The sequence below is a fragment of the Ranitomeya imitator genome, chromosome 6 (genome assembly GCF_032444005.1).
Source record: "Ranitomeya imitator isolate aRanImi1 chromosome 6, aRanImi1.pri, whole genome shotgun sequence".
NCBI lineage: Eukaryota > Metazoa > Chordata > Amphibia > Anura > Dendrobatidae > Ranitomeya > Ranitomeya imitator.
The window spans coordinates 218676521-219829953 of NC_091287.1; the positions used below are offsets into that span (position 1 = coordinate 218676521).

Sequence of the window (1153433 nt, forward strand, 5' to 3'; positions counted from 1 at the left end):
AGCCACGCTGGCACAACCGACCAAAAGCTTCCACCAGTGCAGGCTTCGGCCTACACTTTGCTCCTCTCCTCCTCCTGCTGACCCTGGGCTCAAACACCGCTAGTTTTTGCCCGGAACTGCTAGCTGCACAGAGAAAAACACCAGCCAATGTGTTAGTGGGGTTCAGCAACGCCAGCTGTTCCCCTGCTGTGTAGCTGGCAACGTGTCCTACAAACGCCACGCAGGCACATGAACTGAAATTGAAGGGAGCCTGGCCCCCTCTCCCCCAGGTGTTTCTATGTATAACAGCCACCTTGTACAGTAGTACTGCTGCATTTGTACAAGGTGGCTGACTTTTTATCCTTGCCCACATGGAACTCAACACGTACAAAATGTGTCTCTTTGAGACCATTCCACTGTCCCTGAGGTGTGACTTTCCTTTCTAATGATACGCAGCACCCCCCTTGGTAGCGCTTCCCATCTTCTGACATCATCGGTTGGCTAGTTGCGCCTGTGCGTCCGCCCTGCCTGAATAAAATGCTCCTCGTTGTCTTAATTATTTTGACTGCGAGGGTGTGATTGATGGGCACGAGCAGTGCATATCTTCGCCTGTCTTAACTCATCTCCTTCCGCCTTCTTCAGACTGTGCAGCCTCATGGCCGCGGCAGGCGATAAGGGATCAGATGAGGCCGCCCAGTCTGAAGCAGGTGTAAGGACATGTGTGAGCGGCAAACATATTTAGTGCACCAGGGCACGAATCCCAGCACCGCAGTGTGATTTTTTAAAAACACACTGTGGGTCTGGGATTCATGTCCACCGCTAACCGCAACGGCCAACATGAAATGAGGTCATAAGACAGGAAGCGCTCACAGCGCATGGCCAAAGGATCACAAGAGCGCAGACTCCTGTACAGCAACTAACAACGCTCAGGAAGCTGCGCCCATGCAAAAAGGTGTTGTTTTCGACACCTGTGCTGCTTTTCTTTAAAAAGACAAGTCACGCCTCCACTACTGTTTAACAGTATAATGGGCTAAATAGTGTACGTGTTGCATTCAGCTTGTGCAAGTAGACAAATTAATAGAGCAACCTTTTACTTGTGCAGCATTAATGCTGCAGAAGGAGTGGCTCTTGTACTTTGTAACACCTGAGGGGGGGTTAAAGGTAACCTTTGAAATTGGTTCAACTAGGCTTCGGCCTACACTCTGCTCCTCTCCTCCTCCTGCTGACCCTGGGCTCTAACGACGCTAGTTTTTGCCCGGAAATGCTAGCTGCACAGAGAAAAACACCAGCCAATGTGTTAGTGGGGTTCAGCACCGCCAGCTGTTCCCCCGCTGTGTAGCCGGCATCGTGTCCAGCAAAAGCCACGCTGGCACAACCGACCAAAAGCTGCCACCAGTGCAGGCTTCGGCCTACACTTTGCTCCTCTCCTCCTCCTCCTGCTGACCCTGGGCTCTAACACCGCTAGTTTTTGCCCGGAAATGCTAGCTGCACAGAGAAAAACACCAGCCAATGTGTTAGTGGGGTTCAGCACCGCCAGCTGTTCCCCCGCTGTGTAGCCGGCATCGTGTCCAGCACAAGCCACGCTGGCACAACCGACCAAAAGCTGCCACCAGTGCAGGCTTCGGCCTACACTTTGCTCCTCTCCTCCTCCTGCTGACCCTGGGCTCTAACACCGCCAGTTTTTGCCCGGACATGCGATCTGCACAGAGAAAAACACCAGCCAATGTGTTAGTGGGGTTCAGCAACGCCAGCTGTTCCCCTGCTGTGTAGCTTGCAACGTGACCTGCAAACGCCACGCAGGCACATGAACTGAAATTGAAGGGAGCCTGGCCCCCACCCCCAGGTGTTTCTATGTATAACAGCCACCTTGTACAGCAGTACTGCTGCATTTGTACAAGGTGGCTGATGTTTTCTCCTTGCCCACGTGGAACTCAACACGTACAAAATGTGTCTCTTTGAAACCATTCCACTGTCCCTGAGGTGTGACTTTCCTTTCTAATGATACGCAGCACCCCCCTTGGTAGCGCTTCCCGTCTTCTGACATCATTGGTTGGCTACTTGCGCCTGTTCGTCCGCCCTGCCTGAATAAAATGCTCCTCGTTGTCTTAATTATTTTGACTGCGAGGGTGTGATTGATGGGCACGAGCAGTGCATATCTTTGCCTGTCTTAACTCATCTCCTTCCGCCTTCTTCAGACTGTGCAGCCTCATGGCCGCGGCATGCGAGAAGGGATCAGCAGAGGCCGCCCAGTCTGAAGCAGGTGTAAGGACGTGTGTGAGCGGCCAAAATATTTACTGCTCAAGGCCACGAATCCCAGCACCGCAGTGTGGCTTTATGAAAAGACACTGTGGGTCTGGGATTTATGGCCATCGTTAACCGCACCGGCCAACATGAAATGATGTCATAAGATGGGCAGCGCTAACAGGGCATTGCCAAGGGATAACACAAGAGCGCAGACTCCTGTACAGCAAATAACAACGCTCAGGAAGCTGCGCCAAGCACCAAGGCGTTATTTTGGACACCTGTGCTGCATCTCATCAAAAAACCAAGTCACGCATCCACTACAGTTTGACTGTAGAATGGGGTAAATTGTGTATGTCTTTCATTCAGCGTGTGCAAGTAGACAAATCAATAGAGCAACCTTTCACTTGTGCAGCATTAATACTGCACAAGGTGTGTCTCTTGTACTTTGTAACACCTGAGGGGGGGGTTAAAGGTTTCCTTTGAAATTGGTTCAACTAGGCTTCGGCCTACACTCTGCTCCTCTCCTCCTCCTCCTGCTTCAACACGGGCTCTAACATCGCTAGTTTTTGCCCGCAAGTGCTAGCTGCACAGAGAAAAACACACGCCATTGTGTTAGTGGGGTTCAGCAACGCCAGCTGTTCCCCCAGTGTGTAGCCGGCAAAGTGTCCTGCAAACGCAACGCAGACACAAAGCTGCCTCCAGTGCAGGCTTCGGCCTACACTCATCTCCCCCTGCTTACCCTTTGCTCCAACACCGCTAGTTGGGGCTCTAGGAAGACAATCTTTAATAGGCAAGGCAACGCATCTGGGTTCCAGCACCGCCAGCTGGTTCTCGGCAGTGTTCTTGTCACAGGTACTCCCTCGTGCCAAGCCTGGTTTCAGCACCGTCAGCTGTTTCCGGGTTGTGTCAACTTCACTGAGACGCCTATGCTTGCCCCGTCGTGGTGCGGTCGAGTTAGCCAACTCCAGAGTGCCTCCAGTTTAGGAGCTTCCTATGTGGGCTGCGTGAACTGGTAGTCAAGGCTGGTTCTGTAGTGCCAGTAGGCCCAGCTCCCCCTGTAGGACTGTTGGGGTTCGGTAACTGCGGCTGCCTCGCGGCCTAGCTGTTCTCTCCTCTCCTGTGGGCCTTCGGGTCCACCACCTGGTTCCAGCACCGTCAGCTGGTTCCGGGCCGAGCCTTTGGCTTAGGTGCCTCCTCCTGGGTATCCGAGTTCCGCCAACGCCAGGCGGTCCTTGGTAGTGCTTTTAAGCACGGGCACCTACAGCTTAGTAACCGGGTTCCAGCACCGTCAGCTGGTCCTCGGTCGTGCCATTGGCTCTTGCACACTGGGGCAACGCATCTGGGTTCCAGCACCGCCAGCTGGTTCTCGGCAGTGTTCTTGTCACAGGTACTCCCTCGTGCCAAGCCTGGTTTCAGCACCGTCAGCTGTTTCCGGGTTGTGTCAACTTCACTGAGACGCCTATGCTTGCCCCGTCGTGGTGCGGTCGAGTTAGCCAACTCCAGGGTGCCTCCAGTTTAGGAGCTTCCTATGTGGGCTGCGTGAACTGGTAGTCAAGGCTGGTTCTGTAGTGCCAGTAGGCCCAGCTCCCCCTGTAGGACTGTTGGGGTTCGGTAACTGCGGCTGCCTCGCGGCCTAGCTGTTCTCTCCTCTCCTGTGGACCTTCGGGTCCACCACCTGGTTCCAGCACCGTCAGCTGGTTCCGGGCCGAGCCTTTGGCTTAGGTGCCTCCTCCTGGGTATCCGAGTTCCGCCAACGCCAGGCGGTCCTTGGTAGTGCTTTTAAGCGCGGGCACCTACAGCTTAGTAACCGGGTTCCAGCACCGTCAGCCGGTCCTCGGTCGTGCCATTGGCTCTTGCACACTGGGGCAACGCATCCGGGTTCCAGCACCGCCAGCTGGTTCCCGGCAGTGTTCTTGTCACAGGTACTCCCTCGTGCCAAGCCTGGTTTCAGCACCGTCAGCTGTTTCCGGGTTGTGTCAACTTCACTGAGACGCCTATGCTTGCCCCGTCGTGGTGCGGTCGAGTTAGCCAACTCCAGGGTGCCTCCAGTTTAGGAGCTTCCTATGTGGGCTGCGTGAACTGGTAGTCAAGGCTGGTTCTGTAGTGCCAGTAGGCCCAGCTCCCCCTGTAGGACTGTTGGGGTTCGGTAACTGCGGCTGCCTCGCGGCCTAGCTGTTCTCTCCTCTCCTGTGGGCCTTCGGGTCCACCACCTGGTTCCAGCACCGTCAGCTGGTTCCGGGCCGAGCCTTTGGCTTAGGTGCCTCCTCCTGGGTATCCGAGTTCCGCCAACGCCAGGCGGTCCTTGGTAGTGCTTTTAAGCACGGGCACCTACAGCTTAGTAACCGGGTTCCAGCACCGTCAGCTGGTCCTCGGTCGTGCCATTGGCTCTTGCACACTGGGGCAACGCATCTGGGTTCCAGCACCGCCAGCTGGTTCTCGGCAGTGTTCTTGTCACAGGTACTCCCTCGTGCCAAGCCTGGTTTCAGCACCGTCAGCTGTTTCCGGGTTCTGTCAACTTCACTGAGACGCCTATGCTTGCCCCGTCGTGGTGCGGTCGAGTTAGCCAACTCCAGGGTGCCTCCAGTTTAGGAGCTTCCTATGTGGGCTGCGTGAACTGGTAGTCAAGGCTGGTTCTGTAGTGCCAGTAGGCCCAGCTCCCCCTGTAGGACTGTTGGGGTTCGGTAACTGCGGCTGCCTCGCGGCCTAGCTGTTCTCTCCTCTCCTGTGGACCTTCGGGTCCACCACCTGGTTCCAGCACCGTCAGCTGGTTCCGGGCCGAGCCTTTGGCTTAGGTGCCTCCTCCTGGGTATCCGAGTTCCGCCAACGCCAGGCGGTCCTTGGTAGTGCTTTTAAGCGCAGGCACCTACAGCTTAGTAACCGGGTTCCAGCACCGTCAGCTGGTACTCGGTCGTGCCATTGGCTCTTGCACACTGGGGCAACGCATCCGGGTTCCAGCACCGCCAGCTGGTTCTCGGCAGTGTTCTTGTCACAGGTACTCCCTCGTGCCAAGCCTGGTTTCAGCACCGTCAGCTGTTTCCGGGTTGTGTCAACTTCACTGAGACGCCTATGCTTGCCCCGTCGTGGTGCGGTCGAGTTAGCCAACTCCAGGGTGCCTCCAGTTTAGGAGCTTCCTATGTGGGCTGCGTGAACTGGTAGTCAAGGCTGGTTCTGTAGTGCCAGTAGGCCCAGCTCCCCCTGTAGGACTGTTGGGGTTCGGTAACTGCGGCTGCCTCGCGGCCTAGCTGTTCTCTCCTCTCCTGTGGGCCTTCGGGTCCACCACCTGGTTCCAGCACTGTCAGCTGGTTCCGGGCCGAGCCTTTGGCTTAGGTGCCTCCTCCTGGGTATCCGAGTTCCGCCAACGCCAGGCGGTCCTTGGTAGTGCTTTTAAGCACGGGCACCTACAGCTTAGTAACCGGGTTCCAGCACCGTCAGCTGGTCCTCGGTCGTGCCATTGGCTCTTGCACACTGGGGCAACGCATCTGGGTTCCAGCACCGCCAGCTGGTTCTCGGCAGTGTTCTTGTCACAGGTACTCCCTCGTGCCAAGCCTGGTTTCAGCACCGTCAGCTGTTTCCGGGTTGTGTCAACTTCACTGAGACGCCTATGCTTGCCCCGTCGTGGTGCGGTCGAGTTAGCCAACTCCAGGGTGCCTCCAGTTTAGGAGCTTCCTATGTGGGCTGCGTGAACTGGTAGTCAAGGCTGGTTCTGTAGTGCCAGTAGGCCCAGCTCCCCCTGTAGGACTGTTGGGGTTCGGTAACTGCGGCTGCCTCGCGGCCTAGCTGTTCTCTCCTCTCCTGTGGACCTTCGGGTCCACCACCTGGTTCCAGCACCGTCAGCTGGTTCCGGGCCGAGCCTTTGGCTTAGGTGCCTCCTCCTGGGTATCCGAGTTCCGCCAACGCCAGGCGGTCCTTGGTAGTGCTTTTAAGCGCGGGCACCTACAGCTTAGTAACCGGGTTCCAGCACCGTCAGCCGGTCCTCGGTCGTGCCATTGGCTCTTGCACACTGGGGCAACGCATCCGGGTTCCAGCACCGCCAGCTGGTTCTCGGCAGTGTTCTTGTCACAGGTACTCCCTCGTGCCAAGCCTGGTTTCAGCACCGTCAGCTGTTTCCGGGTTGTGTCAACTTCACTGAGACGCCTATGCTTGCCCCGTCGTGGTGCGGTCGAGTTAGCCAACTCCAGGGTGCCTCCAGTTTAGGAGCTTCCTATGTGGGCTGCGTGAACTGGTAGTCAAGGCTGGTTCTGTAGTGCCAGTAGGCCCAGCTCCCCCTGTAGGACTGTTGGGGTTCGGTAACTGCGGCTGCCTCGCGGCCTAGCTGTTCTCTCCTCTCCTGTGGACCTTCGGGTCCACCACCTGGTTCCAGCACCGTCAGCTGGTTCCGGGCCGAGCCTTTGGCTTAGGTGCCTCCTCCTGGGTATCCGAGTTCCGCCAACGCCAGGCGGTCCTTGGTAGTGCTTTTAAGCGCGGGCACCTACAGCTTAGTAACCGGGTTCCAGCACCGTCAGCTGGTCCTCGGTCGTGCCATTGGCTCTTGCACACTGGGGCAACGCATCCGGGTTCCAGCACCGCCAGCTGGTTCTTGGCAGTGTTCTTGTCACAGGTACTCCCTCGTGCCAAGCCTGGTTTCAGCACCGTCAGCTGTTTCCGGGTTGTGTCAACTTCACTGAGACGCCTATGCTTGCCCCGTCGTGGTGCGGTCGAGTTAGCCAACTCCAGGGTGCCTCCAGTTTAGGAGCTTCCTATGTGGGCTGCGTGAACTGGTAGTCAAGGCTGGTTCTGTAGTGCCAGTAGGCCCAGCTCCCCCTGTAGGACTGTTGGGGTTCGGTGACTGCGGCTGCCTCGCGGCCTAGCTGTTCTCTCCTCTCCTGTGGACCTTCGGGTCCACCACCTGGTTCCAGCACCGTCAGCTGGTTCCGGGCCGAGCCTTTGGCTTAGGTGCCTCCTCCTGGGTATCCGAGTTCCGCCAACGCCAGGCGGTCCTTGGTAGTGCTTTTAAGCACGGGCACCTACAGCTTAGTAACCGGGTTCCAGCACCGTCAGCTGGTCCTCGGTCGTGCCATTGGCTCTTGCACACTGGGGCAACGCATCTGGATTCCAGCACCGCCAGCTGGTTCTCGGCAGTGTTCTTGTCACAGGTACTCCCTCGTGCCAAGCCTGGTTTCAGCACCGTCAGCTGTTTCCGGGTTGTGTCAACTTCACTGAGACGCCTATGCTTGCCCCGTCGTGGTGCGGTCGAGTTAGCCAACTCCAGGGTGCCTCCAGTTTAGGAGCTTCCTATGTGGGCTGCGTGAACTGGTAGTCAAGGCTGGTTCTGTAGTGCCAGTAGGCCCAGCTCCCCCTGTAGGACTGTTGGGGTTCGGTAACTGCGGCTGCCTCGCGGCCTAGCTGTTCTCTCCTCTCCTGTGGGCCTTCGGGTCCACCACCTGGTTCCAGCACCGTCAGCTGGTTCCGGGCCGAGCCTTTGGCTTAGGTGCCTCCTCCTGGGTATCCGAGTTCCGCCAACGCCAGGCGGTCCTTGGTAGTGCTTTTAAGCACGGGCACCTACAGCTTAGTAACCGGGTTCCAGCACCGTCAGCTGGTCCTCGGTCGTGCCATTGGCTCTTGCACACTGGGGCAACGCATCTGGGTTCCAGCACCGCCAGCTGGTTCTCGGCAGTGTTCTTGTCACAGGTACTCCCTCGTGCCAAGCCTGGTTTCAGCACCGTCAGCTGTTTCCGGGTTGTGTCAACTTCACTGAGACGCCTATGCTTGCCCCGTCGTGGTGCGGTCGAGTTAGCCAACTCCAGGGTGCCTCCAGTTTAGGAGCTTCCTATGTGGGCTGCGTGAACTGGTAGTCAAGGCTGGTTCTGTAGTGCCAGTAGGCCCAGCTCCCCCTGTAGGACTGTTGGGGTTCGGTAACTGCTGCTGCCTCGCGGCCTAGCTGTTCTCTCCTCTCCTGTGGACCTTCGGGTCCACCACCTGGTTCCAGCACCGTCAGCTGGTTCCAGGCCGAGCCTTTGGCTTAGGTGCCTCCTCCTGGGTATCCGAGTTCCGCCAACGCCAGGCGGTCCTTGGTAGTGCTTTTAAGCGCGGGCACCTACAGCTTAGTAACCGGGTTCCAGCACCGTCAGCCGGTCCTCGGTCGTGCCATTGGCTCTTGCACACTGGGGCAACGCATCCGGGTTCCAGCACCGCCAGCTGGTTCCCGGCAGTGTTCTTGTCACAGGTACTCCCTCGTGCCAAGCCTGGTTTCAGCACCGTCAGCTGTTTCCGGGTTGTGTCAACTTCACTGAGACGCCTATGCTTGCCCCGTCGTGGTGCGGTCGAGTTAGCCAACTCCAGGGTGCCTCCAGTTTAGGAGCTTCCTATGTGGGCTGCGTGAACTGGTAGTCAAGGCTGGTTCTGTAGTGCCAGTAGGCCCAGCTCCCCCTGTAGGACTGTTGGGGTTCGGTAACTGCGGCTGCCTCGCGGCCTAGCTGTTCTCTCCTCTCCTGTGGGCCTTCGGGTCCACCACCTGGTTCCAGCACCGTCAGCTGGTTCCGGGCCGAGCCTTTGGCTTAGGTGCCTCCTCCTGGGTATCCGAGTTCCGCCAACGCCAGGCGGTCCTTGGTAGTGCTTTTAAGCACGGGCACCTACAGCTTAGTAACCGGGTTCCAGCACCGTCAGCTGGTCCTCGGTCGTGCCATTGGCTCTTGCACACTGGGGCAACGCATCTGGGTTCCAGCACCGCCAGCTGGTTCTCGGCAGTGTTCTTGTCACAGGTACTCCCTCGTGCCAAGCCTGGTTTCAGCACCGTCAGCTGTTTCCGGGTTCTGTCAACTTCACTGAGACGCCTATGCTTGCCCCGTCGTGGTGCGGTCGAGTTAGCCAACTCCAGGGTGCCTCCAGTTTAGGAGCTTCCTATGTGGGCTGCGTGAACTGGTAGTCAAGGCTGGTTCTGTAGTGCCAGTAGGCCCAGCTCCCCCTGTAGGACTGTTGGGGTTCGGTAACTGCGGCTGCCTCGCGGCCTAGCTGTTCTCTCCTCTCCTGTGGACCTTCGGGTCCACCACCTGGTTCCAGCACCGTCAGCTGGTTCCGGGCCGAGCCTTTGGCTTAGGTGCCTCCTCCTGGGTATCCGAGTTCCGCCAACGCCAGGCGGTCCTTGGTAGTGCTTTTAAGCGCAGGCACCTACAGCTTAGTAACCGGGTTCCAGCACCGTCAGCTGGTACTCGGTCGTGCCATTGGCTCTTGCACACTGGGGCAACGCATCCGGGTTCCAGCACCGCCAGCTGGTTCTCGGCAGTGTTCTTGTCACAGGTACTCCCTCGTGCCAAGCCTGGTTTCAGCACCGTCAGCTGTTTCCGGGTTGTGTCAACTTCACTGAGACGCCTATGCTTGCCCCGTCGTGGTGCGGTCGAGTTAGCCAACTCCAGGGTGCCTCCAGTTTAGGAGCTTCCTATGTGGGCTGCGTGAACTGGTAGTCAAGGCTGGTTCTGTAGTGCCAGTAGGCCCAGCTCCCCCTGTAGGACTGTTGGGGTTCGGTAACTGCGGCTGCCTCGCGGCCTAGCTGTTCTCTCCTCTCCTGTGGGCCTTCGGGTCCACCACCTGGTTCCAGCACTGTCAGCTGGTTCCGGGCCGAGCCTTTGGCTTAGGTGCCTCCTCCTGGGTATCCGAGTTCCGCCAACGCCAGGCGGTCCTTGGTAGTGCTTTTAAGCACGGGCACCTACAGCTTAGTAACCGGGTTCCAGCACCGTCAGCTGGTCCTCGGTCGTGCCATTGGCTCTTGCACACTGGGGCAACGCATCTGGGTTCCAGCACCGCCAGCTGGTTCTCGGCAGTGTTCTTGTCACAGGTACTCCCTCGTGCCAAGCCTGGTTTCAGCACCGTCAGCTGTTTCCGGGTTGTGTCAACTTCACTGAGACGCCTATGCTTGCCCCGTCGTGGTGCGGTCGAGTTAGCCAACTCCAGGGTGCCTCCAGTTTAGGAGCTTCCTATGTGGGCTGCGTGAACTGGTAGTCAAGGCTGGTTCTGTAGTGCCAGTAGGCCCAGCTCCCCCTGTAGGACTGTTGGGGTTCGGTAACTGCGGCTGCCTCGCGGCCTAGCTGTTCTCTCCTCTCCTGTGGACCTTCGGGTCCACCACCTGGTTCCAGCACCGTCAGCTGGTTCCGGGCCGAGCCTTTGGCTTAGGTGCCTCCTCCTGGGTATCCGAGTTCCGCCAACGCCAGGCGGTCCTTGGTAGTGCTTTTAAGCGCGGGCACCTACAGCTTAGTAACCGGGTTCCAGCACCGTCAGCCGGTCCTCGGTCGTGCCATTGGCTCTTGCACACTGGGGCAACGCATCCGGGTTCCAGCACCGCCAGCTGGTTCTTGGCAGTGTTCTTGTCACAGGTACTCCCTCGTGCCAAGCCTGGTTTCAGCACCGTCAGCTGTTTCCGGGTTGTGTCAACTTCACTGAGACGCCTATGCTTGCCCCGTCGTGGTGCGGTCGAGTTAGCCAACTCCAGGGTGCCTCCAGTTTAGGAGCTTCCTATGTGGGCTGCGTGAACTGGTAGTCAAGGCTGGTTCTGTAGTGCCAGTAGGCCCAGCTCCCCCTGTAGGACTGTTGGGGTTCGGTAACTGCGGCTGCCTCGCGGCCTAGCTGTTCTCTCCTCTCCTGTGGACCTTCGGGTCCACCACCTGGTTCCAGCACCGTCAGCTGGTTCCGGGCCGAGCCTTTGGCTTAGGTGCCTCCTCCTGGGTATCCGAGTTCCGCCAACGCCAGGCGGTCCTTGGTAGTGCTTTTAAGCGCGGGCACCTACAGCTTAGTAACCGGGTTCCAGCACCGTCAGCTGGTCCTCGGTCGTGCCATTGGCTCTTGCACACTGGGGCAACGCATCCGGGTTCCAGCACCGCCAGCTGGTTCTCGGCAGTGTTCTTGTCACAGGTACTCCCTCGTGCCAAGCCTGGTTTCAGCACCGTCAGCTGTTTCCGGGTTGTGTCAACTTCACTGAGACGCCTATGCTTGCCCCGTCGTGGTGCGGTCGAGTTAGCCAACTCCAGGGTGCCTCCAGTTTAGGAGCTTCCTATGTGGGCTGCGTGAACTGGTAGTCAAGGCTGGTTCTGTAGTGCCAGTAGGCCCAGCTCCCCCTGTAGGACTGTTGGGGTTCGGTAACTGCGGCTGCCTCGCGGCCTAGCTGTTCTCTCCTCTCCTGTGGGCCTTCGGGTCCACCACCTGGTTCCAGCACCGTCAGCTGGTTCCGGGCCGAGCCTTTGGCTTAGGTGCCTCCTCCTGGGTATCCGAGTTCCGCCAACGCCAGGCGGTCCTTGGTAGTGCTTTTAAGCATGGGCACCTACAGCTTAGTAACCGGGTTCCAGCACCGTCAGCTGGTCCTCGGTCGTGCCATTGGCTCTTGCACACTGGGGCAACGCATCTGGGTTCCAGCACCGCCAGCTGGTTCTCGGCAGTGTTCTTGTCACAGGTACTCCCTCGTGCCAAGCCTGGTTTCAGCACCGTCAGCTGTTTCCGGGTTGTGTCAACTTCACTGAGACGCCTATGCTTGCCCCGTCGTGGTGCGGTCGAGTTAGCCAACTCCAGGGTGCCTCCAGTTTAGGAGCTTCCTATGTGGGCTGCGTGAACTGGTAGTCAAGGCTGGTTCTGTAGTGCCAGTAGGCCCAGCTCCCCCTGTAGGACTGTTGGGGTTCGGTAACTGCGGCTGCCTCGCGGCCTAGCTGTTCTCTCCTCTCCTGTGGACCTTCGGGTCCACCACCTGGTTCCAGCACCGTCAGCTGGTTCCGGGCCGAGCCTTTGGCTTAGGTGCCTCCTCCTGGGTATCCGAGTTCCGCCAACGCCAGGCGGTCCTTGGTAGTGCTTTTAAGCACGGGCACCTACAGCTTAGTAACCGGGTTCCAGCACCGTCAGCTGGTCCTCGGTCGTGCCATTGGCTCTTGCACACTGGGGCAACGCATCTGGGTTCCAGCACCGCCAGCTGGTTCTCGGCAGTGTTCTTGTCACAGGTACTCCCTCGTGCCAAGCCTGGTTTCAGCACCGTCAGCTGTTTCCGGGTTGTGTCAACTTCACTGAGACGCCTATGCTTGCCCCGTCGTGGTGCGGTCGAGTTAGCCAACTCCAGGGTGCCTCCAGTTTAGGAGCTTCCTATGTGGGCTGCGTGAACTGGTAGTCAAGGCTGGTTCTGTAGTGCCAGTAGGCCCAGCTCCCCCTGTAGGACTGTTGGGGTTCGGTAACTGCGGCTGCCTCGCGGCCTAGCTGTTCTCTCCTCTCCTGTGGACCTTCGGGTCCACCACCTGGTTCCAGCACCGTCAGCTGGTTCTAGGCAGTGTCTTTTGCTCTTGTACCTTCTGCTCCCCATCCTGGTTCCAGTAACGTCAGCTGGTTCCGGGCAGAGCCTTTGGCTTAGGTGCCTCCTTCTGGGTATCCAAGTTCCACCAACGTCAGGTGGTCCTTGGTAGTGCTTTCAGGCACGGGTACCTCCTGCTTAGTAACCGGGTTCCAGTAACGTCAGCTGGTCCTCGGTAGTTCCATTGGCTCTTGGACCTTCGGCTACCCATCCGGGTTCCAGTACCGTCAGCTGGTTCTCGGCAGTGTCTTTTGCTCTTGTACCTTCTGCTCCCCATCCTGGTTCCAGTAACGTCAGCTGGTTCCGGGCAGAGCCTTTGGCTTAGGTGCCTCCTTCTGGGTATCCGAGTTCCGCCAATGTCAGGCGGTCCTTGGTAGTGCTTTTTAGCACGGGTACCTCCTGCTTAGTAACCGGGTTCCAGTAACGTCAGCTGGTCCTCGGTAGTTCCATAGGCTCTTGAACCTTCGGGTAGCCATCCGAGTTCCAGTTCCATCAGCTGGTTCTTGGCATTTTCTCAGCCTTCTTGTACCTTCTGCTACATTTCCAAGTTTAAGACCCTAAAGTCGACGACCCGGAAGACCACCCCGATGACGACGACGACGACGACCCGGAAGACCACCCCGATGACGACGACGACGACGACGGCGGAGACCACGACGGAGACGACGACGGCGGAGACGACGACGGCGGAGATGACGACACTGAAGACGACGACCCTGGAGACGACGACATGGAAGACCGAGAAGCAGAAGAACAAGAGGCTGCAGAACAAAGAGCAGAAGAACATTAAGCATAACACTTAATATCAGAGCAAAAGATATTATCTAAATTATATGCAGAAGAAGACTAAGCAGTGTATGGGGGTGAGTCCGTTCCTCCTCGTGGTGCCCCTGGATAAAGCCTGATGCTGCAGGCCAAACTGAACGCGGACAAATGTAACTTTTGTGACTGGCAGAACGGAAGGTGTAATCTTCCAACTTTTATAGATAACAACTACGGGAATGCCTGTCACAAATGAGAATATGATGAAGAAGTAGAATAGGAAGAATAATAACAGTGGAATAAAAAGAATATGTAGAATAGGAAGAATAATAATAGTTGAAGAAAATGAATATGAAGAATGTAATAAAAAAAAAAAATAGGTAGAAGATGAAGAAGAAGATGAATAAGGTGAAGAAGTTGATGTCAAAGATGCTGATGATGATGAAGATGAAAGTGTGGGAAAAGGAAAAAAAAGAAGGGGAAGGTCGTGGAATAGTGAAACATCAATATCTGACAAAATAAAAAAAAATTTACATAGTCAATATCTTTTTCAATCCGAACGTCTTTAAAAAAAAAAAAAAATCATGCTATTCTATTTGATTGGACTAATCCTCATTGCCTTTAATGTCTCCGCCACCTCCCCCATACATCCTACATTATTCTTAGTTGTTTTCCTTCATGTAGAATGAACCTACAAGGAAAGAAAGGGTTTATTTTAATTCCGATATTTTGGTCCCATTGACTTGCATTGGGATCGGGTATCGGTATCGGCGATATCCGATATTTTTTGAATATCGGCCGATCCAAACCGATACCGATACTTTCCGATATCGGAAGGTATCGCTCAACACTAATCAAGACAGACACCCCCCTTGCATAATTAGAGAACGTCGAGTGATACGCCCTGCGCACCCATTTCTTCTGTAACATATCAACTTTTTCCTCCACTAAATGAGTTTCTTGCAGGCATATCACCGAGGGCCTCTGTTTCAATAGGTACTGAAATATTGCCGCACGCTTAGTAGCATCCGCTAACCCCCTAACATTCCAACTAATAATATTAACATTCCCTCCCATTTCCTTAAAGGAAGATAAAAGATGAGAATCGTCTCCCCCAGGTCTCTACCAATGCCCTCCTCCCCCCACCTCCCACCCCCCACCCCAACAACTAAACCAACCTTCCCCATCTGAAACTCAAAATAACTCAGATACTCCGAACTTTCTTTCTCTATATGAGAACTGAGAGCACTTGATATACCCTAGAACTAAATCCTTTACCGTCCATCTCTCCCCCTCCCACCGCGACCAATATGAACTATTCATTGCGCCGCCGAACACAATACTGTAACCATTAGGTGCAATTAGTCTAACTACACCAATCACATTCAAAAAGAACCCCTCCCCCAAAGAGAGGCAGAACCAGTAGAGCTATAAATCTTCAGAATCAGTCTCAACAGTTCCGATCAGTGCCAATTTTCTTGGCGTTAGTGTCCAGCCATTGCATCGCCTCCTCCGGACTTTGAAAAAATTGAACATGGTCCAGCGCCACCACCCTGAGCTTAGCTGGGTAGAGCATTGAGTATTTTAAGTCCAGTTCACGGAGCCGTCGCTTGACTTCACCAAACTTCATTCTGAGTTTCTGCACCGATGCCGAGTAGTCCGGATAAATGGAGATCCGATTTCCGTTTATGCTCAGGCCATCACTAAGCCTAGCCTTCCTCAGTAGATATTCCCGATCCAGGTAGTCCCAAATTTTTGCCAATATTGCTCGAGGGGCAGAGCCAGGCGGCAGAGGACGAGTGGGGACTCGATGAGCCCTCTCCACTGAACAATGGTTGGTAAGGTCTGCTCCTCCCACCGAGTTTTTAAGCCATGCCTCAATATATTCAGTGGGGTTGTTTCCCTCCACCTTCTCCGGCACCCCGATTATTCTTAAGTTGTTTCTCCGAGATCAATTTTCCAAATCGTCTGTTTTGAATTCTAATTCTGCGATTCGTTGAATATATTTCTTTTCTCTTTTTAACAGTCCGTTTGTCTGATCCTAAACACTGCCCACACCCTCCTCCACCACCTCCACTCTTTTCTCCACTTTGCGCATAGCAGAGTTAAGGGACTTCATTTCAACTGTCAAATCATCCACCCTTAGATTCAGCGTGGCCAAAGCAGATTTGCAGTGTATAACGACAGAGAAAATGTCCTGCAGCGTTGGTTCCCCCATACTTGGCTGCTGCACCTCATCAGAATCATTAGTCTGCACTGGGCTAGCAGCAGGTGTCACATTTTTTGCACTGTGCACACCCTGCACCCTCCCTGGGGAACGTTGCGCCTCCACTTCACTGGGATTAACTTCCCCTCCACTCCTCTGCCTCATCAGGGCTTCCTCCTCACCAAGCCCCTCTGGATCCAGCAGCAGGGCACCCCCCTCCTCCGTGCGGGCAAATCGCTCCAGCCGGGCGATTACCTCCAGCCTCCGGCGGTATGAAGCGCTGGCTCTGGCCGCCTCCTCCTCTGCCACAGCGCCATCTTGGATTTTCGCGCCTGCTGCAGGCGCCGACTGCTTTCGGCATGGCATCTCCGCTCCTCACCGCTCGCTATCTCCTGTGCTTTCTCCCTCACGCTGGGGACCTGCGGTGCCTCTCTGCCCTGTTTTCGGCGTTCGGCGGCGCCTTCAAAGGTGAGTTTTAGGAGCGGTGCGGGGAGAGAGATTCGTCGCATGTCCGCTCACATTACTCGCTAGGCCACGCCCCCCTGCATAACATTCTTTTTGCTGGGGGGTTCTGTAACAGGCGCTATTTCTGTTGTCGCTCAGTATCCCAATCTGCATCTGGTGAGGTAGATTCAGGTGTTAGGACTCCCATGTCTAGATCAACAGGTAATTTGCTAGATCTTCCTCTCATCAGGTAGGCTGGAGTGCAGTTGGTGGAATTCACTGGGATGTGATTGTACAAATCTACCAGATCTGGCAACTTCTCTGGCCATAAGTTTCTTTTGGGCAAAGGCATGGTCTTTAGTAAGTCAATTACTATTTGATTAATCTTTTCACACATGCCATTTGTTTGTGGGTGGTACGGTGTTGTTCTAAACTTCTTACATCCGTACAGGTTGCAGAACTCTTGAAATACTTCTTCAAAGTCTGGGCCTTGGTTGGTGAGTACCTTTTCAGGGTATCCGTGTCAAAGCATAGACATAACCTGACCGGCTTGGAGTTAGCTTCACATGGTCTAAGGCCACCAGTTCAAGTGGCTGTTTGGTGACTATTGGCTGTAGGGGAGCCCTCTGGCTGTCACGGTCCATTCTGCTCAGGTTGCATGGACCACACTCTTGGCACCACTTTTCAATGGCTTTTCTCATGCCAATCCAGTAGAACCTTCCACGGAGAAGGATATCTAACTTCTTCCATCCAAAGTGTTCAGCTCCATCATGGTACGCTTCCAGAACCATTGGCGCATCTTGTCTCGGGACCACTATCTGCCAGTCCAACTCGTGAGTGTGTGGATCGATATTCCTCCGGCACAGCTTACCATCATAGATGAACAATTTGCCCTTCTCCTTCCACAGCTGTTGATCATCTGGACCAGGGTGTGAATCTGCTTGTGTCAGTAGCTCTTTTACCAGATGGACTGCTGGGTCACTATCCTGCGTCTCTGCCCATCCATGCTGAGGCAATGGGTTCAGCGTGGCTTCTTGCTTGTTATTGCACTTGCTCCTCACATAATTGGAGTACTGAGTCGCACCGGGGTGATGGAAAGCTGGTAACTCAATCTCTTCAAGTGCTTCCTGATTTTCCCCCACCTCTGATAAGTTGGGCATCCTAGACAACACATCGGCATTGATATTTTTGTGCCCTGCCCAGTACTTGATGGTGAATTCATGGTTGGACACCCAGGCCATCCATCGCTGCTCCAAGGCACCTAGTTTTATCGTCTCCAGGTGTCAGTGAGTTCTTGTCCGTGAAAACTGTAAATCTTGCTGAGGCCAGGTAGTGTTTGAAGCGCTCTGTTACCACCCAGACTATGGCGAGGAACTCCAGCTTGAAGGAACTGTAGTTTTCGGGGTTCCTTTCAGCTGGACATAGACTGCATAGCATTGCTGCATAGGCAATTATTCTTTCCTTGCCTTTCGATATCTGAGACAACACGGCTCCAAGTCCCACGTTGCTGTTGTACAGCACAAACGGTTGGTCATATTCAGGGTAGGCCAGTAACTCATCTCCCATGAGAGCCAACTTCAACTGAGTGAAGGATTCCTCCAGCCTGTGGTTCCAGTCAAACGGTGTATTTTTACCCTTGGTTTTCTTGGATTGGCCCACTAACAGGTCTTGCAGTGGTGCGGCTATCTTAGTGAAGTCTTTGATAAATCTTCTGTAGCAGCCTACCAACCTGAGGAACTGCCGGACTTCATGGATGTTGTTGGGCTTTGGCCAGTCCCTGATCACAGTGACCTTGTCAGGGTCTGGTGCCACTCCTTCGGCACTTACCACATGGCCCAGGTCCTGCACTTTTGGCTTTAACAGATGGCATTTTGAATGGTTTTACCTTCAGGCCAAAGTTGGACAGAATTTCGAACACCTAGGTAAGGTATTTCAGGTGGTCCTCATAAAACTTGGAGAAGACGATGACATCATCCAGGTACAACAAGACGGTTTTGAAATTCTTGGGCCCGAGACAGCACTCCATCATCCTCTGAAATGTTCCTGGTGCATTGCACAGTCCGAATGGCATGTAGTTGAATTCTGAGAGACCCATCGGTGTTGTGAAGACCGTTACTTCCTTATCCGCCTCTGCCACGGGAACCTGCCAGTATCCACTAATGAGATCCAGGGTGGAAAAGTAGTTAGCAGATTTTAAAGCAGCTAATGACTCTTCTGTTCTGGGCAACGAGTATGCATCTTTGTGTGTAATGTGGTTTATCTGCCTATAATCACCACACATTCTCATTGTGCCATCCTTTTTCCTGACGAGGACTAGTGGAGCGGCCCAGGGACTACAACTATGTCTGATTACCTCAGCCTCCTTCATCTCTCGTAACATACTTTTGGCACACTGGTAATGAGCTGGAGGTACAGGCCGGTACCTGTTGTGAATTCGGCTCTTGGGCTCCCTCCGGTGGTTATGAGTGGTAGTGCTGCGGTAGTTGGATCGCAGCATTTATCAGGTGTATCTATTTTTTGCAATTTGGGCTGGGCTATATAGCCTTGCTTTATCCTTTAGTCAGTGCCAGTTGTCCATTGTTTATGGAGGATTCACATCCCTTCTGGTCTCTCCTGTTCGCTGTGCTTTTCTTCAAAGATAAGTCCTGGCTTTGTTTTTGCTGTCCACCTGCTGTGGACCTTATAGTTCTGTGCATTTTCATGTTTCGTCTTGTCCAGCTTTGTCTGTGAAGGATTTTTTGCAGCCTAGCTGTGTCACTGGAGATGCAGATATACCCTCCATGTCTTTAGTCAGATGTGGTGATTTGTATTTTCTGTGGTGGATATTATCTAGTGTTTTAATACTGACCGCATAGTACTCTGTTCTATCCTTTCTTTTTAGCTAGTATGGCCTCCTATGCTAAATCCTGATTTCATGTCTGTGTATGTTATTTCCCTCTCCTCTCACAGTCAATATTTGTGGGGGGCTGTCTATCCTTTTGGGATTTTTTCTGAGGTAAGATAGGTTTCCTGTTTCTGTCTTTAGGGGTAGTTAGTTCTTAGGCTGTGTCGAGGGGTCTAGGGAGCGTTAGGTACCCCCCATGGCTACTTCTAGTTGCGCTGCTAAGTTCAGGGTTTGCGGTCAGTACAGGTGCCACCTTCTCCAGAGTACATCTCATGCTGCTCCAACGCCACCAGATCATAACAGTACAACTGGCCAACAATGAGTTAATTGCATCTCAAAAGAAGGGAGGAAAGGTTTTGAGCCATTTTTTTTCCTTAGCCTGTTTCTCCCTCTTAATCTCTGGGTGGCTGCGGAAGCTAGTAATAACATGAGTGTTAAGGAGTTAGTTTCTCGTGTGGATCAGCTTGCTGCTAGGGTACAGGGTGTTTCAGATTATATTGTTCAGACTCCTGCCTTAGAACCTAGGATTCCTACTCCTGATTTATTCTTTGGTGACAGATCCAAATTTTTCAGTTTCAAAAATAACTGTAAACTGTTTTTTGCATTGAGACCCCGGTCTTCTGGTGATCCCATTCAGCAGGTTAAAATCATCATATCCCTGCTGCGTGGTGACCCACAGGTTTGGGCATTTTCCCTGGAAACTGGCAATCCTGCTTTGCTTAATGTTGATTCTTTCTTTCAAGCATTGGGGTTATTGTATGATGAGCCTAATTCTGTGGATCAAGGTGAGAAAATCTTGCTGGACCTGTGTCAAGGTCAAGAAGCGGCAGAATCGTATTGCCAGAAATTTAGAAAATGGTCTGTACTGACTAGATGGAATGAGGATGCCTTGGCGGCAATTTTCAGAAAGGGTCTTTCTGAATCCGTTAAAGATATTATGGTGGGGTTCCCCACGCCTGCTGGTCTGAGTGATTCTATGTCTCTGGCCATTCAGATTGATCGGCGCTTGCAAGAGCGCAGAGTTGTGCACACTATGGCGTTGTCCTCTGAGCGGAGCCCTGAGCCTATGCAGTGTGATAGGATTTTGTCTAGAGCTGAACGTCAAAGATTCAGGCGTCAGAATAGGTTGTGTTTTTACTGCGGCGATTCTGCTCATATAATTTCTGATTGCCCTAAGCGTACAAAGAGAATCGCTAGTTCTGTTAACATCAGTACTGTACAACCTAAATTTCTGTTATCTGTGACCTTGATCTGCTCATTATCATCATTTTCTGTCATGGCATTTGTGGATTCAGGTGCCGCTCTGAACTTAATGGACTTAGAATTTGCCAGACGTTGTGGTTTCCCCTTGCAGCCTTTGCAGAAACCTATTCCTTTAAGGGGCATTGATGCTACACCGTTGGCTAAAAATAAACCTCAGTTTTGGACACAGTTGACCATGCGTATGGCGCCAGCCCATCAGGAAGATTGTCGTTTTCTGGTGTTGCATAATTTGCATGATGATATTGTGCTGGGTTTTCCATGGTTACAGGTACATAATCCGGTGTTAGATTGGAGATCTATGTCTGTGACTAGTTGGGGTTGTCAGGGGGTTCATGGTCACGTTCCTTTGATGTCAATTTCCTCTTCCCCCTCTTCTGAAATTCCTGAGTTTTTGTCAGACTTCCAGGATGTATTCGATGAGCCCAAATCCAATTCCCTTCCACCGCATAGGGACTGTGATTGTGCTATTGACTTGATTCCAGGTTGTAAGTTCCCTAAGGGCCGACTTTTCAACCTGTCTGTGCCAGAACATGCCGCCATGCGGAGCTATATTAAGGAGTCTTTGGAGAAGGGGCATATTCGGCCATCTTCTTCACCATTGGGAGCAGGTTTTTTTTTGTTGCCAAGAAGGATGGCTCCTTGAGACCCTGTATTGATTATCGCCTCTTGAATAAGATCACGGTCAAATTTCAATACCCTTTGCCTTTGCTTACTGATTTGTTTGCTAGGATTAAGGGGGCTAGCTGGTTTACTAAGATTGACCTTCGAGGGGCATATAATCTTATTCGTATTAAGCAGGGTGACGAATGGAAAACTGCATTTAATACGCCCGAAGGCCATTTTGAATACCTTGTGATGCCATTCGGACTCTCTAATGCCCCATCTGTGTTCCAATCCTTCATGCATGATATCTTTCGGAGTTATCTTGATAAATTCATGGTTGTATATTTGGATGATATTTTGATTTTTTCCGATGATTGGGAGTCTCATGTAAAACAAGTCAGGATGGTATTTCAGATCCTCTGTAATAATGCTTTATTTGTGAAGGGGTCAAAGTGCCTCTTTGGAGTGCAGAAGGTTTCTTTTTTGGGTTTCATTTTTTCTCCCACATCTATAGAAATGGATCCGGTTAAGGTTCAGGCCATTCATGATTGGATTCAGCCCACATCTGTGAAGAGCCTTCAGAAATTCTTGGGCTTTGCTAATTTTTATCGTCGTTTCATTGCCAACTTCTCCAGTGTGGTTAAACCTCTGACCAATTTGACGAAGAAGGGCGCTGATGTGACGAATTGGTCCTCTGCGGCTGTTTCTGCCTTTCAGGAGCTTAAACGGCGATTTACCTCTGCCCCTGTGTTGCGTCAGCCGGATGTTTCTCTTCCATTTCAGGTTGAGGTTGACGCGTCTGAGATTGGGGCAGGGGCCGTTTTGTCTCAGAGGAATTCTGATGGTTCCTTGATGAAACCGTGTGCCTTCTTTTCTCGGAAGTTTTCGCCTGCGGAACGCAATTATGATGTCGGCAATCGGGAGCTGTTGGCTATGACGTGGGCATTTGAGGAGTGGCGACAATGGCTTGAGGGGGCCAAGCACCGCATTGTGGTCCTGACCGATCATAAGAATCTGATTTACCTCGAGTCTGCCAAACGGCTGAATCCTAGACAGGCTCGATGGTCCCTGTTTTTCTCCCGTTTTGATTTTGTGGTCTCGTACATTCCTGGTACTAAGAATGTTAAGGCGGATGCTGTTATGACCTGGTGGTTAGGACAAGAATGCACCTGATGGTCAAGAGCACCCGGAAAGACCTGATAGCTACAAAAATACAGGACAAGCTCTGGGAAGTGGAAACTCTGCTGACCGCAATCTCTAATCCTATCACACACACTAGAAATAGCCGTGGATTGCTCCTAACGCTCCCTATGCAACTGGACACAGCCTCAGAACTAGCTAGCCCTAAGAATGGAAAATAAAGCCTACCTTGCCTCAGAGAAATTCCCCAAAGGAAAAGGCAGCCCCCCACATATAATGACTGTGAGTTAAGATGAAATCACAAACACAGAGATGAAATAGATTTAGCAAAGAGAGGCCCGACTTACTGGACAGACAGAGGATAGGAAAGGTCACTTTGCGGTCAGCACAAAAACCTACAAAAAGCCACGCAGAGAGCGCAGGGAAAAAAACCTTCCGCACCAACTCACGGTGCGGAGGCGCCCCTCTGCGTCCCAGAGCTTCCAGCAAGCAAGACAATATTCACAATAGCAAGCTGGACAGAAAAAATAGCAAACAGGAAAATAGCAAAGAGGAACTTAGCTTCTGCTGGAGTAAACAGGTAACAGAACGATCCAGGAGCGAACTAGACCAATATTACAACATTGACAGCTGGCATGGGGCAAAGATCTAAGTGGAGTTAAATAGAGCAGCCCACTAACGACTTAGCCTCGTCACCTGTGGAAGGAAACTCAGAAACACCCACAGCCACCAGAGGAAGTCCATGGACAGAACCAGCCGAAGTACCATTCATGACCACAGGAGGGAGCCCGACAACAGAATTCACAACAGGATGCCCTCTAGGAGTTTTTTTCCTGATTCCCCTGGGGTTCTTGAGCCGGTCGGCATTCTGAAGGAAGGGTTGTTTCTTTCTGCCATCTCCCCTGATTTATGATGGGTTCTTCAGGAATTTCAGGCTGATAAACCTGACCGCTGTCCAGTGGGGAAACTGTTTGTTCCTGATAGATGGACTAGGAAAGTGATTTCTGAGGTTCATTGTTCTGTGTTGGCTGGCCATCCTGCGATTTTTGGTACCAGAGATTTGGTTGGTAGGTCCTTTTGGTGGCCTTCTTTGTCGCGGGATGTGCGTTCTTTTGTGCAGTCCTGTGGGATTTGTGCGCGGGCTAAGCCTTGCTGTTCCCGCTAGTGGGTTGCTTTTGCCTTTACCTGTCCCTGAGAGACCTTGGACGCATATTTCTATGGATTTTATTTCAGATCTTCCGGTTTCCCAGAGGATGTCTATTATCTGGGTGGTTTGTGACCGGTTTTCTAAGATGGTTCATTTGGTACCTTTGCCTAAATTGCCTTCCTCTTCTGATTTGGTTCCGTTGTTTTTTCAGCATGTGGTTCGTTTGCATGGCATTCCGGAGAATATTGTGTCCGATAGAGGTTCCCAGTTTGTTTCTAGGTTTTGGCGGGCCTTTTGTGCTAGGCTGGGCATTGATTTGTCTTTTTCTTCCGCATTTCATCCTCAGACATATGGCCAGACCGAGCGAACTAATCAGACATTGGAAACTTATTTGAGATGCTTTGTGTCTGCTGATCAGGATGATTGGGTGGCTTTCTTGCCGTTGGCCGAGTTTGCCCTTAATAATCGGGCTAGTTCTGCTACCTTGGTTTCGCCTTTTTCTTGTAATTTTGGTTTTCATCCTCGTTTTTCTTCAGGGCAGGTTGAGCCTTCTGATTGTCCTGGTGTAGATTCTGTGGTTGACAGGCTGCAGCAGATTTGGGCTCATGTGGTGGACAATTTGGTGTTGTCTCAGGAGGAGGCTCAACGTTTTGCTAACCGTCGTCGGTGTTGGTTCCCGGCTTCGGGTTGGGGATTTGGTCTGGTTGTCTTCCCGTCATGTTCCTATGAAGGTTTCTTCCCCTAAGTTCAAGCCTTGGTTTATTGGTCCTTATAGGATTTCTGAGATTATCAATCCAGTCTCTTTTCGTTTGGCCCTTCCAGCCTCTTTTTCCATCCATAATGTGTTCCATAGATCTTTGTTGCGGAAGTATGTGGTGCCCGTTGTTCCCTCTGTTGATCCTCCGGCCCCGGTGTTGATTGATGAGGAGTTGGAGTATGTGGTTGAGAAGATTTTGGATTCTCGTTTTTCAAGGTGGAAGCTTCAGTATCTGGTCAAATGGAAGGGTTATGGCCAGGAGGATAATTCTTGGGTTGTTGCCTCCGATGTTCATGCTGACGATTTGGTTCGTGCCTTTCATTTGGCTCGTCCTGATCGGCCTGGGGGCTCTGGTGAGGGTTCGGTGACCCCTCCTCAAGGGGGGGGTACTGTTGTGAATTCTGCTCTTGGGCTCCCTCCGGTGGTTATGAGTGGTAGTGCTGCGGTAGTTGGATCGCAGCATTTATCAGGTGTATCTATTTTTTGCAATTTGGGCTGGGCTATATAGCCTTGCTTTATCCTTTAGTCAGTGCCAGTTGTCCATTGTTTTTGGAGGATTCACATCCCTTCTGGTCTCTCCTGTTCGCTGTACTTTTCTTCAAAGATAAGTCCTGGCTTTGTTTTTGCTGTCCACCTGCTGTGGACCTTATAGTTCTGTGCATTTTCATGTTTCGTCTTGTCCAGCTTTGTCTGTGAAGGATTTTTTGCAGCCTAGCTGTGTCTCTGGAGATGCAGATATACCCTCCATGTCTTTAGTCAGATGTGGTGATTTGTATTTTCTGTGGTGGATATTTTCTAGTGTTTTAATACTGACCGCATAGTACTCTGTTCTATCCTTTCTTTTTAGCTAGTATGGCCTCCTATGCTAAATCCTGATTTCATGTCTGCGTATGTTATTTCCCTCTCTTCTCACAGTCAATATTTGTGGGGGGCTGTCTATCCTTTGGGGATTTTCTCTGAGGCAAGATAGGTTTCCTGTTTCTGTCTTTAGGGGTAGTTAGTTCTTAGGCTGTGTCGAGGGGTCTAGGGAGCGTTAGGTACCCCCCACGGCTACTTCTAGTTGCGCTGCTAAGTTCAGGGTTTGCGGTCAGTACAGGTGCCACCTTCTCCAGAGTACGTCTCATGCTGCTCCAAGGCCACCAGATCATAACAGGTACCTCTCCTTAATGGGCAGATGACCTCCCGTGGGGATATGATGTTGAATCCCTTTTACCTGCCCAAAATATAGTGGGTATTTGCTGAATACCCGCTCATACTCATGGACCACCCGGTAAGCCCCATGTTTCTGGTGTTTTGGGGTGAAATCTGTGCCCACGTGTAACTTCTGGCACCAATCCTCTAACTGTCCTGCAGAGCCACTGTCCTCCGTCTGGTTGGACGGGACCAAGGGTTTTGTTGCCTGTATTACATTATTATCAACAGTAAACAGTTTGGCAAGTGTGGCATATCTGGTTAGGTGGACCTTTTTCTCCCCACAGTTAAGAACACGTACTGGTACCCTCCCCTTGCGGACATCAACCACCCCTCTGCCTGTCAGGATTCTGGGCCTACTATCTGAATATACGGGTTCTACCAGGGCCTGGCAATCTTTACCTCTGAGGCCTATTGCTGCCCGACACCGTATTAACATTTCACTCCTGGGGAGTATTGCAATGGGGATCGGATCACTCACTGTGACACAACCAATTTCTCCACCAGACAATTCTACCTGTTGTCTCTGCATCAGGGCTCTGATTTCTTTTTGCAGGATACATTGCTCACTGGAACCAGCAGTTTCAGCCACCTGTTGGAACAAAACAATAACCTCTGCAAGACAATTTTCTATGACATTAGTACCTACTGTATGGTCATCATGGAGTTACATTCACGTCAGTCAATATCAACAATCACCAGTCCTTGGGCCTTCAATTCTACCCGCCCTACTTTAATGGTGACCTCCTTGTACCCCACCTGTGGCAAAGGCTGATCATTACTGGCAACTATTTTTAAATCATTATCTGGGCCATGGGTAATGTCTGTGTCAGCGCAATACCATTTATAGAGAACGTAAGGCATAGTTGTCACCTGAGAGCCGGTGTCCAATAAAGCGTTCATCGGGATGCCGTCAATCACAATAGGAAGGACCGGTAGTCCTCCGACGTACTTGGTTCGCCAATTTTGTTGGCCCAGTCATCCTACTCCTGGGGGCTGGCCCTCTGCCCCAGGGGTCGCTCGTTTAAATGGCAGGACCTTGCGATGTGTCCTGCTTGGTTGCAGCAGTGGCAGATGGGTCATCCGTCCTGATGACAGCGGTCGTCGTCTCTTCCTCTGGTCGGCGAGATCCTATTCTGTCATCGCCAAGGGACGTCCTCTGGTCTGGAAGCCAGCTTGATAATCTCCTTTGGGAATTCCTGCAGGAATTGCACTTTCCAGGCTAGTGCAGCTACGCTTTTAGTCAGTTCCTGCACCTGGAGGCGTAGTCCTGTGGAGGAGTCATCATCCAGGATCTGTGCGTCGTCCTCAACAGGGACCTGATGGCAGGGTTCCACCTCCTGGTGGTACATGATGGCTGGACGCCTAGGGGGCACTGTGCAGCTGGGCTGAGGTTCGTACAGCACCCAGATAGCCCTGTCCTTAAATTGTGCAAAGTCCAGGTCAGGGTTTTGCAAGTCCAGGATTCGTAGCCGAGTTCTGTGGGTTTTTGGACAGGAGCCCTTCAATGAACTGTTCCTTTCAGAGCTTATCTCCGTCCTGTATGCTGTTACAGTCAACCTGTTTGATGGTCCGCAGTGCCTCTTGCAGGTTAAGGGCATAGTCCCGTAAGCTATCCTGTGCCCGCAGTTTGCACCCGAAAAACTTCATTTTAATTTCTGCAGCGGTGCGGATGTCAAAAGTGGTTTTAAGTTTGGCAAATATCTGCTGCAGTCCCTTTTTCCATATCTGGCCACGATTTTACTTCTCTTAGGGCCGCACCAACTAGTTGGCCAGTTAGAATACTGACTTTTTGACGCCCTGTCAGTGGATATACTTCAAATAGGCTGCAGAGCATTTCCTTAATGTCACTGAGGGTATGGGACTCCCCGGAATATTGTGGAAGCCTGGCCGCTCCAGGTAGATAGGGCATGGACAGCGGCATTATGGGCGCTGTAGTTGCAGCGGGGTCCAGCCGGCTTGTAAGAGCTGCGGGTCCTGCAGGGCCTGGCGGCAGTATAGAGCCTGCGGCTGCGTCCGCTACGGGGCCTGGGGGTACCATGGGGCCTGCAGCTGTGACCGCTGCCAATCCTCCCATGTCAGACATGGCTTTTCCCCCTTTCTAACCTTGTAGGGGTCGGCATCTCTCCTCCAGAGTCTGCAGCGGTTCCTCTGGTGCGTGGTCTGCAGCGGTTCCTCTGCGGGCGGTCGAGCGCTTCTCCCCGTCCTCCATCCAGGGCCCTTGCACGGCGTCTTCACTTCTGTCTCTGCTGCACGGCGTCCTCACTTGCAGCGTTCCTCTGGCAGCGTAGCACCCGGTTCCTTCTTCGTGCTCTTTTTGGCCGGCTCCGCCCACGAAGGTACGCCTCCTTCTTCCCCTCATGCTCCACGCGGAGCAGCAATGACGGTTTGCGAACAAACTGTCAGTCTCTGGCACACAGTACCTGGTGATGCCAGCGCACAAAATTCTGTTCGTGACGCCAAAGTTGAGTCGCGCACCAGGGCAATAGGGATACTCGGTACCGGGTCCAGTTGCACTTAAAGGGGATGTCACGGTGGCTGCAACCTGGTCCGTGACCCTGGGACTCAGTTAAAGGGGAAAGTTCTTCTAAGTGAATTGTGAAAGTCTATTTTCATGACGCCACCTGTGGTTCTCAGTCAATAGGGACCGACGCTGCTTAAAGGGGTCCTCTGGGGTGATGTTGTGGCAACAAGATGGTGATGCTTCTCATAGGTGAAGGGAGGTCCCCAGGGCTCCCAAGGTGTATGGCAGGGATGATGTGTTGCCAGTAAATAACGGGAGACACAAGGCTGCAGTCTTTACCTGGTTTACTGGTGGTAGCCGGCCACAGTCCAGGGTACCAGCAACAGGTACAGAAGGAGTCCAGGCAACCCAGAAACAAGCAGAAATCCCCTTGGCAGGGCAGGTTGGAAGTCTTCCACTATGTGCTGCCTTCCTGGTCCCTTGCTCCCTGTAGTTTGCTGGCAAGTTACCCCTTTTCTCTCCTGTCCTGGGACAGTACCTGCATGGTAGGCAGCTTGAGCCATTTTGTTGGGGGTCTCTGAAAAGGTGGCTCCAGACTCTAACTGCTGCTGTACCTGAGGTGTTGTACGGACAGTTTACATACAGTATAGTCCTATGCCCTCCGATTCTGCTGTGGACCTTGCAGTTATGCACAACCTCAGGCTCCTGGTTCCTGCGCTCTGGCTCCTATCGCCGCTGTGCTCTGCTTTACGGCCGTCGCTGACAGTCAGTGCAGGGAAGCTGACGGCGGGGGACGTGACAGACATCGGAATGTGAGTATGTACTCTCCAAGCCTCCTTCCAGGACAGCGCAGCAAGGCGCGGGATGCACCGCTGACCCCTCACAAGACTCCTCTCAGGCCCACTGGGAACATTACGGCCCTCCTTAAATAGGTTTCTTTTACCTGGGACAGCAGCCCTTACTGTCCTCACCATAAGGTTATGCTCTAAACTAAAGGGATTGCTTGTTCATCCCCTACTACTGCCACCTATATGCATGTGTATCAAAGGACTAGAGTAACCCCATGAATAAGACCCGGGAGGGTCGAAACGTCGGGTTCATTGTCTACCTTTACCAATGTGGCAACTATCATTTTTTTGTTTCCTTGAATAAAATTGGCACCTTTTTTGCATCATACCAGTATTGAGTGTGCGGTAATTTTTTCTGTGATTGACTTGACCACATGGTCGGTTTACCAGCACCTCATTGTCCCTGAGCTGAGTGCACACCATTTTCCCTCTCTATCGACAGGACCTATGCAGTTGGGGAAATTGGCCACAGTTTGAAAGCCTGATGCAACTTTCAGCCAAGCCTCCTCGGTTGGGCAAGGCATCACGATGGGCTGCAACTTCTGCCAGATGACGGTACATGGGCACCTCACAATATGAGAGATGGTGGATTTACCAACCCTAAATTGGAGGTGCAGTGATGTATAGCTCTCTTGTGGCCAAAAACCTGAAAACCAAAAAAAAAAAAAAAATTAGAAAAGCAAATAAAATAAAAGATATGTAAGCCAAGGTTAGAATGGCACTTTTGAATTTAGACAGAAACATATATGGTCTTTTGAAAAAAATACGATTTATGGGCACTGTATCTGGCAGCATTATGGGGCACTGTGACTGGCAGTATTATGGGGCACTGTGGAAGCATTATGTCGTCACTGTGTCTGGCAGTATTATGGGGCATTGTGGCAGCATTATGGGGGCACTGTGTCTGGCAGTATGTGTTATCCAAAAAAAAAAAAATGTCCTTACTGCAAGGTGATGAGCAGCCTTTCCTCAGCAGAGATGGCTCTTCGCGTGACTGTACCCTCATAATTGAGATGAGACAGAAGAACGAGAAGGCGATCGCTAGCCTGCAGAACTGCAGAAATTTCTCTGGATAACTGTAAAAAAAAAAAAAAGTTAGGTTTATCACACGGATGAAAATGTTACATCTTAGCATAGGATACCAGCAAAAACAACAAAAAAAAATTCACACAGATGACAATATACCTTTTCCCTAATATATCTTACCTCCTTAAATCCTGGTAAAAGAGATGGAAATAGCCCTTGTCCGCCCACTCCTGAACAATCGGATGCACCCACATTCGTTTGGGTGTTCTCCTCCTCCTCCTCCAAGAGCACTCCTTTGGGAGAATATAGTCTTTAGTGCTAAATACATCTTCATGTGCACACCTTGCGAATTCGTGTGCGAATTTTTCGGCTTCTTTGTAGCAAAACCTGCAGTGCTACGCAGTGCGTCTTACCTGCGGATTTACCGCGGAATTCCAGCGGGTTTTGTGTGGGTTTCACCTGCGTTTTACCACCTGTAAACAATTGACATGTTGCGGAAAATACAAAGCAGCAGTTTCGCATGTTATTTTCCGCAGCATGGGCACAGCAGATTTGGTTTTCCATAGGTTTACATGGTACTGTACACCGCATGGAAAACTGCTGCAAATCCACAGCCAAATCCACAAAGTGTGCACATCTAATGACATTATGTCACCTGCTCAATGTGGTGGTGCGGCAGAATCAGGAGCATAAGCATCAAAATCTGCATGTTTTCTTGGCGAAGACGCCGCTGGGGCTGTACATGTGGCATCTTCAATACAATAAGAAAGCAAAATGGAAAAAAGGGGTTTGACTAGGAAATGACCTCATAGGAATAAGGCATGGAAACACATGAAAAACGCATGAAAAACGCGTCAAAATTTCCTGGGAAGGGTGTCCAGTTTTGCTCAGGAAAATTCTGCAGACATTCCCGAACGTGTGCATATAGCCTTAAAGTACAAATATTTGGAATTGCCGCATCCCCTACACCTGACCTAAAAAACTGTCCCACTAGTTAACCCCTTTAGTGAACACCATAAAAAAATAAAAAAACAAGACAAAAAAGGATACTTTATAATCATACTGCCGAACAAAAAGTGGAATAAAATGCGATAAAAAAGATGGATATCGCTGAAAACGTCATCTTGTCTTGCAAAAAACAAGCCGCCATAGTTTTTATTGTGTAAAAGCGCCAAAACATAAAAAAAATCAATGAAAAAAATTCCTGAATTGATGGTTTTTGTTAATTTTGCTTCCCAAAAATAAGAATAAAAAGAAATAAAAAAAGTCATGTGCCCGAAAATGATACCAATAAAAATGTCAACTCGTCCGGCAAAAACAAGCCCGTACATGATTCTGTGGAACAAAATATGGAAAAATTATAGCTCACAAAATATGGTGATGCAAAAACTATTTTTTGCAATAAAAAGCGTCTTTTAGTGTATGACAGCAGCCACACATAAAAACACGATATAAATCTGGTATCGCTGTAATCGCACCGACACAAAGAATAAAGTCGCCATAACACTTATACCGCACGAGCAACGGCGTAAAAAATAAATAAAACCAATTCTTCACCTGCTGTTGATTTTTTCATTTTGCCTCCCAAAGATCACAATAAGATTTGGCGCACAGTTATCTTGCTCTCTGCGCTGAGCAGTCACACCAGGGTTTCTGTGTAAATCTCTGAAAATACGTGATTCAGATGGGACCTCTGGCAGAAGATTCCCTATAATGAGGCAGATGGAGGCACTGTGGACGCCGTCTGATGTGTGATCTGGCGGTGTCCATCTTTTTTGGATTGCATAAAAGTGTAATTTTTTCTTTCTTCACCGCTCAGTTGTATAAAATTCTGTATGATCACTGCACCCCTAGATGAATTTATTGGGGACTGTAGTTTTTAAAATGAGTTAACATATAGGGGGTTTCATGAATGCCAAATACGACCCTGGTCCTTGCCCTTATCTTTACCAAGACAAGGTAAAAACACGTTTAAAAGTTGACTGCTCTGCTGGAATATTCTTAGAAGGTTCTTTATAGTCCACTACACGTTTCAATACCATCCTGGCATCTTTATCAAGTTTTGTTTTTTGTTTTTGTTTTTTTACACTTAATAAAGATGTTAGTATGACATTGAAATGTGTAGTGGACAATAAAGAACCTTCTAAGAATATCGAAGCAAGGGACTTCTTTCCAGCAGCCAATTTCTAAGGGTATGTGCACACGTTGTGGATTTGGCTGCGGATCTGCAGCAGATTTGATGCTGCGGATCCGCAGCTGTTTTCCATGCGGTGTACAGTACCATGTAAACCTATGGAAAACCAAATCCACAGTGCGCTGCTGTTTATTATACGCAGCATGTCAATTCTTTGAGCGGATTCCACAGCGTTTTACACCTATTCTATAATAGGAATCCGCATGTGTAAAAACGCAGGTGAATTCCGCACAAAATCTGCAGAAAACCCGCAGGGAATCCACAGGTAAAACACAGGGCATTTTAACTGCAGATCCACGCAGAAAAATCCGCAATGGAATCCGCAACGTGTGCACATACGCTAAACGTGTTTTTATCCTGTTTTGGTCATTTCCACCTGGCGGATCTTTCCCCCAACACAGGCAGCAGAAGATGGCTATCTAAACCTTTATAATGGTTGTATCTTCACATATAAGATGCAACCACCGCCATCAGGGGCTTATCTACAGCATTCTATAATGCTGTAGGTAAGCCCCCAATGTAACCTGCAAGATAAGAAAAACAGGTTATATTATACTCACCCAGGGGTGGTCCCGGTTCGGTCCAGTCCAAAGGGCATCGCGATCTGGGTCCGGCGCCGCCCATCTTCATACGATGACGTCCTCTATTTGCTTCCTGCCGCAGCTCCTGCGCAGGCGTACTTTATCTGTCCTCTTGAGGGCAGAGCAAAGTACTGCAGTGCGCAGGCGCTGGGCCTCTCTGACCTTTCCCGGCGCTTCCGCACTGCAGTACTTTGCTCTGCCCTCAACAGGGCAGATAAAGTATGCCTGCGCAGGAGCTGTGGCAGGAAGCAAGAAGAGGACATCATTGCATGAAGATAGAAGGTGCTGGACTCGGACCGCGACGCCCATCGGACCGGATCGCACCGCACCGGGACCGTACCCTGGTTGAGTATCATATAACCTGTTTTTCTTATCTTGCAGGTTACATTGGGAGCTTACCTACAGCATTATAGAATGCTGTAGATAAGCCCCTGATGGCGGTGGTCGCATCTTATAGGTGAAAATTGGGGAGAGAGATTCCCTTTAAGGTTTTACGCTATTGTGCACTTCTCCCTTCACAGCATTGTTTACTCAACCTTGCCCTTATCCTGTATTAAACTTGTCCAGTCCAAATCAATAAGTCTGACTTGTGAACCCCCCAGCGCATATCACTTTCCGACCCGGAATCGGAGGGTATGTATGAGTTATGCATACTCCCAGACATCGAGTACGGCCTAGCTCTCCATACACTTGTATACAGCGAGGCAGCAGCCTTCAGTCTGACTTGCCCACTGGCCAGCGGTGTCACTAGATCAATACCAGTGTATGGAGTAAGGCCAAACCCACTAGACGGGCCCTGGCCAGGAGTATGTATAACTCATACATACCTTTTGGACAAGTGTGTGCGCTGGGGGGAGATTCACAAGTCTGCTGTCACACAGAGTAACTGCAGACTTATTGATTTGGACAAGATAACCCCTTTAATGTCCTGTGCTGGCCTCAATTCTGTAATAATATCCCCAATCCTGGAATAATGTACCACATCCTATACTAACATCACCCTTCCTAGTCCGTATCCTGTAATAATGTCCCCATCCTCTAATAATGTCCTCTGTCCTGACCTTTATCTTGTAATAACGCCCCCCATCCTGTAATAATGTACCCCATCCTCTAATAATGACCTTTGTCCTTACCTCTTTCGTGTAATAATGTCCTCCATACTGAAATAATGTGCCCCCCTTTAATAATGTTCTTTGTCCTAGCCCCTATCCTGTAATAATGTCCTCTGGCCTGACCCTTATCCTGTAATAATGTCCCCCATCCTGTAATAATGGTAGCCCCCCCCCCCCCCGAAGCGCAGATGTAAGGGGTGTCTCATGGTAACACAGACCCTAGCTTAATTTTATATGGTTACTGGGTTTCTGTTATGTTTTTTTTTTAAGAGTTAATACCTTCATATGAGGCAAGGTCAAAAGGTCAAGCAGTAACCTGTGGAGTCCACATTGGCTGCTTTGAAAACGACCGGGAAGAGAAAAGGTATAAAAATCTGAGGTGCTGCCAGTTATCTCATCATCCTGTCAGAAGAGCGAAGATCCCACTTTCCCTCCCACTTTTTGATGTTTATCTCCTTTGTCGTGTTGTTTTATTTCAGGGAAAATTGCCCAGTTTTCTGCATGGATTGGTTAAGTATTTTGATTAATTTATTGGTCTATTTTTAATTTATTACATGTTTTCATGGATTTTTCAGTTACCCTAAATAAACACTACAGCCACTATTCTTCCACACTTTGGTGTCTTGTGTTTTTACTATTTTATTTATGGGTTTTGTGTTACCATGTCCCCCATCTTCTAATAATGACCTCTGTCCTTGCCTCTATCCTGTAATAATGTCTTCAATCCTAAAATAATGTGCCCCATCCTTCATTAATGTTCATTATCCTGGCCTCCAGGGGTGGACATATCATGGGTGTAACCTGTGCGGCCACACAGGGGGTCCAAGAGGTAAGGCAACCCATTTCTACCTCCTAAGCAGGTGGAATTCTGCATTTTTAGGAGCTCTTGGGCTGCAAAGGGCCCATATATTGTTCTTGCACAGAGACCCTTTTCTGTCTGTGTCAGTCAGTGCTAGACCCTGTCCTGTAATATTTTCCCCTGTCCTGGCCCTCATTTTGTAATAATGTACTTCATCCTGGTTCGAATCCTGTAATAATGTCCTCTATCTTTGCTCTTATCCTGTGATAATGTCCCATCCTGGCTTCCATTCTGTAATGTCCCTCATCCTGTAATAATGCCCCCATCCTATAATAATGGCCACCATCCTGTAATAATATCCTCTGTCCTGGACCCTATGCTACAATAATGTTTTCTGTCCTGGACCCTAACCATTAATAATGTCCCCATCCTGTAATATTATCACCATTGTGGCCCTCATTTGGTAATAATGTACCCCATCCTGGTCCAAATCCTGTAATAATGTCCTCTGTCCTTTCCCTTATCCTGTAATAATGTTCTCTGTTGTGGTCCGTATCCTGTAATAATGTCCCCCGCCAGTGGTGGACACAGAAAGGGCTCCTGTACAAGAACAGTATATGGGTCCTTTGTAGTCAGTGGTCCCCCATCCTGGTCCTTATTCTGTAATAATGCCCCCCATCAGTGGTGGACACAGAAAGGGCTCCTGTACAAGAACAGTATATGGGTCCTTTGTAGTCAGTGGCATAACTAGAGTCCGATAGGCCCCGCTGCAAAATTTGGACAGCCCTCTGTCCTGGACACTATCCTAATAAACCAAACACTTAGATATACAGATAGTCGTGCATCAATCAGAACCATAAGCACCTACAAATATGATACAGGGAAAAAAATACTTCAAAAATATATATATTTTATTTGTTACATACTGTAGTAATTACAATATCTAAAAATAAGGGAACAGACCACCAGGTGGCAATAGAGTGCGAGATACCATATGGGGGGATGGGCAATAAATACAAATGTCCAGTTGATAATTTCAAAAATAAATAAGTAAATACTGCATCATCATTAAACTGTACACAGGAGACCGGACAAAAATTGATTACAGTATATAAATAAGGCTAGTAAATACTATCTGCTCACATTTCAGACTTCATAACGTGAGCGCTGTGCAAGGCTAGTAAAATGCCCCAATAAATTAAATAAACAAATAATTTAATAAATAATTAATATACATGAAAGGGGAATATCAAATACAAAAGATAGCCTAATCAATCAGAAGCATACCATATTGGTGTATTAAGCATAGATATCCTACGGTATTGCATAGTATAAGTACTACCTGCTCACATTTCAAATTTCATACATATAGGTATATCAATATAATATTCAGAGTAAAGTGAGCGCTGTGCAAGGCTAGTAAGATTCCCCAATAAATTAAGTTCATAAATAATTAATATATGTGAGAGGGAAACATCAGATAAAAAAGCCTAATCACTCGGAAGCACACCATACTAGTGCATCAAGTATAGATATTCTGTGGTATTGCATTGCCTTGATAGTACATACATACCCCGATGATACGCCCGCACGGCCCGACGCGCGTTTCGCTTTCAGCTTTGACGAGGGAGACTGAGGATAAACCCGTCGCATTGCAATTTATATAAAGCAAACCCAATCAGAAAAGTGCATCGTATAAATGAACGAGTGAATGGCAAGGTTACATTACCATGCATGGTAAAGCCGCCAGCAACTTCCGGGAGTCAGGGACGCGTCTCCATGGAGCGCGTCACATGACCAGAAGTGATGACAGACAGTGCTACGGAGCAAAAATGATCAGAGCTCAATACATAGTTAATTATAGAGAAAAGTATATAAAATATTTATATATATATATATATCACGATGCAGAGGACAAAATGCAGTGATAGCAAAAAATGCTGGTGATGCATACATATGTGCAAATATCATCCTACAACAATACATGTGTCAAGAATTAAATACATATATAAAAATGCAATAATCAAGATATAAAATAAGTAACATTTATATATAGATTAATCAACGAGTATATATAATCCATTTGAGAGAATCTTGTCAAGCGGCGAAATATCTAAAAACAATAGAACAAACACAAAAATGAATAAAGAGACAACAAACAGATTAAAATTGGATAAAATTGTTAAAATGTTCAATAAAAACGTTTGAAAAAAAAATAAAAATTAAGGATATATAACAAACAATATATCACAGAAGAGAAACTAATTAAAGAAAAGGCACAAAACTAAAGGCTTTGTTTAATTCCTTTGGTGAAACAGTATCTAATTTGGATATCCACTGAACTTCTCTTTGGGCTAGACGTTTTTTCCAGTCACCACCCCGATTTCCTATAATAATTTTAGCAATTCTACTTACCCTCAGTAAAGATGAATCACATCCATGGAAGAGCTTAAAGTGGCGGGGTATGGTCTTCAGCTGTGCAACGTTGGTGATTTCCTCCGCAGCCTTAATATCTAACACATGCTCTCGAACTCTTCTCCTCAGTTCTCGTGACGTTAGACCAACATAAAGTTTCTTGCAGGGACAGCTAGCACAATAGATTACTCCCATGGTTTTACAATTAATACTATGGGTGATCTTATAGGTCTTTGTATCAGAGGAGTTTACAAAGTCCTTTGCTGTGTTGATATTTGGGCAAGCCACGCAAGATCCACATGGCTTGCACCCCCATATAGGTTTTCCAGAATTAAAAATGATTTTTTTCTTTTGGTCCTTCCAGGTTGCTTTGGACCAATATGTCCTTTAAGTTCCGTGACCTCCTATAAGGCTAGGTTCACATTGCGTTTTAATGTGAGCGCTAGCGGACAGCGTTGCACGGCGAAATTAACGCCGTGCAACGCGTCCGTTAACGCTCCCATTGCCCGCAATGTTAAAGCGCATCGCTAGCGCGTGTCATCTTCGGCACGCGCTAGCGATGTGCCGTTCTTTTGTAGCGCGCCTCGGACGCTGCTTGCATCGTCCGCGGCGCGCCCGGGGTCCGTTCCCCGCTCTCGCAGATCGGGGATCTGCGAGAGCGGGGACGTTTAACGCGACCCCAAAAAAGACATTGCATTAGCGCAACCCGCTAGCGCTTAGCGCTAAACGGGCTGCACTAACGCAATGTGAACCCAGTGATTGCTGGATGCTTAGAGATGCAATTATTAAGAGTCCTGTCCAATTTCAAAATATCCCAATATTTATTGAGTGCTCTCCACATTTCGCCATTTCTGTTACTAAACGTTGATATGAATCTCACCATATCGTCAACTTTCTTTCTTTTTGGTTGGTAGAGAAGTTCTGACCTTTTAGAGAATTTAGCACGACGGTATCCCTTTTGTATCGTCTTCTCCGAGTATCCACACTCCAAAAAGCGTTCTTTTAGTTTATTTGCTTGATTCTCAAAAAGTGTATCATCTGAACATATTCTGCGCATTCTCAAGAATTGTCCTGTAGGGATACTTCGGATCAGATTACTGGGATAAGAAGAACTGGCATCTAGCAGGGTATTAAGTGCAGTGGACTTCCGATGAACATCTGTCAAAATTTGACCATCATTATTAATGTTGAACAAAACATCCAGGAATTCAATATTGTGCCTCCCCGATTTATGTGTCAGTTTAATGTTGAGATCATTCTTATTGATGGTAGAGATAAAATTCATCAAGTCCTCATTAGTGCCCTGCCACAAGAAAAAAAATATCATCAATGAAGCGACTCCATGATAATACCCTTTCAGTCTGAGGTGTACTATCAGATAAAAAGAGGTCTCTCTCCCACAGCCCCAGGAACAGGTTAGCATACGAGGGCGCACAAGACGCCCCCATAGCTGTGCCCTGGAGCTGCAGGAAGAAGGACCCCTTAAATAAAAAGAAATTATGAGTAAGCATAAAATGGAGTAGTTCCATGATTAATTTAGCCAGATCCACCTCTATATTGGACATTTCCAAAAAATACCCAACTGCTTTTAAACCATCCTCATGACGTATTGAGGTATAAAGGGACTCTACGTCACAGACAACCATCAACATGTCACCAGGGATCTGTACCCCATCCATCTTTGTTAGTATGTCTGAGGTGTCTTTTAGGTAGGATGGCAAGGCGTCAACCATCGGTCTCAGGATATGGTCAATAAACCAACAAACAAATTCGATTATTTTACGGCCTTGAAGGATTTACATCTGTCCGCCCGTAAATTAATTTTCAAAAAAATGGTTGATAGAAATACTGATGATACTGTATCTCTAACTACAGAAGAACAAGAGACGGTGAGGATCTTACAGAGCCATTTGGACGAACAGATTCAACCAAAACCAGATAAGTTACCTAAGTCCATCATTCCTCCATCGAATCGTTCTCCTCCAATTTCAATGTATCCCAATGTTGAGCTATTTGTCAAATTAGTTGATGAGGAATTTAAGCAAATCTCATGCAATTACGCTATGATAATTTGTCAAGGGATGAACGAATTGCCCTGGATCAGTTAAAACGAATGGATGACATCTTCATAAAGCCTTCAGACAAAGGCGGGAATGTGGTCCTATGGCCCACAGTTCAATATGAAAAAGAAGCAAAGAAACATCTACATGAATCTGCTACATATAAAAAACTAACGTTTAACCCTTTGTCTAGTTATCAGGCACAATTACAAATTATCCTTTCTGAGGCTAAATCCAGGGGCACCATCAACAAGAAGAAGATGGAATGTCTTTACAAGAAACATCCAAGAATTGCATCATTCTATCTACTACCCAAAATACATAAAGATGTATTGAATCCACCTGGCAGACCCATAATTTCAGGTATTGACAATATGTGTGAACCTGCCTGTAAGTTTATTGACCATATCCTGAGACCGATGGTTGAGGCCTTGCCATCCTACCTAAAAGACACCTCAGACACACTAAAAAAGATGGACGGGGTACAGATCACTGATGACACGTTGATGGTTGTCTGTGATGTAGAGTCCCTTTATACCTCAATACGTCATGAGGATGGTTTAAAAGCAGTTGGGTATTTTTTGGAAATGTCCAATATAGAGGTGGATCTGGCTAAATTAATCATGGAACTACTCCATTTTATCCTTACTCATAATTTCTTTTTATTTAAGGGGTCCTTCTTCCTGCAGCTCCAGGGCACAGCTATGGGGGCGTCTTGTGCGCCCTCGTATGCTAACCTGTTCCTGGGGCTGTGGGAGAGGGACCTCTTTTTATCTGATAGTACTCCTCAGATTGAAAGGGTATTATCATGGAGTCGCTTCATTGATGATATTTTTTTTCTTGTGGCAGGGCACTAATGAGGACTTGATGAATTTTATCTCTACCATCAATAAGAATGATCTCAACATTAAACTGACACATAAATCGGGGAGGCACAATATTGAATTCCTGGATGTTTTGTTCAACATTAATAATGATGGTCAAATTTTGACAGATGTTCATCGGAAGTCCACTGCACTTAATACCCTGCTACATGCCAGTTCTTCTCATCCCAGTAATCTGATCCGAAGTATCCCTACAGGACAATTCTTGAGAATGCGCAGAATATGTTCAGATGATATACTTTTTGAGAATCAAGCAAATAAACTAAAAGAACGCTTTTTGGAGTGTGGATACTCGGAGAAGACGATACAAAAGGGATACCACCGTGCTAAATTCTCTAAAAGGTAAGAACTTCTCTACCAAGCAAAAAGAAAGAAAGATGACGAAATGGTGAGATTGATATCAACGTTTAATAACAGAAATGGTGAAATGTGGAGAGCACTCAATAAATATTGGGATATTTTGAAATTGGACAGGACTCTAAATAATTGCATCTCTAAGCATCCAGCAATCACTTATAGGAGGTCACGGAACTTAAAGGACATATTGGTCCAGAGTAACCTGGAAGGACCAAAAGAAAAAAATCATTTTTAATTCTGGAAAACCTATATGGGGGTGCAAGCCATGCGGATCTTGCGTGGCTTGCCCAAATATCAACACAGCAAAGGACTTTGTAAACTCCTCTGATACAAAGACCTATAAGATCACCCATAGTATTAATTGTAAAACCATGGGAGTAATCTATTGTGCTAGCTGTCCCTGCAAGAAACTTTATGTTGGTCTAACGTCACGAGAACTGAGGAGAAGAGTTCGAGAGCATTTGTTAGATATTAAGGCTGCGGAGGAAATCACCAACGTTGCACAGCTGAAGACCATACCCCGCCACTTTAAGCTCTTCCATGGATGTGATTCATCTTTACTGTGGGTAAGTGGAATTGATAAAATTATTATAGGAAATCGGGGTGGTGACTGGAAAAAACGTCTAGCCCAAAGAGAAGTTCAGTGGATATCCAAATTAGATACTGTTTCACCAAAGGAATTAAACGAAGCCCTTAGTTTTGTGCCTTTTCTTTAATTAGTTTCTCTTCTGTGATATATTGTTATATATCCTTAATTTTAATCTGTTTGTTGTCTCTTTATTCATTTTTGTGTTTGTTCTATTGTTTTTAGATATTTCGCCGCTTGACAAGATTCTCTCAAATGGACTATATATACTCGTTGATTAATCTATATATAAATGTTACTTATTTTATATCTTGATTATTGCATTTTTATATATGTATTTGATTCTTGACACATGTATTGTTGTAGGATGATATTTGCACATATGTATGCATCACCAGCATTATTTGCTATCACTGCATTTTGTCCTCTGCATCGTGATCTATATATTTTTTATATACTTTTCTCTATAATTAACTATGTATTAATTATCTTAATATAACTTAGTCTGATCATGTTTCACTATATCATTCACTGTTTTTCGCACACGTCTTTTTACTTGATAAGCACTTGGGCTCTGATCATTTTTGCTCCGTAGCACTGTCTGTTGTCACTTACGATCATGTGACGCGCTCCATGGAGATGTGTCCCTGACTCCCGGAAGTTGATGGCGGCTTTACCATGCATGGTAACGTAACCTTGCCGTTCAGTCGTTCATTTATACGATGCACTTTTCTGATTGGGTTTGCTTTATATAAATTGCAATGCGACGGGTTCCTCCTCAGTCTCCCTCGTCAAAGCTGAAAGCGAAATGCGCGTCGGGCCGTGCGGGCGTGTCATCGGGGTATGTATGTACTATCAGGGCAATGCAATACCGCAGGATATCTATACTTGATGCACTAGTATGGTGTGCTTCCGAGTGATTAGGCTTTTTTATCTGATGTTTCCCTCTCACATATATTAATTATTTATGAACTTAATTTATTGGGGAATCTTACTAGCCTTGCACAGCGCTTACTTTACTCTGAATATTATATTGATATACTTATATGTATGAAATTTGAAACGTGAGCAGGTAGTACTTATACTATGCAATACCCTAGGATATCTACACCAATATGGTATGCTTCTGATTGATTAGGCTATCTTTTGTATTTGATATTCCCCTTTCATGTATATTAATTATTTATGAAATTATTTATTTATTTAATTTATTGGGGGCATTTTACTTGCCTTGCGCAGTGCTCACTTTATGAAATCTGAAATGTGAGCAGATTGTACTTACTAGCCTTATTTATATAATCAATTTTTCTCCTGTGTACAGTTTAATGATGATGCAGTATTTACTTATTTATTTGTGAAATTATCAACTGGACATTTGTATTTATTGCCCATCCCCACCGTATGGTATCTCGCACTCTATTGCCACCTGGTGGTCTGTTCCCTTATTTTTAGATATTGTAATTACTATGTAACAAATGAAATATATATTTTTTTAAAGTATTTTCTGGACACTATCCTGTAATATTGCCCCATCCTGTAATAATGTCCCCCGTCCTGGTCCTTATTCTGTAATAATGTCCCCCGCCAGTGGTGGACACAGAAAGGGCTCCTGTACAAGAACAGTATATGGGTCCTTTGCAGTCAGTGGTCCTCCATCCTGGTCCTTATTCTGTAATAATGTCCCCCGTTAGTGGTGGCCACAGAAAGGGCTCCTGTACAAGAACAGTATATGGGTCCTTTGTAGTCAGTGTCATAACTAGAGTCCGATAGGCCCCGCTGCAAAATTTGGACAGCCCTCCCCTTGAATGTTGGTCAGATGTATGGGCCCCTGTAGTGTTATAATTTCTATAAGGACCTACAAGTTGCCTACCCTCCCACACTATGTAGTAATGTCATTCTGTGCCCCTTCGAGGTAGATATGTCCCCCACTATGGTCCCCTTCCTGATATATGTCCCCATCCTGGTATCTGTCCCCCATCTTTATATATGCTCCCCATCTTGGTATATGCACCCCATCTTAGTATATTCCCCCTATCCTGGCATATGTGTAATGTGGATGAGGGACGGCCGCAAGACGAGGAGAAATCAGCAGACATGTGACACGCCCACCAGGGCCGTGGGGTACTTGGAACCGGGTCGGACAGTTCTTTGGGGAAGTCATGGGGCCGTGACCCAACTCCGTGGCCCTGACTGTGCCGAAAAATGGGGAATATCTATATGGGATTTAACGTGACGCCACCTGTGGTGTTCGGCAACAGATGTCCGACGCTGCTAAAGGAGACCGCTGGGGCTGATGGTAACGCAGCTGGGATGGTTCTGCTCCCCACAGGTGGAGCGGGGCCCCATGGCTACCGGTTCCGTTAATGTCAGGCTTTGTGTACCTTATGGTGAAGGACTCAGGGCGCAAGAGATCACTGAATGACACAAGGGCTGTAGTTTTCTTTTCCTTTACGTTATGGTTGATAGTACAGATCGTGGTGCTGGTAACAGATCGTAATGGAGAGCCGGGCAGCCAGGAAGCAATTTTTGGATACACCTGGCCAGGTAGGTACGGAGGCTTTCCTTCTGCGCTGTCCTCCCTTTTTCTTTGCTGTCTAATAGCTCACCCTCATGCTGCTAACTGCTCTTTCTGTTTTTAAAAACTAACCGTTACCCGCATGGCAGGCAGCTCGAGCCTATCACAGGTGCCACTTCTTTGTGTCGGCTCCAGGCTCTGGTGTTCTGCATTGCCGCTGGGTATTAGATCGTGCCAGGAGACCTTCAGTCCCCTGCCCTCTAGATTTAACTGCCGGGATTTCAGTACCCACGCAACCACGGACTCCGGTATCCGGTTCCTAGCGCTCAGCTCTGGGGCGAGTTTAATCACAGCTCCACTCCCCAGGTTCTGCTCTACTTCTCTCCTATGGACATCTGGTAAGTGGGCCCCTCCTTGCTTCCAGGCATGACATTGCTCCCTGTGAGGGAGGCAATGCCATTGTGGCAACCGGATTTCTGGGGTGCCACATTCCCCCCTAGTGAAATTCACTACTCCTGGACTGAGGAAACAATAAACAAATTAACAAGTGAACAATCATAACTAGTTACAAGATTTCAAAAATAAAAATGACAAAAACCAAAGCTCCAAAATAGTCCTGGTGATGATTAGTCCATGCGTCACTGTCCATTGTTCATTCCTGAGCCAGGTTGGTAACTATATACAAGTATTGTCCTGGTCACAATGAGTCCAGTGACCCAATCGTCCATTAAATAAAGTAAAATATTATTGCTCAAGAGTTCTTACAGAGTCTCTATAGGTTCATATGCTTAACAGTTACGTACTTACATTACATATCTTATTACATGATGAACTTTATGCAGATTTGACCTAGGGTAATACGGGTAGCACTGGTACTGGTGCAGTGCGCTCTCTATTGGCGGTGCTACGGGTGACTGTACATAGCACTGGTATGCCTGATATTCTACGACCACTAATGCTCACCGTGGGTATGACAGATTCGCCGCTGGCAGGAGGTGGATGCTCTGCTGCTGGTGTGGCATCTAATGCTTGAGCCCACTTGTCTTCAGGCTTGTCTTGAGTTGCATGTCTTTTGGGCACTACTAGATTGGGAAAGGTCAAAATGGGCATGACTATGGCCTAGTTCACCCTTGTCCAATTTGGAGGGAACTCGCAGAGCACAGTGCTGATCTTTTCCTCCACCTCTTCCACTGGCTGAGGAATGTCTTGGTCTTCAATCCTTTCCTTTAGTTGGTCAGGGCATGGTGTTAGATGATCCCTTGACACTGCCGCTGAGGTTTCTCCTCCACCGGAAAACTAATGAGCCCAGGTTGTGGGGAGGTTGGCAACTCTGGTGTACTTGTTTCCTCCATAGGTAAGCCACAATTTTTTTTACCAGCCGAGATTCGTCTTGGTGAATACAAGCTCATTGTTTCTTCCTTCTTAGTATCTGGGGCAGGGTTTAATTTAATCAATGCTGGGTTCGTTCAGACCCAGGGGTTTATAACTCAGGAGTTGTCTAGATCCATTCCCATAATTGCGATTGACTCTGCACCTTTGAGCCAGGGGACTTTCACTCAGATTGTCCGAGGGGTGATCCTGCAAATAGGGGCATTGCACTTCGAGTCAATAGACTGTTTTGTGTTGGGGGGATTACCATCGCCAATATGTTAGGAGTAGAGTTTCCTCTGCTGCACAGGGGGAATCTCGATCCATATCTGTTGCGGTCTCCCATTCAGCATCGGCCGCAGTGGGGTCTGCTCAGCGGAGACGTCGCTCCCAGCGTCTCGCTGAGGCTGATTCGGTGCATAGGGTCACTACTGCCTTTTCTGGCTTTCCTATGGTACCCCGCACTGATCTGCGGCGAGCAGGCCTCTCTGGGACTAAGTCCTTATTTACACACACAGAGCATGCCCAGGGCAAGGTCTCCCATTGGAGGTCGAGGGTCACATGTTCGGTCACATGTTCAGGTACTGCAGCGCATCCCATTGGTCCTCCAGGAAGGTCCTGAAAGGGCAAAACTTTGGTAGCAGCTTCCTGTCCTGTAACTATATAAACTGCGCATGACCGCACGGCCATGCGCTAGTATCGTCTTTTGTCATATGCTTTGCGCCAATGTGGTCATGCGTTTGTATGTGTTCAGGGACCCGGCTGAAATAAGCCTCTAGAATGCTGGCACCTCCAGCGAGGAGATTGTGTATAAGTGTGTTCAGGGACCCGGCTGAAATAAGCCCCTAGAATGCTGGCTCCTCCGGCGAGGAGATTGTGTATGCATGCATGACCACTCACTGCTCACATCTGGGTAGTTAGCCTGTGCCTCTGTGAAAGTCTAACAGGGCACAGAGCCTGCCTCTCGCGGTTACTCTGTGAAGCTAACAGAGTTGGTATATACCGCCATATAGAGCCGCCATTATTTAGCAGCAGGTACTTTCCTGCACGGTGGATCCCGGGTTGCGAACGCACCAATTCCATTTAATAAACAATATATTTGGTGCGTTCCGCCAACCCTAACAGTATACTAGCGCCAGGATCTGGCTAAGTAATGGCAGATGAACAGCGATTGCAGGGGTACATCCAGCTGCTGGAGGGCCGGTTGGCGTCTCTTGAGCGTGCAACCTCGGCGGTGGATGTTACCGCAATAGCTGTTCAGGCTGCTAGTGTGGCTGCAGCAGCTTTACCCACTGCCACCTCTGTTCCGACCCTATCTCACCTTCCTTTACCTGAGAGATACTCTGGGGACAGTAAGTCCTGTAGGGGTTTCGTGAGCCAATGTGGTATACACCTCGAGCTCCTGGCTGCACGTTTCCCTACTGAGCGGGCAAAGGTGGGATTTATAATCTCCCTCTTGTCGGACAGAGCGTTGGCTGTGGGAGCGCAACGATCATGTGGTGCGGAGTGTTCCTCGGTTTCTGGACTCTCTGAAACAGGTCTTTTTAGGACCTCAAGTCACCCATGATACAGCGCTCCAACTGCTGGCTTTGACTCAGGGTTCAACCATGGTCAGCCATTTTGCTGTTCTCTTCCGGACATTAGCGTCTGAGTTGGAATGGCCAGATAAAACCCTCATTCCCATATTTTGGAGGGGGCTGGCTGACCATGTGAAGGACGCTTTGGCCACTAGGGAGATTCCCGCCACACTGGAGGAGCTCATAGCCATATCTACTCGCATAGACCTTCGTTTTCACGAGCGAAGGTTGGAGCGAGCCCAGTGTAGGCAGAGGTTTCGGCTGGCTCCCACCTTCGCCAAACCTTTGGAATCTCCAGTCCAGGCGTCCGAGTCACATGAGGCCTTAGAGGTGACACGAGCGGGATCCAAGTCTCAGGCCGCCCGTGCACATAAGGTCCCTCATGTTTGCCGGCAGTCAGGACATCTTGCCTCCAAGGGTCCTCAGCGGTCGGGGAAACGTCAGCGTCTACTGGCAGTTGGAGGAGGTACAATAGACACGGCGACGTTTGCCTCAAAGTTGTCCTTCAAGGGGACAATAACCATAGGCCCATCCACTCTTATGGTCGAGCTATGCGTGGATTCTGGGGCAGAGGGTAATTTTATGTCTTCCTCTTTTGCCCAGCGTCACGCAATACCCTTGGTGATGCTCGCCAAGCCTGTAACCGTTCGAGTGGTAAATGGGTCAACACTACCCTCACAGATTACCCACCAAACCATTCCTTTCACGCTTTCTGTGCCTCCATCACATCAGGAGATAATCTCCCTATTAGTCATTCCTGAGGGAATTGATGAGGTCCTGTTGGGGATACCATGGCTTCGCTACCATTCTCCTCATATTGAGTGGTCCTCTGGGAGAATTTTGGGATGGAGTAAATCCTGCGAGGGTAGATGTCAGAGGGAGTGCGTTCAGGTTGCTACTACACAGGTACCCGCAGATCTTTCCTCTCTCCCCAAGCACTATTGGCCCTATGCAGACGTATTCTCCAAAAGAGCTGCGGAGACCCTTCCGCCTCACCGCCCCTATGACTGTCCTATTGACCTCTTGCCTGGTGCTGAGCCTCCCCGGGGTCGAGTCTATCCGTTATCTCTCCCGGAGACGGAGGCAATGTCTCAGTACATCCAAGAAAATCTGGCAAGAGGATTCATTAGGAAGTCAGTGTCACCGGCAGGGGCTGGGTTCTTCTTCGTACAGAAGACTGGAGACTTACGTCCGTGCATAGACTACAGGGGTCTTAACGCCATCACCGTTAAGAACAAGTACCCATTACCCCTGATATCTGAGCTGTTTGATAGGCTGCAGGGAGCGAGGGTATTTACGAAGTTAGATCTGCGGGGTGCTTACAACCTGATTCGCATCCGTGAGGGGGATGAATGGAAGACGGCTTTTAACACCAGGGATGGGCACTATGAGTATCTGGTGATGCCCTTTGGGCTCTGTAATGCCCCAGCCGTTTTCCAAGACTTTGTGAACCACATCTTCCGGGATATGCTCACCACCTCGGTCGTAGTCTATCTGGATGATATTCTCATCTTCTCTCCAGATATTGACTCCCATCGGAGAGATGTTCGCAAAGTCTTCGACCTCTTACGGGCAAACTACCTCTACGCCAAGTTGGAGAAGTGTGTGTTTGAGCAGGAGTCCTTGCCTTTCCTTGGTTACATCATCTCTGCCCAGGGTTTGGCTATGGATCCTGCCAAGCTACAGGCTGTAATGGACTGGCAGGAACCCCATTCTCTTAAAGCGGTGCAGCGCTTTATGGGGTTCATTAATTACTATCGCCAGTTCATTCCACACTTCTCAACTTTGGTAGCTCCCTTGGTTGCCCTCACCAAAAAGGGAGCAAATCCCAAGTTGTGGTCAGAGGAGGTCTCCAAAGCCTTTCTCTCGATCAAGTCACACTTCGCTAGCGCTCCCATCCTACATCGCCCCGATGTTGATAAACCATTTATCTTGGAGTTGGATGCCTCATCCGTTGGTGCTGGAGCAGTCCTTTTCCAAAAGGATGCTCAAGGTCGGAAGCATCCTTGCTTCTTCTTCTCATAGACCTTCACACCAGCGGAGAGGAATTATTCCATCGGGGACAGGGAGTTGCTAGCCATGAAGTTGGCTTTTTCAGAGTGGAGACATCTCTTGGAGGGAGCTCGCTTTCCCTTCCAAGTCTTCACTGACCACAAGAACTTGGTATATTTACAAACGGCCCAGCGGCTGAATTCTCGCCAGGCTAGATGGTCCCTGTTCTTCTCCCGGTTCCATTTTACTCTCCATTTCCTCTCCGGGGAGAAGAACGTTCGTGCTGACGCTCTCTCCCGCTCCGTAGTGTCATCGGAGGAGGAGGAGGAGGAGCCTCGGCTTATTGTCCCTTCTGAGAGCCTGAGAACTGTAGCTCCGGTTTCGCTTGAGTCTGTGCCCCCGGGCAAGACTTTCGTACCAGCTAACTAGCGACCGGAGGTTCTCTCTTGGGCTCACTCCTCCAGAGTGGGTGGGCATTTTGGGACCAAGAGGACATCTGAGCTTTTGGCGAGAACATACTGCTGGCCACATATGGCCCGAGATGTCAGGGACTATATTCAGGCGTGCGTTTCTTGCGCCCAGAATCGGTCTCCTCGGCAACGGCCTGCTGGGTTGCTTTACCCTCTACCGGTGGCAGACAGGCCCTGGGAGATGGTCGGGATGGACTTTGTGGTGGGCCTACCCAAGTCGCGTGGCTGCTCCATTATTTGGGTTGTCACCGACCATTTCTCTAAGATGGTACATTTGGTGCCGCTTCCTCGGTTACCCTCAGCACGGGCCTTGGCGGTGTTGTTCATTAAGCACGTTTTCCGATTGCATGGTATGCCTGATAAGATTGTCAGCAATCGGGGTCCACAGTTCGCGTCTCGGTTTTGGAGAGAGCTCTGCCGTTTACTCAGCATAGAGTTAAACCTCTCCTCTGCATACCATCCCGAGACGAATGGGTTGGTGGAGAGAACCAACCAGACTCTGGTGACATATTTGCAACATTTCGTCTCTGCTAGGCAGGATGACTGGGCATCTTTGCTACCTTGGGCGGAATTTGCCTTGAACAACGTCGTAGCCGATTCCACTGGTCAAACTCCTTTTCTCCTTAATTTCGGCCAGCATCCGCGTGTCCCTGTGCCCATGCCCGTGTCATCCACCGATTCCAGGGTGGCAGACTGGGCGGTGGAGGCACGTGACATCTGGGACCGCACACAGGATGCCATCCGGGCCTCCAAGGAGAGAATGAGGGTTTCGGCTGATACACACCGGTGCCCCGCTCCGGTTTTTGCTCCTGGCGACTTAGTGTGGCTCTCCGCCCGTAACATCAGGCTGCGAGTTGAGTCCACTAAGTTTGCTCCTCGCTACATTGGCCCGTTTAAGGTTCTGGAACAGGTCAACCCTGTGGTCTACCGTTTGGCTATTCCTCCACGCCTTGGTATCACCGATGCTTTTCACGTTTCCCTCTTAAAGCCCGTTCATTTGTCCCGGTTTTCTGAGTCTTCTGTTGGGACATCGGGTTCATCCGCGGATGAGTTTGAGGTGAATGCTATTGTGGGGTGCAAGGTGGTACGTGGCAAGAAATTTTATCTGGTGGACTGGAAGGGTCACGGCCCAGAGGATAGAACCTGGGAGCCTGTGGAGCACATTCGGGCTCCGCTGCTTATTGCAGCTTTTGAGCGTAGTGAGGCTCAAGGAGGGGGGGGCCCTAGGAGGGGGGGGTAATGTTAGGAGTCGAGTTTCCTCTGCTGCACAGGGGGATTCTCGATCCGTGTCTGCTGCGGTTTCCCATTCAGCATCGGCCGCAGTGGGGTCTGCTCAGCGGAGACGTCGCTCCCAGCGTCTCGCTGAGGCTGATTCGGTGCATAGGGTCACTACTGCCTTTTCTGGCTTTCCTATGGTACCCTGCACTGATCTGCGGCGAGCAGGCCTCTCTGGGACTAAGTCCTTATTTACACACACTGAGCATGCCCAGGGCAAGGTCTCCCATTGGAGGTCGAGGGTCACATGTTCGGTCACATGTTCAGGTACTGCAGCGCATCCCATTGGTCCTCCAGGAAGGTCCTGAAAGGGCAAAACTTTGGTAGCAGCTTCCTGTCCTGTAACTATATAAACTGCGCATGACCGCACAGCCATGCGCTAGTATCGTCTTTTGTCATATGCTTTGCGCCAATGTGGTCATGCGTTTGTATGTGTTCAGGGACCCGGCTGAAATAAGCCCCTAGAATACTGGCACCTCCGGCGAGGAGATTGTGTATAAGTGTGTTCAGGGACCCGGCTGAAATAAGCCCCTAGAATGCTGGCTCCTCCGGCGAGGAGATTGTGTATGCATGCATGACCACTCACTGCTCACATCTGGGTAGTTGGCCTGTGCCTCTGTGAAAGTCTAACAGGGCACAGAGCCTGCCTCTCGCGGTTACTCTGTGAAGCTAACAGAGTTGGTATATACCGCCATATAGAGCCGCCATTATTTAGCAGCAGGTACTTTCCTGCACGGTGGATCTCGGGTTGCGAACGCACCAATTCCATTTAATAAACAATATATTTGGTGCGTTCCGCCAACCCTAACACAATAGTCCTCGGTTTACCCTGGCTCACGCTACACAATTCCGTGCTAGACTGGCGGACTCGAGAGGTTTTTAAATGGAGTGAGTTTTGCCAGGAACATTGTCTGGGCACTCGGGTGGCCGCTGTGGCTTCTCAGGTTTTGCCAGACTTTATCTCATATTTTGAGGATGTTTTCTCTGAGGAGGGAGGTCAGGAGCTACCTCCACACTGCCCTTATGATTGTGCCATAACTCTCGTTCCAGGAGCTAAGCTACCTAAGAGTAAGCTATACAATATCTCTGCTCCTGAGAGACAAGCCATGAAGGATTATATCACAGAGAGTTTGGCCAAGGGACATATCAGACCCTCGTCATCACTCATTGCTGCCGGGTTCTTTTTTGTTAAGAAGAAAGACGGGGGTTTACGCCCATGCCTAGATTTCTGTGAATTAAATCAAATTACGGTCCAGGATTCTTTTCCGCTCCCTCTTATTCTGGATCTCTTTAATCAAATTGTGGGGACTAAATGGTTCTCCAAATTAGACCTCAGGGGGGCATATAATCTCATTTGGATGAAGGAGGGGGATGAATGGAAGATGGTGTTTTATACTCCAGAGGGACATTACGAGAACTTGGTTATGCCTTTTGGGTTAAGTAATGCTCCTGCTGTGTTTCAACACTTTGTCAATGATATACTTAGTCACTTAATAGGTAGGTTTGTGGTGGTATATCTCGATGACATCTTAATTCAAGTCTCATCAGGATCATGTACGGCAGGTCCTTCAGGTACACAGGGATAATAAACTGTTTGCCAAACTTGAGAAATGCATATTCGCGGTCAAAGAGATTCCGTTTCTGGGTTATTCCTTATCCTCCACAGGTTTTCGTATGGATCCGGCTAAGGTCAGGGCGGTCTTGGAGTGGGATCGTCCTGAGGACCTTAAGGATTTACAGAGGTTTTTAGGTTTTACAAATTTCTATCACAAATTTATTAAAGACTTTTCAGTGGTAGCCAAACCATTGACAGACATGACCAAGAGAGGCACGGATTTCTCCGTATGGTCCAGTGCGGCCAGTAAAGCTTTTGAAACTTTGAAAAGGTGTTTTTCCACTGCACCCATATTAATACAGCCTGACATCACTCAGCCATTTGTGGTAGAGGTGGATGCCTCTGAGGTAGGGGTGGGAGCTGTATTGTCTCAGGGAATTTCTCCGAGTAAGTGGCGTCTGTGTGCATTTTTCTCGAGAAAATTATCTCCTACGGAGAAGAATTATGACATTGGTAACAGGGAGCTGTTGGCAATTAAATGGGCATTAAAGGAATGGCGTCATTTTTTGGAGGGAGCACTTCACCCTGTCATGGTGATCACAGATCACAAAAATCTGTTATATTTAGAATCTGCAAAGCGTCTTACACCTAGGCAGGCAAGGTGGTCTCTGTTCTTCGCCAGGTTCAATTTCTACATTACGTACCGGCCAGGAAATAAGAATGTCAAGGCTGATGCGTTATCCCGTTGTTTCCCGGGGGGGTGGGAATAATTGTGAACCAGGTCCTATACTGCAGAAGGGTGTAGTAGTCACCGCAATTAATTCTGATCTTGAGAAAGAGGTGGTAGAGGCACAGGGGGACGCCCCAGCAGCCTGTCCGTTAGGTAAACTTTTTGTTCCAGCTAATCTCCATCTCAGGGTAATAAATGAGCATCATGACTCGGTTTTGGCCGGACCCCCTGGTAGTAAGGTTACCGCGGACCTACTCACTCAGCGTTTTTGGTGGTCTGGAGTAAGACATGATGTACAGGAATATGTCGCTGCCTGCAGTGTGTGTGCGCGTTTCAAGTCCTCTCGTTCTCGCCCGTCTGGGTCTCTCCAACCTTTGGAGATTCCCAATAGACCTTGGACTAATTTGTCAATAGATTTCATCACTGACTTACCGGTTTCAGAGGGTAATACAGTTATTTTAGTCGTAGTTGATAGATTTAGCAAGATGTCTCATTTTATTGCGCTCCCCGCATTACCAAATGCTAAGACTCTGGCACAGGTCTTTATTAAGAAGGTTATGCATGGTATTCCTTCCGATATTGTCTCAGACTGGTGGGTGCAGTTTATTTCTAAGTTTTGGAGGGCTTTCTGCAGCTGGCTGGGGACTCATTTGTCGTTTTCTTCAGCTTTTCATCCTCAAGCCAATGGTCAGACTGAACACGTACAGTGGGGCAAAAAAGTATTTAGTCAGTCAGCAATAGTGCAAGTTCCACCACTTAAAAAGATGAGAGGCGTCTGTAATTTACATAATAGGTAGACCTCAACTATGGGAGACAAACTGAGAAAAAAAAATCCAGAAAATCACATTGTCTGTTTTTTTTATAATTTTTTTGCATTTATGGTGGAAAATAAGTATTTGGTCAGAAACAAACAATCAAGATTTCTGGCTCTCACAGACCTGTAACTTCTTCTTTAAGAGTCTCCTCTTTCCTCCACTCATTACCTGTAGTAATGGCACCTGTTTAAACTTGTTATCAGTATAAAAAGACACCTGTGCACACCCTCAAACAGTCTGACTTCAAACTCCACTATGGTGAAGACCAAAGAGCTGTCAAAGGACACCAGAAACAAAATTGTAGCCCTGCACCAGGCTGGGAAGACTGAATCTGCAATAGCCAACCAGCTTGGAGTGAAGAAATCAACAGTGGGAGCAATAATTAGAAAATGGAAGACATACAAGACCACTGATAATCTCCCTCGATCTGGGGCTCCACGCAAAATCCCACCCCGTGGGGTCAGAATGATCACAAGAACGGTGAGCAAAAATCCCAGAACCACGCGGGGGGACCTAGTGAATGAACTGCAGAGAGCTGGGACCAATGTAACAAGGCCTACCATAAGTAACACACTACGCCACCATGGACTCAGATCCTGCAGTACCAGACGTGTCCCACTGCTTAAGCCAGTACATGTCCGGACCCGTCTGAAGTTTGCTAGAGAGCATTTGGATGATCCAGAGGAGTTTTGGGAGAATGTCCTATGGTCTGATGAAACCAAACTGGAACTGTTTGGTAGAAACACAACTTGTCGTGTTTGGAGGAAAAAGAATACTGAGTTGCATCCATCAAACACCATACCTACTGTAAAGCATGGTGGTGGAAACATCATGCTTTGGGGCTGTTTCTCTGCGAAGGGGCCAGGACGACTGATCCGGGTACATGAAAGAATGAATGGGGCCATGTATCGTGAGATTTTGAGTGCAAACCTCCTTCCATCAGCAAGGGCATTGAAGATGAAACATGGCTGGGTCTTTCAACATGACAATGATCCAAAGCACACCGCCAGGGCAATGAAGGAGTGGCTTCGTAAGAAGCATTTCAAGGTCCTGGAGTGGCCTAGCCAGTCTCCAGATCTCAACCCTATAGAAAACCTTTGGAGGGAGTTGAAAGTCCGTGTTGCCAAGCGAAAAGCCAAAAACATCACTGCTCTAGAGGAGATCTGCATGGAGGAATGGACCAACATACCAACAACAGTGTGTGGCAACCATGTGAAGACTTACAGAAAACGTTTGACCTCTGTCATTGCCAACAAAGGATATATTACAAAGTATTGAGATGAAATTTTGTTTCTGACCAAATACTTATTTTCCACCATAATATGCAAATAAAATGTTAAAAAAACAGACAATGTGATTTTCTGGATTTTTTTTTCTCAGTTTGTCTCCCATAGTTGAGGTCTACCTATGATGTAAATTACAGACGCCTCTCATCTTTTTAAGTGGTGGAACTTGCACTATTGCTGACTGACTAAATACTTTTCTGCCCCACTGTAAATCAAAATCTTGAGACTTATCTCAGGTGTTTCATCTCAGAGAATCAGGAGGACTGGGTTAAATACTTACCGCTAGCAGAATTTGATATAAACAATCGTACTCATGAGTCTACTGGTAAGTCCCCGTTTTTCGGGGCATATGGTTTTCATCCTCAATCTAGTTCATTTAATAGGAGGGATTCCTCAGGTGTTCCTGAAGAGGAGAGGTTTTCTTCATCCATCACGTCCGTATGGCAAGGGGTTCTTGAAAAATGAAAGAGGATGGGTTCCAGGTATAAGAATTGGGCTGATCGGAGACGTGTGGAAGGTCCGGACCTGTGTATGGGTGATTGGGTTTGGTTGTCCTTGAAAAATATTAAGCTGAGAGTTCCCTCGTGGTTCATTGGCCCTTATAGGATTGTGGCCGTCGTGAATTCCGTTGCTTTTTGGCTGGCTTTGCCTCAGTCATTTAAGATCCATAATGTTTTTCATCGCTCCTTACTCAAAAAGGTTGTGGCGTCATCCAATCAGTCCCCTTCACCTCCATCTCCGGTCCTTGTTGATGGAAATCTCGAGTTCCAGATTTCCAGGGTTATGGATTCTCGTTTAGTTCGTCGATCTGTACAATATCTGGTACACTGGAGAGGGTACGGTCCTGAGGAAAGGACGTGGGTACCTGCTGCCGATGTCCATGTGGTTAGGTTGGTTCAGGCATTTCATACAGCTCATCCTGAGAAACCTGGTCCTGAGGTTCCAGAGGTTCCTCGTAGAAGGGGAGTACTGTCACGGGGCTACCGCGACAGAGAGGTTCCAGAGAACCGCAGCGCTCTGGGCCTCGTTCACACATAGTGAACAGAAGTTCTTCACCTATATTCTGACCTGGCTGCTTTGTGCCAGCAGTGCAGGAGTTAACCTTATTGCTGAGTTGCTGAGAGCTGGGTCTCTCTCAGCTGAAGTGGATTTTGTAATCTGATCCTCTATATAGACCCAGTCCTGACTTCAGCTATTGTCAGTGATCAGTTCTACTGCCTGGCTTGGAGGTTGAAGGAGCGTAGTGTTGGTGTTGGAGGTTTATTTACAGAGATTGGTGTCTGCGGTTTTGGTTGCATGTTTAACCTGTTTTCCTTCCTAGTTTATTCCTTCTCTTCCCTTCCCTGTGTTTCCTCTGTGGTTGTGTGAGCATTTGGTGAGTTTGAGACTTTTAGTTAACTTGTCTGTATACCGTTATTTGTTGTATTGTTACACTGGTGCAGTCCACCTCCTTTGGGGGGAGAGGGGGCCACTGATAGGGCCTGCACAGGAGACAGGGATACGCTGGCGGCTCGTGCCTCGTAAACATCATAGGTACCCTTGAGATAAGGGAATGCCAGGGCCCCATTAAAGTGGTAGGGACAGGTGCGAGTCCCAGTATGCCATCCTGCCCCTTTAACGCCGCTTACAGCGTGACACCTAGCTTTGACAACAACTGTTGTCCTATAACTGTTGTCAGTGATTAGTTCAGCTGCCTGGCTTGGAGTGTGAAGGAGCGTAGTGTTGGAGTTAGGTTTATCTACTAAGATTGTTGTCTGCTTATTTGGTTGCATGTTAAAGCTGTTTTCTCTCCTTTGTTCTTCCCCCCATTTTTCCCTACTCAGTGTTTCCTCTGTGGTTGTGTGAGTTTTCAGGGTGTTTGCTATTTTACTTACTTTGTCTGTATTCCGTGTCTATTTTTCGTTTTGCTATTTTTGTGCAGTTCTCCTTCCTGGGGGGGGGAGAGGGGGCCACTGATAGGGTCTTCTCAGGAGACAGGGATACGCTGGCGGCTCAGGCCTCCTAACCATTATAGGTACCCCTGAGATAAGGGCAGGTCAGGACCCCTTATAGAGTCAGGGACAGGTGCGGGTTCCATTTCGCCGTCCTGCCCCTTTATTGCCGTTTACGGCATGACACTGAAGGTAAAAAGGTGTATGGCTCAGCTTCTTACTGGTCGTCTAGTTCACGAACTCACATCTTCCTTTTGAGCACCTGTTCTCCAGGTGACAAGGGAACTGCATGGGCATGCTGATTATAATTTCTTTCCTGCCTCATTCTTGCCTGGGACAAACTTTTCTCTACACATTCATACATCTTGTGATATTGCTGCTGCCGCTCTGTATCCAAGTCTGTATCTGGTGATGTCATCTCAGGTGTTAAAACTCCCATGTCCAAGTCAATAGGTAACTTGCCAGGTCTTGCCCTCATCAGGTTGGTGGGTGTACAGTTGGTGGACTTCACCGGGATATGGTTGTATACTGTAAGTCTACCAAATCTGGTAACTTGACAGCACCTTGAGAAAGAGGTGAAACGCGCGTCGGTGGCGACGTGGACACTGATCCTGACACACTAGTATCATGGGTAAGTAATGATTCAATCTGGGGACCTAGTCCTATATAATGGCATAGCGCGCAGATTAATTTAGCCATCTGGATACTTTTTTCTACCATTTACCTTGGACCTTCCAGTCTCTCTCTTGTTCCACTTGAGCACTTTTACCCATGCTAAATATTTAATATCTTCTGTCAGGATACCACTGTCCTTTGTTATTACCTGATCCTAGTCTGTTTATATGTTATATATTATTTTCAATAAATTGATATTTTGATTACTTTTTGGACTTTTTTGCTCCAATTTTTTCTTATGTTTCATATTATGCTTGGGAGTGTCTTTTTGGTGCACCTTTGAGACACCCACATGGGTTTTGGTCTCTGTGGCACCCCTTTACTTATGTTGTTCTGTATGGTATATGTCTATCTATCCAAATCTGGTAACTTCTCTGGCCACAGGCTATGCTCTTCCAGCGGCAGAGTCTTCAACAGGTTGGTAAGCACTCGTTCAGGGTAACCGTGCGGGTGACAAAAGTGTCATTGAAATGCTTTGGCTGCGGTCTTCGCCGTCTGATCCTTCACTGACATTACAACCAGGAACCTGGAGTAGTGGTCTACTATGGTGAGGGCATAGACTGTTGTGAATTCTGTTGTCGAACTCCCTCCTGTGGTCGTGAATGGTACTTCGGCGAGTTCTGTCCATGGACTCCCTCTGGTGGCTGTGAGTGAAGCTGCTGCTTCTGAGGTTCCTTACACAGGTGACGTGGTTTATCCTTTGGTTGGCTGCTCTATTTAACTCCACTCAGATCGTTACTCCAGGCCAGCTGTCAATGTTCCTGCATTGGTTCAGTTCGCTCTTGGATCTTTCAGGTGACCTTTCTTCTCCAGCAGAAGCTAAGTTCCTGATAGCTATTATTTGTTCATTGTTTCCTTGTCCAGCTGGTTATCATGATTTTGTCTTGCTAGCTGGAAGCTCTGGGATGCAGAGTGGCATCTCCGCACCGTTAGTCGGTGCGGAGGCCTTTTTGCACATTCTGCGTGGTCTTTTGTAGTTTTTTGTGCTGACCGCAAAGATACCTTTCCTATCCTCTGTCTGTTTAGTAAGTCTGGCCTCCCTTTGCTGAAACCTGTTTCATTTCTGCGTTTGTGACTTTCATCTTTACTCACAGTCAATATATGTGGGGGGCTGCCTTTTCCTTTGGGGAATTTCTCTGAGGCAAGGTAGGCTTTATTTTCTATCTCTAGGGCTAGCTAGCTCTTAGGCTGTGAAGAGGCGTCTAGGGAGTGTCAGGAACGCTCCACGGCTATTTCTAGTTGTTGTGATAGGATTAGGGCCTGCGGTCAGCAGAGCTCCCACATCCCAGAGCTTGTCCTGTGTGAGTTTAACTATCAGGTCGTGCCGGGTGCTCCTAACCACCAGGTCCATAACAGTAGACATAGCCTCATCAGCTTAGGGCCAGCTTCACGTGGTCCAAGGCTACCAGCTCAAGCGGTTGTTTGGTGACTATAGGCTGTAGGGGAGCCCTCTGGCTATCACGGTCTTTCTGTCTCAGGTTGCATGGACCACATTCTCAACACCATTTCTCGATTGCTTTCCTCATGCCAACCCAGTAGAATCACTCACGTAGCAGGACTTCCAACTTCTTCCACCCGAAGAGTCCTGCTCCATCGTGGTACACTTCAAAGACCATTGGTGCATCCCGCTGCGGGACTACCACCTACCAGACCAGTTTGTGGGTTCGGGAGTTGACGCTTCTCCGACACAGCTTCCCCTCATAGATAAACAGCTTGCCCTTCTCCTTCCACAACTGTTGGGTCTCTTGTGGAGCATCTGGACCAGGGTGCGAATCAGCTTGTATCAGCAATTCTTTTACTAGGCGGACTATCGGATCGCTGTCCTGCATTTCTGCCCATCCATGGTGTGGAAATGGGTTAATTGTTGCCTCTTGCACGGCATAGCGCTTGTCCCTCATGCAGTGGGAGCACTGGGCTGAACCGGGGCGGTGGAAGGCTGGTATCTCGATTTCTTTGAATTCACCCCCATCCGGCAAGTTGGGCATCCTGGACAGCGCATCAGCATTCGCATTTTTATGTCGCACCCGTTATTTGATGGTAAACTCGTAGTTGGACAGCCGAGCCATACATCGCTGCTGCAACGCACCTAGCTTCGCCATTTCATGGTGGGTCAGCAGATTATTATTCATATAAATGGTAAACTTCGTTGAAGCCAGGTAGTGCTTGTAGCACTCCGTTACTGCCCAAACTATGGTGATAAACTCCAGTTTAAAGGAACTATAGTTGTCTGGGTTCCTTTCTGTGGGACGAAGCTTCCTGCTGGCGTATGCAATCAATCTCTCTCTGCCTTGCTGTACTTGGGACAGCACTGCTCCCAATCCCACATATGGGTTGGCCATAGTCAGGGTAGTCCAGGACTTCGTCTCCCATAAGAGCCATCTTCAACCGAGTGAAGGATTTTTCTTCTTTTACTCCACTCGAACAGAAGACTTGGGTTCTTGGCCTTCTTGGACTGGCCTATTAAGAGGTCCTGCATGGGTGCCGCTATCTTGGTGAATCCCTTTATGAATCTCCTGTAGTAAACATACCAGCCCGAGAAACTGCCGCACTTATTTTATAGTGGAGGGTCTTGGCCAGTCCTTGATCACGGTAACTTTCTCAGGGTCTGGGGCCACACCTTCGGCGCTTACCACGTGACCTAGGTACTACACCTCCTGCACACTCCTAAGGATGTGCCCTAATTTTCCTGATGTCCCTATACAGGTTCTTTCGACCTGTCGCCGAGCTGGATACCTTAGCCCTTGCTCTCCCTGCACCTCTCCCTGGGTAGGGAATTGGCAAGTGAGGACACTGGTCCCGCCGCTGCACTAATAAACACAATGGGAAAGTTTGGACAAACGAGGTAAGCAAACAACACTTAACTTATTGCTGCAAAGCACAGCGGGAAAGAAACACCAGATGCACCGGACTCAGCTGAAGTACTCATGCTCCCAGCCAGCTTTCTCCAACTTGGTTGATCTCCAGAAGGACCTGTATAACCCCAACAGTCAGCTGATGCATCAGATGACCTTATGAAGGTTGGTGGGAGTGGTCACCACCAACATCAGCTGACCCAGCAGCAATGCAATGCAATAACACCAGCGGCCACCGTGGGAAACCTGCATTAACCCCAAATGACCAGAAAGGAAAAAAGGTTTTAATAAGAGGGAAGCCAGATCTGCCACAGATCCAAACATGGATCGTGACAGTACCCCCCTTTTAATGAGGGGCCTCTGGACACTTAACACCGGACCTCACCAGATAACCTACGGTGAAGACGTCTCGATCCACCAGAGTTCACCTCGGCAGTCACCTGACTCTCAAATTTAAACACGTCCTGATGAAAATGCTAGCAATGCAGGCTCCGGAGGCGTCACAAATCTCCAGAGCGCCGACCTGGGGAATGAGTTGTGTACATACATAACTGGGGGTAACTCCAACTGAAAAGTCCTCGGGCTGAGAATGGCCGGCACCCGATATGGCCCAATCACCCTGGAACTCCAGGTACCAGTTGCACACTTCCACCTGATGTTTTTGGTGGAAGCCCATACGTACTCATTCACACACAGGTCTTGACCTGAACGTTTATTTACATGCATGCGTCTGCCACAAGACGATGAACTCATTACAGAACTGACAACAGAGGAGTCCCCCTGTGTCACCAAACTCCCACCCCCACTACACACCGAGGGAACCAACACCCTCCTATGACACCTCCTCCCAAGAGGTCTCTGACCAACCGGTTAGCATGTAGTGAGGGTAAAGTCTTGCCCCTACTCCCTGGCAGCACCTCTGCTGCCCCCACTGGAGAAGAAAGGGTAGGTTGTAGAAGAACGGCAGAGATCGTAGCTCCCGGGCAGCAGTCCTTTCATGACTTACCCCAGCTGACTACTTCCCTGGATTGACAGGGTTATGTATTTTCAACCAAGGGAGTGCTAAAACCATAGGAGTTGGTATGCTCTCCAAGACGTAGCATGATAAAGACTCTTCATGACAAGCCCCTATACGCAAATGTATGTTGTCTACGACTTGTGTAATGCTCCCCTGGCTGAGTGGAGCAGAGTCAATGGCCTGGACGCTTAAGGGTGTTGCTAGCATCCTACTCATCAGGCCATGGAGCTGGACAAAATGAGCATCCACCAAATTAACTCCTGCTCCACTGTCCACAAGCACCGGAATATTCTCAGTTACCCCACCAATAACCACGTCAGCAGGTAACGTACACTGAGAAGGAAAAAATGGAGGAAATATACACACCCTGGTCGCCTCCCTCCACACGATCAGGGGGATGCAGCTCTTTAGATGGTGCAGGTTCTTTGGCACGCTGTCATGGGGCTACCGCAACAGAGAGGTTTCAGAGAACCGCAGCACTCTGGGCCTTGTTCACACACGATGAACAGAAGCTCTTCTCCTGAATTCTGACCTGGCTGTCTTGTGCCAGCAGGGCAGGAGTTAGACCTTGTTACTGAAGTTGCTGAGAGCTTGGTCTCTCAGCTGAATTGGTTTTTGTAATCTCCGCTCCTATATAGACTCAGCCTTAACTACAACTGTTGTCACTGATCAGTTCTGCTGCCTGATTTGAAGTGGGAAGGAGCGTGGTGTTAGGAGCTTGGAGGTTTATCTACAGAGATTGTTGTCTGCTGTTTTGGTTGCATGTTAAACCTGTTTTCCTTCCTAGTTTTTTCCTTCCTTCCCTTCTCTGTGTTTCCTCTGTGGTTGTGTGAGCATTTGGTGAGTTTAAGATTTTAAATACCTTGTCTGCATACCCTGTTTAATTGTCGTATTTATACACTGGTGCAGTCCACCTCCCTGGGGGGGGGCAGGGGCCACTGATAGGGTCTGCACAGGAGACAGGGATGCACTGGCGGCTCAGGCCTCCTAACCATTATAGGTACCCCTGAAATAAGGGAAAGCCAGGGCCCCATTATAGTGGGAGGGACAGGTGCGGTTCCCAGTACGCAATCCTGCCCCTTTATCGCCGTTAACGGCGTGACACACGCGCTGGGCAGACATTGATAAAATGACCGGTCTGCCCACAGAAAAAACATGCCTCCACTCCACGGCGAACCACAGGCAACCCCGTTTGGGAACCAACTCCTCCCACTTGCATGGGTTTCTCCGCCTGCTCAGGTATCCCAACATCCCCACCAGACCCTGCACAAAATGGCTCCTAAGGGCAGGGTCATTCCACTGTGTGGCCCACCTCCTGAATTCTGAACAGTACTCCTTAGCCAGCTGCCCCTCTGCTTGATCTTACAGAGTCGGGATTCTGCCAGGGAGACGCCATCAGGGTCACTATACACCAGAGCTGAAAAAACTGGTCCACCGACCGTGAACCGGTCAGCAGGGAGAAAGCCCAGGATTGGGGATCACCCTTAAGAAGGGAAAGGATGATTCCCACCCGTTGCTCCTCACTCCCTGATGAACAAGGGCGGAGCCTGAAGTATAGCTTGCAGGCTTCCTTAAAAACCAAAAATGTATCTCTCCCTCCAGAGAACCTGTGAGAGAGAGATATCTTGGGTTCTGGTTGAGCCTGTACCTGAGCCGAAGCCCAGAACCCCAAAAATTAATGCAGCTGTTGCACCACCTCTCCACGCACACCTTACACTCCTCGGTGAGAGTTTGAAGCAATTGGGCAAAGGCTTGCATTTGAACCATGGCTCACCAGAAAAAATGGGATGGTTGATTATAATGTCACCACGTGAATGTCCAAGCACGACGCGACCCAACAGGTGGTTGGTCACAAAGAAGCAAGACTCACAAGGGAATTGGCAAGTGAGGACAAACATGGATCGTTACACCCAGCCTCCTTCATCTCCCATAACATACCCATGGCACATTGATAGTGAGCTGGGGGTACAGGCCGTTACATCTCTTTAATGGGCGGATGATCTCCAGTGGGGATATAGTGTTGGACCCCTTTTACCTGTCCAAAGTCTACAGGGTGTTTGCTAAAGACCTGCTCATATTCTCGAACCACCCGGTAAACCCCATGCTTTTGGTGCGAAGGGGTGGAGTCAGTACCTATGTGTAGCTTCTGACACCAACCCTCCAGCTGCCCCTCTCAGAGCCATTGTCCTCTGCTTGGTTGGATGGAAGCAAGGGTTTCACGGCCTTTATTGCACTATTACTGACAGTGAACAGCTTAGCAAGGGTGGCATACCGGGGTAAATTGACCTCTTTCTCACCACAATTCAGAATGCGTATTGGTACCCTGCCCTTGCGAACATCGACTACGTGACTCCGTCACTTACCCCAGTAGGCCATGGGTATCATTAGAAATATTGGTCCTGTAGTGAATCTTGCTTTACTCCATTCAGGGTAATATTAGTAATATATCCCATCTGGTTCTTGGGGACGGGGACAAGATGGGCCTGTGTGATTTCAAATGCCAGGGCTGAATTTCAGCCTCAGTCCGTACCTGGCTGTCAGGATGGTGGGTATGCTATGAGAGTACGTGGGTTCTACCAGAGCCTGGTAATCTTGACCCCTGAGGCCTATTGCTGCCCGACACCATATCAACATTTCACTCCTAGGGGGCATTGCAATGGGGAATGGATCACTCACTCTGACACTGCCGCCTTCTCCACCAGAGAGCTCTACCTGTTGTCTCTGCATCAGGGCTCTGATTTCCTTTTGCAGGACACTCTGCTGACTGGAACTGGCAGTCTCGGCTACCTGTTGTAACAAAACAATAATTTCTCCAAGACAATTCTCTATTACACTGGTGCCTAGAGTAATCATAGGATGGCATTCTTGTCAATATCAACTATTCTGTCAATATCAACTATAATCAAACCTTGCGACTGCAATTCTATTCGGCCAACCTTGATGGTCACCTCCTTATATCCCACCTGAGGCAAGGGCTAGCTGACCATTGCTGGCAAAGTATTCATCTGGGCTAAGAGTAATGTCTGAATCAGCCCAAAACAGTTTAAAAAGGATATATGACATCGTTGTAACCTAGCAGCCGGTGTCCAATAAAGAGTTCATCGGGATGTCATCAAGCATGACGGGCAGGACCGGCCGTCCTCCCACGTACTTGTCTCGCCAGCTTTGTGGCCCTGTCGTCTTACTCCAGGGGGTTGGCCATCTGCCCCAGAAGTTGTTTAAATTACAGAATCTTGCAATGTGCCCCGCCTTTTTGCAGCGTTGACAGATGGGTCGTCCGTCCTGGTCGTAGCGATCGCTCTCTCCTTTTTGGTCGGTGGGATTCTCCTTTGCCGTCGCCACGGGACGTCATCTGGACTGGAGGCCAGCTGGATCTTCTCCTTTGGGGACACTTGCATGGACTGTATGGTTTTGGTTAGTGCAGCCACACTTTTGGTCAGCTCCTGGACCTGGAGATATAGGCCTGCAGAGGAGTCATTATTTAGGGTCTGCGCATCGGCCATCATGAGTGCCAGGGAAAAGGACGCCGCCTCCTCGTGGTATGTGATGGCTGGGTGCTGGAGGGGTGCAGTGCCACTTGGGGTTGGTTCTCGCAGTACCCGGGTGGCCCAATCTTTAAATTGTGCAAAGTCCAGGTCAGGGTTTTGCAGGGTAATAATGCGCAGGTGTGTCCGGTGAGTGGTAGACAGGAGCCCCTCAGTAAACTGCTCGGTTAGCAATCTGTCCTCGTCTCGCACACTTTCGGGTTCTACCTGTTTAATGGCCTGCAGCGCCTCTTGAAGGTTTAGGGCATAGTCCCGTACACTGTCCTGCGCCCTTTGTTTGCACCCATAGAATTTCATTTTAACCCCTTCATGACCTTGAGATTTTTCGTTTTTTCGTGTTCGTTTTTCACTCCCCTCCTTCCCAGAGCCATAACTTTTTTATTTTTCCATCAATTTGGCCATGTGAGGGCTTATTTTTTGTGGGACAAGTTGTACTTTTGAACGACATCATTGGTTTTAGCATGTTGTGTACTAGAAAACGGGAAAAAAATTCCAAGTGCGGTGAAATTGCAAAAAAAGTGCAATCAAACACTTGTTTTTTGTTTGGCTTTTTTGCTAGGTTCACTAAATGCTAAAACTGACCTGACATTATGATTCTCCAGGTCAGTACGAGTTCATAGACACCTAACATGACTAGATTATTTTTTACCTAAGTGGTGACAAAAAATTCCAAACTTAGCTAAAAAAAAAAAAAAAATTGCGCCATTTTCCGATACTCGTAGCGTCTCCATTTTTCATGATCTGGGGTCGGTTGAGGGCATCACTTTTTGCATGCCGAGATGACGTTTTTAATGATAGCATTTTGGTGCAGATACGTTCTTTTGATTGCCCGTTATTGCACTTTAATGCAATGTCACGGCGACCAAAAAAACGTAATTCTGGCGTTTCGAATTTTTTTCTCGCGATTAGGTTAATGATTTTTTTTAATTGATAGATCGGGCGATTCTGAACGCGGCGATACCAAATATGTGTAGATTTTATTTTTTTTATTGATTTATTTTGATTGGGGCGAAAGAGGGGTGATTTAAACTTTTATATTTTTTTTATTTTTTTCACATTTTTTTACTTTTTTTTTTTACTTTTGCCATTCTTCAATAGCCTCCATGGGAGGCTAGAAGCAGGCACAACGCGATCACCTCTGCTACATAGCAGCGATCTGCTGTTTGCTGCTATGTAGCAGAAAATCAGATGTGCTGTGAGCGCCGACCACAGGGTGGCGCTCACAGCTACCGGCGATCAGTAACCATAGAGGTCTCAAGGACCTCTATGGTTACAATGAAGAAGCATCGCCAACCTCCAATCATGTGACGGGGTCGGCGATGCCGTCATTTCCGCCCGCCCAGCCGGATGCGGTAGTTAAATGCCGCTGTCTGCGTTTGACAGCGGCATTTAACTAGTTAATAGGCACGGGCAGATCGCGATTCTGCTCGCGTCTATTACGGGCACATGTCAGCTGTTCAAAACAGCTGACATGTCCCGGCTTTGATGCGGGCTCACTGCCGGAGCCCGCATCAAAGCAGGGGATCTGACCTCGGACGTACTATCCCGTCCGAGGTTAGAAAGGGGTTAATCTCCGCTACTGTGTCTGTGTCAAAAGTATCCTTCAGCCGGGCCAGGATTTGCCTAACAGTTCTTTTGTCGGTGTCCGGCCAGGACTTCACCTCCCTCTGGGCCGCAGCGGTTAGATGGCCAATAAGGATGCTGACTTTTTGGCTCTCTGACAGGGGGTACACTGTGAATAAACTATGCAGACTCTCCTTAAAGTCACTCAGGGTGCGCGACTTCCCTGAGTACTGAGGTAGCCAGGCCGCCCTGGGTTATATGGCATGGATAATGGCATTACGGTGGCTGTGGCCACGCCCGCCGCTGGATCCGCTCGTAGATTGGTGCATCTCCTTCCCTCCTAGTGAACCTCAGCCAGGTTCTGGGTATCGCTACCGTAGTAAGCGGCTGCTCCGCACGCGAGATGGATTGAGCTCCCAGGGGTTTCCTAGTCGGGGTCTCTGTTATGACCTGGTGGTTAAGAGGCCACACTGATATGACCTGGTGGCTAAAACGCAACATGGAGCGAGCTCTGAGAAGGTGGTAACTCTACTGACCGCAGTCCCTAATCCCAACAACAACACTAGAAATAGCCGTGGGATGTTCCCGACTCTCCCTAGACACCTCTTCACAGCCTAAGAAATACCCCTAAAGAAGAAAATAGAAAGCTATCTTGCCTCAGAGAAAACCCCCAAAAGGAAAGAGAGCCCCCCACAAATATTGACTGTGAATGGAGAGGGAAAAGACGTACACAGAAATGAAATCAGAATTCAGCAAAGGAGGCCAATACTAAACTAGATAGACAGAGAGAAAAGGATACTGTGCGGTCAGTATAAAAAACTACAAAATCCACGCAGAGTTTACAAAAATGAACTCCACACCGACCCACGGTGTGGAGGGGCAAATCTGCTTTCCCAGAGCTTCCAGCTAGCCTGAATAAGACATAGTGACAAGCTGGACAAAAAGAGACATATTTGCAAAGCAATAGAGTCCAAACAAATGGACAAACAAAAACTAGCAAAAACTTATCTTTTGCAGACAAGGACTGGCCATATGAAAATTCCAAGGAGAGAACCAATTCCAACCAAGAACATTGACAGCAGGCATAGACTAAAGCCCAGAGCAGGTTTAAATAACAAACCCAGGCAAGGCGATTAGTGAAGGCAGCTGCTACAGCTACCTAAAGGAGCAGCAGTTCCACTCGAAACCACCAGAGGGAGCCTAAGGGCAGATCTCACAAAAATACCATTAGCAACCACAGCAGGGAGCTCTAGAACGGAATTCACAACAGTACCCCCCCCCCTTGAGGAGGGGTCACCGAACCCTCACCAGAGCTCCCAGGCCGATCAGGACGAGCCAAATGGAAAGCACGAACCAAATCGGCAGCATGAACATTGGAGGCAACATCCTAAGAATTATCCTCCTGGCCATAACCCTTCCACTTGACCAGATACTGAAGCTTCCGCCTCGAAAAACGAGAATCCAAAATCTTCTCCACCACATATTCCAATTCCCCCTCAACCAACACCGGAGCAGGAGGATCAACGGACGGAACCATAGGTACCACATATCTCCGCAACAAGGGTCTATGGAACACATTATAAATGGAAAAGGAAGCTGGAAGGGCCAAACGAAAAGACACTGGATTGATAATTTCAGAAATCTTATAAGGCCCAATAAACCGAGGCTTGAACTTAGGGGAAGAAACCTTCATAGGAACATGACGAGAAGACAACCAGACCAAATCACCAACACGAAGCCGGAGACCAACACACCGACGACGGTTAGCAAAACGCTGAGCCTTTTCCTGAGACAACGTCAAATTGTCCACCACATAAGTCCAAATCTGCTGCAACCTGTCCACCACGGAATCCACACCAGGACAGTCAGAAGGCTCAAGCTGCCCTGAAGAAAAACAAGGATGAAAACCAAAGTTACAAAAGAAAGGCGAAACCAAGGTAGCAGAACTAGCCCGATTATTAAGGGCAAACTCGGCCAACGGCAAAAAGGTCACCCAATCATCCTGATCAGCAGACACGAAGCATCTCAAATAGGTTTCCAAGGTCTGATTGGTTCGCTCCGTTTGGCCATTTGTCTGAGGATGGAATGCTGAAGAAAAAGACAAATCAATGCCCATTCTAGCACAAAAGGACCGCCAAAACCTAGAAACGAACTGGGAACCTCTGTCAGACACAATATTCTCCGGAATACCATGCAAACGAACCACATGCTGAAAAAATAATGGAACCAAATCAGAGGAGGAAGGCAACTTAGGCAACGGCACCAAATGGACCATCTTAGAAAACCGGTCACAAACCACCCAGATGACAGACATCTTCTGAGAGACAGGAAGATCAGAAATAAAATCCATGGAAATATGCGTCCAGGGCCTCTCAGGAATAGGCAAAGGCAAAAGCAACCCGCTGGCACTGGAACAGCAAGGCTTAGCCCGAGCACAGGTCCCACAGGACTGCACAAACGAACGCACATCCCGTGACAAGGAAGGCCACCAAAAGGACCTAGCCACCAAATCTCTGGTACCGAAAATCCCAGGGTGACCAGCCAACACCGAACAATGAACCTCAGAAATTACCCTACTAGTCCATCTATCAGGAACAAATAATTTCTCCACAGGACAGCGGTCAGGTTTATCAGCCTGAAACTCCTGAAGTACCCGCCGCAAATCAGGGGAGATGGCAGAAAGAATCACCCCCTCCTTGAGGATCCCAGGCGGCTCAAGAACTCCCGGAGAATCACGCAAAAAACTCCTAGAAAGGGCATCAGCCTTCACATTCTTAGAACCCGGAATATACGAGACCACAAAATCAAAACGTGAGAAAAACAGAGACGACCGAGCCTGTCTAGGATTCAACCGCTTAGCAGACTCGAGGTAAATCAGATTCTTGTGATCAGTCAAGACCACCGCGCGATGCCTGGCTCCCTCAAGCCAATGTCGCCACTCCTCAAATGCCCACTTCATAGCCAACAACTCCCGATTGCCGACATCATAAATACGCTCAGCAGGTGAAAACTTTCTGGAGAAGAAAGCACATGGTTTCATCAAAGAGCCATCAGAATTTCTCTGAGACAAAACGGCCCCTGCCCCAATCTCAGAAGCATCAACCTCAACCTGAAAAGGGAGAGAAACATCTGGCTGACGCAACACAGGGGCAGAAGTAAAACGACGTTTAAGCTCCTGAAAGGCCTCAACAGCCGCAGAGGACCAATTCACCACATCAGCGCCCTTCCTCGTCAAATCGGTCAGAGGCTTCACCACACTAGAAAAATTAGCAATAAAGCGGCGATAAAAATTGGCAAAGCCCAAAAATTTCTGAAGGCTCTTTACAGATGTAGGTTGAGTCCAATCATGAATGGCCTGGACTTTAACAGGGTCCATTTCAATAGCTGAGGGGGAAAAAATGAAACCCAAAAAAGAAACCTTCTGAACTCCAAAGAGGCACTTAGACCCCTTCACAAACAACGCATTAGCACGAAGGACCTGAAATACCATCCTAACCTGCTTTACATGAGACTCCCAATCATCGGAGAAAACCAAAATATCATCCAAATACACAATCATGAATTTATCCAGATAATTCCGGAAGATATCATGCATAAAGGACTGAAATACCGATGGAGCATTAGAGAGCCCGAATGGCATCACAAGATATTCAAAATGGCCTTCGGGCGTATTAAATGCTGTTTTCCATTCATCACCTTGTTTAATACGCACGAGATTATACGCCCCTCGAAGGTCGATTTTAGTAAACCAACTGGCACCCTTAATCCGAGCAAACAAATCAGAAAGTAAAGGTAAAGGGTACTGGAATTTGACAGTGATCTTATTGAGAAGGCGATAATCTATACAGGGTCTCAAGGAGCCATCCTTCTTGGCAACAAAAAAAAAATCCCGCTCCCAACGGTGACGAAGAGGGGCGAACATGCCCCTTCTCCAAGGACTCCTTTACATAACTCCGCATAGCGGCATGCTCTGGCACAGACAGATTGAAAAGTCGGCCCTTAGGGAACTTACAGCCAGGAATCAAATTAATGGCACAATCGCAGTCCCTATGAGGAGGCAGAGAACTGGACTTGGGCTCATCAAATACATCCTGGAAATCCGACAAAAACTCAGGAAATTCAGAAGAAGGGGACGAGGAAATGAACATCAAAGGAATATCACTATGTATCCCCTGACAACCCCAACCAGTTACAGACATAGATCTCTAATCCAGCACTGGGTTATGCACCTGTAACCATGGAAAACCCAGCACAACAACATCATGCAAATTATGCAACACCAAAAAGCGAATATATTCCTGATGTGCTGGAGCCATGTACATGGTTAACTGAGTCCAATACTGAGGTTTATTCTTGGCCAATGGCGTAGCATCAATCCCCCTTAAGGGAATAGGACTCTGCAAAGGCTCCAAGGGAAAACCACAGCGCTTGGCAAATTCTAAGTCCATTAAGTTCAGGGCAGCACCAGAATCCACAAATGCCATAACAGAAAAGGACGACAATGAGCAAATCAGGGTAACAGACAAGAGAAATTTAGGCTGTACAGTACTAATGGGAACAGACCCAGGAACCCTCCTAGTACGCTCAGGGCAATCAGAAATAGCATGAGCATAATCACCACAGTAAAAACACAGGCCATTCTGACGTCTGAATTTCTGTCTTTCTGCTCTAGTCAAAATCCTATCACATTGCATAGAGTCAGGACTTTGCTCAGAGGACACTGCCATATGGTGCACCACCTTGCGCTCACGCAAGCGGCGATCAATCTGAATGGCTAGAGACATAGATTCGCTCAAACCGGTAGGCGTAGGAAAGCCCACCGTAACATCTTTAAGGGTTTCAGAAAGACCTTTTCTGAAAATAGCAGCCAGAGCCTCTTCATTCCACTTAGTGAGCACAGACCATTTTCTAAATTTCTGGCAGTATAACTCTGCCGCTTCTTGACCCTGACACAGGGCCAACAGTGTTTTCTCAGCATGCTCTACTGAGTTAGGTTCGTCATACAACAATCCGAGCGCTTGAAAAAATGCATCCACACTCAACAATGCCGGATCCCCTGTTTCAAGAGCAAAAGCCCAGTCTTGAGGATCACCATGCAGTAAGGATATGATGATTTTTACTTGCTGAATGGGATCACCAAAAGAACGGGGTTTCAAAGCAAAAAACAATTTGCAGCTATTTTTAAAGTTCAAAAACTTGGATCTGTCCCCAAAAAACAAATCAGGAGTAGGAATTCTAGGCTCTAGAGCCGGAGTCTGGACAATATAATCTTGGATGCTCTGGACTCTTGCAGCAAGTTGATCCACACGAGAAAACAAACTCTGAACCTCCATACCAGAGCATATATCCAGCACCACCCAGATATCAAGAGGAAAAAAAAGACAGAACAGAGCACAGAAAAAAAATGGTTCAGAACTTTCTTTTCCTTCTTTTGAGATGCATTTAATTCATTTCGGGCCTGCTGTACTGTTATGATCTGGTGGTTAAGAGGCCACACTGATATGACCTGGTGGCTAAAACGCAACATGGAGCGAGCTCTGAGAAGGTGGTAACTCTACTGACCGCAGTCCCTAATCCCAACAACAACACTAGAAATAGCCGTGGGATGTTCCCGACTCTCCCTAGACACCTCTTCACAGCCTAAGAAATAACTACCCATAAAGAAGGAAATAGAAAGCTATCTTGCCTCAGAGAAAACCCCCAAAAGGAAAGATAGCCCCCCACAAATATTGACTGTGAATGGAGAGGGAAAAGACGTACACAGAAATGAAATCAGAATTCAGCAAAGGAGGCCAATACTAAACTAGATAGACAGAGAGAAAAGGATACTGTGCGGTCAGTATAAAAAACTACAAAATCCACGCAGAGTTTACAAAAATGAACTCCACACCGACTCACGGTGTGGAGGGGCAAATCTGCTTTCCCAGAGCTTCCAGCTAGCCTGAATAAGACATAGTGACAAGCTGGACAAAAAGAGACATATTTGCAAAGCAATAGAGTCCAAACAAATGGACAAACAAAAACTAGCAAAAACGTATCTTTTGCAGACAAGGACTGGCCATATGAAAATTCCAAGGAGAGAACCAATTCCAACCAAGAACATTGACAGCAGGCATGGACTAAAGCCCAGAGCAGGTTTAAATAACAAACCCAGGCAAGGCGATTAGTGAAGGCAGCTGCTACAGCTACCTAACGGAGCAGCAGTTCCACTCGAAACCACCAGAGGGAGCCTAAGGGCAGAACTCACAAAAATACCATTAGCAACCACAGGAGGGAGCTCAAGAACGGAATTCACAACAGGTCTCCTGCTTTCTGCACACCGTGTTGTGCAGTAATCGCGGCTATTATACAGTTCAATAAAGTCTATGGCACACAATACTGGTAATACCAGGCTACAAGATCCTGTTCGTGATGCCAAAAATGACACGCCAACCAGGGCGTACTCGGAATTGGGTTGGACAGTTCTTTGGGGAAATCACAGGGCCGTGACCCAATTACAAGGCCCTGACTGTGTAAAAAAAATGGGGAATATGTAGGTGGGATTTAACGTGATGCCACCTGTGGTGTTCGGCAATGGATGGCTGACACTGCTAAAGTAGACTGCTGGAGCTGATGGTGACGCAGCTGGGATGGTTCTGCTCCCCACAGGTAAAGCGGGGCCCCAGGGATAGCAGTTCCGTTTATGTCAGGCTTCGCGTAACTTGTGGTGCACAAGAGATCACTGAATAACACAAGGGCTGTAGTTTTCTTTTCCTTTACTTGATGGCTGATAGTACAGAACGGGGTGCTAGTAACAGATCGTAATGGATAGTCGGGCAGCCTGGAGCAATTTTTGGATACACCTGGCCAGGTAGGTGCGGAAGCTTTCCTTCTGCGCTGTCCTCCCTTTTTCTTTGCTGTCTAATAGCCCACCCTCCTGCTGCTAACTGCTCTCTCTGCTTTTAAAAACTAACCGTTGCCCGCATGGCAGGCAGCTCGAGCCTATCTCAGGTGCCGCTCCTTTGTGTCGGCTCCAGGCTCTGGTATGCCGCTGGGTATTAGACCGGGTCAGGATACCTGCAGTCCCCTGCCCTCCGGATTTAGCTGCCGGGACTTCAGTACCCACACAACCACAGACACCGGTATCCAGTTCCTAGCACTCAGCTCTGGGGCAAGTTTAATCAGAGCTCCACTCCTCAGGTTCTGCTCTACTTGTCTCCTACTGACACCTGGTACGGGGACCTCTCCTTGCTTCCAGGCATGACATTACTCCCTGTGAGGGAGGCAATGCCACTGTGGCAACCGGACTCCTGGGGTGCCACACATACACAAAGAATAGATAATATAATAAAAATATTTACTAACCAGTTTATAAAAAAACAAAGGAAAGGATGTTAGGTAAACAGTGTATAAATAACAAATATGATGACAGAAGTTACTGTAAATAACAACGACTAAGAGTAAACACAGGTACAGTTTACAGAATTAACAGTTATATGCGAGCAAAATACACACGATTAACCCTTTACAAGTTTTTGAAGCGTCTCTTATAGAAGAGGCCTTTTCTAATAATTAGACATCTAAGTTAATTGTGAATGTCCCGAATAATCAGAAACACTGACATGAAGCTTTTAAGAATGCCGATCTTTTTTACTCCGGGCTTCTCTAAGTCCTTACCAATAAGGCCTCATGTGGCCGAACCCAAGATGCTGTGTCCTTGGTTGTCCTCATCGAGTCGGCTTATGCCAAGCTGAACAACACGTCCCAGAGTCACCAACAACAGATCCAGAGTCGCATTGCTCTATCCAGACCTTTCTCCAACTATGTGCAGCTTCACTCTCTCCTTAAACTCCCCTAGCAACCGTTTCCAGCTGCGAAACCCCCAAGATGCAACTCCTGTCTCTCCACTGCTCTCTACTTGGCAGATTATATATTACATCACAAATCTCCAACAATAAACTGTGAAAACCCTTACATATGCACCCCATCCTGGTATATGTTCCCCTATCCTGGTATATGCACCCCATCCTGGTATATGTTCCCCCATCCTTGTATATGTCCCCATCTTGGTATATGTTTCGCATCCTAGTATATACCCCCATCTTGGTATATGTTTCCCCATCCTGGTATATACCGCCCATCTTGGTATATGTTTCCCCATCCAGGTATATGCACCCCCATCCTGGTATATGCACCCCAATCTTGGTATATGCTTCCCCATCCTGGTATATGCACCCCATCCTGGTATATGTCCTGTATCCAGGTTTAAGCACCCCATCCTGGTATATGTTTCCCCATCCTGCTATATGTCCCCTATCCTGGTATATGCACCCCATCCTGGTTAATGTTCCCCTACTCTGCTGGCACCGCTGTTGTTCAATGCATAGAAAAAAAAACGCTGCTACTCACCTTCCATGTGCTCCCACGCAGCGCGGCACCATCTTCTGAAGCCAGCAGCTGACTTCAGCATCCATGTGACAAGACCGGACCACCCATAGAATAGAAGAACAGCATTCAAACTTGAGTGAAGTAAAAAATCTTCTTTTTATTCTGCCAAATACAGTGCAACGTTTCGACAATACCAGTAGCTCATCATAATGCACAATTCTATCTGCTTTGGAGCTGGATGTGGCCTTGTGACCACTTCTCACCTGTTCTCTTCTTGCTCCATAGCCAGCACAGGGGGACGAGGTGGCGCAGTAATGTCAGCTGTTATGCCCAGGACATATTTGGGCCAGTCTGTAGTGAACTGAGCGTTTTGCAGGACATCCTTATTATGCTTGTGTCAGTAGTGTGAGATCAGTAGCCCAAAGTAATTTATCTCTTTTGAAACACCAGTTACTAGTATGAATGTGTGAAAGTCGGTTATCTCCCCAATTTGATGCCATCTCTAATGCCCAGGACACTTTTGGACCAGCCTGATGCCACCTGAATTTGATGTGCGGCATCCCTGTGAATGATCAGTGGCCCACAGCCATTTAACCCTTTACACAACCTTCTGTGCCCACTTTGACGGCCATTTTTGTGCCACTTGTATATTTTGTGCGCCTGTCCAGTGTAGTAACTCAGGACTCCTCACTCCATTGTATTTTATTATTATGATTATTTTTGATCATTATTATACTTCTAGAAAACAAAAAAAAGAACATTTTGTGAAAAATAAATGGAACTAATAAGGAACCAACTATTGTCCTGAATAATAGGGAACCTGTCACCTGGGAAGTGACCAGAACAACTACAAGCAAGCAGGGCTCCTAGTGTGTGAGTGGGGAGGTCCCCCACAGCTGGAGCCCCCTGCTTGGCATGCTGCCTGCTGTGCCATCACCTACAGCTGATGTCAGGGGTGGATCCAGCAGGAGCCCGGACCTCTCTGTGCCCACTGTGCCTGTATGCCCACAGCCCGTGTGAGAGGTGGAGCTCTCCCCTCGCACTGACAGGAGGATTGGGGGAGGACTGGGAGGAGGTGGCTGGGACAGTGCAGGACTAGCTTCCTGGATTACAGCACCACCACCACCTGCTTTCCTTTGTCAGGAGATCCCGGGACCCTGCAGACGGCTCTGGACCTGGCTGTGGGGTCTCTCTGGAGTGGAGGGAAGGGCTGGTCCCGAGTGGCTCTGGATGGTGCAGGTAATCACTGCAGCGGGTGCATTGTCCTCTGTGGACCTGTCAGCTCCTGCACTGGGCGCTCCCCACAGCACTGAGCCAAGTTGGAAGGAGGCAGGTCTGTGTGGCCATGGGTGCCAGCCTGCTGTGCTGGGAGGGCATGTCATGTGTGCCAACTTTCAAGGAAAGCTTCCACACCTCTCATCCATGTGACATGCCACCCTGCATGGGCAGAAATGTGCAGGCCTGGCACCTCACGGCGGCTTCTTGCCCCTGGATATGCTCTCCTGGGTCCTGGCTGCCACTTCAGGCATGTCCCTGTCCTGTGTGGGCAGACTTGGCGACATGACCACCATTCCCGAGAATGGACTTAGCCCTGTGACAGCAGCCGTGGGCGGAATGAGGTGGTAACACTGAGCTTGGCTTTCCTCTACTAGTTGTACAGTGTTGCAACTAACATCAATATTTACCCTGAGCCTGAGGAGTTTCTTGTGCTGGGAGGGGGAGGGGAGCTGGACTTCTCCCATACAGGAATGTGCTGGCTGTCAGCTCCCTGGAGCCTCACGGGTATAGGTAGGCTGTAGACCCCAGCTTATGTCAGGGGGTCCATACAGGAATGTGCTGGCTGTCAGCTCCAGAGCCTCACGGGTATAGGTAGGCTGTAGACCCCAGCTTATGTCAGGGGGTCCATACAGGAATGTGCTGGCTGTCAGCTCCGGAGCCTCACGGGTATAGGTAGGCTGTAGACCCCAGCTTATGTCAGGGGGTCCATACAGGAATGTGCTGGCTGTCAGCTCCCTGGAGCCTCACGGGTATAGGTAGGCTGGGGACCCCAGCTTATGTCAGGGGGTCCATACAGGAATGTGCTGGCTGTCAGCTCCCTGGAGCCTCACGGGTATAGGTAGGCTGGGGACCCCAGCTTATGTCAGGGGGTCCATACAGGAATGTGCTGGCTGTCAGCTCCGGAGCCTCATGGGTATAGGTAGACTGGAGACCCCAGCTTATGTCAGGGGGTCCATACAGGAATGTGCTGGCTGTCAGCTCCGGAGCCTCATGGGTATAGGTAGGCTGGGGACCCCAGCTTATGTCAGGGGGTCCATACAGGAATGTGCTGGCTGTCAGCTCCGGAGCCTCATGGGTATAGGTAGACTGGAGACCCCAGCTTATGTCAGGGGGTCCATACAGGAATGTGCTGGCTGTCAGCTCCGGAGCCTCATGGGTATAGGTAGACTGGAGACCCCAGCTTATGTCGGGGGGGTCCATACAGGAATGTGCTGGCTGTCAGCTCCGGAGCCTCATGGGTATAGGTAGGCTGGAGACCCCAGCTTATGTCAGGGGGTCCATACAGGAATGTGCTGGCTGTCAGCTCCGGAGCCTCATGGGTATAGGTAGGCTGGGGACCCCAGCTTATGTCAGGGGGTCCATACAGGAATGTGCTGGCTGTCAGCTCCGGAGCCTCATGGGTATAGGTAGGCTGGAGACCCCAGCTTATGTCAGGGGGTCCATACAGGAATGTGCTGGCTGTCAGCTCAGGAGCCTCACGGGTATAGGTAGGCTGTAGACCCCAGCTTATGTCAGGGGGTCCATACAGGAATGTGCTGGCTGTCAGCTCCGGAGCCTCATGGGTATAGGTAGACTGGAGACCCCAGCTTATGTCAGGGGGTCCATACAGGAATGTGCTGGCTGTCAGCTCCGGAGCCTCATGGGTATAGGTAGACTGTAGACCCCAGCTTATGTCAGGGGGTCCATACAGGAATGTGCTGGCTGTCAGCTCCGGAGCCTCATGGGTATAGGTAGACTGGAGACCCCAGCTTATGTCGGGGGGGTCCATACAGGAATGTGCTGGCTGTCAGCTCCGGAGCCTCATGGGTATAGGTAGGCTGGAGACCCCAGCTTATGTCAGGGGGTCCATACAGGAATGTGCTGGCTGTCAGCTCCGGAGCCTCATGGGTATAGGTAGGCTGGGGACCCCAGCTTATGTCAGGGGGTCCATACAGGAATGTGCTGGCTGTCAGCTCCGTAGCCTCATGGGTATAGGTAGACTGGAGACCCCAGCTTATGTCAGGGGGTCCATACAGGAATGTGCTGGCTGTCAGCTCCGGAGCCTCATGGGTATAGGTAGACTGGAGACCCCAGCTTATGTCAGGGGGTCCATACAGGAATGTGCTGGCTGTCAGCTCCGGAGCCTCATGGGTATAGGTAGGCTGGAGACCCCAGCTTATGTCAGGGGGTCCATACAGGAATGTGCTGGCTGTCAGCTCCCTGGAGCCTCACGGGTATAGGTAGGCTGGGGACCCCAGCTTATGTCAGGGGGTCCATACAGGAATGTGCTGGCTGTCAGCTCCGGAGCCTCATGGGTATAGGTAGGCTGGGGACCCCAGCTTATGGTAGGGGGTCCATACAGGAATGTGCTGGCTGTCAGCTCCCTGGAGCCTCACGGGTATAGGTAGGCTGGGGACCCCAGCTTATGTCAGGGGGTCCATACAGGAATGTGCTGGCTGTCAGCTCCCTGGAGCCTCACGGGTATAGGTAGGCTGGGGACCCCAGCTTATGTCAGGGGGTCCATACAGGAATGTGCTGGCTGTCAGCTCCGGAGCCTCATGGGTATAGGTAGGCTGGGGACCCCAGCTTATGTCAGGGGGTCCATACAGGAATGTGCTGGCTGTCAGCTCCGGAGCCTCATGGGTATAGGTAGACTGGAGACCCCAGCTTATGTCAGGGGGTCCATACAGGAATGTGCTGGCTGTCAGCTCCTTGGAGCCTCACGGGTATAGGTCGGCTGGGGACCCCAGCTTATGTCAGGGGGTCCATACAGGAATGTGCTGGCTGTCAGCTCCGGAGCCTCACAGGTATAGGTAGGCTGGGGACCCCAGCTTATGTCAGGGGGTCCATACAGGAATGTGCTGGCTGTCAGCTCCTTGGAGCCTCATGGGTATAGGTAGGCTGGGGACCCCAGCTTATGTCAGGGGGTCCATACAGGAATGTGCTGGCTGTCAGCTTCCTGGAGCCTCACGGGTATAGGTAAGCTGGGGACCCCAGCTTATGTCAGGGGGTCCATACAGGAATTGCTGGCTGTCAGCTTCGGAGCCTCATGGGTATAGGTAGGCTGGAGACCCCAGCTTATGTCAGGGGGTGCATACAGGAATGTGCTGGCTGTCAGCTCCCTGGAGCCTCACGGTATAGGTTCCTTCTAAGAATTGCTGTAACCTATATCACAAATTGTGCTGTGGATATTAAAGGGAATCTGTCACCCCCAAAATCGATGGTGAGGTAAGCTCACCGTCATCAGGGGCTTATCTACATTATTCTGTAATGCTGTAGATAAGCCGCGGATGTTACCTGAAAGAGGAGAAAAAGAGGTTAGATTATTCTCACCCAGGGGCGGTCCTGCTCTGATAGGTGTCTCAGGTCCGGAACAGCGCCTCCTATCTTCGTTCCATGACGTCCTCTTCTGGTCTTCACGCCCGGAAAGGTCAGAGAGGCCCGGCGCCTGCGCACTGCTGTACTTTGCTCTGCCCTCAACAGGGCAGACAAAGTACGCCTGCGCCAGAGCCGCGGCGTGAAGACCAGAAGAGGGCGTCATGGAATGAAGATAGGAGGCGACGAAGCGGACCTGAGACACCCATTTGACCGGACCGCAGCGGGACCGCCCCTGGGTGAGTATAATCTAACCTCTTTTTCTCCTCTTTCAGGTTACATCGGGGGCTTATCTACAGCATTACAGAATGCTGTAGATAAGCCCCTGATGACGGTGAGCTTACCTCACCATCGATTTTGGGGGTGACAGGTTCCCTTTTAAGAACCTGGCAGTTCTGCTAGAAGTCTGTGGAGAGAGCCATCCATGCAAGGCTGCTGGTCCTGGTGTGTGGACCCCAGTACTTAGGATGAGTTTGGGTCCTAGAATGGATCATAGACGGCTCTCATGAGCCAAACTTGATTGCCTTGTGTGTGTGTGTGTATAAAATTATATATATAGAGAGAGAGATAGATATATAGAGAGAAAGAGAGAGATATATATATATATATATATATATATATATATATATATATATATCTATATATATATATATATATATATATATATATATATATATATATATAGAGATATATATATATATATATATATATATCATTATTATAATAATAATCATCTTTATTTATATATCGCCAACATATTCCGCAGCGCTTTACAGTTTAACGGCTTCAGTCACAACAGTCATAAGTAGCAATACAATTATTAAAGCAACACAAGACGACCCTGCTCGTGAGAGCGTACAATCTACAATGAGGTGGGGAGATACAAAGTACAGGTGTGTATTTACAATGATGTATTTACAATGATGGTCCAGCCATCATCAGGGGGTGGGGGATAGATGAAAGTAGTGAATGGGCTACACACAAACAAAATAACTGAATAGGGAACATGATAGGCCTCTCTGAACAAATGTGTTTTGAGGGAGCGCCTAAAACTATGCAAATTGTGGATGGTCCTAATATCTTGGGGTAGAGCATTCCAGAGGATTGGCGCAGCACGGGAGAAGTCTTGTAGTCGGGAGTGGGAGGTACGGATTAGTGCAGAGGTTAGTTGAAAGTCATTTGCAGAGCGCAGAGGTCTGTTAGGTTGATAGACAGAAATGAGGGAGGAGATGTATGGGGGTGCCGCACTGTGAAGAGCTTTGTGGGTGAGAACAAGTACTTTGAATTGTATCCTGTAATGAATGGGCAGCCAGTGTAACGACTGGCGAAGAGCCGACACGTTTGAGTAACAATTAGCTTGATAGACGACCCTGGCTGTTGCATTAAGGATAGACTGGAGAGGGGAAAGTCGAGTGAGGGGGAGGCCAATTAATAGAGCATTGCAGTAGTCCAGGCGGGAGTAGATCAGGGCGACAGTGAGGGTTTTTGTTGTTTCTATAGTGAGAAAAGGGCGGATTCTAGAGATGTTCTTTAGGTCTAAGCGGCACGAGCGGGCAAGAGATTGTATATGGGAGGTGAAGGAGAGATCGGAGTCAAACATAACACCCAGACAGCGCGCCTGCTGCCGGGGTGTTATGGTGCCACCCAGGGAGAATGAAACGTCAGGTTTAGGGAGGTTAGTAGATGGTGGGAGCAGAAGTTCAGTTTTGGAGAGGTTGAATTTCAGATAGAGAGCTGACATGATGTCGGAGACTACGGACAGACAGTCAGTGGTGTTCTGTAATACAGCAGGAGTAAGGCCAGGGGATGACGTGTATAGTTGTGTGTCGTCGGCATAAAGATGGTACTGAATTATTCAGTACTGATGGTACTGAAGTATTATATGATACTGGCAACGGCTTTTGAGCAGGGGTCTCAGATTCGGCTGGGTAAATGGGCCGCACATAGATATTGAGTTTGATGGCCATATTTTTTTGCAGGATGAGATGACATTTTTAATTGTACACCGTAATTTTTTTCTTTACAGATTTTAATAACTTTTTGGGCTTTCTGTTTATTTAATTTTTTTTAAATGGCATTAATCGTATAGGTTATCGTACAGTTTTATATCTTGTCGTTACGGATGTGACGACAACAAACATTCACTTTTTTGTTTACGGTACTTTAGTTTGTACATAAAACAACATTTTTCCTAATTTTGGCCCACAATTGGCAAAAATTAAATTAAAATTATTGTCTTGCAGATAGCACCATATAGTAATTGTGGCCATCATCTTATAATTTCCTCCAGCCTGGTCCCCATGTTGCAGTAATGGTCCCCCAGCCTGGTCCCCATGTTGCAGTTATGGTCCCACCAGCCTGGTCCCCATGTTGCAGTTATGGTCCCCATGTTGCAGTTATGGTCCCCCAGCCTGGTCCCCATACTGCAGTTATGGTACCCCAGCCTGGTCCCCATACTGCATTAATGGTCCCCATATTGCATTAATGGTCCCCCAGCCTGGTCCCCATACTGCATTAATGGTCCCCCAGCCTGGTCCCCATACTGCATTAATGGTCCCCCAGCCTGGTCCCCATACTGCATTAATGGTCCCCCAGCCTGGTCCCCATATTGCATTAATGGTCCCCCAGCCTGGTCCCCATACTGCATTAATGGTCCCCCAGCCTGGTCCCCATACTGCATTAATGGTCCCCCAGCCTGGTCCCCATACTGCATTAATGGTCCCCCAGCCTGGTCCCCATACTGCATTAATGGTCCCCCAGCCTGGTTCCCATATTGCAGTAATGGTCCCCTGTTATGAAAGGCAATTCAGAATCACAATGGACATGGAGGTCAGAGCACATACAGTGAACTGACAATAACCCAAAATAATAGAACGAGCTCTGAGACGTGGGAACTCTGCAGACCGCAATCCCTAAGCCTATCAAACCACACTAAAGGTAGCCGTGGAGCGCTCCTGACCAGAACCTAGGCGCCTCGTCACAGCCTGAGAAACTAGCTAATCCTGAAGATAGAAAAATAAGCCTACCTTGCCTCAGAGAAATTCCCCAAAGGAAAAGGCAGCCCCCCACATATAATGACTGTGAGTAAGATGAAAACACAAACATAGAGATGAAACAGATTTAGCAAAGTGAGGCCCGACTAGCTGAACAGAACGAGGATAGGGAAGATAACTTTGCGGTCAGCACAAAAACCTATAAAAAACCACGCAGAGGGGACAAAAAGACCCTCCGCACCGACTAACGGTACGGAGGTGGTCCCTCTGCGTCTCAGAGCTTCCAGCAGGCGAGAAAAACCAATAAAGCAAGCTGGACAGAAAAATAGCAAAAAAATAACATAAGCAAAACTTAGCTTTGCAGAGCAGCAGGCCACAGGAATGATCCAGGGAAAAAACAAGTCCCACACTGAAACATTGACAGGAAGCATAGATCAAAGCATCAGGTGGAGTTAAGTAGAGAAGAAGCTAACGAACTCACCAGATCACCTGAGGGAGGAAACTCAGAAGCTGCAGTACCACTTTCCTCCACAAACGGAAGATCCCAGAGAGAATCAGCCGAAGTACCACTTGTGACCACAGGAGTGAACTCTGCCACAGAATTCACAACAGTCCCCCAGCCTGATCCCCATGTTGCAGTAATGGTCCGCCAGCCTGGTCCCCATGTTGCAGTAATGGTCCGCCAGCCTGGTCCCCATGTTGCAGTTATGGTCCCCCAGTCTGGTCCCCATACTTGAGTTATGGTCCCCCAGCCTGGTCCCCCATGTTGCAGTAATGGTCCCCCAGCATGGTTCCCATGTTGCAGTAATGGTTTCCCCAGCCTGGTCCCCATGTTACAGAAATGGTCCGCCAGCCTGGTCCTCGTATTGCAATAAGCGGTCCCCTTTGTGCCGCTGTTGTCATGCACATTAAAAAAATCCTTTCTCACCTGTCCTCCTCTCCCTCGGCAAACAGCGTCCTCTTCTCCTCCACAGTTGGGGCAGCCCATGGCAGTGACATCATACACTGCCCGTGCCAGCACGCTGTCGGCCTCTGACTGACCGTTGACTGCTATTATGGTGCAGAGACGCACAGCCCACAACGTTACGGGACCTCAAGTGCCTGCGGGGGCCACATGAAGCAGTCCGAGGAGCTGACACCCCTGCCTCAGAGCCTGTTTGTTTAGAATGCCATAAATATCTGAGATGGGACTATCCTTATTATTCAGGATTTTGATATGCTTTCTCAATGAGTATTTGCTTAAATGATCAGGTCCTGTATCATTAGGAGAGCTCTGTTAGGCTATGTGCACACGTAGGAAAAGAGGTGCAAAATTCTGCATAAAATCAGCATCTCCTGGCAGAATCTGCAGCTGCGGATTTGCCGCGGTTTTTATGCAGATTTTGTGTGGTTTTTATGTGGATTTTGTGCAGATTTTCTGCGGCTTTTGCCATGCGGAATTTTAACATGGAGGGGTGCAGAAACGCTGCAGATCCGCACAAAAAAAGTGACATGCACTTCTTTGAAATCCGCAGCAATTCCGCAATGATTTTTCAGCACCATCTGCACAGCTTTTTTTTTTTTTCCATTGAATAACATTACACTGTACATCACAGTGCGGATCTGCAGCGTTTCGGCACGGAAAAATCCGCTGCGCATCCGCAGCAAATCCGCATCGTGTGCACATAGCCATACACTGAAACAAGTCATACACTTTTATAAGCAGCACATTATCAAGTCAAGTATTCAACATCTGAATTATTCATTGGCTGCAAGTTGAGAATTTGAGGTATTTGAGAAAATGGTGGTGTGGTGGGCCTTTGATCAAACTCCTCCTACTTTTAAATGACTAGTGCCTACATGCGACTCTTCTGCTTGGTTCAGTGAGTGCCTGCCAGGCCTGTGAATGCAGAGCGCAGCAGTCAAGATGAGTTTGTCATTGGATACTGCAATCTGCTTTGGCAGCGACCCGGAATGTCAGAGCTTAGCAATGAAATGAGCTTTGTCTTATCAGTTGCTGTCTATCCAGATCGCTTCTGCCTATGACAAACTTGCATCAACTGCTGCGCTCTGCATAAACAGCTACTGGAATGAAAGAAGCTAAGTTACGGTAGTAATAAATAGAGATCCTATTGAATCGTGCATTGCTTCCATATTTTTCCATTTCTTCTAACCCGAACTAGGTTTAATGCTAGGTTAGGATTAACGGATGGGGCTTTTTTTTATTTTTATTTTCTTATAGAAGGGCAGAGTAATGCAGAAACCAAAAGGCCAAACTATTATTACATCAGTATCTGCCTCAGATTACAATACATATGCTTGGGGGACAAGGGATTGAATGCTTGTTCGTGATCGGTTCACAGGTTAGGTACACACACAATACTTGCATGAGTGCTATCAGCCCATGCTACGTCACTGAACGCTACACAGAGAATGTTAGATGGTTGAATTTATTGTCAATGGACAGTGCTTAAAGAGACAGGACGTGAGGCAGCTATACCAGTCAGGCCGCAAGTTATTTATCAGCGCTTTTAAACATTCGAAATAGTCTTATCAACTAGATAGTGCTCTCCAAACAAAAAGCCATAGGAAACTTTCCCTGGTGACCAAATATAAATTTGGCCTAGTACTGGTAAAGGGAACCAGTCATGTCCATAAATACTGTTAGTTTGTGGACATGGTGTTACTCTGCAGGTTAATAGCATTCCAATGTTGTCAGACATCGTTAAGTCTCATTCAGACGTCCAAGCACGGACTGCTCGTGCTCTGACTGCTCGTGCTCTGACTGCTCGTGCTCTGACTGCTCGTGCTCTGACTGCTCGTGCTCGGACTGCTCGTGCTCGGACTGCTCGTGCTCGGACTGCTCGTGCTCGGACTGCTCGTGCTCGGACTGCTCGTGCTCGGACTGCTCGTGCTCGGACTGTCTGCAGTGTGATAGTTTCATATATTTCTATGAGGCTGTCACGCTTGGTCTGCAGACCCGCGGCCAGTTCGTGCATTGCGATCCATGCAAATTGGTCTGAGATCGGATGTCTGAATGAGCATTTACTGAAAGTACGGCTACTGGGAAGAAATGACCTGTATTCCTCCCAGGCGCCGCTGGCTTTCAGTGATAGAGACTCGGCTACAATCACCACTCCGAGCACAGTGAGCGGCGGCTGTAAGCAGGCCCAGCACTTTGATTGACAGCTTGCTCTGCTGTCAGTCCTGATACCCGGGCTTTCAAAAAAATGGCTGGACAGAATTGTAATGCTATTAACATGACTATTAACCCTCTATCTGCAAGTTAACAGTGTTTGGGAACATGAAAGGTTCACTTTAACAGTACGATTATTTTATGCATGGTCACGAGGGAAAGCTCCCGATGGCTTTCCGTTTAGAGTTTTAGCTCTGTTAGCTAATTGCTAAGTCAATTTTGAATGTTGTGAAGTTTTTGTCAATTATGTATTGAAATAAATCTGACCCATGTGAACACGGCCTTGAGTAGAAAGCAATAAAGGCATGCCAGGTTTATTTCAATACATGCTAACCATTGGATCTGCTGGCTGAAATCTGATGCTAACCCCATAGTTTTCTATGTGTAGTCTGCTGAAACAAGTAGCAGACATATATTTATGGCACAGGTGAAAATCTGCTGCAGACTTTTTTGCATGTGAATGGTGTTTTAGAAACCCATTTAAATGCATTGAATAGAGATTCTTGTCAGATTCAGTGCCAAAATCCTTTTTAGCGAAGTCATGTGCTAACGATGAATAAGGGCATGTTATGACTTTAAGGATTTCCACAACATAAAGAACCCAGTGGGAATATAAAAGCTGCAACATGCTCTGAATTCTGCACTGATGTCTCAGCTGAATGCCTCCTGCACGTGCATTGCACAATCCTGCCCTATAATTTACTTTCATGGTACATTATAGTCATGTGGGCCTTCTGGCGTCAGTTATGCAACTGACACATCATTCACATGAATCCCGTTTTTTGTTCCTATAAAACAGGTGTGAATAGAGCCTAAGACTTGTTTCAAACATGAACTTATTTGTAAATGTCAGCAATATGGATCCACAGTCACATCAGTTTGTCATCAGTATATCATCAATAGTACAGATGAACAGACTTCTAGGCAGGAAAAAAAATTAAATTAAACAGACATTTCAATAAACAGATGCTATGTTGATGAAATACTGATGCGTCAAATAAATATTCCATAAGGAAGCATCTGTATTTGTATCCCTCTCTGTAGACTTCAGTGGGTTTTCCCATCTCCAATGGATGAAAGTAGTGCTGGCTTTTTTAAAACTGCCTTGCCATGTCCACAGGAATTATAGGTATTTACTTCTGAGTGTTAGGGATCCATGTGTTCTACACAGGCATTGTGTAACAGCTTCATCCTTCTTTTACATGAATATCCTGTCCAGTGGGTTCTGTTACGGGCATCTGATAATATGAGCAGATATTTACTGAAAGGATTCTGGTATTGGCTCTTTTTTTGTGTTGTCTTGATGAGTAAGTCCATGCGCTATTGCCTTACTTTTTCTGTATATTATCATATATTGAACAAATAAAATTACAAATAAAATTACTGAAGGCAGCCAAAGACCGAATTCAGCCATTCCTTAAACGTGGTCTGTGTGCAAAGAGTAATGTACGGACTGGCAGCAGGTATTCCAACCCAAAGTTAAATCCTCATAGGCACATATCGGGCTGCTGCGTTTGGATTGGTTCGTGCATGTACCGTTTCATAGATATCTTAATTCGAGCTTCGGTTTAGATTAAGGGTACCGTCACACTAGACGATATCGCTAGCGTCCTCGCTAGCGATATCGTCCAGTGTGACAGGCAGCAGCGATCAGGCCCCTGCTGTGCTGTCGCTGGTCGGGGAAGAAAGTCCAGAACTTTATTTGGTCGCTGGACTCCCCGCAGACATCGCTGAATCGGCGTGTGTGAGCGTCGGTCAGCCGGAAAGCAGAGCGGTGACGTCACCGCTCTGCTTTCCGGCCGCTGTGCTCACAGCCAGTACAGGAGGAGTGCAGAGCACAGCGCTGGAGGACAGACAGCGGTAGGTAAGTATGTAGTGTTTGTTTTTTTTTACTTTTAGGATGGTAACCAGGGTAAACATCGGGTTACTAAGCGTGGCCCTGCGCTTAGTTACCCGATGTTTACCCTGGTTACCAGCATCGTTGGTCGCTGGAGAGCTGTCTGTGTGACAGCTCTCCAGCGACCAAACAGCGACGCTGCAGCGATCCGGATCGTTGTCGGTATCGCTGCAGCGTCGCTAAGTGTGACGGTACCTTAAGTGTGACGGTACCTTAACAGACATCTAGTTGAATCCATATCACTTCTAATTAAGGGGGGTTTACTGGTTTCACAAGAAAAGATGTTAAAGGCCTAGACTTCCAAAGCTGGAGAAGATAGTGATGCAGGATTTTTTTCCCTCTGCAAGTAAATGATGTAGTCGAATCCCGTATTATTTCCATTGGAGACACATTGAGAGCGCATTTGATTTCTGTCATATCCTTGCTGTGTGAGCTTAGCCCTAAAGACATGGTCGAGTACCTAAAACGTCCTTTCTAAATATCTATCTTTACAGCCTAACCACTTTTGTAATGAGCTTTATTATGCCATACCCTACACTTCTCCCTAGCTACCTTATCCCTAAATGTGTCTTTATTTTTATCTCACTTTCGTGTCATTTTGTTTGATAAGCGTTTCAAACAGGACCCCGCAGGAGACTAGGGCTGCACCTGCATCCCTGCAGCGTCTGTTGTCCCTTTTGGAACTCAACATCATCTGAGAGCAACAGTGCATCCTACAGTTACTTGCATCCTCACCCTCTCAAGATGTTCTGGATCCATGGTGATAGACGCTGCCAGAGTTGAGTGAAGCAATGGCACTTTGGTTCCATCTCTGCTTGTGTATCTTCTAACTGTGCAACAAGACATCATCAAGGGGCTGAGATAAAAAATGAGTGACATCAGCACTGCCCCTTAGCTTTTAGCACGTCCCTCAAACGAATCATCATCGGGGTTACACTGGTGTCACTTTCTGCTTCTATTACCGCCCACTGATGATGATTTGTTTGAGGGCGGCATCTTGTTGCACAGTTAGAAGCTGCGGTAACGGAGAGGGAAGCAGGGTGCTAGCACTGCACTCACCTCTTCCACATCTTCTATCACCCTGAATCCAGGACAACTTGAGAGGGTGGTGATGTAAACAAGTAGTAATTAACTGCAGCGCCGTACCCTGATGACGTCCTGTTCCAGTAGGGGTGATAGATGCTGCAGGGAGGAGAGTGCGGCCCTAGCCTCCTGCCTTGTCCTATTTGAGACTCATAGATCTATCTCCAAAACACCTCAATATATGTATATTGCATCACAATGTCAATAGCTACATCACATTTTGGCTATGGCACCTTTTGTGATTTTTTGATTTCTTTGGAATTTTATTACATGATTTTTTTTTCATGAATTTTGGGATTTATTCATTGATATAGTCTTTGTAAATCTTGCTGTAGCACACATTGTTATATAGTGATGTTTCCCAATTGGATCATTTCCCAACAGCTGCCTGTAGCATTGTGTGTATATATATATATATATATATATATTATACACACACCAACCGGCACTCCTAATGTGAACACGTGCAAACTGCAATATAGATAAAAAAGAACACAGCGGCACATTTACATGAATCTAGGCCATGTGAAAACACAGACAAATATTCAATATGAATTATACTTTATATATATATATACACAATTCATACCGAAAAATAACACTGTAATTGGCATTTGATAGGCACCTCATTTTTTTTTAGCAATTTTGTTGCCTTCCTATTATATTGATACAATTTTATTACCACTACTGACCGTAATCTCGTTTTTTTTTCTTTTTTTATCTAGTTTATATTGTACATTTCACCAAGGATCGTTGCTATGTTAGATCAAGGGCTTATGTGCACATTAACATGAGAAACTACCAACAGTTCATCTTAGAAGAACTGATGAGATGCTGACCAAAATCTGATGGTAAAAACTGACGCAGTGAGCAAACTGATGAAACTGGGACTGAGTTTTGCATGTGAGAAAAATCACCGATGTCAGACTGAGATGACCAGGCATTTTTAGAATGAAATGTATGTAATGCTTCATCTTTCCTTGGCCAGCACCACATCTAAATTGTGGTCATTAATAGTTGTTAAATAACTAATACTGTACTCTAGCCAATTGATAGGCATTGGCCAAAGGTTGTGAGTACATAAGGGTAGAAGGGTATGTTGGCATATCTATATTGACGGTAAAAAAAACTCGGATTTTACAATTATGGTCATTACTTGCAGTTTAAAGGAACTGTATTTTTCATACATGGCACATTAAAGAATATGGTTCACCAACTGACCTACAAGCTGTTCCCAGCATAGGTCTCCTTCGTTTTTTTGTGTAATAAAGTTGTGTACAAGGTAAAAACAATACCTCTTTTTTGGAAATTAATTTAGAAATGAGCCTCATTGTACATATTTAGCTTTAGATTTAAAGTACTACTATGGGGTATTTATTCTTTCACCACTGGATAAGTATCAATAACGTTTGTTCCCTGTAAGTAGTAAAATAATTACCAGTGGCTGCCTTCTATTATTTCCAGCACTGTTCTGATCCATCTTAGACATCTAGTTACTGCCTTAAATCGTTGCCAACCAGTACATTCTCTTAGGCCACAGTCACACGACCGTAGATTCGCTCATCCGAGAGAATCATACTGATTATGCTAGTAACAGACTCAGTGTGATCTGATTATATAGGATGCGAGAACCGAAGCACACTGAGGAGTAAGTGGAGAACAAAGTTTCTTCATCTTCTCCATTGGATAGCATTCATCCAATTGATATACTCGTGTGACCCTGGCCTTAATGGACGTGTATGAGAGTCTTGTTCGAGATTCATAGACTTCTCGTAAAAGTGACTTTCTGTCTGCATGGCAAGCACTGTAGTGATGTTTTCGGTCACGTGGTCCAGAAGAGGGACCGGATTGGTGCTGGAACAGTCAGAAGACGACGACTGGTAAATGATTTACTGCACCCAGTCAACATGTATTACTGATGCCTATCCAGTGGTGGAAAAAACAGAAACAGAGGGGTACTTTAAACACCTGCCACATTGAATTCTCTAGTAATATGTAGCTGTAAAGCTGAATGCTAGGAACTCCTGGAGGACTGAAATGTCTATTTACATGTTAAGTGACCCCAGAGTGACACATAAAGAAAATAAAATCAATGCCCTGTTGGCAGAAAGAAAAGATTTGGTTTAACTCTGTGAGTGCATTAATTAAACAGGACGATTTTAGCAAGAATCTGTTGATCCTTTGGAGCAGAGCTGAGGGAGGCACAGATGCTAGAAGCACTACAATATGCATGTCTCAGCCGTGCCATATGTCAGTGCTAAGAATCTATTTACACAATTAAGGAGGCTGCTTCTGTCATTCTGCGCCTTCTCCCCCATTCTACTCCTCCTATACAGTCACAGCTGATCCGCTCCAATCCTGATTCCATTAGTACAGAATAAGACTGCAGTTCCCTCACATTACACTCTATGTAGTAAAAATCTCATTGTCCACTGAGCAGTAACTGGCTAGATCATCAGCGGCTATTGACTATGCAATGACTGTTAAACCTGTTAAACATTAATGTCCTTGTTAGATGACCTGAAAATGTGACTAACCCCGTTTTGAAATCGCTTCATTCGGTAGGATGGCTATTGTAGTGAATGCAATTTCTGCATTATACAAGAGTGTGCTATGGATTTTATAAGCGGCATTTATAGCCGGTCATCTCGTTGTTCTAGTGACATCATTCTGTCTTAAGAACATTTAACATAATTTATTGCTTGTAGTCATCTGGATGGAGTATTTTCAGCTTAACAACTTGATGAGGTTATCTCTATTTATTGGTAGGAGCTCATTAGACTGGATCATTTTGCTTTTACAGAGTACAACTTCCATCCTGTCTTTTATTATGGATTATCCATGTTATTTTAGAAAAGCTTTGCACTTCCTAGATCCTCCTCCTGATAGGAAGTCAGAGTAAGGCTGGTTTCACATTTGCGTTTTTTGGCGCTGCGTTTTAGCGCAAAAAAGCATGCGTTTTTCCTATATTTAACATTAAAAACGCATGCGTTTTTTTGTATGCGTTTTGCCGCGTTTGACGACGCATGCGTCGTTTCTCTGCTTGCGTTTTGTTGCAGAAATGCAACATGTAGTAATTTCTAGAGGCGTTTTTTTGCCGCAAAAAAACGCATGCTTTTTTTGCGGCAAAAAAAAGTTTTGCTGTCTATGTAAACGCATGCGCTTTTAAGAAAAAAACAAGTCTACACACTGATAAGCCACCCCCCACCATCAAGGTGATAAAGGGATCCAAACCCTAACCCTAACCCCCCAGCATCAAGGTTATAAAGGGATCCTAACCCTAACCCTAGAGATCCTAACCCGAACCCTAACCCCCCCCATCAAGGTGATAAAGGAATCCCAACCCTAGGGATCCAAACCCTAACCCCCCACCATCAAGGTGATAAAGGGATCCCTAACTCTAACCCTAGGGATCCAAACCCTAACCCTAACCTCCCACCATCAAGGTGATAAAGGGATCCCTAACCCTAACCCTAGGGATCCAAACCCTAACCCTAGCTATTTCTAGTGGGTTTTCTAGTTGATTTTGATGATTGGCAGCTGTCACACACTTCTCATCATGCGTTTCAAAAACGCAAAAGCAGGAAAAAACGCATGTTAATGCGTCAAAACGCCGCGTTTTTTTTACCGCATACGAAAATGCATGCGTCTAAAAAAACGCAGCGTTTACATGCGTTTTTTTCACCACCTGCGTTTGCGTTTTTAACGCTGTGTTTTTAAACGCAAATGTGAAACTAGCCTAACCTGGTATCAGACTCAAGACTCCAAAATATGGCTGCTGTGTTCTTCATTTGATACTTTACTGAAAACATACAGACTAATTTGCTTCCTTTCAAAGTATAGCTGTTTGCAAGAGAAAATGAAATTCAATTATGCGTCCCAATGGGGCCAGGAACTGATTTTCTTGATGAAAATCCCTGCAGGCAGCAGAATGTTAGTACTATATGAGTAACGACATATACGTTACATAGGTAATAAGATTTACATAATGAATTTGGAAAATTCCCTATGTGTGACTTCTGTATGCTGTCATGATTGATTTTTTTTTCTGATAAAGTCCAACTTAAGGCTAGTTTCACATTTGCGTCTATGTGCGCAACGTATCATCCGCAACCGCATTCAAAAAGGCATGCTAACACAACATTTTTTATCCACATCAGCTTACACATGACGGCAAAAAAACGCAGCGTTTTTCTTGCTTGCTTGGTTTTTATGTGCATGCGTTCAATATTTCCAGGAGGGCGTGTCTCAATGGGCGTGTCTCAAAACAGTTCCTGAACATGCGTTCCCATAGACAGTAATGCGGTTTTTAACACACTTATGCACATTCCTGTGCATATTTGACTAATTTTTGATGCTTCCAAAAATGCAACATGTTGCGTTCGTCGAGCCCCGCCTCACACAACGAAAAACATGCGTACGCAAAAGCATGCGAGCACCATGTTAAAGGTAGGTAAGCATGAAGTATGCGGATAGTATGTTGCACACACAGACGCAAATATGAAACCAACCTAACTCAACAGAAAATCTAATAAGCAACTGTGAATTCTAATGTAATATATTCTGCTTTTAGTTGACAGCTGTGACTGATAAACTGTATTATTATTTATTGCTAATTAGTGATGAATGAATATTTCAATATTCAGCTTGGCTCAAGGTCGGCAAATTTGCAATATTCAACGATTTAATTGTTGATTTTAATCACCGAACATACGGTACTCAGCACAAAAGCCTGTGCTGTCACACAGCGTGGGGAAACACCGGCGTAGTGCTTCTGATCGGCGATGAAATCATCCCTGCCAGTCAGAGAGCCGCAGTTCCCACGCTGTCAGAAGACAGTGTGAGCGCTCAGCTGTGATCGGAGGTATAAAGTTTACCTCCAATCACTGGTGTTAGCTGATGAGGCTACAGCTCCCATCACCCGACACCTGCTGCCGCTAATAACGTTGAGAGCAGTAGCGGCGGATGGGAATATTCATCAGCCGCTCCTGCGCTGTAAATTAATAATTAAAAAAAACAACCTGCATGGATTCCCTTGTATTTTTGATAACCAGCCAGGCAAAACTGCCAGCTTCAGCAAGTCTGGTTATTAAGAATAGAGGGGTCCCCACAACTTATTTTTAATTATTTGAAAAAATTATTAAAAAAAAAAAACTGCATGAGGTCCTCCCATTTTTGACAACCAGCCTTGCTAAAGCTGACAGCTGGGGACAGGTATTCTCACACTGGTAAGGGGCCATGGATATAGGCCCCAAGCCTAAAAATAGCAGCCCGCAGCTGCCCAGAAAAAGCACATTTATTAGATGCCCCCATTTTGGTGCTTTGCCCGGCTCTTTCCTCTTGCCCTGTAGCGGTGGCAAGTGGGGGTTCATGTTTGTGGAGTTGAATTCACCTTTGTATTGTCAGGTGACATCAAGACCACGGCATAGTAATGAAGAGGCGTCTATAAGACACCTATCCATTACTAATCCTATAGTTACATGATAAAGACACAGCCAGAATAAAGTCCTTTATTAGTAATAAGACTAGACACACTTTTCCATTTTTTTTAAAAACAACAAACAGTTATACTCGCCTAACGCCTATTCCACCGAAGCCCTCATTCTCCTGTAATAAAACTGTCTGGCATTCTGTCCCATGCGGAAATCCATGTCTGGAGGATTAATAGTTTTCAACCTGGACGGTGCCAAGGTGCGACCATCCGCTGAGAACGGAAGGCTATTAATATCAGCCTGCAGCTGTCTGCATAGGCTTTGCTGGTTATTAATTATTGGTGGACCCTACGTCATTTTATTTATTTATTTTTTTTAAGGTCCCCCATTTTAATACCCAGTAAAGGCTAAGTATAGAGTTGTAAGCTGATATTAATAGCCTGGGAAGCTCCAAGGGTTTTACCCCCTTCCCAGGCTATAAACATCTGCCCCCAGTCATTGGCTTACCCTCTGCTCATTACCAAAATTACGCAGTGGCCCACGCCATTATTTCAGAAAAATAATCTTTTAATTAACTACATGTACAGTAAGCTGCACACACACTGCACTAGTTGTACAGTCGTGGCCAAAAGTATTGACGCCCCTGCAATTCTGTCAGATAATACTCATTTTCTTCCTGAAAATGATTGCAATCACAAATTCTTTGGTATGATTATCTTCATTTAATTTGTCTTAAATGAAAAAACACAAAAAGAATTGTCCTAAAGCCAAATTGGATATAATTCCACACCAAACATAAAAAAGGGGGTGGACAAAAGTATCGGCACTGTTCGAAAAATCATGTGATGCTTCTCTAATTTGTGTAATTAAAAGCACCTGTAACTTACCTGTGGCACCTAACAGGTGTTGGCAATAACTAAATCACACTTGCAGCCAGTTGACATGGATTAAAGTTGACTCAAAGTCTGTTCATTTAATTTGTCATTTAAGGCAAATTAAATGAAGATGATAATACCAAATAATTTGTTTTTGCAATCATTTTCAGGAAGAAAATGAGTATCTGACAGAATTGCAGGGGTGTCAATACTTTTGGCCATGACTGTATATGTCAGACATCTGTATAACTACCTATTCTATTTGTATTTATTGTATGTAATACATCTATTCTATTGTCGGCTCCTGCTGTGATTTTACAGTTACACAGCTGCTGAATTGCTGAATATATGTATATCTATCTATCTATCTATCTATCTATCTATCTATCTATATATCTATATATATATATATATATATATATATATATATAGATATATATATATATATATATATATATATATCTATATATCTATATATATATATATATAATCTATAATATAACGCTGGGAGCGTCACTCTGTCCGAAGCCTTTATAGACTGCGCAGGCGCAAGCGCCGGCGCAGTCTGGCCCCCACAGAGTGACGCTCCCAGGAGATCGCGGTATGCGTAAGCACTGAACGCATACCGCGATCTCCACCGGAGAGTCAGGGACCGTGGACGCGCCAGGAGGGAGGGTAAGTATATTCACCTGTCCTCCGTTCCAGCGCTGCGTGCGGCTCCGTCTCCCGGCTCCTCTGCTGTGACAGAGTCCAGTCACAGGCAGAGGAGCCGGAGTGTGTGTTCAAGAAAATGGCACCGAAAAGCGCGGACTGCGCAGGCGCCGATTCCTGCTGCCGGAATCGGCGCCTGCGCAGTCCGCGCTTTCCCACGCCGTTTTCTTGAAGACACACTCCGGCTCCACTGCAGGTGTGTCTTCAAGAAAATGGCGCCGGAGCGCGGACTGCGCAGGCGCCGATTCCTGCTGCCGGCATCGGCGCCTGCGCAGTCCGCGCTTTCCGGCGCCATTTTCTTGAAGACACACCTGCAGTGGAGCCGGACGATAGGTGAGTATGGTATTTTTTTTTTTTTTATATGGCAGCAGCATACGGGGGCATACACACTGGAGCGTCTTATGGGGGGCATATAATACAATAGTGGCGCAGGATGGGAGCAGCACATGACAGAACGGGCGCAGGATGGCAGCAGCACATGACAGAATGGGCGCAGGAAGGCAGCAGCGCATGACAGAACGGGCGCAGGAAGGCAGCAGCGCATGACAGAACGGGCGCAGGATGGCAGCAGCACATGACAGAACGGGCGCAGGATGGCAGCAGCACATGACAGAACGGGCGCAGGATGGCAGCAGCACATGACAGAACGGGCGCAGGATGGCAGCAGCACATGACAGAACGGGCGCAGGATGGCAGCAGCACATGACAGAACGGGCGCAGGATGGCAGCAGCGCATGACAGAACGGGCGCAGGATGGCAGCAGCTCATGACAGAACGGGCGCAGGATGGCAGCAGCACATGACAGAACGGGCGCAGGATGGCAGCAGCACATGACAGAACGGGCGTAGGATGGCAGCAGCACATGACATAACGGGCGCAGGATGGCAGCAGGATGGGAGCAGCACATGACAGAACGGGCGCAGGATGGCAGCAGCGCATGACAGAACGGGGGCGCAGGATGGGAGCAGCACATGACAGAACGGGCGCAGGATGGCAGCAGCACATGACAGAACGGGCGCAGGATGGCAGCAGCACATGACAGAACGGGCGCAGTATGGCAGCAGCACATGATGGAGACCATATACCAATATAAATGCTCGCCACCCGGGCGTAGAACGGGTTCAATAGCTAGTATGTGTATATATATATATATGTGTGTCACTGACCTCAATATAGCTATGTATTCTATACGTGTATATATTTATTCTATCTATTCTAGTCTAAGGCTGCTTTCACACATCAGGTTTTTTGTTTCAGGCTATATCCGGCTCTCGGGAGAAAAACCGGAACCGGAAAAAATAAAAACGTTTTTTCCCCCATTGACTTGTATTAGCGCCGGATGGCCCAGCGTTCCTCCCGGTTTGATGCAGGATCCGGCATACACTCGATTCCGGCGTCTGGATAAAACGTCTACTGTAACGTTTTTTGTCTCCGGCGAAAAAGCCTGAAGCGCCGGATCCGGCGTTTCCGGCTGTTTGCTAGAATGGAAGCCTATGGGAGCCGGAAGGTGCCGGATGCAGAAAATGACGCATCCGGCGGCCTGATCCAGTTCTTAAAGTCAACTTGAGAAGGCAACATAGAATATATATCACAGTTTTGGCAATTGATCAATTACATGTTGATGTATGTTGGTAGAAGCACCCAGAAGTAGATGTTTGCTTTATTCAAAGAGCTTGCAACCCCTGTTTCACACACACAAATTATATAGTGTATTTCTTACATCTAAAGGCCAGTTTCTGATCCAAAAGATGAAAAGGTATAAAGTTTAGAGGCTTTTATCGCGGATATTCCCTTCATTACTGCTCGCTTGATTTACGTGTTTGACCAATCTTCTAACGTGACTGAAAATCTGCAGAAACCAAAGCTAGTTATAAATGTACATGTATTCCATTTGTCAAATAATACGATCTAACACTATAGGTTTTACCAGATACATAATACAAATGTTTTACTGTGTACAGTTGCATATAAATGGGTATTTCAGGGTTTGTTGGTCTATTCTTAGGATAGGAAATTAATGAGATTGTTTAATTGGGGGCGTCTGATATATGGCACTCCTAGCAATCTGATATTGGTCTGGTAGCCGGAAAGCTCTGGCCCCTGTAGTCAGCTGATATGTCAAGGTGCATGGAGTCCGACATCAACCATCAAATATTAGTGACCTAGCCAAATTATAAACTGAATATCAAAACCTCAGGAAACTCGTTTTTTCATATTTTTTTTGTGTGACTGTGCATAGATTTTATGGAATGGAATGAAGGGCATGCTCACCATTTACTTGTAGACCAATGTGTGCATTCCAGTTGCTGTGTTGTATTCATCCTACTAGCCACTGTACAATATTGCAGCTTGGGCAGAATAAATTAAAACGTGTCATCTCCTAAATGTGAGTCATGTGAGGTCTTGTTTTTTGCAGGGCGAGTTGACGTTTTTATTGGTATCATTTTCCGGCACGTGACATTTTTTGATCGCTTTTTATTCCGATTTTTGTGAGGCAGAATGACCAAAAACCAGCTATTCATGAATTTCTTTTGGGAGTAGGGGGGCGTTTATACCGTTCCACGTTTGGTAAAATTGATAAAGCAGTTTTATTCTTCGGGTCAGTACGATTACAGCGATACCTCATTTATATCTTTTTTTATGTTTTGGCGCTTTCATGCGATAAAAACTATTTTATAGAAAAAATAATTATTTTTGCATCACTTTATTCTGAGGACTGTAACTTTTTTATTTTTTCGCTGATGATGCTGTGTGGTGGCTCATTTTTTGCGGGACCGTTGTTATTTATATCCGTCTTTTTGATCGCGTGTTATTCCACTTTTTGTTCGGCGGTAATATAATAAAGCGTTGTTTTTTGCCTCTTTTTTTTTTTTACGGCGGTCACTGAAGGGGTTAACTAGTGGGACATTTTTATAGGTGGGGTCGTTACGGATGCGGCAATACTAAATATGTGTACTTTTATTTTTTTATTATTTAGATAAAGAAATGTATTTATGGGAACAATATATATTTTTTTTTATTTAGGATTTTTTTTTTATTACACACTTAAATATATATATATTTTTTTACTGGCGCTGATCTGACACTTTGCACAGCACTGTGTCAGATCAGCGATCTGACAAGCAGGGCTGCAGGCTTACCAGCGCCTGCTTTGAGCAGGCGCTTGTAAGCCACCTCCCTGCAGGACCCGGAAGTAGCCCCGCCGCCATTTTGGATTCGGGGTTTGCAGGGAGGAGACGCTCGGTACAAGGTGAGCACATCGCCTTGTACCGAGGGTCTCAGGGAAGCATGCAGGGAGCCCCCTCCCAGCGAGATGCTTCCCTATGCTCCCGGAATGCTGCGATCATGTTTGATCGCAGTGTTTTGGGGGTTAATGTGCCAGGAGCAGTCCGTGACCACTCCTGGCACATAGTGCCGGATGTCAGCTGTGATAGTCAGTATGACGTGCATATGATGTACTATCCCTTCACTGGGAATTAAGTCCCAGGTCTCCTCGACGGGATAGTACATCATATGGGATTAAGGGGTTAAAATGAACATGCAGGCTGTTCAGAATAATCGAGTTTTATTCTGTCATCATTTCAGAACAGTTATGAAATCAAACGTAACTTTGAACTGATTTATTTCTTATCATCAAACACAAACTGAAATTTATCCCCAAATGCTTTATTAATAACTGAAAGTATTAAAAAAAAAGCACAATAACTGCAACTGTGTGGATTTTAGTAAAAACCTAATGACAACGAATGATCTGGCAATAACTTTAGCCCTTGCATTCACTGCATGTCATTGTGACATGTTCTTCACAAATTAACTTCTTGCAGTCATTGCAAACAAAACTCTTCTTTTTATCCTTCAATCGAGGACAAACATAGCACCGTTTGCGCTGTCCTGTATCATTGCTGGTGTCACTTGGAAGTGACTAGCCATTGTTTATTTACAATTATATCACAAAACCTGTGAATAAACATAAAGTATTTAAAAAAAAAATCAGATAATAAAGGTACTATGGGGTCAGGAGAGTCCCAAACACAGAAAATTTAAAATAACTTTGAAACAAAATTGAAAAACAAATTCAAAATATCATCAACATAAGCAGAAATATGTTACTTGAAAATACATAGAAGGTCAATGTCTGAGATTGACCAGTTTTAGGAATATTTCAATTCATTCATCGCTGGGGTCTATATGACCCCATGGTTCCACAGCAGGGTTAAATTCAAGGCACACCTGACAATGTGTAGAAAAAAAAAAACTAAAACAACAACAAAAAATGATGGCATGCTTAACCCCTTACTGACCTCGGACGGGATAGTACGTCCGAGGTCAGATCCCCTGCTTTGATGCAGGGCTCCGGTGGTGAGCCCGCATCAAAGCCGGGACATGTCAGCTGTTTTGAACAGCTGACATGTGCCCGCAATAGCGGCGGGTGAAATCGCGATTCACCCGCCACTATTAACTAGTTAAATGCCGCTGTCAAACGCAGACAGCGGCATTTAACTACCGCATCCGGCCGGGCGGCCGGATATGAGCGCATCGCCGACCCCCGTCACATGATCGGAGGTCGGCGATGCTTCTCCATTGTAACCATAGAGGTCCTTGAGACCTCTATGGTTACTGATCGCCGGTAGCTGTGAGCGCCGACCACAGGGGCACACCTGATTTTCTACTACATAGCAGCGAACAGCAGATCGCTGCTATGTAGCAGAGGCGATCGGGTTGTGCCTGCTTCTAGCCTAGTCATGTTAGGTGTCTATGAACTCGTAGTGACCTGGAGAATCATAATGGCAGGTTAGTTTTAGCATTTAGTGAACCTAGCAAAAAAGCCAAACAAAAAACATGTGTGGGACTGCACTTTTTTTGCAATTTCACTGTACTTGGAATTTTTTTCCCGTTTTCTAGTACACGACATGGTAAAACCAATGATGTCTTTCAAAAGTACAACTCGTCCCACAAAAAATAAGCCCTCACATGGCCAAATTGACGGAAAAATAAAAAAGTTATGGCTCTGGGAAGGAGGGGAGTGAAAAACGAACACGGAAAAATGGAAAATCCCAATGTCATGAAGGGGTTAAACACGTGTTGGGTTTTCCAGGGATGAATTGTGTGTTACTGAGGCACCCTATGTCAGCACACAAATCTACTGGTCACTAATAATGTGCCACCATACTTGGTGCACGCAGTTTTTCCACAGGTTTAGTCGTCTCTAACCCTGTGGGATTAGAAAAACATGGCTAATTTCCTACAAAACGTTTCCTCAAGTTATGTGTGGTATTGCAGCGCCGCTCAATAAAAGTAAATAGGCTGCAATGACACACAAAACTGGACGTGAGTGGTGCTGTTTTTATTATTATTATTATTTATTATTATAGCGCCATTTATTCCATGGCGCTTCACATGTGAGGAGGGGTATACATACGGTAATAAAAGCAGGTACAATAATCTTAAACAATACAAGTCACAACTGGTACAGGAGGAGAGAGGACCCTGCCCGCGAGGGCTCACTATCTACAAGGGATGGGTGAGGATACAGTAGGTAAGGAAGTAGGTTTTTGGAAGAAAGCCATGTTTTTCTCCTGTCAGGTGAGTAAAAGTTTTCACAAAAGGCTCCAAATAGGTTAATAACTATAAAAGAAGCAACAAACAACTCCTACTGCTTCTTTTAAAGGCTGCTTCTTGCTGAAGGCATTATATCCCAACACAGGGAAAGGGAATTAATCACTGACAACAGAGCGATTGGCTGCAGCGGTGAAAATCAGCATTGTAATGAGAGTAGCAGGGGATCAGTACGGTGAGCATTATTATTTTTTAACCCTTTCTGAGCCTTTAAATAAAATAAACCACTCTACAGACATGTTCTCATACCTTATAACGTTAAATGCACATTAGTGAACAGTTAAATTGTGCATTTAAATTGATGCTAAAGCAATTATCTAATCTGTATCATTGCAGTGGCACTAGCTCTAACACTGCTGTTAAGGTACCGTCATATTAAGCGATGCTGCAGCGATATAGACAACGAGCCGATCGCTGCAGCGTCGCTGTTTAGGTCGCTAGGAGACGTCAAACACGGCAACAGCAGAACGATGCAGGAGCGATCCAGAGACGTCATTATCGTTCTCGCTGGTTGTTAGGTCCATGAAGAAACATTGCAGGCATCGTTGCTTTTGCTGTCAAACATGACGAATCACACCGACCTGACGACCAAATAAAGTTCTGGACTTCTAGCTCCGACCAGCGATGTCACAGCGGGATCCTGATCGCTGCTGCGTGTCAAACACAACGAGATCGCTATCCAGGACGCTGCAACGTCACGGATCGCTGTCATTCTCGTTGGAAAGTTGTTCAGTGTGAAGGTACCTTTAGTAAAAAGAAGTTCAGCTATTGGTATATTTTACATTACTGTCCCCTTGTTGAATCTTACACCATACAAGAGCAATAACTACTTCTAACCACCATCTCCTTTCTCTGCTTTTCTTTAAAGATGTACCAAGTTTAATATTTATCTCCTATCCATTGGTTGGAGGCGAATTGCTGATCATTGTGGCCCAAACTCTGTGACCCCAATGTGGTCTGAGCCCACCGATATTGACAGTTCAGCCGACGGTGTAACGTGTGTGTGTGTGTGTGTGTGTGGAGATGCCGGCCAACTGATGATGTGGAGAGATTTCTATCTGGCATGTCCGATTTTGGACTGCCGATCACATTGTTCTCCTTGAGAGAATCCGCCTATTGGCGTGTCAGGTGGCGTCTTTCTCATAGGGAAAATGAGCGCTCGGCTGAGCAAGTGTTCATATGTACAGGAGAGTCAGCTGAGATGGCTATCGGCCGAAAGATTGGCCGAAGCATTGTTTGGCTGACAACCATCTAATATGTATGGCCAGCCTAAGACTAAACATGTGAAGGGCTCGTTTATATTGGCTGATCTATCGTCGTAAACGACTGCCGGTCGGTTATATAGAAGTTGACCAGCGGTCATTTAATAGCCTGTTTAGACTTTCCGACTGTGCTTCATATACACACAGAACAATTGCAAATTCAGTCTACAAATCATGTGGAAAGTGAAAACTCAGAATACAGTTAGGTCCATATATATTTGGACAGAGACAACATTTTTCTAATTTTGGTTATAGACATTACTACAATGAATTTTAAACAAAACAATTCAGATGCAGTTGAAGTTCAGACTTTCAGCTTTCATTTGAGGGTATCCACATTAAAATTATTTGGATGCAAGGTTTAGGAGTTTCAGCTCCTAACATGTGCCACCCTGTTTTTAAAGGGACCAAAAGTAATTGGACAATTGACTCCAAGGCTATTTCATGGACAGGTGTGGGCAATCCCTTTGTTATGTCATTCTCAATTAAGCAGATAAAAGGCCTGGAGTTGATTTGAGGCGTGGTGCTTGCATTTGGAAGGTTTTGCTGTGAAGTAAACATGCGGTCAAAGGAGCTCTCCATTCAGGTGAAACAAGCCATCCTTAAGCTGCGAAAACAGAAATAACCCATCCGAGAAATTGCTACAATATTAGGAGTGGCAAAATCTACACTTTGGTACATCCTGAGAAAGAAAGAAAGCACTGGTGAACTCATGAATGCAAAAAGACCTGCGTGCCCACAGATGACAACAGTGGTGGATGATCGCAGAATAATCTCCATGGTGAAGAGAAACCCCTTCACAACAGCCAACCAAGTGAACAACACTCTCCAGGAGGTAGGCGTATCAATATCCAAATCTACCATAAAGAGAAGACTGCATGAAAGTAAATGCAGAGGGTTCACTGCACGGTGCAAGCCACTCATAAGCATCAAGAATAAAAAGGCTAGACTGGACTTTGCTAAAAAAAAATCTAAAAAAGCCAGCACAGTTCTGGAAGAACATTCTTTGGACAGATGAAACGAAGATCAACCTCTACCAGAATGATGGAAAAAGAAAAGTATGGTGAAGGCGTGGTACAGCTCATGATCCAAGGCATACCACATCATCTGTAAAACACGGCGGAGGCAGTGTGATGGCTTGGGCATGCATGGCTGCCAGTGGCACTGGGTCACTAGTGTTTATTGCTGATGTGACACAGGACAGAAGCAGCCGAATGAATTCTGAGGTATTAAGAGACATACTATGTGCTCAGGTCCTGCCAAATGCAGCCAAACTGATTGGTCGTCGTTTCATACTACAGATGGACAATGACCTAAAACATAAAGCCAAAGCAACCCAGTAGTTTATTAACCCCTTTCTGACATGGGACGTACTTTCCCGTCGAGGTGGGGTGGGCCCCCATGACCATGGACGGGATAGTACGTCCAGCGCGATCGGCGGCGCTCACGGGGGAAGCGCCGCCGATCGCGGCCGGGTGTCAGCTGCCTATCGCAGCTGACATCCGGCACTATGTGCCAGGAGCGGTCACGGACCGCCCCCGGCACATTAACCCCTGAGCCCCCCGCAGCAACGCGATGTGATCGCGTTGCTGCGAGGGTCTTACCTCCCTCCCTGCCTGCTCGAGCTCCGGATCCAAGATGGCCGCGGCATCCGGGTCCTGCAGGGAGGGAGGTGGCTTCACAGAGCCTGCTCAGAGCAGGCACTGTGAAGCCTGCAGCGCTGCATGTCAGATCAGTGATCTGACAGAGTGCTGTGCAAACTGTCAGATCATCGATCTGTGATGTCTTCCCCTGGGACAAAGTAAAAAAGTAAAAAAAAATTTTTTCAAATGTGTAAAGAAAAATAAAAAAAAATATTCCAAAATAATGAAAAAAATATATATATTATTCCCATAAATACATTTCTTTATCTAAATAAAAAAAAAAACAATAAAAGTACATATATTTAGTATCGCCGCGTCCGTAACGGCCCGACCTATAAAACTGGCCCACTAGTTAACCCCTTTAGTAAACACCGTAAGAAAAAAAAAAAAAAGAGGCAAAAAACAACGCTTTATTATACCGCCGAACAAAAAGTGGAATAACACGCGATCAAAAAGACAGATATAAATAACCATGGTACTGCTGAAAACGTCATCTTGTCCCACAAAAAACGAGCCGTGATACAGCATCATTAGCAAAAAATAAAAAAGTTATAGTCCTGAGAATAAAGCGATGCAAAAATAATAATTTTTTCTATAAAATAGTTTTTATCGTATAAAAGCGCCAAAACACACAAAAAATGATATAAATGAGGTGTCGCTGTAATCGTACTGACCCGAAGAATAAAACTGCTTTATCAATTTTACCAAATGCGGAACGGTATAAACGCCTCCCCCAAAAGAAATTCATGAATAGCTGGTTTTTGGTCATTCTGCCTCACAAAAATCGGAATAAAAAGCGATCAAAAAATGTCACGTGCCTGAAAATGTTACCAATAAAAACGTCAACTCGTCCCGCAAAAAACAAGAACTCACATGACTCTGTGGACCAAAATATGGAAAAATTATAGCTCTCAAAATGTGGTAACGCAAAAAATATTTTTTGCAATAAAAAGCGTCTTTCAGTGTGTGACGGCTGCCAATCATAAAAATCCGCGAAAAAACCCGCTACAAAAGTAAATCAAACCACCCTTCATCACCCCCTTAGTTAGGGAAAAATTAAAAAAATGTATTTATTTCCATTTTCCCATTAGGGCTAGGGTTAGGGCTAGGGTTAGGGCTAGGGCTAGGGTTAGGGCTAGGGTTAGGGTTAGGGAAAGGGCTAGGGCTAGGGTTAGGGTTAGGGCTAGGGTTAGGGCTACAGTTTGGGTTGGGGCTAAAGTTAGGGTTCGGGTTGGGGCTAAAGTTACAGTTAGGGTTTAGATTACATTTACAGTTGGGAATAGGGTTGGGATTAGGGTTAGGGGTGTGTCAGGGTTAGAGGTGTGGTTAGGGTTACTGTTGGGATTAGGGTTAGGGGTGTGTTTGGATTAGGGTTTCAGTTATAATTGTGGGGTTTCCACTGTTTAGGCACATCAGGGGCTCTCCAAACGCGACATGGCGTCCGATCTCAATTCCAGCCAATTCTGCGTTGAAAAAGTAAAACAGTGCTTCTTCCCTTCCGAGCTCTCCCGTGTGCCCAAACAGGGGTTTACCCCAACATATGGGGTATCAGCGTACTCAGGACAAATAGGACAACAACTTTTGGGGTCCAATTTCTCCTGTTACACTTGGGAAAATACAAAACTGGGGGCTAAAAAATAATTTTTTTGAAAAAAAAAAAAGATTTTTTATTTTCACGGGTCTGCGTTATAAACTGTAGTGAAACACTTGGGGGTTCAAAGTTCTCACAACACATCTAGATTAGTTCCCTGGGGGTCTAGTTTCCAATATGGGGTCACTTGTGGGGGGTTTCTACTGTTTAGGAACATTAGGGGTTCTGCAAACGCAATGTGACGCCTGCAGACCATTCCATCTAAGTCTGCATTCCAAATGGCGCTCCTTCCCTTCCGAGCTCTGCCATGCGCTCAAACGGTGGTTCCCCCCAACATACGGGGTATCAGCGTACTCAGGACAAATTGGACAACAACTATTGGGGTCGAATTTCTCCTCTTACCCTCGGGAAAATACAAAACTGGGGGCTAAAAAATAATTTTGGGGGGAAATATTTTTTTTTTAATTTTCACGGCTCTGCGTTACAAACTGTAGTGAAACACTTGGGGAATCAAAGCTATCACAACACATCTAGATGAGTTCCTTAGGGGGTCTAGTTTCCAAAATGGTGTCACTTGTGGGAGGTTTCTACTGTTTAGGTACATTAGGGGCTCTGCAAACGCAATGTGACACCTGCAGACCATTCCATCTAAGTCTGCATTCAAATGGCACTCCTTCCCTTCCGAGCCCTCCCATGTGCCCAAACAGTGGTTCCCCCCACATATGGTGTATCATCGCACTCAGGACAAATTGGGCAACACATTTTGGGGTCCAATTTATCATGTTACCCTTGGGAAAATACAAAACTGGGGGCTAAAAAAATAATTTTTGTGGGAAAAAAATTTTGTTTTATTTTTACGGCTCTGCATTATAAACTTCTGTGAAGCACTTGGTGGGTCAAAGTGCTCACCACACCTCTAGATAAGTTCCTTAGGGGGTCTACTTTCCAAAATGGTGTCACTTGTGGGGGGTTTCAATGTTTAGGCACATCAGGGGCTCTCCAAACGAAACATGGCGTCCCATCTCAATTCCAGTCAATTTTGCATTGAAAAGTCAAATGGCGCTCCTTCGCTTCCGAGCTCTGCCATGCGCCCAAACAGTGGTTTACCCCCACATGTGGGGTATTGGCGTACTCAGGACAAATTGTACAACAATGTTTGGGGTCCATTTTCTCCTGTTAACCTTGGTAAAATAAAACAAATTGGAGCTGAATTAAATTTTTTGTGAAAAAAAGTTAAATGTTCATTTTTATTGAAACATTCAAAAAATTCCTGTGAAGCACCAGAAGGGTTAATAAACTTCTTGAATGTGGTTTTGAGCACCTTGAGCGGTGTAGTTTTTAGAATGGTGTCACACTTGGGTATTTTCTATCATATAGACCCCTCAAAATGACTTCAAATGAGATGTGGTCCCTAAAAAAAAACGGTGTTGTAGAAATGAGAAATTGCTGGTCAACTTTTAACCCTTATAACTCCCTAACAAAAAAAAATTTTGGTTCCAAAATTGTGCTGATGTAAAGCAGACATGTGGAAAATGTTACTTATTAAGTATTTTGTGTGACATATCTCTGTGATTTAATTGCATAAAAATTCAAAGTTGGAAAATTGCGAAATTTTCATAATTTTCGCCAAATTTCCGTTTTTTTCACAAATAAACGCAGGTACTATCAAAGAATTTTTACAATTGTCATGAAGTACAATATGTCACGAGAAAACAATGTCAGAATCACTGGGATCGGTTGAAGCGTTCCAGAGTTATAACCTCATAAAGGGACAGTGGTCAGAATTGTAAGAATTGGCCCGGTCATTAACGTGTAAACCACCCTTGGGGGTAAGGGGGTTAAAGCAAAGAAGTGGAATATTCAAACAGCAACTGAAAACCACCGCAGTGAAGGCCTGGCAGAGCATCAAAAAGGAGGAATCACAGCGTCTGGTGATGTCCATGAGTTCAAGACTTCAGGCAGTCATTGCCAACAAAGGGTTTTCAACCAAGTACTAAAAATGAACACTTGATTTAAAATGATTGAATCTGTCCAATTACTTTTGGTCCCTTTAAAAACAGGGTGTCACATGTTAAGGAGCTGAAACTCCTAAACCCTTCATCCAACTTTAATGTGGATACCCTCAAATGAAAGCTGAAAGCCTGAACTTCAACTGCAGTTGAATTGTTTTGTTTAAAATTCATTGTGGTAATGTTTATAACCAAAATTAGAAAAATGTTGTCTCTGTCCAAATATATATGGACCTAACTGTATTTTTTGCTGTGGAATCCAGCTGAAAATTCACAATAATACTATGCTTGAAAGATCTGATTGCAGATGTTCTTTTCTTTGTTAAAACGTAATAGAATGTAGTAGTTATGGAATAGTGATATACTTGTGTGTTGTCTCCCACACACCTTAGCTCGTGTATGATTTTATTGATTGGCTTAATATTGTGCTTTTACAATCCATGGCTAGTAAAGATGTATTGGCGAGGTAATACATATTACATATTTATCTTTTGAGCTTGCCATTGCCTTACTACTTTGGGGTTAAATGTTGGAGCTAGGTGCAGTGAGCTGTGCTAAGCCTGAGTCTTGTGTAAGCAGAATGAAGTATGTATGCAAGTGCAACATGTAGACACTTGAACTCTTGCTTAAAATTGCATTGCTTTCTGTCAAGATCAGAAAGGGCACACAGAGAAAACGATAAGTGAGGCGGGGAAGCAATGGCGTGACAGTCTATTCATTTTTTTGATCAATAAGGTCAGTGTCTAACCTGTTTTCTTTTTCTCTATTGGTAGAGACGGAGGATAAATTGATTTGACCTGCAGAAGCATATTAGTGCTATCTTATTATTTCTTCACAGTTTACTAGAGACAAGTGAATGTGTTGAATACAAATTCAACAGCTTTGGCAAATATTTTTCCCAAAAAACTAAGGTTGTTGCTTGGTGGTTATTAGAATAGTCGGTTTGTGGATTTTTCTGTGACTGTTGCTAGGTTTTAAGTGTGCGATAACTCCCTTTCTTCTCCTACTTTGGTTTAACCCCATCCTTCACTCTCCGTATTATCCCTCTGTTATGTGTGTGAGTATATTTGTATGTTGAGAATTTTTCGTTACTCTTGTCCGTATTACCTTGTTAGACTGGTGTATTACGGTACACTACTGCTCCCCTCTTTCCTGGGTGGGGGAAAGGTAGAGACTGAGGGCGGATTCAGGAGCTAAGGTAAAGTGCGTGGCCCCGGCATCTTCACCATCGGAAATAATCCGAGGAACAGGGTGAGTTAGGGCGCCCCTAGCGTGAGGGACAGGGAAGAAGCCCCTGGTCCCCGGACACCCGACAACAAAGTTGTGACAATATGATAAGTTATGGTGTTTAAGGATACAGCATGACTACTAGAAAGACTAGCACTAGGACAGCAGCTTGAGCCTTGCTCATATTGCTGTCCTGTTTGCTTTCCCCAGTATGAGCAAGTGATGACACTTGATATTCTGGTGGAGAGCCGTAGTGGTTTTGACTCGAGACCAGGTACGGACTGGGACTGAAATTCAGTCCTGGGATTTAAAATCACATAGGCCCATGCTGTCCCCGTCCTCAAGCACCAGACATACAGGGATTGCATCACTATATAATATAATAGATATAATATATGGGCCATCATATAGCATGTTCAATAATAATTAATAACAACCATATAGAAAAAATAGAGACCCATGAGTGTCCATGATAAACATGCAGCTTATTTGTTTTCAATGTATTACAATACAAATGACTCCATCATATTTATTAAACGAAAGATTATAAATAAATCATACTATCAAACAGGAGTCAGTATATTCACATAGTGGCCATCATGGGTCGCATCTATATAAAGATTTACCAGAATAATCAAGATAGTAAAAAAAAATTTAATAAAATGAATAAATATATATGTGTGTATGTATATGTATGTATATATATATATATATATATATATATATATATATTTTTTTTTTTTATAAAAATAAAAAATAGAAAAACCAATTATAAAAAATAATACAGAAGACTTGAATAAAAATAAACAATGGAAAATAAATAATAATTTAATACAAGCGATCCAACGATGGGAATCCCATAAGGTACTTCAATCCATATTCTGTTGTAATCAAATTTTGCCTCAAATACACCACTGGTGGTAGGGCTAATTAAAAAGGAAGTAATACAATTAAAAACATATTAAAAGAAAAAAAACATCCAAATGCATGTAAAGCCGTAGATTTTAAATAAATGGAACATAACTGATGTTTTCATTTAACCCTTTGGGATGGGCGGTATCGAGAGTCCAGATCCACCTGGTTTCGCTTTGGGCCAGTTTTTGTGTTAACTTTCCGCCGTGAATACCAGGATCTATGTTATCAATTCCATTAACTCTAAGTAGGGAGCTGTCACAATTATGATGTACCGTAGTTTAAAATGACGTGGTAGGGTACTGAGCGTGGATGTGTCGTCATGGTCAGCCACCGCCTGTATCGCCAATACATGCTCGTGCACACATAAATAATAATAATAATAATAATCTTTATTTTTATATAGCGCTAACATATTCCGCAGCGCTTTACAGTTTGCACACATTATCATCACTGTCCCCGATTGGGCTCACAATCTAGAATTCCTATCAGTATGTCTTTGGAATGTGGGAGGAAATCGGAGTGCCCGGAGGAAACCCACGCAAACACGGAGAGAACATACAAACTCTTTGCAGATGTTGTCCTGGGTGGGATTAGAACCCAGGACCCCAGCGCTGCAAGGCTGTAGTGCTAACCACTGCGCCACCGTGCTGCCGTGCTGCCCACATATTTTTAATTGCTGTGTTGTCAAGCATATTTTTAATTGCCGTGTTGTCAAGCCCATGTAAATAAGATTACATGGGCACACAGCAAAATAAATGACAAATATAGAAGTACACGTGATACGCCTCCTAATATCGTATGTCCTAGTGGCAGTAGAATTAAAAAATGTTTTGGTACGATCAATATTGGGGCAAGTGACGCAGCGGACTCAAGGCACATATCCACACCCACGACCCCCTCATCCAAAAATGTCGGTCTAGGCTCCGGCTCCCCCTGATAATGACTCCGGACCAGGTAAAAACGTAAATTCTTATACCGCCTAATTGTGATACTTGGTGTATCCGGAATCAGTTGTTTGAGAATGGGGTCTGTTTGAAGGATGGGCCATGCCCTCTGGAGACATCCCTTCATACGCTCAAATTGCGTATGATAATTTGTGATAAATCTTACTTTGTTTTCTGATTTACGAGTGTCATGTTTGTATAGTAGAGACTGACGTGTAGAGTGTTTGGCTCTATGATAAGCCCTTTTAATTGTACGCCTACTATAACATCTTTCTCGGAATCTACCACATAAAGCCTGTGCCTGAACTTCAAATCCTGATCATTTGAACAGAGTCTACGTAATATAAGAAATTATCCAATTGGAATGGAATTGAACATATGCTTTGAGTGGGCTGAGGAGGCGTGTAGTAACATATTAGTGGATGTCTCCTTTCTATAAAAGCATCGCTTTTTACGGCGTTTACTGAAGGGGTTAACTATTGTGACATTTTTAGAAGGCGGGCCATATACAACATATACCGTGTATACTCGAGTATAAGCCGTACAGAGTATAAGCTGAGGCACCTAATTTTGCCACGGAATACTGGGTAAGCTTATTGACTCGAGTATAAGCTGGGTATGCATTATCCCCTCATCCCTGTCCTGCTTTTCCTGGCTCCCTTGTCCCTGTCATTGTATGCATGCCCCCCCCTTCACTGTCCTGGTATGCATGCCTCCCCCTTCCCTGTCTTGGTATGAATGCCTCCCCTGTTCTGTCCCTGTATGAATGCCGCCCCTGTTCAGTCTTATGCATGCCTCCTTATCTCCTATCCCTTTGTGCATGTTTTCTATTGAAAAAACAAAACATCCTACTCGCCTACCTGCACGCCCTCGGTGCTGGCATTGCATCTCGTTTTGGCTGCTGGCTCCTGTCTGCAGCCCTTCCTGCTGATCGATCACGTGGTACCGCTCATTAAGGTGATGAATATGCGCTCCACGTCTATGGGAGTGGAGACGTGTACATATTCATTACCTTAATGAGCGGTACCACGTGATTGCTCAGCAGTAAGAGTTGCAGGCGCCGGTGGCTGAAACGAGATGCAGTGCCAGCACCGAGGGCATGCAGGTAGGTGAGTACGATGTGTGCTGGAAACTGCCGGATCCTGTCACCCGCTGCTCTGCTGCCCCCCTCCCCCGCCGGCATTCTGGACCGTGACTTGTGTATAAGCCGAGGGGGGCGTTTTCAGCCGAAAAACTCTGCTTATACACGAGTATATACGGTACTTTTTTGTTTTTACGTAAAAATTCTAATTTATTATGTGTGTGTATGTATGTGTATATATATATATATGTAGTATATTGCCCAGCCACGTAGTATACAGCACAGACCCGTATATTGGCCAGTCGCATAGTATATTGCCCAGCCACATATGTAACAGGTTAAAAAATAAAAAATAAACATATATTCACCTTCCGAGGGCCCCTTGTAGTCCTGTCACCTGTGTGCGATGCACGAGGCAGCTTCCGGTCCCAGGGTTGGTATGAGCGCAGGACCTGTGATGACGTCACGGTCACATGACCGTGATGTCATGGCAGGTCCTTCTCGCATAGCATCCTTAGCACCGGAACCTGCCGCTTGCACTGCTGAGGACAGGGCACGACGTCGGAAGGTGAGAATAACATTTTTTTTATTTTTTATTATTATTATTATTATTATTATTTATAACATTAGATCTTTTTACTATTGATGCTGCATACGCAGCATCAATAGTAAAATGTTGGTGACGCAGGGTTAATAGCTGCGTAACCGGAGTGCGTTACATCAGCATTAAGCCTGTGTGAGGGCTGACTAGATGACTGGAGGGGAGTATGGAGCGGGCACTGACTGCGGGGTGGATAGAGCAGCCATATTGCCACCGGACTGTGGCCGTCGCTAATTGGTCATGGGCGTTTTGCCACGACCAATCAGCGACTTGGATTCCATGACAGACAGAGGCCGCGACCAATGAATATCTGTGACAGACAGACATATATATAATATTTAGTTGGCCCGTGCCATATTTTCGCACACTGGTTGTCGGGGGCGTAGGCAATTTCATGAAAATCAAGCTGGTCAAATGTAAATGTATTTAATGAGATGATGAACACAGGTATGTGTCTTGCTGCCAAAAATGGGCCAGACAAAAGTATTGGCACCCTCAACCTAAGGGTATGTGCACACGTTGTGGGTTCTCTGCAGATCCGCAGCGTTTTTTGCAGTGCAGAAACGCTGCAAATCCGCAATTGATTTACAGTACAATGTAAATCAATGAGAAAAATAAAATGCTGTGCACACTTTGCGGAAAATCCGCTGTGGAAACGCTGCGGTTTAAAAAGGAACCTGTCACACAGCAAATCCGCAAGAAAACCGCAGCCAAAACGCACAAAAAACGCTGCGGAACCGCTCAAAAAATGCAACAAACCCGCAGGTGCATTTTCTGCCAGGAGAGGCAGAATCCGCACCAGAAATTCCTAAGGCTAATCCACAACGTGTGCACATAGCTTAATACTTGGTTGCGCAACCTTTAGCCAAAATAATTGCGACCAACAGCTTCCGTAACCATCAATGAGTTTCTTACAATGCTGTGCTGGAAATTTAGACCATTCTTCGTTGGCAAACTGCTCCAGGTCCCTGATATTTGAAGGGTGCCTTCTCCAAACTGCCATTTTTAGATCTCTCCACAAGTCTTCTATGGGATTCAGGTCTGGACTCATTGCTGGCTAGTGCTCCAGTACTTTCTCTCAAACCATTTTCTAGTACTTCTTGAAGTGTGTTTTGGGTCATTGTCCTGCTGGAAGACCCAAGACCTCTGAGGGAGACCCAGCTTTCTCACACTGGGCCCTACATTATGCTGCAAAATTTGTTGGTTGGTTTCAGACATAAGCCATGCACACGGTCAAGCAGTCCAGTGCCAGACACAGCAAAGCAACCCCAAAACAAAGCAACCTCCGCCATGTTTGACTGTATGGACCGTGTTCTTTTCTTTTAATGCCTCTTTTTTTCTCCTGTAAACTCTGGCTTTTTTATGTCTCGGGGTAAGAAGTGGGGTCTTCCTGGGTCTCCTACCATACAGTCCCTTTTCATTCATATGCCGACGGATAGTACGGGTTGACACTGTTGCACCCTCGGACTGCAGGGCAACTTGAACTTGTTTGGATGTTAGTCTAGGTTCTTTATCCAACATCCGCACAATCTTGCGTTGAAATATCTTATCAATTTTTCTTTTTCGTCCACAGTTAGGGAGTTTAGCCACAGTGCCATGGGCTTTAAACTTCTTGATGACACTGCGCACGGTAGACACAGGAACATTCAGGTCTTTTGAGATGGACTTGTAGCCTTGATATTGCTCATGCTTCCTCCCAGTTTGGTTTCTCAAGTCCTCAGACAGTTCTTTGGTCTCCTTTCTTTTCTCCATGCTCAATGTGGTACACACAAGGACACAGGACAGAGGTTGAGTCAACTTTAATCCATGTCAACTGGCTGCAAGTGGGATTTAGTTTTTGCCAACAACTGTTAGGTGCCACAGGTAAGTTACAGATGCTGATAATTACTGCTGATATATATATTCTAGAATTCCCGATGCGTTCGAATTGGACCACCATCTAGTATAGATGAGATATATATATATATATATATATATATATATATATATATATATATATATATATATATATATATATATATATATATATATATATATATATATATATATATATATATATATTGTGTTTATTTATGAAGATTTTAGAATAATACAATGAATACACAAAATTCGGCCGGGCGTGACCAATTAGCGAAGCTTGGTTCAAATCCCGCGCCAATTTGCAGCCGGAGTGCGCCTGTCGCTGATTGTTCGCGGCCGGCCTCGTAGTATATAGCACAGCCACGTAGTATATAGCTGCCCACATAGCATATAACACAGCCATATAGTATATAACACAGCTCACATAGTGTATAACACAGCCCACATAGTGTATAGCACAGCCCACGTAGTGTATTGCACAGCCCACGTATTACATTGCACAGCCCACGTATTACATTGCACAGCCCACGTATTACATTGCACAGCCCACGTATTACATTGCACAGCCCACGTATTACATTGCACAGCCCACGTATTACATTGCACAGCCCACGTATTACATTGCACAGCCCACGTATTACATTGCACAGCCCACGTATTACATTGCACAGCCCACGTATTACATTGCACAGCCCACGTATTACATTGCACAGCCCACGTATTACATTGCACAGCCCACGTAGTATATTGAACTGCCACGTCCTATATTGCACAGCCCACGTCCTATATTGCACAGCCCACATAGTATATAACACAGCCCACATAGTATATAGCACAGCGACGTAGTATATAACACAGCCCATGCAGTATATAACACAGCCACGTAGTCCCACATACCATATAGCACAGTCCACGTAGTATATAGCACAGTCCATGTAGTATATAGCAAAGTCCACATAGTATATAGCACAGCCACGTAGTATATTACACAGCCCACCAGTGTATAGCACAGCCCACACAGTATATTACAACCACAAAATAAATAACACAGCCCATGTAGTATATTGCACAACCGACGTAGTATATAGCATAGCGACGTAGTATAAAACACAGCCAATGCAGTATAGAGCACAGCCCACGTAGTATATAGCACAGCCAAGTAGTATATAGCACAGCCACGTAGTATATAGCACTGCCACATAGTATATGGGACAGTCCACGTAGTATATAGCATAGCCACGTAGCATATTACACAGCCGACGCAGTATATTGCAGAGCCGATGCAGTTTATAGAACAGCCACGTATTATATTACACAGCCCACGCAGTATATAACACTGCCCACGTAGTATATAACACAGCCCATGCAATATATAGCAATGTGGGCACCATATCCCTGCTTAAAAAAAAAAAAAGAGAAAGAATTAAAACATAAAATAGTTATATACTCCCCCCTCCGGCCCCTCAGATCCAGCCCAGGCCTTTCCCGCTCCTCGCACGCCACTCTGGTCCCAAGTGGCAATAACACGTGATGATGTAGCGGTCTCGCGAGAACGCTGCGTCATCTTCGGTCATTGCCGCAATGCATTCTGGGGACCGGCGCGGGAGGAGTTGGAAAGGCCTGGGCTGGATCCGGAGGCCGTCGGAGGGTGAGTATATAATGATTTTTTTATTTTTCTAATTATTTTTAACATTATATGTTTTTACTATTGATGCTGCATAGGCAGCATCAATAGTAAAAAGTTGGTCCTACAGAAGGTTAATGGCAGCGTTAACGGACTGCCTTACACCGCGTTATGCCACGGTGTAAGGCAGTCCGGTTAACGCTATGTGGGCACCGACTCGGGGGGAGTAGGGAGGGGGCACTGACTGCAGGGTAGGAGGGAGGGGCCAATTCGCGGCCGGACTGTGCCCGTGGCTGATTGGTCGTGGCCCGAGGCCACTCAGTGTTGTTGGATTTCCGTGACAGACAGAGACGGAAGCGACCCTTAGACAATTATATAGTAGACTAGAATATGTATGAAGTTTATTTATGAAGTTTTCAGAATAATGCAATTTATACACAAGATTCGGCCAGCCGTCCGCGACCATTTAACGAAGGGTGGTTCAAATTTCGCGCCAATTCGCGGGCAGACTGCGCGTGTCGCTGATTGTAAGCGGCCGGGCGTGACCAATCAGTGAAGCCAGAGCCGGCTCCAGGTTTTTGAGGGTCCCGGTCGAAAGAGTCTGTGGGCCCCCCTCTTTAACACATACCACGATTCATGATGCATAGATATAGCAGAGAAATATAGCACAGCCAAGTTGCGTATAACACAGCCCATGTAATATGTAACAGCCCACATAGTATATAACACAGGCCACGTAGTATATTGCCCAGACACGTATTGTATAACACAGCCACGTAGTATATAGCACAGCTACGTATTATATAACACAGCCACGTAGTATATAGAACAGCCCACATAGTATATAGCACAGAGATGTAGTATATAACACAGCCCACGTAGTATGTAGCAATGTGGGCACCATATCCCTGTTAAAAAAAAAAAGAAATAAAATAAAAAAGTTACATACTCGCCCTCCGTCAGCCCCCCGGATCCAGCCCAGACGTTTACCGATGCTCCTCGCGACGCTCCGATCCCAAGAGTGCATCGCGGCATCAATAGTAAAAAAATGTAATGTTAAAAATAATAAAAAAACAAAAAACCTGTTATTCTCACCCTCCGTCGTCGCGTCCTCTCCTCGGCAGTGCAAGCGGCAGGTTTCGGGGCCAAGGATGGTATGCGAGAAGGACCTTCCATGACGTCGGGGTTATGTGACCGCGACGTCATCACAGGTCCTGCGCTCATCCAACCCTGGGACCGAAAGCTGCTGCGTGCACCACACACAGGCGACATGACTACAAGGGCTCCCTCGGAAGGTGAGTATATGTTTATTTTTTATTTTAACTCTTTTTTTTTTTTTTTTTAACCTGTTACATGCGTGGCTGGGCAATAAAATACGTGACTGGCCAATATACTACGTGACTGGGCAGTATACTACATCGCTGGGCAATATACTATGTGGCTGGGCAATATACTACGTGACTGTGCTGTATACTACGTGGCTCTGTGCTGTTTACTAAGTCGCTGTGCAATATACTATGTAGCTGGGCAATATACTACGTGACAGGGCAATATACTACATGGCTGGGCAATATACTACGTGGCTGGGCAATATACTACGTGGACATGCATATTCTAGAATACCCGATGCGTTAGAATCGGGCCACCATCTAGTGCAGTGGTCCCCAACTCCAGGCCTCGAGGGCCGCCAACAGTGCAGGTTTTCAGGATTTCCTTAGTATTGCACAGGGGTTGGAATCATCATCTGTGCAGATGATCACATTACCACCGATGCAATACTAAAGAAATCCTATATATATATAAATATATATATATATATATAATGTGTGTGTGTGTGTATATATATATATATATATATATATATATATATATATATATATATATATATATATATATATATATATATATATATAATGTGTGTGTGTATATATATATATATATATACCGTATATACTCGAGTATAAGCCGACCCGAGTATAAGCCGACCCCCCTAATTTTGCCACAAAAAACTGGGAAAACTTATTGACTCGAGTATAAGCCTAGGGTGGAAATGCAGCATTTACCGGTGAATTTCAAAAATAAAAATAGATCATTATTTCCCCATAGCTGTGCCATATAGTGCTCTACACCATTCATATTTCCCCATAGCTGTGCCCCATATAGTGCTCTGCACCGTTCACTGTGCCCCCTAGCTGTGCCATATACAGTGCTCTGCACCGTTCATTGTGCCCCCTAGCTGTGCCATATACGGTGCTCTGCACCGTTCATTGTGCCCCCTAGCTGTGCCATATACGGTGCTCTGCACCGTTCACTGTGCCCCATAGCTGTGCCATATACGGTGCTCTGCACCGTTCACTGTGCCCCATTGCTGTGCCTTATACGGTGCTCTGCACCGTTCATTGTGCCCCCTAGCTGTGCCTTATACGGTGCTCTGCACCGTTCACTGTGCCCCATAGATGCTCCACATTAATCTGTGCTGCCGCTGCTACTGCTGCAATAAAAAAAAAAAACACACATACTCACCTCCCTTGATTGCAGCTCCCAGCGTCTCGTTCCGGCGCCTCCATCTTCCCGGCGTCTCTGCTCTGATTGATCAGGCAGAGGGCGCCGCGCACACTATATGCGTCATCGCGCCCTCTGCCTGATCAGTCAGAGAGCGCAGACGCCGGGAAGATGGAGGCGCCGGCCGGGAAGATGGATCGGCGCCCGGCGGCTGGAACGAGGACAGGTGAATATAACATACTCACCTAGTCCTGGCGATCCTCGCGCTGTCCCCTCCTGTCTTCGGCGCTGCAGCTTCTTTCTCTATCAGCGGTCACCGGCACCGCTGATTAGAGAAATGAATAAGCGGCTCCGCCCCTATGGGAGGTGGAGCCGCTTATTCATTTCTGTAATGAGCGGTCCCACGTGACCGCTGAAGAGAGGAAGAAGCTGCAGCGCCGAAGCCCGTGGGACGGCAGGGACAGCGCGAGGATCGCTGGGACTAGGTAAGTATGCCTCAGCGCCCTCAGCCCCTCACCTGCCGACCCCACCGCTACCGTGACTCGAGTATAAGCCGAGGGGGGCACTTTCAGCCCTAAAATTTGGGCTGAAAATCTCGGCTTATACTCGAGTATATACGGTGTATATATATATATATATATATATATATATATATATATATATATATATATATATATATATATATATATATATATATATATATATATATATATATATATATATATATATATATATATATATATATATATATATTATTGCAGACCAAAAGTTTGAACACACCTTCTCATTTAAGGATTTTTCTGTATTTTCAGGACTATGAAAATTGTAAATTCACACTGAAGGCATCAAAACTATGAATTAACACATGTGGAATTATATACTTAACAAAAAGTGTGAAACAACTGAAAATATGTCTTATATATTCTAGGTTCTTCAAAGTAGCCACCTTTTGCTTTGATGACTGCTTTGCACACTCTTGGCATTCTCTTGATGAGATTCAAGAGGCAGTCACCGGGAATGTTTTTCACTTCACAGGTGTGCCCTGTCAGGTTTAATAAGTGGGATTTCTTGCTTTATAAATGGGGTTGGGACCATCAGTTGTGTTGTGCAGAAGTCTGGTGCATACCAGCTGATAGTCCTACTGAATAGACTGTTACCTGCTTTTTTTCTTGCCATAATACAAATTCTGAGTAAAGAAAAAATGATGTGGCCATCATTACTTTAAGAAATGAAGGTCAGTCAGTCCGAAAAATGTGAAAAACTTTTGAAGTGTCCCCAAGTGCAGTGGCAAAAACCATCAAGCAGTACAAAAAAACTGGCTCACATGAGGACCGCCCTTGGAAAAGAAGACCAAGAGTCACCTCTGCTTCTGAGGATAAGTTTATCCGAGACACCAGTCTCAGAAATCTCAGGTTAACAGCAGCTCAGATTAGTAACCAGGTCAATGCCGCACAGAGTTCTAGCAGCAGACACATCTCTACAATAACTGTTAAGAGGAGACTTTGTTCAGCAGGCCTTCATTGTAAAATAGCTGCTAGAAAACCACTGCTAAGGACAGGCAACAAGCAGAATAGACTTGTTTGGGCTAAAGAACACAGGGAATGGACATTAGACCAGTGGAAATCTGTGCTTTGATCTGATGAGTCCAAAATTGAGATCTTTGGTTCCAACCACCGTGTCTTTGTGCGACGCAGAAAAGATGAACAGATGGACTCTACATGCCTGGTTCCCACCGTGAAGCATGGAGGAGGAGATGTGGGAGTGCTTTGCTGGTGACACTTGGGGATTTATTCAAAATTGAAGGCATACTGATCTACCATGGCTACCACAGCATCTTGCAGCGGCATGCTATTCCATCCGGTTTGCGTTTAGTTGGACCATCATCATTTATTTTTCAACAGGACAATGACCCCAATCACACCTCCAGGCTGTGTAAGGGCTATTTGACCAAGAAGGAGAGTGATAGGGTAGTACGCCAGATGACCTGGCCTCCACAGTCACCAGACCTGAATCCAATCGAGATGGTTTGGGGTGAGTTGGACCGCAGAGTGAAGGCAAAAGGGCCAACAAGTGCTAAGCATCTCTGGAAACTCCTTCAAGATTGTTGGAAGATCATTTCCGGTGACTACCTCTTGAAGTTCATCAAGAGAATGCCAAGAGTGTGCAAAGCAGTCATCAAAGCAAAAGGTGGCTACTTTGAAGAATCTAGAATATAAGACATATTTTCAAGTTGTTTCACACTTTTTTGTTATGTATATAATTCCACATGTGTTAATTCATAGTTTTGATGCCTTCAGTGTGAATTTACAATTTTCATAGTCATGAAAATACAGAAAAATCTTTAAATGAGAAGGTGTGTCCAAACTTTTGCTATGTACTGTATCTCTATCTAGCTAGCTAGCTCTGGCAAAAATTTATATGTATGTATATCGGCCCCGAAAGGTGGTGGCCGTAAATCATATCGGCCAAACCTGGTGACAGCTTATATGCACACGTTGGGGATTTGACTGAGGAATTTTCTGTGCAGATTTTGCGTTTCTTGACAGAAACGGTCAGAATCTGCGCTTTTTTTTTGTGCGCTTTTTTTTGCGGATTTGCTGCAAATTTTGTGCAGATTTCTTCCTTTTTTTACCCCCGCGGATTTCTATTATGGAATGGGTGCAGAAACGCAGAAGATCTGCAATTGACATGCTCCTTTTATGAATCTGCTGCGTTTTCCGTTTGGATTTTTCCCCACCATTAGCACAGCATTTTTTTCCCCATTGTTTTACATTGTGCTGTAAATCACTTGCGGATCTGGTGCGTTTCTGCGCGGAAAAACCTCTGCGGATCCGCAAGAAATCTGCAACGTGTGCACATAGCCTAAGAAGTTATGTTTATAAAAAGTGTATCCATAAATATAATACTTGTCCTTTTAACATCAAAGAGATTTGTTAAGTTCATGTTAAATAAAACTGATATTTCTAGAATGTGTGTTGTGAAATTGAATTTGAGTAGACATTAAGACTTATTAGGCTATGTGCACACATCGGGAATTTCCGCGAAAATTTCCGCGGTAATTCTGCAACTGTGCCGTGGGTAAAACGCATGCAGAATTGGCATGCATATTCCCGCTAAACACTAGCGTTTTACAAGTGTGATTAGCTTGCAGAATGCTAGCGTTTTCCAAGCGATCTGTAATATCGCTTGGAAAACTAATTGACAGGTTGGGCACACTGTAAACACTAGTGTTTGACAAGTGTGACCAACTTTTTACTATTGCCTATGCAGCATCAATAGTAAAAGATCTAATGTTAAAAATAATAAAAAATAAATAAAAAATCGTGATATTCTCACCTTCCGGCGTCCCCCGCATTCTTCCCGCTCCTCGCGATGCTTCCATTCCCAATAATGCCTAGCGGCAATGACCTCAGATGACGTAGCGGTCTCACGATACCCACTTCATCACAGGTCATTGCTGCAAAGCATCACTGGGAACGGAAGCATTGTGAGGAGCGGGAACGCTGCGAGGTACGCCGGAAGGTGAGAATATCACGATTTTTTATTTTTTTATTTTTTTTAACAATTATATGGTTCCCAGGGCCTGGAGGAGAGTCTCCTCTCCTTCACCCTTGGTGCCAACCGCGCAGCATCCGCTTACTTCCTGCACAGTGTGCATAGCCACATGCGGAAAGTAAGTGGATCAGTGTATTCCTATGTGTGCGGAATCCCCACGATTCCGGAATGCGATTCTGCCGCGGAAAAAAACGCAACATGTGTACAAAAATTGCAGATTGCATTCTAATAATAGGATGCTTAATGTATGCTTTTTTTGCGCTTTTATCATGTTTTTATAGCGAAAAATCCTGAACTTGTGCATATAGCCTAACAGGCAAAAAACCATTGCATAATTTGCTGAGTGCTGTACTTTGATGACTGTGTTCAGCATCTGGTTGGACATTAGAGTATTCTAATCTCCAAGATCTTATCTCAATATGTAGTAGTAGCAGTTGCTGTAGCAGCAGTTGCTGTAGCAGCAGTTGCTGTAGCAGCAGTTGCTGCTTCCAATTAGAAATGTAGTGTAGTTTATCTGATTCGTTATGTCTTTCCTCATGTGCAGGCATTGCAAGACCTTTTATATCTATGGTTACGACCACTAACAACTAGCTAACTTCTGTCACTATATCAGTGGTCGTGATCATGGAAATCTAAGGTCCTGTAATGCCTGCACATGAGTAAATAAAGGCACAGATGATTGGCCTCGGGGAGACCAAAACATCCAACACCGCGGAGACACCATCACGTGTTTCTCAACGCAGTGATTCCAGAACACTGCCCCCATCCCTTATGGGAAATATGCAGATGCATGTAAAGAAGCTGCGGAGACACCATCACGTGTTTCTCGACGCAAGCAGTGAATAGCCAGGCCTTTCCCCGGGAAGGAACAACCACGGGAAGGGCAGCATCCAATAAAGGAAAGCCACCTATGCCAAGCATGGTATCCATCCAAAGACAGCTGTTTCGGGGTTTTTGCCCCTCATCAGTGTGGAGTAGGAATCTGGCTATTAGGAGCAGTGCCTAGTAAAAAGGCTATAAAGGCACAGATGATTGGCCTCGGGGAGACCAAAACATCCAACACCGCGGAGACACCATCACGTGTTTCTCAACGCAGTGATTCCAGAACACTGCCCCCATCCCTTATGGGAAATATGCAGATGCATGTAAAGAAGCTGCGGAGACACCATCACGTGTTTCTCGACGCAAGCAGTGAATAGCCAGGCCTTTCCCCGGGAAGGAACAACCACGGGAAGGGCAGCATCATATGAAGGAAAGCCACCTATGCCAAGCATGGTATCCATCCACAGACAGCTGTTTCGGGGTTTTTGCCCCTCATCAGTGTGGAGTAGGAATCTGGCTATTAGGAGCAGTGCTTAGTAAAAAGGCTATAAAGGCACAGATGATTGGCCTCGGGGAGACCCCGAAACAGCTGTCTGTGGATGGATACCATGCTTGGCATAGGTGGCTTTCCTTCATAGGATGCTGCCCTTCCCGTGGTTGTTCCTTCCCGGGGAAAGGCCTGGCTATTCACTGCTTGCGTCGAGAAACACGTGATGGTGTCTCCACAGCTTCTTTACATGCACATGAGTAAAGACATAGCGAATCAGAAAAACTATACTACATTTCTAATTAGAGGTATTTGCTAATATGATTATTATTGCACCTACTACATATTGGGATAGGGTCTAGGACATGGGAATACACCTTTAGGGTATGTGCACACTTTCAGGATTTCTTGCAGAAATTTCCTGACAAAAAACGGACATTTCTGCCAGAAATCCGCATGCGCTTTTTTGGCGTTTTTCCCAATGTATTAAATAGAGGGAAAAAACACGAAAAATCCGCAAAATTAATGAACATGCTGCTTTTTTTTTTACCGCGATGCGTTTTTTTCACGGAAGAAAACGCATCATGTGCACAAAAAATGCAGAATGCATTCTAAATGATAGGATACATATGTATGCGCTTTTTAATGCGTTTTTATTGCGAAAAAAATGCGAAAAAACCTGAACGTGTGCACATAGCCGTTTCAACATCAAAGACTTTGCTCACATTATTGCCAAAGTTTCTTTTATTGTCACTGAGAAATGACAGCTATTCCTGATCAAATTTTAAACTGCACACAAATGAAAAAGAAAAACCCTGGCACTGCCAGACAAGGAAATTGAAGAAAAAATCTGATCAAACAAAAATATCTGGAAAATGTGGTCAATTCTGCATTAATATCCCCTATCCTGGTATATATGGTCCCCTCATCCCCATCCTGGTATTCCTACTATGCATGGCCATTCCTATCCTGCTACCGATATGCAGGGCCCCCTCGTCCCTATCCTGGTAAGCAGGACCCCCTTGTCCCTATTCCGGTATGCAGGGCCCCCCTCGTCCCTATCCCGGTAAGCAGGATCCCCTTGTCACTATCTTGGTAAGCAGGACTCCCTTGTCCCTATCTTGGTATGCAGGGCCCCCTCACCCCTACCCCGGTATGCAGGGCCCCATCAGAAAACATAAAAAAAAACCAAAAACATACTTGCCTTCCTGCGCTCCCTCACAGCATCTTCTTCCGATGCCAGCAACTGCTTTATTCTTGCAAGGAGCATATGGCAGGGACATCAAGCGCTGCTTAAAAACCAATGGACAGCTGCCGGAATACTCAGTGCTCCCCACGGCCCGACTATGCTTGGAGAGCAGTGAGTATTCATTGCTCTTTCATAGCGTGCACTGTTAGTTGCTGGGCTTCCTGCAGCTGCTGGGCTTTCATGTGTGCCGGCTACTAAAGGGAATGAATATTCACTGCATTCCACGCCTATGGGAGTGGAGAGCAGTGAATATTCATAGCCTTAAGTAGCGGCACAAGCTAACGACCAGCAGCTGCAGGAAGCGTGGAATGCAGTGAATATTAATTTCTCTTTAGCAGCGGGCACAGTAAATAGCCACAGCCATCGGCTCGTGCCTCCTGTGACCTGCTCTGCTGCCACCGCTCCCCCACCTCTCCACCACAGCCAGAGCAGGTACATCTGGACTATAAGACACACCCTCATTTTCCTCTACATTTTTGGAGGAGAAAAGTGTGACTTATAGTCCGAGATCCAAGAAGTATCGTTTCTCCTTGCGGAAAGTGACATGTTAAGCATGTCGAGATAAGGAGACATAAAGCCGCAATACTCCTCTGGGAAATATGCAAATTGTCTCTTCAGAGAGGAAGAGGACTAGAACTCTAGTGCCACCTATTGGAAGTAGCAATCCTAACAGTCAATGTCGACCCTTTAACGAGCCTTGTCGCATGACTTATAAAAACCAAGCCAGAAACTCCATTTGCAGACACTGTGTTTCGAGGTACTGCCCTTTCAGGGCTGTGGAGTCGGAGTCTGAGCCCATTTTGGTGGAATTGGAGTCAGTATAAAATGGACCGGCTCCGACTCCTAAAATATGTAATAAATTGGGTACAGTAGTTAAATGCAGTTTGTGGAGAATATTTTTTTCATAAGAATTTGGGAAAGTTATGAAATTTCCTATAAATGTCTGTCCTATTCCTGATCTAAGGTCTAGACTTTTACCTGAGATGAATCTGCTGCAGTTTACATTGATGATAAGTAGTGAGGATCCTCCTCTACAGATAAAGGAAAAAATAACAAACACACATGGAAAGAAAGCCTGCATTCATCTCAGAACTTCTGGAATGAACAGGAAAGCAGGATTAAAGAAGGTAAGTACTTCCTAAAGCATACAGTTATATGAAAAAGTTTGGGCACCCCTATTAATCTTAAGCTTAATGTTTTATAAAAATTGTTTTTTTTTTGCAACAGCTATTTCAGTTTCATATATCTAATAACTGTTGGACACAGTAATGTTTCTGACTTGAAATGAGGTTTATTGTACTAACAGAAAATGTGCAATCTGCATTCAAACAAAATTTGACAGGTGCATAAGTATGGGAACCCCACCAGAAAAGTGACATTAATATTTAGTAGATCCTCCTTTTGCAAAAATAACAGCCTCTAGTCGCTTCCTGTAGCTTTTAATGAGTTCCTGGATCCTGGATGAAGGTATTTTTGACCATTCCTCTTTACAAAACAATTCCAGTTCAGTTAAGTTTGTTGGTTGCCGAGCATGGACAGCTCTCTTCAAATGATCCCACAGATGTTCAATGATATTCAGGTCTGGGGACTGGGATGGCCATTCCAGAACAGTGTATTTGTTCCTCTGCATGAATGCCTGAGTAGATTTGGAGCGGTGTTTTGGATCATTGTCTTGCTGAAAGATCCATCCCCTGCGTAACTTCAGATCCATCCCCTGCGTGAATATGAAAGCAGACAGAAGAAAAATCGATGCCTCTGAACTCTGGTTTTGGAGGAGACTTTTTCGATTCCCATAGACAGGTAGGATCACCAACAAATATATTCTTGATCATATAAACCAAGAGATGCTCCTGTTAGGCAAGATCACCAGAAAGAAACTGACCTACTATGGACATGCAATGAGGGCATATTCACTAGAAAAGGAGTTGCTACTTGGATTGATGATTGGAAAAGGAAATAGAATCATAGAGTTGGAAGGGACCTCTAGGGTTATCATGTTCAACCCCCTGCTTAATGTTGCGCTGGATTCACTAAACCATCTCAGACAGATGTCTGTCAAGCCTCCGTTTGAAGACTTCTAGTGAAGGAGAAATCACCACTTCTTGTGGCATCCTGTTCCACTCGTTGATCACCCTCACTGTCAAAAAGTGTTTTCTAATATCCGTTCTGTATCGTCTCTCTTGCAGTTTATTTCCATTCCTTCTCGTGTTTCCATGTGCAAATGAGAATAATGATCTTTCTACACTGACATCCCTTCAGATATTGGTAGACAGCTATTACATCTCCTCTTTGCCTTCTTTTTTTCAAGCTACATTCCCAGATCCTTTAACCGTTCTTTATAGGATATACTTTAGCCCATATAAAGAAAGGATTGCACAAAATAGAACAGGGTAACATTAAAAGATATACTTTGTTATGTAATTAATAAAAACATGACTGTAGCAATAAGGGATATTCTGGCCGAAACGCGCGTAGGGGCTGTGGCACCGCAAGTGTGAGTTAATATTCTACTATCAATATTTTCTTTCTACTCCTTCATCTTACACTTTTTAGTGTAGTTTACCTATGGTCCTATTTGATTCTTGCATTAATATAGTGTCCGCTTTTGATATATACATATATACATAAGGTTGAGGTTTGCAGTGATGATATGGTTTTTCTATGTACTTAATTGCCTCTGACCTGTGGTTCTACCATTGGTAGTTTTCACTTTCAGAATATCCCTTATTGCTACAGTCATGTTTTTATTAATTACATAATAAAGTATACCTTTTAATGTTACTCTGTTCTTTTTATGTCCAATCCTCTCTTTATATGGGCTATATCATTTTGTTGCATAGAACACTTTACATATAATCTTCTGCAAGGGCACAGGTGTTTTATAGTGTTTAACACTGTGCATTGTTGTCTGTTTGTTTATATAGGACATACTTTGCAGTCCGCTCACCATCCTGATATCCCTTCTCTGAACTTGCTCCAGTTTTTCAATATCATTTTTTTAAAATGTGGTGTCCAGAACTGGACACAGTATTCCAGATAAGGTCTGACCAAGGAGGAGTAGAGGGGATAGTTACTTCACGTGATCTAGACTCTGATTCTCTTAATACATCCATGAACGGCTTGCCTTTTTTGCTGATACATCACACGGTTGACACGTGTAGTCTGTGATCTATTAGTATACCGAAGACTTTTTCACGTGCTGTTGTTTAGTTCAATTCCTCCCATTCTGTAGATGTAATTTTTGTTTTTCTTGCCCAGACATAAAATCTTGCTTTTATGCCCTTTAAAGGGCCACTGTCACCCCCTCCAGCCGTTATAAACTAAAAGAGCCACCTTGTGCAGCAGTAATGGCTCTTTTTTTAGTTTTTCGTTAATGTATTCCGAAAATAAAGCGTTTAGAAAGTTATCCAAAGTACCTATCTTTGTCCATGGAGGCGGGTCCTCACTCCCCAGCTTGAACCGGTACTCTGCCGTCACTCAAATCTTCAGGGGCTTTCGGCGCCGCCCCCTCCGTGCTGTTTTCGCTTCAAAACCGGCGCCTGCGCTGTCTACTACTGTGTTGTGCAGGCGTAGTAAGCTCTGGCCGTCTGACGTCTCAGCCAGGCTTGCAGACTGCGCCTGTGCGGACAGTGCGGCCACCCACCTTGGGAATCCCTGCCCCGCACTGTGTTATGCATTATGCACAGTGCGGGGCAGGGATTCATAGGCAGGGCGGCCGCACACGTGCAGACTGCAAGCCTGGCTGGGACGTCAGTCGGCCAGAGCTTACTGCGCCTGCACAACACAGTAGTAGACAGCGCAGGCGCCGGTTTTGAAGCGAAAACAGCGCGGAGGGGTCGGCGCTGAAAGCCCCTGAAGATTTGAGTGACGGCAGAGTACCGGTTCAAGCTGGGGAGTGAGGACCCGCCTCCATGGACAAAGATAGGTATTTTGGATAACTTTCTAAACGCTTTATTTTCGGAATACATGAACTAAATACTAATAGAGCCACCTTGTTAGAATGCAGCATTACTGCTGCACAAGGTGGCTCTTTTAGTTTATAACGACTGGAGGGGGGTGACAGTGGCCCTTTAAATACCATTCTATTAGTTGTTGCTCATTGTTCAAGCTTATCTACATGCTTCTGAATACTTTCTCTGTCTTTAGGGTATGTGCACACGTCAGGATTTCTTGCAGAAATTTTCCTGACAAAAACCGGACATTTCTGCCAGAAATCCGCATGCGTTTTTTTCGCGTTTTTTCATGCGTTTTTTACGCGTTTTTGGTGCGTTTTTTCCCAAATGCATAGAATGGCAGGAAAAATGCCAAAAATCCGCAAAATTAATGAACATGCTGCTTTTTTTTTTACCGCGATGCGTTTTTTTTGTGGAAAAAAAACGCGTCATGTGCACAAAACATGCAGAATGCATTCTAAATGATAGGATGCATAATGTATGAGTTTTTAATGAGTTTTTATAGCGTTTTACCGCGAAAAAACGCAAAAAAACCTGAACGTGTGCACATAGCCTCAGTATTAGCTATCCCTCCTAGCTTTGCATTGTCTGCAAACTTGATCAGTTTACTTTCTGTTCTCTTATCTAGATCATTTATAGAAATGTTGAACAACACTGGGGCCAGGATAGAGCCTTATGGTACTCCTCTTGATACACTCTTCCAATTAAATGTGCAACAATTTATTACTCTTTGCGTACAAAAGAGAGCATCAAGCAATTGAAAGAAGCCATGAAAAAAGGGTAGCATGTTGAGTAACTGCCTATGGAGTATTCTAGAGTTAAACACAAATGAACATTTAAAATCAGAATGATAAACTTGCCCGTATAAGTTTGGTATTGCCGTATTCATACGGACCTGAAGAATCATCAATTTTTACCCCTCAAACAGTAATGGCATTGCATCACGTAAAAAGCTATGACTCTTTGAAAAATGGTGTAAGGGAATTAGTACAAAAAATAGAACATTTCCAGTTGTGGCTTTTTATATTAAAATGAATTTGCTATGTTTACAGTTAGTGAAATTGTAAAAGCCCTTTTTTTTGGTATGTACCAAATAGCAAATACATACAAATAAATAGGCCTATGTTTTTATTATTGGTTTAGCTGAAACTTGAAGGTGTATGAATATATGCATAATGTATGTATTATTATTCCCTTTTTACATTTTTAGTTTGTAGTAAATCATAACTTCAGTAGTAAGGTGCTAACATTTGAGTGCATGTTGAGTCTGCCCTTCCTGTGGGCGGTTACAAGCCTGGCATAGAAGAGAAGAGTAGAAAAGGTGAGACATAGCTTCTTCAAAAAGGCAGGTTGCAACTGTTCTCCTTTTCATCTGCTGTCCTGTAAGTTTTAAGCAATATGATTTTGCTAAATGCCTGTAGTTTAATTAATCTGCAGATCTTAGGATCAAACTTTTAACATAGGATCTATGCCCACAATGACTATAAGTTGCTCACAGGGCTTTTTAATATGGCTCCCAGTTTCCAATACTCATTTATATAGCGCCATTAATTCCACAGCGCTTTACAAACATTGCAATATCCAAAAGGATTGGAATAGAGATTGGCACTGGATCAGATAGATGCTATGGCTGGCACTTCTTTAAGTTGCTGTAATTCAATTACTAAAGTGGCTGTCGCAACCTGGGACCAAAAATGTAATTGCTAGGCCTTGGCATCATCTTTAGAAGAGAATATAGTCTTGAGCTTATGACTAATGGTGGTTTCGGAGGTGTGGAAAAGATAGTAAGGGGAATGGTTTTAATTAGTCTGCTGCTAAAAATACTTTCATGATTTAGACTCCTAAACAACATGAAGTCCTTCATTAGCCAACTGCTCCTGCTATGGTTGTTCAGTTTGTAACAGTATTTTTTATACAGTATCCATCTGTTAGGTGGATACATTAACCTAAACACCGACACAAATGGCAGAAGGCCTGGAGCAAAAACAGTGACTGGGTCCTGTTGCGGATCTGTAACACAGGACTAGGGTAGAAGAGGGAAAACTGACCCTGCACTGAGACTAGGCTGATGCCCTACGATGGAGCGGGTGACTCATTTTTTTGCGAATAGACCCACCGACGATCCTAGGTTAATCTCAAGCGAAGACCTATAGATCGGGGGAAGGGGTTCCCTAAAAGATCTAAGGACTCTGGGTACAATAACAGGTCACCTCCTAATAGAAAACACAGAAACGGCTGCAGATACAAGCAGAAACTAAGGATAGCAGAACCGGGAGTCCCAGTACTGCACAAATTACACACACACAAGATAAAACCAAGCACCAAGCCAGAACCAAAGCAGATTAAGGCTATGTGCACATGTCAGGATTTCTTTGTAGAAATTTCCTGAACAAAGCCGGATATTTTTTGCAAGAAATCCGCATGCGTTTTTTTGCGGATTTTTCCTGAAGTTCCCAATGCAATAATATAGTGGGAAATCCGCAAAATTGATGAACATGCTGCGTTTTTTACCGTGATGCATTTTTTTCGTGGAAAAAACCCCACAACATATGCACAAAAATTGCGGAATGCATTCTAAATGATGGGATGCATATGTATGCGTTTTTTATGCGTTTTTATAGCGAAAAAAACAAGAAAAATCCGGATCGTGTGCACACAGCCAAACACTGTTACCCAGGAAGGACTGGGAGGCAGGTGCTGGTTAATAAAGATTGACACAATCACCTGACCCAAGGCAAACCCAGCACCAGAGGGAAAAGACCAGCAGCCAGAAAACCACAAGAAAATGGTAGATAGTCACAAACTAAACAGATTCTAACATGTCCCTCTTGCCAAACATGGTTTCCCAAGCCTATATACTTGGATGTATGATGCTGAGTATTGTACACACTATGAAATTCAGCAGTAGTTTTTTTTTTCCCCCCTAAAGTGTATTGTAGCATTATTCCTTACCAACATAACGCTGTTTCTGAGCACAAAGGCAGTGCATCGTTTTAGCACATGTCTAAGGCCATGTTCACACGTTCCTGATTTCCCTGCTGTTTTTTCTGCACTAAAAACCGCAGCTCTTGGCAGAAAACGCAGGTGCGTTTTTTGGTGCGTTTTTTGATGCGTTTTTAGTGCGGTTTTTTATGCAGTTTTCTCTGCAGAGTCTGTGTGTTTTCTAGGAAGTTTTTTTAGGGTTAAAATGGCTGAAAATACCCTAACCCTACCCCTAACCCTACCCCTAACCCTAACACTACTTCCAACTGTAGTGGGGGGGGGGGGGAAATCTTTATTTTATTATTGTTACTACCTATGGGGGTGATAAAGGGAGGGGGTCACTTACTTTTTTTTTAATTTTGATCACTGTGAGGTTATCACAGTGATCAAAATGTGCCTGGAACGAAACTAACCCTAACCCTAACCCTACCCCTAACCCTAACCCTACTTCTAACTGTAGTGGGGGGGGGGGAAAAAAATCTTTATTTTATTATTGTTACTACCTATGGGGGTGATAAAGGGGGGGGTCATTTACTTTTTTTTAAATTTTGATCACTGTGAGGTTATCACAGTGATCAAAATGGTCCTGGAACGAAACTGCTGGCCGGCAGATTCGGAGGGCGCACTGCGCATGCACCCGCCATTTTGGAAGATGGCGGCGCCCAGGGAGAAGACGGATTGACGGACACCGGGAGGCCCGGTAAGTATAAGGGGGGGAGATGAGGGCACGGGGGGGGGGGGCGTCGGAGCACGGGGGGTGGCATCGGAGCACGGGGGGGTGGGATTGGGGCATGGGGGGACAGCCACACTCCGCCCACGCACTTTTTGCTGCAGCGGTTCTGCACCACAAACCGCAGAAAATGCGCAGATATTTTTTTCGTCTGCGGGTTTTACTGCGGGTTCGACCCTCACAATGGAGGTCAATGGGTGCAGAACCGCTGCAGTTCTGCACAAAGAAGTGACATGGTCCTTCTTTTTTACCGCAGCTATTCAGCACGGCTTTTTTAGTGAATTTCCGCAATGTGGGCACAGCGGTTCCTGTTTTCCATAGGGTACATTGTACTGTACCCTGCATGGAAAACAGCTGCGGACCCGCAGCGGCAAAATCGCGGCGGTTCCGCAGTAAAAAACGCATTGTGTGAACATGGCCTACACTGATAATGCCCCTTTAAAATAAGCTTGAAAGGTAGATTCTCACGGAGATCTATGTAGAGCTCATAGATCTTAACAGCCCATTTAGATATTAGGAAAAAAGTGGAGTACGCTGGAGTAAATCATCGAATTTCAGATGTCAAGGTATAATTTTATTCAGCTTTCTATGACTTTAAATGCCCATACAGACAGCTTAGGAGGGTTGATCCTACCAACAGATTCTCTTTTACACCTTACCGACTTATGACATACAGTACGTCAGATGCTGGCTCCCTGACTTTGAGGCGGGCTTGCACTTCTAGCCAACATATTTTCCGGCAAATGGTGGCTGATTTAATTCTGTGTGCCTGTCATTATGACTTCTGTGAAATCCAGCTTGTAGCTAATGTTCATAGCAGTGCTGATGGATAAAATCATGAACTCCTATGTACGATCAGACGATCTCCGCTTCAAGTCCCCTAAGGGGGCTATTAAATACAGTACAGTAACAAGTTTAAAACCTTTTTAACCCTTTACCCCCCCAAACCCATTTTCACCTTTGTGACCAGGCCAAATGTTACAATTCTGACCAGTGTCACTTTATAAGGTAATAACTTTTTAACGGATCCCACTGATTCTAAGATTTTTTTTTTTTTTTGTGACATATTGTTCTTCATGTTAGTGGTAACGTTTCTTCAGTATGACTTGCGTTTATTTGTGAAAACAAACAAATTTGGTGAAAATTTGACAATTTTCAAACTTTGCATTTCTATACCTTTTAAAAGCCACGTTCTTACCTTCAGTATTTGGGCAGTATTTTACATCAGTATTTGTAAGCCAAAAATAGAAGTGGGAGAGAAATGCAGAATTGGTGCCCTTGTTTCTATTAATAACTCATATGTCACACAAAGTAGTTAATAAATAACAATTTTTGAAAAATATTTGTTTTTGCTTGGTAGTTTTAAGGGTTAAAATTTGACCAACGATTTTTATTTTTCCAACAAAATGTACAAAACCATTTTTTTTTTTTTAGAGACCACATCACATTTGAAGTGACTTTGTGGGGCTTATATGACAGAGAATACCCTAAAGGACACCATTGTAAAATCTGCACCCCTCATGGTGCTCAAAGCCACATTCAAGAAATGCATTAACCTTTCAGGTGCCTCCCAGAAACTGAAGCAATGTGGAAAGAAAAAAAATTAACATTTGACTTTTTTTTTTTTTTTTTTTTAACAAAAAAATTACTTTTAGATGTAAAAAAAAAATGGTTTTCACATGGGTAACAGGAGAAAATAGACACAAAAAATTGTTGTGAAATTTCTCCTGAGCAAGCCGATACCCTATATATGGGGGAAAACCACTGTTTGGGAGCATGGCAGGGCACGGAAGGGAAGAAGTGGTGTTTTGAAATGCAGACTTTGAAAGAATGATCTGTAGACATCATGTTGGGTTTGGAGAGCCCTTGATGTGCCTAAACAATAGAAACCCCCACAAGTGACTACATTTTGGAACTGATCTTGTGTTTCCTGGTATGTACATTTTATAATGTAGTGGCATACATAAGTTGTGTAGAGTGCATCATGTTGGCATTCTTGAGTTGTGTAAGTCAGAAATAAATTTTTAGTCCATGGATGTGTGGTATAGTTAGAAGCGTTCTTTTATACAAAGGCCAGGTTTGTCAGGGCAGGTGTTGCATTGATAAATGGTGTCCTTGCATATTCTCTTTCTGTATCACACTCGGCTCCTCTTTTGCAGCCTTCTTTTCTTTGATTTGAGGAACCTTCCCAAGGAAATATTGGCCTAGTACGATACAAGCACCTTTAGTTCCGCAAGTACTGGGGTGTGCTCCTTCATGACTTCCAAAAATAAGGGCCTTGATCACTACCACCTGGAACTGAAGGTATTGGTCTGGCCTGCACATCATGATAGCACATAAGCGTCGTGCATTGCTAAGTGTAAGATTTGCATGGTCAACATCTTGTACTACACCATGGCTTTTCTCATGGCACTGTATGGCTGGAACACTTGATCAGAGAGATCAACTCAACCCCCCCCCCCCTCCCCCCATGTTCTTGTTGTACCCCAGTACATATGTCTGATTTGGTGATCACCATGTATTTTTGTCAAGAAAAGGACGTCCCTCTTGTCCTTGTACTTAATCACCAGCATGTTGTCTCTGCATTGGGCTCTGCTTTCACCTTTTCTGAGCAGTTGCCCAATTAGAGTCTTAGGGAGGTCTTTCTGATGTTTGCAAACAGTACCGCAGGCTCCTTAAATAAAATATTTGAAAGGATATTATAGATGCCTGCCTGCCTGCTGAATGTAATTTTTTAAATTTTTATTTATTTATTTACAGACCATATTATATTCAGTATGTAAAAATAGGGGGCAGGTCACAGAGGGATCAGTGACCTGTCATAAGCCATACAGATAAATATGTAGAGCACCACATAAGCACCACCCCTACAGGCCGCCTCAGAGCACAAATCAAACTGTCCACTTAGGAAGCAACACTGTTTGACAATCAATTTCACATGCTGTTGTGCAAATGGAATAGACAACAGATGGAAATTATTGGCAATTATCAAGACACACAATAAAGGAGTGGTTCTGCAGGTGGGGACCACAGACCACATCTCAGTACCGATGCTTTCTAGCTGATGTATTGCTCACTTTTGAATGTTGGTTGTGCTTTCACACTCGTGGTAGCATGAGACGGACTCTACAACCCACACAAGTGGCTCAGGTAGTGCAGCTCAATGCGAGCTGTGACAACGTTTGCTGTGTCTGTCCGCGTAGAGTCCAGAGGCTGGAAGCGCTACCAGGAGACAGGCCAGTACACCCGGAGATGTGGAAGGGGCCATAGGAGGGCAACAACCCAGCAGCAGGACCGCTACCTCAGACTTTGTGCAAGGAGGAACAGGGGGAGCACTGCCGGAGCCCTGCAAAATAACCTCAAGCAGGCCACAACTGTGCATGTGTCTGCACAATAACAGTTAGGAACCGACTCCATGAGGATGGTCTGAGTGCCTGACGTCCACAGATGGGTGTTGTGCTTATGGGGGTGAGCTGGAGCGTGGCGTTATCTCCTCTGCATTAGTGGTATGTTCACTTATTTATGCTGTGCATAGGCATGCCTGGATTGTTTACATGACATGTTTGTACCATGTTATTTTCTATACTGTCACTCTATATACTGTCTTAATACAAGATGTCTTTATAACCATTTTCTAACATGGGCATGCCGGTGCTGATATGAACCCTCTTTCTGCACGTGATATGTTGTGCCATATATAGCACAGGTTATGATTTGCATTTGGGGAGTAACTCCTCTCTCCTGAGTACCATGTGGTCTGTTGTCACATATCCCCTACCCTGCTGATTGTATTTTTAGATATTTCTCAATAAACTTTTTCTATATATGTCATTAGCGGACTATGGCATTAATTTCTTTTAGTGGTTTAGCCCAACACTGTGCAGGATGCTTGGCATTTGCCACAAAAGCAGGTTCACGCTGAGCACATGTGACAGTCTGGAGATGCCGTGGAGAGTGATCTCCTGCCTGCAATATTCTTCAGCATGACCGGTTTAGCAGTGGGTCAATAATGGTGTGGGGTGGCATTTCTTTGGAGGTCCGCACAGCCCTCAATGTGCTCGCCAGAGGTAGCCTGACTGCCATTAGGTACCGAGATGAGATCCTCAGACCCCTTGTGAGACCATATGCTGGTGTGGTTGGCCCTGGGTTCCTCCTAATGCAGGACAATGCCAGACCTCATGTGGCTGGAGTGTGTCAGCAGTTCCTGCAAGATGAAGGCATTGAAGCCATGGACTGACCCACCCGTTACCCAGACCTGAATACGATTGAACACATCTGGGACATCATGTCTCGCACCATCCACCAACGTCATGTCGCACCACAGACTGTCCAGGAGTTGGCGGATGCTTTAGTCCAGGTCTGGGAGGAGGAGATCCCTCAGGAGACCTTCCGCCGCCTCATCAGGAGCATGTCCAGGGGTTGTAGGGAGGTCATACAGGCACTTGGAGGTCACACACACAACTGAGCATCATTTCCTTGTCTTGAGGCATTTCCACTGAAGTTGGATCAGCCTGTAACTTCATTTTCCACTTTGATTTTGAGCATCATTCCAAGTCCAGACCTCTGTGGGATATTAGTTGTGATTTATGTTGATCAGTTTTAGGTTTTATTGTTCTCCACACATTCCACTATGTAATGAATAAAGATTTATAACTGGAATATTTTATTCAGTGATATATAGGATGTGGGATTTTAGTGTCCCCTTTATTTTTTTGAGCAGTGTATTTTTAAAAACATTTTCTTTTTACTTTTGTCTCCATGGAAGACTAGAAGCTGCCACAACCCGATCGGCTCTGCTACATAGAGGCACTGATCAGATCGCCTCGACTGTATATAGCAAATTTACTCACTTGGTATGAGCGCCGACCACTGGGTGGTTCTCAAAGGAAGCCGGCACTGACAACCATAGGGGTCTCCAGGAGACCTCCGGTTGTCATGCCAACACACCTGTGACCCGCGATCACGTGACGAGTTCTCTGGCGTGCATGTTTCTGGCGCAATGGCCAGAAGCGCGATTTAAATGCCTCTGTCAGCGTTTGACAGTGGTATTTAACGTGTTAATAGCAGCGGGTGGATTGCAATTCCACCCGCGGCTATTCTGGGCACATGTCGGCTGTTCAAAACAGCTGATATGTGCCCGGAAAGATGTGGGCTCGCAGCCGGAGCCTTCATCAAAGGGAGGGTGTCCGACATCAGCGTATTATTACGCCCAATGTCGGAAAGGGGTTATTAAACAATATTGTTTACTCAGCCTCCCCATGTCCAGCATAGAATCTCCACTATTTTTCCTGTTCTCTTTTTGTCTGAAACAGTAACTTCACATTGACAGCATTGCAGCCAAAAAGTGAGTTCAACGGCTCTGCTCAGTTGATGGCACAAGCTGCTGAGCTCACTGAATGGCGTGACGACCTCACTGCAGATAATAAGACACTGAGACAAGCAGTGGAGATTATGTTGGACCTGAAGATGATGAGTAAAGAAAGGTTATGTATGTATATATATGTGTGTATATACAGTAATATATAGATATATCTATAGATAGATCAAACTGTAGCCGCATTACAGGGGGTAACAGCTTTAACAATCAATGTCAAAATTTGTGTCTGACCACATGCATTACCCCTGTGACTGAGTAAAATGTTGGCCTTTACCTTGCCCTCTTGCTCCAGTTGTAACCTAATAAGACATTTTTTAAAGATAAATTTCATGCCGACTCAAGACTGGGCTACGTTTAATACTTTATGAAACACGAAATAAAGTTCAAAGAGGTAGAATCCTGTTGTATAAACATATTGGGATATATTCTGACGTGGCAAACCATTAATGGGGTGTATTTTTATGATTACATTTACTATAGGGAAGTAGCATGATTTAGATATAATGTAGCCGGCAATGTGTCGACATTGTACTCAGAATACATAGCTTCATATACAGTCAGGAATATAGCAGGTAATCATGCTCGGCAGGCTTATTCCTGTAGATATTCTGCTTGCAGGGTCAGATTTCAAATGGTTAGTATTCTGTCATATAAAAGGAAAGAAGCAGGACCCATGAGATTAAAGCATTATCATCTATCTTCATTGATTTTTTTTTTCTTCTTTTACTTGCAAAGTGATAAAAACTAATTAATATGTAATTTTTCATAAGAGGAACAGAGCATTCTGCTGTAGGTCTCCACACTATTGCAGAGCATAAAGGCACTGGCTTGTCTGTGTGCTCATACACATTCCTGGACCACGCCTTGCACAAGTATTCACAGCAAATCTTCCCTTTTGGTTGGGATCAGACCTCTCTCTAGACCTAGATTTGGTTTCTTTCACGTGGAATATTAAAACCTAATAAAATACTCTGTTTTAATTTGATTTCATTCATGAATTAAGGATGTGATTAGTTTCTTCCTGCCAATTATGAATTGTGCTGTTTGCACAATCTATACAGATGGCATTATGCAGCGTTCTCCCACATAAGGCCTCGTTCAGACGTCTGAGTCACGTGCATGTTCTCTCACTGCCTTTCATGGATAGTACACACTCCCATTATAGGCCTTGTGGCTGTTCACAGGTGTCCGTTTGTCTTTGCAGACTGAGTAGTTGGCAAAATATGATGGCATCATATCCGATGTTGATCAGTGTCACGGATCAACAGTACCCATGCAAATCTGTGGGTCCGTGAAAACCGCAGATCACACACACAGACGGTATCCATGTGTCTGCGATTAATATTGCAATAATTAAGAGAAGCTTTTCAATTGTATTTATTTTTTTTTATTTATGAAAATTACTGATGAAACACTGATGGTAAAAAGTGACATAGTGACGAGAACACTGATTAAAACTCTGATCCAAAGCACATATGAACGTTCCGAATTTTTTTTGGCACAAGAAATATCACATCTGAATGAGACCAAATGGTATGTGCACACTGATACCGGGCTCACATTTTTGTTTTACCCTCCTGTCAGTGGTTCTGTCGGGACTTACAGTATATTTCAACCCCTGGAACTTGGGACTTTGGACATATGTGATCGTGGGTCATTAGAAAACTAGGGAGCAGAGAAAAGCACAATCGCGTCTTATCCGGTTAGCAATTAAAGATTTAAAGAAAAAGTTATGCTAACCTGGTAAGGTTGTGTTCACAAAAGTGTCAAAGCATAGAATCTCAGCTGCTGCAAGACCCGGGTGCTCAGATCAGAAATTTCACATAAAAAGGGAGATGTGGATATTCTGTGCTGCTGGACACAGAAATAGGTTTGTGCCTGGATTTACCATTCTACCTACGAGCAGCGCAGAATAGCCACAACTAATTTTTGACCAGCTGATCGCCTTCATGCCATGCAGCATTGATGCAGTAATTGATGCAAATAGAGCCCCAACCAAGTATTGAGTGCATTTACTGAACATATACAGGTCCTTCTCAAAAAATTAGCATATAGTGTTAAATTTCATTATTTACCATAATGTAATGATTACAATTAAACTTTCATATATTATAGATTCATTATCCACCAACTGAAATTTGTCAGGTCTTTTATTGTTTTAATACTGATGATTTTGGCATACAACTCCTGATAACCCAAAAAACCTGTCTCAATAAATTAGCATATTTCACCCATCCAATCAAATAAAAGTGTTTTTTAATAACAAACAAAAAAACCAACAAATAATAATGTTCAGTTATGCACTCAATACTTGGTCGGGAATCCTTTGGCAGAAATGACTGCTTCAATGCGGCGTGGCATGGAGGCAATCAGCCTGTGACACTGCTGAGATGTTATGGAGGCCCAGGATGCTTCAATAGCGGCCTTAAGCTCATCCAGAGTGTTGGGTCTTGCGTCTCTCAACTTTCTCTTCACAATATCCCACAGATTCTCTATGGGGTTCAGGTCAGGAGAGTTGGCAGGCCAATTGAGCACAGCAATACCATGGTCAGTAAACCATTTACCAGTGGTTTTGGCACTGTGAGCAGGTGCCAGGTCGTGCTGAAAAATGAAATCTTCATCTCCATAAAGCATTTCAGCCGATGGAAGCATGAAGTGCTCCAAAATCTCCTGATAGCTAGCTGCATTGACCCTGCCCTTGATGAAACACAGTGGACCAACACCAGCAGCTGACATGGCACCCCACACCATCACTGACTGTGGGTACTTGACACTGGACTTCAGGCATTTTGGCATTTCCTTCTCCCCAGTCTTCCTCCAGACTCTGGCACCTTGATTTCCGAATGACATGCAAAATTTGCTTTCATCAGAAAAAAGTACTTGGGACCACTTAGCAACAGTCCAGTGCTGCTTCTCTGTAGCTCAAAAGTGGCTTTACCTGGGGAATGCGGCACCTGTAGCCCATTTCCTGCACACGCCTGTGCACGGTGGCTCTGGATGTTTCCACACCAGACTCAGTCCACTGCTTCCTCAGGTTCCCCAAGGTCTGGAATCGGTCCTTCTCCACAATCTTCCTCAGGGTCCGGTCTCCTCTTCTCGTTGTACAGCGTTTTCTGCCACATTGTTTCCTTCCAACAGACTTACCATTGAGGTGCCTTGATACAGCACTCTGGGAACAGCCTATTTGTTGAGAAATTTCTTTCTGGGTCTTACCCTCTTGCTTGAGGGTGTCAATGATGGCCTTCTTGACATCTGTCAGGTCGCTAGTCTTACCCATGATGGGGGTTTTGAGTAATGAACCAGGCAGAGAGTTTATAAAAGCCTCAGGTATCTTTTGCATGTGTTTAGAGTTAATTAGTTGATTCAGAAGATTAGGGTAATAGGTCGTTTAGAGAACCTTTTCTTGATATGCTAATTTATTGAGACAGGTTTTTTGGGTTATCAGGAGTTGTATGCCAAAATCATCAGTATTAAAACAATAAAAGACCTGACAAATTTCAGTTGGTGGATAATGAATCTATAATATATGAAAGTTTAATTGTAATCATTACATTATGGTAAATAATGAAATTTAACACTATATGCTAATTTTTTGAGAAGGACCTGTATTTAAGTAAGCCAACATTTCTGTCCTAGAGGAGTGTGTCAATGACTGCCTTCTGGACTTCTGTCAAGTCAGCAGTTTTCCCCATGGTTGTGGAATCTACTGAGACAGACTAAGGGATCTTTTTAACCACTTAAGCCCCGAGGGTGGTTTGCACGGTAATGACCGGGCCAATTTTTACAATTCTGACCACTGTCCCTTTATGAGGTTATAACTCTGGAACGCTTCAACGGATCTTGGCGATTCTGACATTGTTTTCTCGTGATATATTGTACTTCATGATAGTGGTAAAATTTATTCGATATAATATGCGTTTATTTGTGAAAAAACGGAACTTTGCCGAAAATTTTGCAATTTTCCAACTTTGAATTTTTATGCCCTCAAATCACAGAGATATGTCACACAAAATAATTAATAAGTAACATTTCCCACATGTCCACTTTACATCAGCACAATTTTGAAACCAAAATTTTTTTTTGTTAGGGAGTTATAAGGGTTAAAAGTTGACCAGCAATTTCTCATTTTTACAACACCAATATTTTTTAGGGACCACATCACATTTGCAGTCATTTTGAGGGGTCTATATAATAGAAAATAACCAAGTGACACCATTCTAAAAACTGCACCCCTCAAGGTGCTCAAAACCACATTCAAGAAGTTTATTTACCCTTCATGTGTTTTACAGGAATTTTTGGAATGTTTAAATAAAAATGAACATTTAACTTTTTTTCACAAAAAATTTACTTCAGCTCCAATTTGTTTTATTTTACCAAGGGTGGACCCCAAAAGTTGTTGTCCAATTTGTCCTGAGTACTCTGATACCCCATATGTGGGGGGGAACCACTGTTTGGGTGCATGGCAGAGCTCGGAAGGGAAGGAGCGCCATTTGGAATGCAGACTTAGATGGATTGGTCTGCAGGCATCACGTTGCATTTGCAGAGCCCCTGATGTACACAAACAGTAGAAACCCCCCAAAAGTGACCCCATATTGGAAACTAGACCTCCCAAGGAACTTATCTAGATGTGTTGTGAGAACTTTGAACCCCCAAGTGTTTCACTACAGTTTACAACGCAGAGCCGTGAAAATAAAAATTTGGGGGGCTAAAAATCATTTTTGTGGGGAAAAAAAAGATTTTTTATTTTCCCAAGGGTAACAAGAGAACTTGGACCCCAAAAGTTGTTGTCCAATTTGTCCCGAGTACGCTCATACCCCATATGTTGGGGTAAACCCCTGTTTTCAACGCAGAATTGGCTGGAATTGAGATCGGACGCCATGTCGCATTTGGAGAGCCTCTGAAACCCTAATCCAAACACACCCCTAACTCTAATCCCAACAGTAACCCTAACCACACCCCTAACCCTGACACACCCCTAACTCTAATCCAAACCCTAATCCCAACCGTAAATGTATCCCAAACCCTGACTTTAGCTCCAACCCTAACCCTAGCCCTAGCCCTAACGGGAAAATGGAAATAAATACATTTTTTTTATTTTATTATTTTTCCCTAACTAAAATGTAAAATTGCTGAGTGTGATGATACCTTTAGAGATCGATATGGCAGTGTGGTTCCCGATACCTCTCCATATAGGGCTCCTCCATCAGTAGTTTTCAGGGTAATCAGAGTTTCTTGAAGATTCTTTGTGGGAAGCTGATGCTATCTTAAGGTACCGTCACACTAAGCGACGCTGCAGCGATACCGACAACGATGTCGATCGCTGCAGCGTCGCTGTTTGGTCGCTGGAGAGCTGTCACACAGACAGCTCTCCAGCAACCAACGATCCCGAAGTCCCCGGGTAACCAGGGTAAACATCGGGTTACTAAGCGCAGGGCCGCGCTTAGTAACCCGATGTTTACCCTGGTTACCAATGTAAAAGTAAAAAAACAAACACTACATACTTACATTCCCGGTGTCTGGTCATGTCCCTCGCCTTCAGCTTCCCGCACTGACTGAGTGCCGGCCGTAAAGTACAGCGGTGACGTCACCGCTGTGCTGTGCTTTACGGCTGGCCGGCGCTCACCAGTCAGTGCGGGAAGCTGACGGCGAGGGACATGACCAGACACTGGGAATGTAAGTATGTAGTGTTTGTTTTTTTACATTTACAACGGTAACCAGGGTAAACATCGGGTTACTAAGCGCGGCCCTGCGCTTAGTAACCCGATATTTACCCTGGTTACCAGTGAAGACATCGCTGAATCGGCGTCACACACGCCGATTCAGCGATGTCAGCGGGAGATCCAGCGACAAAATAAAGTGCTGGACTTTCCCCAGCGACCAACGATCTCCCAGCAGGGGCCTGATTGTTGGTCGCTGTCACACATAACGATTTCGTTAACGATATCGTTATGTGTGACGGTACCTTTACTGTCCTCAATGTCCTTTTCAGGCCCCCTCCTTAAATCTAGGTAGGCAGATATGTTGAAGGGTTTTCCGACCTGAGAAGGGAGCCTCATAGAACACAGCACTACATGGTGTGATTTGCATCTTTTGGACAGCAGAGGGGTCATGAATGGACAGTCAGGAAAAGGCAGCAGGGGTTCATCAATATGTATGGACACATTCAGATTGCTGATGGTAAAGGTACCTTCACACTGAGCAACTTTACAACGAGAACGACATCGATCCGTGACGTTGCAGCCTCCTGGATAGCGATCTCGTTGTGTTTGACACGCAGCAGTGATCAGGATCCCGCTGTGACATCGCTGGTCGTATCTAGAAGTCCGGAACTTTATTTGGTCGTCAGGTCGGCGTGATTTGTCATGTTTGACAGCAAAAGCAACGATGTCAGCAATGTTTTTACATGGAGCGAACAAGCACCGAGAACGATAAGTACGTCGCTGGATCGCTCCTGCATCGTTCTGGTGTTGCCATGTTTGACGTCTCTATAGCGACCTAAACAGTGACGCTGCAGCGATCGGCTCGTTGTCTATATCGCTGCAGCGTCGCTTAAGGTACCGTCACACATAACGATATCGTTAACGATATCGTTGCTTTTTGTGACGTAGCAACGATATCGTTAAGGAAATCGTTATGTGTGACAGCGACCAACGTTCAGGCCCCTGCTGGGAGATCGTTGGTCGCTGAGGAAATTCCAGAACTTTATTTCGTCGCTGGATCTCCCGCTGACATCGCTGGATCGGCGTGTGTGATGCCGATTCAGCAATGTCTTCACTGGTAACCAGGGTAAACATCGGGTTACTAAGCGCAGGGCCGCGCTTAGTAACCCGATGTTTACCCTGGTTACCAGCGTAAACGTTAAAATAACAAACACTACATACTTACCTTCAGCTGTATGTCCCCGGCGCTCTGCTTCTCTGCACTCCTCCTGCATCCTGTGTCAGCGCGGCCAGCCGGAAAGCACAGCGGTGACGTCACCGCTCTGCTTTCCGGCTGACCGGCGCTGACAGTGCAGAGGAAAGCAGAGCGCCGGAGGACAGACAGCTGAATGTAAGTATGTAGTGTTTTTTTTTTTTTTACTTTTACGCTGGTAACCAGGGTAAACATCGGGTTACTAAGCGCGGCCCTGCGCTTAGTAACCCGTTGTTTACCCTGGTTACCGGGGACTTCGGGATCGTTGGTTGCTGGAGAGCTGTCTGTGTGACAGCTCTCCAGCGACCAAACAGCGACGCTGCAGCGATCGACATCGTTGTCGGTATCGCTGCAGCATCGCTTAGTGTGACATTCTCTTTAGTGTAACGGTACCTTTACTGAGCTAATTCAATTCTGCTACCTTTTGTAAGGTAATTAAGACTCTAGACAAGACAGGGAATACACAGAATGATACAGAGCAACAAGACGACACTCCTAAAATCAGTAAAAATATGAACATAGAATGATGCCTCAAAAACCGTATCACACCATCACAGCCATTACTCAAAACTGATGTCAGGAAATTGTTTAACACTTTAGGTGCTACACAGGAAGTAATGCAAATTAGAATGAAAAATAAAAATAATAGAAACGTGTATATTTTGTAGCGCCGCTATTGTAGGTGCATAGAGTCAGCTGCAGGTATAATCCCAAACCACATAGGGAAGTAATAAAGCTACAAAGAGATGTATAGTATAATACCTGCGCTCCAAGTCAATATACACTTGTAGGACACCAATAAAAAATTAATTGATTACCTGTTAGATATAGAAAGGGCTGTCTAGCGTTGTATGCTGAAGATAGATCAAATGGGTGTATGTTGACTCAAACTAGAGTGAGAGGGAGAAGGGGTGATTAGTATACACACCAACTATCCAAATGCTATGCGGCAACTAGGAGATGCTGGAGTAAAAATAAATGTATCTATATATAAAAACCGTACCCTGCTTTTGCGGGCCAATACGAGAGGACTTAAACAACAAGAATGTAATAAAACCTAGTGAGGGATGCACCTCCTGGATATAAATGCAATAAAATGGCGGGACTTATAGTATTTAAAAGAGCGGTGCCTGTTTTGGAGTTACCCTCTGTTTCCGGAGGAGGTGTCCTTATTAATAGAAATAATGGAGTGATACTTAGCTCCTTTTTGCTAGACAGTCTGCTTGTAATGAGGTTCTGAGCGCACTGCCCTGGCCGGTCATTCAGTAGGAGATGTAGCGCTCGTAGTGCTTTGCTGTATTGAGCAGCAGCTTGCAGGACCTGCGTGACGTTCGGGTCACGTGACTCACCCAGTCACGTGGTGCCCCTGTATGCAGTACGGAGTGCGGTAGGAGCCAATAACCAACGCGTTTCGGAATAACAACGGATTCCTTCATCATGTGGTTAGAATCCTCTGTCTGTCTGGACAAACAGCAGAGCTCAGAAGGGAAGGAACACATTGGAATTTTGGAGCACAAATTTGGCTGAAAAAGATTTAAGACATTTGCATGGCCATCAAGGCACCAAAACAGAAGAAATCAGCATAAGTGACCCCATTTTGGAAACTAGACCCCTTAAGGATTTTATCCAAGGGTTTAGCGAGCAATTTGAACTTACATTTAGTACACAGAATTTGATAACATTAGGTCATCATATTGAAACTTTTCAGTTTTTTCACAAAAATGTTGCTGTAGTCCCAAATTTTTCACTTTTGCAAGAGGTATAATGAAAAAGTGGACTGTAAAGTTTGTTACCCACTTTCTTCTGAGAGTGGCGATACCCCACATGTAGTCGAAAACATCTGTTTGCACACATGGCGTTGCTCGGAACGGAAGGAGCACCATTTGAATTTTGAAGCACAAATTGGGCTGAAATAGATTGCATATTACCGTTGCAAAGCCCCTAACGCACCCAAACAGCAAAAAACCCTAGCAAGTGACCCCATTTTGAAAACTAAGCTCATTAAGGAATTAATCTAGAGGGTGTTGAGCTTGGGCTGATGTTATCAAGCTGAATAAATGAATACCTGAAAATCGTAAAAAGAGAGAAAATAAACAAGACACTATCCCTCATTCACCAATTTATTAGAAAAAATGTAGCCCCGCAGCTCCGACATAGTCCACCATTCCCTAAATCTGGCCCCATTGACTATGAATAGCAATAACATTATTGCTATCCACAGGAGCCCGGTACTGATATCATTGTGCATCAGAGTTGCCAGCGCGCACTGCTCTCAGCTAATTCTGGCGGCTCTGAACAGCGATGACGTCAGTAGCTATACCACTCATCAAAGTCACAGGGTCTCGCAGAGGTCAGCGTCATCGCTGTTCGGAGACGCTGGGTCTCATGGAGCGCAGCTGGAGCTGGCAACTTTGAGTGGTGATGTCCGTGTTCACCCAGCTCCTGTGAATAGCAGTAATGTTATTTACTGCTATTCATAGTAGTCATGGCCGGATTCCGGGAACACTAGACTATGTCCGAGCTGCGTGGGGAAGTTTTTTTTTTTTCTTTTTTCTTTTATTCTTTTTTCTAGCTTGTGAATGAGGGGACAGTGTCTTGTTTTTTTCTTTCCTCTCTTTTTGTTTTTCAGGTATCCATTTGTGGACTCTGTAGGATTCGGTGGACTTCGACGGATCTGTATGGCTTTTTTTTTTTAAATAAATTGGTTAACCAGGGAACATGTGGGGTGTGTTTTTTTTATTTTCAAATAAGGTATTTTTTTGTGTCTCTTTATTTTTGATTGCTAGGTTAGTAATGGGGGAAGTCTGATAAACACCTCTCCATTACGAACCCCAGGGCTCGATGCCAGTTGTAATTTTTGACAAAACAGATCTGACATCAACCACAAGCCCCATTATCCCGATTGCCACTGCACCAGTGCAGAGGGGAATAGCTGGGCAAAAAGCACTAGAATTGGCACATCTAATGTGATGTGCCACTTCTGGGGCGGTTGTGGGCTGGTATTTTTAGGCTGGGAAGGACCCAATAACCAGGGACCTTCCCAGCCTGATAATATCAGCCCGCAGCTGTCTGCTTTACCTTTGCTGGTTATCAAAAATAGGAGGACCCCACATTTAGTTTTTTAAATTATTTATTAGGTTATACCAGGTTAAACACCCTTTAATTTCTCATGAAAGGCATTAAAAGGTTCAAGTTTATTATTTGTAGGGGGCTTGTTAAATTATCTATCTTGTGAATTTACTGCTCTTAGCTGATGACATTTCAGGTTTCCTTTTGAGATGTGTGCGTAAAAATCGGACGACATAAGCCTGGTTTGTGTCCCATTCAGACTTTTTTTTGTTGTTGCACCCATTGACTTGCATTGGCGAATCATATTTAACCTCTTCCCAACATCCGCTGTACATGTACTGCTCTGCGGGAGCTGTGTTCCTGCAAACGGCACTGCATGTACGGCGTACCGATCATGCTGCTTCACGCTGAACACCGCGGCTATTGGGTGCGGGTGTCAGCTCTGGGTGGGAACTGACACCCCGCATCAACGCCCACGATTGGTGCTAGAACCGATCACGGGCATTTAACCCATGTGATGCCATCTAAATGGGCTCCCTGCGTGCTTTCATCAGGACAACACTATGCGATCACGTTGTCCTTAACTCTTTATGACACTTAAATCCAATTTGCATAATAATTTGGAACACCGTGTATACAACAGTTTGAGTGAGCACTAAATGTGAGCTGAGCCTTGTTCTGATATTTTTTTGGGGTGGAATGAACATATAGACAACAGTAGAAGAATAGTTCTTATTTTTATTTTTGCGCTGTTCATGCGGCATAAGTGATTAGATGACTTAATTCTTCAGGTCAGTGCGATTACAGCGATACCAGATTTATATCTGTTTTTATGTTTTGCTGGTTTCGTAGAGTAAAAATGTTTTTTTTAATAAAAAAATATTTCGTTGCCATATTCTGAGAGCTGTAACTTTATTGTTTGGCGAACAAAACTGTATAAGAACTTTTTTTTTTTTTTTGTGCTGTCCACTGTGCGGTAAAAGTGATAAGACTGTTCAGTTTGTTGGGTCAGTATGGTTACAGCGATACCAGACACATATTTTTTATGCTCTGCTGTTTTTATAGACTAAAAACACTATTTTGCAAAAATGAATTTTGTTTTTGCTTCACCATATTCGGAGAGCAGCCTCTTCTTGTTTTTTTTCCCCGAATACGCCATGTTAGGGCTTGTCTTTTGCCGGATGGTGTGTAGTTTTTATTTATTCCGTTTTTTTAACATGTCTTTTTACCTCTATCTATTCATTTTTTTTTGTGTCAATATGATGAAAAAGAGATTTTTTTTTCTTTTTTATGGTATTCGTTGTATGGAATAAATAACGTGCGGCAATACCAATTATCTGTAAATTTGGTTTATCACAAATTTCCACTATGGTACATGTATATTTTTTACTTTGATCACTGGTCCCATGCACTTTAGTACTCGACTACGGTACTTATTTGCCAGAGACCTGTCAGTAACTGACTGTGCCTGTGAGACTGTGCACAGACCACCATTCCGTGCGGTCATCAGATGTACTCAGGGTACCATGGCTACCATCGACACTGGTGAGTACGATTGTCGGGGGTCGATCCTGCCATAGAGGTTGGATTAACCTCCTTTTAGCCACTTAGATATTGCTGTCTCTGTTGACGGCAGTATTTAAGGGGTTAGTAGGCCCCGATCGGCCTCAAGCAGTCAAAAAGCTGGGCTGAGGAATAAAGCCCCTTAACAACCGCCGTTAAAAGGTGTATTGACTGATATTAAGGGGTTAAAGCACCACTCCTCCAGCATTTATTTTTTCAGCACTAGAATGGTGCTTCTAATGCAAGATCCCTGCCTAGTCATAAACTCGCCCTCCGGCATCTTCACCTTTTTATTCTTGTAAGCACAACTTCTGACTGGCCGGAATTCAGAACTTACATCACAAGTTCTCGATTCAATTTTATGAGAGCCAGAACAATCAGCAGTCTGGCAGTTCACAAACTGCTGGAGACCGATGTGGTCAAGTTTTGGTGATAAAAGGTGAAGACTGCAGTAAGTTTTAGGCTACTTTCACACATCAGGTTTTTCGCCGCATGCCGGTTCCGGTGTCGCGCCGCAGCGCCGGATCCGGCTTATTTTGTGAAATCCGGATGGGACGGATCTGTTTTTCAGCAGGATCAGGTGTCCGGATCCGGCGAGAAACCGGATCCGTCCCATCCGGTTGTCATCCGTTTCGTCCGGTTTTCCATCCGGTTTTTGACGGATCCGGTTTTTAAAAATGCCCCCTGACAGGCTAAAAATGTGATTGGCCCCCTGAAAACTATATATACAGTGTTCCTACAACCCATCAGTGTCAGATTGGAGAGGAGCAAGATACAGAGCAAGATGGACGGCATTATTGCGAAGATTCTGCAGAACATCGTGGATTTCATCGTGGAGGCGAATCGATTGAAAACAATTGTTCTTGAGAAAGAGCGAGAGAGACAGCGCATCATGCGTCTGCACCGACGCCGTTTGTGGATTCACCCCATCACGGCACAGAGAATTATGCGGGGAGTCTTTTCTACTTTATACATGGAGCTACGAGGAGACCCAGAGAAGTTTTTCAGCTATGTGCGGATGAAAGCGGAGAACTTTGATGTATTGGTGGAGCGGATTGAACATCTAAGGCCGGCGTCACACTCAGCGTATGAAAATACTTATTTTTTTTTATGGCCGTAATACGCAGAAATGTCCCCAAAATAGTGATCCGTATGTCATCCGTAGGCAGGGTGTGTCAGCGTATTTTGCGCATGTCATCCTCCGTATGTAATCCGTATGCCATCCGTACTGCGAGATTTTCATGCAGGCTTGCAAAACCGACATACAAAGGATCCATGGGCTCAAATGTTCGTTATAACATGTATACAGTCTATATATACTGTATTTATATTTAATTCAGCGCGAGATAGCAGAAAAGCCGGTAATTCAATTGCCGGCTTTTCATATCTCCTTCACAAACCTGACATGAAATGAGACATGGTTTACATACAGTAAACCATCTCATATCCCCTTTTTTTGGCATATTCCACACTACTAATGTTAGTAGTGTGTATGTGCAAAATTTGGGCGCTCTAGCTATTAAATTTAAGGGTTAAATCGCAGAAAAAATTGGTGTGGGCTCCCGTGCTATTTTCTCTGCCAGAGTGATAAAGCCAGTGACTGAGGGCAGATATTAAAGGGAACCTGTCACCCCGGTTTTTCAGTACGAGATAAAAATACTGTTAAATAGGGCCTGAGCTGTGCGTTACTATAGTGTATTTTGTGTACCCTGATTCCACCCCTAAGCTGCCGAAATAACTTACCAAAGTCGCCGTTTTCGCCTGTCAATCAGGCTGGTCAGGTCAGATGGGCGTGGCGACATTGCTGGTTCTTCCCCCAGATCTTGCATATATTTCCGTTAGTGGTGTAGTGGTTTGCGCATGCCCATCTTCTGAATCCACTGGGCAGGAGAAGAAAAAACGCGCGATCGGCGCTATTTCCCTGGTGATCTGTGGGGACGGCCATCTTCCTCGATGAGGAGGTCAATATCAAGGCCGACCTCCTCACCGTCAGAATCAGGAGCACGCTGTGAAGCCTGTTAAAAGAAAAATAAAATTAAAACTAAATTGTAAGAATAAACCTTGAAAAAAAAACAAAAAAAAAAACATATATTCTTACACGATTCTCACGCCGACGACCCTGGGAGCCACTGGGAGGACCTCTGGATTGAGCACCGGAATCCGAACTCTAGAAGACAAAAAAACATAACAATTATGTTCTTGTATGTAGCCTTTTTATGTGTAGTGTGCTATGCAATATCTATAATGAGCATTTTTTATGTGTTGTGGGATGTCTGAATTTATCAGTTTGTATGTGTTGTGTTCTTTCTGTAACTATCTTGTGTTGCTATGTATTGTGTGTAGTGTGAGGTTGTGGTTCCACGATATATGAAAGAAACATACCAATTGTGATCCCGCTCCAGGTCTTTCTCCACCCCTTCCCTCTTCTTCTGGGAGTACCTCTTGGACTGTAGCAGCAGCTTCAGCAGCTTCCTACAAAGATGAAAAATGGCAAAATACATTAATATATACACATACATACATACATAAATACATACATACATACACAAAAGAGAGCTAAGGAGAGAGAGCAAGAGAGCAAAGTTATGTTAAAAACATATTTACCTCAGTGCGCTGCCGACGGGAGGGAGGGCTCCCAGAAGACATGGCTGCTCTGGTACGGCTTGGCTGGCTGGGCTCTGTGGCAGGAGAGCTGGCTGGGTTCTGTAGCAGGAGAGGTGGCTGGGCTCTGTGACAGGTTATAGCTGGCTGGGCTCTGTGACAAGTTATAGCTGGCTGGGCTCTGTGACAGGTTATAGCTGGCTGGCCTCTGTGGCAGGCCCGTGGCTGGCTGGGCTCTGTGGCAGGAGAGCTGGCTGGGCTCTGTAGCAGGAGAGCTGGCTGGGCTCTGTGACAGGTTATAGCTGGCTGGGCTCTGTGACAGGTTATAGCTGGCTGGCCTCTGTGGCAGGCCCGTGGCTGGCTGGGCTCTGTGGCAGGAGAGCTGGCTGGGCTCTGTAGTAGGAGAGCTAGCTAGGCTCTGTGGCAGGTTATAGCTGGCTGTCCTCTGTGGCAGGCTCCGCTCCAGGCTTGGCTGGCTGGGCTCTGTGGCAGGTTATAGCTGGCTGGCCTCTGTGGCAGGCTCCACTCCAGGCTTGGCTGGCTGGGCTCTGTGGCAGGTTATAGCTGGCTGGCCTCTGTGGCAGGCTCCGATCCAGGCTTGGCTGGCTGGGCTCTGTAGCAGAAGAACTGGCTGGGCTCTGTGGCAGGTTATAGTTGGCTGGCCTTTGTGGCAGGCTCCGCTCCAGGCTTGGCTGGCTGGGCTCTGTGGCAGGAGAGCTGGCTGGGCTCTGTAGTAGGAGAGCTAGCTAGGCTCTGTGGCAGGTTATAGCTGGCTGTCCTCTGTGGCAGGCTCCACTCCAGGCTTGGCTGGCTGGGCTCTGTGGCAGGTTATAGCTGGCTGGCCTCTGTGGCAGGCTCCGCTCCAGGCTTGGCTGGCTGGGCTCTGTAGCAGAAGAACTGGCTGGGCTCTGTGGCAGGTTATAGTTGGCTGGCCTCTGTGGCAGGCTCCGCTCCAGGCTTGGCTGGCTGGGCTCTGTGGCAGGTTATAGCTGGCTGGCTTCTGTTGCAGGCTCCGCTCCAGGCTTGGCTGGCTGGGCTCTGTGGCAGGCTATAGCTGGCTCTGATCTCTGGCTCCTTTGTTCTTCAGTCTTGGCAGGGTGTGGTCTCTCTGGCTGGCAGTATGGCTGGAAATGAGTGAAGGCCACAATGACATTGCTTTATATATGTGTCCTGGGGGCAGGCCCATAGTTTCTGAGCATGCTCAGTGTAAAAAGCCGGATCAGGCCGCCGGATCCGCCTTTTTCCAGATCCGGCGCAATCTGGCGTCCATAGACATGCATTGTAGAGAAAAGCTGGAAAGGCCGGATCCGGCTCTTCCGGCTTTTTCGCCGCAGACAAAAAATGTTACAGTAGACGTTTTTCCAGATGCCGGAATCGATTGTACGCCGGATCCAACATCAAACCGGAAGGAACGCTGGGCCATCCGGCGCTAATACAAGTCAATGGGGGAAAAAACTGTTCTGGTTTTTATTTTTTCCGGTTCCGTTTTTTCTCCCAAGTGCCGGATTTAGCCTGAAACAAAAAACCTGATGTGTGAAAGTAGCCTAAGAATAGGGGCAGGAACCTTAGATTAGATCGGAAGTACCGCTCCAGTGGTAAAATAATAAGAAACAAACACTGAAGCAAGAGCGCAGCTAAAATAAGAGCAGCTTTCTTTTGTATATTTTGGTGCAGACTGCGGAAAAAATGCAGCATTTTTAGAACTGAGTTTAAGGTATGTTCACATGATGTACGTGTGCTATTTTTTTTTACTACTGTTTTATGAATTTGTGGTAAAAATGCTTTGATTTTACTGCGATGTTGGAAAATCATGGCAAAAAGTGCTTCACAATTGCATTGCAATGGGTGAACATGGCCTAGTGATGACTTTTTTTAAACGATGGATACGTTTAGCATATGAGCCTTGCCTAATATTGCAGCTCAGACCCATCATGTGGTAGCCAATTACTATGCCATGTGTTCAGGATGTTTGCTGGGCATGACTACCAGATGACAACATCATGTATAGGCAGAGAGAATCACAATTGACTGGAAGGTAGGCCTGGACTAAAAGGTGTGGAATCTTGTGAATCCCTAATATTTTATTACTGCTTCTCGTCATATGCGCACTGATCAGTCAAATTATATAGAACATTTGACTGCGTATGTTTCTTTTCTTTTTTTTTTTTAATTTATGTGATTCATAGAAACACAATTTGGTCTTGAACAACCGGTCTTGTCTGCATTTTTTTTTATTTGACACAAGGTATTTTGGGTATGTTAAAATGACCTGGATCTTTAGCAGTTCTGGTTTCTTTTCTTACCTAATCCTGCTAAACAAAGGCGTCACGGCAGTATCATAATGTACATTTTCTTACTGTTCTATATGCATAGTATAATCCTACATATTGTTACATTTTCTTCCAACCCGGAAGAGGGTCCTTTAGGTATAAGTGACATTGGTGTACCTTTTTTTCTCTGTATGGATTGTACACCTCACCGATTATACTGAACAAGTGCTAGCCATGGTTTTCCTGGATAGTACTCGTGCCCATCATAGTCTATGGGGCTGTGCAAGGGTATGATAGTTTTTTTTTTCTTCGGACTGAGTGGAGACATGTCCAATTTTAATCCGAGTGTCAGATCAAAATCGGCAAGGCAAGTCTATTGGTCAGAAAAAAAATATCAGACTAATGGTCAATTTTCATGGACTAACTTAATGGAGAAGGTAGAGAAACTTTTTTCTATCTCTTCACCTCCAAGAAAAACTGATAACATTCTTATCAGAATATTCGCACTATTTTTATCGGATGGAAAGAAAATGTTAGTGTGCACCTTCCTTAACCCCTTAGTGACAGAGCCAATTTGGTACTTAATGACCGAGCCAATTTTTGCAATTCTGACCACTGTCACTTTATGAGGTTATAACTCTGGAACGCTTCAACGGATCCCGCTGATTCTGAGACTGTTTTTTCGTGACATATTGTACTTCATGTTAGTGGTAACATTTCTTCGATATTACTTGCGATTATTTATGAAAAAAATGGAAATATGGCGAAAATTTTTAAAATTTTGCAATTTTCAAACTTTGTATTTTTATCCCCTTAAATCAGAGAGATATGTCATGAAACATAGTTAATAAATAACATTTCCCACATGTCTACTTTACATCAGCACAATTTTGGAAACAAAATTTTTTTTTGTTAGGGAGTTATAAGGGTTAAAAGTTGACCAGCAATTTCTCATTTTTACAACACCATTTTTTTTTAGGGACCACATCACATTTGAAGTCATTTTGAGGGGTCTATATGATAGAAAATAATGAAGTGTGACACCATTCTAAAAACTACACCCCTCAAGGTTCTCAAAACCACATTCAAGAAGTTTATTAACCCTTTACGTGCTTCACAGGAACTGAAACAATGTGGAAGGAAAAAATGAACATTTAACTTTTTTTTGCAAACATCTTAATTCAGAACCATTTTTTTTATTTTCACAAGTGTAAAAACAGAAATGTAACCATAAATTTTGTTATGCAATTTCTCCTGAATACGCCAATACCCCATATGTGGGGGTAAACCACTGTTAGGGCGCACCGCAGAGCTTGGAAGAGAAGGAGTGCCGTTTTACTTTTTCAATGTAGAATTGGCTGGAATTGAGATTGGACGCCATGTCGCGTTTGGAGAGCCCCTGATGTGCCTTAACAGTGGAAACCCCCCAGAAGTGACACCATTTTGGAAACTAGACCCCTTAAGGAACTTATCTAGATGTGTGGTGAGCACTTTGAACCCCCATGTGCTTCACAGAAGTTTATAACGAAGAGCCGTGAAAAAAAAAATCGCATTTTTTCTACAAAAATGATCTTTTTGCCCACAAATTTTTATTTTCACAAGGGTAACAGGAGAAATTAGACCACTAAAGTTGTTGTGCAATTTCTCCTGAGTACGTCGATACCCAATATGTGGGGGTAAACCACTGTTTGGGCGCACCGCAGAGCTTGGAAGAGAAAGAGTGCCGTTTTACTTTTTCAATGTAGAATTGGCTGGAATTGAGATCGGACGCCATGTCGCGTTTGGAGAGCCCCTGATGTGCCTAAACAGTAGAAATCCCCCACAAGTGACCCCATTTTGGAAACTAGACCCCCCATGGAACTTATCTAGATGTGTGGTGAGAACTTTGAATGCCCAAGTGCTTCACAGAAGCTTATAATGCAGAGTCATGAAAATAAAAAAGATTTTTTTTTCCACAAAAAAGATTTAGCCCCCAAGTTTTTATTTTCACAAGGGTAACAAGAGAAATTGGACCCCAAAAGTTGTTGTCCAATTTGTCACGAGTATTCTAGTACCCCATATGTGGGGGTAAACCACTGTTTGGGCGCACGGCAGAGCTCGGAAGGAAGGAGCGCCGTTTTGGAATGCAGACTTTAATAGAATGGTCTGCGGGCATTATGTTGCGTTTGCAGAGCCCCTGATGTACCTAACCAGTAGAAACCCTCCACAAGTGACCCCATTTTGGAAACTAGACCCCCCAAGGAACTTATCTAGATGTGTGGTGAGAACTTTGAATGCCCAAGTGCTTCACAGAAGTTTAGAATGCAGAGTCGTGAAAATAAAAAATATTTTTTTTTTCACAAAAAAGATATTGTAGCCCCCAAGTTTTTATTTTCACAAGGGTAACAGGAGAAATTGGACCACTAAAGTTGTTGTCCAATTTATCCTGAGTATGCTGATGCCCCATATGTGGGGGTAAACCACTGTTTGGGCGCACGGCAGAGCTCGGAAGGGAAGGAGCGCCGTTTTGGAATGCAGACTTAGAATGGTCTGTGGGCGTTATGTTGCGTTTGCAGAGCCCCTGATGTACCTAAACAGTAGTAACCCCCCACAAGTGACCCCGTTTTGGAAACTAGACCCCCCATGGAACTTATATAGATGTGTGGTGAGAACTTTGAATGCCCAAGTGCTTCACAGAAGTTTATAATGCAGAGTCATAAAAAAATATATATATTTTTCCACAAAAAGGATTTTGTAGCCCCCAAGTTTTTATTTTCACAAGGGTAACAAGAGAAATTGGACCCCAGAAGTTGTTGTCCAATTTATCCCGAGTATGCTGATGCCCCATATGTGGGGGTAACCCACTGTTTGGGCGCACGGCAGAGCTCAGAAGGGAGGGAGCACCATTTGACTTTTTGAGCGCAAAATTGGCTATCGTGTTTGGAGACCCCATGATGTACCTAAACAGTGGAAACCCCACAATTCTAGCTCCAACCCTAACCCCAACACACCCCTAACCCTAATCCCAACCTGATCCATAATCCTAATCACTAACCCTAACCATAATCACAACCCTTACCCCAAAACAACCCTAATGTCAACCCTAACCATAACCCTAATCAAAACCCTAAATCCAACACTCCCCTAATCCTAATCTCAACCCTAACCTCAAACCTAACCCTAATCCCAATACACCCCTAATCACAACCCTAACCTTAACCCTAATCCCAAACCTAACCCTAATCCCAAGCGTAACCCTAATGCCAACCCTAACCCTAATACCAACCCTAATCCAAACCCTAACCCTAATCCCAACTCTAACCCTAACTTTAGCCCCAACCCTAGCCCTAACTTTAGCCCCAACCCTAACCCTAGCCCTAAGGCTACTTTCACACTTGCGTTGTTTGGCATCCGTCGCAATCCGTCGTTTTGGACAAGAAACGGATCCTGCAAATGTGCCCGCAGGATGCGTTTTTTGCCCATAGACTTGTATTGCCGACGGATCGTGACGGATGGCCACACGTCGCGTCCGTCGTGCACTGGATCAGTGTTTTGGCGGACCGTCAGCACAAAAAAACGTTCAATATAATGTTTTTTTGTACGTCGCATCCGCCATTTCTGACTGCACATGCGTGGCCGTAACTCCGCCCCCTCCTCCCCAGGACATAGATTGGGCAGCGGATGCGTTGAAAAACTTCATCCGCTGCCCACGTTGTGCACAATTTTCACAACGTGCGTCGGTATGTCGGGCCGATGCATTGCGACGGCCCCGTACCGACGTAAGTGTGAAAAAAGCCTAACTCTAAATTTAGCGCCAACCCTAACTCTAATTTTAGCCCCAACCCTAACCCTAAATTTAGCCCCAACCCTAACCCTAGCCCTAACCCTAACCCTAATCCTAACCCTACCCCTAACCCTACCCCTAACCCTACCCCTACCCCTAACCTTACCCCTAACCCTACCCCTAACCCTACCCCTAACCCTACCCCTAACCCCAGCCCTACCCCTAACCCCAGCCCTACCCCTAACCCTACCCCTAACCCTAACCCTACCCCTAACCCTAGCCCTAACCCTACCCCTAACCCTAGCCCTAACCCTAGCCCTAACCCTAGCTCTAACCCTAGCCCTAACCCTAACCCTAATTTTAGCCCCAACTGCTCTTCTCCTGCCGGCCGGCAGATGGAGACAGATGGCGGGCGCACTGCGCATGCTCCCGCCATTTTCTTTTGCCGGCGGCCAGGAGGACCCAGGGACACAGGTGAGTATGGCAGGGTCCCCGAATCCCCCTATTTCTCTGTCCTCTGATGTGCGATCACATCAGAGGACAGAGTATTACACTTTGACTTTTTTTTTTTTTTTTTTGCGGTCGCCGGTAAACAGTTAATTACCGGCGATCGCAAAACAGGGGTCGCTAAAACCGACCCCGATCATGCTCTTTGGGGTCTCGGCTACCCCCGGCAGCCAAGACCCTAAAGATTCTCGCGAGGCCGGCCGGCGGGCGCACTGCGCATGCGCCCGCCATTTTGAAGATGGCGGCGGCCACCGGGAGATAGGTGAGTATTGGGGGGCTACCTGGGACCCCTTTTCTCTGTCCTCCGATGTGCGATCACATCGGAGGACAGAGAAATTAAAAAGAGATTGCGTTTTTTTTTTTTTTTTGCGATCGCTGGTAAACGGTTAATTACCGGCGATCGCAAATGCGGGGTGGGTTAAAAACCCCCCGAATCATGTTCTCTGGGGTCTCGGCTACCCTCGGCAGCCGAGACCTCGGAGAAAATCCGACTCTGGGGGGCGCTATTTACTTTTTCCACAGCGCCGTTAATTAACGGCGCTGTGGTTTAAGTACCCCTAGCGGTCGCCGTTAAAAGGCGTATCGGCGGTCGCTAAGGGGTTAAAGAAGTTGTCCACTACTTGGACAACTTTTTATCATACCCCTCGCTTGACCCCGATAAAATAATAAAATCTATGCTCCCCTCTTGTGCCTGAGCCTTTCCCGTGGTATCGGCACTTGCTCTCCCTGGGGCTCTTGTGCGATTGTTGACATGTGACTGTCCCCACCTTCGGACAAATGAAACATAAAGATGAAGTTCAGGATCAGCTGCAGCCCGGACTTCCTCTTCATGATCGATTTGTCTGAAGGCGGGGACAGTGATGCTATTGCTTATTAGGTGCTGGTGTCACGTCTCAGAACACCGCACAAGATCCCCAGGGAGAGCGATTGCCAACACCGTGGGAACGGCTCTGGCATGGGAGGGGATTATAGGCTTTATTATTTTATGGGGGCAAAGCATTTTGATCAAGAAGGGGTTGTCCCAATAGTGGACAACCCCTTTAAAGGAAAGTATAGTTTACTAGTAGTGATTCTTATTTTAATCTTTTTTTTTCTACATTGCATGTCAGGAGCTGATGTTTTCTGGTGGCATACAGCGGCATGCATCTAAAAATTCCATTGGGGAATATCTTTTGATCTAAGCATTAACAGCAACTGTGAATAAACCCAAAATCTTATGCCATCTTCAGTAAAATAAAGTTACTGATATGGCTCAGTGCCTCACACCAGAGGGTGGTACATGGGATTTTAATTTAACCATGGTTTTGGAAATTTTGCTCCATTGACCATGCATCAAAGGCTTTTAAAGCAATAAATAATAGTATATTGGCTTAAAGAAATAATTATAAAATGCTGTGTTTGTCTTTTTATCTTACGATCGTCCTGACTTATCACTATTATCTTTAGCATTTATTTTGATAACTAGATGGTGGCCCGATTCTAACGCATCGGGTATTCTAGAATATGCATGTCCACTTAGTATATTGCCCAGTCACGTAGTATATTGCCCAGTCACGTAGTATATTGCCCAGCTACGTAGTATATTGCCCAGCCACGTAGTATATTGCCCAGTCATGTAGTATATTGCCCAGTCATGTAGTATATTGCCCAGTCACGTAGTATATTGCACAGCCACGTAGTATATTGCCCAGTCACGTACCAGAACATGGTCCACAAGGACCGAAAAAACGACCATAAAGTCAATATAAATAAATGCATACAAAAAATCTTTATTAATTCTTAAAACAGTGTAAATGGACAACAAAGAACAGATGGGACAGAGTACCGCATGGACAAATGCCTCACCGATGCATGAACCACCACAGGCGCACGGAACCAGGGAAGGAAAGCACCTGCATGCTAATATATACAAACAGCTCACAAAGGAGCTGAAAGCTACCACAACCAAAAGACTCATTAAAACTGGTATAAGTAGCGGTGCTGAACTTGGCAGAGGCAAAGCAACATAGTTCCGAGAGTATAGTACCTAAAAATAGTTAATAAGCCATTTGACGCGCGTTTCGGTCGCACACCTTCTTCAGGGGGCTTGGTAGGAAGATGCCGAGCATGTGGCTATATACCATCCTGTCCCGGAAGCATTGTTAGATAAACCGGAAATAGATTTTGGTAACCATGGGGACTTAAATACACAATCCCCACCGCAACATTACTACGTGCAGTATCAAGCAAGTAAAGGCGGCGGTCACAAAGTCCATCTCGAGGGTGCCTGCCGTACGCCGCGCCATCTGCCAGACTGTCACAGGGCCCTATGAGGTCAGACAGTGGACGCGCTACCAAACAAGCTCCCAGCAGGGTGGAAAAAAGGCGCGCATGCGCATATCTATTTTGTGACCAAAGACTCCCTGTTGAGGCAGGGAATGTGCAACGGGGAATTAGAGAGGTACACAAATACACATAGCTATATAACAAAATAACAAACCACAAACAAAAATACAGTAATGTAACTGACAAATATGTGGATATTCAGTATTAATCAATAAAAATTTCAATACCACGCTGATACAAATGAAGTAACAACAGGTCAATAATGGCTAGCATGTGGTATAGAAAATACTTCAGCACAGCCTAGAGGAGGAGGTGCATAATCATGGGTTCCCAAACCCCGGTATATATAGTGCAAGTGACTAGCACACTCCAAGATATCGTGATGCAAACGGGGGTTTATTTACATACAGTAATCAAACGTTTCGGTCAATATAGGACCTTCATCAGTGTACTAGAGATAGTTGTAAGTCATGATAGAGCCCCCAATTAAAGAGATAATTGCATCTAAGACAACAGGCCCTGGAAAAATTGTGGGCCACAAAGCACAGTGGAGTCTGCCCACTGGTATATGAAACTAGAATACACGCGGTGGACACCGCGTGTATTCTAGTTTCATATACCAGTGGGCAGACTCCACTGTGCTTTGTGGCCCACAATTTTTCCAGGGCCTGTTGTCTTAGATGCAATTATCTCTTTAATTGGGGGCTCTATCATGACTTACAACTATCTCTAGTACACTGATGAAGGTCCTATATTGACCGAAACGTTTGATTACTGTATGTAAATAAACTCCCGTTTGCATCACGATATCTTGGAGTGTGCTAGTCACTTGCACTATTAATAATGGCTAGCATGGCACATAGTAAATACAAACATAGCTAGAGTTAATGTAGCACTGGCATGAAGAAATCAACGGCACCACTCTGATTCCATATGAGTGCCGAAACCAGGATCACATCGCTGACATTAACACTTAAGACTGGTTACATAGAGAACTCCAAACAACAAATGGGTAACATCAATGATGATATTGCCATAAAAGAGTCAATGATGGGAGGAATCACTCCATGATTCAATAATATAGAGATATCAAGTATTCCCACATGGTACGTCCTCCCCACCAAGGAAAGTTCAATATTGTTGGTCATCTGATGTCAATCAATTATTTCTTCCGACAGCCGATGTCCGATCTCATATCCGCCAGCCAGCTGAGTTGTGCACACAGGAATCGCAGAGCAGCTCCCTCCACATATCCGCAGAGATAAGACAACAATGAATAGAACTAAAGACATCTTACACTAAACCTAAAGCATGAGAGAAAAAAGTTAATAAAAGATAAAAATCATTAAAAGTTAAAAACACACAACACACCCGGTGAAGCGTGAGAGTATAAAGTACAAAATGTGCAGCGGGCGGTGATCACAAAAAGGGTGAGAAGCTTAAATTCTCATTCAATCCATGTGGATGAACTGTGCCCAAAGTCCAGATCCAACGAGACTCAAGTTGAGCCAAATGTTGGGAAATATTGCCACCATGTATTCCCAAATCGATGGCATCAATACCTCTAACACGCAATAATTTGCTGTTACACTCATGGTGGACCTTAAAGTGTTTGGGTAATGTTTTAAGGAGGGCTGTATCCGTCTGATCGCTGGCCGCCTGAATGCCACGCACATGGTCCCTGACCCTAATCTTAAGTTGGCGTGTAGTTAAGCCGACATAGATCAGGGAGCATGGACATGTGGCATAATAAATCACACTGGTGGTAGTACATGTGATTGACTTCTTAATCTTAAATTTCTTACGACCTGATGAATCCGAAAACGAATCACACTGGTCGATATTAACGCAGGCGACACAGCGACCACAGGGCCTACAGCCCCCCCTAAAAGGAATATCGCTCAGAAAGGTCCTATTGGATCCCCCTTTATAGTGGCTACTAACCAGACAGTCGCATAAATTCTTAGAACGTCTAAAGGTAATGGAGGGTCTTGAGGGTAGAATTTTAGCTATAGTCGAGTCAGTCATGAGAATTGGTCATGCCTTCTCGAGTGGTCCGTATTGGTTCCAAACATGTATTGAAGTCAGTGATGAATCTCACCACTCCAGATTCTTTAGTACCGGTCGTACTCTGATACAGCAATGTGTTCCTATCGGACCATTTTGCCCTATGATAGGCCCTTTTTATGGCTCGATGGCTATAGCCCCTCTCAATAAATCTTTTCTTGAGTTTATCAGCTTCTACTTCAAACAGGGCCTGCGTAGAGCAAATGCCCCGTAGACGCAAAAACTGCCCCACGGGCACGGACTGAATCATATGGGACGGATGTGAGGAGGAGGCATGTAGTAACATGTTGGTGGAAGTGGGCTTACGGTAGATATTGGTGCTAATATTATCACCCATATCTCTCCGAAGAATAACATCCAAAAATTCTATTTCATCCGGGTGATGTTTAACCGTAAGCCATATGTTCAAATCATTGCAGTTAATCCCCTCAAAAAATTGATCAAGAGCCAACGAGGTACCCTGCCAGATGAGGAAGACGTCGTCGATGTACCGCGTCCAAGAAAGGACGCAGCCCACTGACGACGGCTGCCCATCTGACAGGAAGAGGTCCCTCTCCCACAGCCCCAGGAACAAATTTGCATAGGAGGGGGCAAAGGCTGCCCCCATAGCAGTGCCCTGGAGCTGTAGGTAGAGGGACCTGTTATGACCTGGTGGTCAGGACAATAATGGACCTGGTGGTTAAGAGCACACGGAATGACCTGATAGTTACTGATAATAAGGACGAGCTCTGGGACGTGGGAACTCTGCTGACCGCAATCCCTAAACCTATCAAACACACTAGAAACAGCCGTGGATTGCGCCTAACGCTCCCTATGCAACTCGGCACAGCCTAAGAAACTAGCTAGCCCTGAAGATAGAAAAATAAAGCCTACCTTGCCTCAGAGAAATTCCCCAAAGGAAAAGGCAGCCCCCCACATATAATGACGGTGAGTAAAGATGAAAATACAAACACAGAGATGAAATAGATTTGGCCCGACTTACTGAACAGACCGAGGATAGGAAAGGTTACTTTGCGGTCAGCACAAAAACCTACAAAAAGACCACGCAGAGGGCGCATAAAGACCCTCCGCACCGACTCACGGTGCGGAGGCGCTTCCTCTGCGTCCCAGAGCTTCCAGCAAGCAAGACAACAAATTAAATAGCAAGCAAAGATCTAAGTGGAGTTAAATAGAGCAGCAGCTAACGAATTAACCTCGTCACCTGTGAAACTCAGAAACACCCACCAGAGGAAGTCCATGGACAGAACCAGCTGAAGTACCATTCATGACCACAGGAGGGAGCCCGACAACAGAATTCACAACAGGGACCCCTTAAACGTAAAAAAGTTATGAGTCAGTAAACTCTAACATCTCAAGGATCAACGCCATGAAGTCGGGGGAGTAGTCAGACGAGTCCAAGAAAAAATTAACAGCCCTTAATCCGTCACTGTGGCGGATACTTGTATATAAGGACTCGACATCAGCTGCCGCCAGGAGGGTATCGGGGTCCAAAGAGAGCCTGTCAACCATCTGGAGCAGCTGAGTCGTGTCCTTAAGGAAGGAAGGTAGTCCCATCACCAGAGGTTGTAGAATAGAATCAATCCATTTATTAATATTTACCAGGAAGTTTCCCCGACCTGACACAATTGGGCGTCCTGGGGGGACCGTGATATTCTTATGTATTTTAGGGAGGAGGTAAAACGTAGGAATGGTAGGTTCATTGACTACCAAAGCGGCAGCCAGCTCCTTCGTAATAACACCACCATCAACAGCGGCAGATAGAATGGTAAATAGTTGTGTGCTATAGGCTTAACAACTATTTTTAGGTACTATACTCTCGGCACTATGTTGTTTTGCCTCTGCTAAGTTCGGCACCGCTACTTATACCAGTTTTAATGAGTCTTTTGGTTGTGGTAGCTTTCAGCTCCTTTGTGAGCGGTTTGTATATATTAGCATGCAGGTGCTTTCCTTCCCTGGTTCCGTGCACCTGTGGTGGTTCATGCATTGGTGAGGCATTTGTGCACACCATGTGGTACTCTGTCCCATCTGTTCTTTGTTGTCCATTTACACTGTTTTAAGAATTAATAAAGATTTTTTGTATGCATTTATTTATATTGACTTTATGGTAGTTTTTTCTGTCCTTGTGGACCCTGTTCTGGTTTGTGATTATTAGAGACTAGTCCCTTTACAGTCCTCCTTTTTGGGGCTCAGTGCACAATCACACATGTGATTTTTGTTACATCTGACTATACATGTGATTGTATCATGCTGAGGTCTGTTGTGCTTTTGGTTAATTGCCCAGCTACATAGTATATTGCCCAGCCACGTAGTATATTGGCCAGTCACGTAGTATATTGCCCAGTCACGTAGTATATTGCCCAGCCACGTAGTATATTGCCCAGCCACGTAGTATATTGCCCAGCCACGTATTATATTGCCCAGCCACGTAGTATATTGCCCAGCCACGTAGTATATTGCCCAGCCACGTAGTATATTGCCCAGCCACGTAGTATATTGCCCAGCCACGTAGTATATAGCAGAGGCACGTAGTACGGTATATTGCTCAGTCACGTAGTATATTGCCCAGGCACATAGTATATAGCAGAGCCATGTAGAATATTGCCCAGATACGTAGTATATTGGCCAGTTACGGAGTATATTGTCCAGCCACATAGTATATTGCCCAGCCATGTAGTATATTGCCCAGCACAGAGCCACGTAGTATAGAGACGTAAAAAAAAAAAAAAAACATATACTCACCTTCTGAAGGCCCGTTGGAAGTCCTGCTATACTCACCATCTGTCGCCTTTGCCGCTCGTCGCCACGCTCCCGGGACCGCTCCATTGCAAACGGCAAGGTCCTTGTCGTGCAGGACCTGCCGTGACGTCGCGGTCACATGACCGTGTAGCGGTCACATGACCGTGACGTCACGGCAGGTCCTGTTCGCGCAGGCGCACAGGGCTTGTGATGATGTCGCGGTCACATGACCGCGACGTCATGGCAGGTCCTTCTGCCAGACCATCCGTGCGATCGAAACGTGCCGGTTGCATCGCGAGGAGCCGGAAAGGCGGCGTAGGTGAGTATATAATCATTTTTTTTTTTTAAATTATTTTTAACATTCAATGTTTTTACTATTGACGCTGCATACTTGGTCACACAGGGTTAATAGCAGCGGTAACGGACTGCATTACACTGCGGTCCGTTACCGCTGCCATTAACCCTGTGTGAGGGCAGACTGGAGGGGTGTATGCGGGCGCCGGGCAGTGAGTGCGGGGAGTAAGGAGCGGCCATTTTCTTTCGGAGTGTGCGTGTCGCTGATTGGTCGCGGCAGCCATGACAGGCAGCTGCCGAGACCAATCAGCGAACGAATAACCATTACAGAAGGACAGACGGAAGTACCCCATAGACAATTATGTATATAGATATTCTACTGGCTAATACAGTGCAAAGATAGTATTCCTGTAACAAAATGTGATTAACAAATCTTAGCCTGATATATGCGCGGTTTTACATGAGGTGCTGGGACTGTAATGGCCTCTTTCTGTCATTCTAATTAGAAAAGTTTCTCCCTTCAATGTCAAATTAAAAGTTCACTTAACATTATCGGAAGCTATTGAGTTCCTGGCTTTGGATATACTACACATACCCGAGACTGGGCAGGAAGCCAGCGTAATTGAATATGTATAACGTTCTCAGCAGCATGTTGTGCATTTCTGCTCATCTCCGTCTCTGTTCTTTGTGTCAGGATAAAATATTAGATAATATTATAATGGCTTAAAAAATGTATAGAATGTAATGTTCTTCTTTTCTTACCAACATTACGACCGCGATGACTATTATCCTTAGTAATACTTTAGTAAGGTTCTGTTGTCTTTCTACAGCATACACGTAGGGTTTTCTCTAGCTCCATTCACATGCATTGTAAGTTATTATAGATTTTCACGGTGGGATCTGTGGTAACAGAAGGAAAGTTAAAAGCTTTAGTCTCCTTATTTTTTGTATGATTGATACCTGGGAGGAGTTCAGACAGTTGGCAACCCTTGGTTGTGCCTGGTATAGGAGCCTTGTCATATTTGGAGCTGTCGACCAGTGTGGAGAGTCAGACCCTCTATACAGAGTAACAGAGAATGGAGTGCACGTATTTCCAATGTACTTTTTTGTTTATTTTCCACTCCTGGTTTGACTTGCAAATTCTGATGCAAAGTACTGACCAAAATGTATACGTGTGAAAGTAGATTCAGAGGCTCAAAGCTGAAATCGCCCGAGGTCAGCGTTAGGGAGCAGACAGATGGCCATATAAATCAGACTGACACCGGACCACAATACACGGACTGGCTGGCGGCTCTCCCGACCCGAGTGTGACAGCGGAATCCATTTCTATGCAGTTGTCATGCTCACATCAGGAGAGCCGCCGCCAGTTCGATCTCAATCTGATTTGTACGGCCGTCTGATTGCGCCCTTAGGTTAAGTTTCCATGATGAGTTTTCGCTTCCCATGGTGCTTTTTTATGCAGAAAAACGCAGTGGAAAAATGCAGGTAACCTAATTTACTAAGCTTGACCTAGCTAATTGGTGCAGAAATCTGCAACATTATCGTGGGAGTGAAGCCTTAGGGTATGTTCACATGGGCAAAATTACTGCAGAAGATCAATCTACTCTCTTGGAGCATTTGCGGCTCCTCTGCATAGTCACCTGTTGGTCCCTGTACCAACCAGCCATCTGTGATAACATCTTATCCTTTGTGACTGCTGCCACCTGTGACTTAAAGGGGTTGTCCAGTCAAGACTGATAAGTCTACAGTCACTGTGTGTGTGTGGAAGCGAGACCACGACCACTGGCCAGGAGTTTGTATTTCTCATACATAACCTCCTGTCCCGACTCAGAAACCAGCGAATCCCCGCAGCGCACAGTTCATGATTTGGGGGGATTTATAAGTCTGCAGTCACACAGAGTGACGGCAGACTTATCGATTTGAACTGGACAACTCCATTAAGGAGTTGCTGCAGGTCCATGGATAATCTCCACTGAAATCGCCAGAAATGGGATTTGTTACAACTTCAGCCGCATCACCATTTTTTTTTAGTTGATTCAGCCTTGATTTCAGATGTTTTTTTTTTTTTTTTGCTGATTTGACAAGGATTTCACCTTATGCTTTGCAGAGATTGATGTCCACAAAGAAAATCTGCAGAAAGGATTGATATGCTGCAGATTTTTAAATCTGCACCGCAGGTTAACTTATGCATTTATCCGAACGCATAGTGATTGGGACTTCAGTACCTGATGACCGTGTAAAGTGCTGCGCAAAATGCTGGCTCTATAAGCAAAATAAATAACTATTAGGGTATGTGCACACGTTGCACATTTCCTGCAGATCCGCAGCGTTTTTTCCGTGCAGAAACTCTGCAAATCCACAAGTGATTTACAGTACAATGTAAATCAATGGCCAAAAAAAAAATGCTGTGCTAATGGTGCGTCAAATTCCGCACTAAAAACGCAGCAAATTCAAGAAAGAACCATGTCACTTCTTTTTTGCGGATCTGCTGCATAGATATAATTCCATAATACCCATTCCATAATAGAAATCCGCAGGTGTAAAAAAGGAAGAAATCTGCAGCAAATCCGCAAAAAAACCCACACAAAAACCGCAAAAAAAAAGCGCAGATTCTGACCTGCGTTTTCTGCCAAGAAATGCAGAATCTGTACAGAAAATTCCACACTCAAATCCACAACGTGTGCATATAGCCTTAAGGTACCGTCACATTAAGCGACGCTGCAGCGATCTAGACAACGATCTCAATCGCTGCAGCGTCGCTGTGTGGTCGCTGGAGAGCTGTCACACAGACAGCTCTCCAGCGACCAACGATGCCGAAGTCCCCTGGTAACCAGGGTAAACATCAGGTTACTAAGCGCAGGGCCGCGCTTAGTAACCCGATGTTTACCCTGGTTACCAGCGTAAACGTAAAAAAACAAACACTACATACTTACATTCCGGTGTCTGTCTGCTTCTCTGCACTAAGCGCCGGCCGGAAAGCAGAGCACAGCGGTGACGTCACCGCTGTGCTTTCCCGCCGGCGCTTACACAGTGCAGAGAAGCACAGCGCCGGGGGACAGACACCGGAATGTAAGTATGTAGTGTTTTTTTTTTTTTTTTTTACATCTACATTGGTGACCAGGGTAAATATCGGGTTACTAAGCGCGACCCTGCGCTTAGTAACCTGATGTTTACCCTGGTTACCAGTGAAGACATCGCTGAATCGGCGTCACACACGCTGATTCAGCGATGTCTGCTGGAGTCCAGCGACGAAGTTCTGGACTTTCTGCGCCGACCAACGATGTCACAGCAGGATCCAGATCGCTGCTGCGTGTCAAACACAACGATATCACTAGCGAGGACGCTGCAACGTCACGGATCGCTAGCGATGTCGTTTAGTGTGAAGGTACCTTTAGATCAGGAAATTATTCCTTTGATTTCTAATTATAGACAACACATATAAATGTACTAGTTGAATTAATTTGCATTCACCTTTTATTGTATGTGAATACTTAAAGGGATATTCCCATCTCCAAGATCCTATCACAATATGTAGTAGGTGTAATAATATTAACAAATATCTCTATTAGAAATGTAGTGTAATTTTTCTGCATTGCTGTGTCGCTTACCCCATGTACAGGGCATTGCAGTAGCTTCCGTGTCCATGGTTACGACCACTCATATAGTGACAGTTAGTTGCTTGCTAGATAAACCATGGATACCTATGGTCCTGTAATGCCTGAACATTGGGTAAACAACATAACAAATCAGAAGAACTATACTACATTTCTAATTGGAGATATTTGCTAATATTATTATTACACCTACGATATATTGGGATTGGATCTTCGAGGTGGGAATACCCCTTTAAGGCCTCTTGCATAAATACCACATTTTTAAGTACAAAAAGTATTGTAACTTCTAAGATTAATGTTTTTATCAGAAAAACTGCTCTGGAAAAGTAAAGCTGAGGATGTGATTAGTTTTAATACACAGCAATGATATATTTTGTTATTTTGCTTATGTTTATTTTCCTTTTTAAAGCAAATTTTAGTGCACTATCCGTAGATTAAACCCAACAAGTAGAGCTCACCCAACCTACAGACACAAAATTCCTAAAGGATAGGTGATAACTTGAGAATCTGTGTGGACTTGACTTTTGGGATACTGAATGTGGGTCCGATATAATTATTGGAATGGATTAGCGCCACGGCTCCTTCGCTCTTTATGGGACTGCCACAAATATCCAAGCACCACACTTAAGGTACCATCACACTCAGCGCTGCAGCGATATAGACAATGAGCCGATCGCTGCAGCGTCGCTGTTTAGGTCGCTGTAGAGACGTCAAACACGGCAACACCAGAACGATGCAGGAGCGATCCAGTGACGTAACGGTGACTCACTTATCGTTCTCGCTGGTTGTTCGCTCCATGTAAAAACGTTGCTGGCATCATTGCTTTTGATGTCAAACATGACGATACACGCCGACCTGACGACCAAATAAAGTTCTGAACTTCTAGCTCCGATATAACCGCGGGATCCAGATCGCTGCTGCGTGTCAAACACAACGAGATCGCTATCCAGGACGCTGCAACGTTACGGATCGTTGTCGTTCTCGTTGTAAAGTTGCTGAGTGTGACGGTACCTTTAGCTATCTCTGGTAGACCGATAATGCATTCTTCAGAGTCCTGTTCTCAAGATCTGTTGGAGTTTGAGGTCGGAGGCACAACTGATCCTCAGTTTTTCGAATAGATGTATTGTTAAAAATTGGGAATAACCCTTGAGCAGGAGATCAGTTGAAGCTCTCATCTGAGCCTGGCCTGACTTCTTACCTCACAGTGTAGACCTTCACAGGGGTATTTTAAAGGTATAGTACAATGTTGAAGAGTTAAGATATATCCATAGGAGTGAGTGTGTGGCCACAGTCGGAATGCTAGGAAGCCAACTGGTCTCATGTCCATTGCTGTCATGCATTCAACCACAGACTATGTATATTGCATTCTTCAGCCAATATATAGTCTGTGGTTGTTAAAGAAGAAGCCAAATATTCTCACCCATTAATGATTCCTAATATTTATGGATTATTAAGCACTTATATGGGTAGTTAACCCCTTTATGACTGGGGGTATTTTCATTTTTCGCTCCCCTCCTTCCCAGAGCCATAACTTTTTTATTTTTCCGTCAATATGGCCATGTGAGGGCTTATTTTTTGCAGGACAAGTTGTACATTTGAACAACATCATTGGTTTTAGCATGTCATGTACTGGAAAAAAATTCCAAGTGCGGTGAAATTGCAAAAAAGTGCAATCCCACACTGGTTTTTTGCTTGGCTTTTTAGCTAGGTTCACTAAATGCTAAAACTGACCTGCCAGTATGATTCTCTAGGTCATTACGAGTTCCTCATAGACACCAAACATGTCTAGGCTCTTTTTTATCTAAGTCGTAAAAAAGAAAAAAAAAACTTTGCTAAAAAAAATTGCGCAATTTTCCAATAGCAGTAGCGTCTCCATTTTTCATGATCTGGGGTTGGGTGAGGGCTTATTTTTTGCGTGCCGAGCTGACGTTTTTAATGATACCATTTTGGTGCAGTAACATTATTTTGATCGCCCGTTATTGCATTCTAATGCATTGTCGCGGCGACCAAAAAAACGTAATTTTGGCGTTTCCATTTTTTTCTCGCTACATCGTTTAGCGATCAGGTTAATCCTCTTTTTTCATAGATTGAGCGATTCTGAACATGGCTATACCAAATGTGTATATTTGATTTTTTTTAATTGTTTATTTTGAATGGGGCGAAAGGTGAGTGATTTAAACTTTTTTTTTATTTTTTTCATATTTAATTTTTTTTTTTTTTTACTTTTCCCATGTTTCAATAGCCTCCATGGGACACTAGAAGCTGGTATAACTCGATTGGCTCTGCTACATAGAGGCAATGCGAAGATCACCTCTATGTAGAAGAATTACAGCATTGCTATGAGCGCCGACCACAGGGTGGCGCTCACAGTAAGCCGGCATCAACAATCATAGAGATCTCAAGGAGACCTCTGGTTGTCATGCCGACGCATCGCTGACCCTGATGGCCGGAAGCGCTAGTTAAACAACGCTATCAGTTAATCATCAGTTAATAACGGCAGATGAATCGCGATTCCACCCGCCGCTATTGTGGGCACATGTCAGCTGTTCAAAATGGCTGACATGTCCCGACTTTGATGCGGGCTCACCGCCGGAGCCCACATCAAAGCAGGGGATCTGACCTTGGACGTCCGAGGTCAGAAAGGGGTTAAAATATAAACTAATAGATTTTTTCTAACCAAGTAAGTAACCATGACTCACTCTTTAACTCCATCACATTTGAAAAGCAGCAACCTCACAATATTGTGGGTGTGTAAAAAATGTGTCATTGTGTGATTCTGTTTCCTCATCTGCCCATCTCCTACATGATGCAGATACATATTTATAAAATGAATGTTTTGTGTCTTTCATGCAATTTATTACTGTAAGGTTACTTTCACACTTGCGTCGTTTTAGATCCGTCGCAATGCGTTGTTTTGGGAAAAAAACGCGTCCTGCAAATGTGCCTTGTATTGCCGACGGATCGCGATGTATGGCCTTATGTCGCGTCCGTCGTGCACTGGGTGCGTCGTGTTTTGGCGGACCGTCGTCATGAAAAAACGTTCAAGGGAACGTTTTTTGGAAAGTCGCACCTGCCATTTCCTACCGCGCATGCGCATCCGAACTCCGCCCCCTCCACCCCGGAACTTTAGAATGGGCAGCGGATGCGTTTGAAAAACTGCATCCGCTGCCCACTTGTGCTGAATTTACATCACGCTGACGGTTAGCGATGGCCGCGTACCGACGCAAGTGTGAAAGAAGCTTAAGGAGCAAGCACATGAATAATAATAATAATCTTTATTTTTATATAGCGCTAACATATTCCGCAGCGCTTTACAGTTTTTGCATGACTTTAACGTAGTGAATAATTCATTTGTAATCCAAGGCCCACTGTCAAACTATATGCTACAAAAAAAATTTGACTGCCCCTCCTAAACGAGAAGGCAAATGTGAGCAGGTGCAAGCTGCTTTGACTGCATAATATACACTGCTCAAAAAAAAGGGAACACTAAAATCCCACATTCTAGATATCACTGAATAAAATATTCCAGTTGTAAATCTTTATTCATTACATAGTGGAATGTGTTGGGAACAATAAAACCTAAAAATTATCAACGTAAATCGCAACTAATATTCTACGGAGGTCTGGAGTTGGAATGATACTCAAAATCAAAGTGGAAAATGAAGTTACAGGCTGATCCAACTTCAGTGGAAATTCCTCAAGACAAGGAAATGATGCTCAGTATTGTGTGTGGCTTCCACATGCCTGTATGACCTCCCTACAACACCTGGGCATGCTCCTTATGAGGCGTTGGATGGTCTCGTAAGGGATCTCCTCCCAGACCTGGACTAAAGCATCCGCCAACTCTTGGATAGTCTGTAGTGCAATGTGACGTTGGTGGATGATGCGAGATATGATGTCTCAGATGTGTCCAATCGGATTCAGGTCTGAGGAACGGGTGGGCCAGTCCATAGCTTCAATGCTTTCATCTTGCAGGAACTGCTGACACACTCCAGCCACATGAGGTCTGGCATTGTCCTGCATTATGAGGAACCCAGGGTCAACCAAGCCAGCATATGTTCTCACAAGGGGTCTGAGGATTTCACCTCTGTACCTAATGGCAGTCAGACTACCTCTGGCGAGCACATGGAGGGCTGTGTGACCCTCCAAAGAAATGCCACCCCACACCATTGCTGACCCAATGCCAAATCGGTCATGCTGAAGGATGTTGCAGGCAGCAGATCGCTCTCCACGACGTCTCCAGACTCTGTCATGTCTGTCACATGTGCACCTGCTTTCATCTGTAAAGAGCACAGGGCGCCAGTGGTGAATTTGCCAATCCTGGTGTTCTATTCCATTTGCACAACCGCATGTGAAATTGATTGTCAAACAGTGTTGCTTCCTAAGTGAACAGTTTGATTTTACAGAAGTTTGATTTACTTGGAGTTATATTCTGTTGTTTAAGTGTTCCCTTTATTTTTTTTTGAGCAGTGTACAAACCAAATAGAGCAGCAGTATGCTGTGTGCGCCCAGAATATACTTATGAAATTAAGGTACTTGGTGCACTAAGTGGACAATATGTATATGTCCGGCCTTATGCTGGATAATACATTTTCTGTGGTATTTACTGACCTGCTTCTTCCCATTCATGTGGTGTATAGATTACCATGATAATACCGTATGTTACCCAAATAACCATGCCATATGTTGCCAAAAATAACACTTCGATAATTGCTTAAATGCTCTCACACATTGGTTTGCAATGCTTCCACCAAAAAGTGCTCTATAATGCTTAAATATTGTATTGTCACAAACCTTGGCATTCAGCACAGGAAAGAGGGGTACGATATACATCTGAATGGGCCCACAAAGTGAGGCATCCTATGTTTACATTCATGAAGGCACATTCTAATGATAGTGGGCACCAGAGTTGGGTGGATCAATTCACAGGATTCTGCTCCATGGTCCAGGACAGTAGTCTCTGGCCGCTGGACAGAAGGCTCATGAATCTCTTACCTTTCGGAAACCCCTGTGTGGCTTTTGATTAGTCATTCTTTGTGTAAGTCAAGCTAATTAAAAATTGCGCCGGGGATCCTGGAGGATTCGCAGAATTCTCGTCCAGTGGTCACAGAACACTGAACTTGCCGATGGACTGGACTGCTGCAAATCGATCTGCTCATCTGTAGTGAGCTCCTCAACAGACAGTGATTGTTACTGAATAAAAATCACTATAAGAAGATCGAGGCTGATATTACTCCCACACACTCTGACCATATAGTGCTAATTCTGAAAACCATATACGGTATGTTTTACAGTAATAAATAATTACACATAAGATGTGTTCTCAACTTATAGTCATTCACTTTAACCGTGTTTTCCATCTGGCCCAAACTATCATAAAGACTTATTTTTTTCAGCCACAACATGTCGGCAGGGTTTGTAGCAATCACTTCTCAAATTTCCAGTACCACCCCATCTATTTCCAAACTGCACAAAGTCCTCAACCTGCTGATATCCCCAATTCTGTGCCTGTTGCTGCCCCTGCTGTGTTGTTCGTTACCCGACATAATGTACTGTAAAGAAATACACAGAGTGTCCTTAGAATATATATATATATATATATATATATATATATATATATATATATATAAGGGTTTTTCCGTCTGTCTGCCTGTCTGTCTGTCTGTCCTGGAAATCCCCGCTCTCTGATTGGTCGAGGCCTGGCGGCCTCGACCAATCAGAGACCGGCACAGCATCGACGTAGAAATCCTGCGTCTCTGATTGGTCGAGGCCGCCAGGCCTCGACCAATCAGCAACGGGCACAGCGACGATGATGTCATAATGGTTGCCATGGCGACGATGATGTCATAAAGGTTGCCTCGACCAATCAGCGACGGGCACAGTCTGCCGCGAATTCTGGAATCATCATTGTCCATATACTACGGGGACATGCATATTCTAGAATACCCGATGCGTTAGAATCGGGCCACAATCTAGTATATATATATATCTATATATCTAATTGTCTAAGGGTTTTTCCGTCTGTCTTTCTGTCTGTCTTTCTGTCTGTCTGTCTCTGTCTCAGTCTGTGTCTGTCTGTCTGTCTGTCTGTCTGTCTTTCTGTCTGTCTGTCTGTCCTGGAAATCCCGCGTCTGATTGGTCGAGGCCGCCAGGCCTCGACCAATCAGCAACGGGCACAGCGACGATGATGTCATAAAGGACGTAGACCTCTCACGTTTCTGATTCAGCGACGGGCACAGTATCGACGTAGATGACATAATGGTTGCTATGGCGACGATGATGTTATAAAGGTTGCCAATCAGCGACGGGCACAGTCTGCCGCGAATTCTGGAATCATCATTGTCCATATACTACGGGGACATGCATATTCTAGAATACCCGATGCGTTAGAATCGGGCCACAATCTAGTATATCTATATATACAATTGCCTAAGGGTTTTTCCGTCTGTCTTTCTGTCTGTCTTTCTGTCTGTCTTTCTGTCTGTCTTTCTGTCTGTCTGTCTTTCTGTCTGTCTTTCTGTCTGTCTTTCTGTCTGTCTTTCTGTCTGTCTTTCTGTCTGTCCTGGAAATCCCGCCTCTCTGATTGGTCGAGGCCGCCAGGCCTCGACCAATCAGCAACGGGCACAGCGGCGATGATGTCATAAAGGACGTAGAAATCCCACTTTTCTGATTCTAGGTTCTTTGGGTGTCTCATGTGGACTTTAATCTTGAGCTCCTTCCACAAGTTTTCAATTGGGTTAAGGTCAGGAGACTGACTAGGCCACTGCAACACCTTGATTTTTTGCCTCTTGAACCAGGCCTTGGTTTTCTTGGCTGTGTGCTTTGGGTCGTTGTCTTGTTGGAAGATGAAATGACGACCCATCTTAAGATCCTTGATGGAGGAGCGGAAGTTCTTGGCCAAAATCTCCAGGTAGGCCGTGCTATCCATCTTCCCATGGATGCGGACCAGATGGCCAGGCCCCTTGGCTGAGAAACAGCCCCACAGCGTGATGCTGCCACCACCATGCTTGACTGTAGGGATGGTATTCTTGGGGTCGTATGCAGTGCCATCCAGTCTCCAAACGTCACGTGTGTGGTTGGCACCAAAGATCTCGATCTTGGTCTCATCAGACCAGAGAACCTTGAACCAGTCAGTCTCAGAGTCCTCCAAGTGATCATGAGCAAACTGTAGACGAGCCTTGACATGACGCTTTGAAAGTAAAGGTACCTTACGGGCTCGTCTGGAACGGAGACCATTGCGGTGGAGTACGTTACTTAAGGTATTGACTGAAACCAATGTCCCCACTGCCATGAGATCTTCCCGGAGCTCCTTCCTTGTTGTCCTTGGGTTAGCCTTGACTCTTTGGACAAGCCTGGCCTCGGCACGGGAGGAAACTTTCAAAGGCTTTCCAGGCCGTGGAAGGCTAACAGTAGTTCCATAAGCCTTCCACTTCCGGATGATGCTCCCAACAGTGGAGACAGGTAGGCCCAACTCCTTGGAAAGGGTTTTGTACCCCTTGCCAGCCTTGTGACCCTCCACGATCTTGTCTCTGATGGCCTTGGAATGCTCCTTTGTCTTTCCCATGTTGACCATGTATGAGTGCTGTTCACAAGTTTGGGGAGGGTCTTAAATAGTCAGAAAAGGCTGGAAAAAGAGATAATTAATCCAAACATGTGAAGCTCATTGTTCTTTGTGCCTGAACTACTTCTTAATACTTTAGGGGAACCAAACAGAATTCTGGTGGGTTGAGGGGTTGAATAATAAATGACCCTCTGAAAAGACTTTTCACAATTTAAAAAAAAAAAATAAACAAAGAAATAACATTCTTTTTTGCTGCAGTGCATTTCACACTTCCAGGCTGATCTACAGTCCAAATGTCACAATGCCAAGTTAATTCCAAATGTGTAAACCTGCTAAATCTGCAGGGGGTTGAATACTACTTGTAGGCACTGTACACATATACAAGTTTTCATATTAGGTCAAAAATAGTGCCACGCCATACTCCAATCATGAAGATTTGGTCACTGTCTAAATGTTTCTAGACCTATCTGTACATGGGAAATGTTATGTAACTGTTTTGAAAAACCCCCTGACGAAGCTGGGTGAAACGTGCAAGGACTATGGTGCAGACAGGTCTTCAGCCCAATACCATGTAAGTCTCCATAGTTATATAGACTACCACTGGGAATTAACTTTAGATACGTGTAAATTGTAATGTAATTTTCACCATAAATGGGTGTTCTTTATGTAGCTCTCCATTTAATCACTCAGCCTAATGAAAAAATTATTAAAGATTGTGTGTATAAATTTATTTTCAATTGTAAGACATTCAGTAGCTCATGTGGTTTGTTTTGAGTTATTAATACGGATGCATCTCCACTATGATCTTTAGAAAGGTTTGGCTATTGACTGTTTTTTGTAATATTAACGGTTTTGTGTAGTATGACTATCTGGTTTAAGTGCTTAAAAATTAGAAAAATCGCAAATTTTTCTACATCTTTGCCAAATTTCCAATATTTTCATAAATAAATGCACATTTTATATCCATAAATTTAGCACTGTTTCAAAATAACATGGTCAGAATCACTGGAATCTGAAGAAGCATTCCAGAGTTATCACTACATAAAGTGACAAATGTCAGATTTGAAAAATAGGGCTCTGTCAGGAAGGTGAAATCAGGCTTTAGGGATAAGGGGCTGAAAGAGATTTTTTTTTAGGACCTCAAAGCCCATAACTCTTTGTAAAATCCTGGTTTTCAGTATTTCTGCCAACCAATATTTGTATTGAATGCTGCATGTTCTGCTTATACACTCTCTTGGGACGTGTCTGTGGTTAAGCCAACAGACTAAAACTACATTTCCCTTGTAGGTTATTGCCAGTTTCTGCTTGTTCACAACCTGCCCCTTTGAGCTGTCACTTCAACCTCCAAATAGTCTACAGGCGCATTGACTCACAAAGGGTTAAAAATACAAGCACTGACATGTGATGTTATTGCTGACTTTCTGACCAGCAAATAGAAGATCATATAGGCATGTAATCTACTGCACAGCGGGAATGGGGATCATGTGACAACTAACGGAGTGTAGCTAACTACCATCCACCAAGTACAGTTGTGGCCAAAAGTATTGACACCCCTGCAATTCTGTCAGATAATACTCAGTTTCTTCCTGAAAATGATTGCAAACACAAATTCTTTGTTATTAGTATCTTCATTTAATTGTCTTAAATGAAAAAACACAAAAAGAATTGTCCTAAAGCCAAATTGGATATAATTCCACACCAAACATAAAAAAGGGGTGGACAAAAGTATTGGCACTGTTGGAAAAATCATGTGATGCTTCTCTAATTTGTGTAATTACCAGCACCTGTAACTTACCTGTGGCACCTAATAGGTGTTGGCAATAACTAAATCACACTTGCAGCCAGTTGACATGGATTAAAGTTGACTCAACCTCTGTCCAGTGTCATTGTGTGTACCACATTGAGCATGGAGAAAAGAAAGAAGACCAAAGAACTGTCTGAGGACTTGAGAAACCAAATTATGAGGAAGCTTGAGCAATCTCAAGGCTACAAGTCCATCTCCAAAGACCTGAATGTTCCTGTGTCTACCGTGCACAGTGTCATCAAGAAGTTTAAAGCCCATGGCACTGTGGCTAACCTCCCTAGATGTGGACGGAAAAGAAAAATTGACAAGAGATTTCAATGCAAGATTGTGCGGATGTTGGATAAAGAACCTCGACTAACATCCAAACAAGTTCAAGCTGCCCTGCAGTCCGAGGGTACAACAGTGTCAAACCGTACTGTCCGACGGCATCTGAATGAAAAGGGACTGTATGGTAGGAGACCCAGGAAGACCCACCTTCTTACCCCAAGACATCAAAAAGCCAGGCTGGAGTTTGCCAAAACTTACCTGAAATAGCCTAAAACGTTTTGGAAGAATGTTCTCTGGTCAGATGAGACAAAAGTAGAGCTTTTTGGGAAAAGTCATCAACATAGAGTTTACATGAGAAAAAAAGAGGCATTGAAAGAAAAGAACACGGTCCCTACAGTCAAACATGGTGGAGGTTACCTGATGTTTTGGGGTTGCTTTGCTACCTCTGGCACTGTACTGCTTGACCGTGTGCATGGCGTTATGAAGTCTGAAGACTACCAACAAATTTTGCAGCATACATTTTGCAGCCCAGTGTGAGAAAGCTGGGTCTCCCTCAGAGGTCATGGGTCTTCCAGCAGGACAATGACCCAAAACACACTTCAAAAAGTACTAGAAAATGGTTTGAGAGAAAGCACTAGAGACTTCTAAGGTGGCCAGCAATGAGTCCAGACCTGAATCCCATAGAACACCTGTGGAGAGATCTAAAAATGGCAGTTTGGAGAAGGCACCCTTCAAATGTCAGGGACCTGGAGCAGTTTGACAATGAAGAATGGTCTAAAATTCCAGCAGAGCATTGTAAGAAACTCATTGATGGTTACCGGAAACGGTTGGTCGCAGTTATTTTGGCTAAAGGTTGTGCAACCAAGTATTAGGCTGAGGGTGCCAATACTTTTGTCTGGCCCATTTTTGGAGTTTTGTGTGAAATGATCAATGTTTTGCTTTTTCCTTCATTCTCTTTTGTGTTTTTTCATTTAAGGCAAATTAAATGAAGATAATACCAAAGAATTTGAGTTTTCAGTCATTTTCAGGAAGAAACTGAGTATTATCTGACAGAATTGCAGGGGTGTCAATACTGTTGGCCACAACTGTAGATTCCAGAGTTCTCGATGAACACTTTTTGAACTAGTTAAGGAGAAATAAAATCTAAAACCACTTTAAAATCTTTCTCCTAGATTAAGGGTGCATCTAATCTTTTACGGTTTGTCTCTGTGAACAGGTCAAGGATTTTTTAATGTTTCATTTATTAAAACTTTCAAATACATTTTAGTTTAATTTTTAGTGAATGGAATTGAAAGATTTTCCATGATGTCATTTTTTTAGTCCACTGCCGTTTTGCTTACACATGCCATGTATTTACTGATGATCTATCTACCGTACCTTATTTATCTAAAAGAGCTATTGTCACACTCGCGTGTCAGTTGTTGTTTAGAACATCTTATACTTGTTGTTTCTTGGGCTGATATCATCAGATACCTATATTGTGCAATTCATTAGCTTGCCTTAGTAGTATTTTCATATGCAGTAATTATTACTGAACAATGACAAAACAGCATATTGTTATATTCTCCCCAACAACTGTCTGACTCCAGAGAAAAAGCACATGCCGTTTTTTTATTAATAAGTGAATATAAGAAAAAAAAAGTACTCGTTACAATGAGAATCCATTCTTAACCCCTTAAGCCCCGAGGGTGGTTTGCACGTTAATGACCGGGCCAATTTTTACAATTCTGACCACTGTCCCTTTATGAGGTTATAACTCTGGAACGCTTCAACAGATCCCAGTGATTCTGACATTTTCTCGGGACATATTGTACTTCATGATAGTGGTAAAAATTCTTTGATAGTACCTGCGTTTGTTTGTGAAAAAAACGGAAATTTGGCGAAAATTATGAAAATTTCGCAATTTTCCAACTTTGAATTTTTATGCAATTAAATCACAGAGATATAGCACACAAAATACTTAATAAGTAACATTTCCCACATGTTTACTTTACATCAGCACAATTTTGGAACCAAAATTTTTTTTTGTTAGGGAGTTATAAGGGTTAAAAGTTGACCAGCAATTTCTCATTTTTACAACACCATTTTTTTTAGGGACCACATCTCATTTGAAGTCATTTTGAGGGGTCTATATGATAGAAAATACCCAAGTGTGACACCATTCTAAAAACTGCACCCCTCAAGGTGCTCAAAACCATATTCAAGAAGTTTATTAACCCTTCTGGTGCTTCACAGGAATTTTTGGAATGTTTAAATAAAAATGAACATTTAACTTTTTTTCACAAAAAATTTAATTCAGCTCCAATTTGTTTTATTTTACCAAGGGTGTCAGGAGAAAATGGACTCCAAAAGTTGTTGTACAATTTGTCCTGAGTACGCTGATACCCCATATGTGGGGGTAAACCACTGTTTGGGCGCATGGGAGAGCTCAGAAGGGAAGGAGCGCCGTTTGACTTTTCAATGCAAAATTGACAGGAATTGAGATGGGACGCCATGTTGCATTTGGAGAGCCACTGATGTGCCTAAACATTGAACCCCCCCACAAGTGACAAAGTAGACCCCCTATGGAATTTATCTAGATGTGTTTTGAGCGCTTTGACCCACCAAGGGCATCACAGAAGTTTATAATGCAGAGCCGTAAAAATAAAACAAAAATTTTTTCCCACAAAAATTATTTTTTAGTCCCCAGTTTTGTATTTTCCCAAGGGTAACAGGAGAAATTGGACCCCAAAAGTTGTTGTCCAATTTGTCCTGAGTGCGCTGATACCCCATATGTGGGGGGGAACCACTGTTTGGCCGCATGGGAGGGCTCGGAAGGGAAGGAGCGCCTTTTGGAATGCAGACTTAGATGGAATGGTCTGCAGGTGTCACATTGCGTTTGCAGAGCCCCTAATGTACCTAAACAGTGGAAACCCCCCACAAGTGACCCCATATTGGAAACTAGACCCCCCAGGGAACTCATCTAGATGTGTTGTGAGAACTTTGAACCCCCAAGTGTTTCACTACAGTTTATAACGCAGATCCTTGAAAATAAAAAATCTTTTTTTCCCACAAAAAATATTTTTTAGCCCCCAGTTTTGTATTTTCCCAAGGGTAACAGGAGAAATTGGACCCCAAAAGTTGTTGTCCTATTTGTCCGGAGTACGCTGATACCCTATATGTTGGGGTAAACCCCTGTTTGGGCACACGGGAGAGCTCGGAAGGGAAGGAGCACTGTTTTACTTTTTCAACGTAGAATTGGCTGGAATTGAGATCGGACGCCATGTCGCGTTTGGAGAGCCCCTGATGTGCCTAAACAGTGGAAACCCCTCAATTATAACTGAAACCCTAATCCAAACACACCCCTAACCCTAATCCCAACAGTAACCCTAACCACACCTCTAACCCTGACACACCCCTAACCCTAATCCCAACCCTATTCCCAACTGTAAATGTAATCTAAACCCTTACCCTAACTTTAGCCCCAACCCTTACTGTGGCCCCAACCCTTACTGTGGCCCCAACCCTAGCCCTAGCCCTAGCCCTAACCCTAGCCCTAACGCTAACCCTAGCCTTAACCCTAGCCCTAACCCTAATGGGAAAATGGAAATAAATACATTTTTTTAATTTTTCCCTAACTAAGGGGGTGATGAAGGGGGGTTTGATTTACTTTTATAGTGGGTTTTTTAGCGGATTTTTATGATTGGCAGCCGTCACACACTGAAAGACGCTTTTTATTGCAAAAAATATTTTTTGCGTTACCCATTTTGAGAGCTATAATTTTTCCATATTTTGGTCCACAGAGTCATGTGAAGTCTTGTTTTTTGCGTGACGAGATGACAGTTTTAATTGGTAGTATTTTCGGGCACGTGACATTTTTAGATCGCTTTTTATTACGATTTTTGTGAGGCAGAATGACCAAAAACCAGCTATTCATGAATTTCTTTTGGGGGAGGCGTTTATACCGTTCCGCGTTTGGTAAAATGGATAAAGCAGTTTTATTCTTCGGGTCAGTACGATTACAGCGATACCTCATATAAATCATTTTTTTATGTTTTGGCGCTTTTATACGATAAAAACTATTTTATAGAAAAAATAATTATTTTTGCATCTCTTTATTCTCAGGACTATAACTTTTTTATTTTTTCGCTGATGATGCGTTATGGCGGCTCGTTTTTTGCGGGACAAGATGACGCTTTCAGCGGTAGCATGGTTATTTATGTCTGTCTTTTTGATCGCGTGTTATTCCACTTTTTGTTCGGTAGTATGATAATAAAGCGTTGTTTTTTGCCTCGTTTTTTTTTTTTTTCTTACGGTGTTTACTGAAGGGGTTAACTAGTGGGCCAGTTTTATAGGTTGGGTCGTTACGGACGCGGAGATACTAAATATGTGTACTTTTATTGTTTTTTTTTTTATTATTTAGATAAAGAAATGTATTTATGGGAATAATATTTTTTTTTTCATTTAGGAATATTTTATTTTTTTTTTTTTTTTACACATTTGGACATTTTTTTTTTACTTTGTCCCAGGGGGGGACATCACAGATCGATGATTTGACAGTTTGCACAGCACTCTGTCAGATCACCGATCCGACATGCAGCACTGCAGGCTTCACAGTGCCTGCTCTGAGCAGGCTCTGTGAAGCCTCCTCCCTCCCTGCAGGACCCGGATGCCGCGGCCATCTTGGATCCGGGTCCAGCAAGGAGGAAGGAGGTAGGAGACCCTCGCAGCAACGCGATCACATCGCGTTGCTGCGGGGGGCTCAGGGAAGCCCGCAGGGAGCCCCCTCCCTGCGTGATGCTTCCCTATACTGCCTGCACATCGCAATCATGTTTGATCGCGGTGTGCCGGGGGTTAATGTGCCGGGGGCGGTCCGTGACCGCTCCTGGCACATAGTGCCAGATGTCAGCTGTGATAGGCAGCTGACACCCGGCCGCGATCGGCCACGCTCCCCCCGTGAGCGCGGCCGATCGCCTATGACGTACTATCCCGTCGGTGGGAATTAAAGCCCACCCCACCTCGACGGGATAGTACGTCATATGGGATTAAGGGGTTAAAGGGATTGTCTGGACATATAGTGATTGTTTATGGTATTACAATTGAATGCAAGGCGATCCTTGCAATGCCGGGGTTATGGGTTCAAATCCCACCAAGGACAACAAGGAGTTTGTATGTTCTCCCTGTACTTGCATGGGTTTCCTCCTGGTAGTCCGGTTTCCACACACATTCTAAAGACATCCTGATAGGGTATTTAGATTGTGCGCTTCATTGGGGACAGAAATGATAATGTCTGTAAAGCACTGCGGAATAAGATAACGCTATATAAGCAAAGCATAATAAATAGTCTTCAAGGGAACTTGTCAGCAGCATTGTGCACAATAACCTACAGACACTTTCAGATCAGAGCAATTATGCTGATTACACTGATACCTTGGATGATTAAATCCACCTTGTGGTTGTTTAATCTTTATTTTCAGTTTTGTGCTAATGGTATGCTCGTGTTTCGGGGCAGCCTGTGGAAGGAGGGCTGGCTTATGTGGTGCTCTGCTTAAGTATTCACAATGAAGAAAATATATATCTACTATATAAAGCTAAATGTGTGTGTGTGTGTGTATGTGTGTGTGTATGTCCGGGATTGGCATCTGCACTGTCGCAGCTACAGCCACAAAATTTTGCACAGTCACACGTCTGGACCCCGAGAGCGTCATAGGCTATGTTGTTGAGGTGAAATTTTAACCCCGCGCTTTCCAATTCACCAAACAATTTTGCCCCTATCTACATAATGGGGAAAAAAGTGAAAGGAAAAGTGTTGGAAGCGTCGCAGCTACAGCAACAAAATTTTGCACACTCACACGTCTGGACCCTGAGAACGTCATAAGCTACGTTGTGAGGTGAAATTTTAACCCCGCGCTTTCCAATTCACCAAACAATTTTGCCCCTATCTACATAATGGGGAAAAGTGAAAGGAAAAGTGTTGGAGGCAAATTGACAGCTGCCAGATGTGAACAAGGGGGACTTAAAGAATGAGAGTGATGGCACCAAAGAGTATATACCGTATAGTTGCTAAGGTGGGGCCCCGACATGGGATACTCACCACACACGGGGATATGAACACACACACAAAATGCGCCACACACTACCACGTGCTTGAACACATATTACCCTCAGCACACATTTCACCACACATACACCAACCTCGCTACATAAAAGTGGAAACACAAAAGTCGCCGCTCAAAACTCGCCACGCGCAAAACTCGCCACATGCAAAAACTAGGCTCATGCAAAACTCGCCACAAGTGCAAAACTCACCTCATGGAAAACTCGCAACACGCAAAACTTGCACACGTGGAAAAATTGCCACATGCACAAAAGTTGCAACACATGCAAAAGCTGCCTCACACAAAACTTGCACATACTCAAAAGGCACCACACATAAAACTCGCCACACGCAAAACTTGGCATGCGCAAAACTTGCTGCACACAACTTGCTATACTAACCTGTCACATGCAACTCGACACACAAAAAGTTGCTACACGCATGTCCCCACACAAAACTCGCTACATGCATGTCGCCACACGCAACTCAACACACACAACTTGACAAACGAAACTCGCCCTAAAACACACACAAGTCTGGTATTATCCTTCAAAAATAAAAATCTGATTAATAAGCAGACAAACTACAAGAGCAACAAATGTACCATATAGGAAATACGGCAGCTGTCAGTCACATGACCTGTCTATTATGTGTATGTGTGAGCTAATATATACAGCCAGGGGGAGGGCTTCCTGTTGGCTGGGGATTTATCAGGCTGCCAATTTAGCTTACAAACACTGAGGTAAAAATACTGAGCAAATAACGTGTGAACGAGGTCTAATACAGGAGATGACACACAGGTATATACTATATACAGGAGAGATGACACAGGTATATACTATATACAGGAGGAGATGACATACAGGTATATGTTATATATAGAAGATGACATACAGGTATATATATATACAGGAGGCGATTACACACAGATATATACTATATACAGGGGAGATAACACACAGGTATATACTATATACAGGAGGAGATGACATACAGGTATATACTATATATAGAAGGAGATGACATACAGGTATACACTATATATAGGAGATGATGACATACAGGTATATACAGGGGAGATGACCCACAGCAGGTATATACTATATACAGGTGAGATGACATACAGGTATATACTATATACAGGAGATGACATACAGGTGTATACTATATATAAGGGAGATGACAAACGTGTATACGGAGGTGAAAATGAGAGGTGTGAGGTGAAAATGAAAAGGTGTGAGTGCAAAATGAGAGGAGTGAGGGAAAATAGTGCAGTGATCGGAAAATGACAGATGTGAGGTTGAAATGACAAGTGTTAGGGGGGAATGAGAGGAGTGAGGGAGAAAATGAGAGATGTGAGGGGGAAAATTAAAGATGTGATTGGGAAAATGAGAGGCGTGATGGGAAAATAAGACAAGTGAGGTGCTATAACTAACCACAGATATTTACTATGCCCAGGCAACGCCGGGCTCTTCAGCTAGTATGTATATATATATATATATATATATATATATATATATATATATATATATATATATATATATATATATATATATATATATACAGGGTGGAGCGCGGTAATTTGCTGATTTGGGAATGAAATAAAAAAATTATGATCATTAGAAAAATTTATTTTATATTTTAATTATACTGAACGGTAATGGAATTTTTAAATTACATGGTTTTAAATAGTGTGCAGAATCCAAATGGCAAAAAAGAAAAAGTAGGCGCGCACTTACCCTGTTGCGGTGAATATCACTTTATTAGGACATATAAACAAACGGATAGCAGGGAGGGATAGGGTCAGCCACGGACAACGATCGTTTCGTGCTCTACGGCACTTCAACTTTAAATAGTGTATCTGGCAAATGTCGACCTTCGCTATCCACACACTGCTGCATACGTTTTCTGAAGTTTTCATGAACTCTAACAAGCATGTCCACTGGTATTCTGCCAATTTCAGCTTCAATATTGTTCCTTAGGTCTTCCAAGGTGTTGGGACGGTTGATCTCCACCTTAGACTTCAGGTAACCCCAAAGGAAAAAATCGCATGGGGCTAAATCTGGTGAGCGTGCTGGCCAGTTCACATCTCCCCTCAAAGAGATAAGCCGTCCAGGAAACATTTGCCTCAAACAATTCATGGTAACCCTCGCTGTGTGTGCAGTGGCACCATCCTGTTGGAACCATGTATCCTCTAGTTCCATTGCCTCAAGAGCCGGCTGAAAATAATCCTGTATCATAGACAAGTACCGTTCGGAGTTCACAGTTATGGCACGACCATTATCCTGAAAAAAGTAAGGACCAATGATGCCTACTCGTGATATGGCGCACCACACAGTGACGCGGTCTGAATGCAGAGGTCTCTCGTGAACTTCTCTGGGGTTTGTTTCACTCCAGTAACGCATATTTTGTTTGTTTACACACCCACTGAGGTGAAAATGTGCCTCATCAGATAAAAACACAATTGCGTCACGGGGTATCGTTGCTAACATGTCTTCACAAGAGGTCCGCCGTGTCAAATAGTCCCATGCTGACAAATGTTGGACCACGCACATTTTATACGGGTGAAAATTCAGTTCATCATGAAGAATCCGGTGGAGAGAACGTCTTGAAATGCCAAGAGCAAATGATTGCTTCCGAGCAGAGCGTTTCGGAGATTGCAGTACTGCTGCTCTAACTCTCTCGATGTTTTGTGGTGTTGTAATCCTTCTCTCAGGTCCCCTTCGTACACATGACACATTCCCTGCTGTTCTGAATGCATTCACCCAATTTACAATTGATTGCCGTCCAGGAACACGTCCGCGTGGAGGAACAGCGAATTGTAAACGAAAAGCACGCTGCACTGCAATGATCGAGTGGGCAGATGAAAAATACGCTTCAACACAAAATGACCTCTCCTCACGTGTCCACTGCATGATGGCAACTGAAAGGCAGAGGAATACAAATCTCCCATCAGCCACTGTAAGCCACACCCACTCTCCCCTCTCTTCGACCGACAGTGCCGCCACAGCATGCAGTGCAAAAAAGCAAATTACCGCGCTCCACCCTGTATGTATATATATATATATATATATATATATATATATATATATATATATATATATATATATATATATATATATATATATATATATATATAATAAAGATATATACTGTATTTTCTGGTGTATAAGACTACTTTTTAACCCTTGAAAATCTTCTCAAAAGTCGGGTATCGTCTTATACGCCATGTGTCGTCTCATAGGGCAGGTGCGGAGTAATCTGCGGTTGCCGCATATTGTGGGGGGGAGCGACCTCCAATGACAAGGAGAGGGGGCACCTCACCGGGAAGGTGTAAGTGAAGCAGAGGCAGAGAAGGAGATAATAGGATACAAGGGTGAGCCAGATTAGTGAAAGAGGAGTGTTTTTCTAGGCACAGCACCGCTCTTATTTGCATCTCTCTTATTTGCATTACCCAGACATCCCAGACGCTGACAGTTTGCTTCACATACACCTTCCTGGTGAGGCGCTCCCTCACTTCGTCATCGGGACCACTCCCCCGCACTATATACTTCGACCGCAGATTGCTCCGCACCCACCCTATAAGACAACACCCGGCATATAAGACAACCCCTGACTTTTGAGAAGATTTTATATTTTAACTGGTAAAGTTGGGGGTCGTCTTATACGCCCAGTCGTCTTATACGCCGGAAAATACGGTAGATATCTGTATATAGATATATATATATTTTCCTACCATGTAAAAGTTCAGGGTCACTTGGAAATTTCCTCATTTTTGAAAGAAAAGCAGTTTTTTTCCCGATGCAGCTAACATTAAATGATTCAGAAATGCACTCTATACATTGTTAATGTGGTAAATGACTATTCTAGCTGGAAACGTCTGGTTTGTAATGCAATATCTTCATAGGTTTATAGAGGCCCGTTTCCAATAACCATCACTCCAGAGTTCTTATGGTACTTTGTGTTTGCTAACTGACTAAGAAGGCTAATGGATGAATAGAATACCCTTGAAAACCCTTGTGCAAGTATGTTGGCACAGCTGAAAACAGTTTGGCTGATTAGAGAAGCTATAAACTTTACCTTCCTTTGAGCTAGTTGAGAATCTGGAGCATTTCATTTGTTGCTTCCATTAAACTCTCAAAATAGTCAGAAAAAAATAACTTTCATGTGAAACTCGACAGTCTATTCTTGTTCTTAGAAATGAAGGCTATTACATGTGAGAAATTGCCAAGAAACTGAATATTTCCTACAACTGTGTGTACTACTACCTTCAGAGTAGAGCACAAACAGGCTCTAACCAGAGTAGAAAGAGAAGTGCACAAGTGAGCAACAAGACAAGTACATTAGAGTCTGTAGTTTGAAAAATCGACGCCTCACAGGTCCTCAACTAGCTGCTTCATTAAATATAAATAGTACCCGCAAAACACCAGTGTCAACGTCTACAGTGAAGAGGCGATTCCGAGGACAGATTGGCAAAGAAAAAGCCATATCTGAGACTGGTTAATAAAAGGAGAAGATAAATATGGGCAAAAGAACAGACATTGGACAGAGGAAGATTGGAAAAAAGTGTTATGGACAGACAAATCTAATTTTGAGGTGTTTGGATCACACAGAAGAACATTTGTGAGACCCAGAACAGCTGAAAAGATGCTGGAAGAGTGCCTGACGCCATCTGTCAAACATGGTGGAGGTAATGTGATGGTCTGGGGTTGCTTTGGTGCTGGTAAAGTGGGAGATTTGTATGAGGTAAAAGGGATTTTGAATAAGGAAGGATATCACTCCATTTTGCAACACCATGCCATACCCTGTGGACAGCGCTTGATTGGAGCAAATTTCATCCTACAACAGGACAATAACCCAAAGTACACCTCCAAATTATGCAAGAACTATTTAGGGAAGAAGAAGGCAGCTGGTATTCTATCTGTACTGGATTGGTCAGCGCAGTCACCAGATCTCAACCCCATTGAGCTGTTGCAGGAGCAGCTTGACCGTATGGTACACAAAAAGTGCCCATCAAGCCAAAACAACTTCTGGGAGGGGCTTCTGGAAGCATGGGGTGAAATTTCTCCAGATTACCTCAGCAAATTTACTGCTAGAATGCCAAAGGCCTGCAATGCTGTAACTGCTGCAAGGGGAGCATTCTTTTACGAAAGCAAAGTTTGAAGGAGAAATTTTTTTTTTTAAATAAAAATCTTTTTTTCAAACCTTGTCAATGTCTGGACTAGATTTTTAAATTCATTTTCCAACTCATTTGATTAATAAAAGTATGAGTTATATATATATATATGTATGTATGTGTGTGTATATATATATATATACTAGCTATTGAACCTGTTCTACGCCCGGGTGGCGAGCATTTATATTGGTATATGGTCTCCATCCTGGTATGTGCTGCTCCATCCTGCGTCCCCATCCTGTCATGTGCTGCTCCATCCTGCGCCCGTTTTGTCATGTGCTGCTGCCATCCTGCGCCACCATTGTATTATATGCCCCCCGTATGCTGCTGCCATATAAAAAAAAAAAAAAATACCATACTCACCTATCGTCCGGCTCCACTGCAGGTGTGTCTTCAAGAAAATGGTGCCGGAAAGCGCGGACTGCACAGGCGCCGATTCCGGCAGCAGGAATCGGCGCCTGCGCAGTCCGCGCTTTCCGGCGCCATTTTCTTGAAGACACACCTGCAGTGGAGCCGGAGTGTGTCTTCAAGAAAATGGCGCCGGAAAGCGCGGACTACGCAGGCGCCGATTCCGGCAGCAGGAATCCGCGCCTGCGCAGTCCGCGCTTTCCGTTGCCGGCGTCACAGCAGAGGAGCCGGGAGCCGGAGCCGCACGCAGCGCTGGAACGGAGGACAGGTGAATATAATACTCACCCTCCTGGCGCGTCCACGGTCCCTGACTCTCCGGTGGAGATCGCGGTATGCGTTCAGTGTTTACGCATACCGCGATCTCCTGGGAGCGTCACTCTGTGGGGGCCAGACTGCGCCGGCGCTTATATCCACCAGACTTCTGCTCAACACAACTGATGGTCCCAACCCCATTTATAAGGCAAGAAATCCCACCTATTAAACCTGACAGGGCACACCTGTGAAGTGAAAACCATTTCCGGTGACGACCTGTTGAAGCTCATCAAGAGAATGCCAAGAGTGTGCAAAGCAGTCATCAAAGAAAAAGGTGGCTACTTTGAAGAACCTAGAATATAAGACATATTTTCAGTTGTTTCACACTTTTTTGTTAAGTATATAATTCCACATGCGTTAATTCATAGTTTTGATGCCTTCAGTGTGAATTTACAATTTTCATAGTCATGGAAATAAAGAAAAATCTGTAAATGAGGTGTATCCAAACTTTTAGTCTGTACTGCTGTGTGTGTATGTATGTATGTATGTACAGTGCCTACAAGTAGTATTCAACCCCCTGCAGATTTAGCAGGTTTACACATTTGGAATTAACTTGGCATTGTGACATTTGGACTGTAGATCAGCCTGGAAGTGTGAAATGCACTGCAGCAAAAAAGATTGTTATTTCTTTGTTTATTTTTTTTTTAAATTGTGAAAAGTCTTTTCAGAGGGTCATTTATTATTCAACCCCTCAACCCACCAGAATTCTGTTTGGTTCCCCTAAAGTATTAAGAAGTAGTTCAGGCACAAAGAACAATGAGCTTCACATGTTTGGATTAATTATCTCTTTTTCCAGCCTTTTCTGACTATTTAAGACCCTCCCCAAACTTGTGAACAGCACTCATACATGGTCAACATGGGAAAGACAAAGGAGCATTCCAAGGTCATCATAGACAAGATCGTGGAGGGTCACAAGGCTAGCAAGGGGTACAAAACCCTTTCCAAGGAGTTGGGCCTACCTGTCTCCACTGTTGGGAGCATCATCCGGAAGTGGAAGGCTTATGGAACTACTGTTAGCCTTCCACGGCCTGGACAGCCTTTGAAAGTTTCCTCCCGTGCCGAGGCCAGGCTTGTCCGAAGAGTCAAGGCTAACCCAAGGACAACAAGGAAGGAGCTCCGGGAAGATCTCATGGCAGTGGGGACATTGGTTTCAGTCAATACCATAAGTAACGTACTCCACCGCAATGGTCTCCGTTCCAGACGAGCCCGTAAGGTACCTTTACTTTCAAAGCGTCATGTCAAGGCTCGTCTACAGTTTGCTCATGATCACTTGGAGGACTCTGAGACTGACTGGTTCAAGGTTCTCTGGTCTGATGAGACCAAGATCGAGATCTTTGGTGCCAACCACACACGTGACGTTTGGAGACTGGATGGCACTGCATACGACCCCAAGAATACCATCCCTACAGTCAAGCATGGTGGTGGCAGCATCATGCTGTGGGGCTGTTTCTCAGCCAAGGGGCCTGGCCATCTGGTCCGCATCCATGGGAAGATGGATAGCACGGCCTACCTGGAGATTTTGGCCAAGAACCTCTGCTCCTCCATCAAGGATCTTAGGATGGGTCGTCATTTCATCTTCCAACAAGACAACGACCCAAAGCACACACCCAAGAAAACCAAGGCCTGGTTCAAGAGGCAAAAAATCAAGGTGTTACAGTGGCCTAGTCAGTCCTGACCTTAACCCAATTGAAAACTTGTGGAAGGAGCTCAAGATTAACCCCTTCATGACCGGGGGATTTTTCATTTTTCCGTGTTCGTTTTTCGCTCCCCTCCTTCCCAGAGCCATAACTTTTTTATTTTTCTGTCAATTTGGCCATGTGAGGGCTTTTTTTTTGCGGGACGAGTTGTACTTTTGAACGACATCATTGGTTTTAGCATGTCGTGTACTAGAAAACGGGAAAAAAATTCCAAGTGCGGTGAAATTGCAAAAAAAGTGCAATCCCACATTGGTTTTTTGTTTGGCTTTTTTGCTAGGTTCACTAAATGCTAAAACTGACCTGCCATTATGATTCTCCAGGTCAGTACGAGTTCATAGACACCTAACATGACTAGGTTATTTTTTATCTAAGTGGTGAAAAAAAATTCCAAACTTTGCTAAAAAAAAAAAAAAAATTGCGCCATTTTCCGATACTCGTAGCGTCTCCATTTTTCATCATCTGGGGTCGGTTGAGGGCTTATTTTTTGCGTGCCGAGATGACGTTTTGAATGATAGCATTTCGGTGCAGATACGTTCTTTTGATCGCCCGTTATTGCATTTTAATGCAATGTCGCGGCGACCAAAAAAACGTAATTCTGGCGTTTCGAATTTTTTTCCCGCTACGCTGTTTAGCGATCAGGTTAATACTTTTTTTTAATTGATCGGGCGATTCTGAGCGCGGCGATACCAAATATGCGTAGATTTGATATTTTTTTTATTGATTTATTTTGATTGGGGCGAAAGGGGGGTGATTTAAACTTTTATGTTTTTTTTATTTTTTTCACATTTTTTTAAACTTTTTTTTTTAACTTTTGCCATGCTTCAATAGCCTCCATGAGAGGCTAGAAGCAGGCACAACCCGATCGGCTCTGCTACATAGCAGCGATCTGCTGATCGCTGCTATGTAGCAGAATTGCACGTGTGCTGTGAGCGCCGACCACAGGTTGGCGCTCACAGCGACGGGCAATCAGTAACCATAGAGGTCTCAAGGACCTCTATGGTTACCATTCACAAGCATCGCCGACCCCCGATCATGTGACGGGGGTCGGCGATGACGTCATTTCCGGCCGCCCGGCCGGAAGCAGTAGTTAAATGCCGCTGTCTGCATTTGACAGCGGCATTTAACTAGTTAATAGGTGCGGGCAGATCGCGATTCTGCCCGCGCCTATTACGGGCACATGTCAGCTGTTCAAAACAGCTGACATGTCCCGGCTTTGGTGCGGGCTCACCGTGGAGCCCTGCATCAAAGCAGGGGAGCCGGCATCGGACGGTATAGTACGTCCGATGCCGGTAAGGGGTTAAAGTCCACATGAGACACCCAAAGAACCTAGATAACTTGGAGAAGATTTGCATGGAGGAGTGGGCCAAGATAACTCCAGAGACCTTTGCCGGCCTGATCAGGTCTTATAAAAGACGATTATTAGCTGTAATTGCAAACAAAGGTTATTCCACAAAATATTAAACCTAGGGGTTGAATAATAATTGACCCACACTTTTATGTTTAAAATTTATAAAAATTTAACTGAGCAACAAAACTTTTTGGTTTGTAAGATTTATGCATCTGTTAATAAATCCTGCTCTTGTTTGAAGTTTGAAGGCTCTAACTTATTTGCATCTTATTAAACCTGCTAAATCTGCAGGGGGTTGAATACTACTTGTAGGCACTCTATGTGTATATATATATGTATGTGTGTATATATATATATGTATATATATATATATAATGTATATATGTCATTACATACATACACACACACACACACACACACACACACGGTGGTCCAAAAGTAGGTGGACAGTATTTGTAATAGGGTTATGAAGGGGGAGATTTATCAAACATGGTGTAAAGTGAAACTGACTCAGTTGCCCTTAGCAACCGATCAGATTTCACTTTTCGTTCTTCACAGACGCTTTGGAAAATGAAAGGTGGAATCTGATTGGTTGTTAGGGGCAACTGAGTCAATTTCACAGATCCAGTTTTCACAGATAAATCTCCTCCAAATCTATTTTCTTTTCAGATAACTCATAATGGCAAATAATTTAAATACAGATCAAAGAAAATGAATTTTAAAATCTCAAAATGCTGAAACAGTTAGAGCAACTTGGGTTGAAACATTTGGTACTCAATCCCCAAAGAGACAAACCATTTACCGCATTCGTGACAAATTTGATGCCACTGGCTCAATCCCTAATGCTCCAAAAACTGGTCGACCCAAAGCAGCCTGTACAGAAAATAATAAACAACTTGTTGCTGAAACATTTGTTCAGAGTCCAAAAAAGTCCACCAGATGAGTCTCTTTAGAATTGGGTACCTCATGAGCTTCCGTCATGCGAATCCTGAAATCTATTGGGTGGCAATCTTATCGTCCACATCTAATTCATGGTTTATTGGAGGATGATCCAGACAGGTGGCTTCAATTTAGTGAGATTATTCTTAACAAAATTGAAGAAAATCCAGTAATTTTAGATAACATTAAGTGGAGTGATGAAGCTTCTTTCAAATTATCTGGCCATATTAACAGACATAATTGTATTTACTGGTATAATAAGAACATGCATTTAACATTAGAGCAACAACTAAATGAGCCTGGTGTCAATGTTTGGGGTGGAATTTCAAATTTTGGTGTTTTTGGACCTTTTTTTTATGGAAAAGTCACAGGAGATAAGCATCTCAAATTTCTAATGAATCAAGTTGTTCCCCATTTACAGCAACACCCTAATTCAAATGACCTTTATTTCCAACAAGATGGGCCCCTCCACATTATTCAAGAGTAGTCCGCGAGTATCTTGATGAAACATTTCCTAATAAATGGATTGGCTGAAGAGGCCCACTTGATTGACGTTCACCAGACTTGACCCCAATGGATTTTTTCTTTTGGGGAGTACTCGAGAACAAAGTTTATAGTCGAAAACCAAAAAGTGTCAGTGATTTGAAAAATTACATAAGAGATACATTTCAAGAAATTAATGCCCAAAGAGACTTGTGCAAAAATGTTTTTCGAAGTGTAAGAGGCAGACTTCAAAGCTGTGCAAATTGTGATGGAAAACCGTTTGAGCACCTGTGTTGATAAAATTTAAGGGCTTGTGTATTATTGTTCAGAATAAAATTTAATTGTCAATGTTATGCTTGTATAGAGCAAGGTAGAACTGTAAGTAAGTTTAAAACCTAACTTTTAATGTGACTATGTTAAAAAGTCACAAGGACCCTAATTTCACCAAAAAATACCAAAAGAAAAAACACACACTATTCATACTAAAAAACGCTCCCACAGAGCGCTGTGTCTCTATATAGCATAGTGGAAACAATTAAGTACAGCTATTATCCACAGCATGTACGTACCACCAAAAAAGATTATATATACCATTTGGCGTCTTTACCGGTTACTCAAACAACTGCAAGTATCATATTTTTAGCAGAACAGGTAATATAAACAATAAAAATACTACTGAATCCCCCCGTCCAAAAGAGGAATCCCCCTCGTGTCGGTTCATAACAACTTTTAGTTCTGAAACTGACCGGGTCAGATCAATACTCAAAAAACATTGGCCTATTCTACAGATGGACGATGATATTGGAGACTTAGTGGGACCCCATCCTTTGATCACCTTTCAGAAGGGTAGATCAATAAGAAATAGGGTGGTACACAGCCATTTTTCCTCCGAAAAATGAGGTGTCTCAGCCCCGGCCAGTAGTGACGTTTGCGTGCCTAGGTGCGCTCCACACCAGCCTTTTGTGGTGTGTCAGTATTGCGTCACCTCCTGTGAACCTGAAGGAGTTCCTTTCGGTCCATCTATGAGCTTCATTTGGCGCACCGGAGGTGATTCTCACGCGGCGTCCTATTTAAAGCCATCCATTCACATGCGGTAAGTCCGCTCCTTCACTTCGGTGTGTGATGATGGATCACACACACCTCTTTTATTGCATTGTCATTCTCCCCTGATGACCGGAGCTGAGATAAACGCGTTGGGAGACTTATTTGTGTGGAAAGACTACAATATGGTCTGGTACAAATTCAATGAATAGGGGCATTACATGGACTATTGGAGGCCTCCCCCCATGAATATAGACACCCGTGGACTGATCTATCTCCCACTGTGAAGGAAGGAACCACGTTCGGGTGAGATCGTTCCTTTACATACCTAGGCATCAAATTTTTATTGTTTGTTACCTGTTCTGCTAAAAGTATGATACTTGCAGTTGTTTGAGTAACCGGTAAAGACACTGAATGGTATATATAATCTTTTTTGGTGGTACGTACATGCTGTGGATAATAGCTGTGCTTAATTGTTTCCACTATGCTATATAGAGACACAGCGTTCTGTGGGAGCATTTTTTAGTATGAATATTGTGTGTTTTTTCTTTTGGTATTTTTTGGTGAAATTAGGGGCCTTGTGACTTTTTACAGAGACACATTAAAAGTTAGGTTTTAAACTTACTTACAGTTCTACCTTGCTCTATACATTGCTTATCTGATTGGTGGAATACTTACTTTTTTTGGTCAATGTTATACTTGTGTTAGTAAATACAATTTTATATATAGATCCAAATAAATGTTATTTTCTGTCCACCTACTTTTGGTCCACCCTGTGTATATTGTAAGATAGCGCTCACTATCTGTGTTGGGGGACACTCATTTGACTGCGATATTCAGGCACACGGGAACGGTTACTCACTTAAGCAGGCAATCCGGTTTATTTAAATTCAGCATAAACCAGATAGAGTAAAGTTCGTTTCATTACATCCACGAAACATTATAGGACATCAGTCAGTTCATAAAGCAGATATACCTCTCTGCCTTTCTTACAACCCCCTTGTCTGAGGTTACCTTCCAGGAGTTCCTACTTCACATACTGACCTCCTGTCAGTCCTCTCTCCTGTGGAACTGTCTTAAGGGGATCACTGTCCTTGTGACCAGGGCACTCCCGACAGTCCAGGCCCACCGAAGGTCAGTAGCTCCCCAACACAGCGCCGTCACTGACTCTGCAGACAGACCACTCTGTAGTGTCCAGGCTGGACACATGGAAATCTGTCCATGCTGACAGACTCACAGACAACTCCCCATGTGCCAAACATACCTCCATTACGTAGCTTGTAACCACACCCACAGGTGAGGTATGGCTCACATTGGCTGATCACATGATCCTGACATCACTGCAGGTCCTCAAACACCCACACTAACCGCAGGAAAAAGGGGTACAGTGAGTACCGTCATCCAGAGGTGAGGCATGTGGGTAGCCAGACCCTCCCATCTCTCATAGCTACCCGTAACCTGGACCCAGATGCACTAAACGACATTTTACATGTGCACCAAAGACAAAATACTCCGGGTTGCATTGCAGGGAGCAGCCCCCCATATCAAGTGAGGCTTACAGCGTAGAAGACCTCCTCTGCGACACATACCGGCCATTCACCACAATGCCGGACACTGTCTCACTATCCCCATTACGCCTCCATGCGTGTCCTAGGGAGTACATACAGCGCCCCCTAGCTGTAACAGGGGTCACTGCATCACAAATATATATATATATATATATATATATATATATATATATATATATATATATACACACCGTATATATACACACATACATAAATACACACACACGTATGTATGTGTATATGGAGCGCCCCCGTTAGGGCAGTGGCGTACTCGGAGCCGGGCCCTTCGGTTCTCAAGGGGGATGTCACGGTGGCTGACCCGGTCCGTGACCCTAGGGGTGTCCGTTGATAAATAGGGGAAAGGTCTTTAAAGGGATAATGTTCGTGACACCCCCTGTGGTATTCGGTCAAGGTGACCGACGCTGCTTTAAGGGGTCTGCTGGGGTGATGTTATGGCAGCTAGATGGTATACCTTCCCACAGGTGAAGTGTGTCCCCAGGGCTTCCCAATGTGTGGATGGTGGATGGTGAAAGGCGCAGTGAAGAACGAGGACACGAGGTTGCAGTCTCTTTACCTTTACTGAAGGCTTCAGCGTCCACAGTCCAGAGCACCAGATCACAGGGCAGGCAGAGTTCGGCCAGTCTGAAGGCAAATCCAGAGTCCCCTTATCCAGGTGGAAATCAATAGCCTTCCTCTAGTGCCTAGGTGTTGTAGTACCTCCCTGCGTCTCGGTAAGGTTCTCACAACTGTTGTGGATGTTATGTCTTTCTCTCTGTCGCCCTGATGGATAGGATAGGACAAACCCGTATGACTGATGGCCTGAGGCTTTTTACAGGGACACTATCACGCCCCGTCCACAAGTTGCCACCGTGCCTCCTGGGTATAAGGTCGGGCAACTAATATGGAACTAGCTTTTCTGCCGGTATCTGGAGCCATTCTTGGAGACGATGACTCCCTCGGTGTTCCAGCTACCGGCTTCTGCGCCTCAGAAAGGAGGCAGCCTTTTACAGGGCATAATTCCTTCTGGTTTCCTCTCCTTTTGCTATGACCTCGTTTCTCACTCTCAGCAACGCAATTCCCTTCAATGTCTCTTTCTTTGGATGCTGCCGCATTGGTAAGCAGGCGCAGCTCTGTGTCCTTCTGTCTAGCCCTCTGACAGGATCCCACCCCTTTCCGGGACCCACTACCTGAGTGGAGCTCAGATAGCAGCTTGCTGAGTGTAGCCCAGCCAGCATCCGCCAGACTGGTGCTGCCTGGGTGAAACCCAGCTCGCTTCTCTCTCATGAACTGTCCAACCCACCAGTTTTACCTAATTGTGAGGAGTGCCCTAATAAATAGGAGCATAGCCCCCCCCTGGCGGACTGGAGTGTGAAGTGTGTTGTGTGGTTTGTGATACCTGGTAAAGAGATCTCCATTATAGCCATCAGACGTAACATCACTCCCCCTGGTGTACTGCAACGACCAGGACCCTGGGGCGCTGTGTGTATTATGTATGTATGTGTGTGTGTGTGTATATATATATATATATATATATATATATATATATATATATATATATATATATATATATATATATATATATATATATATATATATATATATATATAGTGTATATATATGTGTATTTAACAAGTTTTCTCCATGTTCTTCCTACCCTAAGGTGGAAAAATCTGCTTAGCACAAACTACAGCTATCAGTAAAACTGCGGATTGTGATTAAATACCGTTGGACTTATCGGTTCTTTAACTTTTCTTTTTTTGGAACTCTTAAAATGCTCATTTTACTATTGGGGTGACACAACCAACCTGGTCAGGTCTAATAGATCCAGTTAACAATGTATGCCGATTACTTGGATTTGAAAGTCAGTACAGCAGCCACATCAGGTCTATGAGATCTATTTTACCCCTTAATGACCTGTAATGCATATTTTCATCACCCACTTACGGTGGGTGTATGAAGCAGGCTCAAAAGCTGAGCCCATTTCATACTGAGCTGATACCAGTTGAATTACAGGTTAAAAGTACCTAGAGAGACTAGAAAATAAATAAAATATTTTTGAAATCACCCACATTTTCCCAGTTCAAAAAGAACTTAAAAAAACAAAAAAAAAGCATAATTGGTATAATTGTTTCGGTAAAATTCTGATCTATTAAAATATTGAAACCATATCTTAAAGGCAAAAAAAGAAATAGAAAGGACTCAAACTCCAAAATTGGTAAATTGCTGTTCATCGGTTGCTGCCCATTCCAAATATATGCAATAAAAATCAATTAAAATGTCATGTGTAACCTAAAATTTTATCAATAGAAACTAAAGCTCGTCTCGACAAAAAACAAGCTTTCACACCAGCCCTTTAATGGAAAAAGAAAAAAAAAACCTACAGGCCATAGGAAATGACAACGCAAACAAATTCTTTTTTTTATATTTTTTAGCAAAGGTCTGAATTGTTCAACCAATAAAATAAAATTAGGTTTGGTATCGCTGTAATCGCACTAATCTGGAAAATCATATTAAACTAAAGTAAAAAAAAAAAGTAGTGGCGGATTTGCTTTGATTCTTTTTCACAATTTCGCATCTTTTTCGCCCCTTACCACATATACGAAGGCCATGTCAAGGGAAGAATAATCAAAAGGTTATGCCTCCTACTAAGAGAAGAAAAAGCAGAAACAAAAGTGCAAAAAATGAGAATTATGAAGTAGGGAATATTGTATGACGTTTACATGGTACATCCACATTATTATTTACCGCATTTGTTGGACAACCTTTTTGACATTAAAATTGACTGGATATCAATAAAAATACCATAATTTATTTAGTAAAGGTTTATTCTTCCAATATGAAATGTGTATGAGGAATAATTTTTCTTAAAATGCTGGGAATTACTTAACATTACAAATCTTTATTTTTTAGTGTTCGTTATGAACTCCAGGCTGCGTGCTTTGGGTGGAAGGATAAACAACATTCGAGTAACTGAACTTCCAAAGGAAAAAAACAGGTCAGAAGTGGTTTGCAATGTCCGTTTCCTGGATGGCTCTCAGCAGAATTTCAGAGCTAATGTAAGTCTTATTGTACCACACCACAGACTTAAATATGGAGTTCTTAAAAAAACGCTTAGGGTATGTGCACACGTCAGGTTTTTTTCCTGACAAAATCCGGAGAATTCTGCCAGAATATTGCGTTTTTTTCCGCGCGGATTTCTCACGTTTTTTGCGCGGTTTTTGCGCGGATTTTTTGCGTTTTTTTTTTTCCTGAATGCATGAAATCCGCAAAAAATCCGCAAAAAGAATGAGCATGGCCATTCTTTTTGCGGATTGCGTTTTTTTTGCGGAAAAAAACGCATCCATCTGAACAAAAAATCCGGAATGCATTCTAAATGATAGGATGCATATTTTTAGCGTTTTTGGTGAGGAATTATAGCGTTTTTATAGCGAAATTCCGCAAAAAAAACGCTAAAAATCCGGACGTGTGCACATACCCTCAAGGTGAACTTACCATTAATACTCCATTATTCATGCTCACATGCTGCAGTTTTGGCATGCTAGATTTGTCTCTTGTGAATGTTGATAAAGTTTAGTGTTGGGGGAAAAAAAGTCCTATTCTATAGAATCAGGTTTTAGCACAAAAAACGAATCAAAACATGATACCTGCATTTTTTCACCACTCATTCATTCCAATGAGTGAAAAATGATAAAAGAAGTGACATGCTTCATTGTACCAAAAACTATGTAAAGCGCAAAATCCTGATGACGACAAAAAAACAATGTGTGTGCGTGACATTTCTGAAATCTCATAGGGTTTGCTGGTACTGTAAAACATAGCTGAAAATGTGTCACTCCCTGACAAAGCAACGTGTGAAACGCGCGTTGGAGTGTGAGGCGGCGGGATCACCATATCCAGCATGAGTACTGGTTAGTATGCACTATGCATTTTTTTTGGATTGTTTCTGCGGAGGAATTTTGAGGATATGTGCTACTTATGCATTGATTAGTAACATAGTGTCATGCATTTTCCTCTTTCCCATTTATTTACATAGTTATTTTACCTAGTCATTGTTATATGCTCCCAGAGCTCAGTGTTGTGAGACTGAAATTCTGTCTCTGCGACACCTTATATTTATGCTGTATATGCTGATCTGCTCCTCTTGTTTTTAACCCAGTTTTGTGTATTGTTTTTGCTTGGTGTTAATAAATAAAAGACTTATTGAATTTTAATCTTTATATATTTTTTCAAGTACGGTAGTTTTTTCTTTTTTCTTGGATATTCATATGTGTGTATCTACTTGAAGTTTATTTACAAATATTTAGGGTTTATATTGTGTTCTCCTGATTTTGTTGGATTAAAGCCATTTGAAAATGGTGCCTGCGCAGTAGCAGCTATCGGTGTCTAGCTGTGATCTGATAGCTGCTACTGCGCATGCGCTGGCGGCGCCATCTTACTGGAGAAGAAAAAAAATTCCTCCAAGATGGCGCCACCAGTGCCTGTGCAGTAGCAGCTATCAGTGGCTAAGGATCTAACTTTTGACATCACTGTCAAACGTCTGATAGAAAGTGCCGCAGTGCGCATACATTGCCTAGTGCTGAAGCTCAGTTTTTGTCCCATGACTGATAGCAAAATTCTTTTTAGAGCACTGGATAGATATTCTGCACTTATACACGCAATGGAATTGTGACATCAAGAAGGAAAAGTCTTAGGCCGGCGTCACACTTGCGAGTTTTACGGACGTAAGAGCGCAGAATCTACATCCGTAAAACTCGCAAAAAATACGGCACAATTATTCTCTATGCCCCTGCTCCTATTTGCCGTATTTTACTGATCAGTATTATACGGCTTTCTACGGCCGTACAAAATCGCAGCATGCTGCGTTTGTCACCGTACTGCGCAAGAAATACGCCAATGAAAGTCTATGGAAGCGTGAAAAATACGGATTACACACGGACAAGCAGTGTGACTTGCGAGAAATACGCAGCGCTGTTAGAGAGAAAAGCCGGCAATTCAGTGCGGTGTACAGTAAAATCACACTGACAGCTTACAGTCCAATAGGTAGAATAAATGTGTACACATAGAATAGGTATATATATATATATATGTCAGTGAGACACATATATGTATATATATTAATATTTATTCCAGCGCTAGACAGCTTGAAAGCCGGTAATTCCAATACCGGCTTTTTCTTTCTCCTTCCTAAAACCCGACATGATTTGAGACATGGTTTACATACAGTAAACCATGTCTTCTCTCCATTTTTTTTGCAGATTCCACACTACTAATGTCAGTAGTGTGTATCTGCAAAATTTGGCCGTTCTAGCTCTTAAAATAAAGGGTTAAATGGCGGAAAAAATTGGCGTGGGCTCCCGCGCAATTTTCTCCGCCAGAGTAGTAAAGCCAGTGACTGAGGGCAGATATTAATAGCCTGGAGACGGTCCACGGTTATTGGCCCCCCCCTGGCTAAAAATATCTGCCCCCAGCCACCCCAGAAAAGGCACATCTGGAAGATGCGCCTATTCTGGCACTTGGCCACTCTCTTCCCATTCCCGTGTAGCGGTGGGATATGGGGTAATGAAGGGTTAATGCCACCTTGCTATTGTAAGGTGACATTAAGCCTAATTAACCCCTTCCCGACCCATGACGCCACGTAGGCGTCATGAAAGTCAGTGCCATTCCGACCCATGACGCCTATGCGGCGTCATGGAAAGATCGCGTCCCTGCAGATCGGGTGAAAGGGTTAACTCCCATTTCACCCGATCTGCAGGGACAGGGGGAGTGGTAGTTTAGCCCAAGGGGGGTGGCTTCACCCCCTCGTGGCTACGATCGCTCTGATTGGCTGTTGAAAGTGAAACTGCCAATCAGAGCGATTTGTAATATTTCACCCATTATAACGGGTGAAATATTACAATCCAGCCATGGCCGATGCTGAAATATCATCGGCCATGGCTGGAAATACTAATGTGCCCCCACCCCACCCCTCCGATCGCCCCCCCACCCCCCCGATCTGGCCGGTACACTGCTCCGGCTCCCCTCCGTCCTGTGCTCCGCTCCCCCCCGTGCTCGTGTCCGCTCCCCCCGTGCTCCAATCACCCCCCCGTGCTCCAATCACCCCCCCTGCACTCCGATCCACCCCCCCCCCGTGCTCCGTTCCACCCCCCCGTGCTCCATTCCAGCCCCCCCGTGCTCCGTTCCACGCCCCCGCGCTCCGTTCCACCCCTCCCGCGCCGATTCCCCCCCGTGCTCCGATCCCCCCCCCCCATGGTCCCCCCCCACCCTATCATACTTACCGATCCAGCCGGGGTCCCGTCCGTCTTCTCCCGGGCGCCGCCATCTTCCAAAATGGCGGGCGCATGCGCAGTGCGCCCGCCGAATCTGCCGGCCGGCAGATTCGTTCCAAAGTGCATTTTGATCACTGAGATATAATCTATCTCAGTGATCAAAATAAAAAAAATAATAAATGACCCCCCCCCCCCCCTTTGTCACCCCCATAGGTAGGGACAATAAAAAAATAAAGAAATTTTTTTTTTCCACTAATGTTAGAATAGGGGTAGGGTTAGGGTTAGGGGTAGGGTTAGGGGTAGGGTTAGGGGTAGGGTTAGGGGTAGGGTTAGGGGTAGGGTTAGGGGTAGGGCTAGGGGTAGGGGTAGGGGTAGGGTTAGGGCTAGGGTTAGGGTTAGGAATGTGCACACGTATTCTGGTCCTCTGCGGATTTTTCCTCTGCGGATTTGATAAATCCGCAGTGCTAAACCGCTGCGGATTTATGGCGGATTTACCGCGTTTTTATGCGCATTTCACTGCGGTTTTACAATTGCGATTTTCTATTGGAGCAGTTGTAAAACCGCTGCGGAATCCGCACAAAGAAGTGACATGCTGCGGAATGTAAACCGCTGCGTTTCCGTGCAGTTTTTCCGCAGCATGTGTACAGCAATTTTTGTTTCCCATAGGTTTACATTGAACTGTACACTCATGGGAAACTGCTGCGGATCCGCAGCATTTTCTGCAGCGTGTGCACATACCTTTAGAATTAGGCTATGTGCACACGGTGCGGATTTGGCTGCGGATTCGCAGCAGTGTTCCATCAGGTTTACAGTACCATGTAAACATATGAAAAACCAAATCCGCTGTGCCCATGGTGCGGAAAATACCGCGCGGGAACGCTGCATTGTATTTTCCGCAGCATGTCAATTCTTTGTGCGGATTCCGCAGCGTTTTACACCTGTTCCTCAATAGGAATCCGCAGGTGAAATCCGCACAAAAAACACTGGAAATCCGCGGAAAATCCGCAGGTAAAACACAGTGCCTTTTACCCGCAGATTTTTCAAAAATGGTGCGGAAATATCTCACACGAATCCGCAACGTGGGCACATAGCCTTATGGTTAGGGTTGGAATTAGGGTTGTGGTTAGGGTTAGGGGTGTGTTGGGGTTAGTGTTGTGGTTAGGGTTGTGATTAGGATTATGGCTACAGTTGGGATTAGGGTTAGGGGTGTGTTGGGGTTAGTGTTGGAGGTAGAATTGAGGGGTTACCACTGTTTAGGCACATCAGGGGTCTCCAAACGCAACATGGCGCCACCATTGATTCCAGCCAATCTCGTATTCAAAAAGTCAAATGGTGCTCCCTCACTTCCGAGCCCTGACGTGTGCCCAAACAGTGGTTTACCCCCACATATGGGGTACCAGCATACTCAGGACAAACTGCGCAACAATTACTGGGGTCCAATTTCTCCTGTTACCCTTGTGAATCTAAAAAAATGCTTGCTAAAACATAATTTTTGAGGAAAGAAAAATGATTTTTTATTTTCACGGCTCTGCGTTGTAAACGTCTGTGAAGCACTTGGGGGTTCAAAGTGCTCACCACATATCTAGATAAGTTCCTTGGGGGGTCTAGTTTCTAAAATGGGGTCACTTGTGGGGGGTTTCTACTGTTTAGGCACACCAGGGGCTCTGCAAGCGCAACGTGACACCCGCAGACCATTCCATCAAAGTCTGCATTTCAAAAGTCACTACTTCCCTTCTGAGCCCCGACGTGTGCCCAAACAGTGGTTTACCCCCACATATGGGGTATCAGCGTACTCAGGAGAAACTGGACAACAACTTTTGGGGTCCAATTTCTCCTGTAACCCTTGGGAAAATAAAAAATTCTGGGCTAAATAATTATTTTTGAGGAAAGAAAACGTATTTATTATTTTCACGGCTCTGCATTATAAACTTCTATGAAGCACTTGGGGGTTCAAAGTGCTCACCACACATCTAGATAAGTTCCTTTCAGGGTCTAGTTTCCAAAATGGGGTCACTTGTGGGGGGTTTCTACTGTTTAGGCACATCAGGGGCTCTGCAAACGCAACGTGACGCCCGCAGAGCATTCCATCAAAGTCTGCATTTCAAAACGTCACTACTTCAATTCCAAGCCCCGGCATGTGCCCAAACAGTAGTTTACCCCCACATATGGGGTATCACCGTACTCAGGAGAAACTGGACAACAAATATTGGGGTCAAATTTCTCCTGTTACCCTTGGGAAAATTAAAAAATTCTGGGCTAAATAATTATTTTTGAGGAAAGAAAACGTATTTATTATTTTCACAGCTCTGCATTATAAACTTCTATGAAGCACTTGGGGGTTCAAAGTGCTCACCACACATCTAGATTAGTTCCTTTGGGGGTCTAGTTTCCAAAATGGTGTCATTTCTGGGGGATCTCCAATGTTTAGGCACACATGGGCTCTCCAAACGTGACATGGTGTCCGCTAATGATTGGAGCTAATTTTCCATTTAAAAAGCCAAATGGCGTGCCATCCCTTCCGAGCCCTGCCGTGCGCTCAAACAGTGGTTTACCCCCACATATGGGGTATCAGCGTACTCAGGACAAACTGGACAACAATATTTGGGGTCCAATTTCTCCTATTATCCTTGGCAAAATAGGAAATTCCAGGCTAAAAAATCATTTTTGAGGAAAGAAAAATTATTTTTTATTTTCATGGCTCTGCGTTATAAACTTCTGTGAAGCACCTGGGGGTTTAAAGTGCTCAATATGCATCTAGATAAGTTCCTTGGGGGGTCTAGTTTCCAAAATGGGGTCACTTGTGCGGGAGCTCTAATGTTTAGGCACACAGGGGCTCTCCAAACGCGACATGGTGTCCGCTAACAATTGGAGCTAATTTTCCATTCAAAAAGTCAAATGGCGCGCCTTCTCTTCCGAGCCCTGCCGAGTGCCCAAACAGTGGTTTACCCCCACATATGAGGTATCGGCGTACTCGGGAGAAATTGCCCAACAAATTTTATGATCCATTTTATCCTACTGCCCATGTGAAAATGAAAAAATTGAGGCGAAAATAATTTTTTTGTGAAAAAAAATTACTTTTTCATTTTTACAGATCAATTTGTGAAGCACCTGAGGGTTTAAAGTGCTCACTAGGCATCTAAATTAGTTCCTTGGGGGGTCTAGTTTCCAAAATGGGGTCACTTGTGGGGGAGCGCCAATGTTTAGGCACACAGGAGCTATCCAAACGCGACATGGTGTCCGCTAACGATGGAAATAATTTTTCATTCAAAAAGTCAAATGGCGCTCCTTCCCTTCCGAGCCTTACCATGTGCCCAAACAGTGGTTTACCTCCACATGTGAGGTATTGGTGTACTCAGGAGAAATTGCCCAACACATTTTAGGATCCATTTTATCCTGTTGCCCATGTGAAAATGAAAAAATTGAGGCTAAAAGAATTTTTTTGTGAAAAAAAAGTACTTTTTCATTTTTACGGATCAATTTGTGAAGCACCTGGGGGTTCAAAGTGCTCACTATGCATCTAGATAAGTTCCTTGGGGCGTCTAGTTTCCAAAATGGGGTCACTTGTGGGGGAGCTCCAATTTTTAGGCACACGGGGGCTCTCCAAACGTGACATGGTGTCCGCTAAAGAGTGGAGCCAATTTTTGATTCAAAAAGTCAAATGGCGCTCCTTCCCTTCCAAGCCCTGCCGTGCGCCCAAACAGTGGTTTACCCCCACATATGAGGTATCAGCGTACTCAGGACAAATTGGACAACAACTTTCGTGGTTCAGTTTCTCCTTTTACCATTGGGAAAATAAAAAAATTGTTGCTAAAAGATAATTTTTGTGACTAAAAAGTTAAATGTTCATTTTTTCCTTCCATGTTGCTTCTGCTGCTGTGAAGCACCTGAAGGGTTAATAAACTTCTTGAATGTGGTTTTGAGTACCTTGAGGGGTGCAGTTTTTAGAATGGTGTCACTTTTGGGTATTTTCAGCCATATAGACCCCTCAAACTGACTTCAAATGTGAGGTGGTCCCTAAAAAAAATGGTTTTGTAAATTTCGTTGTAAAAATGACAAATCGCTGGTCGAATTTTAACCCTTATAACTTCCTAACAAAAAAAAATTTTGTTTCCAAAATTGTGCTGATGTAAAGTAAACATGTGGGAAATGTTATTTATTAACTATTTTGTGTCACATATCTCTCTGGTTTAACAGAATAAAAATTCAAAATGTGAAAATTGCGAAATTTTCAAAATTTTCGTCAAATTTCCGTGTTTATCACAAATAAATGCAGAATTTATTGACCTAAATTTACCACTAACATGAAGCCCAATATGTCACGAAAAAACAATCTCAGAACCGCTAGGATCCGTTGAAGCGTTCCTGAGTTATTACCTCATAAAGGGACACTGGTCAGAATTGCAAAAAACGGCAAGGTCTTTAAGGTCAAAATAGGCTGGGTCTTGAAGGGGTTAATAATGGAGATGCGTCAATTATGACACCTATCCATTATTAATCCAATTGTAGTGAAGGGTTAAATAAAACACAAACACATTATTTAAAATTATTTTAATGAAATAAAAACAATGGTTGTTGCAGTATTTTATTCAACGCCCAATCCAGTCACTGAAGACCCTCGTTCTGTGAGTAAAAAAACATAATAAACCAACAATATACTTACCCTCCGCACATCTGTAACGTCCAACGATGTAAATCCTTCTGAAGGGGTTAAAACATTTTGCAGCAAGGAGCTGTGCTAATGCAGGCTGCTCCTCGCTGCAAAACCCCAGGGAATGAGGCTAAAAATAGATCAATGATCTATATTTAGCTTTATTTGCGGTGAGGCGCCCTCTGCTGGCTGTTCATAGATCGTGGGAAATTACCTAGAAAGCCAGGGAGCTTTCTAGGTAATTTCCCACGATCTACGAACAGCCAGCAGAGGGCGCCTCACCGCAAATGAAGCTAAATATAGATCATTGATCTATTTTTAGCCTCATTCCCTGGGGTTTTGCAGCGAGGAGCAGCCTGCATTAGCACAGCTCCTTGCTGCAAAATGTTTTAACCCCTTCAGAAGGATTTACATCGTTGGACGTTACAGATGTGCGGAGGGTAAGTATATTGTTGGTTTATTATGTTTTTTTACTCACAGAACGAGGGTCTTCAGTGACTGGATTGGGCGTTGAATAAAATACTGCAACAACCATTGTTTTTATTTCATTAAAATAATTTTAAATAATGTGTTTGTGTTTTATTTAACCCTTCACTACAATTGGATTAATAATGGATAGGTGTCATAATTGACGCCTCTCCATTATTAATTAGGCTTAATGTCACCTTACAATAGCAAGGTGGCATTAACCCTTCATTACCCCATATCCCACCGCTACACGGGAATGGGAAGAGAGTGGCCAAGTGCCAGAATAGGCGCATCTTCCAGATGTGCCTTTTCTGGGGTGGCTGGGGGCAGATATTTTTAGCCAGGGGGGGGCCAATAACCGTGGACCCTCTCCAGGCTATTAATATCTGCCCTCAGTCACTGGCTTTACTACTCTGGCGGAGAAAATTGCGCGGGAGCCCACGCCAATTTTTTCCGCCATTTAACCCTTTATTTTAAGAGCTAGAACGGCCAAATTTTGCAGATACACACTACTGACATTAGTAGTGTGGAATCTGCAAAAAAAATGGAGAGAAGACATGGTTTACTGTATGTAAACCATGTCTCAAATCATGTCGGGTTTTAGGAAGGAGAAAGAAAAAGCCGGTAATTGAATTACCGGCTTTCAAGCTGTATAGCGCTGGAAAAAATATTAATATATATACATATATGTGTCTCACTGACATATATATATATATATATATATATACCTATTCTACGTGTACACATTTATTCTACCTATTCTACTGTAAGCTGTCAGTGTGATTTTACTGTACACCGCACTGAATTACCGGCTTTTCTCTCTAATATATGTGTCTACTGACATATATATATATATATATATATATATATATATATATATATATATATATAGACAGTATATATATATTTTCTTTTCTTTTTGGGACACATGGATCACTTCTATAGCGGTATGTTGGTTTTGCTAGCCTGCGAGAAAACCACGCAGTACGGATGCCATACGGATTACATACGGAGGATGCCATGCGCAAAAAACGCTGACACACCCTGCCTACGGAGGAGCTACGGACCACTTTTTTCGGGACTTTTCAGCGTATTACGGCCGTAATATACGGACCGTATTGTTTTACGCTGTGTGTGACGCCGGCCTTAGACTTATGGGAATCACAGGATCAATAGACACATTAATGATTTGATTTAAAAATTCTGTTTGTATTTTTATTATTTGCATAACAGCTCAATTTATTAAGTACTGTGTTTGAGCGCCATGCGCATAAAACCACACCTACTCCTTGTCATGCTATCAGTGAGGTTATTATATGATTGCAAATCAAGATCCTCTGCTGGCAGCTGCTTTTCAATGAATCCGACTTCCATACATTTTGCCACCCATACCCCAATTTCGAGAGTAGAACAGGAGTGACGTTCCCTTGTGAAGTCCTTCTCATGGGATTGCTCATGTGGTATCCAGATGGAGACGTGTAATGGAACAATGAAGTCTGTCGTTTTCAGTAATGAATTCCACTTTTGTCTCATATGCAATGATAGCCGGAAATTGGTCTGGAGAACACATGGTTAACGCCATGAAGAGGCCTTCAAGCGGGAATGTTACATCCATTCTACTCCTGGGATTATGGTGTGGGGTGGCATAATGAATGGTAGCTGGGCCCTACTAGTCTTCCAAGTACAAGAGCAGCTCACCATTAATTGATTTGGTTGTGGCACTAGTGGTACATCCATTTCTCCAAAGTGTCTCAGAATTTGTGTCTCTACATGACAACGCCAGGCCGCATGTTGCTTGTACTGCTGTGAGCAGCCAACAAGGTTTAGATGGCCTGTTACATCTCTGGTCTTATCTCTCATTATAAAATATTAGTTGGCAATTGCAAAACCAGCTTTCAGCAAATAATTGTTATGATTTACATGCCCAAGTGCATTCAGAACATTCCTTAGACAACCAAAAAAACCTCATTGATAGCATGTTAAAGTGTGTAAGTGCACATTTCTGTACATGTTGCTCATGCTTGGTGTTGAATAAATGCATTGTTTTGAATTTTTTTTCATAATTTGATATGAACTTTATTTGAACTTTAATTGTAATTTACATAATTCTTCAACTTTGTCTTCTTGATTTTGCAATATCAATGTAGAGAAGTATATAACTAACTGTACATATTGCAGTACGAGGATTTAGGCCAGATGCATCTCAGTGCTTGTGCCTGTTCTTATGAATGTCATTTCAACTCAAAACCTATTCCTTATTCAGATCCCTTAACTGTCCATAGAAATACAGAGGATTTCCATGTCTGCTAGCATAGTCTGTGGAAAAATTTCCAGTGAAATCTGCATTCCTAAATTCAAATTCACTTTTCATTTGTGGTTACAATTTTTCTCTGATCGCCCATGACGGCACCACGGAGAGAGGGGATCCGCCCACCAAGGACAGGAAACCTACGGATAAAAAGGCGGTACCACTCTCCTGCATCAGTTGGTTTCCTGTCCTTGATGGGAGACCTACGGACTTACCAGTCGTCGTTGGAATTCCGGGGCCAACCAGTCCGATTCAGGCAGCTGGGGTCCCTCTGCCTCGGCTAGGGTGGTGACCCGAAGCGCCACCGCTGGGAGCCAGTGGGCCGACAGGGTGTGCGGGGGAGGTGACAAGGAGTTCGCGGTCACTTCCCCAGGTAAGATGCAGCAGCGGCAACATCCAGAGGGGTCCTTCTGTGGTTGCGGGAGGTGCAGCGCGACCCTCCCTAAAACAAGCATAAGTCTGCACGCCGCACCGCCATCGGGCGTGCAGAGTAACGCGCTATAGGGACTGCATAGGACCGGGGGCGCCGGTCAGCAGCGCCATATCTGCTTCCCGGGCGCCATCTTGAAAGTTCGGCGCATGCCCGGGATCTAAGCTGGTCTCGCGAGAGGCGCCGATGCGCTCGTGCGCCGGTATGCGCAGGCGGGGCTCCGGCCGGGCGCTTGGCGCGGTCTGCGCAGGCGCCGGCGGGATGGCCGCTAGAGCGCTTTTGGCACAGTGTATGACACAGAGTTACTGCGGGCGCCGGCGTTCGGCGCTCCTCTATGGGAGCGGTCGCTACTGCGCAGGTGCGGGGAGCGGCGGGAGGGTTCAAATAGTAGAATCCATATCCTCCCAGTGGCTCTGCAGTAATAAGCAGGAGCCTTAAGAGAATAGGAGCGCCAGCTCAGCCAAGTCTCAAGGCAGCATCCGCAGACCAGCAGCAGTATGAGCGACCCGGCATCACCTTTGCCCGAATCACCTCCACTTGTAGCATCGCCACAGCAGCAGCAGCAGCAGCAGCAAAAAAGGCGACAGCAGAAAGGGCACCAGGACACCAGCAAAGAACGCCAAAGGTCTCAACACAGTAAGGAGTCCAGTACGGCGTCGGGGAGAAAGCCAGAGGCAGAGAACCCCCAACCGGTATTTATGGGTCCTGGAGGTGGTAAGTGGATCTTCGTGAATGTCAGAGACAGTAAGAGTGTTATTTGTCTCTTTTAGGGGAGGAAAAGCGTAGCTAAAACTAAGCACAAAAGTTGCGCAATCTGTAGAGAGGATCTTCCACCTACATGGGATAAGAGACTATGCAATACTTGCATTCAGCAGACTGTATCTGAAAACCTTCCAGGGTTTGCAACAGATCTTAAAAGCCTAATTAAAGAGCAAGTGGAGGACACCTTTAGGTCACTAAAAAGTGGGAAAAAAAGGAGAAAGACTAAACACAGGTCCCCATCTCCAGTCTCAAAATCCGAAAGTGATAGTGAGAGTTCAACGTCCTCCGTCTCCTCCGACTCATCTGCATCATCTACTTCTTCCTCAGGGGGACATAACTGTTTCCCTCTAGAGGATACTGATGGCCTCATAAAGGCGGTGAGAAGTACCATGGGGTTGGTAGACTCCCATCCTAAAAAAACAGTACAAGACATCATGTTTGGGGGCCTAGAACAGAAAAAGAGAAGAGCTTTTCCGCTTAACGAAGCAATCGCAGCCTTAATTAAGAAGGAATGGAAGAAGCCCATGAGGAAGACTCTCTTAACGCCAAAAAGGAAATACCCCTTCGAGGAAGAATCGTGCTCCTTTTGGGAAAAGGCCCCCAAATTAGATGTAGCAATTGCCAAAGCCTCAAAGAAATTCGCCCTCCCGTTTGAGGACATGGGGGTTCTAAAAGACCCCATGGACAAGAAGGCAGATGCCTTTCTCAAGGGTTCCTGGGAGGCAGCAGGAGGAGGCCTGAAGCCGGCAGTTGCAGCAGCATGTACTTCACGCTCGCTAATGATCTGGCTGAACCAACTAGAGGGTCAATTAAAGGGGAAAACTTCCCGGGACTCAATTCTGAACACATTACCCGTAATGAGAGGGGCCGCGGCTTTCCTAGCTGACACCTCGGCCGACTCCATCAGGCTATCCGCCAGAGCAGCAGTGTTTGCTAATGCGGCCAGGCGCGCCCTCTGGCTTAAGAATTGGCCAGGCGACCTGCAGACGAAAACGAAACTGTGTACCATCCCTTGTGAAGGAGAGTTTCTGTTCGGGTCGACTCTAGATGACATCCTGGAAAAAGCAGGGGACAAGAAAAAGTCCTTCCCCTCTCTGGGTCTCCCCTCTTATAGGAAGCCCTTTCGGAACAAGAGGTTTTTCCGTAAGAACCCAGGGAGAGGCCAGGGGAAGTGGGAAGATAAGACGAACAAGAATAAAAGATTCATCTTCAACAAAAACCTCAATGACAGCAAGAAACCTCCACAATGAAGGTTCGCCCCAGGTGGAAGGGAGATTATGTCTCTTTCTCCCAGCCTGGGAAAAGATTACCTCCAGTCAATGGATCTTAAACATCATAAAATCAGGACTGAGGTTAACATTCAAGAGGTACCCTCGTCCCTCTTTCAAGATAACATCTACAAGATCCTCGGCAGAAGAGCAGTTAACACTAGAGAACGAGATTGTGGGGTTAGTAAAAGAAGGAGTACTCCTGGAAGTTCCCCCTCAAGAAAGAGGGCAAGGGTACTATTCCCCTCTATTCCTGAGAAAGAAACCAGATGGTTCCTTCAGGACTATTATCAATTTGAGGAACCTAAACAATTACCTAGAGGTTCAAGCATTCAAGATGGAAACGATAAAGTCATCAATCAAAATGCTGTTTCCTCAATGCTTCATGGTGGTCCTGGACCTGAAGGACGCATATTATCACGTCCCAATACACAAGGATCACCAAAGATTCCTCAGAATGGCAATCCACATCAAGGGAGTCCTAAGCCACTTCCAGTTCACAGCCCTACCATTTGGCCTAGCAATAGCCCCGAGGGTTTTTACAAAGCTGGTCGCGGAGGTAATGGCTCACCTCAGGGAAGAAAACACCCTGATCGTACCATATCTGGACGATTTTCTGGTGATAGGCTCCTCTCCGCAACATTGCAAGAATCAACTAGATTTAGTGATTCATTCTCTAAAAGACCTGGGCTGGCTAATAAACCTAGAGAAATCCAGATTGGTGCCTTCTCAGGTTCAGGAGTACCTAGGTCTCACTCTAGACTCCAGGGAAATGGAATGCCGGCTCCCAGAGAGCAAAATACAAAAGATAATGAGCTTAGCGTCAACAGTACAATCTCTCCCCTCTATAACTCTCCGTCAGGGCATGTCCCTGTTAGGCTCTATGACCTCTTGCATCCCTGCGGTCCAGTGGGCCCAACTACATTCAAGAGATCTCCAATGGCAGCTACTATCAGAGCAAATCCTCCTAGGAGAGCATTTAGACGGGCGGTTAACATTATCTCCTCGCACCAATCACTCTCTGACTTGGTGGACGTTGCAGGAAAATCTTTCCCAGGGAGTCCCATGGGTAATCCCGATATCAAAGGTCCTAACCACGGACGGAAGCCCCTCAGGGTGGGGGGCTCATCTGGACGACCTGGTAGCTCAGGGCATTTGGTCTCCTTCCCTTGCAAACAATTCCTCCAATATGAAGGAACTCCTGGCAGTAAAATTTGCCCTTCAAGAATTCTCGGGAGTCCTTCAATCTCACCATGTAAGGGTGATGTCGGACAATCGGGTGGTAGTGTCTTACATAAACCATCAGGGGGGTACCCGTTCCAAAAGCCTAATGGAAGTGGCCAACTCGATCCTTCAATTAGCCGAGAACAACCTTCTATCCCTGACAAGCCTACACATAAAGGGGGTAGACAATTACAAGGCAGACTTCCTCAGTCGATCCAGCCTAAAACAGGGGGAATGGGAACTAAATCCAGAGATATTTACCCAGATCACGCAAAAATGGGGTGTTCCCAAAATAGATCTCTCCGCGAGCCATTTAAACAAAAAAGTAGCCTCCTTTTGCTCCCTATCTCCCCTGGGGAACCCAGTAGCTGTGGACGCGTTCCTGATTCCTTGGGGTCTCCATCTGGTCTATGCCTTTCCTCCCCTCATTCTGATTCCAGCAGTGCTGAGGAAGATTCGGGAGGACGGGGCGCTAGTCATTTTAATTGCCCCGTTCTGACCGAAGAGACCTTGGTTCTCATGGATGAGGAAGATGTCAATATCCGACCCTTGGGTATTACCAGACCTCCAGGATCTGTTGTCACAGGGCCCAATCTGTCATCCACGAGTCAAGAACTTGCACTTGACAGCCTGGCTCTTGAGAGGAAAATATTAGAAAACAGAGGGTTCTCTTCGGGGTTAATCTCAACTCTGTTAAAAAGTAGGAAGCCAGTTACAACAAAACAGTACGGCAAAATATGGAAAAAGTTTCTGTCCTTTTCAGGTGCAAAAATAGGGAAAGAGATCCCCCTTAATTCCATATTAGAGTTCCTACAAAACGGGTTGGATATGGGTTTAGCCACCAGTACCCTAATAGTTCACGTGGCAGCATTAGGAGCCCTATTTAATTTTGACTTAGCTTCAAATAGATGGGTCTCTAGATTCATTAAGGCAGCAGGAAGATCGAGGCCTCTGCCAGTAAAAGTGGTTCCTCAATGGGACTTAAACTTGGTCCTTAAAGCCCTGACTAGTCCTCTATTCGAACCATTACATGAATCTACAATAAAAACGCTATCTCTCAAAACAGCTCTATTAGTCGCCCTCACTTCTGCCCGTAGGGTCAGCGACTTACAGGCTCTTTCAGCCAACCCTCCTCACACACAATTTCAAGAGGACAGGGTTGTTCTAAAAACAGACCCAGCATATCTCCCGAAAGTGGCTTCAAAATTTCACAGGTCTCAAGAGATATCTCTTCCCTCCTTCTGCCCCAACCCTAAGAACAAGGAGGAACAAACACTACATACACTAGATGTAAGAAGATGTCTCTTACACTACCTAGAAGTCACTAGAGAGAGTAGGGAGGATTCCTCTCTGTTTGTGTGTTTCCAGGGTCCCCGGAAGGGGAAAAAAGCATCTAAAGCCACCATAGCAAGATGGATCACAGACGCCATCAGTCTATCATATTCAGCAAGTGGGATGTCCGTTCCCGGGGAGGTTAAGGCTCACTCAACGAGGGCAGTAGCAACTTCCTGGGCGGAGAAGGCCGGAGCTTCCATTGACCAGATATGTAGAGCTGCTACCTGGTCCTCACCATCCACATTCTATAGGCACTATAGATTGGACCTAATCTCCTCTTCAGACCTTACTTTTGGTAAAAGGGTTCTGGAGGCGGTGGTCCCCCCCTGAATGTACTATCTATGCAATTCTCTCCGTGGTGCTGTCATGGGCGATCAGAGAAAAATATAGTTCTTACCGATAACGGTATTTCTCTGAGCCCATGACGGCACCCGTACATTCCCTCCCTTCACTTATGGGTGCACACATTGAAATAGTGCCATAGTCCATTTATAATTTAAAGTCACGCGGTATCTTGTTATGCTAAACAGTTAAAATTTTACAAATGTCTTAAGTAGTCTCCCATCGTTTTCTATGTAAACAACTGATGCAGGAGAGTGGTACCGCCTTTTTATCCGTAGGTTTCCTGTCCTTGGTGGGCGGATCCCCTCTCTCCATGGTGCCGTCATGGGCTCAGAGAAATACCGTTATCGGTAAGAACTATATTTATTGGGTGCGTGTTGTCTGCAGAAACAAAAGCTGGGCACAATGTATTAAGCACTAAAATGGAATATTTGTAATTTACACTGAAAATCACATATAGGGTCAAAATAGTTACTAGTAGATTAATAAATGAATTTTCCAGATGGCGTGATTTTTAACATGGTGGGGGGTTTCTGCTGTTCTGGCACCTTATGGACAGGTCTGGGAGCAAAGGTATAGAGCGGAGTAGACTGATACATACTTTTGTGAGAAAAGATCCAGTGCAACCTGTTTTCATCATTTAATCCTCTGCTCTTTGTGGGACTTTCAGTCAAGTGGGCGGTCGTATCAGCAGCTTTCTTTGTACACATATGCATATAGAGACAGCTGTTAGTCACTGATAGGATCGACCAGAAAGAATAGAGAGTTAAATGATGAAAACACGGGTTATCTTGAATCTTTTCTCACAAACTATTGATCAGTCTACTCCGTTCTACACCTGCTCTAAAACGTGTAACCTGTAGATTTGACTGCGTTTTCCTGGTGACAGGTTCGCTTTAACAAACTTCTTCAATGTAATTTTAAATACCTGAAAGGGATAACGTTTTAAAAATGGGGTCTTGTTTGGAACCTTTCTGGTGTTATGAGCCTCTCAAATTTCACGTCAAAAGTGAAGTGGTCCCTAAAATATAGGTTTTTGTAAATTTCATTGAAAAAATGACAAATTGCTGCTAAGCTGGTAAGGTTTCTAACATCCGAATGAAAAATAAATACATTTAAAAGAAATTTATACCAAAGTAAGACTTAAGTGTATATGTGGGAAACCTTATTTCTCACCGTAATCTGCGGTGAAGTCATTGAGCTTGCGCTGCAGTGACCTTATCACTGACTTTTTCCCACGGTCCCAAGGTCACCGCAGTTCAGCCCTGCTGGAAACGCAGCCTCACTGACCGCTGGTCAATGATTCTACTCTGTCATGGGGTTACTGCGACAGTGTGGAGCCAGAAGACCGCAGCCTCTGATTGCTCCTACCCCGACGCTGAAAAGAAGCACTTCTCCTTCATTTTAAATGTGTTTATTTCTTCTGGCAGAACAAATGTTAATTGGCCATGTTGGAAATCCCTGTGCTCACAGCTGAGCACAGTTATCCACTCCGTTCCCCTTTATAATCTAGGCTCTGTTACAAATCCTTGTTAGAGCAAGTATTTGCTGCATGGCTAACAGAGAGAGAGGAGTTCATATGAGAAGGAGAATTGGAGGAGTTATCGGTGACTGTTGTTTGGTTTGTACCGCTACAGAGCAAGTGGGAAGAGCCAGGCATAGCGCCAAAATTGGCATATAATAGATGTGCCTTTTCTGGGCAGCTGCGGGCTTCTACATTTAGGCTGGGGGGAATCAATATCCATGTACCCATACCACCTTGAGAATACCAGTCCCCAGCTGTCTGTTTTATCAAGGCTGTTTGTCAAAAATGGGAGGGGGGGGGGGACCCTACACCATTTTTTAAAATAATTAGCATGGGGACCTCTCTATTCTTCATAACCAGTCTTGCTGACAGCTGAGGGTTGCCGCTGTAGGCGGCAGGTGAGGAATACTCCCATCAGCCACTCCTGCTGTCACTGTTATTAGCAGCAGCAGGTGTAGGCTGATGGGAGTAATAGTCCCAAAAGCCACCGCCTGCAGTCACATTGCTTTCACTTGAATACAATTCTCATCATTCTCCCCTGCTCATGCTGATTGCTGATAGAACAGGGAAGAATGATGAGAGCCGTCTTCAGCAGCCAGTGCTGGGGAACAACACTTACTGTACCGCTTCTTCCCTGGCGCCCGTCCGTGTGGTACTGATGTAAATATCAGGACGTGTGAAACCGCAGCCTAAGAGACATTATAGACATTATGGAAATTTTAGGCCAGTAAGTCTAACCTCTATTGTTGGTAAAATATTTGAAGGGTTTCTGAGGGATGTTATTCTGGATTATCTCAATGAGAATAACTGTTTAACTCCATATCAGCATGGATTTATGAGAAATCGCTCCTGTCAAACCAATCTAATCAGTTTTTATGAAGAGGTAAGCTATAGGCTGGACCACGGTGAGTCATTGGATGTGGTATATCTCGATTTTTCCAAAGCGTTTGATACCGTGCCGCACAAGAGGTTGGTACACAAAATGAGAATGCTTGGTCTGGGGGAAATTGTGTGTAAATGGGTTAGTAACTGGCTTAGTGATAGAAAGCAGAGGGTGGTTATAAATGGTATAGTCTCTAACTGGGTCGCTGTGACCAGTGGGGTACCGCAGGGGTCAGTATTGGGACCTGTTCTCTTCAACATATTCATTAATGATCTGGTAGAAGGTTTACACAGTAAAATATCGATATTTGCAGATGATAAAAAACTATGTAAAGCAGTTAATACAAGAGAAGATAGTATTCTGCTACAGATGGATCTGGATAAGTTGGAAACTTGGGCTGAAAGGTGGCAGATGAGGTTTAACAATGATAAATGTAAGGTTATACACATGGGAAGAAGAAATCAATGTCACCATTACACACTGAATGGGAAACCACTGGGTAAATCTGACAGGGAGAAGGACTTGGGGATCCTAGTTAACCCCTTCCCGACCTTTGACGCCACGTAGGCGTCATGAAAGTCGGTGCCAATCCGACCCATGACGCCTATGCGGCGTCATGGAAAGATCGCGTCCCTGCAGACCGGGTGAAAGGGTTAACTCCCATTTCACCCGATCTGCAGGGACAGTGGGAGTGGTAGTTTAGCCCAGGGGGGGTGGCTTCACCCCCTCGTGGCTACGATCGCTCTGATTGGCTGTTGAAAGTGAAACTGCCAATCAGCGATTTGTAATATTTCACCCATTATAACGGGTGAAATATTACAATCCAGCCATGGCCGATGCTGAAATATCATCGGCCATGGCTGGAAATACTAGTGTGCCCCCACCCCACCCCTCCGATCGCCCCCCCACCCCCCCGATCTGGCCGGTACACTGCTCCGGCTCCCCTCCATCCAGTGCTCCGCTCCCCCCCCGTGCTCGTGTCCGCTCCCCCCGTGCTCCAATCACCCCCCCGTGCTCCAATCACCCCCCCTGCACTCCGATCCACCCCCCCCGTGCTCCGTTCCACCCCCCCGTGCTCCATTCCAGCCCCCCCATGCTCCGTTCCACGCCCCCCGCGCTCCGTTCCACCCCTCCCGCGCTCCGATTCCCCCCCCCGTGGTCCCCCCCCACCCTATCATACTTACCGATCCAGCCGTGGTCCCGTCCGTCTTCTCCCGGGCGCCGCCATCTTCCAAAATGGCGGGCGCATGCGCAGTGCGCCCGCCGAATCTGCCGGCCGGCAGATTCGTTCCAAAGTGCATTTTGATCACTGAGATATAATCTATCTCAGTGATCAAAATAAAAAAAATAATAAATGACCCCCCCCCCTTTGTCACCCCCATAGGTAGGGACAATAAAAAAATAAAGAAATTTTTTTTTTCCACTAATGTTAGAATAGGGGTAGGGCTAGGGTTAGGGTTAGGGGTAGGGTTAGGGCTAGGGTTAGGGCTAGGGTTAGGGCTAGGGTTAGGGTTAGGGCTAGGGTTAGGGCTAGGGTTAGGAATGTGCACACGTATTCTGGTCCTCTGCGGATTTTTCCGCTGCGGATTTGATAAATCCGCAGTGCTAAACCGCTGCGGATTTATGGCGGATTTACCGCGTTTTTTTCTGCGCATTTCACTGCGGTTTTACAATTGCGATTTTCTATTGGAGCAGTTGTAAAACCGCTGCGGAATCCGCACAAAGAAGTGACATGCTGCGGAATGTAAACCACTGCGTTTCCGTGCAGTTTTTCCGCAGCATGTGTACAGCGATTTTTGTTTCCCATAGGTTTACATTGAACTGTACACTCATGGGAAACTGCTGCGGATCCGCAGCGTTTTCCGCAGCGTGTGCACATACCTTTAGAATTAGGCTATGTGCACACGGTGCTGATTTGGCTGCGGATTCGCAGCAGTGTTCCATCAGGTTTACAGTACCATGTAAACATATGAAAAACCAAATCCGCTGTGCCCATGGTGCGGAAAATACCGCGCGGGAACGCTGCGTTGTATTTTCCGCAGCATGTCAATTCTTTGTGCGGATTCCGCAGCGTTTTACACCTGTTCCTCAATAGGAATCCGCAGGTGAAATCCGCACAAAAAACACTGGAAATCCGCGGAAAATCCGCAGGTAAAACACAGTGCCTTTTACCCGCAGATTTTTCAAAAATGGTGCGGAAATATCTCACACGAATCCGCAACGTGGGCACATAGCCTTAGGGTTAGGGTTGGAATTAGGGTTGTGGTTAGGGGTGTGTTGGGGTTAGTGTTGTGGTTAGGGGTGTGTTGGGGTTAGGGTTGTGATTAGGATTATGGCTACAGTTGGGATTAGGGTTAGGGGTGTGTTGGGGTTAGTGTTGGAGTTAGAATTGAGGGGTTACCACTGTTTAGGCACATCAGGGGTCTCCAAACGCAACATGGCGCCACCATTGATTCCAGCCAATCTCGTATTCAAAAAGTCAAATGGTGCTCCCTCACTTCCGAGCCCTGACGTGTGCCCAAACAGTGGTTTACCCCCACATATGGGGTACCAGCATACTCAGGACAAACTGCGCAACAATTACTGGGGTCCAATTTCTCCTGTTACCCTTGTGAATCTAAAAAAATGCTTGCTAAAACATAATTTTTGAGGAAAGAAAAATGATTTTTTATTTTCACGGCTCTGCGTTGTAAACGTCTGTGAAGCACTTGGGGGTTCAAAGTGCTCACCACATATCTAGATAAGTTCCTTGGGGGGTCTAGTTTCTAAAATGGGGTCACTTGTGGGGGGTTTCTACTGTTTAGGCACACCAGGGGCTCTGCAAACGCAACGTGACACCCGCAGACCATTCCATCAAAGTCTGCATTTCAAAAGTCACTACTTCCCTTCTGAGCCCCGACGTGTGCCCAAACAGTGGTTTACCCCCACATATGGGGTATCAGCGTACTCAGGAGAAACTGGACAACAACTTTTGGGGTCCAATTTCTCCTGTAACCCTTGGGAAAATAAAAAATTCTGGGCTAAATAATTATTTTTGAGGAAAGAAAACGTATTTATTATTTTCACGGCTCTGCATTATAAACTTCTATGAAGCACTTGGGGGTTCAAAGTGCTCACCACACATCTAGATAAGTTCCTTTGGGGGTCTAGTTTCCAAAATGGGGTCACTTGTGGGGGGTTTCTACTGTTAAGCCACATCAGGGGCTCTGCAAACGCAACGTGACGCCCACAGAGCATTCCATCAAAGTCTGCATTTCAAAACGTCACTACTTCACTTCCGAGCCCCGGCATGTGCCCAAACAGTGATTTACCCCCACATATGGGGTATCAGCGTACTCAGGAGAAACTGGACAACAACTTTTGGGGTCAAATTTCTCCTGTTACTCTTGGGAAAATAAAAAATTGCAGGCTAAAAGATCATTTTTGAGAAAATAATTTTTTTTTTTATTTTCATGGCTCTGCGTTATAAACTTCTGTGAAGCACTTGGGGGTTCAAAGTCCTCACCACACATCTAGATTAGTTCCTTTGGGGGTCTAGTTTCTAAAATGGTGTCATTTCTGGGGGATCTCCAATGTTTAGGCACACAGGGGCTCTCCAAACGTGACATGGTGTCCGCTAATGATTGGAGCTAATTTTCCATTTAAAAAGCCAAATGGCGTGCCATCCCTTCCGAGCCCTGCCGTGCGCCCAAACAGTGGTTTACCCCCACATATGGGGTATCAGCGTACTCAGGACAAACTGGACAACAATATTTGGGGTCCAATTTCTCCTATTATCCTTGGCAAAATAGGAAATTCCAGGCTAAAGAATCATTTTTGAGGAAAGAAAAATTATTTTTTATTTTCATGGCTCTGCGTTATAAACTTCTGTGAAGCACCTGGGGGTTTAAAGTGCTCAATATGCATCTAGATAAGTTCCTTGGGGGGTCTAGTTTCCAAAATGGGGTCACTTGTGGGGGAGCGCCAATGTTTAGGCACACAGGGGCTCTCCAAACGCGACATGGTGTCCGCTAACAATTGGAGCTAATTTTCCATTCAAAAAGTCAAATGGCGCGCCTTCTCTTCCGAGCCCTGCCGAGTGCCCAAACAGTGGTTTACCCCCACATATGAGGTATCGGCGTACTCGGGAGAAATTGCCCAACAAATTTTATGATCCATTTTATCCTACTGCCCATGTGAAAATGAAAAAATTGAGGCGAAAAGAATTTTTTTGTGAAAAAAAATTACTTTTTCATTTTTACAGATCAATTTGTGAAGCACCTGAGGGTTTAAAGTGCTCACTAGGCATCTAAATTAGTTCCTTGGGGGGTCTAGTTTCCAAAATGGGGTCACTTGTGGGGGAGCGCCAATGTTTAGGCACACAGGAGCTATCCAAACGCGACATGGTGTCCGCTAACGATGGAAATAATTTTTCATTCAAAAAGTCAAATGGCGCTCCTTCCCTTCCGAGCCTTACCATGTGCCCAAACAGTGGTTTACCTCCACATGTGAGGTATTGGTGTACTCAGGAGAAATTGCCCAACACATTTTAGGATCCATTTTATCCTGTTGCCCATGTGAAAATGAAAAAATTGAGGCTAAAAGAATTTTTTTGTGAAAAAAAAGTACTTTTTCATTTTTACGGATCAATTTGTGAAGCACCTGGGGGTTCAAAGTGCTCACTATGCATCTAGATAAGTTCCTTGGGGCGTCTAGTTTCCAAAATGGGGTCACTTGTGGGGGAGCTCCAATTTTTAGGCACACGGGGGCTCTCCAAATGTGACATGGTGTCCGCTAAAGAGTGGAGCCAATTTTTGATTCAAAAAGTCAAATGGCGCTCCTTCCCTTCCAAGCCCTGCCGTGCGCCAAAACAGTGGTTTACCCCCACATATGAGGTATCAGCGTACTCAGGACAAATTGGACAACAACTTTCGTGGTTCAGTTTCTCCTTTTACCATTGGGAAAATAAAAAAATTGTTGCTAAAAGATAATTTTTGTGACTAAAAAGTTAAATGTTCATTTTTTCCTTCCATGTTGCTTCTGCTGCTGTGAAGCACCTGAAGGGTTAATAAACTTCTTGAATGTGGTTTTGAGTACCTTGAGGGGTGCAGTTTTTAGAATGGTGTCACTTTTGGGTATTTTCAGCCATATAGACCCCTCAAACTGACTTCAAATGTGAGGTGGTCCCTAAAAAAAATGGTTTTGTAAATTTCGTTGTAAAAATGACAAATCGCTGGTCGAATTTTAACCCTTATAACTTCCTAACAAAAAAAAATTTTGTTTCCAAAATTGTGCTGATGTAAAGTAAACATGTGGGAAATGTTATTTATTAACTATTTTGTGTCACATATCTCTCTGGTTTAACAGAATAAAAATTCAAAATGTGAAAATTGCGAAATTTTCAAAATTTTCGCCAAATTTCCGTGTTTATCACAAATAAATGCAGAATTTATTGACCTAAATTTACCACTAACATGAAGCCCAATATGTCACGAAAAAACAATCTCAGAACCGCTAGGATCCGTTGAAGCGTTCCTGAGTTATTACCTCATAAAGGGACACTGGTCAGAATTGCAAAAAACGGCAAGGTCTTTAAGGTCAAAATAGGCTGGGTCTTGAAGGGGTTAATGATAAACTTACCTGGAGCAGCCAGTGCCAGGCAGCAGCTGCCAAGGCAAACAGGATCATGGGGTGCATTAAAAGAGGTCTGGATACACATGATGAGAGCATTATACTGCCTCTGTACAAATCCCTAGTTAGACCGCACATGGAGTACTGTGTCCAGTTTTGGGCACCGGTGCTCAGGAAGGATATAATGGAACTAGAGAGAGTACAAAGGAGGGCAACAAAATTAATAAAGGGGATGGGAGAACTACAATACCCAGATAGATTAGCGAAATTAGGATTATTTAGTCTAGAAAAAAGACGACTGAGGGGCGATCTAATAACCATGTATAAGTATATAAGGGGACAATACAAATATCTCGCTGAGGATCTGTTTATACCAAGGAAGGTGACGGTCACAAGGGGGCATTCTTTGCGTCTGGAGGAGAGAAGGTTTTTCCACCAACATAGAAGAGGATTCTTTACTGTTAGGGCAGTGAGAATCTGGAATTGCTTGCCTGAGGAGGTGGTGATGGCGAACTCAGTCGAGGGGTTCAAGAGAGGCCTGGATGTCTTCCTGGAGCAGAACAATATTGTATCATACAATTAGGTTCTGTAGAAAGACGTAGATCTGGGGATTTATTATGATGGAATATAGGCTGAACTGGATGGACAAATGTCTTTTTTCGGCCTTACTAACTATGTTACTATGTTACATAGTGAATCAGGAGAACTACACTACATTTTGCAATTGGAGGCATTAGCTTTGCTGATTCTTCCACCAATTATAAATTCTTTATCATCTTCCTTTTACCTTTGTTTCTCTATTTCTAGCATTGTCTATAAGTTTTATAGACTGTTAATGGAACAGTGGTTCAACATTTTCAGTAATGCTTGCTTCATGCAGTTTTGGCCCTCTATTCTAGTGATCAGTGGCGGTTCTCAGCAGCCAGACCCCCATCAATCATGCATTTATCATCTAGCTTGTGGATAGGTGTGGTTATAGGATAACCAATTTCAGGTTATATAGCCATGGTGTGCTGCCTTTTCTATTATATTCTGTAGCTAATATGATGTTGAGGTACACACATTATTTCTTCAAACATTTCACATTTTGCATGGTCAGTAAGTCAAATACTTTGCTTTATTCCATTTTTGTAGAGCTCCCATGCTTCTTTTGTTAACTATAGTTACAGTACTTCCTTGCATTTCTTTGTTTTTTGTTTTTGCTACAGAAAAAAATCAGTAATTGTTTGTAGGTGTCACATTTCATTAGTCATCCAGTATAAACTCTTAATTGTAGACTTGCATTGTGAGATCCCAGTAATAGAAAAGATAAATCTTTATAAAGAATGGTGGAGGTGTACATTAATGACTGTGAAATAATAAATATTCACAATGTGCCATTGCAGTAATCTTTTTGGTGACTGTAGATTGCGTGGGCCATAGAGAAGGCCTAGCATTTCAGTCGCGCTATGACTAACATCCTGGTTGTATAGACTGAACTAATAGAACATATTCAACTGGAAAAAAAGTATATTTCTGAAAGAATTGATGTACCAGCCTACTGCTTATGTGGGCAGTAATTACTTTAGCCATATAATTGGGAGCAAGATCTGAATGTGAATCCTAAGCACAGAAATAACATGTCTTTAGACTGCACTGATTTGTGTTTTGTTCTTGCTAAATATTCTCTCTTAGAAATGTGACTCTCTTAAAGCTTAACTTGTTTTTAGTCATGCATGTGAGACATTCTGGTGTTTGTCAGTTTGCTCCGTAAATTTTTGGTGACCAGTGTACAAGTTAGTGTTGTAGCGTTTGAAGTATTGTCCTTGCCTGAAAAAAAAATAATATCGCTAAAAACTGAGCAAGCAGCCCTTTCATTTCGTTTCTGCTAAAGCAAGGCACAATAAGAATAAATGATGATTTATCTTGTAAAAAGAGCGTATTATTTACACCCAATCAACCCCAATTCATGTACATTAACATCTTTCCATGAATATACGGTAATTACGGTATACAGATAAAATGTACAAATATTTATCTGCCTTTTTACCAGATGCAGAATGTATAACCTACATAATCTGACAAAAACCAGTACTGGGAAATCTCCAATAAAAAGGGCCACATGCGCCCATGGCATGCCTGGAGAGTTTCCTTTTGGAAAATGGAGCAAACATACATTGATGTTGCGACCTGCGGTGAGATGATTATTTTTTTTTTTTTCCTCAACTGTGTTCCAACTTACATACATATTCGGGCTACGAACAAACTTACAGAACAAATCTAGTTTGTAACTTGAGGATTGCCTGTATAGGAAAATATGGGTTGCTGCATTTTGTGGCACTGCCGGGATACATCCAATTTTGGGACCTACATCCCTTGTATATTTATGACATATCCTTTTGAAAATGAAATAAATGTAAACGATGAGAATTGCCCTTCAAAAGGTTATTCTCAATGTGTTGTTTTGAGCAATACAGAGATTTGCAGTCTCCTCACTTCCTTGTGTTTTAATGGGGTGGCACTTCTCCTTGGGTGACATTACTGGTCAGTGGCTTTTTTTGCTACTATGATACATTAACATCTGTCATTGTATTGAAGTATGTATTCACTATATGTACATCTAGAGATAACCGTGCGTGTGAACAAGCACATAGTTAAGGAAAGTGAAATTTGTGGTTAGGGATATTCTTCTGAAAATGTATGGGTGGTGGGAGCTAGTGGATTTTGATTTTGTAGCACTGGCCAAGAACTGAGAGGGAGGAAGGTGAGCAGTCAACTGCTGTATACAATTCAATGGATTGTAGAGAAATGATTGTAATCTCATCAGTTACAGCCTCATCTTGGAGTGTGCTACTGGGCATACTCGGTCCAGTCTCTGGTGGCCAATCTCATTACCAACAAGCTGTACACTATGTAAGATAAAAGCGCTCATAGTTTGAAAACCACAGCAGATATAAAAAGTAAGTAAATTGCAGATTTCTCCTTTGCCTCATTGGGGGACACAGGACTGTGGACTGTGGGTGTATGCTTCTGCCGCCAGGAGGCTGACACTAAGTAAACATAAAAAAAGTTTAGCTCCTCCTCCGTCGTATACACCTTGACACTGGCTACCAGAGAATCCAGTTCTTGCTTAGTGTCTGAAGGAGACACACCTCTGGGTCCCAGATCCTTTGGACCATTTTTTTTCGTCTCTATATCATATGGATTGAGGGGGCGACCGACCCTTTTGAGGGTCCAATATCCCCAAACCAGCAACGGGCAAGCACGTGCGAGTATTCTCCATGTATCCTTGTCCCTGACCACCCTGAGGTATTTGAGACCATAGGCTGTACAGGTGCCCTTAGATGTCCGTGTGACACCCCCCCCCTGATTTCTACACCTCTGCTGCAGTGATAGATGGGGTGGTGGACATCCCTCTCCCTATCCCAGTGCAGGAAATGGAGCTAGAGTTCCTGCACCGTCTTGTGCTCTGCTCTCCTCCCGCTAGACTTTTTACTCTACGCTGACCCTTTTCTCTCACATGGTTCAGCTTGTAAAAAGGGGGGGTGGGTAGGAAAGGGGGGCTCCTGATACAGGCATGGTTTATCTTTAAGGTGTCCCTGCGCTGATCTGGCGTCGGGTTAATGAGCGACGCCGCAGTCCCCAAAGCTCCGTCGGTGCTGCGGTGCTTCTCGGCGCCACAGCAGAACAGTTCAGCCGGCGCCGCAGCCTTTCCGGAGGCTTCAGCCTCCGGCCTAGCATCCCGGATGCACTTCCGGGTCAAGCAGGCCCGGTTTCCATCCAGCAAACTGTGCAGTTAAGCCCCGCCCCCTCTGGCGCGTCTACCTCCGGATCCGCCCTCTCCTCTCTTCGCTGGGGAAAAATCGACGCCCCGGCTTCGGCCTACTACAGGCCGCATCAGATCATGGCGGTTCTTCCCCTGAGGATAGCTGGGGATAAAGGTGGCACATTTGCTCAGCATTTGGTGTTCGGTTCCACACTGTATGTGTGGGGACACAGGACTGGGGTAGGTGCTTCTCCCTCCAGCCTGACAGCAGAAGTATTGTTTTTTTTCCCGCAGTCTAAAGCCCTGGGTATAGCATTTACAGATCACTATGTCTAGAAGGGTCAAATCTCACACTGTCCTATATACCGTTTGTGTAGCTTTTCGTGCTGCCTTCCCGCATGCCCAGAGCAATGGTCTCTGCGAGGCCTGCGACTCTGAACGTGCTCAGGAGCCCCCCTGCGAGTTCCCCTGCAATCTCCCCAGGGGTTACTTCTGCCTGTCTGGCGGAGACCGGGGTGGTTCCACCGGAATGGGTCATGTCATTATCGCAATCCATGGCATCCCTAACTAAGGCAATCGAGTCCCTTCAAACCCCGGCTGGAGTCAGGGACAGCTGTTCATCTATCTTGGAGAGAGCCTCTGGTTCTCAGGAGCCTCTGGCCTGCAGGGGCCGCACTCACACTAGGCGGATGTGGGGAAAGCGAAATCTCACAGCGTCTCCCGGGCCATCGGGTGCATCTGCATCCTGGAGTCCTGTCTCTCGCTCTCCCTCCCCAGCAGAAAGTGGGGAACTCGGGTCAGACTATGTTTCAGAGGGGGCCCTTAATTTAGAGTCTCCTGGGTTTCAAGAGTCAGTAGATAGCCTGATCGAGGCCGTCAGTCAGACCCTGGAAATAGAAGACGAACCCATCTTACCCTCGGATCACAAGGTTTCTTTTAAGCTAGCCAAACTGTCTCATAAAGGGTTTTCCTCTCACCCCGAGTTTGAGGACCTGGTTCAGCTTAAACCGGGAGCACTCGGACAAGCGTTTTTCAGGGCAGAGGGCCTTGAAGGCGAGATATCCTTTTTCTTCTGGACTACGTAGTAAATGAGCAGAATCTCATTCGGTAGATCCGCCGGTATCCCGCTTAGCCTCTAATACACTGTTATCCCTTCCCAACGGCTCTTCTATTAAGGATCCCACGGATCGTCTTATAGAAAGTTTGTCTCTTTCCGTTTTTGAGGCTTCAAGTTCAGCCCCTTTTCCCTCTTTTGTGGCAACTTGGGTTGCTAAGGCCATGATGTCTTGGTCAGAATCTTTGACAAAGGCGCTTCAAGAGAGGGACTTGACAGCGGAGTTGACAGAAATGTCAAGTCAGATATCCCTTGCTGGGAGCTATTTGATTAATGCATCCCTAGATGCAGCAGACTGTGCTGCTTCTGCAGCAGCAAATGCAATTGCCATTAGAAGGCCGCTCTGGTTAAGAACATGGCGGGCAGACTCTACCTCCAAAAAATCTCTTACAACCTTTCCATATCAGGGGGGTCGCTTATTCGGAGAGAAGCTGGATCAACTTATCTCTGATACCACAGGTGGAAAAAGCAATTTTCTCCCTCAGCAGAGGATTAGGCAGCCTTTTTGTCACCAGTTCCAGGCTCATTTTAGACCCTTTCGTAGTACTAGATGGCCCCCAGTGTCAGGTTCCGCTGCGTATTTTCGACCCAATCTGGATTGGGACAATTGGATCTCCTATAGAACCAACCCGGGGGGAAGAATGCGCTCCCAGCCACCTAGATCCAGGGGATCCAGGGCTCAAAGGTTTACAACCAAATGACTGGAGGCATCCTCGGATTGACGCCAACAGAGTAGGCGGGCGCCTACATTTGTTTCACCAGGCCTGGCTCCATTCAATTCATGACAAGTGGGTAGGAGAGCTCGTGTCCTCAGGGTACAAGATAGAGCTGGTTTGTCAACCTCCACGCCGGTTCTACCCATCCCGTCTTCCCAAGTCCGAGTGCCGGCGTAAAACCCTACTCAATTCTATAAAGTCCCTTCATCTCCGCGGGGTCATCTCTCCTGTTCCAAGGGAGGAGAGATTTCAGGGGTTCTATTCCAACCTGTTTATAGTACCCAAAAAAGACAGTTCAGTGAGGCCCATTCTAGACCTCAAAGGCTTAAACAGGTTTGTCAAAATTCGTCATTTTCGGATGGAATCTCTCCAGTCAGTCATTGCGGCAATGGAAAAGAGGGAGTTCTTAGCCTCAATAGATATTCAGGATGCTTACCTGCATATTCTCACTGTGCCTGCTGTGGGAGCTGTTGTGAATTCTGTGGCAGAGCTCCCTCCTGTGGTCACAAGTGGTACTTCGGCTGATTCTCTCTGTGAGCTTCTGTTGGTGGAGGGAAGTGGTACTGCGGCTTCTGAGTTTCCTCCCTCAGGTGATCTGGTGAGGTCGTTAGGTGCTTCTCTACTTAACTCCACCTAATGCTTTGATCCTGGCTTCCTGCCAATGTTCCAGTGTTGGACTTGCTTTTCCCTGGATCATTCCTGTGGCCTGCTGCTCTGCATAGCTAAGTTCTTCTTTGCTGTTTGTTTGCTATTTTTTCTGTCCAGCTTGTCTAATTTGTTGCTGGAAGCTCTGGGACGCAGAGGGTGTACCTCCGTGCCGTTAGTTCGGTACGGAGGGTCTTTTTGCCCCCTTTGCGTGGTTTTCTTTAGGGTTTTGTGTAGACCGCAAAGTTACCTTTTCTATCCTCGCTCTGTTAAGAAAGTCGGGCTTCACTTTGCTGAATCTATTTCATCTCTACGTTTGTCTTTTCATCTTAACTCACAGTCATTATATGTGGGGGGTTGCCTTTTCCTTTGGGGTATTTCTCTGAGGCAAGGTAGGCTTATTTTCTATCTTCAGGCTAGTTAGTTTCTCAGGCTGTGCCGAGTTGCATAGGCAGAGTTAGGCGCAATCCACGGCTGCCTCTAGTGTTGTTTGGAGAGGATTAGGGATTGCGGTCTGCAGAGTTCCCACGTCTCAGAGCTCGTTCTATGATTTTGGGTTATTGTCAGATCACCGTATGTGCTCTGACCGCTATGTCCATTGTGGTACTGAATTGCCTTTCATAACAGGGAGCACAACAAACACACACCTCATGTCAACATAACATCTTGTCCCACTTTGTAGGTGGGCACGGAACACCGCTCTTGAAGCCAGACGAGTGTGAAAAAGTTGTTTTATGAATAGCACATACTTCTGGTCAGTTTGCCAGAACCAACCTGTCTTCCACATGGTCCAGTCTCAGTAGCAGTGATTCTGGACCTCATACTTCTCACCCTAATCCTCCTTCCTCCCAACATACAGAGTGCCCAGAGACAAGTATTCCCACCCTTGGACACTCCGAAGAGCTGTTTACATTTTCATTTATAGATTCTGGCCTCCTGCCCTGAACATTTCAAGTGAGCCATGAGGAGATCGCAGGTACAACCAGGCATGGTGTCACAATGGCCCTAACTTGGTGGCATCTCTGAAGCTTGGCAACCTCGCACACGTACCATACAGAGTGCAGTAGTTAAATATCAACTACAACATACTCGTTAGGATTTCAGCCTCCACACATGAGAGCTGATGAGTGGTAATGAATGTCTTGACATCTGTGCAGTTCTCCAAAACTTTGAGGACGTGACTAAGATGGTGAGTGGCGTTGACTCCATAATCCGCGTAACCATGCTGCTTCACTGTCTACTGAAACACTCGCTTCTCACAATTAATGAGGAGGCTTTGCAGCAAGTTGAGTTGGATCAAAAAACTGTACTGGGTCATGCTACACATCCCAGTCTCCTCTTATTTTCTCAATGTGAACTGGTTGATAATGAGGAGGAACAGGTGCTATTTGCCTGCGCTACAGACAGTACTACCTACACCACCTTCATCCCCTCTGTTCAGCTTGGATAACCTGAAGACAATTAAGAGAGTGAGGGCGAGGAGGAGAAGATGGACAGTTGTCCTGTTGGTGGGAACAGGGAAGTCTTGGCTGTTTGCAGTCTGACACACATGGCTGAATTTATTTTCCGCTGCCTTGATCCTCATGTTGTATCCATTTTGGCGAACACTAATTACTGGTTGGTCATCCTTCTAGATCCATACTACAAAGAGAACTTTTCATCTCTCTTTCCTGTGGTGGACAGGTCTAATAAAATGCTGCAGTACCAGAAGGCCGTAGTTGAAGAATTATTAAAATAATTACCATCTGACAATGCTGGCGGCAGAGGTTATAGTTCCTTGGATAACCAAGGAATAGAGACGAGGGAGGCACACACTAGATGACTAGATGCATCAGAGGCAGGAGAACACTATCAAATGTCTGGGACAGTTTTCTCAGACCCTCCCAGCGCCCAGGCCCTGATACGCTGGGTACTCTGACAAGGAGGGAAAAGTTTTGGAACATGCTGAAGGAGTACCTTGCTGACTGTACCAGCATCCTTTGTGATTCCTCTGTGCCTTACAACTATTGGATATCCAAGCTAGACACGTGGCATGGCACACCACTATATTCCACAGCAGAGTTGTGTTGATGAAATAAGTCCATGATACTGCTACTTTAAACTAACAACTTTTGTCAGCGCTTATTCAAAGAGGTTGCATTCTCTTATCAGCATTCCTTGTAGGGTGAGCTGTCGCAGTAGGGATAGGTTATTACAAGTATCTAGTCAGAGATTGTTGCCTTATAGTCCTTGCTGCTGCAACCTAAAGGTACCGTCCCATTTAGCGACGCTGCAGCGATATAGACAACGATGCCGATCGCTGCAGCGTCGCTGTTTGGTCACTGGAGAGCGTCCACACAGACAGCTCTCCAGCGACCAACGATGGCGAAGTCCCCGGGTAACCAGGGTAAACATCGGGTTACTAAGTGCAGGGCCGCGCTTAGTAACCCGATGTTTACCCTGGTTACCATTGTAAAAGTAAAAAAAAACACTACATACTTACATTCCTGTCACGTCCCCCAGCGTCAGCTTCCCTGCACTGTGTAAGCACCGGCCGGAAAGCAGAGCGGTGACGTCACCACTGTGCTCTGCTTTACGGCCGGCCAGCGCTGACACTGGGGGACGCAGGGAAGCTGACGCTGGGGGACGTGACAGGAATGTAAGTATGTAGTGTTTGGTTTTTTTTTTTTTACTTTAACAATGGTAACCAGGGTAAACATCGGGTTACTAAGCGCGGCCTTGCGCTTAGTAACCAGATGTTTACCCTGGTTACCAGTGAAGACATCGCTGGATCGGCGTCACACACGCCGATTCAGCGATGTCAGCGGGTGATCCAGCGACTAAATAAAGTTCTGGACTTTCAGCAACGACCAGCGATGTCACAGCAGGATCTTGATCGCTGCTGCGTGTCAAACACAACGATATCGCTATCTAGGATGCTGCAACGTCACGGATCGCTATCGTTATCGCTCTAAAGTTGCTAAATGTGACGGTACCTTAACAAAAAAATCTAAGTAACATCTATTCTATTCCATATAAATGCCGCTGTCAGCGGCATTAAGGATAGGGATGGGTACTTGTATTATCTGCTGGAAATGAGTGTTCATTTTGGTCATATACTGTATTTTTCAGACTGTAAGATGCACTTTTTTCCTCCAAAAATGTGGAGGAAAATGGGGAGTGTGTTTTATAGTCCAGATGTACCTACTCTTGCTATGGATGGGTGGTTGGGGAGCGACAGCGGGTCCCAGGAGGCAGGAGCCAGCTTCTGCGGCTAACTCCTGTGCTCTCTGCTAAAGATAAATTAATATTTACTGCTCTCCGTATCCATGAGAGTGGAAAGAAGTGAATATTAATTTCTCATTAATAGTGGTCACGCTGTTAGCTGCAGCTGGTGTTTTCTTGCAGTTGCCGGGCTTTCAAGTATACCTGATATTTAAGGGAATCAATATTCACTTCTCTCCACGCCCATAGGCACGGAGAGCATTGAATATTCATTGATCTTTAATAGCGGGTACAGGAGCAGCAGCCGCCGCCTCCTGCAGCTACTAGGCGATCATGTGTGCCAACTATGAAAGAAAATGAATATTGACTGCTCTCCACTCCTATTCACAGCTCTCCACTCCCATTCACTGCTCTCCACTCCCGTCAGCTGCAGGAAGCCGGCGGCTGTGGCTAACACTGTGCCCGCTTTTAAAGATCAGTTAATATTCACTCCTCCACACGCCCATACATGGCAGTGAGTATTCCGGCAGCTGTCCTTTAACTTGTAGGCAGCACATTACATCACTGCCATGCCCTGCTTACAAGCAGAAATCTACTACTGGCATCGGAAAAAAATGCTGTGAGGGAGCACATGGAAGGTAAGTACAGTATAATGGTTTATGTTTTTAATGTTTTTTTTTTGATGGGGGCCATGCATTACCAGGATGTGGATGGGGCCATGCATACCAGGATGTGGATGGGGCCATGCATACCAGGATGTGGATGGGGCCATGCATTACCAGGATGTGGATGGGGCCATGCATACCAGGATGTGGATGGGTCCATGCATACCAGGATGTGGATGGGGCCATGCATACCAGGATGGGCCATGCATACCAGGATGGGGATGGGGTCCATACATAACAAGATGGGAATGGGGCCATGCATACCAGGACAGAGATGGTGGCCTTGCACACCAAGATAGGGATGAGGAGGCCATGCATACCAGGATAGGGATGAGGAGGCCATGTATGCCAGGATAGGGTTGAGGAGGCCATCCATACCAGGATAAGGATGAGGGGACCATGCATATCAGGATCTGGATGGGCGCCATGCATACCGATGATTGGGATTAGGGGGCCATGTATATAAGGATGGGTATGGGGAGGCCATGCATACCAGGATAGGGATGAGGGGGTCATGCATGCTAGGATAGGGATGAGGGGGCCATGCATGCTAGGATGGAGATGAGGGAACCATGTATACCTGGATTGGTGAGATATATACCAGGATAGGGGGATATACGTACAGAAAACGACCACATTTTTTGCTTCAATTTTTTTTCTAATTTCCTCCTCTAAAACCTAAGGTGCATCTTGCTTTTTGGTGTGTCTTATAGTCCTAAAAATATGGTACATCACTGATTTTTTTTCTTTGATTACAGTGATCTATACTCAGAAATTTATAAAAACTGGCAAAATTGACTGATTGAATGTGTTTATTTGCAGTTTCTCTGTAGCATCTGTATTTTAGAGGATAGTGGTGGGAGACTTTACACTACTGGAGCTGGAATTACCACTTCTGAATTCGCCAGTTCTTTGTTTCCATTTCTGGGTTCTTCTTGAAGCATGTTTAGGGTCATTGTCCTGCTGGAAGGCCCATTACCTAGGATGTAAACCCAGCTTTCTGACACTGGCACTGCATTGCGATCCAAAATCCTTTTGGAATCTTCACATTTTGTGATGCCTTGCACACATGAATATCAAATATCTTTTGAATCTGCACCATATTTGACTGTAACTACTGTTTTCTTTTATTTGTAGGCCTCATTCCATTTACAGTAAATGGTAGAATGATGTGCTTTACCAAAAAGCTCCATCTTGGTCTCTATCTGTCCACAAGATGCTTGCTGGTTCTCTAAAAATAATTATGGCTACCTGCTGGCCCTCCAACTTTCAAAAAAATGTATAAATTAAATTGCAGTAGCAGTATACAGATATGCAAAGCATAGCTGGCTTCTGGCATTCCAAAAATGCTTAGTGAGGGCCTACTGGTGGCCCTCTACAAATAGTGAGGGCCCCCTTATGATTCTGGAAAAATAACGTTGGAGCTTTCAGAGTCCCTCCTTCATAAATTAAACCGGATGTGTCTGTTCATGTGTTACCACCACATGGCCAGATACGTTAGTAAAATGTTAAAATTACATTTCCTGGTTAATGTTTTTTTCACCATTGAAAGCAATAAAAACATGCAAAAATGCATCAAAAACACTACATGTGCCCAAGGTGTGGAGGATCATTTTTTATTTTGACTTATATACATGTCATTATCCTGGAAAGAATGTTTCTTGAAATGGATTTTAATGGAAGAATTTTCTATCTTTGGTTTTGTATATTTTGTTGTCAGTCCGTGAAAGTGGCGTAGTACTCTGTGAACATTGTTCCCAGCAGTGTCCTGAGTTTGAGATGCTTCAAAGGGTCTTCCCCATGCTGCTCCCATGCCATTTCAGAGCTGTTTTCATCGATTTGAGCAATTTTTAGACGCCTCCAGATATGCCAGAAAAATGCATAATGATTTGCTCGACTCTAGTAATGAGCACTGAAGCATTCTAGTTCTCACTCATCAGTAGTGTATATACATGATTGGCCCCGCCGTGATACACAGAGCAGTGGGATTTAGTTTCAACAGTGATTCTGTTCTCACAGTCCCTTTAAGGCGTTTAGTGACCATTTAAAGGGCTTGCACCACAATTCTAGTGTGAATTCCATGTTGAATCAGGTCCTTTGACTATTGTAAAGGTATATAGCATACATCAGGGTAAGATGGTACTGCTAAAAAGTGGAAATTCATTATTAAGGCACAATTTTTTAACACTCTTTACAGTATGTTAACACATTGTGTTTTTGCTGCAGATTTTGTGTCAGAAAGTTCTTCACCTGTCCCTTTCACCTGAAACTCCATTCAGATGAATGGAACCAATTTTTAGTAGCATAAATTTCTAATACAATATCTGCAGCGTGAGAAATTACCTTTTGGAACTGTTTTGTCAAATAGCACTTAGACCAGTGTTATTCTATGGAGCAGTGCAGAACTGATTCAGCATAAATTAAAGAATCGCAGCATGCTGTGAGTTCGGAATTCGGACCACATTCACCGATACAATTCTATGTGTGCATGTGAAACATCGGACTGCAGTCCCAAATCCGCGGACAATGGAGAAGATGGAGAAATTAAGTTCTCCATCAACTCCACACCTCATGCAAGAAAATCTGATCACACTAAAGGTACCTTCACACTGAGCAACTTTCCAACGAGAACGACAATGATCCGTGACGTTGCAGCATCCTGGATAGCGATCTCGTTGTGTTTGACACGCAGCAGCGATCAGGATCCCGCTGTGACATCGCTGGTCGTAGCTAGAAGTCCGGAACTTTATTTGGTCGTCAGGTCGGCGTGATTCGTCATGTTTGACAGCAAAAGCAACGATGCCTGCAATGTTTTTTCATGGAGCGAACAACCAGCGAGAATGATAAGTACGTCACTGGATCGCTCCTGCATCGTTCTGCTGTTGCCGTGTTTGACGTCTCCTAGCGACCTAAACAGCGACGCTGCAGCGATCGGATCGTTGTCTATATCGCTGCAGCGTCGCTTAATGTGATGGTACCTTAAGATGAAGCTCAAACTCTGATCAGATAATCATCGCTTGTGACTCTGGCCTTAAGGTGAGATCCCTTATGATATAAAGGTTGTTATTACTGCTGCGGATTCGTTTGCTTAACATCATCTATGTGTTAGAGTACCAGCATTGCATGTGAGATTTAAAAGGTTTTCCTATCTTTAAAAGCACCCATTAATACGTATGCTAGGTATATTTAACCCCTTAGCGATCGCTGATATACCTTTTAACGGCGGCAATTAAGGGTACTTATTCCTCAGTGACACTTTTTAACAGCACTGAGAAATAAGGGTATAGAGCCCCCCAGCGTTGAAAAATCGGGGGTACCTGAGTCCCCAGATAACATGATTCGGGTCGGTTTATACCATTCCCAGTGTTGCGATCATTATTTCCCGAACAATGGCGACTGCAAAAAAAAAAAAGAGTCAGATTTCCCATTTATTTCTCTCTCCTCTAATATGATCTAGCACAGTGTTTCTCAACTCCAGTCCTCAAGACCCCACAACAGGTCATGTTTTCAGGATTTCCTTAGTATTGCATAGGCGATGGAAGTAATGCTTGAGCAGGTGATGAAATTATTACCTGTGCAATACTAAGGAAATCCTGAAAACGTGACCTGTTGTGGGGTCTTGAGGACTGGAGTTGAGAAACACTGATCGACCACATCAAAGGAGAGCGAAATGGGGTCCCTCTAGCCCTCTGGCATCCCTCCCGCTGTCCCCCAGCCCTCGGCGTTTTCTTCTGGAAATAAAATGGAGGGCGCATGTGCAGTGCGCCCACCGAAATCTGACGGCCGGCAACAATAGGAGATTTTAGACAGGATCACAATGATCAAAATAAAAAAAAAGTGAATTAACACCTCCTTTATCACTCCTTTAAGTTAGGTTAAAATAAAATAAATTTATTTTTTCCATTTTTCAGTTAGGGTTGGGGTTAAAGCTAGGGTTGGAGTTGGGGTTAGAGATTGGGTTATGGTTGGGGCTAGGGTTAGAGCTGGTGCTAGTGTTAGGGTTGGGACTAGGATTATGGTTGGGGTTATAGCTAGGGTTGGGGTCAGTGTTAGAGCTAGGGTTAGGGTAGGGTTGGGGTTCTGTTGGGGATAGGGTTGGGGGGTTTCCACTGTTTAGGTACATCAGTGGGTCTCCAAATGCGACAGGGCGCCCGCCATTGTTTCCAGCCAATTTTGCATTCCGAAAGTCAAATGGTGCTCTTCCCTTCTGAGCCCTGCAATGCACCCAAACAGTGGCTTTTCCCACATATGAGGTATAAGCGATTCGACAAACTCTGGAGAAATTGCACAGCAAATTTTGCGGTCCATTTTCTTCTGATACCCTTGTGAAAATAAAAATGTTTGGTTCCAAATACATTTTTTGTGAAAAAAGTAAAATGTGCATTTTTTCATTCCACATTGGTTTAGTTCTCGTAAAGCACCTAAAGGTTTAATAACTTATTGAATGTGGTTTTGCGCACCTTGAGGAGTGCAGTTTTTAGAATGGTGTCACTTTTGGGTGAAACTCGCTTCAAATGTGAGGTGGTCCCTAAAAAAAATGGTTTTGCAAATCCTAACAAAAAAAATTGTTTCCAAAATTGTGCTGATTTAAAGTAGACATGTGGGAAATGTTATTTATTGACTATTTTGTGTAATATGAGTGACTCTGATTTAAGGGCACAAAAATTAAGTCATATCTAAGAAAGTTTACCACTAATATGAAATACAATATGTCACGAAAAGTCTCAGAATTAGTGAAATCTGTTGAAGCGTTACAGAGCTATAACCTTATAGGGTATGTGCACACGTTGCGGATTCTCTGCGGATCCGCAGCTTTTTTTGAGGTGCAGAAACGCTGCAGATCCGCAATTGATTTACAGTACAATGTAAATCAATGAGAAAAAAAAAATGCTGTGCACACTTTGCGGAAAATCCACTGTGGAAACGCTGCGGTTTAAAAGAAGTAGCATGTCACTTCTTTTTTGTGAATCTGCAGCGTTTTTGTACCCATTCCATTATAGAAAACCGCAGGGGTAAAAAACGCAGCAAATCCACAAGAAAACCGCAGCAAAAAACACTGTGGAACCGCACAAAAAATGCGACAAATCCGCAGGTGCGTTTTCTGCCAGGAGAGGCAGAATCCGCACCAGAAATTCCTAAGCCTAATCCGCAACGTGTGCACATAGCCTTAAAGTGACAGTGGTCAGAATTGTAAAAATCGGCTTGGTCTTTAAGTACAAAATTGGCTCTGTCACTAAGGGGTTAATAACTTGCAGATCGTTTGACTCTTGGGATGCCACCGATTCTGTGAATCGGGCTCTGAATTGCCCCATCTGTATGGATCTGATGCTCCATGGGATTGGCATGTACTCAGACATTTTCCAGCAGCCCCATAGAAAAATAATTAGTGTGGGGATGTGCATGCCTTGCTAATGTTCCATTCAGGGTCTAGACCCCCACTGATCAAGTTGTCACATATCCTACAGAACTTCTAAATATGGGAATAAATCTTTAACCCCTTATTGACCGCCAATACGTCTTTTAACTGACCTGAGATATAAGAGAATAGCCTCCCCATACAGGTGACAATCCAGCAGCTGTCAGCTGTACACTATAGCTGACAACTTACTGTATCAGCCACGATCAGTGTTGGCACCGTATAGATGCTGCTGTCAATAGTGACTACATCATTATAAATGGTTAACAGAGCGTGGGGGCTTCCTCTTTATCCCAATTGGTGCCCTCAGATCATGAGTATGTGGTCCTGATGTTTGCGCTGGCAATTCACGACCAAATAGCGGCCTTAGTTTGTCGGCTGTTGTAACCTGTTCAGAAGTTACCGACATTTAGGTGGTAAAAATACACATTTTAATTTCTGTCATGCCACGTTGCATTAATTCCTGTAAAGCACCTGAAGGGTTACTAAACTACCTGACAGCAGTTTTCAATATGTCAGGGGGTGCTGTTTTTAAAATGGTATCACGTTTGGGGGTTTCCCAATATATGAGACCCCTAAAGTCAATTCAAACATGCATAGGTCCCTAAAAAAATAAATGTTGTAAATTTCCTTGAAAAAATGAAAAATTGCTGCTACATTTTTAAACCTCCTAAAATGCTAACAAAATAAAAGAACATTTTACAAATGGTGCTGATGTAAAGTCGACTTGAGGGAAATGTTATTTATTAATGGTTTGCTGTGGTATGACCATCTGGATTAAAGGGATAATCATTCAAACTTTGAAAATTGCTAATTTTTTAACATTTTTCTCAAATTTTTGATATTTTTTTATAAATAAACACAAAACATATTGACCTAAATTTACCATTATCATAAAGTATAATGTGTCACGAAAAAACAGTCTCAAAATCACTGGGGTTTGTTGAAGCGTTGCAGAGTTATTACCACATAAAGTGACACTGGTCAGATTTCAAAAATTTGGCTACGTCACTAAGGGGTTAAACTTAAAAGACTAAAAATTCACATAAAGGGAATTTGTCCTCAGGTTTTTGCTACTTCATCTGATAACAACTTCATGAAGGCTCAAATACCATGATTTTAGTGACCACAGTTTTAGTGATCACAGTTTTTTCTGCTGCGCAGAGTGACTTTTTTTTCTTCAAAACTACAGCTAGTAGCCCAGTAAGTGTTCTCAAATTAGGTGGCATAACCTGCTGACGGATTACCTTTAAATAATAAATAAATACAAATTACCAGCTAAAAACAGATTTACTATACCTAAAGTCAGAAAGTGGCATAAATTGTTTTGAATTGCCAGGATTGATACATCTACCTCGTAATGCTTATTCCAGTAAAATATTCTTTAGTATAGTGTATCGGTATTGCTACGCTTCATTTGCAATAAAAAAAAAAGAAGAAAATAAACATTTTTTATTTAAATATTTTCTCAATTAAATTAGATTTCCAGGCTGTTTAATAATGCGGAAATAAAATGTTCTGACAGCTACACAAAAACCTAGCAAACTAAATTGACATTTTGATAACTATTTTTTTCTACAAATTTTATTTACACCGCCTGGATAAGTTTTGACATTACTTTGAGCTTTTGTTTTACGTAAGCCACCTGTCAGCTGGTCATCAAAATTAACATCTGAATAATTCATTTTTGAAACCTCTATAAATACATATTTTTAGTATAAACAGGAGTGTGTCTTGTCTATAAAATTACAAAATTCTGCAATGTTGAAACCATTTGGTATGCATACTAAAAGTGGTGACTTTTGAATCCTGATTTAATTTAGCTTAAAGAGAAGCTGTCGGCATGATATTGTAATGTATAGTAAAGGCATGACTGTAAAAGCGCTGTAATACTGATTACATTGGTATCTTTGGTGAAGAAGTCCGCTTTGTTGCTCTGCCTGTTTCCGGTCTTTAACCCCTAAACCTCCAAGGGTGGTTTGCACGTTAATAACCGGGCCAATTTTTACAATTCTGACCACTGTCCCTTTGAGGTTATAACTCTGGAACGCTTCAATGCATCCTGATGATTCTGACACTGTTTTCTCGTGACATATTGTACTTCATGATAGTGGTAAAATTTCTTTCATATTACCTGCGTTTATTTGTGAAAAAAAAGGAAATTTGTCAAAAATTTTGAAAATGTAGCAAATTTTGAATTTTTATGCTCTTAAATCACAGAGATATGTCACACAAAATACTTAATAAGGCTACGTTCAGACTAGCGTTGTGCGCCGCTGCGTCGGCGACGCAACGCACAACGCACGCAAAAACGCGGCAAAACGCACGCAAAAACGCTGCGTTTTGCGACGTGTGCGCCGTTTTTTGCCGAAAATCGGACGCAAGAAAAATGCAACTTGTTGCGTTTTCTTGGTCCGACGCTTGCGGCAAAAAAGACGCATTTGTCGCAAAACGCAACAAACAAAAACGCATGCGTCCCCCATGTTAAACATAGGGGCGCATGACGCGTGCGTCACCGCTGCGTCGCCCGACGCAAACTAGCACAACGCTAGTCTGAACGTAGCCTAAGTAACATTTCCCACATGCCTACTTTACATCAGCACAATCTTGGAACCAAATTTTTTTTTTGTTAGGGAGTTATAAGGGTTAAAAGTTGACCAGCAATTTCTCGTTTTTACAACACCATTTTTTTTAGGGACCACATCACATTTGAAGTCATTTTGAGGGGTCTATATGATAGAAAATAACCAAGTGTGACACGATTCTAAAAACTGCACCCCTCAAGGTGCTCAAAACCACGTTCAAGAAGTTTATTAACCCTTCAGGTGTTTCACAGGAATTTTTGGAATGTTTAAAAAAACGAACATAACTTTTTTTTTCACCAAAAAATTACTTCAGCTCCAATTTGTTTTACTTTACCAAGGGTAACAGGAGAAAATTGAACCCAAAAGTTGTTGTACAATTTGTCTTGAGTACTCCAACACCCCATATGTGGGGGTAAACCACTGTTTGGGCGCATGGCAGAGCTCAGAAGCGAAGGAGCGCCGTTTGACTTTTCAATGCAAAATTGACTGGAATTGAGATGGGACACCATGTTGGGTTTGGAGAGCCCCTGATGTGCCTAAACATTGAAACCCCCCACAAGTGACAGTATTTTGAAAAGTAGACCCCCTAAGGAACGTATCTAGATGTGTGGTGAGCACTTTGACCCACCAAGTCTTTCACAGAAGTTTATAATGCAGAGCAGTAAAAATAAAAAAAATCTTATTTTTTCACAAAAATGATCTTTTCGCCCCCAATTTTTTATTTTCCCAATGGTAAGAGAAGAAATTGGACCCCAAAAGTTGTTCTGTAATTTGTCCTGAGTACGCTGATACCCGATATGTGGGGGTAAACCACTGCTTGGGTGCATCGCAGAGCTCGGAAGGGAAGGAGCGCCGTTTGACTTTTCAATGCAAAATTGACTGGAATTGAGATGGGGCAACTTGTTGCGTTTTGAGAGCCCTGGGATGTGCCTAAACATTGAATCCCCCCACAAGTGACACCATTTTGGAAAGTAGACCCCCTAAGGAACTTATCTAGATGAGTTGTGAGAGCTTTGAACCCTCAAGTGTTTCACTACAGTTTATAACGCAGAGCCAGGAAAAAAAAAAATTTTTTCACAAAAATTATTTTTTAGCCCCCAGTTTTGTATTTTCCCAAGGGTAACAGGAGAAATTGGACCTCAAAAGTTGTTGTCTAATTTGTCCTGAGTACGCTGATACTTCAAATGTGGGAGGGAACCACCGTTTGGGCACATGTCAGAGCTCGGAAGGGAAGGAGCGCTGTTTGGAATGCAGACTTAGATGGATTGGTCTGCAGGCATCACATTGCGTTTGCAGAGCCCCTAATATACCTAAGCAGTAGAAACCCTCCACAAGTGACCCAATATTGAAAATTATACCCCCCAAGGAACTTATCTAGATGTGTTGTGAGAACTTTGAACCCCCAAGTGTTTCACTATAGTTTATAACACAGAGCCGTAAATATATTTTTTAGACCTCAGTTTTGTATTTTCCCAAGGGTAACAAAAGAAATTGGACCCCAAAAGTTGTTGTCCAATTTGTCCTGAGTACGCTGATACCTGATATGTGGGGGGTAAACTACTGTTTGGGTGCATCGCAGACCTCAGAAGGGAAGGAGCGCCGTTTGACTTTTCAATGCAGAATTGGCTGGAATTGAGATCGGATGCCATGTCGCGTTTGGAGAGCCCTTGATGTGCCTAAACAATGGAAGCCCTCAATTCTAACTGAAACCCTAACCCAAACACACCCTTAACCCTAATCCCAACTCTTCCGATAATCCTAACCACACCCCTAACCCGAACATGCCCCTAATCCCAACCCTAACCACACCCCTAACTCCTACACACCCCTAACCCTAATCCCAACCATAACCCTAACCACACCCCTAACCCTGCCATACCCCTGACCCTAATCCCAACCGTAAATGTAATCCTAACCCTAACTTTAGCCCCAACCCTAACTGTAGCCCCAACCCTAAAGCGTTGTTTTTTGCCTCGTTTTTTTATTTTTTTTATACAGTGATCACCGAAGGGGTTATCTAGTGGGACAGTTTTATAGGTCGGGTCGTTACGGATGCGGCGATACTAAATATGTGTACTTCTTATTATATATATATTTTTTTAGATAAACAAATGTATTTATGGGAACAATATATATATATATATATATATATTTATTTAGGAATTTTTTTTTATTCATATGTTAATATTTTTTTTTTACTTTATAACATTTCCCCGGGGGGGCATCATGTTATAGGGTCAGATCGGTGATCTGACACTTTGCAGAGCACGGTGTCAGATCAGCGATCTGACTGGCACTGTAGGGATGCTTGCAAGCGCCTGCTCTGAGCAGGCGCTTGCAAGCCACCTCCCTGCAGGACCCATATGCAGCCCCATGGCCATATTGGATCCGGGGCCTGCAGGGAGGAGGAGGTAAGAGACCCTCGGAGCAACGCGATCACATCGCGTTGCTCCGAGGGTCTCATGGAAGCACACAGGGAGCCCCCTCCCTGCACGATGCTTCCCTATGCTGCCGGAACACTGCGATCATGTTTGATCACAGTGTGCCGGGGGTTAATGTGCTAGGAGCGGTCCGTGACCGCTCCTGGCACAGTGCCGGCGGTTGTCAGCTGCGATAGTACGCATATGACGTACTATCCCGTCACTAGGAATTAAGTCCCAGGTTAGCTTGACGGGATAGTACGTCATATGGGATAAAGGGGTTAACTGGTCACTACTAAGATTTCAGAAATGAGAAGTAGGTCATCCAAAGAGCGGAGGGGCTGGGAAATGACAGACAAGGGGGAGAAGACCCAGAGGGCAGTCCTGCCCCTGTGCGCCAAAATCTATTTGCAGAAAATGTCAAATGGTGACCAAATAACTATAATGTGGATTTCTTCATCAAAGGTATCAATTTAATCTATATTACAGAGCCATTACAGCCATTTGTTTACATTACAAAATTGTGCTGTCAGTTTCTTTTCAATATGATGATAAAGGTTAAAAGCTTTATCCCCATAACACAATGTGATTATATAATAATTCCATCACCTGTGCAATACTAAGGAAATCCTGAATACATGACCTGTTGGTGGCTCTTGAGGACCAGAGTTGGGGAACACGGATATAGAGGAATGGAAAAAGGAAATATACTGCATGATAGGGCCTTATATAAAGGGCTGAGAGAAGAGCTGTATTAAAAAATGAGGCTGTATATAGAGGGGTTAGAAGCAGACATAAACTACATGATAGGGCCATAGTTAAGGGGCTGAATGGAGTGATATACTACAGAATCTACTATATAATTGTCTAAGGGTCACTTCCGTCTGTCTGTCCTTCTGTCTGTCACGGTTATTCATTCGCTGATTGGTCTCGGCAACTGCCTGTTATGGCTGCTGCGACCAATCAGCGACGGGCACAGTCCGGAAGAAAATGGCCGCTCCTTACTCCTCGCAGTCAGTGCTTGTCGTCCGCATACTCCCCTCCGATCACCGCTTACACAGGGTTAATGCCGGCGGTAACGGACCGCGTTATGCCGCGGGTAATGCCCTCCGTTACCGCCGCTATTAACCCTGTGTGTCCCGAACTTTTTACTATTGATGCTGCATCAATAGTGAAACGATCTAATGTTAAAAATAATAATAAAAAAAAAACCCTTATTCTCACCTTCTCACCGTCGCTTCCTCTCCTCGGCACTGCAAGCGGCAAGTTCCGCTTCCAAAGATGCTATGGGAGAAGGACCTTCCATGAATTCACAGTCATGTGACTGCGATGTCACGGTCATGTGACCGCGACGTCATGGAAGGTCCTGCGCTCGGGTTACTAAGTGCAGGGCCGCGCTTAGTAACCCGATGTTTACCCTGGTTACCATTGTAAATGTAAAAAAAAAAAAACACTACATACTTACATTCCGGTGTCTGTCACGTCCCTCGCCTTCAGCTTCCCGTACTGACTGTGAGCGCCGGCCGTAAAGCAGAGCACAGCGGTGACTTCACCGCTCTGCTTTACGGTGATGCTTCCCTATGCTGCCGGAACACTGCGATCATGTTTGATCACAGTGTGCCGGGGGTTAATGTGCTAGGAGCGGTCCGTGACCGCTCCTGGCACAGTGCCGGCGGTTGTCAGCTGCGATAGTACGCATATGACGTACTATCCCGTCACTAGGAATTAAGTCCCAGGTTAGCTTGACGGGATAGTACGTCATATGGGATAAAGGGGTTAACTGGTCACTACTAAGATTTCAGAAATGAGAAGTAGGTCATCCAAAGAGCGGAGGGGCTGGGAAATGACAGACAAGGGGGAGAAGACCCAGAGGGCAGTCCTGCCCCTGTGCGCCAAAATCTATTTGCAGAAAATGTCAAATGGTGACCAAATAACTATAATGTGGATTTCTTCATCAAAGGTATCAATTTAATCTATATTACAGAGCCATTACAGCCATTTGTTTACATTACAAAATTGTGCTGTCGGTTTCTTTTCAATATGATGATAAAGGTTAAAAGCTTTATCCCCATAACACAATGTGATTATATAATAATTCCATCACCTGTGCAATACTAAGGAAATCCTGAATACATGACCTGTTGGTGGCTCTTGAGGACCAGAGTTGGGGAACACGGATATAGAGGAATGGAAAAAGGAAATATACTGCATGATAGGGCCTTATATAAAGGGCTGAGAGAAGAGCTGTATTAAAAAATGAGGCTGTATATAGAGGGGTTAGAAGCAGACATAAACTACATGATAGGGCCATAGTTAAGGGGCTGAATGGAGTGATATACTACAGAATCTACTATATAATTGTCTAAGGGTCACTTCCGTCTGTCTGTCCTTCTGTCTGTCACGGTTATTCATTCGCTGATTGGTCTCGGCAACTGCCTGTTATGGCTGCTGCGACCAATCAGCGACGGGCACAGTCCGGAAGAAAATGGCCGCTCCTTACTCCTCGCAGTCAGTGCTTGTCGTCCGCATACTCCCCTCCGATCACCGCTTACACAGGGTTAATGCCGGCGGTAACGGACCGCGTTATGCCGCGGGTAATGCCCTCCGTTACCGCCGCTATTAACCCTGTGTGTCCCGAACTTTTTACTATTGATGCTGCATCAATAGTGAAACGATCTAATGTTAAAAATAATAATAAAAAAAAAACCCTTATTCTCACCTTCTCACCGTCGCTTCCTCTCCTCGGCACTGCAAGCGGCAAGTTCCGCTTCCAAAGATGCTATGGGAGAAGGACCTTCCATGAATTCACAGTCATGTGACTGCGATGTCACGGTCATGTGACCGCGACGTCATGGAAGGTCCTGCGCTCGGGTTACTAAGTGCAGGGCCGCGCTTAGTAACCCGATGTTTACCCTGGTTACCATTGTAAATGTAAAAAAAAAAAAACACTACATACTTACATTCCGGTGTCTGTCACGTCCCTCGCCTTCAGCTTCCCGTACTGACTGTGAGCGCCGGCCGTAAAGCAGAGCACAGCGGTGACTTCACCGCTCTGCTTTACGGCCGGCGCTCACAGTCAGTGCGAGAAGCTGACGGCGAGGGACGTGACAGACACCGGAATGTAAGTATGTAGTGTTTTTTTTTTTTACATTTACAATGGTAACCAGGGTAAACATCGGGTTACTAAGTGCGGCCCTGCGCTTAGTATCCCGATGTTTACCCTGGTTACCTGGGGACTTCGGCATCGTTGGTCGCTGGAGAGCTGTCTGTGTGACAGCTCTCCAGCGACCAAACAGCGACGCTGCAGCGATCGGCATTGTTGTCTATATCGCTGCAGCGTCACTAAATGTGACGGTACCTTTACTTCACTGATCTCTCAGCAGTAGGCAATAAACAAAACACTGCACCTCCTGCTGATTACAAGCTCTGGTGTGGAGAAATGCAGGAGAATTTCTCTGTTTTGCAATAAGCCTGCTAACAATACTAATTGTATTTCTATTTTGCCAACTTATTCCGCAGTGCTTTACAATTGAAGTAAAATTACAAACGCAGCAATACTGGTGTAAATGGCAGAATATAAAATTAGGCCGAGTATTGTTCAAGAGCAGAAAGTATACAAGAGCATAAGGTGAATTCTACACTACAGGGTCATTCCACATCAAGTGGACCAGTTTTAAAAATCGTCCCCACTCGACCTTCTCCGATTTTGCAGAAAATTTATAAGGATGTACATGTATGTTTAAAAAGAGGTTCTGTAAATTTTTAGGGCCAGATCTCAAATACATTGGGCACTGTTGACCTTTCACTGGAGGTTCCAGCAAGCCTGCGGCTTCAGCTATGCGGATTTTGCAAACTTTGGCACATAGCCATTAGAGTTCTATACTGGCTATGATGCTGAAATTTGGCATACTAGCTCAACTTTTGGTGCTAAATATGATAAAATTATTACCGGCTATGACAAAACAATATTTCGGCTACAATTTTGTGTCAAAGTACCTTGAAAAATGCGTTGCATAAAATTTATGCCGAACTTTGCCCATATATAACTCAAGACCAAAAACCAATAGTAACTGATGCTTTGCCCTGTACACCAAACATCTACATGACTTTGCACTGCTGCAATATCACGGTCAAAGCATATGTATTTGTGGAAATATTCACACCCACATATGATGAAAAACTTAAAAAACCCGAATTTTACCTATTTTTATGTCAAATTTCTCAAAAAGGGTACCCCTAAAATATATTAATTCGGTTATCATTAGAAAGAGCACATTTTTCTCTACAAGGATCATTGTTTGTTTTTTTGGAGTCTCTCAGTTTAAGAAATGAAAAATGCCACTGAACATGGTGTTATTTATTAATACGCAATGAATGGTAACTGCACTATTCAAACCCTTGCGTTGGTCCATGGTGGTTATACCACAACCAATTCCCTAAGAATTGGTATTATAATCCTATTAAGAATTGTAATAATGCTGTCTTTCGAGAATTGGCAGCCCCATCGCCTAGGAGCCATGGCCGATAGCCGTGCAAGGCGAGCCTTGGGTGGTCTCTTTATCGCAGGTTCCGAAGCCTGAGGGTGGGTGTCTTTGCCTAGGATCCCAAGCCTAATATTGGGTACCTTTTGTTGGTTCCCAAGCCATAATGTTCAGTCTAAGTGGTCTGGAATTGTTACTGAATTTGCAACATAATCGGTTCAGAGAAGCTGTATTGTCGGCCCATTGCTGTTGCAGCTGGTGCTGGAATTATTGCAATGATTGACTGCTCGGGAATCCAGCATGTATCATTTCTCACAGGCCAGTGAAAGAAGCTAGCTGGTCCATGAAGATGCATAAAATTTATTAATGCATCATGCTCGTCGACTGAAATTTCAGAAATATTTCCAATCCACCAGTTCCTATCGTAAATGCAGGCAATGTATTGCCCTGGCTGGAGGTTTGCAATGGCCACAAAAGGCATTTCTGATCTGACAGATCTATCTACATGGGCAATGAAAGATGGTGGGTCATTTGACACCCTTGAAATGCGAATCTTTTTGTCATCAATTGGCACAAACTGGTGATTTTCTCTTGTTCCAGCAATTGTATGTCCATCTTTGAACCTTTCCTCTTGAACTACCCGTATTTCGTCAATTTTTTCTTTTGGAACAAAAAAAAACTTGATTCCTTGCATTTGCTCGTTGCAAAAGTTGAATAAATCCACCAGGGTCAGTATTTGGTTTTCAGTTGGGCGTTGAAGACTGGCACATACAATTTTGTTCAAAGATGAACATACAATTGCTGGAACAAGAGAAAATCACCAGTTTGTGCCAATTGATGACAAAAAGATTCGCATTTCAAGGGTGTCAAATGACCCATCATCTTTCAATTTAAAAATTTACAGAACCTATTTTCAAACATACATGTACATCCTTATAAATTTTCAGCAAAATCGGAGAAGGTCGAGTGGGGAGCACTGGTCCACTTGACATGGAATTACCCTACAGTAAGGCTATGTTCACACGCTGCGGATTTTGCTGCGGGTCCGCAGCAGTTTCCCGTGCATTTACAGTACAATGTAAACCTATGGGAAACGCAATCCGCAGTGCACATGCTGCGGAAAAAACGTGCGGAAACGCAGCGGTTTACATTCCGCAGCATCTCAATTCTTTGTGCGTAATCCACAGCGGTTTTACACCTGCTCCATAATAGAAAACCGCAGGAGTAAAACCGCAGTGGAATCCGCACAAAAACCGCGATAATTCCGCAGGAAAAACGCAGTATTTTACCCTGCGGATTTATCAAATCCCCTGCGGAAAAATCCGCAGTGAACCATTCTACGTGTGCACATACCCTAAGATTAGCTTGATGATAACTTGGAGAGGTTGGGCCTGTCAGGAGTACACATGATATTGAAGGGGAGAGTCTCCAGCACTGAGGAGAAGGAAAGTTTTATCTATTTTTATCGGATAAGATTAGGAGCACCCAATTTTTTTCATCTTTTCCATTCTGTCAGTCAGTGGAAATTGGACTACACTCGGATGTCGTCCGAGTGCAAATATCAAATCAAACTCTGGCATTCAGCTCAGTCCGAGGTAAAAAAAAAAATAAAAGCTTTCGTGTGCTCGGCCCCGTAGAGTAGCATTGGTCTGTGTACTTTCCAAAGTTTTGTTAGCTTGCACTCAGACTGAAAATACCGCCATTTGCACAAGCCCTTACTTTGTTCACTAACATGCACCATATTCCAAAATCTTCATTTTTTGTTGAGGTATATTGAACCCTGCATTATTAATATAGAACAACTAAAGAACAATATATTTTTGTATTCATAATCTATGATAATTGATAAAACTTAATTTATGAATTGTCTTAATTTATATATTTTTTGTTAACCCAATCTGACCAATTGGGTACATTTGTTAGGAGCAGGCTGTGTTTTAGCTCACACTGTTTTTTTTTTACCTTTTTTTTTAATACATTTTACTAAAATTATTACCAAAAATGGAATGTACATGTTAAAGGATCCTGATTATAATATGTATAAAATATTATTGTATTGTATTCATACGCTTATACTTATTAATTATTGCGCAGTAATAAAGCGAGTGAATAATTAATTTCTTAGCTAAAAGTTGAGAAGTCTGATACAGTGCTCCTTTGATGAAGGCAATAAAACACAACAATACTTTTAGATACCTGAGAAAAAAAATACAAAGAAAAAATTAGGAATAGTAAACCTGTAAATATTACCAAAAAAATACTGGCTAAAATGACATTGACTTAAAATGCCCAATTCATGGGTAATTGGATTTAGTTCAGTTAGAGTGGTAATTTTGCAACATACAGTGTATATATATAACCAGTGTGGGAAGGTAATTTAAACTTACAGGAAGGATTAATAACTACAATAGTTGGGAGAAGAGACAGAATCACAACCACATAATTATATGCTTCACCAAACAAAGGAGGTCTGGTATTACCAACAATTTATTTTTGTGTATGTGTGGTACAGCTAAGTTTTTTTTTTTTTAATTAGTTAAATTTGTATATGTTCATGTAATGTAGTGTGAGTGTATCAATATACTCCCCTACCGCTGCTCTCTCCAGTGCCCAGCACCGTTCTTCTCTTCTCAGTGAAAATTGTCAGGGTCACCCCGGAGTGACTTTTCCAACGTAAGCCTATGTATGGAGTGTCACAATAAGGCTCCATAGGCTTTCGTTGGAAAAGAGACATCTGACTGCATAGAGCAAGCCGGCTAGTCACAATTTCGGTGACATCACTTAGAAGAGGAACAGAACAGCGCTGGATGGCAGAGAGCAGCATTAGGCAAGTATATTAATACACACTACATTACATGCATATGCACACATCTAATGAATAAAAATGTAGTGGGAGGCTCAAAGTTGCGTTAATGGGAAACATTTGTAAAAATTTTAGAAATGGTCGTAATATTGAAGTTTGTAGCTGTATTCAGTAAAATTAAAAACAAAACACAATTCAATGTTAAACCCGCTTTTACATTGAACAGTTAGCCATGGCTGAATCCATATACCTTACAAACGAGAGTGCTGCTGTGTGTGCCCATGGTCAGACAATCTGCTAGCTAGTCTCATTAATGTAATAGGACATATGTTTGGCTGCAGCATTCAAGTGACTGACATCATCCCAGGTACATGTCTTTCCGATTACCTGAACACTGCTGTAATTCTTTTTAGAAGTCAGGCAGCCCCTTGAGGTGCGTAAAAACCTTAAAAAGGGGCCATCTTGGTTTCCCTTTCATCCTGTACCCTCTTATTCCACCAAGAACACTGTAAAATATACAGTAAGAAATGTAAATGTACTTAATGCAGAAGTAATATACGGTACTGTAGTTGAAATATCCCACAGTAATATTGCAAAAACAATCTGACCCTGTACGGTTTCCTTTTTTTTCTCCTGAAATAAATTTGTTTTTTTTTTCTAGAAACAAGACACTGGACAAACGCTGCTGGATATGGTCTTCAATCACTTGAGTGTAAAAGAAAGAGAATATTTTGGTTTACAGCATAATGAAGATTCACTAGATTCACATGTGAGTGTTAATGTGAACATTAATACCCTGTTTCTAGCTAAAAATTTAAATCAAATAAATTCCATTTCAGAAATGCACAATACTTTTTGAGAATACAGGTGGATCGGGGATAGGGTTTTTAGTTTGCACATTTAGTATTTTAGTGTTTGTATTTTTACATTAATGCATTGTAAATACTTGTTGACCATGTTCCTTTTTAAATTTTAGTCTATAACGTGCAACTACAAGTACTTCTCACTAAGTTAGAATATCATCAAAAAGTTAATTTCTTTCAATTCTTCAATACAAAAAGTGAACCTCATATATTGTATAGAGTCACTACAAACAGAGTGATCTATTTCAAGTGTTTATTTCTGAAAACCCAAAAGTCACTATGTCCGTAAATTAGAATACGTTATAACACCAGCTTGGAAAAATTATTTTAAAATCTGAAATGTTGGGCTACTGAAATGTATGGTCAGTAAATGCGCTCAATACTTTGTTGGGGCTCCTTGTGCATCAATTACTGCATCAACGCGGCGTGGCATGGAGGTGATCAGCCTGTGGCACTGCTGAGGTGTTATGGAAGCCCAAGTTGCTTTGATAGCAGTCTTCACTTTGTTGGGTCTGGTGTCTCTCATCTTCTTCATGACAATACCCCATAGATTCTCTATGGGGTTAAAGTCAGGCGAGTTTTCTGTCCAATTAAGTATAGTGATACTGTTGTTTTTAAACCAGGTATTGATATTTTTGGCAGTGTAGACAGGTGCTAAGTCCTGAAGGAGAATTAAATTCCCATATCCAAAAAGCTGTCGGCAGAGGGAAGCATGAAGTGCTCTAAAATTTCCTGGTAGACGGCTGCACTGACTTTTTGGTCTTCATAAAACACAGTAGACCTACACCAGCAAATGAAATGGCTCCCAAAACCATCACTGATTGTGGAAACTTCACACTAGACCTCAAGAAACTTGGATTGTGTGACTCTCCACTTTTCCTCCAGACTTTGGGATCTTGATTTCCAAATAAAATGCAAAATTTATTTTAATCTGAAAACAACACCTTGGACCACTGAGCAACAGTTCAGTTATTTTTCTCCTTTGCCCAGGTAAGACTCTTCTGGTGTTGTCTATTGGTCATGGATGGCTTAACACAAGGAATGCGATACTTGTAGTCCATGTCCTGGACACATCTGTGTGTGGTGGCTCGTGAAGCAATGACTCCAGCAGCAGTCCACTCCTTGTGAATCTCCCTCAAATTTTTGAATGGCCTTTTTTTAACAATCCTTTCAGGGCTGCCATTATGCTGGTTACTTGTGCACCTTTTCTACCACATTTTTTCCTTCCACTCCACTTTCCATTACTATGCTTAAATACAGCACTTTGTGAACAGCCAGCTTCTTTAGCAATGACCTTTCATGGCTTACCCTCCTTGTATAGTGTGTTAATGACTGCTTTGTGAACATCTGTCAAGTCAGCAGTCTTCCCCATGATTGTGGAGCCTACTGAAACAGACTAAGGTACCTTTTTAAACGCGTAGGAAGCCTTTGCAGGTGTTTTTGTTAATTCTAATTCACTGAGATAATGACTTTCGGGTTTTCATTGGCTGTAAGCCATAATCTTCAACATTAACAGAAATAAACACTTGAAATTGATCATTCTGTTTGTAATGACTCTATATAATGAGTTTATCTTTTTGTATTGAAGAACTGAAATAAATAAACTTTTTGATGACATTCTAATTTTCTGAGAAGCACTTGAACCTAGACTTAATAGGATAAAGCATGCTGAAAACAGAAAAAAAATTATCCTTATAAGCCACAATATATTCTAAATATATATTCTAAATATATAATCCAAATTAAATTAATTGAAACAACTTATTGTAAATATATGATCATTAAAATGAATATGAATTTTGTCTTTCACTTGCCACAGCATTTCCTTTATGTGGAAGAATTTTCATTGGATTTTTCAGCAATACTAGATAAATGCAAGAGTTATAGTGAAGTTGATGCTGATAGTGGCTGACAAGACCTCATTTAACATAAAACTTTCATAAACTGTTTGCATATTGGCTGTAAAAAAAAATATATTCATTTGTTTTCAGCTTTTAAAGAGTAACTAAACATTCTTCCGGATTTTTCATATTTAGCAGGCATTTGAATTGCCTGCTTATCATCGGGGGCCTGGGTTATGAGACCCCTACCAATCACTGAATAGACCCCAAGAAGTACACAGCTCAAGAGATATAAGTGTAGGAAAGCAATGCTCTTTTGTGCCCACACGATCCAGAGTAAGGATTATTCCAGGAAATGCATAGGCCACTTATGCTCATCATGCCACATGCACAGACCGCTCCGGGCACATTAACCCCCGGAACACTGCTATCAAACATGAGCGCAGCGTTCCAGCAGCATAGAGAAGCATCGCGCAGGGAGGAGACTCCCTGTGTGCTTTTCTGAGACCCTCGGAACAACGCGATGTGATCGCGTTCTTCCGAGCGTCTCCTCCCTGCAGGCCCCGGATCCAAGATGGCCTGGTGGGCCTTCCGGGTCCTGCAGGGAGGTGGCTTGCAAGCGCCTGCTGATAGCAGGCGTCGGCATGCCGGCTGATCGCTGATCTGACACAGTGCTGATCTGACACTATAGCATGATGTCCCACCCTGGGACAAAGTAAAAAAGTTAAAAAAAAAAAAAATTGCATGTGTAAAAGAAAAAAAAAAAAAAATCCTAAATAAAAAAAAAAAAAAAAAAAATTGTTCCAATAAATACATTTCTTTATGTAAATTAAAAAAAGCAATAAAAGTACACATATTTAGTATTGCCGCATCCGTAACGACCTGACCTATAAAACTTTAGCACTAGTTAACCCCTTCAGTGAACACCGTAAAAAAAAAAAAAAGAGGCAAAAAACAATGCTTCATCATTATACCGCCGAACAAAAAGTGGAATAACATGTGATCAAAAAGGCGGATATAAATAAGCATAGTACTGCCGAAAATGTCATCTTGTCCTGCAAAAAAACGAGCTGCCATACAGCGTCCTCAGCAAAAGAAAAAAAATTAAAGCCCTCAGAATAAAGCGATGCAAAAATAATAATGTTTTTCTTTAAAATAGTTTTTGATGTATAAAAGTGCCAAAACATAAAAAAAATAAGAGGTATCACTGTAATCGTACTTACCCAAAGAATAAAACTGCTTTATCAATTTTACGGAACGCGAAACGGTATAAACTCCTCCTCCCCAATAGAAATTCACGAATTGCTGGTTTTTGTTCATTCTGCCTAGCAAAAATCAGAACAAAAAACGATCAAAAAATGTCACGTGCCCGAAAATGGTACCAATGATAACGTCAACTCGTCCCACAAAAAACAAGACCTCACATGACTCTGTGGACCAAAATATGGAGAAATTATAGCTCTCAGAATGGGGTAACGCAAAAAATATTTGTTGCAATAAAAAGCGTCTTTTAGTGTGCGACTGCTGCCAAACATAAAGACCCGCTATAAATTGTAAATCAAACCCCTCTTTATCACTGCCTTAGTTTAGGGAAAAATAATAAAATAAAAAAAATGTATTTATTTCCATTTTCCCATTAGGGTTGGGGCTAAAGTTGGGGTTAGGGTTTGGATTACGTTTACGGTTGGGTTAGGGATGTGTCAGGGTTAGGGGTATAGTTAGGGTTGGGATTAGGAGTGTGTTGGGGTTAGGGGTGTGTTGAGGTTGGGATTAGGGTTAGGGGTGTGGTTAGGGTTGGGATTAGGGCTAGTGGTGTGTTGGGGTTAGGGGTGTGGTTAGGGATGGGATTAGGGTTAGGGGTGTGTTGGGGTTAGGGTTGGAGTTAGAATTGGCAGGTTTCCACTGTTTAGGCACATCAGGGGCTCTGCAAACGCAACATGACGTCCGATCTCAATCTATACAAATCTGCATTGAAAAAGTAAAGTGGTTTACCCCCACGTTTGGGGTATCAGTGTACCCAGGACAAATTTGACAACATCTTTTGGGGTCCAATTTCTCCTGTTACCCTTGGGAAAATACAAAACTGGGGACTAAAAAGACATTTTTGTGGAATAATGATTTTTTTATTTTTACGGCTCTGTTATAAACTTTAGTAAAACAGTTGGGGGTTCTAAGTTCTCACAACACATCTAGATATGTTCCTTGGGGGGTCTAGTTTCCAATATGGAGTCACGTGGGGGGTTTCTACTGTTTAGGTACATCAGGGGCTCTGCAAACGCAACATTACGCCCGCAGATCATTCCATCAAAGTCTGCATTCCAAAATGTCACTTCTTCCTTTCAAATCTCTGCCATGCGCCCAAACATTAGTTTTCTCCCACATATGGGGTATCAGTGTACTCAGGACAAATTGCACAACAAGTTTTGGGGTCCAATTTCTCCAGATACCCTTGGGAAAATGCAAAATTGGTGGCTAAAAGATAATTTTTGTGGAAAAAAATGATTTTTTTAGTTTTCACGACTCTACATTATAAACTTCTGTGAACACTTGGGGGTTAAAAGTGCTTACCACACATCTAGATAAGTTCCTTAGGGGGTCTACTTTCCAAAATGGTGTCACCTGTGGGGGGTATCAATGTTTAGGCACCTCAGGGGCTCTCCAAACGCGACATTGCGTCCTATCTCAATACTAGTCAATTTTGCATTGAAAAGTCAAACGGCGCTCCTTCCCTGCCAAGCTCTGCCATGCACCCAAACCGTGGTTTATCCCCACATATGGGGTATCAGCGTACTCAGGACAAATTGTACAACAACTTTTGGGGTCCAATTTCTCCTGTTACCATTGGTAAAATAAAACAAATTGGAGCTGAAGTAAATTTTTTGTGAAAAAAAGTTAAATTTTCGTTTTTTTTTAAAACATTCCAAAAATTCCTGTGAAACACCTGAATGGTTAATAAACTTCTAGAATGTGGTTTTGAGCACCTTGAGGGGTGCAGTTTTTAGAATGGTGTCACACTTGGGTATTTTCTATCATATAGACCCCTCAAAGTGACTTCAAATGTGATTTGGTCCCTAAAAAAAAAAGGTGTTGTAAAAATGAGAAATTGCTGGTCAACTTTTAACCCTTCCAAAGTTGTGCTGATGTAAAGTAGACATGTGGGAAATTTTACCTATTAAGTATTTTGTGTGACATATCTATGTGATTAAAGGGCGTAAAAATTCAAAGTTCAAAAATTGTGAAATTTTCAAAAATTTTGCAAAATTTCCATTTTGTTCACAAATAAATGCAAGTAATATCAAAGAAATTTCACCACTATCATGAAGTACAATATGTCACGAGAAAACATTGTCAGGATCGTCAGGATCCGTTGAAGCGTTCCAGAGTTATAACCTCATAAAGGGACAGTGGTCAGAATTGTAAAAATTGGCCCTGTCATTAACGTGCAAACCACCCTTGTAGGTAAAGGGGTTAAAAAATCCTAAATAAAATAAATAAATATTTACCCAATAAATATATTTATGTAAATAAAAAATAATAAAAGTACACATATTTGGTATTGCCGCGTCCGTAACGACCCGCTCTATAAAACTGTCCCACTACATAAACCATTCAGTGAACACCGTAATAAAATAAATAAAAACCTAGACAAAAAAACAATGCTTTATCATCATACCACTGAACAAAAAGTGCAAAAAAAGCGATGAAAAAGATGGATGTAAATAAAAATGGCACCCCTGAAAACGTCATCTTGTTCTGCCAAAAACAAGCTGCCATACAGCTCTATCAGCAGAAAAATAAAAAAGTTATAGCTCTCAGAATAAAGCGATGCAAAAATAATTATTTTTTCTCTAAAATTGTTTTTGTGTAAAAGCACCAAAATGTAAAAAAAAATATAAATGAGGTATCGCTGTAATCGTACTGACCTGAAGAATAAAGCTGCCTTACTAATTTTACCACACGTGGAACGGTATAAAAAAACAAAACAAAAAGCAAATCCTGAATTGCTGGTTTTTGTTCATTCTGTCCCACGAAAATCGGAATAGAAAGCAATTAAAAAATTTAATGTACCTGAAAATAGTACCAATAAAAACGACAGCTCGTCCCGCAAAAAACAAGACCTCACATGACTCTGTCAACCAAAATATGAAAAAATTATAGCTCTCAAAATATGGTGATGTAAAAACTAGTTTTCGCAATAAAAAGCGTCTTTTAATGTGTGACAGCAGCCAAACATAAAAACCTGATATAAATCTGGAATCACTGTAATCGCAGCAACCCGAAGAATAAAGTCGCCTATTCACTTATAACGCACAAGGAATGGCGTAAAAAATAAATAAAACCAATTCTTTACATGCTGTTGTTTTTGTTCATTCTGTCTCCCAAAGATCGCAGTAAGGCTTGGCACACATTTATCCTGCGCTCTGCGCTGAGCGCTTGTACCGGGGTTTCCATGTAAGTCTCTGAAATACGTGATACAGACAGAACCCCGGTGGAAAATTATAATGAGGTAGATGGAGTCACTGTGGATATCATATGACCCGTGATTGGCGGTGTCCGTCTTTTTAGGATTGCACAGTTTTGTGCACACTGAAAAGAGGCCAGACAGAGTCCAGAGTGAATCTGCTGCCTCATTATAGTGAATGGATCCCTTAGCGTAGAGCGTCAAATAAATGTTGTCCCAAAGTTATGTAAAATGTTCCCAATGAAAACTTCAACTCCATCCACACTCAATTCTGTCATCTGTTAAGGGAAATATAGAGGGCTTCCATGTTACTGGTAGCACAAAGGCTCAGGAGAAGCAAAATGGTTCCTCGCCAGCCAAAAGAAATTCAATTGCCTAAATAACATTTAGTGCCCACATGTTTGGTATTTCTGTAGTGAAGAGAGCCCGCCTAATTCACAGGTGCATGTCCAAAGAAGCATGAGCTGGTCATAATGTACTGGTCACTACTATGGCAGTTTGCAATTTTCACTCAGCAACTACTGCCTGTTTCTGGAAAACACGCATGGAGTCAAAATCGTCACTTCATCTGTAGATAAATTCCAAAAGGGTTATAATTTCCAAAATGGTGTCAATTGTGGGGGTTTTCCACTGTTTTGGCACATCAGGGGCTCTCCAAACGCAACATGGTCCGCTAATTATTCCAGTAAATTTTACATTCAAAAAGTCAAATGGCTCCTTCCCTTCCAAGCCCTGCTGTGCATCCAAACAGTAGTATTCCCTCATATATGGGGTATCGGTGTACTCAGGTGAAATTGCTCCATAATATTTGTTGTGCAATTTCAATTGTTACCTTTATGAAAATGCAAAATATTGAGCTAAAAACAATCTATTTTAGAAAAATGTGATTTTTTTTTTTTCCATTTCCACGGCTTAACGTTATAAACTTATGTGAAGCACTTGGGGATTCAAGGTGTTAAATACAGATAAGTTCCTTAAGGGGTCTAGTTTCCAAAATGGTGTCACTTGTGGGGGGTGTCCACTGTTTAGGCACATCAGGGGCTCTTCAAATGCGACATGGCGTCTGCTAATTATTACAGCATATTATACAGTACATTCAAAAAGTCAAATGACGCCCCTTTCAAGCCCTGCCGTGCACCTAAACAGTTGTTTGCTGCCACATATTGGGTATATGTGCACTGAGGAGAAATTGCACAACAAATTTTATGGAGCAATTTCTATTGTTACCCCTATGAAAATGCAAAATTTGGAGCTAAAAAAGATTTATTTATGTGGGGAAAAATGTGATTTTTTTTTTTTTTTTTTTTTTTTAAATTTTCACGGCTTAACGTTATAAACTTCTGTGAAGCACCTGGGGGTTTCAGGTGCTCAATACACACCTAGATAAGTTCCCTAAGGGGTCTAGTTTCCTAAATGGTGTCACTTGTGGAGGGGTTTCCACTGTTTAGGCACATCAGGGGCTCTCCAAACGTGACATGGCATCTGCTAATTATTCCAGCATATCATACAGTACATTCAAAAAGTCAAATGACGCTCCTTCCCTTCCGTGCGTCCAAACAGTTGTTTTCCTCAACATATTTGTTATTTGCGCACCCAGGAGAAATTGCTCAACAAAATGTATGGTCCATTTTCTCCTGTAACCCTTGTGAAAGTTAAAAAAAAATTAGGTCTAAAGAAATATTTTTGTGAAACAAAAGTACGGTAAATGTTTATTTTTTTTCCTTCCCCATTCCAAAAATTCCTGTGACGCACCTGAAGGGTTAATAAACCTCTTGAATGTGGTTTTGAGCACTTTGAAGGGTGCAGTTTTTAGAATGGTGTCAATTTTGGGTATTTTCTGTCATACAAGCCCCTCAAAGTCACTTCAAATGTGATGTGGTCCCTAAAAAAATGGTTTTGCAAATTTTGTTGTAAAAATGAGAAATTGCTGGTCAAATTTTAACCCTTATAACTAACTAACAAAAATAAATTGTTTCCAAAATTTTGTTGAGGTAAAGTAGACATGTGGGAATTTATATTTATTAACTATTTTTTGCAATATGATTTAAAGGCATAAAAATTAAAACTTTAAAAATTGCAAAATTTTAAAAATTTTCGCCGAATTTCCTGTTATTTTTTTTTTTTTAACTAATAAGCGCAAGTTATATCAAAGAAATTTTACCACTAACAGGAAGTACAATATGTCACAAGAAAACTATCTCAGAATCACCGGAATCCGTTGGTGTTCTAGGGTAATGACCTCATAAAGTGACGACAGTCAGAATTGTAAAAATTGGCCTGGTCATTAAGGTAGGTGAAAACCGGCTTTGGGGTGAAGGGGGTTAATCGATCAAGTCCTTTAAGTGGACTTAAAAATAAATTAAAAAAAAATTTAATCACTTCCTCTCCCCATTAAAAATAAAGACATAAAACACAATTGGTATGCGGTGAACTTGCCCTACAACCTTTCTATAATGGCCACAGGTAATGGGTCAAGGTATAAATCCATATATTTTCTATGAACTACTTGTGCTATTCATATGTGGTAATTTAGCTGATATATTTTTAATTAACAAGAGTTCCTATGCGGCCATAATAGTTTTGTGGACATTTCCGATAAATTAGATCTATGTGCTGTTTATGATTCACCTGTGAATGACTTCTGTGGATATCAAGTGTAATTAATTTAACACCTTCAGTTCATATCTTTACTAGATGTTCACTTTGTTACACTCCATATTTACCTAGTAGGATGTATCGGTGTGTTCATTGGTTCCATGTAGACAGCGAGTTCTTTACTCCTATAGTCATTATATTTTGTACCATGTATTATTTATAAAGAAATAAGAGAGAAAAGGGTCAGCTCACCCCTTAGATGTCCAGGAACCAGAGCACGGAGAGTCTGTGGTGCAGCAGGATTAGTAATCGAAAGAGGAGATAATCCAGCTCTTTGTTCCTTTAAAATCCATCATTTATTGAAGCCATACTTAAAAATCCAGCATCATATCATGCAGCGTAAGTGTCACCAGCTACCCCAGGGATCCGTAAGCAGGCGCGCTTAAAGCTTTGTGGCTCTTATTCATTCCTTCTAATACTGTGAATACTGTGCGCGCTCTGCCTTAACCCCTTCCCGACCTTTGACGCCACGTAGGCGTCATGAAAGTCGGTGCCAATCCGACCTGTGATGCCTATGTGGCGTCATGGAGGGATCGCGTCCCTGCAGATCGGGTGAAAGGGTTAACTCCAATTTCACCTGATCTGCAGGGATAGGGGGAGTGGTACTTCAGCCCAGGGGGGGTGGCTTCACCCCCCCCGTGGCTACGATCGCTCTGATTGGCTGTTGAAAGTGAAACTGCCAATCAGAGCGATTTGTAATATTTCACCTATGAAAACTTGTGAAATATTACAATCCAGCCATGGCCGATGCTGCAATATAATCGGCCATGGCTGGAAACCCTGATCTGCTCCCTCCCACCCCCACCACCACCGATCTCCTCAACAGTCCACCGTTCAGTCCGGTACTGTGGTCCGCTCCCCTCCGTCGCCCTGTCTGCTCCCCCGTCCTCCTGTCCACTCCCCCGTGCTCCGATGCCACCCCCCTGTGCTTCAACGCCCCCCCGTGCCCTGATCTCCCCCCCTCATACTTACCGAGCCTCCCGGTGTCCGTCCGTCTTCTCCATGGGCGCCGCCATCTTCCAAAATGGCGGGCGCATGGCAGTGCGCCCGCCGAATCTGCCGGCCAGCAGATTCGTTCCATGCACATTTTGATCACTGTGATAAAACCTATCAAAGTGATCAAAATAAAAAAAAAAGTAAATGAACCCCCCTCTTTATCACCCCCATAGGTAGGGACAATAATAAAATAAAGAAAATATTTATATTTTTTTTCCACTAGAATAAGGCTATGTTCACATTTGCGTTGTTGTGCGCTGCGTCGGCGACGCAACGCACAACGCACGCAAAAATGCATGCAAAACGCTGCGTTTTGTGACGCATGCGTTCATTTTTATAGCGCAAAAAAATGCAACAAGCAGCGTCCTCTGCGCCCTGACGCTTGCGCCCAAAAAACGCATGCGTCACAAAACGCAACACAAAGCATGTCCATGCGCCCCCCATGTTAAATATAGGGGCGCATGCGTCGCCGCGGTTGCGCCGACGCACCGCAAATGTGAACGTAGCCTTAGAACTAGGGTTAGGGAATGTGCACACGTATTCTGGTCCTCTGCGGATTTTTCCGCAGCGGTTTTGATAAATCCGCAGTGCAAAACCGCTGCGGATTTACAGCGTTTTTTCTGCGGATTTCACTGCGGTTTTTTTTTTGGAGCAGTTGTAAAACCGCTGCAGAATCTGCAGAAAGAAGTGAAATAAACGGAATGTAAACTGCTGCGTGTCTGCGCATTGTTTTTCTGCAGCATGTGCATTGTAAACTCATGGGAAACTGCTGCGGACCCGCAGCTGCGGAAATGCTGTGGATCCGCAGCTGCGCAGCTGGACCCTTAGAATTAGGCTATGTGCACACGATGCGAATTTGGCTGCGGATCCGCAGCGGGTTGGCCACTGCGGATTCGTAGCAGTTTTCCATCAGTTTTACAGTTCCATGTAAACCTATGGAAAATCAAATCCGCTGTGCCCATGGTGCGGAAAATACAGCGCAGCGTTTTACACCTGTTCCTCAATAGGAATCCGCAGGTGAAATCTGCACAAAAAACACTGGAAATCCGCGGTAAATCTGCAGGTAAAATGCAGTGCCTTTTTACCTGCGGATTTTTCAAAAATGGTGCCGAAAAATCTCACACGAATCCGCAACGTGGGCACATATCCTTAGGGTTAGGGTTGGAATTAAGGCTAGGGTTGGAAATAAGGTTAAGATTAGGCTTGTGGTTAGGGTTATGGTTAGGGTTAGGGGTGTGTTGGGGTTAGGGTTATGGTTAGGGGTGTATTGGGGTTAGGGTTGAGATTAGGGTTAGGATTATGGTTAGGGTTGGGATTAGGGTTAGGGGTGTGGTTAGGGGTGTGTTGGGATTAGGGTTGTGATTAGGGTTATGGCTAGAGTTGAGATTAGGGTTAGGGGTGTGTTGGGGTTAGTGTTGGAGTTAGAATTGAGGGGTTTCCACTGTTTAGGCACATCAGGGGTCTCCAAACGCAACATGGCGCCACCATTGATTGCAGCCAATCTTGCGTTCAAAAAGTCAAATGGTGCTCCCTCCCTTCCGAGCCCCGACGTGCGCCAAAACAGTGGTTTACCCCCACATATGGGGTATCAGTGTACTCGGGACAAACTGGGCAACCACTATTGCCGTCCAATCTCTCCTGCTACCCTTGTGAAAATAAAAATCTGCTTGCTAAAACATCATTTTTGAGAAAAGAAAAATTATTTTTTATTTTCACGGCTCTGCGTTATAAACTTCTGTGAAGCACTTGGGGGTTCAAAGTGCTCACCACATATCTAGATAAGTTCATTTGGGGGTCTAGTTTCCAAAATAGGGTCACTTGTGTTTTTTTTTTTACTGTTTAGGCACATCAGGGGCTCTGCAAATGCAACGTGTCGCCCGCAGACCATTCCATCAAAGTCTGCATTTCAAAACGTCACTACTTCCCTTCCGAGCCCTGACGTGTGCCCAAACAGTGGTTCGCCCCCACATATGGGGTATCAGCGTACTCAGGAGAAACTGGACAACAACTTTTGGGGTTCAATTTCTCCTGTTACTCTTGTGAAAATAAAAAATTGCGGGCTAAAAAATAATTTTTGAGGAAAGAAAAATGATTTTTTTATTTTCATGGCTCTGCGTTATAAACTTCTGTGAAGCACTTGGGGGTTTAAAGTGGTCACCGCACATCTAGGTTAGTTCCATGGGAGGTCTAGTTTCCAAAATGGGGTCACATGTGGAGGAGCTCAAATGTTTAGGCACACAGGGGCTCTCCAAACGCGACATGGTGTCCGCTAACGATTGGAGCTAATTTTTCATTCAAAAAGTCAAATGGCGCTCCTTCCCTTCCGAGCCCTGCCGTGTGCCCAAACAGTGGTTTACCCCCACATGTGAGGTATCAGTGTACTCAGGAGAAATTGCCCAATACATTTTAGGATCCATCTTATCCTGTTGCCCATGTGGAAATGAACAAATTGAGGCTAAAAGTAATTTTTTGTGAAAAAAAAAAAGTGCTTTTTCATTTTTTCGGATCAATTTGTGAAGCACCTGGGGGTTCAAAGTGCTCACTATGCATCTAGATAAGTTCCTTGGGGGTCTAGTTTCCAAATTGGGGTCAATTGTGGGAGAGCTCCAATGTTTAGGCACACAGGGGCTCCAAACACGACATAGTGTCCGCTAAAGACTGGAGCCAATTTTTCATTGAAAAAGTCAAATGGCACTCCTTCCCTTCCGAGCCCTGTCGTGCGCCCAAACAGTAGTCCCCCCACACATATGGGGTATCGGCGTACTCAGGACAAATTGTACAATAACATTTGGGGTCCAGTTTCTCTTTTTACCCTTGGGAAAATAAAAAATTGTTGCTAAAAGATCATATTTGTGACTAAAAAGTTAAATGTTCATTTTTTCCTTCCATGTTGCTTCTGCTACTGTGAAGCACTTGAAGGGTTAATAAACTTCTTGAATGTGGTTTTGAGCACCTTGAGGGGTGCAGTTTTTAGAATGGTGTCACTTTTTGTCATTTTCAGCCATATAGACCCCTCAAACTGACTTCAAATGTGAGGTGGTCCCTAAAAAAAATGGTTTTGTAAATTTTGCTGTAAAAATGAGAAATCGCTGGTCAACTTTTAACCCTTATAACTTCCTAGCAAAAAAAAAATTTTTTTCCAAAATTGCGCTGATATAGACATGTGGGTAATGTTATTTATTAACTATTTTGTGTCACATAACTCTCGTTTAACAGAATAAAAATTCAAAATTTGAAAATTGCGAAATTTTCAAAATTTTAGCCAAATTTCCATTTTTTCACAAATAAACGCAAAAATTATCGACCGAAATTTACCACTAACATGAAGCCCAATATGTCACGAAAAAACAATCTCAGAACCGCTAGGATTCGTTGAAGCATTCCTGAGTTATTACCTCATAAAGGGACACTGGTCAGAATTGCAAAAAAACGGCAAGGTCTTTAAGGTCAAAATAGGCTGGGTCATGAAGGGGTTAAGAGAGACCGGGTGCAGGACCGCCATGTGCGCCCTGATTCCCCATTATATATCTGCCGGACTACGGTGAGCTCACACAGTGCAGTGGCCCACGCTTCCCCGGCCACATCAGTATATGGACTAGGAGCTCAGTGGAAGGTACCGGAGACCAACCGCTGCCGCCAGAAGACGGACCGTCGCTGCCTTCAGGACCATATCGGACAAGCGCCTCTCCAGCCGTTGTGGGCGCCATCACTTCCTCTGTGATCCACCACATCCTAAGAAACGTCTGACAGGATAAGTTGACCCAACAAGAACTGTTAATACCTTTTCTACTGTTCTTTAACCCTGCAAACTATCTACATTTTGAACGGTTTACCCCCTGTTAACCATTTACCTCCCTGCGAGAAGTATTTCATTTTTAATTAAAATTGTTAACCCTTGCTCTGCCTCCTGTCCATCACTGCATCCCGCAACCTGCTCACACTTGTGCGAGAACTTGGTATAAAAGCAGGTCACTGAAAGAAGAGTGACCTTGCAGGCAGTGGGCAGGGAATAGGTAGAGAGAGACAAAGGCATTGTCGCACTCCACTGCATTTGCCACTCATTTGCATAACATTTCAATGATGGATTGCTGCAAAACAGCAAAAGGAATTCTACAAGCAAGGTACATATTCATTATTACTGTGCATTCACATACATGTCTATTTGGGGAATAAATTAGTGATGACAGAGTATATTTTAAAACCAAAATGATTGCAATTCTCTTCTATATTTGGAAAATGTACTGGCCAATTCGGTGCCTGGATTTTCCAGGAAAGGTAAGATGTCTGGAAAAAGCATTGTGAAAACTGTCCTATTACCCACCTTGAGACAGCACTGAGGAGATATGTAACATTTTGGTAGCACTCATTGTATTTAGTAATGTATTGCCATGCTGGGGTTAAGCTGCCCCCATTTCTTAATATATTGATGCTTTAAAAGGGAACCTGTGTCCCCCAGAAAAAGAGGTTAGATTATACTCACCCAGGGGCGGTCCCGCTGCGGTCTGGTCCGATGGGCGTCGCGGTCCGGTCCTATCCGGGGCCTCCCATCTTCTTACGATGACGTCCTCTTCTTTTCTTCACGCTGCGGCTCCGTCGCAGGCGTACTTTGACTTGTTGATAATATAACCTCTTTTTCTCATCTTTCAGGTTACATCGGGGGCTCATCTACAGCATTACAGAATGCTGTAGATAAGCCCCTGGTGCTGGTGGGCTTAGCTCACCTTCGATTTTGGGGGTGACAGGTTCCCTTTAATGCACCCCTATGTCTTGGCGCTATGTCTGTGTTACACTTTTTTGCCGATATCTCTATAGGACGGTACCATATTTATTTGCAATTTTTGAAAATCATGACAAGCAGCAAAGAAAAACTGCAATGCTGTCACATTGTGAATGCAGCTTTATAGGGAAAAATATGAAAAACTGGACAGCACAATCAGAAAAGTATATGTTAAAGGGACACTGTCACCTGAATTTGGAGGGAACAATCTTCAGCCATGGAGGCGGGGTTTTTGGGTGCTTGATTCACCCTTTCCTTACCCGCTGGCTGCATGCTGGCTGCAATATTGGATTGAAGTTAATTCTCTGTGCAGGCATGTACTGCGGAGGACAGAGAATGAACTTCAATCCAATATTGCAGCCAGCATGCAGCCAGCGGGTAAGGAAAGGGTGAATTAAAAACACAAAAACCCCGCCTCCATGGCTGAAGATTGTTCCCTCCAAATTCAGGTGACAGTGTCCCTTTAAATTACTATGGGGTGTTCATTATTTAGCACTAATATCCTCAAAAGAGAGATAGGGTTAACAAAACACTGGAAAAGTAAGTGGTAGTAATGAAAAGAGCATATTAAAGATGCAGTGTCTGTCAAAAGCAAAGAAGTTCACCAATGTGTGAACAACTGTGTTTAAAAATACAAATACGTAATGTGTATATAGCAGTCTCAGTCTCTTCTGTGATGTGTATACAGCTGTCTCAGTGAATCAAATGTGATGTATTTACAGCAGTCTCAGTGTATCCTATTCAATATATACAGCAGAGTCACTGTATATGCGAAGTGATGTAGCAGAACCTCATTGTGTACTATGTGCTGTATATACAGCAGTCTCAATGTATTCTCTGTGGTGTGTTTGTGTGTGTGTGTGTGTGTGTGTATAGCAGTCTCGGTGTATCCTAAAGGCCCCTTCACATTAAGCGACGCTGCAGCGATACCGACAACGATCCGGATCGCTGCCGGGTCGCTGTTTGGTCGCTGGAGAGCTGTCACACAGACCGCTCTCCAGCGACCAACGATGCCGGTAACCAGGGTAAACATCGGGTAACTAAGCGCAGGGCCGCGCTTAGTAACCCGATGTTTACCCTGGTTACCTTCCTAAAAGTAAAAAAAACAAACAGTACATACTTACCTAACGCTGTCTGTCCTCCAGCGCTGTGCTCTGCACTCCTCCTGTACTGTCTGTGTGAGCACAGCGGCCGGAAAGCAGAGCGGTGACGTCACCGCTCTGCTTTCCGGCTGACCGACGCTCACAGCCAGTACAGGAGGAGTGCAGAGCACAGCGCTGGAGGACAGACAGCGTTAGGTAAGTATGTACTGTTTGTTTTTTTTACTTTTAGGATGGTAACCAGGGTAAACATCGGGTTACTAAGCGCGGCCCTGCGCTTAGTTACCCGATGTTTACCCTGGTTACCAGTGAAGACATCGCTGGATCGGTGTCACACACGCCGATCCAGCGATGTCCACGGGAGATCCAGCGACGAAATAAAGTTCTGGACTTTCTTCAGTGACCAACGATCTCCCAGCAGGGGCCTGATCGTTGGTCGCTGTCACACATAACGATTTTATTAACGATATCGTTGCTACGTCACAAAAAGCAACGATATCGTTAACAATATCGTTATGTGTGAAGGTACCTTAAGACACATGATATGTATTCTGTATTCCGTTGTAAATAGATGGATATGGAGATTTCCAAATCATTGCATTGTTGTGTTCTTTACATTTTACAGAGCGCTACAATTGTTTTGGATTTGGGGTGGTATAATAATCATGCATATTTCAACATATTGGCTTTGAATATTTGAATAATTTTATTTATATATTATAATATGTGAAACCTTTTTTTCTTTCTTTTTCCAGAGATGGTTAGAACCCAATAAACCAATACGAAAACAACTGAAGGGTGAGTTACATCAGTCCTTAGCCTGGCAGACATTTTTGGGTTGTGCTAATTTTTTTTCCCATTTATCAGTAACTGTTGTCACATCATATGCTTAAATCTACTTAATCTGTTTTCTTGCTCTGTATCTTTATTCTAGGAGGTTTTCCTTGTAATCTGATCTTTAGAGTACGATTTTTTATACCAGATCCAAACACTCTACAGCAGGATCAAACAAGGTATTTTTTTTTTAATGACATTACTACTTTTCATTTTTGCTCCTGTTTCCATGAACTATTTGTAAGTAGAAGGCTGATCCGAACGCATTATTTTGTATGTGATACGTTTGTGTCCTGTCTGCTACTTTATTAACGTTTTTATTATTTTAGTGTTATGTTGTTTGCTGTTTGATCAATCTAGTGCACATAAATTTGAAGTGCAATTAAGCCAGTCTGTGTACTAAGTTAGTCTGTGTATTCCACTTATTGATTGGCATGCTTTTGCCATAATTGTGTGCCAAAATACACTGTGTGCAGATTTATTAGGCAAGTTGATGACTGCTTTGCACACTCTTGGCATTCTCTTGATGAGCTTCAAGAGGTAGTCACCGGGAATGGTCTTCCAACAATCTTGAAGTAGTTCCCAGAGATGCTTAGCACTTGTTGGCCCTTTTGCCTTCACTCTGCGGTCCAGCTCACCCCAAACCTTCTCAACTGGGTTCAGGACTGGTAACTGTGGAGGCCAGGTCATCTGGCGTAGCACCCCATCACTCTCCTTCTTGGTCAAATAGTCCTTACACAGCCTGGAGGTGTGTTTGGGGTCTTTGTCCTGTTGAAAAATAAATGATGGTCCAACTAAATGCAAATCGGATGGAATAGCATGCCGCTGCAAGATGCTGTGGTAGCCATGCTGGTTCAGTATGCCTTCCATTTTGAATAAATCCCCAACAGTGTCACTAGCAAAGCACCCCCACACCATCACACCACCTGCTCTATGCTTCACGGTGGGAACCAGGCATGTAGAGTCCACAAAGACCCGGTGGTTGGAACCAAAGATCTCAAATTTGACTCATCAGGCCAAAGCACAGATTTCCACTGGTCTAATGTCCTTTCCTTGTGTTCTTTAGCCCAAACAAGTCTCTTATGCTTGTTGCCTGTCCTTAGCAGTGGTTTCCTAGCAGCTATTTTACCATGAAGGCCTGCTGCACAAATTCTCCTCTTAACAGTTGTTGTAGAGATGTGTCTGCTGCTGGAACTCTGTGTGGTATTGACCCGGTCTCTAATCTGAGCTGCTGTTAATCTGCGATTTCTGAGGCTAGTGACTCAGATAAACTTATCCTCAGAAGCAGAGGTGACTCTTGGTCTTCCTTTCCTGGGGCGGTCCTCATGTGAGCCAGTTTCTTTGTAGCGCTTGATGGTTTTTGCGACTGCACTTGGGGAAACTTTCAAAGTTTTCCCAATTTTTCGGACTGACTGACCTTCATTTCTTAAAGTAATGACGGCCACTCGTTTTTCTTTACTTAGCTGCTTTTTTCTTGCTATAATACAAATTCTAACAGTCTATTCAGTATGACTATCAGCTGTGTATCCACCAGACTTCTGCACAACACAACTGATGGTCCCAACCCCATTTATAAGGCAAGAAATCCCACTTATTAAACCTCACAGGGCTCACCTGTGAAGTGAAAACCGTTCCTGGTGACTACCTCTTGAAGCTCATCAAGAGAATGCCAAGAGTGTGTAAAGTATTCATCAAAGCAAAAGGTGGCTACTTTGAAAAACCTAGAATATAAGACATAATTTCAGTTGTTTCACACTTTTTTGTTAAGTATATAGTTCCACATGTGTTAATTCATAGTTTTGATGCCTTCAGTGTGAATGTACAATTTTCATAGTCATGAAAATACAGAAAAATCTTTAAATGAGATGTGTCTTTTGGTCTGTACTGTATGTATGTATGTATGTACATATATATATATATATATATATATATATATATATATATATATATATATAACATTCTGAAAAATTGGAGGCAGCACACTTAAGCTTGAGAAAGGTTCCTGTTGGGACCGAAATGTCGCTTTCTGGGCTGATTAAATAGCTCCTTTTCACTGCAAATGGTGTGCTGCCTCCAATTCCCTGGGGGACTCTGCACCCAGACTCTTTCTTTGTGCTGCTCTAATTATCATATATATGTATGTATGTGCGTATATATATATATATATATATAAATATATATATATGTGTATATATATGTATATATATATATGTATGTGTATATATATATATATATGTATGTGTGTGTGTATATATATATATATATATATATATATATATATATATATATATATATATATATGTATGTATATATAGGAAAAAAATTGGACTCGAGTATAAGCCTAGGGTGTGAAATACATCAGCTACTGGTACATTTCAAAAATAATAATAGATACCAATAAAAGTAAATTTACTTGAGACATCAGTAGGTTAAAAGTTTTTTTTAATATCCATATGGAATCAGGAGCCCCATGTAATGCCCCATATAGTTCATGATGGACCCCATAAGATGTTCCATGCAAAAAATATGCCCCATATAATGCTGCACAAAGGTTAATAATGGCCCCATAAGATGCTCCATATTAAAATATGCCCCATATAATGCTGCATAAAAGGTTAATGATGGCCGCATAAGATGCTCCATAGAATAATATGCCCCATATGCTGCTCCATAAAGGTTCATGGCCCCATAAGATGCTTCATAGAATAATATGCCCCATATGCTGCTCCATAAAGTTTGATGGCCCCATAAGACATACTCACCTCCTCCCGTCGCTGGGAGCAAGGTGCCGGTGTTCTGAGCAGGCGGGGACATCGGCGCTCTATGGGGGCCAGGTGCCGGTGTTGCCGCTGGCTCAGCCCCTGGCACTTGCGATATTCACCTGTCCCCATTCCACCTCCGTGCACAGCGGTGTCTTCCATGTCCCTGCAGTGACTGTTCAGGCAGAGGGCGTGCACTGAACACGTCATTGCGTCCTTTGACCTGAACATCACAGCCAGAGGACTCGGAAGACACAGCGCGGCGGTGGAATAGAGACAGTTGAATATCACATTGCTCACCCTCCCCCATCATACTCACCTCTTCCCGACACCGTCTCTGCAATTCCCTGCTTCTCTGATGGAGTCTCCGGCGCCGACAGCTTGTTCCTGTGATCAGCGGTCACGTGGTACCGCTCATTAAAGTAATGAATATGCTCTCCACGCGTGTCCACATTCATTACTTTAAAGAGCGGTACCACGTGACCGCTGAACACAGGAAGAGCTGGTGGCGCCGCCGACCATCTGGGAAGCAGGGAAGTGCAGAGACCGCATCAAGAGTGGGTGAGTATGATGTGACAACCGCTACTCCTGCTGCTCCCCCTCCCCCGCCGACCCCCTGGGGTAATGACTCGAGTATTAGACAAGAGGGGCACTTTTAGCCTGAAAAACTGGGCTGAAAATCTCTGCTTAGACTTAAGTATGTACGGTGTGTGTGTGTGTGTATGTATATATATATATATATATATATATATATATATATATATATATATATATATATATATATATATATATATATATATATATATATATATACACATACAGAAGTTATGTCGCTTATCCATGTTATGTAAATTAAAGCTTATAACCGGACGTTAAATTCATCCATTGGTTGTATAAATTATTCTTATGAAAGCTGAAACCTTCCGAAATGTGGTTTAGGTTAGGAAAATAAATTGACATCAATGCAGAAATATTGATCAGTTAGTGGACACAGATTTTGGCAAGACAAAAGTTTTATCGCCCACAGAAAGTAATGTGATATCTAATATATAATTGCCTAGAATACTACTTCCTGCAATTTGTGCCAACTTCCGTGGCTTTGTCCGGAGCTAATGTCCGGAGCTAATGTCCGGAGCTAATGTCCGGAGATTAATTGCCTAGAATACTACTTCCTGCAATTTGTGCCAACTTCCGTGGCTTTGTCCGGAGCTAATGTCCGGAGCTAATGTCCGGAGCTAATGTCCGGAGATAAGTGACGTCAACAGTGTCCAGTGTCTGATTGGTTGCCGCCTGCTGCGAGCGACCAATCAGAAACGTGCCGTACTGTGACACACTCCGCCCGCCATTTTGGTGTGATTTTTGAATTTTTACCTCACAGCAAGTTTCTACTGCGTGGAGGCGGGCCCAGTGACGTTGCTCTTCAAGCTCCTGCCGAATTTCAAGTATATATGGATTCTAGACTCCCGATTCTTTAGAATCGGGCTGCCATCTAGTTAACAAATAATTAACTTAAAATACAAATATATGTTGCATAACATTGGTGAATGAAGTTGTGGTGCTATTAGTCATATTTAATATTTTGTGAGACATCCATGAGCTTGAAGGACTGCATCCATGCAGTTCAACAATGATTCATACAATTTATTAATGAAGTCATCAGGAATAGCATGCCTTCCAGAGTTCATCTAGATTCTTTGGTTTTGTCTTCCAAGCTTCCTCTTTCATCCTACCCCAAACATGCTCAATGATGTTCATGTCTGGTGACTGGGGTGGCTAGTCCTTGAGCACCTTGATCTTTTTTGCCTGGAGGAACTTTGTTGTAGAGATGGATGTATGAGATGGGGCACCATCCTGCTGCAGAATTTGACCCCTTTATGATTTGGAATATAACAGGTAGCTAATACTTCTTGATATTTTAGGCTGTTGATATTGCCTTCCAACTTGCAAATGTTTCGCACCCCCCATACTGAATGTAACCCCTGACCATGATCTTTCCACCACCAAATGTAACTGTTTTCTGGGTGTATTTTGGATCCATATAGAATCCAGTAGGTCTACTGTAGTATTTGCTGCGGCTGTGGTGTAATTCTACTGAAAATTCCTCAGAGAAATCCATCTTCTGCCACTTTTCCAGCATCCTTCTGTTTAGCAGGCTGTGGGACTTTGCAAATGCCACACGTTTTTTTGTTTGCCTTTTGTTTAGTGTTGACTTCTGGCCACTGATTCGACCATGGGAGGCCATTTCGGGACAGAATCCTACAAATTGTTCTAGTTGACACAGGGACTTGAGGTGACCAGGCCTGTTGGAGCTCTGCTGTAGTGGAAGAGTAGCTTGATTTGGATTTTCTAACCAACAAAAGTTCTTCCTGAGCAGTTGTCTTGCGGGGTCTGCCGGACCTGGGCTTGTCAAACTCATCTCCAGTGTCTTCAAATCTTTTTTTTTTTATTCTTTGTACTTGACGATGAGACACATTAAAGGTGCCAGCCACCTCTGCAGTGGATCTGGTCTTCAGCCTCTTGATAATCCAGGCTTTTGGTCGCAGGGTGGAATTTTGGCATGTTGTCAGAGCTCAAATTGCAATTCAAGTCTGGGATGCTGGGTTTCTTTTTATACACACACACTAATTAACCAATCATTTACTGAGCACAGGTGAGGATGTAAACTAGGATTGGGTGCATTATATGACCAGGCAACAAAACTTTTGTCTTGCCAAAATCTGACCATTCTGTGTCCATTAACTGATCAGTATTTCTGCATTGATTCCAATTTATTTTCTTAACCTAAACCACATTTCAGAGGGTTTCAGCTTTCAAAAGAATAATTTATACAACCAATGGATGAATTTAATGTCAGATTATAAGCTTTTATTTACATAACTGTCAGGGAGTGTATATTCCATAGTCTCCTTTATTATGTATATTACCATCCCCTATTACACAGAGCCCTCTCTTGTTATGTACAGCTCTGTTCCTGACATGTTGGATTATATGTCGCCCCCTATTCTTTATTACATACCGTCCTGTTTTGTTAGTACAATCCCTGGCAAAAATTATGGAATCACCGGTCTTGGAGGATGTTCATTCAGTTGTTTAATTTTGTAGAAAAAAGCAGATCACAGACATGGCACAAAGCTAAAGTAATTTCAAATGGCAACTTTCTGGCTTTAAGAAACACTAAAAGAAATCAAGAACAAAAAATGTGGTAGTCAGTAATGGTTACTTTTTTAACCAAGAATAGGGAAAAAAAATATGGAATCACTCAATTCTGAGGAAAAAATTATGGAATCACCCTGTAAATTTTCATACCCAAAAGTAACACCTGCATCAAATAAGAGCTGTTCGTTAGTCTGCATCTAAAAAGGAGTGATCACACCTTGGAGAGCTGTTGCAGTAAGTGGACTTGAAAATTTAACCGTGAGCACTACTAGAGAAGGGATGCTAAGGACAGGTTCCCAAACCATATAGATTAATAGTTAGAGACCTAGCACTCAACTTTAGGTAAGATGCAGCTGGAAAAATTTATTGTAGTAAATACAGGAAAACGTTTTGGTCAATTGTGACCTTCATCAGTTACAGGAGGTTATTAAATAAAAGCCGGTAATGGGAATTATAATCGCTGCACGATCATATATCAAAATTAGTTCAGCGTGGTTGTTGTAGGCAAACCTGCTATGAGCAAGTAGGAAGATTCCTGGAGCTGCAGTACTCTCTGACGCGGCATCCACCGCTTGTCTCTTGCACCAAGAGACTGGACTGACATGAGTCATGGCTCCAACACAAAAGATGTCAATTGAAACAAAGGAGATGATTATCAAACTCTTAAAAGAGGGTAAATCATCACGCAAAGTTGTAAAAAATGTTGGTTGTTCACAGTCAGCTGTGTCTAAAATCTGGACCAAATACAAACAACATAGGAAGGTTGTTAAAGGCAAACATACTGGTAGACAAAGGAAGACATCAAAGCATCAAGACCGGAAACTTAAAGCAATATGTCTCCAAAACAGGAAATGCACAACAAAACAAATGAGGAACGAATGGGTGGAAACTGGAGTCAACATCTGGTACCGAACTGTAAGAAACCACCTAAAGGAAATGGGATTTACATACAGAAAAGCTAAACGAAAGCCATCATTAACACCTAAATAGGAAAAAACAAGGTTACATTGGGTCACAGAAAACCGATCGTGGACTGTGGATGACTGGATGAAAGTTTTATTCAGTGATGAATCACGAATCTGCATTGGGCAAGGTGATGATGCTGGAACTTTTGTTTGGTGCCGTTCCAATGAGTTTTATAAAGATGACTGCCTGAAGAGAACATGCACATTTCCACAGTCATTGATGATATGGGGCTGCATGTCAGGTAAAGGCGCTGGGGAGATGGCAGTCATTACATCTTTAATAAAGATGATGACAAATCAACGTGTGCACAACCTACAGTGGTGCATGGGTAGGTTCCCAAACCGTAATACTAAATAAGTAAGAAACCCAGCACTCAACTTTGCGGTGAGAAGAAAATTGGATATTTTATTGTATCCCAAACAAAACGTTTCGGTCACATACAGGACCTTCGTCAGTAACAATAGTCGGGATAGAAGATGAATGCTAATTGGCTATATACGCTGCCGATAAAATCAAAGGTACAGCGCTTATTCCAAATGGAGGGAAATGTATCCTGAATCAGTCTTACTGATGGCCGGAATCGCGGTGGACCCTATGTCCATGGGGTGCCATAATCTGACACTGATAGGGCCCTGCTACTGTTGCAAAACCAAGATGTCAGCCCCCAGTGCATTCTTTAAACTCATATAACACATGAAATCTGTTTCACATGCATTTCAAACTTACTTATAGCAGCATGTTATGCTACATTACAGTGATTTATTAATGACCTACAAATGCGGTACCTTCCCTTTAAAAATATTAAGTGATAAGCAGCACTGTGCCCCCCATTAACTATAATCTCCGTCACCCAGTGATATAAACTATTCAGTGTGTGACTCTCCCCAGTTACTTCTAAAGCTTTGTGCACACTGTAAGTATGCAAGGTTTTACAGTACAAGCGAAGTGAATGAGATCCCTGAAGTCTCATGCACACATTGCTTATTTTTTCCTTGCAGATTTGCAGCAAATTAAAATCTGCATAATGTCAATTCTTGCAGCGTATTTTACCCGTACTAATGAGGAAAAATATATAACAAATGCATGGCAAAAATGTGGAAAAAATAAATGTGTTTTAGGCTTCTTTCACATTAGCGTTGGGCTCGGCCCGTCGCAGTGCGTCGGGCCGAGGTTACTGACGCTAATGTTGTTTGCGCCGCACAACGGGTGCAGCGGATGCAGATTTTCATCGCATCCGCTGCCCCATTGTGAGGTGCGGGGAGGTGGGGGAGGAGTTCCGGCCGCGCATGTGCGGTCGGAAAAAGCGGTCCGTCGGCAGCAAAAAAAGTTACATGTAGCGTTTTTTGCTCCCGACGGTCCGCCACAACACTGCGCAACCGTCGCACGACGGTTGCGATGTGTGGCAATGCGTCGCTAATGTTAATCTATTGGGCAAAAACGCATCCTGCAAACAACTTTGCAGGATGCGTTTTTTCCCATAAACGACGCATTGCGACGTATTGCAAAAAACGCTAGTATGAAAGTAGCCTTACAGAACTTCCTGTGCACCTTGAAAAAGCTGAGTGAAACGCGCATCGGTGTTGGCGTGGCGCGTGTCCAGACTGTTACACTATGGGTAAGCAAGATTAAGATGGGGGAACGGGGCTTTACTTACTATGCGCGCATTTTTATCACTGCTTTGCGGTGTTATACTGTTTATGCCCAGTACTATTCGGTTCCCCTGGATTTAATATGCACTAAGCACTTTATGTATCTGCCCATTTGTGTTTCTGTTTGTCTGAACATTGGTAGCCTTCACTACCTGATCCCAGTCCGTCTTATTGTTATAGTATTTTGTTTATAAGTAATAAATTTACCTTTTTTCAAACTCTGTTGGGCGTTGTTACTCCTATTTGTTCTATTCAATTGTATATTGGCTATAAAGAGTTATTTGTGGTAACGTTCTAAGCCCAAGGGAAGGGCAATCATTCAGCCATGGTTCCCTGGAGGTTTCCTCCACAGGGGTTTTTTCCTCTCCTGAGCGCTGTAGGATGACTCTTTACTGGCTCTGCTTGAATGGCAAGCTAGTGCGTGCCAACCCTTTATGGCTGTCTGTCCTGGTGCTGTATGTCAGACAGCTGGGGATATCTCAGTACTTGTGAATCCCAATGTACTAACGCTCCACCTGACTCCTACTGTGATTATTTAATACTGTGATTTGAATAAAAGCTGTGGCCATTTTGACAACCAAAATAATGTGTTTTGTGTATTTATTTAGTACTTAGGTTTACAGTAGTTATGATGGTTTTAAGGTGGGAGTGGGGTCCATCCCATATCCAAAAGTCATGTGCAGGAGGCGCTCTTGTAAGAGCTCAAAATATCCAATGGAAAACAGTTTGTGGTGCGGTGACTTGGTTTGGATAGAACCGGTATTCCAGACTATATGCCAGAGCAGCTAAGGATGTGTTTGGGTAGACCTATCAAAGGCAGTGAGTGTAGTGCTCTGTACATTCTTGTGTAAATTGTACATTTTGTTAATTGGTTTAGTGTAGCACAAACCCAGTGCTAGCTGGATTACAAAGAACAGAGTATTGGACTCTTGGACTTCAAGCTATTGAGCATGTAAAATAATACACATCACTGTAACAACTCTGCTGGCATCACAGCATGGCCTCACATCTCTCACACAATCTTACCCACTGCTCCAGGCCATGATGTGCTTTCTCTTTAATGCCAGCTCCATGTTCTGTGTCTCTGCTCTGTGCATGCCTCATGGCTATGTGTATAGGGGGCCGGCGCCTGAACTCTCTGGTTCTTATAGGAATCAGGTGCACCTGTCCAATCAGTTCCTGACCAATTACCAACAGGCCTCCTGTATATAGTGCAGCTCCACCCTGTGCTCTGGGCCTGTGCAATGTGTTAGCTCAGTTAGTGTTTAGCTGCTGAGTTTGCCTGGCCTTGCTCTGAGTTACTCCCTCTGAGCTTTTCTCTGTGCTTTTGCCTTGTTCTTGTAGTCCGCCCTCCAGGAGGCAGAATATCCTGGTCCCTGTGTCTTTGTGTCTTGTTCTATTGCCTTGTCTGTACTTAGTCTTATCTCGGTCTCCTTGTCTGTGGCTTCCTTCCCTGCTTTCTTTCCTTGTGTTTTCTGTTTGCTTACACTCCGCACTCTTGCGGCTCTGCACTCAGACTGCTTCACACTCTCTGGCTTTGCTCTGTGGCTCCACTCTTTGCGGTACTATCTGGCTCTGCCTCCTGTGTCTCTGCTCTTGGTTCCGCCTCCAGCGTCTCCGCTCTTGGCTCTGCCTCCAGCGTCTCCGCTCTTGGCTCCGCCTCCAGCGTCTCCGCTCTTGGCTCCGCCTCCAGCGTCTCCGCTCTTGGCTCCGCCTCCAGCGTCTCCGCTCTTGGCTCTGCCTCCAGCGTCTCCGCTCTTGGCTCCGCCTCTAGCGTCTCCGCTCTTGGCTCCGCCTCCAGCGTCTCCGCTCTTGGCTTCGCCTCCAGCGTCTCCGCCCTTGGCTCTGCCTTCTCCTTCTCTTTTCTTAGTTCCACCTTCTACTTGTTACTTGGTCCTCCTGTGTGAACAGGTCCCTACCTGTTTCTTCATACCTCATTCCTTTCTGCTTGTTTCCTTTCCTGCACCTCCTGTGTGAACAGGTCCCTACTTGTTCCTTCATTCTCCTTTCCTTTTGGCTTGTTTCCGTACCTGCATCTTCTGTGTACAGGTCCCTACCTGTTCCTTCATCACTCTCACAATAGGACTGCACTCGGCTGTCATCTGAGTGCAGCCTGATTCATACACCACATCAACCAGTCCTGTGTATCCTGTGTTCCTGCCAGTCCTGCCGTTCCTGCCCTGCCTTCCAGTCCTGTGTTCTCTGCAGTGCCTCCCAATCCTGTGTTCCTGCCAGTCCTGCCGTTCCTGCCCTGCCTTCCAGTCCTGTGTTCTTGCTGTCCTAGCCAGTCCTGTTTCCTGCCGTGTCTCTGCCAGCCCTGAGTTCTCTGCCGTGTCTCTGCCAGCCCTGTCTCAGCCGTGCCAGCCTACTCGTCTGTGTTCCAGCCGTGCTCTTCTGCCAGTCCTGCCTAATGCCCGCACCAATCCTGGTGTTCCTGTCTCCCAAGTGGGATCAGCAGCCACAGCCAGACACCACCCTGGAGTAGCACCTGGCAGCTGCCTGCTGCACAAGCCTGTCCTCACCATCAGAGGCTCCAGTGAAAACCCAGGCAGCTGTCATAGTCACGCCCCTTCCAGGGTAGTCTGGTTTGTGGCACAGTGGGGCCACAAACCCCCCGAGCTCACGCCCACCAGTCAGGGCGTGAGCGAGCGTGACAATCACTCTATGAGCTGATATAATTACACAGACAATTGCTTTTTTATCTTTGCAATAAAAGGATTTGCACTTTGAATTGTTATTAAAAGTTAACACTAGAACAAACTAAACCTGCAGCTTTTGGTCAGAGTCACTGTCTTTGACCACAGATGTTGTGTCTATTACATGTATAAACAGGAAATCATTGAGAATCGGGGAGGAGGCCATTACGACATGTAGAAAGGTGGATTTGAGTGGAAAATGTACAGCAACAAGTTGCAAGGTTTTTTTTTTTTTCTTATTAGATGGCAGGAAACTGGCTTTGCAAGTAGAGTTAGTATTTTGTTACCCCTTTGGTTCATATCAAGATGTGAAATTTTTTAGTTTGTTATGGATTATAGCTTTTTTTTACCTGTAGTAGTATTATATACAGTTGTACTCAAAAGTTTTCATACCCTTGCTTAATTTTTGCTTTCTTGGCTTTTTTTTGGGAGAATATGAATGATAACACCAAAGCTTTTTCCACTCATTGTTAGCGGTTGGTTGAAGCTATTTGTTGTCAAACTACTGTTTTTTATTTTTTTTAAAATCATAATGACAACCCAAAACATCCAAATGACCCTGATAAAAAGTTCACATACCCCATTTCTTAATACCGTGTATTACCCCCTCTAGCATCAATGACAGCTTGAAGTCTTTTGTTGTAGTTGTGGATGAGGTTGTTTATTTTCTCAGCTGGTAAAGCTGCCCACTCTTCTTGGCAAAAAGTCTGTAAATTCCTGGGCTGTCTAGCATGAACTGCACTCTCGAGATCTCCCCAGAGTGGCTCAATGATACTGAGGTTAGGAGACTGAGATGGCCACTCCAGAACCTTCGCTTTGCTCTGCTGTAGCCAATGGCAGGTTGACTTTGCCTCGTGTTTTGGATCGTTGTCATATTGGAACGTCCAAGTATGTCACATGCACAGCTTCCGGTCTGACTGATGATTTCAAATTTGCCTCCAGTATTTGCAGATACAGTTCTGCATTCATCTTTCCTTCAACTTTGACCAAGTTTCCTGTGCCTTTGTAGCTCACACATCACTAAAACATCAGCGATCCACCTCCGTGCTTTACAGTAGGAATGGTGTTCCTTTAATCAAAGGCCTTGTTGACCTCTCTTCAAATGTAACATTTATGGTTGTGGCCAAAAAGTTCAATTTTGGTCTCATCACTCCAAATTACCTTGACCCAGAAGTTTTGAGGCTTGTCTCTGTGCTGTTTTGTAGGCAAGATACTTTGTGGCATTTGCGCAGCAATAGCTTTTTTCTGGTGACTCGACCATGCAGCCCATTTTTCTTCAAGTGCCTCCTTATTGTGCATCTGGAAACAGCCACGCCGCTAGTTTTCAGAGAGTCCTGTGTTTGGGCTGATGATGTTCGTGGGTTTTTTTTGCATCCGGAACAATTTTCCTGGCAGTTGTAGATTAAATTTTTGTTGGTCTACCTGACCTTGGTTTTGTTTTTTGAGAGCCCCTGATGTTCCTTTTGTTAATCACAGATTGAAAGCTGCTGACTGGCATTATCAAGTCCTTGGATATCTTTTTGTATCATTTTCCTGTTTTATACACTTCAACTGCCTTTTCCCGTAAATCTGTTGACAATTCCTTTGCATTCCCCATGACTCACAATCCAGAAACGTCAGTGGTTGGATGAAAGATGCAAGAATCTGTCTGTATCCCAGAAAGTCACTCAGCTTTTATGCACACAAAAGCATTAAAAGCAAATAGGTCACAGGTGAAGATGTTACCTTTTGAAGCCATTCAAACCCATTTGTGTCAACTTCTGTGCATGTTATCAGGCCAAAATCACCAGGGTATGGGAACTTTTGATCAGGGTCATTTGGATGTTTTGGGTTGTCATTATGATTTAAAAAGAGAAAACACAGTTTGACAGTAAATGGCTTCACCCAACCACTAACCATGAACGGAGAAAAAGTTTTGGCGTTATCATTCATATTCTCTGGAGAAAAGGATAAGAAAGCAAAAATTCTGCCGGGTATGTAAACTTTTGAGCACCAATGTATAATAAGATATGTGTATGCTGCAGTATTGTTTTAGATTATAGAAGTTTCAGTAAGAGCAAACTTATTAGGCCAACTCTCTCTGTTGTAAAAGTACACAAAATAGCTCCCCTCTTGAATGAAGAAGACTTTTCCTTTAATTGAACTACTTAGTTGACAGTAGAGAAATTGTTTGTGCTTCTCCTTCTGTTGGAGAGCTAGTTGGCTTTGAAACCCTAGAGTGATTAATTTTCTAATTCCTAAACAATTGGAAAAGTTACACTAATGTGCTTTACTCAAGTATTCACATCTTTAAAATGGTGGTAGCTGTTTGTTTTATACAGCTTTACTTGAGAGAAGTTCTGTTCTAATGTAGAAGTTCTTTCTTTCAAATTGGCCAGAAAAGATACAATGTAATCATCCACGGTGTAACAAGGTCTACCAAGCTGGGGTACCTCTTTCAGTACCACCCCGTGTTTCAGGAGGTCCACTCTGCTTTGGCTTGAGTCTGAATGAAGGACGCTGGCTGGAATTGCTTGGTTACATGGGCGCATATAAAAGATCACTGCTTCTCCACGTATTTCCAGTCTGACAACACTTTGCTCACAGGACACAGAACATATCACACAGATACAGAGGGCAGGCCAATAGAAAAGTGGCAGGCCAGACATACATTACAATAGCCGCAGGTGGCCGGAGCCTGCCGATATTTACTGTGGGAATTACAAAGGTGGGGGGCGGACAAAAGGGGAATATTGTGTCCCCTCTGCCCAGGGGTGCAGCCTGTGGGCTGATGCATTAGGGACATGTATCTCACATGGAACCTATTGAACATACATATAACTGCACAACATATTCTGGGTGCTGAGTGGTTCCGTAACACGGCTCCCCTTTTCAGCTATGCGATCGGCATACACAGTCTGATCCTTAACGGATCGGTTTGGGGATGACCAAAGTTTATGGGGTTGGTACAAGTTCCGTTTGTCGACTTAGTCCATCGGCGTTACCGTTTTGTTTGCCGGGTCTGTAGTGGATGGTGAAGTCCAGAGGTTGTAGGGCTAATCTCCACCGCAGCAATATGGCATTGTCTCCGGAGACCCGATTAAGCCAGACTAGGGGATTATGGTCCGTTAGGAGGGAAAACTGTCGTCCATACAAATATGGTTGCAACTTTTTGAGTGCCCATACTACCGCCAGGCACTTCTTCTCGATGGCCGCATAGCTTACTTCACGGGGCAGTAGTTCCCGACTCAGGTAAGCTACCGGGTGTTCTTGGCCGTCCGGCCCGACTTGGCTTAGTACTGCCCCCAATCCAAACATAGAAGCGTCTGTGTGAACAAGGAAACGTTTAGTTGGATCGGGTGCGGCCAATACAGGGGTATTGGTGAGGGCGTCCTTTAGTTGGCGGAAGGCTTCCTCACACTCTGGGGTCCAGGTTACCTGGCGGGGTTGGTTCTTACGGGTCAGATCAGTGAGGGGCTTGGCTACGCTGCTTTAATTGGGAACAAATTTCCTGTAATACCCCGCTGTCCCTAGAAACGCCATGACCTGGGTTTTAGTGCGTGGGGTGGGCCATTTGGCTATGGCCTCAATCTTGGCTGGTTCTGGTCGCTGTTTCCCACTTCTCACCCAATGCCCTAAATACTGAACCTCTGCTTTGCCCACATGACACTTGTTTGGGTTCAGGATGATTCCGGCCTTGTGGATCCTGTCCAATACTGTCTCTAGGTGATTTAGATGCTCTTCCCATGTCACACTGTAGATGGCGATGTCGTCCCGGTAGGCACAAGCATAGTCCTGGAGACCATCCAGAAGCTGGTCAGCCAGCCTCTGGAAGGTTGCCGGGGCATTCTTCATCCCGAATGGCATAACTCGAAACTGGAATAAACAGAACGGGGTGACAAATGCCGAATTGGGAATAGCATCAGGACTAAGGGGAATCTGCCAGTAGCCTTTGCATAGATCATGGTGGTCAAATATTTTTCCACCAGCCGGTCTAACAACTCATCCACACGCGGCATGGGATATGCATCCGTCACTGTTTTCTCATTGAGCTTACGATAGTCTACACAAAACCGTGTAGTCCCATCCTTCTTGGGCACTAACACTACGGGGGATACCCAGGGATTATCTGACTCTTCAATGACCCCTAAACGCAACATCTCTTGTATCTGTTGTCGCATCCCCTCTCGTACAGACTCAGGGACACGGGTTTTGTCGCAGGGGGGTCTGATCCTGGGTCTCAACCTTGTGTTGTGCCAGGCGAGTGTACCCTGGTCTCCCCGAAAACATCCTCTGTTGCTGCCTCAACAACTCCTCCGCCTGCTGTCTCTCCCGGGGGCCTAGGTCTTCACCCAAGTGTACCTGGTCCCATGTTTTTGACTGAGTCCTTTCCCCTAAGACATCCGGCAAGGGAAGTCCGGCTAAATCCTCTGCTTCAGGTGCACAGATGGCCACTACCTCTTCAGGGCGCTCTCGTTAGGGCTTCAGCATATTCACGTGGAACATGCGGATAACCCTGGGGTCGTCACAATCGGCGACATTATAGGTTGTGTTGGTTATTTTCCCCACTACCTGGTAGGGCCTCTGCCATGCAGCTTGGAACTTGTTCTGCCTAGTGGGCTCTAACACCAGGACCTTCTGTCCTATTTCCAAGGTGCGCTCTCTGGCCCTCCGATCGTATCATACGCGCTGGCGCCGCTGGGTCACCTGCATGTTCTCACGTACAGCCTGGGCCATCTCCTGTAGGCGGTCCTGTCATTCCAGCACATAGGGTACAATAGGTTCCCCTTTTATGAGGCCCTCCCCTTCCCAGTGTTCTAGCACTAAGTCTAGGGATCTCCTTACCCGTCTCCCGTATACCAGCTCGAACGGGAAGAACCCCATGGATTCTTGGGGCACCTCCCATTAGGCAAACAGGAGGTGTGGCAAGAATTTCTCCCAGTCCCTGTAAGTCCTGGTAAAAGTCCCAATGAGTTGTTTTAATGTCCCGTTCGCACAACCCATTGGTTTGCCAGTGGTACGGGGCGCTTCTAATGGACTTTACGCCACACAGCTTCTACAGTTGGTTGGTCACCTCTGCTGTAAACTGGGTACCCTGGTCCGAGATAATTTACCGGGGAAATCCAACCCGTGAGAAAACCGGGAGCAGGGCGGCCGCCACTGTCTCTGCCAGTATGTTAGGTAACACAACCGCCTCTGGATATCGTGTGGCATAATCTACTACTTTCAATATATACCTTTTCCCTGACAGACTAGGTTTGGCTAACGGCCCTATCAGATCGACCGCTACTCGGCTAAATGGTTCCTCCACAATGGGGAGGGGTCGTAATTTGGCCTTGCATCTATCTCCCCTCTTGCCAATGCGCTGGCAACTGTCACAGGTCTGGCAGTACTGATGAACATCATAGGTTACCCCCGGCCAAAAGAAGTTTTGGGTCAGACGATGCCTGGTGCGACTGACCCCGAAGTGCCCGGCCAATGGTATGTTATGAGAGATTCGCAGTAACTCCTGCCTATACTTCTTGGGAACTACCAGCTGTCGTTTTATAGTGGGGCTCGTCCCTGTGCTGCTCTGTGATCCGGTAGAGGAGTCCCTGCTTCCATACAAACTGTTCCCCTTCCAGTACCCCTCTCCCCTCCTGTGCCTTCCCGCAATATCCCTCCAATGAAGGATCCTCAAGTAACTCCCTCTTAAATTCATCTGGGGTGGCCCAAGAAATGTGTCTGGCTATGGGAATACGTGTAGGGCTGGGATGTCTTACCTGGGCCTCCTCTGAGTGTGATTCCGCCTCCGCAGCTCGAGCTTGTCTCTGGGTGGTCACAGGATTTGTCTCAGCCAGAGGGGCAACCGAGAAGGCAGACAACATGGGCCCCAAGTCATTTCCCAGGAAGACGTCTGCAGGCAAATCCTCCATCAAGCCGACCTCAACAAGGCCATCCTCGACTCCCCAGTTCAAGTGAATCCTGGAAGTGGGCAGTCGATGTATAGCTCCCCCTGCTACACGGACTGCCACTGTCCGGTCCGTCTTCTCTTGGTCCCGGACGAGATGAGGCTTCACAAGGGTCAAAGTTGCCCCAGAATCTTAGTCCCTGCATACGTTTCCCATTAACCCACACGATCTGTTGATGCTGTTGTTGATTATCTGCCCGGGCTGCCTGCAAGGGGTCTACTTCATGCAGCACTAACTCATCTCTTCCACCCCTTGGTTAGTCGTAGCCCCGAATGCCGGGTCAGCTTCGCCTTGGTAGCAGTGTACAGCAGTCTGGCTGTAGGTAGCTGTTCCCACCTTTGGCCACTGGGTATGCTGAGTCCGGTTGGGACATTCTTTGCAGGTGGCCCAGCTGATGGCAGGTGTGGCATCACGCCCCAGGGGGGGACTGTGGTAGGCCGGGTTTCTGGCTGGTCCCCCTACAATCTTCGGTGGTTTGGGGCCCTCCAGGTCCATGGGTGGACCCCTAGTGACCATCTTTAATCAGACAACTGAGGCCTCCTGGCATCATGATGATCATCGGCCAGACGAGCGGCTTCCTCAAGAGTCGTTGGCCGCCTGTCCCGTAGCCATTCCTGTGTCTCGGGGGTTAGTCCATTAAAGAATCATTATAACAAGAAGAGTTGGAGGACGTCCTCCTTAGTGGTTGCTTGGCTCCCTTGTACCCATTGTAGCAGTGACGGCCGTAATTTACAGGCCCATTCAGTGTGGGTATCGGTTACGCGTTTTATAAGTCTGTAGAACTTTTGGCGGTATGCCTCTATTGTCAGCACATACCGGGCCAAGATCACTTCTTTGATCCGCTCATAGTCCATACAGTCCTCATCAGATACTGTGCGATAGGCGTCCGCTGCCCGGCCTGTCAGCTTGTTGACCAGAATCTGAACCCGTTCCTCCGGCTTCACTTGATGAAGGGCACACTGCCGCTCAAAGTCCTGCAGAAAGCCATCAATGTCTTCCTCTGCCTCCCCCAACTGTCGGAAGGCATTATACTGGATCTTTTTGTGCCTTACTGTTGAAGGTACTTGGTCGAAGGCCAGAGCTCCCCCTGCTCCCTGACTCTCCGCTCTGCCATCTCCATCTTGGCCAGCTCCACTTTGGTCCACTCTGCCATCTCCATCTTGGCTAGCTCTATCCTGGTCCGCTCGGCCATCTTTTCCTTCAGATCAGTATGCACATCAGCCATCACCTCTCGTATGATCTCTACTGCAGGGTTTGGGCCATAGAACGCCAGTCTGTTCTTTACCTCCCTCTGGAATTCAGTCTCCTCCACGTTCACATTTGGGGGCGCTGCACTGTCGTGTTCCATGATGGCTGCTATCAAATCTGCTTTTGTTTTGTTGCTGGTGATCAACCCTCGGGCTTCCACCAGATCTTTTAATATAGTCCCCTTTAACTTCTGGTAGTTGTTTTCCATTCATTCCTTTCCTCCTGTAGAAGGGGTATCATATCCCGCTGTCTGCCACCAGTGTAACGGGGTCTACCAAGCTGGGGTACCTCTTTCAGTACCACCCCGTGTTTCAGGAGGTCCACTCTGCTTTGGCTGGAGTCTGAATGAAGGACACTGGCTGGAATTGCTTGGTTACATGGGCGCGTATAAAAGATCACTGCTTCTCCACGTATTTCCTGTCTGACAACACTTTACTCACAGGACACAGAATATATCACACAGATACAGAGGGCAGGCCAATAGAAAAGCGGCAGGCCAGACATACATTGCAATAGCCGCAGGTGGCCGGAGCCTGCTGATATTAACTGTGGGAATTACAAAGGTGGGGGTCGGACAAAAGGGGAATATCGTGTCCCCTCTGCCCTGGGGCATAGCCTGTGGGCTGATGCACTAGGGACATGCATCTCACATGGAACCTATTATACATACATATAACTGCACAACATATTCTGGGTGCTGAGTGGTTCCGTAACACGTAACACACGGCTATGTGTTATTGAATGCATCTCAGCTCAAACTGACGGATGTGTAATCATGCATGCTATACAACACTCCCTGATCGGTTTGGGTGAGACCATGTTAACGGCGACAGTTTTCAGCCCAAATGCTGTTTATGAGAAAAGGGACAGCACTTAGCTAGCGCTAAGACCAAGGTTATTCAATGGGGCAGTGCAAATCTTATTTTTTCTTCCTCCATGGGCCGCATCGGCACATGAAAAATAAAACGCAGCATGTGCTAGTTTCTTCAGTGTGTCAGATGAATCTTGTCTTTTCAAGTCCTATGGTTGCCCAGCAAAAATCGGATTCCATACAGAGCCAATTTACGGCATCCAATTTTTATGGTCACATTGCAACTATTTAACATAGAAAACTGTATTTTGTGTCATTGCAATGATGTTTTGCATTTCTGCTAAATAAGTAATGCGAACGAGAATTTCTGTGAGGGAGAAAAATAAAATTAAATTGTAAATTTTCATGTGTATAGATGAGTTATGTAATTGGGATCACAGTAAACTGAATATTTTCTTGATTGGTCATGAAATCATTGGGAGTATTGGGGACCCCTAACATTAGATGTTGGCCTAACCTGCCGAAATTGTCAGATTTGGTTGAGGTTGATGTGTATGGCCAGTTTAAAGGTGCTGTCCTCTGCTTTTATTTTGATGACCTAAAAGTAGTGGACAGTGCCTTTAAAGGGAATCTGTCAGCAGGTTTTTGCCTTGTATTCTGAAGACATCATGCTGTAGGGGTTAAGACACAGCTTTCAGAGATGCCTCTCTTGTCAGTCTCCCTGCTGCTGTTTACTTGCAATGATTGTTTTAGTGACACTGCATCTCCTGCCTCTTGGTGGACTCTGCTACTTCTGTGATAAGCATCTCACTGTCTATGGACATTATACATGCAGAGCCTGGTGTGGGCAGGGGCAGCTTTCTCAGCTCTGCTTCATGCTAAATCTAAAAACTTGTCGGCTGCACCCAGTAAACAGAAGTGATACATCATTGGATTCAGGGTCTCTTTGCCTACATTATGCTGCTCTCAGATGAGGTAGCTAAAACTTGATGAGATTCCCTCTAAGGCTTATATGGTTTTTCTATTTTCAATACATTCAAATTCAATTTCCTCGTCATGATAAAAATTACACATTTCTTGTCTTTTATAGATCATTTACTTCTTGTTTGTAAATACCGGTAGTATATTTCTTGGTGGTGAAAATTTAAATTGATAGTTTTTCAATATCAAATGTTTTGATTATTTTGTGTAAAACGAGGATAGTAAGATCTTTTTTTTTTCCTTGAGATTTCCACTACGACATCAAACTTTCCAATTTGGCTTGATTTACACTCAAACTGTTAATGCTTTAAGCATAAAAATAAACTTTGTTGATTAATAATGGAATGTAAAACAGACTACATATTAGATAAAAACCCGACGGTTCCAGCCTATTTGAAAAAGGTCCACACTTACTTGATTGCTATTGTAATTGACAAGCATATTCTCTGCATTCACAGCACTAATGCAAAAAAGAAGAGACCATTAGAACATTAAAGAACACGAACCTTCTGACATGTTTCGCGAGGTACTGGTGTTCTGAAGGGAATTAACATGACAATGCTGTCTAGAATGCTAACACTGATCTTATAAAGACTCCGGTATGATATCATTGGGTGGATTGGCTCAATATGGCCAGTGCATAGAAGCCAATTGGCAATATTTTGGAGCAATCAACTTATTGACATTCTACTAGAACTTTTATAATCTTTGTATTGGTGTTTCAGATGCCATTGACCTGTGAATTCCTTTGACAACGCGAATACCTGGCGAAACATCTTGGATAGTAGTGTTTTTTTAATGCTTACAGGTGTATAGTCTCTTCTACATTGTAATAGTATGTGAATTGCAGTCACAGCAAATATTTATGTAATAATATCTGCATCTGACTGGGAATACTGATCAGGAGAAACCATTCGGATTTTAACCATTATGTGGTCTGTTTTATATTCCATTAAGAAGTAATTGGTAAAGATTTCATATATAAAGTGTGTAAATAGTTTGCAAATGCATTGGACAAATCTTGTGATTTGTTGCCCCTGTGACAATTTAAAAAAAGGAAAAAGAACCAATCATATATACTGTCTCATAAGGTGATTAATTTGACAGACCTAAAAGGATGATCAAATAACAACAGGTACAACATGAAGAAAGAGTGGGGCACTCACCACTGCAAGTCAAAATTTAGCTTTATTATTGCAATTTCATTTCCGAGATTGTGGAGGCAAAAATTGTCTGACAGTCATTTCGCATGAGGGTCGCGCTTCCTCTGAGCCCGAGACGGCTCAATCTCTGTAATAGAACCACAATAAAGACGCTCTAACATGCAGTGGTGAATGCCCCACTCTTTCTTTTTGTTTCAGTTTGGACTTGGTGAGCACCTTTTTGGAAGGTTTGCTAGTTGCCAAATCTTGGCATGACAGCCATTTCTGCTGAAACACGCGTAATGCGAATGGGAGCAATGCTGGACCCCTTTAATTCTGTCTAAATTGGAAACTTACAAAAGGTGTTCAACAAGTTGTTCTTAAAAGAATTTTACAGTTTTGTTGTCCAGAAGAGCGCTTTTTTATTTTTCCCAATAAGATTGTTGCATTTAAACCTTTGTACCAATATGACATTCATATCAATGTCTCATTTATCTCTATTTACGATCAAATCAATAGTATAGTAACTGGTATTTGTAATGTAATGATTTGCTCTTATTTTTTTCCAGGCATTTATACTTTTTGCAGCTGAAAAATGATATTTTAGAAGGAAGGTAAGATATTCATGAATTCTTACAATACATGGACTTTGAGTTTCTCAGAATGAAGGTGAGACTGATCAGTGATCTCGCTGAAAATATTATGATGGGTGAGAATCTGAAAATCTGCTTGGACTTGCAAGCAATCATGTCTCATCCTATATAGTGTTTTTTTTCCTGTTAAAACTCTTAAGAGGTCAGTGTGTTCGTGTTGGGGTGACAATGTCTGCAGTGATCAAATGTGGTATTTAAAGGAAAAGGATGGTATTTTTCATTTTTATGATAATTAATTACAAACTGTATTTCTTTTTGTATGACCATTGTAAATCTAGAAAACCTCTTTAACTTGCCATTGAATGTACCATTTCACAGCCATTGCCAATTTAATTTTGTAGTAGTACCAGTTTTTGTGACTTGGACACCCCGCCCTTCACCATGCTGTGATTTTAATTACCGTACATCCAATCACACTTTGTTCCGACCTACCCATAAATATACGCTTTACCAAGACTTTAGCCAGAGGTAAGTGTTCACACTAGGCAGTTAGGTCAGGGACCCATCTGATTCATGAGATTACCTTGACGTTGGTGGATGGGCTCACATTTTTTTACCAAATTTTATGCTAAGCATCTCATGTGTTTTTTCATAAATTTCAAAATTTGCATTATGCTATTCACACTTCATGTATTTAACATTAATCTTGCTTTAGTGCAATTTATTGCAACCTTTTGCTCAATTTAATATCAGGCAGGAAAATATTCAAAATCAATCTAATCAGTTTTTATGAAGAGGTAAGCTATAGACTGGACCACGGTGAGTCATTGGACGTGGTATATCTCGATTTTTCCAAAGCGTTTGATACCGTGCCGCACAAGAGGTTGGTACACAAAATGAGAATGCTTGGTCTGGGGGAAAATGTGTGTAAATGGGTTAGTAACTGGCTTAGTGATAGAAAGCAGAGGGTGGTTATAAATGGTATAGTCTCTAACTGGGTCGCTGTGACCAGTGGGGTACCGCAGGGGTCAGTATTGGGACCTGTTCTCTTCAACATATTCATTAATGATCTGGTAGAAGGTTTACACAGTAAAATATCGATATTTGCAGATGATACAAAACTATGTAAAGCAGTTAATACAAGAGAAGATAGTATTCTGCTACAGATGGATCTGGATAAGTTGGAAACTTGGGCTGAAAGGTGGCAGATGAGGTTTAACAATGATAAATGTAAGGTTATACACATGGGAAGAGGGAATCAATATCACCATTACACACTGAACGGGAAACCACTGGGTAAATCTGACAGGGAGAAGGACTTGGGGATCCTAGTTAATGATAAACTTACCTGGAGCAGCCAGTGCCAGGCAGCAGCTGCCAAGGCAAACAGGATCATGGGGTGCATTAAAAGAGGTCTGGATACACATGATGAGAGCATTATACTGCCTCTGTACAAATCCCTAGTTAGACCGCACATGGAGTACTGTGTCCAGTTTTGGGCACCGGTGCTCAGGAAGGATATAATGGAACTAGAGAGAGTACAAAGGAGGGCAACAAAATTAATAAAGGGGATGGGAGAACTACAATACCCAGATAGATTAGCGAAATTAGGATTATTTAGTCTAGAAAAAAGACGACTGAGGGGCGATCTAATAACCATGTATAAGTATATAAGGGGACAATACAAATATCTCGCTGAGGATCTGTTTATACCAAGGAAGGTGACGGGCACAAGGGGGCATTCTTTGCGTCTGGAGGAGAGAAGGTTTTTCCACCAACATAGAAGAGGATTCTTTACTGTTAGGGCAGTGAGAATCTGGAATTGCTTGCCTGAGGAGGTGGTGATGGCGAACTCAGTCGAGGGGTTCAAGAGAGGCCTGGATGTCTTCCTGGAGCAGAACAATATTGTATCATACAATTATTAGGTTCTGTAGAAGGACGTAGATCTGGGGATTTGTTATGATGGAATATAGGCTGAACTGGATGGACAAATGTCTTTTTTCGGCCTTACTAACTATGTTACTATGTTACTATGATTATGCAGCCATTCTTGTTGTGAATTCTGTGGCCAAGCTCCCTCCTGTGGATGAGAGTGGTACTGCGGCTTCTGAGTTTCCTTCCTCAGGTGATGAGGTTAAGTCGTTAGGTGCTGCTCTATTTAACTCCACCTGGTGCTTTGATCCTGGCCTCCAGTCAATGTTCTAGTATTGGTCTTGCTTCCTCCTGGATCGTTCCTGTGGCCTGTCTATCCTGCATAAGCTAAGTTTTGCTTGTGTTATTTTTGTTTGCTATTTTTTCTGTCCAGCTTGCTATTTTGGTTTTTCTTGCTTGCTGGAAGCTCTGAGACGCAGAGGGAGCACCTCCGTACCGTTAGTCGGTGCGGAGGGTCTTTTTGCCCCTCTGCGTGGTTGTTTGTAGGTTTTTGTGTTGACCGCAAAGCTATCTTTCCTATCCTCGGTCTATTCAGTAAGTCGGGCCTCACTTTGCTAAATCTATTTCATCTCTGTGTTTGTATTTTCATCTTACTCACAGTCATTATATGTGGGGGGCTGCCTTTTCCTTTGGGGAATTTCTCTGAGGCAAGGTAGGCTTATTTTTCTATCTTCAGGGCTAGTTAGTTTCTCAGGCTGTGCCGAGTTGCATAGGGAGCGTTAGGCGCAATCCACGGCTACCTCTAGTGTGGTGTGTTAGGATTAGGGATTGCGGTCAGCAGAGTTTCCACGTCTCAGAGCTCGTCCTTTGTTTTTGGTATTTGTCAGGTCACTTTGTGTGCTCTGAACTTCAATGTCCATTGTGGTTCTGAATTACCTGTTCATAACACATTCTGCTGTGAAGATTCAAAGTACGTTCACCAGTCACATGAGGTCTAAGAGATCTATCTAGTAATGTACCGCATATACTCGCGTATAAGCCGACCCGAGTATAAGCCGACCCCCCCGAATTTTGCCACAAAAACTTATTGACTCGAGTATAAGCCTAGGGTGGAAAATGCAGCAGCTACCGGTGAATTTCAAAAATAAAAATAGATGCTCCATACCATTGATTATTGCCCCATAGATTATCCATATATAGCTGTGCCACATAGAATGCTCTGCACCGTTCATTATGGCCCCATAGATGCTCCATATAAAGCTGTGCCCTATATGCCCTGCACCGTTCATTATGGCCCTATAGATGCTCATTATAAAGCTGTGCCTTATATGCTCTGCACCGTTCATTATGGCCCTATAGATGCTCCTTATAAAGCTGTGCCATATATGCTCTGCACCGTTCATTATGGCCCCATAGATGCTCCTTATAAAGCTGTGCCACATATAATGCTCTGCACCGTTCATTATGGCCCCATAGATGCTCCTTATAAATCTGTGCCCTATATGCTCTGCACCGTTCAGTTTGGCCCCATAGATGCTCATTATAAATCTGTGCCATATATGCTCTGCACCGTTCAGTTTGGCCCCATAGATGCTCATTATAAAACTGTGCCCTATATGCTGTGCACCGTTCAGTTTGGCCCCATAGATGCTCCACATAAATCTGTGCCATATATAACGCTGCTGCTGCTGCAATAAAAAAAAAAAAAACATACTCACCTTTCTTGCTTGCAGCTCCCAGCGTCCGGTCTCGGCGTCTCTCCGCATTGACTGTTCAGGCAGAGGGCGGCGTGCGCACTATATGCGTCATTGCGCCCTCTGACCTGCGCAGTCATAGCGGAGAGATGCCGGGAAGATGGAGCGGCGCCCGGCGTGTGGATCGTGGACAGGTAAATATGACATACTTACCTGCTCCCGGCGATCCTGACGCTCCCCCTGCCTGTCACACTGTCTTCGGGTGCCGCAGCTTCTTCCTCTATCAGCGGTCACTGGCACCGCTGATTAGAGAAATGAATATGCGGCTCCACCCCATGGGAGTGGAGTCCATATTCATAAGTTTAATGAGCGGTCCCACGTGACCGCTGTACAGGGGAAGAGCTGCGAAGACCGTGTGATGGGCAGGGGGAGCGTCAGGATCGCCGGGACTAGGTAAGTATGCCTCAGACCTCTCCCCCCCTCACCCGCTGACCCTGCCACAGACCGTGACTCGAGTATAAGCCGAGAGGGGCACTTTCAGCCCATAAATTTGGGCTGAAAATCTCGGCTTATACGCGAGTATATACGGTATATAGTTTTCATTTTCACTCCTTAAGGACTGGCGGTTTATCCATTTTTGTGTTTCCATTTTTTGCTCACCTTCTTCCCATAACTTTTTTATTTTTCCGTCAATATGGCCATGTGAGGGCTTGTTTTTTGCGGGATGAATTGTACTTTTGAATGGCTCCATTGACCTTACCATTTCGTGTACTGGAAAACTGGAGGAAAATTCCAAATGCAGTGAAATTGCAAAAAAAAGTGCAATTCCACAATTGTTTTTGTTTTTTTTTGTACCGTGTTCACTAAATACCCTAACTGCCATTTTGATTCTCCAGGTGATTACGAGTTCACAGACACCAAACATGTATAGGTTTTTTTTTTTTTTAATTTAAGTGGTGAAAATAAATTCCAAAGCTTGAAAAAAAAAAAGTTGCCATTTTCTGAAAGCCATAGCGTCTCCATTTTTGGGGATCTGGGGACTGGTGAGGGCTTATTTCTTGCACGCCACTCTGACGTCTTTATAGATACCATTTTGGTGTGTATACGATCTTTTGATCGCCCGTTATTGCAATGTTGCTTCGACCAAACAAAAGTAATTATGGCATTTTGATTTTTTCTTGCTACACCGTTAACCGATTCGATTAATTATTTTATATATTGAGAGATTGGGCGATTCTGAATGCAGCGATACCAAATATGTGTATATTTGATTTTTTATTGTCTTATTTTGAATGGGGCAAAAGAGGGGTGATTTGAACTATTAATTTTTTTAATATTTTTAAAACTTTTTTTATTTCTTGTTTCAATAGTCCCCACGGGAGACTAGAAGCTGCGATCATCCGGTCACTTGTGCTACATAGAGCAGGGCTTCAGCTCACTTGCTGAGAGCGCCGACCATAGCTATCTGGCTAGGACAACCACAGGGGTCTTCTGCTGACCCCAGGTTGTCATGCCATCCCATCGGCGACCCGCGATCACGTGACACAGGCGATGAAGGGAGGAGGTAATGAAGCCCTTCCTGTTCATGCATGTTAAATGCCGCTGCCAGAGTTTGACAGCGGCATTTAATATGTTAACAGCCGCTGGTGGATCGCGATAGGGGCATATGTGAGCTGATCAGATCAGCGGTCATGTGCCGGAAAAGGTGCTGGTTCATTGCCAGAGCCCGCACCAAACGGGGAGGCACCCAATGACAGACTCTGCCTGTCATTGGACGTTAAGGAGGGTTGAATCTGAGAGCATAATCCCCTTAACCTAATTAAGTACTGGGCGATTTTTCATTTTTTTTGGCTTTGTTTTTTTTCCTCCCCTTCTTCTAAGAGGCATAAGTTGCGTGGCGAGCTGATGGTTGTATTGATACAATTTGGGGGTACATATGATGTTTTGATGGCTTTTTGTTGCATTTTTAGGGAGATGTGGTGACTGATGTTTTTTTTTTCCTTTACGTCGTATACCGTACGAGTTGATTAATTTAATATTTTAACAGACTGAACTTGTTACAGACACGACTGCACCAAATATCTTTTAGTTTCCGTTTTTTTCTCATTTTATTATTATTAATGGGGCAAGAGGGATTCCGAAAAAAATAAAAATAAAATATATATATATATATATATATATATATATATATATATATATATATATAGTAAGATTGCTCTTACTGAGTGTATTGGGGGACACTCGCTTGGCACGGGATTAACATAGTCAGGCACGATTTTTCGCTTAAACACAGTCTATATGGTTTATTAGAGTGTCATAAACCGGGTTATGCACAGTTTACATTTCATAACACAACAGGCACCAACTGGTGATATTAACTTGCAGCTATATCTTAACGCTTCATTAACGGCTTTGTCTCACAGACACTAAACATGCTGTACCTCTCATTTCGCCCAGTTACCATGGGTGTCTGTACGCCGTACTCTTCACCAATGTCCCAAGTCACATACAGCGCATATGACACTGGGTCGCGGTCTCTAAACACGCCGAACCTCACTCCTTTCAGTCACCGTGGGAGACCACACAGTTCATAGAACATCACAAGCACCAACAGTCTGTACAGGTACATGACTGGAGCTCCTGCTCCACCTGCTGAATCCTTGTCAGTCCACACCTCCGGGAAAGCTGCCTCACAGGGATCACCAACTTGCCTGGGAGGCATATCTTAGTCAGTCCAGACCCACCGAAGGACAGTAGCTTCCCCCACATAGACCATCCAGAATCATAGTCTTTCTGTGCGCTATTCAGGGATCCGGTCCTACTCCCAGAACCTCCCAACACACCAGCATGAGCTCTTCAGGATTCCTACTCCCAGGTCTCCCAACACAGGTTGCCCAGTGTGCTATTCAGGATTCCTACTCGCAGGAAATCCAACACACTGGCATCTCCTCCTCACATGAACCGCACATGTGACCTGTCCAGGTGCTATTCAGGACCTCGTCCAACACCCCAGGCATATGACCTGTCCAGGTACTATTCAGGACCTCGTCCAACACCCCAGGCATATAACCTGTCTAGGTGCTATTCAGGACGTCAGTCCAAAACCCCAGGCATATGACCTGTCCAGGTGCTATTCAGGACGTCAGACCAACACCTCAGGCCACTAGCAAGTCCAAAGCCCCACCATGTGCTCTTCAGGACTCCTACTCCCAGGAAATTCAACACAGGTTGTTCAGTGTGCTATTCAGGGATCCAGTCCTACTCCCAGGGCCTCCCAACACACAAACATGTAACCTGTCCAGGTGCTATTCAAGACCTCTGTCCAACACCCCATGCCACCAGGTCCAAAGCCCTACCACGTGCTCTTCAGGACTCCTTCTCCCAGGAAATCCAACACAGGTTGTTCAGTGTGCTATTCAGGGATCCGGTCCTATTCCCAGGACCTCCCAACACACAGGCTCTCCAGGACCTTCCAATGGAACCACACAGGAACATGTGACCCACACCCTGGTCACATTATATACCCTTAACCACGCCCCTGGATGGGAGTGTTAGTGTGTGACTAGTTTGTCCCGCCCATCTCACACAACTAGCCTAGTAAGTCTCCCTTACAACTACACCATACATACACACCCCCTTGAGGGACTACAGGTCACAGAACAACAACATTGCATCAGACTTACCACGCAGACTCCCTCTGCGACACATATCGGCCATTCACAACACAGCCAGTCACTGTTTCACCACGATTATCACAATAGATATGCCTCCATGCACATCCCAAGGAGCACTCACAGCGCCCCCTAGCTGCCACAGGGGTCACTGCATTACAATATTTATATGTATATATTTATTTTTAAACTTTTTACAATTTTTATTATTTTTTTAAGTCCCCTCAGACTAGTTTAACCTGTAGTATATAGCAAAAATCATGGTCTCCTATTGAGTGTCAAGGCAGTTCCAAAATGGCAGCAGTTAGAGTCTTCAGTTTGCTCCCACCTGCCATGGTAACCCATTGTCCACTGTGATCAAGTTGTGGGACCCGATGCATGAGAACCGATGACTGTTCCATTTAAAGGGATCCTGACCGCTGATGCATGCTGCCTGATCCGCATGTAGTTTGTACCTGATAGTGGCTGCATGATTCCAGCTAAATACGTTTAACTCTGAAACGCTGTGGGAGGGAGAAGCCGCTGGGTACTTGCTTGTCCAACCAGTCTCAATCGTAACTCAGTCCACAGTCGCTGTTAAACTATGTTTAGACATACCGTATTTTTAGGACTATAAGATGCACCCAGGTTCTAGAGGTGGAAAATAGGGAAAAAAATATTTGAAGCAAAAAATGTGGTAAAATATTAAATAACATAAATGACATACTAATATATGTGGTGTTATTATATATAATAGTATGTTATTATGTTGGATACTTCAGATAAAAGATGGTGCTGCGGGACCAGTGTGGTGTCTGTAAAGTACTATATGAAGATGCTGGAGGGTGAGTATATGAATGGGGGCACAGGGCTCATCATCTTTCCTCCACCTCGCGTATCTCCCCTACCCGATCTATCTATTATGGTAAGCGGCATCACGCTCTCTCCCGCACCTGTAATCTGCTGCCTCGGAGTAACTCTCGACTCTGCCCTGTCCTTCAAACTGCACGTCCAAACTCTTGCCACCTCATGTCACCTTCAAAAATGTTGCCAGAATCCGTCCCTTCCTCAACCCTCAATCTACTAAAACTCTTGTATATGCCCTCATCATCTCCCGCCTCGACTACTGCAACACGCTCCTCTGTGGCCTCCCCTCTAACTCTCTTGCACTACTCCAGTCTGTCATCAACTCTGCTGCTCATCTAATCCACCTCTCTCCTCTTTACTCCCCTGTTTCTCCCCTCTGCAAATCCCTCCACTGGCTCCCAATTCCCCAAGGAATCCAGTTCAAACTACTAACACTGATCTACAAAGCCATCCACAACCATTCCCCTCCCTATATCTCTGAACTAATCTCCCAATATCTTCTCTCACGCAATCTTCGATCCTCCCAAGGCCTCCTACTCTCCACCACACTTATTCGTTCCTCACACAACCGCCTCTAAGATTTATCCCGAATATCCCCCATCCTCTGGAATTCCATGCCTCAACACATCCGATTATCCACCATCTCCGGATCCATCAGACGATACCTGAAAACCCATCTCTTCAGGAAAGCCTACAGCCTGCAATAACCATTCTGCTGCCTCACCACCACTCGAGCTGCCGCCTCACCACCACCAGAACTGCTGCATCCCTGACCTTCTATCTCTTCCCCATTATCCTGTAGAATGTAAGTCCGCTAGGACAGGGTCCTCTCCCCTCTGTACCAGTCAGTCATTGTAAATTTGTTTACTGTAAATGATATTTATGCCTCTGTATGTAACCCCTTTCTCATGTACAACACTATGGAAGCACTGAAAAATAACACTGGAGTGCTGCTTTAAGATCCCATGGGAAAAATATAACTCCCAGCATGTCCTGCACATCCTGTGGCTTGCTGGGAGTTATAGTTCACCACAGAAGTGGCAGAGTACTTTATGTGTTATAATTACTAAACTTTTAATTAATTCATACTTGTACAGGCTGTGCTCACATCAGTGCAGGTCCTGCAGCCAGCCCCGCTAGAAAACAGTCTCTCTGTCTACAGCTTACAGGACTTCTGGTGAGGTAATGAAGGGCTGGAGCATCACATGACCACACTGAGCCCTCCCTCTTATTACGTCACCACTGGTCATGAAAGAAGAAGCTGCATTGTTTCTAGTGTGATGTCTGCAGGTCCTGTGGTGACATAATGAAGAGGAAGGGCTTTGTGCTGTCATGTGATGCTCCAGCCTGCCCTATTCATTACATGTCCTATATGGGAGCACTCAGCATCAGCACAGCCCATGCTTGGCTGTTAGGTATGCAACTGCGATGCCTCCTGTGGCACCCTGCTCCTGCCGCCTCCTTCTCCATTGGACCCACGATCTCCCCAGCCTCTGCAGGAATCCGGCGCTGGGGAAACCATGTGGGTCTGCTGTTTAAGTGAAGAAATATTCATGTGCTGCTCCCTGCCCACTGCTCAGCGCTGACAGGTGGGCGAGGAAGCGGCTAATGAATATAACTTCACTTTAAGCATCGTTTTTTCCCCAGCACCGGATTCCTGCAGCGGCGACATTTTCCTGATTCCTGTGAGTGCAATCCCACTCCGCCTCTGCCCCTCCCCACAGGTTACATTCGGACCATAAGACGCACCCCACACTTTCATCCCAAATTTGGAGGAAAAAAAGTGCGTCATATGATCCGAAAAATACGGTATATGGGTGGATTTGTGCAGCCAGTGTCTTGATACATGCTGTCTGATCCACCTATAGCATGTATCACCTGTCGGTTCCATTTAAATGTTACTGCAAAGTTTAACTGTGGCATAAATGGTTAACCACAGTGAGCATAATTCAGCTCCAACTGCAGCTGGAAAAGGTAAATGCTATTTACCATAATCGTTACCTACCGCTTTGGATTAAGCTCAGCTTTTGAGTCTGCTCCACACATCCTGACCATCTCCGTGATGGATATGTCTGTCACAGGACATTAAGGGAGTAAAAACATATAGATATTTTACGGAATTCTATAATATTGTACTGAACAAGGAACAAAATAGGCTTGTATAAAGTGATCTACTTTTGTACAGATACACATAGAATGCTACAGTATTTTATCCAACATAACATTAAGTCTAAAAGCCCCATTAGGCTATGCTTTTATTTCATCACGTCAGTGGCTCCATCAAGGCTTACATCTAAAGACCTGGAAAACCAGATTTGGCAAATGCGCTTACAGGGCCATCGACAGTAATGATGCAGGCGGAGTCACTACATCCTCTATTCGGCATCATTTTTGGCTGTATCCGCAAAAAGGGTGTGCACCAAAATGTTATCTACCGAGTATTGAAGAATGCTTTAATATGAAGATATGGCAGGAAATTATGTCCAACAAGGCACACAGTGACTTTGCCTGCATCATACAATCACTAACCCTGTCGGCACATAAGCTTGAATCCTGTTTTTCTAGGGTAAAAATCAGCATGAACATAGCCGTAGGAGTAATAGGTAAAAACCTAAGTCTAATCTCATTGCCATATGGAAAAGTCCTTCACACCAGAAGAATACAAAATAAAATGTCATTCCTCTGGCGATCATGGGCAATTTTTGTTTCAATAATAGACATAAAACTGTGTAATAAACAATGAAGGTAAATAAAAAAACTAGCTTCATAAAAGTAAAATTTATGCTTATCTCTTTTCAGGTTATCATGTCCACTAAATTCAGCTGTTGTTCTTGCATCGTATGCTGTGCAATGTAAGCATTTTTTTTTCTTTAGATACTCTAACATCAGTTGCTTTGGGGAATGAGAATGATAATTTACGATTCATGGATACACACTATTGAGTATGTGACGTTTTTTATTTATAGTAAAAAAAAAAAAAAAAAAAAAGCTTGCACAATATAAATAGTGACAGGTAACCTGTAAATATATGTCGATATCTATCTATATATATATATATATATATATATATATATATATATATATATATATATATATATATATATATATATATATGTATACTAGATGGTGGCCCGATTCTAACGCATCGGGTATTCTAGAATATGTATGTAGTTTATTTATGAAGATTTAAGAATAATGCAGTGAATACACAGGATTCGCGACCAATCAGCGAAGCGTGGTTCAAATCCCGTGCCAATTGCGGCCAGACTGCGCTAGTCGCTGATTGGTCGTGCCTGGCCGGCCGCGACCAATCAGTGAAGCCAGGAACGGCTCCAGGTTTTTGAGGGCCCCAGGCGAAAGAGTCTCAGTGGCCCCCGTTCTTTAACACATACCACAATTCATGATGCACAGATACAGCAGAGAAATATAGCACAGCCACGTAGCATATAACACAACCCACGTAGCATATAGCACAGCCACGTAGCATATAACAGAGCCCATGTAGTATATAACACAGCCCACGTAGCAGATAGCACAGCCATGTAGCATATAACAAAGCCCACGTAGTATATAACACAGCCCACGTAGCATATAGCACAGCCGTGTAGCATATAACAGAGCCCACGAAGTATATAACACAGCCCACGTAGTATATTGCACAGCCCACGTAGTATATAGCACAGCCACGTAGTATTTAACAGGCCACGTAGCATATAACAGCCCACATAGAATATAGCACAGCCATGTAGTATATAGCACAGCTACGTAGTATATAGCACAGCTACGTAGTATATAGCACAGCCACGTAGTATATAGCACAGCCACGTAGTTTATAGCACAGCTCACGCAGTGTGTAACACAGCCCGCGTAATGTATAACACAGCCCACGTAGTATATAGCACAGCCCACGTAGTATATATCACAGCCCACACAGTATATAACACAGCCCATGTAGTATATAACACAGCCCACGCAGCATATAACACAGCCCATGTAACATATAATACAGCCACGTAGTATATGACATCCCACGTGGTGTATAACACAGCCCAGGTAGTATATAGCACAGCCCACACAGTATTTAACACAGCCCAAGTAGTATATAGCACAGCCCACACAGTATTTAACACAGCCCATGTAGTATATTGCACAGCCACGTAGTATATTGCACAGCCACGTAATATATAGCATAGCCATGTAGTATATAACACAGCCCACACAGCATATAACACAGCCCATGTAACATATAATACAGCCACGTAGTATATGACATCCCACGTAATGTATAACACAGCCCACGTAGTATATAGCACAGCCCACACAGTATTTAACACAGCCCACGTAGTATATAGCACAGCCCACGCAGTATATTGCACAGCCGCGTAGTATATAGCAGCCATGTAGTATACAGCACAGCCGCATTGTATATAACACAGCCCACGTAGTATATAACACAGCCATGTAGTATATAACACAGCACACATAGTATATAACACAGCCCACGTTGTATATAGCAATGTGGGCACCATATCCTTGTTAAAAAAAAAGAATTAAAATAAAAAATAGTTATATACTCACCTTCCGGTGGCCCCCGGATTCAGGCCAGGCGTTTAGCGATGCTCCTCGCAACGCTCCGATCCCAAGAATGCATTGGAGCAATAATACGTGATGATGTAGCGGTCTCGCGTGATGCTACGTCATCAGCGGTCATTGCCGCAATGCATTCTTGTATTTTTAGGTGTATATATGTACTGTATGTGTATTTATCTATGTATACATGTGTCCATATATGTATTGTATCTGTATATATGCACAATGAAAACTATATGTACAGTATATATGTACAGTATATACACTATACCGTGTGTGCATCTCAGTAATACATGCATAGCTGACAAATGTGGACATTTCCCCCCAGTGTGAGGCAGGAGCTGAGGGGCTTTAATCTCCCTTGATTTGACTTATGATCAGAGAAGGAGAAGTCACTGACTGGACGGTAACAGAACAGACACTCCAGATAAGCTCCGAGGAAAGGAGAGAGAGGCAGGGTGGGGGCGCCCAGAGTTGGGGGACAGAGAGTGAGGAGAGCCGGGGCTATGGAGACGTCAGGAGGAGGATGCTGAGAGCTGTGCGCACTGGAAACGGTCTGCCCTAGCGATACCTTCACCGCGACATAGCAGCTTAGGGAGGAGGGAGGCATACACCGGAGTGCGGCACACACAAATCCGCGTCTGCGGGGGGCGCACCACATCCAGCCGCATCTGTGGGGGGGGGAGGGGGGCGCACCACATCCAGCTCTTTGTTAGTCGCTGCATTGGAGGAGCCCTGCAGCTGGCACGATCCTGACACACACGGAGCACACTGCGCATCTGGACATGGGCTCAGAGGCAGAGGGTCTCCCCGGGCTGTGGGGAGTATGGAGGGGGCACTGACAGGAGAAGAGTAGGGAGGGGCCAATCAGCAAGGTGGGATTTCCGAGACAAACAGACAGAAGTGGACCTTAGACAATAATATAAATAGATATATATGTACTAGATGGTAGCCCGATTCTAACGCACCGGGTATTCTAGAATATATGTATGTAGCTTATTTATGAAGATTTTAGAATACATTGAATACACAGGATTCGGCCGGCCACGACCAATTAGCAAAGCGTGGTTCAAATCACGCGCCAATTCGCGGCCGGACTGCGTCTGTCGCTGATTGTTCGCGGCCGGCCACGTAGTATATAGCACAGCCCACAGAGTATATAGCACAGCCCACAGAGTATATAGCACAGCCACGTAGTATATGACAATGTGGACATCATATCCCTGTTAAAAAAAAGAATTAAAATAAAAAAATAGTTATATACTCACATTCCGTTGGCCCTCGGATCATGGCGAAGCGGTTACTGACGCTCCTCCCGTGCTCCGGTCTGAAGAGTGCATTGCGGTCTCAAGAAATGATGACGTAGCGGTCTCGCGAGACCGCTACATCATCATCTCGCGAGATCGCAATGCATGGAGCGGTCACCAGAGCGTCGCGAGGAGCGGGAAAGGCCTGTTCTGGATCCGAGGGGCCGACGGACGTTGAGTATAAAACTATTTTTTATTATTTTTAACATTAGATCTTTTTACTATTGATGCTGCATAGGCATAGTAAAATAGTAAATAGTAAAAAGTAAATAGTAAAAAGTTATCAGCGTTAATGGAGTGCATTACACCGCGGCATAACACGGTCCATTAGCGCTGCCATTAACCCTGTGTAAGCGCTGACTGGAGGGGAGTATGGAGCGGGCACTGACTGCGGGGAGTAAGGAGCGGCCATTTTGCCGCCGGACTGCGCCCGTCGCTGATTGGTCGTGGCAAAACAGCCACGACCAATCAGCGACTTGGATTTCCGTGACAGACAGAGGCCGCGACCAATGAATATCTGTGACAGACAGACAGACAGACAGAAAGACGGAAGTGGCCCCTAGACAATTATATAGTAGATGTAAATAGTAATACGTTTTGTTAGTGCATTTTCTATCATTTTTATGCATAGTGTTCACATACCTTTAATGTGAATATGGTTACTTATATGAAAAACTGGTCAAACCTGGAACCTTCAGGCTGATAAAACAAACTGTCCATTTTTGCATCCATCCATGTCAGGTTACCATAATGGCAGAGTAATAACATAATTGCTTTTTTTCAGCATTTCTAACATGTCTCTGAAGTGCTTTAGAATCTGATGTCACTTCTTCTGCCAAAAAAATTATGTAAACATATTTTATTTTCATGTGACCTGGGTACATAGCCTTTATCTTCAGTGTCGAAATTGGCAGTATTTTAACCAGATTTGGTTAAAGATGGTTGTAAATGACAGATTAAAAAGAAATAATATCTCCAACTTGTCCAAGACATTGTGCGTCCAGGTTCTGTAATATAGCTTATGCATTGGCTCTAAGGGGATTTCAAATAGAGATAAGAGTTCATTCTTATTAAGCATTGTTTCAGTTTCGCATGAGCCACATGGCTCTTGGCCAAGTGCATTTGCCAAGTAGTTAATGCTGTTTTCTAAGCTTGAACAAGGGATTAAGCTGCTTTGAAAGCTGCTCATGAGTAAAGCTGGGACATCACAGCTAAGAGATGTGGGTGTGGAAGATCCTACTACTTGGGAAGAACAGATTTTTAGATAATCTCGGCAAAGAAAAACGTGTTTCGTTTTCTTTTTATTAAGACTCATTTAGGTATAGTTCATAGCACTGTGCAATTATAGTAGTGAAGAAGATTTCTACAATTTTTAATTTGAATGGTCAATAAACGTTTTTGTTTTTCTTCACACTAGAAATCAAACTCATTCATACTACACTTTGTCCTAATTAGTTTTTTTATCATTGTAATTTTCTGTTCTATTGTAAGCCTATATATATATATATATATATATATAGATATATAGATAGATAGATAGATAGATAGATATACACTAGATGGTGGCCCAGGTATTCTAAAATATGTATATTAGTATATAGCACAGCCCACGCAGTATATAACACAGCCCCGCAGTATATAACACAGCCCACGCAGTATATAACACAGCCCACGCAGTATATAACACAGCCCACGCAGTATATAACACAGCCCACGCAGTATATAACACAGCCCACGCAGTATATAACACAGCCCACGCAGTATATAACACAGCCCACGCAGTATATAACACAGCCCACGCAGTATATAACACAGCCCACGCAGTATATAACACAGCCCACGCAGTATATAACACAGCCCACGCAGTATATAACAGAGCCCCTACGCAGTATATAACACAGCCCACGCAGTAGATAACACAGCCCACGTAGTATAGTGCCCAGCCGCGTAGTATAGTGCACAGCCCACACAGTATATAACACAGCCCACGTAGTATCTAACAATGTGGGCACCATATCCCTGTTAAAAAAAGAATTAAAGTAAAAAATGGTTATATACTCAACTTCCGGCGGCCCCCCGATCCAGCCCAGGCATTTAGCGATGCTCCTCGTGACGCTCCGGTCCCAAGAATGCATTGCGTCAATAACGTGATGATGTAGCGGTCTTGCGAGACCGCTACGTCATCATCTCGCAAGACCGTGGGTCGTTGCCGCCATGCATTCTTGGGACTGGAGTGTCGCGAGGAGCGGGAAAGGCGCCGGAAGGTGAGAATATAATGATTTTTTTTGTATTATTATTTTTAACATTAGATCTTTTAATTTCACTGACCAGTGCTCATCATTCCAATCGTTTCTAAGACTAACTTCCTTTAATTGCAATACACCAAGGAAAGCATGCGAACAATCAGGGGAACAAACAGCAGTAACCAGACCGTGAAAAGAAATAAAGCAAACAACGTGCAGCAAATATTGCCAGACCAAACCATTCTCTTAATGTCCAGACACTTCCATTATGACTCACCAGACAATACAGATCACTCGGCTTAATTCACATGTACATTCTGTTATACGAATGTGCCACAAACATGCATTAGATGCATAGGCAGCATCAATAGTAAAAAGTTGGTCACACAGGGCTAATAGCAGCGTTAACAGACTGCGTTACACCGCGTTATGCCGCTATGGGGGCACTGACTGGGGAGTAGGGAGGGGGAACTGACTGGAGGGGAGTCGGGAAGGGCGAATTCGTGGCCGGACTGTGCTCATCGCTGATTGGTTGCGGCCGGCCGCGACCAATCAGCGACGCGGGATTTCCGTGACAGACAGACGGAAGTGACCCACCCTTAGACATATATATATATATATATAATGTCTAATAATAATATAATATAGTATATTCTTTATAGTGTGTTCTGTGACTGTAATCTTGCCTGTGGTGGTAATATATACAGGTGCTTCTCACGAAAGTAGAATATCATAAAAAAGTTATTTCAGTTCTTCAATACAAAAAGTGAAATTCATATATAGTCATTACAAAGAGAGTGATCTATTTCAAGTGTTTATTTCTGTTAAAGCTGATGATTATGGCTTACAGCCAATGAAAACCCACAAGTCATTATCTCAGTAAATTAGAATAATTAACAAAAAACACCTGCAAAGGCTTCCTATGTATTTAAAAAGGTCCCTTAGCCTGTTTTAGTAGGCTCCGCAATCATTGGGAAGACTGCTGACTTGACAGATGTCTAGAAGGAAGTCATTGACACACTCCACAAAGAGGGTAAGCCAAAAAAAGATAATTGCTAAAGAAACTACCGTAGCTGATCAAGTGCTGTGAAATTTCAGAGCACTTCATGCTTCCCTCTGCCAACAAACTTTTTGGAGATGGAAATTTCATTCTCCAGGAGGACTTAGCACCTCTACACACCGCCAAAAGTACCAATACCTGGTTTAAAAACAACAGTATCACTGTGCTTGATTGGCCAACAAACTCGCCTGACCTTAACCCCATAGAGAATCTATGGGGTATTGTCAAGAGGAAGATGAGACACCAGACCCATCAATGCAGACAAGTTGAAGGCTATCAAATCAACCTGGGCTTCCATGACGTCTCAGCAGTGCCACAGACTGATCGCCGCCATGCCATGCCGCATTGATGCAGTTATTGATGCAAAAAGATCCCCGACCAAGTATTGAGTGAATTTACTGAACATATATTTCAGTAGACCAACGTTTTGGATTTTAAAATCATTTTTCAAGCATGTGTTATAAAGTATTCTAATTTACTGAGATAATGACTTTTGGGTTTTTATTGGCTGTAAGCAAAAATCATCAGCATTAACAGAAATAAACACTTGAAATACATCATTCTGTAGCGACTCTATATAATGAGTTTCACTTTTTATACCGAAGAGCTGAAATAAATTAACTTTTTGATGATATTCTAATTTTGTGAGAAGCACTTCTATATTCTTTGTAGTGTGTTCTATGTGACTGTAATCCTGCCTGTGATAGCAATATACATATTCTCTGTAGTGTTCTGTGACTGTAATGTTGCCTGTGATGGTAATATACACTGCTCAAAAAAATAAATAAAAAATAAATAAAAAAGGGAACACTAAAATCCCACATCCTAGATATCACTGAATGAAATATTCCAGTTGTAAATCTTTATTCATTACATAGTGGAATGTGTTGAGACCAATACAACCTAAAAAATTATCAACATAAATCACAACTAATATCCCACAGAGGTCTGGGGTTGGAATGATGCTCAAAATGGAGAATGAAGTTACAGGCTGATCCAACTTCAGTGGAAATGCCTCAAGACAAGGAAATGATGCTCAGTAGTGTGTGTGGCCTCTACGTGCCTGTATGACCTCCCTACAATTCCTGGGCATGCTCCTTATGAGGCGGCGGATGGTTTCCTGAGGGATCTCCTCCCAGACCTGGACTAAAGCATCCATCAACTCCTGGACAGTCTGTGGTGCAACGTGATGTTGGTGGATGGTGCGAGACATGATGTCCCAGATGTGTTCAGTCAGATTCAGGTCTGGGGAATGGGTGGGCCAGTCCATAGCTTGAATGCCATCATCTTGCAGGAACTGCTGACACACTCCAGCCACATGAGGTCTGGCATTGTCCTGTATTATGAGGAACGCAGTGCCAACCGCACAAGTATATGGTCTCACAAGGGGTCTCAGGATCTCATCTCCGTGCCTAATAGCAGTCAGGCTACCTCTGGCGAGCACATGGAGGGCTGTGCGGCCCTCCAAAGAAATGCCACCCCACACCGTAATTGACCCACTGCCAAACTGGTCATGCTGAAGGTTGTTGCAGGCAGCAGATCGCTCTCCACGGCATCTCCAGACTCTGTCACGTCTGTCACATGTGCTCAGTGTGAACCTGCTTTCATCTGTGAAGAGCACAGGGTGCCAGTGGCGAATGTGACAATCCTGGTGTTCTGTGGCAAATGCCAAGCATCCTGCACAGTGTTGGGCTGTGAGCACAACCCCCATCCGTGGACGTCGGGCACTCAGACCATCCTCATGGGGTCGGTGTCTAACCTTTTGTGCATGTACATTTGTGGCCTGCTGGAGGTCATTTTGTAGGGCTCTGGCAGTGCTCCTCCTGTTCTTCCTTGCACAAAGGCTGAGGTAGCGATCCTGCTGCTGGGTTGTTGCCCTCCTACAGCCCACACCACGTCTCATGGTGTACTGACCTGTCTTCTGGTAGTACCTCCAGCTTCTCGACACTACGCTGACACACAGCAAACATTCTTGCTACAGCTCGCATTGTTGTGCCATCCTGAATGAGCTGCACTACCTGAGCCACTTATGTGCATTGTAGAGTCCGTCTCATGCTACCACGAGTGTGAAAGCACAATCAACATTCAAAAGTGACCAAAACATCAGCCAGAAAGCATTGGTACTGAGATGTGTTCTGTCGTCCTCACCTGAAGAACCAGTCCTTTATTGTGTGTCTTGATAATTGCCAATAATTTCCATCTGTTGTATATTCCATTTGCACAATAGCATGTGAAATTGATTGTCAAACAGTGTTGCTTCCTAAGTGGACAGTTTGATTTACTTGAAGTTGTATTCTGTTGTTTAAGTGTTCCCTTTATTTTTTGAGCAGTGTATATATTCTCTGTAGTGTGTTCTGTGACACTAATCCTGCCTGTGATGGTAATATACAGTATATAGTCTCTGTAGTGTGTGCTATGTGACTGTAATCCTTCCTGTGATGATAATATAAATATACAGTGGAGGAAATTAGTATTTGATCCATTGCTGATTTTGTAAGTTTGCCCACTGACAACGACATGAACAGTTTTTAATTTTAAGGGTAGGTTAGTTTTAACATTGAGAGATAGAATATCAAAAGTAAAATCCAGAAAATCACATTGTATAAATTCTATAAATTTATTAGCATTTTTCAGTGATAAATTAGTATTTTATCCCCTACCAACCATTAAGAGTTCTGGCTAGGGTTGAGCGACCTTGACCTTTTTAGAGTTGAGCCGTGTTTTGCGAAACCCGACTATCTTAGAAGTCGAGTCGAGTGGAATCGGCCGATTATCGCGAAAAGTCGGGTATCGCCCGAAACACGAAACCCAATACAAGTCAATGGGGGAGCATAGTCGGCAGTGAGTGGAGGCCAGGAAAACACCTACACTGCCCATTTTAATGGCAAAAACATCCATTCTTGTTACAGAAGCTTGTCAATCGTAATTTACCATATAATAATTGGAAGGCATTTGAAATTGGGGGTCATTTGGCTAAAGTCGTGGGGGGTAGGGCTGGTTCAAGTAATTAGTGGGCCCAGGAAATCTGGAACACGTCACGGCAGTGGAGCAGGGAGAGGTAAGTATTTCAACTTTGTAAGTGCTGAGATCCTGAGCAAGCAGGGGGGGGCCCACTCGTTGGCATTGGCACTGGCACAGGGCCCCTCAAAGTACAGCGGTGTGTTTGCACGGCGGGGGCGCCTCCCACCGGCAGCAACACTTTTGCGTACTATGAGAGGCCCTGTGCCAGTGACGTCGCCAACTAGTATTCCTCCCCTCACCTGATGAAGGAACCTGCACTTTCATCTGCACCTTCCTCTTTGTCCCCGTGTATGGTGGTATGGTATGCGGGAAAAGGAACCTGACTTTCAGGAGGGTCACAATCTTGCTGTGTAGCGTGCACGGGGAATTTTGCATTATGGGTCAATGTACCAGCAGACTCATCTATCACTGGCTGGGCAATGGGCAGGATGAGGAGGAAACACAGATATAGGCCCAAAGAATAAAGTGGGCTAAATGCAGTTCAAAATTGGTAACACAGGACTAACCAGGGGGCATTGCAGTGGAGGACAACTGGAATGAGAGGCTGACACAGAGAGTAGGCCCAAATCAGTAAGTAGTCGAAATGCAGTTAAAAATTGGCAACCGTAGTAAACAAGCGGCACAGCTTTGTTCAGTGGAGGAGAACAGCAAGGAGTGGCAGACACCGATAGTAGGCCAAATGCAGTCTAACATTAACAACTACTTAACGAGAGCCTGAAAATGGAATTTCAGGACAGAAAACCAGGAGAACAGAAAGGAGCGGCAGACACTGTTAGTAGGCCCCAAACCAACTAGTACGCCAAATGCAGTTGTTCCATTTAACCACTATTTAACAAAAGCCTGAAGATAGAAGCTCAGGAAAGGCAACCTGGAGAACACCTTGGAGTGGAACACACCGTCTCTACACCCCATACACAATTTGTAGGCCTAATGCAGTGTAGTTTCCAACAACTACTAAACGAGAGCATTAAGATCGAAGCAATGGCGAGGAAACCTGGGGAACACCTTGGAGTGGAACACACCATCTCTCTACACCCCATACCCATTTTGTAGGCCTAATGCAGTGTAGTTTCCAACAACTACTAAACGAGAGCCTGAAGATAGAAGCTCAGGAAAGGCAACCTGGAGAACACCTTGGAGTGGAACACACCGTCTCTACACCCCATACCCAATTTGTAGGCCTAATGCAGTGTAGTTTCCAACAACTACTAAACGAGAGCATTAAGATCGAAGCAATGGCGAGGAAACCTGGGGAACACCTTGGAGTGGAACACACCATCTCTCTACACCCCATACCCATTTTGTAGGCCTAATGCAGTGTAGTTTCCAACAACTACTAAAAGAGAGCCTGAAGATAGAAGCTCAGGAAAGGCAACCTGGAGAACACCTTGGAGTGGAACACACCATCTCTCTACACCCCATACCCAATTTGTAGGCCTAATGCAGCGTAGTTTCCAACAACTACTAAACGAGAGCCAGAAGATCGAAGCAATCGAGAGGAAACCTGGGGAACACCTTGGAGTGTAACACACCATCTCTCTACACCCCATACCCAATTTGTAGGCCTAATGCAGCGTAGTTTCCAACAACTACTAAACGAGAGCATTAAGATCGAAGCAATGGCGAGGAAACCTGGGGAACACCTTGGAGTGGAACACACCATCTCTCTACACCCCATACCCAATTTGTAGGCCTAATGCAGCGTAGTTTCCAACAACTACTAAACGAGAGCATTAAGATGGAAGCAATGGCGAGGAAACCTGGGGAACACCTTGGAGTGGAACACACCATCTCTCTACACCCCATACCCATTTTGTAGGCCTAATGCAGTGTAGTTTCCAACAACTACTAAACGAGAGCCTGAAGATAGAAGCTCAGGAAAGGCAACCTGGAGAACACCTTGGAGTGGAACACACCATCTCTCTACACCCCATACCCAATTTGTAGGCCTAATGCAGCGTAGTTTCCAACAACTACTAAACGAGAGCATTAAGATGGAAGCAATGGCGAGGAAACCTGGGGAACACCTTGGAGTGTAACACACCATCTCTCTACACCCCATACCCATTTTGTAGGCCTAATGCAGTGTAGTTTCCAACAACTACTAAACGAGAGCCTGAAGATAGAAGCTCAGGAAAGGCAACCTGGAGAACACCTTGGAGTGGAACACATCATCTCTCTACACCCCATACCCAATTTGTAGGCCTAATGCAGCGTAGTTTCCAACAACTACTAAACGAGAGCATTAAGATCGAAGCAATAGCGAGGAAACCTGGGGAACACCTTGGAGTGGAACACACCATCTCTCTACACCCCATACCCATTTTGTAGGCCTAATGCAGTGTAGTTTCCAACAACTACTAAACGAGAGCCTGAAGATAGAAGCTCAGGAAAGGCAACCTGGAGAACACCTTGGAGTGGAACACACCATCTCTCTACACCCCATACCCAATTTGTAGGCCTAATGCAGCGTAGTTTCCAACAACTACTAAACGAGAGCATTAAGATGGAAGCAATGGCGAGGAAACCTGGGGAACACCTTGGAGTGGAACACACCATCTCTCTACACCCCATACCCATTTTGTAGGCCTAATGCAGTGTAGTTTCCAACAACTACTAAACGAGAGCCTGAAGATAGAAGCTCAGGAAAGGCAACCTGGGGAACACCTTGGAGTGGAACACACCATCTCTCTACACCCCATACCCAATTTGTAGGCCTAATGCAGCGTAGTTTCCAACAACTACTAAACGAGAGCATTAAGATGGAAGCAATGGCGAGGAAACCTGGGGAACACCTTGGAGTGGAACACACCATCTCTCTACACCCCATACCCATTTTGTAGGCCTAATGCAGTGTAGTTTCCAACAACTACTAAACGAGAGCCAGAAGATCGAAGCAATGGAGAGGAAACCTGGGGAACACCTTGGAGTGTAACACACCATCTCTCTACACCCCATACGCAATTTGTAGGCCTAATGCAGCGTAGTTTCCAACAACTACTAAACGAGAGCATTAAGATCGAAGCAATGGCGAGGAAACCTGGGGAACACCTTGGAGTGGAACACACCATCTCTCTACACCCCATACCCATTTTGTAGGCCTAATGCAGTGTAGTTTCCAACAACTACTAAACGAGAGCCTGAAGATAGAAGCTCAGGAAAGGCAACCTGGAGAACACCTTGGAGTGGAACACACCGTCTCTACACCCCATACCCAATTTGTAGGCCTAATGCAGTGTAGTTTTCTACAACTACTAAACGAGAGTCGGAAGACCGAAGCAATGTGGACGAAACCTGGGGCACACCTTGGGGCGGCAGACACCGTTAGTAGGCCCTACCAAAGTTGTACCCCCAATGCAGTTTTAGATTCCTAGAGGCTGAAAACAAGACTATTGACGCTCAGCTTTTTTCAAAGGAACACAGCTGAATTGAGTGGCGCAGACAGACAGGTAGTAGGCCTTAAACCAAAAATTGTGGCTCACTGCAGCTTAAAAAAGGTTACAGGGGTACACAGGCAGCATTGCTCTGGGCAGTGGAGGACAATTTCAATAGTGGACCGCAGACAGACTTTGTACGCCTACTATTAAAAAAAGGATGCTCTATGCAATAAAAAATAGGTTCCAGGGGTACACGGGCAGCAGTGGTCTGGTCAGTGTAGGAGTAGTAGAAAGAAGGGACCGCAGACAGGCTTCGAAGGCCTAACATAAAAAAAATTGGGCTGGCTGTAGGCAATTTAAATTTGGTTCCAGGGGTACACGGGCAGCAATGGTCTGGTCAGTGTAGTAGTAGTAGAAAGAAGGGACCGCAGACAGGCTTCGAAGGCCTAACATAAAAAAAATTGGGCTGGCTGTAGGCAATTTAAAATTGGTTCCAGGGGTACACGGGCAGCAGTAGAATGGTCAGTGGAGGCCTAGTGGAAGGAGGGACCACAGACAGGCTTCAAAGGCCTAACATAAAAAAAATTGGGCTGGCTGTAGGCAATTTAAAATTGGTTCCAGGGGTACACGGGCAGCAGTAGAATGGTCAGTGGAGGCCTAGTGGAAGGAGGGACCGCAGACAGGCTTCAAAGGCCTAACATAAAAAAATTGGGCTGTAGGCAATTTAAAATTGGTTCCAGGGGTACACGGGCAGCAGTAGAATGGTCAGTGGAGGCCTAGTGGAAGGAGGGACCGCAGACAGGCTTCGAAGGCCTAACAAAAAAAATTGGGCTGGCTGTAGGCAATTTAAAATTGGTTCCAGGGGTACACGGGCAGCAGTAGAATGGTCAGTGGAGGCCTAGTGGAAGGAGGGACCGCAGACAGGCTTCGAAGGCCTAACATAAAAAAAATTGGGCTGGCTGTAGGCAATTTAAAATTGGTTCCAGGGGTACACGGGCAGCAGTAGAATGGTCAGTGGAGGCCTAGTGGAAGGAGGGACCCTAGACAGGCTTCAAAGGCCTAACATAAAAAAATTGGGCTGTAGGCAATTTAAAATTGGTTCCAGGGGTACACGGGCAGCAGTAGAATGGTCAGTGGAGTCCTAGTGGAAGGAGGGACCGCAGACAGGCTTCGAAGGCCTAACATAAAAAAATTGGACAGGCTGTAGGCACTTTATAATTGGTTCCAGGAGTATACGGGCAGCAGTAGACAGGTCAGTGTAGTAGTAGTTGAAAGAACGGGCCGCAGACAGGCTTCGAAGGCCTAACATAATAAAATGGGCTGGCTGTAGGCAATTTAAAATTGGTTCCAGGGGTAGACGGGCAGCAGTGGTCTGGTCAGCGGAGGCCGATTGTAATGAGTGTCTGCCAGTTAGTAGTCCAAAACAATAAATAAATGTGAATGTCTCGCATTAAAACAAAACGAAAACACTAAAGGGTGCAATCATTAGGTTCAGGGGTGGGATCCTCTGCGTGGTTTCAGACCTACTAATTTAGCACAAAGTATTTACTGTGGTAAATAGAGGACACTGCCCCTGACTATGTTAAGTACCATCATACATGTCAACACAATGGTATTGTCAGTGGCAGGAATGGAAGGATGTCAGCGCATAGACTAATCATTGGTGGAAGTATGAGAGATAACTGTAGAAGTGGTAGAGCAATGTTTGACCTGGGGTTGGGTGAACTCTCTTGTTGCCGGCGGTGCAGGCCCAGGGCCCCTCATGTTACAACAGTGTGTCTGACGTTGGGTGCGCACCACCACCGCCAGAGACACTTTATTGTACTATGAGGGACCCAGTGGCAGTGCCGTCGACCAAAAGCGGGCACACCCACCTCTTCAGACAAACAGCACTCTCACGGGTGCTTGCGCCAAGTCGCGATACCACGGCCCCGTGTGGGGAGTTTGGCCATTTAGGGAGGTGTAAACATGTCGTATGCTGGACAATCAGCTGCAGCAAATTAGACGTTCGAAAAGTAATTCACAGTAGTCCACAGGCAAGACCTTTTCGTAGGAAAGCTAGGTGTCTGCCGGGCAAGGTGGGGCAAAAGAATTCGAAATCCAGTTGTGGTTCATTTTAATGAATGTTAGATCATCAACATTTTGGGTAGCCAGACGAGTCCTTTTTTCGGTTAATATTGAACCTGCAGCACTGAATACTCTTTCTGATAGGACACTAGCTGCCGGGCAAGCAAGCTCCTGCAATGCATATTCTGCCAATTCTGGCCAGGTGTCTAATTTTGATGCCCAGTAATCAAATGGGAATGACGGTTGAGGGAGAACATCGATAAGGGATGAAAAATAGTTAGTAACCATACTGGACAAATGTTGTCTCCTGTCACTTTGAATTGATGCAGCAGTACCTGTCCTGTCTGCGGTCATAGCAAAATCACTCCACAACCTGGTCAGAAAACCCCTCTGTCCAACGCCACTTCTGATGTGTGCACCCCTAACACTCCTGGTCTGCTGCCCCCTGGAGCTCGTGCGAGAACGATCACAGACGCTGTGTGCTGGGAATGCCTGAAGCAAACGGTCAACAAGAGTTGATTGTTTGGTTGCTAATATTAGTTCCAAGTTCTCATGTGGCATAATATTTTGCAATTTGCCTTTATAGCGAGGATCAAGGAGGCAGGCCAACCAGTAATCATCATCGTTCATCATTTTAGTAATGCGTGTGTCCCTTTTGAGGATACGTAAGGCATAATCCGCCATGTGGGCCAAAGTTCCAGTTGTCAAATCTGCGGTTGTGATTGGTTGAGGGGCAGTTTCAGGCAAATCTACGTCACTTGTGTCCCTCAAAAAACCAGAACCCGGCCTTGCCACGCAACCATTTTCCAGTGCCCCCGGGAAAGCTTCCTCATTAAAAATATACTCATCCCCATCATCCTCCTCGTCCTCCACCTCCTCTTCGCCCGCTACCTCGTCCTGTACACTGCCCTGACCAGACAATGGCTGACTGTCATCAAGGCTTTCCTCTTCCTCTGGTGCAGACGCCTGATCCTTTATGTGCGTCAAACTTTGCATCAGCAGACACATTAGGGGGATGCTCATGCTTATTATGGCGTTGTCTGCACTAACCAACCGTGTGCATTCCTCAAAACACTGAAGGACTTGACACATGTCTTGTATCTTCGACCACTGCACACCTGACAACTCAATGTCTGCCATCCTACTGCCTGCCCGTGTATGTGTATCCTCCCACAAAAACATAACAGCCCGCCTCTGTTGGCACAGTCTCTGAAGCATGTGCAGTGTTGAGTTCCACCTTGTTGCAACGTCTATGATTAGGCGATGCTGGGGAAGGTTCAAAGACCGCTGATAGGTCTGCATACGGCTGGAGTGTACAGGCGAACGTCGGATATGTGAGCAAAGTCCACGCACTTTGAGGAGCAGGTCGGAGAACCCAGGATAAGTTTTCAATAAGCACTGCACCACCAGGTTTAAGGTGTGAGCCAGGCAAGGAATGTGTTTCAGTTGGGAAAGGGAGATGGCAGCCATGAAATTCCTTCCGTTATCACTCACTACCTTGCCTGCCTCAAGATCTACTGTGCCCAGCCACGACTGCGTTTCTTGTTGCAAGAACTCGGACAGAACTTCCGCGATGTGTCTGTTGTCGCCCAAACACTTCATAGCCAATACAGCCTGCTGACGCTTGCCAGTAGCTGGCCCATAATGGGACAACTGGTGTGTAACAGTGTCAGCTGCCGATGGAGTGGTTGGCCGACTGCGGTCTGTGGAAGAGCTGTCGCTTCTGCAGGAGAACGAGGAGGAGGAGGAGGGGGTGCGAACGCCTACAGCCAACTGTTTCCTAGACCGTGGGCTAGGCACAACTGTCCCGAAATTGATGTCCCCTGTGGACCCTGCATCCACCACATTCACCCAGTGTGCCGTGATGGACACGTAACGTCCCTGGCCATGCCTACTGGTCCATGCATCTGTAGTCAGGTGCACCTTTGTACTCACAGATTGCCTGAGTGCATGGACGATGCGCTGTTTAACATGCTGGTGCAGGGCTGGGATGGCTTTTCTGGAAAAAAGTGTCGACTGGGTAGCTCGTAGCGTGGTTCAGCGTACTCCATCAGGGCTTTGAAAGCTTCACTTTCAACTAACCGGTAGGGCATCATCTCTAATGAGATTAGTCTAGCTATGTGGGCGTTAAAACCCTGTGTACGCGGATGCGAGGATAAGTACTTCCTTTTTCTAACCAGAGTCTCATGTAGGGTGAGCTGGACTGGAGAGCTGGAGATCGTGGAACTTGCGGGTGTGCCGGTGGACATGGCAGACTGAGAGACGGTTGGAGACGGTATTGTTTCCGCCGGTGCCCTAGATGCAATATTTCCTCCTACAAAACTGGTGATTCCCTGACCCTGACTGCTTTTGGCTGGCAAAGAAACCTGCACAGATACTGCCGGTGGTGCGGAAAATGGTGGCCTTACAGTGACGGAAGGGATGTTTCGTTGCTGACTAGCTTCATTGGCCGAGGGTGCTACAACCTTAAGGGACGTTTGGTAGTTAGTCCAGGCTTGAAAATGCATGGTGGTTAAATGTCTATGCATGCAACTTGTATTGAGACTTTTCAGATTCTGACCTCTGCTTAAGCTAGTTGAACATTTTTGACAGATGACTTTGCGCTGATCAATTGGATGACATCCCCACTATCATCATGGGTGATTTAAATGTCCCCATTGACACTTTCACCTCAGCTACCTCTAAACTTTTATCACTGACTGCCTCCTTTGGCCTCACTCAATGGTCCTCTGAGGCCACTCACAAAGATGGCCACAAGCTGGACCTCATCTTCACCCGCCTCTGCTCCCTTACTAATCTCACTAACACACCCCTCCCCCTGTCTGACCACAACCTACTGACATTCTCGTCCCTCTCCTCTCCTAGTGTGCAACCCCCACTCCACAAACTCACTCACCCTCGCAGAAATCTCAAACATCTCAACTTACAATCACTCTCGGAGTCCCTTCTCCCTCTCACAGACATAGCTTCCCTTCATGACACAGATGCTGCTGCCACTTTTTATAACACCACAATAACAACAACACTCGATTCGGCCGCCCCATTCATGCATAGTAAAACTCGTACAATTAACAGGCAGCCCTGGCTGACCAACCTGACCAAAGAATTGAGACGGGCTTCCAGGATTGCTGAGCGGAGATGGAAGCGATCCCACTCTGCCAACCACTTCACTGCATACAAGCAGTCCCTCGCCAGCTTCAAGTCTGCGCTCACTGCCGCAAAACAAACTTACTTCTCATCCCTCATATCCTCCCTGTCCCACAACCCTAAACAGCTTTTCAACACTTTCAATTCTCTACTCCGTCCCCCCGCACCTCCTCCCTCCCCCCTCATTTCTGCTGATGACTTTGCCTCTTTCTTTAAACAGAAGATCGATACGATCAGAGAAAGCTTTGGCCCACAGCGCCCACTGCCCCTCTTAGCTGCTCAACCCTGCTCCTCCAAAACCAGCTTCTCCACCATGACAGAAGATCAGCTCTCCACCCTCCTGTCAAGATCACACCTCACCACCTGCACGCTTGACCCGCTCCCATCCCACCTCATCCCTAACCTTTCCACGGTCTTCATCCCAACCCTAACGCACCTCTTCAACCTCTCACTCACAACAGGTGTCTTTCCCTCATCCTTCAAGCATGCCAAGATCACACCCATCCTCAAAAAGCCCTCCCTCGACCCATCCTCTGTGTCTAGCTATCGCCCAATATCTCTTCTCCCTTATGCCTCCAAATTGCTGGAGCAACACGTCCATCTTGAACTGTCCTCCCACTTCTCCTCCTGCTCCCTCTTTGATCGGTTACAATCAGGCTTCCGTTCCCATCACTCAACTGAAACTGCCCTAACTAAAGTCACCAATGACCTACTAACTGCCAGGAGCAAGCGACACTACTCTGTCCTCCTTCTCCTGGACTTGTCTTCTGCCTTTGACACTGTAGACCACTCCCTTTTGCTACAAATCCTCTCATCCCTTGGCATCACAGACTTGGCCCTTTCCTGGATCTCGTCATATCTGACAGACTGAACATTCAGTGTCTCCCTCCCCCACACCACCTCCTTACTTCGCCCCTTGTCAGTCGGTGTTCCTCAAGGCTCTGTTCTAGGACCCCTACTCTTCTCCATCTACACTTTCGGCCTGGGACAGCTCATAGAATCCCACGGTATGCAGTACCATCTCTACGCTGACGACACGCAGATCTACCTCTCCGGACCTGACCTCTCCTCCTTGCTTACCAAAATCCCGAACTGTCTGTCTGCCATTTTAGCCTTCTTTTCTGCTCACTTTCTACAACTGAACATGGACAAAACAGAATTCACCATCTTTCCCCCATCTCACTCTACCCCTCCACCAGACCTATCAATCAATGTCAATGGCTGCTCACTATCCCCAGTCCCACTCGCCCGGTGCCTCGGGGTGATCCTCGACTCTGCCCTCTCTTTCAAGCCACATATCCAAGCCCTTGCCTCCTCCTGTCGTCTCAAACTCAAAAATATTTCCCGGATCCGTGCTTTCCTTGACCGCAACACTGCAAAAACGCTAGTGCATGCCCTTATCATCTCCCGCCTCGACTACTGCAACCTCCTACTCTCTGGACTCCCCTCTAGCACTCTGGCACCACTCCAATCCATCCTACACTCTGCTGCCCGACTAATCCACCTGTCCCCCCGCTATTCCCCAGCCTCTCCCCTGTGTCAAGCCCTTCACTGGCTTCCTATCGCCCAGAGACTCCAGTTCAAAACCCTCACACTGACATACAAAGCCATCCACAACCTGTCTCCTCCATACATCTGTGACATGGTCTCCTGGTAGCTACCTACACGCGACCTCCGATCCTCCCAAGACCTCCTTCTCTACTCCCCTTTCATCTCTTCTTCCCATAACCGCATCCAAGACTTCTCCCGTGCTTCCCCCATACTCTGGAACTCTCTACCCCAACACATCAGACTTGCGCCTACCATAGAAACCTTCAAAAAGAACCTGAAGACTCATCTCTTCCGACAAGCCTACAGCCTGCAGTGATCCTCAACCTACTGAACAGCCGCACAGCCAGCTCTTCCCTCTCCTAGTGTATCCTCACCCACCCCCTGCAGACTGTGAGCCCTCGCGGGCAGGGTCCTCCCTCCTTATGTACTCGTGTGCCTTGTTATCTGCTCATGTTTAATGTATTTGTCTATATTTGCCCCGTATTCACATGTAAAGCGCCATGGAATAAATGGCGCTATAAAAATATATAATAATAATAATAATAATAAAATGTTGTTTAAAAAAATGCAAGACTGCACTCTTCCTAGCATCGGATCCCTTTTCAGGGATTGCAGACTGAGCTTTAACCGGATGGCCACGCTGTCCTCCAACATGTTTTGGCTTTGCCACGCGTTTTGGGCCAGATACGGGCCCGGCAGATGGAACCTGTTGCGATGTTGATGCCTGCTGCGGCCCCTCCTCCACCTCCGCTTCTGAACTACTGCCTCCTGCACCCTGTTCCCCCAATGGCTGCCAATCGGGGTCAACAACTGGGTCATCTATTACCTCCTCTTCTAGCTCGTGTGCAACTTCGTCTGTGTCACCGTGTCGGTCGGTGGTATAGCGTTCGTGACGGGGCAACATAGTCTCATCAGGGTCTGATTGTGGATCAGTACCCTGAGAGGGCAATGTTGTGGTCTGAGTCAAAGGACCAGCATAGTAGTCAGGCTGTGGCTGTGCATCAGTGCACTCCATGTCAGAATCTACTTGTAATGGGCATGGCCTGTTAAGTGTTTCACTTTCTAAGCCAGGGACGGTATGTGTAAAGAGCTCCATGGAGTAACCCGTTGTGTCGCCTGCTGCATCCTTCTCTCTTGTTGTTGTTTTTACTGAAGAGGACAAGGAAACGACTTGTCCCTGACCGTGAACATCCACAAGCGACGCGCTGCTTTTACATTTACCAGTTTCAGAAGAGGAGGCAAAAGAGCTAGAGGCTGAGTCTGCAAGGTAAGCCAAAACTTGCTGTTGCTGCTCCGGCTTTACAAGCGGTTTTCCTACTCCCAGAAAAGAGAGCGTTCGAGGCCTTGTGTAGCCAGACGACGAACCTGGCTCCACAGCTCCAGACTTAGGTGGAATATTTTTTTTCCCACGACCACCTGATGCTCCACTACCACTACCATCATTACCAGCTGACAATGAACGCCCACGGCCACGACCTCTTGCACCAGACTTCCTCATTGTTTTAAAAACTTTACCAAAGTAACTTTATTTGTTGCTGTCAAACAACTTACACGGTGACCTATAACTTCAGTATGATTTCAATATCCCTTTACAGGTTGGTGAGACCACAAGGAAAATCAGGCACAATGTTACACACTCTGTTTTCTGTGGCACCAAATCACAGAGATGCCACACACGCAGGACTGTCACTCAAGCACAAATGTCAATATTAATCTCCCACTGTTTTATTTTATTTTTTTTTTCAGGTAGAATTTAGAAACCAAATAAAAAAACAAAAAAAGGCTTTCTATGGCCCACTGAGTGAGAGATGGCACACACAGGAGTCAGGAGTGGCACACAAGCCCAGAGGCCAATATTTTTCTCCCACTGATTGATGTAGTGATTTTTTTCAGGTAGATTTTGGAACCCAAATCAAGCAAAAAAAAAAAAATAGGCTTTCTATGGCCCACAATTTGAGAGAGAGAGAGAGAGATGGCACACCCAGGAGTCAAGACTGGCACACAAGCAGAAAGGGCAATATTAATCTCCCACCTATTTTTTTTTTTTTTTTCAGGGAGACTTTAGAAACAAATTAAAATAAAATGATTTTTTCAGGAAGAATTTAGAAACCAAATAAAAAAAAAAAAGGCTTTCTATGCCCCACTGAGTGAGAGATGGCACACACAGGAGTCAAGACTGGCACACAAGCAGAAAGGGCAATATTAATCTCCCACTGTTTTATTTATTTATTTTTTTTTCAGGGAGACTTTAGAAACAAAATAAAATGAAATGATTTTTTCAGTAAGAATTTAGAAACCAAATAAAATAAAATGATTTTTTCAAGTACAATTTAGAAACCAAAAAAAAAAAAAAAATAAAGGCTTTCTATGCCCCACTGAGTGAGAGATGGCACACACAGGAGTCAGGAGTGGCACACAAGCCCAGAGGCCAATATTTTTCTCCCACTGATTGATGTAGTGACTTTTTCAGGTAGATTTTGGAACCCAAATCAAGCAAAAAAATAAATAGGCTTTCTATGGCCCACAATTTGAGAGAGAGATGCCACACCCAGGAGTCAAGACTAGCACACAAGCAGAATGGGCAATATTAATCTCCCACTGTTTTATTTATTTATTTTTTTCAGGGAGACTTTAGAAACAAAATAAAATAAAATGATTTTTTCAGGAAGAATTTAGAAACCAAATAAAATAAAATGATTTTTTCAAGGACAATTTAGAAACCAAATAAAAAAAAAAAAAAAGGCTTTCTATGCCCCACTGAGTGAGAGATGGCACACACAGGAGTCAGGAGTGGCACACAAGCCCAGAGGCCAATATTTTTCTCCCACTGATTGATGTAGTGATTTTTTCAGGTAGATTTTAGAACCCAAATCAAGCAAAAAAATCTATAGGCTTTCTATGGCCCACTGAGTGAGAGATGGCAGACACAGGAGTCAGGAGTGGCACACAAGCCCTGAGGCCAATATTTTTCTCCCACTGATTGATGTGATTTTTTCAGGTAGATTTTAGAACCCAAATCAAGCAAAAAAAAAAATAGGCTTTCTATGGCCCACTGAGTGAGAGATGGCACACACAGGAGTCAGGAGTGGCACACAAGCCCAGAGGCCAATATTTTTCTCCCACTGATTGATGTAGTGATTTTTTCAGGTAGATTTTGGAACCCAAATCAAGCAAAAAAATAAATAGGCTTTCTATGGCCCACAATTTGAGAGAGAGAGAGATGCCACACCCAGGAGTCAAGACTGGCACACAAGCAGAATGGGCAATATTAATCTCCCACTGTTTTATTTATTTTTTTTTTTTCAGGGAGACTTTAGAAACAAAATAAAATAAAATGATTTTTTCAGGAAGAATTTAGAAACCAAATAAAATAAAATGATTTTTTTCAAGGACAATTTAGAAACCAAATAAAAAAAAAAAAAAAAAAAAAAAAGGCTTTCTATGCCCCACTGAGTGAGAGATGGCACACACAGGAGTCAGGAGTGGCACACAAGCCCAGAGGCCAATATTTTTCTCCCACTGATTGATGTAGTGATTTTTTCAGGTAGATTTTAGAACCCAAATCAAGCAAAAAAAATAAATAGGCTTTCTATGGCCCACTGAGTGAGAGATGGCACACACAGGAGTCAGGAGTGGCACACAAGCCCTGAGGCCAATATTTTTCTCCCACTGATTGATGTAGTGATTTTTTCAGGTAGATTTTAGAACCCAAATCGAGCAAAAAAATAAATAGGCTTTCTATGGCCCACTGAGTGAGAGATGGCACACACAGGAGTCAGGAGTGGCACACAAGCCCTGAGGCCAATATTTATCTCCCACTGATTGATGTAGTGATTTTTTCAGGTAGATTTTAGAACCCAAATCAAGCAAAAAAATAAATAGGCTTTCTATGGCCCACTGAGTGAGAGATGGCACACACAGGAGTCAGGAGTGGCACACAAGCCCTGAGGCCAATATTTTTCTCCCACTGATTGATGTAGTGATTTTTTCAGGTAGATTTTAGAACCCAAATCAAGCAAAAAAATAAATAGGCTTTCTATGGCCCACTGAGTGAGAGATGGCACACACAGGGATGGCACTCTAGCAGAAATGCCAATCTTAATCTCCCACAAAAAAAAAAAAGGAACTGTCCTTCAATTACTATCTCCCTGCAGTAATCTCAGCCAGGTATGGCAGGCAACAATAAGGAGTGGACTGATGCACAAATTAAATAAAAAGTGTGGACAAACAAACACGATAGCTGTGCAGAACAACAGGATTTGTGCTTTGAAAAAAGCAGTTGGTTTGCACAGCGGCGTACACACAGCAATGCAGCTATCAGGGAGCCTTCTAGGGCAGCCCAATGAGCTACAGCGCTGAGAAAAAAAAAATGTAGCTTCCACTGTCCCTGCACACCGAAGGTGGTGTTGGACAGTGGAAATCGCTACAGCACAAGCGGTTTGGTGGTTAATGGACCCTGCCTAACACTATCCCTGCTTCTGATGAAGCGGCAGCAACCTCTCCCTAAGCTCAGATTAGCAGCAGTAAGATGGCGGTCGGCGGGAACGCCCCTTTATAGCCCCTGTGACGCCGCAGACAGCAAGCCAATCACTGCAATGCCCTTCTCTAAGATGGTGGGGACCAGGACCTATGTCATCACGCTGCCCACACTCTGCGTTCATCTTCATTGGCTGAGAAATGGCGCTTTTCGCGTCATTGAAACGCGACTTTGGCGCGAAAGTCGCGTACCGCATGGCCGACCACGCACAGGGGTCGGATCGGGTTTCATGAAACCCGACTTTGCCAAAAGTCGGCGACTTTTGAAAATGAACGACCCGTTTCGCTCAACCCTAGTTCTGGCTCCTACAGACCAGTTAGACACTCCTAATCAACTTGTTACCCTCATTAAAGAAAGCTGTCTTATACCTTTATAAAAGGCTCCTGTCCACGGACTCAATTAAACAGTCAGACTCCAACCTCTACAACAGGGTTGGGAATCTTTTTCTGCCAAGGGCCATTTGGATATTTATACCATCCTTCGGGGGCTGCACAAACTCCACCCTCAAAGTGCATCATGACTGTGGCACTGGTTTCAGGACGTAATCTTTCATTGCATGCCCTTCAGTGTTCAGTAGTGAACACTGCATGTGTGTGCTAACAGAGCAAGAAGAAATTAATGAGCTGGTTGTAATCAAAATACACCTCCCTGCCCAAGAATGTGGTCCCTGACAATCTGCTCGGGGGCCTGATAAAAGGTTCTCGAGTGCCGTAAATGGCCCTGGGGCCTGGGGTTACCTACCCCTGCTCTACAACATGGACAAGACCAAAGAGCTTTATTAGGAAGTCAGGGACAAAATCATAGTCCGGGACAAAATCATAGTCCAGCACAAAGGTGGAATGGGCTGCAAAACCATAATTAAGGTGCTGGTGAGAAGGAGACAACTGTTGGTGCAATAGTAAGAAAATGGAAGAAATACAAAATGACTGCAAATCGACATCAATCTGGGGCACTATGCAAAATCTCACCTCATGGGGTATCCTTGATCATGAGGAAAGTGAGAGATTAACCTAAAATTACACGCAGGGAACTTGTTAAAGATCTCAAGGCAGCTGGGACCACAGTCACAAAGAAAATCATTGGCAACCCATTACGGCGTAAAGGTTTAAAATCCTGCAGTGCCCGCAAGGTCTCCCTGCTCAAAAAGGCACATATGCAGGCCCATCTGAAGTTTGCCAATGAACGCCTGGATGATTCTGCGAGTGATTGGGAGAAGGTGATGTGGTCAGATGTGACAAAAATTGAGGTATGTTGCATTAATTCAACTCGCCGTGTTTGGAAGAGAAATGTTGCCTATGACCCAAAAAACACCGTCCACCACTGTCAAGCATGGAGGTAGAAACATTATGTTTTGGGGGTGTTTCTCTGCTAAGGGCACCGGACTACTTTGCCGCATCAATGGGAGAATGGATAGAGCCATGTACAGTAAAATACTGAGTGACAACCTCTTTCCCTCCGCTAGGACATTTAAAATGTGTCGTGGCTGGGTCTTCCAGCAAGACAATGACCCAAAACATGCAGCCAATGCAACAAAGCAGTGGCTCAAAAAGAAGCACATTAAGGCCATGGATGGCCTAGCCAGTCTCCAGACCTAAATCCCATAGAAAACTTATGGAGGGGGTTGAGCCTCCGTGTTGCCAAGCGACAGCCTCAAAATCTTAATGATTTAGAGATGGTCTGCAAGGAGTAGTGGACCCAAATTCCTCCTGACGTGTGTAAACCTCATCATCAACTACAAAAAAATGTCTTACTGCTGTGCTTGCCAACAAGGGTTTTGCCACCAAGTATAAAGTCTTGTTTGCCAGGGGGATCAAATACTTATTTGTCACTACAAAATGCAAATACATTTACATAATTTATACAAAGTGATTTTCTGGATTTTATTTTTGATATTCTATCACTCAATGTTAAAATTAACCTACTCTTAAAATTATATTATTCATGTCTTTGTCAGTGGGCGAACTTAGAAAATCAGCAAGGGATCAAATACTTATTTCCCTCACTGTATATTTTCTGTAGTGTGTTCTGTGTGACTGTAATCCTGCCTGTGATGGTAGTGAGATGACTACAGAGCAGAGAATGTATAGCCCCAATACATATTAGACCAGACCTGGGCAAAATGCGGCTGGACTGAGACAGCAGACCAAAACGCTGAAAGCAGTGTCCCGCAAGTTGCACAACAAGGCCAACCCCCTCCTGCCGTCTTTATGAAAGGTTTCTATGATAGAAAGAAGTGATTTACTTTTTGTTTTTTCTTCCGTTTATGCAAGCGTGCACCTATTCACTTATACTCGCCTGTTTGCTGTAACTGTTGTTGGCAGTAGATAAATTCCGAGCTACTGCTGAAGTTTTTCCTGGTCTACATTGTAATGGACTGAGCTATCAGGTGCAAACTGTCACATTTTTGTGTAATAATATAGGGGGGAAATTAGAAATGTTTTTTTCTTTTTTCGAAAGTTGAGTAGCATTGCGTCTTTAAGAACTTGACTGTCTGGCGTCTACCACTGGTACATGCAGATTTGTAGAAATGACCACAATGATAATTTCTTTAATGGGTTCTTTTTCTTGCACAGCTGAGTTTGGTGACTATGATCCTTCGGCACATTTTCCAGGACACTTGTTGAGTAAAATGTTTCTTCCTGGCCAAGACAATGATTTTATAAGTAAAGTGGAATCCCTTCACTGTCAGCACAGGTAATTTAATTGCTCTTAATATAAGTTTTAGTGTAGTAGCTATGCAGTACAGAGATTATACCTTGTATAGTATGTGCAACACATAATCGCTTATTTATTAAAAGGGATTGTCCACTAGTGGACATCTTCTGCTTAATCACTTCAGGACCCCATAGAAAATAAAAACAATCTAGTGATGTTTGCGCTGCTGTTCTCTGTGGGTCATGTGACATTATGACATGTGACTGCTATAGCCTTTACTATTTTGTCCACGCAGAGGTAATATTGCTGAGCTGCAGTTAATTAGCTGTAGCTATTGCAGACCCAGCAATATCATGCGATCCCTGGGAATAGCTGGAATGGCACTGCTTCAAGATGTGTGTGTATAAGTTATTATTTTCTGTGGGGCCCAGTAGTGATTAAGCAGGGGTTGTTCAGTAGTGGACAACCCCCTTTAATGAAGGCCACAACATGATCCGTAGGCTGACTGTTAAAAGTGCAACAAGTGCTCAAAATTTAGTGGGGCAGTAAAGGATTCCATCTGTATGCTGCCCCTTAAAACAAGTATATTAGAAAATGGCTTAGATTACGGCACTAAGTAGATGGGGATTTAAAATGTAATCTAGTTTGACTGCAGACCACCACTTTAACGCATGGTATTTCCATCTTAGCCATTCAGGACTGCGTTGTGAACAATTGTCTTTTAGCAATGCCCAGAGGTTTATGGGATTGCGATATCCGTCCAGTGGGTTGAGCCGCACGCTTTTTCCTTAACTCGCATATAGGTGAATTGGATTTAGGGAAATGGCAAAACACAGCCCATATAATTTCTGTTTCTGGAATCTCATCCACCCCTAAAGATCAGGTATAGACCAGTATTTACATCTCAGTCATGAATTGCTAAGACGGGAATATCCCTGTAATCACTGAAAAATTTACATTTTCTGCAATTTTCTGTGGTCACGTTTGTCACATTTTTTAATGTATGAATTTGCTGCCAGGAGACCCATCTATATATACAAAGTGCTGAGTCTGGGTAGTGCTCTTTGGAAAGGGTAGAAATTTTAAACCTAAACGCTGTCTGTCTTGGCCACAGATTGCATTTCACAAATGCTAAAAAGTGTGCCACATCCCACTTGGCAGAAAATAATGAGGCCATCATCCAGAGGACTGTAGATTGAAAATGGTAAAATAATCCTACCGCTAACCCGATGACTTCTCTTTCCTCTTAGCGGTCTTGGGCAAACAGAAGCTGAATCCTGCTACATTAATATTGCAAGAACACTGGAATTCTATGGAGTTGAAATGCACAGTGGTAGAGTATGTTTGACCCCCTGTAAATATGTTTAAAATATGAGTGATATATATATGAGTGATATATTTTGAGGCCTGTTGAAACGTAGTATATATATATAGCAAAAGAAAAAAATGTCATTGTCTGACCATTTCATCCTTTTACTTTTGCAAACAGAGTATCAATAACGCTACATTCACACGAGCATATATCTATTACATATATCTAATTTCGTACACAACATATTTTTGTCTTAGATTTAATGTTTATTAATTACAATTTTATTGTACTACTCCCATGTATGATCAATTTTTTTTAATGATTTAACATTGATATTTAGCACTTTTTAAGCATTGAGATTTTACATCTCAATTAGCACCTTTAATAATGTGTTATGTTTTATTATATAATTTATTTATTGATTTGTCACTTCGCCTTTTATGCTCATCATTATGAGCCATATATTGTCTGCAAAACTAGGCTCACTTACACCTGTATACACGTATCTCCATTAACATACTACACCGATATAATAGTATGATTTATTTTGTTCCCCACACTGTCATTGTCTGATGTTACACATTCACCAGTTTTCCTTTGTTTTTATTTATTTTCATTATTATTATTATTATTATTATTATTATTTCTTTTATATATTCGGTTTTCTTCAAACTGTTTAGTTTTATTTTTTTTATGCTTTCTTCTTTCCGTCAATTCGGTCTTGTTTCATATAGTCAAATACATCCACATCATCAGGTTCCCTTGCTATGCCAAGGCTTCCGTTTACTTGTAAAGAGTAAAGATAGTACTATACTGATTTTACTGCTTACTCATCAAGTGCGCATGCCCATTTCTGCCTCACTTCTATCTTGGCAAGTGGTCAACTTGGAGCATTTGCACATGACGGCGTTGGTGTGTTTGAATTCTACATCCACAATCCGAGATGCCTATTTCCTGTGAGTGACATCAATGGTGCATGTGCCCTGCTATCGGGAAAGATTTTGCTCCATATATTTATGACCTCAGGTCTCGTGACTAGTACACCCCCAATCGTGTGATTAACACACCTCTCCACTAGCGTTCTGATTGGTTAGTCATTCTGACTTAATCATCTTCACCCCTCCCAACACACGCCTCCTGACAAGGAAAGGGCATAACATGCGTTGGGGCGGCAGGGACATCAGGCAAACAAGTGGTCATTACTTGTAAGTGTAATTATTCTCTCTGATTGTTTTGCCTGTCTTTTGAAAAGGGGAAAAATGTATACCCTAGTATCTGTGTTTTGCCTTCCATTCTCATGCATTTTATTAGATTTGTGCCCTGTTCTCATTAGATATACTAATGGGTATCCTGCTATAGCGATTACCATCACATGAGTGTATAGAAAAATCGTCCCAATATCCTAGAGAAAAAAAACGTTGGTTTTTCATCTGTTTTTCAGTCCGCAAAGCATCTGTATGACATCCGTTTTCTACATCGGCAGTGACTAAAACTCATAATACTAAATACAGTTTCCTAGGTTAATAATGGCAATGTGTCTGTAATAACGTATGCTATACAAATGGTCCAGATTGGATCTGATTCTCTTTGCACACTCGGATATATAAATAGGTGAGTCTAATCTGAAATACAGGAGAGTCTGTTCCACTCAGCATGTCCACATGGACTTTTCCTCTCTGAACCCTGTTCACACAGGTAATATACAGATGATCAGGTTTTTAAATACATCAGATAGGGATTGCATACATCAGTTAGGACTGCTCTGATATGGGTATACCTTGACGTTTGGTGGAGCAGCTTAGTATACATTTTTTGCAAAAAACGTATCAACCAAATACCCTGTTTTTTACATCTTTTTACTAGCACTTGCGGATTACTGTGATTTTTTGAAACTGAGTGTTTTTGGTTCTTCTTACTCACTTGTGTCTTCAGGAGAGACTAGTGTGTAGTGCATTTTGATTTTACATGTGGATGTTCAATCTGTGTTTAAAAAAATAATATAAAAAAAAGTCATCTGACCATCCCTATTGAATACCATTGGACTGAGTGCTGTTTTTTTCCCCACGGATAGCAGTTGGATTGCAAATCCAGTTATGTGAATGTAGGCTAAGTGAGAGGCTGGAGTTGCTTTACCATGTTTAAGGCTATGTGCACACGTTCAGGATTTCTGGCAGAAAATTCCTGAGAAAAACCGGACATTTTCTGCAAGAAATCCGCAAGAAATCTGCATGCGTTTTTGCCACGGTTTTGCCGCGTTTTTTCCCGGACATTTCCCAATGCATTTTGTAGTGGGAAATCCGCAAAAAAAAACCCGCAAAATTAATGAACATGCTGCGGTTTTTACCGCGATGTGTTTTTTTTCGCGGAAAAAAACGCATCATGTGCACAAAACATGCAGAATTCATTCTAAATGATGGGATGCTTATTGTATGCGTTTTTTGCGGTTTTATAGCGTTTTTATCGGGTAAAACTGCGAAAAAAAGCGAAAAAACAGCAATGTGTGCACACAGCCTTAATGTGCCACCCAATTTACATGGGACCCTACACTTGCCAGAGAAATGTCGGTGTCATGATATAACGTGCCTGTGCCCAGTTACATCAATTGATATAATATGACTTTCTATGTTTTTCTTATACACTTATTAACGCTTTGTATAGTATGTTCACTTTTCTCCTCCCCTCCGTAGTTCTCCTTTGTCTTGCTCTTCTGTCAGGATGTTTCACTACCAAAACGTTACTCTTGTTTGCATAGAAGAATTTCTCCTCTCAAAGAGCAAGATCTTAGCATATTTGGATTCGGGAAAATAGGCATAAATAATTTCCAATATCCGTGTATTTTGTACCGAATAAGGAAACCAATGCAAGTCAATGGGAAAGCCAAATATTTTTCTGCTGGACCCATCAAACAGGTCTGGGGGCATGGGATAAAAGCTGAAATGGATGGGAAAGAGCTAAAATTAAATAGGGACAGATGGAGAAGATGTCTGCATGCCTTTCTGTATCACACCGCAATATATGAAAAGCCGGCAATTCATCTACCACGTACAGTAAAATTACAGCAGGAGCTGACAGGATAGAATAGAAAGCTTACATCCAGTATATACACACAGAATACATACACTAGATATATAGATGTATCCACCTGGACCCGTTCAATCATGGTAATCATGCTTTCTCCTCTTTCCCCGCACCCCTTTGCACCTTACCATCTAAGATGAAAGTCATATATACAGTGGGGCAAAAAAGTATTTAGTCAGTCAGCAATAGTGCAAGTTCCACCACTTAAAAAGATGAGGCGTCTGTAATTTACATCATAGGTAGACCTCAACTATGGGAGACAAACTGAGAAAAAAAAATCCAGAAAATCACATTGTCTGTTTTTTTATCATTTTTTTTTTTGCATATTATGGTGGAAAATAAGTATTTGGTCAGAAACAAACAATCAAGATTTCTGGCTCTCACAGACCTGTAACTTCTTCTTTAAGAGTCTCCTCTTTCCTCCACTCATTACCTGTAGTAATGGCACCTGTTTAAACTTGTTATCAGTATAAAAAGACACCTGTGCACACCCTCAAACAGTCTGACTCCAAACTCCACTATGGTGAAGACCAAAGAGCTGTCAAAGGACACCAGAAACAAAATTGTAGCCCTGCACCAGGCTGGGAAGACTGAATCTGCAATAGCCAACCAGCTTGGAGTGAAGAAATCAACAGTGGGAGCAATAATTAGAAAATGGAAGACATACAAGACCACTGATAATCTCCCTCGATCTGGGGCTCCACGCAAAATCCCACCCCGTGGGGTCAGAATGATCACAAGAACGGTGAGCAAAAATCCCAGAACCACGCGGGGGGACCTAGTGAATGAACTGCAGAGAGCTGGGACCAATGTAACAAGGCCTACCATAAGTAACACACTACGCCACCATGGACTCAGATCCTGCAGTGCCAGACGTGTCCCACTGCTTAAGCCAGTACATGTCCGGGCCCGTCTGAAGTTTGCTAGAGAGCATTTGGATGATCCAGAGGAGTTTTGGGAGAATGTCCTATGGTCTGATGAAACCAAACTGGAACTGTTTGGTAGAAACACAACTTGTCGTGTTTGGAGGAAAAAAAATACTGAGTTGCATCCATCAAACACCATACCTACTGTAAAGCATGGTGGTGGAAACATCATGCTTTGGGGCTGTTTCTCTGCAAAGGGGCCAGGACGACTGATCCAGGTACATGAAAGAATGAATGGGGCCATGTATCGTGAGATTTTGAGTGCAAACCTCCTTCCATCAGCAAGGGCATTAAAGATGAAACGTGGCTGGGTCTTTCAACATGAGTGATCCAAAGCACACCGCCAGGGCAACGAAGGAGTAGCTTCGTAAGAAGCATTTCAAGGTCCTGGAGTGGCCTAGCCAGTCTCCGGATCTCAACCCTATAGAAAACCTTTGGAGGGAGTTGAAAGTCCGTGTTGCCAAGCGAAAAGCCAAAAACATCACTGCTCTAGAGGAGATCTGCATGGAGGAATGGGCCAACATACCAACAACAGTGTGTGGCAACCTTGTGAAGACTTACAGAAAACGTTTGACCTCTGTCATTGCCAACAAAGGATATATTACAAAGTATTGAGATGAAATTTTGTTTCTGACCAAATACTTATTTTCCACCATAATATGCAAATAAAATCTTAAAAAAGCAGACAATGTGATTTTCTGGATTTTTTTTTTCTCAGTTTGTCTCACATAGTTGAGGTCTACCTATGATGTAAATTACAGACGCCTCTCATCTTTTTAAGTGGTGGAACTTGCACTATTGCTGACTGACTAAATACTTTTTTGCCCCACTGTATGTATAAAAATATATACACCATGTTCCAAATTATTATGCAAATTGGATTTAAGTGTCATAAAGATTTAATTGTTTTATTTTTCAAATAAACTTGTGGATGGTATTGTGTCTCAGGGCTCAATGGATCACTGAAATTAATCTTAAACACGTTATAATTAGTTTTCCGGGTGATTATAATTAATGGGAAAACTACTTGAAAATGATGTTCCACATTATTAAGCAGGGCACAGGTTTTAAGCAATATGGGAAATAAAAAGGATCTCTCTGCTGCTGAAGAGGGTTAAATAATCCAATGCCTTGGAAAAGGTATGAAAACATTAGATATTTCACGAAAACTTAAGTGTGATCATCATACTGTGAAGAGATTTGTGACTGAAACAGAGCACAAACAGAGTTCATGCAGATAAAGGCATAATGAGGAAGGTTTCTGCCAGACAAATTCATTAGATTAAGAGAGCAGCTGCCAAAATACCATTACAAATTAGCAAACAGTTATTTGAAGCTGCTGGTTCCTCTGGAGTCCCTCGAACCTCAAGGTGTAGGATACTCCAAAGGCTTGCTGTGGTGCATAAACCTACTTTTCGGCCACCCCTAAACCGTGTTCACAAGCAGAAACGGTTGCAGTGAGCCCAGACATACATGATTTTCAAACAGTCTTGTTTACTGATGAGTGTCGAGCAACCCTGGATGGTCCAGATGGATGGAGTAGTGGATGGTTGGTGGATGGACACCATGTCCCAACAAGGCTGCGACGTCAGCAAAGAGGTGGAGGAGTCATGTTTTGGGCTGGAATCATGGGGAATCACCTGGTAGGACCCTTTAAGGTTCCTGAAGATGTGAAAATATAACTACAAAGTGTATATAGAGTTTCTGACTGACATCTTTCTTACATGGTATATAAATCAGAAACGTACCTTCAGGAGCAAAATCATCTTAGTGCATTGTCATGCATGATCTCATGCTGCAAAGAATACCTCTGAGCCATTTGCTGCTATGGGCATAAAAGGAGATAAACTCATGGTGTGGCCACCAACTTCCCCTGACCTCAACCCTATAGAGAACCTTTGGAGTATCATCAAGCAAAAGATCTATGAGGGTGGGAGGCAGTTCACTTCAAAACAGCAGCTCTGGGAGGCTATTCTGACTTCATGCAAATAAATACAAACAGAAGCTCTCCAAAAACTCACAAGTACAATGGAGGCAAGAATTGTGAAAGTGATATCAAAGAAGGGTTCCTATGTTAACATGTAACTTGGCCTGTTAGGATGTTTTGGAGTTAAATAGCTTTTTTGTTCAGTGAATGTGACCTCCTAATGCTGCAAACTCAACAAATGAGCATTGTCAGTTCTTTAAAACATATCAAATGTTAAAAAATTCTACTGGGCCTAATCATTTGGAACAGTGCATTTTGCGTTTTTATTCATTTTGGAGATTATGCTGTTATCATTGGGAGATTTCTTCAATAAAATTCGATGTATACTCTAACGGGTGATGACTTTTATTAGACTGTCATTTGCACCGACCATTTAGGAAAATCCGAGAAAAATGTAATTTGCATAATAATTTGGTGCATGGTGTAAATATATGTACAGTACAGACAAAAAGTTTGGACATACCTTCTCATTTAAAGATTTTTCTGTGTTTTCATGACTGAAAATTGTGCATTCACACTGATGGCATCAAAACTATGAATTAACACGTGGAATTCTATACTTAACAAAAAAGTGTGAAACAATTGAAATTATGTCTTATCTTCTAGGTTCTTCAAAGTAGCCACCTTTTGCTTTGATGACTGCATTGCACACTCTTGGCATTCTCTTGATGAGCTTCAAGAGGTAGTCACCGGGAATGGTCTTCCAACAATTGTGAAGGAGTTCCCAGAAATGCTTAGCACTTGTTTGCCCTTTTGCCTTTACTCTGCAGTCCAGCTCACCCCAAAACATCTCGATTGGGTTCAGGTCTGGTGACTGTGGAGGCCAGGTCATCTGGCGTAGCACCCCATCACTCTCCTTCGTGGTCAAATAGGCCTTACACAGCCTGGAGGTGTGTTTGGGGTCATTGTCTTGTTGAAAAATAAATGATGGTCCAACTAAACGCAAACCAGATGGAATAACATGCCGCTGCAAGATGCTGTGGTAGCCATGCTGGTTCAGTATGCCTTCAATTTTGAATAAATCCTCAACAATGTCACCAGCAAAGCTTCCCCACACTATCACACCACCTCCTCCATGCTTCACAGTGGGAACCAGGCATGTAGAGTCCATCCGTTCACCTCTTCTGCGTCGCACAAAGACACGGTGGTTGGAACCAAAGATCTCAAATTTGGACTCAACAGGCCAAAGCACAGATTTCCACTGGTCTAATGTCCATTCCTTGTGTTCTTTAGCCCAAACAAGTCTCTTCTGCTTGTTGCCTGTCCTTAGCAGTGGTTTCCTAGCAGCTATTTTACCATGAAGGCCTGCTGCACAAAGTCTCCTCTTAACAGTTGTTGTAGAGATGTGTCTGCTGCTAGAACTCTGTGTGGCATTGACCTGGTCTCTAATCTGAGCTGCTGTTAACCTGCGATTTCTGAGGCTGGTGACTTGGATAAACTTATCCTCAGAAGCAAAGGTGACTCTTGGTCTTCCTTTCCTGGGGCGGTCCTCATGTGAGTCCAGTTTCTTTATAGTTCTTGATGGTTTTTGCCACTGCACTTGGGGACACTTTCTATGTTTTCCCAATTTTTCGGACTGACTGACCTTCATTTCTTAAAGTAATGATGGCCACTCGTTTTTCTTTACTTAGCTGTTTTTTTCTTGCCATAACACAAATTCTAACAGTCTATTCAGTAGGACTAACAGCTGTGTATCCACCAGACTTCTGCACAACACAACTGATAGTCCCAACCCCATTTATATGGCAAGAAATCCCACTTATTAAACCTGACAGGGCACACCTGTGAATTGAAAACCATTCCCGGTGACTACCTCTTGAAGCTCATCAAGAGAATGCCAAGAGTGTGCAAAGCAGTCATCAAAGCAAAAGGTGGCTACTTTGAAGAACCTAGAATATAAGACATAATTTCAGTTGTTTCACACTTTTTTGTTAAGTATATAATTCCACCTGTGTTAATTCATAGTTTTGATGCCTTCAGTGTGAATGTACAATTTTCATAGTCATGAAAATACAGAAAAATCTTTAAATGAGAAGGTGTGTCCAAACTTTCGGTCTGTACTGTATATATATTACATAGAATAAAAGCCGGCAGTTCAGCAGCCGCGTAATGTAAAATTATTGAGTGACTGGATAGAATAGATATATACGCATAGAATAGATAGATATATAGATGTCGGTGACACACACACATGTATATATTACATCTATCGATCTAAGAAAAACCGGCAATTCAGCAGCCACATACTGTAAAATGACAGCAGGAGCTGAAAGCATAGAATAGATGGATTACATACAGGACATACTGTGGTATGGCGAGTGGCCATGTGGTTAACGGACTGTATGTATCACAGAGGAGGGTGGCCTTGTGATTGAAGCATGGGCTTCTTTTGTTCAGGAGATCTACTACTGAGTGTTACTACACATTGGGAAGGCTCCCAGGTGACTTAAAGAGATGAGTGGATCCACTCACCTACATACCCCACCCAAGGGGGTGTGTCTGAACACCCAAGATGGATTCTGTGTGTTTGTGGACGGGCAGTGATGGCTAGGCTGAGCTAGAGAGAGGAGGCCTGTGGTATACCTCCAGAGAGGACACCTCTGTGGATAAGAGGTATCCAGGAACCTGTGCGGTCGTCACGGACAGTTAACAGGCACTAGTACGTGTTAGGCACACCAAGGCTCAGCAAAGACCGTGGGTACTGTAGAGCCGAACGGTTGCCAGACGGTGCACAGGGTCCTGCATATTATCAAGTACATGAGACTCTGTTTATGGTGTGTTTTAATAAACCAAATGGACTGTTTAACCCTGAGTGTCCCAGCGTATGCCTCAACAACCAGTCAAGTGAGTACCCCCTGTCCACAGTGAGTCGAGAATAATTACAGTTGGTGCTAGACTGCAGGCATCGGGCCAGGAGGTAACTGGGAGGAGTACAGCAGGTGCTTGCGGTGGATCAGTGGGTCCACGAACTCCGGGTGGCTTGCTGTGGATCAACAGGTCCACGAACTCTGGGCGGTTTGCTGTGGATTGGCTGGTCCATGAAATCTGCAAGTCCACGAAATCTGCGGAGCAGTGCAGAGCCTTGCGGAGCCATGCAAAGGTTTGGAGAGCAATGCGGAACGTCGCTGTGCTGAGCCAGACAGAGCCTTGCGGAGCGGTGCAGAGCCACGCTGTCTGGAACTGTTGGGGCAGTTAGACTGCCGTGCACAGATGGTGAGGAGCCTGTGGGGGGGAGCTCTGGTAGCTTTGTTGCTGGGGGCAACGATAGACCTGTAACAGCACGCAGAAGCAAGCATCTGGCTGTAACTCTGTGGAGTTACGAAGATTAAAACTTCTGGCTATAACTCGGCGGGGTTACTAAGCATGTCAACACCCTCATTCCAGATATTGCTGTGGCTCGGAGGAACATGCCAAGACCAAGAGCGACCACAGCAGGAGCTGTGCAAAATGTCCGCTGTGGATCGTGCCAGGAGGTCGTGGAGGCGAGCAGCCATGTAGGAAGTGGCTTGCAGTGACGCTCTCGAGGAGTTCTAACACTCTGTAATCCGTTGGCATCCGCGAGTGTCCCAAAAGGGTGCCGTGTCTCAAAATGGGGTGACTGCCCAAAAGAGGTCGGAGTCCCGAAAAGGGGTGGTGACCCAAACAGGAATGGTGGTCCAAAAAGGGGCGGCAGCTAAGATGCCGAAGGACTGTTGCTGGGAACAATGTTCAAACAGAGCATGTTCGGTATCCTGTACCGAGTATACAACTGAGGTCAAGAGGTGTTCGATGGAAGTCAATGGAGAGAGAGTGACTGGACTTCTAGATTCAGGGAGCTCGGTGACCCTGGTGAGCGCCACACTCCTGGTCCATCTGATTCCCAGATAAAAGGCCACTGCATCCATGGGGTCACTAGGGACTACCTGGTGTCCAGGGATATCATTGAGATGCCCACGATTATTAAAAGCCATGACGTCCCTGTGGTCCTGGACTTGCCATACCCTATCATAATAGGCCCAGACTTTAAACTGTTTTGGGACTTGTGGGAGGAGGAGGTAGCGGCCCCTGAGGTCGATAGTCCAGAGCGAGCATCTGGAGCAAACATCGCACTCTTGTGCCAGGAAGTAATAGAAGTGCTTCCAAGCTCACAAAGAAAAAGCTACTAAGCACTGCGCTTGGCTGGTTCTCTTGTATTGAGCACTAAACAAAATGAAAAAAGCAGAAATATTTGGAGGACAGGGCAAAACTTTAATAACCAATAAAATACAAAATTACCTATCTCAGAAGATGTGAATAACTCACACAGTCCACACCATCTCTATCACTTACCTCAGTGCTAACATCTCACACAGTCCATTCAGGTCTCACAGCATTGATTCCCATCATGGCTGAAGTCAATCTAAATCCAAACAGTCCTTTAGATACTTATTCCCTGTCTGCACAGAGTCTACATTTCCATGAGCGCTCTCTGCTTCCCTCTTGTTATATATAGCACCTCAGTTCACCGCCCGAACCATCAGAATAGAATAGATATCTACATAGTATAGCTAGAAAGAAAGATGTCAGTGAGATACACTACCGCTCAAAATTTTGGGGTCACCCAGACAATTTTGTGTTTTCCATGAAAACTCATACTTTTAATAATCAAATGAGTTTCCAAATGAATTTAAAATCTAGTCCAGACATTGAAAAGGTTCGAAAAAAAGATTTTTATTTGAAATAATAATTTTCTTCAAACTTTGCTTTCGTCAAAGAATGTTCCCTTTGCAGCAATTACAGCATTACAGACCTTTGGCATTTTCGCAGTTAACTTGCTGAGGTAATCTGGAGAAATTTCACCCCATGCTTCCAGAAGCCCCTCCCACAAGTTGGTTTGTCTTGATGGGCACTTTTTGCGTACCATACAGTCAAGCTGCTCCCACAACTGCTTAATGGTGTTGAGATTTGGTGACTGCGATGGCCACTCCTTTACATATAGAATACCAGCAGCCTGCTTCATTCCTTAGTAGTTCTTGCATAATTTGGAGGTGTGCTTTGGGTCATTGTCCTGTTGTAGGATGAAATTGGCTCCAATCAAGCACTGTCCACAGGGTATGGCATGGCGTTGCAAAATGGAGTGATAGCCTTCTGTTGTGAATTCTGTGGCTGAGTTCACTTCTGTGGTCACAAGTGGTATTGCAGTCTCTGGGCTTCCTCCCTCAGGTGTTTTGGTGAGCTCGTTGGCTGCCTTGCTATTTAGCTCCACCTGAGTCTGTCTTCCTTGCTCCTTGTCAATGTTCCAGTGTTGGATCTGAGCTACTGCATCTTTCCTTGGGCCTGCTGCTCTGCTAGATAAGTGCTTCTAGTTTGTTTTCTGTTTTTTCTGTCCAGCTTGTTATTATCTTTTGCTGGAAGCTCTGAGAAGCAAAGGGGTGCACCGCCGTGCTGTTAGTTCGGCACGGTGGGTCTTTTTGCCCCTTTGCGTGGTTTTCGTTTTAGGGTTTTTTGTAGACTGCATAGTTCTCTTTGCTATCCTCGCTCTGTCTAGAATATCGGGCCTCACTTTGCTGAATCTATTTCATTCCTACGTTTGTCTTTTCATCTTGCTAACAGTCATTATATGTGGGGGCTGCCTATTCCTTTGGGGTATTTCTCTGAGGTAAGTCAGGCTTGTATTTCTATCTTCAGGCTAGTCAGCTCCTCAGGCAGTGCCGAGTTGCATAGGTAGTTGATAGGCGCAATCCACTGCTGCTTCCAGTTGTGTGAGGATAGATCAGGTACTGCAGTCTACAGAGATTCCACGTCTCAGAGCTCGTCCTATTGTTTTGGGTTATTGCCAGATCTCTGTATGTGCGCTGATTACTGCACGCTGTGTTGCCTGATTGCCAGCCATAACAGTACAAGGAGCCATTCAATGATTTCCAATAGAGGGAAAAAAGAAATCCTGACATCATTTTTTTTTCTTAGCTCTGTCTTCAGTCTTTTTTTTCCCCTAGACATTAGAGTGCTTCAGGACACAGCTGTGGACATGGATATTCAGGCTCTGTGCTCCTCAATGGATAATCTCGTTGTAAATGTACAAAAGATTCAAGATACTATTGATCAGAAATCGATGCTAGAACCAAGAATTCCGATTCCTGATTTGTTTTTTGGTGACAGAACTAAGTTCCTGAGCTTCAGAAATAATTGTAAGCTATTTTTGGCCTTGAAACCTCATTCTTCTGGTAATCCTATTCAACAGGTTTTGATTATTATTTCTTTTTTGCGCGGCGACCCACAGGACTGGGCGTTTTCTCTTGCACCAGGAGATTCTGCATTGAGTAATGTTGATGCATTTTTCCAGGCGCTGGGATTGCTTTACGATGAGCCTAATTCAGTGGATCAAGCTGAGAAAAATCTGCTGGCTTTATGCCAGGGTCAGGATGATGTAGAAGTATATTGTCAGAAATTTAGAAAATGGTCAGTACTCACTCTGTGGAATGAATCTGCACTAGCGGCTTTGTTCAGAAAGGGTCTCTCTGAAGCTCTTAAGGATGTAATGGTGGGATTTCCTATGCCTGCTGGTTTGAATGAGTCTATGTCCTTGGCCATTCAGATCGGTCGTCGCTTGCGCGAGCGTAAATCTGTGCACCATCTGGCGGTATTGTCTGAGAGTAAGCCTGAGCCTATGCAGTGCGACAGGACTATGACTAAAGTAGAACGGCACGAACACAGACGTCTGAACAGACTGTGTTTCTATTGTGGTGATTCTACTCATGCTATTTCTAATTGTCCTAAACGCACTAGGCGGTTCGATAGCTCTGCCGTTATTGGTACTGTACAGTCCAAATTCCTTTTGTCTATTACCTTAATGTGCTCTTTGTCATCATATTCTGTCATGGCGTTTGTGGATTCAGGCGCTGCCCTGAATCTGATGGATTTGGATTATGCTAAACGTTGTGGATTTTTCTTGGAGCCTTTGCGGTGTCCTATTCCGTTGAGAGGAATTGATGCTACACCTCTGGCCAAGAATAAGCCTCAGTACTGGGCCCAGCTGACCATGTGCATGGCTCCTGCACATCAGGAAGTTATTCGCTTTTTGGTACTGCATAATTTGCATGATGTGGTCGTGTTGGGGTTGCCATGGCTACAAACCCATAATCCAGTATTGGATTGGAACTCTATGTCGGTAACCAGCTGGGGTTGTCAGGGAGTACATGGTGATGTTCCATTTTTGTCTATTTCGTCATCCATTCCTTCTGACATCCCAGAGTTCTTGTCGGACTTTCAGGATGTATTTGAAGAGTCCAAGTCTGATGCCCTTCCTCCGCATAGGAATTGTGATTGTGCTATCGATTTGATTCCTGGTAGTAAATTCCCTAAGGGTCGTTTATTTAATTTGTCCGTACCTGAACACACCGCTATGCGCAGTTATGTGAAGGAGTCCCTGGAGAAGGGACATATTCGCCCATCGTCGTCACCATTGGGAGCAGGGTTCTTTTTTGTAGCCAAGAAGGATGGTTCGCTAAGACCGTGTATTGATTACCGCCTTCTTAATAAGATCACTGTTAAGTTTCAGTATCCCTTGCCATTGATTTCTGACTTGTTTGCTCGGATTAAGGGGGCTAGTTGGTTTACTAAGATTGATCTTCGTGGTGCGTATAATCTGGTGAGAATCAGGCAGGGAGATGAATGGAAAACGGCATTTAATACGCCCGAGGGTCATTTTGAGTATCTGGTGATGCCGTTCGGACTTGCCAATGCTCCATCTGTTTTTCAGTCTTTTATGCATGACATTTTCCGTGAGTATCTGGATAAATTCTTGATTGTTTACTTGGATGACATTTTGATCTTCTCAGATGATTGGGAGTCTCATGTGAAGCAAGTCAGAATGGTTTTCCAGGTACTGCGTGCTAATTCCTTGTTCGTGAAGGGATCAAAGTGTCTCTTCGGTGTGCAGAAAGTTTCATTTTTGGGGTTCATATTTTCCCCTTCTACTATCGAGATGGATCCGGTTAAGGTTCAGGCCATCCAGGATTGGACTCAGCCGACATCTCTAAAAAGTTTGCAGAAATTCCTGGGCTTTGCTAATTTTTATCGTCGCTTCATCTGTAATTTTTCTAGCATTGCCAGACCATTGACCGATTTGACCAAGAAGGGTGCTGATTTGGTTAATTGGTCTTCTGCTGCCGTGGAAGCTTTTCAGGAGTTGAAGCGTCGTTTTTGCTGTGCCCCTGTGTTGTGTCAACCTGATGTTTCTCTTCCGTTCCAGGTCGAGGTTGATGCTTCTGAGATTGGTGCAGGGGCGGTTTTGTCACAGAGAGGTTCTGGTTGCTCAGTGTTCAAACCATGTGCTTTCTTTTCCAGGAAATTTTCTGCTGCTGAGCGTAATTATGATGTGGGCAACCGAGAGTTGCTGGCCATGAAGTGGGCATTCGAGGAGTGGCGTCATTGGCTTGAGGGTGCTAAGCATCGCGTGGTGGTTTTGACTGATCATAAGAACCTTACTTATCTTGAGTCTGCCAAGCGCTTGAATCCTAGACAGGCCCGTTGGTCGTTATTTTTTGCTCGTTTTGATTTTGTGATTTCATACCTTCCGGGCTCTAAAAATGTGAAGGCGGATGCTCTGTCTAGGAGTTTTGTGCCCGACTCTCCGGGGTTATCTGAGCCGGCGAGTATCCTCAAGGAAGGAGTCATTGTGTCTGCCATCTCCCCTGATTTGCGGAGAGTGTTGCAGAAATTTCAGGCTAATAAACCTGATCGTTGTCCGGCCGAGAAACTGTTCGTCCCTGATAGGTGGACTAGTAAAGTTATCTCTGAACTTCATTGTTCGGTGCTGGCCGGTCATCCAGGAATCTTTGGTACCAGGGAGTTGGTTGCTAGATCCTTCTGGTGGCCATCTCTGTCACGGGATGTGCGTGCTTTTGTGCAGTCCTGTGGAATTTGTGCTAGGGCTAAGCCCTGCTGTTCACGTGCCAGTGGGTTGCTTTTGCCCTTGCCGGTCCCGAAGAGGCCTTGGACACATATTTCGATGGATTTCATTTCTGACCTTCCCGTTTCTCAAAAAATGTCTGTCATTTGGGTGGTCTGTGATCGCTTTTCTAAAATGGTCCATCTGGTGCCCTTGGTTAAATTGCCTTCCTCCTCTGATTTGGTGCCTTTGTTCTTCCAGCATGTGGTTCGTTTACATGGCATTCCTGAGAATATTGTTTCTGACAGAGGTTCCCAGTTTGTCTCGAGGTTCTGGCGAGCCTTTTGTGGTAGGATGGGCATTGACCTATCTTTTTCCTCGGCCTTCCATCCTCAGACTAATGGCCAGACCGAACGAACCAATCAGACCTTGGAAACATATCTGAGATGTTTTGTTTCCGCTGACCAGGATGATTGGGTGTCATTTTTGCCGTTGGCTGAGTTCGCCCTTAATAATCGGGCCAGCTCGGCTACCTTGGTCTCTCCATTTTTCTGCAATTCTGGGTTCCATCCTCGTTTCTCTTCAGGACAGGTTGAGTCTTCGGACTGTCCTGGTGTGGATTATGTGGTGGACAGGTTGCAGCAGATCTGGACTCAGGTAGTGGACAATTTGACCTTGTCCCAGGAGAAGGCTCAGCTTTTCGTTAATCGCAGACGCCGTGTGGGACCCCGACTTCGTGTTGGGGATCTGGTTTGGTTATCTTCTCGTCATATACCTATGAAGGTTTCCTCTCCTAAATTTAAACCTCGTTTTATTGGTCCGTATAGGATTTCTGAGATTCTCAATCCGGTGTCTTTTCGTCTGACCCTCCCAGACTCCTTTTCCATACATAATGTATTCCATAGGTCGTTGTTGAGGAGATACGTGGCACCTATGGTTCCATCTGTGGAGCCTCCTGCCCCTGTTTTGGTGGAGGGGGAATTGGAGTATATTGTGGAGAAGATTTTGGATTCTCGTGTCTCTAGACGGAAACTCCAGTATCTGGTCAAATGGAAGGGTTATGCTCAGGAAGATAATTCCTGGGTTTTTGCCTCTGATGTCCATGCCCCAGATCTTGTTCGTGCCTTTCATGTGGCTCATCCTGGTCGGCCTGGGGGTTCTGGTGAGGGTTCGGTGACCCCTCCTCAAGGGGGGGGTACTGTTGTGAATTCTGTGGCTGAGTTCACTTCTGTGGTCACAAGTGGTATTGCAGTCTCTGGGCTTCCTCCCTCAGGTGTTTTGGTGAGCTCGTTGGCTGCCTTGCTATTTAGCTCCACCTGAGTCTGTCTTCCTTGCTCCTTGTCAATGTTCCAGTGTTGGATCTGAGCTACTGCATCTTTCCTTGGGCCTGCTGCTCTGCTAGATAAGTGCTTCTAGTTTGTTTTCTGTTTTTTCTGTCCAGCTTGTTATTATCTTTTGCTGGAAGCTCTGAGAAGCAAAGGGGTGCACCGCCGTGCTGTTAGTTCGGCACGGTGGGTCTTTTTGCCCCTTTGCGTGGTTTTCGTTTTAGGGTTTTTTTGTAGACTGCATAGTTCTCTTTGCTATCCTCGCTCTGTCTAGAATATCGGGCCTCACTTTGCTGAATCTATTTCATTCCTACGTTTGTCTTTTCATCTTGCTAACAGTCATTATATGTGGGGGCTGCCTATTCCTTTGGGGTATTTCTCTGAGGTAAGTCAGGCTTGTATTTCTATCTTCAGGCTAGTCAGCTCCTCAGGCAGTGCCGAGTTGCATAGGTAGTTGATAGGCGCAATCCACTGCTGCTTCCAGTTGTGTGAGGATAGATCAGGTACTGCAGTCTACAGAGATTCCACGTCTCAGAGCTCGTCCTATTGTTTTGGGTTATTGCCAGATCTCTGTATGTGCGCTGATTACTGCACGCTGTGTTGCCTGATTGCCAGCCATAACAGCCTTCCTTATTCAAAATCCCTTTTACCTTGTACAAATATCCCACTTTGCCTCCACCATGCTTGACAGTTAGCGTCAGACACTCTTCCAGCATCCTGCGTCTCACCAATGTTCTTCTCTGTGATCCAAGCATCTCAAACTTGGATTTGTCTGACCATAACACTTTTTTCCAATCTTTCTCTGTCCAATGTCTGTGTTCTTTTGCCCATATCTAAGTCATATTTATCCTAAGTCCTATTGCACGACTCGTTAAAGAGTTGATTGTGACTTGTAGGATCGCTACTTCCAACAGGTGGCGCAATAGAGTTTGTCTTTTTCTCAGAAGAGGCAATTTGCATATTATATTTCCCAGAGGAGCATTGCACGGCGATTAAGCCTCCTTACCTTGACAAGCCAGAGATGGTATGTCACTCTCCATAAGGAGAAACGATACCTCTTAGATCCCTGTCCAGAGCCTCTCACCTAGCCAAATTAGTTCTCATGCTTCGCACTGACGAGGGCCAACAGCCCGAAACACCGTGTCTGCGAATTGAGATACTAATTTGGCTTTCATCCTAAGTCATATTGCACGACTCGTTAAAGAGTTGATTGTGAGTTGTAGGAGCGCTACTTACGACAGGTGGCGCTATAGAGTTTAAGTCCTATTTTTCTCAGAAGAGGCAATTTGCATATTATATTTGCCCATATTAATATTTTCCTTTTATTAGTCAGTCTCTGATATGGCTTTTTCTTTGCCACCGTGCCCTGAAGGCCAACATCCCGGAGTCGCCTCTTCACTGTAGACTTTGACACTGGCATTTTGCGTGTACTATTTAATGAAGCTGCCAGTTGAGGACCTGTGAGGCGTCGATTTCTCAAACTACAGATTCTAATGTACTTGTCACATTGCTCTGTTATGCAGCGGGTCATCCCACTTCTCCTTCTACTCTGGTTAGAGCCTGATTGTGCTCTCCAATGAAGGGAGTAGTACACACTGTTGTAGGGAATCTTCAGTTTCTTGGCAATTTCTCACATGGAATAGCCTTAATTTCTAAGAACAAGAATAGACTGTTGAGTTTAACATGAAAGCTCTTTTTTTCTGGCCATTTTGAGAGTTCAATGGAACCAACAAATGTAATGCTCCAGATTCTCAACTAGCCCAAAGGAAGGTCAGGTTTGTAGGTTTCTCTAATCAGCCAAACTGTTTTCAGCTGTGCTAACATACTTGCACAAGTGTTTTCAAGGTATTCTAACCATCCTTTTGCCTTCTAACACAGTTAGCAAGCACAAAGTACCCTAAGAACACTGGAGTGATGGTTGTTGGAAATGGGCCTCTATACACCTATGAAGATATTGCATTACTAACCAGACGTTTGCAGCTAGAATAGTCATTTACCACATTAACAATGTATAGAGTGTATTTCTGAATCATTTAATGTTAGCTTCATTGGTAAAAAAAACTGTGCTTTTCTTTCAAAAATAAGGAAATTTCTAAGTGACCCTAAACTTTTACACTGTAGTGTATATATAATCAGTGCTTTGCGTGTGTAATTTTCTTTACATGTTTTTGGCTATTAACCCCTCTCTGACCTTAGACGTACTATCCCGTCGAGGTGCCCTGGGCCTATCTGACCCTCGACGGGATAGTACGTCATAGCGATCGGCCGCGCTCACGGGCGGAGCGCGGCCGATCGCGGCCGGGTGTCAGCTGCCTATCGCAGCTGACATCCGGCGCTATGTGCCAGGAGCGGTCACGGACCGCCCCCGGCACAATAACCCCCGGCACACCGCGATCAAACATGATCGCGGTGTGCCGGCGGTATAGGGAAGCATCGCGCAGGGAGGGGGCTCCCTGCGGGCTTCCCTGAGACCCCCCGCAGCAACGCGATGTGATCGCGTTGCAGCGAGGGTCTCTTACCTCCTCCTCCTCCTTGCAGGCCCGGATCCAAGATGGTCGCGGCATCCGGGTCCTGCAGGGAGGGAGGTGGCTTCACAGCGCCTGCTCAGAGCAGGCACTGTGAAGCCTGCAGCTGTGCATGTCAGATCGCTGATCTGACACCGTGCACAGCAAAGTGTCAGATCAGCGATCTTACACTATAACATGATGCCCTCCTTCCCTGGGGCAGTGTTATAGTGTAAAAAAAAAAATCCCAATGTGTAAAAAAAATTTAAAAAAAAATTCCAAAAAAAATTCCCCCTCCCCCCCAAAAAAAATATTGTTCCTATAAATACATTTCTTTATCTAAATAAAAAAAAACAATAAAAGTAACATATTTAGTATCGCCGCGTCCGTAACGACCCCACATATAAAACTATATCACTAGTTAACCCCTTTAGTGAACACCGTAAATAAAAAAAGAGGCAAAAAACTACGCTTTATTCTCATAATGCCAAACAAAAAGTGGAATAACACGCGATCAAAAAGACGGATATAAATAACCATGGTACTGCTGAAAACGTCATCTTGTCCTGCAAAAAAAGAGCCACCATACAGCATCATCAGCGAAAAAATAAAAAAGTTATAGTCCTCAGAATAAAGCGATGCAAAAATAATTATTTTTTCTATAAAATAGTTTTTATAGTACAAAAGCGCCAAAACATAAAAAAATTATATAAATGAGGTATCGCTGTAATCGTACTGACCCGAAGAATAAAACTGTTTTATCTATTTTACCAAACGCGGAACGGTATAAACGCCTCTCCCAAAAGAAATTCATGAATAGCTGGTTTTCGGTCATTCTGCCTCACAAAAATCGGAATAAAAAGCGATCAAAAAATGTCACGTGCCCAAAAATGTTACCAATAAAAACTTTAACTCCTCCTGCAAAAAACAAGACCTCACATGACTCTGTGGACTCAAATATGGAAACATTATAGCTCTCAAAATGTGGTAACGCAAAAAATATTTTTTGCAATAAAAAGCGTCTTTCAGTGTGTGACGGCTGCCAATCATAAAAATCTGCTAAATAACCCGCTATAAAAGTAAATCAAACCCCCCTTCATCACCCCCTTAGTTAGGAAAAAATAAAAAAAATGTATCTATTTCCATTTTCCCATTAGGGTTAGGGCTAGGGTTAGGGGTGTGTCTGGGTTAGAGGTGTGGTTAGGGTTACCGTTGGGATTAGGGTTAGCGGTGTGTTTGCATTAGAGTTTCAGTTATAATTGGGGGGTTTCCACTGTTTAGGCACATCAGGGGCTCTCCAAACGCGACATGGCGTCCGATCTCAATTCCAGCCAATTCTGCGTTGAAAAAGTAAAACAGTGCTCCTTCCCTTCCAAGCTCTCCCGTGTGCCCTAACAGGGGTTTACCCCAACATATGGGGTATCAGCGTACTCAGGCCAAATTGGACACCAGCTTTTGGGGTCCAATTTCTCCTGTTACCCTTGGGAAAATACAAAACTCGGGGCTAAAAAATAATTTTTGTGGGAAAAAAATTTTTTTTTATTTTCACGGCTCTGCGTTATAAACTGTAGTGAAACACTTGGGGGTTCAAAGCTCTCACAACACATCTAGATGAGTTTCTTAGGGGGTCTACTTTCCAAAATTGTGTCAATTGTGGGGGTTTCTACTTTTTAGGTACATTAGGGGCTCTGCAAACGCAATGTGACGCCTGCAGATCATTCCATCTAAGTCTGCATTCCAAATGGCGCTCCTTCCCTTCCGTGCCCTCCTATGCGCCCAAACGGTGGTTCCCCTCCCCCCCCCACATATGGGGTATCAGCGTACTCAGGAGAAATTGGACAACAACTTTTGGGGTCCAATTTCTCCTGTTACCCTCGGAAAAATACAAAACTGGGGGCTAAAAAATCATTTTTGTGGGAAAAATTTTTTGTTTTATTTTTACGGCTCTGCATTATAAACTTCTGTGAAGCCCATGGTGGGTCAAAGTGCTCACCACCATCCAGATAAGTTCCTTAGGGGAGGGGGTCTACTTTCCAAAATGGTATCACTTGTTGGGGGTTTCAATGTTTAGGCACATCAGTGGCTCTCCAAACGCAACATGGCGTCCCATCTCAATTCCTGTCAATTTTGCATTGAAAAGTCAAATTGCCCTCCTTCGCTTCCGAGCTCTGTCATGCGCCCACACAGTGGTTTACCCCCACATATGGGATATCGGCGTACTTAGTACAATGTGTACAACAACTTTTGGGGTCCATTTTCTCCTGTTACCTTTGGTAAAATAAAACAAATTGGAGCTGAAGTAAATTTTTTGTGAAAAAAAGTTAAATGTTAATTTTTATTTAAACATTCCAAAAATTCCTGTGAAACACCTGAATGGTTAATAAACTTCTTGAATGTGGTTTTGAGCACCTTGAGGGGTGCAGTTGTTAGAAAATACCCAAGTGTGACACCATTCTATCATATAGACCCCTCAAAATGACTTCAAATGCGATGTGGTCCCTAAAAAAAAAAATGGTGTTGTAAAAATGAGAAATTGCTGGTCAACTTTAAACCCTTGTAACTCCCTAACAAAAAAAAAAATTGTTTCCAAAATTGTGCTGATGTAAAGTAGACATGTGGGAAATGTTACTTAGTTAGTATTTTGTGTGACATATCCGGTTTAATTGCATAAAAATTCAAAGTTGGAAAATTGCGAAATTTTCGCCAAATTTCCGTTTTTTTCACAAATAAACGCAGGTAATATCAAAGAAATTTTACCACTATCATGAAGTACAATATGTCACGAGAAAACAATGTCAGAATCACCAGGATCCGTTGAAGAGTTCCAGAGTTATAACCTCATAAAGGGACAGTGGTCAGAATTGTAAAAATTGGCCTGGTCATTGACGTACAAACCACCCTTTGGGGTAAAGGGGTTAAATCAATAAATAAATGATAATGGTTTGGGGGTCCTCCTTATTTTTAATAACCAGCTAAAGGAAAGCTAACCACTGTGAGCTGGTCCTATTAGTCTGGGAAGGGGCCAATAAACCTGAATCTTCCCAGGCTAATAATTTTACCTCACAGCTGTCTGCTTAGCCATTACTGGTTATTAAAAATGGGGGACCTTTTTTTGTAACCAGCAAAGCCTAAGAAAATGGCTGGTGGCTACTATTAATAGACTGGGATGGGCTATGGATATTGGCCCTTTACAACCTAATAAGAGCAGCCCTCAGCTGCCCCAGAAATGGTGCATCCATTAGTTGTGCAAATTCTGGTGCTTGGCTTTGGCTCTTCCTAATTGCTCTGGTGCTGTGGCAATTAAGGTAATGGTTTTAGGGTTGATGTCAGCTGTGTAATGTCTGCTGATATCAAGCCCAGGAGTTACTAACTGAGAGGTGTCTGTCAGACTCTCTCCTTTCTAACCCCCATAGTCAAAAGAAAGAAATACACACACGGAAAAGTCCTTTGTTTGTAAAAGCACTCCCCTGCAATTACCCTCTTTTACCCATTTATTACCCAAAAAAGTAATCCACAGGGATCAGGCATAATACGGAGGTCCCACGAAGATCCCTGTCTGCTTCGATCAGTCCATGGAGCGCTGTTCAGAGAACACGGTTCCATAGGCTGAGGCAGCAAACCAGTTCTAGTACTCGCACTGTGTAGCGCAAGAGCCTGGCTGTTGAGACGATCTGTGACGTCCCAAAGGTTACCGCAGTTCAGAGCCGCTGGTCAGTGGTAACTAGTGAAGAGCGAGTGTACTCGTTGCTCGGGTTTTCCCAAGCACTCTCGGGTGGTCTCTGAGTATTTGCAACTGCTCGGAGATTTACTTTTTGTTGACTCAGCTGCATGATTTACGGCTGCTAGCCAGCCTGAGTACATGTGGGGGTTGCCTGGTTGCTAGGGAATCTCCACATGTATTCAAGCTGTCTATCAGCTCTAAATCATGCAGCTGAGGCAACGAAAACTAAATCTCCGAGCACTTACAAATACTCAGAGATCACATGCGCATGCTCGGGGAAAACCCAAGCAAAATGTATACTCGCTCATCACTAGTGGCAACCTTACTGACATTATCACTCGTCACATCATGAGAACTGCCTGTTCTCATGCTACGCATTAAGTTGTCACGCTGCAAACGGTGAATTTATGAAGGTTACTGCAGTTCAGTGGCTGTGACCTGCAGTGACCTTACTGACGTCAACAAGTACAAAAGGCACCAGTAAATATTTTTAGGATCAGCCAAACACATACTATAAACTGAATACAATCAAAAAAATAATGTGTAGAAACTTGTTGGGATCTCCATATAAATTTTATTAAACCGCAAGAAAACACTGCAAGACATAATTAAAAGCATTTAAAAAGCCAAAAGGGCTAAATACAATCACCTAATCTCATCTGCCCCTCAATAAATTCTACAGACCACAGAAAATATTAAAAACTCAAGAAACATAGTATAGTATACCACCATAATTTACTTATAATATTTTATGACCTCATACCATATGCAATATTATTACTATCACTTAAGTACATGGATAGTTCTAAGAAAATCTAGTCACTGGTCAGGGTCAGGTAAAGAGAGATGATAAAGTACAATTGACCAATGAAATATGCAATTCTTCCTATAAATAAATGAGTATAGTGAATAAACCACCTATATGTGAAAATGTAGGATAAAAGTAGAAAAAAGAAGCACTGAACATATATACGTCATATAAACACAGTGTCATGAATATAATATCATAACTACAATCATAAATTATATCAGTCTGTCTCGTGAATGAGGCAAAAATACAGATGAGGATGAGCCCCACACGTATCGCCATGCACTTAGTGGTTTCTCCAGAGGTAACCTTACAGATGTCACCGATCCTCACAGCAGCTGGGTTCTCGCTCTACGCAGCGTGAGAACTGGCAGTGGCTGCTGCTCCAGTCTGTGGAGTGGTGTTCTCTCAACGTGGCTCCCATAGCCTGGACAAAAAAGACTGGGATCGTCGTCGCTCTTCCATATTATGGATTATGGCAGAAAGGTTTGCATTATTTTTTTTGTTAATAAATGGGTAAAAGAGTAATTATCAGGGTCTTTGACAGACATAAATAACCCTTTGGCTTGAAGCATTACACAGCTGACATCAAACCCAAAACCATTACCCCAATTGCCACCGCATCAGGGCAATCAGGAAGAGCCGAGAATAAGCACCAGAATTGTCTGCTTATTAAAAATAGGGAGGATTATACATCATTTTGGGGGGCTTTCTCTCCTTTTTAATAACCAGTAAAGGCTAAGCAGGCAGCTGTAAGCTGATATTAATAGGCTGGGAGCCTCCATGTTTATTGGCACCTTCCCAGACTACTGAAACCACCTCACAGCTGTCTGCTTTCCCTTCGTTGGTTATTAAAAATAGGGGAACCCCACTCTGTTTTGTTAATTTATTAGCCAAGTAAGAGTACAGAAATCTATACACACAAAGCACTGATTATGTACCTCACTGACATCTATCTATCGTATCCTATCTATCTATTGCTGTATATAAGGTTGTTTTAATAGTTTGTAAACTAGCTTTCAATGATATAGAGAATGACAATATGTAAAATCTGATGTTAAAAACGCATTGCATACACATGTCATACGAATGCTAGTTGAGAAAAATCGCATTGTACTCTCATGACACTTAGGCTGCCGTCACACTAGCAGTATTTGGTCAGTATTTTACATCAGTATTTGTAAGCCAAAACCAGGAGTGGAACAAATAGAGGAAAAGTAGAATTGAATCATATGCACCACTTCTGAATTTATCACCCACTCCTGGTTTTGGCTTACAAATACTGATGTAAAATACTGACCAAATACTGCTATTGTGACGGCAGCCTTATCCTACTTTTCTGGATCAACAGCAGAGCATTTTTTTTTTTTTTCATGCATGCAGATAAGAGCAAGCCCTAAAAGATAATTTTTTACTTTTGTACTTATTCCAGCCTTCATCCCACCACTATTCCTACAATGGATGTCAATGCCTTAAAGTTTTGCAGGCCAATAATTAGACTATTCTTTTTAATAAATAAGTGAATGGTTGTCTGTGTTATGCTGGCATGATTTTCATCAACCTATGCCCAAAAGTAATTTATCATTTTTAAGTATAAGATTTTTTTTAACATTTTTTTACAAATTTGTGTCAAATATTGTGCAAACAAAGCCTGAAACTATTGGTCAATCTTTTGTAGCATTGGCGCAGGCTGCATAATCCAGGACATTCGCAATTGCATTTAAACTGGCGTTCTAAATAATGGCACTAATGTTACTTTATTTGCTGACTTTTTCTCCCTAGGATCTTCATAACTTGGATCTAATAATTGGAATAGCCTCCGGTGGTATAGCAGTTTATAGGAAACTGATTTGTACCAGCTTTTATCCCTGGTAAAAACATTTTTATAAATATATATATATATATGGTGACCTTTTATGCTGATTGATTTTCAACAATGTTGAATTTACATTTGACGTACTAGTATTGCCAATGTTTTTTTGCAGTTTTGTAAATTTTACTACACACAGGTTTTATTGCTGTTACTTTTGATTCAAGGTTATATAGATCAGAAATAATGTACATTCCTGTAGTATGTTAAAGGGAATCTGTCAGCAGGTTTTTGCTATGTAAACTAAAGACAGCAGGAGATAGAGGATGAAACGCAGAATTCAGGAATGTGTCACTTGTCATAGTGCGTGCTGTTGTTTACTAACTGTGAAGGATTTATCCTAAGAAATTAACATTACTGGACTACAGGATGAAACCTTGGGCTCTGTTTGATATGATTATTATTTTTTGTTTGACGCTGCATTATGCCATTGTGCCTTCCAAGAAATATGAACACTAAAAGGCACATTTAGGTATAGTTTTTGAATATTAAAATGACCCCTGATGAAACGTAGAACATATTAATGTGATATGAAGATGCGTTAAAGGAGTTGTCCCTGTCAGTTAATGTTCTGCCTGCCTAAACTTTGTTAAAAAAAAAAAAAAAAACGGCTCTGCACTCACCTTCCCAGGTCCATCAGAGATTGTCTGCCACTGCTCCCAGTGTCTGGAATTGGATGTGATGCCGATGTCACGTTGGCACCGTAACGGAAAATCTGTGAGCTAGGCCATTTGGTGTACTGATTGGTGTCGATGTGACGTCAGCGCTGAAGTCAATGCCAAGAACTGCCGTGGAGACTTGCCGGTGGACCTGGAGAAGCCGGGGCAGAACATTGTCTGAAACTGTAATGTAGACCAAAAAGAACCTTGCACTTTATTCATGCTGCCCGAATGACAAGCACCATGAACCAGAGTCTGGCTGCAACATTGGAGCCTTGTATGCTTTACCCTGATCTTTGACTGAAAAGTCTCTCCGTATTCAAACACGTAGGCTTATTTACAGTTACTTGTGAATAAGCTGAACCTCATATGTTCAGTTTTTGTCCTGCTAGTGATGCTCCCCTTTACTCTTCATATTGCCCCTTTCTCAACTCGCCCACTAAGTATAACTCCCGTCATCCCTCTCTCCGTGATGCATGCTTACTTTCAAGAGAGTTTTGCATATTCACATGCAAGCAGCGTTTTTGCAGCATATATTTTCTGTGCTTTTTTATGCAAATTAAAAGCTGCTGTTTTTACAGTACCAGCAAAAGCCATGAGATGTCAGAAATCTAAGGCTAGGTTCACATTGCATTAGGGCAGTCCATTTAGCGCATAGCGCTACGGACTGCGCTAACGCAATGTCCCAAAAGAGATCGCGTTTGGCGATCCCGCTAGCGCAGATACCCGATCTGCGCTAGCGAGGGACGGACCTCGGACGCTGCAAGCAGCGTTCGCGGTCCGTCCGAAACTAACGGGACATCTCTAGCGCGTGCCGAAAATGGCGTGCGCTAGCGATGCGCTAGAAATCCGTTAGCACATGGCCGTCAATGGGTGCGCTAACGGATCCGTTGCATGGCGTTAATTGCGACAATTTCGCCATGTAACGGAGTCCGCTAGCGTTAACCCATTAACGTAATGTGAACCTAGCCTAATAATGCGCACGCTTGGGTTTTTTTTACTGACTGAATTTGAGAACTGTGTTTTTTAAAGGGAACCTGTCACCTGAATTTGGCGGGACTGGTTTTGGGTCATATGGGCGGAGTTTTCGGGTGTTTGATTCACCCTTTCCTTACCTGCTGGCTGCATGCTGGCTGCAATATTGGATTGAAGTTCATTCTCTGTCCTCCATAGTACACGCCTGCGCAAAGCAATCTTGCCTTGCGCAGGCGTGTACTACAGAGGACAGAGAATGAACTTCAATCCAATATTGCAGCCAGCATGCAGCCAGCAGGTAAGGAAAGGGTGAATCAAACACCCGAAAACTCCGCCCATATGACCCAAAACCAGTCCCGCCAAATTCAGGTGACAGAGTCCCTTTAAATCTGCATGTCAATTCTTTCAGCGTTTTGCAGCATTTTTTCACACATGTAAAGCAATGGGAATGTGGAAAAATCCTTCAAAAGCCGCAACGTTTTTAATAGCTTTTTTTGTTTAATACACCATAGAACTAACTTTAATAAACATGTACTGTAGAAAAAGTACATGTAATACGCACCCAAAAAAAACCTAAAATTGCCCTTTTGAACGCAACATTTTTACTACCATACTCTTAAACATTGCCTTACTTGACCTTTCCTGTAAAATAGTCATTTACTTAAACTTTTATGACACAGACAAATTACCGTATTTTCTGGTGTATAAGACGACTGGGCGTATAAGACGATCCCCAACTTTTCCATATAAAATATGGAATTTGGGATATACCCGCCGTATAAGACGGGGGTCACTTTATAGCCCGGTCACCTGACCGCGACGTCATCGAAGGTCCTTCACTCACTGCCTTCTTAGGAACCGAGGCAGACGCTTGCAGTGCTGAGAGGCAGGGGCCGTCCGAGGGGTGAGTATATCCATATTTTTTATTCTTATTTTTTACATGAATATGGATCCCAGGGCATGAAGGAGAGTCTCCTATCCTTCAGACCCTGGAAACCATCCAGGATCGCTCCCTGCAGCCGTACCCGGCGTATAAGAGGACCCACGACTTTTGGGACAATTTTTAGGGGTTAAAAAGTCGTCTTATACGCCGGAAAATACGGTAGTTTAATATTTCTTGGAAGGTTAAGTAACTTTCTGCTTATTAAAATTCACAGCACCAGTGAATTAACGCTGCATATTTTCTCCATACCTTCAGATTTAAAAAAAATCTCATCCACAAAAGTAGAATTATAATACCATAGATTTCTCCTTCGCCTCATTAGGGGACACAGACCGTGGGTGTATGCTGCTGCCAATAGAAGGCTGATACTTAGGGTATGTGCACACGTCAGAATTTCTTGCAGAAATTTTCCTGACAAAAACCGGACATTTCTGCCAGAAATCCGCATGCGTTTTTTTGTGTTTTTTATGCGTTTTTGACGTGTTTTGGTGCGTTTTTTGTGAGTTTTTTCCCAAATGCATAAAATAGCGGGAAAATCCGCAAAATGAATGAACATGCTGCTTTTTTTACCGCGATGCGATTTTTTTGTGGAAAAAAAACGCATCAATGTGCACAAAACATGCAGAATGCATTCTAAATGATAGGATGCATAAGGTATGCGTTTTTAATGAGTTTTTATAGCGTTTTCACCGCAAAAAAAGAGAGAGAACCTGAACGTGTGCACATAGCCTGAGTGATACAAAAAAAGTTAGCTCCTCCCCTGCAGCATATACCTTCCTGCTGGCTCTCAGCTAACCAGTTCTTGCTTAGTGTCTGTAGGAGGCGCATGGGTCTGGTTCAGACCCCATAGTTTTTATTTTATTTTTTACTTTTCTGTAAATTTTTATTTTTTAATTAACAGAGTGAAGGGGGCGACGGATCCTTTCAAGGTTGTGATCTCCCCCGAACCATCAACAGGCGAGAACGCGCAGTGTCACCTTCCCGTACCCTCTCCTGCGACATGGGAAGCCATGCCTGATCTCACTTCAGGGGCGATGGTTCCTTCGGGTCCCGAGCTACCCACACCAGCAGCAGGCGACCACATGGAGTGTCGCCTCCATGTATCCTCTCCTGGAGCCAGGCCTAATGCCGGACAACTGGTCCTGTCCACCCGGGGCTTGAACTCCGTGGATGTACAGAGGCTCCTTCTCTTCGGCGTCCGAGCAGCCCCCACTGTCCCACCACTGTTAAAGCGGATGGCACAAGGACGCGGACAGTTCCTTTCCACCTCCCTAACAAAGGGATGATAGATTGAGGGTTATCGCTTTATCCCTGCACCGTCCACGCTGCAATACCTGACCTGCAGCAGAACAGCACAGTCATCTGCGGCGGCTCCATGCCGGGACGCGCACCAATTGTGAGTGGATCCAGTCAGTGATTGGCGCCTGCAGTGCAATATTAATATGCTGACAGGCAGCCGCAGCTTCCCTGTGGCCCACCTCCCTAAGGTAACGCTCCAGCCGGCTGCAAAAATGTAGCCCCCGGCTTCGGCCGATGTGTAGGCCGCATCCCGGAAGTCACACCCGCACTATGGCACACTAAGGCGGCTCCGCCCATCTTTTCTGGAGTTTTCTGTCTGGTAAGGGAGCCTTCGCTTTTCTTGGCCCACTGCCCCTCTATTCTACCCCTGGTATTGCTCTGGCCAGCTGCAGAAATTTAGGCCCTGGCTTGGGCCTATTCATGGAAGTCACGTGGCTCCGCCCACATTGTATCTATGTCTCTGCCCCCGAAATGGCTCCTCTTGCTCTCTGCGAGACTATCACCTCTGCATCTACCGGTGGCCATCTTGGTCCACCCGGCCGGCAGGGGCAATGTTTTTTTGCATTAAAGGGGCACAACAACTCTGCAGCCGGGTAAGGAAGTACTGCTCTCTTCCCTCCTGTACTTACATGGATGACCCGTATTATTCCCCGGTCTTAATGGAGGCACATGACCATTATTCCCTTGTCTTAGAGGCACATGACCAGTATTCCCTGGTTTTAAAGGCACATGATCAAGATTCCTTGGTCTAAAAGGCACATGACCAGCATTTCCTGATCTTAAAGGCATTTGACTAGCATTCCCTTGTCTTAAAGGCACATGACCAGTCCGAAGCTGGTCACCCTAAATTAACTCAGGAACCCTCCGCCGCCGATCCCAGCTTATACCAGAGTACCATTGTTCCTCTGAGTGGGCTTCATCACTGCCACATCCCATGGCTTCTCTGATCAAGCAATTGAAGCCCTCTGTGAACACTGTGGCTCGGAGTGCTCGCAGGACCGATATATATGGTTCCTCTCCTACATGGGAGCTGTCGGCTAGCAGGGGCCGCAAGTATTCTAGAAACGTACAAGCATCTAGAAAATGGAAGCTTCATTTCCTGATCTCCCTCACCAATGATTTCTTGAGAACAAGACTCTGATATGGATTGGATACTGCCTTGGATCTGGACTCACCAGAGCTTCAGAAAAGGATGGATTCGCCTATTTATATCATCAACCAATCTCTGTTGATTGATGAGGGCTACGGTTCTACTCTAGATCACGCAGTGTCCCTCATAAGGAGACTAAACTCCCTCGCAGAGCATTTGTCATTCACCCAGACGGAGTGTCCGGATAAGCGATCCACAGGACAGAAGCCTCTGCAAGCGCGGTATCCTTTTTCAGCCAATATGCAAACACGTGGGATGTCCCCTCCACTTATATACCCCCCTACGACGTGGGATGGCATGCCTGGTCTGATTCTTAGGGACGACGGGTTCTTTTAAAGGGCACCAATCTCCCCGCACCATCAATAGACGAGCACATGGAGTGTCGCCTCCATGTATACTCTTCTGCAGCCAGGCCTAACACCGGAACCAGCCCTGTGACCTGAACTCTGTGGATGTACAGTGGCACCCTATTTTGGCGTCCAAGCACCCCCCTCTGCATCTCCACTATTTAGCAGATGATGCAAGAAGGCGGACGATCCCTCTCCACTTCCCTGTTAAGAGGGTGGTGGATCGAGGGTTCATCATTTTAACTCTGCACTGTCAAAAGAGAGCAGAGGTAGCAACAAACAGCTTTTCCTGACCACCTGGATGCAGCCGCGCATTCGGTCACTTGGCAGATTACCCAGGTAGAGCCTCCTGTGGATTGTCTACCAGTATTCCTGCCCGATGGGTCATCAATTAAAATTACAACTGACTGTCAGATAGCAAATCTGGTTCGGTCCGTCTTGCAGCCTCAGGTTGAGTCCTCTACCCTTCCTTAGCCACCGCATGGGTTGCTCGAGCAGTGGTCTCCTGGTCGGAGACCTTAACTACTTTGATTCCCAAAATTTCTTGAGCGGGAGACTAGCTGGTTCACGCCTCTCAGATGCAGCTAGTTGTGCGGTGCTGTCAGTAGCAAATGCCATTACTCCCAGAAGGGCATTATAACTCAGAGTATGCAAGCATACTTTGCATTCAAAAAGCCTCTGACATCACTCCCTAGGATTGCATGTTTCCTATAGACCCAACCAGCAGTGGAAGAATTGTCCAGGACGGTCTAGATGTAAGGGATCTTGGTTCCAAAAAGGGGGACCGAAAAATAAGACTGATCCTGGACCTCAAACTTTTACCAAGCTGGACATGGTCCTCCTTCGGATGGAGTTCCTCCGCTCAGCTATTACTTCAACGGAAAAAGGGTGGATTTTCTGGCATCCACCAACATTCGGGATGCTTACCTTCAGATTCCTATTTTCCCTTCAAAAATTCCTTTATTTTTCCATTTGCAAACAACATTTTCAAGTTACTACCTTGTCCTTCGGCCTTGCTACCACACCCTGAGTGTTTGCAAGGGTCATGGCGGCTGTTATGTTCCTCTTGCACCCTAGAGGCGTGGTCATCCTGCCCTATCCGATCGACTTTCTAGCCGCTCTTCAAGGACTACGCTGAGTCATCTATATCAATTGCTATACCCTCTCCTTGGCTGGCAGCTTCATCTAGACAGGTTTTTCCTCTTTTCCTGCCCAGCAGATATCCTTTTTGAGGATGATCCTGGACACTTTCAGAGGGTTGGTATTTCTCCCTTGAGACAAGGCCGTGGCCCTTCAACTCAAAACTCACTTACTTGATCACTCATTCCATTCGATTTGCTCGGAGGGTCATGAGGAAAAAAGGTGACAGCAATGAAAGCTGTGTCCGTCGCTCCGCTCGTTTTCTGTAGGTCAATCAGGCTTTCAGAGGATAGTCTCTGAGCTTCTTCCTCATCCAGGGGAGTTCCTTCCGGTTCAATGATTATTATTGACTACCGATGCCAGCCTTCTTCTCCCGATCTTTGTTCTGGGGATCTGAACGATACGGCTAGTCCTACAGCAGGTCCTCTGCCTTCTGGTGGGTCACCCCATCCAAATTCAATTGGATAATGCCATGGCTGTGCCAAACATCACTTATCTAGCAGGTACCCTCGGTCAGGCAGCATGGACGAGGTACCTCACATTCTCTGATGGGCCGAGATCTATCATTCGGTGATCTCGGCAGAACACACCCCAGGAGTAGATCTCTGGGCGGTAGACTTCCTCAGCTATCAGGGTCCCGCCTCAAGTGAGTGGGAACTTCTTCCGGAAGACTTCCATCAGATCTGTCTTCACTGGGGCACTCCAGATGTAGATCAGATGGCGTCCAGACTGAACGCCAATGTACTCGTGTACATGGTTTGGCCTCAAAGTCCAAAAGCCATTGCAGTGAAAGCTCTCTTTCTTCCATTGTACCAGTTTTCCATAACTCCCCTCTTCACCTACTTCCGAGAGTCCTTTGGAAGCAAGAAGGCCCCCAGTGGTCCTGGGAGATCCGCACAAACCATGTTAAGTTTTTTGTTTGCGGAGCTAGTACTTTTTCTGACTTATTGCAACAAAACTGCAAGAAGGGACTTTCTCACAGGGAGTTTTCACATGTGGTCCTTCCCTTTCACATACCACTAGATCTTTGGGACCTTAAAGGGAACCTGTCACCCTTAATCATGATTAAGGGTGCTTAGTCACCGGAAACGCGTTGACCTTGGTTTTAATTTTTCTGTATGCTGATGTTTTGTCCTTTCACTATATTTTAAGTGAAATAAACTATGGATTTTTCACTATTTCGTTGAGCTGGATCTCCTTCTCTTTCCTGTTCGTCCACGCCCAGACACAGCGGTTCCGTGCTCCGAGCTCCTGGGAATGTCGGTATGGTGAGCTGGATTTTGTTTTTCCTGTGGTCCTTCCCTTTCACATACCACTAGATCTTTGGGACCTTAAAGGGAACCTGTCACCCCTCCCCCCAGGCGTTTATAACTGAAGGAGCCACCTTGTGCTGCACTTAATGCTGCATTCTGTCAAGGTGGCTCTTTTAGTTGGAGTCCCTGCCAACACTGAAATAATCATTTTTATAATATGTCCTTCATACCTCTATTTTGTCAGGGGGGCATGTTTTCCCCCCTGACACAAACTCCTCCCAGCCATCACTCAGGGCCTCCGGACATCACCTCCATTTCCTTCATGAACATCCCCGGCGCCTTCGCTGTAAGTACGAAAGGCAGAGCAAACTGTGCATACCCGAAAAAAGAAAAAAAAAGGTCCTGGGAGTCTTACAGTAGACTCCGTTTTTGGATCCGGACAGGCTTTACTATCAGGGAAGGTCGCCCCTTTTTTCTCTGCGATCTCGTCATCCTGACAAGTCTCCGGAGCTAGACGCTCTGTTCTTTCAGACTTTTTTCCTTACTACCATCAAGGCAAGGTTGTCCTCAGGCCATCCCCATCCCTTGTTACCATGATGGTATTGTATTCCCAATGTTACGAGGGCATCTTCTTCCCTCATCTCTTTCGGCACCAGTCCATAAAATTGGAGGGATGGGTTCTCCATATTCTGGAAGAAGTGAGTGCTCTGAGTAGGTATGTATCGTGCACGATGTCCATCCAAAGGTTGGACACCTTATTTGGGCTTCCTGACGGTCAGAGGAATGCTTCCTGATGGTTACAGGAAGGGTTTAGCCATTTCATCGGCAATGTTAGCCTGGTGGATTTGTTACGCCATCCAAGAGTCCTTCCGGGTTAGACATCAGCCTAATTCCACTCCACTCGAGGTTTCTTGGGCTCTTGGCACCAGGCGTCGGTAAAGCACGCCTGCAAGCTTGCGGGTTCGTCCAGTCCGCATGCATTCTTGAAGCACAATAATTCCCAGACTTCCGCAGATGTGAGTCTGGGCAGGCCTACTCTGCAGGCCACGGTGGTGCTCTTGTAAGTAGCGGTTACACACGGCCTGATCTGATGTTGTACCCACCCAGGGACTGCTTTGGGACGTCCCACTGTCTGTGTCCCCCAATGAGGCGAAGGAGAAATAGGGATTTTTGTGTACTCACCGTAAAATCCTTTTCTCCGAGCCATTCATTGGGGGACACAGCTCCCACCCTGTTATTAGCTTCTGCTTGCTTTATACTTTGTCATGCTATGCTCTCATATATAATGCTATACTTTGTTATTGATCTCCTACTGCTTTTGCACCGAACTGGTTAGCTGAGAACAAGCAGGAAGTTATATGCTGCAAGGGAGGAGCTAACTTTTTTGTATCACTTAGTGTCAGCCTCCTATTGGCAGCAGCATACACCCACGGTCTCTGTCCCCCAATGAATGGCTCGGAGAAAAGGATTTTACGGTGAGTACACAAATTCCCTATATCAAGTGGCATGTTTCATAATTTTTTATTAGGTATTATAATGTTCAATCAGAAGCTATAACTGTCTAACTATGACTTAAAGGGGTTGTCCGATAAAGGAAAACAAATGAAACATGGATGAACTTAAAATAAGAAACTATGGCATACTCCCCTTAAAGCTCCATTGCAGATGAAGCCCATGCTTCTCCGGATGTTTGTGTTGCATCCTATGATTAGCTGCAGAGGTCATGTAATTCGCAGAGTGCATCAGATGCAATCTTGTGACTTCCAAATTGAGCAATCATTGCATGTGGAGCCGGCAAAGGTCTCCATAGTGGCCTAGACTGAATCCACTGAGGTGCTGGTAGGTGAATATATAACAATTTTTATTTTAAAGGGACACTGTCAGCAGGTTTTACTATTTAATCTGAGAGCAGATTAGTGTTGGAGCTGAGAGCGTGATTACAGGAATGTGTGAAGTAGTTTCAATTCAATCAATGTTTTATCAGTAGGAGATTTTCACTATAGGACTAGTTCTCCTGTGCAGGCAAGTCAGGCTAATTTGTGTAACTGCACCGTCACCACTGATTGGCAGACTGCTGACAGTGCACAGTGTGTACACAGGAGGCTGACAGTCTGGGATGTAGGCAGCGTTATACACAGCCCAGAAGTCTTAGCACTACTACACCTGCATCAGACAAAACAGGGATTCTTTCAAAACCGCGCCAAGCAATCCGGTAAGTGGTACATTCCTGGATTGAGGCTCTCTGTCTTTATATTATGCTACTAGCAGATTCCATAGCAAAACTCTGCTGACAAATTCTCTTTAAACCCATCCGTGCTTTAATTTTTTTTCCTAAATTGGACAGAGCTTTTTCATTTTTAAGAAAGTTGTCTCCGGGCACAATTTGATGTAAAAAAAAACAAACAAACAAAAGAAAAACTAACTGAGCTTTACGAACCCTCCCCGGGTCCAGTGCCACGTCTTTGCCTCTGTTCCTGGTATTTTGTGTTGTATGCAGTACTATTGTTATGTTGCCAATGCTGCAGCTAATCATTGAGGCCAGCCACTGAGCTCAGTAATTGACTGCAGTGCTGCTAATATGACATCAGTGCTGCAGACAATAATGGAAACCAGAGCAGCAGCGAATACTCAGAACAAGGGTAGGGTGAGTAAAGTACTATTATTATTATTATTATTATTTATTTTTATTTTTTTTTATTAAAAAATGGTGGGAACACAACTTTCCTGAAAACCGAAAACCCCTACAATATAATTGTTGTGTTTTTGATTTTTTTTTCATATTAATCTTTAGAGAAGCGTTTTCTACAATTTTTTTTTTTTTTTTTTTTTAGGGTAAACATTTTGAAAATCTCTTTCAAAAGAAAAAAGTTTTTCATACAGCAGCGTCTGAAACATGTAAGTGACTTCTTTTTCTCTGATGAACACATAATGCAAAATTCAAATAATTGTGTCCATGGCAATCAATCATCTTTCTCTAAAGACAGCGTACTTGAAGCCATTTGTTGAACTGTTGAATTGTGTTCATGTGTAGCATCATCAATAAAAATGGGAAAGCGGCAAATGTCATCTTGTCCCTCAAAAAACAAGCTGCTTTACAGCTCTGTCACCAGAGAAGTAAAAAAGTTATAGCTCTCAAATACAGCATATTACAGCTGTAAAGTTGGTTTTATTGTGTAGACGTGGGAAAAAAAAAAGTTTTAAATGTGGTATCGCTGTAATCGTTCTGACCCGAGGAATAAAACTGCCTTATCACTTTAACAACACAGTAAGCTGCATAAAAAGAATCAAAAATAATTTCTGAATTGATGTTTTTTGTTCATTCTGTATCCCAAAAAGCAGAATAAAAAGTGATCAAAAATGTTATGTGCCAATAAAAACTCCAACTTATCCCTCAAAAATAACCTATAACGAAAAAAGGATCCTCCACTGACTAAGGTTTAAATGAGCAAATTTTTATAAATATAATAAAGCATGTATAATAAAATCTAGAGATGCCAATTACCCAGATAGAGAACAATAAACTGAAACAAAAGGTGTCCGGGATACAGTTTAAAAAATGCATATCAAAGAGATAGATCTCCTAATGTGACTTAGGGTACCGTCACACAGTGCCATTTCGATCGCTACGACGGTACGATTCGTGACGTTCCAGCGATATCGTTACGATATCGCTGTGTCTGACACGCAGCAGCGATCAGGGATCCTGCTGAGAATCGTACGTCGTAGCAGATCGTATGGAACTTTCTTTCGTCGCTGGATCTCCCGCTGTCATCGCTAGATCGGTGTGTGTGACACCGATCTAGCGATGCGATCTAGCGATGCGTTCGCTTGTAACCAGGGTAAACATCGGGTTACTAAGCGCAGGGCCGCACTTAGTAACCCGATGTTTATCCTGGTTACCAGCGTAAATGTAAAAAAAAAAACAAACAGCACATACTTACATTTCGGTGTCCGTCAGGTCCCTTGCCGTCTGCTTCCCGCACTCACTGACTGCCGGCCGTAAAGTGAAAGCAGAGCACAGCGGTGACGTCACCGCTGTGCTGTGCTTTCACTTTACGGCCGGCAGTCACTGAGTGCGGGAAGCAGACGGCAAGGGACAGATACCGGAATGTAAGTATGTGCTGTTTGTTTTTTTTTACGCTGGTAACCAGGGTAAACATCGGGTTACTAAGCGCGGCCCTGCGCTTAGTAACCCGATGTTTACCCTGGTTACCCGGGGACCTCAGAATCTTTGGTCGCTGGAGAGCTGTCTGTGTGACTGCTCCCCAGCGACCACACTACGATTTACTTACGATCACGGCCAGGTCGTATCGCTGGTCGTGATCGTAGGAAAATCGTTTAGTGTGACGGTACCCTTACTGTTCAAGAAAAAGGCATGAATATGTCTCTGATTGTCTAATTATATCAATGTGTTCCACATAGTGGGATATATAACTTTTTTGTAAATGGATATGACACATATATATACTCCTATCAACAGTGACAAATCCAGAGTCAAATATAAGGTGCACTGTGAAAAATAGCATTTAATCATTTAAATAGACAGATGCTGGGAGGTCACCATGAGTACATGCTGCACCGCTAATAAGCTTTGATGTATTTAGATAGGGTGTGCCTAGATGGGTATCAAATGTAAAACATTGCAGTAAGCAGACCTTCTCTAGATCTACATATTGATGGGCACATATAGTTATAGCAATGCCAATGATACAGATCAGACTGAGTTAAATACTGATAGTCATGATCGCATAATACATGATCCAAGAAATAGTAGTCAATAGTTAATATTACTCAGGGACACTGATCAGGACAGCGTCACACCTTGACACACGTCTTAGCCAATTGTACTGTTCTGAAGCTGTTCATCTCCTGTAATAACACAAAAATTAAAGCCAACCATATAACTCACCTGTCTGTCGTTCTGTCCCATGCCGTAATCCATGTCTAGGGATAAAGAGTTTTTAAACTGGAAGGTGCCAAGGTGCGATCGTCCAGGCTGAGAACCACTTGGAGAATGAGCTGCTGCGAGCGCAGCATCAGTGACTAGTGGTGACGTCATCAAGGTTACTGCCGGTCACTGAGGCTGCATTCCCATCTGGGTCCCTGAACTGCAGTGACCTTGGTAAGAACCCCGCTAGCACAGTGAGAAAGTCTCACGGTGCAGCGCTGAGCTCAGAGAGTTCACTGTGAGAAATTTCTGCAGGTGATCTGCGGTGAACTCACTGCTTCACCGTGAGGCTTTTTCTCACTGTGCTAGTGATGATCTCACAGAGGTCTCCACAGTTTAGGGGCCCAGCCTTGAACGCAGACTCAGTGACCAGCGGCAACATCGATGACGTCACTGCTGCTCACTGATGTTTCGCTCGCAGTAGCTCATTCATTGGAGATTCTCAGCCTGGATGGTCACATCTTGGCACCGTCCAGGTTTTAAACTGTTTATCTCCTAAACATGGATTACAGCATGGGACAAAATGAAGAATAGGTGAGGGACATGATTTTTTTTTAATTTTTGTTTAATTACAGGAGACGAGCGCTTCAGTGGAATGGATGATGACGTGAGTATGGTTTAATTTAGAATCATTAAAAGAGTCTTTGTCATTCATTCAATTAAATGACTTTATTCTGGCTCTGTGTTTTACAATATAGCTATAGAATTAGTAATGGATAGGTGTCTTATAGATGCCTCTCCATTACAAACCCATGAACTTGATGTCACCGGGCAATACAAAGGTGACATCAACCCCATAAATATGAACCCCACTTGCCACCGCCACAGGGCAAGTTGGAAGAGCTGGGCAAAGCGCCAGAATTAATGCATCTAATAGATGCACAATTTTTGGGCTGCTGTGGGCTGCTATTTTTAGGCTGGGGGAGATGAGACAATATCAATCGCCCCTTACCAGCCTGAGAATGTCAGCCCTCAGCTGTCTGCTTTAGCAAGGCAGGTTGTCAAAAATGTGGGGGACCCCACAGGGTATTTTTAAATTATTTTTTTCAAATAATTTCAGAAAACAGCGTGGGGATCCCTCTATTCTTGATAACCAACCTTGCTAATGCTGACAGTTGTGGGTTGCATCCCCCAGCTGTCAGTTTTGCCTGGCTGGTTATCAAAAGTACAGGGGAACCCACACTTTAAAAAAAAATATATATATTTATTTAGAGCACCCGCGCCAGCCGACGAATACTCCCATCAGCCGCCACCTGCTCTCGCTGTTATTAGCAGCAGCAGGCATAGGCTGATGGAAGCAGTAGTCCCATCGGCACGACACAAGTGACCAGAGGTAAACTTTTTACCTCCAATCACAGCTGCTGGCTCATGCTGTCATTTGACAGCGTGGGAACCACAGCTGTCTGATCAGCGGTAATGATTTTACCGCCAATTATAAGCGAGGTTTGCCACGCTGTCATACACATGACAGCGCAGTAAATACCCGGTGTTCAGGGGGCCGAACCCGGACAGTATCACAGACTTCCTGGTGAAGTTCATGTTTGGTATCCGTGCCCGAACAGTAGGTGTTAACTATGGGAAAGGTCACTGAGGAATCAGTGATCTGCCAGCAGTCTTCATTATGAATATTTTAGCAGAGCACCACATGAAGACCCGCCCCAGGCACAAGCATATCATTAACTCACAACTGAAAATAAAGATTAAACAACAACCACAAGATGGATTTCATCAACCTATGTAGCATTTTAATCAGTATAACGGTGCCGACCTGACACTGTCTGTAGGTGACTGTGCACAATCCTGCTGACAGGTTCCCTTAAATCCACACATAAAATAACTGGAAACTTTGTGTTGATATATATATATTTATTATTTCTATGTCCAACTTTTGTATATGCTCATGATCTGGAGACTCTAAATATATACACACAAATACGTGTACCTGTCAAAAGTTTGGACACCTATTCATGCGGTTTCTTTGTTCTTAGTGGAATGTGCACAACTTAAGGCAGCAAACCACAAAGGAACACATATGAAAATAAGGATTAAAAAACACCCTTGAAACATTCCAGAATTTGTTAAACCATAGATTCCTCAAAGTCACCCTCTTTTACTCTAATGAAATCTTTACACACTTTTGGCAGTCTCTAGAATAGCTTCATTAGGTAGTCACCTAGAATAGATTTCCAACAGGATTTGTCAGAGGTGCTGAGCACTTATTGGCAGCTTTGTCTGTACTTTTTGTGTTCCATCCATTCCAAACCATCTCAGTTGGGTTGAGATCGGGTAATTGTGAAAGCCATGACATCTGACGCAACACAATAGGTGTGTTTTGGGTCATTGTACTGTTTCAACACAAATGAAGGTCCTACTTAATGCTAATCTTATTGAATGGCATGACATAGCAGAATGTTGTTGTAGTCTTACTGGGTAAGTGTGCTTGGAATTTGAATAAATTGCCAACAGTGTCACCTTCACACTCACTCCTCTCACTCCTCTCCTCCATGTTTCACTGTGGGCACGATGCATATTGAAACCATCTGTTCACCTTTTCAGCATCTCACAGACACATGGTGGTTGATACCAAAAATCTCAAATTTTGACTTGGACTACAGTACAGATTTCTACTGATCTAATGAACAGACCTTGTATAGCTTGGCCCAAAAAAGTATTTTCTTGTTTGAGCTCCTCAGTTGTGGATTTTTTGCAGCACTTATACCATAAAGACCTGATTCTCACAGTCTCCCCTAGATAGTTGATGTTGAGTTGTGTCTGCTACTTGATTTCTGTGCATCATTTATGATGGCTCTTATCTGAGGTGCTACTAGTTTGTGGTTTCTGAGGATGGTAAATCTAATGAATGTATCCTCCATTCAGAGCTAAATCTTGATCTTTTTTCCTGAAGCCGTCTTCATGAAAGCCAGTTTTTTCATCTTGATTGATGTTTTTCATGATAGACTCCTGAAGGTATCCTCCAGTTCAAAAATTTTACTGATTGATTAATCCATCTGTATTTCTTAAAGTATTGATGGATAGTTTTCTATCCTTACTTAGCCAAGTGGTTCTTTCTATATTCTGGCATAGCACAGTTGTGGAATAGGGCTCAGCATGGTATGGAACTGTGTCAACATCTGTAAAACACACAGAGTTGTTGCAAACACTTTCTGAAAGCCATTGATTCCACAAATGACCTCTTGATGAGGCATAGCTGTTCATTATAAGCTATTTAGTATGATTTGTTAATGAAACTGGTTGAGATAATGTCAAGGATGTGTAAAACAGTCATCTGAGTAAAAGGGGGATACTTAGAAGAATATAAGGTTGATCACATATTCTAGTTTGTTTCACGTGTTTCTTTACTCCGCGTTTCCATATGTTTCTCTTTGTGGTTTTGATGCCTTCATAATGAATCTCTCAAGTGCACATTCCAGGAAGAACAAAGAAAATTATTGTACGAACAAGTGTGCCCAAACTTTTGACTAGTACTTTATACATTACTGTGCAAACATTTTAGGTAGATGTAGAGAAAATGCAGCAATGTAAGAATGCTTTAAAAATAAGTCTAATAGTTATCTATATCAGTTAACAAAATTCATAAGGTACCATCACATTCAGCGACGCTGCAGCGATATAGACAACGAGCCAATCGCTGCAGCGTCGCTGTTTAGGTTGCTATAGAGACGTCAAACACGGCAACACCAGAACGATGCAGGAGCGATCCAGTGACGTACTTATCGTTCTCGCTGGTTGTTCGCGCCATGTAAAAACTTTGCTGGCATCATTGCTTTTGCTGTCAAGCATGACGAATCACGCCGACCTGATGACCAAATAAAGTTCTGGACTTCTAGCTACGACCAGCGTTGTCACAGCGGGATCCTGATCGCTGCTGCGTGTCAAACACAACGAGATCGCTATCCAGGACGCTGCAACGTCACGGATCATTGTCGTTCATGTTGTAAAGTTGCTCAGTGTGAAGGTACCTATAGTGATTGAACAAAAGAGAGATTTAAATCAAATCAATATTTGGTATGACCACCCTTTGCCTTAAAAACAGCATTAATTCTCCTAGGTTCACTTGCACACAAGTAATGAAAGAACAGCATATAGAAGTTGTTCCAAACAACTTGGAGAACTGAGCACAGACGTTCAGTACAATAATGAGTGTTTGCAAGCAACAGCGAAGCATGGTAGAGGTTCCTTGCAAGCTTCGGACTACATATCAGCAAATGGAGTTGGTGGATTTGGTCCAGATGAAAATATATTGTTCCCTTTCAGAAAATGAATGTCCCTGGCTGCAGGTTGTTTTAAATAAACAAATTGTTCTGTATTCACCTTCCTTGCGTCCACTAGCAAGTCTCCACCATTGCTCATGTTGTCTGGCATTGACTACAGCACTTATTGCACGTTGACGGCACAACTGCTAATCGTTGCACTCAGCGGCTCTGAAGAGGGGAAATACAGTGCCTTGCGAAAAAAATTGGCTCCCTAGAACTTTTAAACCTTTTCCCACATATCATGCTTCAAACATAAAGATACCAAATGTAATTTTTTGGCGAAGAATCAACAAGTGCAACACAGTTGTGAAGTTGAACGAAATTTATTGGTTATTTTAAATTTTTTTGGAAATTCAAATGCAGTGCAGCAAACTCACTCCAGAAGTTCATTGTGGATCTCTGAATGATCCAATTTTGTCCTAAATGCCTAGTGATGATAAATATAATCCTCCTGTGTGTAATCAAGTCTCCGTATAAATGCCCCTGCTCTGTGATAGTCTCAGGGTTCTGTTTGAAGCACAGAGAGCATCATGAAGACCAAGGAACACAACAGACAGGTCTGTGATACTGTTGTGGAGAAGTTTAAAGCCAGATTTGGATACAAAATGATTTCCGAAACTTTAAACATCTCAAGGAGCACTGTGCAAGAGATCATATTGAAATGGAAGGAGTATCATACCACTGCAAATCTACCAAGACCCGGCCGTCCCTCTAAACTTTCATCTCTTACAAGGAGAAGACTGATCAGAGATGTAGCCAAGAGGCCCATGATCACTCTGGATGAACTGCAAGGATCAACAGCTGAGGTGGGACAGTCTGTCCGTAGGACAACAGTCAGTCGTACACTGCACAAATCTGGCCTTTACGGAAGAGTGGCAAGAAGAAAGCCATTTCTCAAAGATATCCATAAAAAGTGTAGTTTAAAGTTTGCAACAAGCCACCTAGGAGACACACCAAACATGTGGAAGAAGGTGCTCTGGTCAGATGAAACCAAAATTGAACTTTTTGGCAACAATGCCAAACGATAGTTTGGCGTAAAGGCAACACAGCTCATCACCCTGAACACACCATCCCCCCTGTCAAACATGTTGGTGGGAGCATCATGATTTGGGCCTGCTTTTCTTGAGCAGTGACAGGGAAGATGGTTAAAATTGATGGCAAGATGGAAGGAGACAAATACAGGACCATTCTTGAAGAAGACCTGTTGGAGTCTGCAAAAGACTTGACTGGGACGGAGATTTGTCTTCCAACAAGACAATGATCCCAAACATAAAGCAAAATCTACAGTGGAATGATTCACAAATAAACGTATCCAGGTGTTAGAATGGCCAAGTCAAAGTCCAGACCTCAATCCAATCGAGAATCTGTGGAAAGAGCTGAAAACTACTGTTCACAAACGATCTCCATCAAACCTCACTCAGCTCGAGCTGTTTGCCAAGGAAGAATGGGGAAGAATTTCAGTCTCTCGATGTACAAAACTTTTCGAGACCTACCCCAAGCGATTTGCAGCTGTAATTGCAGCAAAAGGTGGCACAACAAAGTATTAAGTTAAAGGGGCCGAATAATATTGCAAGCCCCACTTTTCAGTTTTTGAATTTCCACGAAAATTTAAAATAACCAATACATTTTGTTCAACTTCACAATTGTTCCAGTTGTTGTTCATTCCTCACCAAAAATTTACATTTGGTATCTTTATCTTTATATTTGAAGCATGATATGTGGGAAAAGGTTAAAAAGTTCAAGGGAGCCCAATACTTTCGCAATGGCAAGCCACTCATTGGCTGCTGCAGTGACGAAAATACATCAGGACTACTGCCAATGCCATACATCGGGAACAATGGCGGAGACACTTTGGTGGACCCGGGGAAGGTGAGTATGAAGTGTGTTTTTTCATTGTAATAACCTGCAGTTAAGAGAATTATTAAGAGAATGCCAAGAGTGTGCAAAGCAGTCATCAAAGCAAAAGGTGGCTACTTTGAAGAACCTAGACTATAAGACATATTTTCAGTTGTTTCACACTTTTTTGTTAAGTATATAATTCCACATGTGTTAATTCATAGTGTTGATGCTTTCTGTGTGTATGTACAATTATCATAGTCATGAAAATACAGAAAAATCTTTAAATGAGGTTTGTCCAAACTTTTGGTCTGTACTGTATATATACCGTATATACTCAAGTATAAGCCGACCCAAGTATAAGCCGACCCCCCTAATTTTGCCACAAAAAACTGGGAAAACTTATTGACTCGAGTATAAGCCTAGGGTGGAAAATGCAGCAGCTACTGGTAAATTTCAATAATAAAAATAGATGCTCCATACCGTTCATTATTGCCCCATAGATGCTCCATATGCAACTGTGCTATATAGAATGCTCTATACCGTTCATTATGGCCCATAGATGCTCCATAGAAAGCTGTGCCATATATATATTGCTCTGCACCGTTGATTATGGCCCCATAGATGCTCCTTATAAAGCTGTGCCCCATATATGGTATATTGCTCTGCACCATTGATTATGGCCCCATAGATGCTCCATATAAAGCTGTGCCATATAGAATGTTCTGCACCGTTCATTATGGCCCATAGATGCTCCACATAAAGCTGTGCCATATAGAATGTTCTGCACCGTTCATTATGGCCCCATAGGTGCTCCATATATAATGCTGTGCCCCATATAGAATGCTCTGCACCGTTGATTATGGCCCCATAGATGCTCCACATAAAGCTGTGCCATATAGAATGTTCTGTACCGTTGATTATGACCCCATAGATGCTCCATATATAATGCTGTGCCCCATATATAATGCTCTGCACCGTTGATTATGGCCCCATAGTTGCTCCATATAAAGCTGTGCCATATAGAATGCTGCTGCTGGTGCTGCAATAAAAAAAATAAAAAAATCACATACTCACCTCTCTTTGCTCAGGACGCCGGCGCTTTCAATATTTACCTGCTCCTCGTGCGGCTCCGTCTGCAGCACTGACGCTCAGCAGAGGGCGCGCACTGAGCGTCACTGCTAGAGGACGCTGCAGACGGAGCCGCACCGGAGCGAGGAGCAGGTAAATATCGCGCAGCGCTGCGCTCCCCTTACCTGCTCCGGCGCGGTCCCTGGCTTCCCCGACGCTGCAGCTTCTTCCTGTAATTGAGAGGTCACAGTTACCGATCATTTACAGCAATGAATATGCGGCTCCTCCACTATGGCAGATGGAGCCGCCTATTCATTTCTGTAATGAGCGGTGCCATGTGACCGCTCAGTACAGGGAGAATCTGCAGCGTCGGGGAAGCCAGGGACTGCAGGGACCGCGCCGCAGCAGGTAAGTATAACTACACAGCCCCCGCTCCCCCTCACCTGCCGACCCCTGGGTATATGACTCGAGTATAAGCCGAGAGGGGGACTTTCAGCCCAAAAATATGGGCTGAAAATCTCGGCTTATACTCGAGTATATACGGTATATCATTTTTAATAATTTTAAAACTATATTTTAATTTGAGTTCAGCTTACTGTTTTCTTGTATATTAAAAATTGACTATTTAATACTGTGTCTATAAAATCTACCTTGCAGAATGAATGCCGAGATCAGACAGTAGCCTTCAATATGCTTAACTACCGTGCATGTAAAAACCTTTGGAAGTCAAGTGTGGAGCATCATACGTTTTTTCAAACAAAAAGATCACTACCTCATGAAAAGAAGCTGGTATCTAGTTACTGGACCCTAGGTACAAGTAACCATGCCAAGTAAGTATCAATTACCAATATTGCCACTGGTTAATACTACACATATACTACAATTCTAGCAAATGCCAGAAGGGCCTGTCTCGTCATGGGCTGCCTTGTCTGCTATGTTATTAATAGAATGGGTGTTTTCAAGACACCCATATTGTTAAGAGTTGTGACAGAGCACAAAGTCGCTGACTCCATCACTTACTACAGAAGGCCACAGGTATCATTAGACATATTGGTCTTGTAGTAAATCTTGCTTTCCTCCATGCAGGGTAATATTAGTAATATATCCCATCAGGTGCTTGGGGACGACATGGGCCTGTGTGATTTCAAATGCCAGGCCTGAATTTCGGCCCCAGTCCGTAGCTGCATATAGTGCAACCAATCTAACCCTACAGAGTAAGGAGTACGGACGTAACTAGGCACTTGCACTTAGATCTTGGGCCTAATCCTCAGATGCTAAGTGTACTGCCTTGAATCTCTAGGTAATGTTCTTTATTTTTTTATTAAAGGGGTTGTCCAGGACTTTTAACATTGATGGCCTATCTTCAGTCGTTGTCTCATCAATGGTGGCCCCTGCACACCCGCCAATCAGCTGTTCCTGATGTCTGCAGCATCCGCAGCTTCGTTGACTGTTCAGTGACCTTTGCCGCAGGAACTGCACATCCACCCCCTATTCAAATCAATAAGGGATTTATGTGCAGTACCCGGCCGTGACCATTATTCAGTCGGCTGAGCTGTGCAGATCCTCCACTGAGCAGTTCTGGCTGCCACCATCACTGGGAACAGTTGATCGACGGGGGGTGCTGGTGTCGAATCCTCACAGATCAAACATAAATGAGACTTCCTAAGGATAGGCCATCATTGTTAAAGTGACAGACAACCCTTTTAAATACATTTTATAATTTTTGCACGGAGTATATTAAGCCACACATACATTATCCATGCAACATGCAGGATTTGCCTGACAGCCTTCCATGGTGCATCTGTAGGAATACCTACAGTCATGGCCAAAAGTATTGACACCCCTGCAGTTCTGTCAGATAATACTCAGTTTCTTCCTGAAAATGATTGCAAACACACATTCTTTGGTATTATTATCTTCATTTAATTTGTCTTCAATGAAAAAAATACAAAAAAAATTGTATTAAAGCCAAATTGGATATAATTCCACACCAAACATAACAAAGGGGGTGGACAAAAGTATTGGCACCGTTCAAAAAAATCATGTGATGCTTCTCTAATTTGTGTAGTTAACAGCACCTGTAACTTACCTGTGGCACCTAACTGGTGTTGGCAATAACTAAATCCCACCTGCAGCCAGTTGACATGGATTAAAGTTGACTCAACCTCTGTCCTTGTGTGTACCACATTGAGCATGGAAAAAAAGAAAGAAGACCAAAGAACTGTCTGAGGACTTGAGAAACCAATTTGTGAGGAAGCATGAGCAATCTCAAGGCTACAAGTCCATCTCCAAAGACCTGAATGTTCCTGTGTCTACCGTGCGCAGTGTCATCAAGAAGTTTAAAGCCCATGGCACTGTGTCTAACCTCCCTAGATGTGGACGGAAAAGAAAAATGGACAAGAGATTTCAACGTAAGATTGTGCGGATGTTGGATAAAGAACCTCGACTAACATCCAAACAAGTTCAAGCTTCCCTGCAGTCCGAGGGTGCAACAGTGTCAACCCGTACTATCCGTCGGCGTCTGAATGAAAAGGGACTGTATGGTAGGAGATCCAGGAAAACCCCACTTCTTACCCCGAGACATAAAAAAGCCAGGCTAAAGTTTGCCAAAACTTACCTGAAAAAGCCCAAAATGTTTTGGAAGAATGTTCTCTGGTCAGATGAGACAAAAGTAGAGCTTTTTGGGCAAAGGCATCAACATGGAGTTTACAGGAGAAAAAACAAAGAAAGGAATTCAAAGGGGCAGTGTTCTGGATCACTGCGTTGAGAAACACGTGTTGGTGTCTCCGTGGTGTTGGATGTTTTGGTCTCCACGAGGTCAATCATCCGTGCCTTTATAGACTTTCTACTAGGCACTGCTCCTGATAGCCAGTTTCCTACTCCACACTGATGAGGGGCAAAAACCCCGAAACAGCTGTCTGTGGATGGATACCATGCTTGGCATAGGTGGTTTTCCTTTATTGGATGTTTTCCTTTATTGGATGCTGCCCTTCCCTTGGTTGTTCCTTCCTGGGGAAAGGCCTGGCTATTCACTGCCTGCGTTGAGAAACACGTGATGGTGTCTCCGCAGCTCCTCTACATGCATTTGCATATTTGGGGGCAGTGTTCTGGATCACTGCGTTAAGAAACACGTGATGGTGTCTCCGCGGTGTTGAATGTTTTGGTCTCCACGAGGTCAATCATCCGTGCCTTTATAGACCTTATACATGATGATCAAGAAATCCATCTACCTGAATATATATTGTATGTACCGTCATGACTGAAAGTGTTGGAACCATTTAAATTGTTAAAGAAAATGAAGTATTTCTCCCAGAAAATTATTACAATTACACATTTTTTATATATACTTGTTTATTTTCTTTGTTTGTATTGAAGCAAAAAAAAACAGGAAAAAATGGCAAATTAGACATAATTTCAGACAAAAAATGGGCCGTATAAAATATTTTGCATTTTTAACTTAATATTTGGTTGCACACCCTTTGGAATAAATAACTGCAATCAATCGCTTCCTATAACTATCAACAAGCCTGTTGCACCTCTCAGCTGGAATTTTGGATCACTCTTCTTTTGCAAACTTCACTTCTCATATTGGAAGTGTGCCTTCTTCCATCAGCAATTTTAAGATCCGTTCACAGCTCATCAACCGGATTTAGATTCGGACTAATTTCTGGCCACTTCAGAACTCTCCATTCCATTCCTGGGTGCTCCTTTAAGTATATTTGGGGTCATTGTCCTGCTGGAAGACCCATGACCTATAGCGCAAAACCAGATTTCTAACACTGGGCACTATACTGTAATCTAAAATCCTATGGTAACTTTCAGATTTCATGATGCTTTGCGCACAGTCAAGGCACCCAGTGCTAGAGGCAGCAAGCTTTATGTCTCTGTGTTAGCAGTGGTGTCCTCTTTCGTCTCTTGCCATAACGTTTTATTTCATTCAAATATTGATGGATAGTTCACGCTGCCTCTGACACACTCTGATCCTGCAGGACATCTTGAATTTTTTTTTTACTTACTTGGGGCTACTTATCCACTATCCGGACTGTGCTGCTTTGCAACCTTTCATAAATTTTCCTCTGCTGTCAACGTCTAGGAGTGCCATGAGTTGTAAACTTCTTGGTTATGTTGTGCACCGTAGACAAAGGAATATCAAGAGATTAACTTGTAACCTTGAGATTTTTATATTGTTCAAAAGTTTTGGTTCTCACGTCCTCACATTTCTCTTTTTTCCTCTTTCTGTTCTCCAGGCTTAGTGTTGTGCACACAGACACACAGTGAAAAAAAAAATGAGTGAGCCTGTCCCCTTTTTATCTGGTTTCAGGTCTGATTTTCATGTTGCCCACACCGGTTACTTGCCACAGATGAGTTTATATGAGCATCACATACTTGAAACAAAGATGTTTACTCACATTTTTGGAAAGGTGCCAACATTTTGCCTATCCCATTTTGGGGGGGTTGTGTGAAATTGTCAAATTTGCCTTTTTTTTCCTATTTTTTTTTATTGTGTTGCCATTAATGTATATGTTTAATATATGTACATTTTGCTTTTGTGCAAGCCATGTGTTTATGTGTTGTATTTGTGTGTGTGTTCATGCAAATATTATGAGTGTGTATATATAATATATGTAGACTGTAAGCCCGCAAGGGCAGGGTCCTCGCCCCTCTGTATCAGTCTGTCATTGTTAGTTTGTTTACTGTAATTGATATCTGTAATTTGTATATAACCCCTCCTCATGTACAACACCATTGATTCAATGGTGCTATATAAATAAATAATAATAATGTGGAAAAGTGTATCCAGGTGTTTGTAGGATGTTCTATAGTATATGTCTGGTAAAGCGTATTGCTGTGTGTTTAGGTAACAGTGTGCATTTGTTCAAAGACCGTATTCAGATGTTTGGGGTTCAGATTGATCTGGTTTTCTTTTCTTTTTTTTTATTTAATGGACATGGATATATTTTGGCTTTGATAACACCTAATGTTTTATTAAGCCCATCATTAAATTCCAGCAGTATTTTACATAATCTTTTCAATCAGCTTTTCTTGGGGAAAAAAAGAGGTAAAATTGGATTCCCTTAGGACAGTAGTGGCTAACCTATGGCAAGCGCGCCAGAGGGAGCATGCAGAGCCCTCCTGGTAGGCATGCGCGCCATGTCCTCAAAACTAGCGCCACCACCACCACTATCCTCAGCCCGCTTTTAGTCTCCCGGACCCTCATCACTAGCGCCTGTGCCACGGCCACTCTCCTCTGCTCCTAGCTCTCTCATCAGGCCGCACACCATTCCATCAGCTGAGGAGAGTGGCACCGGCGCTATTGCCGAGATGGCGCACATGCCCACAGGAAGGACTGATATATGAAGAGACCAGATCAGTGTTGGAACGGGCATAGGTGAGTAGTTTTTTTTTTTAATGCGAGACCATTATACAGTGTGGAGCAGTATATGGGGCCATTACACAGTATGCAACATCATATGGGACCATTATACTGTATGCATCATCATTTGGGGCTATTATACTGTATGCATCATGTGGGGCCACTATACTGTATGCATCGTCATTGTGGGGCCATTATACTGTATGCATCATCAAGTTGGGCCACTATACTGTATGCATCATCATTGTGGGGCCGCTATACTGTATGCATCATCATGTGGTGCCATTATACAGTATGGTGCACCGTGTGAGGCCATTATACAGTATGGAGCATCATGTGAGGCCATTATACAGTATTGTTATGTAGGCAATCCAGTGACACAGTGTGCCAGCAATCAGAGCACATACAGTGATCTGACAATAACCCAAAAACAATAGAACGAGCTCTGAGACGTGGAATCTCTGTAGACCGCAATACCTGAACCTATCCTAAACACAACTAAAGGCAGCTGTGGATTGCGCCTGACACTACCTATGCAACTCGGCACAGCCTGAGGAACTGACTAGCCTGAAGATAGAAAAAACAAGCCTGACTTGCCTCAGAGAAATACCCCAAAGGAAAAGGCAGCCCCCCACATATAAAGACTGTTAGCAAGATGAAAAGACAAAACGTAGGGATGAAATAGATTCAGCAAAGTGAGGCCCGATATTCTAGATAGAGCGAGGATAGCAAAGAGAACTTTGCAGTCTACAAAAAACCCTAAAGCAAAAAACCACGCAAAGGGGGCAAAAAGACCCACCGTGCCGAACTAACGGCACGGCGGTACACCCTTTGCGTCTCAGAGCTTCCAGCAAAAAGAATAGACAAGCTGGACAGAAAAAATAGCAACAAAAGCAAAGAAGCACTTATCTAAGCAGAGCAGCAGGCCACAGGAAAGATCCAGAAGCTCAGATCCAACACTGGAACATTGACAAGGAGCAAGGAAGACAGAATCAGGTGGAGTTAAATAACAAAGCAGCCAACGAGCTCACCAGAACACCTGAGGGAGGAAGCTCAGAAGCCGCAGTACCACTTGTGACCACAGGAGTGAATTCAGCCACAGAATTCACAACACAGTATACAGCATCATGTGGGGCCATTACACTGTATGCAGCATCATGTGGGGCCATTATACAGTATGGAGCACTATGTGAGGCGATTATATGGTATGGAGCACCATGTGAGGCCATTATACAGTATGGAGCACCATGTGAGGCCATTATACACTATGGACAGGGGCGGGCTGGGCCATGGGGCAGAGGGGCAATTGCCCCCTGGGCTGGTCTCCTAGTTGCAGCTTTGGGCCGTTCAGCCAAATATTACTTTAGAAGCCGCACTGTACCTTTATTTGCTCTTCCCAACAAGAAGCATCATGCTGATTGGTGGAGCAGAGGTCACTCAAGGGTGCAATGTCCTTCCAGCTCTCTGATTGGTGGAGAAGCCGTCCCTAGAGGCTGTACTGTATTTTTCCTGCTCAGTGTGTGCTCTCTTACCAATCGGAGAGCACTGGCAGGAAACAGACCGTGCAGCTCTGCTGATGAGGCGCCGGCTGCCCCACACACCATGTGTAAAAACCTTCATGCAGAAGTGTGAGTAGCTGCAGGCAATCATGGAGGCTTCTGGTAAGGTGTCTCTTTGCTTCTTAGTTGTTTGGGGGATGCAGGGTTGAAACTCAGCTCAACGGGAGCTAATGGGGTACATATCTGTGGGGCAGGCAGAAATAGGAGTGGAATTTTCTTTGTCTCATTCTGTGTGATTAAATGCAGTCTCAAGTCCACAATTCAGTGTATTCCTTTGTATGTTTGTGTGTGTGGTGACATGTGTATGTGTACATGTGTGTTCTTGGTGAAGTGTGTATGTGTGTAGCCGTATATGTGGTAAAATGTGTGAGTATATGTGGTGGTATGTGTACATGTGCGTCTGTATGTGTGAACTGTGTATATTTGCAACCGTGTACGTGGTGATATGTGTGCGTGGTGACCTGTGAGTGTATGTGGTGACGTATGTATCAGTGTGTATACAGTGGCGCAAAAAAGTATTTAGTCAGTCAGCAATAGTGCAAGTTCCACCACTTAAAAAGATGAGAGGCGTCTGTAATTTACATCATAGGTAGACCTCAACTATGGGAGACAAACTGAGAAAAAAAAATCCAGAAAATCACATTGTCTGTTTTTTTATCATTTTATTTGCATATTATGGTGGAAAATAAGTATTTGGTCAGAAGCAAAATTTCATCTCAATACTTTGTAATATATCCTTTGTTGGCAATGACAGAGGTCAAACGTTTTCTGTAAGTCTTCACAAGGTTGCCACACACTGTTGTTGGTATGTTGGCCCATTCCTCCATGCAGATCTTCTCTAGAGCAGTGATGTTTTTGGCTTTTCGCTTGGCAACACGGACTTTCAACTCCCTCCAAAGGTTTTCTACAGGGTTGAGATCTGGAGACTGGCTAGGCCACTCCAGGACCTTGAAATGCTTCTTACGAAGCCACTCCTTCGTTGCCCTGCCGGTGTGCTTTGGATCATTGTCATGTTGAAAGACCCAGCCACGTTTCATCTTCAATGCCCTTGCTGATGGAAGGAGGTTTGCACTCAAAATCTCACGATACATGGCCCCATTCATTCTTTCATGTACCCGGATCAGTCGTCCTGGCCCCTTTGCAGAGAAACAGCCCCAAAGCATGATGTTTCCACCACCATGCTTTACAGTAGGTATGGTGTTTGATGGATGCAACTCAGTATTCTTTTTCCTCCAAACACGACAAGTTGTGTTTCTACCAAACAGTTCTAGTTTGGTTTCATCAGACCATAGGACATTCTCCCAAAACTCCTCTGGATCATCCAAATGCTCTCTAGCAAACTTCAGACGGGCCCGGACATGTACTGGCTTAAGCAGTGGGACACGTCTGGCACTGCAGGATCTGAGTCCATGGTAGCGTAGTGTGTTACTTATGGTAGGCCTTGTTACATTGGTCCCAGCTCTCTGCAGTTCATTCACTAGGCCCCCCCGCGTGGTTCTGGGATTTTTGCTCACCGTTCTTGTGATCATTCTGACCCCATGGGGTGGGATTTTGCGTGGAGCCCCAGATCGAGGGAGATTATCAGTGGTCTTGCATGTCTTCCATTTTCTAATTATTGCTCCCACTGTTGATTTCTTCACTCCAAGCTGGTTGGCTATTGCAGATTCAGTCTTCCCAGCCTGGTGCAGGGCTACAATTTTGTTTCTGGTGTCCTTTGACAGCTCTTTGGTCTTCACCATAGTGGAGTTTGGAGTCAGACTGTTTGAGGGTGTGCACAGGTGTTTTTTTATACTGATAACAAGTTTAAACAGGTGCCATTACTACAGGTAATGAGTGGAGGAAAGAGGAGACTCTTAAAGAAGAAGTTACAGGTCTGTGAGAGCCAGAAATCTTGATTGTTTGTTTCTGACCAAATACTTATTTTCCACCATAATATGCAAATAAAATGATAAAAAAACAGACAATGTGATTTTCTGGATTTTTTTTTCTCAGTTTGTCTCCCATAGTTGAGGTCTACCTATGATGTAAATTACAGACGCCTCTCATCTTTTTAAGTGGTGGAACTTGCACTATTGCTGACTGACTAAATACTTTTTTGCCCCACTGTATGTGGTGACATGAGTGGGTACGTGGTGACCTGTGTGTGTATGAGTGTATACGTGATGACATGAGTGTGCATGCGGTGACCGGTGTGTGTATGAGTGTGTACATTGTGACGTGTGTGTACGTGGTAACCTGTGTGTGTATATGAGTGTATGTTGTGACATGAGTGTGTATGTGGTGACCTGTGTGTGTATGAGTGTGTACGTGGTGACCTGTGTGTGTATGAGTGTGTATATGGTGACCTGTGTGTGCATGAGTGTGTACTTTGGGACATGAGTGTGTACGTAATGACCTGTGGGTATGAGTCTGTACGTTGTGACATTAGTGTGTACGTGGTGACCTGTGTGTGTGAGTGTGTACGTGGTGACCTGTGTGTGTATGAGTGTGTATGTTGTGACGTGAGTGTGTACGTGGTGACCTGTGTGTGTATGAGTGTACGTGGTGACCTGAGTGTGTATGAGTGTGTAGGTTGTGACATGAGTGTGTACGTGGTAACCTGTGTGTGTGTGTGTACGTGGTGATCTGTGTGTGTACGTTGTGACATGAGTGTGTACGTGGTGACCTGTGTGTGTATGAGTGTGCATGTTGTGACATGAGTGTGTACGTGGTGACCTGAGTGTGTATGAGTGTGCATGTTGTGACATGAGTGTGTACGTGGTGACCTGTGTGTGTGTGAGTGTACGTGGTGACCTGAGTGTGTATGAGTGTGTACGTTGTGACATGAGTGTGTACGTGGTAACCTGTGTGTGTGTGTGTGAGTGTGTACGTGGTGACCTGTGTGTGTGTGTGTACGTGGTGATCTGTGTGTGTATGTTGTGACATGAGTGTGTACGTGGTGACCTGTGTGTGTATGAGTGTGTATGTTGTGACATGAGTGTGTACGTGGTGACCTGTGTGTGTGTGTGTGAGTGTGTACGTGGTGACCTGTGTGTGTGAGTGTGTACGTGGTGATCTGTGTGTGTATGTTGTGACATGAGTGTGTACGTGGTGACCTGTGTGTGTATGAGTGTGTATGTTGTGACATGAGTGTACGTGGTGACCTGTGTGTGTATGAGTGTACGTGGTGACCTGAGTGTGTATGAGTGTGTACGTGGTAACCTGTGTGTGTGAGTGTGTACGTGGTGACCTGTGTGTGTGAGTGTGTACGTTGTGACATGAGTGTTTACATGGTGACCTGTGTGTGTATGTTGTGACATGAGTGTTTACATGGTGACCTGTGTGTCTATGTGTGTACATTGTGACATGAGTGTGTACGTGGTGACCTGTGTGTGTATGAGTGTGTACATGGTGACCTGTGTGTGTATGAGTGTACGTGGTGACCTGTGTGTGTGAGTGTGTACGTTGTGACATGAGTGTTTACATGGTGACCTGTGTGTGTATGTTGTGACATGAGTGTTTACATGGTGACCTGTGTGTCTATGTGTGTACATTGTGACATGAGTGTGTACGTGGTGACCTGTGTGTGTATGAGTGTGTACGTGGTGACCTGTGTGTGTATGAGTGTACGTGGTGACCTGAGTGTGTATGAGTGTGTACGTGGTAACCTGTGTGTGTGAGTGTTTACATGGTGACCTGTGTGTGTATGTTGTGACATGAGTGTTTACATGGTGACCTGTGTGTCTATGTGTGTACATTGTGACATGAGTGTGTACGTGGTGACCTGTGTGTGTATGAGTGTGTACATGGTGACCTGTGTGTGTGTGTGTATGAGTGTGTACGTGGTGACCTGTGTGTGCATGAGTGTTGCACATCTCTGTTAATGCGCAGTAAGCTGGGTGTATGCACACCAGATTTATCAACGCACTTTGTGTTCACAGTGAAGCAGCAGTGACACACGACTCTGTCAGCCATTAGCGCCAACTTTGAGGGTATGTGCACACGTTCAGGTTTTTTTGCGTTTTTTTCACGCTTTTTTGCGATAAAAACGCATTAAAAAACTCAGACATATGCATCCTATCATTTAGAATGCATTCTGCAATTTTTGTGCACATGATGCGTTTTTTTCCACAAACAAAACGCATCACGGTAAAAAAAGCAGCATGTTCATTAATTTTGCGTTTTTTTCCCCCATTATTCTATGCATTTGGAGAAAAAGCAAAAAAAAAAAAAGCGCTAAAAAGTGTCAAAAACGCAAAAAAAAACGCATGCGGATTTCTGGCAGAAATATCCGTTTTTTTGTCAGGAAATTTCTGCAAGAAATTCCTGACGTGTGCACATACCCTGAAAATCTGGCGTTTGGCTGTGTCCTACATCACTGCTGCCTCCCTGGGCATGTGCAGAGTGACAATGAAACCGCGGTGCATGCATACAGCTTCACTGCGTATTTGGAGGGTGGTGATAGAAGCTGTGGGGTGTCACTTACTACTACTATCTCCACCCCCTTACGACCTCTTGTTTCACAGTTAGAAGGTGTGATGACAGACATAGAAGCACATCACCCACAGACTCTGTCACCATGGTTACATGGTTCCTCTTAAAGGAACCTGTCAACAGAAAAAATACTATCAACCTGCAGATATGGGGTTAATCTTCAGGTTAATAGCGTTCCTAACCTGCCCGGCGCCTGCACTTAGCCAAACGCTTCAGGGAGCAAATTAACTCTATTCTCCATGTAGCGTTCGCGTTTTAGTCACAGAGATGGTGCTGACACAGATTCAGTCACCGCTCTGAGTCTACAGAGTGGCGGCTGTAACTGCACCCTGGCATTGACTGATGCTCTGCATTGGGGAGGGCTGACAGTCAGGGCCTGGTGTGCAGTTACAGCCATCACTCTGTATACTCAGAGCGGTGACTGAACTCGCGCCGGCGCTTCTCCCACCCTGTGACTGAAACCCGAACGCTGGAGAGGAAAAAAATAATTTTCTCTGTGCTGCGACTGCTCAGGCAGAGGGTGCGCACTGGTGACATTATCGCGCCCTCTGACCTGAACGTCACAGTCAGAGGATGGAAGACGCTGCAGTGCTGGAACCGAGAGAGGTAAGTATCGCAAGTGCCGGGACCCGGAGCAGGCGGGGGGGTCCACTCACGGGGGCCGGCACTATAGCACGCCAGTGTCCCCGACGGCGAGTGGGCCCCCTGCCTGCTCAGGGCCGGCCCTGCATACTGGTACCAACATAGTCGGTTATTTCTATGCCCATTAGCTCCAATGACGGTCAGAGAATATTGCAAATACAATATTTGCCGCTGATCATAATCGGAACCGAATTTTGAAAAATTCAAAATAAGAAGGCCATTTAAGTTTAGTATGTATGAAATGGTTTCTTATCAGTTGCACCTCGGATGCGCAATACTCACGCTGAATGGTATGTGAGACCTTAGACTCCTTAACATAAAGATGGACCACCACTCCTGGGCCAGTGCTTTGTGTTTGCCCCCCAGGCTAAAATTTGCCAGTCAGCCCCTGACTATGGAGCACCATGTGAGGCCATTATACAGTATGGAGCACCATGTGAGGCCATTATACAGTATGGAGCATCATGTGTGGCCATTATACAGTATGGAGCATGTGTGGCCATTATACAGTATGGAGCACTATGTGTGGCCATTATACAGTATGGGGCATCATGTGGGACCATTATACAGTATGGAGTACTATGTGTTGCTATTATACAGTATGCAGCATCATATGTGGCCATTATATAGTAGGCAGCATCATAAATTGCAATGTTGGCTCTTTGAAAGTGGGTTTTAGATTGCAGTTTGGACACTCAGTCTCTAAAAGTTTCCCATCACTGCCTTAGGACATGTTCAGATGGATATATTTCATGGTTCATGTACAGGCGACTGTTCCCAAGCCAACTGCATACAGTATCTTCTGACAAAAACTTTGGAGTCTTATTTTTGTCTTTGAGCTGTTGAGCTCAGGATAAGGAACTGGAGATTGCTCTGGGCATAGCGATTCATATATGTACAGTGCCATACAGCCTTCTGATCCTGACTATAGGTTACCTTCCTTCTAGTATCTGGACGTTACGTTTGTCTGTTCTGTTTTTAGGAATAGACAAAATTAATGTCTAACAGATCCATTGCATGATTGATAAAAATAGATGCAGAAGCACTCTGTTGTTTATTAAGGGGTCCATATGGGTGCCACTATATGTCCATATTTAGAACAAAAGCGAGTATCATGCATAACTTTTTTTGTTAAGCCCTAAAGCTTACATACAGTGAAACCCAAATAAACCCCATAATTCTCAACACAGTTATCTTTTCCATAAGTTATGTAATCTCTGTTTTCTATGTTTCTAAATGTAAAACAGACAAAAAGAGTGCCTAATTCAGGTGGGAATGTAGCCTAACTGTTATGAACTGGTGATTCAGAACCACAATGGAATTCACAACAGTACCCCCCCCTTGAGGAGGGGTCACCGAACCCTCACCAGAGCCCCCAGGCCGACCAGGATGAGGCAGATGAAAGGCACGAACCAGATCGGTAGCATGGACATCAGAGGCAAGGACCCAGGAATTATCTTCCTGACCATAACCCTTCCACTTAACCAGGTACTGGAGTTTCCGTCTCGAAATACGAGAATCCAAAATCTTCTCCACTATATACTCCAACTCCCCCTCAACCAAAACCGGGGCAGGAGGATCAACGGATGGAACCACAGGTGCCACGTATCTCCGCAACAATGACCTATGGAATACATTATGGATGGAAAAGGAAGCTGGAAGGGTCAAACGAAAAGACACAGGATTAAGAACCTCAGAAATCCTGTACGGACCAATGAAACGAGGCTTAAACTTAGGAGAGGAAACTTTCATAGGAATATAACGAGACGACAACCAAACCAAATCCCCAACACGAAGTCGGGGACCCAAACAGCGCCTGCGGTTAGCGAAATGTTGAGCCTTCTCCTGGGACAATGTCAAATTGTCCACCACATGAGTCCAAATCTGCTGCAACCTATCCACCACAGTATCCACACCAGGACAGTCGGAAGACTCAACCTGCCCTGAAGAGAAACGAGGATGGAAACCAGAATTGCAGAAAAACGGCGAAACCAAACTAGCCGAGCTGGCCCGATTATTAAGGGCGAACTCAGCCAAAGGCAAAAAGGACACCCAATCATCCATCCTGATCAGCAGAAACAAAACATCTCAGATATGTTTCCAAAGTCTGATTGGTTCGTTTAGTTTGGCCATTTGTCTGAGGATGGAAAGCCGAGGAAAAAGACAAATCAATGCCCATCCTAGCACAAAAGGCTCGCCAAAACCTCGAAACAAACTAGGAACCTCTGTCAGAAACGATGTTCTCCGGAATGCCATGTAAACGAACCACATGCTGGAAAAACAATGGCACCAAATCAGAGGAGGAAGGCAATTTAGACAAGGGTACCAAATGGACCATCTTAGAGAAGCGATCACAAACCACCCAAATGACCAACATCTTTTGAGAGACGGGGAGATCCGAAATAAAATCCATAGAGATATGTGTCCAGGGCCTCTTCGGGACCGGCAAGGGCAAAAGCAACCCACTGGCACGAGAACAGCAGGGCTTAGCCCGAGCACAAATCCCACAGGACTGCACAAACGAACGCACATCCCGCGACAGAGACGGCCACCAAAAGGATCTAGCCACCAAATCTCTGGTACCAAAGATTCCAGGATGACCAGCCAACACCGAACCATGAACCTCAGAGATAACTCTACTCGTCCATTTATCAGGGACAAACAGTTTCTCCGCTGGGCAACAGTCAGGTCTATTAGCCTGAAATTTTTGCAGCACCCGCCGCAAATCAGGGGAGATGGCAGACAAAATTACCCCCTCTTTAAGAATACCCGCCGGCTCAGGCAAACCCGGAGAGTCGGGCACAAAACTCCTAGACAGGGCATCCGCCTTCACATTTTTAGAGCCCGGAAGGTACGAAACCACAAAGTCAAAACGGGAGAAAAACAGCGACCAACGAGCCTGTCTAGGATTCAACCGATTGGCAGACTCGAGATAAGTCAAGTTCTTGTGATCAGTCAAGGCCACCACACGATGCTTAGCTCCTTCAAGCCAATGACGCCACTCCTCGAATGCCCACTTCATGGCCAGCAACTCTCGATTGCCAACATCATAATTACGCTCAGCAGGCGAAAACTTCCTGGAAAAGAAGGCACATGGTTTAATCACCGAGCCATCAGAACTTCTTTGCAACAAAACAGCCCCTGCTCCAATCTCAGAAGCATCAACCTCGACCTGGAACGGGAGTGAAACATCTGGTTGGCACAACACATGGGCAGAAGAAAAACGACGCTTCAACTCCTGAAAAGCTTCCACAGCAGCAGAAGACCAATTGACCACATCAGCACCCTTCTTGGTTAAATCAGTCAACGGTTTAGCAATACTAGAAAAATTATTGATGAAGCGACGATAAAAATTAGCAAAGCCCAGAAACTTTTGCAGACTCTTCAGAGATGTCGGCTTAGTCCAATCATAAATGGCCTGAACTTTAACAGGGTCCATCTCGATAGTAGAAGGGGAAAAAATGAAACCCAAAAATGAAACCTTCTGAACACCAAAGAGACACTTTGACCCCTTCACAAACAAAGAATTCGCACGCAGGACCTGGAACACCATTCTAACCTGCTTCACGTGAGACTCCCAATCATCCGAGAAGACCAAAATATCATCCAAGTATACAATCAGGAATTTATCCAGGTACTCTCGGAAGATGTCATGCATAAAGGACTGAAACACAGATGGAGCAATAGAAAGCCCGAATGGCATAACCAGGTACTCAAAATGGCCCTCGGGCGTATTAAATGCCGTTTTCCATTCATCGCCCTGTTTAATACGCACAAGATTATACGCACCACGAAGATCTATCTTGGTGAACCAACTAGCCCCCTTAATCCGAGCAAACAAATCAGACAGCAGCGGCAAGGGGTACTGAAATTTGACCGTGATTTTATTTAGAAGGCGGTAATCAATACAAGGTCTCAGCGAACCATCCTTCTTGGCCACAAAAAAGAACCCTGCTCCCAATGGCGACGACGACGGGCGAATATGACCCTTCTCCAAGGATTCCTTTACGTAACTCCGCATAGCGGCGTGCTCAGGCACAGACAAATTAAACAGTCGACCTTTAGGAAACTTACTACCAGGAATCAAATTGATAGCACAATCGCAATCCCTATGCGGAGGTAGGGCACTGGACTTGGGCTCATCAAATACATCCCGGTAATCCGACAAGAACTCTGGGACCTCAGAAGGGGTGGATGACGAAATAGACAGAAATGGAACATCACCATGTACCCCCTGACAACCCCAGCTGGACACAGACATAGATTTCCAATCCAATACTGGGTTATGGACTTGTAGCCATGGCAACCCCAACACGACCACATCATGCAGATTATGCAACACCAAAAAGCGAATATCCTCTTGATGCGCAGGAGCCATGCACATGGTCAATTGGGTCCAGTACTGAGGCTTATTCTTGGCCAAAGACGTAGCATCAATTCCTCTCAATGGAATAGGATACTGCAAGGGCTCCAAGAAAAATCCACAGCGCCTAGCAAACTCCAAGTCCATCAAATTCAGGGCAGCGCCTGAATCCACAAATGCCATGACAGAATAGGATGACAAAGAGCAGATCAAAGTAACGGACAAAAGAAATTTCGACTGTACCATACCAATGGTGGCAGACCTAGCGAACCGCTTAGTGCGCTTAGGACAATCGGAGATAGCATGAGTGGAATCACCACAGTAAAAACACAGCCCATTCCGACGTCTGTGTTCTTGCCGTTCAGCTCTAGTCAAAGTCCTATCACATTGCATAGGCTCAGGTTTATGCTCAGATAATACCGCCAAATGGTGCACAGTTTTACGCTCACGTAAGCGTCGATCGATCTGAATGGCCAAAGACATAGACTCATTCAGACCAGCAGGCATAGGAAATCCCACCATGACATCCTTAAGGGCTTCAGAGAGACCCTTTCTGAAAATTGCTGCCAGCGCACATTCATTCCATTGAGTGAGCACAGACCACTTCCTAAACTTCTGACAATATATCTTTACTTCATCCAGACCCTGACACAGAGCCAGCAAATTTTTCTCTGCCTGATCCACTGAATTAGGTTCATCATAAAGCAATCCGAGCGCCAGAAAAAACGCATCAATATTACATAATGCAGGATCTCCTGGCGCAAGGGAAAATGCCAGGTCTTGTGGGTCGCCACGTAATAAAGAAATAATGATCTTAACTTGTTGAACTGGGTCACCAGAGGAGCGGGGTTTCAAAGCCAGAAACCGTTTACAATTATTTTTAAAACTCAGAAACTTAGCTCTATCTCCAGAAAACAAATCAGGAATAGGAATTCTTGGTTCTAACATAGAATTCTGAACCACAAAGTCTTGAATATTTTGTACTCTTGCAGTGAGATGATCCACACATGAAGACAGACCTTTAATGTCCATCACTACACCTGTGTCCTGAACCACCCAAATGTCTAGGGGAAAAGAAAGACAAAACACAGTGCAGAGAAAAAAAAATGGTCTCAGAACTTCTCTTTTCCCTCTTTTTCCCTCTATTGAGAAGCATTAGTACTTTAAGCCTCCAGTACTGTTATGAACTGGTGATTCAGAACCACAATGGACCTGGTGGTTAAGAGCGCACAAAGTGACCTGATTGCTACTAATAACATAGGACGAGCTCTGAGACGTGGGAACTCTGCTGACCGCAATCCCTAATCCTATCACACCACACTAGAGGTAGCCGTGGAGCGCTCCTGACCAGACCTAGGCGCCTCGGGCACAGCCTGAGAAACTAGCTAGCCCTGAAGATAGAAAAATAAGCCTACCTTGCCTCAGAGAAATTCCCCAAAGGAAAAGGCAGCCCCCCACATATAATGACTGTGAGTAAAGATGAAAATACAAACACAGAGATGAAATAGATTTTAGCAAAGTGAGGCCCGACTTACTGAATAGACCGAGGATAGAAAAGATAGCTTTGCGGTCAGCACAAAAACCTACAAAACCACGCAGAGGGCGCAAAAAGACCCTCCGTACCGTTAGTCGCTCCCTCTGCGTCCCAGAGCTTCCAGCAAGCAAGAAAAACCAATATAGCAAGCTGGACAGAAAAAATAGCAAACAAAAGTAACACCAGCAGAACTTAGCTTATGCAGTGAAGACAGGCCACAAGAACGATCCAGGAGAGAGCAAGACCAATACTGGAACATTGACTGGAGGCAAGGAACAAGGAACTAGGTGGAGTTAAATAGAGCAGCACCTAACGACTTAACCTCGTCACCTGAGGAAGGAAACTCAGAAGCCGCAGCCCCACTCACATCCACCAGAGGAAGCTCATAGACAGAACCAGCCGAAGTACCACTCATGACCACAGGAGGGAGCTTGACCACAGAATTCACAACACCTAACTAAGGACTACAGGTAGCATCTACTGCATTATTTTATTACCTTTTCTTAGAGGGCTATCACTTTGTTGTTCTTTGCTTTACTAATGCCTCAGGCCTTGACCTCCAGATCATTTCTGACCCTAGTAATACCTCTAGTAAGGCGTACTATGTTTTTTTTTTGTGTAATTAAGATGGTGTTGTTAGTTGGCTTATAGAAAAAAGCCTAAGAGTTCACCAAAGAGCACTACATCAAATGGCAGAATACTGTCACTCCTCCACTCCCTTCCAAAAAAGGTACACTTCGGTACCTAAAGTGGAACTATCACATCCGAAAAGCTTAAAAAAGTTAAAGGAGCCAAAATGTAAAAACATTCACTCATATGTAATATAAAATTAAAAAAACAAAAAACAAAATAAAAATTCTAATTTTTTAGTAATAATAACTCTTAAAGTTTTAAGAAGGAAAGACTGTCATTGGGCTCTTTACTGTCTCATTACTTTGACAGCTGTGAGTTTCCAGTTACCGAACTAAGAGATACTACTATGTGGGGTCAATCTTGGTTAGTGCAGCTTAGAAACACAGGGGAATTGCTACCTCTCATTTTATTTCATTCTAAATGTTATTATAATGAAGCAAAGTAAGACAGAGTCCTGTGTAATATGGAGCAGAAGGAAAAGTGAGTTAAAGCCTGTCAAATCTTCATGTGGCTGTCTGTCCAGTACAGTACAGAATGTACTGTTTGTAGTTAGAAACTTGGGTTAACTTTTTACAGGCAGTAGCTATTCCTGCTTTTGTAGATCAAGCATTTGATCCGAAAAAATGTTTTGTAAACTCTGTGTGGATATTTTGTAGTGTTTTATACTGACCGCACAGTATTCCATCCTGTCCTATCTATCTAGCTAGACTGGCCTCCTGTGCTCATCCTGGTTTCATTCTGTGTATGTCTTTTCCCTCTCCACTCACAGTCATTACTTGTGGGGGGCTATCTATCCTTTGGGGATTTTCTCTGAGGCAAGATAGTTTTCCTGTTTCTATCTTTAGGGGTAGTTAGATCTTAGGCTGTGACGATGTGCCTAGGGAGTGTCAGGAGCATCCCACGGCTACTTCTAGTGTTGTGTTGAGCTTAGGGACTGCAGTCAGTACAGTTACCACTTCCTTCAGAGCTCGTCCCATGTTGCTCCTAAACCACCAGATCATAACAGCTGAGATCTCCATCTGTGCATGCGCCGTCCCCTGCAGCCATTTTTCCAGAGTCCACCGCATAGGAAACCATGGAACTGTGGGGGGCTCTGGCCTTTCACTAAACGTCGGCAGAGCCCCCGCAGCACCGTTGACACCCACACAGCACCAAACACCAACAGCGGTGCGCCACACATCGGAACACCCCTCATCCCAGCCAGCAATGCTCCATTCTTTCCTCCTCCAGCAGCGATCCTGGGACCCGCTCCACCGTGGATGGTAAGGTATTTTCGCATTATAAGATGCACCCCCATTTTCCCCCCAAATTTGGGGGGGGGGAAGTGCATCTTATAATCTGAAAAATACGATAGTTTGGCTAGTGCCATTTTCTTCTATACTTTCTGGGTTTTGTAGTTCTCTTCAGTTATTTACAGAATGACTTATTTCCTCAGCCTCTGCTTATTTTTTTGTCTGCCCAATGCTATAGTAAGTGGTACTTAGTGCTATTTTCTTCTGACTGATGATAATACAGAGTGATATCTTCAGTGTGAAGTAAAATACATGCTCATGGTGGGTGTGGAAAATGTTTGCTTGACTTGCATTTCATTTCCTTGATATACTGCCCATTGTAATACTTTGGCGAACTGATTCACCAGTTTTGTTGTTTTTTTTTTTTTTGTGAATTTCAGAAAAATAGGTAAATTGGTTCTCCCGTTTTATTTAATGGATCAGTGTAAAGAAAACCGCAAAGCAGGCCTAATCCAGTTTGTCACTCATCTACTATATAATGATATAATTCTGTCTTTTTGTCTGTAATGGAAATCCCACTTCGCTGATTGGTCGCGCCAGCCGCCAGCAACCAATCAGAGACAGGCGCAATCCGGGCGTAGTTCAGTCACGTTTACTGAACAAGTTCTGTCAGTCACAGTGCGACATAGTTTAGTCACGTTCACTGAACACGTTCTGTCAATCAGAATATTTTAGAATACCCGATGCGATAGAATCGGGCCACCATCTAGTATTTTGTATAAACAGCTTTCCTCTTACAATTGATGCTTGTGATGATAGGAGTCGCAATCTAATTAGTCATTGTGAACTTTTCCATTTCTCATTTGTACTACTTATTCTCAATTTTTCTGTGCAGTGGATGCTTATTAAATGGTAAACACAATCTAATGTTATTTTTCTAAGATCTGCCAGCAGCCAGCTTTGCAGAAAAGTGATGGGTGGCATGGTATTAAATACAGATTTAAGGAGATCTGTGTCTGTGGAGCATCTTGAAACAAAAAGCCTTCCTTCTCGTTCCCCTCCTATTACACCAAATTGGTAAGTAATTGATATGGACAATAACTTTTTGATTTTTTTCCCTCCTACTGAAAGGTGTGCAAAAGTTTTAAAGTAACCTTTTCCCACAACCATTAGCAGTGCGTTCCTGGGGCCAAGCCGTCACTGTGTTGTATCAGACAAAGGAGCAATGTCAGTGAGTCACTAGTCTGTCTCTGCCCTGGCCATCACTGACAAGAAGCACACTGAATACTGCCCATGGACGCTGGTTTAGGCTACGTTCACATTAGCGTTGCGCGCCGGTGCGTCGGCGACGCAACGCACGACGCACAAAAAAGCGCGCAAAACGCGCGCAAAAACGCTGCGTTTGCGACGCGTGCGTCGTTTTTTGACGAAAATCGGACACACAAAAAATGCAACTTGTTGCATTTTCTTGCGTCCGACGCTAGCGTCGGAAACGACGCATGTGTCGAAAAACGCACGCGTCCCCTATGTTAAACATAGGGGCGCGTCGCCGCTGCTTCGCTGACGCAACAGCGACGCACATTTGCGGAACGCTAATGTGAACGTAGCCTTACTTAGCTCTCATAAGGAGAACAGCTGCAAACAAGTCATCCCATTGATGACCATGGCTTGTAACTTATGCAGAGCACACTGCCTCTTCTCTTACCAACTTATTTACTTAACACCACCCCAACACAAGCCCACCCCTTACCACACAGCGTTTGTGATAAGATCTGGCAGTTTTCCCTGAGTTCAACCCCAACAGGTAAGTGCCTGGGAGAGCTGCTAATTAGTAGTAGTCATCCTGCAACTGGCCCTATGAGCACACACTCTAAAATAAAGCTAGGCAAAATATTCATGTGAATTACCTGTGTCCTACAAGAAAGTCCGTAATTTCTAAGGTGTGCCTCTGTGCCCAACATGTGCTTTTCCGTTCTCCCCTTGTATAATAAAATCCTCTAGTTCTCTCCTCTCTGTGTATGAGACAACTCTTACCTCCACTTCTGCAGTAAATAAGCAAACCCATTAATATCTTTATTCATTAAATGTGTGTTATTGTGCATGTAATGTAGTTTTGAGTGTGTTAATATACTCACAGCCAAGCCGTGAGTCAGAATGGTCAAGGACTCCAAGGTCAGAAGCCAGGAGGGTACATCATAAAAAGAAGGAAGAGACAAAAGCGCGGTCAGGTAACGTTCCAACATCAGAATAACAGGAGGATAACCGATCAGAGCAGAAGGGGTTAAACATCCCCAGTCTTAAAAACAGGATCCACTTAACGTCTGTCGGCCTTTCGTTTTTGACAAATTTGAGCAGTCCCAATATTCTTCTGAACCTCCCTACAAACATCCCAAAGTCTCTGTACGGTGATCTCCACCCCAGGGCATCCTAGAAAATTCACCAAATTGGGGAAGAAAACCATAACTACAGAAGAACGGTGAGGTTCCGGTAGATTGATTTACTCAACTGTTACAAGCAAAACAGTGAGCTGTAAAAACGAGGACCAGTCCTCCTGTTGAGCTGCCACAAAGCACCTTAAAATTTGTTCCAAAGACTGATTTGTTCTCTCAGTCTGACCATTGGTTTCAGGGTGATAAGCTGATGAAAATGGAAAGCCAACCCCTAGTTTATCGCAGAAAGCTCTCCATAACTTAGAGAAAAATTGTACTCCCCTATCAGATAAAATGTATAGAGGGATCCCATGTAACCTTACAATATGATAGATAAACAACCTGGACAATGTCTCAGCATTAGGTAATCCTGATAAAGGAACAAAATGAGCTTGTTTGCGGAATCTATCAACTACCACCCAGATAGCAGTCTTCCCATCAGACAGAGGCAAATCTGTAATGAAATCCATGGACAAATGAGTCCATGATTTTTCTAAAATTGGCAGTAGAGCCAGTTCCCCAGCCGGCTGACTGACTGACTTTGGCGCGTGCGCAGACTTCACAATCAGATACAAAATCTTTAACCCCTTCACGACATGCGCCGTACTAGTACAGCGCATGTCGTGTCTCCCCTTTGATGTGGGCTCCAGCGGTGAGCCCACATCAAAGTTGCGACATGTCAGCTGTTTTGTACAGCTGACATGTGCGCGCAATAGCGGCGGGTGAAATCGCGATTCACCTGCCGCTTTTAACCTGTTAAATGCCGGTGACATCGGCATTTATCTATCGCTTCCGGCCGCGTGACTGGAAATGAGCGCATCGCCGACCCTGTCACATGGTCGGAGGCCGGCGATGTGTCAGGACAGTAACCATAGAGGTCTTTGAGATTACTGATGCCGGCCTGCTTTGATCTCCCCACTGTGGTCGGCGCTCATAGCAAGCCTGCATTTCAGCTACATAGCAGTGATCTGATGATCGCTGCTATGTAGCTGAGCCGATCGAGTGGTGCCAGTTTCCAGCCTCCCATGGAGGCTATTGAAGCATGGCACAGATTTAAAAAAATGTTTTTAAAAATATGAAGAATTAAAAAAATATAAAAGTTTAAATCACCCCCTTTTGCCCCATCCTAAATAAAACAATAAAAAAAGTCAAACCTACACATATTTAGTATCGCTGCGTTCAGAATCGCCCGATCTATCAATAAAAAAAAAAGCATTAACCTGATCGCTAAACATCGTAGCAAGAAAAAAATTAGAAACGCCAGAATTACGTTTTTTTGGTCACCGCGACATTGCATTAAAATGCAATAACGGGTGATCAAAAGAACGTATCTGCACAAACGTGGTATTATTAAAAATGTCAGCTCGGCACGCAAGAAATAAGCCCTAAACCGACCCCAGATCACGAAAAATGGAGACGTTACGGGGATCGGAAATGGTGCTTTGAAGTTTAGAATTTTTTTTTCACCACTTAGATAAAAATTAACCTAGACATGTTTGGTGTCTATGAACTCGTAATTACCTCCTGGAGAATCATAATATCAAGTCAGTTTTAGCATTTAGTGAAGCTAGAAAAAAGCCAAACAAAAAACCAGTGTAGGATTGCACTTTTTTTTGCAATTTCACCTCACTTGGAATTTCTTTCCCGTTTTCTAGTACAAGACATGGTAAAATCAATGATGTCGCTCAAAAGTACAACTCGCCCCGCAAAAAATAAGCCCTAACATGACCATATTGACGGAAAAATAAAAAAGTTATGGCTCCTGGGAAGGAGGGGAGCGAAAAACGAAAACGCAAAAATGAAAAAGGGCTGCGTCTTGAAGGGGTTAATATCATTATGCATGGCTGGCCACCAAAAAGTCTAGCAACAGCTTTTAGTGTAGCAGTAACCCCTAGATGACCACTTAAAAAGGAATCATGAAATTCCTGTAGCACCCGTAATCTTAGGTACACAGGCACAAATAATTTGGACCCTGGGGAAGCAGAAGGAGCCAACAACTGGACTTTATGAATGTCCTCTTCCAATTCTGAGGTTAACATATACACCACAATACCCTAAGGCAGGGGTCCCCAACCTGTAGCTCGGGAGCCACATGTGGCTCGCGGGCCCATGAATTGTGGCTCGCGGCTGTCTGTCAGCTTGGTGCATTAGCTCCAGGTCTAGCAAACAGGTATGAAGAGCACATCTGAATTTTGTGAGCAGCCCTGCACAGAAGAGCAGATCTGGATGCACATATACTAGTATTAGGGGTTTTGAGATGATTTAAGTATGGTATGCTGGAGACAAGATGACACCACCTGTCAGAGGAGGTGTTTGAAGCTGGATATGACAGTGTCTTGGGAGTGCTTTTTAGGAGAATACTGAATGGGGGTATTGTAGGAACCCTTGGATCTTTGTATACTGCTTTGGGGTGATTGATTTTTGTGGAAAACCTTTGGTTACCATTATGCCTGTAATGGGGGCTTTGGTTGCCACTATTGTGAGGGGGGCGGGAGCTGAATGTGGCTCGTGACCCTCTCTCAAGGCTGGATGTGGCTCGCGACCTTCTCTCAGAGCTGACTGTGGCTCTCAAGGCCAGAAACGTTGGGGACATCTGCCCTAAGGAATAATGGAGGCTGGAAGTTCAGGAGGAGAAATGGACTCTAGACTACGAGATGGCTGTTAGAAAAAAATAACACTTTTTCAAGTAAGAGCACGGTGAGGATAGAAAGGAAAGCAATATTGAATTTTGTGGATAAAACAAATCTTGTTTAATGTTCATTCAAAAAATGATTACAAAAATGAAGAAAAGTAAGTTCATAGCTCACAAAATTAAGTATTAGATTATAGAAGAGAAACCAAGCATTTATTGGTCTTACTTATGGTCCGTGTTGGAGATTCCCTAAGTATCAGAGATATCTGACTAAACAGGAGTTTACTATTTTGACCCATAGACTTACATTGGTTTCTATTTTTCCTATCTCATAACCACATATGGTGATCTACCGCTATGCTCGTAGCTTCTACCATATTAGAAGAAAACGATTAACTTGCGGAATATGCATATTAGTTATTTGTACATTACCTTATTGTGAAATGCTTAAGCATATAGTCTGTGACCTAATGAGAACCATTCACTATCTCCAAATAGCCACATATTGACAGTTCTGACAAGAGCCGTATAGTTATGACAAACAGAGAACAGATGTATCTAACAAGATTCTCAAAATGGCTCAGTCTCACACTAACCAGAATCTCTGCTTGCTAGTTAGACTCTGCATATATATTTTTTTATTATTGTTATATTAATATTTTACAATAAGACATCAGCTTTCAGATTCTTAGACCCTGGCCTGAATGTAACAGAAAATTTAAACTGAGAGAAAAGCAAGGACTGATAAGCGAGTATACTCGTTGCTCTGGTGGTCTCCGAGTATTTGTGAGTGCACGGAGATTCAGTTTTTGTCCTCTCAGCTGAATGATTTACGGCTGCTAGACAGCCTGAATACGTGTCGGGATTCCCTAACAACCAGGCAACGCTCACATGTACTCAGGCTGACTAGCAGCCATAAATCATGCAGCTGCTTTGACAAAAACTAAATCTTCAAGCACTCACAAATACTCGGGTTAACTCGGGGAGTTAACCTTTTAGCCGACTCAATGTAAGCTAAATTTTTGTGATCTGTGATCACCGTAACTGGATGAACTGACCCCTCCAAAAAATGCCTCAATTCCTCAAAGGCCAATTTGACATCATAAGTTATCTCTGCTGGTGAAATTTTTTTTAGAAAAAAAAGTACATGGATGTAAGTTAGTCAGAGTTTTGGGCCCCTGTGATAAGACTGCCCCACTCCTATCTCCGATGCATCCACCTCTACAATGAATAGTTAAAGGAGATCGGGTTGGATCAGAATGGGCGCCGACATAAAGCACACTGTTAATCTTTCAAAAGCTCTGATAGTACCCGACGACCAAACCTTGAGATTCACCCCCTTATGTGTAAGGTATTTTATGAGTTTTATTTTTTAAAAATTCTTTGGAAGCATGGTTGAAAAGCAATGACTGATTTTCATTTGTTCATTTTCATGGATTTTTTATTTATTATTACTTTTGTCAGATTCAAGTTATTTCTGTGACTATTGTGAGTTTTTCTATCATTAAACGAGGGGTACCAACAATTTTGACCACGTGCGTATTTGGCAGCATTTTTCAGCGTATGTTAGAGGTGTTCATGAAAAGGATTTCCCTGCATTTACCTTCCACAGATGTTTCTAATGTATATTTTTTATAACATGCATCTGTATGGAATAAAAAAGAATTCCAACAAACACACCAGCATGACAGAAGCTGGACAGAAAAAATAGCAAACAAAAGTAGCACAAGCAGAACTTAGCTTATGCAGTGAAGACAGGCCACAAGAACGATCCAGGAGAGAGCAAGACCAATACTGGAACATTGACTGGAGGCTAGGAACAAAGAACTAGGTGGAGTTAAATAGAGCAGCACCTAACGACTTAACCTCGTCACCTGAGGATGGAAACTCAGAAGCCGCAGCCCCACTCACATCCACCAGAGGAAGCTCATGGACAGAACCAGCCGAAGTACCACTCATGACCACAAGAGGGAGCTTGACCACAGAATTCACAACACTTGTCGTCCTGTCCCTGCTTAGAATTATCACCAAAAAGGTCTATCTTCATCTCATGAGACCAGAGAATCTTATTTCTCATAGTCTTGGAGTCCATGTGTTTTTTAGCAAACTCTATGCGGTCTTGCATATGTTTTGCACTGAGGAGAGGCTTCCGTCGGGCCACTCTGCCATAAAAGCTCAACTGGTGAAGGACTGCAGTGATAGTTGACTTTGTGGAACTTTCTCCCATCTCCCTACTGCATATCTGGAGCTCAGCCACAGTGATCCTGGGGTTCTTATTTACCTCTCTCACCAAAGCTCTTCTCGCACAATTGCTCAGTTTGGCTGGACAGCCATGTCTAGGAAGACTTCTGGAGGTCCCAAACTTTTTCCATTTAACCTCTTTCTGACCTCAGATGGGATAGTACGTCCAAGGTCAGATCCTCTGCTTTGAAGCGGGCTACGTCGGTGTGCCCACATCAAAGCCGGGACATGTCAGCTGTTTTGAACAGCTAACATGTGCCTGCAATAGTGGCAGGTGGAATACCGATTCACCCACCGCTATTAACTAGTTAAATGCCACTGTCAAACGCTGACAGCGGCATTTAACTAGCGCTTATGGCCATCGGGCCGGAAATTAGCACGTCGCTGACCCCCCGTCACATGAACGGGGGTCAGCAATGCATTGGCATAACAACCAGAGGTCTCCTTGAGACCTCTATGATTTGTAGGGATTGTACTCGCTCAGGTGCGGCGGATGACACTCTGGAGGCACGTTTCATTAAAAGTTCACAGGTTTATTGCTCCATAAATCACATAGCAACAGGAACAACAGGTAAACAGTCTTACTTCAGACAGTTGAATCCTCAATGTCCATATTAGAGCTCCGCTCTCTCTCAGACCTGTAGGCATACAGGCTGTGCCATGTCCAGCACGTAGGCTCTCCAGCCTAAATATGGTCTCTGTGTGCTGTTCAGGACGTCTGTCCCCACTTGGAACCGTCCAACACACAGGCCACTCTGCAGTGTCCAGCCAGGACACATGGAAGTCTGTCCACTCTTGCAGACTCCCAAACACACTCACTCAATCTCTCTTACCATGTGCTACACACACCTCCTTTACATAGGTGTAACCACACCCAGGTACCTGTCACATGGCTAGTCAGGTGAGCGTGACATCACCACAGGTCCTTACACACAAAACCATCTTACGTGTTCAGACACGCCTCTTTGGCTCTGGGAAGGAGGGGAGCAAAAAACGAAAATGAAAAAGCGGAAAAAGCTTCGGGGGTGAAGGGGTTAAACACACAGATTTCAATAAGTATCAAAATCACTAAAAGCAGCCCACATTGAATAGTTAAGGAGACAAGTCATTGCAACCCGGCAAAGATATCAAAAGAACACACTGCACCTAACTGATATCTACAAGCGTAGCCTGGTGTAATCCTAGCCTGGTGTAATCCTAGTTTCTTATGCTATATCTAGGTGTAACTAGTCCTCATATGTCACAGCAATCTCCGGCTCTTCAACATTAGATTCGATAATGTTAGATGTGGTAATGTTCGCTGAGAAAGTGATAGATATTCTCACAATGTGTGGGGCTGGTGCCGTGTCCTTCCACTCTTCAGGGAGCGTGTCGGGGGAGAGGGAGATCCCATGAATTATAGTATCTAAGATAAAGATTAGGCTACCAATATATTGTATACAGTGTCATCATCCATGTTCATTAAGTGATAGTCCCAGCTCTACCACTCCATGGACTGTCCATGACGTATATCAGTCTCCATTTAAAGTGCATATTGCGAAACTGCAGCGTCTATAGATGTAGTCTGTAGATCTTCTATGGTATCCAGACAGGAAGAAAAAGGTCCCATGATAGAGAATTTTGAGACAAATTAGTAATTAAAAACTAGAAATCTCCCTAACCCCTAAAATAAAAAGAAACTGCTCAAATTATAGAAAGGCACTAAGCCAGAAACTTTCATTAAGGCCATATGGAACTATAGTTCCCAACCTGTAAATCCATTTGCATTCCAACTTGGCAAGATTTTTTGCCAAATCTCCACCCCTAGATCCCAGTTGAATGACATCAATACCCTTGACTTTAAGCAAGCTGGAATTACTGTTATGATATTGAAAGAAGTGTCGAGGTATTGTTTTGAGAAGTGATGGATCCTCAGTGGTCCGTCCCTTTTCAATATCCGACATGTTCTCTAGTGCGTACTCGTAATTCATGTGTTGTGAGGCCAACGTACAGTTTTCCACATGGGCACTCTGCACTATAGATTACCCCCCTGGTTGAACAGATAATGAAGTGTCTGAAAGAATAAGTGCGGTCTCCCGCTGCATTGGAAAACTCCTTACTTTTTATCATGTTGGCGCACCCTTTACAGTGACCACATGGATAAAGTCCTGTCATTTCTAGCTATATCCTGTTCTTTTTCTTGGATGGATCATAATGACTGTGTACCAACATGTCCTTCAAGTTTTTGATCTCCTTGCTGTAATGAGTGGCGTTGATGGCAAACACTTGTTGAGAGTAGAATCTGAAAGGAGTATTGGCCAGTGCTTTTTGATAATATCCCGAAATTCAGTCCATTGACTATTATATGTCGCAATGAGGCAAACATTGCTTTCTTCACCTTTGTCTTTGGGTTTGTTCTTATACAATAATTCTTTTCTAAGGATATGTTTTGCACGGTGATAGCCATCCCTTGTTATTTTTTTACTGTAGCCTCTGTCACCAAATCTTCTCCTCAAGTCCCTGGCTTGCTGGTCAAAGATGTAACTATTTAAACAGATATGCTTTATTCTCAAAAACTGGCCCATTGGTATGCTAATAATAGTGGATATTGGGTGTGAAGACGTGACATGCAGCAAGGTGTTAAGGTACCTTCACACATAACGATATTGTTAACGATATCGTTGCTATTTGTGACGTAGCAACGATATCGTTAATGAAATCGTTATGTGTGACAGCGACCAACGATCAGGCCCCTGCTGGGAGAACTTTATTTCGTCGCTGGACTCCCTGGAGACATCGCTGGATCGGCGTGTGTGACACCGATCCAGCGATGTCTTCACTGGTAACCAGGGTAAACATCGGGTAACTAAGCGCAGGGCCGCGCTTAGTAACCCGATGTTTACCCTGGTTACCATGCTAAAAGTAAAAAAAAACAAACACTAGATACTTACCTACCGCTGTCTGTCCTCCAGCGCTGCGCTCTGCACTCCTCCTGTACTGGCTGTGAGCCGGAAAGCAGAGCGGTGACGTCACCGCTCTGCTTTCCGGCTCCCAGACAGTACAGGAGGAGAGCAGAGAAGCAGAGCGCAGCGCTGGAGGACAGACGGCTGTAGGTAAGTATCTAGTGTTTGTTTTTTTTACTTTTAGCATGGTAACCAGGGTAAACATCGGGTTACTAAGCGCGGCCCTGCGCTTAGTTACCCGATGTTTACCCTGGTTACCGGCATCGTTGGTCGCTGGAGAGCGGTCTGTGTGACAGCTCTCCAGCGACCAAACAGCGACGCTGCAGCGATTCGGATCGTTGTCGGTATCGCTGCAGCGTCGCTAAATGTGAAGGGGCCTTTAGTTGCCGTCCGCTTTCTGAAGACCTCTGTTGTTCGATTTCCACAGGATGAGGTTTTGATCTGAATATCCAAGAAGTCTAACTCCCTACCCACTTTATAAGTAAATTTTATATTGAGGTTGTTTTGATTCAACTTTGTCATGAGGGAATCTTGATCCTGTCTCGAGCCTTCCCAGATGAACCACACATCATCAATGTAGCGCATCCAATGATGTATATTCTCTGTGCCCTGGACAGGGTTACTAGAAAGAAATCTCCCTTTGCCATGCGCCCAAGAACAAATTTGCATACGAGGGCGCACAGGAAGCCCCCATCGCAGTCCCTTGCTTTTGTAAAAAAAAAATTTGGTTAAAAATAAAACTATTGTGGGTCAAATTAAATTCCAACAAAACAAGAAGATCCACCAATCGTGCGTCAAGATTACTCATTTTGAGATACCATGATGCAGCTGCCAACCCGTCCCTATGTCTAATCGAAGTATGCAAGGACTCCATGTCTGCTGTGACCATCATCATGTTATCTGCCAAATACATATTATCTAATCTTTGCAAGGCAGACGTGGAGTCCATGATATACGACGGCAAACTGACAACCAACGGTTTAAAAAAAATAGTCCAGGGTGTCACAAATAATCTCACAAAGGCCATCATTGCCTGCCACAATTGGTCTTCCTGGGGGATTGACCGGATCTTTGTGAATTTTTGGGATTATATAGAAAGTTGGCAATTTCGGTTCAAGATTCCGCACTGTCTCCAAGACTTGTTTCAGGATTGTTCCTTCGTATACTGCTTCTTCCAAAATAGCGATTAATTCATCCTGATAGGCGGGTAATGGATTGGATGGCAATCTGAGCTTTGCTACTATGTAGCAGAGGCGATTGAGTTGTGCCAGCTTCTAGCCTCCTATGGAGGCTTTTGAAGCATGGCAAAAGAAAAAAAAAAAAGTTTTAAAAATATGAAACAAATGACATAAATATAAAAGTTTAAATCACCCCCCTTTTACCCCATTCAAAATAAAACAATAAAAAAAAACAAATATACACATATTTGTTATCGCCGCATTCAGAATCGCCTGATCCATCAATAAAAAAAGGATTAACCTGATCGCTAAACGGTGCAGCGAGAAAAATTTCAAAAAGCCAAAATTACGTTTTTTTGGTCACTGCGACATTGCATTAAAATGCAATAACGGGCGATCAAAAGAGCGTATCTGCTCCAATATGGTATCATTTAAAACGTCAGAGCAGCGTGCAAAAAATAAGCCTTCACCTGACCCCAGATCATGAAAAATGGAGACGCTACGGGTATCGGAAAATGGCGCAATTTTATTTATTTATTTCTTTTAGCAAAGTTTGGAATTTTTTTTCACCACTTAGATAAAAAATAACCTGAAACATGAACTCGTAATGATCTGGAGAATCAAAATGGCAGGTGAGTTTTAGCATTTAGTGAACCTACCAAAAAAGCCAAGCAAAAAAACGTGTGGGATTGCACTTTTTTTTGCAATTTCACCGCACCTGGAATTTTTTTCCTGTTTTCTGGTACATGACATGCTAAAACCAATGATGTCGTTCAAAAGTACAGCTCGTCCTGAAAAAAATAAGCCCTCATATGGCCATATTTGGAAAAATAAAAAAGTTATGGCTCTGGGAAGGAGGGGAGCGAAAAACGAAAATACCCCTAGTCATGAAGGGGTTAGGGATTATGGTGGCCACTGTGCTCTTAGGAACCTTGAGTATTGCAGAAATTCTTTTGTAACCTTGGCCAGATCTGTGCCTTGCCACAATTCTGTCTCTGAGCTCCTTAGCCAGTTCCTTTGACCTCATGATTCTCGTTTGGTCTGACATGCACTGTGAGCTGTGAGGTCTTATAATAGTGATGAGCGAGTGTACTGGTTGCTCTAGATTTCCCGAGCACGCTCGGGTGTTTTCCAAGTATTTGTAAGTGCTCGGAGATTTAATTTTTGTTGACGCAGCTGCATGATTTACAGCTGCTAGCCAGCATAAGTACATGTGAGGGTTGACTGGTTGTTAGGGAATCCCCACATGTAATCAAGCTGGCTAACAGATGTAAATCATTCACCTGCGGCGATGAAAACTAAATCTCCGAGCACTAAAAATACTTGGAGGACACACGAGCGTGCTCGGGAAATCTCGAGCAACGAGTATACTCGCTCATCACTACTTATTTAGACAGGTGTGTGCCTTTCCAAATCAAGTCCTATCAGTTTAATTAAACAGAGCTGGACTCCAATGAAGGAATAGAACCATCTCAAGGAGGATCGCAAGGGAATGGGACAGCATTTGACTTAAATATGAGTGTCTGAGCAAAGAGTCTGAATATTTATTATTACGTGTTACGGAACCACTCAGCACCCAGAATATGTTGTGCAGTTATATGTATGTATAATAGGTTCCATGCGAGATGCATGTCCCTAATGCATCAGCCCACAGGCTGCGCCCCTGGGCAGAAGGGGACACGATATTCCCCTTTTGTCCGCCCCCCACCTTTGTAATTCCCACTGTAAATATCGGCAGGCTCCGGCCACCTGCGGCTATTGTAATGTATGTCTGGCCTGCTGCTTTTCTATTGGCCTGCCCTCTGTATCTGTGTGATATATTCTGTGTCCTGTGAGTAAAGTGTTGTCAGACTGGAAATACGTGGAGAAGCAGTGATCTTTTATATGCGCCCATGTAACCAAGCAATTCCAGCCAGCGTCCTTCATTCAGACTCCAGCCAAAGCAGAGTGGACCTCTTGAAACACGGGGTGGTACTGAAAGAGGTACCCCAGCTTGGTAGACCCCGTTACACTGGTGGCAGACAGCAGGATATGATACCCCTTCTACAGGAGGAAAGGAATGAATGGAAAACAACTACCAGAAGTTAAAGGGGACTACATTAAAAGATCTGGTGGAAGCCTGAGGGTTGATCTCCAGCAGCAAAACAAAAGCGGATTTGATAGCAGCCATCATGGAACACGACAGTGCAGCGCCCCCCAATGTGAACGTGGAGGAGACTGAATTCCAGAGGGAGGTAAAGAACAGACTGGCGTTCTATGGCCCAAACCCTGCAGTAGAGATCATACGAGAGGTGATGGCTGATGTGCGTACTGATCTGAAGGAAAAGATGGCTTGTTTTTTGCGGGGCAAGATGACTTTTTCAGCGGTGCCATGTTTATTTATATTCATCTTTTTTATCATGTTGTGTACCACTTTTTGTTCGGTGGTATGATGATAAACCGTTGTTTGCCTTGTTTTTATATTTTTTATGGTGTTCGCTATAGGGGTTAACTAGTAGCAGTTTTATAGACAGACAGTTTTATAAGTCGAATCGTTGTGGACACGGCGATACCTAATATGTGTACTTTTGTTGTTTGTATTTTTCTTACAAATATTTATTTATGGATACAATATGTTTTGATTTTTTGTATGTTCTTTTTTAAATATTTTTACTTATTTTTTAAAAAAGTTTACTTTATTTTTAACCCCTTAACCCCCAAGGGTGGTTTGCACGTTAATGACCGGGCCAATTTTTACAATTCTAACAACTGTCCCTTTATAACTTAGGTTATAACTCTGGAACGCTTCAACGGATCCTAAAGATTCTGACATTTTCTTGTGACATATTGTACTTCAAGATAGTGATAAAACTTCTTTGAAATTGCTTGCGTTTATTTGTGAAAAAAAACGAAATTTTGAAAATTTCGCAATTTTCCAAATTTTTATTTTTATGCGCTTAAATCACAGAGATATGTCACACAAAATGCTTAAGAAGTAACAGTTCCCACGTGTCTACTTTACATCAGCACAATTTTGGAACCCAAGTTTTTTTTTGTTAGGGAGTTATAAGGGTAAAAGTTGACCACCAGTTTCTCATTTTTACAACATTTTTTGGGGGACCACATCACATTTGAAGTCACTTTGAGGGGTCTATCTGATAGATAATATCCAAGTGTAACAGCATTCTAAAAACTGCACCCCTCAAGCTGCTCAAAACCACATTCAATAAGTTTATTAACCTTTCAGGTGTTAAACAGGAATTTTTGGAATGTTTAAAAAAAATTAACGTTTAACTTTTTTTCACAAAAAAATTTACTTCAGCTCCAATTATTTAATTTACCAAGGGTTACAGGAGAAATTGAACCCCAAAGGTTTTTGTGCAATTTGTCCTGAGTACGCTGATACCCCATATGTGGGGGGGAACCACTGTTTGGGCGCATGGCAGAGCTCGGAAGGAAAGGTGCACCGTTTGGAATCTAGACTTAGATGTAATGGTCTGCAGGCGTCACATTGCGTTTGCAGAGTCCCTGATGTACCTAAACAGTATCAACCCCCCACCAGTGACCCAATAATGGAAACTAGACCCCCCCAAGGAACTTATCTAGATGTGTTGAGAACTTTGAACCCCCAAGTGTTTCAGTACAGTTTATAACAAAGAGCCGTGAAAATAAAAAAATTAATTTTTTTCTCACAAAAATGAATTTTTAGCCCCAAATTTTTATTTTCCCCCTGGGTGTAACAAGAGAAATTGGACCCCAAAAGGTGATCAATTTGTCCTGAGTATGCTTGATACCCCATATGTTGGGGTAAACCCCTGTTTGGGCGCACGGGAGAGCTTGGAAGAGAAGGAGCACTGTTTTACTTTTTCAACGCAGAATTGGCTGGGATTGAGATTGGACGCCATTTCGCGTTTGGAGAGCCCCTGATGTGCCTAAAGAGTTGAAACCCTCAATTCTTACTGAAACCCTAACCCAAACACACCCCTAACCCAAACACACCCCTAATCCCTAACCATAACCCTAGCCCCAACTCGAACACTAACCCTATTGTTCAAATCGACATAAATGTTTTTTTACTTTATTATTTTTCCCTAACTAAGGGGGTGATGAAGGGGGGTTTGATTTACTATTTATAGCGGGGTTTTTAGTGGATTTTTATAATTGGCAGCTGTCACAGACTAAAAGACGCTTTCTATTGCAAAAAAATAGTTTTTGCGTCTCCACATTTTGAGAGCTATAATTTTTCCATATTTTGGTCCCCAGAGTCATGTGGGGTCTTGTTTTTTGCGGGACGAGTTGACGTTTTTATTAGTACCATTTTCGGGCACTTGACTTTCTTTGATCGCTTTTTATTCCGATTTTTGTGAGGCAGAATGACCAAAAACCAGCTACTCATGAATTTCTTTTGGGGGGGCGTTTATACCGTTCCACGTTTGGTAAAATTGATAAAGCAGTTTTATTGTTCGGGTCAGTACGATTACAGCGATACCTCATTTATATTTTTTTATGTTTTGGCGCTTTTATACGATGAAAACTTTTATATAAAAAATAATTATTTTTGCATCGCTTTATTCTGAGGACTATAACTTTTTAATTTTTTCGCTGATGCTGTGTGGCAGCTCGTTTTTTGCTGGACAAGATGACTTTTTCAGCGGTACCATGCTTATATATATATATATATCCGTCTTTTTGATTGCGTGTTATTCCACTTTTTGTGGTATGATAATAAAGCGTTGTTTTTTGCCTCTGTTTTTTTATGATCACTGATCACTGAAAGGGTTAACTAGTGGGACAGTTTTATAGGTTGGGTCACTACGGACGCGGTGATACTAAATGTGTACTTTCATTGTTTTTTATTTACATAAAGAAATGTATTTATTGGAACAATGCATAAATTTTTTAATTTATTTAGGATTTCTTTTTTACACATGTAAGTAGTTATTTATTAATTTTTTTACTTTTCTTACTTTGTCCGAGGGACTATACATGGCTGTATAGTGTCATATCGCTGATCTGACACTTTGCAAAGCGCTGTTTCAGCTCAGTGATCTGATAGGCAGTGCAGGAGGCTTGCCGGCGCCTGCTCTCAGCAGGAGCTTGCAAGCCACCTCCCTGCAGGACCCGGAAGGAGCCCTGTGGCCATTTTGGGTCCGGGGCCTGCAGGGAGGAGACGCTCAGAACAATGCGATCACATCGCGTTGTTCCGAGGAGGGTCTCAGGGAAGCACGCAGGGAGCCCCCTCCCTGCACGATGCTTCCCTATGCTGCGGGAACGCTGCAATCATGTTTGTTAATGTGCCTGGAGTGGTCCTGGCATATAGTGCCAGATGTCAGGTGTAATAATCAGCTGACACCCATCGGCGATCGGCCTGTGTTAAAGTACAGGGTAGCACTGCTGCAGTCATGCATGTCCTCTGAAAGCAGGAGGAGTGACTGCTCCAGTAAGGAGGGAAATAGGAGAGAAGGGCATGCCAGACAGGTGCTGGTAGTGGGGGACTCAATTATTAGGGGAACAGATAGGGCAATCTGTCACAAAGACAGGGATTGTCGAACGGTGTGCTGCCTACCTGGCACTCGAGTCCGACACATCGCTGATCAGGTGGACAGATTACTGGGAGGGGCTGGTGAGGACCCAGCGGTCATGGTGCACATTGGCACAAATGATAAAGTTAGAGGTAGGTGGAAGGTCCTTAAAAACTATTTCAGGGAATTAGGCTGCAAGCTGAAAGCAAGGACCTCCAACGTAGTATTTTCCGAAATACTGCCTGTACCACGTGACACGCTAGAGAGGCAACGGAAGATTAGGGAGGTTAATTAATGGCTCAAGAATTGGTGTAGGAAAGAGGGTTTTGGGTTCCTGCAGAACTGGGCCGACTTCTCAATTGGCTACAGGTTCTACGCTAGGGATGGGCTGCACCTCAATGGGGAAGGTGCATCTGTGCTGGGGGAGAGAATGGCTAGAAGGTTGGAGAAATGTTTAAACTAGGGAATGGGGGGAGGGTATTCATTTTATAGGAGGGGAAGATAGTGCAGATAGAGACCTGGGCACAAATTAGGAAGTTGGGGGAGGGGTTAGATCAATTAATAATTTAAGAAAGAATAGAGGTGCAGAGAGTTACATAAAATGCACGTATACTAATGCCAGAAGCCTCGCCAACAAAATGGACGAAATAGAATTAATGGTGTTGGAGCATGATTATGACATGGTGGGGATATCTGAAACGTGGCTGGATGAGAGCCATGACTGGGCTGTTAACTTACAGGGTTATAGTCTGTTCAGAAATGACCGAATGGATAAGCGAGGAGGAGGTGTGTGTCTATATGTAAAATCATCCTTAAAACCCATCCTGATAATATAGGTGAATCTAATGAAAATGTAGAGTCCCTGTGGGTGGAGGTAAGGGGAGGGGGAACAAATAATAAATTCCTGATAGGGGTTTGTTATAAGTCTCCAAAAATAATGGAAGCAACGGAGAATATCCTCATAAAGCAAATAGATGAAGCTGCGACTCAAGGAGAAGTCATTATTATGGGGGACTTCAACTACCCTGAAATAGATTGGGAACGGAAATCTTCAGTTCCAGCAAAGGTAATCGGTTTTTGACAACTATGAGAGACAATTACCTTTCACAATTGGTTCAGGACCCAACAAGAAAGAGGGCACTGCTAGACCTAATATTTACCAACAGGCCAGACCGCATATCAAATATAAGGGTTGGGGGTCACTTTGGGAATAGTGATCACAAAATAATAAGTTTTCATGTATCCTTTAATAAGATGTGTAGTAGAGGGGTTACAAGGACACTAAACTTCAGGAGGGCAAATTTCTAACGGATGAGAGATGATGTTAGTGCAATTAACTGGGACAATATCCTGAGATATAACAATACACAAAGAAAATGGGAGACGTTTATTAGCATCCTGGATAGGACCCATGCACAATATATACCGTATAGGAATAAACATATTAGAAATAGGAGGAAACCAATATATCTACATAGAGCTGTAAGGGGCGCAATAAGTGACAAAAAGAAAGCATTTAGAGAATTAAAGGAAGTAGGTAGTGATGAGGGATTAAATAAATACAGCAAATTAAATAAGTTCTGTAAAAAGCAAATCAAGGCTGCAAAGATTGAGACAGAGAGACTCATTGCCAGAGAGAGTAAAAATAATCCTAAAGTATTTTTTAACTACGTAAATAGTAAGAAACTAAAAAATGATAGTGTTTGCCCCCTTAAAAATAGTCTGGGTGAAATGGTGGATGAGGATGAGGAAAAGCCAATATGCTAAATGACTTTTTTTCATCCGTATTTACACAAGAAAATTCCATGGCAGACAATATGATCAGTGATAACAAAAATTCCCCATTAAGTGTCACCTGCTTAACCCAGCAGGAAGTACGTCAGCGTCTAAAAATCACTAAAATTGGCAAATTTCCGAGCCCAGATGGGATACACCCCTGAGTACTGCAGGAATTAAGTACAGTCATTGATAGACCATTATTTTTATTCTTTAAAGAGATAACAGGATCTGTACCACAGGACTGGCGTATACAAATGTGCTGCCAATATTCAAAAAGGGGACAAAAACTGAACTCGGAAATAATAGGCCAGTAAGCTTAACATCTACTGTGAGTAAAATCCTGGAGGGCATTCTAAGGGATGCTATGCTGGAGTATCTGAAGAGGAATAACCGTATGAACCAATACCCGCATGGGTTTACTAGGAACCATTCCTGTCAGACTAATCTGATTAATTTCTATGAAGAGGTGAGTTTCAGACTGGACCAAGGGAACCCAGTGGATGTAGTGTATATGGACTTTTCAAAAGCTTTTGATACGGTGCCACGCAAAAGATTGATACATAAAATGAGAATAATGGGGATAGGGGAAAATATGTGTAAGTTGGTTAAGAGCTGGCTCAGGGATAGGAAACAAAGGGTGGTTATTAATGGAGCACACTCGGACTGGGTCGCGCTTAGCAGTGGGGTACCACAGGGGTCAGTATTGGGCCCTCTTCTTTTTAACATATTTATTAATGACCTTGTAGGGGGCATTCAGAGTAGAATTTCAATATTTGCAGATGACACTAAACTCTGCAGGGTAATCAATACAGAGGAGGACAATTTTATATTACAGGATGATTTATGTAAACTAGAAGCTTGGGCTGATAAATGGCAAATGAGCTTTAATGGGGATAAATGTAAGGTCATGCACTTGGGTAGAAGTAATAAGATGTATAACTATGTGCTTAAAGGGAACCTGTCACCTGAATTTGGCGGGACCGGTTTTCGGTCATATGGGCGGAGTTTTCGGGTGTTTGATTCACCCTTTCCTTACCCGCTGGCTGCATGCTGGCCGCAATATTGGATTGAAGTTCATTCTATGTCCTCCGTAGTGCACACCTGCGCATTTCCATAGTATTGCTATGTATAAAAAAAAAAAAAAATCACGGTCTCCTATGAACACCAGCCACGAGCTGGTTTTCACAAGAGTATCATCATGACAGGCACAAAGTTCATCAGTAGACCCATGGCCATCATGGCAACCAATAAACGTGCTGCGATCACGTCATGGATACGTCATGGTCGCATCCAACAGTACTCCCCCCTGCTGGCGCTCTGTAAATGCTGCTTTCACAGAGTGACAGGAGAATTAGACAGGTGCGTGGAGCTCTACCCGCAGCAGTTACAGGCATATGCAGCTTGAAAGCAGTACAGCTTTTATATTCATTCATTACATGCTTCAATACAAAAGGTAAGCCTGCCTATTTACTGTATCTAAAGTACATGTAGATTTCCTGAAATAACATGGTAAAAAGAAGAGAAGATTATAAGGCCGGGTGCCCATGATCCTTAAGTGACAGCACTTTCGACGCAGCGTACGTTCCCTGTGTGCTAAGCGCTGCCGTCTATTGAGGTAAATCCACATGTGTTCACTGAACCGTGCTGATTCACCGCGTTTGATACATTCCATTAGTGTAATTTCTCTTGCGGAGACCCTAAGGTCTGATTTGCATTTTTTCAGTCATAAGAACTGCAATGAATAGCAATCAAAATGTATCTACCCCATAATGATATCAATGAGAATGCAAGCTTACCATGTAAGCCTTTGCTCAGCTCCAGCAGCATAAAAGACGAAAACATTACAGGTCTTGGAAAATTATGACGCCCTGAAAATTTTTTGTTGTACGAATTCTGATTTGACTTGTTTTCATCATTTAATCAAAAAAATTATAGAAGTTTTGTATCTCTGTAATTGTACTGAGGTGGAAAATCACTCTGTCAGGTTATTTTATTTTTTTCTTGGTTTCCAGTACACTGACTGTTACCTGGGCAAATTAAACTGAAAATGCCAATAAGATATATTGGCCCTGTTACATCAAAGTTGATCAACAGTGAAGAAAATATAACTGGTCAATGTTACCCATGTTAGGCCATATTCAGACATTTTACAGAGAAAACCTGCAACCAACAAGTGAAATGTTTGTTTGTTTTTTATTCTCTAAAGTTTGTTTTCTTTTGTTTGGTCTATGGTGGCAACATTTTCTGCTTCACATTTCAGACTTCGCCATCATTGTCCCCTTTTCAGTATGTCTGATAATCTGTGTGGCCTTCACGGCAAGTTTAGGATTTTTGTATTTGTAATTACTAGTTCAGTGTTATTAATTATCATAATTAAAAGTAATGGCAGCATAACCCTTATGTTGACATTTCTTATTGATTGCTCCTAATGTCTGAACACTGGCTAATTCTTTTTAAATATGAATGATGCCTAATTGATTTTCTTGTGGTGGCTTTCCACAGGAGGAGCCCTAGATTACGACATGTCATTAGGAAGCCACAGCATTCATCTGCTGACAATCTAATAAATGAAATGACCTATGTGACAGAGACAGAAGATGTGTTCTACACTTACAAAGGCTCCCCAACCTCAAAAGAAAGTGATTGTGAATTTTTTCAGAACCAGAGCCCGCAGAGGTAAGGGAAGTTTGTGTTTTATGCCTTTCAATCATTTCCAACTGTAGAAGCATTTTGATGTAAATGAAATTAAAACACTGTACATAAATATACGTGGATCACTCTTATTGTGGTACTGTAAAGTCGTGAGCACCTAAACCAACATTTCTTGTTTTCAGATACCTTGTACTTTCATTTTCCTTTGTTGTGATGCATTTTTAAGGCACTAGAAGGAGCTATGACATTGTACAGTGTATTTACAAATCCTTAATGACCAGTTCTTATTCTGGCCCGACAGCTTATTTTAGTTACACTCTCTACATAGGGAATATGAATTTAGGTTGTAGGATTGCTGTGGTAACCCAAATTGCTTGCCCCAGTTTTTGTCTATCCCTTAGACTTGCTCAGTATTATTATATTTCTAATTTGAAGGAAGGCTTTCCCTGCTAATTCCGGCATATTATTACATCTAATGATCTACATCACACCTTCTCAAACACAGGAACCCTATATAATGATAAAAAGCTGACAAAGAAAGCAAAAACGTTGTATTTCTCAAGTACCGTATATTTGTAAAGCTGATATCACGTTTGATTATACTTCTTACTTTTGTAGCAATATTTAGCCCCTCAATCATTAATAATCTATACATGATCTAACATTAGTAAAACAAAAAACATATTTGTTACATTGAAAGACTCTTAGTTCCAATATTCTTGAAAAAAATTACATTTTTCTCAGAAGTATATTAGGCTCATTGGTGTATAAAGCACCAAGACCATAAAAACTTGGAGGCATGAAAAAATGGTATTATTCATTAGAGATGATGGAATCTCTTTGAATACACCAGGTTGGGCAATTTTTTCCCGCATTATCTATTAACGGCAAATAAGCGGCTAGGCCACATACCAGGAGAGGCAGACATACTACAGTATGGTTTTTACTCATTTTTTGTTGCACTTTCTTCATTATTATATGCCCATTTATTATTTATTCATACCTTTTTGCAGCAAATACACAAAGTAGGGATTTGTAAGATACATTTTCTCTATTTTTATAAGCCATTTAGATCATAATGTTCTTTACATGCAGTTGTTGTATTTTTTATATCAAATATATTATTTGCCTGCTTCCATTATTGATGCTGCCTCTTTTCTGCCATTAATTCATTTTTTAAATATTTTATTCATGTAATAAAGATTTAAACTTTTTTTGGTACATTTGCGTTCTATTTTCTGAACGCCCTTTAGCTATGCATCTGATATATACTCCCCACTAATACGCTTGCTAGCAGCAGTGCAGGCCAATAGTGGCCTGTTTTTGTAGTACAATTGCCCTCACAGCTGGTAGAAGTTGTGTTGGTGCTTCTGTTCTGTTGCTACCACAAAGGGTTTTCTTTCCTTTTACCTTACCTCGTCCATTGCCATTGACTCTTTATCTTTTTTTTCATGCATTTTGTACAATACTATAATTTAATTTTGACAATGTTTTCAACACCAATTACTCACACCTTGCCAAAAATGACATAATAAGAAATGCTAGGCAGGTACGCCTACAAAAAGCAGTGTGTCCCATGCTGTGGTAAAGGTGTTTGGTTGTTAGATTGGACTAGTAAACGGGTGTTGCACACTTAAACTTAAATGTCTACATTTTTTTTTTTTATAAGAAAACTCAACTCTATTGCTGAGCTGTGAGCTCTGCATTCACTTCCCAGCAAGATATTATAGGGAATCTTGCACGGTCGTGTCTTAGGTCATATCAGCCTGTTGTGACTGATGCACTTTCTCTAGTCACCTTCAACGACGGCATATGGAGGTTGTCTCTTTACTCTAATGGGGAACAGGAAACACAGAGAGGTTTAAAAGGACCTCCCACTTGCCAGTGTCTTTCCTGTTCCCCATGGGACAGGGAGAGGTCTCCATGTGCTGTAGTGGCTGGCGACTGCAGTTCCTCATACAGGCTTTTGCCTGTTTAAGCCCTCCCGGCCTTCCCGTGCCCCCACGAGGGCAAAGCAGGCCTGGGATCCCTCGACGGGTTCCTCCATGAGCTTCCTGGTTTTCTCCCCCTTCATTCGGTCGGCTCAGCGTTCCGGAAGTGACGTCAGCAGTCGCGCGCACGTCACTTGCGGTTTTTCGTATCATCCTGAAGCCGGTACTTCCGGGTTCGCCGGCCGGCGTGTCGGGCTGATGGTGTCCCCTCAGATGGATCCTGGAGGGGGAGGGGGAACATTTGATTGCTGGAGGCAGGTGCTGGACGGCGTCCTTAAAATCCTGCTGAACCACCACTGAGGTAAGGCTATTTCCCCAGTATGGATGGTTCTTTGTGCCCTGCGTCTGCGGAGCCCAGCGCTACCCCTGCTACAGTGAGTGTTTGCAGGGATGGGATCCGGGAGGTAGTACCCTTAGGGGGTTATTTGTCACCCCTCTCTCGCTTTCTATTTCAGGGAGAAAAGCCTGCCCCTAGAGCTGCCAATAAAAAGAAGTGCCAAGTCTGTTCTGTTAAATTCCCTCTTAACTGGTATAAAAAACTCTGCCAGCCATGTACTGACAGGATAGTAAAAGCTAAGCAACCATCTCTGCTGCATGAAATTCGCTCCCTTGTAAAACAGGAGGTACAATCTTCCTTGGCAGCTTTTACACCTCCGCCACCACATTCCCCAGCTAAAAAGAGAAAAATTCAGGTCGTTGAATCTGATTCTGATTCAGACCTCTCTCATACCTCATCTGTCGGCTGGGAAGATCCAGTATCCCCTAAAGCTGAGGTCAGAAAATACCTCTTTTCCTCAGACTACATTGAGGATCTAGTATCCGCTGTCTATAACACTATGGGACTAGAAGAGGAACCTGAACCACAGTCCATACAGGATCAAATGTTTGGTGGGCTCAGATCAGAGAAGAGAGCGGGGTTCCCAGTACACGCTAACATTGTTAGTATGATTGATCAGGAATGGGAACTGCCTGAGAAACGCCTCAGTACCCCTTCAAAAATGAAGCATAGATTTCCTCTAGAGGGTGAAATTATCAAATTGGACATTTCAAAGGTTGATGTGTAGGTGGCTAGAGTTGCCAAAAGAACAGCACTCCCTTTTGAGGATTTTTCACAATTGAAGGATCCTATGGACAGGAAGATTGAAAGTCTCCTCTGAAAAAATCATGGGAAACTTCTACGTCTGTCCTTAAGGCTAACGTCGCCTCTACTTGTGTTGCTAGAGCCCTCTCCTGCTGGCTAGAAAAATTAGAGACTCACATATCTCAAGGTACCTCAAGAGGCGAGATATTAGATTCACTCCCCATTCTGCATAAAGCTACTGGGTTTCTGGCTGACGCTTCTCTAGAATCTGTTAGAGTGGCCGCCAGATCCCTGGTGCTTTCCAACTCTGCCAGAAGAGCCCTCTGGCTTAAAATATGGAGCGGTGATATCACCTCTAAAGCCAAGTTGTGCGCCATACCCTTTAAGGGAGATTGTTTTCGGTCCGGCCTTAGATGACATTCATGACAAGGCAACTGACAAGAAAAAGGCACTCCCGGAGCAGAAACAGCCTAGGAAATGTTTTTTTCTTGGCCCACAGTCTCAACCCTCTCAGGCGAGAGGTAAAGGCAAAACCGGCAGATGGAGCTACGCAAAGGGTAGAGGGAAAAAATATTTTTGTCCCACAACAGCAGCAGCAACAGTCCCAGCAGGACAAACAATGACTCCAACCCGGTGGCGGGAAGGCTCTCAAAATATGTAGGTCAGTGGGAAAATATCACCAGTTCCCACTGGGTTCTCAATGTTATCAATGAGGGCCTATTAATAGAGTTAATCTCCCCCCCCCCCTCCCTCAGGGTCTAAAAACTACTACCCTTCCAACATCAAGAGATCACAGTTTAACGTTAGGTCTCAGAGATCTTATGAAGTCAAATGTGATCTCCCCAGTTCCACAATCGGAATGGGGAAAAGGACATTATTCCCGACTATTCCTTGTACCCAAACCTTCAGGGGACGTCCGTATTATTATAAATCTGAAGGGTCTAAATCAACATGTGAAATATCGCAGGTTCAAGATGGAGTCTGTAAAATCTGCAATTCCTCTGATAGCACATCACTCCTTTATGGCAACCATCGACCTAAAGAATGCATATTTTCACATTCCTATTCACCCGAGACACAGAAAATATCTCAGGTTTGCGATACAGGGGAGTCATCAAGTGGAGCACTACCAGTTTGGAGTCCTTCCCTTCGGCATTTCTTCAGCACCGAGAGTGTTCTCCAAGATAATGGCAGAAGTGGTGTCATTTATCCGGAAACAAGGTGTCTGTATAGTGCCCTATCTGGACGATCTCCTGATAGTTGCTCCCACCGAAATAACCCTGACATCCCATGTGTCAACCACCCTAGAGATATTGAGGTCTCTGGGTTGGATACCAAATATAAAAAAAATCCCAGCTTCAACCCTCAAAAACCAGGAGATTTCTGGGATTGATTCTGGACTCGGCAAAACAGACGTCCTTCCTTCCGGACGATCACAGACTACCTTTAGTAGCAAAGATCAGGAAATTCAAAGAGATGAGATCTCCTACTCTTTGACAAGGAATGTCTCTCTTAGGTTCCATGACAGCCTGCATACAGTCAGTGGCTTGGGCTCAAGCTCACTCAAGAACCCTTCAAGCCCACATTCTCGGCAATTGGGATGGTCGGCCTGGCACTCTAACCAAAAAGGTCCACATACCGGGGTGAGTGAAAGCATCCTTAACTTGGTGGATGAATTCCAGAAACCTCCTGAAGGGTGTGAGTTGGATTCAGTTTCCACTAACCACGATCAAGTCAGATGCCAGCAAGAGGGGCTGCGGAGCCATAATAAACCATGTTCCTTACCAAGGTATTTGGAACCAGTCGATCAGCGATAAATCATCAAATTTCAGAGAGCTCAAAGCTCTGGAAGAGGCCCTGTTAGCAGCAAGTCGTCAGATTTCTGGACAAGATGTTCAGATATATTTAGACAACATGACCACGGTGGCTCACATCAAGCACCAAGGCAGTACAAGATTCCCCAGTTTAAAAAAGATCTCCGCTCGAATTTTTTGTTGGACCGAAAAACACTTACTGTCCCTGACGGCAATTCACCTGAAAGGGGCTGCAAATATTCAGGCAGATTACCTGAGTCGCCAGGACATTCATCCTGGCGAATGGAGCCTGGATCTTCAAACGTTCAACATGCTAGTTCACAAGTGGGGTCTTCCAGATGTCGACCTCTTTGCCTCTCACCAGAACGCAAAAGTTGAAACCTTTTTTTCCTTGAACCCAAGAGGCAATCCCAGAGGAGTGGATGCCCTAGTCCAAGATTGGCATTTTCATCTAGCCTACGCATTTCCACTCAGACCCTCAGAGATGGAACTTTGCGGCGTGGTTACTGAAGCCCAGGTATTGAAAGCAAAAGGGTTATCGGACCCTGTCATAGCTACTCTCCAAAATCGAGAAAGCCAGTAACCAACGCCATCTACAACAAAATCTGGCAAAAAGTTTTCATCATTTTGTCTGCCTAACCTTCCAGACCCTCTCAAGCCAAATATACCTAACACTGTAGATTTTTTGCAGAAAGTCTTGAAGATAGGTCTTAGACCCAGTGCTCTCAAAGTCCAGGTCTCTGGACTTAGCTCTTTTTTTTTATCAAGATCCAGCAGGTCATCGCTGGATCAAAAGGTTTATGACATCAGCAACTAGAATAAATCCTAGAAAACAGATCATAGTTCCTCAATGGGATCTCAACGTGGTGCTCCAAGGTCTTACAGGTCTTCCTTTTGAACCTTTGTCTTCCTGTTCTCCTCAAAATCTTGCCTAAAAAAACTGTGTTTTTGGTAGCCATAACTTCGGCTAGAAGAGTGGGTGAACTGCAGGCCTTATCTATAAGAGAGCCTTATCTTCTAATGAGAGATGATTCAATAGTGCTTCGTCTGGATCCTTCTTTTCTTCCGAAAGTGGTCTCTGAATTTCATCGTTCCCAAGAGATCGTTCTACCGACCTTTTGCCATAAACCTGCAAACTTCGAAGAAAGAAGATTCAGCACGCTAGATGTCCGACGTATTCTGTTACAATACTTAGATCAGACCCGTGCTCTCAGAATCGATCATAACCTCTTTGTCCATCTCTCAGGGCAAAATAAGGGGAAAAAAAGAAGCTAAAAGTACCATTTCTACATGGATCAAAAAAGCTATAACGGAAGCCTACCTTGCTCAAAACAAAATACCTCCAGGCCCATTCAACCAGATCTACATCAGTTTCCTAGGCAGAAAGAGCAGGCGCATCTCCGGAGCAGATCTGCAGGGCAGCAACATGGTCTTCACTCCATACCTTCTCTAAGCATTATAGATTAGATGCATTGTCCAATAAGGACTTGGTCTTCGGCCGTAAAGTTCTCCAGGCTGTTGTCCCTCCCTAGTGCCAAATTAGTTGGTATTCCTCCATATGCCGTCGTGGAAGGTGACTAGAGAAAATAGAATTATTCTTACCGTTAATTCGGTTTCTAGGAACCTTCCACGACGGTGCTAATTTCCCACACGATATATATTCCTGAACTAGTTCTGGGATTCAGAAGGTAAACCGGTGCTATGGTCTCAGTTGTAAGTCACTGGCAAGTGGGAGGTCCTTTTAAACCTCTCTGTGTTTCCTGTTCCCCATTAGGGCAAAGAGACCACCTCCATATGCCGTCGTGGAAGGTTCCTAGAAACCGAATTAACAATAAGAATAATTCTATTTTTGCATTGTGCAAAAAGTTGGTGGGGATTTTTGCGATTCACACAAATCAAAGTTCAGATTATTAAAACTTGCTATGACCTGCGATTTTAATAAAATTTAATTCTAATTTGATGATCATCTCTCAGCAAACATTGTACCCATGTAATATAATACAAAATTGTGAAGCAGCAACTCCTTTAACTTTACTTGTTATTGGTCAAATGTACATGATTGTTCCTTAACCCCTTCCCGACCCATGACGCCACGTAGGCGTCATGAAAGTCGGTGCCAATCCGACCCATGACGCCTATGTGGCGTCATGGAAAGATCGCGTCCCTGCAGATCGGGTGAAAGGGTTAACTCCCATTTCACCCGATCTGCAGGGACAGGGGGAGTGGTAGTTTAGCCCAGGGGGGGTGGCTTCACCCCCTCGTGGCTACGATCGCTCTGATTGGCTGTTGAAAGTGAAACTGCCAATCAGAGCGATTTGTAATATTTCACCTATTATAACTGGTGAAATATTACAATCCAGCCATGGCCGATGCTGAAATATCATCGGACATGGCTGGAAATACTAATGTGCCCCCACCCCACCCCACCGATTGCCCCCCCAGCCCTCCGATCTGGCCGGTACACTGCTCCGGCTCCCCTCCATCCAGTGCTCCGCTCCCCCCCCGTGCTCTTGTCCGCTCCCCCGTGCTCTTGTCCGCTCCCCCCGTGCTCCAATCACCCCCCCGTGCTCCGTTCCAGCCCCCCGTGCTCCGTTCCACGCCCCCCGTGCTCCGTTCCACCCCTCCCGCGCTCCGATTCCCCCCCCCCCGTGCTCCGATCCCCCCCCGTGGTCCCCCCCCACCCCATCATACTTACCGATCCAGCCGGGGTCCCGTCCGTCTTCTCCCTGGGCGCCGCCATCTTCCAAAATGGCGGGCGCATGCGCAGTGCGCCCGCCGAATCTGCCGGCCGGCAGATTCGTTCCAATGTGCATTTTGATCACTGAGATAGATTATATCTCAGTGATCAAAATAAAAAAAATAATAAATGACCCCCCCCCCTTTGTCACCCCCATAGGTAGGGACAATAAAAAAATAAAGAAATTTTTTTTTTCCACTAATGTTAGAATAGGGTTAGGGGTAGGGTTAGGGGTAGGGGTAGGGTTAGGGTTAGGGCTAAGGGTAGGGTTAGGGGTAGGGGTAGGGTTAGGGGTAGGGTTAGGGTTTCGGTATGTGCACACGTATTCTGGTCCTCTGCGGATAACCGCTGCGGATTTATGGCGGATTTACCGCGGTTTTTCTGCGCATTTCACTGCGGTTTTACAACTGCGATTTTCTATTTGAGCAGTTGTAAAACCGCTGCGGAATCCGCACAAAGAAGTGACATGCTGCGGAATGTAAACCGCTGCGTTTCCGTGCAGTTTTTCCGCAGCATGTGTACAGCGATTTTTGTTTCCCGTAGGTTTACATTGAACTGTAAACTCATGGGAAACTGCTGCGGATCTGCAGCGTTTTCCGCAGCGTGTGCACATACCTTTAGAATTAGGCTATGTGCACACGGTGCGGATTGGCCGCTGCGGATTCGCAGCAGTGTTCCATTATGTTTACAGTACCATGTAAACATATGAAAAACCAAATCCGCTGTGCCCATGGTGCGGAAAATACCGCGCGGAAACGCTGAGTTGTATTTTCCGCAGCATGTCAATTCTTTGTGCGGATTCCGCAGCGTTTTACACCTGTTCCTCAATAGGAATCCACAGGTGAAATCCGCACAAAAAACACTGGAAATCCGCGGAAAATCCGCAGGTAAAACGCAGTGCCTTTTACCCGCCGATTTTTCAAAAATGGTGCGGAAATATCTCACACGAATCCGCAACGTGGGCACATAGCCTTAGGGTTAGGGTTGGAATTAGGGTTGTGGTTAGGGGTGTGTTGGGGTTAGGGTTGTGATTAGGGTTATGGCTACAGTTGGGATTAGGGTTAGGGGTGTGGGGGGGTTAGTGTTGGAGGTAGAATTGAGGGGTTTCCACTGTTTAGGCACATCAGGGGTCTCCAAACGCAACATGGCGCCACCATTGATTCCAGCCAATCTCGTATTCAAAAAGTCAAATGGTGCTCCCTCACTTCCGAGCCCTGACGTGTGCCCAAACAGTGGTTTACCCCCACATATTGGGTATCAGTGTACTCAGGACAAACTGCGCAACAATTACTGGGGTCCAATTTCTCCTGTTACCCTTGTGAATCAAAAAAAATGCTTGCTAAAACATAATTTTTGAGGAAAGAAAAATGATTTTTTATTTTCACGGCTCTGCGTTGTAAACGTCTGTGAAGCACTTGGGGGTTCAAAGTGCTCACCACATATCTAGATAAGTTCCTTGGGGGGTCTAGTTTCTAAAATGGGGTCACTTGTGGGGGTTTCTACTGTTTAGGCACACCAGGGGCTCTGCAAACGCAACGTGACACCCGCAGACCATTCCATCAAAGTCTGCATTTCAAAAGTCACTACTTCCCTTCTGAGCCCCGACGTGTGCCCAAACAGTGGTTTACCCCCACTCATGGGGTATCAGCGTACTCAGGAGAAACTGGACAACAACTTTTGGGGTCAAATTTCTCCTGTTACCCTTGGGAAAATAAAAAATTCTGGGCTAAATTATTATTTTTGAGGAAAGAAAACGTATTTATTATTTTCACGGCTCTGCATTATAAACTTCTATGAAGCACTTGGGGGTTCAAAGTGCTCACCACACATCTAGATAAGTTCCTTTGGGGGTCTAGTTTCAAAAATGGGGTCACTTGTGGGGGGTTTCTACTGTTAAGCCACATCAGGGGCTCTGCAAACGCAACGTGACGCCCACAGAGCATTCCATCAAAGTCTGCATTTCAAAACGTCACTACTTCACTTCCGAGCCCCGGCATGTGCCCAAACAGTGATTTACCCCCACATATGGGGTATCAGCGTACTCAGGAGAAACTGGACAACAACTTTTGGGGTCAAATTTCTCCTGTTACCCTTGGGAAAATAAAAAATTGCAGGCTAAAAGATCATTTTTGAGAAAATATTTTTTTTTTTTTTTTTCATGGCTCTGCGTTATAAACTTCTGTGAAGCACTTGGGGGTTCAAAGTCCTCACCACACATCTAGATTAGTTCCTTTGGGGGTCTAGTTTCCAAAATGGTGTCATTTCTGGGGGATCTCCAATGTTTAGGCACACAGGGGCTCTCCAAACGTGACATGGTGTCCGCTAATGATTGGAGCTAATTTTCCATTTAAAAAGCCAAATGGCGTGCCATCCCTTCCGAGCCCTGCCGTGCGCCCAAACAGTGGTTTACCCCCACATATGGGGTATCAGCGTACTCAGGACATACTGGACAACAATATTTGGGGTCCAATTTCTCCTATTATCCTTGGCAAAATAGGAAATTCCAGGCTAAAAAATCATTTTTGAGGAAAGAAAAATTATTTTTTATTTTCATGGCTCTGCGTTATAAACTTCTGTGAAGCACCTGGGGGTTTAAAGTGCTCAATATGCATCTAGATAAGTTCCTTGGGGGTCTAGTTTCCAAAATGGGGTCACTTGTGGGGGAGCTCCAATGTTTAGGCACACAGGGGCTCTCCAAACGCGACATGGTGTCCGCTAACAATTGGAGCTAATTTTCCATTCAAAAAGTCAAATGGCGCGCCTTCCCTTCCGAGTGCCCAAACAGTGGTTTACCCCCACATATGAGGTATCGACGTACTCGGGAGAAATTGCCCAACAAATTTTATGATCCATTTTATCCTACTGCCCATGTGAAAATGAAAAAATTGAGGCGAAAAGAATTTTTTTGTGAAAAAAAAGTACTTTTTCATTTTTACAGATCAATTTGTGAAGCACCTGAGGGTTTAAAGTGCTCACTAGGCATCTAAATAAGTTCCTTGGGGGGTCTAGTTTCCAAAATGGGGTCACTTGTGGGGGAGCGCCAATGTTTAGGCACACAGGAGCTATCCAAACGCGACATGGTGTCCGCTAACGATGGAAATAATTTTTCATTCAAAAAGTCAAATGGCGCTCCTTCCCTTCCGAGCCTTACCATGTGCCCAAACAGTGGTTTACCCCCACATGTGAGGTATTGTTGTACTCAGGAGAAATTGCCCAACACATTTTAGGATCCATTTTATCCTGTTGCCCATGTGAAACTGAAAAAATTGAGGCTAAAAGAATTTTTTTGTGAAAAAAAAGTACTTTTTCATTTTTACGGATCAATTTGTGAAGCACCTGGGGGTTCAAAGTGCTCACTATGCATCTAGATAAGTTCCTTGGGGCGTCTAGTTTCCAAAATGGGGTCACTTGTGGGGGAGCTCCAATTTTTAGGCACACGGGGGCTCTCCAAACGTGACATGGTGTCCGCTAAAGAGTGGAGCCAATTTTTGATTCAAAAAGTCAAATGGCGCTCCTTCCCTTCCAAGCCCTGCCGTGCGCCCAAACAGTGGTTTACCCCCACATATGAGGTATCAGCGTACTCAGGACAAGTTGGACAACAACTTTTGTGGTTCAGTTTCTCCTTTTACCATTGGGAAAATAAAAAAATTGTTGCTAAAAGATAATTTTTGTGACTAAAAAGTTAAATGTTCATTTTTTCCTTCCATGTTGCTTCTGCTGCTGTGAAGCACCTGAAGGGTTAATAAATCTTGAATGTGGTTTTGAGTACCTTGAGGGGTGCAGTTTTTAGAATGGTGTCACTTTTGGGTATTTTCAGCCATATAGACCCCTCAAACTGACTTCAAATGTGAGGTGGTCCCTAAAAAAAATGGTTTTGTAAATTTCGTTGTAAAAATGACAAATCGCTGGTCAAATTTTAACCCTTATAACTTCCTAACAAAAAAAAAATTTGTTTCCAAAATTGTGCTGATGTAAAGTAAACATGTGGGAAATGTTATTTATTAACTATTTTGTGTCACATATCTCTCTGGTTTAACAGAATAAAAATTCAAAATGTGAAAATTGCGAAATTTTCAAAATTTTCGCCAAATTTCCGTTTTTATCACAAATAAACGCAGAATTTATTGACCTAAATTTACCACTAACATGAAGCCCAATATGTCACGAAAAAACAATCTCAGAACTGCTAGGATCCGTTGAAGCGTTCCTGAGTTATTACCTCATAAAGGGACACTGTTCAGAATTGCAAAAAACGGCAAGGTCTTTAAGGTCAAAATAGGCTGGGTCATGAAGGGGTTAAGCACAGTGTGACCTTGAGTCACTTTTCATGGACAAGCTATGAGTTGGGATAGTAAAGGAGTCCAAGGTCAATAGCAAGTAGGGTACGTCATAAACAGAGGGAAGAGACAAAGCCATAGTCAGTTAACGGTCCAAGGTCAAAATAACTGGAGGATAGCGGATCATAGCAAAAGGAGCAGACAAACGGATGGTCTGAACGAGATCCAAGGTGAGGCAGCGATAGATCAATGAGCAAGACATTAAACACAGGAAAATCAATCACACAGAACTGAACCTGCGGCTGGCAGCTTTCTGGGACTGTCAGCGCTGATAAATAGCTTAGCAATCAAGGGAATGCTTAGTATCTGGCAATAGCTTTTTCACCGCGCATTCTCAGATTGGATGGCTGAGCTGTCAATAAATACACTGCTCAGCACGCCCCTGCACCAGACTGGACAACTGAGCCGCCAGTTTCTGCATCCTAAGACACACTGAGAGGTGGAATCATTACACACAGCTCAATACAGTGGAGCACTACAGATCCACAATATGGACCTAAAGGCAGATGTTGTCTCTGAGGCATTTGTAGTCAGGGGCGGGCTGGGCCGGGTGGCAGGAATGCATATGCCCCGGGCCGGTTGTAAGCAGCTGCTGAGGGCCGCTGGAGGACCTGCAGTGCAGTGTGTGACGTGCAGGAACAGGAGGGCGGGACACGCAGTGTGCACCTGTGGCTGGAGCCATGGCCGGCTTCAGTAATGTGCACAGTGGTGAGAGGGGGCAGCTCCTGGCACACAAGAGGAGGAGGGTGCATTACTTACATAGTGATCGCTCGCAGCCTCCTCCTCTTCTGTGTACAGATCTGTCTCCATGTCTGATCAGCCAGGACCTGGAGGGGGAGGAGCATCAGTGTGCAGGGCAGCAGCCCAGGATGGCAGGAGAAGATGAGAAGTAGGTGCTCTGTGTGCCCACTGTCCAGCACATTCCAGCTGCCCATCTCAAGGTTTGCTGTGCTAAGTGGCAGGGGGGAGAGGGGCATTTGACAAATTAAATATGGCAGGTCAGAGTATGTGTTTTTTTTCTGAGTATGTGCGGTTTCCTATGTGTTTTTTCCTCTGTGTGTGTGTTTTCCTGTGTGTGTGTGTTTTCTTGGGTGTATGTGTCTGTGTGCGGGGGTGTAACTACCACGGTTACAGCGGTCGCCGCTGCGACCGTGCCTGGCAGATCAGGGGCCCGGCACATCAGAGGCACCCGACTCCCCCCGCCGCCGCTGCCGCATTGAACTATACTGGCGTCTATGATGCTGGTGCAGTTCAAAGCAATGCTGGAGGAGAGAGCGTCAGCTGACACCCCCTCTCCCATCATTCCCCTCTGCCTCTGATACTGCGGATGCGCGATGATGTCACTTCATCGCGCACCCACTGTATGCGGGGCCCAGGCAGTGCAGCATCTGCACAGGTGATGGCGGTGGCCATATTGGCAGAGATTGTGGCAGCTGCTGGGACCGGGAACAGGAGGCTCTGGGGCTGGCCGGTGGCGCATGGACCGAGCTGCCCAGGAGGGGGATGCCGCAGCAGCTCAGCCATGTGGAGGATCCGGGATGAACATGGAGGTGTATGGGAGCAACGGCAGTGAGGTGTGTCTGCTGCCTGTGTGTCGCCGTCCTCGGTCCCCAGCGTCCCCAGCCCCCTGTGACACCAGCCCGTTTTCTCCCTGCTCTCCCGTGCCCCATGTCCTTGTAGGTCCCCAGATTCAGGTCATTGTGCTCCTCCGGGCCCCCGAACATGCCTTGTCCCTCCCCTGGTCCCCCAATGCTCCCCATCTCCCATGCCCTGAGTCCTCCTGCACCCCCATGCATTACCTGCCCCTTGTCCCCGTGTGACCCCTCTGCCCTGCTCTCAAGTCTCCCCTGTCCCCTTTCTCACTGTGTGTTCCCCATCTGCCCTGAGCTCGTAATCCCTGTGCCCCCTTCTTCCCTGCTCCCATATCTTCCCCTGTCCCCTTGCGGCTCCGTCTCCCCGTGCGTCCCTATCTACTCTGCCCTCGGAGTCCCCTTGTGCCCTCTTGTGCCTATCTCCCTTGCTCCCTAGTCCCTGTGTGTCCCCTTGTGCCCTTCTCCCCTTCCTCCTACTCCCCATGAGTCCCCTTGAGCCTGTCGCCCTTGTCCCCTTGTGCTTGTGTCCATTGTCTCCGTGTGTCCCTTGTCAGTTTCCCTTGCCCGCTCGTCCCTGTGTGTCCCCTTGTGTCAGTCTCCCTTGTCCCCTTTGTGTCAGTCTCCCTTGCCCACTAGTCCCCTCGTGTCCTTCTCCCCTGCCTCCTAGTCCCCGTGTGTCCCCTTGTGCCTGTCTTCATTGCTCCCTGGCCCCTGTCACCCTTGTGCCTGTCTCCCCTAACCCCCTTGTGTCCTTCTCCACTGCCCCCTAGTCACTGTTTGCCTGTGTCTTTCTCACTGCCCCTGTATGGGGGAGCTGCATTATACTATGAGCGGGGCTGCATTATATTCTATGGGGGTTACATTATACTCTGTAGAGTGGCTGCATTAGACTCTGTAGAGTGGCTGCATTATACGCTATATGGGCAGCATTATACTGTATCGAGGACTATGGGGAATACATTATACTATATGAAGAACTATGGGGTGCATTATACTATGGGAAATGAATTGTATGACATGGATGACTATGGCGGTGCATTATACTATATGGAGCACTATGAGGAGTGTATTATACTATATGGAGGACTGAGCAGTGTATTTTAATATATGGAGGACTACGAGGAGTGTATTATACTATATGGAGGACTATGAGGGGTGCATTATACTATATGGAGCACTATGAGCAGTGTATTATACTATATGGAGGACTGAGGAGTGTATTATACTATATAGAGTACTGAGCTGTGTATTATACTATATGGAGCACTATGAGGAGTGTATTATACTATATGGAGCACTATGGTAAGTGCATTTTAATATATGGAGGACTATGAGGAGTGTATTATACTATATAGAGGACTGAGGAGTGTATAATACTATATGGAGGACTATGGGCAGTGTATTATACTATATGGAGGACTATGGGGAGTGTATTATACTATATGGATGACTATGAACTGTACAGTATATTATAAGGAGGACTATGGGGGTGTGCATTATACTTCTTATATGGATCCCCATGACGTCTATGTAAGCCCCTGATGAGTATAATGTTTGTTTTTTTTTTATACATTACATAACGGCAGTACGGGGGACAAATATATACCAGGATGGGGTACAGCATAGTTACGCCACTGAAGTCACACTATACAACTTTGCAATAAAGCTATAGTGTGCAAAATGAATAGTGAAAATGTGAATTTGGGTGGAAAATATTTTGGCGTGGGGGGGGGGGGGCCCATTTGAAAGTTCGCATCGGGGCCCATAATTTTGTAGTCATGCCACTGTGTATGTGTTTTCCTGTGTGTGTGTTTTCCTGGATGTGTGGTTTTCTCAAGTGTGTGAGTGTGCATGTGTTTTTCTGTCTTTAAGCGTGCATGTGTGTGAGCGTGCTTGTGTGCGAGCGTGTGGACAGCCCATAATTTCACTTTCAAATATCAAATTTGTAATGTGTATATATATATATATATATAATATATATCAGTCCCAGAGTACCCTGTATGGCGGATAGTCATCAGCCCCAGCGTAGCAAATAGTGATCAGCCCGGCGTATCCCGCGTGGTGAATAGTGGTCGGCCCCTCCGGAACCAGCGTGGTGGATAGTTGTCGGCCCCAGCGTATCCCTTGTGACATAAGCGGCATAATTAAAGTGCCCCTGTCAGCAGGATTGTGCACAGTAACCTACACACAGTGTCAGATCGGTGCCGTTATACTGATTACAATGAGACCTGGTGATGAAATCCGTCTTCTGGTTGTTGTCTGATCTTTATTTTCAGTTTTGTGTTAATGACATGCTCGTGCTCCGGGGCGGCCTGTGGGGGGTCTTCTTGTGGTGCTCTGATTAGGTATTCATAATGCAGACTGCTGATAGGTCACTGCTCCCTCCCTAGTTTACATAATGAATATTTTATATATGGTAAATAAAAATCCACTGATCGGGGGTGGGACGTGTTATAGTATGTGTGCTGGTGGGATTTGTGTGGCAGGGCTGCTTTTTTGTCTCAGTCCGGCCTTGGACAGAGCGACCGACCGCAGAGCAGAATCCTGCACTGGACTGAGAACTGTGACCCGGGCAGCAGAACACCACTGATAAGACCATCTGTCTCCCTACCTCTCCATATGTGTGTATGTACAGTACAGACCAAAAGTTTGGACACACCTTCTCATTTAAAGATTTTTCTGTATTTTCATGACTATGAAAATTGTAAATTCACACTGTAGACATGTAGCATAAAATCTGACAACCCCTTTAAGGATGGGCCTCTACTCATGGGCCACTGCTGTGTGCTTGCCCCCCAGGCTAAAATTTGCCAGCCAGCCCCTGTTTGTAGTCATGACATACAGTATGCTCATACAGTATGTAGGAACAGTATGGGCCTCATACATTAAATTAAGTGATGTAGTTAGAAAATAATGTCAAATCTCAAAGTAATGTTAGGGAAATGATGCGCAATGTTGAGATAAGAATGTATCAAATAGAGTAAGGTTTTACATCTATGCACAATTGGCTTGAGATTAAAGTTTGCATCAATGTTTTAGGAAAATGTAGAATTCCACCTGCTGCTTTTTAAAATTAAAATTCAGTGGATGAACATGTCTTAATAAGAAAATATAGTTATATGAACATCTTTTACTTCGACAACTAATTATAAGATACAAATATGTACTGAAGCCAACCTAATGTTGACCTATCATTTGGATATATATATTATGAAATGTTTACTGTATGGTATATAGTACTCTTGTACAGAAATGCAAGAATTCTGATCTGGGTTATAGTAGTTATGACTTTGGTGCACATTTCATACCATCTAGACTGACATCTGGTATGCCTCAAATTGTTCAGGAAACAAATAATGAGCAGAAATAAAGGGAATCTGACAGCATTCTTTGCTATTTAAGCTGAGAGCAGCAGGATGATGGAGCAGAGACGTTGATTCCAGTGATGTCATTTACTGGGCTGCATATTGAAGTTTTGCTAAAATTGCCTGTTTTAATTGTTCTGTATCATGTAGTCCTCCTGCTCTGTGTAACTCCGCTACAACGACTGATTGACTGCTTTCTGTGAACACTGTGCGTAGGCAGTAAGCTACCAATCAGTGGCGTGGGTGGGGTTATACAGAGCTCAACATTCAGAGAACTGCTAGATCTGAAGAAATGAAAACAATGGCCCAGGGGCTCTAAAGAAGAGGGCGGGGGGACGATCAGCTGTTGAAGCTTCATGATCCTTCCTAGTGCGAGCGACAGCATCAAAACTAAGTGGAGGGGAAAGGGCTGTAGCTGAACCATTTGAAGACAGAGGGGGCAGGCCGCTTTGCTGCACTCATCAAAAGATGCTGACCAAGGCCCCCTCCTCTCATCTTGTTGATGTTGCATGCTGGTTTTGTAATGCTGGAGACTCGCAGCTCCTCTCACGTAAATCTGCCCAAGGTGGGTGAGAGTGGGGTTGTTGGGGAGGGAGAGACAGTTGTAGCCCAGTGTGAACACTACCTATTGCCACTATAAGACTCTGGAGATGGCCCCTTATAGTTGCAGGCACTGTGCAGTAACATAGGGGTCTCAGACCCTGTCAGCTAATCTCTGAGCACATCTCTGGAGGGCTGACAGGGGATGAAGAACAAGTGTCTTTTTTCTTAAAGAATTTTGTTTAAAGTGAACAAGTCAGGTGATAAAAGCTCCATTAAACTAAACAATGTTTAGGCAGGCACCACCGCCAGGGATCACCTATAGCATGCTACAAGAGAACACAGTATAATAAACAAGAGAAAAGGGTAGCATGCATACTGAAGGGATCACCACAGAAATTTATCAAGAATATAACAAGTTTATTAAACCACACTTAGAACACTACAAAAAAACAGTTAAAAACAATTAAAATTGCAGAACATAGCAAAAAGGTATAAAGACAAGACCTGTAATAAGGTCAAACCAGCAACGAGCCACGCGCAATGGGCCAAGGACGGACACAAAGGAGACAGGGATACTCCCAGGTGGCAGCATTGGTAATTGCAAGGGACGGACAAAGGGAGACAGGGGGATACAGGGAGAAAGATACCTCCTAAGCTGCAGTATGTAGTAATTGCCACAATGGGCAGACTATAACCTCCACATGGGCACTGACATGCCAAAGTAGAACAAGGTATGCCCAAAATACACCAAGGAAAAATAAATGCATGCAAGTACATATACGTGGTAATATAATTAAAGTCCCATGAAAGCTGCATATGCAAAAATGAATACATAAGCTGAGCACAATACAGAGAACCTCAAAACATAATACAAAAATGTTGGTATTAAAGTAAACAATTAGTTACAGATGTTTAAGAAAACCATGGTTTTCGACGGATAGAAACTAGTTCATCCGTATTTAATAACCAGAATAGTATAAATACTCCAAGGCCTAGAAGAAAAGAGGGCACATAAATACGATAAACAATAACACTCATTATTGTTTTACCATCACTGCATATTCTAAAGTTGTTTACAATAACCAGTAAAGAGCAATTCTTCGTTCAGTCCATGTGGAGTAAGGGATCCACTTTGATTCGCATCTTAGCAATTTCCTGACCACATCGCCACCTCGGATATTTTGTGGAATTCCCTCAAGTCCCATAACCTTTAATCCTCTTGTCTGTCCATTGTGGAAGTCCAAAAAATGAGTAGCTACAGACGAAATGCCCCTGCCCCTTTCACGATCCCTTTGTGCCGTGGAGATATTTGACAGATGTTGCTGTGTTCTTCTTCGCAATTCCTGCGTGGTCTGTCCCACGTAGACTTTCGGGCAGTCACAGATTAGAGCGTAAACAAGTGAGCGAGTCTTGCAGTTGAAAAAGACTTTTTTCGGTGTAATCTGGAAAGGAGAGACAGTGAGCGAAAAGCCATCCTGGGCCACCATATACTGGCAAACATTACAACCGCCACATGGGAAAGTACCAAAAGTCCTCATTCCCCTATTTAATCTGGATGTATGACATGTAAAGTGACTGTGGCAAAGCAGATCCTTCAGATTTTTTGCCCGTCGAGCTGTCAGTTTAGGGGTGGCCAAGATATGCAGTGTTAGTCTGGCGATACGCGTTGGGCACCTGTGCCCGGTGCCACCCTCTTATATTGCCATCTTCTATTGCCCTGTTATACCGCACAGGAATGCTGCCTTGGAAACCTGGTACACAGCGTCAGGTAGTATAGGACGCCCTACTGTTTGGCAACTTTTGCCACGGGGATTTCCCATTTGGGGTATTGGTGCATCTTCCCACCCCTTATATTTGGATTCTTTAGGTAGCTTTCAGGGTGGCACTGTGGTTTGACCTTATTACAGGTCTTGTATTTATACCTTTTTGCTATGTTCTGCAATTTTAATTGTTTTTAACTGTTTTTTGTAGTGTTCTAAGTGTGGTTAAATAAACTTGTTATATTCTTGATAAAAAGCTCCATTACCTGCAGATAAGAGGTTAATCAGTAGGTTAATAGAGTTCTGAATCAGCCCTGTACCCACAGTTTGAGTTCTGCTGCCAGGAGGATATTAACTTTATTCCTCTCAGCGTGGGTTCAGTCACCACTCTGGGTATATCGCACATTGGCTGTAGCTGTGCCCTGTCACTGATTGACAGCAGCTCCACATTAGACCTGTCAGTCAGTGTCGGTGCGCTGTGTACACAGAGTGGTGACAGAAACCTGAACGCTACCAGGAGGAATAAAGTTAATTTCCTCCTGGCCGCGAGGCTCTAATTGCGGGCACCAGACAGGTGCAGAACAGGTTAATAGCGGTGCCCCAAGTTTTATTGTGTTAAAGGGAATCAGTAAGTCCCCCCGACTTACTGGTGCCCTTTAACACAATAAAACTTGATCAATGTTAATGAGCATGTTGTCAGCAGTAGTCACCTGACAGAATAGCTAGACATGTCTGCAAATTACAGACGTGTCAGGCTGTGTGTGAATAGCAAAGGAGCACAATTGCTACCTGCTAATGACATGCACTAGCCTGGTCTATAAAATAGGTCCATGCTGCCATATTTTTCACACAGACCATCGATCTATGTGAAAAATTGTATGCGTGCACTCCCTCATTCAGACGACTGTTGGTATGTGGTCAATGTGCTGCCGTGCTCAACGAACAGAGCGCGGACCAAAATTGTATATATAAAGCTGTGTGTGTGTGTATCAAGCCACGCCCACTCTGCATAGCAACACTCACGTCAAGGCCCGTATTATATATATATATATATATATATATATATATATATATATATATATATATACACACATACATACATACATACATACATACATACTGTACTGTATATATATTAAATATCTAATATATATATATATATATATATATATATATATATATATACATATATATATATATATATATATATATATATATATATATATATATGTGTGTGTATTATAATATAACATATAATATAACATATATATTTCATAAGCATATCCTCTTGGCAATGACCGGTTACCCTGCCTGTGTTACCCATAGCAGCCAATCACTAAGCATCTTTCATTTCACAAGAGCTGTTTGAAAGATGAAAGCTGAGCTCTGATTGGTTGCTATGAGCAAGTTGTCATTGTAGACAGTTGTGGTAACCCAGGCATATTATTCTTATCTTTTTTTATGGTGTTATCGTCCTGCTGGAAATAACACTATTTATTGCCACCTTCTGACACAGAGTGCAGGGGGAGCCCAGACTCAGGAAGACAGATTAAAAAAAGAAACACAAGATGGATTTCTTCAACCCAGGTATCATTTTAATCAGTGTAACAGCGCCAACCTGACAATGCTTGGTTCGCTTTAAACTTACTTATTCAGCTACAACTAATGCCACTCTAAATTAGTCCTTCTTTTAAATTTCAAACTAAATGGTATTACACTCCCACAAGGTTGAAATCTGCTTTCTCTGAGGGAAAAGCTGTATTATGCCTCAATGAGCAAGACTTTCAGAAAGGAGAGCCAAGACTTACAGAAATGAGTACAGAAATGGAAGAAAGGGAGGCAAGAGCTTCTTCCTCAAGGGCCACTGAAGCGTCTCTGCAGAGAGAAGCAAGACTTGCAGACATGAGAATCGCAACTGCTTCCACCAAGACAAAGGAAAAAGTTGGAAATTTGAAATACTCTGCCTTTTGCTACCACTCAGACATCAACTATCAGGATAATCCAATAGTTAACATAGGAAAAATGGATGTGGTCTGCATGTACTGCAATATCCTGAAGTGGAAAGATGCCAGGTTTATGCTGTGCCAATGGCAAGGTAAAACTGCTTCCTCTCCTCACACCACCTGATCCCCAAATGTCTCTGATGACAGGTACCAGTACAATATCAAAGCATTTCTTGGACAATGTCAGGAAGTACAACTCCTGCTTCCAAATGACAAGAGACGTTTTTTTCAACTGGACTATGCCCACGTTCAAAGTTCAAGGACAGATTTACTACTCAATTGGCTCGCTGCTTCCATTACAAGGAAAATAACCTCAATTTCTTCAACTCTACTTCATGGGAAATGTAAAAGCAGAGGCTCAGCAGAGTTGCTCTTTAATTCCAAGCACTTGCCTTGATATTGTCACTAACTTGCAGCTGTTCCTTCACTTAAACAATCCATATGTTCAACTTTTCAAGACTGCACTTGAATGTACAGTACAGACCAAAAGTTTGGACACATCTTCTCATTTAACCCCTCTGTGACCTTAGACGTACTATCCCGTCGAGGTGCCCTGGGCTTATCTGACCCTGGACGGGATAGTACGTCATAGCCGATCGGCCGCGCTCACGGGGGGAGCGCGGCCGATCGCGGCCGGGTGTCAGCTGCTTATCGCAGCTGACATCCGGCACTATGTGCCAGGAGCGGTCACGGACCGCCCCCGGCACATTAACCCCTGGCACACCGCGATCAAAGATGATCGCGATGTGCCGGCGGTGCAGGGAAGCACCGCGCAGGGAGGGGGCTCCCTGCGGGCTTCCCTGAGCCCCCCGCAGCAACGCGATGTGATCGCGTTGCTGCGAGGGTCTCCTCACCTCCCTCCCTGCTCGAGCCCCGGATCCAAGATGGCCGCGGATCCGGGTCCTGCAGGGAGGGAGGTGGCTTCACAGAGCCTGCTCAGAGCAGGCACTGTGAAGGCTGCAGCGCTGCAAGTCAGATCAGTGATCTGACAGAGTGCTGTGCAAACTGTCAGATCACTGATCTGTGATGTCCCCCCCTGGGACAAAGTAAAAAAGTAAAAAAAAAATTTTCCAAATGTGTACAAAAAATAAAAAAAAATATTCCAAAATAATGAAAAAAAAAAAAAATATTATTCCCATAAATACATTTCTTCATCTAAATAAAAAAAAAAAAACCAATAAAAGTACACATATTTAGTATCGCCGCGTCCGTAACGACCCGACCTATAAAACTGTCCCACTAGTTAACCCCTTCAGTAAACACCGTAAGAAAAAAAAAAAAAAACGAGGCAAAAAACAACGCTTTATTATCATACCGCCGAACAAAAAGTGGAATAACACGCGATCAAAAGGACAGATATAAATAACCATGGTACCGCTGAAAGCGTCATATTGTCCCGCAAAAAAAGAGCCGCCATACAGCATCATCAGCAAAAAAATAAAAAAGTTATAGTCCTGAGAATAAAGCGATGCAAAAATAATTATTTTTTCTGTAAAATAGTTTTTATCGTATAAAAGCGCCAAACCATAAAAAAATGATATAAATGAGGTATCGCTGTAATCGTACTGACCCGAAGAATAAGACTGATTTATCAATTTTACCAAACGCGGAACGGTATAAACGCCTCCCCCAATAGAAATTCATGAATAGCTGGCTTTTGGTCATTCTTCCTCACAAAAATCGGAATAAAAAGCGATAAAAAAATTTCACGTGCCCAAAAATGTTTTCAATAAAAACGTCAACTCGTCCCGCAAAAAACAAGACCTCACATGACTCTGTGGACCAAAATATGGAAAAATTATAGCTCTCAAAATGTGGTATTGCAAAAAATATTTTTTGCAATAAAAAGGGTCTTTCAGTGTGTGACGGCTGCCAATCATAAAAATCCGCTAAAAAACTCGCTATAAAAGTAAATCAAACCCCCCTTCATCACCCCCTTAGTTAGGGAAAAATAAAAAAAAATGTATTTATTTCCATTTTCCCATTAGGGCTAGGGTTAGGGCTAGGGCTAGGGTTAGGGCTAGGGTTAGGGCTAGGGCTAGGGCTAGGGTTAGGGCTAGGGTTAGGGCTAGGGCTAGGGTTAGGGTTAGGGCTAGGGTTAGGGCTAGGGTTAGGGCTAGGGTTAGGGTTAGGGTTGGGGCTACAGTTAGGGTTGGGGCTAAAGTTAGGGTTAGGGTTTAGATTACATTTACAGTTGGGAATAGGGTTGGGATTAGGGTTAGGGGTGTGTCAGGGTTAGAGGTGTGGTTAGGGTTACCGTTGGAATTAGGGTTAGGGGTGTGTTTAGATTAGGGTTTCAGTTATAATTGGGGGGTTTCCACTGTTTCGGCACATCAGGGGCTCTCCAAACACGACATGGCGTCCGATCTCAATTCCAGCCAATTCTGCGTTGAAAAAGTAAAACAGTGCTCCTTCCCTTCCGAGCTCTCCTGTGTGCCCAAACAGGGGTTTACCCCAACATATGGGGTATCAGCGTACTCAGGACAAATTGGACAACAACTTTTGTGGACCAATTTCTCCTGTTACCCTTGGGAAAATACAAAACTGGGGGCTAAAAAATAATTTTTGTGGGAAAACAAAAAGATTTTTTATTTTCACGGCTCTGCGTTATAAACTGTAGTGAAACACTTGGGGGTTCAAAGTTCTCACAACACATCTAGATAAGTTCATTGAGGGGTCTAGTTTCCAATATGGGGTCACTTGTGGGGGGTTTCTACTGTTTAGGTACATTAGGGGCTCTGCAAACGCAATGTGACGCCTGCAGACCAATCCATCTAAGTCTGCATTCCAAATGATGCTCCTTCCCTTCCGAGCCCTCCCATGCGCCCAAACGGTGGTTCTCCCCCACATATCGGGTATCAGCGTACTCAGGACAAATTGGACAACAACATTTAGGGTCCAATTTCTCCTGCTAACCTTGGAAAAATACAAAACTGGGGGCTAAAATATAATTTTTGTGGAAAAAAAAATATTTTTTATTTGCATGGCTCTGCGTTATAAACTGTAGTGAAATACTTGGGGGTTCAAAGCTCTCACAACACATCAAGATGAGTTCCTTAGGGGGTCTACTTTCCAAAATGGTGTCACTTGTGGGGGGTTTCTACTGTTTAGGTACATTAGGGGCTCTGCAAACGCAATGTGACGCCTGCAGACCATTCCATCTAAGTCTGCATTCCAAATGGCGCTCCTTCCCTTCCGAACCCTCCCATGCGCCCAAACGGTGGTTCCCCCCCACATATGGGGTATCAGCGTACTCAGGACAAATTGGACAACAACTTTTGGGGTCCAATTTCTCCTGTTACCCTAGGGAAAATACAAAACTGGGGGCTAAAAAATAATTTTTGTGGGAAAAAAATTTTGTTTTATTTTTATGGCTCTGCATTATAAACTTCTGTGAAGCACTTGGTGGGTCAAAGTGCTCACCACACCTCTAGATAAGTTCCTTAGGGGGTCTACTTTCCAAAATGGTGTCACTTGTGGGGGGTTTCAATGTTTAGGCACATCAGTGGCTCTCCAAACGCAACATGGCGTCCCATCTCAATTTCTGTCAATTTTGCATTGAAAAGTCATCTGCGCTCCTTCCCTTCCGAGCTCTCCCATGCGCCCAAACAGTGGTTTACTGCCACATATGGGGTATCAGCGTACTCAGGACAAATTGGACAACAACTTTTGAGGTCCAATTTCTTCTCTTACCCTTGGAAAAATAAAAAATTGGGGGCAAAAATATAATTTTTGTGAAAAAATATGATTTTTTATTTTTACGGTTCTGCATTATAAACTTCTGTGAAGCACTTGGTGGGTCAAAGTGCTCACCACACATCCAGATAAGTTCCTTAGGGGGTCTACTTTCCAAAATGGTGTCACTTGTGGGGGGTTTCAATGTTTAGGCACATCAGTGGCTCTCCAAACGCAACATGGCGTCCCATCTCAATTCCTGTCAATTTTGCATTGAAAAGTCAAATAGCGCTCCTTCCCTTCCGAGCTCTCCCATGCGCCCAAACAGTGGTTTACTGCCACATATGGGGTATCAGCGTACTCAGGACAAATTGGACAACAACTTTTTGGGTCCAATTTCTCCTGTTACCCTTGGTAAAATAAAACAAATTGGAGCTGAAGTAAATTTTTTGTGTAAAAAAGTTAAATGTTCATTTTTATTTAAACATTCCAAAAATTCCTATTAAACACCTGAAGGGTTAATAAACTTCTTGAATGTGGTTTTGAGCACCTTGAGGGGTGCAGTTTTTAGAATGGTGTCACACTTGGGCATTTTCTATCATATAGACCCCTCAAAATGACTTCAAATGAGACGTGGTCCCTAAAAAAAAATGGTGTTGTAAAAATGAGAAATTGCTGGTCAACTTTTAACCCTTATAACTCCCTAACAAAAAAAAAAATTGGTTCCAAAATTATGCTGATGTAAAGGAGACATGTGGGAAATGTTACTTATTAAGTATTTTGTGTGACATATCTCTGTGATTTAATTGCATAAAAATTCAAAGTTTGAAAATTGCGAAATTTTCAAAATTTTCGCCAAATTTCCGTTTTTTTCACAAATAAACGCAGGTACTATCAAAGAAATTTTACCACTATCATGAAGTACAATATGTCACGAGAAAACAATGTCAGAATCACCAGGATCCGTTGAAGCGTTTCGGAGTTATAACCTCATAAAGGGACAGTGGTCAGAATTGTAAAAATTGGCCTGGTCATTAACGTGCAAACCACCCTTGGGGGTAAAGGGGTTAAAGATTTTTCTGTATTTTCATGACTATGACAATTGTACATTCACACTGAAGACATCAAAACCATGAATTAACACATGTGGTATTATATACTTAACAAAAAAGTGTGAAATAAGTGAAATTATGTCTTATATTCTAGGTTCTTCAAAGTAGCCACCTTTTGCTTTGATGACTGCTTTGCACCCTCTTGGCATTCTCTTGATGAGCTTCAAGAGGTAGTCACCGGGAATGGTTTTCAATTCACAGGTGTGCCCTGTCAGGTATAATAAGTGAGATTTCTTGCCTTATAAATGGGGTTGGGACCATCAGTTGTGTTGTGCAGAAGTCTGGTGGATACACAGCTGATAGTCCTACTGAATAGACTGTTAGAATTTGTATTATGGCAAGAAAAAAGCAGCTAAGTAAAAAAAAACGAGTGGCCATCATTACTTTAAGAAATGAAGGTCAGTCAGTCCAAAAAATTGGGAAAACTTTGAAAGTGTCCCCAAGTGCAGTTGCAAAAACCATCAAGCGCTACAAAGAAACTGGCTCACATGAAGACCGCCCCTCTGCTTCTGAGGATAAGTTTATCCGAGTCACCAGCCTCCGAAATCGCAGGTGAACAGCAGCTCAGATTAGAGGCAGGTCAATGCCACACATAGTTCTAACAGCAGACACATCTCTACAACAACTGTTAAGAGGAGACTTTGTGCAGCAGGCCTTCATGGTAAAATAGCTGCTAGGAAACCACTGCTAAGGACACGCAACAAGCAGAGGAGACTTGTTTGGGCTAAAGAACACAAGGAATACACATTACACCAATGGAAATCTGTGCTTTGGTCTGATGAGTCCAAATTTGAGATCTTTGGTTCCAACCACAGTGTCTTTGTGCAACGCAGAAAAGATGAACGGATGGACTCTACATGCCTGGTTCCCACTGTGTAGCATGGAGGAGGAGGTGTGATGGTGTGGGGGTGCTTTGCTGGTGACACTGTGGGGATTAATTAAAAATTGAAGGCATACTGAACCAGCACGGCTACCACAGCATCTTGCAGTGGCATGCTATTCCATCCGGTTTGCATTTAGTTGGACCATCATTTATTTTTCAACAGGACAATGACCCCAAACACACCTCCAGGATGTTTGACCAAGAAGGAGAGTGATGGGGTGCTACGCCAGATGACCTGGCTTCCACAGTCACCAGACCTGAACCCAATCGAGATGGTTTGGGGTGAGCTGGACTGCAGAGTGAAGGCAAAAGGGCCAACAAGTGCTAAGCATCTCTGGGAACTCCTTCAAGATTGTTGGAAGACCATTCCCGGTGACTACCTCTTGAAGCTCATCAAGAGAATGCCAAGAGTGTGCAAAGCAGTCATCAAAGCAAAAGGTGGCTACTTTGAAGAACCTAGAATATAAGACATAATTTCAGTTGTTTCACACTTTTTTGTTAAGTATATAATTCCACATGTGTTAATTCATAGTTTTGATGTCTTCAGTGTGAATGTACAATTTTCATAGTCATGAAAATTCAGAAAAATCTTTAAATGAGAAGGCGTGTCCAAACTTTTGGTCTGTAGTGTATGCCAAGTGACGATTACAAAGTTGTAATCAGAGCTAACAAAACACCGCAAGGTGAACATCAGCAGCATTTCAATGCCCCCACATTTGATGAGGTAGCTGTTTTGACTGTGGGTAATGAGTTTCACGGCCATGACATTGTGCTTCAGAAAAGGAACAGTGGTTTGTAACAGGTGGCAGAAACTCTCAGATCCTATGATGTACTGCAATATCCAATTATCTTTTCACAGGGACAGGATGGCTATCACTTTGAAATACCTCAGACAAATCCTGCAGCAAGCAACCCTTCAGGGAAAAACGTGTTGGCTATGGACTTCTATGCGTATAGGATCATGACAAGAGTTGGTGAGGAAAATCACATCCTCAAATGCAGACATCTCTTCCACCAATTCATCGTTGACCTGTATGCAAAAATTGAGCTAATGTCTTCTTCATATCCGACTAAATCAAAAGAAGCTTAGAGCCGAGGAATACATTCACCTTAGAGTTGCTGTGACAAATGATGCCGATCCAAATGACTTGGGTAAAATGGTAATCCTTCCATCTGCTTTCACTGGAAGCCCACGACACATGCATGAATACACACAGGATGCAATGACTTACGTAAGACAGTTTGGCCTTCCAGAACTTTTCATTACCTTTACTTACAATCCTAATTGGGAGGAAATAAGAGAGCACCTGTTACCAGGCCAGAAAACTATCCATTGTCATGATATCATTGCACAAGTTTTCAAAAGAAAACTTGCAAAAATGGTTCATCTGATTACAAAAGCACACATTTTTGGTGAGACACAGTGCTTGGATGTATTCTGTAGAATGGCAAAAAAGAGGCCTTCCTCATTACCATATATTGATGTGGCTGAAACACAAAGTATAGCCCACTGAAATTGACAATATCATCAGTGCAGAATTGCCAGACCATGAGAATGACCCTTTGCTGTTTGACAACATCACAAAGAACATGATCCATGGTCCCTGTTTGAATCTCAACAAAAATTCTCCCTGCATGGCAGGTGTTCAAAGATTTACCCATTAAACCTGGTCCAAGAAACACAAACTGGACAAGATAGATATCCAGTCTACCAAAGAAGAAAACGAGGGAATGGTGGTTTCATAGCAAAGCTCAGAATGCAGGTTGGATCATCACTTCAAGAGATAGAAATTGACAACAAGTGGGTGGTGCCTTATAATCCTCTGCTCTCAAAAGTTTTCCAGGCCCACATCAACGTTGAATATTGCCACTCTGTGAAATAAGTCAAGTACATATGCAAACATGTCTACAAAGGAAGTGATCAAGCAGTGTTTGAACTCCAGAAAAATGGACCTATTGATGAAGTAGAGGCATTCCAGATGGGCAGGTACATCAGCCGCAATGAAGCTGTTTGGAAAATACTAGGGTTCTGCATTCATGAGCGCTATCCACCAGTTATGCATCTCTGTGTTCACTTGGAACATGGACAAAGGATTTACTTTGACCTGGCAAACCTGATCCAGCAGCTTCAAACACCACCTAAGATCATCCTCTTGGCATTTTTTGAACTTTGTTAACAAGATACATTTGCAAAAACAATACTGTGCCAATACCAAAGTGCTACACTTGGAACGCATCCAGAAAAACACTGGAACGGAGGAAACATGGGCTTGATGTTGAAGGCCATCCAGGAGTCAACGCAAATGATACTCTTAGTTGCATCTACACTATTCATCTGTCATATGCAGAGTGCTTCTACCTGCGCATGTTACTTCATGTTGTCATGGGTCCAACATCATTTTCTGACTTGAAGACTGTCGGAGGCCATGTTTGTGAAACATTTAGGGAAGCTTGCTAAAGATGAGGACTTCTGGAAAATGACGCACACTGGGACATGACTCTGTGAAGCAGCAGCCACACAAACCCCAAAGCGACTAAGACACCTCTTTGCTATTCTTCTAACAACCTGTAACATTTCAAATCCCCTTGACATTTGGACAAAGTTCAAAACTGATCTCCGTGAGGGCATCCTCATGCAGGTTAAAAAGGAAAATCCTCAGCAACTTACCAACTTCACCGAATACATTTTCAACAAAACCTTAATTCTCTGCATACCACTGCATGGAAATGTCTGGAAAAGCATTACACCTACTTTGCTTGCCTGCTACAACAACAATTCAGGAAGCTAACCAAGTGTGCAGGGAGATTTTCAGAGAAACCAACTACCACATTGATGAACTCACAGCATTTGTCTCTCACAATGAGCCACTGTTGGTACCAGACCAAAGAAACGCCTACAACCAAATTTTAAGATTCACTGCAACCAAATAAAGTGTGATTGTCTTCCTAGATGCTCCAGGTGGAACAGGAAAGACATTTTTAATCAAAATTTTGGCAACAGCAAAAGATTGCACTTGCAGTGGCATCTTCTGGAATTGCAGTTACACTTTTACCTGGTGGTAGGATGGCACATTCGACATTTAACATGTCTCACAGTGACAGCCCAGTTTGCAACATTGCCAAAGGATCAGGACAGGCCAAACTGCTTCAAAAGTGCAGTGCCATCATTTGGGATGAATGCACGATGTCACACAAGAGGGCTCTGGAAGCAGTGGACAGACTGCTGCAAGACTTGGGTGGAAACAATTCTATCATGGGAGGTATAGTTGTTGTTTTGGCAGGTGACTTTTGACAAACACTACCTGCTATACCAAAATCAACCCCTGCAGATGAACTCCATGCCTGCCTAAAAGCATCATACCTTTGGAGACAAGTGAAAAAAATGTCGCTGAACACAAACATGTGTCCACATGACAGCCAATGTTTTTACTGGACTGTTCTCAAGCCAGCTGTTGGCTATTGGAGATGGCAAGGCACCAATAAACTCAACCACTGGACAGATAAGGTTTCCAAGCAACTTTTGCTACATCGTTACATCGATTGACGAGCTGAAAGAAAAGGTTTTTCCAAACATTCTATGCAACTTCAAAAAGTCTGGCTGGCTGTGTGAAAGTTATTCTAGCTCCGAAAAATGATAGGGTAAACAAGATCAATCTTCAAAGTCTCCTTCCAGGTATGTGCACTACCTACAAGTCAGTGGATAAAGTAACAGACCCTGATCAAGAGTTCCTCAACTCCTTGGAACCACAAGGACGTCCTCCGCATAAACTCTTTCTAAAACCGGGAGCATCTATTCTGCTGTTGAGAAATTTAGATCCACCAAAGCTGTGCAATGGAACAAGACTCTTGATTAATAACCTGTTTACACGTGTAATTGAAGCAACCATTTTGACAGGATATGCCAAAGGAGAGGACATTTTCATTCCAGAAATTCACTCAATCCATCTGATTTGCCTTTTGATTTTAAACGCCTCTAGTTTCCAGTTCGACTGGCATTTGCAATGTCCATTAACAAGGCTCAGGGACAGTCCTTGAAAGTAGTAGAGATCGATTTGCAATTTCCATGCTTTTTTGACGGCCAATTTTGCGCCAGAAGGAAAATCCAAAAATGTTGTTTATCAAAAATCTCTTGAATGAGTTAAAAATAAAATACTATCAACACTTGGGTAATCATTTAGTTAATTTGTGTTGCAGATCTATAATGTGAAATGTTTTTATGTGCAATATAATCGTTATAATTTGTTATAACTAACCACAGTTAGTTACTATGCTGCCCGGACAATGCCGGGCTCTTCAGCTAGTATATAATATAAACAATATTAAAATTCTATATATAAATTTACCTGTTCTGCAATAGGGGACATAATAATATAGCTTCCATTTCCCATTCTTTACCACACAATGAGTTTGGAGGGTGCCAGTGGGTTATCATGGCAGCCAGGTGCCTGCTAAAGGCTGCCATCTTTGTCCTCCTGTGAAGCTCAACCTATGGCCGTGCTTTCTAGGAGAACATCATTTATAGTACTGTAGCGCAGTTCTCTAACCCACTAAAAAAGTTTTTTTCTAAATTATTTTTTTAAATAAAAAAAATATAAAAATTCAAATAACTTTGTTCCCACATGAAAAATAAATATATATTTGATTTTACTTGTACAGTAAAAGTCTAATCTATTAAAATTACAACATTTTCTGATAATTTTTTAAGTGAAAAAAAACAAAAACAAAATTGCTCTTTTTGGTCACAATATCCCCCAAGAAAGTGCAATAAAAAGCGATCAGCCTTATGCAACCAATAATATCAATAAAAAATACAGCTCTCCGTTCTGAAAACGAACGCTCGCACAGGTCCATTGATGGAAAATTAAAAACTGAGGTTCCCATTTTTTCCACCAATGTGGTTGGAACCTGACATCATAATTTAACACTAAAAAGAGTACTTTATTAGCCTTCTAATATCTTCTTTAATTCTACCTGTATTATCCCTAAAAGCTATATGTATGTCTTTAAATATGTCATCCCTCTTTTCCTCCACCCTGCACATTCTGGTATATAAGTCACACTGCGATGGGCGTGCTATGAAGCTGCGCTGGCATGAAATGATGAGTGTCACACCCACAGGGGGTTATATAGAAAAAGTTCAGCACAGCCAAAAGGAGGAGGTGCACGGTCATAGGTTCCCAAGCCTTTATGTAAAATGCAAGTGACTAGCACACTCCATAAGTGTTGTGATGCAAAGTGGGGGTTTTATTTACATACAGTATTCACAAATGTGTCGGTCGTTACTGGACCTTCATCAGTGTGCTAATATACTAGTATGCTTAGAGAAGCCCCGAGTAGCAAGGTTAGATTGCATCAATAAAAAGCCTGAAGACATATCGGTCGCGGGGGTAGGCACAAGCCGCAGAGATACAATGGTGTGTCACAAGTGACACTAACTGCTGGATGGAGCAGGAGCCACGCGGAACGTACTGCCAGTATGGGCTGCAAAATAGTGCGCATGAGGTAGACACAAGCTACTGAGATAGGGTAATGTGTCACGGACTGACACTATCTGCCGAATGAAGCAGGAGGCACGCGGTATGTGCCGCCAGTATAGGCTGCAAAATAGTGCTCAAGGGGTAGGCACAAACTGCTGAATGAAGCAGGGGCCAGACGTTATACACCGCCAGTCTGGGCTGCAAGAATAGTGTGCACTATCCGCCTCATAAGCCACAGGAAGCACGCAGTGTCCACCGCAAGTGCAGGCTCACTGCACTTGCGGTGGACTCCGCGTGCTTGGGACACACACATAATGTTCATGAAAGAGGAGGTTCGTGAGGGTCCCCGCCACCTCCTTACACCATACTGATGGTAAAGGCTGGCACACGGGCCATACACTGATAAAACTCCCATTCGATACACTTATGACACTCGTGCCAAACAAGACAAAGCCCTGACATTTGAATGAAGCATTAGGGTATGTTCCCACGATCAGGAATGGCTCAGTATTTGCTCAGGATTTGACGCAGGTCAAATCTGCATATGAGGTAACTGGCAGGTCACCTGCGTATTTGATGCGTTTTTTTCCGCATGCGTTTTTTCATTGCATGCGTTTTTTTTTTGTCACTTGAAATAAAGCTAATTGAAAGTTGGCTTCTGGGAAGGAAAAAAAAAAGTGATTTCCTGTTTGCAGATATATTGGGGTATCAACATAATGGTGATGTACGCAGTATCCAACCCGCAGCGTTTAGTGACCATGGGAACATACCCTTACATATAGTTGTAACATTTCTTACCAAGACACCAAACCACTGTGCAGAAAGCTATTGTGACGCCCAGGAGACCGGGATACCCAGCACCGGACCAATGGAGTCTGTCTCTTGAGGGGGATGTCATGGGTGGCTTGACCCGGTGCTGTGGCCTCAGGCAATGCACAGTGTAAGGGGTATCATGAGGGGACAGGCACTTACTTGATCAGCAGCAGATTCTCCCAGCGGTGACGATCCCGATCCTGGATAGATGGCTATTGTCCAAATGAAAGACTGAGGCACTGAAACGTTTAACCAGTTTACTTTAACATAAAAGGATTTACAACCAGTCCTGTCACCGGAGTCTGTATGGGAACTCTGAGTTACTTTGACCCTGCCGGGGTCTTCGCCTCTTATTGTGCGCAATTTCTGTGTGGCCCTGCTGCTGTATGTGAACTGGCTGCCGGCCCAATCTGTCCCCTCCGGGTCCTGGTTCGACGGGCAACCCGAGTCCTTTTATCGGTTTACCCCCTCTGGGAGTACCGCTGAACTCTGTGTCTGTTGCTGCGTCCGGCCCTAGTGAAGCTGATATCACCTCACGTTTTTCCGGTTGCTGTATTATATATAATGAATACAGCCACGGATCCGGTATCCGTCTTTGCGCCTGTTCTGGGTAGTGATTAATGCTACCCGGTTCTCACAATGTCCTTTTTCTCTATCCCTCTTCTCCTCAGGCCGGTGATTTAGGCCTGGTAACAGTCACAGGGCTGTTAGAGATTCAACTGTATGACCTCTCACTTTCAGCTCCTTAGCCCAACTGCCATTTCTTCTCTCAGACCAGAATGGATCAAGGGGAGTCTCTGGAGCTCCCCCTTCTGGCCGGAGGTGGTAGTGCAGTCTTGCTATTTTAGTATTTGTACTTACTGTCAGTAACTATTTTTGTGGCAAATACCCCTAGGGGTGCCACATTCCCCCTTAGTTAAGAACAGTACTCCGGGACTGTGGGACAATAACATTTTGAAATAACAATTAATATGTACAGAGTCTTAAAAATGAAAAGTTACAAAAACCACTCAAGGAAACAAAAATAGAGTTCTGTAAAAAAAAGTCACTTCAAATAGCGTCCATTAATACAGTTCTATCCTTGAAGGTATTAGGAAAGGCACTGTACTTAGTGTCCAGGAATTTAGTTCCATTTTTCCAACGGAGTTATCAATATAAAGTCTAAAGAAAGTTCAAAAAGAGCAAAAAGCAAAGTTCAAAAAGCAGTCTTTCCGGAGCTTTGATTTAGTGCCTCCGGGCTGATAAAAAGTTCAAGAATATGCAATAAGTTCATACAGACAAGTCTCTGTAGGCACTGGGCTTAAACGTTGCAGACTGATAGCAATGACTATACTACATTTTCTGTTTAACTATATACGGCATAACATATATACAATTCACATTATGAGCTTTATAGTTGGTAATCTGCATACCTGGCCGGTAATTGACCCTGGGTACTACGCTGTGATCTACGTAATAGCGGTGTCTCTTCATGTGGTGTACTACTGTCTACTGCGGATGTAGTATCTGCCCGCTCTGCTAAAGATAATTCCACGACTATGGAGTTGGCAAGTCCACCGTGAATGGGATTACTCTGACCAGGAATCTGTTCTTCCTGGCCTGGAACCTCCTGTAGTACGGGGTCAGCCTCTTCCTGTCTTGGGACTTCTGGTATTGGGTTCGGTGTTGGGTAAAAGGCCACCATGGGAACCACTACTGCACCATGGTATGTTAGTAGGGTTTTGGGAAAGTCTCCTATACAGGTGTGATACACTTCCTCTTCTTTTTCCTTTACTGGTTGAACCTGTATGGGTTGAATAACTTCTGGTTCTGGCTGGACAACGTCTGGCTCTTTCAATGCTTCCGGACACAATTTAAGATTGTCTCTTGACACTAGTACAGATGTTAAGCCTCCGTTTTTGCTAATGAGACACATTTTAGGATTATCCACTTTTGTTGGTAAAACTGTGTAGGGTACGGCTTCCCACTGATTGTCCAGTTTATTGGTTCGACGATTTCTCTTGAGCACTTGGTCACCCGGTCTTAATGGGGTCGCTAGAGCATTCTGGTTGAAAGTTCGCTCTTGTCTTTCTCTAGTTTGCTGAAGGCTTCTTTCCACACTCTCTTGCACTTGGCGATACTGCTTTTGCCGTATGATATCCCAATTGGAGTCTTGAACTTCTGCGTCTGGTTTCAGAATTCCCATTTCTAGATCGATTGGTAATTGGCCGGGTCTTGCACGCATAAGGTAAGCTGGGGTGCAGTTGGTGGAGCTCACCGGGACATGATTATACAGATCCACCAAGTCAGGCAATTTCTCTGGCCATTGATTCCTTTCTGTCTCAGATAAAGTCTTTAGTAGGTCTATTACAATATGGTTCATCTTCTCGCATAAGCCGTTTGTTTGTGGATGATAGGCCGTCGTCCGGATCTTTTTGCAACCATACATATTACAGAATTCTCTGAAGATCTCTGATTCAAAGGCTGTACCTTGGTCGGTGAGAACCTGTTCCGGATATCCATGGGGTCTACAAAAGTACGTTTGGAACGCTTTGGCTGCTGTTTTTGCTGTCAGATCTTTTACGGGTACTACTACCAAGAAACGTGAATAATGGTCCACGATGGTCAAGGCATAGACATAGCCGGACCGGCTTGGTGTCAACTTCACGTGGTCCATGGCTACAAGTTCAAGTGGTTGTTTGGTGATTATGGGCTGCAGTGGTGCTCTTTGGTTCTTTTGATCGTTTCTTCTGAGGTTGCACGGGCCACAATTTCTGCACCACTGTTCGATTGATTTTCTCATCCCGACCCAATAAAATCTTTCTCTTAGAAGTACTTCTAACTTTTTCCAACCGAAGTGACCAGCACCATTGTGGTAAGCTTCGAGGACCATCTTCACATCTTGTTTAGGCACAATAATCTGCCAAACCAATTCATGTGTTTTCGGATTGGTGTATCTTCTACAGAGCTTCCCTTGATACAGGAACATTTTGCCTCTCTCTTTCCAGAGTTGATGCGTCTCTTCTGGGGCATCCTCATCGGGATATGCACTTTGCTCAGTCAACAGTTCCTTCACCAACTTCACAGCCGGATTGCTGTCTTGGGTGTCAGCCCATCTATGGTGTGCTAACGGATTAAAATTCACCTCTTGTTGTTTCTGATAGGTACTTGACTGATGATGTTTTGCCTTGGGACGATGGAAGGCTGGTAGTTCAATTTCTTCAAGCTCCCCCGTTTCCTCTTCTACATCTCTCAAGTGTGGCATCCGGGATAGGGCATCGGCATTTCCATTCTTGCGACCTGCTCGATACTTGATTATGAAGTTGTAATTAGATAACCGGGCTATCCATCGCTGTTCTAACGCACCTAATTTGGCTGTGTCCAGGTGGGTCAACGGATTGTTGTCAGTATAGACAATAAATTCTGCAGCGGCCAGATAGTGTTTGAAACGCTCCGTCACAGCCCAAACTACTGCCAGTAGTTCCAATTTGAAGGAGCTGTAATTTTCTGAATTTCTTTCAGTAGGCCGGAGCTTTCTACTTGCAAAGGCGATGACTTTCTCCCGACCTTCTTGCTTTTGTGACAGCACCGCTCCTAGTCCCACATTACTGGCATCGGTGTAGAGGATGAAAGGTTGATGGTAATCTGGGTATGCCAGAACCTCTTCTCCAGTTAGTGCCTTCTTTAGTTGTTCAAAGGAGTCTTCCCTTTCGTCGTTCCACTGAAAAGGAGGGTTTCGGTTTGAAGGTTTCTTCGTCTGCCCTACCAAGGTGTCTTGCAAGGGTGCTGCCAACTTGGTAAATCCTTTTATAAATCTGCGATAGTAACCCACCAATCCCAGGAATTGTCTCACTTCTTTTGCGCTGGTAGGTCTTGGCCAATCCCTTATGGCGCTTATTTTCTCGGGATCTGGTGCTACTCCCTCCGAACTCACGATGTGTCCCAGGTACTGTACCTTTGGCTTGAGAAGGTGACATTTGGATGGCTTGACTTTCATGCCATACCTGGATAAGGCTTCGAACACTTCTGCCAGGTCTATTAAGTGTTGTTCGTAAGTCTTTGAGTAGACGATCACATCATCTAGGTACAGGAGGACGGTCTCGAAGTTCTTGTGTCCGAGGCAGCATTCCATCAGCCGCTGGAAGGTACCGGATGCGTTGCAGAGTCCGAACGGCATGCGATTAAATTCACATAGACCCATTGGTGTGGTGAATGCCGTCTTTTCCTTATCTCTCTCAGCCACAGGGACTTGCCAATACCCGCTTGTTAAGTCTAAGGTGGAAAAATAATTAGCAGATTTCAAAGCAGTTAAGGACTCTTCTATCCTAGGCAAGGGGTAGGCGTCTTTATGGGTGATGTTATTAATCTTCCGGTAGTCTACGCACATTCTCATGGTTCCGTCCTTTTTTTTGACAATCACTAGAGGGGCCGCCCAGGGGCTACAGCTGTCTCTGATTACCCCGGCCTGTTTCATTTCCCTCAGCATATCTTTTGCACATTGATAGTGAGCGGGCGGTATGGGTCTATATCTTTCTTTTATTGGGGGATGGTCACCTGTGGGGATTGTGTGTTCTACCCCTTCTATCCGTCCGAAGTCCAATGGGTGTTTACTGAAGACTTGTTCATATTCCGTCACTAGCCTATACACCCCTTGTTTTTGATGGGTAGGTGTTGAATTTATGCCCACGTGTAGCTGTTGGCACCAATCCTCCATTTCTCCATCTGAGCCATTGCCTTCCACCTGACAGGTTGGTTCTAAGGGCTCAATGGTTGTGATGGCATTGTTGTCAACAGTATATAGCTTTGCCATTGTAGCATACCTTGGCAAAGTGACCTCTTCCTCTCCACAGTTCAAAAGTCGTACCGGCACTCGTCCCCGGTGTACCTCGACTATCCCTCGTGCTGTGAGTATAGTGGGCCTGCTGTCGGTGTACACTGGTTCTATTAAGGCTTGATAATCTCGTCCCTTAGTACCAATGGCTGCTCTACACCATACCAGCATTTCTGTTTTTGGTGGGATTACAATAGACGTTGGATCACTTACCCTCACACTGCCGATTTCTCCACCTGCAACTTCTACCTGTTGCCTTAACATCAATACTTTTATTTCCCTCCGGAGAACTCTCTGCTGGCAGGATTGGGCAGTTTCAGCAATTTGCTGTAAGACAGAAATGACTTCGGAAAAGCAGTTCTCTAACACATTCATTCCTATCAATACAGTTGGTTCACAGTTCCGCCGGTCAACATCAACAACAATTATACCCTGTTTCTTCAGTTCTACTTTACCAATCTTTATGGTCATCTCCCTGAATCCTAGTTTCGGTACCAACTTACCATTACTGGCCCATATATCTAGTTCAACATCAGAGGGCCCTTTATCAATATCTGCATCAGCCCAGTACCTCTTATAAAGGATATACGGTATAGATGAAATCTGGGAACCTGTGTCCAGCAAAGCGTTGAGGGGAATTCCGTCCAGCACGATAGGGATAATGGGTCGTCCTCCGATGTACCTGTCGTGCCAGGGTGTTGGGCCTTGAAAGTTCATTCCTGCGAAGCGGCCCGCATTCCCAGGGGATTCCCGTTTAAATCACAATCTCGTGCAAAGTGGCCCGGCTGCTGGCAACGGCGGCAAATGGGCTGTCCATCCGGTTGGTAGCGGTCGCGGGGTCGTCCTCTCCATGTCGGGTATCTCCGGGGTCTCATCCATGGAACATCCTCTCTACAGTTTGCCAACTCCATCTTGTGTCCTCTCATCTCCTGCATGGTTTTAGCCATTGAAGCAACAACATCAGCTAAAGAGTCAAGCTTTTGTTGAAGAGCCTCATTAGTACTGGGCCCCAGGGGCTTAGCAATGGCCCCAGACATAGCTGATGTCACTGGCACTCCCTGTTGTTGAGGTGCCTCTGCCATGGGTTGCGCAGGATCCTGATCCCGAGGTGCCTCTGCCAGCTGGAGACGTATAGCGCTCTCCTTTAATTGGGCAAATGTCAATTCAGGGTTCTTAAAAACAAGCATGCTCACATGCCCCCGGTGAGAAGGGGTGTAGAGTCCCTCAATAAATTGATCTCTTAGCAGTTTATCCGCTCCGGTGTTAAAAATGGGTTCAGCCAGTGTAAGTGATTTAAGGGCTTCCTGCAGGTTTAAGGCAAAGTCTCTCACGCCCTCATTAGCTTTTTGTTTGCAATTAAAGAATCGTATTTTAGCTTTGCTGCTGGCCGTGGTTTCAAATGTAGCTTTTAATCCAGCAAATATGCGTTCAACAGTGCCTTTTAGATCAGCTGCCCATGCTGTGACTTCTCGCTTAGCATGGCCACTTAACTGCATCATCAGGAGACTAACACGCTGAACTTCACCCACAGGGAACATGTCAAAATGGGCCAGCATCTTTTCTCTGAAATCGTCAAGGGTATTAGGCTCACCTTCATACATTGGAAGCCATGGGCCACCCGGGGTATATGGCATCAGCACCGGCATGATGGGCGCCACTCCTTGCACCGCTGCGCTGCCGGACTCTCTATTGACACTCTGTCTTTTAGCTGCATTAGCGTTGCCGGGTGCTGCGGCGTCTCCGTGCTGCGACATACTGTGCCCCCTTAGTTAATCTGGACCCTTCCGGTCCTCCGCTTCCGTCGGGATAGTGTAGATTCGTTCCGCTGTGCAGCAGGATCGATTTTCCCCTTGCTCTGATGTCAGAGCGCTCAGCTTGGTGCCGCCCACAATTACACGCCCCCTGCTGCTCCCACCCACCGCGCTCTGTAATGGCGGATTCTGAAGTTTTTCAGTTAGACTGGGGCTCAGGTGATGGCGCAGCTCAATTAACAGTCTCGTGCCTAACGGTTATGAAGTGATTACCTCAGGGGATGGCGGCCATCTTTACTCCATTATAACCAATGGGGAAAAGTCACTTTCAATAGTTTTCAATGGGGAATGGATTTTTCTTTAATAAAGTCAATTTTCAAGATTTTTCATCCCAGTTTTCACAGTTTTGGGCTCCAATCACGGCACACAATACCCGGTATACGGGCTGGCTAGATCCTGTTCGTGACGCCAATTGTGACGCCCAGGAGACCGGGATACCCAGCACCGGACCAATGGAGTCTGTCTCTTGAGGGGGATGTCACGGGTGGCTTGACCCGGTGCTGTGGCCTCAGGCAATGCACAGTGTAAGGGGTATCATGAGGGGACAGGCACTTACTTGATCAGCAGCAGATTCTCCCAGCGGTGACGATCCCGATCCTGGATAGATGGCTATTGTCCAAATGAAAGACTGAGGCACTGAAACGTTTAACCAGTTTACTTTAACATAAAAGGATTTACAACCAGTCCTGTCACCGGAGTCTGTATGGGAACTCTGAGTTACTTTGACCCTGCCGGGGTCTTCGCCTCTTATTGTGCGCAATTTCTGTGTGGCCCTGCTGCTGTATGTGAACTGGCTGCCGGCCCAATCTGTCCCCTCCGGGTCCTGGTTCGACGGGCAACCCGAGTCCTTTTATCGGTTTACCCCCTCTGGGAGTACCGCTGAACTCTGTGTCTGTTGCTGCGTCCGGCCCTAGTGAAGCTGATATCACCTCACGTTTTTCCGGTTGCTGTATTATATATAATGAATACAGCCACGGATCCGGTATCCGTCTTTGCGCCTGTTCTGGGTAGTGATTAATGCTACCCGGTTCTCACAATGTCCTTTTTCTCTATCCTGTTATGGCTGGCAATCAGGCAACACAGCGTGCAGTAATCAGCGCACATACAGAGATCTGGCAATAACCCAAAACAATAGGACGAGCTCTGAGACGTGGAATCTCTGTAGACTGCAGTACCTGATCTATCCTCACACAACTGGAAGCAGCAGTGGATTGCGCCTATCAACTACCTATGCAACTCGGCACTGCCTGAGGAGCTGACTAGCCTGAAGATAGAAATACAAGCCTGACTTACCTCAGAGAAATACCCCAAAGGAATAGGCAGCCCCCACATATAATGACTGTTAGCAAGATGAAAAGACAAACGTAGGAATGAAATAGATTCAGCAAAGTGAGGCCCGATATTCTAGACAGAGCGAGGATAGCAAAGAGAACTATGCAGTCTACAAAAAACCCTAAAACGAAAACCACGCAAAGGGGCAAAAAGACCCACCGTGCCGAACTAACAGCACGGCGGTGCACCCCTTTGCTTCTCAGAGCTTCCAGCAAAAGATAATAACAAGCTGGACAGAAAAAACAGAAAACAAACTAGAAGCACTTATCTAGCAGAGCAGCAGGCCCAAGGAAAGATGCAGTAGCTCAGATCCAACACTGGAACATTGACAAGGAGCAAGGAAGACAGACTCAGGTGGAGCTAAATAGCAAGGCAGCCAACGAGCTCACCAAAACACCTGAGGGAGGAAGCCCAGAGACTGCAATACCACTTGTGACCACAGAAGTGAACTCAGCCACAGAATTCACAACAGTACCCCCCCCTTGAGGAGGGGTCACCGAACCCTCACCAGAACCCCCAGGCCGACCAGGATGAGCCACATGAAAGGCACGAACAAGATCTGGGGCATGGACATCAGAGGCAAAAACCCAGGAATTATCTTCCTGAGCATAACCCTTCCATTTGACCAGATACTGGAGTTTCCGTCTAGAGACACGAGAATCCAAAATCTTCTCCACAATATACTCCAATTCCCCCTCCACCAAAACAGGGGCAGGAGGCTCCACAGATGGAACCATAGGTGCCACGTATCTCCTCAACAACGACCTATGGAATACATTATGTATGGAAAAGGAGTCTGGGAGGATCAGACGAAAAGACACCGGATTGAGAATCTCAGAAATCCTATACGGACCAATAAAACGAGGTTTAAATTTAGGAGAGGAAACCTTCATAGGTATATGACGAGAAGATAACCAAACCAGATCCCCAACACGAAGTCGGGGTCCCACACGGCGTCTGCGATTAGCGAAAAGCTGAGCCTTCTCCTGGGACAAGGTCAAATTGTCCACTACCTGAGTCCAGATCTGCTGCAACCTGTCCACCACACAATCCACACCAGGACAGTCCGAAGACTCAACCTGTCCTGAAGAGAAACGAGGATGGAACCCAGAATTGCAGAAAAATGGAGAGACCAAGGTAGCCGAGCTGGCCCGATTATTAAGGGCGAACTCAGCCAACGGTAAAAATGACACCCAATCATCCTGGTCAGCGGAAACAAAACATCTCAGATATGTCTCCAAGGTCTGATTGGTTCGTTCGGTCTGGCCATTAGTCTGAGGATGGAAGGCCGAGGAAAAAGATAGGTCAATGCCCATCCTACCACAAAAGGCTCGCCAGAACCTCGAGACAAACTGGGAACCTCTGTCAGAAACAATATTCTCAGGAATGCCATGTAAACGAACCACATGCTGGAAGAACAAAGGCACCAAATCAGAGGAGGAAGGCAATTTAACCAAGGGCACCAGATGGACCATTTTAGAAAAGCGATCACAGACCACCCAAATGACAGACATCTTTTGAGAAACGGGAAGGTCAGAAATGAAATCCATCGAAATATGTGTCCAAGGCCTCTTCGGGACCGGCAAGGGCAAAAGCAACCCACTGGCACGTGAACAGCAGGGCTTAGCCCTAGCACAAATTCCACAGGACTGCACAAAAGCACGCACATCCCGTGACAGAGATGGCCACCAGAAGGATCTAGCAACCAACTCCCTGGTACCAAAGATTCCTGGATGACCGGCCAGCACCGAACAATGAAGTTCAGAGATAACTTTACTAGTCCACCTATCAGGGACGAACAGTTTCTCGGCCGGACAACGATCAGGTTTATTAGCCTGAAATTTCTGCAACACTCTCCGCAAATCAGGGGAGATGGCAGACACAATGACTCCTTCCTTGAGGATACTCGCCGGCTCAGATAACCCCGGAGAGTCGGGCACAAAACTCCTAGACAGAGCATCCGCCTTCACATTTTTAGAGCCCAGAAGGTATGAAATCACAAAATCAAAACGAGCAAAAAATAACGACCAACGGGCCTGTCTAGGATTCAAGCGCTTGGCAGACTCAAGATAAGTAAGGTTCTTATGATCAGTCAAAACCACCACGCGATGCTTAGCACCCTCAAGCCAATGACGCCACTCCTCGAATGCCCACTTCATGGACAGCAACTCTCGGTTGCCCACATCATAATTACGCTCAGCAGCAGAAAATTTCCTGGAAAAGAAAGCACATGGTTTGAACACTGAGCAACCAGAACCTCTCTGTGACAAAACCGCCCCTGCACCAATCTCAGAAGCATCAACCTCGACCTGGAACGGAAGAGAAACATTAGGTTGACACAACACAGGGGCACAGCAAAAACGACGCTTCAACTCCTGAAAAGCTTCCACGGCAGCAGAAGACCAATTAACCAAATCAGCACCCTTCTTGGTCAAATCGGTCAATGGTCTGGCAATGCTAGAAAAATTACAGATGAAGCGACGATAAAAATTAGCAAAGCCCAGGAATTTCTGCAAACTTTTTAGAGATGTCGGCTGAGTCCAATCCTGGATGGCCTGAACCTTAACCGGATCCATCTCGATAGTAGAAGGGGAAAAGATGAACCCCAAAAATGAAACTTTCTGCACACCGAAGAGACACTTTGATCCCTTCACGAACAAGGAATTAGCACGCAGTACCTGGAAAACCATTCTGACTTGCTTCACATGAGACTCCCAATCATCTGAGAAGATCAAAATGTCATCCAAGTAAACAATCAAGAATTTATCCAGATACTCACGGAAAATGTCATGCATAAAAGACTGAAAAACAGATGGAGCATTGGCAAGTCCGAACGGCATCACCAGATACTCAAAATGACCCTCGGGCGTATTAAATGCCGTTTTCCATTCATCTCCCTGCCTGATTCTCACCAGATTATACGCACCACGAAGATCAATCTTAGTAAACCAACTAGCCCCCTTAATCCGAGCAAACAAGTCAGAAATCAATGGCAAGGGATACTGAAACTTAACAGTGATCTTATTAAGAAGGCGGTAATCAATACACGGTCTTAGCGAACCATCCTTCTTGGCTACAAAAAAGAACCCTGCTCCCAATGGTGACGACGATGGGCGAATATGTCCCTTCTCCAGGGACTCCTTCACATAACTGCGCATAGCGGTGTGTTCAGGTACGGACAAATTAAATAAATGACCCTTAGGGAATTTACTACCAGGAATCAAATCGATAGCACAATCACAATTCCTATGCGGAGGAAGGGCATCAGACTTGGACTCTTCAAATACATCCTGAAAGTCCGACAAGAACTCTGGGATGTCAGAAGGAATGGATGACGAAATAGACAAAAATGGAACATCACCATGTACTCCCTGACAACCCCAGCTGGTTACCGACATAGAGTTCCAATCCAATACTGGATTATGGGTTTGTAGCCATGGCAACCCCAACACGACCACATCATGCAAATTATGCAGTACCAAAAAGCGAATAACTTCCTGATGTGCAGGAGCCATGCACATGGTCAGCTGGGCCCAGTACTGAGGCTTATTCTTGGCCAGAGGTGTAGCATCAATTCCTCTCAACGGAATAGGACACCGCAAAGGCTCCAAGAAAAATCCACAACGTTTAGCATAATCCAAATCCATCAGATTCAGGGCAGCGCCTGAATCCACAAACGCCATGACAGAATATGATGACAAAGAGCACATTAAGGTAATGGACAAAAGGAATTTGGACTGTACAGTACCAATAACGGCAGAGCTATCGAACCGCCTAGTGCGTTTAGGACAATTAGAAATAGCATGAGTAGAATCACCACAATAGAAACACAGTCTGTTCAGACGTCTGTGTTCGTGCCGTTCTACTTTAGTCATAGTCCTGTCGCACTGCATAGGCTCAGGCTTACTCTCAGACAATACCGCCAGATGGTGCACAGATTTACGCTCGCGCAAGCGACGACCGATCTGAATGGCCAAGGACATAGACTCATTCAAACCAGCAGGCATAGGAAATCCCACCATTACATCCTTAAGAGCTTCAGAGAGACCCTTTCTGAACAAAGCCGCTAGTGCAGATTCATTCCACAGAGTGAGTACTGACCATTTTCTAAATTTCTGACAATATACTTCTACATCATCCTGACCCTGGCATAAAGCCAGCAGATTTTTCTCAGCTTGATCCACTGAATTAGGCTCATCGTAAAGCAATCCCAGCGCCTGGAAAAATGCATCAACATTACTCAATGCAGAATCTCCTGGTGCAAGAGAAAACGCCCAGTCCTGTGGGTCGCCACGCAAAAAAGAAATAATAATCAAAACCTGTTGAATAGGATTACCAGAAGAATGAGGTTTCAAGGCCAAAAATAGCTTACAATTATTTCTGAAGCTCAGGAACTTAGTTCTGTCACCAAAAAACAAATCAGGAATCGGAATTCTTGGTTCTAGCATCGATTTCTGATCAATAGTATCTTGAATCTTTTGTACATTTACAACGAGATTATCCATTGAGGAGCACAGAGCCTGAATATCCATGTCCACAGCTGTGTCCTGAAGCACTCTAATGTCTAGGGGAAAAAAAAGACTGAAGACAGAGCTAAGAAAAAAAAATGATGTCAGGATTTCTTTTTTCCCTCTATTGGAAATCATTGGCTGGCTCCTTGTACTGTTATGGCTGGCAATCAGGCAACACAGCGTGCAGTAATCAGCGCACATACAGAGATCTGGCAATAACCCAAAACAATAGGACGAGCTCTGAGACGTGGAATCTCTGTAGACTGCAGTACCTGATCTATCCTCACACAACTGGAAGCAGCAGTGGATTGCGCCTATCAACTACCTATGCAACTCGGCACTGCCTGAGGAGCTGACTAGCCTGAAGATAGAAATACAAGCCTGACTTACCTCAGAGAAATACCCCAAAGGAATAGGCAGCCCCCACATATAATGACTGTTAGCAAGATGAAAAGACAAACGTAGGAATGAAGTAGATTCAGCAAAGTGAGGCCCGATATTCTAGACAGAGCGAGGATAGCAAAGAGAACTATGCAGTCTACAAAAAACCCTAAAACGAAAACCACGCAAAGGGGCAAAAAGACCCACCGTGCCGAACTAACAGCACGGCGGTGCACCCCTTTGCTTCTCAGAGCTTCCAGCAAAAGATAATAACAAGCTGGACAGAAAAAACAGAAAACAAACTAGAAGCACTTATCTAGCAGAGCAGCAGGCCCAAGGAAAGATGCAGTAGCTCAGATCCAACACTGGAACATTGACAAGGAGCAAGGAAGACAGACTCAGGTGGAGCTAAATAGCAAGGCAGCCAACGAGCTCACCAAAACACCTGAGGGAGGAAGCCCAGAGACTGCAATACCACTTGTGACCACAGAAGTGAACTCAGCCACAGAATTCACAACACTATCCCTCTTCTCCTCAGGCCGGTGATTTAGGCCTGGTAACAGTCACAGGGCTGTTAGAGATTCAACTGTATGACCTCTCACTTTCAGCTCCTTAGCCCAACTGCCATTTCTTCTCTCAGACCAGAATGGATCAAGGGGAGTCTCTGGAGCTCCCCCTTCTGGCCGGAGGTGGTAGTGCAGTCTTGCTATTTTAGTATTTGTACTTACTGTCAGTAACTATTTTTGTGGCAAATACCCCTAGGGGTGCCACACTATCCTGCCACAAAACGGTGCATCTCCACACATATCTGGACATGTTGCTGTAAGTGTCCAGGCACAGCTTTCTGCATTTGGTCATGGGTCCTTGGGCTCCTCGTAAAGCCCCCGTCACACATAGCGAGATCGCTAGCGAGATCGCTGCTGAGTCACAAGTTTTGTGACACAACAGCGACCTCAGTAGCGATCTCGCTATGTGTGACACGTAGCAGCAACCAGGCCCCTGCTGTGAGATCGCTGGTCGTGTCGGAATGGCCTGGACCGTTTTTTGATCGTTGAGATCCCGCTGGGTAGCACACACCGCTGTGTTTGACACCTTACCAACGACCTCGCTGACAGGACGTCCCATTGAATCGTCATGAAATAGCATCGTTCTACAGGTCGCTACAGGTCGCCGCATCGCTGCTGCGTCGTTGGGGAGATCGCACTGTGTGACATCTCACCAGCGACCACATAGCGACGCAGCAACGATCCCTGACAGGTCGTATCGTTGTCGGGATCGCTTAAGCGTCGCTATGTGTGACGGGGCCTTTAATGTTTTCCTGATGTAATTGCTGAGACAGAAGTCTTCCTGGGGCTATTGTTTCTGCACTCCAGCACGATGTGCTAACACAAGGCTGGTGTACATGCCGTTCTGTTGTGTAACTTGTAAGCTAAGCGTAGCATTGAGCAATACAATTACCAAACAATGTATGCTATTTCAGACGGTCACATACAGCACCATGCGAGAAAAAAACCAATTCATCGGTGAAGGGTGTTTGTTATTTTCAGAATGTGGATGATACACCCATCTACTCTTATATCATTTATAGTCATGTTTCATTTTAAAGGCAAATTGTCATTCGATAATGTTCTGCTGTTTTACTTAAAGAGGACCTCTAACAAATTGAAAATAATCTTTTTTTTTTTCTTATTTTATTCCCACTCCTCCCCTAAGTATTATTATTATTTTTATTATTAAATCCACTCTATGGTCCCAGAATTACGGCTCTTTTTGTTCATTGATAATTTTTCTGGTGTTTACTGAGGTTGGTGTGGCTCACAGGATACTCTGTGGGCATATGTTTAGGCTACTTTATATTATTACAGTGTGACCAACTGGTAAAGATCATAAACAAATCCACTAAGTAAAAAGGCCCATATGTCTGGAACCGTATGGTGAATTTAAGAAAACCCCAAAAACTGACTACTCAGGATCAGCGGGTACAAAATAGGAGCAAAAACAGGTCACTTTTGACCTGGTAATAGGGCCTCTTTTTTCATAATTTTTCCCTATCACTATCTGCATTTAAAAGACCTAAAATCTTTCAATTTTCTGCTCTGATCACTTAACTTACCGTAATGTTAGGACTCGTGCATACCTTCGTAAATAATGTTATTTTGTCCCATGTAATTCAATGAGGCACTGCACATGTCCATTTTTTTCCGTGGACTGATTCGGTCTAAGGAAAAATGATGCAACATGCATGAGGTGCCACTGATAATTGGATGGCACTCGGCCATTCATGTCTATGGGCGTGGGCAAAACATTGAATCACACTCAGATGATGACTGAGAAAAGCAGCTCGCACTCCAATCGCACTCTGATCATATAATCGGACCAATTTTCTTGGGTGAGAGAAAATGGGTCCTGTGATCCTGGCCTTAAGCTAATATTACCTGTTCTATTGAGATCTGCAGTTATCGCAAAATCATCAGAGGCAGAATGACAATGGCAGGTATCGCCTCCAGTGTGTACAAATAACAGGATCCATCATTCACCATAGCTTTTAGTTGCAGCACAAGTCAAATGTCTATGTGACTGCAGTAATAGAAGCTAAGTCAAGATAGCTGCCTAAATAATGATATACATAAATTGAATAACACATACAATTGTATTGTTAAAAAATAATGTAGTTACGGTATATAAAAGATCAGCGATTGTTGAGGAAAAACATATCTCACTATTTCTTTTATTTCTGTTTAGGTTGTCAGATGCAGACTCTCCAAAGTAAGTGATGATCCATCTTGTGTTATAGGTTGGATATTTTTTGTATCTTGTAGATTGTGAGCCTTCGCAGGCAGGGTCCTCATTGCTCCTGTACCAGTTATGACTTGTATTGTTTAAGATTATTGTACTTGTTTTCATTATGTATACCCCTCCTCACATGTAAAGCGCCATGGAACAAATGGCGCTATAACAATAAATAATAATAATAATAATAATATTTTGGGGCAGAATGATAGTGATAGTCATACATTAAGGGTAGGTTATATTAAAATCATCAATAGGGCTGACAATCTATTGATGAATTTGCTTGGGAGGTAAAGAAAAGTCAGTTCAGACTTTTTTCAGTATATTCATTTATCATTAAAAATGACACAATGGTTTTATAAATATGAATTCCATATCTTTCAATATATCTATGCAGTAAAATAAAATCTATAAATACATCAATCTTTTTTATTGAGCTTCATATATTAAAGGAGTTGTCCACTACTCTGACAACCTCTTCTCAATCCATATGATTTCCTCTTATAAAATATCACCTATACTTGCCTTTGGTGCCTTGTCCCATTCCAGTTGTCAGCACTGGTTCTCCTGGGGATCGTCAGACATGTCAGTGTTATGCCATGTGATCCCTACGGCCAATCAGCGGTTGCTTCACTCTCCCATCTTTCACTTTCTGTGGATGTATGTGATCAGAACGAGGGTATAGTGAAGCCAGTGCAGATTGGCCGCAGGGATTGCGTGACATAACAATGTCATAGGATCCCCGGGAAAACCAATTCCAACACAGTTAGAACGGAGCTGACACTGGAGGTGATGAGATGTTACTTTAAAAAGGGGACACATAGGTATTCAGAAGGGGTTGCTCCGAGTAGTGGACAACTCCTTTAAAAGTACTTGAACAACCCCTTTTTACATGCTGTAGTCTCCCATGTAAAATAAATGAAGAAAATTTATTTTCTCCTCCTGCACCTCTGCTGTTTCAGCAATGTCACCCGACACTTTCATACTGTTATGCCACGTGAATGCTGCAGCCCATCACTGACCACTGATAGGCTGCAGCCTTCACGTGGCATAACTATGTCATATGAGCACCCGGATATCTACTTGGTGCCAACATTTTTGAAACATGGCCAGACTTGAGTATAAAGTTGTTGTTTTTTTAATTTTCCATAGGGAGCTGCAACATTTAGGAAGGGGTTGTCCAAATAGCAGACAATCCCTTTACCGTTTTCACAATGAGAACTAGGTTCTTACTTGCTTTGGGCAACAAAATCTTTTTTTTCAATTTGACAGTTAGAGACCCATAAAGAGAGACCTCTCAATATATATCTTAATAGTATTTCTATTGTTTTGTCTGCATCATTCTGTCCGTAGCACACTAAATATTCCATATATTTCTACTGTTGATATTTTAGAAACCTATTAGAATACAGTCCAAAAGAAAATCAATTGAGCAGTCAAGGTTCATATCCTAGTTCTCCCAATGGGGTGTCAAATCATTTATATTCACATCCACTTGAAGGTGTGGACAAGACGTTTTTAGATACCTATGATACCATCAAGAAAGGGAACTCAACAGATGATTCCGGTCAATACTACTATGATAAGGTATGTTCATTTTCACAACTAGCATCAGTTAAAGGGAACCTATCAACATGCTTATACTGCTCTAAATGTGAGCAGATTTCAGTGACAGGTTCCTTAGTGCCAATAAATTTTATTCTAAAGCTAAGCAGCGTTTTTAGAGAAATCATCATTTTAACACTCGTTTGTATCCAATAATTGTCTTCTTGATGGCACTCCATCAGCTTCTATCAGAGCTGCATGATTGCCGGATAAACAGAATCAAACAATGTGAAGAATGAATACGGGACAATTTCCTTCCCAAAGTTAGTGAAAACAAGTCAGGATATGCTTTCTACATAAAACAGAGCATTAAAACATAAAACAGATATAAATTGCTCCTGGCTGGAAGTTTGAGGAAATATGTTTGTAATCTGCGACACAGTTCTGGTGATGCCATGAAAGCTGTTATTAAAGCTGAGCCATGTGGAAAGATACAGGAGGTTTTTAAAAGTATTATAGTATTATTTTCTAAAATACTTCTGCACTTAAAGTTAAAATACAACTTAGTGTACGTTCACATTAGCGTTTTGCGTGTTTGCGTCGGGTGCCGCATGCGTCATGCGCCCCTATATTTAACATGGGGGGCACATGGACATGCGTTATGCTGCGTTGTGCGACGCATGCGTTTTTTTTGCCGCAAGCGTTGGGCGCAGAAAACGCAACAAGTTGCATTTTTTTTGCGTCCAAATTTCGGCAAAAAAGGACGCATGCGTCGCAAAACGCAGCGTTCTAGTGTGCGTTTTGGTGCATTTTTATTTGCGTTGCGTCGCCGACGCAGCGGCGCACAACGCAAATGTGAATGTAGCCTAAATGGAAGTTTCACGTGCCATCTTCAAGAGTTCGTGCCCATACTACCTTATGTACTTTTACTGGTCCTACCCTCTATTGGCACGACAGGATAAAGCTCCTCGTACATTTTAGATGGCTGGTGGGAAAATACTTGTTAGGCTGACAGACCGGCTTCTAGCAGCAGCAATTGGAGCTACCTCTAATTGCTGCTGTTTAATCGCAATGATTACCTACTTGACCTCTTCAAATATTGAGAGTCCAAATACAACCAATTTATCGGATCGAGAAAAGACTCTCGTGTTTTTATGTATAGAGAGAGAAAAGGGGAGCACTCCCTGTGTGAGACTGCAAGGTAATTGGGGAGGTGATGGGATGGGAATTGCTCATCTTATTGAGTTGTGCACCGCACAAGGCCATATTCCTGGCAGCACTCTGACAACACCACCGTTTTCTCTTCATTTCCCTTTCATTTTATTGTAATGTACAATAATTCTGTATTACAGATGTAGTGTGGCTAATTTTAGGTGAGTCCAAGTCAATATCAGGGCCGCAATCAGGGCATTACTGCCCTTACTACTCTGTGGGGCCTGGTGAGCAGAAGCAAAAAGGGGGGCCTGAACACACTGGCAGCCTGCTCCGGACGGGCCTCCCTCTCTTTTGCTTCTCACTGTGCACCAGGGACATTTAGTTCAAGGCTGCCACATGCCGGATGCATAACAACACTGGTGATTTAAAGATCCACCTACAGTGTTGTTAATACATTTGGCAGATGGAAATGGGCACTGTACCTTTAGGCTGTGGTCGGTCTAGGTTCATCATGGTCCTGACGTCATGTGACACTCTGCTCGCACTTCCTCATTGTGGAGGAGAGTGGCGTGCCGTGCGTATTGTGGGCGGGTGGCCTGAGACGGCGAACATGGGAAGTGAGGAGACTGCGTCCTGTGAGAAGGGGCTTTGGGTGGCTTCCTCTGGCAGCATGTGGCTGATGAGGGAAGGCTAGTGTGGGGGTCTGTATCCAACAGGGCTCAGGAGGAGGCTAGTTGGGACTGGGAGTCTACGTCTAACAGGGCCCAGGGGGAGGCTAGTAGGGACTGGAAGTTTGCGTCCAACAGGGCCCAGGGGGAGGCTACTGGGGACTGGGAGTCTGCTTTCAGCAGGGCCCAGGGGGAGGCTATTGGGGACTGAAAGTCTGCGTGCAACAGGGCCCAGAGGAAGGCAAGTGAGGTGTCTGCATCCCACAGGGTGAGGGTAGGTTAGTGATGGGAGGCTAGTGAGGGGAGGCTACTGAGTGGAGTGAGGGGAGGCTGCTGAGTCGAGTAAGGAGAGGCTAGTAGGGGAAGAGAGCTGAGGGGAGTCTGCATTCAGCAGGTGTAAGCTGCTTGGGTGAGTCTGCGTCCCACAGGGGGAGGCTACTGCTTGGAGTCTACGTCCAGTTGGTGGAGTCTGTGTCCCACAGGAGGAATTTGATGTGGGAAGGCTGAGGAGTCTGTTCAGTTAAGTGAGGGGAGGCTGCTGAAAGAGTGAAAGGAGACTAGTAGGAGAAGGCTGCTGAGGGGGAGTCTGTATCTAGCAGGTTGAGGTTGCTGGGGTGAGTCTGCGTCCCGCAGGTGGAGTCTGCGTGCGCAGGGGGAATCTTCGGGGGGAGGCTGCGACTCATCGGTGATCACTGTATTACCTGTACACTATACACTATATACAAAGCTCCTGTATATAATATCACTGTTGATTACTGTATTACGTGGACACTGTATACGAAGTACAGATCTTTTGTGTATAATGGCACTTATGGTAATATTAGTACTGTGTTTTTTTTGTTAATGATCAGTATTGTAGTATTCGGTTACTACGTGGTGGTAATATGTGATCTGGTCATGGTGTGGCAGTATTTGTTCCTTGTATATTCTATTATTCGGTCACAGTGGTGGTAATATGTGGTTTGGACATGGTGTGGCGATATTTGTTCTTGTATGTGGTATGATTCGGTCACTATGTGGTGGTAATACGTAGTCTGGTCATGGTGTTTGGGTTTTTTGTTCCTTGTATGTGGTATTATTTGATCACTATATGGAGGTAATATGTGGTCTGGTCATGGTGTGGTGGTATTTGTTCCTTGTTTGTGATATTATTGGTCATTTTAAGAATTGAAAAATAAATAAAAATATACCTAAATTGAATTGGATATTTTAACAAATGTTTAATAAGTTACAGTAGAGTAGGGCCCGGCCAAAGGAGTCTACATTGTCGTGGTGGCGGTTTAAAAAATCTTTTGGCCAAACAAAAGCTGCTGGCTATGTATGTGGTAATGGGAACTGTAAATGTGTGATTGGTGAGGATGTGGTGCAGAAGTGGAATTTTTCCAAGAGAGGACAGTGGGACTGTGCAGTTTGAGGGGTGTAGCCTGGGTGGAGTCTCAAGGGGTCCCGGAAAATGTTGCCACTTTGGGGCTCCACAATTCCTAGTGGCAGCCCTAGTCATCATGCCAGCTCTGCACCAGCTTTGCTGTAGTTGGGCGTAAATGATGCAAGAACAACAAAAGTCGCATAGATTTAGCGCAGCCTCCAGTTGAGACAGAATAATATGACTTACCATAGCTGTTTAGAATACTGCTGTAATAGCTTTGATGAATTGGGCCCTCTGAGTTTGAACATACTTTTACCCGCTAAATAGATAAACGATATAAAAAAAAGTAATTAAAGATAAAAAATCAATGTAACGAATCGCCTTCAGCAATATTATGACTCATATTTTGTTATGTAATTATTCTATTTGATGTCATCAGTTTTCTTCTAAGGTTACATGCTTTTCACATGGAACAAAGTAACCATACAATTACCAGCATTAGCCCTTTTGGAATGTGAAGTATTATAAAGCTGACACCTGACAGTATATAGACTATTGTTATTTTTTGTTTTCATATAGAATGAACTTGCTAATGGAGATTTGCTGTTAGTCCGTATTTCACCAGACGAGGAGGGCAAATTTGGATTTAACCTGAAGGTAAAAACTTTTATATACAAAACTTATAATAGCTAACGTTTTATTTTAGTATTTATTTGTTTTTGTTTTTGTACTGTTCAAATACTGTTGTATTTTATATGTACCATATTGATAAAGTGGTGAGGAATTAAATTATTCCCAATATTTACAATATGATTTCCAATATTTACAGGGTGGTGTGGATCAAAAGATGCAGTTAGTGGTCTCCAGAATCACTCCAGGATCACCTGTAAGTCTTGTGATTTTTTTCATTCCTTTTTTATGCAGCTTATATTTCTGTGATCATAGATTTATTCATCCACTTACTGTAGTTGTAATGCTCTGAACATTCAGATCAGCAGAATATTTATAGTGAGATAAGTTTTTAGATTTTCTCCTCCATTCAAATTGAAACAATATAAGAGTTATACTAAAAGTTGGAAGCTGAGGAGGCATACGCTGTCCTTCATTGTGTAATATGAATGGAAAGCAGCACAGACAGTAAGAAAATCTACAAATAAAGCTACACTTTAAAAGACAAGTGTAGCATTAAAAACAAGGTATACTAGAAATGAGCGTAGGGTCTATATAGGGAAGGGTGGGATAAGCTGTTTTGGTGCGTAAGGCTGTTATATATTTGTTTCATATAGTAACATGCACATGTAGCTCTGCTGAGCACGAATCTTCTATCTATGCATATAGCATTATTATACAGAAATGTGCTATGTACAGTGGGGCAAAAAAGTATTTAGTCAGTCAGCAATAGTGCAAGTTCCACCGCTTAAAAAGATGAGAGGCATCTGTAATTTACATCATAGGTAGACCTCAACTATGGGAGACAAACTGAGAAAAAAAAATCCAGAAAATCACATTGTCTGTTTTTTTATCATTTTTTTTGCATATTATGGTGGAAAATAAGTATTTGGTCAGAAACAAACAATCAAGATTTCTGGCTTTCACAGACCTGTAACTTCTTCTTTAAGAGTCTCCTCTTTCCTCCACTCATTACCTGTAGTAATGGCACCTGTTTAAACTTGTTATCAGTATAAAAAGACACCTGTGCACACCCTCAAACAGTCTGACTCCAAACTCCACTATGGTGAAGACCAAAGAGCTGTCAAAGGACACCAGAAACAAAATTGTAGCCCTGCACCAGGCTGGGAAGACTGAATCTGCAATAGCCAACCAGCTTGGAGTGAAGAAATCAACAGTGGGAGCAATAATTAGAAAATGGAAGACATACAAGACCACTGATAATCTCCCTCGATCTGGGGCTCCACGCAAAATCCCACCCCGTGGGGTCAGAATGATCACAAGAACGGTGAGCAAAAATCCCAGAACCACTCGGGGGGACCTAGTGAATGAACTGCAGAGAGCTGGGACCAATGTAACAAGGCCTACCATAAGTAACACACTACGCCACCATGGACTCAGATCCTGCAGTGCCAGACGTGTCCCACTGCTTAAGCCAGTACATGTCCGGGCCCGTCTGAAGTTTGCTAGAGAGCATTTGGATGATCCAGAGGAGTTTTGGGAGAATGTCCTATGGTCTGATGAAACCAAACTGGAACTGTTTGGTAGAAACACAACTTGTCGTGTTTGGAGGAAAAAGAATACTGAGTTGCATCCATCAAACACCATACCTACTGTAAAGCATGGTGGTGGAAACATCATGCTTTGGGGCTGTTTCTCTGCAAAGGGGCCAGGACGACTGATCCGGGTACATGAAAGAATGAATGGGGCCATGTATCGTGAGATTTTGAGTGCAAACCTCCTTCCATCAGCAAGGGCATTGAAGATGAAACGTGGCTGGGTCTTTCAACATGACAATGATCCAAAGCACACCGCCAGGGCAACGAAGGAATGGCTTCGTAAGAAGCATTTCAAGGTCCTGGAGTGGCCTAGCCAGTCTCCAGATCTCAACCCTATAGAAAACCTTTGGAGGGAGTTGAAAGTCCGTGTTGCCAAGCGAAAAGCCAAAAACATCACTGCTCTAGAGGAGATCTGCATGGAGGAATGGGCCAAAATACCAACAACAGTGTGTGGCAACCTTGTGAAGACTTACAGAAAACGTTTGACCTCTGTCATTGCCAACAAAGGATATATTACAAAGTATTGAGATGAAATTTTGTTTCTGACCAAATACTTATTTTCCACCATAATATACAAATAAAATGTTAAAAAAACAGACAATGTGATTTTCTGGATTTTTTTTTCTCAGTTTGTCTCCCATAGTTGAGGTTTACCTATGATGTAAATTACAGACGCCTCTCATCTTTTTAAGTGGTGGAACTTGCACTATTGCTGACTGACTAAATACTTTTTTGCCCCACTGTATGTGTCACTGAGCGTTATCACTCAGTGTCCAATTGGCTGTAGACAGAAATATATAGAAAATTGCACCTCCAATTTCACCAGTCTGCATCATTCTTTGCCCACTTCTTAGTTCTACTTACAGTTACAAGCTCCTGAGAATAGTTGCTGTCTCCTGAAACATAAACCATGTTTAAATAATTGCATTTATATAATCGGCATTGAAGGTGTTATTTTATTCAGAATTACTCTTCTTCCATCACTTTGAGAAAACAATGGACCGCAATGCCCGGAGTAGCCGAAAGTCTCATGGATATATATGAGGTTGAGAGACCCACGTTCAGTCCAGATATTGCAGTTTTTTATATGAATCACAAACAGAAGCAAGGGATCCAATTCATTATTGCATATGTGCTTTTTTTTGTCTAATTTTATGGTACATTTTGCCTGTTTCTTTTTATCTGCACCCAATTCTTCTTTTAATTTGCACCTTATTTAAAGTTTATTTCATGTGAACGTTTATTTTTTTAAGTGCACCTTTGAGGACGGGGTTTAGGGTTTTTCCAAATGTTTTGGCTGAAAAAATAAGGGCCCAATTTAAACTTTGTCAACTTTCTTTTTTGACTTGTGTTTGTTATTTATGTTTATGGCACACATAATTCATGAATTTTGGGCGTAGCCTTAAATAATAATTTTTTGTCCCCCTTTTAAAAAGTTCTCGACTGTCTACTGTATATAAATGTCGGTACTTGCTTGACTTTGTGCAGCACTAAAGTTTATCAACGGTAGGTGGTCTAGTAGCACTAAGGAACCCTAAGGTCCTGCAAGCCCTGTCCTTCCAGTGCAGAGAGATAGCTCTGGCAGGTGACATCATTGGGACCTGATTGGATTAGCTCGCAATGATGTTAACCCTTTGTAATCTTCTAGATCAATTGCTATTTGCGGCATTTATAAGATTGTGAGAGAGAAAGCGCTCCTTCTCCTCCAGTGCCCCCGTGACATGATAATAGGGGAGCCAAGGGTTATCATGGTAGCTGGTGGTCACATGTTGACTTCCAGGTCTGCCAGCTATGGTGGCCTATTAGACTCAGCCAGCAACAGAGTCCAACAGGTGATCTGTCCGTAAAGCTGACAGGTCTCATGCATTGCAATACATGTGTATTGCAATGCACGAGACCAGTGATCAGAAAAATACAAATTTAGGTACCATACAGGAACTAAATAAAAAAAAAAAAACTTAATTCTAAATACTAAATATTAAAAAAATCACAAAATAAATAAAAATGAAACAATATTAAACCAATAAAAATGTATATTTATGTAAAAACAAAAGTAAACAAAGTACACATATTTGGTATCAATGTGTCCGGAACAACCTGATTTATAAAACTGTCACACTAGTTAACCCCTTTAGTGAACTCAGTGAAAAAAAAATAACTAAATAAAAAACGTGGCAAAAAATATGCTTTTTCATCATGCCGCATAACAAAAAGTGTAATAAAATGTGATCAAAAAGTCAAATGTAAATAAAAATGGTATAGCTGAAAACGTCATCTGGTCCCGTAAAAAAAACAAGTTGCCTTACAGCTTCATCAATGGAGAAATAAAAAAGTTATACATCTCAAAATATAGCAATGTAAAAACAATTTTTTCTATAAAATAGTTTTTATTGTGTAAAAGCGGCAAAACATAAAAAACAATATATGGTAAATGTGCTATAAATGTTATATCACGGTGAACGGAGGCAAAAAGAACTCTATTCCATTGCTGGTTTTTGTTCATTCTGCATCCCAAAAATCTGAATAGAAAGCAAAAAAACATTGTGTCCGAAAATATTGCTAATAAAAGCACGTTCCTCAAAAAACAAACCCTCATGTGACTCTTGTCGGCATACATATAGAATAATTATAGCTCTCAAAATATGGTCATGCAAAAACCTTTTATTTTTGTATAAAAAATGTTTTTTTGTGTAGCCAAACATAAAAAAATTTATGAATCTGGTATCGCTGTAATTGCACCGTCCAGAAAAATAAAGTTGTCTAATCACTTATACCACACAAGGAGCAGCTTAAAAAATAAATCAATTCTGGATCTGCTACTGAATTGTTCATTCTGCCTCTCAAAGATTTCTAAACCACATTTATCATCCACATGTTTGGCATTTCTATAGCAATGAGAGCCTGCTTAATCTACGGGGTGCATGTTTCCTGATGCGCAAGCTAGACATATTGTATGGGCAATACAATGTATGGCAGGCATGTCAAACACGCGTCCCGCGGCCGCATGCGGCCCTTTACAGGCATATCTGCGCCCAGCACAAAAGTCTCAAACTTTGTCTCTAAACACAAAGTTTGAGACTTTTGTGCGGGCCACAGATGCTCAAAACTAGACGATCAGCACTTCCTGCTCTTCATTCATTGGCCGATATCCCTGCATATGACCTGCTTACGTGATCAGCAGCCGACCAACTAGCTCCGTGTCAATCCATGACGTGTGTACTTTGGTCGGCTGCTGATCACGTAAGCAGGTCATATGCAGGGATATGGGCCAATGAATGACGACCCGGAAGTGCTGATTGTGAGTTTTGTACATCTGCGGCTCGCGTGGCTGCTGATCACCGTCCTAAGTCAGGAAGGCTGAGAGTGACTGTGACCGAGGAAGAAGGGACCCACTGCCGCACAGGCAAAGTCCAAGTAAGTGATTGGCCCTCCTGTATGTAACGGTACCATTAACCCCTTCCCGACCTTTGATGCCACGTAGGCGTCATGAAAGTCGGTGCCAATCCGACCCATGACGCCTATGTGGCGTCATGGAAAGATCGCGTCCCTGCAGATCGGGTGAAAGGGTTAACTCCAATTTCACCCGATCTGCAGGGACAGGGGGAGTGGTAGTACAGCCCAGGGGGGGTGGCTTCACCCCACAGTGGCTACGATCGCTCTGATTGGCTGTTGAAAGTGAAACTGCCAATCAGAGCGATTTGTAATATTTCACCTATTATAACTGGTGAAATATTACAATCCAGCCATGGCCGATGCTGCAATATCATCGGCCATGGCTGGAAACACTGATGTGCCCCCCCCCAGTCCTGCACACTGCCCCGCTCCCCTCCGTCCTGTGCTCCGCTCCCCCCGTGCTCTTGTCCGCTCCCCCCGTGCTCCAATCCCACCCCCCGTGCTCCGATCCAACCCCCCTGCACTCCGATCCACCCCCCGTGCTCCAATCCACCCCCCGTGCTCCGATCCACCCCCGCGCTCCGATCCACCCCCCCATGATCCGATCCACCCCCTCCCCCCCCCCCCCGTGCTCGCCCCTAACCCCATCATACTTACCGATCCTCCCGGGGTCTGTCCGTCTTCTCCATGGGTGCCGCCATCTTCCAAAATGGCGGGCGCATGCGCAGTGCACCCGCCGAATCTGCCGGCTGGCTGATTCGTTCCAAAGTGCATTTTGATAACTGCACTGAGATATAACCTATCACAGTGATCAAAATAAAAAAAATAGTAAATGACCCCTACCCTTTGTCACCCCCATAGATAGGGACAATAATAAAATAAAGAATTTTTTTTTTCCACTAAGGTTGGGGTTAGAGTTAGGGTTAGGCTGATATACCAACAATTGTTAGCACAAAGAGGTGTCAAGCCTCAGGACAAAACACTAATGATTGAAAAAAAATGATAGCAAATAAATGTTTAGTTTTTAATTGCTGTATTTTTGTTAAATATATTAGTTGCTGTTGCGCACTGCAAATATATGTTGCTGTTACATATTACTACTTTATTATTATTATTTATTATTATAGCGCCATTTATTCCATGGCGCTTTACATGTGAGGAGGGGTATACATAATAAACAAGTACAATAATCTTAAACAATACAAGTCACAACTGGTACAGGAGGAGAGAGGACCCTGCCCGCGAGGGCTCACAATCTACAAGGGATGGGTGAGGATACAGTAGGTAGGGTAGAGCTGGCCGTGCTGCGGTTTGGTCGATCGGTGGTTACTGCAGGTTGTAGGCTTGTCGGAAGAGGTGGGTCTTCAGGTTCTTTTTGAAGGTTTCGATGGTAGGCGAGAGTCTGATATGTTGTGGTAGAGAATTCCAGAGTAGGGGGGATGCACGAGAGAAATCTTGTATGCGATTGTGGGAAGAGGAGATAATAGGGGAGTAGAGAAGGAGATCTTGTGAGGATCGGAGGTTGCGTGCAGGAGAGTACCGGGAGACGAGGTCGCAGATGTATGGAGGAGACAGGTTGTGGATGGCTTTGTATGTCATGGTTAGGCTTTTGTACTGGAGTCTCTGGGTGATGGGGAGCCAGTGCAGGAATTGACAGAGGGGAGAGGCCGGGGAATAGCGGGGGGACAGGTGGATTAGTCGGGCAGCAGAGTTTAGAATAGATTGGAGAGGTGCAAGAGTGTTAGAGGGGAGGCCACAGAGCAGGAGGTTACAGTAGTCAAGGCGGGAGATGATGAGGGCATGGACTAGGGTCTTTGCGGATTCTTGGTTTAGGAATGTGCGGATCCGTGAAATATTTTTGAGTTGGAGGCGACAGGAAGTGGAAAGGGTTTGGATATGTGGTTTAAAAGAGAGATCAGTGTCAAGGATTACCCCAAGACAGCGGGCTTGTGGGACTGGGGAGAGTGGGCAGCCGTTTACTGTAATGGATAGGTTTGTTGGGGAGGTCGTGTGAGATGGGGGAAAGATGATGAATTCTGTTTTGTCCATGTTAAGTTTTAGAAATCTAGTGGAGAAGAAGGATGAAATAGCAAACAGACATTGAGGGATTCTGGTTAGTAGGGTGGTAATATCTGGTCCGGAGATGTAGATCTGTGTGTCATCAGCATAGAGATGATACTGAAAGCCGTGAGATTCTATGAGCTGTCCCAGGCCAAAGGTGTAAATGGAGAAGAGCAGGGGTCCTAGTACTGAACCTTGCGGGACTCCGACAGATAGGGGGCGAGGTGAGGAGGTGGTGTGTGAGTGGGAGACGCTGAATGTACGGTCAGTTAGGTATGACGAGATCCAGGATAGGGCCAAGTCTGTGATTCCAAGGGATGAGAGGGTCTGCAGCAGCAGGGAATGGTCCACTGTGTCAAAGGCAGAGGACAGGTCCAGGAGGAGGAGGATAGAGTAGTGTCGCTTGCTCTTGGCGGTTAATAGGTCATTGGTGACTTTAGTTAGGGCAGTTTCAGTGGAGTGGTGTGATCGGAAGCCTGATTGAAAGCGGTCGAAGAAGGAGCAGGAAGATAGATGGGAGGACAGTTCAAGATGGACATGTTGTTCCAGTAGTTTTGAGGCAAAGGGGAGAAGTGATATAGGGCGATAGCTAGATACAGAGGATAGGTCAAGAGAGGGCTTTTTGAGGATAGGTGTGATTGAGGCATGTTTAAAGCTTGAGGGGAAAATGCCAGTTGTTAGTGGTAGGTTGAAGAGATGGGTTAGGGTTGGGATGAAGACTGTGGTGAGGTTTGGGATGAAGTGGAATGGGAGTGGGTCAAGTGCACAGGTGGTTAGATGCGATCTTGAGAGTAGAGTGGAGAGTCCGTCTTCTGTAATGGTGGAGAAGTTGGTTTTGGAGGTGGCGGGCTGGGTGGTTGGGAGGAAGGGTTCTGGGGGTTGTTTACTAAAACTGTCTCTGATGTTCTCAATTTTCTGCTTGAAAAATGAGGCAAAGTCTTCTGCTGAGGTGAGTGGGGAGGGAGGAGGTGCTGGGGGACGGAGAAGAGAGTTGAAGGTGTTGAATAACTGTTTGGGGTTGTGAGACAGGGAGGATACGAGAGATGAGAAGTAGGTTTGTTTAGCTATAGCGAGTGTGGTCTTGAAAGTAGTGAGGGACTGTTTGAATGCAATGAAGTGCTCGTTGGAGTGGAATCTTTTCCATCTGCGCTCAGCAGCTCTGGAAACTCGCCTCAGTTCTTTGGTCATGCTGGTGTGCCAGGGTTGTCTGTTGATTTTGCGAGCTTTGGTATGTGTGAGAGGGGCAAGAGATTCCAAAGCTGCAGCTATTGTGGTGTTATATAGAGCGGCAGCATCATCCGCATTGTGTAGGGAGCTTATGTCTGTGAGAGGGAGGAGGGATTCAGAGAGTGAGTGAAGATCAAGGTGTTTAAGATTTCTGCGAGGATTTGAGAGTTTGTGGGGTGGGGGTTGTAGACAAGGAGTGGAAAGGGAAGAGAATGTGAGTAGGTTGTGGTCAGAAAGAGGAAGAGGTGAGTTTGAGAGGTTAGATAGGGAGCAGAGGCGGGTGAAGATGAGGTCCAGTGTGTGACCATCTTTGTGGGTGGCTGTAGAAGACCATTGAGTGAGGCCAAAGGAGGAAGTGAGAGATAGAAGTTTAGAGGCAGCTGAGAGGGAAGTGTCAATGGGGATGTTGAAGTCGCCCATGATGATAGTGGGGATGTCAGCGGCGAGGAAATGGAGTAGCCAGGTGGTGAAGTGGTCAAAGAAGGTGGTGGCTGGCCCTGGGGGACGGTAGATGACAGCCAGTTGGAGGGTGAGTAGATGCGTACAGAGTGCACCTCAAAGGAAGGGAGGGTAACAGAGGGTGGCAGTGGGATTGGGGTGAAGGAGCAGTTATCTGACAGGAGAAAACCAACTCCTCCGCCATGCTTGCTGCTGGGGCGGGGTGTGTGAGAAAGGTGGAAGCCACCGTAAGAGAGTGCAGCAGGGGAGGCTGTGTCAGAAGGGGTGAGCCAGGTTTCAGTGATGCCGAGGAAGGAGAGTTTGTTATTGATAAAGAGGTCATGGATAAATGAAAGTTTATTGCAGACAGAGCGTGCGTTCCATAGTGCTCCAGATAGGAAAATTGGCGGAGTGGGGGCAGGATGAATGGGTATGAGGTTACTATGGTTGTGAAGACGTGTAGAGGATCGTGGCAGGGGATTAGAAATGAGTGTGGGAATGTGATGAGGAGGGCCAGGATTTGGGGATATGTCGCCAGCAATGAGAAGCAGCAGACTGAGCGTTAGAAGGTGTGAGCTGGATAGGTCATGATGTGGCCGTGTGTGTCTGGAGAAAATGGATTGTATGTGGAGGAGGTGAGGTGACTGGGGAGGATTGAGGAAGAAATGACTAGTTCCTTACTGGGTGGAGGGATTACTACTTCATATCTTGTTTTCATTGACTGCTGTTAAAATACGTGTGTGACATTAGCTGCTGTGTGCGGCCCTCGCAACAACCTCTTGTTACTCATGTGGCCCTCGGGGTACCCTGAGTTTGACATGCCTGATGTATGGGCACTACAATGTAATGGCCACTACAATGGAAGATTGCAATTTTAACTTTGCAACATTCATTACTGCTTTTTTCTGGAAGACACTCAGAGTCAAAATCGTCACTGTACGGCAGATTAATTCCCAGAGGGATGTAATTTCCAAAATGTGGTCACTTGACATGGGATCTGCTCTTCTGGCACTTGGGGCTCTGTATATGGAGCCCACAAACTATTCTATGATAGTTTGTTCTTAAAGAGTCAAACGGCGTTCGTCTACCTGAGTTTTGTCATGTGGCTAAGCAGCACTGGACAAACACATATGTTGTATTGCCATTTTCAGCAGAAATTGTGACACTTTTTGGTGCCATTTTAACCCATTTCACCTTGTAAAAAATGAAAAATCTTTGGCTAAAACAATGTTTTGTGGTAAAAATGTAATTGTTTTCTCTTCACTGCCAAATGTTATACATTTATTAGGCACATGTGGTATTAATTCGATCACTGCACCCCCCACATGAATTCATTGGGAAGTGTAGTTTGTAAAATGGGGTCACTTATGAGGGGTTCTACCAATGTTACATGGCGCTTCTACAATTCTTAGCTTTGCATTGTGCCTCAGAAGTAGTTTTCAACCACTTTTGAGACATTGGCGTTCTCAGGAGAAATTGCGTAACAAATTGTATTGTTCTTTTCTCCTATTGTCCCTTTTGAAAATTACAAACCTGGGGTCAAAGCAACATTTTAGTGAAAAAAATTGTAATATTTCATTTATTTAGCTCAATATTAAACAAGTCTGTGAATCGCTTGAGGGTTAAAAAATACTCCCTGCTCCCCTAGATGAATTTCTTGAGGTGCTGTTTTGGCATGTCAGGGGCTCTTTAAATGTGACATGGTGTCGCAACCTATCCCAGCCAAAACGGTGCTCCTTTCCATCCGAGCCCTGCCATGCGCCCAAACAGTAGTTTTGTACCACATATGGGGTATTGGTGTATTCAGAAGAAATTGAGCAACAAATGTTTGCGTCCACTTTCTCCTTTTAACCTTGTGAAAATTAAAAATTTTGGACTAAAACAACATTTTTGTGGGAAAAATGTGATTTTTTTTTTTTTTTTTAACTAAACAGTACAACCTTATAAAATTTTGTGACACACCTGGGGGTTTAAGGTGTTCATGACACATCTAGATACATTCCTAATTTCTAATTTCAAAAATGGGGTCACTTGTGGGGTGGTTTTTAGTGTGTAGCTACATCAGGGGTTCTGTAAAAGCGACATGGCATCAGCTATCGATTCCAGCCAATTTTGCATTCCAAAAGTCAAAAGGTGCTCCTTTCCTTGCAAGCCGTGCTGTGTGAACAAACAGTATTTTTCCCTTACATATGGGGTATTGATGTACTCAGGAGAAATTGCACAACAAATTGTATGGTGCATTTTCTCCTATAAGGCCATGTTCACACAGTGCGTTTTTTACCGCGGAACCGCGGCGGTTTTGCCGCTGCGGTTCCGCAGCTGTTTTCCATGCAGGGTACAGTACACTGTACCCTATGGAAAACAGGACACACTGTGCACATGGTCCGGAAATTGTAAAAAAAAAGACGCGCTGAATAGCTCCCGGAAAAAAGAAGGAGCATGTCAATTCTTTTTCCGGAGCCGCAGCGGTTCTGCACCCATAGACCTCCATTGTGAGGTCCAAACCGCAGTAAAACCCGCAGATCAAAAATATATCTGCGGGTTTTACTGCGGTTTGATGTGCAGAACCGCTGCAGCAGGAAGTGCGGGGAGCGGGCGGAAGTGCGTGGGCGGAGTGTGGCTGCCCCCCCCGTGTTCCGATCCCGCCCCCCCGTGCTCCGATGCCCCCCCCCAGTGCTCCGATGCCCCCCCCCAGTGCTCTGATGCCCCCCCCGTGCCCTAATCTCCCCCCCTTATACTCACCCGGCGTCCCGGTGTCCGTCCGGCCGTCTTCTCCCTGGGCGCCGCCATCTTGCAAAATGGCGGGCGCATACGCAGTGCGCCCGCCGAATCTGCCGGCCGGCAGATTCGTTCCAAAGTGCATTTTGATCACTGAGATATAACCTATCTCAGTGATCAAAATAAAAAAATAGTAAATGACACCCCCCCCCCTTTGTCACCCCCATAGGTAGGGACAATAAAAAAAATAAAGAATTTTTTTTTTTTTTTTTCACTAAGGTTAGAATAGGGTTAGGGTTAGGGGTAGGGTTAGGGGTAGGGTTAGGGTTAGGGGTAGGGTTAGGGGTAGGGTTAGGGTTAGGGGTAGGGTTAGGGGTAGGGTTAGGGTTAGGGGTAGGGTTAGGGTATTTTCAGCCATTTTAACCCTAAAAAAATTCCTAGAAAACACACAGACTCTGGCTAGAAAACTGCATCAAAAAAACGCATCAAAAAACGCATCAAAAAACGCATCAAAAACGGACCAAAAAAGGACCAAAAAAAGGACCTGCGTTTTCTGCCAAGAGCTGCAGTTTTTTAAAAAACAGTCAGGAAAAAAAAGGATGGAAATCCTGAACGTGTGAACATACCCTTACCCTTGTGAAAATGCAAAATTTGGAGCTAAATTAAAAAATTTTGTGGGTGCTTTAATTCCTGTGAAGCACCAATCTCGTTTTGATAACTTTGAGAGGTTCAGTTTTTAGAATGGTGTAACTTTTTGATATTTTCTGTTACTTAGGCCCCTCAAAGTCATTTTAAATGTGATATGGTCCCGAAAAAAATGGTTCTGTAAATTTTCTTGGAATAATAATATATATACCGGTAACATATATATTATGTACCGTATGTAAAATAAAATGCCAAAACTATCGTCCTAAATTTACCACTAAAATGAAGTACAATTTGTCAATAAAAAAACAATCTCGGAATCACTGGAATTTGTGAAGTATTCCAGAGTTATTACCGATAAAAAGTGACAATGGTCAGAAATGGAAAAAATGGCCTGGTCATGAAGGTGAAAACAGGCTCTGGTGTGGAAGGGTAAACAGTATTTACATCATTTTAGCATAAAAACTTGTACATTTTGCAAAATGTTACAAAGTGTGAATTTTGCAACTTTTTTAAAAAAGTTGCATTTTTAAAAAATCAGCCTAAAACATCTGGAAAAGCCACATTAGGCTTCTTTCACACTAGCATTGGGCTCGGCCGGTCGCAGTGCGTCGGGCCGAGGTTACCGACGCTAGCGTTGTAAGCGCCGCACAACGGGTGCAGCGGATGCAGATTTTCATCGCATCCGCTGCCCCATTGTGAGGTGCGGGGAGGTGGGGGAGGAGTTCCGGCCGCGCATGCGCGGTCGGAAAAAGTGGTCCGTCAGCAGCAAAAAACGTTACATGTAGCGTTTTTTGCTCCCGACGGTCCGCCAGAGCACGACGCATCCGTCGCACGACGGATGCGACGTGTGGCAATTCGTCGCAATGCGTCGTCAATACAAGTCTATGGGGAAAAAACGTATCCTGCAAGCACTTTTGCAGGATGCGTTTTTTCTGCAAAACGACGCATTGTGACGGATTGCAGTTAACGCTAGTGTGAAAGTAGCCTAAATGTAAAAATCTGAATGCTAACTGAACCACAAAAGTCAACTTAAAAAAAAGTCACAAAATTGTGTGATGATGAATTTGTCGCATATCACAAAGTCATTAATTGAGAGGTATTAAAAACTGATCGATTTCAAATATAAAATGTATAAAATGCATTTTGATAGCTGTAAATGTACATTTTTATGCAATTCTTACATAGGCAGATACGTGTTCTCCAAAGCTAATGGAAGGCGATCAAATTGTGCTCATCAACGGACGAGATATCTCCGAGCACACACATGACCAAGTGGTTATGTTTATAAAAGCCAGCCGGGAGTCCCACACAAGGGAGCTTGCTGTACTAGTCAGGCGGAAAGGTATTTGTTTGGGCACACTTTTGTCATTTGTATTATAACATTATTTTACTATATATTACTATATAAGGTTTCAAGACTTGCTTTAATTTCTTCAAAATATATTAAGAAATGAATCACTTTATTTATTTAGATAAGTCATTGTCTGCTTGATTCATGGAAATTTCTTGAAGGGTGTATGGCCTGCTTTAGTCAGATTGGGGATACAGCTACAGTAGTTACAATAGTTGCCAATGTAAGGGAGTCTGACACCCCAAAATACATTTTTATTGGCTGTATAAGGTGTTATAGGGGAGTTAGCGCCTATAGTAACCATACTAGCACTGTACCTGGTCCTGTTGTGCGTGTTCTCCTCCCTGTCTCCTTTCTTCTGATGCTGCTGTCTACACCAATACACCCAGAAGTGCAGAAAGGAGGAGACTATGCGCCTGTGGCAGCACATACGCCGACAGCATTCAGACAGTGCAGACACAATAAGGGCTCAGGTAGTCTCACGGTAGTCTTACTACTTCATTACATTAAAAGGGATGCCACCCAAAATCAATACGGACATGACATGTATACTGATCTTCGATTGTTGCTGTACCAGAGCTGTAAATGTCCTCACGTTAAAATGATTGAAAAGAAATAATATGGATTTATTTTTCAGTTGTAAAGCCATTTGGAGAGCTGAAATCAGGCGATGATGCAGACTATCAGGGTTTTCCACCAGCCATACTACCCACCGAGTACTGCGACACATTGCAGGGATCAATGGAGCAACTTACTAAAGGCCTTGAGACTGGAATAGTTCTCATTCAGTTTGAGGTTAATTTTATTTTTATAGTTAATGTAAAACTGAATGCATTCTTTTCTCCTTGACATGCCATGGAAATTATTCACAGTAGTGTCAATGTAAATGCTGCACAAACGTCTGTAAAGTACAAATAACCACGTGAGTGGAATTTGTGAATTCACAATAACATGTAAGTGGTCACGACTTTTTCAACATTTGCTTCACCACACATTTTACTTGAGTCCTTTGTGGTGCAGGACTCACATTATGAATTAGACGGCAGCTTCACTGTGTCCTGTCACGCCGTTGTACTGCCCCAACCCCTACCATTTTGGCCTAGCTGGTCAAAACTGGAGTAAATATGCCAAAAGTTCACCTCGTGCAAAAATTTTGCACATTTTCAAAGCATTTTATGCCAGAATTCTAGTGTAATTGCTTTGATGAATGGATGCTATTGTGTTTTCAGCATGATTCATTTTAGTCACGGACACCATTCTAGCTCATCATATCTGCAGTTCATGAATTGAAGCCATACAATGTCAGTGATAGTCATCGGAATCGGGGCTGTTCAGCTCTAGTAAATAAAGTGATTACAGTTAAAGGGAATCTGTTAGCAGGTTTTTCCCATATAATCTGAGAGCGGCTGAAACCCTGATTCTAGCGATTGGTCACTTGCTGGTCTGCATGGTCTCCTTTTGATACAATCAATTTTTTCTGTTGCCGATCCAGCAGTGCTTAGAATCAAAGTTTGATGTAGCATGTTGCAGAGCTCAGATAGCTAACCCCACCACACCAGGCTCTGTATGTAAATGGCCTATTGACTGCGAGCTGCTTATCAAAGGGGCATGGTGAGACCACTTGGTGCAAGAGAGCTAGTCTGGTCAGTGATAATATCCTGGTTATTAAAACAGTCATTGTATGAAAACAGCTCATAGCCCAATGAGTGACACATTCCTGAATCTGTGTATCAGCCCCTACATGCTGTCCTCAGATTACATAGCGAAAACTTGCTGACAGTGTCCCTTTAACCAATTCCCAACATACTCCGTATATGGACGGCGCTGCAGGAGCTGCGTTCCCGCAAACCACCATACATATACTACCTGAGGATCGTACAGTGCAGGCTCATACTGAGTTCCGCCTAGATCAAATGTGGGTGTCGGCTCTTTAAGAGCTGACACCCTGCAGCAACGCCTAGAGTCGGTGCTAACACCGATCATGAGTATTTGACCTTCTGATGCCCCTGTTAATAGTGACAGTGACATTGATGGACATCGCAGAGGGAGGGAACACTGTATCTGCTCCGATCACTACAATGGGATCTCGTTGCGCCAATGATCTCCATGGTGACCCCGGGCAAAAATATGGCTGCAGGGTCATCCAGGGATGGTTGCCTGTAAGCTCCTGCTCAGAGCAGGAACTGACATGCCTTCTTACTGTGTGCGAGATGCTAATCTAATGCAAATGCATTGTAGAATATTAGATCAACGATTCAGTCGGTGGAAAGTTGATGTCCCATACTGGGACAGGCTAAAAAGAATTAAAAATATTTTAAAATATGTCAAAATAAAGAGAAATAATAATTAAAAAAAAATAATAAATACATTTATTTATGTAAAAACAAAAATGAACAAAACAACTACACATATTTGGTATCGCCACATCTGGAACGACCCGACCTACAAAACTCTCCCACTAGTTAACCCCTTCTGTGAACACGGTAAAAAGTAAAGAAGAGGCAAAAAGTGGAATAAAACACGATCAAAAAGACGAATGAAAATAAAAATGGTATCTCGGAAAACGCTATCTTGTCCCGCAAAAAAAAAATTTGCTGAAAAGCTCAATCAGCGGTAAAATAAAAAAGTTATAGCTCTCAGAATAAAGTAATTGAAAAATAACTATTTTCTCTATAAAACAGATTTTTTTTGTGTAAAAACACCAAAACATAAAAAATATAAATGTGGTATCTCTGTAATCATACTGACTGTTTTTTGTTAATTCTTCCTCTAGAATATTGAAATAGAAAGAGATCAAAAAATGGAATTTGCCCAATAATAATACCAATAAAAAAAGATAACTCATCCTCCAAAAAACAAGCCCTCACATGACTCTGTTGGCCGATACATAGAAAAATTATAGCTATCGAAATATGGGGATGCAAAAACTTGTTTTTTTCAATAAAAATCTTCTTGTAGTGCGTGACAGCAGCCAAATATAGAAAACTATAAAAATCTGTTATCTCTGTAATCGCACCCACCCAAAGAATGAAGTTGCCTAATCACTTACACTGCATGAGGACTGGCATAAAAAATAAAACCAATTCATCACCTGCTGTTGATTTTTTTCATTCTGCCTCCCAAAGATCACAGTAAGGCTCTGCTCAGATTTATACTGTGCTCTGCACTGAGCACATACTCTCGGGTTTCTCAGTAAGTCTCTGAAGTATGTGATTCCCAATAATGAGGCAGATGGAGTCACTCTGGTTGCTGTCTGTCCTATGATCCAGAGGTTTCCGTCTTTTTAGGGTATGTTCCCACGGTCAGTAAACGCTGCGGGTTGGACACTGTGTACATCCGCAGCGGCCAGATGTTGCAGCATAGTGGATTAAATTTCAAGAAAGTTCATCTCCACCATGCGTACACGAACGCCTCCGGCTTCCCTGCGGAGACGGACATGCGGCACGTCTTTCCAGACCACAGCATGTCTATTTATCTGATGGAGACTCTCAGTCTCCACAAGATAAATATCACCAGTGCAAAGTATTGGGTGCAGTGATTCCCAACGGTACAATGAACAGATGACGAATCACCTGCGTTCAATATCCAGCAGCGCTTTAGACGGAGCGGACATGTGTTGCTTCCAAAGCGCTGCCGATTGCTGACTGTGGGAACATACCCTTAGATATCCATAAAAGCGTGGCTGGCCAGTTTTGTGCACTTTTAAAAAGGACACCGCTGAACATGTTGAGGGAGGATCTAAAGTGATCCTTCACGGTTGACTCAGTGATTTCCAAATTAATCTACAGGGCGTTGCCGGTAACTGAAAATGACCAGATGGAGACGTGTGTCTCTGTTTGGAAGGATCGAGCAGATCTCTGGCCCCCATTTATTGTGTATCAGTTTTCATAATCATAGAAGTTATACTTCAACCAATCACATAAGAACACACTTTCGGCGCTTAACCTATAAGAATGCAGGAAAAACTTAACATATACAGAAAAACCGGAAACTACATGTATGGTCGTGTCTTGGCATAGAAAAAGAATACCAACAGGTGCCTCAGAGTCTTGTATGGCGATACACCCCCGAGTCCCTTATCTGGTTCTAGTTTAGAACACTCTGGCCTTATAGCAGACCATAAACAATAGCCTAGTTGAATAACAGACTTGTGAACAACAAGATAAAGTTACTTCATGACAGCTATAACCTTTTACCTAATTAGATAACAGAATTTATCTTTAAGCAACAAGAAAATGGAGTCAAAAACACAAAATGGAGAATCTTTCTTAATTTGTTCCTTCACAAACAGATGCCAGACGGATTCCAGAGTGACTCTGCTGCCTCGTTATAGTATATATATTCCTTGGGGGTTTCATCTGAATGATGTCAAAAACTGCGATATAAGAGCTCAGCTTGGAGTGCCGGATAAATGTGACCCCAAAGGTTATGTAAAATGTTCCCAATAAAAGTTTCAACTCAATCCACGAAGAAAGCAAGTCCCTACTCAGGTCCGTCATCTGTTAATGGAAATATGGGAGGCTTTCACGTTACTGGTAGTACAAAGTCTCTGGAAAAGTTAAAATGGCTCTTCACCCCCAAAAGAAATTCAGCAAATTCTGCAGTCCTAATTCCAAATGGCCGCCTACCTTCTGAGCCCCAGTGTGCCTAAACCACATGTAGAGTTCACATGTTTGGCATTTCTGTAGCGATGAGAGACCAACTAATTTACCGGTTGCATGTTTGCAGGAGCACGAGCTGGGCACTACAACATACTGGTGAATACAACATATTGGGCACTACAATGTCTGTTTGCAATTTCACTCGGGAACATCCACTTCTGCTTCTTTCTGGAAAACACCCATAGAGACAAAATTAATACTACACTTGTAGATAAATACCCAAAGGGTGTAATTTACAAAATGTGGACACTTGAGGGGAGATTCTGCTATTCTAGGACTTAAGGGATCTCTATACAGAGTCTGCAAACTATTCCAGGAAAATTTGCGCTCCAGGAGGCAAATAGCGCTCCGTTCCTCCCGAATCTCACCGTATGGCTAAACAATACTGTACAGCCATATATGTAGGTCATTTCTAGGACAAATTTTGGTGCCATTTAATATGATCGCTGTTTCCACTGTTTAGGAGCTCTCCATTACACCCGCAGATAACTCAAGCAAAGTCTACATTTCAAAACGTCACTCCTTCCTTTCAGAGAACTGTTGTGTGCCCAAACAGTAGTTTTTGCCTATGATTTTTTTCTATAGAATTACAATTTTTGTTTATCTTCATGGCTCAAAATTATAAACTTCTGTGAAGCACATATGGGTCCAAGGTGCTTCACCACTCATCTAGAGAAGTACTTTGAAGGGTTTAGTTTTCATAATGCTTTCACTTGGAGAGGGCGTAGTTTTCACTGTTTAGGCACATTAGGGGCTCTCCTAACCTGACATGGTGTCCGCTAATTATTCCAACAAATTTGTCTTCAGAAAGTCAAACGACACCCCTTCCCTTCTGAGCCCGCAGACCTCTCAAGTAAAGACTACATTCCAATATGTCGCTCCTTCCTTTCTGAGCGCTGCCATGCGCTCAAACAGTAGTTTTCCTCCACATATTGGGTATCGACGAACTCTGGGGAAATTGCACATCAAATTTTGAGGTCCATTTTCTCCTTTTACCCCTGTGACAATAAAAAACATTTGAGTCTAAAGTAAAATTTTTGTGAAAAAAGTTAAATGTTCAATTTTTCCTTCCACATTGCTTCGGTTCTTGTGAAGCACCTGAAGGGTTAATGCTCTTCTTGAATTTTTGTTTTGAGCACCTTGAGGGGTGAAGATTTTAGAATGTTGTCCCTTTTGAGTATTTTCTGTCATCTAGACCAGGGGTCCCCAACTCCAGTCCTCAAGGCCCACCAACATGTCATGTTTTCAGGATTTCCTTAGTCTTGCCCAGGTAATAATTGCATCACCTGTGCAATGCAAAGGAAATCCTGAAAACATGACCTGTTGGTGGGCCTTGAGAACTGGAGTTGGGGACCCCTGATCTAGACCCTTCAAAGTCACTACAAATGTGATGTATTCCCTAAAAAAATGGTTTTGTAAATTTTTAGATGTTGAAAAGAGAAATCGCTGATCAACTTATTTTTTTTAATCCTTTTAACTTCCTACCCCCAAAAATTGTTTAAGAAATTGGGTTGATGTAAAGTACACATGTGGGAAATTATATTTATTAACTATTTTGTGTGTCACAGCTCTCTGATTTAAGGGCATGAAAAATTGAAAGTTTTAAAATAATTAAATTTTCGCCAAGTTTCCAATTTTTTTCACAAGCGTAAGTCATATCGAATAAATTTTACCACTAACATAAAGTATAATACGTCACGAAAAAAAAATTACATCCATGTAATCCATTGAATCCTTCCATAGTTATTACCACATAAAGAGACTTTGGTCAGAATTGTAAAATTTGGCCTGGTCGTGAAGGTGAAAACAGGCTCAAGTGTGAAAGGGTTAAATATAGATAGGATACTCTTGTCTTCATGGAGCCTGATGATACGACTTTTGACCTGTATACATGCTCCATGGTTAGAGAGAATATCCTTCCTAATATTTTATATTTTTCAGTTTTCTTTTTCTTGTTTCTTGAACCCAATATAACATTAGAAAATGTTGTTAAACAAAATATATCTACAGCTATAGAAAGGATCACTTTTTTTAAACCTGCATCTTTATATTTTATAAGCTAAGCACTTTATTGAGGCCTGTCTCATAGTTTGAGAAGACTGGGATATATAATAATACATATCTTCCAACCGTCCCAGATTCAGCGAGACTGTCCCAGTTTGAGAGCTCAGTCTCGCCGTCCGGCACGTCAGGGCTTTGTCCTGACTTCTAATACTCACCTCTCTCTGAGTTATCATCACTCCCCATGGCCCTTCCTCCTCGGAGCTGCATCTCTCTGCTCTGACATCAATGGGAGATGCTGAATGTCCGGTCTGTTCGGTATGAAGCGATCCAAGATAGGGCCAAGTTTGTGATGCTAAGAAAAGAGAGAATCTGAAGTAATAGGGAATGGTCCACTGTGTCAAATCCAGATGATAGGTCCAGGAGGAAGACAGAGTAGTGTTGCTTGGATTTTGTGGTTGGTAGGTCATTGGAGACTTTAGTCAGGGCAGTTTCAGTGGAATGATACAGTCGAAAGCCAGATTGTAAGCAGTCAAAGAGAGAGCAGGAGGAGAGGTGGAACTTCAGTTCCAGATGGACTTGTTGTTCCAGTAGTTTTGAGGCATAGGGAAAAAGTGATATGGGGTGATAGCTAGCAACAAAAGATGAGTCAAATAAGGGCTTTTGAGGATGGGTGTGATTGAGGCATGTTTGAAGCATGAGGGGAAAGCACCAATTGTTACTGATAAGTTGAAGAGATTGGTTAGGGTTGGGATGAAGACTGTGCTGAGGTGTGGGATGATGTGGGACGGGATTGGATCAAGTGCAGAGGTGGTGGGATGTGATCTTGAGAGTAGAGAGGAAAGTTAATCTTTGTTTTAGGTTACAGTCGCAATATCTCGTCTTTGTGCCTCAGAGGAAATCTATTTGTATCTGATGCCTTTACATATTTTACCAATGACTGTTATAACATGTCTACATTACATGCAAACTGCATTTAATTTTATTTTATGTTTTACAGCAATTATATCGGAAGAAACCAGGCCTTGCTATTATTTGTGCAAAGACTGGTCAAAATATGGATAAAAACCGATATAAAGATGTGTTGCCCTGTGAGTATGTATACCAAATTCTATAATTTTAGCAAAAAAATACAAACCAATTCAGTTCTCCAGATATGTATGATGCATTCTTCAGAATATCCTGTCCTGCTCTCATGAATGTATTGTAATATCATAAAGCTTTACATGGATTGTATCAGCTATACAACGTCTTTCATACAGATTATTATATTAAGGAATATGCATGTCATCGAGAGATCACTCCTTATTTTGCAACTTTTCTTAATTGTAAAATGGGATCTGTCATCAGATTCCAAATACAAACTGCATACCTTATCAAATATATCTCTTACACCTGATAAGGTTGGTATGCTTACTTTGAAAATCCATGTGAAAATGGCTATACAAATCTGATATTGACCCCTTTACAATGAGGTCAATTTCAGTTTTTTGTATTTTCACTCTTTTCTTCCCAGAGCCATAACTTTTTTTTTTTTCTGTTCACACAGACATATGCGGACTTGTTTTTTGCGGGATGAGTTGTACTTGTCTTGTGAATGACACCATTCATTTTGCAACATAGTGTATTGGAAACGGAAAAAAATTAAAGTGGGAGAAATTGTGAAAAAATGCTATTCTGCCATTTTTGGGGGGAATTGTTTTTACAGTATACATTTTGTGGTAAGAATGAACTTGCAATATGATTTTACTTATCAATCTGATTACAACAATACCAAACGTCTAGTTTTATTTAAATTATTTTAGTGGTGAACAAAAATCAGAAGTTTTGGAAAAAATATTTTTGGGGCTGTGTTGCCATTTTCTGTGACTCATAACATTTTCATTTTTTGGTCTATAGAGCTGTGTGACTGCTTATTTTTTGCGGGCCGAGACAACATTTTTATTGATACTAATTTGCAATAGATTTGGCACTTTGATCTCTTGTTACAGCATTTTTTGTGGCATTGCAGCTACTAAAGAAGCTTAATTTTGATGTTCTTGAGTCTTTTTTTGTTTACAGTGTTTAGCCATCTAGTTAATTATTTTATTCTTTTGATAGATTGGACTTTTCTGATTGCGGTGATACCATAAATATATATTTTTATATATTTTTTTTTTCTTTTTTAAAACTTTTTTTTACTTTTCACTATATTTGTTAGTCTCCTTAGGTGACTTGAAGCTGCAATCATCTAATTTCTTGTGCTATGTTCAGCAATTCCACAGAATTAGACAGCAGCATTTAACAGGTTAACAATCAAGGGTTCCGCACTGCCCCACTGACGATTGTTAGAGGCAGGTCCTGGCTGTAGCACACAACCGTCGGGCGTGAAGGTGTTGAAATATGTATTGTATTGAGTCCAGCTAAATAGGGAGGGAACTCACAAGGTAAAGTGCATTCAATCTCTGGCCATCCATACCTGACTGGCAGCAGCAGATTGTACTAAGCAGTGTGAGAATTCAACAGTAGTTGGGTGGAGAGACACTGCATAGCTGTCAGTCTGGTTAGTTGAGTGAAGTTTAAACATTCAAATTATGCAACCATTCTGACATGGCTTTTCAAAATAAGAGACCAATTTAACAGTATATGATTATGTAGATTGCTTTGTAAAATCTGGTGACTGATCTGCTGCAAAGAGGCCTTATAGATAGATAAGGGGGTGCTGAGTTATGTTAAATAATAAACCTTTGTAATCAAAGGGGTATTCTCAAATTCCCATTGTTTTATCTATCTGCTGTAATTCTCATACAGTACAATGCATGTTTTTATACTTTATAGTGTACAGCTGGTTTGCATTGAGCTTGACCTCCAGACCCTGGCACAGAGTGAGCAGTATTTACATTCCAGGAGGGGAGTTGACTCTTAACATGCCAGTCAGCTCCGGTCCATTGATTTCTATACAGCAGTTGTTTCCCTTCCCCATCATCTCCGCTTCTGAAGAGACTTGGTATATACTGTGGGTACGGAAAGTATTCATACCCCTTTAAATTTTTCACTCTGTTTCATTGCAGCCATTTGGCAAATTCAAAAAAGTTCATTTTTTTCTCATTAACCCCTTCAAGACATGAGCAGTACTATTACTGCGCATGTGGTGTCTCCCCCTTTGATGTGGGCTCCAGCGGTGAGCCCACATCAAAGTCGCGACATGTCAGCTGTTTTATACAGCTGACATGTGCGCGCAATAGCGGCGGGTGAAATCGCGATTCACCCGCAGCTATTAACCTGTTAAATGCCGCTGTCAAACGCTGACAGCGGCATTTAATGGCCGCGCGGCCGGAAATGAGCGCATCGCCGACCCCCGTCACATGATCGGGGGTCGGCGATGCGTCAGGATGGTAACCATAGAGGTCCTTGAGACCTCTATGGTTACTGATGCCGGCCTGCTGTGAGCGCCCCCCTGTGGTCGGCGCTCATAGCACACCTGCAATTCAGCTACATAGCAGCGATCTGATGTTCGCTACTATGTAGCTGAACCGATCGAGTGGGGCCAGCTTCTAGCCTCCAATGGAGGCTATTGAAGCATGGCAAAAGTAAAAAAAAATTTAAAAAAAAATATGAAAAATTTTTTTTAAAAAATGAAAGTTTAAATCACCCCCCTTTCGCCCCATCCAAAATATAACAATAAAAAAAAAAATCAAACCTGCACATATTTGGTATCGCCGCGTTCAGAATCGCCCGATCTATCAGTAAAAAAAAAGCATTCACCTTATCGCTAAACAGCGTAGCGAGAAAAAAATTTGAAACGCCAGAATTACGTTTTTTTGGGGTCGCCACGACATTGCATTCAAATGCAATAATGGGCGATCAAAAGAAAATATCTTGACAAGTGTGGTATCATTAGAAACGTCAGCTCAGCACGCAAAAAACAAGCCCTCACATGGCCATATTGACGGAAAAATAAAAAAGTTATGGCTCTGGGAAGGAGTGGAGCGAAAAACAAAAAGACAAAAATGAAAAAGGGCCGCAGCATTAATGTACACTCTGCACCCCATCTCGACTGAAAAAAGCAGAAATGTAGTAATTTTTGCAAAGGTATTAATAAAGAAAAACTGAAATATCACATGGTCATTAATGATAAGCGAATATACTCGTTACTCGAGATTGTCCGACGAGTATTTTTTAGTGCTCGGAGATTTAGTTTTCATCGCCTCAGCTGAATGATTTACAGCTATTAGCCAGGCTAAGTACACGTGGGGGTTGCCTGGTTGCTAGGGAATCCCCACATATACTCAGCCTGGCTAGTAGCTGTAAATCATCCAGGTGCGGCGAAGAAAACTAAATTTCCGAGCACTAAAAAGTACTCAGAGGACACCCGAGCGTGCTCGGGAAATCTCGAGTAACGAGTATATTCCCTCATCACTAATGGTCATAAGTATTCAGATGCTTTTCTCCGTATTGAGTAGACGTACCCTTTTGAGCTAGTACAGCCATGAGTCTTCTTGAGAATGATGCAACAAGTTTTTCATACCTGGATTTGGGGATCCTCTGCCATTCTTCCTTGCAGATCCTCGTAGTCTGGGAGTTCTTCATGTGTTTTTTTTAGTAAACTCTGCAAGCTTTCATAGGCTTTTTTGCACTGAGAAGAGGCTTCCGTCTAGCCACTCTGCCATAAAGGCCCGACTGATGGAGGGCTGCAGTGATAGTTGACTTTTTGGAACTTTCTCTCATCTCCCTATATCTCTGGAGCTCAGCCACAGTGATCTTGGGGTTCTTCTTTACCTCTCTCGTCAAGGCTCAGTTTGGCTGAATGGCCAGGTCTAGGAAGACTTCTGGTGGTCCCAAACTTCTTCCATTAAAGGATTATGAAGGCCACTGTGCTCTTAGGAACCTTGAGTACTGCAGAAATTCTGTTGTAACCTTGGCCAGATCTGTGTCTTGCCACAATTCTGTCTCTGAGCTCCTTGGCCAGTTCCTTTGACCTTATGATTCTCATTTGGTCTGACATGCACTGTGAGCTAGTATAGGAAAAATAGGAGACAAAAAAGCGCAAATAGGGTCTTATTCCCAGGATTGCTTCTAATCAATTGTGAGAGAACAATGCACTGTGAGCTGTGAGGTCTTAAAGGGAAGGTGCCATCAAAAAAAAATTTTTTTCAGAAATTGTAAAAATGTAAAGAATTAATGATCACATTTTCTTAAAAAATATTATCATTTGTTTAATTTAGTAAAATATGAAAAATTATTTGAAAAGTTTTGGAATTTCCACTTTTCAACACTAGGGAGAGCAGCTGCTGAAATTTCAGAAAAACCTAGTGTACAAATAGCTCACATTACTGCACTGCAGTAATTATGGGCGGAGTCTGCTGACGTGTGTGATGTCTCCTCTCCTCCCCTTCTGGGTGTTTGCTAAGGGATTAGAGAGGATGATATTCAGGAACCCAGTGAGCAGCCATTTTGTTGGTGACTGCAGAGTATGGCTGCCGTCACACTATCAGTATTTGGTCAGTATTTTACCTCAGTATTTGTAAGCCAAAACCAGGAATGGAACAAATAGAGGAAAAGTATAATAGAAACATATGCACCACTTCTGCATTTATCACCCACTCCTGGTTTTGGCTTATAAATACTGATGTAAAATACTGACCAAATAATGATAGTGTGAAGGCAGCCTTATACTGACAAGTAGACAGTCACCGAGGATGGCAGGCAGCAAGGATTCTGGGAGATATGTGGTGGAGGGAGCAGGGTGACAGCAGCACAGAGTATTTCAGGAGAGCAGTGTGCTGGTCTATAGGGGCCCCCTGTTCGGTGTGCGGAGCAGCCAGGGATTGTACATACAGAGCTGTCTTTTATACACATGGATGGACCGTCTGCTCCACAGAAATCCAGGAAACATTTCTGCGGATTGATGGCCTGGTCTGATCCAGACTTTGCATGCAGACCCCATTCCCCTCCTCAGATCCTGTCCTAGCAATGTGTGAAAGCGAGGTGACAGGCGAAGTACGGGGTGACGCTGGGAAGGAAATGTAGCCATATAGTAACGATAAAAATGAGACCCCTCTCTTCAGCCGCCTCACCAGCCTTCCCCTGACTGCACCTAACTGGAGGTCATGCTGCCCCCTCTATTACCCTAGACCCGCGTGCAGGTGCTCAGCCAGAACCACTATAGAATGGGTCCACTTTCTGAAGATAATACTGCCATAGTGTTCTCACATAATACCGCCATATAGATCACACACAATACTATCAAATAGATCACACAATACTGTCATACAGTTCTCACATAATACCACCATATAGATCACACATAATACCGCCAGTGTTCTCACATACCGCCATATAGATCACACATAATACCGCCAGTGTTCTCACATACTGCCATATAGATCACACATAATACCGCCAGTGTTCTCACATACCACCATATAGATCACACATAATACCGCCAGTGTTCTCACATACCACCATATAGATCACACATAATACCGCCAGTGTTCTCACATACCGCCATATAGATCACACATAATACCGCCAGTGTTCTCACATACCACCATATAGATCACACATAATACCGCCAGTGTTCTCACATACCACCATATGCTTCTCACATAATACCGCCATATAGATCACCCATAATGCCGCCACATAGATCTCACATGTATTGTAAATAAAGAATCGGCCAGAATAAAGTCCTTTATTAATCTTTTTTATACCATACCGAACGCATAATCCTCGACTCCCTCATCTCCCACAACAAAAATAATAAACCACAATGGGGAAAGACACGCAGGGGGGAGAGGAGTGCATAGGAGAGGATTAGATACTGACTGCTGAGCCGTGTATCTAATCCTGTCCTGTGTGATACTGTGCTGCGCCGTGTATCTAATCCTATCTTGTGTGATACTGTACACAGGACAGGATTAGCTACACAAGACTAGATTAGCTACACAGGACAGAGGTAGCAGTGGTAGATGGTATATAGAGGCAGGCAGCAGTGGTAGATGGTATATAGAGGCAGGCAGCAGTGGTAGATGGTATATAGAGGCAGGCAGCAGTGGTAGATGGTATATAGAGGCAGGCAGCAGTGGTAGATGGTATATAGAGACAGGCAGCAGTGGTAGATGGTATATTGAGGCAGGCAGCAGTGGTAGATGGTATATAGAGGCAGGCAGCAGTGGTAGATGGTATATAGAGACAGGCAGCAGTGGTAGATGGTATATAGAGGCAGGCAGCAGTGGTAGATGGTATATAGAGGCAGGCAGCAGTGGTAGGTGGTATACAGAGGCAGGTAGCGGTGCTATACCGAGGCAGGTAGCAGTGGTATATAGGAGCAGGTAGCAGTGGTATATAGGGGCTGGTAGCAGTGGTATATAGGAGCAGGTAGCAGTGGTATATAGGGGTTGGTAGCAGTGGTATGTAGGAGCAGGTAGCAGTGGTATATAGGGGCAGGTAGCAGTGGTATATAGGGGCTGGTAGCAGTGGTATATAGGAGCAGGTAGCAGTGGTATATAGGGGCTGGTAGCAGTGGTATATAGGAGCAGGTAGCAGTGGTATATAGGGGCTGGTAGCAGTGGTATATAGGAGCAGGTAGCAGTGGTATATAGGGGCTGGTAGCAGTGGTATATAGGAGCAGGTAGCAGTGGTATATAGGGGCTGGTAGCAGTGGTATATAGGGGCAGGTAGCAGTGGTATATAGGGGCTGGTAGCAGTGGTATATAGGAGCAGGTAGCAGTGGTATATAGGAGCAGGTAGCAGTGGTATATAGGAGCAGGTAGCAGTGGTATATAGGGGCTGGTAGCAGTGGTATATAGGAGCAGGTAGCAGTGGTATATAGGGGCTGGTAGCAGTGGTATATAGGGGCAGGTAGCAGTGGTATATAGGGGCTGGTAGCAGTGGTATATAGGAGCAGGTAGCAGTGGTATATAGGGGCTGGTAGCAGTGGTATATAAGGGCTGATAGCAGTGGTATATAGGGACAGGTAGCAGTGGTAGATGCTAAGAAAATAAAAACTCTGTACTTACCTTCAGTCCTCCCCCAGGAAGTGCTGAGTCATGTTCAGGGCAGAGCAGTGTGACGATCTCCCTGCTCTGCTCTGAACAGGTCGGCAGTGATTGCAGCCTGTGCTGTAATACTAAGTACAGGCTGCAATCACAGCTCCTGGCTGCAGATACTCACCCCGAACCTCTCTTCCCAGCACCAGCTTCTCCCTGGCAGCTCCTGCTATGATCGCACACACTGAGCTGTGTGTGCGATGACAGAGGAAAAAAACAAAATGGCCGCGATCTCCTCTCACAGCTGTGACGTAGCAGCCCAGTGGGCGTGCCCAAGTCACAGCTGAGAGGCAGGAGGAGCGGTCGGAGCCCGACTGTTGGCTCTTATGCCCATGGCTGCCGTAACTGAGGTGTGCAAGTGTCGTGTCCAGACACTTACACCCACACTAAAGAAAATGGCGGCCTCCAGTGGCAAAAGTAAAAATGAATAAATAAAAAAGTATTAAAGTACTACATTTACTTTTGTATTAAAAATAATTGATTATATAATCAATAATTATTAATACAAAAACTAAAATCACGGCACCCTCCCTTTAAGCCCCAGTCACACAAAGCGAGATCGCTAGCGAGATCGCTGCTGAGTCACAAGTTTTGTGACGCAACAGCGACCTCAGTAGCGATCTCGCTTTGTGTGACACGTAGCAGCGACCAGGCCCCTGCTGTGAGATCGCTGGTCGTGTCGGAATGGCCTGGACCTTTTTTTGGTCGTTGAACCGCTGGGTAGCACACATCGCTGTGTTTGACACCTTACCAACGACCTCGTTGACAGGACGTCCGTCATTGAGGTCTGAATTGTCATGAAATAGCTGCCGTGTGACATCGTTGTACAGGTCGCTACAGGTCGCCGCATCGCTGCTGCGTCGTTGGGGAGATCTCACTGTTTGACATCTCACCAGCGACCACATAGCGACGCAGCAACGATCCCTGACAGGTCGTATCGTTGTCGGGATCGCTTTAGCGTCGCTAAGTGTGACGGGGCCTTTACATAGACAGGTGTGTGCCTTTCCAAATCAAGTCCTATCAGTTTAATTAAACACAGCTGAACTCCAATGAAGGAGTAGAACCATCTCAAGGAAATGGACAGCATGTGACTTAAATATGAGTGTCTGAGCAAAGGGTCTGAATACTTATGACCATGTGATATTTCAGTTTTTCTTTTTTATTACATTTGGAAAAATGTCTACATTTCTGGGTTTTTTCAGTCAAGGTGGGGAGCAGAGGGTACATTAATGAGAAAAAAATGAACTTTTTTGAATTTGGCAAATGGCTGCAATGAAACAGAGTGAAGAATTTAAAGGGGTCTGAATACTTTCCGTACCCACTGTAAAAAGCCCTACAGCTTTCATAGCTGGTCTCCTAATCATGGCTGTGTCCAGAGCTGTGTGCTTGTTGAAATACTTTGTTATCTCTATGTGTAAATATACTGTAGTGATAACCGTGTAGTCTCAAGAAGAAACCATTGATGGATGAATGTGGTATAGCAGAGCTTCTGCTGAGAGTTTTTATTCTACTAATATTACAGTTCTGCTTATCAGAGCTGTCACTCAAGGTGGACAGCCCGCTCTTCTAGAAGTAAGGAAACTAAGGAGACTGCATTTCTCTGAGCTGTTCAAGAGATAGCTTGAGGATTCCCTTTTAAGTCAGGCTATGTGCACACGTTCAGGCTATGTGCACACGTTCAGGTTTTTTCACGTTTTTTTCGCGGTAAAAACGCTATAAAAACTCATTAAAAATGCATACATCATGCATACTATCATTTAGAATGCATTCTGCATGTTTTGTGCACATGATGCGTTTTTTTCCGGGAAAAAAACGCATCGCGGTAAAAAAAAAGCAGCATGTTCATTAATTTTGCGGATTTTCTGCGTTTTTCGCGCTATTCTATGCATTTGGGAAAAACGCACCAAAAAAGCGTGAAAATCGTGGTAAAATTGCGGTAAAAACGCATGCGGATTTCTGGCAGAAATGTCCGGTTTTTGTCAGGAAAATTTCTGCCAGAAATCCTGACGTGTGCACATAGCCTCAGGATTTCTTGCAGAAATTTCCTGTGCAAAACTGGACATTTTCTGCAAGAAATCCGAATGTATTTTTACCGCGTTTTTTAACGCATTTTTCCGGAGGTTCCCAATGCAATAATATAGTGGAAAATCCGCAAAAAATCTGCGAAATTAATGAACATGCTGCGTTTTTTACCGCGATGCTTTTTTTTCGTGGCAAAAAAAACACATCATGTGCACAAAAATTGTGGAATGCATTCTAAATGATGGGCTGCATAATGTATGCGTTTTTTTCGCGATTTTATAGCGGGAAAAAAAGCGAAAAATCTGCAACGTGTGCACACAGCTTCATAGTTACAGATCATCTGTTGTAAATACTATCCAGTGAATGATTAATTTCTTGGGCAACATAAGTTATGTGTTGTTCTTCAGGTTTTATTTTATTTCTTCAGTTTATTTTAATTTGTTTTATTTGTTTTAATTTAATTTGTTTTATAGACAGTATAAATACGTTTATTTTCATGTTGTATTCGACCCCTCCTGTGATAAGCAGCTTACTGTCTTTAGATCATATACATACAGAGCCTGTTGTGGGTGAGGTTAGCTTTCTTGGCACTGCTGCATTGTGCATCTAAGAACTCTGTGTCAGAGCTGCCGCACCCGGTAAACTAAGCAATATATCGTTGGGTTCAGGCTCTCTTCCTTTACATCATGCTACTCTTACGTTAGGTAGCGAAACCTGCTGGCAGATTCTCTTTAATGTAAAGTTTATAGAATAGCGCAACTCAATGAGGATTTCATATTAGAATTCTCAGCCAAACAAGAGAAAACAGGGTGTGTGATGAAGGCAAAGGTGAAAAAAAAAATTCTACAGAAACTACCAAATAATGCAAAAGAAATAAATTATGTTAAAAATGGCACATATAAAAACAAGACATTTAAGAAGAGCACATGAGCTCCACTGATACCCACTAATGACCTGCACAAACGCCCTACACCCTACAAACATGCAATAATAAGAAACCTGCAACCTACTAAACTACTTTGTTAATTTTTTAAAGGCCAGACCTACTTTGGCCTCAGTGTCCATACATGTTTTTTTTTTTTTTTTTTTTTGCTTTTTCATTGTCACATTCTAGGAGCCCTAACTTTTTTGTCATCGACTTAACTGTACAAGAGCTTTTGTTTTTTTACAGAAATAAGTTGCATTTGTCAGAGTGTTGCACAGCTTATATGCAAGGGGCCTTTGTAAACTTTGTCAGCCTCAATCCCTTCTCTTATAAGACAATGGGAGCTGCAGGACCACTGCCCCAGGTTGAATAATCACTGGCTTCCTCATGCTAATGGAGAGTTGTATATCCATTGTCACCTGAAGAGGTAGTGATATTATGTTAAGTGGTGGCCTACTTAGAGGTTATGCCATTGCTTTTGGCATAACTCGTGGAACCCATGAAGAAGCCACAACTGGTAGTGTTATGCAGAGGATGCCGTGCCCCTTCCTGTCAGAGTACCCCTGAGGTGGACACACCACTGGTGGCATAATGCCAGGGGTGAGATACCGCTTCCCCTTTATGCTTGAAGATACTTTGGCCTAATTGTATTCTCTTCGGTTTCATTTTTGCATTCACTTGCAGTTAATACTTTGCCTTGGGTATATTTGTATTCTCTTCCTTGCTCATATGTATACATCTCCATTGGTAATCGGAGGCTTCTTACTTAGTGCATGTGTAAGGGAAAGGGTGTCTGGGACAGGGCACTTCTCAGACTGTAGTCTTAGGCTGGAGTCACATTGCGTTTCGGGTGTCCGTTTAACGGACTACGTTACACCGCTGCATAATGCGGTGTATCGTAGTCCGTTAACGCTTCCATTGCTAGTAATGGCATTGGGTGTGCGCTAGTGATGTGCCGTCATTTGACTGACGGACCCGAGACGCTGGCTGCATCGTTTCCGGGTTCATCACTGCTAGTGCAGATGGAGCTAGCATAAGCTCCATCTGCGCTAGCGTGATGTAGCGCAGGCACTTGCGCTAGCAGCAGCCCGTTAGCGTATGTGCTGAATGGGCTGCTGCTAACGCAATGTGACCCTAGCCTTATGGGTATCATTGCAGCTTGTGTTCTCTTTTTAATTGTTTGGCCCTACATGTACTGTTTTGGATAAGGTGTATTTATTTGCTAGTTTGGGTAGTGTATTCTTTCGGTCACGTATCACAAACTATTTTCTATTTCTATTGTTTGGCTTTGTGCACATTACAGGTGCGTGGCACTTTACTTGTTTTGCATTCATGTTTAGCTTGTCGTATATTACATTTTCTACTTGCAGATGATACAACACGAGTCATTTTACAGGGAAATGAAGACTACGTAAATGCAAGTTATGTGAATGTAAGTAAACACAATTTGTTGTAGCTGATCTGTGTGTTTGACTGAGAATGGAAATTACTCGCTAACGCCCTCCAAAAAAGATGAGGTCTCAGTAGTGCAAATTGTGGGCAAATTGGTGTGGGATAAAGCTCCCACGTCTCATACATCCACTTCAAAAAAATATCTCATTGTTATAAAGCTATATATAATCACCACAGAATAGATTTAAAACATGTGGCCTCGACTATAACATTGATTTTATCATGCAGATTTATGAAACTTTAGCATTATAAAGAAATCTGAAAAAGGGCAACCAAGATACAATGTTGAGCCACAGGAAAAGGTCCAATTTGAATTTATTCACCACCAATATGTTGACTGTCTTATGTACCCTGTATAAATCTTCCCAACTATTGGTATGGTATCTGCCACCAGTTATTTTGCCACCTAATCAGAGAACAGCATATAATATAGAGATAGTGACCCTGATTCCAGCAAAAGGTTATCACTACAGAACTAGAAATCCCTCTGAGATGCAATCTTCCATACTTATGAGCTCTGCCTACACCACTGATGTAGCTTTCTGCCCATGCACAGTGTAAACAGAGAGCTGCCGATCAGTGGTGTAGGCAGGGTTATATACAGCTCATCGTTCAGATAACTGGTAGATTTGCAGCAGATAACATTTCCTCCCTGGACTCTGACCTATATCATGCTGCTCTCAGGGGCAGAAAAAATTCTCCCGGCAAGTGGGTGTGGCTTTGCTTCCATACCCTTGTATTGAGCGAGGCCACGCCCATCTAGTGATGAGATGGGCCAGTGAGTGAGGCTGACTAGAGGGTGCATACTCGCTCCATACAACATATGGAAGCAAGGCCACGCTCACTGGCCAGGAGTATGTATAATGCATACATACTCTCCGGTCCCGGGTCTGACACCGACGAATCCACTGTTAACTATGACTTAATCCAGGTGTGTTTCATTAATAACCACCTTTTGTTTCCTATCACTGAGCCACTTGTTAACTCAGGTACACATGTTTTCCCATTTTCCCATTATTCTCATTTTATGTACCAAACTCTTGTGTGGCACCGTATCTAGCGCCTTTGAAAAGTCCAAATAGTCAAAATCTACAGAATAGTCCAAATAGTCAACATCTACAGAATTTCCCTGGTCCAGTCTAGAACTAGTTTGACTGGACCGAACCCTGATTGTTTTTCAGTACTTGTACCACAAGACAGTCAGTTTGCGATAGTCCTACTTTACAGCTCCTGTTATTGTGGAATCTATGAATATTGAAAATAATGTTCTGTCTGTCACAGTACTACAGTACTCGGGGGTGTATGTCATCCAGTTCCGAGGATTTGTCTACTTTAGTGATTTTGAGGTGGCTCCGTACTTCCTGCTGGGGTAAGCAGGTGACATCTAATGGAGAATTTCTGGTATCCATGATCATGTTGTCTATCATGTGATTTTCTTGTATAAATGACATTAATATTGTCCATTCTAAGTATTTATACCAAAAAAGCAGAGATGTAACAAACACAAATAAACCAAAGGCTTTTTAGAAATGTTGAAATTTAATATTTTTATTAATGCAATAATTATAAAAACAATGACAAAGGGTAAATAAATGTTAAAATGGGGTATACAAATACAGGAAAGGAAGGTGGGTATACCTGAGAGTAAATGGCATATAAGGCACTGCAATAATATATTGATCGATTAGTTACTTACAAAAAAGGCTCTAATAGATGATCAAAGGGGCTCGCATATAATACCCATAGTAACGAGTTCATAAAAAGCTAGGACAGATATGGCAATAATAACTCAATACTAAACCTGTAGAAAATCAGGTGTATGTAACCACAGGATTTTTTCAAATTTAATATAAGAAAAGTCCTGAGAGATTAATTCAATCAAATAACATGTTTAAAGGAGACCACAGTAGAGCATGCAAAAGGAATAACACAAGTATACAAGCATATTATAACAAACAGTAATATACAAGATGAAATTGCCAGCAGTGGCGCAGACCAGGAACCCACCACACCCGGCGCGTGTTTCGCTATGGAAAGCTTCATCCATACTGTAGAGAAAAAGAAGTTTAGCAGATTGGCCCTCTTCCACCATTTCACCAAGACTGTTTTTGAGGCGGACAACACTAACATTTTTTCTATTTCTTACTATTTATTTGGTTGAAAAATATTTTGATTATTTTTTACCCTCTCTGGAATGAGTCTCTGTCGCAATATTTGGTGGCTTATTTTGTTTCATTACACAATTTATAATTTTTTTCCTATAATTATTTAGCATACTGGACTGCATATCTTTTTGAGTGGAATTTGTCTTAGTAGAGCTTCATGCATATGTCTGCATAACTATACAGTGTCATAAAAGGGTACTCGAAAATGTGTGTGAGTACTTTACTATACCTCCTTTTAATGTATTATTAAAAATTTGGCATTCTCCATTAGATGTCATATATGTTTTTGTGTTGTTTTTTTAAATGTCTCCTGTAAAATGCATTGCTTCTAAGAGAGTAGGATTCCAAACCACAGTATAACAGAATAAAATGGAACTCCCTTTGTCACCCTAACTTCTCTTTGCCACATGCATATGAGACCTTACAATGACCATTGTTTTTTTTTTAAATTGCTATCTAGGACATGTTTGCATTCTTTCCTTACTTAGTTCCTCTAAGTGCCTATAAAAATATGTAGCCATAACCACATAAAAATAAATACTGTTGCTGAGATTTTTCAATATTCTCCCTTTGTTTCTGTTACATTTACTGTTCCTCATGTCAAAAAATCACTGCAGACAACAGTGTATGAGATGATATCTAGCTAACCATTGGTACCACAATAAGATCTAGAGTCAAGAAGTGTAAACAAAATTGTTTTGAGGGGATAAAAGCAATTTTTATTGGTATTGAAGTAAAATTAAGTTAAAATAAGGTGCCTCATGACTAGACATGGAGAAACCCGTATAGTAAAGTTGGGGGGCCGTACCGAAAATCTGTTTGGGCACAGACCCTGAACACCGACTTCACCAGGAAGTTCGTGTTACTGTTTGAGTTTGGCATCCTGAACAACGATGCAGCACTGAGCTCAGAGAGTTCACCAGGAGAAATTTCCCCAGGTGAACTGCGGTGAACTCACCACTGCACCTTGAGACTTTTTCTCACTGTGGTAGCGGTGATCTCACCATAGTCCCGGCAGTTCAGGGGCCCAGCTGGGAATGCAGCCTCAGAGGCCTGCAGTAACCTCGATGACATCATCGCTAGTCACTGAGGCTGAGCTCGCAGCTGCTCATTCCCCAGTGGTTGTCAACCAGGATGGTTATTTCTTGGCACTGTCCAGGTTGAAAACTGTTTATGTGCAGACATGGATTTGGCATGGAACAGAACGACGGACAGGAGAGCGATATATGGTTATTTTTCATTTCATGTCTTTTTTCACATGAGACAAGGGCTTCAGTGGAATGGGCGTTAGATGAGTATAACTGTTTGTTTTTAAATAAAAAAGTTAGTGTGGTTTTTTTTTTTAAATTTCAAATAAGGGACTTAATTCTGGCTGTGTGTTTATTTACAACTAGATGCTGGCCCGATTTGAAAGCATTAGGGTATTCTAGAATATGTATGTATGTATGTGTATATATATATATATATATATATATATATATATATATATATATATATATATATAGCAGCCACATAGCATATAGCAGAGGCCACGTAACACAGACAGCCACGTAGTATATATCACAGCCATGTAGTATATAGGAGCCACGTAGTATATAACACAGCCACGTAGTATATAACACAGCCCCCCTAGTATATAACACTGGGCACATAGTATGTAACACTGCGCACGTAGTATATAACACTGCGCACGTAGTATATAACACTGCCCACATATTATATAACACTGCCCACGTAGTATATAACACTGCCCACGTATTATATAACACTGCCCACGTATTATATAACACTGCTCACGTAGTATATAACACAGCCCACGTACTATATAACACAGCCCACGTAGTATGTAACACAGCCCACGTAGTATATAACACAGCTCACGTAGTATATAACACAGCCCACATAGTATATAATAATGCGCACGTAGTATATAATACTGCGCACGTAGTATATAACACCGCGCGCGTAGTATATAACACCGCGCACGTAGTATATAACACTGCGCACGTAGCATATAATACTGCGCACGTAGTATATAACACTGCGCACGTAGTATATAACACTGCGCACGTAGTATATAACAATGCGCACGTAGTATATAACGCAGCCCATGTAGTATATAACGCTGCCCATGTAGTATATAATGCTGCCCACGTAGTATATAACACAGCCCACGTATATAACACAGCCCACGTAGTATATAAAGTCATGCCCAAAAGTATTGACACCCCTGCAATTCTGTCAGATAATACTCATTTTCTTCCTGAAAATGATTGCAAACACAAATTATTTGGTATTATCTTCATTTAATTTCTCTTAAATGAAAAAAAAACACAAAAAGAATTGTCCTAAAGCCAAATTGGATATAATTCCACACCAAACATAAAAAAGGGGGTAGACAGAAGTATTGGCACTGTTCGAAAAATCATGTGATGCTTCTCTAATTTATGTAATTAACAGCACCTGTAACTTACCTTTGGCACCTAACAGGTGTTGGCAATAACTAAATCACACTTGCAGCCAGTTGACATGGATTAAAGTTGACTCAACCTCTGTCCTGTGTCCTTGTGTGTACCACATTGAGCATGGAGAAAAGAAAGAAGACCAAAGAACTGTCTGAGGACTTGAGAAACCAAATTGTGAGGAAGTATGAGCAATCTCAAGGCTACAAGTCCATCTCCAAAGACCTGAATGTTCCTGTGTCTACTCTGCGCAGTGTCATCAAGAAGTTTAAAGCCCATGGCATTGTGGCTAACCTCCCTAGATGTGGACGGAAAAGAAAAATTGACAAGAGATTTCAACGTAAGATTGTGCGGATGTTGGATAAAGAACCTCGACTAACATCCAAACAAGTTCAAGCTGCCCTCAGTGTTAACCCGTACTATGTCGGCATCTGAATGAAAAGGGACTGTATGGTAGGAGACCCAGGAAGACCCCACCTCTTACCCCGAGACATAAAAAAGCCAGGCTAAAGTTTGCCAAAACTTACCTGAAAAAGCCTAAAACGTTTTTGAAGAATGTTCTCTGGTCAGATGAGACAAAAGTGGAGCTTTTTGGGCAAAGGCATCAACATAGAGTTTACAGGAGAAAAAAAGAGGCATTCAAAGAAAAGAACACGGTCCCTACAGTCAAACCTGACGGAGGTTCCCTGATGTTTTGGAGTTGCTTTGCTGCCTCTGGCACTGGACTGCTTGACCGTGTGAATGGCATTATGAAGTCAGAAGACTACCAACAAATTTTGCAGCATAATGTAGGGCCCAGTGTGAGAAAGCTGGGTCTCCCTCAGAGGTCATGGGTCTTCCAGCAGGACAATGACCCAAAACACACTTCAAAAAGCACTAAAAATGGTTTGAGAGAAAGCACTGGAGACTTCTAAGGTGGCCAGCAATGAGTCCAGACCTGAATCCCATAGAACACCTGTGGAGAGATCTAAAAATGACAGTTTGGAGAAGACACCCTTCAAATATCAGGGACCTGAAGCAGTTTGCCAAAGAAGAATGGTCTAAAATTCCAGCAGAGCATTGTAAGAAACTCATTGATAGTTACCGGAAGCGGTTGGTCGCAGTTATTTTGGCTAAAGGTTGTGCAACCAAGTATTGGGCTGAGGGTGCCAATACTTTTGTCTAGCCCATTTTTGGAGTTTTGTGTGAAATGATCAATGTTTTGTTTCATTTTCTTTTGTGTTTTTTTCATTTAAGACAAATTAAATGAAGATGATAATACCAAATAATTTGTGTTTGCAATCATTTTCAGGAAGAAAATGAGTATTCTCTGACAGAATTGAAGGGGTGTCAATACTTTTGGCCATGACTGTAACACTGTGCACGTAGTATATAACACTGTGCACGTAGTATATAACACTGTGCACGTAGTATATAACACTGCGCACGTAGTATATAACACTGCGCACGTAGTATATAACACTGCGCACGTAGTATATAACACTGCCCACGTAGTATATAACACTGCCCACGTAGTATATAACACTGCCCACGTAGTATATAACACAGCCCACGTAGTATATAACACTGCGCACGTAGTATATAACACTGCGCACGTAGTATATAACACTACACACGTAGTATATAACACTGCCCACGTAGTAAATAACACTGCCCACGTAGTAAATAACACTGCCCACATAGTATATAACACTGCCCACGTAGTATATAACACTGCCCACGTAGTATATAACACTGCCCACGTAGTATATAACACTGCCCACGTAGTATATAACACAGCCCACGTGGTATATAACACTGCGCACGTAGAATATAACACTGCCCACGTAGTATATAACACTGCCACGTAGTATATAACAGCCTACGTAATATATAGCATCCACGCAGTATATAACAGTCCACGTAGTATTTAACATTGCCCAAGTAGTATGTAAAATTGCCCACGTAGTATATAACACTGCCCACATGGTATATAACACTGCCCACATAGTATATAACACTGCCCACATAGTAAATAACACAGGCCACACAGTATATAACACTGCTCACGTAGTATATAGCAGACTCGCAGTATATAACACAGCCCAAGAACTGTCCCAGCGATGCATTGCAAAATTACCCAGATGACTTACAGGTCTCGTGAGACCGCTACGTCATCATCTCGCGAGACCGCAATGCATGGCCCGGAGCGTCACGATAGGCGGGAAAGGCAGCGGAAGGTGAGTATATAATGATTTTTTTTTTCTTGTTTTTAACATTAGATCTTTTTACTATTGATGCTGCGTAGGCAGCATAAATAGTAAAAAGGTGGTCAAACGGTTAATTGCAGCGTTAACGGACTGCGTTACACCACGGCATAACGCAGTGTAACGCAGCCATTAACCCTGTGTGAGCCCTGACTGGAGGGGAGTATGGAGGGGGCATTGACAGAGAGTAGGAAGGGGCGAATTTGCGACCGGACTGTGCCCGTCGCTGATTGGTCACAGCCTGCCAGGCACGACCAATCAGCCACGCGAGATTTCCGTGACAGACAGACAAACAGACGGAAGTGCCCCTTAGACAATTATATATATATACTAGATGGTTGCCCGATTCTAACGCATCGGGTATTCTAGAATATGCATGTCCATGTAGTATATTGCCCAGCCCACGTAGTATATTGCCCAGCCACGTAGTATATTGCCCAGCCACGTAGTATATTGCCCAGTGACGTAGTATATTGCCCAGCCACGTAGTATATTGCCCAGCCACGTAGTATATTGCCCAGCCACGTAGTATATTGCCCAGCCACGTAGTATATTGCCTAGTGACGTAGTATATTGCGCAGCCACGCAGTATATTGCCGATTCACATAGTATACTGCGCAGCCACGTAGTATATTGCCCAGTGACGTAGTATACAGCACAGAGTCACGTAGTATATTGGCCAGTCACGTAGTATATTGCCCAGCTACGTAGTATATTGGCCAGTCACATAGTATATTGCCCAGCTACATAGTATATTGCCAAGCCTGGTTTGTCACAGGTGAAAAAATAAAAAATAAACATATACTCACCTTTCTGAGGGAGCTCTTGTAGTCCACGGCAGCTTCTGGTCCCAAGGTTGGTATTAGTGCAGGACCTGTGATGACTTCGCGGTCACATGACCGTGACATCATGGCAGGTCTTTGCAGCGCAGGCATGCAGGGCCTGTGATGACGTTGCAGACACATGACCGTGACGTCATGGCAGGTCCTTCTGCCACCGGAACCTGCAATGGAAGATGGCGGCCGGCGCGAGCTGCTACGGAGGGTGAGTATAGCAGTTTTTTTTTATTTTTTATTATTTTTAACATTACATTTTTTACTATTGATGCCGCATAGGCAGCATCAATAGTAAAAAGTTGGAGACACACAGGGTTAATAGCGGTGGTAACGGAGTGCGTTACCCGCGGCATAACGCGGTCCGTTACCGCCGGCATTAACCCTGTGTTAGCGGTAACCGGAGGGGAGTATGCGGGCGACAGGCACTGACTGCGGGGAGTAAGGAGCGGCCATTTTCTTTCGGACTGTGCCCGTCGCTGATTGGTCGCGGCAGCCATGACAGGCAGCTGCTGAGACCAATCAGCGAATAACCGTAACAGAAAGACAGACAGACAGGAGGACAGACGGAAGTGACCAGAGCTGCCACTAGAAATTTCGGGGCCCCATACTGGCAAAATTTTCGAGGCCCCCTTGAGACTCCGCCCAGGCTCCACCCCAGCCCCACCTCCACGCTCCACCCCTCGAACTGTCCACAGTCCCACCGCTCTCTCTTGGAAAAACTCCACTTCTCACCTATCACACATTAACAGTTCCCATCACCAGATCACACATATAGCCGGCAGCTTTTGTTTTGGCCAAAAGATTTTTTAAGCCGCCACCATAACACGTTAGACACTTTTGGCCGGGCCCTACTCTACTGTAACCTATTAAATATTTGTTAAAATATGCAATACAATTTAGGTATATTTTTATTTATTTTTCAATGTTTAAAATGACCAATAATATCACATACAAGGAACAAATACCACAATACCATGACCAGACCAGATATTACCACCACAAAGTGACCGAATACTACAATTCTGATCAGTAATTAAAAAAAAAAGCACCGTACTATCACCATAAGTGCCATTATACACAGGAGATCTGTACTTAGTATGCAGTGTCTGTGTACAGATAATACAGTGATCACTAGTGAAATTATACACAGGAGCTCTGTATATAGTATACAGTGTATAGTGTCAGTGTATAGGTAACACACTGACTCACCAGTGACGTCTCTAGGTGAAGTCCTTTATCTTTCATCCAGCACAGACCGCCATCACTTCATCCATCCAGGACTTGTCTCTGCAGGAAATAACACAGTTATCTCGAGCTCTGCTTGTAGAATACATTAGTTAATTTTTCACAACTTCTACATTACACCACATGAAGAAAAAGAGGCAACATAGTATCACTCTATACAGTAACAGGACCGCCCCCTCATTTAAAACAGTATACTCAAAAAATAAAATAAATACATCACTGCAGTAATAATATCCCTAAATTAGCCCCTATGGTAATAATATTCCCCATCCTGGCCACCATGTGTCTCATTCCTGGCATCAGCCATATGTTCTCCCATCCTGCCCTCATGAGTATCCATTCTGCCCCATATGATCTCCCCATCCTGCCCCATATGATCGCCCCATGTGATCTCTCCATCCGGCCCCATCTGTCTCCATCATATCCATCCTGCCCCATGATCCTGCACGATCTGTCTCCAATTCTGCTCCCAGTGTCTCCAATCATGCCCCATGTCTCCATTCTGCCCCCTATGTCTCCAACCATGCCCCTGTGTCTGCAATTCTGCCACTTGTCTCCAATTATGCCCCCTGTGTCTCCATTCTGCCCCATCTGTCTCCAATCCTCCCCCATCTGTCTCCAGTCATGCCCCCATGTCTTTCATCCTGCCCCGTGTCTCCAATCATGCCCCGTATCTCCATTCTGCCCGGTGTCTCGAATTCTGCCCCAATGTCAAGCATTCTGCCCCAATGTCCAGCATTCTGCCCCCGGGTCTCACAGTCTGCCCCTGTGTCCAGCATTCTGCCCCTGTCACTGTGTCCAGAATTCTGCCCCTGTCACTGTGTCCAGCATTCTGCCCCTGTCACTGTGTCCAGCATTCTGCCCCTGTCACTGTGTCCAGCATTCTGCCAATGTCACTGTGTCCAGCATTCTGCCCCTGTCACTGTGTCCAGCATTCTGCCCCTGTCACTGTGTCCAGCATTCCGCCCCTGTCACTGTGTCCAGCATTCTGCCCCTGTCACTGTGTCCAGCATTCTGCCCCTGTCACTATGTCCAGCATTCTGACCCACTGTGTTCAGCATTTCTGCCCCACTGTGTCCAGCATTTCTGCCCTTGTGTGTCCAGCATTTCTGCCCCACTGTGTCCAGCATTTCTGCCCCAGTGTGTCCAGCATTTCTGCCCCACTGTGTCCAGCATTCTGCCCCACTGTGTGTCCAGCATTTCTGCCTCACTGTGTCCAGCATTCTGCCCCACTGTGTCCAGCATTTCTGCCCCACTGTGTCCAGCATTTCTGCCCCACTGTGTCCAGCATTTCTGCCCCACTGTGTCCAGCATTTCGGCCCCACTGTGTCCAGCATTTCGGCCCCACTGTGTCCAGCATTTCGGCCCCACTGTGTCCAGCATTTCTGCCCCACTGTGTCCAGCATTTCTGCCCCACTGTGTCCAGCATTTCTGCCCCACTGTGTCCAGCATTTCTGCCCCACTGTGTCCAGCATTTCTGCCCCACTGTGTCCAGCATTTCTGCCCCCCCTGTGTCCAGCATTCTGGCCCACCCCCTGTGTCCAGCTTTCTGCCCCCCACTGTGTCCAGCTTTCTGCCCCCCACTGTGTCTAGCTTTCTGCCCCCCCCCTGTGTCCAGCTTTCTGCCCCCCCCCGTGTCCAGCTTTCTGCCCCCCCCCCCCGTGTCCAGCTTTCTGCCCTCCCTGTGTCCAGCTTTCTGCCCTCCCTGTGTCCAGCTTTCTGCCCCCCCTGTGTCCAGCTTTCTGCCCTCCCTGTGTCCAGCTTTACTGCCCTGGGCCCCCCCCCTGTGTCCAGCTTTACTGCCCTGGGCCCCCCCCCTGTGTCCAGCTTTACTGCCCTGGGCCCCCTCATCCCCTCAACCCCTCCCCCCCCCCCCCGATCGCCGCTCTCAATAAAAAAAAATAAAAAAAGTTCTGCTTACCTGCCGCGCTCCTGCTCTCTCCACGCAGCTGCAGTGTGCACTCGCCGGCGACTTAAAATGACGTCAGACGCCGGCGACCTGCACGCTGCGGCTGGCTGGCTGCTGTTAACTATTGACGTGCGGGCGCGGGCCCGCACGTCAATAGCGTTAAACAGCTGTAGTGCCGGCCGCCGCTAAGGGCCCGGTTCAGCCTGCGGCTGCCGGTAGGGGCCCGGTGAGCAGGTAAGAGGGGGCCCGATGCGGGCCCCCTCTGCTCACCGGGCCCCATATGCCAGTCACGGCTGTAATGCCCTGATGGCGGCCCTGGAAGTGACCCTTAGACAATTATATAGTAGATAGATACAACTATAGGATTAGCAATGGATAGGTGTCTTACAGACACCACTCCATTACTAATCCGTGGGTTTGATGTCACCGGACAATACAATGGTCACATAAACCCCACAAATATGAACCCCACTTGCCACAGATGCACCTTTGCTGTTATTTTAATTCCGGGGGGGGGGGGGGGGGGGGCAATAGCTATAGCCCTTACAAACCTGAGAATACTAGCCCCAGCTGTCTGTTTTAGCATGTCAAAATGAGGGGACCCTACACCATTTTTTTTAAATAATTTTTAAAACTTGCTGGCGACCTTTCTATTCTTGATAACAAGCCTCCAACTGTCAGTTTTGCCTGCCTTTTTATCAAAAATACAGGGTTACCCACTCCGTTTTTTTATTTAGAGCGCAGGCCCTGGCTAATGCATACTCCCATCAGTCATGCTTGATCTCGTTCTTATTAGTGTCAGCCGTCGTAAGCTGATGGGTCCCATCAGCCGACGTCAGTGACCAGAGGTAAACTTTTTACCTCTGATCACAGCTGCGGGCTCACGCTGTCATTTGACAGCGTGCGAATGACGGCTGTCTAAGCGGCTGTAATGATTTTATCACCCACCAAAAGCAGTGTGTGCTGTGCTGTCATGCATATGATAGCGTGGCAAACACTGAATGTTCCAGCCCTGCATTCAAGTGAATGGAGTCCAGGCTCAGGTACTGTTCAGCTGGACCTGAACATGCAGGAGCCCGCCCATTTACTCATGACATAACAGGACACAGACAGAATACACATGATCAAGGTTTAGATTATATGGTGATCAATTAATCATACAAATCAAATAAATTCCCTGGGCTCTAACACCGCCAGTTGGTGCTCGGAAGGGCTGGCTGCACAGAGAAAAACACGCTGTTGTGTCAGCGTTTTTGCCGCACACAGAGCAGGGGAGCAGCTAGCGTTACTGAACCCCAATAACACGGCAGCAAGTGTTGACTGTGCAGACAGCACTTCCGGGCAACAACTGGCGGTGTTGAAGCCCAGGGAAAGCAGGAGAAGCAGAGTGTAGGCCGAGGCCTAATTGTAGCAAGTTGAAAGGTAACCTTCCCCCCCCCCCCCAGACGTTTGTAACTGAAAGAGCCACCTTGTGTAGCAGTAATGCTGCAAAAGGAAAAGGTGGCTCTTTTAATTATGCTCCTTGCAAACGCAGAACTAAACACTTCTAAAATGTGTCCCCTGATACCGTGAAACCGTCCCGGAGGTGGGACTTTCCTTCGTAATGACATGCAGCACAGCCATCATTGCTACCCCCTTGGCGCAGGGCGCTGATTCCTCAGCGTTGTTTGAATCTGTCCCGGAGCCTGCACTGTTATGTTAAACCTTAGCCATGCGCAGTTAGCGCTGCCCGTCTTCTGACAACATTTGGTGTCAGGCGGACTGCGCCTGTGCCGCTGAGCTGCCTGAGATCCCGCCTCGCAGTGTCTTCTGAGTTATTCACACTGCGGGCCTGGAATTCATGGGCATGCACAGTGCATATCTTGCTTGCGGTATCGGAATGCTCAACACTAGTGCTGATGCAAGATTTCAAGTCCATATCAGACATCATAAGCTACTAGTAATAAATTGCAGATATTTCCACAGAATAGCCATGTATATAGTCAGAATTTATCTAAAGGCATTGGAGACCAGATTCAGGCTGAGTCCCTCACTGCAACGCACATTTTGCCCATCTTCAACATGTCCATTTCCACCCTATATATTGTAACCAAAGTTTTATTCTCTTTCTTTTGCAGATGGAAATTCCAACTTCTAACATCGTGAATCGATATATTGCCACCCAGGGCCCCCTTCCTCATACGTGTGCACACTTCTGGCAGATGGTTTGGGATAACAGACTAACACTTCTCATCATGTTAACAACGTTAACAGAGCGAGGCAGGGTAGGGCTTTAATTTAATATTTCCTTTTCGTCTTAAAGAATATACCTTGATTTGTATGCATCAATATGCAACTCTTAAATAGTTTTGAATAAAATTATGGTATGGTATGTTCTAACAGGTTTAGGTTGGTAAAAATATACCAGCTTTACTTTAATCTAAGCTTAAATAATAATAATAAAAATAAGTTAATGAGCGGTTATATTTAGAAATGGGCAGCATTAGAAGATTTACACAAGGGGTGAAAACTTTTTAATTGCATTCTGAAATTTAAGAAACCAATTGGCTCATCGAAAACTGACCATACACTTCCGAATGCTGCTGGCCAACTTTTTGTTTTTCCAACCATCATTTTTTCTGACATGTTTAGAAGAGAGTAAGAAGCTGTCAGAAACCTTAGGCTTCATCTAAACTTCCTTGGAAATAAAAGGATCATCGATGTCTCCCGAAGATATCCTTCTCTTGCCCGACATCTGCTGTTAAGGAGACCACCATGCACATTAGATATTGCTCATGCCCCACTGAAGTCTGATCACGCAGTATGCAGTAAATGATCTTCACTGTCTTGGTGGTGCTCATAGAAAAAGACCAAGTAATGAGCAGAACAGAAATTCATGACAGCAATGGGAAATGAGGAACATTGCATTAATCCTAAAGCAATAATTATAATTGCAGTACGTACTGTTGTAATATATGATGTAAAATTTTGTTTTTATGAGGCAATATTTTATTTTTATTTTATTTACTGGATTTTGTTTGTTATTATGGCAATTATTTGTGATGTCATTCATCAGTGCCAAAAGCCAATGTACTTTCATGGGGACATTAAAAGGAATCTGTCAGCATCTATTTTAGCCTCTAGTCCGAGAGAAGCATTGTTTAGAGACAGAGACACTAATTCCAGTGATTTGTCACATACTGCACTGCTTTCTGAGAAAGTAACAGTTTTATTAACAGGGGATTATCTCTAGAAGGTGCATAAACTGCTAGTCCTAAATATTTATGTACTGTTTATCACCCCACCATTGTTTGGCAGCTTTCTGTATACACTGTGCATAGGCAGAAATCTGCAAAACAGTAGGTTATGCAGAGCTCAGCATTCAGGGATCTTGTAGATTTTCAGCAGATAAAACATTGGTTTTATAACAAAAAAAATACAACAAACAGTCCAGTAAGTGATGCATCACTGGAATCAGGGTGTCTACCATTACATTATTCTGCTTTCAGATTGGGTAGCAAAATCCTGGTGACAGATTCATTTTAACTATTCATATGTGTTATACCATGATGTGTTAAAGTTGTTGGTGAAAGCTTGTGATGGTCTGAAACGCGTCATAATACTGCATAGAAGTAAAAATTTGCATTGAATTTACCTGAATGCCAGGAATCTCTCTGATGCTCATTGACTATATGCAGGATTACAATGACTGATATACACAGCTGATAACGCATGATCCATGTAATAGATGGTGTCTTAGAACCCCTTGCTCCACCTCCCTTCAATGACCTTTGGCACATGGTCATTAGATGCTTTAATACAAAAAATAGGGTCTGTGTAAGTCTGTTGCTGCTTATGTATGGCCAGTGGGATTTTTACTTTCAATATAGATGGGAATATGGGAAAAAAAAAAAACTTAATGGAATTAAAAAAAAATATTTAATAAAAAAAAAATCCTGATTTTTAAATTCTAGATTATCTTCTTATGGCACTTTTTTTTTTATAATTCTTTATTTAAGGGCTCGCAACGAAATCCAGGTTAACATAATAATTGGAATCAGACAAGTAGACGAATACAAACATTACAGCTTAAAGGTACCGTCACATTAAGCGACGCTGCAGCGATATAGACAACGATGCCGATCGCTGCAGCGTCGCTGTTTAGGTCGCTAGGAGACGTCAAACACTGTAAACAGCTGAACGATGCAGGAGCGATCCAGTGACGTACTTATCGTTCTCGCTGGTTGTTAGCTCCATGGAAAAACATTGCTGGCATCGTTGCTTTTGCTGTAAACCGGACGAATCACGCCGACCTAATGACCAAATAAAGTTCCGGACTTTCAGCGACGACCAGCGATGTCACAGCGGGATCCAGATCGCTGCTGCGTGTCAAACACAACGAGATCGCTATTCAGGACGCTGCAACGTCACGGATCGTTGTCGTTCTCGTTGGTAAGTTGCTTAATGTGACGGTACCTTAACTCCCAACCAGGGACATCGTCCACGAGTTCTTAACAATCGGGAACCCAGAAATAAAGGTCAATTTCCCAACCCGAAGGGTCTTCCATTTTTTAACTTTAAACATACAGTATAGCAAAGAAAAGAGAGAAAGAAGAGAAAAGAGAGAAAGAAGAGGGGAAAAAAAGTGGGAAAATGAAAGTAAGGGAGGAAAAAAAAAAACGAGGGATAAGGGGAAGGAGCGCCCACCTGGCCAAGCCCACCACTCTGCCTGGACACTTTGCTTTTAACCAAATTGAAAGTAACGTTAGGGTAGACACATGTACGTCAGTGAATTTATTTCTTAATGACATCTCATTTTCTTTTCCATTAACCTAAGGATAATACCTGTAGAAAAGACGAATAATCGCATTAAATTTTGTGGTGTTATCCTACTTTTATGAATATATTTCTGTGCTTAAATTCATCATTCATTCTGCCTCCCAAATATCGCAGTAATGCTCGGCGCACATTTGTCTTGCACTATACGCTGAGCGCTTACATCGGGGTTTCTGTGTAAATCTCTGAAATATGTGATTCAGACAGAACCCCCAACGGAAGATTCCCTATAATGAGGCAGATGGGGGTACTGTGGATGCCATAGGATTTTTGATCTGGCGTGTCCGTCTTTTTAGGATTGCTATAAAAGTGCCCTAGGCCACAGTTTTGTGCACTTCTGAAAAGAAGTACACTGCTGAACAGAGGCCTGACAGAGTCCAGAGTAACTCAGCTGCCTCATTATAGTGAATGGATCTATCGGGGGTTTCATCTGTCACATCACTCGGAGATTTAGATGGAAACCCCAAAGTAAGTGCTCATCGTAGAGCACTGGATAAATGTGATCCCAAACGTTATGTAAAATGTTCCCGATAAAAGCTTCAACTCAATCACAAAAAAATCTGTTAACACAAATATAGGGGTTTTCATGTTACTGGTAGCACAAAGGCTCTGGAAAAACTAAATGGCTCCTCGCTCTCCAAAAGAAATTCAGCAAATTCACTCTCAAATCCAAATTCCCCCTCTCCCTTCTGAATCCCAGTGTGTGCCTAAACCACATTTAGAACCCACATGTTTACCATTTCTGTAGTGATGAGAGCTCACCTAATTTACAGTTGTATGTCTCCAGAAACATGAGCTGGGCATAGTGTACTGGTCACTATAACGGCAGTGTGCAACTTTCACTCAGCAACATCCACTACTGCTTGTTTCTGGAAAACACCCATGTAGTCAAAATCATCACTACATCTGTACATAAATTCCCAAAGAGTTATAATTTCCAAAATGGGGTCCCTGGAGGGGTATTCTACTTTTCTATCACTTAGGGGCTCATTATATGGAATCCGCAAACTATTCTAGGAAAATCTTGTGTTCCAGGAGGCAAATAGTGCTCTGTCCATCCCGAGTCTCGCCGTGTGGCTAATCAGTTTTGTGCATCCACATGTGGGGTATTGCCACATTTAGTTAAAATTGTGGGACATATTTTGGTAGTAAAAATTTAAATTAATTAAACTTCACTGCCCAATGGTATAAAAGTCTATGACAGACCTGTGGTGTCAATATAATCACTGCACCCCTAGATGAATTCATTGAGAGGTTTAGTTTGTGAAATTGGGTCATTTATGGGGGGTTCTGTTGTGTTGGCTCCTCAAGGGCTCTGCCAATGTAATGGCACCCTCAAACGAGTGCAGCAAGATTAGCACTATAATATGGTGTTTCTTCCCTGCCAATCACTGCAGTGCTCCCAAACAGTGGTTTTCCTCAACATATTGGGTATAGGGGCACTCAGGAGAAATTCTACAACAAATTGTATGGATCAATTTCTACTGTTACCCTTATGAAAATGCAAAATTTGGAGCAAAAAAAGATTTATCTGGGAAAAATGTAATTTTATTCTTTTCATGGCTCTGCGTTATAAACATCCGTGACGCACTTGTGGGTTCAAGGTGCTCAATACACATCTACATAAGTTCCCTATTGGGTCTATTTTCCAAAATGGTGTCATTTGTTGGGGATTTCCACTGTTTAGGCACATCAGGTGCTCTTCTAACACGACATGGCATCCACTAATTATTCCAATAAATTTTACATTCAAAAAGTGAAATGGCGCTCCTTCCCTTCCGAGCCCTGTTGTGTGCCCAAACAGTTGGTATGAACGCAGGACCTGTGATGATGTCGCAGTCACATGACCGTGACGTCATGGCAGGTCCTTCTCGCATACCATCCTTAGCACCGGAACCTGCCGTTTGCACTGCCGAGGACAGGGCGACATGTCGGAGGGTGAGAATAAAGGTTTTTTTTTATTACTATTATTATTTGTAACATTAGATCTTTTTGCTATTGATGATGCATACGCATACGCAGCATCAATAGTAAAAAGTTGGTCACACAGGGTTAATAGCTGCGTAACCGGAGTGCGTTACACCACGCTCCGATAACGCTGGCATTAACCTTGTGTGAGGGCTGACTGGAGGGGAGTATGGAGCGGGACCTGACTGCAGAGAGGAAAGAGCGGCCATATTGCCGCCGGACTGTGGCCGTCACTGATTGGTCGTGGCAATGGTCGTGGGCGTTTTGCCACGACCAATCAGCGACTTGGATTCCATGACAGACAGAGGCCGCGACCAATGAATATCAAGGACAGACAGAAAGACAGAAGTGACCCTTAGACAATTATATAGTAGATTTTTGTGCGATTCGACTCTGATTTAGTCCGGGGTCACACTTGCAACTGCCATGTGAGAAATTCGCGCAAGTCTTTCGTCTCAATACCCGGCACTGCCGCTGGCACTCAGAACCGGAATGTGCGGCTGCATGTATTTCTATGCACCTGAATGCTTCGGTCTGAAGTGCCGGCGGCAGTGCCGGGTATTGAAGCGAGAGACTCACGTGAGTTTCTCGCATTGCAGTTGCAAGTGTGACATCGGCCTTAAGGGCATAAGAGTTAAAAGTTTGAAAATCGCAAAATGTTAAAAAAAAAAAAATTGCCAAATTTCCATTTTTTTTCACCAATAAACGCAAGTCATATCAAAGAAATTTTACCACTATCATGAAGTACAATATGTTACAAGAAAGCAGTCTCAGAATCAGTGGAATCCATTGAAGCATTCTAGAGTCATAACCTTATAAAGTGACAGTGGTCAGAACTGTAAAAATTGGCCTGGTCAGGAAGGTGAAAACAGGCTTCAAGGTGAAGGGGTTAATACATCTCAAATATGGCAACTAAAGCAATTCTTATGTTATCTCCATAACTGTACCTACTGTATCTGTAGAACATAGTTACCAGGCTATTTTTGCCACTAAGTGAACGTCATATTAACAAAACCCTGAAAACATCCCCAGAATTGCTTTTTTTTTTTTTTTTACTAATTCCGCACCACTTGTAATTTCTTTTCCACTTTCAGTACATATTATAGTAAAATGAATGGTGGTATTCAAAAGTACAACTAGTACTGCAAAAAAAACAAACTCTTAGTGTGGCTATGTGGATGGAGAAGTAAGAAAAACATTATGGCTCTTTGAAGACAAGAAAGACACTTATCCTAGGTACTAGATGGTGGCCCGATTCTAAAGCATCGGGTATTCTAGAATATGCATGTCCTCGTAGTATATTGCCCAGTCACGTAGTATATTGCCCAGCCACGTGCTATATTGCCCAGCCACGTACTATATTGCCCAGCCACGTAGTATATTGCCCAGCCACGTACTATATTGCCCAGCCACGTACTATATTGCCCAGCCACGTACTATATTGCCCAGTCACGTGACTATATTGCCCAGTCACGTAGTATATTGGCCAGCCACGTAGTATATTGCCCAGCCACGTAGTATATTGCCCAGCCACATACTATATTGCCCAGCCACATGCTATATTGCCCAGCCACGTACTATATTGCCCAGCCACGTACTATATTGCACAGCCACGTAGTATATTGCACAGCCACGTAGTATATTGCCCAGCCACGTAGTATATTGCCCAGCCACGTAGTATATTGCCCAGCCACGTAGTATATTGCCCAGCCACGTAGAATATTGCCCAGTTACGTAGTATATTGCACAGCCACGTAATATACAGCACAGAGCCACGTAGTATATTGCCCAGCCACGTAGAATATTGCCCAGTCACGTAGTATATTGCCCAGTCACGTAGTATATTGCCCAGTCACGTAGAATATTGCCCAGTCACGTAGTATATTGCCCAGTCACGTAGTATATTGCCCAGTCACGTAGTATATTGCCCAGTCACGTAGAATATTGCCCAGTCACGTAGTATATTGCCCAGTCACGTAGTATATTGCCCAGTCACATAGTATATTGCCCAGTCACGTAGTATATTGCCCAGTCACGTAGTATATTGCCCAGTCACGTAGTATATTGCCCAGTCACGTAGTATATTGCTCAGTCACGTAGTATATTGCCCATTCCATTTGGGGACCACCTCCCGACTGCCCCTCCACCCTGCCCGTGTTTTAGGTGAGTCCTTGTCCTGTGGCTGGCGTTTTATGATTTTCCATCTGTTTGTTACAGTGCCAGCAGCAATGGCACCGCTGTGTGCATAGGTTCTCACCTGTTACCTTAATGACACTGACACTTTTTGTCTACCTACCTTTAGACCGGTCAAACTTTGGCACTATCCCTGCGCTAGCTTTATTATTTCTGGTACCTTATGAGGTTGTAACTTATCATTCTATATGGCACATATGGGTTTATGTTTCTCCGGGTGGACATACTTGTGGTTTCACTGAGATCGATACTAGTGTCCAGTGTCCTACTTTCCCCTTTCTTTTTGGGAGGGGTGGGCAGGGGTCTGATATGTATACCCAGGTGGGTAGATATCATAAGGAGAGGGAGTAGGGATATGGGGGTTATGTTTTTCAGCTTATCACCAACGGCCATCTTTGTTCATATTATTTGAATATATTTGATATGTAATGATATGTTATGTGAAGTTTTTGAATAAAGTTGATCTATATTGTTCATCGATGCTCAGTTCTTCCTCCTGGCAATATATATTGCCCATTCACGTAGTATATTGCACAGCCATGTAATGTACAGCACAGAGCCACGTAGTATATTGCCCAGCCACGTAGTATATTGCCCAGCTACGTAGTATATTGCCCAGTCACGTATGTAACAGGTTAAAAAATAAAAAAGAAACATACTCACCATCCGAAGAGCCCATTGTAGTTCCGGCGCTTGTGTGCGGTGTCCGGTCCCAGAATTGGTATGAGCGCAGAACCTTCCATGACGTTGCGGTCACATGACCGTGACGTCATAGAAGGTCCTTCTCCCATAGCATCTTTAAAAGCGTGAGAGTAAGGTTTGTTTTTTTTTATTATTATTATTTTTAACATTAGATCGTTTTACTATTGATGCTGCATACGCATCATCAATAGTAAAAAGTTGGAGACACACAGGGTTAATAGCGGCGGTAACGGAGTGGGTTACCCGCGGCATAACGCGGTCCGTTACCGCTGGCATTAACCCTGTGTTAGCGGAGACCGGAGGGGAGTATGCGGGCCATTTTCTTCCGGACTGTGCCCGTCGCTGATTGGTCGCAGCAGTCATGACAGGCAGCTGCCGAGACCAATCAGCGAATTAATAACCGTGACAGAAGGACAGACAGAAAGATGGAAGTGACCCTTAGACAATTATATTAAAATACTGACATAGCATGTATCAATTATTTTTAATGCTCTGAGCAGAAATTGAACAATTGCAGCAATCTTTTCTGCGCTCTGGTACTAAGCAGTATGATTTCTTGGAAATAGACATATGAGCAGTTTGTGCTTTTCGGCCTCAGTCTTTCTAGTATGTTTATTCTGTGCGGTATCTAGATAGATGTTATATACTATTTAGTCCTTCTTAAGAATGAATTAGAAAACAATTGTATGAATTACCTTTATAATTCTTCCATAAACTAATAACCTTTGTGTTCCTTTAGACCAAGTGTCAGCAGTATTGGCCTGACCCCCCTGATGTGATGGAATATGGGAATTTTCGAGTAACGTGTAACACTGAAGACTGTACAATCGCATATGTTTTCAGAGAAATGATATTAACAAACACAGAGGTAAAAACTGATGGATTTTTCACAACCATTGACTAACAGTGGGACGTGGTCTGGTCATGTAGCGAGCCGCTCACTTCTTCTTTGTCTGGTTAATCTGAAAACGATGAGAGTGAAGCCAGTGTGAATTGGTCGCAGGGATCGCATGACATAGCAATGTCACACGATCCCCGAGAGAGCAAGTGCTGACACTACTGGAACTATGCGCCACTAGAGGCGAGTATGTGTTATTACTTTATAAGGGGGAAACATGCTGATTGACACTGGGTTGTCCAAGTCGTGGAAACCCCTTCAATGCTTTTTTCTTGCAGTCAGCCTGTGAAAGATTCAGGGTATGTGCACACGATGCAGATTTAGTGCAGAACTGCAGCAGATTTTTCTGCAGCAGAAACGCTGCAGAACTGCACTGTGATTTACAGTACAATGTAAATCAATGTGAAAAAAAAAGCTGTGCACATGGTGCAGAAAAATCTGCGCAGAAACGCTGCAGATTTCAAAGAAGTGCATGTCACTTCTTTTGTGCAGTTCTGCAGCGTTTCTGCACCCTCCATAATAGAAATCCATTGGTAAAAAACGCACAAAAAATGCACCTGCGGATTCTGCCAGGAGATGCAGATTTAGTGCAGATTTTATGCAGAAAATTCTGCACCAAATCTGCATCGTGTGCACATAGCCTCATACATTTTATACTAATGAATACATAGGCCTCCTTAGCACATATGTATTCGGTAGAACTTCTGAGTGCTGCCCCTTTGCCGAGAATGTCTTTGAGTAGAGAGATTAAAATATTTTCCCTTCTATTCATACTTGTATCAATATTTTTTACAAAATCATAAAGTTAGTTTTAGATCGATACTATTTGACTTTGTCTAAAATGTAAATACATGTTGTTATTTTCCAATCCCACACCTATCCTGCATACCCGGAGAAACAAAATATACATATTATACTCTAATGTTCACCACATGTCTTCATTTCACACCAAAACCTGTCTATTAACTCTTAAGGTACCGTCACACTGACCAACTTCACAACGATATCGCTAGCGATCCGTGACGTTGCAGCGTCCTGGATAGCGATATCATTGTGTTTGACACGCAGCAGCGATCTGGATCCTGCTGTGACATCGTTGGTCGGAGCAGAAAGTCCAGAACTTTATTTCGTCGCTGGATCTCCCGCAGACATCGCTGAATCGGCGTGTGTGACGCCGATTCAGCGATGTCTTCACTGGTAACCAGGGTAAACATCGGGTTACTAAGCGCAGGACCGCGCTTAGTAACCCGATGTTTACCCTGGTTACCAGTGTAAATGTAAAAAAAAAAAAACAATCACTACATACTTACATTCCAGTGTCTGTGGCGTCCCCCCGGCGTTCTGCTTCCCTGCACTCCTCCTGCATCCTGTGTCAGCGCCGGCCAGCCTTAAAGCAATTACAGCGGTGATGTCACCGCTCTGCTTTTACGGCCAGCACTTACACAGTGCAGGGAAGCAGAAAGCCGGGGGACGCGACAGGTATGTAGGGTTTGTTTTTTTTACATTTACACTGGTAACCAGGGTAAACATCGGGTTACTAAGCACGGCCCTGCGCTTAGTAACCCGATGTTTACCCTGGTTACCCGGGGACTTCGAGATCGTTGGTCGCTGGAGAGCTGTCTGTGTGATAACTCTCCAGCGACCACACAGCGACGCTGCAGCGATCGGCATCGTTGTCGGTATCGCTGCAGCGTCTCTAAATGTGACGGTACCTTTAATCTTAATTCCTTATACAGGTCCTTCTCAAAAAATTAGCATATAGTGTTAAATTTCATTATTTACCATAATGTAATGATTACAATTAAACTTTCATATATTATAGATTCATTATCCACCAACTGAAATTTGTCAGGTCTTTTATTGTTTTAATACTGATGATTTTGGCATACAACTCCTGATAACCCAAAAAACCTGTCTCAATAAATTAGCATATTTCACTCATCCAATCAAATAAAAGTGTTTTTTAATAACAAACAAAAAAACCAACAAATAATAATGTTCAATTATGCACTCAATACTTGGTCGGGAATCCTTTGGCAGAAATGACTGCTTCAATGCGGCGTGGCATGGAGGCAATCAGCCTGTGACACTGCTGAGATGTTATGGAGGCCCAGGATGCTTCAATAGCGGCCTTAAGCTCATCCAGAGTGTTGGGTCTTGCGTCTCTCAACTTTCTCTTCACAATATCCCACAGATTCTCTATGGGGTTCAGGTCAGGAGAGTTGGCAGGCCAATTGAGCACAGTAATACCATGGTCAGTAAACCATTTACCAGTGGTTTTGGCACTGTGAGCAGGTGCCAGGTCGTGCTGAAAAATGAAATCTTCATCTCCATAAAGCATTTCAGCCGATGGAAGCATGAAGTGCTCCAAAATCTCCTGATAGCTAGCTGCATTGACCCTGCCCTTGATGAAACACAGTGGACCAACACCAGCAGCTGACATGGCACCCCACACCATCACTGACTGTGGGTACTTGACACTGGACTTCAGGCATTTTGGCATTTCCTTCTCCCCAGTCTTCCTCCAGACTCTGGCACCTTGATTTCCGAATGACATGCAAAATTTGCTTTCATCAGAAAAAAGTACTTGGGACCACTTAGCAACAGTCCAGTGCTGCTTCTCTGTAGCCCAGGTCAGGCGCCTCTGTCGCTGTTTATGGTTCAAAAGTGGCTTTACCTGGGGAATGCGGCACCTGTAGCCCATTTCCTGCACACGCCTGTGCACGGTGGCTCTGGATGTTTCCACACCAGACTCAGTCCACTGCTTCCTCAGGTTCCCCAAGGTCTGGAATCGGTCCTTCTCCACAATCTTCCTCAGGGTCCGGTCTCCTCTTCTCGTTGTACAGCGTTTTCTGTCACATTGTTTCCTTCCAACAGACTTACCATTGAGGTGCCTTGATACAGCACTCTGGGAACAGCCTATTTGTTGAGAAATTTCTTTCTGGGTCTTACCCTCTTGCTTGAGGGTGTCAATGATGGCCTTCTTGACATCTGTCAGGTCGCTAGTCTTACCCATGATGGGGGTTTTGAGTAATGAACCAGGCAGGGAGTTTATAAAAGCCTCAGGTATCTTTTGCATGTGTTTAGAGTTAATTAGTTGATTCAGAAGATTAGGGTAATAGGTCGTTTAGAGAACCTTTTCTTGATATGCTAATTTATTGAGACAGGTTTTTTGGGTTATCAGGAGTTGTATGCCAAAATCATCAGTATTAAAACAATAAAAGACCTGACAAATTTCAGTTGGTGGATAATGAATCTATAATATATGAAAGTTTAATTGTAATCATTACATTATGGTAAATAATGAAATTTAACACTATATGCTAATTTTTTGAGAAGGACCTGTATTTATTTATTTTTATTTAATGCAACCCAGCTAATATTTCAACCAGTATATGTTGTGCTACACAGAACCTCCATTTTAAAATTGCTTTCTATAATTGGGTCCAATTTATTCTACTGATATATGCAAAAATGCAGTGGATAAAAAGCTACGTTTATGCTATGTGGGAATACAGACTGAGGCTGCCGTCACACTATCAGTATTTGGTCAGTATTTTACATCAGTATTTGTAAGCCAAAACCAGGAGTGGAAAAGTATAATAGAAACATATGCACCACTTCTGTATTTATCACCCACTCCTGGTTTTGGCTGAGAAATACTGATGTAAAATACTGACTAAATACTGCTAGTGTGACGGCAACCTAATAGTGGAATTGGGTAGATGCAATTAATACAGATTGTAAATTTTCCTCATTCATTCAGCAAGAAATATTAAGAATTTCCTGTACTTGTTGATATTAGCACACTGTATAAGTATTTGCTTAATAGAGCAATTTAGAAAAAAAATACAATGTAACTCTTAGTTAAATTGTCACCTCTATGTAGCAGAGGTGATCGAGTCGTAGCAGCTGCTAGTCTCCCATGGAGGCTATTGAAGCATACGATACGATACGATACACTTTATTGATCCCGTGGGAAATTATGGTATCACAGCAGCACGACTTAAATCATAAAAATCATAAAGGAATTACATAGTTGACATGACAGTTTGTTGACAGAAGAACATTATACATTAGAATAGGACATACACAACGAGTGAACTGAAATGTAGAGAAATAAGTAGACATTCACCTTGGTGGTTTAACCCTAATGTTATGGTTGTACATTCCCATAGCAGTTGGCACAAACGATTTCCTATATTTTTCCTTCTTACACCTCAGAAGTATAAGCCGGTTGCTGAAGGTGCTCTTCTGTCTCATGAATAGCTCATATAATGGATGTGCATTATTGTTCATAATTGCCATACACTTTCTCAGAGTTCTTTTCTCCACTACCTCCCCAAAAGAGTCCAGATTACAGCCGACAGCAGAACTTGCCTTCCTAATAATCTTATTCAGCTTATTAGCATCAGAGGCCCGCACACTACTACCCCAGCACGTGATTGCAAAAAAGATGGCACTTGCCACCACAGATTGGTAGAACATTTCTAACATTTTGCTACACACATTAAAAGACCTCAGTTTCCTTAGGAAATACAGTCTGCTCATCCCCTTCTTGTAGACAAACTCTGAGTGGCATCTCCAGTCCAGTTTGCTATCCAAATGGACCCCCAAATATTTGTAACTCTCCACCTGCTCTACCTCCTGACCAGCAATAGTGATCGGTAAGCATTCCATCTTTATCCTGCTATAGTTGGCCACCAACTCCTTAGTTTTCTTAACATTTAGTTGTAGCATGTCAAAAGTAAAAAAAAAGTGTTGAAATATATATAAAAAAAATAAATAAAAGTTCAAATTACCCCTCTTTCGCCCCAATCAAAATAAAACAATAAAAATAAAACCACACATACACATATTTGGTATTGCCGCTTTTGGAATTGCCCAATTTATCAATTAAAAAAAAGGATTACCGTATATACTCGAGTATAAGCCGAGATTTTCAGCCCAAATTTTTGGGCTGAAAGTGCCCCCCTCGGCTTATACTCGAGTCACGGTAGCGGTGGGGTCGGCAGGTGAGGGGGTGAGGGCGCTGAGGCATACTTACCTAGTCCCAGCGATCCTCGCGCTGTCCCTGCCGTCCCACGGGCTTCGGCGCTGCAGTTTCTTCCTCTCTTCAGCGGTCACGTGGGACCGCTCATTACAGAAATGAATAAGCGGCTCCACCTCCCATAGGGGCGGAGCCGCTTATTAATTTCTCTAATCAGCGGTGCCGGTGACCGCTGATAGAGAAAGAAGCTGCGGCACCGAAGACAGGAGGGGACAACGCGAGGATCGCCAGGACTAGGTGAGTATGTTATATTCACCTGTCCACGTTCCAGCCGCCGGGCGCCGATCCATCTTCCCAGCCGGCGCCTCCATCTTCCCGGCGTCTCTGCTCTCTGACTGTTCAGGCAGAGGGCGCGATGACGCATATAGTGTGCGCGGCGCCCTCTGCCTGATCAGTCAGAGCAGAGACGCCGGGAAGATGGAGGCGCCGGAACGAGACGCTGGGAGCTGCAATCAAGGGAGGTGAGTATGTGTGTTTTTTTCTTTATTGCGGCAGCGGCGGCACAAATTTATGTGGAACATCTATGGGGCACAGTGAACGGTGCAGAGCACCGTATATGGCACAGCACAGCTATGGGGTACAGTGAACGGTGCAGAGCACCGTATATGGCACAGCACAGCTATGGGGCACAGTGAACGGTGCAGAGCACCGTATATGGCACAGCACAGCTATGGGGCACAGTGAACGGTGCAGAGCACCGTATATGGCACAGCACAGCTATGGGGCACAGTGAACGGTGCAGAGCACCGTATATGGCACAGCACAGCTATGGGGCACAGTGAACGGTGCAGAGCACCGTATATGGCACAGCACAGCTATGGGGCACAGTGAACGGTGCAGAGCACCGTATATGGCACAGCACAGCTATGGGGCACAGTGAACGGTGCAGAGCACCGTATATGGCACAGCACAGCTATGTATGGGGCACAGTGAACGGTGCAGAGCACCGTATATGGCACAGCACAGCTATGGGGCACAGTGAACGGTGCAGAGCACCGTATATGGCACAGCTATGGGGCACAGTGAACGGTGCAGAGCACCGTATATGGCACATCTATGGGGCACAATGAACGGTGCAGAGCACCGTATATGGCACAGCTAGGGGGCACAATGAACGGTGCAGAGCACTATATGGTTCACACCTATGGGGAAATATGAACGGTGCAGAGCACTATATGGCACAGCTATGGGGAAATAATGATCTATTTTTATTTTTGAAATTCACCGGTAAATGCTGCATTTCCACCCTAGGCTTATACTCGAGTCAATAAGTTTTCCCAGTTTTTTGTGGCAAAATTAGGGGGGTCGGCTTATACTCGGGTCGGCTTATACTCGAGTATATACGGTAACCTGATTGCTAAACGGCGTAGTGAGAAAAAATCAAAACACCAGAATTACGTTTTTTTGGTCGCTGCGACATTGCATTAAAATGCAATAATGGGCGATCAAAAGAACGTATCTGCAGAAAAGTGGTATCATTAAAAACATCAGCTCAGCATGCAAAAAGAAGCTCTCACCCAACCCAAGCTTATGAAAAATGGAGACGCTACAGGTAACGGAAAATTGAGCATTTTTTTTTAAGCAAATTTTGGAATTTTTTTTCACCACTTAGATAAAAGAGAACCTAGACATGTTTGGTGTCTATGAACTCATAATGACCTGGAGAATCATAATGGCAGGTCAGTTTTAGCGTGTGGGATTGCACTTTTTTTTTTTGCAATTTCACCGCACTTGGAATTTTTTTCCCGTTTTCTAGTAAAAGACATGGTAAAACCAATGGTGTCGTTCAAAAGTAAAATTTGTCCCGCAAAAAACAAGCCTTCACATGACCATATTGATGGAAAAATAAAAAAAGTTATGGCTCTGGGAAGGAGGGAAGTGAAAAACAAAAACGAAAAGCTGAAAAATGCTTCGGAGGTTAAGGGGTTAAAGCAGATCTTCTCTTCTTACCCTGGTAGCATCTCAGACTGACAGGCTAATGCCAAGCATGCTAAACAATTGGCCAAGAATACCTGATGCGATTCACACATGGATATGGTTAGAAATGTCACACTACATGGTTTAGGCTGTAATTCTGCGACTGACACACCAGTACACTTTTCTGTGCCTAACTAATGCACCTATTATTTAAAGACAGGAGAAGAGCTTCCGGTTTCTCACTTGCAGTACGTTGCCTGGCCTGATCATGGAGTACCCGATGAATCGTCTGATTTCCTGGAATTTGTAACCTGTGTGAGACAAAAGCGGGTGGAGAAGCAGCCCATGCTGGTGCACTGCAGGTAATTGTATGGTTCAGGGCAGGTTAGCCTTATTATTACATAGGTTAATGGTGCTCCTAGCATCATCTCATTTCACTTTAGCAGGATAGGTCTGACTCCGTGTCTGCTCGATTTCTTTAATAGCAGAATGCTATACAGAGTGATCTGCCATTAAAGGGAGTCTGTAGGCACAAAATGACTGTTAAAACCAAGCACACCACTTTGTAGGAGACAGTGCCCTAATAAAAAATGTACCTTTACTGTCCAAATCCATTGCTCTGCTTGCAAAATATCATTATTTATTCATTAAATTATGCCAATGAGGAGCACAGTGGCGTGGCCAAGCAGTTCAGTGCACTTAATGATAATCAGTGTGTTTTTGCTGCACCATCTTGCAACACTCCCGTTTTTACCGTGCTGACCGCAAACAACCATCCTAGCCATAGTGTGGAATTGCAGCCTAAGCATTCAGCCAATACTTGGAATGAGCCAAACACTCAGAAGGCGCTTGATTCTAGCATTTATGCTGGCATAGATATTGTTGTTTGCATTTTCTCTGGCTAAACTGATGAAATGATACTAATAACATGATGCTGTATGGAGAATGATGGAGAATGATCAGCGCAATGAAAACAATGGGCTATGTAAATATCTAATTGGGCCATGAGACTCATATATGATCAATGAAAGCTAGTCTGTCCATTCTGAACCTAGAAGTGAACCGAATTTTTTTTTTTGTAATTCGCTTCCGCTCAAGCTCAGCAAAATGGCCCCATTACTCTAATCCATAAAGTGACATCAAAATATAAAAAAAGGGAAAAAAAATTAAACTCTCCTCTCCAGCCCCTCTGCTGTGCTAGAAACCCAGGCTCAAGACTTTTAGTGCTTCTGATGCCGATTTGAAGATGTGTCGAGGACTGGACAACTGGCGGTGGGGAGCGGAGGGGCTGATAAGGTAAGTATAAGGAATTTTATTATTTTTAATTTATTACATTAGGTATAATTAAGGGGTATAATGAGGGGCATTCATTTAGAAGAGAGAGACATTATCTTCTCTGCCAATTGAATTTCCTGGCAAACACGGCACAGACAGGTGAATTTGAGTTTTAGCTGATCCACTCATCTGTAGTTAAAAAATTGTAGTTAATACATAATTTAGCAAATACAATTATATTTTATTAGCTTGTTACATTTTATTACCTTTTATTGGCAGCGCCGGGATCGGTCGTACTGGCGTCCTGATCACTATGGAAACAGCAATGTGTCTAATTGAACAAAACCAGCCTGTCTATCCTTTGGACATTGTGAGACAAATGCGAGACCAGCGGCCTATGATGGTTCAGACATCAGTAAGCTAAATGAAGATCTTCTTGTATTCATGCAGCTAAGCTTATCATTATAGTTAATATGCTGTATATTACTTTTTTTGTTAGGGTTTTACGCCTTTTACAGGAGTCATCCTGGAAATCCTCCACTGTCATTGCTAAGCCACGGCTACATCGTTTGCAGGCCATGGCAATAAAGCTGTGCGGTTAGAAGCTTCTTGTCATGTAGCATTGGAGACAATAATTCATAACCATATCACTTAACACCTTAGTGACAGAGCCAATTTTGTACTTAGTTGTCAGAATTGTCAAAATTGGCTTTGTCATTGTCACTTTATGAGGTAATAACTCTGGAACGCTTCAACAGATCCCACTGATTCTGAGACTTTTTTCATGACATATTGTACTTCATGGTAGTGATAAAATTTCTTCTATATATATGACTTGCGTTTATTTATGAAAAAAACTAAAATTTGGCAAAAATTTTTAACATTTTGCAATTTTCACACTTCTAATTTTTTGCCCTTATATCAGAAATTCATATCGCACAAAATAGTTAATACACAACATTTCCCACATGTCAACTTTACATCTGTTCAATTTTGGAAACTTAATTTTTTTTTTGTTAGGACGTTACAAGGGTTAAAAGTTGACCAGCGATCTCTCATTTTTCCAACAAAATTTACAAAACCATTCTAAAAACTGCACCCCTCAAGTTGCACAAAATCACATTCAAGAAGTTTGTTAACCCTTCGTGTGCTTCACTATAGCTAAAGCAATGTGGAAATAAAAATGAACATTTTACTTTATTCACAAAAAATTTACTTTGGAACCAAACGTTTATATTTTCACAAAGGTATCAGGAGAAATTGGACCACAAACTTTGTTGTGCAATTTCTCCTTAGTACGCCGATACCCCGTATGTGGGGGAAAGCCACTGTTTGGGCGCATGGCAGGGCTCTGAAGAAAGGGAGCACAGTTTCACTTTTTGAATGCAAAATTGGCTGGAATCAATGGCAGGCGCCAGTCACATTTGGAGACCCCTGATAATGTACCTATACAGTGGAAAACCCCCAATTCTAACTCCAACCCTAACACAGCCCTAATCCCAACCATAACCCCAACACCACCTTAACCCTAACCCTAGCTCTAACCCTAATCCTAGCCAAAACCCTAGCCCTAATGGAAAAAAATACATTTTTTTATTTTATTATTTTTACCTAACTAAAGGGATGATAAAGGGGGGTTTGATTTACAATGTTTTTATTTTGATCACTGGGGTATAGGGTCCATCACAGTGATCAAAATGAACCAATAGGAAGAATCTCCTGCATGCATCCTCCATTTTCTTCCCGGAATAATACGCCTGGGGATGCAGCAGGTGCCGGAGGTAGCAAGGGGGGGGGAGTGCTCGGGGGACCCCATTTCTCGCTCCCCTGATTTGCTAAATCATATCAGAGGAGAGAGAAATCAATGGAAAATTGGACTTATTTTTTGTGGTCGCTGTTATTCGGTGAATAACGGTGATCGCAACACTGGAAACGGTAAAAACCGACCTGAATAATATTCTCTGGGGTATCTGATACCGGGGGTATAATTTCCGATGTTGGGTACCCTTAATTCTCAGCGCCGTTGAAAAGCGATGCCGAGGAATAAATACCCATAACTTGCCACCATTAAAAGGAGGTTAAGAAATAGGTTAATTGCCCAGCAGTGAGACATCCAGGAGGTTACGCAGGTAATTCTCCTGTAAGTGTAGGTGCGCATAGGTATTTCACCTATTACGTGCCGAGACTGTGTGCTCACTGATAACGAGTCCTTTACACCTATTGGTGTGAGAGGCTGTTCACACTACACCAGATGAGCTAATAAAGTCCCTGAATTTTTTGAAGTGCTGCCTGCTTTTCTTACATGATATATGCACGCACGCACGCACACACACACACACACACTCCTCATCATTTACAGTGAAGCTTGATGATTTTGTGCCCAAATGCATGCAGCAGAACTTTCCTCAGACGACCATTAATAGCCTTATTGATGGCATGCCAAGGTGTGTAAGAGCATTTAATTCCTGCACATTACTCTCAAACCCCATATCGAATAAGCCAAGATGTTTTAAATATTTTAATAGCACATCATTTACAATCCTGTGATTTACATAATATCTTAATATAGTGCATAATATCTTCTTATTGTTGCAAATGCAGTTTGAGGAATTTTGTTTGTGTATCTAAACACATGGACAAAATTAGAGTAAAAAAAACACAACGTTCACTGAAATCAGACATCAGAAAATCAGACGTTGCTTCTGAATTGTGGTTCAACATAACCTATGAAAATGACCTGAACAAAAATTATGGTACCCTTAAAGAGTTAACTGTTGTTTTAAGTTTTACTTCATGAATCAATAATACACATAAAAATGAAATACTTTGTAATGTATCTCCGCTAGGACTGATCTTTCATTCTAAAAAGAAGCACAACTCACAGGTAAAATTTTAAAATAAGAGACATCATTTGCTACTGACAAAATTTTATGTAGCCAGTAAGGAGGAGGAGTGTTGTGAATTCTGTGGCAGAGCTCCCTCCTGTGGTCACAAGTGGTACTTCGGCGGATTCTCTCTGGGAGCTTCCGTTTGTGGAGGAAACTGGTACTGCGGCTTCTGAGTTTCCTCCCTCAGGTGATCTGGTGAGGTCGTTAGGTGCTTCTCTACTTAACTCCACCTAATGCTTTGATTCATGCTTCCTGTCAATGTTCCAGTGTTGGACTTGTTTTTTCCCTGGATCATTCCTGTGGCCTGCTGCTCTGCATAGCTAAGTTCCTCTTTGCTATTTGTTTGCTATTTTTTCTGTCCAGCTTGTCTATTTGTTTGCTGGAAGCTCTGGGACGCAAAGGGTGTACCTCCGTGCCGTTAGTTCGGTACGGAGGGTCTTTTTGCCCCCTTTGCGTGGTTTTCTTTAGGGTTTTGTGTGGACCGCAAAGTTATCTTTCCTATCCTCGCTCTGTTAAGAAAGTCGGGCCTCACTTTGCTGAATCTATTTCATCTCTACGTTTGTCTTTTCATCTTAACTCACAGTCATTATATGTGGGGGGCTGCCTTTTCCTTTGGGGTATTTCTCTGAGGCAAGGTAGGCTTATTTTTCTATCTTCAGGCTAGTTAGTTTCTCAGGCTGTGTCGAGTTGCATAGGCAGAGTTAGGCGCAATCCACGGCTGCCTCTAGTGTTGTTTGGAGAGGATTAGGGATTGCGGTCTGCAGAGTTCCCACGTCTCAGAGCTCGTTCTATTATTTTGGGTTATTGTCAGATCACTGTATGTGCTCTGATCGCTATGTCCATTGTGATACTGAATTGCCTTTCATAACAGTACAGGAAGCCAAAAGTGCTAATGATTCTCAATAGAGGGAAAAAAGAAGTTCTGAGACCATTTTTTTTCCTTTGCACTGTGTTTTGCCTTTTTTTTCCCCTAGACATTTGGGTGGTTCAGGACACAGGTGTAACAATGGACATTAAAGGTCTGTCTTCATGTGTAGATCAGCTCACGGCAAGAGTTCAAAATATTCAAGATTTTGTGGTTCAGAATTCTTTGTTAGAACCGAGAATTCCTATTCCAGATTTGTTTTTTGGAGATAGAACTAAATTTCTGAGTTTCAAAAATAATTGTAAACTGTTTCTGGCTTTGAAACCTCGCTCCTCTGGTGACCCAGTTCAACAGGTTAGGATCGTCATTTCTTTTTTGCGTGGCGACCCTCAGGACTGGGCATTTTCTCTTGCGTCAGGAGATCCTGCATTAAGTAATATCGATGCGTTTTTCCTGGCGCTTGGATTGCTGTACGATGAGCCTAATTCAGTAGATCAGGCAGAAAAAAATTTGCTGGCTCTTTGTCAGGCTCAGGATGAGATAGAGGTATATTGCCAGAAATTTAGAAAATGGTCCGTGCTCACTCAATGGAATGAATCTGCGCTTGCAGCTATATTCAGAAAGGAATAATCATGAGGAAACGGAGTAACTGTCCATAAATAATCAGATTTTTATTAGTTAACAACCACAAAATTCTAATATTGATACAACAAGTTTCTACAATACATATAAATATAAACCTAAAACAAAAAAGAGGGGTAGTGGTAGCAAAAGAGATGGAAAGACACTGCGTGGATATACCCAAAGCCAAAAGATCCTTTCATAAAGTGCTTAGTGCAAATGAGAGCTGGGCTAGGATCAGGGCACTATACAGTATTCAAAGTACGTCATGACAATTGTTGTTGCCAATTACACTAAGCCGTGCGCAAAGGCTCAGAAAGCTATTTAGTACAGGTATATTAATACCTACATATAGAAGTGCCCAGATAAATCTTACCCAGATGCTGGCAGTTAGGACGCTCCACGCAGTGGCCCCAACGCGCGTTTCGCGTCAGCTTCGTCAGGGGGCAGTGCTGCTACATGTCAAAAGGGTTTCTTATAAAGGTTGCTCTAATTATCGGGATTCAGCCCACGTGTTACGGCGCATGTTACCGCCCGTCCGGCAGGGAATTACATCCCAGGCGGCATCCAAAATGGCGCCGCGGTCAGTTCCGCCGGAAGTGGCGTCACTGAACCGCACGCGTCATCAACGGCGCCGCCTGCAATGTCCCACAATCCAGACGCAAGCGGACATGCGCACAGTGGGCCCGGGCGTCCAAGACTATCAGGCCAATCATCACAGGGACAAGAATAGAGAGGGGGCAGTGTCAAAGGGCTCAGCAACCACAGCGCCAGCCGCTGTGCTGCGGATGAAGAGGTTTTAACCCATTAAGGAGCTCATTTTCAAATAGTGCCACATTGTGTAGAAAAATATACATATATATGATACCCAGTCAGGTCGCAGTGATGGTTATAAACAATATAACAATAAAGAGGTGTGAATAATATTCTTACATATAAATGCACAGTATAATACAACAGGCATAAAAGACGAAAGAAAAAAAGAGAGAGAAAAAACTCTCCAGAGATAAAAAGGAATTATACATAGTATACTAAAGCTATACTAAACAATTATATAGCATACTTATCCAAGCAACTATATTGTGTTTGTTATACTAGAGTTTAATAGTTTGACATTAAATCCAAAAATATGTTAATCATAATGTGATATGAACAGTGAATATCCATAAATTTACATACAACAGTGCATATAGCCACAAATAATGAACTCCTATATAAAAAGACACAGGAATATAATGATCCATCTTCATTTATCCAAAGCTGCTGTCCTTTCAGAACGCACCAACAGAAGAAATTCAGAATGATCGAGAACGCTGCATCCCAGAGGACACGCCTCATCGTGACAACACAGTCTAAACCAAGCCGCAAAGCCAGCCCCATGGTACGTACACCTCGAGCAACATACTATTGTGAATATAGAAAAAAAGGAAAAAATTAATACCAACATACAACAAACACAAAGCAACACCAAATAAAAACAAATAAAAACCGGAGACATGTACTACAAAAAGGAACTAAAACTCAATTGCTCATTGAGACCCGCTGGAGCAAGTGTATTCAGTATGGTAATCCAGCGGCATTCTCTTTGAGATAGTTTCCGTTTGGCATCACCACCTCTAATTCCCATATGAATTTTTTCAATTCCCCATACTTTGAGTTCTTTAGGGTTGCAATTATGGCACTTCCGAAAATGTTTCGGGATTGGTTTTAAATTTTCTACATCTTCCACCTCAGTTGCCGCCTTAATATCACGCACGTGTTCACGTACACGGATTCTCAACTCTCTTGATGTCAAACCAATATAAATGAGTTTACATGTACATATCGCAAAGTATACGACATAAGTCGTACTACATGTGATATGATCCATTATTTTAAACTCACGCTTGCCATCAGATGAGCAGAAGGTGGAAGATCTAACCATATTTCTGCAAGCCATACAGTCACCACATGGAAAAAAGCCATTTTTAGGTTTTCCGGCTTTGAATGGATCATATTTCTTAGCCACGTAGTGACTGTGTACAAGTATGTCTTTGATGTTACTACTACGGCGTGATGTCATTAGAGGTCGTTCAGAGAGGCAATTCTTGAGTAGGGGGTCAGTTTTTAGAATGGGCCAGTGTTTATTCAAAACGCATCTCATCTCGTCCCACCTGTGGTTAAAGGTTGATATAAATCTAGGTTGGTTATCCTCCATCTTACCTCTAGCTTTCTTATTGTCACCCAAAAGATCATTTCTACATGTCTGTTTTGCCCTTCTATACCCCCTCTTGATAGTCCGTCTGCTATATCCACGTTGGTGAAATCGTTCCCCAAGGTCCACAGCCTGCCTCTCGAATAAAGTATCTGAGGCACAGATCCTTCGAGCCCGAAGGAACTGCCCTATGGGGATGGCTCTTATCGTGGAGGGTGGATGGGACGAAGATGAATGAAGAAGCGCGTTCACAGAGGTTTCTTTTCTATACATGTCTGTGTAAATTTCGCCATTACCTTGGACCCTTAGCGTGATGTCTAAAAATGAAATTTCTTCATGATGGTACATGTAGGTGAGCTTGATGTTGGAGCCGTTATCATTCAATCCTACCATAAACTCATGTAACTCCAGGACAGGGCCCTGCCATATAAATAAGATATCATCAATATATCTGTACCAACCAAGAATTTGGTGGACAGAGGGGGCGGACTGTGCGCCATCCTGAAAGATCTCACGCTCCCAAAGTCCTAAAAACAAATTTGCATAGGATGGCGCACAGGCCGCCCCCATGGCAGTGCCCTGCCGCTGGAGAAAAAAACGATCTTTAAAAATAAAAAAATTATGTGTGAGGATGAATTCCAACAGCTCCAACACCAGCTCACGTAAATCCGGGTCCAAGTTACTTGCCTCCAGAAAAAATCTTGAGGCTTTCAACCCATCCACATGTCGAATACTCGTGTACAATTGTTCGACATCAGCCGTAACCAAAAGCATATTTTCCTCCACGATAAGGCCATCAACCCGACGCAGGACGTCCGTAGTGTCTCTGACATACGAGGGCAGCGTTTCTACCTGTGGTTTTAAGTAGTGTTCAATAAATTTGCATGTTGTGTCGCATAGCCCTCCTATGCCAGAGACAATCGGACGCCCTGGCGGAGAGAGGAGGTCTTTGTGGACCTTGGGGAGTAAGTAAAAGGTAGGTATCACCGGACATTGGGTGAGCAGACCCCCCAACGTTTTTTTATTGATAATACCTCTTTCACAAGCTATTTCTAAAATAGTTTGAAGCTGTTTCTGAAAATTCGATAAAGGATTTTGTGTTAGAGGGGTGTATGTATCCCTATTCCTCAACTGCCTAAACGCTTCTTTTTCGTACCTGTCCACTGGCCAGATGACCACATTTCCCCCCTTATCTGCTGGTTTTACAACCACATCATCCCACATCTTAATCTCTTGTAGAGCCTCTCTCTGCTTAGGTGTGAGATTATCTTTTTTCTTGTAATTACTGATTTTACTGAGGTCCTCTGCCACTAATCTAGTAAAGATTTCCACCTGTGGACAGAGAGACAAGGGAGGAAATGTGGTACATCTGGCCGAAATGTGAGGTGGAGAGGCACTTACCCCCATATCAAGGGACTCCCGTTCAAGATCTTCCAGATCCCTCAAGGTTTCCAATTCAATGGGATCCTTAATATCAACATGTCCTGAGGAACGTAGATGAATCCTTTTAAGGATGATCTTCCGGGCAAATAGGTGTAGGTCTTTCAATGCTACAAAAAAATCAAAATTATTGCATGGGGAGAAAGACAAACCCAGACCCAAAACCTCCCTCTGTGATTCAGAGAGGGCATGAGTGGATAAATTAATTACCTCCAGTACATTAGATTTCATTTTTTTATCTCTCACAGGAGATAAATCCATTTTACGCTTATTCCTTAATCTTCCACTTTTCCACTCGTTTCTCTCCTGATCTTTTTTACTCCAAAATGGTCTACCATTTTCAGCTCTTGATACTTTCTCCTCAGCCGAGGATACAGAGGAAAAGGATACGGACCGACTCCTAGGGACTGATTTATTGAATGTACGTCTATTATACCACTTATATACATGGCCTTGTTGTCGGTCCGTTACATCTCGCTGGTATTTTTTTGTTTTATTTTGTACTACTTCTGTCTCCCATTTCTTAAGAGACAGATCCATTTCATCCTTAAATTTAGTTTTTGCTTCCCCCGTCAGGCATTTATTAATTTCTTCCTGTATTCCATTCAATTCGTCATCAAGTTCTTTCAGCTGTTTTTCATTATGTTTGGCCAATAGTTCCATAAATCTTTTTGAACATGCTGATGCCGCATCTTCCCATTGCTGAATAAAATCATTATCATTTACCACAAAAGATGGGAACACTTGCACCCGTAAACCCCTCGGGACTAGATCACATCCTATATACCGCTCAAGAAAAGCCTTATTCCACCACAGACGAATACGTCTGTGGAGTAGCTCCTTATATTTGTTGGTAAGAATACTAGTGTCTCCGGATCTAAAATCAGCTGTGCTACCAGCACAGGCTCTACAAGAGATTAAGATGTGGGATGATGTGGTTGTAAAACCAGCAGATAAGGGGGGAAATGTGGTCATCTGGCCAGTGGACAGGTACGAAAAAGAAGCGTTTAGGCAGTTGAGGAATAGGGATACATACACCCCTCTAACACAAAATCCTTTATCGAATTTTCAGAAACAGCTTCAAACTATTTTAGAAATAGCTTGTGAAAGAGGTATTATCAATAAAAAAACGTTGGGGGGTCTGCTCACCCAATGTCCGGTGATACCTACCTTTTACTTACTCCCCAAGGTCCACAAAGACCTCCTCTCTCCGCCAGGGCGTCCGATTGTCTCTGGCATAGGAGGGCTATGCGACACAACATGCAAATTTATTGAACACTACTTAAAACCACAGGTAGAAACGCTGCCCTCGTATGTCAGAGACACTACGGACGTCCTGCGTCGGGTTGATGGCCTTATCGTGGAGGAAAATATGCTTTTGGTTACGGCTGATGTCGAACAATTGTACACGAGTATTCGACATGTGGATGGGTTGAAAGCCTCAAGATTTTTTCTGGAGGCAAGTAACTTGGACCCGGATTTACGTGAGCTGGTGTTGGAGCTGTTGGAATTCATCCTCACACATAATTTTTTTATTTTTAAAGATCGTTTTTTTCTCCAGCGGCAGGGCACTGCCATGGGGGCGGCCTGTGCGCCATCCTATGCAAATTTGTTTTTAGGACTTTGGGAGCGTGAGATCTTTCAGGATGGCGCACAGTCCGCCCCCTCTGTCCACCAAATTCTTGGTTGGTACAGATATATTGATGATATCTTATTTATATGGCAGGGCCCTGTCCTGGAGTTACATGAGTTTATGGTAGGATTGAATGATAACGGCTCCAACATCAAGCTCACCTACATGTACCATCATGAAGAAATTTCATTTTTAGACATCACGCTAAGGGTCCAAGGTAATGGCGAAATTTACACAGACATGTATAGAAAAGAAACCTCTGTGAACGCGCTTCTTCATTCATCTTCGTCCCATCCACCCTCCACGATAAGAGCCATCCCCATAGGGCAGTTCCTTCGGGCTCGAAGGATCTGTGCCTCAGATACTTTATTCGAGAGGCAGGCTGTGGACCTTGGGGAACGATTTCACCAACGTGGATATAGCAGACGGACTATCAAGAGGGGGTATAGAAGGGCAAAACAGACATGTAGAAATGATCTTTTGGGTGACAATAAGAAAGCTAGAGGTAAGATGGAGGATAACCAACCTAGATTTATATCAACCTTTAACCACAGGTGGGACGAGATGAGATGCGTTTTGAATAAACACTGGCCCATTCTAAAAACTGACCCCCTACTCAAGAATTGCCTCTCTGAACGACCTCTAATGACATCACGCCGTAGTAGTAACATCAAAGACATACTTGTACACAGTCACTACGTGGCTAAGAAATATGATCCATTCAAAGCCGGAAAACCTAAAAATGGCTTTTTTCCATGTGGTGACTGTATGGCTTGCAGAAATATGGTTAGATCTTCCACCTTCTGCTCATCTGATGGCAAGCGTGAGTTTAAAATAATGGATCATATCACATGTAGTACGACTTATGTCGTATACTTTGCGATATGTACATGTAAACTCATTTATATTGGTTTGACATCAAGAGAGTTGAGAATCCGTGTACGTGAACACGTGCGTGATATTAAGGCGGCAACTGAGGTGGAAGATGTAGAAAATTTAAAACCAATCCCGAAACATTTTCGGAAGTGCCATAATTGCAACCCTAAAGAACTCAAAGTATGGGGAATTGAAAAAATTCATATGGGAATTAGAGGTGGTGATGCCAAACGGAAACTATCTCAAAGAGAATGCCGCTGGATTACCATACTGAATACACTTGCTCCAGCGGGTCTCAATGAGCAATTGAGTTTTAGTTCCTTTTTGTAGTACATGTCTCCGGTTTTTATTTGTTTTTATTTGGTGTTGCTTTGTGTTTGTTGTATGTTGGTATTAATTTTTTCCTTTTTTTCTATATTCACAATAGTATGTTGCTCGAGGTGTACGTACCATGGGGCTGGCTTTGCGGCTTGGTTTAGACTGTGTTGTCACGATGAGGCGTGTCCTCTGGGATGCAGCGTTCTCGATCATTCTGAATTTCTTCTGTTGGTGCGTTCTGAAAGGACAGCAGCTTTGGATAAATGAAGATGGATCATTATATTCCTGTGTCTTTTTATATAGGAGTTCATTATTTGTGGCTATATGCACTGTTGTATGTAAATTTATGGATATTCACTGTTCATATCACATTATGATTAACATATTTTTGGATTTAATGTCAAACTATTAAACTCTAGTATAACAAACACAATATAGTTGCTTGGATAAGTATGCTATATAATTGTTTAGTATAGCTTTAGTATACTATGTATAATTCCTTTTTATCTCTGGAGAGTTTTTTCTCTCTCTTTTTTTCTTTCGTCTTTTATGCCTGTTGTATTATACTGTGCATTTATATGTAAGAATATTATTCACACCTCTTTATTGTTATATTGTTTATAACCATCACTGCGACCTGACTGGGTATCATATATATGTATATTTTTCTACACAATGTGGCACTATTTGAAAATGAGCTCCTTAATGGGTTAAAACCTCTTCATCCGCAGCACAGCGGCTGGCGCTGTGGTTGCTGAGCCCTTTGACACTGCCCCCTCTCTATTCTTGTCCCTGTGATGATTGGCCTGATAGTCTTGGACGCCCGGGCCCACTGTGCGCATGTCCGCTTGCGTCTGGATTGTGGGACATTGCAGGCGGCGCCGTTGATGACGCGTGCGGTTCAGTGACGCCACTTCCGGCGGAACTGACCGCGGCGCCATTTTGGATGCCGCCTGGGATGTAATTCCCTGCCGGACGGGCGGTAACATGCGCCGTAACACGTGGGCTGAATCCCGATAATTAGAGCAACCTTTATAAGAAACCCTTTTGACATGTAGCAGCACTGCCCCCTGACGAAGCTGACGCGAAACGCGCGTTGGGGCCACTGCGTGGAGCGTCCTAACTGCCAGCATCTGGGTAAGATTTATCTGGGCACTTCTATATGTAGGTATTAATATACCTGTACTAAATAGCTTTCTGAGCCTTTGCGCACGGCTTAGTGTAATTGGCAACAACAATTGTCATGACGTACTTTGAATACTGTATAGTGCCCTGATCCTAGCCCAGCTCTCATTTGCACTAAGCACTTTATGAAAGGATCTTTTGGCTTTGGGTATATCCACGCAGTGTCTTTCCATCTCTTTTGCTACCACTACCCCTCTTTTTTGTTTTAGGTTTATATTTATATGTATTGTAGAAACTTGTTGTATCAATATTAGAATTTTGTGGTTGTTAACTAATAAAAATCTGATTATTTATGGACAGTTACTCCGTTTCCTCATGATTATTTCTGTATTGTGGAGTGTCCAGCCTTGAATTGTGGCTCTCTTTGTGAGGCTCCCCCACTAGGGTTGTGAGCATGGTAGAGAAATCTGTGAAATATTTCAATTTGGTCTTTTTCTGTTATATTCAGAAAGGGTCTCTCTGAAGCCCTTAAGGATGTCATGGTGGGATTTCCTATGCCCGCTGGTTTGAATGAGTCTATGTCTTTGGCCATTCAGATCGGTCGACGCTTGTGTGAGCGTAAATCTGTGCACCATTTGGCGGTATTACCTGAGATTAAACCTGAGCCTATGCAGTGCGATAGGACTATGACCAGAGTTGAACGGCAAGAACACAAACGTCTGAATGGGCTGTGTTTCTACTGTGGTGATTCCACTCATGCTATCTCTGATTGTCCTAAGCGCACTAAGCGGTTCGCTAGGTCTGCCACCATTGGTACTGTACAGTCAAAATTTCTTCTGTCCGTTACCCTGATCTGCTCTTTGTCATCGTATTCTGTCATTGCGTTTGTGGATTCAGGCGCTGCCCTGAATTTGATGGACTTGGAATATGCTAAGCGTTGTGGGTTTTTCTTGGAGCCCTTGCAGTGTCCTATTCCATTGAGAGGAATTGATGCTACGCCTTTGGCCAAGAATAAGCCTCAATACTGGACCCAGCTGACCATGTGCATGGCTCCTGCACATCAGGAGGTTATTCGCTTTCTGGTGTTGCATAATCTGCATGATGTGGTCGTGTTGGGGTTGCCATGGCTACAAGCCCATAATCCAGTATTGGATTGGAATTCCATGTCGGTGTCCAGCTGGGGTTGTCAGGGGGTACATGGTGATGTTCCATTTCTGTCAATTTCGTCATCCACCCCTTCTGAGGTTCCAGAGTTCTTGTCTGATTACCGGGATGTATTTGATGAGCCCAAGTCCGATGCCCTACCTCCGCATAGGGATTGTGATTGTGCTATCAATTTGATTCCTGGTAGTAAATTCCCAAAAGGTCGACTGTTTAATTTATCCGTGCCTGAGCACACCGCTATGCGCAGTTATGTGAAGGAATCCCTGGAGAAGGGGCATATTCGCCCGTCATCGTCGCCATTAGGAGCAGGGTTCTTTTTTGTAGCCAAGAAGGATGGTTCGCTGAGACCTTGTATAGATTACCGCCTTCTTAATAAGATCACTGTTAAATTTCAGTACCCCTTGCCATTGTTATCTGATTTGTTTGCTCGGATTAAGGGGGCTAGTTGGTTCACTAAGATAGATCTTCGTGGTGCGTATAATCTGGTGAGAATCAGGCGAGGCGATGAATGGAAAACTGCATTTAATACGCCCGAGGGTCATTTTGAGTATCTAGTGATGCCGTTCGGACTTGCCAATGCTCCATCGGTGTTTCAGTCCTTTATGCATGACATCTTCCGAGAGTACCTGGATAAATTCCTGATTGTGTACTTGGATGACATTTTGATCTTCTCGGATGATTGGGAGTCTCATGTGAAGCAGGTCAGAATGGTTTTTCAGGTCCTGTGTGCTAATTCTTTGTTTGTGAAGGGATCAAAGTGTCTCTTTGGTGTGCAGAAGGTTTCATTTTTGGGGTTCATCTTTTCCCCTTCTACTATCGAGATGGATCCGGTTAAGGTCCAAGCCATCCATGATTGGACTCAGCCGACATCTCTGAAAAGTCTGCAAAAGTTCCTGGGCTTTGCTAATTTTTATCGTCGCTTCATCTGCAATTTTTCTAGTATTGCCAAACCATTGACCGATTTGACCAAGAAGGGTGCTGATTTGGTCAATTGGTCTTCTGCTTCTGTGGAAGCTTTTCAAGAGTTGAAGCATCATTTTTCTTCTGCCCCTGTGTTGTGTCAACCAGATGTTTCTCTTCCGTTCCAGGTCGAGGTTGATGCTTCTGAGATTGGAGCAGGGGCTGTTTTGTCGCAGAGAGGTTCTGGTTGCTCAGTGATGAAACCATGCGCTTTCTTTTCCAGGAAGTTTTCGCCTGCTGAGCGAAATTATGATGTGGGCAACCGAGAGTTGCTGGCCATGAAGTGGGCATTCGAGGAGTGGCGTCATTGGCTTGAAGGAGCTAAGCATCGCGTGGTGGTATTGACTGATCATAAGAACTTGACTTATCTCGAGTCTGCTAAGCGTTTGAATCCTAGACAGGCTCGTTGGTCGCTGTTTTTTGCCCGTTTTGACTTTGTGATTTCGTACCTCCCGGGCTCTAAAAATGTGAAGGCGGATGCTCTGTCTAGGAGTTTTGTGCCCGACTCTCCGGGTTTATCTGAGCCGGCGGGTATCCTCAAGGAAGGAGTAATTGTGTCTGCCATCTCCCCTGATTTGCGGCGGGTGCTGCAAAAATTTCAGGCTAATAAACCTGATCGTTGCCCAGCTGAGAAACTGTTTGTCCCTGATAGGTGGACGAATAAAGTTATCTCTGAGGTTCATTGTTCGGTGTTGGCTGGTCATCCTGGAATCTTTGGTACCAGAGAGTTAGTGGCTAGATCATTTTGGTGGCCATCTCTGTCACGGGATGTGCGTACTTTTGTGCAGTCCTGTGGGATTTGTGCTCGGGCTAAGCCCTGCTGTTCTCGTGCCAGTGGGTTGCTTTTGCCCTTGCCGGTCCCGAAGAGGCCTTGGACACATATATCTATGGATTTTATTTCAGATCTTCCCGTTTCTCAAAAGATGTCAGTCATTTGGGTGGTCTGTGATCGCTTTTCTAAGATGGTCCATCTGGTACCCTTGTCTAAATTGCCTTCCTCCTCTGATTTGGTGCCATTGTTCTTCCAGCATGTGGTTCGTTTGCATGGCATTCCAGAGAATATTGTTTCTGACAGAGGTTCCCAGTTTGTTTCGAGGTTTTGGCGAGCCTTTTGTGGTAGGATGGGCATTGACTTTTCTTTTTCCTCGGCTTTCCATCCTCAGACTAATGGCCAGACCGAACGAACCAATCAGACCTTGGAAACTTATCTGAGATGCTTTGTTTCTGCCGATCAGGATGACTGGGTGTCCTTTTTGCCTTTGGCTGAGTTCGCCCTTAATAATCGGGCCAGCTCGGCTACCTTGGTTTCGCCATTTTTCTGCAATTCTGGGTTCCATCCTCGTTTCTCTTCAGGACAGTTTGAGTCTTCGGACTGTCCTGGTGTGGATACTGTGGTGGACAGGTTGCAGCAGATTTGGACTCATGTAGTGGACAATTTGACCTTGTCCCAGGAGAAGGCTCAACGTTTCGCTAATCGCAGACGCCGTGTGGGTCCCCGACTTTGTGTTGGGGATCTGGTTTGGTTATCTTCTCGTCATATTCCTATGAAGGTTTCCTCTCCTAAGTTTAAACCTCGTTTCATTGGTCCGTATAGGATTTCTGAGGTTCTTAATCCTGTGTCTTTTCGTCTGACCCTCCCAGATTCTTTTTCCATACATAACGTATTCCATAGGTCATTGTTGCGGAGATACGTGGCACCTATGGTTCCATCTGTTGACCCTCCTGCCCCGGTTTTGGTGGAGGGGGAATTGGAGTATATTGTGGAGAAGATTTTGAATTCTCGTGTTTCAAGACGGAAACTCCAGTATCTGGTTAAATGGAAGGGTTATGCTCAGGAAGATAATTCCTGGGTTTTTGCCTCTGATGTCCATGCTCCCGATCTTGTTCGTGCCTTTCATGTGGCTCATCCTGGTCGGCCTGGGGGCTCTGGTGAGGGTTCGGTGACCCCTCCTCAAGGGGGGGTACTGTTGTGAATTCTGTGGCAGAGCTCCCTCCTGTGGTCACAAGTGGTACTTCGGCGGATTCTCTCTGGGAGCTTCCGTTTGTGGAGGAAACTGGTACTGCGGCTTCTGAGTTTCCTCCCTCAGGTGATCTGGTGAGGTCGTTAGGTACTTCTCTACTTAACTCCACCTAATGCTTTGATTCATGCTTCCTGTCAATGTTCCAGTGTTGGACTTGTTTTTTCCCTGGATCATTCCTGTGGCCTGCTGCTCTGCATAGCTAAGTTCCTCTTTGCTATTTGTTTGCTATTTTTTCTGTCCAGCTTGTCTGTTTCTTTGCTGGAAGCTCTGGGACGCAAAGGGTGTACCTCTGTGCCGTTAGTTCGGTACGGAGGGTCTTTTTGCCCCCTTTGCGTGGTTTTCTTTAGGGTTTTGTGTGGACCGCAAAGTTATCTTTCCTATCCTCGCTCTGTTAAGAAAGTCGGGCCTCACTTTGCTGAATCTATTTCATCTCTACGTTTGTCTTTTCATCTTAACTCACAGTCATTATATGTGGGGGGCTGCCTTTTCCTTTGGGGTATTTCTCTGAGGCAAGGTAGGCTTAATTTTCTATCTTCAGGCTAGTTAGTTTCTCAGGCTGTGTCGAGTTGCATAGGCAGAGTTAGGCGCAATCCACGGCTGCCTCTAGTGTTGTTTGGAGAGGATTAGGGATTGCGGTCTGCAGAGTTCCCACGTCTCAGAGCTCGTTCTATTATTTTGGGTTATTGTCAGATCACTGTATGTGCTCTGATCGCTATGTCCATTGTGATACTGAATTGCCTTTCATAACAGAGGAGCTAGAAGCAGAGCTCCTTCCATCTACACAGAATCTTATCAGTAGCAAATGCTGTCTCTTCGCTCAATAATGGGAAAATCTGTCCAATTTTACCCATGAATTGAGAATTTTGAAAATTAATGATCAGTCTTAATGGACACAGAAGCAGATTTCTATAAGCAATATTACAAAGATTCTTATTTTTATGCGTATTATTCATTTATGAAATAAAAGTTAAAACAGCAGTTCCTCTATAACTTAATTTTTTATTGCACAACATTTTGAGGCAATCAATTTCTTGTACCTCTCAATGAGACTTCCCACTCTTCGTGAGCCAACTGCTCCAGCTGTCTCAAGTGTGAAAGTGTCTTCTCCAGACTGTATGTCACAGCTTCTCCTACAAATGTTCAATAGGATTTAGGTCAGGACTCATGGAAGGCCACTTTAGAATATTCCAATGCTTTGCTTTTCACCATTCTTGGATGTTTTTATCTGTGTTCAGGTCATTATCCTGGTGGAAGACCCCTGACTATCCTACTTGGAGTAAACATTCTGACCCCGCGCAGCACATTTTGCTCCTGAATACCATGATAGTCTTCAGATTTAATTGTGACTGTCACAGGTGTGTCAGAGGCTGCAGACCAGCGCACAGCATCTGGCTGCAGAAGGTCTCTGCGGATGGTTTTGCAGACTCCTTCCTAGTCCTTCTCACTCTTGGACCCAGTGGCATCCTCCCCCCGGCTCTAATGACTCAATTGGACTGGGTGTTTATAGACTTCCTGTCTGCTTCTGAAAATTGCCATTGATATTTCCATTTTCCCCTGTTGAGTCTTGGAGCTATAGCAGTCAGCTATCTTCCCCTTTGGTGCTGGTGGAGGATGTTTGTCTTGCCTCTCTGAGTCTACTCAAGATAAGTGTTCCCCTTGTTTATCTATCCCAGCTGTCTTTAGTTGTATTGGGGATTGACTAGTGCTCACTTACTTAGGTTCCTGCTTGGTGATAGGTGCAGAATATATATAGGGATGTTTAGGACAGATAGGGTGGCTTTAAATCTGCCTAGGGGTCCCCACTCCCTCTCCTTTCCTAGTGTTGGGCTTCCTTTCCCTCTTCCCTTCATGTTATACTTGGTCTTTCCTACACTGTACGTGACCGCACCCTGCACAGATTCAAGGCACCGTGTGCCAGATGCAGCAAAGCAATCCCAAAACAAAACTGGGCCTCCTCCATGTTTCACATTTGTTAAAATGATCTTTTATTTATATGCTTAATTTTTGTGTCTGTGAACATAGCGCTGATGTAACTTGCCAAAAAGCTCAGTTCTGTTCCATCTGTCCCAAAGATATTTTCCCAGAAACTTTATGACTTGTCAATAAGCAGTTTAGCAAATACCGGTCTCGCTTTATGATTTCCTTCCAACAGCGGTTTTCTCCTCTTGGTTGTTTTCCATTAAATCCACTTTAGCCAAGGCAGCAACAGATTGTGCAATGTGACACTGGTGCACCTAGACCTATGAGTTCACCTCTAATTACTTTGGAAGTTGTTCTGTGCTCTTTGGTTACCATTTCTATTTTCTGGCTCTTCAATTTATCATCGGTTTTCCTCTTGCGGGCATGTCCAGGGAGGTTGGATAAAGTTCCATAGACCTTAAACTTCTTAATATTATGTCTAACTGTAGTAATAGGAACATCTAGCTGTTTGAGGATGGTCTTATAGCCTTTAAATTTAACATGCTTGCCTTTCATTTTCTTTCTAAGCTCCAGAGACAACTCTCTCCTTAGCTTTAGGCAGACTGACTGATTACAGGTTTGTAGATACCTGTGGTACTAATTACAGAGCACACCTTAATTTCTTGTTTGTCTTATTGGGGGACACAGAACCATGGGATAGTCTGCTGCCTGGAGGCTGACACCATTATTGCAATTAACTAAAACTGGCTCTTCCCCAGCAGACAATACCCTGTCTGCTGTAGCAGGCTTTCGCCCTTTCGTTTTGTATCAATTGGAGGCAATGTCTGTCTCAGACCTGTCTTAGGCTGGTTTCACACTTGCGTTTTCATCTGCAGCGTTTTTACCGCAAAAAAACGCATGCGTTTTTTTCCCTATCTTTAAACGCATGCTTTTTTTGTATACGCGTTTGGTCGCGTTTATGAACGCATGCGTTTTTTTCTGCATGCGTTCATTTGCAGAAATGCAACATGTAGTAATTTTTGCGGTGTTTTTTTCCCCGCAAAAAAAACGCATGTGTTTTTTCGCGGCAAAAAAAACTATTGATGTCTATGTAAACGCATGCGTTTTTAAGCACATGCGTTTGTTTGCGTTAAAAACGCATGCGTTTTTATTTTAAAAAAAAACAGAAAACACACTGATATGCCACCCCCCACCATAAAGGTGATAAAGGGATCCTAACCCTAAAGGGATCCTAACCCTAAAGGGATCCTAACCCTATCCCTAACCCTATCCCTAACCCTAAAGGGATCCTAACCCTAACGGGATCCTAACCCTAATCCCTTTAGCCCCTTTAGGGTTAGGGTTAGGATCCCTTTAGGCTTAAGGTTAGGGGTAGGGTTAGGGTTAGGATCCCTTTAGGGTTAGGGTTATGATCCCTACCCCTAACCCTAACTATTTCTGTTTATAGTGGGTTTTTTACTTTATTTTGATGATTGGCAGCTGTCACAAATTTCTCAGCATGCGTTTAAAAAACGCAAACGCATGAAAAAACGCATGCAAACGTGTCAAAATGCCGCGTTTTTTTCACCACATGCAAAAACGCATGCGTCAAAAAAACGCAGCGTTTGCACACGTATACATGCGTTTTTTAACCATGCGTTTTTTTTTTTTAAAACGCAGGCGTTTTGAAACACAAGTGTGAAACCAGCCTTAAGTTAGGCGCTAATTCCTTTGTTTTTTGTTTTTCAGATGGATGTCTCAGGGTAACAGAGTTTAATTGTGAATTCTGTTTCATACACGTAGAAACGGAGAGTACAAGCTGTGACTGTTCAGGCCGTATACTCTCACGTCAATGTGTCTGAGCTAAGGTATCCTGACAGAGTCTTGCAGGTACTGGGGCGGAGGTCCTTAAGCCATCTAACTCTTACCCGCCACCCTACATAGCCACAGTTGTATAGAGCAGAACATAAAGGGGTCCAAAGCTTCAGGACAGGCAAGTATAGCTTTGTCGTGAGCTTCTTTACCACCCCTTCCGCCTTTCTTTTTAGGGTGGTGATAACAGAAGCTGTGTAGGGGGCAGGTGCTGTTGCTGGGGGGTCCTACACACCCAGCTGGTCCCTCGGCTTTAGTGGGTCAGGATTTTATTGGCAGGGAGTTGGGTATCATAGTGGCATCTGTATTGTGGTAGCCACGTGTGGTCCTGGCTTGTGGCATGGCCTTGGAAGCGCTTAGCCATTTTGCAGGGGCGAGGTTGTATCCAATCAGGGGCCGTGTCTCGGCATGCTGGGTTTCCGCCCCTTCCTTTTCCTGACTTCAGCGTGACACTATGAAATGGTGTGGTGCAGAGAATCACCTCGGCGTCTTCCTTATCATGCAATATTGTGGTAGACTGTTGGCCCTGGGGATTGATTCTATGCACTCTTATCAGTTTTTGTGTCACTGTTTAGTGGATTCTTCAATTTTTTTTGTTTCTGTCTCTTCTCTATCACTCATAATGTCCGAGTCTAGAGAGGACCATGCACGCCCATTAACACAGTCTGCACTTGTCACTTAGTATGCTTGTGTGATTTGTAATAGTAAGTTTTCCACTGGTCAGTCTGTGGCCTATTTCACCACCTGTACTTCCTTTCTGGTAGCCGCACAGGGACACCTCTAACTACTGAGGATAATGTGGCTCCTCATAAGCTCCTCATAAGCTCGTGATTTAGTTCAGTCTGTAGCTGAACTAACCAGAGAGTCCAGGACGCTGGTTACTGTTGTTGAAAGATTGACGGTGACTACTACTGCCACTGTGAATGGTTCGGATCCTCCAGCAATCCCTTACCAATATGGCTGTTCATGAAAGCGGTTCAGATGGCCTCGGGATACTTCCTCGTCCTGGTCACCTTCGCAGGGTAGGTGCTCAGATTCCTTTTCCCCTTTCCAGGGGATTCTCTCCCATCAGCACTTGGAATCCAGTTCCAGTTAATATTCCATCCTGGATCCATATCAGTTGGGGAAACTAAGGGAATTAATGGATAGTTTGGTATCCGCTGTGAACGCCTCTCTGGAAGTAACAGCTGCACCGCCGCCTCCTTCTGTTGCCAGAACAAGTTTATTTAGGAGGCCTAAGTGCTTGGCCAGATCCTTATCTAACCATTTGGAGTTTACTGAGGTGTTATAGATAGCATTGGGACACCCAGTCAGACGCTTTTAGAAGCATAGCCGTATGGAGATTTTATATCCCTTCCCCGTAGAGCTGGTGGATCCTTGGTCTACTCCACCAGTGATAGATACTGCAGTAACTTGCTTATCTATGGTAACAACTCCACCTCTTCGGAGAGGCATATAGAGGAGTCTCTGACAAGGTCAGTTTTTGAGGCAGCAGGTTTTGCCCTTTGTCCATTCTTTTCTGCTACTTGAGTTTCAAAGGCGGTAACGGCATAGGCTAGGCATTTGTGACAAAATTTGTCGGCTTGTTCCCAGGATCTGGGATTAGCTGAGATCGCTGATCAGATTGCACAGGCAGAGAAGTATCTCTGTTTAGCATCCTTGGCTGCAGTGGAGTGCTCTGTTCAGGTGCCAAGTAATTGTATTGCAATTCGCCACATGTTGTGTCTCAGGGTATGAAGGACCAACTTCCCTTCAAATAAATCTTTAATAGGTTTACCTTTCCAAGGGTTTCAGTTATTTGGGACTCTGTTAGACAAGATCATTTCAGATGCAACAGGTGGTATAAGCACTCTAATTCCTCAGTTCAGCGCCAGCTGTCCTTTCCGGAGGCTTGGGGCCTTGCAGGTCTGTCCCTTTCGCCAAGTCAGCATGTTAGACTGAAGGTCTATCAGGAGCCTAGGAGAACTATCTTTAGAGCGACACCCGCCAGACACCCTTCTGGGTCAAGAGCTAGGCACTCCGGGTCCGGTGGCAGTAAAAAGGTCGATACTTGACGTGGTTTCTTCCAGGTGGGTGGCTGCCTCCTCCTCTTTCAGGAGGCATGGCTGTGGCAGTCAGCCACCTTTGTGTCTGTGATTTCATCTCTTCGGGTTACAGAATATAGTTCACTGCTCTACCTCACAATCGTTTCTTTTGCTCTCGCGCTACTGGATCTCCCAACTTCGACCAGGTGATAACTTCCCTATTGCAAGCAGGTGTGATTGTAGGTCTCCCCACTTCTGAGTGCTTCAAGGGGTTTTATTCCAACCTATTCGTTATCACAAAAAAGGTGGCTCGTTGCTGCTTTTTTAGGTTTAAGGCACCTGTACAGTTGGGTTTGGCTTCTTCACTTCAAGATGGTGTCTCTCCGGTCAGTGGCCGTATCCGTGGAAACCAGAGTTTATTTCTTCAGTAGATATTCGAGATACTTACCTGCATGTGCCAATTTTTTTCTATTCATCTGCGATTTCTTTACTTTGCGGTCGACCAAGATTACTATCAGTTCTGGCCTCTTACATTCGGGCTGGCCACTGCACCTAGGGTATTTACAAAGGTCCTGACCTCTGTTATGGCATTACTATGGTTCAGGGGAATCCGTTTTCCTCTATCTGGATGGCATTCTTGTCAAAGTGTGATCTTTTGTACAAAATCTAAAGAGCCTACAAAACGTTTTTCAGATTCTAGAACGAATCGGTTGGATTGTCATCAGGACAAAGTCTGTTTTAGAAGCGGCTACCGTTTCTGGTAATGTTGCTCTACACCGTTCAGTGATCGGTATTTTTTCCACTTCAGTCTTCCATGCAAACTTTAAAACAACCAGGCAGACTTTTTTTTTCTTTTTTATTTTGCATGAGGGTCATTGGAAAGATGGTTGGCAGTGGGGTACACCAGATGTACAGTACAGACCAAAAGTTTGCACACACCTCATTTAAAGACTTTTCTGTATTTTCATGACTAGGAAAATTGTAAATTCACACTGAAGGCATCAAAACTATGAATTACCACATGTGGAATTATATACTTAACAAAAAGTGTGAAACAACTGAAAATATGTCTTATATTCTAGGTTCTTCAAAGTAGCCACCTTTTGCTTTAATGACTGCTTTGCACACTCTTGGCATTCTCTTGATGAGCTTCAGGAGGTAGTCACCGGAAATGGTTTTTACTTCACAGGTGTGCCCTGTCAGGTTTAATAAGTGGGATTTCTTGACTTATAAATGGGGTTGGGACCATCAGTTGTGTTGAGCAGAAGTCTGGTGGATACACAGCTAATAGTCCTACTAAATAAACTGTTAGAATTTGTATTACGGCAAGAAAAAAGCAGCTAAGTAAACAAAAACGAGTGACCATCATTACTTTAAGAAATGAAGGTCAGTCAGTCCAAAAAATTGGGAAAACTTTGAAAGTGTCCCCAAGTGCAATTGCAAAAACCATCAAGCGCTACAAAGAAACTAGCTCACATGAAGACCGCCCCTCTGCTTCTGAGGATAAGTTTATCCGAGTCACCAGCCTCAGAAATCGCAGGTTAACAGCAGCTCAGATTAGAGGCAGATTAGAGGCAGGTCAATGCCACACAGAGTTCTAGCAGCAGACACATCTCTACAACAACTGTTAAGAGGAGACTTTGTGCATCAGGCTTTCATGGTAAAATAGCTGCTAAGGACAGGCAATAAGCAGAAGAAACTTGTTTGGGCTAAAGAACACAAGGAATGGACATTAGACCAGTGGAAATCTGTGCTTTGGTCTGATGAGTCCAAATTTGAGATCTTTGGTTCCAACCACCATGCCTTTGTGCGACACAGAAAAGGTGAACGGATGGACTCTACATGCCTGGTTCCCACCGTTAAGCATGGAGGAGGAGGTGGGATGGTGTGGATGTGCTGTGCTGGTGATACTGTTGGGGATTTATTCAAAATTGAAGGCATACTGAACCAGCATGGCTACCACAGCATCATGCAGCGGCATGCAATTCCATCCGGTTTGCGTTTAGTTGGACCATCATTTATTTTTGAACAGGACAATGACCCCAAACACACCTCCAGGCTGTGTAAGGGCTTCTTGACCAAGAAGGAGAGTGATGGGGTGCTACACCAGATGACCTGGCCTCCACAGTCACCAGACCTGAACCCAATCGAGATGGTTTGGGGTGAGCTGGACTGCAGAGTGAAGTCAAAAGGGCCAACAAGTGCTAAGCATCTCTGGGAACTCCTTCAAGATTGTTGGAAGTCATCTAAGCAAAAGGTGGCTACTTTGAAAAACCTAGAATATAAGACATATTTTCAGTTGTTTCACTTTTTTGTTAAGTATTTAATTCCACATGTGTTAATTCATAGTTTTGATGCCTTCAGTGTGAATTTACAGTTTTCATAGTCATGAAAATACAGAAAAATCTTTAAATGAGAAGGTGTGTCCAAACTTTTGGTCTGTACTGTAGATCTATTGGCATCCACACTGAATCATAAAGTACCAAAAATTGTGACAAGGTCCCGGGACCCTCAGGTGATTGTTGTCTGTGCCCTGGTAATCTTAGTCCCAGTTCTCTCTGCCTTATGTCTTTCCACCTCTACGACTTCTACTCAGACTTCTCAAGAAGACCAGGGCAGAGGATGTTTCAGTCATTCTTATTGCTTTAGAGTGCCTGGTATTCGGATGTGGTCAATCTCCTGGCAGAAGTCTCATAAGCTCTTCCGAATCAACCAGACCTTCTGTCCCGGGGTTCTTTCTTCCATCTAAATGTATGGGTGCTCAATTTGACAGCATGGCTGTTGGAGCTGCGATTTTGAGGACAGCAGGTCTGTCTGGCTCGGTCATTCAGACTATAATTAGAGCTCAGAAGCTATCCTCTTTTGGTCTACCATCGAACTTGGAGGGCTTATTTTCGTGGGTGTGAGTTGACTAGTACTTCACCTGTAGCTTTTTCTTTGCCAGTGCTGCTTCTTACAGTTCAGATTGGAAGCAGGGCTAGCGCTCAACTCCCTCAAGGATCAAGTGACCACCCTGTCTGTTCTGTTTCAGAGGGATCTAGCCTCTATACCCCAAGTTAAAACTTTTCTGTAAAGAATTGCGCACATGTTAAGCCACCCTATTGGACTCATCTAGACCCTTGGGATTTGAATCTTGTTTTGAAAAATGTTCAGTCTTCTGCGCCTTTGCTTTTTTATTATGTATCTCTCCTTATAGCCATCACTTCTATTAGAAGGGTCTCAGAGCTTGCCTCTTACCTTATTTTTCATTAGGGTAAGGTAGTTGAGGCCAGTTCCGTCTTTTCTCCCGAAGGTAGTTTCGAGTTTTCACCTTAATGAATATATTGTTTTACCTTGCTTTAGTCCAGCTCATCCTGTTGAGAAGGCTCTGCACATGTTGGATGTTGTTAGAGCCGTAAGGTGTTATTCAACCGCTATATCCAGCTGTCGCCCAATATCGCTGCTCCCATTCGCTTCCAAACTCCTGGAGCAGCACATCCACATCCTCCCACCTCTCATTTAACTTGCTCTTTGACAATCTACAATCTGTTTTTTGTCCCCATCATTCCACTGAATCTGCCCTGACCAAAATTGCTAACGACCTACTTACAGCAAAGTTAATGGACAATACTCTATACTCCTCCTTCTAGACCTTTCAACACAGTTGACCACTGCCTCCTACTACAGACCCTCTCTTCCTTTGGCATCAAAGACCTCGTCCTATCCTGGATCTCCTCATAAATTTCCAACCACACATTCAGCGTCTCCCACACTACCTCCTCATTCTACCCTCTCTCTGTTGGAGTCCCCCAAGCCTCTGTTCTAGAACCCCTACTCTACTTAATCTATACACTTGGCCTGGAACAACTCATAAAGTCCCATGGATTCCAGTTCCACCTTTATGCTGATGACACTCTGATCTACGTCTCTGGCCCAGAGGTCACCTCTCTGCTGTCCAGAATCCCTTAGTCTCTATCAGCCATATCCTCCTTCTTCTCTTCTTGCTTCCTCAAATTCAATGTGGACAAATCAGAACTCATCATCTTTCCTCCATCTCACAGACCTTCCTTACCTGACCTATCTATCACAATAAATGTCATTAAGCTTTCCCCCGTAGCGGTAGTCCGCTGCCTCGGAGTAACCCTTGACTCTGCCCTGTCCTTCAAACTGCACATCCAAGCTCTTTCAATCTCCTGTCGCCTACAGCTCAAAAATATTTCCAGAATCCATCCTGTCCTCAACACTCAATCTAATAAAATGCTTGTGCATGCCCTCATCATCTCTACCGCCTCTATTACTGCAACATCCTTTTCTGTGGCCTCCCTACTAACACTCTTGCACTTCTCCAATCCATCCTTAACTCTGCCGCCCAACTAATTCATCTCTCTCCTCTCTACTCCTCTACTTCTCCTCTCTGCAAATCTCTTCACTGGCTCCCATTCCCTCAGCGTATGCAGTTCAAATTACTAATACTGACCTACAAAGCCATCCATAACCTGTCTCCTCCATATATCTCTGAACTAATCTGCCGATATCTTCCCTCACGTAATCTCCAGTACTCCCAAGACCTCCTTCTCTCCACTCTTATTTGCTCCTCACCTAATCTCATCCAAGGCTTCTCCAGAACATCCCCCATCCTCTGGAATTCTGTGCCCCAACATGTCTATCAACCGCATTCGGATCCTTCAGACGGAATCTGAAAACCCACCTCTTCAAGAATGCTTACAGCCTCCAATGATCCCGCTGCCTTCTCACCACTACCGGAGCTAACGCCTCACCAAGACCGGAGCTGCTGCAACCCCCCAAACTACTACTGTCTCCTTCCCCACCATCCTGTAGAATGTAAGCCCGCAAGGGCAGGGTCCTCTCTCCTCTGCATCAGTCTGTCATTGTTAGTTTGCTTACTGTAAGTGATATCTGTAATTTGTATTTAACCCCTTCTCATGTACAGCACCATGGAATCAATGGTGCTATATAAATAATAATTATTCATTGAACACTGCTGTTCTGATTCCTTATTTGTTATACCACAGTGCCTTCTTAAAGGTCAAGCCTCTTTTAAAGCGACCATTATCGACCATTGTATGCAATTATCCAGACTTATCAGGCTAAAGTCAGAGTGGCCTCATTTACGATTAGGGCGCACTCAAACCGGGCGGTGGGGGCTTCCTGGGAAGTTCATAATCAGGCATCAGCATCGCAGCTTTGTAAAGCTGCTACCTGGGCATCATAGCATACTTTTTCTTAGCTTTACAGGGTGCAGCCTCAGCAGATGCAAGCCTTGGTGGAAGATACTGCAGGCAGCAGTCGCCCAGACTTCCACTTAGCTTACGGCAGAAAACTAGATTTAATACTTTGTCTTCCTAGGGACAGCTTTAGGACGTCCAATGGTTCTGTATCCCCCCCAATAACGAGAAAACTTGATTTATAAAGCTGTTACTTGTAGTCTTCTTTGGGGGGGACACAGCTCCCTCCGATGGTTGCCTTGTTGGGCAAACACTTTCATAATGCCTTAATTCTTTTCTTTTCTTACTGTTTTTTCACAAAACTGAGGAAGCCTTTTCTAGCAGGCAGGGTATAGTCTGCTTTGAAGGAGCCAGTTCTATTTAATAGCAATAATAGTGTCAGCCTCCAGGTGGCAGCACACTATCTCAGGGTTCTGTGATTTTACGGTAAGTAAATAATCTACTTTTAACATGTCCCTATGGTCAAATTATTTTCAATCTGTTCTAAAGGTATCATCATTTTTGCCGAAGCCATTTTCATATATTGTGAAAAATAAACCAATCTGTTGAACTACATTTCAAAAGCAATGTCTGATTTTCATTTGCTGATATTCAGTATATTTAAATTGTCCTTTCACTTTAGATGTATTTAAAAATATGATGTAGCATAAAAATAAGCATAATGCTGTATGTAGGTAAGAGTTTGTTTCTGTACAAAAAAACAGAAGAAAAATACATAAAAAATTTGCAATACTGTTCAATGTAATAATTTTTTTCAGTAATTTTTGTAAGTCCATATAATTTTATGATAGTGAATGATTTTATTACGCTCTTTCCTGATAATCCGAACAATATTCATAGACTTTACACATATGACATGTCCATTTTTGCATCTGTAACAAGTAAATAAAATAGCAAATAAAAAGTATTTGGATGGTTTCTGAGTGCTATTTGATCGGCCTGTCCAAATACACAAAAACAGACCATAAAATATGCACTGAGTTTAATGGAAAAGACACCATTCCGTAAAAATCCAGTGAAAAACAAATGTGTTTTTGCTTTTCTCTTGTTCTACAGAGTCAATACAAGTTTGTCTGTGAGGCCATTCTCCGTGTTTACAAAGACGGTTTAGTGCAACCATTGCAGAACAGTTGATCTAATTAACCTTCATATCAAAGGGGCTTCCATAAAGAGCAAGAGAATGTCTGAAGAAGAGCACATCGGTGGCACTTTAATTTTCAGTACAGCATTTTAACCTATGTCTGTGTATATGTAAATAATATATTGTATATATTGGTCTAAAAATGTGTATAAATCATTTACAATTTTCAGAGTTGTATTATCACAGTATCACTAGCAAATGCCTTGTTATGCCTTAGAATAATTATCCTGATGTAAATCAACTATCCTTTGTACAAATAGACACTGCAGTGTAGGCAGCATAAACCAATGGAATATAGAGTAAACTAGTATGGAGAGAGAGAATATATATAAATATATAATGGTGTCCAGGGTGCCAAAAGAAAGGTGTGTTTAACGTGCCACTATGTATTTCCGATTTTATAAGCTCTGTAATTTAATAATATTTATTTAGAATATCGCTATGGTACAAACGGCACAAGTGTAGTTTTGGAGTTTAAAAATATCTCATTCTGGAGTTTTTAAAAATGACAAATTTTGCTGCATTTTTGATTGATAACGAAATGTGCTGCAGAGCATGCAATGAATATATTTCAATTACCCATGAGTTTTAATAAGCTCTTTTCTTTGACCATACAGAATTGCTGGAGTGATCACACTTGAATGGGTTGTTGTCTTTGTCTCTATTTTACCAGATTTGTTGGGGACATGGTTGTATGGCAGTTGGTAATGTCCTTTGTAAAGCAATGACCACTGTCCATAGCAGCCTTCCTCATAGACTGTACAGTTCTTCTGTTCTCAAAATGGTAGCTTATTGCGGTTCATATGACCAGACTTATCTATCGGCCTCCTTCAATTGAAAAATACTGTACATTAAAATCCTGTTTCTCTGTTGGAGATTGCTAATGGCTAGGTCTGGTCCAATCATCCTTCATCATCAATTTTAAGAATATCCGCTCTTTTAAGAATAGAAGAGCTGTGCAGTCTGAGGAAAGCTATACTTGGCAAAGGAAAAGAACTTTTAGCACATTGGTGTTACAAAATCATGTCCCCAAAACATGTGTTAAATAAAGTTGACAGCCACTTTAAGTTTGGGGATTTTTAAAGAACTTTAGTTTTGTATCTTTCCTAAATTTGTTGTACTGAAATTCTCTAATACATTTACCAAGTGATGCCTTAAAAGCCCATTGATGTAGCACAAGCTCCATTTCCCACCAACATCTGGGCAAATGTTCTTCCCCAAGCACAGATTGTACAACACTAATGGCGTACAGTCCATCAATAAATAACGCTCTTACTCTGGAGCGTCCAGCTAGGCAGGCAGGGACATTTTCACAAAGGGTTATACAGACATTCTTCAATTAATTTTAAAAGTAATTACAGCAGCTTGCACAGGTCTAAGAGATCTGTATAAAAATGTGTGCAGGTTGTTCTGTGAAATGTTCTGACCGTTCCGCTTTAAAAACTACTCTCTAAAAATACGTAAAATGTACGAAGATAATCAAGTGAGCAGCACAAGATATTGGCACAATGCTGTCTAATCTTTGCAAACTTGCACAAATATTTAAACATTTCTGTCTGGGATTTTGGCATTCGGTGTACATTTCACAAAATGGCTTTTCTGCTTGAAATACTAAGTGTAGCAGAAAATAAGCGTTAAGGCTCTGTTCACACTGGGATCCTAGCTACCTTGTTTACATGAGCTATGACCAAATCAAATCCAGATACATCCTGACAGATGACTTCGTATGAATCTTGTATTTTTCCTGCGCTATCCTGACAAAGTCCAACAGAACCAGTGTCAGTGTAAACAGAGCCTTATGCCAATTTTTAAAGAACCTGTCCCTTCTTCATGTGACAAGACTCAAGTCTCACCAAGTACTTGTTTTTGACCTTGGTGACTCATGACATCAGCCTATGCCAGCTTACCAAACAAATGTATTTGCCTTAAAATGCAGCATTAGGCTAGGTTCCCATTGCGTTAATGGGACCGCGCTAACGGACAGCGTTGCACGGCAAAATTAACGCCGTGCAACGCGTCTGTAAGTACGCCCATTAACAGCAATGGGGACGCGCATCACTAGCACGTGCCATTTTCGGCACGCGCTAGTGATGTGCCGGTGTTTTGTGGCGCGCCGCGGATGCTGCTTGCAGCGTCCGAGGCGCGCCCGAGGTCCGTTCCCCGCTCTCGCAGATCGGAGATCAGCGAGAGCAGGGACGTTTAACGCGACCCCTTTTAAAACATTGCATTAGCGCAATCCGCTAGCTCTAGGCGCTAAACGGATTGCTCTAACGCAATCTGAACCTAGCCTTAGAAATATTCTTTATTTCCAGACTTTGTGAGTTCAAGAATTTTTGATCTTTTTTTTCTGTAGAGTTATTTCTGGACACACATTTAATGGTCAATGAGTAGCTTAAATCAATAATATATGTCCCAAAACAATGTAAGGAACACATTTGGTAAAAAAAATTAGACACTATTAACATGTGGGTGAAGGCTTAAGGTACCGTCACACTCAGCAACTTTGCAACGAGAACGACAACGATCCGTGACGTTGCAGCATCCTGGATAGCGATCTCGTTGTGTTTGACACGCAGCAGCGATCTGGATCCCGCTGTGCCATCGCTGGTCGGAGCTAGAAGTCCAGAAATTTATTTCGTCGTCAGGTCGGCGTGTATCATCATGTTTGACATCAAAAGCAATGATGCCAGCAACGTTTTACATGGAGCCAACAACCAGCGAAAACGATAAGTGAGTCGCCGTTACGTCACTGGATCGCTCCTGCATCGTTCTGGAGTTGCCGTGTTTGACGTCTCTACAGCGACCTAAACAGCGACGCTGCAGCGATCGGCTCGTTGTCTATATCGCTGCAGCATCGCTGAGTGTGACGGTACCTTTACATGTCCATTTTATCACTAGATCGTACAGCACAACAAACCCTTTTCTGCACTGTCTGTTAGAATAGTGGAAGCTTGATGAAACATTAACTGATCACATTTGCATTATAAAAAATAGTGATATTTTGTATAAAAAAATCTTGTCAGTTGTAATTTGTTTGTAAATGATTTATTCTCTGCAATTTACATCAGTAGTATTTGTAAGCTTCTTAAACTGCCAGTGATTGTGCCCAGAAACCCACTGTATTGCCATGTAATAATATGGCTAAGCAAAGTGTCCTTAATAATTTACACTCTGGTACTACTGTGCTTGAAAAAATATATGTAAGCGGCAACATCCATTCTGTATATAAAATTTATTAGGTGATTATTACTTCTGGGTCAGAATTAAGATTCAGTTGAAAGAATGAAAAACATGTATTGAACCATTCAGAAATCTTCTCTTTTTTCCCCCAAAAACTAAATATACATTTCATAAAACACTGATTATTAAATCAAAGGATTCACAAGCCTGTTAAGACATATATAGTAAGCTTTAGAAAGAGCTACATATAAAATACAGTGTGTCAATTTATGATCAATAGAAGTTTTCATGAGGGCAAAACAGAAATATGAAACATTTATTCCAGTGATGAAAAGCCACCGAAAAGCTCTATGAAAAAGCTCTATGAATTACTGTAAGTAAAATATTGCTTAGTTGGTAATGTCACCCTGATTAACTAAATTACTTTGGTGACCAGAAAAAACATTTCTCTTTCATTAATAATTACTGTTGAGCGATACCGTCCGATACTTGAAAGTATCGGTATCGGATAGTATCGGCCGATACCCGAAAAATATCGGATATCGCCGATACCGATATCCGATACCAATACAAGTCAATGGGACATCAAGTATCGGAAGGTATTCTCATGGTTCCCAGGGTCTGAAGGAGAGGAAACTCTCCTTCAGGCCCTGGGATCCATAGGGATGTGTAAAATAAAGAATTAAAATAAAAAATATTGATATGCTCACCTCTCCGGCGGCCCCTGGACTTCACGCTGCTATCCGGGAGGCTTCTTTGTTTAAAAAGCGCGCCTTTCGGACCTGTGAATGACGTCCCGGCTTCTGATTGGTCGCGTGCCGCCCATGTGACCGGCACGCGACCAATCAAAGGCCGCGACGTCATTCGCAGGTCCTCAATTCCTAGAATTAGCAGTTTTGTGAATGAGAATGACGTCGCGGCTTCTGATTGGCCGCGTGCCGCCCATGTGACCGGCACGCGGCCAATCAGAAGCCGCGACGTCATTCTCATTCACAAAACTGCTAATTCTAGGAATTGAGGACCTGCGATTGATGTCGCGGCCTCTGATTGGTCGCGTGCCGGTCACATGGGCGGCACGCGACCAATCAGAAGCCGGGACGTCATTCACAGGTCCGAAAGGCGCGCTTTTTAAACAAAGAAGCCTCCCGGATAGCAGCGTGAAGTCCAGGGGCCGCCGGAGAGGTGAGCATATCAATATTTCTTATTTTAATTCTTTATTTTACACATCCCTATTGATTCGATACCGATACCCGATATCACAAAAATATCGGATCTCTGTATCGGAATTCCGATACCGCAAATATCGGCCGATACCCGATACTTGCGGTATCGGAATGCTCAACACTATTAATAATATACACTGATTGACATATATTTCCTTGCTTGGATACAGAAATATAATGCACAGTCAAGGTGTAGCCTACGTCTCCGTACTGTGTGACACATATAGACTGTTCATCTCAATGGTACAGAATAGTACTAGAATAGTGTTGTTCACACTGGTATTGAGGGGCGGCGCGCTGGAGTCACAGGCGCCAGATTAACTAAGAGGCACATGCCTTCTGAAAAATGGTGTGTGCCTCCTTTCCACAAATCTCACTACAGGCAGGCACGGGAGTAACATTCTTGGCATAAGGCACGATCTAGCAAAGCACAAGTTCGGCCCCAGCCTCTCCCATTTTGAGAACGCTGGCCAAAACTGGCATGAAAACGGCAAAAGTCGCAAATTGTTGTGACTTCTCAAAGCATTTTACACCAGATTTCGCCTATAAATGTTGAGTAAAGCTCTTTTCAGAGTTATCAGCGCTTTCTTAGATTTTAGAGCAAGGATGGCTATGAAATGGGGTCCATGTATACATTAAGAGGATAAATGCTTGATAAATGTGATGGGCACACATTTAATGAATAAATTAGTGTAAATAAAGCGTTATATATTTCCCTAATTTCAAACCTTTAATAAGAAAGACCTCACCCTCAGGGTATGTGCACTTGGCATGTCTTTTCAGGAGCATTCCAGAAACCCTCAAACAGTTAAAACAAGTGACATTCTTACTCTCAGAAGAGCTTCCGATAGGAGGGTACATGCTCTCTATACTTCACTGTATAGAGTGAAAGATGCTGGCAATGAAGCCACCTTACGAATGACAGCAAAGCCACAACTACCATGGATAATAGAAAAAATTGGAGTCCAGCTCAACAGGACTGGATTTTCATTTTCTTTTATTTTTCAAAAGAAAATATGGTGCATGCAAAAGAAAAATGTACATGGTCGACATGATCCAGTCGATGTGTTTTGACTGTACTAAGCAGTCTTATTCATGACTTGGCTTGGCCTGGGAAAAGTCGGTGGCTGGGCCAGCATCCAAATGATGCCTTGTGCACATGCCCTAAGACTGAAACTTGACGTGAAATGGTTTTTGCTCTTTTGGCAATAATAAAATGGTCTGCATCACCAAGCACAAACACCACCCACACTAGGTTGTCGGTTCCTGACAATTGAACGCTGATGGGCTAAGAGTAGCTCATACATTTTAAAATCCCGACTAACACTTTTAAGTCCATTCTTTGCACAAAACTAAAAGGTAGTGGCTTCCAGAAATACTGATGCCTAGCACCGATGCGGCTCTGTGAGTATCCCCTCACGTATGAGCATTTTATTTTGTTTCATGAAAGGAGAGATGTTCTGAAACTATGGCAAGAAAATGTATATAAGAAAACATTCCATGTTCAAAAACTGTGGCTGCCAGCGAACCAAGAAGCAATACTTAATCTATCATTGCAATAATTATTGAGACACTGCATTCTTAGCGTACATGAACATGTATGATACTGTAATTTATCATTGAGACTTATTGCCAAAAATAGAAATCAAGGTGAAAAAACATTTTCTATTTTGTAGTTTTTATAGTATGTAAATATTCTGAATGAATATGTGGAATGTTTAACCTATTCAAGCACATTTGCGCAATATGGCTGGTCCTGCATCTGCTGGGATTCTCACTTAGTAAAGCACTGCATTGCTTGAATAACATTTCTGATTTCTAACTAGCTTGAGCCTGACTACATTCTGCTGTGTATCCGCACTCTTGTCGTAGCCATATAATTTCATTGTGCTTTATCCCAGCTTTGAAGTTTTAATCCATTTTTTTATAGCCCGAGATTTCTTAGTAGTGGGGAAATAATAAAGATGCATATTTCATATATATGTTCTAATAACCAATGTCTGTTAGACTACTGCTTTATAGATGGAAAATGTTTTTGTTTTCTTCTGCCATGTTATTTTGTCAGTTATATATACCTCGTAACATGCCTGGTCAAGACATATAAGCCAGCATTCAGAACTATATGAAACCGTTTATTTGCCTACTTAACAAGGCTTATTAAAGGGGTTGGTCAGGCCTAACCTGCTGCTGATCTGTCCATACGATAGGTCATCAGTATCAGATTGGTTGTGGTCGGACAGCCCCACCAATCAGCTGTCATCTGCCCAGAACGCCTGATGTAAATAATATATATTTTATTATTATACATTTTTATAGCGCCATTTATTCCATGGCGCTTTACATGTGAATACGGGGCAAATATAGACAAATACATTAAACATGAGCAGATAACAAGGCACACGAGTACATAAGGAGGGAGGACCCTGCCCGCGAGGGCTCACAGTCTGCAGGGGGTGGGTGAGGATACACTAGGAGAGGGAAGATATAGGGTCATACCATGGAGCCCTGTACATTTAGTGTCCACTCCAGGGTACTCCACCTTCACTTGAGTAGGAGAGAATGTACAGTACCTGGCAGTGGTGACTAAACAGTGTCTAGAGCCATGGTGTTCTGGCTTCTTGCACTGTTTATATTTGGCCGCTCCGGGGGCACATAACAGCTGTTTAGTGGAGGAATCGGACCCCCATCAATGTACGGAGTAGGTAGCATGGAGCTCTGTACATTTATTGCCCACTCCAGGGCACTCCACCTTCACTTGAGTAGGAGAGAATGTACAGTACCTGGCAGTGGTGACTAAACAGTGTCTAGAGCCATGTTGTTTTGGCCTTGTGTTTAATAATCTAGTTGGCCGCTCCCAATTCAGATGACGGCTGTTTGGTAGAGGTGTCGGGCCCCCACCTATCTAATATGGATATCCTATCTAATGGATTGTTCAATAATATAGTCTTTGAATACTTCTTTAAAGTAAAAAAATAATCATTTAAAACAGCTCCACTTTTTTTCACGAGTTGCAGCTCAGCCATATTAATCCTTGTGGGACTGATATATAAGCCATAAACAATGAATAATCATGGCACAGTTTCTGGGGGGAAAATATCTTTTTTTAAATCTAAGACAACACCTCTATTGCTCTGTCCTTTAAGCCACATGTATTTTTGAATTGAATGTCCTAATTTTTATTCTCACTAAAAATAACTATTCTGCACTAATCCAATTTCTTTTGTAACCTTGGGCTCAAGTTGTATTAAGTCCCAAGTGTTCCACGACACTTTAATTGTCTAGACATAAATTGCTGTTTCTGTGGATGATTTAGAATTATATTTTAGAAATGTTATATAACTTGTAAAATACACAATGTATATAGTGATTCATAGCTTTTTGCCATCATACTAATTCCAGTAATGCACAGTATAGAAGCAGACAGGCTATGCTGTAGACATTGGGGGCATACAGTGAATGACGGTGTAATGTAGACAAGCTGGAGGACAATGTTGGCCTGCATCACGTTTAGCTAGCAATACTTAATACTTTGCTTTCTAACATTTGGACTTTGCTGTTGTCCTGTTTAGTTACATATCTTCCATTACATGTACATTATCTGTCATGTGTTAGAAATGTATCTGGTCTATGTAGTCCTTATCTGTAATAGTTCAGCTTTCCACTGACGTATCAAAATGACTTTATGCACCATCTTTGCTGTTATGTACAGGTGTAAATTATTTGTCAACACAAGGTAGATATATGCGAATCTGACAAGGCAATGGCCAGATTAGCAAATGTATTTTTTAAATATTCAAAACATTGAAATGTAAATTGGTGTAATATTTTCAAAGTTAATTTATGACACTTTTTTCAAATAATTTTTTTTTTTGATTATTTTATAAGTTTAGGTAAGAATCTTTCTGTACAATTTTTGGTTTTAGTACAGTATTGAATGCATAGAAACATGATTCACATAACTGGTTACGAGCTGCTACTAAAATAAAACATTTATTTGATAAGTAAGTTGGTAATGTGTGATTATTGCTAATCCATTGATAAGACAGATATACTGGCATCATAAAAATTCATGTGTCTGTTGCCCTGCAATCATGGCTGTCATTGCCTATTCTGGCTAAGTACAGATGAAAAGACTTTACATGGGACTGTTAAATTTGACAGTTGACTCAGTCTAGTGGTATTTGTTTTAGATAACCCAGATACTAAATTAAAATATTAATTATATAGTGTCTATTTTTACCCTCTGTCCCATTAGAGTGCTCAACATTGACCTGTAAGTTGGATTCCCAAATTGGATTCCCTATGGGAGCAAACCACACCAACAAGTAATGAAGACAGATACAAATATTTTTCATGTAATACACTCTTCTATAACCCTAATGAAGGCTTTTGTGGCAGAAACATGTTATGCTCCAATTTTTGTTCAACTTCTCATTTAATTTTAATCTTCCTAAATGAAATTTCTAAAAACATTTTTACTTTTTGTATATATAGTGTAGCCAATAGCAATCGCAACTGTACCAAATAAATATTGAATCTACTCACGGTCTACGGAGATTGTCCTCTTATCGATGAAAATCCCATCATGTTTTTGTTTTAAATCAAATTTGTTGTTTGAAGCAAATCCCTGTATTACCCCTTTACAAACGGAAGCGCCATCATCCTTTCTCACCTTCACTCCACTCACGTGGAGCAACTTCTAGGCCAGGAAAGTTTGCTGCCACGGTCTTCTGATGACGTATGAGGGATCCTAGGATCCATCTAAATCATTACTAGCGTTGTGCCTAATCTGCACAACCTGCTCAGGTGCGCTTATCTCTTAAATTGTTGGTTATATCATAGTTACTGCACTAAAGTAGTGCTTTCTTTCTTTCCTCTCTCTCTAATTTCCTGCCCAAGATATTTTACTCATATGCTTTATAAGCGCTCAGGTTGAAAAAAGTGAAAGTCCCATAGTGGGACAAACTGAACAAGTGAGAGAAAAATTGTAAAAATATTTAAAAAAAACTACAAAATAATAAAAATAAAGATATATTGTACCCATAAATAAATATTTTTATGAAAAAAATAAACAATAAAAGTACACAATTGGTATTGCCGCATCCAGAACAACCCAACCTATAAAACTGTCCCATTAGTTAACCTATTCAGTAAACACTGTTAAAAAAAACACAAAAATTAGGCAAAAATATATGCTTTATCATCATACTGCTGAACAAAAAGTGGAATAAAACACAATAAAAAAGATGAATATAAATAAAAATTGCAAAAAAAAAAGAAAAAATTGAATGGCACAAATACAAGAAATCGACTTACTGGTGGAGATGGTGGTCTCTCAATCAACAACACCCTTCACGGTATATTCACATTTCACAGTGTGTGGAGGTGCTTGCTGAAAAAACACATATGAAGTTATTGGATTAATAAAAATGGTACCGCTGAAAATGTCATCTTGTCCAGCAAACAACCAGCTGCCACACAGCTCCATCAGCAGAAAAATATAAAAATTATAGCTCTCAGAATAAAGCGATGCAAATTTTTTTTCTCTAAAATAGTTATTGTGCAGATGCGCCAAAACATAAAAAAAAATTATAAATGTGATTATCGCTGTAATCATACTGACCTGAAAAATAAAGCCACCTATCAATTTTACCACATGCTGAATGGCTTAAAAAAACAATTTCTGAATTGCTATGTTTTGGTAATTCTGCTACCCAAAGATTGGAATAGCAAGTGATTAATACATGTTATGTGACTGAAAATGGTACAAATAAAAACAACTTGTCCCTCACATGACTGTCAGCAGAAATATGGAAAATTCTTAGTTCTCAAAATATGGCAGTGCAAGTGTCTTTTAGTGTGTGGCAGCAGTCAAACTGTCCCAATCTGACCTTGACATTAGAATATTGCAGAACGAACTGGATAAGATGACAGAATGGGCAAAAACTTGGCAATTGAGATTTGATGTAGATAAATGTAAAGTAATGCACCTAGAACGGAATAATCCTATTGCTTCATATACATTAAATTGCAGTATACTCTGGACTACAGAACAGGAGAAGGACTTGGGTATTCTGGTTACAAGTAAGCTGAGCAGCAGTACTCAATGTCAAGCAGCAGCTGCAAAAGCAAACAAGATTTTAGAATGTATTAAATCAGAGATAAAGTCCCTTGATCCCAACGTATTATTACCCCTTTGAATAGGACCTGCCTTACAAAGTGATATAGACCAAAAGATCCACAAAAGCTAGACTTCATACCGCGATCTTAAGAAATTCTGCAACAATTGAGAAGCAAAGTAATTGAGATCTATCAGTCTGGAAGATTTTATAAAGTAATTTCTAAAGTTTTAGGACTCCAACGAACCACACTGAGAACCATTATCCACAAATAGCGAAAATATGGAACAGTGGTTAACCTTCCCAGGAGTGGCCGACTGACCAAAATTCCTCACGGGCCTCAGCTAAGGTTTAGTGTTCATGATTCCACCGTAAGAAATAGAGTGGATAAAAATGGCCTGCATGACAGAGTTCTAAGAGGAAAACCACTGCAGAGCAATGAAAACAAAAAGGCTCTTTTCAGTTTTGCCAGAAAACATCTTAATGATCCCCAAGACTTTTGGGAGAATACTCTGTGGACTGACAAGACAAAAGTTGAACTTTTTGGAAGGTGTATGTTCCATTACATCTGGCGTAGAAGTAACACAGCATTTCAGAAAAAGGAACATCATACCAACAGTAAAATATGGTGGTGATAGTGTGATGGTCTGGGGCTGTTTTGCTGCTTCAGGACCTGGAAAACTTGTGGTAAATGAAACAATGAATTCTGCTGTCTACCAAAAATCCTGGTGGAAAATATCCGGCCATTTGCAGGGCAATGATCCAAAGCAGACCAGCCAATCCACCTCTGAATGGCTTAAGAAAGACAAAATTAAAGACTTTGGAGTGGCCTAGTCAAAGTCCTGACCTTAATCCGAATGAGATGATGTGTCATGACCTTAAAAAGGCAGTTCATGCTCGGAAACCCTCCAATGTGGCTGAACTACAACAGTTCTGCAAAGATGAGCATGCCAAAATTCATCCAGAGTGTTGTAAGAGACTCATTGACAGTTATCGCAAATGCTTGATTGCAATTGTTGCTGAGGGTCTATGGGTTGCCCAACCAGTTATTAGGATTAGGGACCAATCCCTTTTCTAACGCAGGGCCCTGTTGGTATGGATTTCTTTCTCCCTTAACAATAAAGACCTTTGTTTATAAACTGCATTTTGTGTTTACTTGTGTTATCTTTGTCTAATATTTAAATTTGTTTGGTGATCTGAAACATTTGTGTGAAGCTTTTTTTTTACTTTTATTTCTCTTAAGGTACTTTAATTTGCTTTCATTGCTTATACTATAAGTTACAATACAACTGAATTGCGCTGCCACTCAGCGTAAGTCCTCCACGATCGTGATGCTGTACAACCTCTTTTGCATCATACCAAAATCGAGTGTGCGGTATTTTTCTATACTTTGTTGACTTGGATCACACGGTCCGTTATACCAGCACCTCCGTGTCCCAGACTCGAGTGCACACCATTACCAATATATTTGAGTCTTGACTGCTTGGTGTAGCACCGGTCCACCAGATGACATCTGACATCTTTGCATATGACGCTGCAACCAGTTCCAGCATCTTATCACAGGTTACGAACTCGAGTGAGTTCCTGAAAACCCCCTCACATGAACTCAGAACGAGGGACTACGAGAAGGAGCGACGGAAGTTGGTTTCTTATGATCTACACAGCATTACGCTAGCGGAATACCACAAACAGGGCAAGATCCCGAGGGGCCTTAGGTGCAACCTACGCCCCACGCTTTTCTCAGACAACCCAGACTTTTGCGATAAATACAAAAGAATACTAAACAAGTGTTCTATGGACATTATTATTTTGACCATCGAATTCCTGCAGAAGGCTATCTTAGAGACAAAGGACAGCATCCAAGCCATAGAAACCCAGCTATCATCAACTTTGGCTTCAACTGATTGGACCAATCTCAAAGAGAAAACAGACAAAATCCTTGCGGACCACCAGAAATTCCTAGAGGACAAGAAACGTCAGAAATTTCAACGCGACAGTGACGACTACACCCAAAATAGGGTCTATAGATGGAGCGATACTGCCGGCAACAACTCCTGGCGCCGTCCATATCAACGCAAAACAGGCTCCTTCAGTGCGGAAAGCGATTCATCAACCGGTTCAAACAAGTTACGTTTTTTACCGAAAGGCCGCAGGGGAGGATACCAGCGTACCGACCAACAAGAAGATCGAGGCGGAAAAATGACAACTCGGTCACAGGTAAGACACCTAATATAGTGATTAACATTTCAGGCTATACGCTCTCCCCTGCGGAACTCAACGTACTACAGAAAGGACTATCATTTTGCCCCACTCCCATCTGGGACAGCTTCCAGCTGGAGAGGGATTTACAACGACTTTATCGTCTAGTGAGACTGAAGACTCACTTTGGGACTATGGCGGGCAATTCCGAGAACAGAGTGTCTCCTAATGGGGACGTCTCTGTTGCGGAAATCCCCCTTACATCACTGGGACTGAGGAACCCTAGTTCCTTCAACCCACCACAGACATCACATGCCGTCGAAACGTTTATTTCTTTTGTAGAGAAGGATGTCAAAGACCTATCTCATCAATACCAACTAGGTCTCTTTCCCACACGCACAAACCTATCATCGTCTGAAAAACAAGCCTTGGTCTCCCTACAGAACAATAAATCCATTATTATTAAGCCAGCAGATAAAGGTGGGGCAATAGTTATCATGGATCACACATTGTACTCTGACGAAGTAAGACGTCAATTATCTGATACAGATACCTACAACACCATCCCTAGAGACCCCACCCCAGAGATTCGTAAAAAAATACAATCTATCATCAATATCTATCTCGACAATGGCACTATAGACCAACAAACAGCTAGGTTCCTCTCTAACCCTCATCCTATAACCCCAGTATTTTACGTCCTTCCCAAAATACATAAATCCCTTACAAACCCCCCCGGTCGCCCCATAGTGGCATCAACAGATTCTATCCTCTCACCCTTAGCTGTCTTTCTAGAAAAAATTTTTACACCATTGATTAAGTCTACCAAATCCTTTGTACTGGACACAGGCCATTTTCTTAATCTAATCAAACAATATGATACCGTTCCTCCTGACAGCCTGTTAGTCACCATGGACGTAAACAGTCTTTATACGTCTATCACCCATGAGAAGGGAATCACAGCGTCCAAACTATTGCTTGAAAACTCCAACAGACCCACTAATTCCATACGTTTCTGTATAGAGCTACTAAGATTAGTCCTATATGAAAATTTTTTCCTCTATGAGGACACCTACTACGTACAGCGCCAAGGGACCGCAATGGGTTCGAATGTCGCACCGGCATATGCAAATGCATATATGAATTCATTCGAAGAAACTTTTATTTACACAGACGATAGGTACAAACAATTTGTAAAAAACTACCTTCGTTACATAGATGATATTTTCTTCATTTGGACTGGACCGGTCGATACCTTACGGACATTCCACCAGACCCTGAACTCTATTTACCCTGAACTACAGTTCACTATTCAATATGACACCAATAAGATCTCTTTTCTAGACACATTAATATTGAAAGACAGTGAGGGCCACCTCTCAACGGATTTGTACTCCAAGCCTACAGACTGCAATAGTCTTCTGCTCTACTCCAGTAGCCATCCCAAAGCCACACGCAACAGCCTTCCCCGCTCCCAATTTTCTAGGGTAGCTAGGATTGTCTCAGATCCAGCCGTACTTCCCACACGTTTAGACACTATGTCTGAAAAATTCAGGGAGAGGGACTACCCCCAGCGCCTTCTTGATCAAGAAGTATCTAGGGTTCTGCAACCCCAAACATCAGCCCCGAGAAACTCGACAAATGATAGGGTACCTTTTGTCCATACTTTCCATCCTTTTATGCCCAAAATAGAAACGGTGATCAGAAAACATTGGTCTCTCTTAGCGAAAGCATACCCCCAAATAGCGAGCTTCACAACACCACCTCTTATGTGTAACAGGAGGGCCCCTAACATTAAGGACAAATTAGTACGAGCAGACATCGGCAGCACACGCTCTACCACGAATCAAAGTGTATTAGCTCCACGTCGCCAAGGGACATTTCCCTGCCTTAGCTGTGCTTCCTGCTCTAATGTTATCAAATCTGATTGTGTCACACATCCCAGAACAGGCAAAACATATCCCATTCGGGGATACCACACATGTAATTCTAATTTTGTCATTTATGTCATAAAATGCCCATGCGGCCTTCTATACGTAGGGGAAACTACACAACACATAAAGGACCGTATAGCGAGCCACAAATCGACCATCCGCTGCAATAAAACTTGGCTCCCCATCCCCGAACACTTTGCTAAAATGAGACATACAGTGGCCCAACTTAAATACCAAGTTATTGAGCAGGTACGCAGACCCAGGAGGGGTGGTAACCATGTCAAACAACTGAAACTCAGAGAAACCTTTTGGATCCATAAACTGGGGACCTTAACCCCAAAAGGCCTGAATAGAGAAATGGATTGGCTGTTATAATATTATTACAATTTTGTCTTTTCTTCCAGACACGTTGAGTTCCCTACCATATAGGTGAGTTCTCCATCCTGCCCCCCCCCCCTCTTTTTTTCTTTTTTTCTTTTTCTCCCCATATCCTTGTCAACTTTTTTTCATGTTTTTTTCATGTTTTTTCTTTTTTCATATTTTATCTTTTTGTTCATTTTTTACTATTATTTTTACCCCCCCCTTTTTTTTCTTTTGCATTATAATTAACTATCATTAATTATTATTTTTAATTCATTATTTTTTTTCGCTCTTTATCGCTCATTGTATCCAGACTTAGTGTTGTCCATTTATTCTTAGATTCAATATGGTCCACCATTCAGTCAGTCTCCCTCTGTATAGCCGCCCCTTTCTTCCCCCTTATAGTCTTTTCCCACCCTTGTTCACAGCATTCCTACTACAGCGCATATACACACTTATATCTGGTCAGACTTGCCTTTACTATGTACTAGCGCGACCTGCGCATGCGCGGCTCATACCACGCTCCCTCTAGTCTCTATGCCCCTGCCCACTCCCTGTCCAGTTCCCACCCCTTCCCCATAGCAGCGGATGACACGTCAGACATCTCACTCCCCCTTTTGGGCAGGTTTGCCCTCTCTAGTGCTCAGCACTGTTTGCGCAGGCGCGATTCGCGCCACTTCCGGTCCGGGACTTCCGGCTCGGCGATGTTCTTAAGCTGCACCGCCACTCGCTCCTACCATATCCCCACAGCAGGGCGCGGGAGCGCCGCTGACAACACACTTAGGAACAAGCCTTAAACAGGTACGGAGATCCCCTACGGCAGCACCTCACCTGCCTTCTGCCCTGTTATTTATAGAAGCCTTATACTCATTGCACCTCCTAACAATTAGGCCTTCTTTCCAGTGTGACAGCCTTCCCTAGCAGGCTCCATATACTTGGGACACAGGATATTTACTTGACCCTATACAAAGGTATTTATCTCTCCTCCCCCCCTTTCCTTTATCATCCCTTCACCCTGCATCATGGACACACTATATGGATCTAGTACCTCTATAGCAGACCTCCCACTGCTACTATGACCTTTCTCACACTTTATGACATATCATAGGGGACCCCTCTAATTGGTTCCTAGCCCATACTCGATGGGATCACCTATATGGTAACACCTATAACATACAGCTTATACCTATAGATTTACTCTTGTCTGATACCTACACGATTGTCTATCTCTATATTTTATATAACTTGTGTAGTCTAACATGGGGTCTTATCATAATGACAGGACATACCTGGAAGGGATCGCTTGTCTTTTCCTCTACCATTGCCACTGTTGTATACAATTGTAACAAGAACCAGAGGTAACTTAAATATGTATATCTCAACTGACCTTAAACATGTCCAGAGAAACTGACTCCTGTCGCCTCCGATCGCCAGCCCTTCGTGGCTTCTGGCTGCTTGTTCTTATTTTTATTTCTATTTTTGATTTTTAACTTATTGGTGATATTTTGTTTTTGTTCTGTTAACTTGTGACATTTGTCAATCTTTATCTTTATTTCTTTATTTTTGATCTCATGTCCTATGTAAATTATGTAAATTATGTTGCTGTATTAGAAACAGATGTTTACACTGTTGTTTTTCTACTCTCCTAGCAACCCCATGAATACGACCCGGGAAGGGTTGAAACGTTGGGTTCTCTCCTTCACTCTTTCAATGTGGCAACTTCTTGTACCTTGCATTTAAATAAATTTGGCACAAAACCTCTTTTGCATCATACCAAAATCGAGTGTGCGGTATTTTTCTATACTTTGTTGACTTGGATCACACGGTCCGTTATACCAGCACCTCCGTGTCCCAGACTCGAGTGCACACCATTACCAATATATTTGAGTCTTGACTGCTTGGTGTAGCACCGGTCCACCAGATGACATCTGACATCTTTGCATATGACGCTGCAACCAGTTCCAGCATCTTATCACAGGTTACGAACTCGAGTGAGTTCCTGAAAACCCCCTCACATGAACTCAGAACGAGGGACTACGAGAAGGAGCGACGGAAGTTGGTTTCTTATGATCTACACAGCATTACGCTAGCGGAATACCACAAACAGGGCAAGATCCCGAGGGGCCTTAGGTGCAACCTACGCCCCACGCTTTTCTCAGACAACCCAGACTTTTGCGATAAATACAAAAGAATACTAAACAAGTGTTCTATGGACATTATTATTTTGACCATCGAATTCCTGCAGAAGGCTATCTTAGAGACAAAGGACAGCATCCAAGCCATAGAAACCCAGCTATCATCAACTTTGGCTTCAACTGATTGGACCAATCTCAAAGAGAAAACAGACAAAATCCTTGCGGACCACCAGAAATTCCTAGAGGACAAGAAACGTCAGAAATTTCAACGCGACAGTGACGACTACACCCAAAATAGGGTCTATAGATGGAGCGATACTGCCGGCAACAACTCCTGGCGCCGTCCATATCAACGCAAAACAGGCTCCTTCAGTGCGGAAAGCGATTCATCAACCGGTTCAAACAAGTTACGTTTTTTACCGAAAGGCCGCAGGGGAGGATACCAGCGTACCGACCAACAAGAAGATCGAGGCGGAAAAATGACAACTCGGTCACAGGTAAGACACCTAATATAGTGATTAACATTTCAGGCTATACGCTCTCCCCTGCGGAACTCAACGTACTACAGAAAGGACTATCATTTTGCCCCACTCCCATCTGGGACAGCTTCCAGCTGGAGAGGGATTTACAACGACTTTATCGTCTAGTGAGACTGAAGACTCACTTTGGGACTATGGCGGGCAATTCCGAGAACAGAGTGTCTCCTAATGGGGACGTCTCTGTTGCGGAAATCCCCCTTACATCACTGGGACTGAGGAACCCTAGTTCCTTCAACCCACCACAGACATCACATGCCGTCGAAACGTTTATTTCTTTTGTAGAGAAGGATGTCAAAGACCTATCTCATCAATACCAACTAGGTCTCTTTCCCACACGCACAAACCTATCATCGTCTGAAAAACAAGCCTTGGTCTCCCTACAGAACAATAAATCCATTATTATTAAGCCAGCAGATAAAGGTGGGGCAATAGTTATCATGGATCACACATTGTACTCTGACGAAGTAAGACGTCAATTATCTGATACAGATACCTACAACACCATCCCTAGAGACCCCACCCCAGAGATTCGTAAAAAAATACAATCTATCATCAATATCTATCTCGACAATGGCACTATAGACCAACAAACAGCTAGGTTCCTCTCTAACCCTCATCCTATAACCCCAGTATTTTACGTCCTTCCCAAAATACATAAATCCCTTACAAACCCCCCCGGTCGCCCCATAGTGGCATCAACAGATTCTATCCTCTCACCCTTAGCTGTCTTTCTAGAAAAAATTTTTACACCATTGATTAAGTCTACCAAATCCTTTGTACTGGACACAGGCCATTTTCTTAATCTAATCAAACAATATGATACCGTTCCTCCTGACAGCCTGTTAGTCACCATGGACGTAAACAGTCTTTATACGTCTATCACCCATGAGAAGGGAATCACAGCGTCCAAACTATTGCTTGAAAACTCCAACAGACCCACTAATTCCATACGTTTCTGTATAGAGCTACTAAGATTAGTCCTATATGAAAATTTTTTCCTCTATGAGGACACCTACTACGTACAGCGCCAAGGGACCGCAATGGGTTCGAATGTCGCACCGGCATATGCAAATGCATATATGAATTCATTCGAAGAAACTTTTATTTACACAGACGATAGGTACAAACAATTTGTAAAAAACTACCTTCGTTACATAGATGATATTTTCTTCATTTGGACTGGACCGGTCGATACCTTACGGACATTCCACCAGACCCTGAACTCTATTTACCCTGAACTACAGTTCACTATTCAATATGACACCAATAAGATCTCTTTTCTAGACACATTAATATTGAAAGACAGTGAGGGCCACCTCTCAACGGATTTGTACTCCAAGCCTACAGACTGCAATAGTCTTCTGCTCTACTCCAGTAGCCATCCCAAAGCCACACGCAACAGCCTTCCCCGCTCCCAATTTTCTAGGGTAGCTAGGATTGTCTCAGATCCAGCCGTACTTCCCACACGTTTAGACACTATGTCTGAAAAATTCAGGGAGAGGGACTACCCCCAGCGCCTTCTTGATCAAGAAGTATCTAGGGTTCTGCAACCCCAAACATCAGCCCCGAGAAACTCGACAAATGATAGGGTACCTTTTGTCCATACTTTCCATCCTTTTATGCCCAAAATAGAAACGGTGATCAGAAAACATTGGTCTCTCTTAGCGAAAGCATACCCCCAAATAGCGAGCTTCACAACACCACCTCTTATGTGTAACAGGAGGGCCCCTAACATTAAGGACAAATTAGTACGAGCAGACATCGGCAGCACACGCTCTACCACGAATCAAAGTGTATTAGCTCCACGTCGCCAAGGGACATTTCCCTGCCTTAGCTGTGCTTCCTGCTCTAATGTTATCAAATCTGATTGTGTCACACATCCCAGAACAGGCAAAACATATCCCATTCGGGGATACCACACATGTAATTCTAATTTTGTCATTTATGTCATAAAATGCCCATGCGGCCTTCTATACGTAGGGGAAACTACACAACACATAAAGGACCGTATAGCGAGCCACAAATCGACCATCCGCTGCAATAAAACTTGGCTCCCCATCCCCGAACACTTTGCTAAAATGAGACATACAGTGGCCCAACTTAAATACCAAGTTATTGAGCAGGTACGCAGACCCAGGAGGGGTGGTAACCATGTCAAACAACTGAAACTCAGAGAAACCTTTTGGATCCATAAACTGGGGACCTTAACCCCAAAAGGCCTGAATAGAGAAATGGATTGGCTGTTATAATATTATTACAATTTTGTCTTTTCTTCCAGACACGTTGAGTTCCCTACCATATAGGTGAGTTCTCCATCCTGCCCCCCCCCCCTCTTTTTTTCTTTTTTTCTTTTTCTCCCCATATCCTTGTCAACTTTTTTTCATGTTTTTTTCATGTTTTTTCTTTTTTCATATTTTATCTTTTTGTTCATTTTTTACTATTATTTTTACCCCCCCCTTTTTTTTTCTTTTGCATTATAATTAACTATCATTAATTATTATTTTTAATTCATTATTTTTTTTCGCTCTTTATCGCTCATTGTATCCAGACTTAGTGTTGTCCATTTATTCTTAGATTCAATATGGTCCACCATTCAGTCAGTCTCCCTCTGTATAGCCGCCCCTTTCTTCCCCCTTATAGTCTTTTCCCACCCTTGTTCACAGCATTCCTACTACAGCGCATATACACACTTATATCTGGTCAGACTTGCCTTTACTATGTACTAGCGCGACCTGCGCATGCGCGGCTCATACCACGCTCCCTCTAGTCTCTATGCCCCTGCCCACTCCCTGTCCAGTTCCCACCCCTTCCCCATAGCAGCGGATGACACGTCAGACATCTCACTCCCCCTTTTGGGCAGGTTTGCCCTCTCTAGTGCTCAGCACTGTTTGCGCAGGCGCGATTCGCGCCACTTCCGGTCCGGGACTTCCGGCTCGGCGATGTTCTTAAGCTGCACCGCCACTCGCTCCTACCATATCCCCACAGCAGGGCGCGGGAGCGCCGCTGACAACACACTTAGGAACAAGCCTTAAACAGGTACGGAGATCCCCTACGGCAGCACCTCACCTGCCTTCTGCCCTGTTATTTATAGAAGCCTTATACTCATTGCACCTCCTAACAATTAGGCCTTCTTTCCAGTGTGACAGCCTTCCCTAGCAGGCTCCATATACTTGGGACACAGGATATTTACTTGACCCTATACAAAGGTATTTATCTCTCCTCCCCCCCTTTCCTTTATCATCCCTTCACCCTGCATCATGGACACACTATATGGATCTAGTACCTCTATAGCAGACCTCCCACTGCTACTATGACCTTTCTCACACTTTATGACATATCATAGGGGACCCCTCTAATTGGTTCCTAGCCCATACTCGATGGGATCACCTATATGGTAACACCTATAACATACAGCTTATACCTATAGATTTACTCTTGTCTGATACCTACACGATTGTCTATCTCTATATTTTATATAACTTGTGTAGTCTAACATGGGGTCTTATCATAATGACAGGACATACCTGGAAGGGATCGCTTGTCTTTTCCTCTACCATTGCCACTGTTGTATACAATTGTAACAAGAACCAGAGGTAACTTAAATATGTATATCTCAACTGACCTTAAACATGTCCAGAGAAACTGACTCCTGTCGCCTCCGATCGCCAGCCCTTCGTGGCTTCTGGCTGCTTGTTCTTATTTTTATTTCTATTTTTGATTTTTAACTTATTGGTGATATTTTGTTTTTGTTCTGTTAACTTGTGACATTTGTCAATCTTTATCTTTATTTCTTTATTTTTGATCTCATGTCCTATGTAAATTATGTAAATTATGTTGCTGTATTAGAAACAGATGTTTACACTGTTGTTTTTCTACTCTCCTAGCAACCCCATGAATACGACCCGGGAAGGGTTGAAACGTTGGGTTCTCTCCTTCACTCTTTCAATGTGGCAACTTCTTGTACCTTGCATTTAAATAAATTTGGCACAAAACCTCTTTTGCATCATACCAAAATCGAGTGTGCGGTATTTTTCTATACTTTGTACATCTAAGGAGGTTTGCAGCATGTCAGGAAGGGGTTAATGGAGATGACGGCTTACTCCATCTAGTGGAAGGGCATCACTTGTCTTTGATGGCTCTTCACATAAGAGGGAGAGAAAACATAATGGGAGTTGGATCAGATAGTGCGGATGTGGGGCCATCTGCACATAGACCTCTTTTCCACCTGGTTGAACAGAAACGTGAAAAATTTCTGTTCTTTGAACCCTAGAGAACATCCCCAAGGGAATAGATGCCTTCTTAGTTCCATGGAAGTTCAAACTGGCATACACTTTTCATCTGATAGCCCTGTTCATGCTGGTGGTAACAAAGATCAGAAAAGACAAAGTGAGAATTATCTAAATTGAACCCCTTTTGACCCAGAAGAGCATGATTCTCATGGTTAAGGACTTTATCGGTCACCAACCTGTGGGTCTTCCCAGAGGTTCCAAATCTCAGGGACCAATCTACCATCCACGAGTAACCAACCTTCATTGCATGGCGTGCAATTTGAGAGAGTGTTGTTAATAGTACGAAGGTATCCACAACTAAAATTGCGCCAGAACATGGAGAACATTTCTAACTGCCTCGGGATCAAGGATTGGGGATGGGGCTCCAGTGGGTCAACATCTGGAGTTACTGCAGAAAGGCTTCAAACTAGGCCCATTCACCAGCACCCTCAAGGTCCAAATGTCAGCAATGAGGGCCCTTTATAACTGTGGTCTGGCACGGAATTATGAGGTATCTAAGCTTATAAGGGCTTCATCAAGGTTCCAGGCCCATCTCTAAGGAAAGAGTAGTGCTGTGGGATTTAAATCTAGTCTTAACAGCCATGACAGAGTTACCTTTTGAGCCCATTGATTTAGCATCTGTCAAAGCTTAAAACAGCCCTACTGATGGCTTTAACATCTGCCCGAAGTGTCAGTAACATTCAGGTCCTTTCCAGAGTCCCACCATTCACTCAGTTTCTGGAAGACAGAGTAATTTTGAAGCCGGATCCATCGTTCCATCCTACTTACCTAAAGTGGCATCCCTGTCTCATAGGTAACAAGAGATAGTTCTTTCTTTTTGCACCAGCCCAAGGAATCCGAAGGATGAAAAGCTTCATACTCTAGACCAGGGGTGTCAAACTGCAATCCTCAAGGGCTGCAAACAGGTCATGTTTTCAGGATTTCCTTGTACTGCACAGGTGATAATTTAATCACCTACACACTTAATGATTACAGCACCTTGGGCAAAGCTAAGGAAATCTTGAAAACACGCATGGTTTGCGGCCCTCGAGGAATGCAGTTTGACACCCCTGCTCTAGACGTTAGAAAATGTCTACTGAACTACCTGTCTGTTACTGACGCCTAAAAAAAAGAATAGTTTTTTGTTTGCGTCCTTCCAGGGACCCAGATAGGGTCTTAAAGATTTAAAACTAAGAATAGCTAGCTTATACTGCAAGTGAAAAAGTAGTTCCAGAAGATCTGAAGGCTGAAGGGCCGCAGCAACCTCCTGGACTGAGAGATTGCATGTCTCAATCGAGAAGATTTGTAAGACAGCAACCTGGTGTTCTCCTTCCACTTTCTATAAGCATTATAGGCTGGATATGGGTTTCTCTTCCAACTTCACCTTTGGAAGAAGGATGTTCCAGGCTGTGGTCCCTCCCTGAATCCTTACTTTTCTTTGTAATTCTATCGTGGCGCTGTCATGGGTGATCGATAAAGTCTTAGATACTTACCAGTAAGGGTATTTTTTCGGAACCCATGACAGTACCATTACATTCCCATCCGTCACGTATGGGTGAGCACTTTTCCTAGTGTTTAAGTTCACATTTATGAATGTGATTTGTTGTGCGGATAAAGTTTGTGTTGGAGGTTTTCTCATGAAACTGATGAGCGAGGTGCCGCCTTGTCTGTATGTTTCCTGTACTTGAAGGGTGGATACCTTCTCTCATGGTGCTGTCATGGGATCTGAAAGATTCTGTTACCAGTAAGTAACTAAGACTTTTTGGTGCATTTTTGCCAGTGTTTTTGATTGGATTGAAGTCGATTAAAAATGCAGGGCAAAAACGCACACAGAATTGACATGCAGCAGATTATTTTCTGCACCAAATCTGCACATCAAAAATACTCTATGTGCATGACACGTCCAGTTTCTCATTCACTTTGCTGGCATCAGGTTTTGTCACAAATAGGCGCAGAAAAAATGCAGCAAATATGCACCAAATCTGCATTGTATGCACAGAGCGTAATACTGATACATTTTTAACAAGTTTTTTGAGGCTTATATAACTACGAAATGCACTCAAGAAGATTCTATGTAGAATACACGGCACTCTGTAGAAGGTGGATGTAGGTGCTCAAGTAGGGTATCCAACCCGTATCAATGAGTATACGAAACAAACTTGGCACTCAATATTTTCTGAAGAAGAATAGGGCTGTTTATTTCACATCCTGACAAACAAATCAATTGCTGAGCGTTTTCAGTCCAACAAGGACCTTCCTCAGAGCAATAAAGTTTACCTTGAATGTCTATAGTTAGCCAATTTGCCCTTCTAATAGCATATGCGGTAGCCAATAAATTGCTGTAGTGCATCACTTTGGCTGTTTAATGTGGTGAAGTTTTGTTCCAGCTACTGTATTTGGTCTGGATGCACTGTGCACGGTATGTTGGTGTAGCCCTGGTTGCGTCCTATGCCACTGGGGAGAGTGCGTGCGCTTTCGTGTACTCAAGAAGATGTAATACCCTATGGGTGAGTAATATACCAATACATTTGGAACAAGTTTTTGGAGGCTTATATAGCAACTATATGTAACCAAGAAGAGGTAATATCATATGGGTGAGCAATATAATACCAATAAATTTTGAACCAGCAAAATGGTAATCCAGACCACGAAATACTCTATGGGTGAGCAATATGATTCCAATAAATTTGGAACAAGTTTTTGGAGGTTTATATAGCAACTAAATGTACTCAAGAACATGGAATAGTCTATAAATGAGCAATATAATACCTGTCACAGGTTTACCACAACAGAAAGGAGCCAGAAGACCACAGTGTCTGATTTCTCCTACTCCTGCACTGTTTAGAAGCCTTTCATCTTCATATTAAATGGTGCAGATTTCTTTTTGCAGTGCAGTGGTTAATCTCAGTTGAGAGATCTTGGAAGCTTTCCTGCATTAAGGCTCTCAGCTGTTCACTGTTAGCCACTCCCTTCTCATATATATATTCTGGGCCCTGGCAAGCACTCATTGCCAGAGCCAACTTATGCTGCATGGTTAAGAGATGGTGGTTTGGGGGTTGTTTGCGAAGGCGTTTGTTGGATTTATCTGAGACTGTTGCTAAGTTTTGAGTGTGTGCTAATTACCTCCTTCTTCTACTTTGGTTTTACCCCATCCTCCACTCCCTGGTGTTTAACTGTTGTTTGTGTGAGTATATTGGTATGATTGGTATTTTCCTTTTTCCCTGTTTGTATTAGGCCGGCGTCACACTAGCGAGTTTTACGGACATATGAGAGGCGCAGAAAATACGGATTGCATACGGTACAATGATTCTCTATAGCCCAGCTCCTATCTGCCATATTTTAGGGATCCGTATTATAAGGTCTTGTACGGCAGTAGAAAATCGCAGCATGCTGCGTTTGTCAGCGTTTTGCGCAAAAAATACACCAATGAAAGTCAATGGAGGCGAAAAAAATACGGATTACACATGGACCAGCAGTGTGACTTGCGAGAAATACGCCAGACATCTCCAGGTGCCAGGATATGTGACAAGCCCTGAATCAGGAAGCTCAGACATGCTAATTAGCTCAAAAAGCCAGACAGACATCCCGGAAGTCTGGCACTCGCCTTCACGGAGTTCCAAGCAGCATGGCAAGCATCATCAATGTTGTTCAGCTCCTCATCCTGGTCCAAGAAAGGCCAGAAGTCTGGGACCAGCGTGATCCAAATTATTCAAACCGGGCCAGGAAAGCAGCAGCTTGGAGGACCATCTGTGGGATCCTATTCCCTGATTATGCCCAACGGCCACATGCGGAGCAGACACAACTTTGTAAGTACACTAATGCTGCGACATTAATTAACATTGAAAAATGCTTTACCTACATGAGTTCCTTTTTTGGGGGGGGGCTTAGTCAGGTATGTTTTTTTTTAATTTTTGTCCAAAAACAAAGATGCTGAACATGAGAAAGGGTTTAGGTACATACATAATCTAGATGTTGCGTTGGGTCCTATTTTTGTAAACGCCAGACTGGTACAGAGGGGACTGTACCCTGTCCTTGTGTTTTATTTTATTGTGTATAATGTTTTTTTTGGTTTAAGCAATTTAAACTTTAGGAAATCCCTTTAAGAAGGCATTTTATTAGCATCGTTAAAATATGATCAATCAAGTCCAACTGTTTTAAGCAATGTGCAGAATGAGCTTCTAGAATATTTTTTACCATGTCATTGCAGTGGAAGATGTTATGACACGATGGCGCAGCATCAGGGACCAATACAGCCGGGAAAGGCAGCAGCAGGCAAGAAGTGGGTCAGCAGCTCCAACCAAAAAGCGCAAATACAAATATTACGATAGACTTTCCTTTTTGGATCCCAGCATGGATCTTAGACCGTAAGCAAAAACATCACAACACAATTATTATTATTATTGTTATTTTTGAATGTTAGAGCACCATTTATTCGATGGAGCTTTACATGTAAGGAGGGATAAACATAATTAAAACAAGTACAAAAATCTTAAACAATACAGGTCCTTCTCAAAAAATTAGCATATAGTGTTAAATTTCATTATTTACCATAATGTAATGATTACAATTAAACTTTCATATATTATAGATTCATTATCCACCAACTGAAATTTGTCAGGTCTTTTGTTGTTTTAATACTGATGATTTTGGCATACAACTCCTGATAACCCAAAAAACCTGTCTCAATAAATTAGCATATCAAGAAAAGGTTCTCTAAACGACCTATTACCCTAATCTTCTGAATCAACTAATTAACTCTAAACACATGCAAAAGATACCTGAGGCTTTTATAAACTCCCTGACTGGTTCATTACTCAAAACCCCCATCATGGGTAAGACTAGCGACCTGACAGATGTCAAGAAGGCCATCATTGACACCCTCAAGCAAGAGGGTAAGACCCAGAAAGAAATTTCTCAACAAATAGGCTGTTCCCAGAGTGCTGTATCAAGGCACCTCAATGGTAAGTCTGTTGGAAGGAAACAATGTGGCAGAAAACGCTGTACAACGAGAAGAGGAGACCGGACCCTGAGGAAGATTGTGGAGAAGGACCGATTCCAGACCTTGGGGAACCTGAGGAAGCAGTGGACTGAGTCTGGTGTGGAAACATCCAGAGCCACCGTGCACAGGCGTGTGCAGGAAATGGGCTACAGGTGCCGCATTCCCCAGGTAAAGCCACTTTTGAGCTACAGAGAAGCAGCACTGGACTGTTGCTAAGTGGTCCCAAGTACTTTTTTCTGATGAAAGCAAATTTTGCATGTCATTCGGAAATCAAGGTGCCAGAGTCTGGAGGAAGACTGGGGAGAAGGAAATGCCAAAATGCCTGAAGTCCAGTGTCAAGTACCCACAGTCAGTGATGGTGTGGGGTGCCATGTCAGCTGCTGGTGTTGGTCCACTGTGTTTCATCAAGGGCAGGGTCAATGCAGCTAGCTATCAGGAGATTTTGGAGCACTTCATGCTTCCATCGGCTGAAATGCTTTATGGAGATGAAGATTTCATTTTTCAGCATGACCTGGCACCTGCTCACAGTGCCAAAACCACTGGTAAATGGTTTACTGACCATGGTATTACTGTGCTCAATTGGCCTGCCAACTCTCCTGACCTGAACCCCATAGAGAATCTGTGGGATATTGTGAAGAGAAAGTTGAGAGACGCAAGACCCAACACTCTGGATGAGCTTAAGGCCGCTATTGAAGCATCCTGGGCCTCCATAACATCTCAGCAGTGTCACAGGCTGATTGCCTCCATGCCACGCCGCATTGAAGCAGTCATTTCTGCCAAAGGATTCCCGACCAAGTATTGAGTGCATAACTGAACATTATTATTTGTTGGTTTTTTTGTTTGTTATTAAAAAACACTTTTATTTGATTGGATGGGTGAAATATGCTAATTTATTGAGACAGGTTTTTTGGGTTATCAGGAGTTGTATGCCAAAATCATCAGTATTAAAACAATAAAAGACCTGACAAATTTCAGTTGGTATATAATGAATCTATAATATATGAAAGTTTAATTGTAATCATTACATTATGGTAAATAATGAAATTTAACACTATATGCTAATTTTTTGAGAAGGACCTGTACAAGTCAGAACTGGTACAGGAGGAGAGAGGACCCTGCCCGCGAGGGCTCACAATCTACAAGGGGTGGGTGAGAATACAGTAGGCGAGTGTAGAGCTGGTCATGCAGTGGTTTGGTTGATAGGTGGTTTCTGCAGGTTATATGCTTGTCGGAAGAGGTGGGTCTTCAGCCTCTTTTAGAAGGTTTCAATGGTAGGTGAGAGTCTGATGTTTTGTGGTAGAGGGTTCCAGAGTAGGGGTCAGACACGAGATAAATCTTGTATACGATTGTGGGAAGAGGAGATAAGAGGGGAGTATAGAAGGAGATCTTGTGAGTATCAACGATTGTGTGTAGGTAATTACTGGTCACAGATGTATAATAAACTTATGTTAGCAAATGACTCAACATTTTTTTTTTTATAATTTTTTTAATACCAGAACACAGTCCAACCTCACTGAGAGGGAGACCGGGTCGGACTCTGAGGCTGTGATCGATCCCGTTGGTGTTGAAGAAGAGGTGGCAGGCCCATCTTTGGCCTCTTCTACCTCCATCCTTCCTGGAGCATCGGCTTCTGCATCACAAGAGACAGCAGCAAGTGTCCAAGAAGCAGCACCACCACCCTCATCAGCACCTGATCCTGGAAGCCAGAGCATGGTCACAGCAGCAGCCCTACTGTCCCACTGGTGTCCTCCCCACAGGCAGCTGGGCCTTTACGCAGAGGCTGCAGAAGGAGAGAGCTGCAAGCCAGTAGGAGGGATGTGGATGCTGGTGTCCTCAATTATTTGGCCAGGGCAGCCACAGATGATTGAGAGGAGGCCTTTGCTCGTAGCCTTGCCCGGTACCTTCCCCGTGAGGTGAGGCTACGTCTGAGAGGGTGTATTAAAATCCTGATTGATTTATGCACCTCCCCAAATGACCCCTATGAGGTTTTGGAATTTATTGAAAGAAGGGAGCTTTCACCACATAACCTCTTGCGCTTTCCACAACCTCAACAGGTGCATGGTCAATCAGGATTTGAAGCATCTCCACGTGTGCCTACACCTCAACCCCTCCCCACCCAAAATCAACTGAGGCCAGCACCATACCATATGGCAGCTTACAACCAACCTTCCCAATATGGCCACTTTTCCAGGCCCAGTGCTGGAGGCTGGTCCCAACCTGGGTTTGGACGACGTGGCCATATTGGGGGTGGCTATGAATCCAGCCAATATGTTCCGCAGCATGAGGGCCAGAGACCATTCCCTTATGGCCAATACCAAACTTGCCAATATGAGCAAGGCCTGTATTTTGATCCACCACACTCAGCATCCACACAGGGTGAAGGACACTTTGACCAACAAAGGCCACCGGAGCAGGACCCTGATCTGCCGCCATCACCTCCACCAACTTACAGGAATCTGTAACACAAAGTTATTTTGTTTTATATTTGTTACGAGTAACCATGTTTTCTTTCACTTTGTGCTGTAACTGCAGTTTGTTCTGTTGTGGATCTAAAAAAAAAAAGAGAAACACAAAAAAAACCATATGAAAAAAATATGTTTTCAAATTTACAACAAAAGGCTTTTGCTGGTAGTAAAAAATGTCAAAAGCCAATTGACGTTTGTGGGACAATCATTCTTACATCACACACATATGCTCTGTTCATAAGCATCTGGTAAATAAGTAAATACAACACACAGAGAACAGTTTCTGTATGAAACAAATTTATAATGTTGATAATATTTTTTGAAAATAAGTAAATCACAACAGAGAAACAGCATAATCTTGCCAGGGAGTAGCACCCTGAGGAGAAACAAAATAATTTGTGAAAATATCTCTCACTTTGATTACAGAAAGGGGACAGTGCGGAGAAGGGCCATGTGGTGTAGGGCTAATCACATTGGGCAACATTTCTTCACCAAGAACAGATGCCGGACAATCATGAAGTCTTGTAAAATTGTGCAAAACAACACACACTTTAATAACTTCATTAATAGTTGCCTCACTCAGCTGAATTGCAGACTGGAGGAGACGCCATTTGGCACACAGAATCCCAAAGGCACACTCCACCAGTCTACGCGCCCTGGAAAGCCTCAAATTAAAAACACGCCGCTGGTGATCCAGGTTGCACCTGGGATAAGGCCTCATGACATTCCTTGTCAATTGGAAAGCCTCATCTCCCACAAGAACATATGGCACTGCTTCAGCATTTGAGCCTGGGAGTTGTTGTGGTGGTGGGAGGTCTAACTGGTTTTTCACGTAGCCGCCGACCCATAATGGACGAATTGAAGTCCCTTGAGTCTCCTGTTCGTCCATAGGCCCCAATGTCTACAATTATAAACCTGTAGTTACTGTCAACTACAGCTAACAGAACTACAGAGAAAAACTGCTTATAAATGAAGAATTGGGAGCCAGAGTTCGGTGGCTTACGCACCCTGATATGTTTCCCATCCAGGGCTCCAATGCAGTGTGGGAAGTCACAAGTGTCATTGAACCCACGGGCTATTTTTAGCAAATCAGCCATTTTTGGCTCAGGCATGACAAACAACCCAGAAAAAAAAAACAACATACAGTATGTGAGGATGTTGAATACATACCGTAAGGTAAGGAGAAGACGCTCCTCTGCGGATATGCTTTTTCGCATCCTGGTGTCCTGATATGCGAGTCCTGGACGTACTGTCTCCATCAAGATATCAAATGTTGGTATTGTCATTCGACAGTATACGTAAAACGTATCAGGATGTGCACGCAGAGCTGTATAGAGCCTCTGAAAATGGCCTTTAGTGAGGCGTTGGGTCAAAAGAGGATGCACCCACATTCTTCTTCTCCTTCGCGGATCTACAATCACAGGATATGGCTGGCCAAACAGACGTGGCAAGACCCAGTTAAACAAAACCCGCTGAGTTGGGGTGAAGTGCAGTAGGTCAGACATGGTGCAAACGTTACCACAACACAACAACAGATGCACAACCACAAAATGGCCATATGGGAGTGTGCCACCTGTTGTAGAGGCCTTAAATAGGGCTGCTGATGCTGATTTAAATTAATTTCAGCCTCAAAAAACATTAAATGTCCATCTTGTCAGGTTGCGTGGAAAAAACGCATTACGGATGTCATACGGATTACATACCCAACATTACATGCGCAAAATACGTGACCACACCTTGCCAACAGATTACATACGGAACACTATTTTGGGATTTTTTCTGCGTATTACAGCCGTAAAATACAGACCGTATTTCCATACGCTGAGTGTGATGCCGGCCTTACGTTTTAAGTCTGATTGGTGTATTACAGTACACTACTGGGTGGGGGAAGGGTACAGACTGAGGGCGGATTCAAGAGACAAGGCAAGGTACGAGGCCACGGTGTCTTCACATCAGAAGTAATCCGAGAAACAGGGCAGGCAACGGTGCCCCTAGTGTTAGGGACAGGGAAGGAACCCCTGGTCCCGGGACACCCTACAACAGGGGTGTCAAGCTGCAATCCTCAAGGGCTTCAAACAGGTCATGTTTTTAGGATTTCCTTGTACTGCACAGGTGATAATTTAATCACCTACACACATAATGATTACAGCACCTTGTGCAAAGCTAAGGAAATCTTGAAAACACGCATGGTTTGCGGCCCTCGAGGAATGCAGTTTGACACCCCTGCCCTACAATACAGTTGTGACAATACCAATACATTTTTAACATGTTTTTGAAGACTTTTATAAGAATGAAATAGACTCCAGACCACGGAATAGTTTATGGGTGAGCAATATAATAGTGATATATTTTTTAAAAAGTTTGTGAAAGCTTGTATAGCAACAAATTGTACTCAAGAACATATACTGTATGCTGAGAAATGTAACCCAGAAAAAAAATTAAATCTTTTTTGAGTCTTGTATTTCATAAAAATGTACCACAGAACACGGAATAGTGTATGAGTAAGAAATGTGAAGAAGCAAAACTTTTCTAATGCTTTTTTCTACTTTTATATACCACCAAAATGTGACAGAAAGCACTTAATACTGTATGGATGAGTAATCTAATGCTAAACTATTTTAATATACTTTTTGTAAGTTTTCCATATCACTATAATGCATCAATAATCGCATTAAACTGTATGGATGAGTGATTGAATCCATAAAAAAATTTGAACGAAAATATTTAGAAGGTGTAGTTGATGTACTTATACAGTCATATAGGCTTTGTAGTAAGTTCAAAGCCAGACAGAATTTATGACCCCTGAAAGGCAACAACTGTCTGTTATGACCTACCCCCGGTGGCATTAAAAACCTGCTCATACAAGACACTAGTGGCAGTGCAGCACAAAACCTCCTAGGCATAGAGGGACAGTTTTGAGACCCAATAGTTGAAAGTTGTAGTGGAATTAGGGAGTATGCTGGTTTGGTCAGCCAGGTTTTGCTTGATCATCTTTAAAAATGTTTCCCTCCTTGTCAAAAATACCCAGTCATCAGGCGCTGGGCTGATGTCATGAAATTGGCCTACGCCTTTGACAGTGTACCCTGCCTCTGCTGAGTATCTCCCTGGCCTCTACTCCTTGGTTGGGCAAGGAAGCATATTTTCCACCAAACATATTTTCCACCAGTACTCTTTATTGGGCAAGATGAATGTAACGCAAGGGTCACAGTATAGCCAGTGGTACATAAAGTCGGCCATATGTGCCAAGCTCCATGCAGCCAACACTTCCCTGTCTCCACCATGATGATGACTCTCTTGCTCTCTTCCTCCTCATTCCCATCCTCAGCCCATCCATGTAAGAGAGATAGGACAAAGGTGGTATGGCTACTAGCTTCTGTTGTGCTAGCCACCAGCTCCTGTTCCTCTTTCTCCTCTTCAGCATCCACCTCATCATTGTTACCCAATACATGCTGAGCAGATGAGATGAGGCTGGGCTGGCTACAATCTCTGTGTTATATCTTCATCTTTCCCCACCTGCTCTGCATGCAAACCTTAATGATTAATTATGAGCAGCGACTGTTTAAGTAGTCACAGGAGCGAGAGTTGCACTTAGGGGTCATTGCCACTCACCATGTTTGTTGAGTCCTCAAAGTCTTCGAGAACCAACCAAATGTCAGACATCCATACCCACTTTCCAGTTATGTGCGGAGGCTGACCAGGAAGCCAATGGGTGTGTTGGAGCTGGTACTAAACCACTGGCCTCTTCTGCTCACAAATCCTTGCCATCATGTGCAGTGTGGAGTTCCAGTGCGTGGTGACGTCGCACACCAGTTGATGAGCTGACACTTGCATGCTCTGCTGCAGTACTGCTAGAACATCGGCAGCTGTAGCCAACTTGCGGTAATGGGCGCTAACATTGCGCACCTTGACCAGAAGTTTTGGAAAATCTGGGTATGTTTTCAGAAACTGCTGAACTACTAAGTTGAGCTTATGTGCCAAGCATGGTACCTTTGTGAGCTTGCCAAGCTTCACAGCTGGGTTATATCCATTATCACACACGACCATGCCTGGTTGGAGGTTCAGCGGCAAAAACCACAGATCTATCTTGTCTGTTATTCCTTTAAGTAACTCTGCCACAGTGTGCGCTTCTAGACAAATTAGCCTCAGGAGAGCCTGTACCCGCTTCGCTGATGCAGTGCTGCAGAACTTCCAGCTAGTGTCGATGACCTGCTCTGAGATACCACATCGGAGATGGAGGATGAGGAGGAGCAGGAGGGTGTTCAGGAACTGCTGTAGGAGGTAGAGGAAATCCTGATAGAAGTCGGGCCAACAATACTATGCATCAGGAGCACATGCGCCGTTCCAGGGTGTGACCCAACCTCCACAATGTCCACCCAGTGTGCCATCAGGGAAATGTAGCATTCCTGGCCACAATCGTTTGTCCACATGTTGGTCATTAAGTGGACAATGTGAGTAAGTGCATTGGTAAGGGCACGAGTGATGTTCCTGGGCATGTTCTGGTACAAGTTGAGTAAGCCACATGGGGAGAAAACGTTGTGGCTGGGGTCCAAGTACCGAGGGACGGCTGCCGCCATGAGTCATTGTTAATCTTCTCTATTAAGCTGCCTAAACGGCAACATTTTTATGGCAAGCAAACTGGAAATGTGCCCGTATAGTATTTGGCCTATTGGGAAATTTATTTTTTGTTCCAAACGATTAGCCCTGAGGGTATCTGCACATGTTGCGGATTTGTGTGCGGATTTTTCCGCCCAGATTCTGAAAAATCTGCAGATAAAATGCCCTGCGTTTTACCTCTGGATTTACCGCGGATTTCACATGCATTTTCACACCTGCGGATTCTAATTATGGAGCAGGTGTAAAACGCTGCGAAATCCGCACAAAGAATTGACATGCTGCGGAAAACAAACAGCAGTGTTTCCGCGCAGTCTTTTCCGCAGCATGTGCACTGCGGATTTGGTTTTCCATAGGTTTACATGGTACTGTACAATGCATGGAAAACTGCTGCAGATCTGCAGTGTCAAATCCACTGCAGATCCGCAGCCAAATCTGCAACGTGTGAACAGACCCTTAGAACTGCTGTTAGTATGATAGCTCAGATTCAGCACCAGTATCAACACTACAGACCACTGATTTGTTATACTGTGCACATAAGCCTAGGCAAGCACTCCCTACCTACAATACGAAATGGAGACAGTGTGTTGACCCGGGCGGCGCCTGTCTTTTTATAATCCCTCCTGATGTCAGATGGCCAGCCAATCACAGTATTGCCACAACCAAAATGGCAAAGGCATTATAGTGACTCACATGCATCCTTCACATGCTTAATGGCAGTGTAACAGGCACTTCGAGCACTGCCTATTACTCGCTGAGTAACAAGCACATCCGAGCACCATGACATTCGAGTGATAAGAGTATCACTGAGCACGTTCGCTCATCCTTACACAGGAACATCACAACAGAATGCCTAACTCAGGAATGCCAGTGAACATTGAATCGCTAATCGGTAAGTTTAAGTGGTAAACTCAACAAAACAATCAGCTTGAGTTCCATTACATGCACAGCAAAAGCATGGAATAAAATGTTATTTTCAGTCATGAGAATTAAGAAGCAAAATAATTTTTTGAAAGGCATTGTTAAAAGGACAATGAAAAATGTATAGAATGCTATAAAAGCTGGATTGAGGTCAAAGGTTAAAGATTTCAAGTTTGCACAGATGGAATTTCGGACTTTTTTTGAATTTTCAGTCATAAGACTGAATCGACAGATTGAAAAAAATGAAGGAATGCCACTGCAGTGCTAAAAGAAGGAAGAATTAGGAATGATTGATATCTTAGTTTTAAATTGCTGAGCATTAGTTCATTTCTGATAGTTTGCACTAGTCTAACTCCAAAGATGAGGCCCACTCCAACAGATTCTGATATACAATCTTCATGAAAAATGCTAAGACTCATCAACATTCTCTTATCTTTAGGGGATGATTGCTGACTTTTTGTGCAGTTTAGAAATATATCGTGGCACTGCTGTGTTGGTGGACAAATAGCTTTCCCAAATCAGTGAATATATAATATACCTTATATACTCGAGTATAAGCCAAGATTTTCTGCCCATTTTTGGGGCTGAAAGTCCCCCTCTCTGCTTATACTCGAGTCATACCCAGGGGTCAGCAGGGGAGGTGGAGCGGGGGCTGTCTAATAATACTCACCTGCTCCTGGCACAGTCCCTGCAGGTCCCTGGCTTCCCCGGCGCCGGCAGCTTCTTCCTGTACTGAGCGGTCACATGGTACCTCCCATAGGGGTGGAGCCACATATTCATTACTGTAATGAGTGGTAACGGTGACCGCTCAGTACAGGAAGAAGCTGCCGGCGCCAGGCACCTGCAGGGACCGCGCCAGAAGCAGGTAGGTATAATGGGGAGGGGGAGTGCTGGGCGATATTCACCTGCTCCCTGTTCCGGCGCCGCTCCGTCTTCAGCGTCTTCTGCAGTGACGTTCAGGTCAGAGGGCGCGGTGACGTCATTAGTGCGCGGCCTCTGCCTGAACGTCAGTGCAGCAGACGCTGAAGATGAAGCGGTGCCGGAACGAAGTCAGGTGAATATAGCAAGTGCCAGGGGCCTGAGCGACGGAGAGGTGAGTATGATTTTTTTTTTTTTTTATCGCAGCAACAGCAAATGGGGCAATTGTCTGTATGGGGCCATAACGTTTGTTTAGCACTATATGGGGCAAGTGTCTGTATGGGGCCATAACATTTGTGCAGCACTATATGGGACAAGTGTCTGTATGGGGCCATAACGTTTGTGCAGCACTATATGGGGCCATAACGTTTGTGCAGCACTATATGGGGCCATAACGTTTGTGCAGCATTATATGGGGCCATAACATTTGTGCAGCACTATATGGGGCAAGTGTCTGTATGGGGCCATAACGTTTGTGCAGCACTATATGGGGCAAATATCTTTATGGAGCATCTTATGGGGCCATAATCAACATTTGTGCAGCATTATATTGGGCAAATGTGTCTATGGAGCATCTTATTTGGCCATTATTAACCTTTATGCAGGATTATATGGGGCATATTTTAATATGGCGCATATTATGGGGCCATCATAAACTTTATGGAGCATTATATGGGGCTCCTGATTCAATATGGATATTCAAAAAACACGTAACCTACTGATGTCTCAATTAATTTTACTTTTATTGGTATCTATTTTTACTTTTGTCATTTACTGGTAGCTGCTACATTGCCCACCCTAGACTTATACTCGAGTCATTAAAGGGCCACTGTCACCCCCCTCCAGCCATTATAAACTAAAAGAGCCACCTTGTGCAGCAGTAATACTGCATTCTAACAAGGTGGCTCTTTTAGTTTTGCGTTCATGCATTACTAAAATAAAGCGCTTTGAAACTTTTCAAAAATACCTATCTTTGTCCACGGAGGCGGGTCCTCACTCCCCAGCTTGAACGGTACTCTGCCGTCACTCACATCTTCAGGGGCTTTCCGCGCCGCCCCCTCCACGCTGTTTTCAAAACCGGCGCCTGCGCTTTGTAAAACTTTGTGGGGCAGGCGCAGTAAGCTCTGGCGGTCTGATGTCCCAGCCAGGCTTGCAGACTGCGCCTGTGCTGGCAGTGCGGCCACCCACCTCGGGAATCCCTGCCCCGCACTGTGTTATGCATTATGCACAGTGCGGGGCTAGGATTCCTGGGCATGCGCACTGCGTGTGTCAGACTGTCACCCAGGTCCGCCGCCTTACAGCCTCTGTCTATTCAGCTAATCGTCCCGGCAATTGCTATGAGGAGGAGGAGGCACGGTCAGCTGAATAGACAGAGGCTGTAAGGCGGGGGACCTGGGTGACAGTCTGACACACGCAGAGCGCATGCCCAGGAATCCCAGCCCCGCACTGTGCATAATGCATAACACAGTGCGGAGCAGGGATTCCTGAGGTGGGTGGCCGCACTGCCAGCACAGGCGCAGTCTGCAAGCCTGGCTGGGACGTCAGACTGCCAGAGCTTACTGCGCCTGCCCCACAAAGTTTTACAAAGCACAGGCGCCGGTTTTGAAGAGAAAACAGCGCGGAGGGGGCGGCGCTGAAAGCCCCTGGAAATGCGAGTGACAGCAGAGTACCGTTCAAGCTGGGGATTGAGGACCCGCCTCCGTGGACAAAGATAGGTATTTTTGAAAAGTTTCAAAGTGCTTTATTTTAGTAATACATGAACACAAAACTAAAAGAGCCACCTTGTTAGAATGCAGGATTACTGCTGCGCAAGGTGGCTCTTTTAGTTTATAACGGCTGGAGGGGGTGACAGTGGCCCTTTAAGTTTTCCCAGTTTTGTGTGGCAAAATTAGGGGTCGGCTTATACTCGGGTCAGCTTATACTCGAGTATATATGGTAATAGAATTTTGGCACTCAACTCGTATGGATCCGTTGCAGAAATTTTGTTTATTGCAGTCCAATAATATAAACGTTTCGGTCTTCACAAGACCTCACTCAGTAAACTGCATTAGATCATTTGTGAAAGAAATTGGTCAACAATAAATACAATACTCAAGAAGATTACAATATTCACAAAGCATGAAAATTAGGTGAAAAAAGGTCAAAATACAAAATAATACATCTCATTCCTAGTTGAGTGCATAGTGGTGGTTGGAAGTGTAGGAAAAACCGACACATACCCGACTGCTCTGTTAATGTCTCAGATGAGTGTCAATGTTCATCGAAATGTATCCAATGTAAGTAATGGGGCTTGTCCTGTCAGTCCCCATGGGAGAGCTCTCTCTCTCTGTGGCATTAGGATATAATGTTAAAGTTAAGGGATTGGTTCAGAGAATGCGTCCCTAACAAACATAGTGGCAATGTGCCATACTGACCAAATTAAATTGCAAGTGTAGAAAGGTAGTTAGATAGAATTCTGGACCAGGCAGACTGGAAGACTATAAAAGATATATCCAGTTGGTAAGATTTACCATACTAAGAAGAAAGATATGGTGGGACAAATAGAGACAGTGTCTTACCGGATAATTTCACATATCGTGAATGTCCCTGTGAAGATGTAAGGGGAAGTACTACCTGTAATATACATATGCCCTATAAGTGCTCCGTATATGGTGAAAATATCTATGTCACTAGCAATTAGCTTAAACTTACCAATGGCAGATGGTAGTAACAGGGGCATTAATCTAACGCGGTGTCCGCCGCTGGTTAGATGTGGGAAATGTGCCATGTGCATGGAGATATAGGCGAGGGGCAGGATTTAGAAACGTGCTGAGGCCGGAAGTGCGTCATCAGGAGTGACGCGATCCCCCGATGTCAGCGTTTGCGTTCCACCACCAATGGTGACGGAGGCTTGCGGTCCACAAGCCCTCGCCATAGTGGAACCCCCCCCCCCTTTCCCGTCTTGGTATAGGGATGTGTTTTATCACTTGGAATTTGAGTTGTGATATATTGTGTCCCTGAGAGATGAAATGATGCGGGAGTGGTAACAGCATATTCTTACACCTAATAGTTGACTTGTGTTTGGAGATGCGGTCTTTCATGGGTTGGGTTGTTTCTCCAATATAAAGGAGGCCGCAGGGGCACTTAATGAGGTAGATCACGAATGTCGTGTCACAAGTCGAGAACCACTTGATTTTATATTTTTTACCAGAGTGTGGGTGGAAAAAAGTATTACCCTTGAGTACATTATTACACTGATTGCAGTGTAGACACAGATAGGTGCCTGTTTTGGGTTTTTTCAAAAATCTTTGTGTAGTGATGTCAACCTTGCTGTCAAAATCAGCTCTTACCAATGAGTCCCGAACATTGGGAGGACGTTTATAACATGGTAAAAAATGTTGTTGAAATTCAGGAATATGAGGATAAGCCGTCCACAGTAGATTCCAATGTCGTCTAATGGTATGGTGTAGAATATGCACATAAGGGTGATATATGTGCACAAAAGGTATTCTATTGATCAATTGGCGTGGTGTAGTGGAGGGGCTAATAGCGTCCGCTAGTAGATTAGGAGGATAGCCATGTTCCCTAAATTTATTATACATTTCATCAGTCCTGGTTTTGAAGAGAGTGGGTTCTGTCACAATCCTCTGTACTCTTTTGAAATGAGACCGAGGGATGGACTTCTTAATTGATATTGGGGGAAGAATCTGATAGTGTAAGAGGCTGTTTTTGTCAGTGGGTTTCGTATATAGGTCAGTTTTTAGGATCCCTGATTCATCCTTCATGACTAATGTGTCCAGAAAATTAACCTGATGTGTACTGCTAGTAATAGTGAAAATGAGACCAGGCCATGCTGTGTTGAGGTTTTGAAAGAAGATGCCAAGTGTCTGTGGTATACCTGTCCAGATTCAAAGCACATCATCTATGTAATGTTTCCAAATGGGGCAGTGTGATTGAAAAAATTGATCTGGATACACTATCTCCTCAAACAGTGCCATATAGCTATTTGCATATGGCGGGGCTATGTTAGAGCCCATCACGGTGCCTTTAGTCTGTAAATAGAAGCGATCTTCAAACATGAAAAAAATTCTTAGTTGATAATAGTGTCAGTAAATCTAGACATACAGGTCCTTCTCAAAAAATTAGCATATAGTGTTAAATTTCATTATTTACCATAATGTAATGATTACAATTAAACTTTCATATATTATAGATTCATTATCCACCAACTGAAATTTGTCAGGTCTTTTATTGTTTTAATACTGATGATTTTGGCATACAACTCCTGATAACCCAAAAAACCTGTCTCAATAAATTAGCATATTTCACCCATCCAATCACATAAAAGTGTTTTTTAATAACAAACAAAAAAACCAACAAATAATAATGTTCAGTTATGCACTCAATACTTGGTCGGGAATCCTTTGGCAGAAATGACTGCTTCAATGCGGCGTGGCATGGAGGCAATCAGCCTGTGACACTGCTGAGATGTTATGGAGGCCCAGGATGCTTCAATAGCGGCCTTAAGCTCATCCAGAGTGTTGGGTCTTGCGTCTCTCAACTTTCTCTTCACAATATCCCACAGATTCTCTATGGGGTTCAGGTCAGGAGAGTTGCCAGGCCAATTGAGCACAGTAATACCATGGTCAGTAAACCATTTACCAGTGGTTTTGGCACTGTGAGCAGGTGCCAGGTCGTGCTGAAAAATGAAATCTTCATCTCCATAAAGCATTTCAGCCGATGGAAGCATGAAGTGCTCCAAAATCTCCTGATAGCTAGCTGCATTGACCCTGCCCTTGATGAAACACAGTGGACCAACACCAGCAGCTGACATGGCACCCCACACCATCACTGACTGTGGGTACTTGACACTGGACTTCAGGCATTTTGGCATTTCCTTCTCCCCAGTCTTCCTCCAGACTCTGGCACCTTGATTTCCGAATGACATGCAAAATTTGCTTTCATCAGAAAAAAGTACTTGGGACCACTTAGCAACAGTCCAGTGCTACTTCTCTGTAGCTCAAAAGTGGCTTTACCTGGGGAATGCGGCACCTGTAGCCCATTTCCTGCACACGCCTGTGCACGGTGGCTCTGGATGTTTCCACACCAGACTCAGTCCACTGCTTCCTCAGGTTCCCCAAGGTCTGGAATCGGTTGTTCTCCACAATCTTCCTCAGGGTCCGGTCTCCTCTTCTCGTTGTACAGCATTTTCTGCCACATTGTTTCCTTCCAACAGACTTACCATTGAGGTGCCTTGATACAGCACTCTGGGAACAGCCTATTTGTTGAGAAATTTCTTTCTGGGTCTTACCCTCTTGCTTGAGGGTGTCAATGATGGCCTTCTTGACATCTGTCAGGTCGCTAGTCTTACCCATGATGGGGGTTTTGAGTAATGAACCAGGCAGGGAGTTTATAAAAGCCTCAGGTATCTTTTGCATGTGTTTAGAGTTAATTAGTTGATTCAGAAGATTAGGGTAATAGGTCGTTTAGAGAACCTTTTCTTGATATGCTAATTTATTGAGACAGGTTTTTTGGGTTATCAGGAGTTGTATGCCAAAATCATCAGTATTAAAACAATAAAAGACCTGACAAATTTCAGTTTGTGGATAATGAATCTATAATATATGAAAGTTTAATTGTAATCATTACATTATGGTAAATAATGAAATTTAACACTATATGCTAATTTTTTGAGAAGGACCTGTAGGTCTACAATGTCAGGATTCATATGAGAGCTTGTCAGCAAGTGTCTGACGCTAGAGATCCCTTGAAGGTGGGGAATTAAAGTGTAGAAGTCCTTGACATCAAGGGAAACCAACAGGGAGTCCCCTAGGATGGTATCAAGTTTTTGTAATTCCTATAAGAAATCGCCTGTATCCAGTAAAAATGATGGTAATTTGCGTATGATCGGGGTCAGAATTTTCTCCATGGGGTGAAAGAATTGACTCCGTGGAGGCCACAATGGGTCGGCCTGGAGGATGTTCCAGGTTTTTGTGGACCTTTGGTAATATGTAGAATACCGGGGTAATAGGATTCGTTTTAGTCAGGTAATCGTGTGTCTTATTATCAATCACTCCTCTATCCAGATAAGTGATAAGAATATTTCTAATTTGGTCTCTAATTGTGGCTGTTGGATCTGATGTTAATTGTGTATAGACCATTTTGTCATCAGGTTGGCGATAGACCTCCTTCAAGTAGTCCGTTTTGTTCATGACTACAATCGCCCCGCCTTTATCGTCTGATTTGATTATAATGTCCTTGTCACAACGAAGTGATTGCCAGGCCTGGAAGTCAAGAGCACTAAGATTGGGTGGAAAATGTAGTCTACCCCTCTCCATATCCTGGCGGAGTTAAGAAAATGCCTGATCAACAAAGCTGATGAAGATTTCAACAGCATGTGATCCTCGTGGGGGTCTGAAAGTGCTTTTGGTACGTAGGCCTAAGCTCTGGGCACTAATCAAAGAGTCAACAGGCAGAGGAGGGGATGGGTGGTGTATCAGAGGCTTCAAAATGAACCAATAATCTCAGTTGACAGTAAAAACTATGTAAGGGGCAGCACGGTGGCACAGTGGTTAGCACAGTGGTTAGCACAGCAGCCTTGCAGCGCTGGAGTCCTGGGCTCAAACCCCACCAAGGACAACATCTGCAAAGAGTTTGTATGTTCTCTCCATGTTTGCGTGGGTTTCCTCCGGGTACTCCGGCTTCCTCCAACATTCCAAAGACATACTGATAGGGGATTTAGATTGTGAGCTCCAACGGGGACAGTGATGATAATGTGTGCAACCTGTAAAGCGCTGCGGAATATATTAGCGCTATATAAAAATAAAGATTATTATTATTATTATGTAAGTCCATATCCATCTCGAAAATGCTGAACTTGTACGAAGGACAGAATGAGAGTCCCTTTTGTAGTAAACCGTGTTCAGCTATACTGAGGGTCCAAGAAGATATATTAATGACTAGTGGGCTGGTACCTGGGATCGAGTCACTCGGAAGAAATCTGTTTCTCTTTTTCCGTTGGCTCCTGCGGGTCCTCTTCTTCTTTGTTGTTGGTATCTTCTTTGGCCTAAAAAATTCCCGGAACCACTGCGAGTCTCCCGTCTCTCTAATTCTGAACCTGAGGTAGAACGATCATCAGAAGAACAGTAATCAGACCTAACAGCATTAGAGTGGGATGTAAATCTATCCTGCCTCTGGTAGACACGATTGTTCTCATAATCGTCAGTGCCCCTTTGGAATTTAATTATCTTCCTGTTCTCAGTGTCTCGCTTATGTTGATAAATATCTGTTTTAATCTTGGTCTTTAAAGTGTCAAGTTCCTCTGTCATGCTCGAGGAAGCTAGTTGTGTTTCAATGTTCTTTATGACCTCTTTCGTGGAGGCAATCGCTCCTTGACACCGTGTTAGATTAACGCCCCTGTTACTACCATCTACCATTGGTAAGTTTAAGCTAATTGCCAGTGACATAGATATTTTCACCATATACGGAGCACTCCTAGCGCATATGTATATTACAGGTAGTACCTCCCCGTACATCTTCACAGAGACATTCACGATATGTGAAATTATCCGGTAAGACACTGTCTCTATTTGTCCCACCATATCTTTCTTCTTAGTACGGTAAATCTAACCAACTGGATATATCTTTTATAGTCTTCCAGTCTGCCTGGTCCGGAATTCTATCTAACTACCTTTCTACACTTGCAATTTAATTTTGTCTGTATGGCACATTGCCACTATGTTTGTTAGGGACGCATTTTCTGAACCAATCCCTTAACTTTAATATTATATCCTAATGCCACAGCGAGAGAGCTCTCCCAAGGGGACTGACAGGACAAGCCCCATTACTTAGATTGGATACATTTCGATGAACATTGACACTCATCTGAGACATTAACAGAGCAGTCTGGTATGTGTCGGTTTGTTTTCCTTTGTCCTTCCCTATTTTTTCCTACCCTTCCAACCACCACTATGCACTCAACCAGGAATGAGATGTATTATTTTGTATTTTGACCTTTTTTCACCTAATTTTCATGCTTTGTGAATATTGTAATCTTCTTGAGTATTGTATTTATTGTTGACCAATTTCTTTCACAAATGATCTAATGCAGTTTACTGAGGAAGGTCTTGTGAAGACCGAAACGTTTATATTATTGGACTGCAATAAAATTTATTTTCTGCAACGGATCCATACGAGTTGACTGCCAAAATTCTATTATATTATTGTTGTTCAGTTTGTCCTAAAATAAATAAATAAATAAATCTTTATTGATAAATCTAAAGAACCAATACACTAGTTCACACCACAAAAAACGGACAAAGATGACAAAAAAAAACAAAAAAAAAACAATGTGCTCAAAAACTACACACTAAGTTAAAAATGGGGGGACTAGGTGTCCCTAGTTAGTACTGTACTCACAGCCTACCTATCTGTGGAGGTTGGCACCCTACGGGGGAGCGTTGTGGCTCCCCCACTCCGCGGCGGCTATCCCTGGGTTACTGATGCACCCTACAATGACCACGGGACACCCACTGCCCACCGCCTAGGGCCCACTGTAGGCTAAACAGAGTAGCTCCTATACTAAGGGAACACTAGATCCCCACAGACTAAAAACAAATGTGCGGAACACATACGGCACATCGATACTGACGTATTTGTTGGGGAGTATTTATATGGGCTCAGTCTTGTATAGGTACATAGTGCCAGTCGTGGCCGATCCCATTGACTATGGCTGAACCCATAGACCAGTGTCACCCACAAATGCGTACATTCACATATCTCGATATTATGTTACATGCACTTATCTCCCTCTGTACGCCGTTTGCCTCAGATCACGGCGCCGTGATCTGAGGCAAACGGCGTACAGAGGGAGATAAGTGCATGTAACATAATATCGAGATATGTGAATGTACGCATTTGTGGGTGACACTGGTCTATGGGTTCAGCCATAGTCAATGGGATCGGCCACGACTGGCACTATGTACCTATACAAGACTGAGCCCATATAAATACTCCCCAACAAATACGTCAGTATCGATGTGCCGTATGTGTTCCGCACATTTGTTTTTAGTCTGTGGGGATCTAGTGTTCCCTTAGTATAGGAGATACTCTGTTTAGCCTACAGTGGGCCCTAGGCGGTGGGCAGTGGGTGTCCCGTAGTCATTGTAGGGTGCATCAGTAACCCAGGGATAGCCGCCGCAGAGTGGGGGCGCCACAATGCTCCCCCGTAGGGTGCCAACCTCCACAGATAGGTAGGCTGTGAGTACAGTACTAACTAGGGACACCTAGTCCCCCCATTTTTAACTTAGTGTGTAGTTTTTGAGCACATTGTTGTTGTTTTTTTTTTTTTGTCATCTTTGTCCGTTTTTTGTGGTGTGAACCAGTGTATTGGTTCTTTAGATTTATCAATAAAGATTTATTTATTTATTTATTTTAGGATAGTTTATGATAGTCTCTTGAGATCCTATTTGGCATTACATTTTCTTCTATATGTTGTTCAGTTTGACATAAAAAAAAATTAAATTATATTTATATGCCGTATTTAATGACCACATAACTGATTGTTATATTATAATATAACAATCAGTTTCCCATTGAATATAGCAGAAAATAATTCTGAGAACTAAAATAATGGAAAATGGAATTATCTTTTAACATGCCACTAGGTGGTGATCTTGCATTAGTAGTTGAAAATATTCTGTAACTCAGCTGTGCATTATTCAAAGTTGTCATTCAAAGTTTGTGAACTGTTCAGCGTGTTTCATAATTGTGCATAAATTTGACCTAAAACGCCCTCAGATTTTCATGCAAACCCTAAAAGTAGGTAAAAAGTTCCAAATCAAACAAATAATTCAAAAATATTAGATGAGGAAAATACTCTGGTTTCCTCCCACATGCCAAAGACATACTGATAGGGAATCTAGATTTTGAGCCCCCATAGGGACATTGCCGATAATGTTTGTAAAGCGCAGTGGAATTAATGGCGCTGTATAAGTTAGCAAAATAAATACCGTGAGTATAAGTCGACCCGAGTATCAGCCAAGGCACCTAATTTTGCCTCGAAAAACTGGGAAAACGTATTGACCCGAGTATAAGCTAGGAATGCATTGTCCTTGTGAGGGTTGTCCTGTGCCTTGAGTTCTGTTTGCTTGATCTGTTGCCTGAACTTGGACTTAGTTTTGACCATCCACCTGTATAACCCCTTCAGCTCTGATCCGTTTTCCTGCTGGTACTCTTGGAACGTTACCTGACTACGCTTTTGTCTCTTCCTTCTGTTTGACATACCCTCCTGGCTTTTGACCTTGGACCACTCTGACTCACAGCTTGGCCTTGAGAGGTGACTAGCATCACACGGGGACACGTGATAGTTCGGCCAGAAGACTGGCACCGGAAGCAGATGCAGCGAGAGCACGCATTGAAGGTATGTAGTTTGTGGCTGTAACTGTGCGCGCTTTAAGAGAAATGAATTTTCACTTCCACCACAGTGAATATTCATTTCTCTTTAGCAGCGGGCACAGTTACAGCCGCTGGCTACTGTCTCTGTGAGCCGCTGCTCTGCCGCTCCCTTTCCCCTGCCGTCTTTCTGGGACAATGACTCGTGTATAAGCCGAGGGGAGCGTTTTCAGCACAAAAAAATGTACTGAAAAACTCAGATTATGCATGAGTATATACGGTAAAATTATTCAGTTACACTCCTTGCTCTTTGAGTGGTAGAGTCCAAACACTTTGGAATTGATTTTGTAACATTTTCCAAGCAGGCGAACACCAAGATTCCTTCTGCTTAAAATCAGCAGACTTTGAAGGTGAAATAAGTGCTAATCCTAAAGGTTCACATACTTTTACTACTTGTATGTGATATTGGATCAATTTCCTCATTTAATTCCTTCACCCCTAAGCTTATTTTCCCCTTTATGACCTTTCCAACTTTTTCATTTCTGACCAGTGTCATTTTATGAGGTAATAGTCATAACACTTCAACGGATCACAGTGATTCTGAGATTATTTTTTCATGACATATTGTACTTCATGATAATGGTAAAATTTGTTTGATATGACTCTCTTAAAATATCGGAAATTTGGCTAAAAATTTGAAAACTTCACAATTTTCAAACTTTACATCTTCCAAAATAGTTAATAAATAAGTACCACATGTTTACTTTACATCTGCATCATTTTTGAAACATAATTATTTTCTTAGGAAGTTAGAAGAGTTAAAGTTGATCAGCAATATCTCATTTTCCCCCCAAAAAAACATTTTTTTAGGGACCTTTACACATTTGAAGTGAATTTGATAGAAAATACTCAAAGTTACAGCGTTCTAAAAACTGCACCCCTCAAGGTGCTCAAAACCACATCTATATTACTTTTTTTCTCACAAACCGTGAACAGTAACAGTAGAAAAACGACCCCCCAAAATTTGTTGTGCAATTTCTCCTGAATACACTGATACTACATACAGTTGCTTCTAACAAAATTAGAATATCAAAAGTTAATTTATTTCAGTTCTTCAATACAAAAAGTGAAACTCATATTATATAGAGTCATTACAAACAGAGTGATCTCTTTCAATTGTTTGTTTCTATTACTGTTGATGATTATGACATAATTGTTTTACCCCCAGATTTTACATTTTCACATAGGGAAAAGGATAAAAATAGCACCAAAAATGTGTCACACAATTTCTGATCAATGTGGCAATATGTGGCTATTCAGTACTGCTTAGCCAGTAACCACATGGTGAGACTTGGTAGGGACGGAGCGCTATTTGTCAGATTTTCCTAAAATAGTTTGGAGAATCCCCCTCTCAAATGACCCCATTTTGGAAATCATACCCCTTTGGAAATTAATCTACACGTGCAGTGATGCTTTGACTAAATGTGTTTTTTTTTTTACCAGAAACAGCAGTTGATGTTGCTTTGTGAAAATTGAATTCTGAGTGTGTAGAGCCCTGTATGCTGTAGTGCCCAGTACATTAAGCACAGCTGATGCTTCTGGAAACATGCACCAGCAAATTAGGCAGGCTCTCAATCGCTACAGAAGCCAAACATGTGGACGGTAAATGTGGTTTAGGCAACTGGAGCTCTGAAGGGAGGTGGGCATTTGGATTTGCAAGTGCAGAATTTGCTGAATTTCTTTTGGGGAGTGAAGAGCCATTTTGATTTTTCAGAGCCTTTGTATTACCACTAACGTGGAAGCCCCCTATATTTCGGTCAACAGATGATGGACCTGAGTGGGGACTTACTTTTCTTGTGGATTAAGTTGAAGCTTCTGTTGTGAACATTTTACATAAAATTTTGGATCACGTTTATCCTTTACTCTACGCTGAGCACTTTATATCATGATTATGCACTCTTAAAAAGGCAGACACCACCGGATCATAGGCCAGGCGGAGTTGAGATTAACTCTGCTACCTCATTACAGTGGCTGTCCACAGTGTCTTCTGCTGAGTGTTCCATCGGAATCAAGTATTTCAGAGATTTACACAGAAAACCAGTTGAAGTGCTCCGCTTAGAGCGCAGGATCAATGTGATCCAAACCTTACTGCGATCTTTGAGAGGCAGAATGAAAAAATCAATATGTCAAGAATTAGTTTTACTTATTTTTTACACCGTTCTTCGTACAGTATAAGTGATTAGACAACTTTATTCTTTTGGTCGGTGCTAATGCAGCAATACCAGATTAAGATTGTTTTCTTTCTGTTTGGCTGCTGTCACATACTAAAAGCTTCTTTTTTTTTTTGCATAAACATGTTTTTGCATAGCCATGTTTTGAGAGCTATAATTTTTTCATATTTCTGCCTACACAGTTATGTGAAGGCTTGTCTTTTGCGGGACTGGTTAACATTTTTATTGGTACCATTTTTTAGCACATAACATTTTTTGATCACTTTCTTTTTTGATTTTTGGTAGGCATAAAGAACAAAAAGTAAAAATTCAGAAATTGTTTTTTTTTTGTTTTTTTTAGTTATTCCGTGTACGGTAAAATTTATTCGTCAGGTCAGCACGATTACAGCGAAACCACATTCATATTATTATTTTTATATTTTGCCACTTTTAAAAACCATTTTACAAAAAAATATATATTTGCGTCGCTGTATTCTGAAAACTATTCCATTTGTATTTACATTTGTCTATTTTATTGTGTATTATTCCACTTTTGTATGATGAAAAAGCAGTTTTATGCTTTGTTTTTGTTTTTTACATTGTTCACTGAAGGGGTTAACTAGTGTGACAGTTTCATAGGCGGGTCGTTTCAGACGGGGCAATATCACACGTGTACCTTTTTTGTTTAATTTTGCAACAAAATTATGAATATGTTTTATTATTTTTATTGTGCTTTTTTTTTAAAATAAAAAACCTTAAAAATTATCGATTTTTTTTGGATATATTTTAAAATGTAATTAAATCCAAAGTAAATGTCCCACAATGAAATGTCATAGTAAAGAAAGATACCTGAATCAATATAAAATATTGGCTAGCAACTGGAATCAGTCATTTTATCAAAACATGATGCATAAACTATTATTATTATTATTTACTAGCTTAAGAGCCCGGCGTTGCCTGGGCATAGTAAATATCTGTGGTTAGTTATAGCACCTCACTTCTCTTATTTTCCCATCAAGCCTCTCATTTTCCCAATCACATCTTTCATTTTCCCCCTCACATCTCTCATACCTCTCATTTTCTCCCTCACTCCTCTCATTCCCCCCTAACACTTGTCATTTCGACCTCACATCTGTCATTTTCCGATCACTCCACTATTTTCCCTCACTCCGCTCATTTTGCACTCACACCTTTTCATTTCCACCTCACGCCTCTCATTTTCACCTCAGTATATACATGTTTGTCATCTCCCTTATATATAGTATACACCTGTATGTCATCTCCTGTATATAGTATATACCTGTGTCATCTCCCCTGTATATAGTATATACCTGCTGTGTGTCATCTCCTCCTATATATAGTATATACCTGTATGTCATCTACTTCTATATATAGTATATACCTGTATGTCATCTCCTCCTGCATATAGTATATACCTGTGTGTCATCTCCCCTGTATATAGTGTTATGACCTGGTGGTTAGGACAACAATGGACCTGATGGTTAAGAGCACCTGGAAAGACCTGATAGCTACAAAAACACAGGACAAGCTCTGGGAAGTGGGAACTCTGCTGACCGCAATCCCTAATCCTATCACACACACTAGAAATAACCGTGGATTGCTCCTAACGCTCCCTATGCAACTCGTCACAGCCTCAGAACTAGCTAGCCCTAAAGGAGGAAAATAAAGCCTACCTTGCCTCAGAGAAATTCCCCAAAGGAAAAGGCAGCCCCCACATATATTGACTGTGAGTAAGATGAAATCACAAACACAGAGATGAAATAGATTTAGCAAAGAGAGACCCGACATACTGAACAGACGGAGGATAGGAAAGGTAACTTTGCGGTCAGCACAAAAACCTACAAAAAGCCACGCAGAGTGAGCAGGAAAAAAAACCTTCCGCACCGACTCATGGTGCGGAGGCGCCCCTCTGCGTCCCAGAGCTTCCAGCAAGCAAGGCAATATTCACAATAGCAAGCTGGACAGAAAAAATAGCAAACAAGAAAATAGCAAAGAGGAACTTAGCTTCTGCTGGAGTAAACAGGAAACCAGAACGATACAGGAGCGAACTAGACCAATAGTACAACATTGACAGCTGGCATGGGACAAAGATCTAAGTGGAGTTAAATAGAGCAGCCCACCAACGAATTAGCCTCGTCACCTGTGGAAGGAAACTCAGAAACACCCACAGCCACCAGAGGAAGTCCATGGACAGAACCAGCCGAAGTACCATTCATGACCACAGGAGGGAGCTCGACAACAGAATTCACAACAGTACCCCCCCCCTTGAGGAGGGGTCACCGAACCCTCACCAGAGCCCCCAGGCTGACCAGGATGAGCCAAACGAAAGGCACGAACCAGATCGTCCACATGAACATCAGAGGCAAAAACCCAGGAATTATCCTCCTGACCATAACCCTTCCACTTGACCAGGTACTGGAGTTTCTGTCTCGAAATACGAGAATCCAAAATCTTCTCCACCACATACTCCAACTCCCCCTCAACCAACACCGGGGCAGGAGGATCAACGGATGGAACCACAGGCGCCACGTATCTCTGCAATAACGACCTATGGAACACATTATGGATGGCAAAAGAAGCTGGAAGGGCCAAACGAAATGACACAGGATTGATAACCTCAGAAATCCTATACGGACCAATGAAACGAGGCTTAAACTTAGGAGAGGAAACCTTCATAGGAACATAACGAGACGACAACCAAACCAAATCTCCAACACGAAGTCGAGGACCCACACAGCATCGGCGGTTAGCGAAACGCTGAGCCTTCTCCTGGGACAATGTCAAATTGTCCACCACATGAGTCCAAATCCGCTGCAACCTATCCACCACAGTATCTACACCAGGACAGTCCGAAGATTCAACCTGCCCTGAAGAGAAACGAGGATGGAAACCAGAATTGCAGAAAAACGGCGAAACCAAAGTAGCCGAGCTGGCCCGATTATTAAGGGCGAACTCAGCCAACGGCAAAAAGGACACCCAATCATCCTGATCAGCAGAAACAAAGCATCTCAGATATGTTTCCAAAGTCTGATTAGTTCGTTCGGTTTGGCCATTTGTCTGAGGATGGAAAGCCGAGGAAAAAGACAAATCAATGCCCATCCTAGCACAAAAGGATCACCAAAACCTCGAAACAAACTGGGAACCTCTGTCCGAAACGATGTTCTCCGGAATACCATGTAAACGAACCACATGCTGGAAAAACAATGGCACCAAATCAGAGGAGGAAGGCAATTTAGACAAGGGTACCAAATGGACCATCTTAGAAAAGCGATCACAAACCACCCAAATGACCAACATCTTTTGAGAGATGGGGAGATCTGAAATAAAATCCATAGAAATATGCGTCCAGGGCCTCTTCGGGACCGGCAAGGGCAAAAGCAACCCACTGGCACGAGAACAGCAGGGCTTAGCCCGAGCACAAGTCCCACAGGACTGCACAAAAGAACGCACATCCCGTGACAAAGACGGCCACCAAAAGGATCTAGCCACCAAATCTCTGGTACCAAAGATTCCAGGATGCCCAACCAACACCGAACAATGAACCTCAGAGATAACTCTACTAGTCCATTTATCAGGGACAAACAGTTTCTCCACTGGGCAACGGTCAGGTCTATCAGCCTGAAATTTTTGCAGCACCCGCCGCAAATCAGGGGAGATGGCAGACAAAATTACCCCCTCTTTGAGAATACCCGCCGGCTCAGGAACACCCGGAGAGTCAGGCACAAAACTCCTTGACAGGGCATCAGCCTTCACATTCTTAGAGCCCGGAAGGTACGAAACCACAAAATCAAAACGGGAGAAAAATAACGACCATCGAGCCTGTCTCGGATTCAACCGTTTGGCAGACTCAAGATAAGTCAAATTCTTGTGATCTGTCAAGACCACCACGCGATGCTTGGCTCCCTCAAGCCAATGACTCCACTCCTCGAATGCCCACTTCATGGCCAACAACTCTCGATTACCAACATCATAATTGCACTCGGCAGGCAAAAACTTTCTAGAAAAGAAAGCACATGGCTTCATCACCCAGCCATCAGAACTTCTTTGCGACAAAACAGCCCCTGCTCCAATCTCAGAAGCATCAACCTCAACCTGAAACGGGAGCGAAACATCTGGCTGGCACAACACAGGGGCAGAAGAAAAACGACGCTTCAATTCCTGAAAAGCTTCCACAGCCGCAGAAGACCAATTGACCACATCAGCACCCTTCTTGGTCAAATCAGTCAACGGTTTAGCAACACTAGAAAAATTAGCGATGAAGCGACGATAAAAATTAGCAAAGCCCAGGAACTTTTGCAGGCTCTTCACAGATGTCGGCTGAGTCCAATCGTAAATGGCCTGGACTTTAACAGGGTCCATCTCGATAGTAGAAGGGGAAAAAATGAACCCCAAAAATGAAACCTTCTGAACTCCAAAGAGACACTTTGACCCCTTCACAAACAAGGAATTCGCACGAAGGACCTGGAACACCATTCTGACCTGCTTCACATGAGACTCCCAATCATCCGAAAAGACCAAAATATCATCCAAATACACAATCAGGAATTTATCCAGGTACTCTCGGAAGATGTCATGCATAAAGGCCTGAAACACTGATGGAGCATTGGAAAGCCCGAATGGCATCACCAGATACTCAAAATGGCCCTCGGGCGTATTAAATGCTGTTTTCCATTCATCGCCCCGTTTAATACGCACAAGATTATACGCCCCTCGAAGGTCTATCTTGGTGAACCAACTAGCCCCTTTAATACGAGCAAACAAATCAGACAGCAACGGCAAAGGATACTGAAATTTGTAATTTTATTAAGAAGGCGGTAATCAATACAAGGTCTCAAAGAACCATCCTTCTTGGCCACAAAAAAGAACCCTGCTCCTAACGGTGATGACGACGGGCGAATATGGCCTTTCTCCAAGGATTCCTTTATATAACTCCGCATAGCAGCGTGTTCTGGCACAGATAAATTGAACAATCGGCCCTTAGGAAACTTACTACCAGGAATCAAATTAATTGCACAATCGCAATCCCTATGAGGAGGTAGGGCACTGGCTTTGGGCTCATCAAATACATCCCGATAACCCGACAAAAACTCCAGAACTTCAGAAGGAGTGGAAGACGAAATTGACAAAAATGGAACATCACCATGTACCCCCTGGCAACCCCAGCTGGACACAGACATAGATTTCCAGTCCAATACTGGATTATGAACCTGTAGCCATGGTAACCCCAAAACGACCACATCATGCAGATTATGCTACACCAAAAAGCGGATATCCTCCTGATGTGCAGGAGCCATGCACATGGTCAATTGGGTCCAGTACTGAGGCTTATTCTTGGCCAAAGGCGTAGCATCAATTCCTCTCAATGGAATAGGATACTGCAAGGGCTCCAAGAAAAAACCACAGCGCCTAGCATACTCCAAGTCCATCAAATTCAGGCCAGCGCCTGAATCCACAAATGCCATAACAGAGTAGGATGACAAAGAGCAAATCAGAGTAACGGACAATAGAAATTTAGACTGTACCGTACCAATGGTGGCAGACCTAGCGAACCGCTTAGTGCGCTTAGGACAATCGGAGATAGCATGAGTGGAATCACCACAGTAAAAACACAGCCCATTCCGACGTCTGTGTTCTTGCCGTTCAGCTCTGGTCAAAGTCCTATCACATTGCATAGGCTCAGGCCCATGCTCAGATAGTACCGCCAAATGGTGCACAGCTTTACGCTCACGCAAGCGTCGATCGATCTGAATGGCCAAAGACATAGACTCATTCAGACCAGCAGGCATGGGAAATCCCACCATGACATCCTTAAGGGCTTCAGAGAGACCCTTTCTGAAGATTGCTGCCAGGGCACACTCATTGAGTGAGCACAGACCACTTTCTAAACTTCTGACAATATATCTCCGCTTCATCCTGACCCTGACACAGAGCCAGCAAGATTTTCTCTGCCTGATCCACTGAATTCGGTTCGTCATAAAGCAATCCAAGCCCCAGGAAAAACGCATCAACATCACGCAATGCCAGATCTCCTGGCGCAAGGGAAAATGCCCAGTCTTGAGGGTTGCCACGTAACAAAGAAATAATGATCCTTACTTGTTGAACAGGATCACCTGAGGAGTGAGGTTTCAAGGCAAGAAACAATTTACAATTATTTTTGAAATTCAAGAACTTAGATCTATCACCAAAAAACAAATCAGGAATTGGAATCCTAGGCTCTGGCATCGGATTCTGAACCACAAAATCTTGAATGTTTTGTACACTTATAGTGAGATTATCCATCAAAGAGGACAGACCTTGAATGTCCATGTCTACACCTGTGTCCGGAACCACCCAGAGGTAAAGGGGAAAAGAGAGACAAAACACGCTGCAAAGAAAAAAAAATGGTCTCAGAACTTCTCTTATCCCTCTATTGAGATGCATTAATACTTTGGACCAGCTGTATTGTTATGACCTGGTGGTTAGGACAACAATGGACCTGATGGTTAAGAGCACCTGGAAAGACCTGATAGCTACAAAAACACAGGACAAGCTCTGGGAAGTGGAAACTCTGCTGACCGCAATCCCTAATCCTATCACACACACTAGAAATAGCCGTTGATTGCTCCTAATGTTCCCTATGCAACTCGTCACAGCCTCAGAACTAGCTAGCCCTAAAGGAGGAAAATAAAGCCTACCTTGCCTCAGAGAAATTCCCCAAAGGAAAAGGCAGCCCCCATATATATGGACTGTGAGTAAGATGAAATCACAAACACAGAGATGAAATAGATTTAGCAAAGAGAGACCCGACTTACTGAACAGACGGAGGATAGGAAAGGTAACTTTGCGGTCAGCACAAAAACCTACAAAAAGCCACACAGAGTGAGCAGGAAAAAAAAAACCTTCCGCACCGACTCACGGTGCGGAGACGCCCCTCTGCATCCCAGAGATTCCAGCAAGCAAGGCAATATTCACAATAGCAAGCTGGACAGAAAAAATAGCAAACAAGAAAATAGCAAAGAGGAACTTAGCTTCTGCTGGAGTAAACAGGAAACCAGAACGATCCAGGAGCGAACTAGACCAATAGTACAACATTGACAGCTGGCATGGGACAAAGATCTAAGTGGAGTTAAATAGAGCAGCCCACCAACGAATTAGCCTCGTCACCTGTGGAAGGAAACTCAGAAACACCCACAGCCACCAGAGGAAGTCCATGGACAGAACCAGCCGAAGTACCATTCATGACCACAGGAGGGAGCTCGACAACAGAATTCACAACAATATAGTATATATCTGTGTGTCATCTCCTCCTGTATATAGTATATACCTGTAGGTCATCTGCTCCTGTATATAGTATATACCTGTGTGTCATCTCCTCCTGTATATAGTATATACCTGTATGTCATCTCCTCCTGTATATAGTATGTACCTGTATGTCATCTCCTCCTCTATATAGTATATACCTGTGTGTCATCTCTCCTGTATATAGTATATATCTGTGTGTCATCTACCCTGTATATAGTATATACCTGTGTGTCATCTCCTCCTGTATTAGACCTCGTTCACACGTTATTTGCTCAGTATTTTTACCTCAGTATTTGTAAGCTAAATTGGCAGCCTGATAAATCCCCAGCCAACAGGGAGCCCTCCCTCTTACAGTATATATTAGCTCACACATACACATAATAGACAGGTCATGTGACTGACAGCTGCCATATTTCCTATATGGTACATTTGTTGCTCTTGTAGTTTGTCTGCTTATTAATCAGATTTTTATTTTTGAAGGATAATACCAGACTTGTGTGTGTTTTAGGGCGAGTTTCGTTTGTCAAGTTGTGTGTGTTGAGTTGCGTGTGGCGACATGCATGTAGCGACTTTTTGTGTGTCAAGTTGCATGTGACAGGTTAGTGTAGCAAGTTGTGTGCAGCAAGTTTTGTGCATGGCGAGTTTTGTGCGTGGTGAGTTTTATGTGTGGTGCCTTTTGAGTATGTGCAAGTTTTGTGTGAGGCAACTTTTGCATGTGTTGCAACTTTTGTGCATGTGGCAATTTTTCCGCGTGTGCAAGTTTTGTGTGTGGCGCGTTTTCCATGAGGTGAGTTTTCCACTTGTGGCGAGTTTTGCGTGAACCTAGTTTTTGCATGTGGCGAGTTTTGTGCGTGGCGAGTTTTGTGCGTGGCGAGTTTTGAGCGGCGACTTTTGTGTTTCGACTTTTATGTGGCGAGGTTGGTGTATGTGTGGTGAAATGTGTGCTGAGGGTGATATGTGTTCAAGCACGTGGTAGTGTGTGGCGCATTTTGTGTGTGTGTTCATATCCCCGTGTGTGGTGAGTATCCCATATCGGGCCCCACCTTAGCAACTGTACGGTATATACTCTTTGGCGCCATCGCTTTCATTCTTTAAGTCCCCCTTGTTCACATCTGGCAGCTGTCAATTTGCCTCCAACACTTTTCCTTTCACTTTTCCCCATTATGTAGATAGGGGCAAAATTGTTTGGTGAATTGGAAAGCGCGGGGTTAAAATTTCACCTCACAACATAGCCTATGATGCTCTCAGGGTCCAGACCTGTGACTGTGCAAAATTTTGTGGCTGTAGCTGCGACGCCTCCAACACTTTTCCTTTCACTTTTTTCCCCATTATGTAGATAGGGGCAAAATTGTTTGGTGAATTGGAACGCGCGGGGTTAAAATTTCACCTCACAACATAGCTTATGACGCTCTCGGGGTCCAGACGTGTGCAAAGTTTTGTGGCTGTAGCTGCGACGGTGCAGATGCCAATCCCGGACATACATACATACACACACACACACATACACATTCAGCTTTATATATTAGATTTATATAGCACCATTAATTCCATGATGCTGTACATGAGAAAGGGTTTACATACAGAGTTATAGATATCGTTTACAGTAAACAAGTTTACAGTGACAGACTGGTACAGAGGGGAGAGGACCCTGTCCTTGCGGACTTACATTCTATGTCGTTCTAAATAAATTCCTAAGTACATTGAACAAAAATATAAAGGCAACACTTTAATTTTTGCTCCCCTTTTCATGAGGTCATCTCAAATATCCAAGACTTCTTCCATGTAGACAAAAGGCCCCCTTCTCTCAAACATCGTTCACAAATTTGTCCAAGTCTGTGTTATTTATTTATAAATAAATAAATTGCCCGTGCTCTGCAAGTAAATGTGATACTATGGAGAGGGGTTATTTATCCTATATATAATGCCTCAACACGAGGCTCAGGTAATTAGGATAACGTCAATATGGTGTCACATAGAGTACTTTATATTCCTGACATCTATTTAAATGGAATCTGTCACCTCATTTTGGGCCTATAAACTGCGGCCACCGCCATCAGGGGCTTATCTACAGCTTTCTGTATAAGCCCCCGATGTATCCTGAAAGATAAGAAAAACAAGTTAGAATATACTCACCCAGGGGCGGTCCTGGTGCGGTCCGATCCGATGGGCATCACAGTTCTGGGTCCGGCGCCTCCCATCTTCATACGATGTCATCCTCTTCTTCGCTTTCTGTTGCGGCTCCTGCGCAGGCATACTTTATTTGCACTGTTGAGGGCAGCGTAAAGTACTGCAGTGCGCAGGCGCCGGGGCCTCTCTGACCTTTCCGGCCTTCTCTCATCACCATCAGTGAATGGCCCATTCCCGTGTAACAATAAAAAATGCAAAACTTGTACTCACATGTTACCAACAAATATAGTCCACGTACCAAACACAAATCAGGACTATAAGGTCACGGGTTCCTTTTCATGTACATTGTCCAACGTGGTATACATGATACAATGTAAGAGGTGCTCTGGAAGTATCTATATTGAGGAAACCATGCAAAAACTACAAACTAGGATGAATCTACACAGAAACACAATCAGGAAGGAAATGGACCCGCATACGCCTGTGGGAAAACATTTCTCTGGACCTGGACACAGTATGACAGACTTAAAAGTCTTAATACTAAAAGGTCATTTTAAGGGTATGTGCACACGTCAGGATTTTCTAGCAGAAATTTCCTGACAAAAACCGGACATTTCTGCCAGAAAGCCGCATGCGTTTTTTTTTTGCTTTTTTGGTGCGTTTTTTCCCAAATGCATAGAATAGCGGGAAAAACACAGAAAATCCGCAAAATTAATGAACATGCTGCTTTCTTTTACCGCAATGCGTTTTTTTGCGGAAAAAAACTCAAGTGCACAAAAATTGCAGAATGCATTCTGAATGATAGGATCCATATGTCTGCAGTTTGTAATGCATTTTTATTGCGTTTTTATCGCGAAAAAAGGCAAAAAAACCTGAACGTGTGCACATACCCTAAGGATGACAGAGAAAGAAAACTTTGGGAATTCAAACTAATTAAGATGTTCAATTCTTTGACACTAGGACTAAATTTATAATAATAATAATAATTTTTATTTATATAGCGCCAACATATTCCGCAGCGCTTTACAAATTATAGAGGGGACTTGTACAGACAATAGACATTACAGCATAACAGAAATCACAGTTCAAAACAGATACCAGGAGGAATGAGGGCCCTGCTCGCAAGCTTAAATTTAACACCTGGATTTCTGACTCACTACATGAATACAATTCACGCCTCCACCAGATGGACTCCAGATAACTAAGAGCATCATGACCGCGTATAGCCCATATGGAAAAAAAAATTTTCCCCCACCCCCCAGACCAAAATTCTACCACCCCCATCTTATGCTAAATATGCAAAAGAACATGACACATTAAATTCTTTGGAAATTTTTGGCCACAGCGGCCAGTTTATTAACAAACAACAATTAAAACATTACAATCATAACAGAATTATCTGAAAACTTGAGGGGGAGGGTTCTTGGAGCTAAAAGATCTGGCATCATATATATCTAGGCAAAAACCAACACTTTTTACCCTCAGCCGTGACCACCAGCTCGAGGGCACCATGTAACCCTTTTTCAGGGCAGACCAAAAACCCGAAAGTTCCCGAGGACAATCCCCGTCCAGAGCGTGTAACCACAAGCCAGATCCACCCCCATCCAATTGACCTTCCTCCAATAAACATCACCAACTCCAAGAACCCCGCCCCCCCGCCATACTTGCCACTGTGACAATGAAAACTCGTAAAAATTATTAAAAACAACAACCTCACCCGCGAACTAATCGTGTTAAATACCCTAAACAAAAGCACTAATCGATGCTCCTGAAAACAAAGGGAGGGTGGGCTTTCTCTGCTTACTTCCTTCTCGTGACTGCACTTTCTCCCGCACTTTTCCCCCTTGTCAGTGATACCCAGCCCCCCCAGCTTCTCCCCCCCTTTTTCCCACAGCCAATCCCCTTCATTAAATTCAAAACATAATATGGGAAAAAACCCTCCCATGGCAACGCAGTCATGGGGGGCTTCTATCTAGCTCTGCCCATTCCAGCCCCCCTCTTGACCGCGTATAGCCCGTATGGAAAAATTCCCCCCCCTCCACCACCCAGACCAAAATTTTACCACCCCCATCTTATGCTAAATATGCAAAAGAACATGACACATTAAATTCTTTGGAAATTTTTGGCCACAGCGGCCAGTTTATTAACAAACAACAATTAAAACATTACAATCATAACAGAATTATCTGAAAACTTGAGGGGGAGGGTTCTTGGAGCTAAAAGATCTGGCATCATATATATCTAGGCAAAAACCAACACTTTTTACCCTCAGCCGTGACCACCAGCTCGAGGGCACCATGTAACCCTTTTTCAGGGCAGACCAAAAACCCGAAAGCTCCCCGTCCAGAGCGCGTAACCACAAGCCAGATCCACCCCCATCCAATTGACCTTCCTCCAATAAACATCACCAACTCCAAGAACCCCGCCCCCCACCAACCACGAACAGCCCTGACCACCTCAGGCTCGTGAGTGCCCCACCACCGCCAACGCCCTTTCCACACGTTCCTGTATGGCAAGCGCCCACAAATCAATACCGATATCATTTAAGTGCACACCATCTTCTCTCCAGAAGTTACCGCCCCCGGCCTCCAACTCAAAGTGCCTCACTGCAATTCCCCCATTCCTGGATACAAACTTCCCCACAGCCCTATTAAGTTTGATCCTGGCCCTATTAATGCCTGTCAAGGACCGAGCCAACCTCCACTGCTTCCTGGGCACAATGTCGGACCATACCGTCAGAACTCCCGGATAAGAGACCCACAATCTCAGAAAATCGAAGCGGATGTCCCTGATCAATTCCCTAACCGGCTTCGTACCCAAATCGTTCCCCCCCATGTGCACCAGCAAGATATCTGGAGCTCTATCCAAACGCACCACCCGGGAAAATTCGGGCAACACCCTGTTCCATAACATACCCCGGAACCCCAACCATCGAATCACTACCGTATCGCGGCGAAAACCCAATTGTCTGCCGTCCGGCCTAGCGTCAGCCCACGCCGCACCCCAATACACGAACGAATGTCCGAAAATCCATGCCAATAACGGGGGGCGACCTGAAAAACAGAACAATAATTAAGTGAACCAGAAGACTACGTAGTCCCCAAACAAACTAATGCCGTATATAAGTCAAATAACGATTAGAACTCCATCGCCCGATTCGTTTAATCACATCAGTCCCTAAACCCAAACTATCCGCAACCGTGGCGGCCCCAATTCTAAAAGAATGAGACCCGTAGGACCCAGGATCCAGTCCCAACTCGACCAAAACCTTTTTTAAAACCGCCGAAAATTGAAAACGTGACAAGAAAGTCCCGTCTTGGTGGCAAAGTAACGGGAATGACCTAACCGACCACAAACCCCAGTACTCCTCCAAACATCGCTGCGGACACATCAAACATCCATTTACCCTCCCTAAGACCACCCGCTTACCCTTTCCGCACCTGTCAGTCTTCGACCGCCGAATCAAAAAGGAAATACCTCCTACCCAGAACTCAACATCCTCTGCCAACAAACCTCCCGCCTTAGCTTTGTTAGGGGACACCAGCTCGCCCAGTCTCAAAGCCCCCCAACCTAAACAAGGCAGCTTCGAACTGGGAACCACAAATTCTCCCAACTGCATCTCCTAACCTAACTAACAAACTAAATGAAATGGGTCTACGCTTGTCAAAACTAACGTTCCCGCTCCGAAAACCCCTCAGGGCCTGTACTACTAGAAAATTCTTGGTAACATCGACCGACCCCTGTAGCTTGAAACCAAAAGCCAAGCCCGCCATAAATTTGTTCACTTTCGATACCGACCAATTCCACTCAGCTGCTTTGCCCACCAAAAACAATACCGCCATTGTCCTATCACTGTCAGATTCAGCCACTCCCCATTGGCCAGACCAGCTCTCCCAGATTTCCCAAGCCGATTTGTAAGCAAGCCACGTCGACCTCGAGACCGAGGATTGAATCAACCGCCCTCCTCGTCTGCAACAATTTTCCACAAACGTGAAGGGCATACCACTCCTGAGGCGTCCGCATCTGGGGCCAACTCCCGGAAATGTTCCCACTGTGAACGAGACAAAGCATCTGCTATAGAATTTTGTACGCCCGGTACATGTACCGCAGAAATGTATGCATTTAGCTCCAAGCAGCGCAACACCAGTTCCCTAACCAGTCTAATCACCGGGGGAGAGGAAGAGGTTAAACTATTGATAATAGCGACAACACTTAAATTATCACAATGAAACCTGACCTTCCGATTTTGAAAAACGTCACCCCAAATCACAACTGACACCACAATTGGGAACAATTCCAGGAGTGAAAGATTCTTAGTTAGACCCTGCTTCCGCCATCCCTCTGGCCACGCATCCGCACTCCACAATACGCGCCGTATCCAACCGAACCGGCTGCATCCGTGTAAATTTCACAATCAAAATCGTCCACGGCTTCCAACTGAATCAAGGAGCGACCATTATAATTTGACAAAAAACGCTGCCAAACCACCAAATCTTCTGTATGCTCCTTGGTTAAACGAACAAAATGATGTGCCGCCCTGACTCCGGCCGTTGCCAACGACAACCTACGGCAAAAAATTCGGCCAATGGGCATAATCCGGCACGCAAAATTCAAACGCCCCAAAAGGGACTGCAATTCCTTCAAAGTCACCTTACGCAAACGACCAATCCTGTGTACCTCTTGTACCAGCAACAAAAGTTTGTCCTCAGGTAACCTACACTCCATTCTCTCTGAATCGATAAGGATGCCCAAAAAACTCAAAACTTTACACGGTGCTAAGTGCTAAACGTCTCAAACAGTGAACAAGAAATTGAACATCCCATAGGCAAACATCTGTGTAGATAAAAGCAACCTTTCCAACAACAACCCAACAAAGGAATGCTATCCGGATGAACCGGGAGCAACCGAAAAGCCGATTCAATATCTGTCTTGGCCAGTAAGGACCCTTCGCCATACCGCCGTACCCATTGCACTGCCGTATCGAACGAGGTGTACACCACTGAACATAACTCCCCATCTATGCCGTCATTAACTGACCTCCCCCTTGGATACGACAAATGTTGGATCAACCGAAACTTGTTCGGCTCCTTCTTGGGCACCACCCCCAAAGTGAAACGATCATGCCTTCAATGGGCAATGAACTAAATGGCCCAGCCATCCTACCCAGTTCCACCTCCTTCGCCAACTTACTGCTGACTACCGCAGCATGTAAATCCGCTGACCTCAAATTCTAAAAGCCCCTTCACATTAAGCGACGCTGCAGCGATACCGACAACGATCCGGATCGCTGCAGCGTCGCTGTTTGGTCGCTGGAGAGCTGTCACACAGACAGCTCTCCAGCGACCAACGATGCCGGTAACTAGGGTAAACATCGGGTAACTAAGCGCAGGGCCGCGCTTAGTAACCCGATGTTTACCCTGGTTACCATCCTAAAAGTAAAAAAAACAAACACTACATACTTACCTAACGCTGTCTGTCCTCCAGCGCTGTGCTCTGCACTCCTCCTGTACTGTCTGTGTGAGCACAGTGGCCGGAAAGCAGAGCGGTGACGTTACCGCTCTGCTTTCCGGCTGACCGACGCTCACAGCCAGTGCAGGAGGAGTGCAGAGCACAGCGCTGGAGGACAGACAGCGTTAGGTAAGTATGTAGTGTTTGTTTTTGTGTTTGTCACGGACCGCCCCCGGCACATTAACCCCCGGCACACCGCAATCAAACATGATTGCGGTGTGCCGGCGGTACAGGGAAGCGTCGTGCAGGGAGGGGGCTCCCTGCGGGCTTCCCTGAGACCCCCGCAGCAACACGATGTGATCGCGTTGCTCTGAGGGTCTCCTACCTCCCTCCCTGCCCCAGGCCCGGATAAAATATGGCCGCGGCATCCGGGTCCTGCAGGGAGGGAGGTGGCTTACCAAGTGCCTGCTCAGAGCAGGCGCTTGGTAAGCCTGCAGCACTGTAAGGCAGATCGGTGATCTGACAGAGTGCTGTGCAAACTGTCAGATCACCGATCTGTGATGTCCCCTCCGGGACAAAGTAAAAAAGTAAAAAAAAAAAAATTTCCAAATGTGTAAAAAAAAAAAAAAAAATTAATAAATCCTAAATAATGAAAAAAATATATATATTATTCCCATAAATACGTTTCTTTATCTAAATAAAAAAAAAACAATAAAAGTACACATATTTAGTATTACCGCATCCGTAACGACCCGACCTATAAAACTGGCCCACTAGTTAACCCCTTCAGTAAACACCGTAAGAGAAAAAAAAAAAAAACGAGGCAAAAAACGCTTTATTATCACACCGCCGAACAAAAAGTGGAATAACGCGCAATCAAAAAGACGGATATAAATAACCATGGTACCGCTGAAAACGTCATCTTGTCCCGCAAAAAATGAGCCACCATACAGCATCAGCAAAAAATAAAAAAGTTATAGTCCTCAGAATAAAGCGATGCATAAATAATTATTTTTTCCATAAAAGTTTTTATCATATAAAAGCGCCAAAACATAAAAAAATGATATAAATGAGGTATCGCTGTAATCGTACTGATCTGAAGAATAAAACTGCTTTATCAATTTTACCAAACGCAGAACGGTATAAACACCTCCCCCAAAAGAAATTCATGAATAGCTGGTTTTTGGTCATTCTGCCTCACAAAAATCGGAATAAAAAGCGATCAAAAAATGTCATGTGCCCGAAAATGATACCAATAAAAACGTCAACTCGTCCTGCAAAAAACAAGACCTCACATGACTCTGTCGACCAAAATATGGAAAAATTATAGCTCTCAAAATGTGGTAACGCAAAAAATATTTTTTGCAATAAAAAGCGTCTTTCAGTGTGTGACGGCTGCCAATCATAAAAATCCGCTAAAAAACCCGCTATAAAAGTAAATCAAACCCCCCTTCATCACCTCCTTAGTTAGGGAAAAATTAAAAAAATGTATTCATTTCCATTTTCCCATTAGGGCTAGGGTTAGGGTTAGGGCTAGGGCTAGGGTTGGGGCTAGGGTTAAGGCTACAGTTAGGGTTGGGGCTAAAGTTAGAGTTAGGGTTGGGGTTATAGTTACGGTTAGGGTTTAGATTTACGGTTGGGAATAGGGTTGGGATTAGAGTTAGGGGTGTGTCAGAGTTAGAGGTGTGGTTAGGGTTACTGTTGGGATTAGGGTTAGGGGTGTGTTTGGATTAGGGTTTCAGTTATAATTGGGGGTTTCCACTGTTTAGGCACATCAGGGGCTCTCCAAACGCGACATGGCGTCTGATCTCAATTCCAGCTTATTCTGCGTTGAAAAAGTAAAACAGTGCTCCTTCCCTTCCGAGCTCTCCCGTGTGCTCAAACAGGGGTTTACCCCAACATATGGGGTATCAGCGTACTCAGGACAAATAGTACAACAACTTTGGTGTCCAATTTCTCCTGTTACCCTTGGGAAAATACAAAACTGGGGGCTAAAAAATAATTTTTGTGGGAAAAGAAAGATTTTTTATTTTCATGGCTCTGCGTTATAAACTGTAGTGAAACACTTGGGGTCTCAAAGTTCTCACAGCACATCTAGATAAGTTTCTTGGGGGGTCTACTTTCCAAAATGGTGTCACTTGTGGGGGGTTTCTACTGTTCCATGATGCATTCCAAATGGAGCTCCTTCCCTTCCGAGCCCTCCCATGCGCCCAAACGGTGGTTCCCCCCACAAACAAACAAATCAGCGTACTCAGGACAAATTGGACAACAGCTTTTGGGGTCGAATTTCTCCTCTTACCCTCGGGAAAAAACAAAACAGGGGGCTAAAAAATAATTTTGGGGGAAAGTGTTTTTGTTTTTTTCACGGCTCTGCGTTATAAACTGTAGTGAAACACTTGGGGGTTCAAAGCTCTCACAGCACATCTAGAGGAGTTCCTTAGGGGGTCTACTTTCCAAAATGGTGTCACTTGTGGGGGGTTTCTACTGTTTAGGTACATTAGGGGCTCTGCAAACGCAATGTGACGCCTGCAGACCATTCCATCTAAGTCTGCATTCCAAATGGCGCTCCTTCCTTCCGAGCCCTCCCATGCGTCCAAACGGTGGTTCCCCCCACATATGGGGTATCAGCGCACTCAGGACAAATTGGACCACAACTTTTGGGGTCCAAATTCTCCTGTTACCCTCGGGAAAGTACAAAACTGGGGGCCAAAAAATAATTTATGTGGGAAAAAAATTTTGTTTTATTTTTACGGCTCTGCATTATAAACTTCTGTGAAGCCCTTGGTGGGTGAAAGTGCTCAACACATCTAGATAAGTTCCTTAGGGGGTCTACTTTCCAAAATGGTGTCACTTGTGGGGAGTTTCTACTGTTTTGGTACATTAGGAGCTCTGTAAACGCAATGTGACACCTGCAGACCATTCCATCTAAGTCTGCATTCCTAATGGCGCTCCTTCCATTCCGAGCCCTCCCATGCGCCCAAACGGTGGTTTACCCCCACATATGGAGTATCAGCGCACTCAGGACAAATTGGACAACAAATTTTAGGGTTCAATTTCTCCTTTTACCCTCGGGAAAATACAAAACTGGGGGCTAAAAAATAATTTTTGTGGGAAAAAATTTTTGTTTTATTTTTACGGCTCTGCATTATAAACTTCTGTGAAGCACTTGGTGGGTCAAAGTGCTCACCACACCTCTAGATAAGTTCCTTAGGGGGTCTACTTTCCAAAATGGTGTCACTTGTGGGGGGTTTCAATGTTTAGGCACATCAGTGGCTCTCCAAACGCAACATGGCGTCCCATCTCAATTCCTGTCAATTTTGCATTGAAAAGTCAAACGGCGCTCCTTCCCTTCCGAGCTCTCCCATGCGCCCAAAGAGTGGTTTACCCCCACATATGGGGTATCAGCGTACTCAGGACAAATTGTGCAACAACTTTTGGGGTCCAATTTCTTCTCTTACCCTTGGGAAAATAAAAAATTGGGGGCAAAAAGAAAATTTTTGTGAAAAAATATGATTTTTTATTTTTATGGTTCTGCATTATAAACTTCTGTGAAGCACTTGGTGGGTCAAAGTACTCACCACACCTCTAGATAAGTTCCTTAGGGGGTTTACTTTCCAAAATGATGTCACTTGGGGGGGTTTCAATGTTTAGGCACATCAGGGGCTCTCCAAACGCAACATGGTGTCCCATCTCGATTCCATTCAATTTTGCATTGAAAAGTCAAATGGCGCTCCTTCGCTTCCGAGCTCTGTCATGCGCCCAAACAGTGGTTTACCCCCACATATGGGGTATCGGTGTACTCAGGACAAGTTGTAAAACTTTTGGTGTCCATTTTCTCCTGTTACCCTTGGTTAAATAAAACAAATTGGAGCTGAAGTAAATTTTTTGGTGAAAAAAAGTTAAATGTTCATTTTTATTTAAACATTCCAAAAATTTCTGTGAAGCACCAGAAGGGTTAATAAACTTCTTGAATATGGTTTTGAGCACCTTGAGGGGTACAGTTTTTAGAATGGTGTCACACTTGGGTATTTTCTATCATATAGACCCCTCAAAATGACTTCAAATGAGATGTGGTCCCTAAAAAAAATGGTGTTGTAAAAATGAGAAATTGCTGGTCAACTTTTAACCCTTATAACTCACTAACAAAAAAAAATTTGTTTCCAAAATTGTGCTGATATAAAGTAGACATGTGGGAAATGTTACTTATTAAGTATTTTGTGTGACATATCTCTGTGATTTAATTGCATAAAAACTCAAAGTTGGAAAATTGCAAAATTTCCAACATTTTCGCCAAATTTCCGTTTTTTTCACAAATAAACGCAGGTAATATCAAAGAAATTTTACCACTGTCATGAAGTACAATATGTCACAAGAAAACAATGTCAGAATTACCGGGATTCGTTGAAGCGTTCCAGAGTTATAACCTCATAAAGGGACAGTGGTCAGAATTGTAAAAATTGGCCCGGTCCATAACGTGCAACCCACCCTTGGGGGTAAAGGGGTTAAATAGTGCACGCAAAATGCCAGTGTCAATGTCTACAGTGAAGAGACGACTCCGTGATACTGACCTGCAGGGCAGAGTGGCAAAGAAAAAGCCATATCTGAGACTGGCTAATAAAAGGAAAATATTAATATGGGCAAAAGAACACCGACATTGGACAGAGGAAAATTGGAAAATTGTGTTATGGACAGATGAATCAAAGTTTGAGGTGTTTGGATCACACAGAACCTTTGTGAAACGCAAAACATCTGAAAAGATGCTGGAAGAGTGCTTAACGCCATCTGTCAAGCATGGTGGAGGTAATGTGATGGTCTAGGGTTGCTTTGGTGCTGGAAAAGTGGGAGATTTGTACAAGGTAAAAGGGATTTTGAATAAGGAAGGATATCACTCGATTTTGCAACGCCATGCCATACCCTGTGGACAGCACTTGATTGGAGCCAATTTCATCCTACAACAGGACAATGACCCAAAGCACACCTCCAGATTATGCAAGAACTATTTAGGGAAGAAGCAGGCAGCTGGTATTCTATCTGTAATGGAGTGGCCAGCGCAGTCACCAGATCTCAACCCCATTGATATGTTGTGGGAGCAGCTTGACCGTATGGTACACAAAAGTACCCATCAAGCCAAACCAACTTGTGGGAGGGGCTTCTGGATGCATGGGAAGAAATTTCTCCAGATTACTTAAGCAAATTAACTGCTAGAATGCCAATGGTCTGCAATGCTGTAATTGCTGCAAAGGGAGTATTATTTGACAAAAGCAAAGTTTGAAGGAGAAAATTATTATTTCAAATAAAAATCTTTTTTTTCGAACCTTGTCAATGTGTGGACTTGATTTTCAATTCATCTGGCAACTCATTCGATTTTCTAGATGACCCTAAACTTTTGAACGGTAGTGTATATTTACTGATCATATTTTGGAGTACACCACCACTTGATCTTTCACCAAAGATGTATTAAAGGGGGACGCTAAACTCTAGTCCCTTTCCTTAACTATGATTCTGTGCTGTATGAATATTTTCTTACTGATATTGTTTTCTTTGTGATTCATCTAAGTCTAAACATGGACTTTTGTGCATGCAACCAATCTTGGCTATAGGGAAACAATGATGTCTTTAAGGAGTATTTTTCAATTGTCTCATGTTGTAACATCTTTATATGCCTTTTTACAAACACTGCCTACTTTTGGAGTAAAATATATAAATTACTAGTTTTCGTTCTTCCTGCTCTAAAACGTACCCTAAGTCTTCTGAAGTGAATTACGCTACTGTGTTGGGTTAGCTTCGGACCCGTTTAATCGAAGCTGGTGGCAGTTTTTGGGTGTTGTTGTAGCGACTGCGGCGTTGATAATTATTGTTCCTGCCTGAGCGGGAGTAGTTTATCACATTGCTGCAGGGTGCCCAATAGCCAGTACATAGCAGGTATCAACCACTGAGGACTCTCAATTCTAAATATTGTGTTTTTAATGTAGATTCATATTGTAAAGATACAAGAGAACAAATTGTTTAACTCAAGGAGTTGTTACACAAAAGGACGAGACTCTGGTGGAAAAAGCCATTCCTAGACAAGTATTTAAATAAAGAGGTAATACCTGTTAGCTACGTATTCAGATCTTTCCCTCATTTTTCATTGATGACAATGCCTTTAGAACGGGGTGGGAGGAGGTTGCCACCAAATGCTCTCTGGTATTTATGGGGTTAACTTATAAAACTTCACGATACTAAACTGGGCGAACTGGAGAACGAAATTGACATTATACAAACAGGCTTAAAGACTGATTTTACCAGTAAGGCACTTGAAAAACTAAAAAACCAGCCTAGAAACTTGTCTCTCTAAGTGGAAACAAGACATATCTACAACCAAATCCCAAAATTTCCAGAGGGATATTATTGATTTCCAGAATTTTTAAATATATAAATGGAAATCTCAATGAAACAGGGATCATTCAATATTTTAGACACGTTCCTACATTTTAATACACAATCCTCCTTTCCCATGTTTTGTTTAAGGACCCTCGTCTGATGTGCAATAAATCTAGCTCTGCTCATTATGAGATCAGTCTGGAGGTAATCAATTTATCTTCCCACCCCCTATCTGAGGCACAATGTGACCTATTGCAACTTGGTTTAACCTTTGTACCTAATAATGGCTTTGATTTTTTTACAGCCTTAAATGATCTACATTTATTTTGCAGAAAAAATATTCTTTAAAAAAACGCCACAATTTACCCAACATCATCTCCGATTTGGACAGTGAGGTTGAGCCTCAAGCACTAGCCACATTGAAGGATTTACTGAGGGAACAACATCCTGTTCTTAGAGGTAGCTCCCTCCAGTTAGTGATGCCATGATCATCAATTTCCCCCCCCATCCCAACCCGTTGTTTCTCTGCTCAGAGGTAGAGTTTTTTTGCAAATTGGTCACAGAGGATGTTAGAAAAATCCCAAAGGGCATGCTTAGTTACAGTCTTACTCCAACACAAAGGAAGGCCCTGAAAGAGCTACAATCCCTTGATGACTTTGTCATGTGGTGATTTTGTTGCTGGTGTCATTCCTAAAAAGATCCATGATGGTCTCCTGACCAAAATTCTGAAGCTCCCAACCTTCTATCTTCTCCCGAAGGTCCATAAAGGCATCTGTGTGGACTCCGAAGATAGTGTTGTCCCCAATGGTGACCTCCTCTAATTTCTTTAGTAAATCAGATGTATCTCTAATAAACAACGGTAGCGATGTAACGAAGAGCCGTAGGATTATCCTTTAACACAAGGTTGCCACCCTTATCTGACAGTTTTACAATTGTTTATCTCCATTTCCTTGAGACCTTGTTTAACCTTTTTAGATAAGTTCGACCTCTCTAGGGGATTATTGTACGGAATCTTTTTAAGATCATCCTCCACCAATTTGATAAATATGTCTATACTAGTCAGATCATTTTGTGGGGGCATCTTTTTGCTCTTGGATTTTTAAATTTGTGAATGGTCTCCTCCCTCTCACTCTCATTTTCCTGTATTAGTCCCATTAATGATTCATAACCCTCCATCTCATCATCAGTGATCCCCACTCTATAGCCCCCGTCACACAAAGCAAGATCGCTAGCGAGATTGCTGCTGAGTCACAAGTTTTGTGACGCAACAGCGACCTCAGTAGCGATCTCGCTATGTGTGACACGTAGCAGTGACCAGGCCCCTGCTGTGAGATCGCTGGTCGTGTCGGAATGGCCTGGACCTTTTTTGGTCGTTGAGGTCCCGCTGGGTAGCACACATCGCTGTGTTTGACACCTTACAACGACCTCATTGACATGACATCCCTCATTGAGGTCTGAATCGTCATGAAATAGCTGCCATATGACATCGTTGTACAGGTCGCCGCATCGCTGCTGCGTTGTTGGGGAGATCTCACTGTTTGACATCTCACCAGCGACCACATAGCGACGCATCAACGATCCCTGACAGGTCGTATCGTTGTCGGGATCGCTTTAGCGTCGCTAAGTGTGACGGGGCCTTATGGTACTCTTCTCTATCATGATGTTTGAAGACCTTCCTCCATTTAAGCTTATTCCCAAATAGATTTAAGTCTTTTACCCAATTTTACCCAATTTCTATCCAATTGAAACATTTATATGATGGAGTCAGGACAAAATTCAAGCCTTACATAAGATGTTATACTCAGCCCCTGTCAGTACATGTGGGGAGAGATTAAATATATGCCCCCTATTTATTAATGCCTTTTCTCTTTTCCTTAGGTTCATGTGGGTCCCTTGTTCTAAAAAAGAGGAGGATGAAGAAAATTGTAATGATGGGGCCCGGGGAAGGAGGGTGGGGGGAGGAGAGACAGCAAATCATTTACACCATTTGTTGTTCTGTTTTCCCTTTTGATAAACCTCTGTCCTGACTGGTTTCTCTGACCCCTTCATATCAATGTGGACATCTTTCCACCACCTCAATGTAATAATAATAATAGTTTTATTTCTATAGCACCAACATATTCCGCAGCACTTTTCATTTTAGAGGGGACTTGTACAGATAATAGACATTACAGCATAGCAATAAACACACAGATCAAAACAGATACCAATAGGTATGAGGGCCCTGCTCGCAAGCTTACAATCTATGAGGAAAAAGGGGAGACACGAAAGGTGGATGATAACAATGGCTGTCGTAGTTCGGACCAGCCATAGTGTATGAATCGGTTGCTCATGTAATGCTGCATGAACCGGTTATTGGCCTAAGTATTTAACTGTACAGACACAGAGGGCTATTAAATGCATAAAGCATATGAGAACATGATACGAGGAACTTGGTTATGGTAAAAATTTTGAATGGGCAACACAGGAATAGTTAGGTTAATGCATTGAGGTGGTAGGCCAGTCTGAACAAATGCATTTTTAGGGCATGCTTAAAACTGGGTGGATTGGGGATTAATCAAATTAACCCACCTAGTGCATTTCAAACAATTGGCGCAGCACGTGAAAAGTCTTGGAGACGGGAGTGGGAGGTTCTGATTACTGAGGATGTTAATCTTAGGTCATTAGCAGAACGGAGGGCACGGGTAGAGTGGTAGGCTGAGATGAGGGAGGAGATGTAGGGTGGTGCTGAGCCATGGAGTGCTTTGTGGGTGAGGGTAGTAAATTTGTACTGGATTCTGGAGTGGATGGGTAACCAGTGTTATGACTGGCACAAGGTAGAAGCATCGGAATAATGATTGGTGAGAAATGTGATCCTGACTGCAACATTCAAGACAGATTGGAGAGGAGAGAGTTTGGTAAGAGGGAGACCGATGAGTAGAGAATTACAATAGTCTAGACAAGAATGAATAAGAGAAACAGTAAGAGTTTTTGCAGAGTCAAAAAGTAAGAAAAGGTCAAATTCTAGAAATGTTTTGGAGGTGCAGATAACAAGAGCTCGGAATTAAGTATGACCCCAAGACCTCGGGCATGTTGCTGGGGAGTAGCGGTGGAACGACACATGGAAATGGCAATGTCGAGCATAAGTAGGTTAGTAGAGGGAGGAAGCACAAGGAGTTCAGTTTTTGACAGGTTCAGTTTCAGATAGAGGGAGGACATGATGTTAGAGACACGGGTAAGACAATCACTGGTGTTTTCTAAAAAGGCAGGCGTGATATCAGGAGAAGTGTATAATTGGGTGTCATCAGCATAGAGATGGTACTGGAAACCAAATCTACTTATTGTTTGACCAGTATACAAAGAGACGAGGAGGGGGCCTAGAACCGATCCTTGAGGAACCCCAACATTAAGGGGAAGAGGAGGCGCCAGCAAAAGATACAGTGAAGGAGCGGTGAGAGAGATGGGAGGAGAACCATGAGAGAAGAGTGTCCTTAAGGCCGATGGAGCGGAGCATAGTGATGAGGAGCTGGTGATCCACAATGTCAAATGCTGCAGAGAGATCCAAGAGAATTAGCATGGAGTAGTGACCATTAGATGTAGCTGTTAGTAGATCATTAGATTTTTCCAAAGCGTTTGATACCGTGCCGCACAAGAGGTTGGTACACAAAATGAGAATGCTTGGTCTGGGGGAAAATGTGTGTAAATGGGTTAGTAACTGGCTTAGGGTGGTTTCACACTTGCGTTTTTGTCTGCAGCGTTTTTTTTCAAAAAAACGCATGCGTTTTTTTTCCCTATATTTAACATTGAAAACGCATGCGTTTTTGTGTGTACGCGTTTGGTCGCGTTTTGAAATGCATGCGTTTTTTTACTGCATGCGTTCATTTTCAGAAATGCAACTTGTAGTATTTTTGAGAGGCGTTTTTTGGACCAAAAAAACCGCATGCGTTTTCATGCGTTTTTTTTGGATCAAAAAATACATTGGAGTCAATGGGGACGCATGCGTTTTTTTGTGCATGCGTTTTTTGCGTTAAAAACGCATGCGTTTTTCTATTAAAAAACCAGAAAACACACTGATATGCCACCCCCCAACATAAAAGTGATAAAGGGATCCTAACCCTAACCCTAACCCTACCCCTAACCCTAACCCTAAGGGATCCTAACCATAACCCTAACCCTAACCCTACCCCTAACCCTAACCCTAAGGGATCCTAACCCTAACCCTACCCCTAACCCTAATCCCTTTAGGGTTAGGGTTAGGGGTAGGGTTAGGGGTAGGATCCCTTAGGGTTAGAGGTAGGGTTAGGGTTAGGGGTAGGGTTAGGGTTAGGATCCCTTAGGGTTAGGGTTAGGGGAAGGGTTAGGGGTAGGGTTAGGGTTAGGATCCCTTAGGGTTAGAGGTAGGGTTAGGGGTAGGGTTAGGGTTAGGATCCCTTAGGGTTAGGGGTAGGGTTAGGGGTAGGGTTAGGGTTAGGGTTAGGATCTCTTTAGGGTTAGGGTCAGGGTTAGGATCCCTTTAGGGTTAGGGTTAGGATCTCTTTAGGGTTAGGGTTAGGATCCCTTTAGGGTTAGGGTTAGGTTTAGGATCCCCTTTATCACCTTTATGGTGGAGGGTGGCATATCAGTGTGTTTTCTGGTTTGTTAATATAAAAACGCATGCGTTTTTTTGTGCATGCGTTTACATGCGTTTTTTCACCATGCGTTTTTTTTTTCAAACGCATGCGTTTAAAAACGCAAGTGTGAAACCAGCCTTAGTGATAGAAAGCAGAGGGTGGTTATAAATGGTATAGTCTCTAACTGGGTCGCTGTGACCAGTGGGGTACCGCAGGGGTCAGTATTGGGACCTGTTCTCTTCAACATATTCATTAATGATCTGGTAGAAGGTTTACACAGTAAAATATCGATATTTGCAGATGATACAAAACTATGTAAAGCAGTTAATACAAGACAAGATAGTATTCTGCTACAGATGGATCTGGATAAGTTGGAAACTTGGGCTGAAAGGTGGCAGATGAGGTTTAACAATGATAAATGTAAGGTTATACACATGGGAAGAAGGAATCAATATCACCATTACACACTGAACGGGAAACCACTGGGTAAATCTGACAGGGAGAAGGACTTGGGGATCCTAGTTAATGATAAACTTACCTGGAGCAGCCAGTGCCAGGCAGCAGCTGCCAAGGCAAACAGGATCATGGGGTGCATTAAAAGAGGTCTGGATACACATGATGAGAGCATTATACTGCCTCTGTACAAATCCCTAGTTAGACCGCACATGGAGTACTGTGTCCAGTTTTGGGCACCGGTGCTCAGGAAGGATATAATGGAACTAGAGAGAGTACAAAGGAGGGCAACAAAATTAATAAAGGGGATGGGAGAACTACAATACCCAGATAGATTAGCGAAATTAAGATTATTTAGTCTAGAAAAAAGACGACTGAGGGGCGATCTAATAACCATGTATAAGTATATAAGGGGACAATACAAATATCTCGCTGAGGATCTGTTTATACCAAGGAAGGTGACGGGCACAAGGGGGCATTCTTTGCGTCTGGAGGAGAGAAGGTTTTTCCACCAACATAGAAGAGGATTCTTTACTGTTAGGGCAGTGAGAATCTGGAATTGCTTGCCTGAGGAGGTGGTGATGGCGAACTCAGTCGAGGGGTTCAAGAGAGGCCTGGATGTCTTCCTGGAGCAGAACAATATTGTATCATACAATTAGGTTCTGTAGAAGGACGTAGATCTGGGGATTTATTATGATGGAATATAGGCTGAACTGGATGGACAAATGTCTTTTTTCGGCCTTACTAACTATGTTACTATGTTACTAGAGACTTTGGTGTTGGCAGTTTCAGAAGAGTGTAAAGAGCAGAAATCGGATTGTAGAGGGTCGAGAAGAGAGTTATCTGAGAGATAGCAGATAAGACGAGAGTGCTCCAGGCGATCCAGGAGTTTAGAGATGACTGGAAGATTAGAGACAGGTCTATATAGTTAGTGGCACAGTTTTGGTCAAGGGATGGCTTTTTAAGTAATGGATGTATGATGGCATGCTTAAATGAAGAAGGGAAGATACCGGAAGATAGAGAGGTTGAATATTTTTGTTAGGTGAGTGGTGATAGCAGGGGAAAGGGACTGGAGGAGATGTGAAGGAATGGGGTCACTGGTGCAAGTGGTAGGGCGAGAAGATGCAAGGAGCTTGATTACTTCTTCTGTGACTGGTTCAAAATCAGAGCGTGAGCGAGATGTAGTAGGGGAGGGAGGACAGTGCATGGTATGAGGGGATTGGGAGATAATTTCCTGCCGGATATGGTCAATTTTTTCTTTTAAATAATTGGCCAGATCTTCAGAGTGGAGATCCGTGGTTGGGGCCTGCACTCTTGAGTAGGGAATGAAAAGTGTCAAAGAGACCTTTGGGTTATTAGATGTGGTGATGAGGGTGTTGAAATAGGTTTGTTTGGAGAGGTGAAGGGCAGTGTTGTGTGTTTTAAGCATAAACTTATAATGGATGAAATCTTCCGGTTGATTTCATTTTCTCCACAGACGTTTGGCCCACCTGGAACACCGCTGTAGGAAATGTGTTTGCAGCATGTGCCACAGTTGTCGCCATCTGTGCCGAGTTTTTCTATGTATAGGAGGTGCAGTTTCAACCAGGGCACTTTGCAGTATTTTGTTATATATGCTTCAGTGCAGAATCAGGACATGAGAGGGAGGAGATGATGACTGCAAGTTCTTCATAAGTTTCTGGGTGTTAGTGACCTGTATGTACTCACCTTTTATCTCTAACCTCCTCTTTCAGCCTTTGGCAGCTTACTAACTCCTACGCATAATGACGGAAACTCCCTCAACTTGGTCTTCTCCCGGCTTTGCTCAGTGGATGATTTCACAAACTCCCCTCTCCCACTCTCTGAGCAGATGGGGAGAGGGGAAAAGCAATGGGGATGTTGAAATCACCCATGATGAGGGTGGGATGTCACAGGAGAGAAAATGTAGAAGCCATGTGGCAAAGTGATCCAGGAACTGATGGGAGAAGCACGGAGGACGATACACCACTGCCACTCGCAAGGAGAAGGGGATATAGAGTCTGACAGCATGGACCTCCAAAGAAGGGAAGACAAGTGAGGGTGCTTGAGGGATAACCTGAAAGGTACATTTGGGTCATAGGAGCAGACCAACGCATCCACCTGCTCTGTTGTCCGATCTTGGGGTATGAGAGAAGTGTAGTCCACCATATGAGAGAGCAACAGCAGCAGTGGTGTCTAACTGCTAGATCCAAGTTTCAGTAAAAGCCAGAAGGTTAAGAGAATCGGAAAGGAAGGAGTCATGGATGAAGGAGAGTTTATTACACACTGAGTGAGAATTCCAAAGTGCACAATTAAGAGACAGCAGGGAATATTAATGAGATTTAAAGGGTTTCTGAGTGTAGCAGTTGAGGGGTTTGACTTACTATAACATGTAGGTCCGGGATTGGGAGATATATCTCTTGTGACTAGGACGAGGATGGAAAGAGTGAGCAGATGGTTAAGTGACTTGTGAGAGCATCTCTTGTGTTGGATGGTGGGACTGAGTGGATCATTGCAGTTTAACAATGTGAAAAGAGCACCCATCTCTTCAGGAAAGCCTACAGCCTGCAATAACCATTCTACCGCCTCACGAACCACCCGAGCTGCCACCTCACCAACCACCTGAGCCGCTGCTGCCCCACCAACCACCCGAGCTGCCACCTCACCACCACCAGAGCTACCGCCTCACCACCACCTGTGCTGCAGCACACCAACCTCCTGTCTCTTCTCCATTATCCCGGAAATTGTAAGACCGCAAGGACAGGGTCCTCTCCCCTCTGTACCTGTCTGTCATTGTAAATTTGTTTACTGTTAACGATATCTATAACCCTGTATGTAACCCCTTTTCACATGTACATCACCATGGAATTAATGGTGCTATATAAATAAATATAAATAAATAAATGAGTGCTATACATAGGAGAGGAGAGGACTGAGCGGCCAATATGGATGGAGTGTAAAGAGTTAATGCAAGGACGATGGATGTGCGTGAATGCAGCAACCAGGATATAAATGATACAAATGCATATGGTAAACATTTGTTGTAGTCCAAATGTACAGGGAATAGGTTTGTTTAAAGGGAACCTGTCACCCCCAAAATCGACGATGACCCAAGCCCAACTGCATCAGGGGCTTATCTACAGCATTCTGGCTGCAGAGCACTTGCCACGGCTGGTACCTGCCTGTAGAAGCAGGTTTTTTTTTCTTCAGTATGTACAGGTATTCATTATGCAAACTAGGGGGCAGATCACTGAGGGATCAGCGACCTGTCAACAGTCTGCCTTATGAATACCTAATCAGAGCACCACATGAAGCCTCCCCCCACAACCTATACAAGGGGCGATCCAAAAGTAATGATAATCGGTTATTTCTATTTCACACAGAAATTAAAATAAAATGTTTTCTTCTCTCTTAGGTACCCACTAGTCCAGGAAAAAAAAATCACTTAAATAGACCACGATTCCCGGGAGCTACATTCATTTGAATATGAACTGCCGAGGAGTGAACATCAAAATGGAAAAAAACGAGCTCAGAGCTGTCATCAAATACCTCTGCTTGAAAAAAATGACTACCAAAGACCTACACAGCGACTTGGTGGAAACATTGGGGGACTCTTCTCCTCCATATTCCACAGTTGCACGCTGTGCCAAAGAATTTAAGCTGGGAAGAACATCGACGGAAAATGAACATCGTGAAGGACGCCCATCCACGTCCCTCATTGAAGAAAACGTGAAAAAAGTTGAAGAAGTTGTATTGGCAGATCGAAGAGTGACTATCAGGCATGTAGCTGAGGTCACAGGGATCTCATATGGCAGTATTCAAAGAATCCTTGCAAAAGAATTGCATATGAGAAAGGTCTCCGCGCGTTGGGTGCCAAAAATTTTAACCGACGAACAAAAGAAGAAACGAGTTGACATTTCAATAGCAAATCTCAAAAAGTTCCAAGCAGACAAGGAAAATTTTTTGTCACGTTTTTTGACCATGGACGAGACCTGGATCCACCACTTTGATCCCGAAACTAAACAACAATCGATGACATGGAAACGAGCCGACGAACCGACGCTGAAGAAATTCAAAGTGTCAAGCTCAGCAGGGAAGGTTATGGCGTCCGTTTTTTGGGACGCTGAAGGAATTATTATGGTGGACTATTTGGAGAAGGGAGCCACTATTACGGGCTCCTACTACGCAGAACAAATAAGAAGATTGCGGGAGGCTATCAAGGAGAAAAGGCGCGGCAAACTGCGGGCTGGAGTGTTGTTTCACCAAGATAACGCGCCGGCTCACAAAGCTGCTGTTGCCATGGCTACCATTCAAGAAGCGGGCTTTGAACTGGTGGAACACCCCCCCTATTCACCAGATCTAGCCCCCAGTGACTTCTTTCTCTTTCCTCGGCTCAAGGAACACCTCCGGGGCAAGAAATTTGACGACAATAGCGACGTGATAACCGCTGTTGGGGATTTTTTTGAGGGTCAAGATCAAGAATTTTTTTCGAAGGGAATTCTAAGTTTAGAAAAGAGATGGACTAAATGTATAGACTTGTTAGGAGACTATACCTAGACGTGGGTCACAAGGGCCCGAAAAAACGATCTTACAGTCCATGTGATACAAAATATGAAAAAATCTTTATTAATAATAAAACATCATAATGGGACAATTATGGAACGGGTAAGGCTAAGGTGCAACCCGGATAGCGGGGACGCTGCACCGACCAAGATGTTACACAGGCGTATGAAACCGGGACGGGATCATAAAAATATATCCAAACAACTGGCAATATTATAAGTCAGAGTCTAATGTCATATAGCAATAAATACAGGCGCCATCTATACACAGGGACACAAATCCAAAGTATAAATAAAGTATCACTATCAGAGCCCTGTGTAAAATGCACAAGGGGCACTAAGACATAGAAAAAGACATAGGCACCAGATAATATGTTACCTCTAAATAGAGCACAGTGTACAGACACCTCCCGGGGCCAAACGCCTGCCCCAACGCGCGTTTCGGCCAAACTCCTTCTTCAGGGGGCATAAGGAAAAGACGCCGAACGTGTGTTTTAAATATAGCCCAAACCGGAAGTACTATATCGCGGACCGGAAGTGAACCGCTGTAACTATGACAACCGGTAACTCATCCCCTGTTCCAGCACCACAGACAAATCAACACGGTAACTACCGTAATAAGACACTCCATCCCACCTGCGCCCGCCTAGCATCGCGCCAGCCGCCAGACCAACGCAGGGCCCTGCGGCGCTGGACGGTGGACACTCAGCCAACACGGCCGCACAGGGGGGAGGGACGGACAAAGCGCACATGCGCAAATGAAATAGATAGTCCAAGTCTGCCATATTAGAACAGGGAAAGAGAAAGGGCAACAACGCATATGAGCAAAATGCAACTAACTGCAAGATTGAAAATAGACAGATAAAAATATATATAAGCCACACAGAATGCAAGTATGCAAAGATACAAAAACAAAGAAACAAAAAAATGGGGCAAAAAAATAATGACAAATAACACATAATGACGCACAAGCATATCCTCAGACTATTCACAATTGGACCTAGAAAATCTTATACACAGTCCACAGGTATATCACTCTTGTCCATTGGAGAAGTTGTAAGGGACTCATTCCAACGTCATATATCTCCAGATGATATATATACAGAGAGAGCCCGATTACGATAGGGATGAATACTTCGTGTGGATCCAATCCAATATGTGATTCTTCGGACAGCTTGTGAATATAGGTAAATTCCAATAGATACTGCATTCCGTATGCCCGCAGTAGCCAAATATAGAAAACACACAGACATCAATAATAATACCTAAAACACAAGGGAAATAATTAGTAAAAATACAATAAAAATTATATATTAAAAACCACAAAACACACCCGGTGCAGCGGGAAGATAAAGAAAGTGCCAAAGGCACAATGAAGGGTGATCACAGAAAGGGCGAGAAGCTTAAGTGTTCATTCAAACCACGTGGATGGACCGTATCGAGGGTCCAGATCCAGCGAGACTCAAGTTGAGCCAATCGCTGAGAAATGTTGCCACCCCTAATACCTAGATCAATAGTATCGATACCTCTAACTCGTAATCCACCACTCTCGCACCCGTGGTGCAACTTAAAGTGCCTGGGTATTGTTTTAAGGAGAGCCGCATCCCCCTGGCCACTGGCCGCCTGAATGCCACGCACATGCTCCCTGACCCGAATCTTGAGCTGGCGTGTTGTCAAACCGACGTATATCAGGGAGCATGGACACGTGGCATAATAAATCACATTGGTGGTAGTACAAGTGATTGATTTCTTGATTGTGTAATTTTTGCGACCCGTAGAATCCACAAAACGAGTCCGCACGATCAACATTAGTACAGGCGACACAGCGGCCACAGGGTCTGCAGCCCCCCCTAAAGGGCACATCATTTAGAAATGTCCTGCTAGATCCACCATTATAGTGGCTGCGCACCAGACAGTCACGTAGATTTTTCGACCGCCGAAAAGTGATAGCAGGGCTTGGGGGTAAAATTTTTGATATTGTCGAATCCGTCATCAAGATTGGCCATGCCTTTGTCAAAGAGGTCCGTATAGATTCAGAGTAAGAATTGTAACTGGTGATGAATCTCACCACTCCTGAGTCTTTATTACCAGTCCTATTCTGGTAGAGTAATGAGTTTCTATCTGACCATTTAGCCCTATGATAGGCCCTTTTTATCACTCGCCGGCTATACCCTCTATCGATAAACCGTCGTTTAAGTTTTTCGGCCTCCACTTCAAATAATGCCTGCGTTGAGCAAATGCGCCGAAGTCGTAAAAACTGTCCTACTGGCACTGAACGGACCATGTGAGCTGGATGAGAGGAAGAGGCGTGCAGCAGCATATTCGTTGATGTTGGTTTACGGTAGATATTGGTGCAGATATTACCAACCATATCTCTCCGAATCACAACATCCAAAAATTCAATTTCATCAGCGTGGTATTTAACGGTAAGCCGAATATTTAAATTGTTATCGTTAATACCCTCAAAAAATTGATTCAAGGCAGAGGAAGTACCCTGCCAGATGAGAAAGACGTCGTCGATGTACCGCGTCCAAAGAAGGACGCAGTCCACCGACGACGGCCGCTCACCTGACAGGAGGAGGTCCCTCTCCCACAACCCCAGGAACAAATTAGCATACGAGGGGGCAAAAGCCGCCCCCATAGCAGTGCCCTGGAGTTGTAGGTAGAGGGACCCCTTAAAAGTAAAAAAATTATGCGTCAGAGTAAACTCTAACAGTTCAAGTATCAAGGCCCTGAAGGCAGGGGAGTGGTCAGACGAATCCAGATAGTACTTAACTGCTCGTAAACCGTCACAATGGCGGATGCTCGTGTACAGGGACTCGACATCAGCCGCTACCAGAAGCGTATCAGGATCTAAACAGATTCCGTCAACCATCTGGAGCAGCTGAGTCGTATCCTTTAGGATTCGACAATATCAAAAATTTTACCCCCAAGCCCTGCTATCACTTTTCGGCGGTCGAAAAATCTACGTGACTGTCTGGTGCGCAGCCACTATAATGGTGGATCTAGCAGGACATTTCTAAATGATGTGCCCTTTAGGGGGGGCTGCAGACCCTGTGGCCGCTGTGTCGCCTGTACTAATGTTGATCGTGCGGACTCGTTTGTGGATTCTACGGGTCGCAAAAATTACACAATCAAGAAATCAATCACTTGTACTACCACCAATGTGATTTATTATGCCACGTGTCCATGCTCCCTGATATACGTCGGTTTGACAACACGCCAGCTCAAGATTCGGGTCAGGGAGCATGTGCGTGGCATTCAGGCGGCCAGTGGCCAGGGGGATGCGGCTCTCCTTAAAACAATACCCAGGCACTTTAAGTTGCACCACGGGTGCGAGAGTGGTGGATTACGAGTTAGAGGTATCGATACTATTGATCTAGGTATTAGGGGTGGCAACATTTCTCAGCGATTGGCTCAACTTGAGTCTCGCTGGATCTGGACCCTCGATACGGTCCATCCACGTGGTTTGAATGAACACTTAAGCTTCTCGCCCTTTCTGTGATCACCCTTCATTGTGCCTTTGGCACTTTCTTTATCTTCCCGCTGCACCGGGTGTGTTTTGTGGTTTTTAATATATAATTTTTATTGTATTTTTACTAATTATTTCCCTTGTGTTTTAGGTATTATTATTGATGTCTGTGTGTTTTCTATATTTGGCTACTGCGGGCATACGGAATGCAGTATCTATTGGAATTTACCTATATTCACAAGCTGTCCGAAGAATCACATATTGGATTGGATCCACACGAAGTATTCATCCCTATCGTAATCGGGCTCTCTCTGTATATATATCATCTGGAGATATATGACGTTGGAATGAGTCCCTTACAACTTCTCCAATGGACAAGAGTGATATACCTGTGGACTGTGTATAAGATTTTCTAGGTCCAATTGTGAATAGTCTGAGGATATGCTTGTGCGTCATTATGTGTTATTTGTCATTATTTTTTTGCCCCATTTTTTTGTTTCTTTGTTTTTGTATCTTTGCATACTTGCATTCTGTGTGGCTTATATATATTTTTATCTGTCTATTTTCAATCTTGCAGTTAGTTGCATTTTGCTCATATGCGTTGTTGCCCTTTCTCTTTCCCTGTTCTAATATGGCAGACTTGGACTATCTATTTCATTTGCGCATGTGCGCTTTGTCCGTCCCTCCCCCCTGTGCGGCCGTGTTGGCTGAGTGTCCACCGTCCAGCGCCGCAGGGCCCTGCGTTGGTCTGGCGGCTGGCGCGATGCTAGGCGGGCGCAGGTGGGATGGAGTGTCTTATTACGGTAGTTACCGTGTTGATTTGTCTGTGGTGCTGGAACAGGGGATGAGTTACCGGTTGTCATAGTTACAGCGGTTCACTTCCGGTCCGCGATATAGTACTTCCGGTTTGGGCTATATTTAAAACACACGTTCGGCGTCTTTTCCTTATGCCCCCTGAAGAAGGAGTTTGGCCGAAACGCGCGTTGGGGCAGGCGTTTGGCCCCGGGAGGTGTCTGTACACTGTGCTCTATTTAGAGGTAACATATTATCTGGTGCCTATGTCTTTTTCTATGTCTTAGTGCCACTTGTGCATTTTACACAGGGCTCTGATAGTGATACTTTATTTATACTTTGGATTTGTGTCCCTGTGTATAGATGGCGCCTGTATTTATTGCTATATGACATTAGACTCTGACTTATAATATTGCCAGTTGTTTGGATATATTTTTATGATCCCGTCCCGGTTTCATACGCCTGTGTAACATCTTGGTCGGTGCAGCGTCCCCGCTATCCGGGTTGCACCTTAGCCTTACCCGTTCCATAATTGTCCCATTATGATGTTTTATTATTAATAAAGATTTTTTCATATTTTGTATCACATGGACTGTAAGATCGTTTTTTCGGGCCCTTGTGACCCACGTCTAGGTATATTTCGTTAGCGATTAGTCCGTTTATCTAGTCCTTTCTTTTTGGTCAGCAATAGAGAATCTTGATTATGCTGTACTTCGTTGTGCTTTTGTCTAATTATTGTTAGGAGACTATGTAGAAAAATACATTTATTTTTTGACTATATTCATTGTGTTTAGTATTGATTATCATTACTTTTGGATCGCCCCTCGTATATACATTATATAGGTGAAACTGCGACTGCGGTATGTACGTTATATAGGTTATACCACTTTGTGTGATATACTGCGACCGCTGTGTATAGCCCATATAGGCCAGCCGTAGTGTGTGTATGTATGTATATATAAATATATATACATATATATATATACACAGTACAGCCCAAAAATTTGGACACACCTTCTCATTTAAAGATTTTTCTGTATTTTCATGCCTATGAAAATTGTACATTCACACTGAAGGCATCAAAACTATGAATTAAAGGGAACCTGTCACCCCCCAAAATTGAGGGTGAGCTAAGCCCACCGGCATCAGTGGCTTATCTGCAGCATTCTAGAAAAAGAGGTTAGATTATACTCACCTGGGCGGGCGGTCCGATCCGGTGGACGTCGCGGTCCGGTCCGGGGCCTCCCATCTTCATAGGATGATGTCCTCTTCTGGTCTTCATGCTGAGGCTCCGGCGCAGGCGTACTTTGTCTGCCCTGTTGAGGCCAGAGCAAAGTACTGCAGTACGCAGGTGCCGGGAAAGGTCAGAGAGGCCCGGCACCTGCGCACTGCAGTACTTTGCTCTGCCCTCCAGAGGCTCCGCAGCCGCAGCGTGAAGACCAGAAGAGGACGTCATCTGATGAAGATGGGAGGCGCCGGAGCAGACCACGACACCCATCGGACCGGACTGGGACTGCCCCTGGGTGAGTATAATCTAACCTCTTTTTCTTATCTTTAGGATACATCGAGGGCTTATCTACAGCATTCCAGAATGCTGTAGATAAGCCCCTGATGCTGGTGGGCTTAGCTCACCCTCGATTTTGGGGGCGACAGGTTCACTTTAACACATGTGGAATTATATACTTAACAAAAAAGTGTGAAACAACTGAAAATATGTAACCTGACAGGGCACACCTGTGAATTGAAAACCATTCCCAGTGACTACCTCTTGAAGCTCATCAAGAGAATGCCAAGAGTGTGCAAAGCAGTCATCAAAGCAAAAGGTGGCTACTTTGAAGAACCTAGAATATAAGACATATTTTCAGTTGTTTCACACTTTTTTTGTTAAGTATATAATTCCACATGTGTTGCTTCATAGTTTTGATGCCTTCAGTGTGAATGTACAATTTTCATAGTCATAAAAATACAGAAAAATCTTTAAATGAGAAGGTGTTCAAACTTTTGGTCTGTACTGTATATACAGTCATGGCCAAAAGTATTGACACCCCTGCAATTCTGTCAGATAATAGTCATTTTCTTCCTGAAAATGATTGCAAACACAAATTCTTTGGTATTATTATCTTCATTCAATTTGTCTTAAATGAAAAAACATAAAAAGAATTTGTTCTAAAGCCAAATTGGATATAATTCCACACCAAACATAAAAAAGGGGGTGGACAAAAGTATTGGCACTGTTCGAAAAACCATGTGATGCTTCTCTAATTAGTGTAATTAACAGCACCTGTAACTTACCTGTGACACCTAACAGGTGTTGGCAATAACTAAATCACACTTGCAGCCAGTTGACATGGATTAAAGTTGACTCAACCTCTGTCCTGTGTCCTTGTGTGTACCACATTGAGCATGGAGAAAAGAAAGAAGACCAAAGAACTGTCTGAGGACTTGAGAAACCAAATTGTGAGGAAGCATGAGCAATCTCAAGGCTACAAGTCCATCTCCAAAGACCTGAATGTTCCTGTGTCTACCGTGCACAGTGTCATCAAGAAGTTTACAGCCCATGGCACTGTGGCTAACCTCCCTAGATGTGGACGGAAAAGAAAAATTGGCAAGAGATTTCAACGCAAGATTGTGCGGATGTTGGATAAAGAACCTCGACTAATATCCAAACAAGTTCAAGCTGCCCTGCAGTCCGAGGGTACAACAGTGTCAACCCGTACTATCCGTCGGCGTCTGAATGAAAAGGGACTGTATGGTAGGAGACCCAGGAAGACCCCACTTCTTACCCCGAGACATAAAAAAGCCAGGCTGGAGTTTGCCAAAACTAACCTGAAAAAGCCTAAAACGTTTTGGAAGAATGTTCTCTGGTCAGGTGAGACAAAAGTAGAGCTTTTTGGGCAAAGGCATCAACATAGAGTTTACAGGAGAAAAAAAGAGGCATTCAAAGAAAAGAACACGGTCCCTACAGTCAAACATGGCGGAGGTTCCCTGATGTTTTGGGGTTGCTTTGCTGCCTCTGGCACTGGACTGCTTGACCCTGTGCATGGCATTATGAAGTCTGAAGACTACCAACAAATTTTGCAGCATAATGTAGGGCCCAGTGTGAAAAAGCTGGGTCTCCCTCAGAGGTCATGGGTCTTCCAGCAGGACAATGACCCAAAACACACTTCAAAAAGCACTAGAAAATGGTTTGAGAGAAAGCACTGGAGACTTCTAAGGTGGCCAGCAATGAGTCCAGACCTGAATCCCATAGAACCCCTGTGGAGAGATCTAAAAATGGCAGTTTGGAGAAGGCACCCTGCAAATATCGGGGACCTGGAGCAGTTTGCCAAAGAAGAATGGTCTAAAATTCCAGCAGAGCATTGTAAGAAACTCATTGATGTTACCGGAAGCAGTTGGTCGCAGTTATTTTGGCTAAAGGTTGTGCAACCAAGTATTAGGCTGAGGGTGCCAATACTTTTGTCTGGCCCATTTTTGGAGTTTTGTGTGAAATGATCAATGTTTTGCTTTTTGCTTCATTCTATTTTGTGTTTTTTCATTTAAGACAAATTAAATGAAGATAATAATACCAAAGAATTTGTGTTTGCAATCATTTTCATGAAGAAACTGAGTATTATCTGACAGAACTGCAGGGGTGTCAATACTTTTGGCCATGGCTGTATATACAGTATATATATATATATATATATATATATATATATATATATATATACACACACACAGCGGTCGCCGCATATTACACACAGTGGTATAACCTATGCAATGTACATACCGCAGCCGCAGTTTCATGTGTGTGAGTGTGTGTCTATGTATGTATGTATATATGTGTATATATATATATATATCTACTATATAATTGTCTAAGGGGTACTTCCGCCTGTCTGTCTGTCCTGGAAATCCCGCATCACTGATTGAATTAGTCCCTCCCTACTCCCCTGCCATCAGTGCCTGCTCCATACTCCCCCCCCCCCCCCCCCAGTCAGCGCTCACACAGGGTTAATGGCAGCGTTAACGGAACACGTTATGCCGCGGTGTAACGCACTCCATTAACGCTGCTATTAACCCTGTGTGACCAACTTTTTACTATTGATGCTGCCTATGAAGCATCAATAGTTAAAAGATCTAATGTTAAAAATAATTTAAAAAAATTAAAAATCATTATATACTCACCTTCTGTCGGCCCCCCGGATACAGCCCAGGCCTTTCCCACTCCTCGTGACGGTCCGGTTCATGCATTGCGGTCTCGCGAGATGATGACGTGCGGTCTCGCGAGACCGCTACATTATCATCTCATGAGACCGCAATGCACTCTTGGGAGCGACGGGCGCAGTCCGGCCACGAAATGGCAGCTCCCTACTCCCCTGCAGTCAGTGCCCCCTCTATACTCCCCCCACAGTCAGCGCCCGCCACCCACATAGCGTTGTAGCAGTCCGTTAAACCGATTTTTTATGCCGCAGTGTAACGCAGTCTGTTAATGCTGCTATTAACCCTATGTGATGAACTTTTTAGTATTAATGCTGCCTATGCAGCATCAATAGTAAAAAGATATAATGTTAAAAATAATTTTTAAAAAAATTGTGATATTCTCACCTTCCGTCGCCTCCGCAGCAGCTTTTCCTGCAGTTCGCGATGCTCCGGTCCCACTGCTTCGCTGATTGTTCGCGCCGGCTGGCCATGACCAATCAGCGACATTGCCGCGGGATTTAAATCACTCTTCGCTGATTGCTCGCGCCCAGCTGGCGCGACCACTCAGCGACATTGCCGCTGGATTTAAATCACGCTTCGCTGATTGCTCACGCCCAGCCGGCGCGATCAATCAGCGACATTGCCGCGGGATTTAAATCACGCTTTGCTGATTGGTTGCGCCGGCTAGCTGTGACCAATCAGCGACATTGGCGTGGGATTTATACACGCTTCGCTGATTGCTCACGCCCAGCCGGCGCAACCAATCAGCGACATTTCCACGGGATTTAAATCACGGTTCGCTAATTGGTCGCACCCAGCCGGCGCGCCCAATCAGCAACATTGCCGCGGGATTTAAATTACGCTTCGCTGATTGGTGGAAGCCAGCCGACGCAACCAATCAGTGACATTGGCGCGAGATTTACTATTGATGCTGCTTATGCTTATGCGCCGGCTGGGCGCGACCAATCAGAGAAGCGTGATTTAAATCCCGCGCCAATGTTGGTGATTGGTCGCGTCGGCTGGGCGCGACCAATCAGCGAAGCGTGATTTAAATCCCGCGCCAATGTTGCTTATTGGTCGCGCCGGCGACAGGCGTAGTCTGGCCGCGAATAGGGGTGGGATTTGAACCATGCATCAAGCCGGACTTCACCTGTCTCTGGTCGCCGCCGGCATGCCACAACCAATCAATCAGCAAGCAACGAAGGAGAAAGGAATGGCGGCACTCACAGATCCATTCCGAGCGGTAACTTTATTGCTTAAAAAGCCATCACAGCTGGGGGTACTGAACAAACAGTGCGGCGAGCCTGACGACGGGTCAGCGCCAGGAGGGCGTGAAACGGCCGTCGTCAGGCTCGCCGCACTGTTTGTTCAGTACCCCCGGCTGTGATGGCTTTTTAAGCAATAAAGTTACCGCTCGGAATGGATCTGTGAGTGCCGCCTTTCCTTTCTCCTTCGTTGCTTGATATTGGACTTGTTCAGTGGCTGGAGCACCTCAGATCTGGCGGTCAGGACTCCCATCACAGGTGAGCAGGCACAAGCTATTTCCTTAGTACGGTGGTGCTGTCAGCTGCGTTTCTTCTGGATTCACAATCAATCAGCAAAGCGTGGTTCAAATCACGCGCCAATTCGCAGCCGAGGGTGGGACAGGCCCAGTCCGGCCGTGAATTTGTGTTGGATTTGAACCACGCTGCAGGCCGGACTGCGCCTGTCTCTGGTCGCGGCACGCCGGCGGCGATCAATCAGCAGAGCGTGATTTAAATTATGCGCCAATTCGCGCCCCGAGGTGGGACAGGCCCAGTCCGGCCGCGAATTGGCGCGGGATTTGAACCAAGCTTTTCTGATTGGTCGCTGACGTTTAACTGAATAAGTTCTGTCAGGTCAGTCATGCTGCCACATAGTTCAGTCAAATTTAATAAACACTTTCTGTAAGTCACAATGTGACATAGTTCAGTCACATTTAATGAATATTTTCTGTCAGTCGTAGTGCCACGTAGTTCAGTCACGTTTAGTGAACATTTTCTGTCAGTCATAGTGCCATGTAGTTCAGTCACGTTTAATGAACATTTTCTGTCAGTCATAGTGCCACGTAGTTCAGTCACGTTTAGTGAACATTTTCTGTTAGTCGTAGTGCCACGTAGTTCAGTCACGTTTAGTGAACATTTTCTGTCAGTCATAGTGCCACGTAGTTCAGTCACGTTTAATTAACATTTTCTGTCAGTCATAGTGCCACGTAGTTTCAGTCACGTTTAATTAACATTTTCTGTCAGTCACAATGTGACATAGCTCACTCACATTTAATGAACATTTTCTGTCAGTCACAATGTGACATAGCTCACTCACATTTAATGAACATTTTCTGTCACTCACAGTGCCACGTATTTCAGTCATGTTTAATGAACACTTTCTGTCAGTCACAGTGAGTCATAGTTCTGTGATGTTTAATGAACATTTTCTGTCAGTCACAATGCCACGTAGATCACCGATATTGGCGCGGGATTTAAACACAGCATGCAACCAATCAGTGAAGAAGTATTTAAATTCTGCACCAATTCGCGGCCGGACTGCGCCTGTCGCTGATTGACGCGGGATTTAAACACCGCTTCACTGATTGGTTGTGTCCGGCTGGCCGCAACCAATCAGCGACTGGCGCAGTCTGACTGCGAAATGGCACGGGATTTGAACCATGCTTCAGGCCAGACTGCACCTGTTTCTGGTTGCGGCATGCCGGGCACGACCAATCAGCGAAGCGTGGTTCAAATCCTGCGCCAATTCGCGGCCGGACTGCGCCTGTCGCTGATTGGTGCAGGATTTAAACACAGTTTCGGTGATTGGTTGCGGCCGGCCGTGACTAATCAGTGACAGGTGTAGTCTGGCCGCGAATTTGCACAGAATTTGAACCATGCTTCAGGCCGGACTGCGTCTGTCTCTGATTGGTCCCGGCATGCCGGCGGCGACCAATCAGCAAAGCGTGTTTCAAATCACGCGCCAGGGGTGGGACAGGACCAGTCGGGCCGAGAATTTGTGCGGGATTTGAACCACGCTGCAGGCCGGACTGCGCCTCTCTCTGATTGGTCGCCGCCGGCATGCCGGGACCAATCAGCAAAGCGTGTTTCAAATCACACGGCAATTCACGGACGGAGGTGGGACAGGCCCAGTCCAGCCGAGAATTGGTGCGGGAGTTGAATCACGCTTCACTGATTGGTCGCACCTGCCGGCCGCGACCAATCAGCGATATTGGCGCGCAATTTAACCCCCACTCACAGCAAGACGTAGTTCACTCTCATTTACTGAATAAGTTCTGTCAGATCAACAGTGCCATGTAGTTCAGTCAAATTTAATGAACACTTTCTGTCAGTCACAATGTGACATAGTTCAGTCACGTTTAATGAACATGTTCTGTCAGTCACAGTGCCACATAGTTCAGCTACGTTTAAATATGATTTTCTGTCAGTCACAGTGCCACGTAGATCAGTCACGTTTAATGAACACTTTGTCAGTCACAGCGCACTAAACAGATACTTCTTTACTGTATGCTATCACGATTTACGCTTTCTGTCTTAGAATGGGTCGTAAGCGAAAATACGCCAATGAGGATGACAGAAAAGCAGCAGCAAGGAAACAACAACGTCGAGAGCAACAGACACTTCAACAAATTGCCGCTAGACAAGCCCAGGATGCGGATTCTCACAGACAATGTCGGGAACAGGAGACATCACAACAAACTGCCGCCAGACAAGCCCAGGATGTGGAATCTAACAAACAATGTCGCCAACAGGAGACATCACAACAAACTGCCGCCAGACAAGCCCAGGATGTGGAATCTCACAGACAACGTCGCCAACAGGAGACACCACAACAAACTGCCGCCAGACAAGCCCAGGATGCAAAATCTCTCAGACAACGTCGCCAACAGGAGACACCACAATAAACTGTCGTACGACAGTAACAATATGATCGCCAAATTCATTAAAAACGAATGCTCTACCAACTAAGGCAAGCACAGGACAATATTCAACAACATGCACATTACGTAACAGACAATGAAAGTACTATTATTGAACACTACTGTGGGAATATGAATGCAGTTTGCTCTAAATGCGACTCTCAGAATTTCATTGATGAAAAACCATCTGACAATCAGTTTACTCAATGCTGCCAAAAAGGAAGAGTTATTCTACTGAGACCTCACTAATCAGATCTGTTTCAGCAGTTGATGAAAGGAACACATAAACACAGTAGAAATTTTATGGAAAATATCAGAAGCATCAACAGTTCTCATGCGTTTACTTCATTTGGTGCCAACATTGCACCGCCCCCTGGATTTGGACCATATTGTTTTAAAATTCACGGCCAGATCTACCACCGTACTGGAACACTTCACCCAGAAATAGGACAACCAACCAAATTTACACATTTATACATCATTGATACAAATGAGGCTACAGAGCAAAGGATGAACCTGAAAGAAAATGAAAAGTGTGATTCTGAACTGATGAACCAAATTGCTGTACATTTACAAAAAATAAGCCCATTTGCTGCCGCATATCGCATACTAAAAGACGTTGAAGCTGAGGAGGAACAGAGGGCTATACAAAATGGTACTGAAATGCCTTCTATTGTCATGGCCATTAAACAACAGGATCGTTAACAGGATCCCTGACTTTACAACAAACCACGTGTAAGTGAGGTCGCAGTTGTTTTTCAAAACAATGATGGAGTGCCACCTTTTCAAAGGGATATATTAGTCCATCTTAAGCCAGACCAAAACAATCCTTTGGTTCCTAAGACACAATGAATTAGCATTTTGCACAGCAACCTTGATGCTCTTCTGTATCCCCTATTCTTTCCAAGAGGTGATCAAGGGTGGCATGAAAGCCTAAACCAGCAAGGAACTTCAAGAAGAATTACACAGCTGCAATACTACAGTTTTCTTCTGTCTGTCCGAAATTACATCAATTCTTTTTTAACCCCTTCCCGACCTTTGACGCCACGTAGGCGTCATGAAAGTCGGTGCCAATCCGACCCATGACGCCTATGTGGCGTCATGGAAAGATCGCGTCCCTGCAGATCGGGTGAAAGGGTTAACTCCAATTTCACCCGATCTGCAGGGACAGGGGGAGTGGTAGTTTAGCGCAGGGGGGGTGGCTTCACCCCCCCCGTGGCTACGATCACTCTGATTGGCTGTTGAAAGTGAAACTGCCAATCAGAGCGATTTGTAATATTTCACCTATTAAAACTGGTGAAATATTACAATCCAGCCATGGCCGATGCTGCAATATCATCGGCCATGGCTGGAAACACTAATGTGCCCCCACCCCACCCCACCGATCGCCCCCCCAAGCCACCGATCTGTCCGGTACACTGCTCCGGCTCCCCTCCGTCATGTGCTCCGCTCCCCCCGCGCTCTTGTCCGCTCCCCCGTGCTCCAATCACCCCCCCGTACTCCGATCCAACCCCCCCGTGCTCCGATCCACCCCCCCGTTCTCCAATCCACCCCCCATGCTCCGATCCACCCCCGCGCTCCGAACCAACCCCCATCCTCTGATCCCCCCCCATGCCCCCCCGCCCCATAATACTTACCGATCCTCCCGGGGTCCGTCCGTCTTCTCCCTGGGCACCGCCATCTTCCAAAATGGCGGGCGCATGCGCAGTGCGCCCGCCGAATCTGCCGGCCGGCAGATTCGTTCCAAAGTGCATTTTGATCACTGAGATAGGTTATATCTCAGTGATCAAAATAAAAAAAATAGTAAATGACCCCCCCCCTTTGTCACCCCCATAGGTAGGGACAATAAAAAAATAAAGAATTTTTTTTTTCCACTAAGGTTAGAATAGGGTTAGGGTTAGGGTTTCGGTATGTGCACATGTATTCTGGTCCTCTGCGGATTTTTTCGCTGCGGATTTCATAAATCCGCAGTGCTAAACCGCTGCGGATTTATGGCAGATTTACAGCGGTTTTTCTGCACATTTCACTGCAGTTTTTCAACTGCGATTTTCTATTGGAGCAGTTGTAAAACTGCTGCGGAATCCGCAGAAAGAAGTGACATGCTGCGGAATGTAAACCGTTGCGTTTCCGTGCAGTTTTTCCGCAGCATGTGTACAGCGATTTTTGTTTCCCATAGGTTTACATTGAACTGTAAACTCATGGGAAACTGCTGCGGATCCGCAGCATTTTCCGCAGCGTGTGCACATACCTTTAGAATTAGTCTATGTGCACACGGTGCGGATTTGGCTGCGGATCCGCAGCGGATTGGCCGCTGCGGATTCGCAGCAGTGTTCCATCAGGTTTACAGTACCATGTAAACCTATGGAAAACCAAATCCGCTGGTGCGGAAAATACCGCGCGGAAACGCTGCGTTGTATTTTCCGCAGCATGTCAATTCTTTGTGCGGATTCCGCAGCGTTTTACACCTGTTCCTCAATAGGAATGCACAGGTGAAATCCGCACAAAAAACACTGGAAATCCGCGGTAAATCCGCAGGTAAAACGCAGTGCCTTTTACCCACAGATTTTTCAAAAATGATGCTGAAAAATCTCACACGAATCCGCAACGTGGGCACATAGCCTTAGGGTTGTGATTAGGGTTATGGCTACAGTTGGGATTAGGGTTAGGGGTGTGGTGGGTTAGTGTTGGAGTTAGAATTGAGGGGTTTCCACTGTTTAGGCACATCAGGGGTCTCCAAACGCAACATGGCGCCACCATTGATTCCAGCCAATCTTGTATTCAAAAAGTCAAATGGTGCTCCCTCACTTCCCCACATATGGGGTACCAGCATACTCAGGACAAACTGCGCAACAATTACTGGGGTCCAATTTCTCCTGTTACCCTTGTGAAAATAAAAAAATGCTTGCTAAAACATCATTTTTGAGGAAAGAAAAATGATTTTTTATTTTCACGACTCTGCGTTGTAAACGTCTGTGAAGCACTTGGGGGATCAAAGTGCTCACCACATATCTAGATAAGTTCCTTGGGGGGTCTAGTTTCTAAAATGGGGTCAATTGTGGGGGGTTTCTACTGTTTAGGCACACCAGGGGCTCTGCAAACGCAACGTGACGCCCGCAGACCATTCCATCAAAGTCTGCATTTCAAAAGTCACTACTTCCCTTCTGAGCCCTGACGTGTGCCCAAACAGTGGTTTACCCCCTGACATGGGGTATCAGCGTACTCAGGGGAAACTGGACAACTTTTGTGGTCCAATTTCTCCTGTAACCCTTGGGGAAGTAAAAAATTCTGGGCTAAATAATTATTTTTGAGGAAAGAAAACGTATTTATTATTTTCACGGCTCTGCATGATAAACTTCTGTGAAGCACTTGGGGGTTCAAAGTGCTCACCACACATCTAGATAAGTTCCTTTCTGGGTCTAGTTTCCAAAATGGGGTCACTTGTGGGGGGTTTCTACTGTTTAGCCACATCAGGGGCTCTGCAAACGCAACGTGATGCCCGCAGAGCATTCCATCAAAGTCTGCATTTCAAAACGTCACTACTTCACTTCCGAGCCCCGACATGTGCCCAAACAGTGGTTTACCCCCACATATGGGGTATCAGCGTACTCAGGGAAAACTGGACAACAACTTTTGGGGTCAAACTTCTCCTGTTACCCTTGGGAAAATAAAAAATTGCAGGCTAAAAGATCATTTTTGAGAAAATAATTTTTTTTTTATTTTCATGGCTCTGCGTTATAAACTTCTGTGAAGCACTTGGGGGTTCAAAGTCCTCACCACACATCTAGATAAGTTCCTTTGGGGGTCTAGTTTCCAAAATGGGGTCATTTGTGGAGGATCTCCAATGTTTAGGCACACAGGGGCTCTCCAAACGTGACATGGTGTCCGCTGATGATTGGAGCTAATTTTCCATTTAAAAAGCCAAATGGCGTGCCTTCCCTTCCGAGCCCTGCCGTGCGCCCAAACAGTGGTTTACCCCCACATATGGGGTATCAGCGTACTCAGGACAAACTGGACAAGAACATTTGGGGTCCAATTTCTCCTATTACCCTTGGCAAAATAGGAGATTCCAGGCTAAAAAATCATTTTTAAGGAAAGAAAAATTATTTTTTATTTTCATGGCTCTGCGTTATAAACTTCTGTGAAGCACCTGGGGGTTTAAAGTGCTCAATATTCATCTAGATAAGTTTCTTGGGGGGTCTAGTTTCCAAAATGGGGTCACTTGTGGGGGAGCTCCAATGTTTAGGCACACAGGGGCTCTCCAAACGCGACATGGTGTCCGCTAACAATTGGAGCTAATTCTCCATTCAAAAAGTCAAATGGCGCGCCTTCCCTTCCGAGCCCTGCCGTGTGCCCAAACAGTGGTTTACTCCCACATATAAGGTATCGGCTTACTCGAGAGAAATTGCCCAACAAATTTTAGGATCCATTTTATCCTATTGCCCATGTGAAAATTAAAAAATTGAGGCGAAAAAATTTTTTTGTGGAAAAAAAAGTACTTTTTCATTTTTACGGATCAATTTGTGAAGCACCTGAGGGTTTAAACTGCTCACTAGGCATCTAGATAAGTTCCTTGGGGGCTCTAGTTTCCAAAATGGGGTCACTTGTGGGGGAGCTCTAATGTTTAGGCACACAGGGGCTCTCCAAACGCGACATGGTGTCCGCTAATGATGGAGATAATTTTTCATTCAAAAAGTCAAATGGCGCTCCTTCCCTTCCGAGCCTTACCATGTGCCCAAACAGTGGTTTACCCCCACAAGTGAGGTATCGGTGTACTAAGGAGAAATTGCCCAACAAATTTTAGGATCCATTTTATCCTGTTGCCCATGTGAAAATGAAAAAATTGAGGCAAAAAAATTTTTTTGTGAAAAAAAAGTACTTTTTCATTTTTACGGATCAGTTTGTGAAGCACCTGGGCGTTCAAAGTGCTCAATATGCATCTAGATAAGTTCCTTGGGGCGTCTAGTTTCCAAAATGGGGTCACTTGTGGGGGAGCTCCAATGTTTAGGCACACGGGGGCTCTCCAAACATGACATGGTGTCCGCTGGAGTGGAGCCAATTTTTCATTCAAAAAGTCAAAGGGGCTTCCCTTCCAAGCCCTGCCGTGCACCCAAACAGTGGTTTACCCCCACATATGAGGTATCAGCGTACTCAGGACAAATTGGACAACAACGTTCGTGGTTCAGTTTCTCCTTTTACCATTGGGAAAATAAAAAAATTGTTGCCAAAAATAATTTTTGTGACTAAAAAGTTAAATGTTCATTTTTTCCTTCCATGTTGCTTCTGCTGCTGTGAAGCACCTGAAGGGTTAATAAACTTCTTGAATGTGGTTTTGAGCACCTTGAGGGGTGCATTTTTTAGAATGGTGTCACTTTTGGGTATTTTCAGCCATATAGACCCCTCAAACTGACTTCAAATGTGAGGTGGTCCCTAAAAAAAATGGTTTTGTAAATTTCGTTGTAAAAATGAGAAATCGCTGGTCAAATTTTAACCCTTATAACTTCCTAGCAAAAAAAAATTTTGTTTCCAAAATTGTGCTGATGTAAAGTATACATGTGGGAAATGTTATTTATTAACTATTTTGTGTCACATAACTCTCTGGTTTAACAGAATAAAAATTCAAAATGTGAAAATTGCGAAATTTTCAAAATTTTTGCCAAATTTCCGTTTTTATCACAAATAAACGCATAATTTATTGACCTAAATTTACCACTAACATGAAGCCCAATATGTCACGAAAAAACAATCTCAGAATCGCTAGGATCCATTGAAGCGTTCCTGAGTTATTACCTCATAAAGGGACACAGGTCAGAATTGCAAAAAACGGCCAGGTCATTTAGGTCAAAATAGGCTGGGTCATGAAGGGGTTAAACGGTGGGAAACTGACACAACAGTACTTAGTTGACGCATATGTTAAAATTGAAGCTAATTGTCTAAATTTCATAAAAATTAACCAAAAACAACTTAAAGATGAAGACTACTGCGTTCTTCAAGAACATTTGCAAAAACAATCAATTGAAAAAGAAATTCCAATTGGAAAAACAGTAATTCTCCCGTCGTCGTTTGAAGGTAGCCCCCACAACATGCAACAGCGTTATGAAGATGCAATGGCAATAGTAACATATTATGTAAGACCTGACATTTCTGTGACATTGACCTGTAATCCTAAATAGCCGGAAATTACCGAAAATCTAGAACCCTGGCAAAAAGTTGAACACAGACCGGACTTAGTCGCACGCGTATTTCGACTGAAACTCAGCAGCCTTTTGAAAGACATCAAAAATGGGCTTTTTGGAACAGTCGTAGTAATGGTACACGTCATAGAGTTTCAGAAACAAGGTCTCCCACATGCGCATATACTAATTATCTTAGATGCAGATTCCAAGTTTCGTACGGAGGAAGAAATTGACAACATAGTGTGGGCTGAAATTCCTAACCATGAAAAGTATCCTGAACTGAATAATATTGTAGTCTCTCATATGGTTCATGGCCCATGTGGTGTAGCAAATCCAAAAAGTTCATGCGTGGAAAACGGAAAGTGTACAAAAGGGTTTCCAAAGAAGTTGAAACAGCACACTATTAAAGACTTGGATGGCTACCCATACTACCGGCGACAGCACATTGATAACATTGTTTGCAACAAAAAAATTATAAATAACTCATGGATAGTCCCATACAACCCGTACTTATCAAAACGCTACAACTGTCACATCAACGTAGAAATGTGTGCTTCAATAAAAATGTAAAATATCTTTTCAAGTACATCTACAAGGGGCATGACAAAGCTAACATCGAAATACAACAGAAAACAGTCAATCACGATGAATCATCAACTTTTGTTGACTCAAGATATGTCAGTGCTCCAGAAGCTGCTTGTAGGATATTTGTGTTTCCAATGCATTCACAGTCCCATGCCATTATACGTTTAGCTATTCATTTACCGAATCAACAGCAGCTTTATTTCTTTGAAGATGCTGAAGTCAAAGATGTCTCAAAAACTTTAAGCACGACGTCAACATTAATGGAATGTTTTTTTCTGAACCAACATGACGAAAACGCAAGGCAGTTTTTGTACCAAGAGATTCCAGAGCAATACGTTTGGAATAAAACTTGGATTCCAAGACAACGAGGAGTTAGCAGAATAACTGGACGCATGTATACTGTTAGTGTCAAGGATCAAGAAAGATATTGCCTTCGGCTGTTAATACTGCATGTCAAAGGAGCTACAAGTTATGACTAGGGTTGAGCGAAACGGATCGTTCATTTTCAAAAGTCGCCGACTTTTGGCACAGTCGGGTTTCATGAAACCCGACCCGATCCCTGTGTGGGGTCGGCCATGCGGTACGCGACTTTCGCGCCAAAGTCGTGTTTCAATGACGCTAAAAGCGCCATTTCTCAGCCAATGAAGGTGGACGCAGAGTGTGGGCAGCGTGATGACATCGGTCCTGGTCCCCACCATCTTAGAGAAGGGCATTGCAGTGATTGGCTTTCTGTCTGCGGCGTCACAGGAGCTATAAAGGGGCGTTCCCGCCGACCGCCATCTTACTGCTGCTGATCTGAGCATAGGGAGTGGTTGCTGCCGCTTCGTCAGAAGCAGGGATAGCGTTAAGCAGGGTCCATTAACCCCCAAACCGCTTGTGCTGTAGCGATTTCCACTGTCCAACACCACCTTTTGTTAGCAGGGACAGTGGAAGCTACATTATTCCTCAGCGCTGTAGCTCATTGGGCTGCCCTAGAAGGCTCCCTGATAGCTGCATTGCTGTGTGTACGCCGCTGTGCAAACCAACTGCTTTTTTCAAAGCACAAATCCTGTTGTTCCTTCCTTTCTGCACAGCTATCTTGTTTGTTTGTCCACACTTTTGATGTAATTTGTGCAGCAGTCCACTCCTTGTTATTGCTGCCTGCCATACCTGGCTGAGATTACTGCAGGGAGATAGTAATTGTAGGACAGTCCCTGTTTTTTTTTTTTTTAATTCTCCCCCCAAAAAAAAATAAATAGTGGGAGATTAATCTTGGCATTTGTGCTTGAGTGCCAGTTGTGTGTGCCATCTCTCTCCAATTGTGGGGCACAGAAAGCCTAGTGTCTATAATCCTTTTTTTTTTTTTTTTTTTTTAATTCTCCCTAAAAAAAAATAGTGGGAGATTAAGATTGGCATTTCTGCTAGAGTGCCAGTCCTGTGTGTGCCATCTCTCTCCAATTTTGGCGCACAGAAAGCCTAGTGTGTAATACTGGCCCTGATTTCTTGGCAATTCTCCCTAACCCAAAAAAGTAGTGGGAGATTAAGATTGGCATTTCTGCTAGAGTGCCAGTCCTGTGTGTGCCATCTCTCTCCAATTTTGGGGCACAGAAAGCCTAGTGTGTAATACTGGCCCTGATTTCTTGGCAATTCTCCCTAACCCAAAAAAGTAGTGGGAGATTAAGATTGGCATTTCTGCTAGAGTGCCAGTCCTGTGTGTGCCATCTCTCTCCAATTTTGGGGCACAGAAAGCCTAGTGTGTAATACTGGCCCTGATTTCTTGGCAATTCTCCCTAACCCAAAAAAGTAGTGGGAGATTAAGATTGGCATTTCTGCTAGAGTGCCAGTCCTGTGTGTTCCATCTCTCTCAAATTGTGGGCCTCAGAAAGCCACGGTTTTTTTTTTTTTTAATTTTGGTTTTTAAATTCTCCCTGAAAAAAAAAAATAAACAGTGGGAGATTAATATTGGCCTTTGTGCTTCTGTGCCAGTCCTGTGTGTGCCATCTCTCTCAAATAGTGGGCCACAGAAAGCCTAGTGTCTGTTTTTGGTTTTTAAATTCTCCCTTAAAAAAAAAATAGTGGGAGATTAATATTGGCCTTTGTGGTTCTGTGCCAGTCATGTGTGTGCCATCTCTCTCAAATTGTGGGCCACAGAAAGCCTAGTGTCTGTTTTTGGTTTTTAAATTCTCCCTTAAAAAAAAAATAGTGAGAGATTAATATTGGCCTTTGTGCTTCTGTGCCAGTCCTGTGTGTGCCATCTCTCTCAAATTGTGGGCCACAGAAAGCCTAGTGTCTGATTTTTTTTGTTATTTTGGTTTTTAAATTCTCCCTGAAAAAAATAAATAAACAGTGGGAGATTAATATTGGCCTTTGTGCTTCTGTGCCAGTCCTGTGTGTGTGCCATCTTTCTCCAATTTTGGGGCACAGAAAGCCTAGTGTGTAATACTGGCTCTGATTTCTTGGCAATTCTCCCTAACCCAAAAAAGTAGTGGGAGATTAAGATTGGCATTTCTGCTAGAGTGCCAGTCCTGTGTGTGCCATCTCTCTCCAATTTTGGGGCACAGAAAGCCTAGTGTCTATAATCCTTTTTTTTTTTTTTAATTCTCCCTAAAAAAATAGTGGGAGATTAAGATTGGCATTTCTGCTTGAGTGCCAGTTGTGTGTGCCATCTCTCTCCAATTGTGGGGCACAGAAAGCCTAGTGTCTATAATCCCTTTTTTTTTTTTTTTTTTTTTTAATTCTCCCTAAAAAAAATAGTGGGAGATTAAGATTGGCATTTCTGCTAGAGTGCCAGTCCTGTGTGTGCCATCTCTCTCCAATTTTGGGGCACAGAAAGCCTAGTGTGTAATACTGGCCCTGATTTCTTGGCAATTCTCCCTAACCCAAAAAAGTAGTGGGAGATTAAGATTGGCATTTCTGCTAGAGTGCCAGTCCTTTGTGTGCCATCTCTCTCCAATTTTGGGGCACAGAAAGCCTAGTGTGTAATACTGGCCCTGATTTCTTGGCAATTCTCCCTAACCCAAAAAAGTAGTGGGAGATTAAGATTGGCATTTCTGCTAGAGTGCCAGTCCTGTGTGTGCCATCTCTCTCCAATTTTGGGGCACAGAAAGCCTAGTGTCTATAATCCTTTTTTTTTTTTTTAATTCTCCCTAAAAAAATAGTGGGAGATTAAGATTGGCATTTCTGCTTGAGTGCCAGTTGTGTGTGCCATCTCTCTCCAATTGTGGGGCACAGAAAGCCTAGTGTCTATAATCCCTTTTTTTTTTTTTTTTTTTTTTAATTCTCCCTAAAAAAAATAGTGGGAGATTAAGATTGGCATTTCTGCTAGAGTGCCAGTCCTGTGTGTGCCATCTCTCTCCAATTTTGGGGCACAGAAAGCCTAGTGTGTAATACTGGCCCTGATTTCTTGGCAATTCTCCCTAACCCAAAAAAGTAGTGGGAGATTAAGATTGGCATTTCTGCTAGAGTGCCAGTCCTTTGTGTGCCATCTCTCTCCAATTTTGGGGCACAGAAAGCCTAGTGTGTAATACTGGCCCTGATTTCTTGGCAATTCTCCCTAACCCAAAAAAGTAGTGGGAGATTAAGATTGGCATTTCTGCTAGAGTGCCAGTCCTGTGTGTGCCATCTCTCTCCAATTTTGGGGCACAGAAAGCCTAGTGTGTAATACTGGCCCTAATTTCTTGGCAATTCTCCCTAACCCAAAAAAGTAGTGGGAGATTAAGATTGGCATTTCTGCTAGAGTGCCAGTCCTGTGTGTGCCATCTCTCTCAAATTGTGGGCCTCAGAAAGCCACGTTTTTTTTTTTTAATTTTGGTTTTTAAATTCTCCCTGAAAAAAAAAAAAAAACAGTGGGAGATTAATATTGGCCTTTGTGCTTCTGTGCCAGTCGTGTGTGCCATCTCTCTCAAATTGTGGGCCACAGAAAGCCTAGTGTCTGTTTTTTTTTCTATTTTGGTTTTTAAATTCTCCCTGAAAAAAAAAAAAAAACAGTGGGAGATTAATATTGGCCTTTGTGCTTCTGTGCCAGTCCTGTGTGTGCCATCTCAAATAGTGGGCCACAGAAAGCCTAGTGTCTGTTTTTGGTTTTTAAATTCTCCCTTAAAAAAAAAAATAGTGGGAGATTAATATTGGCCTTTGTGCTTCTGTGCCAGTCCTGTGTGTGCCATCTCTCTCAAATAGTGGGCCACAGAAAGCCTAGTGTCTGTTTTGGGTTTTTAAATTCTCCCTTAAAAAAAAAAAAAATAGTGGGAGATTAATATTGGCCTTTGTGCTTCTGTGCCAGTCATGTGTGTGCCATCTCTCTCAAATTGTGGGCCACAGAAAGCCTAATGTCTGTTTTTGGTTTTTAAATTCTCCCTTAAAAAAAAATAGTGGGAGATTAATATTGGCCTTTGTGCTTCTGTGCCAGTCCTGTGTGTGCCATCTCTCTCAAATTGTGGGCCACAGAAAGCCTAGTGTCTGATTTTTTTTTGTTATTTTGGTTTTTAAATTCTCCCTGAAAAAAATAAATAAACAGTGGGAGATTAATATTGGCCTTTGTGCTTCTGTGCCAGTCCTGTGTGTGTGCCATCACTCTCAAATTGTGGGCCACAGAAAGCCTAGTGTCTGTTTTTTTTTATTTTGGTTTTTAAATTCTCCCTGAAAAAAAAAAATAAACAGTGGGAGATTAATATTGGCATTTGTGCTTGAGTGACAGTCCTGCGTGTGTGGCATCTCTCTCATTTGGTGCCACAGAAAACCGAGTGTGTAACATTGTGCCTGATTTTCCTTGCAGTCTCACCCACCTATAAAGGGATATCTAAATCCTACAGAAGTTTGAGTTCACCTTGTAAGTTGTTTTACAGTAACAAATACCGTTACTTTGGTTATGTTTTTAAAACAATGAGGAAGTCTGGTGGAAGAGGTCGTGGCCGTGGGCGTTCATTGCCAGCTGGTAATGATGGTAGTGGTGGTGGAGCATCAGGTGGTCGTGGGAAAAACAATATAGCGCCTAAGTCTCGAGCTGTGGAGCCAGGTTCTTCGTCTGGCTACACAAGGCCTCGAACGCTCCCTTTTCTGGGAGTAGGAAAACCGCTTTTAAAGCCGGAGCAGCAAGAGCAAGTTTTGGCTTACCTTGCTGACTCAGCCTGTAGCTCTTTTGCCTCCTCTTCTGAAACTGGTAAATGTAAAAGCAGCGCGTCGTTAGTGGATGTTCACGGTCAGGGACAAGTCGCTTCCTTGTCCTCTTCAGCAAAAACAACAACAGAGAAGGATGCGTCAGGCGACACAACGGGTTACTCCATGGAGCTCTTTACACATACCGTCCCTGGGTTAGAAAGTGAAACAGTTAACAGGCCATGCCCATTACAAGTTGAATCGGACATGGAGTGCACTGATGCACAGCCACAGCCAGATTACTATGCTGTTCCTTTGACTCAGACCACAACATTGCCCTCGCAGTGTACTGATCCAGAATCAGACCCTGATGAGATTATGGTGCCCCGTCACGAACGCTATACCACCGACTTACACGGTGACACAGACGAAGTTGCACACGAGATAGAAGAGGAGGTTATAGATGACCCAGTTGTTGACCCCGATTGGCAGCCCTTGGGGGAACAGGGTGCAGGCGGCAGTAGTTCTGAAGCGGAGGAGGAGGGGCCGCAGCAGGCATCAACATCGCAACAGGTTCCATCTGCCGGGCCCGTATCTGGCCCAAAACGCGTGGCAAAGCCAAAACCTGTTGGAGGACAGCGTGGCCATCCAGTTAAAGCTCAGCCTGCAATGCCTGAAAAGGTATCCGATGCTAGAAAGAGTGCAGTCTGGCATTTTTTTAAACAACATCCAATTGATCAGCGCAAAGTCATCTGTCAAAAATGTTCAACTACCTTAAGCAGAGGTCAGAATCTGAAAAGTCTAAATACAAGTTGCATGCATAGACATTTAACCACCATGCATTTGCAAGCCTGGACTAACTACCAAACGTCCCTTAAGGTTGTAGCACCCTCGGCCAATGAAGCTAGTCAGCAATGCTACATCCCTTCCGTCACTGTAAGGCCACCATTTTCCGCACCACCTGCAGTATCTGTGCAGGTTTCGTTGCCAGGCCAAAGCAGTCAGGGTCAGGGAATCACCAGTTTCGTAGTAGGAAACACTGCATCTAGGGCACCGGCAAGAATACCGTCTCTCAGTCTGCCATGTCCACCGGCACCCCCGCTAGTTCCACGATCTCCACCTCTCCAGTCCAGCTCACCCTACATGAGACTCTTGTTAGAATAAGGAAGTACTTAGCCTCGCATCCGCGTAAACAGGGTTTGAACGCCCACATAGCTAGACTAATCTCGTTAGAGATGATGCCCTACCGGTTAGTTGAAAGCGAAGCTTTCAAAGCCCTGATGGACTAAGCTGTACCACGCTACGAGCTACCCAGTCGACACTTCTTTTCGAGAAAAGCCATCCCAGCCCTCCACCAGCATGTTAAAGAGCGCATCGTCCATGCACTCAGGCAATCTGTGAGTACAAAGGTGCACCTGACTACAGATGCATGGACCAGTAGGCATGGCCAGGGACGTTACGTGTCCATCACGGTACACTGGGTGAATGTGGTGGATGCAGGGTCCACAGGGGACAACAATTTTGGGACAGTTCTGCCTAGCCCACGGTCTAGGAAACAGTTGGCTGTAGCCGTTCGCACCCCTCCTCCTCCTCCTCGTCCTCCTGCAGAAGCGAGAGCTCATCCACAGACCGCAGTCGCACAACCACTCCATCCGCAGCTGCCACTGTTGCACACCAGGTGTCCCATTATGGGGCAGCTACTGGCAAGCGTCAGCAGGCTGTATTGGCTATGAAGTGTTTGGGCGACAACAGACACACCGCGGAAGTTCTGTCCGAGTTCTTGCAGAAAGAAATGCAGTCGTGGCTGGGCACTGTAGATCTTGAGGCAGGCAAGGTACTGAGTGATAACGGAAGGAATTTCATGGCTGCCATCTCCCTTTCCCAACTGAAACACATTCCTTGCCTGGCTCACACCTTAAACCTGGTGGTGCAGTGCTTCCTGAAAAGTTATCCGGGGTTATCCGGCCTGCTCCTCAAAGTGCGCGGACTTTGCTCGCATATCCGCCGGTCGCCCGTACACTCCAGCCGTATGCAGACCTATCAGCGGTCTTTGAACCTTCCCCCGCATCGCCTAATTATCGATGTCGCAACAAGGTGGAACTCAACACTGCACATGCTTCAGAGACTGTGCGAACAGAGGCGTGCTGTTATGTATTTGTGGGAGGACACACATACACGGGCAGGCAGTAGGATGGCAGACATGGAGTTGTCAGGTGTGCAGTGGTCGAAGGTACAAGACGTGTCAAGTCCTTCAGTGTTTTGAGGAATGCACATGGCTGGTTAGTGCAGACAACGCCATAATAAGCATGAGCATCCCCCTAATGCGTTTGCTGATGCAAAGTTTAACGCACATAAATGAGCAGGCGTCTGCAGCAGAGGAAGAGGAAAGCCTTGATGACAGTCAGCCATTGTCTGGTCAGGGCAATGTACAGGACGAGGTAGCGGGCGAACAGGAGGAGGAGGAGGACGAGGAGGATGATGGGGATGATTATTTTTTTAATGAGGAAGCTTCTCCGGGGCCAATAGCAACTGGTGGCGTTGCAAGGCCGGGGTCAGGTTTTTTCAGGTAGACAAGTGACGTAGATTTGCCTGAAACTGCCCCTCAACCCAGCACAACCGCAGATTTGACAACTGGAACTTTGGCCCACATGGCGGATTATGCCTTACGTATCCTCAAAAGGGACACACGCATTTGTAAAATGATGGCCGATGACGATTACTGGTTGGCCTGCCTCCTTGATCCTCGCTATAAAGGCAAATTGCAAAATATTATGCCACATGAGAACCTGGAACAAATATTAGCAACCAAACAATCGTTGACCGTTTGATTCAGTCATTCCCAGCACACAGCACCGGTGATCGTTATCACACGAGCTGCAGGGGGCAGCAGGCCAGAGGTGTTAGAGGTGCACAAATCAGAAGTGACGTTGGACAGAGGGGTTTTCTGACCAGGTTGTGGAATGATTTTGCTATGACCGCAGACAGGACAGGTACTGCAACATCAATTCAAAGTGACAGGAGACAACATTTGTCCAGTATGGTTACTATTTTTCATCCCTTATCGACGTTCTCCCTCAACCATCATTCCCATTTGATTACTGGGCATCCAAATTAGACACCTGGCCAGATTTGGCAGAATATGCATTGCAGGAGCTTGCTTGCCCAGCAGCTAGTGTGCTATCAGAAAGAGTATTCAGTGCTGCAGGTTCAATATTAACCGAAAAAAGGACTCGTCTGGCTACCCAAAATGTTGATGATCTAACCTTCATTAAAATGAACCACTACTGGATTTCGAAATCTTTTGCCCCACGTTTCCCGGCTGACACCTAGCTTTCCTATGAAAAAGTCTTGCTTGTGGACTGCTCTGACTGACTTTTCCAATCTCGTAATTTGCAGCAGCTGTTTGTCCAGCATACAACATGTTTACACCTCCCTAAATGGCCAAACTCCCCCCACGGGGCCGTGGTCTCGCCACTTGGCGCAAGCACCCGTGAGAGTGCCGTTTGTCTGAAGAGGTGGGTGTGCACGCTTTTGGTCGACGGCACTGCCACTGGGTCCCTCATAGTACAATAAAGTGTCACTGGCGGTGGTGGTGCGCACCCAACGTCAGACACACCGTTGTAACATGAGGGGCCCTGGGCCTGTACCGCCGGCGACAAGAGAGTCCCCCCCCCAGCTCAAACAGTGCTCTACCACTTGCATAATTATTTCTCACAGCTCCACCAATGTTTAGTCTATGCGCTGACATCCTTCAATGCCTGGCACTGACAATACCAATGTGTTGACATGTATGATGCTACTTAAAATAGTCAGGGGCAGTGTCCTATATTTACACCAGTAAATACTTAGCGCCAAATTACTAGGTCTGAAACTCAGCAGAGGAGCCCACCCCTCTACCTAAGTATGCCACCCTTTTGTGTTTTGGTTTTGTTGTATTGCGAGACATTAACATCTATTTATTTTTTGTGAGTACTAACTGTCAGACACTCATTACAATCGGCCTCCGCTGACAACACCAATGCTGCCTGTGTACCCCTGCAAGATAATTCCAAGTGTCTACAGCCTACTTTTGTTATGTTAGGCCTACTAAGCCTGTCTGCGGTCCATTATAGAAATTGTACTTCACTGACCCACACCACTGCTGCCCGTGTACCCCTGGAACCTATTTTTAAGTGCCTACAGCCCACTTTTGTTATGTTAGGCCTACTAAGCCTGTCTGCGGTCCCTCCTTCCACTACTCCTCCACTGACCAGACCACTGCTGCCCGTGTACCCCTGGAACCTATTTTTAAGTGCCTACAGGTCACTTTTTTATGTTAGGCCTACTAAGCCTGTCTGCGGTCCCTCCTTCCACTATTCCTCCACTGACCACACCACTGCTCCCCGTGTACCCCTGGAACCTATTTTAAAGTGTCTACAACCCACTTTTGTTATGTTAGGCCTACTAAGCCTGTCTGCATTCCCTCCTTCCACTACTCCTCCACTGACCAGACCACTGCTGCCCGTGTACCCCTTGAACCTATTTTAAAGTGCCTACAGCCCACTTTTGTTATGTTAGGTCTACTAAGCCTGTCTGCGGTCCCTCCTTCCAATAGTCCTCCACTGACCAGACCACTACTGCCCGTGTACCCCTGGAACCTATTTTAAAGTGCCTACAGCCCACTTTTGTTATGTTAGGCCTACTAAGCCTGTCTGCGGTCCCTCCTTCCAATAGTCCTCCACTGACCAGACCAATGCTGTCCGTGTACCCCTGGAACCTATTTTAAATTGCATAGAGCAACCTTTTTTTAATTGTAGGCGTACTAAGTCTGTCTGCGGTCCATAATTGAAATTGTCCTCCACTGACCAGACCAATGCTGCCTGTGTACCCCTGTAACCTTTTTTAAACTGCATTGAGCCAAATTTTGTGTTTAAGGCCTACTACCTGTGTCTGTCTGCGCCACTCAATACAGCCGTCCTCCTCTGAAAAAAGCTGAGCATCAATAGTCTGGTTTTCAGCCTATAGGAATTTGAAAACTGCATTGGGGCTACTACTTCGGTAGGGCCTACTAACGGTGTCTGCCGCTCCAAGGTGTTCTCCAGGTTGCCTCTCCATTGCTTTGATCTTCTAGCTCTCGTTCAGTAGTTGTTGAAACAACACTACATTAGGCATACAAGTTGGGTCTGGGTCGTAGAGACGGTGTCTGTCGCTCCAAGGTGTTCTCCAGGTTGCCTTTCCATTGCTTCAATCTTCATGCTCGTCTTAAGTAGTTGTTGAAACAACACTGCATTAGGCCTACAAGTTGGGTCTGGGTTGTAGAGACGGTGTCTGCCGCTCCAAGGTGTTCTCCAGGTTGCCTCTCCATTGCTTTGATCTTCTAGCTCTCGTTCAGTAGTTGTTGAAACAACACTGCATTAGGCCTACAAGTTGGGTCTGGGTCGTAGAGACGGTGTCTGTCGCTCCAAGGTGTTCTCCAGGTTGCCTTTCCATTGCTTCAAGCTTCATGCTCGTCTTAAGTAGTTGTTGAAACAACACTGCATTAGGCCTACAAGTTGGGTCTGGGTTGTAGAGACGGTGTCTGCCGCTCCAAGGTGTTCTCCAGGTTGCCTCTCCATTGCTTTGATCTTCTAGCTCTCGTTCAGTAGTTGTTGAAACAACACTGCATTAGGCGTACAAGTTGGGTCTGGGTTGTAGAGATGGTGTCTGTCGCTCCAAGGTGTTCTCCAGGTTGCCTTTCCATTGCTTCAATCTTCATGCTCGTCTTAAGTAGTTGTTGAAACAACACTGCATTAGGCCTACAAGTTGGGTCTGGGTTGTAGAGACGGTGTCTGCCGCTCCAAGGTGTTCTCCAGGTTGCCTCTCCATTGCTTCGATCTTCTAGCTCTCGTTCAGTAGTTGTTGAAACAACACTACATTAGGCCTACAAGTTGGGTCTGGGTTGTAGAGACGGTGTCTGTCGCTCCAAGGTGTTCTCCAGGTTGCCTTTCCATTGCTTCGATCTTCTAGCTCTCGTTCAGTAGTTGTTGATACAATACTGCATTAGGCCTACAAGTTGGGTCTGGGATGTAGAGACGGTGTCTGTTGCTCCAAGGTGTTCTCCAGGTTGCCTTTCCATTGCTTCAATCTTCATGCTCGTCTTAAGTAGTTGTTGAAACAACACTGCATTAGGCCTACAAGTTGGGTCTGGGTTGTAGAGACGGTGTCTGTCGCTCCAAGGTGTTCTCCAGGTTGCCTCTCCATTGCTTCGATCTTCTAGCTCTCGTTCAGTAGTTGTTGAAACAACATTACATTAGGCCTACAAGTTGGGTCTGAGTTGTAGAGGCGGTGTCTGCCGCTCCAAGATGTTTTCCAGGTTGCCTCTCCATTGCTTCGATCTTCTAGCTCTCGTTCAGTAGTTGTTGAAACAACACTACATTAGGCCTACAAGTTGGGTCTGGGTCATAGAGACGGTGTCTGCCGCTCCAAGGTGTTCTCCAGGTTGCCTCTCCATTGCTTCGATCTTCTAGCTCTCATTCAGTAGTTGTTGAAACAACACTGCATTAGGCCTACAAGTTGGGTCTGGGTTGTAGAGACGGTGTCTGTCGCTCCAAGGTGTTCTCCAGGTTGCCTTTCCATTGCTTCAATCTTCATGCTCGTATTAAGTAGTTGTTGAAACAACACTGCATTAGGCCTACAAGTTAGGTCTGGGTTGTAGAGACGGTGTCTGCCGCTCCAAGGTGTTCTCCAGGTTGCCTCTCCATTGCTTCGATCTTCTAGCTCTCGTTCAGTAGTTGTTGAAACAACACTACATTAGGCCTACAAGTTGGGTCTGAGTTGTAGAGGCGGTGTCTGCCGTTCCAAGATGTTCTCCAGGTTGCCTCTCCATTGCTTCGATCTTTTAGCTCTCGTTCAGTAGTTGTTGAAACAACACTACATTAGGCCTTCAAGTTGGGTCTGGGTCATAGAGACGGTGTCTGCCGCTCCAAGGTGTTCTCCAGGTTGCCTCTCCATTGCTAAGATCTTCTAGCTCTCATTCAGTAGTTGTTGAAACAACACTGCATTAGGCCTACAAGTTGGGTCTGGGTTGTAGAGACGGTGTCTGTCACTCCAAGGTGTTCTCCAGGTTGCCTCTCCATTGCTTCAATCTTCTAGCTCTCATTCAGTAGTTGTTGAAACAACACTACATTAGGCCTACAAGTTGGGTCTGGGTTGTAGAGACGGTGTCTGTCGCTCCAAGGTGTTCTCCAGGTTGCCTTTCCATTGCTTCAATCTTCATGCTCGTCTTAAGTAGTTGTTGAAACAACACTGCATTAGGCCTACAAGTTAGGTCTGGGTCGTAGTGACGGTGTCTGCCGCTCCCAGGTGTTCTCCAGGTTGCCTCTCCATTGCTTCGATCTTCTAGCTCTCGTTCAGTAGTTGTTGAAACAACACTACATTAGGCCTACAAGTTGGGTCTGGGTTGTAGAGACGATGTCTGTCGCTCCATGGTGTTCTCCAGGTTGCCTCTCCATTTTTTCGATCTTCTAGCTTTGGTTCAGTAGTTGTTGAAACAACACTGCATTAGGCCTACAAGTTGGGTCTGGGTTGTAGAGACGGTGTCTGTCGCTCCAAGGTGTTCTCCAGGTTGCCTTTCCATTGCTTCAATCTTTATGCTCGTCTTAAGTAGTTGTTGAAACAACACTGCATTAGGCCTACAAGTTAGGTCTGGGTTGTAGAGATGGTGTCTGTCGCTCCAAGGTGTTCTCCAGGTTGCCTCTCCATTGCTTCGATCTTCTAGCTCTCGTTCAGTAGTTGTTGAAACAACACTGCCTTAGGCCTACAAGTTGGGTCTGGGTTGTAGAGACGGTGTCTGTCGCTCCAAGGTGTTCTCCAGGTTGCCTTTCCATTGCTTCAATCTTCATGCTCGTCTTAAGTAGTTGTTGAAACAACACTGCATTAGGCCTACAAGTTGGGTCTGGGTTGTAAAGACGGTGTCTGCCGCTCCAAGGTGTTCTCCAGGTTGCCTCTCCATTGCTTCGATCTTCTAGCTCTCGTTCAGTAGTTGTTGAAACAACACTACATTAGGCCTACAAGTTGGGTCTGGGTTGTAGAGACGGTGTCTGTCGCTCCAAGGTGTTCTCCAGGTTGCCTCTCCATTGCTTCGATCTTCTAGCTCTCGTTCAATAGTTGTTGAAACAATACTGCATTAGGCCTACAAGTTGGGTCTGGGTTGTAGAGACGGTGTCTGTCGCTTCAAGGTGTTCTCCAGGTTGCCTTTCCATTGCTTCAATCTTCATGCTCGTCTTAAGTAGTTGTTGAAACAACACTGCATTAGGCCTACAAGTTGGGTCTGGGTTGTAGAGACGGTGTCTGTCGCTTCAAGGTGTTCTCCAGGTTGCCTCTCCATTGCTTTGATCTTCTCACTCTCGTTCAGTAGTTGTTGAAACAACACTGCATTAGGCCTACAAGTTGGGTCTGGGTTGTAGAGACGGTGTCTGTCGCTCCAAGGTGTTCTCCAGGTTGCCTTTCCATTGCTTCAATCTTCATGCTCGTCTTAAGTAGTTGTTGAAACAACACTGCATTAGGCCTACAAGTTGGGTCTGGGTTGTAGAGACGGTGTCTGCCGCTCCAAGGTGTTCTCCAGGTTGCCTCTCCATTGCTTTGATCTTCTAGCTCTCGTTCAGTAGTTGTTGAAACAGCACTGCATTAGGCCTACAAGTTGGGTCTGGGTCGTAGAGACGGTGTCTGTTGCTCCAAGGTATTCTCCAGGTTGCCTTTCCATTGCTTCAAGCTTCATGCTCGTCTTAAGTAGATGTTGAAACAACACTGCATTAGGCCTACAAGTTGGGTCTGGGTTGTAGAGACGGTGTCTGCCGCTCCAAGGTGTTCTCCAGGTTGCCTCTCCATTGCTTTGATCTTCTAGCTCTCGTTCAGTAGTTGTTGAAACAACACTGCATTAGGCCTACAAGTTGGGTCTGGGTTGTAGAGATGGTGTCTGTCGCTCCAAGGTGTTCTCCAGGTTGCCTCTCCATTGCTTCGATCTTCTAGCTCTCGTTCAGTAGTTGTTGAAACAACACTACATTAGGCCTACAAGTTGGGTCTGGGTTGTAGAGACGGTGTCTGTCGCTCCAAGGTGTTCTCCAGGTTGCCTTTCCATTGCTTCGATCTTCTAGCTCTCGTTCAGTAGTTGTTGATACAATACTGCATTAGGCCTACAAGTTGGGTCTGGGATGTAGAGACGGTGTCTGTTGCTCCAAGGTGTTCTCCAGGTTGCCTTTCCATTGCTTCAATCTTCATGCTCGTCTTAAGTAGTTGTTGAAACAACACTGCATTAGGCCTACAAGTTGGGTCTGGGTTGTAGAGACGGTGTCTGTCGCTCCAAGGTGTTCTCCAGGTTGCCTCTCCATTGCTTTGATCTTCTCGCTCTCGTTCAGTAGTTGTGGAAACAACACTGCATTAGGCCTACAAGTTGGGTCTGGGTTGTAGAGACGGTGTCTGTCGCTCCAAGGTGTTCTCCAGGTTGCCTTTCCATTGCTTCAATCTTCATGCTCGTCTTAAGTAGTTGTTGAAACAACACTGCATTAGGCCTACAAGTTGGGTCTGGGTTGTAGAGACGGTGTCTGCTGCTCCAAGGTGTTCTCCAGGTTTCCTCTCCATTGCTTCGATCTTCTAGCTCTCGTTCAGTAGTTGTTGAAACAACACTGCATTAGGCCTACAAGTTGGGTCTGGGTTGTAGAGACGGTGTCTGTCGCTCCAAGGTGTTCTCCAGGTTGCCTCTCCATTGCTTCGATCTTCTAGCTCTCGTTCAGTAGTTGTTGAAACAACACTGCCTTAGGCCTACAAGTTGGGTCTGGGTTGTAGAGACGGTGTCTGTCGCTCCAAGGTGTTCTCCAGGTTGCCTTTCCATTGCTTCAATCTTCATGCTCGTCTTAAGTAGTTGTTGAAACAACACTGCATTAGGCCTACAAGTTGGGTCTGGGTTGTAAAGACGGTGTCTGCCGCTCCAAGGTGTTCTCCAGGTTGCCTCTCCATTGCTTCGATCTTCTAGCTCTCGTTCAGTAGTTGTTGAAACAACACTACATTAGGCCTACAAGTTGGGTCTGGGTTGTAGAGACGGTGTCTGTCGCTCCAAGGTGTTCTCCAGGTTGCCTCTCCATTGCTTCGATCTTCTAGCTCTCGTTCAATAGTTGTTGAAACAATACTGCATTAGGCCTACAAGTTGGGTCTGGGTTGTAGAGACGGTGTCTGTCGCTTCAAGGTGTTCTCCAGGTTGCCTTTCCATTGCTTCAATCTTCATGCTCGTCTTAAGTAGTTGTTGAAACAACACTGCATTAGGCCTACAAGTTGGGTCTGGGTTGTAGAGACGGTGTCTGTCGCTTCAAGGTGTTCTCCAGGTTGCCTCTCCATTGCTTTGATCTTCTCACTCTCGTTCAGTAGTTGTTGAAACAACACTGCATTAGGCCTACAAGTTGGGTCTGGGTTGTAGAGACGGTGTCTGTCGCTCCAAGGTGTTCTCCAGGTTGCCTTTCCATTGCTTCAATCTTCATGCTCGTCTTAAGTAGTTGTTGAAACAACACTGCATTAGGCCTACAAGTTGGGTCTGGGTTGTAGAGACGGTGTCTGCCGCTCCAAGGTGTTCTCCAGGTTGCCTCTCCATTGCTTTGATCTTCTAGCTCTCGTTCAGTAGTTGTTGAAACAACACTGCATTAGGCCTACAAGTTGGGTCTGGGTCGTAGAGACGGTGTCTGTTGCTCCAAGGTGTTCTCCAGGTTGCCTTTCCATTGCTTCAAGCTTCATGCTCGTCTTAAGTAGATGTTGAAACAACACTGCATTAGGCCTACAAGTTGGGTCTGGGTTGTAGAGACGGTGTCTGCCGCTCCAAGGTGTTCTCCAGGTTGCCTCTCCATTGCTTTGATCTTCTAGCTCTCGTTCAGTAGTTGTTGAAACAACACTGCATTAGGCCTACAAGTTGGGTCTGGGTTGTAGAGATGGTGTCTGTCGCTCCAAGGTGTTCTCCAGGTTGCCTCTCCATTGCTTCGATCTTCTAGCTCTCGTTCAGTAGTTGTTGAAACAACACTACATTAGGCCTACAAGTTGGGTCTGGGTTGTAGAGACGGTGTCTGTCGCTCCAAGGTGTTCTCCAGGTTGCCTTTCCATTGCTTCGATCTTCTAGCTCTCGTTCAGTAGTTGTTGATACAATACTGCATTAGGCCTACAAGTTGGGTCTGGGATGTAGAGACGGTGTCTGTTGCTCCAAGGTGTTCTCCAGGTTGCCTTTCCATTGCTTCAATCTTCATGCTCGTCTTAAGTAGTTGTTGAAACAACACTGCATTAGGCCTACAAGTTGGGTCTGGGTTGTAGAGACGGTGTCTGTCGCTCCAAGGTGTTCTCCAGGTTGCCTCTCCATTGCTTTGATCTTCTCGCTCTCGTTCAGTAGTTGTGGAAACAACACTGCATTAGGCCTACAAGTTGGGTCTGGGTTGTAGAGACGGTGTCTGTCGCTCCAAGGTGTTCTCCAGGTTGCCTTTCCATTGCTTCAATCTTCATGCTCGTCTTAAGTAGTTGTTGAAACAACACTGCATTAGGCCTACAAGTTGGGTCTGGGTTGTAGAGACGGTGTCTGCTGCTCCAAGGTGTTCTCCAGGTTTCCTCTCCATTGCTTCGATCTTCTAGCTCTCGTTCAGTAGTTGTTGAAACAACACTACATTAGGCCTACAAGTTGGGTCTGAGTTGTAGAGGCGGTGTCTGCCGCTCCAAGATGTTCTCCAGGTTGCCTCTCCATTGCTTCGATCTTCTAGCTCTCGTTCAGTAGTTGTTGAAACAACACTACATTAGGCCTACAAGTTGGGTCTGGGTCATAGAGACGGTGTCTGCCGCTCCAAGGTGTTCTCCAGGTTGCCTCTCCATTGCTTCGATCTTCTAGCTCTCATTCAGTAGTTGTTGAAACAACACTGCATTAGGCCTACAAGTTGGGTCTGGGTTGTAGAGACGGTGTCTGTCGCTCCAAGGTGTTCTCCAGGTTGCCTTTCCATTGCTTCAATCTTCATGCTCGTATTAAGTAGTTGTTGAAACAACACTGCATTAGGCCTACAAGTTGGGTCTGGGTTGTAGAGACGGTGTCTGCCGCTCCAAGGTGTTCTCCAGGTTGCCTCTCCATTGCTTCGATCTTCTAGCTCTTGTTCAGTAGTTGTTGAAACAACACTACATTAGGCCTACAAGTTGGGTCTGAGTTGTAGAGGCGGTGTCTGCCGTTCCAAGATGTTCTCCAGGTTGCCTCTCCATTGCTTCAATCTTTTAGCTCTCGTTCAGTAGTTGTTGAAACAACACTACATTAGGCCTTCAAGTTGGGTCTGGGTCATAGAGACGGTGTCTGCCGCTCCAAGGTGTTCTCCAGGTTGCCTCTCCATTGCTAAGATCTTCTAGCTCTCATTCAGTAGTTGTTGAAACAACACTGCATTAGGCCTACAAGTTGGGTCTGGGTTGTAGAGACGGTGTCTGTCGCTCCAAGGTGTTCTCCAGGTTGCCTCTCCATTGCTTCAATCTTCTAGCTCTCATTCAGTAGTTGTTGAAACAACACTACATTAGGCCTACAAGTTGGGTCTGGGTTGTAGAGACAGTGTCTGTCGCTCCAAGGTGTTCTCCAGGTTGCCTTTCCATTGCTTCAATCTTCATGCTCGTCTTAAGTAGTTGTTGAAACAACACTGCATTAGGCCTACAAGTTAGGTCTGGGTCGTAGAGACTGTGTCTGCCGCTCCCAGGTGTTTTCCAGGTTGCCTCTCCATTGCTTCGATCTTCTAGCTCTCGTTCAGTAGTTGTTGAAACAACACTACATTAGGCCTACAAGTTGGGTCTGGGTTGTAGAGATGATGTCTGTCGCTCCATGGTGTTCTCCAGGTTGCCTCTCCATTTTTTCGATCTTCTAGCTCTCGTTCAGTAGTTGTTGAAACAACACTGCATTAGGCCTACAAGTTGGGTCTGGGTTGTAGAGACGGTGTCTGTCGCTCCAAGGTGTTCTCCAGGTTGCCTTTCCATTGCTTCAATCTTTATGCTCGTCTTAAGTAGTTGTTGAAACAACACTGCATTAGGCCTACAAGTTAGGTCTGGATTGTAGAGATGGTGTCTGTCGCTCCAAGGTGTTCTCCAGGTTGCCTCTCCATTGCTTCGATCTTCTAGCTCTCGTTCAGTAGTTGTTGAAACAACACTGCATTAGGCCTACAAGTTGGGTCTGGGTTGTAGAGACGGTGTCTGTCGCTCCAAGGTGTTCTCCAGGTTGCCTTTCCATTGCTTCAATCTTCATGCTCGTCTTAAGTAGTTGTTGAAACAACACTGCATTAGGCCTACAAGTTGGGTCTGGGTTGTAGAGACGGTGTCTGCCGCTCCAAGGTGTTCTCCAGGTTGCCTCTCCATTGCTTCGATCTTCTAGCTCTCGTTCATTAGTTGTTGAAACAACACTACATTAGGCCTACAAGTTGGGTCTGGGTTGTAGAGACGGTGTCTGTCGCTCCAAGGTGTTCTCCAGGTTGCCTCTCCATTGCTTCGATCTTCTAGCTCTCGTTTAATAGTTGTTGAAACAATACTGCATTAGGCCTACAAGTTGGGTCTGGGTTGTAGAGACGGTGTCTGTCGCTTCAAGGTGTTCTCCAGGTTGCCTCTCCATTGCTTTGATCTTCTCACTCTCGTTCAGTAGTTGTTGAAACAACACTGCATTAGGCCTACAAGTTGGGTCTGGGTTGTAGAGACGGTGTCTGTCGCTCCAAGGTGTTCTCCAGGTTGCCTTTCCATTGCTTCAATCTTCATGGTCGTCTTAAGTAGTTGTTGAAACAACACTGCATTAGGCCTACAAGTTGGGTCTGGGTTGTAGAGACGGTGTCTGCCGCTCCAAGGTGTTCTCCAGGTTGCCTCTCCATTGCTTCGATCTTCTAGCTCTCGTTCAGTAGTTGTTGAAACAACACTACATTAGGCCTACAAGTTGGGTCTGAGTTGTAGAGGCGGTGTCTGCCGCTCCAAGATGTTCTCCAGGTTGCCTCTCCATTGCTTCGATCTTCTAGCTCTCGTTCAGTAGTTGTTGAAACAACACTACATTAGGCCTACAAGTTGGGTCTGGGTCATAGAGACGGTGTCTGCCGCTCCAAGGTGTTCTCCAGGTTGCCTCTCCATTGCTTCGATCTTCTAGCTCTCATTCAGTAGTTGTTGAAACAACACTGCATTAGGCCTACAAGTTGGGTCTGGGTTGTAGAGACGGTGTCTGTCGCTCCAAGGTGTTCTCCAGGTTGCCTCTCCATTGCTTCGATCTTCTAGCTCTCGTTCAGTAGTTGTTGAAACAACACTGCATTAGGCCTACAAGTTGGGTCTGGGTTGTAGAGACGGTGTCTGTCGCTCCAAGGTGTTATCCAGGTTGCCTTTCCATTGCTTCAATCTTCATGCTCGTATTAAGTAGTTGTTGAAACAACACTGCATTAGGCCTACACGTTGGGTCTGTGTTGTAGAGACGGTGTCTGTCGCTCCAAGGTCTTCTCCAGGTTGCCTCTCCATTGCTTCGATCTTCTAGCTCTCGTTCAGTAGTTGTTGAAACAACACTACATTAGGCCTACAAGTTGGGTCTGAGTTGTAGAGGCGGTGTCTGCCGCTCCAAGATGTTCTCCAGGTTGCCTCTCCATTGCTTCAATCTTTTAGCTCTCGTTCAGTAGTTGTTGAAACAACACTACATTAGGCCTACAAGTTGGGTCTGGGTCATAGAGACGGTGTCTGCCGCTCCAAGGTGTTCTCCAGGTTGCCTCTCCATTGCTTCGATCTTCTAGCTCTCGTTCAGTAGTTGTTGAAACAACACTGCATTAGGCCTACAAGTTGGGTCTGGGTTGTAGAGACGGTGTCTGTCGCTCCAAGGTGTTCTCCAGGTTGCCTCTCCATTGCTTCAATCTTCTAGCTCTCGTTCAGTAGTTGTTGAAACAACACTGCATTAGGCCTACAAGTTGGGTCTGGGTTGTAGAGACGGTGTCTGTCGCTCCAAGGTGTTCTCCAGGTTGCCTTTCCATTGCTTCAATCTTCATGCTCGTCTTAAGTAGTTGTTGAAACAACACTGCATTAGGCCTACAAGTTGGGTCTGGGTCGTAGAGACGGTGTCTGCCGCTCCAAGGTGTTCTCCAGGTTGCCTCTCCATTGCTTCGATCTTCTAGCTCTCGTTCAGTAGTTGTTGAAACAACACTACATTAGGCCTACAAGTTGGGTCTGGGTTGTAGAGACGATGTCTGTCGCTCCAAGGTGTTCTCCAGGTTGCCTCTCCATTGTTTCGATCTTCTAGCTCTCGTTCAGTAGTTGTTGAAACAACACTACATTAGGCCTACAAGTTGGGTCTGGGTTGTAGAGACGATGTCTGTCGCTCCAAGGTGTTCTCCAGGTTGCCTCTCCATTGTTTCGATCTTCTAGCTCTCGTTCAGTAGTTGTTGAAACAACACTGCATTAGGCCTACAAGTTGGGTCTGGGTTGTAGAGACGGTGTCTGCTGCTCCAAGGTGTTCTCCAGGTTGCCTTTCCATTGCTTCAATCTTCATGCTCGTCTTAAGTAGTTGTTGAAACAACATTGCATTAGGCCTACAAGTTGGGTCTGGGTCGTAGAGACGGTGTCTGCCGCTCCAAGGTGTTCTCCAGGTTGCCTCTCCATTGCTTCAATCTTCTAGCTCTCGTTCAGTAGTTGTTGAAACAACACTGCATTAGGCCTACAAGTTGGGTCTGGGTTGTAGAGACGGTGTCTGTCGCTCCAAGGTGTTCTCCAGGTTGCCTTTCCATTGCTTCAATCTTCATACTCGTTCAGTAGTTGTTGAAACAACATTGCATTAGGCCTACAAGTTGGGTCTGGGTTGTAGAGACGGTGTCTGTCGCTCCAAGGTGTTCTCCAGGTTGCCTTTCCATTGCTTCAATCTTCATGCTCGTCTTAAGTAGTTGTTGAAACAACACTGCATTAGGCCTACAAGTTGGGTCTGGGTTGTAGAGACGGTGTCTGTCGCTCCAAGGTGTTCTCCAGGTTGCCTTTCCATTGCTTCAATCTTCATGCTCATCTTAAGTAGTTGTTGAAACAACACTGCATTAGGCCTACAAGATGGGTCTGGGTTGTAGAGACGGTGTCTGCCGCTCCAAGGTGTTCTCCAGGTTGCCTCTCCATTGCTTCGATCTTCTAGCTCTCGTTCAGTAGTTGTTGAAACAACACTGCATTAGGCCTACAAGTTGGGTCTGGGTTGTAGAGACGGTGTCTGTCGCTCCAAGGTGTTCTCCAGGTTGCCTCTCCATTGCTTCGATCTTCTAGCTCTCGTTCAGTAGTTGTTGAAACAACACTGCATTAGGCCTACAAGTTGGGTCTGGGTTGTAGAGATGGTGTCTGTCGCTCCAAAGTGTTCTCCAGGTTGCCTTTCCATTGCTTCAATCTTCATGCTCGTCTTAAGTAGTTGTTGAAACAACACTGCATTAGGCCTACAAGTTGGGTCTGGGTTGTAGAGACGATGTCTGTCGCTCCAAGGTGTTCTCCAGGTTGCCTTTCCATTGCTTCAATCTTCATGCTCGTCTTAAGTAGTTGTTGAAACAACACTGCATTAGGCCTACAAGTTGGGTCTGTGTTGTAGAGACGGTGTCTCCCGCTCCAAGGTGTTCTCCAGGTTGCCTCTCCATAGCTTCTATCTTCTAGCTCTCGTTAAGTAGTTGTTAAATGGAACAACTGCATTTGGCCTACTAGTTGGGTTGGGGCCTACTTACAGTGTCTGCCGCTCCTTGCTGTTCTCCTGGTTTCCTGTCCTGAAATTCCATTTTCAGGCTCTCGTTAAGTGGTTGTTAATGTTAGACTGCATTTGGCCTACTATTTGGGTTGGGGCCTACTATCGGTGTCTGCCGCTCCTTGCTGTTCTCCTCCACTGAACAAAGCTGTGCCGCCTGTTTACTACTGTTGCCAATTTTGAACTGCATTTAGACTACTTACTGATTTGGGCATACTCTCTGTGTCAGCCTCTCATTACAGTTGTCCTCCACTGAACAAAGCAATGCCCCCTGGTTAGTCCTGTTACCAATTTTGAATTGCATTTAGCCCACTTTATTCTTTGGGCCTATATCTGTGTTTCCTCCTCATCCTGCCCATTGCCCAGCCAGTGATAGATGAGTCTGCTGGTACATTGACGCATAATGCAACATTCCCCGTGCATGCTACACAGCAAGATTGTGACCCTGCTGAAAGTCACGTTCCTCTTCCCGCATACCATACCACCTTACACAGGGACAAAGAGGAAGGTGCAGATGAAAAAGCAGGTTCCTTCATCAGGTGGGGGGAGGAATACTCGTTGGCGACGTCACTGGCACAGGGCCCCTCATAGTACGCAAAAGTGTCGCTGCCGGTGGGAGGCGTCCCCGCCGTGCAAACACACCGCCGTACTTTGAGGGGCCCTGTGCCAGTGCCAATGCCAATGAGTGGGCCCCCCCTGCTTGCTCAGGATCACAGCACTTGCAAAGTTGAAATACTTACCTCTCCCTACTCCACTGACGTGACGTGGTCCAGATTTCCTGGGCCCACTACATACTTGAACCAGCCCTACCCCCCACAACTTTACCCAAATGACCCCCAATTTCCAATGCCTTACTATTATTATAAGGTAAATTTAGATTGACAAGCTTCAGTAACAAGATTGTATGTTTTTTGCCATTAAAATGGGCACTGTAGGTGTTTTCCTGGCCTCCACTCACTGCCGACTATGCTCCCCCATTGACTTGCATTGGGTTTCGTGTTTCGGTCGATCCCCGACTTTTCGCGATAATCGGCCGATTCCACTCGACTCTTGAGATAGTCGGGTTTCGCGAAACCCGACTCGACCCTAAAAAATTCAAGGTCGCTCAACCCTAGTTATGACGATTTGAAAACAGTTAACGGAGTATTGCAGGATACATTTAAAGCTGCAGCTTTGGCTTTAAGACTTCTATTGGATGATACTGTGTGGAGACTTACTTTGTAAGACGCACTTACCCTACATATGCCTAAGCAACTTCATGAATTGTTTGCCTACATCTATGTATTTGGACCACCTACAAATCCGGCTCAAATTTGGGCAAATTTTAAAGAAGATTTAATCGAGGATTACTGCTTACATTTTCACAACAGAAGTGGAAATTGTCAAAATTGTGAATCATTCCATGCAAGATGTCCAAAATGTCTTACTACTGCATAGAAAAACGCTTTCAGACTTTAATTTGCCACAGCCTGCAATTCAAGTTCCACAAGTTCCAGAGTATGACGAAGCTTACGAATTATTGTTGGCAACAGAGAAAAGACACTCCTTAAATGAACAACAACGGATATGACACTATTGTCAGCGCTATAGAAAACCAAGCAGATGCAAGGCCAAAATGTTTCTTTATTGACGGTCCAGGAGGGAGCGGTAAAACATACCTCTATGAAGTTTTAATGCATCACGTTAGAGGGTTGGGAAAAGTCATCTTGCCATCGGCTACAACAGGTATTGCAGCAAACCTTTTACGAGAGGTCACACTATCCATTCACTCTTTGGGATACCAGTTCCAGTCAACGAAATCTCTGTTTCCAGAATAAAACAAGACACATTTGCAGGAAGACTGTTAAAGAACGAAAATCTTTTCATACTTGACGAGTGCACCATGGCACCCAAATACTCTTTGGTCATACCAAATGGAACAAGAACAGATGTTATCGAGTCCAGCTTAAAAATGGCTGACCTTTGGTAACAGTTTAATAAACTCCAACTAATTAACAACATGCGATCTTCTGACCCAGAGTATAGCAACTGGCTTCTTAAACTTGGTAACGGTGAACTTAGCAACGAATAGAACCTTGGAGAAGACATTTTTGAAATACCAGAAGACATGTTTGTGCACTGACTGCATCGTAAGTGATGTTTTTGGACAATGCATTGAAATTGATGTGAACGACCAAAGTAGTGTTGAGAGGGCCTCTTCTCATGCAATTCTCTGTCCCAAGAGCGATGATGTGGCTCTGATAAATTCCCATGTGATGGATAGAATGCCTGGAGAGTATAAGTTGTACAAATGTGATGATTCAGTGGATGTAGATAATGAAGATGAACGAGAGTATTAACCAGTTGAATTTTTAAATAGTCTTACGCCATCAGGAATGCCATCCCACAGACTACAACTCAAAGTTGGAACAATCATAATGTTGCTGCGGAATCTAAATACAAAATATGGTCTATGTAATGGAACTCGCCTTATTGTTACTGGACTCCATTCTAACGTCATTCAAGCAAGAGTGATCACTGGATCAGGAAAAGGAGATGAAGTGTTTATTCCACGCATTGATTTATGTCCTTCAGACACCGGTCTTCCATTTAGGCTTCGGCGTCGACAGTTTCCAGTTAAACCAGCTTTTGCCATGACCATAAACAAGTCACAAGGTCAAACTCTACACCGTGTTGGCATATATCTACCGCAGCCTGTTTTTGGTCATCGACAACTCTACTTTGCATTTTCAAGAGTTAAAATGAGATCCAATGTCGAGGTGCAAGTTCTTCCTACCCTGTTACAAGGAAAGTTGCTTTTAGGTAGTAAAAAGGTATTCACAAAAAATGTGGTGTGCAAAAATATTTTGGGTTGATATTGCTAACAAATATATTAGTGTCGATGTACTTCTTTTGTTCAATGATTTATTTAAATACAGTTAGATATTCATGTAATGGCTTATGTATTTTGATGATCTGTTTCATAATTTCATTCAATTGTATTAAGTTCTATGAGCAATAAAATTTAATGATAATAAATATATTTTACCCAGAAAATCCTGTGTATTCATTGCATTATTCTGAAATCTTCATAAATAAACTACATACATATTTTAGAATACCCGATGCGTTAGAATCGGGCCACCATCTAATATATATATATATATATATATATACACAGTACATATACTGTATATATACAGTATATACACTGCTCAAAAAAATAAAGGGAAAACTTAAAAAACAGAATATAACTCCAAGTAAATCAAACTTCTGTGAAATCAAACTTAGGAAGCAACACTGTTTGGCAATCAATTTCACATGCTGTTGTGCAAATGGAATAGACAACAGATGGAAATTATTGGCAATTATCAAGACACACTCAATAAAGGTGTGGTTCTGCAGATGGGGACCACAGACCACATCTCAGTACCAATGCTTTCTGGCTGATGTTTTGGTCACTTTTGAATGTTGGTTGTGCTTTCACACTCGTGGTAGCATGAGACTCTACAACCCACACAAGTTGCTCACGTAGTACAGCTCATCCAGGATGGCACATTAATGCGAGCTGTGGCAAAAAGGTTTGCAAGAAAGTTTGCTGTGTCTGTCAGCATAGTGTCCAGAGGCTGAAGGCGCTTCCAGGAGACATGGAGGGGGCCGTAGGAGGGCAACAACCCAGCAGCAGGACCGCTACCTCAGCCTTTGTGCAAGGAAGAACAGGAGGAGCACTGCCAAAGCCCTGAAAAATGGCCACCAGCAGGCCACAAATGTGCATGTGTCTGCACAAATGGCTAGAAACTGACTCTATGACTCATGGTCTGAGTTCCCGACATTCACAGATGGGGGTTGTGCTCAGAGCCTAACACCGTGCAGGATGCTTGGCATTTGCCACAGAACACCAGGATGGGAAAATTCGCCACTGGCGCCCTGTGCACTTTACAGACGAAAACAGGTTCACACTGAGCACATGTGACTGACGTGACAGAGTCTGGAGATGCCGTGGAGAGCGATCTGCTGCCTGCAACATCCTTCAGCATTAACGGTTTGGCAGTGGGTAAGTAATGGTGTGGGGTCGCATTTCTTTGGAGGACCACAAAGCCCTCCATGTGCTCCACAGAGGTAGCCTGACTGCCATTAGGTACCGAGATGAGATCCTCAGACCCTTTGTGAGACCATATGCTTATGCGGTTGGCCCTGGGTACCTCCTAATGCAGGACAATGCCAGACCTCATGTGGCTGGAGTATGTTAGCAGTTCCTTCAAGATGAAGGCATTGAAGCTATTGACTGGCCCGCCCGTTCCCCAGACCTGAATCAGATTGAACACATCTGGGATATCATGTCTCGCACCATCCACCAACGTGTCATGTTGCACCACAGACTGTCCAGGAGTTGGCGGATGCTTTAGTCCAGGTCTGGGAGGAGATCCCTCAGGAGACCATCCCCTGCATCATCAGGAGCATAAAGGCACGGAATACAAAACAGGCAAAGTCTAGCATCCCCTCTCCACATGATGTATAGACGTGATATACGTGAGGGGTAACTAACGCCTGTATACGGAATGTCACAGGACACACCTAAAATAGCCAACGCAACATACCACAAAAAAGAAGGTGCACAAAATGTCCAAAATAGACAAAATCTTTATTAAATATATACATATCAAAAACAAGGAATACAAAAGCAGTGGGTTAAAAATAGCGGATGTCATGTACAAAACACATGGAGCATGACCACAAAACCCCCACAGCAGCAGACTGGAAAAGACGCGGTAAAAATACCAGATACTACCTAGTTAATACAAATATCATATAGGAGATCATGGAACTCCCTAAAAAATATATGCTCCATGTGAAGAATCTCAGAGCGTACTGCATATAGCACACAGGAGCCTATGCCAACGAATGGCAGAAAAGAGAGTAAACCAATACAAGGAAGGTAATCCAAATGCAAAAGGAATCTTACCAGCTGCTGATGTGGGGACGGTGTCCGCTCCAAACCCACCCCAACGCGCGTTTCGGAGATGTCCTTCCTCAGGGGGCGTGTCTAGTCATTCACCAGAAGGCGTTTATATAAGAAATACGTGATCCCAATGAACCAATGCGCACACGCGCTAAATAATGCGGGCGTCAGACCGGCACCGGAAGGCACGGGCCCATGCGATTCGGAGCCAGGCCGCGACCCGGAAGTATTAGATAGATTAGCAACCAATTGCGCATGACCGGAAATATGCGCGCGGCCATATTGGAACCAGGGACACCGCAATACAAATAGCATTACAGCGCTATCCAGGGCCGGAAGTGCAGGTGCGGCCATATTACAGAAGGGCAGACATTGCCCTTCCTTGGCGCCACCATATAGAACCCCCTGTGTGCATGGAAGGTGCTATAAGGAACCACCTCATATCACCAATAGTATCGGAAAGAAGATAGCTCCTATATCGCCACCAATGTTACAAGACTCCATAATATACATATATAAATGCAGAAAGAACATATACAATATGTACCTTACACTTACACCTTACATTATAAAGTGACACGCACATATCACATAGTCTACACATCGTTACAGTACGTGACATATGTACCAGCCAGAGATACAAAACATATCCCAAATAATCATAATATATATAATATAATTTATCTGGTTGGTAAAAAAGTTAGATAATAAATGTAAAATGTAGCTGGAGCAAAGCGACACAGATTACACAATATATAAATATAGCACACACAATAAATCTGACTAAATATAAATACACACAAAGGGGAACAATAAAGTACCAGATACAGAATACAAAAACAGCCGCATATATGATTGATCCAACGCTGTTCATGCACTCCACCGGAACTGGATAGCAGATGAATGACAAGACGACTAGCGTAAAGATGCTATAGAAATAGAAAAGGAATAATGAAAATAAAATAGAACACAAATAAAATACAATATAAAAACCAATACAGAAATCCGCATATCTAGCCAATCCCAAGAAACCGATTCACAGAAAAGGGAGAAATGAAGGACACTCATTAAGGCCATGAGGATGTACGGTGTTCAACTGCCAGATCCATCTGGCCTCCATCTGACTGAGACGCTTTGATAGATTCCCACTACGTATATTGATCTTGATGCAATCAATCCCGCGTACCCGAAAAGGAGCACTATTACAATTATGTGATTGCTTGAAATGGCGGGGAATAGTTTTAAGGGTGGCTGTTTCTGCGTGGGCGGCCGCCGCCTCAATGCCCAAAACGTGTTCCCTGATGCGGACTTTTAACTGTCTAGATGTGAGGCCTATATATAAGACCGCACGGACATGTAGCAAAATACACAACATATCTAGTTGTGCATGTTATATGATGGTTAATTTTATAGATCTTAGTCCCATCGAAATTACTGAACGTGTCTGCTCGGTCCACGTTAGGGCACAGCCAACCCTCCTGGGGAATCTATCAAGAAACGTTGTTTTATGATATTTGTCATAATGACTGGAGACCAGAAGATCACGCAGATTCCTACCTCGTCTGTAAGCCACAGATGGTTTATCTGGAATAATTTTAGCAAGTGTGGCATCCACTTTTAATATAGGCCAAGCATTAAGAATAGCGGAATAGACCCTATCGGACTGCGAGTTGAACGTAGTGACAAAACGTGTCACTTGTTTATTTGAAGAGGACTGAGACCGTGATTGATCATATAGAAGGTCATGCCTAGAGGAATGTTTGGCCCTATGATATGCCCTTTTAAGCACACGGCGGCTATACCCCCTAGCAAGGAAGCGTTGTTTTAGCTCCTCCGCCCTATATTCAAAATCAGCCTCCGTGGAACAAATCCTCCGGATGCGGAGAAACTGACCGATAGGGACAGACCTAATCATGTGTCCGGGGTGACCAGATGTGGCATGAAGGAGGGTATTTGTGGCAGTAGCTTTCCTAAATACATCTGACTGTAACATGCCACAAGAATCCCTCCTTATAGTCACATCTAGAAAGTCAAGTGTTTTATCACTTGATCAAAAGGTCAAAAGGATGTTACGGTCGTTGCTATTCAGAGTACCAATAAACTGCGCAAGGTCGACCGGAGTGCCCTGCCAGACAAAGAAGATGTCGTCGATATAGCGTGTCCATAATAGGACATGCTCGATCGACCCCAATCTGTCAGACAGGAAGAGGTCCCTCTCCCACAGCCCCAGGAAGAGCCCGGCATAGGACGGCGCAAAGGCCGCCCCCATGGCGGTCCCCTGGAGCTGTAGGTAGAAGCACCCCTTAAAAATGAAAAAATTATGTGTGAGGGCGAACTCTAACAGCTCCAGCAGAAGGGTGCGGATACCAATGGACAAAGATGACATGTCCAAAAAGTATTTAACAGCCGCTAAGCCATCACTGTGTTTGATGTTTGTGTATAATGACTGCACATCTGCTGAAGCCATCAGAGAATCACCCTCAAGATACAGTCCGTCGACCCTGCGCAGAAAATCCCCTGTTTCCTTCAAGAAAGAAGGGAGGCCCATAACCAATGGTTGAAGATAATAGTCTATCCATTTATTGGTATCAAGCAACGAAGAAGAAAGGAAAGGCGGCACTCACAGATCCATTCCGAGCGGTAACTTTATTGCTTAAAAAGCCATCACAGCCGGGGGTACTGAACAAACAGTGCGGCAAGCCTGATGACGGCCGTTTCACGCCCTCCTGGCGCTTCTACGGGTCAGTGAGTGAGCGTCTAGGGAGGCAGAGGAAATAGAACCACGGAGATGAGATCCCTCCCCCCCGTCATTAACCCCCTCTGCCTCACCTGGCGCTTCACTCTCTTACAAAATACTATTAAAAACAATTAAAAACAATGTTGACTTAAGATGCACCAAGTACTATAACAATGACGTTCTGAACTAAAGAAACAATTCTAATGTTTGACATTTCTTGTGGATTTTTCCTCTTGTACCGGAATACGAATGTCTTAACCCTTTCAGTATAGTTTTCACTTTACACAATCTCACAAGCCTTTAATTATACCAAAAAATGCACAGTGTGAGTAAACTCATAAGAAAATAACAACAAAGATACCGTGCCATTAAAATACCAAGAAGAGAGTAACTAACAGTTACTTATACGTAATCCATATATATTTGTATAATCTATTATGGCCAAAATGTAGAACCAATATATTTATATTTATTTTGATTATTTTTGATTATTAATAATAATACCCTATTAATTATTTATATATCCTCTCATGTGGCCCTATTAATTTACTTTATATCTCGCTTATAAAAAGATGGACATATCGACCCGATCATTCAACCCCAAGGGGCCCGTCGCCCGTGTGTCCATGATCCATCTGGCTTCCTTTCTTAGTAAGATATTATGCAGATCACCACCTCGACTTGGTAAAGTGACTCTTTCGATACCTGCGAAGCTTAAAACAGATGAATTACCCCCATGAGACTCATGAATATGGTCAATTAATCTTGGTACTCCCTTCTTGGTAATAATGGATCTTAAATGCTCACGAAACCTCATGTAAGGGCATCGAATAGTCTTACCTATGTAGAATCTTCCGTTCTTTTTGTCAGTATCACATCACAGGACAAAATTTGGTGATTGGACCGATTAGTCATACTGTTAAAGAATTTATATCTTGTAAAACGAAATATGTTGTGTACGTAGTTTTTTGTGAGTGCGGAAGATTCTACATAGGTAAGACTATTCGATGCCTTTACATGAGGTTTCGTGAGCATTTAAGATCCATTATTACCAAGAAGGGAGTACCAAGATTAATTGACCATATTCATGAGTCTCATGGGGGTAATTCATCTGAGATGACCTCATGAAAAGGGGAGCAAAAATTAAAGTGTTGCCTTTATATTGTTGTTCAATGTACTTAGGAATTTATTTAGAACGACATAGAATGTAAGTCCGCAAGGACAGGGTCCTCTCCCATCTGTACCAGTCTGTCACTGTAAACTTGTTTACTGTAAACGATATCTATAACTCTGTATGTAAACCCTTTCTCATGTACAGCATCATGGAATTAATGGTGCTATATAAATCTAATATATAAAGCTGAATGTGTGTATGTGTGTGTGTGTGTATGTATGTATGTCCGGGATTGGCATCTGCACCGTCGCAGCTACAGCTACAAAACTTTAAGACACAAAAGAGAATAGTAAAACCAAAAACACTCAGTTTGAAAAAATGTTGCAGTAATCCGCAAGTGCTAGTAAACGATGTAAAAAACAGGGTATTTGGTAGATACGTTTTTTGCAAAAAATGTATACTAAGCTGCTCTTCCAATCTTCACGGTATACCCTTATCAGAGCAGTCCTAACTAATGTATGCAATCCCTATCTGATGTATTTAAAAACCTGATCATCTGTATATTACCTGTGTGAACAGGGTTCAGAGAGGAAAAATCCATGTGTGCATACAGAGTAGAACAGCTTTTGTGCAGCTAGCCCAAGAGGAGTGGTGGGTAGCTCCCCAGTCTTGTAGACACAAGAGAACAATTATGGAAACAGGAACACATGGGCTACTTGCACAGTGAACAAGTCTGTAGGATCATGTTCACACACCACCAAGAAACCTGAAGACACAAAAGAGAATAGTAAAACCAAAAAACACTCAGTTTGAAAAAATGTTGCAGTAATCCGCAAGTGCTAGTAAAAGATGTAAAAAAAACAGGGTATTTGGTTGATACGTTTTTTGCAAAAAATGTATACTAAGCTGCTCTACCAAACTTCACGGTATACCCTTATCAGAGCAGTCCTAACTAATGTATGCAATCCCACATTTTACATTTATTATCTAACTTTTTTACCAACCAGATAAATTATATTATATATATTATGATTATTTGGGATATGTTTTGTATCTCTGGCTGGTACATATGTCACGTACTGTAACGATGTATAGACTATGTGATATGTGCGTGTCACTTTATAATGTAAGGTGTAAGTGTAAGGTACATATTGTATATGTTCTTTCTGCATTTATATATGTATATTATGGAGTCTTGTAACATTGGTGGCGATATAGGAGCTATCTTCTTTCCGATACTATTGGTGATATGAGGTGGTTCCTTATAGCACCTTCCATGCACAGGGGGTTCTATATGGTAGCGCCAAGGATGGGCAATGTCTGCCCTTCTGTAATATGGCCGCACCTGCACTTCCGGCCCTGGATAGCGCTGTAATGTTATTTGTATTGTGGCGTCCCTGGTTCCAATATGGCCGCGCGCATATTTCCGGTCATGCGCAAATGGTTGCTAATCTATCTGACACTTCCGGGTCGCGGCCTGGCTCCGGATCGCATGGGCCTGTGCCTTCCGGTGCCGGTCTGACGCCCGCATTATTTTGCGCGTGTGTGCATTGGTTCATTGGGATCACGTATTTCTTATATAAACGCCTTCTGGTGAATGACTAGACACGCCCCCTGAGGAAGGACATCTCCGAAACGCGCGTTGGGGTGGGTTTGGAGCGGACACCGTCCCCAAATCAGCAGCTGGTAAGATTCCTTTTGCATTTGGATTACCTTCCTTGTATTGTTTACTCTCTTTTCTGCCATTCGTTGGCATAGGCTCCTGTGCGCTATATGCAGTACGCTCTGAGATTCTTCACATGGAGCATATATTTTTTAGGGAGTTCCATGATCTCCTATATGATATTTGTATTAACTAGGTAGTATCTGGTATTTTTACCGCGTCTTTTCCAGTCTGCTGCTGTGGGGGTTTTGTGGTCATGCTCCATGCGTTTTGTACATGACATCCGCTATTTTTAACCCACTGCTTTTGTATTCCTTGTTTTTGATATGTATATATTTAATAAAGGTTTTGTCTATTTTGGACATTTTGTGCACCTTCTTTTTTGTGGTTTGTTGCGTTGGCTATTTTAGGTGTGTCCTGTGACATTCCGTATACAGGCGTTAGTTACCCCTCACGTATATCACGTCTATACATCATGTGGAGAGGGGATGCTAGACTTTGCCTGTTTTGTATTCCGTGCCTTTATATTATCTCTTCTGTGTTATGCACAGGTCTTTTGGTCTACAAGATGGATTTTAGAGCCAGAGACAAGACATGGCTCAGCGAGGTGGACAAGGTTTTTGGAAGTAGTGGGGTAGCCACCCAGCAACCGATTGACAGAACCTGGGAGGATAAATTCCATAACATTAATGATCTTATACTTAAAAGGTCACGTCTGTGGTGGAACCGTTTATTCCTTGAGAGATATATAGCTAGCGGCATGATTCCTAGAGGACTGCGAGTTAGAGTGATTCCCTCTTATCCTGTGGAGGACTCCAATTTCATTGCCAAGTGGGAGGAGGCTTGCAATAAATGCTCGGAGGTGTTTATACAATTATTAATTGGGCTTAACACTACTAAAATCAGTGAGTTGGATACACAGATTGATACTATTCAAACTGATATACGGGCGGGTTGTCCACCTGAGAGGGTTTCCAAATTTGAGATCAAATTGGACAAATCTATTGATATACTGATTAAGAAAATCCAAGATTCTCAAATGATCAAATTCAATAGAGATGTAAAGGACTATCAGGCTAATAAAGTCTACCTGTGGAGAAAACCTGATAATGGGCCGCTTCGTAGACGTGCATCAAATACGTCAGTATCATCTGTGAGTGGGCGCTCTGTTATCTCGGGTGCTTCTATGTCTACGACTGGATCCGATGCAAGACTCCGGGACCATTCATTTCATCCCTATAGAAGGAATGCTGCACCATCTAAAATGCACCGAGATAACAAGGTGATTAACTTAAGTGATCTCACGCTCTCTGAGGCTGCTTTGAGTCTTTTGGGGAGGGGTCTTTCATATGTTCCCACATCCTGTTTTGATTTATTTTCAACAATTAAGAATTTACATATTTTCGCACGGTCATTGCTCTTTAAGAGATATTTTTTTAATAACACACTTAATTCCCTTTTCCCAACAGAGGAGGAACAAGAGGCCCTAAGAATACTTGAGGAATTAGCCACTGAGCACGTGGGAGAAGGAGGTAAGGTTCCTCCATCCATTCGCCCACGTTCCAAGAAATTCCCCCCATTATCTGCATGTGCAAACATCGAGTTGTTTGTCCAGGTGGTGGTGGCAGAGTTATATAGAATCCCAAAATTTTCCATCAAAGATAATCTTTCTAAAAATGAGAGGAGTAGGTTAAAATATCTTCAGGAACTGCCCAATATTATTTTGAAGCCTGCTGATAAAGGGGGTAATGTTGTCTTATGGCCCCGTGAGATGTACGAAAGGGAGGCTTTTCGTCAACTACATAATACAACGTGTTATAGGAAACTTTCCTATAACCCCCTCTCGGCCTATGCATCTCAATTGGAAATGATTATCCAAAGGGCTCGTGATGACGACATTATAACCAAAGATCTGGCATTGGCCTTGGTGGTTCCTGAGCCTACGATTTTGACTATGTACCTACTCCCTAAGATTCATAAAAATTCTGCCACACCACCTGGCAGACCCATTATTTCTGGGGTTGGTAATTTCTTGGAAAATACCAATAAATGGATAGACTATTATCTTCAACCATTGGTTATGGGCCTCCCTTCTTTCTTGAAGGATACAAAGGATTTTCTGCGCAGGGTCGACGGACTGTATCTTGAGGGTGATTCTCTGATGGCTTCAGCAGATGTGCAGTCATTATACACAAACATCAAACACAGTGATGGCTTAGCGGCTGTTAAATACTTTTTGGACATGTCATCTTTGTCCATTGGTATCCGCACCCTTCTGCTGGAGCTGTTAGAGTTCGCCCTCACACATAATTTTTTCATTTTTAAGGGGTGCTTCTACCTACAGCTCCAGGGGACCGCCATGGGGGCGGCCTTTGCGCCGTCCTATGCCGGGCTCTTCCTGGGGCTGTGGGAGAGGGACCTCTTCCTGTCTGACAGATTGGGATCGATCGAGCATGTCCTATTATGGACACGCTATATCGACGACATCTTCTTTGTCTGGCAGGGCACTCCGGTCGACCTTGCGCAGTTTATTGATACTCTGAATAGCAACGACCGTAACATCCTTTTGACCTTTTGCTCAAGTGATAAAACACTTGACTTTCTAGATGTGACTATAAGGAGGGATTCTTGTGGCATGTTACAGTCAGATGTATTTAGGAAAACTACTGCCACGAATACCCTCCTTCATGCCACATCTGGTCACCCCGGACACATGATTAGGTCTGTCCCTATCGGTCAGTTTCTCCGCATCCGGAGGATTTGTTCCAAGGAGGCTGATTTTGAATATAGGGCGGAGGAGCTAAAACAACGCTTCCTTGCTAGGGGGTATAGCCGCCGTGTGCTTAAAAGGGCATATCATAGGGCCAAACATTCCTCTAGGCATGACCTTCTATATGATCAATCACGGTCTCAGTCCTCTTCAAATAAACAAGTGACACGTTTTGTCACTACGTTCAACTCGCAGTCCGATAGGGTCTATTCCGCTATTCTTAATGCTTGGCCTATATTAAAAGTGGATGCCACACTTGCTAAAATTATTCCAGATAAACCATCTGTGGCTTACAGACGAGGTAGGAATCTGCGTGATCTTCTGGTCTCCAGTCATTATGACAAATATCATAAAACAACGTTTCTTGATAGATTCCCCAGGAGGGTTGGCTGTGTTCCGTGTGGGGGCTGCGTCGCTTGCCCTAACGTGGACCGAGCAGACACGTTCAGTAATTTCGATGGGACTAAGATCTATAAAATTAACCATCATATAACATGCACAACTAGATATGTTGTGTATTTTGCTACATGTCCGTGCGGTCTTATATATATAGGCCTCACATCGAGACAGTTAAAAGTCCGCATCCGGGAACACGTTTTGGGCATTGAGGCGGCGGCCGCCCACGCGGAACCAGCCACCCTTAAAACTATTCCCCGCCATTTCAAGCAATCACATAATTGTAATAGTGCTCCTTTTCGGGTACGTGGGATTGATTGCATCAAGATCAATATACGTGGTGGGAATCTATCAAAGCGTCTCAGTCAGATGGAGGCCAGATGGATCTGGCAGTTGAACACCGTACATCCTCATGGCCTTAATGAGTGTCTTTCATTTGTCCCTTTTCTGTGAATCGGTTTCTTGGGATTGGCTAGATATGCGGATTTCTGTATTGGTTTTTATATTGTATTTTATTTGTGTTCTATTTTATTTTCATTATTCCTTTTCTATTTCTATAGCATCTTTACGCTAGTCGTCTTGTCATTCATCTGCTATCCAGTTCCGGTGGAGTGCATGAACAGCATTGGATCAATCATATATGCGGCTGTTTTTGTATTCTGTATCTGGTACTTTATTGTTCCCCTTTGTGTGTATTTATATTTAGTCAGATTTAGTGTGTGTGCTATATTTATATATTGTGTAATCTGTGTCGCTTTGCTCCAGCTACATTTTACATTTATTATCTAACTTTTTTACCAACCAGATAAATTATATTATATATATTATGATTATTTGGGATATGTTTTGTATCTCTGGCTGGTACATATGTCACGTACTGTAACGATGTATAGACTATGTGATATGTGCGTGTCACTTTATAATGTAAGGTGTAAGTGTAAGGTACATATTGTATATGTTCTTTCTGCATTTATATATGTATATTATGGAGTCTTGTAACATTGGTGGCGATATAGGAGCTATCTTCTTTCCGATACTATTGGTGATATGAGGTGGTTCCATATAGCACCTTCCATGCACACAGGGGGTTCTATATGGTAGCGCCAAGGATGGGCAATGTCTGCCCTTCTGTAATATGGCCGCACCTGCACTTCCGGCCCTGGATAGCGCTGTAATGTTATTTGTATTGCGGCGTTCCTGGTTCCAATATGGCCGCGCGCATATTTCCGGTCATGCGCAATTGGTTGCTAATCTATCTGACACTTCCGGGTCGCGACCTGGCTCCGGATCGCATGGGCCGTGCCTTCCGGTGCCGGTCTGACGCCCGCATTATTTAGCGCGTGTGCGCATTGGTTCATTGGGATCACGTATTTCTTATATAAACGCCTTCTGGTGACTGACTAGACACGCCCCCTGAGGAAGGACATCTCCGAAACGCGCGTTGGGGTGGGTTTGGAGCAGACACCGTCCCCACATCAGCAGCTGGTAAGATTCCTTTTGCATTTGGATTACCTTCCTTGTATTGGTTTACTCTCTTTTCTGCCATTCGTTGGCATAGGCTCCTGTGCGCTATATGCAGTACGCTCTGAGATTCTTCACATGGAGCATATATTTTTTAGGGAGTTCCATGATCTCCTATATGATATTTGTATTAACTAGGTAGTATCTGGTATTTTTACCGCGTCTTTTCCAGTCTGCTGCTGTGGGGGTTTTGTGGTCATGCTCCATGCGTTTTGTACATGACATCCGCTATTTTTAACCCACTGCTTTTGTATTCCTTGTTTTTGATATGTATATATTTAATAAAGATTTTGTCTATTTTGGACATTTTGTGCACCTTCTTTTTTGTGGTTTGTTGTATCATCAGGAGCATGCCCAGGCGTTGTAGGGAGGTCATACAGGCACGTGGAGGCCACTCACACTACTCAGCATCATTTCCTTGTCTTGAGGCATTTCCACTGAAGTTGTATCAGCCTGTAACTTCATTTTCCACTTTGATTGCCGTCAAACAAAGAAGAACTGCTTACATTTTTGCGCCAGAAGCAGTGTGAAAGACTGGTGGAAAGCATGCCAAGACGCATGAAAGCTGTGATTAAAAATCATGGTTATTCCACAAAACATTAATTTCTGAACTGTTCCTGAGTTAAAATATTAGTATTGTTGTTTCTAAATGAATATGAACTTGTTTTCTTTGCATTATTTGAGGTCTTAAAGCACTGTTTTTTTTTATTTTGACCATTTTTCCTCCTCAGAAAAAAATGCTAAATTTATTGCTTGGAAATTTGGAGACATGTCAGAAGTTTATAGAATAAACTAGATGGTGGCCCGATTCTAACGCATCGGGTATTCTAGAATATGCATGTCCACGAAGTATATTGCCTAACCACGTAGTATATTGCCCAGCCACGTAGTATATTGCCCAGCCACTTAGTATATTGCCCAGCCACGTAGTATATAGCCCAGCCACGTAGTATATTGCCTAGCCACGTAGTATATTGCCCAGCCACGTAGTATATTGCCTAGCCACAAAGTATATTGCCCAGTGACGTAGTATACAGCACAGAGTCATGTAGTATATTGACCAGTCACATAGTATATTGCCTAGCCACATAGTATATTGCCCAGTGATGTAGTATACAGCACAGAGCCACGTAGTATACAGCACAGACACGTAGTATATTGCCCAGCCAGGTAGTATATTGTCTAGCCACATAGTATATTGCCCAGCCACATAGTATATTGCCCAGCCACATAGTATATTGCCCAGCCACATAGTATATTGCCAAGCCACATAGTATATTGCCCAGCCACATAGTATACAGCACAGAGCCACGTAGTATACAGCACAGTCACGTAGTATATTGGCCAGTCACGTAGTACGCACCATATCCCTGTTAAAAAAAGAATTAAAATAAAAAATAGTTACATACTCACCTTCCTGATCGAAGCGGCCGGTTACCGATGCTCCTCGCGCGCTCCGGTCTGAAGAGTGCATTGCGGTCTCACAAGATGATGACGTAGCGGTCTCGCAAGACTGCAATGCATGGAGCGGTCACCGGGGCATCGCGAGGAGCATCGGTAACCGGTTGCTTCGATCTGGGGGCCAACCGAGGGTGGGTATGTAACTATTTATTTTTTTTATTATTTTTAACATTAGATATTTTTACTATTCATGTTGCCTAGGCAGCATGAATAGTAAAAAGTTGGTCACACAGGGTTAATCGAGTGCGTTACACCACGGTCAAAGCTGCCATTAACCCTGTGTGAGCGCTGACTGGAGGGGAGTATGCGGGCGCCGGGCACTGACTGCGGGGAGGAAGGAGCGGCCATTTTCTTCCGGACTGTGCCTGTCGCTGATTGGTCGTGGCTGTTTTGCCGCAACCAATCAGCGACTTGGATTTCCATGACAGACAGAGGCCGCGACCAATGAATATCCATGACAGACAGAAGGACAGACAGACAGAAAGACGGAAGTGACCATTAGACAATTATATAGTAGATGAACAATTTACATATTATTCAAAAATAAACCTATAAAGATAAAAATCAGAAAAACTAAACATTTAGCAGTGGTCTCTTAATCTTTGCCAGAGCTGTGTGTGTGTGTATGTGTGTATATATATATATATATATATATATATATATATATATATATATATATATATATATATATATATATATATTTATTTCCTTCCTGCGTGGTGTCAATCTAAGAACCTGTATATATACATTGCACAGTACCACTCCTCCTGTCCTGTATATACACTGCACAGTACCACTCCTCCTGTCCTGTATATATACACTGCACAGTACCACTCCTCCTGTCCTGTATATATACACTGCACAGTACCACTCCTCCTGTATATATACACTGCACAGTACCACTCCTCCTGTCCTGTATATATACACTGCACAGTACCACTCCTCCTGTCCTGTATATATACACTGCACAGTACCACGTCTCCTGACCTGTATATATACACTGCACAGTGCCACTCCTCCTGTCCTGTATATATACACTGCACAGTACCATTCCTCCTGTCCTGTATATATACACTGCACAGTACCATTCCTCCTGTCCTGTATATATACACTGCACAGTACCACTCCTCCTGTTCTGTATATATACAATGCACAGTACCACTCCTCCTGTCCTGTATATATACACTGCACAGTACCACTCCTCCTGTCCTGTATATATACACTGCACAGTACCACTCCTCCTGTCCTGTATATATACACTGCACAGTACCACTTCTCCTGACCTGTATATATACACTGCACAGTACCATTCCTCCTGTCCTGTATTTATACATTGCACAGTACCACTCCCCCAGTCATGTATATATACACTGCACAGTACCACTTCTCCTGTCCTGTATATATACACTGCACAGTACCACTCCTCCTGCTCTGTATACACTGCACAGTACCGCTCCTGCTGTCCTGTATACACTGCACAGTACCACTCCTGCTGTCCTGTATACTGTACATTGCACAGTACCACTCCTCCTGTCCTGTATATATACACTGCACAGTACCACTCCTCCTGTCCTGTATATATACACTGCACAGTACCACTCCTCCTGTATATATACACTGCACAGTACCACTCCTCCTGTCCTGTATATATACACTGCACAGTACCACTCCTCCTGTCCTGTATATATACACTGCACAGTACCACGTCTCCTGACCTGTATATATACACTGCACAGTGCCACTCCTCCTGTCCTGTATATATACACTGCACAGTACCATTCCTCCTGTCCTGTATATATACACTGCACAGTACCACTCCTCCTGTTCTGTATATATACAATGCACAGTACCACTCCTCCTGTCCTGTATATATACACTGCACAGTACCACTCCTCCTGTCCTGTATATATACACTGCACAGTACCACTCCTCCTGTCCTGTATATATACACTGCACAGTACCACTTCTCCTGACCTGTATATATACACTGCACAGTACCATTCCTCCTGTCCTGTATTTATACACTGCACAGTACCACTCCCCCAGTCATGTATATATACACTGCACAGTACCACTCCTCCTGCTCTGTATACACTGCACAGTACCACTCCTCCTGCTCTGTATACACTGCACAGTACCACTCCTGCTGTCCTGTATACTGTACATTGCACAGTACCACTTCTCCTGCCCTGCATATATACACTGCACAGTACCACTTCTCCTGCCCTGCATATATACACTGCACAGTACCACTTCTCCTGCCCTGCATATATACACTGCACAGTACCACTTCTCCTGCCCTGCATATATACACTGCACAGTACCACTTCTCCTGCCCTGCATATATACACTGCACAGTACCACTTCTCCTGTCCTGCATATATACACTGCACAGTACCACTTCTCCTGTCCTGTAGATACACTGCACAGTACCACTCCTGTCCTGCTCTGTTCTCGGAGAGGCGACATGGGTCTTTGAAAAGGTCAATACTGACTTATTATTTTCAGTATTCCTATGGGAAAACTAAAAAAAAATATTGGAAAACCCATTTAAATGGATTATCCCGATGACTTGTTGGGGTCCAACCGATGGGACCACCATGATCACAAGAACTGGAGTTCTAAAGAGCACCTTGTAAATAGAGCTGTGGTCGATCATGTGCACTGTGGCGCCATTCACATGTTGCTCTTCAAATAACTACTTTAGGATGATTGTTGAGGGGCTAGGCAAAGAATAGCAAAATTCAATGATCGGGGGTAGGGAGTGTTATAGTATGTGGGCGGGTGGGGTTTGTGTGGCAGGGCTGCATTTTTGTCTCAGTCTGGCCCTGGTTGTGGGTGATTTGTTTCTCCGTAAGTAACTTCGTTAGAGTTATTTATCCTTTACTTTTCCTTCTGAGAACTTTATACTCCTGGAATGCTATTTCTAACTTCTCAACCTTAAAGATTTGAAATGCCCTTTGTTTTTGTCTTACGCTTTGTACTGCCCTATTTAGTGATAATCTTGTAGGACTAGGAATAAAAAGAAATAATTAAGTTCTTCCCTCATTTGAGTAAAGTTAACATTCCTAAAGTTCTATGTATTCGTATTTCCGACATCTGCAGTGATCTCTTAACACCACCCCTTGCTCACACACTCAGCCTCTGTTGCGCTCAGTTACACTATGCACAGATCCCCCTGCTCCACCTTGTAAAGGGCACCAAACTTGCAAGTACTTGCAGGCTCCTGGGATGCAGCCAGGGGCGTAGCTAGAGCTTTTGCCGCCCGGGGCTGCTCCCGAGTTTGGCGCCCCCCCCTCGGCTCAATACACACAAAGGTTACCAAAAATAGGGCAACACACATGATAGGGTCTGCAAAAAAAAAAACAAGTTCTGCTTACCTGACCGCGCTCCTGCTCTCTCCACGCAGCTGAAGCGTGCACTCACCGGCGACTGACAATGACGTCAGAAGCCGTCGACGTGTGCGCTGCGGCCGACTTCAGCTGCCAGCCTCCAAATGGCTGGTGGCTGTTGTTAACTATTGACGTACGGGCGCGGGCCCGCACGTCAATAGCGTTAAACAGCTGCAGCGCCGGCCGCGGTTTTAGAGGGCCCCGGGCGAAAGAGTCTCAGTGGGCCCCCCCTTTAACACATAGCATGATTCATGATGCAGATACAGCAGAGAAATATAGCATAGCCACATAGCATATAACACAGCCCACGTAGCATATAGCACAGCCACGTAGTGTATAACACAGCCCACGCAGTATATAGCACAGCCCACATAGCGTATAGCACAGCCACGTAGTATATAACACAGCCACGTAGTATATAACACAGCCATGTAGTATATTGCACAGCCCACGTAGCATATTGCCCAGCCACGTAGTATATAACACAGCCATGTAGTATATTGCACAGCCCACGTAGTATATTGCCCAGCCACGTAGTATATTGCCCAGCCACGTAGTATATTGCCCAGTCACGTAGTATATTGCCCAGCCACGTAGTATATTGCCCAGTGATGGAGTATACAGCACAGAGCCACGTAGTATACAGACTTAAAATAAAAAATAAACATATACTCACCCTCCGATGAATTCTGGCCCTGTATCGCACGAGGCAGCTTCCAGTCCCAGGGTTGGTATGAGCGCAGGACCTGTGATGACGTTGCGGTCACATGACCGTGACGTCATGGCAGGTCCTTCTCACATACCATCCTTGGCACCGGAAGCTGCCGCTTGCATGGAGCGGGCACTGGAGCGCTGCGAGGAGCGGGAAAGGCGACGGAGGGTGAGTATAGCAGGTTTTTTCATTTTTTTATTATTTTTAACATGACATATTTTTACTATTGATGCTGCATAGGCAGCATCAATAGTAAATAGTTGGGGACACACAGTGTCGAGGGGTTCAAGAGAGGTTTATAGTCGAGGGGTTCAAGAGAGGCCTGGATGTCTTCCTGGAGCAGAACAATATTGTATCATACAATTATTAGGTTCTGTAGAAGGACGTAGATCTGGGTATTTATTATGATGGAATATAGGCTGAACTGGATGGACAAATGTCTTTTTTCGGCCTTACTAACTATGTTACTATGTTACTATGTTACAGGGTTAATAGCAGCGGTAACGGAGTGCGTTACACCGCGGCCTGTTACCGCTGCTATTAACCCTGTGTGAGTGGTGACTGGAGGGGATTATGGAGCGGGCGCTGATTGTGGGGAGTATAGAGCAGGCGCCGGGCACTGACTGCAGCGGAGGGACTAATCGGACTGTGCCCGTCGCTGATTGGTCGCGGCAGCCATGACAGGCAGCTGCCGAGACCAATCAGCGACGACAGACAGAGGCCGCGACCAATGAATATCCGTGAAAGAAAGAAAGACAGAAGGACAGACAGAAAGACGGAAGTGTGACCCTTAGACAATGATATATATATATATTTATATTTATATATATATATATATATATATATACACATATATACTTCTCACCTGTGTCTTGCCTCTCTGTTGTTTTCTGTCTCTGTTTTCACATCTTTTCTGTCTCCCGCTCTGATTTTCATATTTCCTTCTGCCTCTTCTTCCTGCTTGTCCGTGGCTCCGCCCCCGACATTTAGCCCCGCCCCTCCGTGGCTCTTCACATTGTGAGAGCTGTGACGCTGCTGGAGGGGCGGGATCGGAGCTTCTGCTGCTGACTGCAGGTGCGGGGGTGAGTCACAGCGTGTGTGACTGTGTGCCCCTGCTACACTGCAGCCAGCAACTCTGCACGGCCGCGCGCACTGCCAGCGCTCTGCTCCAGTCCTCATAATGCTGGGAGGAAGGAGCAGAGAATGAGTGCGCGCAGCCGTGCTGATAGCCGCCCCCACATTGTGCCGCCCGGGGCGGCCCGCCCCCCCCCCCCGCACCCCTATTCCTACGCCACTGGATGCAGCCCCAGAAGGAGGGATGCATGACTCTCCCCACAGGCACATATTTGCTTTTTCCAAGGGCCTCAGGCCAGACTCCCTAATAAGGCCCAACTGATAGCACTTAATCAGTCTTAAATATCCGTTTCATGATTTGGTTATTGATATCCCGGGGGCTACCTGCTCCTCTGCAGCTTCCCAGCACCCTATGCCTGGCAGCCGCACTCCTTTGCTGCTTTGGCAATCACACCATTGTCACAACTATCTGTTTCCTCTTAATGGAGTTCAGGTTGTGGAATACATATGCCATTTTTACCCTGTATGATGTGTGTGCACACTCCATTGCTTTTATAGGGTATGTGCACATGTTGCGGATTCTCTGTGGATCCTCAGCACTTTTTGCAGTGCAGAAACGCTGCAGATCCGCATTTGATTTACAGTACAATGTAAATCAATGAAATAAAAAAAATGTGCACACTTTGCGGAAAATCCGATGTGGAAACGCTGCGGTTTAAAAGAAGTAGCATGTCCCTTCTTTTTTGTGAATCTGCAGCGTTTTTGTACCCATTCCATTATAGAAAACCGTAGGGGTAAAAACGCAGCAAATCCGCAAGAAAACCGCAGCAAAAACGCACAAAAAACGCTGCGGAACCGTACAAAAAACGCGACAAATCCGCAGGTGCAATTTCTGCCAGGAGAGGCAGAATCCGCACCAGAAATTCCTAAGCCTAATCCGCAACGTGTGCACTTAGCCATATACACTTTGTCACTTTCTGCACCATCTGCACTATAATTTTGAAATATTTGGTTTAGCATAAAGTGTTAAAATTTTAATAAAATTGGATTACACATAAATAGTCTGTCTATACTATAGAATATATGGTCAAATAAGCAATTTGTCCCTAGGGTATTTTTATCTCCCCGGATTAACTCATCTTCATAATGAATGTGAGAAATATATTGTACAAGTAATACAGTCTTTTATCATTGGAAACCTTCAAAGGTTCACATCTATTCTAGGTCAACAAGGGTGAACAGACTGTGTGTTTATGTCACAGAACACAGCTTAACATGATGTGATCCATAGGTGGCCACAACATCTGCGGTGTGCCCTGCTGTGACTGAGATTATGAAAAGTCATCGCACAGTAGTCTGTCCGCTCCGGCTAGGAGCTATTCGTTTTTCTGTGACTCTCCTGTGATTTTGCTCATCACTAGAGCATTGGGATGAACAATTATTTCGATAATAACTATAATCAGCCTCTGAGGAGTCATTCACACCCACTAAATTAAACTGCTAAATAGAATGGTTGCTGCGATACTGATAAAGCTTCATAAATTAAACTAATAACTATTTAAAGGCACACATTTCTTTAAATGGGAACCTGTCATTTGCAAAATTTCAATTTACCTGTAAATATAGGGTTTATCTGCAGGTGATTAGCATTAAAATGATGCTTGTTCGCATTAGTCTAAGTTCGGACAGTGAGTTTTTGACACTGCTTTATTTTTCTGTGCAAAAAATGCTGCGTCTTACAGTTCCAGCAAAGTGAATGGGATATTTGAAAATTTCATGTCCACTGTAGTGATGAGCGAATATACTCATTACTCGAGATTTCTTGGGCATGCTCTGGGGTCCTTCGAGTATTTTTTAGTGCTCGGAGTTTTAGTTTTTCTTGCCGCAGCTGAATGATTTACATCTCTTAGGCTACTTTCACACTAGCGTCGGCGTCAGCCTGTCGCAGTGCGTTGGGCCGACGTACCGACGCATCCTGTGCCAACGCAGCACAACGGGGGCAGTGGATGCATTATTACAACGCATCCGCTGCCCCATTGTGAGTTGCGGGGAGGAGGGGGCGGAGTTCCGGACGCGCATGCGCAGTCGGAAATGGCAGACACAATGCACCAAAAAACGTTACAAGCAACGCTTTTTGGTGCCGACGGTCCGCCACAACACGACGCAACCATCGCACGACGGTTGCGACGTGTGGCAATGCGTCGCAATGAGTCGCTGATACAATCCTATGTTTTCTGCAAAACGACGCTAGTGTGAAAGTAGCCTTAGCCAGCTTGATTACATGTGAGAATTCCCTAGCAACCGGGCAACCCCCACATGTACTTATGCTGGCTATCAGATGTAAATCATTCAGCTGTGGCAAGAAAAACTAAAACTCCGAGGACTAAAAAATACTCGGATCTCGAGTAACTAGTATATTCGCTCATCACTAGTCCACTGTCCTTGTTTTTTCAATGTTACAGCGTTACATAGGTTGAAAAAAGACCTAGGTACATCATGTTCTTTCTCCACCAATTGTACAGTTTTTCACTATATAAATTATAATCCGCAATGTTTTGAGGGTTATCATGTAGCTCTTTTTTTAAAAACTGTTATTGTGTCTGCCATTACTATCTCTTCTAGTAGGGCATTCCATACATAGTCTGACTGCCCTAACTGTACAGAACCCTTTCCTATTTAGCTGCCTAAATCATCTTTCTTCTGCTCGTAATGGGTGCCCCTGGTCCTAAGTATGGTCCTTGGAACAAATGTCATGTGCCAGTCCTTTTGTACTGACCATACATATACAGGTGCTTCTCACAAAATTAGAATATAGTCAAAGTTCATTTATTTCAGTTATTCAATAAAAAAGTGAAACTCATATATAGAGTCATTACAGAGTGATCTATTTCAAGTGTTTATTTCTGTTAATGTTGTTGATAATTATGGCTTACAGCCCATGAAAACCCAAAAGTCATTATCTCAGTAAATGAGAATAATTAACAAAAAACACCTGCAAAGGCTTCCTAAGCGTTTAAAAGGTCCCTTAGTCTGTTTTAGTAGGCTCCACAATCATGGACAAGACTGCTGACTTGACAGATATCCAGAAGGCAGTCATGGACACACTCCACAAGGAGGGTAAGCCACAAAAGGTCACTGCTAAAGAAGCTAGTTGTTCACAGAGTGCTGTATCTGTGCTGTTTAATTTATGGAGGGACTCTGAAAGTGACAATTTTTTTACAGTGCCATTAGGCGGCCATCACTATTTATAGCGGGCCATCAGGTGGCCCTTAGTATTGTTAGAGGGCCAGTAGGTGGCCTTCACTATTGTCACTATTTGCATAGCCGTCCCTTATGCAAGTTGCGGACACAACCAATATCTGTTAACTTTATATGGGTATTCCTTGCCACTGCGGGACCCATGCTTTACACGGACCCTCATGGATAAGATTTGACTATTTTCTTCATGGACTATTATAGACCCATTGGTCGTGACTCATACAACTCCCCTGATGATTTTCCACCATTGGAGTTGAAACGCGTTGGGAGATAAGAGACACTATTTTCCTTTTTTTCTGTTGTTTTTTCTTTCTGGTTGGTGGGTATCCATAGCAGGACCTACTTGGGGCCTGTCCTTGTCAGGACAGGAGCTCTTGGGAGGGTTTACAGGGAAGGCAGTGGTGACATATTATTTCCCTACCCTCTGACCTGACTACTACAATTGGAACCACCTCCTTTCTACAATTTGAGTGATTTGCTCTATATGTCCTTCTAATTGGTAAGACCGTTCCAATTTTTTACCTTGAGCACTGTTTCACTTGAGCACGTTTTTTGTTTATGTGTTTGTTAGGATCCGAATATTTTAACTAGACGTATTAAAAGTTATGTTTTATATAGCGGATATCCTTCATAGCTATTGTTATACTTGATCCTGAGGATATAGACACGGCCTATTCTATTATATGCCTTAGCTATACTCCAGTGTGATGACATAGGTCTCGGTCCCCAGCATCTTAGAGAAGGGCATGGCAGTGATTGGCTTGCTTTCTGTGGTGTCACAGGGGCTATAAAGGGGCGTGCACGCCGACCGCCATCTTACTTCTGCCGATCTGAGCATAGGGAGCGGTTGCTGCAGCTTCGTCAGAAGCAGGGATATAGTTAGGGAGGGAAGATTAACCCCCAAACCGCTTGTGCTGTAGCGATTTCCACTTTCCAACACCACCTTTTCTTTGCAGGGACAGTGGAGTTTTTTTTTTGGTGCATCAGCTCTGTAGCTTATTAGGCTGCCTTATAAGGCTCTCTGATAGCTGCATTGCTGTTTGTACGCCGCTGTGCAAACCAACTGCTTTTTTAAAAGCAAAAATCCTGTTGCTTCTCTCTGCATAGTTCTCTTGTTTCTTTGTTCACACTCTTTTGTGTGCAGCAGTCCTTTTTATTGCTGCCATACTTGTCCTTTGATCATTGTAGGGAGATTGAAATTCTACTACAGCCCTTGTATTTTTTGCTATATCTGCCAGCCATGTTCTGCTTTGTACATTGTGTAGTGTAATACACAGGGCCTGTTTTTTCCTGCAGTCTCCCGCCCCACCCAAAAAAAGGGAGCTTTAACCCCTTAGTGACAGAGCCAATTTGGTACTTAATGACCGAGCCAATTTTTGCAATCCTGACCACTGTCACTTTATGAGGTTATAACTCTGGAACGCTTCAACGGATCCCACTAATTCTGAGATTGTTTTTTCGTGACATATCGTACTTCATTTTAGTGGTAACATTTCTTCGATATTACTTGCGATTATTTATGAAAAAAACGGAAATATGGCAAAAAATTTTAAAATTTTGCAATTTTCAAACTTTGTATTTTTATGCCCTTAAATCAGAGAGATATGTCACAAAAAATAGTTAATAAATAACATTTCCCACATGTCTACTTTACATCAGCACAATTTTGGAAACAACTTTTTTTTGTTAGGGAGTTATAAGGGTTAAAAGTTGACCAGCAATTTCTCATTTTTACAACACCTTTTTTTTTAGGGACCACTAGGGTTGAGCGACTTTTACTTTTATAGGATCGGGTCGGGTTTCACGAAACTTTCTCAAAAGTCGGGTCTAGTGAAATCGGCCGATCCTATAGAAAAGTCGGGGTCGGGGTCGGCCGAAACACGAAACCCAACGCAGTGCATTGGGTTTCTAATGGTTCCCAGGGTCTGAAGGAGAGGAAACTCTCCTTCGGGCCTTGGGATCCATATTTAAGTGTAAAATAAAGAATTAAAATAAAAAATATTGCTATACTTACCCTCTGACGCGCCCTGGTACTAACCGGCAGCCTTCCTTCCTTAGAATCAGCGCGTGAAAGACCTTAGATGACGTCGCGGCTGCCGGAAAGAAGCAGAGCGCGTCCGAGGGTGAGTATATAGCTAATAGGAATATACTCACCCTCGGACGCGCCCTGCTTCTTTCTGGCAGCCTTCCTTCCTAAGAATCAGCGCTTGAAGGACCTTCGGTGACGTCGCGGCTTGTGATTGGTCGCGTGAGCGGTCACATGGGGGGTCGCGCAACCAATCACAAGCCGCGACGTCATCTAAGGTCTTTCACGTGCTGATTCTAAGGAAGGAAGGCTGCCGGTTAGTACCAGGGCGCGTCAGAGGGTAAGTATAGCAATATTTTTTATTTTAATTCTTTATTTTACACTTAAATATGGATTCCGATACCGATTTCCGATATTGCAAACATATCGGAACTCGGTATCGGAATTCCGATACCAGATTCACAAGATCGCCGACCTCATGGCCGACCCCACACAGGGGTCGGGTCGGGTTTCATGAAACCCGACTTTGCCAAAAGTCGGCAACTTCTGAAAAGGCCGACCCATTTCGCTCAACCATAGGGACCACATCACATTTGAAGTAATTTTGAGGGGTCTATATGATAGAAAATAACGAAGTGTGACACCATTCTAAAAACTAAACCCCTCAAGGTTCTCAAAACCACATTCAAGAAGTTTATTAACCCTTTACGTGCTTCACAGGAACTGAAACAATGTGGAAGGGAAAAATGAACATTTAACTTTTGTTTGCAAACATTTTAATTCAGAACCATATTTTTTATTTTCACAAGTGTAAAAACAGAAATGTAACCATAAATTTTGTTATGCAATTTCTCCTGAATACGCCAATACCCCATATGTGGGGGTAAACAACTGTTTGGGCGCACCGCAGAACTTGGAAGTGAAGGAGTGCCGTTTTACTTTTTCAATGTAGAATTGTCTGGAATTGAGATTGGACACCATGTCGCGTTTGGAGAGCCCCTGATGTACCTAAACAGTGGAAACCCCCCACAAGTGACCCCATTTTGGAAACTAGACCCCCTATGGAACTTATCGTGATGTGTGGTGAGAACTTTGAATGCCCAAGTGCTTCACAGAAGTTTAGAATGCAGAGTCGTGAAAAAAAAAAAAATTTCCACAAAAAAGATGTTGTAGCCCCCAAGTTTTTATTTTCACAAGGGTAACAGGAGAAATTGGACCCCAATAGTTGTTGTCCAATTTATCCAGAGTATGCTGATGCCCCATATGTGGGGGTAAACCACTGTTTGGGCGCACGGCAGAGCTCGGAAGGGAAGGAGCGCCGTTTTGGAATGCAGACTTAGATAGAATGGTCTGTGGGCATTATGTTGCGTTTGCAGAGCCCCTGATGTACCTAAACAGAAGTAACCCCCCACAAGTGACCCCATTTTGGAAACTAGACCCCCCAAGGAACTTATCTAGATGTGTGGTGAGAACTTTGAATGCCCAAGTGCTTCACAGAAGTTTAGAATGCAGAGTCATGAAAATAAAAAAATATTTTTTTTTCCACAAAAAAGATTTTGTAGCCCCCAAGTTTTTATTTTCACAAGGGTAACAGGAGAAATTGGACCCCAACAGTTGTTGTCCAATTTATCCCGAGTATGCTGATGCCCCATATGTGGGGGTAAACCACTGTTTGGGCGCACGGCAGAGCTCGGAAGGGAAGGAGTGCCGTTTTGGAATGCAGACTTAGATAGAATGGTCTGTGGGCGTTATGTTGCGTTTGCAGAGCCCCTGATGTACCTAAACAGTAGTAACCCCCCACAAGTGACCCCATTTTGGAAACTAGACCCCCAAGGAACTTATCTAGATATGTGGTGAGAACTTTGAATGCCCAAGTGCTTCACAGAAGTTTAGAATGCAGAGTCGTGAAAATAAAAAAATATTTTTTTTCCACAAAAAAGATTTTGTAGCCCCCAAGTTTTTATTTTCACAAGGGTAACAGGAGAAATTGGACCCCAAAAGTTGTTGTCCAATTTATCCCGAGTACGCTGATGCCCCATATGTGGGGGTAACCCACTGTTTGGGCGCACGGCAGAGCTCAGAAGGGAGGGAGCACCATTTGACTTTTTGAGCGCAAAATTGGCTGTCGTGTTTGGAGACCCCCTGATGTAACTAAACAGTGGAAACCCCCCAATTATAGCTCCAACCCTAACCCCAATACACCCCTAACCCTAATCCCAACCCGATCCATAATCCTAATCACTAACCCTAACGATAATCACAACCATTACCCCAAAACAACCCTAATGTCAACCCTAACCATAACCCTAATCAAAACCCTAAATCCAACACACCCCTAATCCTAATCTTAACCCTAACCTCAAACCTAACCCTAATCCCAATACACCCCTAATCACAACCCTAACCTTAACCCTAATCCCAAACCTAACCCTAATCCCAAGGATAACCCTAATGCCAACCCTAACCCTAATACCAACCCTAATCCAAACCCTAACCCTAATCCCAACTCTAGCCCTAACTTTAGCCCCAACCCTAGCCCTAACTTTAGCCCCAACCCTAACCCTAGCCCTAAGGCTACTTTCACACTTGCGTCGTTTGGCATCCGTCGCAATCCGTCGTTTTGGACAAAAAACGGATCCTCCAAATGTGCCCGCAGGATGCATTTTTTTTGCCCATAGACTTGTATTGCTGACACGTCGCGTCCGTCGTGCACTGGATCAGTTGTATTTTGGCGGACCTTCGGCACAAAAAACATTCAATGTAATGTTTTTTTGTACGTCGCGTCTGCCATTTCTGACCGCACATGCGTGGCCGTAACTCCACCCCCTCCTCCCCAGGACATAGATTTGGCAGCGCATGCGTTGAAAAACTACATCCGCTGCCCACGTTGTGCACAATTTTCACAACGTGCGTCGGTATGTCGGGCCGACGCATTGCGACAGCCCCGTACCGACGTAAGTGTGAAAGAACCCTAACCCTGAATTTAGCCCCAACCCTAACCCTAAATTTAGCCCCAACCCCAACCTTAGCCCTAACCCTAGCCCTAGCCCTAACCCTAGCCCTAAAACTAGCCCTAACCCTAATTTTAGCCCCAACTGCTCTTCTCCTGCCGGCCGGCTGATGGCAACATATGGCGGGCGCACTGCGCATGCGCCCGCCATTTTCTTTTGCCGGCGGCCAGGAGGAGCAGCAGGAGGACCCAGGGTGACAGGTGAGTATGATAGGGTCCCCGAATCCCCCTATTTCTCTGTCCTCTGATGTGCGATCACATCAGAGGACAGAGAATTACACTTTGATTTTTTTTTTTTTTTGCGGTCGCCGGTAAACAGTTAATTACCGGCGGTCGCAAAACTGGGGTCGGTAAAACCGGTCATGTTCTTTGGGGTCTCGGCTACCCCCGGCAGCCGAGACCCCAAAGATTCTCCCGGTGCCGGCCGGCGGGCGCACTGCGCATGCGCCCGCCATTTTGAAGATGGCGGCGCCCACCGGGAGCCACGAGGAGCACCGGGGGAGATAGGTGAGTATCGGGGGGCTACCTGGGACCCCTTTTCTCTGTCCTCTGATGTGCAATCACATCGGAGGACAGAGAAATTAAAACGAAATCGCGTTTTGTTTTTTTTTGCGATCGCCGGTAAACGGTTAATTACCGGCGTTCGAAAATGCGGGTCGGTAAAAACCCCCCGAATCATGTTCTCTGGGGTCTCGGCTACCCCCGGCAGCCGAGACCCTGGAGAAAATCCGACTCTGGGGGGGCGCTATTTACTTTTTCCACAGCGCCGTTAATTAACGGCGCTGTGGTTTAAGTACCCTTAGCGGCCACCGTTAAAAGGCGTATCGGCGGTCGCTAAGCGGTTAAATTGCCACTAAGTGGATCTACGTCAGTTCTGTTTGGTGTATATCTGCCAGCCACGTTCTGCCTTGTACATTGTGTTGTGTAATACACAGGGCCTGTTTTTTCCTGCAATCTCCCACAAAAAAGGGAGCTTTAAATTGCCACTAAGTGGACCAACGTCAGTTCTGTTTGGTGTATGTCTGCCAGCCATGTTCTGCCTTGTACATTGTGTTGTGTAATACACAGGGCCTGTTTTTACCTGCAGTCTCCCCCCCCCAAAAAAAAGGGAGCTTGACATTGCCACTAAGTGGATCTACGTGAGTTCTGTTTGGCGTATATCTGCCAGCCACGTTCTGCCTTGTACGTTGTGTTGTGTAATACACAGGGCCTGTTTTTACCTGCAGTCTCCCCCCCCCAAAAAAGGGAGCTTGAAATTGCCACTAAGTTGATCTACGTGAGTTCTGTTTGGCGTATATCTGCCAGCCACGTTCTGCCTTGTACATTGTGTTGTGTAATACTCAGGGCATGTTTTTACCTGCAGTCTCCCCCCCCCCCCCTCCAAAAAAAGGGAGCTTTAAATTGCCACTAAGTGGATATACGTGAGTTCTGTTTGGCGTATATCTGCCAGCCACGTTCTGCCTTGTACATTGTGTTGTGTAATACACAGGGCCTGTTTTTTACTGCAGTCTCGCCCCCAAAAAAGGGAGCTTGAAATTGCCACTAAGTGGATCTACGTGAGTTCTGTTTGGCGTATATCTGCCAGCCACGTTCTGCCTTGTACATTGTGTTGTGTAATAGACAGGGCCTTTTTTCTCCTGCAGTCTCCCACAAAAAAAAGGGAGCTTTAAATTGCCATTAAGTGGATCAACATCAGTTCTGTTTGGCGTTTATCTGCCAGCCACGTTCTGCCTTGTACATTGTGTTGTGTAATACACAGGGCCTGTTTTTTCCTGCAGTCTTTCCGCCAAAAAAAGGGAAATATAAATTCTCCAAAAGTTAATATACACCTTCTACCTTGTTTAACAGTAGCATATAATGGTTGTTATTTTGGTAACATTTCCGCAAAAATGAGGAAGTCTGGTGGAAGAGGCCTTGGCGGTCGTTGCCAGCTGGTACTGATGGTGGTGGTGATAGTGGAGCATCTGGTGGTATTGGGAAAAGCAAGATAGCACCAAAGGCTCGAGGTGTTGAGGCAGCGTCATCGTCTGGCTAGACAAGGCCTCGAAGGCTCTCTTATCTGGGAGTTGGAAAACAGCTTTTAAAGCTGGAGCAGCAGGAACAAGTTTTGGCTTTCCTTGCTGACTCAGCCTCTAGCTCTTTCACCTCTTCTTCAGAAGCTTCGAAATCTAAAACCAGCGAGTCATCAGTGGCTGCTTCAGGTCCGGAAAAAGTTGCTTCCTTGTGTCCTTCACCCAAAACAAAAGCGAAGGATGCGGCAGGCAACACTACACTTTACTCCATGGAGCTCTTTACACATACCGTGCCTGGGTTAGAGAGGAAAATTGTTAAAAGCCCATTACAGGATGAATCGGACATGGAGTGCACAGATGCACAGCCACAGCTTGATTATTATGCTGTTCCATTGACTCAGATCACTACTTTGCCCTCACAGTGTACTGAGCCCGAAACTGACCCTGATGAGACTATGGTGCCCAGTCCCGAAAGCTATAGCACCTTACACAGTGACACAGAGGCCGGTGCACATGACATTGAAGAGGAGGTGATAGATGACCCAGTTGTTGACCCAGATTGGCAGCCATTGGGGGAAGAGGATGCCGCTGCCAGTAGTTCAGAAGCGGAGGAGGATGATCTGCAGCAGCCATCTACATCGCAAAAGCTGTCATCTGGCAGGCCCGCTCCAGGCCCAAAACGTGTCAAGAACCACAACAGGTGTAGGACAGCGTTGCAATCCGGTGACAGTAGCACGGCGTGCAAAGCCTGAAAAGGTATTCCATAGTAGGACGAGTGCAGTGTGGCAATCTTTTAACCAAGATCCGAATGATCAGTCCAAAGTTATATGTAAGAAATGCTCAAAGACCTTTAGCAGAGGGAAGAATGTCCAAAATTTAAATGCAACGTGCATGCGTAGACATTTAACCAGCATGCACTTGCAAGCCTGGACTAACTACCAAACGTCCCGTACCGTTGGTGCACCCGCTCAGAATGAAGGTACTCAGCAATGCTACATTGCTTCCCTCACAGTAAGCCCACTGGTTAGGACACCACCAACAGCAAATGTGGAGGTATCGTCGCAAGGTCAAAGCAGTCAGGGAAACACAAGCTTCTTGGTACGAAACACTGTAGGTAGGCCAACATCAAGAATACCATCACCAACCCTCTCTCAATCTGCCATGTCCACCACCACCCCCGCTAGTTCCACCATATGCAGCTCTCTAGTCCAGCTCACCCTACAAGAGACTCTCGTTAGGAAAAGGAAGTACTCATCCTCTCATCCGCGTACACAGGGTTTGAATGCCCACATTGCTAGACTAATCTCGTTAGAGATGTTGCCCTACTAGTTGGTTGAAAGCGAAGCTTTCAAAGCCCTGATGGCCTACGCAGTACCACGCTATGACCTACCCAGTCAACACTTCTTTGCGAGAAAAGCCATCCCAGCCCTCCACCAGCATGTCAGATGCATGGACCAGTAGGCATGGCCAGGGACGTTACGTGTCCATCACGACGCACTGGGTTAATGTGGTAGATGCAGGGTCCACAGGGGACAGCCATAGTGGGACAGTTCTGCCTAACCCATGGTCTAGGAAACAGTTGGCGGTAGGCATTCGACACCCCTCCTCCTCCTCCAGAAGCGAAAGCTCGTCCACAGAGCGCAGTCGCCCGACCACTCCATCCGCAGCTGCCAGTGTTGCACACGAGGTGTCACACTATGGAACAGCTAGTGGTAAGCGTCAGCAGGCTGTGTTGAAAATGAAGTGTTTGGGCGACAACAGACACACCACAGAAGTACTGGCCGAGTACTTGCGGCAAGAAACTCAGTCATGGCTGGGCAGTGTACATCTTGAGGCAGGCAAGGTATTCAGTGATAACGGAAGGAATTTTATGGCTGCCATAGCCTTTTCAGAACTGAAGCACATACCTTGCCTGGCTCACACCTTGAACCTGGTGATGCAGAGCTTCCTGAAAAATTATCCGGGGTTTCCAGCCCTGCTCCTGAAGGTGCGAAGACTTTGATTGCACATCCGCCGGTCGCCCGTACACTCCAGCCGTATGCTGAACCATCAGCGATCGCTGAAGCTTCCCCAGCACCACCTAATAATCGACGTTGCAACAAGGTGGAACTCCACACTGCACATGCTTCAGAGGCTGTGCGAACAGAGTTGTGCTGTAATGTATTTGTGGGAGGATACACATACACGGGCAGGCAGTTGGATGGCAGACATGGAGTTGTCTGGTGTGCAGTGGTCGAAGCTACAAGACCTCTGTCAAGTCCTTCAGTGTTTTCAGGAATGCACACGGCTGGTAAGTGCAGACGACGCCATCATAAGCATGAGCATCCCACTAATGCGTCTGCTGATGCAAAGTTTGACGCACATTAAGGAGCAGGCGTCTGCGGCCAAGGAGGAGGGAAGCCTTGATGACAGTCAGCCATTGTCTGCTCAGGGAACTCTCCTGGACGAGGTGGCGGACGAAGAGGAGGACGAGGAGGATGATGGGGATGAATATTTATGGGAGGAGGATGGTTCTCAGGGGGCAATAGAAACTGGTGGCGTTGCAAGGTCAGGTACAGGGTTTTTGCGGGAAACAAGTGATGTTGATTTGCAACAAAGTGCTCCTCAACCCAGCACAAGCAGTGAATTGACACCTGGAACATTGGCCCACATGGCTGATTATGCCTTGCGTATCCTAAAAAGGAACCCCCGCATTATAAAAGCGATGACCAATGACGATTACTGGTTGTCCTGCCTCCTGGATCCATGATATAAAGGGAAATTACAAAATATCATGCCACATGAGAACCTTGAGCAAATATTGACTACCAAACAAGCAACTCTTGTAGACAGTTTGGTTCAGGCATTCCCAGCACACAGCGGCGGTGATGGTTCTCACACGAGCTGTAGGGGGCAACATGGCGGAAGTGTTAGAGGTGCACAAATCAGAAGTGGCGTTGGACAGAGGGGTTTTATGACCAGGTTGTGGAGTGATTTTGCAATGACCGCAGACACGACAGGTACTGCTGCATCAATTCAAAGTGACAGGAGACAGCATTTGTCCAGTATAGTTACCAACTATTTTTCCTCCCTTATCGATGTTCTCCCTCACAGGTCATTCCCCTTTGATTACTGGGCATCAAAAAGACACCTGGCCTGAATTGGCAGAATATGCATTACAGGAGCTCGCTTGCCCAGCTGCTAGTGTGCTATCAGAAAGAGTCTTCAGTGCTGCTGGTTCAATACTGACCGAAAAAAGGACTTGTCTGGCTACCTGAAATGTTGATGATCTAACCTTCATTAAAATGAACCAATCATGGATTTCAAATTATTTTGCCCCACCTTCTCCTGCTGACACGTAGCTTGCCTGAAAAATGTCTTGCTTTTGGCCTCCTCTTAGTGGCTGCTCCAATACCTCCATTTGCAGCTGCTGAATGTCCACCATAGGCCATTTTTATACCTCCCTAAATGGTCTGACTCCCCCCACAGGGCCGTGGTCACCACTTGGCGCAAGGACCCATGCGAGTGCCGTTTGCCTGGACAGGTGGGTGTGCCCACTTTTGGGCAACGGCACTGGCACAGGGTCCCTCATAGTACAATGAAGTGTCTGATGGTGGTGGTGCACACCCAACGTCAGAAACACCATCGTAATATGAGGGGTCCTGTGCCAGTACCGCCGCCCACAAAAGTGTTCTCCCCAGCTCGAACAGTGCTCTACCACTTGCAATACTTACCTCTCCCTGCTCCACCACTGTGTAGTCTGTGCTGTTAAATCCTTCAATGGCACTGCCAATACAAATTTGTTGAAATGATAGATGATAGTTAAAATATACAGGGGCCCTGGCCTCCATTTAGACCAGTTAATACTTTGCGCCTACTACCACTGTCTGCTACTCAGCAGAGGAGTCCACCCCAGTACCTAGCTATGCCGCCTGGTTAGTCCTGTTACCAATTTTGAACTGCATTTAGCCTACTTTATTATTTGGGCCTACTAACTGTGTCTGCACCACTCATTACAGTTGTCCTCCCCTGAACAAAGCTATGCCGCCTGTTTAGTCCTGTTACCAATTTTGAACTGCTTTTAGCCTACTTTTTTTATTTTAGGCCTAATAAGTCTGTCTGTGCCACTCATTACAGCTGTCCTCCATTGAACAAAGCTATGCCACCTGTGTACTCCAGTTACCAATTTTGAACTGCATTTAGCCTACTTACTTATTTAGGCCTACTAACTGAGTCTGCCTCCCATTACAGTTGTCCTCCACTGAACAAAGCTGAGCTGTCAGTTTACTCCTGTTTCAAATATTAAACTGCATTTGGCCTACTTGTTTGGTTGGGCCTACTAACGGTGTCTGCTGCTGCTTGTTGTTCTCCTCCACTGAGCAAAGCTGAGCCTCAATTTTTATCCTGTTTTGGATATTAAACTGCATTTGGCCTACTTGTTTGGTTGGGCCTACTAACGGTGTCTGCCGCTCCTTGCTTTTCTCCTCCACTGAACACAGATGAGCCTCAATTTTCATCTTGTTTTGGATATTAAACTGCATTTGGCCTACTTGTTTGGTTGGGCCTACTAACGGTGTCTGCCGCTGCTTGATGTTTTCCTTCAACTGTACAAAGATGAGCCTCAATTTCATCCTGTTTCAGATACAGTATTAAAATGCATTTGGCCTACTTGTTTGGCTGGGCCTACTAACGGTGTCTGCCGCTCCTTGCTTTTCTCCTCTACTGAACAAAGCTGAGCCTCAATTTTCTACCTGTTTCAGATATTAAACTGCATTTGGCCTACTTTTTTGGTTGGGCCTACTAACTGTGTCTGCCGCTCCTTGCTTTTCCCCTCCACTGAACAAACATGAGCCTCAATTTTCATCCTGTTTCAGATAATAAACTGCATTTGGCCTACTTGTTTGGTTGAGCCTACTAACGGTGTCTGCTGCTGCTTGTTGTTCTCCTTCAACTGTACAAAGCTGAGCAGCAATTTTCATCCTATTTCAGATATTAAACTTCATTTGGCCTACTTGTTTTGTTGGGCCTACTAACGGTGTCTGCCGCTGCTTGTTGTTCTCCTCCACTGAACAAAGCTGAGCCTCAATTTTCATCCTGTTTCGGATATTAAACTGCATTTGGCCTACTTGTTTGGTTGGGCCTACTAACGGTTTCTGCCGCTCCTTGCTTTTCTCCTCCACTGAACAAAGCTGAGCCTCAATTTTCATCCTGTTTCAGATATTAAACTGCATTTGGCCTACTTGTTTGGTTGGGCCTACTAACGGTGTCTGCCGCTGCTTCTTGTCTTCCTCCACTGTATAAAGCTGAGCCTCAATTTTCATCCTGTTTCGATTATTAAACTGCATTTGGCCTACTTGTTTGGTTGGGCCTACTAACGGTGTCTGCCGCTCCTTGCTTTTCCCCTCCACTGAACAAAGCTGAGGCTCAATTTTCATCCTGCTTCAGATATTAAACTGCATTTGGCCTACTTGTTTGGTTGGGCCTACTAACGGTGTCTGCCGCTACTTGTTGTTCTCCTCCACTGAACAAAGCTGAGCCTCAATTTTCATCCTGTTTTGGATATTAAACTGCATTTGGCCAACTTGTTTGGTTGGGCCTACTAACGGTGTCTGCCGCTCCTTGCTTTTCTCCTCCACTGAACAAAGCTGATCCTCAATTTTCATCCTGTTTCAGATATTAAACTGCATTTGGCATACTTGTTTGGTTGGGCCTACTAACGGTGTCTGCCGCTGCTTGTTGTTCTCCTCCACTGAACAAAGCTGAGCCTCAATTTTCATCCTGTTTTGGATATTAAACTGCATTTGGCCTACTTGTTTGGTTGGGCCTACTAACGGTGTCTGCTGCTACTTGTTGTTCTCCTTGAACTGTACAAAGCTGAGCCTCAATTTCTATCCTGTTTCAGATATTAAACTGCATTTGGCCTGCTTGTTTGGTTGGGCCTACTAACGGTGTCTGCCGCTGCTTGTTGTTCTCCTCCACTGTACAAAGCTGAGCCTCAATTTTCATCCTGTTTCAGATATTAAACTGCATTTGGCCTACTTGTTTGGTTGGGCCTACTAACAGTGTCTGCCGGTCCTTGTTTTTCTCCTCCACTTAACAAAGCTGAGCCGCCTTGTTTATTCCTGTTACCAATTTTGAACTGCATTTGGCCCACTTTATTACTTGGGCCTACTAACTTATCTGCCACTCATTACAGTTGTCCTCCACTGAACAAAGCAATGCCTCCTGTTTAGTCCTGTTACCACTTTTGAACTGCATTTAGCCTACTTTATTATTTGGGCCTATATCTGTGTTTCCTCCTCATCCTGCCCATTGGCCAGCCACTGCTAGATGAGTCTGCTGGTACATTGACCCAGACCACTACATTCCCCTTGCACTCTACACAGTCAGAATCTGACCCTGCTGAAAGTCAGGTTCCCCTTCCCGCATACTATACCACCTTACATGGGAACAAAGAGGAAGGTGGAGATGAAAGTGCAGGTTCCTTCATCAGGTGGGGGGGCATACTCGTTGGCACTGGCACAGGGCCCCTCATAGTACGCAAAAGTGCCTCTGGCAGTGGGAGGCGCAGCCCGCCATCAAACACACCGCCGTACTATGAGGGGCCCTGTGCCAGTGCCAATTAGTGGGCCCCCACTGCTTGCTCAGGATTGCAGCACTTGCAAAGTTGAAATACTTACCTCTCCCTGCTCCACCTCCATGACGTATTCTGCGTTTCCCGGGCCCACGAAAATCTTGAGCCAGCCCTACCCCCCACAACTTTAGCCAAATGAGCCCCTGTTTTCAATGCCTAACTATTATTATAAAGTAAATTAAGATTGACAAGCTTCAGTAATACGAATTGATGTTTTTGGCATTAAAATGGACACTGTAGGTGTTTTCCTGTCCTCCACTCACTGCCGACTTTGATTCCCCATTGACTTGCATTGGGTTTCGTGTTTCGGCCGACCCCGACTTTTCGCAATAATCTGCCGATTTCACCCGACCCGACTTTTGAGAAACCCGACTCGATCCTAAAAAGTAAAAGTTGCTCAACTCTAGTCAGAAGTTTATAGAATAAAATAACAATTTCCATTTTACTCAAAAATATACCTATAAAGAGAAAAATCAGACAAACTGAACATTTTGCAATGGGATCTTAATTTTTGCCAGAGCTGTATAATACTTTACTAAGCACTTTATATATTTTTTACAAATTATTTAGTGATGAAACTATACAGTGGCATGTAAAAATTTGGGAACCTGTAGTCAAAATTACTGTTATTGTAAACAGTTAAGCAAGTTGAGAATTAAATGATATCTAAATGGCCTAAAGTTAAAGATGACACATTTCCTTTGTATTTTAGGCAACAAAAAACACATAATATAAAAAAACATATATAGGGATTTTTTTTATACTTTAAAAATGATAAATAGGAAAATAAACTGGTCAATGCAAAAGTTGGGCATCCTTGGGGATTTGACTTTGACAAAAGTTTCATACCTTAATTAATCTAAGGGTTATGGTTTGTTCACTATCATGGTTAGGAAAGGCCAGGTGATGCAAATTCCTAGCTTTAAAAAAATCCAGCCTCCTCTAACCTTGTGCCAAAAAACAGCAGCCATGGGTTCTTCTAAACATCTGCCAAGCAGTCTGAAAATGAAAATGGTGGATGCCCACAAAGCAGGAGAAGACTATAAGAAGATAGAAAAGCATTTTCAAGTTGTGCTTTCCACAGTTTGAAATATAATGAAGAAATAGCAGTTATCTTGGAGGTCAAGATAAGGTCTGGAAGATCAAGCAAAATATCAGTGAGAGCTGCTTGTAGGATTGCTAGAGAGGCAAATCAGAACACCCAATTGACTGCAAAAGACTTTCAGAAAGATTTAGAAGACTCTGGAGTTGTGGTACATTGTTCTACTGTTCAGAGACACCTGAACAAATATGGTCTTTATGGAAGGGTCATCAGAGAAAAATCTCTCCTGTGTCTTCACCATAAAACTTACTATAAGAAGTATGAAAAAGAACATCTAGACAAGACTGATACATTTTGGAAAAAAGTTCTGGCGACCAAAGAGGTTAAAATAAACTCTTTGGCTACAATCATCAAAGGTATGTGTGGAGACAAAAAGGCACAGAAGTTCAAAAAAGAAGATCTCGCCAACCATTAGGCATGGGGTAGATCAATCATCTTTGGCGATGTGTTGCAGCCAATGGCACGTGGAATATTTCATGGGTAGAGAGAAGAATGGATTCAATGAAATTTCAAAAATATTAAAATTTGAGAGTCCTCAGTGGTTGATACCTTTTAATGGCTAACTGAAAAGATGGTAACAAATTGCAAGCTTTTGAGGCTACTCAGGTGCCTTCATCAGGCATAGTATAACACAACATGTGAAGAGTCACATATTTATGCACAAGACACAGGAATAATGCAGTAGATAAGACAAGTTACGTAAAGCAGAAAAATCAGTGCAGGAAGGGGATAAACAGTTCTGGCCTTAAATATTGGAACAGTTCATAGATAAGCAGTGTAAAAGTTTTATTGTACTGTGATTGAAGTCAGGTTCATGACTGTGATGCCCTCAAATGGTCTGAAGAGCCCATTCCTTATTTGATGTAGAAAGACATATATCGATGAGACACATTCATTCCTGCACTGAGTGTGTCTAAGTATGTCATAAGTTTATACTCCTAGACTCTTCTGTCTCTTTGAGACTTGAAATTACCTTTTAATACAAGTGGTTTCATGTCCATGATGCTGTGATCAAGGATAGAGAAATGTTTGGCTACAGGTAGAGCTATTCTTTTTTGTTTTATTGTTTGGAGATGAGAATTCATCCTTGTTCTAAGTTTTTGCCCTGTCTCCCCTACATCCAAACCCCCAATATACATTTGGTACATATAAATAAATACTCTACATTAGATGTGATGCAGCTGAAAGTACCTGGAATCTTGTAGTCCTGATGTGAGTTGGAAATCTTTATCTTTTCTGTGGTCATTATAAGTGGACCAGTTTTAAACTGTTTTTTGTTGCAGGGAAAGGTTCCTGTAGCTGTCAGAGTAGACAGGAAGCTTTTGACAATGATGCTTCTTAGATTCAGGGGCTGCCTAAAACACAGAAGTGGGGAATCTGGAAATATATATTATATATATATATATATATATATATATATATATATATATATATATATATATATATATATATAATTATTGACTTATACCATGCGCTAGTATCATTTGTGTTTGGCTGTTGCCAGTAGCTATTGTACCACTCAGTATATATGTGGTGTGAGTCTGTTTAGCTTTGGGGCTGTACACTCAGGCAGGCAGCTAGCGTCAGTGGGGAAATTGGCCTTGGCTTAGCATCTGGTTCCTTCATGTGTGCGGTTAGAGCAGAAGAGTTCCAGAGCAAGCACAACCCTAGTTAGGGTATTAGTTTCTGTGTACAGTGTGACTCTGTGAGGCAACAGAGGTCGCTAACATTTCACACAGGGTGAAGTTTAACCCATGTGTCAGCTTAGTGTCCATCCGCCATTACTTTGCTGCAGGTATCTCTGCACGGTGGACCCCGGGCTGTGAACGCACCTCATATCTATCTCTCTATTTCTTGCTGCGTTCCGCTAGCCCTAACAGTATACTAGCACCAGGATCTGGCTAGTAATGGCGGACGAACAGCAACTGATGCGGTACATCCAGCAGCTGGAGGACAGGTTGGCGGCTCTTGAGCTCACAACCTCAGCTGTGGATGTTACCGCCATACCTGTTCAGGCTGCTAGTGTGGCTGCAGCAAGTTTGTCCACTGCCACCCCTTTTCCAACTTTATCTCACCTCCCGCTGCCAGATAAATACTCTGGTGATGAAATCTTGTAGGGGTTTTGTGAGCCAGTGAGCTATACACCTCGAGCTCCTGGCTGCACGTTTTCCCACAAAGCAGGCAAAGGTGGGATTCATTTTATCTCTCCTGTCGGACAGGGCATTGGATTGGGCTAACCAACTGTGGGAGCGTGGCGATCATGTGATGCAGAGTGCTCCGCTGTTCTTGAGCACTCTGAAACAGGTCTTTTTAGGACCTCGAGTCACCCATGATACGTCGCTCCAACTGTTGCCATTGACTCAGGGCTCATCCATGGTCAGCCATTTTGCCGTCCACTTCCGGACTTTTGCACCTGAGCTGGAGTTGTCAGGTAAAGCCCTCTTCCCTGTTTTTTGGAGGGGGCTGGCTGACCATGTGAAGGACACTTTGGCCACTAGGGAGATTCCCTCCACACTGGAGGAGCTAATAGCTGTATCTACTTGCATAGATCTAAGTTTTAACAAACAAAGGTTGAAGCGAGCCCAGTGTAGGCAGAGGTTTTGGCTGGCTCCCACCTTCGCCAAAGCTTTGGGATCTCCTGTCCAGGCGCCCGATTCATATGAGGCCATGGAGGTGTCACGAGCGGGATCTAAGTCCCGGACCGCTCGTGCACTCAAGTTCTGTCATGTCTGCCGGCAGTCAGGACATCTTGCCTCCAGATGTTCCCAGTGGTCAGAAAAACGTCAGCATCTAGTGGTTGTAGGAGGAGGAACAATAGACATGGCGACATTTTCCTCCAAACTGTCCTTTAAGGGGACAATTACCATAGGCCCATCCATTCGGTAGAGCTTTGCGTGGATTCCGGGGCGGAGGGCAATTTTATGTAATTTTCCTTCGCCCAACGACACGCAATACCCCTGTTGATGCTCGCCTAACCAGTGACCGTACAAGTGGTGAATGGGTCGACACTGCCCTCACAGATAACACACCAGACCATCCCATTTATCTATGTCGCCATTTCATCAGGAGATTATTTCTTTACTCATCATTCCTGAAGGAATTGATGAGGTCCTGTTTGGGATACCTTGGTTACAGTACCATTCCCCTCATATAGAGTGGTCCACAGGCAGAATTTTGGGATGGAGTTAACGTTGTGAGGGTAGATGTCAGAAGGAGTGCGTTCAGGTTGCTACTACTGAGGTACCCGCAGATCTTTCCTCTTTCCCAAGCAATATTGGCCCTATGCGGACGTGTTCTCCAAAAGGGCTGCGGAGACCCTTCTGCTCACCTCCCCTATGACTGTCCTATTGACATCTTGCCTGGTGCTGAGCCTCCCCGGGGTCAAGTCTACTCGTTATCTCTCCTGAAGACGGAGGCAATGTCTCAATACATCCAGAAGAATCTGGCAAGAGGATTCATTAGGAAGTCAGTGTCACCTGCAGGGGCTGGGTCTATTCTTCTTCATGCAGAAGAAGAATGGAGAATTACATCAATGAATAGATTACAGGGGTCTTAACGTTATCACCGTTAAGAATAAGTACCCACTGCCCCTGATATATGAGCTCTTTGATAGGCTTCGGGGAGCAAGGGTATTTACAAAACTAGATCTGCGGGGTGCTTACAACCTGATTCGCATCCGTGAGGGGGACGAATGGAATATGGCTTTTAACACCAGGGATGGGCACTATGAATACCTGGTGATGCCCTTCAGGCTCTGTAATGCCCCAGCCGTTTTCCAAGACTTTGTGAACGATATCTTCTGGGATATGCTCTCCACCTCGGTTGTAGTCTATCTGAATAATATTCTCATCTACTCTCCAGATATAGACTCCCACAGGATAGATGTTTGCAAAGTCTTCGACCTCCTACGGGCAATCTCCCTCTATGCCAAGTTGGAGAAGTGTGTCTTTGAGCAGGAGTCTTTGCCTTTCCTGGGCTATACCATCTCGACCCAAGGATTGGCTATGGATCCCGCCAAGCTACAGGCTATTATGGACTGGCAGAAACCCCATTCTCTCAAAGCGGTGCAGCGCTTTATGGGGTTCATCAATTATTACCACCAGTTCATTCCTCACGTCTCAACTTTGGTAGCTCCCCTGGTTGCCCTCAATAAGAAGGGAGTAAATCCCAAATTGTGGTTGGAGGAGGTCTCCAAGGCCTTCCTCTCTATTAAGACCCATTTTGCTAGCACTCCCATTCTACATCTCCCCGATATAGATAAGCCGTTTATAATGGAGGTGGGTGCCTCATCTGTCGGTGCAGGAGCAGTCCTCTTCCAAAAGGATGCTCAAGGTTCGAAGCATCCTTGCTTCTTTTTCTCCAAGACCTTTACACCCGCGGAGAGGAATTATTCCATCGGGGACAGGGAGTTGCTAGCTATGAAATTGGCTTTTTTTAGAATGGAGACACATTCTGGAAGGGGCTCGCTTTCCCTTCCAAGTCTACACTGACCACAAGAATTTGGTATATTTGCAGACAGCTCAGCGGCTGAATTCTCGCATGGCCAGATGGTCCCTGTTCTTCTCCTGGTTCCACTTCACCCTTCATTTCTTATCTGGGGAGAAGAACATTTTTGGCGATGTTCTCTCCCACTCTGTGGTATCGTCAGAGGAGGAGGAGCCTCGGCTAATTGTTCCCTCTGAGAGTCTGAGAACTGTGGCTCCGGTGTCATTAGAGTCTGTGTCTCCGGGCAAGACTTTTGTTTTGAGTCATCCAATTTGCAACCGGAGGTTCTCTCTTGGGCTCAGTCGTCCAGGCTAGGTGGACATTTTGGGATCAAAAGGACATCTGCGCTTCTGGCGAGGACGTACTGGTGGCCGCAGTTATAGGATGTTTCGCCCCCAGCAGTTCGCCACCAGCAGTTTGCCCCTGGGTACATTTCACCCCCGCACATTTCGTCCCCAGCATTTGGCCCCCAGGATGTTTTGCCCCCACACATTTCACCCCCGCACATTTCGCCCCCAGCAGTTCACCCCCAGCAGTTCACCCCCAGCAGTTCGCCCCTGGGTACATTTCGCCCCCACACATTTTGTCCCCAGCATTTGGCCCCCCAGGATGTTTTGCCCCGCACATTTTACCTCCACATATTTCGCACCCAGAAGTTCGTCCCTGGGTACATTTCGCCCCTGGGTACATTTCGCCCCCGCACATTTCGTCCCCAGCATTTGGCCTCCAGGATGTTTTGCCCCCACACAGTTCACCCCCGCACATTTCGCCCCCAGCAGTTCGCCCCCGGATGTTTGTACCCTTGTGGTTCATGAATTCCCCTCCGTCATCAATGTTTCGTCTCCAGCAGTTCGCCCTCGGATATTTGTACCCTTGTGGTTCATGAATTGACTGTCCATCATCCATGTTTCGCCCCTGGCAGTTCGCCCCCGGATATTTGTACCCTTGTGATTCATGAATTCCCGTCCATCATCAATGTTTCACCCCCGGCAGTTCGCCCCAGGATGTTTGTACCCTTGTGGTTCATGAATTCCTGTCTGTCATCAAAGTTTCACCCCCAGCAGTTTGCCCCCGGATGTTTGTACCCTGTTTTGCCCCCAGAATTTTGTGTTTGGATGTTTCGCCAGTTTGTCCTTGTGGTTCATGAATTCCGGTCCGTCATCAATCCACATGCCACAAAAGTACTGTACAGAGTGCTGCACTTTTGTGACATGTTTAATCAACTGTTTCCATCTTTAAACCTCACAACTGATTGCTTCAGTGTGCTAATAGTGTCATAGCATTTTGCCCGCAATTTTAACAAGACATTTTCCAAAACTTTTCTAAGCCTGTGTGCACACATTCAGGTTTTTTCACATTTTTTGGGGGTTTGTTTCACTATAAAAACGCTTTAAAAACGCATAAATATGTATCCCATTATTTATAATGCATTCTGCAATTTTTGTACATATGTCGCATTTTTTCCATGAAAAAAACGCATCATGGTAAAAAGCGCAGCATGTTCATTAATTTAGCAGTTTTTTTGCGGATTTCTCACTACATTATTGCATTTGGAACCTCCGGGAAAAAACGTAGAAAATCCACGCAAAAAAACTCGATAAAAACGCTTTAAAAATGCATGCATATGCATCCCATAATTTATTATGCATTATGCAATTTTTGTGCATATGTTGCGCTCTTTTCTGCAATAAGAATGCATCGTGGTAAAAACGCAGCATGTTCATTAATTTTGTGTTTTTTTTCGCTTTTTTACTGCTATATAATGCATTGGGAAAGCTCAGGAAAAAAGTGGTAAAAACGCGAGAAAAACGGGAAAAAATGCATGTGGATTTCTTGCAGAAAATGTCTGGTTTTCTTCAGGAAATTTCTGCAAGAAATCCTGACGTGTGCACATAGCCTTATAATGCATTCTGCAATTTTTGTGCATATGTTGCGTTTTTTTCCCGCAAAAAAACTCATCGCGGTAAAAAACGCAGCATGTTCATTAATTTTGCAGATTTTTTTGCGGATTTCCCACTATTTTATTGCATTGGAAAGCTCCAGAAAAAAATGTGAAAAATCCACGGAAAAAAACGCGAGAAAAACGCGAAAAAAGCGCATGCGGATTTCCTGCAGAAAATGTCCGGTTTTATTCAGGAAATTTCTGCAAGGAATCCTGACGTGTGCATATAGCCTAAAACGTTTTTATGTTACAAAAACATAACATGGAAAAAATAAACGGATTGAAAAAATGTAGTGTGAATGAGGCCTGATTTAGGTGGGGAATGTAAACCACTCTAAAATCAAAACATTTTGTGAACTTTTACCTGACCCAGCACTGACCTGCTTGTTTGCAAGTTTTGTTGCAGATGTAACAATTTTCAAGTCAGGTGTCCTGCAAGTTCCATTAGACTAGCCCTTATTCCATCTTTACATCAGAATATAGCAGTGTCTAAAATTATCTACAAAGAGATAGGTGTACTAGCACAAAAAAATCAGTCAGCTTCCACAGCAATTCACTTTCTACAAGTATGAATTCAGTTCTATCCAAACGTGGGAAGAAGAAGTTGGTCTACGAGAATCACATTTACTTATTCTCCAAACGAACGGCTGACGATGTCCATTCCATCTGGGTGTGTGAAAAACGGTCGACTTGCAAGGGATGTGTTTGAACCAATGAAGCATCTGGTGAAGTGGTGAAAGTAACCAATCCCCACAACCACGCAGCACAAGCAGCAAGACCTGAAGCAATCTGACTTGTCAATGAGGCCGTCACCAGGGCAAGGACAACACAGGAGAAACCACAACAGATTCTAACAGAAGTCATTTCAGGAGCCCATTCTAATGTTGTAGCACTTCTCCCAAAGAAGGCATCACTGAAGAGAACAATATGATTATCAAGGCAACTTGGCAATATTCCAAGGTTGCCCCAAACCCTTGATCAACTTGTTATTCCCCAGGACTTCCAGGAGATCAATATTGATGGCATCCAGCAGCAGTTCCATCTGCATGTGTCATGGGAGTACTGGGTAGACTAAGGCTGGTTACCCGGGCCCCTGTGATATCCCTCAGGCTAGGAAAACCGTGTCTCACCCTCTCCCAGAAGTTACACTAAAGGTGTGCATCTCTGGGCCGCCAGGCCTGACCCTGTCTCCTGTTTCAGCCCTAAGCTGAAACCACCTCCCGCCACCCAGTGAAGAGACCACACACCAATCCCACAGAAAGCACAGACAGGGAAAACTGAAAAACGCATCACGCCGCAGTCACATAGGAATACACGAAAATGTGCACAGGGCAAAACAAATACAAATATAGGAAGGAGAAATATGACAAAGGATAATACACCATCAGATACGATATTCCTTCTCCTAGACCACCACTCCAGACCGAGATCACCAGGCACAAAGCACAAGCTATAATCGGCGATGTCCAAAGTTCAGCAGAACTATTTAAAGGCAGAGGTCGTGACCCAGCCTCCAATCCGAGTACCAACTAGATTAACCCCAGACAGCCTAGATAAAATCTAGCCGGCGCCACTGAGCGCATAGTGGACGAATGCGGAATTACCGCTGTCTGTCGGACGCCCTAGTGTGAATAGAGTCCGACATGACAGCATGACTCTGGTAAGCATTTAACATTTCCATTATGCAGAATTACTGCAAAATTTATGTTACACAAATGTGAAAAATTATATATTACAAAGTGCTGATACAGAATACTATGGGTTTTTTTGCCTTAAAAGGGAGACTTTGAGGATAGTATAAGGTAGGATGAGGCTTACTGGTTCCAACTATGCCTCACTTGTTTAGTTGCAGTCTAATTCTCTGCTTAGCTTCAAAGTAGAAGTCCTGACTTTAACCCCTTAAGCCCCAAGGGTGGTTTGCACGTTAATGACTGGGCCAATTTTTACAATTCTGACCACTGTCCCTTTATGAGGTTATAACTCTGGAACGCTTCAACGGATCTTGGCGATTCTGAGATTGTTTCTTCGTGACATATTGTACTTCATGATAGTGGTAAAATTTCTTTGATATAACTTGCGTTTATTTGTGTAAAAAATGGAAATTTGGCAAAAATTTGGAAATTTTTGGAACTTTGAATTTTTGTGCCCTTAAAACAGAGAAATATGTCGCACAATATACCGTATATACTCGAGTATAAGCCAAGATTTTCAGCCCACTTTTTTGGGCTGAAAGTGACCCTCTCGGCTTATGCTTGAGTCATTGTCAGCGGGGGGGGGTCGGCGGGGGAGCGGCGCGGTAACATACTCACCTGCTCCTGGCACTGTCCCTGCATGTCCGATGGTTTCTGGGCAGCTCTTCCTGTGGTCACGTGGTACCGCTCATTAAAGTAATGAATATGGATGCATATTCATTACTGTAATGAGCGTTATGTGACCGCTGAACACAGGAAGATGCCGCTGGCTCCCGGAGACCATCTGACAGTGAGACGCTGCCAGGGACCGTGCCAGGAGCAGGTAAGTATATCGGGGAAAGTGAGCATTGCGCGATAGTCACCTTCCTCACTCCACCGCTGTGCACTGCTCGGTCTTCCATCCTCTGCACTGTTCAGGTCAGAGGGCGCGATGACACGATTAGTGTGCATGCAGCCCTCTGCTTGAACAGTCAGTGCGGAGGATGGAAGACAGAGCAGCGCGCAGCGGTGGAACGAGGAAGATGACTATCGCAAGTGCCGGGGGCCTGAGCGGAGAGGTGAGTATGTGATTTTATTTTAGTCGCTGCAACAGCAAATGGGGCAAATGTGTGGAGCATCTTATGGGGCCACAATGTATGGAGCATCTCATGGGGCCACAATGTATGGAACATCTCATGGGGCCACAATGTATGGGGCATCTCATGGGGCCATATTGTAGGGAGCATCATATGGGGCCATAATGTATGGAGCATCTCAAGGGGCCATAATGTATGGAGCATCGTATGGGGCCACAATGTATGGAGCATCTCATGGGGCCACAATGTGTGGAGCATCATATGGGGCCACAATGTATGGAGCATCTCAAGGGGCCACAATGTATGGAGCATCTCATGGGGCCACAATGTATGGAGCATCTCATGGGGCCTGTTGTGAATTCTGCTCTTGGGCTCCCTCCGGTCGTTATGAGTGGTAGTGCTGCTGTCTGTGGATCGCAGCATCTATCAGGTGTGTTCACTTTTTGCAATTTGAACTCAGCTATTTAGTCCTGCTTTATCCTTTAGTCCGTGCCAGTTGTCCATTGTTTTTGGAGGATTCACATCCCTTTCTGGTCTCTCCTGTTTGCTGTGCTTTTCTTCAAAGATAAGTCCTGGCTTTGTTTCTGCTGTCCACATGCTGTGGGCCTTATAGTTCTGTGCATTTTCATGTATTGTCTTGTCCAGCTTGTCTGTGAAAGGATTTTTTTTTGCAGCCAAGCGGTATCTCTGGAGATGCAGATATACCCTCCATGTCTTTAGTCAGATGTGGAGTTTTGTATTTTCTTAGGTGGATATTTTCTAGTGTTTTAATACTGAACGCATAGTTCTCTGTACTATACTTTCTATTTAGCTAGAATGGCCTCCTCTGCTAAATTCTGATTTCAGTCTGCGTATGTCATTTCCCTCTCCTCTCACAGTCAATATTTGTGGGGGGCTGTCTTTCCTTTGGGGATTTTCTCTGAGGCAAGATAGTTTTCCGTTTCTATCTTTAGGGGTATTTAGTCCTCAGGCTGTGTTGAGGTGTCTAGGGAGCGTTAGGTACTTCCCACGGCTACATCTAGTTGTGTTGTTAAGTTCAGGGTCTGCGTTCAGTACAGGTACCACCTTCTCCAGAGTACGTCTCATGCTCCTACTAGGCCACCAGATCATAACAGTACAACTGGCCAACAATGAGTTAATTGCATTTCAGAAGAAGGGAGGACAGGTTTTGAGCCATTTTTTTTTCCTTAGCCTGTTTTTCCTTTTCCTCCCTCTTAATCTGTGGGTGGCTGCGGAACCTAGTAATAACATGAATGTTCAGGAGTTAGTTTCTCGTGTGGATCAGCTTGCTGCTAGAGTACAGGGTATTTCAAATTATATTGTTCAGACTCCTGCCTTAGAACCTAAGATTCCCACTCCTGATTTATTCTTTGGTGACAGATCCAAATTATTGAGTTTCAAAAATAACTGTAAACTGTTTTTTGCATTGAGACCCCGGTCCTCTGGTGATCCCATTCAACAGGTTAAGATCATCATATCCCTGCTGCATGGTAACCCACAGGATTGGGCATTTTCCCTGGAAACTGGCAGTCCTGCTTTGCTTAATGTTGACTCTTTCTTTCAAGCATTGGGGTTATTGTATGATGAGCCTAATTCTGTGGATCAAGCTGAGAAGATCTTGTTGGCCCTGTGTCAGGGTCAAGAAGCAGCAGAATCGTATTGCCAGAAATTTAGAAAATGGTCTGTACTGACTAAATGGAATGAGGATGCCTTGGTGGCAATTTTCAGAAAGGGTCTTTCTGAATCCATTAAAGATGTTATGGTGGGATTCCCCACGCCTGCTGGGTGATTCTATGTCTCTGGCCATTCAGATTGACCGGCGCTTGCGCGAGCGCAGAGTTGTGCTATTGACTTGATTCCAGGTTGTAAGTTCCCTAAGGGCCGACTTTTCAACCTGTCTGTGCCAGAACATGCCGCTATGCGGTGCTATATTAAGGAGTCTTTGGAGAAGGGGCATATTCGGCCATCTTCTTCACCATTGGGAGCAGGTTTTTTTTTTGTTGCCAAGAAGGATGGCTCCTTGAGACCCTGTATTGATTATCACCTCTTGAATAAGATCACGGTCAAATTTCAATACCCTTTGCCTTTGCTTACTGATTTGTTTGCTAGGATTAAGGGGGCTAGCTGGTTTACTAAGATTGACCTTCGAGGGTCATATAATCTTATTCGTATTAAGCAGGGTGACGAATGGAAAACTGCATTTAATACGCCCGAAGGCCATTTTGAATACCTTGTGATGCCATTCGGACTCTCTAATGCCCCATCTGTGTTCCAGTCCTTCATGCATGATATCTTTCGGAGTTATCTTGATAAATTCATGGTTGTATATTTGGATGATATTTTGATTTTTTCCGATTTTTTCCGATGATTGGGAGTCTCATGTGAAGCAGGTCAGGATGGTTTTCAGATCCTCCGTGATAATGCTTTATTTGTGAAGGGGTCAAAGTGCCTCTTTGGAGTGCAGAAGGTTTCTTTTTTGGGCTTCATTTTTTCTCCCTCATCTGTAGAAATGGATCCGGTTAAGGTTCAGGCCATTCATGATTGGATTCAACCCACATCTGTGAAGAGCCTTCAGAAATTCTTGGGCTTTGCTAATTTTTATCGTCGTTTCATTGCCAACTTCTCCAGTGTGGTTAAGCCTCTGACTGATTTGACAAAGAAAGGCGCTGATGTGACGAATTGGTCCTCCGCGGCTGTTTCTGCCTTTCAGGAGCTTAAACGCCGATTTACTTCTGCCCCTGTGTTGCGTCAGCCGGATGTTTCTCTTCCATTTCAGGTTGAGGTTGACGCGTCTGAGATTGGGGCAGGGGCCGTTTTGTCTCAGAGGAATTCTGATGGTTCCTTGATGAAACCGTGTGCCTTCTTTTCTCAGAAGTTTTCGCCTGTGGAACGCAATTATGATGTCGGCAATCGGGAGTTGTTGGCTATGAAGTGGGCATTTGAGGAGTGGCAACATTGGCTTAAGGGGGCCAAGCACCGTATTGTGGTCCTGACCGATCATAAGAATCTGATTTACCTCGAGTCTGCCAAACGGCTGAATCCTAGACAGGCTCGATGGTCCCTGTTTTTCTCCCATTTTGATTTTGTGGTCTCATACATTCCTGGTACTAAGAATGTTAAGGCGGATGCCCTCTCTAGGAGTTTTTTTCCTGATTCCCCTGGGGTTCTTGAGCCGGTCGGCATTTTGAAGGAAGGGGTTATTCTTTCTGCCATCTCCCCTGATTTACGACGGGTTCTTCAGGTATTTCAGGCTAATAAACCTGACCGCTGTCCAGTGGGGAAACTGTTCCTGATAGATGGACTAGTAAAGTGATTTCTGAGGTTCATTGTTCTGTGTTGGCTGGCCATCCTGGGATTTTTGGTACCAGAGATTTGGTTGGTAGGTCCTTTTGGTGGCCTTTGTCGCGGGATGTGCGTTCTTTTGTGCAGTCCTGTGGGATTTGTGCGCGGGCTAAGCCTTGCTGTTCCCGCGCTAGTGGGTTGCTTCTGCCTTTGCCGGTCCCTGAGAGACCTTGGACGCATATTTCTATGGATTTTATTTCAGAGCTTCCGGTTTCCCAGAGGATGTCTGTTATCTGGGTGGTTTGTGACCGGTTTTCTAAGATGGTTCATTTGGTACTGTGACGCCCAGGAGACCGGGGTACCCTGCACCGGACCAATGGGGTCTGTCTCTTGAGGGGGATGTCACGGGTAGCTTGACCCAGTGCTGTGGCCTCAGGCAATGCACAGTGTAAGGGGTATCGTGAGGGAACAGGCACTTACTTGATCAGCAGCATGTTCTCCCAGCGGTGATAATCCCGATCCTGGACAGATGGCTATTATCCAAATGAAAGACTGAGGCACTGAAACGTTTAACCAGTTTACTTCAACATAAAGGGATTTACAACCAGTCCTGTCACCGGAGTCTGTATGGGAACTCTGAGTTACTTTGACCCTGCCGGGGTCTTCGCCTCTTATTGTACGCAGTTTCTGTGTGGCCCTGCTGCTGTATGTGAACTGGCTGCCGGCCCAATCTGTCCCCTCCGGGTCCTGGTTCGACGGGCAACCTGAGTCCTTTTATCGGCTTACCCCCTCCGGGAGTACTGCTGAACTCTGTGTCTGTTGCTGCGTCCGGCCCTAGTGAAGCTGATATCACCTCACGTTTTTCCGGTTGCTGTATTATACATAATGAATACAGCCACGGATCCGGTATCCGTCTTTGCGCCTGTTCTGGGTAGTGATTAATGCTACCCGGTTCTCACAATGTCCTTTTTCTCTGTCCCTCTTCTCCTCAGGCTGGTGATTTGGGCCTGGAAACCGTCATATGGCTGTTAGAAATTCAGCTGTATATGACCTCTCACTATCAGCTCCTTAGCCCAACTGCCATTTCTTCTCTCAGACCAGAATGGATCAAGGGGAGTCTCTGGAGCTCCCCCTTCTGGCTGGAGGTGGTAGTGCAGTCTTGCTATTTTAGTATTTGTATTTACTGTCAGTAACTATTTTTGTGGCAAATACCCCTAGGGGTGCCACATTACCTTTGCCTAAATTGCCTTCCTCTTCTTATTTGGTTCCGTTGTTTTTTCAGCATGTGGTTCGTTTGCATGGCATTCCGGAGAATATTGTGTCTGATAGAGGTTCCCAGTTTGTTTCTAGGTTTTGGCGGGCCTTTTGTGTTAGGCTGGGCATCGATTCGTCTTTTTCTTCCGCATTTCATCCTCAGACAAATGGCCAAACCGAGCGAACTAATCAGACTTTGGAAACCTATTTGAGATGCTTTGTGTCTGCTGATCAGGATGATTGGGTGGCTTTCTTACCTTTGGCCGAGTTTGCCCTTAATAATCGGGCTAGCTCTGCTACCTTGGTTTTGCCTTTTTTTTGTAATTTTGGTTTTCATCCTCGTTTTTCTTCAGGGCAGGTTGAGCCTTCTGATTGTCCTGGTGTGGATTCTGTGGTTGACAGGCTGCAGCAGATTTGGGCTCATGTGGTGGACAATTTGGTGTTGTCTCAGGAGGAGGCTCAGCGTTTTGCTAACCGTCGTCGGTGTGTTGGTTCCCGGCTTCGGGTTGGGGATTTGGTCTGGTTGTCTTCCCGTCATGTTCCTATGAAGGTTTCTTCCCCTAAGTTCAAGCCTCGGTTTATTGGTCCTTATAAGATTTCTGAGATTATCAATCCTGTGTCTTTTCGTTTGGCCCTTCCAGCCTCTTTTTCCATCCATAATGTTTTCCATAGATCTTTGTTGCGGAGGTATGTGGTGCCCGTTGTTCCCTCTGTTGATCCTCCGGCTCCGGTGTTGATTGATGGGGAGTTGGAGTATGTGGTTGAGAAGACTTTGGATTCTCATTTTTCGAGGCGGAAGCTTCAGTATCTGGTCAAATGGAAGGGTTATGGCCAGGAGGATAATTCTTGGGTTGTTGCCTCCGATGTTCATGCTGACGATTTGGTTCGTGCCTTTCATTTGGCTCGTCCTGATCGGCCTGGGGGCTCTGGTGAGGGTTCGGTGACCCCTCCTCAAGGGGGGGTACTGTTGTGAATTCTGCTCTTGGGCTCCCTCTGGTGGTTATGAGTGGTAGTGCTGCTGTCTGTGGATCGCAGCATCTATCAGGTGTGTTCGCTTTTTGCAATTTGAACTCAGCTATTTAGTCCTGCTTTATCCTTTAGTCCGTGCCAGTTGTCCATTGTTTTTGGAGGATTCACATCCCTTTCTTGCCTCTCCTGTTTGCTGTGCTTTTCTTCAAAGATAAGTCCTGGCTTTGTTTCTGCTGTCCACATGCTGTGGGCCTTATAGTTCTGTGCATGTGCATTTTCATGTATTGTCTTGTCCAGCTTGTCTGTGAAAGGATTTTTTTTTTGCAGCCAAGCGGTATCTCTGGAGATGCAGATATACCCTCCATGTCTTTAGTCAGATGTGGAGTTTTGTATTTTCTGTGGTGGATATTTTCTAGTGTTTTAATACTGAACACATAGTTCTCTGTACTATACTTTCTATTTAGCTAGAATGGCCTCCTCTGCTAAATTCTGATTTCAGTCTGCGTATGTCTTTTCCCTCTCCTCTCACAGTCAATATTTGTGGGGGGCTGTCTTTCCTTTGGGGATTTTCTCTGAGGCAAGATAGTTTTCCGTTTCTATCTTTAGGGGTATTTAGTCCTCAGGCTGTGTCGAGGTGTCTAGGGAGCGTTAGGTACATCCCACGGCTACATCTAGTTGTGTTGTTAAGTTCAGGGTCTGCGTTCAGTACAGATACCACCTTCTCCAGAGTACGTATCATGCTGCTCCTAGGTCACCAGATCATAACAGGGGCCATAATGTATGGAGAATCTCAAGGCGCCATAATGTATGGAGCATCGTATGGGGCCACAATGTATGGAGCATCTCATGGGGCCACAATGTATGGAGCATCTCATGGGGCCACAATGTATGGAGCATCGTATGGGGCCACAATGTATGGAGCATCTCAAGGGGCCACAATGTATGGAGCATCTCATGGGGCCATAATGTATGGAGCATCTCATGGGGCCATAATGTATGGAGCATCTCATGGGGCTATAATGTATGGAGCATCTTATGGGGCCATAATTGTATGGAACATCTCATGGGGCCATAATGTGTGGAGCATCTTATGGGGCCATAATGTATGGAGCATCTTATGGGGAATAATGTTTAAAGTATCTTATGGAGCCATAACGTATGGAGCATCTTATGGGGCCATAATGTTTGGAGCATCTTTTGGGGCCATAATGTATGGAGCATCTTATGGGGCCATAATGTATGGAGCATCTTATGGGGCATAATGTGTGGAGTATCTCATGGGGCATAATGTGTGGAGTATCTCATGGGGCATAATGTGTGTAGCATCTTATGGGGCATAATGTGCAGAGCATCTTATTGGGCCATAATGTGTGTTGCATCTTAAGGGGCCATCAACCTTTATGCAGCATTGTATGGGGCAAATGTTTCTCTGGAGCATCTTATGGGGCCATTATTAACCTTTGTGGAGCATTATATTATAATTTCCATATTTTAATATGGAACATTATATGGGGCGCATTTTGTATGGAGCATCTTATGGGGCCCATCATGAACTGTATGGAGCATTATATGGGGCTCCTGATTCAATATGGATTTTCAAAAACACTTAACCTACTGATGTCTCAATTAATTTTACTTTTATTGGCATCTATTTTTATTTTTGACATTTACCGGTAGCTGCTGCATTTTCTACCCTAGGCTTATACTCGAGTTAATAAGTTTTCCCAGTTTTTTGTGGCAAAATTAGGGGGGTCGGCTTATACTCCGGTCGGCTTATACTCGAGTATATACGGTAGTTAATAAATAACATTTCCCATAAGTCTACTTTACATCAGAACAATTTTGGAAACAACATTTTTTTTTTGTTAGGGAGTTATAAGGGTTAAAAGTTGACCAGTGATTTCTCATTTTTACAACAAAATTTACAAAAACATTTTTTTAGGGACCACCTCACATTTGAAGTCACATTTAGGGGTCTATATGGCCTAAAATACCCGAAAGTGACACCATTCTAAAAACTGCACCCCTCACGCTGATCAAAACCACATTCAAAAAGTTTATTAACCCTTCAGATGCTTCACAGGAGCAATGTGGAAGAAACAAATGAAAAATTAACTTTTTAGTCACGAAAACGATTTTTTAGCAACAATTATTTTATTTTCCCAAGGGTAAAAGGGTAATTGGACCGCAAAAGTTGTTGTTCAATTTCTCCTGAGTACGCTGGTACCCCATATGTGGGAAAAAACTGGGCACACGTTGGTGCTCGAAAGGGAAGTACTGACGTTTTGGGATGCAGACTTTGATGGAATCGTCTGCGGGCATCATGTTCCGTTTGCAGAGCCCCTGATGTGCCTCAACAGGAAGAAACCCACAAGTGACATCATTTTGGAAAGTAGACCCCCAAAGAACTTACCTAGATGTGCCTCCTTTGGAAATAATCTGTTTCCTGTAAAGTAAATTAGTAGTCCATGGAGGTGTGGTACAATTTAAAGCAATCCTTCATACACAGGCCAGGTTTGTCGGGGCAGGTGTCGCATTGATAGATGGTGTCCTTGTGTTTTCCTCTTTTGTAGTACACTCGGCACCATTTTTGCGGCTTACCTTTTCTTCCAGTTGGCGGGACCACTCCAGGAAAATGCTGACCTGGTACGATACGAGCACCTTCAGTTCCAGAAGTACTGGGGCCCGCTCCTTCCCTCGTGCCAAACATCAGGGCCTTAACCACTACCTCCTGGAAATGAAGGTACAACGTATCAGTGTTGCGGGCACATTGTGAAAGCAGGAAAGTATTGAGCATTCCCATTTGTACAATGTGCATGGACAGCTTTTTGAACCACACCCTGGCCTTTCTCAAAGCACTGTACGGTTGGAGGAGTTAATCAGAGAGATCAACTCCCCATGTTTTTGTTCTACCCTAGTACACAGTTCGGTTTGCAGACCTGTGTAGAGGTACCCCGCACAGTGCTGAGGGCGCTGCCATCACCGTGTATGGTGGTAAATAGAAGGAGATTACTCTTGTCCTTGTACTTGACCACCAGCAGATGGTTGCTACATTGGGCTTTGATCTCACCTTTTCTGAGAATCTGCCCAAGTAGCGTCTTCGGGAGGCCTTTCTGATTTTTGCGGACAGTACCGCAGGCTGCGGTACCTCGCGCAGAGAGAGATTTGTAGAGTGGGATGCTGGTGTAAAAGTTATCGGTATAGAGGTGATAACCTTTATCCAGCAGATGGTGCACCAAATCCCACACAATTTTCCCCATCATTCCCAGGATAGAAGGACACTCAGGCGATTCAATCCTGCTGTCCTTCCCTTTGTACACTCTAAAGCTGTAGGTGTACCCTGAGGTACTCTTGCACAGCTTGTAGAGTATGATTCCGTACCTGACCCTCTTGCTGGGCAGGTATTGACGGAATCCAAGCCGTCCCTTAAAATTAATTAAGGACTCATCCACGCAGATGTCCCTTTGAGGCACGTACACTTCAGCAAACTTCAGCAAACTTTTTGTTGAAGTGATCGAAGACCGGCCGAACTTTGAACAGACGGTCAAAGTTGGGGTCATCTCGTGCGGGACACTGTGCATTATAGTTATAATCTAACAACCGGGTACCAAGTACCCAAACACACCACTCTCACAGAAAGTGTTTAGAAAAATTAACAAATTTTATTATTAAAAACACAGAAAATATCAAAATGTTGTATACAGTAAGAGGAAAGGATGAGTACCCAAGTACATAGCACAAAAAAGTGATACAGGAAATAGTATACAGGCTTCTGGGATCATATAGTCTGTGTCATAGCATATGGGCATCCCAAATATATAAGCCCTAGTCTAAATAGGCCTAAAGTGCATAGTGCCAAGTTCCCAGTCCAGTTTAACACATACAGAATGCCTGACACATACCCATGTGGTTAGCCCGTCCTTAGTATCACACACGTCCCGACGTACGTTTCACGTCTTCCGCTTTCTCAAGGGAGAAAAAGATAATTGTGCATGTCATGTCTGCATAGTTGCTGGCTTATATGGTATCCCCACTCACCTATTGCCCAATAGTGTGTCGCGCACGGCGCCGCCGCCCCCGGGACTCAGGTGCATCTAATGCCGGCACTCAGCTTCAGCGTGCAGGGAGGAAATCCCCCGTGACGTCATATCTTCACGCCGGAGTTAAAAGAGGCCTTCAAAAAGATGTTGGATCCTGGAGCGTGGTGCACATGCGCGTCGCCATTTTGTTGAAGTCCAACTATCCCACACACCAGCCTCTAATGCGCAAGTGCGCAGCCCTTTCTCTTGATGGATTAAGGTGGTGCAGAGATCCCGCCCTTACCTGTGCATACTAATGAGAAGGATCGCATATCTCCCTACGCTTTCCCTATGTTGATGTTTAGATCATTTAGATGTCCAAATTGCTCAAAAAATACAAGCAGTGATATATCACACAGTGATCAAGGGGCTTTCAGGAAAAAAAAAGCGAGAAAGATCATATATAATCAAAATAAACAAACACAGATTTATAGCCTCCAGATTAATTCGGGGGATTCTTCAAACATATAGTGCAACCAAGTCGGTTTTCATGCGATCTTCAAAGGTTGTCAGTGAGTGCAGGATCTTAATCATCATAGGGGAACCATATCTCAAGCCATAGCAAAGTATGAGGTTTCATATAACTGGATTACTAAAATAAAAAAAATACAACAATAAAACACATTTACTAAAGACACAACAGAATTAAAAACAAGCAGGGATTACAGGTACGGGGCAAAGCTCAATTTCTCGTTTAAGCCACTGGGGGACATAGTGCCAAGCTCCACAAACCACGGACCAATTCTTGAGGGCCAAACGGACGTGCTCTACTGTGGATGGGTTTGAGGCACAGGCTAGGGATTTGAGAGCCCATTTCCAGGAGAGAGGCTATAGTCGAAGGTATATCAAACAGGGATACCATTGGGCTAAATATATCCCACGACAAGGCCTACTCGGTAGCTGTGGTAAAGTGAAGGATAAGAGTGACCCTCAAACGAGATTTATCTCAACTTTTAATTGCCAGTGGGACACTATTGGCCAGATTCTCACTAAACATTGGCCCATCCTCTAAACTGATCCGATCTTGAGGAAAGAAATTTCCACAAGACCATTGATCACGGATAGAAGCAAAAATCTCAAGGATCAACTGGTGAAGAGCCACTATGTGGTTCCCCAGAAAAGTCCCTTTGGCAATTCAAAACAAAGGTGGGGATGTTTCACTTGCGGGAATTGTTTGGCATGCAATTTGCATAACATCATAAGGGCTAAAACCTTTACAAATATGGATGGTACTCGGGAATACACTATTAACCATTACATTTCCTGCACCACTTCATATGTGATTTATTTTGCGCAGTGTTCCTGTTCTAAGGTCTATATTGGCCTAACTTCCAGGGAACTGCGCATTAGGGTAAGGGAGCACATCAGGGACATACTCGCGGCAAAGGAGGTGGAGGACCTTTTGCTGTTGAAGACCCTGCCCAAACACTTCAGGCTATACCACAACTCTGACCCACGTGGCCTTAAAGTGAAGGGAATTAATAGAATACATGGGGGCATAAGAGGTGGAAATCTGAAGCAGATGCTAGCACAGGCCGAAACCAGATGGATTGTGGAGCTTGGCACTATGTCCCCCAGTGGCTTAAATGAGAAATTGAGCTTTGCCCCGTACCTGTAATCCCTGCTTGTTTTTAATTCTGTTGTGTCTTTAGTAAATGTGTTTTATTGTTGTATTTTTTTATTTTTAGTAATCCAGTTATATGAAACCTCATACTTTGCTATGGCTTGAGATATGGTTCCCCTATGATGATTAACCCCTTCCCGACCTTTGACGCATACGCTGCGTCATGAAAGTCGGTGCCATTCCGACCCATGACGCAGCATATGCGTCATGGAAAGATCGCATCCCTGCAGGCCGGGTGAAAGGGTTAACTCCCATTTCACCCGGCCTGCAGGGACAGGGGGAGTGGTAGTTTAGCCCAGGGGGGGTGGCTTCACCCCCTCGTGGCTACGATCGCTCTGATTGGCTGTTGAAAGTGAAACTGCCAATCAGAGCGATTTGTAATATTTCACCTAAAAAAATGGTGAAATATTACAATCCAGCCATGGCCGATGCTGCAATATCATCGGCCATGGCTGGACACACTAATGTGCACCCACCCCACCCCTCCGATCGCTCCCCCAGCCCCCCGATCTGTGGTCTGCTCCCCTCGGTCCTGTGCTCCGCTCCCCCGTCCTCCTGCCCGCTCCCCCCGTGCTCCAATCACACCCCCCGTGCTCCAAACAAACCCCCCCGCACTCCGATCCCACCCCCCCGCACAGCGATCCCCCCCCGTGCTCCGATCCACCCGCCCGCACAGCGATCCCCCACTCCGTGCTCCAATCCACCCCCCCGTGTTCCGATCCACCCCCCCGTGCTCCGACGGCCCCCCCCGTGCCCTGATCTCCCCCCCCTTATACTTACCTGGCAGTGATCAAAATAAAAAAAAAAAGTAAATGACCCCCCCACCCCTTTGTCACCCCCATAGGTAGGGACAATAAAAAAATATATATATTTTTTTCCACTAAGGTTGGGGTAAGAACTAGGGTTAGGGTTAGGGGTAGGGTTAGGGTTAGGGGTAGGGTTAGGGGTAGGGTTAGGAATGTGCACACATATTCTGGTCCTCTGCGGATTTTTCCGCAGAGGATTTGATAAATCCGCAGTGCTAAACCGCTGCGGATTTATGGCGGATTTACCATGTTTTTTCTGCGCATTTCAATGCGGTTTTACAACAGCGATTTTCTATTGGAGCAGTTGTAAAACCACTGCGGAATCCGCAGAAAGAAGTGACATGCTGCGGAATGTAAACCGCTGCGTTTCCGTGCAGTTTTTCTGCAGCATGTGTACAGCGATTTTTGTTTTCCATAGGTTTGCATTGAACTGTAAACTCATGGGAAACTGCTGCGGATCTGCAGCGTTTTCCGCAGCGTGTGCACATACCTTTAGAATTAGGCTATGTGCACACGGTGCGGATTTGGCTGCGGATCCGCAGCAGTGTTCCATCAGGTTTACAGTACCATGTAAACATATGGAAAGCCAAATCCGCTGTGCCCATGGTGCGGAAAATACCGCGCGGGAACGCTGCGTTGTATTTTCCGCAGCATGTCAATTCTTTGTGCGGATTCCGCAGCGTTTTACACCTGTTCCTCAATAGGAATCCGCAGGTGAAATCCGGACAAAAAACACTGGCAATCCGCGGTAAATCCGCAGGTAAAACGCAGTGCCTTTTACCCGCGGATTTTTCAAAAATGGTGCTGAAAAATCTCATACGAATCCGCAACGTTGGCACATAGCCTTTGGGCTAGGGTTGGGTTGGAATTAGGGTTGTGGTTAGGGTTAGGGGTGTGTTGGGGTTACGGGTGTGTTGGGGTTAGGGTTGTGATTAGGGTTACGGCTACAGTTGGGATAAGGGTTAGGGGTGTGTTGGGGTTAGTGTTGGAGTTAGAATTGAGGGGTTACCACTGTTTAGGCACATCAGGGGGTCTCCAAACGCAACATGGCGCCACCATTGATTCCAGCCAATCTTGTATTCAAAAAGTCAAATGGTGCTCCCTCACTTCCGAGCCCCGACGTGCACCCAAACAGTGGTTTACCCCCACATATGGGGTACCAGCATACTCAGGACAAACTGCGCAACAATTACTGGGGTCCAATTTCTCCTGTTACCCTTGTGAAAATAAAGAAATGCTTGCTAAAACATAATTTTTGAGGAAAGAAAAATGATTTTTTATTTTCACGGCTCTGCGTTGTAAACGTCTGTGAAGCACTTGGGGGTTCAAAGTGCTCACCACATATCTAGATAAGTTCCTTGGGGGGTCTAGTTTCTAAAATGGGGTCACTTGTGGGGGGTTTCTACTGTTTAGGCACACCAGGGGCTCTGCAAACGCAATGTGACGCCCGCAGACCATTCCATCAAAGTCTGCATTTCAAAAGTCACTACTTCCCTTCTGAGCCCCGACGTGTGCCCAAACAGTGGTTTACCCCCACACATGGGGTATCAGCGTACTCAGGAGAAACTGGACAACAACTTTTGGGGTCCAATTTCTCCTGCAACCCTTGGGAAAATAAAAAATTCTGGGCTAAATAATTATTTTTGAGGAAAGAAAACGTATTTATTATTTTCACGGCTCTGCATTATAAACTTCTGTGAAGCACTTGGGGGTTCAAAGTGCTCACCACACATCTAGATAAGTTCCTTTCGGGGTCTAGTTTCCAAAATGGGGTCATTTGTGGGGGGTTTCTACTGTTAAGCCACATCAGGGGCTCTGCAAACGCAACGTGACGCCCACAGAGCATTCCATCAAAGTCTGCATTTCAAAATGTCACTACTTCACTTCCGAGCCCCGGCATGTGCCCAAACAGTGGTTTACCCCCAAATATGGGGTATCAGCGTACTCAGGAGAAACTGGACAACAACTTTTGGGGTCAAATTTCTCCTGTTACCCTTTGTAAAATAAAAAATTGCAGGCTAAAAGATCATTTTTGAGAAAATAATTTTTTTTTTTATTTTCATGGCTCTGCGTTATAAACTTCTGTGAAACACTTGGGGGTTCAAAGTCCTCACCACACATCTAGATTAGTTCCTTTGGGGGTCTAGTTTCCAAAATGGGGTCATTTCTGGGGGATCTCCAATGTTTAGGCACACAGGGGCTCTCCAAACGTGACATGGTGTCCGCTAATGATTGGAGCTAATTTTCCATTTAAAAAGCCAAATGGCGTGCCATCCCTTCCGAGCCCTGCCGTGCGCCCAAACAGTGGTTTACCCCCACATATGGGGTATCAGCGTACTCAGGACAAACTGGACAACAATATTTGGGGTCCAATTTCTCCTACTATGCTTGGCAAAATAGGAAATTCCAGGCTAAAAAATCATTTTTGAGGAAAGAAAAATTATTTTTTATTTTCATGGCTCTGCGTTATAAACTTCTGTGAAGCACCTGGGGGTTTAAAGTGCTCAATATGCATCTAGATAAGTTCCTTGGGGGGTCTAGTTTCCAAAATGGGGTCACTTGTGGGGGAGCTCCAATGCATAGGCACACAGGGGCTCTCCAAACGCGACATGGTGTCCGCTAACAATTGGAGCTAATTTTCCATTCAAAAAGTCAAATGGCGCGCCTTCCCTTCCGAGCCCTGCCGTGTGCCCAAACAGTGGTTTACCCCCACATATGAGGTATCGGCGTACTCGGGAGAAATTGCCCAACAAATTTTATGATCCATTTTATCCTACTGCCCATGTGAAAATGAAAAAATTGAGGCGAAAAGAATTTTTTTGTGAAAAAAAGTACTTTTTCATTTTTACGGATCAATTTGTGAAGCACCTGGGGGTTTAAAGTGCTCACTAGGCATCTAAATAAGTTCCTTGGGGGGTCTAGTTTCCAAAATGGGGTCACTTGTGGGGGAGCGCCAATGTTTAGGCACACAGGAGCTCTCCAAACGCGACATGGTGTCCGCTAACGATGGAAATAATTTTTCATTCAAAAAGTCAAATGGCGCTCCTTCCCTTCCGAGCCTTACCATGTGCCCAAACAGTGGTTTACTCCCACATATGAGGTATCGGCGTACTCAGGAGAAATTGCCCAACACATTTTAGGATCCATTTTATCCTGTTGCCCATGTGAAAATGAAAAAATTGAGGCTAAAAGAATTTTTTTGTGAAAAAAAAGTACTTTTTCATTTTTACGGATCAATTTGTGAAGCACCTGGGGGTTCAAAGTGCTCACTATGCATCTAGATAAGTTCCTTGGGGCGTCTAGTTTCCAAAATGCGGTCACTTGTGGGGAGCTCCAATTTTTAGGCACACGGGGGCTCTCCAAACGTGACATGGTGTCCGCTAAAGAGTGCAGCCAATTTTTGATTCAAAAAGTCAAATGGCGCTCCTTCCCTTCCAAGCCCTGCCGTGCGCCCAAACAGTCGTTTACCCCCACATATGAGGTATCAGCGTACTCAGGACAAATTGGACAACAACTTTCGTGGTTCAGTTTCTCCTTTTACCAACGGGAAAATAAAAAAATTGTTGCTAAAAGATAATTTTTGTGACTAAAAAGTTAAATGTTCATTTTTTCCTTCCATGTTGCTTCTGCTGCTGTGAAGCACCTGAAGGGTTAATAAACTTCTTGAATGTGGTTTTGAGTACCTTGAGGGGTGCAGTTTTTAGAATGGTGTCACTTTTGGGTATTTTCAGCCATATAGACCCCTCAAACTGACTTCAAATGTGAGGTGGTCCCTAAAAAAATGGTTTTGTAAATTTCGTTGTAAAAATGACAAATCGCTGGTCAAATTTTAACCCTTATAACTTCCTAACAAAAAAAAATTTTGTTTCCAAAATTGTGCTGATGTAAAGTAAACATGTGGGAAATGTTATTTATTAACTATTTTGTGTCACATATCTCTCTGGTTTAACAGAATAAAAATTCAAAATGTGAAAATTGCGAAATTTTCAAAATTTTCGCCAAATTTCCGTTTTTATCACAAATAAACGCAGAATTTATTGACCTAAATTTACCACTAACATGAAGCCCAATATGTCACGAAAAAACAATCTCAGAACCGCTAGGATCCGTTGAAGCGTTCCTGAGTTATTACCTCATAAAGGGACACTGGTCAGAATTGCAAAAAACGGCAAGGTCTTTAAGGTCAAAATAGGCTGGGTCATGAAGGGGTTAAGATCCTGCACTCACTGACAACCTTTGAAGATCGCATGAAAGCCAACTTGGTTGCACTATATGTTTGAAGAATCCCCTGAATTAATCTGGAGGCTATAAATCTGTGTTTGTTTATTTTGATCAATATATGATCTTTCTCGCTTTTTTATTTTTCTCCTGAAAGCCCCTTGATCACTGTGTGATATATCACTGCTTGTATTTTTTGAGCAATTTGGACATCTAAATGATCTAAACATCAACATATGGAAAGCGTAGGGAGATATGCGATCCTTCTCATTAGTATGCACAGGTAAGGGCGGGATCTCTGCACCACCTTAATCCATCAAGAGAAAGGGTTGCGCACTTGCGCATTAGAGGCTGGTGTGTAGGATAGTTGGACTTCAACAAAATGGCGACGCGCATGTGCACCACGCTCCAGGATCCAATATCTTTTTGAAGGCCTCTTTTAACTCCGGCGTGCAGATATGACGTCACGGGGGATTTCCTCCCTGCATGTTGAAGCTGAATGCCAGCATTAGATGCACCTGAGACCCGGGGGCGGCGGCGCCGTGCGCGACACACTATTGGGCAATAGGTGAGTGGGGATACCATATAAGCCAGCAACTATGCAGACATGACATACACAATTATCTTTTTCTTCCTTGAGAAAGCGGAAGACGTGAAACGTACGTCGGGACATGTGTGATACTAAGGACGGGCTTACCACATGGGTATGTATCAGGCATTCTATACAGTTAGGTCCATATATATTTGGACAGAGACAACATTTTTCTAATTTTGGTTATAAACATTACCACAATGAATTTTAAACAAAACAATTCAGATGCAGTTGAAGTTCAGACTTTCAGCTTTCATTTGAGGGTATCCACATTAAAATTGGATGAAGGGATTAGGAGTGTCAGCTCCTTAACATATGCCACCCTGTTTTTAAAGGGACCAAAAGTAATTGGACAGATTCAATCATTTTAAATAAAACGTTCATTTTCAGTACTTGGTTGAAAACCCTTTGTTAGCAATGACTGCCTGAAGTCTTGAACTCATGGACATCACCAGACGCTGTGATTCCTCCTTTTTGATGCTCTGCCAGGCCTTCACTGTGGTGGTTTTCAGTTGCTGTTTGTTTGTGTGCCTTTCTGTCTGAAGTTTAGTCTTCAACAAGTGAAATGCATGCTTTTTTGGGTTGAGATCAGGTGACTGACTTGGCCATTCAAGAATATTCCACTTCTTTGCTTTAATAAACTCCTGGGTTGCTTTGGCTTTATGTTTTGGGTCATTGTCCATCTGTAGTATGAAACAACGACCAATCAGTTTGGCTGCATTTGGCTAGATCTGAGCACACAGTATGGCTCTGAATACCTCAGAATTCATTCGGCTGCTTCTGTCCTGTGTCACATGATCAATAAACACTAATGACCCAGTGCAACTGGCAGCCATGCATGCCCAAGCCATCACACTGCCTCCGCCGTGTTTTACAGATGATGTGGTATGCTTTGGATCATGAGCTGTACCACGCCTTCGCCATACTTTTGTCTTTCCATCATTCTAGTAGAGGCTGATCTTGGTTTCATCTGTCCAAAGAATGTTCTTCCAGAACTGTGCTGGCTTTTTTAGATGCTTTTTAGCAAAGTCCAGTTTAGCCTTTTTATTCTTGATGCTTATGAGTGGCTTGCACCGTGCAGTGAACCCTCTGTATTTACTTTCATGCAGTCTTCTCTTTATGGTAGATTTGGATATTGATACGCCTACCTCCTGGAGAGTGTTGTTCACTTGGTTGGCTGTTGTGAAAGGGTTTCTCTTCACCATGGAGATTATTCTGCAATCATCCACCACTGTTGTCTTCCGTGGGCGCCCAGGTCTTTTTGCATTGATGAGTTCACCAGTACTTTCTTTCTTTCTCAGGATGTACCAAACTGTAGATTTTGCCACTCCTAATATTGTAGCAATTTCTCGGATGGGTTTTTTCTGTTTTCGCAGCTTAAGGATGGCTTGTTTCACCTGCATGGAGAGCTCCTTTGACCGCATGTTTACTTCACAGCAAAACCTTCCAAATGCAAGCACCACACCTCAAATCAACTCCAGGCCTTTTATCTGCTTAATTGAGAATGGCATAACGAAGGGATTGCCCAAAGCTGTCCATGAAATAGCCTTGGAGTCAATTGTCCAATTACTTTTGGTCCCTTTAAAAACAGGGTGGCACATGTTAAGGATCTGAAACTCCTAAACCCTTCATCCAATTTTAATGTGGATACCCTCAATTGAAAGCTGAAAGTCTGAACTTCAACTGCATCTGAATTGTTTTGTCTAGAATTCATTGTGGTAATGTCTAGAGTTGAGCGACCTTGACCTTTTTCGAGTCGAGCCGGGTTTCGCGAAACCCGATTATCTCAAAAGTCGAGTCGAGTGGAATCGGCCGATTATCGCGAAAAGTCGAGGATCGGCCGAATCACGAAACCCAATGCAAGTCAATGGGGGAGCATAGTCAGCAGCCAGGAAAACACCTACACTGCCCATTTTAATGGCAAAAACATCCATTCTTGTTACAGAAGCTTGTCAATCGTAATTTAGCTTATAATAATTGCAAGGCATTGGAAATTGTGGGTCATTTGGCAACAGTTGTGGGGGGTAGGGCTGGTTCAAGTAATTAGTGAGCCCAGTAAATCTGGACCACGTCACGGCAGTGGAGCAGGGAGAGGTAAGTATTTCAACTTTGCAAGTGCTGTGATCCTGAGCAAGCAGGGGGGGCCCACTCGTTGGCATTGGCACTGGCACAGGGCCCCTCAAAGTACAGCGGTGTGTTTGCACAGCGGGGGCGCCTCCCACCGGTAGCAACACTTTTGCGTACTATGAGGGGCCCTGTGGCAGTGACGTCGCCAATGAGTATTCCTCCCCCCACCTGATGAAGGAACCTGCACCTTCATCTGCACCTTCCTCTTTGTCCCCGTGTAAGGTGGTATGGTATGCGGGAAGGGGGACCTGACTTTCAGCAGGGTCACAATCTTGCAGTGTAGCGTGCACGGGGAATGTTGCATTATGGGTCAATGTACCAGCAGACTCATCTATCACTGGCTGCGCAATGGGCAGGATGAGGGGGAAACAGATATGGGCCCAAAGAATAAAGTGGGCTAAATGCAGTTCAAAATTGGTAACAGGACTAAACAGGGGGCATTGTTTTGTTCAGTGGAGGACAACTGGAATGAGAGGCTGACACAGAGAGTAGGCCCAAATCAGTAACTATTCTAAATGCAGTTCAAAATTGGCAACAGTAGTAAACCGGCGGCACAGCTTTGTTCACTGGAGGAGAACAGCAAGGAGCGGCAGACACAGATAGAAGGCCCCAACCCAACTAGTAGGCCAAATGCAGTGTTGTTTTCAACAACTACTAAACGAGAGTCAGAAGATCGAAGCAATGTGGACGAAACCTGGGGAACACCTTGGAGTGGAACACACCGTCTCTACACCCTATACCCAACTTGTAGGCCTAATGCAGTGTTGTTGTCAACAACTACTAAACTAGAGCCAGAAGATCGAAGCAATGGAGAGGAAACCTGGGGCACACCTTGGAGCGGCAGACACCTTTAGTAGGTCCTATCAAAGTAGTAGCCCCAATGCAGTTTTCAAATACATAGAGGCTGAAAACAAGACTATTGACGCTCTCCTTTTTTCAAAGGAGGACAGCTGTATTGAGTGGCGCAGACAGACACAGGTAGTAGGCCTTAAACCAAAAATGTGGCTCACTGCAGTTTAAAAAAGCTTACAGGGGTACACAGGCAGCATTGCTCTGGTCAGTGGAGGACAATTTCAATAGTGTACCGCAGACAGACTTTGTACGCCTACAATTAAAAAAAGGATGCTCTATGCAATTAAAAATAGATTTCAGGGGTATACGGGCAGCAGTGGTGTGGTCAGTGGACGAGTATTGGAAGGAGGGACCGCAGACAGGCGTAGTAGGCCTAACATAACAAAATTAGGTTGTAGGCACTTTAAAATTGGTTCCAGGGGTACACGTGCAGCAGTGGTGTGGTCAGCGGAGGACAATTTGAATTAGGGACTGCAGACAGACTTTGTAGGCTGTCCCCTGTGGACCATGCATCCAACACATTAACCCAGTGCGCCGTAGTGGACACGTAACTTTTTGTGGACATGCCTACTGGTGCATCCGTCTCTTGTCAGGTGCACCTTTCTACTGTTTGATTGCCTGAGTGCTATGACAATGCAGACTTTTTCATGGCGGTGGAGGGCTGGGATGGCTTTTCTCGCAAAAGAAATGTCGACTGGGTAGCTTGAACCGTGGTACAGTGTAGTTCATCTGGGCTTTCTAAATATAAAACAAAGAAAAAAAGGAGGCTCCATGCACTTTCAGCTGGGTTCCAGGGGTACACGGCCAGCATTGGTCTGGTCAGTGGAGAACTATTGGAAGGAGGGACCGCAGACAGGCTTCGAAGGCCTAACATAATAAAATAGGGCTGTAGGCAATTTTAAATAGGTTCCAGGGTTACATGGGCAGCAGTGGTCTGGTCAGTGTAGTAGTAGTGGAAAGAACGGGCCGCAGACAGGCATCAAAGGCCTAACATAAAAAGAATTGGCCTTGCTGTAGGCAATTTGAAATTGGTTCCATGGGTACACGGGCAGCAGTGGTCTGGTCAGTGGAGGTCTAGTGGAAGGAGTGACCGCAGACAGGCATCAAAGGCCTAACATAAAAAAATTGGCCTTGCTGTAGGCAATTTGAAATTGGTTCCAGGGTTACACGGGCAGCAGTGGTCTGGTCAGTGTAGTAGTAGTGGAAAGACCGGGCCGCAGACAGGCATCAAAGGCCTAACATAAAAAAATTGGCCTTGCTCTAGGCAATTTGAAATTGGTTCCAGGGGTACACGGGCAGCAGTGGTCTGGTCAGTGTAGTAGTAGTGGAAAGAACGGGCCGCAGACAGGCATCAAAGGCCTAACATAAAAAAATTGGCCTTGCTGTAGGCAATTTGAAATTAGTTCCAGGGGTACACGGGCAGCAGTGGTCTGGTCAGTGTAGTAGTAGTGGAAAGAACGGGCCGCAGACAGGCATCAAAGGCCTAACATAATAAAATAGGCCTGTAGGCTATTTTAAATAGGTTCCAGGGGTACACGGGCAGCAGTGGTCTGGTCAGTGGAGGTCTAGTGGAAGGAGTGACCGCAGACAGGCATCAAAGGCCTAACATAAAAAAATTGGCCTTGCTGTAGGCAATTTGAAATTGGTTCCATGGGTACACGGGCAGCAGTGGTCTGGTCAGTGTAGTAGTAGTGGAAAGACCGGGCCGCAGACAGGCATCAAAGGCCTAACATAAAAAAATTGGCCTTGCTGTAGGCAATTTGAAATTGGTTCCAGGGGTACACGGGCAGCAGTGGTCTGGTCAGTGTAGTAGTAGTGGAAAGAACGGGCCGCAGACAGGCATCAAAGGCCTAACATAAAAAAATTGGCCTTGCTGTAGGCAATTTGAAATTGGTTCCAGGGGTACACGGGCAGCAGTGGTCTGGTCAGTGTAGTAGTAGTGGAAAGAACGGGCCGCAGACAGGCATCAAAGGCCTAACATAATAAAATAGGCCTGTAGGCTATTTTAAATAGGTTCCAGGGGTACACGGGCAGCAGTGGTCTGGTCAGTGGAGGTCTAGTGGAAGGAGTGACCGCAGACAGGCATCAAAGGCCTAACATAAAAAAATTGGCCTTGCTGTAGGCAATTTGAAATTGGTTCCATGGGTTACACGGGCAGCAGTGGTCTGGTCAGTGGAGGTCTAGTGGAAGGAGTGACCGCAGACAGGCATCAAAGGCCTAACATAAAAAAATTGGCCTTGCTGTAGGCAATTTGAAATTGGTTCCAGGGTTACATGGGCAGCAGTGGTCTGGTCAGTGTAGTAGTAGTGGAAAGACCGGGCCGCAGACAGGCATCAAAGGCCTAACATAAAAAAATTGGCCTTGCTGTAGGCAATTTGAAATTGGTTCCAGGGGTACACGGGCAGCAGTGGTCTGGTCAGTGTAGTAGTAGTGGAAAGAACGGGCCGCAGACAGGCATCAAAGGCCTAACATAAAAAAATTGGCCTTGCTGTAGGCAATTTGAAATTGGTTCCAGGGGTACACGGGCAGCAGTGGTCTGGTCAGTGTAGTAGTAGTGGAAAGAACGGGCCGCAGACAGGCATCAAAGGCCTAACATAATAAAATAGGCCTGTAGGCTATTTTAAATAGGTTTCAGGGGTACACGGGCAGCAGTGGTCTGGTCAGTGGAGGTCTAGTGGAAGGAGTGACCGCAGACAGGCATCAAAGGCCTAACATAAAAAAATTGGCCTTGCTGTAGGCAATTTGAAATTGGTTCCATGGGTTACACGGGCAGCAGTGGTCTGGTCAGTGTAGTAGTAGTGGAAAGAACGGGCCGCAGACAGGCATCAAAGGCCTAACATAAAAAAATTGGCCTTGCTGTAGGCAATTTGAAATTGGTTCCATGGGTACACGGGCAGCAGTGGTCTGGTCAGTGGAGGTCTAGTGGAAGGAGTGACCGCAGACAGGCATCAAAGGCCTAACATAAAAAAATTGGCCTTGCTGTAGGCAATTTGAAATTGGTTCCAGGGGTACACGGGCAGCAGTGGTCTGGTCAGTGTAGTAGTAGTGGAAAGAACGGGCCGCAGACAGGCATCAAAGGCCTAACATAAAAAAATTGGCCTTGCTGTAGGCAATTTGAAATTGGTTCCATGGGTACACGGGCAGCAGTGGTCTGGTCAGTGGAGGTCTAGTGGAAGGAGTGACCGCAGACAGGCATCAAAGGCCTAACATAAAAAAATTGGCCTTGCTGTAGGCAATTTGAAATTGGTTCCAGGGTTACACGGGCAGCAGTGGTCTGGTCAGTGTAGTAGTAGTGGAAAGACCGGGCCGCAGACAGGCATCAAAGGCCTAACATAAAAAAATTGGCCTTGCTGTAGGCAATTTGAAATTGGTTCCAGGGGTACACGGGCAGCAGTGGTCTGGTCAGTGTAGTAGTAGTGGAAAGAACGGGCCGCAGACAGGCATCAAAGGCCTAACATAAAAAAATTGGCCTTGCTGTAGGCAATTTGAAATTGGTTCCAGGGGTACACGGGCAGCAGTGGTCTGGTCAGTGTAGTCAGATTGTAATGAGTGTCTGCCAGTTAGTAGTCAAAAACAATACATAAATGTGAATGTCTCGCATTTAAAACACAACGGAAACACTAAAGGGTGCAATCATTAGGTACAGAGGTGGGATCCTCTGCGTAGTTTCTGACCTACTAATTTGGCGCAAAGTATTTACTTGGGTAAATAGAGGACACTGCCCCTGACTATGTGAAGTACCATCATACATGTCAACACAATGGTATTGTCAGTGTCAGGAATGGAAGGATGTCAGCGCATGGTCTAAACATTGGTGGAAGTGTGAGAGATAATTGTGGAAGTGACAGAGCAATGTTTGACCTGGGGGTGGGTGAACTCTCTTGTGGACGGCGGTACAGGCCCAGGGCCCCTCATGTTACAACAGTGTGTCTGACGTTGGGTGCACACCACCACCGCCAGAGACACTTTATTGTACTATGAGGGACCCAGTGCCAGTGCTGTCGAGCAAAAGCAGGCACACCCACCTCTTCAGACAAACAGCACTCTCACGGGTGCTTGCGCCAAGTCGCGATACCACGGGCCCGTGTGGGGAGTTTGGACATTTAGGGAGGTGTAAACATGTCGTATGCTGGACAATCAGCTGCTGCAAATTAAGACATTAGAAAAATCATTCACAGTAGTCCACAGGCAAGAGCTTTTCCTAGGAAAGCTAGGTGTCGGCCGGGCAAGGTGGGGCAAAAGAATTCGAAATCCAGTTGTGGTTCATTTTAATGAAGGTTAGATCATCAACATTTTGGGTAGCCAGACGAGTCCTTTTTTCGGTTAATATTGAACCTGCAGCACTGAATACTCTTTCTGATAGGACACTAGCTGCCGGGCAAGCAAGCTCCTGCAATGCATATTCAGCCAATTCTGGCCAGGTGTCTAATTTGGATGCCCAGTAATCAAAAGGGAATGACGGTTGAGGGAGAACATCGATAAGGGATGAAAAATAGTTTGTAACCATACTGGACAAATGTTGTCTCCTGTCACTTTGAATTGATGCAGCAGTACCTGTCCTGTCTGCGGTCATAGCAAAATCACTCCACAACCTGGTCAGAAAACCCCTCTGTCCAACGCCACTTCTGATGTGTGCACCCCTAACACTCCTGGTCTGCTGCCCTCTGGAGCTCGTGTGAGAACGATCACGGGCGCTGTGTACTGGGAATGCCTGAAGCAAATGGTCAACAAGAGTTGATTGTTTTGTTGCTAATATTAGTTCCAAGTTCTCATGTGGCATAATATTTTGCAATTTGCCTTTATAGCGAGGATTAAGGAGGCAGGCCAACCAGTAATAGTCATCGTTCATCATTTTAGTAATGCTTGTGTCCCTTTTGAGGATACGCAAGGCATAATCCGCCATGTTGGCCAAAGTTCCAGTTGTCAAATCTGCGGTTGTGCTTGGTTGAGGGGCAGTTGCAGGCAAATCTACGTCACTTCTGTCCCTCAAAAAACCAGAACCCGGCCTTACCACGCCACCAATTTCCAGTGCCCCCGGGAACGCTTCCTCATTAAAAATATACTCATCCCCATCATCCTCCTCGTCCTCCACCTCCTCTTCGCCCGCTACCTCGTCCTGTACACTGCCCTGACCAGACAATGGCTGACTGTCATCAAGGCTTTCCTCTTCCTCTGGTGCAGACGCCTGATCCTTTATGTGCGTCAAACTTTGCATCAGCAGATGCATTAGGGGGATGCTCATGCTTATTATGGCGTTGTCTGCACTAACCAGCCGTGTGCATTCCTCAAAACACTGAAGGACTTGACACATGTCTTGTATCTTCGACCACTGCACACCCGACAACTCCATGTCTGCCATCCTACTGCCTGCCCGTGTATGTGTATCCTCCCACAAAAACATAACAGCCCGCCTCTGTTCGCACAGTCTCTGAAGCATGTGCAGTGTTGAGTTCCACCTTGTTGCAACGTCTATGATTAGGCGATGCTGGGGTAGGTTTAAAGACCGCTGATAGGTCTGCATACGGCTGGAGTGTACAGGCGAACGGCGGATATGTGAGCAAAGTCCACGCACTTTGAGGAGCAGGTCGGAGAAACCAGGATAAGTTTTCAATAAGCACTGCACCACCAGGTTTAAGGTGTGAGCCAGGCAAGTAATGTGTTTCAGTTGGGAAAGGGAGATGGCAGCCATGAAATTCCTTCCATTATCACTCACTACCTTGCCTGCCTCAAGATCTACTGTGCCCAGCCACGACTGCGTTTCTTGCTGCAAGAACTCGGACAGAACTTCCGCGGTGTGTCTGTTGTCGCCCAAACACTTCATAGCCAATACAGCCTGCTGACGCTTGCCAGTAGCTCCCCCATAATGGGACAACTGGTGTGCAACAGTCACAGCTGACGATGGAGTGGTTTGACGCCTGCGGTCAGTGGAAGAGTTCTCGCTTCTGCAGGAGGACGAGGAGGAGGAGGGGGTGCGAACGCCTACAGCCAACTGTTTCCTAGACTGTGGGCTAGGCACAACTGTCCCGAAATTGATGTCCCCTGTGGACCCTGCATCCACCACATTCACCCAGTGTGCCATGATGGACACGTAACGTCCCTGGCCATGCCTACTGGTCCATGCATCTGTAGTCAGGTGCACCTTTGTACTCACAGATTGCCTGAGTGCATGGACGATGCGCTGTTTAACATGCTGGGATGGCTTTTCTGGAAAAAAAGTGTCGACTGGGTAGCTCGTAGCGTGGTTCAGCGTACTCCATCAGGGCTTTGAAAGCTTCGCTTTCAACTAACCGGTAGGGCATCATCTCTAACGAGATTAGTCTAGCTATGTGGGCGTTCAAACCCTGTGTACGCGGATGCGAGGATAAGTACTTCCTTTTTCTAACTAGAGTCTCATGTAGGGTGAGCTGGACTGGAGAGCTGGAGATCGTGGAACTAGCGGGTGTGCCGGTGGACATGGCAGACTGAGAGATGGTTGGAGACGGTATTGTTTCCGCCGGTGCCCTAGATGCAGTATTACCTCCAACGAAACTGGTGATTCCCTGACCCTGACTGCTTTGGGCTGGCAAAGAAACCTGCACAGATACTGCCGGTGGTGAAGAAAATGGTGGCCTTACAGTGACGGAAGGGATGTTGCGTTGCTGAGTAGCTTCATTGGCTGAGTGTGCTACAACCTTAAGGGACGTTTGGTAGTTAGTCCAGGCTTGCAAATGCATGGTGGTTAAATGTCTATGCATGCGACTTGTATTGAGACTTTTCAGATTCTGACCTCTGCTTCAGCTAGTTGAACATTTTTGACAGATGACTTTGCGCTGATCAATTGGATGTTGTTTAAAAAAATGCCAGACTGCACTCTTCCTAGCATCGGATCCCTTTTCAGGAATTGCTGACTGAGCTTTAACCAGATGGACACACTGTCCTCCAACATTTTTTTGCTTTGCCACGCGTTTTGGGCCAGATACGGGCCCGGCAGATGGAACCTGTTGCGATGTTGATGCCTGCTGCGGCCCCTCCTCCTCCGCTTCAGAACTACTGCCGCCTGCACCCTGTTCCCCCAATGGCTGCCAATCGGGGTCGACAACTGGGTCATCTATAACCTCCTCTTCTAGCTCGTGTGCAACTTCGTCTGTGTCACCGTGTAGGTCGGTGGTATAGCGTTCATGACGGGGCAACATAGTGTCATCAGGGTCTGATTCTGGATCAGTACCCTGAGAGGGCAATGTTGTGGTCTGAGTCAAAGGACCAGCATAGTAGTCTGGCTGTGGCTGTGCATCAGTGCACTCCATGTCAGAATCTACTTGTAATGGGCATGGCCTGTTAACTGTTTCACTTTCTAAGCCAGGGACAGTATGTGTAAAGAGCTCCATGGAGTAACCCGTTGTGTCGCCTGCTGCATCCTTCTCTCTTGTTGTTGTTTTTGCTGAAGAGGACAAGGAAGCGACTTGTCCCTGACCGTGAACATCCACTAACGACGCGCTGCTTTTAGATTTGCCAGTTTCAGAAGAGGAGGCAAAAGAGCTAGAGGCTGAGTCAGCAAGGTAAGCCAAAACTTGCTGTTGCTGCTCCGGCTTTAAAAGCAGTTTTCCAACTCCCAGAAAAGGGAGTGTTCGAGGCCTTGTGTAGCCAGACGACGAACCTGGCTCCACAGCTCCAGACTTAGGTGGAATAATTTTTTTCCCACGACCACCTGATGCTCCACTACCACTACCATCATTACCAGCTGACAATGAACGCCCACGGCCACGACCTCTTCCACCAGACTTCCTCATTGTTTTACAAACTTAACCAAAGTAACTTTATTTGTTGCTGTCAGACAACTTACACGGTGAGCTATAACTTCAGTATGATTTCGATATCGCTTTACAGGTTGGTGAAACCGCAAGGAAAATCAGGCACAATGTTACACACTCTGTTTTCTGTGGCACAAAATCAGAGAGATGCCACACACGCAGGACTGTCACTCAAGCAAAAATGTCAATATTAATCTCCCACTTTTTTTTTTTTTTTTTAAGGAGACTTTAGAAACAAAATTAAATAAAATGATTTATTCAGGAAGAATTTAGAAACCAAATAAAATAAAATGATTTTTCAGGGACAATTTAGAAACCAAATAAAAAAAAATAGGCTTTCTATGGCCCACTGAGTGAGAGATGGCACACACAGGGGTCAGGAGTGGCACACAAGCCCAGAGGCCAATATTTTTCTCCCACTGATTGATGTGATTTTTTCAGGTAGATTTTAGAACCCAAATCAAGCAAAAAAAAAAATAGGCTTTCTATGGCCCACTGAGTGAGAGATGGCACACACAGGAGTCAGGAGTGGCACACAAGCCCAGAGGCCAATATTTTTCTCCCACTGATTGATGTGATTTTTTCAGGTAGATTTTAGAACCCAAATCAAGCAAAAAAAAAAATATAGGCTTTCTATGGCCCACTGAGTGAGAGATGGCACACACAGGAGTCAGGAGTGGCACACAAGCCCAGAGGCCAATATTTTTCTCCCACTGATTGATGTGATTTTTTCAGGTAGATTTTAGAACCCAAATCAAGCAAAAAAAAAAAAAATAGGCTTTCTATGGCCCACTGAGTGAGAGATGGCACACACAGGAGTCAGGAGTGGCACACAAGCCCAGAGGCCAATATTTTTCTCCCACTGATTGATGTGATTTTTTTCAGGTAGATTTTAGAACCCATATCAAGCAAAAAAAAAAAAATAGGCTTTCTATGGCCCACTGAGTGAGAGATGGCACACACAGGAGTCAGGAGTGGCACACAAGCCCAGAGGCCAATATTTTTCTCCCACTGATTGATGTGATTTTTTCAGGTAGATTTTAGAACCCAAATCAAGCAAAAAAAAAAAAAAATAGGCTTTCTATGGCCCACTGAGTGAGAGATGGCACACACAGGAGTAAGGAGTGGCACACAAGCCCAGAGGCCAATATTTTTCTCCCACTGATTGATGTGATTTTTTTCAGGTAGATTTTAGAACCCAAATCAAGCAAAAAAAAAAAAAAAAATAGGCTTTCTATGGCCCACTGAGTGAGAGATGGCATACACAGGGATGGCACTCTAGCAGAAATGCCAATCTTAATCTCCCACAAAAAAAAAAAAAAAGGGACTGTCCTACAATTACTATCTCCCTGAAGTAATCTCAGCCAGGTATGGCAGGCAGCAATAAGGAGTGGACTGATGCACAAATGAAATAAAAAGTGTGGACAAACAAAAACGATAGCTGTGCAGAAAGGAAGGAACAAGAGGATTTGTGCTTTGAAAAAAGCAGTTGGTTTGCACAGCGGCGTACACACAGCAATGCAGCTATCAGGGAGCCTTCTAAGGCAGCCCAATGAGCTACAGCGCTGAGGAAAAAAAAAAAATGTAGCCTCCACTGTCCCTGCAAACCGAAGGTGGTGTTGGACAGTGGAAATCGCTACAGCACAAGCGGTTTTGTGGTTAATGGACCCTGCCTAACGCTATCCCTGCTTCTGAAGATGCGGCAGCAACCTCTCCCTAAGCTCAGATCAGCAGCAGTAAGATGGCGGTCGGCGGGAACGCCTCTTTATAGCCCCTGTGACGCCGCAGACAGCAAGCCAATCACTGCAATGCCCTTCTCTAAGATGGTGGGGACCAGGACCTATGTCATCACGCTGCCCACACTCTGCGTTCACCTTCATTGGCTGAGAAATGGTGCTTTTCGCGTCATATGAAACGCGACTTTGGCGCGAAAGTCGCGTACCGCATGGCCGACCCCGCACAGGGGTCGGGTCGGGTTTCATGAAATTCAACTTTGCCAAAAGTCGGCGACTTTTGAAAATGAACGACCCGTTTCGCTCAACCCTAGTAATGTCTATAACCAAAATTAGAAAAATGTTGTCTCTGTCCAAATATATATGGACCTAACTGTATGTGTAAAACTGGACTGGGAACTTGGCACTATGCACTTTAGGTCTATTTAGACTAGGGCTTATATATTTGGGATGCCCATATGCTATGACACAGACTATATGATCCCAGAAGCCTGTATACTATTTCCTGTATCACTTTTTTGTGCTATGTACTTGGGTACTCATCCTTTCCTCTTACTGTTTATGACATTTTGATATTTTCTGTGTTTTTAATAATAAAATTTGTTAATTTTTCTAAACACTTTCTGTGAGAGTGGTGTGTTTGGGTACTTGATACCCGGTTGTTAGATTATGATAGGTTAACACCCCCATATATTTAATGCTTTGATGGATAAACCTTCCTTGCTGGAGGTTCCTATGTATTTAGCATTATTATGTTTTTGGACAGCTTTGTATTTATTATCGTTATAATGCAGGAACTTATGGATTGCCTCAAAACGCGCCCGGGTCATGACCATTCGGAACACTGGAGTGTTATATAAAATATCAACACTCCAATATTGCCGAAGTTCAGGCTTACTTATGTTCAGGCTTATGCTGATATGTTAGAGGAAGGCCGCGGACTGGCCAATCAAATCGTAGAAAGACTGCAGTCTTTCTGCGATTTGATTGGCCAGTCCGCTGCCTTCCTCTATAATACCAGCATTCCTACCTCTTTTCTCCTACACTGATGCAAATATTTTTCATTGGGGTTTGTTTACCATACCTCTTCCTTGCTATCACTAGCACACTGATGAAGGTCCTTGCAGACCGAAACGTTTGTGACTACTGTATGTATTACATTAAATATCCCTTTTGCATCACATTTCTTGGAGTGTGCTAAGTTTTAAATCTTTTCAAACAGAGGCTGGACAGACATCTGTCTGGGATGATTTAGTGACTCCTGCACTGAGCAGGGGTTGGAACAGATGACCCAGGAGGTCCCTTCCAACTCTACCATTCTATGATTCTATGATTCATTAACATGTCTCCTAACTTCTGTGGATTGTCCACAACTGTAGATCTACAGCTATTCTGGTGTAGATAATTCTACACCAAAATCTCTATTTAGCTCTATGGATTTAGGTGCAGGTTTTAGTGCAGGATTTTAGCCCCTTGTCTGAAGGGCTGGAATCTTCTTTGTATAATGGCAGCATGCATCACATGCAGGGACAAAAGTAGCTTGGCCCTGGCCCCATAGCAAAGTTTTGAAGAGGCCTTGGCCCCCCTTCCTCCGCGATGCCCTGCCCCTTTAGCCACTGCCAACAGCCTGAAATGAAGTTCCAATGCTGAATTAGTGCTGGGAAGAGGGTACACCATGCTCCGGCAGGGGGTTAAGTAATATTCACCACCTGCTGCCACACGCTGTGTTCCTCTGCTTTGACACAGGACTTGGAATGATGTATGCAATCATGTGATCTCTCACGTCTCAGGATCTGCATCAAAGCAGAGTGAGGAAAGCAGCGCAGCAGCAGGCGGTGAGTATTAATTTATCCTTGCCATATTCCAGTAGGTGACAGGCACCTACTGTACCAGACTTTGGTAGATTCAGGGGGCCCGCTGTTCATGGGTGCATTGCACCCCTTGGCGGCAGGCCCCCTGATGGCCTGGGGGCAGTGGCGTCCCCTGCCTACATGGTAGGTACGCCACTGCTGCACTGGATGTCATTTTTTTAATTGTGCATTTTTCCATCAGCATGTGGATAGGATTTAGACATTTACGCTGCATATGACCCAAACCTGATGAACCATTCTGTTACTATGCTTTTTTTCACAAATACTTGTTACATGTTTGCTCGTTTTTCCTGATGTAAACCTTTCATTTTCATGGAATTCTGCATTTTGCTAGTTTCTGCTGCCGTTACTCCTTTCACAACTTTGAAAATGTGACATTTTTGAAGCTTGGAAGCATTTTTAAACAGGAATATATCATTTTTCACTGGGACAATACATGTCGTAGAAACAAATATTGTTCAGCCCCTTCACACCAGATTTTGCTTTAGTTTTACGTTTCTGTTATAAAATCAGAAAATCTGAAGTAAAATGTGAGTTTTTAATGTGAGATATGAACAAAGGATACTTATGATTTGGAAAATTTATTGTGATTTCATCCGGAAATTCTCTGTCTGTTACTTTTTATTTTGTCTCTCATTATTTCCTGTATTAATACTTTCACTTTTAATTAGGACGTGGACACAGGCGTATCTTGATATTTGGAACAAGAGACAATCTCCATCTACTGGCCCAAAGTAAAGAGTGGTTTGCTGATGGCATGTTTTCCACTACACCATCCCTGTTCAAGCAACTTTACACAATCCATGTAGTCCACAGCGGCCTTGTTGTGCCTGTAGTATTCGCCTTGCTGGCAGACAAGAGCCGTTCAACATACCAGAGATTGCTACAAGAGCTGAAGAACATGCAACCTGGACTGCAGCCACACAACCTGATGTTTGATTTTGAACTAGCTGCAATCAAGGCATTTGAGAATGAATTCCCCAACCTCAAGACCGGTTGCTTCTTCCACCCATCACAGTCAGTTTAGCGTAAAGTTCAAAATGAAGGACTCAAGGTGCAATATCAAGGTGACCATGAATTTGCTTGTTGGATATGCACGATACCTGCCCTTGCCTTTCTACCAACACAGAATGTTGTGCCTTCATTTGAAGACTTAGTGGAAAATCCTGCCTTTCCACAAGAAGCCATACCCATTGCCAACTATTTTGAAGATACCTATATTGGTCCAATGACTCGCAGAGGACATCAGACACCATTGTTTCCAGTTGAACTTTGGAATACAGTATGTATGAACGAACATTAAATGATCAACAGCGAACAAATAATGATGTAGAAGGGTGGCACCGTAGCTTTCAAGAAACATGTGGCACTCTTTTCCCAAATATATACCGCTTCATTAACTGTCTGAAACATCAGCAAGAGCTCCACAGTTTAGAAGTTATTCAGATAATAGCAGGAAATCCCACCCCTGCAAACAAAAAATATGCTGCAATTTCAGCAAGGGTTAAACGTATTGTACAAGATTTCAACAATAGAAGCTTGATAGATTATCTGAGAGGCATCGTCTACAGCTTTGAACTGATTTAGTTGAGCTTTAGTTGATGGTCACATATTTAGCTGTAAAATAATTCAAACATTAACACCTGCAATTTTTCTTTTCTTTCCTTTTTCTCTAACCCTTCCCCCTCTATACCCTTTATGTTTCTTGTTTAACAGTTTTAATTTATACTGTTAAAGAGTAACTATAAAAACAAACAAACAAGTTTTGCTATGTTATAGTACCTGTGGCACTGATCTTCTTTTCCAATGGAGACCCCCTTCCAGCAACTTCACTTTTATGTGAAAAGTCCCATCCAAGTTCCAGCAGCAGGCTCCATGTGATGCAGGATTTCAGTGGCTAATAAGGAGGTCGCTTCGCCTTAGTAGCAGAACTTGTGCATGGACTCTAGGGGGCGTGGCTACACGGGTTGTGCAACTGTCAGGCCTGTTTCAGAATAGCGGTTTTGCCGGCGATTATCGCAGCAGTTTAAAACCGCGGCGATAGTCGCCAGCAAAACCACTACATAGCACTAATTTTGTCCAATTCAAGTCAATGGGCTCAAATCGCCGAAAAACTGTGCAGCAAAAAGCTGCACGGTTTTCCATTTTAAAACATGTTCTATCTTCCTGGCGATTACCTCCACGGTTTTTAACTGCCGCGGTAATCACCAGGAAAACAGCAAGTCTGAAAGAGGCATCAACGTGCTCTCTATGATGTATACAGGGCTGCTGGTTCACAGCCTCCTGCAAAGCTTCCCAACTCCCCATGTGCTCAGCTCTTTTCTGGCTTTACACAGGGGGGACTCTTGTCTTGTCTTGTCTACTCTTGTCCAGGATGAAGCACATGAGGGGAGGGGGAAGGGTAACTTTCCAGAGGGCTGTGATCGAACAGCCCTGAATGTATCACAGGAAGCCTGAATCCGTCCACAATTTCTACTACCAAGGGGGCCCGTCTTCCTTAGTAACCACTGAAATCCTGCAGCACATAGAGCCTACTGCTGTAACTTGGATGGGACTTTTCACACAAAACCAAATAAAATTTAGAAAATATTATATTTAAAAAAAACTAAACCTGCTGGAATGGATTCTCCATTGGAAAAGATCAGTGCCACAGGTACTATAACATATCAACAGTTTTTTTTTTTTTTTTTTAGTGTTATGCTTTAAATATATTGTTCTGCAATGTTGGTTGGTTTGACCAATTGTTAATATTTTTCTGTCTGTTTGTAAAGTTACTTATCGAGAAAACTCAAAGTTTTGGAATTAAAAAAAAAACTGTAACTTGATCACATTTATATATCTTAGACCCAAGATATGATTAGTGAGAAGTGAACCTGCCAAAGTTCAGTTCAGGCAGTTCCATCCCAAACACACAAGAAAATCCGGGTTCGAGCTCAGCACCCTCAAACTGTCACCTCCATTGAACTCAATGGGTAGGGTTGAGCGAAACGGATTGGTCATTTTCATAAGTCGCCGACTTTTCGCAAAGTCGGGATTCATGAAACCCGACCCGATCCCAGCGTGGGATCGGCCACGCGGTCGGCGATCTTCGCGCCAAAGTCGCGTTTCATATGACGTGTTCAGCGCCATTTCTCAGCCAATGAAGGTGGATACAGAGTGTGGGCAGCGTTATGACATAGGTCCTGGTCCCCACCATCTTAGAGAAGGGCATGGCAGTGATTGGCTTGCTTTCTGCGGCGTCACAGGGGCTATAAAGGGGCGTGCACGCTGACCGCCATCTTACTGCTGCTGATCTGAGCATAGGGAGAGGTTGCTGCAGCTTCGTCAGAAGCAGGGATAGCATTAGGCAGGGTACATTAACCCCCAAACCGCTTGTGCTGTAGCAATTTCCACTGTCCAACACCACCTTTTCTTTGCAGGGACAGTGGAGGCTAGATTTTTCTTCATCAGCTCTGTAGCTTATTGGGCTGCCCTAGAAGGCTTCCTGATAGCTGCATTGCTGTTTGTACACCGCTGTGCAAACCAACTGCTTTTTTCAAAGCACAAATCCTGTTGCTCCTTCCTTTCTGCACGGCTATCTTGTTTCTTTGTCCACACTTTTGTGTGCAGCAGTCCTTTTTATTGCTGCCTGCCATACTTTTCTGAGATTGTAGGGAGATAGTAATTGTAGTACAGTCCCCTTTTTTTTAATATATATCTTCAAGCCACTTTCTGCCCCTGAAACTGTGTAGTGTAAAACAGTGGGCCTGTATTTTTCTGCACTGTCCCACACCTAAAAAGGGAGTTTTATATTGCCAATCAGAGCATCTGCGCCAGTCCTGTCTGCGGTATCTGTCAGTCATTTTCTGCCACAGAAACTATACTGTAATACAGTGGGCCTGATTTATTCACTAGTCTCTCCCATATAAAAAAAAGGGGAGATTAATATTGGCAAATCTGTGCATCTGTGCCAGTCCAGTCTGTGGTATCTGTCAGTCATTTTCTGCCACAGAAACTATACTGTAATACAGTGGGCCTGATTTATTCACTAGTCTCTCCCATATAAAAAAGGGGAGATTAATATTGGCAAATCTGTGCATCTGTGCCAGTCCAGTCTGTGGTATCTGTCAGTCATTTTCTGCCACATAAACTATACTTTAATACAGTGGGCCTGATTTATTCACTAGTCTCTCCCATATAAAAAAGGGGAGATTAATATTGGCAAATCTGTGCATCTGTGCCAGTCCAGTCTGTGGTATCTGTCAGTCATTTTCTGCCACATAAACTATACTTTAATACAGTGGGCCTGATTTATTCACTAGTCTCTCCGTCTCCCATATATAAAAAAAGGGAGATTAAGGCCGGCGTCACACACAGCGTAAAACAATACGGTCCGTATATTACGGCCGTAATACGCTGAAAAGTCCCGAAAATAGTGGTCCGTAGCTCCTCCGTAGGCAGGGTGTGTCACCGTTTTTTGAGCATGGCATCCTCCGTATGTAATCCGTATGGCATCCGTACTGCGTGGTTTTCTCGCAGGCTTGCAAAACCAGCATACCGCTATAGAAGTGATCCATGTGTCCCAAAAATAAAAAAATATATATATATACTGTCTATATATATATATATATATATATATATATATATATATATATATATATATATGTCAGTGAGACACATATATGTATATATATTAATATTTATTCCAGCGCTATACAGCTTGAAAGCCGGTAATTCAATTACCGGCTTTTTCTTTCTCCTTCCTAAAACCCGACATGATATGAGACATGGTTTACATACAGTAAACCATGTCTTCTCTCCTTTTTTTTTGCAGATTCCACACTACTAATGTTAGTAGTGTGTATCTGCAAAATTTGGCCGTTCTATCTACTAAATTAAAGGGTTAAATGGCGGAAAAAATTGGCGTGGGCTCCCGCGCAATTTTCTCCGCCAGAGTAGTAAAGCCAGTGACTGAGGGCAGATATTAATAGCCTGAAGAGGGTCCATGGTTATTGCCCCCCCCCCCCCTGGCTAAAAACATCTGCCCCCAGCCACCCCAGAAATGGCACATCTGTAAGATGCGCCTATTCTGGCACTTGGCCACTCTCTTCCCACTCCCGTGTAGCGGTGGGATATGGGGTAATGAAGGGTTAATGCCACCTTGCTATTGTAAGGTGACATTAAGCCTAATTAATAATGGAGAGGCGTCAATTATGACACCTATCCATTATTAATCCAATTGTAGTAAAGGGTTAAATAAAACACAAACACATTATGTAAAATTATTTTAATGAAATAAAAACAATGGTTGTTGGAGTATTTTATTCTACGCCCAATCCAGTCACTGAAGATCCTCGTTCTGTAAGAAAAAAAACATAATAAACCAACAATATCCTTACCCTCCGCAGATCTGTAACGTCCAACGATGTAAATCCATCTGAAGGGGTTAAAATATTTTGCAGCCACGAGCTTTGCTAATGCAATGATGCTCATGGCTGCAAAAACCCCGGAAAATGAAGGTAAAGTAGGTCAATGACCTATATTTAGCTTCATTTGCGGTGAGGCGCCCTCTGCTGGATGTTTCTAGATCGTGGGAGCTTTCCTTGAAAGCTCCCAGTCTTTCTAGGAAAGTTCCCACAATCTAGGAACAGCCAGCAGAGGGCGCCTCACCGCAAATGAAGCTAAATATAGATAATTGACCTATATTTAGCTTCATTTCCTGGGGTTTTGCAGCGAGGAGCAGCCTGCATTAGCGGAACTCCTTGCTGCAAAATGTTTTAACCCCTTCAGAAGGATTTACATCGTTGGACTTTACAGATCTGCAGAAGGTATGTATATTGTTGGTTTATTATTTTTTTTCTTTTACAGGACGAGGGTCTTCAGTGATTGGATTGGGCGTTAAATAAAATATTACAACAACCTTTGTTTTTATTTCATTAAAATAATTTTTAATAATGTGTGTGTGTTTTTTTTAACCCTTTCATTCAATTGGATTAATAATGGATAGGTGTCATAATTGATGCCTCTCCATTATTAATTAGGCTTAATGTCACCTTACAATAGCAAGGTGGCATTAACCCTTCATTACCCCATATCCCACCGCTACACGGGAATGGGAAGAGAGTGGCCAAGTGCCAGAATAGGCGCATCTTCCAGATGTGCCTTTTCTGGGGTGGCTGGGGGCAGATATTTTTAGCCAGGGGGGGGCCAATAACCATGGACCCTCTCCAGGCTATTAATATCTGCCCTCAGTCACTGGCTTTACTACTCTGGCTGAGAAAATTGCGCGGGAGCCCACGCCAATTTTTTCCGCCATTTAACCCTTTATTTTAAGAGCTAGAACGGCCAAATTTTGCATATACACACTACTAACATTAGCAGCGTGGAATCTGCAAAAAAATGGTGATATGAGATGGTTTACTGTATGTAAACCATGTCTTATATCATGTCGGGTTTTAGGAAGGAGAAAGCAAAAGCCGGTAAATGAATTACCGGCTTTTTACTATCTTGCGCTGTATGAAGGAATAATATATATACATATATGTGTCTACTGACATATATATATATATATATATATATATATATATATATATACACCTATTCTATGTGTAGACATTTATTCTACCTATCCTATTGTAAGCTGTCAGTGTGATTTTACTGTACACCACACTGAATTACCGGCTTTTCTCTCTAACACCGCTGCGTATTTCTCGCAAGTCACACTGCTGGTCCGTGTGTAATCCGTATTTTTCACGCTTCCATAGACTTTCATTGGCGATTTTTTTGCGCAATACGGTGACAAACGCAGCATGCTGCGATTTTCTACGGCCGTAGAAAGCCGTATAATACTGATCAGTAAAATACGGCAGATAGGAGCAGGGGCATAGAGAATAATTGTGCCGTATTTTTTGCGAGTTTTACGGACGTAGTTTCTGCGCTCTTACGTCCGTAAAACTCGCAAGTGTGAAGCCGGCCTAATATTGGCAAATCTGTGCATCTGTGCCAGTCCAGTCTGTGGTATCTGTCAGTCATTTTCTGCCACAGAAACTATACTGTAATACAGTGGGCCTGATTTATTCACTAGTCTCCCATATAAAAAAGGGGAGATTAATATTGGCAAATCTGTGCATCTGTGCCAGTCTAGTCTGTGGTATCTGTCAGTCATTTTCTGCCACAGAAACTATACTGTAATACAGTGGGCCTGATTTATTCATTAGTCTCCCATATAAAAAAGGGGAGATTAATATTGGCAAATCTGTGCATCTGTGCCAGTCCAGTCTGTGGTATCTGTCAGTAATTTTCTGCCACATAAACTATACTGTAATACAGTGGGCCTGATTTATTCACTAGTCTCACATATAAAAAAAGGGGAGATTAATATTGGCAAATCTATGCATCTGTGCCAGTCCAGTCTGTGGTATCTGTCAGTCATTTTCTGCCACAGAAACTATACTGTAATACAGTGGGCCTGATTTTTCTGCTGTCTCCCACACATAAAAAAGGGAGATTTATATTTCCACTAAGTGCATCTGCGTCAGTCCTGTTTGTGGCATATCTGTCATCCACTTTCTGCCACTCAAACTGTGTAGTGTAATACAGAGGGCCTGATTTTTTCCTGCATTCTCCCACACATAAAAAAGGGAGATTTATATTTCCACTAAGTGCATCTGCGTGAGTCCTGTTTGTGGCATATCTGTCATCCACTTTCTGACACAGAAACTGTGTAGTGTAATACAGTGGGCCTGATTTTCCCAGCAGTCTCACAAACCTATAAAGAGAGATTTAAACTCACAAGTTTACGTACACCTTCTAACTGGTTTTACAGTACCATATAACGTTTGTTAGTTTGGTTACATTTTTCCAAGAATGAGGAAGTCTGGTGGAAGTGGCCGTGGGCGGTCATTGCCAGCTGGTAATGATGGTAGTGGAGGAGCATCAGGTGGTCGTGGGAAAAGCAATATAGCACCTAAGTCTCGAGATGTTGAGCCAGCATCATCGTTTGGCTACACAAGGCCTCAAACGCTCCCTTTTCTGGGAGTAGGAAAATCGCTTTTTAAGCCGGAGCAGCAGGAACAAGTTTTGGCTTTCCTTGCTGCCTCTGCCTCTAGCTCTTTCGCCTCCTCTTTGGAAAGTGCAAAATGTAAAAGCAGTGCGTCGTCAGTGGATGCTCCCGTTCAGGAACAAGTCGCTTCCTTGTGTCCTTCACCCAAAACAACAGAGAAGGATACGTCAGGCAACACAACAGGTTACTCCATGGAGCTCTTTACACTTACCGTGCCTGGGTTAGAAAGTGAAATTGTTAACAGGCCATGCCCATTACAAGATAAATCGGACATGGAGTGCACAAATGCACAGCCACAGCTAGATTATTATGCTGTTCCATTGACTCAGATCACAACATTGCCCTCGCAGTGTACTGAGCCAGAATCTGATCCTGATGAGACTATGGTGCCCCGTCACAAACGCTATAGCACCTTACACGGTGACACAGAGGAAGGTGCACAGGAAATATAAGAGGAGGTCATAGATGACCCAGTTGTTGACCCCAATTGGCAGCCATTGGGGAAACAGGGTGCAGACGGCAGTAGCTATGAGGCGGAGGAGGAGCCGCAGCAGGCATCAACATTGCAACAGCTTCTATCTGGCAGGCCCGTATCTGGCCAGAAACGTGTGTCAAAACCTAAAACAGTTGTAGGACAGCGTGGCCATCCGGTTAAAGTAGCTCAGTGTGCAATGCCTGAAAAGGTATCCGATAGTAGGAAGAGTGCAGTCTGGCACTTTTTTAAACAAGATCCAAATGATCAGTGCAAAGTCATCTGTAAGAAATGCTCAAGGACCTTCAGCAGAGGTCAGAATGTTAAAAATCTAAATACAAGTTGCATGCGTAGACATTTAACCACCATGCACTTGCAAGCCTGGACTAACTACCAAATGTCCCTTAACGTTGTTGCACCCTCTCACAATGAAGCTAGTCAGCAACGCTACATTCCTTCCCTCACTGTAAGCCCACCGTTTACCACACCACCTGCAGCAAATGTGGAGGTTTCGTCGCAAGGCCAAAGCTGTCAGGGAATCACCAGGTTCGTGTTAGGAAACACTGTATGTAGGCCAACTGCAAGAATAACATCATCACCAACCCTCTCTTAGTCTGCCTTGTCCACCGGCACCCTCGCTAATTCCACCATATGCAGCTCTCAAGTCCAGCTCACCCTACAAGAGACTCTTGTTAGGAAAAGGAAGTACTCATCCTCTCATCCGCGTACCCAGGGTTTGAACGCCCACATTGCTAGACTAATCTCGTTAGTTAGAGTTGATGCCCTACCGGTTAGTTGAAAGCGAAGCTTTCAAAGCCATGATGGACTATGCTGTACCACGCTACGAGCTACCCAGTCGACACTTCTTTTCGAGAAAAGCCATCCCAGCCCTCCACCAGCATGTAAAAGACCGCATTGTCCATGCACTCAGGCAATCTGTGAGTAGAAAGGTGCACCTGACAACAGATGCATGGACCAGTAGGCATGGCCAGGGGCGTTACGTGTCCATCACGACACACTGAGTTAATGTGGTGAATGCAGGGTCCACAGGGGACAGCCCTATTGGGACAGTTCTGCCTAGCCCACGGTCTAGGAAACAGTTGGCTGTAGGCGTTCACCCCCCCTCCTCCTCCTCCTCGTCCTCCAGCAGAAGCGAGAGCTCGTCCACAGACCACAGTCGCACGACCACTCCATCCGCAGCTGCCACTGTTGCACACGAGGTGTCCCATTATGGAACAGCTAGTGGCAAGCGTCAGCAGGCTGTGTTGGCAATGAAGTGTTTGGGCGACAACAGACACACCGCGGAAGTTCTGTCCAAATTCTTGCAGCAAGAAACTCTGTCATGGCCGGGCAGTGTACATCTTGAGGCAGGCAAGGTAGTGAGTGATAACGGAAGGAATTTTATGGTTGCCATAGCCCTTTCACAACTGAAACACATTCCTTGCCCGGCTCACACCTTAAACCTGGTGGTGCAGTGCTTCCTGAAAAGTTATCCGGGGTTACCCGACCTGCTCCTGAAGGTGCGAAGACTTTGCTCCCACATCCGCCGTTCGCCCGTACACTCCAGCCGTATTCAGAACCATTAGAGATCTTTGAAGCTTCCCCAGCATCGCCTAATCATCGACGTTGCAACAAGGTGGAACTCCACACTGCACATGCTTCAGAGGCTGTGCGAACAGAGGCGTGCTGTTATGTATTTGTGGGAGGATACACATACACGGGCAGGCAGTTGGATGGCAGACATGGAGCTGTCAGGTGTGCAGTGGTCGAAGCTACAAGACCTGTGTCAAGTCCTTCAGTGTTTTGAGGAATGCACACAGCTGGTTAGTGCAGACAACGCCATAATAAGAATGAGCATCCCCCTAATGCGTCTGCTGATGCAAAGTTTGACGCACATAAAGGAGCAGGCGTCTGCAGCCGAGGATGAGGGAAGCCTTGTTGACAGTCAGCCATTGTCTGGTCAGGGAAGTCTACTGGACGAGGTGGCGGGCGAAGAGGAGAAGGACAAGGAGGATGATGGGGATGAATATTTTTTGGATGAGGAAGTGCAGCACCCCAGAGATCTGGTCGTTGCAGTATGACACTCTGCCACTAAGGGGAGTGATGGTACGTCTGATGGCACTGAAGGAATTCTCCTGACCAGGTATCACCAGCACACATTACACTTCACACTCCGGCCACTAGGGGGAGCAAAAGGCTTTATTTATTGGGCCCCTCCTCACACTGGTAAAACCAGGGGTTGGATAGGAAGTTAGTCAGAAGTTGACTGGGTTGGATTCAGGCAACATCCCGTGGCAGGGGGTGTTGCAGGGAGAAGAAACAGGGGGGTCCCTGTCAGGCGTGGGAACCTGGCAGGTGCCTAGCGAACAGAACAGAACGTTACGGAACCGCGCCTGCACCTCCTTGCGGAGGTATCCTAAGAAAGAGATAAGAAAGGAAGGATATTGTGGAACAGTGTAAACGAGATCTAGCAAAAAGGAGAACCAGTAGGAGTTGTGCCGTGAGACCGAGGCAACATCCTACTGAGGCGCGTAGCCGGTGGCCGTAACACCGCGGGAGTAACTGACTTCAGGCCTTACTTCAAACTCCGCAGGACAGTTAATTATAGGTTGTCTGTCTACCTTAAATTTCCTAAGAAGACATAGGGGCAACATTGGGAGAGGGGCGTCTCTAGGGTCCCGGAAGACCTCCAAGCCTTCCCGTGATACGGGTGCATCCTAGCCAAAACATACTGGGGAACGAGAAACTAGCAACATCTGGAACTAACAAGAGAAAGAGAGCTGTAGAGAACGAACAAAACGAGAACAGCAGTTGTGAGGACTATTCCGAATGCTCAGCAGGGTAGAACTACAACACACAGGCGCTAGTGGTGGGCAACGATTTCCATCTGCGAGGGAAACTCTGGAAGTGCCCATCAGACCGGCCTGTCTCTGATAGCCCTGTTAAACGTGCTCTGGATTGAGGATCCTGAAGTCTTCAGTAAAGAGGTAAAGAGACTGCAACCTTGTGTCCTCGTTATTGCCTGCACCTCACACCATCACTATCCACCTTACTGGGAAGCCCTGGGGACACATTTCACCTGTGTGAAGGTATACCATCCAGCTGCCATTCCATCGCCCCAGCGGACGCCACAGCAGCGTCGGTCACCCTGACCGAACACAACAGGTGGCGTCACGAACCCCTGACAGACTACAGCACCACCTTTATTGGACGCCCCTTAGCAGGGTCGCGGACCGGGTCTAGCCACCGTGACAGCCTCAGAACCCAACCAGAGAGGCCCGTTACTGAGAACTTGTGGCCCTGTGTCTGGGGGCGATCCAGAAGCTTCTCAGGGGGCAATACAAATTGGTGGCGTTGCAAGGCCAGGTTCAGGGTTTTTGAGGGAGACAAGTGACGTTGATTTGCCCGAAAGTGCTCCTCAACCCAGCACAAGCAGTTAATTGACAACTGGAACATTGGCCCACATGGCGGATTATGCCTTGCATATCCTAAAAAGGGACCCCCACATTATAAAAATGATGACCGATGACGATTACTAGTTGGCCTGCCTCCTGGATCCACACTATAAAGGGAAATTGCAAAACATCATGCCACATGAGAACCTTGAACAAATATTGGCAACCAAACAAGCAACTCGTGTAGACCGTTTGATTCAGGCATTCCCAGCACACAGCGCCGGTGATGGTTCTCACACGAGCTGCAGGGGGCAACAGGGCAGAGGTGTTAGAGGTGCACAAATCAGAAGTGGCGTTGGACAGAGGGGTTTTCTGACCAGGTTGTGGAGTGATTTCGCAATGACCGCAGACAGGACAGGTACTGCAGCATCAATTCAAAGTGACAGGAGACAACATTTGTCCAGTATGGTTACTAACTATTTTTCCTCCCTTATCGATGTTCTCCCTCACCCATCATTCCCATTTGATTACTGGGCATCCAAAATAGACACCTGGCCTGAATTGGCCGAATATGCATTGCAGGAGCTTGCTTGCCCAGCAGCTAGTGTGCTATCAGAAAGAGTATTCAGTGCTGCTGGTTTAATACTGACCGAAAAAAGGACTCGTCTGGCTACCCAAAATGTTGATGATCTAACCTTCATTAAAATGAACCACTCATGGATTTCTAATTATTTTGCCCCACCTTTCCCAGCTGACACCTAGCTTTCCTGTAAAAAGGTCTTGCTTTTGGACTGGTCTTACTGACTGTTCCAATTTCTCAATTTGCAGCTGCTGTATGTCCAGCATACGACATGTTTATACCTCCCTAAATGGGCTGACTCCCCCCACGGGGCCGTGATCACCACTTGGCGCAAGCACCCATGAGAGTGCCGTTTGTCTGAAGAGGCAGGTGTGCCCACTTTTGGGCACTGGCACTGGGTCCCTCATAGTACAATGAAGTGTCTCTGGCGATGGTGGTGCGCACCCAACGTCAGACACACTGTTATAACATGAGGGGCCCTGGGCCAGTACCGCCGGCCACGAGAGAGTGTCTTTTCCCCAGCTCTACCACTTTCAAAATTATCTCTCACTCCTCCACCACTGTTTAGTCTATGCGGTGAAATCCTTCAATGCCTGGCACTGACAATACCAATTTGTTGACATGTATGATGCTAGTTAAAATATTCAGGGGCCCTGTCCTACATTTACACCAGTAAATACTTGGCGCCAAATAACAATGTCTGCAAGTCAGCAGAGGAGCCCACCCCTGTACCTAAGTATGCCACCTGTTTTTTTTTGTTTGTTTTTTTGCGAGACATTAACATCTATTTATTATTTTGGAGTACTAACTGTGTCAGACACTCCTTCCAATTGTCCTCCGCTGACCACAGCAATGCTGCCTGTGTACCCTTGTAACCTAATAAAACCTGCATCGAGCCAACTTTTTTAATTTAAGGCCAAGTAAGTCTGTCTACGGTCCCTCCTTCCAATTGTCCTCCACTGACCACACCAATGCTGCCTGTGCACCCCTGCAACATAATTAAACCTGCATTGAGCCTAATTTTTTTTATTTTAGGCCTACTAGGTATGTCTGCGGTCACTCCTTCCAATTGTCCTCAGCTGACCACAGCAATGCTGCCTGTGTACCCCTGTAACCTAATAAAACCTGCTTCGGGCCAACTTTTTAATCTAAGGCCTAGTAAGTCTGTCTGCAGTCCCTCCTTCTAATTGTCCTCTGCTGACCACACCAATGCTGCCTGTGCACCCCTGCAACATAATTAAACCTGCATTGAGCCTAATTTTTTTATTTTAGGCCTACTAAGTCTGTCTGCGGTCACTCCTTCCAATTGTCCTCCGCTGACCACAACAATTTTGCCTGTGTACCCCTGTAACCTAATAAAACCTGCATCGAGCCAACTTTTTTAATTTAAGGCCTATTAAGTCTGTCTGCGGTCCCTCCTTCCAATTGTCCTCCGCTGACCACAGCAATGCTGCCTGTTTACCCCTGTAAAATAATAAAACCTGCATCGAGCCATCTTTTTTAAATTAAGGCCTAGTAGGTCTGTCTGCAGTCCCTCCTTCCAATTGTCCTCCGCTGACCACACCAATGCTGCCTGTGCACCCCTGCAACATAATTAAACCTGCATTGAGCCTAAGTTTTTAATTTTAGGCCTACTAAGTCTGTCTGCGGTCACTCCTTCCAATTGTCCTCCGCTTACCACAGCAATGCTGCCTGTGTACCCCTGTAACCTAAAAAAACCTGCATCGAGCCAATTTTTTTAATTTAAGGCCTAGTAAGTCTGTCTGCGGTCCCTTCTTCCAATTGTCCTCCGCTGACCACACCAATGCTGCCTATGCAACCCTGCAACATAATTAAACCTGCATTGAGCCTAATTCTTTTATTTTAGGCCTACTAAGTCTGTCTGCGGTCGCTCCTTCCAATTGTCCTCCGCTGACCACAGCAATGCTGCCTGTGTATCCCTGTAACCTAATAAAACCTGCATCGAGCCAACTTTTTTAATTTAAGGCCTAGTAAGTCTGTCTGCGGTCCCTCCTTCCAATTGTCCTCCGCTGGCCACACCAATGCTGCCTGTGCACCCCTGCAACATAATTAAACCTGCATTGAGCCTATTTTTTTTATTTTAGGCCTACTAAGTCTGTCTGCGGTCGCTCCTTCCAATTGTCCTCCGCTGACCACACCAATGCTGCCTGTGCACCCCTGCAACATAATTAAACCTGCATTGAGCCTAATTTTTTTATTTTAGGCCTACTAAGTCTGTCTGCGGTCACTCCTTCCAATTGTCCTCCGCTGACCACAGCAATGCTGCCTGTGTACCCCTGTAACCTAATAAAACCTGCATCGAGCCAACTTTTTTAATTTAAGGCCTAGTAAGTCTGTCTGCGGTCCCTCCTTCCAATTGTCCTCCGCTGACCACACCAATGCTGCCTATGCACCCCTGCAACATAATTAAACCTGCATTGAGCCTAATTTTTTTTATTTTAGGCCTACTAAGTCTGTCTGCGGTCGCTCCTTCCAATTGTCCTCCGTTGACCACAGCAATGCTGCCTGTGTACCCCTGTAACGTAATAAAACCTGCATCGAGCCAACTTTTTTAATTTAATGCCTAGTAAGTCTGTCTGCGGTCCCTCCTTCCAATTGTCCTCCGCTGAACACACCAATGCTGCCTGTGCACCCCTGCAACATAATTAAACCTGCATTGAGCCTAATTTTTTATTTTAGGCCTACTAAGTCTGTCTGCGGTCACTCCTTCCAATTGTCCTCCGCTGACCACACCAATGCTGCCTGTTGTGAATTCTGCTTTTGGGCTCCCTCCGGTGGTTGTAGGTGGTAATGCAGTTGTCCCTGGGCTGCAGTCCTGGACAGGTGTATCTGCTGATTGCAATTCTGACTGGGGTATTTAGGTTTGCAGGACTCATTAGTCCTTTCCAGTTGTCATTGTTTCTTGGGAGGTGTTGGACCTCTGTCTAGCTTCTCCTGCTTAGCTGCCAATTCAGCAAAGATAAGTGTCTGTTTCTTTTTCTATGGCACACATGCTGTGTGCTTGTTTTTTGATTGTATTCCTGCTCTGAGTGTAGGATTCTCTGGAGTTGCAGATATACGTTCCACGTTTTTAGTTAGATGGAGGAATTTTTGTATAATCTGCTGTGGATATTTTTGGAAGGGTTTTAATATTGACCGCACAGTAATCTGTCCTATCCTTTCCTATTTTATCTAGAGTGGCCTCTTGTGCTAAATCCTGTTTTCTGCCTGTGTGTGTCTTTCCTCTCCTACTCACAGCCAATATTTGTGGGGGGCTGCCTATCCTTTGGGGTTCTGCTCTGAGGCAAGGTAGAATTCCTATTTCCATCTTTAGGGGTATATAGTCCTCCGGCTGTGATGAGGTGTCTAGGGTTTGTTAGGTACACCCCACGGCTTCTTCTAGTTGCGGTGTTAAGATCAGGATTTGCGGTCAGTACAGTTACCACCTACTCCAGTGAAAGTTTTCATGCTGCTCCAAGGTCACCGGATCATAACAGTACAACTGGCCAACAATGAGTTAAATGCATCTCAGAAGAAGGGAAGAAAGGTGTTGAGCCATTTTTTTTTTCTTCAGTCTGTTTTGTCTTCTCTTCCCTCTTTATCTCTGGGTGGCTGAGGAGTCTTGTGCTAGCATGGATGTTCAGGAATTAGCTTCTCGTGTAGACCAGCTTGCTGCTAGGGTACAGGGTATTTCTGATTATATTGTTCAGACTCCTGTTTTAGAACCGAAGATTCCTACTCCTGATTTGTTTTTTGGTGACAGGTCCAAATTTTTGAGTTTTAAAAACAACTGTTAACTGTTTTTTGCTTTGAGACCTCCATCCTCCGGTGATTCCATTCAGCAGGTTAAAATCGTCATCTCCCTGCTGCGTGGCGATCCGCAGGATTGGGCGTTTTCCCTGGAATCTGGGAATCCGGCTTTGCTTAATGTAGACTCCTTTTTTCAGGCTTTAGGATTATTATATGATGAACCTAATTCTGTGGATCAAGCTGAGAAGACCTTGTTGGCCCTGTCTCAGCGTCAAGAGGCGGCAGAATTGTATTGTCAGAAATTCAGAAAATGGTCTGTGTTGACTAAATGGAATAATGATGCTTTGGCGGCAATTTTCAGAAAGGGTCTTTCTGAATCCGTTAAAGATGTTATGGTGGGGTTTCCCACGCCTTCCGGTCTGAGTGATTCTATGTCTCTGGCCATTCAGATTGACCGGCGCTTGCGGGAGCGCAGAACTGTGCGCGCTGTGGCGTTGTCCTCAGAGCAGATTCCTGAGCCAATGCAGTGTGATAGGATTCTATCTAGAATGGAACGACAAGGATTCAGACGTCAGAATAGGTTATGTTACTATTGTGGCGATGCTTCTCATGTTATTTCAGTCTGCCCTAAGCGGACAAAGAGGATCGCTAGTTCATTTACCATCAGTACTGTACAACCTAAATTTATGTTATCTGTGTCCTTGATCTGCTCATTGTCATCATTTTCTGTCATGGCGTTTGTGGATTCAGGCGCCGCCTTGAAATTAATGGACTTTGAGTTTGCCAGGCGTTGTGGTTTTCCCTTGCAGCCTTTGCAGAACCCTATTCCTTTAAGGGGCATTGATACTACACCCTTGGCTAAAAATAAGCCCCAGTTTTGGACACAGGTGACCATGCGCATGGCGCCAGCCCATCAGGAAGATTGTCGATTTCTGGTGTTGTATAATTTGCATGATGCTATCGTGCTGGGTTTTCCGTGGTTGCAGGTACATAATCCTGTTTTGGATTGGAAGTCCATGTCTGTGATTAGTTGGGGTTGTCAGGGGGTTCATAATGATGTTCCTTTGATGTCAATCTCCTCTTCTTCCTCTTCTGAAATTCCAGAGTTTTTGTCTGATTTTCAGGATGTATGCGATGATCCCAAGTCCAGTTTCCTTCCACCGCACAAGGACTGCGATTGTGCTATTGACTTGATTCCAGGCTGTAAGTTTCCTAAGGGTCGACTTTTCAACCTGTCTGCGCCTGAACATACCGTCATGCGGAGCTATATTAAGGAGTCTTTGGAAAAAGGGCATATTCGGCCATCTTCTTCACCGTTGGGAGCGGGGTTCTTATTTGTTGCTAAAAAAGATGGCTCCTTGAGACCCTATATTGATTATCGCCTCTTGAATAAAATCACGGTCAAGTTTCAATACCCTTTACCTTTGCTTACCGATTTGTTTGCTAGGATTAAGGGAGCTAGTTGGTTTACGAAGATTGACCTTCGGGGGGCATATAATCTTGTTCGTATTAAGCAGGGTGATGAATGGAAAACTGCGTTTAACACGCCCGAAGGCCATTTTGAATACCTTGTGATGCCATTCGGGATCACTAATGCTCCATCTGTTTTTCAGTCCTTCATGCATGATATCTTCCGGACTTATATTTATAAGTTCTTGATTGTATATTTGGACGATATTTTGATTTTTTCCGATGATTGGGAGTCTCATGTGGAACAGGTCAGGATGGTATTTCAGATCCTTCGTGACAATGCCCTGTTTGTGAAAGGATCTAAGTGTCTCTTTGGGGTGCAGAAGGTTTCTTTTTTGGGCTTCATTTTTTCTCCCTCGTTTATAGAGATGGATCCGGTTAAGGTTCAGGCCATTCATGATTGGATTCAGCCCACATCCGTGAAGAGCCTTCAGAAATTTTTGGGTTTTGCAAATTTTTATCGCCGTTTCATTGCTAATTTTTCCAGCGTGGTTAAACCCTTGACCGATTTGACGAAGAAAGGCGCGGATGTGGCGAATTGGTCCTCTACGGCTGTCTCTGCCTTTCAGGAGCTTAAACGTCGATTTACTTCTGCTCCGGTGTTGCGCCAACCGGATGTTTCTCTTCCTTTTGAGGTTGAGGTTGACGCTTCTGAGATTGGGGCAGGGGCCGTTTTGTCTCAGAGGGATCCTGTTGGTTCCTTGATGAAACCATGTGCCTTCTTTTCCAGTAAGTTTTCGCCTGCTGAACGCAATTATGATATCGGCAATCGGGAGTTGTTGGCTATGAAGTGGGCGTTTGAGGAGTGGCGACATTGGATTGTGGGAGCTAAGCACCGTATTGTAGTCTTGACCGATCATAAGAATTTGATTTACCTCGAGTCTGCCAAACGGCTGAATCCTGGACAGGCTCGATGGTCCTTGATTTTTTCCCGTTTTGATTTTGTGGTCTCGTACCTCCCGGGTTCTAAGAAAATTAAGGCTGATGCCCTCTCTAGGAGTTTTTTGCCTGATTCTCCTGAGGTCTTAGAACCGGTCGGTATTCTGAAAGAAGGGGTGGTCCTTTCTGCCATTTCCCCTGATTTACGACGGGTTCTTCAGGAATTTCAGGCTGACAAACCTGACCGCTGTCCTGTGGGGAAACTCTTTGTTCCTGACAGATGGACTAGTAGAGTGATTTCTGAGGTTCACTGTTCCGTGTTGGCTGGTCATCCTGGCATTTTTGGTACCAGAGACTTGGTTGGTAGGTCCTTTTGGTGGCCTTCTTTGTTGCGTGATGTGCGTTCTTTTGTGCAGTCCTGTGGGGCTTGTGCGCGGGCCAAGCCTTATTGTTCCCGTGCTAGTGGGTTGCTTTTGCCATTGCCGGTCCCTGAGAGGCCCTGGACGCATATTTCTATGGATTTTATTTCTGATCTTCCGGTTTCCCAGATGATGTCGGTTGTCTGGGTTGTTTGTCACTGGTTCTCTAAGATGGTTCATATGGTGCCTTTGCCTAAATTGCCTTCCTCTTCGGATTTGGTTCCGTTGTTCTTTCAGCATGTGGTCCGTTTGCATGGTATTCCGGAGAATATTGTGTCCGACAGAGGTTCCCAGTTTGTTTCTAGGTTTTGACGGGCCTTTTGTGCTAGGCTGGGCATTGATTTGTCTTTTTCTTCTGCGTTTCATCCTCAGACAAATGGTCAGACCGAGCGAACTAATCAGACTTTGGAGACTTATTTGAGATGCTTTGTGTCTGCTGTTCAGGATGATTGGGTGGCTTTCTTGCCATTGGCCGAGTTTGCCCTTAATAATCGGGCTAGTTCGGCTACTTTGGTTTCGCCTTTCTTTTGTAATTTTGGTTTTCATCCTCGTTTTTCTTCTGGGCAGGTTGAGCCTTCTGACTGTCCTGGTGTGGATTTTGTGGTTGACAGGTTGCAGCAGATTTGGGCTCATGTGGTGGACAATTTGGTGTTGTCTCAGGAGGAGGTTCAACGTTTTGCTAACCGTCGTCGGTGTGTTGGTTCCCGGCTTCGGGTTGGGGATCTGGTCTGGTTGTCTTCCCGTCATGTTCCTATGAAGGTTTCTTCTCCTAAGTTTAAGCCTCGGTTTATTGGTCCTTATAGGATTTCTGAGATTATTAATCCGGTGCCTTTTCGACTGGCGCTTCCGGCCTCCTTTGCGATCCATAATGTCTTCCATAGATCTTTATTACGGAAATATGTGGAGCCTGTTGTTACCTCTGTTGATCCTCCGGCCCCTGTGTTGGTTGATGCGGAGTTGGAATATGTTGTTGAGAAGAATTTGGATTCCCGTTTTTCGAGGCAGAAGCTTCAGTACCTTGTCAAATGGAAGGGTTATGGCCAGGAGGATAATTCTTGGGTTTTTGCCTCTGATGTCCATGCCGCTGATTTGGTTCGTGCCTTTCATCTGGCTCATCCTGATCGGCCTGGGGGCTCTGGTGAGGGTTCGGTGACCCCTCCTCAAGGGGGGGTACTGTTGTGAATTCTGCTTTTGGGCTCCCTCCGGTGGTTGTAGGTGGTAATGCAGTTGTCCCTGGGCTGCAGTCCTGGACAGGTGTATCTGCTGATTGCAATTCTGACTGGGGTATTTAGGTTTGCAGGACTCATTAGTCCTTGCATTTGTCAATGTTTCTTGGGAGGTGTTGGACCTCTGTCTGGCTTCTCCTGCTTAGCTGCCAATTCAGCAAAGATAAGTGTCTCTTTCTTTTTCTATGTTTCTTGTTTTTTGATTGTATTCCTGCTCTGAGTGTAGGATTCTCTGGAGTTGCAGATATACGTTCCACGTCTTTAGTTAGATGGAGGAATTTTTGTATAATCTGCTGTGGATATTTTTGGAAGGGTTTTAATACTGACCGCACAGTACTCTGTCCTATCCTTTCCTATTTTAGCTAGAGTGGCCTCTTGTGCTAAATCCTGTTTTCTGCCTGTGTGTGTCTTTCCTCTCCTACTCACAGCCAATATTTGTGGGGGGCTGCCTATCGTTTGGGATTCTGCTCTGAGGCAAGGTAGAATTCCTATTTCCATCTTTAGGGGTATTTAGTCCTCCGGCTGTGACTAGGTGTCTAGGGTTTGTTAGGTACACCCCACGGCTACTTCTAGTTGCGGTGTTAAGATCAGGATTTGCGGTCAGTACAGTTACCACCTACTCCAGTGAAAGTTTTCATGCTGCTCCAAGGTCACCGGATCATAACAGCTGCCTGTGCACCCCTGCAACATAATTAAACCTGCATCGAGCCAACTTTTTTAATTTAAGGCCTAGTAAGTCTGTCTGCGGTCCCTCCTTCCAATTGTCCTCCGCTGACCACACCAATTCTGCCTGTGCACCCCTGCAACATAATTAAACCTGCATTGAGCCTAATTTTTTTTATTTTAGGCCTACTAAATCTGTCTGTGGTCACTCCTTCCAATTGTCTTCCGCTGACCACAGCAATGCTTCCTGTGTACTCCTGTAACCTAATAAAACCTGCATCAAGCCAACTTTTTTAATTTAAGGCCTAGTAAGTCTGTCTGTGGTCCCTCCTGCCAATTGTCCTCCGCTGACCACACCAATGCTGCCAGTGTACCCCTGTAACCTTTTTTAAACCTGCATCGAGCCAACTTTGTGGTGTAAGTCCTACTACCAGTGTCTGTCTGCGCCACTCAATACAGCTGTCCTCCTCTTAAAAAAGCTGAGCTGAAATTGTCAGGTTTTCAGCCTATCGGAATTTGAAAACTGCATTGGGGCCACAAGTTTGGTTGGGGCCTACTAACAGTGTCTGCCGCTCCAAGGTGTTCTCCAGGTTGCCTTTTCTGAGCTTCGATCTTCAGGCTCTCATTAAGTAGTTGTTACTATAACATTGCAGTTGGCCTACTAGTTTGGTTTGGGCCTACTAACGGTGTCTGCCACTCCAAGGTGTTCTCCAGGTTGCCTTTCCTGAGCTTCGATCTTCAGGCTCTCATTAAGTAGTTGTTAATATAACACTGCAGTTGGCCTACTAGTTTGGTTGGGGCCTACTAACGGTGTCTGCCGCTCCAAGGTGTTCTCCTGGTTTCCTGTCCTGAGCTTCGATCTTCATGCTCTCATTAAGTAGTTGTTAATATAATACTGCAGTTGGCCTACTAGTTTGGTTGGGGCCTACTAACGGTGTCTGCCGCTCCAAGGTGTTCTTCTGGTTTCCTGTCCTGAGCTTTGATCTTCAGGCCCTCATTAAGTTGTTGCTAATATAACACTGCAGTTGGCCTACTAGTTTGGTTGGGGCCTACTAACGGTGTCTGCCGCTCCAAGGTGTTCTCCTGGTTTCCTGTCCTGAGCTTCGATCTTCAGGCTCTCATTAAGTAGTTGTTAATATAACACTGCAGTTGGCCTACTAGTTTGGTTGGGGCCTACTAACGGTGTCTGACGCTCCTTGCTGTTCTCCTCCACTGAACAAAGCAGTGCGGCCTGTTTACTACTGTTACCAATTTTGAACTGCATTTAGACTACTTACTGATTTGGGCCTACTCACTGTGTCAGCCTCTCATTACAGTTGTTCTCCACTGAACAAAGCAATGCCGCCTGGTTAGTCCTGTTACCAATTTTGAACTGCATTTAGCCCACTTTATTCTTTGGGCCTATATCTGTGTTTCCTCCTCATCCTGCCCATTGCCCAGCCAGTGCTAGATGAGTCTGCTGGTACATTGACCCAGACCGCTACATTCCCCTTGCACTCTACACAGTCAGAATCTGACCCTGCTGAAAGTGAGGTTCCCCTTTCCGCATACTATACCACTTTACACGGGGACAAAGAGGAAGGTGCAGATGAAAGTGCAGGTTCCTTCATCGGGTGGGGGGAATACTCGTTGGCGACGTCACTGGCACAGGGCCCCTCATAGTATGCAAAAGTGTCACTGCCAGTGGGAGGTGCCCCCGCCGTGCAAACACACCGCCGTACTTTGAGGGGCCCTGTGCCAGTGACAATGCGAACGAGTGGGCCCCCCCCCTGCTTGCTCAGGATCACAGCACTTGCAAAGTTGAAATACTTACCTCTCCCTGCTCCACTGCCGTGACATGGTCCACGTTTCCTGGGCCCACTAAATACTTGAACCAGCCATATCCCCCCACAACTTTAGCCAAATGACCCCCAATGTCCAATGCCTAACTATTATTATAAAGGTAAATTAAGATTGACAAGCTTCAGTACCAAGAATGGATGTTTTTGCCATTAAAATGGGCACTGTAGGTGTTTTCCTGGCCTCCACTCACTGCCGACTATGCTCCCCCATTGACTTGCATTGGGTTTCGTGTTTCGGTCGATCCCCGACTTTTCGTGATAATCGACCGATTTCACTCGACTCGACTTTTGAGATAGTCAGGTTTCACAAAACCCGACTCGACCCTAAAAAAGTAAAAGTCGCTCAACCCTATCAATGGGTATGGAGACTCAGAGGAGTGGAGGATCTGTCCGCCACATCCTCATCACTGACCAGATAGTAAAAAGAAAATAGACGCGGAGGGTCCCCTTCAGTCCTCTTCCATGCACTTCCACATTGTGTGAATATGTCATCGTACCCGAGGGAATCCCTTTCAGGATTCCTAGCTAGGGTTTCCCTTGGTCAAGAAGACTCTCCACACAGGTCGGGACCTCAGCAAAGGGGAGAGAATTGATTTTTATTTTCTGATGAGCAAACTCTGAACATTGCCTGTTTGGGATTGGTGTGGTTGAACCCGAGCAGGCAATGTTCGATGCGAACCCTGAACTTTCCAGATTGGGTTTGCTCATCACTAGATACAGTATGATATCTAATGGATGACAAAAAGAAGCCATTAAGTGTAACACTATTAGTGCATGACAGTTAAATGATGGTCACTTGTCTTAGATCAGGAGTGTCAAACTTATATTCACCAAGGGCCACACCAATTTAATGGTTGTCACAAAAGGGCCATTTCTTACTGAAAGGCCGGATGTACACAACCGAGTCCTGTCCAGAACATGCATTTCTCTGCACAGAGCAGTGCATGCCCCTGTATAAGGCATGTCACGGTAGATCAGTTCTTTAACAGGTGCTGTCACATCTTCCCTGGATCTCACTGATATCATGGAGAACTATTGCTGCAGCTTCAAGTCACTTGTCATTGTCGTTGGTGCTGAAAGTTGCTGATAAACAGCTGGTTCAATGCAGAATTCAACTGGACCCTACTCTTGGCCTAATCTGAGGATGGGCATCAATAGAAAAAGGGATCCTGAAGTAAGAATGCCACTCTTATCTGCTGCTCCATTCTTTGGTATACTGGCAGAGTGTTCTGTGAGGGCTGATCCCAAAACCCCCCTTCTGAAGACCTGATAAAGAGGTTCTGTAGAAGCTGGTTAACCACCACTTTAGTTCAGCAAAGCCAATATCTCAGTTCTGCAGAGATGGTTGGTGGGATTAACCCTGTAGTCAGGCAACAATCCCCCTGCTTCCATACATAGCCTGCATTAAATGGGTATTCTCATGCCAAACAGCAAAATAAGACAGCATACTTTCAGCGATCATGTTGCGGTAAGCATGGTGCCGATCTTCCCCTCCTGGTACTTACCTAGAGGTCTTCTGCTCATCTTTGCCTGATCATCTCCTGGCTGTGTGGGCTGGCGATCGCCATGCTGGATCCGGAGGCCACCATGAGTCCTCTCCTTTGTCCCAGCTTCCTCTTCTTCTGCCTGATCTCATCGTGGCACTGCGCATGTGCAGCAGTGTCTTGGTGACTGGAGAGGCATCCTGCCCCTTGGATTGACTGATGAATGGGGCAGGAGTGACGTCATGTCAGTGAGCGACCTGGAGATTGGCATTCATCATGCTTCATGGACCAGTGATCCAGGCAAGATGAAAAGACAGCCAGAAGCAGGAGAATACATCACAGTGAACCCCTAGACTGCACTCCGTGACCCAAGGAGCTGCAGCTGTGACAGGTAAGTATGTCAGGTTTTTTTGTTCTAGGGTGATAATACTCCTTTAAGGCCAGCCAGAAGAGACACTGGGTGAGCTGCTGAAAAGGCAGCCACAGGAATCCCCAGCAATTGGAGTCCTGTACATTTTACCCCCAGGTATGTTCAGCCCTAGATGTTTTGCTCCCTGCATGTTGACCCCAAAAGTTGAGGGTGAAACATCTGGGGTCAAAATGTTAGGGGCAAAACATCAGATGATGACACATCCAGGGACAAAATGCTGTTGGAGAAACATTCGGGGGCAAAACATCTGGGGCGAACTGCTGGGGGTGAAACATTGATGACGGACGGGAATTCATGAAGCGCAAGGGTACAAACATCCGGGGGCGAACTGCTGGGGGTGAAACATCCGGGGGCAAACTATTGGGGGCGAAGTGGGCGAACTGCTGGAGGCGAAATGTGCAGGCATGAAATGTGCTGGTGCGAAACATCCTGGGGGCCAAATGCTGGGGATGAACGGTTCGGGGGCGAAATGTACAAACATCTGGGAACGAACTGCTGGGGGTGAACTGCCGGGGGCGAAATATCCTGGGAGCCAAATGATGGGGATGAAATGTGCGGGGGCGAAATGTACCCAAGGGCGAACTGCTGGGGGCGAACTGCTGGGGGCAAAATGTGCGGGGGTGAAACATCCTGGAGGCCAAATGCTAGGGACGAAATGTTCGGATCTCTCTTCTGCATACCATCCCGAGATGAATGGGTTGGTAGAGGGCCAACCAGACTCAGGATGACTGGGCATCTTTGTTACCTTGGGTGGAATTTGTTTTGAACAACACTGTAGCCGACTCCACCGGCAGACTCCATTTCTCCTTAATTATAGCCAGCATCCGCTTGTCCCTGTGCCCATACCCGTGTCATCCACCGATTCTAGGGTGGCAGACTGGGCGGTGGAGGCACGTGACCTTTGGGACTGCTCACAGGATGCCATCCGAGCCTCCAAGGAGAGAATGAGGGTTTCTGCCGATGCACACCGGTGCCCTGCTCTGACCTTTGCTCCTGGCGACTTAGTGTGGCTCTCCGTCCGTAACATCAGGCAGCGAGATGAGTCCACTAAGTTTGCGCCTCGCTACATAGGCCCTTTCAAGGTTCTGGAACAGGTTAAACCTGTGGTTTACCATTTGGCTATTCCTCCGCGCCTAGGTATCACCGACACTTTTCATGTATAACTCTTAAAGCCCGTCTATATATCCCGGTTTTCCGAGTCATCTGCCGGGATATCGGGTTTGTCCACTGATGAGTACGAGGTGAACTCTATCTTGGGGTGCAAGGTGGTACGTGGCAAAAAATACTATCTGGTGGACTGGAAGGGTCACGGCCCAGAGGACAGAACCTGGGAACCTGTTGAGCACATTCGGGCTCCGCTGCTCATTCGAGCCTTTGAACATAGTGAGGCTCAAGGAGGGGGGGGGCCCTAGGCCTTAATTTTTTGCTGCAGCCACCTTGGTGGCCTCAGAAAAACCTTTTTGAACCAGGGCTACCATCTAAGAACAATTGAAAATCAGATTGCAATAGCCAACAAAATCTCAAAGAATTATCTTCAACATTGCAAAGCTAAACAAGAAAGCAACCAGGTGCCTCTAGTAGTCTACTACAATTCAAATGTTACATAGTTACATAGTTATTAAGGTTGAAGGAAGACTTTAAGTCCATCTAGTTCAACCCATAGCCTAACCTAACTTGCCCTAACATGTTGATCCAGAGGAAGGCAAAAAAAACCCATGTGGCAAAGAGTAAACTCCACCTTGGGGAAAAAAATTCCTTCCCGACTCCACATACGGCAATCAGACTAGTTCCCTGGATCAACACCCTATCAAGGAATCTAGTGTATATACCCTGTAACATTATACTTTTCCAGAAAGGTATCCAGTCCCCTCTTAAATTTAAGTAATGAATCACTCATTACAACATCATACAGCAGAGAGTTCCATAGTCTTACTGCTCTTACAGTAAAGAATCCGCGTCTGTTTTTATGCTTAAACCTTTTTTTCTCCACACGTAGAGAATGCCCCCTTGTCCCTGTTTCAGGTCTATGATTAAAAAGATCATCAGAAAGGTCTTTGTACTGTCCCCTCATATATTTATACATTAACATAAGATCACCCCTTAGTCTTCGCTTTTCCAAACTAAATAGCCCCAAGTGTAATAACCTATCTTGGTATTGCAGACCCCCCAGTCCTCTAATAACCTTGGTCGCTCTTCTCTGCACCCGCTCCAGTTCAGCTATGTCTTTCTTATACACCGGAGACCAGAACTGTGCACAGTATTCTAAGTGTGGTCGAACAAGTGACTTGTATAGAGGTAAAATTATGTTCTCCTCATGAGCATCTATGCCTCTTTTAATGCATCCCATTATTTTATTTGCCTTTGTAGCAGCTGCCTGACACTGGCCACTGAAAATGAGTTTGTCATCCACCCATACACCCAGGTCTTTTTCATTGACGGTTTTGCCCAGAGTTTTAGAATTAAGCACATAATTATACATCTTATTACTTCTACCCATGTGCATGACCTTACATTTATCCCCATTAAAGCTCATTTGCCATTTATCAGCCCAAGCTTCTAGTTTACATAAATCATCCTGTAATATAAAATTGTCCTCCTCTGTATTGATTACCCTGCAGAGTTTAGTGTCATCTGCAAATATTGAAATTCTACTCTGAATGCCCCCTACAAGGTCATTAATAAATATGTTAAAAAGAAGAGGGCCTAATACTGACCCCTGTGGTACCCCACTGCTAATGTTGGGGTACCCCACCCCAAATGTTGATGTGCTAAGGGGAACTGCACGGAAACTACAATCTTTATTACAAAAAGATGCCCGATTACAATCTATGTTTCCAAATCCCCCACTTCTGTGCTTTAGTCAGCCTCCAAATCTAAGAAGCATCATTGTCCAAAGCTCCCTGTCCTTTCCATCAGCTACAGGAACTTTTCCCTGCCACCAGAAAATATGTAAAACCTGTCCATTTATAATGACCACAGACAAGATAAAGATCCCCATCTTACATCAGTACTGCAAGATCTCAGTTACTTTCAGCTGCATCACATCTAATGTAATGTAATTAATTATACGTACCAAATGTCCAGCTGGGGGGTCTGTGTGTAGGGGAGACAAAAGCTTAGAGCAAAGATGAATTCTCATTGCCACACAATAAAAGAAAAAAGAATGCATCTACTTGAGGCCAAACATTTTTGTATCCCTGATCATTATATGGCTAGTTTTAATTTGTAACTCACAAAAATACAGAATACCTGTGTGATTTATGTATGTCTGAAGCACTATTCACCAAGCACTCCCCATTAAGCATCATTCACGTGTCTTTTTTTCATGTACTTGTTCAATCTGTGATTTTCATGGATATAACATGTACACATTGAAATCTAAATGGGCTGTTCACATGACCATGTTCTCTTGCAGACCATCTTCAAAAACAAAATCACAAAGACAATGGGTCTATTGGAATTACGTACAGCACACGGATGGCACATCTGAATGAGGTTTTAGATAAAACAAGCACCATCATTATTATACTTTAGCATCTACTGCCTTCTCATATTTTTTTGTATTTCTCAGCATTTAGTTTTCCTTATTTAGAGTTGTGCTCAAAAGTTTACGTACCCTGGCCAAATTTTTGCTTTCTTGGCCTTTTTTCAGAGACTATGAATGATAACACCAAAACTTTTTCTCCACTCATGGTTAGTGGTTGGGTGAAGCCATTTATTATCAAACTACTGTGTTTTCTCTTTTTATATCATAATGACAACCCTAAACATCCAAATGACCCTGATCAAAAGTTCACCTACCCCATTTCTTAATACTCTAACATCACTGACAGCTTGAAGTTTTTTGTGGTATTTGTGGATGAGGTTCTTTATTTTCTCAGATGGTAAAGCTGCCCACTCTTGTTGGCAAAAAGCCTCCAGGTCCAGTAAATTCCTGGGCTGTCTAACATGAATTGCATGCTTGAGATCTCCCCAGAATGGCTCAATGATATTGAGGTCAGGAGACTGAGATGGCCACACCAGAACCCTCACTTTTTTCTGCTGTTTCCAATGACAGGTCAACTTGGCCTTGTGTTTTGGACCTTTATTATGTTGGAACGTCCAAGTACGTTCCATGCGCAGCTTCAGAGCTGATTAGTGCAAGTTTGCCTCCAGTATTTGCTAATAACGTGCTGCATTCATCTTTCCTTCAACTTTGACCAAGTTTCCTGTGTCTTTGTAGCTCACACATCCCCAAAATATCAATGATCCACCTCCGTGCTTTACAGTAGGAATGGTGTTCCTTTCATCATAGGCTTTGTTTGTTAACCTCTCTCCAACTATAATGTTTATGGTTGTGGCCAAAAAAGTTCAATTTTGGTCTCATCACTCCAAATTACCTTGATCCAGAGGTTTTGAGACTTGTCTCTGTGCTGTTTTGCGTATTGTAGGCGCTCGACCATGCAGCCCATTTTTTTTGCAAGTGCCTCCTTATTGTGCATCTTGAAACAGCCACACTGCTAGTTTTCAGAGAGTCCTGTATTTCAACTGATGTTATTGGGGGTTTTCTTTGCATCCTGAACAATTTTCCAGGCAGTTGTGGATGACATTTTTGTTGGTCTACCTGAACATGGTTTTGTTTTTACAGAGCCCCTGAGTTTCCATTTGATAATCACAGTTTAAATGCTGCTGACTGGCATTATCAATTTTTTGGATATCTTTTAGTATCCCTTCCCTGTTTTATACAGTTCAACTACCTATTCCCGTAGATCTGTTGACAATTCTTTTGCTTTCCCCCAGAAATGTCAGTGGCTGGAAGAAAGATGCAAGAGTCTGTCTGGATCACAGAAACTCACTAAGCTTTTATGCACACACCCTGATGAGAAGCAAAATGGTCACAGCTGAGGATGTTACCTTTAGTAGCCATTCAAGCCCATTTGTGTCAACTTCTGTGCATGTTATCAGGCCAAAATCACCAGGGTATGTGAACTTTTAATCAGGGTCATTTGGATGTTTTGGCTTGTCATTATGAAATAAAAATAATAATAATCTTTATTTTTATATAGCGCTAACATATCAGTATGTCTTTGGAATGTGGGAGGAAACCGGAGTACCCGGAGGAAACCCACGCAAACACGGAGAGAACATACAAACTCTTTGCAGATGTTGTCCGTGGTGGGATTAGAACCCAGGACTCCAGCGCTGCAAGGCTGAAGTGCTAACGACTGCGCCACCGTGCTGCCCTGCAAATAAAAAGAGAAAATACAATAGTTTGCAATAAATGGCTTCACCCAATCACTAACCATGAGTGGAGAAAAAGTTTTGGTGTTATCATTCATATTCTCTGAAAAAAGCCCAAGAAAGCAACAATTCTGCCGGGTTATGTAAACTTTTGACCAGTACTGTATGTTTACTGTAGTCAGTAGAATTCAGAAAGTAGTTATAATAGTTGCGTCTAAGTTTCTTCTCTGGAGTCCATTTAGTTAGATGATATATCACTACTTTCATACTTTTAATGTGTTTGTTCTATCAATTTGTGAGTGGCTACTTTAGAAAAAAAGATATTCTATATTACTGTTTTAATATATTACATATGCCTGAAGTTTGTCTGATTACAATCAAATGAAAAAAAACAATTATTGTTCAATACAGCACTAATAATAATAATAATAATAATTTTTTATTTCTATAGTGCCAATATATTCCACAGCACTTTACATTACACTTTACACTATTTTCGCTAGCATAGTAGTACTTGTTGCCTAAAATAATCTAACACACTGTGCTGCACCTGCTTTTAATTTAGAAATTCTTCCATCCATGTGTTCTTCCCACCACTATGTAAGGATACATTTTCAGGTTTTGTTACACACCTGGCTTTTTCATGTAAATTTGGGCAATTGTAAAGACAGAGGGGAATATGCATTGTGATGGTATTATATGCAGAAAGTTATATGCCTGCAATTTAACTAAATTATAAATGTTCTGGCCTTAAGTGGTGCAGGCTTTTGAATTCAATGCACTGGTTAAAAACCAGTATTACAGAATATTGTAAAATTGTATTTTTGTCTATATTCCTGCTGTGCTAAAGCGAACCTGTCTTATCTAAAATGTAATTTAATCAGCAGACATCATGCTATAGAGCAGAGGGAGCTGAGCAGACAGGTATATAGTTTTGTGGGAAAAGGTTCAGTACAGTTATATGAAAAAGTTTGGGCACCCCTATTCATCTTAAGCTTAATCAGTGGCGTAGGAAGAGGGGGGGGCGGTCCGCCCCGGGCGGCACAATGCTGGGGGCGGCCGGCGCTGCAGGAGAAGAAGATAAAAAAAAAAAAAAAAAAAAAGACGCCCCTTTAAATCTTCGGGCGGCGCCGTCCGCCGCCACGACCAGGGCCAGCTCCCCCCACCACCGGGCCCCGCCCCCGCCCCCGCCCCCCGCTCTAATACTCACCTCTCCTGGTTCCTGCGGCTTCAGCGTCCTCTGACTCTGCGACGTCTCAGAGCAGAGGGCGCGATGACGTCACTACTGTGCGCGCCGCTCTGCCTCTCTGTCCTGAGCGTCGCAGAGCCGGAGAGACGCTGACTGCACCGGACCTGCGCTGGGAACGGGAGAGGTGAGGATTTTACTTTTTTTTTTTTTTTCTTTATGTCTGACTGTCTGGGGCTGGGGCAATGCTGGAGACCATGGGGCAGATTGCTGGACACAGTGGGGCAGTACTGGAGACCATGGGGCAGAATGCTGGACACACTGGGGCAATACAGGAGACCATGGGGCAGATTGCTGGACACACTGGGGCAATACAGGAGACTATGGGGCAGATTGCTGGACACACTGGGGCAATACAGGAGACCATGGGGCAGATTGCTGGACACACTGGGGCAATACAGGAGACCATGGGGCAGATTGCTGGACACACTGGGGCAATACAGGAGACTATGGGGCAGATTGCTGGACACACTGGGGCAATACTGGAGACCATGGGGCAGAATGCTGGACACACTGGGGCAATACTGGAGACCATGGGGCAGAATGCTGGACACACTGGGGCAATACTGGAGACCATGGGGCAGAATGCTGGACACACTGGGGCAGTACAGGAGACTATGGGGCAGAATGCTGGACACACTGAATACTGGAGACCATGGGGCAGATCTCAGGACACATTGAGGCAATGCTGGAGACCCTGGGGCAGACTTCTGGACATACTGGGGCAATACTGGAGACCATGGGGTAGATTGCTGGACACACCGGGGCAATACTGGAGACCATGGGGCAGAATGCTGGACACACTGGGGCAATACAGGAGACCATGGGGCAGATTGCTGGACACACTGGGGCAATACTGGAGACCCTGGGGCAGATTGCGGGACACACTGGGGCAATACTGGAGACCCTGGGGCAGATTTCTGGACACATTGAGGCAATGCTGGAGACCCTGGGGCAGACTTCTGGACACACTGGGGCAATGCTGGACACTGGGGCAGATTGCTGGACACACTGGGGGTAATATACTGGACACACTGGGGCAATGCTGGACACTGGGGGTAATATGCTGGACACACTGGGGCAGACTGCTGGACACACTGGGGAAAGGCTGGACACTGGGGCAGATTGCTGGACACACTGAGGGCAGATTGCTGGACACACTGGGGGTAATATGCTGGACATACTGGGGCAGATTGCTGGACACACTGGGGGTAATATGCTGGACACACTGGGGCAGATTGCTGGACAACATGGGGGTAATATGCTGGACACACTGGGGCAGATTGCTGGACAACATGGGGGTAATATGCTGGACACACTGGGGGCAGGACTTGAGGCATGGGCAGAATGTATATACGGGGCATGATTGGAGACACGGGGCAGGATTGGATCATGGGGTAGGACGGATACGATGGAGGCTGGTGGGGCAGGATGGGGAGATCATATGGGGTAGAATGGATACTCATGAGGGCAGGATGCGAGAACATATGGCTGGAGCCAGGAATGAGATAAACGGGGCCAGGGTGGGGAATATTATTACCATAGGGGATAATTAAGGGATATTGTTACTGCAGTGATGTATTTATTTTATTTTTTGAGTATACTGTTTTAAATGGGGGGGCGGTCCTGTTACTGTGCAGAGTGACACTATATCACCTTTTTTTCTTCATGTGGTGTAATGTAGAAGTTGTGAAAAATTAAGTAATGTGTTCTGCAAGCGGAGCTCGAGATAACTGTGTTATTTCCTGCAGAAACGAGTCCTGGCTGGAAGGAATGATGGCGGTCTGTGCTGGATAAAAGATGAAGGACTTCACCTAGAGACGTCACTGGTGAGTCAGTGTTACCTATACACTGACACTATACACTGTATACTATATAGAGGTCCTGTGTATAATACCACCAGTGATCTCTGTATTACCTCTACACAGACACTGCATACTAAGTACAGATATCCTGTGAATACTGGCACTTATGGTGATAGTATTGTGGTTTTTTTTTTTATTACTGATCAGTATTGTAGTATTCAGTCACTATGTGGTGGTAATATGTCGTCTGGAAATGGTGCGGTGGTATTTGTCCCTTGTATGTAGTATTATTCGGTCACTATGTGGCCTGGTCATGGTGTGGTGGTATTAAGTCACAGGTGTGGCATGTGGGGGTGACACCATTAGGCCCAGTTTAAGTTCTACAAAACAGGAAAACCATTTTTGGTAACCTTTGTGTGTATTGAGCTGGGGGGGAATGGGGGGGGGGAGATGGGGGGGGGGCGCCAAACTCGGGAACAGCCCCGGGCGGCAAAAGCTCTAGCTACGCCTCTGAGCTTAATGTTTTATAAAAATTGTTTTTTTTGCAACAGCTATTTCAGTTTCATATATCTAATAACTGTTGGACTCAGTAATGTTTCTGCCTTGAAATGAGGTGTATTGTACTAACAGAACATGTGCAATCTGCATTCAAACAAAATTTGACAGGTGCATAAGTATGGGCACCCTTATCACTTTCTTATTTTAAATACTCCTACCTATTTTTTACTGACTTACTAAAGCACTTCTTTTGCCAGGTGTATGCAATCATGAGAAAAGCTACTTAAAGTGGCCACTTGCAAGTTGTTCTCCTGTTTGAATCTCCTCTGAAGAGTGGCATCATGGGCTCCTCAAAACAACTCTCTAATTATCTGAAAACAAAGATTATTCAGCATAGTTGTTCAGGGGAAGGATACAAAAAGCTGTCTCAGAGATTTAACCTTTCAATTTCCACTGTGAGGAACATAGTAAGGAAATGGAAGAACACAGGTGCAGTTCTTGTTAAGGCCAGAAGTGGCAGGCCAAGAAAAACATCAGACAGGCAGAGAAGAAGATCAGTCAAGGACAATCCTCAGACCACCTCCAGAGAGCTGCAGCATCAACTTGCTGCAGATGGTGTCACTGTGCATCGGTCAACTATACAACGCACTTTGCACAAGGAGAAGCTGTATGGGAGAGTGATGCGAAAGAAGCCGTTTCTGCAAGCACGCCACAAACAGAGTCGGCTGACGTATGCAAAAGCACATTTGGAGAAGCCAATTTATTTTTGGAAAAAGGTCCTGTGGACTGATGAAACGAAGATTGAGTTGTTTGGTCATACAAAAAAGCGTTATGCATGGCGGCCAAAAAACACAGCATTCCAAGAAAAACACTTGCTACCCACAGTAAAATTTGGTGGAGGTTCCATCATGCTTTGGGGCTGTGTGGCCAATGCCGGCACCGGGAATCTTGTTAAAGTTGAGGGACGCATGGATTCCTCTCAGTATCAGCAGATTCTTGACAATAATGTTCATGAATCAGTGACAAAGCTGAAGATACGCAGGGGATGGATCTTTCAGCAAGACAATGATCCAAAACACGGCTCCAAATCTACTCAGGCATTCATGCAGAGGAACAATTCCACTGTTCTGGAATGGCCATCCCAGTCCCCAGACCTGAATATCATTGAACATCTGTGGGATCATTAAAAGAGGGCTGTCCATGCTCGGCGACCATCAAACTTAACTGAACTGGAATTGTTTTGTAAAGAGAAATGGGCAAAAATACCTTCATCCAGGATCCAGGAACTCATTAAAAGCTACAGGAAGCGACTAGAGGCTGTTATTTTTGCAAAAGGAGGATCTACTATATATTAATGTCACTTTTTCTGGTGGGGTGCCCATACTTATGCACCTGTCAAATTTTGTTTGAATGCAGATTGCACATTTTCTGTTAGTACAATAAACCTCATTTCAAGGCAGAAACATTTCTGTGTCCAACAGTTATTAGATATATGAAACTGAAATAGCTGTTGCAAAAAAAACTATTTTTATAAAACATTAAGCTGAAGATTAATAGGGGTGCCCACACTTTTTCCTATAAGTGTATATCCTGCATTTTATTCATTTAAACTTCTGCTCAATCTGGGCTTTTCAGTCAAGTGGGTGGTCCTACTCAGTAATTGGCAGCCCTCTATGCACAATTATAAGGGGAAAGCTGTCAGTCACTGATTAAGACCATAAACTTGACTGAAAGATAAACAGATTAACAGATTTAAATGCATAAAATACAGGCTATATTAAACCTTTTCCAAAAAAACTATATATCAATCTATCTGACCAGCTCCTCCTACTGTATAATAAGCTGATGTCTGCAGACTGGACAGCATTCTCAATGTGACAGTTACCTTAAAAAATCTGTCAGCAGGATTGCATGCGCATGCCACTATTTTAAAGATAATTCCAGCAACACCTTTACATGGCCAATCCTTTCTTTAGTTTTTGAGCAATCAGTATTTAAATTGATATCCAGGGTGTAAATCTGAAGCCTCTATGACTCCAAAACTATTAACCACCCAAAGCTATCTTCTTCTGCTTGACTGACATCTCCAGTGCCTGAAGTCATGCAGTATAGAGGCCATTAGTCATGCAGGAGGCGACACCACTGGGCAGGGAATAGAGCCGGAATGACAGAGACTTCAGATCTACCAAAGTTATTAACCCAAATGCTGATTTATTAGGAACTAGATGGTGGCCCGATTCTAACGCATCGGGTATTCTAGAATATGCATGTGCATGTAGTATATTGCCCAGCCACGTAGTATATTGCCCAGCCACGTAGTATATTGCCCAGCTACGTAGTATATTGCCCAGCAACGTAGTATATTGCCCAGTCACATAGTATATTGCCCAGCCACGTAGTATATTGCCCAGCCACATAGTATATTGCCCAGCCACGTAGTATATTGCTCAGCCACGTAGTATATTACCCAGAAAGACAGACAGAAAGACAGACAGACAGACAGACGGAAATGACCCTTAGACAATTATATAGTAGATGGGGGAAAAACAGGCCATAGAAAGGTATTGCTGCTTTTGTCTTTGCAAGTACTACATGCACATATAAAAGTTTGGTGGATGAAATCCTGCTGACAAATTCCTTTCAGTATAAGCTGTGGGGCGATGATGTGGAGATAAGACAAGTTTGCAGTACTTCCACATTCTGAAGTGTCACAGGAACAAAGTTTCCTGTTCAAAGAATAGGCTTTAGGGTATGTTTCCACGTGCAGGAAACGCTGCGTGTCTGACGCTGCATAGAGCCGCAGCGTCAGCCACGCAGCGTCCAGATGTTACTGCATAGTGGAGAGGATTTAATGAAATCCCGTCTCCACTATGCGTGGTAACACGCACGCGGCGGCCCTGCGACTCCGGACATGCTGCGCGTCTTTTCAGATCGCAGCATGTCCGTATATCTTGCGGCGACGCTGCGTCGCCGCAAGATATAGCACAGGGCCCTATGCGATGGGTGCGATGATGCCGGATGTGTGCTGTGAACACATCCGGCATCATCGCGTCCCAGAAGGGGGCGGGGCTTAGCGCAGAGCCGCAAAGCTGCTCTGACGATACCGCCGGTCATCCTGATCGTGGACACGCAGCCTTACTTGTTCTTACAATGGCGTATAAATCTTAACCCCTTCACCCCAAGCCTGTTTTCACCTTCCTGACCAGGATAAAGTTTACAATTCTGACCTGTGTCACTTTATGTGGTAATAACTATAGAACACTTCAACAAATCTCAGTGATTCTGAGACTGTTCTTTCGTGAAACATTGTACTTTATGTTAGTGGTAAATTTAGGTAAAAAAAAATTGTTCTTATTTGGGAAAATATCAGATTTTTGGTGAAAATTTAGAAATTTTCCCAATTAATAAACTTTCCATTTTCATACCCTCAGCGCCTTCCCAACCTTGTACGTATCCATGTGTCCAGGTTGCTAGGTATTTAGCAACCTTGGACGTATTGATACATCATGGTGATTTTGCTGTGCGTGCGCATTATTGTCATGGGATATCAGCTGATTTCGACAGCTGACACCCGACACTCGGTGCAGGAGCGATGCCCACAATGCTCCTTTCACTTTAACCCCCTAAATACTGCAATTGCAGCATTTAACAGGCATGCAGTGGGAGGTAGCTCCCTCTGCAGTCCAATCAGCGCCATGATGACTCAATGTCATCATGACAACATCCGAGTCACCAGGCTCTAACAAACTTGTTAGATCATGTGACAGAAGACTGTCACTGTTAATGCACTGCAATGCTTGTGCATTGCAATGCATTATAACAGCGATCAGACTGCAAAAATTGAAGATCCCACAGAGGAACTTAGTAACAAAGTTTTAAAAAAAATTCAAAAATATATTTAAAAAATAAAAAATAAATAAATAAAAAATAATAAAAAATTTAAAATATATTGTACCCATAAATAAATATACCGTATTTTCTGGTGTATAAGACGACTGGGCGTATAAGACGACCCCCAACTTTTCCATATAAAATATGGAATTTGGGATATGCCCACCGTATAAGACGGGTGTCATCTTATACGCCCAGTCATCTTATACGGCATATGGTTCCCAGGGTCTGGAGGAGAGGAAACTCTCCTTCAGGCCCTGGGATCCATATTTATGTAAAAAATAAAAAATAAAAAACATGGATATACTCACCCTCGGACGGCCCCTGGCTCACAGCGCTGCTAGCGTCTCCCTCCGTTCCTTAGAATGCGGTGAGTGAAGGGCCCTCGATGATGTCGCGGTCACATGAGCGGTCAGGTGACCGCGACGTAATTGAAGGTCCTTCACACACCACATTCTAAGGAACGGAGGGAGACGCTAGCAGCGGTGACAGCCATGGCCCGTCTGAGGGTGAGTTTATCCATTTTTTACATGAATATGGATCCCAGGGCCTCCAGACCCTGGGAACCACACGCCAAAATGCAAGATCGCTTCCTGCACACGCCGTACCCGGCGTATAAGACGACCCCCGACTTTTGGGACAATTTTTGGGGGTCAAAAAGTCGCCTTATATGCCGGAAAATACGGTATATGTTTTTTTAAAATACATATATTTTGTATTGCTACATCTGAAATGACATGACCTACAAAAGTGTCCCACCAGTTAACCCCTTTAGTGAACACCGTAAAAAGAGACAAAAAAAATCTAAAAAAATTATGCTTTTTCATCATACCACCGAACAAAAAGTGGAACAGAATGCAATCCAAAAGCCAAATGTAAATAAAAATAGTATAGCTGAATATGTCATCTTGTCCTTTAAAAAACAAGCCACCATACAGCTCAATCAGCAAAAAACTAAAAAAAGCTATACCTCTCAGAATATAGCGATGCAAAAATAAGAAAATTTTGGCATGAAAGTGCCAAAACACAAAAAACTATATAAAAGTGTTATCGCTGTAATTGTGCTGACTTATAAATTTTATCACAGGCAGAACAGCATACCCCCCCCCCCCAAAAGAAAAAAAAAAAAAATTTAAAAAAAAAATGTTTTAGTGTGACAGGAGCCAAGCACAAAAAATAGAAATACTGTAAATCGGGTGTAATAGCACCAACCCGAAAAGTAAGGTAATTAAATCACTTATATTGTACAAGGAACGGCGTAAAAAAACAAATAAAACCAATTCTTTACCTGCTGATGATTTTTTCATTCTATCTCCCAAAGATCGCAGTAAGATTACATTTATCCTGCGCTCTACGTTGACTGATTACACTAGAGTTTCCATGTAAATATCTGGATACATCTTGGATCCTGGTCAAACGCCTCTCAATCAGTCAAACCAAATCTCCACTTTGCACTGGCGAGGGGCAGTACCCCGAAACACAGTGTCTGCAAATTGAGATTCTGGTTTGGCTTTTATCCTAAGTCATGTGACAAGGCTCGTTAAAGGGTCGATATTGACTGTTAGGATTGCTACTTCCAATAGGTGGCACTGGAGTTCTAGTCCTCTTCCTCTCTGAAGAGACAATTTGCATGTAAATATCTGAAATATGTGATTCAGATGGAACCAATGGTGGAAGATTCACTATACTAAAGCAGATGAAGTCACTGTAGACACTGTCTGGCTTATGATACGGCGGTGTCTGTCTTTTAAGGTGTGCATAAAAGTGCCATCTCTACTGACTAATTGAAGTGATTGGATCCCTCAGGAGTCTCATCTGAATCACATCATTTGGAGATTTAGAGTGAAACCTCGATGTAAGTGCTCAACATAGAGCACAGGATAAATGTGATCATAAAAAGGTTATGTACAATGTTTCCACTCAAAACTTCAACTCAATCCCCAAGAAAGCAAGTCCTCACCCAGGTCCGTCATCTGTCAATGAATATATAGGGGGCTTCTACGTTACTGGTAGTACAAAGGCTCTGGTAAAACAAAATGGCTCCTTGCCCCCCCAAAGTAAATCCAGAGAATTCTGTGCTCCCCAATCCATATGCCTCTCTCCCTTCTGAACCCGTGTGCCTAAACCACATATAGCGTCCACATATTTGGAATTTTTGTAGCAATGAGATCCCACCTAATTTACAGGTGCATGTCTCCTGAAGCATGAGCTGGGCCCAATGTACTGGTCACTTCAAAGTACTGGTCACTACAATGTACTGTTCGTTATACTGGCAGTTTGCAATTTTCACTCAGCAACATCCATTGCTGCTTGTTTCTGGAAAAAAGCCATGGAGTCAAATTGTCACTACACCAGTAGGTAAATTCCCACCAAAGGGATATATTTTCCAAAATAGGGTCACTTTAAGGGGGTTCATGCTCTTCTAGTCATTAGGGACTTTGTATATGGAGTCAATAAAATATTCTTCGAAAATCTGCACTCCAGGAGGTAAATAGTGCTTTTTCTCTCTAGAGTCTCGCCGTATGGCTAAGCAGTACCGCACAGCCACATATGGGGCTTTTTTGCATTTATAAGAAGTTGAGGGACACATTTTGGTGCCATTTTTACCCATTTCCCAGTGTGAAAATGTAAAATCTCAGACTATAACAAAAATGGTATAAAATTCTCTGACAAATCTGTGGTGTCAATATGATCACTGCACACCTATATGAATTTACTGAGAGGTGTATTTTGTAAAATGAGATATGGGGGGCTCTGCTGCCTTTGCACCTCAGGGGCTCTGCCAATGTGACATAGTACCGTCAAACCAGTCCAGCAAAATCTAATCTCCAATATAGCATTTCTTCCCTTCTGAGCTTTGCATTGTGTGTTGTGAATTCTGCTCTTGGGCTCCCTCTGGTGGTTATGAGTGGTAGTGCTGCGGTAGTTGGATTGCAGCATTTATCAGGTGTATCCATTTTTTGCAATCTGGGCTGGGCTATTTAAGTCCTGCTTTATTCTTTAGTCAGTGCCAATTGTCCATTGTTTTTGGAGGATTCTCATCCATTCCTGGTCTCTCCTGGTCTGCTGTTCATTTCTTCAAAGATAAGTTCTGGCCTTGTTTTTGCTGTCCACCTGCTGTGGACCATATAGTTCTGTGCATTTTCATGTTTTGTTTTGTCCAGCTTTGTCTGTGAAGGATTTCTTGCAGCCTAGCTGTGTCTCTGGAGATGCAGATAGACCCATGTCTTTAGTCAGATGTGGTGATTTGTATTTTCTGTGGTGGATATTTTCTAGTGTTTTAATACTGACCGCATAGTACTCTGTTCTATTCTTTTTTTTTAGCTAGTATGGCCTCCTATGCTAAATTCTGATCTCATGTCTGCGTATGTTATTTCCCTCTCCTCTTACAGTCAATATTTGTGGGGGGCTATCTATCCTTTGGAGATTTTCTCTGAGGCAAGATAGGTTTCCTGTTTCTGTCTTTAGGGGAAGTTAGTTCTTAGGCTGTGTCGAGGGGTCTAGGGAGTGTTAGGTACCCCCCACCGCTACTTCTAGTTGCGCTGCTAGGTTCAGGGTTTGCGGTCAGTACAGGGACCACCTTCTCCAGAGTCCGTCTCATGCTGCTCCTAGGCCACCAGATCATAACAATTGTGCCTCAAAAGTAGTTTTCGACCACATGTGAGGTATCGGCATACTCAGGAGAAATTGTACAACAAATTTTAGGGACCATTTTCTTCCGTTACCCTAGTTAAAATAAAACAAATTTAGGCTAAAATAACATTTTTGTGGGAAAAATATGATTTTTTTTTATTTTCACAGATCAATGTTATAAACTTCTGTGAAGCACCTGGGGCTTGAAGGTGCTCACCTCCCATCTAGACTGTTTAGACACATCAGGGGCTCTCCAAATGAGACATGGCATCCACTAATTATTCCAGCAAATTTTGTATTCAAAAAGTCAAATGACTCACCTTACCTTCTGAGCCCTGCCATGTGCCCAAACAGTAGTTTTCCCCCGCATCTTGGTTATCGACCTGCTCAGGTGAAATTGGCCAACAAATTTTGGGGTCCAAGTTTTCCTTGAGAAAATAAAAATAATTGGGTCTAAGGTAACAGTTTGCGAAAAAACGTTAAATGTTCCTTTTTTCTTCCACATCCCAAAAATTCCTGTGAAGCAACCTGAAGGTTTTAATAAACTTCTTTAACCCCTTCATGCCGCGGCCCTTTTTCGTTTTTGCGTTTTCGTTTTTCGCTCTCCTCCTTCCCAGAGTTATAACTTTTTTATTTTTCTGTCAATATGGTCATGTGAGGGCTTATTTTTTGCAGGACAAGTTGTACTTTTGAACAGCACCATTGGTTTTACCATGTCTTGTGCTAGAAAACGTGAAAAAAATTCCATGCGTGGTGAAATTGCAAAAAAAGTGCAATTCCACACTTGTATTTTGTTTGGCATTTTTGCTAGGTTCACTAAATACTAAAACTGACCTGATATTATGATTCTCCAGGTCACTACAAGTTCATAGACACTTAACATGTCTAGGTTATTTTTTATCTAAGTGGTGAAAAAAATTCAAAACTTTGCTAAAAAAACAAAACAAAAATGCACCATTTTCCGATACCCGGAGCGTCTCCATTTTTCGTGATCTGGGGTCAGGTGAGGGCTTATTTTTTGTGTGCCAAGCTTTTTTGTGCAGATACATTCTTTTAATCGCCCGTTATTGCATTTTAATGCAATGTCGCGGCGACAAAAAAAACGTAATTCTGGCGTTTCTAATTTTTTTTCTTGCTACGCTGTTTAGCGATCAGGTTAATGCTTTTTGTATTGATAGATCGGGCGATTCTGAAAGCGGCGATACCAAATATGTGATTTTGTTTATTGTTTTATTTTGGATGGGGCGAAAGGGGGGTGATTTAAACTTTTAATTTTTTTTTTCATATTTTAAAAACATTTTTTTTTTACTTTTTCCATGCTTCAATAACCTCCATGGGAGGCTAGAAGCTGGCACAACTTGATCGGCTCAGCTACATAGCAGCGATCATCAGATCGCTGCAATGTAGCTGAATTGCAGGCTTGCTATGAGCGCCGTCCACAGGGTGGCGCTCACAGCAAGCCGGCATCAGTAACCATAGAGGTCTCAAGGACCTCTATGGTTACCATCCTGATGCATTGCTAACCCCCGATCATGTGATGGGGTCGGCGATGCGCTCATTTGCAGCCGCGTAGACGGAAGCGGTAGTTAAATGCCGCTGTCAGCGTTTGACAGTTGCTTTTAACAGGTTAATAGCGGCAGGTGCATCGCACCACCTGCTGCTATTGCGCGCACATGTCAGCTGTACATAACAGCTGACTAGTCGTGACTTTGATGTGGCCTCAGAGCCGGAGCCCACATCAAAGGGGGAGACACGACATGTGCCGTACTAGTACGGGGCATGTCGTGAAGGGGTTAAAGTGGTTGTGAGCACCTTGAGTGGTGTAGTTTCTAGAATGGTATTACTTTTGGGCATTTTTTGTTATATAGACCCCTCAAAGTCACTTCAAATGTAATGTGGTCCTTAACCCCTTTCTGACGTCGGATGGGATAGTACGTCCGACGTCAGAAGCCACACTTTAAGGTGGGCTCCGACCAGGGCCAGACTGGCCATCGAGCAGTTCTGGCAAATGCCAGATGGACCGGTGCCAGTAGTGGGCCGCTGTGCGCCGACTCACCCTTCCCCCCCAGCACTGCCGCTGCCGCATTCAACATAGCCACCGGTACAGTTGAATACGATGATGGAGGAGAGAGCGTCACCTGACACTCCCTCTCCCATCATTCCCCGCTCTGCCTCTGACACTACAGGTGCACGCGCACTCACTGTGTCCCAGGCAGTGCAGCGGCAGCTGCCGAGACAGAAGCAGGGAGCAACGCGGGCACGAGGAGAGGTGAGGAGTGTGGTTTTTTTTAATGGACTGTGGGGCCATTCTAGGCTGGAGGAGAGATGTGGGCTCTGCTGTATACTATGTGGGCTGTGCTATCTACTACTGTGTGGGCTCTGCTGTATACTACTGTGTGGGCTGTGTGTTGTGAATTCCGCTCTTGGGCTCCCTCCGGTGGTTGTAAGTAGCATTTTTGTGAGTTCTGCTCTTGGGCTCCCTCCTGTGGTTTTGAGTGGTATGGCTGCTTCTTGGATTTAGCTTCTGCAGCTGTTTTCACTGATCGTCTTTCTGGCTCGGCTATATTAGTCTGGCCTTTTCCCTCATTCTATGCCAGTTGTCAATTGTTCCAGCCTGGAGTCAATGCTCTTAGGATTTTTCTGACACTCTGACCAGTTCAGCAAAGCTAAGTCCTTGCTTGTTCTTTTGCAGTTTACTTGTTGTGGACTTTGTTGTTCAGCACTTTCTATGTTTTGCTCATTTGTCCAGGTTATCAGTATGGATCTATTCAGCTAAGCTGGAAGCTCTGGGCAGCAGAGTTTGCCCTCCACACCTTTAGTCAGGTGTGGAGATTTTTGCATTTCTCTGCGGTGGACTTTTTCTAGTTTTTATTACTGACCGCACAGCTTTCTGTCCTGTACTATTTCTATCTAGCTAGAAGTGGCCTCCTGTGCTAAATCTTGTTTCATACTACGTATGTCATTTCCTTCTCCTCTCACAGTCATTATTTGTGGGGGGCTAATCTATCCTTTGGGGATTTTCACTGAGGCAAGATAGTTTTCCTGCTTCTATCTTTAGGGGTAGTTAGCTCTTAGGCTGTGACGAGGTGCCTAGGGAGAGTTAGGAGCATCCCACGGCTACTTCTAGTGTTGTGTTGAGCTTAGGGACTGCGGTCAGTATAGTTACCACCTGCTCAGAGCTAGTCGCATGTCGCTCCTTAATCACCAGACCATAACAGTACAACTGGCCTAAAATGAGCTGAATGCATCTCAAAAGAAGGAAAAGAAAAACAGTTCTGAGCCATTTTTCTTTCTTTAGTTTGTTTTTCCTTCCTCTTAAACTCTGGGTGATTCAAGATTTGGATGCAGGCATGGATGTTCAGGGGTTGTTTTCTCGTGTGGATCAGCTTGCTGCAAGAGTACAGAGTATTCAAGATTATGTTGTTCAGACTCCGGCTTTAGAGCCTAGAATTCCTACTCCGGATTTGTTTTACGGGGATAGATCTAAGTTTTTGAACTTTAAAAATAACTGCAAATTGTTTTTTGCTCTGAAACCCCGTTCCTCTGGTGACCCCATTCAGCAAGTAAAGATAGTTATTTCTCTTCTGCGTGGCGACCCTCAGGACTGGGCATTCTCTCTTGAGTCAGGGGATCCGGCATTGCTCAATATAGATGCATTTTTTCAATCGCTCGGATTATTGTATGACGAACCTAACTCTGTAGAGCATGCTGATAAAACACTATTGGCCCTGTGTCAGGGTCAGGAAGCGGCAGAATTATACTGCCAGAAATTTAGAAAATGGTCTGTGCTCAGTAAATGGAAAGAGGACGCTCTGGCAGCAATTTTCAGAAAGGGTCTTTCTGAAGCCCTTAACCCCTTTCTGCCATTGGACGTAATATTCCGTCCATGTGGGGTGGGCCTTAATTCCCAAGGACGGAATATTACGTCCAGCGCGATCGGCCGCGCTCACGGGGAGGGCGCGGCCGATCGCGGCCGAGTGTCAGCTGCCTATCGCAGCTGACATCCGGCACTATGTGCCAGGAGCAGTCACGGACCACCCCCGGCACAATAACCCCCGGCACACCGCGATCAAAGATGATCACGATGTGCTGGCGGTACAGGGAAGCATCGCGCAGGGAGGGGGCTCCCTGCGGGCTTCCCTGAGCCCCCCGCAGCAACGCGATGTGATCGCGTTGCTCTGGGGGTCTCTTACCTCCTCCCTGCAGCAAGTCCCGGATCCAAGATGGCCGCGGATCCGGGTCCTGCAGGGAGGGAGGTGGCTTACCAAGTGCCTGCTCAGAGCAGGCACTTGGTAACGCTGCAGCGCTGTTTGACAGATCGGTGATCTGCCAGAGTGCTGTGCAAACTGGCAGATCACCGATCTGTATTGTCCCCCCATGGGACAAAGTAAAAAAGTAAAAAAAAAATTTTCCAAGTGTGTAAAAAAAAAAAAAAAAACCTAAATAATGAAAAAAAATTAAAAATATTATTCCCATAAATACATTTCTTTATCTAAATAAAAAAAACAAAACAATAAAAGTACACATATTTAGTATCGTCGCGTCCGTAACAACCCGACCTATAAAGCTGTCCAACTAGTTAACCCCTTCAGTAAACACCGTAAGAAAAAAAATAAAAAACGAGGCAAAAAACAACGCTTTATTATCGTACTGCCGAACAAAAAGTGGAATAACACGCGATCAAAAAGACGGATATAAATAACCATGGTACCGCTGAAAGCGTCATCTTGTCCCGCAAAAAACGAGCTGCCATACAGCAACAACAGCAAAAAAATAAAAAAGTTATAGTCCTCAGAATAAAGCGATGCAAAAATAATTATTTTTTCTATAAAATAGTTTTTATCGTATAAAAGCGCCAAAACATAAAAAAAATGATATAAATGAGGTGTTGCTGTAATTGTACTGACCCAAAGAATAAAACTACTTTATCAATTTTACCAAACGCGGAACGGTATAAACGCCTCCCCCAAAAGAAATTCATGAATAGCTGGTTTTAGGTCATTCTGCCTCACAAAAATCAGAATAAAAAGCGATCAAAAAATGTCACGTGCCCGAAAATGTTACCAATAAAAACGTCAACTCGTCCCGCAAAAAACAAGACCTCACATGACTCTATGGACTCAAATATGGAAAAATTATAGCTCTCAAAATGTGGTAACCCAAAAAATTATTTTTGCAATTAAAAGCGTCTTTCAGTGTATGACGGCTGCCAATCATAAAAATCCGCTAAAAAACCCTCTATAAAAGTAAATCAAACCCCCCTTCATCACCCCCTTAGTTAGGGAAAAATTAAAAAATTAAAAAAATGTATTTATTTCCATTTTCCCATTAGGGTTAGGGCTAGGGCTAGGGTTAGGGCTAGGGTTAGGGCTAGGGTTAGGGCTAGGGCTAGGGTTAGGGCTAGGGTTAGGGTTAGGGCTAGGGTTAGGGCTAGGGTTAGCGCTAGGGTTAGGGTTGGGGCTAGGGTTAGGGCTAGGGTTAGGGTTAAGGCTACAGTTAGGGTTGGGGCTAAAGTTAGGGTTAGGGTTTGGATTACATTTGCGGTTGGGATTAGGATTAGGTGTGTGTTTGGGTTAGAGGTGTGGTTAGGGTTACCGTTGGGATTAGGGTTAGGGGTGTGTTTGGATTAGGGTTTCAGTTATAATTGGGGGGTTTCCACTGTTTAGACACATCAGGGGCTCTTCAAATGCGACATGGCGACCGATCTCAATTCCATCCAATTCTGCATTGAAAAAGTAAAACAGTACTCCTTCCCTTCCGAGCTCTCCCGTGTGCCCAAACAGGAGTTTACCCCAACATATGGGGTATCAGCGTACTCAGGACAAATTGGACAACAACTTTTGGGGTCCAATTTCTCCTGTTACCCTTGGGAAAATACAAAACTGGGGGCTAAAATATAATTTTTGTGGGAAAAAAAGAGATTTTTTATTTTCACGGCTATGCGTTATGAAACACTTGGGGGCTCAAAGTTCTCACAACACATTTAGATAAGTTCGTGGGGGGTCTAGTTTCCAATATGGGGTCACTTGTGGGGGGTTTCTACTGTTTAGGTATATTAGGGGCTCTGCAAACCCAATGTGACGCCTGCAGACCATTCCATCTAAGTCTGCATTCCAAATGGCGCTCCTTCCCTTCCGAGCCCTCCCATGCGCCCAAATGCTGGTTCCCCCCCCACATATGAGGTATCAACGCACTCAGGACAAATTGGACAACAACTTTTGGGGTCCAATTTCTCCTTTTACCCTCGAGAAAATACAAAACTGGGGGCTAAAAAATAATTTTGAGGGGAATTTTTTATTTTTATTTTCACGGCTCTGCGTTATAAACTGTAGTGAAATACTTGGGGGCTCAAAGCTCTCAGAACACATCTATATAAGTTCCTTGGGGGGTCTAGTTTCCAATATGGGGTCACTTGTGGGGGGTTTCTACTGTTTAGGTACATTAGGGGCTCTGCAAACACAATGTGACGCCTGCAGACCATTCCATCTAAGTCTGTATTCCAAATGGCGCTCCTTCCCTTCCGAGCCCTCCCATGCGCCCAAACGCAGGTTCTCCCCCACATATGGGGTATCAGCGCACTCAGGACAAATTGCACAACAACTTTTGGGGTCCAATTTCTCCTGATACCCTCGGGAAAATACAAAACTGGGGGCTAAAAAATTATTTTTGTGGGAAAAAATTTTTGTTTTATTTTTACGGCTCTGCATTATAAACTTCTGTGAAGCTCCTATTGGGTCAAAGTGCTCACCACACCTCTAGATAAGTTCCTTAGGGGGTCTACTTTCCAAAATGGTGTCACTTGTGGGGGGTTTCAATGTTTAGGCACATCAGTGGCTCTCCAAACGCATCATGGCGTCTCATCTCAATTCCTGTCAATTTTGCATTGAAATGTCAAACGGCGCTCCTGTTATGATAAGGTAATTCAGTACCACAATGGACATAGAAGTCAGAGCACATACAGTGACCTGACAATAACCCAAAAACATAGAACGAGCTCTGAGACGTGGGAACTCTGCTGACCGCAATCCCTAATCCTCTCCAACCACACTAGAGGCAGCCGTGGATTGCGCCTAACGCTACCTATGCAACTTGGCAAAGCCTGAGAAACTAGCTAGCCTGAAGATAGAAAATAAGCCTACCTTGCCTCAGAGAAATACCCCAAAGGAAAAGGCAGCCCCCACATATAATGACTGTGAGTTAAGATGAAAAGACAAACGTAGAGATGAAATAGATTTAGCAAAGTGAGGCCCGACTTTCTGAACAGAGCGAGGATAGGAAAGGTAACTTTGCGGTCAACACAAAACCCTACAAAAAACCACGCAAAGGGGGCAAAAAGACCCTCCGTACCGAACTAACGGCACGGAGGTACACCCTCTGCGTCCCAGAGCTTCCAGCAAGCAAGAAAAAACAAATAAGCAAGCTGGACAGAAAAAACAGTAAACAAAATAGCAAAAGCGGAACTTAGCTATGCAGAGCAGCAGGCCACAGGAACGAACCAGGAGGAAACAGGTCCAATACTAGAACATTGACTGGAGGCCAGGATCAAAGCACTAGGTGGAGTTAAACAGAGCAGCACCTAACGACTTCACCACATCACCTGAGGAAGGAAACTCAGAAGCCGCAGTACCACTCTCCTCCACCAACGGAAGCTCACAGAGAGAATCAGCCGAAGTACCACTTGTGACCACAGGAGGGAGCTCTGCCACAGAATTCACAACAGTACCCCTCTTGAGGAGGGGTCACCGAACCCTCACCAGAGCCCCCAGGACGACCAGGATGAGCCATATGACATGGACATGGCCATATGGACATCAGAGGCAAAGACCCAGGAATTATCTTCCTGAGCATAACCCTTCCACTTAACCAGATACTGGAGTTTCCGTCTTGAAACACGAGAATCCAAAATCTTCTCCACAATATACTCCAACTCCCCCTCCACCAAAACCGGGGCAGGAGGATCAACAGATGGAACCATAGGTGCCACGTATCTCCGCAACAATGACCTATGGAATACGTTATGTATGGAAAAAGAATCTGGAAGGGTCAGACGAAAAGACACAGGATTAAGAACCTCAGAAATCCTATACGGACCAATGAAACGAGGTTTAAACTTAGGAGAGGAAACCTTCATAGGAATATGACGAGAAGATAACCAAACCAAATCCCCAACACGAAGTCGGGGACCCACACAGCGTCTGCGATTAGCGAAACTTTGAGCCTTCTCCTGGGACAAGGTCAAATTGTCTACTACATGAGTCCAAATCTGCTGCAACCTATCCACCACAGTATCCACACCAGGACAGTCCGAAGACTCAACCTGCCCTGAAGAGAAACGAGGATGGAACCCAGAGTTGCAAAAAAACGGCGAAACCAAGGTAGCCGAGCTGGCCCGATTATTAAGGGCGAACTCAGCCAAAGGCAAAAAGGACACCCAGTCATCCTGATCAGCAGAAACAAAGCATCTCAGATATGTTTCCAAGATCTGATTGGTTCGTTCGGTCTGGCCATTAGTCTGAGGATGGAAAGCCGAGGAAAAAGACAAGTCAATGCCCATCCTAGCACAAAAGGCTCGCCAAAACCTCGAAACAAACTGGGAACCTCTGTCAGAAACGATATTCTCTGGAATGCCATGTAAACAAACCACATGCTGGAAGAACAATGGCACCAAATCAGAGGAGGAAGGTAATTTAGACAAGGGTACCAAATGGACCATCTTAGAGAAGCGATCACAGACCACCCAAATGACTGACATCTTTTGAGAGACGGGAAGATCTGAAATAAAATCCATAGAGATATGTGTCCAAGGCCTCTTCGGGACCGGCAAGGGCAAAAGCAACCCGCTGGCACGAGAACAGCAGGGCTTAGCCCGAGCACAAATCCCACAGGACTGCACAAAAGAACGCACATCCCGCGACAGAGATGGCCACCAAAAGGATCTAGCCACTAACTCTCTGGTACCAAAGATTCCAGGATGACCAGCCAACACCGAACAATGAACCTCAGAGATAACTTTATTCGTCCACCTATCAGGGACAAACAGTTTCTCCGCTGGGCAACGATCAGGTTTATTAGCCTGAAATTTTTGCAGCACCCGCCGCAAATCAGGGGAGATGGCAGACACAATTACTCCCTCTTTGAGAATACCAGCCGGCTCAGATAAACCCGGAGAGTCGGGCACAAAACTCCTAGACAGAGCATCCGCCTTCACATTTTTAGAGCCCGGAAGGTACGAAATCACAAAGTCAAAACGGGCAAAAAACAGCGACCAACTAGCCTGTCTAGGATTCAACCGCTTGGCAGACTCGAGATAAGTCAAGTTCTTATGATGAGTCAAGACAACCACGCGATGCTTAGCTCCTTCAAGCCAATGACGCCACTCCTCGAATGCCCACTTCATGGCCAGCAACTCTCGATTGCCAACATCATAATTACGCTCAGCAGGCGAAAACTTCCTGGAAAAGAAGGCGCATGGTTTCATCACTGAGCAATCAGAACTTCTCTGCGACAAAACAGCCCCTGCTCCAATCTCAGAAGCATCAACCTCGACCTGGAATGGAAGCGAAACATCTGGTTGACACAACACAGGGGCAGAAGAAAAACGACGCTTCAACTCTTGAAAGGCTTCCACAGCAGCAGAAGACCAATTGACCACATCAGCACCCTTCTTGGTCAAATCGGTCAATGGTTTAGCAATACTAGAAAAATTGCAGATGAAGCGACGATAAAAATTAGCAAAGCCCAGGAACTTTTGCAGACTTTTCAAAGATGTCGGCTGAGTCCAATCATGGATGGCTTGGACCTTAACAGGGTCCATCTCGATAGTAGAAGGGGAAAAGATGAACCCCAAAAATGAAACCTTCTGAACAGCAAAGAGACACTTTGATCCCTTCACAAACAAAGAATTAGGACGCAGGACCTGAAACACCGTTCTGACCTGCTTCACATGAGACTCCCAATCATCCGAGAAGATCAAAATGTCATCCAAGTACACAATCAGGAATTTATCCAGGTACTCTCGGAAGATGTCATGCATAAAGGACTGAAACACTAATGGAGCATTGGCAAGTCCGAATGGCATTACTAGATACTCAAAATGGCCCTCGGGCATATTAAATGCAGTTTTCCATTCATCGCCTCGCTTAATACGCACAAGATTATACGCACCACGAAGATCTATCTTGGTGAACCAACTAGCCCCCTTAATCCGAGCAATCAAATCAGATAACAACGGCAAGGGGTACTGAAATTTAACAGTGATCTTATTTAGAAGACGGTAATCTATACAAGGTCTCAGCGAACCATCCTTCTTGGCCACAAAAAGAACCCTGCTCCTAATGGCGACGATGACGGGCGAATATGCCCCTTCTCCAAGGACTCCTTCACATAACTCCGCATAGCGGCGTGCTCAGGCACAGATAAATTAAACAGTCGACCTTTTGGGAATTTACTACCAGGAATCAAATCAATAGCACAATCACAATCCCTATGTGGAGGTAGGGTATCGGACTTGGGCTCATCAAATACATCCCGGTAATCAGACAAGAACTCTGGAACCTCAGAAGGGGTGGATGACGAAATAGACAGAAATGGAACATCACCATGTACCCACTGACAACCCCAGCTGGACACAGACATGGATTTCCAATCTAATACTGGATTATGGACTTGTAGCCATGGCAACCCCAACACGACCACATCATGCAGATTATGCAACACCAGAAAGCGAATAACCTCCTGATGTGCAGGAGCCATGCACATGGTCAGCTGGGTCCAGTACTGAGGCTTATTCTTGGCCAAAGGCGTAGCATCAATTCCTCTCAATGGAATAGGACACTGCAAGGGCTCCATGAAAAACCCACAACGCCTAGCATACTCCAAGTCCATCAAATTCAGGGCAGCGCCTGAATCCACAAATGCCATGACAGAATAAGATGACAAAGAGCAGATCAAGGTAACGGACAAAAGAAATTTTGACTGTACTGTACCAATGGTGGCAGACCTAGCGAACCGCTTAGTGCGCTTAAGACAATCAGAAATAGCATGAGTGGAATCACCACAGTAGAAAGACAGCCCATTCATGTGTTCTTGCCGTTCAACTCTGGTCAAAGTCCTATCGCACTGCATAGGCTCAGGTTTATGCTCAGGTAATACCGCCAAATGGTGCACAGATTTACGCTCACGCAAGCGTCGACCGATCTGAATGGCCAAAGACATAGACTCATTCAGACCAGCAGGCATAGGAAATCCCACCATGACATCCTTAAGGGCTTCAGAGAGACCCTTTCTGAAAATAGCTGCGAGCGCACCTTCATTCCATTGAGTGAGTACGGACAACTTTCTAAATTTCTGACAATATACCTCTATCTCATCCTGACCCTGACACAGAGCCAGCAAATTTTTCTCTGCCTGATCCACTGAATTAGGTTCATCGTACAGCAATCCGAGCGCCAGGAAAAACGCATCGATATTACTTAATGCAGGATCTCCTGACGCAAGAGAAAATGCCCAGTCCTGAGGGTCGCCACGTAAAAAAGAAATAATGATCCTCACTTGTTGAACTAGGTCACCAGAGGAGCGAGGTTTCAAAGCCAGAAATAGTTTACAATTATTTTTGAAACTCAGAAATTTAGTTCTATCTCCAAAAAACAAATCAGGAATAGGAATTCTTGGTTCTAACATAGAATTCTGAACCACAAAGTCTTGAATATTTTGTACTCTTGCCGTGAGCTGATCCACACATGAAGACAGACCTTTAATGTCCATGGCTACACCTGTGTCCTGAACCACCCACATGTCTAGGGGAAAAAAAAGGCAAAACACAGTGCAGAGAAAAAAAAATGGTCTCAGAACTTCTTTTTTCCCTCTATTGAGAATCATTAGTACTTTGGGCCTCCAGTACTGTTATGATAAGGTAATTCAGTACCACAATGGACATAGAAGTCAGAGCACATACAGTGACCTGACAATAACCCAAAAACATAGAACGAGCTCTGAGACGTGGGAACTCTGCTGACCGCAATCCCTAATCCTCTCCAACCACACTAGAGGCAGCCGTGGATTGCGCCTAACGCTACCTATGCAACTCGGCACAGCCTGAGAAACTAGCTAGCCTGAAGATAGAAAATAAGCCTACCTTGCCTCAGAGAAATACCCCAAAGGAAAAGGCAGCCCCCACATATAATGACTGTGAGTTAAGATGAAAAGACAAACGTAGAGATGATATAGATTTAGCAAAGTGAGGCCCGACTTTCTGAACAGAGCGAGGATAGGAAAGGTAACTTTGCGGTCAACACAAAACCCTACAAAAAACCACGCAAAGGGGGCAAAAAGACCCTCCGTACCGAACTAACGGCACGGAGGTACACCCTCTGCGTCCCAGAGCTTCCAGCAAGCAAGAAAAAACAAATAAGCAAGCTGGACAGAAAAAACAGTAAACAAAATAGCAAAAGCGGAACTTAGCTATGCAGAGCAGCAGGCCACAGGAACGAACCAGGAGGAAACAGGTCCAATACTAGAACATTGACTGGAGGCCAGGATCAAAGCACTAGGTGGAGTTAAATAGAGCAGCACCTAACGACTTCACCACATCACCTGAGGAAGGAAACTCAGAAGCCGCAGTACCACTCTCCTCCACCAACGGAAGCTCACAGAGAGAATCAGCCGAAGTACCACTTGTGACCACAGGAGGGAGCTCTGCCACAGAATTCACAACACGCTCCTTCCCTTCCGAGCTCTCCCATGCGCCCAAACAGTGGTTTACCCCCACATATGGGGTATCAGAGTACTCAGGACAAATTGTGCAACAACTTTTGTGGTCCAATTTCTTCTCTTACCATTGGGAAAATAAAAAATTGGGGGCGAAAAGATAATTTTTGTGAAAAAAAAAGATTTTTTATTTTTACGGTTCTGCATTATAAACTTCTGTGAAGCACTTGGTGGGTCAAAGTGCTCACCACACCTCTAGATAAGTTCCTTAGGGGGTCTACTTTCCAAAATGGTGTCACTTGTGGGGGGTTTCAATGTTTAGGCACATCAGTGGCTCTCCAAACGCAACATGGCGTCCCATCTCAATTGCCGTCAATTTTGCATTGAAAAGTCAAATGGCGCTCCTTCCCTTCCGAGCTCTGCCATGCACCCAAACTGTGGTTAACCCCCACATATGGGGTATCAGCGTACTCAGGAAAAATTGTACAACAAAGTTTGGGGTCCATTTTCTCCTATAACCCGTGGTAAAATAAAACAAATTGGAGCTCAAGTAAATTTTTTGTGAAAAAAAGTTAAATGTTCATTTTTATTTAAACATTCCAAAAATTCCTGTGAAGCACCTGAAGGGTTAATAAACTTCTAGAATGTGGTTTTGAGAACATTGAGGGGTGCAGTTTTTAGAATGGTGTCACACTTGGGTATTTTCTATCATATAGACCCCTCAAAATGACTTCAAATGAGATGTGGTCCCTAAAATAAAATGGTGTTGTAAAAATGAGAAATTGCTGGTCAACTTTTAACCCTTATAACTCCCTAACAAAAAAAAATTTTAGTTCCAAAATTGTGCTGATGTAAAGTAGACATGTGGGAAATGTTACTTATTAAGTATTTTGTGTGACATATCTCTGTGATTTAATTGCATAAAAATTCAAAGTTGGAAAATTGCGAAATTTTCAAAATTTTTGCCAAATTTCCGTTTTTTTCACAAATAAACGCAGGTAATATCAAAGAAATTTTACCCCTATCATGAAGTACAATATGTCACGAGAAAACAATGTCAGAATCACCAGGATCCGTTGAAGCGTTCCAGAGTTATAACCTCATAAAGGGACAGTGGTCAGAATTGTAAAAATTGGCCCTGTCCATAACCTGCAAACCACCCTTGGGGGTAAAGGGGTTAAAGATGTTATGGTGGGGTTTCCCACGCCTGTTGGTTTGAGCGAATCTATGTCTCTGGCCATTCAGATTGATCGGCGCCTGCGCGAACGCAAAGTGGTGCACCATATGGCAGTGTCCTCTGAGCAGAATCCTGAGCCCATGCAATGTGATAGGATTTTGACTAGAGAGGAACAGAGGGGATACAGACGTCAGAATGGGCTGTGTTTTTACTGTGGTGATTCTGCTCATGCTATTTCTGATTGCCCTAAGCGTATTAAGAGGGTCGCTAGATCTGTTACCATCAGTACTGTGCAGCCTAAGTTTCTCCTGTCTGTGACCCTGATTTGCTCATTGTCATCTTTTTCTGTCATGGCATTTGTGGATTCAGGCGCTGCTCTGAACTTAATGGACTTAGAATTCGCTAGGCGCTGTGGTTTTTCTTTGCAGCCTTTGCAGAGTCCCATACCCTTGAGGGGTATTGATGCTACACCATTGGCCAAGAATAAGCCTCAGTATTGGACTCGGTTGACTATGTGCATGGCTCCTGCACATCAGGAAGATTGCCGTTTTCTGGTGTTGCATAATTTACATGATGTTGTTGTACTGGGTTTTCCATGGTTACAAGTACACAATCCAGTGCTGGATTGGAATTCAATGTCTGTGACTAGTTGGGGTTGTCAAGGGGTACATAGTGACGTTCCTTTAATGTCAATTTCCTCTTCTACCTCTTCTGATGTTCCTGAATTTTTGTCAGATTTCCAGGATGTATTCGATGAGCCTAAGTCCAGTTCCCTTCCTCCACATAGGGACTGTGGCTGTGCTATTGACTTGATTCCTGGCTGTAAGTTCCCTAAGGGCCGACTTTTCAATCTGTCTGTGCCAGAGCATGCCGCCATGCGGAGCTATGTTAAGGAGTCTTTAGAGAAGGGGCATATTCGGCCGTCTTCGTCACCATTGGGAGCGGGATTCTTTTTTGTTGCCAAGAAGGATGGCTCCTTAAGACCCTGTATTGATTATCGCCTTCTTAATAAGATCACGGTCAAATTCCAATACCCTTTACCTTTGCTCTCTGATTTGTTTGCTAGGATTAAGGGGGCTAGTTGGTTTACCAAGATTGACCTTCGAGGGGCATATATTCTTGTTCGTATTAAACAGGGTGACGAATGGAAAACTGCATTTAATACGCCCGAAGGCCATTTTGAATACCTGGTGATGCCTGTCGGGCTTTCGAAAGGCTCCTTCTGTATTTCAGTCCTTTATGCATGATATTTTCCGCAATTATCTTGACAAATTCTTGATTGTGTATTTGGATGATATTTTGATTTTTTCCAATGATTGGGAGTCACATGTGAAGCAGGTCAGGATGGTATTCCAGATCCTTTGTGATAATGCTCTATTTGTGAAGGGGTCTAAGTGCCTATTTGGAGTTCAGAAGGTCTTTTTTTGGGGGTTTATTTTTTCTCCTTCGTCTATAGAAATGGATCCTGTTAAGGTCCAAGCCATTCATGACTGGATTCAACCCACATCTGTGAAGAGCCTGAAGAAATTTTTGGGCTTTGCTAATTTTTATCGTCGTTTCATTGCCAACTTCTCTAGTGTCGTTAAACCCCTGACCGATTTGACGAAGAAAGGCGCTGATGTGACAAATTGGTCCTCTGAGGCTGTTGAGGCCGTTCAGGAGCTTAAACGCCGATTTACTTCTGCCCCTGTCTTGCGTCAGCCGGATGTTTCTCTTCCCTTTCAGGTTGAGGTTGACGCTTCTGAGATTGGGGCAGGGGCCGTTTTGTCACAGAGGAATTCTGATGGTTCCTTGATGAAGCCATGTGCCTTCTTTTCCCAAAAGTTTTCGCCTGCGGAATGCAATTATGATGTCGGCAATCGGGAGTTGTTGGCTATGAAGTGGGCATTTGAGGAGTGGCGACATTGGCTTGAGGGAGCCAAGCACCGCATTGTGGTCTTGACCGATCATAAGAATCTGATTTACCTTGAGTCGGCCAAGCGGCTGAACCCTAGATAGGCTCGGTGGTCCCTGTTTTTCTCCCGTTTTGATTTTGTGGTCTCATATCTTCCAGGATCTAAGAATGTTAAAGCGGATGCCCTCTCTAGGAGTTTTTTGCCGGATTCTCCTGAAGTCCTTGAGCCGGTTGGCATTCTTAGGGAAGGGGTGATTCTGTCTGCCATCTCCCCTGATTTGCGGCGGGCGCTTCGGGAGTTTTAGGCTGATAAACCTGACCGCTGTCCTGTGGGGAAGCTGTTTATTCCTGATAGATGGACAAATAAGGTAATTTCTGAGGTCCATTGTTCTGTGTTTGCCGGTCATCCTGGGATTTTTGGTACCAGAGATTTGGTTGCTAGGTCCTTTTGGTGGCCTTCCTTGTCGTGGGATGTGCGTTCTTTTGTGCAGTCCTGTGGGACTTGTGCCCGGGCTAAGCCTTGCTGTTCCCGCGCTAGTGGGTTGCTTTTACCTTTGCCCATCCCGGAGAGGCCTTGGACGCATATTTCCATGGATTTTATTTCGGATCTTCCTGTGTCCCAGAGAATGTCTGTTATCTGGGTGGTTTGTGACCGCTTCCCTAAAATGGTCCATTTGGTACCTTTGCCTAAATTGCCTTCCTCCTCTGATTTGGTTCCATTGTTTTTTCAACATGTGGTTCGTTTGCATGGCATTCCGGAGAATATTGTGTCTGACAGAGGTTCCCAGTTTGTTTCCAGGTTTTGGCGGGCCTTTTGTGCTAGGATGGGTATTGATTTGTCTTTTTCTTCAGCGTTCCATCCTCAGACAAATGGACAAACTGAGCGAACTAATCAAACCTTGGAGACCTATTTGAGATGCTTTGTGTCTGCTGATCAGGATGATTGGGTGACTTTCTTGCCGTTGGCCGAGTTTGCCCTTAATAATCGGGCCAGTTCGGCTACTTTGGTTTCGCCTTTCTTTTGTAATTTTGGTTTCCATCCTCGTTTTTCTTCAGGGCAGGTTGAGCCTTCTGATTGTCCTGGTGTAGATTCTGTGATGGACAGGTTACAGCAGATTTGGACTCATGTGGTAGACAATTTGACGTTTTCCCAGGAAAAGGCTCAGCGTTTTTCTAACCGCCGTCGGTGTGTTGGTCCTCGGCTTCGTGTGGGGGATTTGGTCTGGTTGTCCTCTCGTCATGTTCCTATGAAGGTTTCTTCCCCAAAGTTCAAGCCTCAGTTTATTGGTCCTTATAAGATTTCTGAGATTATCAATCCTGTGTCTTTTCGTTTGGCCCTTCCAGCCTCTTTTGCCATCCACAATGTTTTCCATAGATCTTTGTTGCGGAGATATGTGGTGCCCGTTGTTCCATCTGTTGATCCTCCTGCCCCGGTGTTGGTTGAGGGGGAGTTGGAATATGTGGTTGAGAAAATTTTGGATTCTCGTTTTTCGAGGCGGAAGCTTCAGTATCTTGTCAAGTGGAAGGGTTATGGTCAGGAGGATAATTCTTGGGTTGTTGCCTCTGATGTTCATGCCGCCGATTTGGTTCGTGCTTTTCATTTGGTTCGTCCTGATCGGCCTGGGGGCTCTGGTGAGGGTTCGGGGACCCCTCCTCAAGGGGGGGTACTGTTGTGAATTCCGCTCTTGGGCTCCCTCCAGTGGTTGTAAGTAGCATTTTTGTGAGTTCTGCTCTTGGGCTCCCTCCTGTGGTTTTGAGTGGTATGGCTGCTTCTTGGATTTAGCTTCTGCAGCTGTTTTCACTGATCGTCTTTCTGGCTCGGCTATATTAGTCTGGCATTTTCCCTCATTCTATGCCAGTTGTCAATTGTTCCAGCCTGGAGTCATTGCTCTTAGGATTTTCCTGACACTCTGACCAGTTCAGCAAAGCTAAGTCCTTGCTTGTTCTTTTGCAGTTCACTTGTTGTGGACTTTGTTGTTCAGCACTTTCTATGTTTTGCTCATTTGTCCAGCTTATCAGTATGGATCTATTCAGCTAAGCTGGAAGCTCTGGGCAGCAGAGTTTGCCCTCCACACCTTTAGTCAGGTGTGGAGATTTTTGCATTTCTCTGCGGTGGACTTTTTCTAGTTTTTATTACTGACCACACAGCTTTCTGTCCTGTTCTATTTCTATCTAGCTAGAAGTGGCCTCCTGTGCTAAATCTTGTTTCATACTACGTATGTCATTTCCTTCTCCTCTCACAGTCATTATTTGTGGGGGGCTAATCTATCCTTTGGGAATTTTCTCTGAGGCAAGATAGTTTTCCTGCTTCTATCTTTAGGGGTAGTTAGCTCTTAGGCTGTGACGAGGTGCCTAGGGAGAGTTAGGAGCATCCCACGGCTACTTCTAGTGTTGTGTTGAGCTTAGGGACTGCGGTCAGTATAGTTACCACCTGCTCAGAGCTAGTCGCATGTCGCTCCTTAATCACCAGACCATAACAGCTGTGCTATATACTACTATGTGGGCTCTGCTGTATACTACTGTGTGGGCTGTGCTATATACTACTATGTGGGCTCTGCTGGATACTACTATGTGGGCTCTGCTATATACTACTGTGTGGGCTGTGCTGTATACTACTATGTGGGCTCTGCTATTTACTACTGTGTGGGCTGTGCTGTATACTACTATGTGGGCTCTGCTATATACTACTGTGTGGGCTGTGCTGTATACTACTATGTGGGCTGTGCTGTGTACTACTATGTGGGCTCTGCTGTATACTACTATGTGGGCTCTACTATATACTACTGTGTGGCCTGTGCTGTATATTACTATGTGGGCTCTGCTATATACTACTGAGTGGACTGTGCTGTATACTACTGTGTGGACTCTGCTATATACTACTGTGTGGGCTGTGCTATATACTATTAGGTGGCCTCTGCTCTATACAACTGTGGGCAGTGCTGTATACTACTATGTGGGCTCTGCTATATACTACTGCGAGGGCTGTGCTGTATGCTACTATGTGGGCTGTGTAATGTTTCTTCGCTACTTTTCTTTTCGTGGCCTTTGTTTTGCTGGTTCCTCTGCATTTTTTTCCTGTTCCTGGGGTGCTGAACTCAGCTGCGTGGTGGAAGTTGAAGTCTGGGCTGCTGCACTCAGATGCGTGGTGTAAGTTGAAGGCTGGGCTGCTGAACTCTGCTATGTGGTGGAAGTTGATGGCTGGGCTGCTGCACTCAGATGTGTGATGTAAGTTGAAGGCTGGGCTGCTGCACTCAGGTGCGTGGTGTAAGTTGAAGGCTGGGCTGCTGAACTCGGCTGCGTGGTGTAAGTTGAAGGCTGGGCTGCTGCACTCAGATGCGTGGTGTAAGTTGAAGGCTGGGCTGCTGTACTCAGATTCATGGTGAAGATTGAAGGCTAGGCTGTTGCACTCGGCTGCATGGTGAAGCTGGGTACTGTAGGAACAGTCCTAATGTCCTGCTGTGGTGGTGGTGGATAGGTCACTTGTTGAGCAGACTGGTATTCAAGTCCTTGATAAAACAAGGTCCAGCTCACCATGACCGTCATCCTTGGGAACTCGGAGCACGGAACCGCTGTGTCAGGGCGTGGAGGAATCGAACAAAAGATGAGGAATCCAGCTCAACGAGGTAGTGAAAAAAAACTTTATTCACTTCATATCATGCAAATCATGTTCAGTGGAGGATAAAACATCAGCAGCAACAATGAATAAAAGGCGATATCTATAATTGTTTACACATCCAATATAAAAAAACAGATCTGATACTAAGCAGTATACAAGGCAGCATCTGATAGAATAATTTTATCAAAAATTGATATCATTCTGCATGGTTGTTATGGACTATATATACTGTAATTTAGTTTAATATGGTTAGTAGCAGATCTAGTGTAGCGATACAACCTATAATGTCAAAAATAGAGGGAGAACAAAATAAAACGCTCTACACATTTTTTGTTACTGGCAAGAGTTGCACAAATTGAAAGAGATATCCTAAAATTTACGATTGATATCAATTTTTGATAAAATGATTCTATCAGATGCTGCCTTGTATACTGCTTAGTAGAGTTGAGCGACCTTGACCTTTTTAGAGTCGAGCCGGGTTTTGCGAAACCCGACTATGTCCAAAGTCGGGTCGAGTGAAATCGGCCGATTATGACGTAAAGTCGGGATCGACCGAAACACGAAACCCAATGCAAGTCAATGGGGCAGCATAGTCGGCAGTGAGTGGGGGCCAGGAAAACACCTAGAGTGCCCATTTTAATGTCAAAACCATCCATTCTTCTTAATGAAGCTTGTCAAGCGTAATTTACCTTAAAATAATTGGAAGGCATTTGAAATTGGGGGTCATTTGGCTAAAGTTGTGGGGGGTAGGGCTGGTTCAAGTAATTAGTGGGCCCAGTAAATCTGGACCACGTCACGGCAGTGGAGCAGGGAGAGGTAAGTATTTCAACTTTGCAAGTGCTGTGATCCTGAGCAAGCAGGGGGGGGCCCACTCGTTGGCATTGGCACTGGCACAGGGCCCCTCAAAGTACAGCGGTGTGTTTGCACGGCGGGGGCGCCTCCCACCGGCAGCAACACTTTTGCGTACTATGAGAGGCCCTGTGCCAGTGACGTCGCCAACTAGTATTCCTCCCCCCACCTGATGAAGGAACCTGCACTTTCATCTGCACCTTCCTCTTTGTCCCCGTGTAAGGTGGTATGGTATGCGGGAAGAGCAACCTGACTTTCAGCAGGGTCACAATGTTGTTGTGTAGCGTGCACGGGGAATGTTGCGTTATGGGTCAATGTACCAGCAGACTCATCTATCACTGGCTGGGCAATGGGCACGATGAAGTGGAAACACAGATATAGGCCCAAAGAAGAAAGTGGGCTAAATGCAGTTCAAAATTGGTAACACAGGAATAACCAGGGGGCATTGCAGTGGAGGACAACTGGAATGAGAGGCTGACACAGAGAGTAGGGCCAAATCAGTAAGTAGTCGAAATGCAGTTCAAAATTGGCAACCGTAGTAAACAGGCGGCACAGCTTTGTTCAGTGGAGGAGAACAGCAAGGAGTGGCAGACACTGATAGTAGGCCCCAACCCAACTAGTAGGCCAAATGCAGTCTAACATTAACAACTACTTAACGAGAGGCTGAAAATGGAATTTCAGGACAGGAAACCAGGAGAACAGCAAGGAGTGGCAGACACCGATAGTAGGCCCCAAACCAACTAGTACGCCAAATGCAGTTGTTCCATTTAACCACAATTTAATGAGAGCCTGAAGATAGAAGCTCAGGAAAGGCAACCTGGGGAACACCTTGGAGTGTAACACAACCTCTCTCTACACCACGGAATGGCTGATTCTTAGGAAGGAAGGCTGTTGTAAATAAGCATTGCGCGTCCGAGGGTGATTATATTCTTATTCGGTATCTACTCACCCTCGGACGCGCCATGCTTCTTGATTTGTAATTAATGTTTATTTGCAATGTGCTTTTGACTTACTCAATTATTTTTTTAATTATTGATTTTATTAAATTAATAGTTTAACATCTTATTGGAAATAATTTAAAGGAGACGCGACAGGACAACACTCGGTGGATGCCATATCTGTGTTAACAACTCCAAAAAACTTTCAGTTAACTTCTTGCAGGAGAAAGAAATTGTAGCTGTTGGACCTTTGTAGTACAGTTCCAGATATTTGTTGTGTGTTTGTTTTGATTGTTAAAATGTCTGCATTTGAGATCTCAACACGATCTTATTTTTTATAATCAAATTAATTTTTTAAATATTTTATTAGGTTGGTTCAAGGGGTACACGGGCCGCAGTAGACAGGTCAGTGGAGGCCTAGTGGAAGGAGGGACCACAGACAGGCATCGAAGGCCTAAAATAATAACACATGGCTGTAGGCAATTTTAAATTGGTTCCAGGGGTACACGGGCAGCAGTGCCCTGGTCAGTGTAGTAGTAGTTGAAAGAATGGACCGCAGACAGGCATCGAAGGCCTAAAATAAAAAAATTGGGCTGGCTGTAGGCAATTTTAAATTGGTTCCAGGGGTACACGGGCAGCAGTGGTGTGGTCAGTGGAGGCCTAGTGGAAGGAGTGACCGCAGACAGGCATCGAAGGCCTAAAATATTAACACATGGCTGTAGTCAATTTTAAATTGGTTCCAGGGGTACTTGGGCAGCAGTGCCCTGGTCAGTGTAGTAGTAGTTGAACGAATGGACCGCAGACAGGCATCGAAGGCCTAAAATAAAAAAATTGGGCTGGCTGTAGGCAATTTTAAATCGGTTCCAGGGGTACACGGGCAGCAGTGGTGTGGTCAGTGGAGGCCTAGTGGAAGGAGTGACCGCAGACAGGCATCGAAGGCCTAAAATAATCACACATGGCTGTAGGCAATTTTAAATTGGTTCCAGGGGTACACGGGCAGCAGTGGTGTGGTCAGTGGAGGCCTAGTGGAAGGAGTGACCGCAGACAGGCATCGAAGGCCTAAAATAATAACACATGGCTGTAGGCAATTTTAAATTGGTTCCAGGGGTACACGGGCAGCAGTGGTGTGGTCAGTGGAGGCCTAGTGGAAGGAGTGACCGCAGACAGGCATCGAAGGCCTAAAATAATAACACATGGCTGTAGGCAATTTTAAATTGGTTCCAGGGGTACACGGGCAGCAGTGCCCTGGTCAGTGTAATAGTAGTTGAAAGAATGGACCGCAGACAGGCATCGAAGGCCTAAAATAAAAAAATTGGGCTGGCTGTAGGCAATTTTAAATTGGTTCCAGGGGTACACGGGCAGCAGTGGTGTGGTCAGTGGAGGCCTAGTGGAAGGAGTGACCGCAGACAGGCATCGAAGGCCTAAAATAATAACACATGGCTGTAGGCAATTTTAAATTGGTTCCAGGGTTACACGGGCAGCAGTGGTGTGGTCAGTGGAGGCCTAGTGGAAGGAGTGACCGCAGACAGGCATCGAAGGCCTAAAATAATCACACATGGCTGTAGGCAATTTTAAATTGGTTCCAGGGGTACACGGGCAGCAGTGGTGTGGTCAGTGGAGGCCTAGTGGAAGGAGTGACCACAGACAGGCATCGAAGGCCTAAAATATTAACACATGGCTGTAGTCAATTTTAAATTGGTTCCAGGGGTACTTGGGCAGCAGTGCCCTGGTCAGTGTAGTAGTAGTTGAAAGAATGGACCGCAGACAGGCATCGAAGGCCTAAAATAAAAAAATTGGGCTGGCTGTAGGCAATTTTAAATTGGTTCCAGGGGTACACGGGCAGCAGTGGTGTGGTCAGTGGAGGCCTAGTGGAAGGAGTGAGCGCAGACAGGCATCGAAGGCCTAAAATAATAACACATGGCTGTAGGCAATTTTAAATTGGTTCCAGGGTTACACGGGCAGCAGTGGTGTGGTCAGTGGAGGACTAGTGGAAGGAGTGACCGCAGACAGGCATCGAAGGCCTAAAATAATCACACATGGCTGTAGGCAATTTTAAATTGGTTCCAGGGGTACACGGGCAGCAGTGGTGTGGTCAGTGGAGGCCTAGTGGAAGGAGTGACCACAGACAGGCATCGAAGGCCTAAAATATTAACACATGGCTGTAGTCAATTTTAAATTGGTTCCAGGGGTACTTGGGCAGCAGTGCCCTGGTCAGTGTAGTAGTAGTTGAAAGAATGGACCGCAGACAGGCATCGAAGGCCTAAAATAAAATAATTGGGCTGGCTGTAGGCAATTTTAAATTGGTTCCAGGGGTACACGGGCAGCAGTGGTGTGGTCAGTGGAGGCCTAGTGGAAGGAGTGACCGCAGACAGGCATCGAAGGCCTAAAATAATAACACATGGCTGTAGGCAATTTTAAATTGGTTCCAGGGTTACACGGGCAGCAGTGGTGTGGTCAGTGGAGGCCTAGTGGAAGGAGTGACCGCAGACAGGCATCGAAGGCCTAAAATAATCACACATGGCTGTAGGCAATTTTAAATTGGTTCCAGGGGTACACGGGCAGCAGTGGTGTGGTCAGTGGAGGCCTAGTGGAAGGAGTGACCACAGACAGGCATCGAAGGCCTAAAATATTAACACATGGCTGTAGTCAATTTTAAATTGGTTCCAGGGGTACTTGGGCAGCAGTGCCCTGGTCAGTGTAGTAGTAGTTGAAAGAATGGACCGCAGACAGGCATCGAAGGCCTAAAATAAAAAAATTGGGCTGGCTGTAGGCAATTTTAAATTGGTTCCAGGGGTACACGGGCAGCAGTGGTGTGGTCAGTGGAGGCCTAGTGGAAGGAGTGAGCGCAGACAGGCATCGAAGGCCTAAAATAATAACACATGGCTGTAGGCAATTTTAAATTGGTTCCAGGGTTACACGGGCAGCAGTGGTGTGGTCAGTGGAGGCCTAGTGGAAGGAGTGACCGCAGACAGGCATCGAAGGCCTAAAATAATCACACATGGCTGTAGGCAATTTTAAATTGGTTCCAGGGGTACACGGGCAGCAGTGGTGTGGTCAGTGGAGGCCTAGTGGAAGGAGTGACCACAGACAGGCATCGAAGGCCTAAAATATTAACACATGGCTGTAGTCAATTTTAAATTGGTTCCAGGGGTACTTGGGCAGCAGTGCCCTGGTCAGTGTAGTAGTAGTTGAAAGAATGGACCGCAGACAGGCATCGAAGGCCTAAAATAAAAAAATTGGGCTGGCTGTAGGCAATTTTAAATTGGTTCCAGGGGTACACGGGCAGCAGTGGTGTGGTCAGTGGAGGACTAGTGGAAGGAGTGACCGCAGACAGGCATCGAAGGCCTAAAATAATAAAACATGGCTGTAGGCAATTTTAAATTGGTTCCAGGGGTACACGGGCAGCAGTGGTCTGGTCAGTGGAAGTCTAGTGGAAGGAGTGACCGCAGACAGGCTTCGAAGGCCTAACATAACAAACTTGGGCTGGCTGTAGGCACTTTTAAATTGGTTCCAGGGGTACATGGGCAGCAGTGTATGGTCAGTGGAAGTCTAGTGGAAGGAGTGACCGCAGACAGGCTTCCAAGGCCTAACATAACAAACTTGGGCTGGCTGTAGGCACTTTTAAATTGGTTCCAGGGGTACATGGGCAGCAGTGTATGGTCAGTGGAAGTCTAGTGGAAGGAGTGACCGCAGACAGGCTTCGAAGGCCTAACATAACAAACTTGGGCTGGCTGTAGGCACTTTTAAATTGGTTCCAGGGGTACATGGGCAGCAGTGTATGGTCAGTGGAAGTCTAGTGGAAGGAGTGACCGCAGACAGGCTTCCAAGGCCTAACATAACAAACTTGGGCTGGCTGTAGGCACTTTTAAATTGGTTCCAGGGGTACACGGGCAGCAGTGGTCTGGTCAGTGGAAGTCTAGTGGAAGGAGTGACCGCAGACAGGCTTCCAAGGCCTAACATAACAAACTTGGGCTGGCTGTAGGCACTTTTAAATTGGTTCCAGGGGTACACGGGCAGCAGTGGTCTGGTCAGTGGAAGTCTAGTGGAAGGAGTGACCGCAGACAGGCTTCGAAGGCCTAACATAACAAACTTGGGCTGGCTGTAGGCACTTTTAAATTGGTTCCAGGGGTACATGGGCAGCAGTGTATGGTCAGTGGAAGTCTAGTGGAAGGAGTGACCGCAGACAGGCTTCCAAGGCCTAACATAACAAACTTGGGCTGGCTGTAGGCACTTTTAAATTGGTTCCAGGGGTACACGGGCAGCAGTGGTCTGGTCAGTGGAAGTCTAGTGGAAGGAGTGACCGCAGACAGGCTTCCAAGGCCTAACATAACAAACTTGGGCTGGCTGTAGGCACTTTTAAATTGGTTCCAGGGGTACACGGGCAGCAGTGGTCTGGTCAGTGGAAGTCTAGTGGAAGGAGTGACCGCAGACAGGCTTCGAAGGCCTAACATAACAAACTTGGGCTGGCTGTAGGCACTTTTAAATTGGTTCCAGGGGTACATGGGCAGCAGTGGTCTGGTCAGTGGAAGTCTAGTGGAAGGAGTGACCGCAGACAGGCTTCCAAGGCCTAACATAACAAACTTGGGCTGGCTGTAGGCACTTTTAAATTGGTTCCAGGGGTACACGGGCAGCAGTGGTCTGGTCAGTGGAAGTCTAGTGGAAGGAGTGACCGCAGACAGGCTTCGAAGGCCTAACATAACAAACTTGGGCTGGCTGTAGGCACTTTTAAATTGGTTCCAGGGGTACATGGGCAGCAGTGGTCTGGTCAGTGGAAGTCTAGTGGAAGGAGTGACCGCAGACAGGCTTCCAAGGCCTAACATAACAAAATTGGGCTGGCTGTAGGCACTTTAAATTGGTTCCAGGGGTACATGGGCAGCAGTGTATGGTCAGTGGAAGTCTAGTGGAAGGAGTGACGGCAGACAGTCTTCGAAGGCCTAACATAACAAAATTGGGCTGACTATAGGCACTTTTAAATTGGTTCCAGGGTAACACGGCCAGCAGTGGCCTGGTCAGTGTAGTAGTTGTAGAAAGAAGGGACCGCAGACAGGCTTCGAAGGCCTAACATAACAAAAATGTCAAAACAATGGTATTGTCAGTGCCAGGCATTGAAGGATGTCAGCACCTAGACTACACATTGGTGAAGCTGTGAGAGATAATTTTGCTAGTGGTAGAGCACTGTTTGAGCTGGGGGGGGAACTGGCTTGTGGCCGGCGGTACAGGCACAGGGCCCCTCATATTACAACGGTGTGTCTGACGTTGGGTGCGCACCACCACCGCCAGAGACACTTTATTGTACTATGAGGGACCCAGTGGCAGTGCCGTCGACCAAAAGCGGCCACACCCACCTCTTCAGACAAACAGCACTCTCAAGGGTCCAAGCGCAAAGTGGCGATAGCACGGCCCCGTGTGGGGAGTTTGGCCATTTCGTGAGGTGGAAACATGTCGTATGCTGGACAATCAGGTGAAGAAAATTACGAGATTGGAAAAGTCATTCAGAATAGTCCACAGGCAAGACCTTTTCATAGGAAAGCTAGGTGTCAGCCGGGCAGGGTGGGGCAAAAGATTTTGAAATCCAGTTGTGGTTCATTTTAATGAAGGTTAGATCATCTACATTTTGGGTAGCCAGACGAGTCCTTTTTTCTGTTAGTATTGAACCTGCAGCACTGAATACTCTTTCTGATAGGACACTAGCTGCCGGGCAAGCAAGCTCCTGCAATGCATATTCTGCCAATTCTGGCCAGGTGTCTAATTTGGATGCCCAGTAATCAAATGGGAATGACGGTTGAGGGAGAACGTCGATAAGGGATGAAAAATAGTTTGTAACCATACTGGACAAATGTTGTCTCCTGTCACTTTGAATTGATGCTGCAGTACCTGTCCTGTCTGCGGTCATAGAAAAATCACTCCACAACCTGGTCAGAAAACCCCTCTGGCCAACGCCACTTCTGATTTCTGCCCCTCTAACACCTCTGGTCTGCTGGCCCCTGGAGCTCGTGTGAGAACGATCACGGGCGCTGTGTGCAGGGAATGCCAGAAGCAAACGGTCAACAAGAGTTGATTGTTTTGTTGCTAATATTAGTTCCAAGTTCTCATGTGGCATAATATTTTGCAATTTGCCTTTATAGCGAGGATCAAGGAGGCAGGCCAACCAGTAATCGTCATCGTTCATCATTTTTGTAATGCGTGTGTCCCTTTTGAGGATACGCAAGGCATAATCCGCCATGTGGGCCAAAGTTCCCGTTGTCAAATCTGCGGTTGTGCTTGGTTGAGGGGCAGTTGCAGGCAAATCTACGCCACTTGTGTCCCTCAAAAAACCAGAACCCGGCCTTGCCACGCCACCAATTTCCCGTGCCCCCGGGAAAGCTTCCTCATTAAAAATATACTCATCCCCATCATCCTCCTCATCCTCCACCTCCTCTTCGCCCGGTACCTCGTCATGTACACTGCCCTGACCAGACAATCGCTGACTGTCATCAAGGCTTTCCTCTTCCTCTGGTGCAGACGCCTGATCCTTTATGTGCGTCAAACTTTGCATCAGCAGACGCATTAGGGGGATGCTCATGCTTATTATGGCGTTGTCTGCACTAACCAGCCGTGTGCATTCCTCAAAACACTGAAGGACTTGACACATGTCTTGAATCTTCGACCACTGCACACCTGACAACTCCATGTCTGCCATCCTACTGCCTGCCCGTGTATGTGTATCCTCCCACAAAAACATAACAGCCCGCCTCTGTTCGCACAGTCTCTGAAGCATGTGCAGTGTTGAGTTCCACCTTGTTGCAACGTCTATGATTAGGCGATGCTGGGGAAGGTTCAAAGAACGCTGATAGGTCTGCATACGGCTGGAGTGTACAGGCGAACGGCGGATATGTGCGCAAAGTCCACGCACTTTGAGGAGCAGGTCGGATAACCCCGGATAACTTTTCAGGAAGCACTGCACCACCAGGTTTAAGGTGTGAGCCAGGCAAGGAATGTGTTTCAGTTGGGAAAGGGAGATGGCAGCCATGAAATTCCTTCCGTTATCACTCACTACCTTGCCTGCCTCAAGATCTACAGTGCCCAGCCACGACTGCGTTTCTTGCTGCAAGAACTCGGACAGAACTTCCGCGGTGTGTCTATTGTCGCCCAAACACTTCATAGCCAATACAGCCTGCTGACGTATGCCAGTAGCTGCCCCATAATGGGAGACCTGGTGTGCAACTGTGGCAGGTGCGGATGGAGTGTTTGTGCGACTGCGGTCTGTGGACGAGCTCTTGCTTCTGCAGGAGGACGAGGAGGAGGAGGAGGAGGAGGGGGTGCGAACGGCTACAGACAACTGTTTACTAGACCGTGGGCTAGGCAGAACTGTCCCAAACTTGCTGTCCCCTGTGGACCCTGAATCCACCACATTTACCCAGTGTGCCGTGATGGACACGTAACGTCCCTGGCCATGCCTACTGGTCCATGCATCTGTTGTCAGGTGCACCTTTGTGCTCACAGATTGCCTGAGTGCATGGACGATGCGCTCTTTAACATGCTGGTGGAGGCCTGGGATGGATTTTCTGGAAAAAAAGTGTCGACTGGGTAGCTCGTAGCGTGGTACAGCGTAGTCCATCAGGTCTTTGAAAGCTTCGCTTTCAACTAACCGGTAGGGCATCATCTCTAACGAGATTAGTCTAGCTATGTGGGCGTTCAAACCCTGTGTACGCGGATGCGAGGCTAAGTACTTCCTTTTTCTAACCATAGTCTCATGTAGGGTGAGCTGGACTGGAGAGATGGAGATCGTGGAACTAGCGGGGGTGCCGGTGGACATGGCAGACTGAGAGACGGTGGGAGATGGTATTGTTGCCGCCGGTGCCCTAGATGCAGTGTTTCCTACTACGAAACTGGTGATTCCCTGACCCTGACTGCTTTGGCCTGGCAAAGATACCTGCACAGATACAGCAGGTGGTGCGCTAAATGGTGGTCCTACACTGCCGGAAGGGATGTTGCGTTGATGACTAGCTTCATTGGCCGAGGGTGCAACAACCTTAAGGGACGTTTGGTAGTTAGTCCAAGCTTTCAAATGCATGGTGGTTAAATGTCTATGCATGCAACTAGTATTGAGACTTTTCAGATTCTGACCTCTGCTTAAGGAAGTAGAACATTTTTGACAGATGACTTTGCGCTGATCAATTGGATGTTGTTTAAAAAAATGCCAGACTGCACTCTTTCTAGCATCGGATACCTTTTCAGGCATTGCAGACTGAGCTTTAACCGGATGGCCACGCTGTCCTCCACCAGGTTTTGGCTTTGCCACGCGTTTTGGGCAAGATACGGGCCCGGCAGATGGAACCTGTGGCGATGTTGATGCCTGCTGCGGCCCCTCCTCCTCCTCTGCTTCAGAACTGCTGCCGCCTGCACCCTGTTCCCCCAATGGCTGCCAATCGGGGTCAAGAACTGGGTCATCTAATAACTCTTCTTGTACCTCCTGCGCAACTTCGTCTGTGTCACCGTGTCGTTCGGTGGTATAGCGTTCGTGATGGGGCAACATAGTCTCATCAGGGTCTGATTCTTGATCAGCACCCTGCGAGGGCAATGTTGTGGTCTGAGTCAAAGGACCAGCATAGTAGTCTGGCTGTGGCTGTGCGTCAGTGCACTCCATGTCAGATTCAATTTGTAATGGGCATGGACTGTTAACTGCTTCACTTTCTAAGCCAGGGACGGTATGTGTAAAGAGCTCCATGGAGTAACCCGTTGTGTCGCCTGCTGCATTCTTCTCTGTTGTTGTTTTTGCTGAAGAGGACAAGGAAGTGACTTGTCCCTGACCGTGAACATCCACTAACGACGCGCTGCTTTTACTTTTACCAGTTTCACGAGAGGAGGCAAAAGAGCTAGAGGCTGAGTCAGCAAGATAAGCCAAAACTTGCTCTTGCTGCTCCGGCTTTAAAAGCGGTTTTCCTAATCCCAGAAAAGGGAGCGTTCGAGGCCTTGTGTAGCCGGACGACGAACCTGGCTCCACAGCTCCAGACTTAGGTGCAATATTTTTTTCCCCACGACCACCTGATGCTCCACCACTACCACTACCCTCATTACCAGCTGACAATGAACGCCCCCGGCCACGACCTCTTCCACTAGACTTCCTCATTGTTTTAAAAACGTAACCAAACTAACGTTATTTGTTGCAGTCACACAACTTACACGGTGAGCTATAACTTCAGTATGATTTAGCTACCCCTTTACAGGTTGGTGAGACCACAGCGAAAATCAGGCCCAATGTTACACACTCTTTTTTTGGTGGCTGCAAATTAGAGAGATGCCCCACACGCAGGACTGTCACTGAAGCACAAATGTTAATATTAATGTCACACTATTATTTTTTTTTTATTTTTATTTTTTTCAGGAACACTTTAGAAACCCCCCCAAAAAAAAAACATTGATTTTTGCAGGGAGAATTTAGAAAACAAATGTAACAAACTATATGCTTTCTATGGGCCACTGAGTGAGAGATGACGCACACAGGAATCAGGAGTGGCACACAAGCCCAGAGGCCAATATTTTTCTACCAATGATTGATGGAGTTATTTTCTCTGGTAGATTTTGGAACCCAAATCAAGGAAAAAAAATATAGGCTTTCTATGGACCACAATTGGAGAGAGAGAGAGAGAGAGAGAGATGGCACACCCAGGAGTCAAGACTGGCACACAAGCAGAAAGGCCAATATTAATCTCCCACTGTTTTTTTTTTTTTTTTTCAGGGAGACTTTAGAAAAAAAAATAATAAAAAAAATATGATTTTATCAGGAAGAATTTAGAAACCAAATAAAATAAAATGATTTTTTCAGGGAGAATTTATAAAACAAATAAAACCAAAAATAGGCGTTCTATGGCCCACTGACTGAGAGATGACGCACACAGGAATCAGGAGTGGCACACAAGCCCAGAGGCCAATATTTTTCTACCAATGATTGATGGAGTTATTTTCTCTGGTAGATTTTGGAACCCAAATCAAGGAAAAAAAATATAGGCTTTCTATGGACCACAATTGGAGAGAGAGAGAGAGAGAGAGAGAGAGAGAGAGAGAGAGATGGCACACCCAGGAGTCAAGACTGGCACACAAGCAGAAAGGCCAATATTAATCTCCCACTGTTTTTTTTTTTTTTTTTTTTTTTTTCAGGGAGACTTTAGAAAAAAAAATAATAAAAAAAATATGATTTTATCAGGAAGAATTTAGAAACCAAATAAAATAAAATGATTTTTTCAGGGAGAATTTATAAAACAAATAAAACCAAAAATAGGCGTTCTATGGCCCACTGACTGAGAGATGACGCACACAGGAATCAGGAGTGGCACACAAGCCCAGAGGCCAATATTGTTCTACCAATGATTGATGGAGTTATTTTCTCTGGTAGATTTTGGAACCCAAATCAAGGAAAAAAAATATAGGCTTTCTATGGACCACAATTGGAGAGAGAGAGAGAGAGAGAGAGAGAGATGGCACACCCAGGAGTCAAGACTGGCACACAAGCAGAAAGGCCAATATTAATCTCCCACTGTTTTTTTTGGTTGTTTTTTTTTTTTTTTTTTTCAGGGAGACCTTAGAAAAAAAAATAATAAAAAAAATATGATTTTATCAGGAAGAATTTAGAAACCAAATAAAATAAAATGATTTTTTCAGGGAGAATTTATAAAACAAATAAAACCAAAAATAGGCGTTCTATGGCCCACTGACTGAGAGATGACGCACACAGGAATCAGGAGTGGCACACAAGCCCAGAGGCCAATATTTTTCTACCAATGATTGATGGAGTTATTTTCTCTGGTAGATTTTGGAACCCAAATCAAGGAAAAAAAATATAGGCTTTCTATGGACCACAATTGGAGAGAGAGAGAGAGAGAGAGAGAGATGGCACACCCAGGAGTCAAGACTGGCACACAAGCAGAAAGGCCAATATTAATCTCCCACTGTTTTTTTTTTTTTTTTTTTTTTTTTTCAGGGAGACTTTAGAAAAAAAAATAATAAAAAAAATATGATTTTATCAGGAAGAATTTAGAAACCAAATAAAATAAAATGATTTTTTCAGGGAGAATTTATAAAACAAATAAAACCAAAAATAGGCGTTCTATGGCCCACTGACTGAGAGATGACGCACCCAGGAGTCAAGACTGGCACACAAGCAGAAAGGCCAATATTAATCTCCCACTGTTTTTTTTTTTTTTTTCAGGGAGACTTTAGAAAAAAAAATAATAAAAAAAATATGATTTTGTCAGGAAGAATTTAGAAACCAAATAAAATAAAATGATTTTTTCAGGGAGAATTTAGAAAACAAATAAAACCAAAAATAGGCGTTCTATGGCCCACTGACTAAGAGAGAGAGAGAGAGATGGAACGCTTAGTACTGGCACACAAGCCCAAAGGGCAATATTAATCTCCCTTTTTTTTCCAGGGAGAATTTCTAAAACCCCCCCCAAAAAAAAAATAGGCTTTCTATGGCCCACTATTTGTGAGAGAGATGGGACGCTCAGGACTGGCACAGATGGCACGCTCAGGACTGGCACAGAAGCCCAGAGGCCAATATTATTCTCCCTTTTTTTCTGGGAGAATTTATAAAACCAAAAAAATATTTAAATAGGCTTTCTATGGCCCACTATTTGTGAGAGAGATGGCACGCTCAGGACTGGCACAGATGGCACGCTCACAACTGGCACACAAGCCCAGAGGCCAATATTAATCTCCCTTTTTTCAGGGAAAATTTATAAAACCAAAAAAAAAATTAAATAGGCTTTCTATGGCCCACTATTTGTGAGAGAGATGGCACGCTCAGGACTGGCACAGATGGCACGCTCACAACTGGCACACAAGCCCAGAGGCCAATATTAATCTCCCTTTTTTCAGGGAAAATTTATAAAACAAAAAAAAAAAAATTAAATAGGCTTTCTATGGCCCACTATTTGTGAGAGAGATGGCACGCTCAGGACTGGCACAGATGGCACGCTCACAACTGGCACACAAGCCCAGAGGCCAATATTAATCTCCCTTTTTTTCAGGGAGAATTTATAAAACCAAAAAAAAAATTAAATAGGCTTTCTATGGCCCACTATTTGTGAGAGAGATGGCACGCTCAGGGCTGGCACAGATGGCACGCTCAGGACTGGCACACAAGCCCAGAGGCCAATATTAATCTCCCTTTTTTTCAGGGAGAATTTATAAAACCCCAAAAAAAATAAAATAGGCTTTCTATGGCCCACTATTTGTGAGAGAGATGGCACACTCAGGACTGGCACACAAGCCCAAAGGCCAATATTAATCTCCCACTGTATTTTTATCAGGGAGAATTTATACACCCCACAAAAAAAAATACAGAAAAATGAAAAGGCTTTCTATGGCCCACTATGTGAGAGAGATGGCACACACAGGGATGGCACTCTAGCAGAAATGCCAAATTGCCAATCTTAATCTCCCACCAAAAAAAAAAAAAAAAAAAACACAGGGAATGTCCTACAATTACTATCTCCCTGCCTGCAGTAATCTCAGCCAGGTATGGCAGGCAGCTACTATCTCCCTGCCTGCAGTAATCTCAGCCAGGTATGGCAGGCAGCAATAAGGAGTGGACTGATGCACAAATGAAATAAAAAGTGTGGACAAACAAAAAAGATAGCTGTGCAGAAAGGAAGGAACAAGAGGATTTGTGCTTTGAAAAAAGCAGTTGGTTTGCACAGCGGCGTACACACAGCAATGCAGCTATCAGGGAGCCTTCTAGGGCAGCCCAATGAGCTACAGCGCTGAGGGGAAAAAAAAAAAAAAAAAACTTCCACTGTCCCTGCACACCGAGGGTGGTGTTGGACAGTGCAAATCGCTGCAGCACAAGCGGTTTTGTGGTTAATGGACCCTGCCTAACGCTATCCCTGCTTCTGACAAAGCGGCAGCAACCTCTCCCTAAGCTCAGATCAGCAGCAGTAAGATGGCGGTCGGCGGGAACGCCTCTTTATAGCCCCTGTGACGTCGCAGACAGCAAGCCAATCACTGCAATGCCCTTCTCTAAGATGGTGGGGACCAGGACCTATGTCATCACGCTGCCCACACTCTGCGTTTACCTTCATTGGCTGAGAAATGGCGCTTTTCGCGTCATTGAAACGCGACTTTGGCGCGAAAGTCGCGTACCGCATGGCCGACCACGCACAGGGGTCGGATCGGGTTTCATGAAACCCCGACTTAGCCAAAAGTCGGCGACTTTTGAAAATGTTCGACCCGTTTCGCTCAACCCTACTGCTTAGTATCAGATCTGTTTTTTTATATTGGATGTGTAAACAATTATAGATATTGCATTTTATTCCTTGTTGCTGTTGATGTTTTATCCTCCACTGAACATGATTTGAAGTGAATAAAGAAAGTTTTTTTTTCACTACCTCGTTGAGCTGGATTCCTCATCTTTTATTCAAGTCCTTGCAATTTTTGGAAAGGTGCTGGCGGATTCTGCCACTGATGCTGTGCTGGAGCTTGTTGACCTGTAGGGAAAGAAGTTTGTGCCTGCTGCTGATATCGGGATCGCTGCATGGCCTCGGTGTAAGCAGCCAGATAGGCCTTCATTACATATAGCTGGAGTTCAGGACTAAGGCTTTCCGACACACCCCGTTCTATAGCGGAAAAATAATGTTGTGCCGGTCTATTAAGGTAGACTTCCAGGCGGTCAAGGCATCTGTGGACATCCTGGAAAAGTGTTTTCAACTGAGTGAACCCACTATCCAGTCTTTCTACAACCGCCTTCATCCCATCCTGGAAGACTGAGCTTAAGTGCATAAACTCAGGCTTGCTGTTCTCTCCCAGGCTCTCTGCTGCTGGCAAGCAGACCCAAGTAAAGTAGTGGCAGAGGGCTGGAAGAGGGGAAAATCAGATGGACCGACTGCCTGTTCCCCAGCCTGTGAAGCCTGCCTGGTTGCTCCATTGCTGGTAGATGATTGTGATTGGGCCTGTTCATTGGCTGGTAGATGAGGGGCCGCTCCAACAGAGGACTATCCAGGTTGTGTGGTGCTACTCCAGGTTCTGTGTGGAAAACAAGTGAAAAACATTAGTATAATAAATAAAAAGTTGAAATAATAGTAAGGCAACACAAAAGATACATTCACTAAGCAACTGCAGACCTCAGAAACGAAAGCAGACAATATTTTCGGATTGTTGTAGCAGAACCACTTCGAACCCGAATCTCCTCTCTCGTGACCTTACTGGAGCGATCCTTCAACAAATGCCAAAGGGCTTTTATTCTCTACAATGTGAAGGGGGAAAAAAGGAAAAAATTAATTGTTAAACAATGCACCTACACTAACAGATTCACTGCCATGTCAGACCACATTGCAGTACTTACGAACTTCCTTTCCAGCATGTGGCGTGGCATGGTCCCAATCAGCCAGCAGCGATCTGGCCACTTCTTCCCAGAGTCATCAAATCAATGCTGAGTCAGAATCATTATGATCACGGGGGTCCCACAACACTGCTCGCTCTTGCACAGATTGAATCAGTTGGTTGTTATCAATGTCTGGTTTGCCTTCCTCATGTTGTGGAACCTTTAGATGAAGTTAAAAAAAAACATTGTAAGTAAAACTGAATACAAATTCAATTACAACTCTGATAAAGACTACTTACACCCCGTCTTTCCTCCTCAGGAACTTGAAGCCTGGGAAGATTCATTCCACTCGACTGCTCCTGCTCTTCTGCACTGGAAGGTACCTGTAAAGAAAATACATGATTTACCACAAGTATAGTATTGCCAGTCAATACATACCAATTCATACCCTGTTATCTGTCACAGGACACAGCTGAAACAGCGCTAGTGTTTGGTTACAAGACTCAACCCCAAAGACACAGGATAAGAGCCTCTTTAGACCCACTAAGCGCTTGGTGTCGCACCTGCGATGCCTGTACAAAACCTGGCTAATAGATTTAGTGCACTGAGTGTGCGCAGTGTCGCACTGGCGACCGTCAATAACCACCCTGACTAGGGATTCTAGCACACTGATTGCGCAAAGCGTTGCCCTGGCGAATGCCACTAATAGACGCTGACTACTGTGGAATGCAGACTGAATGCACAGTGGCGTATAGGCAATGCCAATATTAGGCGCTGCTACTGACTCCAATCACCCTTTGCACATACACAACCAGTGGGAAGGGGATCATTAGGAGCTTTCACCAGTAGCATACATGCATCCACACACACCACGATTACGGATATACTAGCACATGGCCGTGCAGCCACGTGATCCTCTTATGGTCACAGCCTTCGAGGACTTTGCCAGTGGGCCAATCAGAGCTGCTTGACCACCAATGAGTGGTCATCTCACGGGCATGCTCAGTAGGCAAAAAGCAGGACTTAGTCCAAGGAGCGTCTGCACGCTGCTAACTAATGCTGGTTACTATAGCTGGACCTGGGATGGCAGCAGCAACCAGATGCATAGCATTAGCCAGAGCAAGATGCTGTGACTGTCGTCTCTGCTGAGCAGGAGCCTAGCCTCTGCTGCTGAGGAAAAATGAGAGACCACAGAGGACATGGCTTGAGATTCCCTTTCTGCAGCGGTGGAATCTCAATGCCTAACAAATAATCTAGCCAAAAAAGCCCCCACAATGGACACCAATACTTACATTACGGGCAGTAGTCCAACAGCACAGCAGTCAGGCAGCACAGAACAGGGACAGCAGCACCAGGAAGGCCGCACCAGGAAGGCAGCACCAGGACGGCAACACCAGAATGGCAGCACCAGGAAGGCAGCACCAGGAAGGCAGTCTGGGACCGGAGCAGCAAACAGTCTACAAGGAACAGAAAAAAATTAGTACAGAGTACAGACTGCAAAGACAGACAGGCATTTTCAAAGCTTCTATACTTACATCCAAAGTTTTGTGCTTGCATCCAGAGTACTGACAGTAATGAAATTGCTGTGTCCTCACCCCCTTTTGTTTTAGGAGTGCCTGAAACTAGTTCCTGGACATGTTCAGCCTGATGTATGCATGCGTATCGAACGCATGCATACGCATGTCCTTGCATAACAATGTGTTCCCATAGATAGTAATGCGGTGTTTTGACGCACTTCATCCGCAATCATCCACATTTGCATGGCTGTGCATAATTGATGCCTCAAAGAATGCAACATGCTGAGCTTGTCGCACTCTGCGAAACGATGCATGCGCATACATCCACATGTGAACGCATGCAAACACATGTCCTTGCGTATGCCATGATAAAGATATGTACACATGATGCATGCGGATCTATGCGGATCATACGCTGCGCACAGATATGCTAATGTGAAACCAGCCTTAGACAGCTGCAACACATTCAGGGATTATCTAACAAACAGGCAATCCCCAAGTTTGTTGTGATGACTAACAGCTGCGTGGACTTGAATATATTATCCCAGCACGCACAAGCATTATAGAATGCTGTAGATAAGCCCCTAATGGTGGTAGTTGCAGCTTATATGCGAAAAATGTGGTGACAGATTCCCTTTAATAAGTTAGTTATATTGTGCAAAATATTTATAAATAACATTTCCCATATGCCTACTTCACAATTGCATCATTTTTAAACAACATTTTTATTGTTAGCAAGTTAGAAGGGTTAAAAGTCTATCAGCAATTTCTCATTCTCAAAATTTCCCATTTTTTAGGGAACACATTATGTTTGAAGATTTGAAGAGAGATTGAGGGGCCTATATGACAGAGAAAATCCCAAAGTGACACCATTCTAAAAAGTTCACCCCTCACAGTGCTGAAAATCGCATTCAAAAAGTTTAACTCTTTAGGTACCGTATATACTCGAGTATAAGCCGACCCGAGTATAAGCCGACCCCCCTAATTTTGCCACAAAAAACTGGGAAAACTTATTGACTCGAGTATAAACCTAGGGTGGAAATGCAGCATTTACCGGTGAATTTCAAAAATAAAAATAGATCATTATTTCCCCATAGCTGTGCCATACAGTGCTCTGCACCGTTCATATTGCCCCATATCTGTGCCCCATATATGCTCTGCACCGTTCATTTTTGCCCAATATCTGTGCCCCATACAGTGCTCTGCACCGTTCATATTGCCCCATAGATGCTGCACAGATGCCCCATACAGTGCTCTGCACCGTTCATATTGCCCCATAGATGCTGCACAGATGCCCCATACAGTGCTCTGCACCGTTCATATTGCCCCATAGATGCTGCACAGATGCCCCATACAGTGCTCTGCACCGTTCATATTGCCCCATAGATGCTGCACAGATGCCCCATACAGTGCTCTGCACCGTTCATATTGCCCCATAGATGCTGCACAGATGCCCCATAAAGTGCTCTGCACCGTTCATATTGCCCCATAGATGCTGCACAGATGCCCCATACAGTGCTCTGCACCGTTCATATTGCCCCATAGATGCTGCACAGATGCCCCATACAGTGCTCTGCACCGTTCATATTGCCCCATAGATGCTGCACAGATGCCCCATACAGTGCTCTGCACCGTTCATATTGCCCCATAGATGCTGCACAGATGCCCCATACAGTGCTCTGCACCGTTCATACTGCCCCATAGATGCTCCACATAAATCTGTGCCGCTGCTGCAATAAAAAAAAAACACATACTCACCTCTCTTGATTGCAGCTCCCAGCGTCTCGTTCCAGCGTCCGGTCCCGGCGTCTCCCCGCTCTGACTGATCAGGCAGAGGGCGCTGCGCACACTATATGCGTCATCGCGCCCTCTGACCTGAACAGTCAAAGCGCAGACGCCGGGAAGATGGAGCGACGCCTGGCGGCTGGAACGTGGACAGGTAAATATAACATACTTACCTAGTCCCAGCGATCCTGGCGCTCCCCGCCTTCCTCCCCGTCTTGTGTACTGCAGCCTCTTCCTGTCAGCGGTCACCGGCACCGCTGATTAGAGAAATGAATAGGCGGCTCCACCCCTATGGGAGGTGGAGCCGCCTATTCATTTCTGTAATGAGCGGTCCCACGTGACCGCTGAAGAGGGGAAGAAGCTGCAGCGCAGAAGACCGTGGGACGGCAGGGGGAGCTCCAGGATCGCTGGGACTAGGTAAGTATGGCTCAGCGCCCTCACCCCCTCACCCGCCGACCCCACCGCTACCGTGACTCGAGTATAAGCCGAGAGGGGCACTTTCAGCCCAAAAATTTGGGCTGAAAATCTCGGCTTATACTCGAGTATATACGGTACTTCAAAGGAATTAAAGCAATGTAGAAGGAAAAAAATTAACATTTTATTTTTTTCCCCAAAAAATGTTAATTCAGCCGCAAATTTTACATTTTTAAGAGAGGAACAGGAGAAAATGAACCAAACAATTTGTTCTGCAATATCTTCTGAGTACATCAATACCCCAATAGTGGAAGAAAACTATTGTTTAGGCTCATGTCAGTACTTAGAAGGGAAGGAGCGCCATATGACATTTGAAGCTCAAAATTGGCTTGAGCAGATTGCAGAGACCCTGATGTGCCTAAACAGTGAAAAGTCCCCAAGTGACCACATTGTGAAAACTACACCCCTCAAGGAATTTATCTACAGCTGTGGTGAGCACCATGCTTCACAAAATCTTTATAACGTTTAGCTGTGAAAATAAAAACACATTTTTCGCACATAAATGTTGTTTAAACCCCAAATATTTTTTTTTCACACTGGTAACAGAAGAAAACGAAGAATACAATTTGTTGTGCAATTTTTCCTGAGTACACTGATAGCCCACATATGGTGAAAAACTACTGCATGGGCTCTTGGCAGAGCTTAGAATAAAAGCAGCACCACAACCAAAAATGGTCAATTTGATTAGACCGAAGTATATATATCAGAAAAAAAGCTGCAAGGAAGTTACTCCCATACACAGCAAAGTAAACATATTAATTTTTTATTTAAAAAAGAATTCCTAAAAATACAGTTTAAAAAGGGACAAAATACTGCAGAATGGAGATGGCTGGCATAACGTATAGTTTTATATAGTTTGTGCTTAAAGGGTGAACGTGATCCATATGGGCAGATGAAAAGCAGCACTAATTGACTTTTGGAAAGCAAAATTGGCTGGAATACATAGCGGACACCATGCCGCATTTTCAGAGCCCTTGACGTGCATAAACAGTGATAACCCCCCACAAGTGCACAAGTGCACAAAACCATTGCTGCCAGTCAGATAGCCGCTGTTCCCATGCTGTCAAAATACAGCATGAGCACGCAGCTGTGATCAGAGGTATAAAGTTTACCTCCGGTCATTGGTGTCAGCCGATGGGACTACTGCTCCTATCAGGCGACGCCTGCTACCAATAATAATAGAGAAAGCAGGGGAGGCTGATTCATCAGCCGGCGCATGCGCTGTAAAGAAATAATTTTAAAAAAACGCCTGGGTTCCCCAATATTTTTGATAACCAGCCAGGCAAAATTCGCAGCTGAGGACTGCAACCCACAGCTGTTCAGAAAGGCTGGTTAACAAGAATAAAGGTGTCCCCAAGCTGTATTTTTTTAATTATTTAAATAAATAATTTAAAAAAATGGTGTGTGGTCCCCTTCATGTTTGACAACCAGCCTTGCTAAAGCAGACAGCTGGGGGCTGGTATTCTCAGGCTGGTAAGGGACCATGGATATTGCCCCCAGCCTCAAAATACCAGCCGGCAGCAGCCCAGAAACTGCGCATCTATTAGATGCGCCAATTCTGGTGCTTTGCACTGCTCTTCCAACTTGCCGTGTAGTGGTGGCAAGTGGGGTTCATATTTGTGGGGTTGATCTTACCTTTGTATTCTGCAGTGACATCAAGCCAACGGCTTAGTAATGGAGAGGCATCTGTAAGACATCTATCCATTATTAATCCTATAGTTATATGGTAAATAAAGACACAGCCAAAACAAAGTCTTGTTATGTACCATGAATTAGACATTTTACAGACTGTCCTGTACATTTTACATGCTGTATTGCAGTTCTCATAATGTTTATTGTGTGTTCCTGTGTTTTGCATAGCTGAAATCCTCCCTTTCCATCAAGTTTGTCTCTTCTGTCTCTCTGTCTCCCTCTGTTGGGTGTCATGTCACTTCTTCCTTCTTATCCCTGTGTCTCAGTCTCCATCTTGGCTTCATTAGAGGCACATGTGCTTTCAGCTTGTCTCAAGAAAGTCTTTTTTACCTGCTGCTGCTGTTTATGCATTCAACAAGGATTCTTGAAGAAATCAAAGTCTCTTCTGGATTCTTCATAACGTGTGCTGGCAGCTGAGCTAAGCTATCTGCGAACATCGCCAATTGTAAGTAGGGTGAAGAGATTCAGCATCTCACAGAGCCATATTTGCAGCCACAGGCCCCGGGGACAGAATAAGTCTTTTATTTCAAATGTAACAAAACACACTTTAATTTTTTATTTAAAAATAACAAACACAGTTATACTCAGCAAAGTAATACAAAATTGCTTCCAGCTCCTGGGATAAAATTCAAAATTTCTTTATTCGAAAAATATTAAAATTCCATAAGAAATTCCGGGACATAGAATAACGGACAGATGAAAGAGCGACGCGTTTCGATCAACAAAGTGATCTTTATCACAGCTCTAACATTACTGACTGCAATCAGCATATATACCCCACGCCACCAATCAAGATCGAAAGATAGAACGCATGATACATGTTAATTATACTTGAAAGGTCCTGGTATAAGCATTACAAAAAACACACATGTAATAAAAAACAAAGCAGCGTGAAACATATAAATAGTGTCAAACAATATAAACATCAATTTTGTATATAAATCCTCATTGAATAACTTCATAAAGTACACAGAAAAAGAAATGAAAAACCCCACATGCAAATTAATAGTGGAACATTACCTCATTGCGCTTGTTGAAACCATCAGGGAGTCTAGTACCAAGATAATAATTCCAAAAGGCTTCACGTGTAAGGAGCCGACTTTGTATATCACCTCCCCGAGGTAAAGAATGAAGCATTTCAATACCATAAGCACAAAATGTAGTAGTATTCCTAGCATGACTATCAACAAAATGCCTGGCTATGTATGAGATATTCATATCAGCGCTAAATAATTCGGAAATGTCACGTAAATGCTCAGAAATTCGACGCTTTAGCTTTCTGGTAGTGCACCCTACATAAGATTTACAACATGCGGTGCAATCAATTTTATATACCACGTGAGTGGAATTACAATTAATAAAATTCTTTATATGAAATTTCCTCGTATTATCATGATTATTAAATGTCTTTAGATTAATGGTATCTACACGTAGTACATCCCAATCTACCGCATTTGAAAAAGCCGGTACAACTAAGCCATGTTCTATTTCTGCTTGTAGATGAAAATAAGCTTGGGGAAATTATATTCCCAATGGTAGGTGCCCTCCTAGCTAATATGCTACATCCAGACGATAAAACCTTATTTAAAACAGGATCTTCCCCTAAAATAGGTAAATATCTATTTATAATCCATTTAATTTCACAAAACTGGGGACTTTATTGAAAACTTAAAAAGGTTTTTGTTGAAAAACATTCGTATTCTTTTTCTACTACTGCTGTTAGATGAAACTATTAATTCTGATCGCTCCTTCTGTGAAACAATGTTAAATGCTCTGTTCAGACTCCAATCCGAATAATTGTGTTTTTTTCAATTTACGTGCACAACTAGCAAGTTCTTCCTCCAACTTGCCGGCATCACTACAATTATGCTTTGTACGAATAAATTCACCCACCGGTATAGATCTAATAGTATGCTTGGGGTGACTACTGGATGCATGTAAAATCGTGTTTCCAGCAAACGGTTTAACAAAAGTTTTAATGGAAATCATTTCACCAGGGATACCACATAATTCTAAAACCAAAAAGAAATTGAACTCAAATCAGTTACAAATGTAAATGTCAAGTTAAACTCATTAGCATTGATATAACGTACAAAATCTGGTATGGCAGATACACTGCCACCCCAGATGATGAGTGTGTCGTCAATGTATCTACCATACCAGACAATCTGTGACAAAAAAACATTAGATTCTGCATACAAATATCTGTATTCCCAAAATGACATAACAAGATTAGCCAGAGATGGTGAGAATTTAGCACCCATGGCCACTCCCAATCGTTGTAAAAAGAACTTTCTATCAAATGAAAAATAATTATGAACCAATAAAAATGTAACCTGTAAAATATATTCCCTTAAGTCACAAGAATAACCACTAAACTTAATCAGGTGAAATTCCAATGCCTGTAATGCCACTGAATGAGAAATACTGGAATACAATGAAACCACATCACAGCTGAGCCAAGAAAATTGTGAAGACCACTGTTTTTCAGACAGACTTTCCAATGCATCTTTTGAATCCTGGATATACCCATGAATTCTATGTATTAAGGGCTGAAGGAGTGAATCAAGCCACTCACACATATGCTCATTGATTGAGCCTTTGCCCGACACAATTGGTCTCATAGGAGGGAAAGTGTCCCGTTTATGGATCTTGGGTAATCCATGCATGATAGGCAAACCAGGACACTTTACCGCCAAAAATCAACTTGCTTTTTGCTCAAAACATTCAAAGAAAAAACATCCAAAATTAACTTCTTCATTTCCATTTGAAAAGTCCCCGTGGGATTTTATTGCAATATGTTTCTCGATCAGACAAAAGCTCCAAAATCTTATTTTTGTAATCTTCAGAATTCATGATTACAACTACACCACCTTTTTCTGACATCTTAATAACTATGTCAGTCATATTTTGAATTTCTTGCAATGCCAATCGATCTTTGTGCGACAAATTAGTTTTAGGAGAATGAAACGAGATAGTATCTTTCAAAGTCTTCAAAGCCCTTTCCACCAATTCTTGAAATGTATCCATACAATTAGATCTCAAATTTAATTAGATCTAATTAATTTAATTAGATCTCAAAAATTGAAAAGATTCAAAAGATGTATTGGAAAGTCTGTCTGAAAAACAGTGGTCTTCACCATTTTCTTGGCTCAGCTGTGATATGGTTTCATTGTAACTAATCTTGTTATGTCATTTTGGGAATACAGATATTTGTATGCGGAATCTAATGTTTTTTTGTCGCAGATTGTCGGGTATGGTAGATACATTGATGACACGCTCATCATCTGGGGTGGCAGTGTATCTGCCATACCAGATTTTGTACGTTATATCAATCCTAATGAGTTTAACTTGAAATTTACATTTGTAACTGATTTGAGTTCAATTTCTTTTTTGGATTTAGAGTTATGTGGTATCCCTGGTGAAATGATTTCCTCTAAAACTTTTGTTAAACCGATTGCTGGAATCACGATTTTACATGCATCCAGTAGTCACCCCAAGCATACTATTAGATCTATACCGGTGGGTGAATTTATTCGTAAAAGGGTAATTGTAGTGATGCCAGCAAATTGGAGGAAGAACTTGCTAGTTGTACACACATAAATTGAAAAAACGCAATTATCCAGATTGAACAGAGCATTTAACATTGTTTCACAGAATTAATAGTTTTATCTAAGCAGTAGTAGAAAAAGGAATACGAATGTTTTTCAACAAAAACATTTTTAAAGTTTTCAATATAGTCCCCAGTTTTGTGAAATTAAACGAATTATCTAATATATAATTGCCTAGAATACTACTTCCTGCAATTTGTGCCAACTTCCGTGGCTTTGTCCGGAGCTAATGTCCGGAGCTAATGTCGGGAGCTAATGTCCGGAGCTAATGTCCGGAGATTAATTTCCTAGAATACTACTTCCTGCAATTTGTGCCAACTTCCGTGGCTTTGTCCGGAGCTAATGTCCGGAGCTAATGTGCGGAGATAATGTCCGGAGCTAATGTACGGAGCTAATGTCCGGAGCTAATGTCCGGAGATAAGTGACGTCAACAGTGTCCAGTGTCTGATTGGTTGCCGCCTGCTGCGAGCGACCAATCAGAAACATGCCGTACTGTGACACACTCCGCCCGCCATTTTGGTGTGATTTTTGAATTTTTACCTCACAGCAAGTTTCTACTGCGTGGAGGCGGGCCCAGTGACGTTGCTCTTCAAGCTCCTGCCGAATTTCGTCAAAAAAATGATAATACCATTTACCAAAACTATATATATTTAGTTGTGAAGTGGTTCAGTGACATTTTCACACCAATTTTGAACTTTTGTTTGGTGTTTTCTCCATATACTGCCTATTATTCACTGACTGTTATACTGAGAGACTGCCGTTTATTAACCTCTTCTTTGCCACATTGGGTATATTGCTCTATTATTTGCCACATAAGGACATTGTCCATTATTGCCCAGCAATTTCTCTGCAATATAAACTGCCTATTTATTAATATCTGCATTCCTGCAAAGAACTATTGCCTATTATTAACTGGCTATTTTCCTACTACCTGACACTGCCTCTTATTAACCTGTTGTTTGCCACCACCACGCTTAAAGCTGTTTAGCTTAGCCAACATGAGCTCTAATAGTAAGGATACTAATGACACAGAGCCCAAAGCTGCTGATGGCGCACGTAAGATTAGGTCTGATAGAAAGTATACTAATAATGCAGAGCAAAAAGACGCCGATGCCGCACGTAAGCGCAAACAGCGTGCTAACAAGAGTACAGAGGATAGATGCAAGCGCATGGACACTGTTAAGTATACTAATGACACAGAGTCCAAAGCTTATGATGGCGCACGTAAGATCAGGTCTGATATAAAGTATGGTAATGATGCAGAGCGAAAAGCCGTCGATGCCGCACGTAAGCGCAAACAGCGTGTTAACAAGAGTACAGAGGATAGATGCAAGCGCCTGGATACTGTTAAGTATACTAATGACACAGAGTCCAAAGCTGCTGATGGCGCACGTAAGATCAGGTCTGATATAAAGTATGGTAATGATGCAGAGCGAAAAGCCGCCGATGCCGCACGTAAGCGCAAACAGCGTGCTAACAAGAGTACAGAGGAGAGATGCAAGCGCCTGGACACTGTTAAGTATACTAATGACACAGAGCCCAAAGCTGCTGATGGCACACGTAACATCAGGTCTGATAATAAGTATACCAATGACGCTGAGCGAAAAGCCGCCGATGCCGCACGTAAGCACAAACAGCGTGCTAACGAGACTACAGAGGACAGACATAAGCGCCTGGACACTGTTAATGCTGCTTGCAATAAACGCATTACTAATGAGTCTTTTGAGGACAAAACTAATCGATTAAGTAATAAAGCTGCTGCACGCTCTCAACGTTGCAAACATAATATTTCCACGTCCTCAGTCATAGATTCTGCCCACAATACAGCTTCTTTGTCTCCATTCATAGAATGTGTGCAGCTTGAAGCTCCTTTAACCGTTGGTAAATCTGCACGTAAGCGCAAACACTGTCCTACTTACACTCCAAATGATAAACGCCGTCGCCTGCACACTGTTAAGTCTGCTTATAAGACATGCTTCACACATGAGTCTTCTAAGGCAACAAACAAACCATTACCAAATGCAGCTGGTGCACGCCGTGAATGGCGCAAAAAAAAAAACGCTTGCACCTCCATATTAATAAACTCTGACCACGATACACCTTCCAACTCCTCAGTGATTGAATCTGTGGACAGTGAAGATCCTCTACCAGGTCCACGCTTTATATATGTTGGCTTACAGAAACATTCCAATGCTCCGTTATCACAACCTGTACCTCAACATCCTACAGGTTTTACTAATGATGACAGTACCATAGTAGAACACTCCTGTGGTCCTATGAACTATTTATGTGAACATTGTCAAGCATTACATTTTAATGCTGAGATACCAGCAGATAAAAATTTTACTCTGTGTTGTCACAAGAGTAAAGTGCATATACCTATATCCCAATATCCCGAGGTCTTTAAACGATTGCTGACAGGGGAGAGTGAGTTCAGTAAGAATCTCATGGAAAATATTCGTAGTATTAACAGCTCATTTGCTTTCGCCTCCATGGGTGCCAATATATCCCCTCCACCTGGACATGGCCCTTACTGTTTCCGTATACATGGACAAATATATCATCGTACTGGAACTCTACATCCCAGTGATGATCAAGTTCCAGCTTATGCCCAACTGTATATTTTGGATACCGCTACCGCGAATGAACAACGTTTAAACTGTGAACAAAATCAAAAATGTCATCCCACTTTGATGAGTATAATTGCTCTTCAGTTAGACAATGTGAATCCCTTTGTTGCTGCCTACAAAATGTTACGAGATGTGGAACATGAAGAACATCTTAAAGCTGAAGCTAATGGCACTCTCATGCCAAATATCATCATGGCCCTTAAACAAGATCGGAATCAAGACCCTCGCCGCTATATTAATCCAACTGTCAATGAAGTTGCTGTCGTTTTTGAAAATGACAATGGAGAGCCACCATTTAATCGTGATATTTTAATACATTTACAACCGGACCCCAAAAATCCTTTGGCGCCAAGAACACAACAGGTCAGCATTCTACACAGTAATTTAGATGCTTTACTCTATCCTTTATTTTTCCCTTACGGAGACCAGGGCTGGCATGATGGCCTCAAGCAACAAGGGCAAAGTCCACGCAGAGTTACACAACTGCAATATTACTGCTATGTGCTGTCTGTCCGTAATCAGTTTAATCCACTCCTGAATGGTGGCAAACTCACTCAGCAGTACTTAGTGGATGCTTATGTGAAAATCGAGGCAAATCGCCTAAATTATATCCGTCAACACCAAAAGGATTTGAAAGTAGAGGATTATTGTGTACTCCAGGAACATCTCCAGAAAAAATCCATTGAGAAGGGCATCCCCATTGGAAAAACGGTCATTTTACCATCTTCGTTTGAAGGCAGTCCCAGGAATATGCAGCAGCGGTACCAGGATGCCATGGCTATTGTGACTAAATATGGTCGTCCTGATCTAGTCATCACCATGACCTGTAATCCGAAATGGTATGAGATTACTGAGAATTTGGAACCTTGGCAGCGTGTGGAACATAGACCTGATTTGGTGGCACGTGTTTTCAAAATAAAACTGGAAGCACTCTTAAAAGACATTAACAATGGATTATTTGGGAAAGTTTGCGCTAAAGTTCATGTAATTGAATTTCAAAAACGTGGCCTTCCACACGCTCACATTTTGATTATTCTGGACAGCAACTCCAAATTAAGGACTGAGGAGGACATAGACAATACAGTGTGGGCTGAAATTCCCAATCCTACCCACTACCCTCCGCTCCATAAAATTGTTCTCCAACATATGATTCATGGTCCGTGTGGAGAACACAACCCAAATTCTCCCTGTATGGATCTGGGGAAGTGTACAAAAGGTTTCCCTAAAGATTTGCAACCAAGAACCATCATAGCTAAGGACGCCTATCCTACTTACCGCAGACACTTTGGCCCATCTTTTCAACACCATTCTAACATGATTGATAATTCGTGGGTGGTTCCATATAATCCGTTCCTGCTATTAAAATACAAGTGCCATATAAATGTCGAAGTTTGTGGTTCCATTCAGGCTGTGAAATATTTATTTAAATACGTCTACAAAGGACATGATAAAGCCAATCTTGAAATCTGCCAGACTAACATCCAACATGATGAAACACACCAATTCATGGATTCAAGATATGTCAGTGCACCAGAGGCAGCTTGGCGAATATTCTCATATCCAATGCATAAACAATCTCATAGCATCATTCACCTTGCTGTACATCTACCGCATTCTCAGCCACTCTATTTTCATGAGGATGACTCTATTGGAAACATCAAGCAAAAGCTCCATCAAAATTCTACACTTATGGCCTACTTCAAGCTTAATCAGAACGACCATCATGCTCATATTTATTTATACCGTGAAATTCCCGAAAACTATGTTTGGAAAGAAGGTTCTTGGGAAGTTAGAAAGCGAGCAGGTGGTTCTGTGATTGGACGAATGTATACTGTCAGTGTGAAAGACCAAGAACGCTACTATTTAAGATTGTTATTGTTGCATGTCAAAGGTGCAACCAGTTTTGACAGCATAAAAACTGTACACGGAGTCACACATGAAACCTTCAAAGATGCGGCATTAGCTCTTGGCTTACTATTTGATGATAGTCTGTGGAGAAATACATTACTTGATGCCAGTATTCTCAACATCCCAGCAGAGCTACGTGACATGTTTGCCTACATTTGTATTTTTGGTCCTCCAGCTAAACCTCGGGACTTATGGGATGAATTTAAGGAACACTTTGTAGAAGACTACTGCCATGCATACCACTCCGACACTCTGGAGTGTGTCAATTGTGAAGGCTATGCTATGACAGATGTCCAACATGTTCTTAAAGCTCATGGCAAAACTTATATTGATTTTAATTTGCCACGTCCAGTCAAGAAACAACACCTCCTCCCACAGTATGATAAAGATTATGAGTTATCAGCAGCTGCTGAAATGAAAGCTACTCTAAATGAAGACCAACTTTTTGCTTTTGATGCTATCACTCAAGCTTTAGAAGACACTAATTCTACAGCAAAGTGATTTTTCCTTGATGGTCCTGGTGGCAGCGGAAAAACGTACCTATATCATCTACTCCTACATCAGCTAAGAGGACAAGGAGACATTGTGTCACCTGCTGCCACTACTGGAATTGCCGCCAACTTGCTACAAGGTGGACGAACCATTCATTCTCTTTATGGGATTCCAATTCCTGTGAATGAAACATCTGTTTCCAGGATTAAGAATGATACCAATGCAGCAAAAGATTTGCACAGCACTAAACTTTTTATTATTGATGAGTGCACAATGCTATCCAAATATGCATTGCATGTCATTGATAGAGTTTTACGTGATGTCATGACAACAAATGTAGCTCACAAAGAAAAAACACCGTTTGGAGGTAAAGTGATTGTTTTTGGAGGCGACTTTAGACAATGTCTTCCTGTCATCCCTCATGTGACAAGAACTGATGTTGTAGAGAGCTGTATAAAATATTCACAACACTGGCAACATTTTACTCGCCTGCCACTTATTAACAACATGCGCTCCATTGATCCTCACTACAGCAGTTGGTTGCTTCAACTGGGAAATGGTGAACTATCTAATGAACATAACCTTGGAGATGATGTAATTGAAATTCCTCCAGACATGGTATGTACTGGCTCATTAATAATTGAAATTTTTGGAGATAATCTTTGTATTGATGTGAATGACACCGAAAGTATAAATACAGCTGCATCTCATGCAATTTTATGTCCAAAAAATGAGGACGTTGAGAAAGTCAATTCCCAAGTCATGGATTTATTGATAGGTGACTATACTGAATATATCAGTGATGATTCCATCGATCCTGATGAAGCTGATGACCTCGATCAATACCCACTTGAGTTTTTGAATTCACTAACACCAACTGGTATGCCTTCACATCGGCTGAAACTTAAAATTGGCACCATTGTCATGTTATTACGTAATGTGAACACGAACAAAGGTCTCTGCAATGGTACGCGGCTCATTGTCACTGCCTTACATGCCAATATCATACTGGCTAAAGTATTTAGTGGGTCAGCAGCAGGAAATGTGGTATTCATTCCACGAATTGATTTGTGTCCATCAGAGACTGGATTACCTTTTAAATTAAGACGGAGACAATTTCCCATCAAGCCCGCATTTGCAATGACCATAAATAAATCTCAAGGCCAGACCCTCCATCGAGTTGGCATTTATCTACCAGAACCTGCTTTTGCCCATGGTCAATTGTATGTTGCTTTTTCCAGGGTGAAGCAATGTTGCAATGTGAGGGTTAAAGTGGTTAATACACCACTTCAAGGACAATTATTGGCTGATAGTACTAAAGTCTTCACACGTAATATTGTGTACAAAAATATTTTAGTTTAAACTTACTTTTCTTTTTTTTCGTTATTCAGTTTTTCTAATAACATAGACAGCAATAGGCAAATTCTATGTGTAGAGATAAGGAAAAAAAAAAAAATAAATAAATTAGTGTAGCCATAGACATATAGATTTTAAGTACTTATGTAGGAAATACGTATATAACATACGTACTCATTAGCATATAGGGTTAATAACTCTATATCATATCTACATAAATTTAGAAATATGATATATCAATACATATTTTTATAGGTAAGTAGAACACATATTAAGTACAAGATGTAAGATGTGTATCATTCAAATGCCTGTATTTGGTGATAGGAACCTGTATTTGAAGCTCCAGCAGTATAGCTGCTGAGAGATTTCATTTTGTTTTTAAAAAGGGTGAGGTTTTTGTGAACAGGTAAGAGACGGGTGGGATGGCTGTTCACACACATCTCTATCTTCAGGTGTGTTCTGTACATAGAAATAGATATATAGATAGGTACATTTTTAGATAGATAGGGAAAGAATAGAGATTTTGCTTTCACATCAACATTTTTCTGCTATTTGGAGAATTTATGGTGGAAAAAAGGCTATTTCTGCACTTCCTGCCTAAGGGCTGACCCACGCCACTCTTGCTGTAAGTTGCATGCAATGTATGCGGAATTTGTACTTCACTTGCGGCAGGTGCGGCACATGTGGTTTCTGCTGTTTTCGCCACAAAATCTCCACTTACCAGTGTTTTTGTTGTGGCTGCATTTAATGCAATTGCCGAAGCCGCGTTTGCTGCATTTACTGCAAGTTAACTCCAAGCTTCATCTACATTGCATGGCACTTGCTGAAAGTGTGTTGTAGGTCAGTTCTTTGGTGCCAAGTGTGGAAGTTGTATTGTTTTTAACATTACTTCTGCAAATATCAGAAACATGCAGATGTGAAAGAGGTCTGAGTATTAAGAAATAGGAATCAGTTAGTTAGGACCCATCAGTTCAAAGGCTACCGTGATGTGGTTGATGGGCATGCTTATATTAGCCCATCGGTGTACTATGAACGTTGATTTCTTAAATTTTACACTTCTGTAAAAATAAACACAAAAAATTTGGGTACACAAAAAGGCTTTTATTTCTGTTGTACCTATTAGAATTATTTAAAATGAAGGCTTAGCTAAGCCCAAGAGATGATTAAAAATGTTTCATACCAACCCATCAGATGTAAAATTACTGTGAAAATACCTGATGGGCACACAAGTATGCGCCAGTATGGGTACTAAGAGCCTTTCCACATAATAATGAAATATTTTAAAATGTCATAGAACATACCAATATACATAGTTATTGATACATATTATTTATTATTTACATTATTGTTCTTAAGCAAAGAACCGTTGTTGTGGCATTTGCCACAACACGCAAAGTTGTCGTCTGATGTCTTTCATCCCTCCCCTCATAAGCATGTTCATGGATCCTGTGTAACTGTACCTTAAATAACAAGAATTGTCAAGAGCTGGTGAGTGCAGCCATTTTTTGTTCTTTCTTACTATTATTTATTAATTGTATTATTCTTACATTTGAATAAATAAAGTATATATGGATTCTAGACTCCCGATTCTTTAGAATCGGGCTGCCATCTAGTCTACTATATAATTGTCTAAGGGTCACTTCGGTCTTTCTGTCTGTCCTTCTTTCTGTCAAGGATATTCATTGGTCGTGGCCTCTGTCTGTCATGGAAATCAAAGTCGCTGATTGGTTGCGGCAAAACAGCCACAACCAATCAGCGACGGCACAGTCAAGAAGAAAATGGCCGCTCCTTACTCCCCGCAGTCAGTGCCCGGCACCCGCATACTCCCCTCCAGTCACCGCTCACACAGGGTTAATGCCGGCGGTAACGGACCGTGTTATGCCGCAGGTAACGCAATCCATAACTGCTGCTATTAACCCTGTGTGTCCCCCACTTTTTACTATTGATGCTGCCTATGCGGCATCAATAGTAAAAAAATGTAATGTTAAAAATAATAAAAAAACATAAAACGTGCTATTCTCACCCTCCGTAGTCCGCAGAGCCGCTAACGCCTGCCGCCATCTTCCATTCCCAGCAATGCATTGCGAAATTACCCAGAAGACTTAGCGGTCTCGTGAGGCCGCTGTCATCTGGGTAATTTCCCAATGCATCCTGGGAACGAAAGATGGAAGAAGAGGCAGTATGCAGTGATGCCCAACAGCTTTGTCTCTCTGATTCTGAAGAGGTGGGTGGGCCAGTGCCTCCGGTCAGCACACTTCAGTACGCATCTGATGATGAGACTCAGGTGCCACTTTCTGGTGCGTACTGTGCTGCCGAGACTACCCAGGAGAAGCAGTTGGTGGAAGAGGGTAGTGTAGATGATGAGGTCCTTAACCCATCATGTCGTGAGGAACAGAAAGGTGGTGGGAGCAGCTCTGAGGAAGAGATTCCCCAAACGGCCCAAAGAGGGAGAGGGAGGGGGAAGACTGCGGTGCCTGTGGCCTTCACTTCAGCACCCATTCGGAGCATGGCTCTTCCAAAGGCCAAAACAGGCGCTCCCAAGACTTGCAGTGCCTGGTCCTTTTTTGACACAGTTGCAGATGACATTTGCTTAGTCAAAAGCAAGGTGTGTCATCAGAAAGTCAAAAGAGGGAAAAGTGTCAGCAACCTCAATACCACAAATATGTGGAAACATGTGCAGACCAAGCACGCGGTGGAGTTAAGGTACCTTCACACTAAACAACTTCACAACGATAACAATAGCGATCCGTGACGTTGCAGCGTCCTGGATAGCGATATCGTTGTGTTTGACACGCAGCAGCGATCAGGATCCTGCTGTGACATCGTTGGTCGGAGCTAGAAGGCCAGAACTTTATTTCGTTGCTGGACTCCCTGCAGACATCGCTGAATCGGCGTGTGTGACACCGATTCAGCGATGTCTTCACTGGTAACCAGGGTAAACATCGGGTTACTAAGCGCAGGGCCGCGCTTAGTAACCCGATGTTTACCCTGGTTACCATCATAAAAGTAAAAAAACCAAACAATACATACTTACCTTCAGCTGTCTGTCCCCCGGCGTCCGCTTCTCTGCACTCCTCCTGCATCCTGTGTCAGCGCCGGTCAGCCGGAAAGCAGAGCGGTGACGTCACCGCTCTGCTTTCCGGCCGCTGTGCTCACAGTCAGTGCGGGAAGCAGAGCGCCGGGGACAGACAGCTGAAGGTAAGTATGTAGTGTTTGTTTTTTTTACTTTTACGATGGTAACCGGCCCTGCGCTTAGTAACCCGATGTTTACCCTGGTTACCGGGGACCTCGGCATCGTTGGTCGCTGGAGAGCTGTCTGTGTGACAGCTCTCCAGTGACCAAACAGCGACGCTGCAGCGATCAACATCGTTGTCGGTATCGCTGCAGCGTCGCTTAGTGTGAAGGTACCTTTACAAAAGCACACTGAAGACCTAGGCCAACCTACAGCGGAACCTACCACCTCTTCAGCTTGTGTTGTTGCCTCTTCCTCCAGCTCACTCACAGCTCATTCGGCTGCCTCACAGGATCGCCATGGAAGAACCTCTGGCATTGTTGTCCAGAGACCAAGTGTAATTCCACCCACATCACTACATTCCTAGTCATCCTCACAGTCCCAGCCCAGTCTACAGCCATCGGTAGCACAGGCATGGGAGAAAAGGCGGCCATTCTCGGCAAACCACCCCCGAGCACAGGCTCTGAATGCTGGCATTGCAAAACTACTGTCCCTTGAAATGCTGTCATTCAGGCTGGTGGAGACTCACACCTTCCATAACTTGATGGCATTGGCAGTCCCACAATACAACGTGCCCAGCCGCTTTTATTTCAGCAGGCAAGCTGTCCCTGCCCTGCAAAAGCATGTGGAGGGACACATAAAACACGCACTACTGAACGCCGTCAGTAGCAAGGTCCATCTCACCACAGATGCGTGGACCAGTCACCATGGACAGGGGCGATACCTTTCCCTCACTGCCCATTGGGTTAATGTTGTGGAGCCAGGTACAGACCATGCGAGTGGCGCAGGACGTGTTCTGCCAACTCCAAGGATTGCATGAATCCAGTCTGTACACATTGCCTCCTCCTCATACTCCAGTTCCTCAGAATCATCGCTGCAGGAGCCGTCATGGTCTACCTCCACCTTGACCCGTGAATGCTTACCTATTACAAAAGATATGAGCAAAGCCGTGGCCAAACGTCAACAGGCCGTACTGAAATTAATTTCTTTGGGGAATCGAAGCCACACAGCATAGGAGCTCTGGAATGCCATCAAGCAGGAGAGCGATGTGTGGTTTGTGCCAGCGAATCTCCAGCCAGGCATGGTAGTGTGTGACAATAGCCGAAATCTGGTGGCAGCTCTGGCCCTAGGCAAACTCACTCACATCCCATGTCTGGCACATGTGCTCAACTTGGTCGTGCAGAGTTTTTTGAGGGACTATCCGGATCTTGATGCACTGCTGCACAAGGTCCGCCTAGAGTGTGCTCACTTGCGGCGTTCCAGCATGGCAAGATCGCACATTGCAGCTCTGCAGGTGCGATTCCGCCTTCCAGAACATCGCATCATATGTGACCTACCCACTAGAGTTGAGCGACTTTTACTTTTTTAGGATCGAGTCCGGTTTCACGAAACCTGACTTTGTCATAAGTCGGGTAGGGTGAAATCGGCCGATTATTGCGAAAAGTCGGGGGGGCGACCGAAACACGAAACCCAATGCAAGTCAATAAGGAATCAAAGTCGGCAGTGAGTGGAGGACAGGAAAACACCTACAGTGCCCATTTTAATGCCAAAGACATCAATTCATATTACTGAAGCTTGTCAATCTTAATTTACTTTATAATAATAGTTAGGCATTGAAAATTGGGGGTCATTTGGCTAAAGTTGTGGGGGGGGGGTAGGGCTGGCTAAAGTTTTTCGTTGGCCCAGGAAACGCGGACTACGTCACGGCGGTGGAGCAGGGAGAGGTAAGTATTTCAACTTTGCAAGTGCTGTGATCCTGAGCAAGCAAGGGGGCCCACTCATTCGCATTGGCACTGGCACAGGGCCCCTCAAAGTATGGCGGTGTGTTTGACGGCAGGGGCGCCTCCCACCGGCAGAGACACTTTTGCGTACTATGAGGGGCCCTGTGCCAGTGACGTCGCCAATGAGTATGCCCCCCCACGTGATGAAGGAACCTGCACTTTCATCTGCACCTTCCTCTTTGTCCCCGTGTAAGGTGGTATAGTATGCGGGAAGGGGAACCAGACTTTCAGCATGGTCAGATACTGGCTGTGTAGAGTGCAAGGGGAATGTAGTGGTCTGGGTCAATGTACCAGCAGACTCATCTAGCAGTGGCTAGGCAATGGGCAGGATGAGGAGGAAACACAGAATAAAGTAGACTAAATGCAGTTCAAAATTGGTAACAGGACTAAACAGGCGGCATTGCTTTGTACAGTGGAGAAAAACTGTAATGAGTGGCAGACACAGTTAGTAGGCCCAAGTAATAAAGTGGGCCAAATGAAGTTCAAAATTGGTAACAGGAGTAAACAGGCGGCACTGCTTTGTTCAGTGGAGGAGAACAACAAGCAGCGGCAGACACCGTTAGTAGGCCCAACCAAACAAGTGGGCCAAATGCAGTTTAATACTTTCTATAGGCTGAAAGCCTGAAAATTGAAGCTCAGCTTTGTTCAGTGGAGAACAACAAGCAGCGGCAGACACCGTTATTAGGCCCAATAAAACAAGTAGGACAAATGCAGTTTAATACTTTCTATAGGCTGAAAGCCTTAAAATTGAAGCTCAGCTTTGTTCAGTGGAGGAGAAAAGCAAGAAACAGCAGACAACGTTAGTAGGCCCAACCAAACAAGTAGGCCAAATGCAGTTTAATACTTTATATAGGCTGAAAGCCTGAAAATTGAAGCTCAGCTTTGTTCAGTGGAGGAGAAAAGCAAGAAACAGCAGACAACGTTAGTAGGCCCAACCAAACAAGTAGGCCAAATGCAGTTTAATACTTTATATAGGCTGAAAGCCTGAAAATTGAAGCTCAGCTTTGTTCAGTGGAGGAGAAAAGCAAGGAGCGGCAGACACCGTTAGTAGGCCCAACCAAACAAGTAGGCCAAATGCAGTTTAATACTTTCTATAGGCTGAAAGCCTTAAAATTGAAGCTCAGCTTTGTTCAGTGGAGGAGAAAAGCAAGAAACAGCAAACAACGTTAGTAGGCCCAACCAAACAAGTAGGCCAAATGCAGTTTAATACTTTATATAGGCTGAAAGCCTGAAAATTGAAGCTCAGCTTTGTTCAGTGGAGGAGAAAAGCAAGGAGCGGCAGGCACCGTTAGTAGGCCCAACCAAACAAGTAGGCCAAATGCAGTTTAATACTTTCTATAGGCTGAAAGCCTAAAAATTGAAGCTCAGCTTTGTTCAGTGGAGAACAACAAGCAGCGGCAGACACCGTTAGTAGGCCCAACCAAACAAGTAGGCCAAATGCAGTTTAATACTTTCTATAGGCTGAAAGCCTAAAAATTGAAGCTCAGCTTTGCTCAGTGGAGAACAACAAGCAGCGGCAGACACCGTTAGTAGGCCCAACCAAACAAGTAGGCCAAATGCAGTTTAATATATGACACCGGATGAAAATTGAGGCTCAGCTTTAGCCAGTGGAGAACACCAAGCAGCGGCACACACCATTTGTAGGCCCAACCAAAGAAGTAGGCCAAATGCAGTTTAATATCTGACACGGATGAAAATTGAGGCTCAGCTTTAGTCAGTGGAGAACACCAAGCAGCGGCACACACCATTTGTAGGCCCAACCAAAGAAGTAGGCTAAATGCAGTTTAATATCTGACACCGGATGAAAATTGAGGCTTAGCTTTAGTCAGTGGAGAACACCAAGCAGCGGCACACACCATTTGTAGGCCCCACCAAAGAAGTAGGTCAAATGCAGTTTAATATCTGACACCGGTGAAAATTGAGGCTCAGCTTTGTTCAGCGGAGGACAGTTGTAATGTGTGGCACAGATGGACAGAGGCCTAAAATACAAAAAGGTGCCTAAATGCAGTTCGAATCTGCTAGCAGGACTAACCAGGCGGCCTAGCTTGTTTCAGCGGGGGACAGTTGTAATGTGTGGCGCAGACAGACAGACAGACAGACAGAGGCCTAACATAAAAAAAGGTGGCTAAATGCAGTTCAAACTGCTAGCAGGAATAACCAGGCGGCCTAGCTTGTTTCAGGGGGGACAGTTGTAATGTGTGGAGCAGACAGACAGACAGAGGCCTAACATAAAAAAGGTGGCTAAATGCAGTTCGAAACTGCTAGCAGGACTAACCAGGTAGCCTAGCTTGTTTCAGGGGGGGACAGTTGTAATGTGTGGTGCAGACAGACAGACAGACAGAGGCCTAACATAAAAAAAGGTGGCTAAATGCAGTTCGAAACTGCTAGCAGGACTAACCAGGCGGCCTAGCTTGTTTCAGGGGGGGACAGTTGTAATGTGTGGCGCAGACAGACAGAGGCCTAACATTAAAAAGGTGGCTAAATGCAGTTTGAAATTGCTAGCAGGAATAACCAGGCGGCCTAGCTTGTTTCAGGGGGGGACAGTTGTAATGTGTGGAGCAGACAGACAGACAGACAGGCCAAAAATAAAAAAAGGTGGCTAAATGCCGTTCAAAACTGCTAGCAGGACTAACCAGGCGGCCTAGCTTGGTTCAGCGTGGGAGGACAACTGTTATGAGAGGCTGACACAGTTACTAGGCACAAATAAGTAAGTAGGCTACATGCAGTTCACAATTGCTAACAGGAGTACACAGGTGGCATAGGTTTGTTCAGCAGAGGACAACTGTTATAAGTGGCTGACGCAGTTAGTAGGCCAAAATACTAAAGTTGGCTAAATGTCAGCCAATGAATTGGTCATAAATAAACTGGTGGCATAGTGAGGTACAGGGGTGGGCTCCTCTGCAGAGTTGCAGACAGTGGTAGTTGGCGCAAAGTATTAAGGGGTCTAAATGGAGGCCAGGGCCCTTGTATATTTTACTATCATCTATCATTGCAACAAATTTGTAATGGCAGTGCCATTTAAGGATTTAACAGCACAGACTACACAGTGGTGGAGCAGGGAGAGGTAAGTTTTGTAAGTGGTAGAGCACAGTTCGAGCTGGGGGGAACACTCTCTTGTGGGCGGCGGTACTGGCCCAGGGCCCCTCATATTACGACGGTGTGTCTGACGTTGGTTGTGCACCACCACCCTCAGAGACACTTCATTGTACTATGTGGGACCCTGTGCCAGTGCCGTAGCCCAAGAGTGGGAACACCCACCTGTCCAGGCAAACGGCACTCACATGGGTGCTTGCGCCAGATGGTGACCACGGCCCTGTGGGGGGAGTCAGCCCATTTAGGGAGGTATAAAAATGGCCTATGGTAGACATTCAGCAGCTGCAAGTGGAGGAATTGGAGAAGTCAGTAAGAGGAGACCAAAAGCAAGACATTTTTCAGGCAAGCTACGTGTCAGCAGGAGAAGGTGGGGCAAAATAATTTGAAATCCGTGATTGGTTCATTTTAATGAAGGTTAGATCATCAACATTTCGGGGAGCCAGACATGTCCTTTTTTCGGTCAGTATTGAACCAGCAGCACTGAAGACTCTTTCTGAGAGCACACTAGCAGCTGGGCAAGCGATCTCCTGTAATGCATATTCTGCCAATTCGGGCCAGGTGTCTAGTTTACATGCCCAGTAATCAAAGGGGAATGACCTGTGAGGGAGAACATTGATAATGGCGGAAAAATAGTTGGTAACCTTACTGGACAAATGCTGTCTCCCGCCAAAACCCCCGCCATTATAGCGCCACGAGGAGCGCAAGAAAAGAAGGGCGTGGAGTTGTGGGCATGGAAGAATTGATAAGCGCAAAAAGCAATGGCCGCCCAGTCTAAATATTTCTGTACCTTGAGGACGTGTCCGTCAGCAGCCGAGATCCGCCTCCTGATCCTCAATGGGGGGCGGGGACCAAAGAAACAAAACCGCCCACGAAGGAGAGAGCGGGAAAAGGACGAGGGAGAAGAAGTGAGCCACGTGGGAGACGCCATGGCCAGCCAACCGTGATCGGAGCATGGGGTCGGAGCAGAAGACTCCCCCAGCTACCCAGAGAGATACCGCGGCCAAGCCTCACCTCTGAGCCCCGACTTCCTGTAGGCTGGAGTGGACGAGCTCAGCGATCAACTCCGGCGGACGCAGCTGAGCACTGAGGCCGGGTGGAAGGAGACAGTCACCGGGGGCCTCACCAGACGTCTGTCGGCGACCTAGTCTGGTTCAGAGCAAGAAAGAAGTTCCAGCGTTCCGAAGCCAGAAAACAAGGCCCTGCCGGAAAGCGAGATACTGCAAACAGAGATGACACGCCACAGCGCAAGGCCCCGCAGTCGGCGTTCCAGAACCTGCTGTCGGCAGAGTCGGCCGACCCCCAGGACACCATGGTGGCAGGTAAGAACGCCGACCCTGCCCCAGTGACAGAAGACCTACTGGTAGGCCCCGTAGCAGCGCCACCTGCTGCCATGACTAAGACTAACTATGAACTGACAAATCCTAATGCTACTACCACATTGAGCATTATTGCCGCTACTGAACCTACTACCGAAATTGACATTCGAACCCAGATTATACCTGAAAAACCGATTAGTGACATTGATACCGCATCGGATGAGAAGTCGAACACAGATCTTTCCAGGCCAGGAAGTGTTCGCTACCAACTGATGCCTTGCAACCTACCGTCGCGAGAATAAACCTCGAAACCCCGACAAATGTAAATAGTTAACTGTTTGTTTCCTGCTCTTTTGCCGCTTAAACCCGTTTAGGGTTAACTCTTAAAGGGATCCCTTTGTTGACCCGGGATCTCTATTGTTTCAAGTTTTTGCTATTTTCTCTACTAAGGACTGCCGAATCATGGACGGTGAATAATTCACAAACTGTGTTGTAAATAGTTCGCACCTTTTTTAAAGGTGCCCTCTACTGGTTTTACAAAGAAAGAAGGCTTTGTGAAGAGACTGTTTTTGAATACAGCATAGAAGTTTTTGCTTTCCAACGGACTTGCAGATAGAGAGAATCTGCACTACCTCAAAGAGACTTGGTTCCCTCTTAACCCCTTCCCTACCTTTGACGCCACGTAGGCGTCATGAAAGTCGGTGCCAATCCGACCCATGACGCCTATGTGGCGTCATGGAAAGATCGCGTCCCTGCAGATCGGGTGAAAGGGTTAACTCCCATTTCACCCGATCTGCAGGGACAGGGGGAGTGGTAGTTTAGCCCAGGGGGGGTGGCTTTAACCCCCCGTGGCTACGGTCGCTCTGATTGGCTGTTGAAAGTGAAGCTGCCAATCAGAGCGATTTGTAATATTTCACCTATTAAAACTGGTGAAATATTACAATCCAGCCATGGCCGATGCTGCAATACCATCGGCCATGGCTGGAAACACTAATGTGCCCCCACCCCACTCCACCGATCCCCACCCCAGCCCTCCGATCTGTCCGGTGCACAGCTCCGGCTCACCTCCGTCCTGTACTCCGCTCCCCCGTGCTCTTGTCCGCCCCCCGTGCTCCAATCACCCCCCCGTGCTCTGATCCACCCCCCGTGCTCCGTTCCACCCCCCCCCGTGCTCCGTTCCACCCCCGTGCTCCGTTCCACCCCCCGTGCTCCGTTCCACCCCCCGTGCTCCGTTCCACCACCCCCGTGCTCCGTTCCACCACCCCCGCGCTCCGATCCCTTCCCCCATGCTCCGATCCCCCCCCGTGCTCCCCCCACCCCATCATACTTACCGATCCTGCCGGGGTCCGTCCATCTTCTCCCTGGGCGCCGCCATCTTCCAAAATGGCGGGCGCATGCGCAGTGAGCCCGCCGAATCTGCCGGCCGGCAGATTTGTTCCAAAGTACATTTTGATCACTGAGATAAAATCTATCACAGTGATCAAAATAAAAAAAATTGTAAATGACCCCCCCCCTTTGTCACCCCCATAGGTAGGGACAATAAAAAAAAGATTTTTTTTTTTCCACTGATGTTAGAATAGGGTTAGGGCTAGGGTTAGGGCTAGGGTTAGGGCTAGGGTTAGGGTTAGGGTTAGGGTTCCGGTATGTGCACACGTATTCTGGTATTGATAAATCCGCAGTGCTAAACCGCTGCGGATTTATGGCGGATTTACCGCGTTTTTTCTGCGCATTTCACTGCGGTTTTACAACTGCGATTTTCTATTGGAGCAGTTCTAAAACCGCTGCGGAATCCGCACAAAGAAGTGACATGCTGTGGAATGTAAACCGCTGCGTTTCCGTGCAGTTTTTCTGCAGCATGTGTACAGCGATTTTTGTTTCCCATAGGTTTACATTGAACTGTAAACTCATGGGAAGCTGCTGCGGATCCGCAGCGTTTTCCGCAGCGTGTGCACATACCTTTAGAATTAGGCCATGTGCACACGGTGCGGATTTGGCTGCGGATCTGCAGCGGATTGGCCGCTGCGGATTCGCAGCAGTGTTCCATCAGATTTACAGTACCATGTAAACCTATGGAAAACCAAATCCGCTGTGCCCATGGTGCGGAAAATACCGCGCGGAAATGCTGCGTTGTATTTTCCGCAGCATGTCAATTCTTTGTGCGGATTCCGCAGCGTTTTACACCTGTTCCTCAATAGGAATCCGCAGGTGAAATCCACACAAAAAACACTGGAAATCCCCGCGGTAAATCCGCAGGTAAAACGCAGTGCCTTTTACCCGCTGATTTTTCAAAAATGATGCTGAAAAATCTCACACGAATCCGCAACATGGGCACATAGCCTTAGGGTTAGGGTTGGAATTAGGGTTGGAATTAGGGTTGGAGTTAGGGGTGTGTTGGGGTTAGGGTTGTGGTTAGGGGTGTGTTGGGGTTAGGGTTGTGATAAGGGTTATGGCTACAGTTGGGATTAGGGTTACGGGTGTGGGGGGGTTAGTGTTGGAGGTAGAATTGAGGGATTTCCATTGTTTAGGCACATCAGGCGTTTCCAAACGCAACATGGCGCCACCATTGATTCCAGCCAATCTTGTATTCAAAAAGTCAAATGGTGCTCCCTCAATTCCGAGCCCCGACGTGTGCCCAAACAGTGGTTTACCCCCACATATGGGGTACCAGCATACTCAGGATAAACTGCGCAACAATTCCTGGGGTCCAATTTCTCCTGATACCCTTGGGAAATAAAAAAATGCTTGCTAAAACATCATTTTTGAGGAAAGAAAAATTATTTTTTATTTTCATGGCTCTGCGTTGTAAACGTCTGTGAAGCACTTGGGGGTTCAAAGTGCTCACCACACACCTAGATAAGTTCCTTGTGGGGTCTAGTTTCTAAAATGGGGTCACTTGTGGGGGGTTTCTACTGTTTAGGCACACCAGGGGCTCTGCAAACGCAACGTGACGCCCGCAGACCATTCCATCAAAGTCTGCATTTCAAAAGTCACTACTTCCCTTCTGAGCCCCGACGTGTGCCCAAACAGTGGTTTACCCCCACACATGGGGTATCAGCGTACTCAGGAGAAACTGGACAACAACTTTTGGGGTCCAATTTCTCCTGTAACCCTTGGGAAAATAAAAAATTCTGGGCTAAATAATTATTTTTGAGGAAAGAAAACGTATTTATTATTTTCACGGCTCTGCATTATAAACTTCTATGAAGCACTTGGGGGTTCAAAGTGCTCACCACACATCTAGATAAGTTCCTTTCGGGGTCTAGTTTCCAAAATGGGGTCACTTGTGGGGGGTTTCTACTGTTTAGCCACATCAGGGGCTCTGCAAACGCAACGTGACGCCCGCAGAGCATTCCATCAAAGTCTGCATTTCAAAACGTCACTACTTCAATTCCGAGCCCCGACATGTGCCCAAACAGTAGTTTACCCCCACATATGGGGTATCAGCGTACTCAGGAGAAACTGGACAACAAATATTGGGGTCAAATTTCTCCTGTTACCCTTGGGAAAATTAAAAAATTCTGGGTTAAATAATTATTTTTGAGGAAAGAAAACGTATTTATTATTTTCACGGCTCTGCATTATAAACTTCAGTGAAGCACTTGGGGGTTCAAAGTGCTCACCACACATCTAGATAAGTTCCTTTCGGGGTCCAGTTTCCAAAATGGGGTCACTTGTGGGGGGTTTCTACTGTTTAGCCACATCAGGGGCTCTGCAAACACAACGTGACGCCCACAGAGCATTCCATCAAAGTCTGCATTTCAAAACGTCACTACTTCACTTCCGAGCCCCGGCATGTGCCCAAACAGTGGTTTACCCCCACATATGGGGTATCAGCGTACTCAGGAGAAACTGGACAACAACTTTTGGGGTCAAATTTCTCCTGTTACCCTTGGGAAAATAAAAAATTGCAGGCTAAAAGATCATTTTTGAGAAAATAATTTTTTTTTATTTTATTTTCATGGCTCTGTGTTATAAACTTCTGTGAAGCACTTGGGGGTTCAAAGTCCTCACCACACATCTAGATTAGTTCCTTTGGGGGTCTAGTTTCCAAAATGGGGTCATTTGTGGGGGATCTCCAATGTTTAGGCACACAGGGGCTCTCCATCCGCTAATGATTGGAGCTAATTTTCCATTTAAAAAGCCAAATGGCGTGCCTTCCCTTCCAAGCCCTGCCGTGTGCCCAAACAGTGGTTTACCCCCACATATGGGGTATCAGCGTACTCAGGACAAAATGGACAATAACATTTGGGGTCCAATTTCTCCTATTACCCTTGGCAAAATAGGAAATTCCAGGCTAAAAATCATTTTTGAGGAAAGAAAAATTATTTTTTATTTTCATGGCTCTGCGTTATAAACTTCTGTGAAGCACCTGGGGGTTTAAAGTGCTCAATATGCATCTAGATAAGTTCCTTGGGGGGTCTAGTTTCCAAAATGGGGTCACTTGTGGGGGAGTTCCAATGTTTAGGCACACAGGGGCTCTCCAAACGCGACATGGTGTCCGCTAACAATTGGAGCTAATTTTCCATTCAAAAAGTCAAATGGCGCGCCTTCCCTTCCGAGCCCTGCCGTGTGCCCAAACAGTGGTTTACCCCCACATATGAGGTATCGGCGTACTCGGGAGAAATTGCCCAACAAATTTTATGATCCAATTTATCCTATTGCCCATGTGAAAATGAAAAAATTGAGGCGAAAAGAATTTTTTTCTGAAAAAAAAAGGACTTTTTCATTTTTACAGATCAATTTGTGAAGCACCTGAGGGTTTAAAGTGCTCACTAGGCATCTAGATAAGTTCCTTGGGGGGTCTAGTTTCCAAAATGGGGTCGCTTGTGGGGGAGCGCCAATGTTTAGGTACACAGGGGCTCTCCAAACGTGACATGGTGTCCGCTAACGATGGAGATAATTTTTCATTCAAAAAGTCAAATGGCGCTCCTTCCCTTCTGAGCCTTACCATGTGCCCAAACAGTGGTTTAACCCCACATGTGAAGTATCGGTGTACTCAGGAGAAATTGCCCAACAAATTTTAGGATCCATTTTATCCTGTTGCCCATGTGAAAATGGAAAAATTGAGGCTAGAAGAATTTTATTGTGAAAAAAAGTACTTTTTCATTTTTACGGATCAATTTGTGAAGCACCTGGGGGTTCAAAATGCTCACTATGCATCTAGATAAGTTCCTTGGGGCGTATAGTTTCCAAAATGGGGTCACTTGTGGGGGAGCTCCAATTTTTAGGCATACGGGGGCTCTCCAAACGTGACATGGTGTCCGCTAAAGAGTGGAGCCAATTTTTCATTCAAAAAGTCAAATGGCGCTCCTTCCCTTCCAAGCCCCGCCGTGCGCTCAAACAGTGGTTTACCCCCACATATGAGGTATCAGCGTACTCAGGACAAATTGGACAACAACTTTCGTTGTTCAGTTTCTCCTTTTACCATTGGCAAAATAAAAAAATTGTTGCTAAAAGATCATTTTTGTGACTAAAAAGTTAAATGTTCATTTTTTCCTTCCATGTTGCTTCTGCTGCTGTGAGGTACCTGAAGGGTTAATAAACTTCTTGAATGTGGTTTTGAGTACCTTGAGGGGTGCATTTTTTAGAATGGTGTCACTTTTGGGTATTTTCAGCCATATAGACCCCTCAAACTGACTTCAAATGTGAGGTGGTCCCTAAAAAAATTGTTTTGTAAATTTCGTTGTAAAAATGAGAAATCGCTGGTCAAATTTTAACCCTTATAACTTCCTAGCAAAAAAAAATTTTGTTTCCAAAATTGTGCTGATGTAAAGTATACATGTGTGAAATGTTATTTATTAACTATTTTGTGTCACATAACTCTCTGGTTTAACAGAATAAAAATTCAAAATGTGAAAATTGCGAAATTTTCAAAATTTTCGCCAAATTTCCGTTTTTATCACAAATAAGCGCAGAATTTATTGACCTAAATTTACCACTAACATGAAGCCCAATATGTCACGAAAAAACTATCTCAGAACTGCTAGGATCCGTTGAAGTATTCCTGAGTTATTACCTCATAAAGGGACACTGGTCAGAATTGCCAAAAACGGCAAGGTCTTTAAGGTCAAAATAGGCTGGGTCATGAAGGGGTTAAAGGGAATGTTCACGTGTTGCACTTAAGTATAATGTTGCCTTAAGAAAGTTAAATTGTAATAATGTTGAGACTTAGGAAATGTTAATAATGTTACTAGAGATTGAGGACAGGAAAAGTTGGAAGCCGAATTTCAAAACCGTGAACCCATAGGGTTAGAGAGTCCTCCTGAGAACCATAGAGAGATGGTTGGTTGCGCTGATAGAAGAACAATGGCAGTAGGCCCAGACAAGGAGCTAGGCGGTCCTGCATTTGTGAAGTTAGAAAAAAAAAAGAAGAAAAAAAAAAGTTGAGTTTGTATTATAGTATTTTATAGTAAGCCTTTAGTGGGTTCAGCCTATACGCCCTTAAAGGAGAAGTTAAATTATTGTTCAGAACTTGCACTTAGTAGAATACCCGGCAGGGTACCAGAAGTTATTTATAGTCAGAGTGTTATTTAAAATATTTAACCTTGTTTTCGTTTGTAACGTTCAAGTGTCCTCACCTCTCATAAAGGGAAGCATTGTTATATTTATTTGTTCCTTGCATTTAAAAAAATTTGCATGTCTTTTGCTAACATGTATTGTTGTTCTTCTTCCCAGTCCAGGAGTACTGGATTTAACTGGGGGGCGAATGCAGCGCCCCAGAGACCTGGTCGTTGCAGTAGTGTCGCTCTGCCACTAAGGGGAGTGATGGTACGTCTGATGGCACTAAAGGAGTTCACCTGACCAGGTATCACAAGCACACATTACACTTCACACTCTGGCCACTACTGGGAGCAAAAGGTTTTATTTATTAGGCCACTCCTCACACTGGTAAAACTAGGGGTTGGATAGGAAGTTAGGTAGAAGCTGGCTGGGTTTTGCCCATTCAACATCCCGTGGCAGGGGGTGTTGCGGGGAGAATTCAGAGGGGTCCCTGGCAGTGACTTAGCGACAAGGGCAGATCGTTACAGAGCCGCGCCTGCACTACCTTGCGGTGGCATCTAAAAAAAGGACACGAAGCGAAGGATATTGTGGACAGTGAGAAACGAGATCAAGCATAAAGGAGAGCCAGTAGGAGTCGTGCCCCGAGAACGGCAACATCCTACTGAGGCGCGAAGCCGGTGACTGGAACACCGAGGAAGTAACTGACTTTATGCCTTACTTCAAATACCACAGGACAGTTAATTATAGGTTGGCTGTCTACCATACATCACCTAAGCAGACATAGGGGGCAAGCGTGGAGAGGGGCATCTCTAGGGTCCCAGAATAGCTCCGAGCCTTCCTGTCAAACGGGTGCGTCCTAGCCATAACAAACTTGGGGGACGGAGAATAGAAAGAACGAGAAAGAACGAGAACAGAAGTTGTGAGGACTATCCCGAATGCTCAGCAGGGAAGCACTACAACACACAGGCGCTAGTGGTAGGCAACGATTTCCACCTGCAAAGGGAACTCTGGATGTGCCTTCGGACCGGCTGGTCTCAGGCAGCCCTGTTGATAGTGCTCTGGATTGAGGATCCTGAAATCACCAGCAAAGAGGTGAAGAGACTGCAACCCTGTGTCCTCGTTATTGACTGCACCTCACACCATCGCCACCTACACCACTGGGAAGCCCTGGGGACATACTTCACCTGTGGGAAGGTATACCCTCTAGCTGTCATCACATCACCCCAGTGGACCCCGAGCAGCGTCGGTCGACCTGACCGAATACCACAGGTGGCGTCACAAAACCTTAGCCGACTTTCATCACCCCTTTTATTGGACGCCCCTTAGCAGGGTCACGGACCGGGTCCAGCCACCGTGACAACCCCAGAACTGAGACAGAGAGGACCGGTACTGAGTAACCCGCGGCCCTGCGTCTGGGGGCGCTCCACTTGTATCGGTGGTTTTATCTGTGACCCTGCTAAAAATGGGACGTCTCACTATTTGTTACCTAATGTGTATGGTGGGTTTTATATTTGGAGTGTGTGGGATATTTGCTGGGTTGTGACAGCAAACTGTAGGTCCCAGGGAGCTAAACCAGAGAAAGCTGCAAAGAAAATCAGCGAAAGAGTGTGGCGTTAAGTGACTGACTGCTGACTATCCTAAGGCTATGGCCAGACAGACATTAGCTAGAGGTGTAACGTAAGAGGCTATTTAAATAAAAAGCTACGGTGGCAGATCACTACTAAGTGTACAGACTGAGAAATGAAGAAGTAGGCAGTATGTGAATTGTTCAGAGGCAACATTTTTTTTGATTCATTTTACAAATATACTATTTCTGTAGGATTACAGGTTCCGCTTGTTGTTTATCTGTTTCTTGACAAAATTACTTAAGTAAAAGTCTGTTTTATTTTACATTGTGCCCTGTAGAGCCATCACATTTTGCATGTTATACCATTTTTATAACTTGTCCATGCACTCCATGAAATGTCGGGCATGGATGCCAAGGGCCCACCAATAACACTGACACCAGGGCCCACTGTTCAGCTACATGCAAATATTAAATTACCCTCACTCACTAATTTTCCTGTGCTTTAAAAACAGGGCAGTTTATTAAATGAATGATGAGATGCTGCCTCCATGCCATATTGAGCTTGACTCCATGCCATATTACAACTCAAAAAAGTCAGCAGGTAGTCGGGGCTCTTTCTCCTTTTGCAATTGTCTTATTTGTCCTGACCTCTCACTATATTTCTACCTGGTTCAACTTGTTCTCCTCTCACCTGGTTCCTACACTTTTTTTTTACTAAATTTAATGACAAGAAAGGTAAGAAATGTAGTTTTAAAGTACATTTGTTGAAAGCCTTTGAATGTACGTCATTTGGATTTTTATATTTTGCCCTGTTCGGTATGTTACTCGATGTTGTGTTGTCTGCTTAACAGACTACAAAATGTTCAGAATAAGTACTTCAATTTCACCTATTTGTTTTTTCCTCTTCGTGTGTTATATATGCAAGGTAGGAAGCTCACAGTTCTAAACTGAATGCATTTTGCACAGAATGAGCTGCTTGCCATGGAAACAGCATAATCGTTGAACTGCAACCTGTTTATTTATGCATTGTGAAGAGTGCAAGGCCATAGAGCTTAAATCGTTCATGGATAAATACTGTATATAAGAAACCATATGTTTTTAGTTATCCTTGAAATCATGAAAAAAGGTGCACTCAAAAACAACGGTAAATCATTGTGCCTTCTCCATATAATGTATACTTTTCAATGCAGTCAAATTGGCCATCTGTGCTTATATTCAAGAAACTACCATAAGGAATAATAAGAAAATAATAATTACAGTAAACAGGACTGTAGTTCAGATTTGGTGTTTAAAGGGGTTATCTGAGAATATTTAATTCTTTTATTACGGGCCTAAGAAGTAGCAGTCAGATAGTTATAAAGTACCTATATGTTCTGCTCGCTGCCAATCTCTACCAGTTCAAAATGGTCACAGACCTCTCCTGCAGGCAATTCTCGGCCTTCCTCTGCCATCACATCGACAGGTCAACTGCTTCTATTCTGCTCTGCTCTGTTAATGAAGCGAGACTACTGATGCCATGCCGATACTTAACTGTAGGAAGTCAGCTGTCAATCAGTATGATATCAGCAGCCATGCCCCGTTGACAGAGCTGCCTGGAAGAGGAAGATATGATCTGTTAATGTGAAGCAGATGAATCACTGGCAGGAGCAGTTCATGACTGCTCTGACCTGGTGTTGGGTAGAGCAGGCATGTAGTTGCTAACTACTTTTCTACTTTATCCAAAGAAAAAAATAAAAGAAAGTGCACTCACCGGTCCTTCTGAATTATCATCCTTTATTCAGAACATATACAGGTGACTTACGGGAAAACGTGAAAAAACGGACGACGGCCGTTTCGTGCGACTGCACTTCTACGGGTCCGAATCAATTTTTTTTTCTTGTATATTGTACTTTTCTACTGTACAACTATCTGCCTTTCAATTTTTAGTCCCATAATAAAAAAACGTGGCAAAGAGTAAGCTCCACGCTGGGGAAAAAATTCCTTCCTGACTCCACATACGGCAATCAGACTATTTCCCTGGATCAACGCCCTATCAAGGAATGTAGTATATATAACCAGTAAGGCCGGTTTCACATTTGCGGTTGTGTCCGCAGCGTTCCATCCGCAATAATCCAAATGCGTTGTGTATTCCTATATTTAACATTAGGAACGCAAGTGTCTGCGTTTGATTGCGTTTTGCCGCGTTTGACGACGCATGCGTCGTTTCGTCGTCTGCGGTTTGGCGCGGTAAACGCTACATGTAGTAATTTTGGAGGCGTCAATTTGCCACCTAGAAACGTATGCGGTTGTTTGCGGTACAAATGCGCCAAAAAAAACGCATTGTTGTCTATGTGAATGCATGCGGCCGCAAGCACATGCGTTTGCTTGCGTTCGTGAACGCATGCGTTGCACCAGAGAAAAACATGTCTAGACACTGATAAGCCACCCCCCCACATACAAGGTGATAAAGGGAGGGAGTGGACAGTTGCAGGTCACTACGCAGCAGACAGAGAAGCTTTCCAGGCGCAGCAGAGCAGACACAGGAAGGAATCTACACCCAGAACAATGTGAGTATATCCTAGCCAATGCCTTTATTATCTGTTTTCTGTCTCTACGTGTCCTAATTTCTTCCATTTCTTTCTTTTTGCATGCATCAGAATGTCTTCATCTTCTGATGAGGAGTAACGTCCTGGGCCTTCTGAAGTCGAACATGCCAGTGAAGTGAGTACTCACCTCGTCAGATTGGTAAGTATTCACTGTCACATTTTTTTTCCATTTTTTAGAGCACTTCTGCTACTGCGGCAGAAGCTGGGCAGGAGCAGCGGAGTCACGGTCGGGTGGCAAGGCGGCAGCGTGTACGTATACAAGGCTGACTGTTTACTGTATCCTCACTTTAGTATTCTTGAATCTTCCTTTATTTACTTTCCTCTTTCTTCACATTTTTCTTCTGGACTCCTTTTGTATCTTGAATTTCCTTATTCATGCCATTTCTCAGCCTCTGTTTTCTTTCTTTTCCTTATGTTAATGTATCCAACATTAATGTCTTTATTTAATTTTTAGGTTCCAGAACGGGATGAAGACCTCATAGAAAATGACCTCCTCATCTCCCTGGTCCAGGAGCGAGTCCTGTTGTGGGACACCCGGGTTCCACAGCACTCGGACAATGTGACGATCCGGCACCTATGGAATGAGGTGGCCAAAGCGATATGGGATGGCTTGGACAATGCCCCTACTCCGAAATGCATTTTGTAAGTATTGCAATGCAGTGAGGCAGCAGAGACCTTGGCCGTGCTCACACAACTGTGTGTGATGAGAGAAACTCTCTGGAGTTTCTCTCATCACACACAGTTGTGTGAGCATGGCCAAAAGTACATTGTGTAACCATAATTTTTTGTTTTTTCAACAGTGCAAAAAGTCAAGACACATTGGCGTTCGATGAAGGACCGCTTCAACAAGGACCTGCGTCAAGAGAGCCGTGTTCCCAGTGGTTCAGGAGCAAGGATCCGAAAGTACAAATACCATCGTATTCTGGCATTTTTAAGACCCGTCCTTGCTCAGAGAGCATAGGTATTTCTCCTGTGCATTTGGTTGTGTTGTATTGCCATGATATGCATGTTTCTATTCCACAGGATTTGGCATCTGGTTAATTTTTTGTATTAATTTTTTTTCCTTTTTTCACAGCACATGGAGCAGCACTGTTGGCCCAGGTTCTGGAGCGGTCATTCATCAGACAGCCACGGACCCGTCCCAGCCATCCTGCAGCACTGCAGCAAGTGGGCCTGCCACACTACCTGGAGACCAGGAAGCTGGTCCATCAGGTGTTCCTCTTTCCCAGTCCTCTGCCTCTGCCCCCTTTTTTTGGGGCTCCTCCCAGCAATGGCAGAGGGCATCGGACAGGTCCCTCATGCCCGAGTTTTTGCACTTGAGCTCAGTTTTTCACGAAGGACTCAAGGCCTTGGATGACCGAATGGATATTTCCCTTAGCCACATGAATACACGTATCCAGGAGGTCACCAAAAGCCTTGACGAAGTAAAAGCTGACCTCCAGAGGCCAGCACATCATTTTTTTAACCAAATTGAGCAGGGCATGTCGGAACACCTTTCTCCTGATCTCCAGCTTAGTGTCATGCAGGCCTAAAATGCTGCTTATGTGCAGGCTATGCAGCAGAGTCGGTATTTTCAGAGACAGTGGCGGCATATCCACCTGTGCCTTCACTGTCACGATTAACCTCTATGCCGACCTCTGCTGCATACCACTGCAGGGCCACCTCTATTCCTAGCACTGCCAGACACCAGTACTGCACCACCACCATGCCGAGTACTGTAGGACAGCCCACCGCCACCACCATGACAACCGCTGCTCCTGCTTGGACCTCCTCCACTGACACCATGATGCAGCAGCAGGACCCTGGCATGGCCTTCTGTACCGCCACCACCACGATGCAGCAGGACCCTGGAATGGCCTTCCGCTCTACAAGCACTATGGACTCTGGCATGGCTGCATGCTCTACGAGCACTATGGACTCTGGCATAGCTGCACGCTCTACGAGCACTATGGACTCTGGCTTGGCTGCATTCTCTATGAGCACTATGGACTCTGGCATGGCTGCACGCTCAACGAGCACTATGGACTCTGGCTTGGCTGCATTCTCTATGAGCACTATGGACACTGCAATGGCTGCACGCTCTATGAGCACAATGGACTCTGGCGCAGTGCAGCCGGACCCTAACAGGTCATCAACCACGACCATGCCATGACATATGAGCCCACCGAGGCCTCCCAGAACCCGGCGATCCCAGAAAGGGAGAAAAAATAAAAAACAGTGGACTATTAGTATTCCTCCCCCCTCACCTCCCAGTGTGTCTGTAATGTCAGGTTTGTCTCACCCTTCCAGTGTGTCTCAGGCCTCTCATGTGTCAAGCCCTATCCCTGAACTACCAGACCCAACAAGTTTCATTGCCTCTTCTCCTGCCACCCCTGCGTCGTCCACAGTTAGCCAGGCCTCACAGCTTCACACCCCCCATTTCCATCACTCTACCCCAAGCAGGTGCAGTTAAATAAAAAGTTTGTGTATAACAAAATAAATAATATTGTTTTTTGCCCCCAATTATGTGTGGTTTAATTGTGTATTTCGCCGCCTTCAACACACACCGTGCGCCGAACACTTAATTTTGTGGCCACATCATAGCTCCAGTAGTTAGCAAGTAAAATACTGCAGCTTTGTGTGTCTTTAGTATAGACATATGAGGTGGGCCACAAAATTAATACTTGTATTATCTCCATAATCTCTTCTTTCTGCTTAGTATGTGACTAGTGTTGCAGACTGAAGAGAAATTGGTGGAAATACAATGCAGAACTATACTCAACAGGTCAGGTGCCCCAAAACTCATTAGTTAGGACACCTGACCTGGTAAGTAGAGAACTGCCTTGCATAGCCTCCATTTTCTCTTCTGTGTACATAATTTATTTCACACAAAGTGAAGGGATGACGGCGGCCATCCATATCTATGCTCACCTGGACATGTGTCAGAAATAGTGAATTCATGAGGCTGTTATATGTGCATCATGAATTCATTATTTCTGACACCTGACTTGATGAGTATATATCTGTTTTGTATGACAGCCATTGTCTCTTAAGTCTGTGTCCAATGGATACTGCAGAACAGAATCAGGACGCAACGACGTCAGCAATCTTGCCACTAAAACAATATGGCTGCCATCACACTAGCAGTATGTGGTCAGTATTTTATATCAGTATTTGTAAGCCAAAACAAGGAGTGGAACAATTAGTGGAAAATTATAATATTAACATATCTAGCACCTCATTAAAACCTACAAGAGAAAAAAAGTAAGGGAAAACCCTGATATAACTAAGTAAAAAAGCAAAAGTGCATTTAAATAATACAGAGTTTTTAGTAATACTGTTTTTTGATTAAAAAAAATAGCACAAAAGCCATCCCACCTCGTCACGGTAACTCTGATCGGGACAGTCCTAACTGTCTAATATTTAAACCTTACCATGTGTCAATGTTGACCTCAGTGTGAATAAGGGCAGACATCAAGGACTGAGCCCAACCAGTGAAACACCAGACTGGGGAAGCATTATATAGTCTGTAGCTCAGAAACAGGGAGGCCACACCCCAGCTTGCACAGAATGCAACAATACAGAGAAAAAAAACACAAAAATTGAGCTTATTTTGAGTTGGTACACATGCAGAGGTTAAAAGCATGTTCATATTGGCCACAAAACATTAAAACCTACAAGAGAAAAAAAGTAAGCGAAAACCCTAATATAACTAAGTAAAAAAGCAAAAGTGCATTTAAATAATACAGAGTTTTTAGTAATACTGTTAATATCTAGCACCTCAGCCTTTATCACCCACTCCTGGATTTGGATTACAAATACTGATCTTAAATACAGACCAAATACTGCTAATGTGAGGACAGCCTTGGTTTGTAGAGGAAATACATAGGAGACATGGTCAAGACATCAAAAAATAAAGTTTATTAATGAGAAATATTAGTAACAATTAAGAAAATAACTGGTACAGATATAATCACAACAGGATATTTACACAACATTGTCCTGCCATGACACACGTCCAATATCCGAATCAAAAAAGGCAGCAAATTGGTTCGGCATGTGGCCAACTTCAGCTGTTGATCGCAGTGGGTGATGCTGGTAATCAGGCAGTGGGTGTGCAACTGGTTCATCCAGTTCAATGTTGGGCCGCTCCATAGCCATTATGTAATTGTTCAGAACCACACAGGCTTTGACCACCTCGTCGACTGTTTCCATTTTTAGATTAATGGCTGATGCAAGAATGCGCCATTTTGAGACTAGAATACCAAAGGTACACTCTACTGTTCTTCAGGCCCTGGTCAGTCTGTAGTTAAAAATCCTTTTAGTGTGGTTCAAATCCCGACTGGAATATGGCTTCAGTAGGTTTTCCCACACCTGAAAGGCCTTATCTCCAAAGATAACAAATGGCATTGGTGGACCTTGAGTGTTGGGGAGAGGTCGTGGCCGTGGAAAATTTAAATTTTTGCCATACACACGGCGGGCCATATCAGAGTTCTTAAAAGTCTGGGAATCGTTGCCACGGCCAAAAGCTCCAATGTCCACGGTGATGAAGCGACAGTCCGCATCAGCTATTGCCATGAGCACAACAGAAAAATATTTTTTATAATTAAAGTACTCCGATCCTGTTCTGGCTGGTTTGATAATGCGGATGTGCTTTCCACCCACCGCTCCCAAACAGTTGGGGAAATCACACACACTCCAGAATTTTTCCGCAATTCAAATGCACATGTCCAAGGTGGGTAGGGGTATAAACTCATCCCGGAGTACATTCTACATAGCCCGGCAGGTGTCCGCAACTATTCCGGACAGGGTGGATATTCCAAGCCGGTATTGGAAGAGGAGGCATGATAAACTCTCTCCGGTTGCCAGAAATCTGGAAGAAAAAAAAAAACAATTACAATCAATTCTATTTATGGTGTTGTTATGCTAAAGACATAAAGGAAAATACCAAAAAAAATACATGTCAGAATAGCCAAAACTAGCACTGCCATTGGTTTAGATTTGTTACGTACTTTAATGTAACCAGCAGACGTTCCTCTGGTGGAATCGCTCTATGGAGCTGGGTGTCCTGTCTCCGTATGGCTCCTTGGACACGAGCAAGCAAATCCCAGAACGAGTCTTGCGACATCCTTGTATATTCTGGTAATTTGTCCGGGTTGGCATTAAGCTCGCCATACAGCATGTGATAGGCTCCACGTCTCTCACGTAGTTCAATAATGGGGTGTTTAAAAAAATGCCTACGACATCTCCTTCTCCATCTTTCGCGATTTCTGTCTTGCTCCCAAGCAAACGCACAGGCAAGAAACAGCTTGATGCTTAAATCCAGGTTGAAATAAAAGCTCTCCATGCGAAGATCCATCATGACACAGGATGCAGGAGCAAAATCTGAAGATTTCAGCTGTTCAAGGGTCTATATAAAGATATCCCATAATACACGCCCTCTGTAGTCACATTGGCGGTGCCTGGTTATCTAGATTTTCTCCTTTAAAATTTGTCACCATGAGCACCAAAAACGCAAACGCAGGAAAAAACGCATAGAAAAGCGTGCAAACTCTGCGCTTTTTTAACCGCATGCGTTCACACATGCTGTTGTGAGTTCTGTTTTTGGGCTCCCTCTGGTGGTTACTGATGGTACTGGGTGACTTTTGTTCTCTGCGGTCTCTGGTGTCCACCTGTTCCATCAGGTTATGGGAGTTTCCTATTTAACCTGGCTTTCTTGTCATTTCCTCGCCGGCTAGCAATGTAATCAGTGTGTCTTTTTACCTCTGCTACCTGCGTCTGTAATCTTCTGGACAAGCTAAGTTTTGATTTTCCTGTTCCACGTTTTGCTTAATTTTTGTCTTAGTCCAGCTTGCAGATATGTGATTCCTTGCTGCTGGTTGCTCTAGTGGGCTGAAATTACTCCTCATGTTCCATGAGTTGGCACATGAGTTCAAGTAATTTCAGGATGGTTTTTTGAAGGGTTTTTCGCTGACCGCGCAGTTCACTTTTGTATCCTCTGCTATCTAGCTTTAGCGGGCCTCATTTTTGCTGATTCTGTTTTCATAACTACGTATGTGCTTTCCTCTCATTTCACCGTTATTACATGTGGGGGGCTGCTATTTCTGTGGGGTGTTTCTCTGGAGGCAAGTGAGGTCTGTGTTTCTTCTAATAGGGGAAGTTAATCCTTCGGCTGGCGCGAGACGTCTAGGAATCATCGTAGGCACGTTCCCCGGCTACTGCTAGTTGTGTGTTTAGGTTCAGGATCGCGGTCAGCTCAGGTTCCATCACCCTAGAGCTTGTTTTGGTTTTTGTGCTTGTCCTTTTGTGATCCCCTGCCATTGGGATCATGACAGCATGCGTCTAAAATACGCTGCTTTTGTATGTGTTTATATGCGTTTTTTCCTGCACTTGCGGATGCGGATTAAGCGCTGCGGATTCTAACGCAAATGTGAAACTAGCCTAACATTATACTTTTCAAGAAAGGTATACAGTCCCCTCTTAAATTTTAGTAATAAATCACTCATTACAACATCATGAGGCAGAGAGTTCTATAGTCTCACTGCTCTTGCAATAAAGAATCCGCGTCTGTTATTATGCTTAAACCTTCTTTCCTCCAGATGTAGAGGATGCCCCCTTGTCTCTGTCTCAGGTCTATGATTAAAAAGAACATCAGAACGGTCTTTGTACTGTCCCCTCATTTATTTATACATTAAAATAAGATCACCTCTTAGCCTTCGTTTTTCCAAACTAAATAGCCCGAAGTGTAATAACTTATCTTGTTATTGCAGACCCCCCAGTCCTCTAATAACCCTGGTTGCTCTTCTCTGCACCCACACTAGTTCAGCTATGTCTTTCTTATATACTGGAGACCAGAACTGTACACAGTATTCTAAGTGTGGTCGAACTAGTGACTTGTATAGAGGTAAAATTATGTTCTCCTCATGAGCATCTATGCCTCTTTTAATGCATCCCATTATTTTAACAACTAATGCTTTGAAATGTATTAGTAATATAAAACATTACTATTTTATCTGAATGAAGAGGCAGTTTAGTGCAATTAAACAATGTATATGAACTACTTTATACTTAGTGATTAGTGAGCACTAAAATGCTTCGGTGCTCGTTTCTCGAGTCGAGCAAATCGTAATTCTCGGGTGCTTGACCCGAGTAGAAAGTATAATGGAAGCCAATGGGAAACTCAAGCATTTTTCCATCGACCCCCCTCGGAGGTTTGCAGGGGTCTAAAATTTACTGAAATCGATGGAAACTGCGCTGAAATGGGAACCGCATGGAGAAGACCCCTGAAAGCATCTCTGAATCCTAGGTCGCTGCTGGGAACAATGTTGTCAGAGTATTACGCCACTTTTACGGACTGACAATAAAACATACAAAGCCAAAGTCAAAGTGTATTTTACTGGAAAAAATGTTAAGAAACATTCTTTACTGGATAATGAATTGTATATAACGCAAAATAAATAAGAGAAAATAAAATGCTCCTCCACACCTTGGGCTATGTTCACACATAGTGGTTTTGCACGTTTGCATTGCTTTCAATGGTCAAAAAAAAACATTCACCAGGAAATTTAATTTAGCAATTTATCTAGCCATGTGGTGTGTGAGACATGATCAGACACATCCTGTTTAATTTATGATGGAGGGATGCTGAAAGTCACACTTTTATTTTTTTCAGGGCGATCAGGTGGCACTATTTGTAGATTGCCATCAGGCAGCCTTTAGCATTGTTAGAGGGCCAGCAGTCGGCCCTCACTCTATTTGTAGAGGGCCAGCAGCCAGCTCTCACAATTTATAGAGGGCCAGCAGGTAGACCCAACTATTATTAGAGGGCCAGCAGGTGTCTTGTGGACAGATGAGACCAAGATAGAGTTTTTTGGTAAAAGCACATGATTCTATTGTTTACTGTAAATGGAATACGGTCTATAAATAAAAGAACACAGTAGTTACAGTCAAATATGGTGGAGGTTCAAAGATATTTTGGGGTTCTTTTGCTGTCTCTGCTGTTTCTATGAAATGTGAAGATTCCCAAATGATTTTGATATTGTTTCCATCCTAATATGTCTCTTTATTTTATGCATATGCATATACAAATACATTGATTACTATCTCTAAATTGCACTTTCAGCACTTTAATTTAATCAATTTATTTGTTTGTGTCATCATCTGTATCTGAATGTGCCTTCTGCATGACACCAGTACTATATGCAGCACTTACTTATTCAGAGACAACCATGCACATAATTGACTTCATAACATGGGTCATGCCTATCATTATCTCTGGGTCTACTTGAAATTTATCCCTCTTCTAATGGCATATACATATTTTAGCCTTACACTAATGTGTGCTGGATTATTCTCTAATCCATAGTCTTCTAGACAGGTTATTACTAATCATTGTCCAGCTGATTTCTGACTGGCATTTAGCTCTGTCTCACATCCTGGACTCTGTAGGACATTGCACTCCTCCCCCCTTTTTTCAAGCTAAGGACATAAATGACTGAAACTCATATACAGTCATTACAACCAGAGTGATCTATTTCAAGTGTTAATTTCTGTTAATGTTGATGATTATGGCTTACAGCCAATTAAAACTCATATATCACTATCTCAGTAAATTATGTCATCTGCTTGTGTAGGTCCACTGTGTTTTATCAAGACCAAAGTCAGCACAGTCGTCTACCAGGAAATTTTGGAGCACTTCATGCTTCCCTCTGCAGACAAGCTTTTTGGAAAACAACAGTCTCACTGTGCTTGATTGACCAGCAAATTCACCTGACCTTAACCCCATAGATAATCTATGGGGTATTGTAAAGAGGAAGATGAGAGACACCAGATCCCACAATGCAGATGAACTGAAGGCTGCAATCAAAGCAACCTGAGCTTCCATAACACCTCAGCAGTGCCACATGTTGATTGCCTCCATGCCACGCCATAGTGGTGCAGTAATTGATGCCAAAAAAGCCCCGACCAAGTATTGAGTGCATTTACGGAATATACATTTCAGTAGGCCATGATTTTGGATTTTAAAATTATTTTTTTCACGCTGGTGTTATAAAGTATTCTAATTTTCTGAGAAAATGACTTTTGGGTTTTCACTGGCTGTAAGCAATAATAATCAACATTAACAGAAATAAACACTTGAAATACATCACTATGTTTGTAATGACTCTATATAGTATATGAGTTTCACTTTTTGTATTGAAGAACTGAAATAAATTAACGTTTTGATGATATTCTAATTTTGTGTGTGTGCCACTGACATATATATATATACATATATATATATATATATATATATATATGTATATATATATATATATATATACAGTACAGACCAAATGTTTGGACACACCTTCTCATTTAAAGATTTTTCTGTATTTTCATGACTATGAAAATTGTACATTCACACTGAAGGCATCAAAACTATGAATTAACACATGTGGAATTATATACTTAACAAAAAAGTGTGAAACAACTGAAATTATGTCTTATATTCTAGGTTCTTCAAAGTAGCCACCTTTTGCTTTGATGACTGCTTTGCACACTCTTGGCATTCTCTTGATGAGCTTCAAGAGGTAGTCACCGGAAATGGCCTTCCAACAATCTTGAAGGAGTTCCCAGAGATGCCTAGCACTTGTTGGCCCTTTTGCCTTCACTCTGCGGTCCAGATCACCGCAAACCATCTCGATTGGATTCAGGTCTGGTGACTGTGGAGGCCAGGTCATCTGGCGTAGCACCCCATCACTCTCCTTCTTGGTCAAATAGCCCTTACACAGCCTGGAGGTGTGTTTGGGGTCATTGTCCTGTTGAAAAATAAATGATGGTCCAACTAAACGCAAACCGGATGGAATAGCATGCCGCTGCAAGATGCTGTGATAGCCATGCTGGTTCAGTATGCCTTCAATTTTGAATAAATCCCCCACAGTGTCACCAGCAAAGCACCCCCACACCATCACACCTCCTCCTCCATGCTTCATGGTGGGAACCAGGCATGTAGAGTCCATCCGTTCACCTTTTCTGCGTCACAAAGACACGGTGGTTGGAACCAAAGATCTCACATTTGGACTCATCAGACCAAAGCACAGATTTCCACTGGTCTAATGTCCATTCCTTGTGTTCTTTAGCCCAAACAAGTCTCTTCTGCTTGTTGCCTGTCCTTAGCAGTGGTTTCCTAACAGCTATTTTACCATGAGGGCCTGCTGCACAAAGTCTCCTCTTAAGGCTATATTCACACTTTGCGGATTTTGCTGCGGATCCGCAGCGGATTTGACCGCTGCGGATCCGCAGCAGTTTCCCATGAGTTTACATTTCAATGTAAACCTATGGGAAACAAAAAACGCTGTGCACATGCTGCAGAAAAATCCGCGCGGAAACGCTGCGGATTACATTCCGCAGCATGTCACTTCTTTTCTGCGGATTTTCACCTGCTCCAATAGAAAACTGCAGATGAAAATCCGCAGAAGAAAACGCAGTAAAAACCGCAATAAATCCGCAGTAAAAACCGCGATGGGTTTTCACTGCGGATTTTGCAATTCTGCTGCGGAAAAATCCGCAGTGGAATCTGCAGAGTGTGAACATAGCCTAACAGTTGTTGTAGAGATGTGTCTGCTGCTAGAACTCTGTGTGGCATTGACCTGGTCTCTAGTCTGAGCTGCTGTTAACCTGAGATTTCTGAGGCTGGTGACTCAGATAAACTTATCATCAGAAGCAGAGGTGGGTCTTGGTCTTCCTTTCCTGGGGCGGTCCTCATGTGAGCCAGTTTCTTTGTAGCGCTTGATGGTTTTTACAACTGCACTTGGGGACACTTTCAAAGTTTTCCCAATTTTTCGGACTGACTGACCTTCATTTCTTAAAGTAATGATGGCCACTCGTTTGTCTTTACTTAGCTGCTTTATTCTTGCCATAATACAAATTCTAACAGTCTATTCAGTAGGACTGTCAGCTGTGTATCCACCAGACTTCTGCTCAACACAACTGATGTCCCAAAACCATTTATAAGGCAAGAAATCCCACTTATTAAACCTGATAGGGCACACCTGTGAAGTGAAAACCATTTCTGGTGACTACCTATTGAAGCTCATCAAGAGAATGCCCAGAGTGTGCAAAGCAGTCATCAAAGCAAAAGGTGGCTACTTTGAAGAACCTAGAATATAAGACATATTTTCAGTTGTTTCACACTTTTTTGTTAAGTATATAATTCCACATGTGTTAATTCATAGTTTTGATGCCATCGGTGTGAATTTACAATTGTCATAGTCATAAAAATACAGAAAAATCTTTAAATGAGAAGGTGTGTCCAAACTTTTGGTCTGTACTGCATATATATATATATATATATATATATATATATGTATATATATACTGTATATAATATATGTGTTTAATGTGTATACACCTATTTTATCTTTTGTATTCTAACCTGTCACGCTGTGATTTCAATGAACGCAGCACTAGACTTGCTGGCTTTTATTCTATCTTTTACTGAATGTTACTGACTTTTTCCGATTTTAAGAAAAATGCTAGTGTTACCGATCACGAATCCGAATGTACGATATTTATGTTTATGTTTGGTGGTCGTTTTCCGAACATATTTGCTCATCTCCATTGAACACCAAGTCTAATTCCCCTTCCACCACGGTCTTGCTTTTTCTCAGTCATATTGCTCAGATAGTGTGGTAGGAGCACAGTATTAACAGCCAAAAATTTGATTTTAAACTCTGCACCACCTCTGCAAACAGCTGAATTTCAGTGACAGTAAATTCGAAGTTGAAAAATGTTGTGCTGTATTGTGTTAATCACAGAATTTTTTTTTTTTTGGACCAAGGATCAGGCCCTTATAACAAACTAGATGCTACAAACTATTTTTAAAGTTAGGTCCCTTACTGTATGATGTTAGTAACAGAAGAATTTGTTTGTGGCTTATGTATCAGGCCTCGATAACACACTAGGTGCTACAAAGTATTTTTAAAGTTCGGTCCCTTACTGTATGGTGTTAATAACAGATGAATTTGTTTTGAACTAAGGATCAGGCCTCTTATAACATGCTCGATGCTACAAACTATTTTTTAAGTCAGGTCCCTTACTGTATGATGTTAGTAACAGAAGAATTTGTTTGTGGCCTATGTATCAGGCCTCTATAACACAATAGATGCTACAAACTATTTTTCAAGTCAGGTCCCTGACTGTATGACGTTAATAACAGAAGAATTTGTTTGTGGCCTATGTATCAGGTGTTGTGAATTCTGTGGCAGAGCTCCCTCCTGTGGCCACAAGTGGTACTTCGGCTGGTTCTCTCTGTGAGCTTCCGTTGGTGGAGGAAAGTGGTACTGCGGCTTCTGAGTCTCCTTCCTCAGGTGCTGTGGGGAAGTCGTTAGGCGTTCTCTATTTAACTCCACCTAGTGCTGTTATCCTGGCCTTCAGTCAATGTTCTAGTGTGGGTCTAGCTTCCTCCTGGATCGTTCCTGTGGCCTGCTGCTCTGCATAAGCTAAGTTTTGCTTGTGTTATTTTTTGTTTGCTGTTTTTTTCTGTCCAGCGTGCTATATTTGTTTTTGTTGCTTGCTGGAAGCTCTGGGACGCAGAGGGTGTACCTCCGTGCCGTTAGTTCGGTATGGACAGTAGCGTAGCTACCAGGGGGGCAGAGGGTGCGGTCGCCCCGGGCCCAGAGCTCAGAGGGGGCCCACCTGGAGCTATGCTACACTTAATTATATCAGCGTGCACTGCCCGCGGTAGAGAAGAGGGAGACATGATCTCCTGCACTACCGTGGGCAGTGGCTGAAGAGAGAGGAACATATTCCCCAAAGCCCCCTCCCCCCATGCTGATACATGGCACACGCTGAGTACCAGCACTGGTCCTGACAGCTGCCTTCAGCTTATACTTTAGACACGCCCACATTGGACGCTGAGCACTGGGCATGCCATGGCTTCTGCAGAGCAGACAGGAAGAAGCATCTTTTTCCAGTCAGTGAGAGAGGAGCAGGACAGGACAGGACACAGAGGTGTAAGTACAGCAGCTCGCACTTCTACTCTATCTGCTGCTCTCCTGATAAGCCCCAGCAGCAGTGGCGTAGGAAGGAGGGGGCGGGGGGGGCGGGCCGCCCCGGGCGGCACAATGTGGGGGCGGCTATCAGCACGGCTGCGCGCACTCATTCTCTGCTCCTTCCTCCCAGCATTATGAGGACTGGAGCAGAGCGCTGGCAGTGCGCGCGGCCGTGCAGAGTTGCTGGCTGCAGTGTAGCAGGGGCACACAGTCACACACGCTGTGACTCACCCCCGCACCTGCAGTCAGCAGCAGAAGCTCCGATCCCGCCCCTCCAGCAGCGTCACAGCTCTCACAATGTGAAGAGCCATGGAGGGGCGGGGCTAAATGTCGGGGGCGGAGCCACGGACAAACAGGAAGAAGAGGCAGAAGGAAATATGAAAATCAGAGCGGGAGACAGAAAAGATGTGAGAACAGAGACAGAAAACAACAGAGAGGCAAGACACAGGTGAGAAGTATATATGTATATGTATATATATATATATATATATATATATTACATCATTGTCTAAGGGTCACACTTCCGTCTTTCTGTCTGTCCTTCTGTCTTTCTTTCTTTCACGGATATTCATTGGTCGCGGCCTCTGTCTGTCGTCGCTGATTGGTCTCGGCAGCTGCCTGTCATGGCTGCCGCGACCAATCAGCGACGGGCACAGTCCGATTAGTCCCTCCGCTGCAGTCAGTGCCCAGCGCCTGCTCTATACTCCCCACAATCAGCGCCCGCTCCATAATCCCCTCCAGTCACCACTCACACAGGGTTAATAGCAGCGGTAACGGGCCGCGGTGTAACGCACTCCGTTACCGCTGCTATTAACCCTGTGTGTCCCCAACTATTTACTATTGATGCTGCCTATGCAGCATCAATAGTAAAAATATGTCATGTTAAAAATAATAAAAAAAATGAAAAAACCTGCTATACTCACCCTCCATCGCCTTTCCCGCTCCTCGCAACGCTCCAGTGCCCGCTCCATGCAAGCGGCAGCTTCCGGTGCCAAGGATGGTATGTGAGAAGGACCTGCCATGACGTCACGGTCATGTGACCGCAACGTCATCACAGGTCCTGCGCTCATACCAACCCTGGGACTGGAAGCTGCCTCGTGCGATACAGGGCCAGAATTCATCGGAGGGTGAGTATATGTTTATTTTTTATTTTAAGTCTGTATACTACGTGGCTCTGTGCTGTATACTCCATCACTGGGCAATATACTATGTGGCTGGGCAATATACTACGTGGCTGGGCAATATGCTACGTGGGCTGTGCAATATACTACATGGCTGTGTTATATACTACGTGGCTGGGCAATATGCTACGTGGGCTGTGCAATATACTACATGGCTGTGTTATATACTACGTGGCTGTGTTATATACTACGTGGCTGTGCTATACGCTATGTGGGCTGTGCTATATACTGCGTGGGCTGTGTTATACACTACGTGGCTGTGCTATATGCTACGTGGGCTGTGTTATATGCTATGTGGCTATGCTATATTTCTCTGCTGTATCTGCATCATGAATCATGCTATGTGTTAAAGGGGGGGCCCACTGAGACTCTTTCGCCCGGGGCCCTCTAAAACCGCGGCCGGCGCTGCAGCTGTTTAACGCTATTGACGTGCGGGCCGCGCCCGTACGTCAATAGTTAACAACAGCCACCAGCCATTTGGAGGCTGGCAGCTGAAGTCGGCCGCAGCGCACACGTCGCCGCCTCATTGTCAGTCGCCGGCGAGTGCACGCTTCAGCTGCGTGGAGAGAGCAGGAGCGCGGTCAGGTAAGCAGAACTTTTTTTTTTTTTGCAGACCCTATCATGTGTGCTGCCGTATTTTTGGTAACCTTTGTGTGTATTGAGCCGAGGGGGGGGGGGGGGGGCGCCAAACTCGGGAGCAGCCCCGGGCGGCAAAAGCTCTAGCTACCCCCCTGCCCAGCAGGATTCCTGTGCTGTATCTGCAGTTTCAGGCACTGAAGATTTATGGCGGTATGTCTCTTACCTATATATACCATATATGGGAAAGAGTCAAATATCCTCATGTGTGGGGTCCTGCAGCCAGGGTCATGTCTATGAGTGCACATTACTGACCAATCTTGTCAGTATGGATAGATAGATCTATAGATATCTATAGATATATCTCTCTCTCTATCTCTCTCTCTATCTATATACATAATTGTCTAAGGGTCACTTCCATCTGTCTGTCTTTCTGTCACGGTTATTCATTCGCTGATTGGTCTCGGCAGCTGCCTGTCATGGCTGCCGCGACCAATCAGCAACGGCCACAGTCCGATTAGTCCCTCCCCTGCACTCACTGCCCGGCACCCGCTCCGTAATCCCCTCCACTCAACGCTCACACAGGGTTAATGGCAGCGGTAACGGCCCGCGGTGTAATGCACTCAGTTACCGCTGCTATTAACCCTGTGTCCCCAACTATTTACTATTGATGCTGCCCATGCAGCATCAATAGTAAAAATAGGTCATGTTAAAAATAATTAAAAAAAAAAAAACCTGCTATACTCACCCTCCGCCGCCTTTCCCGCTCCTCTGGACGCTCCCGGGATCGCGCCATTGCCAGTGGCAGCTTTCGCTCCCAGGGCTGGTGTGCGACAAGGACCTGCCGTGATGTCACAGTCATGTGACCGCGACGTCATCATAGGTCCTGCTCACACCAGCCTTGGGAGCGGAAGCGTTCGCTTGCAATGGCGCGATCCCGGGAGCGTCCAGAGGAGCGGGAAAGGCGGCGGAGGGTGAGTATAGCAGGACTTCCAACGGGCCTTCAGAAGCTGAGTATATGTTTATTTGTTTTTTAAGTCTCCATACCACGTAGCTCTGTGCTGGGCAATATACTATGTGGCTGGACAATATACTATGTGGCTGGGCAATATACTATGTGGCTGGACAATATACTACGTGGCTGGGCAATATACTATGTGGCTGGACAATATACTACGTGACTGGGCAATATACTACGTGACTGGGCAATATACTATGTGGCTGGACAATATACTATGTAGCTGGGCAATATACTACGTGGCTGGGCAATATACTACGTGACTGGACAATATACTACGTGGCTCGGCTATATACCGTACTACGTGGGCTGTGCTATATACTACGTGGCTGGACAATATACTACGTGGCTGGACAATATACTCCGTCATAAATCTCAGTGCCTAGTGCAGTAATAGGGAAACATACGGCAGCAGCGGCTCAGTATTGGGGTATCAGGTGTAGTAATAGGGACACATACGGCAGCAGCGGCTCAGTATTGGGGTATCAGGTGCAGTAATAGGGACACATACGGCAGCAGCGGCTCAGTATTGGGGTATCAGGTGCAGTAATAGGGACACATACGGCAGCAGCGGCTCAGTATTGGGGTATCAGGTGCAGTAATAGGGACACATACGGCAGCAGCGGCTCAGTATTGGGGTGTCAGGGGCAGTAATAGAGACACATGCGGCAGCAGCGGCTCAGTATTGGGGTATCAGGGGCAGTAATAGGGACACATACGGCAGCAGCGGCTCAGTATTGGGGTATCAGGTGCTGTAATAGGGACACATACGGCAACAGCGGCTCAGTATTGGGTATCAGGTGCAGTAATAGGGACACATACGCCAGCAGCGGCTCAGTATTGGGGTATCAGGTGCAGTAATAGGGACACATGGGGTATCAGGGGCTCAGCAGGGGCTCAGTATTGGGGTATCAGGTGCAGTAATAGGGACACATACGGCAGCAGCGGCTCAGTATTGGGGTATCAGGTGCAGTAATAGGGACACATACGGCAGCAGCGGCTCAGTATTGGGGTATCAGGGGCAGTAATAGAGACACATGCGGCAGCAGCGGCTCAGTATTGGGGTATCGGGCAGTAATAGGGACACATACGGCAGCAGCGGCTCAGTATTGGGGTATCAGGTGCAGTAATAGGGACACATACGGCAACAGCGGCTCAGTATTGGGGTATCGGGCAGTAATAGGGACACATACGGCAGCAGCGGCTCAGTATTGGGGTATCAGGTGCAGTAATAGGGACACATACGGCAGCAGCGGCTCAGTATTGGGGTATCAGGGGCAGTAATAGGGACACATGCGGCAGCAGCGGCTCAGTATTGGGGTATCGGGCAGTAATAGGGACACATACGGCAGCAGCGGCTCAGTATTGGGGTATCAGGTGCAGTAATAGGGACACATACGGCAGCAGCGGCTCAGTATTGGGGTATCAGGGGCAGTAATAGGGACACATACGGCAGCAGAGGCTCAGTATTGAGGTATCAGGTGCAGTAATAGGGACACATACAGCAGCAGCGGCTCAGTATTGGGTATCAGGTGCAGTAATAGGGACACATACGCCAGCAGCGGCTCAGTATTGGGGTATCAGGTGCAGTAATAGGGACACATGCGGCAGCAGCGGCTCAGTATTGGTGTATCAGCAGGATGAGGAGTTTGTGCAGGTTGGGAATAGATGGTGATGGCTGGAATATGAGAAGTGAAATGTGTTTTTGTTGTGTTCTCTGCAGACGAGTCCTGGGTGGAAGAAGTTGTCATCTCGGTCTGGACCAGATGGAAAAGGCGGGAAAAGTGAACGATTCCATCAGAAAGAACGTCAGCGGTAAGACATTATCTGTAACTGTGCTGTAATCACTTGTATGCTTTGTAGGACTGGTATCTACCCCTATATGGTCACAATATGGTGGTAATATCAGTATTGGTCTTGTGGAGATGTTTTTTTTTTTTTTAGTTGCAGCAGGATCATCTGCTGACGTTCTACTACGTCCACTATTAGGGTGCATCACCATAGTTGTAATCAGAGGTTAGGGGCCCACTCAGATGTCTCGCCCCCCCTGGGCAGAACCCCTAGCTACGCCTCTGGGTACGGAGGGTCTTTTTGCCCCCTCTGCGTGGTTGTTTGTAGGGTTTTGTGTTGACCGCAAAGTTACCTTTCCTATCCTCGGTCTATTCAGAAAGTCGGGCCTCACTTTGCTAAATCTGTTTCATCTCTACGTTTGTCTTTTCATCTCACTCACAGTCATTATATGTGGGGGGCTGCCTTTTCCTTTGGGGAATTTCTCTGAGGCAAGGTAGGCTTATTTTTCCTTCTTAGGCTAGCTAGTTTCTCAGGCCGTGCTCGAGGCGCCTAGGCCTTGGATAGGAGCGCTCCACGGCTGCCTTTAGTGTGGTACGATAGGATTAGGGTTTGCTGTCAGCAGAGTTCCCACGTCTCAGAGCTCGTCCTATGTTTTTGGGTTATTGCCAGATTACTATATGTGCTCTGAACTTCAACATCCATTGTGGTTCTGAATTACCAAATCATGACAGTACTGGAGGCCTCAAAGTACTAATGCTTCTCAATAGAGGGGAAAAAAAAAGAAGTTCTGAGACTATTTTTTTTTTTTTTTCCCTGCACTGTGTTCTGCCTTTTTTTTTTTCCCCTAGACCTTTGGGTGGTTCAGGACACAGGTGTAGCAATGGACATTAAAGGTCTGTTTTCATGTGTGGATCAGCTCACTGCTAGAGTACAAAATATTCAGGACTTTGTGACTCAGAATTCGATGTTAGAACCGAGAATCCCCATTCCTGATTTGTTTTTTGGAGATAGAACTAAATTTCTGAGTTTCAAAAATAATTGTAAACTATTTCTGGCTTTGAAACCTCGCTCTTCTGGTGATCCTGTTCAACAAGTTAGGATCGTTATTTCTTTTTTGCGTGGCGATCCTCAGGACTGGGCATTTTCCCTTGCGCCAGGGGATCCTGCATTAAGTAATATCGATGCATTTTTCCTGGCGCTCGGATTGCTGTACGATGAGCCTAATTCTGTGGATCAGGCAGAGAAGAATTTGCTGGCTCTGTGTCAGGGTCAGGATGAAATAGAAGTATATTGTCAGAAATTTAGAAAGTGGGCCGTACTCACTCAGTGGAATGAAGGTGCGCTCGCAGCTATTTTCAGAAAAGGTCTCTCTGAAGCCCTTAAGGATGTCATGGTGGGATTTCCCATGCCTGCTGGTCTGAATGAGTCTATGTCTTTGGCCATTCAGATCGGTCGACGCTTGCGCGAGCGTAAATCTGTGCACCATTTGGCGGTATTACCTGAGCTTAAACATGAGCCTATGCAGTGCGATAGGACTTTGACTACAGTTGAACGGCAAGAACACAGACGTCAGAATGAGCTGTGCTTCTACTGTGGTGATTCCACTCATGCTATCTCTGATTGTCCTAAGCGCACGAGGCGGTTCGCTAGGTCTGCCACCATTGGTATGGTACAGTCAAAATTTCTTCTGTCTGTTACCTTGATCTGCTCTTTGTCATCGTATTCTGTCATGGCATTTGTGGACTCAGGCGCTGCTCTGAATCTGATGGACTTGGAGTATGCTAGGCATTGTGGGTTTTTCTTGGAGCCCTTGCAGTGTCCTATTCCATTGAGAGGAATTGATGCTACGCCTTTGGCCAAGAATAAGCCTCAGTACTGGACCCAGCTGACCATGTGCATGGCTCCTGCACATCAGGAGGTTATTCTCTTTCTGGTGTTGCATAATCTGCATGATGTGGTCGTGTTGGGGTTGCCATGGCTACAGGTCCATAATCCAGTTTTGGATTGGAAATCCATGTCTGTGTCCAGCTGGGGTTGTCAGGGGATACATGGTGATGTCCCATTTCTGACTATTTCATCTTCCACCCCTTCTGAGGTTCCTGAGTTCTTGTCTGATTACCGGGATGTATTTGATGAGCCCAAGTCCGATGCCCTACCTCCGCATAGGGATTGTGATTGTGCTATCAATTTGATTCCTGGTAGTAAATTCCCAAAAGGTCGACTGTTTAATTTATCTGTGCCTGAGCACGCCGCTATGCGGAGTTATGTGAAGGAGTCCTTGGAGAAGGGGCATATTCGCCCGTCGTCGTCACCATTGGGAGCGGGGTTCTTTTTTGTAGCCAAGAAGGATGGTTCACTGAGACCTTGTATAGATTACCGCCTTCTTAATAAGATCACGGTTAAATTTCAGTACCCCTTGCCATTGTTATCTGATTTATTTGCTCGGATTAAGGGGGCTAGTTGGTTCACCAAGATAGATCTTCGTGGTGCGTATAACCTTGTGCGTATTAAGCGAGGCGATGAGTGGAAAACTGCATTTAATACACCCGAGGGCCATTTTGAGTATCTAGTAATGCCATTCGGACTTGCCAATGCTCCATCAGTGTTTCAGTCCTTTATGCATGACATCTTTCGAGAGTACCTGGATAAATTCCTGATTGTGTACTTAGATGACATTTTGATCTTCTTGGATGATTGGGAGTCTCATGTGAAGCAGGTCAGAACGGTGTTTCAGGTCCTGCGTGCTAATTCTTTGTTTGTGAAGGGATCTAAGTGTCTCTTTGGTGTTCAGAAGGTTTCATTTTTGGGGTTCATCTTTTCCCCTTCTACTATCGAGATGGATCCTGTTAAGGTCCAAGCCATCCATAATTGGACTCAGCCGACATCTCTGAAAAGTCTGCAAAAGTTCCTGGGCTTTGCTAATTTTTATCGTCGCTTCATCTGCAATTTTTTAGTATTGCTAAACCATTGACCGATTTGACTAAGAAAGGTGTTGATTTGGTCAATTGGTCTTCTGCTGCGGTGGAAGCTTTTCAGGAGTTGAAGCGTCGTTTTTCTTCTGCCCCTGTGTTGTGTCAACCAGATGTTTCGCTTCCGTTCCAGGTCGAGGTTGATGCTTCTGAGATTGGAGCAGGGGCTGTTTTGTCGCAGAGAAGTTCTGATTGCTCGGTGATGAAACCATGCGCCTTCTTTTCCAGGAAGTTTTCGCCTGCTGAGCGTAATTATGATGTGGGCAATCGTGAATTGCTGGCCATGAAGTGGGCATTCGAGGAGTGGCATCATTGGCTTGAAGGAGCTAAGCATCGCGTAGTGGTCTTGACTGATCACAAGAACTTGACTTATCTAGAGTCCGCCAAGCGGTTGAATCCTAGACAAGCTCGTTGGTCGTTATTTTTTGCCCGTTTTGACTTTGTGATTTCATACCTTCCGGGCTCTAAAAATGTGAAGGCGGATGCCCTGTCTAGGAGTTTTGTGCCTGACTCTCCGGGTGTATCTGAGCCGGCCGGGATCCTCAAAGAGGGAGTAATTGTGTCTGCCATCTCCCCTGATTTGCGGCAGGTGCTGCAAAAATTTCAGGCTAATAAACCTGATCGTTGCCCAGCGGAGAAACTGTTTGTCCCGGATAGGTGGACGAATAAAGTTATCTCTGAGGTTCATTGTTCTGTGTTGGCTGGTCATCCTGGAATCTTTGGTACCAGAGAGTTAGTGGCTAGATCCTTTTGGTGGCAGTCTCTGTCGCGGGATGTGCGTACTTTTGTGCAATCCTGTGGGATTTGTGCTCGGGCTAAGCCCTGCTGTTCTCGTGCCAGTGGGTTGCTTTTGCCCTTGCCGGTCCCGAAGAGGCCTTGGACACATATCTCTATGGATTTTATTTCAGACCTTCCCGTCTCTCAAAAGATGTCAGTCATTTGGGTGGTCTGTGATCGCTTTTCTAAGATGGTCCATTTGGTACCCTTGTCTAAATTGCCTTCCTCCTCTGATTTGGTGCCATTGTTTTTCCAGCATGTGGTTCGTTTACATGGCATTCCAGAGAATATCGTTTCTGATAGGGGTTCCCAGTTTGTTTCGAGGTTTTGGCGAGCCTTTTGTGGTAGGATGGGCATTGACTTGTCTTTTTCCTCGGCTTTCCATCCTCAGACTAATGGCCAGACTGAACGAACCAATCAGACCTTGGAAACTTATCTGAGATGCTTTGTTTCTGCTGATCAGGATGACTGGGTGTCCTTTTTGCCTTTGGCTGAGTTCGCCCTTAATAATCGGGCCAGCTCGGCTACCTTGGTTTCACCGTTTTTCTGCAACTCTGGGTTCCATCCTCGTTTCTCTTCAGGACAGGTTGAGTCTTCGGACTGTCCTGGTGTGGATACTGTGGTGGACAGGTTGCAGCGGATTTGGACTCATGTAGTGGACAATCTGACTTTGTCCCAGGAGAAGGCTCAACGTTTCGCTAATCGCAGACGCTGTGTGGGTCCCCGACTTCGGGTTGGGGACTTGGTTTGGTTATCTTCTCGTCATATTCCTATGAAGGTTTCCTCTCCTAAGTTTAAACCTCGTTTTATTGGTCCGTATAGGATTTCTGAGGTTCTTAATCCTGTGTCTTTTCGTCTGACCCTTCCAGATTCATTTTCCATACATAACGTATTCCATAGGTCATTGTTGCGGAGATACGTGGCACCTGTGGTTCCATCTGTTGATCTTCCTGCCCCGGTTTTGGTGGAGGGGGAGTTGGAGTATATTGTGGAGAAGATTTTGGATTCTCGTGTTTCAAGGCGGAAACTCCAGTATCTGGTTAAGTGGAAGGGTTATGCTCAGGAAGATAATTCCTGGGTCTTTGCCTCTGATGTCCATGCTCCCGATCTGGTTCGTGCCTTTCATATGGCTCATCCTGGTCGTCCTGGGAGCTCTGGTGAGGGTTCGGTGACCCCTCCTCAAGGGGGGGGTACTGTTGTGAATTCTGTGGCAGAGCTCCCTCCTGTGGCCACAAGTGGTACTTCGGCTGGTTCTCTCTGTGAGCTTCCGTTGGTGGAGGAAAGTGGTACTGCGGCTTCTGAGTCTCCTTCCTCAGGTGATGTGCGGAAGTCATTAGGCGTTCTCTATTTAACTCCACCTAGTGCTGTGATCCTGGCCTCCAGTCAATGTTCTAGTGTGGGTCTAGCTTCCTCCTGGTTCGTTCCTGTGGCCTGCTGCTCTGCATAAGCTAAGTTTTGCTTGTGTTATTATTTGTTTGCTGTTTTTTTTCTGTCCAGCGTGCTCAATTTGTTTTTGTTGCTTGCTGGAAGCTCTGGGACGCAGAGGGTGTACCTCCGTGCCGTTAGTTCGGTACGGAGGGTCTTTTTGCCCCCTCTGCGTGGTTGTTTGTTGGGTTTTGTGTTGACCGCAAAGTTACCTTTCCTATCCTCGGTCTATTCAGAAAGTCGGGCCTCACTTTGCTAAATCTGTTTCATCTCTACGTTTGTCTTTTCATCTCACTCACAGTCATTATATGTGGGGGGCTGCCTTTTCCTTTGGGGAATTTCTCTGAGGCAAGGTAGGCTTATTTTTCCTTCTTAGGCTAGCTAGTTTCTCAGGCCGTGCTCGAGGCGCCTAGGCCTTGGATAGGAGTGCTCCACGGCTGCCTTTAGTGTGGTTTGATAGGTTCAGGGATTGCGGTCAGCAGAGTTCCCATGTCTCAGAGCTCGTCCTATGTTTTTGGGTTATTGCCAGATTACTATATGTGCTCTGAACTTCAACATCCATTGTGGTTCTGAATTACCAAATCATGACAATCAGGCCTCTATAACACACTAGATGCTACAAACTATTTTTCAACCAAACAATAATCAAAAAGCATACCATAGAACCAGGGCCGAGAGTTACCAAATATCGTCCCCCAATTTCACTGTCTACATATATTGGACTAACAGGACAACTCCAAAAGATACAGCAAACAAGAAAACGGAGTAAAACAGTCCCTCAGCGCATATTAATCTTTAGAAAAGATAAATATTTTATTTATGCATAAATAGCCAGTAAATCAATACAGTAGCGTGCTATCATAGCACAGACAAAAAGGAAATGCAGAGGAGACATATACATTTATATGAAAAAGTTTGGGCACCCCTATTAATCTTAAACTTAATGTTTTATAAAAATTGTTTTTTTTTTGCAACAGCTATTTCAGTTTCATATATCTAATAACTGTTGGACACAGTAATGTTTCTGCCTTGAAATGAGGTTTATTGTACTAACAGAAAATGTGCAATTTGCATTCAAACAAAATTTGACAGGTGCATAAGTATGGGCACCCTCATCATTTTTTTGTTTTAAATACTCCTACCTACTTTTTACTGACTAACTAAAGCACTTTTTTTGGTTTTCTAACCTCATTGAGCTTTGAACTTCATTGCCAGGTGTATGCAATCATGAGAAAAGCTACTTAAAGTGGCCACTTGCAAGTTGTTCTCCTGTTTGAATCTCCTCTGAAGAATGGCATCATGGGCTCCTCAAAACAACTGTCTAATGATATGAAAACAAAGATTATATTCATCATAGTTGTTCAGGGGAAGGATACAAAAAGCTGTCTCAGAGATTTAACCTGTCAATTTCCACTGTGAGGAACATAGTAAGGAAATGGAAGAACACAAGTACAGTTCTTGTTAAGGCCAGAAGTGGCAGGCCAAGAAAAACATCATAAAGGCAGAGAAGAAGAATAGTGAGATCAGTCAAGGACAGTCCTCAGACCACCTCCTGAAAGCAGCAGCATCAACTTGCTGCAGATGGTGTCACTGTGCATCGGTCAACTATATAACGCACTTTGCACAAGGAAAAGCTGTATGGGAGAGTGATGCGAAAGAAGCCATTTCTGCAAGCACGCCACAAACAGAGTCGGCTGAGGTATGTGTTGTGAATTCTGCTTTTGGGCTCCCTCCGGTGGTTGTAGGTGGTAATGCAGTTGTTCCTGAGTTGCAGTCCTGGTCAGGTGTATCTGCTGATTGCAGTTCTGACTGGGGTGTTTAGGTGTGCAGGATTCATTAGTCCTTGCCAGTTGTCCATGGTTTTTGGGAGGTGTTGGATCTCTGTCTGGTTCCTCCTGCCTTGCTGCCAAATCAGCAAAGATAAGTGTCTGGTTTTGTTTCTGTGGCACACTTGCTGTGTGCTTGATATTTCAGTGGTATTCATTTGTTTTTTCTTGTCCAGCTTAGATTGTGTCAGTATTTTCGCAGTCTAGTTGGATTCTCAGGAGTTGCAGATATACGTTCCACGTCTTTAGTTAGATGTTGGAATTTTTTGTATTATCTGCTGTGGATATTTTTGGAAGGATTTTAATACTGACCGCTTAGCATTCTGTCCTATCCTTTCCTATCTAGCTAGAGTGGCCTCTTTTGCTAAATCATGTTTTCTGCTTACGTGTGTCTTTCCTCTCCTACTCACAGCCAATATTCGTGGGGGGCTGCCTATCCTTTGGGGTTCTGCTCTGAGGCAAGGTAGATTTCCTATTTCCATCTATAGGAGTATTTAGTCCTCCGGCTGTGTCAAGGTGTCTAGGGTTTGTTAGGCACACCCCACGGCTACTTCTAGTTGCGGTGTTAGTTCAGGATTTGCGGTCAGTACAGTTACCACCTACTCCAGAGAAAAATTCATGCGGCTCCAAGGTCACCAGATCATAACAGTACAACTGGCCAATAATGAGTTAAATGCATCTCAGAAGAAGGGAAGAAAGGTGTTGAGCCATTTTTTTTCCTGCAGTCTGCTTTATCTTCTCTTCCCTCTTTTTCTCTGGGTGGCTGAGGAGTCTTGTGCTAGCATGGATGTTCAGGAATTAGCTTCTCGTGTAGACCAGCTTGCTGCTAGGGTACAGGGTATTTCTGATTATATTGTCCAGACTCCTGTTTTAGAGCCGAAGATTCCTATTCCTGATTTGTTTTTTGGTGACAGGTCCAAATTTTTGAGTTTTAAAAACAACTGTAAACTGTTTTTTGCTCTGAGACCTCAATCCTCTGGTGATTCCATTCAGCAGGTTAACCCCTTTCTGACATTAGATGTACTATCCCGTCGAGGTGGGGTGGGCCCCTATGACCACCGACGGGATAGTACGTCATATGCGATCGGCAGCGCTCACGGGGGGAGCGTCGCCGATCGCGGCCGCGTGTCAGCTGCCTATCGCAGCTGACATCCGGCACTATGTGCCAGGAGCGGTCACGGACCGCCCCCGGCACATTAACCCCCGGCACACCTCGATCAAAGATGATCGCGATGTGCCAGCGGTACAGGGAAGCATCGCGCAGGGAGGGGGCTCCCTGCGGGCTTCCCTGAGCCCCCCGCAGCTACGCAATGTGATCGTGTTGCTGCGAGGGTCTTACCTCCCTCCCTGCCTGCTCCAGCCCCGGATCCAAGATGGCCGCGGATCCGGGTCCTGCAGGGAGGGAGGTGGCTTCACAGAGCCTGCTCAGAGCAGGCACTGTTAAGCCTGAAGTGCTGCATGTCAGATCGGTGATCTGACAGAGTGCTGTGCAAACTGTCAGATCATCGATCTATGATGTCCCCCCCTGGGACAAAATAAAAAAGTTTAAAAAAAAATTCCAAATGTGTAAAAAAAAATTAAAAAAAATATTCCTAAATAATGGAAAAAAAATATTATTCCCATAAATTCATTTCTTCATCTAAATAAAAAAAACAAACAAATAAAAGTACACATATTTAGTATCGCCACGTCCGTAACGACCCAACCTATAAAAATGGCCCACTAGTTAACCTCTTAAGTAAACACCGTAAGAAAAAAAAAAACGAGGCAAAAAACAACGCTTTATTATCATACCGCCGAACAAAAAGTGGAATAACACGCAATCAAAAAGACAGATATAAATAACCATGGTACCGCTGAAAACGTCATCTTTTCCCGCAAAAAATGAGCTGTCATACAGCATCATCAGCAAAAAAATAAAAAAAGTTATAGTCCTGAGTAGAGTTGAGTGACCTTGACCTTTTTAGAGTCGAGCCGGGTTTCGCGAAACCCGACTATCTCAAAAGTCGAGTCGAGTGGAATCGGCCGATTATCGCGAAAAGTCGGGGATCGACTGAAACAAGAAACCCAATGCAAGTCAATGGGGGAGCATAGTCGGCAGTGAGTAGAGGCCAGGAAAACATGTACAGAGCCCATTGTATTGGCAAAAACATCCATTCTTGCTACTGAAGCTTGTCAATCGTAATTTAGCTTATAATAATTGTAAGGCATTTGAAATTGGGGGTCATTTGGCTAAAGTTGTGGGGGGTAGGGCTTGTTCAAGTAATTAGTGGGCCCAGGACATCTGGACCACGTCACGGCAGTGGAGCAGGGAGAGGTAGGTATTTCAAATTTCAACTTTGCAAGTGCTGTGATCCTAAGCAAGCAGGGGGGCCCACTCGTTAGCATTGGCACTGGCACAGGGCCCCTCAAAGTACAGCGGTGTGTTTGCACGGCGGGGGCGCCTCCCACTGGCAGCAACACTTTTGCATACTAGGCAGGCACACACGGCCACATCATGACCTATCCAGCTCACACCTTCTAACGCTCTGTCTACTGCTCCTCATTGCTGGCGACATATCCCCAAATCCTGGCCCTCCTCATCACATCCCCACATTCATTTCTAATCCCCTGCCACGATCCTCTACACGTCCTCGCAACCACAGTAACCTCATACCCATTCATCCTGCCCCCACTCCCCCAATTTCCCTATCTGGAGCACTATGGAACGCACGCTCTGTCTGCAATAAACTTCCATTTATCCATGACCTCTTTATCAATAACAAACTCTCCTTCCTCGGCATCACTGAAACCTGGCTCACCCCTTCTGACACAGCCTCCCCTGCGGCACTCTCTTACGGTGGCTTCCACCTTTCTCACACACCCCGCCCCAGCAGCAAGCATGGCGGAGGAGTTGGTTTTCTCCTGTCAGATAACTGCTCCTTCACCCCAATCCCACTGCCACCCTCTGTTATCCTCCCTTCCTTTGAGGTGCACTCTGTGCGCATCTACTCCCCCTCCAACCTCCAACTGGCTGTCATCTACCGTCCCCCAGGGCCAGCCACCACCTTCTTCGACCACTTCACCACCTGGCTACTCCACTTCCTCGCCGCTGACATCCCCACTATCATCATGGGCGACTTCAACATCCCCATTGACACTTCCCTCTCAGCTGCCACTAAACTTCTATCTCTCACTTCCTCCTTTGGCCTCACTCAATGGTCTTCTACAGCCACCCACAAAGATGGTCACACACTGGACCTCATTCTCACCCGCCTCTGCTCCCTATCTAACCTCTCAAACTCACCTCTTCCTCTTTCTGACCACAACCTACTTACATTCTCTTCCCTTTCCACTCCTTGTCTACAACCCCCACCCCACAAACTCTCACACCCTCGCAGAAATCTTAAACACCTTGATCTTCACTCACTCTCTGAATCCCTCCTCCCTCTCACAGACATAAGCTCCCTACACAATGCGGATGATGCTGCCGCTCTATATAACACCACAATAGCTGCAGCTTTGGAATCTCTTGCCCCTCTCACACATACCAAAGCTCGCAAAATCAACAGACAACCCTGGCACACCAGCATGACAAAAGAACTGAGGCGAGCTTCCAGAGCTGCTGAGCGCAGATGGAAAAGATCCCACTCCATCGAGCACTTCATCGCATTCAAACAGTCCCTCACTGCTTTCAAAACCATGCTCGCCACAGCAAAACAAACCTACTTCTCATCTCTCATATCCTCCCTGTCTCACAACCCCAAACAGTTATTCAACACCTTCAACTCTCTCCTCCGTCCCCCAGCACCTCCTCCCTCCCCACTCATCTCAGCTGAAGACTTCGCCTCATTTTTCAAGCAGAAAATTGAGAACATCAGAGACAATTTTAGTAAACAACCCCCAGAACCCTTCCTCCCAACTACCCAGCCCTCCACCTCCAAAACCAACTTCTCCACCATTACAGAAGACGGACTCTCCACTCTACTCTCAAGATCGCATCTCACCACCTGTGCACTTGACCCACTCCCATCCCACTTCATCCCAAACCTCACCACAGTCTTCATCCCAACCCTAACCCATCTCTTTAACCTATCACTAACAACTGGCATTTTCCCCTCAAGCTTTAAACATGCCACAATCACACCTATCCTCAAAAAGCCCTCTCTTGACCCATCCTCTGTATCTAGCTATCGCCCTATATCACTTCTCCCCTTTGCCTCAAAACTACTGGAACAACATGTCCATATTGAACTGTCCTCCCATCTATCTTCCTGCTCCTTCTTCGACCGCTTTCAATCAGGCTTCCGGTCACACCACTCCACTGAAACTGCCCTAACTAAGGTCACCAATGACCTATTAACCGCCAAGAGCAAGCGACACTACTCTGTCCTCCTCCTCCTGGACCTGTCCTCTGCCTTTGACACAGTGGACCATTCCCTGCTGCTGCAGACCCTCTCATCCCTTGGCATCACAGAATTGGCCCTATCCTGGATCTCATCATACCTAACTGACCGTACATTCAGCGTCTCCCACTCACACACCACCTCCTCACCTCGCCCCCTATCTGTCGGAGTCCCGCAAGGTTCAGTTCTAGGACCCCTGCTCTTCTCCATCTACACCTTTGGCCTGGGACAGCTCATAGAATCTCACGGCTTTCAGTATCATCTCTATGCTGACGACACACAGATCTACATCTCTGGACCAGATATCACCTCCCTACTAACCAGAATCCCTCAATGTCTGTCTGCTATTTCATCCTTCTTCTCCACTAGATTTCTAAAACTTAACATGGACAAAACAGAATTCATCATCTTTCCCCCATCTCACGCGATCTCCCCAACGAACCTATCCATTACAGTAAACGGCTGCCCACTCTCCCCAGTCCCACAAGCCCGCTGTCTTGGGGTAATCCTTGACACTGATCTCTCCTTTAAACCACATATCCAAACCCTTTCCACTTCCTGCCGCCTCCAACTCAAAAATATTTCACGGATCCGCACATTCCTAAACCAAGAATCTGCAAAAACCCTAGTCCATGCCCTCATCATCTCCCGCCTTGACTACTGTAACCTCCTGCTCTGTGGCCTCCCCTCTAGCACTCTTGCACCCCTCCAATCTATTCTAAACTCTGCTGCCCGACTAATCCACCTGTCCCCCCGCTATTCCCCGGCCTCTCCCCTCTGTCAATCCCTGCACTGGCTCCCCATCACCCAGAGACTCCAGTACAAAAGCCTAACCATGACATATAAAGCCATCCACAACCTGTCTCCTCCATACATCTGTGACCTCGTCTCCCGGTACTTTCCTGCACGCAACCTCCGATCCTCACAAGATCTCCTTCTCTACTCCCCTATTATCTCCTCTTCCCACAATCGCATACAAGATTTCTCTCGTGCATCCCCCCTACTCTGGAATGCTCTACCACAACATATCAGACTCTCGCCTACCATCGAAACCTTCAAAAAGAACCTGAAGACCCACCTCTTCCGACAAGCCTACAACCTGCAGTAACCACCGATTGACCAAACCGCTGCACGGCCAGCTCTACCCTCACCTACTGTATCCTCACCCATCCCTTGTAGATTGTGAGCCCTCGCGGGCAGGGTCCTCTCTCCTCCTGTACCAGTTGTGACTTGTATTTTTCAAGATTATTGTACTTGTTTTATTATGTATACCCCTCCTCACATGTAAAGCGCCATGGAATAAATGGCGCTATAATAATAAATAATAATAATAATAATAATACTATGAGGGGCCCTGTGCCAGTGACGTCGCCAACGAGTATTCCTCCCCCCACCTGATGAATGAACCTGCACCTTCATCTGCACCTTCCTCTTTGTCCCCGTGTAAGGTGGTATGGTATGCGGGAAGGGGGACCTGACTTTCAGCAGGGTCACAATCTTGCAGTGTAGCGTGCACGGGGAATGTTGCGTTATGGGTCAATGTACCAGCAGACTCATCTATCACTGGCTGGGCAATGGGCAGGATGAGGGGGAAACAGATATGGGCCCGAAGAATAAAGTGGGCTAAATGCAGTGCAAAATTGGTAACAGGACTACACAGGGGGCATTGTTTTGTTCAGTGGAGGACAACTGGAATGAGAGGCTGACACAGAGAGTAGACCCAAATCAGTAAGTATTCTAAATGCAGTTCAAAATTGGCAACAGTAGTAAACCGGCGGCACAGCTTTGTTCACAGTAGGAGAACAGCAAGGAGCGGCAGACACAGATAGAAGGCCCCAACCCAACTAGTAGGCCTAATGCAGTGTGGTTTTCAACAACTACTTCAGAAGAGCCAGAAGATCGAAGCAATGGAGACAAAACCTGGGGAACACCTTGGAGTGGAGCACACCGTCTCTACACCCCATACCCAATTTGTAGGCCTAATGCAGTGTAATATTCTACAACTACTAAACGAGAGTCAGAAGATTGAAGCAATGGCGAGGAAACCTGGGGAACACCTTGGAGTGGAACACACCGTCTCTACACCCCATACCCAATTTGTAGGCCTAATGCAGTGTAGTTTTCTACAACTACTAAACGAGAGTCAGAAGATTGAAGCAATGGCGAGGAAACCTGGGGAACACCTTGGAGTGGAACACACCGTCTCTACACCCCATACCCAATTTGTAGGCCTAATGCAGTGTAGTTTTCTACAACTACTAAACGAGAGTCAGAAGATTGAAGCAATGGCGAGGAAACCTGGGGAACACCTTGGAGTGGAACACACCGTCTCTACACCCCATACCCAATTTGTAGGCCTAATGCAGTGTAGTTTTCTACAACTACTAAACGAGAGTCAGAAGATCGAAGCAATGTGGACGAAACCTGGGGAACACCTTGGAGTGGAACACACCGTCTCTACACCCCATACCCAATATGTAGGCCTAATGCAGTGTAGTTTTCTACAACTACTAAACGAGAGTCAGAAGATTGAAGCAATGGCGAGGAAACCTGGGGAACACCTTGGAGTGGAACACACCGTCTCTCTACATCCCATACCCAATTTGTAGGCCTAATGCAGTGTAGTTTTCACCAACTACTAAACGAGAGTAGGAAGATCGAAGCAATGTGGACGAAACCTGGGGAACACCTTGGAGTGGAACACACCGTCTCTCTACACCCCATACCCAATTTGTAGGCCTAATGCAGTGTAGTTTTCACCAACTACTAAACGAGAGTAGGAAGATCGAAGCAATGTGGATGAAACCTGGGGAACACCTTGGAGTGGAACACACCGTCTCTAAACCCCATACCCAATATGTAGGCCTAATGCAGTGTAGTTTTCTACAACTACTAAACGAGAGTCAGAAGATTGAAGCAATGGCGAGGAAACCTGGGGAACACCTTGGAGTGGAACACACCGTCTCTCTACACCCCATACCCAATTTGTAGGCCTAATGCAGTGTAGTTTTCACCAACTACTAAACGAGAGTAGGAAGATCGAAGCAATGTGGACGAAACCTGGGGAACACCTTGGAGTGGAACACACCGTCTCTACACCCCATACCCAATATGTAGGCCTAATGCAGTGTAGTTTTCTACAACTACTAAACGAGAGTCAGAAGATTGAAGCAATGGCGAGGAAACCTGGGGAACACCTTGGAGTGGAACACACCGTCTCTCTACATCCCATACCCAATTTGTAGGCCTAATGCAGTGTAGTTTTCACCAACTACTAAACGAGAGTAGGAAGATCGAAGCAATGTGGACGAAACCTGGGGAACACCTTGGAGTGGAACACACCGTCTCTCTACACCCCATACCCAATTTGTAGGCCTAATGCAGTGTAGTTTTCTACAACTACTAAACGAGAGTCGGAAGACCGAAGCAATGTAGACAAAACCTGGGGAACACCTTGGAGTGGAACACACCGTCTCTACACCCCATACCCAATATGTAGGCCTAATGCAGTGTAGTTTTCTACAACTACTAAACGAGAGTCAGAAGATTGAAGCAATGGCGAGGAAACCTGGGGAACACCTTGGAGTGGAACACACCGTCTCTACACCCCATACCCAATATGTAGGCCTAATGCAGTGTAGTTTTCTACAACTAATAAACGAGAGTCGGTAGACCGAAGCAATGTAGACGAAACCTGGGGAACACCTTGGAGTGGAACACACCGTCTCTACACCCCATACCCAATATGTAGGCCTAATGCAGTGTAGTTTCAACAACTACTAAACACGAGCATGAAGATTGAATCAATGGAGAGGAAACCTGGAGAACACCTTGGAGCGGCAGAGACCGTTAGTAGGCCCTACCAAAGTAGTAGCCCCAATGCAGTTTTCCAATTCCTAGAGGCTGAAAACCAGACTATTGACGCTCAGATTTTTTCAAAGGAGGACAGCTGTATTGAGTGGCACAGACAGACACAGTTATTAGGCCTTAACCCAAAAATGTGGCTCAATGCAGTTAAAAAAAGGTTACAGGGGTACACAGGCAGCATTGGTCTGTTCAGTGGAGGACTATTAAAATTATGGACCATAGACATACTTTGTATGCCTACTATTAAAAAAGGATGCTCTATGCAATTAAAAATAGGTTCCAGGGGTACACGGGCAGCAGTGCTCTGGTCAGCGGAGGACAATTTGAATTAGGGACTGCAGATAGACTTTGTAGGCTGTCCCCTGTGGACCATGCATCCAACACATTAACCCAGTGCGCCGTAATGGACACGTAACTTTTTGTGGAAATGCCTACTGGTCCATGTGTCTCTTGTCAGGTGCACCTTTCTACTGTTTTATTGCCTGAGTGCTATGACAATGCAGACTTTTTGATGCCGGTGGAGGGCTGGGATGGCTTTTCTCGCAAAAGAAATGTCGACTGGGTAGCTTGAACCGTGGTACAGAGTAGTTCATCTTTTTTTAAAAAATATAAAACAAAGAAAAAAAGTAGGCTCCATGCACTTTCAGCTGGGTTCCAGGGGTACACGGCCAGCATTGGCCTGGTCAGTGGAGGACAAGTGTAAGGAGGTACCGCAGACAGGCTTCGAAGGCCTAACATAATAAAATTGGGCTGTAGGCAATTTAAAATTGGTTCCAGGGGTACACGAGCAGCAGTGGTCTGGTCAGTGGAGGCCTAGTGGAAGGAGGGACCGCAGACAGGCTTCGAAGGCCTAACATAATAAAATTGGGCTGTAGGCAATTTAAAATTGGTTCCAGGGGTACACGGGCAGCAGTAGAATGGTCAGTGGAGGCCTAGTGGAAGGAGGGACCGCAGACAGGCATCAAAGGCCTAACATAATAACATTGGGCTGGCTGTAGGCAATTCGAAATTGGTTCCAGGGGTACACGGGCAGCAGTGGCCTGGTCAGTGGAGGCCTAGTGGAAAGAACGGACCGCAGACAGGCTTCGAAGGCCTAACATAAAAAAATTGGGCTTGCTGTAGGCAATTTTAAATTGGTTCCAGGGGTACACGGGCAGCAGTGGTCTGGTCAGTGGAGGCCTAGTGGAAGGAGGGACCGCAGACAGGCATCAAAGGCCTAACATAATAACATTGGGCTGGCTGTAGGCAATTCGAAATTGGTTCCAGGGGTACACGGGCAGCAGTGGCCTGGTCAGTGGAGGCCTAGTGGAAAAACAGACCGCAGACAGGCTTCGAAGGCCTAACATAAAAAAATTGGGCTTGCTGTAGGCAATTTAAAATTAATTCCAGGGCTACACGGGCAGCAGTGGCCTGGTCAGTGTAGTAGTAGTGGAAAGAACGGGCCGCAGACAGGCTTCGAAGGCCTAACATAAAAAAATTGGGCTGTAGGCAATTTAAAATTGGTTCCAGGGGTACACGAGCAGCAGTGGTCTGGTCAGTGGAGGCCTAGTGGAAGGAGGGACCGCAGACAGGCTTCGAAGGCCTAACATAATAAAATTGGGCTGTAGGCAATTTAAAATTGGATCCAGGATTACACGGGCAGCAGTGGCCTGGTCAGTGGAGGCCTAGTGGAAAGAACGGACCGCAGACAGGCTTCGAAGGCCTAACATAAAAAAATTGGGCTTGCTGTAGGCAATTTTAAATTGGTTCCAGGGGTACACGGGCAGCAGTGGCCTGGTCAGTGTAGTAGTAGTAGAAAGAACGGACCGCAGACAGGCTTCGAAGGCCTAACATAACAAAATTGGGCTTGCTGTAGGCAATTTTAAATTGGTTCCAGGGGTACACGGGCAGCAGTGGCCTGGTCAGTGTAGTAGTAGTAGAAAGAACGGACCGCAGACAGGCTTCGAAGGCCTACCATAACAAAATTGGGCTTGCTGTAGGCAATTTTAAATTGGTTCCAGGGCTACACGGGCAGCAGTGGTCTGGTCAGTGGAGGCCTAGTGGAAGGAGGGACTGCAGACAGGCTTCGAAGGCCTAACATAATAAAATTGGGCTGTAGGCAATTTTAAATTGGTTCCAGGGGTACACGGGCAGCAGTGGTCTGGTCAGTGGAGGCCTAGTGGAAGGAGGGACCGCAGACAGGCATCAAAGGCCTAACATAATAACATTGGGCTGGCTGTAGGCAATTCGAAATTGGTTCCAGGGGTACACGGGAAGCAGTGGCATGGTCAGTGGAGGACTAGTGGAAAGAACGGACCGCAGACAGGCTTCGAAGGCCTAACATAAAAAAATTGGGCTGGCTGTAGGCAATTTTAAATTGGTTCCAGGGGAACACGGGCAGCAGTGGCCAGGTCAGCGGAGGCTGATTGTAATGAGTGTCTGCCAGTTAGTAGTCCAAAACAATACATAAATGTGAATGTCTCACATTAAAACCCAACGAAAACACTAAAGGGTGCAATCTTTAGGTACAGGGGTGGGATCCTCTGCGTAGTTTCTGACCTACTAATTTGGCGCCAAGTATTTACTTGGGTAAATAGAGGACACTGCCCCTGACTATGTTAAGTACCATCATACATGTCAACACAATGGTATTGTCAGTGGCAGGAATGGAAGGATGTCAGCACATAGTCTGGTGGAAGTGTGAGAGATAATTGTGGAAGTGGTAGAGCAATGTTTGACCTGGGGGTGGGTGAACTCTCTTGTGGCCGGCGGTACAGGCCCAGGGCCCCTCATGTTACAACAGTGTGTCTGACGTTGGGTGCGCACCACCACCGCCAGAGACAGTTTATTGTACTATGAGGGACCCAGTGTCAGTGCTGTCGACCAAAAGCGGGCACACCCACCTCTTCAGACAAAGAGCACTCTCACGGGTGCTTGCGCCAAGTCGCGATACCACGGCCCCGTGTGGTGAGTTTGGCCATTTAGGGAGGTGTAAACATGTCGTATGCTGGACAATCAGCTGCTGCAAATTAAGACATTTGATAAGTATTTCAGAGTAGTCCACAGGCAAGAGCTTTTCATAGGAAAGCTAGGTGTCGCCCGGGCAAGGTGGGGCAAAAGAATTTGAAATCCAGTAGTGGTTCATTTTAATGAATGTTAGATCATCAACATTTTGTGTAGCCAGACGAGTCCTTTTTTCGGTTAATATTGAACCAGCAGCACTGAATACTCTTTCAGATAGGACACTAGCTGCCGGGCAAGCAAGCTCCTGCAATGCATATTCAGCCAATTCAGGCCAGGTGTCTAATTTGGATGCCCAGTAATCAAATGGGAATGACGGCTGAGGGAGAACATCGATAAGGGATGAAAAATAGTTTGTAACCATACTGGACAAATGTTGTCTCCTGTCACTTTGAATTGATGCAGCAGTACCTGTCCTGTCTGCAGTCATAGCAAAATCACTCCACAACGTGGTCAGAAAACCCCTCTGTCCAACGCCACTTCTGATGTGTGCACCCCTAGCACTCCTGGTCTGCTTCCCCCTGGAGCTCGTGTGAGAACGATCACGGGCGCTGTGTGCTGGGAATGCCTGAAGCAAACGGTCAACAAGAGTTGATTGTTTTGTTGCTAATATTAGTTCCAAGTTCTCATGTGGCATAATATTTTGCAATTTGCCTTTATAGCGAGGATCAAGGAGGCAGGCCAACCAGTAATCGTCATCGTTCATCATTTTTGTAATGCGTGTGTCCCTTTTGAGGATACGCAAGGCATAATCCGCCATGTGGGCCAAAGTTCCAGTTGTCAAATCTGCGGTTGTGCTTGGTTGAGTGGCAGTTGCAGGCAAATCTACGTCACTTGTGTCCCTCAAAAAACCAGAACCCGGCCTTGCCACGCCACCAATTTCCAGTGCCCCCGGGAAAGCTTCCTCATTAAAAATATACTCATCCCCATCATCTTCCTCGTCCTCCACCTCCTCTCCGCCCGCTACCTCGTCCTGTACACTGCCCTGACCAGACAATGGCTGACTGTCATCAAGGCTTTCCTCTTCCTCTGGTGCAGACGCCTGATCCTTTATGTGCGTCAAACTTTGCATCAGCAAACGCATTAGGGGGATGCTCATGCTTATTATGGCGTTGTCTGCACTAACCAGCCGTGTGCATTCCTCAAAACACTGAAGGACTTGACACATGTCTTGTATCTTCGACCACTGCACACCCGACAAATCCATGTCTGCCATCCTACTGCCTGCCCCTGTATGTGTATCCTCCCACAAAAACATAACAGCCCGCCTCTGTTCGCACAGTCTCTGAAGCATGTGCAGTGTTGAGTTCCACCTTGTTGCAATGTCTATGATTAGGCGATGCTGGGGAAGGTTCAAAGACCGCTGATAGGTCTGCTGTCATGATCCCAATGGCAGGGGATCACAAAAGGACAAGCACAAAAACAAAACAAGCTCTAGGGTGATGGAACCTGAGCTGACCACGATCCTGAACCTAAACACACAACTAGCAGTAGCCGGGGAACGTGCCTACAATGATTCCTAGACGTCTCGCGCCAGCCGAAGGATTAACTTCCACTATTAGAAGAAACACAGACCTCACTTGCCTCCAGAGAAACACCCCACAGAAATAGCAGCCCCCCACATGTAATAACGGTGAAATGAGAGGAAAGCACATACGTAGTTATGAAAACAGAATCAGCAAAAATGAGGCCCGCTAAAGCTAGATAGCAGAGGATACAAAAGTGAACTGCGCGGTCAGCGAAAAACCCTTCAAAAAACCATCCTGAAATTACTTGAACTCATGTGCCAACTCATGGAACATGAGGAGTAATTTCAGCCCACTAGAGCAACCAGCAGCAAGGAATCACATATCTGCAAGCTGGACTAAGACAAAAATAAAGCAAAACGTGGAACAGGAAAATCAAAACTTAGCTTGTCCAGAAGAATACAGACGCAGGTAGCAGAGGTAAAAAGACACACTGATTACATTGATAGCCGGCGAGGAAATGACAAGAAAGCCAGGTTAAATAGGAAACTCCCATAACCTGATGGAACAGGTGGACACCAGAGACCGCAGAGAACAAAAGTCACCCAGTACCATCAGTAACCACCAGAGGGAGCCCAAAAACAGAACTCACAACAGTACCCCCCCCTTGAGGATGGGTCACCGAACCCTCACGAGAACCACCAGGGCGACCAGGATGAGCCCTATGAAATGCACGGACCAAATCGGCAGCATGAACATCAGAGGCAACCACCCAAGAATTATCCTCCTGACCATAACCCTTCCACTTGACCAAATACTGGAGTTTCCGTCTGGAAACACGAGAATCCAAGATATTCTCCACAACATACTCCAATTCACCCTCCACCAGCACCGGAGCAGGAGGCTCAAGCGAAGGAACAACAGGTACCTCATACTTCCGCAACAACGACCGATGGAACACATTATGAATAGCAAACGATGCCGGGAGATCCAAACAAAACGACACAGGGTTAAGAATTTCCAAGATCCTATAGGGACCGATGAACCGAGGCTTGAATTTAGGAGAAGAGACCTTCATAGGAACAAAACGAGAAGACAACCACACTAAGTCCCCAACAAGAAGTCGAGGACCCACGCGGCGACGACGATTAGCAAACTGCTGAGCCCTCTCCTGGGACAACTTCAAATTGTCCACCACATGACTCCAAATCTGATGCAACCTATCCACCACCATGTCCACTCCAGGACAATCAGAAGGCTCCACCTGACCAGAGGAAAAACGAGGATGAAACCCCGAATTACAAAAGAAAGGAGAAACCAAGGTAGCAGAACTAGCCCGATTATTAAGGGCAAACTCGGCAAGCGGCAAAAAGGTAACCCAGTCATCCTGATCAGCAGAAACAAAACACCTCAAATAAGTTTCCAAAGTCTGATTAGTTCGTTCCGTCTGGCCATTCGTCTGAGGATGGAATGAAGACAAAAAGGACAAATCAATGCCCATCTTAGCACAGAACGTCCGCCAAAATCTAGACACAAACTGGGATCCCCTGTCAGAAACGATGTTCTCCGGAATGCCATGCAAACGGACCACGTTTTGAAAAAACAGAGGGACCAACTCAGAGGAGGAAGGTAACTTAGGCAAGGGTACCAGATGAACCATCTTAGAAAAGCGGTCACACACAACCCAGATGACGGACATTTTTTGAGAGACAGGGAGATCCGAAATAAAGTCCATGGAAATGTGCGTCCAAGGCCTCTTCGGGATAGGCAAAGGTGACAACAATCCACTGGCCCGAGAACAGCAAGGCTTAGCCCGAGCACAAACTCCACAAGACTGCACGAAAGAACGCACATCCCTCGACAAGGAAGGCCACCAAAAAGACCTGGCCACCAAGTCTCTAGTACCAAATATTCCAGGATGACCTGCCAACACAGAAGAATGGACCTCGGAGATGACTCTACTGGTCCAATTATCCGGAACAAACAGTCTTTCCGGCGGACAACGATCAGGTTTATCCGCCTGAAACTCCTGCAAAGCACGTCGCAAGTCTGGGGAGACAGCCGACAAAATCACCCCATCCCTAAGGATACCAGTGGGCTCAGAATTTCCAGGGGAGTCAGGCACAAAACTCCTAGAAAGAGCATCCGCCTTCACATTCTTTGAACCTGGCAGGTATGAAACCACAAAATTGAAACGGGAGAAAAACAGTGACCAACGAGCCTGTCTAGGATTCAGACGCTTGGCTGACTCAAGGTACATCAGATTTTTGTGATCAGTCAAGACCACCACACGATGTCTAGCACCCTCAAGCCAATGACGCCACTCCTCAAATGCCCACTTCATGGTCAAAAGCTCCCGATTACCAACATCATAATTCCGTTCAGCGGGCGAAAACTTTCTAGAAAAGAACGCACATGGCTTCATCACTGAGCCATTGGAGCTTCTCTGTGAGAAAACCACCCCCGCTCCGATCTCGGAAGCATCAACCTCAACCTGAAAAGGAAGCGACGTATCTGGCTGACGCAACACAGGAGCAGAAGAAAACCGGCGCTTAAGTTCCTGAAAGGCCTCCACAGCCGCAGGAGACCAATCAGCAACATCAGCACCCTTCTTAGTCAAATCCGTCAAAGGCTTAACAACACTAGAAAAATTAGTTATGAAGCGACGATAAAAATTAGCAAAGCCCAAGAACTTCTGCAGACTCTTAAGAGATGTAGGCTGCGTCCAGTCACAAATAGCCTGAACCTTGACGGGATCTATCTCAATAGTAGAAGGGGAAAAAATATACCCCAAAAAAGAAATCTTCTGGACTCCAAAGAGACATTTAGAACCCTTCACAAACAAAGAATTGGCCCGCAGGACCTGAAACACCTTCCTGACCTGCTGAACATGAGACTCCCAGTCATCAGAAAAAAACAAAACATCATCCAATTACACGATAATAAATTTATCCAGATATTCACGGAAAATATCGTGCATAAAAGACTGGAAGACAGAAGGAGCATTAGAAAGTCCAAAAGGCATCACCAAATACTCGAAATGGCCCTCAGGCGTATTAAATGCGGTCTTCCACTCATCACCCTGCCTTATCCGCACAAGATTATACGCACCCCGAAGATCAATCTTAGTGAACCATTTAGCCCCCTTAATGCGAGCGAACAAATCAGTCAACAATGGCAAAGGATACTGATATTTGACTGTAATCTTATTCAAAAGACGATAATCTATGCAAGGCCTCAAGGAACCATCTTTTTTGGCCACGAAAAAAAAACCTGCTCCCAAAGGGGACGAAGATGGACGGATATGTCCCTTTTCCAAGGACTCCTTAACATAATTCCACATAGCAGTATGCTCTGGCACTGACAGATTGAACAAACGACCTTTAGGGAATTTACTGCCAGGAATCAAATCTATAGCACAATCGCAATCCCTGTGATGAGGAAGCGAACTGAGCTTAGGCTCCTCAAAAACCTCCCGGTAATCAGACAAAAATACCGGAACCTCAGAAGGAGTAGATGAAGCGATAGAAATCGGAGATGCATCATCATGAACCCCCTAACATCCCCAGCTTAACACAGACATTGTTTTCCAGTCCAGGACTGGGTTATGAGTTTGTAACCATGGCAGACCAAGCACTAAAACATCATGTAAATTATACAGTACCAGGAAGCGAATCACCTCCTGATGAACGGGAGTCATACGCATGGTCACTTGTGTCCAGTACTGAGGTTTATTCATAGCCAAAGGTGTAGAGTCAATTCCTTTCAAAGGAATAGGAACTTCCAGAGGTTCCAGACTAAACCCACAGCGATTGGCAAATGACCAATCCATAAGACTCAGGGCAGCGCCTGAATCCACATAGGCATCGACGGAAATAGATGATAATGAACAAATCAGAGTCACAGACAGAATGAACTTAGACTGTAAAGTACCAATGGCAACAGACTTATCAACCTTTTTTGTGCGTTTAGAGCATGCTGATATAACATGAGCTGAATCACCACAATAAAAACACAATCCATTTTTCCGCCTATAATTTTGCCGTTCACTTCTGGACTGAATTCTATCACATTGCATTATCTCAGGTGCCTGTTCAGAAGACACCGCCAAATGGTGCACAGGTTTGCGCTCCCGTAAACGCCGATCAATCTGAATAGCCATAGTCATGGACTCATTCAGACCTGTAGGCGCCGGGAACCCCACCATAACATCTTTAATGGCCTCAGAAAGGCCATCTCTGAATTTTGCAGCCAGAGCGCACTCATTCCACTGAGTAAGCACCGACCATTTCCGAAATTTCTGACAATATATTTCTGCTTCATCTTGCCCCTGAAAGAGAGCCAATAAAGCTTTTTCAGCCTGAATCTCTAGGTTAGGTTCCTCATAGAGCAAACCCAATGCCAGAAAAAACGCATCCACATTGAGCAACGCAGGATCCCCTGGTGCCAATGCAAATGCCCAATTTTGAGGGTCACCCCGCAGGAAAGATATAACAATCTTGACCTGCTGAGCAGGGTCTCCAGAGGAGCGAGATTTCAAGGAAAGAAACAACTTGCAATTGTTCCTAAAATTCAGAAAACTAGATCTATCTCCAGAAAAAAACTCTGGGATAGGAATTCTAGGTTCAGACATAGGAGTATGTACAACAAAATCTTGTATATTTTGAACCTTAGCAGCAAGATTATTCAGGCTGGAAGCCAAACTCTGGACGTCCATGATAAACAGCTGAGGTCAGAGCCATTCAAGGATTAAGAGGAGGAAAGAAGCAGCCAGGCTGCAATTAAGGCTAGGCAGCAAACACTGAGGAGGGGGAAAAAAAAAAAAAAAAAACTTCCTCAGACTACTTGTTGTGAATTCTGTGGCTGAATTCACTCCTGTGGTCACAAGTGGTACTGCAGCTTCTGAGCTTCCTCCCTCAGGTATTCTGGTGAGCTCGTTAACTGCTTCATTACTTAACTCCGCCTGATGCTGCTATCCTTGCTCCTTGTCAATGTTTCAGTGTTGGATCTGAGCTTCTCCTGATTGTTCCTGTGACCTGCTGCTCTGTATAGCTAAGTGCTTTTTGTTTTTTTGTTGCTTTTTTTCTGTCCAGCTTGTCTTTTGTTTTGCTGGAAGCTCTGAGACGCAAAGGGTGTACCGCCGTGCCGTTAGTTCGGCACGGTGGGGTTTTTTTTGCCCCCTTTGCGTGGTTTTGCTTTAGGGTTTTTTGTAGACTGCAAAGTTCGCTTTACTGTCCTCGCTCTGTCCTAGAATATTGGGCCCCACTTTGCTGAATCTATTTCATCCCTACGTTTTGTCTTTTCATCTTACTCACAGTCATTATATGTGGGGGGCTGCCTTTTCCTTTGGGGAATTTCTCTGGGGCAAGTCAGGCCTATTTTTCTATCTTCAGGCTAGCTAGTTTCTTAGGCTGTGCCGAGTTGCCTAGGTAGTTGTTAGGCGCAATCCACAGCCGCTTTTAGTTGTGTTTAGGATAGGATCAGGTGTGCAGTCTACAGAGTTTCCACGTCTCAGAGCTCGTTCTTGTATTTTTGGGTATTTGTCAGATCACTGTGTGCGCTCTGATCGCTAAGCACACTGTGTTTCTGGATTGCCTTCATAACACCTGTCATTAGCATACATAACAGTACAAGGAGCCCCACTAATGATTCTCAATAGAGGGAAAGAAAAAGTTATGACATCATTTTTTTTTTTTTTCTGCTCTGTGTTCACTTTTTTTTTTTCCCCTAGACATTTGGGTGATTCTGGACACAGGTGTGGACATGGATATTCAGGGTCTGTGCTCTTCAATGGATAATCTCGTTATAAATGTACAAAAAATTCAAGATACTATTGATCAGAAATCTATGTTAGAACCAAGAATTCCTATTCCTGATTTGTTTTTTGGAGATAGAACTAAGTTTCTAAGTTTCAAAAATAATTGTAAGCTATTTCTGGCCTTGAAACCTCATTCTTCTGGTAATCCTATTCAACAGGTTTTGATTATTATTTCTTTTTTGCGCGGCGACCCTCAAGACTGGGCATTTTCTCTTGCGCCAGGAGACCCTGCATTGAGTAGTGTCGATGCGTTTTTCCTGGCGCTCCGATTGCTGTAAGATGAGCCTAATTCAGTGGATCAGGCTGAGAAAAATTTGCTGGCTTTGTGCCAGGGTCAGGATGATATAGAAGTATATAGTCAGAAATTTAGGAAATGGTCAGTACTCACTCAGTGGAATGAATCTGCGCTGGCAGCTTTGTTCAGAAAGGGTCTCTCTGAGGCTCTTAAGGATGTCATGGTGGGATTTCCTATGCCTGCTGGTTTGAATGAGTCTTTGTCTTTGGCCATTCAGATCGGTCGACGCTTGCGCGAGCGTAAATCTGTGCACCATTTGGCGGTACTGCCTGAGGTTAAACCTGAGCCTATGCAGTGCGATAGGACTATGACTAGAGTTGAACGGCAGGAATACAGACGTCTGAATGGTCTGTGTTTCTACTGTGGTGATTCCACTCATGCTATTTCTGATTGTCCTAAGCGCACTAAGCGGTCCGCTAGGTCTGCCGTCATTGGTACTGTACAGTCCAAATTCCTTCTGTCCATTACCTTGATATGCTCTTTGTCGTCGTTTTCTGTCATGGCGTTTGTGGATTCGGGCGCTGCCCTGAATCTGATGGATTTGGATTATGCTAAACGTTGTGGGTTTTTCTTGGAGCCTTTGCGGTGTCCTATTCCATTGAGAGGAATTGATGCTACACCTTTGGCCAAGAATAAACCTCAATACTGGGCCCAGCTGACCATGTGCATGGCTCCTGCACATCAGGAAGTTATTCGCTTTCTGGTGTTGCATAATCTGCATGATGTGGTCGTGTTGGGGTTGCCATGGCTACAAACCCATAATCCAGTATTGGATTGGAATTCCATGTCGGTATCCAGCTGGGGTTGTCAGGGGGTACATGGTGATGTTCCATTTTTGTCGATTTCGTCATCCACCCCTTCTGAGGTCCCAGAGTTCTTGTCTGATTATCAGGATGTATTTGAAGAGCCCAAGTCCAATGCTCTACCTCCGCATAGGGATTGTGATTGTGCTATCAATTTGATTCCTGGTAGTAAATTCCCTAAAGGTCGATTATTTAATTTATCCGTGCCCGAACACGCTGCTATGCGCAGTTATGTGAAGGAATCCCTGGAGAAGGGACATATTCGCCCATCGTCATCACCACTGGGAGCAGGGTTCTTCTTTGTAGCCAAGAAGGATGGTTCGCTGAGACCGTGTATTGATTACCGCCTTCTTAATAAGATCACTGTTAAATTTCAGTATCCCTTGCCATTGTTATCTGACTTGTTTGCTCGGATTAAGGGGGCTAGTTGGTTCACTAAGATAGATCTTCGTGGTGCGTATAATCTGGTGAGAATCAGGCAAGGAGATGAATGGAAAACTGCATTCAATACGCCCGAGGGTCATTTTGAGTATCTAGTGATGCCGTTCGGACTTGCCAATGCTCCATCTGTGTTTCAGTCTTTTATGCATGACATCTTCCGTGAGTATCTGGATAAATTCCTGATTGTTTACTTGGATGACATTTTGATCTTCTCAGATGATTGGGAGTCTCATGTGAAGCAGGTCAGAATGGTTTTTCAGGTCCTGCGTGCTAACTCTTTGTTTGTGAAGGGATCAAAGTGTCTCTTCGGTGTGCAGAAAGTTTCATTTTTGGGGTTCATCTTTACCCCTTCTACTATCGAGATGGATCCAGTTAAGGTCCAAGCCATCCAGGATTGGATTCAGCCGACATCTCTGAAAAGTCTGCAAAAGTTCCTGGGCTTTGCTAATTTTTATCGTCGCTTCATCTGTAATTTTTCTAGCATTGCCAAACCATTGACCGATTTGACCAAGAAGGGTGCTGATTTGGTTAATTGGTCTTCTGCTGCTGTGGAAGCTTTTCAGGAGTTGAAGCGTCGTTTTTGTTCTGCCCCTGTGTTGTGTCAGCCAGATGTTTCTCTTCCGTTCCAGGTCGAGGTTGATGCTTCTGATATTGGAGCAGGGGCGGTTTTGTCACAGAGAGGTTCTGATTGCTCAGTGATGAAACCATGTGCTTTCTTTTCCAGGAAGTTTTCGCCCGCTGAGCGTAATTATGATGTGGGCAATCGAGAGTTGCTGGCCATGAAGTGGGCATTCGAGGAGTGGCGTCATTGGCTTGAAGGAGCTAAGCATCGCGTGGTGGTATTGACTGATCATAAGAACTTGACTTATCTCGAGTCTGCCAAGCGCTTGAATCCTAGACAGGCCCGTTGGTCGTTATTTTTTGCCCGCTTCGACTTTGTGATTTCGTACCTTCCGGGCTCTAAAAATGTGAAGGCGGATGCTCTGTCTAGGAGTTTTGTGCCCGACTCTCCGGGTTTATCTGAGCCAGCGGGTATCCTCAAGGAAGGAGTCATTGTGTCTGCCATCTCCCCTGATTTGCGGCGGGTGCTGCAAAAATTTCAGGCGAATAAACCTGATCGTTGTCCAGCAGAGAAACTGTTCGTCCCTGATAGGTGGACTAATAAACTTATCTCTGAACTTCATTGTTCGGTGTTGGCTGGTCATCCTGGAATCATTGGTACCAGAGAGTTAGTGGCTAGATCCTTCTGGTGGCCATCTCTGTCACGGGATGTACGTACTTTTGTGCAGTCCTGTGGGATTTGTGCTAGGGCTAAGCCTCTTCTGTTCTCGTGCCAGTGGGTTGCTTTTGCCCTTGCCGGTCCCAAAGAGGCCTTGGACACATATTTCGATGGATTTCATTTCTGACCTTCCCGTTTCTCAAAAGATGTCAGTCATTTGGGTGGTCTGTGATCGCTTTTCTAAAATGGTCCATCTGGTGCCCTTGGCTAAATTGCCTTCCTCCTCTGATTTGGTACCTTTGTTCTTTCAGCATGTGGTTCGGTTGCATGGCATTCCTGAGAATATTGTTTCTGACAGAGGTTCCCAGTTTGTTTCAAGGTTTTGGCGAGCCTTTTGTGGTAGGATGGGCATTGACCTATCCTTTTCCTCGGCTTTCCATCCTCAGACTAATGGCCAGACCGAACGAACCAATCAGACCTTGGAAACATATCTGAGATGTTTTGTTTCTGCAGACCAGGATGATTGGGTGTCCTTTTTGCCGTTGGCTGAGTTCGCCCTTAATAATCGGGCCAGCTCGGCTACCTTGGTTTCTCCATTTTTTTGCAATTCTGGGTTCCATCCTCGTTTCTCTTCAGGACAGGTTGAGTCTTCAGACTGTCCTGGTGTGGATTCTGTGGTGGATTGCAGCAGATCTGGACTCAGGTAGTGGACAATTTGATCTTGTCCCAGGAGAAAGCTCAACTTTTCGCTAATCGCAGACGCCGTGTGGGTCCCCGACTTCGTGTTGGGGATCTGGTTTGGTTATCTTCTCGTCATATTCCTATGAAGGTTTCCTCTCCTAAATTTAAACCTCGTTTTATTGGTCCGTATAGGATTTCTGAGGTTCTCAATCCTGTGTCTTTTCGTTTGACCCTCCCAGACTCCTTTTCCATACATAATGTATTCCATAGGTCGTTGTTGCGGAGATACGTGGCACCTATGGTTCCATCTGTTGAGCCTCCTGCCCCGGTTTTGGTGGAGGGGGAATTGGAGTATATTGTGGAGAAGATTTTGGATTCTCGTGTTTCTAGACGGAAACTCCAGTATCTGGTTAAATGGAAGGGTTATGCTCAGGAAGATAATTCCTGGGTTTTTGCCTCTGATGTTCATGCTTCCGATCTTGTTCGTGCCTTTCATGCGGCTCATCCTGGTCGGCCTGGGGGCTCTGGTGAGGGTTCGGTGACCCCTCCTCAAGGGGGGGGGTACTGTTGTGAATTCTGTGGCTGAATTCACTCCTGTGGTCACAAGTGGTACTGCAGCTTCTGAGCTTCCTCCCTCAGGTGTTCTGGTGAGCTCGTTAACTGCTTCATTACTTAACTCCGCCTGATGCTGCTATCCTTGCTCCTTGTCAATGTTTCAGTGTTGGATCTGAGCTTCTCCTGATTGTTCCTGTGACCTGCTGCTCTGTATAGCTAAGTGCTTTTTGTTTTTTTGTTGCTTTTTTTCTGTCCAGCTTGTCTTTTGTTTTGCTGGAAGCTCTGAGACGCAAAGGGTGTACCGCCGTGCCGTTAGTTCGGCACGGTGGGGTTTTTTTTGCCCCCTTTGCGTGGTTTTGCTTTAGGGTTTTTTGTAGACTGCAAAGTTCGCTTTACTGTCCTCGCTCTGTCCTAGAATATCGGGCCCCACTTTGCTGAATCTATTTCATCCCTACGTTTTGTCTTTTCATCTTACTCACAGTCATTATATGTGGGGGGCTGCCTTTTCCTTTGGGGAATTTCTCTGGGGCAAGTCAGGCCTATTTTTCTATCTTCAGGCTAGCTAGTTTCTTAGGCTGTGCCGAGTTGCCTAGGTAGTTGTTAGGCGCAATCCACAGCCGCTTTTAGTTGTGTTTAGGATAGGATCAGGTGTGCAGTCTACAGAGTTTCCACGTCTCAGAGCTCGTTCTTGTATTTTTGGGTATTTGTCAGATCACTGTGTGCGCTCTGATCGCTAAGCACACTGTGTTTCTGGATTGCCTTCATAACACCTGTCATTAGCATACATAACACTACTTTTCCTCCTACTTCAGCCAAAATGATGACCAATTTTTTTCTTTTGGGCCGGCCATACTGTCATGATCCCAATGGCAGGGGATCACAAAAGGACAAGCACAAAAACAAAACAAGCTCTAGGGTGATGGAACCTGAGCTGACCGCGATCCTGAACCTAAACACACAACTAGCAGTAGCCGGGGAACGTGCCTACGATGATTCCTAGACGTCTCGCGCCAGCCGAAGGATTAACTTCCCCTATTAGAAGAAACACAGACCTCACTTGCCTCCAGAGAAACACCCCACAGAAATAGCAGCCCCCCACATGTAATAACGGTGAAATGAGAGGAAAGCACATACGTAGTTATGAAAACAGAATCAGCAAAAATGAGGCCCGCTAAAGCTAGATAGCAGAGGATACAAAAGTGAACTGCGCGGTCAGCGAAAAACCCTTCAAAAAACCATCCTGAAATTACTTGAACTCATGTGCCAACTCATGGAACATGAGGAGTAATTTCAGCCCACTAGAGCAACCAGCAGCAAGGAATCACATATCTGCAAGCTGGACTAAGACAAAAATAAAGCAAAACATGCAACAGGAAAATCAAAACTTAGCTTGTCCAGAAGAATACAGACGCAGGTAGCAGAGGTAAAAAGACACACTGATTACATTGATAGCCGGCGAGGAAATGACAAGAAAGCCAGGTTAAATAGGAAACTCCCATAACCTGATGGAACAGGTGGACACCAGAGACCGCAGAGAACAAAAGTCACCCAGTACCATCAGTAACCACCAGAGGGAGCCCAAAAACAGAACTCACAACAGTCTGCATACGGCTGGAGTGTACTGGCGAACGGCGGATATGTGAGCAAAGTCCACGCACTTTGAGAAGCAGGTCGGAGAAACCAGGATAAGTTTTCAATAAGCACTGCACCACCAGGTTTAAGGTGTGAGCCAGGCAAGGAATGTGTTTCAGTTGGGAAAGGGAGATGGCAGCCATGAAATTCCTTCCATTATCACTCACTACCTTGCCTGCCTCAAGATCTACTGTGCCCAGCCACGACTGCATTTCTTGCTGCAAGAACTCGGACAGAACTTCCGCAGTGTGTCTGTTGTCGCCCAAACACTTCATAGCCAATACAGCCTGCTGACGCTTGCCAGTAGCTGCCCCATAATGGGACAACTGGTGTGCAACAGTGACAGCTGACGATGGAGTGGTTTGACGACTGCGGTCTGTGGAAGAGCTCTCGCTTCTGCAGGAGGAGGAGGAGGAGGGGGTGCGAACGCCTACAGCCAACTGTTTCCTAGACCGTGGGCTAGGCACAACTGTCCCGAAATTGATGTCCCCTGTGGACCCTGCATCCACCACATTCACCCAGTGTGCCGTGATGGACACGTAACGTCCCTGGCCATGCCTACTGGTCCATGCATCTGTAGTCAGGTGCACCTTTGTACTCACAGATTGCCTGAGTGCATGGACGATGCGCTGTTTAACATGCTGGTGCAGGGCTGGGATGGCTTTTCTGGAAAAAAGTGTCGACTGGGTAGCTCGTAGCGTGGTTCATACTCCATCAGGGCTTTGAAAGCTTCGCTTTCAACTAACCGGTAGGGCATCATCTCTAACGAGATTAGTCTAGCTATGTGGGCGTTCAAACCCTGTGTACGCGGATGCGAGGATAAGTACTTCCTTTTTGTAATCAGAGTCTCATGTAGGGTGAGCTGGACTGGAGAGCTGGAGATCGTGGAACTAGCGGGTGTGCCGGTGGACATGGCAGACTGAGAGACGGTTGGAGACGGTATTGTTTCCGCCGGTGCCCTAGATGCAGTATTTCCTCCTACGAAACTGGTGATTCCCTGACCCTGACTGCTTTTGGCTGGCAAAGAAACCTGCACAGATACTGCCGGAGGTGCAGAAAATGGTGGCCTTACAGTGACGGAAGGGATGTTGCGTTGCTGAGTAGCTTCATTGGCCGAGTGTGCTACAACCTTAAGGGACGTTTGGTAGTTAGTCCAGGCTTGCAAATGCATGGTGGTTAAATGTCTATGCATGCAACTTGTATTAAGACTTTTCAGATTCTGACCTCTGCTTAAGCTAGTTGAACATTTTTGACAGATGACTTTGCGCTGATCAATTGGATGTTGTTTAAAAAAATGCCAGACTGCACTCTTCCTAGCATCGGATCCCTTTTCAGGAATTGCAGACTGAGCTTTAACCAGATGGACACGCTGTCCACCAACAGTTTTTTTGCTTTGCAACGCGTTTTGGGCCAGATACGGGCCCGGCAGATGGAACCTGTTGCGATGTTGATGCCTGCTGCGGCCCCTCCTCCTCCGCTTCAGAACTACTGCCAATCAGGGTCAACAACTGGGTCATCTATAACCTCCTCTTCTAGCTCGTGTGCAACTTCGTCTGTGTCACCGTGTAGGTCGGTGGTATAGCGTTCGTGACGGGGCAACATAGTCTCATCAGGGTCTGATTCTGGATCAGTACCCTGAGAGGGCAATGTTGTGGTCTGAGTCAAAGGACCAGCATAGTAGTCTGGCTGTGGCTGTGCATCAGTGCACTCCATGTCAGAATCTACTTGTAATGGGCATGGCCTGTTAACTGTTTCACTTTCTAAGCCAGGGACGGTATGTGTAAAGAGCTCCATGGAGTAACCCGTTGTGTCGCCTGCTGCATCCTTCTCTCTTGTTGTTGTTTTTGCTGAAGAGGACAAGGAAGCGACTTGTCCCTGACCGTGAACATCCACTAACGACGCGCTGCTTTTACATTTACCAGTTTCAGAAGAGGAGGCAAAAGAGCTAGAGGCTGAGTCAGCAAGGTAAGCCAAAACTTGCTGTTGCTGCTCCGGCTTTAAAAGCGGTTTTCCAACTCCCAGAAAAGGGAGTGCTCGAGGCCTTGTGTAGCCAGACGACGAACCTGGCTCCACAGCTCCAGACTTAGGTGGAATAATTTTTTTCCCACGACCACATGATGCTCCACTACCACTACCATCATTACCAGCTGACAATGAACGCCCACGGCCACGACCTCTTCCACCAGACTTCCTCATTGTTTTAAAAACTTAACCAAAGTAACTTTAGTTGTTGCTGTCAAACAACTTACACGGTGAGCTATACCTTCAGTATGATTTAGATATCCCTTTACAGGTGGGTGAGACCGCAAGGAAAATCAGGCACAATGTTACACACTCTGTTTTCTGTGGCACCAAATCAGAGAGATGCCACACACGCAGGACTGTCACTCAAGCACAAATGTCAATATTAATTTCCCACTGTATTTTTTTTTGTTGTTTAAGGAAACTTTAGAAACAAAATAAAATAAAATGATTTATTCAGGAAGAATTTGGAAAACAAATAAAATAAAATGATTTTTTCAGGGAGAATTTAGAAACCAAAAAAATAGCCTTTCTATGGCCCAGTGGCCACTATTTGAGAGAGAGAGATGGCACACCCAGGAGTCAGGAGTGGCACACAAGCAGAAAGGGCAATATTAATCTCCCACTAATTTCTTTTTGATTTTTTCAGGGAGAATTTTGAAACACAATAAAAAAAATAGGCTTTCTATGGCCCACTAGTTGAGAGAGATAGATGGCACACCCAGGAGTCAGGAGTGGCACACAAGCAGAAAGGGCAATATTAATCTCCCACTGATTTTTTTTATGATTTTTTTCTGGGAGTATTTAGAAACCCAATAAAAAAGAAAAATTAATAGGCTGGTTTTTGGTCATTCTTCCTCACAAAAATTAGAATAAAAAGCGATCAAAAAATGTCACGTGCCCGAAAACATCAACACGTCCCGCAAAAAACAAGACCTTACATGACTCTGTGGACCAAAATATGGAAAAATTATAGCTCTCAAAATGTGGTAACGCAAAAAATATTTTTTGCAATAAAAAGCGTCTTTCAGTGTGTGACGGCTGCCAATCATAAAAATCCACTAAAAAACTCGCTATAAAAGTAAATCAAATTCCCCTTCATCAACCCCTTAGTTAGGGAAAAATTTAAAAAATGTATTTATTTCCATTTTCCCATTAGGGTTAGGGCTAGGGTTAGGGTTAGGGCTAGGGTTAGGGCTAGGGTTAGGGTTAGGGCTAGGGTTAGGGCTAGGGTTAGGGCCAGGGTTAGGGCTAGGGTTAGGGTTAGGGCTAGAGCTAGGTTTGGGGCTACAGTTAGGGTTGGGGCTAAAGTTACCGTTAGGGTTTAGATTACATTTACAGTTGGGAATAGGGTTGGGATTAGGGTTAGGGGTGTGTCAGGGTTAGAGGTGTGGTTAGGGTTACTGTTGGGATTAGGGTTAGGGGTGTGTTTGGATTAGGGTTTCAGTTATAATTGGGGGGTTTCACTGCACATCAGGGGCTTTCCAAACACGACATGGCGTCCGATCTCAATTCCAGCCAATTCTGCATTGAAAAAGTAAAACAGTGCTCCTTCCCTTCCGAGCTCTCCCGTGTGCCCAAACAGGGGTTTACCCCAACATATGGGGTATCAGCGTACTCAGGACAATTAGGACAACAACTTTTGGGGTCCAATTTCTCCTGTTACCTTTGGGAAAATACAAAACTAGGGGCTAAAAAATTATTTTTGTGGGAAACAAAAAGATTTTTTATTTTCACGGCTCTGCGTTATAAACTGTAGTGAAACACTTTGGGGTTCAAAGCTCTAGCAACACATCTAGATGAGTTCCTTACGGTGTCTAGTTTCCAAAATGGTGTCACTTGTGGAGGGTTTCTACTGTTTAGGTACATTAGGGGCTCTGCAAACGCAATGTGACACCTGCAGACCATTCCATCTAAGTCTGCATTCCAAATGGAGCTCCTTCCCTTCCAAGCCCTCTCATGCGCCCAAACAGTGGTTCCCCCCCACTTATGGGGTATCAGCGCACTCAGGACAAATTGGACAACAAATTTTGGGGTCCAATTTCTCCTGTTACCCTCGGGAAAATACAAAATTGGGGGCTAAAAAATAATTTTTGTGGGAAAAAATTTTTGTTTTATTTTTACGGCTCTGCATTATGAACTTCTGTGAAGCCCTTGGTAGGTCAAAGTGCTCACCACACATCTAGATAATTTCCTTAGGGGGTCTACTTTCCAAAATGGTGTCACTTGTGGGGGGTTTCAATGTTTAGGCACATCAGGTGCTCTCCAAACGCAACATGGTGTCCCATCTCGATTCCAGTCAATTTTGCATTGAAAAGTCAAACGGCGCTCCTTCGCTTCCGAGCTCTGTCATGCGACCAAACAGTGGTTTACCCCCACATATGGGGTATCGGTGTACTCAGGACAAATTGTACAACAACTTTTGGGGTCCATTTTCTCCTGTTACCCTTGGTAAAATAAAACAAATTGGAGCTGAAGTAAATTTTTTGTGAAAAAAAGTTAAATGTTCATTTTTATTTAAACATTCCAAAAATTCCTGTGAAGCACCAGAAGGGTTAATAAACTTCTTGAATATGGTTTTGAGCACCATGAGGGGTGCAGTTTTTAGAATGGTGTCACACTTGGGTATTTTCTATCATATAGACCCCTGAAAATGACTTCAAATGAGATGTGGTCCCTAATAAAAAATGATGTTGTATAAATGAGAAATTGCTGGTCAACTTTTAACCCTTATAACTCCCTAACAAAAAAAAATGTTGGTTCCATAGACATGTGAGAAATGTTACGTATTAAGTAATTTGTGTGACATATCTCTGTGATTTAATTGCATAAAAATTCAAAATTGTGAAATTTTCATAATTTTTGCCAAATTTCAGTTTTTTTCACAAATAAACGCAGGTACTATCAAAGAATTTTTACCACTATCATGAAGCACAATATGTCACGAGAAAACAATGTCAGAATCACTGGGATCCGTTGAAGCGTTCCAGAGTTATAACCTCATAAGGGGACAGTGGTCAGAATTGTAAAAATTGGCCCGGTCATTAACGTGCAAACCACCGTTGGGGGTAAATGGGTTAAAATCGTCATCTCCCTGTTGCGTGGCGATCCTCGGGATTGGGCATTTTCCCTGGAATCTGGGAATCCGGCCTTGCTTAATGTTGACTCCTTTTTTCAGGCTTTAGGATTATTATATGATGAACCGAATTCTGTGGATCAAGCGGAGAAGACCTTGTTGGCCCTGTTTCAGGGTCAAGAGGCGGCAGAATTGTATTGTCAGAAATTTAGAAAATGGTCTGTGTTGACTAAATCGAATGATGATGCTTTGGCGGCAATTTTCAGAAAGGGTCTTTCTGAATCCGTTAAAGATGTTATGGTGGGGTTTCCCACACCTTTCGGTCTGAGTGATTCTATGTCTCTGGCCATTCAGATTGACCGGCGCTTGCGGGAGCGCAGAACTGTGCGCACTGTGGCATTGTCCTCAGAGCAGATTCATGAGCCAATGCAGTGTGATAGGATTCTGTCTAGAACGGAATGACAAGGATTCAGACGTCAGAATGTGTTATTATTGTGTTATTATTGTGGCGATGCTTCTCATGTCATTTCAGTCTGCCCTAAGCAGACAAAGAGGATCGCTAGTTCATTTACCATCAGTACTGTACAACCTAAATTTCTGTTATCTGTGTCCTTGATCTGCTCATTGTCATCATTTTCTGTCATGGCGTTTGTGGATTCAGGCGCCGCCTTGAACTTAATGGACTTTGAGTTTGCCAGGCATTGTGGTTTTCCCTTGCAGCCTTTGCAGAACCCTATTCCTTTAAGGGGCATTGATGCTACACCTTTGGCTAAAAATAAGCCCCAGTTTTGGACACAGGTGACCATGCGCATGGCGCCAGCCCATCAGGAAGATTGTCGATTTCTGGTGTTGCATAATTTGCATGATGCTATCGTGCTGGGTTTTCCGTGGTTGCAGGTACATAATCCTGTGTTGGATTGGAAGTCCATGTCTGTGACTAGTTGGGGTTGTCAGGGGGTTCATAATGATGTTCCTTTGATGTCAATCTCCTCTTCTTCCTCTTCTGAAATTCCAGAGTTTTTGTCTGATTTTCAGGATGTATTCGATGAGCCCAAGTCCAGTTCTCTTCCACCGCACAGGGACTGTGATTGTGCGATTGATTTGATTCCAGGCTGTGTGACAAAACACTCCGGGATCGCCTTTGCTGGGGTCAAAGGTCACGTGGTTTGTGCATTGAACTGAGGCGTACAGCAGGTTTTCTGAGCAGACTGACCTCAGGTCAGATTTATTAACGTGAAAGCAACATAGGAAAAACAAAACATAAAAATAAATCCTAGCCTGTCCGGCGCTAACTAAACCAACATGTTACTACCTCAACAACTGGGGGGGCTTCTCCCACCCAGCTAACATCATACAATTCTGATCACAGCTCTCACTCACGTTTGTCTCACACAGACAGGCAATCTGTGTGCCCCAGGCTGACGCTGGAAACCCCCAGCTGGTCATCTTTTATTCCTGCACTTATTAACCCATTAGAACCCTGCAGATACTGAGTGGCCTAATTCACATAGGACAAACACCTGGGCGAGATATACCTGCCTCCAACTACCATACCAGCATGAGTCTTACATATCCCCCCCCCCCCCCCCCTTGCTCAGACCACTCCGGTCGAGCAAGAAGACTCTTGAAACAGTGCACTCGGGACAGGGCATCGCCGTTCCCCATCTGCACCCCAGGTCGGTGCTCCACCGTAAAAGAGTAAGCCTGCAGGGCAAGGAACCACCGGGTTACCCGACTATTACGGTCTTTGTGGAGGTGCATCCACTTGAGAGGGGCATGGTCTGTGACCAGCCTAAACTTCCTACCGGCCAGGTAATACTTGAGGGAGTCGAGAGCCCATTTAATGGCTAGGCACTCTTTTTCAACCACCGCATACCTCTGCTCATGAACATTCAATTTCCGACTGAGGTAGAGGACCGGGTGTTCGACTCCGTCCCTCACCTGGGAAAGTACAGCTCCGACACCAGTATCAGAGGCATCAGTTTGTACCACAAACTTGCTGCTGAAATCAGGAGTCACTAGTACGGGCTGAGAACACAAAGCCCGTTTCAGGCTGTGGAAGGCTTCTTCAGCAGCTGAGATCCATTTTACCATGACGGAACCCTTCCCTTTGGTAAGATCCGTCAAGGGGGTAGCCATGGCTGCAAAATTGGGTATGAACCGGCGATAATAGCCGGCAATCCCCAGGAAAGCTTGTACTTGTTTTTTGTTCACTGGTTGTGGCCAGCCCTGAATTGCCTGTATTTTGTCGATCTGGGGTTTAACCACTCCTCTGCCAATCACATAGCCCAAGTATCGGGCTTCTTCAAGCCCGATGTGGCATTTCTTGGGGTTTGCCGTTAAGCCTGCATCTCGCAGGTCATCAATCACCGCTTGTACCTTCTGGAGATGAGTTTCCCAGTCCATGCTGTAAATTACGATGTCATCCAGGTAGGCAGAAGCGTACTGTCTGTGAGGCCTCAAGACTCGATCCATCAATCTCTGGAACGTTGCGGGAGCTCCGTGAAGTCCAAACGGCATATAAACATACTGGAACAGACCTTCCGGTGTAGCAAATGCCGTCTTCTCTCTGGCCGCCTCGGCCAGAGGGATCTGCCAGTACCCCTTTGTTAAATCCAGGGTCGTAATGTATCGGGCTTTACCAAGCCGGTCGATCAACTCCTCGATCCGGGGCATAGGGTACGCATCAAATTTAGAAACTGCATTCAGTTTTCTAAAGTCATTACAAAACCGGATGGAGCCATCCGGTTTAGGTATCAACACGATTGGACTGGACCAGGCGCTGTGCGACTCCTCAATGACTCCTAAGTCCAACATTGCCATCACTTCCCAGGAGACGGCTTCACGGCGTGCTTCCGGAATCCGGTAGGGCTTCACATGAACAGTGACGCCAGGCTCTGTGACAATCTCATGTTTCACCAACTTAGTCCGACCAGGTTTTTCGGAGAAAAACTGTCAGTTCTGTAACAAAAATTGCTTAACCTCAGATTTTTGTCGTTCTGAGAGAGTCTCGGCAACCTGCACCTCCGGTACGGTAGGTGAACAAACCGGACGGGGCAGATCCGCCGTTAGGGCAGAGCGGTCTTTCCAGGATTTTATCAGATTCACATGATAAATCTGTTCTGGTTTTCTCTTACCCGGCTGGTACACTTTATAGTTCACTTCACCAACTCTTTCTCGAACCTCAAATGGGCCCTGCCATTTCGCCAGGAATTTACTATCCACCGTAGGGATTAGGACCAACACCCTATCGCCGGGTGCAAATGTATGGACTGTAGCGCCTCTATCATAACTTTGCCTCTGGGCTCCCTGGGCCTGTAACGTATGGTCCCTCACAATGGGCATGACAGCGGCAATACGATCCTGCATTTGTGTTACATGGTTGATCACCGTTTTAAAGGGAGTGACTTGACCTTCCCAGGTTTCTTTTGCGACGTCCAGCAGTCCCCGGGGACGACGGGCGTACAACAGTTCGAAAGGCGAAAACCCTGTGGAAGACTGGGGAACTTCCCTAATGGCAAACAGCAAATAGGGTAACAAGTAATCCCAGTTCTTCCCATCTTTGTCTATCGCCTTCCGGAGCATCTGTTTTAAGGTTTTGTTGAAGCGCTCAACCAGGCCATCTGTTTGAGGGTGATAGACAGACGTACGCAACGGGTCTATTTGTAAGAGCCTGCAGAGCTCCTTCATTACCCTCGACATAAAGGGAGTCCCCTGGTCGGTGAGTATCTGTTTTGGAATTCCCACCCGACTAAACACTTGTACCAATTCCTTGGCGATCGTCTTGGTAGCTGTGTTACGCAAAGGGATGGCTTCCACGTAACGAGTGGCATAGTCCACGATGACGAGGATATATTGGTGCCCACGTGCGGATCGGGGAAGGGGCCCTACGAAATCCATCCCAATTCTCTCAAAAGGGACCCCAATGATAGGAAGGGGTACCAAAGGGCTACGGAACCGAGATTTAGGGGCCGCGATTTGGCACTCTGGACAGGACTCACAATAGTTACGCACATCATAATGTATTCCAGGCCACACAAAACAATGCAATATCCTTTCTGTGGTTTTCTGTACCCCCAGATGTCCCCCCATTATATGTCCGTGGGCCAAATCCAGTACCTTCCGCCGATAAGGTTTGGGTACCACTAACCGTTGCACTGTGTCTTCCCCTTTTTTTTCTACCTGGTAGAGCAAATCATTTTCAAGAACCATATACGGGTACGCTAGCCTAGTGTCAGGTTCTACGGGTACCCCATCTATCATTTTTACATTTTTCCTAGCTGGAGTCAGGGTAGGATCTTTCATTTGCTCGCTGTGGAAGTCATCCACCTGGACTCCCAAATCTGGCAGGCAGGGTGCCGGATGGCTATCTGCCACCGCCTCTCGCTTGGGTTCCTCAGTTTCCTCCGTTTCCCCCGCCATGACGGAAAAGGGGTACTGAAGGTTAGATTCACTAACCTCCCCAGCAACATCTTCCTGTGGGGTCTCCTCTAGGGCCTCGGGACCTCCAGATGGCATGGGAGGAGATTCACGGGTACAGCTACCGTGAAGGAGCAACTGATTCTCCCACAACTGCCAGAAATAGGGAAAATCCCTGCCCAGGATTACATCCTGTAACAATGCGGGAACGAGTCCCACTTTGTGCTGCACTGACCCATAGGGAGTGGAAATCCATATGACCGCTGTTAAGTACGAGCAGGTGTCACCATGCACACACGTTACAGAAAACTTGTCAGACGGACCAGATGGAAGTGCCACCAGACTAGCTTTCACCAGAGTCACCACACTTCCAGAGTCTAGTAATGCCACAACATTTTTCCCATCAACAGATAATTCACACAGGTGTTTCGCTGTATTATTTTGACCCGCATTCACACTCACTAGCTGTGTAACCAAAGACATGCGTTTTTTAGAGTCTATAATGTCGCACTGCATGGGTTCAGCGGTAACAGGACAGTTCGCAGAAACATGACCCTTCTCATGGCAGCGGAAACACCTGACAGGTCCCCTACTGAGACCACCGTCCAATACTCTTAGTCTCGGAGTGCGAGCAGTCCCGGGCTCCTCCCCCCACAGTTTTAAGCGATATTCCTTCACCCGTGGTCCCTGGAACAGTCTTACCGGTTCCACAAGGAGGAGGCACAGACCGGGGGCTGGCGGTGTCGTCGGGAAGTCCTTCCGCCACGGAATAACGCTCAACCAACTCCACAAGTTGATCCGCTGTCGTGGGATTTCCTTGGCTTACCCACCTTTTCAGCGCTGGGGGTAGTACTCTCAGGTACTTGTCCAGGAAAACCCGCTGGATTATTTCGGGTATTGTCAGTACCTCGGGTTGCAGCCATTTCTTTGTCAAGTAGATCAGGTCGAACATCTGCGACCGCGCCGGTTTATCTTGCAGGTATGTCCACTGATGTACCCTCTGTGCCCGGACAGCCGTCGTCACACCGAGCCGGGCCAGGATCTCTGCTTTCAGCTTCTCAAAGTCCTGAGCGACCTCTGGGTCCAAATCATGGTAAGCTTTTTGGGCCTCGCCGGAGAGAAACGGGGCAATCAAATCGGCCCACCGTGCCTTCGGCCACTTCTCTCTCAATGCCGTCCGCTCAAACGTTGTCAGGTATGCCTCGACGTCATCTTCTGCAGTCAGCTTTTGCCAGTATCGACTCACATGGATCCTTCTGGACTCTGCTTCCCGGTCCGCATCAGGCATGCTCGCCAGACGCTGCGCCACCTGTTGGAGAAGTTGACGGTCTGCAACCGTCATGTCGACTATCTCCTTCAGCTGTGCGGCCATCAAGCGATTAGCTTCGTGCTGTGCGGCAGTGGCCTGATGCTGTACGGCAGTGGACTGTACTAGGGCTTTCACCACGTCTTCCATACTGTCGCCTGTGCCACGGTATGCCCGCGTTCTCCACCACAATGTGACAAAACACTCCGGGATCGCCTTTGCTGGGGTCAAAGGTCACGTGGTTTGTGCATTGAACTGAGGCGTACAGCAGGTTTTCTGAGCAGACTGACCTCAGGTCAGATTTATTAACGTGAAAGCAACATAGGAAAAACAGAACATAAAAATAAATCCTAGCCTGTCCGGCGCTAACTAAACCAACATGTTACTACCTCAACAACTGGGGGGGCTTCTCCCACCCAGCTAACATCATACAATTCTGATCACAGCTCTCACTCACGTTTGTCTCACACAGACAGGCAATCTGTGTGCCCCAGGCTGACGCTGGAAACCCCCAGCTGGTCATCTTTTATTCCTGCACTTATTAACCCATTAGAACCCTGCAGATACTGAGTGGCCTAATTCTTATAGGACAAACACCTGGGCGAGATATACCTGCCTCCAACTACCATACCAGCATGAGTCTTACAGCTGTAAGTTTCCTAAGGGTCGACTTTTCAACCTGTCTGTGCCTGAACATACCGCCATGCGGAGTTATGTTAAGGAGTCTTTGGAGAAAGAGCATATTCGGCCATCTTCTTCACCGTTGGGAGCTGGATTTTTTTTTGTTAATAAGAAGGATGGCTCCTTGAGACCCTGTATTGATTATCGCCTCTTGAATAAGATCACGGTCAAGTTTCAATACCCTTTACCTTTGCTTTCCGATTTGTTTGCTAGGATTAAGGGGGCTAGTTGGTTTACGAAGATTAACCTTCGGGGGGCATATTATCTTGTTCGTATTAAGCAGGGTGATGAATGGAAAACTGCGTTTAATACCCCCGAAGGCCATTTTGAATACCTTGTGATGCCATTCGGGCTCACTAATGCTCCATCTGTTTTTCAGTCCTTCATGCATGATATCTTCCGGACTTATATTCATATATTCTTGATTGTATATTTGGACGATATTTTGATTTTTTCCGATGATTGGGAGTCTCATGTGGAACAGGTCAGGATGGTATTTCAGATCCTTCGTGACAATGCTTTGTTTGTGAAGGGGTCTAAGTGTCTCTTTGGGGTGCAGAAGGTTTCTTTTTTGGGCTTCATTTTTTCTCCCTCATCTATGGCGATGGATCCGGTTAAGGTTCAGGCCATTCATGATTGGATTCAGCCGACATCCGTGAAGAGCCTTCAGAAATTTTTGGGTTTTGCAAATTTTTATCGCCGTTTCATTGCTAACTTTTCCAGCGTGGTTAAACCCTTGACCGATTTGACGAAGAAAGGCGCTGATGTGGCGAATTGGTCCTCTGCGGCTGTCTCTGCCTTTCAGGAGCTTAAACGCCGATTTACTTCTGCTCCGGTGTTTCGCCAACCGAATGTTTCTCTTCCGTTTCAGGTTGAGATTGATGCTTCTGAGATTGGGGCAGGAGCCGTTTTGTCTCAGAGGGATCCTGTTGGTTCCTTGATGAAACCGTGTGCCTTCTTTTCCCGTACGTTTTCGCCTGCTGAACGCAATTATGATGTCGGCAATCGGGAGTTGTTGGCTATGAAGTGGGCGTTTGAGGAGTGGCGACATTGGCTTGAGGGAGCTAAGCACCATATTGTGGTCTTGACCGATCATAAGAATCTGATTTACCTCGAGTCTGCCAAACGGCTGAATCCTAGACAGGCTCGATGGTCCTTGTTTTTTTCCCGTTTTGATTTCGTGGTCTCGTATCTTCCGGGTTCTAAGAATATTAAGACTGATGCCCTCTCTAGGAGTTTTTTGCCTGATTCTCCTGAGGTCCGTGAACCCGTCGGCATTCTGAAAGAAGGGGTGGTCCTTTCTGCCATTTCCCCTGATTTACGACGGGTTCTTCAGGAATTTCAGGCTGACAGACCTGACCGCTGTCCAGTGGGGAATGTTGTGAATTCTGTTGTCAAGCTCCCTCCTGTGGTCATGAATGGTACTTCGGCTGGTTCTGTCCATGGACTTCCTCTGGTGGCTGTGGGTGGAGCCGCTGTTTCTGAGTTTCCTTCCACAGGTGATGAGGTTAATTCGTTAGCTGGCTGCTCTATTTAACTCCACTTAGATCATTGCTCCATGCCAGCTGTCAATGTTGTACTATTGGACTAGTTCGCTCCTGGATCGTTCTGGTTACCTGTTTACTCCAGCAGAAGGTTTTTTTTTTCCTGCACACTCTGCGTGGCTTTTTGTAGGTTTTTGTGCTGACCGCAAAGTGACCTTTCCTATCCTCTGTCTGTTCAGTAAGTCGGGCCTCTCTTTGCTAAATCTATTTCATCTCTGTGTTTGTGATTTTCATCTTAACTCACAGTCAATATATGTGGGGGGCTGCCTTTTCCTTTGGGGAATTTCTCTGAGGCAAGGTAGGCTTTATTTTTTTATCTTTAGGGCTAGCTAGTTCTGAGGCTGTGAAGAGTTGCATAGGGAGCGTTAGGAGCAATCCACGGCTATTTCTAGTGTGTGTGATAGGATTAGGGATTGCGGTCAGCAGAGTTCCCACTTCCCAGAGTTTGTCCTGTGTTATTGTAACTATCAGGTCTTTCAGGGTGCTCTTAACCACCAGGTCCATTATTGTCCTAACCACCAGGTCATAACAGTACTGCTGGCCCAAAGTATTAATGCATCTCAATAGAGGGATAAGAGAAGTTTTTTTTTTCTTTGCAGTGTGTTTTGTCTCTCTTTTCCCCTTTACCTCTGGGTGGTTCAGGACACAGGTGTAGACATGGACATTCAAGGTCGGTCCTCTTGGATGGAAAATCTCACTGCAAGGGTACAAAACATTCAAGATTTTGTGGTTCAGAATCCGATGTCAGAGCCTAGGATTCCAATTCCTGATTTGTTTTTTGGGGATAGATCTAAGTTCCTGAATTTCAAAAATAATTGTAAATTGTTTCTTGCTTTGAAACCTCGCTCCTCAGGTGACCCTGTTCAACAAGTAAGGATCATTATTTCTTTGTTACGTGGCGACCCTCAAGACTGGGCATTTTCCCTTGCGCCAAGAGATCTGGCATTGCGTGATGTTGATGCGTTTTTCCTGGCGCTTGGATTGCTTTATGACGAACCAAATTCAGTGGATCAGGCAGAGAAAATCTTGCTGGCTCTGTGTCAGGGTCAGGATGAAGCGGAGATATATTGTCAGAAGTTTAGAAAGTGGTCTGTGCTCACTCAGTGGAATGAGTGTGCCCTGGCAGCAATCTTCAGAAAGGGTCTCTCTGAAGCCCTTAAGGATGTCATGGTGGGATTTCCCATGCCTGCTGGTCTGAATGAGTCTATGTCTTTGGCCATTTAGATCGATCGACGCTTGCGTGAGCGTAAAGCTGTGCACCATTTGGCGGTATTATCTGAGCATAGGCCTGAGCCTATGCAATGTGATAGGACTTTGACCAGAGCTGAACGGCAAGAACACAGACGTCGGAATGGGTTGTGTTTTTACTGTGGTGATTCCACTCATGCTATCTCCGATTGTCCTAAGCGCACTAAGCGGTTCGCTAGGTCTGCCACCATTGGTACGGTACAGTCTAAATTTCTTTTGTCCGTTACTCTGATTTGCTCTTTGTCATCCTATTCTGTTATGGCATTTGTGGATTCAGGCGCTGCCCTGAATTTGATGGACTTGGAGTATGCTAGGCGCTGTGGTTTTTTCTTGGAGCCCTTGCAGTATCCTATTCCATTGAGAGGAATTGATGCTACGCCTTTGGCCAAGAATAAGCCTCAGTACTGGACCCAATTGACCATGTGCATGGCTCCTGCACATCAGGAGGATATCCGCTTTTTGGTGTAGCAAAATCTGCATGATGTGGTCGTTTTGGGGTTACCATGGCTACAGGTTCATAATCCAGTATTGGACTGGAAATCTATGTCTGTGTCCAGCTGGGGTTGCCAGGGGGTACATGGTGATGTTCCATTTTTGTCAATTTCGTCTTCCACTCCTTCTGAAGTTCCGGAGTTTTTGTCGGATTATCGGGATGTATTTGATGAGCCCAAAGCCAGTGCCCTACCTCCTCATAGGGATTGCGATTGTGCAATTAATTTGATTCCTGGTAGTAAGTTTCCTAAGGGCCGATTGTTCAATTTATCTGTGCCAGAACATGCCGCTATGCGGAGTTATATAAAGGAATCCTTGGAGAAAGGCCATATTCGCCCGTCGTCATCACTGTTAGGAGCAGGGTTCTTTTTTGTGGCCAAGAAGGAAGGTTCTTTGAGACCTTGTATTGATTACCACCTTCTTAATAAAATTACAGTCAAATTTCAGTATCCTTTGCCGCTGCTGTCTGATTTGTTTGCTCGTATTAAAGGGGCTAGTTGGTTCACCAAGATAGATCTTCGAGGGGCGTATAATCTTGTGCGTATTAAACAGTGCAATGAATGGAAAACAGCATTTAATACGCCCGAGGGCCATTTTGAGTACCTGGTTATGCCATTCGGGCTTTCCAATGCTCCATCAGTATTTCAGTCCTTTATGCATGACATCTTCCGAGAGTACCTGGATAAATTCCTGATTGTGTATTTGGATGATATTTTGGTCTTTTCGGATGATTGGGAGTCTCATGTGAAGCAGGTCAGAATGGTGTTCCAGGTCCTTCGTGTGAATTCCTTGTTTGTGAAGGGGTTAAAGTGTCTCTTTGGAGTTCAGAAGGTTTCATTTTTGAGTTTCATTTTTTCCCCTTCTACTATCGAGATGGACCCTGTTAAAGTCCAGGCCATTTACGATTGGACTCAGCCGACATCTGTGAAGAGCCTGCAAAAGTTCCTGGGCTTTGCTAATTTTTATCGTCGCTTCATCGCTAATTTTTCTAGTGTTGCTAAACCGTTGACTGATTTGACCAAGAAGGGTGCTGATGTGGTCAACTGGTCTTCTGCCGCTGTGGAAGCTTTTCAGGAGTTGAAGCGTCGTTTTTCTTCTGCCCCTGTGTTGTGCCAGCCAGATGTTTCGCTCCCGTTTCAGGTTGAGGTTGATGCTTCTGAGATTGGAGCGGGGCTGTTTTGTCGCAAAGAAGTTCTGATGGCTCGGTGATGAAACCATGTGCTTTCTTTTCTAGAAAGTTTTCGCCTGCTGAGCGCAATTATGATGTTGGCAATCGAGAGTTGTTGGCCATGAAGTGGGCATTCGAGGAGTGGCGTCATTGGCTTGAAGGAGCCAAGCATCGCGTGGTGGTCTTGACAGATCACAACAATTTGACTTATCTTGAGTCTGCCAAACGGTTGAATCCTAGACAGGCTCGATGGTCGCTATTTTTCTCCCGTTTTGATTTTGTGGTTTCGTACCTTCCGGGCTCTAAGAATGTGAAGGCTGATGCCCTGTCAAGGAGTTTTGTGCCTGACTCTCCAGGTGTTCCTGAGCCGGCGGGTATTCTCAAAGAGGGGGTAATTTTGTCTGCCATCTCCCCTGATTTGCGGCGGGTGCTGCAAAGATTTCAGGCTGATAGACCTGACCGTTGCCCAGCGGAGAAACTGTTTGTCCCTTGTAAATGAACTAGTAGAGTTATCTCTGAGATTCATTGTTCAGTGTTGGCTGGTCATCCTGGAATTTTTGGTACCAGAGATTTGGTGGCTAGATCCTTTTGGTGGCCGTCTTTGTCACGGGATGTGCGTTCTTTTGTGCAGTCCTGTGGGACTTGTGCTCGGGCTAAGCCCTGCTGTTCTCGTGCCAGTGGGTTGCTTTTGCCCTTGCCGGTCTCGAAGAGGCCCTGGACGCATATTTCTATGGATTTTATTTCAGATCTCCCTGTCTCTCAAAAGATGTCGGTCATTTGGGTGGTTTGTGATCGCTTTTCTAAGATGGTCCATTTGGTACCCTTGTCTAAATTGCCTTCCTCCTCTGATTTGGTGCCATTGTTTTTCCAGCATGTGGTTCGTTTACATGGCATTCCGGAGAACATCGTTTCGGACAGAGGTTCCCAGTTTGTTTCGAGGTTTTGGCGATCCTTTTGTGCTAGGATGGGCATTGATTTGTCTTTTTCCTCGGCTTTCCATCCTCAGACAAATGGCCAAACCGAACGAACTAATCAGACTTTGGAAACATATCTGAGATGCTTTGTTTCTGCTGATCAGGATGATTGGGTGTCCTTTTTGCCTTTGGCTGAGTTCGCCCTTAATAATCGGGCCAGCTCGGTTACCTGTTTACTCCAGCAGAAGCTAAGTTCCTCCTTGCTATTTTCTTGTTTGCTATTTTTCTGTCCAGCTTGCTATTGTGAATATTGTCTTGCTTGCTGGAAGCTCTGGGATGCAGAGTGGCGCCTCCGCACCGTGAGTCGGTGCAGAAGGTTTTTTTTTCCTGCACACACTGCGTGGCTTTTTGTAGGTTTTTGTGCTGACCGCAAAGTGACCTTTCCTATCCTCTGTCTGTTCAGTAAGTCGGGCCTCTCTTTGCTAAATCTATTTCATCTCTGTGTTTGTGATTTTCATCTTAACTCACAGTCAATATATGTGGGGGGCTGCCTTTTCCTTTGGGGAATTTCTCTGAGGCAAGGTAGGCTTTATTTTTCTATCTTTAGGGCTAGCTAGTTCTGAGGCTGTGAAGAGCTGCATAGGGAGCGTTAGGAGCAATCCACGGCTATTTCTAGTGTGTGTGATAGGATTAGGGATTGCGGTCAGCAGAGTTCCCACTTCCCAGAGCTTGTCCTGTGTTATTGTAACTATCAGGTCTTTCCGGGTGCTCTTAACCACCAGGTCTATTATTGTCCTAACCACCAGGTCATAACAGGGGAAACTGTTTGTTCCTGACAGATGGACTAGTAGAGTGATTTCTGAGGTTCACTGTTCTGTGTTGGCTGGTCATCCTGGTATTTTTGGTACCAGAGACTTGGTTGGTAGGTCCTTTTGGTGGCCTTCTTTGTCACATGATGTGCGTTCTTTTGTGCCGTCCTGTGGGACTTGTGCACGGGCCAAGCCTTGTTGTTCCCGTGCTAGTGGGTTGATTTTGCCATTGCCGGTCCCTGAGAGGCCCTGGACGCATATTTCTATGGATTTTATTTCTGATCTTCTGGTTTCCCAGAGAATGTCAGTTATCTGGGTTGTTTGTGACCGGTTCTCTAAGATGGTTCATTTGGTGCCTTTGCCTAAATTGCCTTCCTCTTCAGATTTGGTTCCGTTGTTTTTTCAGCATGTGGTTCGTTTGCATGATATTCCGGAGAATATTGTGTCCGACAGAGGTTCCCAGTTTGTTTCTAGGTTTTGGCGGGCATTTTGTGCTAGGCTGGGCATTGATTTGTCTTTTTCTTCTGCATTTCATCCTCAGACAAATGGTCAGACCGAGCAAACTAATCAGACTTTTGAGACTTATTTGAGATGCTTTGTGTATGCTGATCAGGATGATTGGGTGGCCTTCTTGCCATTGGCCGAGTTTGCCCTTAATAATCGGGCTAGTTCGGCTACCTTGGTTTCGCCTTTCTTTTGTAATTTTGGTTTTCATCCTCGTTTTTCTTCTGGGCAGGTTGAGCCTTCTGACTGTCCTGGTGTGGATTCTCAGGTTGACAGGTTGCAGCAGATTTGGGCTCATGTGGTGGACAATTTGGTGTTGTCTCAGGAGGAGGCTCAACGTTTTGCTAACCGTCGTCGGTGTGTTGGTTCCCGGCTTCGGGTTGGGGATCTGGTCTGGTTGTGTTCCCGTCATGTTCCTATGAAGGTTTCTTCTCCTAAGTTTAAGCCTCGGTTTATTGGTCCTTATAGGATTTCTGGAATTATTAATCCGGTGTCTTTTCGATTGGCGCTTCCGGCCTCTTTTGCTATCCATAATGTCTTCCATAGATCTTTATTGCGGAAATATGTGGAGCCCGTTGTTGCCTCTGTTGATCCTTCGGCCCCTGTGTTGGTTGATTGGGAGTTGGAGGCGGAGGCTTCAGTACCTTGTCAAATGGAAGGGTTATGGCCAGGAGGATAATTCATGGGTTTTTGCCTCTGATGTCCATGCTGCTGATTTGGTTCGTGCCTTTCATCTGGCTCGTCCTGATCGGCCTGGGGTCTCTGGTGAGGCTTCGGTGACTCCTCCTCAAGGGGGGGGTACTGTTGTGAATTCTGCTTTTGGGCTCCCTCCGGTGGCTGTAGGTGGTAATGCAGTTGTTCCTGAGTTGCAGTCCTGGTCAGGTGTATCTGCTAATTGCAGTTCTGACTGGGGTGTTTAGGTGTGCAGGATTCATTAGTCCTTGCCAGTTGTCCATGGTTTTTGGGAGGTGTTGGATCTCTGTCTGGTTCCTCCTGCCTTGCTGCCAAATCAGCAAAGATAAGTGTCTGGTTTTGTTTCTGTGGCACACTTGCTGTGTGCTTGATATTTCAGTGCTATTCATTTGTTTTTTCTTGTCCAGCTTAGATTGTGTCAGTATTTTCTCAGTCTAGTTGGATTCTCAGGAGTTGCAGATATACGTTCCACGTCTTTAGTTAGATGTTGGAATTTTTTGTATTATCTGCTGTGGATATTTTTGGAAGGATTTTAATACTGACTGCCTCTTTTGCTAAATCCTGTTTTCTGCCTATGTGTGTCTTTCCTCTCCTACTCACAGTCAATATTCGTGGGGGGCTGCCTATCCTTTGGGGTTCTGCTCTGAGGCAAGGTAGATTTCCTATTTCCATCTATAGGGGTATTTAGTCCTCCGGCTGTGTCGAGGTGTCTAGGGTTTGTTAGGCACACCCCACGGCTACTTCTAGTTGCTGTGTTAGTTCAGGATTTGCGGTCAGTACAGTTACCACCTACTCCAGAGAAAGATTCATGCGGCTCCAAGGTCACCGGATCATAACAGGTATGCAAAAGCACATTTGGAGAAGCCAATTTCTTTTTGGAAGAAGGTCCTGTGGACTGATGAAACCAAGATTGAGTTGTTTGGTCATACAAAAAGGGGTTATGCATGGCGGCAAAAAAACACAGCATTCCAAGAAAAACACTTGCTACCCACAGTAATATTTGGTGGAGGTTCCATCATGCTTTGGGGCTGTGTGGCCAATGCCGGCACTGGGAATCTTGTTAAAGTTGAGGGACGCATGGATTCCTCTCAGTATCAGCAGATTCTTGACAATAATGTTCATGAATCAGTGACAAAGTTGAAGTTACGCAAGGGATGGATCTTTCAGCAAGACAATGATCCAAAACACCGCTCCAAATCTACTCAGGCATTCATGCAGAGGAACAATTACACTGTTCTGGAAAGGCCATCCCAGTCCCCAGACCTGAATATCATTGAACATATGTGGGATCATTTGAAGAGGGCTGTCCATGCTTGGCGACCATCAAACTTTACTGAACTGGAATTGTTTTGTAAAGAGGAATGGTCAAAAATACCTTCATCCAGGATCCAGGAACTCATTAAAAGCTACAGGAAGCAACTAGAGGCTGTTATTTTTGCAAAAGGAGGATTTACTAAATATTAATGTCACTTTTCTGCTGGGGTGCCCATACTTATGCACCTGTCAAATTTTGTTTGAATGCAGATTGCACAGTTTCTGTTAGTACAATAAACCTTATTTCAAGGCAGAAACATTACTGTGTCCAACAGTTATTAGATATATGAAACTGAAATAGCTGTTGCAAAAAAAAACAAAAACAATTTTTTATAAAACATTAAGCTTAAGATTAACAGGGGTGCCCAAACTTTTTCATATAACTGTAGGTACACTGGGTATGTATAGGAGAGACTAGTACATCCAAAGTAAGCTAACTGGGGACTGTAATCCAATATAAACCAACATGCAAAGCTACAAAAAGGTAGTTATCCATATAGTAAAGGTATTTCCCACATGCTTACCCATATGTGAACGGATGGTTCTCCAATACACCCAGCGACTAGTGTTGAGCGATACCTTCCGATATCGGAAAGTATCGGTATCGGTTTGGATCGGCCGATATTCAAAAAATATCGGATATCGCCGATACCGATACCCGATCCCAATGCAAGTCAATGGGACCAAAATATCGGAATTAAAATAAACCCTTTCTTTCCTTGTAGGTTCATTCTACATGAAGGAAAACAACTAAGAATAATGTAGGATGTATTGTGGGAGGTGGCGGAGACATTAAAGGCAATGAGGTTTAGCCCAATCAAATAGAATAGCATGTTTTTTGTTTTTTTTAAGACGTTCGGAGTGAAAAAGATATTGAGTATGTAAATTTTTTTTTATTTTGTCAGATATTGATGTTTCACTATTCCACGCCCTTCCCCTTCTTTTTTTTTCTTTTTTTTTTTTTACTTTTCCCACACTTTCATCTTCATCATCATCAGCATCTTTGACATCAACTTCTTCTTCACCTTATTCATCTTCTTCTTCATCTTCTACCTATTTTTTTTTTTATTACATTCTTCATATTCATTTTATTCAACTATTATTATTCTTCCTATTCTACATATTCTTTTTATTCCACTGTTATTATTCTTCCTATTCTACTTCTTCATCATATTCTCATTTGTGACAGGCATTCCCGTAATTGTTATCTATAAAAGTTGGAAGATTACACCTTCCGTTCTGCCAGTCACAAAAGTTACATTTGTCCGCGTTCAGTTTGGCCTGCAGCATCAGGCTTTATCCAGGGGCACCACGAGGAGGAACGGACTCACCCCCATACACTGCTTAGTCTTCTTCTGCATATAATTTAGATAATATCTATTGCTCTGATATTAAGTCTTATGCTTAATGTTCTTCTGCTCTTTGTTCTGCAGCCTCTTGTTCTTCTGCTTCTCGGTCTTCCATGTCGTCGTCTCCAGGGTCGTCGTCTCCAGTGTCGTCATCTCCGCCGTCGTCGTCTCAGCCGTCGTCGTCTCCGCCGTCGTCGTCGTCGTCATCGGGGTGGTCTTCCGGGTCGTCGTCATCGGGGTGGTCTTCCGGGTTGTCGACGTTAGGGTCTTCAACTTGGAAATGTAGCAGAAGGTACAAGAAGGCTGAGAAAATGCCAAGAACCAGCTGATGGAACTGGAACTCGGATGGCTACCCGAAGGTTCAAGAGCCTATGGAACTACCGAGGACCAGCTGACGTTACTGGAACCCGGTTACTAAGCAGGAGGTACCCGTGCTAAAAAGCACTACCAAGGACCGCCTGACGTTGGCGGAACTCGGATACCCAGAAGGAGGCACCTAAGCCAAAGGCTCTGCCCGGAACCAGCTGACGTTACTGGAACCAGGATGGGGAGCAGAAGGTACAAGAGCAAAAGACACTGCCGAGAACCAGCTGACGGTACTGGAACCCGGATGGGTAGCCGAAGGTCCAAGAGCCAATGGAACTACCAAGGACCAGCTGACGTTACTGGAACCTGGTTACTAAGCAGGAGGTACCCGTGCCTGAAAGCACTACCAAGGACCACCTGACGTTGGTGGAACTTGGATACCCAGAAGGAGGCACCTAAGCCAAAGGCTCTGCCCGGAACCAGCTGACGGTACTGGAACCAGGATGGGGAGCAGAAGGTACAAGAGCAAAAGACACTGCCGAGAACCAGCTGACGGTGCTGGAACCAGGTGGTGGACCCGAAGGCCCACAGGAGAGGAGAGAACAGCTAGGCCGCGAGGCAGCCGCAGTTACCGAACCCCAACAGTCCTACAGGGGGAGCTGGGCCTACTGGCACTACAGAACCAGCCTTGACTACCAGTTCACGCAGCCCACATAGGAAGCTCCTAAACTGGAGGCACCCTGGAGTTGGCTAACTCGACCGCACCACGACGGGGCAAGCATAGGCGTCTCAGTGAAGTTGACACAACCCGGAAACAGCTGACGGTGCTGAAACCAGGCTTGGCACGAGGGAGTACCTGTGACAAGAACACTGCCGAGAACCAGCTGGCGGTGCTGGAACCCGGATGCGTTGCCCCAGTGTGCAAGAGCCAATGGCACGACCGAGGACCAGCTGACGGTGCTGGAACCCGGTTACTAAGCTGTAGGTGCCCGCGCTTAAAAGCACTACCAAGGACCGCCTGGCGTTGGCGGAACTCGGATACCCAGGAGGAGGCACCTAAGCCAAAGGCTCGGCCCGGAACCAGCTGACGGTGCTGGAACCAGGTGGTGGACCCCAAGGCCCACAGGAGAGGAGAGAACAGCTAGGCCGCGAGGCAGCCGCAGTTACCGAACCCCAACAGTCCTACAGGGGGAGCTGGGCCTACTGGCACTACAGAACCAGCCTTGACTACCAGTTCACGCAGCCCACATAGGAAGCTCCTAAACTGGAGGCACCCTGGAGTTGGCTAACCCGACCGCACCACGACGAGGCAAGCATAGGTGTCTCAGTGAGCTTGACACAACCCGGAAACAGCTGACGGTGCTGAAACCAGGCTTGGCACGAGGGAGTATCTGTGACAAGAACACTGCCGAGAACCAGCTGGCGGTGCTGGAACCCGGATGCGTTGCCCCAGTGTGCAAGAGCCAATGGCACGACCGAGGACCAGCTGACGGTGCTGGAACCCGGTTACTAAGCTGTAGGTGCCCGCGCTTAAAAGCACTACCAAGGACCGCCTGGCGTTGGCGGAACTCGGATACCCAGGAGGAGGCACCTAAGCCAAAGGCTCGGCCCGGAACCAGCTGACGGTGCTGGAACCAGGTGGTGGACCCCAAGGCCCACAGGAGAGGAGAGAACAGCTAGGCCGCGAGGCAGCCGCAGTTACCGAACCCCAACAGTCCTACAGGGGGAGCTGGGCCTACTGGCACTACAGAACCAGCCTTGACTACCAGTTCACGCAGCCCACATAGGAAGCTCCTAAACTGGAGGCACCCTGGAGTTGGCTAACCCGACCGCACCACGACGAGGCAAGCATAGGTGTCTCAGTGAGCTTGACACAACCCGGAAACAGCTGACGGTGCTGAAACCAGGCTTGGCACGAGGGAGTACCTGTGACAAGAACACTGCCGAGAACCAGCTGGCGGTGCTGGAACCCGGATGCGTTGCCCCAGTGTGCAAGAGCCAATGGCACGACCGAGGACCAGCTGACGGTGCTGGAACCCGGTTACTAAGCTGTAGGTGCCCGCGCTTAAAAGCACTACCAAGGACCGCCTGGCGTTGGCGGAACTCGGATACCCAGGAGGAGGCACCTAAGCCAAAGGCTCGGCCCGGAACCAGCTGACGGTGCTGGAACCAGGTGGTGGACCCCAAGGCCCACAGGAGAGGAGAGAACAGCTAGGCCGCGAGGCAGCCGCAGTTACCGAACCCCAACAGTCCTACAGGGGGAGCTGGGCCTACTGGCACTACAGAACCAGCCTTGACTACCAGTTCACGCAGCCCACATAGGAAGCTCCTAAACTGGAGGCACCCTGGAGTTGGCTAACCCGACCGCACCACGACGAGGCAAGCATAGGTGTCTCAGTGAGCTTGACACAACCCGGAAACAGCTGACGGTGCTGAAACCAGGCTTGGCACGAGGGAGTACCTGTGACAAGAACACTGCCGAGAACCAGCTGGCGGTGCTGGAACCCGGATGCGTTGCCCCAGTGTGCAAGAGCCAATGGCACGACCGAGGACCAGCTGACGGTGCTGGAACCCGGTTACTAAGCTGTAGGTGCCCGCGCTTAAAAGCACTACCAAGGACCGCCTGGCGTTGGCGGAACTCGGATACCCAGGAGGAGGCACCTAAGCCAAAGGCTCGGCCCGGAACCAGCTGACGGTGCTGGAACCAGGTGGTGGACCCCAAGGCCCACAGGAGAGGAGAGAACAGCTAGGCCGCGAGGCAGCCGCAGTTACCGAACCCCAACAGTCCTACAGGGGGAGCTGGGCCTACTGGCACTACAGAACCAGCCTTGACTACCAGTTCACGCAGCCCACATAGGAAGCTCCTAAACTGGAGGCACCCTGGAGTTGGCTAACCCGACCGCACCACGACGAGGCAAGCATAGGTGTCTCAGTGAGCTTGACACAACCCGGAAACAGCTGACGGTGCTGAAACCAGGCTTGGCACGAGGGAGTACCTGTGACAAGAACACTGCCGAGAACCAGCTGGCGGTGCTGGAACCCGGATGCGTTGCCCCAGTGTGCAAGAGCCAATGGCACGACCGAGGACCAGCTGACGGTGCTGGAACCCGGTTACTAAGCTGTAGGTGCCCGCGCTTAAAAGCACTACCAAGGACCGCCTGGCGTTGGCGGAACTCGGATACCCAGGAGGAGGCACCTAAGCCAAAGGCTCGGCCCGGAACCAGCTGACGGTGCTGGAACCAGGTGGTGGACCCCAAGGCCCACAGGAGAGGAGAGAACAGCTAGGCCGCGAGGCAGCCGCAGTTACCGAACCCCAACAGTCCTACAGGGGGAGCTGGGCCTACTGGCACTACAGAACCAGCCTTGACTACCAGTTCACGCAGCCCACATAGGAAGCTCCTAAACTGGAGGCACCCTGGAGTTGGCTAACTCGACCGCACCACGACGGGGCAAGCATAGGCGTCTCAGTGAAGTTGACACAACCCGGAAACAGCTGACGGTGCTGAAACCAGGCTTGGCACGAGGGAGTACCTGTGACAAGAACACTGCCGAGAACCAGCTGGCGGTGCTGGAACCCGGATGCGTTGCCCCAGTGTGCAAGAGCCAATGGCACGACCGAGGACCAGCTGACGGTGCTGGAACCCGGTTACTAAGCTGTAGGTGCCCGCGCTTAAAAGCACTACCAAGGACCGCCTGGCGTTGGCGGAACTCGGATACCCAGGAGGAGGCACCTAAGCCAAAGGCACGGCCCGGAACCAGCTGACGGTGCTGGAACCAGGTGGTGGACCCCAAGGCCCACAGGAGAGGAGAGAACAGCTAGGCCGCGAGGCAGCCGCAGTTACCGAACCCCAACAGTCCTACAGGGGGAGCTGGGCCTACTGGCACTACAGAACCAGCCTTGACTACCAGTTCACGCAGCCCACATAGGAAGCTCCTAAACTGGAGGCACCCTGGAGTTGGCTAACCCGACCGCACCACGACGAGGCAAGCATAGGTGTCTCAGTGAGCTTGACACAACCCGGAAACAGCTGACGGTGCTGAAACCAGGCTTGGCACGAGGGAGTACCTGTGACAAGAACACTGCCGAGAACCAGCTGGCGGTGCTGGAACCCGGATGCGTTGCCCCAGTGTGCAAGAGCCAATGGCACGACCGAGGACCAGCTGACGGTGCTGGAACCCGGTTACTAAGCTGTAGGTGCCCGCGCTTAAAAGCACTACCAAGGACCGCCTGGCGTTGGCGGAACTCGGATACCCAGGAGGAGGCACCTAAGCCAAAGGCTCGGCCCGGAACCAGCTGACGGTGCTGGAACCAGGTGGTGGACCCCAAGGCCCACAGGAGAGGAGAGAACAGCTAGGCCGCGAGGCAGCCGCAGTTACCGAACCCCAACAGTCCTACAGGGGGAGCTGGGCCTACTGGCACTACAGAACCAGCCTTGACTACCAGTTCACGCAGCCCACATAGGAAGCTCCTAAACTGGAGGCACCCTGGAGTTGGCTAACCCGACCGCACCACGACGAGGCAAGCATAGGTGTCTCAGTGAGCTTGACACAACCCGGAAACAGCTGACGGTGCTGAAACCAGGCTTGGCACGAGGGAGTACCTGTGACAAGAACACTGCCGAGAACCAGCTGGCGGTGCTGGAACCCGGATGCGTTGCCCCAGTGTGCAAGAGCCAATGGCACGACCGAGGACCAGCTGACGGTGCTGGAACCCGGTTACTAAGCTGTAGGTGCCCGCGCTTAAAAGCACTACCAAGGACCGCCTGGCGTTGGCGGAACTCGGATACCCAGGAGGAGGCACCTAAGCCAAAGGCTCGGCCCGGAACCAGCTGACGGTGCTGGAACCAGGTGGTGGACCCCAAGGCCCACAGGAGAGGAGAGAACAGCTAGGCCGCGAGGCAGCCGCAGTTACCGAACCCCAACAGTCCTACAGGGGGAGCTGGGCCTACTGGCACTACAGAACCAGCCTTGACTACCAGTTCACGCAGCCCACATAGGAAGCTCCTAAACTGGAGGCACCCTGGAGTTGGCTAACCCGACCGCACCACGACGAGGCAAGCATAGGTGTCTCAGTGAGCTTGACACAACCCGGAAACAGCTGACGGTGCTGAAACCAGGCTTGGCACGAGAGAGTACCTGTGACAAGAACACTGCCGAGAACCAGCTGGCGGTGCTGGAACTCGAATGCGTTGCCTTGCCTATTAAAGATTGTCTTCCTAGAGCCCCAACTAGCGGTGTTGGAGCAAAGGGTAAGCAGGGGGAGATGAGTGTAGGCCGAAGCCTGCACTGGAGGCAGCTTTGTGTCTGCGTTGCGTTTGCAGGACACTTTGCCGGCTACACACTGGGGGAACAGCTGGCGTTGCTGAACCCCACTAACACAATGGCGTGTGTTTTTCTCTGTGCAGCTAGCACTTGCGGGCAAAAACTAGCGATGTTAGAGCCCGTGTTGAAGCAGGAGGAGGAGGAGAGGAGCAGAGTGTAGGCCGAAGCCTAGTTGAACCAATTTCAAAGGAAACCTTTAACCCCCCCCTCAGGTGTTACAAAGTACAAGAGACACACCTTGTGCAGTATTAATGCTGCACAAGTGAAAGGTTGCTCTATTAATTTGTCTACTTGCACACGCTGAATGAAAGACATACACAATTTACCCCATTCTACAGTCAAACTGTAGTGGATGCGTGACTTGGTTTTTTGATGAGACGCAGCACAGGTGTCCAAAATAACGCCTTGGTGCTTGGCGCAGCTTCCTGAGCATTGTTATTTGCTGTACAGGAGTCTGCGCTCTTGTGTTATCCCTTGGCAATGCCCTGTTAGCGCTGCCCATCTTATGACATCATTTCATGTTGGCCGGTGCGGTTAACGATGGCCATAAATCCCAGACCCACAGTGTCTTTTCATAAAGCCACACTGCGGTGCTGGGATTCGTGGCCTTGAGCAGTAAATATTTTGGCCGCTCACACACGTCCTTACACCTGCTTCAGACTGGGCGGCCTCTGCTGATCCCTTCTCGCATGCCGCGGCCATGAGGCTGCACAGTCTGAAGAAGGCGGAAGGAGATGAGTTAAGACAGGCGAAGATATGCACTGCTCGTGCCCATCAATCACACCCTCGCAGTCAAAATAATTAAGACAACGAGGAGCATTTTATTCAGGCAGGGCGGACGAACAGGCGCAAGTAGCCAACCAATGATGTCAGAAGACGGGAAGCGCTACCAAGGGGGGTGCTGCGTATCATTAGAAAGGAAAGTCACACCTCAGGGACAGTGGAATGGTCTCAAAGAGACACATTTTGTACGTGTTGAGTTCCACGTGGGCAAGGAGAAAACATCAGCCACCTTGTACAAATGCAGCAGTACTGCTGTACAAGGTGGCTGTTATACATATAAACACCTGGGGGTGGGGGCCAGGCTCCCTTCAATTTCAGTTCATGTGCCTGCGTGGCGTTTGCAGGTCACGTTGCAAGCTGCACAGCAGGGGAACAGCTGGCGGTGCTGAACCCCACTGACACATTGACTGGTGTTTTTCTCTGTGCAGATTGCATGTCCGGGCAAAAACTAGCGGTGTTAGAGCCCAGGGTCAGCAGGAGGAGGAGGAGAGGAGCAAAGTGTAGGCCGAAGCCTGCACTGGTGGCAGCTTTTGGTCGGTTGTGCCAGCGTGGCTTGTGCTGGACACGATGCCGGCTACACAGCAGGGGAACAGCTGGCGGTGCTGAACCCCACTAACACATTGGCTGGTGTTTTTCTCTGTGCAGCTAGCATTTCCGGGCAAAAACTAGCGGTGTTTGAGCCCAGGGTCAGCAGGAGGAGTAGAGGAGCACAGTGTAGGCCGAAGCCTAGTTGAACCAATTTCAAAGGTTACCTTTACCCCCCCCCTCAGGTGTTGCAAGGTACAAGAGCCACACCTTGAACAGCATTAATGATGCACAAGTCAAAGGTTGCTCTATTTAATTTTGCTCCATGCACACGCTGAATTAAACACGTACACTATTTAGCCCATTATACTGTCAAACAGTAGTGGAGGCGTGACTAGTACTACTAGTCTTTTTAAGGAGACGCAGCACAGGTGTACAAATTAACACCTAGGTGCTGTGCGCAGATTCCTTACCGTTGTTATTTGCAGTACAGGAAACTGCGCTCTTGTGTTATCCCTTGGCAATACCCTGTTAGTGCAGGCCATCTCATGACCTCATTTCATGTTGGCCGGTGCGGTTTACGATGGCCATGAATCCCAGACCCACAGTGGCTTTTCCTAAAGTCACACTGCGGTGCTGGGATTCGTGGCCTTGTGCAGTAAATATGTTCGCCGCTCACACATGTCCTTACACCTGCTTCAGACTGGGCGGCCTCAGCTGATCCCTTATCGCATGCCGCGGCCATGAGGCCGCACAGTCAGAAGAAGGCGGAAGGAGGGGAGTGAAAACAGGGGAACATATGCACTGCTCGTGCCCATCAATCACACCCTCGCAGTCAAAATATATGAGACAACGGGGGGCGTTGTGTCGGGCAGGGGGGACGCACAGGCACAGCCAGCCAACCAATGATGTCAGGAGACGGGCAGCGCTAACAATGGGGGTGCTGCGTGTCATTAAAAAGGAAAGTCACACCTCAGGGACATTGTAATGGTCTGTAATGAGACACATTTTGTACTTGTTGAGTTCCACGTGTGCAAGGAGAAAAAGTCAGCCACCTTGTACAAATGCAGCAGTACTGCTGTACAAGGTGGCTGTTATACATAGAAACACCTGGGGGGGTGGGGGGCAGGCTCCCTTCAATTTCAGTTCATGTTCCTGCGTGGCGTTTGCAGGAAACGTTGCAAGCTACACAGCAGGGGAACAGCTGGCGGTGCTGAACCCCACTAACACATTGGCTGGTGTTTTTCTCTGTGCAGCTAGCATGTCCGGGCAGAAACTGGCGTTGTTTTAGCCCAGGGTCAGCAGGAGGAGGAGAGGAGCAAAGTGTAGGCCGAAGCCTGCACTGGTGGCAGCTTTTGGTCAGTTGTGCCAGCGTGGCTTGTGCTGGACACGATGCCGACTACACAGCAGAGGAACAGCTGGCGGTGCTGAACCCCACTAACACATTGGCTGGTGTTTTTCTCTGTGCAGCTAGCATGTCCGGGCAGAAACTGGCGTTGTTTGAGCCCAGGGTCAGCAGGAGGAGGAGAGGAGCAAAGTGTAGGCCGAAGCCTGCACTGGTGGCAGCTTTTGTTCTCTTGTGCCAGCGTGGCTTGTGCTGGACACGTTGCCGACTACACAGCAGGGGAACAGCTGGCGTTGCTGAACCCCACTAACACATTGGCTGGTGTTTTTCTCTGTGCAGCTAGCATTTCCGGGCAAAAACTAGCGGTGTTTGAGCCCAGGGTCAGCAGGAGGAGTAGAGGAGCAGAGTGTAGGCCGAAGCCTAATTGAACCAATTTCAAAGGTTACCTTTAACCCCCCCCCTCAGGTGTTGCAAGGTACAAGAGCCACACCTTGAACAGCATTAATGATGCACAAGTCAAAGGTTGCTCTATTTAATTTTGCTCCTTGCACACGCTGAATTAAACACGTACACTATTTAGCCCATTATACTGTCAAACAGTAGTGGAGGCGTGACTACTAGTCTTTTTAAGGAGACGCAGCACAGGTGTACAAATTTACACCTAGGTGCTGTGCGCAGATTCCTTACCGTTGTTATTTGCAGTACAGGAAACTGCGCTCTTGTGTTATCCCTTGGCAATACCCTGTTAGTGCAGGCCGTCTCATGACCTCATTTCATGTTGGCCGGTGCGGTTAACGATGGCCATAAATCCCAGACCCACAGTGGCTTTTCCTAAAGTCACACTGCGGTGCTGGGATTCGTGGCCTTGTGCAGTAAATATGTTCGCCGCTCACACATGTCCTTACACCTGCTTCAGACTGGGCGGCCTCAGCTGATCCCTTATCGCATGCCGCGGCCATGAGGCCGCACAGTCAGAAGAAGGCGGAAGGAGGGGAGTGAAAACAGGGGAACATATGCACTGCTCGTGCCCATCAATCACACCCTCGCAGTCAAAATATATGAGACAACGGGGGGCGTTGTGTCGGGCAGGGGGGACGCACAGGCACAGCCAGCCAACCAATGATGTCAGGAGACGGGCAGCGCTAACAATGGGGGTGCTGCGTGTCATTAAAAAGGAAAGTCACACCTCAGGGACATTGTAATGGTCTGTAATGAGACACATTTTGTACTTGTTGAGTTCCACGTGTGCAAGGAGAAAAAGTCAGCCACCTTGTACAAATGCAGCAGTACTGCTGTACAAGGTGGCTGTTATACATAGAAACACCTGGGGGGGTGGGGGGCAGGCTCACTTCAATTTCAGTTCATGTTCCTGCGTGGCGTTTGCAGGAAACGTTGCAAGCTACACAGCAGGGGAACAGCTGGCGGTGCTGAACCCCACTAACACATTGGCTGGTGTTTTTCTCTGTGCAGCTAGCATGTCCGGGCAGAAACTGGCGTTGTTTTAGCCCAGGGTCAGCAGGAGGAGGAGAGGAGCAAAGTGTAGGCCGAAGCCTGCACTGGTGGCAGCTTTTGGTCAGTTGTGCCAGCGTGGCTTGTGCTGGACAAGATGCCGACTACACAGCAGAGGAACAGCTGGCGGTGCTGAACCCCACTAACACATTGGCTGGTGTTTTTCTCTGTGCAGCTAGCATGTCCGGGCAGAAACTGGCGTTGTTTTAGCCCAGGGTCAGCAGGAGGAGGAGAGGAGCAAAGTGTAGGCCGAAGCCTGCACTGGTGGCAGCTTTTGGTCAGTTGTGCCAGCGTGGCTTGTGCTGGACACGATGCCGACTACACAGCAGAGGAACAGCTGGCGGTGCTGAACCCCACTAACACATTGGCTGGTGTTTTTCTCTGTGCAGCTAGCATGTCCGGGCAGAAACTGGCGTTGTTTTAGCCCAGGGTCAGCAGGAGGAGGAGAGGAGCAGAGTGTAGGCCGAAGCCTAGTTGAACCAATTTCAAAGGTTACCTTTAACCCCCCCTCAGGTGTTACAAAGTACAAGAGCCACTCCTTCTGCAGCATTAATGCTGCACAAGTAAAAGGTTGCTCTATTAATTTTTCTACTTGCACAAGCTGAATGCAACACGTAGACTATTTAGCCCATTATACTGTTAATCAGTAGTGGAGGCGTGACTTGTCTTTTTAAAGAAAAGCAGCACAGGTGTCGAAAACAACACCTTTTTGCATGGGCGCAGCTTCCTGAGCGTTGTTAGTTGCTGTACAGGAGTCTGCGCTCTTGTGATCCTTTGGCCATGCGCTGTGAGCGCTTCCTGTCTTATGACCTCATTTCATGTTGGCCGTTGCGGATAGCGATGGACATGAATCCCAGACCCACAGTGTGTTTTTAAAAAATCACACTGCGGTGCTGGGATTCGTGCCCTGGTGCACTAAATATGTTTGCCGCTCACACATGTCCTTACACCTGCTTCAGACTGGGCGGCCTCATCTGATCCCTTATCGCATGCCGTGGCCATGAGGACACCCAGTCTGAAGAAGGCGGAAGGAGATGAGTGAACACAGGCAAACATATGCACTGCACATGCCCATCAATCACACCCTCGCTGTCCAAAAAAAAAAGACACCGAGGGCCGTTGTTTCGAGCAGGGGAGATGCACAGGCGCAGCCAGCTAACCAATGATGTCAAAAGACGGGCAGCGCTAACAAGGGTGGTGCTGCGTGTCATTACAAAGGAAAGTCACACCTCAGGGACATTGTAATGGTCTCTAATGAGACACATTTTGTACGTGTTGAGTTCCACGTGGGCAAGGAGAAAAAGTCAGCCACCTTGTACAAATGCAGCAGTACTGCTGTACAAGGTGGCTGATATACATAGAAACACCTGTGGGTGGGGGGCAGGCTCCCTTCAATTTCAGTTCATGTGCCAGCGTGGCTTGTGCTGGACACGATGCCGGCTACACAGCGGGGGAACAGCTGGCAGTGCTGAACCCCACTAACACATTGGCTGGTGTTTTTCTCTGTGCAGCTAGCATTTCCGGGCAAAAACTAGCGGTGTTTGAGCCCAGGGTCAGCAGGAGGAGTAGAGGAGCAGAGTGTAGGCCGAAGCCTAGTTGAACCAATTTCAAAGGTTACCTTTAACCCCCCCCTCAGGTGTTGCAAGGTACAAGAGCCACACCTTGTGCAGCATTAATGCTGCACAAGTAAAAGGTTGCTCTATTTGTTTTGCTCCTTGCACACGCTGACTAAAACACGTACACTATTTAGCCCATTATACTGTCAAACAGTTGTGGAGGCGTGACTTGTCTTTTTAACGAGACGCAGCACAGGTGTCAAAATTTGCACCTAGGTACTGGGCGCAGATTCCTGAGCGTTGTTATTTGCTGTACAGGAGTCTGCGCTATTGTGATCCCTTGGCCATGCGCTGTGAGCGCTTCCTGTCTTCTGACCTCATTTCATGTCGGCCGTTGCGGTTAGCGATGGACATGAATCCCAGACCCACAGTGTGTTTTCAAAAAATCACACTGCGTGGCTGGGATTCGTGGCCTTGTGCAGTAAATAGGTTTGCCGCTTACACATGTCCTTACACCTGCTCCAGACTGGGCGGCCTCAGCTGATCCCTTATCGCCTACCACGGCCAGGAGGCCGCACAGTCTGAAGAAGGCGGAAGGAGATGAGTTAAGACAGGCGAACATATGCACTGCTCGTGCCCATAAACCACACCCTCGCTGACAAAATAAATATGACAACGAGGGGCGTTGTTTCTAGCAGGGCGGATGCACAGGCGCAGCCAGCTAACCATGATGACAAAAGACGGGAAACGCTACCAAGGGGGGTGCTGCGTATCATTACAAAGGAAAGTCACACCTCAGGGACAGTGGAATGGTCTCAATGAGACACATTTTGTACGTGTTGAGTTCCACGTTGGCAAGGAGAAAAAGTCAGCCACCTTGTACAAATGCAGCAGTACTGCTGTACTAGGTGGCTGTTATACATAGAAACACCTGGGGGGGTGGGGCCAGGTTCCCTTTTAATTTCAGTTCCTGTGCCTGCATGGCGTTTGCAGGTCACGTTGCCGGCTACACAGCAGGGGAACAGCTGGCGTTGCTGAACCCCACTAACACATTGGCTGGTGTTTTTCTCTGTGCAGCTAGCACTTCCGGGCAAAAACTAGCGGTGTTTGAGCCCAGGGTCAGCAGGAGGAGGAGAGGAGCAGAGTGTAGGCCGAAGCCTGCACTGGTGGCAGCTTTTGTTCTGTTGTGCCAGCGTGGCTTGTGCTGGACACGTTGCCGACTACACAGCAGGGGAACAGCTGGCGGTGCTGAACCCCACTGACACATCACCTAGTGTTTTTTCTGTGTAGACAACACTTCCAGGTGGCAACTGACAGTGTTGAAACCCAGGGAATCAAAGAGGAGCAGAGTGTAGGCCGAAGCCTGCAGTGGAGCAAGTTGAAAGGGAACCTTTAACCCCCCCCCCAGGCATTTGTTGCTGAAAGAGCCATCTTGTACAGCAGTAATACTGCACATGGAAAATGGTGGCTCCGAAAATTATGCTCCTTGCAAACGCTGAAGTACACACTCATATAATGTGTCCCCTCACACCGTCAAACCATCCCGGAAGTGGGACTTTCCTTTGTAATGTGACACAGCACAGCCGTCATTCCAACCCCCTTGGTGCCGGGCGCCACCTCCTCAACGTTGTTTGGTTCTGTCACAGAGCCCGCGCTGTAATGTTATCCCTTGGCCATGCACAGTTAGCGGTGCCCGTCTTCTGACATCATGTAGGTGTCAGGCTGGCAGTGCCTGTGCGTCCAAGCTGCCCGAGATCCAACCTTGCAGTGTCATCTAATGTAGTCCCACTGCGGGCCAGGGATCCATGGGCATGCGCAGTGCATATCATCGCCTCTCACTCACCTCCTTCCTGCTTCTTCAGACTGTGCGGCGTCACGGCCGTGGCATGCTATTAGGGATCAGCTGACGCCGCCTAGTCTGAAGAAGCGTGAAGAAGGGGAGTGAGAGGCTAGTATATGCACTGCGCATGGCCATGGATACCAGGCCCACTGTGGGATCACATTAGACGACACTGCGAGGTGTGATTTCGGGCAGCGTGGACGCACAGGCGCAGCCAGGACGACAACAAATGATGTCAGAGGACGGGCAGCGCAAACTGTGCATGGCCAAGGGATAACATAACAGCGCAGGGTCCATGACGGAATCAAACAACGCTAAGGAGGCAGCGCACGGTGCCAAGGGGGTAGCAATGACGGCTGTGCTGCGTCACATTACAAAGGAAAGTCCCACCTCCGGGACGGTTGGACGGTGTGAGGGGACACATTACATGAGTGTGTAGTTCAGCGTTTGCAAGGAGCATAATTTCAAGAGCGACCTTTCCCTTGTGCAGTATTAGTGCTGCACATGGTGGCTCTTTCAGTAACAAACGCCTAGGGGGGGGGGGGACAGGTCCCCTTACATTTTAGTTGTGCCAGCGTGGCGGTCGCATGACACGTTGCCGGATACACAGCTGGGGATCAGCTGACGTTACTGAACCCCAATAACAGAGGAGCGACTGTTGACTGTGCACACAGCACTTCCAGGCACCAACTGGCGGTGTTAGAGCCCAGGGACAGCAGGAGGAGCAGATTGGAGGTATTGCCGCACACACAGCTGGGGATCAGCTGACGTTACTGAACCCCAATAACAGAGGAGCGACTGTTGACTGTGCACACAGCACTTCCAGGCACCAACTGGCGGTGTTAGAGCCCAGGGACAGCAGGAGGAGCAGATTGGAGGTATTGCCGCACACACAGCTGGGGATCAGCTGACGTTACTGAACCCCAATAACAGAGGAGCGACTGTTGACTGTGCACACAGCACTTCCAGGCACCAACTGGCGGTGTTAGAGCCCAGGGACAGCAGGAGGAGCAGATTGGAGGTATTGCCGCACACACAGCTGGGGATCAGCTGACGTTACTGAACCCCAATAACAGAGGAGCGACTGTTGACTGTGCACACAGCACTTCCAGGCACCAACTGGCGGTGTTAGAGCCCAGGGACAGCAGGAGGAGCAGAGGAACAGAGTGTAGGCCGAAGCCTGATTGGAGCAAGTTGAAAGGAAACCTTTAACCCCCCCCCCCAAGACGTTTGTAGCTGAAAGAGCCATGTTGTGCAGCACTAAGGATGCAAAAGGAAAAGGTTGCTCTTTTAATTATGCTCCTTGCAAACACCGAAGTAAACACTAAAAATGTGTCCCTTTATACCGTTAAACCGTTCCGGAGGTGCGAATTTCCTTCGTAATGGGACACAGCACAGCTGTCATTCCTATCCCCTTGATGCCGTGCGCTGCCTCCTCAGCGTTGTTTTAAGCTGTCACGGAGCCTGCGCTGTTCTGTTAGCCCTTGGCCATGCCCAATTAGCGCTGCCTGTCTTCTGACATAATTTGGTGTCAGGCTGTCAGTGCCTGTGCGTCCACGCTGCTCCAGATCCCACCTCGCAGTCTCATCTAACGTAATCCCACTGCGGGCCTTGGAACCATGGGCATGCACAGTGCATAACCTCGACTCTCACTCCCCTCCTTCCCTCTTCTTCAGACTGTGCGGTGTCACGTCCGTGGCATGCTAGGGATCAGCTGACGGCGCACAGTCTAAAGAAGGCGGAGGGAAATGAGCGAGAGCCCGAGGGGAAGATATGCACTGCGCATGCCCATGGATCCCAGGCCCGCAGTGTGACTCAATCAGAAGACACTGCGAGGCGGGATCTCGGGCACCGCGGCCGCACAGGCGCAGCCAGCCTGACACCAAATTATGTCAGAAGACAGGCAGCGCAAATAGGGCATGCCCAAGGGATAACAGAACAGCGCAGGCTCCGTGACAGCTTAAAACAACGCTGAGGAGGCAGCGCATGGCACCAAGGGGGTAGGAATGACGGCTGTGCTGCGTCACATTACGAAGGAAAGTCCCAGCTCCGGGACGGTATAACGGTATCAGTGAACACATTTTATAAGTGTTAAGTTCTGCGTGTGCAAAGAGCTAAAAAAAAAGAGCTACCTTTTCCTTGTGCAGCATTACTGCTGCACAAGATGGCTCTTTCAGTAACAAACGACGGGGGGGAGGGGGGGGGACAGGTTCCCTTACATTTAGGTTGTTGTGCCAGCGTGGCGGTCGCAGGACACATTGCCGGCTACACAGCTGGGGATCAGCTGACGTTACTGAAACCCAATAACACTGGGTCGTATGTTTTTACTGTGCAGCCTGCACTTCTGAGCCGCAACTGGCGGTGTTGGAGCCCAGGAATAGCAGTTCAGGTGGTAGAAAGATGAACACAGCAGGAGACCTGGATGACACCCAATTACTTAATCAGGCAGAGGAGTGGCAAATTCCTGCGAGATCCAGGCCTGGTTCATTTTCAGGAAAGTAAGCCGGTCAACGTTATCGGAGGATAGTCGCATGCGACGGTCTGTTAGTACACCACCTGCGGCACTAAAGACACGTTCCGATAAGACACTAGCCGCAGGGCAAGCCAGCACCTCCAATGCATACTGGCTTAGCTCTGGCCATGTATCCAGCTTAGAGACCCAAAACTTGAACGGGGAAGAGCCGTCTGGGAGTACAGTAAGAGGGCAAGCCATGTAGTCTGTCACCATCTGACGGAACCGTTGCCTCCTGCTGACTGGAGCCGCCGGTGATGGTGTAGACATTTGGGGCGGGCACACAAAAGTGTGCCAGAGTTGTGCCATACTGGGCTTGCCTTGGGCAGAGGCACTGCTTCTGCTCCCTCTTTGGGCAGAGCCTCCCCCACTGCCTCGACGCACTGAGCTGCTTTGTAAAGCACTAGCAGCACTCCTCTCAGTTGGACAGGAGAAGATGATGGAATTCACCAGTGTGTCGTGGTACTCCCGCAATTTACGCTCCCGGGTCAACGCAGGGATGAGGTTTTGGACGTTGTCCCGGTAGCGAGGATCGAGGAGGGTGAACACCCAATAATCAGGCATGTTGAGAATGTGGTCGATGCGGCGGTCGTTTCTCAGGCACTGCAGCATGAAATCCACCATGTGCTGCAGAGTGCCAACTGGCCCAGAAACGCTGTCCCCTGCTTGAGACATGATCTCTGCCCGCTCGTCATCACCCCACCCTCGCTGTACACACTGACCACTGGACAATTGTGTCGCTCCCTCCTCTGGACGGAGCTCTTCCTCCTCCATTGACTCCTCCTCATCCTCCTCACAAATTGGCCCCTGCGTACCCCTTTGTGAGGAACCACGTGGCGCTGACTCTCCAGAAGCTGATGGAAAAGGTGACTCCTCATCCTCCACCTCTTCCATCACATCATCCCTTAACCCTTGCAAAGTTTGCTGAAGCAGGCAGATAAGGGGGACAGTCATGCTGACTAGTGCATCATCTGCACTTGCCATCCGCGTGGAATAATCAAAAGGACGCAAAACCTGGCAGACGTCCTTCATAGTGGCCCACTCTGTGGTTGTGAAGTCTGATCGGCGCTGACTGCGACTTCTTTGCGCCTGATGCAGCTGGTACTCCATAACTGCTTGCTGCTGCTCACACAACCGCTCCAACATATGTAACGTGGAATTCCACCGGGTAGGTAGGTCACATATGATGCGGTGTTCCGGAAGGCGGAATCGGCGCTGCAGAGCAGCAATGCGGGATCTGGCCAAGCTGGAACGCCGCAAGTGAGCACACTCTAGGCGGACCTTGTGCAGCAGGGCATCAAGATCCGGATAGTCCCTCAGAAAACTCTGCACAACCAAATTGAGCACATGTGCCAGACATGGGATGTGAGTGAGGTTGCCAAGGGCCAAAGCTGCCACCAGATTTCGGCCATTGTCACACACTACCATGCCTGGCTGGAGATTCGCTGGCAGTAACCACACATCGCTCTCCTGCTTTATGGCATTCCAGAGCTCCTGCGCTGTGTGGCTTCGATGCCCCAATGAAACTAGTTTCAAGACGGCCTGCTGACGTTTGGCCACGGCTGTGCTCATGTCGGTCATAGGTAAACGTTCACGGGTCCATGTGGGGGTGGACTGTGACGGATCCTGCAGAGAGGAATCAGAGGAACTGGTGTAAGAGGAGGAGTCGATGCGTACAGACTGGATTCCTGCAATCCTTGGAGTGGGCAGGACACGTCCTGCGCCACTCGCACGATCTGTACCTGGCTCAACAACATTAACCCAATGGGCAGTGAGGGAAACATATCGCCCCTGTCCATGCTGACTGGTCCACGCATTGGTGGTGAGGTGGACCTTGCTACTGACGGCGTTCAGTAGCGCATGTTTTATGTTTGCCTCAACATGCCTGTGCAGGGCAGGGACAGCCTGCCTGCTGAAGTAAAAGCGGCTGGGCACCTTGTACTGTGGGACTGCCAATGCCATCAAGTCACGGAAGCTGTCAGTCTCCACCAGCCTGAACGAGAGCATTTCCAGGGACAACAGTTTGGCAATGCCTGCATTCAGAGCCTGTGCTCGGGGGTGGTTGGCCGAGAATGCCCGCCTTTTCTCCCATGCCTGTACTACCGATGGCTGTAGAGTAGACTGGGAGTGTGAGGATGACTGGGAAGGTGGTGCTGTGGGTGGAATTACACAAGGTCTCTGGGAGGAAGCCAAACCAGCTGTGCGTGAGCTGGAGGAAGAGGCAACACGAGCTGAAGAGGTGGTAGCTGCCGCTGTTGGTTGGCCTACATCTTCAGTGTGTTTCTGTAACTCCACCGCGTGCCTGGTCCGCACATGTTTCCACATATTTGTGGTATTGAGGTTGCTGACATTTTTCCCTCTTTTTACTTTATGATGACACAGCTTGCATTTGACAAAACAAATGTCATCTGCAACTGTGTCAAAAAAGGACCAGGCACTGCAAGTCTTGGGAGCGCCCTTTTTGGCTTTGGAAAGAGACAGGCTCCTAACGGGTGCCAAAGTGGAGGCTACAGGCTCCGCAGTCTTCCCCCTCCCTCTCCCTCTTTGGCCCGTAAGAGGAAGCTCTTCCTCTGAGCTGCTCCCACCACCTTCCTGTTCCTCACGCCACGATGGGTCAAGGACCTCATCATCTCCACTACCCTCTGCCACCAACTGCTCCTCCTGGGTAGTCTCAGCAGCACAGTACGCACGAGAAAGCGGCACCTGAGTTTCATCATCAGATGCGTACTGCGCTGTGGTCACCGGAGGCACTGGCCCACCTGCCTCTTCAGAGTCAGAGAGAAAAAGGTGTTGGGCATCACTGCACACTGCCTCTTCTTCCATTTCTCCAATGCTGCTTGGCTGGCCCCCTGTTTCCAAGCCAAGAGATTCAGAGAACAGAAGTAGAGACGGCTCCTGTCCTGGGCTCTCTGACTGCCTGGCCAATTTGGCAGATGGTGAAGAGACAGATGGCTGCTCTCCAGTGCTCTGTGCCTGAGAGGATGTGGCACTAACTGAAGTCGATGCCGAGGCGTTAGCTGCCATCCACCCGACAACGGCTTCAATTTGGTCTTCACGCAGCAGCGGTGCACGGCGCTCTCCGACAAAGCTGCGCATGAAGGACTGTTCCCTGCTGAAACTGAGTGACGACGAGTCACCGGCGCCCGCAGCAGGCACAGAATCACCACGTTCTCTCCCTGCTCCTCTCCCTGCTCCGCGCCCACGCCCACGTGCCTTACTCCCTGCCCTCTTCATCTTGGTTGACAGATAAAGATAAGCAGAAAAGTACTAAGGCCTTAGTGTGCTTATTCCTGTAATGCTCCTCCTAACAGGTGTAAGAAACACTAATGTTGTAAATTGTGGACTAAACTTTATTATTTTTCAAATGTGGCCTACACAAGTGTTAAGTTGTGTTTGGTGAACTTAACCTTTTGTTTGGTGCAGATCGGGCTACAGAGCTAGTTTAAATCACACGGAGACCGTGCAGACAGCCGTAAACGGCGCTGCAAGGCCAAAAAACCCTCCTCTAGGTTATCCTATATAGTGTTTTTCCACTATTTAGCTGGATACAAGTGGAAAGACACTAATAGGAATTTTTTTTTTTCAAATTTTAAACTGGCTGCACTATTTGAAAAAAAGGAAATTGTTTTTCAAGGTATGAGGCAGTAACGCACCCTGAGCTGAATCCAACCGGCTATGGCTGCACACAGACTACAGGGCGAGCTGCGCTCACACAGAGACCGTGCAGACAGCCGTAAACGGCGCTGCAAGGCCCCAAAAAAACCCTCTAGGTTATCCTATGTAGTGTTTTTCCACAATTGAGCTGGAGACTGGTGGAAAGACACTAATAGGAATTTTTTTTTTTCAAATTTTAAACAGGCTGCACTATTTGAAAAAAAGGAAAATTTTTCTCAAGGTATGAGCCAGTAACGAACCCTGAGCTGAATCCAACCGGCTATGGCTGCACACAGACTACAGGGCGAGCTGGGCTCACACGGAGACCGTGCAGACAGCCGTAAACGGCGCTGCAAGGCCAAAAAACCCTCCTCTAGGTTATCCTATATAGTGTTTTTCCACTATTTAGCTGGATACGAGTGGAAAGACACTAATAGGAATTTTTTTTTTTCAAATTTTAAACAGGCTGCACTATTTGAAAAAAAGGAAAATTTTTCTCAAGGTATGAGCCAGTAACGAACCCTGAGCTGAATCCAACCGGCTATGGCTGCACACAGACTACAGGGCGAGCTGGGCTCACACGGAGACCGTGCAGACAGCCGTAAACGGCGCTGCAAGGCCCAAAACCCCCCCTCTAGGTTATCCTATGTAGTGTTTTTCCACAATAGAGCTGGAGACTGGTGGAAAAACACTAATAGGAAATTTGAGAAAAAATGTGCAGCAGGCTGCACTAAGAGCAAAAAAGAACAACTGTGTGAGGCAGTGTGAACCCCCCCTGAGCTGAATACAACCGGGTATATGGCTGCACACAGACTACAGAGTGAGCTGCACACACACACACACACACAGAGACCTTGCAGAACGCTGTTAAAACAGCGCTGCAAGGCAAGAGCAAGGTGAACAGTGAAGAACACACAGCGTTTTGCTAAATTAGCCTTTGGAAAGGAAAATAAAGCAATTAGCAAGCTCAACTGGCCCTCAGTTAGAACACAGCGTCCTGTCCCTAACTGAAATCACAGCAGAGTGAGCGCAAAATGGCGGCAGCGCTTTTTTATAGTGCAGAGTGACATCATTTCAGCAGCCAATCCCAGCCTTGCCAGTACTTACATGCCCACCATGCTAAACAGGATGTGCCCACACTTTCATTCATTCCTCATTGGCTGCTACGTTCAATTTGAATTCTGGGAACTTCCGATTCCGGTATCCGATACGCGGGAAGTATCGGAATTCAGTATCGGAATTCCGATACCGCAAATATCGGCCGATACCCGATACTTGCGGTATCGGAATGCTCAACACTACCAGCGACCCCTTGACGTGCGTTTCGCGGTCCAGCTTTCTCAAAAGGGGTTCCTTAATTTTTACAATTCTGACCACTGTCCATTTATGAAGTAATAACTCTGGAACGCTTCAATGGATCCCGGTGATTCTAACAATGTTTTCTCGAAACCTATTGTACTTCATGATAGTGGTAAAATTTCTGTGATATGACCTGCATTTATTTGTGAAAAAAATGCAATTTTCCATCTTTGAATTTTCATGCCCTTAAATCACAGAGATATGTCACCCAAAATACTTAATACGTAACATTTCCCACATGTCTACTTTACATCAGCACAATTTTGGAACAAAATTTTTTTTGTTGTTAGGAAGTTATAAAGGTTAAAAGTTAAACAGCGATTTCTCATTTTTACAACACCATTTTTTTTTAGGGCCCACATCTCATTTGTAGTCACTTTGAGGGGTCTATATGATAGAAATACCAAAAGTGACACCATTCTAAAAACTGCACCCATCCAGGTGCTCAAAACCTCATTCAATAAGTTTATTAACCCTTCAGGTGACTTTTTTACAACAGAGTATTTTTTTACCTCTCTGTGCGCTTTTGTGTCTTCAAGTTCTTTTGTGGTGTGAACAGGTTTCTACAGACTTGTTCACTGTGCAAGTAGCCCATGTGTTTTTGGTTTTATAATTATTCTCTTGTTTCTACAAGACTGGGGAGTCCACCACTCCTCTGTGGGTCATTTGCATTGTAGCTGTTCCATCTTGCATGTTCTACATGGATATTTTCTCTCTGAACCCTGCTCATACAGGTACTATACAGATGATCAGGTTTTTAATACATCAGATAGGGATTATATACATTAGATAGGACTGCTCTATTATGGGTATACCTTGGCGATTGGTGGAGCAGCTTAACATGCTTTTTTTGCAAAAAAAAGTATTAACTAAATACCCTGTATTTTTTTTCATTTTTTTACTAACACTTGCTTATTTACTGTGACTTTTTTACAACAGAGTATTTTTTTACCTCTCTGTGCGCTTTTGTGTCTGCATGTAATAAAGTTGTAGCATACATTTTATACATATGGCGAAAAAATCCTAATACATCAAAAAAGATGCAGGGAAAAATATCCCACATGTACATGTTAGGACCAAATAGGGACAACTGCAAAACATATCCTAAATACCACAGAAACCGCAGTCAATAATCCCATAAAAAATCACTTTTATTAAATATATAATAAAACCCAATATATGGAAACAGGTACATATGACATGATGGAAACTATGGAACACTGTATGGCAATGCAAAAGTAACACATAGGGCTACAAAGTACCACCCACCGCACAGATACCCCAGTCAATACTATATACAGGCTGACAAACCATAAGTATGGTAAAATAAGAACTAAAGTAATTTAGAAAGCAGCCATTATAACAACATAAGTGCTAAAGTACACATACAGTACCTGGTGCATATAGCGGTAGGGGACCCAGAGCCCACCCCGACGCGCGTTTCGGAGCACAGAAGGGCTCCTTCCTCAGGGGGCATGGGAGACTGGTGTCAGGAGGCATCAATATATACAGCCAAGACTGGAACTAACCATTATTGCGCAGCATGCCGTCCGCATGTGCTGACAGCCACGGCTGTTATGATCCGGTGACCTTGGAGCAACACAAAAACTTTCACTGGAGTAGGTGGTCACTATACTGACCGCAAATCCTGATCTTAACACCGCAACTAGAAGTAGCCGTGGGGTGTACCTAACAAACCCTAGACACCTAGTCACAGCCGGAGGACTGAATACCGCTAAAGATGGAAATAGGAATACTATCTTGCCTCAGAGCAGAACCCCAAAGGATAGACAGCCCCCCACAAATATTGGCAGTGAGTCGGAGAGGAAAAAACATACACAGGCAGAAAAACAGGATTTAGCACAAGAGGCCACTCTAGCTAAATAGGACAGGATAGGACAGAGTTCTGTGCGGTCAGTATTAAAACCCTTCAAAAATAGCCACAGCAGAATATACAAAAACTTCCTACATCTAACTAAAGACGTAGTAGCGTAAATCTGCAACTCCAGCGAATCCTACATTCAAAGCAGGAATACAATAAAAAACAAGCACACAGCCTGTGTGCCACAGAAAAAGAAACAGACACTTATCTTTGCTGAAATGGCAACCATGCAGGAAAAGCCAGAAAGAGATCCATCATATCCCAAAAAACATTGACAACTGGCAAGGACTAATGAGTCCCGCAAGCCTAAATACCCCAATCAGAACTGCAATTAGCAGATACACCTGTCCAAGACTGCAGCCCAGGAACAACTGCATTACCATCTGCTACCACCAGAGGGAGCTCAAAAGCAGAATTCACAACAGTACCCCCCCCCTTGAGGAGGGGTCACCGAACCCTCACCAGAGCCACCAGGACGATCAGGATGAGCAAGATGAAAGGCACGAACCAAATCAGCAGCATGGACATCAGAGGCAAAAACCCAAGAATTATCCTCCTGGCCATAACCCTTCCATTTGACGAGGTACTGAAGCTTCCGCCTCGAAAAACGGGAATCCAAAATCTTCTCAACAACATATTCCAACTCCCCATCAACCAACACAAGGGCCGGAGGATCAACAGATGGAACAACAGGCACCACATATCTCCGCAATAAAGATCTATGGAAGACAGCAAAAGAGGCCGGAAGCGCCAATCGAAAAGACACCGGATTAATAATCCCAGAAATCCTATAAGGACCAATAAACCGAGGCTTAAACTTAGGAGAAGAAACCTTCATAGGAACATGACGGGAAGACAACCAGACCAGATCCCCAACCCGAAGCCGGGAACCAACACACCAACGACGATTAGCAAAACGTTGAGCCTCCTCTTGAGACAACACCAAATTGTCCACCACATGAGCCCAAATCTGCTGCAACCTGTCCACCACAGAATCCACACCAGGACAGTCAGAAGGCTCAACCTGCCCAGAAGAAAAACGAGGATGAAAACCAAAATTACAAAAGAAAGGCGAAACCAAGGTAGCCGAACTAGCCCGATTATTAAGGGCAAACTCAGCCAATGGCAAGAAAGCCACCCAATCATCCTGATCAGCAGACACAAAGCATCTCAAATACGTCTCCAAAGTCTGATTAGTTCGCTCGGTCTGACCATTTGTCTGAGGATGGAACGCAGAAGAAAAAGACAAATCAATGCCCAGCCTAGCACAAAAGGCCCGCCAAAACCTAGAAACAAACTGGGAACCTCTGTCGGACACAATATTCTCCGGAATACCATGCAAACGGACCACATGCTGAAAAAACAACTGAACCAAATCCGAAGAGGAAGGCAATGTAGGCAAAGGCACCAAATGAACCATCTTAGAGAACCGGTCACAAACAACCCAGATAACCGACATCCTCTGGGAAACCGGAAGATCAGAAATTAAATCCATAGAAATATGCGTCCAGGGCCTCTCAGGGACCGGCAATGGCAAAAGTAACCCACTAGCATGGGAACAACAAGGCTTGGCCCGCGCACAAGTCCCACAGGACTGCACAAAAGAATGCACGTCACGCGACAAAGAAGGCTACCTAAAGGACCTGCCAACCAAGTCTCTGGTACTAAAAATGCCAGGATGACCAGCCAACACGGAACAGTGAATCTCAGAAATCACTCTACTAGTCCATCTGTCAGGAACAAACAATTTCCCCACAGGACAGTGATCAGGTTTATCAGCTTGAAATTCCTGAAGAACCTGTTGTAAATCAGGGGAAATGGCAGAAAGAACCACCCCTTCTTTCATAATACCGACCGGTTCCAAGACCTCAGGAGAATCAGGCAAAAAACTCCTAGAGATGGAATCAGCCTTAATGTTCTTAGAACCCGGAAGGTACGAGACCACAAAATCAAAACAGGAAAAAAACAAGGACCATCGAGCCTGTCTAGGATTCAGCCGTTTGGCAGACTCGAGGTAAATCAAATTCTTATGATAGGTCAAGACCACAATACGGTGCTTAGCTCCCTCAAACCAATGTAGCCACTCCTCAAATGCCCACTTCATAGCCAACAACTCCCGATTGATGACATCATAATTGCGTTCAGCAGGCGAAAACTTACGGGAAAAGAAGGCACACGGTTTCATTAAGGAACCAACAGGATCCCTCTGAGACAAAACGGCCCCTGCTGTTGTGAATTCTGTGGTCAAGCTCCCTCCTGTGGTCATGAGTGGTACTTCGGCTGGTTCTGTCCATGGGCTTCCTCTGGTGGATGTGAGTGGGGCTGCGGCTTCTGAGTTTCCTTCCACAGGTGACGAGGTTAAGTCGTTAGGTGCTGCTCTATTTAACTCCACCTAGTTCTTTGCTCCTGGCCTCTAGTCAATGTTCCAGTATTGGTCTTGCTCTCTCCTGGATCGTTCTTGTGACCTGTCTTCCCTGCATAAGCTAAGTTCTGCTTGTGTTTCTTTTGTTTGCTATTTTTTCTGTCCAGCTTGCTATTTTGGTTTGTCTTGCTTGCTGGAAGCTCTGGGACGCAGAGGGAGCACCTCCATACCGTTAGCAGGTACGGAGGGTCTTTTTGCGCCCTCTGCGTGGTCTTTTGTAGGTTTTTGTGCTGACCGCAAAGCTATCTTTCCTATCCTCGGTCTATTCAGTAAGTCGGGCCTCACTTTGCTAATATCTATTTCATCTCTGTGTTTGTATTTTCATCTTTACTCACAGTCATTATATGTGGGGGGCTACCTTTTCCTTTGGGGAATTTCTCTGAGGCAAGGTAGGCTTATTTTTCTATCTTCAGGGCTAGCTAGTTTCTTAGGCTGTGCTGAGGAGCCTAGGACTGGTCAGGAGCGCTCCACGGCTATTTCTAGTGTGGTGTGATAGGATTAGGGATTGCGGTCAGCAGAGTTCCCACGTCTCAGAGCTCGTCCTATGTTATTAGTAACTATCAGGTCATTTTGTGTGCTCTTAACCACCAGGTCCATTGTTGTTCTAAACCACCAGTTCATAACACCCTGCCCCAATCTCAGAAGCGTCAACCTCAACCTGAAACGGAAGAGAAACATCCGGTTGGCGCAACACCGGAGCAGAAGTAAATCGATGTTTAAGCTCCTGAAAGGCAGAGACAGCCGCAGAGGACCAATTCACCACATCCGCGCCTTTCTTCGTCAAATCGGTCAAGGGTTTAACCACGTTGGAAAAATTAGCAATGAAACGGCGATAAAAATTTGCAAAACCCAAAAATTTCTGAAGGCTCTTCACAGATGTGGGCTGAATCCAATCATGAATAGCCTGAACCTTAACCGGATCCATCTCTATAGATGAGGGAGAAAAAATAAAGCCCAAAAAAAAGACCTTCTGCACCCCAAAGAGACACTTAGACCCTTTCACAAACAGGGCATTGTCACGAAGGATCTGAAATACCATCCTGACCTGTTCCACATGAGACTCCCAATCATCGGAAAAAATCAAAATATTGTCCAAATATACAATCAAGAACTTATCAATATAAGTCCGGAAGATATCATGCATGAAGGACTGAAAAACAGATGGAGCATTAGTGAGCCTGAATGGCATCACAAGGTATTCAAAATGGCCTTCGGGCGTATTAAACGCAGTTTTCCATTCATCATACTGCTTAATACGAACAAGATTATATGCCCCCGAAGGTCAATCTTAGTAAACCAACTAGCTCCCTTAATCCTAGCAAACAAATCGGTAAGCAAAGGCAAAGGATATTGAAACTTGACCGAGATTTTATTCAAGAGGCAATAATCAATACAGGGTCTCAAGGAACCATCTTTTTTTAGCAACAAAAAAGAACCCCGCTCCCAACGGTGAAGAAGATGGCCGAATATGCCCTTTCTCCAAAGACTCCTTAATATAGCTCCGCATGGCGGTATGTTCAGGCACAGACAGGTTGAAAAGTCGACCCTTAGGAAACTTACAGCCTGGAATCAAGTCAATAGCACAATCACAGTCCCTGTGCGGGGGAAGGAAACTGGACTTGGGCTCATCGAATACATCCTGAAAATCAGACAAAAACTCTGGAATTTCAGAAGAGGAAGAAGAGGAGATTGACATCAAAGGAACATCATTATGAACCCCCTGACAACCCCAACTAGTCACAGACATGGACTTCCAATCCAACACAGGATTATGTACCTGCAACCACGGAAAACCCAGCACGATAGCATCATGCAAATTATGCAACACCAGAAATCGACAATCTTCCTGATGGGCTGGCGCCATGCGCATGGTCACCTGTGTCCAAAACTGGGGCTTATTTTTAGCCAAGGGTGTAGCATCAATGCCCCTTAAAGGAATAGGGTTCTGCAAAGGCTGCAAGGAAAAACCACAACGCCTGGCAAACCCAAAGTCCATTAAGTTCAAGGCGGCGCCTGAATCCACAAACGCCATGACAGAAAATGATGACAATGAGCAGATCAAGGACACAGATAACAGAAATTTAGGTTGTACAGTACTGATGGTAAATGAACTAGCGATCCTTTTTGTCCGCTTAGGACAGAGTGAAATGACATGAGAAGCATCGCCACAATAATAACACAACCCATTTTGACGTCTGAATCCTTGTCGTTCTGTTCTAGACAGAATCCTATCACACTGCATTGGCTCAGGAATCTGCTCTGAGGACAACGCCACAGTGCGCACAGCTCTGCGCTCTCGTAAGCGCCGGTCAATCTGAATGGCCAGAGACATAGAATCACTCAGACCAGAAGGCGTGGGAAACCCCACCATGACATCCTTAACGGATTCAGAAAGACCCCTTCTGAAAATTGCCGCCAAAGCATCATTATTCCATTTAGTCAACACAGACCATTTTCTGTATTTCTGACAATACAATTCTGTCGCCTCTTGACCCTGAGACAGGGCCAACAAGGTCTTCTCAGCTTGATCCACAGAATTAGGTTCATCCTATAATAATCCCAAAGCCTGAAAAAAGGATTCTATATTAAGCAAAGCCGGATTCCCAGATTCCAGGGAAAACCCCCAATCCTGCGGGTCACCACGCAGCAGGGAGATTACGATTTTTACCTGCTGAATGGAATCACCGGAGGATCGAGGTCTCAGAGCAAAAAACAGTTTACAGTTGTTTTTAAAACTCAAAAATTTGGACCTGTCACCAGAAAACAAATCGGGAGTAGGAATCTTCGGTTCTAAAGAAAGGAGTCTGAACAATATAATCTGAAATACCCTGTACCCTAGCAGCAAGCTGGTCCACACGAGAAGCTATTTCCTGAACATTCATGCTAGCACAGGGCTCCTCAGTCACCCAGAGATTAAGAGGGAAGAGAACAGAAAACAGACTGAAGAAAAAAAATGTCTCAACACCTTTCTTCCCTTCTTCTGTGAGGCATTTAACTTATTATGTGCCAGTTGTACTGTTATGAACCGGTGACCTTGGAGCAACATGAAAACTTTCACTGGAGTAGGTGGTCACTATACTGACCGCAAATCCAATATCTTAACACCGCAACTAGAAGTAGCTGTGGAGTGTACCTAACCAATCCTAGACACCTCGTCACAGCCGGAGGACTAAATACCCCTAAAGATGGAAATAGGAATACTATCTTACCTCAGGGCAGAACCCCAAAGGATTGACAGCCCCCCACAAATATTGGTGGTGAGTCGGAGAGGAAAAAACATACACAGGCAGAAAAACAGGATTTAGCACAAGAGGCCACTCTAGCTAAATAGGACAGGATATGACAGAGTTCTGTGTGGTCAGTATTAAAACCCTTCAAAAATATCCACAGCAGAATATACAAAAACTTCCTACATCTAACTAAAGACGTAGGAGCGTAAATCTGCAACTCCAGCAAATCCTACATTCAAAGCAGGAATACAATCAAAAACAAGCACACAGCCTGTGTGCCACAGAAAAAGAAACAGACACTTATCTTTGCTGAAATGGCAATCATGTAGGAGAAGCCAGAAAGAGATTCATCATATCCCAAAAAACATTGACAACTGGCAAGGACTAATGAGTCCTTCAAGCCTAAATACCCCAGTCAGAACTGCAATTAGCAGATACACCTGTCCAAGACTGCAGCCCAGGAACAACTGCATTACCATCTGCTACCACCAGAGGGAGCTCAAAAGCAGAATTCACAACACACGGCGCCGCCGCCACCATCCGGAACCGGAAACATGCGGGCCCCACGTGATCCTGTATCACATGACAGCGACAGCGCCGGCAAAGACAGACTGCAGGAGGGCGCCTGCGCACAAATGGACATAACGCCGCCATTTGCAATGTGGGCAAATACATGGGCAGCATAGAACCATATTAAAATGATGTGTCTCGCTATTAAGCAAGCCATATGGGCAACAGCAATATACTAATGAATACCCCGCATAAAAAATAGATAAACGGACCTTCGTCCACGTCACCAAACAGTACGGACGCAGGTCCGTTTAACTATTTTTTATGCGGGGTATTCATTAGTATATTGCTGTTGCCCATATGGCTTGCTTAGTAGCGAGACACATCATTTTAATATGGTTCTATGGTGCCCATGTATTTGCCCACATTGCAAATGGCGGCGTTATGTCCATTTGTGCGCAGGCGCCCTTCTGCAGTCTGTCTTTGCCGGCGCTGTCGCTGTCATGTGATACGGGATCACGTGGGGCCCGCGTGTTTCCGGTTCCGGATGGCGGCGGCGCCATGGCTGGCAGTACATGCAGACGGCATGCTGCGCAATAATGGTTAGTTCCGGTCTTGGCTGTATATATTGATGCCTCCTGACACCAGTTTCCCACGCCCCCTGAGGATCGAGCCCTTTTGTGCTCCAAAACGCGTGTCGGGGTGGGCTCTGGGTCCCCTACCGCTATATGTACCAGGTACTGTATGTGTACTTTAGCACTTATGCTGTTATAATGGCTGCTTTCTAAATGACTTTAGTTCTTATTTTACCATACTTATGGTTTGTCAGCCTGTATATAGTATTGACTGGGGTATCTGTGCGTGGGTGGTACTTTGTAGCCCTATGTGTTACTTTTGCATTGCCATACAGTGTTCCATTGTTTCCATCATGTCATATGTACCTGTTTCCATATATTGGGTTTTATTATATATTTAATAAAAGTGATTTTTTACGGGATTATTGACTGCAGTTTCTGTGGTATTTAGGATGTTTGGGCGCATGGCAGAGTTCAGAAGGGAAGGAGCGCTGTTTGACTTTTCAATGCAAAATTGGCTGAAATTGAGATTGGACGCCATGTCGCATTTGGAGAGCCCTGATGTGCCTAAACCATCGAAACCCCCCATAAGTGGCACCATTTTGGAAACTGGACCCCATACAGAACTTATCTAGATGTGTGGTGAGCACTTTGAACCCCCAAGTGCTTCACAAAAGTTTATAATGTAGAGCCGTAAAAATAAAAAATCATATCTTTTCCACAAAAATGACCTTTTTGCCCCAATTTTTTATTTTACCAAGGGTAACAGGTGAAATTGGACTCCAAAAGTTGTTGTACAATTTCTCTAGAGTACACCAATACTCCAAATGTAGGTAAATACTACTTTTGAGGCACATTGCAAAGCTCAGAATGGAAGAGGTGCCATATTGGAGTTCAGATTTTGCTGAAATGGTTTGAAGGTGCCATTTCACATTGACAGAGCCCCTGAGGTGCCAGAACAATAGAAACCCCCTATATGTGAACTCATGTTACAAACTATGAATTCACCTAGGGGAGCAGTGATCTTATTAACACCACATGTGCCTCACATAATTTTATACCACTGAGTGGTGAAGAAAGAATGAATTATATTTTTACCACTTACATGTTGTTTTAGCCCCAAGTTTTAATTTTTCTAAGGGCTAATAGGATTTTTACAAAACAAACTAAGGTCCATATTTTCCTGAGTGTGCCAATACATGTAATCTGGAAATATTTTTTAGGCACAGTGCAAAGCTCAGAAGGCAAGGAGCGTCAGATTTTAATTTTAAGGTTTTATTGTTTGCAGGTGCCATTACCCACTGGGAGAGCCCATGAGGTTTCACAACAGCAGAACCCCCAATAAGTTACCCCATTTTTTGAACTATGCCTCTTAATGAATTCATCTAGGGGTGCAGTGATCATATGGACACCATAGATGTGTCACAGAATTTTATACCATTGGGCAGTGAAGAGAAAATAACTACATTTTTGCCACCAAAATTTTGTTTTAGCCAAAGATTTTACCTTTTCACACAAGTAGTGGGTACAAATGGCACCAAAATTTGTCCAACAATTTCTACTGAACATGGCAATACCCCATATGTGGCTGTACAGTGCTACTTAGCCATACGGATAGACTCGGGAGGAATGGAGCACTATTTGCCTATTCAAGTGAATGGGTCTGTACACGTCAGTGTGTTTCCACGGGCCAAGTGTCCGTGGGCAAAACACTCTGACATGTCCATTTTTTTATGTCAGCATGGGCCACAAAACGTCCCACACACATGCATACGCATAACATGTCGTGTGTGGATGTCATCCATGTGACAAGCATCGGCGCCGGGGAAGAAGCATTACGGTAAGCACTGTTCCCCAGTGCCAGGTGTTAAAGGGAACCTGTCACCCCGTTTTTTCAGATTGCGATAAAAATACTGTTAAATAGGGCCTGCGCTTTGCGTTACAATAGTGTATGCAGTGTACCCTGATTCCCCACCTATACTGCGAAATTCATTACCAAAGTCACCGTTTTCGCCTGTCAATCAGGCTGGTCAGGTCGGGTGGGCGTGGTGACATCGCTGTTTCTTCCCCAGCTTTCCGTTGGTGGCGTAGTGGTGTGCGCATGTCCAAGTGCCAAATCTACTTCGTGCAGGTGAAGAAAAAGCACGCGATCTGCGCTATTACCCTTGTCATCGGTGGGGGCGGCCATCTTCCTGAGGCCGCGCGTGCGCAGATGGAGTGCTCTGCTGCACGGGGCTTCAGGAAAATGGCCGCGGGATGCCGTGCGTGCGCAGATGGAGATCGTGGCGGCCATTTTCCTGAAGCCGAGATGCAAACTCGGCTTTGGGAAAATGGCCGCCGCGATCGCCATCTGCGCACGCGTGGCATCCCGCGGCCATTTTCCTGAAGCCCCGTGCAGCAGAGCACTCCATCTGCGCACGCGCGGCCTCAGGAAGATGGCCGCCCCCACCGATGACAAGGGTAATTGTTGTGAATTCCGCTCTTGGGCTCCCTCCGGTGGTTGTAAGTAGTATTTTTGTGAGTTCTGCTCTTGGGCTCCCTCCTGTGGTTTTGAGTGGTATGGCTGCTTCTTGGATTTAGCTTCTGCAGCTGTTTTCACTGATCATCTTTCGGGTTCGGCTATATTAGTCTGGCCTTAACCCTCATTCAATGCCAGTTGTCAATTGTTCCAGCCTGGAGTCATTGCTCTTTGGATTTTCCTGACACTCTGACCAGTTCAGCAAAGCTAAGTCCCTGCTTGTCCTTTGCAGTTCACTTATTGTGGACTTTGTTGTTCAGTACTGTCTTTGTTTTTGCTCTTTTGTCCAGCTTATCAGTATGGATCTATTCAGTTAAGCTGGAAGCTCTGGGCAGCAGAGTTTGCCCTCCACACCTTTAGTTAGGTGTGGAGATTTTTGCATTTCTCTGCGGTGGACTTTTTCTAGTTTTTATTACTGACCGCACAGTGCTCTTTCCTGTACTATTCCTATCTAGCTAGAAGTGGCCTCCTGTGCTAAATCTTGTTTCATACTACGTATGTCATTTCCTTCTCCTCTCACAGTCATTACATGTGGGGGGCTATCTATCCTTTGGGGATTTTCTCTGAGGCAAGATAGTTTTCCTGCTTCTGTCTTTAGGGGTTGTTGGCTCTTAGGCTGTGACGAGGTGCCTAGGGAGTGTTAGGAGCATCCCACGGCTATTTCTAGTGTTGTGTTGAGCTTAGGGACTGCGGTCAGTATAGATACCACCTGCTCAGATCTAGTCACATGTTGCTCCTTAATCACCAGACCTAAGCAGTACAACAAAATGAGCTGAATGCATCTCAAAAGAAGGAAAAGAAAAGGAGTTCTGAGCCATTTTTTTTTCTTTGGTTTGTTTTGTCTTTTTTTTCTTCCTCTTAATCTCTGGGTGATTCTGGATTTGGATGCAGGCATGGATGTTCAGGGGTTATTTTCTCGTGTGGATCAGCTTCCTGCAAGAGTACAGAGTATTCAAGATTATGTTGTTCAGACTCCGGCCTTAGAGCCTAGAATTCCTACTCCAGATTTGTTTTACGGGGATAGATCTAAGTTTTTGAACTTTAAAAATAACTGCAAATTATTTTTTGCTCTGAAACCCCGTTCCTCTGGTGATCCCATTCAGCAAGTAAAGATAGTTATTTCTCTGCTGCGTGGCGATCCTCAAGACTGGGCATTCTTTCTTGAGTCAGGGAATCCGGCATTGCTTAATGTAGATGCATTTTTTCAATCGCTCGGATTATTGTATGACGAACCTAACTCTGTAGAGCATGCTGAGAAAACACTGTTGGCCCTGTGTCAGGGTCAGGAAGCGGCAGAATTATATTGCCAGAAATTTAGAAAATGGTCTGTGCTCACTAGATGGAATGAGGATGCTCTGGCAGCCATTTTCAGAAAGGGTCTTTCTGAAGCCCTTTATGGTGGGGTTTCCCACGCCTGTTGGTTTGAGTGAATCTATGTCTCTGGCCATTCAGATTGATCGGCGCCTGCGCGAACGCAAAGTGGTGCACCATATGGCAGTGTCCTCTGAGCAGAGTCCTGAGCCTATGCAATGTGATAGGATTTTGACTAGAGCGGAACAGAGGGGATACAGACATCAGAATGGGCTGTGTTTTTACTGTGGTGATTCTGCTCATGCTATTTCTGATTGCCCTAAGCGTATTAAGAGGGTCGCTGGATCTGTTACCATTAGTACTGTGCAGCCTAAGTTTCTCCTGTCTGTGACCCTGATTTGCTCATTGTCATCTTTTTCTGTCATGGCATTTGTGGATTCAGGCGCTGCTCTGAACTTAATGGACTTAGAGTTCGCTAGGCGCTGTGGTTTTTCTTTGCAGCCTGTTAAGGCGGATGCCCTCTCTAGGAGTTTTTTGCCTGATTCCCCTGGAGTCCTTGAGCCGGTTGGCATTCTTAGGGAAGGGGTGATTCTATCTGCCATCTCCCCTGATTTGCGGCGGGCGCTTCAGGAATTTCAGGCTGATAAGCCTGACCGCTGTCCTGTAGGGAAGCTGTTTGTTCCTGATAGATGGACAAGTAAGGTAATTTCTGAGGTCCATTGTTCTGTGTTGGCCGGTCATCCTGGGATTTTTGGTACCAGAGATTTGGTTGCTAGGTCCTTTTGGTGGCCTTCCTTGTCGCGGGATGTGCATTCTTTTGTGCAGTCCTGTGGGACTTGTGCCCGGGCTAAGCCTTGCTGTTCCCGTGCTAGTGGGTTGCTTTTGCCTTTGCCCATTCCGGAGAGGCCTTCGACGCATATTTCCATGGATTTTATTTCGGATCTTCCTGTGTCCCAGAGGATGTCTGTTATCTGGGTGGTTTGTGACCGGTTCTCTAAAATGGTCCATTTGGTACCTTTGCCTAAATTGCCTTCCTCCTCTGATTTGCTTCCATTGTTTTTTCAACATGTGGTTTGTTTGCATGGCATTCCGGAGAATATTGTGTCTGATAGAGGTTCCCAGTTTGTTTCCAGGTTTTGGCGGGCCTTTTGTGCTAGGATGGGTATTGATTTGTCTTTTTCTTCGGCGTTCCATCTTCAGACAAATGGCCAAACTGAGCGAACTAATCAAACCTTGGAAACCTATTTGAGATGCTTTGTGTCTGCTGATCAGGATGATTGGGTGACTTTTTTGCCGTTGGCCGAGTTTGCCCTTAATAATCGGGCCAGTTCGGCTACTTTGGTTTCGCCTTTCTTTTGTAATTTTGGTTTCTATCCTTTCTTCAGGGCAGGTTGAGCCTTCTGATTGTCCTGGTGTGGATTCTGTGGTGGACAGGTTGCAGCGGATTTGGGCTCATGTGGTGGACAATTTGACGTTGTCCCAGGAAAGGGCTCAGCGTTTTGCTAACCGCCGTCGGTGTGTTGGTCCTCGGCTTCGTGTGGGGGATTTGGTCTGGTTGTCCTCTCGACATGTCCCTATGAAGGTTTCTTCCCCTAAGTTCAAGCCTCGGTTTATTGGTCCTTATAAGATTTCTGAGATTATCAATCCTGTGTCTTTTCGTTTGGCCCTTCCAGCCTCTTTTGCCATCCACAATGTTTTCTCCAGTCACCTTCCACGACAGCGGTACTGGAGGATGTCTCCCTGCCCTAATGGGGGACAGGAAACACAAAGAGGTTAAATACCCTCCCCTTCCTGCCACCTCCAGTGTTTTTCCTGTCCCCTATGGGGCATGAAGAGGTCCTGCGGTAGTGCTGCCGTGGCCGGCGATCGGAGCACTCAAGATCTTACCTAGCCGGGCAGCCTGGGTCGGGATGTTTCTCCTCCCTGCGGCGCTGCTCCCGTCTCCCCACAATGTGCGGACTCGGGACCCTTCCTCTGCTCCTCCCGCGCTCCTTCAGGAGTAAAGCGGAGCGGTGTGGTGCGGCCGGGGTCCCTGCGCGGCTCCTCGGCATTCCTCCTCTCCTGCATGGCCGGAAACGGTGGACGCGCGAACCGGAAGTACCCGAACTTCCGGTTCACGGCATGTGCGTTCCAGCGGTGCGTCGGAATGCAGTTCTGATGGGGCTTGGCGGGTTTCTTCCCTACGCCTGGGACCGGGAGGAGGAGCACAAGATTGGACGCAGCTTCCACGGTATTTAACCCTGGTCGTCACCTCCAGGTAAGGCCCCCTGTCTGACTGACTGGACTTCAGTACTGACTGACCATGGAAGGTGACAGACCTATCTCTGCTTCTGCCGAGCCCTGCGTCCTCCCTCCTACCGTGAGTAGCGGGTTAAGGTCCCTTTATCCCTGTATTCCTTAGTGTGCTATATACTTAGTCCTCCTTCTCTCTCTCTTTTAGGGAGACAAGGCCTCTGCCCCTAGGAAGGACAGATCTTCCAAGACAAAATCGGAAGATCGGAAATGTGGTGTTTGTGCATCAAAGCTTCCTTCTTCTTATAAGAAGAAACTATGCCAGCCCTGCACTGATTAAATATTACGCTCAGAACAGCCATCCTTGTTCGAAGCATTAAATCCCTCATTAAACAGGAAGTTCAGTCCTCAGTATCGGCCCTTTCCCAGTCTCTGTTACCTCCGCCACCTCCTCCTAAAAAAAGGAAGATGGCAACGGTTACGTCTGATTCAGACTCTGGTGAACTTCATTCCTCCGGTTCGGAGGATTTGTGGAAGAATGAGGGCTCCACTTCCACCCCCAAAGAGGAAAGTAAGAAATACTATTTTTCCTCAGAAGACATACATGAGTTAATTAGTATGGTCAGGGGGACAATGGGCGTTGAGGAGGAGGAGGAGAAACCATCAGTGCAGGATGAGATGTTCGGTGGGTTAAAGCCAAAAAAAATAAGTCTCATTCTTCATGAATGGGAATCGCCCGAAAAGGGACTTACTGTTCCCTCTGAGTTAAAAAATCGTTTCTCTCTCGATGGAGACGTCTCTCTGTGGGATACCCCTAAGGTAGATGTGCAGGTCTCTAGAGTCTCAAAAAAGACAACCCTCCCTTTCAAGGATTCTTCCCAACTCAGAGACCCTATGGATCGCAAGATGGAGAGCTTGCTAAGAAGATCTTGGGAGACTTCCACCAATCTCCTTAAAACAAACATTGCGTCCACCTGCGTGGCTAGATCTCTATTCCGTTGGCTCCGCACGCTTGAAGACCACCTTACCCAGGGAACATCTAGGGAAGTAATCTTAGATTCCTTCCCGCTTCTCCAGAAAGCTACGGGCTTCCTCGCCGATGCTTCGGCAGAGTCCGTTAGAGTGGCTGCCAAATCTGCAGTTCTCTCTAACTCAGCCAGAAGAGCTCTATGGCTAAAGTCGTGGAGTGGGGACATAACGTCCAAAACAAAGCTCTGTGCCATTCCCTTTCAGGGCCGCTATCTGTTCGGGCAGGCCCTGGACGATATTCTGGAAAAAGCAACGGACAAGAAGAAAGCGCTTCCGGAACAGAGGAATCCGAAGAAACATTTTTTTCGTACCTCAAAAGAACAACCCTTCCAACGGGAGTTCAAAGGGAAAGGCAAATCAGGATGCTGGAGCTATCCTAAAGGGGGGAAAGGTAGGAACATCCTGGTTCCCCAGTCCCAGCAGACCCCAGATAAGCAGTGACTACGGCCAGGGCGTTGGGGGTCGTCTCTCGAGCTTCATCAACCAGTGGAGTTCCATTTCGTCGAACTAGTGGGTACTCGACCCTATTCAGAATGGACTAAAATTAGAGTTCGAGAGCCCTCCCCCTCATCACATAAGGATAACCTCATTGCAGACTCTCAGCCCTCAGGGCGCATTCCTTTCCGGACTTCAAGAGTTACTCCAGGAAGGAGTAATTTCCCCAGTACCTCAACAAGAAAGAGGCAGAGGACACTATTCCCACCTGTTTCTGATCAAGAAACCTTCGGGAAAGCACCGAATAATAATCAACTTGAAACCCCTGAACCGAGTAATAACCTACAGGAGGTTCAAGATGGAGTCGGTCAAAACAGCGATCCCTCTGATTGGACAGGACTGGGCGATGGCTACAGTGGATCTGAGGGACGCTTATTACCACGTCCCAATCCATCCAGAATTCCGGAAGTACCTAAGATTCACAATATCTCAGGATCGGGAGATAGTACACTACCAGTTCAACTCCCTTCCCTTCGGAATCGCCTCAGCTCCCAGAGTCTTTACAAAGATCATGACAGAAGCCATTATATTCATCCGTCTTCAGGGGATCTGCATAGTACCCTATCTAGACGATCTACTCATTTTCGCTCCTTCAGTTTCCCGCCTCAGGGCGGACTTATCAAAATCTCTAGAAATACTAAAGTCGTTGGGTTGGATCCCGAATCTAGAGAAATCGGACCTACTTCCCTCCAGGAGGAAGAAGTTCCTAGGGGTCCTTCTGGACTCGGAGGTGAGGAGTTCCTTTCTGCCCAGAGAACGTCAACTCGATCTGGTACAGAAGATAACTGCATTCAGAACCCTGAAGACTCCTACTCTACGACAATCCATGTCTATTCTGGGATCTCTAACATCTTGTATCCAGATGGTATCTTGGGCCCAAGCCCTCATGAGAGTCCTCCAAACCCATGTCCTATCATCTTGGGACGGACAGCAGAGTTCTCTTTCCAAAAGGATTTCCCTCCCCAATCATGTCAGGACATCCCTGACATGGTGGCTACGGCTCCGAAACCTCCAACGGGGGGTCAGTTGGGACCAGATCCCGCTAAAGACACTCACATCGGACGCCAGTCAAAGGGGATGGGGTGCAATAGTCGAAGGAACCCATTTCCAGGGCACCTGGGCCCCAGACATCAGAGCAAGCTCTTCAAACTTCAGAGAACTGAAGGCGGTGGAAGAGGCGTTAAAAGCCGCATCCTTTATTGTTCAGGGACACCATGTCAGGATATATTCCGACAATATGACCACAGTAGCATACCTTCGTCATCAGGGAGGCACAAGATTCAAGAAACTAAAAACCTTAGCCTCAAACATTTTTTTCTGGGCAGAGAGGCACCTCCTCTCTATTTCGGCAGTTCACCTGAAAGGGTCAGCCAATACCCAGGCGGATTTCCTGAGCAGAAGGGATGTACATCCAGGAGAATGGTGTCTGGACCAGGAGGTCTTCCTCTCCCTGATTTCCAGATGGGGGAACCCAGAAGTGGACCTTTTTGCCAACAGTCAGAATGCCAAGCTGCAAACTTATTTCTCCCTGAATATGGCAGACAGAGCACTGGGCATGGAAACGTTCTCTCACCCGTGGAGGTTCAACCTCGTCTATGCTTTTCCTCCGATCCCATTGCTGTCAAAAACTTTACAGAAGATCCGATCGGAGCGAGTTATGGCGATTCTAATCGCACCAACATGGCCGGGGAGGAGTTGGTACAGCGCCCTGTTAGACATGGCTCAGGAAGGTCCAGTAGGTCTACCTCAGAAGGAGAATCTTCTTCATCAAGGACCTTTGCTGCATCCAAACCTTCACAGGTTAAATCTTTCAGCATGGCTTCTGAGGCCGAAATACTAAAGGCAAGAGGTCTCTCAGATGAAGTAATTCATACTCTCCAAAACAGTAGAAAACCCGTGGCAAATGCCATTTATGCCAAGATCTGGAAGAAGTTTTCTTCATGGTATCTTCCAGATATTCCAGACCCATTTCATCCAAATATTGCCAAGATTCTGCAAAAGGGTCTAGAGTTGGGTCTTAGGCCCAATACATTAAAAGTACAAATTTCAGCACTTAGCTCCTATTTTGACCAAGAACTAGCCAAACGTCGGTGGATCAGGCGTTTTATAACTTCAGCAAGTAGAATCCGTCCCAGAGTTCTCAACAATACTCCTCCTTGGGACCTTAATTTGGTCCTTAATAGTCTAACTCGGGACCCTTTCGAACCTTTATCTCAATCTTCTTTAAAGGTTCTTACCCTAAAAACGGTCTTTTTAGTGGCTATTACCTCTGCCAGACGGATAGGAGAACTACATGCCCTATCCATACAAGAACCTTACTTGAGGGTAACATCGGATAGTATAATCCTTCGTCTAGACCCTACCTTCTTACCTAAAGTAACATCAGACTTTCATAGAGGTCAGGACATAGTGTTGCCCTCATTCTACCCGGATCCTTCTAATGTGAGAGAAGAGTCCTTCCACACTCTGGATGTCCGCAGAGTGGTTCTATATTATCTTTCTCAAACAGAGAGTTGGAGGATTGATCAAAATCTCTTCATTCAACTCTCCGGAAAGAACAAAGGTAGAAAGGCGACAAAAAATACTATCGCCAACTGGATTAAACAAGCCATATCTCTGGCATACTCATCCCAGAATCTACCACCTCCTCCATCACTAAAGGCCCATTCTACACGGTCGGTGTCAACATCATGGGCAGAGAGAGGTGATGCTTCTACGGAGCAGATTTGCAGAGCTGCCACCTGGTCATCAGTACATACGTTCACCAGGCACTACAGGCTTGATTTCAACCGGGATTTAACTTTCGGCAGAACAGTTCTGCAGGTGGTTGTCCCCCCCTAGAAATTGTTTGTTGGTACTACTCCAGTACCGCTGTCGTGGAAGGTGACTGGAGAAAATAGAATTATTCTTACCGTAAATTCGGTTTCTAGGAACCTTCCACGACAGCACTAATTTCCCTCCCTATCTGATAATTTTATTGGATGATTCCTGCACTTAATTGGTAACTATACATACTACTGTGTCCAGAAAAAACACTGGAGGTGGCAGGAAGGGGAGGGTATTTAACCTCTTTGTGTTTCCTGTCCCCCATTATGGCGGGGAGACATCCTCCAGTACCGCTGTCGTGGAAGGTTCCTATAAACCGAATTAACGGTAAGAATAATTCTATTTTCCATAGATCTTTGTTGCGGAGATATGTGGTGCCCGTTGTTCCATCTGTTGATCCTCCTGCTCCGGTGTTGGTTGAGGGGGAGTTGGAATATGTGGTTGAGAAAATTTTAGATTCTCGTTTTTCAAGGCGGAAGCTTCAGTATCTTGTCAAGTGGAAGGGTTATGGCCAGGAGGATAATTCTTGGGTTGTTGCCTCCGATGTTCATGCCGCCGATTTGGTTCGTGCTTTTCATTCGGCTCATCCTGATCGGCCTGGGGGCTCTGGTGAGGGTTCGGTGACCCCTCCTCAAGGAAGGGGGTACTGTTGTGAATTCTGCTCTTGGGCTCCCTCCGGTGGTTGTAAGTAGTATTTTTGTGAGTTCTGCTCTTGGGCTCCCTCCTGTGGTTTTGAGTGGTATGGCTGCTTCTTGGATTTAGCTTCTGCAGCTGTTTTCACTGATCGTCTTTCAGGCTCGGCTATATTAGTCTGGCCTTAACCCTCATTCAATGCCAGTTGTCAATTGTTCCAGCCTAGAGTCATTGCTCTTTGGATTTTCCTGACACTCTGACCAGTTCAGCAAAGCTAAGTCCTTGCTTGTCCTTTGCAGTTCACTTATTGTGGACTTTGTTGTTCAGTACTGTCTTTGTTTTTGCTCTTTTGTCCAGCTTATCAGTATGGATCTATTCAGTTAAGCTGGAAGCTCTGGGCAGCAGAGTTTGTCCTCCACACCTTTAGTTAGGTGTGGAGATTTTTGCATTTCTCTGCGGTGGACTTTTTCTAGTTTTTATTACTGACCGCACAGTGCTCTTTCCTGTACTATTCCTATCTAGCTAGAAGTGGCCTCCTGTGCTAAATCTTGTTTCATACTACGTATGTCATTTCCTTCTCCTCTCACAGTCATTACATGTGGGGGGCTATCTATCCTTTGGGGATTTTCTCTGAGGCAAGATAGTTTTCATGCTTCTGTCTTTAGGGGTAGTTGGCTCTTAGGCTGTGACGAGGTGCATAGGGAGTGTTAGGAGCATCTCACGGCTATTTCTAGTGTTGTGTTGAGCTTAGGGACTGCGGTCAGTATAGATACCACCTGCTCAGAGCTAGTCACATGTCGGTCCTTAATCACCAGACCATAACAGGTAATAGCGCAGATCGCGCGCTTTTTCATCACCTGCGCGCAGTGGATTTGGCACTTGGACATGCGCACACCACTACGCCACCAACGGAAAGCTGGGGAAGAAACAGCGATGTCACCACGCCCACCCGACCTGACCAGCCTGATTGACAGGCGAAAACGGCGACTTTGGTAATGTATTTCGCAGCATAGGTCGGGGAATCAGGGTACACTACATACACTATTGTAACGCACAGCGCAGGCCCTATTTAACAGTATTTTTATCTCAATCTGAAAAAACGGGGTGACAGGTTCCCTTTAAACACAGCTCTCATCATTCTGCCGGCTATCAGCACAAGCAGGGGAGAATGATTAGAGTTATATTTAAGTGATAAAAGAGACAGCAGGCGGTTACTGTTGGGACTATTACTCCCATCAGCCTACCCTACTGCTGCTAATAAAGTGACAGCAGGAGTGGCTGATGGGGGTAATCATCAACCGCCGCCTGTGCTATAAATAAATGAAAACAATGGCATGTGTTCCCCTGCATTTTTTTTAACCAGCCAGGCAAAACTCACAGCTGGGGGCTGCAACCCTCAGCTATAAGCTTTAGTAAGGTTGGTTATCAAGAATTGATGGGTCTCCACACTGTTTTTTTTTTAATTATTTAGATAATTGAAAACCTCCGGACACTGGGCTCCATTCCCAGCCAGGCAGAGCTGTGGTCAGTCACTCATGACTCACGGTGCTAGCGGGGAGCTCACCGAAGTCACTGCAGTTCAGCCCAGCTGGGAACGGAGCTCAGTGACTGGAGGTAACCTGTATGACGTCACCCCAGTTATTGACGCTACGTTCCCAGCAGCTCATTCACGGTGGCGCAGTGGTTAGCACAGCAGCCTTGCAGCGCTGGAGTCCTGGGTTCTAATCCCACCCTGGACAACATCTGCAAAGAGTTTGTATGTTCTCTCCGTGTTTGCGTGGGTTTCCTCCGGGTACTCCGGTTTCCTCCCACATTCCAAAGACATACTGATAGGGAATTTAGATTGTGAGCCCCATTGGGGACAGCGATGATAATGTGTGCAACCTGTAAAGCGCTGCGGAATATGTTAGCGCTATATAAAAATAAAGATTATTATTATAAAAAAAAAAAAAAATAAAGATTATTATTCACCAGTGATTCTCAGCCTGGACAGTCACATCTTGGCTTCGTCCAGGTTGAAAATGAATTATCCCCCAGACATGGATTACGGCATGGGACAGAACGACAGAGAGGTAAGATATATTGTTTTTTTTTTTATTTTAGTTTTATTACAGGAGAAAGAGGGCTTCGGTGTAATAGGCGTTTCGTGAATATAACTGTGTTTGCAATTTTTAAATAAAAAAGTAAAACTGTGTTTTGTTTTACATCTAATAAAATACTTTGTTCTGGCTGTGTCTTTATTTACCATGTAACTATAGGATTAGTAATGGATAGATGCCTGACAATGCAAAGGTGACATCAACCCCACAAATACGAACCCCACTTGCGACCGCTACAGGGCAAATGGTAAGATAGATGTGCCTTTTCTAGGCAGCTGTGAGCTGCTATTTTTAAGCTGGGCGGATCAAAATCCATAGCCCAAGCTGTGAGCTTTAGCAAGGCTGGTTGTCAAAAATTGGGGGGACCCCATGCCATTTTTTAAAATGATTTATTTAAATTATTTAACAACAAACAGCGTGGGTACCGCTCTATTCTTGATAACCAACCTTACTGAAGATGACAGCTGAGGGTTGCTCCCAGCTGTGTTTTGCCTGTCTGGTTATAGAAAATACAAGGGAACCCACAATGTTTTTTTCATTTATTTATTTATAGCACAGGTGGCAGCTGATGAATTACCCCCATCAGCCTCTTCTGCTGTCACTGTTATTAGCAGCAGCAGGGGTAGGCTGATGGGAGTAATAGTCCCATTGTAAGATCTTTTGGAATTCCTAAAGTGAACCCGCAGAACCACAACAACAAATGTCCCAAAGGTGAGCTGGCCTGGTGGACCACCCCCAATACAGGGAGGGTTAGCAGCAGACCCAAGGGAGACTATTGCCGCAGAAGCTGATACCCGGAGACAGGAAGTAGGAGCGGGTAAGACGCTGAACCAACTGGGTGTTGAAAAGACACAGAACAGGCTGAGTACGACGGGGACACAGGACGGGCTGAATATGGCAGACACACAGGACAGGCAGGATATGGCGGAGACAAAGGACAGACTGGCTATGGTGGAGAAACAGGACAGGCAGAATATAGCGGAGACACAGGATAGACTGGTTATGGCGGAGGCTCAGGACAGACTGGCAATGGCGGAGACACAGGACAGACTGGCTATGATGGAGACACAGGACAAACTGGCTATGGCGGAGACACAGGACAGACTGTCTATGGTGGAGACACAGGAGAAACTGGCTATGGCGGAGACACAGGACAGACCGGCAATAGCAGAGATACAGGACAGACAGGGTATGGTGGAAGCTCAGGACAGACCGGCAATGGCGGAGACACAGGACAGACTGGCTATGGCAGAGACACAAGACAAACTGGCTATGGCGAAGACACAGGACAAACTGGCTATGGCGGAGACACAGGACAGACCGGCAATGGCAGAAACACAGGAAAGGCAGGATATATTGGAGACACAGGGCAGAGAAATGCAGAGCACAGAGGGACCTGGGTCACATGAAAAACAAATGACAATCAGGCATGGAGCAGAGGGAACGGTCACCTTAAATAGGCTGCGTGCTGCAGGACTTCCAGGTCAGGATCCTCCAGAGTCACAGAGTGGAGGAACGGAGTGTCTGCAGACCAGAACGAGCAAGTGCGCGTGCGCAGAAGGAGTTGGAGTGAGAGGTGCGCACGCGCACCCGACGAGACCCAGGGACCGGTGGCGAGTCAGGAAGAGAGGAGACTGGAAGACACGCGCACACAGCAGGAGCATGCCGGGACGGGTAAGTATGCCGGCGAGCAGAGGGGAGAGTGGCAGGTGTGTCAGCAGGTGCGGCGGCACGGAGCGGCGCTGTGACACCCATCAACAATCACCTGCTGTCTCTTTTATCACTTAAATGTAAATCTCATCATTCAGGGGAGAATGATGAGAGCCGTGTTCAACACCTGGAGCTGGGGAACAGCGCTTACTGTAACGCTTCTTCCCTGGTGCCCGTATGAATGAAGTGTACAGTACCAATCCACAGAACCTTAGAACAGGGAAAATATATGTATATACATCATAGCATATAGTAATATATAACTAGGTGGGGAATGGTCTATACACAGGAAGGTGAGTGGCAAACCACTCGGAAGTAGATAATAACAACAATCCAAGCAGAACCAAGGACCCAGGATAGGAAATAAGTAAGAAAATACACAAATATGAGGACAAAAGGTAATATATAAAAGATGCCTTTATTAAATTATATATGGCAATGGCACCCCGACGCGCGTTTCGGACGTTAGTCCTTCGTCACCCCCTGACGAAGGACTAACGTCCGAAACGCGCGTCGGGGTGTCCTGTATCTTGGAGTGGACGGACGGGTTCAGGTATGTATTGTATATTATACGGCGATTTTCAGCCTCACCTTTCTGTGGCACACAGCCTCTTGATACCGCATGTAGGTGTCTAGCATTGTCTTACCTTTATATAGGCAGATTCCATCATTCTTTACTCTGATGTTTCATACCTCCCACTAGTATTACATTCTTTTGTGTCCCCCTTCTTGTTTAGTTATCACCCCACATTATTTTCACATCTTTGTTTTTTAACATCCTATGGATATATTACACATAATATTTTTGTGAGTGTATTTTCTTTTGAATTATTTCACCCTCACTGTTTTTTCTTTTTTCTCTTTTTTTGCACAGCTGCATATTTTGCACTTTAACAGTAATAATCTTTGCATATTTTTGCACATTCTTGCTTGATTGCGGGGTCCCTTTATGATGGGGATATGATTATTATTTCATATGCACTATGCACCTTTTTGCATAGCAAACTAATACTTCTGGCCGGTATTTAGCCTATATATTGGTGATTTTTTGTATAACTTTTCTCTATTGGGTCTCTTGTGTGCCTTTGTTTATGATTAAAGTCCTATTTTACTAGTCCGTCCTTAAATAAATCAACTTATATCCATATATATATATATATATATATATATATATATATAAATTCTTTTATATAATATTCTAGTATTTTATTTATACATTTCTTTCTTCCAAGTACAGGCACAGTGTTGGTGCCATTGCCATATATAATTTAATAAAGGCATCTTTTATATATTACCTTTTGTCCTCATATTTGTGTATTTTCTTACTTATTTCCTATCCTGGGTCCTTGGTTCTGCTTGGATTGTTGTTATTATCTGGTGCCCGTATGTGTGGCACTGATGCGGCGCATGGTTGCCAAACATGTGCCACACGCATTACAAACATGAACACTGACATCTCCTGTACCGAAAACATCAGGATGTGTGAAAGAGCCTTATAGTGGGTTTTTATGTTTGGCTGCTGTTACACACTAAAAGACGTTTTTTATTGCAAACAATAGCTTTTGCATCAACACATTTTGAGAGCTATAATTTTTCCAAATTTTGGCCCACAGAGTCATGTGAAGTCTTGTTTTTTTCGGTACGAATTGATGTTTTTATTGGTACTATTTTCGGGCACATGACGTTTTTTGATCACTTTTCTATTCCGATTTTTAGAATTCAGAATGAACAAAAACCAGCAATTCATGAATTTCTTTTAGGGGGGTTTATGCCGTTCCATGTGTGCTAAAATTGATAAGACAGTTTTATTTTAGCGCTTTTATACAATAAAAACTATTATATAGAAAAAATAATTATTTTTGCATCACTTTACTCTGAGAGCTATAACATATTTATTTTTCCGCTGATGGAGCTGTATGGCAGGTTGATTTTTGCGGGAAAGATTACGTTTTCAGTGGTACCATGTTTATCATGTCAACTAAAAAAAAGGTTTTCTGATGCAAAAACATGATACAGCCCAACAAATCCCACGTTGTAATTTTGTGGCTGTGGTATGCAAGCTGTTTGTAGACCTCACGCACACACAAAAAATTCTGTTGTTAAATTTGATACAGCTCACTATATTCCACATTGTAATTTTGTGGGGTGAAATAAACCTGTCTGCAGAGCTCATGCCGATAAAAAAAAGTTTTTCTGTTGCAAAACATGATACAGCCCATTGTATCCACCTTGTAATTTTGTGGTGGTGATATGCAGCTGTTTGCAGACTTCACGTACATAAAAAAATTTGGTTGCTAAACATGATACAGACCGCCATATCCCACATTGTAATTTTGTTGTGGTGAAATAAACCTGTCTGCAGAGCTAATGCAAAGGAAAAAAAAAACTTCTGCTGCAAAATGTGAGTCCACCGTATCCAACGTTGTAGTAATTTTTTGGTGGTGATATGAAGCTGTCTGCAGACCTCATGCATATTAAAAACATATATTTCTTCTGTTGCAAAACGTGATACAACCCGCCATATCCCACGTTGTAATTTTGTGGTGGCGAAATAAAAATGTCTGCAGAGCTCACGCACGTGAAGAAAAATGTTTTTCCTGTTGATAAATGTGATACATATCCCACCTTGTCATTTAATGGCATTAAAATTGCTCTTTGTAAAAAAATATTTAATTTGCAACAGCTCTGCACAAACGTAATACAGCAGCTGAGATCCGAGTTTGAAATAGTTTTGAGCCAATATTCTAGATTAATCAGGCCTCATCCACACTAAAAACTATTTTTTCTGTTACTAACGTCAAACAGTAGGGGAGATCTCATTTTGAAATTGTTTAGAGGATCTATTCTATGTTATACAAGCACACCAAAAAAAATATTCTGTTACTAACGTGGTACAATAGGGGAGATCTCATTTTGAAATTGTTTGGAGCACATTTTCTTTGTCATACAGCCCTCCTCCACAGTTAAACAATTATTTATTCTGTTACTAACGTCATACAGTAGGGGAGATCTTAGTTTGAAATTGTTTGGAGAATATCTTCTTTGTCAAACAGCACTCATCCACACTTAAACAGTTCTTCTGTTATTAACATCATACAGCATGGGAGATCTCAGTTTGAAATTGTTTGGAGTATCTTGTCTATGATATAAAGGCCACATCCATAGAAAGAAATGAATTTCTTCTGTCGCTAGTGTCATACAGTAGGGGAGATCTCATTTTCAAATTGTTAAGAGCATCTAGTCTATGTTATACAGGCCTCTTCCACACTGAAACAATTCTTTATTCTGTGACTAACGCTATTCAGCAGGCCATATTTCACCTTCTCGTTTAATGCTGCTGAAATTCAGCTGTGTGAAGAGGTGCTGAAGAATAAAAAATCTAATTTTTATTTAGCAATTCTGTGCTCCTAGCAAACTATCTGAGCAACATGACTGGGAAAAAGTGAGGTTGTGATGGAAGGGGGATTAGGTTTGGTGTTCAAGGGGTATGTGGGGTAGGTGGTAATGTTTGTGAAAGCACTAGTGAACCAACAACGTCACATCCTAGCCAAAGACAACTTACAACTACTGCTACTGGATGCTGAAATCATATACAGTATAAGGAAAACACCAGCAAGAATCAAATCATGTAAAAATATCAAAACTTTATTGTTAATATTAAAACTTGATTTACTATTTATTATTATTAATATATAGGGCATAAAATCAAGAGTATATAGGGATGTGACAGGGCCAAACTAAGTGGAACCACGGTTAGAACCAGGTACCAGCAGGTACATAGAAAATAGATATATTGCTCAAACAATTTCACGTGCAAAACATGCAGTGAAACGTTTGAAGTAAACAATTTGGGAAAAGGTAAACCAGATCAAGGAGTCTCCAAGAGGGCTGTGTGCCACATCTAGAAAAACGAGCTAAGGAACATCAGAGTTAAGTTGTAACAATTTCCTGGAAGGTAACTGGAGCCCTCTGGTGCCACCGTCCCCAACGCGTGTTTCAGCACTCTGCCTTCTTCCGGGGGAGTGGCATCTAGAGGTTAATAGGACCTTATAAAGGCCGGGTCAGCCTATCACTAATGCCAGACCATTTAGACACTGTATCTGTGCGGCGCATTTCCGGCAGTCCCGGAAGTCGGAGCCGCCGAGGACGTCACTAGATGGACCTGTCCACGCTAGAGGCCACGCCCACATGGGATCCTGTGAGCGCTATCCCGGATGCAGGAGCAGCCCGGGTGAAAAGAGATGCCATCAGCGGCCCAAGCAAACAGGAGCCAGCGCACATGCGCACCAGCAGTTGAAATTAACTTATTTCAAGCAAGAATATATGAACAGCATCAAAAGAAAAAGTGCGCTAATCACTAGGACAATGAAGGTAACGCTAAAACATGCATTATAGTGAAGTAAAGTAGTGTGTAAGATGGGAAAGAAGCAACTACATTTAGCCAATATATACAGTCATGGCCAAAAGTATTGACACCCCTGCAATTCTGTCAGATAATACTCATTTTCTTCCTGAAAAGGATTGCAAACACAAATTATTTGGTATTATTGTCTTCATTTAATTTGTCTTAAATGAAAAAACACAAAAGAGAATGAAGCAAAAAGCAAAACATTGATCATTTCACACAAAACTCCAAAAATGGGCCAGACAAAAGTATTGGCACCCTCAGCCTAATACTTGGTTGCACAACCTTTAGCCAAAATAACTGCGACCAACCACTTCCGGTAACCATCAATGAGTTTCTTACAATGCTCTGCTGGAATTTTAGACCATTCTTCTTTGTCAAACTGCTCCAGGTCCCTGATATTTGAAGGGTGCCTTCTCCAAACTGCCATTTTTAGATCTCTCCACAGGTGTTCTATGGGATTCAGGTCTTGACTCATTGCTGGCCACCTTAGAAGTCTCCAGTGCTTTCTCTCAAACCATTTTCTAGTGCTTTTTGAAGTGTGTTTTGGGTCATTGTCCTGCTGGAAGACCAATGACCTCTGAGGGAGACCCAGCTTGCTCACACTGGGCTCTACATTATGCTGCAAAATTTGTTGGTAGTCTTCAGACTTCCTAATGCCATGCACACGGTCAAGCAGTCCAGTGCCAGAGGCAGCAAAGCAACCCCAAAACATCAGGGAACCTCCACCATGTTTGACTGTAGGGACCATGTTCTTTTCTTTGAATGCCTCTTTTTTTCTCCTGTAAACTCTATGTTGATGCCTTTGCCCAAAAAGCTCTACTTTTGTCTCATCTGACCAGAGAACATTCTTCCAAAATGTTTTAGGTTTTTTCAGGTAAGTTTTGGCAAACTCCAGCCTGGCTTTTTTATGTCTCGGGGTAAGAAGTGGGGTCTTCCTGGGTCTCCTACCATACAGTCCCTTTTCATTCAGACGCCGATGGATAGTACGGGTTGACACTGTTGTACCCTCGGACTGCAGGGCAGCTTGAACTTGTTTGGATGTTAGTCGAGGTTCTTTATCCAACATCCGCACAATCTTGCGTTGAAATCTCTTGTCAATTTTTCTTTTCTGTCCACATCTAGGGAGGTTAGCCACAGTGCCATGGGCTTTAAACTTCTTGATAACACTGCGCACGGTAGACACAGGAACATTCAGGTCTTTGGAGATGGACTTGTAGCCTTGAGATTGCTCATGCTTCCTCACAATTTGGTTTCTCAAGTCCTCAGACAGTTCTTTGGTCTTCTTTCTTTTCCCCATGCTCAATGTGGTACACACAAGGACACAGGACAGAGGTTGAGTCAACTTTAATCCATGTCAACTGGCTGCAAGTGTGATTTAGTTATTGCCAACACCTGTTAGGTGCCACAGGTAAGTTACAGGTGCTGTTAATTACACAAATTAGAGAAGCATCACATGATTTTTCGATCATTGCCAATACTTTTGTCCACCATCCTCTGGACTGTGGATGCTGAAGCCTTCAGTAAAGGTAAAGAGACTGCAACCTTGTGTCCTCGTTCTTCACTGCGCCTTTCACCATCCACCATCTACACACTGGGAAGCCCTGGGGATTTTCTTCACCTGTGGGAAGGTATACCATCTAGCTGTCATAACATCACCCCAGCGGACCCCTTAAAGCAGCGTCGGTCACCCTGACCGAACACCACAGGTGGCATCACAAACACAAACTTTATCCCTTTAAAGACCTTTCCCTTTAATACGGACGTCCCAGGACAACGGACCGGGTCAGCCACCGTGACATCCCCCTTGAGAACCGAAGGACCCGGTACCGAGTACCCCACTGCCCTTGGGGGCGCTCCACCAGCTCACCCAGTCTGTCGTCTTTTGGAGATCTGCTCACTGCCAGGAAGCCGCACAGAATTGAAATGGGAGAGGCACACCCATGATGCAATAGCCACAGTATACAACAGAAGATTCTTTCCTACTTGGTAATTAAAAAAACATTTTATTCTTTCATCTTTAAAATAATCCATATGTCAGAAGTCCTTAACCCCTTCGTGACCCAGCCTTATTTTGACCTTAATGACCTAGCCATTTTTTGCAATTCTGACCAGTGTCCCTTTATGAGGTAATAACTCAGGAACACTTTAACGGATCCTAGCGATTCTGAGACTGTTTTTTCGTGACATATTGTGCTTCATGTTAGTGGTAAATTTAGGTCGATAATTTTTGAGTTTATTTGTGAAAAAAACTGAAATTTGGCAAAAAATTCACAATTTTCGAATTTTGAATTTTTATTCTGTTAAACCAGAGTTATGTGACAGAAAATAGTAAATAGATAACATTTCCCACATGTCTACTTTACATCAGCACAATTTTGGAAACAACATTTTTACAAATTTACAAAACCATTTTTTTTTTTGAACAATAAATTTTTATTGAAGTTTGCAAAAATAAATGGTACAGGAAAGGAAGGAACTTTAACGTTATCCAATAGTACATTGCATCATAAAAAGTATAACAGTCCTTCGCTTATGTTCCAGTTTCCAGCAATAAACATAACACAAGTCATAGCGAAGGACGAGTGTAACAACAAAGACAAAAACAAACATAAAATGTGGGACAAGGGTTCAGGGGGGGGGAAGGGAGAGGGGGACCCGAGAAGGGATTATAGTAAATCTGTATCTGTTTGGGTAGTTTAGTCAGGCGCCTGAGGGCTAAGGTTAGACAGTCGGGATACCGGAGCCGCAAAAGCGTTGTGGCTTGCATATTCTGCCCAGGGGAGCCAAATAAGTTCAAATCTGTCGACTCTGTCAGTTAGTATAGCAGTTAATTTTTCATTTACCATATACCAGGATAGGCAAGATTTAACTCCCGATAAGTCCAAGCTTGGTTTTTTCCAAGCCGAAGCTATAGTTTGTTTAGCTGCTAAAAATATAAATGTGATAAGGGCCCGGGAATATCTAGGAATATTAGGAATACGCTTATTTCATAGAGCTTCCCAGGGGTTTTTCTTAAGGTTAATATTCGTAATTGAAAGAATCAAGAAATAATCTCTGGTCCAGAACCTTCGAACTATTGGACATAGCCACCAGATATTAAGCATATCTCCTATGGAGTTACATCTCCGAAAGCAGTTTGGGGAATAGTTAGCCACAGCCTTTGCTACTCTGGCAGGGGTCAGGTACCATCTGGTTAACACTTTGTAGTTAGTCTCCAACATGAGGGTATTGAGCAAACCCCCGGTGGAGGAAGACCAAATTTGGGTCCACTCCGAGTCCGTCAGCGTTGAACCTATGTCAGACTCCCAGCGAACGGTATAACCCAGGGACCTCCTCTGGGTTGGGGAATTAATGTGTGAATAAAGAAGGGACATGATACCTGGGGCATATGGGTTTTGGCGGCATCTCTGTTCAAAGGGGGTGAAGGAATAAGGGGGGGCAGAGTTTCTTAGTAAGGATTGAACAAAATTTTTAAGTTGCAGGTATCTAAATATTTCTCTCGATGGGAGATGGTATTTTTCACTCAATGCAGAAAATGGGATAATTCCGTCCACGTTGAAGAGGTGATGAACTCTCGTTATTCCCGCAGCTACCCATAATCGGAAGTCCCTAAGGGAATCCACACCCGGAGGGAACTGGGCATTACCCCACAGGGGGGCCAAGGGCAAAAATGGTGAAATTAAGTGTGAGGAGTATTTTAAAGAATGGGGTTAGTAATTTCTCACCGGTGTACTGGGAGAGTCCAGAGTATCGTATCGAGTGTACTTGAGTGAAGTTCCGTGGCCAGTAGAGCTAGGCACAGGGGGGGTTCGGAGTAGGCGTGGTACAACGTCAGTTGACCTAGTTGAGCTGCTTGATAGTATTTCGAAAGGTTTGGGACCCCCAATCCCCCTTTTAGACGATGGTGGTAAAGGGTGGCTCTATTAACCCTAGGGAGACCCCCCTTCCAAACAAAAGAATTAATTGCTCGTTGGCCTATTTTAAGATATTGTGTGGGGACCAAGACCGGGAGGACCCGGAATAGATGAAGTAGTTTAGGGAGAATAGTCATCTTTAGTGCGCGTATTCTGCCGAGCCAGGAAAGATGAAGTTTACCCCATGACTGGAGTATTAGGCGGATTTTATGGAGCATATGAGGGTAGTTAGCCACGTATAGTGAACCGTATTCTGAAGTAAGTTTCACTCCTTAGTAGTCCAAATGGTTAGAGGTCCACTGAAATGGGAATTCTTGTTTTAACAATGTGATAACAGAGGAGGGGAGATTGATATTCATAGCGTAGGACTTAGAGGGATTAATTTGTAGACCTGAAATGCGCTCAAAGTTATTAAGAGTTTGCAGTAGAGCTGGGAGGGATGAACGAGGTGATGTTAAGAGGAGCAGCATGTCATCAGCAAACAAGAAAAGTTTATGGGGAACTGATGCTATAGTGGCTCCCTGGATGGATGAATTGAGCCGAATGTGTATCGCCAAGGGTTCAAAGGCTAAAAGAAATAATATGGGTGATAAGGGACAGCCTTGGCGAGTGCCTCTTTGAATAGGGAAGCGTGGGGAGGAGAAGCCGTTGTATCTAACATATGCAGAAGGGGAGCTATAAAGGGCCTGAATCATTGTAAAAAAGCAAGGAGGGAAACCCCTTTTCCACAAGACCGCAAACAGATAAGGCCAAGAAACGGAGTCAAAGGCTTTTTTAATATCAAGCGATAATAACATGCTTGGTAAATTACGCTGTCTGCAATGATGCAGCAGGTGAGAGACTCGTCTTATGTTATCTGATGCTTGTCTATTGGGAACGAAACCCACCTGATCTCTATGTATTATAGTCCCTAGCCTCGAGTTTAACCGTTGAGATAGGATTTTAGCTAATATTTTAAGGTCTATGTTAATTAGATATATTGGTCTGTAGTTGGACCATGCTAACTGATCAGAATTAGGCTTAGGTATCATAGACACAGCTGCTATCAACGATGCTTCTCCGGGTTTATTTCCGTCTCTCAAGGAATTAAAATAATTAGTAAGGTGGGGTATCAAGAGTGGGGCATATTTTTTATAGTATAAGGCTGTAAAACCGTCCGGGCCGGGTTTTTTATTGACTTTCAATTGTTGAATAGCTAACTCTATGTCGTTGGAAGAAATAGGTTGGTTTAACAAGTCAATCAGACCTGGTCCCAGCGCCGGGAGTGGGACAGAGTCCAAAAAGGCATCCAGCTCTCTGATATCGACGGTTGAAGTGGCGCTATATAGTTGTATTAATTTCTGCTGGAACAATTGAGTAATCTTCAATTGGTTGGACGTGATTCCTGAAGGAGTACGTAGTCTTTCTGGGGGGCGGGGTTGAGGTAAACATTTTAGCCGTCGCACTAGGTTAGAATTATTTTTATTGTTGAGGGCATAAAACCGTTGTTGGGACCAGCGTAAGGCTCGGTCAGCGTTTTCAGATAGACAGAGGTCAAGTTCAGTTCGGGCGTGGGTGAGATTTCTGTATATGTCCGGGGATGGTGAATTTTTCAATTGAGTCTCAAGCACTGATACCCTATCTTCCAATTCAGCCTCTCTCACAAGTCTCTCTTTTTTCCTGCGGGAGGCTGCTTGAATACTCAGGCCTCTCAATACTACCTTGTGCGCTTCCCACAAAGAAATCGGAGAAGAGGCTGATTGAAGATTGAGAGAAAAATATTCCTCTAGGTGGCCTTTTAATTTTAAAGCGATCTCAGGGTAGGAGAGCAGACAATAATTCAGGGTCCAATTAAATGAATATGATTTAGGGTGCAGCGCAGAACATATAAGCAAGATTGGGGAGTGGTCAGACCATGGGGTGGAGAGGATGGAAATGTTAGAGATGTTAGGAATGAAGGATGGATGGGCAAATATGTGATCTATTCTAGTGTGGACTAGATGTCGTGGGGAAAAATACGTATAATCCCTTTGAGAGGGGTGCAAGTCCCTCCACAGGTCTACCCACTGGTATTGGGAAAGGAGTTTATTAAGGGAGGGCGAGTCCGTCGACGGGAGTGGCGATGGAATAGTAAGGGATTGTGCGGTAGTTGACCTATCCAAATAGGGTTTGAGTATACAGTTAGAGTCACCGCAAAGTATCGTGGCTCCCTGGGCATGCTCGGTGATTAGTTCACATAATTGAGAGAAAAAGACGGTTTGATGAGTGTTAGGGGCATAGTATGAGACGATGGTGACCAGTCCGTCTGAAATAGTGCCTGTAACTATCAAGTAACGCCCTTCCTTATCAGCTACTAAGGATTTAAAGACAAAGGGAACGGACCTCTTAAAACAAATGGCCACACCTTTAGTTTTATTAGGGGCGGTGGCTAAATAATATAATGGGTAGGAAGCGGATAAGAACTTTGGATAAGAACTGGCCGAGAAGTGTGTCTCTTGAAGACAGACCACGTCAGCCCGCTGAGACCTATAATAGCGAAAGGCCTTGGTACGTTTGTGTGGAGAATTCAAACCTCGAACATTGTGTGAGATGATCGTTAGCGGCATGATAAAGGGATATGGGGTTCGCCTATGTTGGCTATCACTCGTGCCTCCGTGCTGGGAAAGAGGGAGTCTTCCTGGCTCAGGCGAGATAAGCTGTATTTACTCGGGTGGGAGATAAAGGGGAAGGATTGGGCAGTCGGGACATCACTAGTAAGGAGAGTCGGGTACAACAGGGGTAAAAGAGTAACAAAGGAAACTATAACATTTGCTGAGCACAACATGCTGAGCGGCAGTGTATAGGGACACTGTAAGGGTACCGTCACACTATAACATTTCGATCGCTACGACGGTACGATTCGTGACGTTCCAGCGATATCGTTACGATATCGCTGTGTCTGACACGCAGCAGGGATCAGGGATCCTGCTGAGAATCGTACGTCGTAGCAGATCGTATGGAACTTTCTTTCATCGCTGGATCTCCCGCTGTCATCGCTAGATCGGTGTGTGTGACACCGATCTAGCGATCTAGCGATGCGATCCAGCGATGCGTTTGCTTGTAACCAGGGTAAACATCGGGTAACTAAGCACAGGACCGCGCTTAGTTACCCGATGTTTACCCTGGTTACAAGCGTTAAACTAAAAAAAAAAAAACAGCACATACTTACATTCTGGTGTCCGTCAGGTCCCTTGCCGTCTCTGCTTCCCGCACTGTGACTGCCGGCCGTAAAGTGAAAGCAGAGCACAGCGGCTGTGCTTTCACTTTCACTTTACGGCCGGCAGTCACTGAGTGCGGGAAGCAGACTGCAAGGGACCTGACGGACACCAGAATGTAAGTATGTGCTGTTTGTTTTTTTTTAGTTTAACGCTTGTAACCAGGGTAAACATCGGGTAACTAAGCGCGGTCCTGCGCTTAGTTACCCGATGTTTATCCTGGTTACCCAGGGACCTCGGCATCGTTGGTCGCTGGAGAGCTGTCTGTGTGACAGCTCCCCAGCGACCACACTACGATTTACCTACGATCACGGCCAGGTCATATCGCTGGTCGTGATCGTAGGTAAATCGTATAGTGTGACGGTACCCTAAGGGCATAAGAACAGTTCAGGGACAACGCAATTTAGAGTAAACCTAATAATTAGGTGTTTAGGAAGGGTAGGGTAGATGGGGGGAAAGCTGGGTATGTGAAACACAAATAAGGCCTAGCAGTATATCAGGGCTATATGTGTGTTGGTAACTGTGCCAGCCTTGTAGTGACGGCTATGAAGGGAAAACCCACAGCCACAATAACTCACCAAAAACAATACATGGTGGAAAGTCCATATCAGTAACCTGAAAATATGAATAAAATACAAATAAAATAACGGAACATTGCAAGAAAAATAGACCTTCCCTGGCGTTCATAGCTGGTGGAATAACAATTCGGAACTGAATTCCAACAAAACGATCAATAGGGGCCATAAACACCAAAGAGTCATAGAAAGAAAGCTGGAAAACAACCTTAAAATGTAAAGTGATGAAACACTATGATGCATCAATATTATTAACACAAACTTTCTGTCTGCTATAAAACAGCCAAAAGAAGGGAAAAAAATTGTCTAGGTGTGGAACCAAGCTCTATGTAAAGCTATAGTAATCACTGAGTCTCAAGGGGGGCCCAATAAGGCCTTCGGCTCCGGTCGTCTATCCCCTGACCGCGGCAATGACGATGGCGGCAGTGAGGCAGGTGAGGGGGGATTCATAAGTTGTAGCTTGGTGAGGCATCTGCTTGCTCCTTCTGGGGAAAGGACTGTATGAACCATCTCACCGTGGGTAAACATCAGCTTAAAGGGGAATCCCCAGCGATACTTAATGTTTTTGGAGCGTAAAACTTCTAAATATGGTCTCATTGTCCATCTTTCGCAATAGTAGTGGGGGCCAGGTCCGGAAACAGTTCGTAGGAGTGCCCCTGGAAAACCAAAGAAGTAGAATTTCTAGCGGCTTGGAGAAGTTGATCTCTAGTTTTATAATAATGTAGCTTTAAAATTATGTCCCTCGGGGGGCCCTTGGGGTTTTTCCTGGTTAAGGCTCTGTGAATACGGTCCATCTCAAGGCGTTCGATGGAAATGCCTGGTAGGAGTTCTTGGAACAGAGCTGTAGCTGTAGATTGAAGGTCTGTGATGGTTTCTGGCAGGCCTCTAATTCTAATATTGCCTCTACGAGCTCGGTTCTCAAAGTCCTCGAGCTTATTATTGAGGGTATAAATCTCCTCATGAAGCGCCTCTATGTCTTTTTCATGGGTAGCAATGTTGGCGAGAGTCAAATCCATTTTGTCCTCCAAGTCTGAGGTACGAGATCCCAGCTCCCTAATTTCCTTCGTTAAGTCTTTAGTCAGTTTGTCAGACATTTTGGATAGTTCCGTATGTAAAATAGACTGAAATTGAGAGAGTAGAGCATTATGGTCCGGAGCTGGGGTACTTGGAGTCCTAGTGGTAGAGGCTGGGATTGTTTCGGACTCTGCTCCGTCTATTATGGAGGAGTTGGAGGATTCGGACTGGGAAAGAGGTCCTGAAGGCATATTATCCTCTAGATCGGTCAGCGCCTGGAATCTATTGCTAGCATACCTAGGATTATTTCTGCGCTGCTTAGACATGGGAGCGGTTGGAGTAGATGGAGAACCACGGTTTTATACGACCAGCTTGAAGAACTAGAGTCAAGGATGATGCATACTGTGCGTTGTCCCTTACTGGGATTGGGGGGGAGCTGAGTTCAGGCCATTAGAGTGGCCTCAGAGAGGCCTAAAATTAGAACACCACAGTCCATGCCACCTGATAATGAAGTGTCAATAATGTCTGGAGAGCTGTCAGGGCTAGGGCTGTTGGGCCCGTGAAAGTGTTATATGGGCAGAGGCTCACAACTGTTCTGGCCAGGGTCCGCCGCACAGAACACTATGGCAGGACAGTCTAATGATCAAAGCCCCTCAAAATTGTCATGGAGGAGCTTAACTCCACTCTGCCTTGTAGGTGGACAGGCAGGGGAGGCATTCAACAGTATTTTTATGTGCATTTAGCACAATACATGAAAAGGGCACAAGGTGGCAGCAGAGAGCTGCGATCTGCAAGTTCACTGAATCTGTACATGCTGGCTGGGAATATCAGATCACATCAGCAAACAACAGCAGGGGGAAGGAGAGGATATTTACCCTCTGCAGACAACAGCAGCTAACTCCCGTTCTAGCCAGGCACAATCAGCTCTCCGGCCGCTGCAGAAGTCCAGATCCAGGGCTCAGGCACACTTAGTCTCCCCACCTACTCCACGTGTTGAGGGCTCCCAAGATGGCCGCTGTCCCTCTGCTTATTTCCCGCCCCAGACCCTCCACTGCCTCAGGGGATCCAGACCTAGCGTTCAGCCTCCAGACGCTCCCTTCAGCTCCACCGCTGTCTTCAACTCACCGAGTAGCCGAACTGCAGGTGAGTCATCGGTTGTGCAGATCTGATGTCTGCCGGCTTCTAGCACGCTGAGCCTGCCGCTGCCACAGCTCTGCAGGTGCTTTGTAGCCTGGGCCAGACGCGGTCACCGCTTCTTCGGGGGGTGCTTCTCACACCACTCCAGCCTCCAATGCTCAGTTCGGTGGGGGAAAACGACGGTATTTGTGCTGTTATCGGCAGGAGCTCAGCAGCGTGCGACCTCTCTCCTCAGCGTCTTGGCCACGCCCCCTACAAAACCATTTTTTTAGGGACCACCTCACATTTGAAGTCAGTTTCAGAGGTCTATATTGCTGGAAATACCAAAAAGTGACACCATTCTAAAAACTGCACCCCTCAAGATGCTCAAAACCACATTCAAGAAGTTTATTAACCCTTCAGGTTTTTCACAGCAGCAGAAGTAGCATGGAAGGAAAAAAATGAACATTTACCTTTTAAGTCACAAAAATTATCTTTTAGCAACAATTTTTTTATTTTACCAAAGGTAAAAGGAGAAACTGGACCACGAAAGTTGTTGTCCAATTTGTTCTGAGTACGCTGATACCACATATGTGGGGGGAACCACTGTTTGGGCGCACGACAGGGCTCGGAAGGGAAGGAGCGCCATTTGACTTTTTGAATGAAAAATTGGCTCCAATCTTCAGCGGACACCATGTCGCGTTTGGAGAGCCCCTGTGTGCCTAAAGATGGGAACTCCCCCACAAGTGTCTCCATTTTGGAAACTAGACCCCCCAAGGAACTTATCGAGATGCATAGGGAGCACTTTAAACCCTTAGGTGCTTCACAAATTGATCCGTAAAAAAGAAAAAGTACTTTTTTTCACAAAAAATTTCTTTTAGCCTCAATGTTTTCATTTTCACATGGGCAACAGGATAAAATGGATCCTAAAATTTGTTGGGCAATTTCTCCTGAGTACACCGATACCTCATATGTGGGGGTAAACCACTGTTTGGGCGCACAGCAGGGCTCGGAAGGGAAGGAGCGCCATTTCACTTTTTGAATGGAAAATTAGCTCCAATCGTTAGCGGACACCATGTCGTGTTTGGAGAGCCCCTGTATGCCTAAATATTGGAGCTCCCCCACAAGTGACCCCGTTTTGGAAACAAGACCCCCCAAGGAACTTATCTAGATGTGTGGTGAGCACTTTGAACCCCCAAGTGCTTCACAGAAGTTTATAATGCAGAGCCGTGAAAATAAAAAAAATATTTTTCTTTCCTCAAAAATGATTTATTAGCCCACAATTTTTTATTTTCACAAGGGTATCATAAGAAATTAGACTCAAATGTTGTTGTCCAGTTTGTCCTGAGTACACTGATACCACATATGTGGGGGTAAACCACTATTTGGGCACATGTCGGGACTCGGAAGGGAAGTAGTGATGTTTTGAAATGCAGACTTTGATGGAATGGTCTGCGGGCGTCACATTGCGTTTGCAGAAATCCTCATGTGCCTAAACAGTAGAAACCCCCCACAAGTGACCCCATTTTAGAAACTAAACCCCCCAAGGAACCTATCTAAATGTGTGGTAAATACTTTGAACCCCCAAGTGCTTCACAGAAGTTTATAACGCAGAGCCGTGAAAATAAAAAATAATTTTTCTTTCCTCAAAAATGATTTTTTAGCCCGCAATTTTTTATTTTCACAAGGGTAACAGCAGAAATTGGACCCCAAAAGTTGTTGTCCAGTTTCTCCTGAGTACGCTCCCATATGTGGGGATTAACCACTATTTGGGCACATGTCGGGACTCGGAAGGGAAGTAGTGATGTTTTGAAATGCAGACTTTGATGGAATGGTCTGCGGGCGTCACGTTGCGTTTACAGAGCCCCTGATGTGCCTAAACAGTAGAACTCCCCCACAAGTGACCCCATTTTGGAAACTAGACCCCCAAGTAACTTATCTAGATGTGTTGTGAACACTTTGGACCCCCAAGTGCTTCACAGAAGTTTATAACGCAGAGCCATGAAAATAAAAAATATTTTTTCTTTCCTCAAAAATTATTTTTTATCCCACAATTTTTTCTTTTCACAAGGGTGACAGGAGAAATTGGACCCCAAAGGTTGTTGTCCAGTTTGTCCTGAGTATGCTGGTACTCCACCTGTGGGGGTAAACCACTGTTTGGGCACACGTCAGGGCTCAGAAAGGAAGGAGCACCATTTGACTTTTTGAACGCAAGATTGGCTGGAATCAATAGTGGCGCCATATCGCGTTTGGAGACCCCCTGATGTGCCTAAACAGTGGAAACCGCTCAATTCTAACTCCAGCACTAACCCCAACACACCCCTAACCCTAATCCCATCTCTAACCATGACCCTAATCACAACCCTAACCCCAACACACCCTAACCACAACCCTAATCCCAACACACCCCTAACCTTAATCCCAACCCTAACCACAACCCTAACCAAAACACACCCCTAACCCTAATCCCAACCCTAACCACAAACATAACCCTAACCACAAGCCTAACCCTAACCTCAACACACCCCTAACCCTAATCTTAACCCTAATTCCAACCCCAATTCCAACCCTAACTCTAATTCAAACCCTAACCCTAAGCCGATGTGCCCACGTTGCGGATTTGTGTGCAGATTTTCCTGCACTGTTTTTGAAAAATATGCAGATAAAATGCACTACGTTTTACCTGCGGATTTACCTCGGATTTCCAGTGTTTTTGTGCAGATTTCATCAGTGGATTCCTATACAGGAACAGGTGTAAAACGCTGCAGAATCCGCACAAAGAATTGACATTCTGCGCAAAATACCGAGCTGTATTTTCCGCACCATGGGCACAGCAGTTTTGGCTTTCCTTAGGTTTACATGGTACTGTAAACGTGATGGAAAACTTCTATGAATCTGCAGCGGCCAATTCGCTGCGGATCCGCAGCCAAATCCGCACCGTGTGCACATAGCCTAATTCTAACCCTAATTCTAACCCTAACCCTAATTGCAACCCTAACCCTAATTGCAACCCTAACCTTAACCCTAATTACAAGCCTAATCCTAATTGCAACCCTAACTCTAATTGCAACCCTAACCCTAGTGGAAAAATAAAAATAAATATATTTTCTTTATTTTATTATGTTCCCTACCTACAGGGGTGATAAAGGGGGAGGTTATTTACTATTTTTTTTATTTTGATCACTGTGGTAGAACCTATCACAGTGATAAAAATGTACCTGGAATGAATCTGTCGGCCGGCAAATTTGGCGGGCGCACTGCGCATGCGCCCGCCATTTTGGAAGAATGCGGCACCCATAGGAGAAGACCGAGGAACACCAGGAGGGACACCGGGACTCGGTAAGTATGGGGGGTGGGATTGGACAGTGGGAGGGGAGAGGAGGGTGCAGAGGACAGGATGGAGTGGTAGGAAACACCGACGGCTGCAGATCGCCACCGTCAGTCGGTGGCGGAGTCAGATCGGGGTCTCCAGCCATGGCCGATGATATTGCAGCATCGGCCATGGCTGGATTGTAATATTTCACCAATTTTCATTGGTGAAATATTACGATTGCTGTGATTGACTGTTTCACTTTCAACAGCCAATCAGAGCAATCGTAGCCACGATTGGAGTTAACTCTTTCACCCGATCTGCAGGAAGGCGATCCTGCCATGACGTCACATAGGCGTCACAGGTCGGATTGGCACCGACTTTCATGATGCCTACGTGGCGTCACAGGTCGGGAAGGGGTTAATATACACAGGGGGATAAAAAAAAGGGCACACTGCTGCTTTATGTGTGCAGACAATGCGTTTCGACCTTCTTAGGTCTTCTTCTAAGTCCTTGATGTGGGTCATGCATGGAATCTGTTTATCAGCTTGCCACCACCAAGTAAGGGTACCGTCACATTTAGCGACGCTGCAGCGATCTAGACAACGATGCCGATCACTGCAGCGTCGCTGTGTGGTCGCTGGAGAGCTGTCACACTGACAGCTCTCCAGCAACCAACTATGCGAAGTCCCCTGGTAACCAGGGTAAACATCGGGTTACTAACATTACATACTTACATTCCGGTGTCTGTCCCCCGGCGCTGTGCTTTCCTGCACTGACTGTGAGCGCCGGCTGCCCGTAAAGCACAGCGGTGACGTCACCGCTGTAATCTGCTTTACCGCTGGCCGGCGCTGACAGTGCAGGGAAGCAGAACGTCGAGGGACGCGACAGACACCGGAATGTAAGTATGTAGTGTTTGTTTTTTTTTACATTTACACTGGTAACCAGGGTAAACATCGGGTTACTAAGCGCGGCCCTGCGCTTAGTAACCCGATGTTTACCCTGGTTACCAGTGAAGACATCGCTGAATCGGCGTCACACACGCCGATTCAGCGATGTCTGCGGGAGATCCAGCGACGAAATAAAGTTCTGGACTTTCTGCTCCGACCAAAGATGTCACAGCAGGATCCAGATCGCTGCTGCGTGTCAAACACAACAATATCGCTATCCAGAACGCTGCAACATCACGGATCGCTAGCGATATCGTTGTGAAGTTGGTCAGTGTGACGGTACCTTTACACCAATTATCGCACACAACCAGACCTGGTTGGAGGTTCAGCGGGGAGAGAAACAGATCTATCTGTTCTTTTATCACCTTCAACAACTTAGCTGCATTGTGAGCTTTATCAATTAAACAGATGAGCTTCAGCAGAGCATGCTGCAGCTTTGCCAAGGCAGTGCTGCAGACCTCCCAGCTGGGGAGTGATGGGGAGGCTACTTTCCGTGAGGAGCAGGAGGGACAGGAATTTTAATATGAGTAGACTGAAACCCTGATGGAAGTTGGGATTTCTATTCTTGGTGTGGGTAGGATGTGTGATGTCCCAGCCTCTAACACTGTCCCAGACTCCACCAGGTTCGGTCAGTGTGCCAAAAGGTAAATGTAGCGTCCCTGTCCACAAGAACTTGTCCACGTGTCTGTGGTAAAGTAGACTTTCCCTGTGACTGCATTGGCCAGAGCTAGGCTGATATTGGGTAACACATGCTTATGTATCGCATTGACGGTACACCAGGGAAAAATAGTATTGGATGATAATCGAGTACAGTGGGGCTGCCACCACCAAGAGGTCACAGAACAGCTCAGTTCCCACAAGTCAAAATAGCAACATTTCCAGGGTTACGTGGGTGTGTAGCATTTTGGCCTGTGGGTGGGATATATTTGTGCTTCTGTAAAACGTCTGGGGCAGGGACAAGTGAACGCTGTTTGGGAAAACAAACTGGACGTAGTTGCTGTGTCTGTGCAACTGCAGGTTGTGGGCAGGAGGCATCATCACCTGCTTCATGGACAGCAGACTGGGAAGGCCGTAACACCGGGGATGGGGCAGTGGTTTCACCATCAGACACAGATTTTGTACCCAGGCGTTCCACTCACTTAAGTGCTTAGCTGCCATGTTCTTTTGCATGATGGTGGTGCTCAGGTTGACAGTGTTCTTGCCTCTTCTTAGCCTGGTTTGGCAAATGATGCAAATTACAGTTGTTTTGTCTGAAGGAATTTCAGAAAAAAAATCTGCCATACAGGGGAACAATGCACCCTTGGCCTGTTATCTAGCCGAGTGTGGGGAGCTCTGTGGATCAGTTGAGGGAGCTCTTTGGATCAGTTGAGGGGGCTCTGTGGATCAGTTGACTGAGTTCTCCCTCTGATCAAACCACTACCTCTTCTTGCCTGTTGTTGTGCTATGGACCAATCTCTGTCTGCACTGCTGTGCTCACTTGGCATGCCACCGTGCCAGGTTGGATCAGTGGTCTCATCATCTTCCAATTCCTCAATCTGATCCTCCGAGTTGCGATTTTAGGCTGACCTGTTGGTAACTGTGTGTCATGATTATCCTCCACCTCTTCAGACATGAATTGACCTTCCACAACATGGTTCTCTAGTGGCCATGAGTGCTCAAATGTTTGGGCATCACTGCACTCCACCTCCTCATGGCCCTCTTTAATGGTGCATGTTGAGAGGCCTGACAAATTACAAGGGAACATAAACAGTTCCTTAGAGTGACTAGCGTTGGGGTCATATGTCTCCTGGGACTTTTGATGGTGGGAGGAAGGAGACTGAACCGTGTGGAAGACTTCATGGTGCTGCTTGTCAACACGCTGGGGCCTTTGTCTGCCCTCCAACCCACAACATCCTAGCAATTGTCTGGGTTTGTCAGTGGTGTACTGCGCTGACCACATTTTGACAGGAAGCTAGAATGAGATCCAGTCACCTTCTGATCTGTAACACGGCCTTGGCGGGCACCACCACATCCACATCCCTTAACATCACCCTTTCTCATATTGAATGCTTTAGGCATATGAAAAAGAAATATCCTGGCTTTATTTTTGACAAGTACCATCACAGAATTGTTATGTAGAAATTCAATATATCTAGCAACGTCTGGCAATTTTTTTTAAAGATATCAGCTTTATTGCACACAACAGCAGACTCATGAAAATTAGAAATAAATAGACGCATTTGCATATGTCTGCAGGCTTTGCGCCAATCGCACAACTTCTAGATAAAGATACGCTATTTATTAAACCACAAAACCTACAAGAAACAAAATGAGAAAAAAACCCTGCTGTAACTAAATAAGTAACAAGAAAGTGCATTTAAATAACTCAGGGTTCTTAGTAATACTGTTTTTGATCAAAAATGGCATAAAAGCCGTCCCTCCGTCGTCAAGGTGCCCCTGATTGGGACAGAACCTATAGTGTCTAACATTAAAAACCTTACCATGTGTCAAAGTTTACCTCTGTGTGTGAATAAGGGCAGAAAAAGGATCTGGTCCCAATCTATGGACACTAGTCTGGGGAAGCTTTTAAATGTAATTACCAGCTCAGGAAAGGGAAGCCATGCTCTGACTTGCCCAAAATGCAAAAATTCAAAGAAAAAACAAGAAAATTGAGCTTGGATTAAGTTGGTATACATGCATCACATAAACACATGTTCATATTGGCCATAAAGTGTTTTTATTTATTTTTTAAAAAATTTATTAAACCAGTAGAAAATGCATAGACTTGTGCAAATTGGTTAATTTGGAGGCTGCTTCCAAGTAAAATGAGGCTTGTACATGTTCCTGACATGGTTTCTAGCCTGACAGACTGATTACAATACAGGCCCTCATTTGCATACACTGTGTTAGGAGTCGAGTTTCCTCTGCTGCACAGGGGGAATCTCAATCCATCTCCGCTGCGGTCTCCCATTCTCCTCCAGCCGCAGTGGAGTCTGCTCAGCAGGGACGTCGATTCCAGCGTCTCGCTCAGTCTGACTCTGTGAGAAGAGTTACTGCTGCTTCTCCAGCTTCTGCCTTTAAAGCCAATACTGGTCAGCAGCGAGCGGACTTCTCTGGGACTAAGTCCTTATCTGCACACACTGAGCATGCCCAGGGCAAGATCTCCCGTTGGAGATCGAGGGTCATGTGCTCAGACTCTGCGGCACATTCCATTGGTCCTCTTGGCAGGTCTTGGAAGGGCAAAAGTTCTATAGGCACTTCCTGTGCTGCAGCTATATAAACTGCGCATGACCGCACGGCCATGCGCTAGTATCAAGTCATATGTGCTTTGCGCCAGTTTGGTTAAGCATAAGTGTGTTCAGGGACCCGGCTGAAATAAGCCCCTAGAATACCGGCACCTCCGGTGAGGAGATTGTATGTGTGTGTTCAGGGACCCGGCTGAAATAAGCCCCTAGAATACCGGCTTCTCCGGTGAGGAGATTGCGTGTTGCTTAACCACAGACTGCTATCAGCTTGGCAGTAAGCTTGTGCTCCTGTGAGGCTAACAGGGCGCAGTGCTTTCCTCTCGTGGCTGCTCTGTGAGGTAACAGAGCTAGTCTATACCGCCATATTGTGCCGCCATTCACTAGCAGCAGGGACCCGGCTGAAATAAGCCCCTAGAATACCGGCACCTCCGGTGAGGAGATTGTATGTGTGTGTTCAGGGACCCGGCTGAAATAAGCCCCTAGAATACCGGCTTCTCCGGTGAGGAGATTGCGTGTTGCTTAACCACAGACTGCTATCAGCTTGGCAGTAAGCTTGTGCTCCTGTGAGGCTAACAGGGCGCAGTGCTTTCCTCTCGTGGCTGCTCTGTGAGGTAACAGAGCTAGTCTATACCGCCATATTGTGCCGCCATTCACTAGCAGCAGGTTCTTCCTGCACGGTGGACCCCGGGCTGCGAACGCACCTTCTATAATAAATATCTATTTCTACTCGGTGCGTTCCGCTAGCCCTAACATAATACTAGCGCCAGGGTCTGGCTAGTAAATGGCGGACAGTCAGCGTCTACAGCAGTACATCCAGCAGCTGGAGGGTAGGTTGGCGGCTCTCGAGCGCACAACCTCAGCTGTGGACGTTACTGCTGTCGCTGTTCAGGCTGCAAGTGCAGCTGCAGCCAGTTTGTCCGCTGCCACCCCTGCTCCGACCTTGTCCCGTCTCCCGCTTCCAGACAAGTTTGCTGGTGACAGTAAGCTATGTCGGGGATTCGTGAGCCAGTGCTCCATACATCTCGAGCTGCTGGCTGCACGTTTTCCTACGGAACGGGCGAAAGTGGGATTCATTATAGCTCTCTTGTCGGGCGCGGCGTTGGAGTGGGCAACGCCGCTTTGGGAACGTGGTGATCGTGTGGTACAGAGTGCTCCTATCTTCCTGGACGCTCTGAGGCAGGTCTTTTTGGGACCTCGTGTCACCCACGATACCGCGCTCCAATTGTTGACAATTACTCAGGCTTCGTCCATGGTCAGCCAGTTCGCCATCCTATTCCGGACTCTAGCTTCTGAGCTGGAATGGCCGGATAAAGTCCTTATTCCGGTGTTCTGGAAAGGACTGGCAGATCATGTGAAGGACGCCTTGGCCACCAGGGAGATTCCCGCCACACTGGAGGAGCTTATTACTATAGCTACCCGCATCGATCTCCGTTTTAACGAGCGGAGGTTGGAGCGAACCCAGTGTAGGCAGAGGTTTCGGCTGGCTCCCACCTTTGCCAAACCTCTAGAATCTCCTGTTATGGCGTCCGACTCCCATGAGGCCATGGAGGTTTCTCGAGCGGGACCTAGGTCTCAGACCGCTCAAGTACCTGTGGTATGTAAAAATTGCCAGCAACCGGGACATTACGCTAATAAATGTCCACGGCGGTCGGGAAAACGATCGCGTCTAGTGACCATTGGAGGAGGTTCACTGGACACTGCAGCATTTTCCTCAAAATTGTCCTTTAAAGGGACAATCCTGTTAGGCACATCTACTCATACAGTAGAGCTTTGTGTGGATTCAGGAGCAGAGGGAAATTTTATGTCTTCTGCTTTTGCTCTGCGCCACGCAATACCTCTGGTTATGCTTGCCAAACCAGTAACTGTTAGAGTGGTGAATGGGTCGACACTACCATTACAGATCACACATCAGACTGTCCCTTTCACGTTAGCCATGTCCCCATCCCACCAGGAGATTATTTCCCTTCTTGTCCTTCCCGAGGGAATGGATGAGATTCTGCTGGGAATACCCTGGCTCCGTTTCCACTCCCCACATATTGAGTGGACCTCTGGGAGGATATTGGGTTGGAGTGAATCCTGTAAGGGCAGATGTGTGAAAGAGTGCATTCAGGTTTCCACCACTGAGATACCCGCAGATCTCTCTACTCTCCCCAAATACTATTGGTCTTATGCAGACGTCTTCTCCAAAAAGGCCGCGGAGACCCTTCCGCCTCACCGTCCCTATGACTGTCCTATAGATCTCTTGCCTGGAGCAGAACCTCCTCGGGGACGTGTCTATCCCCTCTCTCTCCCGGAAACGGAGGCTATGTCCCAATACATCCAGGAGAATTTGGCAAGAGGATTTATTAGGAAGTCAGTGTCACCAGCAGGGGCAGGGTTCTTCTTCGTACAGAAGAAGAATGGAGAATTGCGTCCTTGCATAGACTACAGGGGTCTTAACGCCATCACCGTTAAGAATAAGTACCCGCTGCCCCTGATTTCTGAGCTTTTTGATAGGCTACGGGGAGCTAAGGTATTTACCAAATTAGACCTGTGGGGAGCTTATAATATGATTCGCATTCGTGAGGGGGACGAATGGAAGACGGCGTTTAACACCAGAGATGGGCACTATGAGTATCTGGTGATGCCCTTCGGGCTCTGTAATGCCCCAGCCGTTTTCCAAGACTTTGTCAACGACATCTTCCGGGATATGCTTTCCACCTCGGTCGTAGTCTATCTGGATGATATTCTCATCTTCTCTCCAGATATTGACTCCCACCGGAGAGATGTTGGCAGAGTCTTCGACCTCTTACGGGCAAACTCTCTTTACGCAAAGTTGGAGAAGTGTGTGTTTGAGCAGGAGTCTTTACCTTTCCTGGGCTATATCATCTCTGCCCAGGGATTGGCTATGGATCCTGCCAAACTACAGGCTGTGATGGACTGGCAAGAACCTCATTTACTTAAAGCGGTGCAGCGCTTTATGGGGTTCATTAATTATTACCGCCAGTTCATTCCCTACTTCTCAACTCTGGTAGCTCCCTTGGTAGCCCTCACCAAGAAGGGAGCAAATCCCAAAGTGTGGTCTGAAGAGGTCTCCAGGGCCTTTTCTTCTACTAAGTCTCATTTTGCTAGCGCTCCCATCCTACATCGTCCCGATGTCGATAAGCCGTTTATAATGGAGGTGGATGCCTCTTCCGTTGGTGCTGGAGCAGTCCTCTTCCAAAAGGATGCTCAAGGTCGGAAGCATCCGTGCTTCTTCTTCTCCAATACCTTCACACCAGCGGAGAGGAATTATTCCATCGGGGACAGGGAGTTGCTAGCGATGAAATTGGCTTTCTCTGAGTGGAGACATCTCTTGGAGGGGGCTCGTTTTCCCTTTCAAGTATTTACAGACCACAAAAATTTGCTATATTTGCAAACAGCCCAGCGGCTAAATTCTCGCCAGGCCAGATGGTCCTTATTCTTCTCCCGATTCCACTTCACCCTCCATTATGTCGCTGGGGAGAAGAACATTCGAGCTGATGCTCTTTCTCGCTCTGTTGTGTCATCTGAGGAGGAGGAAGGAGAGCCTCGGCTTATTGTTCCTTCTGAGAGCTTGAGAACCGTGGCTCCGGTGTCGCTTGAGTCTGTGCCTCCGGGCAAGACTTTTGTGCCCATAAATTTGCGACCGGAGGTTCTCTCTTGGGCTCATTCCTCCAGGGTGGGTGGACACTTTGGGACAAAAAGGACATCTGAGCTGCTGGCGAGGACGTACTGGTGGCCGCATATGCTGCGAGATGTCAGAGATTACGTTCTGGCGTGTGTCTCATGCGCCAAAAATAAGTCTCCTCAACAACGGCCGTCTGGGTTACTCTATCCCTTGCCGGTGGCAGACAGGCCCTGGGAGATGGTCGGGATGGACTTTGTAGTGGGTTTGCCCAAGTCTCGCGGCTGTACCATCATTTGGGTTATTACCGATCATTTCTCGAAAATGGTGCACTTGGTGCCGCTCCCACGGTTACCTTCTGCACGGGCCTTGGCAGCGTTGTTCATAAGACACATCTTCCGCCTACACGGCATGCCAGACAAAATTGTCAGTGACCGGGGTCCCCAGTTTGCGTCTCGGTTCTGGAGAGAGCTTTGTCGTCTTCTCAGCATTGAGTTAAATCTCTCTTCCGCATATCATCCCGAGACGAATGGGTTGGTAGAGAGGGCCAATCAGACTCTGGTCACATATCTACGACATTTTGTTTCTGCCAGGCAGGATGACTGGGCATCTTTATTACCATGGGCAGAGTTCGCCCTTAATAACGCTGTAGCCGACTCCACCGGTCAGACTCCTTTCCTCCTTAATTACGGCCAGCATCCGCGGGTTCCTGTGCCTATGCCCGTGTCCTCTGCTGACTCCAGGGTGGCAGACTGGGCAGGGGAGTCACGGGACATTTGGGACCGCACTCAGGATGCCATTCGGGCCTCGAAGGAGAGAATGAGGTCCTCCGCCGATGCACATCGGCGCCCTGCCCCGACCTTTGCTCCTGGCGATTTAGTGTGGCTCTCCGCTCGTAACATCAGGCTGCGTGTAGAGTCCACTAAGTTTGCACCTCGCTACTTGGGCCCCTTCAAGGTCCTCGAACGGGTTAATCCTGTGGTCTACCGTCTGGCCCTTCCTCCACGCCTTGGTATCACCGACACCTTTCATGTGTCCCTCCTTAAGCCCGTATACATGTCCCGGTTTTCTGAGTCATCTGCCGAGACATCGGGTTCGTCTACGGACGATTTCGAGGTGAACGCTATATTGGGGTGCAAGGTGGTGCGTGGTAAAAAATTTTATTTGGTGGACTGGAAGGGTTATGGCCCCGAGGACAGGTCCTGGGAGCCTGTTGAGCACATTCGGGCTCCGCAGCTCATTGCTGCCTTCGAACGTAGCGAGGTCCAAGGAGGGGGGGGCCCTAGGAGGGGGGGTAATGTTAGGAGTCAAGTTTCCTCTGCTGCACAGGGGGAATCTCGATCCATCTCCGCTGCGGTCTCCCATTCTCCTCCAGCCGCAGTGGAGTCTGCTCAGCAGGGACGTCGATCCCAGCGTCTCGCTCAGTCTGACTCTGTGAGAAGAGTTACTGCTGCTTCTCCAGCTTCTGCCTTTAAAGCCAATACTGGTCAGCAGCGAGCGGACTTCTCTGGGACTAAGTCCTTATCTGCACACACTGAGCATGCCCAGGGCAAGATCTCCCGTTGGAGATCGAGGGTCATGTGCTCAGGCTCTGCGGCACATTCCATTGGTCCTCTTGGCAGGTCTTGGAAGGGCAAAAGTTCTATAGCCACTTCCTGTGCTGCAGCTATATAAACTGCGCATGACCGCACGGCCATGCTCTAGTATCAAGTCATATGTGCTTTGCGCCAGTTTGGTTAAGCATAAGTGTGTTCAGGGACCCGGCTGAAATAAGCCCCTAGAATACCGGCACCTCTGGTGAGGAGATTGTATGTGTGTGTTCAGGGACCCGGCTGAAATAAGCCCCTAGAATACTGGCTTCTCCGGTGAGGAGATTGCGTGTTGCTTAACCACAGACTGCTATCAGCTTGGCAGTAAGCTTGTGCTCCTGTGAGGCTAACAGGGTGCAGTGCTTTCCTTTCGCGGCTGCTCTGTGAGGTAACAGAGCTAGTCTATACCGCCATATTGTGCCGCCATTCACTAGCAGCAGGTTCTTCCTGCACGGTGGACCCCGGGCTGCGAACGCACCTTCTATAATAAATATCTATTTCTACTCGGTGCGTTCCGCTAGCCCTAACACACTGTGTTCAGAACTTAATTCTAATGTTTTTCATGTTTGGTAGAATCCAATTTACTGACATTGATCGTACAACTCCCCCAACTCCTGTATTATATTCACCTTACAGCGGCTTCACCCGCTATGTCAGTTGTTCCATAGGGATTCGGTGGCAAAAATGAAATGTGGAGCTTACAAAATGCAGGTTTCACAGCACCTGCTGGCCCTCTGCTAATTGTCAGTCAGGGCCGCATAATGACATAGCGGTGAACATGGTGATAGTGGCAGGCAAAGCCAAAAATTCAAATGGGCATGTTTTAGCTGGCATTGTAAAATAATGGGTAATATGTATTTCACTATCTGGCTAACTATTTGGCATGAGGGAGGGACCTCCTGAATGTAGGAGTGTGAGCTCTCCCAAATGTATGATACAGGGCCACCTGAGGGCCCTTACCAAACTCAGGTTTCACAGCACCTACTGGAACTCTGCTAATTGTCAGCAAGGGCCGCATAATGACATTGCGGTGGACATGGTGGCGGTGGCAGGCAAAGCCCAAAATTCAAATGGGCATGTTTTAGCTGGCATTGTAAAGTGATGGGGAATATGTATTCCACTATTTGGCTAACTATTTAGCATGTGGGAGGGACCTCCCTAATGTAGGAGTGAGAGCTCTCCCAAATGTATGGTACAGGGCAACCCGAGGGCTCTTACCAAACTCAGGTGTCATGGCACCTGCTGGCACGCTGCTAATTGTCAGTGAATGCTGCACAATGACATGGCGGTGGACATAGTGGGGGAGGCGGGCAAAGCCCAAAATTCAAATGCGCATGTTTTAGCTGTGTGATGCAGTGACCCCTGTAACAGGTAGGGGGCATTGCATAGTCTCCCCAGTATACGCACGGAGGCATATTGAGGCTGTGAGAGTGCATGGCAGTTGCATGCATGGATGTGATGATGTGACAAAGTCCGGCATTGTGGTGAATGGCCGAAATATGTGTCGCAGAGGAGAGGACTCTGCGCTGCCAGCCTGAAGCGATGTGGTGTTCTGGGTCCTATAGTCCCACAAGTGCATGCTGTATGTGCAGCGCCCCAGAGACCTGGTCGTTGCAGTATGGCACTCTGCCGCTAAGGAGAGTGGCGGTACATCTGATGGCACTAAAGAGTTCTCCTGACCAGGTATCACCAGAACACATTACACTTCACACTCCGGCCACTAGGGGGAAAAAGGCTTTATTTATTGGGCCACTCCTCACACTGGTAAAACTAGGGGCTGGGGAGGAAGTTAGTCAGAAGCTGACTGGGTTGGAACCAGGCAACATCCCGTGGCAGGGGGTGTTGCAGGGAGAAGGCACAGGGGGGTCCCTGTCAGGCGTGGGAACCTAGCAGGTGCCTAGCGAACAGGACAGAACGTAACTGAACAGCGCCTGCACACCCTGCGGCGGTATCCAGGAGAGAGACACGAAGGGAAGGATATTGTGGAACAGTGTAAACGAGATCAGCACAAAGGAGAGCCAGTAAGAGTCGTGCCAAGAGAGAGAGGCAACATCTTACTGAGGCGCGTAGTCGGTGGCCGGATCACCGTAGGAGTAACTGACTTCAGGCCTTACTTCAAATTCCGCTGGACAGTTAAATATAGGTTGGCTGTCTACCTTCTACACCTATGAAGACATAGGGGGCAACATTGGGAGAGGGGCGTCTCTAGGGTCCCAGAAGACCTCCAAGCCTTCCCGTCAAACGGGTGGCGTCCTTGCGTCCTTGCCATATTATACCTGGGGGACGTTAGAAACTAGTAACATCTGGAACCAAAGAACGAGAGAGAGAAAGAAAGCTGTAGAGAACGAATGAACGAGAACAGCAGTTGTGAGGACTATTCCGAATGCTCAGCAGGGTAGGACTACAACACACAGGCGCTATTGGTAGGCAACGATTTCCATCTGCGAGGGAAACTCTGGATGTGCCCATCGGACCGGCTGGTCTCTGATAACCCGGTTGAACGTGCTCTGGACTGAGGATATTGAAGCCTTCAGTAAAGAGGTAAAGAGACTGCAACCTTGTGTCCTCGTTATTGCCTGCACCTCACACCATCACCATCCACCTTACTGGGAAGCCCTGGGGACATACTTCACCTGTGGGAAGGTATACCATCCAGCTGCCATTCCATCACCCCAGCGGACCCCACAGCAGCATCGGTCACCCTGACCAAACACCACAGGTGGCGTCACGAACCCCTGACAGACTGTACTATCACCTTTATTGGACGCCCCTTAGCAGGGTCACGACCGGGTCCAGCCACCGTGACAACCCTAGAACTGAGACAGAAAGGACCGGTACCAAGTAATCTGTGGCCCTGTGTCTGGGGGCGATCCATATGTTTAGAATGGGAGGTTGGCAGGGCTAGTTATGTGAGATGGGCGGTACAAACTAGCCACACACCCACACTCCCACCCAGGGGAGTGGTTAAGGATATATAATGTGACCAGGGTGTGGGTCACATGTCCTGTGTGGTTCCTGTGTTGGAAGACCTGGGAGTAGGCTTCCTGAAAAGCACATGCTGGTGTTGGGAGGTCCTGGGAGTAGGACCGGATCCCTGAGCAGCACTCAGTGAAACTGTGCACCTGGATAATCTGTGTTGGTGAAGCTACCGACCTTCGGTGGGTCTGGACTAACTAATGTGTGCTGCCCAGGCAAGTTGGTGATCCCTGTGGGCAGCTTTCCCGGAAGAGTGGACTGACAAGGAGTCAGCAGGTGTAGCAGGATCTCCCGTAAGGTACCTCCATAGACTGTTGGTCCTTATTGTTTCTATGAACTGTGTGGTAACCCATGGCAACTGGTGAAAGGAGTTTAGTTGCTGCAACCATAATGTCGTATGTTGGTGCCTGTTGTGCTCCAGGGACATTAGTGAACTGTATGGCGTCCGGTCACCCACGATAACTGAACACAGAGGTTCGGCGTGTTTAGTAACCGTGTTTTTAACAGTCATGTACTATGATGTAAGACTGTTTTTCATTTGTTCATCTTTCTATGGTTTATGGAGAGAATAAACCAAACAGACTGCTTTAAGTGAAAAACTGTGCCCGTGTGCTTAAATTCCGCGCCAAGCGAGTGTCCCCCAATACACTCAGTAAGAGCAATCTTACAGCTGGTATTGTAAAGTGATGGGGAATATGTATTCCATTATCTGTCTAAGTATTAGGCATGAGGGAGGAACCTCCCTAATGTAGGAGTGAAAGCTCTCCCAAATGTATGATACAGGGCAGGGCCGGACTGGCTATCGGGCATTTCTGGCAAATGCCAGAATGGCTGGTGCCTGCAGTGGGCCGCTCGATCTGTCGCCCCCTTCACGCTGTCAGCCGGCATTCTGTTTTCTGCATCCAGCACACTAGGCAGCATCAGCTTGCCTTGTGCACAGGATCGCACTGCACTTAAAATCACTGCGGCCGCCACGCTAGACAGGATGAAGTTGATGGCCGCGGTATGATGGTCTGAACACAAGCTGTCATGACTCTGAGGTAACATAGACAGTGATATGGGGGAGAGGGAGAGGCGCGCTCTGCTCTTCTGTGCTGCTGCCTGCTGGGACCCTGCCACTTACTGTATCCTGGGGTCAGGAGTCAGGACATCAGAAGCCCACATCCTCCTGTCCAGCCAGGCTGCAGGGAGTAGGACAGAAAGGATTTACGAGCTGCAGTGCTGATAACTTTACCCTGAGTGCATGGAGCAGAAGCACAAAAAGCCCGGAGTTGTACCTGGAACTAGCTAAGAGGCAAGCTCTAATAGAATTAAGAGAAAAAAGCTGTGTCCACTCTTCTTCCATTGCACTAGCTAAAAAATCACAACTCCTGTGGTGAACTATACTCCCAGCATGCCATAGGAGCTGCTGTACATGCTGGGGGTTATAGTTCTCAAAAGCAGGGAAAAGGCTATGTGCACACGTAGTTCTGATGGCTGATGGCTGCGGATTTTTCCGCAGCGGAATTCAGAAATCCGCAGGTAAAAGGCACTGCCTTTTACCTGCGGATTTACCGCAGATTTATCGTTTTTTATGCGGATTTTGTGCGGATTCCCCTGCGGTTTTACACCTGTGGATTCCTATTATGGAGCGGGTGTAAACCACAGCGGAATCCGCACAAAGAATTGACATGCTGCGGAATTTAAACCGCAGGGTTTCCGCGCGTTTTTTTACGCAGCATGTGCACTGCGGATTGCATTTTCCATAGGTTTACATTGTACTGTAAACGCATGGAAAGCTGCTGTGAATCCGCAGCTGCAGATCCGCTGCGGATCCGCAGCAAAATCCGCAACGTGTGCACATAGCCTAATAGTCAACCATGGGACATAGATGGCACCTGTGGGATCTTAAAGGAAATCTGATGGCTGAGGGTATGTTTCCACTTGGCGTATTTGCTGTGGATTTGATGCAGTGTCCTATCCGCAGCAGCTAGATGATACAGCATAGTAGATGGGATTTTATGAAATCCCATCTCCACTAAGCGTACACTGACACCTCCGCGACGTCATCCCAGGTCCTTAACACACAGCATCCCTGGGAATGGAAGGCGCCGCATGCACCGCTGAGAGGCGGGAGGACTCCGGAGGCCATCGGAAGGTAGTATATCAATATTTTTTATTTTAATTCTTTTCTTTTTTTTTACAGGGATATGGTGCCCAGTCCGTGGAGGAGAGTCTCCTCTTCTCCACCCTGGGTACCAACCGCACATGATCCGCTTACTTCCCGCATAGTGGACGTAGCCCCATGCGGGAAGTAAGCGGATCAATGCATTACTATGTGTGTGGAATCCCCGCGATTCCGCAAAATAATGAACATGCGTTTTTTTCCGGAATGCTTTTCCACTCCGGAAAAAAACGCATCATGTGCACAAAAATTGCGGAATGCATTCTAATTAATAGGATGCTTAATGTTAGCATTTTTTTCACGTTTCTAAGCCAGTCTCACATGTCCAGATAATTCCGGTACCGGAAAAATCGGTACCGGAATTATCCGTGTCTGTGTGCCCGTGCGTGTGCCGCCCGTGTGCCGACTGGGTACCACACGGAGCGTGCAGGAGACAGCGCTAGAGATAAGCGCTGTCCCCTGCATCTGGTGCTGAAGCTGCCATTCATATCTTCTATGCAGCAGCGTTTGCTGTAGAGAAGGTATGAAAAATCCTTTTTTTTTTTTGTTCGTGTTTAAAATAAAGATCCCTGTCCTCCCCCCCTCCCCTCCCACCTCCTGTGCGCCCGCCCGCTGTTATTAAAATACTCACCCGGCTCCCTCGCAGTGTCCTGTCCTCGCCGCACCTTCTCCTGTATGAGCGGTCACGTGGGGCCGCCCATTACAGTAATGGATATGCGGCTCCACCCCTATGGGAAGTGGAGCCCATCCATAGGTTCTCATCAGATTGTCAATATCTCTACAGAAAACTCCACTGAAGACTCCTCCAATCACATTAACAGTATGCTAAGACTTGCCAAATTCAGCAGTAGCCTGTGTAAGAGGCTGCCCGGGCCGTAGTCATGGTTGAGCACTCCCCTCACATGAAAACAGCATTCATTAACCAGCGTACCTGTGTCTTCTTCCACTGCGCTATCAGGGATACCACTAGTGCTGAGGCCTTTCTACAATTGGCTTCACAAGAACTGAAACACAGTCTGGTTCAACTACAACATGTGAAACTTTACTTGAATAACTTGACAGCACATTCTTGTCAGTAATAACATCAACAGCAAGTTCCATGCAGTACTCATTCTGCTCTTTACTTGCACTCTGTTCCGCGTCCTCCAGTACATTACGGGGTAATAACGCCTTAGGCAGTACCACAGCATTCTCTCTGTTCAGACTCACTGTGCCTGGGGTTTCTCTAGTCTATTTTGCCCTGGTTCTGAGAGCATCTGCCCATGCAATCATCTGCCACATGTTGAACAATCTGCGCTCTGTACTATTCCAGACTGCTTCCTTTCTCCAGCTATGAACTGCTGCAATCCTGCTGCTTGACACCATACTTCTGTCCTATAGACTATGAATGTCTAAGCTTCTCTTCTTGTAACGTTAGGTGGCTGCTGTGGAGTCCTGAACCTAGAGCCCATGTGGACTATTTGGGCTCCCAGGCCCTTACTCCCTACATCAGGAAACATTCCTAACCTTGTCACATAGCAGCCCCTCCTATGTTAACCATTTCCTACACTACACACTAGATGAAAAGCCTGTACACAATAATGCTCCCATCTAATGGCCAGTACAATAACTGCAGTTACCCTAACACTATACATAGCAGCACAAAATATGTACAAAATAAGCAAGAATGGTAATACACATAACAGTGTTGCTGTACCATTGTATAGAAATGGTAATACGCTATATCGTATAGCAGTGCCATTATATATAACAAATATACAGTGCCTTGTGAAAGTATTCGACCCCCTGGAACTTTTTAACCTCTCCCCTCATATCATGCTTCAAACATACAGATACCAATTTAAATTTTTTTGCGAAGAATCAACAACAAGTGCAACACAATTGTGAAATTGAATTAAATTTATTGGTTATTTTAAATTTTTTGAGAAATTCAAAAACTGAAAAGTGGGGCGTGCAATATTATTTGGCCCCTTTACTTTTAGTGCAGCAAATTCACTCCAGAAGTTCATTGTGGATCTCTGAATGATCTAATGTTGTCCTAAATGCCTAATGATGATAAATATAATCCACCTGTGTGTAATCAAGTCTCTGTATAAATGCACCTGCTCTGTGATAGTTTCAGGGTTCTGTTTGAAGCACTGAGAGCATCATGAAGACCAAGGAACACAACAGGTTGTGAAGAAGTTTAAAGCCGGATTTGGATACAATATTATTTCCAAAACTTTAAACATCCCAAGGAGCATTGTGCAAGAGATCATATTGAAATGGAAGGAATATCATACCACTGCAAATCTACCAAGACCCGGCCGTCCCTCTAAACGTTCATCTCAAACAAGGAGAAAGCTGATCAGAGATGCAGCCAAGAGGCCCATGATCACTCTGGTTGAACTGCAGAGATCTACGGCTGAGGTGGGGCAGTCTGTCCATAGGACAACAATCAGTCGTAAACTGCACAAATCTGGCCTTTATGGAAGAGTGGCAAAAAGAAAGCCATTTCTCAAAGATATCCATAAAAAGTGTCGTTTAAAGTTTGCAACAGTTTGCAAAGTGAAAACTCAAAGTAAAAAGTCCATACAATATTGTGGGACTGCTGGCTCAGGATAGTAACCAGTTCTTTAGGCCTTAGCATAGACCAACACGCAGGATATTCACACATCTCCAGACTTAGACACTGAATGAGACTGTTGTGAATTCTGCTCTTGGGCTCCCTCCGGTGGTTATGAGTGGTAGTGCTGTGGTAGTTGGATCGCAGCATTTATCAGGTGTATCCATTTTTTGCAATCTGGGCTGGGCTATTTAAGTCCTGCTTTATCCTTTAGTCAGTGCCAGTTGTCCATTGTTTTTGGAGGATTCACATCCATACCTGGTCTCTCCTGGTCTGCTGTTCATTTCTTCAAAGATAAGTTCTGGCCTTGTTTTTGCTGTCCACCACTGTGGACCATATTGTTCTGTGCATTTTCATGTTTGTCCAGCTTTGTCTGTGAAGGATTTTTTGCAGCCAAGCTGTGTCTCTGGAGATGCAGATATACCCCCCATGTCTTTAGTCAGATGTGGTGATTTGTATTTTCTGTGGTGGATATTTTCTAGCGTTTTTATACTGACCGCATAGTACTCTGTTCTATTCTTTCTTTTTAGCTAGTATGGCCTGCTATGCTAAATTCTGATTTCATGTCTGCGTATGTTATTTCCCTCTCCTCTCACAGTCAATATTTGTGGGGGGCTATCTATCCTTTGGGGATTTTCTCTGAGGCAAGATAGGTTTCCTGTTTCTGTCTTTAGGGGAAGTTAGTTCTTAGGCTGTGTTGAGGGGTCTAGGGAGTGTTAGGTACCCCCACGGCTACTTCTAGTTGCGCTGCTAGGTTCAGGGTTTGCGGTCAGTACAGGGACCACCTTCTCCAGAGTCCGTCTCATGCTGCTCCTAGGCCACCAGATCATAACATGAGACACTCAGTCTCCATTTTATGTGCTAAACCACGCCCCTGGGGTGGGAATATGTGAGCAGTCATTCCCACCCATCTCTTTTGACTGCTTGTAAAACCTGGCCCTGGAATGGCCTAGTAACTCTCTTAGCATTATATGTGCTGGAGCAAGCTTTCCGAGCTCCCATCACCGAAGCTACCAACCGCGATGATACATATCTTACTTCAAGGACCTGTCCGGCGGCCATCTTACACTGAGCACAAAGAATTTTGTCTCTAGCCTCAACTCTGCATGTGAGTCAGCTGAGAAGGTGGTTTATTTCATTTCCTGTTACAGTCCTTCTCCAGCAGCTCCAGGATGTACTGTATGCTTATGATACAGTTCCTCTGTAAGGGGAGCAGTGGTTTTCAGACTGCATCCCATCCTGACACATGACTAGGATGAGCTGTCATTTGAATTATGTGTTGGAGACGATTTTATAACATTCTTAAAGACCTTCTTCAAATTCACATGTACACTCAGGTGCCTTAATAATTCGATTCTTGTGCCTGATCCAATATCAAGCATGGAAAGAATCAAAGTGAATGTTGAGGCATCCATACAACACTCTGAGAGTCATGTGCAGGACCCTATTTTAAGACAGATGATAATTTATTTCTCTCTCAAAATCATATGGCCTATAGCAGAGCCTGTAAAGTTTTTATTAATTACTTGTGATTATGTCAGATTTAAATACTATTAGGGAATTCTGATTTACCAAAGGGATGGTGGTTGACCTTGTTCCAGAGTCTTAAATATTACATACAGTATATTGCAGAGATGCTACAAAAATTATGTCTTGTTCTGAGGGATCTGACATCTTTGTAGAATAGATGAACAACACATTATAACAAGAACTGTGTAATGCTTTATTTTCAATTTTGGTGGCTCAGCAGGGGAACTGAATACTTTCTTGCAGGTTTTCCACATGGCTGGTCTCTAGGGGTCTTGTAACCAACTAGCCACAGAAAAAAATTGTCCAAAGAATACAGTCTCTTTGATCAAGGCTAAAATGCTACACAATTTCTCCAATAGAAGTTAACTATATTTTATATGCTTTCTGCTACAATAATATAAGATACCTTATTTTGAGGTTTCATATACTTTGTTTATATCCTATTTTATTTAGGAATGGGATTTAATTTAGCTAGCTAAAGTAAGTAAGAAAGTACATAATAGAGAAAAAGCAAAGACAGGACTAATACTATTCTAAAAAACAATGCTACGATATCAGATCAGACAAGAGCATATTGTAAGTGACACATGAACACCACAGCAGAATTTCACTGCACTTTGCATTGTTGAACCACACAAGAAACGACATCTGTTCTATTTTTAATGGTCTGTTAGTGCCAGCACGTTGCATGAAATGTGCCTAGGTGATTTAAGTACAAATACAAACTGCTGGAAAAGACTGATTGCCCATGGCAAACGTAATTTTTGCCTTTGGTCCAATCTGCTGAGCTAGAAGTCCATAGGGTTGGGACTCATGGTATAAGCCAAAGAAAGGACTAGAAAACCTGTTCATGCAGTCTGTCTCTGCTGATATGCGTCAAGTATCAATTCTTTGTGCAGATTCCGCAGCAGTTTATATCTGCTCCTCAATAGGAATCCGCAAGTGTAAAACCGCAGGTGGAATCTGCACAAAAACCGCAGTAAATTTGCGGCAAATCCGCGGGTAATCCGCAGTGCAGTTTACCTGCGGATTTTGCAAAAACAGAGTGGAAAAATCCGCACACCAATCCGCAACGTGTGCACATAGCCTCATTCTGGAAAAAGTCTGTTCACAGACTAAGTGCTGCCACAGATGGTTGCCATTTTGAGTGCATGGTTCCTAAGCTTAGGATATGTCTCAGAGGGAAAAGATGCATAGAAATTAGGAAGGCTCCTTGACTTGAATGCGTATTTCAGAGAGTCACAATTCTGCTGTTCAGCCAGTTCCATTTTGTAAATTGTATCCACATTTTCAATGTCAACAGAAAATGGGTTACGGAAAATCTGTAATTTCTGTTCATTGAGATGGAGCTCTTTAACCCCTTTACCCCAAAGGGTGGTTTGCACGTTAATGACCGGGCCAATTTTTACAATTCTGACCATTGTCCCTTTATGAGGTTATAACTCTGGAATGCTTCAACGGATCCCAGTGACTCTGACAATGTTTTCTCGTGACATATTGTACTTCATGATAGTGGTAAAATTTCTTTGATAATACCTGCGTTTCTTTGTGAAAAAAATGGAAATTTGGCAAAAATTTTAAAAATTTCGCAATTTTCCAACTTTGAATTTTTATGCAATTAAATAACAGAGATATGTCACACAAAATTCTTAATAAGTAACATTTCCCACATGTCTACTTTACATCAGCACAATTTTAGAACCAAAATTTTTTTTTGTTAGGGAGTTATAAAGGTTAAAATTTGACCAGCAATTTCTCATTTTTACAACACCATTTTTTGGGGGGAACACATCTCATTTGAAGTCATTTTGAGGGGTCTATATGATAGAAAATAACCAAGTGTGACACCATTCTAAAAACTGCACCCCTCAAGGTGCTCAAAACCACATTCAAGAAGTTTATTAACCCTTCAGGTGTTTCACAGGAATTTTTGGAATGTTTAAATAAAAATGAACATTTAACTTTTTTTCACAAAAAATTTGATTCAGCTCCAATTTGTTTTATTTTACCAAGGGTAACAGGAGAAAATGGATGCCAAAACTTTTGTACAATTTGTCCTGAGTACGCCGATACCCCATATGTGGGGGTAAACCACTGTTTGGGCGCATGGCTGAGTTCGGAAGGGAAGGAGCGCCTTTTGACTTTTCCAGGCAAAATTGACAGGAATTGAGATGGGACGCCATGTTGCGTTTGGAGAGCCACTGATGTGTTTAAACATTGAAACCCCCCCCAAGTAACACCATTTTGGAAAGCAGACCCCCTAAGGAACTTATCTAGATGTGTGGTGAGCACTTTGACCCACCAAGTGCTTCACAGAAGTTTATAATGCAGAGCCGTAAAAATTAATAATAATATTTTTTCACAAAAATGATCTTTTCGCCCCCAATTGTTTATTTTTCCAAGGGTAAGAGAAGAAATTGGACCCCAAAAGTTGTTATACAATTGTCCTGAGTATGCTGATACCCAATATATGGGGGTAAACCACTTGGCTGAGCTCAGAAGCGAAGGAGCGCCATTTGACTATTCAATGCAAAATTGAGATGGAACGCCATGTTAGGTTTGGAGAGCCCCTGATGTGCCTAAACATTGAAACCCCCACTAGTGACACCATTTTGGAAAGTAGACCCCCTAAGGAACTTATCTAGATGTGTGGTGAGCACTTTGATCCACCAAGTGCTTCACAGAAGTTTATAATGCAGAGCCGTAAAAATAAAAAATCATATTTTTTCACAAAAATAATGTTTTCGCCCCCAATTTTTTATTTTCCCAAGGGTAAGAGAAGAAATTGCACCCCAACAGTTGTTGTCCAATTTGTCCTGAGTACGCTGATACCCCATATGTGGGGGTAAACCACTGTTTGGGTGCATGGCAGAGCTTGGAAGAGAAGGAGCGCCATTTGACTTTTCAATGCAAAATTGACTGGAACTCAGATGGGACGCCATGTTGCTTTTGGAGAGCCACTGATGTGCCTAAACATTGAAACCCCCCACAAGCGACACCATTTTGGAAAGTAGACCCCCTAAGGAACTCATCTAGATGTGTTGTGAGAGCTTTGAACCCCCAAGTGTTTCACTACAGTTTATAACGCAGAGCCGTGAAAATAAAAATTATTTTTCTTCCCACAAAAATTATTTTTTAGCCCCCAGTTTTGTATTTTTGCAAGGGAAACAGTTGAAATTGGACCCCAAAAGTTGTTGTCCAATTTGTCCTGAGTACGCTGATACCCCATATGTGGGGGGAACCACCGTTTGGGCGCATGGCAGAGCTCGGAAGGGAAGGGGCGACATTTGGAGTGCAGACTTAGATGGAATGGTCTGCAGGCATCACGTTGCATTAGCAGAGCCCCTGATGTATCTAAACAGTAGAAACCCCCCACAAGTGACCACATATTGGAAACTAGACCCTCCAAGGAACTTATCTAGATGTGTTGTGAGAACTTTGAACCCCCAAGTGTTTCACTACAGTTTATAATGCAGAGCCATGAAAATAAAAAAATCTTTTTTTCCACAAAAATTATTTTTTAGCCCCCAGTTTTTTATTTTCTCAAGGATAACAGGAGAAATTGGACCCCAAAAGTTGTTGTCCAATGTGTCCTGAGTACGCTGATACCCCATATGTTGGGGTAAACCACTGTTTGGGCACACTGGAGAGCTCGGAAGGGAAGGAGCACTGGTTTACTTTTTCAACGCAGAATTGGCTTGAATTCAGATCGGATGCCATGTCGCGTTTGGAGAGCCCCTGGTGTGCCTAAACAGTGGAAACCCCCCAATTATAACTGATATTCTAATCCAAACACACCCCTAACCCTAACCCCAATGGTAACCCTAACCACACTCCTAACCCTGACACACCCCTAACCCTAATCCCAATCCTATTCCCAACCGTAAATGTAATCCAAACCTTAACTGTAACTTTAGCCCCAACCCTAACTTTAGCCCCAACCCTAACTGTAGCCCTAATCCTAGCCCCAATCCTAACCCTAGCCCTAACCCTAGCCCTAACCCTAGCCCTAACCCTAATGAGAAAATGGAAATAAATTTTTTAAATTTTTTAATTTTTCCCTAACTAAGGGGGTGATGAAGGGTGGGTTGATTTACTATTTATAGTGGGTTTTCTAGCGGATTTTTATGATTGGCAGCCGTCACACACTAAAATACGCTTTTTATTGCAAAAGATTTTTTTTGCGTTACCACATTTTGAGAGCTATACTTTTTCCATATTTTGGTCCACAGAGTCATGTGAGGTCTTGTTTTTTGTGGGACGAGTTGACATTTTTATTGGTAACATATTCGACACATGACATTTTTTGATCGCTTTTTATTCCGATTTTTGTGAGGCAGAAGGACCAAAAACCAGCTATTCATGAATTTCTTTTGGGGGGGAGCGTTTATACCGTTCCACATTTGGTAAAATGGATAAAGCAGTTTTATTCTTCGGGTCTGTATGATTACAGCGATACCACATTTATATCATTTTTTTATGTTTTGGCGCTTTTATACGAAAAAAACTATTTTATAGAAAAAATATTTATTTTTGCATCGCTTTATTCTGAGGACTATAATTTTTTTTTATTTTTTCGCTGATGATGCTGCATCGCAGCTCGTTTTTTGCGGGACAAGATGACGTTTTCAGTGGTACCATGTTTATTTATATCCGCCTTTTTGATCGCGTGTTATTCCACTTTTTGTTCGGCGGTATGATAATAAAGTGTTGTTTTTTGCCTCTTTTTTTTTACGGAGTTCACTGAAGGGGTTAACTAGTGGGACAGTTTTATAGGTCGGGTCGTTATGGATGTTGCAATACTAAATATGTGTACTTTTATTTTTTTATTTAGATAAAGAAATGTATTTATGGGAACAATATTTTTTTTCTTTTTCTTTTTTTTGTTTAAGGAATTTTTTTTGCATTTTTTTACACATCTGAATATTTTTATTCTACACTATAACATTGCCCCGGAGGGGGGGGCATCATGTTATAGTGTAAGATCGCTGATCTAACACCTTGCTGTGCACTGCGTCAGATCAGCGATCTGACGTGCACTCCTCCAGGCTTACCAGCGCTTAATAGTGCTTGCGCTGGTAAGCTACCTCCCTGCAGGGCCCGATTGCAGCCCTGTGGCCATTTTGGATCTGGGGCTGCAGGGAGGCGGAAGTAAGAGACCCTTGGAGCAATGCGATCACCAGGGTCGGCTCCAGGTTTTGAGGGCCCACGGGCGAAAGAGTCCAGTGCCCCCCCCCTTTAACACATACCACAATTCATGATTGCATATAACACAGCCATGTAGTATATAACACAGCCCATGTAGTATATAGCACAGCCAAGTAGCATATAACACAGCCATGTAGTATATAACAGCCCATATAGTATATAGCACAGCCTCATATTATATAACACAGCCCACGTAGTATATAGAACAGCAATGTGGTATATAGCACAGCCCACGTAGCATAAAACAGCCCATATAGTATATAGCACAGCCACACGTTATATAAAATAGAAAAAACGAAGAATCCAGCTTGCTCTTATTAAAATGTAAATTTTAATCCAAAAAGTTAAAATAGCAATACATGCTCCTTAGACCCACCATGAACCCCGTGAGGGAAAAAGCGACGCGTTTCGACTGAGAACCAGTCTTTATCCAAGCTAATCTATCCATCATTAGCACCGGTATATAAGGACCCAGTAGCCAATAAGAGTGCTAAGCATAGGTCACATGATGCATGCAATTGACAGGTCCTAAAAAGTAAATGTGAACTAAAAACATATATAAATACAAATTGCAAAATTACGCAAAAAAGAAAATAGACAAATGACAAACAATTAAAAGAACAAAAATGCTGCAGGAAGACGAATATTAATAATGAAACATAATTTCGTTCTTGCGATTGAGTCCATCAGGAAATCTAGTGCCCAGCATGAAGATCCAATATGCTTCGCGGGTAAGTAAAATTCTGTGTAAGTCACCACCGCGATGAGGTTTAATCACCCGCTCTATGCCAGTCACTCTGAAAGATGAAATATCGCGTAAATGGTGATCCACAAAATGTTTGGCTGTGGAAGAAATAATACGGTTAGTATTTCTCGTATTAGAGATGTCGTACAAATGCTCGGAAATACGATTTTTCAATTTGCGGATGGTGCACCCCACATAAGATTTATTGCACGCAACACAATCTATCTTATACACTACAAAGCGGGTGTTGTAATTAATGAATCCTTGAATGTGAAAGCTATTAGAGCCGATATGATCAGTAAAAACTTTCGTGGTGATCATGTGCCTGCAAGTAGAACAATTAAGAACATTGCATTTATAACTACCTTTGCAATTTAACCATGTTGATTGTGGTTTATTGGTAACAAATAAACTGGGTGACAAAATATTGCCCAAGGTAGGTGCTCTTCTTGCCACAACATTACATCCAGCATGTAGAATATTTGCAAGAATAGGATCTTCATATAAGATTGGGATGGATTGATTGATAAGAGCTTTGATGTTATTAAACTGCGGACTATATTGTAAACAAACAAAAGGTTTATTATTTCGTTGACTAGTCCTCGTGCTTGAATTAATATTACCATTTGAGTTAATAATTGTACTACTGGAACTAGTCATGGATGTTGGTTGTTCATTTAAAGATACAATATTAAGGGCTCTATTGAGCATCCAATTAGGATAACCCCGTCTATTAAATTTAACACAGGATTTTGCCAAATCTTGTTTAACCCCTTAGTGACAGAGTCAATTTGGTACTTAATGACCAAGCCAATTTTTGCAATTCTGACCACTGTCACTTTATGAGGTTATAACTCTGGAACGCTTCAACGGATCCCGCTGATTCTGAGATTGTTTTTTCGTGACATATTGTACTTCATGTTAGTGGTAACATTTCTTCGATATTACTTGCGATTATTTATGAAAAAAACGGAAATATGGCGAAAATTTTAAAAATTTTGCAATTTTCAAACTTTGTATTTTTATGCCCTTAAATCAGAGAGATATGTCATGAAAAATAGTTAATAAATAACATTTCCCACATGTCTACTTTACATCAGCACAATTTTGGAAACAAAATTTTTTTTTGTTAGGGAGTTATAAGGGTTAAAAGTTGACCAGCAATTTCTCATTTTTACAACACCATTTTTTTTTAGGGACCACATCACATTTGAAGTCATTTTGAGGGGTCTATATGATAGAAAATAATGAAGTGTGACACCATTCTAAAAACTACACCCCTCAAGGTTCTCAAAACCACATTCAAGAAGTTTATTAACCCTTTACGTGCTTCACAGGAACTGAAACAATGTGGAAGGAAAAAATGAACATTTAACTTTTTTTTGCAAACATCTTAATTCAGAACCATTTTTTTTATTTTCACAAGTGTAAAAACAGAAATGTAACCATAAATTTTGTTATGCAATTTCTCCTGAATACGCCAATACCCCATATGTGGGGGTAAACCACTGTTAGGGCGAACCGCAGAACTTAGAAGTGAAGGAGCGCCGTTTGACTTTTTAAATGCAGAATTGGCTGGAATTGAGATCGGACACCATGTCACATTTAGAGAGCCCCTGATGTGCCTAAACAGTGGAAACTCCCCACAAGTGACACCATTTTGGAAACTAGACCCCTTAAGGAACTTATCTAGATGTGTGGTGAGCACTTTGAACCCCCAAGTGCTTCACAGAAGTTTATAACGTAGAGCCGTGAAAATAAAAAATCGCTTTTGTTTACACAAAAATGATCTTTTCGCCCACAAATTCTTATTTTCACAAGGGTAACAGGAGAAATTAGACCACAAAAGTTGTTGTGCAATTTCTCCTGAGTACGCTGATACCCAATATGTGGGGGTAAACAATTGTTTGGGCGCACCGCAGAGCTTGGAAGTGAAGGAGCGCCGTTTTACTTTTTCAATGTAGAATTGGCTGGAATTGAGATTGGACGCCATGTCGCGTTTGGAGAGCCCCTGATGTGCCTAAACAGTGGAAACCCCCCACAAGTGACACCATTTTGGAAACTAGACCCCTTAAAGAACTTATCTAGATGTGTGGCGAGCACTTTGAACTCCCATGTGCTTCACAGACGTTTATAACGTAGAGCCGTGAAAAAAAAAATTGCATTTTTTCTACAAAAATGATCTTTTTGCCCACAAATTTTTATTTTCACAAGGGTAACAGGAGAAATTAGACCACTAAAGTTGTTGTGCAGTTTCTCCTGAGTACGTCGATACCCAATATGTGGGGGTAAACCACTGTTTGGGCGCACCGCAGAGCTTGGAAGAGAAAGAGTGCCGTTTTACTTTTTCAATGTAGAATTGGCTGGAATTGAGATCGGACGCCATGTCGCGTTTGGAGAGCCCCTGATGTGCCTAAACAGTAGAAATCCCCCACAAGTGACTCCATTTTGGAAACTAGACCCCCCCCATGGAACTTATCTAGATGTGTGGTGAGAACCTTGAATGCCCAAGTGCTTCACAGAAGTTTATAATGCAGAGCCGTGAAAATAAAAAATATTTTTTTTTCCACAAAAAAGATTTTTTAGCCACCAAATTTTTATTTTCACAAGGGTAACAAGAGAAATTGGACCCCAAAAGTTGTTGTCCAATTTGTCCTCAGTATGCTGGTACCCCATATGTGGGGGTAAACCACTGTTTGGGCGCACGGCAGAGCTTGGAAGGAAGGAGCGCCGTTTTGGAATGCAGACTTTGATAGAATGGTCTGTGGGCATTATGTTGCGATTGCAGAGCCCCTGATGTACCTAAACTGTAGTAACCCTCCACAAGTGACCCCATTTTGGAAACTAGACCCCCCAAGGAACTTATCTAGATGTGTGGTGAGAACTTTGAATGCCCAAGTGCTTCACAGAAGTTTAGAATGCAGAGTCGTGAAAATAAAAAATATTTTTTTTTCCACAAAAAAGATATTGTAGCCCCCAAGTTTTTATTTTCACAAGGGTAACAGGAGAAACTGGACTGCAATAGTTGTTGTCCAATTTATCCCGAGTACGCTGATGCGCCATATGTGGGGGTAAACCACTGTTTGGGCGCACGGCAGAGCTCGGAAGGGAAGGAGCGCCTTTTTGGAATGCAGACTTTGATAGAATGGTCTGTGGGCATTATGTTGCGATTGCAGAGCCCCTGATGTACCTAAACTGTAGTAACCCCCCACAAGTGACCCCATTTTGGAAACTAGACCCCCCAAGGAACTTATCTAGATGTGTGGTGAGAACTTTGAATGCCCAAGTGCTTCACAGAAGTTTAGAATGCAGAGTCGTGAAAATAAAAAATATTTTTTTTTTCACAAAAAAGATTTTGTAGCCCCCAAGTTTTTATTTTCACAAGGGTAACAAGAGAAATTGGACCCCAGAAGTTGTTGTCCAATTTATCCCGAGTACGCTGATGCCCCATATGTGGGGGTAACCCACTGTTTGGGCGCACGGCAGAGCTCAGAAGGGAGGGAGCACCATTTGACTTTTTGAGCGCAAAATTGGCTGTCGTGTTTGGAGACCCCCTGATGTACCTAAACAGTGGAAACCCCCCAATTCTAGCTCCAACCCTAACCCCAACACACCCCTAACCCCAACCTGATCCATAATCCTAATCACTAACCCTAACCATAATCACAACCCTTACCCCAAAACAACCCTAATGTCAACCCTAACCATAACCCTAATCAAAACCCTAAATCCAACACACCCCTAATCCTAATCTCAACCCTAACCTCAAACCTAACCCTAATCCCAATACACCCCTAATCACAACCCTAACCTTAACCCTAATCCCAAACCTAACCCTAATCCCAAGCGTAACCCTAATGCCAACCCTAACCCTAATACCAACCCTAATCCAAACCCTAACCCTAATCCCAGCTCTAACCCTAACTTTAGCCCCAACCCTAGCCCTAACTTTAGCCCCAACCCTAACCCTAGCCCTAAGGCTACTTTCACACTTGCGTCGTTTGGCATTCCGTCGCAATCCGTCGTTTTGGACAAGAAACGGATCCTGCAAATGTGCCCGCAGGATGCGTTTTTTGCCCATAGACTTGTATTGCCGACGGATCGTGACGGATGGCCACACGTCGCGTCCGTCGTGCACTGGATCAGTTGTGTTTTGGCGGAGCGTCGGCACAAAAAAACGTTCAATGAAACGTTTTTTTGTACGTCGCATCCGCCATTTCTGACCGCGCATGCGTGGCCGTAACTCCGCCCCCTCCTCCCCAGGACATAGATTGGGCAGCGGATGTGTTGAAAAACTACAGCTGCTGCCCACGTTGTGCACAATTTTCACAACGTGCGTCGGTATGTCGGGCCGACGCATTGCGACGGCCCCGTACCGACGTAAGTGTGAAAGAAGCCTAACCCTAAGTTTAGCCCCAACCCTAACCCTAAATTTAGCCCCAACCCTAACCCTAAATTTAGCCCCAACCCTACCCCTAACCCTACCCCTACCCTACCCCTAACCCTAACCCTACTCCTAACCCTAACCCTACCCCTAACCCTACCCCTAACCCTACCCCTACTCCTAACCCTACTCCTAACCCTACCCCTAACCCTAACCCTACCCCTAACCCTAACCCTACCCCTAACCCTAACCCTAACCCTAATTTTAGCCCCAACTGCTGTTCTCCTGCCGGCCGGCAGATGGAGACAGATGGCGGGCGCACTGGGCATGCGTCCGCCATGTTCTGCTGCCGGCGGCCAGGAGGAGCAGCAAGAGGATCCAGGGACCTAGGTGAGTATGCTAGGGTCCCCGAATCCCCCTATTTCTCTGTCCTCTGATGTGCGATCACATCAGAGGACAGAGAATTACACTTTACTTTTTTTTTTTTGTTTTTGCGGTCGCCGGTAAACAGTTAATTACCGGCGATCGCAAAACAGGGGTCGGTAATACCGACCCCGATCGTACTCTTTGGGGTCTCGGCTACCCCCGGCAGCCGAGACCCCAAAGATTCTCCCGGTGCCGGCCGGCGGGCGCACTGCGCATGCGCCCGCCATTTTGAAGATGGCGGCGCCCACCGTGAGACACGAGGAGCATCGGGGGAGCTAGGTGAGTATTGGGAGGCCACCTGGGACCCCTTTTCTCTGTCCTCCGATGTGCGATCACATCGGAGGACAGAGAAATTAAAAAGAGATCGCTTTTTTTTTTTTTTTGCGATCGCCGGTAAACGGTTAATTACCGGCGATCGCAAATGCGGGGTGGCTTAAAAACCCCCCGAATCATGTTCTCTGGGGTCTCGGCTACCCTCGGCAGCCGAGACCCCGAAGAAAATCGGCCTCTGGGGGGCGCTATGGACTTTTTCCACAGCGCCGTTAATTAACGGCGCTGTGGTTTAAGTACCCTTAGCGGCCGCCGTTAAAAGGCGTATCGGCGGTCGCTAAGGGGTTAAGAACATCATTATTATTGCAATTTCTCTTCAATCTAGTAAACTCCCCAACAGGAATTGAACGTATAGTGTGTTTGGGGTGACTGCTACTTGCATGCAGAATGGAATTGCCAGCTAATGGCTTTGAATATGTGCGAGTAGAAATCAATTTATTTACTACACCAGTAAGTTCCAAATCAAGAAACGAAATTTTGGATGTTTGGTGAACAAAAGTAAATCTGATATTGAAATCATTATTGTTAATGTAAAGAATGAAATCATGTATGGCAGATACATCGCCTCTCCAAATGATGAGCGTGTCATCGATGTATCTGCCATACCAATGAATATATGATAAAAAATTGTTAGAGGTGGAAAACAAAAAATTATGTTCCCAAAATGCCATCACCAGATTGGCTAAGGAAGGTGAAAATTTGGCCCCTATTGCCACACCGGTACACTGCAAATAATACTCATGATCAAAGGAGAAAAAATTGTGAGTTAACAAAAAAGAAGTAACCTGTAAAATAAAACCAATCAAATCCTGAGAATAACAGCTGTATTTGCATAAATGGAATTGCAATGCTTCAAGAGCTAATTTATGGGGTATACAAGTGTACAAAGACACCACATCACAACTCAACCAGGTAAATTCTGGCAACCATTCCTTATGTGACATGATATCGATAACATCTTTGGTATCCCTGATATGCCCTGGCACTCTCAGAACCAATGGTTGTAACAAGGAATCCAACCATTGGCCCATGCGTTCATTTGTGAAATTCATTATTCTTATGAATTTTGGGCAAACCATGCATTATTGGTGTGACGGGATGAGAAACCTTCAAAAAATCTGCTTGTTTGTTGGAAATGACGCCCAAAGAAAGACCATCTTGTATCACATTATCCATTTTTGTTTTAAAAACCGTAGTCGGATCAGATTTTAATTTCTTGTATGTGGTGTCATCTGATAACAAATCCAAAATTCCATTTCTATACTGTAAAGAATCCATAATGACAACCACTCCTCCCTTGTCACTCATTTTTATAGTGATGTCTTTCATATCCTGTATCTCTTTGATAATACTTCTTTGTTTCTTTGTCAAATTATTAGTTGTGTTGGATACCGGATCACTGTATTTAAGTTGTTTAAGTTCTCGTTCAATGACCTCCTGGAAGCGATTCATGCAATCTGCTCTAGACTGGATTGGATTGAAAAATGGGTTTTCCAATTTAAATTGATTAGAATGATTGATCAAAGGTGGAGTGGAATTGTCCTGATCCTGCAGCTCTTGTAATGTCAACAACGTGACTTGTTCCTGAAAGTCCAAAGAATGGAATTCATTGTCCTTAGTTGTATTTTGGTCGATACAGATATCAGACTCTTCAGCCCAGAAATGTTTCTTAATGGTTAAATTACGAACAAATTTATTAATGTCTAACAGGGTTGAAAGCAAATTGAAATTCTGATCTGGAACAAAATTCAGTCCATATGACAATACTTTCAATTGTTCATCCGAAAAATTCCGGGATGAGAGATTTAAGACATTGTTCAAACTTATTTTGGCGTGAATCTCCTGTGGCGCGTCTGCATGCCAGAACTGCCTTCTGTGTTTCCGGCCACCACGCCTTTTGCGTTTTTTGATTTATTCGCATGACTAATGGAGCTGTATGCTACAGATTCATTTAAGGATGTGTCAGACATGCTGAAACTATTATCACCAGAATCCCCTTCCTGCAGCATTTTTGTTCTTTTAATTGTTTGTCATTTGTCTATTTTCTTTTTTGCGTAATTTTGCAATTTGTATTTATATATGTTTTTAGTTCACATTTACTTTTTAGGACCTGTCAATTGCGGGTCAACCTGTCAACCGCACATTAACCCCCGGCACACCGCGATCAAAGATGATCGCGATGTGCCGGCGGTGCAGGGAAGCATCGTGCAGGGAGGGGGCTCCCTGCGGGCTTCCCTGAGACCCCTGCAGCAACGCGATGTGATTGTGTTGCTCCGGGGGTCTCCTACCTCCTCCCTGCAGCAAGTCCCGGATCCAAGATGGCCGCGGATCCGGGTCCTGCAGGGAGGGAGGTGGCTTACCAAGTGCCTGCTCAGAGCATGCACTTGGTAATGCTGCAGCGCTCTGGGACAGATCAGTGATCTGACAGAGTGCTGTGCAAACTGTCAGATCACTGATCTGTGATGTCCCCCCCTGGGACAAAGTAAAAAAGTTAAAAAAAAAATTCTAAATGTGTAAAAAAAAATAAAAAAAAATATTCCTAAATAATGAAGAAAAAAAAAATATTATTCCCATAAATACATTTCTTCATCTAAATAAAAAAAAACAAACAATAAAAGTGCACATATTTAGTATCGCCGCGTCCGTAACCACCCGACCTATAAAGCTGTCCCACTAGTTAACCCCTTCAGTAAACACCGTAAGAAAAAAAAAAACGAGGCAAAAAACAACGCTTTATTATCGTACTGCCGAACAAAAAGTGGAATAACACGCAATCAAAAAGACGGATATAAATAACCATGGTACCGCTGAAAGCGTCATCTTGTCCCGCAAAAAACGAGCCGCCACACAGCAACATCAGCAAAAAAATAAAAAAGTTATAGTCCTCAGAATAAAGCGATGCAAAAATAATTATTTTTTCTATAAAATAGTTTTTATCGTATAAAAGCGCCAAAACATTAAAAAAATGATATAAATGAGGTGTCACTGTAATCGTACTGACCCGAAGAATGAAACTGCTTTATCAATTTTACCAAACGCGGAACGGTATAAACGCCTCCCCCAAAAGAAATTCATGAATAGCTGGCTTTTGGTCATTCTGCCTCACAAAAATCGGAATAAAAAGCGATCAAAAAAAGTCACGTGCCCGAAAATGTTACCAATAAAAACATCAACTCGTCCCGCAAAAAACAAGACCTCACATTACTCTGTGGACTCAAATATGGAAAAATTATAGCTCTCAAAAATGTGGTAACGCAAAAAATATTTTTTGCAATTAAAAGGCGTATTTCAGTGTGTGACGGCTGCCAATCATAAAAATCCGCTAAAAAAACCCGCTATAAAAGTAAATCAAACCCCCCTTCATCACCCCCTTAGTTAGGGAAAAATTAAAAAATTAAAAAAATGAATTTATTTCCATTTTCCCATTAGGGTTAGGGCTAGGGTTAGGGTTAGGGCTAGGGTTAGGGCTAGGTTTAGGGTTAGGGCTAGGGTTAGGGTTAGGGCTAGGGTTAGGGCTAGTGTTAGGGCTAGGGCTAGGGTTAGGGTTAGGGCTAGGGCTAGGGTTAGGGCTAGGGTTAGGGCTAGGGTTAGAGCTAGGGTTAGGGCTAGGGTTAGGGTTAGGGCTAGGGTTGGGGCTAGGGTTAAGGCTACAGTTAGGGTTGGGGCTAAAGTTAGGGTTAGGGTTTGGATTACATTTGCGGTTGGGATTAGGATTAGGGGTGTGTCTGGGTTAGAGGTGTGGTTAGGGTTACCATTGGGATTAGGGTTAGGGGTGTGTTTGGATTAGGGTTTCAGTTATAATTGGGGGGTTTCCACTGTTTAGACACATCAGGGGCTCTCCAAACGCGACATGGTGACCGATCTCAATTCCATCCAATTCTGCATTGAAAAAGTAAAACAGTGCTCCTTCCATTCCGAGATTTTTTATTTTCACGGCTCTGCGTTATAAACTGTAGTGAAACACTTGGGGGCTCAAAGTTCTCACAACACATCTAGATAAGTTCGTGGGGGGGTCTAGTTTCCAATATGGGGTCACTTGTGGGGGGTTTCTAGTGTTTAGATATATTAGGGGCTCTGCAAACGCAATGTGATACCTGCAGACCATTCCATCAAAGTCTGTATTCCAAATGGCGCTCCTTCCCTTCCGAGCCTTCCCATGCGCCCAAACGCTGGTTCTCCCCCACATATAGGGTATCAGCGCACTCAGGACAAATTGCACAACAAGTTTTGGGGTCCAATTTCTCCTGTGACCCTCGGGAAAATACAAAACTGGGGGCTAAAAAATATTTTTTGTGGGAAAAAATTTTTGTTTTATTTTTACGGCTCTGCATTATAAACTTCTGTGAAGCTCTTATTGGGTCAAAGTGCTCACCACACATCTAGATAAGTTCCTTAGGGGGTCTACTTTTCAAAATGGTGTCACTTGTGGGGGGTTTCAATGTTTAGGCACATCAGTGGCTCTCTATTATGAACTGGTGATTCAGAACCACAATGGACCTAGTGGTTAAGAGCACACAAAGTGACCTGACAGTTACCAATAACATAGGACGAGCTCTGAGACGTGGGAACTCTGCTGACCGCAATCCCTAATCCTATCATACCACACTAGAGGTAGCCGTGGAGCGCTCCGGACCAGTCCTAGGCGCCTCGGGCGCAGCCTGAGAAACTAGCTAGCCCTGAAGATAGAAAAATAAGCCTACCTTGCCTCAGAGAAATTCCCCAAAGGAAAAGGCAGCCCCCCACATATAATGACTGTGAGTTGAGATGAAAATACAAACACAGAGATGAAATAGATTTTAGCAAAGTGAGGCCCGACTTACTGAACAGACCGAGGATAGGAAAGATAGCTTTGCGGTCAACACAAAACCCTACAAACAACCACGCAGAGGGCGCAAAAAGACCCTCCGCACCGACTAACGGTACGGAGGTGCTCCCTCTGCGTCCCAGAGCTTCCAGCAAGTAAGAAAAACCAATATAGCAAGCTGGACAGAAAATATAGCAAACAAAGTAACACAAGCAAAACTTAGCTTATGCAGGATAGACAGGCCACAAGAACGATCCAGGAGAGAGCAAGACCAATACTGGAACATTGACTGGAGGCCAGGAACAAAGAACTAGGTGGAGTTAAATAGAGCAGCACCTAACGACTTAACCTCGTCACCTGAGGAAGGAAACTCAGAAGCCGCAGCCCCACTCACATCCACCAAAGGAAGCTCATAGACAGAACCAGCCGAAATACCACTCATGACCACAGGAGGGAGCTTGACCACAGAATTCACAACAGTACCCCCCCTTGAGGAGGGGTCACCGAACCCTCACCAGAGCCCCCAGGCCGGCCAGGATGAGCCATATGAAAGGCACGAACCAGATCGGCAGCATGGACATCAGAGGCAAAGACCCAGGAATTATCTTCCTGACCATAACCTTTCCACTTAACCAGATACTGGAGTTTCCGTCTCGAAACACGAGAATCCAAAATCTTCTCCACTATATACTCCAACTCCCCCTCAACCAAAACCGGGGCAGGAGGATCAACGGATGGAACCACAGGTGCCACGTATCTCCGCAACAATGACCTATGGAATACATTATGGATGGAAAAAGAAGCTGGGAGGGTCAAACGAAAAGACACAGGATTAAGAACCTCAGAAATCCTATACGGACCAATGAAACGAGGCTTAAACTTAGGAGAGGAAACTTTCATAGGAATATAACGAGATGACAACCAAACCAAATCCCCAACACGAAGTCGGGGACCCACACAGCGCCTGCGGTTAGCGAAACGTTGAGCCTTCTCCTGGGACAAAGTCAAATTGTCCACTACATGAGTCCAAATCTGCTGCAACCTGTCCACCACAGTATCCACACCAGGACAGTCCGAAGACTCAACCTGCCCTGAAGAGAAACGAGGATGGAACCCAGAATTACAGAAAAACGGTGAAACCAAAGTAGCCGAGCTGGCCCGATTATTAAGGGCGAACTCAGCCAAAGGCAAAAAGGACACCCAATCATCCTGATCAGCAGAAACAAAACATCTCAGATATGTTTCCAAGGTCTGATTGGTTCGTTCAGTCTGGCCATTTGTCTGAGGATGGAAAGCCGAGGAAAAAGACAAATCAATGCCCATCCTAGCACAAAAGGCTCGCCAAAACCTCGAAACAAACTGGGAACCTCTGTCAGAAACGATGTTCTCTGGAATGCCATGTAAACGAACCACATGCTGGAAGAACAATGGCACCAAATCAGAGGAGGAAGGCAATTTTGGCAAGGGTACCAAATGGACCATCTTAGAGAAGCGATCACAAACCACCCATATGACCGACATTTTTTGAGAGACGGGGAGATCCGAAATAAAATCCATGGAGATATGTGTCCAAGGCCTCTTCGGGACCGGCAAGGGCAAAAGCAACCCACGAGAACTGGCACGAGAACAGCAGGGCTTAGCCCGAGCACAAATCCCACAGGACTGCACAAAAGAACGCACATCCCGCGACAGAGATGGCCACCAAAAGGATCTAGCCACCAAATCTCTGGTACCAAAGATTCCAGGATGACCAGCCAACACCGAACAATGAACCTCAGAGATAACTCTATTCGTCCACCTATCAGGGACAAACAGTTTCTCCGCTGGGCAACGGTCAGGTCTATTAGCCTGAAATTTTTGCAGCACCCGCCGCAAATCAGGGGAGATGGCAGACAAAATTACCCCCTCTTTGAGAATACCCGCCGGCTCAGGCAAACCCGGAGAGTCGGGCACAAAACTCCTAGACAGGGCATCCGCCTTCACATTTTTAGAGCCCGGAAGGTACGAAACCACAAAGTCAAAACGGGAGAAAAACAGAGACCAACGAGCCTGTCTAGGATTCAACCGTTTGGCAGACTCGAGATAAGTCAAATTCTTGTGATCAGTCAAGACCACCACGCGATGCTTAGCTCCATCAAACCAATGACGCCACTCCTCGAATGCCCACTTCATGGCTAGCAACTCTCGATTGCCAACATCCTAATTTCGCTCAGCAGGCGAAAACTTCCTGGAAAAGAAGGCGCATGGTTTCATCACCGAGCAATCAGAACTTCTTTGCGACAAAACAGCCCCTGCTCCAATTTCAGAAGCATCAACCTCGACCTGGAACGGGAGCGAAACATCTGGTTGGCACAACACAGGGGCAGAAGAAAAACGACGCTTCAACTCTTGAAAAGCTTCCACAGCAGCAGAAGACCAATTGACCACATCAGCACCCTTCTTGGTTAAATCAGTCAATGGTTTAGCAATACTAGAAAAATTATTGATGAAGCGACGATAAAAATTAGCAAAGCCCAGGAACTTTTGCAGACTCTTCAGAGATATCGGCTGAGTCCAATCATAAATGGCCTGAACTTTAACAGGGTCCATCTCGATAGTAGAAGGGGAAAAAATGAACCCCAAAAATGAAACCTTCTGAACACCAAAGAGACACTTTGACCCCTTAACAAAGATAGAATTTGCACGCAGGACCTGGAACACCATTCTGACCTGCTTCACATGAGACTCCCAATCATCCGAGAAGACCAAAATATCATCCAAGTATACAATCAGGAATTTATCCAGGTACTCTCGGAAGATGTCATGCATAAAGGACTGAAACACTGATGGAGCATTAGAAAGCCCGAATGGCATAACCAGGTACTCAAAATGGCCCTCGGGCGTATTAAATGCTGTTTTCCATTCATCGCCCGTTTAATACGCACAAGATTATACGCACCACGAAGATCTATCTTGGTGAACCAACTAGCCCCCTTAATCCGAGCAAACAAATCAGACAGCAGCTGCAAGGGGTACTGAAATTTGACCGTGATTTTATTTAGAAGGCGGTAATCAATACAAGGTCTCAGCGAACCATCCTTCTTGGCCACAAAAAAGAACCCTGCTCCCAATGGCGATGATGTCGGGCGAATATGACCCTTCTCCAAGGATTCTTTTACGTAACTCCGCATAGCGGCGTGCTCAGGCACAGATAAATTAAACAGTCGACCTTTAGGAAACTTACTACCAGGAATCAAATCGATAGCACAATCACAATCCCTATGCGGAGGTAGGGCATTGGACTTGGGCTCATCAAATACATCCCGGTAATCTGACAAGAACTCTGGGACCTCAGAAGGGGTGGATGATGAAATAGACAGAAATGGGACATCACCATGTACCCCCTGACAACCCCAGCTGGACACAGACATTGATTTCCAATCCAATACTGGGTTATGGACTTGTAGCCATGGCAACCCCAACACGACCACATCATGCAGATTATGCAACACCAGAAAGCGAATATCCTCCTGATGCGCAGGAGCCATGCACATGGTCAGCTGGGTCCAGTACTGAGGCTTATTCTTGGCCAAAGGCGTAGCATCAATTCCTCTCAATGGAATAGGACACTGCAAGGGCTCCAAGAAAAACCCACAACGCCTAGCATACTCCAAGTCCATCAAATTCAGGGCAGTGCCTGAATCCACAAATGCCATGACATAATAGGATGACAAAGAGCAGATCAAAGTAACGGACAAAAGAAATTTCGACTGTACCATACCAATGGTGGCAGACCTAGCGAACCGCTTAGTGCGCTTAGGACAATCGGAGATAGCATGAGTGGAATCACCACAGTAGAAACACAGCCCATTCTGACGTCTGTGTTCTTGCCGTTCAGCTCTGGTCAAAGTCCTATCGCACTGCATAGGCTCAGGTTTACACTCAGATAATACCGCCAAATGGTGCACAGTTTTACGCTCACGCAAGCGTCGACCGATCTGAATGGCCAAAGACATAGACTCATTCAGACCAGCAGGCATAGGAAATCCCACCATGACATCTTTAAGGGCTTCAGAGAGACCCTTTCTGAAAATTGCTGCCAGCGCACATTCATTCCATTGAGTGAGCACAGACCACTTCCTAAACTTCTGACAATATATCTCTACCTCATCCTGACCCTGACACAGAGCCAGCAAATTTTTCTCTGCCTGATCCATTGAATTAGGTTCATCACAGAGCAATCCGAGCGCCAGAAAAAACGCATCAATATTACATAATGCAGGATCTCCTGGCGCAAGGGAAAATGCCAGGTCTTGTGGGTCGCCACGTAATAAAGAAATAATGATCTTAACTTGTTGAACTGGGTCACCAGAGGAGTGGGGTTTCAAAGCCAGAAACAGTTTACAATTATTTTTAAAACTCAGAAACTTAGCTCTATCTCCAGAAAACAAATCCGGAATAGGAATTATTGGTTCTAACATAGAATTCTGAACCACAAAGTCTTGAATATTTTGTACTCTTGCAGTGAGATGATCCACACATGAAGACAGACCTTTAATGTCCATCACTACACCTGTGTCCTGAACCACCCAAATGTTTAGGGGAAAAGAAAGACAAAACACAGTGCAAAGAAAAAAAAAATGGTCTCAGAACTTCTCTTTTCCCTCTATTGAGAAGCATTAGTACTTTGGGCCTCCAGTACTATTATGAACTGGTGATTCAGAACCACAATGGACCTAGTGGTTAAGAGCACACAAAGTGACCTGACAGTTACCAATAACATAGGACGAGCTCTGAGACGTGGGAACTCTGCTGACCGCAATCCCTAATCCTATCATACCACACTAGAGGTAGCCGTGGAGCGCTCCTGACCAGTCCTAGGCGCCTCGGGCACAGCCTGAGAAACTAGCTAGCCCTAAAGATAGAAAAATAAGCCTACCTTGCCTCAGAGAAATTCCCCAAAGGAAAAGGCAGCCCCCCACATATAATGACTGTGAGTTGAGATGAAAATACAAACACAGAGATGAAATAGATTTTAGCAAAGTGAGGCCCGACTTACTGAACAGACCGAGGATAGGAAAGATAGCTTTGCGGTCAACACAAAACCCTACAAACAACCACGCAGAGGGCGCAAAAAGACCCTCCGCACCGACTAACGGTACGGAGGTGCTCCCTCTGCGTCCCAGAGCTTCCAGCAAGTAAGAAAAACCAATATAGCAAGCTGGACAGAAAATATAGCAAACAAAGTAACACAAGCAAAACTTAGCTTATGCAGGATTGACAGGCCACAAGAACGATCCAGGAGAGAGCAAGACCAATACTGGAACATTGACTGGAGGCCAGGAACAAAGAACTAGGTGGAGTTAAATAGAGCAGCACCTAACGACTTAACCTCGTCACCTGAGGAAGGAAACTCAGAAGCCGCAGCCCCACTCACATCCACCAAAGGAAGCTCATAGACAGAACCAGCCAAAGTACCACTCATGACCACAGGAGGGAGCTTGACCACAGAATTCACAACAGCTCTCCAAACGCAACATGGCGTCCCATCTCAATTCCTGTCAATTTTGCATTGAAAGGTCAAAAGGCGCTCCTTCCCTTCTGAGCTCTCACATGCGCCCAAACAGTGGTTTACCCCCACATATGGGGTATCAGAGTACTCAGGACAAATTGTGCAACAACTTTTGTGGTCCAATTTCTTCTCTTACCATTGGGAAAATAAAAAATTGGGGGCGAAAAGATAATTTTTGTGAAAAAAAATGATTTTTTATTTTTACGGTTCTACATTATAAACTTCTGTGAAGCACTTGGTGGGTCAAAGTGCTCACCACACCTCTAGATAAGTTCCTTAGGGGGTCTACTTTCCAAAATGGTGACACTTGTCGGGGGTTTCAATGTTTAGGCACATCAGTGGCTCTCCAAACACAACATGGCGTCCCATCTCAATTCCAGTCAATTTTGCATTGAAAAGTCAAATGGCGCTCCTTCCCTTCCGAGCTCTGCCATGCGCCCAAACTGTGGTTAACCCCCACATATGGGGTATCAGCGTACTCAGGACAAATTGTACAACAACGATTGGGGTCCATTTTTTTCTGTAACCCTTGGTAAAATAAAACAAATTGGAGCTGAAATAAATTTTTGGTGAAAAAAAGTTAAATGTTCATTTTTATTTAAACATTCCAAAAATTCCTGTGAAGCACCTGAAGGGTTAATAAACTTCTTGAATGTGGTTTTGAGAACCTTGATGGGTGCAGTTTTTAGAATGGTGTTACACTTCGGTATTTTCTATCATATAGACCCCTCAAAATGACTTCAAATGAGATGTGGTCCCTAAAATAAAATGGTGTTGTAAAAATGAGAAATTGCTGGTCAACTTTTAACCCTTATAACTCCCTAACACAAAAAAATTTTGGTTCCAAAATTGCGCTGATGTAAAGTAGACATGTGGGAAATGTTACTTATTAAGTATTTTGTGTGACATATCTCTGTGATTTAATTGCATAAAAATTCAAAGTTGGAAAATTGCGAAATTTTCAAAATTTTCGCCAAATTTCCGTTTTTTTCACAAATAAACGCAGGTAATATCAAAGAAATTTTACCACTATCATGAAGTACAATATGTCACGAGAAAACAATGTCAGAATCACCGGGATCCGTTGAAGCGTTCCAGAGTTATAACCTCATAAAGGGACAGTGGTCAGAATTGTAAAAATTGGCCCGGTCCATAACGTGCAAACCACCCTTGGGGGTAAAGGGGTTAACCATTAAGAAACATTTCTGGGCTGAAGAGTCTGATATCTGTGTCGACCAAAATACAACTAAGGACAATGAATTCCATTCTTTGGACTTTCAGGAACAAGTCACGTTGTTGACATTACAAGAGCTGCAGGATCAGGACAATTCCACTCCACCTTTGATCAATCATTCTAATCAATTTAAATTGGAAAACCCATTTTTCAATCCAATCCAGTCTAGAGCAGATTGCATGAATCGCTTCCAGGAGGTCATTGAACGAGAACTTAAACAACTTAAATACAGTGATCCGGTATCCAACACAACTAATAATTTGACAAAGAAACAAAGAAGTATTATCAAAGAGATACAGGATATGAAAGACATCACTATAAAAATGAGTGACAAGGGAGGAGTGGTTGTCATTATGGATTCTTTACAGTATAGAAATGGAATTTTGGATTTGTTATCAGATGACACCACATACAAGAAATTAAAATCTGATCCGACTACGGTTTTTAAAACAAAAATGGATAATGTGATACAAGATGGTCTTTCTTTGGGCGTCATTTCCAACAAACAAGCAGATTTTTTGAAGGTTTCTCATCCCGTCACACCAATAATGCATGGTTTGCCCAAAATTCATAAGAATAATGAATTTCCTCCAATGCGTCCGATAATATCTAGTATAGGTTCCACAAATGAACGCATGGGCCAATGGTTGGATTCCTTGTTACAACCATTGGTTCTGAGAGTGCCAGGGCATATCAGGGATACCAAAGATGTTATCGATATCATGTCACATTATTATTATTATTATTATTATACATTTTTATAGCGCCATTTATTCCATGGCGCTTTACATGTGAATACGGGGCAAATATAGACAAATACATTAAACATGAGCAGATAACAAGGCACACGAGTACATAAGGAGGGAGGACCCTGCCCGTGAGGGCTCACAGTCTGCAGGGGGTGGGTGAGGATACACTAGGAGAGGGAAGAGCTGGCTGTGCGGCTGTTCAGTAGGTTGAGGATCACTGCAGGCTGTAGGCTGTAGGAATGGTTGCCAGAATTTACCTGGTTGAGTTGTGATGTGGTGTCTTTGTACACTTGCATACCCCATAAATTAGCTCTTGAAGCATTGCAATTCCATTTATGCAAATACAGCTGTTATTCTCAGGATTTGATTGGTTTTATTTTACAGGTTACTTCTTTTTTGTTAACTCACAATTTTTTCTTTGGCAATGGGGGCCAAATTTTCACCTTCCTTAGCCAATCTGGTGATGGCATTTTGGGAACATCATTTTTTGTTTTCCACCTCTATCAATTTTTTATCATATATTCATTGGTATGGCAGATACATCGATGACACGCTCATCATTTGGAGAGGCGATATATCTGTCATACATGATTTCATTCTTTACATTAACAATAATGATTTCAATATCAGATTTACTTTTGTTCACCAAACATCCAAAATTTCGTTTCTTGATTTGGAACTTACTGATGTAGTAAATAAATTGATTTCTACTCGCACATATTCAAAGCCATTAGCTGGCAATTCCATTCTGCATGCAAGTAGCAGTCACCCCAAACACACTATACGTTCAATTCCTGTTGGGGAGTTTACTAGATTGAAGAGAAATTGCAATAATAATGATGTTCTTAAACAAGATTTGGCAAAATCCTGTGTTAAATTTAATAGACGGGGTTATCCTAATTGGATGCTCAATAGAGCCCTTAATATTGTATCTTTAAATGAACAACCAACATCCATGACTAGTTCCAGTAGTACAATTATTAACTCAAATGGTAATATTAATTCAAGCACGAGGACTAGTCAACGAAATAATAAACCTTTTGTTTGTTTACAATATAGTCCGCAGTTTAATAACATCAAAGCTCTTATCAATCAATCCATCCCAATCTTATATGAAGATCCTATTCTTGCAAATATTCTACATGCTGGATGTAATGTTGTGGCAAGAAGAGCACGTACCTTGGGCAATATTTTGTCACCCAGTTTATTTGTTACCAATAAACCACAATCAACATGGTTAAATTGCAAAGGTAGTTATAAATGCAATGTTCTTAATTGTTCTACTTGCAGGCACATGATCACCACGAAAGTTTTTACTGATCATATCGGCTCTAATAGCTTTCACATTCAAGGATTCATTAATTACAACACCCGCTTTGTAGTGTATAAGATAGATTGTGTGGCGTGCAATAAATCTTATGTGGGGTACACCATCCGCAAATTGAAAAATCGTATTTCCGAGCATTTGTACGACATCTCTAATACGAGAAATACTAACCGTAATATTTCTTCCGCAGCCAAACATTTTGTGGATCACCATTTACGCGATATTTCATCTTTCAGAGTGACTGGCATAGAGCGGGTGATTAAACCTCATCGCGGTGGTGACTTACACAGAATTTTACTTACCCGCGAAGCATATTGGATCTTCATGCTGGGCACTAGATTTCCTGATGGACTCAATCGCAAGAACGAAATTATGTTTCATTATTAATATTCGTCTTCCTGCAGCATTTTTGTTCTTTTAATTGTTTGTCATTTGTCTATTTTCTTTTTTGCGTAATTTTGCAATTTGTATTTATATATGTTTTTAGTTCACATTTACTTTTTAGGACCTGTCAATTGCATGCATCATGTGACCTAAGCTTAGCACTCTTATTGGCTACTGGGTCCTTATATACCGGTGCTAATGATGGATAGATTAGCTTAGATAAAGACTGGTTCTCAGTCGAAACGCGTCGCTTTTTCCCTCACGGGGTTCATGGTGGGTCTAAGGAGCATGTATTGCTATTTTAACTTTTTGGATTAAAATTTACATTTTAATAAGAGCAAGCTGGATTCTTCGTTTTTTCTATGGATTGCACGTCTCATCAGGACTATTTCCGTGCTTCTCTTCAAGATCGGTGAGCTGGCTTCCTTTTCTTTTTTCCTACACATTATATAACACAGCCCACGTAGTATATAGAACAGCCATGTAGTAAATAGCACAGCCCACGTAGCATATAACAGCCCACGTAGTATATAACACAGCCCACGTAGTGTATAGCACAGCCATGTAGTATATAGAACAGCCATGTAGTATATAGCACAGACATGTAGTATACAGCACAGCCCCCCTCCCCCCAAGAGTGGCCCCATAGTCCAGTACTCACTGTTATAGTTAAAAAAAAAACACTCCTCACCTCTCAACGTTCCTGCGCCACGCTGCTCCCTCCCTGCTCCGGTCTCGGCGGCTGCCGCTGCACTGCCTGACACACAGCGAGTGCGCGATGACGTCGTCGCGCACCCGCAGCGGCAGTGTCAGAGGCAGAGTGGGGAATGATGGGAGAGGGAGTGTCAGGTGACGCTCTCTCCTCCATCATTTGCTTTGAACTTTACTGGCAGACACCGGTAAAGTTCAAAGCGGCGGCGGGGGAGTTGGCGCTGGCGACAGGTGAGCCCCCCTGCCTCACAGGGTCCCCATAGCAGCTGTGTGATGTGCCGCTAACTGAAGGCCCCTGGGGAGCGGGGACCCTAGGCACTGGCAGCTGCCTGCCCCTAATGCCGGCCTTGAATGGGCCCCCCTGTCTCGCCGGGGCCCCGGCACTTGCCCGGGTATGCCGGGTGCTGACGCGATCACATCGCGTTGCTCCGAGGGTCTCAGGGAAGCACGCAGGGAGAGGTCTTCCCTATACCGCCAGAACGCTGCGATCATGTTTGATTGCAGTGTACCTGGGGTTAATGTGCCGGGGCGGTCAGTGACCGCTCCTGGCACATAGTGCTGGATGTCAGCTGTGTTAGTCAGCTATGACGCTATGAAGTACTATCCCATCGGTGGGCATACGGGCCCGCCCCACCTCAACGGGATAGTACGTCTAATGTCAGAAAGGGGTTATTTCTAAATTGGAACTGCTTTTGTAAGTTTTCCAGTGAATCCACACCTTTTGTTTGGGAATGCAACGATTGGATTTTCCACTAACAGATTTTGAGTTGTGGGGAGATGGCAGAAATTTTCTTCCTTCACTTGTTTGATGAGGAGGCCTAATTTTACTTCAAATGCTTTCACATGTAATTGCATATAACAGATAAGCTTCCCCTCTCCTTCAAGTTGCACATTGAAACTGTTAGGCCGGCGTCACACTACAGAGTTTTACGGACGTATGCGAGGCGCAAAAACAACGCATTTCACACAGACAAATGATTCTCTATGGGGCAGCTCCTATTTGGCATATATTACGCATCCGTATTTTACGTCCATAGAAAATTGCAGCATGCTGCATTTGTCAGCGTATTGCACATAAAATCCGCCAATGAAAGTCTATGGGTGCGCAAAAAATACGGATTGCACACGGACCAACAGTGTGACTTGCGTAAAATACTGTCATGATCCATGTTTGGATCTGTTGCAGATCTGGTTTCCCTCAGATTTAAACCTTTTTTCCTTTTCTGGTCATTGGGGGTTAATGCAGTTTTCTCCCCCCGGTGGCCACTGGTGTTATTGCATTGCTGCTGGGTCAGCTGATGTTTGTGACCACTCCCACCATCCTTTATAAGGTCACCTGGTTCTTCAGCTGACTGTTGGTTATAGAGTTCCTTTCAGGAGACCAACCTCGCAGTAGTAGCTCCCTGGTGTCAGCCAAGTCTGGTGTTTGGAGCTCAGTTGCTGTACTATCTTTGTATAGGGGAGCATTACACAAGTCGTAGACAATATACATCTGCATATAGGGGCTTGTCATGAAGAGTATTTAGCATTCTACGTCTTGGAGGGCAAACCAACTCCCATGGTTTTAGGACTCCCTTGGTTGAAAAGACATAGCCCGGTCATAGACTGGCGGTCCAGGGAAGTAGTCAGCTGTAAGGACTGCTGCCCGGGAGCTACGATCTCTGCCGTTCTTCCAAAACCTACCCCTTCCCCTTCAGTGGTAACATGTTATGGTCTGGTGATTATGGAGCGACATGAGACTAGCTCTGAGCGGGTGGTATCTATACTGACCGCAGACCCTAAGCTCAACACACAACTAGAAGCAGCCGTGGATTGCTCCTAACGCTCCATATGCAACTCGTCACAGCCTAAGAGCTAACTACCCCTAAAGATAGAAGCAGGAAAACTATCTTGCCTCAGAGAAAATCCCCAAAGGAAAGACAGCCCCCCACATGTAATGACTGTGAGAGGAGAAGGAAGTGACATACGTAGTATGAAACAAGATTGAGCACAGGAGGCCACTTCTAGCTAGAAAGGAAAGTACAGAAAAGAGCTCTGTGCGGTCAGTAGAAAACAACTAGAAAAAGTCCACCGCAGAGAAATGAAAAAATCTCCACACCTAACTAAAAGTGTGGAGGGCAAACTCTGCTGCCCAGAGCTTCCAGTTTAGCTAAATAGATCCATACTGATAAACTGAACAAATGAGCAAAACAAGACAGTACAAAACAACAAGTCCACAATAAGTGAACTGCAAAGGACATGGAAGAACTTAGCTTAGCAGAACTTGGTCAGAGTGTCAGGAAAATCCAAAGAGCAATGACTCCAGGCAGAGACAATTGACAACTGGCATTGATTGAGGGCTAAGGCCAGACTAATATAGCCGAGCCCAAAAGACAATCAAAGGAAACAGCTGAGAAGCTAAATCCAAAAAGCAGCCATACCACTAAAGACCACAGGAGGAGCCCAAGAGCAGAACTCACAAAAATGCTACTTACAACCAAGAACGGAATTCACAACAGTACCCCCCCCCCCTTGAGGAGGGGTCACCGAACCCTCACCAGAGCCCCCAGGCCGATCAGGACGAGCCAAATGAAAAGCACGAACCAACTCGGCGGCATGAACATCGGAGGCAACAACCCAAGAATTATCCTCCTGGCCATAACCCTTCCACTTGACAAGATACTGAAGCTTCCGCCTTGAAAAACGAGAATCCAAAATTTTCTCAACCACATATTCCAACTCCCCCTCAACCAACACCGGGGCAGGAGGATCAACAGATGGGACAACGGGCTTCACATATCTCCGCAACAAAGATCTATGGAAAACATTGTGGATGGAAAAAGAAGCTGGAAGGGCCAAACGAAAAGACACAGGATTGATAATCTCAGAAATCTTATAAGGACCAATAAACCGAGGCTTGAACTTAGGGGAAGAAACCTTCATAGGGACATGACGAGAGGATAACCAGACCAAATCCCCCACACGAAGCCGAGGACCAACACACTGACGGCGGTTAGCAAAACGCTGAGCCCTTTCCTGGGACAACGTCAAATTGTCCACCACATGAGCCCAAATCCGCTGCAACCTGTCCACCACAGACTCCACACCAGGACAATCAGAAGGCTCAACCTGCCCTGAAGAAAAACGAGGATGGAAACCAAAATTACAAAAGAAAGGCGAAACCAAAGTAGCCGAACTGGCCCGATTATTAAGGGCAAACTCGGCCAACGGCAAAAAAGTCACCCAATCATCCTGATCAGCAGACACAAAGCATCTCAAATAGGTTTCCAAGGTTTGATTAGTTCGCTCAGTTTGGCCATTTGTCTGAGGATGGAACGCCGAAGAAAAATACAAATCAATACCCATCCTAGCACAAAAGGCCCGCCAAAACCTGGAAACAAACTGGGAACCTCTATCAGACACAATATTCTCCGGAATGCCATGCAAACTAACCACATGTTGAAAAAACAATGGAACCAAATCAGAGGAGGAAGGCAACTTAGGCAAGGGTACCAAATGGACCATTTTAGAGAACCGCTCAAAAACTACCCAGATAACAGACATCCTCTGGGACACAGGAAGATCTGAAATAAAATCCATGGAAATATGTGTCCAAGGCCTCTCCAGAATGGGCAAAGGTGTAAGCAACCCACTAGCACGGGAACAGCAAGGCTTAGCCCGGGCACAGGTCCCACAGGACGGCACAAAAGCACGCACATCCCGCAACAAGGAAGGCCACCAAAAGGACCTAGCAACCAAATCTCTGGTACCAAAAATTCCAGGATGACCGGCCAACACAGAACAATGGACCTCAGAAATTACCTTACTTGTCCACCTATCAGGAACAAACAGCTTCCCCACAGGACAGCGGTCAGGCTTATCAGCCTGAAACTCCTGGAGCGACCGCCGTAAATCAGGGGAGATGGCAGATAAAATCACCCCTTCCCTAAGAATGCCAACCGGCTCAAGGACTCCAGGGGAATCAGGCAAAAAACTCCTAGAGAGGGCATCCGCCTTAACATTCTTAGATCCCGGAAGATACGAGACCACAAAATCAAAACGGGAGAAAGACAAGGACCACCGAGCCTGTCTAGGGTTCAGCCGCTTGGCCGATTCAAGGTAAATCAGATTCTTATGATCGGTCAAGACCACAATGCGGTGCTTGGCTCCTTCAAGCCAATGACGCCACTCCTCAAATCCCCACTTCATAGCCAACAACTCCCGATTGCCGACATCATAATTGCGTTCCGCAGGCGAAAACTTCCGAGAAAAGAAGGCACATGGCTTCATCAAGGAACCATCAGAATTCCTCTGTGACAAAACGGCCCCTGCCCCAATCTCAGAAGCGTCAACCTCAACCTGAAAAGGAAGAGAAACATCCGGCTGACGCAAGACAGGGGCAGAAGTAAATCGGCGTTTAAGTTCCTGAAAAGCCTCGACAGCCTCAGAGGACCAGTTAGTCACATCAGCGCCTTTCTTAGTCAAATCGGTCAGGGGTTTAACCACACTAGAGAAGTTAGCAATGAAACGGCGATAAAAATTAGCAAAGCCCAAAAATTTCTGAAGGCTCTTCACAGATGTAGGTTAAATTCAGTCATGAATGGCTTGGACCTTAACAGGATCCATTTCTATACACGAAGGGGAAAAAATAAACCCCAAAAAAGAAACCTTCTGTACTCCAAATAGGCACTTAGGCCCCTTCACAAATAGAGCATTATCACGAAGGATCTGGAATACCATCCTGACCTGCTTCACATGAGACTCCCAATCATTAGAAAAAAAATCTAAATATCATCCAAATACACAATCAAGAATTTGTCAAGATAATTGCGGAAAATATCATGCATAAAGGACTGAAACACAGGAGGAGCATTAGAAAGCCCGAAAGGCATCACTAGGTATTCAAAATGGCCTTCGGGCGTATTAAATGCAGTTTTCCATTCGTCACCCTTTTTAATACGAACAAGATTATATGCCCCTCGAAGGTCAATTTTGGTAAACCAACTAGCCCCCTTAATCCTAGCAAATAAATCAGAGAGCAAAGGTAAAGGATATTGGAATTTGACCGTGATATTATTGAGAAGGCGATAATCAATACAGGGTCTTAAGGAGCCATCCTTCTTGGCAACAAAAAAGAATCCCGCTCCCAAAGGTGACGAAGACGGCCGAATATGCCCCTTCTCTGAAGACTCCTTAACATAGCTCCGCATGGCGGCATGCTCTGGCACAGACAGATTGAAAAGTCGGCCCTTAGGGAACTTACAACCAGGATTCAAGTCAATAGCACAATCACAGTCCCTATGTGAAGGAATGGAACTGGACTTGGGCTCATCAAATACATCCTGGAAATCTGACAAAAATTCAGGAACATCAGAAGAGGGGGAAGAGGAAATTGACATCAGAGGAACGTCACAAGGTACCCCTTGACAACCCCAACTAGTCACAGACATTGATTTCCAATCCAGCACTGGATTGTGTACTTGTAACCATGGAAAACCCAGTACAACATCATCATGTAAATTATGCAACACCAGAAAACGGCAATCTTCCTGATGTGCAGGAGCCATGCACATAGTCAGCTGAGTCCAATACTGAGGTTTATTCTTGGCCAATGGTGTAGCATCAATACCCCTCAAGGGTATGGGACTCTGCAAAGGCTGCAAAGAAAAACCACAGCGCCTAGCGAATTCTAAGTCCATTAGGTTCAGAGCAGCACCTGAATCCACAAATGCCATGACAGAAAAAGATGACAATGAGCAAATCAGGGTCACAGACAGGAGAAATTTAGGGTGCACAGTACTAATGGTAACAGATCTGGCGACTCTCTTAATACGCTTAGGGCAATCAGAAATAACATGGGCCGAATCACCACAGTAAAAACACAACCCATTCTGACGTCTGTATCCCCTCTGTTCCGCTCTAGTCAAAATCCTATCACATTGCATGGACTTAGGACTCTGCCCAGAGGACACTGCCATATGGTGCACCACCCTGCGTTCACGCAGGCGCCGATCAATCTGAATGGCTAGAGACATAGATTCGCTCAAACCAATAGGTGTGGGAAACCCCACCATAACATCTTTAAGGGCTTCAGAAAGACCCTTCCTGAAAATGGCTGCCAGAGCGTCCTCATTCCATCCAGTGAGCACAGACCATTTTCTAAATTTCTGGCAGTATAACTCTGCTGCTTCCTGACCCTGACACAGGGCCAACAGTGTATTCTCAGCATGCTCTAATGAGTTAGGTTCGTCATACAATAATCCGAGTGATTGAAAAAATGCATCTACATTAAGCAATGCCGGATTCCCTGACTCAAGAGAGAATGCCCATTCCTGAGGATCGCCACGTAGCAGAGAAATAACAATCTTTACTTGCTGAATGGGATCACCAGAGGAATGGGGTTTCGGAGCAAAAAACAATTTGCAATTATTTTTAAAGTTCAGAAACTTAGATCTATCCCCGTAAAACAAATCCGGAGTAGGAATTCTAGGCTCTAAGGCCGGAGTCTCATCAACAAAATCCTGAATATTCTGTACTCTTGCAGCAAGCTGATCCACACGAGAAAATAACCCTTGAACATCCATGCCTGCATCCAAATCCAGAATCACCCAGAGATCAAGAGGAAAAAAAAAGACAAAACAAACCAAAGGAAAAAAAATGACTCAAAACTCCTTTTCTTTTCCTTCTTTTGAGAGGCATTCAGTTCAATTTTGGCCAGTTGTACTGTTATGGTCTGGTGATTATGGAGCGACATGAGACTAGCTCTGAGCGGGTGGTATCTATACTGACCGCAGGCCCTAAGCTCAACACACAACAAGAAGCAGCCGTGGATTGCTCCTAACGCTCCCTATGCAACTCGTCACAGCCTAAGAGCTAACTACCCCTAAAGATAGAAGCAGGAAAACTATCTTGCCTCAGAGAAAATCCCCAAAGGAAAGACAGCCCCCCACATGTAATGACTGTGAGAGGAGAAGGAAGTGACATACGTAGTATGAAACAAGATTGAGCACAGGAGGCCACTTCTAGCTAGAAAGGAAAGTACAGAAAAGAGCTCTGTGCGGTCAGTAGAAAACAACTAGAAAAAGTCCACCGCAGAGAAATGCAAAAATCTCCACACCTAACTAAAGGTGTGGAGGGCAAACTTTGCTGCCCAGAGCTTCCAGTTTAGCTAAATAGATCCATACTGATAAACTGGACAAATGAGCAAAACAAGACAGTACAAAACAACAAGTCCACAATAAGTGAACTGCAAAGGACATGGAAGAACTTAGCTTAGCAGAACTTGGTCAGAGTGGCAGGAAAATCCAAAGAGCAATGACTCCAGGCAGAGACAATTGACAACTGGCATTGATTGAGGGCTAAGGCCAGACTAATATAGCCGAGCCCAAAAGACAATCAAAGGAAACAGCTGAGAAGCTAAATCCAAGAAGCAACCATACCACTAAAGACCACAGGAGGAGCCCAAGAGCAGAACTCACAAAAATACTACTTACAACCAAGAACGGAATTCACAACAGTAACAGCAGCAGAGGTGCTGCCAGGGACTAGGGGAAAGACTTTACCCTTGCTACAGGTTAACCCGGTGGGTCAGAGACCTCTTAGAAGGAGGGTCAGATGAGGGTGGTGGTTCCCTCGGAGCATTGTAGGGGTGTGAGTGTAGTGACACAGGCGGACGCCTCTGCTGTTAATTCCTCAACGAATTCTCTGTCCTGTGGCAAATGTTTGCATGGAAATAAACCTTCAGGTCCGGGCCTGTGTGTGAATGAGTAGGTATGGGAATCCATCAAAAACATCAGGTGGAAGTGTGCAACTGGGACCTGGAGTTCCAGGGTGATTGGGCCATATCGAGTATAAGGGGCCTCATATACTGCTCTATACAGAATAATGGCCTCCTTATTATGCTCTATACAGAATAATGAATCCCATATAATGCTCCGTACATAATACTGAACCCCATATAATGCTCCATACATGATGGACCCCACATAATGCTCAAACCAGAATAATGGACCCCATATAATGCTCCATACAGTATAATAGGCCTCATATAATGCTCCATAAAGAATGGGCCCAATATAATGCTCCATACTAAATAGGCCCCATATATTACTCCATATAGAATGGCCCCCATATCTTACTCCATACAGAATGGGCCCATATAATGCTTCACACAGAATGGTCCCCATATATTACTCCATACAGAATAAGCCCCATATACTACTCCATAGTGAATGGGCCTCATATAATACTTCACTCAGAATGAGCCCCATATATTGCTTCATCCATTATGAGCCCCATGTAATACTCAATACAGAATGGGCGTTATGTATCACTCCGTTCAGAATGGACCCCATATAATGCTCCAAACAGAATGGATCTTATATATTGCTCCATACAGAATAGACTCCATATATTGCTCCATATAGAATGGGACCCATATAATTCTACATAGAGTGGGCTCCATATAATGCTATATACAGAATGAGCCTTATATATTGCTCCATGCAATATGTGCCCCATATAATTCTCCATTCAGAATGAGCCCCATATAATGCTACATATAGAATGGACCCCATATAATGGTATATATAGAATGAGACCCATATAATATTTCATAAAGAATGGGCCCTATATAATGCTCCATACAGAATGGGCCTCATATATTGCTCCATACAGAATAAACCCCATATAACACTCCATACTGAGTGGGCCTCATATATTAATTCCCCATGTATTGCTCCATCCATTATGGGCCCCATATAATCCTCCATACAGAATGGGCTTATATTGTTATATACAGAGTGAGCCCCATATAACAATCCATACAAAATGGGCTCCATGTATCACTTCATACAGGATGGGCCCCATATACTGCACCATGCATTATAGGCCTTATGTAATACTACGTACAGAATTGGCTTCATATATTGCTATATACAGAAGGACCTTTATATAATGCTCCAGAATGGGCCCCATATAATGCTCCATATAGAATGGGCCCCTTATAATAGTATAGATAGAATGAGACCCATATAATGTTTCATAAAGAATGGGACCCATATAATGCTGCATACAGAATGGGCCCCAAATAATGTTCCATAGAGAATGGGCCCCATAAAATGCTCCATACAAAATGGGCCTCTTAATATTACTTCATACAGAATAGGTTTTATATATATAGCTCCATACAGAATGGGTCTCATATAGTGCTCCATAAACAGTGGGCCACATATAATGCTCCATAGAGAATGGACCCCATAAAATGCTCCATACAGTAAGGGCCCCATATAATACTCCACACAGAATGGGCCCCATGTAATGCTCCATGCTATATATGTTTTATATATTGCTCCATACAGAATGGGCTCCATATAATGTTCCACAGAGCATGGGCTCCATATGTTGCTCCACACAGAATGGGCCCCATATAATTTTACATACAAAATGGGCTCCATGTATTACTCTGTACAGAATGAGCCCCATATAATACGCCATACAGAACGGGCCCCATATATTACTCCATACAGAATAGGCCCCATATATTACTCCACAGAGAATAAACCCCATATAATACTCCATACTGAATGGGCCTCATATATTACTTCACTCAGAATGGGCCCCATATATTGCTCTATCCATTATGGTCCCCATGTAATACTCCATACAGAATGGGCCTTGTGTATCACTACGTACAAAATGGGCCTCATATAATGATCCATACAGAATGGCCCCATATAATGCTCCATACGGAATGGGCATATAATGTTATATACAGAATGAGCCTCATATAATAATCCATACAAAATGGGCTCCATGTATCACTTTATACAGGATGGGTCCCGTATATTGCTCCATGCATTATAGGCCTTATGTAATACTCCGTACAGAATTGGCTCCATATAATGCTGTATACAGAAGGACCCCTATATAATGCTCCAGAATGGGCCCCATATAATGCTCCATATTGAATGGTCCCCATATAATGTTTCATAAAGAAGGGCCTCATATATTGCTCCATACAGAATGGGCCTTATATATTGCTCCATGCAGTATGTGCCCCATATAATGCTCCATTCAGAATGGACCCTATATAATGCTCCATATAGAATGGGCCCCATATAATGGTATATATAGAATGAGACCCATATAATGCTCCATACAGAATGGGCCTCATATATTGCTCCATACAAAATGGGCCCTATATATTGCTCCATAGAGAATGGGCCTATAAAATTCGCCATGCTGAATGTTTTATATATTGCTCCATATAGAATGGGCCCCATATAATTATACATACAGAATGGGCCCTATGTAATACTCCATACAGAATGGGCTCCAAATTCTCCATACAGAATCGACCCCCTTATATTACTCCACACAGAAAGGACCTCATATAATACTCTATGCAGAATGGGCCTCTTATATTACTCCATACAGAATGGGTCTCATATAGTGATCCATAAACAGTGAGCCACGTATAATGCTCCATAGAGAAAGGGCCCCATAAAATGCTCTACACAGTATGGGCCCCATATAATATTCCACACAGAATAAGCTTTATATATTGTTCCATACAGAATTGGCCCCATATAATGCTCCATAAAGAATAGGCCCCATATAATGCTCCATAGAGAATGGGCCCCATAAAATGCTCTATGCTTTATATGTTTTATATATTGCTCCATACAGAATGGGTCCCATATTATTCTACATACAGAATGGGCTCCATATATTACTCCATACAGAATGAGCCCCATATAATACACCATACAGAATGGGCCCCATATACTGCTCCATACAGAATGGGTCTGATATATATATATATAGCTCCATACAGAATGGGTCCCATATAGTGATCCATAAACAGTGAGCCACGTATAATGCTCCATAGAGAAAGGGCCCCATAAAATGCTCTACACAGTATGGGCCCCATATAATTCTCCACACAGAATAAGCCTTCTATATTTTTCCATACAGAATTGGCCCCATATAATGCTCCATAAAGAATAGGCCCCGTATAATGCTCCATAGAGAATGGCCCCATAAAATGCTCCATGCTGTATATGTTTTATATATTGTTCCATACAGAATTGGCCCCATATAATGCTCTATACAGTATGGGCCCCATATAATACTCCACACAGAATAAGCCTTATATATTGTTCCATACCGAATTGGCCCCAAATATTGCTCCATACAGTATGGTAACCATATAATACTCCATACAGAATGGGCCTTATATATTACTCAAACATAATATGCCCCATATAATGATCCATACAGATTGGGTCTAGTATATTGATCAATACAGAATTGGCCCCATATAGTGCTCCATAGAGAATGGGCCCTGTATATTTCTCCATGCATAAAAAAATCAAATACTCATCTCGCCTCGCTACACTCCCTTTACCGGGACCAAAGAGCCTGCAGAAGACATCGGAGGCTACTCGTCACCGCCAGGATCCGTCCCATCGACTTCATCAGGACTACACCGGGCTCTCTACACGCCACCCATTGTTGGCGCCATTCTTCACGTGGACATTGCGTGTTGGACATCGTCAGGACCGTATAAGTCATACCTTGAGAACTCGCAATATTATTTCTTGAATTTTCACTATCTTGCATTCCCTATTTCACTTAATATCCCTGCTACCCCCACCTTTCTCCCTGCGTGGAGTTTACCCCTGTTAATAGTAAACATGCTAACCCTTGCTCTGCCTGCCGTCCGTTATTGCATCCTGCAACCTGCTCATACTTGGCGTAGTTGGCAGGATGCAGTCGAACATCGCAGAGGGGGCAGACCAAGCAGTTGGGGGTGCTCCTCATATACTGCTCCTTACAGAATAATGGCCCCCTTATTATGCTCTATACAAAATAATGAATCCCATATAATGCTCCGTACATAATAATAAACCCAATATAATGCTCCATACAAAATAATGAACCCCACATAATGCTCCATACAGTATAATAGGCCTCATAATGCTCCATACAGAATGGGCTCCGTATAATGCTCCATAAAGAATGAGGCCAATATAATGCTCCATACTAAATGGGCCCCATATATTACTCCATATAGAATGGGCCCCATATAATACTCCATACAGATTTAGCTTTATATATTGCTCTATACAGAATGGGCCCCATATATTACTTCATACAGAATGGGCCCATATAATGCTTCATACAGAATGGTCCCCATATATTACTCCATACGGAATAAGCCCCATATACTACTCCATAGTAAATGGGCCTCATATAATACTTCACTCAGAATGGGCCCCATATATTGCTCCATCCATTATGGGCCCCATGTACTACTCATACAGAATGGGCATTATATATCACTCCGTACAGAATGGACCCCATATAATGCTCCAAACAGAATGTGTCTTATATATTGCTCCATACAGAATAGAGTCCATATATTGCTCCATATAGAATGGGGCCCATATAATTCTACATAGAGTGGGCTCCATATAATGCAATATACAGAATGAGCCTTATGTATTGCTACATGCAGTATGTGCCCCATATAATTCTCCATTCAGAATGAGCTCCATATAATGATCCATATAGAATGGACCTCATATAATAGTATATATAGAATGAGACCCATATAATGTTTCATAAAAAATGGGCCCCATATAATGCTCCATACAGAATGGGCCTCATATATTGCTCCATACAGAGTGGGCCCCATATATTCCTCCATACAGAATGGGCCCCATATATTATTCCATACCGAATAGGCCCTAAATATTACTCCATACAGAATAAGCCCCATTTAATACTCCATAGTGAATGGGCCTCATATAATACTTCACTCAGAATGGGCCCCATATATTGCTCCATCCATTATGGGCCCCATATAATACTCATACAGAATGGGCATCATGTATCACTCCGTACAGAATGGACCCCATATAATGCTCCAAACAGAATGTGTCTTATATATTGCTCCATACAAAATAGTCCATATATTGCTCCATATAGAATGGGACCCATATAATTCTACATAGTGGGCTCCATATAATGCAATATACAGAAATAACAGAAAGCATGGAAAGTCTACTTCTAAAGCAGATAGATGAAGCTGCAACCCATAATGAGGTCCTGGTTATGGGGGACTTTAACTACCCGGATATTAACTGGGAAACAGAAACCTGTGAAACCCATAAAGGCAACAGGTTTCTGCTAATAACCAAGAAAAATTATCTTTCACAATTGGTGCAGAATCCAACCAGAGGAGCAGCACTTTTAGACCTAATACTATCTAATAGACCTGACAGAATAACAAATCTGCAGGTGGTCGGGCATTTAGGAAATAGCGACCACAATATTGTGCAGTTTCACCTGTCTTTCACTAGGGGGACTTGTCAGGGAGTCACAAAAACATTGAACTTTAGGAAGGCAAAGTTTGAACAGCTTAGAGATGCCCTTAATCTGGTAGACTGGGACAATATCCTCAGAAATGAGAATACAGATAATAAATGGGAAATGTTTAAGAACATCCTAAATAGGCAGTGTAAGCGGTTTATACCTTGTGGGAATAAAAGGACTAGAAATAGGAAAAACCCAATGTGGCTAAACAAAGAAGTAAGACAGGCAATTAACAGTAAAAAGAAAGCATTTGCACTACTAAAGCAGGATGGCACCATTGAAGCTCTAAAAAACTATAGGGAGAAAAATACTTTATCTAAAAAACTAATTAAAGCTGCCAAAAAGGAAACAGAGAAGCACATTGCTAAGGAGAGTAAAACTAATCCCAAACTGTTCTTCAACTATATCAATAGTAAAAGAATAAAAACTGAAAATGTAGGCCCCTTAAAAAATAGTGAGGAAAGAATGGTTGTAGATGACGAGGAAAAAGCTAACATATTAAACACCTTCTTCTCCACGGTATTCACGGTGGAAAATGAAATGCTAGGTGAAATCCCAAGAAACAATGAAAACCCTATATTAAGGGTCACCAATCTAACCCAAGAAGAGGTGCGAAACCGGCTAAATAAGATTAAAATAGATAAATCTCCGGGTCCAGATGGCATACACCCACGAGTACTAAGAGAACTAAGTAATGTAATAGATAAACCATTATTTCTTATTTTTAGTGACTCTATAGCGACAGGGTCTGTTCCGCAGGACTGGCGCATAGCAAATGTGGTGCCAATATTCAAAAAGGGCTCTAAAAGTGAACCTGGAAATTATAGGCCAGTAAGTCTAACCTCTATTGTTGGTAAAATATTTGAAGGGTTTCTGAGGGATGTTATTCTGGATTATCTCAATGAGAATAACTGTTTAACTCCATATCAGCATGGGTTTATGAGAAATCGCTCCTGTCAAACCAATCTAATCAGTTTTTATGAAGAGGTAAGCTATAGGCTGGACCACGGTGAGTCATTGGACGTGGTATATCTCGATTTTTCCAAAGCGTTTGATACCGTGCCGCACAAGAGGTTGGTACACAAAATGAGAATGCTTGGTCTGGGGGAAAATGTGTGTAAATGGGTTAGTAACTGGCTTAGTGATAGAAAGCAGAGGGTGGTTATAAATGGTATAGTCTCTAACTGGGTCGCTGTGACCAGTGGGGTACCGCAGGGGTCAGTATTGGGACCTGTTCTCTTCAACATATTCATTAATGATCTGGTAGAAGGTTTACACAGTAAAATATCGATATTTGCAGATGATACAAAACTATGTAAAGCAGTTAATACAAGAGAAGATAGTATTCTGCTACAGATGGATCTGGATAAGTTGGAAACTTGGGCTGAAAGGTGGCAGATGAGGTTTAACAATGATAAATGTAAGGTTATACACATGGGAAGAGGGAATCAATATCACCATTACACACTGAACGGGAAACCACTGGGTAAATCTGACAGGGAGAAGGACTTGGGGATCCTAGTTAATGATAAACTTACCTGGAGCAGCCAGTGCCAGGCAGCAGCTGCCAAGGCAAACAGGATCATGGGGTGCATTAAAAGAGGTCTGGATACACATGATGAGAGCATTATACTGCCTCTGTACAAATCCCTAGTTAGACCGCACATGGAGTACTGTGTCCAGTTTTGGGCACCGGTGCTCAGGAAGGATATAATGGAACTAGAGAGAGTACAAAGGAGGGCAACAAAATTAATAAAGGGGATGGGAGAACTACAATACCCAGATAGATTAGCGAAATTAGGATTATTTAGTCTAGAAAAAAGACGACTGAGGGGCGATCTAATAACCATGTATAAGTATATAAGGGGACAATACAAATATCTCGCTGAGGATCTGTTTATACCAAGGAAGGTGACGGGCACAAGGGGGCATTCTTTGCGTCTGGAGGAGAGAAGGTTTTTCCACCAACATAGAAGAGGATTCTTTACTGTTAGGGCAGTGAGAATCTGGAATTGCTTGCCTGAGGAGGTGGTGATGGCGAACTCAGTCGAGGGGTTCAAGAGAGGCCTGGATGTCTTCCTGGAGCAGAACAATATTGTATCATACAATTATTAGGTTCTGTAGAAGGACGTAGATCTGGGTATTTATTATAATGGAATATAGGCTGAACTGGATGGACAAATGTCTTTTTTCGGCCTTACTAACTATGTTACTATGTTACTATGTTAGAATGAGCCTTATGTATTGCTACATGCAGTATGTGCCCCATATAATTCTCCATTCACAATGAGCTCCATATAACGATCCATATAGAATGGACCTCATATAATAGTAAATATAGAATGAGACCCATATATTGCTCCATACAGAATGGGCCTCATATATTGCTCCATACAGAATGGGCCCCATATAATGCTCCATACAGAATGGCATATAATGTTATATACAGAATGAGCCTCATATAATAATCCATACAAAATAGGCTCCATGTATCACTTCATACAGGATGGGCCCCATATACTGCACCATGCATTATAGGCCCTATGTAATACTCCATACAGAATTGGCTTCATATAATGCTGTATACAGAAGGACCCTTATATAATGCTCCAGAATGGGCCCCATATAATGCTCCATATAGAATGGGCCCCAGATAATGCTATATATAGAATGAGACCCATATAATGTTTCATAAAGAATGGGCCCCATATAATGCTCCATAAAGAATGGACCCCAAATAATGTTCCATAGAGAATGGGCCCCATAAAATGCTCCATACAGAATGGACCTCTTATATTACTCCATACAGAATAGGTCTTTCATATATATATATAGCGCCATACAGAATGGGTCTCATATAGTGCTCCATAAACAGTGGGCCACATATAATGCTCCATAGAGAATGGACCCCATAAAATGCTCCATACAGTAAGGGCCCCATATAATACTCCACACAGAATGGGCCCCATATAATGCTCCATAAAATACTCCATGCTATATATGTTTTATATATTGCTCCATACAGAATGGGCTCCATATACTGTTCCAGAGAGCATGGGCTCCATATATTGCCTCATACAGACTGAGCCCCATATAATTTTACATACAGAATGGGCTCCATGTATTACTCCATACAGAATGAGCCACATATAATACTCCATACAGAAGGGATCCCATATAATATTCCATACAGAATGTGCCCCATATAATACTCCATACAGGTTTAGCTTTATATATTGCTCTATACAGAATGGGCCCAGTATATTACTCCATACAGAATGGGCCCATATAATGCTTCATACAGAATGGTCCCCATATATTACTCCATACAGAATAAGCCCTATATACTACTCCATAGTAAATGGGCCTCATATACTACTTCACTCAGAATGGGCCCCATATATTGCTCCATCCATTATGGGCCCCATGTACTACTCATACAGAATGGGCATTATGTATGACTCCGTACAGAATGGACCCCATATAATGCTCCAAACAGAATGTGTCTTATATATTGCTCCATACAGAATAGAGTCCATATATTGCTCCATATAGAATGGGACCCATATAATTCTACATAGAGTGGGCTCCATATAATGCAATATACAGAATGAGCCTTATGTATTGCTACATGCAGTATGTGCCCCATATAATTCTCCATTCAGAATGAGCTCCATATAGTGATCCATATAGAATGGACCTCATATAATAGTATATATAGAATGAGACCCATATAATGTTTCATAAAGAATGGGCCCCATATAATGCTCCATACAGAATGGGCCTCATATATTGCTCCATACAGAGTGGGCCCCATATATTCCTCCATACAGAATGGGCCCCATATATTATTCCATACCGAATAGGCCCTATATATTACTCCATACAGAATAAGCCCCATTTAATACTCCATAGTGAATGGGCCTCATATAATACTTCACTCAGAATGGGCCCCATATATTGCTCCATCCATTATGGGCCCCATATAATACTCATACAGAATGGGCATTATGTATCACTCCGTACAGAATGGACCCCATATAATGCTCCAAACAGAATGTGTCTTATATATTGCTCCATACAAAATAGAGTCCATATATTGCTCCATATAGAATGGGACTCATATAATTCTACATAGTGGGCTCCATATAATGCAATATACAGAATGAGCCTTATGTATTGCTACATGCAGTATGTGCCCCATATAATTCTCCATTCAGAATGAGCTCCATATAACGATCCATATAGAATGGACCTCATATAATAGTAAATATAGAATGAGACCCATATAATGCTCCATACAGAATGGGCCCCATATATTACTCCATACCAAATAGGCCCTATATATTACTCCATACAGAATAAGCCCCATATAATACTCCATAGTGAATGGGCCTCATATAATACTTCACTCAGAATGGGCCCCATATATTGCTCCATCCATTCTGGGCCCCATGTAATACTCCATACAGAATGGGCTTTGTGTATCACTCCGTACAGAATGGGCCCCATATAATGCTCCATACAGAATGGCATATAATGTTATATACAGAATGAGCCTCATATAATAATCCATACAAAATGGGCTCCATGTATCACTTCATACAGGATGGGCCCCATATACTGCACCATGCATTATAGGCCCTATGTAATACTCTGTACAGAATTGGCTTCATATAATGCTGTATACAGAAGGACCCTTATATAATGCTCCAGAATGGGCCCCATATAATGCTCCATATAGAATGGGACCCATATAATTCTACATAGAGTGGGCTCCATATAATGCAATATACAGAATGAGCCTTATGTATTGCTACATGCAGTATGTGCCCCATATAATTCTCCATTCAGAATGAGCTCCATATAGTGATCCATATAGAATGGACCTCATATAATAGTATATATAGAATGAGACCCATATAATGTTTCATAAAGAATGGGCCCCATATAATGCTCCATACAGAATGGGCCTCATATATTGCTCCATACAGAGTGGGCCCCATATATTCCTCCATACAGAATGGGCCCCATATATTATTCCATACCGAATAGGCCCTATATATTACTCCATACAGAATAAGCCCCATTTAATACTCCATAGTGAATGGGCCTCATATAATACTTCACTCAGAATGGGCCCCATATATTGCTCCATCCATTATGGGCCCCATATAATACTCATACAGAATGGGCATTATGTATCACTCCGTACAGAATGGACCCCATATAATGCTCCAAACAGAATGTGTCTTATATATTGCTCCATACAAAATAGAGTCCATATATTGCTCCATATAGAATGGGACCCATATAATTCTACATAGTGGGCTCCATATAATGCAATATACAGAATGAGCCTTATGTATTGCTACATGCAGTATGTGCCCCATATAATTCTCCATTCAGAATGAGCTCCATATAACGATCCATATAGAATGGACCTCATATAATAGTAAATATAGAATGAGACCCATATAATGCTCCATACAGAATGGGCCCCATATATTACTCCATACCAAATAGGCCCTATATATTACTCCATACAGAATAAGCCCCATATAATACTCCATAGTGAATGGGCCTCATATAATACTTCACTCAGAATGGGCCCCATATATTGCTCCATCCATTCTGGGCCCCATGTAATACTCCATACAGAATGGGCCTTGTGTATCACTCCGTACAGAATGGGCCCCATATAATGCTCCATACAGAATGGCATATAATGTTATATACAGAATGAGCCTCATATAATAATCCATACAAAATGGGCTCCATGTATCACTTCATACAGGATGGGCCCCATATACTGCACCATGCATTATAGGCCCTATGTAATACTCTGTACAGAATTGGCTTCATATAATGCTGTATACAGAAGGACCCTTATATAATGCTCCAGAATGGGCCCCATATAATGCTCCATATAGAATGGGCCCCAGATAATGCTATATATAGAATGAGACCCATATAATGTTTCATAAAGAATGGGCCCCATATAATGCTCCATAAAGAATGGACCCCAAATAATGTTCCATAGAGAATGGGCCCCATAAAATGCTCCATACAGAATGGACCTCTTATATTACTCCATACAGAATAGGTCTTGCATATATATATATAGTGCCATACAGAATGGGTCTCATATAGTGCTCCATAAACAGTGGGCCACATATAATGCACCATAGAGAATGGGCCCCATAAAATGCTCCATGCTATATAAGTTTTATATATTGCTCCATACAGAATGGGCTCCATATAATGTTCCATGGAGCATGGGCTCCATATATTGCTCCATACAGAATGGGCTCCATATATTGCTCCATACAGAATGGGCCCCATATAATTTTACATACAGAATTGGCTCCTTGTATTACTCCATACAGAATGAGCCACATATAATACTCCATACAGAAGGGATCCCATAGAATAATTCCATCCAGAATGGACCTCTTATATTACTCCATACAGAATGACCCCATATAATGGTATATATAAATATAAATATACATAACCTTTCAAAAAGAATGGGCCTCATATAATGCTCCATACAGAATGGGCCTTATATATTGCTCCATGCAGTATGTGCCCCATATAATGCTCCATTCAGAATGGACCCCATATAATGCTCCATATTGAATGGGTTCCATATAATGGTATATATAGAATGAGACCCATATAATGCTCCATACAGAATGGGCCTCATATATTGCTCCATACAGAATGGGCCCTATATAATGCTCCATAGAGAATGGGCCCGATAAAATTCTCCATGCTGAATGTTTTAAAAATTGCTCCATACAGAATGGGTCCCATATAATGTTCCATAGAGCATGGGCTCCATATACTGATCCATATATAATGGGCCCCTTATAATTCTACATACAGAATGGGCCCTATGTAATACTCCATACAGAATGGGCTCCAAATAATGCTCCATACAGAATGAACCCCCTTATATTACTCCTCACAGAAGGGACCTCATATAATACTGTATACAGAATGAGCCTCTTAAATTACTCCATACAGAATGGGTCTTACATATATAGCTCCATACAGAATGGGTCCCATGTAGTGATCCATAAACAGTGGGCCTCGTATAATGCTCCATAGAGAAAAGGCCCCCTAAAATGCTCTACACAGTATGGGCCCCATATAATACTCCACACAGAATAAAACTTTTGGTTCCATATAGAATGGGCCCCATATAATGCTCCATAAAGAATAGGCCCCATATAGTGCTCCATGGTGAATGCGCCCCATAAAATGCTCTATGCTGTATATGTTTTATATATTGCTGCATACAGAATGGGTCCCAATATAATTCTACATACAGAATGGGCTCCATATATTACTCCATACAGAATGAGCCCTATATAATACGCCATACAGAATGGGCCCTATATAATACGCCATACAGAATGGGCCCCATATATTGCTCCATATAGTAATTCATACAGATTGGGTCCCAAATATTACTCCATTCAGAATGAGCCCCATATAATGCTCCATAGAGAATCTGCCTCCAAAATGCTCCATGCTGAATAAGCCTTATATACAGTGGGGCAAAAAAGTATTTAGTCAGTCAGCAATAGTGCAAGTTCCACCACTTAAAAAGATGAGAGGCGTCTGTAATTTACATCATAGGTAGACCTCAACTATGGGAGACAAACTGAGAAAAAAAATCCAGAAAATCACATTGTCTGTTTTTTTAACATTTTATTTGCATATTATGGTGGAAAATAAGTATTTGGTCAGAAACAAAATTTCATCTCAATACTTTGTAATATATCCTTTGTTGGCAATGACAGAGGCCAAACGTTTTCTGTAAGTCTTCACAAGGTTGCCACACACTGTTGTTGGTATGTTGGCCCATTCCTCCATGCAGATCTCCTCTAGAGCAGTGATGTTTTTGGCTTTTCGCTTGGCAACACGGACTTTCAACTCCCTCCAAAGGTTTTCTATAGGGTTGAGATCTGGAGACTGGCTAGGCCACTCCAGGACCTTGAAATGCTTCTTACGAAGCCACTCCTTCGTTGCCCTGGCGGTGTGCTTTGGATCATTGTCATGTTGAAAGACCCAGCCACGTTTCATCTTCAATGCCCTTGCTGATGGAAGGAGGTTTGCACTCAAAATCTCACTATACATGGCCCCATTCATTCTTTCATGTACCTTGATCAGTCGTCCTGGCCCCTTTGCAGAGAAACAGCCCCAAAGCATGATGTTTCCACCACCATGCTTTACAGTAGGTATGGTGTTTGATGGATGCAACTCAGTATTCTTTTTCCTCCAAACACGACAAGTTGTGTTTCTACCAAACAGTTCCAGTTTGGTTTCATCAGACCATATGACATTCTCCCAAAACTCCTCTGGATCATCCAAATGCTCTCTAGCAAACTTCAGACGGGCCCGGATATGTACTGGCTTAAGCAGTGGGACACGTCTGGCACTGCAGGATCTGAGTCCATGGTGGCGTAGTGTGTTACTTATGGTAGGCCTTGTTACATTGGTCCCAGCTCTCTGCAGTTCATTCACTAGGTCCCCCTGCGTGGTTCTGGGATTTTTGCTCACCGTTCTTGTGATCATTCTGACCCCACGGGGTGGGATTTTGCGTGGAGCCCCAGATCGAAGGAGATTATCAGTGGTCTTGTATGTCTTCCATTTTCTAATTATTGCTCCCACTGTTGATTTCTTCACTCCAAGCTGGTTGGCTATTGCAGATTCAGTCTTCCCAGCCTGGTGCAGGGCTACAATTTTGTTTCTGGTGTCCTTTGACAGCTCTTTGGTCTTTACCATAGTGGAGTTTGGAGTCAGACTGTTTGAGGGTGTGCACAGGTGTCTTTTTATACTGATAACAAGTTTAAACAGGTGCCATTACTACAGGTAATGAGTGGAGGAAAGAGGAGACTCTTAAAGAAGAAGTTACAGGTCTGTGAGAGCCAGAAATCTTGATTGTTTGTTTCTGACCAAATACTTATTTTCCACCATAATATGCAAAAACATGATAAAAAAAACAGACAATGTGATTTTCTGGATTTTTTTTTCTCAGTTTGTCTCCCATAGTTGAGGTCTACTTATGATGTAAATTACAGACGCCTCTCATCTTTTTAAGTGGTGGAACTTGCACTGTTGCTGACTGACTAAATACTTTTTTGCCCCACTGTATATTGCTCCATACAGAATGGGCCCCATAAAATTCTACATACAGAATGGGCTCCATATATTCTTTCAAAATGGTCCCTGTATATTACTCCTTTCAGATTGAGCCCCATACAATGCTCCATAAAGAATGGCCCTATATACTCCATACAGTGTAATGAGCCCTATATATTGCTTCATACAGAATAATGAACCCCATATAACGCTCCATACAGAATATCGTGCCCCATATAATGATCCATACAAAATGGGCCCTATGTAATGCTCCATACAGAATGAACCCATATATTGCTCCATATAGAATAATGGGCCCCATATAATGCTCCGTACTGAATAATGGACGCCATATAATGTTCCATACAGAATGGGCCACATATAATGCTCTATAGAGAATGGGACCCATATATTGCTCCATACAGATTGGGCCCCATATAATGCTCCATAAAGAATGGGTCCCATATAATACTGCATATAAAATGGGCCCTATCTACTCCATACAGTATAATGAGCCCCATATATTGCTTCATACAGAACAACGAACTCCATAAAATGCCCCATACAGAATAATGTGCCCCCATATAATGATCCATACAGAATGGGCCCTTTATAATACTCCATACAGAATGGACCCCATATAATGCTCAATAAAGAATAGGCTGCATATAATACTCCATACAAAATGGGCCCCATATAATGCTCCATACTGAATAATGGACGCCATAAAATTTTCCATACAGAATGGGCCACATATAATGCTCTATAGAGAATGGGACCCATATATTGCTCCATACAGATTGGGCCCCATATAATGCACCTTACAGAATGGGCCTACATAATGCTCCATGCAGAATGGGCTCTATATAATGTTCCATACAGAGTAGGCCCCATATATTGCTTTATACAGTATGGGCCCCATATATTACGCTATACAGAATGGACCCCATAATACTCCATACATAATGGGCCCCATATATTACTCCATGAAGAATGGACCCCATATATTACTCCATACAGAATAAGCCCCATTTCATACTCCATACAGAATGGACCCCATTTCATACTCCATACATAATGGGCCTCAAATATAACTCCATACAGAATTGGCCCATATATTGCTCTATACAGTATGAGCCCCATATAATACTCCATACAGAATGGGCCTTATATATTGTTACATACAGAATTGGCTCCATATAATGCTCCTTAAAGAATAGGCCCCATATAGTGCTCCATAGAGAATGGGCCCCATAAAATGCTCCATGCTGTATATGTTTTATATATTGCTCCATACAGAATGTGCCCCATATAATACACCATTCAGAAAGGGCTCCATATAATGCTCCATAGAGTATGAGCCCCATATAGTTCTCCATAAAGAATGGGCCCCATAAAATGCTCCATGCTGAATATGCCTTATATAATGCTCTGTATAGAATGGGCCCCATATAATGCTCCATACAGCATGGGCTCCACATATTTCTCCATATGCAATGGGCCCCATATAATGCTACATACAGAATGGGCTCCATATATTGTTGCATACAGAATGGGCTCCATATATTGTTCCATACAGAATGGGCCCCATACAGTGGGGCAAAAAAGTATTTAGTCAGTCAGCAATAGTGCAAGTTCCACCACTTAAAAAGATGAGAGGCGTCTGTAATTTACATCATAGGTTAGACCTCAACTATGGGAGACAAACTGAGAAAAAAAATCCAGAAAATCACATTGTCTGTTTTTTTAACATTTTATTTGCATATTATGGTGGAAAATAAGTATTTGGTCAGAAACAAAATTTAATCTCAATACTTTGTAATATATCCTTTGTTGGCAATGACAGAGGTCAAACGTTTTCTGTAAGTCTTCACAAGGTTGCCACACACTGTTGTTGGTATGTTGGCCCATTCCTCCATGCAGATCTCCTCTACAGCAGTGATGTTTTTGGCTTTTCGCTTGGCAACACGGACTTTCAACTCCCTCCAAAGGTTTTCTATAGGGTTGAGATCTGGAGACTGGCTAGGCCACTCCAGGACCTTGAAATGCTTCTTACGAAGCCACTCCTTCATTGCCCTGGCGGTGTGCTTTGGATCATTGTCATGTTGAAAGACCCAGCCACGTTTCATCTTCAATGCCCTTGCTGATGGAAGGAGGTTTGCACTCAAAATCTCACGATACATGGCCCCATTCATTCTTTCATGTACCCGGATCAGTCGTCCTGGCCCCTTTACAGAGAAACAGCCCCAAAGCATGATGTTTCCACCACCATGCTTTACAGTAGGTATGGTGTTTGATGGATGCAACTCAGTATTCTTTTTCCTCCAAACACGACAAGTTGTGTTTCTACCAAACAGTTCCAGTTTGGTTTCATCAGACCATAGGACATTCTCCCAAAACTCCTCTGGATCATCCAAATGCTCTCTAGCAAACTTCAGATGGGCCCGGACATGTACTGGCTTAAGCAGTGGGACACGTCTGGCACTGCAGGATCTGAGTGCATGGTGGCGTAGTGTGTTACTTATGGTAGGCCTTGTTACATTGGCCCCAGCTCTCTGCAGTTCATTCACTAGGTCCCCCCGCGTGGTTCTGGGATTTTTGCTCACCGTTCTTGTGATCATTCTGACCCCACAGGGTGGGATTTTGCGTGGAGCCCCAGATCGAGGGAGATTATCAGTGGTCTTGTATGTCTTCCATTTTCTAATTATTGCTCCCACTGTTGATTTCTTCACTCCAAGCTGGTTGGCTATTGCAGATTCAGTCTTCCCAGCCTGGTGCAGGGCTACAATTTTGTTTCTGGTGTCTTTTGACAGCTCTTTGGTCTTCACCATAGTGGAGTTTGGAGTCAGACTGTTTGAGGGTGTGCACAGGTGTCTTTTTATACTGATAACAAGTTTAAACAGGCGCCATTACTACAGGTAATGAGTGGAGGAAAGAGGAGACTCTTAAAGAAGAAGTTACAGGTCTGTGAGAGCCAGAAATCTTGATTGTTTGTTTCTGACCAAATACTTATTTTCCACCATAATATGCAAATAAAATGTTAAAAAAACAGACAATGTGATTTTCTGGATTTTTTTTTCTCAGTTTGTCTCCCATAGTTGAGGTCTACCTATGATGTAAATTACAGACGCCTCTCATCTTTTTAAGTGGTGGAACTTGCACTATTGCTGACTGACTAAATACTTTTTTGCCCCACTGTATATTACTCCAAACAGAATGGGCTCCATATATTACTTCATACAGAAACGGCCCCATATATTGCTCCATGCAAAATGGGCCCCATATAATGCTGCACAGAGCATGGGCTCCATATATTGCTCCATAATGGGCCCCATATAATGCTACATACAGAATGGTCTCTATATATTACTCCATACAGAATGGGCCCCATATAATGCTACATACAGAATGGGCTGCATATATTGTTTCATACAGAATAGGCTCCATTATATTGTTCCATACAGAATGGGCCCCATTTATTACTCATACAGAATGGCCCCATATATTACTAAATACAGAATCGGCCCCATGTATTGCTCTATGCAGAATGGGCCCCATATAGTGCTCCATAGAGAACGGGCCCCATAAATTGATCCATGCTGAATTTGCCTTATGTAATGCGCTATACAGAATGGTCCCCATATAATGCTGCACAGAGCATGGGCTCCATATATTGCTCCATACAGAATGGGCCCCATATAATGCTACACACAGAATGGGCCCCATATATTGTTCTTTACAGAATGGGCTCCATATATTGTTCCATACAGAGTGGGCTCCATATATTGCTCCATACAGAATGGGCCCCATATAATGCTACACTCAGAATGGGCTCCGCATATTCTTCCATACAGAATGAGCTCCATGTATTGTTCCTATACAGAATGGGGCCCATGTATTGTTCCATACAGAATGGGCCCCATATAATGCTTCGCTCCATAGAGAATGGGCCCCATAAAATGTTCCATGCTGAAAATGCCTTATATAATACAGAATGGGCCCCATATAATGCTGCACAGTGCATGCTGCATACAGAATGGGCTCCGTATATTGTTCTAAACAGAATGGGCTCTATATATTGTTCCACACAGAATGGGCCCCATATATTACTTTGTACAGAATGGGCCTCATGTATTAATCCATAGAGAATGGGCCCCCTTATATTGCTCCATATAGAATGGGCCCCATATAATACTCCATATAGTTTTAGTTTTATATATTGCTCTATACAGAATGGGCCTCATATAATACTCCATAGAGAATGGGCTCCCATATATTACTTCATACAGAATAGGCCCCATATATTACTCCATACAGAATGGGCCCCATGTAATTCTCTATACAGAATGGGCCCCATATAATTCTCCATACAGATTTAGCTTTATATATTGCTCTATACAGAATGGGCCTTATATAATACTCCATACAGATTTAGCTTTATATATTGCTCTATACAGAATGGGCCCCATATAATACTCCATACAGATTTAGCTTTATATATATTGCTCTATACATAATGGGCCCCATATAATACTCCATACAGATTTAGCTTTATATATATTGCTCTATACATAATGGGCCCCATATAATGCTACACACAGAATGGCTTACATATATTGTTCTTTACAGAATGGGCTCCATATATTGTTACATACAGAATGGGCTCCATATTTTGCTCCATACAGAATGGGCTCCATATATTACTCCAAACAGAATGGGCTCCATATATTACTTCATACAGAAACGGCCCCATATATTGCTCCATGCAAAATGGGCCCCATATAATGCTGCACAGAGCATGGGCTCCATATATTGCTCCATAATGGGCCCCATATAATGCTACATACAGAATGGGCTGCATATATTGTTCTACACAGAATGGGCTCCATATATTGTTTCATACAGAATAGGCTCCATTATATTGTTCCATACAGAATGGGTCCCATTTATTACTCCATACAGAATGGCCCCATATATTACTAAATACAGAATCGGCCCCATATATTGCTCTATGCAGAATGGGCCCCATGTAATGCTCCATAGAGAACGGGCCCCATAAATTGCTCCATGCTGAATTTGCCTTATGTAATGCGCTATACAGAATGGGCCCCATATAATGCTGCACAGAGCATGGGCTGCATATATTGCTCTATACATAATGGACCCCATATAATGCTACACACAGAATGGGTTACATATATTGTTCCATACAGAATGGGCTCCATATTTTGCTCCATACAGAATGGGTCCCATATGCTACACACAGAATGGGCTCCGTATATTCTTCCATACAGAATGAGCTCCATATATTGTTCCTATACAGAATGGGGCCCATATATTACTTCATACAGAATAGGCCCCATATATTACTCCATACAGAATGGGCCCCATGTAATTCTCTATACAGAATGGGCCCCATATAATTCTCCATACAGATTTAGCTTTATATATTGCTCTACACAGAATGGGCCCCATATAATACTCCATACAGATTTAGCTTTATATATTGCTCTATACAGAATGGGCCCCATATAATACTCCATACAGATTTAGCTTTATATATTGCTCTATACAGAATGGGCCCCATATAATACTCCATACAGATTTAGCTTTATATATTGCTCTATACAGAATGGGCCCCATATAATACTCCATACAGATTTAGCTTTATATATATTGCTCTATATATAATGGGCCCCATATAATACTCCATACAGATTTAGCTTTATATATATTGCTCTATACATAATGGGCCCCATATAATACTCCATACAGATTTAGCTTTATATATATTGCTCTATACATAATGGGCCCCATATAATGCTACACACAGAATGGCTTACATATATTGTTCTTTACAGAATGGGCTCCATATATTGTTCCATACAGAATGGGCTCCATATTTTGCTCCATACAGAATGGGTCCCATATAATGCTACACACAGAATGGGCTCCATATATTCTTCCATACAGAATGAGCTCCATATATTGTTCCTATACAGAATGGGGCCCATATATTGTTCCATACAGAATGAGCCCCATATATTGCTCCATCCAGAATGGGCCCCATATAATGCTTCGCTCCATAGAGAATGGGCCCCATAAAATGCTCCATGCTGAAAATGCCTTATATAATACAGAATGGGCCCCATATAATGCTGCACAGGGCATGCTGCATACAGAATGGGCTCCGTATATTCTAAACAGAATGGGCTCCATATATTGTTCCATGCAGAATGGGCTCTATATATTGTTCCACACAGAATGGGCCCCATATATTACTTTGTACAGAATGGGCTTCATGTATTAATCCATAGAGAATGGGCCCCTTATATTGCTCCATACAGAATGGGCCCCGTATACTACTCCATACAGTTTTAGTTTTATATATTTCTCCATACAGAATAGGCCCCATATATTACTCCATACAGAATGGGCCCCATGTAATTCTCTATACAGAGTGGGCCCCATATAATACTCCATACAGATTTAGCTTTATATAATGCTCCATAAAGAATAGGCCCCATATAATGCTCCATGCTGTATATGTTTTATGTATTGCTCCATACAGAATGTGCCCCATATAATACACCATTCAGAATTGGCTCCATATAATGCTCCATAAAGAATGGGCCCCATAAAATGCTCCATGCTGAATATGCCTTATATAATGCTCTGTATAGAATGGGCCCCATATAATGCTCCATACAGCATGGGCTCCACATATTTCTCCATATGTAATGGGCCCCATGTAATGCTACATACAGAATGGGCTCCATATATTGTTGCATACAGAATGGGCTCCATATATTGTTCCATACAGAATGGGCCCCATATATTACTTCATACAGAAAGAGCCCCATATATTGCTCCATGCAAAATGGGACCCATATAATGCTGCACAGAGCATGGGCTCCATATATTGCTCCATAATGGGCCCCATATAATGCTACATACAGAATGGGCTGCATATATTGTTCTATACAGAATGGGCTCCATATATTGTTTCATACAGAATAGGCTCCATTATATTGTTCCATACAGAATGGGTCCCATTTATTACTCCATACAGAATGGCCCCATATATTACTAAATACAGAATCGGCCCCATATATTGCTCTATGCAGAATGGGCCCCATGTAATGCTCCATAGAGAACGGGCCCCATAAATTGCTCCATGCTGAATTTGCCTTATGTAATGCGCTATACAGAATGGGCCCCATATAATGCTGCACAGAGCATGGGCTGCATATATTGCTCTATACATAATGGACCCCATATAATGCTACACACAGAATGGGTTACATATATTGTTCTTTACAGAATGGGCTCCATATATTGTTCCAAACAGAATGGGCTCCATATTTTGCTCCGTACAGAATGGGTCCCATATAATGCTACACACAGAATGGGCTCCGTATATTCTTCCATACAGAATGAGCTCCATATATTGTTCCTATACAGAATGGGGCCCATGTATTGTTCCATACAGAATGGGCCCCATATATTGCTCCATCCAGAATGGGCCCCATAAAATGCTCCGTAGAGAATGGGCCCCATAAAATGCTCCATGCTGAAAATGCCTTATATAATTGAGAATGGGCCCCATATAATGCTGCACAGTGTATGCTGCATACAGAATGGGCTCCGTATATTGTTCTAAGCAGAATGGGCTCAATATATTGTTCCATGCAGAATGGGCTCTATATATTGTTCCACACAGAATGGGCCCCATATATTACTTCGTACAGAATGGGCCTCATGTATTAATCCATAGAGAATGGGCCCCTTATATTGCTCCATACAGAATAGGCCCCGTATAATACTCCATAGAGAATGGGCGGCCCCCATATATTATTCCATACAGAATAGGCCCCATATATTACTCCATACAGAATGGGCCCCATGTAATTCTCTATACAGAATGGGCCCCATATAATACTCCATACAGATTTAGCTTGATATATTGCTCTATACAGAATGGGCCCCATATAATATTCCATACAGATTTAGCTTTATATATTGCTCTATACAGAATGGGCCCCATATAATATTCCATACAGATTTAGCTTGATATATTGCTCTATACAGAATGGGCCCCATATAATATTCCATACAGATTTAGCTTTATATATTGCTCTATACAGAATGGGCCCCATATAATATTCCATACAGATTTAGCTTTATATATTGCTCTATACAGAATGGGCCCCATATAATACTCCATACAGATTTAGCTTGATATATTGCTCTATACAGAATGGGCCCCATGTAATACTCCATACAGATTTAGCTTTGTATATTGCTCTATACAGAATGGGCCCCATGTAATACTCCATACAGATTTAGCTTTGTATATTGCTCTATACAGAATGGACCCCATATAATACTCCATAGAGAATTGGCCCCATATATTTCTCCATACATAAAATATGAAATGCTCATCTCTCCTCGCTGGCTGCAGGTCCGGACTCCTCAGTGTCGCCATCTTCTGATTCTCTGCCCTGTGACTGCTCAGAGCAAGAAGGCGCACTGCAGTGACATCATCGCGACCAGGTGTTTGCAGGGAGAGGTAAGTACTCGCATGATCTGGCACCACACTCTCCTTACTCACTGGCCCCATAGCGTGCCGGTGTCGACGGCAAGAAGGTCCCCCCTGCTTGCTCAGGGCCCCGGCACTTGATGGTGACTCCAGCCCTGTCTGAGGTCTAATTACAAGGGAGGAGGATCTGATCTGCCCTCTTTTATCCCCTTTTCCACCTTGGACGTATCCATGTGTCCCTGTTATCGGTTATCTGTGCCTGACCTGGGACGTATGGATTTGTCTCATCTTTAATGCTGCACCACTATTGCGGTGCTTGTTTTAAAAGTCCAGTGCCATTTTGGAGCTGGGCACATGCAGTCGTCGATCGGGGGATGGTGACACCCCCCCTCCCCCGCAACTACAATCGCTTTGATTTGCTGTTTAGACTTGAAAAGCCAATCACAGGATTTATCAGTGCTTCGAGCAATCAGATTGGCTAGGAAAAAAACACACAGTGTGCATATAGACTGAAGTTAACTGCTTACACCAGAAATTTTTAGGGGGTGAATACATATGCACGTGCCAATTTTTAATTATTTGATCCCATTAATGTATGTAAGTTCCATGAGGAAACTCAATGTCAGGTGAAAACAATATGTATTCTAAAAATATCTGGAAGATACGATATTCACAGGCATTGATGACACTATATTCACTATATTGAAGAGTAATAGCGCTCCCTACTGGATGAAGAAATAAATCTTGTGAAATAGACACTATTTTTGGTGAAATCTTTGAGGTTCTTTGCATGATTCCAAGGGAGAAACATAATATATGTTAGTGACATTGAACTAATTTGTAAAGTGACAGTAATAGAGCATGATTTCACAGTCTCATAGGAGTACATATAAATGGGTGTATAATATCACCGTAAAATAACTATATATTCGCATACAAATGAACAAAATGATGCAGTAGATGCAGATTATACTGCATGTTAAAAACAAACCGTTCCTTCTGTTGCATGAAAAAGCATTGCATGAAATAAATGCTATATTTGATAGGATCTATGAAGTTCTATGCATAATTCCAATGAAGAATGTAGATACAGTGGGGCAAAAAAGTAATTAGTCAGTCAGCAATAGTGCAAGTTCCACCACTTAACAAGATGAGAGGCGTCTGTAATTTACATCATGGGTAGACCTCAACTATGGGAGACAAACTGAGAGAAAAAAATCCAGAAAATCACATTGTCTGTTTTTTTAACATTTTATTTGCATATTATGGTGGAAAATAAGTATTTGGTCAGAAACAAAATTTAATCTCAATACTTTGTAATATATCCTTTGTTGGCAATGACAGAGGTCAAACGTTTTCTGTAAGTCTTCACAAGGTTGCCACACACTGTTGTTGGTATGTTGGCCCATTCCTCCATGCAGATCTCCTCTAGAGCAGTGATGTTTTTGGCTTTTCGCTTGGCAACACGGACTTTCAACTCCCTCCAAAGGTTTTCTATAGGGTTGAGATCTGGAGACTGGCTAGGCCACTCCAGGACCTTGAAATGCTTCTTACGAAGCCACTCCTTCGTTGCCCTGGCGGTGTGCTTTGGATCATTGTCATGTTGAAAGACCCAGCCACGTTTCATCTTCAATGCCCTTTGTGATGGAAGGAGGTTTGCACTCAAAATCTCACGATACATGGCCCCATTCATTCTTTCATGTACCCGGATCAGTCGTCCTGGCCCCTTTGCAGAGAAACAGCCCCAAAGCATGATGTTTCCACCACCATGCTTTACAGTAGGTATGGTGTTTGATGGATGCAACTCAGTATTCTTTTTCCTCCAAACACGACAAGTTGTGTTTCTACCAAACAGTTCCAGTTTGGTTTCATCAGACCATAGGACATTCTCCCAAAACTCCTCTGGATCATCCAAATGCTCTCTAGCAAACTTCAGATGGGCCCGGACATGTACTGGCTTAAGCAGTGGGACACGTCTGGCACTGCAGGATCTGAGTCCATGGTGGCGTAGTGTGTTACTTATGGTAGGCCTTGTTACATTGGTCCCAGCTCTCTGCAGTTCATTCACTAGGTCCCCCCGCGTGGTTCTGGGATTTTTGCTCACCGTTCTTGTGATCATTCTGACCCCACGGGGTGGGATTTTGCATGGAGCCCCAGATCGAGGGAGATTATCAGTGGTCTTGTATGTCTTCCATTTTCTAATTATTGCTCCCACTGTTGATTTCTTCACTCCAAGCTGGTTGGCTATTGCAGATTCAGTCTTCCCAGCCTGGTGCAGGGCTACAATTTTGTTTCTGGTGTCCTTTGACAGCTCTATGGTCTTCACCATAGTGGAGCTTGGAGTCAGACTGTTTGAGGGTGTGCACAGGTGTCTTTTTATACTGATAACAAGTTTAAACAGGTGCCATTACTACAGGTAATGAGTGGAGGAAAGAGGAGACTCTTAAAGAAGAAGTTACAGGTCTGTGAGAGCCAGAAATCTTGATTGTTTGTTTCTGACCAAATACTTATTTTCCGCCATAATATGCAAATAAAATGTTAAAAAAACAGACAATGTGATTTTCTGGATTTTTTTTTCTCAGTTTGTCTCCCATAGTTGAGGTCTACCTATGATGTAAATTACAGACGCCTCTCATCTTTTTAAGTGGTGGAACTTGCACTATTGCTGACTGACTAAATACTTTTTTGCCCCACTGTATGTGTTAATGACATTGAACTGTTTAGTATAGTGCTAGCATTAGTGCCTAATTTCACAGTCTCATTTAAATACATACTAGTACGTGTATAATAATATCTCCTTGAAATAAATTAAATATTTATATTACCATGCAAATGAACAGAAAAAGCAGTAAATGCAAATTATAACCTGCCTAGCATTGGCACATAGTGACATAATCATATACTCATATGCTAGGTAGAACGCATAATAGAGCAGATCAAAGATTAGAGGGTACCTGTGAGTATCCAGACAAAAAAGTGAGGCAGGTACAAGGAAGCTAAGAGATGGAGAAACACACAGAGAAACGTTTACCACTGGTTCCTCTGACGGACATTTTGCCACTTGGCTTCTTCAGAAAGGGGGCATAGATATCACAAAACGTGGCTGCCGACCCGTACACTGCAGCCCCTGGGAATCTGCCTGGAGGCCACTGGAAAATTAACTACAGTAGCTAATCTGTGCAATATTGTATGTAGACTGCATGGGAGTTCTTAAATCAGCAAGGAACAGCATTACTCCCAGATTTCTATCCGCTTCTTTTCCATATGAATCTGTGGACATCCTTGGAGTCACTCATGATTTCAGATATACTTATTGTAAATACACAAATTTCCTAGAGTACTGGTTGCAAGATACAATGCAAACCAAAGCCACTTAAGGTTTTCTTTATGAATGAATCAGTGGACATTGGTTTATTATTGAGTTATGCATGGGGATAATTATGCATAATGATGTTATTTTCCACTTACAGTAGGGCAGTCTGATGATCAGTTAAGTATTAGTAATTAAAAAAAATATTAAACTGTTTTAACTATCGCGCTGTTATAAAAAAAATAGCTACTAGACAGGCTTGTTAAGGCCTTTAGTAGCATCCCCTGTTTGTCTCTGCGGTGCTGGGGAGGGATATGTTCTTTATTTTACAATTTGTGTCATAAAAATATCTCTTAAGCATAGTTTAGTTCTACACTTGGAAGGGAAGGGGGCTTAGTTGGGATGGGGGTGGGGGGTGCATTGATTCTACACTGGGAAGGGAGAGGGGCTTAGCTGGGGTGGGGGTGCATTGATTCTACCCTGGGAAGGGAGGTGGCTTAGTTGGGTTGGAGAGGGGGGTGCAATGATAAGTTTGTTTATCCATGTGTCAATCAAAAGTTTACAAACTGTTTTTGATTAAAAAAAATGTTTATCTTCGTTTTGTTTGGAATTGTTTGCACTTATACAAATTTATAAAAATGAATCTACTAACTTTTTTAAGAAACGTTTTATTGAATTGATAAAAGCAAAATGTTCACGATACAATATATTGCCGGAAAATACATCAAGCATTACATATCTTGTAACAAGCCAATAAAGATTGACTACATTTTGTGCAATTAGTAAAACAAATTAGTAAATCTAAAAGTGGGAAACAAAAGGGCTGTACCCAATAGAGGGTACAGTAGGAGAGTGCTGGTTACGCTCACCTCATGGAGTTGTTACTGTCACATCTCCTATGAATTCATGAAGAAGAACAGCTGTATCCCCGTGGCTGGTGATCAATCCTCCAAGAGATATTGGATCTATTTGGATGAAGACGTAAGGTAAGCTGCGCTGCTGGAGTAAATTGCTTTGTTAGAAAAGATGATGAGTGTAAGATTTTTTTATTCGCGACACATTTCAGTGCTGTACTGCCATCTTTATCAAGTGAGAAAAAATAAATATTAATAGGGTGCAATTGGGCAAAGGGAGAGATCAACTCTAAGCAGTACTTCATAGATAGGTGACTGGTAGAGAAGTTTGGGTTCGGGTACCAAAACAGAACTGGGTCCAAACATCCAGTGTCTGCCACGCTGTCATATGCATGACAACATGGCAAACACTGTTTCTGATCGGCAGTAAAATCATTACCACTAGTCAGACAGCCGTGGTTCCCATGCTATCAAATGACAGCATGAGCCCGCTGTGATCGGAAGAACTACTGCTCCCATCAGCCGACGCTTGCTGCCGCTAATAACAGGTGACGGCTGATGGGGGAGTATTCATCAGCCGGTATCTGCTCTCTAAAGAAATCATTTTTTTTTTAAACGGCGTGAGGTCTCCCCCATTTTTGGCAACCAATAAAGCTAAAGCAGAAAGCTGGGAGCTGGTAATCTCAAGCTGGTAAGGGGCCATGGATGTTGCCCACCCTCCCCAGCCTAAAAAGCAGCCTGCAGCCACCCAGAAAAGGCGCATCTATTCCCTCTTGCCCTGTAGTTGTGGCAAGGGAGGTTCAGATTTGTGGGGTTGGTGTCACCTTTGTATTGTCCGGTGACATCAAGCCAACGGCTTATTAATGAAGAGGTCTATAAGACACCTACCCATTACTAATCCTACAATTGTATTGTAAATAAGCACACAGCAAGTATAGTATTTTATTTGAAACAAAACACACTTTTACTTTTTCTATTTAAAAAAAAAAAGTTATATTTAACACCAATTCTATTGAATGCCTCGTCTCCTGTAATAAACAAAAATAAAAAACAACCATATCCCTCACCTGTCCCATGCCACAATCCATGTCTCGGGATAAATAGTTTTCAATCCGGATGGTGCCAAGATGTGACCGTCCAGGCTGAGAACCACTGATGAATGAGTTGCTGCCAGCGCAGCATCAGTGACTAGCGGTGATGTCATCAAGCGTTACCACCAGTTACTGAGGCTGCTTTCCTAGCTGGGCATATGTACTGCAGTGACCTCAGATCAGCGCTGAGCTCAGGGAGTTCACCGCAGTTCACTGAGAAATTTCTCACAGTGAACTGTGGTGAACTCTCTGAGCTCAGCGCTGTGCAGTGGGACTTTAAATAAAAAAATCATTTAAAATAATGACGCGGGTTCCCCTATTTTTTGTTATAACAAGCCACGCAACCCTCAGCTGTCAGTGTTAGCAAGGCTGGTTATAAGGAATAGAGTGGTCCCCAGTCTGTTTTTTTAAGGATTTAAATAATCCCCCTGATGAAGGTGTTCCAAAATGCGCGTTGGGGTGGGCACTGGGACCCTCTACCTGCCAGCACTAGCCTGCACACTCTGGGTGATGTATCCTTAATATCGATTTTATTGTGTATATATAATATGGTCTTTAGGCTCTACTGAGAGCTGTGATGTTATTTATCTCTATGTAATTCATCCTAGTATTTACTTATTTAATTGACTATGCTCTTGGATACATTTGTGACCCGCTATATTTATTATGGTTATTTTTAATATGGCTTGTATGGTTGCCCAGTGCCCTTTGTGTTAACTGTCTGGTGGCTATCCACTGCTGCTACCGCTTCTGTGCCTTCCACAATAAAGCATTGTTTTACCTAAAGACCTAAGGTTATTGATTGGATTTTCCTTTCCTTTCCCCCTCCTCTGTTCTTCTAAGCATTTTAATAACCGGTCTGATCTTTGTCCATGGCAGATATGGTGTGTGGGCAATAAACTATTAAGCACTTGCTTTGACCTATCTATAAATGCCCTGACCATGAATTATAGTTTTTACCCTTCGCCATGACAGCACCCACTGGAGAGATAGGGATCCGCCCCAAGGAACATGAAACCTACAGAGAAATAAAAGGGGGCGGTCCCCCTCTCCTCCTCAGTTTAGGTTTCCTGTTCCCAGGGGACAGGATCTCTGGATCTCACGGATTCTCAGAAACCTTACCTGGGCCACAAGCATCCGCATGTGCGGTCTCTGCGGGAACGGCAGGGGATGCGGTCCAGAAGCAGCGTCAGGGGAGACTCCGTTAGACGGCTTCCCCCCTCGTCTTTCCGGCGCACATGATGGCTGGGTCCGGGGAGAGGCCGCCCAGACTCACTGTGGAACGCTGCGGGGAGGTGCGGCCTGAAAGGAGCCTGGACGCGGGCCGACATATGGGGGTCCGGGATCAAATGCATGATCCCCAGCGGCAGCCAGAACACCACTCCTTAAGCGCAGGGCCGAGGTAAGAGCGCGGCCGCGCATGTGGGGAGCAGTGTAAGCCACCATTACCCGCCCGGAAGTGATTGCAGTACTTCCGGGGCATTCATCAGCCGTGGGGGAAAGCGCGGTTCGCGCATGCGCAGTTCATCGCAAAAGAAAAAAAAATCATCAAACCGGATCTTTTCTGCCTATAAATGGGGGATGGTTGCGAGCGCACAGGCGATGCAACATGTCATGCCCAGGCAAGACGGTGGACCCAGCAGGTGATGCAGCCAGCAGGAGGTCCTCAGATGCCAGCCGCAGGAGCGATGCCACGGACTCAAGATCCAGGAAGACGCTTCGGCCACCTGATTCGGTACCGTACAGCTTCACTGGGTGAGTGTAAAATCCCTCTGCCTATAAAGTTAACACTCTTTTCCACAATATCTTCCTCACCCAGGCCAAAAAGAAACAAAAATCTAAACACAAACAGTGTGCATTATGTGACGAACCTCTCCCAGATTCCCACCCCAAAAAGCTCTGCAACCAATGTATTACCGAAACAATGCAGAGTCCATCTATGTCGGTTACAGATATACGGGCCATAATTAGGGAAGAGTTACAGGCCATTACACAAGCCAGTGCACCCCCTAAGAAGTCCAGTAAAGAGAAGGCAGTATCCAGCTCTGAGTCTGATGAGGAAGGCGTCAACCACTCAGACTCCTCGCATACATCATCCTCTTCCTCAGCACAATCTGACATTGAAGGTCGGGCTTGTTTTCCCCTTGATGGGGTTGACAACCTAGTAAAGTCCATCAGGAATACAATAGGTTGTGAGGATACAAAAGACGACCAAACTGCACAAGACATCATGTTTGCAGGGTTGGCAGAGAGGAAGAGAAGAGCCTTTCCAGTAATTCCTGCCGTTAAGGCACTAATAAAGAGGGAGTGGGAAAAACAGGACCAGAGAGGTTTTCTCCCGTCAGCCTGCAAAAGGAAGTACCCCTTTAGTGACGAGGAATTAATTTCATTGACTAAGATTCCTAAAGTGGACGCACCAGTGGCCTCCACTTCAAAACAATCAGCTTTACCAGTCGAGGATGCAGGCCTACTCTCTGATCCCCTACATCGGAAAGCGGAATCGTCACTGAAAAGATCATGGGAACCTTCCACGGGCATATTTAAACCAACAATTGCCAGCACGTGCACAGCTAAATCCATGCTAGTTTGGATTGATCAGTTAGATCAACAGATCGAACAGGGGGTCTCCAGACAAAAATTGCGGGATGCAATACCATTAATTAGAGGAGCAGTAGCATTCATGGCCGATGCGTCAGCTGACTCTCTACGCCTCGCAGCAAGGTCGGCAGGTCTAGTAAATAATGCCAGACGTGCGTTGTGGATGAAGAGCTAGAAGGAGGATACACAATCGAAAGCTAAGATCTGTGCTATTCAGTGTGAGGGTGAGTTTCTATTTGGAAAAGCTTTGGATGAGATCCTCAAAAAAGCCTTCCCTGACCCCTCAATTCCTTTCTATAGGAAGACCTTTAGGAGGAGACCGTTCGGGAAAAGAACACAAAATGAAAGACCGTCGCGGTGGGCTACAAGAGAGGGAAAACAGTGGCACTATGTTTAACCCCTTAGCGACCGCCGATACGCCTTTTAACGGCGGCCGCTAAGGGTACTTATACCACAGCGCCGTTAATTAACGGCGCTGTGGAAAAAGTGAATAGCGCCCCCCAGAGTCGGATTTTCTCCGGGGTCTTGGCTGCTGGGGGTAGCCGAGACCCCAGAGAACATGATTCGGGGTTTTTTTTACCCACCCCGCATTTGCAATCGCCGGTAATTAACCGTTTACCGGCGATCGCAAAAAAAAACCGCAATCTCTTTTTAATTTCTCTGTCCTCCGATGTGATCGCACATCGGAGGACAGAGAAAAGGGGTCCCAGGAAGCCCCCCAATACTCACCTGGCTCCCCCGGTGCTCCTCGTGTCGAGTCCTCGAGTCCATCTTTAAAATGGCGGGCGCATGCGCAGTGCGCCCGCCGGCCGGCACCAGGAGAATCTTAGGGGTCTCGGCTGCCGGGGGTAGCCGAGACCCCAAAGAACATGATCAGGGTCGGTTTTACCGACCCCTGTTTTGCGATCGCCGGAAATTAACTGTTTACCGGCGAACGCAAAAAAAAAAAGTAAAGTGTAATTCTCTGTCCTCTGATGTGATCGCACATCAGAGGACAGAGAAATAGGGGGATTCGGGGACCCTATCATACTCACCTGTGTCCCTGGATCCTCCTGCTGCTCCTCCTGGCCGCCGGGGAAAAGAAAATGGCGGGCGCATGCCCAGTGCGCCCGCCATCTGTCTCCATCTGCTGGCCGGCAGGAGAACAGCAGTTGGGGCTAAAATTAGGGGTAGGGTTAGGGCTAGGGATAAATTTAGGGTTAGAGTTGGGATTAGGGTTAGGGTTTGGATTAGGCTTGGTATTAGGGTTAGGGTTGGCATTAGGGTTACGCTTGGGATTAGGGTTAGGTTTGGGATTAGGGTTAAAGTTAGGGTTGTGATTAGGGGTGTATTGGGATTAGGGTTAGGTTTGAGGTTAGGGTTGAGATTAGGATTAGGGGTGTGTTGGATTTAGGGTTTTGATTAGGGTTATGGTTAGGGTTGACATTAGGGTTGTTTTGGGGTAAGGGTTGTGATTATGGTTAGGGTTAGTGATTAGGATTATGGATCAGGTTGGGATTAGGGTTAGGGGTGTGTTGGAGTTGGGTTGGAGCTAGAATTGGGGGGTTTCCACTGTTTAGATACATCAGGGGGTCTCCAAACACGACAGCCAATTTTGCGCTCAAAAAGTCAAATGGTGCTCCCTCCCTTCTGAGCTCTGCCGTGCGCCTAAACAGTGGGTTACCCCCACATATGGGGCATCAGCGTACTCGGAATAAATTGGACAACAACTTCTGGGGTCTAATTTCTCTTGTTACCCTTGTGAAAATAAAAACTTGGGGGCTACAAAGTCTTTTTTGTGGAAATTTTTTTTATTTTTATTTTTTTATGACTCTGCATTATAAACTTCTGTGAAGCACTTGGGCATTCAAAGTTCTCACCACACATCTATATAAGTTCCTTGGGGGGTCTAGTTTCCAAAACGGGGTCACTTGTGGGGGGTTACTACTGTTTAGGTACATCAGGGGCTCTGCAAACGCAACATAACGCCCACAGACCATTCTATCTAAGTCTGCATTCCAAAACGGCGCTCCTTCCCTTCTGAGCTCTGCCGTGCGCCCAAACAGTGGTTTACCCCCACATATGGGGCATCAGCATACTCAGGATAAATTGGACAACAACTTTAGTGGTCCAATTTCTCCTGTTACCCTTGTGAAAATAAAAACTTGGGGGCTACAATATATTTTTTGTGGAAAAAAAAATATTTTTTATTTTCACGACTCTGCATTCTAAACTTCTGTGAAGCACTTGGGAATTCAAAGTTCTCACCACACATCTAGAAAAGTTCCATGGGGGGTCTAGTTTCCAAAATGGGGACAACTTTTGTGGTCTAATTTCTCCTGTTACCCTTGTTAAAATAAAAATTTGTGGGCAAAAAGATTTTTGTAGAAAAAATGCGATTTTTTTTTCACGGCTCTACGTTATAAACTTCTGTGAAGCACATGGGGGTTCAAAGTGCTCACCACACATCTAGATAAGTTCCTTAAGGGGTCTAGTTTCCAAAATGTTGTCACTTGTGGGGGGTTTCCACTGTTTAGGCACATCAGGGGCTCTCTAAACGTGACATGGCGTCCCATCTCAATTCCAGCCAATTCTGCATTGAAAAAGTCAAACGGCGCTCCTTCACTTCTAAGTTCTGCGGTGCGTCCAAAAAGTGGTTTACCCCCACATATGGGGTATTGGCGTATTTAGGAGAAATTGCATAACAAAATTTATGGTTACATTTCTGTTTTTACACATGTGAAAATAAAAAAAATGGTTCTGAATTAAGATGTTTGCAAAAGAAAGTTAAATGTTCATTTTTTCCTTCCACATTGTTTCAGTTCCTGTGAAGCACGTAAAGGGTTAATAAACTTCTTGAATGTGGTTTTGAGAACCTTGAGGGGTGCAGTTGTTAGAATGGTGTCACACTTGGGTATTTTCTATCATATAGACCCCTCAAAATGACTTCAAATGTGATGTGGTCCCTAAAAAAAAATGGTGTTGTAAAAATGAGAAATTGCTGGTCAACTTTTAACCCTTATAACTCCCTAACAAAAAAAAAATTTGTTTCCAAAATTGTGCTGATGTAAAGTAGACATGTGGGAAATGTTATTTATTAACTATTTTTCGTGACATATCTCTCTGATTTAAGGGCATAAAAATACAAAGTTTGAAAATTGCAAAATTTTAAAAATTTTCACCATATTTCCGTTTTTTTCATAAATAATCGCAAGTAATATCGAAGAAATGTTACCACTAACATGAAGTACAATATGTCCCGAAAAAACAATCTCAGAATCAGCGGGATCCGTTGAAGCGTTCCAGAGTTATAACCTCATAAAGTGACAGTGGTCAGAATTGCAAAAATTGGCTCTGTCACTAAGGGGTTAAAGGGCCCCCCTTCCGTAGAGACAATAAATATTAAAGCACCAGTCACCCCAATAGGGGGTAGGTTAAAATTTTTCTTTCCCCAATGGCAAAAAATTACGTCAAATTCCTGGGTTCTAAATATTATTAAAGAAGGAATGAAAATAGAATTCCTCCAAATTCCCCATGATTCTTTTGTTTTAACAGCCCTTTCCTCACCAATACAACAAAGGGCCCTCGAGCTGGAAATTCAAAGTCTCATAGTTAAAAATGTCTTAGGGTGCCAAAGGGACAAGAGGGTTGAGGATTCTACTCTCCGTTATTTTTAATCCCTAAACCCGATGGTTCATTTCGAACAATTATAAATCTTAAAAAACTCAATACGTTTATTAAAAATTATACGTTTAAAATGGAATCTATTAAATCCATTAAGCTCCTTTATCCAAATTGTAAAATGTGCGGCATTGATTTAAAGGATGCCTACTACCATCTCCCTATTCATAACAGATATCAAAAATACTTAAGAGTGGCAGTAACTCTTGAGGGGGAGATTCATCATTTCCAGTACACGGCCATGCCCTTTGGTCTCTCCACAGCACCGAGGATCTTCACCAAAGAAATGTTAGAGGTGATGGCCTACCTTCGCCAAAAGGACACACAGGTATATACCATATAGAGGAGGAGATGACATACAGGTACATACTATATACAGGAGGAGATGACCTACAGGTATATACTATATACAGGAGGAGATGACATACAGGTATATGCTATCTATAGAAGATGACATACAGGTATATACTATACAGGAGGAGATGACACACAGGTATATACTATATACAGAAGGAGATGACATACAGGTATATACTATATATAGGAGGAGATGACATACAGGTATATACTATATACAGAAGGAGATGACATACAGGTATATACTATATATAGGAGATGACATACAGGTATATACTATATATAGGAGGAGATGACATACAGGTATATACTATATACAGGGGAGATGACACACAGCAGGTATATACTATATACAGGGGAGATGACATACAGGTATATACTATATACAGGAGATGACATACAGGTGTATACTATATATAAGGGAGATGACAAACATGCATATACTGAGGTGAAAATGAGAGGTGTGAGTGCAAAATGAGAGGAGTGAGGGAAAATAGTGGAGTGATCGGAAAATGACAGATGTGATGTCGAAGTCAGCACAAAAGAACAGCGCTCCACCGGGTGTAATGGTCCAAAGAGGAATCTTTATTTAGCCATATAGCATTAGCAACGTTTCGACCATATGCTGGTCTTTTTCAAGCATACAGACATGGCAACCAGGGCGGTCTTAAATAGTGTGGACACCACGCAGGGAGCCAATCACCATCAAGTGCCGCCCACATCATAATATAATACTTTACTAAAAGTTATAAACAGACATCAGACACTTGTGTGCAAATATAAATCCCATAAATAAATCACCATCACCATATTTATTATAATATCTACTATATAAAGCTGAATGTGTGTGTGTGTATGTCCGGGATTGGCATCTGCACCGTCGCAGCTACAGCCACAAAATTTGGCACTGTCAAACGTCTGGACCCCGAGAGCGTCATAGGCTACGTTGTGAGGTGAAATTTTAACCCCGCGCTTTCCAATTCACCAAACAATTTTGCCCCTATCTACATAATGGGGAAAAAAGTGAAAGGAAAAGTGTTGGAGGCGTCGCAGCTACAGAAACAAAATTTTGCACAGTCACACGTCTGGACCCTGAGAGCGTCATAGGCTACGTTGTGAGGTGAAATTTTAACCCCGCGCTTTCCAATTCACCAAACAATTTTGCCCTATCTACATAATGGGGAAAAGTGAAAGGAAAAGTGTTGGAGGCGTCGCAGCTACAGCCACAAAATTTTGCACAGTCACACGTCTGGACCCTGAGAGCGTCATAGGCTACGTTGTGAGGTGAAATTTTAACCCCGCGCTTTCCAATTCACCAAACAATTTTGCCCCTATCTACATAATGGGGAAAAAGTGAAATGAAAAGTGTTGGAGGTGTCGCAGCTACAGCCACAAAATTTTGCACAGTCACACGTCTGGACCCTGAGAGCGTCATAGGCTATGTTGTGAGGTGAAATTTTAACTCCGCGCTTTCCAATTCACCAAACTATTTTTCCCCTATCTACATAATGGGGAAAAGTGAAAGGAAAAGTGTTGGAGGCAAATTGACAGCTGCCAGATGTGAACAAGGGGAACTTAAAGAGTGAGAGCGATGGCGCCAAAGAGTATATACCGTACAGTTGCTAAGGTGGGCCCCCGACATGGGATACTCACCACACACGGGGATATGAACACATACACAAAATGCGCCACACACTACCACGTGCTTGAACACATATACCACCCTCAGCACACATTTCACCACACATACACCAACCTTGCCACATAAAAGTCGAAACACAAAAGTCGCCGCTCAAAACTCACCACGCGCAAAACTCGCCACATGCAAAAAATAGGCTCACGCAAAACTCGCCACAAGTGCAAAACTCACCTCATGGAAAACTCGCCACACGCAAAACTTGCACATGCGGAAAAATTGCCACATGCACAAAATTTGCAACACATGCAAAAGTTGCCTCACACAAAACTTGCACATACTCAAAAGGCACCAGACATAAAACTCACCACGCGCAAAACTCGCCATGCGCAAAACTTGCTGCACACAACTTGCTACACTAACCTGTCACATGCAACTCGACACACAAAAAGTTGCTACACGCATGTTGCCACACAAAAGTCATCTCACAAAAGTCGCTACATGCATGTCGCCACACACAACTCAACACACACAACTTGACAAACGAAACTCGCCCTAAAACACACACAAGTCTGGTATTAGCCTTCAAAAATAAAAATCTGATTAATAAGCAGACAAACTACAAGAGCAACAAATGTACCATATAGGATATACGGCAGCTGTCAGTCACATGACCTGTCTATTATGTGCATGTGTGAGCTAATATATACTGCCAGGGGGAGGGCTTCCTGTTGGCTGGGGATTTATCAGGCTGCCAATTTATCTTACAAATACTGAGGTAAAAATACTGAGCAAATAACGTGTTAACGAGGTCTAATACAGGAGATCACACAGGTATATACTATATACAGGGGAGATGACACACATATATATACTATATACAGGAGAGATGACACACAGGTATATACTATATAAAGGAGGAGATGACATACAGGTACATACTATATACAGGAGGAGATGACATACAGGTATTTACTATATACAGGAGGAGATGACACACAGGTATATACTATATACAGGAGCAGATTACCTACAGGTATATACTATATACAGGAGGAGATGACATACAGGTATATGCTATATATAGAAGATGACATACAGGTATATACAATATACAGGAGGAGATGATACACAGATATATACTATATACAGGGGAGATGACACACAGGTACATACTATATACAGGAGGAGATGACATACAGGTATATACTATATATAGGAGATGACATACAGGTATATACTATATATAGGAGATGACATACAGGTATATACTATATATAGGAGGAGATGACATACAGGTATATACTATAGGAGGAGATGACATACAGGTATACACTATATACAGGGGAGATGACACAGCAGGTATATATTATATACAGGGGAGATGACACAGGTATATACTATATACAGGAGATGACATACAGTTGTATACTATATATAAGGGAGAAGACAAACATGTATATACTGAGGTGAAAATGAGAGGTGTGAGGTGAAAATGAAAAGGTGTGAGTGCAAAATGAGAGGAGTGAGGGAAAATAGTGTAGTGATCGGAAAATGACAGATGTGAGGTCGAAATGACAAGTGTTAGGCGGGAATGAGAGGAGTGAGGGAGAAAATGAGAGATGTGAGGGGGAAAATGAAAGATGTGATTGGGAAAATGAGAGGCGTGATGGGAAAATAAGAGAAGTGAGGTGCTCTAACTAACCACAGATATTTACTATGCCCAGGCAACGCCGGGCTCTTCAGCTAGTTCTATATAAAAACATATAGCTGGGCTTTGTTTTTAATTCTCCGTAGGTTCATTACATGCGTCTTCGTTTCCATAGTGATCATTGGCCAATGGAATATTCTTGTCGGGCTTCCTGTATAGTGTATTATCATGCAAATAAACGGCGCCTGTATCGCGCCTTGTCACATGATCTGATTGGAGCCACGACCGGAAGTGATGCGAACCCGCGTCACATAACATCCACCCCGCACATCCGCCGAACAGGCTGGTTACCTGGGGAACATTGGTACACAATGCAACGTCTCCATGGAATCTCACATGAACGGCAGGTCGGGTCATGGTGTGCGGACGCAGGCGCATCACCTCAGGGCCGCGCCTCGTCACATGACCTGATCGGAGCCACGCCCAGACGCGACGCAAACCCGCGTCACATAACAACCACCCCACTCGTCCGCCGAACAGGCAGGTTACCAGGGGAAAGCAGATGAGCGATGCAGCGTTTCCCTATAGGTTCAAACGGCCGCACAGCCACATATTTTTTTATATAAGATATTAGCCCTATCTCTACTCTGAAATTCTATTCAGGCATCATCTGCCGGAGTATCTTATTCTAAAAGGGGAGCAAATCAAAAAACGCATCCCTCGTTATTCCATTCCCTAACTTCGATAATACATAGAGCAATACATATAATAAACCCACACAAGTTCATGTATAAGGAGTTTACACAAGTAAAGATTAACCTACATTAGAATAAACAAATAGCACATATCACCAGAGTGAAAAGCAAATACAAGCCAACCACACAAGGGCAGTCAGAATTCAGGTGAAGGATCATACATAGAAGGAAAAAACCTTTTATCTATTCATATATATATTTTTTAATCAAGTAATCAATATTTTAACATCTTCATCCGTCTCCGCCCACCTGCTGTCCCATGTGTGGTTAACCTAGTAAAACATACAAAAAAAATAAGTTAAAATGTCAGCAACTGTGTCTAAAACAATAAAAACACATGACAATTGCAATCATATTATCAGTGGGTACACATATGAAGATTGAAATCTATATTTAAACCCCCTGGTTGTAATGAACCCAGGGTATAGATCCATTTCATTTCTTTTGTTTTTACCATCTGTAGTCTATCACCTCCCCTTCTTAAAACAGGAACATTGTCAATGACTCTGAACCTTAGTTGATTCACTGAATGTTTTCTTTCTACAAAGTGTTTCGGCATCGGCAACTCTGTAAGCCCTGTTTTAATTGTACTTTTATGTTTAGTGATGCGGGCCTTCACTTCCATAGTGGTCTCCCCTATATAGGCTAGTCCACATAGACAGGTAATCATGTAGATGACATAGCTTGTTACAGCAAGCGCAACCGAGGCATGGGAAATTCCCATACCTTGGTGCACTTAATGTCTTCTGAGCCATTATTTTGGAAGTGCCAAAGTCAGATTTAACCAATTTGTCACCTAGACAGGTCTGTGTACCATTCTATCCTCTGGCACCACGTCAGATCCTGGTGGCGTTACATTGACGATATTTTTGTGATTTGGGAGGGTAGCTTGTTGGAGTTGGAGAATTTCCATACTAGCCTCAATGAAATTTATTCAGAATTACAATTCACATTAGTACACTCGGCAGTTCAGATTCAATTTTTAGATACTTTAGTTTACAAAGATGGAGGTAGACAGAAAACGGACATTTTCATTAAAGAAACAGAAACAGCTTGCTGTCTTTTGACAGTAACCATCCGAGAAAGATGGTTGACTCGCTCCCTTGGAGCCAACAATTAAGGGCACGTAGAATAATGTCCGATGAGAGTCTGGTGGACCAACGATTAGAGGACATGTGCTCTAAGTTTGTAGCAAGAGGGTACCCAAAAAAAGGAGTTGAAGCCTTTAAAACTAAGGCCCGAAAGTCTTCAAGAGAAAGTGTCCGTAAGAAAACCTCCTCAATATACAGGTATATGCTATATATAGAAGATGACATACAGGTATATACTATATACAGGAGGAGATGACACACAGATATATACTATATACAGGGGAGATGACACACAGGTATATACTATATATATAAGGAGATGACATACAGGTATATACTATATATAGGAGGAGATGACATACAGGTATATACAGGGGAGATGACACAGCAGGTATATACTATATACAGGGGAGATTACATACAGGTATATACTATATAGAGGAGATGACATACAGGTGTATACTATATATAAGGGAGATGACAAACATGTATATACTGAGGTGAAAATGAGAGGTGTGAGGTGAAAATGAAAAGGTGTGAGTGCAAAATGAGAGGAGTGAGGGAAAATAGTGGAGTGATCAGAAAATGACAGATGTGAGGTCGAAATGACAAGTGTTAGGGGGGAATGAGAGGAGTGAGGGAAAAAATTAGAGGTGTGAGGGAGAAAATGAGATGTGAGGGGGAAAATTAAAGATGTGATTGGGAAAATGAGAGGCGTGATGGGAAAATAAGAGAAGTGAGGTTCTGTAACTAACCACAGATATTTACTATGCCCAGGCAACGCCGGGCTCTTCAGCTAGTAATTAAATAAAACCAAGGTACAAATACAATTCAAGAAATACAACAAAAGTGGTGAAAATGACCAGTGCAAATAGTAAAATCATTAGATCTCACCACTTAGATGTCCTGGAATGAGCCATACTTGCAAGAGGAAGACCGGGGAAAAAAGGTATATTGCATAAATTCCATTGCCTTGCCTCATTCAGGTCTCCCATCCTTACAAGGATAGTCCCAAAGTGTGGACCTGTCCTACAGAATGTCCCTTAAAACCCTCCTGACGCGTTTCATCTGCCAGTTGTGATGGACTCAATAGGGAAGCAAGGAATTTTTGAAGATGAATAGGTAAAATCATCTTGGGACCAAGTATTTTGTTTGAAAGATCCTGTCTGCAGAGTGCTGACTGGCAAAGGTGGGGACAGATCATGATGGGGAATCAACCAACCTATATGGCCTGCGTAAACACACTGAAAGACCGCCTCGGTATAGCCTGTGTCATTGGATATGCTCCGTCTGATGCATTAGGTGTCGCTCACTGCGCCACTGACAATGGCCACCATTGAATGGCGGCTCTGGCCCCTCTTTTTGTCCCTCCTAACACATAAGATACCGCCCACCCATTTGGTATTGTATCTCTAATGGACATTGGAGGGGTGCATTGCCACGCTAGCAGGCTGGACCCTCGGGGATCCCTGCTATGACTGGTTATGAGTAAAACAGGTGGGACACAACGAGAGGCAAATAACATTAGACACTTGGGGGTGTTTCTAGCCAATTAGAAATGGTGTTTATAGCTCACAGAGCATAGCATCAGTGTTTTAGGTTTCACCTTTACCAGAATGCACTCTGCGGACAGGATCCCCCACCATAGGGATTCTTCTTTCGTACAAAATACTTGCTGTTTAGTGATATTAGGGGAATCTCATGTAATTTTTTTCTGGGGTCCACCTTTTACTAATCAATAAAGGCTTAGCAAACAGCTGTGAGCTGTTATTAATAGCCTAGGAACCTTAGACTATAGGCACACGTTGTGGATTTTGATGCTTTTCCAGAGTGTTATTGGACGCACGGAATTGCTTCAAATCCGCAGTGTAGCGCACAAGCAATGTTAGTCAATGGGAAATTGAGAATTGTTGTGCACATGCTGCGGAAAATAAAGTGCGGATTCGCAGCATTTTATTTTCCTCAGCATGTCAATTCTTTTTGCAGATCTGCAGCGTTTCTCACTTCCATTGAGTCAGGCAAAACTGCAGGTTTTAAAAGATCTGCAGTTTTGCTGAGAATTTGCATGCGAGGAATGCTGCAGATTGGGAGGAGGAATAGTGTGTGGGCGAAGACTGTGTCTGTGTGCTGGTCTTTGTGTGTCTGCGGGACTGTTTTTGTGTGTGCACGGGGCTGTGTGGGTCTTTATGTAGTCAGACCGTCCGATGGGACTACTAGTCCCATCCGGCTGTGCCTGCCACAGTGACAGCTAGCCGAATGATGAGACAGCAGTAATATCATCCGGCTACTGTGTTCAAGTGTAATAAAAAAAAAACACACATATACAGTATATACTCACCAATTGCCGAGTCCCCAACGCCCTCGATCACCTGTAAAAATAAATAAATCAACAGTATACTCTCTGTTCCGATGTAATCCAGTTAATAACGAGTTTCCCACAATGATCTCCCATGGAGAGGAATCACATTGGCAGATGTGACCGCTCTCCAGGGGCTCCAGTGATACAATGACAGGAGATAATCCTCCCGCACTGTATCACTCTGCCATCAGAGGTCACTGTCACTTGTGGCACCGCAGTGTAGGAAAATTCTCACGCAGCAGTGTTGTAAAGTGAGAGTCTGAACTCCATCGAGCCCTCAGTGATAACACTGCAGGAGCCATTGTCTCCTGTCAGTGTGTCACTGGAGGCCCTGTAGAGCTGTCACATCTCCTGATGTGATAGCTTTTTATGGTAGATCGTCATAGGACACTCGTTATTAAATGGACTACGTTGAAACAGGGAGTATTTGTGTTGGTTTATTTTTTGCAGGAGATCAAGGGCATCGCAGGAATTAGACGGACAATAAAGATGTGTTATGACCTTTTGGTTAGGACAATAATGGACCTGGTGGTTAAGAGCACCCGGAAAGACCTGATAGCTACAATAACACAGGACAAGCTCTGGGAAGTGGGAACTCTGCTGACCGCAATCCCTAATCCTATCACACACACTAGAAATAGCCGTGGATTGCTCCTAACGCTCCCTATGCAACTCTTCACAGCCTCAGAACTAGCTAGCCCTAAAGATAGGAAAATTAAGCCTACCTTGCCTCAGAGAAATTCCCCAAAGGAAAAGGCAGCCCCCCACATATATTGACTGTGAGTTAAGATGAAATCACAAACACAGAGATGAAATAGATTTAGCAAAGAGAGGCCCAACTTACTGAACAGACAGAGGATAGAAAAGGTCACTTTGCGGTCAGCACAAAAACCTACAAAAAGCCACGCAGTGTGCAGGAAAAAAATTTTTCATCCCAGAGCTTCCAGCAAGCAAGACAATATTCACAATAGCAAGCTGGACAGAAAAAATAGCAAACAAGAAAATAGCAAGGAGGAACTTAGCTTCTGCTGGAGTAAACAGGTAACCAGAACGATCCAGGAGCGAACAAGACCAATAGTACAACATTGACAGCTGGCATGGGGCAAAGGTCTAAGTGGAGTTAAATAGAGCAGCCAGCTAACGAATTAGCCTCGTCACCTGTAGAAGGAAACTCAGAAACACCCACAGCCACCAGAGGAAGTCCATGGACAGAACCAGCCGAAGTACCATTCATGACCACAGGAGGGAGCTTGACAACAGAATTCACAACAAAGATGGTAAAATGTAGTGTTTTATTTAAAATACTTTATTCTGGCTGTGTCTTTATTTAACCCTTTCACAACTATAGGATTAGTAATGGATAGGTGTCTTATTATTGACACTTCTCCATTACTAAGCTGGCTTGATGTCACCTTACAATTCATAGGTGACATCAATCCCACAAATATTACCCCATATGCCACTGCTACAGGGCAGTACAAAGAGAGGCTAAGTGCCCGAATTGGCGCATCTTACTGATGCGCCATTTCTGGGGTGGCTGTGTGCTGGTGTTTGCAGCCGGGGGGCAATATCCATGGCCCCTTCCTAGGCTTTGAATATCAGCCCTATCATATAACCTGGGAAGATCCATGGGTATTATCTAGCGATGAGCGAGCATACTCGCCACTACTCGGTACTCGCCCGAGTATCACAGTAGTGTGCTAACACTGAGCATTTCTGGGATTATTCGGCGGGAGCTCAGGTCTCCTTTGAAGTTTGGCGCTTTTTAGAGTGCCAATGAACATGCAGGGATTGTCTGCCATGCACTGTAATACCACAGCCATCTTTGTTGTAGTATTACAGTGATTGGCTGGCCGCACAGCATCATCAGGTCTATAAGACACCTAGCGTCGCCCTGCTCGGCGCATTCTGCTCCGGACTTGGCTACTGTAGGGAGAGCTGCTGCTGAGATAGGGTCAGATTCTTTCTTTGCTAAGTTAGTGTGGGTCTACTAGTGTTCAATTCACAAATCCTGCGCTTTACATTTTGCACACATTATCATTGCTGTCCCCGATGGGGCTCACAATCTAAATTCCCTATCAGTATGTTCTGGAATGTGGGAGGAAACCGGAGTGCCCGGAGGAAACCCACGCAAACACGGAGAGAACATACAAACTCTTTGCAGATGTTGTCCTTGGTGGGGTTTGAACCCAGGACTCCAGCGCTGCAAGGCTGCTGTGCTAAACACTGCGCCACCGTGCCACCACTAAACCAACAGTCATTTTTAGGGCTAATTCGGGGGTACACAGATTGCAGTGCTAGGTAGGCAGGAAAGTCTATGTGCACCTATCCACATCAGTGAAAGGCATGCAGGCACGGTATGTGAGTATATAGATCTCGCTGCATACATCAAAAGGCTCCATTACTGTCTGCTGATGCTTATTTTATTTATATATACATATATATATATATATATATATATATATATATATATATATATATATATATATCTGCAGGTATCCGTGGCTAGGATTTTTTTTTTTTTGCACCTTATACCTGCTAATTTTATTACAAAGCAATCCATAGCCCCCTTTTTTTTCTACATTTATTTGCTTGGTCACACTGCAGACTACAACCAAGTCATTTCAATACAAGAGCATGAAAATCTATACATTCTCCAGTATTTTGGGGTTAATTTTTTTTTTTAACTCCAGGCCACGTATTTGAAACAGTCTGTTATCTCAGTCAGATGCCCGGTCTCTGCGGTCTCCAAATACTTGCTTTTCAGGCATACATTCCACTTTTTTGTCTGTCTGCTACCCTTGTTCTATACAGTATTTTGGGGTTACTTTTTTTTTTTTTTTTTTAATCTCCAGGCCACATATTGAAACAGCCTGTTATCTCAGACAGACGTCCACTATATCTGTGGTCTCCAAATACTCCCTCCTAGACCCTTCACAGTCCATCTTCCTCCCCCTACATTCGACAGAAACTGCACTCATCAAAGTGACCAAGGACCTTCTGACAGCAAAGTGTAACGGTGACCACTCTCTGCTCATTCTTCTCTACCTCTCAGCAGCTTTTGACCACCATCTCCTACTCTCTGGGCTCTAGTCACTAGGCATTAAGGACACTGCTCTCTCCTGGTTCTCTTCCTATCTTTATGACCACTCCTTCAGTGTTTTGTTTGCCGGCTCCACTTCATCTCCTCTTCCTCTCACTGTTGGGGTACCTCAGGGCTCAGTCCTTGGCCCCCTTCTCTTCTCTATATATGGCCCCAATTGGACAGACCATCAGCAGATTTGGCTTTCAGTACCATCTTTATGCCAATGACACCCGAACTTACTCCCGCTATACTACATAACTCCAGTGACTGTATATCTGACATCATGTCCGTCCTCTATCTGAAACTCAACCTCTCCAAAACTGAACTTCTGCTCCCACTGTCTACTAACCTTCCTAAATCTGACATTTCCCTCTCCGTGGGTGGCACCATAATAATACCCTGGCAGCAGGTGCGCTGTCTGGTGGTTACGTTTGACACCAATCTCTCCTTCACTAACCATATACAATCTCTTGCCCGCTATTGCCGCTTACACCTAAAGAACATCTCTAGAATCCGCCCTTTTCTCACAATGGAAACAACAGAAACCCTCACTGTCGCATTAATCCACTCCCGCCTGGACTACTGTAATGCTCTATTAATTAGCCTCCCCCTCACTCGACTTTCCCCTCTCCAGTCTATCCTTAATGCAGCAGCCACGGTCATCTACCTGACTAATCGGTATTCAGATGCAGCCGCTCTTCGCCAGTCATTACACTGGCTGCCCATTCATTATAGAATTCAATTCAAAGTACTTGTTCTCACCCACAAAGCTCTTCACAGTGCAGCACCCCCTTTCATCTCCTCCCTTATTTCTGTCTATCGGCCTAGCCATCCGCTGCGCTCTGCAAATGACTAACCTCTGCACTATTCCGTACCTCCCACTCCCATCTCCAAGACTTCTGCCGCTCTGCGTCAATCCTCTGGAATGCTCTACCACAAGAAATTATGACCATCCACAATTCGTATAGTTTTAAGCGTGCCCTCAAAACATATTTGTTCAGAGCGGCCTATCATGTTCCCTAATCAGTCATTTTATGTGTAAAGGTACCATCACACTGAACGATATCGCTAGCGATCCGTGACGTTGCATCGTCCTGGCTAGCGATATCGTTGAGTTTGACACGCAGCAGCGATCTGGATCCTGCTGTGACATCGTTGGTCGGCGCAGAAAGTCCAGAACTTTATTTCGTCGCTGGACTCCCGCAGATATCGCTGAATCGGCGTGTGTGATGCCGATTCAGCGATGTCTTCACTGGTAACCAGGGTAAACATCGGGTTACTAAGCGCAGGGCCGCGCTTAGTAACCCGATGTTTACCCTGGTTACCAGCGTAAACGTAAAAAACAAACAAACACTACATACTTACATTCCGTGTCTGTCCCCCGGCGCTGTGCTTCTCTGCACTGTGTAAGCGCCGGCCGGAAAGCAGAGCACAGCGGTGATGTCACTGCTGTGCTTTCCGGCTGGCGCTCACTGTCAGTGCAGAGAAGCACAGCGCCGGGGGACAGACACGGAATGTAAGTATGTAGTGTTTGTTTGTTTTTTACGTTTACGCTGGTAACCAGGGTAAACATCGGGTTACTAAGCGCGGCCCTGCGCGGACAGCTCTCCAGCGACCAAACAGCGACGCTGCAGTGATCGACATCGTTGTCGGTATCGCTGCAGCGTCGCTTAGTGTGACGGTACCTTTAGGGCACGCGTGTAGCCCATTCACTATCTCCATCTATACCCCACTCCCTCAAGATGGCTGGATCATCATTGTAAATACATAATTGTAAATAAGCTCCTGTACTTTGTATCTCCACCACTTCATTGTAGATTGTAAGCTCTCACGAGCAGGGTCGTCTTATTCTGCTTTTAATTATTGTATTGTTAATGTTGTTACTTATGACTTGCGTTTGAAACTTTTAAACTGTAAAGCGCTGCGGATTATGTTGGCGCTATATAAATAAAGATTATTATTATTACTTGCTTTTCAGGCATACATTCCACTTTTTTTGTCTGTCTGCTGCCCTAGGTCTATTATTATTATTATTATTTATTGTTATAGCGCCATTTATTCCATGGCGCTTTACATGTGAGGAGGGGTATACATAATGAAAACAAGTACAATAATCTTAAACAATACAAGTCATAACTGGTACAGGAGGAATGAGGACCCTGCCCGCGAGGGCTCACAATCTACAAGGGATGGGTGAGATTACAGTAGGTGAGGGTAGAGATGGTCATGCGTCTATACCGTATTGTGGGGTTAAAACATTTTTAAAAACTCCAGGTCACATAGTCTGTTTTCTCAATCAGATGCCTGGTCTATCTGTTGTCTCCAAATACTTGCTTTTCAGGCATACATTCAACTTTTTTGTCGTTGTGTTAGCCTAAGGCTACTTTCGCACTTCCGTCGGTATGGGCCCGTCGGACGGTATTAAAATAACTGCACGACATTGGCAGCAGATGCAGTTTTTCAACGCATACACTGCCCATTCTGCAGTCTGGGGAGGAGGGGGTTACATGGAATGTTTTTTTGTGCCAATGGTCTGCCAAAACACGACGCATCTGTCGCACGACGGATGCGACGTGTGGCCATACGTCGCTAATGCAAGTCTATGGAGAAAAAACGCATCTTGCGGGCAACTTTGCAGGATGCGTTTTTTCTCCAAAACGATTCATTGTGAGGGCCGTCAGAAGTGTTAAAGTAGCCTACTTTGTGACATTAATTTTCTTTTCCAAAAAAAAGAAAAAGCCCACATATTGAACATTGTGGTTTCTCTGTCAGATGCCTCCTCTATCTGTGGGTTAAAAATGTTTGCATTTGAGTGCTCCTTTGAACTGGTTTTGGTGTGTCTTACCGTAGTTATTAGTAAAATTTGTTAAAAACAAAATGAAAAACATTCCAACATTCCGTTGAATTAAGTGTTTTGTAGGCACACTGATCACATAAGTTTTTTGAATTTAATCCATTTGTATTGAACAGTTAAAATATTTCAGTAGTCCATTTAAAATGGGCAAGGCAAGGGACGGGGAAGTGGACATGATGGTGCATGCAGAGGATGAGGCCGTGGCCAAGCTGAAAGTGGGCAACAACAAATACCCACATTTTCTCGCTCAACCTTCCTGTCCCAGTTTCTAGGGGACCGCAACACACCACTATTGAAGCCAGAGCAGTGTGAAACAGTTGGTTGGATAGTGGATAATGCTTCCAGTCACTTTGCCACCACCACGTCTTCCACACGGTCAAATAATAAAATATATAATCACTACACTTGTACAGGATAAGGTTTGCTTCAAGTAAATAATTTATTGGTGAAAAGTGAGGTGACAGAAAAAATTAACGTTTCGGTCAATCAGTTGCCTTGATCACAATGTCGCTGAAAAAAATGTAAAATACAATAAATATTTCAAAGTATATATACACAAAATCAAACACATATCAGGTCCAAGAAATACACCTAGATACATGGGTGTAAGTCCGAGGCATATGGTGAAGGAACATAAAGTACGCAGGACTAGGGTTATCTAGGAAAGGAAAAAATAGTTCCATGGGATGGAATGTAATAGATTCATAATTGAAACAACAAATCAAACAGACATACCCCTTCGTAGGTTGTTTTCTAGAATTTGAACATGTAGTGTCGTTGAGGTAGATAAATATGAGGGTGTATACATACAAATCTGTTGGGGATGATAGAAGACAGTAAGAGAAGATATGCATATCTGGCACATTAAATGAGAAAGCTCATGCTACCGGAGAATAACTAAAAACATGCATTGGGTAAGGTGCTGCCAGGATGATATAAAAAGGCATATAGTAGTGTTTACCAGATACAAGCTTGTATTTTATATATAGTAGATTATATGGTCTAAGAATGAGAAATTGTACTAATGTTATAGAGAAAACAGTGACAATTAGGCTGTGTGCACACGTTGCATATTTTTCACGTTTTTTTCGCTATAAAACCGCAAAAAACAGCATACATTATGCATCCCATCATTTAGAATGCATTCCGCAATTTTTGTGCACATGATGCGTTTTTTTCCGTGAAAAAACGCATCGCGGTAAAAAATGCAGCATGCTCAATAATTTTGCGGATTTCCCACTATGTAATGCATTGGGAAATGTCCGGAAAAATCCACAAAAAAAAGTGGTAAGAACGCATGCAGATTTCTTGCAGAAAATTTCCGTTTTTTCTCAGGAAATTTCTGCAAGAAATCCTGAACATGTGCACATAGCCTTAGGCCGGCCTCACACTCGGCGTATAAAAATACGGTCCGTTATTTACGACCGTAATACGCAGAAAAGTCCCCAAAATAGTGATCCGTATGTCATCCGTAGGCAGGGTGTGTCAGCGTATTTTGCGCATGGCATCCTCCGTATGTAATCCGTATGGCATCCGTACTGCGAGATTTTCTCGCAGGCTTGCAAAACCGACATACGGACACACAATGGATCCATGGCCTCAAATAATCGTAAAAACATATACAGTTAGGTCCATATATATTTGGACAGAGACAACATTTTTATAATTTTGGTTATAGACATTACCACAATGAATTTTAAACAAAACAATTCAGATGCAGTTGAAGTTCAGGATTTCAGCTTTCATTTGAGGGTATCCACATTAAAATTGGATGAAGGGTTTAGGAGTTTCAGCTCCTTAACATGTGCTACCCTGTTTTTAAAGGGACCAAAAGTAATTGGACAGATTAAATAATTGTAAATAAAATGTTCATTTGTAGTACTTGGTTGAAAACTCTTTGTTGGCAATGACTGCCTGAAGTCTTGAACTCATGGACATCACCAGACGCGGTGTTTCCCCCTTTTTGATGCTCTGCCAGGCCTTCACTGCGGTGGTTTTCAGTTGCTGTTTGTTTGTGGGCCTTTCTGTCTGAAGTTTAGTCTTTAACAAGTGAAATGCATGCTCAATTGGGTTGAGATCAGGTGACTGACTTGGCCATTGAAGAATATTCCACTTCTTTGCTTTAATAAACTCCTGGTTGCTTTGGCTTTATATTTTGGGCCATTGTCCATCTGTAGTATGAAACGGCGACCAATCAGTTTGGCTGCATTTGGCTGGATCTGAGCACACAGTATGGCTCTGAATACCTCAGAATCCATTCGGCTGCTTCTGTCCTGTGTCACATCATCAATAAACACTAGTGACCCAGTGCCACTGGCAGCCATGCATGCCCAAGCCATCACACTGCCTCCGCCGTGTTTTACAGATGATGTTGGATGCTTTGGATCATGAGCCACGCCTTCGCCATACTTTTCTCTTTCCATCATTCTGGTAGAGGTTGATCTTGGGTTCATCTGTCCAAAGAATGTTCTTCCAGAACTGTGCTGGCTTTTTTAGATGTTTTTTTAGCAAAGTCCAGTCTAGCCTTTTTATTCTTGATGCTTATGAGTGGCTTGCGCCATCCAGTGAACCCTCTGTATTTACTTTCATGCAGTCTTCTCTTTATGGTAGATTTGGATATTGATACACCGACCTCCTGGAGAGTGTTGTTCGCTTGGTTGGCTGTTGTGAAGGGGTTTCTCTTCACCATGGAGATTATTCTGCAATCATCCACCACCGTTGTCTTCCGTGGGCACCCAGGTCTTTTTGCATTGATGAGTTCAGCAGTGCTTTCTTTCTTTCTCAGGATGTACTAGACTGTAGATTTTGTTACTCCTAAAATTGTAGAAATTTCTCGGATGGGTTTTTTCTGTTTTCGCAGCGTAAGGATGGCTTGTTTCACCTGCATGGAGTGCTCCTTTGACTGCATGTTTACTTCACAGCAAAACCTTCCAAAGGCAAGCAACACACCTTAAATCAACTCCAGGCCTTTTATCTGCTTAATTGAAAATGACATAACGAAAGGATTGCCCACACCTGTCCATGAAATAGCCTTGGAGTCAATTGTCCAAATACTTTTGGTCCCTTTAAAAACAGGGTGGCACATGTTAAGGATCTGAAACTCCTAAACCCTTCATCCAATTTTAATATGGATACCCTCAAATGAAAGCTGAAAGTCTGAACTTCAACTGCATCTGAATTGTTTTGTTTAAAATTCATCGTGGTAAAGTCTATAACCAAAAGTAGAAAAATGTTGTCTCTGTCCAAATATATATGGACCTAACTGTATACTGTCATATATTTATGTCAATGAGACACACACTATATATTGTGACAAAACACTCTGGGATCGCCTTTGCTGGGGTCAAAGGACACGTGGTTTGTGCATTGAATCTGAGGCGTACAGCAGGTTTCTGAGCAGGCTGACCTCAGGTCAGATTTATTAACGTGAAAGCAACACAAAAAACAAAACATAAAAATAAACCCTAGCCTGTCCGGCACTAACTAAACAAATACGTTGCTATCTCAACAACTGGGGGGGCTTCTCCCACCCAGCTAACATCATACAGATCTTGAGCAGAGCTCTTCACTCACGTTTGTCTCACACAGGCAGGCAATCTGTGTGCCCCAGGCAGACACTGGAAACACCCAGCTGGTCATCTTTTATTCCTGCAATCATTAACCCATTAGCACCCTGAAGATACTGAGTGGCCTAATTCACATAGGACAAACACCTGGGCGAGATATACCTGCCTCCATCTACCACACCAGCATGAGTCTTACAATATATATATATATATATATATATATATATATATATATATATATATACAGTACAGACCAAAAGTTTGGACACACCTTTTCATTTAAAGATTTTTCCGTATTTTCATGGCTATAAAAATTGTAAATTCACAATGAAGGCATCAAAACTATGAATTAACACATGTGGAATTATATACTTAACAAAAAAGTGTGAAACAACTGAAATTATGTCTTATATTCTTGGTTCTTCAAAGTACCCACCTTTTGCTTTGATGACTGCTTTGCACACTCTTGGCATTCTCTTGATGAGCTTCAAGAGGCAGTCACCGGGAATGGTTTCAATTCACAGGTGTTAGGGTGGTCTGCAAGTCAGACCCTCAGGGATATTGGATGGCTGCCAGATATGTGGATGCTCGAGCAATGATGGACAGAGATAGACGTAATCCGTTTCAGATGCCATATTTTACTGGATACGTACAGTCAGTTATATACACTTTTGAGTAGGCATATGCATTATGTTAGAGCGCGAATCAGCTGTCTATTACATATGAGACCATCATTAATTCATCAGGTGATTTCTTCATTAAGAGGTAACCTGCGGACAGGGGCGTACGATCCTAAGGTTTATCTGATTAATGAATGACTTAGCAAAAGCTGGACATGTCTGGACATATTTTGTTAGACTAATAAGTATATAGATGTGAATTAAAAGAATATATCAAGGTGGTCCCTGATTTCCCCATCACAGGTGTGCCCTGTCAGGTTTAGTAAGTGGGATTTCTTGCCTTATAAATGGTCTTGGGACTATCAGTTGTGTTGTGCAGAAGTCTGGTTGGCACACAGCTGATAGTCCTACCGAATAGACAGTTAAAATTTGTATTATGGCAAGAAAAAAGCAGCTAAGTAAAGAAAAACGAGTGGCCATCATTACTTTAAGAAATGAAGGTCAGTCAGTCCGAAAAATTGGGAAAACTTTGAAAGTGTCCCAAGTGCATTTGTAAAAACCATCAAGCACTACAAAGAACCTGGCTCACATGAGGACCACCTCAGGAAAGGAAGACCAAGAGTCACCTCTGCTTCTGAGGATAAGTTTATCTGAGTCACCAGCCTCAGAAATCAGAGGTTAACAGCAGCTCACATTAGAGACAAGGTCAATTCCACACAGAGTTCTGGCAGCAGTCATATCTCTACAACAACTGTTAAGAGGAGACTTTGTGCAGCAGGCCTTCATGGTAAAATAGTTGCTAGGAAATCACTGCTAAGGACAGGTAACAAGCAGAAGAGACTTGTTTTGGGCTAAAGAACACAAGAGGTGAACGGATTGACTCTACATGCCTGGTTCCCACCGTGAAGCATGGAGGTGTGATGGTGTTGGGGTGCTTTGCTGGTGACACTTGGGGATTTATTCAAAATTGAAGGCATAGTGAACCAGCATGGCTACCACAGCAATTTGCAGTGGCATGCTATTCCATCTGGTTTGCGTTTAGTTGGACCATCATTTTTTTTCAACAGGACAATGACCCCAAACACACCTCCAGGCTGTGTAAGGGCTATTTGGCCACGAAGGAGAGTGATGGGGTGCTACTCCAGATGACCTGGCCTCCACAGTCACCAGACCTGAACCCAATAGAGATGGTTTGGGGTGAGCTAGACTGCAGATTGAAGGCAAAAGGGCCAACAAGTGCTAATCATCTCTGGGAACTCCTTCAAGACTGTTGGAAGACCATTCCCAGTGACTATCTCTTGAAGCTCATCAAGAGAATGCCAAGAGTGCAAAGCAGTCATCAAAGCAAAAGGTGGCTACTTTGAAGAACCTAGAATATAAGACATAATTTCAGTTGTTTCACACTTTTTTGTTAAGTATAGAATTCCACATGTGTTAATTCATAGTTTTGATGCCTTCAGTGTAAATGTACAATTTTCATAGTCATGAAAATACAGAAAAATCTTTAAATGAGGTGTGTCCAAACTTTTGGTCTGTACTGTATATTCTAATGAAACACAGCAAAAGATATTGCAATCAGCAAGTGAATGAATACCACCATAAATGAATATATAGAGTAGGCGTCCAAACTGTAAAATGAAATGAAAAGAAAAAAATAAAGATGTAAAAATTAGAAAAAAATATAAAATTAGAAGATAATGGAAATGAAAAATGAGTAGGAAAGGGGCGACTTCTAGAGAACCTAGTGGGGAGGGGGGGTTAATAAATCTTACCATCTTGAGTATGCAAAATGCGCAGACTAAGTGTGCAATTAGTCAATTTATCTAGGATAAAAAAGGAATTTGGTTATGTAAGCCAATCAATTTCTCGGTTTAAACCTCCACACGGGCATTTAATAATGTAGACTACAAATTGGATTTGCATATATAGTAGTCCTTAATGAGGTATGTTTTATCGGTACAATGTACCACCTTGTTACCCTTGATTATGTTTGATTGGCCGAAACGTTTATTTTTTGTTGCCTCAATTTTCACCAATAAATTATTCACTTGAAGCAAACCTTATCCTGTACTGATTATATACTTTATTATCGATGGGACTACGGGCTCCGTTCACTAGCACCATCACCTCCACAGAAGTCAAGTGCTAGCCTCCTTCCACACGGTCAAGTCTGAGTAGCCGTGAGTCTTGACCGCATATTACTCACCCTGATCCCCCTTCCTCCCACCATAGCGTGTGCCCTGAGAAAACTGATCCCACACTTGGACACTCCAAAGAGCTGTTCACTTTTCCCTTTAAAGATTCTGAACTCTCGGCCGGTCATCTTGAAGTGGGGCAAGATGAGATCGCATGTAGCGATGCCCAAAAATTTGAGCAGCTACAGTCACATGAAGTCAATGGTGGGAAAGTCACATGAGACCATTTGTAGCACCTGCCATGCCCGCATCAGCAGGGGTAGCAAAACTACCAGCCTGACCACCACCAGCATGATCAGGCACATGGCACCAAAGCACCCGACTTTGTGGGCCGAACCCCAGGCTCCAGGAACACTGTCTGCTTCTTCTACTGTTTTACGTACAAGCCAATCCCCTGACACGGTGCATGCGAAGATGACTCGTGCCCTGCACCTGTTGTTGCCCACAGTCAACTAGCACCATCATCAAGCCCGTCCTTGTCCCAGCGCAGCCTTCAGTTTTCTATACCCGAGTCATTGGAATGCAAGCGGAAATGCGCAGCCAACGCCCCACAGGCCACAGTACTAAATTCTCACATTTCTCACCTGCTTGCACTCGAAATGTTGAGAAGGAAGCTTTCAGCAACCTGATGACGGCCTTCCCAAGGTACTCTGTCCCCAGTTGCCACTATTTTTCAAAGTGTGCAGTACAGGCATTACAACAGCATGTGTCCCTAAACATAACCCGTGCCCTATACAATGCTGTTACTGGGAAAGTCCACCTAACGACAGACACGAGGACAAGTAATAATAATAATAATCTTTGTTTATATAGCGCCAACATATTCCACAGCGCTTTACAGTTTAACAGTTTCAAACCCAAACAGTAACAACGTTAACAATACAATAATTAAAGCGAAATAAAACTACCCTGCTCGTGAGAGCTTACAATCTACAATGAGGTGGGGGAGATACAAAGTACAGGTGTGTATCTACAATGATGGTCCAGCCATCTTCAGGGGGTGGGGGATAGATGGAGATAGTGAATGGGCTACACACACACGAACAGAGGCGTATCTAGGGTTTCTGGCACCTGGGGCAAGAATTCATTTCGGCGCCCCCCCAGGACATATGTGATTTGCACACTTAGTCATGTACCCAAGAGCCTCTCTCCCTAATGCTCTCAATATTCAGTGAAAAACTGAGAGAAGCAGAAGAGAAGCTCTTTGTCACAGGACCACAAGTATGAAAGTCGCATATGAGTGAAGTGTCCATGTGACGACTACTGGAACCTGCAGAGCTGAATCCTGACATCGCAGGCTTCTGAATCCTCACAACTGCACACTTTTAGGATTCTCCCTGGCTGGTGGACAGTCATGTCAGCACAAGCATGTGATTTGTATACTTCTGACCACATTCCGACTAGACGTGCCCGGCCTCGCTCAGTTCATTTTCATTGACTGAGGTCACACATGTCTAGTCATCACGTGACTGCATGTATGTAAATTACCAGCACGAGAGAATCCTGACAGCGTGCAGTGCGCACTGTGAGAATTCAAAAGTCTGCAGTCACAAAGAATGACTGCAGACTCATCACAAACCTGGACATCCCCTTTAATGCTCCTAACATAAATAAAAACATGAGAGTTGGTCAGTATCACAAATAACATTTACATCCAGGTACCTTATAGATGACATAATCTCTGGAGCCGTTCTCCTTTTCTTCATCTTGTCCAGACCCCATGATGAGTTTTCTCATCCACAGCTCGTCTCTGCGGACTTCCATCTTCTCCGCTCTTTTGCAGAAAATCTCCACATGATGCCCTTAAAGATACAAGTGTCATTATAATGCTCCTGAATAAAAAATTGCCCCTCACTAAATTGTCTGCCCAAAATATGACCCCCACACTGTCCCTCTTATGGTACATGCTCTTCACACTGACCTCTCCTTTCCATACCGGCCCCCTCTTCACACTGTCCACTCACATTGTGTCCCCCTCTATAGGGCCCAGTATTTAAACTGAACTCTCTCATCAGACCCCCCCTCCTTGGTATACTGTCCACTCCTGGCTGTGCCCTTACACTGTCCCTCCATGCTATGCCCCCACTACTCAGTTTCTATTCTGTGCCCAATCACTTTTCTCCCCCATACTGTCTCCTCACACTATTTCCCTCCCTCCTCATACTGTCTCCTCTCACATCCCTCCTGTTCACCAAACTGTCTCCTCATATATTTACCCCTTTGCTTTCTATACTGCCTGCTCACCTGACTCCCTATATTGTGTCTGCACACATCCAATCACCCTCACTCCCCATACTCTGTACACATACATTTTTCACATCGCTACTCATACTGTGTCCACATACATTCCCTCGTTCGCTCCTCATACTGTCTGCACCCATCACCCATACTGTTTCCTCAGATATGCCCCCCATTCTCCTGTACTGTTTCCTCATACATGCCCCCAATTCCCCAGTACTGTTTCCTCATACATGCCCCCCATTCTCCTGTACTATTTCCCCATATATGCCCATTATTTTCCTCTACCCCACCCCATCATTGCTCTCTTCACCACCTCCATCTTTGCCTTCACCACCACTATTATTGCTTTCTCCCCCACCACCCCATAATTTCCCATTCCACCACCTCCATAATTTCCTCCTTTGCCTTTTCCACCATATCTATCATTTTCTTTTCCCCCACCATCCCCATCTTTGTCCTTTCCACCACCATCATCATTGTCCTTTCCGCCATCACCATACTTGCCCATTCCACCACCTCCATCATTTTCTCCCCCTCCAATATCATCAGTGTGCTTTCCTCCAACACCATCCTTGTCCATTCTACCACCTCCATCATTTCTTTCCCCCCCTCATTATTGCCCTATCCACCACCTCCATGATTTCCTCCTCCCCACCATCATTGCATTCCCCCCCACCACCATCATTGCCCATTCCACCTCCATCATTGCCCATTCCACCACATCCATCATTTCCTCCTCCTCCTCCATCCCAATTATTGCCCTCTCCCCGTCAGCCCCATCATTGCCCTCGCCTCTCCTCCCCGTACACACACAGCTCCACTCCATACACCTTGCACACATCCAGTTCCACTCCATACACCTCGTACACACATGGCTCCACTCTGTACACCTCGTACACACACGGCTCCGCTCCATACACCTTGCACACACCCAGTTCCGCTCCATACACCTCGTACACACATGGCTCCGCTCTGTACACCTCGTACACACACGGCTCCGCTTTATACACCTTGCACACACCCAGTTCCGCTCCGTACACCTCGTACACACACGGCTCCGCTCCATACACCTTGCACACACCCAGTTCCGCTCCGTACACACATGGCTCCGCTCCATACACACACTGCTCTGCTCCATACACCTTGCACACACCCAGTTCCGCTCCGTACACACACGGCTCCGCTCTGTACACCTCATACACACACGGCTCCGCTCCATACACCTTGCACACACCCAGTTCCGCTCCGTACACACACGGCTCCGCTCCATACACACACTGCTCCGATCCATACACCTTACACACGACTTACGCTCTGTACACCTCGTACACATATGGCTCTGCTACATCCACACAAACCACTCCTGACCCTTACCCTCGTCCAGCACCGAGCACCATGAGAACCAGCAGAGTCCTGCACTACACGGAGGCCCTTCATCATGTGACTCCTGACTCCTCCCCTCCTGTGACCTCATCACAGGTCCTGTGGGCACAGAGCTGCAGCAGCAATAGCTATGGTGTGCGGCTCTCTGCAGTGGAGGGTCTCTGCTGCGGGACAAGTGCAGTCCCACCTGAGCCTCCTTGAACCACCGCATCATCAGGCAGCCCGCTGCCCCCCCCTGGATACGCCACTGCACACGAACATCAAAGTCATTTTATTACTGAATGTGATAGGCCGCTCTGAACAAATGTGTTTTGAGCGAGCGCCTAAAACTATGCAAATTGTGGATGGTCATAATATCTTGGGGTAGAGTATTCAAGAGGATTGGCGCAGCACAGGAGAAGTCTTGGAGTCGGGAGTGGGAGGTACTGATTAGTGCAGAGGTTAGTCGAAAGTCATTTGCAGAGCGCAGCGGTCGGTTAGGCTGATAGAAATGAGGGAGGAGATGTATGGGGGTGCCGCACTGTGGAGAGCTTTGTGGGTGAGAACAAGTACTTTGAATTGTATCCTGTAATGAATGGGCAGCCAGTGTAACGACTGGCGAAGAGCGGACGAGTCCAAGTAACGATTAGCCAGATGGACGACCCTGGCTGCTGCATTAAGGATAGACTGGAGAGGGGAAAGTCGAGTAAGGGGGAGGCCAATTAGTAGAGCGTTACAGTAGTCCAGGCGGGAGTGGATCAGGGCGACAGTGAGGGTTTTTGCTGTTTCCATGGTGAGAAAAGGGCAGATTCTAGAGATGTTCTTTAGGTGTAAGCGGCATGAGCGGGCAAGAGATTGTATATGAGAGGTGAAGGAGAGATCGGAGTCAAACATAACACCCAGACAGCGCGCCTGCTGCAGGGGTGTTATTATGGTGCCACCCACGGAGAGGGAAATGTCAGATTTAGGGAGGTTAGTAGATGGCGGGAGCAGAAGAAGTTCAGTTTTGGAGAGGTTGAGTTTCAGATAGAGAGCAGACATGATGTTGGAGACTGCAGACAGACAGTCAGTGGCGTTCTGTAGTACAGCGGGGGTAAGGTCAGGGGAGGATGTGTATAGTTGTGTGTCATCAGCATAAAGATGGTACTGAGAGCCAAATCTGCTGATGGTCTGTCCAATTGGGGCCGTGTAGAGACAGAAGAGAAGGGGGCCAAGAACTGAGCCCTGAGGTAACCCGACAGTGGAGATGAAGTGGAGCCAGAGCACAGAACACTGAAGGAGCGGTCAGAAAGAAAGGAGGAGAACCAGGAGAGAGCAGTGTTCTTAATGAGAAGTGACTGGAGCCTAGAGAGTAGGAGAGGGTGGTCAACAGTGTCGAAAGCTGCAGAAAGGTCGAGAAGAATGAGCAGAGAGTGGTCACCGTTACGTTTTGCTGTCAGAAGGTCATTGGTCACTTTGATGAGTGCAGTTTCTGTCGAATGTAGGGGCGGAAACCGGACTGTGAAGGGTCTAGGAGTGAGTGTAGAAGTAACGGGTAAGGCGGGGAGTATATCAGTCGCTCCAAGAGTTTAGAGATGAAGGGGAGATTGGAGACTGGTCTGTAGTTGTTTATGCAGGATGGGTCGAGGGTGGGTTTCTTTAGTAATGGAGTAATGTTAGAGTGTTTGAAGCAGGAGGGGAAAATGCCAGAGGAGAGGGAGAGTGGGCAGGGACAAGTGCTTGTGGGCAGGGACAGTACATCTCACTGACGGCACACTGGGTTAACATAGTGGAAGCCGGGACCCAGTCAGACCTTGAAATGGAACACATCCTCCCGACGCCGAGGATTGCGGGCCCTACGTCAATCAGGGTTGCCCCCACAGTCTACAGCTCCTGCACCTCCTTCTCCTCTTCAGGAAAGAATTTGTGAGCAGAAGAGGGCAGTTGTTGACTACCAGCATCAACAAGGCTGTCGTTATTCAGTTCAGACTCCACACAAAAGACCTCAGGAGTGGACATGGATGTCAGACATATGTACCGTCCTCCAAAACCTTGAGGACTGCACCAAGACGGTGAGCAGGGATGACGCCAATTAGCATAACTATCCTGCTTCTCTGCATTCTGAAAACCTCTCTGCTCACAATTAAGATGCATTGCAGGTGGAGCACGAGAACATGGAGCAAGGAACCATACAGGGTTATTACACAGAGCCCAGCCTCATGTCTCAATGTAGATTGATAGACAATGAGAAGGAGGAAGAACAGGAGCTATTTTCATGCGATATAGATGGTACTACAAGCACAACTGTCATACCGTCTGTTCAGCATGGATGGCCTGAGGACAGGGAGGAGGAGGAGGACAGCATGATCCGTTGTCCTGTTGGTGAGGACATGGAAGTCTTGCCTGTTAGCAGTCTGGCACGCATGGCTGACTATGTTGCGCTGAGTTTCACGTGACTCATGCTTCCTCTTCCTTCACTATCTGCATCCTCAGTCTCCCTCCCTTTCACTCAGACTAACTAACCCCGACTCCAGAACTTATAGGGTAGCTTGTTATGATCTGGTGGTTTAGGAACAACATGAGACAAGCTCTGAAGGAGGTGGTATCTGTACTGACCGCAAACCCTGAACCTAGCAGCGCAACTAAAAATAGCCGTGGGGGGTACCTGACGCTCCCTAGACGCCTCGGCACAGCCTAAGATCTAACTTCCCCTAAAGATGGAAACAGGAAACCTATCTTGCCTCAGAGAAAATCCCCAAAGGAAAGATAGCCCCCCACAAATATTGACGGTGAGAGGAGGGGAAAATAACATACGCAGAAATGAAATCAGATTTTAGCAAAGGAGGCCAGTCTAGCTTGATAGATAGGACAGGAAAGGATACTGTGCGGTCAGTATAAAAACTACAAAACAATCCACACAGAGTTTACAAAAATCTCCACACCTGACTAAAGGTGTAGAGGGTAAATCTGCTTCCCAGAGCTTCCAGCTAACAGAAATAATCCATACTGACAAGCTGGACAAATCTAAAATGCACAGAACAATAAGTCCACAACATGTGGACTGAAATGAGCAAAGCCAGAACTTATCTTTGCTGAACTGGTCAGGAAACCAGGAAAATCCAAGCAGAGATGTGAATCCAGCCAGGAAACATTGACAAGTCGCACTGGCTGAAGGAAAGAGCCAGGCATAAATAGCCGAGCAGAAAGACAATTAGTGGAAGCAGCTGCAGACTGCTAAATCCAAGGAGCAGCCATTCCACTTAAAACCACCGGAGGGAGCCCAAGAGCAGAACTAACAAAAGTGCCACTTACAACCACCGGAGGGAGCCCAAGAGCGGAATTCACAACAGTAGCTCCCCTGAAACTGGGATTAGAGCACTCCCTTCTGGTCTAGAGTCAGGAAAGTGTTGAATGCCAGTGATTCCTCCCTTCCTAGCATGGCATCACCCCCTGTGAGAGCGGCAATGCTATTGTGGCAACCGGACTCCTAGGCTGCCACATATACCCATGTGTGGGTGTGAAGAGGTGCATGGAAATAGACCTCCCAAAAAATTACACTGGATTTGAGGTTTTGTTTCGCTGTTATAATTTAGTGGTGTAGAGAAGTCTGGTCCAATCCAGCCCTTGTTCATTTTTATAAGAAAGTGGAGTACCCACTAGGAGCGTGGGGTACTCGGTATTAGGTCAACACAGTTATTAAAGGGGACGTGACACGGCAGCAGTGACCCGGTCTGTGGCCCTAGGCGTCCAAAGAATTAAAGGGGAATAAAGTTTATGGGATAAATGATCGTGACGCCTCCTGTGGTACTCGGCAAATGTGTGATGTTAGCCGACACTGCTTGAAGAGACTGCTGGGGCTGATGGTGATGCAGCCAAGTTGGTACAGCTCTTCACAGGCAGAGCTTTATTCCCAGGGCACTTGGGTTGTATTATGGTGGTGATGACTTTTGTGCTAGTTGTAGTTCAGGGTGGATGGCGCAGTAAATAAGTGTGAGGACACAGCAAGGTGCAGTTTCCAAATCTTTACTCACAGTTCTTAGTTGCCCCAGCCAGGGTGCTGTGTCGTCCAGGTTTGTGGTCCAGCCAGCTCTCAAGCAATTTGGGTGCACTTTCCAGAACCCTCTTTCATATGTCCTTTCCTGGCCGTCTCTCTGCGCTGGCTTCGCCTCTCCTGGCCTGCGCCTGCCACACAGTGTCCCAAGCCAGCTGCCGCGAATCTTGTTGGACGATGTGTGCTGAATCCCGCTGGATCCAATATGGCTGCCCTTTCAGCGAATGTGTGCAGCTGTGGCTGTGGCACATACAGATACCACAGCCTCCGGTTATCTAGCTGAGTCCTTAGTTTCTCCACTAGAATTTAGCCGGTCCCTTGACTGCGACCTGGTCCCTCCACCAACCACGCTGGTGGATACGGGCCCCATGGATGGATCTCTCACTATCTGTGCCCCCTTTCCTTCTCTTCACGTTCCTTCAGTTCTCTCTCTTTGCATACCTCCCAACTTTTAAAGAAAGCAAAGAAGAATAAAGTTTGCGTCGTGCCCAGCGTGCCGCAGCACATTTTATGCCACGCCTCTGACCACACCCATTTCACAACTAGTCACACCCATATCCACACCCATTTAGCACTGGTGATCATACTGCTTCATAAACAATAGTTCTAAAAAAAATATGGCCACACAGTGCTCCTTACTGTATAAGGGCCACATATGATGCTCCATACTGTATAATTGCCACACATAGAGCTCCATACTGTATTGCAGTGGTGTCAAACTGCATTCCTCGAGGGCCTCAAACCATGCATGTTTTTAAGATTTACTTAGCATTGCACAAGGTGCTGGAATCATTCTGTGAAGGTGATTAAATTATCACCTGTGCAATACAAGGAAATCCTGAAAACATGACCTGTTTGCAGCCCTCGAGGAATGCAGTTTGACACCACTGCTGTATAGTGGCCCCACATGATGCTCCATACTGTTTAATGGCCACACAGTGCTCCATACTGTATAATGGCCACACATGATGCTCCATACTGTATAATGGCCACACATAGAGCTCCATACTGTATAGCAGTGGTGTCAAACTGCATTCCTCGAGGGCCTCAAACCATGCGTGTTTTCATAGTGGCCCCACATGATGCTCCATACTGTATAATGGCCACACAGTGCTCCATACTGTATAATGGCCACACATGATGCTCCATACTGTATAATGGCCCCCCATGATGCTCCATACTGTATAATGGCCACATATGTTGCTCCATACTGTATAATGGCCACACATGATGCTCCATACTGTATAATGGCCACACAGTGCTCCATACTTTATAATGGCCACACATGATGCTCAATACTGTATAATGGCCACACAGTGCTCCATACTGTATAATGGCCACACATGATGCTGGGTACAGTATAATGGCTCCACATGATGTTGTGTGCAGTATAATGGCCGCATCCCCATCCTTCCCCTCACACCCCCATCATTGCCTTCTCCCCAACCCCCATCATTGCCTTCTCCATCACCACACGCACACCTACACACACCTGTCACTGCGCTCCCTCGCTGCAGCTGGCAGCTTCCTCTCCCATGGCACTGAATGATGTAATTGCGCTGCTGACTGCTCACATCATTGCAGCTCCAGTATGCCACTGATAAAGACGCCTCTCCATGTCTGCTGTGCCAGTCAGTGTTGGAGCGAGGAGCAGTATATGCTCCAATCTGACACAGCTGGCGATCGCGCTAGCAGTTTAACCCCTTCATGACCCAGCCTATTTTGACCTTAAAGACCTTGCCGTTTTTTGCAATTCTGACCAGTGTCCCTTTATGAGGTAATAACTCAGGAACGCTTCAACGGATCCTAGCGGTTCTGAGATTTTTTTTTTTCGTGACATATTGGGCTTCATGTTATTGGTAAATTTAGGTCAATAAATTCTGCATTTATTTGTGATAAAAACGGAAATTTGGCGAAAATTTTGCAATTTTCACGTTTTGAATTTTTATTCTGTTAAACCAGAGAGTTATGTGACACAAAATAGTTAATAAATAACATTTCCCACATGTATACTTTACATCAGCACAATTTTGGAAACAAAATTTTTTTTTGCTAGGAAGTTATAAGGGTTAAAATTTGACCAGCGATTTCTCATTTTTACAACGAAATTTACAAAACCATTTTTTTTAGGGACCACCTCACATTTGAAGTCAGTTTGAGGGGTCTATATGGCTGAAAATACCCAAAAGTGACACCATTCTAAAAAATGCACCCCTCAAGGTGCTCAAAACCACATTCAAGAAGTTTATTAACCCTTCAGGTACTTCACAGCAGCAGAAGCAACATGAAAGAAAAAAATGAACATTTAACTTTTTAGTCACAAAAATTATCTTTTAGCAACAATTTTTTTATTTTCCCAATGGTAAAAGGAGAAACTGAACAAAAAAAGTTGTTGTCCAATTTGTCCTGAGTACGCTGATACCTCATATGTGGGGGTAAACCACTGTTTGGGCGCACGGCAGGGCTTGGAAGGGAAGGAGCGCCATTTGACTTTTTGAATGAAAAATTGGCTCCACTCTTTAGCGGGCACCATGTCACGTTTGGAGAGCCCCTGTGTGCCTAAAAATTGGAGCTAACCCACAAGTGACCCCATTTTGGAAACTAGACACCCCAAAGAACTTATCTAGATGCATAGTGAGCACTTTGAACCCCCAGGTGCTTCACAAATTGATCCGTAAAAATGAAAAAGTACTTTTTTTTTCACAAAACAATTGTTTTAGCCTCAATTTTTTCATTTTCACATGGGCAACAGGATAAAATGGATCCTAAAATTTGTTGGGCAATTTCTCCTGAGTACAACGATACCTCACATGTGGGGGTAAACCACTGTTTGGGCACACGGCAGGGCTCGGAAAAGAAGGCGCGCCATTTGACTTTTTGAATGGAAAATTAGCTCCAATTGTTAGCGGACACCATGTCGCGTTTGGAGAGCCCCTGTGTGCCTAAACATTGGAGCTCCCCCACAAGTGACCCCATTTTGGAAACTAGACCCCCCAAAGAACTTATCTAGATGCATATTAAGCACTTTAAACCCCCAGGTGCTTCACAGAAGTTTATAACGCAGAACCATGAAAATAAAAAATAATTTTTCTTTCCTCAAAAATGATTTTTTAGCCTGGAATTTCCTATTTTGCCAAGGGTAATAGGAGAAATTGGACCTCAAATGTTGTTGTCCAGTTTGTCCTGAGTACGCTGATACCCCATATGTGGGGGTAAACCACTGTTTGGGTGCACGGCAGGGCTCGGAAGGGAAGGCACGCCATTTGGCTTTTTAAATGGAAAATTAGCTCCAATCATTAGCGGACACCATGTCACGCTTGGAGAGCCCCTGTGTGCCTAAACATTGGAGATCCCCCACAAATGACCCCATTTTGGAAACTAGACCCCCAAAGGAACTAATCTAGATATGTGGTGAGGACCTTGAACCCCCAAGTGCTTCACAGAAGTTTATAACGCAGAGCCATGAAAATAAAAAATATTTTCTCAAAAATGATCTTTTAGCCTGCAATTTTTTATTTTCCCAAGGGTAACAGGAGAAATTTGACACCAAAAGTTGTTGTCCAGTTTCTCCTGAGTACGCTGATACCCCATATGTGGGGGTAAACCACTGTTTGGGCACATGCCGGGGCTCGGAAGTGAAGTAGTGACGTTTTGAAATGCAGACTTTGATGGAATGCTCTGCGGGCGTCACGTTGCGTTTGCAGAGCCCCTGATGTGGCTAAACAGTAGAAACCCCCCACAAGTGACCCCATTTTGGAAACTAGACCCCGAAAGGAACTTATCTAGATGTGTGGTGAGCACTTTGAACCCCCAAGCGCTTCACAGAAGTTTATAATACAGAGCCGTGAAAATGATAAATACGTTTTCTTTCCTCAAAAATAATTTTTTTAGCCCAGAATTTTTTAATTTTCCCAAGGGTAACAGGAGAAATTTGACCCCAATATTTGTTGTCCAGTTTCTGCTGAGTACGCTGATACCCCATATTTTGGAGTAAACCACTGTTTGGGCACATGCCAGGGCTCGGAAGTGAAGTAGTGACGTTTTGAAATGCAGACTTTGATGGAATGCTCTGCGGGCGTCACGTTGCGTTTGCAGAGCCCCTGATGTGGCTAAACAGTAGAAACCCCCCACAAGTGACCCCATTTTGGAAACTAGACCCCGAAAGGAACTTATCTAGATGTGTGGTGAGCACTTTGAACCCCCAAGTGCTTCACAGAAGTTTATAATGCACAGCCGTGAAAATAATAAATACGTTTTCTTTCCTCAAAAATAATTATTTAGCCCAGAATTTTTTTATTTTCCCAAGGGTTACAGGAGAAATTGGACCCCAAAAGTTGTTGTCCAGTTTCTCCTGAGTACGCGGATACCCCATGTGTGGGGGTAAACTACTGTTTGGGCACATGTCGGGGCTCAGAATGGAAGTAGTGACTTTTGAAATGCAGACTTTGATGGAATGGTCTGCGAGCGTCACGTTGTGTTTTCAGACCCCTGGTGTGCCTAAACAGTAGAAACTCCCCACAAGTGACCCCATTTTAGAAACTAGACCCCCCAAGGAACTTATCTAGATATGTGGTGAGCACTTTGAACCCCCAAGTGCTTCACAGACGTTTACAACGCAGAGCCGTGAAAATAAAAAATCATTTTGCTTTCCTCAAAAATGATGTTTTAGCAAGCATTTTTTTATTTTCACAAGGGTAACAGGAGAAATTGGACCCCAGTAATTGTTGCGAAGTTTGTCCTGAATACACTGGTACCCTATATGTGGGGGTAAACCACTGTTTGGGCGCACGTCGGGGCTCGGAAGTGAGGGAGCACCATTTGACTTTTTGAATACAAGATTGGCTGGAATCAATGGTGGCGCTATGTTGCGTTTGGAGACCCCTGATGTGCCTAAACAGTGGAAACCCCTCAATTCTACCTCCAACACTAACCCCAACACACCCCTAACCCTAATCCCAACTGTAGCCATAACCCTAATCACAACCCTAACCACAACCCTAATTCCAATCCTAACCCTAAGGCTATGTGCCCACGTTGCGGATTCGTGTGAGATTTTTCAGCATCAGTTTTGAAAAATCCGCAGGTAAAAGGCACTGCGTTTTACCTGCGGATTTACCGCGGATTTCCAGTGTTTTTTGTGCGGATTTCACCTGTGGATTCCTATTGAGGAACAGGTGTAAAACGCTGCGGAAACCGCACAAAGAATTGACATGCTGCGGAAAATACAACGCAGCGTTTCCGCGCTGTATTTTCCGCACCATGGGCACAGCGGATTTGGTTTTCAATAGGTTTACATGGTACTGTAAACCTGATGGAACACTGCTGCGAATCCGCAGCGGCCAATCCGCTGCAGATTCACAGCCAAATCCGCACCGTGTGCACATAGCCTAATTCTAAAGGTATGTGCACACGCTGCGGAAAACGCTGCGGATCCGCAGCAGTTTCACATGAGTTTACAGTTCAATGTAAACCTATGGGAAACAAAAATCGCTGTACACATGCTGCAGAAAAACTGCACGGAAACGCAGCGGTTTACATTCCGCAGCATGTCACTTCTTTGTGCGGATTCCGCAGCGGTTTTACAACTGCTCCAATAGAAAATCGTAGTTGTAAAACCGCAGTGAAATGCGCAGAAAAAACGCGGTAAATCCACCATAAATCCGCAGCGGTTTAGCACTGCGGATTTATCAAATCCGCAGCGGAAAAATCCGCAGAGGACCAGAATACGTGTGCACATACCGAAACCCTAACCCTAGCCCTAACCCTAACCCTAGCCCTAACCCTAGCCCTAACCCTATTCTAACATTAGTGGAAAAAAAAAATTCTTTATTTTTTTATTGTCCCTACCCATGGGGGTGACAAAGGGGGGGGGGGTCATTTATTATTTTTTTATTTTGATCACTGTGATAGATTATATCTCAGTGATCAAAATGCACTTTGGAACGAATCTGCCTACCGGCAGATTCGGCGGGCGCCTACGCATGCGCCCGCCATTTTGGAAGATGGCGGCGCCCAGGGAGAAGACGGACGGACCCCGGCAGGATCGGTAAGTATGATGGGGTGGGGGGAGCACAGGGGGGTGGATCGGAGCATGGGGGGGTGGATCGGAGCGCGGGGGGGTGGAACGGAGCACGGGGAGGGTGGAACGGAGCACGGGGGTGGAACGGAGCACGGGGGTGGAACGGAGCACGGGGGGGTGGATCTGAGTGCAGGGGGGTGATTGGAGCACGGGGGGGTGATTGGAGCACGGGGGTGAGCGGACAAGAGCACGGGGGGAGCGGAGCACAGGATGGAGGGGAGCCGGAGGGCTGGGGGGGCGATCGGTGGGGTGGGGGCACATTAGTGTTTCCAGCCATGGCCGATGATATTGCAGCATCGGCCATGGCTGGATTGTAATATTTCACCAGTTTTAATAGGTGAAATATTACAAATCGCTCTGATTGGCAGTTTCACTTTCAACAGCCAATCAGAGCGATCGTAGCCACTGGGGGGTGAAGCCACCCCCCCTGGGCTAAACTACCACTCCCCCTGTCCCTGCAGATTGGGTGAAATGGGAGTTAACCCTTTCACCCGATCTGCAGGGACGCGATCATTCCATGACGCCACATAGGCGTCATGGGTCGGATTGGCACCGACTTTCATGACGCCTACGTGGCGTCAAAGGTCGGGAAGGGGTTAAAACAGCGGCACATTTGGTCTGGGGACATGCGGGAAAAGGAGGATCCCAGCCAGGACAGCGGGACAGACGTCTCAAAATTGGGACTGTCCCACTGGATTCAGGATGGTTGGGAGTTATGCACATGTGACTCTGCTCCGTACACTCACGACTCCGCTCCGTACACCTCGTACACACGTGACTCCGCTCCATACACCTCATACACACATGGCTCCGCTCCGTACACCTTGTACACACGCGGCTCCACTCCCTAAACCTCGTACACGGCTCCTCTCCGTACACACATGGCTCCGCTCCGTACACCTCGTACAAAGGTGAACTCCGCTCCATACACAATCGTGACTCTGCTCCGTACACCTCGTACACACGTGGCTCCGCTCTGTACACCTCGTACACATATGGCTGCTCTTCATACACCTCATACACGTGGCTGTGCTCCGTACACCTCGTACACACACGGCTGTTACATCCACACTGTAAACTCCCTACTGACCCCACACATAAACTTACCCTCATCCAGCACCATGACAGCTAGCACAGCAGAGTCCTGCATACATGGAGCCCCTGTTCATGTGACCTTATCACAGGTACTGTGCACACAGAGCAGCCATCGGGATGTATAAAGAAAAGCTGTAGAGGAAGTTTCCTGACAACTCTTAGCAACCAGTCAGTAATCACAGTCCGTGCAGTGCGGGAAAAGTACAATCCCGGCAATGAACGCGGGGCAGACTCTCAAAATCGGAACTGCCCCACTTGATTGGATGGTTGGGAGGTGTGTCTTTGGGAACTCCTTTCTCTCTGTCTTGTTCCTTCTTCCTACAGACTCACTGTCGGACAGGAGCTGCAGACCCTCATGTCCTCATCAACTAACTAACTTTCTAGATATTTCCTGACTCTTGCTTACTAAGCTCCTCCCCTACTCTACCTACCCCACCCACTCCTTCAACACCCTTTCCTATCCAGCCTGAGATGAGACCTTCCTCTTTTAGGGTACTCCAGGTGCCCTGACTGAATTGTCTAGTGTTGGATGCCGGTGTAGGGTTCTGTGTTGTATCTCCTCCTTACCTGAGAGGAGAATATAACACCTCTGGGTGAGGTGCAGTATTCTGTGGCGACTGGACCCTCGGGTGCCACATCAGCCTGTCAGCATTTTCGCTTATCACTTATCACTTATCAACCGCACATTCAGCGTCTCCCACTCCCATACTACCTCCTCATCCCACCCTCTCTCTGTTGGAGTCCCCCAAGGCTCTGTTCTAGGACCCCTACTCTTCTCAATCTATACACTTGGCTTGGGACAACTCATAAAGTCCCATGGATTCCAGTACCACCTCTATGCTGATGACACTCAGATCTACCTCTCTGGCCCAGACGTCACCGCTCTGCTGTCCAGAATCCCAGAGTGCCTATCAGCCATATCCTCCTTCTTCTCCTCTCGCTTCCTCAAACTCAATGTGGATAAATCTGAACTCATCATCTTTCCTCCATCCCACAAATCTTCCTTACCTGACCTATCTATCGCAGTCAATGACATCATGCTTTCCCCTGTACCCGAAGTCCGCTGCCTCGGAGTAACCTTCGACTCTGCCTGTCCTTCAAACTACACATCCAAGCTCTTTCCACCTCCTGTCGCCTCCAGCTCAAAAATATCTCCAGGATCCGTCCTTTCCTCAACCCCCAATCTACTAAAATGCTTGTGCACGCCCTCATCATTTCCCGCCTTGACTACTGCAACATCCTTTTCTGTGGCCTCCCTGCTAACACCCTTGCACCTCTCCAGTCCATCCTTAACTCTGCTGCCCGACTAATCCATCTCTCTCCTCGCTACTCCTCCGCTTCCCCCCTCTGCAAATCTCTTTACTGGCTCCCATTCCCTCAGCGTATCCAGTTCAAATTGCTAATACTGACCTACTAAGCCATCCACAACCTGTCTCCTCCATATATCTCTGAACTAATCTCTCGATATCTTCCCTCACGTGATCTCCGGTCCTCCCAAGACATCCTTCTCTCCTCCACACTTATTCGCTTCTCTGTTGTGAATTCTGTGGCAGAGCTCCCTCCTGTGGTCACAAGTGGTACTTCGGCTGGTTCTCTCTGTGAGCTTCCGTTGGTGGAGGGGAGTGGTACTGCGGCTTCTGAGTTTCCTTCCTCAGGTGATGTGGTGAAGTCATTAGGTACTGCTCTATTTAACTCCGCCTGGTGCTTTGCTCCTGGCCTCCAGTCAATGTTCTAGTGTTGGTCTGCTTCCTTCTGGATCGTTCCTGTGGCCTGCTGCTCTGCATAAGCTAAGTTCGCTTGTGTTGTTTTTGTTTGCTATTTTTTCTGTCCAGCTTGCTTAATTGGTTTTTCCTTGCTTGCTGGTAGCTCTGGGACGCAGAGGGAGTACCTCCGTACCATTAGTTGGTACGGAGGGTCTTTTTGCCCCCTCTGCGTGGTTGTTTGTAGGGTTTTGTGTTGACCGCAAAGCAATCTCTCCTATCCTCTGTCTATCCAGTAAGCTGGGCCTCGCTTTGCTAAATCTATTTCATCTCTGCGTTTGTACTTTCATCTCTACTCACAGTCATTATATGTGGGGGGCTGCCTTTACCTTTGGGGAATTTCTCTGAGGCAAGGTAGGCTTATTTTCCTCTCTTCAGGGCTAGTTAGTTTCTCAGGCCGTGCTCGAGGCGCCTAAGCCTTGGATAGGAGCGCTCCACGGCTGCCTTTAGTGTGGTACGATAGGTTTAGGGATTGCGGTCAGCAGAGTTCCCACGTCTCAGAGCTCGTCATATGTATTTTGGTTATTGTCAGGTCACTTGGTGTGCTCTGAACTTCAGGGTCCATTGTGGTTCTGAATTACCGAAATCACAACAGTACTGGAGGCCTAAAGTACTAATGCTTCTCAATAGAGGGAAAAAAGAAGTTCTGAGACCATTTTTTTTTCTTTGCACTGTGTTCTGCCTTTTTTTCCCCCAGACATCTGGGTGGTTCAGGACACAGGTGTAGTGATGGACATTAAAGGTCTGTCTTCATGTGTGGATCATCTCACTGCAAGAGTACAAAAGATTCAAGACTTTGTGGCTCAGAATTCTATGTTAGAACCAAGAATTCATATTCCTGATTTGTTTTCTGGAGATAGAGCAAAATTTCTGAGTTTCAAAAATAATTGCAAACTGTTTCTGGCTTTGAAACCTCGTTCCTGTGGTGACCCAGTCCAACAAGTAAAGATCATTATTTCTTTATTACATGGCGACCCTCATTACTGGGCATTTTCTCTTGCGCCAGGAGATCCTGCATTATGTAATGTTGATGCGTTTTTTCTGGCGCTCGGATTACTGTACGATGAACCTAATTCAGTGGATCTGGCTGAGAAAAATTTGCTGGCTCTGTGTCAGGGTCAGGATGAGATAGAGGTATATTGTCAGAGATTTAGAAAGTGGTCCGTACTCACTCAATGGAATGAAGGTGCACTCGCAGCTATTTTCAGAAAGGGTCTCTCTGGAGCCCTTAAGGATGTCATGGTGGGATTTCCTATGCCTGCTGGTCTGAATGAGTCTATGTCTCTGGCCATTCAGATCGGTCGACGCTTGCGTGAGCGTAAATCTGTGCACCATTTGGCGGTATTACCTGAGCATAAACCTGAGCCTATGCAGTGCGATGGGACTTTGACCAGAGTTGAACGGCAAGAACACAGACGTCAGAATGGGTTGTGTTTCTACTGTGGTGATTCCACTCATGCTATCTCTGATTGTCCTAAACGCATTAAGTGGTTCGCTAGGTCTACCACCATTGGTACGGTACAGTCAAAATTTCTTTTGTCCGTTACTTTGATCTGCTCTTTGTCATCTTACTCTGTCATGGCATTTGTGGATTCAGGCGCTGCCCTGAATTTGATGGACTTGGAGTATGCTAGGCGTTGTGGGTTTTTCTTGGAGCCCTTGCAGTGTCCTATTCCATTGAGAGGAATTAATGCTACGCCTTTGGCCAAGAATAAGCCTCAATACTGGACCCAGCTGACCATGTGCATGGCTCCTGCTCATCAGGAGGTTATTCGCTTTCTGGTGTTGCATAATCTGCATGATGTGGTCGTGTTGGGGTTGCCATGGCTACAAGTCCATAATCCAGTATTAGATTGGAAATCCATGTCTGTGTCCAGCTGGGGTTGTCAGGGGGTACATGGTGATGTCCCATTTCTGTCTATTTCGTCATCTACCCCTTCTGAGGTCCCAGAGTTCTTGTCTGATTACCGGGATGTATTTGATGAGCCCAAGTCCGATGCCCTACCTCCGCATAGGGATTGTGATTGTGCTATCGATTTGATTCCTGGTAGTAAATTTCCAAAAGGTCGACTGTTTAATTTATCTGTGCCTGAGCACGACGCTATGCGGAGTTACGTGAAAGAGTCCTTGGAGAAGGGGCATATTCGCCCGTCATCGTCGCCATTGGGAGCGGGGTTCTTTTTTGTGGCCAAGAAGGATGGTTCGCTGAGACCTTGTATAGATTACCGCCTTCTAAATAAGATCACGGTCAAATTTCAGTACCCCTTGCCGCTGTTATCTGATTTGTTTGCTCGTATTAAGGGGGCTAGTTGGTTCACCAAGATAGATCTTCGTGGTGCGTATAATTTTGTGCGTATTAAGCAAGGCGATGAATGGAAAACTGCATTTAATACGCCCGAGGGCCATTTTGAGTACCTGGTTATGCCATACGGGCTTGCCAATGCTCCATCAGTATTTCAGTCCTTTATGCATGACATCTTCCGAGAGCACCTGGATAAATTCCTGATTGTATACTTGGATGATATTTTGGTCTTCTCGGATGATTGGGAGTCTCATGTGAAGCAGGTCAGAATGGTGTTCCAGGTCCTGCGTGCTAATTCTTTGTTTGTGAAGGGATCAAAGTGTCTCTTTGGTGTTCAGAAAGTTTCATTTTTGGGGTTCATTTTTTCCCCTTCTACTATCGAGATGGACCCTGTTAAGGTCCAGGCCATCCATTATTGGACTCAGCCGACATCTCTGAAGAGTCTGCAAAAGTTCCTGGGCTTTGCTAATTTTTATCGTCGCTTCATCTGCAATTTTTCTAGTATTGCTAAACCATTGACCGATTTGACCAAGAAGGGTGCTGATGTGGTCAATTGGTCTTCTGCTGCAGTGGAAGCTTTTCAAGAGTTGAAGCGTCGTTTTTCTTCTGCACCTGTCTTGTGTCAACCAGATGTTTCGCTTCCGTTCCAGGTCGAGGTTGATGCTTCTGAAATTGGAGCGGGGGCTGTTTTGTCGCAGAGAAGTTCTGATTGCTCGGTGATGAAACCATGCGCCTTCTTTTCCAGGAAGTTTTCGCCTGCTGAGCGAAATTATGATGTTGGCAATCGAGAGTTGCTGGCCATGAAGTGGGCATTCGAGGAGTGGCGTCATTGGCTTGAAGGAGCTAAGCATCGCGTGGTGGTCTTGACTGATCACAAGAACTTGACTTATCTCGAGTCTGCCAAACGGTTGAATCCTAGACAGGCTCGTTGGTCGCTGTTTTTCTCCCGTTTTAACTTTGTGGTTTCATACCTTCCGGGCTCTAAAAATGTGAAGGCGGATGCCCTGTCTAGGAGTTTTGTGCCCGACTCTCCGGGTTTATCTGAGCCGGCGGGTATTCTCAAAGAGGGAGTAATTGTGTCTGCCATCACCCCTGATTTGCGGTGGGTGCTGCAAAAATTTCAGGCTAATAAACCTGATCGTTGCCCAGCGGAGAGGCTGTTTGTCCCTGATAGGTGGACGAGTAAAGTTATCTCTGAGGTTCATTGTTCGGTGTTGGCTGGTCATCCTGGAATCTTTGGTTCCAGAGAGTTAGTGGCTAGATCCTTTTGGTGGCCATCTCTGTCGCGGGATGTGCGTTCTTTTGTGCAGTCCTGTGGGATTTGTGCTTGGGCTAAGCCCTGCTGTTCTCGTGCCAGTGGGTTGCTTTTGCCCTTGCCAGTCCCGAAGAGGCCTTGGACACATATCTCTATGGATTTTATTTCAGATCTTCCCGTCTCTCAAAAAATGTCAGTCATTTGGGTGGTTTGTGATCGCTTCTCTAAGATGATCCATTTGGTACCCTTGTCTAAATTGCCTTCCTCCTCTGATTTGGTGCCATTGTTCTTCCAGCATGTGGTTCGTTTACATGGCATTCCAGAGAACATCGTTTCTGACAGAGGTTCCCAGTTTGTTTCGAGGTTTTGGCGTGCTTTTTGTGCTAGGATGGGCATTGACTTGTCTTTTTCCTCGGCTTTCCATCCTCAGACTAATGGCCAGACCGAACGAACCAATCAGACCTTGGAAACATATCTGAGATGCTTTGTTTCTGCTGATCAGGATGACTGGGTGTCCTTTTTGCCTTTGGCTGAGTTCGCCCTTAATAATCGGGCCAGCTCGGCTACCTTGGTTTCGCCGTTTTTCTGCAACTCTGGGTTCCATCCTCGTTTCTCTTCAGGGCAGGTTGAGTCTTCGGACTGTCCTGGTGTGGATACTGTGGTGGACAGGTTGCAGCAGATTTGGACTCATGTAGTGGACAATTTGACCTTGTCCCAGGAGAGGGCTCAACGTTTCGCTAATCGCAGATGCTGTGTGGGTCCCCGTCTTCGTGTTGGGGATTTGGTTTGGTTGTCATCTCGTCATATTCCTATGAAGGTTTCCTCTCCTAAATTTAAGCCTCGTTTCATTGGTCCGTATAGGATTTCGGAGGTTCTTAATCCTGTGTCTTTTCGTTTGACCCTTCCAGATTCTTTTTCCATCCATAACGTATTCCATAGGTCTTTGTTGCGAAGACACGTGGCACCTATGGTTCCATCTATTGATCCACCTGCCCCGGTTTTGGTGGAGGGGGAGTTGGAGTATATTGTGGAGAAGATTTTGGATTCTCGTGTTTCGAGACGGAAACTCCAGTATCTGGTTAAGTGGAAGGGTTATGCTCAGGAAGATAATTCCTGGGTCTTTGCCTCTGATGTCCATGCTCCCGATCTTGTTCGTGCCTTTCATATGGCTCATCCTGGTCGTCCTGGGGGCTCTGGTGAGGGTTTGGTGACCCCTCCTCAAGGGGGGGGTACTGTTGTGAATTCTGTGGCAGAGCTCCCTCCTGTGGTCACAAGTGGTACTTCGGCTGGTTCTCTCTGTGAGCTTCCGTTGGTGGAGGGGAGTGGTACTGCGGCTTCTGAGTTTCCTTCCTCAGGTGATGTGGTGAAGTCATTAGGTACTGCTCTATTTAACTCCACCTGGTGCTTTGCTCCTGGCCTCCAGTCAATGTTCTAGTGTTGGTCTGCTTCCTTCTGGATCGTTCCTGTGGCCTGCTGCTCTGCATAAGCTAAGTTCGCTTGTGTTGTTTTTGTTTGCTATTTTTTCTGTCCAGCTTGCTTAATTGGTTTTTCCTTGCTTGCTGGTAGCTCTGGGACGCAGAGGGAGTACCTCCGTACCATTAGTTGGTACGGAGGGTCTTTTTGCCCCCTCAGCGTGGTTGTTTGTAGGGTTTTGTGTTGACCGCAAAGCAATCTCTCCTATCCTCTGTCTATCCAGTAAGCTGGGCCTCGCTTTGCTAAATCTATTTCATCTCTGCGTTTGTACTTTCATCTCTACTCACAGTCATTATATGTGGGGGGCTGCCTTTACCTTTGGGGAATTTCTCTGAGGCAAGGTAGGCTTATTTTCCTCTCTTCAGGGCTAGTTAGTTTCTCAGGCCGTGCTCGAGGCGCCTAAGCCTTGGATAGGAGCGCTCCACGGCTGCCTTTAGTGTGGTACGATAGGTTTAGGGATTGCGGTCAGCAGAGTTCCCACGTCTCAGAGCTCGTCATATGTATTTTGGTTATTGTCAGGTCACTTGGTGTGCTCTGAACTTCAGGGTCCATTGTGGTTCTGAATTACCGAAATCACAACACTCCTCATCCAATCGCCTCCAAGACTTCTCCCGAATATCCCCCATCCTCTGGAACTCTCTGCCCCAACACGTCCGACTATCAACCACAGTCGGATCCTTCAGACGGAACCTGAAAACTCATCTCTTCAGGAAAGCCTACAGCCTGCACTGACACCGCTGCTGCCTCATCACTATTGAAGCTACCGCCTCACCAACACCGGAGCTACCGCCTCACCAACACCGGAGCTACCGCCTCACCAACACCGGAGCTCCTGCAACCCTCGACCTACTGTCTCCTTCCCCATAATCCTGTAGAATGTAAGCCCGCAAGGGCAGGGTCCTCGCCCCTCTGTATCAGTCCGTCATTGTTAGTTTGTTTACTGTAAGTGATATCGTCGTGCTCTGCCTGCAATGCATCCTTTTTCAAAAGCAGAGAGCTTTTCAGAATACAGAGAAGTGGGATGGTGATCCTAATTATGGTGTCATCGCCGTTCACCGTCTTTGTGGACTCCTCAAATTTGTTGCGGATGCTACATATGTCTGACATCCATGTCAACTCCTGAGGTCTTATGTGTGGAGTCTGAACTGAATTCCAACAGCCTTGTTGATGCTGGTAGTCAAAAATTGCCCTCTTCTGCTCACAAATCCTTTCCAACATATGCAGTGTAGAGTTCCAACACGTGAGGTCATCACACACCAGTCGGTGAGTTGGCAGCTGCAAACGCTACTGAAGCACAGCTAGGGCTGCGGAAGCTGTAGCTGACTTTCTAAAATGGGCACACTTTCACGTGCAGATCCGGGTAGCTTTTGACAAACCGTTGAACAACGAGTTTAAGCACATGGGCCAGGCATGGTATGTGTGTGAACTAGCCTCACCTCAGAGCCACCACCAGGTTCCAATCATTGTCTCACATGACCATGCCTGGCTGGTGGTTCAGCGGTGTCAGCCACAGATCTGCCTGCTCTTTCAGAGCTCTCCACAACTCTTCAGCATTGTGTGCAGGGCCGGACTGGGACTGAAATTCAGCCCTGGCATTTTTAAGAACACAGGCCCAATTCTTGTAACTTCTGTACTCTTGCTCTCTAGATAGTCTAAGTACAGGTCAGCAGCATACAATCAAAACGCTTTGTGTAGCCAACATCAACTGAATTATGGCCAATTTAGATGAGCCAATAATTATGAAATGTGTCATTGTAAGAGTGTCTTCCTGATTATTGGATCATTTAAATAGGTCAGTAATCACCTGATTTAAGAGCAAAATGATTAGTCACGTGAGATGATTTTTAGCCGGCTTAAAAATTAAGGTTCTTTGTAGCATATTGCCCTGGTAAACAGGACATGCGCTCCCAAGAACAGGACATTCTATGTACAGAAAACATATTAACAGTGACTGTGTGCACAGAGAAGTGCGGTCCTCCTGTGTGAATAGGCCGTATAGGATGCTGACTGAGGTGTATATAGCTAGTCGGTGGTCATATACATGTTATAACAGTAATGACAGTAAAGTCTCATTCAGATGTCCATTTCTCACGTACGTGTTCTATCTGTGGTTTTCATTATTTCTTTTCCATTATAGTCTATGGTGCTGCTCACAGGCCTATATGTTTTTGCAGACTGTGTCCCGAAATAAAAATTAGAGACATTTTCATTTTTTATCATTGTCACAGACAAAATCACCTATACAGGTCTATGAACTTGTGCCAATCACGGACAGCACATAGATAGCACCAGTGTACACTCTGCATGATATGTGATTAACATTGTAATGTATAAAAATTAATTATTAAATTATTTTTTTTCATACGTAAAAATCACTTAAGTTTCAGTCTGGGGGCAAGCACACATTACCAGCCTATGTGTAGTGACTCATTAACCAGTTTACCGCTGCCTTACCTTCCTTGCGGAAGCAGCGGAGGTAACTTTTAAAAAACGAGACTGGACAGATCGTTTTCATGTTGAGATGCATGTATTTTGTGGCTGCATAACTAAGGTAAGGGTATGTGCACACATCTTTTTCAGATGGATTGCGGCAGGCACCCCCCGCCTGAAAAAAACGCCACTAACCTGCCGCTAAACATGAACTTGGTGCACAGTAATGTAAAACGACATTACTGTACCTGCTCCGTCTGTTGTTACTTCTTTTAATTGTTTCAGTGTTCAAAAACTGAGGCCATTAAAAGAAGTAGCACATTCTGTCACTTGCAACTATAACAGAAACTATCGTGAAAAGACGTCGGTGGCACAGAAAAACATGGCGCCTTCAGGTAAAAGACTTGAGATGCTTTCCTAAAGCAGCTCTGCCACCTGAAATAAAATGCTGTGTGCACATACCCTAGATACAAACACTGGGCTACAGCACCCTGCGAACGCTGAATACAAGAATCATTCTAAGGCCGGGGTCACACTTGCGATTGTGATGCAAGTCTCTCACATTAACACCCGGCACTGCCGCCGTCACTCGGGACCGGAGTTTGCGGCTGCATGTATTTCTATGCCGCTGAATGTATTTCTATGCTGCTGAACACTCCAGTCCCGAGTGCCGGCAGTGCCGGATATTGAAGCAAGACTTGTGTGAGTGTCTCGCATTGCACTTGCAAGTGTGACCCTGGCTTAAGGGTCAATGCAGACGTCCATATATATTCTCTCATCTGAGAGAATCGGCCAATTATACTGTATAACGTGCGCCTGTGCATATTTGTTACACATGTTTCTTGCTATGTAATCATGCATGTCCTTTATGTGTGTGTGATTTATCCTGTTCCTCTGGACAATTGCAGGCCTTGTTTGGGGTTGTGTGTGTGTATTTTCCTGTGGCTTATCAGATATAGGTGCTATGTGAATGTCCCCCGGGGGTTGATTGTGTGTGTGGGGTGTGTGCACTTTTGCATGGCGATTATATACATCTTACACGCTTATTACTATTATTATTATTTTTCATCTTGTATGTTTAGCGTATTGGTTGTTGCCCGCTGTGCTAGCTGTGGTTGTTGTGCGCATTTGCATGCTTGTTTACTAACGCTCGGTGTATCTTTGCGCCTTTGCATCTACCCTGGGACTGATCACCCCTTGGTTGTGCATTCTTTAGGGGGTCATTCCTTGTTGCTGCCTGTTCTTATCATCATTAGGGGGAATGTATTGGTGATGCCCTTGTCCTAAGTTTCTGCGTGTTTCACGCTCACAAAGTCAGGTCAATTGGTACACTGTATTCCAGGGAGCGCTTCACAGCTGGTGCTTCAGCGCTTCTGCACCTGTGCTGGTTCATCTCCCTGGATACGCTCTGGGGTCTGTGGGCGTGGCTTCGATTGCTAGCTCTGATAGTGCCTCCCCCCCGCCCTGCTGGGCGTTTCATTGGTTCCCCTCTGGTTTCAGCACCGGCTGCTTTCCGGCTGGTACTTTCACTTTATCGTCGGACCGTCTGCGCATGCGCAGTCAATGGCACCACCGCTGAGTCACAGGTGTGCCATATCTTCCTATAATCTGGCTGTTATTTATACAAGGTTTGTGATACACACCAACACTACCCCTGACGAAGCCCTACTTGGGAGGGCGATACGCGTGGGGCTGCATTGGCCCTAGTCCTGCTGGCTTGCCGTTTCACCCCCGGACTGTTCCTGGCCACCATCTTGCCTTGGGTTATTTTCATCCCAGCATTTTCTGGGGACTCTGTTTGGCGGTCTTTGGGCTTTGTTCCGCTGTTAGCATGTTACTTTGGGAATACTCTTAGAGCCCAGTGAGTCTGGGTAACACACTTACAAGTGTCCCATGAGCCGCACAGGTTATTGCTTATATTCAGGCACCTATTGGTGGTCATATACCCATTGCTACGCATAGGGTGGTGAAGGGTGTATACTCTCTGGCCAGCTTGGTATTTCCAGTTGACCATATATAGTCCCTCCTCCATCTGGGGTATAGGCAGGATTATAGCATTGCATGTTATCACATTTATTATAGTATGTACGTATTATTGTACCTTGAATTCATCGTTATGGACAGGGCTTTTTGTTTGCTGTTTTTAATTATGTTTTATGTAGTGTTTCAATAAAATCTTGTGTTTTTTCAACATTTTGCTTCTTATTTTTATATGTGGTGTCCAACATTGGAGTGATACTTGTTTCTTTGTTTGTATCATACAGTCGTTTTTCACTCACTTGCACCCCGTATTATACTTCATATTTGATATATCATGTGTATATCTGTGTGGTGCGCCTTCGTTTTTTGCTTATTCGCCTAGTCTTCTTTCCCGCTGTTTGGTGGGATTTTCCATACTTGGCTGCACACGTCCTATTTGGGACTAAGTGGTAGTATTGTTAGGGAACACTATTGAGTATTGAGCAGGTGTTCTCTGTGACACTATCCAGTCGGTTGGTGCTTTGGTGTTTTTTTTATCATATTTTTTGTTACTTGTCACTTAGTATTATTTTTGGTATATACATTCTTTTTTATTTTACAGTTCACATCTAGGAACTCTTTTTCTTGCTGAACATGGATTGAGGCAGCCTGGCAGGCTCAATCAGCTAACATTTTTTTGCCTGGTGAGGCTTTGGTGCGGACTCTGATTTCTCTAAACTTTCTACGGATTTAACATCGGCTCACAGGTTGGGCATTAGGCTGTGGTGGAATATCCGCAGCCTAGAGGAATACATTAAGTCGAATATTGTCCCTCGAGGCCTGAGGGTTCCCATTTATCCAGCATGGGAACCCTCTTCTACATTTCGAGCCACGTGGGAACAGGGCTTATTGAAATGCTCTAGCATAATTATGAATATGCTGTTGGAACATGATAGAGAATTATTATTAAACACCAAGACAAGGATTAAGGATTTGGAGGGCCAACTTCTTAAGTTTGATGACAATAAACCGGTCCAACCTTTCAGGATTAAACTTAAGGAGAATTTGGACAAATACAAAAAGGACATTGTTAACAAGAAAAGATCCAAGTTCTCCAGGGATCGCTCTGACTTTGAGTCGGCTAAAGCATTTCAATGGCGGCACCAGGGTAACCAGAGGCGGGTGCCCCCGATTCAGAAGAATAAAGCCCAAATACAGGAGTTTGATAGGGGTGCTGGCTTCACCTCAGAGAGTGATTTTTTATCCTCGGCAGAAAGCGAGGTGGACGCCGCATCCGAAAGGGCCGCAAGCACCGTTCTAATATCACCACGAATAACCAGATTCGGGGGACGACGACCACAGGTCCAGAAACAACACAGGAATCGTCGCAGGTTCTAATGGGTCCCGCTTCTGGGGCTGTCTCGGGACCAATGGGGGTACTGGATGACATGTTACAGGTCATTAACCTTTCTGATTACGTCCTTTCCGCTACAGAATTGAGTGTTCTTCAGAGGGGTTTGACCTTTTCCCCTTCGCAAGTTGCAGACAAGTTTACTTTAGTTAAGGACTTGTATCTCTTTTGCAGGCACCTGGTTCTCCGAGTCTTGCACAACAGGCCCCAGACCATGAGAGATCTCGACCAGACAGACTAGCAGGTCATGCAGGACCTTCTATGACTTCTCCAGGAGAACGAGTCTGGTGGAGGTAGGTATCGGTTTCCATACCGTAATAAATCTACTGTGGCACCTCCTTTTTCTCTAGTACTATCCATTAGGGTCTTCTTCGAACTAACTAAAAAAGACATCATGTCCATGCCCCTACGACCATTGCTTCCTTCTAATTTGAGTAGGGAGGAAAAACGGGCTCTGTCTGACCTCAGGAACAATGACTTGTTCTTGATTAAGGAGGCAGACAAGGGGGGCAATGTGGTCTTGTGGCCACATGCCCTCTATTTGGAGGAGGCGAATCGACAACTAAGGGATCAGAGGTTCTACAAAAAACTTCCATCGGACCCCTCGGCTGTGTTTGGCGCTCGATTCAGGGCTCTTCTGGACAGGGCCAGAGATCTGGGCATTATCAATCACCAGGAATTTCAATTCCTGTGGGTTGAATGCCCCATCACGGCAACATTTTACATGTTGCCTAAGGTCCATAAGGATGTTCGCAGGCCGCCGGGCCGGCCGATTGTGGCCAGCATCGGCAGCCTGTGTGAAAAAGCCTGCATTTACGTGGACCATTTCTTGCGACCACTAGTTAAGAACTTACCATCCTTTGTGAAGGACTCTGCACACTTTATTAACATCTGTTGCTCTTTGAAGCTCCCGCCAGGGGCTATTTTGGTCACGTGTGATGTCGAGTCACTCTACTCAAACATCAGCCACGAGGATGGGATAACGGCTGTGCTATATTTCCTGGATTTGGTGGAGCACTTGGACCGCATGCATGATTCCTTGGTGATGGACCTACTTGACTTCATTCTTAGGCATAATTATTTTCTGTTCGACAGGTCATACTACCTTCAAACGTCAGGTGTGGCCATGGGTGCCAGATGTGCACCAGCCCTGGCAAACCTGTTTTGGGGATGGTGGGAGACCACAGTGGTCTACCCGTCATCGATTTTCAGGAATAAGATTGCCCATTGGTCACGATACATCGACGATGTTTTTTTCATTTGGGTAGGCAAGCTGGAAGAGTGCAGGAGTTATATTGAGTCTTTAAATGAAAATACACATAACATTCTTTTGACTTACTCCATGTCATCCTCCACAGCCATGTACCTGGACTTACAGATTAGGATTGAAGAGGGTGGTTCCATCTCCACCAAGCTATATCGGAAGCCGACGGCCACTAACAGCCTTCTGGATTACAGAAGCTTTCACCCACAACATACCAGAGATGGAGTGCCCGTCGGCCAATTCCTGAGAGTCAGAAGGAATTGCACGACCGATGCGGACTTTCGAGTGGAAGCATTGAGACTCACGGATCGCTTTAAAGAAAGGCACTACCCGCATAGAAGTATCTCTACAGCATTTCAACGAGCTAGACTCCACACCCAGGATTCCCTTCTGGTTGCGTCAACTAAGGTACGTAATGATAAACCTAGGTTTATCACGGGTTACAATAATAACTGAGGCAGCCTTAAGGCGATCCTGCGCAGGCATTGGGATATCCTGACCACGGATCTTCAAACTGCTGATGTGGTCAGTGCACAGCCTCTATTGGTGGCCAGAAGGGCCCCTAATTTCAGGGACTTGTTGTCCAGGAGCCATTACAGGAGACAGACCACGAGTACCAACCGGGGCGTCAAACTTCGAGGATCATTTGCCTGTGGAGGGTGTAGTATCTGCCCACATATGGGGGCCACAAGGGATTTTTTTGTTCATCCCAGGGATGGTAGTCGGCACAGACTCTCTTCGTATATTGAAATCCAAATTCTGCCGCAGGAGGCAGATTAAACACGTAAGGTCTTCATCACTGACCGTTGTGGCGCTGTCTTTCTTCTATTCTGGGATATGGACTTGCAGCCGGGCTGGACCCCTTGGCATTGACTTGCGCCAATATGCGTATGGAAGCTGTATGGACATAGGGTGCGGTTTTACTCTTTTTGGATTTCTCTTCGCATATTAACTGCAAGACTACGTGCATTATCTATGCCCTGGTCTGCCCTTGTCAACTCATACATGTGGGCCAAACTTCGCAGGAGTTGCGACGGAGAGTGCAGAAGCACTTCTCCACAATCAATCTGGCCTCCAATGATCTCTCCAAAGGTAAAACTCTCACTCCTGTGGCAGCCCATTATCTCACCCACCATGCGGGTCGGGTGACTAATACCAATGTGGTGGGCCTGGAGCGTGTCCAGATTTCGAACAGGGGGGGTCCGCTTAAGCCATCCCTGTTATGTTGTGGATCTCGTTGGATTTTCAATTTGTCCTCTGTTGCCCCAACAGGTCTTAACGAAGAACTCCTATTTACGGGCTTTCTGGGATGAGGTCTTGTCTGGTCGCCCTCTCCATGGTCTGGTGCCTGCATGGATTATATGGATTGGATGGACCTGGATTCCCTCTCCGCCTCCTGAGTCATTCATGAGGGACTGTCTGAGGATTCCATTGGATCGGGAGTCGTCTTTTCGCCAAATTTAATGGCCTTCTTATGCTCGAACTGGAACCATTTTTAGGACTTATTTATGTTATGGTCTACGCTCTCTCGTCACTGTAGCTGGATCCATGTGGTAACATGTGGGGGTTCATAATTTTGTGACATTCTATATATGGGTCGCTTGTGGTCCTATCGGTTCCCAGGCGTTGGTATTTTCCATTCTGCACCATGCACTTTACATTTACTGATGGGATATGCTATTTGATAGGTTTTCCATAGAGGTTCTCCATCATTTGTTCTATTTATGCCGTCTTGTGTTTTTGTAATATCTGCATTGACCAGATACGATCAGGTCAAGGGTTAATACCTATGGGCTGTGTATGGTTCACATATGGAATGTAGGGACTTCTGGCTCATGGGACAGTAGTACATAGTATATGTTCTATATACCTAATTTATAAAATATACAAAACTGTACCTTGGCTCATGGGATACCTGTTCTGGACGGATTGGCATCTCCCCTCTGTTTCCACCATTGTAGTTTGACAGGCTATTTCCTGCTATGGGACTTTCCGTCTCTATTTGTGAGATAGGCCCCTGCATTTATACACGCACCTTATCTAGGCCTTTTATCTATTATGTGGGTTGGTACGCTACCAGCCCACACTTGGCCTTTTCGCAGTTGGATTTTTCAGGTGTTACCGACAGCAATCTGTGTGTAATATATGTATATATTTTTGATAATAAAGACTTTTCATAGAACAACTTCGTATTTGTTACACACGTTTCTTGCTATGTAATCATGCATGTCCTTTATGTGTATGCGATTTCTCCTGTTCCTCTGGACAATTGCAGGCCTTGTTTGGGGTTGTGTGTGTGTATTTTCCTGTGGCTTATCAGATATAGGTGCTATGTGAATGTCCCCTGGGGGTTGATTGTGTGTGTGGGGTGTGTGCACTTTTGCATGGCGATTATATACATCTTACACACTTATTACTATTATTATTATTTTTCATCTTGTATGTTTAGCGTATTGGTTGTTGCCCGCTGTGCTAGCCGTGGTTGCTGTGCACATTTGCATTTTTGTTTACTAACGCTCGGTGTATCTTTGCGCCTTTGCATCTATCCTGGGACTGATCACCCCTTGGTTGTGCATTCTTTAGGGGGTCATTCCCTGTTGCTGCCTGTTCTTATCATCATTAGGGTGAATGTATTGGTGATGCCCTTGTCCTAAGTTTCTGCGTGTTTCACGCTCACACAGTCAGGTCACCTCCATATCGGTACACTGTATTCCAGGGAGCGCTTCACAGCTGGTGTTTCGGCGCTTGTGCACCTGTGCAGGTTCATCTCCCTGGATACGCTCTGGGGCTTATGAGCATGGCTTCGCTTGCTCGCTCTGATAGTGCCTCCCCCTTTACAGCTGGTGCTTCGGCACTTGTGCGCCTGTGCAGGTTCATCTCCCTGGATACGCTCTGGGGTCTGTGGGTGTGGCTTCGATTGCTCGCTCTGATAGTGCCTCCCCTTCCCTCTCCCCCGCCCTGTTGGGCGTTTCATTGGTTCCCCTCTGGTTTCAGCTCCGGCTGCTTTCCGGCTGGTACTTTCACTTTATCGTCGGACCATCTGCGCATGCACCGCTGAGTCACAGGTGTGCCGTATCTTCCTATAAACTGGCTGTTATTTATACAAGGTTTGTGATACATGCCAACACTTCCCCTGACAAAGCCCTACTTGGGAGGGCGATACGCGTGGGGCTGCATTGGCCCTAGTCCTGCTGGCTTGCCGTTTCACCCCCTGACTGTTCCTGGCCACCATCTTGACTTGGGTAATTTTCATCCCAGCATTTTCTGGGGACTCTGTTTGGCGGTCTTTGGGCTTTGTTCCGCTGTTAGCATGTTACTTTGGGAATACTCTTAGAGCCCAGTGGGTCTGGGTAACACACTTACAAGTGTCCCATGAGCCGCACAGGTTATTCCTTATATTCAGGCACCTATTGGGGGTCATATACCCATTGCTACGCATAGGGTGGTGCAGGGTGTATACTTTCTGGCCAGCTTGGTATTTCCAGCTGACCATATATAGTCCCTACTCCATCTGGGGTATAGGCAGGATTACAGCATTGCATGTTATCACATTTATTATAGCATGTACGTATTATTGTACCTTGCATTCATCGTTATGGACAGGGCTTTTTGTTTGCTGTTTTTAATTATGTTTTATGTAGTGTTTCAATAAAATCTTGTGTTTTTTCAACATTTTGCTTCTTATTTTTATATGTGGTGTGCATCATTGGAGTGATACTTGTTTCTTTGTATCATACAGTCGTTTATCACTCACTTGCACCCCGTATTATACTTCATATTTGATATATCATGTGTATATCTGTGTGGTGCGCCTTGGTTTTTTGCTTTTTATACTGTATAACTGACACTTGGATCAAGCTCTGGCCCAAGTGTCAGCATAGTGCGGTCCGATTGTCCAGGATGAGAGGATCAGAGAACACTGAGGAAAAGATGGATAACAAAATATTCTCCATTATGTCATTGGAGTGCATTGTGATCAGAATATCAGTTCAAACTCGGACATGCGGCAATGACTTCATCTGTCTGAGGAAAATATTGATTATGTGCAGGGCCCCATACACTAACATGGGTCCGAGTGAGATCCAATGTTTGTTTTTATCTCACACACTTGGACCGATAATACAGCGTCAGCACAAGCCCTAACACTACACGAATAGAAATGTGATCAGGCCACAGAACCAACCTATTACACCAATAAAAATGACAGAATACCAGAACTAGGTTTACAACACAGGAATGGCAACAAAGCCAGGCTGACTATATCAATATGCGAACAAAACCAAATCACACGTAAATGATTCTTCTTCTTCTCCTCTCGCTTCCTCAAACTCAATGTGGACAAATCTGAACTAATTATCTTTCCTCCATCTCGCACATCTTCCCTACCTGATCTATCTGTGATTTCAATAAATGAAATCACACTTTCCCCTGTCCCCAAAATCTGCTGCCTTGGAGTAACCCTGGATTCTGCCCTGTCCTTCAAACCACACATCCAAGCTCTCACCATCTCCTGTCACCTCCAGCTCAAAAATATCTCCAGGATCCGTCCTTTCCTCAACCCTCACTCTACCAAAATGCTTGTGCATGCCCTCATCATCTCCCGCCTCGACTACTGCAACATCCTCCTCTGTGACCTCCCTGCTAACACTCTCACACCCCTCCAGTCTGTCCTCAACTCTGCCGCCTGACTAATTAATCTCTCTCCTCGCTACACTCCTGCTTCCCCTCTTTGCAAATCCCTTCACTGGCTCCCTATTTCCCAGCGTATCCAGTTTAAACTACTAACACTGTGTTAAAAATCGTTATTGCGCAAAAATATCTAATCAAGACTTAACCAGGTGCGTTATTCTTAAAAGAAAAATGTCATGATATCCTGACGAAAGTATAGTGGTTTATTCAGTTATCCACCATCGCAGCAAAAACATAAAAGGTAGATGAAACAGTTACAAACAGAGTGTCCATGTGTAAATATCAGCGCTTGTCTTGTTACTCATCTTTCCCAAGGTCCTGGATGGTAAAAGTCATCTGTCTGTGTGAAGTCGAAGGTCATCATGGCATGGAGTAGCTAACAGCTGTTGTTCCTCGTGTCTTGTCTCATGTCCATGGAGAATGATGGTGAAGGCAGGGAGGTGACCGTCCCACGTGACAAAAGCCCCCCACCCTCCTTAGAGACGTTATTTATATGGTTTCTACAGATCACGTGTTCCCTGTATATGGAGTTAACTTATACTCTGAGCTACATACACAGAAATAGCTTTTCATAGTGTCAGCAAGAAACCATGTGCTCGGTACAGAATAAAAATAAGAATAATTAATATTTAACACACTGACCTACAAAGCCATCCATAACCTTTCTCCTCCATATATTTCGATACTAATCTCTCAATATCTTCCCTCACGTAATCTCCGGTCCTCCCAAGACCTCCTTCTCTCCTCCACGCTTATTCGCTCCTCACCCAATCGCCTCCAAGACTTCTCCCGAATATCCCCCATCCTCAGCAATTCTGTGCCCCAACACGTCCGGTTGTCCACCACATTTGGATCCTTCAAAAGAAACCTGAAAACTCACCTCTTCAAAGAAGCTTACAACCTGTAATGACCACATGGCCACCTCAACACCATCGGAGTTACTGCAACCCCCGACCTACTGTCTCCTTCCCCATAATCCTGAAGAATGTAAGCCCGAAAGGGCAGTGTCCTCTTTCCTCTGTATCAGTCTGTTATTGTTAGTTTGTTTACTGCAAGTGATATCTGTAATTTGTATGTAACCCCTTCTCATGTTCAGGACCATGGAATTAACGGTGCTATATAAATAATAATAATAATAAATGATTTGAAAATTGCTGCATTTTAAAAGGATGCGTCATTTTAAGAAAAAGGTAGACGGAGGCATAGGACCACCCGACAAAAAAAAGCAGATTGAAAGGAAAAAAAAAGTGCTTAAAGCTATTTAGAATTTTAAAGGGAACCTGTCACCAGTTTTTGAGTCTATCAACAAATGTCACCACTGTTTAAGACCTTAGCAGGTCGAAATGCGTTGGTCGCATCATGTATTTGCTTTGCCACTATGAAACAAGGATTTTAATGGATTTGTCTAAATAAATTGAACTTTTATCCAAGTTTCACGTTGGGGATTTACTTCCTTTTTTCTTCATGCTATATAAGGTATATTTATACAGTATATATATATATATATATATATATATATATATATATATATATATATATTTGAATCAATTAATTTAAAATATAGAAAGGATCCACCTGCAGTATGTCTAGACATAGACAAGTACCAACCAAACACAAGGAGACATACAAAAAAGCAGGGACCACCTTAAACAATGTAACAAATTTTATTAATACACATAAACCCACAACAAGAAGTATTAAAACATTTAAAACTCAAAAAAGTTGTTACACCATGTGTAGCCAACACATACAGGAGCAGTGGTTAACCTAATAACACCAAGAGGGCATGAATGAAATATTCAATACAATATGTGGTGAGAAACTCTATGTCATAATCAAAATAAGAACTTTTGGAAGGAAAATTCTCTCCAAAGAGTAAGATGGTATACCTGGCTGATTCAAAATAATGGAGATTGACACCAAATACAATATTAAAAAACCATACACATATGGAACAGTTGGGGATATATATGACTTATATATACCAAGATGGATATCCAATACAATGATTCATGAATCCAACATAATAAACCATATGGAGAGTAGATTATATTCCTAAAAATACATTACCAATCCGGTACCAACTCCAAATCAGGCCAGCTCACAAAACCTCTTGCATTATCTACAATCAAAGAGGTGCAGGACTAAACCGGCTCCGGCAAGCCCGATGCATAGCGTCACTATTGTGACTTCATCAGGGCAAAGTGAGAGTGTAGTGGGGTCCTTGAATCTTAACCATGTATGTATGTATGTATATATATATATATATATATATATATATATACACACACAACAATTATTAAGTCTCAACAGCCATTGAGCTTACCGCATGGAGTACACGTGCATTCACCACGTCGCCGGATAACCGGAAATTATTCTATGACACATTCTAACACTAGTGCGCATGTACTGACTTTGTTATGGTGACCCAGAACGCCGGAGCCTGCGTCTGCGCAAACAGATTTAGGGGTTTTCCGTAGAAAAAGGCGTGTAATTTGCCGGCGTGGTTTATCACATGATCAGAAGGTCCTTCATGTTAAAATGCCCAATCTCTATTTTGCGTATCCAGCATCACATGACCGCAAGGTCCTTTATGCAAGAATACCATGATTGAAGAGATGCGGACATACCATGCGCCTATATGACACATCATACACCCAGAGAGGTCTCCCTCATAGGAATACCTTATCCTTATGTTGCCATTAAATTGCCGCAGGGTTCCTTATAGAGAAATATACAGTACCACACGTTACCATAAGAAACCTTATATAGACACTGTCATGATTTGGTAATTCAGAACCACAATGGATGTTGAAGTTCAGAGCACATATAGTAATCTGGCAATAACCCAAAAACATAGGACGAGCTCTGAGACGTGGGAACTCTGCTGACCGCAAACCCTAATCCTATCGTACCACACTAAAGGCAGCCGTGGAGCGCTCCTATCCAAGGCCTAGGCGCCTCGAGCACGGCCTGAGAAACTAGCTAGCCTAAGAAGGAAAAATAAGCCTACCTTGCCTCAGAGAAATTCCCCAAAGGAAAAGGCAGCCCCCCACATATAATGACTGTGAGTGAGATGAAAAGACAAACGTAGAGATGAAACAGATTTAGCAAAGTGAGGCCCGACTTTCTGAATAGACTGAGGATAGGAAAGGTAACATTGCGGTCAACACAAAACCCTACAAACAACCACGCAGAGGGGGCAAAAAGACCCTCCGTACTGAACTAACGGCACGGAGGTACACCCTCTGCGTCCCAGAGCTTCCAGCAAGCAACAAAAACAAATTGAGCACGCTGGACAGAAAAAAACAGCAAACAAAAAATAACACAAGCAAAACTTAGCTTATGCAGAGCAGCAGGCCACAGGAACGAACCAGGAGGAAGCTAGACCCACACTAGAACATTGACTGGAGGCCAGGATCACAGCACTAGGTGGAGTTAAATAGAGAACGCCTAACGACTTCCCCACATGACCTGAGGAAAGAGACTCAGAAGCCGCAGTACCACTTTCCTCCACCAACGGAAGCTCACAGAGAGAACCAGCCGAAGTACCACTTGTGGCCACAGGAGGGAGCTCTGCCACAGAATTCACAACAAGACACACCACACCTATATGCTATTTATCCATACCATAGTGTTATTCGAGTCAATATGAAACAAAGTAACTTGTCTCCACCACCGATATCTAAAGGGAGGGATGTTTCTGCATATGTAGCATTACATTGCTATTTTACCATACAACAGTATGAGAATAACTGGAAACTTATTGTGTTTTAAGCTGTTATTTTTGATGTACAAACAAGAATAAAAGAAAAAACTTTTACGATTCAAATACCCTTAATATAGCCCATGTATTCTCCATACAAATACGATAGATGTAAGGGTAAATTAATATTATATTTTTGTTTGCAGTGAGCATGGAAATACATATACAAAAATTTACCATAGGAAACACTGGTGTTTCCAACACCATCCCATAACCATCAACTGCCCAAATGGTCTAACATTTTATATTTTATGATACAGATGATCTCAAAATTCATCCAAAAGGGGGGTAGTCAAAGATATTGCGCACAATAGCAATATGTAAAGGTTCGAGATTCCAGTCTGTGTCAATGCATAGGAATGAGGAACTGTATGTAATCTGGTACATTGACCCCGAACCCCAACATATGGGGATTCTAATTAATAAGAAAGATGCCGCAAGACCATATTTACACCGTGGATATGCTGACATCACAATTGGGGATAGACACATAGACGAAGATCTTAAACAATCCCAAAAAGAGGGGTGGGCCAGTGTGAGAAAGAAATATTTTAATCACACCAGTCTTTTCTAAAATGGATAAAAAGGTTGGCAAAACCAGCCAGATCCACGTCATATAAGATAGATCTTAATACCTAAGGATGTATTTGGTGCCAATCCAAATGGAAAGATGGATAATAACACATATTTCAAAATGGCTAAGTGTCACGGGGTCCTTATCACACAATCAACAGAGCTTGAGTATAGTAAACAACTCCAAGACCTTTTTTTAGGAAAAAAATACAAAAGGTCCATATACAGGTCCTTCTCAAAAAATTAGCATATAGTGTTAAATTTCATTATTTACCATAATGTAATGATTACAATTAAACTTTCATATATTATAGATTCATTATCCACCAACTGAAATTTGTCAGGTCTTTTATTGTTTTAATACTGATGATTTTGGCATACAACTCCTGATAACCCAAAAAACCTGTCTCAATAAATTAGCATATTTCACCTATCCAATCAAATAAAAGTGTTTTTTAATAACAAACAAAAAAACCAACAAATAATAATGTTCAGTTATGCACTCAATACTTGGTCGGGAATCCTTTGGCAGAAATGACTGCTTCAATGCGGCGTGGCATGGAGGCAATCAGCCTGTGACACTGCTGAGATGTTATGGAGGCCCAGGATGCTTCAATAGCGGCCTTAAGCTCATCCAGAGTGTTGGGTCTTGCGTCTCTCAACTTTCTCTTCACAATATCCCACAGATTCTCTATGGGGTTCAGGTCAGGAGAGTTGGCAGGCCAATTGAGCACAGTAATACCATGGTCAGTAAACCATTTACCAGTGGTTTTGGCACTGTGAGCAGGTGCCAGGTCGTGCTGAAAAATGAAATCTTCATCTCCATAAAGCATTTCAGCCGATGGAAGCATGAAGTGCTCCAAAATCTCCTGATAGCTAGCTGCATTAACCCTGCCCTTGATGAAACACAGTGGACCAACACCAGCAGCTGACATGGCACCCCACACCATCACTGACTGTGGGTACTTGACACTGGACTTCAGGCATTTTGGCATTTCCTTCTCCCCAGTCTTCCTCCAGACTCTGGCACCTTGATTTCCGAATGACATGCAAAATTTGCTTTCATCAGAAAAAAGTACTTGGGACCACTTAGCAACAGTCCAGTTTACGGTTCAAAAGTGGCTTTACCTGGGGAATGCGGCACCTGTAGCCCATTTCCTGCACACGCCTGTGCACGGTGGCTCTGGATGTTTCCACACCAGACTCAGTCCACTGCTTCCTCAGGTTCCCCAAGGTCTGGAATCGGTCCTTCTCCACAATCTTCCTCAGGGTCCGGTCTCCTCTTCTCGTTGTACAGCGTTTTCTGCCACATTGTTTCCTTCCAACAGACTTACCATTGAGGTGCCTTGATACAGCACTCTGGGAACAGCCTATTTGTTGAGAAATTTCTTTCTGGGTCTTACCCTCTTGCTTGAGGGTGTCAATGATGGCCTTCTTGACATCTGTCAGGTCGCTAGTCTTACCCATGATGGGGGTTTTGAGTAATGAACCAGGCAGGGAGTTTATAAAAGCCTCAGGTATCTTTTGCATGTGTTTAGAGTTAATTAGTTGATTCAGAAGATTAGGGTAATAGGTCGTTTAGAGAACCTTTTCTTGATATGCTAATTTATTGAGACAGGTTTTTTGGGTTATCAGGAGTTGTATGCCAAAATCATCAGTATTAAAACAATAAAAGACCTGACAAATTTCAGTTGGTGGATAATGAATCTATAATATATGAAAGTTTAATTGTAATCATTACATTATGGTAAATAATGAAATTTAACACTATATGCTAATTTTTTGAGAAGGACCTGTATAACCCACCACACAAAGGATAAAATAGTCCAGAATTCGAATGCAGTTCAGTAAGAAGACAAAAGCCCTGGGAGATGAGAGTCCAACAATCCAGCAGAGGATAACAGTCCACATACGCTTCTTTCTCTCTCAGGCACTGTCTTCACATCATGGTTCCACACAGCACTGACTGTGTGTCACCTACCTGATATTTACAAGTCCCCCTCCTCATTCACAAGTTTGGGGGGTGGGTCGCAGGGGTTCATTGTTTCATCAAGCTAGTTTAATATGTCATTAGCATATTAGCAAACAACATTATTTTCTGACCCTGTGGAGAGATAACAGTACAGGACTGTGGGGGCTGACATCAGATGACAAATAACAGCAATTCATCAATAGGCAAATAACTCATCCTACAAGAGAACACCATGATAATCAGTAAAAATATAAATATACACAAAATGATAACCACATAACATATCCCACCATCACACTAAGCATGAGCTATATACAAAGGTCTATGATTGTATTTGGTGCCAAACTATACAGACGCCCCAAAGAAATGTATGTATATAGCAGTGCTCTCATGAAAAGAGACCAAGTGTAAGTTGCCAAAATCAGCTGAAGAGAAATATAGAGTCCCCTAAAGTTGCTTATAGACACCCATGAAGAGTAACTCTTAATTCAGACCAGACGGTGAGAGGCTCTGTAGGTCGTAGATCCATTTTGACTCGCATCTCAATAGCTTGGGAGTAATGCTCCCTCCTCTGATGTTAGTATGAACAGTTTCTAAACCCATGATCTTCAATCCTTTGATACTGCTTCCATGTGCATCCAGGAAGTGTGCGGCCAATGAAGTGACTGTTTTGCTTTTCTCTCGATCAGTCCTGGAAATGTTGGACAAATGCTGTTGGCTCCTCCTCCTCAATTCTTGGGTGGTTTGACCCACATATAGTTTTGAACAGTCACAGATGAGTAAATATACCAAATTCCTTGACCTGCAATTGAAATAGCATTTGGGCCTGATAGGGAAAGGTAAAGTGATAACTGTGAAACCATCTTGTGAGATCATGAATTGACATACATTGCACTTTCCACAGGGGTAGGTGCCAACAATCTTATTACTCCTTCCAATATTGACTTTAGGTCTATGATAGTGGCTGTGGTACCATTGGTCCTTCAGATTTTGAGCTCTCCTAGCCACTATTTCAGGGGTCTGGGAGATGCAAGAAGACAGTTTGGGTTAGCTTAATAGAATGTTCCAATTTTTGGACAAAAT

The 1153433-nt window shown here is 44.7% G+C and overlaps 2 protein-coding genes across 2 annotated transcripts; both read left to right on the forward strand.

Moving 5' to 3' along the window:
• Window positions 1-74845: 74845 nt before the first annotated feature.
• On the forward strand, window positions 74846-561216 carry PTPN3 (protein tyrosine phosphatase non-receptor type 3). The gene is made up of 27 exons (XM_069730487.1): window positions 74846-75007; window positions 199908-200053; window positions 252522-252629; window positions 269310-269352; window positions 269489-269567; window positions 291296-291340; window positions 302202-302254; window positions 328876-328996; window positions 330208-330295; window positions 355249-355337; window positions 365934-365997; window positions 375889-376061; window positions 395984-396118; window positions 416246-416419; window positions 465166-465189; window positions 466608-466800; window positions 470527-470604; window positions 470777-470833; window positions 483846-484002; window positions 484649-484806; window positions 491674-491764; window positions 503021-503082; window positions 516083-516229; window positions 524383-524511; window positions 531725-531870; window positions 533063-533198; window positions 560965-561216. Exons 2-27 carry the CDS (start codon window positions 199916-199918, stop codon window positions 561040-561042), a joined length of 2766 nt encoding a protein of 921 aa, XP_069586588.1. The 5' UTR covers window positions 74846-75007; window positions 199908-199915; the 3' UTR covers window positions 561043-561216.
• A 288891-nt stretch (window positions 561217-850107) lies between these two features.
• Window positions 850108-852585, forward strand: LOC138643341 (uncharacterized; the record flags this gene model as incomplete). The annotated part of the gene is made up of 2 exons (XM_069732265.1): window positions 850108-851175; window positions 851986-852585. Coding segments are annotated over 2 exons (1668 nt in total), but the record flags the coding sequence as incomplete, so codon positions are not given.
• Between the last annotated feature and the right edge of the window lie 300848 nt (window positions 852586-1153433).

What these genes read in the sequence shown, in the direction of transcription:
- PTPN3 (XM_069730487.1), top strand. Translation starts at nt 199,916, where the DNA reads ATGAACTCCAGGCTGCGTGCTTTGGGTGGAAGGATAAACAACATTCGA. An exon ending in AGCAGAATTTCAGAGCTAAT is followed by an intron (nt 200,054 to 252,521) that starts GTAAGTCTTATT and finishes TTTTTTTTCTAG; the next exon opens with AAACAAGACACTGGACAAAC. An exon ending in TGTACCAGCTTTTATCCCTG is followed by an intron (nt 355,338 to 365,933) that starts GTAAAAACATTT and finishes TTTTTTTTTTAG; the next exon opens with GGTAAACATTTTGAAAATCT.